This window comes from Peromyscus eremicus, chromosome 1 (assembly GCF_949786415.1).
Source record: "Peromyscus eremicus chromosome 1, PerEre_H2_v1, whole genome shotgun sequence".
In the NCBI taxonomy this organism is placed as follows: Eukaryota; Metazoa; Chordata; class Mammalia; order Rodentia; family Cricetidae; genus Peromyscus; species Peromyscus eremicus.
In genome coordinates this window covers 18740948-19894380 of record NC_081416.1, presented here as the reverse complement: position 1 = coordinate 19894380, position 1153433 = coordinate 18740948, and the positions used below count along the sequence as shown (strand labels likewise).

Genomic DNA, 1153433 nt, shown 5'->3' with positions numbered 1-1153433 from the left:
TTTTTTTTTTTTTCAGATTCATGTTCTTCCCTTTTAGCACTGAGAAAGTTAAAAAGTCAGAAAGAAAGGCAACACAGCAGAAAATTCATGAAAAATGGCCAGCCAGGATTTCTTTCTTTTTTTTAATGTGAAGAGCAGAAGAGAGCAAGGCCTGAAGAGTTGGCATGAGGAGAAAGGAACACTCACTGTTATATACGGCAAAAGCTGCGGTCCTAACAGAGGTGATGAATTCCCGCAGGCCAGAGCTGCTGGAGGACAGGGCTCTCAGGGGCAGCCAGCCTGGCAGACAGGCTAACTGCCAGAGAGTAGAAGCCAAGCTTTGAGCACATCTGGAAAGTTCAGTAGTTACAGATATTCACTTCTTAGCCCTAGTATGGAACGTCTTGTTCCTGGATTGTTATTAAGATTAGAGAAGAAAATGTTATCTAAGGACACAGTAAATGCCAGATGTTATTATTATCATCCTTTGGGCCTATAGTTGACTCACTCATTTGTACATTTAACACAGATTTTCTGGTTGTTATAGTCTAGGCATAATGCAAAACACAGCATGAAAATATGAAGTGGGTCAAGTCTCTTTCATTAAATAGTCATATCTGAGGAGAAAGAAAGGCACAGAGGTAGGGTATACAGCAGGCTGTGTGCATTGTCTTAGACTGAGTATACAGTGGGTCCTATGAATCACAAGAAAAGGAGAGAGACGCTGGACAGGGAAGAGGTGAAAACCAATAAAGGTGTGCTAATGAGTAGGCCACTGCTGTGGGCAGTGGGCTCAGTCCCGTTGAGGATCTCGCAGAGACACTGCAGAAGCTGTCTGCTGTTGTCCCATTAGAATGTGTAATCTGTGGCCTTTGTCCAGTAACTCCCACTTCTGGCCTGCCCTGGCCGCTGGACTAGCCTATTCTTGGGGCCGCACACAGTAGAATAGTCTTGTGCAGATAGAAGCAGTGATGTTAAGAGGACATGGCAGAACACAGAAGTGTCTGTTATGTTCACTTAGAGAAAGAAGCACAGAGTGTTATGGATGCTGGAAGGGAAGCTCCCAGCTTAAACTAGTTGTGTGTCTTCTTTGAAGAGCTGACAGTTGATCACTACCCCTTGACGGGGTACCTCCTTCTTGAGCTGTTCAGTGATGCATGAGCAGAGATTCCCTGATGCCTGGCCACACTGCAAGTTCTGGTTGGGTGTAATAAGCCATCTTCTGATTGTCCTACCACAGGGACAGAAGGTCGAGAGCGGGACAAGAACTCTGACGGCTAACAGATCCTCCCAGCGTGGTCCTCTCTGAGACCGAGAGGTGGAGAATAGAGGGAGTGAGCTTACATTTGCTTTTCATAAAGAGACCCAAGGACTTTACTGCTTTTTCTCACAACTCACTCCAGGTTGGGTCTGCTTGTGAACTCTTTATGCTTCCTCAGAGCCCTCCTTCCAGTCACCTCACAGCAGCCCTGCCCCCACCCCCCACGCCCGCTGCCCTACTCCTCCTTCACAGCACCACCTCCCAGCTAGAATAAGGATGTGGCAATCCGGCTGCCCAGAATTACTCCCCCTGCCTTCAGTTCGCCCTGAGCAGAGTTCAGATTGCACATTTCCCGACACTCAGAGAGACCCATTAATATTTAGCATGTTACATTTCCAAAGCACTTTGCTAACATGAATTGATCTTTTCGGCACCCCCTTGCGAGGCAGCTCAGTACTGCTAGCTCTACTGGGGACATAAGACTTCAGGAAGATAAGCTACTTAGGCTGGGGCCAGGGCTGATGAGTGATGGACCAAGATTAGCACCAAAGGTCGATGACACCAGTTGTCTGTGTCTCCAGACAGAACTCTACAGTGGCTACGACACACCCTCCCTCACCAGGCTGTCCTGGAACAAATCCAGCCCTCAGAAGGTTTAAATAGAATGGATTTGTCATCTTTAAGAATGAACTGCTTACAAAACCAGCTATCATTTATGGACCCAGGCACTTTACATAGATTGTGTCATTTAATTCTCTCGACCCTTGTCCATCTTCTGTAAGATCAGAAGTTTGTGTATTAGAGAACCGAGGCACAGAAAGATTAAGCAACCAGCGTAGTTTCCCAGCCAGTAATTAGCAGAGCTAGGTTTAAACCCAGGCTAGATAGCTTCTGAGGTCTTAACTATTTTGAGCCAGATTAGATGTAGGTAGATGAACAAGGTCAAGTGGACTTGCTCTTTGTGAAGTTCTGCCCGCTCCTGGACAATTCATCATATGCTTTGCACAATTATTTCTGCAGGTAAAAAAATAAGAGAGTGTGTTTGTGAAGACTGAGTGTGTAAACTAAAGTGGTTGGGTACTCAGTTTCCTCTGCTTTCCATTCCAAAGTCTCGCTCAAAGTGCAGAGAGGACTAGTTTATGCAATATTAAATAAATAAGCGGGGGCCTGTGTGCCATGCACTGTGATTAATGACAACACTCTGGTTGACAGAGCACAAGGGCTGGGAGAGCTCTTTGTAGGGACAAAGGAGGGAGGCAGGAGTGACCCGTTGGCTCAGAGAGGTTGCAGAAGTTTTGTGGAGGTGACCCGAGTTACGTGCTGATGTAGGTCAAGAAAAGAAAGGTCAGTACGTGCAAGGAGAGTGCAGTTGTGAAGTAGCAGGCAGGTTTGGAAGCCAGGAGGTTCTAGCCCCTTGCTTTCTTGCATTCAGGGGTCAATTTGTGGCCCCAAAGTCCTGGATGAGAGAGTGGGTCAAAAATTCTAGGATGCCATCGAAAATGTAATTGTTTGTGACAAGAATGGTCAAATTCTCACCTTGGTGTTTTGTTGATTAAAACAGATAATTTATCTAACAGATGTTTGACAAGTCTCTATTATACACAAGGTACCGACCCCAGGAGCCCTTGACGGGAACCACACCTTTCAGAGTGCCGAGGCCATTGAGCCGGCCTGGAGCTGAAAGCATTGTATCCTGGTAAGAAACTGAAGAAGAGTCACTCTGTCTCTCTTTCTCTCCTAGGGGGAAAATTATCAGTGTTGTAATTTAATTCTTTTACATTTTTAATGTTTTTAATTGAAATAGAATTATATCAATTCCCCTTTCTCTTTCCTCTCTCCAGCCCCTCCCAGTGACCCTCCCTCAGACCTCTCCCATGCCTCAAGTTAATAGCTTCTTTTTCTATTTGTTACGTACACATATGCACGTATGTATGCATATACACAAATATATATATATATATATATATATATATATATATATATATATATAAAAATACAACCCTCTGAGTCTGTTTCTGTTGTTTGTGTGCATATGATTTCAAGGCTGACCACTCTGCATCAGACAACCAACAAGGGAATTCATTCCTGGGAGAGGCTGATTCCCCTCTCAGCAGCCACTAGTTGCCTGTAGTTCTTTGTCTAGGGGTGGGGTCTCGGGAAAATTTCCCTTTCCGAGTTAACATGTCCGTTGACACTGCTGTTGTTTCAGCTTGCTCAAGCAGACATTTCTAGGAGAGACTGTTTTATGGCAAATTTCCTGGTATTCCAGCTCCTACACTCTTCCCACCTCCTCTTCTGCAACGCTCCCTGAGCCATAGATAGATGCAGGAGCTGTGATGCAGATATATCTGTTGGGGCTGGGATCCCCACGATCCATTGATCTCTGTTTTCTCTCTGGTTGAGTGGGCTTTAAGTCAAGTTAGACAGCTGTTGGCTACCACCACCATGTGAGTGCCAGTTCTTGTGTCTTTATGCACATCTTGCCATGCTGGGATGTGTGGTTCACAGGTGCTTTGACGGGGTAAGACTGCATAATGTCCAGTTGTGGTCTTCTGTGGTGGTCTCTGTTTGTTGCAAAGGGCAGCTTCTTTGATGAGGGAGGGTAGCTACACTTATTTCTAGATATAAGACTTAGAATGCAGTAAAGAATGATGATGGTCTAGTAAAGCGGCAGTAGTAGATTCTTTTCTAAGGTCTTTAACCTCACTAGCCCCTGGGAAGCTGGTTAGGTTTCCAGTACAAGGCATGGTTTCCTGCCTATGAAGTGGGCCTTAAGTCCAACCAGACAGCTGTTGGTTGCCACCAACACGGGAGTGTCTGTTTCTGCCTCTTTATGCATAGCTTGCCATGCTGGTAATTGTCATGGCTCACAGGTGCTGCAGCTGGGTGGGAATGTTCAATTCCTTCCCTCCCTGGGCAGCTTGCTTAGTATCTTCTGGAACCATGGAAGCTAGACCTCAGGGAGGAGGCTTTCTCAGACCCAGCTCAAGTCATCCAAGTTCTGTGTCCTAAGTGTGTGGATTCTTTAGCAACAGGGGCCCACGCTCAGTCTCTGAGAGTCAACCAAGGACTACATAATCTATATTGTTTGGGGAGTCGTGTGTGTGTGTGTGTGTGTGTGTGTGTGTGTGTGTGTGTACATGATAACATGCACCTGTGTGAAGATCAGAGGACAACTTGTGGGAATTGGCTCTTTGCTTCTATCTATCATGTGGGGCTTAGGAATCAAACTGAAGTTGTCATGCTTGGTAGCAAGCATCTCCCCCAACACTGAGCCATCTCATTGGCCCTGGTATTGTAATTTAAAGCCCTGTTTGTTCCCTATTAGAATCTGTCCCTTGTGAGCAAAACTTTATGTAATGTGTATCTCCCTTTTCCTTATTAGTTCTTTATAGTTTAATAATTTTCTGGCTATTGTGTAACTTGATATTCATGATTAGCCAGTGTGGCACGTGGTCTTGGTGGGTCTCCATCTTGCAGTTGAGTTTTAGTGACTCATCAAAGGTACTCTTCCAGGACCCTGGTCTCAAAATTGTTCCCTATTTGCCTTCCAGCTTCTGTTGGTGCTCGCACAGATATAGCTAAGTGCCAGATAGATGCCCCTGACTGTAGATGTAACCAACCGTCTTATTAAATAAGAAACACAGAACCAATGCAAAGAAGAAAGCCAAGAGATCAGAGCTAAGAGCCTTACCCTGCAGCTAGCCTCTTCAGCCAAGAGACCTCTCTGAAAGAGACCTACTTCCGTGTGTTTGTCTTTATATAGTCTTTCTGTTCTGCCTTCTCATTGGTGGTAAACCCAAACACATGACTGCCTCATCACTGCCTGTCTGTAGAGACTTCCAGGTCTTCTATGGTTGGGATTGAGATTAAAGGCGTGTGTCTCCAATGCTGGCTGTATCCTTGAACACACAGAGATCTACCTAGCTCTGCCTACCAAGTGCTGGGATTAAAGGCGTGCACCACCACCGCCATGCTCTTGCTATGGCTCTAATAGCTCTGACCCTCAGGCAACTTTATTTATTAACATACAATTAAAATCACATTTCAGTACAAATAAAATACCACCATACCTGACAGCACAGTGGAGTGAGAAGTACGGCTTGGTGCACATGGTGAATTAGGTCTTGATGGTATCAAATACAGGGCAGCGATGAGGCAAAATGTGCAGACTGGTTATCAGTTACAGTTCTCAGGGACCAAGCCCTTCTCAGATGATCCAGGTAGAGTGAATGTGGACACAAAGTCACTGAGCTCATCCCTCCATGTGGGATGTGTGGTATAGCATAGGTTAAACCACACACATCTCAAGAAGTGGCTATGGGGATATATGTGATGACAAGTGACAAATACGTCAGAAGCTGCTCCCATGATTTCTTTATGGTGGCTTCAGTTAGAGATGGAGAGTCCTCTGGGCTTCAGTTAAGTTTTAGGGTCTGGAGTCATCATCATTATCAAAGCGAATTGAATGAGAGCTATCTGCAGATGTCCTGCCCTCCTAGTGTCCTACAAACTCACCATTTGATGCCTTATACCATGTTGTTTTAGTAGCAGTACTTACAAATACTAGTCGGGAGGGAAAGGGTCAACATCCAAAGGCCCAGTGACATTTGGATCCTCTGTGCTTGTAAGCGGATATCCACAAGAGGAAAGATTTCTTATGTCAGGAGTCACCGGTCAGAGCCTACACTTCCAGGAGAAAGGCTTATTTAGTCTCTCTATCCTGATAACATTTTCTCTTCCATCTTCGGTGCCATATGGGTAATTATGGCATTGTATTCGGAGAATTCTGTGAAACATTCCCCAGCAGGATTAGAACTCGTCTCCTATATAACCTGTGTCTGCCCATCACCTCGCAGACACATCATCTCATCAGGACTGCTTTGAAGCTAGGCTGGAGCTAACCGTCTCCTAACGAAGTCCCCCAACATCTGCTAGCTATCTCAGGACTCCAAAGGGTCACACCATTGACATAGGGGACCTGGCACTAGGAATCATAGAGTAATGAGGTCGAGGTGCTAGTGTAGCAATTGAGAGCTCAGACTCTGGAGCCAAATGGCTTTAGTTCAAATCTCATGCTTATTAGCTCCATGGCCTCAGGCATATTGTGAAATCTCTCCATGCCTCAGTTTCCTCTAACGGGAAATGATAGCACATATATAATCAGACCTATATAATAAAATGCATGGGAACTGACTTGGGTCGGCGTGTAAAGGGCTTGGCACAGACCCAGCACACACTAAGCACTTGTTAAGTGCTAAATGCTATTATTTATTAAAGGAGGGATTTTCTGCATTCAGGATGATTCTTTTTCTTCCTTATGTCCTTGGAACCTCCACTCTGTGACCTTCTCCCTAATTTACATTTATGGAGCCAGCTGTTCCAACAGCCTCTCTTTCTTCTGGTTGGGGATGGGGAGGAAAAGCACCTTGCATATGAGCTCTTATTATTTTTTGGTATTGCTTACAGTGTCATCTTAAACCAATATGCCACAGCTCATTTTCATTCAGCGCTAAGGGCCCTTTAAACCAGCCATTCCACATTTACTCTGTTTTAAAAAAAGGAAGGTCTTCGGGTTTCATGTTCCTTTATTGTATTTTGTAAGGTACAGAACACATATTGGATACTATGTAAATGTGAAATACTCTAACAATAGTAACAGACAGATGAGAAACTCAAGGAAGTGGAGTCACCATTTCGAATTTAGCTTTTATCGATGGGCTGAGTGATTTGGAAGAGACAGTGTGGCTCCAAGGCTAAAGAGCCCACAGGGATTTCGATGGCAAAGGTCTGACTCTCAGTCACAGCAGCAGCTCCGCTGACCCAAGGCAAGCAGCTTCCTTCCCCTGGACCTCAAATCTCCCATGAATACTGGGCTTGATGCCACAACGCTGCCTCCCAGGGATGCTAAGTTGAGCCTGGCCATATGTGGCTGTGCAGATTGTGCACTGCCAAAGGGTACCAATTGAGGGTGCACATGGGGCATAGGATGCGGTCCACTCTCGGCTATCAGTCTGTACCCTGGTAGTGGGATGTGTCCATCCAGAGGAAGAGGGTGCTTTGCCCTTCTATTTTACACAACAATGTTCGTATGGGTGAGTGGAGACCCTGAATTGAGCATCTTGACAGGAACGGGACATAGAGTTCAGCAAACAGAACGTACAAATTCAACACAGCCACCGAATGCTTGCTCCGTGCCAGGCCCAATTCTAGGGCTGAAGATATGGAGATGGATAAGGCAATTAATACCTGTGGTTCAACCTATCCTTCCTTCTCCAGCCCTTCCTCCACTACATTCAGTCAACTAACAAGTCTTGTCAAACGCTCAAGTTTTCTCCGTCCCACTGCTGGCACTTGGCTTTGTTGTGATACAAGGACCCCCACCTCTACTCCTGTCCTTCAAACAAAAGCAAGGGTGTTTGTATTAAAATGTGAATCAGATATTATTACCCCATTTCAACCCTTCAGTGGCTATAATTTAATTTAGGGTTCTCACAATGGCTCACATTCTGTCCCCTGAAGCAAAACTAACCATCTTGTCCTTTAACTAGCCTAGCTCTTCAGTTAGTTTAACCCTTTGGGATGGAACACTGTTCGAAGTGACTCCACTTCCTTGAGTTTCTCATCTCTTTCTCATCCTTCAGCCCTAAGTGGACAGTCAGCTCTTCAAAGAAGCCTCCCTGGGCCCACCTTGTTAAAGTTACCAAGATATTCTATTATACAGCAGCCCAGCTTACTTTGAAAATAGAGAATTCCACACCTCCTGACCTATCTGATAGATGGTTGAATGCCAAACCAGTGAGGACCTTGCTTATTAATTCTTCCCCGAGTGCCTTGCTAAGTCTCTGATACACAGCACTAAATATCAATAACACTTGTTAGACCAAGTTGGTAAATGGAATTCATCCAGGAGAGAAGTATTGTGACTACATAATGTGGGGACAAGTACTATGACAAAGGCTGTGGTGTGCTAGGCGAGGTGGGGTGGGGTGGCAGATGGGGAACACTGGTTTTTATCATTAGTCGATTTTTGTGGTGCAAATACGTCCTTTTGCCAGTGGTTTTAGTAACTCACCACGGGGTAGAAGATACTGAACAAAGCCCTGGTGGATGAAGCAATACTTGATTTGTGTTTGGCAGAATCTGTGGTTTGCTGGCTCAGTCCCACTTCTGCCAAACTAACATAGCTCTGCTTCCCAGTAGCCCACATTCAACTGTCCCTGATTTCCTTACCCATCCTATCTCTGCTTACCTGGGCATTAAAACATGACTCCATCCAAGCCTCAAACAGTCTGACCTTCCCCGGATCTGACTTTCTACTTAGACTAAAGAACACTGATTCCCAACTATCTTAGTTAGGGTTTCTATTGTTGTGATGAAAAACCACGACCAAAAAGCAAGCTGGGGGGGTGGGTTATTTAGCTTACACTTCCACATCATAGTCCTTCATTGGAGGAAGAACAGGAACTTAAGCAGGGCTGGAACCTGGAGGCAGGAGGGAAGCTGCTTACTGGCTTGCTTAGCCTTCTTTCTTATAGAACCCAGCCACCAGCCCAGGCATGGCACCACCCACCATGGGTTGGGCCCTCCTCCATTGATCACTAACTGAGAAAATGCCTTACAGCTGGATCTCGTGGAGGTATTTCCTCAACTGAGGCTCCATCCTCTCTGATGACTCCGGCTTGTGTCAAGCTGACACAGAAAACTAGTCAGTACACCAACGTAGGCTGTGGTGGTCGTAGAGAAAGGAGGAAAGGACAGGTTACTTTTCTTCCACAATTCCTATCACAGCTGATGATTGTGTTTTGTTGCTGTTGCTGCTTTTGCTTTTTGACATGGGACTATTTCATTAGTCTCTGTCTCTTAGGGACTATAAACTCCATAGGGGTAGGGACTGCTCTGTTCATTATTTTCAGCCCCCGGAATTGGTACACTGTAAACGATAAAATATAATAATTTTGTTGAATGATCAGATCACTCGGGAGGAACTTTCAAGGAAGGCTCACACCTACATACCCTAGAATGAAATTTGGTATGTCTTTTCTCTTTGGACCCCCTAAGGGATGGGAATGAGGGAAGTGGATTGAGGACTCCTATATTGTAAAAGCTACCTACCCAAGGTGTTCATCTTCATCCCTTCTCTCAAACTCAATTAAACTGTGTCTTTACAGGATTTTAACACAAACATGACTTGATTAAATTTGTTATTTACATAAATCGGCCTTTGGCAGTAGGGAGGACCCCACAGTGGTACTGAGATCAGTAAGGAGGACAGTAATCAGCTAAGAAGCGAAGCAGGTGGGAATGAAATAACAGACAGTAGACATAAAAAAGAACAGACTCAAGTGCTGGAGTTAGAGAATCTACAGGGTTTGGTTACATTTGAACATGGATGGAAGAGGCAATGGAGACAGATGAGAATCCAGGGAAGAGTGAACGTCAGTGAACGGAGAGGAGAGACAGTATGTACTTTTCAAATATCTCTTTTCTTTCTCCTCCCTCCCTCCCTCCCTTCTCTCTCTCTCTCTCTCTCTCTCTCTCTCTCTCTCTCTCTCTCTCATTCTTTCTTTCCTTTTTATGGTGTTGAAGACTGAACCCAGAGCACCTCACTTGTTAGGCAACCACTGGGCTATACCCTTAGTCCACCAAAGCTTTCAAGCCATTTTTGACAAGCCTGCAAGACAGAGATGAGACAAGGCTATCTAGAAGTTGGGAGTACAATAAGCTAAGGCAAAAAGGGGCTGAGCTGGATTCCTCCTCCCCCCATTCTTAGAATTGCAGAGAACAATATTTAAAAGGAGAGTTCAGGAAAAAAAAAAAGGAGCATAGGAATAGACTGAGTCGAACGATTTGGAATGAGGAAGGCAATCCTGGATAGTGTCATAGAAAATAAATGATAATGTCCAACAGCATCAAATGAGTAATGCTCAAGTTAGCCTGAAAATACCTCTTGTGGGTTTGGCGACAAGGACACTGGCTGCAACAAGGACATTTTCCGCGGGGGTAGAAGCTGCAGTGTAGAACACAGCACATACAAGGAAGGAAGTGGAGACACTAAGCGTAGATTACGCTCGAAGAAACTCGCCTGTGGACGGGGAAGGAGACACGGTATGATTGAGTAGGACGTGAGCAGATTTGAGCGCTGAGGGTAGAGACGGAGGATGGACGGTATAGGAGATAAAGGGGCGTCAACACCCTCCCGACCTCTTCATTTGCCAGCTCCGCCCCTACGTGACGCGACCGGGCCTCACGAAGACTACAACTCCCAGGAGGCCCCGCGGCGCGGGCGGAGCCAAGGCCTGGCGCGCACCCCAGCGGCGAGCGGAAGAGCTGGAGCTTCATGGTGGCGGCGGAAGCGGAGAGCGACAGCGTCCTGGTAACCACGAACCTCTGTCTCCGATTCTTTCTCACCCTGAGCTGGGGCTGATTGCCCCCTCTTCTCCCCTCCCGGCCGGGACAAGGCCCACTGTTTGTTTGTTTGTTTTCTCATGTGACTTGCGGGGCAGGCCCCCGCCTGGGGCGGGGGTTATTGGGAAGCTCTCGCCCTTCGACCCCTAGGGCCCCCGGACGGGAGGGCCTTTCTTGGGTTCCTTCTGTCTTCTCAGTGGTCGCAGGCCCTGCCTGCATTGAGCCTCAGCCCTAATGCTTCTGGTAGGGATCTTCTCCCTCCCGTGTGTCAACAGGTAGCGGGGTCTGTGGGGACCCCCTTTGGGCTGCGGGGCTGTGGGTCACCGAGGTCGCTCCGGCATGACGTCTGGGTCGCGGGTTCCCAGGCAGTGCTGGATGGCGGCACGTCTGCTCCGCTGCCCGGAGCCCCGGGCTATGGGCTGGCAGTGAGCAGTTTATAAAGTAGAGGTGTACTTCCTGCTCTTCATGGGCGGTCCTCGGAAAGCTTCCAAATCCCTTTATCGAAAGTTTCCTCTAAACTTTTTTCGCCGAATCTGAGTTGTGAGAGAAGGAGCACAGGGTTTGAATCCTGAGAGGATGATGGCTCAGCCGCTTGCTGGACTTGTGATCTCTCTTTTTTTTAAATTTTATTTTATTTTTTGTTTTTCGAGGCAAGGTTTCTCTTTGTAGCTCTTGCTGTCCAGGAACTCACTCTGTAGACCAGGCTGGCCTTGAACTCACAGAGGTCCGCCTGCCTCTGCCTCCCGAGTGCTGGGATTAAAGGCGTGCGCTACCAACGCCCAGAGGGACTTGTGATCTTTTGTTGTCTTATTACCACCACCTCGGTTTCCCTGTCTGAAAAACAAGGGAGACAGCCTTTTTGGTACTTTGCCTTTCGATGTTATGCGTTTCAGCAGAAGTGATGTACGTATGAAACGTTTGGACTGTAAAGCGTGTTTAAAATAAAGCTTTAGTATTCTCCCTTGTGCGGTACAGGCCGGTTGCATTTTAAAATAGTGCTCATGTCTTTATGAAGACTGGAGTTAATAAATGGTCTCCTTAGAAACGGATGAAACATACAAATGTTATGCTAGGTTTCTACTAGAGAGGTGACATTAGGGCCCTGCCACCTGTGGAGACAATTTATCAGAATGTGGACTGTTCTCCACACCCAGCTACTAGCTGCCCCTATTGCTCTGGAACAACTCCTGTAAGTGCGATACATAACAAGCATCTCCTAAGACTTAGAGCTCCCCAAGCTCAGTGCTGAACTTCTTCCCAGTGTCTACTCCTCGTGGGTTTTCCCCTCCTTTCCAGGTCCTACTCATACAGTAATCGCTGTAGCTATTTGGTGTGTACTTGCTAGGAGTCTTTCCTCACAGGATTCAGAATATAAATAGCTAATATTGCAGTCTGTTTTCTGACTCTAAAGATTTGAGATTCTGAATGGTTGCTTTGTGTTGTGCCTGTGAGTCCCCTGTCCCCCTTGTAGAGAAGTTTGGGAGTTTGCAAACAAATTTTAAAAGGATTTGGGATATAGTAATTTTTAAATTTGTTTGAAATTGTTGATTGGAAAATTTTTAAATATGGTTTAGAAAAAACAAGGATAGAAGGAAAGTGTATTAGGTTAGGGTATAAAGTTGAACAAATTCAAATCCTTGTGTTGAGACTTATGTTGGGCAACCAAATTGACTTCTTTGAGCCCGTTTATTAATTTCTAAGATGGAATTAACAGCATTTACCTCATAAGATGTTTGTTAAGATTATGTAAGTTGTGACTTTAAAGAGATTAGTGATGGTAAGGGTATGTAAGTTAATTTTGTGGCTGATGAATGATGACAAGGTGATTGTTAATTTTAGGTATTTTACTGAGATGCCATTTGTTTGTTTGTAAAACAGGGATAGTTATCTATACTCTTCAGACTTTAAAAACTATGGGCTGGAGAGATGGCTCAGAGGTTAAGAACACTGGCTGTTCTCCCAGAGGTCCTGAGCTCAATTCCCAGCACCCATATGGTGGCTCACAACCATCTGTAATGAGATCTGGCTCCCTCTTCTGGCCTGCAGGGATACATGCAGACAGAACACTGTATACATAACAAATAAATCTTTGCCAGGCGGTGGTGGTGCACGCCTTTAATCCCAGCACTCGGGAGGCAGAGGCAGGCGGATCTCTGTGAGTTCGAGGCCAGCCTGGGCTACCAGGACAGGCTCCAAAGCTACACAAAGAAAAACCCTGTCTCAAAAAAACCAAAACAAACAAACAAACAAAAAACCAAAACAAAACTATGGTAGAACTGGCTGTGGTGTCAACACACCTATAATCTCATTCTTTGGGAGACCAAGACAGGAGAATCAAAAATTTGATGTCAGTCTGGCCATTTTAGTGAGATTCTTTCTCAGACACCACCACTACCAAAAAACTGTAAATAGAAGTTCTTAGCCAGGCGATGGTAGCACTTGCCTTTAATCCCAGCACTCAGGAGGCAGAGACTGGTGGATCTCTGAGTTCCAGGCCAGTCTGATCTACAAAGTGAGTTCCAGTACAGCCAGAGCTGTTACACAGAGAAACCTTATCTAGAAAAACCAAACCAACCAACAAAACAAACCAAAAAAAGTTCTCAAAATTACAATTTCTTTTTTAATAAACATTACAAGGGTTGAGGTATATAGGCTCTGGGTTCTCTCCCTAAGACTAGCAATAACAACAGCCACTACCAACAAAAGCCTTTAATCCCAGCACAAGAGTCAGAGGCAGACTGATCTCTTGAGTTTTTTGCTAGCCTAGTCTATGTAGTGAGTGAGTTCCAGTTCCAGACCAGGAAGGGTGATACAGTGAGAGCCTGTCTTAAAATATATATATATTGCTCTTTTTTACTATTAGGGTTTCCTACAGTGCTATTGTGAAATGGTTGTTAGTATGTGCTTTAGTTAAAATTTTTCTAGAGATTTCAATTTTTTTTGTACTTTGTTAGTTGAAATTGGACTGGTGCTTTATTTATGACCTGTACTAAGTGTATTTCACTGTGCAGTGTAGCTTGTAGTAGGACAATTATTGTGACTCAGATTATTGACAAGAATTGAATTTTATAGAGCAATTTTTGTGTCTGTTTACATGACCCTCCCCCCCACCCCTACCCCGGGCACATATGTATACGCGTACACTTTTTAAGCTAGGCTGTTGTAAGATTTTTAGCCTGAGTTGGACATGGTGGTGTATGCCTTTAATTCTAGTACTTGGGAGTCAGAGGCAGGAGGATCTTTGTGAATTCAGGGTTAGCCTGGTCTACATATCAGTTCCAGGTCAGCCAGAGCTACCTGTTGAGACTGAAACAAAAACAAAACAAAAATTTAGCCCAAAGGAGTCTAGGAAACTTGATGACCCTCATTTTTTAAAGGTGGAAACTTAATGACTACCTCTGCCGATGTCCTGTCTGTGTGTGTATCTGTAAGTAATAAGTTTAGAGAAACCAAGGAGGACAGCCTTACAGACATAAATGATTTGTTGATCAGGGCAAAATCTTAGACAGGGTTTCTCTGTGTAATAGCCCTAGCTATCTTAGAACTCACTATGTAGACCAGACTGGCCTTGAACTCACAGAGATTCACATGTCTGCCTCCTGAGTGCTGTGATCAAAGGCGAGGATCATCATGTCAGGGCAAAATCTTATGGGTTAAGAATTGAAATATTCTGGGCGGTGGAGGTGCATGCCTTTAATCCCAGCACTAGAGGCCGGCATGGTAGACAAAGCAAGTTCCAAGACAGCCATGGCTACACAGAGAAACCCTGGCTTTAAAAGACAAAACGAAGAATTGAAATACTAATTTTTATTTTCTTCAGGTGTCTCATTGACTGCCAGATATCCACACATTTGGATGCTAAGAAAATACTTCCTTTATTCCTTTTTTAAATACTTCATCTTCACCAAAAGGCTAAGAAGCAATTATTCTCTTTCATGTTGTGCCCTCTGCTTTTTAGATTCATTCTTTCTTATCTTTAGTTACGCTTCAACATGATTTTTTGCACAATAGTGTATATATGTATATTCACATATATGTGTGTGTATGTATATATATATATATTTAGCTATAGCAATGGAAATATATATTTAAATCTACTTTGTGCATATTGTGTTGTCTCCTTTGTTTCAAACACTTGCTTTTTGACTCCTTTTTACTTAAAAGGACGTTGGAAGGTAGATTTCATTCTTAACTATATATGTAGTAGATGCTCAGTTAGTGATGATTGCTGAATAGGAACATTTTATTGATTATCTTATGCTATATGGCACAATTAGGCAAGGCCAGACTCTATTGTGGAAATACCCTAAGCTTTGGAGTCACAGTTCTGAATCCAGTTTCTGCTGGGTATAGCCTTAGTTCCTACTTTTGAATTCACTTCACGTCATCTGTAAAGTAGAGATATTAGCCTGCATGGCTGAAAAGAGATATATTTGAACTAGGCATATACTAGTTGAGTTTAGTAGAAAATAGAGTTGCTCATATTAATATTTTTAGTTTTTATTATTTTATGACAGTTATAGATTTTGTTTATAATAATCATTCTCTTAATGTTTCACACGATCATTGTGTTTCTTTGTTACCCAAGGTTAAGGTGTTGACTGTGACCATGGAGCCTGAAACATTGTAAAGCTAATTGGCCCACATGGAGTTTGAATCTGTGACCTGTTCTCATTAACTTCATGCACTAAGTATTCACAGATATCTGACATATTTTTTAATTTGATATTCATGTAACTCATTAGATATAAGTAAATGAAATAGTGCCAAGAGTAAAAGTATGGATTTTTTAATTAAAAATGTATGAAGCTAGCCCTCATATAATATATAAAACTGGCAACCTATAGGATCAACCACTTACCTGAGCTATAATTGAAACATTCTTTTCATTGTTGAGTTATATTTATGGTAGGTTTCCTAGCCATGGAAATGCAGAGTAGACTATTGATGTGTTGAAAGAGGACGCAACTGTGCTACTCACCAGAAAAGGTGCTCATAGTGTGCAGGGAAAACATGAATGAGCCCAGCAGGATGGGTACAGCTTGGGTAACTCCTAAGAGCTTAGTGAATTACAGAGAAATTTAGTTGTCAAAGCATTAGATAGGAGAAAAGTTATAGGGTTGTTCAGTGGCAGCAAGCCTGCATTTGGAGAGTGTTTTCTTCTCTGAATAAACCATACACCATTTTTTCCTAGTCTATAGTCTGCTTTTTTTCACTATATCATGTTAGCTTTCTGTGTAGATGGTCATTTTTCAAATTCACTACACTTTATTAGTATTTGTTACCTCTCTCTTGTATCTCTCTCTTTTTATGCCAAACATGGCCAATTTAGGATTGGGGATAAAAACAGACATAAAGAAGCAGTGTTGGAGGGAAAAAGAGAAAAGAAGCAATATTGGAGTCAGCAAGTTCTGGTATATAGTATTGTGAGGTTTTCAGGCAAGTAGATTAAGTGTATATGATGATACAAATTTCTGGAATGATCAAGTGCTGACTGCTCATGACCTAACATTAAATTGAAAATGTGGGCAAAAGGTGTGTAATATTCATTAATAACAAATTTGCTTCTTAAGAAGTAATCTGAACATGTGTTAATATTAGCTTATGGTTGGGCTGTTTTGAATTTTTTGCCATGGAATTTCACAAGAGAGTTAAAGAAAGAAGGGAAGTACTTTGATTTAAATCCTGTCAGCTTTGTACCAGTAGTCTATTTCTGTTTTCATTACTGTAAAATAGGCATATTACTACTAATTCTACTTTTAACATGCAAGGAAAAAGTAAAAAAGGATGTTTTGAAATCAGTTAATAACTACAGGGAAGAGGTCCGTCAGAAGAGTCAGACACGTCAGGCAGCACACTAGCCACAGCCTCTCAGGAAGTGGGTGATCAGGCATGCAGAAAAGGGCAGCTCTAGAAGGTCATGCGAGAAATGAGAGGTGGTTAGTTAAGGGGCCGGAGATGAGTGAGTGAGTGAGTGAGTGAGTGAGTGAGAGAGAACAGTGTTGAGTGTGAGCTTACCGAGTCTGCTTGGGTCTTATACTTGAGATCTTGCATTGGCATTTCATCAGGAAAGGAAGGAAAAGCAGGAGGTAAAGTGACATGCTCCTGCAGTTATTACATCACCATTTTCCCTTAAATAGTAAATATACTTTGTACATTCAGTGTAGAACCACCAAATGTTTATAGTGTAGTCGTTTTAACTACTTACTTGCCCTTTTACAGTATAGTTTAAACATATTTTAGAAAATAGAATAACTTTTTTTTTTTTTTTTTTTTTTTTTTTTTGGTTTTTTGAGGCAGGGTTTCTCTGTGTAGCTTTGCGCCTTTCCTGGATCTCGTTCTGTAGACCAGGCTGGCCTCGAACTCACAAATATCCTCCTGCCTCTGCCTCCCAAGTGCTGGGATTAAAGGCATGCGCCGCCGCCACCTGGCGAATAACTTCTTTTTAGAAATAGTTTTATCTAAAAATACTAATGAATGTTTATTGTAGGAAACTTAGTACAGAAAACTTTAGAAGATAAAAACACAAAACCTTCATAATCTCAAGATTTAAACAACACATAAGGCCCTTATTGTTCATGTGTTTTTTTTCTCCTAATATGTCCATCTCTATGCAAAAGTTTTCTCACTTACGTTGTTTTCTTTAAAGAATAAAAAAGTTTGTATTATAAATCCAAAATTATAATATAAATTAACCATTGGTGGTAGTTATCTTTATATACCTATTTTAATACTTTTATAAACTATTTATATACCTACTTTTATTGCTAGATACAGAGCCTCTTATTATCAATCTCTGGCTTAGGCATCCAGCAAAATGTTTCAAGCACAGTATGTTTGAGATGAATTGTTAGACCCTCTGAATGAAGATCGCCTTGTTTAAACAGGCCTTCCCAGTTGTACATTGGTGCTTTGGACATCCTTAAAATTGGGAAAAGCTTGATTTGGGGGAGTGTATTTAATATGAAGCCACTGAACAAGTAAAGATACCGCCCTGCCCCCCAGTTGGCTTTTGTTGTGTGGCATGGTACTCCAAAACTTACTAATGAATACCAACCATTTTGTTCATGGTAAGCAAATACTCTGCTACTGAGCTACATATCTGGCCTGGTTTCTGTTTTTATTTATTTTTTTCCTCTTTCCCTCTCTCTCTTTATCTTTCCTTTCACAAGTGCATGAGTGTGTGCATGTGTTTATGTGTGCTCACATCCATGTGTGCACTTGGAAGTCCAGAGGTCATTGTGTCTTGCTTTATTACATTCCAACTTATTCCTTTGAGACAGGGCTTCTCACTGAACCTAAAATTTGTCATTTTTCATCTAGCTGGCTGGCCAACAAGCTGATACTGGAGTTACAGTGTAGGGCCACACCCAGGCTTTTTAACATGGCTGTTGGGGATCTAAACTCAGGTCATGCTTATGTAGCAAGTACTCTTATCTACTGAACCATCTCCACAGCCCAATACCCCCCATTCCTTTTTTTTTTTTTTTTGGTTTTTCGAGACAGAGTTTCTCTGTAGCTTTGTTCCTTTTCCTGGAATTCACTCTCTAGCCCAGGCTGGCCTTGAACTCACAGAGATCTGCCTGCCTCTGCCTCCCGAGTGCTGGGATTAAAGGCATGCACCACTACCACCCAGCGCCCAACCCCCTTTTTAAGGAGACAGAATCACAGTCACACAGGACCCCACAATTATACCAGATAGTCTGAAACCTACCAGGCTACCTCCAGAATCCAGCAAAAAATATTTGCTATTAAATTAGTTTCCATCCTGCTTCAGCCTTCGAAATTGCTAAGATTAGCATGAGCTACTTACTAAACTGGCCAGTATTTCTGTTTTCAACTCAAGTTGATCAGTTTCTGCACTTTGCCTTTAACACGCCCCCCCCATATTAAAACAACAGTCTTAATTTGTAAGTGATGAGATATGTGTTTACTGTAGATAATTTGGCCAATCAGGAAATAACAAAATCAACCCATAATCTAACTTTCCAGGTGCAGCCAGCTTTTAAATCCATGATTTTCTATTCATAGTCCCTAAATTTTGTTTTGTTTTGTTTTTTGAGGCAGGGGTCTCACTGTTTTACCCTGGATGTCCTAGAGCTGCCTCTGTAGACCAGGCTGGCCTCAAAGCTCACAGAGATCCACCTGTCTCTTGCCTCCCGAATACTGGAGTTAAAGGCATGTGCTACCACTGCTTGGCTCCATAGTTCCTAAATTTTAATCTTTCTGAAATGAAAAGTTTTGTTGTTTTTGGTGTGTTTTATGTTTGTGGTGCGTTCAGTTGGCAGCAGAATTTAGACTGGTCTGGTGTAGTTATTTGTCATTAATAGTTCTTAAAATTTTTGCTATTAAATTTTTTGTGGTGCTGGGTGTCAAACCCTGGGCCTTGTGCATTAAACCCTGGGCTTTGTGCATTTAGGCGAGCATTCTTAGCTATATCGTCAGCCCTTAATGTGTTTAATTATAAATTATCCAAACCCTAATTGAATGTGATCCTATAGATGACAGAATTTCTGTTGAGAGAATGTTTGAGAAAAGTAGTTTTGGTGGTTTTCTATGTAAGATAACCCTATGGATTGACTGGAGAGTGTTTCAAGAGTAGTGGTGGTAATGTAGACATAGAAAGGAGTTGTTGAGGAAGAGCAGTAAAGTAATGGAGCTAGAGGAACTGGAAGAGTCAGAATACAAATTTGTGAGAGTGACATATCAAATATATTGTGTCATTGATAATGGCATTGGGAAAGGATCTCAGATAGATCTGGGAGAAAGATAATGATTTCAGTTTCTAATTTGTTAAGTTCTAAGTATATAATTTATGTGGTAGTTTTAAATATGCATTAATCTTAATGAGTGCTTCCTCATACTCTGTTTTGGGGGCCACGAAGTTATCCTAGCAAATATAAATTCTTGGCGATGGTGTTATGGAACTGATTTTAGGGCAGTAGAGCCATACAAGAAAGCCAATCTTATCACCTGCTGCTTATATCCTTTGACTCTAAAGGAGTATTTATTCTGCCTGACCACCCATCTTGTTTACCTACTCCTTTATAAGTGATGTTTGGTAGTTTCTAAAAATTAATCTGCAGACTCATGAGGTTTACTACTGGAGGAGGTTTTTGAGTAATTACTGTGACTGCTGAAGAGATTTAAAGAGGTTCTAGGCTGGGTTAGCGCTTTGATCCAGGTGCTCTGAGTGCACATTAGTTGAGTGGATTCAGGAAGTATAGATTTGACTGATCTTTTTTTTTTGTGTGTGTGTGTGTGTCTTAGCATGTATCCTCTATGAGTTATTTGTTGGGTTGCAACTTCCTCTATTTTTAAATGAGCTGGTACTAAAGCTCCCTACTTGATGAGATTGTGTTAGGGATTAGCTCTTAGATTTAGAGCAATACCTGGCAAATATTAAGAGCTCAGTAAATATTAGCTATATATTACCACCTCCCAGATAACTGCTACTACTATCACTTTATCATTTTATTTTAAAAGTCAGTTATGTTCTTGTATAACTGTATCTTACACTAGTGGAATAAAAGTTGCTAGAGATAAATTTGGAGCTCAAAAGAGCAGACGTAGGTTTTTAAAGGAATGTTGTAGAGTTTCGTGAGAGAGGAACAGAAAAGAATGAAGATGCAATATTGGGGAAATATGGTAGAGAAGTGGGTGGGGCAGGAAAAGAAGCAGCAAAGAAACTGATGGAAGGTGTTGAGGGAAAGAAAACTTCTATATGATTGATTATCCTTATAGAAGTTATCTTAATTAGGATTGGATTTGGTTGCAGCCAAGTAAGAGAGACATGGTAGAAATTTCTTTCTCTCAATGTGAAGAATCCCAGAAAGCTTCATGCTGTGGTGTTGTGTTGGTCCACTGTGTGTAGATTCTGTTCTTCAGTGTCTGTCACTTTAGGAGTTCAAGATTAGTCCCAACACTGAGGTGGGAGGGTAGCCATAAAAATCAAAGTCACTCTAGTCATAGAACACTCCAGCTCTAGCTATTTCATCCACATTCCACCCAGCAGAAAGGAGAAAGGAGAGACTCAATCTCTCTCCCTGGTAGGGTACTTCTGGAGTTATATATACTGCTTTTGCTTATATGCTATTGATTAAATTGGGTCACATACCACAAGTTGATGCTGGAAAGGTTGGGAACTGTAGGCTTTGTTTTGAATCTTCAGTGTCCGTGAATGAAGACTTGGTGAGAATATCTAAAACTTGCTCTAACCAAGCTGCATCAACAGTCCAAGCTGAACAACTTTAGAATGAAATCCAGAATGATCTGCAGTGTTCTGGTTCCCAGTTTAGAGTAAGGGATACTCACCCAGTACATTGTTTTTAGAGTTTGATCTGCTTTTGAGCCTGGATATGTGTGTGTGTACCTGTATATTTTCAGCTAACATTGATGTTGACTACAGTTACTTTATTTGGCAGTTTGCAGAAAAATTGATAGTAAATAAGCCTCTTAGATCACTCTTTCGTTTTTAAGCCTGTAGTTTATATAGTCTTCCACCACTCTCTGATTTAGTTGGTTTTCAGCCAATGTTTTTAATCCATCTCTGTCTTTTTATATTACTTCTCTCTCTCACTGCTGTTAATCGTACTTCCCAAAATAGATAAATGAGCAAATTTAATTAAATGTGTTATTTGCACTGCCTCCTGATCATTAATGAATTTGTAAGTAAGGTCAGACCTACAACTCTCCTAGTGTTACAATTACTAAATCCTGTCTGTCTACTCTAATGGTAATTGCTTTAAGTTATTTTAAATTTTTAAGGCTTTCATATTTGGTATGTTTATGCTTGTCAATATTAGAAATATAAAAGCCTAACAAAAAAAAAGAGAACTATTTCCAAAGGCCTTTTTTGTTTCCTTCAACTGAAATTATTTTCTTTATACATTTTTGAATAATAAATAACTTATTTAAGATCAAAGTATATATTCCTGTTTGTTTTTTGTTTCTTTGAGTTAATTTTCCAAATTTTTCTTTATATTTAATCAATAGGAATACAGTTTGTAGAGGTAATTTAAAGACACACTAGGGGAGCTGAGAGCTGACTTAGTGGTTAAGAGCACTTGCTTCTCTTCCAGGGTACGTAAGTAGGTTCTTAGCTCCCACATCAGGTGGCAGCCTCCCATAGCTCCAGGTTTGCTCTTCTTAAACAGCCATATCCAGTGGTGTTCTCTTCTTAGTCTCCCAGTGTTGTTACGTTTTGACATTTGGCTAAATTAAATAGTGTTGCATTTACATTATTATGCCTGTGCAAATTTTATTCCTTGATAGTGCCTTAAATGGCCTCGCTGTGGTCTTCCACAAGGTTGTAGTATTCTTTCAGTTCCCATTACCCTTCTCCCTTCTTCTGTCCTCCCTCACCCTCCTCCCTTCTGTTCTGAAGCTCCTTTTCTACAGATTTCCATTATCCTATTTGAGTGATGGCTCTCTGGGTCTACTGTGCAGTTCTTTCCCTAGGATTATTTCTCTGTTTGTAATCTGTAGACTTCTCTTCTGGGTTTGGTTTCCAGTCTTGTCAGAACTTCTATCTTCCTCATTCTTCATTTACCCTCTTGCTTAGGTGGAACATGTCCTCTAGTGGTGTCTGAAATAAAAAGATAGCACTATAGCCAAGAGTGGGAGAATGGCAGTCTTCATTTAACGTACCTATTGTCACGTCGCTTTTGGTCTGGATTGGGTGCTTTTGACTTGTGGTGCACAATTATTCTGGAAGTCTGATGTTCTAGCATTCTTTTACTTCTTTCTCATGTTGGAGATCTTGTTTTCCATATTCATGCTTTCTTCTTTTGGCTTCTTATACTTGTCAAAAGGATGGGGCCATCACATATTATGTAGAATATCAGGACCAAAATCTTTTTGAACAAAACAAATTGCTAATAATGTATATACCTTTCTATGTTCTAGCTTCTAAAATTTTATTGCTAGTTTTTCTTTGCTATTGTCTTTCTTTGTGGATTTGGATCTTATGTCTGTTATTATCTTAGTAGAGTTTGGGGAGGAAGAAGCAGAATTACATGTTTGTATGTACATTCTGCCCACTTTTCTCACAAGACTGAATTTACTTGATTAGATTAGATATCCTGGACGTAGAGATAGGATAGTTCAGTCCTGTAAAATGAGGATCTGATTTGGATCCCCAGTACCTATATAAAAAGCCAGTATGGTGGCATGTACCTGTAATTCTATCACTGGAGAGGTGGCAACGGCTTGGTCCCTGTATGTAGCTTTCTGACTAGCTTGCCTAGCCATATTGGTGAGATCCAGGATCAGTGTGAGACCCTGTTTCAAAAGGAGAGTGATTGAGAATAACACCCAACATTGACCTCTGGCCTGTACATGCAGGCTTGTACCCATGTATATTCACCTGCACACACATGAACATGTACATACCACACACATATGCATACAGACACAAGACTAGGATATTCTCATGAGATATAATACTACACTGTTAAGATTTTAATAAGTGAAAGGTAAAGTATTAATAGCAAGATAGTGGTTAAATACAGTAACCAAATGGATTTGCAGAAAGAGCACTACTGTAGAAGAGGAAAAATGTTGTGTCTCCTTTGATTTTTGAGCTAGCTGCTTAATTGGAAAAGTCCGTAGAAGCATTTCATCTTTATTGTAAAACAAGTAGAAAATAATGATTAGGGTGAAGGGGGTGGATTACTTTGATTCCCCTATCCAGGGGGTGACCAAATCCATATAGTTTTCTTAAACATTTCTAAATTCCGTTCTGAAGGCATTATACAAATTTCAGTTCTCACTAGAGATGTGTTAGTTTCTCTCACGCTCCCCTTTAGAGAGTTTAGCTATCTTAGACTTTTTCTAACTGGGTAGATAGAGAATGGGATCTCAGTAAGCTTTTGGTTTTTTGGGTTTTTTTTTCTATTGGTGGGGATGATAGCAAAGTCTCACCCTGGCCTAGGCAGTCTGGAAGTGGTCAGTGAGCCACCATGCTCTGCTTCCGTGTGGTTTTAAACAATGCTTTCTTCCAGTTTGTCAGTTTCTTGTCATTATAGTGTTCTGAGTGTTCAGGCTTTTATGTAATCCAGTTTCTTAGTCTTTTGTTTCATTTGAATATTGTTTTGAAATTGAAAAACCTTTTCTTATATTGTGGAAAAGAATTCACCTATATTTTGATTTACATACACCTATATGTATGATTTTAGTTGTTAATTTGGATCCATGCTCCATTTGATATTTTGTTGTTACAAATGTGTGGACCTAATAATCTTTTTTAGCAGACTAGACTGAACATATTTTCTTTAAAAAAGACCCTTTTTACTCTCACAACTCACAATTTTTGAGATGATACCTTATCACAGTTGAAATTTTTATAATTTATTTCTGGATGTTTATTTATGGAGATGTCAGAGGACAACTTTGTGTAGTTGACTCTTTTGTACCTTTATGTGAACTCAGATCACCAGGCTTTTTAGGTCAGTACCTTTAGTCACTGAGACATCTCACTGGCTGTTTCTGGAGTTTTTATGCCTGCATCATTATCCCATTGCTTTTGTCATAAAATCTTTGCAGTGTATCGGGCTAGTTAAAAAATTGTGTGTGTTAAGCACATGTACATAAGGTTTGTGTATACATGTGTACACATGCATGCAGAAAGCAGGAGTCAGTTGTGTCTTCCTCATTTGCTCCCCAGCTGACCTTTGAGACACAGTTTTGTTGACCTCAGTGATTCGGTGAGGCTGGCTGCCAGTGAGCTGTAGGATCCTCCTCTTTCCACCCTTTCAGGCATGCAACTGCGCCCAGCTTCTTATGTAGGTGCTGAGGATCTGAACTCAATTCCTTGTGCTTGTGTGGTAAGCACTGTATTGACGGAGCCATTTCCCCAGCCCGTTCTGAAATAGAAAAAAACCTATTATATAATTTCGTATGTTAAACTTTGTTATTAGCTTGTCTATCTCCATTAAAAACATTGCTGAGGGGCTGGAGAGATGGTTCAGTGGTTATGAGCACTGGCTGCTCTTCCAGAGATCCTGAGTTCTAGTCCCAGCAACCACATGGTAGCTCACAACCATCTATAGTGGAATCTGATGTTCTCTTTTGGCATAAAGGCATACATGCAGATAGAGCACTCATAGACATAAATACATCTTTTTTAAAAATTGTTGATATTTTTATTTAATTTACATTAAGTTGATAATTTAATGATGATTGGGTGTTTTGAGAACAAGGAATGCCTTCCTATTTGTCCATGTCTACTTTTGTGTCTCTGAAGTAGCCTAGGTTGGCTTCAGACTTGAGGTAATCCTCCTGCCTTAGTCTTTCAAGTGCTGGAATTACAGTGGAGTTTGTCATGCTCAGCTTCAAGAATGTCTTCAAAGTGTTATCATTTTGGGTGTGTATATTCCTTTTAAAACTAGTTTTCTTGTGTGTGGTGCCAGGGATCAAACCCAGGGCCTTGCTCATGCTAGGCCAACACTCAACACTCTTTGTTGACCTCTTTTTTTTTTTTTAATTCAATAATACCTTACAGATATTTATATCAATTACAAAGATATCTACCTATCCTATCTATCTATCTATCTATCTATCTATCTATCTATCTATCTATCTATCTACCTACCTACCTACCTACCTACCTATCTATAGAGTTTCTCTGTGTAACTCTGGCTAGCCTGAAACTCTCTTTGTAGACCAGGCTGGTTTGAACTCACAGAGATCCTCTTGCTTCTGCCTCTGGAGTGCTAGAATTAAAGGCATGTACCACCACCACCTGGCTGTATATCATTCTTTTTAAAGTATGTATAGTATGAGTATACCATATCAGTGTACATTAGATTTGTTTATGATTTTCAACAATCTGAACAGTTCTAGAATAAGTATATGTAGAAATCCAGATGTTTCCTTATATCAGTCCTCTAAGGAGAATTGCCTTGTCAAAGTACCTTTGAAGTATGAGTTTATTAAGCATATTGTTTAGATGATGTCTCTTCTAATAGAAATATGTGTCTACTAGATAATGTTCTTGAGCCTTCTTCACTGACTTCACTGAAACAAGAATTATTTAAAAAAATTTTAAAGTTAAAAAAATTTGGAAATTCTTAAAAAAAAGAACATCTTTAATTTTCATTTCTTTGCTAACTCATGTGGGTTTTTCTTTATTAACTGTTGATGTTTCTTTTTTCAGGTATTCAGCACCTGCCAGTAATATAACATATTGAACTACAGTAATGCCTGGAAGTTGAACATCTTTTTGTATTTTTTTGTAATTTGTTCTATTTTATTTCTTATCTTTTTTTGATGGCAGTTAGAAGATATTTCTGTCCCATTACACCAGTTCTCAGAGGCCTAAAGTGAGATGTCATGAGATTTCTTTACTCATGTTTATTGGTGATTGTCTAAAAATGTGTGTGTGTGTGTGTGTGTGTGTGTGTGTGTGTGTGTATTTGTTTTCTCTATACAGTCCGTGGTAAATCACTGTAGTAAGCCTTTACTATTTACAAAATGAGATAAGGAAAGTTAAACGCTTAGATGGGTGTCACAGAAATATTGTGTAGTTTTGAAAGGATTTTTGTTGTTATTTTTAGGCAGGACTGTCAGAAGGGAAGTTTTGTATAATTTGCTTTTAGACACAGCTTGTCTGTATGTAGAGTTTTTCTTATTTAAAAAATAAAAGTGGCCTAATAAGCATATTTTATAGACCTATTGTTTATTCTAAATATGTTTGCTTATTTGTGGTGCTTGAATGTAATTTTGTAACTCTCAGGTGAAACATGTTTCTTGAAAGACTTGTGTCCTTTGCTTCTGCTTACAGTCTTTAGTAGACTTAGTGGTTATGGAGTGTGGACTTAGGTTTCAGGGTTGGATCCCTAGCCTTCCATAGCTTAGTCTTTTTTGATGTAACAACTGAGAATTAGTACTCTTATCAAGCTTTAGCTTTGCTATAATTCATATAGAGGACAGCAAAGATGCAGTGTTATTATAGGGTTTAATTAACTCACTCAAGAAGAATAGATGGCCATTTAAATCCTCAGTAAAGTGTAATGAATAATGTTATTAGAGAACTTGGAGATGAAAATAATTAGGTAACTAATTTTAATTTTTAATATTACTTTTTAGGTATTTATTTTCAATTAACTTTTTTTTTCTTTCAAAGAAGACAGTATATCAATATGAACTGCTATTTTGTGAGAGTTTTTCCTACTCATCCTAATGGTCTTGTCACTGTTCTGCAGCTTACCTTATGTATAGCCGGGAACAATTTGGGAAACTGGTATTCGGGGTAGAGGTTTTAGTGATGATCAGAGGGTTGGCCACAGCAGCTTTCAGATGATAGTTTACTTATGTTGCTGAAGCACATGGCAGGACTTGGGTGGAAACTATAACAAACATGATAGTGGTGATTTTTTTTCCTTTTGTTCTTCCATGTCTCTCTATGTAGCTCAAGCAGGCCTTGAACTGTCTTTGTAGCCCAGACTGGCCTTTTGATCCTCCAGCCTCAACCTCTTAACTGCTGTGATTACAGGTATGTTCTACAATACCTGGTTCAGAAGTTTCCTTTAAATGGTTTTGCACAGTGAGACATAGTCAGAAATAAATGCTGATGTCAGGACCCAAGTTTAAACAGAGTGGCTTCAATAGAGTACAAGAATGAGAGGCCATATACACAGAGAGAAAAGAGAAAATAAGACACACATACACACACACACTCACTCTGCCTTTGATAGAGGTTTTGCTTTTGTTAGCATCAGAAAGCTGCTTTTCAGGTATTTCTAGATGTGTGATTTAGTGAGTAGATGCATTCACATGACAGACAACTTAGATCTCAGAGCAAACCAAAGGGAGTTTGAATCTTGGTTATTTAAAATCTCCTTGTACCTGTCTTATTAGGAGTATTTTTTTTTTTTTTTTAAAGAAGAAGCTAATTTGCTACTGGCTATAAAGAGTGACATTGTGTCCGGGAAAATGCTGTACTAACACTCTGTGCTGTCCCACAAGAGTACTTCTTAAGTCCCCAAATGCAGTACTTACAATCTGTGACAGGCTGTGAATTGTTGAGCAGCCATTGGGGAAGGTGGACAGCAGAATAATAAATGGTTATATGTAAGCTAAAGGGGAGGGGAGAAATGAGAGCAGAGAGGAGCAACTCTTAGGTATTGTGGGCAGTTTAAATGCAAGCTGTTCTAGTAGTTAAACTCTGCTATAAGCAGGGAGACAAAAAATAGGATGTGGAGGGGGATTGACGGAGCAGAAACACCTATTCAAAAGTGTCATTGTTCTGTTCTGTCATGTCATCAAAACTGTAAGGTTCAGGGAGCTGAAGAGTTAAGAGCACTGGCTGCTCTTTTAGATGACCCAAGTTCGATTCCCAGAGTTGTTCACAACTCTGTAACTCCAGCCCGAGGGATCTAGCACCCTCTTCTGGCCTCAGGCACACACATGGTTCACAGATATACATATAGGCAAAAACACCCATACACATAAAATGATGAAAAAAAAAAACCTGTAAGGTTGGATAAGATGGAATTTAAATTGTTAAAGAGACCAGATAAATCACTGTATATCAGGATCAGGAAAAGAAACTAAGTATCAGTATAATCGAGATGAGAGCTTAGGAATTCCTCTCTAGGAATTGTTGTAGTGGTGGTAAGGCCCTTTAACATAACTAGATCCCAAATAGCTTGGCCTTTAACACAGGCCAGTGTATCTGGTTAATTGGTTCAATTAATTTGATTCATAAACTTACATACAACCACCACCTGGTATGGTTTCGGGAATACACAGCTCACCATAATAGTGTTAGATATCAAGGAATGAGTTTCTAGATTCTGAGGAGTACTTCATAGGGACAAGTTATGGTTTTCTTTTACTAACTTGTTCTAAATATAGAATTAGACTTGGGAGCCATTGCTTTGGAGTCTGGTCTTCCTGCTGATTCCGCTCTGATTTTAGGTTGTACGTTTTACTGCTTTGTCATTGGCAATGGGAGAAGTATGAGTAAGTCTTGAGGTTGCTTAGCCTGTCTTTTAAAAAGATAAAAGGGTAATGTGGTGATCAGGGAACTAGTAGGGACCCAGGGAACTAGTAGGCACTAATGGGATCACTGTTCAAATCATCTGTAGGGCCCAGACTGGATTCCCCACTGCTCTATGTGAATGCCTAATCCCTGGTGTTGAAGCCTTTCCTCTTTGTCAAGTTTTAGCCTGAGTCTTCCCAGCTTTCTCACAGCAATCCTTTGGTTTACTTAATCTCATGTTATGGCCTGAATGTTTATGTTTCTTCCCACCATGTTACTACACATGTGAAAATCTAAATCTCAACATGATGGTGTTTTAGAGGTCCAGTCTTTGGGAAGTATTGTTAGGAGGGTAAAGCCCTCAGATTGGATTAGTGCTCATAGAAGAGGACACAAAAGCATCAGCTCACCTTCTCAGTCTAATGAGGATACAGAGAGGATTAGCCTTAGAAGAGGGCCCTCCTAAGAGCTTGACCATAGTAGCTCCTTGATGCTGCCAGATCAGGCCAGTTGCGTAAGTCACCACCATGTCTGTGGGTCTTTCTGACTTACTGCCTCTTCACATGGTTTTTGCTGTTGTTGTTGTTGTTGGTTTTGTAAGTTTGTTTGTTTGGTTTCTTTCTGTTTGGAATGTCTCCCCTAAATTCTGTCTGAATGACATTTTGTTTGTTTGTTTGTTGTGGTTGTTGTTTTAAGACAAGGTTTTACTGTGTAGCCCTGGCTGTCCTGGAATTTGCTCTGCAGACCAGACTGGCCTTGAACTCACAGAGATCCACCTGCTTAAAGGCGTGTACCACCACTGCCTGGCTGAATAATACTTCCTAAAGGCTTACCTCTAGTACCACGTATTTCATGACATTTTATTTAGCTGTTCCAGGGCCTTAAAGATGCCTCTTTACTTTGGCTTTCTGTCATTTATTGCCTTTTCTTTATTGGCAATTATATGTACTCCATTCAGACAACTTATTTCCCGTGCTTCATCTTTCTAATTAGTTAAAGACATCTTATTGGGGGAGGCTCTGTTTCTTTTCATGTGTCTCAAATTATGTTGTTACTTGTAGTCTGCTTTATAATCTCCACTGCCCCAACATAGATCTCACTTAATAAATACTTGTTTGATGGTGAGAAAATGCCACTGCCTATTACTAGTTTTTATCTCTTTTAACATTTATCTTTGTTTTTGAATCATGAGAATAATAGATTAGAATGCGCTTTAAGTATTTGAGCAATGTTTGCTCAGTAGATTGTTTTCTTTGAAAGGCTCTGCAGCCCTCTGTGCAAGTTTTTTGATCCTTAAAACATTGCTGTGAAGATGTTTTTATATTCTAAGGTAATTGTTATTCTTGAAGCTCTTAATTAGTAAACTTTAAAACTGCATGGGAGAGAAGTTCTTATTTATTAACTTCATGTTTTCTTTGTCTGCTCAAAGAGAAACTTGATTTTTGGTTTTCTCCATCTCTAGGCACAGTTTTCTTTCATATATGTTGATGTAGCTGCAGGGAGAGGCAGATAAACGGTTGTAGTTATTTATAGTCTGTGGACTCCACCTCCTTCATTTACAGTTAACTCATTTTTTTGTTGGTGTTTATTAAACTATACTCTGCTATTCTTTTTACTCCATTACAGGTTTTAGAAAGTTTGTCTTCTAGTCTAACATAGGGGTTAAATGCAGGGTCTGGAACTCTGAATTAACATCTGGAAGCTCTGTGATCTTAAGTAATTGAAGTTTCAGATTTCTCATATGGAGCTGAGATAATGATAGATACCATTAGTTTTCTGGTTGGAGTCAAAAGAGATAATACAAAGAGACACTAAGCACAAATTAAGTATAGTGGCCTTAACTTTAAAAGTTCACTTAGTGGTTTATTGGCTTTAGGCAGTGTATCCTAAAGAGGGGGAAAGTTATAATGCATTCGAGGGCTGAGACACAGTCCCCAAAGCTTTATCCTTTTGAGTGCTTTTATTGTCAGCAATGGGATACCATTTTAACTCAGAACAGACCCAGGAAAGAGACTGTTAAGTAACTTTAGAAACACAGACCAACATCCAGATGTGTAGAGAAAAAAAACTTTTTGTTTAGTTTAGTTTTTTTCTTTTTGTCTCTTCTTGCTCCCTACTGCCAAGTGTATATGCAGAATAGGAAACAGAAAAGTCTGCTTTCCTGTTTATTATATTATTCTTGTTCAGTTACAGAAAACCTTTGATCTGAGTGCTTTTAGAAATGGTCAGTAATAGAGCTAACATTAAGTTTGGAAGAGTTAAGTTGGTGAGCCATGGGGTTGCCATGCCAGTGGAGTGTGAAAGAGACTAAGTTTCAGCCTGTTTCCCAGCCTATAAAGTGTGAAATCAGTTGGTGCTCATGCGTGGTGACTGTAGCTAGTAAAGTGTGAAATGTTTGGGACATTAATTATGCTATATTGCAAGGAGAACCTTTCATGCTATAGTTTAAGACTCAGGGTTCTGTTGGAATTATGTGTTAGGTATCTTTTGTCGTCCCGATACTCGGATTTTTCATGAAATGTTGAAGGTGTATTCTCTTCGTCTAACTGCATGCAGAGAAGCAAAGGCTATCCATGCCTAAAGAAAACACAAAATACTGTGATTATTATGTCCTCTGTAAGACTGCATCTGAAAATACCATCTGCAGCTCGTATTTGATACATGTTTCTCATTTTGAGATTTTTTATTATTTTTTTCAGACAGTCTTATTTTATAGCTCAAGCTGACCTTAAACTTGGGATTACCTTGTCTCAGCCTCAGGTTCTAAGATTATGGTTGTGCGCCACCATGTCTGGCTTTGTTTCTTCAGTTCTAAAGCTCAACAAGGAAGAACTTCTATATTCTGATTTGAAGCTTTCTCTAGTCTGAAAACTGTGCTATCAGTTTTACTGGTCATTATTCCCATGTGTATGTATGCTTCTGAATGCTTTCAAATACTTGGAGAGTTGGGGGGAAGAAGTACAGACATTACTTTATTGGGAAATGGAAGAGAGGAAGTTCCTAGCCTGACACCTGCTGAGGTTCTTCACCATATGGCTTTGAGGGTGAGGCAAGGTGAATGAGGAAGTTCAGACAATAGTCAGCTATTATTGTCAGCACTTTAAGTCTAGAAGGTTATTGGAAGTAGACATGCCATGAAGGCAAGTTCTTTCATTTTTATCCTGGTGGTTTTCTCATTTTACTGAGGCAGTTTTGAATTGTCTTTGGTTGCTTTGCATTTAGAGTTTAATCAACTTGTAAATGTTTATGGAATTAATACATTGGTGTGTCTTACTGAATATCATGTAGCCTAATGTAGTAAGTAGTTAAGTGTGGGAACTTTGATATCCTAACTAACAGTTAGAAGCTAGGTGAGTTTGAGTCATTTTTTTTATTATAGTTGAGAGTAAATGAGATTTTATTTATTTATTTTTTCTGGCCATGTTCCATTAAATCTTAATTTATTAAGAAACAGTCCACAGTCCAGATTTAGACTTGGGGCTATATTTTGTGGATCCTGGTTGTGATGATTAATCATCATTGCTGATTTTGGAGTCACCTAGAAGACTGCTGTGTCTGTGTCTGTGTATTGTGTTGTGTTGTGTTTTGTGTGTGTGTGTGTGTGTGTGTGTGTGTGTGTTGTGTGTTGTTGATTTCCAGAAAGGTTTCACTGAGGAGGGAAGGCTTGCTCCGAGTGTGTATAGCTCCTTCCTATGAAGCAGGGTGTGTGTGTGTGTGTGTGTGTGTGTGTGTGTGTATGTGTGTGTGTGTGTATGTTGTGTGTTGTTGATTTCCAGAAAGGTTTCACTGAGGAGGGAGGGCTTGCTCTGAATGTGTGTAGCTCCTTCCAATGAAGCAGGGTCCCAGACTCAATAAAAAGAAGAAAAGGAGGAAGCCAGCTGAGCCCCAGATTTCGTTTCTCTCTGCTTCTTGACTGCAATCTCAATGTGCCCAGCAGCCTCTTGCTCTTGTTGACATGGCTTCTCTGCTGGACTGTTACCCCTCAAACTGTGAGCCAGAAATGAACTCTTGCTTAAGTTGCTTTTGTCAGGAACTTGTTACAGCAACAAGAAAAGTAACTAATACTGTGGTGTAGATGAACCTGACTGTATACTTGCCTGTTTCCATAATGGTCCCCTGTCTGCCTCAGCATGGCATTCCTTCCAGGGAAGCTCTTCTTCAGGATAGGGACAGTTGAGTATACCCTCAGAAGCCCATGTGAATGAGCATTATATGGTCCAGATTTTCATTGGATAATATCAAAATGACATTTTTTTCTCCAAAAGTCTTCAAAACTCCTTTCTCAGAGCTTGCCTTTCCAGGCTCTTGAGTACCAAATTACCATCTCGGGCTTCTACTTCCCCAAAACACTGGCCTTTGGTCATATCTCACAACTCCCCAAATATTCTGTCATGGTTTTCTCCGTGGTCAGATCTTAGTACAGTAAGCAGTTAATTTCAGTGTTAGATGCTGGTAGCAGATGAGATTTTTACACACACACACACACACACACACACACACACACACACACATATTATTTAATGCAGTCTCTGTGGTACTTAATGTGACACACTTATTAGCTGGCAGTTCCTTTTTCTTTCCCGTCCTCTGTTACTTCTATCGATGCTACTCCACCACTGCTTCCCTTTTGTTTGGAGGGCCTAGACCTTAATGAAACAGAAGACATAATTAGATATGGTTCACAGCAGCAGATTAAAAAAGAAATAAGTCATCATTTTCTTAGGCATTGACTAAATACTTTCTAAACCAAATTGGAAAAATAAAAGATCAGGATCTTCATATTGGTTTAAGATAGCTGTACAAATGAGTTTAAAAAATTGATTATTTTAAAATATATTTGGTTAATGCATATAAAACAACCTTTCTATGAACTTATGGATTATATGGCTCAAAGAATTGCCATTGTTTACTAATTTAACACCAGATTTTTTTTTTTTGAGTGATGTGCCCTTTTTTGAAATTCTTAAAAGAATTTTTTTTTTCTCTCCTTGGGAGAACAGTTATGGAGTTCTTGTCTAGTGTATGAGGCTCATTTTTGTGGGAATCAGATAGGAAAGCTGTCCTGACCATTTACACTAATGGAGATGAGCATTAGCATGGATAATATATTTGGATTTGATGTGCATTATGTGATTATTTTTGCAGCACAATTAACTTCCTGATTAAACTTCACTGAGTGAGTATCTTGAGCATACACTTGGTGGAAAAGTGGGTGATAAAATTATTAGTTTACTTGGTAGGTGATACGGATTTTGGTCTGGCTTTCCACTCAAATAGTTGTGAGTCTGAGATAACTCTCCAACTAGTTTTCTCATCTTTAAAATGAAGAGGTTATACAACCTGAATTTTTAAAACCTTTTTATTGATTCTTTGTGAATTTCATATCAAGAACCCCAATCCCACTCATCTCCCCGTCTCTCCATATCTGCCCTCTGCCCATGCAACCTTCCCCACAAAAGAAAACAAAAAGTAAAACTAATAAAAAAATAAAGAATAAAAATGAAAAAAAGATTCACTGTGGAAGCTGTGGTGTGTCACCCAGTCTACCCTTTTGCAGGAACAGCTTTGCTTGCAAATATTCATTGTAATGGTCATTGGTTTGGTTCAAGGCCTCTGCTTCTGCTATACTGTCAGTACTGGATCCTTACTGGGGTTCCTCTCAGATATCCTGTTGTTGCTCCATGTCATGGAGATCCTGCAGCTTTGGTTCTGCAGGACCAGCCCCTTCACATTGTTCCAGCAGTTCTTAGATGAGGTGGATGTTGGGGTGGGCCAACTCAAAGCCCTGGATCTAGGCCTGGGTGGTAGTTGAGTTGCTCAACCCAACTGCTCTCCTGTGCCACCAAGGTCTCTCCTGCTTTGCCCAGGTGAGGAGCAGGGCCAGCTCTCCCACAGGCACACCATCAGAGCCAGTTCTCCTGCACTGCCCTGGCAAGGGGTAGAGCCAGCACTCCTGCAGTGGGGACCACCTCTCCCATGCCTACACCACCAGGGCTAGCTCTGGTGTTCTGCACTATCCAGGCTGTAGCCAGCGAGGGATGGGGCCATCTCTTCAGCTCTCAGGGCCAGTTCTTCTGCCTACCACAAGGGAGAGCATCTCTCCCTTGCCCACGCCACTGTATGGCCTGTGAGGGTAGGGCCAACTCCCCTGAGCTCCCACCCTCGGTTGGCTCACCTCTGCCCCCACCACCAGGGCCAGCTCTACTGTGCTGCCCAGGCGAGGTGTGGGGCCATTTCTCCCAAGTGCTGCAGCCATGAGAGGTGTGGCCAGCTCTTCATAGCCCTCAGGCATGAGCATGGCCTAAGTGGCAGCCCAGACCAGAGGTGTCTGCATGGCTTTTGGTACATGGACATTGACCCAGAGCCCTTATGTTGCAGGACCATGGACCCAGACATGACCCTCAGCAACAGCATGGGCTGGGACATCTCTATGGCCTAGATGGCTGGGCAGGCTACTCACATCGGGCAGTTCCTCATCTCCCCACCATGTACTTGCTAATTGCAGTGGCGCCCAAACTGTATGGCTGTGGATGGGAGACCTCTGTGGTATCTCTTACCTTTCAGCCCCAAACTACAAAGAGCTGGAAGCCGAATCTGAACTTCAGTTGGTCTCCACACAGCTTCTCTATAAGGTACCAGGCCTCTTTTTTGGCACTGAGTCAATCCTACTTATCGTTATTGTCTCTCTGAAGTTTTCTTCTCCAGCCAACTCCAAGCTCATGAGAGCAGGAAACTGTCTGCCATGTTCCCCAATGCCAAGAAGAGGGCTTGGCCCAGAGTCAGCACTGGTCACTGCCGTCACGTCTCTGTTCTGCCTCTCTCAGTAGAGCGACCACTCATTTTTCTATCTTTCTTTCCCACCTGTCCTTCACGTGTTTGTTCTTTGTAGTGGTGTCCTGTACTTCATTGTGAGCTGTGTGGAGAGGTAGGTTGGAAACTCTATAGATGCAGTAGTGACACATTCTGGCCACCAGAGGGGGAAGTCCAGTCAGTCGTCTCATGCTGTTTCTGACCAGAATTGTGTGTCATTCATGGAAATGAAAGGGGCACATTTCACCTATATCCTTGTCCATTTAGGGTGAGTTGTAGTGCCTCTTGCTCTCTGATTCCTGTTTCTTCTTTTCAATGTTCTCGGTAGAACTGGGACAAATAAAGAGAGTGGAGGTTGTCAGGGCTTTATCTAATTTTATTCTGTAAGATAGTTAATGACTCTCAGATGACCAGTGTGCATCTTAGATGGGAAGCACAAAAGTAATGAGTCACCAGGTTTGGGCCTTTGTGATCACTTCCCTTGTTCAAACACAGGCATACACAAACAGTACTCAGCCCATGACTTTCCCTCTTGTTGAAACTACAGGGATGAAAATGAACTGTCTTGTGAGAAGTATAGTGGATGGAGCATGGCATTTGTAACTAGGTCCCAGTTGTGTATTGCTATTTAATATTTATGTAGCCATGGGCACTAAAACCTTGGATCTGAGCTGAGCATGGTGGTTTATGCCTTTAATCCCAGCGCTCATGAGACAGGCAGAGACAGGTGGATCTCTGAGTTTGAGACTAGCCTGATCTATATAGTGAGTTCCAGGCCAGCCCGGGCTACATAACAAGACCCTGTCTCAAAAACAAAACAGAACAGAACAGAATCCTTGGATCTACAGTATCTTTATTTGAAATATTAGGATGCTTACTTTTAACCTATTTGATCCTTTTTTAGTAGTGAGAGATACTGTAGAAATTCTTTAATATTTATGTGAAAAGCAATACTGTTCTTAAATAGAACACTATAGCAAAGGTACATATTTTAAATATAGCACATTGTTTTGATAAAAACAGCTGTTGGTGATTATTAAGACATAAGTACTACAAACAGACAGTTGCCACTCCAGTGAGACATCTTCTTACCCCACAAAAAGATAAATAAATTATCTGAGCATAGGTTCAAAGTGGCAGCAGTTCAGTCACCAGTTGAAAGACTAGGAGCAGGTCATCTTGATTGGGGCACGGGGGCAGTTGATGATGAATCATTTAGAGGTTATTTGGGAATGACTAAACATAGAAAAAGATTTGTGAGTTCCAGGATTCCATATCACAAAGCTGATGTCACATTCTATTTTTTTCTAGCCATAAAAGTGAAATAATTTTGATATAGAATCCAGTTGTATGACTCTTACGTTGCTGGAGAGCCAAGGGTAAGATGGAAGGAACAAAGGCAGGCGTGGAATCCAAATAGTCAGACAATCATATGGTGGTGAGAAGGCAACAGAACAAATGGATACAGACATGTGCAAGCAAGGATTAGGATCGAACAGTTTGATATGCAAATAAGAGAATAGAGGCTGGTCAAGCAGGCTAGATCCATACAACGTTTTTGGATTCTGTATAAGACAGGATTTTAAATCTGGCCTTGCTTTAATGAGCATTCTTGGTGTTGGTGTACTTGGTAGATGCAAGACTCCACACGTTTGGGGTTATTGATGGCATCGCTGACAAACTCTAGGTGGTTTGATGGTTCTAATAGCTTCACACTCCACTGGATACACATACTCACAGATCTGCTCACCACTGCTGCAGAGTTCATTTCCCAGAAATGAACTGGCTAGTAAAAAATTTGGCAGGCAAGTCAGCTTTTCAAGTACTGCTAGGAATAGAGCCCAGCTGTTCCCTTTGGGCTTTGAGCTGTTGGAATTCATTGTGCTAGCAGCTAGAAAGAATCAAACTGTAGCATTTTTAGCCTAGTTCATGACAGCAAAGCAGAGGTGTTAAGATTTCTGTTTTAGAGGTTTATACTGCAAGTAACTTAACCTGATTGTGTGTCTTAATATTACTGGGCTTCTGACCGCTGAAATATGGCTTGGATCGATGGTGGTTTGGAGAAAGTAGAGAGAGGGCTATCCATCATTCAGAGGCTCCATAGAAGCTGGCTGATAATGCTGCTTTCACCAAGCAGCCATCTGTCCATCCATCCATCAGTAGGATGAAATGAGATTTAGCGGAACAGGCAGCCGTAACTCTGAGACACTTTCTAACCAACAATTGTAGCTCTGGCCTGAGTCTGACCACAAACCACAGCACTGGGGTTTGGTGGGATGTGGAAATAAGGGTAGTCTCCTTCCCGTCACTGCCAGCCTACAGTAGTCAGTATGAGGCCCTAGCCCAGCCTTCCTTCCCATACAAAATTTGGCTAAACTTGGGATTATGACACAGTCATTCTCTTTGGGCTCTAGACAGTTTTGCAAGTTAAACAAATGTCTTTCATGGAGAATATTTTTACTCAGCACTATAGGTACTTTTTCCATATTCATCATAATAATGAGTGATGAGATTAAATTAAATTTAAATAATTTAATTATTTAATTTCATACAAGTTCCTTTTTCTTACTAAATTAAAAATTTACCCAAATTCTTAAGTAGTGAAAATTGAATTTTCATTTTTATTTCTCCGTACATTAGTGGTTCTTATATGAAAGGGAGAAAATATGGACAGGGAAATGGGTAACCAATTATAAGCAAGAAACAGGATGATACCTAAATGGACAGTGAGGTTCTGATAAGTGAAATCAACCGTGTCTTCCTAGTTACTCTGTTTCCATGTACCACACCGCCTTCTGAGAGAGCCTCTTGGTGAGTATATGGCACTTGGTGTGCTTGTTGCCCATCCTGCTGTCTTCACTAGTCATACCATCTTCCTTGACCATATTGGTGCAGCGGTCACTTGAGGCCTCAGCTCCTGTTCTTTGTTCTGAAGCCTTGGTTCTCACTTCAGATTGAGGGAGGGGTTGAGGGGACCTAATGTACCGGAGATGCCTCGGAAATGAGAGCCTTGGATGAATTCCTGGGCTTATTGATCCACCGGCAGTTTATGCATCCTGACATTCATAATCTCAGTAGGCTGCTGATGCTCCTGATTAATGGGCCCAGGGGCTGTCCATCCGTCACTTCACATTAATTACTGAAGAGGTGTTTTTCCAGTGATTTACCTGACAGTGGGCTGTGATAAATACCCCTAAGCAGAGTGGGCAGTGATTAATCACAGGACCACACCCCTCCCCCCACTCCTTTCCCCCTAACCACAGGCCAGCATTGGGACCTGACCAAAGAGTGCCCCCTCCCTATAAGCTATCTATCTCCATAATTGCTTGTGGATGCATATTTATTGGGCATAAGACCTGGCAGATAGCATTTTAGAATTTGTGCCAAAGATGATGAAAAATAAATCTTATTGGTAGGAAGAACATGTTTTTACATGGGGAAGGTAAGTGTATGTGAGCTGCTCTTATGTTACCTTAAAATTTTGAGGGAGCATTGGCTGCCTACTATGTATGTATCTATGCATGCATACATGCAGATGCATACATACATACATACATACATAGGGAAGAGGGCAAAGTGGGCTGGCTGATTAGATGGCTTAGCAGGTAAGGATAGTTGTCACTCAAGTGTGGTGGCCAGAGTTCAGTCCCTAGAACCCATATAACGGAGGAGGGAGAGAAGTTGTTCTCTGACCTCTACGTGTACACTGTTGTATGCGTGCCTATACAATACATCGTGCATGTACACAGATGCAAACACATACATTTAAAAAAAAAGCCTAGCTTTTGCATTTCTGATGCTTGTGGTTTATTCAGAAACAATATATGAACAAATATACTGTAGGAGTTATTTTAGGTACAATACAATTTGACTGGAGTAGAACTCCAGGGTTCCATTTCTTACCTTATGCCTATAGAAAAGGAAATTAGTTAAGTACTGAAATACTTTAGTGTATTCCATGTGCCAGGCCCTATTTTCAGCTGTGGAAGATGAGTGTAATACAGCTGCAGATTTCACAGAGCACAGTCTAATGCTCCTCGTCTCATTTTCTAAAAATATAAAAGCAAACTTTTCCAGGAAGTTGTTAAAGTAATTTAAAGTTAACTTGTACATTCATTCTTTTTCTCCGAGTGTTTATTTAGTTCTGTGTTCACAGATTTACAAGGAACATGTTAGGGACAATATCTACCTTCAAGAAAGTTACATCTTGCTTGCTTGCTTGCTTTTTTAAAAATACGTATGTGTATGTTGTGTCAAGGGGTTTCAGATCCCCTACAGCTGGACTATAGACAGTTGTGATCTGTCTGATATGGGTGCTAGGTCCTCTGCAGAACAATACATGCTCTTTCTTAACTGCTGAGCCATCTCTCCAGCCCAGGATTCTTGGGTATAAGATAACATTCACAAATGCATAAATGTAACCCCTCCTCTGTTTTTTAAAAAAAGAGGCGGAGATGTCTGTTGTTTAGGGTAGCACCAAATTCCTGGGCTCAGGCAGTCATCTGTGCAGGCTACCTGGACCCTTACGTATACAACATCATGCTTGGCCATAAAAGCAACATTTAAATAAGAATATCCTATAAATAATAACATGAGTGCCATAAATGATGAGTGCATATGAATTCACAGAAGTGTGAATCAGTTGCCTTTATCGAGTTATAGGATAAAGTTTAATTTGTGAATACATCTTTTGGATGAATAGTGACTGGTGCTGTTTAATCTGATATAGTTCAAAGAAAGCATTTCAGAAGTTAGAAGGAGCAGGCCTATGATGTCATCCTGCTTAGAATGGAGGATTCGTATCTGAGAGTGGTAGCATCATAATTAAAATAGTAGATTGATACCAAGTCAGAGGAACTTTAGTGCTAGGTAAGCTTGATTTATGTCTTGTAGGCTATAGTGAATCACTGAGAGAGAGGAGAGAGAGAAGGAAGGGAGTTGAGAGGTTGGATGATGAACCTAGGGCTGTATACACACTAGACTAGCATTCTACTGAGCTATTTCTCCAGTCCTACTAGAGGGTTTTCTTAATGTGTGGTCTACATTCAGCTTTAGGTTTGCCCTTTTAACTTGTGTTTCATAGAGGGTATTTCTCCATCTGCTAGCTCTTCTCCTAAGTAGTTGTTTCCTTGAGGCTTTGTAGCCATGTGGAGTATTTCCTGAGATGTGGTTTAATCTCAGCTTTTTCATGAGCACCTCAGTTTTCCTCTGGGTCTCAGGCATGAGACTTTTCAGTGATTCTGCCCTTGGTCTTCAGGGGTAGAGGTTTGTTTTCTTTTACCTAGCTACAGAGGATCTGTGCCTGTGCCTGGAGGGCAGTAGCTCTTGCTCTCTCTCTCTTTTTTTTTTTTCCCCCAGACACTTAGGCCTTTCTTGAAGGGGGCATAGGGAGCCTTGGTACTTCTCCACAGGCCCTACTGTTCCCTCCTCCCAAATGCCTCTCTTTGCTTGTAGTCCTTCTCTTTGTATCTCCATTGAGGTCTATGGAGAAGATACTGTACGTAAGAGTTTCCTTTGTTTCCATGGCTACTAAGAGTTCTGTATTGAACTTACGGTAATCCATATTTGATCTGTGGCTGAGTTTTTGCTGGCTTCTCTAGTGTCCAGCGTGTATCTCTTGTCCCGATTGTCCTTTGAAGAGCCTTTCTTTAGACTTGAGGCATTTGTTTGTCTTTCATCTTTGGATTAATTGCTTTGTGATGTGTAGAATCACAAATTTTCTTGAAACTAGCAAAGGTCACGCTTCAGAATTCTGGAAGATTGATTGATACATTATACACCTTTCAGTTTTTTGTTTACAAATGAGAACATTCTTTCTAGCTTCTACCATCAGTGGCCCTCATGAGTCAGATAGCAGTGGCTGAGGTAGGAAGGTATATGCAGGGGTTGTAAAGCTGGACAGTCTCAAAGTGATGGGATTTAAAACAAATATTCATCTGTCCATTGTTAAAAGTTAGGTGGCCCAAGAGTTGGGGTTGCATAGCAGACAAGCAATTACAAACCTGGATATTAGAGCTGAGAGGGTGTCAGTTCTGACTCTTAAACTTGTGAGAGATGTGACCTCTTCTTTTGTAAAGTACTTCTGAAGGTGCACATTTGTGAAGGAGCTGTGTGATGGTTCACTGAGATGGTATGGATGAGCACTCAGCCCAGTGCTTCATTTGGTCACTTCCTCAGTGCATTACAAATTGAAATTATATTGTCATGTACATGCAGTTTCCTGGAGGCAGCAGTCTTGGGTTCTTGGCATGTATTTATTTACTTACTGTGTGTGCATGTGTGCGTTTGTCATTCCCTCTTTCCACCCCGCGGTTACCTGGGATGCACACCTGTAGCAAGCTCAGAAACCGTCATAGCCTTAATGCTATTTTATTTCATTGCAATGAGTCTATGCAATACTTCGATGCAAAAGTGGGTGGTGCTTTAAAAATACAGAGTAACACTTTATTATTAATAATGGTATGAAATTGTGTTTTTCAAGAATAAACCCTGATGGGTAAGAGCTTACTTAAATGTGCATCTGGTTTAATTTTGTCATCACTATTACTTTACACATGATTTTAGTTTCTGTAAATAATTAACACATGTCACATGTACATGCTTTACTAGGAAAATAATGAGTTGAGTCAAAGAAATAATATAGTGACAAAGAATTTGTCATTAAAGAATGTGTGTTCCTTTACTGACTACACACACACATACACACACACACACACACATGCCCATGTACATGGGTGAGCACATACACACACAGTCTCAATGAAACATTGAATTGCTACTGCTTTGTTAAGGGACGTTTGCTTTTGTACTCATTTATTGACCAGATTATTAGTGACACCCATGTGCTAAGAATGCTGCTTAAGTATGGAGAATATAAAAAACTTTCTGCCTCATGAGTTTATTACTTTTACTCTGTACTGCCCATGCTGCTTTCCTGCTTCTTCCATATCTGGCTGGCAGTTCCGCCATCTTTTTCTCAGTGTTCTCTCTGCCCCGAAAATCCTGCCTAGCTATTGGCCATTTAGCTTATTATTAAACCAGTCACAATGGCATATCTTCACACAGTGTTAAGGAATATTTCATAACAACTGAGAGACTGAAAATGCTTAAGAATAGCAAGAAATGACAGGTGCAAAGAAAATGACAAAAGTCATGTACCTGGAGGTGGTAATGTAGGTATCCTGTGTGTGGGTTATTCACAGTGAATAGGTGTTGGCTTATATGTGGCCCAGTTGGCAGTGTGAATGCAGCTGTTTGATGTCTCCTGCTTCTTGCTTGTGAATCTCATTTTTTATGCCTTTGAGGAAGGATTTTAAATGATTGTCTACCTGACTTATTTCTCCTCAGTCCAGTTAAAAGTCCAGTGCATTAAAGAGAAACACTGAAGTAACTTTTTCACATACTCTTAACAGATTATTGTCTTAATATTGTGTTAATTAAAATTGTGATACATATTTTGTAGAGTCAGGTTTGAAGAGAAGTAAAATAGGAACCTTCAAATGGAGATAGGAATTATTTTGTCTTTTCAAGTGGGAAAGTGCAAGTGCATTTACGGAGTATGCCTTAAGAAAACTAGCGGAATCAGTTGTGCTTCATTAACAGAGTTCATAGATTTAATCACGTCCTGGCTTTCTGCTCTGTGCTACAATTTTTTATGTTAGTATAGAACAGAAAAGTCTATTTCTTGTGCTTCCTTCTTGTTCAAATTTGCAGATATGGTGTTTATACCTGACACTGGAAGGAGAGGATTTCCAAGGTAGAGAAGACTACATATGGCTGGGCGGTGGCGGCACATGCCTTTAATCCCAGCACTTGGGAGGCAGAGCCAGGCAGATCTCTGTGAGTTCGAGGCCAGCCTGGGCTACAGAGCAAGATCCAGGACAGGCCCCAAAACTGCACGGAGAAACTCTGTCTCAAAAAACCAAAAAAAAAAAAAAAAAAAAAAAAAAAAAGACTACATATAGTTCTGATTTCTTTTTTACTTTGTTGAGTAAGATTTCTGATCAGGTGATACAGTATGATTTTTTTTTTAACTTACGCATTATTTTACCTTCTATTTTGCACTGCAACTAGACTTCCAAACCATTTGAAATAGAGGTATTTTCTGTACCTGTTGTGTAAGTTTCTGATATGAATATGCTCTTAAAATTTTTTCTAACTGACAGTGAGTTTAAGTCAACTTTAATGGATAAATTCAGTTTAAATTATAAGAATTTTTAAATAAAAAACTAAATAAAATAGGTTAAAAATAAATAGCAGTGTCTTATTAATGGTATTTTATAAATTCTTATAAACTTCTGCATAGTGAGAAAACAGCTGAGTGAAAACACCCTGCAGAATGGGAGAATATATTTGCATACTATGTGTCAGAGGTGTTAATATCCAGAAAATATAAGGAATCCCAGTAACTCAATCACAAATAGCCTGATTAAAATATGAGGAACAGGCCTGAATGTATATTTCTCCAAAGAAGATGCTTAAGTGGCCATAAAATATGTGCAAAAGATGTTCAACAGGAAATGCAAATCAAAGCTACAATGATATATTATCTCACATCTATTAGGATAGCTACTGTAAAAACAACCAAATCTGGAACAGAAGTGGGCTATGATATGGGAAAATTGGAACCCTTTCACATTGTTGGTAAGATTGTAAAATGGTGCAGTTGTGATGGAAAATAGCATGGAAATTCTTCAGAATACTAAAAAATAAAATTACCTTATAAGCTAGTACTCACTTTTTAGGTACCATTAGAAAAGATTGAAAACAGTATCTTGAAGCGGTATCTTTTCTTATGTCCATTGCAGCATAATTCACAAAATAAAGATGTGAATGCAACCTGACCGCTCATTGGTAGCTAAATGAACTAAGAAAATGTGGTGATACATAGTGGAATATAATTCAGCCTTCAAGAGGAGGGAGTTCCTCCTAATGACACACACTGCATGATTTTTCTTTTTTTTTTTTAAGATTTATTTATTATGTATACAGTATTCTGCCTGTATGCATGCTTGCATACTGGAAGAGGGCACCAGATCTCATTATAGGTAGTGGTGAACCATCATGTAGTTCCTGGGAATTGAACTCAGGAACCTCTGGAAGAGCAGCCAGTGCTCTTAACCTCTGAGCCATCTCTCCATTCCACTACATGATTATTCTTACATGAGGTATCTAAATCAAACAGATATAAAGAAACAAATGTAGACTAGTTGCCAAGGACTGTAGAAAGAGGCAAACAAGGACTAATTGTTCAGTGAATGTAAAATTGCGGTGATGCTAGTCTGTTATTCAACAATGTATAAATTAACAGAATTCTACAATATTCCACTGTAAAGTAATAATACTCTACAATATTCAATGATGTGTGTAAGTTAGCATTATCCTCCAGTATATTCAATAATATATGCAAGTTACAGTATTCTGTAATATTCAGTAATGTGTAAGCTGTTCTCCAGTGTTCAACAAGATGTGTAAGTTAACAGTGTCCTGCAACATTCAAAATGTGTAAGTAACATACTCTACAGGCAAATATGATGTGCATTTCATTACAATTTAAAGATTGGGACTGGTTAGATGGCTTAGCTGGTAAGGACACCTGTCACTAAGGCTGACCTAGTGAGTCCCCGGGACCCACATGTTTGAAGGACAGAACCAACTACTGCAAATTGTCCTCTGGCCTCTATGCTTGCACTGTGGCATCTGCACACCACATTTGCACACACAATAATTAAAAATTAAATGTAGAGTCTAGCTAGAGCTTTGGAAGATAAGACTTAATATTTTACCAAAATATTGTAGGTCTCACCTTTTTTGTTGTTAGCGTTATACTTTGTTATATTTTTCTTGTTTTTGAATTCTCTTTCTTGTTTTTGTTTTGTTTTGTTTGTTTGTTTTTGGTTTGTCAAAACGGGGCTTCTCTGTGTAGCCCTAGACCAGGATGGCCTTGAATTCAAAGATTTGCTTGCCTTTGCTGGGGTTAAAGGTGTGCGCCACCTCCACCTGGCCTCTCCTTTGAATTCTTGTGGATTTCTTTTTTAATTAATTTCTTAAGTTAGCATACAAAGTAATGGGTTTCACTATGACGTTTTCATACATGTGTTGTTAGAGGTTTTTCTAATTCATTCCCCTGTCCTCTGCTGGTTCCCTTCCACCTCTAAATATTCCTTCTGCTTTCATTACCCACTCTTCCTCTACTCCTCTAATATCTCTTCTTCCTCCTTAATGAAACACTTTCTAGTTTCATGGCCTCCCCACTACACAGGTAGACATATGTTCCACATATGAGAAAAACCATGTAGTATTTTGTCTTATGGTATCTGGCTTATTCATTTAACATAATGATTTCTAGTTCCATCTATTTTTCTGCAAATGTCATAATTTTTTTTTCTTTACAACTGAAGACAATTCCCTACTGTATAAGTACCACATTTTCTTTATTCACTCATCTTTTGCTAGACAGCTAGGCTGGTTCCATTTCCTAGCTATGTGAATAGTGTGACAATAAACATAGATGTGCAGGTCTCTGTGGTCTGCTGACTTTCCTGTGGGTGTATAGTGGTACCCCTGGGTCATGGTAGTTCCCTTTTTAGTTTTATAAGAAACCTCCATCGTGATTTCCTTAGTGGCTGCACAAGTCACATCTCCCAGCAGTGTATAAGCGTTCTTTTTTCCCCACATTCTCACCAGTATTTGTTGTTTGGTGGGTTTTGTTTTGTTTTGGTTTCAGTTACTCTAACTGAGGTGTATCTGTGGGCAGATTTAATTTGCATTTCTCTGATGGCTAAGGATGTGGAACACTTTCTCATGTATTTATTGACCATTGCATTTTTTTTAGAACTGTGTTCAGTTCATTATCCCATTTATGGATTGGATGTTTTGTTTTTGGTGTTTAATTTTTGCAGATATTTATATATTCTAGATATCTGCTGTGTAGTTGACAAAGATTTTTTTCCCTTCCATTCTACAGATTGTCTCTTCACTCTAATGGTTTACTTTGCTGTGCAGAAACTTCAATTTCTTGTAATCCCATTTGTTAATTCCTGCAATTATTCCCGGTGCTTTTAGAGTCCTTTTTAGAAAGTCTTTACCTTGTCTGTATCTTGAAGTATTTTCTCATAGTTAAGGTCTTAATTTAAGGTCTTGATCCATTTTATTTATTTATTTATTTATTTATTTATTTATTTATTTATTTATTTATGTGCTGGGAGATACCTAGTTTTATCAAGAGAACAATGCTAACAAATGTTGGTGAGGAAGTGGGAAAGAGGAACACCTAATACATTGCTGGTGGGACCATAAACTTGTGTAGCCACTGTGGAAATGGGAGTAAAAGTTTCTCAAAAAACTAAAAATAAAATTACCATGTGACCCATCTATGTGTTCCTGGGTGTATACCCAAAGGGCACTAGAAATTGAGTTTCCTAACACAATTTGTTGAATAGGCTTTTTTCCAGTATGTATTCTAGATGGCTGTAGTTGTATGCATTTATAAATGGGTCTTCTGTTGTATTGGTCCACATGTCTGTTTTTATATCTGTACAGTCTTGCTGTTTGTTACTATGGCTCTGTAATACAGTTTGAGGTCCAATATTGTCATATCTCCAGCACTGCTATTTTTTTTTAGACTTGCTTTGGCTGTTTGGAGTCTTTTATTCTTTCATATGAATTTTATAATTTTTTGTTAAGTTCTTTGAAGAATATTATTGAGATTCTGCTTGAAATTGCATTTGAATCTTGTGGATTACTTTTGGCAGTATAGTTATTTTCATAATGTTAATTTTGCCAGTCCATGAACATAGAGGTCTTTCCATCTTCTAATGTCTTCTTCAATTTCTTTTTACAGTCTCTTAAAGTTTTCATTGTGGAGATCTTTTACCCCTTAGGTTACATTTATTTCCAGGTTTTTTTTTTTTTTAAGCTATTGTTAGCAGAGTTTTTTCTTAGACTTCTTTCTCAGCAAGTTCATTATTGGTATGTAGAAAAACTGATTTTTGCATGTTGATTTTTGTATCCTGTTGCTTTGCTAAAAGTGTTTCTCGGTTTCTAAGAGATTAATGGTGGAGTCTTTAGGGCCCTACCGCCACTGTTTGTTTAAACATAGCATCATGGGGTCCCTGTGATGGCTCAGCAGGTAAAAGTGTTTGCTACCAAGATGATAACTTTAGTTCAGTTTTCAGATATGGAAGGAGAGAACCACGTTGTTATTCCTCTGGTTGTCCTTTGACCCCTGCCTGTGTGCCATGGCATGAGTGTGTACTTGTACATACATATGGTAAATAAGAAAGTATAAAAAAAAATAAAGGATCGTGTTATCTGCAAATAGGGTTAATGTGATTTCTTTCTTATTTGTATCATTTTATCTTCTCTTATTGAGCAGTATATTAAATAAAAGAGATTAGGCACACTTATCTTCTCCCATGCTTTAGAGGAAATGCTCTCAGTTTTTCCCCATTTAGTATAGTGTTGGCGGTAGGTTTATCATATATAGTCTTTATTTTGTTATTTCTAAATTTTTCTTAAAACTAACTTACCCTCTTTTACAGAAGTTGGATCCATCTGTTTTGTTGTTATTTTTTTTTAAGTGTTGTTAAACCCTCATTCCTTCTACTTGAAGCCTCATTCTTCGTATAGTAGCCTTTAGTGACGAAGTATAAAGTGTTTGAAGTCTGGTTTGATCATCAGATTGCTGAGCATTATATAAAAGCTGCAGGTTGACTGTTAATAGCTATCTGGTCACTCAGTACTCCAGAGATGTGAACTCACTCTGTAGAAATAGTGAATTTATAAATGGGGTTTTTAGCCAAGAATATTTTTTACAAGATTTTGACTATGTAAACTTTGTTAGGTACAAATACTGAGATTTTAATTGTCATTTGGTGGATAATTGAGCAATATAGAATATTATATTCTTTATAACATTTCTGTTTCTAACAAAAATAAGATGAAGCAGGTATTGTTAGAATTTTTAACCTTCCCCATTGCTAACGTTTTGTTTGAGGACCGAAAGCCTATTTATACCCTTTTCGAGGTTAGCCATCTCACCCCTGTTTACATTCTATGTATCCCTTCCCACTGGGCTTTCTTACCTCTGTGCACTTTCTAACCCTTTCCAGTGAGGCACTCCCTTTTCAGCACCACTGAAGCAGTTCCATTGTTACCAACAACCTTTATCTTGCCAAATTTGGTAGAAACATTTCAGGGCTTCCTGTTGACATTCCAACACATTTAGTATTTTAACACAAAAGTATTTTCTGTGCCTTCGGAGATACTAATGCTCCTTTTTGTGTTCTGTGCTCTCTCTCCTTTGATGGCAGTACCTCCTTGTCCTCAGCTCTAGGGATGAGTTCCCCCATGGCTTATCTATCCTCCACTGTATTTGCCACTGCTAGGTGCTCTTATCTTACTCTGTGGTTTGGATCTTGGTGGTGATTATTCACAAATGTTCACCATCAATTCTTCCATGTCCTTGGAGCTTTAGACTAATTTCTCATTATTTCTTTATCTGTACCAGAACATCTGGTTAGGCACTCAAATTTATGTCCACATCAGACTCATGATTATTTCTTTCTTCAACCCTCACATCTTAAAATATATGTAGCTAATATCACAAGGGATCATCCCAAAAATCTCAGTGACTCCTCTCTTCATGTCCCCCGCTCAGCTCACTCTGTTTTGCTGTCTCCTTTTCAAAGTCTGTCATTTTTCTAGTGGCTTCCTCCATGTTTATCTATGCATGCTGTAACAGTGTAGTAGCAGGTTTCCCTCCTTCCGTTACCCTTCTGTACTCAGTATTGGAGACAAATCTTTAGCAAAGGTCAGTCAGATAGTGTCCAGCTAAAGCCTTCCAGTAGTTTCTGAACACGTTGAAAGTAAAATCCAAAGCTCTGTCATAACTCTAACCCCTACTTCTTTTGGCCCTTGGCTATCTTACTAACTACTATTTCCTAGTATTCTGCTCTTAATTCTTGTATGTGCCTTAGGACTTTTGCACTCGTTCTTCCTCTTTCCTGGTCCCCCCCCACACACACACACAATTTGTGTACCACATTGACTCAATTCAGTATGGGTTAAGGCGTTGACCATTCAGAGTGCTCTTCCTGTTTTACCACATAGTTTCCCTTTCTAAAACAGCCATACACAGCCCACTAATCCATACCCATCCTTACTTTATTATGTAATGTTTCTCACTTACACATTGGTGGTTTATGTTTAAATGTTTATTATTTTCACCATTGAAATATTTGCTTCTTGAGGTTTGGGGCCTTGTATTCATTACAATGTTTCTAGTGCCTAAGATGATAAAATGAGACTTAGTATATAAGAAGTACTCAATAGATGTTTGTGGAATGAAAACATGAATGGGTCCCAAATATCAGCTGTGGCATAGAGGAGAGCACCACTCATTGGAAGGTTTCTCTTGCCATGATTTAACATCTACTAATTTAGTGCCAAGTAGATTGCATGACTAGCCCTATATTGAAGAGGCAGATATTGAAACAACCATAAAACAATATGTTCATTGCTTTAATAAAGGCACGTGTAAAAACATATATTGGCAGCTTTTGTATAGAACTTTGGTCTGTCAAGGAGAATCAGTGATGACCTTATAAAAGAGGTGACTATTTTTCAGCTAAGAGTTGAGGAATGAGGATAAATAAGCATCTCAGTGAGGAAAAATAATATATTTTAAACCACGGAGGTGGTAGAAGACAATTGGACTTGTTTCTAGTACATCTAATACTACCAAAATTATAGCAAATGAAGCCTGAAGTTAGGAGTACCTAGAGCAGCAGATGGGAAGTGTTGGGGGCTATGGGGCTAAATGACATAAGACTATATACTAGGAAGGATATTGTAAGTTTCTAGGTAGTGAAGAGCCAGTGAAGAGTCTTATGACCAAACCTGTGATAATGCCAAGGGCAGCAGGGACTTCTGCAGTTGTGTCTTGAACGGCTGAATAATACCATTAGTTAGACTATGAAACCGAGGATGGAAAAACAGTGATTACTTGCGGTGAGAATAGTGAAAACTTTAAGTGTGTAATAATCTCAGAGTCCAGAAACCCTTGGTCTGTTGCTGTATTTTGTATCTGACTTCTCATTTTGTAAGTACACTGACTTAATTTTCCAGATACCTTTAGCCAGTTCTTTACAGATGAGATACACATTGCTGACCTGAAGGGCCTTGGCATCCCTAGTTTTGCCAGTTGGTAAGTTGACTAAAAACAAGAAAGAATACTCTGGAAAATATTGTAAAGCCAGGGGCAGTGCTTTCTAAATGTGCAAAGAAACAATTCTAAATCCAGGGCCTTCTGTGGTTTCTAACATACGTTTTGTTAAAGCCTCTGGTTTAGGGGAATAATGTTAAAGTGGTAAGCAGTACTCCTGAATGTGTTGTTGATCAGTTTTATCTCAAGGGCGTGTTGTATAACTTGTCTTACTTTGGGCTTTATGAAATCTGAGTAGATTTTTGCATTTAAAATCATTTTGAATTTACACAATTAATTTGGTGTATTACTATGTTGCTGAAGTAGACACTACAAAGAGGAAAAACAAACTACCTTTGCTTATGATTAGCAATATGGAAACATCTTGAGACAGTGCTGTTCCATTAGAAGCATAACATGGGCAGGAATATGAAACATGTAAATGATTTTAAATCCACCAACCATTTTTAAAGTATAAAAATAAACATGAAATTAATGTTTTATGTAAGCTAGTATATTATCCAAAGCAGTTGTCATCTCTACATATAATCGGCATAAAAATAATGAGACACTTTAAGTTGTGTGTGCGCATGTGCACATGCATGTCCCAAGTCTTTGAAACCCCAGAGGGTTACCTCTCAATTCGGACTGAGCACACTTCAGCTGCTCAGATGCTGCATGTGCTCCTGTTGGTCAGTGCAGTCCTCGATTACTCTCCAACCAGTAGAGGTTGCTCGGCATTCCGCAACACTTGCCGCTATCTTTCCACCATCAAGTAATTTATGTGCGGCTTGTTTTTTTGTACTGTCAAGTGGTTAAAGCATTCCCTCTCTTCTCCATTCATCATTTTCTTACCTACAGTAGTTTTGTTCAGTAAAGAGCTGTTTATGAATGTTCATTGCCGTTGGTTTCTCTTATGCCACCTTATTGTACTATCCTGTTTTACTAAAATGGCCTTTGAATTTTGGTGATTTTGTTTTTAATTACAAAATACTGCAAGCTTGTTGTAACAAATTTAAATAATGTGATGCATGTAGTAAGTAGTCCTTTGACATCATTCTTTTCTCTCTCATTTCCTGTTCTTTCATATGTAACAGTGTAGATAATTCTCCTTAGAAATATACGTTTAGGAAAAATTATTGCTAACTGAAAGAAGTGTACCTGGAAAATATTTTTAAAAGATGGTCTATTAAAAGTGGATACTAAAGTTTCATTATATCAACATATATATTTTTAAAGACAGAGTCTCCTATAGCCCAGGCTGGCTAGCAACTCACAGTGTAACCAAGGGTGACCTCCTACTGATCCTGCACTGTACCTCTCAAGTGCTGGTATTACAGGCTGAGCTACCACACCTGGTTTCTGCAGTTCTGGGGATCCAAACCAGGAGCTCATTCATGCTAGACAAATATTCTACCAACTGTCCTACATTCCCAGCCCCTCATTACTATGAATTATCTATGAATTTAAAAAAAAGTTTCGTGAACAGTCTTTAGAAATGGAAACATTTCTTATTATACCTCATAGTTAGTAAATTTTAGCTGTGCTGGTTCTCAAAATTAAAGAATGGAATGTGTAGGTGTATCTCACTGGTAGAGCACATGCTAGCATGCACAGGACCCTCCAAACAAAAGGAAAATAAAGGATATGCGATATATTCTTGGCACAGTCAATATGTAATAGTCTGATGGCACCCTTTTTGTTGTCTTCTGTTCTAGCATTTCTCAGATAAAATAGATTTGTGCAGAACTCTTTAAATTTTTCTACTTTATAAACTCTTTTTGCCTGAGGAATTTTTATGTAGCTTTGGCCATATGCATGTATTAGTTACTTTTTGTTGCTGTGTTCAAAAACCATGACCAAAAGGGACTTATGGAAGAAAGAGTTTATTGTGGTTCCCTAGGGGAGCGTTCATAATGGTGGGGGAGACATGGCAGCAGGTGGCTGGCACAGGAAGCTGGGAGATCACATCTCAACTGGAAGCAGAGAGACTGGAAATAGGGGGAGGCTGGAACCATCAAAACCTGCCTCAGTGATCTACTTTCTGTAGCAAGGCTGCACTTCCTAAAGGTCCATAGCCTCTTCAAACAGCATCAGTCACCAGGGACCAAGTGCTCAAATGTGTGGGCCTATGTGGGCCGTTTTTATTTTCACATAAAGAATTAAGTCTGCAGGCCCAGAGAGATGGCTCATTAGGTAAAGGTGACTGCAACCAAGCTTGATGACTTGGTTGGTTCTCTCCTTCTACACTGGGACCCTAGTGTAGAAGGAGAGAACCAACTCCTGCAAGTTGTCCTCTGACCTCTACATAGGCACTGGAGCAAGCAAGTACTCTCCACCACACATGAATGAATAAATAAATAAATGTAATCTTAAAGATTTTTAAAAATAATCAAATCTTGGCTGAATATTTGATATTCCAGGAGATAGCGTATCTACATAATTTATCATTGTCAGTTGTCTTAGTTGGTGTTCTTTTGCTGTGAAGAGAAACCATGGTAAAGGCAACTCTTATGAAAGGAACCATTTAGTTGAGGCTTGCGTAGTCTCAGAGGTTTAGTCCATTATTGTGATGGGGAGCATGATGACATGCAGGCAGACATATGCTGGGCAAGTAGCTGAGAGTTCTACATCTGGATCCACAGGCAGCAGGAGAAGAGAGAGACACTGGGACTGGCTTGGGTTTTTGAAACCCCAAACTCTCCCCCCTCACACTCCCACTTCCTCCAACAAGGCCATACTTGCTAATCCTTTCAAATAGAGTCACTCCCTAGTGCCCAAGCATTCAAACCTATAAGCCTATAGGGGCCATTCTCCTTCAGACAACCACATCAATGCTGAGATTGTCAGTTCACATAAACACATAGTACTAAATAACAGAAGTATGTTTTGGGTTATTTTCAGAAATTGTTGGAAATTCCACTCTGAATACCAAGTCAAAATTTATGCAGTGATTTTTTAAAATAACATCAAGTTAACTCAAACAGTAATTTTTAGAATAAAACATTCTAACACAGTACAAAGATACAGTAATTTGATGCATGCTGAGGAATGAGAATAAGCAAGTTAGATCTTTGTTTTCTGTGCTTAAGCCATTGTTTCTATGAGAACAGAAAACTTTGTAGTACAGTCAAAATATTGTCATTCATAACATGCAGTAGTATGTGTGGCATACTGGTGTGTTTAGTGCAGAGTGTGCATGTTGTGTATTCAGAACAAAGGCTGCAGTAAAATATAGGATACAACACAGGTGATTCGTGCCCAAAACACTCTAAATTCATTTAATTTTGAACATTTGATCATTGTGCAGTCAGTGATAGAGCACTTATTTGTCCTGTTTGTGGCCCTAGACTCCATTCCAATACCACTAAACATCTGTTTGTTAAGAAGAGTCAGCAAGAGAGACTCAAATAGGGCTTTGTGTACTCAAAATTATTCCTGACAGCTACAGATGAGGTCTACCAAATTTTCAAGGAGCATTAAACCCATCTGTAAATAAATAAAAAAAATTTAACTGACTGTGTTATACAGTAACCTTGATTGCTATAGACTAAACTCACTTGAACATATATACAGAAAGGTAAACCAAGTGAATAGCCAGGGAGTGTTCTTATTTTCCCACTGTTTTTAAGTACCACATCTGTTAAAATGAGTCCCATATGATGTAGGACTTTCCATCTACCACCTGAATCTTGTATTCAAGACAGCTGCATTGGCATTTTATTATGTGACAATTGTAGTCTGGTAGTGTACCCTTTATGTAAATATACATGGGTTTCTTTCTTTTTTTAAAGAATGCTTAAGAGGATGCCAGAGTCAGAACTCGCTATGTATCTTTCTTGAGACATTTCTTTATTTTAAAACATTTCATAATTTTTAACAAAGTTAATGAAACTTAGTCTTCAGAAAATTGATTTGAAATAAACCTATTGTGGAAGTATTTTCAATTAAGAATATTTTCATCTCTTACTCTCGTATCTTTGTTTATTAATGTGAATTGATTGTACTTTGCCTCATTTTCAAAGGAATTTGACATGGCTAAAAAAAATGAAGGAAGGAAATAGACATCTGGTTTGTATTAATTGTTGCATCTTAGGTCTAGGATTTTTTCAGAAAGGAACAGAAAAAGGGCACATGTTGTATCTAGTGAAGGGACCATATAACTTTTGGAGACATGCCCTTTTTTTCTTTTACAAATGGAACATTAGATAAGATAATAATCCTTGATTTTGCAAAAGTTAGAAAATGTTTTTCAGGTGGAAATTTCCTGTATTGTTCAACCACAGCTGCTGAGATTTTAGTATTGAGTTTTTAGCTTAAGAAATCTTAGCATGTGTTGTGAGCTAAGATACATGGTTTGGTTTTGTTTTCAGAAAAGTGCTCTGGCCTGAGTGGTAAATGTGGAGTGACTTCTACTTGATGGAAAAATCATCATTTTGCAGCCAGCCCTCATAAAAACTGGGTCATATTAAAACCATCAGATTTAGCTAAATGCTCTCAAACAGTTGGGGGGCGGGGAAGCATTCAGCCTGGGGGAGGGAAGGAAGTAGGACAGAAAGAAGGGCCATGTGTTACTGTAAATGATAAAGCACATGTGGTGAAGTATTAACTGTAGGTGAATTAGGTAAAGAGTATATGAACATTTTGTATTGTTTTTAACTTTTAGAACTTACCTGTAGGCTTTCAGTTCAAACCTTACTAATAAAAAGTTGATATAGGTAGGCATGGTGGCACATTTGTGATCCCAACACTTGAGAGGTTGAGACAGGATTTCGATTTGAGACCAGTCTAGGCTATCTAGTGAGTTCAAGGCCAACCTGAAATAAACATTGAGATGCCCCCCATAAAAAATTGAGATAATATATATGGTGTAGTTATGGTACATTTATATGAACCAACAAAGTAATATAGAACATTAGAGAATTTGTTCTCAAAGCATAGTTAGCACACCCATTGGGTCATTTCTCTCAAATATTAGATAGTCTGAGCCTTTTTAAATCCTGAGTTTAGTCACTTCATGGTTGTCTATTGAGTATTTAAAGGGCTAACATCCTGTTGTTGGTTGAAGAGCTGTGTATATTCAGATGACAGATATAGGACAAACAGTGTGGACCTGTTGTGAAAACATTAAAGCTTGATTTGTTTGTGTTATTTATGTTCTTCTGAAGATAGGTCAGAGAGGTACTTAAACTTACTAACATTTTTTTCTCAAGAGAACTTTAAAACAGTAGAAGCAGTTGGAAAGGTGCTGTAGTCCCAATGTACATAAGTTACAGAGAAAATGATATGGTCATGTAGCTAGAGGTTTCCTGCCTGGCCCACGGTCAGGGCAAATCTCTCTCACCCGCCAGTCCCACAGCCACTCAGACCCAACCAAGTAAACACAGAGACTTATATTGGTTACAAACTGTATGGCCGTGGCAGGCTTCTTGTTAACTGTTCTTACAGCTTAAATTAATCCATTTCTATTAATCTATACCTTGCCACATGGCTCGTGGCTTACTGGCATCTTCACATGCGGCTTGTCATGGTGGCGGCTGGCAGTGTCTCCCTCACCCAGCTTCCTGTTCTCTCAATTCTCCTCTCTGTTAGTCCCGCCTATACTTCCTGCCTGGCCACTGGCCAATCAGTGATTTATTTATTGACCAATCAGCAACACATTTGACATACAGACCATCCCACAGCATGGTCAGAATTGCTTCAAAGATAAAATTTAGTAATTGGCTGCTCTCTATCAAAAAGGAATCTGGCTTCTTATCCCCTTTAGAAAATGTAATTTTGAACAGAATTGAATGTTACTAGTCTTTCTGGAGTAAATAAGCTGCAAAATGTAAAATAACTAATTCTTTTCTTCAATTAAGTTAGTAAGAGCTCTTTCAACATTAAAAAAAAGCTTTAAAAAAAAAAAGCTAAACTGTATGGGGAAGAGCTGAGCGGAAGTAAGAAATCATATGCGGTGAGTAAATACCTGGATGGGAGGTTTTGTGTGTTCAAGTGTGAGGGCCAGAGGTTGACCTCAGATGTCTTCCTCAGTGGCTCTCCACTTTATTTTTTAGACAAGTCTCACTTGCCCTAGAGCTTGTTGGCTATGCTACACTGGCTGGGATCCTTCTGTCTGCTTCTCTGGCCCTGAAGTTGCAGGCACAAGCCCACCAGGCATAGCTTTCCTCCCTCCCTTTTATGAGTGCTTGAGGTTGAACTCAAATCCTCATGTGTGTATGGCAAGTGGTACTTGACCATCTGAGCCACCTCCTTAGGTCCCATATCCGAGCACATAGGCTTACTATTAAATATGCTGAATTTTTAAAATGTAACAACTGCTTATGATCCATGCTCTGGAAGTTATAGTGTATCATGCATCTCTATAGTTCAAGACTAGTATATGTCCTTACAAATTTTCCCAAATTTGTGTTCAGTGATATCACATTAGTAGCTTGAAATTATCCACGGTAAGAATATTTACTGTACAGAGATTGACAGATGCCATAAATCAGGGTTTGATTACTTACTTATTGATTGTCTAGACTGACAACGATGAAAATACTAATGTAAATGTCATGTCTTTAGCTACTATATTGTGAATAGCTTAAAAAATGAAGATATACTCTTCCATTATTCCTTGAGCAAAGGAGTCACTATAGACATCATTGATATAAACAGCCAACACTCTGAAATACACCGTGAGCTTGTTGGTAATTTACCAACATACTGCTTGTTATGGCCCAATTGAATTTAGCACTTAGGTAGGAAATAGACAATATAAGTTTATGCTATTCTGATTTAAGAAATAGTATTATTATGATATATGATCATTAAGGAAAAGGGATTGTTTTAGAAACCGTTCACTATAGCATACAATTTTAAAGTATATAATTTAGGGATTCTAATAGTCTAGTTACAGATTAGAGATAGTAATTTGATTTAGTGTATGAAAGACGCTTAAAATTAGACCATCTCTGTTATAAATAGAAATGCTTTCTCTAGTGTATGCCAATCATTTAGATGTATAGTTTTTACTGGAAACAACACTCATTACCCAATAATAACATTGGAAAAATATAGAAATACAGGGTTTTGTTTTGTTTTTTCTTACATTGAGTTAAAGTTGTTGCTTCTTTTAATTTCTGCCAGTTGATTTTGGAGAAATGTAGACACATAGAACTATGGAAGAAAAATGTCCCTTATGTAGAGCGGCTGGTCTCTGGTGTAACGTTTGGTGTGATGCTCCATTTCAACCCATCTAGAGGGCAGGAAGCATCCCTCGGTTAGTTCTCCCAATCATGCATAGGATGGCCTTCCCCTCCATGCGAAGTGGTGCTTTTTAAAACTTCCTCATCACATTTTGGCTTTTCTTTAACCTTGTGTCTGAAATGGAAGACTTCAGATACTTCTTTGAGTAGATTTTACAGAAGTAAATCTGCTGTTAGATTTTTTTTTTTTTAAATTCCAAGCAGATCATTGTGTTTATTGTCTGTTGCCTTCATCTTGCTTTTCACTTTAGATTCTAGAAGTGTGCTACAAGCTGCAAAAATATACAAAGTAGGATTTCAGCTGATTACGACAAAGCTAATACCTGGAAGAAGCCAAGGGCCTTTCAGAGGTCAAGCTGAGGTTCAAGAAGCCTTGGTGATATTTGGCTTTTGATTATCAGCTATTTTCTGCTATGAGTTTCTTGTGTGCTATTGTAGCTTTTTTATCATTTATTGGGCACCATTTCCCCTCTACTAAAGGAATATTTAGATAATCTTGTGCGCTAACAGCTATGCACAGCCAGAACCCCACCAGTTCAAGCCTCCCTGTAATTATCGTTATTGGCAGCATCCGGCCAGGTCCATGCCCAGACGAGGAAAGTACCTTATCAGAGATACCTCTGTATTCTCTAAGAACAGACTTAAGCATCCAGACTACCTGTTTGAGAAGGCCTGCTGTATGTGCCAATTAAGCTTAATTTCCTCGTTTCCCAAATCTGACCTCTAGTTCCAGATCTCCCTTTAACTATCACCAGAGGCATCTAGCTGTACACAGGTTGACTAGCGACCAAGCACACTTTCCTCCACCCTGCAGAAAAAATGGCAGATAGCTTGGCCAGATAGGAGCCACAGGAAAAAAGGCAGTTTTATTTTCTCCCATTGACCTAGCAACTTACAGATTCTTAACATTTTCTACCAATCACGTTTGAGCACATAAGATCCCTCTTCTTAGATATTACCCGAATTTAGCCTTTAGTTAATTCATTTCCCCATTAATCACTTCCCTTTTGGGTTGCAAATGATAATTAACAATTACTGCCTCTCTATGTGATTCTTATCACCCCTCCGTTTGACCCTGGAAGCCTGGCTTTGCACTGCCAAGGGATTACTGCTTGTAAGTGTGTATATACTGGGATTCCCTGGCACGGGAGGATGGAGAAGAAGATTTGAAAGAATAAATGACTAGATTAAGAGCTCTGTGTGCTGAGATTTTCTTTCCCGAAAATAGTCCTCACTGTTCGTAGTTCTCTCTCCTGAGCCCCTGGGATGTATAATATTAAGGCTGGTCCCTCTAATATTATACAAGAGAAATGATGCTAAATTATAATTTCATTGTTTTTTGTCTTGATTAATCCCATCAGTTTTGTGTCAGTTGGACATTTCTTTTGTACTGTTTGTTTATTGTGTGTATCTGACTGCCATATAAAATGTTAAATTGAAAGGACTGTGGGGATGAAAGTCCATACTGTTCTGTACCCTCTCCTTGTAAATTCACTTCTATTCATTATCATTACTTCTGTTATTTAATCAGTAGAAGCGAGTTACAAGTTATTTCAGCTAATCCACATCTGCCCATTTTTGCCCAGAAGTTTGCCAACGTATATACCGATAAACGCTTTACTAATTGAAATGGACACACTGTTAATTACATCCCTTCAAGTAGGATGCATGTACCTTAGAAACTTAGGCCTTTTTGAAATTCGGCTCACTATTAAAGTCATAGGCCAGCAAAATGGCTCAGTGGGTAAAGGTAGTTGTTGCGAAGACTGACAGCCTGAGGTCAGTCCCCAGAATCCACATCATGGAAGGAAAGAATCAACTCTGACCTCCATGAGTACGCTGTGGTGTTCATGTGTGTATACACAGATATACACATACATTTAAAATATATATATATTCTTCCACAATCAGAATAATAGAAAATCTATGAACAGTGTTGGACCAGATAGTAAGAGTTCAGAGTAGCAAAGGGGCTTCAGCTAGATGCCTCACCAAGTAAGGGTGCTAGCTGCCACGCTTGACAACCAGATTCAAGTTCCAGGATTCGCATGATGCAAGGAGAGAACTGATTCCTGTCACGGTACCACATGACACAATGGTGCGTGTGCACAAGTACACACATGCATGCACACGTGTGTGTGCAGACACAGACAAAATTAACTAAATAAGTACTAATAAATAGTAGAAGATGAGAGGCTAAATGTATAAGGAGGTTTCACTGGGGAGGCTGAAGTATGAGAATCTTGAATTCAAGGTCAGCCTTGGCTCTATACCAAGTTCTAGGTCAGCCTAGGATACACAGTGAGACTTTGTGTCATCTTACAAAACAAAAGCAACCTAGAAATAAGACCATCACTGGAGATACTTGATCATGGCATTTTTTTAGGCTTAAAAACAAACAACAACAACAAAAAAAAACAAATCCTGCCATGCAAGAGTGTCATCAGTGATGCAAGAATATTGTGATCAGATGACTTTTTAGGAATCTAAGGCAGAGTGAACAGGAGTGACAGGTTTTCCATCTTTCTTCATATCGCTCTTCTAAAATAATATGTTGTGGAATATTAGAGGGTATATATGGGTTTGTTATGTAGCCCTTTTTTCTCTTTGTCCTAAGACTGTCATACTTCACAGGACTAGTTTGAAAATTAAAAGAATAATCCAATGTGCCTAGCATGTTTCCTTGTATTTAGTGGCACTAGATAAAGGTTTATTTAATCTTTCCTAAATTTCTGTTAAATCCTTTGACAAACCATGGTGGAGGTCGTCAGGGATTACTGGTGTGGATTGGCTCATCATAGTTTTCCCGTGCTCCCCTCTCCTTCTTCCTGCTTGGATCTGTCTTGTTACTGCTGGAAGCAGAGAAAACTCAGAGTGGATCACTAAAGTGACTATTTATAGGCTGGGTTTCCTTTATCTGAAATGCTTTGCAGCAGGAGTGTTTCAAATTTCAGGGGGTTGTGGGGTTTTTGTTCTTTTGTTTTTTTATTCCTAGAATGTTGGTATATTGACTTACTGGCTGAACATTTGCTAACCCAGGAACAATTCTGAAAGCTCCAAAACCCAATGTTGAGTGCTGACATGTCACTCTGAAAGTTTTGGATTTTGAAATTTTGGTTTTTTAGTTTAGGGATGGTTGACTTAAACTTAAAAAAAAAAATGTTTTTCTTCAACATTGTATTTTTGTTTTGTTGATACAAAGGAATATGTATATTTACAAAGTTTGGTGTGAAACACACACACACACACACACACACACACACACACGTAAGCACAAATGTGTAATGTTTAGACCATGGTAATTCAGTACCTTTCTCTTTTCCTCTACCTTTTTTTCTTTTTTTCAGCAATATCATGATTCACATGTATCATTTTCTAGGAAGAATTCCTCAATCAATTGCTTCATTGTATAACTGTCACACTTGGCTCTGTATGTGCATAAGTGTGTGTGTGTGTGTGTGTGTGTGTGTGTGTGTGTGTGTGTGTGTGTTTATGCTGGCAGTTGTGGCGTTTTGAGATCCTCCTTGAAAATATTCTTCATAGCAGAAGTCTAAGCTTTGGAACATCAAGATGGCTATTCTTTATGAGGACAGAGTAGCCATCACTGTTCACACAATCTGTTTTTAAATTCAAGCTAAGACAAATTACTTTTTTAAAAGGAGAAAACTTGAAAGGTAGGGCAAGTGGTTTTGAAGATCCAAAGAAAGGGTGTGTTTTTCTTCCTTTTTTTTTTATTATTAGGAAATTTTCTATTCATTTTACATACCAACCACAGGTCCCCCTCTCCTCTCTCTTCCCACCCCCCAGCCTTCTCTCCCAACCCACCCCCCAATCCCACTTCCCCCAAGGCAAGGTCTCCCATGGGGAGTCAGCAGAGCCTGATACACTCAGCTGAGGCAGGTCCAAACCCCTCCCACTGCACCAAGGTTGTGCAAGGTGTCCCACTATAGGCAGTGGGCTCCAAAAAGTCAGCTCATGCACCAGGGATGGATCCTGATCCCACTGTCAGGGGGCCCTTTAAGCAGATCCAGCTACACAACTGTTTTGCCTATGCAGAGGGCCTAGTCCAGTCCCATGGAGGCTCCACAGCTATTGGTCCACAGTTCATGAGTTCCTGCTGGTTTGGTTGTCTCTGTAGATTTCCCCATCATGATCTTGATGCCCCTTGCTCATAGAATCCTTCTTCACTTTCTTGGACTGGACACCTGGAGCTCGGCTTGGTGCTTAGCTGTGGATCTCTGTATCTGTTTCCATCAGTTACTGAATGAAGGCTCTCTTAGTCCAATAGGCACTGGTGGACTCTCAAAAGGGTGTGTTTTGATAAAGTCTGACCTCATGGGGCTTTGGGGATCTACTTTCCTTAGTTACATGCATAATTGCATTAAGTATTTTAAGACAGATTTTACTTTTTTTTTTAAACGTTGGTGATTGCTATGGAATAGATTAGTAGACCCTCTACCCATTCTTTAAATTTTTCTTGGTTCAATACATTATACTTAGTTTTTATTATTAAATCTTCCATTTTCTTTCAGATTGAAGTGGTACCATGCAGCAAGAAGCAGAGAGATGCAGAGTTCGAACCAAAAGGCCTGACATGGCACTTTATGTACCCAAAGCTCGAAGGGGTACAACACTTCTCAAGGCAGGTGACAAGGAAGAAAACTGTCGGCCTCCTGCCTTTGTGGTGAAAGAGCAAAAAGAAGGTTGTCTTCCCCAGAAGATCTCTGGAAATAACCCTGAGTCTCAAAGACTAAGTGGCCGTTCTCATAGAAAGGAGTATCACTGTAAGGAAGGAAAGAGATCTTCATCAAAGTTAAGGAAAGACGGGTGTCTTCAAAAAAAGAATAAAGATAAGGTTTGTGCTAAGAGAGGAAGTGAAGAATCCAAAGAAGCCTCATCTCAAGAAGCCCCCTGTGCTGGGATTCTATCTAATATACCTCTACAAAGACTTTTTGAGCCAAAGGAAATGGAGTGTTTGGAAGTTCCGACTGCAGGAGTGACGGGACACCAGGAGGTGCTTCTATCAAAGTCTTACTCAGAAGTCAGTGGTGCTCAGGTTCTAAACAGATCATTCCAGAACATGGGGCTTTGTGCTTTTAGTGGAGAAACTTTTGTAAATAGAAAGTTGGAAAGCAGAATTGAAACGGAGGCCAAAGTTATGGAGCTAGTCTCCCAATTTCCTCAAGTTGTTACCGCTCTGTTGAAACCAGAGGGTATGGTTATACCAGTAACACTAAGTTCTGATCCTGCAACTGCACCGCCCGGTGTGGAAACATCAGATGGAGTGTCGGAGCACAGTCCTGGGAGCAACTCTGCAGTTTCTGTTCCTGGAGGTCCAGGTGATGATGTTGAGACGACTTTTATAGACTTTGAAGTTGAGAGTGAGGATACAGTCAACACTACAGAGTCTGTCTTGGGTCAGAAAGGTGTAGATTCCATTCCTGAGACTATGGGTAACATTTCTCTTAAAATGGCTACAGTTAGCAAATTAGAGAGCACAAATGGCATTATTGATCCAACAGTGACTAGAGAATGTGAGAGCACCAGCTCTGCTGATGAGTTATGTGTAAAGTATGAACTGTCTGATACAGCTGTCCTTGCTCGTGAAATAGACACAGATAATGGATTGAAGAACGCATGTGACACGACCAGCAAGGCGTATATGGAGGACATTGCAGGTGCACTTGGTGATCATGTGACTGCAGGCAGCCCGTTTGTAGTTGCGGTTAGAGAATCTGATGAGGGTAGTAGCAGTACAAGTAATTTCTCAGATTATCTAGAAATGAGTGCAGACACAGCCCTTCTCGATGCGGCTGAAAGTGAGAACGACTCTGAAAATGTTAGCAGCCTAACTGCTTGCTCAGATGTTTATGCTGAGAGTATTGCATCTAGTTTTACAGAGTCAACAGGAAAGTTGATAGAGAGTGTGTCAGGTTGTGCTTCCTCTTTACCCATAAAGAAGATTGCTGATAGTAATTGTACCACTTGTTCGGACTCTGAACTGAGTGTGTCAAATGGGACAGAAGTCCTTTCGGAGAGTGCCTTGGGCAGTGATCTGAATAGTACTGAGGAGATAACAGAGGCATTGCACGAGCTAAGAACTGCTGAAGAGTTTAAAACAAAAGAGGAAGATGACTCAGAGAATGCAGTGTGTGGCCTATCATTTTCTGATAGAGATTCATCTGTGGAAACATCCGGAGAGCTAAAAACAACAGACACTTCCCACATTCAAGGAAGTATTGCTGTGGAGGAAAGCTGGGAATCTATGTTTAATGATGATGGTGACTGTGTAGATCCGCGTCTTCTCCAAGAGGTATGCTCAGTTGAAATCACTTGATATTTAGACAGTTTATAAACTTAGGAAATCTAGATTTGGAAGTATTTCTGATAGACATTGTATACATTCATTCACTTTCTCACATTCAGTTTAAGTTCTTGCAATAGCAATAGCTTGACAGGATTATACATTGAGAAAAGAATATCTGGTAGATATGGAAAAGTTAAAACATACATAATCCTGCTATATCTGTAATTGCTAAGTTCTAAGAGATGTTATACTGAATAGATTAAATATGAATTTAATGGATTCTGACTGCTCATTGAGGAAATACAGAGAGGAAACTTCAAAATGTTTTTCTGTGTTGACAACATGTATTTTTACATAAGCCATTTGGGGGAAGGAAATAATTTTATAACTTAATCATTCATTTTTACTTTTTAGTAAATTTTGGAATGTTGAAAACTGTAAAGGAAGTAGAGGAGAAAATGAAAGAATATGACTATTTTTTACAGAGTATTACAGAGTCAATACTGAGATCAATTGAATAAATGACTACTGATACATATAAGGACCTATAAGTGAATAATGATGTGCTGACGAGTTAGAATTCATAAATATAAAATGTGTGACTTGAATGCATTGTACAAATGCTTGAGCTCCAGTCATTTTCATATTTTAACATTTATTCTCTCTGCCATTTAAATTCTTTATTACAAATTAGAGCCACTGCTTTTAAATAGAGAACCGTTTTCTCTCTCTTATTATGGGTTCAAATGGCCTTGGTCTGGAAGGGAGGAGTGGTTTGTTTATGAGCTCCCCAGGTAGTTATCCTTTAGGAAAGACATCAGGATTTCAGTCCTGTTCTGTCATTGACAGTTGAAGCTGTCATTTACATTCATGTTCTTTCTAACAGACCATGTCTTTACCTGAAAGGTTTTGTTTGAGCCACCAAAGAGCCTTTTAAATGCTAAATGATGAGTTTCTTGTTTCTAAGAATTAAATCCGGTGTATAGAAAAATACCACACACTGTGAAAGAGAACCCAAGACTGAAAAGAACAGCACATTGGACAGAACTTACTCTCCACTGTCCAGCAGTCCTCCCTCATTCTTGGGTGTTTATACTGGGTTTCATTATTGCTATAATGAGTGCTTCCTGATACCAAATCAGGAGACATCTTCAACAAACATTCCTTAGAATGAAATACAGAAGGCAGAGTAGTTATGAGTGAACATCCATGAACCTTTTGAATTTACATCAGAATTGCATATATCCAGTGCATTTCTTCATTGCTTTTCTTTGTCAGATTCGCAGAGGCACTAAGTGGTTCCTAGAGTATGATATTTGGACCAGCAGGATAAGTATCATCTGGGAACTTCTAAGAATTGCATATTCTTTAGTCCAACAACTTATCTATTAACTTTTTCAAGTGATTCTGAAACATGTAACGTGCTGCAAGCCACAGGAAAATGTAATGGAACTCAGCTACTATCACAAAAGCTACTACTTGGAAGGTCAAGCCATGGCTTAAGAAGTCTTGGTGATATTTTAGCTTTTGTATATATATTAGCTGGTTCCTAAAATGATTTTCTTGTGTGCCTCCAAGAACTCCTAACAGTGTATTTATCTAAAATATCTATCAAGCATCCAAGGCCAAATGGATCTCCTGAACTAAGGTAACACCCTTGTGGAAACGACACCTGTTCCCTAGATCAGGTGGATAGCTTTATTTCTTGTGCAATCTGAGACCCTCCTTTTCTATTACTAACATTATAGACTCTTAACTTCTTACCTAACCACTTCTAGGAATGTAGACTGAGCACACAAATTCCCTTTTTCGGATATACTGACCGACATTAGCTCTCAGTTTACCTTCTCCTTTAACCACTCCCTTTTTGGGTTGTAAAAGAAAGCCCAGTGGTCACTGCCTGAGGAAAATTCTTACCTGCCTTTATGACCCTGTAGGAATTCAAGCCTGGTGACCTGGCTGGAGTGGGAGGATTGTTACTGCTTGGGTTTATAACTGGATACCCTAGAGAACTAGGGGAGGAAGAACTGAGGGGTATAAGGAGATTCAGAGGAGGAATTTGAGAGAGAACTTGAGGGCGAGATGGAGAAGAGAAAAGAGAACGGAAGAACTAGATGGGTAAGAACTGGATTGAAGGGCTAGAAGAGAGGACTAGAGGAACGAGATGAAAGATGAAGAAGAGCCAGATGGGGAAGAACAAGATGAGAGAGAAGGAGATGGGAGAGGAGCTAAGATGGGAAGGAACTAGATGGATGAGAACCTAGATGGGGCAGAGCTAAGATGAGAGAATTAAATTAGAACTCAGAGGGGACAGCAGATAAATGTAGAGAGAAATCAGGCAAGAAAGGAACTAGGCACGAGAGCAGAATAGAAGCTGTGTAGAGAGAGAACTGACACAAAATAATAACGTGTATGGACTAAGGAGTTTCATGTACGTAGATTCATTTCTTATCAAAGATTAAATTATCAGCTCGTTGTAGATTCTTCCCGGACCCTGGGAGGGGACTATTGAGGGGCTGGACCCCCCATAGTTACCCTTACAATATTTGCCTTAAATGTCTGTCAGAATGTGACTGGGGAACTGTTGTTAGTGGTAGTTATAAAATTACTATCAAACAGGAGTTTGAGGCCCCCCTCAGGTTAGGAAATACTAACAGAGGAGTTAGATGAATGGGGCGGCTTTGTAAGGTTCAGATCATTGGGAAAGGATCTTAGTCAGAGAAAGGAAACTTATAGGAGTCGACAAAAGGCTGACTTGAGACTGGGAGAGAAAGAATAACTTCTTGCAAAAAGCATCTGTAAGCATGGTGGTGCTTAATAACTATCTACTGAAGGGTGGAAATGACCAGTTAGAATTGATGTACTGTCTTTTTTTAGGTTGGCCTCTATTCACTTTCAAGACACGTATGTTGTGAGGACTCAGATTCTTAGGGATTTCAATTTCATTTGTGTTTTGGAAGAGGGGATTCATGCATGCAGCTTGGTCTTTCACATCTAGATACAAAAGAATTTAGGCAGCAGTCAAGTGTTTTGAGAAGCATGGTAACAGTGAGAGGATGCTGGATGACTGAAGGCCGGGGATGCCGAGAAAATGAAGTATGTAGTGCTTTAAGCCGAGGAGAGCTAGTGCCTGTATGTCTTTGGCAGTACTTAAGGAGGGGTGGGGCTAGGTTAAGAGATGAGGATGGGTGCAAATAGAAGGAATCTGATGGGCTGTGGATGCAGTAGACCCAACTCTACCACAAATCTAACAATATAATAGCCTTTTAGTGACTTTTGCTCTTAGTTTATTATTTATATTACTCAAACATACTTAATTAAATGCAGAACTAGAGTGCTTTATCTACCTTGAAAGTGTTCCAACAGAAGGCTTTGGCTTTTTTCCCAGTTGGCCTATTTATTTGTTGATAAGGGCTAGACATAGAAGCATATCTAATGCTTCTAATAGGCAGGAAGATATACTGTAAAGTAAGGTATGGCAAACATTGATAAGTTACATTTGAACCTCTAAAAGTGGTCAAAAGAAAATAGAACATAGTGAAGTCATAAGAGCTCCTAGAACGGCAACCCTTGATGCATTGTCAAAGATCACATTTCATCTTCTATTTTCATTTTAATTAATTTGTTTATTTATTTTTTTTTCAAGACTCTCTGTGTAGCCCTGACTGCCCTGGAACTTGATCTGTAGATCAGGCTGGCCTCGAATTCAGAGATCAGCCTGCCTTTGCCTCCTGAGTGCTGGGATTAAAGATATGCACTACCTTTAATGGCCTGGCAACTACATTTCATCTTCTAAAGCCAGGATATTGGATGCCCAGAAATTTAAACTGGTAACCAATAAAGGAGAGAATGTTGGCATGACCTATTTTATCTCTCTAGTGATTAGCTATTTCCCAGGGAAAACAACAACAACAAAACATCCATAGTCCCTGCTGCCTCCTATTACGGCCAGCAAACTTATTGGTAGAAGGGCAGGTGAGGTACCAACAGTACAGCACTAACGATGTTGATGGATGTTGGCATTGGTCACCTTCATTGGCCATATCTAGTCTTTGAGTTTTTGCATAGAAATAAATAGGTAGTCTTTCATTTTAGTCTTTTTGTTTACAGAAAGCCACCAACCTTGTATAACCCTGAGAATTGGGGACCAAAGTAAGGAATTGCACCCACTTCCACTCACTATATTAATCAACATTCTGGCATCCTCTGTCTCCCTATAGTCAGCTGCAAAAATGTTGTCTGTTTTTAAGTGGAGAAACCAAGTTAGAAAGAAAAAAAACTTAGAGTTCAGCCTCTTAGAGCCTATATGAAATACAGAGGGAGGAAAACCCTTTATAGTGCTGCTTTCAGACCACTCTTTTAACTGCTTGGTATTGTATTCTCATCACTTAGCAGTTGAACAGCAAATATTGAACACTTGGAGTTTTGACACTGTTTTAGTTAGGATTTCTATTGCTGTGAAGAGACACCATGACCACAGCAACTCTTATAAAGAAAAACATTCAATTGAGGTGGCTGCCACAGTTCAGAGGTTCAGTCCATTATCATCATGACAGGGAGCATGGCAACATGCAGGCATCCATGGTGCTGGCTACATCTTGATCAGAAGGCAGCAGGAAGTGTACTAAAACATTGAGAGGTATCTTAAGCATATATGAGACCTCATAGCACTCCACAGTGACACACTTCCTCCAACAAGACCACACCTACTCCACAAGGCCACACCTCCTAGTAATGCCACTCCCTTTGGTGGCCATTTTCTTTCAAACCACCAGACACTAAATTGCAAATAGCAAGATATTTTTACTACTATGTTAAAAGCATTGTACTGTATGCTGGCTATGTTCTAAAATTGCTCATATTTTATTTAGAGAGAAAATACATGATTATTTGATCATATAGCCACATAGCAATCTGAAGGGTAATTAATTTAAATCAATGACTAAAACAGCAACGCAAGATGTTATTTGATTGTCTGAATGACATACACTCTAGACAAACTAGATCTCCCAGGGCTGAACTGGTTAATAACAGTTCCATGTTGGTGAGGCCATGAAGTTAAGAAAAAGACTATAGATCTTTCTTCCATATTGTTCTGAGTGCCTAACTTCTTTCTCCTGTTTCTTTTAATGTATACATTATTTTTATACAATTTTAGATTTACAGGAAAAAAATGACGAAAGCATATACTTTCCATTTTTTTATTACTGTTTCTATTTTCACAATGTTTTTTTTTATTAGTTCCAGCTCATCTTAACAGGTTTTGTATTTTGTATTTTTATAAAACTTCCTGAACTGATAGGTTATTGACTACCTGAGTGGGAATTTGTAGCGACATCTTCCAGTTGTTGTGTGTTCTCTTGTGATCACATGGACCACGCAAAGGTGCACTTAATTGAATCATCTGCCTTGTTCAGTCTGTTAGTGCATGGTGACTAGAGACCCCTGGGTCACACAAAAAGAGTAGATCCCTTTGTGTTGCTGTTGTTGTTGTTTTAGACCTGATGATTCCTAAAATTAAAAAACTCCCTTCTGAGTGTTGTTAGATTTGTTGAGTGATGTACAAGCCATTAACACTTTAATGCTGAGCTGTTTAACAGCTGAAGAAAAGAAAACAGTTCTGAGTCCGTACTGTCAGCGTGAAGGAGGCTTTCCTTCTGCAGCACCAGATTCCTGGTGCTCCTAGTTCTGTTCTTGAGTGTGCTCTGTTCAGCAAACTCTGTATGATGTCTATGTGGCTGGGGCAGATGGAGATGCGATAGTGACCTGACTCACAATGTCTATTCCATTCAGTTCATTACATGTTCAAGGACACTGGCAGAGAGGAGAGGCGGGAGTTGGCAAAGAACCTACTTCTTTGCCCTTGTCAGAAATAAACAGACAACAACTTCTCCAGAATTAAAGATCCATTTATGTTGAAAAGTTGGTTAAAGACAAAGCATACTTTAGGGAAATTCAATCTTGCATACGCTTGGATCTTAATTAATGTTATAATTTGTATCAAAAACTACTGGTGAGTTACTCTGTTGCTAGGTGTAAGAAAGGAGTGACCAGCTGTAGTCCTGACTGCAGAAATGGTATTGGATAGTCTAACTCTATTCAAATCCAGACTTGGTTTTGTTGTGGTAACTCTGGGAAGATGGAGGTTTGCATGACGCCTAGAATTAAGACAGAGGGAACGTGAGTCCTTCTCAGTAATCTTATACAGAGCTTTGTATAGATTGGCCAAAGGCTGAAATGATTAAGGAAAAAGCAAAAAGATGCCAGGCATACTTGATACCAGATTAAACATCGAGACTAAGTAGCTAATCCTTCATGCTATTGTATTATACTGCTTGCTTGGATTAAGATTAGCTTTCTTCTTAAAGCAGTGGGTCTGAGTCTGCTGTCAAACGTCAGAAATACATGTCTCTTGCCTGTTGCTGAGAGGAATAGATGGGCAAGGATAATACCCTCTGAAGTAGAAGCAAGGTAACTTGTGTGGTGGTAGACCAGCTGTGCATATGATGCAAGACTCTGGGTAACTCAAAGTAACACAAGGAAAAATGGTTTTGGGTTCTAGAGAAATTCAGAAGCAAAATGACAAGGAATGTCAATTTTGCTAGCTTAATATTTTCTTAAGTTTCTTGGACAATTGTTGTCATTGAGTATCATAGCAGTACTTGAGGACTAATTTGAAAAGGTTGAAACTTGTTAGCATTCTTCCTTTGACTTTTTTTTTATTCCATTCAGCTGGTTATTCTTACCATTCTACTTTATCAGTGGTATCTCCATGTCTGTTCTTAGAAGCCTATGGGAAAGAGGAGAAACCCCCCAGTTTTCCTCCTAACTGTACATGCAACCTACTATGTGTTTCGACTGTTAGTATATCTGTATAACAGCTTTCCAAGAATGCCAAGGTCAGCCCACCGTGTTCACCTGTCTGTGCTGTCTGAATAGGAAGCAGGTCCTGACTCATGATAGTTGGCACGTTCACTTGGTTCCTTTTTTCTGTATTTTCATGTGCTAAATGAGTCATGTGCTAAATTCATAGGCGGGTACTAGAGCTTCCATTTGTTCTCTGGCGCCAGAGTCCATAAATGATCATCCACACATTTGGAGGCCTAATGGATGATTTGGGGGTTAGGATAGAATTAGAGAAAGAGAGGTCTAGCCGTGGTACAAAGTGCTGTGTAGTGAATACTGTGAAAGTGCAGGTGAAATTAGTACTGTTAGATGCACAGAGGACAATATGAGTGACCCATGGGGTGTTTAGGGAGCATTCACAGTATGGGCAGTATTTGAATAAGTCCATGGAGAATGCTACTTTGAGATGTGCAAAGGGCAGATACAAAGTTACATCCTAGTCAGTGCTCAGAATAGTAGGAGGAAGTGTGCACCATGTAGGCCTTCAAAGCATACTCTTTGTTTGGGATGTGTCATATCTGTTTGGTGACATGAGGCAAAGAAAAAGTAGTATATTCGATATACATATAGTATACATATAGCATATAGTATACTGCTGCTGTAATAAGTGGCTAGAAACTCAGTGGCTTACAACAACACAAATTAATATTCTTACAGTTCTAGGGATCAGAAGTCCCAAGACAGAGCACCTCTGGACTAGCTCTGGGTATTGGCAAGGCTGTGATCTCTTACAAAGCTGCAAGGGAGGTGATTTACTTTATTTTTAAAAACCCTTTTCAGTACCAGAGGCTGCCCTGCATTCCCTGGTTTATGGTCCCATTTCTGCTTGCAAAGCTAGCAGTGGCCAGTCAAGTCTACTCACTGATTCTTTTCTGTGAGGTCTTCAGCTTTTAGAGATGCTTGTTATTGCACTGGACCCACCAAGATAATCTTAATATTTTAAGGTCAGCTGATTTGCACATCTGGGTCTGCTACCTTAATTCACATGCTGTGTGGTGTTTTTACAGGTTTCAAGAATCAGGGTGTGAACATATTTAGGAGGCTGTTATTCTGCTTATCATGGGCAATGTTTTTTTTTTTAATTACTCTGTAGCCTATTAGAATATAGGTGTGCAATGAAAGCCGCTGTTATCTTTTCAACTTTGCCATTGATACTTCCTCCCTCCCACCTACAACAGATGTGCCCATAAATCCTTAATACAAAAGAGTGATGCTCTGACAGGACATTGCTTCTGCTTCCATTTACTGTAAGGCCGCTTTACTGTGTTATTGGATGGAAAGCTAGATTAGCAGCCAGGTGACTGGAATTATGATTCAGACTTTGTCAGTAATCTGATTTGTAACCATAGGGATATCCTTTTAGTCTCTCTGTGACATAATTCTCTGTCTGCACAAAGAATTCGGGATAATAATAGCAGCCCATCTGACAGAGATGTAGATAACTCTCCCAAAATAATGTAGCATATTTTAATTTTTCATCTGTAGAGAAAAAATCAAATCTTTTTATTTTCCTTTTGTATTTTAAACAATGAAGAATTAAAGAGCCTGTGAATTTTTTTTTTTTTACTTCTCACTATTCTTTTATTTTTAAAAAATCTTCTGTAAATAGATTTGGATGATTACATTATAATAAGTTAAGCTCTATTTTGTGGAGCTGGCCAGACTACTAGGGCAGTAAGAATCTTCAAGACCATACTTTGAAGAAGTTGACTAGTTGAATAGTTTGTGGAATCAAGTTGAATAATGAAGGAATATTCTGGTTTCACCTATGCTTTCTAAGCAGCAAAACAAAAGTCTTCAAATATTTGTGTCTGGTTACTCAGCAGGTAAAAGCGCCTGCCATGTAAGTGTGGCAACCTGCCCTGAGTTTGATCCACAAAATACATGTAAAGGTCAAAGGAAGAGTAGATTGCACAGAGTTCTCCTTTGACTTCTTCCACTTGTCTACTGTGGCACATACACCTGTACACACATCACATATACACATTATAATAATTTTTAAAATCATTTGCCCAGAGTCATATGCAAACTTCCCTTTGGTCTGCTGTAGATGCATTAAAATGGATTAAATTATAAACCTCTCATCTCCTTTTTTAAAATCAAACATTACTTAACCATAAAAAAGTGAGTCTTACAATATAAATATTTCATATTGACTTTAGTAAATATTGCCCCAAAACCTGTAACACTTAAGATTAGTTGTCTGCAATAGAAATATGAGCCATGTGTGTAACTTTGAATTTCATCTTTCCCTTCCCTCCTCCCTCCCTACTCCCCTCCCTCCTACCCTTCCTTCCTCCCTCCCTCCATCCCTGAGACATTCTCATTGTAAAGCCCTGGCTGTCCTGGAATCGCTATGAAGACCAGGCTGGCCGAAAACTCAAAGAGATCCACTACTTCTAGAGTTTGAGGATTAAAGGGCTGTGCCGCCACACCTGGCAATAAGTTTGAATTTTCTACTAGTCATATTAGAAAAAATAAGAACAAGCAGTTATAATTTATGTATTTCAACATAATATGTCCAGCATACCATTCCAACATGTGATTAGTGTAAGAAATCATAAATAAGATATATTTACGTTCTGTTTTTGTATTAAATCTTTGAAACTTGCTACGGACTTTGTACTTAAAGCTCATCTTATGTGAACTAGCTGTATTTCAGGTACTCCACAGCCTCATGTCATGTGTAGGTACTATATCAGACAGTCTAGGTCTCCTTCAAAGGTACCTTGCTGTGGGATGTTCTGTATGGCAAATGTGTTGCTCTGATTGGTCAATAAATAAATCACTGATTGGCCAGTGGCTAGGCAGGAAGTATAGGCGGGACAAGGAGGAGAATAAAGCTGGGAAGTGGAAGTCTGAGTCAGAGACACTGCCAGCCACCACGATGACAAACAGCATGTGAAGATGCCGGTAAGCCACGAGCCACGTGGCATGGTATAGATATATAGAAATGGATTAATTTAAGCTGTAAGAACAGTTAGCAAGAAGCCTGCCACGGCCATATAGTTTGTAACCAATATAAGTCTCTGTGTTTACTTGGTTGGGTCTGAGCGGCTGTGGGACTGGCGGGTGAGAGAGATTTGTCCTGACTGTGGGCCAGGCAGGAAAACTCTAGCTACAGTACCTAGTTCATCAGTATAAGTATCTGTCTTCTATTATTCTGTTTATAAATAAGACTCAAGGTTCAAAGACTGGGGTAAAAGCCTTGTAGCTCAGAGAGGCTGGGTTGCAATTAGCTAACTTTGTCTCCTTGCTGGTGTCTCCAAAAGACCCATGCTTCTGCTTCCCTAAACCAGAAAAGGCTGCGCCACTCCAAACCCCACCCTACTACTTCCTGTGTCTGTCTCTCCCAGATGCCCTCTGATGCTCTATGATTACTTTCTGTCAAGGAGTTGCTAATGCAGCTTCCTAACCCAAGGTTAATTTTATTTAACGCAAATGCAAACTCAGAGTTCACAGTGTGATCGGATGTCCGTAAAGCTCTGTGCTGGGTATCTAACCCTGATCCCTCTATGTTAGTGGTCCTACCTTCACAATCTTGCTTTGGTTCTTCCATCTTTATACTCTTTTATTTTCTGTGCATTTCCCTCTTTTATTTCCCACATATGTCTCTCCTTCTAGCTCGCCAGTTCCTTCCTATACTTTGCTGAGATTCTCAGGACAGAGAGCATTAACAATTTGTGTCCCCCCCCCCCCCCCCGCCTTTCTCTCATACACACACACACACACACACACACACACACACACACACACACACAAAAGAGTGTTATGAAATGTAAACAGCTCTAAATAATACCCAAAGCATGAGGGAAGTAGACATTGTTTTTACGGAAGATCTGTAATTCTTGGTGATAATGGAATCAGTGTTAATGGAAAAACTCATCATGGGTGTGCAGTTTATAGACTTTCTATCTGATGGTCATGAAGTGTTGAGTAAGAATTATGGGGTGTATTAGTTACTTGTCTTGACACTGTGCTGCAGTGACATGCTCTTGATAAAAGGAGTTTAAAGGAGGACTTACTTTTGCTCACAGTTCCAGGTTACAGTCGTTTTACCAGGGAAGTGAGCTGGTCACGTCGCATCTGCAGCCTGGAAGAAGAGAGCCATGAATGCTCCTGCTTAGCTCGCTTTCTCCTTTTTTATTCGGTTCAGAGCCCAGACCCATAGAATGGTTCTGCCCATGTTCTGGGTCCCAGACCCATGGAATGGTTCTGCCCATGTTCTGGGTCCCAGGCCCATAGAATGGTTCTGCCCATGTTCTGGGTGCTTCTTTCCACCTCACAATAATGTAGATAATTTCTCAGAGGTGTACCCAAAACCTTGTCGCTTAGTTATTCTAGATTCTGTCATGCTGACAATCAATATTAACCATTACATGGGGTTTTGCTATTATTAACACTAGGTTTTTAGTCTCAGAAGCTAGAGTGCTCAATAATTGAAGAGTAGGTATACAAATTCAGTTTTCCTTACTAGGTTAGAACAAAGAATTTTAGTCAGTTTTTCTTACCAAACTATCCAGATAATCAGTTCATAGGATTTCTGTTTTCAAAGATACTTTATAGTCTGTATTTTACTTCTCACAATGCCTTATTTAACCCTAATTGTAAATGTACAAATACACAGTGCTTTGTTTAGCTTTTGCAAAGTAAATAAAAATGTCAATGCCAGCAATCATAAAATGAAATGAAGAAAGCAATTACGTTACAATAGCACCACAAAGAAAGTATTAAGGACTAAGTTTAGCAAAAGAAGTTTCAAACTGTTACTCTAAAACTCCAAATGAGGCCTTTGAGACGGCTCTTTGAATAAAGGTGCCTCCAGCAGGCCTGTGTGGTGGAAGGAGGGAGCTGTAGTGGGGAGCTCTTCTGTCTATGACCCTGAAGCATCGCCCCTAGAGAGGCAGCAGGTTACTGTTCCACCTGCTTATGATCTTGAAGTACATGCCCCTGGCGTGTGGCCTCTCGGTGACCCTTAACACCTGAGGCACATAGGCATTGGCCATTCTATGCTCCATGGTGGACTTGGGTGTGAGACTGATCCAGGCTGCAGGAACAGCCTTCCAGAACCTGTATCAATTCTGTTCCGTACAGTGGGTTTTTCCCCTTAATAAATCCTTTGCCCTTTAAACAGACTGTGGATTTCTTGAATTAGGGAGCTAACTATTTCAAGGTTGTCATCTGATCCCTCCTCAGGAGCCTACACATGTACATGTACACACAAAATAAATAAGTATGTGATAAATTTCAAAATATATCCCATTTTCATCTGTTGGAAAGCAATGCAATTGGACAACATCTGATGCCTACTTTTTCAGAAATGAGCAAGCTGATCTTCAAATTCCTAATGAATACACTGGGCCCATTTTAACCGGAGTGATTTTGAAAAACAAAGTTGTAGTCCTCAAACTTGCTGATTTCAAAACTAAATATATAGTTCTGGTAATCACAGTGTACCTCTGGCATAGGCTTGATTTCTAAATGACTGCAGAATTCTGGAGTCTGTGGGGTGTTGCACTACTAATATCATCTCACCTGCTTGTGATGACTTCCTGCTACAGTCGGCATGCAGAGAGGAGAGCTGCCTCTGTGCTTGTGGATTGAGGACTGAGTGAAAAAAAAAAAAAAGGAAATAAAAAGGAAAGGACATGACTGCTCCTTGGTATATGGTGGAGAAGGTTTATTGAAGATATGTGGGAGAGCATAGCTAGAGGCAGGGACATCTGGGAGAGTATAGAATGAACCTGACCCTGAGCCATGTGGGGAAAGTGGGGAGGGGGAGAGAGTGGGACCAGGTACACAGCCAGGAGGTATAAGATTGCAGGTCACCAAAAGAGTTGGATTGTATAGGGAAGGGCAGCCCAGCCCTTTGACTGGAGAAGCTTAGAGTAGGGAGCAGGTGTGCTAGCCTAGAGGGCCCTGTAACAGGTAGGAACTGAGGGATGCAGGGAGAACCTGGTGGCTGTTGTCTGCTTTGATATGTTAAATAGGCACCTCAGCCTTTTGTCCCAGGTTTGAAACCTAACAGGGACAAACTTAGATTTCTTGTACACCCAGGAAAAACTGATATTTGGCTCAGTTGGTGGAGTTGCAGGAAGAGCCTTTTCTTTCTCTGTCGAAACACATTGGAGCTACCATAGTGCCTGGCCTGTAAAAGCGGGCTATGTTTTTGTTTTTCTCCTTTTAGTATTTGTGTACCAAGCAGTATGCCCAGCATCTACCACATCTCATTTACTTTACATGTCTGACTCTGAGGCGAAGGGATTGTTATTTTCCCCATGTTTTTAGATGTAAAACAGGATTTAGTGCAGAAATTAGAGGCACAAGAATAATGTCTAAATTACCTTCCTTTCCTCCCTCCCCAATAATTTGATTAAATCTATTTTGCTTCTCCAAAGAGAGGATATGTATCTTTGACATTATAAATGTCCTCCCCCCCCCCCTCCCTTCCTTTCTATGGTGGTAGTGAAGATGATGGTGAAGGAAATATACCATCAAAGAGGGAGTGCTTGAGGGCCCTGGCTGCACTTTGGATCACAGCTTCCTCCAAGACCTGGTGACACTGTGGTGCCATGGCTTTGCTGTCACCTCCCCTTTTCCTGTTGCTTCCAGTGTGGGGAGGTAATAGCTTTAAAGGGTTGAGTTTTCTTTTTAACAGCAATTTCATTACTATTAATTCTTTTAGAGCCTTAGGTAGCTCTTATACTAGGGACCTTGAGTGTAACTGCTTATGCTATTTGTATTTGTCTTAACATATTCCTATGTAAGCTTTCTCCTCACCTTTTTTTCAAAGATTTATTTATTTATTATGTATACAGTGTTCTGCCTGTATATATCCCTGCAAGCCAGAAGAGGGCACAAGATCTCGTTATAGATGGTTGTGAGCCATCATGTGGGAGCTCGGAATTGAACTCAGGACCTTTGGAAGAGCAGCCAATGCTCTTAACCTCTGAGCCATCTCTCCAGCCCTCCTCACTTTTTAATATACAACAAAAGGTGAACTAAAAGTTTTTCACCCTTAAAACTTTTGTTTTTGTTCACTTCCCAAAAAGAAATTATGAGATGGGCCTGAACAGTGAGCCCAGTTAAAACAAATGTTAATTCTTCTCTTCAGCTGTTATCTCTCAGTTTCCAGGATGTGCCATTTGTAACTCATTATATTCATCCATCCATCCATCCATCCTTCCTCTAGCCATTCCCTGCAGCAATGTACCCTGGGGCCTTGCATGTGCTAGACAGGTGCTGTGTCTCTGAGCTACATCCACACACTCCTGGTTAGTCTATATTCTCTCACATGATAACTGATAGAAACAAGTTAAGTTTTATGCCTTGCTTATCTGCTGAGATTTTCATACTTTTCCCACATTCCACGTGTATGATTATAAAGGTGGTGGTAAACATCTAGCCATTATTGTATTCACAAACACCACAAATACAGAAATAATGCTAAAAGTTAAGGAATAGGAACATGGAGACGGGAGCAGGATTGTTTATACATGGAAGGATATTTTTATAATGCCTTGATTTCCCGTTAGTAGGCACTTTACTATGTTTATTGCTCTCTAGTTATCAGGGAATATGAAGAACAGAAAAAGCATCCAGGAACCTAGATTTGATTATTACAGCCATGAACTTCCTGATATTGACCTCAGTGAATGTGAATTCCCACATGTCATTGAAATTTATGATTTTCCACAAGAATTCCGTACGGAAGACCTTTTGCGGATTTTCTGCAGTTACCAGTAAGTATTTGCAAGTGGTTCCATATGATAGACAAGGTGAGAGAAAGTCTTAATACTCAAGAAAAAAAATTGTCTTTTTTAAGTTTTTCAGTCATTTATTTTAGCATCCAGTTTGTGTATTGTTCAGATCCATTAGAAAACATGTATATCAGACTCGTCTTCAGTTCCTTGAAAGGGCCAGGTAGCCTTTGTAGACATTTACAATGACCAATGTTGATGACTCCTAATTCTGTCTTGTAGATACATTTAGTCCATTTATATTTGTTGTAATTGTTGATGTATTTGAACTTCTATCCAAGCATTTGCTTTTATATTTGCCTGGCCTCTCTCCTGAGTCTACTTCTCCTACCTTTCCCTCCCTTTTCTAGACCTATGGATTGACTTTTTTAACACTTCATTTTTTAATGTAATGTTTCTGTTCTTTGGTGGTTGCTCTAGAAATTATAAAAATGTGTGCTTAAACTGTTAGTGGCTAAAACTAATGTTTTTCCTTTGCCTCTTTCTAAATACTGCAAGGTCTTTTTAATTCCATCTCCTACCTTGCACCCAACTTATATGCTGTTGTAGCTGTTGGATTCATTTTCTTTCTGAATGAGCTATAGTCTTTATCATTTAACTTACTAATGGTTTTCCAGTATCAGACTCAGGTGTTGTTACTTTAATGGTTTTATATCAGTTTCATTCTTGTTACAATGATTTTTTACTGTACAAAGGATCAGTCCTGGGTCCTATGTATGCCAGATAATGCTCTACCACTGAACTATACCCCAGTCCTTCATTCTTGAAAAGGTTTATGTTGTGTGTATATTAGTAATTCTAGATTGGCAGTTATTTTTCTCTCAAAACATGGAGATATCCTAATGCATATGGCTTTCTCTTTGGGTGAGAGGTTAGCTGACTGTCTCCATGCCACCTGATTGTAATCTCTTCCTCTCTGGATGCTCTTAAAATTTTCTCTTTGACTTTGATATTGATCATTTTCACTGTGATGTGGATTTTGTAGAGGTTTTTTTTTTTTTTTTTTTTTTTCAGATATACCCAGATTGAAATTATGTGGGTTTATTAAATCAGTGGTTAATATTTTCATTGATTTTGGAAAGATCTTAGACATTGTCTCTTCAGTGTTGCCTCAGACCCAGTCTCTTTTCACCCTGTCCAAGACACAAATTGGGTGTGGAGTAGATTTTCTCATTTAATTTTCTTGTTACCTCTCTTTTGTATATTCCATCTCTTTTTGCCTCAGACATTCTGAATAACTTCTTCAGTTTGGGGGCTCTAGTTTATCTATTCCAAGCTGTGCTAAATGGTTAAATATTTATATTGTATTTTAAAAGTTTGTTTTATGATACCTTGAATTTTTCAAAAAAAATATTTTTAAAGTCTGCCTGGTCATTTTTTTACAGCTTTCCCCCTCCATAGATCTTCAGTTTTCAGGATTTCTTGCATTTCCCTAAGTACACTGAGCACGGCCTCCTGGAGCCCTTCTGTTACCTGTGACCCTTTGGCTGTCGCTTGTTCCTGGTTAACGTCTGTTCACGTCTGTGCTTGCGCATGGTGTCTTCCTTTTTGAGGATTTAGTTATATTTTTAATGGGAGTCAATGTTTTTGGGGGGTTGTATTTATGGGCATTAAGGCCAATGAAAAAAGAAGATTTCTCATAAAACCTGTGCCTTTTCGTGTGCCATGTGCCAAAAATGCTACCAGTTTGAGTCTTCAGATTAAATTGTAATCTGAGGTTTTTGTGACCACTCAGAAAAGTCAAATGGATAGTGCTTTTGTTAGTTGTTGTACGTCACAGATGCTTTATCTTGACAGTTAAGTGTCTGATTATTTAATGTGCTGTCCAGTCATGCCTCTCTTCTTAGTTGCTAGTGTGTTGATTGGACAGTTCTTCTCAGTCATCTCATACTGCCTTGTCTGTAATTTATAGAGTCAAATCTGTAAAGAAAGACAAGAAATTTTAACACATCTTCAGAGTTTTCTCAGTGAATAGTTCCACGGGGTGTTTTTTAGTGTTGTTTTTAAAATAACTTTTCTTTTGTCTTCCAAATCATTCAACTAACACACCCCACACTCCACCCCACCCCCACCCCCGCCCCAGACAGGGTTTCTCTGTGTAACAGTCCTAGCTGTCCTGGAACTCACTTTGTAGACCAGGCTGGCCTGAAACTCTCAGAAGTCCGCCTGCCTCTGCCTCTCAAGAGCTGGGATTAAAGGCGTGTGCCACCACCTTTAACTAACTTTTTTGCTCGTGTTTGTTTGTTTGTTTGTTTGTTTTAACAGGTTGCCATGTAAAACCAGCTGGCCTTGTACTCCTCCCTGATTCACCCTTTGGAGTGCTGGGATTTTAATCACAAGCTGCCATTGGTTCATTTAGGTTTATAGATACAATAGTTCTTCTTTGCACTCATATTTCATTCAGTTTTGTATTATTAAATATAGTGAGGAGTTCAAGTGTGTTACAAGTGCTCTTCAGAACATTTATGCTGACTCTTGGTGTGTAGGTAGGTGGTACATTTTGGAAGAAGGTAAAGGGATCAAAAGTATACACATTATTTCTAACTTACAATAAAAAATAGACTCAGGAACAGAAAGATAATCCAGAAAGTTATTAAGAAAAAGATGTTCAGGGTCTAGAAGAAAGTCAATATCAAGGAGTATACTTTAATATTTCAGTCCTGCTATTAAAAATGAATCAAGTCTATCTGATGCTACAAATTTAAACTTAAAATTCAGTTTATTTATATCCCAGATGCCAAGATTATAGACATGCTCTGTCAGATCCCAACTTTCCATTGAAATTGTAAGATTCTGTTTCAGAGCATAGCTCCTAATTCTTTCGTAAAGGATCAGAGAGTGAATATTTCAGGTAGCTCTGCTGTCTCACTAGGACAGCCATAGACAGGATGTAAACAATGAGTGTGGTTGAGAAAGTAAAACTTTATTTATAAAAATGGTTGGCTTTTGTTTTTGTTTTAAGATAGGATCTAGGTAGCCCAGGCTGGCCTCCAACTCTTGATCCTCTGCTTTCAGAAGTGCTAGGGTTTACCACCACATCTGGCCTGTCTTATTCTTGAGGAAGAGTTTTAAGTGCTAGCATAGATGAAATTAACTAGCAGTTGTATACTTGTTTTATCAGTTAAACTCCATTGGGGAAGACAATTGAAAGAGAGAGGAGTGAATGGGTTCTGGAAGACATTTGACCTATACTATAACCTTACTGTAAATGTGTAGTGTAGGTAAGTCGTTAATTCAGTTTTGTTAAGACCATTGTCAAATGCTTTTCAATTCCTAATAGATCCTTAAGAGCAGTCAATAAGACTTAAATCTCAAATTTGAGCTATCTTAGATTATCATTGATAAAGTTAGACTGTCATTAATAAAATAAGGATCATTTTGTCCATGTCCAAAATTTCCTCGGGATTATTGGACTTTGCTGCTATTTTTGTTTTTGAGACAGTTTCTTACTATGCAGCCTAGGCTAGCCTTGAACTCAAAATCTTCCCATCTTCACCTCCCCAGTACTGGGTTTTAGGATAGTTAATTCTTTTGCGTCATTTGCTTCCCTTTGCTTTGTCTCTTCTTAACCATATTAGAGCATTTTCTATAAATCTAAAGCCGTTCTCAAAAGGATTTGAAAGGACTGTGAAGTCTCCAGGGCCAAGACAAGGCTTTTAGCTGTCAAGGTCTTTCCCATCTTTTTAAAACTCGGCAGCAGAGACTCTTACTGTGGTCATTTTATAGCATGGTCCAGCTTTAGAAGCTCTCTAGCTAATCTTTCAAGTTTCCTTTATTACTTTTTCTGTGAGGGAAATTAAGAAAGGAAAGCTATTTTAGTATTTTTCTTTTATAATGATTTATAATTTTTTAAAGGTCATGATGCAGAAGTCTATAGTAATACTTGAGTCAAATACCAGAGTCAACTTTGCTTCATCAACATCTTCATCAGTATTAATCTCCCTAGTGATTATTGCTATTAATAATAAAATTAATGAGCACTGTTGGGTTTACAAGTTGCCTTCTGAGTGCTGATTATCTTCTTGGCGTCTCGTGGACAATCTCATTTCTATTTTCCTCTCCAATGGCTAGCTTTTATAGTGCCTCAAGGTGCTAGGCAAGCTGCCAGGAGAGAAAAAATACCCACAGTCTTACCCAGTTGTGAACCCTGGGAACTACAGCAATGATTCCTGCAGCCAGGTACGCCCATCGGTGCAGTAGTAGTGCATGTGTATGGGGGAGTGCTGGCCACCACTGGCTGTCCGGCTAGATTTAAGGCCTGCCCAACAGGAGGAATTCTGCCTCATACTGTAAATGACCAAGAAGCCAGGGCTGGAGGGGTCCTAAGCCCTAGGGGAGAATCTATTACTGTCATTTTGCTGAATTGATATGGTATCCAAAACCTAAATACTTAGGGGTTGGGGGTTGAGGGGTGGATTTAATCAAAATAAAATGTATTCATGTATTAGGGAATTTTAAGTGTGTGTGTGTGTGTGTGTGTGTGTGTGTGTGTGTGTATTGCAATCCTGATATTCTTTGTGTTCACTGTATAACTCTGTTCTAAACTAAAAAGGTATTTTTTCAAGTATAAATGTTCATTATTTGATTCTTTTTTTCTTGATTTTTTTCTGGCTAGCTATGGTTGTTCCTAACCTCCCCCACCCACACACACATACCTTATTTTCCTTCTACAAGAAAGAGTAGTAAGCATTTGTGAGTACAGTTGTATTTTTTATTATTTGGCTTATTTGTTTGTTTACTTATTTTTACAGTTTGAATCACATCTCTAGCAATGTAGTACCCACCCCCAACAGTTTATATTTACATCAAATCCAGGTGACCCTTCCTGACTTTCTGAATTCTTCTATACTTCCTCTGGCTTCCTTTTTCATCCTTTCCCATTTCTCCTCATAAGGACATCTCTTAAAAATAGTGCATTATGAGACTAAACAGGACCCCAAGAAAGACACAGGGATCGCCCAACGACAGAGAAATGGAATGAGATCTACATGAACAGCCTGGACAGGAGTGGGGGTAGTGAAGGGCGAGGGTCGAGGGAAAGAGAGCTTGGGTGAGTGGGAGATCCCAGCTGGATCAAAAACAGAGAGGGAGAACAAGGAATAGGAGACCATGGTAAATGAAGACCACATGAGAATAGGAAGAAACAAAGTGCTAGAGAGGCCCACAGAAATCCACAAAGATACCCCCACAACAGACTGCTGGCAATGGTCGAGAGACAATCCGAACTGACCTACTCTGGTGATGGGATGGCCAAACACCCTAATTGTCGTGCTAGAAACCTCATCCAACTACTGATGGATCTGGAGGCAGAGATCCATGACTAGGCCCCAGGTGGATCTCTGGGAGTCCAATTAGCGAGAATGAGGAGGGTTTATATGAGAGAGAATTGTTGAGACCAAGGTCGGATAAAGCACAGAGACAAATAGCCAAACAAACGGAAACACATGAAATATGAACCAATGACTGAGGGGTCACCAACTGGATCAGGCCCTCTGAGTGGGTGAGACAGTTGATTGGCCTGATCTGTTTGGGAGGCATCCAGGCAGTGGGACCGGGTCCTGTGCTCATTGCATGAGTTGGCTGTTTGAAACCTGGGGCCTATGCAGGGTCCCTTGGCTCAGCATGGGAGGAGGGGACTGGACCTACCTGGACTGAGTCCACCAGGTTGACCTCAGTCTGTGGGGAAGGCTTTGCCCTGGAGGAGATTGGAATGGGGGGCGGGCTGGGGGGAAGGTGAGGGGGGCGGGAGGGGGGAGAACAAGGGAATCTGTGGCTGATATGTAGAACTGAATTGTATTGCAAAATAAAAATTAAAAAAAAAAATAGTGCATTAAATACTTTACATCTCCAGCAGATTTGTGAAGATTAATTAGTTGGCATCTATAAAATGCTCCCAGGTAATTCTTTATGATGGTATTATTGCTTTTAAATTTTAGTGGCTTCTATGTGCCAAGCTGTTTTTATGTCACTATTCCTATTCCTCTATCTTATGAAATGCTTCGTAAGACTGTTTTAAAGACATTTCATAAAACAAGTTATAAGAAATGTAAAAATTGTTTTCTTTTGTTACAGAAAGAAAGGATTTGATATTAAATGGGTAGATGATACACATGCCCTAGGAGTATTCTCCAGTCCAATCACAGGTATCTGTCCAGTGACTATCAGGAATTCCAGGTCCCTCTTACTGTTGATTTTCTCCTTCTTGTTCTTATTTCCCTTCTATTCCAGCCAATTGGAACTTTGCTCAGCCAGTATCTGTGATAGAATAAATACTGTTTTTTGAGACAGGTGGCTTGGTACCCACATGTTCTCTCCTTCTTCTCTTTAATCCAGCATTTGGTATTTGCAAAGGTAGGCACTTCATCCCAGGCTATTTGCACACAAAAATGTCAGGCGTGGTAAAGACCACAGTGAGACTAAATTTTGCAGTATTTTTTTCCTCCAGACAAATGAATTTGAAGTAGTATATCCAGTGAGATTACTGTAGTAGCTACTCTCTGAATATTTGGTTAGTCTTTTGCACACATACATATCCTGCGCTCATGATGGAACTTAAGCAGAGGAATCCACAGTAATCAGAGGTGCTAGCTTGCTAGTTCCTGTCTGAACCATCTCTAGAGCATGGATTTTCGTGGGCCAGATAAAATATTTTTGGCTTTGTGGAGCAAAAAAATCTTCTGTCGTTACCTAACCCAGCATTGTAGCAGGAAAGGCAAAAAAGCTTCTGTCCTTACCTAACCTAACCTGGTTATTGTAGCAGGAGAGCAGCTACAGTGTGCAAATGGGCATGGCTCTGTTTCATAACGTTTTATTTACAAAAACAGAAAGTCCATTGGCTGGGTTTCGTCTAATCTCTGTTCTAAAGTGATCATCACCCAACTTACTGTTTACAGATGTTCTGTATTGTATAATCTTTTTTCCTTGCCATGAAAACCAACAAACATAACGTCTAAGAATAAATGCTTTATAAGAAATAACCCTAAATTTTCTTCTGCATCACTTTACTTCCTTATGTTTGTTCTTCCTTGCAGCTCGTGATGCTCTGGGTATTAAACACACCATGGTGAAGATTCGGCCCTTGTCACAGGCCACAAGAGCAGCCAAGGCCAAAGCTAGAGCTTGTGCTGGTGAGCCCACAACCTCTGCCTTTGTTTATTAATGGTGAAGTCACTGTTCATTCCAGCAGTTTCACACCACCCAGAGCTCAATAGACACTGTCTTTTTTATGTTAATACCTCTACTGATACGTTTTTAAGGACAAAAGGGAAAAAAAACATGTTGGAAATATGCCCTTTGAATGAGCAGCCTCTTGAAGTGTGGGAGAGCTTATGAGCAAGCAGTACAGTGACCGGATGGATTCTGATGACATTTCAGTTGTTTGATAGAGTTGCTGTGAGATGTTGTGCTAATGCAGATAATGCAGCCAGGGTTGTTTGTGCTTTGCCATACTAATTTCCTCGGATCATCATCTATCGGGGTTGTATTAATTACTGCTGATACCGCCCTTGTTAGTCTGTTTTGTATGTTAATTACTGTGTTAAATCACTTGGAGCTGTAGTGGTTTCTCTTTCTTACTGCCTCTTACTCCTTTTTTTTCCAGAGTTTCTCCAGCCAGCCAAGGAGCGACCTGAGACTTCAGCAGCCTTAGCCAGAAGGTTAGTCATCAGTGCCCTTGGGGTTCGAAGCAAACAGAGCAAAACGGAACGGGAGGCAGAGCTCAAGAAACTGCAAGAAGCCCGAGGTGAGTTGATGGTAGTGTTGTCCGGTCCACAGGGTTCACTAGGAGGCACATGCTGAAAAAGAGAACGGGAAAGAATGGAGTCCACTCCAGTTTGTCACTCCCTTTTCAGAAGCCTCTCGAGTGTAGTTGTTCTCAAGCCTTCGATTCAAGAGAAGCAGTCAGGATTTGTCTCCTGTTCACACACCAAGACATCTAATTAATTTACTGTTACTGGGAGATAGGCTCCATCGTCTCGGCTCATTCCTGGCTTTTCTACAGCTTGCTCCACACGGAGAGAACATTTTCCTCTGAGGACTTTGCTGCTTGCTATGCTTTTCCTGGGCCATGACAGTGCCGTGGTGTAATCAGATAGCTTAGGTCTTTGGTAGAAGGCAAATTAAGGAAGAGCCAGGAACTAATAGTGGTGAGAATGACCGTAAGAGGGATTTTTGTCTTCTTAAGACAGTCTGGAGTAGATCCACCTGTCTTCTGATTTCTTTCTAACACCGAAGAGTTCTCAGAAAATATTTCCACAATCCACAAGCAGAGTTTTTCTTTCTTAGAGTTTGGAGTCAAGCTTAAAATATATCTTCTCTTTATAGACTGTTGAGTTCTTTGTGAAGACCTGAACTCGGGCTTGATACAGAAGTATTTTTTTAATTAGCCTTCAAGCTTTAGACAGGCTCTTTACCGTTACTCAATATCTATAGAATCAGTGAAGACAATTCTGAAAATTTCACTTACCAAAAAGTGACTTTATTTTTTCCTTAAACCAATTGAAGTTTCAAACTCCTTGTTTATTGCCAGTCTAACAAGGCCATTAATACTTCTGTCCACTCTGCTTTGGTGATAGCAGGCAGTTTTCAGACTCTCAGCTGCACTGGCCAGATAACCAGTGAGGGAGAGCATCATGGCAGGTGTTAGAGTTTTAGAATTGAACCCTACTAATTTACCTTAATGATTATAATGAGGCAATTTTGTTTTTGTTTTTGTTTTTTCTAATACACTGTTCATTAAAAGGTTTCTTAGAAAGAGGAAAGGATTGCTTTTTTATAGATGGTAAATAGTAGAACTGGATTAAAGTAGAATGAGCGGTATCCTTAATTCTCTGTTAATTGGTTATCTCTGATGAAAATGACTCTTGGGTGGTAGCTACAGTTATCTCGGAGGGTGAATGAATAAAAGGGCTTGGGGATGTAGCCCAGTTGTAAAGCATTTGCTTAACATGCCCCAAGGCCCTGGGTTCAATCCCAGCACTGAACAAAAGCAAGCAAAAAATGATAAGTGGAGGGTAATGACAGTGGTATCTAGTGAAGCTAGACTCTTTTTGCATATGCCATGCCCTCCCTATAAATGTGATATCACCTGTGTCTCTACGAATACTGCAGCAGCTGCTTTGTTTGGATAATATCTGAGTGTCCCCTACTTCTCGGCAGGCACATCAGCATGCTGTTGCTCTTGAAGTGTTTGTTTTAAATGCTTTGCTATCCTGAGGACAGTTTAAAAATGTGCAGTTTAAAAATGAGACTGTTGGCCAAGTGAGCACCCTATTGCTTTTATTTGTTTTTGAAACAGAGTTTCACTCTGTAGTCCTGGCTGGCCTAGAACTTACTACGTAGCCTAGGCTGCTTTTGAACTTATGTCAGTCTTGCCTCTGATTCTGGGGTGCTGGGATTATAGATGTTAGCTGCCATGCCAACTTCTCTGTTGCTTTTTTAAAATGAAGAACATTTCATTATTATTTATTTAATTATCTGAAATGATATTCTCACTGTTGCTGAACTTAAACTTGTAACCATCCTGCCTCAGCTTCTCAGCTTCCCTGGTAACTGGAACTCAAGAAGGCTTTTGGTTGTAATTAGAGACCAAGGATAGGTTCTATCAATGTGTGGATTACAGAAGATCTTTCCCTCATTCTACATCCGGGCTCTTTTATTCTTTGTGTCTGAGAAAATGAAGACGGGAAACTTCTCTTTCTGGCATCTTTTGTATTGAGTATTCTCAAGGAGTTGTATGGAGTCCAGACATCTCACTTCAATGTGTTTTGTTCCTCTCCCTAAGACTTAGAGTCCAGTGCTATCTGCATTAAGCAAAGCACAAAACAGGGATGCTTTTAGATATTTTAAGCAGTTGTTTTGCCTTTTCATATTTTCGCTCTTCCATGGCTCTCTCTCTTCTCTTTCTTTCTCTCCGTGTGTGTTGGGATGGGATGCAGGGCCAGTGCAAACCAAACACTGTCACTGAGCTACACCCCAGTTTCTCCTCATTTTGTTTCTGAACATTTTTAGTATAAGAAATGGATAAGGTTTTGTTGATGAAAGAGACTGGAAGGAGGAGACTCATAGTAGTTATTTTGATGGTATTGTCTTGATACCTCTGATGCAAGATGCTGTCTCCAGTTTAGAACTGGCCCCACGAAGTTAAGTCAGTCCTAGGTTACCCAGCTAGGAAATGAGAGGAGGGATTTGAATGTGGACTTCTCTAATTAAAACTCAGACTTTTTTTCTACCCCTTTGAAGGGTTTTGGAGACAACTGCTATTTTCTCTCTCAAGAAAAAAATATTACCTTCGTAAATAAATGTTTTAAGTCCCCAGAGAATGTACTACAGTTGGCTTCTTTTTAGTTATAGATACCAAAGGCTAACTAGCAGCTTTGACAGAAAAATTTTCTTCGGTGTGACTTAAATCTGTGTGGTAGTTTAAGCCTGTTTCTCCTTCCTTTTTTCTTAGTAGGAATCCAGAACATCTAGATGTCGTTCTATACTAGCAGCCCTTTACAATAAAGACAAGGGCAAGTCGCTAAGGAAATAAAGAAATCTGGACTGTAATAGAGCTGTTGCCATTTAAGTAGCTGTGTGGCTTTGGGCAGGTCAGTTATCACTCTTTGTCTGCTTTCCAACTAAGTGGAAGTGATTCTTGCCCTGCCTAACATGGAGAATGTTTTGAGCATAACATAATGTGTAAAAATGTTGAGAAAGTGCTTTGCAAATTCAAGATACTATTCTGTTTTCTGTGTTACAATATGACATGAGGCAGTAGTGTGTGTGTGTGTGTGTGTGTGTGTGTGTGTGTGTGTGTGTGTGTGTTTTATGTATTGCCACTCTCCCATTACACATAACAGATGTTGCTGATCAGTCATGGCATTCTCCTTTGGCAAATACTGACATGCCCATTGCCAGTTGATGAGAATTAGCATGTACTGAAAACTATACACTATTCTGTCATAGATCCTTTCACTAGTATTGTATAATAATCTGACCCTTCTTTGTGCTACATGAAGAATTCTGTTGACTCCCATGTTGTTGAGGACAAAAAAGGGTGCATAATGTGTGCTCATTGACTCTGTATGAATGATGTTGGTTACTTTAGTTTTTCTTCATAAATGTTATGGTATTTTACGCTGAGCTTTCTCTACCACCACCCTCCAAAGAGTTGAACACACCTAATCTTTTGGGTTTTTCTGATAGTATTTTTCTGTCCTACTTGGATTCTACTAACCTTTTAGTGGGACAGCTTCTACCTCAGTCCTTTAAGGGAGATTCACAGACTAAAGCTAGTTCTGAAAGAGTTGAGAAGGAAGTGCCAGATCAAATCACACTGTACCAAGAGGAGAAAACCTTTAGTACATTGTTCTTGAACATGAGTAAAGTCTCTTTTGGTCCAGCAGAGTACACAACCGATCAGAGCTGTACTCAGGATGGGAAATGGAAGTGCAGATCATCCTTGAGTGCTCTGGACTTGACTTAATCAGGTGTTTTCAACCAGTGATTCATGCTGAATGATGAAACCACATGAGTGAAAGACTGAACACAGGAATATCTGTACAGTTTTTCCATGTTCGCTATTCCAGATATTTGATTACTGACTAAAATTAGAAATGTAGAGCATTGCTTCTCAAAATAAGCTGCTCTCTCATCTTCAAAGTCTGCTATAATTGTGTTTCATAATTTCATTTCATTTTATTCTTAGGAGTAGGTGATTAACTGACTGGTTCTAAAAGGCCAGCATTTGGTTCATAGGCTAAAGCAGAGGAAGTAAATCATTTGATCATGTAGTTTGATTAGTTAAATCACTGCGAACTTGGAATCATCTAGACAGTACTTGCTCTTTTGTAGTGAAACAGATTTACCCATGGTAACTAACTCTGGAAAACCTTCTTATGCATGCCATTAGTGTACAGTGCTGCATTACTGACCATAATAAAATTTTCAGGGTATTTTCATGTTTTGTTTTCTGTCCTGTTATCTGAAGTTTACTTCATTTTTAACCATATTATAAATATGTAAAATTTTTTGCAGATGTGTAATATTTACCTTTTTTTTTTTTTGGTTGCTTCTAAATCAGAGACAAAAATATCAACAGTAGGACTAACTGACCATATCAAGCTTTGCTAAAATAAATAGCATGTCGTTCCTTGTGTTTAATACACTGCAAATAATTTCTCCAGTTAAATGGGTCCTGATGAGGTCTCGATTATATTTTCCTAGTGTACTGATGCGTATATAAATACTTGATAAACTTTATCTGAAGCCTTGCTAAAATTAAGAGGTTACGTAGACTGCTTACTTCTCCTTGATCTACCAAGTCTGTCAGGGAATAAAGGAAGGCAATTAAATTTGTCCAGGCTTGTTCTTCACAAAGCTTGCTGATTATTACTCTGTAGGTGGCTACAAGTGGATTTTGTGATCATTTTTAAAGTGTCCAAGGAAATTTTGAAAGTCTTTAATTTGCAACCCTCCTCTTTCCTTCCCTTTTCTTGTCAAATAAAGCATGACCTTAGAGTGTTCCCTTTTCAGTCTTCAACACTTCTCCTCCCTCAGTGAGAAGCAGAATCTTCCCTGATTAAAATCAGCTTGTTCAATAGGCATTTCTGTCCATTTACTTTGCATAGTGGGGATAGAAGTCTTCAGGGCCAGTTTATGTAAATGTTTCAGGTTAATCATTCACTTCTAATGTTCTAGTCTCTCTCAGTTCCTTGCTCTCTCAGCTGCTGTGGGCTGTTTAGTCAGGTTTTTGTTTTGTTTTGTTTTGTTTTGTTTTTATAAAGGCAGTGTTAATGATGGCTTTTTTTTTCATGCAGCCAATCATCTAATTAATATCTTGTTTTGATAAAGGAACATGTTTCTTTCATTTAATTTTTTCACATCCTTTTCCTTTTTGGTATTTTCTGATGTCAGGATAGTAAGAAGTATGCTGCTTAATAAGGATCTGGGTTTCAGCCTCAGTTTTTCCTGATTATTTTCATTAGCCAAGTTACTCAGGCTCTCCGATTCTGTTCCCTATCAGAGCAGGGAATTACAAGTCCCATTTGACCATATTCCTCTGTTTCAGAGGCTTCGTGTTTGTACTATTTCTTTGTGCTTCGCAGTTTGTTTTCCTGCTCTTACTAGTGTTTCATGCTTTACCACAAGAATTTACACACACACATGGCACACGTACACGTACACACCAAGAGTTGGGGAGTTTTTTTTGTTAGCAAGCATTTAACACTAGACTTACTTCAAAACTGTGAACTTTGCGGACTTCACAAAGATGACACGGATTCTGTAATATGTTTTGTAATACTGAAAGGAAACACATTCTCACTGATGTGTCTTAAGCAAAGCGTGTGACGAGTCACATTAGTAAGCCAGGTAGCCTCGTATCTGGTTAGATTTGCCACCAGCAATGAATTTTGGCCCAAACTTTAAGATAAAAACAAAAAGTTTGTTTTCAGAGCTGTTTTGATTTTGGACTCATGAATTATATAGGTTGGTCATATTTTTCTATTGTTTATGGATAATATTTCTGATTTGTTTCCTATCTTAATGAAATTTGTGAGTTCTAGTAACTCATTTTCCTGGTTTCTTTGTTTTTCCTTGAAATTCACAATGAGTCTTTGACTAATTTCATCCAAGACTACTTTGCATTTAAATCTTACCTAACTTGTCTCTTTTTAAGACTCAAAACTATATACTACTTTCCTAAGAAATCCTGGCATCCTTTGGATAAGCCCATTATCCTTGGCAGTGCTCATGAAGAACTTCAGCCAACTCAAGCCTGCCTGCTCTGCAGCTGAGTCCTAACATCAGTCAGCCTTCAGCTCACAATTTGTTGATCCTCATTGTTTGCCTCATGTAACTTTGCTGCTATATTCAGATGATGCCACAAGATGGTGCCCAAATAGCAAGGAATTTCTCTATCTCACATTCCCATGTGTCAGTCAGTTTCCCAACCAACTTCTTTCCCTTGAAGTACAGTCAAGTATAATTCAGAGATTTTTGTAAGTGATTTTGCTGATTTGAAGATAGGTTGAAATAGCAGGTGTTAATTCTAAACTCACTTTGATTTCTGTAATCCACCTAGTTTATGACTTGAGGGATCTTTTATAGACGTTGTCAATCTGGAACAAGAACTCCTAAAAAGAAGCAGTTAAGACTTATGGTATGCATTTCCTAGTATTAAGGTGAATGACTGTCAGTCATGAGTTTAGAACCAGTATCATGTACATAAGAAACTATTTTTACATTATGATTCATAACAGTAGCAAAATTACGGTTATGAAGAGGTAGTGAAAATACTTTTATGATTGGGGATCACCACAGCATGAGAAACTGAATTAAAGGGTCACAGCATTAGGAAGGTTGAGAACCACTGCTCTAGAACATTTCTCATTCCTAAAGTGCTCTGCGAAATACTGGCACAAGTTTGCCTCTGAATTGTTTCTCATTAAACTTTCAGTAGGGAAATAGTGAAACCCACGGGATGGTGCTGCCATTTGAGCAGTTTGGAAGATTAAAACATATTGGTGGCTCAGTGATTAAGAGCACTGGCTATTCTTCCAAGGACCTGGCTCTGATTCCCAGTAGCAGCTCTTCCAGAGGACATGGGTTTAATTCCTAGCACCATATCATGGCTCAGAACTATTTGTAACTCTAGTTTCAGGGAACCTAACATTCTCTTGTGGCCTCCAAAGTCACTAGGTATGCAGGTGGTACACAGAAACAGAAGCAAACAAAACACTTATGTACACAAAAATAAATAAAACATTCTTAATCCCTATTGAAATGTTAAAAAAAAAAAAGTTCAGTACACAAGGAATTAGGGGCAATTGTTTGAAAGTTCAAATGCACCTGAAAAGTAGACTTAAGCACCTACTAGCAAGCCTAGCAGCTGAGTCCTACTAGGTTCTGACTTATCAGTATAGCTTAATTGATTTATTTTTCCAGATCTTTACTTACTATTCAGAAACCATCCAGTGGGGGTCTGGGGAAATGGCCCATTGTGTAAAGATGCTTATTGGCTCACTGTGTTAAGACACTTGTCACTAAGCCTAATGACCCGAGTTCAGTCTCCAGAGCCCACCTTGTAGGAGAGAGCTGACTCCCACAAGTTGTCCTCTTACCTCCACATGTCATTGTGGCGTGCACACAAATGAACACACATACTATAAAATGCTTGGGGGAGGCAGTTTACAGTGGACATCCTAGTTTGGCTTTCTGTTGCTGTGATACAGTCTGACCAAAACCAACTTGGGGAAGGAAGGGTTTATTTCATCCTGTAACTCCCAGGTCATAATTTATCACTGAGGGAAGTCTGGGCAAGAACTCAGGGCAAGGCACCTGGGCAGGAACTAAAGCAGAAGCCATGGAAGAATGCCGCTAACTGACTTGCTCCTCCTGGCTTGCTCAGGGGTGGCACCACCCACAGTGGTCTGAGCTCTCCTTTATCAATCCCTGATCAAGAAAATGCCCCACAGACTTGCCTACAGGGCAGTGTGCTGAGGCATTTTCTCAGTTAAGGGTCCCTCTTCCCAGACGACCTAAGCTTGTGTCAGAGTCACAGGAACTAAGCAGCACAGTTATCCTGGGGCCAAAGCTTAGTGGTCCAGTGTGTGTTTAACGTGTGGAGCCTTGAGCTTTGTCTTCAGTATGACAAAAAAGAAGAAGAAAAAAAGAAAATGGGGCAAGAGGCAGAGAGAGGAAAAACAAAAGAATAAAAATGTCTTAGAGTAGTATCAATTCTATAAAGCACTTGGAAAGTTAAAAAGGTAGTAACCTTTGGACCCAGGTGGGCTGATCAGGAAACCTACCTGTCTCATAAATAAAGTTTATCTTGTAATTTGATTAAAGGAGACTCACTGGCTGAGTCTGAAATATATAATCATATGATTAACATCGACTTTTATTTACAGAAAGAAAACGGTTGGAAGCCAAGCAACGGGAAGACATCTGGGAAGGCAGAGGCCAATCTGCAGTTTGAACATCACTTACAAAAGGGTGAATTCATGAATTAGGAAGTGTTTTCATATTCTTGAGACAAGAGGATCCTTCCAGAGCTGTGTACATGCACATGAGCATGTTAAAGAAAATGTGAACGAGACAAAAGACTGGAGGGTATAGCAAGAACAAGGAGTCCTATCCTCACCCCTGTGTTCAGAACTGCCCTCCTATGGTAGATGTTAAAAGGCACCGTCAAGTGAGAAGAAAAATGGAAGAAGTGGCTTCTGAGAGTCCTCTGGGTAGAAGAGGTCATGTTAGTGTGGGTCACACTTCCACGGAGTCTAAAGCGAGTGCAAAACAGACCAGAGGATTCAGAGCCTGCAGTGACAGAAGTTGGAGACCCATGGGGCGGGGTATTCCTTAGTACTTCACGAAGTTGAGACCAGCAGAGCGGGTGGTGGGAAGCCTTCATAGAGACAGAAGGGCCTGGTGTACTCGGCAGGTAGCGTCTACACTGCCGGCTCCAGAACTCTAAAGCCAGGGAAGTGCAGCACACATGGCTGTTTGGACCCCTGAGTTTGTACTAAACTTGGTGCCTGGTACTGCTCCAGCTGCACAGAAGCCAGGGGTCTTCCCCCTTCCTTCCTCGCAGTAAGCCAGTCCTAAGGTCCTAGGGAGTGCCAGCTCCAATTTAAGCAGTAATATGTTGTGAGAGGGAGAGATTAAAGGCTATTTTATAATATAATCACTTTGGTGTTTATAAGTTTTGTTCCCCCCCCCCCAACCCAACCACAACAAAAGCAGAAAAAAGAAAGAAGAGCCTGTAGATGAACTCTCTAGTCTTGATGTCTCCGATGCCATGCACGGTTTAAACAGGTGCTGCTTTATCAACCCCCAGAGTATACTCCCTGAGTGACTGCCCTGGTATTTCTGTGTGGCAGCCTTGACCTCCTGATGCAGTTTTCTTGCCTTTTCCGTAGCTGTCCACTCTGACACCCTGCAGGAAGCATCTGGTACCCAGCATGTTCTTAGGACAGTCTTAGTCTGCGCCAGAGGCACTTGGCAAACAGCACCAGACCATCCAGTAGAGTGATGAGCTGCCAGCATGAAATAAACACCTCCAGTGAGCAGGTCCCAAAAGGACGTGGACAGGTCAGAGCCACCAGCTCAGGCCTCTCTGTCTCACGCCTGCCTTCTTCGTGGTTTGGGGAAGTAGTTCTGTGCTGATGAAGTGGAAAGTGCTAGTCTTGATGGTGCTGAGGAGGCAGGAAGTGGTCTCACATTGTGCTTTCATCTAGGGCGGAAGCCTCCTCTTTCGATGCCCATGACGGTGGTGGATTATTAGCTTTGTCTCGAACATGGTCCTCAGGATGACACTGGCCTTGGGTCTGAGTCTTGATCTGTCTCTGTTGCTAGTCCAGTCTTGGAGCCCTGTCACAGTTCTTCAGCACTGTCTCTCGTTCCAGGTTTCCTTTTCCAGTGGCCCTATTCTGTGAGTGCCACCATTCCATATGTGGGGAACTATGCTGTTTTCTTGATCCTCTGTTTCCACTGGAGTCTTTGGCCTGTACATGTGTGGGTTTGTTCTGTGTCTTCATAGAACAGACTTCTCTAATATCGGTAGGTCTGTTTGAACAGTGGGTGCATTGAAAGAAGATGCCAAGGATTCTAGCATTGGCTTTTGTTATTATTATTATTATTATTATTATTATTATTATTATTAATTTTATGTGTGTCGGTGTTTTGCCTGAGTCTGTGAATGCCTGGTAACTGGAGGCCAGAAGAGTGTGTCAGATCTGGACCTGGAATTCCAGGTGGTCATGGACCACCATGTGGATGCCGGGCATTGTACCTGGGTCCTCTGGAAGAGCCAGGGTCTTGACTGCTGAGCCGTCACTCCAGCCCCAGCATTGCTTTATACTGAGAGGTGTACTTCTCAGGCACATACTTGCCATGTTTTGGAAGCCTACCCCGTGTTAGATAGCAGACCTATAGCCACACATGTGCTGGATGGGACAGCACTCGACCTCTGAGCTGTACTCCCAGGCTGTGTTTGGATTTTTGAAGACTAGGAGTGATCTTGAGAATCAAACAAAATGACTTCTCTTGTCACTTGTCTGTGGAAGTACTTCTTGTTAACTGTTTAGTGCCCTTTAAAGGCATTATTAATGATAATGTACAGCCCCATATTATTACTCAGTTTTTAAATAAGTCTCATCATTTCCAAAACAAATTTTTTTCTCATTAAGTGTTCTAGCAACATACCTTCCATCTGATGATCAGCTTAACTCTCAGGGTTATTCTTATTATCCGTCTTAGAGAATAAATTCTTTAACTCAGCATTTGAAAGTTAGGGTGCATTGCTCTTTTACTTCTAATTGAAAATGTGCTTTTTGCTGACATTATTCCAGTAGTTGGGGTTGCTGTGTATTGGCCAGTGGTAAGAAGTCCTGGCCCAATACAGACTGCCTTGAGCTCGTCCATGTAGGAGCAAATCCTTTGTTATGTCTAAGCTGAACTTGTATCAGTGGAATGAACAGTGTGTGGTTGCCACTGTCTCATGGACCAGACCTCTCTAAAATAAGAGCTGCTTAAATGATGTGGCTGCTATAAAAGAAATTTTAGCTGTTGGCTGTGACATCTCATGTTCTCTGCTGTACGTACATGTTTTGTGTATGGTGAACATGTAAATCTCAGGGTTATGTAAAATCTGTAGTAGAAAGTTACAGTTCCTACAGAGTCTAGTTTTCTCTTCATAGCATGAAGACCCTTGTAGCATTGGGAGGTTACTTTCTGAGGAGGGAGCTTCCTAGCACCTCAGGGACAGTTTCCCTGAGACCATTCAGTGCCAAGGTGAACGTCTTCTGAGGTTTCGGTTCTGTCTGGAACTTGGTGGTTGGTATTTTGTTAACATTCCTCATCTAGTTATAAGTCATACCAGCCACCAGTCTTCCCGTGTCGTTCTCTTTCAACTCAGAAGTTTAACAGCACAGCCCTTGTGTAGCTTTTTCCAGGAATTAGAACTGGCTGCACCTACCAGCTGTGTGATGTGGGCAGGGAGGCTGAGACCCGTGCTGCCGGTTACTGTCCGCCTGGCCTGCTTTTATGGCCTCTTGGAAACTAGATCTAACAAGAAGCTGAGGGTAAGCTCCCTGCCCAAATCTAGTCATCAGTCACCACTCCCACCCCAACCCCCTAGCTAACTGCACATTCTTTCGCAGACCATTAGCTTCATGCATGAGTATAATGTTGTCACTGTTTGCTGGATCCAACAGGAAATCAGTCCTTCCCTTGTTTACCTAAACTGCTACACCAAAGTAGGTTTCCTCTGCCAAATGAAGGAGATGAGGGAATGGAGGAAATAGAAAAAGGCACTTTGTACTCACAGAAGATACCCCCAAAACATGTCCCTTTTCACTAGCGGGGTAGCTTGTGTATTGCGGGGAGGTGAGTACTGTAAATCAGCTCTGTCTGCTACCATTCATTTGTTTTGTAGCCTCTATTATAAAAGTTTACAGTCTTTGGATTGTACTTTCTCACTCCTCCCCATCACCCCTCAACCTTTCTGACCCTAGTTTGAGTGTTGAACCTCGGGAGGGTAATTGTAAAGCAGGTTGGTATCTGACTGGAGAAACAGACTGGGGTGGGCTGTCCCAAGGATCTGTTCTGTGCATCCTCAGTCAGCTCTGGAGGGATAAGGGTGGAGTGAGTGCTGTGTGCTGAAGCTACAGAAGCACTGCCGGTCTGGTCTTTGTAGCAGTCCGTAGTGAGCAAACTTTATTGGTATTATAAAGACCTAGAAGGATCATTGGTGCTCATGTCATTGGAGAAAATGTCCAGACACACCCAAGAAGACCCTGGGGTCTTACATCACCTGAGCAGGAACGGAGCACAGCCACCTCACACACGAATAGTGGCCTTTCCCAGGCTCGGTCCTTGACGAAGTGTTCTTTCTCACTTCTGGTTTCCCCAGTCTTCTTTCCCTAACTCTCCCAGACCTGTCTTCTTGTTCCTGCAGAGTGACTTGATTGGCCAGCTTCTTCCCAATTGCAGAAGTTTGTTTAAGGTGAAGTGGCCTTGGTGAAATCTGAAGTTTAGGCTAACCCTGCGGTGTGGGTGATTCTAAAAGAGACTGGACTGCCTGCCAGATGTGGGACATACTGTTGTCTCTTTTGGCAGAGATCCTGACAGACTGAGTTTATGTGACCTCAGCTATCCTCTTGATCTCTTGCTACTCTGCAGGAAAGGTTCTGTCTTGCTACTTCTGTGAAACTTGCCTCCCACCCCAGTCCCAGTAATCAGGGATGCTGATCCATCCAGAAATGAGGGAGGCCTGAGGGTTCAGAGGTATTAGAAACACCTCTATGTGTGACAGAATGAAGGAGAGGCTTCAGAGGGTGAGACATGGGTTCTGAGTGGGGATAAGGTGAGGGACTGCAGTCACCAACTTCTCTGCCAGCTGTGACTTTGACATGGTTATTTTGCACAGAGCTTGTAACGGAGAACTGACTCCACTTCTTGTGTTCTTTGGTCCTTGGTCCTCTGCTCCTCCAAAACATTTACAAAACACCACTTAGAGGGGGCCTTGGCCACAGTTCATCCCAAGGAACTTAGAGCTCCTGAAACTGGGAACTGTGCATCAGATTTTAAGATGGATTGAGTCTCCTTAAGGAAGAGAAGGCTTAGCTGGCCAGAGCCGTGCTGTATAGGCCATAGGCACTTGGAAGAGATCCAGAACCATCCTGAGAGTGCTGCCATCCAGGTGGTGATTGGCCATCAAAAGGCTTCCTGAGCAGGTTCTTGGTGCTCCTTGTCACTGGCCCCTTGTCCTGTGAGTCAGGGCTCTGTGAAGGGCATGGCTCCAATAAGCTGAGGTATCTGGTGTGTAAGCAGAGCTGGGAGTGTGCAGCAAGGGCTTCAGATCAGGTTGTTCCTGAGTCGCTGTTCCTGCTCTAGGGAGAGCTCTGCATTGGGTCGGTAGGAATCTCCTGTGGGCCAAAGGGAAATAGCTTAAGTAGCCAAACCCCTACAGCCCCTTTCCATCAGGGCAGTCGTAGGCACAGACATTCAGTCTACTGAGTGGAAAGGGCTGTGCTAGTTCTTTGCTCCCTCTCCAGGTTCAGTCTGTGCCCTGGCCCTGTGCCCTGGGGACTGGCCACCCTACTTGCCTTGTCCCCTGCTTTCTACCTGGTAAGTCAACAGCCGCAAGGGGTTGGGAGTGCAAGGAGAGGCCAGTCATGTCCTCTGCTGTGGCTCTGCAGTGGCAGGGACTGTCTGTGACTGCAGCTCCAGCCAGTGTCACCCTCCTCCATGGCACTAGCTGTCGCCTGGCTTGCAGATGCCCTTCCCCCTGCAGGCTCACCTGGGACAGTAGTTTTCCATTCCTCTTATCTCTGGGCTCAGTGTCCCTTGTTTTCTGGGCCTCTCTGGTGCTTTTGTCATATAAGTTGAGGTGCATTGCAGTGAGCCCTCACACTTGTGTAAGGACTCTAGTGGGCTCTGCCTTCTGGCATTGCTTGTCTGTTCTTGTCACTGCCCTGGGTCCCTAGCAGTCTGCATATGGAGGCTCCATGTGCGCAGTCCCAATTCCTCTCACGTTCTTGTTCAGAGTCAGCAAAGTCTGCTCAGTTACCCAGATGGAAAGCTTAGATGCTCCCTCTCATTCTCCCCCATTTGTTGGCAGAGTTACTTTTAAAACAGACGAGGCTAGGGATGTAGCTCAGTGATGGGGTGCCTGCCTAGTGAACTCAGGACTGCAGAAGAAATTTAAAAACAAACTTTGTTCCTTGACTGGAATTTGTCAGTGGTTCCTAGAAGCCCATGGGATGGAGGCATCAGTGTCCCTGTTTCAGATGGAAACCAGGAATTGCTGGTTCAGTGTCGCTGAATCAGGACTCAAACCCCAGGGCCTTGGGATCCCCAGGATTGCCTTTCTGTCACAACACAGCCTCCAGTAACCCCTCCCTGAAGAACACCTCAGTGATCTGGAAGCTCGTAGTCTGTTTCTATAAAAGAAAACTACCCAGGCAAAGTGAAACATGCCTTTCTCCAGGAGGCTGAGGCAGAGGGTGCCCCAAGTTCAAGGCCAGCCTGAACTGTATACCAGACTCTGTTTCAAACAAAAAATGTTAATTAAAAAATCTGCAGCTGGAGGGATGGCCCAGCAGTTAAGTGTGTGCACTGCTCTCGAGCTCCTGACTTTGGCTCCCAGCATGCACTAGTGGCAGGGCTTCCGTGGCCTGTAACTCCAGTTCCAGGGGAGTCCAGGGCCTCGGGCTCCAGGGACACTTGACACTTGTGCGCTTACCTTCACACACACATCATTAAAAATAAATCTCTAGATTCCCTGTCTTGGGTTAGAGAGCGGTGGGGCTAGTTTAGAAGGCAGGCACATAGAATGCTCGTCTTCTGTAGCTCCCCCACTTCCAGAACCCCACTCCAATACCACTTCCTGATCTCTCATCCAGCTCCAGGCTTTTGCTTGCTCCCCATTTACTTTATACCCTTTTGGGGGACTCACCAGGTTAGGGGGATCTGTATGCCTGTCCACCCTCGGCTGCACTGAGTTCCTGTCTCCTGCTGTCAGACACATTGACAGGAAGGCCAGCTCGGCCCTGCACTTTACCCTTACACACCCTTCTCACCACCACCACCCCCCACCCGTAGCACTGTTCAGCTGTAAGATGGAGGGATTCTGTACAAAAGGCAGCTGCCCCCTTCCACTGCCTCTCAGACACTACACTTCTCTCTGCCCTGTTTATACCTGGAGGTGACAGGAGAGACCAAGGGGAACTTTTCCTGAGAAGGCAGTTCAGGAACACTACAGGAAAAAAGGGACAAATATGGACAGGAAAAGCATTTTAAAAGGCATACTCTACTACACCCAGCCAGGAAAAGAAAATCTTGATGTGGCTTGAGAGGACAGGAAAGATTTTGAGAGAATGGAAATTAATTCATAATGGAGTGTAGTTGCTGGGTGGTGAGGTTGATGGTGTGACCAGTGTCCTCCATCCATAGCCGTCTGTCCATACCTACAGGTCCCCCCCCCCCCCCGCGTGCACCTTTACAGTTTCCAGCCCCATCCTGTGTAAGGCTGTCGTCCCCACGGCTGAGTTACCTACCTGTGTGGCAGCTGTGCAGCCAGACCCGCTGCCCATCATACTTGCAGCGGCAGCGCAACATGTTGTTGGAGAAATCCGACTCTGCCACATCGTTTGTGGGGTTCACGACCACCTGCGGCGAAGGGCACAACCAAGTGGGCGGTGTGGTTTCCGAGTGAGTTGACATGTAGGGTTCTTTACACCTCACCTAGTACTTTACAAAGTAGTCTTTCTGTGCCCTGATTTGCTGATCCTTAGTCAGCCCAGGAAGTACACATCAGCGCGCCTTTTCACAGATGAAGACTAGGAACTGCCCAGTGTCCACTGACTAGGGACTCAAGCCCAGAGCTTTGGGATCCCTGTGAGGGCTCTTCCTCTACAACACAGCTCCTAAAAGGGATAGGGCTCCTGGATCCCATGGGAAATCACCTTCCTCTGACCCCAGAGCATCTGTAACTGCTGGAAATCGTCCTTACCTGGAAGATATAGTCCCCTGGCCGAACATCTGTGATATCCACCCACTGGCAATCGATGTCATGGCGATATGTGTCCCAGCAACCTACAGCCACCCCCTGTTCCCCAAAGTTGGCACATGCATAACGCCGCTGCACTCCTGTAAAGGAGAGTACACAGTTACCATGGCATCAAGAGGGCATTGTGACCGGGCACTGTGTGGTCCTTCATAGGCTTCAGCAGTTAGTCTTCAAACTGGCTTTAGCAGCTCTGTTCTGCCCAGCACATGAGTTTGGGGCCTATGGTTCAGTTAAATGACTTGCCCAAATAGAAGATTCATGCTGACTGAATTTGGCATGGGCAAACTACATCTGTGACAAGGACAGTGATATTTTGGATGCACTAGTAAAAATCCCTGTTGGTCTAAGAAGTGTGGTGGGGATTCTAGCCTTCTGGTGCTGATTCTGTCCCCCAGCCCTCAGAAGGTCTGGTTCACCTGGTTACATCACTAAGGGATCAGATTGGGGGTACAAGTAGGAACACATTCCCTGCCCTCCAAGAGCTGCTGGAAGTGTTAAGCCTCTTTAAGGTGGTACAGAGTGCTGGGGATTGAGAGGAAATGAGAGCTTTCCATTGAAGGTTTCAGAAGGCAGAAATTGAAGTTTCTGAATTGCCCTTGAGTGCTACTGCCAAGCTAGACTCTTCAGGAGTATGGGCTGTTGACCAGGAAAGAGAGGAGCTTGACCCCAAAGGTACTTGAGATCTGTTGAGAGTGCACTAGGAGGCTATGTGAATAGAAACTCACAAACCTGTGGGGCAGTTAGTGTCTTCTAGACAGAAGCTGGCCTTGTGTCCCTCAGCCACTTTGGAGCCATTGAGTGTGAGCAGGTCATAATGGGTGAAGACTTCGATGCTGTGGTAGTGCCTGAGGAAGAAGCAGAGCTGTCAGCCCCACAGCAACAGGAGTGGGTCACCTGGAGAGGTTAGCAGGGAAGGTTGAGGCCCCGTCATTACCCAAAGAGGGAAGTTGTAATAGCAGGGCAGTGCCCTTCTTCCCAAACTCAAGATTAGCCTGCTCACAGACTTCTTTGCTGGCATTCCCGTCAGGCAGCAAGGCACGGCTGTCTCCTTTACCTGGAGTCTTAATTCAGGTAAAAGAGGTACAAACTGCCCCTGGCAGCCTTCAGAAGGCTGGGACCTTGGCTGCAGGGTCCAAGGTGGGGAGCATTAGCCCAGAGGTGGCCTCATAGTGAAGAAGATGGGGAGAGAGTACTCCGTCACCCTGGGACCAAATTGCTACCATATTTTCCAATCCAGTGGCAATGACAGCCCTGTGCATGCTACAGGAAAAGGTGCTTATTAACTCAGGCAAGGCCAAGTCCCCAAATCTCTGCCCAGTCCCCTCAGCCTTCCTACACACAGCTATGTCTTGAAAGAAAATAGTACAAATCCCTTCCACTCTGCCTCTGTCACAGGCATTACCTCTCCTCTTTCTGGTGTGGAGCGTCCTTATAAGAAAGGATGCTTATTATCTCCTTCTGTACCAGACTGTTCCCTGCCATTCCTTTGAGGCTTTGCCTTGTTACTACAGGAACCTGCCAACCTTTCTGCAGAGCAAGGAGACCCTTATTTTGGGTCTCCAGGTTTCTGGGGTCCCCACTTTACTTGGCTTCTGAAGACCGGGGCCACCTGAGGTCTAATTTGGAAGACGTGTGTCATACCATGCTAGCAGAGACCACCTGCTGGCAATCACATCTCTTTGGAATATTGCTCTGGGCAACTGGTCCCATAAGCACCATCCATGTGGTTACATCCAAGGAAGATATGAGGGTGTGGGGGCAGGTAGATGCTCCAGGGATCCCCTTGTCTCCTAGGGTAAGGCTAGCCAGGCAGCTAGAAAGGCAGACTTACGGGGACTTTACCTGAGGCCAGGGAAAACCAAACTGTTTATCCCTGGCCTCTATTTTTGTCCCTCACTCTCTAGAGCCAAGTGTGGGCAGGAACTAACCTGTGGCACTGGTGCCAAATCCAGCTGTGGCGTCCAGCCTTGGGACGGAAGTCGGCCCGGCCAAGGTTGTAGATCTGTGAGGAGAAGCGCAGCAAGCGCCGATGTCCGTAGGGCCAGTCCATGTGGTCAGCAGACTTCGAGAGGCAGTTTTCCTCGTGGGCACAATACAGCATGCTGAGTGGACGATCCTCCAAGTAGGCCGTCTCTTGTACCAGCTGGGCATTCATCACAAGGTCTGGAGCAGCTGGGTGGCAGGGGGCAAGGTGGAAGGCACAGTGGGAGGGCAGCAGAGCCTGCTCTCCAGCTTGAGCACAGACTTGCCCCAGACTCCCAAAGGAGCGCAGGAACAAGGGCAACTGAGTCAGAAGGTGTGAGTTCTAATGCTAAGGAGAGCTGCCCAGCACTGTAACCTGGGAGCCGCTCCATTGTCATGGTTAAGTTGCTGCTTTGGAACCAGCATTCATTATTGCCTGAGTTTCTGACTATACCATTTACCAGCTCTGTGACTGCTTAATGCTTGTGTGGCTCATTTTCGTCATCTACAAGGTGGGAGTCATTGGTGATATTAATAGGTGCTGTCTGTAATGTGCTTAGAACATTGTCCTGCAGTAAACAGGAAATGAATGTAAGCTATTACATCTTTTTTAATCTTACAAAGTGATTTCAAGTAGCTTAGAGGGTAAAAGCCTTTCAAAGGCTTTACTGATACCTCACTGGGTTGTTTCAGCCAAGTCCCTGGGCCTCAGTCTCTCAGTGTCTCTTGGGCTGGAGTGAGAGGACCAGATTGGAAAATGAAGGAGTTGATCCTGGAGCCTGACCCTCAACTGTGCTGTTCAGGCTGCCGAGGTGTGCTCTGTGCTCCCTCTAGGTGGTCCACTCTAGCCTAACCACTTCCACAGGTGTCCCCATGCATCGTGTTTCTTAGGCATCAGGGTGTCTCCAGTGCCTCTCTGCATGCAAAAGTCCAGCCTGAGGTCAGCAAGATGGCTCAGCCAGTAAAAGTGCATGCCGTGCAGCCGGGCGACCTGAGTTCAATCCTTGTATTCCAAGTGGAAGGAGAGAACTGACTCCCGGAAGTTACATACATACACACACAACAATAATAATAACTAATTTTTAAAACTCCGGTGTACCTCGTCTCACTAGTCGGCTCAGCCTCTTCCCTCACTAAAGGGCTCTCTTCTGAGGCTCTACCACCGCTGTCCTTCAAGTGTCCCTACCGGTGTGGAGTGAGCCATTGCTGTTTCCATGTAAACTCCAGGGAGAGAAGTGGCCTTTCTCACGGGTTGGGGTTAGGGATGGGGCAGAGGCACCTGGGGTGGGGCTCTGCTGATGAGAGTGGATGGGAACACCGGCTTGTTTCTCCGGCCGGGCTTGGAGTGCTATGCTACGCGGTGCCTATTGAAAGTCCTGTGGCTTATGTTGGAGAAAGCCGGGAGACGGCCAGACAGACCTGAGCTCCTGAAGGAAAGGCAGCTTTCAGAGGGAGTGGGGGGAAAGCAAACAAAAAGATGTGAGAAAAGCCGCTAGTCCAGATGTGCTCAAGAGGACAGCTGCCCTGGAGGTAGTTAAAGGGACAGTCCAAGGTGGCCAAGCAGGGGGACTGAGAGCAGGTAACCAGCATGCTGTGAGGCCTGGGTGCAGAGGGCACCACTGGCATCCCATCTCTTTCAGGGGACGGTGAGAAGGGTGGGCCCAGGGCTCTCCCAAGGGTGCCACACAGAGGGCTCACTGACAGGTTAGGATGTCTTGGGAGCGTGGCTAGGAAGAAGGTCAAGTGGCTTCCGGGGTTGGTGCCAGCCTGCAGCCTTTGGACTGGATGTAATTATCTTGGCTCCGGCCTTGTTGGTCAATGTCAAACAGATGCTGCTACCCTGAGAATCTGGGTCTGTGGGGCAAACTCTTGCCACAGAATGGTCTTGTCCTCAAGCCTGCTGGGTAAACGCCACAGCTTGGAAGGGAACCCACAGCTCGGCCTTCGGCTCTGGTGTCCCTCACATTTGTGTGTCCTCTACAGTGTATTTCAAAGTACTTCCTACAAACAACAGTAAATTCACTTTATGTTGTAACTCGGCGCACACACAGTTCCTAGAAAAACCATTACCCTTACTAAATGGAATGGACTGCCACGTTTTCTGTTCGGTTTCACTCTTCTGAAAATGTTGTTCACAATCCCCAATTGAAAAGCCCTCTGTTAGCTTCTTGTGCTTTTATGTTTTCTCAATTTTCATTCTCACAGAAACTCCATGAGGGAGGTGGGCAGGGCAGGCTTTGCATCTGGATAAGACAGATGGCTCAGCTGCACAGCTGGAGAATGGTGGCGCTGCTGTGTCCACTCCCTGACCCTGTCACCCACTGGTCCCATTACTCACTGTTCATGCAGGCTACTCCAGCTGAGAAGCGCCCCGGGCCGTGGGAGCAGTGCACAGGTCCGTGTCTCTGACACTGCTGAAGGGCTAGCTCTGTGCCTGAGCAGCGAACTCCGCTCATCACCACCTCTTTAGCCTCTGGTGTCCCCTGCCAGTACCAGGTGTCCTAGGGAGACAGCCAGCCAGCATTGTCCCGTCAGAGCAGAGGTACTGCAATTCAAGTCATTCCGATGCCTCCATCACGCCATCCCCACCAGATAGTCCAGCATAGGCCTTAAAATCTTTACTCATGAGAACCCTAGCTCATGGGCAATCCATATATCACATTTGGACCCCTCTGATGTTAAAAGTTTATGTCATTGGGGCGGTTTCCTGCTGCCTGTGGCACTGTCCCGTCCATCTCCAAGAAGGTAGCTCTGCTGTTGGAGCAGGACAAGTCTGACCTGTCACTCCTACTTGCGTGTCCCCATTCCCAGCTGCTCCTCACACCCCAACCAGGGCAGAGCCCAGGCCTCTGAGTAAAGTCTGCCCTTGCCTCGCCCAGCAGGCCCGTTGGCTGCAGTGGTTCTGCCTCTTCCTCCTTTACCCTTGAACCCTGCGGCCCTCTCCCTGGAGAGCACACTGCAACCCCGGCCCCTTTCCTCAACTGGGTCAAACTTTGGCTGGCTGCAGGCCTTTCCACGGGCTGTTTATTCTTCTTCCCTCTCATCTGGCTAACTTCCATTCGTGATTCCCACAGATGAAGACAGATTGCAGGCCAACTGAGCAGCCTTCCCTCAGCTGTGCCCTTGTCTGTCACACCATCCCCAACGCCCAGTCTGTACCAGCCCATAGCCTCACTCAGTAACTGCTGAATGAAGGAGGCTGGAGCTCTGGCCGACATTTAGTCCTGCCAGCCCAGGAGGCTGAGGCTTCACAGAAGGAGCCAGACTGGGACCTACCTGGATCGCGAAGTTGGCATATCCCAGACCAAGTTGTCGGCAGGTCACCATGGCTTCCATGAGCCCCCAGTGGTCACTGCATACAGTCCCCCAGCGTGGGACCCCATTCACCTCCACCTGCACCTCCACCACTCCCTCTTCGGGGTTGCGCCCACCAGCCAAGCGCACCTATAATAGCAGAGGTGTGTAAAGGGAGAAGCCGGGAGAGCAGGCTGGGAAGCCTGCCAGAGAAGTGTGGTATGATCTACACCAGACACCACTACTACCTGTCTCCTGTGTTGAGAGCTTAGTTCATTAGCTAGTGTGTGATGTCCATGCATGCTAGAGAAATCTGACTGAAAGTGCCTATGGCAGGGGCTTCTGCCCTGGACCATGTCTTCCTCTTACCTAACATCTCCCACCATCAGTGATGACTCGCTTTGCCAAGGGCACCTGTATCTGCCACCTTGTTGACTGTCGACCCATTAGAGAGTTAACACCATTTCCCAAGACATCAGCCATTTGCCCGCAGTCCCCAGGGCCGCTCCCCAGCACTGCTCTCTGGTGGCCCTGGCTTGATTCTCCTTTCAACTTTGCTCAGGACCTGGGAGTGCGGGCCAATGTGTATACCGGTAAAGCCCCATGTCCCTCTGCCGTCTGTGGGACTGTATGTGGGGCCCGGTGACAGAAGAGAGTTCTTCAGGCCAGCCCCAAGGGCACTTGGACCACCGTGGCAGAAACAGTAGCTGTTCTTCTGAACCCCTCCCCCTGGCTCCAGGTTGTGCCCTGGGGGCTCCCCAGACCTGCCTGAGGGCATACTCAGACTTAGACCCACCTGATTTTGGAAGCCCATGTCAGGGATGTTGCACCTGACGGCAGCGTCGTTTGCATGTTGACAACCATTCTGTGACCCTTCCAGGGCAAGGCAGTCACTGAGGGTCCGCTCGTACCCCCTGCAGCGTACCTCACTCAGGTGGATGGGTCCTAAGCCTGCAGGGAAGAGTGCACTGTGTGAGGCTCCTCTGTAAACCACACCCGTGACTTGCTCTTCCTGGAGAGTGAACTTTCTGTTCCAGATTACCAAGAGAGCCCGTGCCACATCTGGACCTTCCTGCACACCCCATACCTCCTTGCTCACCTTGGCCCAGCTGGGCCCCGAAAAGGGCCTCCCGGGCAGAGCCAAAGCCAAGCTGACGACACACGACGCTGGCTGAGATGAGGTTCCACCTGTGGTCACAGACTGTGCCCCACTGGCGGTTCAGGAGCACTTCCACACGGCCCTCGCCCACCTGAGCCCCCGAGCGCAGGCGCACCTTCAGCTCCTGCTAAAGAGGACAGAGAGCTGGCTTCAGGAAGGGCAGCCAGAGGCAGAGCCACCAGGATGGAACTCGGGGTGCGACTCCTGCAAGCTTCACGGCCAGAGCCAAGGCCCAGATTCTGTCCCTGCCTTTGACCTCCCACAACTATCCTTTTCTCAGCCTCTGCTTCTTCAGTGACATGGTGGGGAGGGGGTCCCTACTTTTTTTTAGGGGGGGGCTCTTTTTGAGACAGGGTTTCTCTGTGTAGCTTTGGCTGTCCTCGAACTCACAGAGATCAGCCTGCCTCTGCCTCCCGAGTGCTGGGATTAATGATGTGTGCCACCACTGCCTGGCTCTCACCTACTTTTTTAACAAAAGGCCAGGCTCAGATTCAATACCTTCACCCTCAGTGGGCTACAGCTACAATTTAATTACTGTTTCCACAGTTGCCTTCTATCCATGCTAAGTGATGGGTGGGATGATAAATGATCTCCTTAAACAACAACAAAAACCCAAGGTTCTTTCATTCTGTGGGGCCAGCTCCTCCTACCAGTATGGTTCCTCTCTCCTCTACCCACTGGGCAGTGGAGAGAGGTCCCCTGAGAAGGACCCCCATCTTCAGGTTGGTCGAGAGTACTCTGGGACCCACCTCTGCACGGGACTCCTTGCGCCTGGGCTTCGGCTTCTGGGGGTGAAAGTGGGGCCCTGGCACACAGCTGACCACAGCGTGCATGCCACCTGGACAGGCTGGCCGAAGCTTGCCCCTTCCTGGAGCCACCTGTACCTGGCACTTGGCCAAGTGGGGCTCTGTCCCCAGACAGTCAACCCGATGAATCCAGAAGGAATTCTTTTTTGTCAGGCTGTTCAGCCTGGAAGACAAGGAAATATGGGTGGTGGGCTTGAATGGTGATGTGGGAGCTCAGGGGAGAAAGGGGGAGAAAGAGAAAAGGGAATCAGGGGAGGAGGGGGAAGCCCTCCATGCCATACCCAAGTCTGCCCTCTAAAATATCACTCCTCACCTAGACTTGGGGTCCTTCATCTTCAGATTCCAGACTTTTCTGTGTAGAGAAAACAGATAGGGTGGAGGGATGCAGGAATCGCCTGCCCCGATCCCTCAGTTCTGAGTCCATAGCCGACTTCATATCATAGCTCATAGACTTTTCCCCAGACCTTCTCTTCCCCCTCCCCCTCCCCCTTTTCTTTTCCTCTCTGTTTCTCCCTTTAAAGTCTCCACTGTGGTGGGGCTGCCACGGAATAAACAAGTCATTCTTGCCGCTCCCAGTCCAGATGAAGGGATCCTTTAGAGGGTCTCTGAGAGAAGGCACCTGGAAAACATCCCCTGGGAACAGTGGCAGCCGAGAGCCTTGGTGGGGGGTTGGGGCAGGGTAACCAGGCAGGCTGTAACCAGAGCTGCTGCTCTGCTGAAGGGTGGTAAGTCCACAGGGGCTGATTTGCAGTTACTGGGTGGTGGGGAGCCAGGGGGCCATGTCCCCATCATCCCCAAGGATGGGGTCATACGGCTGCTCACCATGCTTTTTATTCAGAGCAAGGCTGCTGTAAGCCAGAAGCAAGGGACTTGCAACTGCCTATAGATGAAGCCGGCAACCCAGTAGGGGTGGGGCAGACTAGATGACGCAGAGGCCCCCAGGGAGAGTCCTCTGACTTGAGGGTGTCACTGACACAGCTGTGGGGCTGGGGGGGGGGTTGTCTGTGGAGCTGACGCAATCTTCTCTGACAGTTTGGCCACATTTCTGACAGAGTATTTTTATGTCTCCTTTACACAAATTCCCCACCCCAGGCCTTGCTTGCATGCAACCCAATTATAGTCTGGCTTGGAACAGAGCAGGAGTTCCCTGGACAGCACAGAGTCCCTCCAAGGGGTGGTTGAGGGCCATGTGTACCCCAACCAGAGCTAGTTCCTGATGGAGCCAAGACCAGGATGCATTCTGTCTACACTTGCGGGCAACAATGTAAGGACCTTCAGTTAAATCCTGAACAAGGGACACAACGTTTCCCATCCAATTGCTTTCATTGTGTACCACAGTCAGGTCTTTCCATTGGGTTGGCAAGCATGAAGTCTACTTTCTGACCACTTCGAGATGATTCTCGGGCCCTTGAAGTCCCTTGCTTACCCTTAGGTTTCTTGAGAGATCCATAACTCAGCAAGTCCAGGAGATGTCCCCACTTGGTCTGTTTTCCTCCATTCCCAAAATGTGAGGACTGCACTACCACAGACCTCCACCTCATCAATGTGTCCCTCCAGAATCTCACTGAACCCTTCGAGGTTCGCACTACTCACACTCGAACACACAGGTCCAGCTCCTTCCTACCTGTAGTAGTGGCTGTTGACAGGTCCCTGGCTGGGAAAGCCCAGCATCCCACACACAACTCTGCTGTTGTTCATGGTCCAGCCCTGGTCACACACCTGCCTCCAGTGGCCCTCGTACCGCACCTCCACAGCCCCCTCCGTCACTGGGCTGTGCCTTTTGGCACTGGCGAGGATGGGTTTGAGTCGTACCTCTTCCAGCCGCCGGCCCTGCAAGGCATGGAGTCACCTCACCATAGGCCATGTCCCTAGGGTTTTGGGTCTCCTGTAAGCCACTGCAGATCTTCCTGAGAAAGCCAGGCTCAGAGCCATCTTCCTGCCCCTTGTTGTTAGGCCCAGAGAACAGGAGGCATTTACTGAAGACTACAGGGGAAGTGCGAGCCAAAATCTTGGTTTGTATAGATCCAAGTGGGGTCAGGAAAGGAGCCCTTGAGGATGGGGATATTCAGTGGGCGTGGAGGGGTCTTCTTTGTGCCACCCAGAAAAGAGTTGAAATGGGCAAGAACAGTTGTTTGAGACCAGCCCCTGTATCCTGTGGACCCACCACCCCTAGCTTCGAGTGACTTAAACCAGTGTGGAGCCCTCCATGGTGGCCCATTGCAGATCCAGTGTGCCAGGGCCACCTAGCTGTCCTCAGGCAGAGGCTGCCTGGCAGCAGAGGGTGGGAGCCGGCTCCCTGCCCTGCCCATTACTGTTGTTTGGCTTGAGCTGTTTTTAGCTTGGGGTTGTTTGTGCTGGGAAGAGGCAGCAATTGTGGCCAAGCCTTGTGGGTGAAGCAGTCCCCTTGCCCCACGTCCACCTCGTTCATGGGGAGCAGCTTCTGAGGTTCCCACCAGGCCTAGGGTCTGGTCCCTTGACTGGTTCTACATTAATCGGGGGTCAGGATTGCTCAGCCCGAGTGCTACTCATTCCTTCTCCTTCCTCCAGGGCTCACCCTGCCGGAGGCTTTCTGTCCTGTCCAGGCCTCAGCTCAGGACAGGACCTGAACAGCCTCCTCACCTGGGGCCCGAGGGCATTGGAGACCTTCTCAGAGTGGTAGCCACGCTGGCGCTGTGGGTGGCATACCACCCCAACATCTTCTGAGTGTCTGCAGTCACTGACACCCCAGCCGTTAGATCCACACTGGTCCAGGGTGTCCTCGGTGCCCAAACAACGCACATTGTCCAGCCAGATGGGGCCTGTGGGGGAGGGGAGATGAGCTCAAGGATGAGGAGAGAGACAGCCTTCTCCTGGGTGGGACCCTACCCTATCAAGCACAGAGGAGCAAGGGAGGAGAAGGGACTTGGTTCTCTGGGGAGTCTCGGGGGTGGGGGATCTTAGTATCCACACCCCTGCCCACTGCTTCCTCTTGGAGACAGGTCCACAGAAACTGTTTCTGGCTACGCAGGTAGATCTAGTGATCAGACCTACCTGTCCTTCTGTCTACCCTCTATCCACCAGTCACTTCCTAAGTACCCACTATGTGTAAATCACCATGCTCGGAGAAGTTAGATTGGTGATGGTGATGCTGGTGATCTCGTTCCAAGAGAGAATGGAAAGGTCAGAGCAGAGGTCACCTGCAGCTACACTCAGGAAGGGTCTTCAAGAGGCCATTTGAACTGGTCATGAAAGGTCGGATGGGCTTCTAGAAAGTTCTGTTGGAGCCTCAGGGAGCCTAGTTCTAAGAGAAAAAAAGCTGGCTCCCGTCTCTGCATCCTCTGGGGCAGTGTGTCACGGTCACTCACCCTCCCCTTGGCCATACTTGGCACTGTGTGCCCAGGTCAAGGCTGACTCAAAGCCCAGCTGTCGGCAGGCCACAGTAGCCTCCTGGAGCGCGAAGTCGTCATCACACACAGTACCCCACTGGCCCTGGTGCAGCACCTCCAGGCGGCCTTCCTCTGGCCTGTTCGCGGGACCCACCAGCCTGAGCTTCTTGGTGCCTGAGGACTGTAGCCTGCAGGGAGGGGCTTGGCCTAGCAGCAGCAGCAGGAACAGAGAGAAGGTGGCTGGCGGGGGCCACATCACGGTGACTTCAGGAGACCTGGGGAAGGAATGGACAGTGATCACCGCCTCCACCCCACCTCGTCTCCTCAACAGTGTGTAGGCAGGAAGAGCGGCCTGCTCACCAAATGCTGTCCCTGGAGCCTCCGGGAGTACCCTCAGGTCAGAAACACCTGCCTAGTGGTAACATGCTTGTCGGCCATCTGATGTTCCTGGCACCCCAAGTAAAGGGTAAAATGCTACTCCCCAACCCGCAAAAAGGTGCATGGAATTCTGGGGTGGGAAGGAATATTCAGAGGAGTCAGGGCCCTTCCACCACTGCTGCGTGGCCTGGCCAAGTCTCTTAAATTCCAGGCCCCAGTTCCATATTTCTAAGGTGAGGAGGTTGAGCCAAATATCATCTGCTGTCTCCTCTGGCCTGGGTGGCCTGTCCCTTCAGCCACAGCCCAGGCCCATGCCGCTGTATGGCCCGTGCGTCGGTTACACTCTTGGGAGAGACCTTGCTTTGGTCCGCTTGTTCAGCCAGGTATAGGGACATGAAGTGAAGCATTATATACTCCTCACCTTTACTACACACAGAAGGGGAGTTGGGGGAGGCTTTTAAAGAAGAGATGTGTAATCTGGGCAAGGTGGCTCCCACCTATAATCACAGCCCTTGGGAGATAGAGGCTGGAGGATCAAGTGTTCAAGGTCAGCCTCAGTTACATGATGAGTTCAAGACCAGCCTGGGCCACATTAGACCCTGTCTCAAAAACCAACTAACCAAATGAAGAAACAAACATAAAAAAGAGAAGGGACCACTGAACCTGGGTCTTGTTGGACATATAAGAGTTCTCCCAGGCTGGAAAGGAGGCAGTCCAGCTTAGAGAGGTCAGGGTGGGCAAAAGAAGGAAGAGGAAAAGCAGTTATGCAGGAACAAAGTACAGGTACCCATCCCCCATCCCTGCTTGAGATTTGAAAGGGAAGGGGAGAGGGAGGCAGGTCCCAGATGATCAAGGGTCCTGTGCGCCTAGCAGAGCATGTTCCCTTCATCTTGTTGGAAATGAGGAACCCTGGGAGGGTTCAGGCAGGGACACATACATTAGAGGGAGGGCCAAGCTGGGCCCCTTAGCGTTTTAGCAGCCTTAGTCCTGGGACTGGAGGGCAGGGCAGGGCACAGAGATGAACCATGTCTGAACAGTTGCTAGAGTCCTCTGAGGCCACGGCTGCTGCGTTTCCTCCACCCTGGCTCTGGGGGTCACTATAGGAGTGGGGGAGAAGATTGACACCCTGCCAATACTTGTGTCTTCTGAGTCACACACACACACACACACACACAGAGAGAGAGAGAGAGAGAGAGAGAGAGAGAGAGAGAGAGAGAGAGAGAGAGAAACACAGAGGATCTTGCTTATACAGCTAGAGCTAGCCTTGAGTTTGAGACCATCGTGCCCGTACAGCTGACCTCTTGGGGATTATCAGTTAGGACATGTGTTGAGACACAGAAGTGAAGACATTAAACACTACTACTTACTCTCACCACACACAGAGAAAGAGAACTGGGAAAGCTTCTAAAGGTGGGCAGGTCAACCAGGAATGGGAACGTGTAATCCCAGCACTTGGGAGCTGGAGACAGGGAGGTCAAGAATTGATGGACAGCCTTAGCTACCTAGCAATCCTGCTCATGGGGGAACTCATCAGCCGGTGTAGAGAAGGTCTCAGGCCCTGCTACTCCAGTCCCCAAGGTTGGTATCCAGCTTAGAGTCACTCCTTATTCCTCCAGGACCCAGCACTGCCCTGAACCCTATGGCCTTGATGAATGCAAGGCTGGATGGTAGGGAATAGAAATATACCAGATGGCCTTGAGAAATGAGACTCCGTGGCAGTGAGGACTTCCTGTTGTATCCCCAGTGCCCAGAATGGTGCCAGATGTGAAGGAGGCACTCCAAACCCTCTACGGTTGCCTGTGTGGGAGGCGCCATGGCATGGGGCTTGAGTTATGAGTCTTGAGACCGGGGAGTCAGACTGCCTGGGTTCAAATTACACCTCCCCACAAGTCTAGGTAAAGTGAGGCGACTTTGCACCTCAGTATCTCCCTTCTGTAAAATGGGGGTGACAGCGACATCTGCATGTACCAGATCAATAGGACTGTCCACTGGATGGACACAGCCAGTCCCTTAGAAGAGCAGCTTGCAGCAATGGACCATCAGTACCAACAGCTCAACAGAACTGCTGGTCTCCACCTGTCCAACTGGGTCCTAGACTCACCCCTGTCCCTTCCACCTACACTGTGAAGTCAGACCCCCTCCCCCACACCGAGGCTAGGCCCCTGCCATCTTCCACTGGCCCTACTGCACTCTTCCAGATGACAACAATGACCTGGTGTCACTCCAACTCAGGGCCCCGGGGGCTTCTGGCTGGTCGTCACCAGAATGCTCTCTGCTGCTTCCCCGTGTCCCTTTCTCTCCTCTGTGCTCCTCTGAGGAGGGGGGCACCAGGGTTGGAGCCACACCAAAGTCACCCCAGAGAATTCCCTCTCCACAGAGAAGGCACAGGGCTCACAGCCTGGAGTCACGGGGTCTGAGTTGAGAGATGAGTCTACATTGCTCCCGATAGGAGTCGAGAAACTCCTAACTACGTCAGCGATCGTGTCGAGTCCAGGTTTCTGTGCACATCTATAAAGTGAGAAGTGGTCCTAGGGTGTAACACGCTGTTGGGGTCTCCAATGGATGGCCTGGGCTGTTCTGCTTTGGGGCTTGTGGCTAAAGTCCACACAGCATGGAGGAGGTCTCCCCAGAAGGCACAAGACAGGGATCTTCTGCTGCAAGATCTTGGGCTCTAAGCCAGGGCAGTGCAACTTCCTTTCCAGCTACCAGGAGGCAGACCCTAAGAGGGGCTCCCTCACATACTTCCCACCCACTCCGGCATCCCCTAACTTTTACTCACGCCAAACTCTTCGCATCATTCACAAAACAGAGCCTTCACTCCAGGTGTTCAAGTGTTTGCTCCCATCGCTCATTCTACTCAGACTATTAAGACTCCTACACACACATCAACACCCAGTTCAAGTGCTACTTCCTCCAGTAAGGCCTCCAGGGGTCCTACCTTCCTATTTGTTTCTGCAGAACTGAATGCAGGAGGAGGGCTGGGCTGAGAATTAGCCCTTGGAGAAGGAAGCAGTCCCTTTTCTCAAGGGAAGAAGGGACTAGCTGGGGGTGGGTGGGAGGGGGGATAGAATAGGAATGCCCGTTAGAAACATGTCTGAATAGGCATCTCCATTTTACAGATGGAAAGGTCAGGCACAGAGAAATGAAACAGCTGGACTGGCCGGGATTCAAACAGGCCACCTGGCTACAGGCTCGGCTCTCAAAACCGCAAAGAGTGAAGGATGCTGGATGGGTGGGGGGTTGGGGGTGGCTGGGTAGGTGAATGGAAGGAACAACAGCTTGTTGCTGGTAATGACTCAGGCTGAAGTGTGAGGGCGCTGGTGTAGGTACCAGCCCTGCCTGCTGCCAAGGGGCAGATCCAGGACCCTGGCAGCTCCAGGCTGAGCACCTGTGCCAGTAGGAAGGGCTAGAAAAGGGTGATTGACCCAAAGATTACAAGAACGCGGGGAAGCTACGCTGGGTCCCCAGCTGTGGGTCGCTGCTAGTCCTTTGTAGCTCTCTGAGGCCTGCTCTAGGCCCTGCACCCTCATGACATCATTGCCGTGGGAAAAGCAGAGCCTGAAAATGGGCCGCCACCTGCATAGGGCTGGGGAAGGTGGAGTTTAAAGCCCTCTGCCTCCATTCCCTTTTCCACCTCATCTCCAGAAGTCGGCTCTGGCTGGGTAATTGGGGGAGCCCAGCGCTGCCCTAGTGCTTAATAACCCAAATCACAGGAGTGACATCTGGTCCTATTTTACCCTGTCCCTAGCATTCTTGCAGGGTGAGAAATGGTTTTGCACAGTGTGTTCAGAAACCTAACACACATACTTCCTTGGGCCGGGGCGCACCACCCATGCAGCCTTGGAACCAACTCCCCCAACTTGGACACTTGTCCAGTGGGGAAGCAGGTTGTGACCCACGAGGGCTAGGCCGACGTGTCCATGGGGTCCCCCATCCCTCATAGCCCCTCGGAACTCCCAGAGGCCTGCCCACCCGCGAGAGACAGAAGGACAGACAGCAAGAGGCAAGCCGGGGAAATCGCGTCAAGCTGGAGCTCACCGGCTGGATCCGGAGGTTGGGGCTGGGCCGGCGCCACCGCCGAGCAGCGCTAACGGGCCTCTCGGGGCGCCCTGGGGGCTTTTTATCCGCCAGCCTCCCGCCCCCAGTCGGGGCCTTCCCCGGGGAGGCCGCAGGCCCCGCCCCGGGCGCGCCTGTGTGCACGGGCGCCCCGCCCGGCCAGCCATCAGCCAGGCGCGCAGCTCGGGACAGGGCCAAGCCGGGAAGTCCCGGGCGCTGCGGGGAGCGCGGGGGCTGATGGAGTCCCGGGAGAGGCGCTTTAGGGCGATGATCGGGTCGGCGAGTCCCGATGCACGCGCGGTTTCCTCCTCTGTCTAACGGGAGATCAAGGCTGTGTCCCACTGACCTCGTGGCACAGGGTGTCCTGCAGTCTTAGGTCTGGATCCTGGATTCCAAGGGCTGCTTATGCTGGACAATGCAGGCGCCCTTTTGGGGTGAGAGCCCTGCTCAGTGTTAGGGTACTGCTGCTTCAGTAACAGGGGGTAGCTTCTCTGTGACTTGGTCCCCAAGGGTTACTGAATGCAGCCTGAGAGCAAAGCTGTACTCTGCTCATTGTGAAGTTCTGTCCCAGAAGACAGGACTTGCTTCCCAGAGTCATAAACCGCACCGGGGAGAACTTAAGACTTGGCCCTTGTCAGGCTTAAGGGGGTGGGGGATGGAGGAGCGATGACGGATAGTAAGGAGTGAGAGTCTGCGGAACATAAATGAAGGAAGGCCTGAGAAAGGGGGTCCCTAGCTCAAGTAGCTCCCAGGCTCCAGGCCTCAGACTTCCCAGTCTCGGTCAGTCAACTCCTTCAGGATCCCACTTGTGAAATGGACAGAAGTTTTCAGCTCCTGGTCCAGGCCCCGAGCAGCGAGTGGCTTGTCTCCCACCTCCTGTCTTGCCCAGGCGTCCCCCTGTAAGGGCTTCTTCATTCGGGACCCTCTGTTGATTTTCTCCTATGTGCTAGAAAGGGGGCCCAAGTGCTAGACACTGGCAGGGGCCTGTCCCAGTCTGGAGAGGGAGGGATGTGCAAATAAACGTGGCCTCAAGGCAAAAGGTCATGAGGGCCAGGATGGCACATGTCGGCCAGGTCACCCTCACCCTGTTGCCAGAGACCTGGGTCCACCCCTGGCTGCTCATGTCTAAGATGTCCCCCCAGTGGCCCTGCCCCACCCGACCTGGGCCCAAAACATTCCCTGGGATGAATCAACAGGAAAGAATGCTCCTAGCCTCGGGTCAGTGGCTGAGGCAGCAACCTGGCTCCTCCCCCAGGGACAATGAAGCGGCTGTGGACCAGGATACCAGGTATGCGCAGGCCTCCGCCCTCTGCCCAGCCACCTCTAATGCTGAGCCAGGAGCAACACGGAGGGCCCCGCCTGCTGCCAGTCACCCACCAGGCCTGGCTGCCCAGAGCTAAAAATACCTTGGAGCCCAATGAATGAATTGATGTTGTCCGGAAGTCTTTACCTTGTAAGACGGGGCAGAGGCGTAATGGGCAGTGGATGAGGGTCTTCCTTGAGAAGTGAGGGTTTAGGCTTAATTGTAGTGGGATTTTCCGAAGGAACCATACCCTAATTCTTTTTTCTTTTTTTCTTTCCGAGACAGGGCTTCTCTGTGTAGCCCTGGTTGTACTGGTACTCATTCTGTAGATCAGGCTGGCCTTAAACTCAGAGATCCACCTGCCTCTGCCTGGGATTAAAGGCATGTGCCACCACTGCCTGGCTTCATACCCTCATTCTTAAGTGCCATTTTGTGAGGGTCAAAAGGGAGAACTCAGTTCATCTCCGCTGGCTGTGATTAGATTGAAATGCTGAAATTTAAGTGGGCCTGAAGCTTCCTCCTTCCAGCCTGGCTGGACTCACAGGACCTCAGTCCAGTGTCTGACGCTCTACCATCCTCCTCACGGGCAAGTCTGTGTCTGCCTTGCCGCTCTTTGACCTTCTTGTTTATCCTAACCGGGAGTCTTTTACAAGGCCTGGCACACAGCAGGTACTCAGTCACTACTCACAGATGGAGTACATGGGTCTAGGGGTCACGGGTCCCCAGACTGGTCCCAGAAAGACACAGACAAGCCACCGTGGTCCTGTCCTCCCTTAGTGAGTCGTAGGAGGGGATGCATACAACCAAGCATCCAGGAGAGACCCCTGCCAAGACCACGGTAACGACAGGAAGGCGGGGGACAGTTGCCGAGTTCCATCTCATTCAATCCTCTCAAAAGCCTCCGTGCCTCATAGTCTCACAGTTTTAATAACAGGTACTAAGATGGGGCAGAGAGAGGTTATACCACACGGTCAAAGCCACACAGCTATCATCCACAGAGGGTAGCCAGCAGTGAATGGAAGTAGAAACACAGGGCTGGAGGGTGAGGGGAGAGAGTCACCCAAAAAGTGCCTTACGCCTTGGAGGATCGCATGAGTGGGGAAGGTGAAAAGTAGGGTATGATGGTTAGTACTGACTGTCAACTTGACAGGAGCAGGACCACGGAGGAGACTGACCTCTGGCGTGTCTATAGAGGGATTTCTACATTGGGTGAGTTGAGGTGACAGACCTACACTAGCTGTGGGTGGCGCTGTCCCCAGTGGCCCTGAACCCAAAGGAGAAAGTGAGCTAGGCATTGCCATAATCAGTCTGCTTCCAGATGGCAAATGCAGCCTGAGCATCTACTTCATGCCCCTGCTGCCTGCCGCTCCTGCCCTGCCATGACGGGGAGTATCCTCAAACTGTGAATAAAAAGAAACCATCCTTGAAGTGCCTTTGTCACAGCAAAGAGAAAGTAACCAACACGTGGGGTGGTCAGGGAAAAAAGCCTTCCTTGCACTAGAGGCTGCTGTGCGTCGCACATACCAGGGAACTTCAACTCCAGCTCTGACAGCTGTGTGGCTCCTGGAAGTCCTCTGACCCAGCCAAGGCACTTCCTCCAGCATCTGTCTATCTCTCCTTTGCATCCCAGATCCCTCCTTGGCATCCCTGCTCCACTGACATCAAGTGCCTCACCAGTGTGCTCTGGCGGCAGCCTGGAAGCTGGTTTCCTTTCCTCTGTGGTCCCTGGCTCCACTATACCTCACACAGGCTGACCGGTGTGAAGGGCTGACAGCCCTGCCTCTCTGCCTTCCTACCACCTCTGCTCAGAGCTCCTTGACGTAATTTTCCTGCTCTTCCTATCCCGGCTTAACTCAGATTCTAACTATGTCCCAGATTCTTCCATTTGAGCTCCTTGCGTGAATGCTCCCACAGTAAAAGGTGCTGGAAAACAAACACACAAAACCAAGCCACAGAGCTGAAGCAGACAGTCTGTGCCCTCAAGGATCTCATGGCTCAAGGGCATACAGAGCTGTGAGGAAGGTGGACTGTGATCATGGAAATCGGGACGAATGAGGGAGCACAAACCAGCAAAATGGGCTCTTCCCTCAGTGGGAGACGTTTAGCAGGCATGGCTGTGGGAGCTGGGGGACCTTTTGGAGGAGGTTGGGTTGGTACTGTGAAGAAAGTAGCAGGGAGGGTGATGGGCCAGGAGATGATTCCCAGGGAGAGAGACGGGGTAAGCTGGCAGCAAGATGAGGAAATCATAGGCAAGACAGGAGGGATTTGTGTGACACCTCTTCCTTTGGGAAAACTAATGAGAATTCTCTGTTACCAAGTGAAGTTTGGAGTTAGACAGCCTTACCCCAACATCCACAGGGAGCCAGGGTAAGAATCAGAGGGGCCTCATTCCATACATATGCCTAAGTGTTTACAAGTTATAAATCACTCTGACTGCTAAATAAAACATTGTCTGTCTTCCAACCCTGATGTGCACATGCATACCTTTAGGGAAACCTACCAGGCCTGAGTTCAGAACTTTCCAGTGCTTACAGCTCTGGGTGGAACATGTCATTACGGATCCTTTTCTAGCCTTGGGTCCCATGTATTCAGTCCATCTTCTGCCCTTTCTCCATTCCCCACGACAAGGGGCCTTGAGCTGTCACAGCTCCCTAAGCAGGGTAGATCTCTGCACACAGCTGTCTTGTACTGTGCCCAGTGCACAGCTCAGAGGGGCGGGTCATTCAGCTTTGGGGCTATAAAGGGGGAGGGTTCCCCCAGGAGGACAGTGAAGACATGTGATCTGGGCTGAAGTTGAAGATATTGAATAGGAAGGCTGAAGAGTGAAGGGTGAGAGAGAACACTAGAACTCAGGACACAGGACAGGGACAGAAACAGCCTGGCCTGAGAGCTGTGAGCTTCCAGCCCCGGAGCCAGGTGGGAACTGACCTCCTCAGCAGGGCTGTGTGTGTGTGTGTGTGTGTGTGTGTGTGTGTGTGTGTGTGTGTACGTGTGTGTGTGTGTGTGTGTGTGTGTGTGTGTGTGTGTGTGTGACAGCTTTCTGAGGAGGTGTGGGTTCAGATTTTAAGAACCTGGTACTTTTTAAGCACTGACTGGAGTGGATCCAATTCCTCATGTTCACACCTCGGGCTGGGGTTGGGGTGGAGCAACAGCTAGGAGTTTCTAAGCAGTGAAGTGCTAAAGGTGGGATTCAGATTTCCACCTGCATGTCTGCCTCTACTTCCGGGATTCCCACAGATGTTCAGACCTTCAGTTTTACTTGCTACCAACAACGTGATGCTCATCTCTTCCCCAGAGCCCCTTACCTGCCGCTGTAGCGTCACTTCACCTCACTCCCCCAGCTTCTCATGTCTGACTCCTCACATGGGGAAGGCTGAAGTCACCATCCCCCCCACTGCCATCCCTGTCATCCTCTCCCTCCCCTCCAGACCACTCTAGACCCATCTCCCTTCTCTCCCTCTTACCCACAGACCCTCTCTCTCCAAGACCTCTCCAGCTCCTTCAGAAACATCCCCCACTCCTGTGCCCTGATCCAGGGTCACCTGCAACCCTTCGATTCCCACCTCAGCAGCTAAAAGTAGGCACGGCACAATGCCCGGGCATGCTTCTGTTCAGGTAAATTAAAGCCATACATTCTGAGGGGAGATGAGACTGAATGAAGACAGTGCCAGAGCCGAGAAGCCCCTGAGGTCCTGTCAGGAGTTCACCATGACTTCAGTGCCCTTTTTACCCACCAGTAATTGAGGCCCTTTTTCCTCACATGGCACCAGACAAGTTAAATTAAAAGACATTTCTTATTCTATGTTTTCCTGGGTCGTTCATAGCAACAAGAATAGTAATTAGATTTCTGCTTCCTGTCTCTCTTGGCAGGTGAGATTGCCAGGCCTTAGTGGGCTAGCCTGGGAACTTCAATGACTGTGTGATGGCTCCCCTCATTTAGGGTTTTACCTCATCACACCCTCTCTGGGAAAATCATTGACTGAGAACAGAGGCACCTGAAACGCTACAGTACTCACTCTTAGCCCTGGGTCAACCTCTTGTGAATCACTCTGGAGTTGACTGGAGGGAAAGAAGAGTTTAGGAAGAAAGCTGTTGACTGAGGAACACCCCATCTAACTTTAGCACAGATATCTGCGGTTTCCTTTTCTCCTGAATTGGAGTTTGTCATTCCTAGACCTTTGAGAGCAAATTATACTATCTTTGTAAAGAACTGGAAAGAACTATTATCTTTCCAGCAATAATGCAAGATTGCTTTAATTTTTAATTTTAATTCTTATTCTTCTGTATTTTTGAGACAGGGGTTCTCTATGTAGCCCTGACTGTCCTGGGACTCACTACGTAGATCAGGCTTGCCTCAAATTCACAGAGATCCACCGGCCTCTGCCTCCCAAGTGCTAAGATTAAAGGCCTGTGCCACCATGGCCAGCAATTATTGGAGATTAGGACTGACAGATTCCTAAGAGTTTACTTCCATGTAATCAGCATATATCTTGCTCTCAGAAACCAGCAGAGGGCAGATAGGAGGTGTGCTGGTGGGAATTTTGCTGACTTTGTTTGCCAAGGGGTTGAGAAAGGACCTGCTAGAATAGATATCAAGGAAGAAGAGTCGTTCCAAGACACCCATCAGAGAGTCAGGGGGATGTGGGTCCATTAGCATCAAAGGGTAACCAAGACTAAGACAGACCTCAGGTCAGAGGATGAAGGGATAGGAGACAGAAGCCAGAGATTAATCCACTGGACATGTCATGTTCAGATAGGGCAGGGGGCACTCCTGGCACCATGTGTTGGTCCAACCATTCTCTGAGAGTGGTCCTGGACCAGCAACATCAGCATCACCTGAGAACATCCTAGAAATGACAATTACCAAGCCCCACCTTAGACCCACTAATTGAATCAGAAACTGTACATGGGACCCAGTACCTGGTACACAGCAAGCCTCCCCTCCCCTATGATTCCAGTACCTGTTGACACTGGAGAACTTCTCTACTCACAGTCTTAGAAAATGTTTGCTCTTACAGAATCTAGAGTCTTGTAGATGCCATTTTCCTTGGCATCTCCAACTTGCCTGGTGAACCTAGTCCTCTCCAGCCCTCTTGATTATGATAGGACTCTTTCATGTATGGTGAGTCTCTGGAAATTTCAGGCTTCTACATCCAGGATTATTCTCAAACGCATCTGAGAGTCTCAAATCTCTTCCTGATGGAGTAGGTGGGTCTACAGGTCTGCTTAAGAGTCCTTTCTGTTGTGAAGCATCATGTAGGAATATTCCTCATTACTGTCCCCAGGAGGTTCCCGTTTCCTGGGCCAAGAATAGGCGGTTGGGTCAACATATAGATTGTGGCAGAGTCTTCCTTTGGGATAGGAAATTTGGCCTTTCTTCAACATCGTAAGAATCAATGGCATTATAAATGTCAGACTCTATAAAATCTGAAATCTCTCAGAGATAGTTGGCCAACAGGTGTCCCTGAAGTCCACTATCTTGTAGCAGGCTTTCTCTGTACTGCCAGCTCCCAATAACAACATGAAGATATCTTATTAATTATGAAAGATTGACCTTAGCTTAGGCTTGTTTCTACCTAGCTCTTATAACTTTAATCTATTTCTATTAATCTACATGCTGTCCCATGGCTCATTACCTTATCTCTCCATACTGCCCATGCTTCTTCCCCCATATCTGTCTGGCCACTGGCTTTCTTCTTCCCAGAGTTCTCTCTCTGCCCTGAAGTCCGGCCTATACCCCCTGTCTAGCTATTGGCCATTCAGCTATTTACTACACCAATCATAGCAATACATTTTCACACAGGGTACAAATATCCCTCAACATTAGCTCTTGCAGAAAGACCAAAAGCTCATTCTTAATGTTTTCCTTCTCCTTAAGGTTGGTCCTGGCCTTATAACCTACAGTTGACACCGAATCTTAGTCCTTGACTCTCCCAGATACCCTGGTGACCCAAGAAGAGTTAATTACCTGTAGGGCTGTTAACATTTTCACAGAAGAAACCTGCCCAGAAAAGAACAGAAAAGCTTCATTTCCTAGCCACTTCCCGAAACCCACTTTTCTTAGGACAGCTTGACCTCTACGAGTTGACTGAAGCATCCAGAGGAAATGCAGATAACCTGTGCCTCCTTTTAGCCTTGAGTGCTAGTAAACAAGGTGGGGAAAGGAATTCCACCAACATAGCAGCAGCAATGTGCTTCTGAGGGGAAGTAATTTCCTCTCTTCATTACCAATTAATGAGCATAGCTCCTGCCCACCAGGGCTCTTTGAGTTACAGTCACTGTGGTGAGGTGGACTGATGGGAACTTGGTGCAACGCCTTATGCCTTTGGCAAGCATCAGTAAATCAAAGCTAATGGCTGAATGCGTCTCATTCAAGACAGGGTGTTGTCCTGTACTAATTCCTGGGCACAGATCCATCATCTTTGCAAAGAGAACACTTTTCTAGGCACTACAGGGACACAAGGAGGCAAAGACCCAGCTCCTGGCCTCAGTGTGAGCCGTCCAAGTCATGAATTGTACTCCTGTCATGGTACAAAAGTATGAATCCCATCGGCCTGTGAGGTCATTCATTTACTTGTCCATTCAACAGATACTTATTGAGCATTTGTTGTTTATGTAGTAATTTGGGGACTCTAACAAAAAAAAAAATCAAACCCAAGTTTCCAACACTCTGTATATACTAGTAGGGCCATGAATGGTAAGGGCCATACTTTCCAGATTCTTGTCTCTGTCATTCAAGTAGCACTTCCTGCCCTTGCCCACACCCCTAATCAGGTGATCACTCAGTTTCCATTGAGGAATTTTCTGAGCCATGTACCCGTCAACAGGCTCTGAGCTCTGATTCAGTGCAGTATCTTCCACATCGTCCACCTCAGCTTTGCTCCTTCATCTTCCCACAGATGTTCATTACCCAAGAAGCTTCTTGGAAAATCTTTTAGAGTCTCGGTGGCTACTTGCCACAACAAAATGGTAAGGCCCGGCCAGTCACTGCTCTAGGTACGAGGTGGTACTTTCTCCTTTAGAAGTGAGGACCATGCCTCTCCACTGAACTTCCATGTGTCACCTGCACCGACCTGTGCTTTTCACTAAGACACACTGCTGATTATCACAGCTTATGCTGCATTTTACATCACATAGCATGAGCCTTTCCAAGTGGTTCTCCTTCCAAACTGCCCGGCTTGTTGTAGTTCCTTTGTATTTCCATACCTACTTTAGAATCCATTTATTACTTGCTACCATAAAGGGGCCAATGGAATTTTAATTGATATTGCACTGATTTTGGAGATCAGCTCGAGGAGAGATGACATTTCAAGAAAATTGGGTTTTCTGACGCAGAGTTCTCCATTTATTTTGGTCTCCTCTGATTTCTTTAATCAGTGATTTGTAGTTTTCAGCATAAATAGCCAACAGGCCCTAACATTTCATTAGACTTATATTTAAATACTTACATATTTTGGTACTATTATAAGTAGCACATAAATGTTCTTTAATTCTGCCTAGTCATTGCTAGTATATAAAACAATCAATTTTTACACATTGACCTTATGTCCTATGAAACTGCTCAACTTCTAGTAACGTTGGATTTTTCTGCATAGCCTGTCATCTGTGAATAGTGTGTTTCTTTCTCTTTTTAAATATTGATTTATTTTTATTTATGTGCCTGGACATTCTGCCTGCATATATGTCTGTGCATCACGTGTATGTAGTGCTCGTGGAGGTCCAAAGAGGGCTTGGATTCCCTGGAACTGGAGTTACAGGTGGTTGTGAGCCACCGTGTGGGTGGCTGGGGACTGAACCCAGGTCTCTGCGGGAGCAGTAAGTGCTTTTCACCACTGAGCCACCTCTCCAGCCATCCCACTAGTTTTGGTGAGTTGTATTTTCACTGTCATTTAGTTCAGGTTTCAGACTTCCTTTGTGGGCCGTGAATTATTTAGAAATCTGTTGCTTTGTTTCTGAGTTTGGCTGGTCCTGTTATTTTTTTTCTTATTTAATCTCTGTTTGGTTTTGTTGTGGTCAGATAATATACCCTCTGATTTACAAATCTGTTGACGCTTGTTTTATGGTCAGGACATGGTAAATGGCAGCATATGTTCTAGGTACTCCCAGGAAGGATGTGTGTTCTGTGTGGGCAGGTAGAGTTTTCTGCGTCTTTTGGGTCCCGGTGTTTAGTGGTGTTTTGAATCTTCTGCACCCCTGACGTCTGGGCTGGCTGTCCTATTGCTTGTTACCATACGACGTGATGCTAATGTCTCCAACTGCACTTGTGGATTTACCTCTTTTCTTCTTTGAGGTCCATAAAGTTTGTCTTCACGTACTTTGTGCTCCTTTATGTATGCACACGAGGTTAGGATTGCTGTGTCTTTTGGGTAGACTCACCTTGTTAAAGCCCATCTCTGCCTGGTCATTGTCTTTGCTCTGAAGTAAAATATCTGATATGAATACAGATAAACCTGTCTCCTTCTCTCTTTTCTCCTTTCTCCCTCTCTCTATTTATTTAAGACAGTATCTCATTGTGTAGCCCATGATCTCTGAACACACAATCCTCCTGCCTCGGTCTTTGGAGTCCTGGGATTACAGGTGTGTACCTCTACACCTAGCCTCGTTTTCTCCTGATCAGTGTTTACATAATGTGCCCTTTTTATCCCTTCCTGTTAAACTGATTATATTGTTGTGTTTGAAGTGAGTTTCTTGTACTCAGATTATAGTTGGGTTGTGTTTCTAAATGTACTCTGCACCTTAATTGGCATTTACATTTATATTTAGTGAAACCACTGGTATATCAGTAACCCAGTCTGCCATTTTATTTTGCGCTCCCTCCCTCTCTCTCTCTCTCTCTCTCTCTCTCTCTCTCTCTCTCTCTCTCTCTCCCTCTGCCTCTCTGTCTCTGTTTCTCTATCTCTCCTGGCAATTGTCCTCTTTGTCTTTAAAGACTTTCTAGGTCGGGAGCTACAGAGATGTGTCAGCAGGTAAGCATTTACTGCTCCTGCAGAGGACTGAAGCTGGGTTCCCAGCAGCCCTGTTAGGTCATGACAGCCAGTGACTCTGAGGGGTCCAGTGTCTTTTTCTGGCCTCCGAGGGCATTTGTACACACATGGCTTATGTTCACATAGACACAGACTCATAGATAAATAAGAATAAAAGACTTTCTGAATAAGGAATTCGAGGCAAAGAGTTCCTTCCTTGAGGATGCAGTGTGTCTCTTTCTGACCTGTGTGTTCTAATTGTCACCTTTCAGAAGGTGATCTGTTCTTGCTGTTTTCACAGTTGCTTTGGTTTTCAGATGTTTGACTGTGGTATGTCTTGATACAGATTGGTTTGGTTTTATTCATCTTCTTGACTTTGTAGGTTTATGTATTTTGAAAAATCTGGGAAATTTTCTGCTATTTATTTCTTCAGGTACATTTTAAGTCCCATCTTCTTTTCTCTGCCTTCATGACTCCAGTTGGGTGGGTGATAAATACAAGACCTTGTTAAACCCACAGTTCCCAAAGGCTCCGGCCATTCTTTATGGATCTCTATGTCAGGATTATGTAATTCCTTGCTCTTTCTTGGGTCCTTCCCATAGTATTCTTGAGCATACTCACTGAGATTAAAATTTTGTTGACTGCATTCTTCTGTTCCAAAGTTTCCTTTTTATTCTTGCTTTGTTTTTCAGTTCTACCTCAGCTCTCCTTTAACTGCAATGGAAGAAAATACTTCCATTTTATCTTCCTGGAAGCTGGCCCATGCTTCCTCTTGGTTTGTTCCTGTGTAGGGTTGGTGTCTTTGCTTCCTTAAATGTCTGGTAGAATTTTCCAGGGAAATTTGTTTTTTTTTTTCCCCACTGAGCTGGAGGTTTTCTTTGTTGGAAGAGTTTTAACTGAATTTCTTTACTATATCTAGAGTTTTTTGGGTTATCCAGTTCTCCTTGAGTGGGTTGGCAGATTCCAGGAATGTCTCAAGTCTCCTGTCCTAGACTCTTCCAAGGTGACTGTTGTGGTTTGAATGAGAAATGTCTCCCACCGGCTCATGCATTTGAGCAGTTGGTTGCCAGTCCATGGTGCTGTTTTGGGAAGTTATGGAACCCTAGGCCATGGAGCCTGTTGGAGGAAGTGGGTCACTGGAGGCAGGCTGAGGGAGTCTATAGCCTCCCTCCTCGTCTGGTTCACACTCTGCTGGTTTTTTTTTTTTTTTTTTTTTTGGTTTTTCGAGACAGGGTTTCTCTGTGTAGCTTTGCACCTTTCCTGGGACTCACTTGGCAGTCCAGGCTGGCCTCGAACTCACAGAGATCCGCCTGGCTCTGCCTCCCGAGTGCTGGGATTAAAGGCGTGCGCCACCACCGCCCGGCCACTCTGCTGTTTTTGTGTGTGGATGAGAATGTGATCTTCCAGCTCCGTGCTCCTGCTGCCAGACCTACTCCACCTTGATGGACATCTAGACCTCTATAGCCATAAGCCAAAATAAATGCTTCCTTCTCTAAGTTGTTTTTGTTGTGGTTATTTTATCACAGAAACAGAAAAGTCACTAATACAATGACCTTAGTTAGGAAAATGGTTTTTAAAGATGTGATTGTGGCAAGAGATTCTCTTCTTTTTAGAAAGGGTTCTACATCTCATGATTGGGGGGGGGGGGGAGAGAGAGAGAGAGAGAGAGAGAGAGAGAGAGAGAGAGAGAGAGAGAGAAAGGTTTGAGACACACAGGCACAGAGAGAAGGCCATTAATCCAGACAGTGGATTAATGCTGCCACAAGCCAGGGAACTCCTATAGCCTTCAAAGGCTGGAAGAGCCAAGGAAGACATGATGACTCATGTTGACTGTCACCTTCAGGATCTGGAGCCACCTAAGAGACAAGCTTTCTGGCACCCAGGAGGGGTGATTTAGACTAGATTAGTCTCTGGAGATGCCTCCGAGGGACTATCGTGATGGTGCTGATTGCGGTGGCATCTTTTCCTTGGCTTTGGCCCTGAACTACAGAATCAAGAAAGGAGCGAGAACCAACTTCTGCTGCTTTAAACTGCCCACCTATTTTGTAGCGAATTCTCTCGGCAGCTCCAGGCAAATCATGCAACACTCACAGATGAGAAGTGGCTGAGAGACCGTCAAGGACCCCACTGCCACTTTGGAGATCACAGCAATGACCTGCCCTTCATGTACCTCCTGAATCTCACTCCCAGTGCATCTGAAACTCGTCCGTACCTAAGTCTTAATATCTACTCAGTGTTTGCTGTGACTTGCATAATGTCTCTGCTTAGCCCTCAAATGGGAGAAAGGGCTGGAGGTCAAAGGGCTTAGCTTTGCTGGAAGACACAAGTATCATCCCTCAGATCTTCCTAGTGGCAGCCTTTGGGGTGACATTGATGTGAGGCCTGTGTTATTTGGAAACAATAAACACCAACTTTATCTAATTTTAACAGCAAGGAGTCTATTGGAAATTGGTAGGAAAGGATGGACACTGTGGGGTCAGGCTAAGTTCAGGAGACCTGCCCTTCAGCTGAAACCACAGACTTCTGATTCAGGTAGCTACCCATGAAGTGACTTAGACCATGTAGCTCTAAGTTCCCAGCAGAGAATGTCCAGCTGGGCCAGAGGATGCCAGTGTTCAGAGGTACAGGTGGGGGGTGCAGAGGTGAGAAAGGGACCCCTTGACAGCCTGCCCGAGACACCATGAAGTGAGAGGGTAGTTTCTGGAGGAGAGTGAGATACAAGTACCAAAAAAGGAGAAAAGGACACTGGTCAGAATGTCAGCTGCCCAGCAAAGGATGGGCCCAGTCTGCTGTTCCTTCCCCAGCTCCCTTTCCCAGTCACAACTGCCTGCTTTGTGCCCAAGAAGAGCCAGGAGCAGGGAGGGCACTGGGTTTTCCTTTGTTTGTTTGTTTGGGTTTTTTTTTCTTTCTCTTTTTTTTTGAGACAGAGTTTCATTCTGAAGCTCAGGCTGGTCTGAAACCCACCATGTATCCCAGGCTGACCTTAAACTTGCATCAATTCCCCTGCCTCAGCCTCTGGAGTGCTGAGATTACAGGCTTGAACCATCAAGCCCAGTCCACCCCCACCTCCCTTTGACTTTAGAGGATGCCTCGAGTCAGCGATGAGCGATAATTAGACTGTGATCATTCTATTTAAGCGCTTCACTTAATCAATTGCCATCGTCCATGCTGCCTCCTAGTATTGATCACAGAGTTCCTGGTTCTGAAAATCTCCAGGCACTCTCCTGGGACACAGCCACCACTGCCACTGTGAGTCTCCTCAGCATACCAATGCTCTGCTGAAGCACACCTTTCTGTGGGTTGTTTGGGATCCTTGCTCATCGTAATTGTTTCTGAGATAGGACAGAGCGGTAGTTCCCGCCATCACTAACCCGAACCTAAGTGAGGAGCACTGCAGTTAATGGTGCATACAGTTGCTCCCAGGAGGGAAGGATGGGCTTGACTGCTCCAGACACCTCTCAGAGGACAAGGACACAGTCTAGAGATCAGCTATGAACATCTGTGAGGATGGAAATTGAGGAGAGGTGACCCCGTGCAGACACCAAGCTGCCCCATCTACCCACATTCATCGTGGTAGGCAGTGGCGGCTCAGGCCTGGCCAGTGACCTGTGGAGGCAAGAGGGGGCTTGAGCTGCCTCTGCCAGAGGCAGTGAAGGAAACCGAGGAGGGGCTGGAGGTCAGGCACAAGGAGACAAGCTGCCCTGATTTTCAGACTGGAAGCATATCATACAGTCTCATGGCCTGGTTCTGCCCTCACAGGATGAATCAGAATCTCAGGAGGCATCATTATTTCCTCAAGTTCCTGGTGATGGTTTATTTCAGTTGAGAAAATGAAGTACACATGCCTTACTGTCTGGTCTAGACCTCAGGTTCTTCCAGCCCTGCATCCCAAGTGCTGGCATTACAGGTATGGGCCACTGTGCCTGGCTCCCCAGGCAATCTTGTTGCACATTAACGTTGATAATCACTGAGATAAAACAGGTTCCTTAAGCCAATGGCCAGGGCTTTGGAAATCTATCTTGTCCTCTGAAATTGCCCACAAGTTTTTTACATTTATTTGTTGCATTCATGTATGTGTGGGCATGTGTATGCCACAGTGTGTGCATGGACACTTTACAGTTCATACTTTCCCTCTGCCAGGGTATTTTATAAAAGCAACAAAACTGAAATGAATGCATGGCCTTAAAAAAGTGTAGTTGCAGAGTGGGTGTGAGGAAGACCATTTCGTTTTGTTGTCATTGGGGAGATGGTGGCCTCTGGTGGTGGCTGCCCAGGAGAGGGTGAGGTGAGAACTCACTCCCTGTCAGGAGTTCTCAACTCCAATGTGCACTAGAATTACCAAGGGGCTGGTGACAGGGAAGCTCCTTGGGCTTTGGCATAGTAGCCAACACCACGTGATGCTGATGCTGATGCTGATGCTGATGCTGATGCTGATGCTGATGCTGATGCTGATGCTGATGCCTGGGTACCCTTGAAGCTCCGCCGTAACCCTTAACAAAATTGCCTCCCTCCCTTGGCTTGGCAGGAAGCCTGCTCGCTGTCAGTCTTACTGGTAATGGGGCAGGTGACTTCCCTCCATTTGTGTGAAGCAAGCAGTGTTGGAGGTGTCGGGAGCGCTGTGTGGAACAGCCCTTCCCCGGAATGTTCTCTCCTGTGCGGTAAACATTTTACAACCACTGTTCAGCGAGTTGGAGGTTGCTGCTCTTCTCAGGGCCTTCATGTGTCCCTGGGAAGTTTTATAAGAGACCAGATCTACCCATATCACCCACCCCTTATTCATTTTGAATTCTAAGCAAGCAGGGAAAACCAGAATTAATTAAATATTTAATTCATGTCCATTAAAGCTAGCATATTGGTTTTAGTTACAATTTATGGCCTTGTTGTATTTTTTATTGCTGCCCATATATTGCCTATAGGCCACTGACTCCTTTCATATAATAAAGTGTTCCGTATCTTCATGCCCATTTTATAGGATTTGGAGCATAACTTGAGTGTTCTCAGTGATTATAGAAACATCCAGTGTTTGCTTTTATGATGCTGGTTGTAACTGTGATAAATTTGCTTTTGGGTTGCTGCTAATAGAGCCATAACCACACTCACTATTCCGTGCCTGTGGGATGCAGGGCCTCCTTACTACAACCCTTTTTTACTGTGCCGTGTTTAGGACTCGTTTGAGGCAAATTTGAAGCTGTTGGTACACAGACTGTGAGGTTGTTGGTGACTGACTGGGGCTGTTGGTGACTGACTGAGGCTGTTGGTGACTGACTGAGGCTGTTGGTGACTGACTGAGGCTGTTGGTGACTGACTGAGGCTGTTGGTAACTGACTATGAGGTTGTTGGTGACTGACTATGAGGTTGTTGGTGACTGACTATGAGGTTGTTGGTGACTGACTATGAGGTTGTTGGTGACTGACTATGAGGTTGTTGGTGACTAACTATGAGGTTGTTGGTGACTGACTATGAGGTTGTTGGTGACTGACTGTGAGGTTGTTGGTACACTCACTGACTGTGAGGCTGTTGGTACACTCACTGCCTGTGAGGCTGTTGGTACACTTACTGCCTGTGAGGCTGTTGGTACACTCACGGCCTGTGAGGCTGTTCCCTGACCTCACAGTAGCAAAGTAATGCTCAGAAGCCAAGTTCTTGACTAAAGACATGACTTCAGCAATTCCTTGTGGGACAGAGTTGGTGTGAGTGATGCATAGAGCTGGGAGAGGACCATGCAGGCCTCCTTCTGCTCCTTGACTTGTCTAGAACCTTGGACAGACTAGAATGACTCTTGTATAAGGTTTCATGGTTTATGTTTATTATTATTATTATTAATTTACATGTACATGTGTGTATTTCTGTATATATGCATGTACCTGAGGTTAGGGCCATCTCCTGGAGCTGAAATTACAGCAGTTGTAAGTTACCTGATGGTGGGTCCTGGGAATTGAACTTGGGTCCTCTGCAAGAATGATACATATTCTTAACCACTGAGTCATCTCTCCAGCCCCTATTTCCTGGTCTTCTACCATCAGTGAAACTAATGTTGAAGTTGATTTTGGCTCAGTGGTAGAATGTGAGTAGAACTGACCTTCCCTACACTGGCCCTCGTTTTCAGTGAATTGATTTCATATAACTTTACATGTCTAGAATGGATGAGGTGGGCTGTTTCATGTAATATAAAACCTGGAAGAAGGTTTAGAGGCAGATGTCCTTTGAAGATAAGGGGAAAAAAGTGCAATCAAGCAATACAGAAAGAAAACCAACTTTTCCTGAAAACACAACAGATACCAGGCTGTCCTGTCCCATTGTCTCTCAGAAAAGCACCTCCCTGTGGGAATCCCATCCTTACCTACAGAGGAGAAAAACAAGGCTGGGTGGAGTTGAATAACTTGTCAATGTCATGGAGTGAGAAGGCAGCTCAGTTGTGAGGCCCCCCCTGTGAGTCCCCCACACACCCCTGCCCTTCCCCTGGGACATCTTTATAGGCTAGGGAGTGGAGGGTGAGTTTAAACCCAGGCGAATGAGGAGTCAGAGGCATTAGAATGGTCCCGAGGGAAAGCTTAGAGACATGCCCACACTTCCGGTCACTTTTGCCAGATAGACAGTAGAAGGATGTAGAGAGCAGCTTCCTGGGCTGGATCTAGTCCCTGGTCTGAGAACATTCCACAGGATCCCCAGAATGTCTTTATTTGAAGCAAAGTATTTTCAAACTTTGCACCGGTATGATGTTTCTCCACCTCAGTATTACTGGAAGATGTCATGTCCTCCAGATGGACTGGAAGTGACCGCACCTGAATTCTAAGCCTTTATTTAGAGCTTAATTCTGATGCTCAGAGTCTCACTATGCAACAATTGAAATACCACAAATTGTGGCCCCACTGAACCTGCAGGACTCATTCTGAGCAGAAACTTGAGGGCCAGGGAAGCAAAAAAGCCTGCCCACAGGCACATTACAGAGTCCTGACCGGGCATATGCCTATGACCCAGTCAAAGCTCCCCTAATCATGTCCACTGGAAGCTTTACCCTAAGGGATTTTAACATTGGGCACACCTGGTATTTTGGAGATGGCCCCACCTGGCTCACACCCACTTCGATCCATCCTTCAGCTCATCTTTTTTTTATTTGTTTGTTTTGGAGACAGGTCTACACAGAGAGCTGTGTAGTATTGGTTGTTCTGGAACTTACTCTGTAGACCAGGCTGGCCTCTGCCTCCCAAGTGCTGGGATTAAAGGTGTGCAACTACTGCCCAGCTTCTTCAACTCATCTGTAGACCTGGGTTTTACTTCAGTTCATCAAGTTCTGGCCTCTACCTTGGCAGGGAAGATAACTTGACTTTCATGTAAGAGTCAAAAAGGAAGGATGCCTGTTCTTGGTATGCAAAGTGGTAAAAGCAAGTCTGGGAAAACAATTTAGTTATTTCTTACAAAGTTACACATACACATAGCACATGGTCCAACTCATTCCTGGATGTTTCCCCAAAGGAATAAAAATAGATTTACATAAAAACATATACATGAATGTTTTTAGAAGCTGGATTCATAATCAACAAACAAACAAAAACCTGGAAAACATGCCAAATATTTTTCAGTAGATAAGTAAAACAGGAATGCCCATATGGTGGCTCTTGCTCAGCCACACAAGGATCAAATGCAATGGCCAGGTACCTTCAGAGGCACCCTGTAGCCAAAGGAGCTAGTCTCAGAGCTGAAGACCCTTATTCCAATTATAGAACGTTCTGGAAGAGGCAATGCTGTGGAATGGTCTGTATGTCAAGTGTGTTGCTGATTGGTCAGTAAATAAATCACTGATTGGCCATTGGCTAGGCAGGAAGTATAGGCGGGACAAGGAAAAGAATTCTGGGAAGTGGAAGGCTGAGAGAGAGACACTGCCAGCCGCCATCAGGACAAGGAAGATGTAAGGTACCAGTAAGCCATGAGCCATGTGGCAAAGTAAAGATTAATAGAAATGGGCTAAATATAAGAGTAAGAGCTAGACAATAACAGGCCTGAGCTAATGGCCAAGCAGTTTAAATAATGTAAGAGTCTGTGTGTTTATTTTATAAGTGGGCTCTGGAACTGGCGGGACTTGGTGGCGGGAGCTGGAGAGAAATTCTCCAGCAACAAATGGCGTCCAACGTGGTGGCAAGAGTTTCCACCTAAAAACTTAGAAAAAAGATTCTAAAACGGAACTAAAAACAGCTTCCTAATTGTCTCTCTCAAATGAGCGGCAGCTGCCGGTTTGAGCTACTGGCGGGTTCCTAGTGTGCACTCTCGACCTGCAGTATGGTAGGAATGAGGTCTCTGCAAGTAACACATTAAGCTATGTGGTGGATTTAGCCTTTGCTAGTACAAAACAAAAAAAAAGAAGTTTCTGGGCTACACGCTGCTTGGATAAAAGCATAGACCCACGATAGCTCCCAGAGCTGGCGGTAAACGTAGCCATGTTGGGAAGCTGAGATGGGCGGAGCCAGCAGCCACAGCTGCTGCAGTTTAAGGCAAGAGATTCACAATAAGACAGATTCAGATGTAATAGTTTACAATGTATGTAAAAGATAGTTAGGCTTGAAAGAGACAAAAAAAGTGATATATAGAGTTATAGAAACAAATACATAGTTTTAAAAAATAAAGTCTTTAAAGAGACAGTAAAGGTAGTATAAAAAATAAGCCACGTAAAGATGACTACCACACAGAGAATCTGGATTATGTTCTCTTTGATATTCGTAACTGCAGAAAAACATTTGATTGTAAAAGCTGTTGAGTTATGCCAAAATGTATATTTTAAAGGTACCTTGACTTCAAAATTTGGATATAAGGATATGTTGCTTTGGAAAAGAGTCTCTGCTCTTGTTTCCACAGAAAGCCAGAGACTATGGATTTGTTCCAGATTAAGATACATCAGGTTTGACCAGCCAAGACCCCCTGAAAGGTCTCCAGTGACACCATGGCCCAGATGATTCAACATCCAGAATGGTTTCAAGTCAACTGGCTCAGATATACAGCCTCACGGACTACTCCATGATCCTAAAATTTTCTTTCTGTCTCCAGAAGATACAGCGCCCCCCTCCAGCAGGAAGTAGTAAGAGAAGCTACGCCCAAATTCCCAAATATACCAAGCTGGCTTTAGAGATGGAATTGGCTCACTCCCCCTCTAAACCCAGACATATTGCTCAAAAAAAAAAAATGGTTAAGAGATTCTTATGTCCCAAATCAGAAGAGCCCTCTGATGTGGGACAGAGAAAAAACAATATTTTTATTTAAATCAGGTTGATTATAAATACAATCTCTTTCTAAAACAAAAAGGGGGATAGTTTAGATATGATAGGATGAAAGGGTAGATTAATGAACCTACTTTTAAAGAGTAACAACTTGTTTAAAATGTTTTACATCGCTATAGATTTTAGTTTATTGATACAAGTTTAAACTTAATTTTGTTATACTGTATATATATTTCTATTCTTGTTTGAGGTATTATGTTTATGTAACTCATTTAAAATTATAATGGATAATTAAAAAATAGATTAATAGTTAGTCATCTATGATAATATTTGTAGCCATGTTAGTTAAGTCTTCTAGGTATACATAGATATATTTCAGATAGATAGGTAGTCTTCAAACACTTCAAAGACCTACAGAATATGGCATTTAAAATGTTTTAAAAATTTAGACTTTTTGGACAGTGAGACATGTCTGCTCCTGACGGCACCGGTTTACTTCAGAGAGGAGGATGGGCATCGAAGACACTCCATATGGAGTTTATCTTCACCTTGACAAAAATAGCCATTTGGGCAAGAAACTGTTCTTGCCTGGACTGTCTGATCAACTGGACATGCAGGACCCATAGAAAGGTGACCTCTGAACTTTGCTTGACAAAATGGTCCTTCAGGTTCCTGCTTTGCAGAGAAATCTGCCAGACATTCTACAAGACACAGAGAAAAGTGAATAAGAGACTCTAGGCCTGTGGGCTGAAGACAGATGCCCCAACTTTACAAGAGAACTTTGAATGACTGTCCAGGCTGCCAGCTGTCTCTGTCTACCCTACAAGACTCCTAAAAGTTGCTTATATCCTTCTCCATTTCTCAGGTAGTAATATATCCTTCTGAGGTCTTTGATGTGGTTAAAGACTGGATACTTACAATTTTCCTTAGTTATAATAAAAGATAAGTTAGATATAAAACCTTAAACTTACAAATATAAGATAGATAGGATCTCTTCTTTAATACTGTAACTGTAATTCTTGCTTGATAATTGTTTTGTTATATGTAATTTTACTATGTTAAAGTTAAAACCTTCCTTTTTAAGAAAAGAAAAGGGGAAGTGCTGTGGAATGGTCTGTATGTCAAGTGTGTTGCTGATTGGTCAGTAAATAAATCACTGATTGGCCATTGGCTAGGCAGGAAGTATAGGCGGGACAAGGAAAAGAATTCTGGGAAGTGGAAGGCTGAGAGAGAGACACTGCCAGCCGCCATCAGGACAAGGAAGATGTAAGGTACCAGTAAGCCATGAGCCATGTGGCAAAGTAAAGATTAATAGAAATGGGCTAAATATAAGAGTAAGAGCTAGACAATAACAGGCCTGAGCTAATGGCCAAGCAGTTTAAATAATGTAAGAGTCTGTGTGTTTATTTTATAAGTGGGCTCTGGAACTGGCGGGACTTGGTGGCGGGAGCTGGAGAGAAATTCTCCAGCAACAGGCAAAGCCAAGGTGATGGAGAATGCATTATCAGTGGCCAGGGATTCTGGGTGTGACTTTAGGGGGTAGAAGGCAGTTTGGGAGTGATGGGGTAGCTAAAGTAACCTGAGTGTGGTGGGCTCTGTATGAAACTGCCTGACAATCAGTAAGCCCCACACACCCAAAGATACAATCACCCCACGGTAACCAACATAACAGCAGGGCTTGGCACTTTGCTTAGTGGTAGAGGGCTTGCCTGGTGTGTTCCAGGCGCTGGGTTTGATCTCCAGTATTCCCCAGTCAACAATAGCAACAGCTCAGGGCACTGTACACTTCAAATAAGATAAAGAGTATGAAAGAAAGGACCCATGGCTGCTAGCATGTATCCAGATCTAACAGTGCCAAGAGGAGGAGCGTGACACAGGCAAGGACTCCACTTTCTGCTCTGCCTTGACCCGGACTGCACTTCACTTGCCTTATAGGAATGTCAGGAGACAGCCCACCTCCTCCCCACCCAGTCGGGAAGGAGCACCAGTTCTGAGGCTTTTTCTGGAGTATTCTGAAGTTGGTCAGAAGGTACCAAGACCCTCTGCTCTCTGGATACTGGGGAGCAATTGGCTGGCTCTAGGGACAGAGGTGTGAATCACACTTGGCTGTTACTTGGACCTCTGCCTACTCCTGGGATTCCAGAGAAAGGAAACCCACCCTCTGCTTCCACCCCATTCATCTCTCAAGGAGCGGTCACTCCACCCTGTTACTAGGAAAGACTCTGGAAGCAAATTAGCTGCAGTCAGCTAAACTAACTGGGAGCTTGGGAAATGGCGAATGAAGACTCCAAGGACACTGGGAAGAGGGACCCAAGGGTAGCCAGTTCCTAGGGTGCTGAAGCTGATGCCGGCAGGGCCTCTGGCCCGTCTGAGGCTGCTGGCTATGTGATGATTTGTGTGATACAAGGTTGTGTCAGGAGGGGGAAAGACTCAGTGGTGGTTCTAACCATTGTGGTTACACAAGGGGGATTCTTGGAGTGGCCTCTTACGGCACAAGTGACAGGCTAGGTAGTGGACCGAGCTGGGCCATCCCAGGCGGCTCTGGGGCTACTGGTGTCAGCAGCCAGTACTTTTCCCGGATTACTCATCCAGCTTCAAAACAACCCCACCCACTTGCTTCGGAGGCTGCCCTGCATTTTTCACCTTTGGGCTATCATGCCAAGGAAGAAATATCAGCCCAGGAGGAAGGTTTTGGCCAAGTTCAAAGGGAAGGGCTTTGGGGAATGGAAAGTCCTTTGAAACCTGGCTTGGATGGCGACTGCCTGACCCAGATTTTCCCCCTTTCAAAAATATGCTTAGAGCTCAAAGGCCTGGGTGTCATGTAGACATGGGTGTGACGGAGTTGCAAAGAAAATAGAAACCAAAACACAGCTGCAGCTTCACTCAGAGAACTCTCAAACCTGTGCTTGGCCAGCCTCCAGAGGTTAGCCTGTTCAGGCACGTTCCTGGGGGGCTGCTGGGGACACTTGTAGGGGTTGAGCCTGGAGCACACCCGGTGTCCCTGGCTGTGTATTTGGGGCCAATTCCTGTGCCCATAGGAGGACCCTCTGCTTTGTTTCTCCTGCCTCAGTATCTTAGTTCCCTTAGATAAGGAACCTGAGACCCAGTAGGAGACCCAGCTGTCACCTGTCTGTGTTTCTGAAGCCTGAACTATGCAGGTAGGCGCCTCAGACTCCACCCTCTATAGTGAAGGTGGGCCAGGGCTACATTTTCTTTTACTTTTTGGTTTTTCAAGACAGAGTTTCTCTGTGTAGCTTTGGAGCCTGTCCTGGAACTTGCTCAGTAGACCAGGCTAGCCTTCAACTCACAGAGACCCGCTTACCTCTGCCTCCCAAGTGCTCGGATTAAAGGCGTGTGCTACCACCGCCTGGCAAGGGTTACATTTTCTATGTCTACAGTTAGCTGTCATCTCCATGGTGGACAGCGAACCTTCACCCATCCTCCTTCCATCAGGGAAGTGGGTTTGACCCAGCAAGGACAATCTCGGGTCTCATCCACGTCTGATGGTTACCCTTCTCCCTGTAGAAAGAGTCAGAGGCAGCCTTTTTGTAGGTTCTGGTCCAGCTGGGACTGTTCAACCCAGAATTACTTGGTTATCCACTGAGTCACCACTGCCATGACACACTTGAGTCTCAGCTAAACCCAGCTGCCAGGGGCCCTTGCAGTTCCATGGCCCTGAAGCCTCTGCTTGGCTGTCACATTGCAGACTAGGGCTTCCCTGATTCTCTCCTACCTACCATGGACCCCGTGGTTATGCTTGACAGCATCTCTCAGCCCAAGCCCGGAGTTCTAGTCTTTACTCTGTGGTGTGACTCTGCAGGCATGTGCTTTTGCTAGCTGGTTCCTGTTAGGTTCTGCCAGCGGGAGACAAGGTCCCTGGAGACCTCGCCCGACGATGGTTCTTTGTCTTGGCAGCTACAGCCAGTTCCTGTGTTTAGCTTTGACACTAGGTCCTAGACGCGACTTCCTGGCATCCTTCAGATATACCAAGTAGGTAGCAACCCTCATCCTATCTGCAGCCCCAGCTTCTAATAATGCCTTTCTGTGTGTTTCTGCCTGAGCTGGCAGCTGCTGTTTTCAGCCAATCCATTCTGGTCTCTCAATGTTTATTTGTGTGTGTGTGTGTGTGTGTGTGTGTGTGTGTGTGTGTATCTCTATCATCTATCTATCTATCTATCTATCTATCTATCTATCTATCTATCTATCTATCTATCTATCTTTTTGTCATCTAATAACTAGTTTAACCAATCCACTAGATTAAATTTTCTTTGCTAAAGTAACTGCAGCAGTTTCCGTTTTCCTGACCAGACACTGGCTGCCACACACCCCTCGGCTGCCAAGCAGACCGAACGGGGAGGCTGTAATTTACCATCTGTTTTTCATTCATCCAAAGGCTAGGTAGCTTTACCTAGTCACCACACTGTGCTGAGGCCATTCCAGCCCAAAGCAAGAAATCCTGATATCCTGGCCAGCCCTGTAACTCAACCAGGAGCAAAGTTATGGATTCCCTTTCATCTTTAGAAGTAGCAGGATGCCAAGATCACAGGAAGAGAAGGTACAGTTGTCTAGCCTCAGAGTTCCTTGAGCTTGAAGACACCCCTGTGGCCATGAGACATTCCTCTAAGTTCTCAATTCCAGGGATTCTCCAGGGTTACCCTTTTGTGCCCATCTCTCTGCCCATAGCCAGTTAGGAATGATCCCCGTGGTGTGGTGGAGTTCCCTGGGGCCCAGAGGGAATGAGGGAATTCCAACACACACACACACACACACACACACACATACACACACACACACACACACACACGGCAGCCAGGTTGATCCTTTCTCATCTTAGCAGCAACAGAAAGTCAGAACTGAAAGACTCCCCAAAGACCAACCGTCCCTATCCTGCCATTTTACAGATGGACCCAGAGAGCTTGCCAAAGCCTCACCGTCATTAGAAGCAAGCTGTGGCTAAAGCAGAATTTTCTGTCTCTAGAGAACTCCTTGCTCCTCTCAAGGGTCACACTGAAATTACTCTGGTCCCCAGGTCTCCACAGGCTGCTGAGTTCAATGTGTCTGGGGCCTCGTGTGAAGTTAGAAGAGCTCTCTGCTAAGCCCTGACTTAGCTCAGACTTCCTCAGAGTTCTCCCCTTGATCTCTGTCTTACTCTGTGAGAGAATTTATAGCCTTGGTTAATTGATGGGAAAAGACCCACCCTAAATGTGGGTAATGCCATCCCATAGGCTTGGGTCTTGGACAGACTACAAAGAAAATGAGCTGAGCACCAGCATTCACCTCTGATGTGGAGGCAACCTGACCAGCTGTCTCCACATTGACTTGCCTGCCTTTAACTAAGATCTTGTTCTCAAACCACAGGCTTGGAGGTACCATTCTATTGAAGGTTCCTGGGAATCTGGGCAACATCCCATCCATAGGAGTCCAGACACACTGTTCTATTGATCAGCCCCAGTTACTCCCTAAGGCGTTTTCTCGGCAAGCTTGACAGTACAGAAGAAAAATATCTTCTCTCTTTGAGCAGCAAAAGCAGCAGCCCTTCTTAGAAAGCTCATCTAGATTCTGTCCCTAACATAATAGAATCACAATTTCCGTTTGTGGCAGGAGACTTTTTACCCTGGTTTAATGCCTTTAAAGTCCAGCGAGACTAAAAGTCACCTGGGAAGGTTCTTAACATCATGCTTTGCCTTCCTCCCTACTGAGCTTCCCAAACAGTCCCCTGTGTGTGGTGGGGTGTCCGAGGAGTCTCGTGCTCAGACAAATTGAGATGCACCACCTAGACAGATACACAGCGGTGCATCAGGGTTATCATCATGCTTGTGTGGGGAGAGAGGATATAGATGGGGGTCCGAAGTGCATGGTGAATGATGAGATGCCATCAAACCCTTTGAAGCTGAACATCTGTCCCAGAAATGGGCTTCGTGGGGTCAGATTCTGGGCCCAGCTCTTTGATTCCTTCTTCTCGCTCGAGGGCGACTCCTGTGGGGTCTGGCTGCCTCTGGAACCCAGGCTGAGAAACTGGAGACCTTGCTACTCTGCTGTCCTCTCCTGCTGAGTGGCTCCAGGACCATACATCCCTTTAGGGGCTTCTGTGAAAATTTGTTGTTTGTGATATCTGCCCCACACAGAGTTATCTGATGGCATTTGCTGTCTCACTTCGGTTTTGACAAAAATCATTACTTTTATTCTGTGCCAGTCGCATAATAAGAAAAACACATTTGGGGGCTGGAGAGATGGCTCAGGAGGTAGGAGCCCTGGCTGCTCTTCCAAAGGACCTGGGTTCAGTTTCTAGCTCACAACTGTCTGTAGCTTGTGTTCCAAGGTATTCTACACCTTCATGCAGATATGCATCCAGGCAAAACACCAGTGCACAAGAAATACAAATAAATCATATACACATCACACACACACACACACACACACACACACACACACACACACACACACACAAATCACATTTGAAAAAAGGTGTAGCTAGGGGCTAAAGAAAATGGCTCATCCATGCAAGCATGAGGACCTGAGTTTGGATCCCCAGTACTGATGTTAAAACCCAAAATTCCAGCTCTGGGAAGGCAGAGGCAGGAGGATCTCTGGGGCTTGCTGGCCAGCCAGTCTAGTCAAATTTGTGGGCTCAGGGTTAGTGAATGAACCTGTCTTAAGAAATAAAGTGGAGAGCAATAGAGGAAGACATCAACTGTGGGAGGCTCAGCTTAAAGAAAGCACTGGAGAAACCAAGATTGTCAATCACCCGGACCTATTTTCTTCAATGGAAGGAAATGAATGATGCCTATTAACCTGGAATGCCAGAGTGAACGTGGTCAATCAACCTGGTGGTTCTTTGCTGTTCTAGTAGGAGCCAACATGCACTTGAATCCCCAACATCCTGCAGTGAACAGAACACATCCCTATGACAGAGGCCCCATGTACTTTGTATCCTCCACCAATAGAATCTATCCATATGTTTATCACAGATCCTTCTCTAGGCCCTAGCCCTGAGCTCTGTTTATCAGTCAATAGAAGTTATTCTTATTGTAAAGGTCACAAGTCACAAGTTCTACTATGTTTAAATGTGTAAGAAAAGTAAACCATGAGGTCAGTCCCTGGAGGTCTTGACCTAGTGCCCACAAAGATGGCACTGTCCTGAGTTTCATTCCTTACCTCCCCTACAGACCCCCCCCCAGTCATGAGGCTTTTGGGGGTCCCTGACAATCAACCTCTTTTCTACACACACACACACACACACACACACACACACACACACACACACACACAAATTTTTAAATGTGACTAAAGTACTTTTCCTTCTACCACTTCTAAATTTTATCATCTATCTCATCCTTCTATCTAACTATCCATCCATCCGTCTATCATGATAGCATCAGAAGATTTATGCATCAACCAACATTTGAAAATGGAGTACGCCAGGAGTCAAGCAACCCCATCAGATGTGTGTCCATCCTGTCTTTCTGGAAATAACTCTTCCTGCTCCAGCGCATATGCTCTTGTCCTCAGGCTAGCCCATTTGGATTGAGTTGATTCCAAACAGAGTCAATCACATTTTTCTCTTCCAACAGGTTGGTCAAGGTATGTTCTGAACCTACAGAGTGAGTACTTAAGAGCTGGGGCGGGGGATAATCTGCTGAGTGCTGTGAAGAGCAGAACCAAGGAGGAGACCCCACTGGGAGGTGGAGATGGTGGGGATCCTGTGGCCTTACAGACCCTGGTTACAGCCCTTCTGAGGCTCTGCCCTCATGCTCACATTTCTACCACATCCTTGTAGCACGCCACCATTTGTGTTTCTGGGTTTTGGTCACCTGAGCAAGCACCTTAAGGGAGGAATTATTTGGTTCATAGTTTTTAGCCCATCATGCTGGAAAAAATCTGGCATATCATAACAACAATTTCATTGTAGCCAGGAGAGGGAGGGAGGAAAGAGGAGGAAAAGAGAGAGGGGGAGGGGGAGGGAAAGAAAATATGCCAGTAGAGAGAATGCCAGTGGTAGGTTGCTAGATGCTAACTGGCTTTCTCCTTTCTCCTTTTTATTCAATGCTGGTCCCAGCCTATGGGATGGCACAGCTCACATTGAGTGTGGCTATCCCCCTTATGGAAGCATCCTCACAGATACACACCTAGCAGTTGGTTTTACTAATCCCCTAGGAGGAAAATCAAATTTAACTATCATACAAGCCTGCACTCATTTTCTGTGACTTGCAACCATTGAGTCCGAACTCATGATTGGGGGAAAAGGAGTCACCAGGTCAGGTGACAGGATCAGCCTAGATACGGCAGGGAGGCTAATGTGGATATTAACGCCAGGCATTTGTTTTGAGGCACCAGATGTATGCTAGACACGGATAAGTGTTTTATGTTCACCAACTTTAAAAATCTCTACATCCCTAAGAGGCAGATGTTATTATCTCATCTCAGAAAAAGGAGCGGAGGCTCAAAGAAAAGAGACAGCTCCCTCCACACAATAAACAGCAGAGCTGTGATTCAACCCAAATCGGTGTGGGTTGAGAAATCTATTGACTTTCCACGCTGCCACACTATTTCTTTTTCAGGCACTGTAAGAGTGAAGAGAACGCAGACCCTGTCGGGCTGTTGGTAGTGCATGTAGTTGGCACATGGACAGCCAAGCAGCTCAAGACCGGAGGGTCTGCTGGGTCAGAGTGGCCAGTGGAGGTTGTCCAGTACCCTGGAGAGCTCCCACCGAGCGCAAGTCCACTTGGTTCCATAGGCATGAGCCTACCTGTCAGCTCAGCCTCCATCAGGAGCATCAGGATGCTGTTCACTGGCATGGACAGAGACAGCTCATCCTGGGGGTACCCTAGGTCACCCTCCCCACTCCATCCTAACCCACTCTAAGCTTCATCTGCATTAGCTCTTGGGAGGGGATACTGGCTTAGGGTGCCTGTATCATTATAGCCAGAGAGTTGAAAATAACTTAATCTCTTTCTAGCCAGTCCACCTTTTTCATAGATGAAGAGACCGGCAACTGTGATCTGTTAATCATGCCAAACCTCCTTCGGCAATGGAAAACCAAACTGACTGCTTTGCATAATAAAAGGTTAAAATTATGAGCCGTTGAGGGAACAAATAGAGCTTGATCATCCAGGCTCGAAATGTGAGACTGCCATCTTTGCACTTGCGTTTCCCCTTTGCTCCGTCATCAAAGTCTGCCCTCTGCCACAGCTGTTTATTTTTAATTCATACGTCCCCGAAATAGATATTCATAATTTTCCTGCAGTGTCTCTGGCAGCACCTTCCACATCGACCAAGAGCAACAGTATTTCCTTGGCTGTGTGCATTTGGGGTTTTCTTTGACATATAGATGGATCTTTTGCTTGGTGTCTAAGCTGTTTCTTTGTGGGTAGTGTTGGCTGGTTCAGGCTTCCTTAATACGTTCTTCATGACTGCATTTTGATGACATTAATGAAATCATTCTGAATACCAGTGGGCAGATAATGAGTCTCGAGGCAGGGATGGGGCCAGGGCCCAGATGGAGGGAAGGGCAGGGTGATGAGGGGAACGGTGAGCGATGTTGAGTTTTCAGCTCCAAAGGAAAGGTGATGGTAGAACTTCAGACCCCCTAAGGCCCACTTCCCCCCTCCATCTGGAGAGACTTGGGAGGGAGCATCCTGGGGTATGGCAGTTCTGTCTCCAGCCTGGGTGGGAAGGTGACATGCTGCGTCTATGCTCTGGAACAGAGGTTAGCTGGGGTTTTTCTTTTTGAGTTTGGAGAGACCCTGGGGCAGGACGCTGATGGGTTTTGAATGCATTTGCCTGTGCTCTTCCTTGCAGCCCTTGTGGCCCCCACACTGGCCCCACCCCCTGTGCTCTCCCTCCCTAGCATCCTGCTTCTACACTGATGGGCCAGCTCACAGCCCTCCAACCCTCCCTTCCAATCAGAGGTTGGCCTGGGCTCCCATCCGTACTTCAGCTATTTTCTGGGCCTGAGAAGGGCAGGGGGGCGGGGGCTCCACCGATCTGCTCCCAGAGTTTATGGGTCACCAGAGGCCGTCACTTCCAGGCTGAACCAACAGTTGAGGGAACTGAAGGGGAAAATCAAAGTCCTTAACGGGACCTCATCTGAGGGGAGGCAGAACGCGACAGGGCGACCAGTCCAGTGTACCACATGTGGTTGTGCAGATGATGCACAACACAAGCTGGGAAGACAGGTCCTGTTTGCTGCTGCTATAACAGATTTATAGCAGGTGAATTAGGGCACTTTTCTGGCAATCAAGTGTCTTACACTAACAACATCAATACCTGACAATATTGTTTCAACCACTGGAGTGGACTGGGGGACATCTCAGCATCTCAATTAGAGCGAATCTCATTCTGTCCATCCTGCTGGGCCCCAGCAATGTGAGTCTAAACTTGTTTCCAAAACTAAGAGAGCTGTTGACAGGGTAGCTGGGTTCTCTGGAATCAGTCACGTGACTGCTTGGACCCAGTTGATCCTCTGCGGACCATGATGGTTGTAAAGCCTGGTGACCTTCTGTACTGGATGTCAGAGTGCAGGCATGAAAATGATGCTGTCTTTCTTTGGAAATTGGAATTTGAAGTTGTTTAAAAACTCTGATCCTATAATATACACAGAGTTGCACAGGCAGGGGCCAGATCCTCCCCCTGCAATCTGCCCCTGCAAACAGTAGTTCCGTTTCATCCCTCTAGACATTCCAGAGCTGCTGGACTAACAGTCTGCTCTTCAGAAGTGCCATTCAATAGCTGTGGCCCTGCCCTGCCCCTCTGGCTCTTCCCGTAAGAAAACACAGGCATCGCTGGAGGTAGAAGTGTGAGGCCAGGGTCAGCAAGGCAGCTGCAGAAGGCACTGGGTGAGCCAGCCTTGCAGCTATGACTCTGGGCAATGGATGACCCGACTGAGCAGCCAGCCAGAGTCCCTCAGGGAGGTCACTGGGAGGCCAGGAGCTGTGGCTGCCTTACGGGGACACAGACAGTGCCTCCTCTCAGCTAATCAGTAGGAAGGCTGGAAGAGGTGGTCACGGAAGGCCTTAGTGACTCAGCTGAGTCGGGGCCATTCACCTCCTAACATAGACTGTAGGCGCCTGGCGAGGGGGTGGCTCACAGGTGGATCTGTGTCCACCTCGGTCTTCTCCCGGGAACCTGAAGCTCTCAGACCACCCCAAGACAGCTTGGATGGGAGGACATACATTCCTTTCCCATCTGGGAATGGAGCATTGCCCCAGCCCAGCTCTGTGGCCCCAGCTCCAGACAGCTGCTCTCCCAGCTGGAGCACATAGAGATGCCAGAGCAGCAGAAGCACTCAGCAATTGATTCTGCAGCGGCTCCGAGGTCGTGTGTGTTTTCTCCATCCCCTGGAGGAACTGTTCCCCGGAGCCAAACAGCTCAGGGAGTTCGAGGCTGGTAAAAAATAGATTGCAGTCAAGGCAGCAGAAGAGGGAAGAGGAACAGAGAGCTCAACCTTCCCGACAACTCAGCCATGGGCTCTCCCTGGGGAAGGGGCCCCAATGGCCCTCTGAATGCAGGTTTTGGACTATGTCCTCACTCAGGCAAGGACATGGGACTTACAGCAGGATGAGGGTTCACAGCATACCTTAGCGGAGAACAGGAACTTGGTTGTCAAGAGAATCACACTTGGCCAAGTGTAACAGGAACTGGGTTTATTATTCCTAGGTGATCATGGTACCCCTTTGCTGAGAGCTAGCTACATACTAGGAACTGACCATTGTCACTTCACATAGTTCCCAGAGCATTCGCCAATGAATTATTCTGCGACAGTTAGTTCAGGCTGCTGTAACAAAACACTGTAGACTGGGTGGGGTAATAAACATAGAAATGATATTTCTCTCAGTTTTGGAGTATGAAGCTCAAGATGGGGATGCCCTGGATGGTCAGGTTCTGGTTGGGACACTCTTCAAGCTACAGACCTTGGACTTCTACTACACTCTCACATGTGGGAGGGAAGAAAGATGGGGGGGAGAGAGAGACAGAGAGCAAGAGAGAGGGAGGGAGGGAGAGAGAGAAAGAGGAGAGAGAGAGAGAGAGAGAGAGAGAGAGAGAGAGAGAGAGAGAGAGAGAGAGAGAATGAAGAATATAAATGCACACACACTGGAGTCCCTTTCATAATAGGCCAACAATTGCACTCCTAAGGCCTCCATCCTCAAGACCTTCACACTGACCCCCTGAAGACGCCACTCCTGAGGCCACCACACAAGGATTTCCATGTGAATTTTGGTGCATTGCATACCATCAGCTCCACTTCCCAGGCAGGAAGGAGCTGCAACAGGAGCTTGCCTGAAGCCACCCAGCTGATCTGCAGCCATGCCAACTCCGAGCTCAGGCCTCTCCAACCATTAAGCCACATGCCTAACCACTGGTGGTGTGTGCGGCAGACCTTTTGTGGAGCTTTGCATCTACATTGCCAGACTAAGGGCTTCCCAGCCAAGATATGGGGGTGTGGAGAACAGTGGTGGGTGTCAGCGCACTGGGGAGCTCTTCAGTATCTGAGGTGCACAATGCAAGAGGAAATGAGGGTATGGATCTGGCACATGCGTCAGGAATGTCAGGGGCTGGGAAGGTGGGGGAGCCCTGGACAAGTGGCCCTTGCCTGGGTGTCTGGCAGAAGAGCACAACAGGAAACTCAGTAGACAGGTACTTGGCCCAGAGAGGGAGGCCCCTGACACGTGAAGGATTTTTCAAAGCTCTCAGAAGCCTGCGTAAGTCGGAACCTGGGCCTGCCCATGATGCTCTCTGGGGGAGGGGATGGGGACCAGGCTTGCACAAGCTCTTCGAGTGACTCTCAGTTAGGTGAGCAACCACACCAGGAAACTTCACCAAGAGACTTGCAGAGTGCAGGACAGGTCCCATCTCAGAGAAAATGGAACAGGCAGGAAGGCAGTCCAGCCTGGAGCTTGGACACTAGGACCCAGAGAAGGGCCAGCTGCCATCAGGACAGATCCTGGGTTCCCAAGAGGAACTCCCAGGGAGTCGAGGGAGGTCTCCTGATCTTTATAGGACTTGCTGCACCCTTAGAATAAACCCAGCTCCCTTCATGTCTGTTAGGGTCCTGTCTGCCATGCCCTAGGCTACTTCTCTGGCCTTGCCCACACAGCCTCTTGGTTGTCTACATGGCTCTCCCTTCACGCTTCCACCTCCAAGCTCTGAGAGGCTGGCTATCTACACTGGCAGTCACTTTCCGCCCCAGTCCTAAGGGAAGACTCCAGGCTTGGATGCCTCTCTGAGACGATGCCTCCACCTCTGTCCCCAAACACTGCCCATTGCAGTTTTTCTTTCTTTCTCGCCACTGTCCCAGCATAACTTCCTTCCCGGGTGCTTCCAGTTACCATCAACTTTCTGAGGTTGGAAAGGACCCAATAATCAATCAGTCTTGCATAACTGTAAATCCCCACAGCCTATTGCTTTATCGTTTTATTAGTGAGTGTGAGTATGAGTATGTGTGTGTGGCGTGTGAGTGTGTTTATGAATGTGAATATGTGTGTGAGAGTGTGTGTGTGGTGTGTGTGAGTGATGTGTGTGTGTAAGAGTGTGAGTATGTATGTGTGGTATGTGCATGTGAGTGTGTACACTGTGTGTGCTATATGTATGAGTGTGTGTGTGTGTGTGTGTGTGTGTGTGTGTGTGTGTGTGTGATCAGCAAGGCTGCAGAAATCTCTCTGGTGACTTTTGAAATGCTTTCTTAACATTAATTTAGTCTCCTGGCATGGGGAAGCAGAGGGAATCATATCCCTTCCAGCTTTGCTGTCCAGGGATATGTGTGTTTTTGCTCACTCTTTACAAGGTACAATAAATATGGACAGCATTTGTTGACCAGTTCCCCTTCCCTCAAGGCTTTGCTTCAAATGCCGCCTCCCCAAGAAGACCTTCCCGACTACCTCCTGCCTCACTCAGCTGGCCAGATGTGGTTGATCCCTCTGTATGCGCTTGACTCCTAGATGCTGCCTCAGCCATTTCAGGCAGAGTTCCTGTGTTTGTGGAATTGCTGTGCATGTTTGGACTCATCTACATGCCTTTGCCAATGAGAGGAACTCCAGTCAAATCCACTGAACTAGTGAGGAGTGAAAAAGGTGGTCAGCTGATGAGAAGGTGGTGCTCCAGTCAATGAGAAGGTGGTGCTCCAGTCAATGAGAAGGTGGTGCTCCAGCTGATGAGGTGAACGACATTCAAGGGCTGGGCAAGGGTAACTATGATTTCTCTCTCTCTCTCTCTCTCTCTCTCTCTCTCTCTCTCTCTCTCTCTCTCTCTCTCTCTCTCTCTCTCTCCCTCCCTCCCCCCCCTCTCTCTCTCCCTCCCTCCCTCCCTCCCCCTCTCTCTTTCTCTCCTCCCTCCCTCCTCCTCCTCTCCTATCTTTCCCTTCCTGTCTCCCTCTTTTTCTCCTCTCCCCTTATCACCCCATGTTCAGGCTCTTCCCTGTGGAAGTACCGTTTTTTCTCCTTTGCTATGCATGTTGTATGAGCACTGCCAGACCCAGGCATCCTGCATCACTGATTACTGTCCATGGAATGAGCCCCATGCCCATGTCCTCAGACTGCATGGCAGCATCCAGCTCAGCACTGCTTGGGTCACTCCAGCTCTTGGACCAGCCCCTGTGAGTGGGAAGAGACTGGCTGACAATCCCTTGGTCACCACCCTTCTTCTGCAGCACATGCCACACATATGTAGGGGGAGGGAGGAAGAGGGTTACTAAAAGAAAGAGCCATGGGGGAAAGGTGCCAGGAAGTTGGAAATGATAGATGTTTACATGGATCATATAATTGCTTCTATTTCGAGTGTCCACACGTAAAACACACCACTAATTATGATTGCGTTGTAGAGTCAAAATGAGGAGTATGCATCGTAGGTATAGAGGAAGCAGGACGAGAAAGACGGGCCAGCAGGTAACAGCACTTGTTGCTCTTGCAGAGGACCAGATTGGTTTTCAACACCAAGGTCAGGCTGCTACAACTGCCTGTAACTCCAGCTCCAGGGGTTCTGACACCCTCTTCTGGCCTCCCTGGACATCTGCACACGTATGTGTGCATCCCCACATGTGCATGCATGTGAACACACATGCATGTGCACACACATGTATATAAAACAAATCTTAAAAAAGGAGGAAACCAAGTTCAGAGAAGTAAAGTAACTTGTCTAAGTCACTTAGTGAGTAAGTGCCTGGTCCGGAACTCAAATGATGTAGCTGTATTGTTCCTCAAGGTCCAACTCGGTCCCGTTATTCCTGGTAATAGAGACGATCTGTTATTAGATGTAAGCTGATAACGTCACATGTTCTCACTTTGGAATTTTATTAGTCAGGACAGACTTGGTTAGGAGACAGTGATAAACAGCCCCAAAATCTCAGTGGCTTAAAGTTCTTTCTTGATCTATGGACATGGCCATTACAGGTCAGCAAGAGGACTGTGTTCATCACAAGAGCTGCAAGAGATGAGCAGACAGAATAGCAGCTGTTTCGAGTGTCGCCTATCACTGTCTGTCCTAGTTAGGATTTCTATGGCTGTGACGAAACACATGACCAAAGAAACTTGGGGAGGAAAGGCTTTATTCATATTACACGTCTACATCCTAGTCCATCATTGAAGGAAGTCAGGACAGGAACTCAAGCAGGGCAGGATCCTGGAGGCAGGAGCCGATGCAGAGGCCATGGAGGGGTGCTGCTTACTGGCTTGCTCCCTCTAGCTTACTCAGCCCACTTTCTTATAGAACCCAGGACCACCTGCCCAGCGATGGCACCACCCATGATGGGCTGGGCCCTCCCCCATCAATCACTAATTAAGAAAATGCTTTACAGCTGGGTCTTAGAGAGGCATTTTCTCAATTGAGGTTCCATTCTTTCAGATGACTCTAGCTTGTGTCAAGTTGACACACAAGTGGTTGGTGCATTGTCAGAGTTGGGAAAGGAGCTACTGAGGGTGAGATTAAGCTTTCAGTCAAAACTTTCAGGCCAGAGTGGCTACTGAGCCTAGACTAAGTATGGGGCCTTCAAAGAATGAAATATGCCCTGGGGACTATGATGATTAAAACCAGGAAGCGCTAAAGAAATGCTAATGAATTTAAAAATAATTTTGTATATAAAGAGTTTTTAATACAATAATTTTATTTTATATCAGAGTGTTATTAAAAAGTATATTGTAAAGTTTATTTTAATCCTTTTTTATATCCATAATGTATGAAGAGGAATTGAGGCATTCTCCTCATTAAGTATATGATAAATGTTGTTTACTTTACTCTAAGTTAATTATGAAAAAAGGCGATTTGTTGACAAATCTAATTTGATATATTATGTTTTATTTGAGAACCAAAAGTATTTTAAAATGCAGATTGTAATTATAAGTTACAGCGTTAAAAAAAACTGTTTCCAAAACCTCAGATTAAAGCTGTTGAAAGTTTGGTGTTTTGAAAAATCACTTCATCTTTTAAAAATGTAAAGCATTTTCTTCTATTGAATATTGAGATTAAAAGAAATGCTTGTAACTGCTATTTGCCAGCATGTCTTAAAAACATTGGAGGGGGTGGATCATCTTTATTCTTAATAAACAACAACAAAAAGGCTAAATTGGCTCTAATTGCCACTGCATTTTCCCTTTTCAGCACTGTTTTATGGAGTGCTAGGAAAAATCTAGAGTTATTCTGTGTTTTATGTTCCTCATGAACCTGATATTACATTCTGCCTCAGTGTTCCTTATGTTTCTTGTCTTAAGCCAATGGTCCATAGTAGATGTAAATTAAACTGAGTATGACTAAGTCCAAAAAGAATTTAACCCTGAATGCTGGTGAAATCCATGGATGGTTCTCCTTCAGCTGAAAGATGAGCCAAGGGGCTGGAGACCAAGGAGTCATGCGGCCACATTGACCTGGTCTTCCACACAACTGCGGGCAAGTGTGTAGATGTACCACCTGCATACCTCCTGCTCCCTCCCTCCCACCCTTCGGTTTGAAGCAGTAACCATTTCACTACTGATTTAGAAAGAGCTGGAAATACATTGTCACGGCCTTGGAACCTGGGTCCCTTGCAGATCACAAGCACGCTGTGGGGGGAATGTTCCCAGTCGCCCATCAGAGCCTGGTGCACATCTGAGATATGATAATCTCTGTGGGCTGCAGCTTCCCATCTCCAGCCTATGGTATTTTATAAAAGCTTGGCTGTTTGCTGCTGGTGCATAATCTGTGATTTGCATAATATTAGAGGGGAAAAAAGCTAAATAATTTTTAAAAGGAGGGAAAAACAAGGGCCCCTTCTTGAGTATATTTGGCTTCCTGGTTTAGTCAACTGCATTGCCCAGGCTTAGGCGGTGTCTATACAACGCAGGGGGTGTGGGGAGGGTGGGGCTGATGGGCGAAAGGACCAGGCAGCTGGAAAGGAAGGCAGACATCCCTTAGGCAGGGATGTGAACTCCCAGGCCCTCCTTGCCACAAGGGGCAGACATAATGAAGATGGAGCAAGTCCAGAGAAGGGTGACCGAAGCCACGCGGGAGACATGACTTACGGGACAGAGTTTAATTGGTTTAGCCTAAAAAGCCCATTATGCTCTCTAGCGGATGTGGAAAGGCTGTAAATATCTGCAAGGTGACAACAAGGGAGAGAGGCTGAGATCCACCTGGCTGGCTCGGAGGGATGGAAGAATCTGCTGAGGAAGAATCTGTCCTGTAATGTGCACACAAGCTCTGTCATGGAAAATGGACCCACAGGGTAGCATCTAGTTGAAGTGAAGGACCTGGCTCAGACCCCTCTGCAGCTCACTAGCCATCCATCTTTGTCAAGGCTTAGCTAGAAATCTCCATGGGGTGGGGTGGGTGGCCTGGGGTCTCAACCAGCTCTACTAACCCCATCCCCTCCCCCCGTGAAGAGTGTGGCCATGTTCAAATTGGAGCCAGATAGAGAAGCATACAAAGGACAGGGTGGTGGGCTGTCCCCCACAACAGGGCCATGGGGCAGATGGGAATTTGGAGGAGATCCCAGTATTGTGAAGGCCCGCCCAGTCATGCCTCAGAAGAGCTGAGCTCACTCAGTCCTTAGCTGAAGCTGGAGACAGGGTGGAGGACCTCGTGTGCATGTGGAGTCAGGGCGGGCAGGACAGTGCTGAGATTCATCTCCGACGTGGAACAAGCAGGTCTTTGTGATGGAGCGGACGCAGAAGAGGAGCCCAAGCTTCCGGCCAGGGTGGCCTCTGGTATTCTTCAAGATGGGGATCTCGGAAGAGGAAAATTGGTCAAGGAGACCGCTGCTCCTTCTGTTTCTGGTGGTAGTTCCACTGGGGTGGGGCTGCGCAGCCCCGTTGTCTAGAGGGGAGGCTAACCCCAAGGCCCAGCACCAGGCTCTTGAGCTTCTGCCTTGCACTTGGAATGAAGACGGCTCAGCGAGGCCATTTCACGGATGGCACCGCTTCAGAGGCAAAGTGTCCTCTTTAAGTTGAGAAGGCGTTCTTGTCTTGCCGAGGCTGTCTCGTGGAGGAACCTCCTGATTCTCAGAGTGAGGGGCTGTCTTGGAACTGAGCAGAAATTCTTACCCAGAGGGCCAAGGGGCAGTCCCTGGGGAACCTGTTGCTCCTCTAAGGATGTATTCAGGAAGTGCATAGACGTCTTCTTTCAGTTGGTTCTCAGCCATCCTCCATCCCCAGCTCTCTGTTTGGAGGGAGATCCAGGGCCCACTGCAGCTGTGAAGACTCTGGAGAAAGGGCAGAAGACGAGGGGAGGGCAGAGGGTCTTATGGATGCAACTCATGAAACACTAGTGGTCCCCGGGTGATACCAGGTCATAAACAGGGCAGCCGATGACCAAGGTCAGCAAATGTGTCTCAGTTGTGCTTGGGGCTGTGACACAGGGGAGTCGGGAGGGGGAGCCCTCCACTCTGGGTCTGTACTCTAGTCCATGTGCACGAGTATGTGGTCTGTGTGTGTGTGCGCATACATGCATGTGCTTGTGTGTGCACACACCTTCCTTGGTCTCTGGACTTGCTTCAGCATGGGGCTGTGGCTCACTCTGATTTCTCAAGTCACAGGTGGGGCTGTGGGGGTTCCTAGTGGGGCTGCCTATGCCTGGAGCCCATTCTACCATTTGGATGGGGTAAGGGTTCCCAGTGACTTGGGGAAGTAACGGATGGGAAGAAAGATGGGCAGAGGGCTATGGTGCAGCAGCAGAAAGAGGCCCGGGAGGCCCCATTTCCTAGAAATGTGAGAGACACACATATTCGGAGGGCAGTTATCACCCATGCTTTGGGGCTACACTGCTGTCTCTCGTCTTCCTTTGTATGAGCATCACTGAACCCCGATTTTCCCACCAGTCAGTTCACTAATTCTCATGCAGCCAGGAAATGTACCAGCTGGGAGTCCCATAACAGGTCAATTCTCTAGGCATTGTCCTTCAGTGTGGGGTTAGTCTTCCTCCTCCTCCCCGCTTCCCGCCTCACTTCTGCATCTAGCACTGGCCCCTGGGGCTTGTCAAAAGCCAGCTCTTGGCCGGATGGCTGCCGCTGGCCCATCACCAGCACTCTCCTGCCCTCTTATGGCCGCCCTGGAACCAGCCTCTGATTAGAGCCTTTCCCAGGTCACAGGCCTGAAGAGCAGCAGCCTCCAGAGGTGTCCTGGGCCCTGGCTCTTGGGAGAGAGACAGAAGGCTTGATTCTACCCCGAGTCAGGGGCCCCTTCCCCAGGGACCACCCAGTGGACCACCCTTGGATTCTCCTTCCGTTAGGGAACAAGGACAGTCCCTCAAGGCAGTCCCCTGCTCAGAAACCCAGTCCTTGTCAGTCTTGAAGCAAAATTGCGGAGTGATGGGCTGGCTACACTCTAGTGCTTTTATGTCTTTCCTCCAAATTTTCCTCCTCAAACTGCATTTAACAACCCCCCCTCCCCCCGGCCGCCGCCACTCTATTTCAGCCTCTGGACTCCAGGCCCCACATCCTTGCTCCGTTTCTCTGAAATGCTGGTCCAGCGCCAGCACTCTTCGTGACCATGGACCCACCTCCCTCTCTGTGGGATGCCGGAAACATATCAGGTAGTTCTTAATGGGAAGTCACCTCAAGCCTTCCCAGCAGGTGCCATGGGGCTCCCAGAATTTTGTTCCTGGCTCTCTTGTTTGGGGGTTTTGTCTTACTCCGTGGCGGTGGCATCCTTGGGCTACGGCAGTAACCGCATGATCATTTATTAGATTTACTGGGGGGTCTCAGTCTGTGTACGGGCTAAGTGCCGTTTGTGCTGCAGCTCTGTGTTTGTTTCCCCCTCTCACGGCTTCACTGGCACCATTGGTACAAGACAGCTGGTGTGTCAGGAAGAGATTATTTGTACTTTAAAACGCAGGAGGTGTGCACAGCCGGATGCACCGCCTTGGAGAATGATTTGGGGTGTACAGACTTTCTTCTGTCCCCTTTCTTTTCTTTTAAGGAGTGTTCCTGGGCATCTTTATCTTCCTGCCCACAATCCTCATTTTCTGGAAGAGCACACGGGCTTTTTTCCTTGAATTAAAATTGGGCTCCCAAGGGGCAGGCTTAGGGCCCTGCCATCTCCAAGCCTGGCACAATTGCTGTATACAGTAGATCCTCACAGGTGGAGCCGAACGTGAAGGGTGCTGTGCAGGGGAACTGGAATGTGCCTAGATTGGAAGGGCAAGTTCAAGTTCATAATTACCTAGTACATGGGGTAATTTGGGCCTGTGACCAGCTCCCTGCTCTGGGAGGGCAGTTGCCCCTGGGCAGGAGTTTATTGTGAGGCACCAGGATAGAGAAGCAATTGTTGCCACCCTCCAGGGCTCAGGAGGGGCCTGACTCTGTCTCTCACCCTCTGCTGTCACCTTGCCAGAGGAACCCATCTCAGAGGAAATGCCCTTCGGAGTCTCCCAGAGGAGGTTTCACTGGGGACGTGCTCCGAGGGCCCTGGGTGTATGTGTGACACATGGATGCTTCTCAGAGAACCATGTGGTGCCTGGAGGAACCTTGTGCTTGGAATCTGGGCTCCACTTCCCACCCCAGCCTTACCGTTTCTGAGCTGTATGACTTTGGGGAAGTCACTCCTCATTTCTGACTCATTGTTTTCTGGGTGATATAATGAAGATGCCTAAAAGTCACTCCGCCAGCGTCAGGACCAGCGTCAGAGCGGAGGGTCAGCCAGTATTGACCGGGAAGCCTAAATGATCCCTCTTTCTCCATGACAATTTCCTGGCTCACCTTCATTTCAAAATAGTAGCTGACCTTGAAAACTGATCTCTTTTCTTTCTCTGCCTCTCTCATCGCTCATTCCCGATGTGGTCTCTGGGTCTTATCATCCTTCATTAGAAAGTGGAGGCCGTTACACAACTCACAGGGCTGTGTGAGGACCCGGATGATGTATAGTGCCTGCTGTCAGGTCCACACTCAGAACACGCTCAGTAGAGGCAACTTCGGTTCCAAGAAGCAGGATCGTACCCTGGTCGTAGGGCTGGACTAGAAATAAACTGAACCCCCGGGTAGGAGGCAACATCTAGTTACCCCTTGAGGGGCGCCGAGACTGAGGGAGCAGACTTAGAGAAAAACTGCAGCCCCTCCCAAGCCCCAGGCTGGGTGCAGTTGTAGGAGCAGCAACAGTAACTTCACCCAGACCACAGTGTTCCACCCTGCCCCGCTGCAGGCTGGCCAAGCTGCAGACTCTGTCAGAAAGGAGCCCCTCCCACGGGGAGTGCGTGTGACACATCAGATGCCTGGACACATCCCTGTGCTTCTGCCAAGAAATGCCACTAGCAGCTCTGTCTGGATGGCAGAGTGGTGTGTGGCCCACAAGGTTCTGCCACCTTCTGGGGCTCATTTACTCTCTCAGACATTCTCAAGACACTCATTTCATAGACAAGGAAACTGAGACCCAAAGACAAGAATCTGTCCAAATCCCACATCTACCAGGTGGCTGAGTGGGGCATCTGAGCTGACACAGGCCTTCACCTCACTCTTCCAGCATCTGGCCCTTCCTGTGGACCAGAGCCTCAGGCTGCAGCCTGAGTTGAGTGCAGAGAACAGAAGTGGACTTAGATGACGAGGATTATAAGTTATTTGCTGAAACCTCAGGGTGAGAGGCACGTCGTGGTTCTGACTCAGTGCAAACACCTTCCCTCAAGAAGAGGCCCCTGTCCACTGATTGGGCCGGCACAGCAGGAGATGCGCAACTCCAGTCACTCAGGCCAATGTTCTAGAATCTTCCTTGGCATTTACAATGACAGGCTGGTAAAGGTTTCTATTTTCTTTTCCACGGTCTCCAATCTTTCAGGTTCTATTTGTCTCTGTTACTTGCCCAGCATCTTGGAAGTGTAACAAGGAAAGAGATTGATACTGAGCAAGCCCCTACTGTGTGTCTAACACATGCTCTCCTCAAATCCTCCGTGTGAGTCTAGCAGATAACACAACGCAGGTTCCAGATAGGGACAGTCTGTGATGTGTCCAGGAAAGGAGAACTAAGGTCTTGGGCTGAGTGTGGCTGGTGGCTTTTCCCTGGCCTGTGAGTGTCAGTTTCACAGGGAACACTTCTCAGAAGCCAGCAACACGGCTCAGCAGGTGAGCTTACTCTACAAGCCTGTCTGCCTTCATTTGATCCCTGAAACCCATGTAAGAGTAGGAGAAAAACCAGACTCTACCAAGTTACGCTCTGACCTCCACACTTGTGCTAAGGTACCCCCACCCATCAATCATAAATGAAGCAAAAACAAACAAACAAACAAACAAGAAAATGAAGCCACACCTTGGGCTGGAATTTTAAGCCACATTTAATTGAGCCAAAGGTAGAAACTGTCCCAAGAAAATGAGGGACCCTTGAGGACCTTAAAATGTACTTCTAGGGTTTCAAGGACAAAGTTCTTTTAAACTGCTGACAAACATCCATGAAAGGAATTTAGCATTAAATAAAATTCAACAAGTTTTTTATTGCTACCTTCTTAGAGCCAGATATGGGGTGGGGGGTGGGGAAGTCTAGTAAGGCAGACCTGGAACTCTTGAGACGGGGATGGGGCACTTCTGGGGCCACCATCCTGGCACCCTCATGCTACTGTGGTAGAAGAAAGGTTCTCTGGTGAAGTTGTCAAGCATACCTGGGAGGCATTGCTTCCAGAACCTTCTTTTGGAGCTCACCCACAGTATCATTTCTAAAGGTTCTAAGTGGAAGGGTACAGGCTTAACTTTCTTCAGTCCAGACTTCTCCGAACCTCTTTGGCAATGGTCTCTGCCCCTAATACTCTTTGCCTCTGGGGAATATTTGTTGACATCCTAGGAATAGTCCATGGGGCCCCTTGGGCCTACAGGCAGCTCCGTGGTGGGCGGGTAGACTGGCAGGCAGAGGAACACACCATCTTGGTTCAGCCCACCATCAGGCTCTGCTGATGCCTCTCTTTGCTCTCTTGGACAGAAAATGTGTTTGCTATGGCTAGGACCTAGCTTGGCTGCTTTCTTGAAATGGGTGTCTTTCCAAATTGGGGGATTACTCAAACTCTCAGTCTTTGAGCTAGAGGGATCCCTCGGGTGAGCAAACAAGTGTTCGGGCATGTGAGTGCTGCGTGGCTTTCCTAACACATGCAGGAGCTGTTTCCAGCAGGAGGCTGATGCTGCCTGAATTCTAATTGGAAGAACACACTGGAAAACAACAGAAGAGGGCCCTTTGCCTCCAGCATGCAGGCTTGGTGCACAGGACACTGCTTTCCTCTGTATTGAGCTCGCCCTCCCAGAAGTCAGACTCCCAGCATTCATGTGCAGGGTGAAGAGGGGGTAGTGACTGTTTACAGGACCCAGCCTCCAAGCCTGGACCTCATGTCCATGGCCTCTTCTCAGAAGTGACACGTAGCCAGGGCTGTTTACCCAGCAGAGCCAGTGCAAGGGGGCCACTTAGCTTGCCAGGACTGTGGTAAAATGAAATGCCTGTGTGGGTGTGGTGACATTTTTTTTCTAGGTTGGGAAATAGCCTGGCAGTGTGACGAAGAGGATGTTCTTTTGTGTCCCGCAGTCCTGGCCCGGCCTCGGGCCTGTCACCAGGCTTTCTGAGCCACCAGCTCCTCTGTGAAGCATGGACCCCCTGAGCTTGGCTTTCATATTGTCAAGAGTCTGTGGGAATCTCTGCAAACTTTACCAAGTAGTTCTCTTCTGAGTCACATGCATTTAAATGTCCCAGCAACCGTATGAGCAGGGATACGAGGGCGCTCCTCATGTTACCTGTTTGGAAACAGCCCCAGAAAGGCTAAACTGGCTCCAGCATTCCTGGGTGGAGCTGGTACCTTCGCTTAGGTCTGTTTACAGAGTCCACGTCTTGGCCTCTTCATCTCTGCTACAGAAGTGTCCTTCCTCCTTTGTATTTGAAGGATACAAAGAGGGCCTGGAAGACGTGCAGGGCCCAGGGCCCTCAGGCTCCTTCTTAGGACCTTTCCTGCCAGGTGCTCTAGAGAAAGGTGTGAGGAAAGGAGAAGCTTCTCACTCTGGCCTGCAGGCAGCTGTCCTCTCTTGGGGTCATGGGGGACCGCGTTATGAGAGGTCCAGTGGCTTTGTTGCTGTGTCATGACTAGTGGTGAGGATGTCGATCAAGCTCACTTTGTTTTATTATCTCACTGTGTCCTCCCAACAGTTATGAGAAGGGAATAACCAAATGCCTCATTTCAAAGTCGAGGAAATTGAGGTACAGAGGAAAAAAAATGTATAAAGTTACATACTAGCAAGCATCACAGCTGAGGCCCAAACTCCGAGTGGCTGGCCCTGGGCATACCTGCTGTATATCATGCTGTATTTCAGCTCTGGAAGGGCCGAAGAGGGAAGATGTGGCCTTGTTCTCAGACCAGACCTGCAGAGGAAGAGATGGGCCCTCATCCTCAGATCGTAGGAAGCCACAGACTCTATCCACCTTGGGTCCCTTTCCTCTGCATCCAGACCCAAGGGCAAGGTGTAAGACCAAAAGCCCATCAAGAGGCAACTTAAGGGAGGAAGAGCTGATTTTGGCTCACAGTTTTAGGACACAAACCCACTGTGGTTGGGAGGTCAAGGCAGCTGGAGGTCACATTGTATCCACAGTCAGGAAGGAGAGAGCTGACAGGAAGTGGGACAAGACTACCGAAAGGTAAGGCTCGTCCCACTCCCTAATACTTTGTCTACCAAGGCTCCATCTTGTAAAGGATTCATTATCTTCCAAATCAGCACCACTAGCTGGAGTCCAAGCGTTCAAACACAGGAGACTATGGGAACATTTCATATACAAACCATTAGGGTCGGGGGTGGGGGTGGGGGAGGCTGATGGGGGACACTGAGTCACCTGCTGGGGCAGTGTTGTCAACTGGAAAGAATTTAGAATCACCTGAGAGATGGGCTCCTGAGCATCCCCAGGGGGATTATCTTGATTGCACTAATTGGTAGGAAGACCCATCTTAATCATGGGCAGGACTATTCCCTTGGCGGGGGTCCCGAACTGTATGAATGGAGAAAGCCAGCTGAGTGCTAGCGCATGAATGTTCATTATTTCCCATTCCTGACTACGGATGGGATGGGACTCGCTCCCTCAAGCCTCAAACCACGACTTCTCAGCTCTGAACTGGGAGCCACATTCTACCCCTCTCTCTTAGCATGGTTTCATCTGGGTATTTTGTTTGTTTTTAAATCATAACAACAGGAAAAGAAGCTAAGACAATTTCCTTGTACCTGTGATGACCACAGCCACAATAGTTTTTGCGGGAACTCTGATTTCTCTCTCCTCTCAGCCCCTTGACCTATCCCTGTCCAGAACTCATGTGTTTTCTTACACAGAATCTCTAGTCCTTCAGTGTACTCAGGGTTCCAGGACCAGAATACTACAAGGGAATTCAGGGCACAAACTCAGCCCGGTTGGAAAGCACCAGGCCATGGAGATGCTATACTGGGAAGAGTGGATGGAGTGACGGATGTCCACACAGGCTGAGCCCAGCAGTAGAGAAAAGGCACCTGTTTATCTATTGGCTCCTTTGAGACATTTTACCAAGCACCTGCCATGTCAGGCACTGTGATTGGCCCTGGGTTAAGGACAGATCTCAGTGAACTTGAGTTTGACCTTCATCTGAAGCCAGTCACTAAGCTTCCAGGCATCATCGTCCTTCCCTCCTGAGTGATGCTGGGGGGGGGGGGGCGGAGGTAGCACAGCTTCTGAGCTATAATGAGGCCTCCGTGTAGTAATAGACATCAGATACTTAGAATAGTGCACGCCTGTGTAAGAGCTGAACAAATGGTGGCTGTTAGAGCTATTATTATCTCTGTCCTTGGGAGTTGACTGTCTGGTGAGGCACAGACATTAAAGGAAGTAGATAATTTCCTGATGACTTGGGCCAGGAAGTGATGCTGAGTTGCTGGGAGCAATGAGGTCAGAAGTCCTTCCTCTCTTGTTCTCTTGCTTCAAACACTCCTGCTCTGGACCAGGAGTCCTGGGGCCCAGGCTAGGTGCCTGTGCCACTTTGGGGCGTTTTCACCTTTTTAAAAGGAGGGCAAGGCTGCTGGGGCGGAAGGAGCAGCCAAGGCTGCTTTACGATTCTGCAGTGCAGACAAGAGACAATGAGATGGGAACTCCAAATGGCCAAATGAATACATAAAAGCAAGACATTTAGTAGCACGATGACAAGCCACCCATGAAGTGATCGTCCCCTGGCAGGTGATGAGCGTTTTTGGAAGCAATGAAACAGAAAAGGACCCTCACTCCCCGGCCTAGTGCAATTCCTCTGGGGAACTCTCAGCCGTGGAGATCAGGTTCACTCCTCCGTGGCAGGACCTAATTCCCAAGTATCACCTGCTTTATTAACTCATGATCTTGGGCTCCAGTGGCTCCAGACATTCTCACCTTCAATTAAACCTGTGGTTTTCTTACTTTTTAAGTCTAGTTAGAGAAAATAAATGATTTGATTTTTAGCTTTATATTGTTAACTTTGTACCCAAAAGTTATCTCCAGGAGGTATTTTTGAAAGATTTAAAAAAAAAAAAACCTTAAATATAATCTTGAAGTAAATGATGGTGTATTTGGAAAACCGTCTTTCTGGGAAGAACAGTGTGTTGGACTTGTCAGAGATGGGGCTGAAGCTAGAGGTGACTCTGGGCTGCTGATTGGTGGGGACATTCTTGGGTAGTACTAACAGAGCTCTGTCGTGACCTGGACCTCCCAGCAATACTAAGCTGAGATGGTGGAGGAGAACCAGGGTGAGAAACAGGAGGCCCTACAGGCTGAGGGAGCTCCCTGCAGGTGTTGAGATCATTTGAGTGCTCTTGTCTTGGTGGGATAATGGGTTGAATGGTAGATTCCCAAAAGATCTGTCCACACCATAACCCCAGGAACCCACACATGTGACTTTATTTGGAGAAGGGGTCTTGAAGGTGTGATCATTTGAGTGAGCTCCAAATCCTTACAACAGAGAGGAGAGGAGTCCCTGAGAGAAGGGAGAGCTTGGAGTTTACCAGGGAGTGCATTGGGGTCCTGGGAACCTGAGGAGAGGGAGGCTGTCTCCTGTGGATGGAGGAGGGTCACTCTTCTGTGGCGTTTTGGACCTCCGGCCACCTGAGCTATGAGCGCATACGTTTCTGTGGTTTTGAGTCCCTGAGTTTGTGCTGGCTTGCTACGGTTCTCACACTTGCTTCCACACCCTAGGAACCAAATGCAGTGGGTGTGGAAGCAAGTGTGAGAACCCAGGGTGCAAAGCTGAACCAGGGAAGACAGCAGCCCCTGAGTAGAAGGGGTCTCTGGTGGCTCTGGGTATAGGGTGGGCTGCTGTGGGACAGACGGTTGAGAGTCCAGAGCTTTCCATCTCCATCTTCGTTCAGCCTGAGGAGATTCCCGAATGACTGGGCAAGGCCCGGCCTGGGTAGCCCTCCCATTCATTCATACTCCTTCATCCTTCCAGTTACGATCTCTGACTTGTCATGGTCACAAAGAAGAGACTCACCCAGGTGACTTGAGGATGTCTGCAAAAGCACGGCACAGGGACATCATCTCACCAGCAGCCAGGTCACACTGGGATCTGGTACTTTAACCCATGTTCCAGCAGATGCGGGGGGTTGGGGCAGTGTTGGTGGCTCTGGGGGAGCTTCCCAAGCCCACGAGGTGCTCTGACAACAGACAGCAGCGCTTGGAGTTGGAAGGGACTTTCTGAATCTCCGAGGACTGGGTTCCTGCTCTCAGGTGCTCTGTCTTCTCACTTCTGATCCACGCTCTCCCCTAAGCAGCAGCGCGTCCAGGCAGCCTTAGGCTGTAAGCACAAACCAAGGTGGAAAGAATGCTAAGGAGGTTCCCTAACAGCCAGGCACTGCCTGCAGTTTTCCTTTTCTCTTCTTTTCCTACGACATGTGTGTTTGTGGTTGTGGTGTTATATTGCACACATTAACGCAGTCATATTTTTTTGCTAGTAAAATTGCTCCTGGCTCATATAATGGGATTAAATATATCAGTATTTCATGGTGTTCCGCAAAAAGCCCCATAACTTCCAGGTGCTCAGCCACATGAACAAGTTTGAGAACCACTGATCTATAATGAAGGGTGAAATCACTGAACACAGAAGCAAGCAGGATGTTTGAAAAAAGAAAGAAAAAAAAAAACAACCATTTGTCATGAACCCATCGGAATTCCTGTAAGGTGTAACTGCGTGCGTGTGGGTGATCTGATAAATGCAGGTTATTCGAATTTTTCAGCAAGTGTTTGGGAGGCTGGGAAGATGGTTCAGCTGATAGAGTGCTGCTGTGCGAACATGCAACCTTGAGTGTGATGGCTATTCTTGGTTGTCAACTTGACTATATCTGAATGAACTACAACCCGAAATGGAGGGCACACCTGGGAGAGATTTTCTGCTTGTTTTGACATGGGTGAATCCATTTCTGGTCCAGACCTTTGAGGCAGGAAGACACAAGCTTTTGATCTGGATCCTGAGGTGGGAAGACTCACCTTTAATCTGGGCCACACCTTCTGCTAGAAGCCTATATAAGGACATGGAATAAGGAGCCTTAGGCTCTTCGCCTGCTTGCCATCACCTTGCTAGCAAGTCCATTCCTTCACTGGCGTTAGAGCCGACTTCTTCAGGACTCCAGCATATACAGAAGACCAGCTGAGACACCCAGCCTTGTGGGACTGAGCAACTACTAGATTCTTGGACTTTGCCTTCACAGCTAGACATTGTTGGATTAGCTGGGCTGCAGCCTGTAAGTCATTCCAAGAAATTTCCTACACACACACACACACACACACACACACACACACACACACACAGAGAGAGAGAGAGAGAGAGAGAGAGAGAGAGAGAGAGAGAGAGAGAGAGAAGTTCTGTGACTCTAGAGAACCCTGATCAGTACACTGAGTTTAGACATCCAGCACCCACATGAAAAAGTTGGAAGGTCAGAAGATGCCTGATGTACACCTCTGGTTTCCACATACATGCACACACACGTGCATTTGCACCTGCACATACATGTGCGCACACACGCATGCCCTACACACATATACACACAAAGGTATTTGGATATACATCACATCTGGTAGATTTGACCTGAGATGTCCTTGAGGACCTCCTTTGGCTCCAGAGGCCAGCTAAAATATCAGCCTCATCACATTGTGAACCAGCTGTAGCCTGATGAGTAAGCGTCATCCTTTGATTTCTTTCCAGTTGTCCACATAGATAGATGGCGTGTGTGAAAGCCACATCACAGCTCCTGTGGGCCGTCTGTGGTCAGTTGGCTCTGGAAGACTTCACTCAGGAAGCCATCATCAGTCCTGGGGCCAAGGCCATTGTTTTCCTGACTTGAGTTGCCTCCTCCTGGGGGATCACATGAAACCTAGGTCACCTTGAGGCCCAGAAACTGCTCTCAGCAGCTGTTTCTGCTCTGCAGAGGGCAAGAAGCCTGGATGCTGGCCCGCTGCCAGCTTGCCCCCCTCAGCCTCTCAGCACAAAAAGCTTGCACAGCTGCAGTGCAGCGTGCTTACCCACCACTGCAGCCCAGGAACAGGAGACCGGTCAGAGAGGCTTGCTGAAGACCACTGGGTGGTGTTGGGGAGCAAGAAGACAGAGAAGTTAAAAGCCGTTATACAATGGTGGTCAAAATAGAACTCTGTGCATGCCAGGATAATACTATCATATGATGAGGATTAAAAATGGTGAAGAAAAAGCAAGGGGGTGATGGATGCACATTAGAGCTGGACAGAATGGCTTGGAATGAGCCAGGAAGACATGTTAATTTGTAAAATGGAGTATGTTACCAGAAAGTGATACCGCCTAAGGGTGCAGGCATGGGCTCATTTTCTGTGCTGATTGAAGAATCAAAAGGCAGAAGTGTCACCAGAAATCATCGAGGCGTCCCAGCAGGGCCATCCTACGGTGCTGGGGAAGTCAGGGCCCCCTCTTATGGCTCTTAATTCCATTAACAAAAAGAACTTAAGAACAGACTCAAACGCAAGCTTGCGGGCAGCCAATTAGAGTTTAAAGGGAAAGCCCCTGGGCAGGCAAGCTGTCCATCTCACAGCTGCCCAGGGGAAGAGAAGGGAGGAGAGAATGCTGGGAGGTGCAGCCACATGGCAGCCACATGGTGGGGAGGGGAGATTTTAAAAAGGGAGCAAGGAAGCTCAGAGCATTTGGAAATTTAAAAGCATGCGCTCAGAAAGAAAGACAGAAGAGCTAGAAAGAGCTACGCCACCCTGAATCAGGACCCGGATGAAAGAACCTCCTAGTGTCTCTTGCCTATAGGCTTCTCCAGAGGGCGGGGCCTCTCTCCAGGGCGGGGCCTCTTCTCCAGCAGGTCCAGGCCCGCTCAGCCCTGGGCAGAAGATCTTGTGCTGAGGTTCTGCTCTTCACAAGGGAGTTACTGGGGCCAATGGTTTTGAAAGCATTGGAATGACTGGGCCTAACCCAGAAACACAAACAAGGCAATGCAGTTATAAATATTTGATCTTAAACAGTGTGACTGTTGACACTATTGGCTGCCTTGAAGAGTTCCAAGCACCTCATTTTGATGTCCTCCATTATGAGTCTAACAGAGAGAGAGGCACTCTGGGGACAGGGGTCACAGGCAGGCTCCAGGGGCTTCCAGGAGAGGGTGTGGGCAGCTCCAGGAGAGAGGTAGCTGGAGGCTGGTGCTCAGATGCCAGGGTCAAGGACAAAGAGACTGGGGGTGGGGTGGGGATGCATCCCAGGGACCAGTTGAGGTAGCTGCCTTCCTTTGGCTCCCAGAGAGGTGAGAAGCCGTCCCAGCAAGGAACAGTGATCCAGAGCCAGCTCTGTTCCCTGTTCTCTGGGAGGCCCAGGGTTTATACAGAGTCCTGTTAGCCTGTGAGACAGAGCAGGCTGCCTATCTTCCCACAGCCTATGTGGCAGGGGGCTAAACTGAGTCCAGGGTCCCCAGACATGGGAAGGCTGCCTGCGAACTCTGTTTTCCTCTCTCCTGGGAACATGTGGGATGCTGCCATAGAGGAAGATGTCGCCCCCACCCTCACCTGCCCCTGCCTCCACTGTGCCTACCAGGTTAAGAGCCAGCCAGTCCTCCATCTGCCCTATCTTGGGCTTCATCCCGACCTCCATACTGCTGGTACAGCGGCTCATCACAGCTTCACTATCCTCACTTCCACATGCTGGCTCCTCCCACTTCCTCCTGGCTGGCTCCTTCAGACCTGTGATACTTTAGCTGTTAGAATTTCTTTGTGGGGCTTATCTAACATCAGTAGTCCTATTACCTCACCTCTGTCCTCCCTGAGGCCTTGGCCCCAGGCAGGAGCTCACTAACTGGCCCCTTCTCCTCATGGCCACTAGCATCTGGGAATCAAGAATGGTCTCACTCATCTCTCTAATGCCCAGTGTTCCACACAGTGCTTGGGCACAGTGCTCATTGCTGAGTGGCCGCATTAAAGAGTGACCATCTCCAAAGGATTTCATATCTGATGTGTTCCTAGGGACACTTCTCAGAGGCTCAGAGAGGTTAGGTGACTTGTTTAGAGTCACACAGCAAATCAAGAAAATGATACCACTGGGACTCTGCCACAGCATGGGCCAATGGCACCCCTGAGGGACTATACATCCTAGAGCCTGGGTTGTCTGAGCTTGCTTGGGGCATTGGGCTGGTACAAGCTGAGGGCCATTGGTCCTGAGGCTCCTGTATCATCGGGGGACAGACAGACAGACAGACAGACAGAGATTGAGAACTTCCTGAAACAAGAGGCCTTTAGGATCCAGATGTTAGTGCTCGCCTGATCCTGCAGTGGGGCAGCTGGATTGTGACGTGTTCTCTTTGTAGTGCCTACAACTATGTCCAGCAGAAGAAAGGCACAGAGATGTGGGGTTACCTGCTCAAGGTCACACAGCTACCCAGTGACAGAGCTTAAGAGCCATATATTTCCTGAGGTCTTTGACACAGAGATCATGCCAGAACCTAAAACAGATCTACCCCCAGGACGGCTGCTGCCGATGATTTAAGGGGCCCGACAGTGCTTAATCTTGCTTCTAGGCTCCCTCATTTTAGAAAATGTAGAGATTTAAGAGCCCATAAAACTGAGCTATAACATGACCTGACAATGTCTTGCATGGGCTCTCTATCCTGGGCTGCCCTCTGCTCAGGGGCCCTGATTGTGTCTCAGGTCACTCCAGGACACTTCTGCAGTCAGTTAAAGCTGCTGATCTCCTTGCATCCTCGGGGACCCATTGGGCTATCATGTCCTTGCCAGGATCTCAGTGAGCTTCTGGAGTGACAATGTGGAGTTATCAGTGGGATTCCCACACTCTTGGGGACTCTGATGATGGTGGCGATGGGGGTGGCTGCAGCAGCCAAAGCAGGAACAGCACTGGGCATCCGGGCACAGCTTGGTGACAAAATCCAGTGAGCACTGACAGGTATCCGCACAGGGTCATGCTTTGGTGGCCACAGCCAGACACTGGGGCCCACAGAGGCAGCTCATAACTATCAGAAGCCCCCTCCTAATCTGTTCCAGCGCTCGCACCCTGAACATTATTTTCCAGTTAGGTCTCCAACACATTGCACAGGCCTATACGGTCCATCCGACATGCAGACTGCATGTACCCCAGGGGCGCTATGAATGCTGTCTATCACATGATTGTAAACTTACTTAAAACACAGTGCGTGGGTGTGTGTGTGCATGCGTGCATGTGTGCGCACGTGTGTGATGTGCTTCTGTGACTTGGTTGTGCAATTCTCTGGTATGAACTCTGTGGATCACAATGTCACGTTGCAATGCCAAAAGTCTGGAGCCTATTGCATGCGGCCCAAACAGCAGATATTAGATGGAAGGATGGACAGACAGAAGGAGGGACGGTAGCAAGGAAGGGAAAGAAGGAGGAAGGAGGAGAAGGGCAGGGCCTAGTGATCATAAAAATGACCCCAGTTCTTCTCCCTGGATTCACACCTTCCCGATGTGGCTTAAAGCTCCTTGGTCAGAAAAGTGGCATACCTGGTCCCTCCGTTAAATCTAGGTGGCATTTATAACTTGCTTTGACTGATGGAACTTAGTGGAAGCAAGTGTCGCCAGTTCCCAGAAGAGGCACGACACCTCTTGGGATGTTCTCTCTTGTGGAGCCGTGTTCAGCTGCCAAGTGACTAAGTCTGAGCTGACCCCGTTATGACAGACATGTGGGCCAGCCACACTTCCATCCTTCTCACAGCCGTCACATGCCACCCATATATATGAAAGGTCCGAGGCTGTTACAAGCCCTGGCAGGGTTGGTCACACTTGACTTAGGTCTGCTCAAGGAGGCACCAATCACACAGGGAACAAATGTCAGCTGCTCCTAGAGTACTAACTGAGGCTAGTTAGGTCATGGTAGCTGCTGGACACAAGGAAGAGACCACAGGAATCTGTGTGTTCCAGGCCAGCATGGCTGCATGCCTGAGTTGGAAGACTCTTCCTGCCCCGCTCTGTCCTACGCACCTTGCCACACCTTTCCTGGAGGCTTTCATCATATGTATAGACTGTAGCAGGAATCTTAGAGAGTCTTATTAATAAAATCAAACCTGAGGCCAGTTATTGGGGTGAACTCTGGAAGATCAGAGAACCAGAACAAGCCACAGCTACCTCACCTCACCGGATTTCAGCTGATCCTGTTTCCTCAGACTGGAGGCCTCTGAGTCCTCATCCAGAATGGGTCTCAGCTGAACTGCTGCTCAAAAGCCTGAACGCTTAACCAGCCAAATGCTTCTAGTTTCTGGTCCTCACGCCTTATATACCTTTCTGCCTTCTACTACCACTCCCTGGGATTAAAGGCTCTCTTTCTGGGATTAAAGGCGTGAGCCACCATGCTTGGCTGTATCCCTGAACACATGGATTTCTGCCTCTGGAATGCTAGGATTAAAGGCGTGTGCTACCACTGCCTAACCTCTATGTTTAATATTGTGGCTGTTCTGTCTCTGACCCCAGATAAGTTTATTAGAGTGCACAATATTTTGGGGAATACAATACCACCACAATAGACTCTGGTCAAGGACACACCTATGATACTGTGAAGGCCTTCCAATTAAGTCCAGCTGACACTTCTAGTGTCTCTCTGCGCACAAGATACCATGGCAGTCTTGTGGCAGTAGAGAAAAGTAGCAAGGCTCCTAGCTTCACTTATTTGGCAATAATAGCGACGTTAATGATAATGATGCCTGCACAGTGTATGACGATATGTTCAGAGTGTTCATGTGTTTTAGGATCTGAACTTCGGACACAGCAGCACAGACAGAGATACGGCTACCACCAAGTGTTTGCTGTGTCCACAGCCTGTGACAGAGGCCGTTGAAACACACATATCTGTTTTGGTGTTCTGGTTAAGATTCTCCCTTCACAAAAGGTTGTGGCGCTTGAGCCCACTCCCTTTATGCTAATTCCTGCTAGTGGACATCCAGCTTGGCATTGGTGTGAAAGAACATATGGGGGTCGCGTCTTGGGGTGCTTGGACACAGGCTGGTAGGAGCAATGCTAGGTCGAGGCCTTCCAGAGCTGGCCCCATGATCTGAGTCACAGGTTGACAGATTAGGGGCTGGCCTGGGAGAGTGAGGATGAAAAATGGCTGTAGAGCAATCCAGGTCAATGGAGAGGATTCAGAGCAATCCAGGTCAGTGGAGAGGATTCAGGATGTGCAGCCCAAAGTTCGAAGAGAGATGGAGGAGCATTTTCCCAGCTCTGAGAAGCCCAGTGGGTGAGCGAGCAGCTTTCCCTCTGCCAGTTGAGCAAAGTGAGGGACAGGCTGGCATTTCAGAAACGGGGTGGGGGCTGTCCTTCCCGCTTAAGGATCTGCTCTCTGGCTCTGAGCCTCACAGTCTGGCAGGTTCTTCGCCCAGCACCTCGGGCCAGGCCACAGTTTCCCTCACCTTCTGGGGCTTCTCAACCTCCTTCCCTTTGAGTTTCTGTGAAGAGGAACAGGCCCTGCCCATCTTTTGGAAGATGAAAGCATCACAGATGAAAGAATGCTGCAGCCAGGACTGGAGCCCGGTGGCCGCTGAGCCCAGAGAAAGCACTGGTTCCCAGGGCACGCCTTCTTACAGGGGCTTATACAGAGGTTCTCTCTGTACAGAGCTCCACCAGCCTGGGTTACAAAGACCTCGCCTGCAATTACACAGCTCTGTGGCATCTATAGAGATGTGGCATGTAATTTACAGTTCTGCTCTGAAGAGGATGTTTCCCCTTTTTTGTCACAACCAGTGGCTCATCCTTCGCAATTAAAGAGTGCAAGAGGCCCTGGGTTAGCCAGAGGCAGCTGCAGAGATGGGCAGGGAACTCCCAGGGAACATGCCTAAAGGGTGGTCAGAATAGCAAAGCCACGGGGTAGCATGATCTGCCGGGTGGCAGTGAGGGTAATAGTGATCTTTGTTGGCAGTTATTGAGTACGTACTGTGTGTCAAGGACTAAACTTTATGTGTATCACTCCGTTTAAACCTTCCAGCAACCCACTGTGGTAGATGCTCTTTTAGTAGAAAGGCAATTAAATCACAGAGTGTTAATGTAACTTAGCCAAGGTCACACAGACAGGAAGTGGCGGAGCTTACGTTTGAACCTAGAACACCTGCTCTCCGTCTAAGCGTTTACCTCTTGGCAGTCATATCCTCTGTCTGCAGAGGGCCATCTGTCTGTCTTTCAGTCACCCGCAGTTCCTTAGGGATGACGGCATCAAGGAACCTTTCAAGAGTGAGCAATCCCACCGTCTCAATATATTGATTCCTCCTACTGAACGAGGCAGGAGAGAAAGATGACTTCTGCCTGGCGGCATGAATTAACTCTGTGCCCTTGGGTTTTGTGTCACCACGCCGCCTCGGTGCCATTCAGGTGCAGGCGGGCCTGCTGCAGATCTGTTGCTTTGGAGCGATTCACGAGCGGCACATGGCAAGTGCTGGGACAGCAGCTTCCACACGGAACCTGGACAAATGGCAGCCCAGAGCAGAGGGCAAGGCAATTTACAAGGAATCTTAGCAACCAGGCAACGGGCAGCAAACCAGAAAACCGCCAAGGAAACCCAGCAGAGCGTGAGCTAAACGAATTGCAGGATTTGTGAACCAATTTACACCCATCAGAGGAGGGGCAGGCCGGAGAGTCACAGCCAGAGACGCAGAGGCTGCCACCTCCAGTGCACTTGGTGAAGGGCAGTGAGGACATAGACTCCACTGAGGGTCAGACAGGCAGGAGCCTCTGGCGCACTACTGAGTGGACTTCAGGCCTGGTTTAGGGGTACCTATCATTGCTACAGAGAATGGATGTCGGGTGCGGTGGGGAGGCTACAAATGTAGTGGTTCTTTTCCCTGATCCAGGAAATCAGTCAAAGAGAATTGGACCACAGTTGACCAGAACTGGAGACCACTCTTGGTGTCCATCCCCAGGATTAGGAAGTAGGCCCTATGATCATGTAGGATGTCTCACTGGGAGGGCAGAGAGGCTCATGGGGATACAGAAAGCAAGCAGATGAGCAAGGCAAGTCTGTGAAGGATGGCTTTGGCATGCATCTGTTCAGAAACACATTGTCCTCTGGGGACAGATCCACTTGTGCTCAGGACCTGTAGAGTAGTGAGGGCCCAGAGGAACAGGTCTCTGGGATATAAACATGTCTGCCTGGTTAAATAAGAACTCTGCAAGGACATCGACAGGTGAACATGCCACTTACAACCACACCACAACCAGAACACTGTCTCTGCTTCCATGCAGCCTGGGAGCTTGAGTCTCAGGGGATGAAGTCGCACCAACAGTGACACGGGCCAGATGCAGAATTAGTCGTAAGCAATATCACCTCATTAAACTGTGCACACATTTCCATAAGGAAACTGAGTTGCCACTCATGAGATAATTAACTGATAAAGAGAACAGTTTCTTCCGGATCATGGTTCTAGAGGCTTCAGTCCATAGTTGGCTACTCATTGCTTTTAGGCCTTTGGCAGGGTGCTGAGCGGTAATGTCAGGGTATGTGTGACAGAGTAAACTACCCACTGCTTAGCCAGGAAGCAAAAGAACAGGAAGGGCCTGGGGTCCCACAATTCCCTTTAAATACTCTCCCACCAATGACTTAAGGGTGCACATCTACCTGAAGGTTTCATCACTCACTAACAGCACCGTCTTGGGAACTAAGCCTTCAACACTTGGGTCTTTGGGAGGCGTTTGATAGTCCAATGGTAATGGACTAAGGGGCTGCCCCAGGAGTGTGACTCTTGCTGATATTCCTGCAAAGTGGGCATTAAGTCATAGCATGGGGGAAAAACAGATTTCTCCATTTTTAAATAAGAGCACTGGGGCCACAGTTCCCTAGGGCCTTACCCAGCTCTGCCCCTTTAGCTTGATGTTGTGGTTTGAACCCCTGGCTTCCAGCTGGTGGTGCAGTTGGGGAAGGTCGTGGGTTACTAGGGGTCAGCCTTGAGGTTTTATAGCCTGGCCCCACCTGTTCGCTCTGCTTTCCTGACTGCTGATACAGTGTGGCAGCTGCATCACATGCTTGTGCCATACCTTACCCCTCCCCCATGGCGCCATGATGGACTGCATCCCTTTGAACTGTGGGTCCAAACAAAGTCTTCTCTTAAACTGTTTCTTGTCAGGCATGTTGTCACAACAAGAAGAGTAACTAATACGCTCAGTGACTGGAAATGTAATGCTCAAAGACATGTGCCTCTGGGGAACACTTCATACTCAAATCACAACAAATGGGGTCTTGAGACAGACTTGGAATACAATACAAGTGGGGTGAAATTTCTGGGGATCTTTGTCTGAAAATCAAGGTCAGAGGATAAGACTGAGAATCAGGTCTTCCAGGAAGGCTGTTTCATAGTATATCAGTCAGCTTTTGCTATACAACAAACAGCCCTAGCATCTCAGTGGTAGGCAGTGTATTCTGCTTCATAAGGCTCCATGTTGAAGGAGCTGAAATGCTCATGGCTTTGGCAGAAGCACAGAGGGACAAGCAGAAGGTCACTAGGTCTTAGGCATACTACCACTTGTGTCCCTTCTAGCGACTAAAGCAAGCCCCAGAGCCAAGCTTACAGTCAAGAAACAGAGTCCACTCTGGCCACATTGAGGCCACAGCAAGGGTGTAACTGCAGAGAGGAGTGAGGAACTATGTGCAGTGATTTCTCATAGAGATGGGAGTGGGAGAGGAGGCAGAAACAGCCCGAGGGGACACACATCAAAGTGGGAGATGAATACCAGAGAAGGTCCAGATGGAGCCTTAATGTCCCTTGAAGTAGCAGGGCTGTCCATTTCCCATAGGTCCCAGTGCCCTGAGCAAAAGAATCACCATCCAACACCTCCCTATTTCACCCATCAACTGCCAACGGACCAGCCTGAAAGAAGGGTGACTGTCATCCTTACAGGGAAATAGCCACTGTCACATCAGAAAGCCAGTGTGTATGACAGACTCAGAAGACTCTCATGGATACAGGAAAATGTCTGGTGGATGCCACCACGTGATAGTCCATTCCTAAAGACCCCATCCTGCTCTGTCGACTCCACTGTCCTCATGTTTATCTTGCTATAGTTTCTTAGTCCAAGAGCTTGAAAATACCAGAAGGGAATCTGGGGCTGGCGAGGGGAATTACCAATTAGCAGGGCAGGCAGCATCTTACAGGGCTGGACTGGGGTGAAGACAGTTGTTTGTTTATTTATGATTTGGATTCCTAGGAACTTCCAAACAACTTTGAGATGATTTATAATTAAAAAGATAGACCCTGCGACAGCAAGATTAAAGATAAAATATCCAAAGTCACACGGATGAAGGGAGGAAATGATTAAACCAGAAACCTAACAGAAGATACTCACTGCAATTGCACATTAAATTGAGCTAAAGCGAAGGGGGAAATATGATGAGTTATTGGATAAAAGAAAGTATAGCCATTTGTCAGGGGAGCCAAACTTTTCCCTGACACTCCATGTGAGCACAGATTTATCATAAGAATTGCAGTAGATGGGACAGAGAGGCACATAATAGACACTCTCTTCAAAGACTTTTGCAGAAGATGCAGAAACATCCCTCAGACAGTCGTTTATTATATCGACCCAGGATAAAAGCTAAGGACTTAGGGATGAACCCGTCGAGATTTAATGCAGCCTTGGCTAATGGCTTATAGATTGCTTCAGGCATGGTGTTTGGAAGTCCAGGGATAGAGCCAACAGCAAGAGTCTTGGAAGCCAAGCTGAGAAGGAACTCCTTGGCTTGACATGGTGTGTGTGGTTCATGCCATCCTGCAGTCATGATGGGCTAGCAAGGCAGTGTCCTCAATGAGCAAAGGATAGGGAAGTTCGCTGTCTAAGAAGAGACGTGAAAATCAGGCTGCAGAGTCCAGGGTAGCCACATCTTCTCACTGACAGAAACAGAACGTCCAAGAGAAAAAAGAGGCGATTGAGAACTCCACCCACTCCTTCCCAGAAGTCATTTTTGGGGCTCTGTGAACTTGGAGGATTCTTTTTCTTTATTACGTTTTATAACTTACTACATTTTCCTCATGGAACCTGTAAAATCTCAGTCTAAAACAATTGGGGAGGGACTTTGAGGACAACTTAGCGGATAAAGTGCTCGCTTGAGCAAGTGTGAGGACCAGAGGTTACAGCCCCAGAACCGATGCAAAGGCTGGGTAGGTGTGATGGTCACCTATAGACCTAGCACCCAGGAGGCAGAGCTAGGGGACCTCCCCACAAGCAATTTGGTAAACGGTACTGGTTGAAAGTGGTGACCTCTGGGCTCAGCAAGAGGCCCTGCTTCAATAAATATAGTAGAGGGAATAGGCCCGATGTCAGCATTGAGCCTCCATATGAGTATGCATGTGCGTGCACACACACGCACACACACAGAGGACTCCATGCACATGCAAATGCAATACACACACATGCACTCATGCCACACATACACATGCAAAAAAAAAAGTTGAAAAAGTATTTCTTTTCTAAGTCCTGATTTTTGACGTCTTCAGGTTGGGAGGAAGAATTGCATTTACAACCTGTGTTCTCTTAAAACTTCCAGGCAGGTGGGAATGAGACTCTCAAAACTACAGTTCTTCATCCCCGTTTCTGCTTCTCTCACAATCTCCTAACTCCACTTTCTGATTTCAGAAACAAATCCCATGCCATTCATCCCACCGAGGGGTAAAGAAGATAATGAGTGGCATGGGTGGCAGGGTGATCCACTGGACCTAAGGGTGACATTGCATTGATGTATTCCTTCGGCAAGAAAATTGGCAATCTTTTGTCAAAAGTTGAAAAAGATATGTATCTTCTCCCTGTATTAGGTTTACACATGGGAACTTGTCCTAAGGAAAGAATCGTGGCTATGTGTGATTACTGAGCCATAAGGCACGTGTGGAACAACCTGAATATTGGCTCCTGGAGGTCTAGTTGAGTAGACATCCCAGAGAAAATGCTATACCCATCCTGAAGGACAGCTGGAAGGATCCTGAAGGTGTCGGTCATGCTTTACAGCCTCCGCTAAGAGAAAAGTGTGGATTGGAAAGTCCACACAGTGGACCACTTCAGTTTTGGAAAAAAGAAAAAGTGTATGTATCGCTCAGGGTGTAGGTAATTTCTGTTCTTCCTTGCTGTGGATATCACTCTGTATAAATAAAACACTGATTGGCCAGTAGCCAGGCAGGAAGTGTAAGCAGGACAAGCAGAGAAGAGAATTCTGGGAACTGGAAGGCTGAGTCAGGAGTCACTGCCATGAGTACCAACATGTAAGATACTGGTAAGCCACGAGCCACGTGGCAAGGTATAGATTTATAGAAATGGGTTAATTTAAGATGTAAGAACTAGATAGCTAGAAGCCTAAGCCATTAGGTCAAACAGTTTAAATAATATAAGAGTCTGTGTGTTTATTTTATAAGTGGGCTGCAGGACTGCCGGGGCTTGGCGGGAGCTGGAGAGAAATTCTCCAGCTACACTTCCTCTTACTTCTGCCTAGTTGCTCTGTTTCTGTGTATTTATTACAATTTCTATTTTTGGCAATAAGATAAAAGTAGAAGGAGCATTCCCCCGCCAAAATGCTAAGTGTTATTTCATAATCCTGTCTTTGAGGGTGGAGGAACACCCTTAGGATGAGGGAACTGGGACAAGATCTCATTATACAGCCTGGGCTGGTCTGAAACTTACTTTGTAGCTCAGGCTGACCTGGAGCTTGAAAATGCCCTGCCCCGCCTCCATAATGCTTGGATTGCAGGCATGTGTCAGTGTGCCCAGCTTTAAGGAGTTTATTTAGAATAAGCTGACACTGGTTTCAGGGTAGAAAGCTGCTTGGAATGAGATACCTCTAGGCCACCTGTCTCTTATTCTTTCTTCCCTGGCTTTCTTCTCTGAGTTTGAAGGGATTTTTGTGAGAGCCCAGAGCCTCAACAATCATCCTCCACCCCTTCTCCTGTGCCAACGGACAGAGGAGTGAAGAATTAGCTCTGGGTGATTACAGGGCTTGCTTCAAAACAGTGGCCTATGGTGACATAGCCCACTGGATTGAAAAATGATGACGGTGAGCATGAGAACAATTGGTAGCGCTGACATCAGGTTGCCTTCTAAAGATGACACATTCTTCTCTGGATAAACCAGTTTCCCAGAGACCAGACCCCAAAGCGTGCCCTGTGCCTCGTGTACACACTTCAAGAGATTTATTTGGCTTTTCGTTATTAAGTTCAGTCCTTCAAAAATCCATCTCAGTCCAATTTCTTACTGTATCGCTCATCTTTGCAGACAGGCTAAGACCGACGAATGCCTCTCCCCTCGGATTCCTTGGCTTGTAAGCCCCTAGAAGTAAAGGGACCTGTCTTCCAGGAGAAGAACAAATTTGAACATGTTGTTGGACATCGTGCCATGGTATTAAGGGATGCCTGCTTGAATAAAGACAGACGAAGGAAAAATGTCATTGGGGCAAAGGAAAGACCCATAGACCACAGGAATCCTGAGTTTGAAGAAGTCCAGATAAAACTGGAAAGGCTTCATTGTCTGTAGCCCAGAGCTGTGGGTGGGACTTGAGAGTTGCCAGGTGCTGTGTGGACAGTGAGGAAACAAGTCAGAATGGCACCAATCGTTGGGTGCTTGTGCTAGGTACCACCAAGCCTCACACACCCACAGGGAGCAGCTGGCATTATTCATCTCCAACACATGTAGATACCGGAGTTCAGAGGAGTCGAGTAGCATGTCCAGTACCACACACCTAGAAATCAGTGCCTGATTTTCACCGAGCGGCTTTCCTCCAGCACCAATGTTTATTGTTAACAAATTATGGAAACGAATGGGCATGGATCTGCCTTAGCAGTGACCAAACAGTACCAACTGTTTGCCAGAGGCACTTGATGGAAACATTTCAGTGCTTTCTGTTTCCGGCATGCCTCCGTTGTTGGCTTTTGAGATTGCAAGCAAGTGTCATTTCCTGGTGTTCTACCAAAGCAGTGCCAACTTCTCGTTGGCTCTTGTGAGAGATTTTTAAGTTTATTTGATTTTGCCTTGGCATTTTGCAGTGGTCAGCAGAGGGAGGTGGGATGCAGCACTTGGCTCACTGATAATGGGTAATGGAAGGGACTTTTCAGGAAGACTCCCTCCTTGTGTGAAGCCTGCAGGGCTCAGATCATCATTGCAGCTCATGGTGGTTTGATAACCCATTTTAATTATTTATTTTGAAATACTTTCACACTCACAGGAATGTTGTGAGAACTCCATTATCTCTTTACCCTCGTTCCCCGAAGGTCAGCATTTAGTCTCCTCACCCTCTCTCTGCATTTGAACATCTATCCATTCTCGTTATTCTTCTCTGGAGCTACTTGAGAGTGAGTTGCAGCCATGATGCCCTCATCCTTAAAGTCTTCAGTGTGCACTTCCCTATGTCAAGGACACCCCACCCCCACCCCACACATACACATACAATCACAAATCTTATGCCTTGGGCAATGACATTGATAGAATGATTGTTCAGTCCACAGACCTGATTCAAAGCTTGCTGATGGTTCCTCTTTTCCTTTATCCACAACCCCTGCAATGGTTTCTAAGTGCCAACCGCTGATTTCCCATCCCTTCTACATATATTTATTTAACAGGAGCTGGCTCTTCTGATTTACTCACCTACCCACTGCCTCCCTCCCTGTCAACTCACATAGTACACACGATAGGTCACAATCTGTTAACATCACTGTTTATCTTGGCACCCAGTTGTCCTGAATTTGGCTATGAGGCCCTTTAGGCTGCCTCATGTATCTTTTTAACAGGTCTTTGTCCCCTCTGACAGAAAGATCATTGAAGAGTTTTCTGGAATGAGGTGTTCCGCACTTTCTTTGTCTTTGCTCTGCTTGGGAATCAGCCGTTTCTAACAAAGCCCTGGTTCCTTTAGTGGAGGGAGGTACCTGGGAACCAGCCTCTGTGCCGCCATTCCTGGCTAAGCCCCTTCAGCTGATGGAGTTAGGAATCACAAGTGTGCGTGCAAGGATGTTCATGTATGCGATTTACTGTATATTTGTGTGTGTGCATGTGAGCAAGCACACATGCTTATCTATCTTCAGCCATCTATTTGATCACAAGTTCACGGCCACATTTCTGATTGTACTACGTCACTTCTGGGTTTTATCTACCCCGTTTGTAGTCGACAATCTTCATTTCCAATTTGACTGGATTTGGAATCACCTAGGAGACACAACTCTGGGCACATCTCTGAATGCATTTCTGGAGAGATGTAACTCAGGAGGGAAGGTGCACCCTGGATGTGGGCAACATTGGTTTATGGGTTGGGACCCTGGACTGAATAAAAAGGTGAAAAAAGAGAAAGCCGAGACTCAGCATTCAGTTAATTCTTGGTGTTTCCTTACTACAGACGCGGTGTGACCACCTGTTGTGGGAATCTAGTAGAGTCATCATATCTGGGGTAAACATTAGGATGAAATAGTTGTTTTTCACTGCATCCAGGGTAACATTAGAATGTAATAGTTGCTTATGGGAGGTTTTTAGACCTTGAAGAAGTCATTGTAGAGAACAGTGATTGTTTTCTATGCCTTATAGAGTTGTTTTTCTGAAGGGGTTTTCCATCGATTTCATGACTTTGGTCACAAGACTATCCTGGCACACCTGAAGCATCTTGCTTTATTGGGTACAGCAAACAGCGCACAGTAAGGACTAAAGTTGCGGGGTGCAATGATTTCCTTCAGAAAACACATAAATCGAAGGGCTTTGGTATGAGGAACTTGCTTTATCCAAAAAACAACCTTTATGTAACAATCAATAAATACCCTTCTGCACGGCTGTTTGGGGTTCAGTTCCTCCCTGTTGCCACAGAACCTGAATGACATCGTGGAGTGCCCTTCTTTCTTCGATCTTCCTGCACAACACAGGACACCAACAACCAGCTGCCTCGTAGTCCCACAACCATGCTTTTTCTGCCATAAGGGATTACATCTTCTGACTGACCAAAGCAAACCTTTTCTTTCTTACATTGCCAGGCATTTTGTTATAGCAACAAGGAAAGTACCTAACATACCTCTCTAACAGTGAAAACAGCCTGCCTCCAAATCAAATATTCTTTTATTTTCCATTACTCTTTATTTATTTATTTTGCATGTGAGTGTGTGTGGGGGGGCACATGTATGCCTTGGTATGTGGGGCAGAGGTGGTCAGAGGACAGCTTGTGGGAACTGGTTCTCTTCTTCCACCATGTGGGTGCCAGGGTTTGAACTCAGGCCATCACGCTTGGCAGCAAGCATCTTTACCCACTGAACCTTCCTCTTGTCAGTGTTCCCCTCATCTATGTTTTTAACTTATTTCATCTCCTTCCACAACTAATGGTCTAACAAAGTCAATTGACTCTGAAGATCTGGTCTTGCCACTCCGACCTCATCTCCCTACAACTTCCTGGGCTCCAGCCACATGCCACCTGTTTAGGCTTGCTGCCTTTAAGCCATCAGCCACTCTGGCCAAAGGAAGAGGATGGATACAAGGAGGAAGAGTCATTTGAGGACTTGATCATCTTCTTTGGGGGTTTGTCTTATTCTCTTCTGTAATAAAGACAATCTAGAGCCTCCTTTTTGAAAATTAGCCTCATTCATCCCTTTACCTTCACTCCCAAAGGCACTGGATGGGGACAGCTAAGGCATTGGTTGGCCAACAGCAGTTGTGACCAAGGGCTGAATGGAGAATGGTAATTCCCGTGGTGACAGTGGGCAATGGAATCACCTATAGACCCTGACTTCAGCATGCTGGTGGGGTGTCAGCAGGGGCTGAGCTGTGGAGAGGATGAGGACAAGACAGATTCACCATCTGAGGAGACTGAAGCTTGTATAACTTGGGGATCTTCTTGGAGAAAATGATACACTAAGTGCCTTAGGTCATTTTTGTTATTTCTATAAACAAATACTACAGACTGGAAAGTTTACAAAGAATAAAGGTCTACTTAACACACGTTTATGGAGGATAGGGCCTTGAAAAGCTGTATCTTGTAAAGGTCTTACTGATGGGGACTCTGCAAGGTCTCAGGTGATGCAAGGCATGTAAGTCAAAAGACTCATTCTGGAGATAACCCATTAACTCACTGGTCCATGAATGAGCCAAGTACCTCTTCAAGATCTCACCTACTGTCATCTCTTAATATTGACCAATGGGCATTGGATTTCGACATGAGCTCTTTGGACACTCATGCCGTAGCAATGAGTGTGCAAGCCCATAGCCCTCAGACGACCCTCGCTCTCTCTTTACTTAGGGATTTTTGAAATTAACCCAAATGGGTTTCCACTACTTGCACCAAGAGCTAGCATGGAATGTTAGAGCACTGAGAATGAACAAACTCTAGGCAGTGTCCTCTCCTTTCGATTCCGAAGACAGTCAGTTCAATATTCTGTCCCTGAAAAACGGCCCCACCACCAGACCACAGGATTGCTAGATAAAGTTCGGGATTCTGCAGCAGTAAATAAGGAATCAGAAGTTAGTCTTGGCATTGCTGTCCTGGTGTGTGTGTGTGTGTGTGTGTGTGTGTGTGTGTGTGTGTGTGTGTGTGTGTGTGTTGGTCTTGTCTCCACAGCAGCCCTCTAAATCAATACAGTGTCCTTCAACACCGCTGTGATGAGGTGTTGCGGGGGTGGGGGGTGGGGTGGGGGTGGGGTGGGGGTGTGTGCTTTTCATGCAGCCTAAGATCTGTGGAGTTCTGACCAGAACTCTGCATGTCCTCCCCCAGCAGGTACTTTAGGAAGTGTATTAACAACCTCTTCTGCAGGAGTCAGTGGGCTTCTGGCTCAAGATTTAGGAGTTGGTGAACTTACCAGCAGGGGACAGAGTAGTTGCTGGCTGCTCCTACTGGCCTGCATTTCTTTGTTCTTGTCAACAGGGCAGGCTAGCAGAGAGGTTCCCTCTACCCATGGCCTTCTTCCTCTACCATGACCCCCCACCCCTGACAATGCAAGACTTAGAAATGACTTGGGGGTCTTTTGTGAAGGATGTTCCAGACTTCTCATCAAATGATGACAAAGGGCTAGAGCAGGAGGGACCTTTGTTACTCAGCCTCTGCTGCACATGCTCTGAACAGGCTACTTGCCTTCCCTAAATGTTGAAGCTTCTTCTATAAAATGGTACGAAGAGAACACCTCTAAGGCTCTTTGTAAACAGCTACCTGCAATGACATTGATGGAGTGTGGCTATCCTTGTGAATGATGTGCCAGGCTCTGAGTGATGGAAGATTTGAACCATAATATAAATATCTGATATACAGGATATCTGATATGTGACCCCTGTGGGGGTCATAACCCACAGGTTGAGAACCTCTGTCTAAGGGATATATTTTTAGTTTCAGAGGGGACATTCACAGCAAGCTCTTTTCCTTCTGACTTGGGAAAAAAAGGGATTGGGGGAGACTTAGAGACTTGTAGGATGTCGGAAGCACAAGCTTTTGGTCCATTAAGAGGAAGGGAAGCATCCACACCTCCCCAAGAAGAACATGTGGGTCTGGTGAAGGGCTCTGACGTTCTGGCATTCTCTGGAGGGGCAGGAGTGGGCTCTGCCTGTGGGTTTAGGACTGCACTGACCATGTGGACAGCCTGTGACCTTGGCTGCCCCAGAGAGGTGGCCCCAGGCCTCACTGAGAGCAGTGAGGCTGCCTGGGTACAAGTGACCCAGTACCTTGTAACAGTGTGCCTCCTAGGAATCACTACTGTTTCCAGGGACTATGAAATTCGAATCGCTACTTTATAATTAAGCAACACCAGGCAGCTTATACTTTAAGACCTATATAAGCTTTGACTAATTTGGGGGAACGATTTGGTGACCCTGAAAAGAAAAGTCTTATGGGATATTGCTTGGAGGTGTCCAGTCACTAAAAGGATATTTGCCCAGAGACCCACCCAATTCAATGACATGGCCGTTTAGTGGCAGAGCCAGATCTAATGCCTCTCTGGATTTAAGAGCTTGGGCCGAGGAGTCATTTTGAGGGACCATGAGCAAGCTTCTCACCCTGTCTACACCCCTCCTCCCCAAGGTTTTATGAGGATTGAATGAGTTAGCGCACGTGCTGGTCTAGCCTGGCTGGCACAGTGTGAAGATGAACTGTAACTTCTGTCTGACGCTTGTGCTGTGGCTTAGGGACAATACTCCCCGCCCAATTCTTTTGAAGCACTGCTGGAGTGCTCAGGGTTCTTTTGACATAACTGGCCTGGCCGACAGTGTACTGCACACACTGATGAGTTCAACTGAATGAGTCTTTGCATAGGAACACATCTGTGAAGCATCGTCACAGTTACAATAATGAACAGACCCATCACCCACAAAAGATCCCTCATGCCTCCTGTAGGCCATCCCTCCCACCTCCTTCTCAGCGCCCTGCAAACACTCCTCAGATATTTGACATGACTCGTTAGGCTGCGGACCCCAGAACTTTTATAATGGGGTGATATGATATGCACTTGGTTTGGGTTTACCTTGACTCAGCATAACTACTTGAGATTTGACCATCTTCTCTGTTATTGGCACGGCTTTTAAAACATACCTTCCCCAGCCCATGGCAAGCAAACATCTCCCAGTGAACGACAAGGGATAGAGGAGTCTTCTCTGGGGTCTTGCTGGGCTTTCTAGTCTGGTGGTGCTGGGGGTTCCGAACACGTGCACTTTGAGTGTTCTGACACACCCATGTCCCACAGTGTTCAAGTGTATGTGACTCTAAAGTCACAGGGCTTGCCGGGGCACATGCACCTCTTCCTTATTACACGTGCCCAGGGCTGAGGTGTGGCCTGGTTGAAAACCACTGTTCTGAAGTCTTGACACTAATTTCTGAAGGCCATTTGAGCAGTGTCACCAAAGCAAAAGGTGGTGAGAGAGACATTTCATACAGGGGCAGGAGCTTAGCCCGAAACACCTTATGACACCCTCAAGCTCTCATGTGGCTAATATAGATGGACCATCTCTAAAGCCAAACTCCCAAGTAATCCAGTTCTGAACCTTTTTGAGATCCTCTATGACACCACAAGTGGAAAATTCCATGCCTGCTCTCATGTGCCAGGCTGACACCAACAACACGGACTCATTAAAAATACTACATAAAGTTACTTTCAGATTGTGTTCATAATGTGTATATGAAACACAAATCTCTTGTTTAGATGTGGGCTCCGATCCTCAAGTCATCTCATCATGTATAAGCAAAGATTCTAATATCTGTGGAAAAATCAGAAATCTGAAGAATTCTGGTTCCAAGCTTTTCAGATTAAGGATACTCACACTGAACCCACAAGCTTAATGGCCACATCCAAAAACCCACCTATTTCGTGGATTTATTTCAGCTTTCTAGACACACGTGACCAGAGGAACACTGTATGTTGTCCATCAGGAAATACACAAGGGTGTGGCGTCACCTGCCCACACACTCAGTTCCAGAAAACCACACTCAAGGGGAGGCGGAAATCAATATGGAAAATGAGACACTCGAGTCACCACAGAGGGCTATTTTTGCTTATTTCAAATTGCTCTGTTTCTGAAAGTAGCTATTTTCAGCCAGCCGCTTCCCTGGCTATGTATAGGATGGCTCTGCAATTTAAACACCAGTGGTAAGCGAACAGAAATCTGCAAATAGGCTTGCACCCCAGGGATAAATCTGGGGCAATTGAAAAGGTGGTGGGAGTTGGTTCTTTCCCCAAATACGGAACCACTTCGAATTCCACTCACAGATTGGAACCCATCAAGAAATAAATATCTGTGTAAGCTTGAGGGACACTTTCTAGTAAGTGCTCAGGGTTTAAAAATAGGGATTTCAGTGTGTCTGGGGGCCACGCCCAGGGCTGTCCTGCTCTGCCAGCCAGGGACGTGTTTAGAGAGCAGGTGAGGGGAAGCTGACTCTATTTTTAAAGGTTTCTGGTTTTCTAATCATTGCCAGGGACCCTGTGGACAAAAGAGGAGTCCACAACTCAGAAGGTGGCCTCACACGTTGGTCCAGTGAATCACTCGTCAATTATTTACTGGTCCTACTGCCCCAAAATACACCAAATCTGCCTAGTGGGGCTACATTCCCATTGCCACAACATTGCCTTAGCTGCCCTTTCTTTTCGCCTTGGCCAGGGCACTTCCTGTTTTCACTAATGTCTCCCACAGTTCATGTTCCCTCCTAAAGCCAGAGAGAGTCTTTCAAAGGTCCACATTGGACTAACCCACCACCCCGATTAACATGAATGAACTGTAAAAAGCTTGGAAGCCTGTAATGGCGGATGCCTTGGGGAAAGGAGTGAAGAAGGCCTACAGCTTTTACTGCTCCTGTTTCTGTGTGGTTTGGGTTTTATACACTAAGCTTGTGTTTCTTTCCATAATTTCCAAAGGTTCTCAAATGTTCAATGTGCTTCTTCCTATGCTCCAGGAACTCTTCCTCCTGCCCCAGAGTCCCACGAAGTAACAAATCCACTTGTCCTCACACCTTGAGAAGCAGTGGTCACCACAAACGGACGTTATTGGAGAATTGAACATTCAGCGGGATGGTTCTGGGAGGCACAGCTGCCTGAAGATTGGCTGGCAGGTTGTCACTCACTGACAGTGACAAAAGTCATTGCAAGCAGCTGGTGCCAGGTGCCCTTTGCTGGGAAATGTCACAGGGATTTAGGCTCTCACAGTGTTCCGTGACTCTGTGATATTCCAGCAGGAACGTAGTTTGAGGCCTGGCCCTCAAGGGGTGTGCTCCAGGAGGCCTCACCGATCTCTTTTTCTTTCTTTCTTTCTTTCTTTCTTTCTTTCTTTCTTTCTTTCTTTCTTTCTTTCTTTCTTTCTTTCTTTCCTGTCTTTAGTTTCTATCTGGCAAATGCAGGACTCAGTCTTATATGACTTTCCCAGTTTCACATATCCAAAAGGTGTGGACATAAGCAGGGTGTGTGTGTGTGTGTGTGTGTGTGTGTGTGTGTGTGTGTGTGAGAGAGAGAGAGAGAGAGAGAGAGAGAGAGAGAGAGAGAGAAGGTGGGTTTTGTGTAGAGTCCAATTCCTTATCACAAGTCAAGGGGACAGAGCAGAGCAGGCTTTCTTAAGCTTGGCCTTGGGGCTTTGACCCTAGAGGCGTGGTTTCACCCCAGCTTTAGGGCACCTTTTCTCCCGGTGGCTTGCTCTCTCTAACTCAATGCCTTAGGTGCAATGTCCCTTCTTGACACTCATTGTTTGACTTCTGGAAGAGAAGCCATACCCAAACAGCTGTCCAGAAGGATGACGTATCCTTCTAGCTGTTCTGAGTCTCCGTGAGAAATAAATAGAGAGATGTTGGTCCGATCGGACAGGGGCTTTATGAAGCCTACCTGGTTCCCTGCACTTGCCTAGACGTTTACAAATTGGTTGAATCGTTTTTTTATTTTTTTCCACTGCCTCAAGGCCATGCCATCTTTCTTTTTAATATACAGACCATGCCTCAAACAGAGTAAGTGCCAATAAATATTTGTTGAATTGATTTTCCTGTTCAGAGACATGGCAGAAAGACCCTCCTGCCTTATGAGCATAATTCTTTAGTTTGACTCTTGTTGAATTTCTTCCTTGTGGATATCGGTCTCATCAACCACTACAGGGAAAGCTCTGAGTCTGAGCAGATCTCTTTCTGGGTCAACAGTCACAAAATCAACCCAATGCTGAGTTGTGGGGTGTGGCAGGAAAGGGACCCCAAGGTTGAGCTATGATTTAGATCTAGACTGCCCCCCAGCTGATGGGCTTCTGACCTCATCATTGGATCAGGCCATTGATGGGTTTATAATTTGTTGGACAACAGGGATGTGATGGAATCTGGATAGGGGTCCCCTCAGAAGAAGTGGGTTGCTAGAGGCATGCTCTGATCTCTTTCTCTGTTTCCCCCTTTCCTTTCTCCCCTCTTCCTCTCTTATTCTTTCCCAGTGGTGTGCAGCTAAACTTCACTCACCTTCCCCTCTGTGGCGCTCTACTTCATGGTTCAGGAACAACAGACGCAAATGACCAACATCGAAACTCTGAAAACATGAGGCAAAGTCAGTCTTTCCTCCTTAAGTCAACTCCCTCAGGTGTTTGGTCACAGCAATGACAAGTGACTGACAGAGAAGGTCAAAAGGAAGCAAGTCCATTCTCACATGGATGGGGATAGCTGTGAGCCAGAGGCGGGAGTCAAGGTAATAGAAGAGTGTGTGAAGAAGAGTTTAAGGAATGGAGAACAAAGACAGATGATCTGCTTCAAGATCAGCAGAAGAACAACCCGAGTGGCCATGTCAGACACCCTGGGCTTGCATATTATTGTGGTAGACGCCACTGGGACCCCTCAACTCTGCCGAAGCCCATCCTCAGTGGAGAAGCCAGGGGGTTCACAGTCACCATGAGGAATAAACAAATAATTTGCAAACACTGTAAGCTGAGAAATGTAATGCAAAAGGAAGAGAAGTTAATAGGATTTAAAGACAATCGATACCCTTGAGTAATTGTTTCCAGGTACTCCTCAGTCTTCCTGGCTTTCTCCCTGGTTTGTTCACAGAAACCCAGGGCCTCTAAGTTTGACAGGTTCTCAGGATTCATTTGGCACATCTCTGTCACTATAGGCCAGGAAACAGGCTCAGAGGGTGTGATGGCTATTCTTGGTTGTCACGGTGACTATATCTGTAATTAACTAAAACCCAAGCAGCTGAGTACACTTGTGAGGGATTTTTTCTTAATTAAATCATCTGAAGTGGGAAGACCAATTTTTAATCCAGACCTTTTGAGGTGGGAATATCCATCTTTAATCTGGGCCATGCCTTCTGCTGGCAGTCTATATAAAGGACATGGAAGAAGGAAATTGGCTCTCTTTGTCTGCTTACCCTTTCTCTCAGTGGCAAGTCTATTCCTTCGCTGGCATTAGAATCTACTTCTTTGGGACTCTGGTGCATACTGAAGACCAGCTGAGACATCCAGCCTCATGGACTGAAGAACTACAAGATTCTTGGATCTTCCATTGGCAGACAACCATTGTTGGACTAGCTAGATCACAGCCTGTAAGCCATTCTAGTAAATCCCAAATCTATATCTATATCTGTATCTATATCTGTCAGTCTATCTATCTATCTATCTATCTATCTGTCTGTCTGTCTGTCTGTCTGTCTGTCTGTCTATCTGTCTATCTATCTATACACACACACACACACACACACACACACATTCTATCAGTTCTGTTCCTCTGGAGAATCTCTAGTCAGGGTTCTCTAAAGGAACAGAATACATTGAATGAATGAATGAATGAATGTATATGCAGTATGTATTAAAGGGGGATTTGTTATTAGAATGGCTTACAGGTTGTGGTATGGGTAGTCCAACAATGGTTGTTTTCCAGTAAAAAGTTAAGAATCTGGTAGTTGTTCCATTCACAAAACTGGATGTCTCAGCAGTCCCAATCTGGTGCTGGAGTCCCTGAGGATTCCTAGAAAGCTACTAGTCTCTGGTCTACATTGAAATTCTGAAAAAGTACGTCCTAATTCCAGTTAAGGAATGCCTCAGCATCAGGATAGATGAACTTGCCAGCAGGAGTGAGAGCAAATAGGCAAAAAACAAAAGCACCTTTTTATGAGGGCTGCCACCAGAAGGTATGGCCCAGATTCAGGGTGTGTTTAGATTGGAACACCTCAAATGATCCAATCAAGAAGATCCTTCACAGGCATGGCCAGGTGTTTAGGCTTTAACTGATTCCAGATGTGTCAAGTTGACAACCAAAATTAGCAGCTATCACATAGTGCTAGCTAAAAGTCACACATGACTAATTAAAGAACAAATCAAGTGCCACCCCCCAAATCAAAAGTTCTAAAATTGTTTACCTGAGCATGCATGTTTTGCTTTCTTTGTTTTTGCTGTTTTGTTTTACTTTCATTCCACGGGTCATTTGAATGACAGTCACATGGTTACTACAGTTAGTGGCATCTGTCATTAACAATTGATTACATGGCAGACACTCTCTCAGCCTTAGCAGTAATACTTCCTCAGCTCAGATGCCTTGAATCTCTGCTACTGTAACCCAGCTGCTCAAGAGACGGATGGCCTTCTGCAAGGCAAGGTGGGAACGTTGGGACACCTTAGCTCTCTTGTGCAGTACAGCTTGGTCCCTGTGCTGGCTGATATTGGCCATCAGCTTGACCAGAGGTAGAATCACCAAGGAGAAGAACCTCAGGGAATGTCTGCGAGGCTTTGTGGATTTAGTTAATTGAGATAGGAAGACCCACTCTAAATGTGGGTGGCACCATTCCATGGGCTGGGGTTCTGTATCAAATAAAGAGTAGAGGAGCTGAGCACCCACATTTGTCTCTTTCTGCTTCCTGACTGGCTACAATGTGACCAGCTGCCTCAAGCGCCTGTCACCATGACTTTCACACCCCACTTGAACTGGGGCTCTAAACCCTTCCTTCTGTAAGGTGCACTGTCAGGTATTCCAGAGACAGGGAAAGTAATGATACAGTCCCACTCTCCCGCGGGGAGTTTCTTTTTGTTCTGCATGTTTACCTATGTACTTCCTGCTTCCTGCTACTTTCCCCTTTTATCGATGAGTTTAACAGAGCCCTGAAACACCTCAAGGGCAACCCCTGAGCTTTTCTGGTTGGTCCTGGTCTAGGTAACTGGAGCATAGCTGGGAATATGAGGGATTGCTATAGATCCACATCCATGTACGGCACAAAGACATTACACAGCAGAGGATAAAGAACTGACTGGAGAATGAGCAAACCATGTTCTGTGTGCAGGTTTTTAAGATGGAATAATGAGAATCTCTAAGGAAGAGAGATGGGTGCGCTCTTTCCTACCTGTCCCTTCTCGAGTGAGAAGAGGAAGAGAGGGCCAAGGGGGCCAGCAAAGACAGAACACCTGGGGTGTTGCTCAGCCACAGAATTGCGGGCTCCCCTGCCACACACACCTCATTTAGCAGCCTTCCAAACATCACCATCTCCTCAACTGCTGGGAGCTTAATTCTGCTCATCCCCCAAATCCCCTGTGATCCACCAGTCCAGTGTGGTTGCTTCCCCACAGCTGTGCCCTGTGACCCTCATGCCGGGGCTCCCTGCCTGTGCCTGACCATGTCATCTCTGTGAAATCCTGGCTATTAACTGTGGGGCCACTTAACCTCCCAGATGTCTCCCCTGTACTTCCTGATGGGGAAACCAGCCCCACGATACAATAGTGTCTCCTGATGCTGGCCAGCCTACTTCTGCTTCCCAGGAGCAAGGTCTGATGTCCAAGGCTGATGATGACAGCAAGATGCAAAATGCGTTTTCCAAACCACCATAGGCACCACATAAATCCGTGGATGCATACATATGCTAAAAACTGCAGACAACACTGCTAACGACCTACCCACCGACCGAGCTAGAGCTGGCTGGGGAACAGGCAGAAGCTACCAGAAATCTCGTTAATGTTAATTTGTGCAGCCAGGCACCATGAACAGAATGCCAGTGTTAGAGGGTTGTGAATCCCATAAGCTCCCTGGCTGCATCACCATTAAAATAAGTCTCAGTTTCCTCATTTGCAAAATGGGCTTAATTATCTAAATATTTCCCATCCTATTTACCTAACAAGGTTGTCGTATGATCAGAGCACACAAAGCCCCGTGAAACCTGTTCTTAAAACTCTATATGTATACCAGACCGTTAGTTCCACAATTAGCAACTGTCTCACTCAGTGTAAGTGCTCTCGGACAATAACCCCATCTATGCACACAGGAACTCTCTCTGTAACTCGGAGCTGTGGTTTTTGTGCCAGGAGGCGACCTGGCACCAGCATTATGCCCATTAAGTAATTTATGAGGGTGTGATTGACAGTCTCATCGCTTGGAAGGAGGCAATATTGGGATAATTAATGGGGGCTTCATTCTGTCAAGCGTATTTAATTAAGACTTTTCTATTGGTGTGGAAATAAAATGTACTGTAGGAAGTGGCCAGTTTGCCTGAGAGATGGAAACATGGAAGGACACTAGGTAAGGGATCTCAGATCCTGAGTAGGGCAAGATTAGTTCTTTAGGTTTTCTAAGGGGTCGGCTTTATTTGTGTTACTCCAGAATGTAGAAACAGGGTCTACAGAGACGTGTCAATGAGAGGAGGTGGGTAGGCCAGGGCCTGGGAGATGGCTCAGGGGATAAGAGTACTTACATAGAAGGCCTGAGTTAAAATCTCTGGCACCCTTGTAAGAAGCTGGGTGTGGTTGCATGTGAGTCTGTAACCCCAGAACTCTTGGGGGTGGGACAGGAGGACTACTGGGATTTGCTGGGTTCCAGCCTACCTCCAGGTTCTGTCAGAAACTCCTCCTCCAGGGAATAAGACAGGGAGTGGGAGAGCAGAATATGGATGTCTTCTGTTGGCTTCTGCGAATCTGCATGGACACATGCACATTCAACGTGCACACAATGCACTCTGCACTTACTCCCCCACCACTCCCACGTAGAAGAGGTGGGACAGATTTGTGAGAGCTGAGGAGCTATGATGGCAGATGAGCTGCCGGTTGTTCCCTGTGGTCACATCATCTTAGCCTGTGGGGCTCTGTAGGCCAAGTTCAAAATAAAGAAAGAGAGGAAGAAAGGCAAGAGAGGGAACGGGAGAGATAGAGGAGGACTAGAGAAAGGGGAGGGAAGATTCGGGACCTTTGACATTATTCTTCTCTGAGGATTCCTCCCATTGTCAGACCAAGGCTTCCTGGGAACACGACACAAACCACCCCCATCCCAGAGTGGCCTGTGATCCTCATCTCCTCAGGCCACACATATGTCCTCACTGGACCTGTGGCCTGGTCAAATCCCCAGCTCTGCAAGCCTCCAGGCAGGATTCTCTTTAGCCCAAGGAAGGCAATGGCTTGCTTCACGCTGAGCTGGTTATTATGGATTCTTTGTGTATGGCCTTGACTTAGTTAGGATTTTCATTGCTGTGAAGAGACACCATGACCACAGCAACTCTTATAAAGGAAAACACTTAACTGGGGCTGGCGTACAGTTCAGAGGATTAGTCCATTACTGTCATGACGGGAAGCATGGAAGAGAGCTGAGAGTTCTATGTCTGGATCCACAGGCAGCAGGAAGAGACTGAGACACATTAGCCTGGCTTGAGCTTCTAAGACCTCAAAGTTTGTCCCCAGTGGCACACCTCCTCCAACAATGCCACACCTACTCCAGCAAAGCCACACTTCCCAATAGTGCCAGTCCCTATGAGTCTATGGGGCCATTTTCATTCAAACTACCACAGATCTCAACACACACCTGAGTAGGAACTGGAACCTATTTGCTTGTGACTCTTCGACTTCCAGAAGGTTCCCAGAACTCTGAGAAAGTAAATGTCTGCTCATACAAGCCCCAATCTATGGTACCTTGTTATGTATCCCAAACAGACTAAGCCACACTCTCAAAGGAAAATATTACAAAGGGAAGAATTTCTTCCAGATGCCATTCTGCTACTTACTGGCTCAGGGTTCTTGTACAGATTTTTGTTTGTAAACATGAGTGCCATTGGTAAAATGTGGATCTCAGCACCTATTACAGAGTTGGGGATCAAGAGAGAAGTTTAGAAAACGTTAGATGTAAAGACCCTCACCTCCAGTCAACATCTTGGTGTGATCATTTGAAAAATAAACCCCTCCCCCATCAAGACCACCTCCTCTGGATGTGCAATTTGAATTACTTTGGGAGCTGATAGTAGATCGGTCCTCTCCTACCACCTGCTTTTGGTCTCGAGTGCTCACATTCAGGACGTGTACCCTTCAGGGAATGTGAGGATGACAGCTAAGAGAATCACCAATCTGTTAAACATTAAAAAAGCACCAACCCTCCCGGGATGGGCAGACATAGGTAATAGTTCCATGTGCACATTCCAAGGACAGATGGGTCCCCCAAGGCTATAACTCACATCCGGAGCCACTGCTTGAGGGGCAGCCTTAAGAACCCCATAGAGGAGTCCGTGTGGTCAGTTTCCCAGATCACATCAGAGACAGGAGAGATTTACAGCTTATCTCAAGACATCCCAAGCAGCGATGTCAATTCCCGACAAGCACCGGGAGAAGATCCTCCGTGCCAAATATCAGGCCTCGCTTCTAACGATCAGCTGCCTGGCCGTGGGCCTCAGCGTTTCGCCGTGTGCTGTCTCCTCGTGAGTGCACATCTGGACTCACAACCAAGAGCGAGCACTATCCATTTTTCTTGTTGTTGACATATGGCTCTCCCGGGGCCCAGCAGGTTGGGCCAGCACAGACACTTCCAGCATCCTGACCTCAAATATCCCGCCTTCTCTGGAGTGAGAGACGGGAAAGTTTCCAAGTCTGTGAGCTGCTGTCAGACAGGAATCCAGGCATGTTTGCAGCACGCTGAGAGGGGACTCCAGTTCATCGCTGCCCTGCTGCAGCAGTGGAGGGGAGGTAGCAAATGTGATTAACATGTAACTATAAAACGCCACTGCCATCAAAAAAAGGAGTGAGAAATGTTCACGTAAGTAATAGCTGCACTCATGGCCACGCCAAGCCGCTTCACAAAGCCCCAGACTATTAAGCCGCAGCCATCTTGTTCCACCACCTCAGTGCATTTGCCAAGAGCCAGTCACTGACTAATGACAGAAGAGATCCTGGCTGCAACAGCTCACCAGGGTCTCCAACACCCTAGCATTTGACTTTCAAAAACAAAACAAAACAAAACCCCCCAAAACAAAAACAACCCAAAGATGTATCCTGCAGGGGATACATCTCAAAGGCCAGGGCTTATTCTCAAGGGCAGAGTGTAGTCAAGGTTGATGTGCTAGAATTAATTTCTTTTCTTTTAGATTTACTTTTTTGTTTTTAATTTTGTGTATGTGTGTGTCTGTGTGTGGACATGTACCAGTGAGCACAAGTGCCCACAGAAGATGCCAAAGGGGCTGGAACTCTTGGGACTGGAGATGAGTGGATGTGGGTGCTGGGAGCCCAGGTCCCCTGCAAATGCCCTGCAAATGCCCTGCAAATGCCCTGCACACGCCTAATCACTAAGCCGCCTCTCTCTCCAGCCCAGTTGGTTTCTAAGATAAAGGAATCGCACTGTGAGGGAAATGGAGGGGTGGGTAGGGAGGGAAAATGTACGGGAGTATATCCATCCAACTTGTGTTCTGAAGTGATTTCCTAACCAGGAGACAAGGAAATTGTTAAGACAAGACAAAGAGCCACACAACTAGAAAGCTGAGGTCAGGAAGTTTTCTCCTGTGCTAATGTGTTGGAGATTATTTCTCACTTTCTCTTCTATCAGGTTCAGTGTATCTGGATTCATGTTGAGGTCTTTGATCACTCAGACTTGAGTTTTGTGCAGGGTGTTAAGTATGGATCTATTTGCATTCTTCTACAGGCTGACATCCAGTGAGACCAGCACCATTTGTTGAAGATGCTTTCTTTTTTCCACTGTATAATTTTGACTTCTTTATCAAAAATCAGTTGTCCACAGGTGTGTGGATTTATGGTTTGATGCAGACCCACAGTCGAACATTAGGATTAGAAAGGGGTGTAGGAGCCAGTGGGGTCAAAGCCACCACAGGAAGGCTCACACAGTCAACTAACCTGGGCTCATAGGAGTTCACGGAGACTGAACCCACATCCAGGGAGCCTGCATGGGTCTCACCTAGGCATTCTGCATGTATGTCATGGTTATGTAGCTTGATCCTCTGTGGGACTCTGAACAGTGGGAACAGGGGCTGTCTCTGACTCCTTTAGTGGCTTTTGGGACCCTATTTATTTCTCATACTGGGTCCCCTTGCCCAGTCTTAATACATGGGGAGGTGCTTTGTCTTACTGCAACTTGATATGCCATGTTTTGTGGAGACCCATGGGAGATCTGCCCTTTCCTGAACAGAAACAGAAGAGGAGTGGATTGGGGAGTGGGAACAGAGTGGGGTTGGGGGAGGGACTGGGAGGAGAGGAGGGAGGGGAAACCCGTGACCAGGCTGTAAAACAAACAAACAAACAAACAAATAAATAAATTTATAAGAAAAGAAAAGAAAGTTGATCTCTTGTGGGCCTCACCTCGCCAGGGAACTCCCTCAGCAGGGAACAGACAGCAGTGCTGGGTGGCAATGAGCCTGGGGAGTTGACGATCAGAAAACAGAGTTTCGTTGTGGCTATGTGAGCTAAGGACCAATGGTTACAGCAGCCTGGATAGCGTAGAATGTGTCCAAAAGCTCACACTACCAATCTACACATCTGTCCATAGCGAGTTAAAACAAATCTCAGTTTTCACTGTTCTGAAGAATCTCCTGAGGTCAGTGCAGGGGGTGGGGTGGGGGTTGGGGTGGGGTAGAGTGGGGTGTGCTCAGCTCGTGGTCCTTTCTGAGCTTGGGCTGCTTAGAATTAGTAGGTGTGAGACACAGCATCCACTTTGATATCTCTGAGTCAAATTTCTCAGCAAGGGGAAAGTTGTTCAGCAGGGAGTCCTTGAGGCAAGGACCAATACAGGTGCATCATCAGCATCATGCCATGTTGGGAGGAGACGAGACTTACATCATCTATGTGAGCCAACGGTCCTTTCCTGCTGAAGGTTCCAGCTTCCCGGGGCTTTGCCTTCTGCACACATCCTCAGAGGTTCGCTCTCATTGTCTTGTTAGAAATAGCCTCCCACCTCGGTGCTGCTGAGCTCCTGCGCCCATTCTTCTGTGAGGGTTTCTGGCTTACTGTTCTTAGGTGGCCCTATTTTGCTATTTCAGAGATAACATTCTTGCTTTATCTTGTACTTACAAATGCATTCTCTTGTTCAGTGTCACTACTTGGGTCTTCTTGATTCATTTTGTTCTATTATCATCCGCAACCCACTTTCTTGACTAAAGGCTCAGTAACAAGAATCAGGCCTCCAGGTTTACTGGTGAAACCACACAGGCAGGAGAATGTTCTTCCTATCGGACACTGATGGACCTAGACTGAAGGGCCTCCTGGCCCACTCCATGGGGCAGCACAGTGCGCTCGGCTGCTTGACGCAGCTATCAGTGTGACCTGGGCCTGAGTCCTCTGACTCTTACTACTGTGGGATAAAGCCGAGAAACAAGCCCATCTCAAGCCTCCATCTTTTAGTGTGTGACACAGGCAGATAGGTGTAGACCCTGCTTAGTATGTGTCAGAGAAAATAAGCAAGCTCACACTCGGCACCGTACCAGAAACACTCCCAGGGACCAGTGAAGAAGAGCGTCTGCGTTCTTTGTAATAAGGGAACAGTTCTGTATCTTGACTGCAGTGGGAGCTGCACAGATTTACCCACGTGAAGAAGTGGCACACCCAGTGTCTGTTTCCTGGCTCCGGGTTGTACTACAGTTACAATCTGGAGCAGGATTCAAGGGGGCACTTCTGTCTTACCTTTCCAACTTCCTGTGAGTCTGTAATTATTTGAAGACTAAAGAAATAGACCAGCAAGGAAAAGGAGAGAGAGAGAGAGAGACAGAGACAAAGACAGGGAGGGAGAGAGAGACAGAGAAGGAGAGAGAGAGAGAGATGCTAAGCACAGGTCACTAGTGTTTGTAGATTTAATTTGCGACTCCCATCTGCTGTGTGACTCCAGAGCCCTGGTGCAGAACTGCTGCTGCATTACTGTGCCTTCATCTTCTGATCCATTCCAGCTCCAGCCTCACAGCCTCAGGGCCCATCCCAGCTGGGCCTGAGATCACCTTCAAGCAGTGCTCTATGGCAACTGCCATGGGTGACTTTTTGGTAAAGCCCAGCCAACAGAAAAGGCTGTCCAGCCCCAAACCGGGCTTATTCACTGTGTGAGCAAGACTCGTATGGGTCTGTAGGCCTGGTCCTGGAGGGAAGCTGAGGAGTTGAAGTATTGCTGCAGCCCCAGGATTGCGGGGAATGGGTCCAGTTTGTGAGTTCAAGTCTTCATGGAAGTTCTACCCTGAAACATACAATAGTTTCAGCCTCAAGATTCTCTCCCAGTGAGAATGAGAAAATGCAGAACACGTCAATGACAGAATTATCCTCCACAGTCCCATATCCTCAGGACTCCACCCCTCAGCTTGTGGCATTGTTTTTAAAAGCTGTGGAGCCTTTAGGAGTGGGACCTAGCTGGTTGAAGTAGGTCAGCAGGGGTGAGCGTCTAAAGGTTTTACCCACATCTGGTTTGGGTTGTTGCCTCTGCTTTCTTGTACACAAATATGTGAACAGATATGTCTCGTGCTCCCTCCCACAGCCATACACAGAGCAGCTCCAACCTCCACCCCTTCCCTACCGTGATGGACTGAAATCTCTTAGAAACCATTTTCCTGTCAGGGGTTTTGGTCACGGTGACATAAAAGTACCTGATACAGAGAATACAACATTTTGACAAATTCTGAAGTCAGCGCTGAGAGCCAGGGTGAAACTGTAGGTAGCGTAGGAAAGTAGGAGGACCGAGTAGGCTTGGGAAGGAGTGGGGCAGCGGCAGGCAGGGCGAGCTTGTCGAAGATCTCCGTGCCTTTGGAGGTTGGATAAGGCAGATAAGAAGCTTCCACAGGAGTCTGAGGGAAAATGTTAAAACCACTCACACAGGACAGGGAGACTGTCTGGGGTGTGGGTGTCTCTAAGATGCCTTCAGCTTCTGCTGAGGCTGCAAAGGTGTGATGAGACGAACCCCAGCCAGAGAGGCGAACCCCAGCCGGAGGCGAACCCCAGCCGGAGAGGCGAACCCCAGCCAGAGAGGCGAACCTTTGGGCGCCTTCCTAGGAGCGACAAACAGGAAGTCAAAATTCTGTTCCTTCACGTTGCTGAGCTTAGGGAGGAGTCTCCACTCCCATTCCCAGCCGCGGATGTACATGGAATGATTTGGGAGAACTGTTTCATAATTCCAGACATGTCTATGACGGCTTTCCTGGGGAGGAGGACCACATCTCTGGGATTTTGCTAACAGAATGAAAGGTGCAATACTTCTGCACTGCTCTGAGCTTCCCACCCGTGATGCCTCTCACCAGCAGGAAATCTGGGGTAGTCTCTGAATTTCAGTGTTCTCTGCTGGGTAGAAATGAGGTTTCTTCCCTGAGATAGCTGGGAAGGTGACTGGGAAGGTGAGCAGACTTTGATGGTGGTGGCTTCCTCTCAGATCTAGTCCTGTAACTGTGGCAGCAGAAGAGGCAGGGGACTTGTAGTCTGGGGTGTTTTCTCAGAGATAGGCAGGCAAAGCGGTGCAGTAGCTTTGCTTGGAACTTGAACTTGGAACCAAGTACCTGGAACTGGTGTGTAGGAGTTAGAGTCCAAGGAGCAAAGGACATGGTCGTAATCCACGCAGGAATGCTCTGGACGGAACAGACCCCGGAAGCAGTGATGGAGGAAGAGCGAGGGGGAGACCTGGGAAGTGCAAGTGGGGCTGTGAGGCCTTGGGATGGAAGACAGGCTGGACCTGGAGACGCAAAGTCTACAAGTGAGAAAGAAGGGAGGGGAAGCCAGTCCACGTCTGCTGGCAAGTCCACCTGCCACCAGCAACGACCTGCTGGTGCTCAGAGCTACAAGGAACAAGATAACGGAAGTCCAAACCAAGTGACCGAGGAGAAAATGGGACCTTTATAAGAGCAATTTCCAGATGTGTAAGTAAACATGGGCATGACTCAGACTGGATGGTCATGTGGGGCCTCTTCTACAATACTGATGTGGAGGGGAAATGGGGGAATTTAGGGAACATTATCCAGGGATCCAGGAGCCCAGGAGAGGAAGCAGCACTTTGAGGAGGGGTATGTTTTTTTTTGTTTTTTTGTTTTTTTTTAGAACCTTCTGCAGGTGATGGCCTCATTGGCCAGAGAGGATTAGAGCAGGGCATGTTCCCTACCTGCCAAGTCCAGCTCTCTGACCAGCCCTTATTGCATTTGCATCCTTATTGACCTCAGAGAAGAAGCCTAAACTGCATCAGTGGTCCTGATGAGAGCTGATGGAATGATAAGGACGTTAGCTGAGGATAACCCTGAGTGGCTTGAGGTAGCCATGGCCAGTGAGACACGGCAACTGTCCCCAGCCCTTGGCTTCTTACCCAGTCAGACTTGGCTTCTGACTCCAGGGTCACTACCTGCCAATCACATCCCTGTGGACAGGCTGCCTGAGTACTCCCTGAGACTCAGCACTCAAGGCTGTAGGTGGGAACGACATAAGCCCTCTCTGACTTGACAAGGAAGTCACTGGGGCAGTAGGTGAGGCGTTCAGCAGTAGACCCAGGACAGTCCTCGGGGGATTTTCCTTTCAGCCGGTGAAGGGTGACTGAGGTGCCTGGATAGACAACAGAACTGCTGTTTGCAGCTGCCCTGACTACCGCCAACATTGCCACCGGTCCTTTAGTATTCGTCTCTCATATTGTGAGCACAAGGTGCCTCTTAAAAAATAGGGGCTCCAAATGATGAACCTATGTGAGACACAAAGACTGCTACATGATAAAACTCCCTTTGGGAGAGCTACCAAAGGAATATCAGACACCCTGGAGAACAGTGAGGTAGGTGTGTGGGGACCTAGCAGACCTTTGTGCCTGAGAGTGGCCCTGTGTTTGGCTCTGTGGTTCCTGGCCCATGCTACTTTCTCTTTCCTGGGGCCTGGAAGCTTCTTCCTTCATTTCTACCTGACACATGATTTGCTCCCCATTCCTGGATCTTCTCTTTCTGGGCTCTTCTGTGTCCTGTTTTGCTATCCCAGAAGTCTTGGGTCTCTGTTGTCTCCTGGACGTTGGAATCTCCCGCCCCATGCCACCTACTGGATTGTACCAGTTCACACTGGGTGAATGAAGCTTCCCAGAGGAATATGTTTGAGGCCCTGGGACACAAAAGGTGAGGGGCAGAGGGATTGTGGTAGGGCATGTGGGACCACTCACATCTTCAGGGGCAGGGAATGCCACTCACCCAAGAAAATCCCCCACTCCTCCATATAGACACATTCTTAGGGCTGTCAGGGAGAAAATGAAATACCTCATGTGGAGTGAAAGGGCCTCCCTTCTGGAAACCTCTGTTTTTTAGTTGAAGTTAAGGACAGAGTCCCTGCGGCTGAGGCTATGTGATCCAGTGACCTGGCAGAGGTTTCCCCTCCAACCTGCCCCTCCAAGGCATGGACTCCATCTAACAAATGTAACCAATGACAGGCAGCAGGTTCAGTGTTTTGTTCCTCTGCTCCGGCATATTGCAAATATGGGTGTTTGAGCTGTGAGGTTCCATTAACTCTCCTCTGACCCTGGGCCTTCAAATTTTCCATTGAATTTATTTTATCCAACGTTTATTGGCCATGGCTGAGGCTCTGAGCTCAGCATAGAAAATAGTGACTTGGCCTCATGAAGGCTTGTGCCCACTAGGCACAAGTCTGCAAGGCTGTGGGACTGTCTGGGCTGCTGAGTGAGGGAAGAGGCCTTATCCCTGGGGCAGAGGTCCTGGATGTGGGTGTACTGCTGGCTGAGGAGATCCACAGGAAGGAGGTGAGGTTGATGCTTGCCTGAGAAAGGTCTTCAGGCAGAGGCAGGCCCGTGAGTGCAGGCAGAGGGAGGTGTGGCAGACAGTGAGTGAAAGCAGTTGGCCCGGACTACAAAGGGCATGGCCTGAACCTAAAGGCTAAGGGTCTAGAGGACATTCGATCACTTGGATTCTGTGCAAATATCAAACAGACATCAATTTTTAAAGGAGAGGTTCTGTGAATTTCACTGGGTCCTCAATGAGACCCAGAACCATTACTAACGATATGGACCGTGGGAGACTCAAAAGGACATCCCTTTACAGTATCAAATTTTCTACTTTGGAGAATTTTCAAGCACATGAAAAGCAAAATAAGAAACTAATACGATGGCTCAGCATCCACCTTAACAATGGCCGACGGTGGCCAGTCTGCTCACCACCCCTGGATCAACATGTTGATCTCAGATATCATAGTTTCAACTGCAAAAACTCTCTATATTTATGAATTTAAAAAATATGATAATGGCCTAAAAAAATCACATCCACAGCAGTCGTCTACAGTCTTTTAATGAAACTGTCTTGATACCAACAGTATCTGTCCAGTTAGAGTTCCCTTTCCCCAATTGCCTCTGCACTTGCTGAAAACAGTTCTGTTTCAGGTTCCTGTAAAGCTCAAGCACTGCTTTTAAAAAACAACCTTTAAACATTGAAAGCCCTTTAAACCATTCTCTTTCCCCTTCTCCTCCTTCTCTTTCCTTCTCCCCCTCCACCTCTCCTTCTCTACCTCTCTATCCTCCTCTTCCTCTCTCACCTCTCTCCCTTTCTCTTCCTCTCTAGCCCTCTCCCTTTCCTTCCCTCTCTACACACATCCCTCTGCCTGTCTCTGATCCTCCTAACTCTTCCTTTCCTCCGTGTGTGTGTGTGTGTGTGTGTGTGTGTGTGTGTGTGTAGAAAACTTGGCCATATGCCCAGCAGAGTTTCCCACAGTCTGGGTTTTAGGAGGTGAGCATCCCTGATGTCATTTAACCTTAGCCCTGTATTTCCTGTGAATTTTGGGGAGTTTGACCTACCCATGTCATCAGATTTGGAGTTGATTTGTTTGTTTGTTTAACTGCTTCATGACATTCGTAATGCTTTTTGTCTTTCTTTGTTGCCTGCTAATAATTTTTAAGCTTGGAAGGGATATGGGCACTTGAGAAGGGTCTGTGCAGCGTGGAACCTTATAGAGGCAGGAGGCCAGTGAGGAGGCTCCTGCTCTGTCTAGTCAGCCCTGAGGATCAGTGTGAACCAGGGGGTAGCAGTCACTGGCATCTGTAAAGCCCCCTGGAGATACAGGCATTCCTTTGGCTTTCTACAGCTTGTTTTTGTGACCTGGAAGAACTTGACTTGATGTAGCTAAATACAGCAAGACAAACAGGCACTTTCCTTAACCTATTTGCCTTTTCTGCTTCTACCCAAAGCCCTGGGAGCACTGAGTTTGAGTAGCTGTCCTTTCTTAGAAACATAACATCTCCAGGACTTTGGAGGTGGCATGGAAAAATCTACCAACAAAGAGAGCTCCCCTGCCCTGTGTGGCTTCACATTTATGTGCTAAAGGTGAAAAACACAGCAGCTTTTAGTAACGGTAAATGTCCAAACAGTGAAAAAGCTCCAGATTGCAAACATCCTCTCCAAAGGAAATGAATTTAAAGTTTGAAAGGGTTTAAAACGTCTTTGAGGACTAAAGACTGTCTCTTTACCCATCAGCCAGTCTCTGACATCTCTTGAAATTTCATAAGAGGGAGGGGGGAGGAAAGGGACAGAGAGGTATATTACAATTCTTTTCAGAATGAGCACACATAAAAGTATCCGGTAATGCAATTTTTGAATGTTTGAGTAGGCTTATTTTCTTATAGCATTGAGTCATAAAACTGACATTAATTTTAGAAAACATTTTGATTTTAGGGTATAATAAAATTGTATTTGATGCTGTGAAATATCCTAAAGTATGTTTTTAAAGGAAGTAATGCATTTTGGATAACTATTAAGGAGCTTAGCTATTGAGAATAAACTATAAAAGGCAAATGGAAGCATATTTTGAAATTTGGTATAATACCTTAGAGATGTGCTATAGCAACAAGGTTAACTGAACTGCACAGACCTCATTGGGCCCATCACTATCCACTCTAACTGAACCGCGCAGACCTCATTGGGCCCGTCACTATCCACTCTAACTGAACCGCACAGACCTCATTGGGCCCGTCACTATCCACTCTAACTGAACCGCGCAGACCTCATTGGGCCCGTCACAATCTGCTCTCTACACCCTGCAGCTGTATCTGTGCAAACCAATGCTGATGACTCTCTGAATGCTTGCGGGAAGGTAGTTTATGAACAGCCAGGCTGATGTGGCATGTTGAGTCGAGAGCAGGGTCTGGCCAGCCCTGTGTGGAGACCAGAGACTATAGGACGGTGGACAGGAAAGGGAGACTTCGATTTGAGGCTTATAAAAGGCTTTAGTTCAACTAGCACCTCCTGCCTGATGACTTTGGGTAGGCTGTGTAAGGACTTTTGATATATGCCAGTGCTTTCCAGGAGTCAGTGAGACTGGGATGCTGGACATCTCCTGGATGTCTGGGAAGGGCTCTCTAAGGTACCAGCACTCTGCTGTCCTCTGTTTTGTTTTTCTGAGAAACTTATCATTTAGAAAAGTCACAGATGCCAATTTCCGGGGGCTTAGAATTGGCTATTCATATCAGGGGAAAATGATCTGGAGATAATGTCCACAGAAATGTGTCTCTTTTTTGACAGTCTGGCTTGATTGGGAGAAGACAGGCTTCATCTGAACTTTGCCCAAAACTCTGAGGTAAACTAAGATGTCAAGAGGCTCGAAGAATTCATAGGAGTTGCAAAACATATTAGTGGAGCCTTGGAGATGGTGTTCATGCCCACATGGGAAGCTACTGACAAAATATGGAACTTCCTAGAAGATAGGGCATCATCATTACATTCTATCTGTATGCAAAAACACTTTTTAGAGACATGATCTCACTATTTCAACCCAACTACGTTCACCTTAAACTCCTGGTCCCCCTGCCTCAGCTTCACAAGTGCTAGAATTACAAGTGTTTGTTACTGTGTTTGTCTTTACCAAACCTTTAAGTAGGCAACTGTCATCCCCATTTCACAGATGAGACTGTAATAACAATAACATATGTAAGATGTGAGATAGCTGATGAGTGACAGCACAGGCTGACCACACACTGCTGGACTTGCTAGACTTATGTGGTGAACACTCCTTCAACTTGTAACTAGATGTGGACAGGCTAGGAAGACAAAGGTTCAATATAGATACAGCTGTAAGATACTGTGCCCAGTTTGTTATCTCTTATTGACCTAATAGTTTGTGAGTATGTATGCTTGTGTCTATGCAATATATATCACATTATTAAAAAGTGTCTTTGAAATCTAAAACAATGTAATAAAATGATCACCCAAGTACTTAGCAGCCAGTTTTCAAAACAGAGTGTTGCCAGGAACTTAGCTTCTCTTATGAAGTTCTTCTAGTGGACTTTCCATCTCTCTACTCAAAAGTAGTTCCAAGTTTTCTGTTAATCATTCCCTCATCTTTTGTCCTATCCTCTGTTTGAGAAATTTTCTGTTCTACTCCTAGTGATTAGCATTCTTGTCATGGAGAGGCCTCTAGACAAGACTGACAAAGCTTTCAAGTTTTCTGGATGAGAAATCTATACAAAAAGGAGTACTTTGTTGTAGAATATTATTTTACAAATATTAGGCAAAGAGGTGTTACATTTGTTTATGCTGCGGAATATTACTTTAGCTGTGTAAAGGTGTGTTACTTTTGTTGATGTTGAATATGTTTAATTATAAGAAAAGATGTTTTACCTTGCCTGCCTAAGGCACCTGATTGGCCTAATAAAGAGCTGAACTGCCAATAGCTAGGCAGAGAAAGGATAGGCAGGCCTGGTGGGCAGAGGAAATAAATAGGAGAAATCTAGGCTCGAGGGGAAGAACAAGAAGAACCAGAGAAGGAGGAGAGAATGAGGGGCACCCCTGGAGCCAAAAGCCAGGTGCCCAGCCACCCAGACATGAGAAGCAGGGAGAGTAAGATACACAGAAGGAAGAAAGGTAGTGAGTCCCAAGGCAAACCGTAAATAAAGAGAAACAGGTTCATTTGAGCTAAAAGAGCAAGCCAGAAAAGAGGTGAGCTAAGGCCAAGCACCCAAAACTAAGAATAAGTCTCTGTGTCATGGTTTGGGAGTTGGCTGGGAGTTGGGAGAAAAAGCCTAGTACAGTACTTCTTGGCTTTTCCTTCTCCTGAGCAATGCAAGTGACAAGGACTCAAGATGTTAGTTATGGACCTGTAAAGGTTAAAAGAACTTTAAATATCATTAGGCTAGAGACGGTGAGTAGATGAGCCATTCCTGTGCTCAGGCGAACATCACTAATCAATCATGGCATCATTAATCAATCATGACATCATTAATCAATCATGGCACTCTCTCACGCTGACCTGTCTTGTTGATTCTAGCCAACGGGTTTTGTTGTTAAAATTCTAGCTGTTCCTCTTGGACTAACTCATTACTCCTCTGGAAGATCATATAGCATTGTTGCTGTGGGATGGTTTGTATGTCAAGTGTATTGCTGATTGGTCAATAAATAAATCACTGATTGGCCAGTGGCCAGGCAGGAAGTATAGGCAGGACAAGGAGGAGACTAAAGCTGGGAAGTGGAAGGCTGAGTCAGAGAGACACTGCCAGCCGCCACACAAACAGAATGTGAAGATGCCAGTAAGCCACGAGCCATGTGGCAAGGTATAGATTAATGACAAGAAGCCTGCCACGGCCATACAGTTTGTAACCAATATAAGTCTCTGTGTTTACTTGGTCGGGTCTGAGCGGCTGTGGGACTGGCAGGTGAGAGAGATTTGTCCTGACTGTGGGCCAGGCAGGAAAACTCTAGCTACACATTGTTCAACTTTTATTTATTTTTTTCGTCTTGTTGTTATTGCTCTGAGCATAGTTCTTTGGTTCTAGTTAGCATGACTTCCAGGAGGTATCTTGTGAGCTACTTGAGGATAGGGGTCTTAGCCTATATCTATAGTCCTCACAGGGCCTACCTCAACCTTGAGCATATAGTAGTTAGTACTTCATCAGAACCAGCAGTTGACAGGTTTGCTAAGGTCATATTCAAAGCCAAGTCTAACTGGGTGTCACTGGTGACTTGGAAGTCGGTGATCAACCGCTCTAGCAAGAGGCAATGGGGCCAAATAAAGAGACGCCTCTAGTGCGCTAACGGTACTCATGGTTGGGTTTTGTTTTCTTTTGTTCAAGAGAGGGTCTCGTTCTATAGCACAGAATGTCCTGAACTTACTGTGTAGCCCAACTTGGCCTCAAACTTGTGGCAATCCTCCTGTCTCAGCCTCCATTCTGGGCTCATAACTCTTATTCTAAAACCATTTGCTGTGGTTTACTTGATTCTTTATCTCTAAGTATTCCAAATTTTCCCATTTGGTACTAAAGAAAACCACACCAAAAGTCCAAAACCAGCATGGGAGTGTGAGAGGACACCACCAATTGGAGGAAACAAGACATGAATTCTAGCTAAGTCTGTCATCAGTCTACCACAGGAGGGACTGATGTTAACATCTGTTGCACGTCAGGAGCTGTGCTAGATACTTTCCTTTTAGTCTTATTTAGCCTTTATACACAGCCTGAAACATCAGCTTCCCTATTTACAGATGAGAAAGCATCAATCGGAGATGTTTGAGTTTTCTGCCCAGCTGGTTTTATCAGGTAGGTATTCCAAACCTGTAAGATTGCAGAGCTGGGCAGAGCTGGACCCACTGAGAGTAATGTAGACCGATCAGTGAGACTTCACCATGAGACCAGACAGGAGTTCATTTGAAAGATCAATCAGGTGGCCCCTGCTCCTTGCCTAAGAGAGCAAGCACAATTTCTAGGGGGACCTTGATTATTAGCCACGATAATCTTGTGTATTCATGATTCTTTCTTCCTTACTATTGAGGATGAGGAAAGAGAGGAGGGGAGGGGGAAGCCATGTGTCTCATGGTCCCAATGGCCTGAAGATCACATCCTTTTTCTTTTCCCTTGCCAATCTCTGTTACCTGAGCACTCACAGGCCACTAGAACGTTCCATATTTAGATATAGTTTCTGACCATCCTGCAAGTGCTTGGTGAAAGACACAACTTTCACACTGAACTCAAAGAGTTTGTTGGTACCGTACAAACTGCGGTGCTCATGTGTATCTGCCTGGCAACACAATCACTTGATGTAGAAGGTATCTGAGCAGAATTCTGGCTCTGAGCAGGGGAGGAGGTCAGGCCACCCCTATCAGAACTCTGCCATTCTGGCATAAAAGGCTCCTGCCTCTAAGGCTGAGGGAAATGGCATGGATGGAACGAAGTCAAAGGCTAATTATCATCCAGAGAAACAAAAACGCTGTTTTCAAGTTCTGTCAAAAGGGACTCAGATGGGTGGAAGTCCAGGTTCTGTCGTCGATGCTCACAGCAGCAAACAGTCTACATTTCGAATGCCAGGGCTAAGTTCTGCTCTTCTAGCTTCCTGTTGGCATCCTGAGGCCTGCTCGTGGTCTGAGGACCAATATGTTCATCTGGGTAATTCAGAGTGACCTGTGCACAGCCCAGTAACCCAGTGTCCACACCCAGCTTGGAACAAGGGTCAGACACAGCACAGGGAAGGCTTGTTCTGCCGGAAACATGCTGGCTGCCTTGGGGGCAGGCTGATGAAGTGGGAGTTCCTGATTTCACCTCAACCTACCCTCAGCTTGGTCACAAACTCAGTGCCCTCTTTATCCCTGGATGAAAGGGGACAGTTGTCTTACTTGGAGTTAGGGTGCCAAAGTGTTTACTCTTCTTTGTAAGGAATGTTTATGGACCTTTCTTCTCTTTCTCACCAAGACCCAAGGCAACCCTCAAGAGTTCAAAAGGACCCTAGACCCTGCTCTCTACCCAGCTCCTTTTCACACGACAAGAAACTTTGAATTCTTTCCTTATTTGTTTCAGAAGTGCTTTTAGCTGACCTGCCATCCCATGATGGTCAGCTACCACTAACAATGTTCTGTGTGCATGTCACTCACCGCCAACTTGCTGTTGCATCGGGACCTTGGCCCTGCACATCGTACGTGCTGGTTACTTGGAGATCCGGAAGGTAAAGAGGAGAGGTAGGGTTCTAAGTGGTGAGTGGGCATGGTGGAAGAGCGATGAGGAGGTTTGCTTACTGGAGGAGATGTAGAAGACGAGCGAGGAGAGGAAAGTTTATGTGGAGAATAAAGAAACTGGATGTAGGGTGGGAAAACAACCAGGATACAGCCAGGGACCAGACCTAAAGGGACATACCTGAGGTGTGTCAGGTACCACACCAGGGCCTTTGTGTGATTTTTCACATAATCCTTACACGGATCAGAAAACATTTCTTACTGAATTTTTAGAAAGTTTACATGGCTTGTCCAATGTCACTCAATTATGGGGCAGTAGTGACAGATCTGGAGGGTCCAACCCTCCCTAAGGGCAAGCTGGGGTTAAGCATTGTTGGATGACAGTTTACTGGAGAAAAAGGTTAATGTATGTTAAGTCTTTATCGCAACTCCCTTCCCCCCTTCTAAAGGGCTGGAGCTATTAGGCATAAGCAGTTTAGCTGCTTGATCGACAGCTGTCAGACCCAGGACTGTCCATGATGGCAGCTGCCTGGGGGCAGAGCTCCAGGAAAAGATGGAAGCCAGATTGTCTGCATAGTTCCTAGGTCTGGAGGAATTGTGCATTCTATCGCTGCCTCTTCTGAGACTCTCCTCTGAGGAGGTGAGAACAACTTCACCATTTTCAAAGAGAGCGCCCGCTGTCACTATAACAGTCCCTCCTGCTTTCAACATCCCATGACTGACAGAGGAGGCCACAGTCTAGCCAGTGACTCCAGGCAGAGCCTGGGACCCACCACAAAGATCTTTGCCTCCTCTCCAACCATAGTTATGCTTTAGAAAGCGTTGCTTTAGGCCACTTCAGATACCAGATACCCTGCACAGTTCGGGGAGACTTCACTTTGACCACAACAGCTTCAGATGACCCTTGAATGACTCTGCCTACAGCTACTCCAGGTGACCCCTCCTGCCCCGAGTCCCCTTACCTTCTCATAGCCATCCTCAATCTGCTTGGGGAAGAACACTAGCCTACACCAATGGAAGAGAGAGCTCTAACTCTTCAAATGCTGTTGAAAGCAGTGGAGAGTGGGAGCTGAGCGCTGACATGACTCTTCTACTGGACGTTTTCAGGTTGTTGCCTTCTGGTCTCTTTAAACCGCATGCAGGCTGGAGCACAGCTCAGCAGGTTGAGTTTTTCTCATGCTATTGGAATTGTAACCATCACCATCACCATATGAGGATGAGCAGGATGCCCACATTTTCCAAACCTGAGGTTGGAGGGAAGCTCTCTCTTTTTGGAAATCGGTCTTCATCCAAAACTTACATAGTTAACCTGCAGATCCATTGGCAGCCTGTAATCTACCTCATGGATACATCTTGTGAAGGTCACTCATCACACAGAGGCCATCAGAGTCAAGCAAATTGAGTTGAAATCCGGCCCCATAACAGGCTATATTCACCATCTACTATAATGCAAATTGCTAAATGGTCTTATTAATAAAAAACCCAGAGCCAGATTTTGGGGTGAAAACTGAGAGATCAGAGAAGCAGAAAGAAGCCAGCCACGTTCTTACCACTAGGAAATGCTCAGCCAAAGAGAGCTACTTCCTGTATACTCACGCCTTATATGCCTTTCTGTGTCCTACCATCTCACTTCTTCTCTCTGCCCAGCTACATCACTTCCTCTTTCTGTCCAGCTCTATCACTTCCTGTCTATACAGACCTCCAGACCTCAATGGTTAATGAGCACTGGGTTTAAAGGCATGTGCTACCACTCCTGGCTCTGTTCCCAGTATGGCCTTGAACTCACAGAGATCTGGATGAATCTCTGCCTCCCGAATGCTAGGATTAAAGGTGTGTGCTACCACTGCCTGGCTTTTATGTTTGATATAGTGGCTGGCATTTTCCTCTGATCCTCAGATAAGCTTTATTGGGGTGCACAAATAAAATATCACCACAACCTACATTTGGGGCCTCAGCTCGTGCTCTGTAAATGTGGAAGTGTAACTGATCTACCTGGAAGGAAGGAATGGATTCTAACTACACATGCCCCCCTCTTTCTCTACCAGACTCTTGAAAGAATGGGCTCCAAGAAACTAGAATTCTCCAGGAATCTCTTGCTGGGAGAGAAAATGGCTGAAATTCTGGGGGAATCCAGAGGAGGAACTTGTCACCTAGGGAAAAATAGTTTCTCACATGACCTTGTAGGAGAGACTTAGAGCTGAGACAATGGTGGGCTGAGGACCACTCCTTGCTGAACTGCTTAGTTATGTATTATTTTTGCTTTCTATTTAAACTCTGCTCTCATGTCAGGGTCCCAAAAATTGGGGGCATCACTGGATCCTTTTGTCCTTTTGCCTATGGCCACACTGAATAAATCTCCATTTTCTGCTTTTCACTGTTAATTTGGCTTTTTCCAATTGGCATATGGGTGGCTGAATCTGGCTTGTTGGGGCATTGGCTGTGACTCCTGAGTCTGGTAACAGGAAGGTAGATAGTAATGAAGACTCTGCCTCTGTCTAGATGTTGTTTTATTACATGAGGTGAGAATTGTCACAAGCACATATACTGAGTTCTATAGCAGTCACTGTTGTGAATTTCACTGTCATCAAGGGAGCCCAGGCTCTTGGGTAGGAAAAGTGGACAGTCACCTTTAAACCTCGGTGACGAAAGTGGAGCTTTCAGAGGCTAAGGGTAGGTCATGGGGGTTGTGGTCATTGGAACCTTCCATTTGCTCTGCATTTAGAGCCCCAGGAAGAATTGAGGATCCTCTACATACTTTCACACACCCCAAGACTAAATGCCCAGAGGGTAGAGCTGTGGGTTTAGCCAGCAATTTAATAACTTCTACCTAGTCACATCTAAGCTCTGTCTTCTTTACTAAGACTCCAAATGTTCAGCCCTTCCTGGCAATTAAACTTCTAAAGGCTGAATGCTTGCAGAGCTGGGCTGTCTCCAGATTCCCTCCCTGCCTTTCCTCCTGCGGGTTGGCAGCATGCAGGGTGGAGCCTGGTAACGTGCCATGTCCCCCTCTGCCACCTGCATCTCATTGACTGGCTGACCTTCACTGCAGCTGTGCTTCAAGATGAGCACTTCAGTCATCGTTTCCTAATAACTCTATTCCCCACTAATTCCAGACCTAGTGAGTTCCTGTCCTCACTCACACACCGCACTCCAAGCCATCTGCACACACTACAAGGCACTTCCCCCTAACATCGCAATGTTCAGACCCACCAAGTTCTTTTGCATCTCACTATTCACACTATGCATGCCCTAAGAGAGCAACCCAGGAAGACCAGGCCTCCTGTCTCTTTACACGTTTAATACAGAGGCCAGGGACTGATTTGTAGCAATACAGATTTGGTCTTAACCATTCTTCTTACTAACTTCTCATGGTATTCCTCATCCACATCTTTTAGTGACTGTCCTAGACACTTGTCTTGAGGTCCCAGGCCCACTCATGTCTAAGAGTTGTCTTCAGATTGTGGACTTTATTTTCTGCCATATTCCATGACATCTGGAGCAGTGCACTGCAGACCCTCAGTAACCACATGTCAAAGAATGAGCAGTTGTGTGGACAAGAGCTATGATGCTGTGGGATGTCGTTCTGTATGCTGTGATTATGTGTTGCTCTGATTGGTTGATAAATAAAGCTGTTTGGCCTATGGCAGGTGGGAAATCCAGGGGAGAGACAGGAAGAAGAAAGGCAAAGGCAAAGGAGACGCCATCCCGCCATCCAGGAAGCAGCATGTTATAGCACACAGGTAAAGCCATGGAACACATGGTGACATAGATTAATAAAAATGGGCTGGGTTTAGTTTTAAGAGCTAGCTAGCAAGAAAATTAAGCCATAAGCCATGGCCATGCAATTCGTAATTGATATAAGCCTCTGTGTGTTTACTTGGGTCTGAGCAGCTGCAGGACGGGTGGGACACAGGAAAACTTCCACCTACATCATGATGCCACAGTATATAAAGCCCCTCCCTCATTGAGTCCAAGGATTATTGCAGCCTCATTTTGGAAATGGTTTTATTTCACCTGCCCCTTCACTTTGGAAGCAGGAATCTTATTTCCCCAAGTTATTTAGGGGAACTTTCAGTACGGATTCTAATTATGATGATATCCAGGGAAGCTTTTGCTACAGGACTTCTAAAGACAATAACAGACTTGTCTGAAACTGAACCTAATTTATGGGGTGAGAATTTTACACAGTTTACTGTAAACCTGACATAATTACAAATCATGAGCCACAATCATGCAGTAGGATTCTGGTGTTAATTTCCAATCCCTCCTCACCAAGGACTGGTGAAAATCCATAGCCTATGTGGTCATGGAGATGTCTTATCAGCATCTGCTTAGGCTTCATCACTTGTGTGACACCGGTTACTGCATCCCAGCTTGCAAGCTGCTCCTGACTTACACTGGTTGTCACAAGGATGTTCGTTTCCTTAATCTGAGAGTTTTCTCTGAGGAATTGCAAAGGCTTCTTCAATTTTGCTTAGAATTGAACATAACTCAGATTTTAAATTGAAAAGATGAAAATGGGGCAGTTTGGACAAAGGTGCACAGAATATCTGAATTAGAAGAGATGTGAAGCACCATTGAGGCCAGCAACACACAGTTCTCTGTCTTAGGTACCAGTACCAAGTGATGCTGGGGCTTTTGCCAGAAGGAATGCTGAGATCATTTGCTGATGTTGGCCACAAGCAAGGGGTGAGGCATTTGTGGCAAATGGCCACAGATTTCTCCTTGCAGAAGGCAGGGATGCCCAATGGGTCAGGGGTGGGAAGGACTCAAGGGTTGGGGTGGGAAGGACTCAAGGATCAATGGTGAGATGGTCTCAAGTTAAAAATAGCACTGGATTTTAGGGAAATGGAAAACAGGTAGCAGATGGTGTCAATGTCAACTGATATTCAAAAGCTCTTCCAAAATGACAAGGTTGGGAACAGATTAAAAAACAAGAATGCCTGGCCACAGGTAAGCAGCGTTAGGGCAAAGAAGGTCTGAGTCCAAACAATGGTGAAATGTCCAACTGTGAGTCCAGCAGATTTCCATTCTTACGAGCATCACCAGGCGTGACAGGGACAGGAAAGTGACACATGTCCCTTACCCACAACAAGTGTACTAAAATTATGGGGAATCTTGCTCTTCAGGCATTCAGAAAATCTCTCCCACTTCTGCAGAAAAAATGTTGCCGTTTCCTAAGGACAAATCAAATTGGTTCTGAGGACACAAAAAATATAAATTAAAGAAAACTTAGGCTCAGAGACAGTCCAGAGTCTGCAGCCTGGGCACCCCAGGAGACAAGTGACTATGGCCTACCACAGCTTCCTGGTGGAGCCCATCAGTTGCCATGCCTGGAGCAAGGACCATACACAGATTGCCATCTGCCCCAACAACCACGAGGTGTACATCTTTGAGGAGAGTGGTGCCTAGTGGAACAATGTCCATGAGCTTAAGGAGCACAATGGGCAGGTGACAGGCATCGCCTGGACCCCTAAGAGTAAACGTGTTGTGACCTGCGGCACAGACCGCAATGCCCATGTGTGGACACTGAAGGGCCGCACGTGGAAGCCCACAACGGCCGTCCTGTGGATCAACCTAGGCACCTGCTGTGTGCCCTGGGCCCCCAATGAGAACAAGTTCACCGTGGGCGGTGGCTATCACATCATCTCCATCTGTTATTTTGAGCAGGAGAATGATGGGCGGGTGTGTAAGCACATCAAGAAACCCATCCATTCCACTGTCCTCAGCCTCGACTGGCACCCCAACAATGTGCTCCTGGCTGCAGGCTCCTGTGATTTCAAGTGCCGGATCTTCTCTGCCAACATCAAGGAGGAGGAGGAGTGGCCAGCCCCTGCACCGTGGGGGTTTTACGATGCCCTTGTGGGAGCTGATGTTCGAGTCCAGCAGCAGTTACAGCTGGGTGCATGCGTCTGCTCCTTGGCAAGCTGGAGCTATGTGGCTTGGGTCAGCCCTGACAGCACCATGTGCCTGGTAGACAGTGACAAGAAGATGGCCGTCGCTACCCTGGCCTCTGAAACCTTGCCACTCCCGGCCATCACCTTCATCACAGAAAATAGTTTAGTGCCAGCGGGCCACGGCTGCTTCCCGGTGCTGTTTACCTATGACAGTGCTGGGAGGATGCTGAGCTTTGGTGGTCGGCTGAATGTGTCCAAGCAGAGCTCTCAGTGTGGCCTGACGCCTGTGAGAGCTTCCAGAACCTCGACAAGAAGGCCAGCTCTGAGGGCGGTGCAGCCGCGGGCATCTGCCTAGACTCACTGCACAAGAACAGCATCCCCCAAATCTCAGTGCTCAGCAGGGTCAAGGGCAAGGGCTCGAAGCTCTGCACTACAGACATGGATGGTGGCGTGAGCATCTGGGATGTGAAGAGCTTGGAGTTCTGAAGATCAGATGGGATGTCAAGAGTGCCGCCATTGTTCTAGCTGCTGGGAAAGGGGGCGGGGAAGGATAAGGAGGCTAAGGGTTGCTTTGCTGAATGATTCTAGGGTGCGAGTACCAGGCTGCTCCCCAAGGAGGGGAGGAGACAGGTGGGGAACTTTCCTACCTATTTAAGGAACATGTGCCTTTTAAAGAAATGCTTTCACTTACTGCTTTAAAAAAAAGCTGCCCCCCAAAAAGAAAATTTGTAATTTAAAAACAGGAGAGAACAACATGGTAACATAAATACATACTTATGTATATACTATGGATAGTTACAAAATAAATGATTGTTTATTAATCAAAAATAACCCAAATGGCATAAAAAAAATCACACAACTTGAAAATTGCCCAGACCTCTGGATTTTGATGTTAGAAGTAAAATACAAAATTTCTAATGTTACGATTTCAAATATAAAATTTCTAATTTATGGGCTGTTTAAATAAGTGAAAGCTCTGCCTGGTGACTGTTGTACTCCTGCTAAATGTCACAATTATTGTGACTGGAAGGTTCAGAACAACATGGGGGACACTTGTTATGAAGACAAGAAAAGTACGATAGTGTAAACACAGGATGTCCAAGGCTAGACCACACCAGTGTTTCACTGGGAAAAGCCTCATCTCTTCCTCCCCAGAGGAAGGACAGTGAATACTCTCCGCTGTATGTGGGTAAGGCCCTCTCTATGAGCATCTACTAAGCATCAAATTATTAATAACATTTGTGCTCAAGAGCTGTAACCAGGGACAAATTTTTGTTAGTTTTTATTCCATCATTTATTTTTGTTTATTGTGGCAATATTAGCAAAGAGACGCATAAACATAAAGCAATGACATTTGCAATTCTGCCTTGGATAGATAACATTTTGTGTTTTCTTTTCAGACACTTTATTATGCAGACAGACATGTCAGCACATTTTAAAAATAAAACTGGGAACATCCTCTATCCCTGGAGGATGTTTACAACCATGGCCTTGCATGGGCCAGCACCAACCTACTCCATCAGGACTGTCTTCCTTCTCTTCCGGCAGACCAGAATGTTCTATAATCCAACCGAGTGACTTCCTCTGCCGAATCTATAAGAAGGTGTTGGAGGGAGAAGGAAGGTGATTTGTAACCTGCCCAGTTCCCGCACAGGCCTACCCTTTGCTGCCACACGACAGCACGGTGCTTTTGTTCTAGACTGAGGGACGGGCAGAATGGCTCATTGAACCCCTGGCCTTGCCAAATGGTGTGTGGAAAGGCAAATGCCAAAAGGCTCTACCTGAGGCATTGGAGCTGGCACGTCCCCCATCCCCACGGCATCCCCGGGAGAAGGAGGGTTGGCAGCCAGGCTCCCAGGGGAAGGGAGTCCCAAGGCTGTCTGATCCTGCTGTGGCAGGAACAGAAGAGATGCTGAAGAAAGCAGACTGGCTTGCGCCCAGGGGCCCCTTTTGTCCCTGGGTAGCTGCAGAAAGTGGAGAGGGGGATGTCCTGATAGCTAGGGGCCTGAGCCACTCAGAGGCGGTCACTCTGGGGGCTGCCGAAACAGTGTCCCAAGCCTGGTGGCTTGAAGCAACACAAGTTCATTCTCTCTCACACCTCTCTCCTTGCTCTTCCTCTTCCGCCCTCCTCTCATCAGGGCAGCAATCAGACCTGGATCGGAGCCCACTCCATGACAGTCTAAACTTGGTCATACATGTAAAGTTCCATCTCCCAAGGAAATAATATTTTCACAAGTAGCAAAGGTTAAAATTTCAGCAGAGGTGGCACAATCAACCGTAACAGGACCAGTAAGGGGTAACTAAACATGACTGACTAAACATGCTGCCCATAGCTCTGGAACACCCAGACGATTTATTTTGGGTTGGGTTTGGTTTTTAGACAGGGTCTCACTCTCCATCCTACAGTAACCTGGTTTGGTGACTCCTTCTTCTGCCCCGACATTCAGGTGCTGGGATTCCAGGCACGCACTAACGTGCCCAGCTAGGGAGAAGAACCGTGGCGGCTTTGGGTAGCGGTGTTCGTGGTTGTGGTCAAGGGGCTACGGTACCTACAGCTTTGTAAAAGCAACTTCCCTGGGCCTCAGTTTTCTGCTTTATGAACTGAGTTAAAGCAGTGACTTTCAAAGTGTTGACCTTGACACTCTCGTTGGGTGAGAGTCGTTCTGATGACATTAGCTGACCCCAGCAAACAAATATTCCCATGGCTTCTGTAGTGGATCAGACACCCTGCTCCCCCCCCCCCCCTGCCCTCTCTCTCTCCCTTCTCCTCCTCTGTGGACTCTCCTGTACACAACTAAAGGTTACTTGCCAGTAATCCACAAAAATCTGATATTCACAAACTACACTTAGTGTTCCCCAAGTTTGTTATTCCATACTATGCTTTGCACAGGAGGGGTGATTGTGAACTTCTAGCTGATGCTTCAGCCGCTGTTTTGAGCTGCTGTGGTTTTGGTTGCTATTAGTCATACTTTTTATTTATAAAGTATTATTGGTTCTGTGTCCTCATTATCCATTTAGCTTGATGAGAGTTTCTGGTTTGTCATAGAGTATTTACTCTAAGAGAAAAACTGACCTATAAAAGTGTTCAATATTTAAGTATTACATGTAATTGAAGAGCAGTAGAATAGTTGACCTCTTGTGCACCCCCATTGCTAAAGGAGATGTGTACACAGTCCCCCTGTGGCTTGTTTAGAGGGGGCTGGCTCTAAACCAGCTCGTTCGTACAGACTGAAGGGCTTGTCAACATGTGGAGCCTTCAGAGCTAAAATTGGGAAGATCCTGGGCAAATTGCCACCCTTGGTAACCCTATTATATAGGGACGCTTCCTTGACACATCTGTGGAGATGAGTTATTTTAATATAAAACCAAATCTAGCATAATAAAAGTAGTAGGATTGTTTCTGAGATCAAGTCTGTAGCATAAAATGGGAGCAGGTTCTTTAACCCAGACAGGAAGTGAGAGAGCCGGGTTTAACAGGAAGTGTTCGACAGGTTTAAAGCAACACCTTCATTTAGCTCCTGTGCGATTCTCACATACTTCCCCAGAGGAGCAAGCCCTGGCCCACTGACAGACTCTATAGAGGAGTGTGTGTGTGTGTGTGTGTGTGTGTGTGTGTGTGTGTGTGTGTGTATGTTATGGTGTTCTTGACCCCATCCGTGTAGGTATAGTTGAAAGAGTCGGGCATGGCTGTGTGAGCCTATAACCCCAGCCTTGTGGGACGAGACAGGCACATCCCAGGAGCTTTGAGTTTAGTAAGTGACCTTGTCTCAAGGCCATGAGGTAGAGATTCATAGAGAAGGGAATCTCTATCTAGCTCTGGCCTCCACATGCATGTGCATGGACACACACTCCCTCACCACACACACACACACACACACACACACACACACACACACACACACACACCCTGCTCCTAAGCCCACCTTGGCCTAGCTCACTACTCTAAGTAGAGGGGAGTATAAGAACGGGCCTCACAGAACACCTGGGGTGGTCCTTACAGACAGCAGGACTACAGGGCAGGTGCCTCACCCTACCAAAGTATGTTTCAAGGGTGGTATCAGTAAGGACCGGCTTCCCTGACTCCACAGGGACCAAGGGATGGAGGGCAGCGCTGCAACTTACGTACAGGTGCAGCCCCTTGAACTGGGAGTCTTTTGATTCTGCATGAACTCATCCTCTGAGCAATGCCTGGGTATGGCCAACCCTGCCCTGTAGGTTAGGAACTCAGCTGGAATCCAGGCCCAGCTGCTGTGACCTCACTCACATCAAGCTCTGGCCTCTGGACCACTGCTGTGGTCCCAAGGAGCCCAGAATTGTACTCACCCAAGCGGAAAGGTCATTTGAAATTGAGAAAGAGACAGGAGCCTTAAATAGCCCAAACAAACAAGAGGCTGACAATTTAAAACAAAACCAATACAAGTTCAGTTTGGAATAGAAACTCCTGACAGACCCTGCTTGGAATCTATTGTCCCCAATTTCTCCCAAGTCCTGGGCCACACCAAGCCCACTGCTCAGGCTGCACTTGGGGCAGTGTGTGCTGGGCACCATGAAAAGCAGCTGAAGCACCCATGGATGGAGGCTTCCCCCACATCCTCCTCCTAACTCATGGCGCCTGTTCTAATGCAACAGTGTTTCTGCTCTCTCAGAATTATCCTTAACTGTGGATAGGTGACCTCCGGCCGCCTGAGTTCTGCTCAGCCAAGAGTGAGAACTCTTTCTGTCCCCTGGCAGGGGACAGACACAGCATTCCAGACATTGTTAGCATTGGGACTGCCATTTATTTAACTGCTAATCCCACTTATGTGAAATTAATTTACTCTGCTATTATAACTCACCCAGTTTCCCGCCCCACTGGACTTTTATAATTCACACCCGGCTGCTCCGTTATTGCTCCAGTTTCCTGTGCTAAAGGGCAGAGGCTGACGCCGAGTCTCAGGGTGACTCACAATGGAGGCTGCTCTGCACTGCCGCAGAGGGCTTTTCTCATTAGGGACTGAGGAGGGTTATTGTAAAAACAATGTTTTCTTTGCTCCTCAAACTCAGCTGCCCCGGGAAGCCCCCCCCTCATTCCAAGGAAATCTTTGTCTTCTCATTCAGCTTCTTCCCAACTCCAAATATGGGCTGCTCCAGCTTCGACAGTGCGCAGATGGGTCTCTGGCTTCTCTGGGAGAAACTGGTTCTGTCTGTCCTGGTCCTGGACGAAGTGCAGATGGCCACCAAGTACCAAAGTGGATTCTTACTCCAGGGGTCTGGGTTACTCTTACGGGAAACACTTGCAAGGTGCTGAGCACTGAGCTCTTGGCCAAGCAGTGAGTATGACAAGCTGATGGTCTATTCTAGCCTCCTGGTGACAAGTTCCCATTCCTAACCCACTTCTGACTCTAGATAACTCACTGAGGTCTCTGGCAAAGAGCTAGGGGTGGCAGAGGAGGGAATGCTGGATTCTGGCTCTGGGCCTTTGCCAACATTGTGAATGGGATCATTTAGACCAGCCAAGGGCAACCTGCCTCCCATCCTGTTGACTGATGAATGAACCCCCACTCATTCAATCTTGCTCAGGCTCTCAGGAGCTTGGACCTCCTGCCTGGCCATATCCCACCATCTCTCCTACAAACCCTCTTCTATGCCATGGTGTGCCGTGAGTACTTTGCCCGATCCCACCGTCCAGCTTTTACCACATGGTCCCAGCAAAGCTTGAATGCCCTCCTTGTCCTTTGCACTCACCAAATCTAGTCCACTCCTGTCCTCTACTGTAGGAAATGTTTTAGCCAGATGTGGTGGTGCCCACTTTATTTCTAGTACTCGGGAGGCAGAGGCAAGCAGCTCTCTGAGTTTGAGGCCAGCCAGAGCTACATAGAGAGACATTGTCTTGGGGGAAAAAGGAAAAAAGAAAAAAAGACAAAGAAAAAAAGAAAAGAAAAGAAATGTTTCCCGACCCTGTGAGCTCATGCAGTCAGGCCAGCTTATCTCCATCACACGAGTGCCCGTGCTGGTTTGTTTTACGATGGAACCATCTGGGCTCTTTGTTTTTCCCACTGGACTGTGACTGTGCTGAGACTCTGGGCCATTGCTTCACACTTGTGGAAACCTTGCACAATAAGTGGTCAACCCTATGGTGACCATGCAATCAATTGTCTCTAGTTGGGTCAGAGTGTATCTCTTTGCTTAGAACGTGACTTTCAGTACCAGAAAAACCTCAGTTCATCTTGGCTGGGTCAACGTCATTGTGCCGACGCTTAGCTGCATAAAGTTGTCTCACTGTAAAGTGAGGTTGGCTTACTGTGGACCTAAGTGAAGTAATGCTCATGCTGTGCCTGGTTGGCATGCCATCGGAGCTCAGGAAACAGCAGCTACCATTATATGTGATTCTGTGGGGGGCTGGTACCTCTGTTGCAGTGAGTCCCTCAACAGCAAATGAATGGAGATACTAGTTTTAGGGGTGGCATCCAGAGAGAATGCTGAGTGAGTTTTGGAAGTCCAACAAGGAGAGGCATCAGAGGCCAGTCCCCATCCCATTTCTCCTGGTCTCTCACAGCCTGCAGGCAAACTCACCACCAACTCTTTCTCCAGGAGCTGCAGAGCCTTGCTTGCCCAGAGCGGGTGTGGAATGCATGTGCGGGACCAGGAAAACCAGAGCTTGTCTCCTGACCTTGAACGTAGCCTGCAGCCCCCGAGGAAGGTAGTTCCAATTACAGCCACAGAGTCGGAGGAGCCCTTCCCAGGTACATTGATTTATTGGACCAGAAATACAGCACGGCAGTCACTCGGACCTCCGCCTTTGGCAAGCTGCCCAGCCTGCTTCCTTCTTTGCTGTCCTGTTGTATTGATCTGCGTGAGACGCTGTGGTTTATTGTAGAGGGGTGTGTGTGTGTGTGTGTGTGTGTGTGTGTGTGTGTGTGTGTGTGTGTGTGTTATTGAGGTCCCAGGGTAGAGGCTGTTCGGTTGGGGCCTCTCTCGTGGAGAGAAGCCCTATGCCTTCAACAGAGGGGATGCGTATCTTTTCCATTTCAAATGATGGCTTACATTTCATTCTTTTCCAGGTGGGCCCAGAATGTTCCCATATGCTTCTCACTTTGTCTAATCCATTTATGAGCATAGTAACTTATCATTTTGTAAAGAATGAAGAAAACTTTCCTTGTTGTGTGCCTGTGTGAGGCAAAACGTCTTCATTTCCATTATTTACAGAAGGAATCGAGAGTTGGCTGAACAAAAGACTGGCCAGAGGTCCGGTGATGGTGGATTCCCAGGTGCTCTGCCTTGATGCCCTCGGGGGTGGCCTACTCAAGGCTTCATCCTCCTGGAGGGCAGATGGCCAGCCACCAAGAGGGTCCTATCATAGAGTAATTGTGGAATCTATAAGCACAATTTCAGTTCCCACCATGAGACCTACTTTGCTCCCATCATGTTCATGGTTGTGGGTCTTCTCTCTTGCCGCAGTTACTTGTCTCTTATTTAGTAGTGTTAGACAACACACATTTGTTCTCACACAGTTTCAGATGTTTAAGGATCCAGGCTTGGATTAGCCAAGTTCTCTGTGTAGAGCCTCACAAGCCTGTACCCAAGGCACTGGCCGGGCTGCACTCCTATTGGGAAGATGCTAGGGATGTCCACGTTCCTGCTCACATAGCTGTTGGCGGCACCAGGTGCTCTGAGGTGCAGGACCGAGCCCTTCTGTCCCCTGGAGGCTGGCTGGAGCTACTTGTCACCTGGCATTTTGCAGTGTAGCCCCCTTCTTCCTCACAGAGAGCCAGAGATCCAGAGAGTTCTGAAAGATGTGTGTTGTCACCTTATGTAACCTAATTGCCTATGTCCAGGTACCCTTGTCATAGCCTGTTGCTTAGAAGCAATTCACAGGTTGCTTTACATTCAAGGGAGGGGATAACACAAGACAGGCTCTAAGCGGGGGTCATGGGTAGGGAACCCCAAGGGCCTGCCTATCACGGCTTTCTGTTCCCTTCTTCTTTTGCATCCTTCCTTCCGCATCTAGACTCAGACCTATGGTTTTGCTGGGAAATGAGAGCTTTGAAGCCAGGAAGCTAATAAGTGATGGCACTTATTGCTCAGGTGCCAAGCTGGTTTTCAACTTTTTTATGTGAGTATAATATGTACACAGAAGCTGCCACATCCTAAATGTGTAAGCACAACCAGTATTTAGGAAGGAGAACACATCTTCGTTACTGTAACACAGATCAAATTACAGAGATCACCTGCACCTGGAGGGTTTCCATCTGCCCCCAAGGCCCTAAAACCAATGAAGATGAAATCTAATAAGATAGCTTTCTTTGACCTGATTTTACTCGTTCCACAAATGGGATTCTGTAGCATGAATTACTTTATCTCTGGTTCCTGAAACTCACCACAGTACTGCTGTGTGTGGCTCTGGAGTGCTCATTCTACATTGTTCACGGCATTTCAGCACGTGAGTGTACGCTGTTTACCATTCATAGTTGGTGGATGTCCGTCTGGATAGTTCAGTTTCCAGGTTAGAGGTGCTGTAAACGGTGATGCAGGCCGAGTACCCTAATCTGAAAATCTAATATCCCAAATGCTTGGAAACCCAACAATTTGAAGGGCCGACGCTCACCAAGTTTCAGGTTTTCAATATCCCACCTGGGGGTGCTCACCCAGGACAGTCTGCCAATGTTCTTAAATCTAGAAAATTGAAATCTGAAAACACTTCGGTCCTGTGTACGTCTCACAAGAGGTACCCGCCTGTGTGTCTGGGATGGGCACATGAACACATTTCTGTTGGTTCTCTACCTAGAAATGAACTCGCTGGGTCAGAGGGCTCTATGGACGTATTCTGGAAAGCTATGAGAGCTATAACCCTCGAAGCTCCTTGGTGAGGAAGGTATCATTTCCCTTTTTATATACATTAACATTTGAGTCACCTACATTTCTCTGCCGGCCCTGAACAATCAAAGACAACCTTCTTTTAGTATTTAATCTTAAGCGTTGTTTTGGAAGATTGCTGCATCCCGAGCAAATGCCCTTTGCTCAATATCATCTAATTTGTCTTCCAGTTCTCTTGCTATTGGGAGGCCTCTCTAGCCAGCTGTAGAACTGTTGGCCTGGCCGCTTGTGTTACAGAGCTGACAAAATTCAAGTAAAATCAGGGAAGATCCACAATGTTAATTTTCTATCATGGTGTTTTTAAACTTTCCAGATCAAATGTGATCATGTGGTTTGGACCACAGTTCGTTAACTTCTGGTGAGGTTAAAATGATTTATTTTCAGGCTTGCTAACCCATGTCCTGTCTCCACACTCTCTCTTCTCTCTCTTTAAATTTCCCATCCCTCTCCAGCCTTGTTCAAATGCTTTTTTGTGCTCGCTGTCCCATCTTCCACCACTGGAGTTCCATCAGTGTCCCAGAACTCAGGCTGTCACAGCTGCCCCCCCCCCGCCCCCACCCCCTTCTGGCCCTCCTCCCACCAGGATAGCCAGATCTCTTCCGGAGCAATAAACATCACATGTCGCTGAACCTCTGCTCACTGTCACTGCCGCTGTGTGACATAATGACTTCACCAGGTGAGCTTCCTGTGCACTTGAGGTTCTTAAAGATCTGCGCCTGGGAGGAAGTTTCCCTCCTGCTTGGGGACTCCGGCAGCTGTAAATCAGGTAAGGGGAGGGCCCTGACTTGTTTATCCCGGTAAGAGTTTTATGTGCTGAAGTCAGCAAGGGACCTGTTCGCCTGATTCATGGCCAATCTGAGGAGCCATCACTCTGAGTGGGGCCAACCCACCCTTCTCAGTGGATTGGCATGAGCCGGGGCCTTGGAGGAGCTGAGGCACTCCATAGTATTGAAGCCTCATCTTCCCTCTCCATCCATCTGGACCAAAAATTGTATATTTCAGAGATGTGAGACATCCGGTGGGGAATCTCCAAACAGTGGGAAGTTCTTCCTCACGAAGTTAAAACAGCTCCCCCCGACCCCAGTTCCTTCTCTGTTTGCAGGAATGGCCAGCAGCTGTGTCTGTGAGCCTGGCTTTGGTAGGGAGGCTCTACACAGGAGAAAGAATGCCAAAGAGCAGCTGCCTGGCCTTGGGCTGGTGTCAATTAGCAATCAAGGTCAAGGCTGGACTGAATGTCCCATAATTATGGTTCATCCTCACATGGGAATATTCGACAGCTATTAAAAATGTTTTCAAAAGAACTCTTACCAGACTGAATAGTTTTTGATATAAAGTAAATTCAAAGGTAGACAGATGTAAATCACACAAAGAATATTATAATATATCCTGATTGTGTGAAAGACTAAATGTTGCAAAATGGTAGCCATGATTGTGCAGGAGTGGTTTGGTGTGAGGTGTGAGATCCCAGTAACCTTTTCTCTGACCTTCAGAGGGGGCAGCTTGGGATGGTGGCCTTTAACCCAACATGGAGAGGCTGCCGGCACATTTGTGTTATTAGTGGAACTTTCGTGTGTGTGTGTGTGTGTGTGTGTGTGTGTGTGTGTGTGTGTGTGTTTTCCTCTGACTGATAGTGTCAGCCCAACTCACTGCAGAATGACACCTGTTTGTGTTGAAATATTTCATGACAGACATGGCAGATTTAGCGTCTGGCAAGCAGAAGGTGGAGCGCTCTGGTATCAGGCATGTGGTTCCCACACAGCTTCCAACGACCCCACTTTGCAGTCACCCTTAACTGCTGTTTCCTGACTAGAGGTTCTGATGGCTTGAGAGGCAAAGCTTTGCTCAGGTCCGTCATGTGGGTGACGCTGTGGGTCACTGGGACTGTGAGTCTGTTCCCATAGTGACAGGAATATGACAGTAGCTGACTGGGCCTTGGCAGGCCAGCCCTCCAATCAGCTGTCAAGAAGGGGACAGTAGGGCCAAGCTCTTCCATTCATTAAGTGGACTGTGTCCAGCTGGTACGCCATGTTCCTCCTGCCTGTAGACACACAGGAAAAACAATACACACAGTCTGTACAAAACATTGTTTTTAATAAGACACTCCCAGAGGGTCCATAGAGGCCTGGGGCACAGATGAAACTGTGCTAAATGTAACTCGGGCCCCGATTCAGAAACAATGGCACCTTGGTAATGCAGTTGTCTCCAGTGGTGTCCTTCCGAGCAGGGCATCTTGCAGGCGGCTCAAAAATGCAGGGAAAGCTTGTCTCCCAGGGTCAGAGCTGGTCCAGCATCACATGCTCTTGAGGTCCCTAAAGACTGCGTGGGCTGCATTCCGTCCAGCCGCTCCCATGACGCCTCCTCCTGGAAGAACCAAAGCTCCTGTCAGAAGCCCACCAAAAAGGGACAGGGCGGGGCTCAGAGAGCAGCCAGAATCGGAACAACTACCACACTGTCTGGGCTCCCTACAGCTTCCAGGCAGGGCTGGGGAAGGCCAGGCTGTGGTCACATGGGCCTCCTGTTCCTCAGGCTGCCAGACTGCAGGGAGGCACTTTGCAGTCTAGCAGGTAAAGCTGAAATGTAAGAATCAGGAGGGGCACAGAGGACACAGCTGTTGATGAGAGGTTGTCACCAGGAAATGACAGATGCAGCGAAGTCAGGTAGGCTTGGAGTGGGTACAGCAAAGAATTTCTAACTAGAAAAACATTACTGATCCTTTCTGGTCTCAAATATGGGCGAGGAATTCAGGAATGTGAGTCTCCCACAACACCTGGAGGAGTTTTCTCCACCCTCCATCAGAACGTGTCCCTACACCTCGGTGGGAGGAGGTGTGTACCCAGAGCTGAGGGTTGTGGCAGCCTGGCAGAGATCCTGCTGTATGCTTACCCTGCACAGAGGATGGCTTCCCACATCCTCCTCTGTCTGCAAGCTTACGACCTCCTTCATCCCACAAGCCCTTGCAGCCCACATAGGAAGTAGGTCACTCACCAGGGTGGGTTCCACTTCCGCAGAGGTACAGGCCCTGGATAGGGCATCTGTAGCCAGAGTGTTGGGGCACTGGACGGGCGAAGTAGAGCTGGTCCAGGGACATGGCACCATGGAATATGTTCTGTGGGGGCAGGGCTACGGTTGTTAGCATAGGCGTGCTATGGGGCTTTGCCATCCTGGCTGGCTCTTCCTCTCTCTACTCTCTAACCCAGGTCCTTTTGCTTCTGGATATTTCCCTGGGTTCTTAACTAAGGGTGAGAGAGGAGAGGGACATGTCCCAGGCTGCAGGTGAGAGAGGAGAGGGACATGTCCCAGGCTGCAGGTGAAACTCCCATGGTGCTTTATTTGGGAAGAGAGGAGTAGGGGCCTCTATAGTCTGTCGGGAAGGCCGACTTGCTCTGTTGGCACAGGCTCTTGCTGGGGCATGGGTCTTTGGGCAACCACCATTTCTCTCTTGGGCCTTGAGTGTCCCCACTCCCACACCTGTCCCACAGACATCACTGTCAGCAGCAGATATGGCACAATGGGACCTCGTTCTGCTCAATAGCTTGGGCCAGACTGGCCCAGAAAGACAGTGGGTGTCCTAAACAAGAAGACCAGAATCTGCTAGATGTCACCATGGGCTGTTCTTGCTGCCCTCTCATCTGGTCCCCATGTGAATCACTTTTTCCCCCAAGCCTGTTCCTCTCAAGCTATCCTGCCTTCAATGACCACACTGCCATCCTATCCTTAGCCTCTGGTTCAACCTTCATGTCATGCCCACCTTCCAGATCAGACCGTCATCAACACTTCTCACCCATCCCTGTCTCGTACTGATTATGCACACATGTAGTGGGTAGCTGTTCTAGCTATGACCTTGAAGCATCATCGCTCCTAGTGAGGTGGCAGGTAACTGTTACACCTGCCTATGACCTTGAAGTACATGCCCCTGGGGCGTGGCTGCTCGGGATCCTGAAGACCTGGGATGCACGTACAAGGCCCTTGCTTTACTCCCTCGTGATGGTTCTGGATGCTGGGACAGACCAAGCATCTTAGAAGAAGATCAGCATGGGACATAGCTCGGCTTTCCCGGATCCTACAATAAATACCTGTGCTATAGTGAGTTACCCCCTAATAAATTCCCTTGCTCATTAAATAGACTCCACGGATTTCTCACGTCACACACAGTCTGTGAAGTCCCTCTCCCTCCCTGACTTTCTGCCTTCTGTCTGGATCAGTGCTGCCAAAACAAAAACATGACCAAAGCCATGAATGCAATTTTAGACTTACATTTAAAAAGAAAGAGGAAAATTGGTGACATTTATGTCAATAGTGTATTTTATTCCTCTAATAGATCCCAAATCTGATCATCTTGGTACATAGTCAATGTAATAGCACTAACACGATGGCATCACTTGTGTCCATGCTGGGTCTCCCCTATCACACACCATCCAGCTCACTCTGGCCTTTTCCGGCTCAGTAGCTGCTATGGCTGGTGGCTGAGGGGTTGAAGGTGTCTCCTCATGGAACTCTGGACTTCTCACAGGCTCCCTGCCTCCTCATGAGCTCCCTGGTTCCTCATGGGCTCCCTGCCTCCTCACGGGCTCCCTGCCTCCTCATGAGCTCCCTGCCTCCTCACAGGCTCCCTGCCTCCTCACAGGCTCCCGGACTCCTAGCCAGGTTCTAGCTTCTGGCCTCCCATCTCCTTTATCTGGTAAAGTAAACTCACTACAAGAGCCTGTTTCCTTAGGGAGGGAGCTCTCTTTAGAAGAGGCTGATGGGATGTTGGGGCAGAAGTGCTTCAGACCTGGTGATCTTCTCGAGTGGCATCTGTGTGTCTGTGTCCTCTCCTGTCCCCTCTCAGCCATGGGCTCTACCACTTCCTAATGAAGGCTGGGTAAAGCCCAAGGTGGCCAGCTAGGGAGGCAGGTAGGAAAGTGAGTGCCAGGAGGCCCCAGACCTCCACTCACCCCTCCAGGAAGCCCGAAGATTTTCTCTAGATCCGGTGGGGTGAGGATGTCTCTGGCCAGCACAGAACTCTTGAAGCGGGGGGCGTAGGCCTCGATGCAGTCAAACACTGGGGAACCCAGGGAAAGCATTGGGAAGAAGGGGGGACAGTAAGGTTGTATGACTCCTAAGTTTACTAAAATCTATTGAATTATGTGAGTCAGGGGTTTATTTTATCCTATGCAAATTATATACCAGTAAGTACAAAACAAACAAGATGAAAAATGGTCCCTAAGCAAATGCTTTATCAAAGAGGCATGTAGCCAGTCCAGCCTCACGCTCTCATTTCTTACCCCAACTTAAGCACGAGACTACTGTCACTTCCCGAAAATGTGACATATTTTGCTTCTCGTTGCTTTGCCCAAACTGTTTCTTTTGCTGGGGACATTCTTCGCACTTGGACCAACCCCATCCATTGTGGAAAGGGCCAGCTCAATGTTTCCTCCCCGGAGTGCTCTCCTCGTCTCCGGCTCATCAAGTACAGTGTACTCTGGTGATCTGCCCCCTCGCTAGTCTCCCCAACTGGACTCTGAGCAGCTGGAGGGTAAGAGTGGAGTCCTCTGCTTTACAAAAATGTTATGAATTATTGAGTGTGTGTGTGTGTGAGTGCGTGTGCACGCATGTGTGCACATGTGGTCCAGTGTGTGTGGAGGTCAGACGACAACTAACCTTTGGGAGTTGGTTTTCTCCGTCCACTGAATGTTAGATTACCAAACTCAGGTTATCAGACTTGTACGACATGTGCCTTCACCTGCTGAGCCATCTCTCTAGCCTGGGACCCTATCCTTTTGGCTTTCTTAACTTAGTGCCTGGTCACAGCCAACATTCACCACATTGGTATAAGGTGGCCTTGGACACATCTCTTCCCTTGGGACAGCACCTGCGGAGTTTAGCCTGGATGAGGCTGTGTGTGTGTGGGCGTGCCCCGTGGATCCCACGGCCAGCTATCACCCTGCAGAGCATCCTGTGATGCATTCTTTACCTTTGTCTGCATAGGTGTTTTTCTCCTGCTCATCCCAGATCTTGCCTCCAGCCAGAGTGTAGGGCGTGTATTGAGTGAAGAGGGAGACAACATGGCAGCCAGGCGGAGCCAGGGTGGGGTCCAGCGATGAAGGAATGCAGAGCTCAATCATAGGTCTGTGATGTGGTGGTGGGGTAGAGAGGGTCAGGACTGAGAAGAGCTCAAGGCCACTCCGAGGTGACATGAGTCGAAATTAAGGCCCTCAGAGACCACCAACCTCGGCTGATTATCGTGAGACCATGGTGGTTAGCATAGACCAGACCACCTTTGTGATGTTCCTCTAGACCCACAGGCCCAGATTCCAGGGCTCTGGTCCTTTCTCACCGGGCTCAGAGATGCGGTCCAGTCTTGTCTTCCTTCCCCATAGACCTGTGTTCTAATCTGGGCTCCCCAACTCAAATACTACCAGGGTCCAGAGAGTGAAAACCACGGAGGGGTCAGGCCCAAGTCAGCAGGTGCTCAGGTGTCCGGGGTCCAACCAACCTTGTCCCTCCCCTGCTGTCCCAGGAACCTTATCTAGAATAGGCCAAGGCAGAGCATCTAGACCTATTGAACCACCACAGAATGGTGCCCCACGTCCAACCTACCCTCTTTCCTACCTGAAGCACAAGTCCCTCAGCTCTCTAGATACATTTGGCCCTCCATGCCTGGGTGATCTGTGCATTCTCCAACTACAGACTGAAAATACCATAAAAAAGGAAAACTGTGCCTCACTGAACATGCTGACTCTCCCCCTGGCATCACCCCATAAACAGTATCGCATGGCAGCCCTCTACCCGGCACTCACACAGGTATTTTAAGTCACCTAGAGATGACTGCTGAGCTACAGGGGGATGTGAGAAGCTTAAATGCAGAAGGGACCTGAACGTCAGTTTTTGGTAACCATGGTTTCCGGGATGCTGGAGCCGTTCCCCAGAACCATTCGCAGACCGCATGAGCATCTTTCAAGGCCACGTGAAATGCCCTTTCTCAGGCTGCCAGCCCTCAGCTCTCACCTTAGATATCTGCCAGCCTATCCAGTCACTGTCCAAACCCACTGCCTAAATCCTCTCAACCCTCCCAGAAGCCCCTTCCATTCTCATACTTTTCCAGGTGTTCCTCTCTTACACACCACTTCCTGTCCAACGGCAAACCTCCCCCACCTTACCCTTAAAACACACCCAGTGTTTGGACACTGGCCATTCCTTCTGCTGTGTCCACCCAGGTCCCAGTCACTGTCCTGTTCCCCTCACACTCTGCATTCAATAACCAATTGCAACAGGACTCCTCTCTTTTTGTGTACTTTTTTTTTGGGGGGGGCGTCTTCCTAAAGGAACAGTCAGGCTTTCCTTGAGTGAGAGCCAGAGCAGCGGACAATGCCTGGCTACCGCTGCCGCTCTGCACGCTCCATTTTGGCCTTGTCTTTATGTTCCTAATCCAGCAGCACATCCCTGCCCTAGGACACCTGCTCTTTGCGCTGGGTGTTCTTCCTCAGCTACTCCACAACCTGTCTTGCTTCCTTCAATTCACTGCTCAAGTGTCCTTCTTTGAAAAAGCAGACCTCCCCTGGCCTGCCATCTTTTTCTCCTCAGTGCTTGTTATCAGTGCGTGCGTGGTGTTGGCTGTTTTCTAGCCAGCAGAGGCCAGCACAGAGGCAGAAGATCTTTTCTTCCTGCTCTGTGTCTGAGCTGACAAAGAGTTGGCACCACATGAGCAACCTAGCATCTCTCTTTCATCTTCTGCTGTGAGTTCTTTTATTCATTCATTCATTCATTCATTCATTCATTTATTACAGTACTCTGTAATAAATTTGTATACAGTACTCTGCCTGCGTGTGTCCCTGCAGGCCAGAAGAGGCACCAGATCTCATTACAGATGGTTGTGAGCCACCATGTGGTTGCTAGGAATTGAACTCAGGACCTCTGGAAGAGCAGTCAATACCCTTAACCACTGAGCTATCTCTCCAGCCCCCAAGCTGTGAGTTCTTATGCACCAGACTTATCATAAACTTGCGTCGGCTTCACATCCCAGGCCCCACAACCTGTGCCCGGTGGGAGCCTGGCACTGAGTAGGATCCCGGCACATGTCTGTTTAACAACATAGAGGATGAAGGGTGTACGCCCCACAGAGCCCGCCTGCCGTCTGCTCTAAAGGATGGAGACACAGCCAGGACGGGAGGTGGAGTGTGGGTGAAGGGGCTCCTCAGACATGACTAGGGGACAAGTGAGCATGTCTCCTCTTGCGTCACGGTACCTGAGAAGCCCCTTTTCTCTCTCAGAAAGTAGTTTCTCCTCTTCTCAGAGTACTGCTCTCCTTGGGACTGTCCTCCACTAACCTGGGACTCTCCCAGCATGCCCCACTCTTCACCTCCTCTGCTCTGATGTCCAGATTTCTTGTCTGAGATACATTTTTGTGTTCTTGGAACATGGAGATGTTGGGAATCTCCAGCTCGGGGGTGGGGTGGGGGGGCATTCTGAACCCCAAGCAGATGTTGGGCTGGGAACTCGACCCCACTTCTCCATTCCTGCCCCGCCCAAAGAATGATCACCAAGTGGTGGCTCCCCCACTGGAGCCACTCAAAGACTGAGCCTACAGGGTACGTAAGCTCCGGTTCCTAAAGCTTCCATGTGGTTTCTCCTGAGATCACCCGGGGATGCTTGGCTCATTAAATCTAGACTTTTAATTCAGTTTGATTAGGCTTATTGCATCGGTGGAGTTACCACTACTGGGGGATTTTTCAAAAATACTTATCAGAAGAGACTTAGGCAGACTGGCCCTGGGACACTGAATGAAGGCTTAGTGCCAGGTAGAAGAGGCCAGGCCCCTGCCTCGGAACACACAGGGGACACAAAGGCCAGGTCTCACCTACTTTTTGGAAGGCAGGCCACCCTGGGCATCTTCAAAGGCCTGGTGGAGGATCAGGGTGTCTTCACAGTTCAGGTGAATGGAACACTGATGATGTGGCTGCGGCTGATCCCTGGGAACATTAGGGGCCGCCCGGAAGTTTGGCAGCCTGTCCACAGCCACTGAGGAGACAAGAGGTCAGGTCGTGTCCCTAGCCTTGCAGGCCCCCCCGCCCCATAGTCACAACCTGCTTGTCTAGCTAATGGACCAGAAGTCTGAAAGTAGGACAAACTGGGGAGACAGAAGGAGAAGACAGTGTGGTTGGGTTTCCCTGATTTAGAGTTTCCCACACAGATGGTGTCAAAAGGCAGATGAACCAGGCGTCTCTTACCATTGATCTTGGTGACAGGAGATTGTGTGTCCAACTGAGAGATCCTCTTCACAAAGGCCCCGGGGAGCCACTCCTGGAAGGAGAGAGCTCTGTGAAAGGCCAGGGGTAGCCAAGGCCCAGAAAAGCTGCCCACACCAGTCTTTCAACCTCTATCTGAGGAGATCCTCTTCTTCCTTCAGAACTCAGGCCCAAACTACCCCTTCTGTGAGAACTTCCTGGAGTCCCCTCACTTTAGGCTAAGCACCTCTTCCTCTGCCCGTGGCCCACTGTCCTGGCTGGGAGTAGCTCTCATCACGTCCTGCTTGGGACAGGGGTGACATTTCGGTTTTTTTTTTTCTTCGAGACAGGGTTTCTCTGTGTAGCTTTGCGCCTTTCCTGGAACTCACTTGGTAGCCCAAGCTGGCCTCACACTCACAGAGATCCGCCTGGCTCTGCCTCCCAAGTGCTGGGATTAAAGGTGTGCACCACCACCGCCTGGCAAGGGATGACATTTCTATGCACCCTATTCCTTTCAGTCGTAGCTCTTGCTACTTCAGAATTGTCCTAACAATATGCACTGAGAGTTGTTGAATTTTGTGAGTGGAAATATTCAGAGACAGTAGTGCTTTGCCCCCAAGAGCAGGCTGCCTGCTCAGACACATTATCTTATCTTTCAGGGACAGGGAAGGTATGGCCAATTGCAATGTTCCGAAGTCCTGAGCCTTTCCTGGACGCACGCCCCTTTCCATGTCTCTCCACAGTATCCCCCACCTCTGCCCCACTCACACACGACCCTAGACTGGCTGGGAGACTTAGCCAATGTCAACAAATAAGATGGCTCCAGATCAAACAATCTGGAGCTTGCATGGCTGAGCTTGCCTGCTGTTACCCTCTGCCAGGCCGGAGAACGTGCTGGAGCTCCTGTGCCAGAGGCCACAGGGTCTGTCCTGAACCCCCCACAGCCAGCCAGGTCCCAGTCACAGAACTGAGTCCAGTCAAGACGGGCAGAGGAACAGCCACAGCAGGTGACAGACGAGCCTCAGCAGCAACTCGCTCAAGATCAACCAATTTCTCCCTGTCTATGAGCTAAGGTCATATCTCCCCAGAAGTTTTATGGCTGTGCTAAAAACAAAACAAAACACAAGACAACACAACAAAAAACCTCCCAGACCTCCATTCCCAGAGTTAATACTGCAATAGATCACTGGCAGAGGGTAGAATCAGAGACAGAGAGGGGGAAATCCAAATACAGGTAGTAGACAAGTCAGAATTAGAAAGCAGACCTGAGCTCTGGCACTCGCTTGGCCTATTGCAGGTGGTGTGGTTGAGGTCCTCTCACTCATGAGGCTTCTCTACTGTTTGCAAGCTGCCAACTTCCTCAGAGAAGGAGGCTTAGTCCTTGGATCTCCCACCCTGACGTCATCTGGGCTTCTCACCCCACGTTCCAAGCCCTGTGTGGCAGATATTTTACCTCTACTCTGACCCACCTCACCTGTGGCGTCAGCTCCAAGAAGGTGACCTGTGGTGATGCACAGGATAAGACGACTCTGCTCCTCACCTCCTGGCCATCCTGCAGTGTGACTCCTTGAACATGGCCTTCACTGTTCACCTGCACCTTAGCCACAGTCTGGGGTCCCATCAAGAGACCCCAAAGCCCCCAGAAGAAAGCCCAGGTTAAGAATAGTGGGTGTGTCTCGTAGGCACCTAAACTTCCTCACCCCCAATCCATGCCCTTAACCAGAGACTTCTCAGGAAGCCTTGATGCAACCTATCCACCATGGAGCATAATCCATGCATGGTTTCATGACTGGTGGACTGGAAGGGTTTGCTCAGCTGCCACCAGGCCCCAGAAATGTAGAGCCCAGATTCTGGGCTTCCCTTGTTCATCAGTAATTCCAAGGTCTCTCTAAATCTATTCTATCCTGCCAACAGTCAGGGTTGGGTAATGGGGTCCACACCTTTTCTGTGAAGATACTTGCTCCATGCGTAGTAGCTGAGCTCGCAATGGCATCAGAGAGGGCACCCATGCCACCTTGAACGTAGCCCCAGGCGCCCTGCATTCCCTCCAGGCTGCCCATCACATGATGCAGCAGCACATACCTGAGGGCAGAGCACAGAGCACCAGGGGCTGAGGCGGGATCCCATCTCAGTTTCAGATGCAAATGACACTTCCTGTCCTGGACCTTCACCTCCTTCCCACCCCAGCCCTTTCCCTGAGCCTTTGCCGGAGCTCAGTGCCCTGCCATCTCACGCCACACTCTCTCCCTGTGCATATGTATGACGCAGGACTCCAGCCTCCCTGTGCCACAATCACTCCAGGCCCCTGCCTGTCCCTGCCTGTCTACCTCCAGTAGTCATCTCTTTGTGGGTGCATGTCTGGCATGCACGTTAAACCCAGCACCTTATCATTCTCTGAGCTGTTCCTTTTCAGTGTCCCCACCCACATGAAGGGCACTTTCAGAGTTCCAACAGAGACCCTGGTGTCACCCTTGACTGTGTGTCAACTCCTCAGAGTGCTCAGACGCCTCTCCCTTCTCTCCCTTAGACACAGGCAGACCAGGGTCACCGGCGCTCCTCAGCACTTGCTTCCCTGGAGGCCACCCTCTGTGGAGCCTGGATCCCTGGTCTCAGGGCCAGATGCTCCCGTCAGCCTCCCTTTCAAAGCCTTTGCTGTACTGTACTGCCTGAGGGCAAGGCCAGCCTCATCAGGTGGTGTCCACGGCTCCTGCCTGGTGTTGGCCTGGTCCTACCATGCTCCCTCACACTGCACACCCCTACTAAGCCGAGTCCCTTTGGTTGCTGGAATGGAGCACTTGTCCATGCCACTCGGGCTTCTCTACCTGCTGTGACCCCAGCCCGGAACCTCTCCTTCCTCAGCTTTTTGCCAGCAACCCCCTTCTCTTCTTCCCATTGTTTCAGACCAAACATTCCCTGCTTCAGGTCTTTTTTCACAGCAGGGCAGTTTTCCCTGCTGACCCACTATCAGAACACACTCCACACTTCATGGTCTCTGCTTGCTCCAGGTCTCTCTCCTGTGAGGATTTCTGGTCCCTTGTCTACTGTGTCTCCAGCCCCCAGCACAGGCAGGTGCTCATCAGTAGCTGTTAAGTGAAGCAATGGATTTCTAAAAGGCATGTTTCACAAGCTGGCCAGTGGCTCAGCTTCCCTAAGACCCAAGCGAAAAGGAAGCGAGGCCCCAGATCCACACTGGCTGGTTAGTCAAGAGCTTGGCAGAGGGCAGCCAACACTGGCAATGCTTCTTCTCCACGGCCCTGGGGAATTCAGGGCTGGCTTGACCTCTGTCGAAAAGCCACTTCCTGGGGAGGGGCTTTCATCCTGGAGAGATAAGCCACACTGACAGCTCTAGCTGCATCTTAGGAGTTCAGACCACAACCACAGCCCTCACTGTGTCCGACCGCCCCTCTCTGATTGGGCTCTAGACACAGCTGCTCACAGAGACGGGCAGCTGCTCCTCCCCAGGAGGAAGCTGTGTGAGTATGCAGCCAGAGAGACATGGGCTTTGCAGGAGTCAGGTGGGAGAGAGGAGGAGGGAGAGAGGAGGAGGGAGAGAGGAGGAGGGAGAGAGGAGGAGGGAGAGAGGAGGAGAGAGAGAGGAGGAGCAGGAGGAGGAGGGAGAGAGGAGGAGGGAGAGAGGAGGAGCAGGAGGAGGACAGAAGATGCTGATAGCAGGAAGAGGCTTCTCCTGGAGACTCGTGGAGAAGAGCAGCTAAGAAGGAATTCTGGGGTTCAGACAGCATGTGCTGCAAGTCAGCTTTGGGCAGAACACTTCTTTGAACTCCAGTTTTCAGCTGTGACTCCGAGAGTCCATTCATCATGCATGATATGCCGAGCTTCACAACTGGTGCACTAGCTGAGCTCAGAAAATGGTGCTCTGTGAGCGTCTTCATTGGGAAATATGCTCTCCTCAAGCAGTCTCCCCACCCCCCACCCCTGTCACCTTGGGCCCTACTCACCCACTCCCCGGAGTGTGGGGACTTGTCATGGCTCCGATCACAGCATCTGTTGCTAGAGTAGCCTTCAGAGGCTCGGACTCAAACCAGTGGTCCAGCACCTGGAGAACAAAGCCACAGAAAGGCTCAAGGGCCTGGGTGGCAGGAGAGGTCCCTGGGCCATCATCTGGCCATACTCACCTTGGAAATGGGGGCTGTGAGGACCTGGTAGTACTGGGGGAGCTGGGCTCCCAGGGTGCGCCCTGAAAGAGAAGTAGAAACATCAAGTGAGACAGGCCTTGAGGAGACTCTGTTCCCATCCCCAGGGAAGAAGTAACAGGAAGAGGCAGAGACCTGGTGGAGACAGCGTGACTCTCAAGGGCAGTGTGTACTTTTCACCCCTTAACAAAGCTGTGGGCCCTCTTAACCATCTTCAGCTCTGAGCTGTTTCTCTGTAAGATCGGAGACATATTTCATATGCTACTGTAAGGATGAAGTAGGAAAGATCTGTAATTTCATGGGCACCTGTTACATTTTAGCTGCAGGACAGGGTTCTGGCCATTGTGGCCCCTCTGCATACTTTAGCAGTTGGCAAAAGTAGTTGCTTGATAAATATTTATCATAATAAATGGTTATTGCATGAAGCTCCTAGGACTGGTAATCTGAAAAGGAGTCTACTTTTGGTGTTGATGACAAAGTCCACTTGCTTCCTCCATTTCCAGACTCTCTGCTGTATAAATGCAGCAACAACGACATTATGTAGCCGCTGACCTAATGCAGTGACAACCACATAATGTATCTGCTGACCTAATGCAGTGACAATGGTCCAGTGTAGCCGCTGACCTAATGCAGTGACAACCACGTAATGTATCTGCTGACCTAATGCAGTGACAATGACCTAGTGCAGCCGCTGACCTAATGCAGTGACAACCACGTAATGTATCTGCTGACCTAATGCAGTGACAATGACCCAGTGTAGCCGCTGACCTAATGCAGTGACAATGACCCAGTGTAGCCGCTGACCTAATGCAGTGACAATGACCCAGTGTAGCCGCTGACCCAATGCAGTGACAATGACCCAGTGTAGCCACTGACCCAATGCAGTGACAATGGCCCAGTGTAGCCACTGACCCAATGCAGTGACAATGACCCAGTGTAGCCGCTGACCCAATGCAGTGACAATGACCTAGTGTAGCCGCTGACCCAATGCAGTGACAATGACCCAGTGTAGCCGCTGACCCAATGCAGTGACAATGACCCAGTGTAGCCGCTGACCCAATGCAGTGACAATAGCCCAGTGTAGCCGCTGACCTAATGCAGTGACAATGGCCCAGTGTAGCCGCTGACCTAATGCAGTGACAATGGTCCAGTGCAGCCGCTGACCCAATGCAGTGACAATGGCCCAGTGTAGCCAGTGACCTAATGCTGACCTAATGCAGTGACAATGGCCCAGTGTAGCCAGTGACCTAATGCTGACCTAATGCAGTGACAATAGCCCAGTGTAGCCACTGACCTAATGCAGTGACAATGACCCAGTGCAGCTGCTGACCCAATGCAGTGACAATGGCCCAGTGTAGCCACTGACCTAATGCAGTGACAATGACCCAGTGTAGCCGGCTGACCCAATGCAGTGACAATGGCCCAGTGTAGCTGCTGACCTAATGCAGTGACAATGATCCAGTGTAGCCACTGACCCAATGCAATGACAATGACCCAGTGTAGCCGCTGACCTAATGCAGTGACAATGACCCAGTGTAGCCACTGACCTAATGCAGTGACAAAGGTCCAGTATAGCCGCTGACCTACTCTGTACCATGACTCTGGGCTTATCCGTGTGGCTCACCAGCCAGTGGGACAGTTCTAAATGTGTCACAAATGGAGCCTTGTAGCTGGCCTGGGCAGCAGGGCTTGCCCCTGTGCATCTCTTTGATGTAAGAAGTACATGCCCAGTGTAGCATGCTGCCTCCACACACAGGGCGAGAGACACGGAGAGCAGAGTTGGCCCACTGGTTGCCCCAGCCACAGACATGTGCATGAGACCAGACCCGAGCAACTGAGCCCTGCTGGGATCAGCTGAACTACAAAGACAAACGGGAAAGAAATGCTGACTCGCAGATGCCAAAGGAGTTTTGTGGGGCTTCTTTTTCTTGCGACCATAGCTAACTGATTCAGTATTTTTCTAGGATGTGGGAATTTGTCTGTGTACTCAAAGGGTGGTAGAAAAGAACAGCATACTTCCTGATCAAGCTTCTATCGTAGACCCACGGCAGACCTCCCTAATTGATCACAGACCTTTTATTATTTTTGGTCTAAATTTAGTATTCTCTCTCATTTGGAGGCAACTCTTCAAATTCTCCTGGTTCTTACATCATGTTCTAGCCATGGCTGTGGCAATGAGCTCCATGCTGTGATCTGATCACACACTGGAATTCCTACAGCATCAAGTGAAGGCCTCTGTGAGAGGTACCTTTCCTTTCTTCTCTGGGCTTCTCTGGCACCATGCCAGTTCATCTACAGATGCATGGCCCAGAGGCTACTGTCTCATGAGGGAACCCCTGACCATTGGGGAAAAAGGCCCTTTCCTTCTCTTGGAAATGGTCAAGGACCTACACACCTCTTATAAAGGACTTTCCTCAGAGAGTCTCAGCAGCACCAGTGTCTTATCACCTGTCACCCATGGCCAGTGCCAACATGCACCCTAGTACTGGTGCTGCCTCTAAGTGGTTTGAATACGACGTTTCCCCCTAGGCTCATGCATTTGAACACTTGTTCCCAGTTGTTGGCACTGTTTGGGGAGGTTATGGAACCTTTAGGGGTGGAGCTTTGCTGGAAGAATTATGTCACTGGGGATGGGGCTTAGGAGTTTCTCTCCTAAGTTTCTCTCCTCCCTCCACTCAGTTTGCACTCTCTCTCTGTGGCTCCTGCATGTGAATGGAAAGTGATCCACCAGCTTCCTGATCCGGCCACCTGCTGCCATGCTGTCTTTACCATTATGGACTCGAACCCTCTGAAACCTTAAGCTAAAATAAACGCTTCCTTCCTTAAGTCACTTGGTCATGGTACATCATCACGGGAACAAGAAACAGCTAATACAGCTAGCTTCTTCCTTCAGTGCCCTCTTTGGGTGCCTTGGGGTCACCCTTCTAAGTATACACAACCTTTTGTATTGTGCCCCATTTTTAGGGTAGGCTGAAATTTTGGGGGGAGTGCCTAGCAGCTTCTGTGGTCCATGGTGTATTAGCTGACTACACCTGGTGTCCAGCCCCTCAGGTGGCCAAGCTCCACCCTACAGAAAAAAAGTCCAAGACTAGGCCACAAAATTCCCCCAATTCCTGAACTTGCCCCAAGGTCAGGCCCCAAAATCCCGCCAATCCCAGGTACTACAAGAAACCCTGTATAAAGCCTGCAACCCTCCACTCCCCCTCAATTATTTGCTGCTTCTCCTGAGCAGAGGCAGCCACCTTCTTGTGTCTTTCCCAATAAATATCTTGTGTGAGGTTTGCTGTGCAGTGTGACTTTGTGGTATTCCTCGGCTCCTGACTGCCAGGATCCCTTTCCCCTCAGAGCTGTAACACACACACACACACACACACACACACACACACACACACACACACACACACTGGTGGAGTCTTGGAGCTTCAAGCTTAGGTCCAGGCATCCAGAAAGTGGACTTGTTTCCATGAAAGTCACTTTCCACACCCGGATTTCCTGTACTTTACTTACCTGCCTTCAGCAGCGGCCTCAGGGTGGACAGTGCCTTGAGTCTCTGTAGCAGGGAGCCACGCTGGAAGGCTTCTACGTCCACTGGGGCAGCATCCAGCAGGGGGTCAATGGCTAGCACCAAGCGTTTCATGAACTCCTCGTACCTGGGAAAGGCCTGCAACAGAGCTTCAGGTTAGCTTTCCACAGTCCAGAACCCCACAGGATACTGCCCCATGCCCGGTCCTCTGTGCCACACTTCCATATTGTAACTGATTCTTACTTGAGAACCATTTTTGTCGTATATAACTTTACTATGTTAAAGTTAAAACGCTTCCACATATGGCTGTCATGGCCCATAGCACAGCCCTGACGGTCCCTCAGGCCACATCTAGCTGGGGCTCAGCCTGGCTCTGCTCAGTTCTTCCACTTCCAGGTGTATATGTCACATGTGAAGGACAGAGAAGCCTGTGCATTAGAACAGCCACCAGGGCCAAAGGTCAGTATGGCCAACACCAGCCACACAAAACTGTCCAGTGTCTGAGGGTATGGGTATAGGCCCTGTGACAAAACCATTTGGAAGCTCTATGTCCTTTGTGTGTGACTGATGGAAGGCAGATGTCTTCCCAGCATGCTGACCACTCTTTTTTCATCTCTCAGTCTGACACGCCGCCTTCTCCCACATAGCCACAGAAGCCTGTGTTCTCTCGCTTAGCAGCCTCCACAGCAGAGCTGTTCACAGCCGGGGTCCAGTCTCTGCCCTCCTCGCATGGGCTGGTAACAGGAACAGGGATAGAAGTTGCTACCACCAGAGATTCTTACTGATTCTTAGCCCAGGACTTCGGATTTGGGCTCAGCTAGACATACGGACAAACCCAGGAACTGTGGTATTACATGAAGTTCTGTGGTAAAGAATTTCTTCAAAATCATAATTAATAATAAAGTTTTCCCTAGACCAGGCTTGCAAAATGACAACTTCCAAGCACAAAACCATAGACTGAGGCCTTTGGGTTCCTTGGGAAATGTTCCAGGCCTCCCACTGTGTGGTCACACACAGGCAGGGACACAGGCACTGGGACCTGGCCATGCACTGATGTCCACAGGTGTGTCTGACAGCGGCAGGACTTGAGCAAGGGTAGAGATGGCCCTCAGCCCCCGGCACTGGATGTTCCTGAAGACCGGAGGGCAGTTCCGCTGTCAGCCAGGCGCTATGATCTCCAGCAGAAACGTCCCCCAAGCTCAGCTATGGGGGCTAAGTGACGCTGCTCAGGAGAAGACATGGGACTGTTTGGCAGGATGTAGGGCTTACAGGCAAGCTCTGAGGGATACAGGCTGGCTCTGCTTCTGCTGAGCTCTTCGCTCCCTGACAGCCAACAAGAAACAACCAGCACCTCACACTCCTGCCGCCCCAGCCGTGAGCTGCTCCCGTCACGACACCTTCCCACCATCACGAACAAACAACAAGCCAAATAAATCCTTCCTCCTTTAAGTTGCTTCTAGTCTGTATTCTGTCACAGTCTCACAGTCCCAGCAGCTAACATGGCCAGGCTTAGGATGCTCTGGGTAAAGGGGCGAGTGCTGCATGCCTGTGGCTATCCGGGCTTTGCCCAATGCCAGATTAGCACACCACAAAGCAAGTGCATCGATTGCACGAACCTAGGTTTTCTTCACAAGCATGCCTCCACTGAGACAGGATTTGGTGCCACACCTGCAGCTGGCACCCAGGCTGTTACAAGAACGGCCATTCCAGAACACTTCCTCGATTGCAGAACCCTCCATACCAGGCCCATTGCGTCACTCACTGACTCATCTGGATGAAGCCAGCAAACATGTTCCTGCACTAGATCTGCAGGAAGCAGCTTGCATTCTCCATCTGGTGTGTGTTCTGTGAGGCAGATCTGCACACCACCACAGACACTTTCTTGCTTTGGCCGTCATGGATTGATGTCAAACTGAAAGAATATTTTCTTGTCCTAAGTTCTTCTTGTGGGCTTTCCTGGGCTTTAGGATGGGTAACACGTGGGGTTCTGAGTAAAAGCAGAGGGATAATGCATTCCAGGGATTCCTTTATGACATCCAGCATGCAGAGACCACCTGCTCAGCAGCCTCAGATGAACACATGCAGGCTCCAGGAGTCCCAGTGTCGACTGGTTTGAACCACTGTCCACCACTCCTTCTCAGAGTGCCTAAGGTCAAAGGCCAGCATGGACCAAGTTGTCCAGGGAAAGCGGCCTGTTCAAGCCACACAGCCTTGACACCCATCTCCTCTCGAAAGCCTGCTCTGGGTTGCTGAAGGAGGATTTAAATCCCTGTCCACCTTCCCTACCTGAGCATCCTTCTGTGAGAACTGAGAGATTTGCTTCTGGTTTTCAGCCACGTCTGTGCCCAGCAGAAGGGACCTTGGCACCTTGCTCAGTGTGCCCTCTTCCAGCATGGGGGTGAAGGAGTAGGGATTTCGGAGGTGAAGCCTCAACCCATGCTTCTGCAGAACACACAAAAAACACAGACATTTTAGGGATCTGTGTTCCTGCTCGTTCTCCAGTTCCATTTGTGTGACCAGCTAGGTGTGTTTGTGATTGGTCCCAAGGTGTACAGACCCGGTTCCTATCTTTTTAATAGATGTTACAAGTGACCCTCTTGCCCAGACACTCACTGATAGACCAATGAAGCCATGACACACAACACTCCACCATGCACCCCATCCTGTAACATGTCAGACCACCCCACCCATACATACTATTCTTACTTCATCAGAAAGGGCACTCAGATTTACAGTTACCACTACACTACAGCTCTAGAGAGCTTATTACCCTCTGCATACACACAATAATGGAAGTTCAGAGGAGTTAATCTGTCCCATGTCATTTTAGAAGGCAGATCTGTATTTTAAAACCACATATCCATGACTCCCAGGCCCTGGAACCCTCACTTCAGAAGTAAATAAGTAAACTAAAAATAAACAATAAAGCAATGGTTGTGTGAAAATCCATATGTACAAGGTGGATAAATTAGTCACATAATTTTTAAAATGGACATGCCAGTCTAATTTACTACAAGGTCACTTGAAGTGGAAGTTCCCTTGATGCATTTAAATCAGGACTTGATTTACAGACGTTTCACCAGCACACAGAGCTTCCTAAGAGCACATCTACTTCTCCAAAGGAGCCAAAGCAAGACTGTGTGCTAATATCAGTTGGATGGACTGTGGCTGCTTTCTGGAGACTTCTTGTCCTGACCCATGGCCTGCTCCCTCACTTTATGTCTCTGCTCAGATACTGCCTAGCAACAAGCCCCACCCCGGCCCGGAACACACTGGCAGGCTCTCTGTCCCCTTTATATGTATTTTGTCCAGAATGCTTATCACCACATGGTTAATTACACATACATTTGTCTCCACCTCTCTGGGTGGAACACAATACTTCGAGGTGGGGGCACTGTCTGTTTTGCTACTGTCATTTCCTCCTATGGCACCTTCTCTAAGTGTTCCAGTGACTGAACGTTGCTGACAGGATAGTGCCACAGAGGATAAAAGCAAGAAAGCAAAAAGAAGCCCATCCTAGCATTCCAGGGGATGCGCAAACCGGAGACTTCCCAGAGGACACCTGGACACTTTACCTAGGCAACGGGATTCTGCAGAGCAGAATCCAAATGTGGGTAGGGACTGGGCTGGGGCAACTTAGGGCTTTATTATTATTATTTTTAAAGCATTAAAGTTGAGACTTCTTTATTGCAGGTTGGAGCAACTTGTACCTTGGGCCCTCTTTTTAAAATTTAATTTTGTGTATACAGGCATTTTGTGTGTATGTGTGTGTAACACCTTGTGTGTCAGATGCCTGTTGAGGTCAGAGGAAGGCATCAGGTGTTCTGAAACTGGAGTTACAGATGGTGGTGAGCGGTCACGTGGGTGCTGGAAATGAAAGCCAGGGCCTCTACAGGAGCAGGAAGTGCTCTTAACTTAAGGGCTCTCCAGCCCCTACCTTGGTTCCTCTTGACATGATGAACTGTTTAACTGTGGGGCTATCCTCAGCTCCTCCCTTCCCCTCACCACTGGCATCTCTTATATCTCTGAACCTTGTCAGCTCTGTCTGCAGAAGTTGTCCACGCCTCTCCAGCCCCATGTCCTCATCACAGACTGCCATCTTGTGGTCCGCTGAGCGGCTGCCTCTGGTATCTGTGGGCCCTCCATGCCACCTCGACCACGGCCAGGGGGCTGATCTTCTATAAACTTGTCAGTCCCACACTCTGCTTCCTGACTAAACACCTCTTCTGCCTTTTCACTGAAGCTACAGGAAAAGCAGTCCTAGCATGAGCTGCCCCGCCCCCTTCCCCGTATCCCCTGTAGTCGGACTGCTCCGGCCTGCAGGGGACTCTCTGCTCAAACTTGCCTTGACCTGCCTACTTCCACATCCCCTGGCCAGAGCGCTCTCTGTTCAGATGTCTAGTGACTTCTTGCCTTTTGAACATCAGCTCATGCATCATCCCTTCAAGGAGTTCCTTCCTGGTCACCAGGTGAGGGTGGGACTTCACTTCTTCCTAGCACACTGTCTTCCATTTTTCTTTCTGTCATCTACCTCTAGTTAAAGTTCGCTTACTGTACCTCCCCTCAGGCTTGTTCTGGGCCCGGTACAAAGCAGGCACTCTGGGGACATTGAACAAACCAGTCGATATGCAGCCCAGGGGAAGTTGAGTTATTTCAAGTGTAACTAATTGAACATGGATGATTTTTTTTTTTTCCTAAACTGATCCTATGGCTTCTACCTGTCATTCCTGATTGTTCAATTATGAGAAGGAAGAGGAAGATAATGCTAAGCCACCACCAGGATGTCCAGGAGTTTGTTCAGGGAATGCAGTTAGCCGGAAATAGCAAACCCAAAGCAGCCTTTCCTCTGTGAGTCTCAGCGTGCACCGCCATCCCAGGTGGAGAGGGACAGGGAAGGACCAGCTGTGTCTCACAGACTGGAGAATGTTGGAAAAGGCTGCTCTGGGGTCCCACAGCTAAAGCAGCTTCTGAGTGAGAACCTTGGCACTCCTCACGCCCCCCCCCCCCCGACTCATACCTAGGTCATCCCTACCATCGGCTAGCTCTGAAGGACTCACCGCAGGCAGATGTCCCCAGTAAAACATGAGTGGAAGGAATGTGGATGGGAGAGACCTAGAAGATCCTCCAGGGATGGGAGGGAAGGCTGAAGCTGCCTCTGGCCCCCAAATCCGCCACAATACAAATTCCCTTCGGCTATAGTATGAGATGGACTGAAGAGCCTGGACCTAACCCAGGCTTTGGTTAAATTCTATCCATTTCTGATACTATGTCTCCTCCACTCTCCTTTTCTCTCGGAGATAATAATTTCTTCCCTTGGGCTTCTGTTATCACCCAGTCCACAGACTCTTGTACCTGGTTCTATTAGAGCAAAGAGCTTTACAAACAGTGGCTGGCGTCTTCTTCATTTCCACTTGAGCAGGACTCGGACACTATGGGAGACGCCCAGGCTCTTTTCTCTAAGGTGGGAGACAGCCCAGCAAGCACCTCGGAGCTAAGTCAGCCCCAGGAACTGTGAGCAGAGAGTCCCCTGCAGGCTGTGGCTGCTCTGAGGAGCGGGTGGGGACAGAGGCAGGCATGCCAGGGGACAAAGGTTAGGGGACCAGGAGAGAACAGGGGGCGGGGAAAGTCTTCAAGGATCCCTTCCAAAAGGCCCAGGAGCCCGAAGAGGCCCCAGTCCTCTGAGACAAACGGCACAGTGGTGGTCAGTAACTCCCTCTATACCAGTCTGACCCAGGTGAGGGAGGGGAATCTCTTTTTAGGCAAGATCACCACACACGTTAAAGAGAAAGCCCCATGTTATAACTAAGGCCAAGCCGAAGGCAAGGACAGCAAAATGCAACAGAAGCGGGACAAACAACTGTCCCCTTAAGAGGACTGTCACACCCCCAAGTGGTACCCAAAGGTCTCAGACCTTCGGGCCTGTGGCCAGGATGGGGGAGCGCTGCTGGGGGAGGGGTTACAGATTAAACAAGGAGCACATCCCAGGTACTGCAAAGGAAAATCTCCAAGCTGCCTCTAACCTGTTTTCATGCTCTAGCCTTTCATGGCTATATTAAAAATAATCCCGCACTGGCCTCCCAGCAAGAGGAGGTCCTCAGCTGTCTGTCACTAATGGTGGGGTTAAAGGTGAGTCAAGGTGAGGGCTTTAACCTGGTCACAGAGCTGAAGGGTAACTGGCGACAGTAAATACGATTAGTCCCTCCTGGCCCAACGTCAACAAACGTAAAGGGTAAACTAATGGTCATACATGCTATTCCTCCCTGGTCACACAAGCCAAAGGCAAACTCAGGGTGATACGTAATTCCTCCCTGTTTTAGGTGCATTCCAAGTTCTGGGCCACCCAGAGCGACTCTTAACAGACTGTAAATCTAAGCCAGTGACACTAAGGTTAAATATTCCCCCTTGACTAGGCCTTAAAAGGTGGCGCATCCAGCTGGGCGGTGGTGGTGCACGCCTTTAATCCCAGCACTCGGGAGGCAGAGCCAGGTGGATCTCTGTGAGTTCGAGGCCAGCCTGGGCTACCAAGTGAGTTCCAGGAAAGGCGCAAAGCTACACAGAGAAACCCTGTCTCGAAAAAAACAAAATAAAAAAAAAAAAAGATGGCGCATCCAAGGCCCACGCCATCCTGAGAAGAGAGCAACTTTCCGCTCCTTCAACAAAAACCCAGGGATAAGGCTATGGGTACCCAACTCTCGCTTCCTCTGGTGTGCCTACACTGTGTCTCACTGGCATAACTTTGCTTTGCACATTATTAAAAATATCTAGCCAGCCTGGGCTACAGAGTGAGATCCAGGACAAGCTCCAAAGCTACACAGAGAAACCCTGTCTCGAAAAACCAAAAAAAAAAAAAAAAAATCTGTCTACCCCTCATCTTCCAGCTCTTTCCCCTGATACCTTGACATCCATGTTGAGGGCACTCCCCCCTAGCTCCAATAAACTGTCTCTGGCTTCCTTTCTGTGTCTGTTTTTAAGTTCTTTTATCTTTGAGACCAAGAACGTGCAAAGGGGACTCTGCTTGCGGCGACACGGTTTCCTGATCATGCTGTCAAGAACGGCGGTAGATATGCCAAAGTTTAACAACGGCATGTTAGGGAGCTCTGCAAACTCAGGCGCCCAAAGCTGCATGCAGGGGCTTTATGAAGACCAGGTAAGATTCCAGGAGGCAAAGGGAGCTGGAAGCCCCGTCCAAGGCACCAACCAGGTGCTGCCATGCAGATCGAAGGTCTGATTCAGCTAACAGACCTCATTTTACAAGAGGCCTGTTTCTCATTTGAGATTTCCAAGCTTTTAAAACAGAGGGCAGCTAAGACAAAACCAAGCTGTGGCATGTGGGTGGAGATGTGTGGGGTAGACAGAGCCTGGAAGACAGGAAAGACCTCAGGGAGGGAGCGGATCAGAGTATGGGATATGATGCTTCCCTCCCAGGCCAGGAAGACGGAATCACTCCAGCCCTTAACCACCAGGCCAAGAGGGGCAGCTGTACCTTCAGCTCCAGGTCTGTGTAAATCTGTGGCCTCAGGAGGCTGAGGAGATAGGATGCTCGGGAGAACTTGAATCCTGGAACCAAATCAGAAGAACCAGTCACCCCGAATCATCCCTGCCTCTTCTCCCCACCTCTCTGGGCTCACCTGGAATGATCTCCTCCGTGACAGCTGCACCCCCAATCACATGGCGTCTCTCGAAGACCACAGTGTTCACCCCCAGTCTCTGGAGGTATGCTGCCTGGGAGGACAGAGGACCCTTTCTTGATCCCTTGGACTTGACCAAGGAGCCTCACTGCAGGGCCTACACCATGTCCTTGGTAATAATGTCTAGATGTCCTCTCAGATCTGGTGCACCTACATCTGCCCCTCCACTTTCCAGCTGAAGATGACTGTCCTTCCTTTAGAGGAGGCCTAGTGCCTGGGGGACACATATTGCATCCTATCTACCCTGCCCTGGATGTCCCTCTCCTTCCTCTAGGCTGGAACAAGCCCCTCTCTTCCACTCAGGCATATATATATATATATATATATATATATATATATATATATATATATATATATATATCTCAAAGGCAGTATAGTAAGGCTGAGAACATCAAGCCAGAATCTTCAGTTCAACTTGTCATTCTCATTTCTGCTGATCATGTGCCCCAGTTCCCTCCCATGTAAAGACAGAGCTAATGACTACAGTTCCAACTTCCGTAGCTTCACGGGGCTGGGGAGAGTTACCTCAGCTGCTCTCTAACGAGTATTACAGTATGCTTCATTGCATGTGCCCTGACACCTGTGGCACGTGCAATAAAGGGATGCTGTGGCTGTATCTAAGCTTCATTTGGAAGAGATGACTGATGCAGGGTTTCTACAAACCTTTCTCTAGTATTCAGTGGGAAATGAATAAATACATATTGAGCTGAGCTAGTCTAGGACTGCAGCCTAGTCTAGTCTAGCCCTGCAGTCGTGTGTGTGTGTGTGTGTGTGTGTGTGTCTGTCTGTCTGTCTGTCTTTGCACCACTGATATCAACGTGGCGATACAGAGGGTGAAGTTCATGAGTTACATTTTGCGAAGTTCACTGGGTCACTACTAGGCGGGTGTACCCAGCCTGCCATGCTAGGAACAGTTGCTGTGGTGCTCCCTACTATGCAGGTGGGAAACTGAGGCTCAGTGAGGGTAACAGCTGGCCTTGGGCTCCCAGAGCTGCTGTGTAGGTGGCGGGAATCTAGTCTCCTGATAGATCCTATTGAGAAGAAACTGGCGTTGGGGAACTGGCCTGGCATGAAGGGAAGCCATGCTGTTCTCCTTCCCCAAATGGCATCAGGAAACCAGGCTGCTCTGAGATGGTGGATGTGAGACCGAGCTCTGAGCAAGCCCACTGTGGTGTGTGAGCACAGCGGGAGGTCTCTGTACTATCTAGGAAATACCAACACCCCCCCACCCTCCCCACCCCCACCCCTGGCTACAGATAAGCTTTGAGATTTCCAGGTTGTTTTTGCTGAGAGCATCTACTGGAGAGCAAGCTCCTTTTTTTTCAGATCCTTTTTCAGTTCTTTCCAGCACTCTCTTCCTTGGAGAGCACAGACTGTCTCCAACTTGGTGTGAGAGATCCTCCTGACCCCATCTGCAACTCTATTCCAGGGACATTTTATAAGCCTTTCACAGGCCATGGGGACCACATGCCTGTGGACCCGTGATGTCCCCTCTAACTGGCCCTGGGTCAGCACTACATGCATGGACAAACTGCCCTCTCCTCCCCGGTGGCCTTTGTCCTGCTTGCTTTTTTCAAATCCTCCCCTTCACTTCTGGGAGTCACCTGCTCAGGGGCCAGTGAAGTGGGACCAAAGCGGTACTCACAGCCACCAGCCCGTTGTGTCCTGCAATGAGACAAAAGAGAGAAGTGTTACTAAGTACAAGTTCTTCAAATGTTGAGTCCCCATTTCTATTCCCAGGCCACAAATATCCTCTCCCCTGTCCACATTTGGATGCAGGACCACGTCTCACAGGGGTCAGGAAGCCCACCCCTGGTTCTGTTGACCTTGGCTTGGAAGCTCTGTTCCTTGTTTCAAGGTCAAGGGAAGTCCACAGATACCTGGACTTCTGTCCCTAGAGGGAGCTGGTGACCATGTATGGAACCACCATGGTGTACAGGGCTGTGAAGGGAAGGTGGCCATTTGCTGGTATGTGTCGGCAGGGGCTATTGGGCCAGCTGAGTGCCATTCAGGGGGACAGTTGCTGTCACACATAGCTTATTTGACCCAAGTGTGGCTCATACCAGGCACAGCTGTGCCCCTAAAGGCTTTATCCACACAGGAATATCTTTGTCAGTCCCTAGTGCTCCAACAAGGAAATGTGAATAGTTTGAAATTAAAAAAGAACGGAGTGACTAACACATATACCTTCAAGGTGTGCACCGGTAACAAGGTGGGCTCCATTCTGCAGGTGGGGGTGTGTGCTGGAACCTGATTTCTCACAGGTTCCCAGTAATTTCCGTGCAAGCGGCATCAGAGCCACACTGAGTGCCCAGGCCCCAGGCTGCTCGACAGCTCAGCTGTTGGTGGAGAATCACTCACAGGCAGAGAAAAGCTCAGAGGATATCAGCCAGCTTTGGGGCCTCTGGTCACTTTTCTCCTTGGTGAGGGATGCCACTCTTAGCCTTTCAGATGTCAGTAGATGGTTATGATCCCTCAGCATCTACCGGGACCCAGTGTGGACTCAAATAAAACTCTCAATTCTTCACCTGACAAATGTCCACAAGAAGGGGAGTAGCAGTGACCCCCATGATGAATTTCTCCATGGCTGAGTTGTTTTTGTTTTAAATTTCCCACATGGAGACATCCAGAATTTTAGAGGTCACTGAGCCAACTTCTCGTCCATTAACGGAGCCTCTGAAACTGGGTTTTTCAAGCCCCTTTGCTCACGGTTCATGAGAATAAATGTAGCTTACATCATGACCTGGCATACGGCTGACTAACAAATGTTTTCACAGAACCAAAGCTCCCTGCCCTAGTGTTAACCCCTCCTGTGATCAGTCTACATGATAATCTATGTGGTTTTAAGAATTAGAAACATTTCATAAGAAAGTTTAAAATAATGCTTGTTGGACCTGCCATTGGTTTGAACCTGCAGCTGGAGAAGCCATTCTCTGAATATACACGTAAATTCAAGGCAGGCAACTCCCAGCTTCATCTGGCTTGGCCCTCAGAGAAGCATTTAACAACCAGTGGCTGCCTTCATATGCAAGGCAGAGAGTAACACGTTTGTAACATGTTTTCTTCATGTGAATGTGGAACCCCGTGGAGTTGAGGGAGGAGAATTAGTAGTCTCTGAGAAGCGCTCAGCCTGTCGCAAGGCCATAACAAGCACTGTAGTTATTTGGCTTTTCATTAGCTGTACTTATCAATCCTGGGAAACTAGTAAAGTCTTCCTGGCCAACTGGTCCCAGTTCAGCCATGAATGGACACACGGACTTCAAGTGAAAGGGGGCAAAGATCTAAACGTCAGAATCCTACCTCCACACCCTGGCTGACTCTCTTCTAGTGGCTTCTAGTGACCTGTCCCCGTCTGCTGTGGGATCTGCTAATCCCCAGGCCTCAAGGGATGCCCTCTCAACAGCTGATGCCCTTGACTGGAGCTTGCTGAGCTTGGGTCCTGCTGCCAGCCTTTTCCAGACTCACTCCCTGTGTGGGGTGCTGGGTCGGCGTGTTTTCAGTCGAAAAACATGGCATTTAAATCAAGAGCACTGTCTATTTGATTTTTAAAATCGTGTGAGACACATCTTTATTTTAGTGTTAATAATAAACACAAGTCTGTGTGTAATGAACACCCATCAGCGCACACTCGGAGAGGATGACTCTCAGCAGGCACCCAAAGAAGCCGTGTGATGCGCCCATGGAAATGGGAACCTATCATCTATACAGAGGCCATCTGCAAATAAATGCCTTCAGACCCCAAGAGTGTGAAACGGAAGGCCCTGGGGTGGAATGCAGCCTGGCCCTAGGCTGTGCCTCACCCCATTACCCAGCACACTTCAGTGCTCTGAGCCCCAGTCAGCAAAATGTTGCAGGGCCACCACAATGTCTGAGGGAAGGCAGGCGGTGGAGAAGGGCACCATCTGTGGATGCACAACAGGGTATCTGGGACACCCCCCTCCCCCCAAAAAAAAGAATCCTCTTTTCTTTATGAATTAACTCTCTTTCCTCTTTGGATAGGTGACCTCAGTGGTGAGATGGGTACCAGAACTCAGGGCTCAGAGTGGCAGGATTTCTTTTGCCTGCAGTCCAAGTTCTTTCTTCCTAACCCTTAAGTACCATATGCTTTCTGAGGGAGCTCACGGAGTCCGCGGGAGGGAACTCATTCCTTTCGCAGGAGGTCCAGGGGAAGCTCCTGAGTTTACTTAGTCCTCATTGACAGTCTAGAAAGATTTAAATCCAGAAGGCAAGAACCATTCTAGACCACATAGCAGGCCCAGGATGGAACCAGAACCAAGGGCTCCTGACTCCCAGACTAGGAGGACTCCATCACAAGCTCTGCTCACTGGCACTCCTGGCCAGGTAGTGCCCACAACCGAGGCGGCAGCGGGGCTCCCTGGAGGCCCCCCCAAAGGGCGCTGCCTTCTCTCTCTGAGCTCTGGCTCTGCCTTCTTTAGCTTTACCTGCTCCTATCACCACGGCATCGTACTCGGGCTTCAGGCGCCCCCCGGCTCCCGACTGAGCTCGTTTCCAAGCAGGGCGGGGAGAGGAGTGCAAAGCGCTGCAGAGACCTCGGCGGCTGGCAGCCATTTCTGCCCCCAGCAATTTTCTTTCAGTCAGCTTTTTCCAGCGGCCCAGGCAGGGGGAGGGGCTGAGTTACAGCCCAGTGTCCGCCTTGGCCTTGGGCCACATTTCCCAGGGCCTGGCCTTCGGCTGCTCTGAGTTTGCGCACCCTAGCCTTGGGAAGGGGGCGGGTAGCCTAAGGATCAGCAGTCTGTGCCTCCTCCAGTTCTCAAGGACCAGAGTGAGAACAATTAACTAGGTTGCCTGGTGCCCAGGGGTGGATAGAAGAGGGTGGGAGGGAGGGGTGGAGCCATAGCAGAGGCCCCGCCTTCCCTGTGCCTCCTTTCACAGGGCACAAGGCTGGGTGCGGGGCAGAGATCCTGCCCAGTGGGAGGGGCACAGTCCAGTCAGACTTCACTCCTGCTTGAAGGGTAGAGTCCGACCTTGCAAAGCGGCAGCTGCTCCGTGTGGCGGGGGCCTCCACAGCCACCTTTCAGCAGGACCAGGGCCAGGGCCTTTGGTCAACAGAAAAGGCCACCTACTTCCCTGAGAGCTGTGCGCTCTCTCCTGCACACTCCACCGAGGCTAGTCTTGCTGGGCAAAGGCAATTACACTGTCGTGATTCTTGAGGGTCACTCCTTTGAAATTCTGGACAGTTTTGGTTTGGGACCTTTCACGTTTTCCAAGGATTCTCAAGGATTCGAGCTCATACCTGCAAATCACCGCAACTAGTGTGCTTCCTTACTATCCCTGTGTCCCATCTCTAATGGGGGATCCTTTTGGACCTGTCCACTCCTCAGGAGTCAGTCCGCTGCAGGAGAAGGGCACCGGAAGTGGAGAGTGCTGCACTCTGAGCTGGGCAACCTAGTGTGGCAGTGAGAGGCCGGAAGTGAGACCTGATAAGAAGACAGACGGGGGAGGGGCCGTGGCTAGCTAATAAAGACTGTGAACTTACAAGATGGCTGGCTTCCACCTCACCCTTCTGTCCTGAGACAAATTCCTGGCAGCTTAAAACAAAAGCCTGGCTAGGCTTTTTCTCTGCCAGTAGGGCCCACCTGTCTGTGGACCATGACAAGTTCAAGGTCAGACTAAGCTTTGTTTACCCCAAAGATGTGGATCTCTCAGCCTCCCTGTCCTGTTTTTGCCAAAACTGACCAAGCCTAAATTGGCAGAGGAGGCCCCCCTCAAATACCTGTCAAACCCCTAGCCCTCTGGTTCCCTGAGTCTTCCCCCCCCCCCCCCCACTGCTTTGCAGAGTGTCTTTTCTCCGTGTGACTTGCTGGGGGCATGTTTCTTGGTCCAAGGGGAGCAAGGCTGTACCCCAACATTCTGGTGGTCCCTGGTCCTTGCATCTATCCTGAAGTCGGTACCTCTTGGTTAGAAGGGAGGGCTGTACCCCTAGGATGTTCTCTGGGTATACTGCTTTTCTGGGGAGCTTCAAATAGGAGCAGAGCCCTGTCTTCATGTTGGCCAAGTGAATCCGAATCTCTGGGCACAGATCTCAGAACCACTGGCCCAGGGCAGGGGAGAGCAGGCGTGGGCAGGCTGGGACTTAAGGAGGGATACCCAATGTCACCAGAAAGGCAAGAAATTCAGGCACATATGGCTTGGATAATGACAAGAACCAACATTTATTGAGCACCTACTGTTTTCTCCTGACCACCCTGAGAGGTAGGTATTACCAGTTCAAACATGAAGAAACAGGATTCTCCCAGAGTTGGAGGGGGAGGTAGCCAAGCTGGAACGCTGGCTAGCAGTAAGAAACAGCTACCCCATTCAGAATGGTAGGGAGAGGGCGATGTCACACAGCCTGAGCACTAAAGACTCCCTTCTGCTCTCCTGGGCACCCAGAGAGGCAGCTCTCCAGGGAAGCTGCTGCCATCTCTGACCTCACAGTGCTGGAGGCCAACAGAGGCATGGCATCCCCTTCCCTTCAGAGAAGGCTTGCTCATTAGCCCATGTGGAGGAGTCAGCGGTGGCCTGTGAGAGACCCAGGGCTGCCGGGGACGGGAGGAGGCCAGGCTGTGGGGAATGCCTGCGAGCAAGGTTGGCTGGAGATCAGGCAGAGGACAGCACACTGCCTAGGGCAGGGTCACGCGGGAGGCCTCCCCCAGGCGCCGGGCTAGCTGGCTGGCCTGCTGCACCAGCAGGTCAGTGGGGATGACGGACAGGTGCAAGGTCAGCAGCTCATAGCAGCGGACGGGTTCCGAGGGGCGGCTCTTGCTGTAGTAGCGCAGGAGTTTCCTGCAGGAGACAGGGTGGGAGTCAGGAAAGGCCAGGGGGGATTCCTGGCCACATGAGCCTCAAAATGCCCACCCCGCAGTTCTCAGAGAATGACCTAGGCTGTGACATCACCTGTGGCTCCTAAGCTCCAGCTCAACCTAGGGACACAGTAACTTTCTTGCGCTCTCTGTCCTTGAACAGTGGTGTTTCAGCTAACGTGTGTGTGTGTGTGTGTGTGTGTGTGTGTGTGTGTAGTAGTAGTAGTAGTAGTACTACTTTGGGGCCCCTACTGAGGTCTTCCCGTGCTGCAGCTAAGACTGCCAGCAGCAGGACAGTGGGGACTTGAGTGTGCTTCTGGGGGCTTCCTCTATCCATGCGGGATTCCCCCCAGGTTTGTGTTATCAAGGCAGCTGCTCACTCTTGGAAAGGCTATCCCCTGGGAATTGGAGGCCTCGCCACCAACCCCTGGGGCACACGGGGTTCTAGGGCGGGTCAGCGTCACCTGTAGTAGTCACCTCCCAGCACTCCAATGGGGACTGAGTCATCTGAGAGGACAGGCACCTCGATCATCTGCAGTTTGTAGCCCTGAGGGAGGAGGCAGGCAGTCTTAGGACAGGAGGGAGGGAGCAGAGGTGGGCTCGAGGGAGATGTGTGAGGTGGAGCCCTGGCAGGGCCCGGCTGTGTGCCTTATGGCTGTGTGCCTTATCTCTGTGTGCCCTGTGCTGTGTGTGCCCCATGCTGGGGGACAGCGTCTGTACCCCTTTTTACCTTGCTTTCTTGCCTGGGAGGTAGCCACAGCTTCCCAGGGGGACTGGGTTACTGAGGAGCTCAGAAAGGCTCAGGGAGAGGGACATGGGGGTTGGGGGTGGGATGGGGTTGTTCCAGGGTCTTGAGAAGCAAAGGATTCTCAAAAGACTCCAAGTCTCTGTTTTGAAAGAAGTGGGAATTCTTGGTGCAGGACAAGGTGGGGGAGAGATGGAAGATCTGTAAAGCATGTGTGTGGTGTCAGGCACAATTCTGGTGCCTTCAGAGTCTCCCAGCAGGGGCTCAGGTGGCACCACGAGGCCTGCCCCATAGGGAGACGGCTCAGCAGTGTTCAGGGACCCTTGTGTGGCCTGTCAGTCAGTGATCAAAACTTGGTCTCCCACAGCTCCGTGGTACCCCACTGCCTCATGGGACCACTCTAGTCACCAAATCCTTGTCCCCAGAAGCTCTAGCTCTTAGAGGGCACTTAGGAAGACTAGGAGCTTGAGGGTCAGGGCAGCAAACCTTGGGTTTCAGCTCCATCATTTGAATTTTGTGGACCTAGCCATAGTATTTATCTCCAAGACAGCAGTGTGTCCCCATCTGTAAAATGGGTCAACAAAACCTATCCCAACCATTCCCTCGGGTTGTGAGGGACCGATGAAGAAACTACATTGCACTATGGTAAGGTTGGGTTGTCACCCTCAGTGAGTGGAGAGAAGAGAGCAAGAGCCAGGAAGGGTACTGGAGCAGGACAAGAGACCCCGAGGGAGGGAGGTGTGATCCTTGGACAATTAGCAGTAAGTGAGAGGGAAGCATTAAGAAAGAGGAGAGGAAAGGGGGCGGGGAAGGCAGAGGCAGTGGACTTGAATGACCTTGTGGTACTGGGGTGGCGGTGAGGTCTTCAGTACTGCACAGGCTGCTGGGAGCAACAGGCAGGCTGTTCAACAGCCTCGAACCTGGGTCTTCCCAGAGAGTGGGGGTCACGGTGTAGCCTTCTTTGTACACACAGGGGCAGTACTGAAGTAGTAGAGCTGAAGATATAATCGGGGCAAAATGCCTTCTCGGAATAGGGAGTGTCTCCCGTGGTCCGCTCACATCTACCTGGACAGTCCTACACCCTGCGCTGTGCTTACCTGCTGCTCACCGGGGACAAGAAGAGACAGACAGACGGAAGAGTGCAGAAGAAAGCTATCCAAGGGTTTAGAGCAGCAGACAGCTCTCACGACCGTCCCGCCCAGAGACTGGGCACACCCACCATGTCATTCTCGAACCACAGGAAGTAGGAGCAGCGGAAGTCCCCTTCCTGGAACAGCAGCGTGGTGCAGCCCTTCTGCAGGTACCTGCGTGCCAGCCGCACCAGAGCCCAGACCTGGGGAGGAGGAGATTGCTTAGCACTACTCTCACGGCCATGGCCTCCCTACGGAAAAGCAAAGCACAGAGCTGAGGGGTTCCTGGGAGTCCAGGGCTTCTCAGAGGCAGGACGCTCTCTGGGCTCAGAGTAGCGGGAGCAAACCATACAGGATGGATGCCAGAAGGGCTCCCCCTCCAGCTACTGTGAGGATAAAATACATGTGGAAGTGCTTCCTGCGACTTTACTATACACACGACCCAGAACACAGACGTGAAGGTTGTGAATAAACCCACTTGCCCGGTCTGCAGGACTGCGAGGCAATGGGACTGGCTCCGTGCCAGAGGCCCCGGGAAGCACACCTACATGGCAGTGAACTCTGAGCTGGGGCATCACCTGCTTCAGGGGTCAGGCCGGAATGGAGGCTCACTATAGGATGGCTATAAACAGTGGCCCTGAGGGACTTCCCGCTTTAGGCCCCTTCCTGGGAATGCTCTGCCTAAAGCAGGTATTGATACCTCGGTTGCCTAAGAGCAGCCTGAGGGAAGGTCTTCTCTACTAGACTTGCCCACTTCCCATGCCAGGGCCGGGAAATGACCCACTCTGTCAAAAGCCTCAGTGGGAGGGATGTGGGATTTACTTCGTACTTGACCATAATGTACTATCTAATTAAATCTGCAACAGACACAGGAGCCAGCGCCAAGCTCCAGGAACACAACCTGACAACACAAATAGATAACTTTAATAACATCCCTCCCACCTGACTTTGTACTCGCATTTCTGGGGATCCTACTGAGGACATCCAGGGATGAGGACTTAGGCGTACGCACAGGTGTGTCCACAAATCATTTCTAATAGTGACAGTCTGGAGACAATCTAAAGGTTCCCTCAGCAGGGGATGGCTTTGTGAATCATGCTACGTCGGCATGATGGGCCATCATGGGGCTGCTAAAGATGAGACATGTAAAGAGTTAACGGCAGGATGCGATGCACCTGACACAATGTGGATGAGAATGTGTCACTCGGCCCTGTACATGCAGAGGGAGAAGCACTCGGATGGACTTTAAAGAAGGATTGAGGGATGATGGGCTAGTGTCCCGCTGCCCGAGCAGGATGCGGAGGGAGGGAAGAGGTGGTAGACGAGGGAGGTGGCGGTGCTGTGCCCAGCAGGCTCAGCCCCTGCTCTGCCCCGGCTACGAGAGTTCACCTGTGCTTAGTGACCTGTGCCCTTTACACTAATATTACGTCGAAAATTGTAGCATCTCCGCAACAGATGTTGGAATTAAAGAAGACCTGAAATGTCACTAAACCACGCCAAGGCCACACGGCGAGCAGGAACAGAGCTGGCCTTCCACCATCTAGCTTAGTTTACCTATCATGATATACTTTATGTAGACAAAATAAAAATATAGCATTTTAGAAATGGCAGAGGTGTCCCTTTCCTTCAAAAGGAAAACTACCAGTCTGTCACGAAGAAGAGTCAGTTAAATTAGAAGAACAGAGACAGGTGCTTCTTCAGCAGAAATCTGCCAGTTTTACACTTGGCTGGGCTGTGGGTGTAGCTCAGGGGCAGAGTGTTGGCTCAGCTCCATACCTAGCATGACAAAATTAAAGAAATCAAGTTCTGTTGTGGGATAGCTGTACACGGTGTGAAGGTGTATTGTTGTGACTGGTGTAATAAAAAGCTGAATGGCCAATAGCTAGACAGGAGGTACAGGTGGGACTTCTGGGGACAGAAGGGAAGAGGAGGAGAAATCGGGGCACCTGGGAGATGCCAGGAGACACAGAGAGGAAACAGGAGGTGCAAGAGGTGGAAGAGAGGTAAGGCCACGTGATAGAATGTAGATTAATATAAATGGGTTAATTTAAGTTGTAAGAGCTAGTTAGGAACAAAGCCTAAGCTTTCATAATTAATAAATCTCCATGTCATTATTTGGGAGTAGGTGGGACAGAGAAAGACTCGTCACAAAATTCTGATGCCCAAATTAGTTGACCCTGATGTTCTTTCCAGTTTGGCCAATTCAAAAGACCCTCGCTGAGCATCACTTATGCTGGACGCCGACCGGGTTCCAGCACTGTGGATGCCAGGCACACCGAAACACACCAGGAGCGGCTGCTGATGTGCACTGAGGATCTCTAGGTCTGGAAGATAAGCTGCTGGGCCTAAGGAGCTCATGGAAGATGTCATTAGGCACACAGGTCATGGTGGACAAGCACAGCAGTGCTAGGCTGGAAGCAATTAGAGCCTCAGAGACCAGAGTGGGTCAGGGGTCAGGCCTCAGTGTACCCTGACAGGCAGCAAGGAGCACCCGCACCAGAGGACCAGTTACCTTGGCTTTGACGAAGGCAGCCAGGGGCCCCTTGCCCAACTCGGAAGACATCTTCTTGCTGCTGCTGAGAGACGGGGCCACCATCTGCCCAGTGGTACGGTCCACATAGATGAAGTGGACCAGGCCTGGGAAGTCCTCCAGGTAGGTGAAGGCCTGAGTTAAGGGACTTAAAAGCCAGCAACAGTGGGGTGCCTCTGCCCTGGTCATGGGGTTCTAGACTTACACAGGTGAGGCTTAGGGGACCAGGCTGCTCCTCTATACAAGCTTCTGCCTCCACTAAGGCCCAGGGATCTGACTTTTCCCTCAACTCTCTCCCCCTCCCCGCATCCAGTCTTAAGATCCTTGGCACCCACACGTTTAATATAATCTGCACTCTATGGGAAGGACGATGGTGTGCTCACAGCTGGTCATCCCAGCAACAACACACACCTTGAGGCTGGTGTGTAAAGAGCCACTTAGCTGATGAATGAGCCTGACTGACTGCCCACCCCTCACCATGCTCTTCTTCTTCACCTGAGAAATTGGAAGCATCACATCTGAGAGGGGAACAGACTCCCATGGGATGGCAGTGGCTTCCTGTCATCTTCCTGCTTAAGACCAAAATCCCAGAGACTGAGCTCAGAAATGTAGGAGGTTTTAAACAGAAAAGCTGCTTCAACCCCCCCTGAAAACCAGTGTAGATAAAACTAGTTCCTATAACGCGCAGACGCGTGTCTTGGAAACAGGGACACACGCCTATGGTGGGCCTCCCCAGTGATTTTACCTGCCATAGCACGGTGACCATCCACGGAGGTCTCCGAGCACGTAGACCACCCTGGCCCTCACGGAATAGGATTGCCATTTTGCTGGATGGACAACACGGACAGAAAGGTCCTTGAAGACTTCTAAGACAACTCTGGAAGGGCAGGGATTCTGAAATTTCAGCTGTGGGCTATTGCTATCGATGGGCACATGGGACACCATGGCAGAAGAACCACATGTCTAGCTCCCCCTGGGGCCTTGCGCCCTGGGGACTCCAGGCTTTCTTGGGCTAGCTGAGCCCGGCAGAGGATATGACACCAGGGTGACGTTCCTCTGGCTCTTCACCAACAGGAAATCCTTCCAGTCCAGAAGCCGCTCCCTGGAGAGGGAGGGAAAGCGGAAGATGCGCTTCCGTGCAGAGGCCTGCCCACCCCCTGCTCATGTGTGCCACCCTCACTTACCTCATGAGTTTCTGGGCTTGCTCCTGCAGGTGCTGGGGCAGGTGAGGGCCTCCCCTGCCGGGGGCAGTGGCCAGGAAGCTGTGCCGGTAGATGGCACACAGCTGTCTCTTCAGCTTTCCACAGGCCTGGAGCAGCCTGGGCCGTGACACCGAGGGAAAGACACACAGGGCCTCTGGCCACAACCTCCCACTGCACTGGGAGGCAGCTGCCTAGCTTTCCCTAGGGGTGTTCTTTGCCACACAGCATCTTCTTGAACCACATCGTTTTGCTAATACGTGGGAATGTGACTGGCCTTAGGTGGTGCCTGCTCAGTGCTGCATCCGGGTACAGCCCAGGCCTCAGTGCTTGGCGTTAGGTTCTCATGTTCCTGGCCTTCATTCCCCTCCAACCTCCCACGGTCTGGTCCTGGCTCCCTGGGACTCCTTCTCTGTCATTTGCAAATCTTCTGTCCCCTAGGGCCTGGGGAGACCCTGCAGCAACTCCTCGTGAACAACTCCCCTTCACCCCAAGTGTGGCTACTCACTCCCAGGATGATCCTGCTTCACTTCTAGAAAAGGCCTTGGTCTTAAACTCCAGCCAGGAGCTCTGTAAAGAAGAGTGACAGATATGTTCCAGGCTGTGTTCTGCAGGGAGGTCAAGGGAGACTCTGTCTACACCCTGACCCTCCAGGAACACCTGCCCTCCTGCCGCCAAACCTGGCCTTCCTGGCAGTCACTTAGCAGGGCATGATGTAAAGAGCAAGTGAGGGTCACGTGGCCTTGATGGGCACAGACATGCACCCATCAGAGGGACTAGGCGAGTCCCTCAAGGGAACATAGCAAGCTAGGGGACCAAAGAGAAGCGGCTGCTGCAGGTGGCCTGGGGATGGGTTGGGGTAGCCTCAAGGGGATTCTGGCTGGCTCTCTCCAAAGTGAGAAGTCAGCATTACATTATAACAGCTGTGCCACCACGGTGCCCAGGGCATCCAGGATACCGTGCTGCCCACCAACAAGCCACCACGGTGCCCAGGGCATCCAGGATACCGTGCTGCCCACCAACAAGCCACCACGGTGCCCAGGGCATCCAGGATACCGTGCTGCCCACCAACAAGCCACCACAGTGCCCAGGGCATCCTGCCGACAAGCCAGGGCTCCGGTTACTTGCTCTCTCCCTGCTAACCCTTCTGCCCCTTTCAGACCAACACATATTCCAGCTCCTCAAACAGACTCGGGCAGAGCCAGCTACAGCAGAGGCCCCAAGCTGTCAGTGAGCCTTCTGTTCTAGAACTCTGCCACTTTGAGGAGGTCTTGGTGGGAGCCTGTGATGGCCTGGTCACTGATTTCCCTACATGCTCAGTGCTTGGTCTCAGTCTCCACCCAGCTCTACTCTCCTTGAGGCCAGCTGGGAGAGTGCCCCGTGATGGGCAGGTTCTAGCGCCACTGCTCATGGGCTGGCTACTCTTGGCTACATCATGGCTATCTAAGCAAGCCTTTGTCCTGTCTAAAGCACTGGAGTTACACTGTGAGTTCCGCTAAATTCCTATAAAGAGGTTCTGACAATGTGAAGTCCAGCTATTTGTTTTTTATCATTTAATAAGGATAACTAGGGCCATAGACTGAGGCGAACATGGACGGGAACCAGAGCTGTGTGCCCCTCATCTACAGGGGATGAACTGGGCCCACTGCCAGCTCCGCCTCTTCTCCAAAGCTGGGTGCATGCAGTATCCGGGTCCTACCTGAATCTCCTGTCCAACCCGATTCTTGATAAACTTGTCCATCTTCTGGCGTAAGTCTCCAACAAAGGGCTGGGACCGCAGGGCACTTCCAGGCTCCTGACCCTCCTTCAGCTTTTTCTCCAGGAGGGAGAAACCATCCAGCAGTTGGTACAGGACCAGGGCCAGTGGTGTGTTGGAACTCTGCCAGGAAGAGTGGATGCCAGGGTAGAATGGGGTACCCAGTGAGAGGCCAGGCAGGCCCCGAAAGCTCTAGGGTGGGACAGCGGCTCTGTACCTTGGTCAGCAGCACCATGTTGATGCCCGGCCACAGGGGCAGGCAGTACATGGTGTGAGGCACTAGGGGACAGTAGCTTTCTTTCACATTGGCATCCAGGAAGATTCTTCTGGGGCTGGACGGTTCTGGGGAGTGTGGCACCAGCCCCTGGAGGGTGTCCTCAGCCATCTGTGGAGGAAGACCTGTCAGTCTGGTGGAAGAAAGGCCCAGTTCTTCTACAACTTGGACCCCCCACTCACAGCTTCCGTCCTTTGCCCAACCTCTAAGTCACATGGAGCAAACATGTTTAGCTCCCAGAACACCCAGCCCTGAGGTCTCCATGCTGCAGAGGCTGCCCTAGAAGCTCCCATTCTCTCTGCTATCTGCCTCTTGGCTTCTGCTGGACTGTTCTGTCCAATCAGGACTGGATGCCATGATGGGCAGTGGGGGTGGGGGGTGCGGAAACTGGGTGAGTAGTCAAGGGCCATCTGAAGAGACACAGAGCCAGGTGGGAGAAAGTTCTGCCTTCAGGGAGAGGAAGGAACTTGTTAAATGCTTGACGTTTCAGTCACCCTCAGAACATTCCAACGGCCCTCCACACTGGGGAAACTGAGGCATAAAATGACTATATGAACAGGACTCCAGCCTGACGTGGGGGCAAAGGGACTCTGCATGCATAAGAAATCTTTTTTTTTTTTTTTTTTTTTTTTTTTTTTTTTTTTTTAAAGATTTATTTATTATGTATACAGCATGTATGACCAGAAGAGGGAGCCAGATCTCATTAGGTGGTTGTGAGCCACCATGTGGTTGCTGGGAATTGAACTCAGGACCTCTGGAAGAGCAGTCAGTGCTCTTAACCTCTGAGCCATCTCTCCAGCCCGCATAAGAAATCTTTTAGCGAGAAAACTTAGAGAATTAAAGAAATCATGAGAGACAGCACAAACATTTCTCTGTAAGGAGGTCAGTCTAGTTATCTACAACAACAAAAAGTGGGAGCCATATGCTGATCGTTCTGGGTCTTGCTGAACAAATAGAAACATGTGCATGGATGGACTCTCCAAACACCCTCACAAGCTGTAATGTTGAAGGGCTCTGTGTGGACAGGAGAAAGCTAATAAAAAGGAGAAGGAAGTAGAGTGGGCTCCAAGTGTGAAAAAGAAAAATGCACACAGTACGCATACGTGTTCCTGCAGTGTGTGTATGAGTGTGTGTGTGCATGAGTGCATGTGTGTGTGTGTGCATGAGTGCATGTGTGTGTGTGTGTGTGTGTGCATGAGTGCATGTGTGTGTGTGCATGAGTGCATGTGTGTGTGTGTGCATGAGTGCATGTGTGTGTGTGTGTGCATGAGTGCATGTGTGTGTGTGCATGAGTGCATGTGTGTGTGTGTGTGTGTGTGTGTGCATGAGTGCATGTGTGTGTGCATGAGTGCATGTGTGTGTGTGTGTGTGTGTGTGTGCAGGAGTGCATGTGTGTGTGCAAAATAAATGGTTAGAAGGCAGCACCTAAAACATTTTTCATCTTTGAGGGTGGGACCGAGTTATCGATACTCAGTCCCTTCCATGTTTGACTATTGTTATTTCTCATATCTAAATAGAAGAAAGATATCTAAACTTTAATTTTTTTAGTATTAACACTTCAGTTGGACTTTCACTTCCATGTGGGGGCGGTCACATACACCACTCTCCCCAGCCCTGATTCCATGCTGAGCTGCACTAGAGAGCTCCGAGGAGACAGAGGTGCAGCTGTGGCTGGTGGAGTTCCCCAGGAGGGAAACCCCAGCCCTCAGCAGCTCAGAGCAGCAGTGCCCAGGGGAACACAGGAGACTCACCAGAAGAACATCGGTGGGTGGGGTGCCACTATCCAGCCAGAGTATGCTACCTGTCACAAATGGGAACAGAACTGTGGAAATACTGCAAGAGTGTAAATGACCCCACAGCCCCATCTCCCACTCCCGCAGCTTACGGGGTCTGGATCACTGACGGTTCAAGCCATTTAGCCCCAAACACTGGGTATGGCAAGGCTGTTTCCTGTGGCTGAAGCCCCAGAAAGCCATTCCCTCAGAGCTCTCCAGTGCCAGCTGAACTCTGCATTTCCAGGGTTAAAGTAGCAGGGGACAGAAGCTTCCTGCTGGGAACTAAGCCTGTGGTAGGTATCTGGACACAGGGTGGGTGGTGGGGTGGTGGTGGTGGGTGGGCAGGTGGGGTGGCACATTCTTCAGACCCTCCCTCCCCCCCAGCCCCCTCCTCGTTTCTGCTATCTCTATTCCTTCAGGTTGCCCTACATAGACAGCCAGCAATTCCCCATTCAGTTATTCACACACCAAGCTTGCTGAGCGCCATTGTGTGCTGGGGATTGAGCCTAATTTCCTTCCTATGGGGCTCACCAGCCTATTGAAGCCACTATATGTTTGAAATATTACATGTTTGTAATATTATCCTTTCTTGCACTTCATTGCAAATAACCCTCATTTATAAGCAGCACCCCCCCCCCACCCCGGGTGGCTCTGCTTCAGAGCTATGCATAATGCTCTGGCATGAACGAACTCCCAGTTTACAAATGACTTGTACTGCAGTCATCCATTTGTAAATCAGGTGTTTGAAACCTAGGGACGCACTCGCTCCATTTGTATGCTGGGAGTTCCGTGCATGTCAGAACATGATGATCAGCACTGAGGCATACAAACCTAGCCACCCAGAATGGGGGGGGGGGTGCAGGGGAGGGTTGTGATGGACAGGGAAAGAATTCTAAGGTGGTATGTCATGAAGGCCAAGGTCACGCAAAGCCTGCAATCATACCTTGAGTCATGGGATATTTAGTAAAGCTGAAGGTGGCTAGGAACCCTCCCCCCAGAAAAAAAGCTCCAGCATATGAATTCTGTAATCTCTGGGTCTCCTAGGTGCCCTGAAGCCCAGTCCAGACCTAACTAAGGCTCCTAAGAACACCTAACTCAGTGTGCTCAACTTCAGCCATATGTGAAAATCTCTTAGGGTCCTTTGTAAGAAAACCCTGCACAGCTCGGCCTAATGAAGTCAGAATCTCGCACCAGCTCGGCTTAGGTGGTTTGTGAAGATGCCCAGGGCAGTCCAGCTGTAGGTGGGGATAGAATCACTGTTCCAGCCCAGTGCACACCACAGGTTCCCTTCCAGGCACACAGGGCTCACCTGTACCCAGGTCTGAGGACTGCCTCAGCTGTGCTGAAGCTGGATAGGGATGCTAAGTGCAGCTAGGGCTGAGAGCCATTGGTCTAGGGAAGGCAGACGGCAAACTCTTATAAGAAGAGTCTCCAATGTGTCTTTTCCACAAAGCCGGCCTTCTGTCAGCTGGGTGAGCCACAGGGTCCCGACTTTTATCCTAAGAACTTGGTTCTTTCCTGGTGATGGCGACAGCCTGGCTTTTGGCTTTTCTCCTCCTCTAAGCAAGGCTGTGTATTCAAATGCCCATTTGATTATTAATAGTGTTAATTTTACTACTTACTCACGGATCTTAGAAAAACAGGTTAAAAAACAAAACAAAACAAAAAACACTGGCCGGGTGGTGGTGGTGCACGCCTTAATCCCAGTACTTGGGAGGCAGAGGCACGCAGCTTTTTGTGAGTTTGAGGCCAGCCTACTCTACAGAATGAGTTCCAGGACAGGCTCCAAAGCTGCACGGAGAAACCCTGTATAGAAAAAACTAAAAACACTGAAACTGAACATTTACACTCTGAAACGTGCTTGAACCCAAGTGGACTACTGTTTAATTTTACTTACTAACTTCAATATTAATTATAATGATGACAGAGGAGGCAGAGAGAACTCACACATGCAGTTATAAGTGAAGTATATAGAGCTTTGGGGATCATCTGCATGATCTTAGCAGTGTTTGAATTCAAGCTGTGGTTGACAGGGAGGCCTTGCTGACAGAGCTGAGTAATAGCTGAGTTTGTGCTTAGCCCTTCCCAAGGGACGAGGAGACACTGACCCCCAAGACACATGCTCTAGGATGCACACTGGCTTCTGTCCCATGATGCCACCCATCCACACCATGGGCTTCACCTGAGCTCTGCTCGCCTGGGGAAGGAGCAGGCGTGAAGTACTCCTCAGGGAGGGAGATGCTGTCTGTGTCCTGGGAAAGAATACATCACATTAGATGAGGGTCAAAGGCCAGGTGGCTTCTTCCAACTGCTTCAGCTGGGCCTGCTCTTGGGGTGGGGAAAGTTGGAAAGGCCTGGCCTGGCCTGAGACAAGATGGGGCTGCCCTCTTTCCTCCCAGCACCCAGCACATACCGTCTCCTCAGAATTCCTGGTGGGGCCTGAGGTGCTCTGGCTAGCCTGCTGCATTGGGATGTTTTGGCTGCTCAGGGGTCTCCTCTGAGGGAAAGGCTGTGAGAAGTCCAGGGTAATACAGTCAGTGAGGTTGATCTGGCTGCTCCCACAGCCCTGACACCCAGTTCTCTACAGAAGCCCTCCTCTCTACCCTGCTCTATGAGCTAGCCTGGGGACATGGCCCTGTGGCTGTCCAGGGTGATCTGAGCCTGGAAATTCTGATGTGTTGGTATCTGAACCAGCACAACCTGGTACCATTGATGAATGATAATATGGCTAATATGATGCCAGGCACTGTATTCTTCATAAGTGACACCACCATGATCCCAGCATCCCCACTGCACAGGTAAGGGATTCTAGGCTCTAAGATGGTAAGCTCTTGTGTGCTCAGTTCACACAGCTAAGTGGAAAATCCAAGTATCAAACCAGGGCCAGCTCCTCAGATCTACACAACCCTCTAGACTACCCATTCCAGAATTCTTCCATCTTGGAGTCGGAGGACAAATGCCCCCTTGTTCTCCTTGTGCTGCCCCGAGACCTGAGGCCTGTCGTCATCATTCTCGTCCTCCTCTGTGGTGCCTTGGGTGGGCTGGAGGTCCTGAACCAGAAGGATAAGTGCCAGGAGATCTGCCGGGCGCAGGGTGCTTGCACCGTGGCTGCAGAGACAGGGCAGGGCAGCCTGTGAGCATGCAACCTCAATCTTGCTGGATATACAGGGTCTAAAGATTAGCCTACCAATTGTTAAAATCAAAGGTATATAAAAAACAAAAATTATCACTAGGGAGGCCCCAGGGACCAGCAATAGACTCCAAGCATTGGCTAGAACCAACCCCAAGAAGGGAGTGGGCTGAGGTTTGAGACCTGAGCCTGGGACAGATCCAGGCTGTCAAGGTCCTGCAGACAAGGATCAGGAAGGGTTTTGGCTAAGGTCAGGCCCTCAGGGTTACCTGGAGTAGAAAGCCAGCAGTTTGCAGTGCACAAGCAGGAAGGCGTGCTGGCCTCCTCACTGCCCCGCTCAGGGCTCGAGTTGACAGCCTGAACCACGTGTCGCTCGAGCGTCTCGATGCTCAGTTCACAGACCTGGGGGTGAATCAGCCGCTCCACTGCCTAGCCAGGGATTGGCAGCGAAGGAAAGCACATCAGTGTGTCAGCCTGTACTGGACGGTACATTCCCTTAGCCCATAGGACGCTTAACGCTAGATGCTGGGTATGGGAAGCTGGGGGACTAAGACAGCCAAGGTCAAGCCTGTCTGGGTCCAGGCTGTAGTGGAGGCAAACAATGCACAGGAAACATGGAAAATCAACTGTAGTGTGTGCCAAGCAGGAACACACGATACTGAACTAGAGAGGAGTAGCTGAGACCCACTGGAATAGAGTGTTCAACGAAATGTCCCTGAGGAGATGACCTTTAAACTAATATAGAAGGGACCAGAAAGCCTGCCAGACAGAGCAGAGAAGAAGCAAAAGGCACTGAATACAAAGGCATGAGATATACAGACAGTCTGGAGAAGTACTGTCCAAATGAAGTAGAAGGCAAATCCTATGAACAGTAAAACCATTTCTCAGGGCCGGCAAGACGGCTCAGTAGATAAATGTGCCCGCTGAGCCTGATAACCCACGTTTGGCCTCTGGGAGCCACACGGTGGGAGGAGAGAACTGATTCCTACTAGTTGCTCTGACCTTCACTGGCATGCGATGGTACCCTGCCCACACCCACACCATCCCATCCACACACACAAAATAAGCCAATGTAAAAAAGTGCAAAGATTTTCACAAAATATTATTGACACAATATAAATGATGATGTACAAAGGCATCAGATCCATTGTACTGCTATCAAAGCTTGGTTACATTACACACCCAGCAGAGCTGAGTCTGGACCAGTTGCATCTCACATGTGCAAAAGCTACAAGCACATTATGCAGCGCTAGACACAAGGGTTCCAGGGACTGACGGATGGCCCATGTCACCGCTGTATAGTGAGAGAAGCCTGTTAGGAAGGTGGGTCAAGATGGACAGAGCCTCCAGGGTCTGGGGGCTTGGGGAGGGGTTTGGATTTCATCTTAACTGCACCAGGCCTCTTTCTGCAGCAGCTTTTCCTGGCGCCCAAGAGAGAGCCGGCCACCCCATCCTTTGTACTGCCACAGATTTTGATGGACAAGGTAATATGGCACCAGGCCGTATTTAGACTATATATACACCTGGTTTCCTCCTAAGAGCAGGGGGGTATCTTTAGACATCACAGTCTGGCCCATCTTCTGGCACACAGTAGGTCCATTTCTTGGCAGAGTGAATGAGCAGGGCTCTGAAAATGAATGCTTTCAGATCCATTCCCAGCTTACAAACTCTCTTCAGCCATGTCTCACCTGCTCTTTGGCACGGCCCTGAATTGCTTCGCCAATCAGCTTTCACGTCTACACTGCCTGCTAGAGTTCTATTTTAAATCTGCCTGGCCATTTTTGGAATTTTTTATTATTTCTATTTGTGGTGTTACTTTTCATATCTTTAATTTTTAAAAAAGATTTATTTATTTATTATGTATACAGTGCTCTGTCTGCATGTGTCCCTGCAGGCCAGAAGAGGGCACCAGATCTCATTATAGATGGTTGTGAGCCACCACGTGGTTGCTGGGAATTGAACTCAGGACCTCTGGAAGAGCAGCCAGTGCTGTAAACCTCTGAGCCATCTCTCCAGCCCCACCTTTAAAAGGTTTATTTTTTTTATTTTTTTATTTTTTTGGTTTTTCAAGACAGGGTTTCTCTGTGTAGCTTTGCGCCTTTCCTGGAACTCACTTGGTAGTCCAGGCTGGCCTCGAACTCACAGAGATCCGCCTGGCTCTGCCTCCCGAGTGCTGGGATTAAAGGCGTGCGCCACCACCGCCCGGCTATTTTGTTTTTTAATCTAGTAATTTCAACTCCTTGGTATCCAAACCTGTTGGTAATTGATTGCCTGATGTTTTGACTCTCACTTATGGTGGCTCATTTTCTTGTGTATCTGACTATCTTAAACTATGAGCACATTTTACACACACACACACACACACACACACACGCATGCACACATGCACGCACACGCACATGCAGACATACACATACAGAGACACAGAGACAGAGACAGACAGAGGCAGAGGCTGAGACAGACAGACAGACACACCCTCTAATTTAGTGGTTTTCAAAGAATAAAGAGACTGCAGAGTATCACTGGGCACTTGTTAGAGCTGAAACTCCGCTGAACAAGACTCTGTGCGGATGAGGACTACCTTGCCCTTAATGAGCCCACCTGCTCACTCTAACGAATGCCATGAGTGAGACCCCCAGAGGGACTCTGTGCTTGCCCTCCAGGGAGTGGCGGAGACGACTGACCAAAGGCACCTGCCTCACTTGCTGTTTCTGTTCACCGCTTTCCACTCTAGTTTAAGGTCAATGTAGTTCCTCCCTGGGACGAATGAGGTCAAAGAGGCCATTTTCAGAGGGCTCTGTGATTTACAGTGAGCCCCAAATAGTGCCCTCAAACTCTCACCCAGAATCGAGTTGCTCACTATGGGAAGAGTACCTAGCCTACGGCATGGGCAGAGAGAACAACAGGACAACTGGGAGAATTTCGGGGTCCACCTGTCCTCCTGCCCACCATGGTCTCGCAGCTGGACACCCCCAGTGACCTAACACCCCTGAGGCCTGACACCCTTAAGGCCCCAGTCACCTCCACAGCAAAGCTCTGCTCCTGTTCCCTCAGGTGGCTGTAGGTCCCCAGCAGCCCCTGAAAGTGCTTCCACACCCGGGCACGCTGTTCCAGGTCAGGGGGACGAAGCCTGGGGAAGAACCAGGGAGAGCAGGGGTCAGTGGAAAGCTGGTCATCTCCAGACCCGATCCAAGGACCCTGTCCCAGGTCAGCATCAGATGCCTTAGTGGTCAGGCCAACAGTACACAGAGAGGCTGTGAGCTTGGGCAGGGAGCCAGGACTCAGGCAGCCAGAAGGAGGCAGGAAGGCACCTGCATTTCCTAGGCTTCTCATCTCCACAGGGCTCTGTAAACAGACGACCTGGCCTAAAATCAGGGTTAAACTCGGGGTATCAGTCAGCACTACCACTGTGGCTGTCAGGCACCCATGGCTATAACTATAGTCGGTGTCATTGACACCGTGGCCACGAGGGCTAAAATGATCCCTGAAAACAATGCCAGCAGACCTAGCAGTGCCTCAGCAATGAACATGTGCTCACATCCCTTCAAAACTCAGGACACAGCATCTCAAACCACGTGACTTTCCCATTCATGTTAGTGGGTCAGGCAATCCCGCTTCTTTCTCCTTGGGGTCCACGTCTCAACCCACCCTTCGCCACGGTCCTTTCTTGCTCATGTATGTTGTGAAGTATGGCGCCATTCTCAGCCATGGAGGCTCTTCGTATAGGCCCAGTATGTCACAAGGTTGGGGGTGGGGGGACTGCATATTTTTCTGTAGCGAGTTCAAACGGCTGCTCTGAGAAGTCAGAAGGGATACGCTAATACCCCTTGTAAGGACAAAGTACTGATGCTGGGAAGCCCCGGGCTGGGAGAGCTGGATGCTGCCACTAACCAGCTAGGTGGTGCTGGGGAGGTCTAAATTTTCTGCCCAGTTTCCCCATCTGCAAAATGAAATCAGAACAGATGCTCTCCAAGGCCCTTCTGAGCTCTGCTTCTATGGCCTGACTCAGCAGAAGAACTGATGAGGCCAATGACTCACTCCTTCCGGATGAGCTGGCCGTCCACAGTCACCAGCCCGAAGTGCACCTCGAACAGGTACTTGAGCACGCACAGCTTCCTCCGGAGGTCCCCCTCGCTCTCACTGTGATCTCCACTGATGGCGATGAACAGGCACTCTCCAAACTGTGGACAGTCACGTAGCATCAGTTGGTCCCCTGGGGACTCCCTTCGCCTTCCGGGTTTCAGAGGATAATTAAGGGGAGGGTGAGGCCCAGGGGACTCTACTAAGCTGCAGTTTCTGCCTTCTAAAGAGCTGTACAGTCCAAGGTAAGAAAGTGGCATCGGGGCTCCCAAGGACTGCACAGGCGTGGACTGTGGGTGTGCTGAGAGCTGCAGGGTCATACACTTACCAGATGCAGGACGTAGAGGTGGTTGTCATTTTCTGTTGAGAAGCTGGTGTACGTGTCTGAGAGCTTCTCCAGCATCGTCATGGAGGAGATGATGATCGGGGCCAGGAGGGTGCTGAGCTGGTCCTCCAGTGCAGGGAGCTGCAGGAGAGGGAGAACAGAGCACGGCCTACCCTGCAGGGGTGTCTGACATTTCGACACTGGTATGATGTCTACAAACAAAGTGGGACCCATTCATAGCTTGGACAAGCCTGAAAATGTGCCAGATACTGGGGACAAAGGAACAAACAAGACCCAGGCCTTACAGCAAGAGACCCACAGGGTTAGACCTGCCTGAGGGACCACGACAGCCCTGGTGGGGAAGGCAGGAGGAGAGACTGCTCCCGACCTTGTGTGGTGCCTAGGAGGCTGGGCTCACCCTAGTGACTGCGTGGCTCAGGGTCCAAACCCAGAAGGAAACATTCAAGTAGGTATGTCTGACCGCATTCACAGGCCATGTACACCCAAAGAGAAGCTATGAGCACAGCCCAACACAAACCCAGATTTGCTTAAAACATGAGGGTAGTTTGGGTGACTTTTTTTCTTCTGTAACTCAACTGAATGGTTTTCAAGCATGACCTTTGCAGATACTCCTGCAGATACGCTGTTAGGAGGCTGGACAAACTTGCAAGAACTTGAGCTGTATTTTCCCCCATCGAATGCTTGGAGCATTTAACTGAGAACTCAGTGACCCCAAGGAAGTCTCTTAGACATATCAAAGTCTATGCCATCTGCAGACACGGACTACTTCAGGGACTTTATCCCAAGAAAACAAATATGTGTGCACAAGAGCATTCACAACAGCAACGTGCAATTTCAAACAACTGGGAAAACAGAAATGTCCAATCCTAGAGAAACAGCTAAATAAGTAATACATCTAAACCACAGTTTCTTAAACTGGAGGTCACAATACGACACAGGTTTGACTAACCAAATAAACGGTTTGCAAAACATTTGGCAATGGTAATACAGTTCTGAATGTACAACCATCAAAAACTAATACAAAATAGAAAGTATAAAGGATCAAAGGAAGCACTGGTCCTAACATACCAGTGTGCTCTCTGCTTCTCACACCACTGTATCACAAAGCACCGATGAACACAGCCTTTAAACACCTCACTTCAGATTTGAGACTACTCTATGTTATGGATTTTAGACTTTTTACACCAGTCTTCTGTTTTTATAGAAACATAATGATTTACTCATGGAAGACAAAGACTTAATATTTCTTATTGCCATTCCTGTGCATATAATAAACTAGTGTATCTCAAACCATATTGTGTTAGAATATTTGATTTAAAAAAAAGATATTTCAGTGGTTGACTTTAATTTCATAAAAATAACTTGATAAATTTTGATTTGGGTGTAGGCACAATTACAAAAATTTGAGAAATGGCAGAATAATAGAAATACTTCTACTATTTTATACCAATGTTTAGGTGAAGTGCTGTTCTCAGGATCGACAATTATAAAGTCACAATATCAATCAGCTCAGAAATATTGAAGATGGTTCATGTGCTGCAATACCAAACAGTAGGGGAAAGTTATTAGTTTTTTTTTTAAAAGATTTATTTTATTTTAAACTTGTGTGTGTGTGTGTGTGTGTGTGTGTGTGTGTGTGTGTGTGTGCACGCATGTGCGTGAGCCAGTGCATGTGCAGGTGCCTGCAGAGGTTAAAGAGGGCACTAGACACCCCGGAGCTGGAATTACAAGTGGATGTGAGCCGCCACTGAGGGTGCTGGACCTGAACTCAGGTCTCTAAGGCAGCAGTAAATGCTCTGAACACCAGGCCACGTCTCCAGCCTCAGGTTTCAGTCTTTTGTAAAAGTAAACAAGTACACCATGCCATTAGTGTTCAATGTTGCTTTCCTCTTTCGTTAATGAATTTAAATGTATACAAATGAACTGTTCAAAAAAATTTTTTTTAAGGATGTGTTATCAGCAAGCGCCTGGTTCCACATTTTACACCTATACGCCAGGGACCATGGAAAACTTTCTGTGGTGAAAAAAAGTTGCAGTTAGAAAGTTTATGAGGTTCTTAACTAAGTGATGAAGAATCCATCTAGCTACTTAAAATATTATTGTTTCAACGACACAGGGAATTCCTCTGACACAGTGTATATGCTAAAAGGATGTGAATGCTCTATATTTTAAAATGCATAGAAATAGACAAAGTATTGAAAAGCACAAAGAAACCCAACACCATTCAAGCTATTACTTCTGGATAAAGAAATTATGAATGACCCCCCCTCCCCCGTTGTGTACTTGCTCTGTTCCCTAACAAGCACGTGTTTACATGGGCAGACTCTTCTTCCTCGTTCCCACTCCTCCTCCACCCTTCCCCAGCAGAAGAAGGGAACAGTGGATACCAGAGTCTGTGAAAACACCAGAGGAAGCCTGGCAAGGACTCCAATTCCACCCTCGGTGCTGGGGTGAAGAGAAGAGAGGAAATGGCTGGCCTTGCTGATTCCACAAGACTCAAAAGCTCCTCCCAGAAAGAGCGCTGAAGTACACAAAGAGCTGAGGAACCTCTCAGCTGCAAACAGAACCAAGCTACTCACTGGCTGGTGAGTAGCAGTGGCTCAGAGCGGGACCAGGCACTTTCCTTGTCAACCTTCCCATCGCTCAGGAAGCCGGGTCTGGGTGCCAGCTGGGGCTACCCACTCTGTCACTGGCAGTCCACAGCCTGTTCAGTTCTGACTGCTGGTAGAGATCGGCCTGCATTCACGGGGTTTACTCAACCTACAGTTCACTGTTCATGGTGCCTCCCTGGATCCCACGTTCCCGAGAGCAGGAACTACATTGCAATACTTGCTGCTGTACTTGTAGAGGCCAGCAATCTTCAGGCTCTCAGTATGTGGTAAACGACTGCACCCTAACACAGGTAGAAACAAATGCTTGCAATTTATTCAAATTCTATTGTTTTCTTCAACAGTCACAAATTATATTGAAAGTCATTAAAAAAAATCTAGACTGAGTGCAGTAACTCATCTACAGGTAGTAGCTCTTTCTCTTCTTTCTTTCTTTCCTTCCTTCCTTCCTTCCTTCCTTCCTTCCTTCCTTCCTTCCTTCCTTCCTTCCTTCCTTCCTTCCTTCCTTTCTTTCTTTCCTTGGTTTTTTCAAGACAGGGTTTCTCTGTGTAGTTTTAGTGCTTGTCCTGGATCTCGCTCTGTAGACTTGGCTGGTCTCGAACTCACAGAGTTCTGCCTGGCTCTGCCTCCTGAGTGCTGGGATTAAAGGTGTGCACCACTGCTGCCCTTCAGTAGTAGCTTTTTGTTTCTTTTTTTTTAATTTAAATTTATTTATTTATTATGTATACAATGTTCTGCTTGCGTATATCCCTTCAGGCTAGAAGAGGGCACCAGATCTCATTACAGATGGTTGTGAGCCACCATGTAGTTGCTGGGAATTGAACTCAGGACCTCTGGAAGAGCAGCCAGTGTTCTTAACCTCTGAGCCATCTCTCCAGCCCCAGTAGTAGCTTTTTCTATTGAGAATATTTTGTGGTGAAAGGAGACCAAAAATTTTCAATATATACAGAGTATAAAGAAATATTCTTATATATTACATGATAAATTATAAAGTGTGGAAACGGTTTTGAATGGCTTTTAACTCATTTTTATTTCTAGAAATAATTGAATCAAATAGTTGGATAAAGTTCAAGCACAAATGAATGTTCCCCACAGTGACAGCTATCTAGGATATACATATGTGTGTGTGTGTGTGTGTGTGTGTGTGTGTGTATGTATATGTGTGTATATGTTTATACATATGTATAAAAATATCTTTATATATTTAGAGAAATAGTTTAATAATGATACATTTATTAATCTATTTGGATATAATGGTACCATTAAGAATTATGCTTTGGGGTTCATTTAACAAAATGCAAAAGTGATTTCATATAATGAAGTGAAAAAAATCAAAAAATGAAACTGTAAATGTGGTATGACCCCCACTATATAAAAGATAAAGACCCAAAGCAGGAATGTCAAGGAGCTAATGGTGCCAGGTGACGGGATTATGAGTTATTTAAAACTACCCTGCACTCTCAGGTTCCCTATAATAATGCCCGCTATCCCGGAGAAACTCAGTATGGCACACACACAGACAGAACTTGAGGATGTGTTCCTTCATACTAGCTGTTTAGGAACTGAAAACGTGGGACTTTGTTCTCGTACCAGGTTTTAAATAGGAGGAAGAACTGAAATATTTCTTATAAATTCTTAAAGATTAGAGGCTAAAGATTAGATATGTTGACTTTTAAAAATGGAAGTGTCAAAGAGATGGGCCTGGTTTTTAATTTAGAAAGTCATCCGAATGTCCATGATCTCCCAAGTTTTGTTTCCTCTTAACCAAGGACAATGGCATCAGTGGCTGATGGTGAGGGTGATGTGGCCAGCGAAGGGGGTAAGTTCATCCAGGCCTTAGACTCACCCCTGGATCTGGGGAGCAGCTAGATTGTGCTGCCAGGAAATGCAAGAATGGCTTGATCATTGCAACACTAATAAAAAAATTTAATCCAAAATCAACCCTGAAAAAATGCAATATAAATGACTCTTATGAAATGTAGAATGGAAATTATATAAGAGAATATGGCAGCCATTTCTAAGTGATACTAAATAATTATATAAGAGAATATGGCAACCATTTCTGAGTGATACTAAATAAAATGGATGTCCATATACAGAAAAGCTTCCAGCCATACTTTACACTACATTCAAGTCTAAAAAGGGTCATTAGGTCTAATATAAAATCCAATGGAGGTTGTTGAGCTACCTAGTGAGATCTTGTCTGGGCAGAAATAGGGGCTGGAGGTGGTTTGGTAGATAAAGACGCTTACTGCCAAGCCTGACGACCTGACTTTGATCGCCAAGATGGTAGAAAGAAAGACCGACTTTCCCAAGTTGTCCTCTGACCACCACGTATGGGCTGTGGCATGTGCACACATTTGCATGCATGCACACAAATAAATAAAAGTTAAGCAACAATAAAAACAACAAAACTCCCAAACCAAAAGAAACCCCAAACTATACAAATTCCAGAAGAAGATATGGGGAAAATTCTTTGTGATCTTCAGTTAGGCAAAGATTTCTTAAGACATGTCACCAAAAGCATGATCCGTAATTTTGGAAGACTGTGCTGTCGGAACTAAAAACATGGCCCTTTGAAGGGGCTCTTTTTTTGCCCTAAGCCTTTAAAAGAAGCTTTTATTTATTTTGTAGTATGTGCAAAGAGGAAACACAACACAAGAACAAAGTCATCGAGTCACAAGCAGCTCAGCTTGACGTGTCCTTCTAGATCCTGCAAGTGTACGTGCATTTAGGGAACTGAGATTATACAGTATGTACCATGCTTTCCCCCACACTGTGAATATTCACCAACTAAAACCCAATGCTACATGAGTATTTTGATAACCAAGAATACACCATGCCATCTCAATCTGTCAGACAAAATTGTAATCCTGTCTTCCTTGGCAACAAAAATTTCATTGAAGACAAACATGGCAGCAGGTCTCTAGACAGAAGGACTGGCAAAGTTACAATTAAAATTCTGCACCTCTCAATGCTCAGCTGACGAGGAAACATAAAGCCACAGACCCCAGAGTACAGCCTTCCTGAGTTTATCATCAGATCTATATACTAAAATAGGAAGGTGTGTTCCTGATCAATAAATGAATTCCTATGGAGTAGCTGAAGGTCACCTATGACAGGGCTTCTCAGGATGTCAGCCTCAACACAGCACAGCGCTGCAGATCTCGCCCTGTGAGCCTCTCTCTGCCCCTCCACAGTCGGCCTAGCAACATGAATGAACTCACACTGTCCAGACATGGCTTAACAATTGTATGTTCGAGAGGAGTCTGTTCTGTCAACCTGTCAAACTATCCTTTTAACCATATGCTCTCCTTTAGGACACTGATAAAGTTCAGATGTTGTGGAATGAACTTTGTGCACAATAAACACAAGTCTCTTCGCAGAAATGCACATATGGATCCCTGGGTACAGTTGTTAACTGTCTTCTAGATGTGGTGGTCCTAGCAGAGAGCTCTTTCCTCATCCATCCTCTTCTCTGCACAACTCCAGTTCAGGATGATTCCAGTGAGAGCATCACAGAGTTCACCCCCAGGAGACAGCCCTTTTTGAAGGCACTCTTAGGAGCATGTGCAAACAAGCCATAGCCTGAGAGGAAATATCTGCAAAAGAGATCTAATACAAGACATGTTCAAACTACGTAAGAAATTCTGAAAATTCAGTATGAACAACTTGAGAAAACTGATCTGTTGTGGGATATTTGTATACTGTGTGAAGATATATTGTGTGATTGGTTTAATAAAGAGCTCAATGGTCAATAGCTAGGCAGGAGGTATAGGGCACAGAGAGGTATAGGGACTTCTGGGCACAGAGAGAGGAAGGAGGAGATAGTCAAGGCTCAGGGGAGGTGCCAGGAGACACAGAAGAAGCAGGATGGACAGTGTGTGACAGAACATAGATTAATAGAAATGGGCCAATTCAAGTTATGAGCTAGTTAAAAAACAAGCCTAAGCTAAGGCCGAGCTTTCATAATTAATAACGTCTCTGTGTCATTATTTGGGAGCTGGCATATAGCCCAAAGCAAACTCCAATTAGATCAAATATGGGAAACAATATGGCAAAATAGCACATGAAAAGCCTCCCAGAGTTATTAGTCACCAAAGGATGAAAAATGAAATATGGAATTCTAGCTGACATCTATTAAACTGTCTAAAATTAAAAAGAATGAATAGTAAGTATCAGCGAGGACCTGGAAAGCAGCTGGTGGGATGTAAAATGGTAGATACTTCTTCTGTGGAGAGCTAGGGGGTTTCTTAAGGACTACAGGGCCTGGAGAGATGGCTCAGCCATTGTGAGCATTTGCTGTTCTGGCAGAGGATCTGGGTTCTATTCCTAGTACCCACGTGACAATTCAGAATCATCTGTGACTCCAATTCTAGGTGATGTGATCCCCTCTTCTGGCCTCAGTGGGAAAAGCATGCACATGGTTGGTGCACAGATACACATGCAGGCAAAACACCCATACACATAAAACCAAAAACCAAATACATCCAGAGTCCAGACCCATGTAAAGATGTATGTTCACAGTCAATGTGTTTATGGTAATCAAAACCTGGAAACAAGCTCAATGTCCACCAAGAGGGGAAAGAAGGAAGGAATTGTGGCCTGTGACATGGCGGAACGCTGCTAAGATGGATGAAGACACAACAAAGAACCGTGCTGACTGAGAAGAGCCAGCCAAAACCAAACACAACACACTATGAAACCCACACACACTGTGTTCGACACTTCTGGGTAAGTCTACAAAACACAGACTCACCAGCACAGTGAGGTGCTCACTGGTTCTTAGGGAGCAAAGGAAGTAAAAGAAGGCTTGTAACTTTTGGGATGGCAGGCAGCAGGTCAGTGATTGTGACTGAATCACAGAATAGACACATTAAATCGTATACTGTAAACAGGAAGACAGTGGTTAGTCTAGTATACCTTAATAGAGCTGTTAAAAATGAATGCCTTATGCGAATGCCAAGCTTTTGAGGGTAAGGACCTGATATCAGGTTTCCCTGGTGTGTGGCTAAAATTTACCTCCTTTCCCTCCCATTGGCCTAGACAGCTCTGGTGAGGTACGACATTACTCGGATCATCAACAGGCTGCCTCTGTTGGCCAGGCACAGGCCCTGCCAAGGCCTCCTGCTGGCCAGGAGGATGCCCTCGGGTGGCTCGGGTGCCTCGGGTGCCTCGGGTGGCTCCTCTCCCAAGGAGCTGCCTTGAGACAGCCCGTGCTGCACTGACCTCCTCTTCCTCATTCTCCGACTGTCGGAACTTCAGTCTGAGGTTCTCCTCAAACTCCTCGTCTGTCCAGAAGAAGAGCACCTCCGCGCCCTCGGTGGCCACCAACACGCACTTCATCTTCCAGGAGAGGCAAGAGCAAAGGTCACACCTGTTAGTTCAGCCTGAGGAATGAGAAGACCCTCAGCCTGCTGGACATTCACTGAGCCCTCTGGGCGTGCCAGCCACCACCGGGAGCGCCACTCTGAGGTTGTTTCGTTACACCCTGACGAAGCAGCGACATGAGGGTCGGGCTGGAGAAGGCGGGTGGGAAGAGAAGGTGTACAGAGCCCACAGTGGTTCGGTCCGCTATTCTCATTGTTTTCCACAGCCCTAAAGTGGGTGCCGCCCACCTTTCCATCCCCACCCCCACCCCAGAAGAGGAACATCATTTACCTTGGCAAGGCATACAGCAGAGCTTCCAAGGAGCTGGATTCTGACCAGTTCAGGGAAGAGCACAGCATCCTTGGTCCTGCAAAAGCTTAAGGCAGAGAGGGCATGAGAGCACGCAGGAGCTCTGGTCTCTACCGCTGCCTGTTCCTGAGAGTGGACAAGCTGGGGAAGGGCTGAAAAGTCACAGGCTCCCCCATTTTAGGGACCATGAGCTTGGGGAGCCCTCTGTGTGGAGGGAGCGGGCAACACTCTAGTTCCTACCTCCTCTGCTGCAGGAGAGGTCTTGTTCTATATACTCGGTGCCACTCAAACACGTGGCGTGGTCATCAAAGCCACCCTGAGCAGCCCTGGGGAGCTTGCTGTGAATGAGTGACGGGTTACCACACAAAAGGTATCCTGGGAAGGTGCCACAAACTAACACACACAAAAAAAAGCATCAGGGTTTGCTTCCAGTTTGGGCTTTCCTAGGCCACATTTAACTCTGAGCCTCAAACTCGCCCTGAGAGACCAAGGAACAGATAGGGATCTGCACCTTCCTCCCAGGTATTCCCACCCGGTTACAGGGAGAGTCACCCAGACCCAGCCAGATGCACCCTCAGCACAGTAGGCTCAACTTAAGGACAAGAATGGTGCATGGGTGTTATTCTTATTTTCCAGCTTCAAATAACACGAGAAACAAACTCACTCCGGAATTCTCCCTCTTTTGATAAAAGGCAAGAAGAATGTAAAGTCAAAGAGGGTTCGATCCTGGGGGTTCAGCACCTTTTGCAGTGAAACTCTGAGCCTGGCTGAACCACCCTCGGGCTTGGCCTTGATGACAACTTCCTGGAAACACTGGCATGCTTCTTGGTGGGGATCAGGTTTTACTGCTTCGGTGATTATCTTCAAAGGTTGCTAACCTCATGTTTTAAACTTTTGTTCTCCTTATATCTCGCTCTAAAAAGAGGGAACTTGGAGGAGGGCCAACCTGAGAAAATCCCCTGTACCCACTTTTTCCACCCGGACCACAGCTCTCTCACTATCCCCAGCAAACTGTCCCTGTGGCCTCTGTCCTGTCTACCACAGCCCAGTGAGAAGTGGGGGCGAGGGGTGGGGACTAGAGCCTGCGATGCCCTGGCAGGAACAGCTAGCCTGGGGTGGAGTCTCGCCCCGCGCATTTAGCACCGCGTCACGGCGGGGCTCCGCCCACAGGCTGCTCACTTAGCATTCTTGCAATGTCACCCTCAAATCCTCACGTCCCCTCCCCTACTCCCCGAATTTCACGGTAACCCTGGGGAGTAAGGCCTGGCTCGTGGCGCCCGCTCCGAAAGAGCGTGAGACTGAGGCCGTTCCCGGGGACCCCCGGGCCTCTCCAAGCTGGGAGGGCTGGGCGGCGGAGGTGCCCACCGAGGGGAGACCCAGGGTGGCGCTAAGACACCCACGATGCCTACATACCAGATCCGCTGCTCTCAACCTTCGGTGTGTAGCCAGCCCGCGGCTCGCTTCCGGGTGGGACCATGTGACCCAGCCACATGACCCGGGCCTTCTCTGTGGGTTCGAGCCCCGCCTCCGTCTGGCATTGCTCTGACTTGACATTGCCCCTGACCCGCAGGGCACTGCTCTTGTTGGTCACGGGTCTGGCAAGCTGCGGGTGCTGGGGTGTGTGTGGTCCCACATTCCCCCTGGCATGAGGAGGGCTCCCACTGCCATTATAGGCACCTGCTGTGTGCCGGTGACATTTCAGAGACCCTTCTGCTTGACCTAGCTAAAGCGACTCCCCACACACTTACAGAAGGGGCAACCGAGGCCCCAGAGAGAACGAACTTGCTGAAGAGGAGCCAAATAGAAGCAGAACCCAGGTTTCCTTGCACCTCCGCCGGGATCTTCCCAGCCTCTAGTTTTCTTGCTGAATTTGATTGTGGGTGAAAGCTGCCCTTTTGTGGGTGTTTTCTCTTACCTGAGCAGGATTGCCCAACTGTCTCACGTGGGCGTGTGCTGTGGCTCCTTGATTTACAGGGGTTCCCAATCCGACTGAGGGTTTTTGTCTTGAACCTATGATTGCAACCTATTTAGATTTTGTTTGTATTTGGAGAGGTCAAAAGAGTGAAGGAGCCAACGTACTCTGCAGAAGGGTCTGGATGCCTACCCGAGTCCTCACTGGGTACCTTGGTGCTGTTGGGGAACTTTGCATCCAGCCCAGCTGGGAAAGAGATGCTGCTGAGATGCCGCAGAGGGAACATTAACACCCCACCAGGAAGGCAGAAGCCCAGAATGAGTGCCTCTGCCACTCCAGCGACCTAGGGTACAAGCCAACAGAGCATCGCTCCTGCCCCTTCGCCACCCACCCTGCCCAGCCTGGCTCCTCTACACAGTGCAGCCACATGGCGGGCACCCTTCTCCTAGAGGCCTGTCATCTGCGCCTGTGAACGCTATCCTGCTGAGTTTGGTGACACGTTTTTCCTTTGTTTCAAACAGTTTGTAAACTTGAATAACTATTACCCATTAAAAATGTATAACCATTCTAGTAGATGTTATACAACCTGGTGATAGTGGCTTTCGTTTCACCAATGACTACGAAATGGTGCTTACTGTGTTTTCTGTTTTTATCCATTTAAACTGTCTTTACTAAGGATTGTAATAAAATAATTCTTTGTTTTAGATGTGTTTTAAATATACACATATATTTAAAATTCCCATTATGTGGTCTGTCTTTTTACTTTTTTTATATGCAAGTGTGTATGTGTGCGTGTGGGTGCTCAGCGTCATCCTTAGGAATGCCATCCATCTCTTTGAGGCAGGGTCTCTCACTGTGTAGTGCTTACCAATCAAGCCAGACTGCCTGGCTAGCAAGCCCCAGAAATCCACTCTCCTGAATCCAGCACTGGGATTACAAACACAGGCCACCACATCTGGATTTTAATGTGGTTTGGGGGATTGAACTCAGGTTCCTATGCTTGCAAAGCAAGCATTTTACCAATTGAGATATTCCCCCTGGCCTCATCACTTTCTTACTGGTGTCATTTGAAGCATCAGGGTTTTCAGTTCTGATGTAATTCAGTCTAATCTATTTTTATGGACCAGGAGAATGTTTGATCATCATACATTCCAATTTGTGTGTGTAGATGTGTGTGGTGGATGTGTGTGTGTGTGTGTGTGTGTGTGTGTGTGTGTGGTGTGTAAGGGTTGCCCATGAGTGCATGTGCAGAGGCCCGAAGAGAGCGCGGTTTGTCTTGCTCTGTCCTTTGCACCTTATTCTCCTGAGATAAGATCTCTTCCTAAACATGGAATTTGCTGCTTTTTGGTCAGGCTGGCTGCCAGCAAACTCCAGAGCACTTCCTGTCTCTGCCCCGTGGCACCCCCCCCACACATGTGGCCACTCCTGGCTGGAGAACCCTCATGCTTGTGTGAGCACCTAACCCAAAGTCATCATTTTATGGATGAGGACTCTGAGGACCAGAGTCTGAATCAGTCGGGCAGAGCTGCCATGGTCTCTGGGTGTGGACCTGGCCTCTGGTTCTCCAGTGACCCATTTGCCCACCTTGAGGATTGTTGCACAGCTCCTTCTTCTGAACTGAAATGCTCTCTTCTGGTGGGAGGAGCAAGAGGCTCACACTCACAAACTTAAAAGCTTTAGGAAACTCAGTAGATGATAGGGTTCCCGCAGTGCCTCCCCAAAGTTATAAAAGCTAGGGTGAGGAGACTCAGGGGTCACTTCCTGCTAGGGAGGCTGCCTTCATGGCTTGTCATCTAGCCAGGTTGTACTTTCTGGAATGCACTTGCCCCTGAGTAGTCTATGCTCCCAAAGTCACCCTAGTCAATTCGTTGGCTCATTAAGCTGGACTTTGAGGGAATCATTTCTTTGATCTGTTGTTGATGCCTTGTCTTGGCTGAATCGACTTTGTTCACATCTTTCCAGAAAAAGTCACACAGCATTGCTTGGGTTTTAAAGTTATGTTTCAGATATGTCCAGTAGAGGGCACAGCATCCAGTACTGATGTTCACTACTGGGTAGGCATGCCACAATGCCGATTGTTCTCGATAATAACGAGCTGTGAACTAGGGCTGTCAGGACTCCAGGAGTGGGGGGTGGAGAAGAAAGCTCATCTAAGTCACTGTGGACAGTGTAACAGCTTCTGTAGATTTTGATATCACCATACAAGCAGTGACAGTCACCTGACAGCAAACCAGTGGTGGGAACTCACGCCATGACACATTCTCCAGTCTCCCGGCAACCCTTCAGCATTTTGTGAGGATGTCGGAAAGTGGTGTAGGCAAGGACTTTATTTCCTAGACCCTAGTCCTAGATGGGTCAGTGGAACTGAGTGGAAGGGATTTGACTGCTAGTTCCAGGTCCGTCCCCTGACTAGTCTCACTACACGCTTCCTCTCCTCGTTTGTCAACAACTCATCGTTACCCAGAGGAGCCTTGAAGGAAAGTGCCTAAGAGGGCAGTGGGTCCACATCAGTCTAGATGCCAGTGACTGGAAGAAACACAGCCACGCCCCCTTTCACATCACCACCAACTGAGCTTTAGGTGAGCTTTGAACAAGAACTAACCCTTGATCATGCTAGCCATCAAGATTATGGAGTTATATATTATTATAATTAATCACATCTTCCTTAACTGATACACCAATGCCATCTAATTTGAATTGTGAAATATAATTTCTCCTTCTAATGGCTGAGGCAAAGCTTGTTGGGGGCACGAGGACAACACCATGAAATCCAAGGCTCCAGTGTGTGCTAGTGTTCACGCAGTCAGGCTCAGGTTCCGGGTGTGGTGTGGAAAACTGATGCCTCCCTCTCCCCCACAAAACACCCTGACAACAGAAAGTTAAAGTAGTCGTATTTTATTTCTTACAAAACATTACCTCAAAATAAAAGCTACCTCATGGACTCAAACTCCCTGCCATCACCAGGTTTGCATAAACCACACTGTAATGTGTGTTCTGGATGGGAAAATTAACACCTGTTAGAATTAATCCCTGCACAGAGACAGCCTTCCCTGGGAGGTGCTCTTGTGCTCATTTTGGTAGCTTCCAGATGGATAAAATGAAGGTTTCTTTCTATTTCTTCCCAAAGTATAATTTATTATGTAACATTTACAGCTTGAAAAAGAACCCTAGGATGTTTTCCTGAATAATAATTAGAAGAGTAATGTTCCTGGCGTGGGTTGTCAGAGGGCACCTTTTCCACTGCTACCTCACAGGACCACGAGGGGCGGGGGATTAATGAGCCAGTCAAACGGAAACTTCTCAGCTCCTCCCAAATGCTCCCAGCTCTCAGGAGCTTTTCTGGTGTTTAGAACAAAGTGGTGATAATGTGGTTGGTTTATTCTTACGTTTCAGAGTGCGATTTGCAAGTGTTTGCATGTACTATCCTCCCTAGGCTGTTGCTACACCACTTACTGTTCAGTGTGGGCAGATGCAGACTTCCCAACCTGAGTGATGGAGGGAGGGAGACAGGGCCGTGGAAGTGCTGGCTGGCTCGGCTACTTACCTCCTAGGATGCGGAAATGCCAAGCATCCTCAGTTAAGGCTGGGTCAGTGTAGTGGGAATAGTCCTTAGACTGTCCTACAGAGAAACCCAGAGAAGCAGAGCAGGGAGGCCACTGTGGGCCACAGGAAGCCACTGTGGGCCACAGGGAAGCCACTGTGGGCTCTGGTGAGCCTGGACTGCAGAGACTAGTCACAGCCCTCCTCACTACAACAGAGCTGCCCCTTGACTGCTTCAAACCTGAGGTCATCTGCTGTCCAGGCAGGCAAGTGAGCTCTCTGTGGGAGGAGCACAGGGTCCTGAGAAAGCTAGAGGTGGGCAACACCAGTGGAGGCCAGGGTGGCTGTTGTCATGTTAATGGCAAGGTGTCATCTGAGCAGGCTTTGAAGTTCAGCAGACCTGGGTCTAAGCCTGCTCTGTTCTGTTTATCTGGATGGGTGTGCAGGTTCATCCTCTATCCTCCTGGTGACAACAGAGTCTAAACACTGAAGAAGAGGCATCCCAGAAGGAAGGGCAGTTTCTTCACTCTGCAAGTTCCGGTTGTTTGGACCTATACTAGGATAACTCGCCTTAGCATTGCTTCTGTTTGGAATACTATCTTTCCAACGGATAGAGCCTAAGGAAAGGGCACGAAGAATCCTAAAATGGAACTTTTCAGTCTGTCTCAGAACAGCAGATTTCCTGGGCAGGATCCCTCTGGGGGACAGAGTGGCTTTTCCCTCTTCACTGTCACAGAGACATATCACTATCACTTTGGCTTGATTTGTTTGGACCTCGAAACATTCAAGTCCTCCTGTGTTCCGGTGTTTTGACCTTCATAGGAATCTGCCTGCTTTGCCTTTACATCTCCAGAGGTCAAGCGCTTGGCTTTTGTTTTCAGAAAGGAAGCCACTCTCCATGGCTTGCAAGGCACAGCCTGTAGCCTGAATCTCTGTGTGCATACAGGACACCTGAGTGCAGGTGTTGGTCTGACCCAGAATATGCTGGATGCAGACGCTCAGTAGTTAACATCCCTAGTACCCCTGCATGAGAGTACAGGGATTCGAGTCCACCCTTCTTGGAGCTAAGTGTCCAAGAAAGGCAAGACTGCAGGAGGAATTCTGGTTTGGGGGGGCGGGGCTCAAGTCTTCAGCCTCACGGTTGCTTGAGTCTGATATTTTCAAGCCTTTCTCTAGCTAGAGATAATACTAATATCCCACAGTGGCAGCTTTTTGCAGGGCATTAGAAAAATGGGGTCTTTCTCTCCCAATAACAATGAGAATTTATTCTGAGGCTTTGTGATAAGAAATGAGAAAGAAAATCATTCCTAGAGGCAAGAGGAGCAGAAAACCATCTCAACAAAAGGCACAGACTTCTCATTATGCGTGATTACTCCTTCAATACACATTTCCCCAAGCCCATTCTTTGGTTTAAAAAGAAGGGCTCTTAAGTCTCTCATGATCTCTGCTGTGTCTTGCTTGATGAAGGAAAACTGACCCAAAGAAGCTGGTGGAGAATTGGGTTATTTTCTTCTCCGGCCGCCTCAGCCTGCTGCACTCTTGCTGTGGGTGGTGACGCTGTGTTTACCAGAGACTGTTTTTGGGGGGTGAATGTGAAAGGCAGGGTCCCTGTAAAGAGCAACATCACTGCTTTAGTAACTGTCCCCCCACCGCTCCCCAGGGCATCAAGACAGATGCCCTGAGTTAAAACTGCTGTGGAGTGTGATGTTCCAGTGAGTGGTGCAAGTACTCCTTCCATGAGGTAGCTGTGAAGACAGAACGGCAAGGCTCTGGAGACAAATTCCAGGGCTTCCCTCTCCCCCTTATTAGCTCGAAAACAAACAAAACTTCAACTTCTTGGGTGCAGCTTTTAATTCACAGAGAAAGACAAAAGCAGCGAAAATGACCTACATTCTGCAAGGCTTAGTGAAGAATCAGCACCTATTTACAGAAAATGTGTTTGCACTGGGCTCCGGACGTCTTGGCTATCCTGGGCAAGCAGAGTCTACCAGATGAGGGGCGAGTCTGTGACATGAAAAGCCACTGAGCTTGGTGACTAAGTAGGCCGGTTCTGTATTATTCCTCAAGCAAACTCATTCCCTTGGGTGATGCTGGGCAGTGTTAAGGACTCTCCCACGCCTCACAGGTGCACGGGGGTGACAAGAGTAGCTTTGTCATGGGGGTTCTAGATATGAAAGCAAACTAGCCCAGGGCCCGGCACTAGGAGGCTCTGGCTACCCTGCAGTTATCAGGGGCCCTGCAGTTGCCCCCAGACAGGTACTTAGAAAGGATTTTGATACGTGTTCGAGGGAAGCCCATCCGTTTGTTTTCTTTCCCTTTCCCACACCTCTCTTCTTTTCCTTCCTTTCTACCTCCAATATCAACACTTCTCTCTGTCTGGAGCTTCCACGGAAGGTGCCTGGGAAGGGAAGCTTCCTGGGAGCCTTGCTGGGTAAGCAGTCTCACGGGCCCCCATCTCCAGATCTTCCAAGCTGACCACTGACGGGTCCAGCCTGTCCTGAGTCTTCTGTTCTTGCTTGCCCCGATATAACTGCTGTGTGATGCCTCTCCCGTATTGAAAATAATCACGTCACAATCTGATCCCACTGTCTCCCTTGTACAGACTAAGATGGGCCCCCCACCCCTGAAATTCCCAGTTCTCCACGCTGAAAAGCGCTGGGGACCTTGTTTGTCTGACCTTCCTCTCGCCTCTCACTTTGCAAACTGGACCACATCCTTATTCTTCAGACATCTTAGGTGTGTCCCTGCTGCCTCCCTCACAACTGGCCTCAGCTTCTCCCTCAGGCCCGTCTGTTCACATCAAAACTGTGTCACTGACTTACGGCACCCAGGAGAGTGTCAAGAATCCCCTTCCTCTTAAGAGCAGCATCATCCTTGGCATTTATCCTGAGGTCAGTCATGTCCACAGAGTCTCTGCCACTGCAGCTTGTTTCCAAAGACTCCCAAACCCCATAGCTAATTTAAAGTCCTGGCCATAGACGTTAAGTCAGTCCTCCTGCCTGCCCAACTCAGAAGCCTTCCACCTATCATTTTCGGTTTTGCCATTAGACCAATTCCCCGTTCTTCTTCAATGGAGCCAAGTGAAAACTTTGTACCATGCTAAAGTACACCCACCTGGTATGTGACCAGATGGGATTTCTCCCTAGTAAATGCCACTAAGACTCAGCTATGTGGAAAGAAGCAGAAAGGTTTGACTATGTTTACGATGACTGTGATTCACACTGTCTTCTTCTAAGGATTTTGGTCAATCAAATAACTAAGGGCTTATTGTTTTGAGTCTTTGAAATCCTTTCAGTTTGAGGGCAAGGTCTAAATTGCTTTATTAGATTGGTCTGTGTGTGTGTGTGTGTGTGTGTGTGTGTGTGTGTGTGTGTGTGAGCATGCATGTATGTGTTGGATGTTGCCATGTGCTTTTTCTTTGTACTACAATTCTCTCCCTCCTGGCAACATGAAGAATGATGATTTCTTTTTGTGGAGACTAATACATTGCTCTCCACTCAATGAATATTGTTACCTGACTCCCACTCCAGGCCTGAGGGAATCTAGAGTCACAGAGGAATAGAACCTTACAGACTGTGGAGTATGACTGTAATTCTACTTGTGAAGCACCCGCTTCCCAGAGGAATAGCTAGTGATGGATGCCACTGTCAGAAACCCAGATGCACACACTCATACATCAGCCAGGAAATTATATAAACAGCTCACCCAGCAGGCCAGAGCTGACTCACCCATTTGCTCCCCATGGGAAGAGAGGTGTCAGGAAACCCAAGGAAGCAGCAGGAAGCAGACAAAGGAGGAGTTAGAGGAGGATTGGATTTGCAGCCCTCCCTTGCTCTTTCCTTCATCATCCTCTGCTGAGGGCAGCAGCAGCAGCAGGCTAGGGTTGGGGTTTGCAGTTACATTGCTGTGTGATCAGGACTACAGGCAGCTGTTTGCAAACACTGCTCTGAAAGCATGCTGCCAGCCTGTTTGTGAGGTGTGCATCAACAGACACACACCTTTATCTCTGCATAGGAATAAAGGGTGTCTACATTTTTCTTAGGGATGGGTGTCACCTACCTAGGCTAAGCTCACACTATGACTTTTCGTCTCTTTGGAGTGAAAGTCTATGTTGACTCCAGCAGAATGGGAGTAGAGGCTGGGGAATAAGGGCGCTACAAGAGTGGGAGAGGAGAAGGCAGTCCAGCAGGCCCACCAGGAGCTCACAAGCAGAGGGCTGTTTATCGGTAACGGCAGGCCAAAGCATTGACATTCTTGACCACATAAAAGCCCATGGTAACTGGAGGGATGACCAATGTCCGGCCAGCTCGCAGGGGACGGGGCTTCAGTTCTGGAAGGGTCCCGTCGTCCACCATCATTAAGGGCTGGCCATTGAGCTGCACTGACCTAGAGCAGGGGAAATAGAGGACCCATTATCACATACTTGCATCTTTCATTAATTTCTTCGACAGGTAAGAAAATTGGCGTGCAATTTGTTTAGAGTTATTCTGAAAGTGACAAAGACAAGCTAACAGTTCCAATGTTTCACGTGTAGGAGGGAGTTTCACATTTAATACTTAATAGATGTTTCCACTGTCGCAACACAACAAAGTAGGTGATCATGTAGGCATCTGTGACCATAACTCACCTCCCCTGCCTGTGTGTATTCTTTCTGTGTAACTGGACATTTACAGCTCATAGAAAGGAGACCACATCCATAGCAAACTTATTAAAGACAAATGGCGCGTCTAGGCTGAATGGGAGGAAAATAGCAACCATCACTGACTTAAGCTACAGAATCTCAACAGCTTCCCATCCATTCCTGACACTTGTGTCCTAGGTAGAAGTTCAGGTTTATGGGTCAGTAGAAAAATCCAAATCAGAATCTAGAAATAAGGTTGCAAGTCACTTTCAGACAATCAATCAGTTTTGCACAGTGATAACTGTCTTTGGTCCTTGTTCAACCTTCTTGGTGACAACACTGCATGATGCCATGTGAACTATAAGGAGACCAAAACACTATCAAGTGATATAGAGACCTCTGTTTGCTGTTTCTTCTGCATTACAAATAACCAACAAGTTTAGAGAGAGAAAATCAGACCCATGCCTGACAGAGCAGTGGATTCCCAGAGACAAATGTGCGGTAAATTGCTTCCAACGAAGAGCTGGGCAGAGAAGAGCTCCAGGCCTGGTCCCACATGGGTAGACTTGGGTTGAGGAGCTCCATCAGACCAGAGGGAACAGCCCACTCTCTTGCTGGAATGATTGAGGAGTGAATGAGCAAGCAGGAACTGTCTCTGGATGGTGTGGGAGTTGGCGATGGCCCCGGAGGTCAGTACTGACTTCATCAAATATATTAAGAAGCTTTTGATTCCAGATGTCAGGATGCCTTTACTTCCTCACTGTGAAGACAGTTTACTCTTATTGGAGCAGCAAGCCAGGTAAAGCAGGGGGAGGATCCAGATGTAAAAGAAGTCTATCTTTGTAGTCTATTTTCTTATTTCAGGTGGTGTATCCAACAACCAGCTGTTGCTGGAGAATTTCTCTCCAGCTCCCACCACCAAGTCCCGCCAGTCTCAGAGCCCACTTATAAAATAAACACACAGACTCTTACATTATTTAAACTGCTTGGCCATTAGCTCAGGCCTGTTATTGTCTAGCTCTTACTCTTATATTTAGCCCATTTCTATTAATCTTTACTTTGCCACATGGCTCATGGCTTACTGGTACCTTACATCTTCCTTGTCCTGATGGCGGCTCGCAGTGTCTCTCTCTCAGCCTTCCACTTCCCAGAATTCTTTTCCTTGTCCCGCCTATACTTCCTGCCTAGCCAATGGCCAATCAGTGATTTATTTACTGACCAATCAGCAACACACTTGACATACAGACCATCCCACAGCACTTCCCCTTTTCTTTTCTTAAAAAGGAAGGTTTTAACTTTAACATAGTAAAATCACATATAACAAAACAATTTTCAAGCAAGAATTACAGTTACAATATTAAAGAAGAGATCCTATCTATCTTATATTTGTAAGTTTAAGGTTTTATATCTAACTTATCTTTTATTATAACTAAGGAAAATTGTAAGTATCCAGTCTTTAACCACATCAAAGACCTCAGAAGGATATATTACTACCTGAGAAATGGAGAAGGATATAAGCAACTTCTAGGAGTCTTGTAGGGTAGACAGAGACAGCTGGCAGCCTGGACAGTCATTCAAAGTTCTCTTGTAAAGTTGGGGCATCTGTCTTCAGCCCACAGGCCTAGAGTCTCTTATTCACGTTTCTCTGTGTCCTGTAGAATGTCTGGCAGTTTTCTCTGCAAAGCAGGAACCTGAAGGACCATTTTGTCAAGCAAAGTTTAGTGGTCACCTTTGTATGGGTCCTGCATGTCCAGTTGATCAGACAGTCCAGGCAAGAACAGTTTCTTGCCCAAATGGCTATTTTTGTCAAGGTGAAGATAAACTCCATATGGAGTGTCTTCGATGCCCATCCTCCTCTCTGAAGTAAATCGGTGCTGTCAGGAGCAGACATGTCTCACTGTCCAGAAAGTCTAAATTTTTAAAACATTTTAAATGCCATATTCTGTAGGTCTTTGAAGTGTTTGAAGACTACCTATCTATCTGAAATATATCTATGTATACCTAGAAGACTTAACTAACATGGCTACAAATATTATCATAGATGACTAACTATTAATCTATTTTTTAATTATCCATTACAATTTTAAATGAGTTACATAAACATAATACCTCAAACAAGAATAGAAATATATATACAGTATAACAAAATTAAGTTTAAATTTGTATCAATAAACTAAAATCTGTAGCAATGTAAAACATTTTAAACAAGTTGTTACTCTTTAAAAGTAGGTTCATTAATCTACCCTTTCATCCTATCATATCTAAACTATCCCCTTTTTTTCTTTAGAAAGAGATTGTATTTATAATCAACCTGATTTAAATAAAAATATTGTTTTTTCTCTGTCCCACACCAGAGGGCTCTTCTGATTTGGGACACAAGAATCTCTTAACCATTTTTTTTTTCTTTGAGCAATATGTCTGGGTTTAGAGGGGGAGTGAGCCAATTCCATCTCTAAAGCCAGCTTGGTATATTTGGGAATTTGGGCGTAGCTTCTCTTACTACTTCCTGCTGGAGGGGGGCGCTGTATCTTCTGGAGACAGAAAGAAAATTTTAGGATCATGGAGTAGTCCGTGAGGCTGTATATCTGAGCCAGTTGACTTGAAACCATTCTGGATGTTGAATCATCTGGGCCATGGTGTCATTGGAGACCTTTCAGGGGGTCTTGGCTGGTCAAACCTGATGTATCTTAATCTGGAACAAATCCATAGTCTCTGGCTTTCTGTGGAAACAAGAGCAGAGACTCTTTTCCAAAGCAACATATCCTTATATCCAAATTTTGAAGTCAAGGTACCTTTAAAATATACATTTTGGCATAACTCAACAGCTTTTACAATCAAATGTTTTTCTGCAGTTACGAATATCAAAGAGAACATAATCCAGATTCTTTGTGTGGTAGCCATCTTTACGTGGCTTATTTTTTTATATTAGCGTGAGCCTATTGCTTTAAACTGTAGCCTTCTAAGCCTGAAACGGCACTGGCGCTGTGGCTGCTGGTTCCGCCCACTTCAGCTTCCCAACATGGCGGCGGTCCGCTTTCCGCCAGCTCTGGGAGCCATAACTCTCAGAAATAGTGGGTCTACACTTTTACCAAAGTAGCGTGTAGCCCAGAAACCTCTTTTTTTGTTTTGTACTAGCAAAGGCTAAATTCACCACACAGTTTAATGTGCTACTTGCAGAGGCCTCATTCCCGCCATACTGCAGGTCGAGCATGCACGCCAGGAACCCGCCAGTAGCTCAAACCGGCAGCTGCCGCTTATTTGAGAGAGACAATTAGGAAGCTGTTTTTAGGTCCGTTTTAGAATCTTTTTTCTAAGTTTTTAGGTGGAAACTCTTGCCACCACGTTGGACGCCATTTGTTGCTGGAGAATTTCTCTCCAGCTCCCACCACCAAGTCCCGCCAGTCTCAGAGCCCACTTATAAAATAAACACACAGACTCTTACATTATTTAAACTGCTTGGCCATTAGCTCAGGCCTGTTATTGTCTAGCTCTTACTCTTATATTTAGCCCATTTCTATTAATCTTTACTTTGCCACATGGCTCATGGCTTACTGGTACCTTACATCTTCCTTGTCCTGATGGCGGCTCGCAGTGTCTCTCTCTCAGCCTTCCACTTCCCAGAATTCTTTTCCTTGTCCCGCCTATACTTCCTGCCTAGCCAATGGCCAATCAGTGATTTATTTACTGACCAATCAGCAACACACTTGACATACAGACCATCCCACAGCAACCAGCTGTCCAATAACATAAATTAACTTTCTAAAGCATGTGCAAATGTACATCACCTCTCTGCTTGCAAACCTCAGTGCTCTCCCTTATATGTAGAATTAGGTGCAAGGAATTAGGTAACACATTTTAGATTCAGATGCTAGAGCACCGAGGCCTTTGGGTTCTGGGAAGCGCAGAACAAAGTCTGGTAAGCAAATGCTCAATCATCTGTACTAACGAGTAGAGTAGCTGTTCTGGATCAGTCGCTCTGGAGTTTCCTCATCGTGGGTTGTAGGGAGAACCGGGCAGCATGGACAGGACCCCGGACTGAAATGTCTACTTTTAGGAGCGGGGTCACTAACTCAGGAGCCGACTGACAAATCCTTCGCCTGCACTGCCCTGCAGCCTCTGCTCCTGTAAGAATGCCTCCCAGCTGTAGTGTGAAGGAGTTGAACTAACAAGCAGGAAGAGCCTTGGAGGCACACAGCCAGGCAAGCAGGAGGCGCTTGGCTGTTACTCTCCTCACGGCACTGTGGACTGTACCTCTGCTCCTGGCCATTCTTGGCTTCTCTGTGGAACCGACTTTCTCAAGCTCCCTTCTCCCCGTACCTCCATTGCTTTTCCTCTCTCCGGTTCTCTTCCATCTGGATGCTGTTTCTCGTTGATGGGAACCATGCCTCGTTTACCTGCCACTCAGCCACAGAGCCCTGTGCTTTGTTCCTGGACTCTTCTTAGCCGTGTGCTCTTTTTAGGGTACACTACCCACACCCATGACTTTGATTACTGTTCACAGGTCTTCACTTCCCCAGGCCCTTCTTCTGGACTTGTATGTCTACTTAGCAGCCTGCAGAAGCCTCAAAGTCACATGACCCAATTGAGGCTCTGTATCTGCTTTTAAAAGCTCCTGTGACAGCACTGCCACTTACTTAGTCACACGAGCTAGAAAGCTGGGGTCCCCTGAGACTTCTTCCCCACCCCCCACAGTCAGGGTCAAACCCATCTTGTCTTTAATGTTTGTTAGTCTGCTGAGTTTTGCCCTCATCCCTAACCTGCCTCCTAGCCCGTCTCTGTGCCACCTGCTCACAGATGATCTGTTGTCACCACTCTGCCTGGCACCTTCCATCTCTTCCCTATGATGCTGACTCCAGCTACTTCTCCAGTCTCAGTCCTGTGGTCTCCAGGCTTCAGTCCAGCTGTGGCCCACAGGGGCACGTGGGGGTGGGGTGAGCAGTTAATGTAAGGAGGTCATCAATACATGCATCTGCAAAGATGGGCTTAGAATTTAAAAAATGCCTTGTACATAGATGGAATAAATTTCTTCAAAGGGAAATATTAAACAGATATATACAGTGGGATTAAAATATTCAAGGGTTGGGATTAATAAGACACAGGTTCACTTAAAACTGTTGTAAAATTATTATTATTTTGTGAGGAAAGACATTTTTACCATTTTAAAAGATAATTAAATCTTTAAACTTTTTATTTATGTGACTATGTATCTATATCTATGCTATGTATGTGGGGGCTGATCACAGAGGCTACAAGGGTCAGTGGAACTGGACTTCCATCTGGCTGTGGGCTGCCGGATTTGGGTGCTAGGAACCAAACGTGGTCCTCTGGAAGAGCAGCAAACACCATTAACTGGCGAGTCATCTCTCCATCCCGAGAAAGAGACCTTATGACAAAGACCGGTGCGTGAAGGTAAGGCGTTTGTTTGCACTTCAAAGGGCCGCTCTACTTGAGGAAGCTGGGCACCTTCGCCCTGGCTTGTGCAAATGAAGTGGCCTGCAGTTTTGTTTATGGGTTCTTTGGAGAGATGATGCCTTCCCTTAGTAGGCAGCCACCAGTTCTGCACTCCCAGCCGAGCTGCAGGAGTCCTGGAGGTCCGCTTTGGTGTTAGTTGCTCTGGACAACCTTCTCTAAGCCTTGGGCTGGGCTTTCTTAGCATTTGCCCTCTTCTCTGGGGTGTAGGGAATTGATGCTTTGTCCTTCACTGGCTGTGAAAACACAGCACACAAAGCCATGAGGCAGGGAATAAACGTTTTTGGAATAAGTGAATGTTCTTTGAGACTCTTTGCATAATTCCTAGGCTTCCTCCATTAGTTTCTCAGCTCTAGAGGGGCTCCCTGGAGGTTTGTGGAGTGTCTCTACAGATTCTATTAACTAGCGATTACTCTGCCCCTCAGTGGAGATGTTAGATAAGATCTGAATTACCGCTGATTCTCAGTCATTCCCCAGACACCTTATTCCCACCTGACAGGAGGCCATTGATCATTGCTAGAGTTTTTCATCTAAAAGAAAAAAAATCTATATGGCCATCTCTTAGCTAGGTTGCCATGAGTTAATTCTGCGAGTAAGGCTGTGCGAGACCTTGAGTCCTCACATGTCCTTATCTTGAAATCCTTTCATTTAAAGAGGGACAATGTGCTTTATCACCACTTCTGTCCTCCTCTTTCTGCTTATGTTCATCATTTAATATTTGTCTCCCGGTGAAATCATGTCATGCTAACTATAACAGGGTCTTTCAGCTATACACACCTGTATAGTTTGCAATCACATCAGTGGCAGAAGAAAAGATCACAGACGGTGGACCACTTTTGTGTAAAAGGCAGGGTGCTCAGGTTTGCTTTGCCTGGACCGTTCAGTCCAGGCGTTCAGCAGCCTCCGGCTCCATGTGAGCAAACCAGAGTTTAGAAGGTTAAAACTTATCTGAGTCACCCAGCCAGGAAAAGGCAGGCCCAGCCCGATGTTTGCAGAGACTCCCTTAACTATAGTCTTCCCTGGCCTTCTGGACACACAGTTGCTAAAGGGTCCTGTGAAGTAGCAAAGCTTTGTTATGTCTGTAACTTCACCACTGAGACAAGCTCAGAGAGGTTCAGTGGCCTAGCAGGGTCACAGCACTAACAGGCAGGTAAGCTGGGTCCTGGCCTCTTGGCCACCTCTTTCTATTACATGCTGTGTGGCTCAGTTTCAGGAGGCACTCACCACAATCACATTTCTTTCTTTAAAAGCCTTTCTTATCATCGCGTTCATCATCTCCGAGGGCTTCCTTACTGGATCATGATTTTCCAAGCAAACGCTAAGTGACCCAGCCAAGGCTGAACTATTTCTCTCAATTTCCCTACTTCCCAGAATTGCTGAGGGTGTCTAAACTACCCAAATATTGGGACAACTGCATTTTATCGCCTTTTGTTTTTATAAAGATTGAGTTACTTTCCAATTTCTACACTTGTTTTCTCATTTTTGCGTGTTAATTGAAATGGGATTCGATGTGTCAATTTGGAGTCAGGCCCTCTGCCCTGGCAGCTCTCCATGGGAGCCTCTTGGCCCGGTCACTCCCCTCTGGTCTTTATGTCTTATTATGGTTCTTAGGAGTCATGGGTATTTAAATGGGGCCCAACTTTCCTCAGGTCCCAGAATAGAAAGTTTAATGAAGGCAGTTTGTGTTCTGTCTTTGTGTGTGTGTGTGTGTGTGTGTGTGTGTGTGTGTGTGTGTGTGTGTGTGTGTTCAGGCTTGAGAGCTGGTGTCTGATTTTGACCGAACTTTTGGGGGGCCTTCAAGGGGAAATAAAGAGATCCCAGCTCTGCCTCAGTCACTTAGGATGAGTTATTTGCCTTCTCTGAGTTTAGGTTTCTCCAGAGAATGAGTGACAGGCAGATCAGATGAACCCCAGGTCTCCTTTGTCTTGGCTATTTGTCAGCCAGGCCTCCCATACCTAACAGCTAGCCTAAGGCAAAGTTCAATGCCTGATTTAGAATGATCCTGAACAAACAGAAATCAGAGCATGATATTCCCCTGTCCAAATGTTCGATGGCTCTTAGAACAACATTTGAAGTTCCCATAAGCTGGCCTTTTATCAACACCTCTAGCTCCTTAGACACTGATTCTAACACCTACCCATTCTAGTTCCTCACCTTTTACGCCATACTGCAGTTTCTCTGGTAAATGTTTCTAGTCTCAGGGTTGTCTTTGTTGTTTCCTTTGCCTGGAACTTTCTCCACACTCTGCCCCCAGGGGCCGCTGTGTTTTCTTCTTTAAAGATTGATTTTTAAGTGTACATGGAGGAGGTAGTATTTGCACATTAATGCAAGTGCTCATGGGGCCCAGAAGAGGGCACTGAATTCCCTGGAGATGGGGTTACAGGAGGCTGGAAACTGTTCAATATGGCTGCTGGGAATCAAAACTTGGGTCCTCTGCAAGAACAGCACCTGCTTGTGGCCACTGAACCGTCTCTCCAGCCCCCAACTCCTTTTCTTGATTATCTTTCTTGTTATTCAGATCAGGTACAAGTGCTCCTCAAAAGTGCCCCATAATTCCTGGCACTTCTGGGGTCTCAACTTGGATGGCAATGTGGCTGCTTATCCTCTCCGCAGATAGGAGGGCCGGTGACTGTCTCACTCTTCATTATCTATCCACGCACACAACCAATGGTCCATAAAATAAATATTAAAGGTAACTTTACAGTCAGAAGCACTACAACCCAGACGGGAAAGACGATAGACTACAAGTCCAGAAATTGAATTCAGTCTAGATCGCAGACATTAAATGTGCAGGTCTGGATAGGTTTTTCGGCCACTTCCTGTAGGCTTCTAGATTGTAAATAATGTGACTGAGGGCAAGAAAGGAGTAGGGACAGGAGAACAAATAATGTGTGGGTTAATGTGCACGGGTGCTTCATACACAGGTGCTCTCTCCTGGCTAGACACTAATTCCTTGTGCTTACATTTGAGCCACTAGGGGTCACTCTTGTCCTATACAACAGAAGGGGAGAGCCCGCCTGCAAGGCTGCTCCCAGGAAGCCAAACTTGTTCTCTGGTCCCTGCTGTCCTCACTCCATCTTCCCAAGGCCGGGAGGTGTACCTTGTGCTTGGCGCGTCAAGGGAACAAATCGCAGTATCAATCAAACCTCAACCCAAACTGCACTGTGGCCCCCTTGGCACGGGTCCCGCCTGGAGCGGGGCCCAATATTAAGGAAAGGCGCAAGCAGGGCTGCAGCTCCCGCTGAGGTGCGGGCTTCCCAGCCAGTGTGCCTAGGGGGATCCCGCCGCAGGTGCGGAGTCGCTGGCCGCGGCGCCAGGCTCTCGGGCTTCGGGTCCCCCGCCGCCCCGGGCCGCACCTGTTAGAGCTGGGCTGGAAAACTGGTGTGTACAGCTGCTCCGCCCTTCTCCAGGTCAGGGCCAGGTTAGGGCCTGGAGGGGCCCGGCCAGGCTTTGGACCCTGAGGCTTGCTTCCCTCTCTGCTCCAGGAGAGGCAGAGAATAGGAAGTTCCTTTCATGCGTCCCTGAGCAATGTCGATCCCCTGAGAATTCCCTGAGCTTTTGACTAATCTGGGATCAGGGAGACCCTACCACAAAGCCCATTCTTCCTCTAGGCACCATCAGAAGTAGCTTCCTCCATAGGCTCTGTTTGCTACACTCCCTTTCTTCATCCTCAGTAATACTTACTTAGCTGTCTGCCTTTTCGCCTACCACAGCAGTTCAGGAACACTTGAGTTCCATTCAGCTTACTCTCGAGAGAGGAAAGATGGGAAGAAAGCTTATGGATCCCTTCACCCCTCTAGAAGCCCTACTGCTTGAAGCTGATGAAATCATTTACCCTTCATTCTACCCTCTGAAGGGTACACCGAGGGTCTCAAGACCTGTGATATGCCCCACCCCACCCCGCACTGCCCACTAGGACGGTTTCACGAGGCACAGGGTTCCTTGTAAGGGATATGGATGGGCTTTTTCTGCATACAGTAGGTTCGGGGGGGGGGGCATGATTTGATTGGTGTTCCACTCTTGGCAGACAAGATGAGTGCCTAGCTAAGAAACCTGGATTTATATTGATATTGCTAACTTTCAACAGATGAGGGACTCATCTGGGGGTAGTTTGAGAAGAAAATTTGATTCTGCAACCATCTCAAAGCTCCATGTCATAGGCATATCACACTCAAACCGCAGGGCACACTAGAAACCAGATACAAAAACTGCAGAGACATTACCCCACAGTTAACTATGTCTTATTCCCACTGTTAAAGAACAGAGCCACGATCACCAAGCGGTGGTTAAGGGGTATTACTCATATCTCCATAGCTCTTTGTGATGTATGAAGTCAATTATAACAGACTTAGGCCTTGCCCACTAAGCCAGAAATCACTGCAGCATGCAAATGTGTGGCCAAAGAAACCATAATAAACACATTATAAAGAAAAACACAAATAGAAGGAAAATCAAATTTAGCCTGGATTTCAACAGTTTCTGCGGTCTGGTCCCAGTGTATCTCTGTGGCCTTTGTCCTCACCCCACAGGCATCCTGTATGCTAGTACTATGTGGAGAGATTTGCTACCTCCAAGACAAAATGAGTCCTGAATGTGTGTACTTCCAAACCTCTGTAAGGTTATCTTGCAGCCTCAAACGGCCTCCCATACCACAAGCGTTTCCTAGAAGCATGGCTTATCCTGGCTAAGCACAGTGGCCCCCAAACTGTAGGCTTTTCCAGATCCCAGGCCAGATTTCCTCTCTCCTTCCCTCATGCTTCCAACCTCTTGTGTTATTTTCAGTGTTCCATTGTCTGAGAGTTAATGCATCCTTTTTGGAGAGGGAGGCATCTTTCCCCAGCCCTCTCTGTATGAAACAGGGAAAGGCAGTGTGGGGAAGAGCATTCTGGTTCAGCGGGGTACAGGTAGTACAGAGTTTTTCCAAATGTGAGGATGAGTTAGTCTATGAGCCACACTCAAAGTAGACCAGTTACTTTATGGCCACGGCTCCCGAGATACTTCTTGAAATCCATTAAAGCAAGCAGATAAATACCTCAGTTTTATTGGCTTCTGACAGTGCTCCCTATAATATCAGGTGCTCTGTGTGACCCTCCAAGGAAAAGAATAAAATGTTCCATGTGACCTAGCCTCTGTTGCAGAATCCACAGATGTCAATGTGTGCTGTGACTCTCAGCCTCTTTAGTAGCAAGAAGAATGGAAGGGTGGTCTTCCAAGTGCCTGCTGGTGCTCAGCAGCCGGCCCGCAGTGTTGTGCTGCAGGTTCCTTATGTGGAATAAGCCACCTTCTGACGTCTGGAAGCATGAGTTCAGGACTCGGGAATGAACTGGGGGAGAACTTGTCACATCCTTGAAGTTATAGATGTCTGTCACCAAAGCACAAGGAAGACAAAGGCAGTCTCTTCTTGGTCTACAAGAACTGCCTACACCCTTAGCTCCCTCCCCTGGACTTCAGTGCCAACTATTTGGAGCCATGTTGGCTGTGTGGTGAAGAATTCATCCCATGGGAAAGGACTAAATCCTTGCCTGAACAGAGGGTTCCCAAGTAAGTGAGGATGGGGACAGACCAGAGCCATGATGGACAGCTACACAGACAGCTTGCAGCTGTTGGAAGTGAGCTGGAAGAAAATACATTTTGGAGCTAAGAACAAGTGGAAAACTCTCAGGAAACACAGTGAGAACTGTGGACCTGCAAACATCTTGGTTTAAGATGTCAAGCCACTGTAAAATAGAAAGTCATTTCATAATCCTATAATCTGCACATTACTAATCTGGGATTTAAAACAAAACAAACAATAAAGCTTTGAAAACCAGCTCTCAGCCTTTTACTCAGGCATGGAAAATTCCCCAGGGGCTCGTGGCACGTTCACACTTTTGGTAAAATGGCTTGGGGCCTGGATGGGGAAATCAAAGAAGGAAATCATCTGGGGCCCTGTCCCAGGGTTTATGGAAGGCCAGTGGTGCCCAACTTTGGTCATAGATTTGAATTACCAAGGGAGCTTTAAGAATCACTTCAGCCTGAGCCCCAGCCCAGAGATTTTGGGTTAACTGCGCTGGGGTGCTGTGTAGACACTGGGGTTTGAAAGCGCATCCAGGGCCAAGTAGTGCCGGTGTCAGGAGGGGTAGGGATGTTTGCAGTCAGGGTGAGAGGGAGTTAAGTAACCCCTGACTGTCACATTCTGAACTTACTTCCGATGACAGAGCTGCTTCATTTAAGGTCTCCTGACCCAGGCCTGAACACTGGTGACATGGATTGCTCTTAGTACAAGGTGAAGTGAGCACTCAGGCAGAGGAAGGCTTAGTGGTGACCTCACACTCCGGGAAGAAGGCTCTGAACACATTGTCCCTTTGCATGGTCTTTAACATCCTGCGGTTCCTCCTAAGTCCTGGCTGTCGTTACAATCTCCTTCCTGACAAGCTTGGTTCAGGTAGAGGAAGAACATGGGGGTGAAGAATAGTCCACTCAGCACCTGTACTGCATTTTTAGATGTGTGTGTGATGATTTGCTTAGACCACGCCACATACACAGTTACAGTTACCTTCTCATTGTGAGCCACAGAGTACCTTAAGGGTCTGCGATCTGACTCTCAAATCCTCAGTATGATCTCCCCCGACCCCAGACAGTTTCTCTGTGTAGTTTTGTGCCCTTCCTGGATCTTGCTCTGTAGACCAGGCTGGCCTCAAACTCACAAAGATCCTCTTGGCTCTGCCTCCCGAGTGCTGGGATTAAAGGTGTGGGCCACCAATGAGTATGATCATTTGTAACAAATGCTTTTGTTCACATATTTGTATTTGTATTCCTTCTTTCTATGGTGTCCAGCTGGAGCACAGGCTTGGCTGTTAGTGTTTAAAGTGCCATCTTCCTGCTTACTCACAGCCAGCTCATAAATGTCCCCAGGTAGCTTTCTTGCTATGTGGGGCTTCCAGCCAGCTTGCCTTTCCTCCAGAGGGACTCTAAATGACCTTTCAAAAGGGCTGCATCTGCCCCAACAGGACCTTTTTCTCCAGGTAAAGAAGGTTTCCATTCTAAACTATGCTTTTTAAAAAAGAAGTTCTGATTTTCTCTGATTTTCTGATATTTAAAGACCTACCCTGAGGTCTGCTTGGGCCAGTAGGTTCTCCTACACCCTTTCTGTCTAAGTATCACACCTTGGAGTTCCCTCCTTGCTACTGTATATAAACAAATTCTAACTTACAAATGGACTAAAGAAATGAATATAAGTGCTCTGGTTGTATAGCTTGGTGGTACAGCATATGTTTACCATGCAGAAAGTCATGAGTTCAATCCTCAGTGCAGAGAATGAGAACAAGGAGAGCAAAGGTGTGTGTGTGTGTGTGTGTGTGTGTGTGTGTGTGTGTGTGTGAGAGAGAGAGAGAGAGAGAGAGAGAGAGAGAGAGAGAGAGAGAGAGAGAGAGAAAGAGAGATTAGGAGATAGCAGCATATATTCATCTGATCTCAGGAATATAAATGCACAAACATTTAAGCAATATAAGTAGAATGGAAGAAACCATAAAGAACAAGATGAAAAACAAATACTGCATGTCAAAATAATACCCTAAAAATGAAATACGTGGAAAATTAATAAACAAAATACTAGAAAATATAGTTCAATATATGTGATAGATGTCAGAGGGGAAAATTTACTTGTATTAGAGCAAAATTACATGCTTTTAATAAAAAATTAATACCCCAAATGGAAAAATAAGCAAGGGACCCAGAGAACTCATAAAAACAATGCACTAGCAGCAGATAGCAAGCGTCTTTGACCTTGCGTACGCAGAGAGCGTTGTTGAAGAACACCATCTTTCACTACGAAATTAACAGAGATATGAAGACACCAGTGGACTGCGCTGACGAGACACTTCCTCTTCTTTCTCAGACCTCTTCACCCAAGATGGATGAGTAACAAACTGAAAAGCTGATTCCGTGAGCTAAGGTCCTACAATTCAGTGACCACCAGGGGATCAGGGATCCAGTGTAAGCAAGCTGGAACTAAGGCTCACCAGGGCAGAGATAAGAGCAGAGATATGCCGAAACTTGCTACACAGAAGAGGGTATAGATTGGTTCTGCTCATCTTTCTTAAAGCAAGGGTAGACATGACAAGTGATATCCCTTTAGCCTCACATAAGGAGGGCCATTCCTGCAATTGGAGCCATCTAATCCTGGAGTGGACCAGCTCAGGAGCTCGGCTGCACCATTCAACAGAAGTGGAAATACTTTTAGGTAGGCACATCATAGGAGAAACTTCTTATTGAATCTTTTGACAATTTTCTTCTAGACAGCCATCTTTTAATAACTGCATAACTTTTATAAAGAAGGTTTCTTTTTTTTAAAGAAATTAATTTGAATGATCCTAGACAGTGAAGGTCACAAAAACCCATAGGAAGTCTATCCGGTTCAATCAGTCCAAGTACCAACTACTGTCAGTAGCACTGAAGGAAAACATTTAGAAGTCAGGAGAGTGCTGGCCCAGAAGCCACAATCCTTTTGCCATGTCTGTTGGTATCCAAACCCAAACCACAGCACTTCCCTATTTACTGATAATAAGGGGTTGTCAAAGAAGTGGCCAGTTCAGTTCAGACCTCCACAACAGGCATGCTCAGAACCCAGCCACGGAACAGTATCATACAGTCTGCTGCAACAGGGACATGGATCTGTTTCACAAGTCTTAGCACTAGGAGTGAACTTGAGTCTTCAGAACCATTTTGGTTGGTTCTCATTGAATGACACCTTTTTCCATCAGCATGCAGCTAGAGGCCAATGTTGCTCTTGGACATAGAATTTAATGGGGATGAAAGCAAAGCAAAAGTTATGTCTTAGAGAGCTGAAAACAAACAAACAAACAAACAAACAAACAAACAAACAACAACAACCCAAGCAGTTTGAGGATAAAGAAGAAAGGAAAATGTTCATTTCTTCAGAGGATGGGCAAAAAGCTGTGTGGTTCACAAGGGCCTTGCAATTCTCCAGTTACAGTCACATCAGCTGCTGGAGCAGTTGATGCAGATCTGAGGTTTAACCATCAATGTGGAACTATGACCCTCAAGGCAGAAATGGCACCCCACAGTGACACTGGCCCCACGCGGCTTCTTTTGGGAGACTTATTTCTAATAATAGAGGTGAGTTTTTTGAAGGCAAGGATCTCTCCTGACGGTCTCACCACTGAAAATCCCACATTACAGAGCTCCTGAAGGTCAGGTGTTTATACTGTACAAGAAAGTCAAGGGCATTCTGGTCTGAGGCATGCACACCAAACTGTAGTCAGTCAGTTACTTGGTGGTATGTTTGTCCTCTGTAATTATGATAGCTTACCACTGGACTTCTGGGGCAGCACAGTGCTGAAGACAGGCTGTGGGGAAGGAGTCACAGTGTGTTAGGTGCTTTCTTGCTTTGTCACTTACTAGCTGTACAACTCCTAGGTAAAGGAAGTGACACTCTAAGACTGTCTCTAATGTGGGAGGGAGGCAAGCATTATTCTACACCCTGCATGGTGCTGTTCCAAAGGTTATATGAGGTAATGACTACCACAGCTATGAGAGCAAGCCTCAGTATTAGCATTGAATTAAGTGTTCAGACAGACTGAAACTGTGGCCAGTAAACATTGTCTATGCGGCTTAGTAGAGACTCTGAATGAGGGCAGAGGACAAAGCCAGATTACCTCAAAATGTCGCCTGGCCCCAGAATTCTTAGCAGATGCTGATTCCCTCCTTCGGATCCATGTGTGAGAATGTCTACTCTGATGAGAGATGTCTCCTTCTTTTCTGATTTTTGTATTACACCCCTCTAAATGGGACTGAACTAGACACACAGAGAGACCCTGGAACCTGACCTAACATCTGCCTGATTCCCCTGGAAAAGCGAACCTCTCACTTTCAGATATTAGTTGGCCTCTCTGGCCCAGATGTTGCTTCTCTTTGTTGAATGATCTTGGAGATGTTTATGTCCAGGCAGACTGATTCCCTAGAGGTGAACATTTCTTCATCTATGGTCACGAGAGGCCATGGGAAGATGCTTTCTGTCGATGGTGGGACTGCCTTAGAGGTAGATAATCCTCTCCTCTGACATGTTCAGAACGGGACCACTGTCCTGGGTTGTGAATGGGACCATTTTCCATAAAGCTGAGATGAAGCCCACAGAAGACCCACAGCTGGGGATTTTCTGAGAGAAGCCAGCCAGCTATTGCCATCATTCACTCCCGGAGCTCAGCCTCTGTGTGTGGCCCTTCAGTGGTTTGAAGCAGTGACTTGGCAGTCACCATTGAAACCACAGGCTCGAGGAGTGGAGAGGACAGGGAACTAAGGAGAATGATAGCACTGTCAGTGTGGCTGGGCGGTGGTGGCGCACGCCTTTAATCCCAGCACTCAGGAGGCAGAGGCAGGCGGATCTCTGTGAGTTCGAAGCCAGCCTGGTCTACAGAGAGAGTTCCAGGACAGTCAGGGCTGTTACACAGAGAAACCTTGTCTTGAAAAACAACAACAACAACGAAACCAAAACACACACACACACACACACAAAAAAAAAAAAAAAAAAAAATTAGAGTGTGTGTGGGATGCCACCCTCCTCACCAACAGTTCTCTCCTGAGGATGCCCATCTTGTTCTCCACCAGGCCAGACCAGGTGACTCTGAAGTGAAAATTATCTCTTTTAAACTGAATCCCTTGTATCTCTGCCATTTTGAAGTATTTTGGGTCACGTTTGCTGAATTTTGCTTGGCAGCTGGATGACTACCTAATGAAGTCCTAAGCTTACTTTCTTCTCTGAAACAATTCTCCCCATTTCTGTCAACTACTCTGTGGTTAGTATGTCCTCCAGATGCAGAATACTCTTCCCTTGAACACACCAGTTTCTAAAAGGCCTACAATGTAGGGCAAAGAATACTATCCTTCGGTCTGCTTTGTAGGATGATACAATCATTCTACAATGATATCTATAATCTTTTATATAAAGAATGAAGACATGTATGGGTCTTGGAACAGATTCACCACTGAGACGGCAGACTGTGAACTTGGATGCTGAGAATGATATCTAACCAGCAGCTCCCTGAGTGCTTCCTACATAATGGCTGACACACCTTGATTTTCCGTTCACATAGTGACATCATACCAGAGACTTCAAATCTTCCCAGCTTTGATGGCAATTCTGAGAAAATGAGCATTATGCCCATGTTCTCAACAAAAACATTTTCTGGCATCCTCCTAATGTAGACCTAACTGCTGGTTTGAGCATGGCTTGCTTGTGTTATAGCCTCTTCTGGCTGCTCCAGATAGGAATATCCCTTGCCCCAAGAACTTTCCATTCTCTTCTGAGTTAACACAGCTTTCGGCTGTAGCAAGGAATTAGCAGATACAGAACAGAGCCTGGCCCCGGAGGCTTATAAAAGAAAGAAAAGAGACACTGAAGACTGAAATCACTTCCTAGCATTTCCTTTCATCCTTTCTGAGCAGTTTGCTTTGCTGACGCCACCCGTGCTTCCTTGGAGACCCCCAGCGGGACTCACTGAGGCCTCTTGCTCTTCGGCAGTGACTGAGCACTGGATGTGGTACCAAAAAATCCACTTAGCAGTTGTCTGACAGACCCCACCCAGCAACATACAGGCCAAGACGGCATAGCACAGGGTCAGCGCCACCAGGGGCTAAGATAACAGAGGTGATAATTTATTAGCACTTTGTAGGAGAGGAATGGACTAAAATGCTACTACTCTAAGGTTCAAAATGCAGCAGTGAGCTAGTGACAGGGTCAGATTTGGAATCTGTTTTTTCTTTTTTTTTTAAACTTCGGATTCTAAACTATCTAAACCACATATATAAAACAATACATAACTATCTTACAGATGTGTATCTGGATTTATATTTATAGACCTGAGTGCTTGTGCTTTACACTTGGAGAAGGCTTTATTTCACTCGTGTCCTCTAATTTGATTCTCTCTGTTTTCTGACAGATAAAGAAACTGAGGTTTAATCCCACAGATAACATCAGCATCTACATCAGATGCAAACCTTCTGGCCTGGTTTAATCTCAGCAGTTTACCAAGTCCTTCCTCAGGATCCCTGTGGGATGGAATTCACTTTGTCCTGTCCTTGCCTCATAGTTTTAACAAGACTGCAACACAGTACTTTATGAGTCTGCTGGCAAGGTGAAGTACAGGGTGGCAAAGTCTATCATAACCAGTTGCTTCAGGTAACCTAAGAACAGGTGTATGTGGGACAAGGCTGTGGAGGTAGGGGCACAGTGCTGGGACAAAGAGGGTATAGGACTATGTCCTTGGTTGCTAGGGAAACAGGCTCATTCAAAGATGCTGTCTTCTTCGCATCATCCCCTCTGGCCACATAGTTTGACTTTTATGCTGTTCTCAGTATGCCTCTTTATAAAACCATAATCCTTAAACACACAAGTAAGTGTGAAAAAGATCATTCTTAAAACAAACGGTGATTTCTCCTCTTCTACAATGGCCTAGAGTTTTGAGCTCAGGATATGGAAGACAATGGGTACTTATTCAGGATTGTGATGTGCTGGGGACCTGACATGGAATATCTCATTTGCTATGCTCCACTTGAGAGGAAACTGAGGCTCACAGAGGTTATATAACATAACTTGTCTCATATAGCATAAGGACTGACATCTTGGCCTACTGGATATAAAGCATTACACTACGTGTATAGCGTCTTCTTGACAGTGGCCAGGCTCAGCTCCCAAGCTCTTTGGTTTCAGGGACTCTACGCTGTCACAATCAATCACTGCTGATTTGCCAGAAATAGCTTTGCAGGTCATTACTGAACACTAGCAGGAGCCTTACCTGCACTCATGGTCCTGAGAAAATCAGAAGCAGGATGGGAAGTCAGCAAATACAGAGCAACACTGTGTTCTATGTTCAGAACTTGAGACTGAGACTAGCAGACTCAGGATTTACCTAGGTCAGACAATCGTTTTGTGGCAAATCTCAGACCAGCCCTGGGTGTCGTGCTGAGAATGAAGGATGAGAATTTAGCCTGCCAGTCATGAAACACATGGTTATAGATAGAATGATAAAACTCTCAAGAGTCCTGCTGATACAGGCAGGATTCGAAGAAAGAAAAGTAAAAGCTATATACACGCAGTGGACAAAAAGAACTAGTATGTGAAAACCCAGATCTGGGGTGGGCTAAAAGGACTCAGTAAACGACTTCCCAGACTGTTTTGTTCCCACTGCACATACAGTTGGAAGCCAAATGCAAGCCACCAAGGTTGCAGTGAAGCACTGAACGATTATAGCACACATATTTGTGGGCAGCTGTGGGAGTGCAAGCCACCTGCTCCAAGTTTACAGCTTTGTTAAACTTGGTAAACATTAAAAATGCAATGGGAACGCCCCTGATCTGCACAGCATCCCATGCCCGTTCTAAGGGGCCTTGCTCGGGGACCCGGGGTGATTTTGCCCTTGACCAGGCCCTTTTCAGTGTGGTTCAGCATTGCCCAGGTTGGTGTATTAGTGTTGCCAAACACTCTCCAGGACAGACTGAGGGAGGTGGTTTGAAGGGTCACAGGGATCTGGAAAACAATTTCCCTCTTATTGTCCAGACAGATAAAACATATCCAGCAATGCTGTGTCAAAGCTATATAGTTAAGGGCCAAAATGACTCCATCTCTGAACTTTGGGGCTTTCTCCTAGTGCTTCTTCTTCTTAAGTCCCACAGGTTTGCAGTTAATGATAAAGGAGGAGCCATAACATTCTAGAATGTTACAGCTGAAAGAGACAAAGATTTCAACTATAAGGCTTTTGATGGTCACACGACAAAGGCACTATTGGCATTTAGTGGGCAGGCAGGGGCCAAGGATGCTAAATAGCTTGTCATGTGATCATATGGCATCATGAAGAACTGACTTGCTCAAATACCAAGAGTACCCTTGTTGAGAAATATTTTGTCTCCTGTTTGACTTTGCAGTTGAATGTAAAGTAAACATGGAGATAGACAGGGACCAGAGCAGAGATTTCCCCCAAATGGATCTGAAATCCACCTATTCCAGACCACTTACCCTCCTCTATCTCCTTCAGCCCCAGTGAATGATTAGCAACCTGTTGCCTTCAGTGAAAAGGGTGACTCCAGCTCCCTTTTCACTCAGCTCCTGCTTACATGGTCCTAAGCCGTTTCTAGCTTGGCACTTACTTGGACTTTAGGCCTTCCTGCCCGTAGGGCTGCAGCAGATACTGGTGCACGAGCTTGTCCCTGAGAGTCCCAGCCAGTTTGATTTTCTTTCTTGATCGATGTAGGTTGATGATGAAAAGTGTAATAGAGCCGCGGACATAGTTGTGGCTGAGTTCAAGAGAGAGGGAGGGAGGGAGAGAGGAGAGGGGAAGATGAGCAAGGTGGTCAGTTAGCTGCTCCTAAAATAGGCTGTATGAAACAGGATCACCCCAGATTATTTTATGGATAGTTCCAATAGACCTTCAAGATGGGAATGCCCGGTTGTTGCTGTTTCCTGAAAAGAAGGTGCTCACCCTTCACCCCATTGTGTTTGTTTAAATTTACTGGAATTATTTTAAAAACACATATGTATATATACATTATGAAAGTAAAATATGATGACTCCCCAAAAAGAAAAAAAATCCAGAAAAACATAAAGAAACAAAGAATAAAAGAAAATGCCCATAGTTATGTAACTTGAAATCATACAACACTTTGGCAACATTCAGTATTTTTACTTCTTAGTTTGAGAACTATCTCCTAAGTACTTTGACACATGTGACTATACCACTCAGTTTTTATATAATTAGGATCACACTGTCTACATAGCCCTTTTCAGCTAGCACATATATTACACATGGTCTTGTGTTATTACAGTTTCTTTTACTTATATAGGAACGTTAAATTTCTAATCATAGAAATGCAACATAATTTACTCAGCCAGTCCACCACTTTTGTGGATTCCTGTTGTTTTCATTTTTTGCTATTATAAATTACGCCACCAAAGCCTTAATTTTATACAACCTTTTTATGTATAATGATTATTTCTGGTGGTAAAAGTCCTAGGAGTTGAATCACTAAGTCAAGGCAAGTGTGCATTGACAACTCCTCATCAGATTTTCTGTGGTGCCCTCCCTGTGAGAAAGAAGAGTTTATTCCCTTGTGCTCTTGTACTCCAAAGTAATTACATGTCTGTTTTGTCCAGTGTGATGTGATTGGACATGTTAAGACCTGTAGACGCCATGTTAAGACATGGAGACACCATAGGAACTGTTCATGTGATGACATGTTTTTGTCCCCTATGCTAGGAGAAGAATGACAGTATCTTCTTGTTTAGTTTTTATGTTTTGAACATAATCTCTTGCTATGTAGCCCAGGCTATCATTGAATTGTGATCATCTTGCTTCAGCCTCCCAAGTGCTGGGATTACACACCTACATCCACACCACCACCACCACCATTCCCTGTTTGAAAATGTTGGTCAAAAAGGCCATTGACCTGGATGATGAAATGAAGACCCAAAGCAGAGCTACAGCTGAGCCATGGTGGATAAGAACAAGAGGCCAGCCTGGTCTACAGAGTGAGATCCAGGACAGGCACCAAAGCTACACAGAGAAACCCTGTCTCGAAAAAAAAACATTTTTTTTCTTCCTGGAAGCCATTTAGATTTGGGTGTTCTTAAAAAAGATTGGTTTTGGTTCTGGGTCTCAAACTCAGATAACAACCATTGATAGCAAATGGCCTTACTCACCCAGGCATCTGGTCTTGGGTGCTGCTCTATTCTTTTCAAAACATGGCATAACACCACTTACTCTGATAAATGCACATATTTTGATAATACTGATGTTATTTAGACAGTTTGTAAAGATTTGCTTCTACAAGATCTATATTAAGAGCACCCATTTCATCATACCCTCAAGAATACTGGATATAACTCTTAAAATATCTTTGCCAACCTGCGAGAAGAAAATGGGAGTGTGATGTTGTATTTTTGTTCATATTGAAGCACAATATTCTTTCATTTGCCCAGTGGCCACTTCCATTTTTCTGTTGTAAGATGTCTAGAACTAGCTACCATTTTAGAATCCTTTTAGACAGAGCAGCATATGCAGAACCCAGGGAGAACACACATTGACATGCAAGGCGAGCCTGTCAGTGTGTACCAGCAAAGCTCTTATGGTTTTCCTTTCAGTAGGAAAAAAGACCTTGTTTCTAAGGGTCTCTTGGGGCCCCATCTGGAAGGGTTAATGAGAGGAAACAGAAAAAATGACTCAGCTCAGCCTTCAAAAGAGGAGCTCAGAGAAACTCTAAGATAATTTTGCCCAGAGGAAAACATTGCTTGCAGACATGAAACCCCTCAATCCCTGGGTCACTTGTCTTTGCTCCTAAAGAGGCCAATTGAGAGTTGAGCAGCCAAGGGCAGGTCAGTAGGATAATGTGGGGGCTTTAAAGCACAGATTTTGGGGTTCTATTCATTTAGACTCGAGGCCTGGGAATCTGTATTAAAAGCTTGCCAAGCTTTTTGGCTGATGAGCTGGGTTTGGGAACTTAGAACAAAACACTAAGGTTATCAGAAGGACTCCCAGAACAGTCAGTCCCCTGGCTGTGTATCAGATATTTTTTCCCCTTATATCTATAAGAAGGTACACTGTTGTGTTCAAGACTTTTCGGTCTGATAAGGTCTGCAATTATGTTCTGATAAATCATTAAATGGCTCCCCTATGCAATCCATCTTTCTCCATTCCATTCTAATCCCCTGCACCATGTAAATGAACTTCTGCAGTCAAATGATTCAGAAGAGAACGTCAATTGATTTGAGCAGACTTGTGTGAATAGAGCTCTGAAGAAGGATGCTGGCAGCTCGTGTGGCCAGTGACCACCACTGAAGAAGAATATCAGCTCGTTTCTACAGGTGGGATTTCAGCTTAGCTTAGCTGGGTACAAAACGGATGAAGACATCATTAACTACAGGTACTTTGGGCTTCAGAGTGTGAGCAAAATAGGCATGGGTAGGTAGTGATTTAGCCAGACCACAGTAAACCTTTTTGCAAGATACTATAAACAATAGTTTTAAAGGCCAGCCGTGGAGGAGGAGAAAAGCACGTGCTCACATTTATGAGTTTCTCCTTGGCAGGCTGGGGTAGAATGTGCCCTTGGAGACTACAGGACAAAGGGTGGGATGTGAGGAATTGGTGGCTTGGAGGGAGACCTGAAATCACAGCATTGCTGTAGGGAAAGCTGTCTTTCCAAGCTGCTTGGCAAGGGTTTGATTTCTATGTACATAGTTCTCCTGGGAGAGATAAACCAGCCCAGCCCAGGGACCCGATTGAACAGGTTCTCATAGAACTCATGAACCTTCCTTAGGTAGGAACTGGTAATGAAGACTGCCCTAACAATACATCACCCTATTTAGTCAATGGGCAAGGGCATGAAGCAGAGGTCTTCTGACTTCAAAGACACATTCTTGGGTAGGGACTCCCACATCAACCTAGAATACTATGGTGAGAAATCAGACTCCTGCATATTCTCTGTTCACAAGAAACCCATCCTGAAGGAGTATGAATTCTGTTAGAAAAAGGTGTCTGGAGACTTGATCAGCTTGCCATTTTCAAATGTCTGATGGCTTTTGGTTATCTAAGTGGATGACCCTTTCTGGAAAGAAGCTGTTTCGGTAGAATATCTATCCTGCTCTGTGTCTCACTTGTGGTGAGACATTTTCACCAGCAGCCAACCCATGTATCTGGAGTTCATCTTTTCTGGCTGTTCTTTTCCTGCCTGACATCTTCTCTTTGTTGCCATGGGAGGAGGAGGAAGTGAGTCAGAGGAGGGATGTTGGAATGGGAAGATCCTGGATATAAGAGGTGGAAGATGTCAGATGGGAGGTGTGTCTTGAGTTCCAGATAGAAAACAGTCATGTTCTAGAAACATCTCCAGTGAAGCAGGGCGTCTGGGAAAAGGAAGGGAGGATGATGCCCTTTAGTCATTGATCATTCCCAGCGAAAGTTAATGTGCTTGAAAATTCAGTCAGTCCACTGTCTCCAAATCTAATTCAAAGGTTTGGGGTTTGGTAAAAGTCAGGCCCTGTTTTGCCAAACATTTTTCCCCTTAATTTCAAAGCCCCTGTGTATTTTAAGGGAAATTTAATCCACATGTTTCTGATTCATTTACACTTAACTCATCAAAATATTGTTTTGTAAGAGTCATTTGATGTCCAAGAAGCCTCAGGAACCTTTTTTATGAGCCTTTAAAAAAAAAACTTCTTCTGAAAAACAGGAAGTCATGTTTTGCCAATAATAAACGAATCTGAACCCCAAAAGGCTCAATTTTGCTTCAACATCCACCAGGTTCCAGTTGGTTCAGAGTGTGGCTGAGGACCTCAGCTCTACCCCAGAAACACACATAGTCTCAGCAGAATGGCCATAGAACAGTGTGGCGGTCAACACTTGATGTGGGCAGGCCTGCCAGTGCTCTCTAACTGGTTAACTCCAGGAGAGGACAGAGGCAGTGGCCAGTGTCGGTGTGAGTCCCCAAGCTCCCCGAAATCAGTTTGAGGACATCAGGCCCTGCTAGGTCAGAAATAATCCACAATGTGTGAGAGCCATGGAGGTGTGTGAGTAGGTGACAGATGACTATGAGGAGATATAAAAGGGACATGAGGCTGAATGATCTCTAAGCGCCCTCTTCAAACGAAAAGCTCTCCAACACAAGCATACAGGTGACACCACAGAGCCTTTAGAACTAAGATTATGTAAGTGCAAGCACCAGTTAACTTATATTCCTCACCCAGCTCCTGTTTTGATCCAAGGTATTTATTTCAGACTCATCAAGGTTGAGTAGTACGAAGCCAAAATGTCCATTATGAGATGATTCTGTAATTTTGTCTTCTTTGGCCACAAATATTACTGAGTCAGCCAGTAGTTCTGCTCCTAACTGATGAGGATGCGAGACACAGACAGGACACATGGCTTCGCAGAGAGGGGAGAGGATGTTTCTCTTATCTTTGTGCCTTGCTATCTGGACACCTGACAGTTTTTTGCAAGGAGGAAACCTGCAACCCCAGCTGGCCCAGAGTGTCCATTCTTTGGGCTTGGAGGAATGAAAAAGACCTTAACTTGGTTCTTATCATCATTATTGTAACATGGTTTATGAAAGTCTTCTTTCCTTTAATGAAGAGCAGGAGAGGTTATTTTGGTAGAAGCCTGGTGGAATCCCTTCCTTTTAAGTGGTTCTGATTGACTTCTCATAGAAAGTTGGGGGCAGTTGAGGTGGAGAGGGGTTCAAATCCAGATTATTTTCACTAACTTGTTGGAGGTCTCATGATAGTGAAAGGTAGAATTCTGAACCACTTTATTATGCTCCCTCCTCTGGCTGATGTGATATACAGGGCGAGAACTATAACTATAAACCACCAGGAACACATGGTTCTCGGTTTCTGTCTTCTCCCATTCATTCATTTATTCACCAAATAATTACAAGACCTTCTTCATGTCCATCACTGTACTAGATACGAAGAATATAAATATGATCATTGGCCTCAAGCTCATGGTACCCTCAGGATATAAGTGAGACCTTCTCATGAGAATATCCAAGAATACCAGTGTGAGCCCTGGGATGGGCCTCCATGTCCTCAGTAAGGACATACAAATCCTTCTCAGCCCACATAGGTATTATTGTTTTATTCCTGGATACAGACTACTATTACAAAAGACTGGTGTGTTTTCCAATAGGGACAGAAGGTGCCAAGAGCAATTTTTCTCTCTTGAGGCTGGGGGTCCCCCTTTTGGGTGGTTGTCTCCGGGCCTGTCATAGACAAGGAAGACAATGTTGCCTTGTGTGAGGATCAGATAATTCCAGGCAAGGCCATAAAGCAGTCAGTCACCGTCAGGTATGGGACTGAGCTTCCTGCTGGGCAAAAGGGATGTTGAAAGCTTCTGGCCTGCACCCAAGACAGCCTCCTCTCCCCTACAATAGGCACTTGTATCTACAGGCAAGACAACTGGCCCCTGGCGCCCACCTCTGCTCAGAGTGAGTCTTTGAAAGCATTTTATCATGAGGAACTAAAAGGCTTGGCTTCTGTCTCGTCAAGGACAGAGAAGGAGCATATGGTGTAATCTGACCAGGGCAGCTCTCTGTGCTTCCCTCCCCTTGATCAGCCCTGAGAGGCCCCGGACGGAAGGTCTGACAGGCAGGAGGCAGGAGGCAGGAGGCAGGAGGCAGGAGGCAGGAGGCAGGAGGCAGGAGGCAGGAGGCAGGAGGCAGGCTCTCCTCCCAGGTTTGCTCTAGAGTAAGAGAAGGGATTCTCCTTTCCAGGGTAACCTCCTCTGCCTTAAACAGGAAGTGATGGAAGACATACTTGACCAGATAGTCTTTGCTTTTGATCCAGTTTAAAAATTTTCCCTTATGTTCCTCAGGTTTTAAATTTAAACAAAACAAAACAAAACAAAACCCTGCCAAACTTTGCTGATAATTAACTTACCTGTTTTAAAGAGAACTCGGATGATACCCAGTGCCCAAAAGAGAAGGCTCAGCTCATAGCACCACTGGGTTATTATGCTTGCAACGCCCCTTCCCTCAGAAGGAAGTCTCCATTTCACAGCCCTTTAACACTTAAAGTAGCTGAGATTTCTGAACTATGGGAAAGGTCCTGGAAGTTAGCATGTTTCCCATTGGGTACTCGTTTAGTTCCGGAGACCTAGTGGGAACTAGTCTAGGCAGGTGCTCTTATATGGTAGACACAGCCATGTATTTTCTTAAGCTCTGTGGTGGGTCAGAGGATCACACTCAGCCTCTTGTCTTGGCTCAGGCTTAGACACATACCAAATGTTTGTGGGCATTGTATCAACTGGCACAGATAGAGTGCCCAATAAAAATCTGTTGCATGAGTAAGAGAATGAACAAACAGATGCATTTCATAAACCCTTCCAGAGTAAATCCCGTATGAGAAGAAAGGCTTATTTGACAAAAAAGCTATCAAGCACCCGTTGCAACCTGCAGAGAGAATGGTGACCACAGAGGCAGTTTTCAATTGAGATCCATGAACACAGGTGAACTTTGAACGGCTCCAGGGGCATGGCATTCTAAGAGGGGCTACAGCCCATTGGGTGGCCGTCCTCTTCCCCTGTTGGTTTGGGAAGACTTACTTGTGGTGGTTTGTGCAGTGAGCATAGATCCTTAGTTTGTCTCGGATGACTCTTCCTGGTTGTGGCTTCCGCTGGAGCCCAGCTACATGTACTGCCAGGACTTTGGGGCCAATCAGACGCTTGTAAAGGAGAGAGAGCCAGTAGTCCTGTGGAGAATGGAGAGGTGGAGAGTCAGGGAGACAACTCATAGCTAGGTATGCTGAGTAAACAGGACAAAACACAGGGCAGAAACTACTTCCTGCCAGGAGGACAGTATGGTTACCCTCATGGGGAGCTGGCTACCCTGATAATGAAGACAGCACTTGCCAGCACAACCCTTTCACTCACTAAGTGGGCGTGGACTCAGAGCTGTGTATGAATAATGAATCAAGTTTCTCACAAATGAAGCAAGCAGTTGGGGTGGGGGACTCACATCTCCACCTCTACTTCCTCTGGCTGCACTCTCATGCTGGCTTGTGGTTTCTGTGAAACTACAGAATGAACGGGAAACGTGTAATCCTTAGGATTGTCATCAATATGAGAACATAAAATATCATTCTCCAAATATGGTCACTGAGGACGAAGAGGGAGGGAGATGAAGATTCTTTAGCAGGAGCCCAGGCTGAGGTCTCCATTCCAGAGCCAGAAAGACAAACAATAAAGTTTGCACACAACTCTAATTCCTGGTCATTTTCAATATTCTACAATCAAAAGAATGCTCGTAAACTGAAAAGAATGTATAACCAATTAATAAATACCCATTCTGTAGCCAACCCATGTGTCCGAGGGTACAGAAGTCTGCCTACCACCATCTTAATTTTGATTGTATTTGCTGTTTTACAACAATACAACCAAATACAAGTTGTATTTGTACTTGATACAATATAAAACTGACATTTGTGTTGTACAAACTCTTAACATGGACTGTTGCTTTATGAACTCAGTGTTTATAACTCACCCATGTAAAGCCCCACTATAAGTCCTGGAATTTGGGGTATACTCTCTAGTGTTAAAGACATCAAGTGTGTCTTCACTGTGTTCATCTTTCCAGACAGAAGTCTCGTGTGTGTGTGTGTGTGTGTGTGTGTGTGTGTGTGTGTATGTGTTTAAACTGTGTGATTATCTATAACATCAGTGGCCTAAAAATGTCTGGTGAATTTTACAAATCAGAACACACTTCTCAAAGAAACTTTGTCAACAGCATAGTCCCACATCTGCTCTGACATCAGGCTTTAAGCCCTGTCCCACTGTTTAACTGAATTATTTTATATTTTTGGTTGTGAGCCTAGCCTTTAACGGCTGAGCTATCCCTCCAGCCCTAACTGAATTATTTTAAATGGCCTTAGGATGGCTATTAAATAAAGTCTCCTAGTACTTAAAATGCAAATATTTGACAACTTTTAATTAGATGGGATAGAAGACGTCATTGCTTTAATTTGCTCTTACTTGATTGTAATTTTTATGTGTTTTATTCATGTCTATTATGTTCCAATAGGATTTCCATTGTTTCCTATCTGACTTAGAATATGTTTAAAAATAATAAAAGTTTAATAAACTTTACGTTGGCTACTAATAGCTTGGTATGATATACTCTCTCTTGTTGGAGATGTTTTATAGATATGAGATGGGCTCAGAAAGCTCAAAGGTACATGTGAGGTCACAAAACTGGCAGCCCACAAAAGAAAATAGGGGTATGTTTCCCTCCAACATACTTTACTCACTCTGAGACATGCGAAGTCACACTGTATAAGGAAGCTTACAAGCAAACATTCTGTGGACATAGAATCTGGAAGTGAGCCTTCCTGTTAGTGTGGAGAGTGACTACAATTTAACTTATGACTCTTACATTCTCGGAGCATTTAGAATAAAAGGAAGGCCAGAGCACAACACACCCGTTTCTCTGATTCCAACCCAATTTGTTCCTTTTTAAAGATTACTTCATTCCAATGTCTTATCACAAACACTTGGCTTTTTATTTAGAAAATCTGAAAAAGCTAAATAGGTTTGCTCTCAATTTTGCATTTAGGCATGGCTACGGTCTTTGTGTCATGGCAATTTCCAACTAAGGTTAGGCATATCTGTAGCAAAACAGTTAACATTTAGGAACAGTATTAAGTTTAATCTCAAAATTTATGTAAAGGCAAACATACTTCAGAAAGACCAGCCTAAGTACTCTTTATCATTATTAAATGATAAATTAAGTTTAAACTCACACCAAGACTTACTGATGTGAAGCAGTCTTTTGTGTTGTGGGGGAGCTAAAGGTCACACCATCTCTAAGACTTTGAAGACACTGGCTGAGGCTCGGAGGAGTTTATGATGGATGATAAAAGATGATGAAGCTCATTTTCTTATGGTGGCATCCACATAAAAATGTACATCTCAACCAGTTAGAAATGCACAGCTCAGCAGTTAAATACATTCATAATGTTATGTAATCAATGCCACTATCTGTCTCCACACTGCTTTCCCTGCCATAAAACCGAAACCTGGACCCATCAAACTTTACCTTTCCCCTCAGCCTCCTGTGATCACTATTGTGCTGTCTCTGCATCTCATATAAGTATTTTTCTTTGGATGACTGGCTTATTTTATTAGCATAATACTCACAAGGCTCATCCATGTTGTACATATTGGAATTTCTATTTGTTCTAAGGTTTAATAATGTTCCATCCTATGTATATATCATCTTTGATTTAATTTGTGGACTCACATGTGGTCTATCTTGAAAAATGTCCCAGGTATAATGAGAATAATGTGTCTGCTGCCGTTGGGTAGAATTCTATTTGACCTGGTTCATTTATTGTGGTTTTGGGCCTTCTCTTTGGAAGCCCTCTCCATCACTCAGTCTTCTGCTATAACTGCTGACTTGTCTGTTTCTCCTCATACTTCTATGGTATGTTGTCAAGTGTGTGGATGTTTATAATAGTTAAATCTTGATGTATTGAAATTTTTATTTCCTTTGTACCTTGTATGCTTTTTATAATGTAAGGTCAATTTTATCTGTTATTAGTTTTGCCACCTCTACTATGCTTGGTTATATCTTTTTACAGCCTTTCAATCTGTTCGTACCTTTATATCTAAAGTGATTCTCTTATAGACAGCATACAATTAGACTGCATGCTTATTTTATAAAATCCTTTTTGTCAACTTATTTTTTTTAACTGCAGAGTTTAATTTACTTATATACAAAGCAATTATTGATAGGAGTGGATATACTTCTGTCATTTTGCTGTTTGTTTTCTATCTTATAGCTTTTTGCCCCTAATTTCTTGCATTACTAGTTTCCTTTGTGTTTGGCTAGTTTTTTCTTTCATAGCAAAAGGAATTTAAATTCCTTTCTTACTGTCTTTTATAATACCACTGGGATTACATTTAATATCCTAATGAAACACTAATTTGTACTTATACTAGCTTAACTTTAACAACATATAAAAATTCTATTCTTTTACTTATCAGACCTCATCTCAGTAGCAAATGTCACAAAATTACATTTTTTTATATGCCATATGCCTAAGACATACCAATGAGTTTTTTTTAAACACACAAGTATCTTCAATTATGTAACAAAATTTAGGTTAACAATAAAAATTACAATAATGCATATTTTAATTAGTATTAAAATATATGTCTCTTAAATCATATAAAAACAAAAAGCAGAGTTACAAATTGTTGTTACAATAATTTTTATCTCTGCTTAGCATGAATTCATTCCTACAACTTCCATTTCTTGTCTGGTATGCTTTCAGTCCAAGTTGTATGACTCCTTTGAGCATGTCTTATGGGATAGACTTATTGACAAAAATGCCCTCAGCTTTTCATTTACCTGGAAATGTCATAATTTTCTTTCACTTTTGAAAGAAAGTTTTCATGAATATGGGGTTTTTCATTGAGGGGATTCATTTTTCTTTTCATGCTCTGAATACATTATCCTACTAACTTCTGGACCTCAAAGGTTCTGATGAGAAGTCTGCTGATAATCATGCTGAGCAATGTACTATATAACGACTTGTTTCCCTCTATTGCTTTCAATATTCTTATATAGCTTTCAAAAGTTTGATTAGCATATAAGTTCATTTTTTCGACTTAATATATGTTCTTGAAGTTTTGTATTCATGTCTTTCATCAAATTTAGGCAGTTTGTAGCCATTATTTTATTGAATATTTTCTTAGCTGTTGTCCCATTGTTGCAGGCCGCTCCCTCCCAGCTGAGATGACTGCTGGCTATTTAAAGGCCAGGACCTTTTAATTTACATCCTTCATCTTCTTTTTCCATTTTTGGGAGCTACATAGTAAAGACATAAACATTTAAAAGTAACAAGATACAACACATGACCAGGGAAAGGCTGAGTGTGGGGTGGTGGGGGAGGCAGGGGTGATGACAAAAACCACAAGTTTACATATACAATGGTCCTTGGCACAGACACAGCCTAAAACAACCTAAATAACAAACACTAGCAAAATGTAATGAGAAGGAGAAAATGTAATTTCTAGAAGTTGCCACATTGTTGGATTCAAATGCCAAGTTTGAAACAAAAATCACAAGGCGTAAAAGAAGCAGTGAAGTATGATGTATTTAAAAAACAAACTGTCCCTAAGGACAACCTGATGACAGTTCTACTAAAAGTTCTGTCTTAAAGCTCCTAGAAGATGATCTTGAGAAAGTCAAGAACCAGATAGGTGAACAAAATAGAAGTATCAATAAATAGCAAGACTAAAAGGAGAGCAGGAAGAAATTCTGGAGCTAAAAAGCACAATAAGTGAAATGATACATCAGGTGGGGAGGTTCAAAGGCAGATTTGAGTAAGCAAATGAAATCAGGCAGCCTAAAGATCTGATGTTGGAAATAACCAATGGAGAGGAACATAAAGAAAATCAGATTGAAGATTAATAGAAACCAAATACTACTCATTGTGAGAGTTCCAGAAGAAGAAGAAGAGAGAGAAAGGAGCTTGATTCTTTGTTCCTGTGTGTGGGAGGCCTGCTCCCACTTTTACCCCAGGGTACTCTTGAGGAGGGAGAAGTGAGAAATATTTAGATAGAAATATAGATGGGAAAGAGACAGGTAGAAACACAGGATAACTTGGGAGGGCCTGGATCCTTATCCACTGGCCTCTTCTGTCTCTTCTAAAGGGTTTTTTATAGGAATACCAAGGGGTGGAGCAAGAGACCTCCCCCCAGCACAGCCAAGTGCAGACCCTTCCAAACACCTGGTGACCACACACGTGGTCAAGCTCTTGTCTAATGCAGCTCTGCTGGGTAAAGCAAGTTCAGATCTCACTAGGAAACCTTTGTGGGCCTCCACACCTGTGATCAGGAGAAACCAGCCTATCAGGTCATAGTTCACTGATATTCTGATGACAGGACCTTTCTAGTTCATTTTAGCTCTTGTAAGCTGATTTGTAAGCAGCTCCAGTACTTGTGTACAGCTGCCTACTATAGGGCGGAGGGGGGAGAGATGTTAGTCACTACTGAACTGAGAGCTGAAATTTAACAAAATTAGCTGAGCTTTAGCACTCAAGACTTCTGCTTGAATCTGTAAGTGTTCAGAGTGCCAAGATCGTCACCTCAGTCAGATTCTGCTGGTATACTTGCTACTTAGGCAGGGAAACATATTCTTGTTACCCATGATGCCATATTCTCAGATTCCCTGGTAGCCCATTCTTTTGTAGTAGTAAGAAAATTTTCTGATGTGTTCAATCTGTGGTCCACAGGTCACATGCATCCCAGGGTAGCTATGAACATGGTCCGAATCAAAACTGTAGGTTTGTGTAACACACTATGAGACTGTTTTGGGTGAACTCTGTAGATGACAATGTTGTGTCGCAATGTCAAAAGGCTGGACATGCCTATGAGTTTAATTGTACAGGGTACTAACACTCTTGTCAAATTTGTAGTTTGTTCTTATAATTTTTATGACTGGTTTGAAATGGAGAATTTCAAGGACTATATAGAAAATATAACAATATTTTTCTTTATTGAAAATCATTTGATATATGGCACCAACTTGATTTTTAAGAATATAATAGTTATTATAGAATCATACAATGAGTAACTTACTCCTTAGTTCATCTCCATCATATAATAAGTTCATATACATGTCAGAGTTAATGTTAGCTTACAAAAGTGGTATCATGCTGTATGTACTTTTCTTTTTTCACTTAATTTTTTGTCTTAAGATTGTTAAGTGCACTAACAGTATATTCATCGTCAATGTTGCATGTTAGTTCATTGTGTGAACACTGATGATTTTGCTGATGGATATTAAGTTGTGTCTAGAATTTGCTACTATATGCAATGTGGTTCTACCTAACACACAGGTAAAAGGAACTTATGAGAGCATTACTCCAACTATGATGGGAGTATCAGTCTTCTATGTGTGAACGTCAAAGAACAAACTTAGAGATTTCTCTGACTTCTGATACATTAGTCTTGTCAGAGGTAGGCTCCAAAATTGTGGCACTCTAGCGATTCTGATAACCACTGAAGTCTGAGGAGTTCTAGAGTGCCTATCTGATAGTGAGGTCATTGTGCCTTACACAGGTCTATTGATACTCACTTCTACAATGCCATGCCTATTTTCTAAAGTGGCATCCATTGTTGCAACTAATATTCTTTTTAGCAATAGCTGTATACTTACTAGTGCCAGGTATTTTCAGATTCTCTTAAAAAACGTTTGCCAGTCTAGCGGGCACAAAATATGTAGCCCTTTCCAGGTGATATTTAAAAATGGCTCTCACTCATTTATAAAGATACTATATAAGTTCATTTGAAACTTTTAATTTTTTCTCTTAGAAGTAAGTTTTTTTTCCCGTCTCTCTCTTTTTTTTTTTTTTTAATTTTTATTTTGCAATACAATTCAGTTCTACACATCAGCCACGGATTTCCCCTGTTCTCCCCCCTCCGGCCTCCCTCACGTTCCCCCCAGCCCAGCCCCCATTCCTACCTCCTCCAGGGGAAAGCCTCCCCCGTGGATTGAGATCAACCTGGTAGACTCAGTCCAGGCAGGTCCAGTCCCCTCCTCCCAGGCCGAGCCAAGCAACCCTGCATAGGCCCCAGGTTACAAACAGCAAGTTTTTAATCAACCTAGAATTTGTCTGGGGTATGATACTGGGTAAGCATCTATTTCCATTTTTTAATAAGAAAAGTCAATTATGTCAGCATAATTTTTCATTAGGCTCTTCATTCTTTTTGCTTACTGTTGAGATAGGGTCGTCTTATGTAGCCCAATCTGGCCTCAGACTCACGATCTTCTTGCTCTAATCTCCCAAGTGCTGTGATTACAGACATATGACACCAAGTCTGGCTTTAGTCTATCTATTCATTAGTCATTTTTAATGCCCTTTGTGTCCCATATTAAAGTTCCATATATTCCTGGGCCTGTTTCTCTGGGCTCCCTATTCTGCTCCATTTTCTGTCCTGCACTCCTACTATATTGTTTTAATGACCACTGGTCTATATTCTAGCTTGGGACCTGGTAGAGAGAGTCTTCCTATCCTGTTCTTCAGGACTAGCTTTGTTCATAGTGGGACTTTGCTCAGACAGAGACTTTAGGATTAGATACCCAATACCTAAACAAAACCTGCTGAGACTTTGGAATTATAATGAATTTATAGCTCAAAAGAAGAGAATTTCTATTTTATGATATTAAAAATTTTTAATACATAAATATGACAAGGACTAATAAATAACTGGGCGGGGTCTCTATATATCTATATCTATATATACACATATTTCTCTCTGCTCTGAAGATGAAGAAGTTGTTCACAATTATATAAATTTTTTTGATTAGAGTATTTCTATCTTTTATAATAAAAAATATTCATTGGGAAAAACATGGAAACTTTTTAAGCTCAGAGCATGAAATCAGAAAATATTTTTCAGAATGTACTAGTAATGATTTGATAGTAAGCATAGCAATAAAGAGAATTCAGTGTTAAGCCTCAAACTTGCTCTGTTGGCAGATTCATTGATTTTCCATTTGGAGAGAAGGCACTTTAAAGTGCCTCTAGATTCCTTTCTCCTTGTCTATCCATTTGATGTTCTATTTGTGAAGGATCTCTTTACTTCCAAAAGAGCTCATCACTGCAAAAGCCTTCGTTTTCCTTCCCAGCCCAATTCAAGGGCATTTGTCCTGGGAAAGTGTGTGACCTAGGCAATAGCGATGGATTTCTCACACATTGAAGGCTACTATTTGCTTTTTACTTTTAAAAGTACCAGTTAATCACAAGCTCACAGTTTAAAGGTATGTATACATGTGTAATAAGATGGTATTACTGCATATGTACTCATGCAATGGGCTGAGAAACAGAGTGGTTCTCTTGGGTAGGATGGGAAGAAGCAGGGGAACAGGAGAGTGGAGTAACTCAGGCTGTTTTAGTTCTGGTTGGATGGTGGACTCCTAATTACTGTTTGTGTTGTTTTCTCCTAAAAGTAGCATGTAGGTATAATGTTTGTCTGTGGTAAATAATACATAAAACACAACAAATAAAATCTCATGACTGGTTTGTTATCATATAATATCACGGATGGACCTAGAGGCGGCCATCTCTGGATTGTTTTGCTGCCATGGGATGAGTTACAGTGATTATCTCTTAGTCTATCATCTCCTTTCTTGGGAGAATGGAGGATTGTGATTGGCGTGTCAGTTGAGGGTAGGCACTTTCATCATGAGCCATTTTCAGACTGTCCTTTGATTCTTGCTTTTCCTTTTTCCCCTATCTAGCCTGCATCTTAAAAATGAAACATCCACTCTCTCTCCCACCTCTCCCCTTCCTCTTCACCTCTCTGCCCATATCTTTCCCTTGTGAAAACCACTTTTTCACAGAATCAAATGTGTTTTCTCCCCCCTTGTTTCATCCCCACTCACCTCCTTTCTCTCTTTTAAAAAAATGAATATATTCTATTTCTACACCACAACAAATGCATACAAATGTAATGACTCTAGATAATTTTTAAGGGAATAACATGAAAAAGTAGAATATATCTATATCTCAAAGAGAATAAACAGCAATCCATATATTTATAACAACAGTAACTACAAAGACATTGGATGCAAGAACACTGCAGAAATTTTCAGACAGTAAGAGTCATTAATGGGAAAAGAAAATTCTATGACCTTTTATGTCAACAGTGAGCAATTTCCAAAGGAAGGAATGCATTACAGCTTCCAAGGGACAAAGAAAGACACAGACATTCTTTAAATGTATCAGGCATGAGAAGTTGAAGAGAAATAGTGTCCATTTATTAGTTGGAGAGGGAAAACTAATAGCAGGTGACACTAAAATGACAGGGGCTTTACATCTTTCCTTTTCATTCAGTATTTGTCAAAAAGTCAATTGTTGTCTGAAAGGCAGACAAGGAAGTGTATGGAATGAGTTGAACCAAAACAAATAGGAGAAGAGAAACTGACAGAAGATTGTAGAATTTACTAGATTAACTGCTGAGCTGCATGGTCCTGGAGGTCCAAAACTACCAAACCAATTCCTACCATCCAGTGCCTATAGGCGGTGCTGAAATTTAACTGTGGAATGCCCACTGTATTTAAGACTCTGGATCAGTACCTTGGGTTATGGTTGAAGCTTAGAATCTATTAAGAAAGTCCTTAATCCAATGAGTTGGGCAATTAATTAACGGCCATAGTTTTGATGGAAATGCAAGAAGAGAATAGAAGTCAACGAGATCCTGTAGCAAAGGGTCTGATACAGCCTGTAGCAGTAGTGAAATCACCCACAGAGTGGCAGTTAAGGTTTGAGGAAGTGAGGGGGCAAGAATAGAAGGTGTTTTGAGTGTGAGAGAGCATCTTTAAGGACAGGAAGGGATTCAGTGTGTTTAGAGCCTGAATGCAGACCAGTCCAGCCTCAACTGGCCTTGTACACAAAGGAAAGGGTGGACCAAAACAAGGATGGCAGAGCCAGTTAAAAAAAAATCCTAAGGGTTTTAGAAGTCACCTCAAAATAAATGGGAAGTTATTATGGAGTGAAGCTGAGACAGTGACATTATTTAGTGTATATTCATCAATTTGGCTTTCATAGTTGTGAAAAAACCACTAAGAGGTTAATTTATAAGAATGGTGATCATGGTTTGGTTGAGGAAGTCATATTAGAGAGAAGAGGGATATGAGAGCTATTTAGGACATTAATAATATTGATAGGACTGGATGATGGTTGGACACATAAAATAAGTATGGAGGAGGACTCACGGCTTTGAAATGTTCAGATCTTATACTCTGGAAGATGGGATAGAAACTGGTTGCTCGGCAACAATAGCAGTGTTTCCCTTCTATGCTTAATGCCATCTCTTTCTAACCCACCCATGACCCAACAAAGCTTGGGGATGCCAAATTTTACCAGGGACAAAGAGGTAAAGACATATCCATAAGAAACAAGGTCAACAAGAAAGTGGTAATGACTAAAGATATATGCCTCTATGGTTTAGTTTTGGTTTCTTTTTGACAGGTTTTTTTTTTAATGCAGATGAATCCACTGCATGTTTTTGCAGGGTTTATATTTATGCATTCACTATTTCTCAAGCTTAATAGCTATAAAAATTTAGAGCCAGACAAAGGGACCCTTACTTTAGAGGGCCAGGCTCTGCCCTCCTCTTCATGAGGCAAAAATCCACAGAGCCAAGGGCAACATGCTCCATCCTTAAGGGTCCTTAAAAGTTAGCACTTTCTAGACCATGTGATGAATAAACAGGACCCTAGGAATCTGCCCAGATCTCCTCTAACGTTTTGTCTGGATTCATATGAGCTGAAACTTGAGGTCTGGCTATAGACCTAGTGGCCTGGTGGATCACGGCTTTGAACTGTGTGTGCCAATAGACCAAAAAGGTGACAGGAGGACATTGCTTGTGGAGATATGAACAGGGATTGGGCTTGTGGACCAACCAGCTTGTTTAATTGTCTGCCCCTGAGACTACTGATATATCAGAGACAAAGGAGGAGGGAGTTGGAATGTGGAGCTAGGCTCTGACAAGCCCAGTGAAAGCTGTGGACACATTAATGGATTCTTTGCTGCTATGAGCACCTTCTAAGGGTGTATCAGTGGTGCACAAGCATGTTATCCACCAAGCCTAGCATTTTACGAGTGTATATCAGTGGTGCACAGCATTTTATCTATCCATCCTAGGAGTTGAAAAGAGAACAAGACACCTTCCCATCCTTGAGAGACTTAAAGGCAAAGACACATGTAGACATCTCTCCAAAAAATGAGGCTAACTAGAGAAAATACCAGGTGAGAAGGGAACATTTGTATCCTTTTGGAAATTCAGAAAAAGAAACATTGTTTTTATGACTGAGGAATTCAGGGATGCTTGCTTAGAGAAACAAAAGCAGAGAAATAATTTGCTTAAAGTTGAAATATATAAATATTACTCAAGTCTTGAAACTTATTTATTGCTTCTAAACTTGTCCTTATAGGCATTAATTAAATGAGATAATATATCTAGAAGTATCCATCATAGTACCCAATGTATGAAAATATTTCATAAACATTGCTTGTTCCTATCTTTATTCTAGAAAGATTACTTTTAGCTTCATGAAAATATTCTTGATGTACATTGTTATGTTTTATGTTGCCCTAAAAAATATCTGACACACTTGTGTGCATGTATGTGTTGGGAAGGTTAAGGATCGTTGGATAAAAGCTCCTTGAAGCACTTACCTTTATATTTCAAGGGATATTGAAATATAAGGAACAATGGTATTTAATAAATGACCTTTAATTGGATGAACAATCAAATTAAGATTTCCCTAAAGCTGATGGGAGGATTTCTAGGTTGAATGGGAATGAAGCAATGCCTTTCCAGGGTCAGGGGTTGGGGTGTTCTGAGAGCAGACGGACCTTGCCTCAGGTACCGCTGCTTGTTTAGTCTCACTACTTTTTGCTTCTGGTGAATACACATGGACTGACATGGCTAATAAAATTAGTTTTTTCTTTCTTTCTCTTCATGGAGACTCTTATGTGATCCAAAGTCACAAAAACTTAGCTAACTCTGAATGGACACAGATGCTACTCTTCATTTAGACATCTATCCTTGGAAAGCCAAGAAGAAATGGAATACTACCGTTGGTCCATCATTAGCTGTGGCCCGATGCTAGAGCTAATATGCTGGGGAAAGGACTCTATTATTATAATTTCTCCAGAGAGGGAGGTATAAGCCAGATCCAGAAAATTCCATATGATAGAAGTGTGCTTTGAATGTTCTCTCTTTTCTGGAGGAAAAGAAATTCTCTGCTACCCGGTGTTACCACTCAGAGCTACTGACTGGGCTAGAGGAGGAAGACTGGTTGCTTTAGTATAAACTCAACCCTTTCTCCCTTGCCTTTCATTTTCAAAGTTGTGGTTTTCATAAGACAGGTAATGCTGTCTGGTCTGAATCCAAAAAGCCAAAGGCAGAATTAACAATTTTATTGTAAAATTGCCCCAAACACATGTGTTTGGTGAATTAGTTATGGCAAAATGCCTCTGAACTATTCTTGTTTCAGGAACCTGGATAGGCAGATTAGACTAAGGTCTAAGATGCCAATTAAAAAATTTCCTTCTGTTTACAAGAACAAATTCTCAAACTCCTCAGTTGATATCTACATTTGATCCAATCTACATTTCATAAATTACTCCAAAGAAATGATAATAGGTACGTGCAAAGATTTATCTGTGAGATGGTCGCAGCTACCCTTGCTGATATGCGAATATCAATTCTGCTCCGCCTGGTTACAGCTAATCAGATCTCCCTGAGATGAGTGACAATATTAAGCCAGCTGGACATCTTCCTTCATGGAATCTGAAACTGAATGGTGTGATCACACTATTCTATGTCTGGAGAGGATTTACTCTATGCAGCAATACCATTCACTGGTACTGTCGTCTAGACTCCATGAGTACTTTAGCTTGTCTTCTTTACTTAATGTCTCCTCTCCTCAGTGATCCACTAGTTTACAGTACATTCTGTTCTTGAGTTCAGTTCCCAGAATCTACATAGTAGTTCACAAACACTTGTAACTCCAGGAGATCTGATGCCTCTGCTTCCCTCCACACAATTAAAAATAATATAAATATTAAAAAGATTTCCTATCCTTTCCTCATTATAATCAAGAAATCTTAATTGGCTGAAAAGTCAATAGGAGTAAAACCTGGAAATAACTCTTCAATAAGAGAACTAATAGATACATTATGACAGATTCAGCTATGGATACTTTGTAGTTCCTAAAATATTTTAGAAGAATATTAAAGGATTTCAAATCATGTTCATTAGAGTTTGTAGAAAGAGGGCAGAATGATCATATGAGGGGCACTGTCTCTGCGACCACACTTGCAGGCTACACATCTAAATGAGCATGGCAGTCCTCTCATATAATAGGACTGGAGAGAACTTTTTTAAAGAATATATCTGATAGGGATTAATATCCAGATATACAAAGAACTCAACAAACAAAGAGTCAAGGAAACAAATGACCCAATTCAAAAGTAGGCTAGGGGTCTGAACACAGCATTTTCAATAGAAGAAATAAAAATGGCTAAAAAAAACCTCAAACAAGCGTTCATCATCTCTGATAATTAGGAAAAATGCAAATTAAAACAAGTTGTGATTTTATTTCCCCTCAGTCAGGACGGCTAAGATCAACAAAAGAACTGATAAAAGATGCTATTGAGGATGTGAGAAAAGAGGAATCCTCATTCACTCTTGGTAGGCGTGCAAACTGGCAGAACCACTTGAGAATCAGTATGGAAAATCCTCAAAAAGCTGAAAATAAATCCACTATACCACTTCTTGGCATACGCCAAAGTCCCAACTTCCTACTTTGGGCACACTTCCTCAGCCTTGCTCACTGCCATTCTAGTCAAAATAGTAGGAAAAGGAAACAACCTACGTGTCCTATAATGGATGAATGCACAATGAAAATGTGGAATATGCACACTATGGGATACTATTCACTTATAAAGAAAATAAAATCACGAATTTCTCAGAAAAGATCATGTTGAGTGAGTTAACTCAGACCCAGAAAGACAAACACAACACTTTCTCTCTCATCTGTAGTTCCTAGCTCCATATCTTCAGGTGTGAGTATAAAACAGAGAGTAACTTCAGAAGCCAGGAAACTATAAAAGGACCATGGTGGCAGGGTAGGGACTTGAGAGGGGGATAGCAGGATATATGTGATATGAAGGGGGGAAGAGGGGAAATGGGAAAGTGGGGAGGTGGGGAGAGAAGCTTTAATTGGAGGAAGTCATAATAGAAGGAGAGAGGAGGGACAAATACCACAAGGTTGTTTGATAAAGCCTCAAAGGACTACATTATTTTATATTTACCTAAAATTATATTCAGTCTACACACACACACACACACACACACACACACACACACACACACACCTTAAACAGAGTTATGCTATTTGGGCTGACAATGTTCCCCACAAGAGCCATAGACTACCTGACAAAAACCCTAGTATCAGCCATGAGAAACCTCCATTTGAGTTGTTGGTCAGTGTAGTTCAAATGACTCCCCAAAACAATATAAGCTATTGCTGTTTCGCTTGGCTGCCACTCAGAAGTCAAAGGTAAGTCCCTATTGCTGAGGGCATCACATACGCAGGACACAGGACTCAGATGATTCAAGTTGGATAGACCCTGGAAGTCTCCTTCCTGTGGTCTAGCTTCCATAATACCAGAAGGTACTATGCAAGCTGCCCAGAGAAGGAAACAAGCAATAGTCTTATCCAGCTGTGAAAAGTATAAGCCATACCACCGACTAGTATAGCAAGACATTCCCAAAGGTGCGATAGCAATACTCATATCTTGGTGGTAACCAACAGCTGTCTAATTGGACTTGAGGCAAACCCAATAGGAGGGAAATCATGTTTGGCACTAGAAACTTAGCCGGCTACCTGGGGCTGGTGAGGTCATGATTCTTGGGAGAGAATCTACCACCACCACTTTCTTGACCAGCAAAATTCCCAACTTTATTCTAAATATTATCCTTATATCCACAGATAATGTAGCTCTCATCCCTCATCAGAGAAGCTTCTCTTTACAGCAAATGGAGAACATTACATGGAAACCACAACTGGACACAATGCAGAGATCCATGGACCAGGAGTCTAGCTCCAATAGATACATTGTCAATACAACTCCTGTACCTAAGGCTCAGGGAACATCATGGAAAAGGGGGCAAAAGGTTTATACGAGTCACAGGACCAGGAAGTCTGCTATGAGACTATCTTCTAGAAATGCTAGGGAAGCCTCCCTCAATGCCTAAACTGAGGTTAGGACTTCTTTTGTTTTCCACCAGGTAGAAGGCTGTAGTTCTTTCCATGGAGTGGGCCAATGAACGTTTCTTGAGTGCTCAAGATATACTCAATCTTTGCATAAATTCTTTCAGTGAATTCTGGAAACAATCACTATTATTTGATCTTTTTAATAGATGAAGACAACAAGGCCTGGATAAAGTAGTTTATCTAAGTGATAAAGTTGTAGTCCTCGCTGGAAATGCAGTGCTTAGACACACAGCAGGTCTTATAAATGTTGAATGAATGAATGAATGAAATTATGTAGGTAAAGTTCCTTATTACAGATCCCCAAATTATAAATAAAAATTATTTTCAGAATTAAAAGTGACAGCCTGATCAATGAAGTAAGCACACAGCCCAAGGGAAACATCTTACCTCACTAATTAGTGACTTCACTGTGAAACTTCGTTCACTTTCAAAGAGACTGTGGCTTCCAGCTGCAAATCAGCCTCATCCTTTTCCCTCCTCTGAAGGCTTCTGAGAGAATCAGTAAAATTGAAGGGTATACTTCACTGGCTGAATTAGGTACTTAGGAAAGCAAGAGGTGAAGGCATTCCTCTCGCCTGGACTGCCCAGGGGCACAGACTCGTCTTTGCTGCTCTTTATCCTGCTGCAGAGCCAGATCCTCAGGTGTGAAGGTCATTGTCTAAACCATCACTGTGTGGTGAGGGGTCCAAAATGCAGAGAGCCATTTGGGACAAATTTGAAGATTAATTATCCAGTGATGATCAAAGGAGCAGGCAGCCAAAAGTCTCAACTTTAAATGTAGAACTCAGCAGGAAGAAGGGCAAGTAATAAGGAATCTCTATTTTTGCTAGGACTGCCAAGTTTCAGAGTCTCCTTGATTTTCTGAGAGATTACTGGTTCTAAACATAGTTACAAAGAATGCAGGGAGCAAGCCCATTATGGTGGAACATGACTATAAGCAGCATATGAGACTGAGGCAGGAGGATCTCAAGTTTGAGGTCAAGCATCTTCAGCTACATAGTGAGAGATCCTATCCCAAAGCCCTGCCCAACCCAACCCAACTCAACCCAAGTGGCCCAGCATCTTACATCAGGAGTAATCCTTTCTATAGAATCACAGGGAGCTGTGCTAAGATATGCCTTTTTGGTCATTATCACTACTGACAACATGGGCCAGGTGATGCTTATCGTGCAAGGCTGTGCTGTGCATTGGCCCATATCAACTAGATACTGGCATACCTCTTCCCTAGTTGTAATACCCAAAATGTCCCCAGCAACTGCCAAATGTCTCCAATGGAGCAGAATCACACCCTCACCTCCTCACTTGGAAAGTCACCCACCTACAGAGTGGAGAATGGGAAACACTGTGTGTCCCCTTTCCAAACATCCTAGAATATTCCATGAATGTGTACTGTCAGAAGCCTGAGTGCAGACCTGCTTTAGCTTGGGTGGTGGAGGGGAGAAAACGTCTCCTAACATTTCATGAAGATGATATATAAAGATGTCTAATCTTTTGTTATTGCTTATTTAAGAACATTTCCTTTCATTTACCTAAACCAATCAAAGTTTGCGGGCGTGAGATGCTGAGATTACAGCCTTTACAATAAGGCTGCTTCCTGGAGCAGTCTGGATTTCTGGCTGTTGCGTTCATTCTCCACAGTGGCAGAAAATCTTGGGCTCTGGAGTCAGAACCCTGCATACAAATTTCATATCTCTTCCTTGTTTTCATTGTAAGCCACTCAGTTGCACTAAGCTTCATGGTCCAAACATTAAAAACTTTCCTCGCTTGACTGTGGTAGGCAGTTGATGAGGCCTGGGAAAATGCCTGACTCACTTCTGGCAGGAAGAGCCCTTTCCTGCTTACGTTTTCTTCGCTCAGTGTTTGATTACTGTGATGGAGGCATAAGGGGACACTTCCCTCCGGAGTCCAGTGCCTCGGTATTCATTTAGCTCTCCTCAGAGCACAAGGCAGGTAGGCAAGCAATGCTAAGACAGCCAGGGAGGCTATGGAATGTGACTCACACCTTTGCACCAGCCTCGATCATAAGCAACCAGGAAGGCAGTGGTGAAAGATGGGACGTGAGGGGCGCAGCTCTGTCAGGGAGTGTCCTCAGTGGCTGCTGAGGTTTTCTTTCTCTGAGAAGCTCTCCTCTAAACACGTTTGCAAGCGCCACTATGGGTGACAGTGACAGAAGTTAGACTTGCATTCCAGGTCAGCTCCAGCACTTTGTAGGGAAGACTGCCCCTTTTTAGGCAATTTCCCTTGGAGCCTCAGAATTCTCATCTGGAAATAAGGTAAGACACGAGCCTACCTCGTGAGGCTGCCTGAAGATTAACAGGACAGTACATGTAAAGGGAGCAGCCTAGTGCCTGGTGAGTGGGGTACACTTAAAATATTCAATGATGTACCCATTAATAGTGATTTTCTGTAAATGCCTGTGACCATGTATATCCTATTTTAATATATTATTGAAAGACTCAATGATGGAGCCAACAGAGTTTAAGGTAGATAAGAGAATGTCAACAGCTAAGCAGTAAAGGGAGAACATGAAGAAGATGACATGTCCGTGGGGGGAATACACAAGAAAATGATAGAGTAGGCAGAAAGACCAAGATTCAAAGGGAACAACGGTACTTATAGATGAAAAGTGGGAACCAACTGCATGTGTGCTCCAAGGCCTTAGGGTCAGGACAGGGCAGAGCCATGCCTTGTCTATAAATGGAAATGCATCAGCTGACTTCCTGGCTGGATGTTGTGGTCATCTTAGTTGTCATTGTCATCTTCACACTTGTCACGCATAGGACCAACAGTGACAACTAACACTCTCAGACTGTGGAGAGCTTGGATTTTAGTTGGTCCTGAGATTCAGTAATTCTTGCTTCCTTAATTGGGTCATCCTTCAGGTGGCAGGTGAAATACAGGCCCTTTTGGCTGAGTGGCTCTCCTCTTCCCCCGCAAGGCCTTTGTTTACATTCAATACCCACACTTTTCTGCACCCAAAGTACTTAGTTAAGGGAGAAAATTTAATGTTAAGGTGCTTAGAGAACGGGCTTCTAATCACTGTCTTCTGGGCAAGCTACAGAAGTTGATCCAGTAGGGAAAATTCTGGAAGAATGGTTAGAGAGGAGTCAGCTGATTCCTGTCCAGGGTGGTGTTGTGCAGGACCTCCCTGGTATAAGGAGCAGAACAGAGACTGGAAAGTCAGTGCAGACTTGCCCTGGCTCTAGCAGGCAGGGCTAACTGGCCCCAGAGGAAGTGCCTTCTTGACAGCCACGTGTTCTGACAAGCTCGGGGCTCCAGGACACACAGAGAAGATGGCCTCCTCCCAGATGGCTCCAGGAAAACCTAGGGACACTGTGTTGTTCACAAACTCGTTTGCAGCTGCCTCAGTTAAAGAATTAAACTATCACTGAGCAGCAGCAACATCTATAGGAGCCAAATTGGAAAACAAGCTACAGACCACATCTTTATTGTGCAGACACTCATTAACAAATACGTGAAAAAAAAATGCCATCCAGGGAAAGATGTTTTCCTGCTTTGGAGACTTAAAAAAGCATTTAATTCAATCTGGCATGCATGGCTGAACCTGAAATGGCTACAGTGTGTGATGGGTGGGAAAGCATGGCCCAAAGACTGACTTGAGTCTGTCCTGCAGAACAAGCGTGCCAGAGCTGGATGAGAGAGACCAAGCTGTCTTCCTTTTGGATATTTGAACATCAGAGAAAGGCTTTCTGTTTCTGAGGCACTTCTAAGTTTAGGATAGTTCCTGATGGGAAGAGGTGCTGGCTACAGGTAACTAGTTCCTCCATCTCACCCCCTCACTCCTCAGAGGACTTAGCGCACAATCTACAGACCCTAGTGCTAGCTACCTAGGGATTTCAACCTGGATTGGCAGGAAATGTCCAAAATTATATACCATTTGCTTTTTAAATGTAGACTATATCCCCAGGACCCATGTAAAGAAGTCAGGCTTGGTAGTGTGTACTTGTAACCCTAGTGCTGGGGGTGGAGGCAGGCAAATCCCAGGGGCTTGCTGGCTAGCCAGTCTAGCCAAAATGGCAATCTTCAGTTCAGTGAGAGGCTCTCTCAAAAAGTAAGGTGGAAAAGTGATTGAGGAAGACATCCCATTTTTAACCTATGGCCTCCACAGTGCCTGCACAGGTGAGAACACACACACACACACACACACACACACACACATGCACACACATATACACACACAGAGGCATGCACAGCTGTATATCCAATGACTTTTAGAATATTTTCATTTATATCAGGCTTTATGTGATTAAAATAATAGTTTTGCAATCTTTAGGGTATGCCAAAGCCAGAGCATGAATGTAGACATACAAATAATAAAAAGAGAATCAATGTAGGGATAGATAATGTCTTTGTTTCTTCTTAAGTCCTGTGATGGAGGCTGTTTCCTTTGCTATTTATGAAGAAGGGAGGATACGAGGTATGTGAGGTAGCTGCTGGGTGAGGGGAAACAGGTGTTGGGAATGAAGCCTGTCTCCAGTAGGGAATCCTGAGAGGAGACAGAGGCAGTGGAGATAAAAGGTAGAAGGCTTGGATTTTATCCCAGCATGTTTAGAGGCTTCTGTATAAGGACTACTCTTGTGGATACCCAGTAAAGAGGAGGCTCTGTCATTAAATAGCAAACTTACCCTGCCAAGTTAGATTGTTTCCAACAGAAAATGTACTAGAAACAAAATTCATTAAAGTGGTCACCTCTAGCCCAAGGTTTTTCTGGGCTGTGACTCAACTCTTCCTATACTGACCCAGGGCCAACAAGTGGCACTTGTGGATGGGCACAGCATGTGACCACTTGAAGACTTGTTAAACTTCCAGCCATCACCTTGTCTTTACTGTTCAGGAACAGATTGTGGGCTAGTGACGGGAGCATTGGGAGCAGCCCTTTGCCAAAATAAGCTCTTATCCTCGTAAATGCAAAGGAGGATCCAAGGTGTTATTCCAGTAACTACCTTAGACATTTTCTTGTACAACCACCCAAACATTAAAAATCCATTACTAAACACTAAGGAGAGTCATTATAGTTTTACAGGGTTTGCATAAAGAAATATCAGTTGATGGAGAAGTTGAAAGGAACATCAAACTTGTCATGGGAAGCTAATATGAAATAGAATGCAAATTCTTTAAACTGTGTAAAAATTTCAAAGTTCAAAGGAAAAGTCCAATTTTAGAAATCTTCAGGCTGGAAAATAGCTTATTGAATCTGGAATGAAGACATTGCTGGAGAGCACTGCCTGGCTTGATAATGCTCACATTTCTGAAAGCACAGTGACACAAGGCTGAACTGTATGAAGCCCCAGCCCTCCTAGTCAGCTGGGTGGGACACTTCATAGCAGCTTCGCTCCCCACACCATTCGGAAGCTTTAGAAGCCAGCAGTTGTTCTAAAAGTGTAAGTGGAAAGCCATGTTTAGAAATTCCCCATACGTTAGGGATTGAAGTCTCCATAGTGTAGGCTTACTACCTGCTTCCTCATTTCCTCCCAGAAGTTTCCTTGACAAGTATAATTAGAAACTGGCAGGGCCTGCTTACATCTTTTTTCGTTCCCCAGTCAAAGACTGAAATTCAAACCTCAGATGGTTTCGACAGAAGTTGGACTAGAAACCTAGTAGGTTAGACCTTGACAGGGCCAATGGCTTCTGCTTCTCTTGCTTTCTTTCTCCCAATTATCTTTAAAAACTAATGTTTTATTTTTTGATGATTTTATACAATCATTTTGATCATATTCATCCACTTCCCCCAACTCCTCCCGATCCTAACCAACTTCCCTACCCCACCCCCATTTCACACATCCCCCCTCCTCTCTCTCATAACATGGAGTCCAGTTTGTGTTGGTTAACCACTCCTGGGCTTGGGGCCTACCCTGGAATATAGTTGATATCAAGTATCACTGCATTGAAGACAACTGACGTTCTCTCTGTCAGCAGCAACCAAATGCCAACAGTAGGGTTGGGACTTCATGCCCACCTCCCTTCTCCATGCTGAGATTCAGTCTGGTTTGAGCTTGTGCAGGTCTTATATATGCTGTCACAGTCTCTGTGAGTTAACATGTTCATTTGCCATGTTTGATCCTTGACACTATCAAACCCTACGGCCCTTTAGTTGCAGGGATGCCTTCATGGCATGTTACCCACACAAGCGCACAGGGTCCTATGTTCAAAAGGAACCTGTGCTCAAAGGACTTAGCTTACACTGTGTTGCTGCCACTGTGAGATCTCAGTAACTTTATAATTGAACTGTTCTGTAAATGCCATACAATGGGACAATGGATGTGCCTCTAAGCGGAGGAGACATGCATGGTATGTCTGAAGTCCCTTGCTGCCCAAGTTCATGATCACAGAGCTACAACTCACAGGAGTTGAATGGAACTCAAGTGTAAGGTGTGCGAGAGGGGATGGAGGGGCTAACAGCCCCCAGAGGGAACACTTTCTGTTCATATCACAACTTTTTCAGAACAGAGAAAGCAATTCTAAGAGACACAATGACTAAAAGTCCTATCACACTTTTTCTTACTCATGTGATTTTTCAGTATCAGCTAACCACCTTTCCTGAAAAGAGAAAAAGAGAAGGCAAGGGCAACACATTGTTCGTGAACACTTTCTGCTTCAGTGCTTTTGGACTTGGTCCTGTGTTGGTTCAGGGTATGGGCACAAGGTAACATGAATTGCTAAACGGTCTTATTAATAAAAAACCCGGAGCTGGGCGGTGGTGGCGCATGCCTTTAATCCCAGCACTCGGGAGGCAGAGCCAGGCGGATCTCTGTGAGTTCGAGGCCAGCCTGGGCTACCAAGTGAGTTCCAGGAAAGGCGCAAAGCTACACAGAGAAACCCTGTCTCGAAAAAAAAAAAAACAAAAACAAAAACAAAAAACCCGGAGCTAGATATTGGGGTGAAAGCTGAAAGATCAGAGGAATAGAACAAGCCAGCCACAAGCTCTTACCACTAGGAAATCCTCAGTACAAGAGAGCTACTTCCTGTATACTCATGCCTATATACCTTTCTGTGCCCTGCCATCTTACCTCCTCTCTCTGGCCAGCTACATTACTTCCTCTTTCTGCCTAGCTCTATCACTTCCTGTCTGTCTGTACAGACCTCCACACCTCTATGGTTAACTAGTGCTGAGATTAAAGGCATGTGCCACCACACCTGGCTCTGTTCCCAGTGTGGTCTTGAACTCACAGAGATCCGGATGAATCTCTGCTTCCCGAATGCTAGGATTAAAGGTGTGTGCTATCACTGCCTGACCTCTATGTTTAATATAGTGGCTGGCTTTTCCCTTTGATCCCCAGGCAAGCTTTATTTGTTAGACACAAATAAAATATCACCACAGTACACATGCGTATAGGATGCAGCTTGGATAGTGTTGGTAATTCTGTAAAGCTCCTATATGAGCAGTTAAAACATATACATATCATAAAGATGAATGGTAAATTAATGCTAGCTAAGCTTCAATTTTTCTTAGAACAATATTAAATAGAAAATAAAAATATCATAACAAACCTAGAGAACTGAAAGAAAGAACAAAGCTTTCACACTTGGGTTACTGTTTTGAAGCAAAGGCTCTACATTTTCATAACCAATCAATCTTTGCTCTTTAAAACTCTATGCCACAGTGATATTCCCTTCTTGTTACATATTCCATAGGCATCATCTACTATCAGATGGAATAGACTCCAAAATCTAGAAGACAGACCTATGAGTTACCTACTGAAAAGGCAGGATTAGGAGAAATATGAAGTGGGTTATTGTTTTACAATGACAGGAAAGCTTTTACTATTATACTATTATTGTTGTTATTGTGAGAGAGGGTCTAGTTATGTATCCCAAGCTAATCTGGGAATTGGAGATCCTCCTACCTCAATCTCCTAAGTGTAGGGATTATAGGCTTACATCACCATGCCTCACTGGAAAGGCCTTTAATTAGAGAGAACATGGTAAGTGGTAGTTAGCAGAAATAGGAGGATTTTCTCTGGTAAAAATTGAGTTAGATAGGTGAGCATTGTCTCTCATAGTACAATAACATTTGTATTATTACACATATCAGAACAATTAAAATATTTAGTTTTTGATAACTTCAAACACCAATATATTTAGATCTTATTGACTCCCTGCTCCCCCTATCCAACTCCTCCAAGATCCTTATCACCGCTCCCTCCACTAAGCCTTGTTTCTTCCTCTCCTGCCTCCTCACTTCCTTCTTCAGAACCCATTGGGCCCAATTATGCTGCCTCTATGTGAATGGGGGTAGGGCACCATTCACTGAAGCACAGGCAACTGACCGTGGGACACACCACTAAAGAAAACTGACTCCCTTCCTCAGTGGCCATGAACTGACAGTAACTCCTCAGCTAGATGAGGGCCTCCCAAGCCCTTCCCTCTCCCCATGGCATGTTGACTCACTTGATCTTGTGCAGGTCTTGTGCTAGCAAATACAACTGCTGTGAGTTCGTGAGTGAGATGACCTTCACATACCCAGATGGCATTATTTTACAATGTCTCTTACAATTCTTTCTGCTCCTTCTCCAGTGTGTCAAGCCCTCATGGGAATGGGGTGTGAGAGAGGTATGTCCTATTTAGGGCTAAACGTTCCCAGTCAGGTATTCTCTGCACCTCTAACAGTTGTGAGTCTCTGTGTCATTAACTATCATGCACTGCGTAAAGAAGCTTCTCAGACGAGAGTGAGGGTTGCATAGGTTTGATGACTCATGAGATCCCGGGGGAAGCCTGGTGGGTAGTTGGGTGGCCTAGCTCAGAATACTTTGGATGAGAGTTTTATTCTGATTACAAAACCAATTCCTATATTAATTAAGGAGAAAGCAAAGCAATCCCACAGGCTGCTGTTATGACCTTGAGCTAAGTGTGTGGTCTCTGAATTCAGAGGAACAGGAAGTGACACAAGACAGGAGGATGGGCCAGGGACATGTGATTCTGAAGGTAGATACCAGTAGAAAGAGAGACTCCAGTATTCTACTTTCAGCAAAGATTTCAGAAATTTGGCGGCATGAGGATGGTAATGTGTGGCAGCTTTTAGCATCAACCAAGAATAGTGTTTCTGAGTGAAGCTTTGCTATGATGCTCAAGGGACGGTGCCAAGGCTATAAGTTCAGCTCCTATAAGCCATCTAAGAACAGACTGTCTAGGGTATATGTCTTATTAGTACACAAATCCTGGCTATTCCATAGCATAGGGATATGACAATTGCCAGAATTCTGTAGCCAAGAAACCCACAGTTCCCAAAGCTACACTTTCTGTTTCTAGTTTTCTATGATGTTTTTATGGTTATAGGTAGGACAGAGTAATTGAAGCTGTTTGGGCCTGTCAGGTGAATGAGTGGAAGACTGGGCCACACAGACAGAATCTTTTTCTTTTCTTCCCACTGTAAGTGGCTATTTGCATAATTATAAGGAAAACTGTAACTTTGGTGTGGCTGTGAAATGGAAATGTGTGGAAGTCATTTAGACAAATGTTATTTCTCTCATAGCATTATGGTAATCATACTATTAGATGTATCAGCACAACCTTGATGTAGGTTTTGTTTGGATCACAACACCAACTCCTACACTGAAGTCCTGTAATGTATAGTTTAGCACTAGTTCTAGAGAACATATTTCATTCCCAGTTGTTTGGTTCAGATTTCAGTGCCTGAGCTCATGCAGCATGGCCATCTGCTCACAACTTTAAAAATAAATAGAGAGAGCAGTGTTTCTAAGGACCTGAGGCTAAAAGACAGGCATGGTCATCATTAAGTTTACAGATGACACTAACGAGAAGAAGCATGGGATAAGAATTCCAAATGGGAATAAATGCAGGGTAGAGGCCTGGAAAGAACATCTTAATTATAAAATAAATGATGAGGAAGGACTGGCTTTGTGTGTTCATGACTAGATTAGGATCAGGACCCACTGGGGTTGGGGAGAATGAAGCTGGTATAAATTTCTGAGACACAATATTCTGGATCCAAGAGTGCTAATAAAAATTCAGATCTCTTGAAAAGATTTTAAAGCAGTCCATCCTTGCCTGTGGAGAGGTAGGAACACCCCAGCCTGGGGAACTCAACCCACACTGGCATTTGTATGATGTTCATGTGATTCTGGATAACACTGTCCTGGAGGTCACATAAAAGGGTAGAACGTAGAAAAGACCCTGTCATCCGCTCTCACCACTACTCCTCCCCACTCACTTCTCTCACGTCCATCATTTCAGTCTTCCTGCTTCGTCTTCCTTGCTGTCGTTCTCCCAGTAGAGCCAATGCTGCCATTATCCCAGCTAGGCTGCTGCCTTCATGCTTGACCATTTACACTCTGCTGTCCACAGGGGGGTTGGAGTCATCTCCTGACACTTGGATTTGATCACAAGTCCCAGGCAAATCCCTTCACTGGCTGCTCATTGTTCCTTACTGTTGCTTAGCGCTCCGTCTTATCTCTGCTCACTCTATTGACTCACGACATTTCACTTGGCTCTCTCTTCCGTGATTTCTCCAGATCTTCTTCCCTCTAAGACCCCTGCACACACTACTATCTTCCTTGGCTCCTCCCCAGGGTATCTTATTTTTATCCTTCAGGGGTCTGCACAGAGAATAATATTACTGATTTATCTAAAATAGCCACTTCCCCAGAATCTCCCATCCCATACATCTGCCCAATTCTTATAACATTACTTGTATGTATGTTTTTAGGACTGACCATTTGGTACTGGATATTCAATTGGTGTGCTCCTATTTCTTCTGTCCTCCATACTCTTTAGTTGCCTGTAAGAGTTTGTGTTTAGAGTTTAGGCCTGTGAGCTTTCCCCCTTCCACACTAGCATGTCTATCCGTGAACATAACTCCTCCATCCAAGGCTCAATGATCACTGCATAAGAGGAGGTGTAAAGACCCTGAGAGTCAGTAACACAGGAAATTTGCTGCGAGATTGTGTCTTCTAGAAATGGCATAAGCTACACCATGAAATCTTACCAACATGGCTGCCTAACCCTTAACTAAACAAGAGAGATACCAGTAGATATGCTAACAGCTACTTACTTTCTACTTGTCTTGGTCCCAGGTGGACTCTGAGTTCCTTGACTGCAGTAAGCCATGTCTGTTTCCTGCAGAGCAACATTTCAGAACACAGGACAGCGGGAGGTGGCTGACACTCGCTAAGTACTTGATAAGGAACTAGTGCTGCAAGGCCAGTGTAGTGCCCAGCATATTTAAAACCTGACCTCTGAATGCTATGTTCATTCCTAAGGAGGGTATCAGCCAGGGAGCTGACGAATACACAGCAAAGATATCTATTTTCTTAAGCTCCCACGTTGCTTCTCTGAGAATCTTAGAGGAGGGCCAGGTGGGAATTGTGAGTGATCATGTGACCTCTGAAGATCACAAAAGCAGTGGCTTTGAAAATACTTATTTTTTTCTTCTGTACTTTCCATCTCCATCCCCTGTGTTTTGGAGAATGGCTCTAAATTTCACATTATCTGCATTCACATTAGGGAGACGTTGGCATCTGTGTTAGATCACCCATGATGACGAAAGAGACAAAAATAAGTGGGTTCTCCTCCAGAAGGCCTCCCAGCAGGCTTCCTCAGCTCAGTCCCAGCCACTCACCACCCTCCTGGGCTTCCTTCCTCCAGCCAGTTTTCAGCTCATTTGACTGGCTTAGATTCAAACACAGTCAAGTTTTGAAAACTGAGCTATATAATTCAAGATGCTTATGTTCTCTGAGTCGATGTCATTTTTATCAAAAAAGCATTTGGTTCAGGTTTTAGAGGGCATTTCTGGAGGCAGAGCTGGAGTTTCAGAAAAACAGTGGAGGAGCAGGAAGATGCCTTGCACTTGGTCAACCCTCCTTCCTCAGGCCACATGCAGAGCCGTCAGTGAAGGCAAGTGTGCATAGATCAAACCTCAGGGGCCAGTGCAGAACAGACACCCAATTAGTCATACTAACCTTTGACTGTTAAGTGAAAGGAAAGGAAAGGAATACAGAGACATGGACACCCAAAATGAATCTCAGGATCAAACCAGTCTAAGTTTCCTATCTGATGTATAAGCCGGCAGCGTAGTCCTCCTGAGAGATGTGCAAACATTCATTAGAGCACAAGGAGCCAAATGACGGGGCAGCCATGGCCCCAAATGAGCTTTACAGTTACTGCAGATGAAAAGGGAAGGCCATATATTTTTAAGAGGAAAAGCCATATAAATGTGACAGCTCCACCCCACTCATAGCGAATCCCAGTCATCTCTGGCCAAACCACTCTATTTTTCTAACAGAGACTTTCACAGTGGGAAGGCATTGTGAAAAACCAGTGGTAATAACCACAAACCACTTGTGTTATACCCTGGGCTCATTCACAATGTTTTCATGTTCATTTCGAGCAAGGTAGATTGCAGTCAGTTTTCAAACACACACACACACACACACACACACACACACACACACCCCTTACTCAACACACATATAGCAACTGCCTTACACAAAATAAATTATAACAAAATTTCTGTGTCTCTCTCTAAAATTGTATTAAACTTTTCTGCTTTGAAACTTGAATTACTAGTTTTAATAATAGCATTATAGGTTATGTTTTGATTTTTTTGTGTTGAAATAGACTAACAGAAATTAAAATGGTGATATAGATAGTGATATCTACCAACACACAAAAAATGTACATATTCTGCTATGATTTGAATACACTTTGTTCTCCCAAGCTCATGTACTAAAGGCTTTGTCCTCAGTGTGGTGGTGGTTAGTAGGTGGGGGAGAGTGGTAGGTAATTAGGTTACAAGAGCTCTAGTTTTGTGTGGATTAGTGCTTTCTCTATGATTGGATTAGTGCTCAGAATCAGGCTATTACAAAAGGAGGTCACCCCATGTGCTTGGCAGCCTCTTTTTGCATGTGGCTCGTCTTTTTTCCACTTTCCCACCATACAGTGAGCAGCTAAGAAACTCTCACTAGATCACTGGTACCATTCTGTTTAGAGATGCCGGGTACCAGAACCATGAACTCAAACCTCATTACTTTAAAATTTATTTTTATTTTATGATTATGTGTGTTTTGCTGGCATGTGTATCTACACACCACACGCTTAGTGCCTACAGAAGCCAGAAGAAAGTATCAGATCCCCTGGAACCAGAGTTATAGAAAGTTGTGGGCCACCACATAAGTGCTGAGAATTGAACTCTGGTCCACGAGAAGAGCAGAGCAGAGCAGTCAGTGCTCTTTATCTGCTGAGCTGCCCTCGCAATGCAGCTGGTGTGGTGATATTGTGTTCCCCAAAATATTAGACAAAAAAGGAAAATGTGGTGGTATTGTGTTCCCCAAAATATTGTGTACCCTAATAAACCTATCTGGGGTCAGAGAACAGAACAGCCACTAGATACAGAGGCTAGAAAATGGTGGCACACATGCCTTTAATCCTATCACTTGGGAGGCAGAGATCCATCCAGATCTCTGTGAATTTAAAGCCACACTGGAAACACAGGCATGGTGACTCACACCTTTAATCCCAGGAAGCGATGGCAGAAAGCAGAAAGGTATATAAGGCGTGAGGACCAGGAACTAAGCTGGTTAAGCTTTCGAGAAGCAGTTCAGCTGAGAGCCATTTGGATGAGGACTCAGAAGCTTCCAGTCTGAGGAAACAGGATCAGCTGAGGAACTGGTGAGGTGAGGAAGCTGTGGCTTGTTCTGCTTCTCTGATCTTCCAGCGTTCATCCCAATACCCAGCTTCAGGTTTGACTTTATTAATAAGACCTTCTAACAATTCGTGCTACAAGCTGGAAAGTCCCTAACCTTTCTATGCATCCTTTACTGGACTTGCTTTTCTCCCCCTGGAGATGACGCTTGCTTTACACACTGCCTTTTCTCCTCGGATCTCTACAAATGCCCTCTCCTCCTAGCCAGCGGCTGACTGCCCTGCTTTCCAAGCAGTGCCCCTGCTATGGCGTGGGCTCTCCTTTTGTTGCCCACCACCTGTTCTAGGCATGGTTGCCGTGGACCTCCTTCTTCCTCTGCAGCTCGGAAGTGAGCTTTTGTTGTGCTGTGCCCGTCACCTCATGCATTTCCCCCTCACATCAGTAGTCTTCTCATTTTAACTGAGATTCAGTCATATGGACACATCGGATGTTTAGTGAAGATGTCTCTTTTGAGCTCTAGACTTGTGCATGCTTGATATTCCACACGGATGATTTAAAAGTATTTCATACTTGACATGTTCTAAGCGAACCCCTGATTCACTTTCCCTGTACAAACTTATTTTTCTCCCCAGTCTTCCTCTTGGCAACACATGGCTTCACTGCTCATTAGTTATTTAGGCCTTTCTTCAATCCCCACCTCGATTCCCATTTTGCATGTTAGTTTTTCCTTCCTAAATACATCTTGAAACTGACTGTGTCTACAGCTGTTGGCCTCTCCCAAACCATCCATAACCACCTTGACTGGACTACTGAAATGGTTTCCTGCCTGCTTTCACATCTCTTCTTGTTCTGTTCCCACCCACTGTACACAGAGTAGCTGAGTAATCTTTGATATATATGATAACATTACTCTTGTGATTAAAATGTTTCCAATGGCTCCCCATAGCATTTCAGATAAACCCCAAATTCCTTACAAGATCCTGTATGGTTGGTCTCTGCCAATATCTCCAAGGTCACTTCATGCTGCTTTCCCTCATCTGTCACCTTTCAGCCACATTGGCTTCTATTCAGATCCCTGGAAATACCAAGTGCTTTCCCATTTAGGGGTCTGCAAATGTTTTCCCACATGCCTGGAATACCTCTACAGCCTTCTGGCCCACTCTTCCAACCCTCCTTCTCTGGTTCTGCTGTCCAGCTAAAGATTTTCTGCTGCATTCTCACAAACATTCTTCCTCCAAGCACTTACCATGATGTATAGCACTATATTTCCTTCTCTTTCACTGTTTACTTCTGCTAATATATTGTAAGTTCCACAGGACAAGGGCCACTATTCACATTTGTATACATAGTTCTTTCCAGGATATGTCACATGTAAAATAGATAAATAAATATTTATGCATATTTGAACAAATGAATGGATTAATTAAAATATCTATTATAGCATTATAACATAAATGACAAGAACAAGTAAAATACATATTATTTTGATAATAAGGTTATATGCAAAAGGTTATATAAATCATGACATAGCCCTAGAATACTAAGTGGTGGATTTATGGATCTATAGTAAGCTGCCTAAGATATATTAAGTAAAAAAAGAAAACTGGAGAACATGACATTTAAAAAGGTTTATGTTGTATATAAATAGTTATGGAATGTTCTGTTATAGAGTGCTTAGATGATTGGAGTCATCCCTGATGCCTCTGGCATAGATTTCTTGGATCCTCACCAACCACCAGGGACTTGTCTGATTGGAAAAACCTGCAGCACAAATTGGTGCCCACTGGCTCCTTTTGGTTTCTGTCTTGTTACTGCATTTGTGTTTATAGACAACTATAATGGAGGAGTGTACATATGTGGGAAAGAGGGTAGAATGGGGTTGGTGCCCTTTCTTTCTCCGAGGTTCTAAGCCCAGCCAGAATGACTTCAGTATACTTGTGTGTTCCACACTCACATGGAAGTCTTTAAATCTCTAGTGGTTCTCAGACTCTAGTGTGCATAAGGATCACCTGGAGGGCTTGTTAAAACCCAGATTTCTGGGCTCCATCTCCATGGATTCTGATTCAGTAAAGCTGGGGGCCTGAGAGTTTGCATTTCTATTAAGCTCTAGCGAGGCTGGTGGTCTGTGGCTGACCTTGAGAATGATGCTCCAGTACAGCAAGCAACCTTTCCCCTCCTTTCTCTGCAGAGGAGGGATGCTGTGGCTAGCAAGGTTCATGGGGCCATAAAGAAGAGCATCCATCCCTTTGTTATCGTTCAGTCCAAAAGCCTTTGAGTTTGCTGCCCACAAGCTCGGCTTTAGAGCAGTAATGAGTAACTGTGTGGAATGTTGTTCCTCTGCTTCAGACAGCCCCAAGCCTGTAGTGTAGACATAGCATTCCATAGCTAACCTCTAGGAGACATGGGACAGGATGCATCCCTGCATTCCCATCTACTCACAGGAGCCATGCCCCCTCCCATGGTGGCCTCCTGGGTAGTAAAGCAAGGGACATATAGTGAAGTGAGCTACTGAAGGAGAGGGTCAGGGCCCAGGGGACAAGGGCCTTGATATTAGTCACTCATCCCAGCTCTGTGCTGAGCCTATCCCAACTTCCTGTTCTCTGAGTATTAGCTGAATATAATAGTGCCAGCTGTCACACTGTGGAGGTTAGGGACAATAAGTGTGGAAAACTCAGTTCCCCGTTCCCATCAGTTTATACTGAGTGGATAAGACAAATATCTAAGTGCCTACAATAGAATCCCTAAAGTAATTAAATGCTACATACAAATTCTTAGAAACGTAGACAGATTGAGAAACTTTGGGGCAACTTCAAACAGAGGCCATAGTTCACTGCCCCTGGAGAATGGAGAGAACAAGGACTCCGCTTTTGGGAAAGGAAAACATGGGATTCTTCCCTTAGTCCAGTGTCCCGTGTGCTAAAAGAGCTGGGGGAGAGGTAGTTTAGGGGTAGCATCTTCTAAACTTTCACTTAGTGCCAGCATCAAGAGCATCAAATTGATTCTTTCCTTCTTGCTAGGGGTATTGGCCCACCTCCTAAGCTTGTGGTTGCTGCTATGATTTATTTTACTCTGAGCTTGGCACTCAAATAACCTTAGTGCACATGGATGATTAACTCATGGTTAAAAACCCAAAAATTATATTTCTAGGGGAAATGTTTACTTTTCCTATTATAGTGTAATATATAATTACACTATATATTATATAGGTAATATCTTGCCTTCCTAAAAGTACCTACATGTCAGCATTACTAGCTAGGTGGGTTTTGTTTTCTTTTTAATAGTTCATGTCATATAGGAAATGGAGCAGTTCTTTGTCTGGGTATCTAAGACAAAATGCATAGAGAAAGTCTGGGGAAAATATCCACCGTACAATCTGATACCCAACTGTGTGACTGCTAACAAACTACTTAAATTCATGCCTCAGTTTTCATCATCCTTAAATGAGGATTGTGCTGGCTAGTTTTATGTCAGCTTGACACAGTTAGAATCATTTGGAAAGAGAGACTCAATTGAGAAAATGGCCCTATCAGATTGGCCTACAGGCAAGTCTATTTGGCATTTTCTTGATTACAGCTTGATATATCAGGGTTCAGGCCACTGTGTGTGGTGCCTGCCCTCTGACAGGTGGTGCCAGATTGTATAAGAAGCAGACGGAGCAAGCCACGAGGAACAAGCCAGTAAGCAGCACCCCTCCATGGCTTATGCTACACTTCCTGCCTCCAGCTTCCTACTTCAAGTTCCTGCCCTTTCTTCCCTCAGTGGTGGACTGTGGCCTGAGGGTTGAAAGATGAAATACACCCTTTCCTCTATGCATTGCTTTTGGTCATGGTGCTTTATCACAGCAACAGAAACTAACAAAGATCACACTACTACCTAAACTCACGGCTGTAAGAATTATATTAACACATGGAAGCCCTGATAGCTGCTGGCAGTTTTTTCTACTGACATTTAAACTAAGTAGTTATATTTTTAGGAATCTTAGCCCCAGAAGACCTTTATTTTTATTTTTCCATGTCTTTAAAAATTATTTTTTTTTCTGATTTCAGAAGGGTACTTTTACTTAATTATCTTTTAGTGTGTGTGTGTGCGTGTGTGTGTGTGTGTGTGTGTGTGTGTGTGTGTGTGTGTGTGTGTGTAGGTCAGAAAACAGCTTTTGGGAGTCAGTTCTCTCCTTCTACTGTGTGGGTCTGGGTCTTGAACTCTGGTGGTCAAGCTGAAGTGCCTTTACTTGCTGACTCATCTCTCCGGCCCAGGAGGATACTATTAAAAGACAGCTCCTAGGCAGTGTTTACCAGTTCAAGAAGGCAGAGTCTTTCTTTAGTTGACCATTGCTCTAGATATTTGGGGAAGAAAACTGTCTTGCATGTTGGGATTCTCTAGCATTTCTTCAATAAGCCCCCAATTATTTACCTGGTACAAGGCTTCAAAACTGAGGAGCAGGCACACTGAATCCAGGAGATGATTTACAAAGCAAACGGGCAGCACAGAGTTCTAAAGGCTCCCCAGCTCCACAGTGTGTAGTGAATGGTGAGCTCATGCAGGCTCTAGTCAGCTTAGGTCTGAATTTGCCTCTGCTTTGTGTTCTTGGGCGTGGGCATTCTGGTTGCTCTTTGCCACTTTAACTGATAAGAGGATCTACGAGTGTCTATCAAGGGGGTACTGAGAGGACTACATAATACATTTTGGGTACAACACTATTAGCATAATAATACTTAGAATCTTGGGGCCTCGTTCAATGTCTATAAAACAGGAGTAAGAAAGCCGATCTCAGAACACCCTCCCCATGCCTACTGGCTGACATCTCTCTCTCCTCTCCCCACTCCCCTTTCTGTCTGTTGTGACCTACATCACTTTGATCTCACTGGTTTGGAGGGATTTCTCTTACTCTTCCTTTTCACAGCATTCTTTAAATTAAAAATTTTATTTTTAGAATTTATACTTGAATACTGTATTTACATCATTTCCACCCATCCCTTTCCTGTTTCAACTCCACCAGTTTCTCTCACACTCAAATCCATGGTCTCTTCTGATTTAATTATTACAAAACCTACTGAGTTCATTTAGTGTTGCTCACATGTACATGTGTTTAGTCTGGGTCTCTTCCCATTCTGGCAGCTGCTCTGGGCTTACTTACATGTATCCTGATGCCTGCTGAGACAGAGCACTAGGCTTGTCTCTTTCTGGAATCTCAAAAATCTTAGGTATACGTATTTCATAGCTTCTAAGGAATCTTCCAAATTCTGGGGGTCTTAATTGGCATCCTTTCCTAACTATTGCCGGACATCGGCTGCTACAAAGCTGGACACATTCAGGGTCAGCTTGGGCAATGAAGGTTTCACCTGATGGCCTAGGACTGCAAACAGAGCAGCTGTGATGTCAAGTAGCCTTGATATGGTTTGAGTCTCAAACGGTAAAATGTAGCGTTTTATATAAGAGGTTTTTGGCGGTATTTATGGGAGTCACAATGGGACATTCTAAAGATATAATAATGCCTTAATACAAAATTTCCTGGCTTTCTTTTGAGTCACTGGAACACAGTGTTTATATTTCGTAATGTTAATCACATGCAATTCTTCTAAATCTGGGATCTAATGGATGCAAAAATTGGTCCAAATGTCAATTTTAAACATATGTTTCTTATATTGAGTAGACCTGTATGATTCCAAACACCAGTTAACTCTTTGATGAAATTAGGGTCTGTTTTTCCAGAGGTGGCTCTAATTGGTATTCAAGATGGGGAGGAATCTTTAGATCACTCCAGCAGTGGGTCAGTAGAAGAAGGCAGCTTTGTAAGCCAAGCATGAGGCCTGGGATAGCTCAGTGGATACTGTGCACCCAGGAGTGGAGGCAGTTAGGAAGCTGTCCTGCAGACTTGGGTAGAATCTGGAAATTTGAAAACTGTACAGAACAATAACAGCCGATGTGAGGACCCTTTCATGGGGACTTGAAATGCAGATGGAGACCATACTGATTTTGCTGGTCATTAATAGTCATTTTGAATTTCAAAATGACCATTTTCATTTTTTTCTAATGATGTGAAACAGTCTTGCTTGTCCTCAGAGAGCAATTAACCAGACTGTTGGTATCCAAGAACTGTGCTTGCTGTTTGTCTGAAGAAAAGGCGGCTGGAAGATGACTTAGCTTTTAGGACAAACAAATTTATAGCTCTCAAAGCAACAGAAATGAGGTTAGGCATCAGATTTTAAATGCAAGGGCACCACAACTGGAGGAGCTGGCAAGAGCCATGACACCATGGCACATGTAGGCAGCACTTGCTCTGGAGATGAGACAGATACTGCCTCTATCAGCCTACCCAGAAGCTGAGGGCAGCTTTCTTCTTAAAGCTCATTCCCACTTGCTGTTTGAAATGACATTACCATGACTCATGATCGTTTGGATATTTAAATTGGAATTGCCTTTTGAGCCAGTAAAAGTCATGGAAGAAATCCACTTCACAGTCCTAACCTAGATTTTCTTTGTTTCCTTTTGAGACGTGTCTTGCTGTGTAAGTAGCTCAGTCTTCAGCTCTCCAGGAGCTGAGCTTACAAGTGTGCAGCACCAATGCTCGGCCATAATCCAGGGCTTTCTGCTTTAGTTTTTAACCAAAGGAACATTTTCAGTTTAATTATCTGCCCTATTCATTAATCTTAGTTCTAGATAACTTTGGGGTTAAAAAAAAAATCCAGATCACCACTAAAGCTGTCCTCCTCCTCCTCCTTTTCCGTTCCTTCTTTTTGTCCAGTGCTGGGACTTCATACACACCAGGCAAGCATGTGACTACTGAGGTACACCTTCACCACCCCTCACACTTCTTTCTGCAGAGTCTTTTGAAGTGAATTTCATTTTAAAAATAAACTTCTTTTGTTCAGGTAGACAGGTTCCAGGGTAGCTGATAGAAATCTAGCATATCATCTCCTAAAGTCAACAATGTCGCTACCTAAACAGTGACAACACCAACAGACGTGCTAATGGTGAAGGGAAAGCTCTCAAGGGGCCCTCCCTAGACAAAGGATGGCAGGCAACTAATGCATGCTGGGAGAGGAAGACTGGCCTCTCCCAGGGATGAGCCCCTCACTGGTTATCCAGCACAAAGTGGTCAGCCCTGAAGCCATATAGACCCAAGCAATGGCAAACAGACTAAGCAGGGTGAATTTATAAATTTATGCGTGTGTGTGTGTGTGTGTGTGTGTGTGTGTGTGTGTGCACACGCGTGCATGCTACTAGTAATCAAAGAAAAGGAGGCCATCAATTTAAAAGGAAGTGAGGGGTCAGAGGATGAGTTGGAGGGAGGATAAGTAAGGAAAAAGTGATGTAATTGTACTTTAAGAAAAAACTATTATGTATCAAATTCACCTGTGTAACCCTAATGTCATATTAAACCAGATTTCTTATTTTTTAGATAGTAATGAATAAGTTCACTTTCAGGTATGAAAAAGTCTATTACTTCTATATCAAAACTCTAGTTTTTAAAATCCACTTTGATTCATTGTTGGCTAGTTTAGGCTCGTCATAAATCAGAAAATTGTAACGGGGAAGGAGTTCTATATTTTTGTTTGCTAGCTTTTACTTGTCTTCTCCACCAGTTTCTGAAGCAGAGGGGAAGAAGAAAAGTAAAACTGGTGTAAAAATGTCCTTTTGGTTGGTTTTGTAATACAGCTTTTTACATCCTCTGAAAATCATTTCTCTTGTGGCAAATTTTTGTGGGTTTTTCCAATGCTTTCCTTCTGGGAATCTCCTCTTCACACTCTCTCTCTCTGTATCCCTCCCTCTCCCTCCCCCTTACTCTCTCCTTCCTCTTTTCAGCCCCCCCCCCCCCCCCCGTGTGTGTGTGTGTGTGTGTGTGTGTGTGTGTGTGTGTGTGTGTGGTGTGATGTGTGTGTGTGTGTGGTGTGTGTGTGTGTGTGTGTGTGGTGTGTGTGTGTGTGGTGTGTGTGTGTGTGTGTGTGTGTGGTTTGTGTGTATGGTGTGTGTGTGTGAGTGTGCACACGCGCACACTCGTGCACTGTTGAAGAGGACCTTCTAGGTACGCACTCTACCACTGAACTATACCCAGTGTCCCGTACTGTTCTCTTACGCAGGCAATATTCTTCGTGGTTGACCACTTAAAGTCCCTCTGTGCTTCTATGCTTTTCACTTTCACAGCTTCTTCTGTTGGGGTGCTGTCCTTTCACAACAACAGAACTTCAGTTACCTTCTGTGGTAGCCACTGTAGCCCAAGAAAAATTGGAACACTTTTCCTGCCTTTGCTAGGCTGTAACTTGATAAAACATTGCTGTCTCCCCTCATGCACTCATTAGGAACAACTCCAGCCTGTGGCTCTGTACTGGGTAGTTTTATGTCAACTTGATACAAGCTAGAGTCATCTGAGAGAAGGGAGCCTCATGAGCAAGCCATGAGGAGCAGGCCAGTAGCAGCACTCCTTCATGGCCTCTGCATCAGCTCCTGTCTCCAGGTTCCAACCCTGTGTGAGTTCGTGTCTTGACTTCTTTCAATGGCATGCAGTGCTGTGGAAGTGTAAACCTTTTCCTCCTCAAGTTGCTTTTGATCATGGTGTGCCATCACAACAATGGTAGCCCTAACTAGGACAGTCTTCAGTGAGCCTTTCCAGGTGAGGAGCTAAGAGGCACTGTACTCTGTTCTGTGTCTGCCATATCCTCCTCCAAACTCTTCATACCCTTTGGAAGCCAAAGAATGTCATATGTGGCCTGGATGGAACACAACAGCTGTCCTCTGTCTTATGCCATGCTGATAAGACTATCTTCAAAGTGAGACACGATGTTTGTTGTGAGAATCCTAAATGGTCTTATAATAAAAACCTGGAGCCAGACATCAGGGTGAAAGATGAAAGATCAGAGAAACAGAGCAACCATAACCACTACCTCTTACCTTACCAACTCCTCAGCCTAAAAGAGCTGGGAAGGGGGGTTGGGGTGAACTCCTGTCTCCTCCCGCCTTATATTCCTTTCTCTGCCCAGCCATATCACTTCCTGTTTCAACCTTCCTAGTGCTGGGATTAAAGGTGTGTAATCCCAAGTGCTGGAATTAAAAGTGTGTGCCACCACTGCATGGCTCTGTTTCTTTTTTAGACTGGATTAATCTCATGTAGCCCAGTGTGGCCTTGAATTTATAGAGATCCAGATGGATCTCTGCCTCTGCCTCCTGAGTGCTAGGATTAAAGGTGTGTGACACCACTGCCTGACCTCTGTGGCTAACACTGTGGCTAACTCTGTCCTCTGATCTTCAGACAAGCTTTGTTTCTTAGATTACAACTATATCACCACATATGTTCTCTTCCAACCTCCACCTTGATAGAGACAGGCTCTGTTTGTGTCCAGAACTACTCCTTAAGGAGTCAATACTTAGACTTCATATTTTCCCCCCGAAGAGGCATTTGTACTTAATAATTACTCTTTCTGGATTTGGACTTCAGTGGAAATGGATGACAGAAGTCCTACTAGTTACAGAGGCAAATGCGCAGTGATAATCAGACCTAAGGCAGAACTGAGAAGACGGAGTTTATCATTGGAAAACTCACCTCAGCTAAAATAATTACGCTATTTTATTTTGGGTTGGAGAACCCAAAGAAAATCACTAAGGAACAGGTTGGATGGAAATAATTGAGGCAATGAGGGAGGGAGAAAGCACTTCTGATGTGAACAGAGAATACTGATGGCCTTACTTCCTGCTTAACCGTTAAGGCATATTAAGTGATATGCATCTGGGAAGGAGCGATGGGAGAAAGGACAGGATTGGACCTGATGGCGAAACATCAGAAAGTGAAGCACCGAAGTCCAGCATGAAGAAAAACAAAGGTGAGATCAAGGGGTTGGGGATTTAGCTCAGTGGTAGAGCGCTTGCCTAGCAAGCACAAGGCCCTGGGTTTGGTCCTCTGCTCCAAAAAAAAAAAAAAGAAAAGGTGAGATCAAGTGGGCAAGAGAAACATGGTGGGTTTCACAGAGTAAATTAGAGCTAAGGAATCCATTCGTCAACATGGAAGAGGATGCTCAAGACTCTGTGTCTGAAAATGTACTCAGTTTCTCAGGCATGAACGCATAAGACATTAGGGCTTTCTGACTCTGTGGAGACTGCAGTAAGTAAAGGATTGTAGAATAAACAGAACAGTCTATCCAGGGGAGAGACCAAACACCACGTCCAGGTGACTAGCATCAACTGAGTTTGGCTAGCAAATTTAGTGCAAGAAGGTCAGCAAGATATGGAGGTAAAATGTGGGAAAAGGCTAAATCTTGCAGATTCCTACAGGTTATTTTAAGGAATCTATCCAGAGGCAATGAATGAAAGAGTTTAAGTAGACACTACAAAGCACTGTGGTTTGGCAATTCAATTTGGTTGCAGTATAGAAAATAGGTGGGAGAGAGGTCAGGCAGAAGAGCATATGACTTGGACACGAGATAAAGGGATAAACTGAGATCAAACAACCTCTAGAAGTTATTTAGATGTGAACACTAGAGGGGGTTCAAACTAAATACAAGAGAATGGAAAGGAGTGGAGGGGGGAGGTAGAAATGTTGAGCTCACATTTCAATTAGACAGGAACACTCAGTCAGGTATGTCAATAGTAAGCAAGGCCAGAGAGAAATGAGAAAGACGTATATACTTGCAAGTGGCCACCGAATAAATGGCACCTAGAGATTTGTGGGTAGTTGGGTATAGGTAGAGTAGGAGGAGAAGCAGGCCTAGGAAAGAATGTAGGAGATGACGGACCTTTCCAGGCTGGGTAGAAGAGCCACAAAGCGAGAGGAAGAGTGGCAGGGAGTTAGGCACAAAACCAAGAAAAAAAGGCAACTCAAGTGAGGTGTTAGACTCATCTTCCTCTACTGGCTGTCTCAATCTTCCTGTGGGGCCTGGAATTACTATGGGAGTGAATTTAGGAATACTTTATGTTAGTTTACTGGGGCAGCTCGGAGCAAACAAGGCAGATGATTTATCCTGGTGAGCTGTGTAACGCTCCCCAGCACAGTTCACTGAGGAAGCTTGTTAGTGGCTCTCAACCCTTGGCTGTACACTGGAACCATCTGTGGAGTTTACAAAATACTGATAAATGGATCCTATCCCTCACAAAGTTCTGATTTAATTGGTTTAGAATGCTGCCTGGGAATTAGGTTTTTTTTTTTTTTTTTTTGTCTTCTCTTGTTAGAAGATCCCCAGATGATTCTAAATGTGTAGCCAAGCTTGAAAACAACTGACCTAGATGCTATTTAATTAAGGTAACTTGATTTTACATCAGTGTTTCCTGATAAAATACACACATTAATCTCTGAAGAAGTACTTTGTTTGCATAATGGTAACAGTTTGGGCAAGCTCTCGAGGGATGAAAGCAAATGGAGACATAAACAGCCATTTTGGGGCGCAGTGAGGTAGGGCCACAGGCAATGGGGTTATGGGTGTTGTTGAGCTTTCTGCAACATCTTGTCAGAATCGTGCCATCAACATAGGCTACTTCTCCATGGCAGCACCAAGCAGAGGACCAGACTACAGCTCTCCAGCGGCACTGTTAAAGAATCAGCCACAGCTGAACACTAAACTCCGAAGAATGACAAAGAGTGAAATCTGTTTTTGGCTCTCTTGTCAAACTGCTTTATCAACAAATCAACTCCACAATATTTAACAGTCTGGTACTGCAAGGCATGTACCCTTCCTTAAAAGGCATGTTAGGGAAGCTGTTTGTGTGATCCTATTTTTACATTTTCACTTATATTCTTAGAAGAGTGTGGGTGGCACTCTACTTCAACTTCTTTCCCACAGGCCTGTCTTTCCACCTCTGCATTCTCTGTCTTCCTGGTTCTCCATGCCTCATTTCCACTCGCTTTACTCTTTCCTCCTGTTCTTTATCTTTTCTTCATTCTCTTACACCTCTGCTTTTTTGGTTCCTGCAGTCAGTCCATCATTTTCTTTTTTAGCCTCCATACTGGTTTGACTCACAAGGCATGCCTTTTCTAGGTGTGTTTGGTGCACCATTCAACCTCCTCCCATCTAGAATAGATGTTATTATGGGAGGCAAGGGCCCTGGGTGGAGAAGTAGGAAGTCCAGGTTTCAGACTCAGCTTTGACAGTTTTATTCCTGAGGTAGTACATACTCTAGGATTTGGTTCCGTCAGTTGGTGTGGCTCAGTGGATTTCAACTCTGACTGCATAGGGTAAAATCACCTGGAAGGCCTTTTTAGAAATCCCAGCAGAAGGACCTCGCTGCAGACTAGTAAAACCAGATCTGCTTCTCTGCCTAGGGAACTGTATGGGAAGGAGACCATCCTTGGAGTCCCTGACACATCTCTTTGCTTACAGCAATCTGGCTTTACTTTGCAGAAACTTCAGCTAACTTAAAGTTTGAAATGAATGGCAGTGAGCAAGTAGCACTATGGATTGACAGAGGAACTGGAAGGACTGGGCTTAGTCACATTTAATTAAATAACATTAAAAAAACCCCCAACAACTTGTTCTAGGCAGTAAAGGGCTTATAGCATATACCACAATGTATGGCTCAGAATGTTCTTGCTGAAACAGTAAACAAAATTCTGGTTTCTTAATTCTGACTCTCGCAAACATCCCCTTTTTGTCACATCTAACAAAATGGGACGGGCACATGAGAGCCTGTGGCTCTGAAACACAGCGCTGTCTGAAGAAAACCTACCATGACTCGAGCTGTAGCTGACCAGCTGCTCTCTTCACGTAACTTCACTTTTTCCTGAACAAGCTATGAGGAGACAACTATGATGACTCAGATGAACGTTTGACAACCTTTCCTTCAACTCTAGACTCTCATTTTAAGGAAAACAACTGACACTATTTGTTGATAATAATAAAAATTTGAGTTTTCAAGTGAAAATCAGAGGTTTGAAGAATTTATCCATTAGACTGAAAATATCTCAGTAATTAATTTTAAGAAATTGACATCACATTCATGATTTGATTTTAAAAAAATTTTATAATGAGACTATTCAACTCAGACTATAGTGTAACTCAATGAGCTAATATTTTTCCAAATTGCCCAATGATTAATGCTAATCTCTATTTAAATGACAGTATACACTAATATTGGGATTTTTATTTAAATAGTGTATTAAAACTTCACTGATGGGGGTTTTGGATTCTATGTTGAAAACTCCCTAGTGTCAGACAAGAAGAATTGAATTATTTGGGAGGGCTACTCAATACTCCTCCGTTTTCCACTACATATGTGTAAGTATAGCTTGTCTTAATGTAGTTCAACCAAAACAATGCACTGTAACAAAATGAATGAAGCTATGGATGAGAATCAGGTATCATCTGTGGTGATATTTTATTTGTGCACCCCAATAAAGCTTATCTGGGGATCAGAGGAAGAAGCTAGCCACTATATTAAACATAGAGGTCAGACAGTGGTAGCACATGCCTTTAATCCTACCATTTGGGAGGCAGAGATTCATCCGGATCTCTGTGAGTTCAAGGTCACACTGGGAACAGAACTAGGCATGGTGGCACATGCCTTTAATCCCAGTGCTAGTTAACCATAGAGGTCTGGAGGTCTGTACAGACAGACAGGAAGTGATAGAGCTGGGCAGAAAGAGGAAATGATGAAGCTGGGCGGAGAGAGGAAGTAAGATGACAGGGCACAAAAAGGTATATAGGCATGAGTATACAGAAGTAGCTCTCTCTTTGGCTGAGGATTTCCTAGAGGTAAGACGTGGCTGTCTTGCTCTCTGATCTCTCCGTTTTCACCCCAATATCTGGCTCTGGGTTTTTTTATTAGTAAGACTATTAAGCAATTCATCTTACAATCATCAGATAAGCCAGACACTTAAGAGGTTTGTAAAAATGTCAAACAATACCTCTCTTTCCACTATTTTTTGTTTTGGGAAATACATCAATTTTTTATAAAATGTGTTTCTTATGTTACCATATTTATTGCTATTTTTGAATTAATCAATAATTAAATATTTTAAATATTTCTTGGCTTTAATTTCTGTAGGTATATTGTGACAATATAAGGTAGATTTTGGCATTTTTGGGTTCCTTAATAATTATTATAATTGCATTTCAGTAAGAGTTTGAATTGTTTAACTATTTATTTATGTGTGTGTGTGTGTGTGTGTGTGTGCGCACACACACAGTTGTTTTCTCTCATTCTTCCATGTGGTTTGGGTGACTGACCTCAGGTTTTTTGGACTGGAAGTAAGCATCCTTACCAGTTGGGCCATCTGGCCAGACTCCTGTAAGAGTTTGACCGGGTCCCTGAAACCAAAGGCTTGAGATTCACAGCTGTAATGTAGTAGAGGACAGGGAGTTTGTCTGTTTAACATCATACGTCATACTCAGCCTTAGTGCCTATCACAGTTTTGCAATGAAAGAACTCTGTAATAGAGAAAGGAAAAAAATGGCAATTCATTCCTTCTTTGATTCAGGAAACAGCCACGAGTCTATGTATTAGTACTTTGGTTGTGAACATAATAGATGAAAGTCCCTACCCTGTGGAGCTTTTACACTAGAATTTGCCATCCTAGACCCACTTCCAGTCAATTCATTATATAACCCGAGAAAATGATTGTACTCTTCTTAGGGCATGACTTCTATTTGTAAATAGGACATCTGGAAAGACTGATGTCTAAGGGGTCCCTACATTCTAGGATTCTATATACTTTCGGCTAGACTTTTGGAGATGACCCTAATGGTTCACCTGAAATGATACCTCTCATTTTCACCTCAGCAACTAACTGATTGTGTAGGAGGCAAACATATCCCTTCCCTTCCTCTCCTTCTCTTTCAGTGTTAGTGAATACATTTTTGCTTGAAAAAAAGTCTTAAGTGGCAGAGCACAAGCACCGAACTACTTTTTAGCAGTTGGGTTGGGTTTGGATTTATTCGTACATATGGTTTCCCCTAGTGTGGGTAAAAATATACATTTGTGTGAATTTTGAACAAGGTCATACAAGTTCTGTCATCTGTAAATGGTATGACATACATTGGCCCAGATGGTAAAGGGCTTATGGCCTTGCCCTTCACTGTAAAGATATAACAGGCCAAATGTAATTATGGTTGGCTTGACCATTCTCTAAAACCATTTACAAGTGTGTATTAAACATATTTTTGGGAAAATCAAGAACATATGAACAAAGCAAAATAATCATTAAAAAAATAAGGCTACATGAATAGAGAACAGAATCCAAAAGATCATGGAACAATAAGCAAAATACATAAAACATAAACTCCTTCAAAAGAACATAAATAATTTAAATAGATAATGCTTGCTCTCTGAAAATATAGTTTGTAAGGTAGCGGGAAAGTTAAACAGTAAGAAAATTAAGTAAACTACAGCAACTAAATCCATAGCACATTAAGGCTTATAATCCAGTTAGGAAACAGCAAGCTGGAATTGCATAGCCATCTCAAATGTATCCACCATGATATAATTGGATTCTAGATGTAAAAAGGAAATATTGGGATAATTTAATTTAAGGTTGTGTGAACTTAAGACTATAATACTATTATATAAACTGTATCAAATTAAAAAGAATCAACTAAAATATGAGGAAAAGAAATAGCTGTGTTTTGGTTTTGGTTAGGATTTAATTGTTATTTAGGACTCAGATGGCTCATTAAAAATTATTCATTAATTCTCTTCATATGACTAAAAAAATAGAACAAGTTAGTGTGAAGTAACTGTTAGAATACTAGTAGTTAGAAAATAGCTTATTGCTTTCCAATTATAATTAAGAAGGCTTTAACATTAAGATAGCCTTATAGTATGGCAGGGTTTAATTGTGAAAATTAAGCTGAGCTATAAATAACCAATATAATAAAAAATAAAATAAAAATAAATTAGTTAATTAAACAAAGACTGAACTATGCTTCTCTGATATATATTGTTTAAGTGAAATTCTGAACCACATAAAAGCATTACATTCATTGAAAATTGAATTTGTTTCTACAAATTATTTTAAAAAATCAATGTGACAGTATTTAAATTGATTGGTGTGTGTCTAACCATTCATTTAAATTCATAACCATTTAAACTACACAGTTTCCAAAAAGGAAAGTAAAATGTCTTTCTCTTCTCCAATCATTCATCTTGGAGACTTACCTACTTAAGGGTATCTAGGTATTACCCTGGGTCTTAGAAATATAGACATGAACAACTCACCCACAGTCTCTGCTTCCAAAGTTGATGACCTTGTGGGGCCAAAATGCACACAAATACTTAATATGATGACAGTTACATATTTAATAGGACAAACACTAATTCTTCAGAGAGAAAAGATGTATTACTGAGTTCTGATAGTCCTTATACAAGTTGTTTTTTTTTTGATAATGTAATGAATAGTACTAGACAGAAAAAGCATATTGCCAACAGTAAGTTGACAGGTTCCTTTTATCCTTGTCAGTTTCAGAAAAATCAGATGGAGGTGTGTACCTTTTCAACCTTCATGTGGTGGGAAGTGAGACAGTGCCTTTGGATACTGCCAGGCATACCATGGTAGGGATCCTGTTTGGGTTTGCTGAGTACTTGACACTTTAGGTCCATTTTTCCCTCCTTAATTATATATCTAAATACATCAACACATGTGTTAAAGCCATATTGAAATGCTCAAGAAAAATAACACATCTGTCCACACAGATACTCATTATTTCTTTCACTGTGACAGGTAACAATCCAGATTCAGAATTGTGAATAATCTCAACTGGAGCCTTGTTGAGTTTATCCCATGATTGAGTCATAAATTATCCCTGTCCTGTACAGCCTCCTTCTTTTGTGTATGTGTATCGGGTGCCCTCAAATACTATTTTTTCTATATAATTTCAGGCCATCTGCTATCTTAAGCTTCCATTCTAGCAACCTCTAAATATATATCACTATAATATACTGAGTAAGAGTAGAATGTCGGAAATCAAGGCACTTGGAATTAAATTCTATCTTCTTGCTGCCTACTAGCTTTGAGATCCTGGGGAAGTTGTTTAAAACCCAATGCCTCAGTTTTTCATCTGCTAAATGAGGAGAATATAGATTAAGTTAGATGCTTTTAATCTATTTAGTAAAATGCTTCCTGACTCTATGACAGTGAAAACTGTTATTATCACCACACTTCCAACACTGAGAATGAAGCATCGCACTTGTTAAGGATCCCCTTACTTTGTCTTACGCTCAATTCCTCTAGTTACTCTATCTTATCATATCTTGGCACGTTCATTAAGTCTATTCCCTTATTGCTACAAAATCCCATTTTAAAAAACCTGTTTCACATCAACATTGTTTCCCTCTAGGGCCTAAGACCTCAGCCATGGGTTTTTGACTGGATTTCAGCAGCAGGCATGAACTTCCTCCTGTGGAGCAGGCCTCAAATCCAGTCAGAGACTGGTTGTTTGTCCCCATAACAGCTGCGCCACTGTTACACCATGGGTGCATTATGCCTGGCAGAGCTTGCATAAGACTGGGCCTGTCTCTCGTCAACCTTGGCTCTATCCTTCCCTGATGAACAATTGGCTGCTAATGGATTCTGGAGGAGAACTGATCATCGTTTGCCATGTGTGCCACAGGTGAGCCCATCCAGGATTATGAATGTGGCCTGCTTAAATCCAGGTCACAAAACAAAACAAAAATATAAGGATGTGAGGAAGGGAGTTGCAGGTAAGAGAAGGAGCTCGCAGGGGTGGGAGGGAGAAAGGAGAGGGAAGGAGGTGGGAGTAACCAGAGTTGTACCAGCATTTCTTTCTGCACTTAAAACTCAATTTGTCCACATTTAAAAGGTTTTCTTCCAAAGAAAACATTTTGATTGTACTTTATGTATTCCTGTCAGGCAAACTCTTCACATACTGTTCTTCTGCTCCCTCCTCTAGTTATGCTGGCCTTTTTTTGATCTTTAAAAACATCACTTTCCAGTCTGTGGTACTTCTACCAGAATCATCCTTTCTCTCCCTAGCTCAGTCAATTTCTTCAGCTCAAATATCATTTTCAGAGTGAAGACCTAAATGATCCCAATCTTATTAATGCTTTCTTATCATAGAATTTACATTTTTTCAAAGTACATAAAACACTTTCTCCCTATGATTAATTTTTTTTAACATCTCTCTTGTCCTCTACCCCCCTAAAGGCAAGCTCGATGACTACAGTAAACTAGTCCATTTTGATTCCAGTTGTAGCTCCAGTACTTAGCTTATGGTGAGCCCTCAGGAATGAATCACTAAAGGACAAAACCACAAATGAATGAAAATGCATATAACACTACAGCATATTTGAAGAACCACAAATACAATGGGGACTCTGTATCCAAAAGTTTCACATTGTGACTTCAATGAACTACAAATTGAAAATATTTGAGAAAAAGTTATCTGCACTATAAATACTTTTCTCTTCACTATTCACTAAAATGCAGCACCACGACTGTTTACACAGTCTAGGTGTTATAAATATCTAGAGATTATTTAAAGTATACAGGAGGGTGTGTACATGTTATATGTAAACACTGTGCTATTGCACAGAAGTGATTTGAACCATTCATGGATTTTGGTATCTGTATAGAATCCTGGACCACATGGATACTGGGGTGACTATCATTTCATGACCAAAGCATAAAGGGAAATGATTGAGATGGTGGAAAAGGGGAGGAGCAAAAGGGAATACTGAAGAGGTGTGCAGGGATTATCACACTGCAGGTGAAGTTTGATCTTTATTTGCAAATGGAAGTGGTCATACTATGTTTGGACCAGGATATCTGCTTTAGGAAGAGCTCACTGTAGGACAGAAAAAGGAGACCAGACAGGGTCCAAGTTTCTCTATAGGAGAGAAGATGGGGACTTGTCAATAGTGACCATCTGCTGGTTTTGCCTACCTAACATCAACTCCCATTTCTTCTGGCACCAGCATCCCATCTCCTTTTGGAAAAGTTCCTCTTCCTCAGTGCTGTTCTATGGAGAGTGTCAACTAAGATATCCTGTCCTCCCACCAAAGGTCAAGAATATGATTTAAGTTAACTAATCAAACAGATTCTCTCTCTGGAATCTGAGATTTGAACCTAGTGACATAGGCTGGGCAAATTCATCCCAGCTGTGGCCTCTCATGAAACTTTTCATTAATGACTGTTCCTTGGGTCCTCATAGACATCAAATTTCTTATCATTTTGGGGTTGCTGGGATTTTAAAAATAGTTTGTGCTAGCCAAGTCTTTTTAGTTAATTCAATACTTTCTCATTTAACCTAGTTAGATAATATCTGTTGCATACAACCAACAAACCCCAACTGATAAAGGACTGTATTTCATACTATCTGAATATCTGAATAGAAACACAGTTTAAAGGGCTTGCTTAACATGTTTATTTTTCAATCAACCCAAGTGAGGTACCCCAGAACCAGAAAGATAAATATAGTATGTATTCACTTATATGTGGATATTAGCCATTAAATGAATGATAACAAACCTATAATCCATAGACAGAGAGAGGCCAAGTATAGAGGAAGGGACTGGGGAGGACACATGGATATCCCTGAGAGGGGGAAAATAGATTTTATGGGTGGACTGGGGGTGGGTGGAAACTGGGACAGGAGAATCAGGTGGGGAAGGGGAGAAGAAATAGGGTTGAGGGAGGGCATGCGGAGAGAGACAACTGGAATTGAGGGGCATTTGAGGGATGATATGGAAACCTAGTGTAGTGGAAACTTCCTAAAATATATGAAGGTGATCCTAATGAGGTCTTCTAATAAGGTGGAATACAGAGTCCCAACTGGCCATCTTTTGTCACCAAATAGTAGGACTGGGTTGCATTCAATTGAGTTGAGTTGTTGACCAAGGGGGCGTCCCATGGAACTCCTCAAACAACCCAGGCTTTTGCTAAGACAATGGGTTGTTCTCCACAAACTGATAGTGGGGCCCCATTCCCGAGGACCACACACACACACAACTCATTGAACATGGAGAAGTACAGCTTGTACCTACATGGAGCCTTCACCCTTACATTCTAGTGTCTTTAGTACAGGAAGACACTCTTCAGGCTACTAAGGGAGAAACACAAACACCAAATCCAGCCACAAAACCTTTGACCTATGATCTGTCCTCCCTGCATGATATGCTGGGGCAGTATTGGCAAAGAACTTGTGGGAGTAGCCAACCAATATCTGACTTGACTTAAGGCCTACTCCATGAGATGGAACCCATACCTGACACTGCTTAGATGACCAAGAACAAAGAGATTAGATAGCCCAGAGACATAAGGTAAAACCAAACACTATTGTTCTTAAAATAAAAAGTATCAATAAAATGACTCTTAGTGATATTCTGCTACACTCATAGATCAGTGCCTTATTCAGTTATTATTTCTTGCTTTATTCTGGGAACAGATGCAGAGACCCACAGCCAGACATTATGAGGAGAGAGAGAGAGTCCTTGAAAATACAGCTCTAAATGGGATGTCTCCATCAAATCCCTCCCCTCAGAGCTCAGGGAACCCCTTAGAAAAGGAGGCAGAAAGGGTATAAGATCCAGAGAGGATAGAGGACACTAGGGAACAAGATCTTTTGAATCAACTAAGCAAGGCTCATATGAACTCACAGAGACTGAAGCAGCAAGCATAGGGCCTATATACATCTGCAGAAAGTCCTTTGCATATATATTATAGCTTTTAGCTTAGTATTTCTATGGGACTCCTGAATGTATGAATGAGTAGATCTCTGATTCTTGTGCTCGCTCTTAAGGCTCTTTCTCTTCTGTTCCATTGCCTTGTCCAGCATTGATGTGATGATCTTTGCTCTATCTCATTATATTTTATTTTGTCAAAAAAGCTTGACTTCTGATTTTTGTAGCATACTACTTGATTAAAATTCTTCATAAGTGTCTTCTGAAGAATGACTATACAATATTTTAATAATATTGTTTACATGGAGTCTTCTGGTTTTGAACTTGGGAAAAATTCTGAGCAAGTACAGAAGTATGGTGGACGTCTAGTGAACCCCAAATAAAATTACCCTCCTTCACTGTAACTCATATCCATGCTCACTAGATCATTTCCAAGTAAATCATCCCAGATACTATTATCATTTCATCCATATGGATCTAACTTCTTCCTAAATAATAGTATCTGATATACTCAAGCATAGAAGGAAAAAAAAAGTACTTATTTTTGGATTCACACTAACTAAAGTCACTGACTTCAAACCACAGTTGGGTGGCCTTGAGATCTTTACCACTAAGAAAACTCTGGCAAATTTCAATCACTAGACATATTTTCCATACACTGATCTAAGACATAGATAGTGAAAGAAAAAGGAATACAAGGATCAGCATAGTGATAACTTGAATATAGTAAATGAGTAAGAGAGGCCTGATGGGAATGATGATGAAGGTATTGATGCCATGAAACCCAAGGAGAAGCACTGTTACGGGGGGCACTGAATTCAATTTTGAGGTAAGTTGAGTTTTATATAACAAAGGATATTTACAAGAAAATGGGTAGCTAGTAAGTTCTGTTTTGCCAATTGGGCAAATTACTTAGCTTTTATTTAAAAAAATAATAATACCTAGTTACAGACTTTTAAACAACACAATTTAAAACACTTAGAACAAGGTCTGGCATGTGTTAGGTACCATGTAAGTGTGAAGAAAACTAATGAAATAAAGCTGGATACGGGACTGCAGTTTTGGGTAGGTATCCTGGTGTAGCTGGAGTTTTCCTGCCTGGCCCACGGTCAGGGCAAATCTCTCTCACCTGCCAGTTCCACAGCCACTCAGACCCAACCAAGTAAACACAGAGACTTATATTGGTTACAAACTGTATGGCCATGGCAGGCTTCTTGCTAACTGTTCTTACAGCTTAAATTAATCCATTTTTATAAATCTATACCTTGCCACATGGCTTGTGACTTACCGGCATCTTCACAAGCTGTTTGTCATCGTGGCAGCTGGCAGTGTCTCTCTGACTCAGCCTTCCACCTCCCAGCTTTATTCTCCTCCTTGTCCCGCCTACACTTCCCGCCTAGCCAATGGCCAATCAGTGTTTTATTTATTGACTAATTAGCAACACATTTGCCATACAAAACATCCCACAGCATCCTGGCCTTGTGAATTATTATCCTAAAAAAAGTGTCTGAAACCATGAAGTGAATGATCAAAGGGCATATGTAGTATGTAAAAACCAGAAGCATCTCTACTTGATGGGCCTTTTCTCTTATTTCATCCTATCAAAGTTTCTCAATGACCACTTCATCAATTCTGCAATGACTCTTCTCTCCATTGTTATACATCCCAGGAAAAGAGATGGCTCTTATGATCTCTCTTTTACTTGCCTGCATCTTAGATTTGATGTGGTATATACACAATGAGTAATCTCTCTTTTTTGTACCTCCAAGACACCCTACATGCACACATCCTTATATATACTTTATTGTATAGTAGAGTTGCCCGTCAACTACTAAACTAAAACTCTCTGAAGGTCAAGACTCTGAGGGTATGTTTAATGGCTCTGCCTACCAAAGAACCCCAATAAACACTGCTTTGGTTAAATTAAACTTTAAAGCAGAATAGAAACTATTTATAGACTTTCTAATGTTTTTCTTTTTACTAAACTATGGACAAAAGGCACTGGGGGGACAGAGAAAGGCAGATCCCCGTGCTCACTGGTCAGGCAGCCTAGCCTAACTGACAAGCCTTGGGTCCTAGTGTGATATCGTGTCCAAAAAATAAGATGAGCAGATACTGAAGAGCAATAGCCGAGGTTGACCTCTGACCTCCACATGCATGTGCACACATGTATGTCTGCATACCTGCACATATTCTTGTGTCTCTTCTTTCTGGGGATATCTGCAGACCTTTCTTAGTTATCTTTCTTCCAGGTGTTCTGAAAAGTAAGTCACACCCTCCATGATTTGTCCATCTGTCTTCTAATGCCAAACTATTCCAATTCTTACTCCTGCAATTCCAATGATGGCTTCAACATGGAAACAACTAAAATGAGGTCTCCCAGACCTGAGCCCCAGAACTGTCCTCTACCTGCCTTCGGTGACCGCCATTTGAATGGCTTTTTGTCTCTTGGATTAAATATTGTTACCAGAAACTTTGTCAGTTGTGCCCCTTCCTCCCATTTTCTCTATCCTATCATTTCTAGATCATTCTGACTTAGAACTGTGGGTTACATTTGACTTCCTCTTCCCTGCACTGCCCAGTCACCAAATGCCAAGATCCGTAGTATTCTAACACTGCGATGTTTCCACCAGCACCGTGTTCCCTACAGCTACTCACTCATTTCCTACCATCACCTTCATTCTGCCTTACAGCTTTGAGTCATCTTAAGTTTAGACTCTCCCACATCGTTCTCTCTTTTCTAGCTTCTTACTCGTCTTCAGAGTTTTCATCTCCGAATCACAGAACTTTTTAGTTAGTTTTCTGACTCTAAACTGATGTTACATTTATCCTGAGATGATTTTTCACAGTATTTCCAACTCAACTTTTTGAGGTTGCCTTCTAGAAGTCAACGTTAACTGAAGTTCTTGATGGAGTAGGTAACTAATATTGCTTGAACACATTCAGAATTTCCTACTTACTCTTTTTTTATTGATACTCCCAACTCCAGCCCCAGTCACATGCTACCCATACTTTCTAAATTCATTCTCAAAAATCATTTCTCTCAAAGCTTTTCCTGATAACACTTAGATTATATTTCTCCTCAGTATAGATTTTCATTGTTTTCAGTGATTTGTAAAGTTATTTCTTCAATGACAGACTACCAACCTTCCTTTTCTCAGACTGAGTATTCCTTATGTTCGTCATTCTCTGCAGCATCTCACTCAGAACTCTGATGGGAGGGTGTTCTGATATTTCTCTATTCATTGCTCTTACATGTATGTAGTTGACCACTGGGGGTCCTGGGAGAGAATAAATACTTCAGTGGTTGCCACCTCAAAATTCTGTATGTAAACCTGGAAGGGTAATAGAACTTCCTTAACAAGTAGGAAGACTACACAGCGCAAACAGAACACTGTGATGCCGGGCGGTGGTGGTGCACACCTTTAATCCCAGCACTTGGGAGGCAGAGCCAGGTGGATCTCTGTGAGTTCGAGGCCAGCCTGGTCTACAGAACAAGCTCCAAGACAGGCACCGAAACTACACAGAGAAACCCTGTCTCAAAAAACCAAACAACAACAACAACAACAACAACAACAACAACAAAAACCCAGAACACTGTGAAAGAACTAGCACTTACTGAAGCTCCACAGCTAATAGTAATGATTAATATGTGTGAATGTTCTTCTAGGTTCTCAGTATAACTTCACGGGGAGATGTCTGGTCCTATCTCAAATATCCCCCCAAATACTGAATATACAAATCAGCTACCCAGGGAATTCAAATGACAGCTGCTCTGAATCAGGTATGACAGTAAGATTCTGAAAAGAAGTTTGTGCTCATGCATATCAAATTAACTAAGAAATGAGAACAGCAACGAGTAGGAAAATATCAGAAATTCTAAAAATGGTTTCTATTCTGCTTTGGAATTGAATTTAGTCAAAGCAGTTTTTATTGGGGTCCTCCAGCACATCATTAATGAAGTAAAGGCTCACTTCCTTAAGCCTACTCTCTTTATAGACCATGCTTTGATCTGTTGCAATGACCAAGTGAATACCCTTGGTCTGTGTCAGCTAAACTTTCTACTATCTTTCTCTCCATCACTTCTAGCCCTGCCATCCCATTGATCAAGACCTAATAATACCCCTCACCTCTTAGGTTCTCGGGTCACATGAAGCCCCTAGCCTCCCTACTCACCCAAGGCTACAGTCTGCTAAAGTGTCTCTACTGTCACAACAGGAAAGAGGGGACTTCTTTGATATTTCTGGTAACTTATTTGGTCTTTCTCTTTTCTCTCCATAGCACTTGGAACAACAGTTGGGGTTGTTATTCATCCCATCAGGACTTCTTTTCTCTAGTTCAGCAGCCAAGCTGTGTGTGTTCCTCTATCCATGCTTATTCTCACCACAGAAGCTAGCCCTGTCGTCTTATTCATGAGTACTTTCTGCTCCAAAAGACTCACAAAGGCTCTTAGTATACTTCTAATGTTAATACAATGTGGATATACATATATACTGATCACTATAGGCATATTGGCTCCTCAGTCCTGTCTTGTATTTATAATCTTGAAAAAAATGTGTTGCACCCACCAAGACTCATCCTAACCCCTAAGGCCTACCCCTTTGCTTCTTACCCATTGGCTCTTTTCTGTGGGCTTCTAGTCAAGTCAGACTCTTCACCATTATACAAACTCCCTATGCCAAGGCAGCTCTCAATCTTTATTACTGCTGTTTATTTAAACTGGAATTTTCTCCTTTGTCCACTGAAATGTACCCATTCATCTAAGACTAACTCAAGTAGCATTTTCTCCATGAATTTTCTCAATCAATACTGGAAATCCTTCTCTCTCATCTTACAGTACTTTTCTTGCATTGCTTCATTTGACTTAATTGTGTATTGAATAAAGATTTGTACTTAAATATCTAATTCTTCATAAAATTTTGTTCATTGTGGTCAGGGTCCTCATCATCTTCTTTCTGTCACCTCCAATAGTACTTTGGAATACTTAAGTGAATAATTACATGAAAGCAGAGAGGTTGTTTTTTTAAATAATAATATGAATTCCGTCAAGTTCAACAGTAGTCTAGAAAGGTAAGTTAAGGATCTGGAAACCTTTGTAATTTGAATTCTGTCAAATTACAATGGGAAATCTGTCCATTGCAGAAGAAGGCTCACAGGCCTGGGAATCAAGAAATTTATGTTTTGTTTCATCTCAGATCTGCCTTTGGAGGGTTACATTTTCTTTCTAGCTTAGTGTCTCAAGGCTTACATAGGTGTTTTGCTCTATAATCAGAATTTTTAAATTTTTAATTTTTACAATATCTGCACAATATTTGTGATTTATTTGCTTAATCATTTTCTTTAAGTCACCTAGACTTTAAATAAGATTATCTAGGTAATCTTGGTCTCATTGTAGTAGCTATGATTTTTTTTAACCCAAAATAAATATAACCACTGAAGTGACATAAATCTGTGTGCCATTAAAATATCTTCCTATGTTACTAATTGTATATGGAGCATGCTTTGGTGGGCTTTAGTCTAGACTTAGCTTGACTCCCTTTCACTCTTAAGACCCCTAAAATCTTCCCTAGGGAGAAGCCATAACCGTCTCTTGAGCCATTAGCCAAACACTTTAAATGAATGTGTTTGAGGGGAATGATTCAGCATGAGCCCCAGGGATCTGAATGTAACATAATAAGCCTTCCAGCACCTCTAATGACTGAGATTCCACCTTCTTTATACCTCCCCTCTGAGCATGCTGCTCTTTGAATGCTGCCTTTCCTGCGGTCTCCACTTCCCTGCACAGCCCAGTATATATTTGCCTGCCCAGATCTGCCCTCTTGAGAGCTGTTTATGTTTGCACACTCGGCTGGTCCCGCCGACTTGCCTAACTAAACTCCCCTTTGAGGACTATACATTTTGGCACAGTCTGGTTCTCTAAGGAATTCTTTCATCCATTAACACCTCTTGTCTTGCAGTTCTACCAAAGTCTTTGCTGCTCTTGCCTCAAGCAAGTTAGGTCTGTACTATTTGGGTATTTATTGCTCTTTTGTGTACTTTCTTTTATCTTCTATAGTTTCTACAATGGGCATATATAAAGTTTGTAATGAAGTTATAAATGTTAGTTTTTACAAATGTTAAGAAGACATCTTACCATAGATGACAGAATAAAGATAATTCACTTTCTTTTTCACATCCATTTGCTAACAACAAAAAGAATGAAAAACAGCATTAAAAAAGTTCCACTATCAACAAAATAAGGAAGTATTCAGAATACCAAGTTAGGTTTCTTTGAAGTAGAATGAAACTCGGAAGTGTTACTGCCTTGGAAGCACACTCTTGTTAGTGTGAAGAGAGCAGAGGGCACAGGTAGCCCGGAAAAAAGCTGTCCCTAGGAGACTTCTCCTTTTCACAGAAAGACAGAGTTGAAGAAGGAGCCCTTTGGCCATCCAGCTTTATTTTCTATCATGTGCACTTCCAGTCAAGCAAGAGTGACAGTGACCAAGAGGGCAACCAGCCACGAGGCGACGACACAGAGAGGCTAGCTCTAGGAGAAATTACTGACAGTGATCACTGGATGCAGGGCACATGACTCCCATAACACTCTTATTAAACAAAATATGGCCCCATTCACACATGAGTATTATGTAGAATAAGTGAGAAATAAAATCGTCTTTATTTTCCAACAATATTATTGCACTTGTAGAAAACTCGAGCATTTACATATGATTAGAATTCAGTGAATTTGGGCTGGTTTTATAGTTCAGTAGTGGAATGCTTGTCTAACATATGTGAGATCCTATGTTGACTCCTTAACATACATACAAAAAAAAATGAATTTAATGATGTCATTCAATATAAGAATGATATATACCAAATCAATTTTATTATCATGCACTAGGAACAACTACATAGAAAACAAAACCCTAATAATCAACAGATGTTCAATACCTATGACTATATCTAATGAAAGACAGAGAAGACCTTTACTCTGAAAATAATAAATATTATAGAGAGAAACTGAGAAGTCTAAACAAATAAAAGGATTTAGCATATTTATAGAGTGGCCAACAACACTGTAAAATATTTATTCTTTTTATCTTAAACTACAGCTTCAATGCAATCTGTGTTAAAGTTTTAGCAAATTATTTTACACAAATTAATAAGTCAATTCTAAAATCTATATGGAAATGCAAAAGGCCAAATGCATAACTAAATTTAAAGAAGGAAAACAAAGCTGGAAGGGATGTAGGTCTCTGGATATGAAGGCTTACGATAAAGCTGTAGCAATTAAGACACTGAGGTTTTGGTGTAAGAAGAGACAAATTGACAAATGAAACCCAAGAGTCCAGAAATTGACCCTCACATGTAAGACTTGGCACCAATTCAATACATTTTGGAGAGGATGATCTTACTGAATAGATAATGTGTTAACTGAATCCACATGGAAAAACGTCTATTGACTCCCACCTAATAAACAATTCCAGGTACATTTCAGATATAAATATGAGAGGTGAAATAACAAGATGCTTGGAGGAAACACAGAAGAACATCTTTGTAATAGTAGAACATGCAACTCATACTTAAACAAGACCAAGACGGCAGTTCAAAAAAGAAAACTGAAAATGAGGTAACACTAGAATTTAGAATGGGTTTTCACCAGAAGATACCACTGAAGGAGGAAAACGGCAAGTGACTGAAGGGAAGAAGATAGTCACAGCACAAGTATCTCTCAAAAACTTCATATTCAGAAGACAGTGACAAGCACAGAAAAAGGGATGGATCAGAAAGCTTGAACAGACACTTCATCAAAGTCACTGTCCTGGCCAATGAACATAAGGAAAGATGCTCAACTTCACAGTGATCAGGACAAGAACTGATACAACTACACATCCATAAGGATGGCTAAGATAAAAGAAATAATCAAGTGTGGAGTGGAGAAATTAGAGCTTTTATGAACTTCGTGTGAGAATGGTAATCTCTACAAATATTTAGAGGGTATCTACATTTGAACATAGACACAGTCTATGGCCCTGCTACTTCATTCCTAGGAATAAAGTCAATAGAAATGGCATGTTGGAGCTGAAGAGATGGCTCAGTGGTTAAGGGCATGTGCTGCTGTTCCAGAGGAATTAAGTTCAGGTCCAAGCACCCAGATAAGGTGGCTCACAACTGCCTGTAACTCTAGCTCCAGGAGGATCTGACATCTCTGGCTTTCATGGGCACCTGAACTCATGTGCACATCCCCATCACACACATTAAAAATATGGTGAGTCGCCGGGCAGCAGTGGTGTATGCCTTTAATCCCAGCACTTGGGAGGCAGAGCCAGGAAGATCTCTGTGAGTTTGAGGCCAGCCTGGTCTACAGAGTGAGATCCAGGACAGGTACCAAAACGACACAGAGAAACCCTGTCTTGAAAAAAAAAATACAATAAGTCTGAGAGGAGAGGAGAGAGGGGAAGTTGTGGATGGGATATAAAATTATTTAATTGATTAAAAAAAGAAAAATTCAATAAATCTTAAAAAGAAATGTGCACGTCTACCAATAGATATCTACTAGATGTTTGTAGTACCATGATGTGCATAAATTAAAATACTGAAAATGTAAATATTCTCAGCAATAAAATTGGGTAAGCTGTGGCACATCTGCACAGTAGGATACTAGGTAGTAGTGAGAATGAGCAACCCACAAGTCTGCCCGAAAATAAGGATGTTTCACATGAACATGATCATGAGTGAAAAAACAGAAACATACCCAAACCACACAAAGATATCTGTGAGGACGCAGGTATATTGTATGTCTACTTGTGATAGACAATTGCTAACTAAATGGCTACTTACTTGTGAGTGGGTACACAGCATCCAAAAGAGGCAATGTACTCAGATGAGGGAAAAAAAAAAAAAAAGAACTGAGGATCGAGAGCAGTAGGGTTAGGTTCTGATTTTAGGCTGCTCAAGGGTCAGTGGGAATCTTGAAATGGACAGAACATAGACCATCTACTAGGTGCATCTTGGGTATCGGACAAGTACTATGTGGTTTTGCCCCTTCACCAGCTGCTTGCTTGTCATGGTGGCATCTGGTCATACTTTAGGGAAGACTGTGGCTTCTCAACAAAGGGAAAGAGAAAGCAGAAGGTGGTTACCATCATTACGAGGATACAGAATCTGCTCTACTGATTGGGGGAGGGTTGGGGGAGGGTTGGGGGAGGGTTGGGGGTTGACGCTGCCGGTACTGGCAGACAGGGCTTGAAGGAGTCAGAGTAGAAAGCTGAGCAGGGCTACAAATGGACTATCACCCTAGCTTTGCACTCTGTTTTAAACTTGGCACTACAAATATAGTGAGGTCCCGAGTGAGGTATACATGGCCCTCTAGTATGGTACCAACTTAATTTCCTAACTTACACCCCCTAATCCCCCACATGAAGTACTCTCTGCCATGTGAAATAGAATTCAGCTTTTATCTGGAATCCCTTCTTCATTTAACTGCATGTCCAAACCCAAATAACAGCTGGTTCTTCAAAATGTAGCTCAGAAACCATCTCTTCCACAGGACTCCCTAGGTCTCTCTGCACCTTCCTCCCAGACAGAACTGATCTGGGACTTGCTAGGTTCTTACAATGTGTCGATAAGTCACTAAAGGATAAAACTGACCACTAGTTCACCTGTCCCTGAGGTGGAGTCATGCACATAAGGGTACTCAGTAACTGTTTAATCAATGGATAGTCGAATTAATAAGGGCATAGAAAAAGGAAAGAGAAAAAGGAGCTGAGGCTGTTGGGACAGCCAGAGAAAGTCTCAGTGCAGGAAAAGCCTGCAGGGCAAGACGGCTGCAGAGATACAGTCATAGTGGAGTGCGGCAGTGGGCAGAAGAGGAAAATGGACAGAAAAAGAGTGAGCTCTGTCCTAGAAAGTGGGACTTGAACTGAGGAAACAATAGGCAGAATTGCTTTGATTCCTAAGAATACAAATGCAAATGCCATAGGGACCAAACAGAGAACATTTTGTATTAAAACAGCTAGAGTGCTGCATACCCTCCCTGGAGGGTGCAGCCTGTACTCAGTCTCAGAGGATTCTTGGAGGTGAGTCCCATGAACCGATTTCCATTTTTTTTTTTTAAAGAAGCTACATGCACACACGTGCACACACATACACCCCAGCAAAGTTTGTGGGACAGCACAGGTGACAGGAGGATCACCTTTGCTAGGAGTCAGAGAAACAGTGCAGTGCATCAGCCCTGTCCTTAGCTTTCTTATCAAACCAAACCTTGTCTTGTTTTTCTTCTCAGCCTCTGCATTCCCAGGGCTTCCCATTCCCTGCTGCCCTGAGAAACATAAGGAAGGAGGGCAGGCTGCTCTCATAGTAGCTGGTAAACAGGGACTCAAACTTGCTGGTGCTATTGCTTTTCCCACTCACTTCATTTACACACACACAGACAGGCCTGGGACAGACATTCTGACTCTGCCATTAACTGAGCAAGTTTCCTAAATCTACGTGACTCCATTTTTTTCATCTGTAAACACTTTTAATAGTAGTACTAAATTTACAGGATTTCTTGAGGGTGAAATGTGTTCACATATTTATACAACCTGGCACGTTGGTAACTATTGTTATAATTTCTTTATGTAGTAATCTATATTCTTCTTCCAAATTTATAGTTGTCCAAGAATTTGTTAATGTCTAAACCCACAGTATTTCTTTCCTGCAATCTGAAGCAGGATTTTATGGCTTCATACTCATAATGGTTGCTCATCCACATCCACTAGCCCACAGGACAAAGCAATTTTTGTTTGGCAAATTGAGTAGTTAAGAATGTTGTTTCCATTAATTTTACTACCTACGTACCTCCCGGAGGCAGGGCAAGGCAGTTTAGTTAAACTAAACCAAACAAAGCGTTTTAGGCATTTAAAAATGAGGCTTATTTGCAGTTGTTCTAAATCATCTCAGCCAGATGGGCGTGTTTTAAATGTTTCTGAGGGAAAAAAATTCGTAAGTTTTCCCAGTAACCCATCTTAATGTTTCCAACCCTTATTGAAAGTTCTGAAGAGTCTGATACCTGGAGTGACTACAGTTTATTATCCTGGTATTTGCTCATAACCACTGGAATAAACTGGGGCAATTCTGGGCAAATTGTAACTTGGTTACCCTTCTGAATGGCCTTCCTGCTTTGAGTGATGCCCACATCTCTTTACTTAGCAAGGAATACTGGCTCAGGGGCATGCACAAGCACTTTACATGCTTACATGGTCATTTTTAGTTATTTTGTGGAGAGGAGGAAAAAGAAGCTGAAGTCCAACCCAACAAAACCTAAAGAATTTGTCCTTTGGACTCTGCACTGGATGGCCATGATGCTGATACTTACAGAGCACTTAACATGAACCAGACGCAGTGAATGCTTCATGTCTGATTTCATTTCATCTTTACCCAAAGCGATATTATTACCAGCACCATCATCATCATCATCATCATCATCATCATCATCATCATCATCTTGTTTTTGCTGACGATGGGAAAGAGGAATGGAGGAAGGGAGAGAATGGAAAAGAAGAGGGGGGAGGGAAGAGAAAGGGAAAGAATGGAGCATTTCCCCAAGGTTACATCCTAAATTGGAGTCCAGAGTCTGGGCTCTTAGCCACAGAACTCACTTCCAGACCTTCTGTAGCACCTGGCAGGACAAAGCCCTACCCTGAATGACTGCCTTTGTAATAGTGCATTCGAATAAGAACACTTCAGAAATTATGGAATGTACCGTATCTTCTTGAATTCTCACAGCTCTGCCAGGTGGTTAATGAAAATTTCACTTTTCATATGTAGTAAGTGGAGAAAATTGATGCTCAGAGAGAAAACACATTCTCTACAGGGAGAAAGTGGCATGGCTGGGACTATGGCCCAGGACTGAGCTCTGACTGTGATGCTCCTCTTAGAGAGTCTTTTTTTCTTTAACTGCAATGCACTGGATGTGTAACACTCACCACAAAGCCTACCACCCTTGAGCCCAGAGGGTATGGCATGGTGACTATATATGGGAGGCATTTAGAGATGGTCTCTCCAGGGGCTTTCAGACCACACTTCTCAGTCTCATGTCTTTTCCTGTTCTTTATGAAGCCACACTGAAGGCCTGGCTCCACAGGAACAGACTATGCATTTGGTTTAAAGTCAACAGCTTCTGTTAGAAGGTAGTCCATTTGCCCACTTTCTCCAAGCATTTCTGCGGCACTGCAGGACATGGAGTCTGTGCTGGAGTGTGTGTGCCACCAAGGACTGGAAGAGCTTGTTTCTGGAGACACTTGGCTCATTCCCAGAAGGGTGCTTTGATTTTGTCTGTTTGTCCATTTGTTTCCCAAGGTAGAATATAGAAGTTCTGAGTTAGAGGTTTTCCCACACAATGAGAGGTGACTTAATTCTTGTGGCTCCAGAGGAAAGAAAAAAAATGGACAAGTATAAAGAAGGTCAAATTCAGCTCAGTAGATCTTTCCGGTCATGACCATCATCCTTCTCTAGCCCTATCTGTCCCCCCAAAGCACTGAGTTCTATATGAATAGCCATATTCAAATAGGGAGAGATGGTTTGCTTCTCAGGGAGGAAATAGAGTAGTCTGTACTGAAAAACAAAAACAAACAAAAATAAAACAAAACAAAAAACTACTTAGACAGCAAGTGACACAAAAATTCCTAAGTCACATCCCAGGGACAATGATTGCTAAGAACCTTCATTCTTTAAGAAAGCAGCCTCTGACATAGGTAGCCCAAGCACGCTGCTGCAGAGGCATTCCTGTGTAGAGTGAGACAGGATGAAGTGTAAGGCGGGGTGAAGGGATGGGGAGAAGGGCTCGCACACGTCCCTTCTGAGCTGAACCATATGGTTGGGTGAACTTTACTCTTTAAGTCCTTCTAATATTAATCTTCTTTTTGGATGTTTATTCCTTAGTTTCCTGACAGAGAATGCTTGAGTGACATATGAGGTGAGAGATCTGGGGTGTAATAATACCATGTCGTGGAAACACTCATAAAGCCATGACCCTGTGGCATTTGAATTCTACATGGGTTTGCACAGGTATTAAATGTTCTGTGGTTGGCTTTTGGAAGTCTGCTCTATCCTGACACTAGGATTTCTAAGCTGGCCTGGAGGGAAGCAGGCCTGCAGCTTCCTGGTGTTTGGAGCAGATGGAGAAAGAGTCTGAAATATTCCTTGTCATCACCTCTGGCTGACAGACCACAGGCAAAGGAGGCAACAGGGAGAAGTCAGACTGGTTGATCTGAGAGAAAAGAGAAGCCAACAGTGATGCCTTGTGAGTGTTTCCTCCTTTGTGTTCATCTCCAAAGGATGGACGGATGGATGCAGAGTGTGTGTGTGTATGTGTGTGTGTGTGTGTGTGTGTGTGTGTGTGTGTGTGTGTGTGTGTAGCACTTGTCTTTGGCTGGAAACAGTCATAAATCAAGGGTTACACAACCACCACTAGCCACCTCCTGCAGGTCCTGTCAAAGAAACAGGCCTCTGAGAGCACAGCTGGACCGGCAGGATCCCCAGAACTGTGGCCCCACCCCATGGGATGAAAAACACATCTGGGATCAGGCTTTCCAGATGTGCACAGGGCTAACATAGAAAAGACATTGCTAGAACACTATATAGTTCTCAAAAACATTTGTGGAGGGCTCAATTTTTTCATTTTCATTTATTATTTTTTATATGTGGGGGTGGGGACATATGGGCCATGATATGGAGACATGGGTATGGAAGTCAAGAGGAAAACGTATGGGAGTTCTTCCACTATGTGTGTGGGTCCCAGGGATTGAACTTAGGTCATCAAGTTTAGCACCATATGCCTTTTGCATCAGAGCCATCTTGTTGACCCTTTGAAAATAATCACAGTAAGTTCTTGGGTTGTTGACTGTTCACTCTGCCCTAGTTCTTTGTCCTATGGTGTTAAGAGATAAATATTAGGGTTGAATTGCTTCTAAGAAGCCATGTTGAGATGCTATGGGAATGGCTTAGTCAGCAAAGTACTTGGTGCACAATCATAAGGACCTGAGTTCGATCCTTAGCACTATGTAAAGGCAAAGTGGCATATGGCTATAACATCAGTGCTGGGGAGGTAGAGACAGAGGGATCTCTAGGCCATGATGATCAGCCAATATGCCTGAATCAGTGGGCTCTGGGCTCTGGGCTCTATGCGAGACCACATCTCAAAAAATCAAGTGGCACGTAAGAAAGGAAGACATTTGATATATACTTCTAGCCTACACACACACACACACACACACACACACACACACACACACACACACAAATACCCCTTTCCATACCTACACACAAAGACATGCTATGGGGTTTCTTTTGGGGGTGCTAAAGTGCCCTCAAATTAGACAGTGGTGATGGCTGCATAATTCTGTGTATAAAACAAAACATACTGAATTGTATACCTTTAAAGAGTTAATAGGATGTGTGTTATAGATCGATAAAGCTGTTAAAAATGGGTCAGCCTATTCAGTTATCTTCCCATTATTTTATTATTTTCTAGTTTTAATTAAACTGTAAGTTATACTTTAATTATAAATTTAAATTATTAAAATAGAAATTTAGTTAAAATACAAAAGACCATGACATACCACGTAGCATTTCAAACTATAAAACCCACCCTTCTCTTTTCAAAGCCACACATAATTTCTTTTCCTCTCTTCTCCTTCCTGCTCTTCCTCCAAATACTACTATACCTGTCAACATTCAATTCAGTTTCCTAGGTTATCTCATGCAGTCTTTATTGGTCTTTTCTCTACTCTGTTAACAAACATGTGCTGCTTACTCCTGTCTGTGTGGACACGACTTGATGATACAGAAATGAGGGGGTGGAGGATAATAGCAATGCCCCCCTTACAGCTTCCTCCATTCAGAGCTCTCATTCAGCTCTTTCAGAACAGCTCAGGCTCCATCTCAGCTCAGGACCATATCCAGGTAATGTTCTTTTTTCCTGGATCTCCGCACTGCACACTCCCAAACAGTGACCACAAAGAAGTGTCCTCTGACACTATTTCTACTTACTTTACTGACAAAGTAAAGCACCCAATACGATTGCAACTGTGGAGTCTAACCAAGTGCTGACAGTTCTGTTATGTTCCACTAGCATCCCTGCCTTCCTCTCCCTCCATGCCTGCTGTACTCCAGGAGGCAGTCTTTATTCAAGGGTTCTTTCTTTGTGTCTGGAATCCACACCTGGGGTGCTCTTTCCTTGCTCCTTGCCTCTCCCCAAAGTCAGATCTGAACATTGTTTCTTTTCTTTTCTTTTTTTTTTTTTTTGAACATTGTTTCTTGAAGAAAGACACTCCTCAGGGGACTTCTTCCACTTATCCGGGCTTGCTGTGTTCTGCCTGTGGTCTGTTAGTTTGGTGCTGTCTGTCTGACACAGCTTTTGAACTGTGTTTACTTGTCTGGTGTTGTGGTCTGTGCTTGGTAGTTCTCAAATGAATGAATGCTGATTTGGCTTTCTCTTAAGAAACTCTCTTGCCTGCCCCAGAGTTCTTCCTCTGGACTAAGAGAAAAGATTTGTTTTTAACAATAAAGTAATAACTAATAAGGCTTAAATTGTTTACACACTAGGTAATGCTGTTAAAAAACCAAACAAAAACCCTTGGCCATCCAAATAGGAAAACCAGCATAAGTAATGGCTTGGTGGCTGGATACAGAGCTTTATCTTCTCAGTTCCCACCTACCGACCCCTTGTCTTCAGGAAAGGTGGGCCACTCCATCTGTTATCAGAAATGCAGTCATTCTGTAGAATGAAATCCAGGCCACGGACCTGAAGGGGTTGAGGAGTGGACAACTAGCCAGGAAAGGTCAACTGGACCCTTTATAAACCTTACAGTTTGAAATAATCATCATGTCCAACTTCAGAAAGATGGTTTCTATCCGATCCTGTTTTAATTATATAGTGCTTATGGCTATTTAAAATTCTTAGTACTGCACTGTGTAAAACTTCAGATGTATAAATTTGATGACATAGCTTGTTGTGATCTTACTCAGGGCAGCAAGACTATACAGATTATATATATATATATGTGTGTGTGTGTGTGTGTGTGTGTGTGTATGCAAAAGGGCATGAAGTTATGCTATTTCAATGGGAGATTTATTATTTAAACTTTGGAAAGTCAGGAAATTCCAGAGCTGGATTCCAGGATAGATATCTCTAGAAAAGAAAGTAGAAGGACCTAATATATGTCAGCTTTTGGTCCTTTCACTGCCTGGCACAATAATCCTTTGCATTAAGCATGGGAATCATATTGCAGACTCTAACCCTTGTAAAAAGCAGACCAATATTTAATGAAAGATTGCTGAACAGTTTCAACAGAGTAAGATAATTTTATATATTTTTAAAAAAGCACTCATCTTGATACAACTAGCCAATTAAACTAAATTATCCCTTTTAAAGAAGAGAAAAGGAAGACCAGGAAAAGGACTAAAGTCATATCTCCATGTTTCCACAGTAGAAGTTGGACTAATTAGCTTCTTGCTCTTTGAAGTTGTAGTGCTCAGGGGTTGCTGACGTATTTCCCGAGATTAAGAAATGGTGAGTAGTAGTGAGGCACCTAGAGATACCTCCAAGACAAAGCTGAAAAGAATCCTCACACAGAAGTAATTTCTCTGTGAGGCAGGGTCTCTAGGCCCAGCTTGTTTCACTTTGGGCACTGGCAGTTAAACCAGCCATACGGCTATGGCTCTGAGTCTCACCATAGCTCCCGCGCTGTATGTCTACTCTGGGATGCAACATCCTTGGAGTTCTACTTCAAAGCAAGAGGCTTCCCTTATTTGTTTCTTTTCTTATCTGGATTTAGCTTGTAATTTCAAAACAAGAGTGCTTCCCACACACGGTATCTTCTTTCAATTGAGGAGAGATGCTATGGATGATGATTTATTTCTTCCCTGGAGAGAGAGTCTGCATGTCCCAGAGGTCAGTTTTATTTCTGTGAACATTTGATCGCATCTTAATGTGCATCTTTCTGCATCAGCCCATTGTTCTAATCTGATCCACACATGCTCATGCGCACTGGGATGACTGGGCTTGAGCTCCTGCAGCTGAAGGCACTTTGTGAACTCTCATACCTGTCATTTTATCCTTCCAATGCATCCCTTCCGTCTCTCCCTGTCCCTGCTTTTTCAACAGTGAACTCACCTTCCATGACTAATGCAATCCGTAAGCAGCCTTCATGCTGATTCCACAGATTTTAATTTCCTAACATTTCCCTTTAGACTCTCTCTAACATCCTCTTTTTAAAAAAGAAAATCCCTTCTTGGAATTATCCACATGGCCCCCTGTGTGAACTCTGTCTACAGGGCTCGGATGCTTCAGGTGGACATATGGGTCAGGGATGGAGTTTCTGCTGATACATGCCAGGAACCCAAGTGTGCTAAGTCCCTGCTAGGAGTAGTGAATGAGGCAGGATGAGTCAACCAAGGCTCCTGATCTCAAGGTGCTCTAGAATACATAGTGTGATATTCAAAGCTGAAACAGGAGAAGACAGCATGGTGTTGGAAAGAGCACTAGCTTTGGGTTACTTAACCATATGTTCCTCAGTGGTAAAAGGAGAGGATATCTACTTCAGAGGAGCCCTTGTGAGGACCCACCAGTGCAATGCTGTGTACTAGGCAGTGTACATTTCATTATTTATTGCTATTATATTTTAAAATGTAACCATGGCATTTAATATGAGGATCTTAGAGTTATCCACATAAAATATGGAACTTACTTCTACTGTAGAAAAGCTTTCAGAGATACAATGAATACATACAAGAAGAAATTATTTCAGACTTATTCATAAGCCTGATTCTTTTTTTTTTTTTTTTTTTGGTTTTTCGAGACAGGGTTTCTCTGTTTCTCTGTGTAGCTTTGCGCCTTTCCTGAACTCACTTTGGAGACCAGGCTGGCCTCAAACTCCCAAGTGCTGGGATTAAAGGCGTGTGCCACCACCGCCCGGCTATAAGCCTGATTCTTGAGACCAGTATGTATAGAACAATTTTCTAGCTCTCACCATCACCAAAGGGCCTATTTTTTCCCCCATCCATTAGGGAACTGAAGAGGGTCTGTGTGGATAAACAATCTTAAAATTGTTGCTTATTGCTTCAGTGTGAAGAGAACACTGGACTCACTGCCTTCCATCTAGAGCGGTGGTTCTCAACCTTCCTAATGCTGTGACCCTTTAATACAGTCCTCATGCTGTGATGACCCCCAACCATAACATTATTTTCATTGCTACTTCATAAAGGCAATTTTGCTACTGTTATGAATTGTAGTGTAAATATCTGTGTTTTCCAATGGTCTTAGGCGACCCCTGTGAAAAGGTCATTTGACCTCAAGAGAAGTCATGACCCACAGGTTGAGAACAACTTATCTAGATTCTTTCATATATGATTCTTACTTTTAGGATAGGAAATTAAAACCAATCAGAACTTAGTTTCTGTATATCTCTCTTACTTTTTTGAAAAGGGTCATGGATCAAAAGATTGTGGTTCAAGTCTATGACAATTTTATCTACTGCTAAGGTGGCCAGGCTCATCTTAGAACATGGAGCCTGAATGAGAAGCTGAGGTGAAAAGCCACCAGCACTATTAGGCAGGCCTTGGAGATGGCCTGGAATTTAATTAGCTTTGATGAATATATCTAATGAGATTACTACTACATTTCTCTTTTTCTATAGCTTTATTGAGATATAATTCACACTCCTTACAATTCACTGACTAAGGTATAAAATTCAATGGCTTTTAGCAAATTCACACAATTGTGTATCCATCACTACAACAAATTTTTGAATATTTTTGTTAACCCCCAAAGGAAGCTCTGAACCCCTCAGTATCATTCCAACCCCACTCCCAATCTCTCAAGAATGGGAGAGCATTCATCTTCTATCTACAGACTTGCTTTATTTTGACATTTCATGTGAAAGGCCTCACACATTACATGGGCCTTTATGACTGGCTTCTTTCACTTAGCACTACTAGATTAAAATAGGATACATTTTAAATGTTTGACATAAGGGAAATTCTTAAATAAAACAGTAGAGCCATACTCTAGATTAATTCAGATCTTTAGAAGAGAGGAATAAATAGGAATAGAATATTAATAAATATTTCATTATTTAGAGTATATAATTTTTTCAGAATCATTATTAATCTATCACTTTTATAACTAAAATTTAAAAAGCAAATACTTAAAAGGGCAGGAATGGGAGATTGAGCTTTCCTTGAGAAGATCCAGAGGGACAGGAGCAGGAAGACCCAGAGGGACAGGAGCAGGAAGACCCAGAGGGACAGGGACAGGAAGATCCAGAGGGACAGGGACAGGAAAATCCAGAAGGGCAGGTACAGGAAGATCCAGAGGGACAGGAGCAGGAAGACCCAGAGGGACAGGGGAGGGAAGACCCAGAGGGGCAGGGACAGGAAGACCCAGAGGGACAGGAGCAGGAAGACCCAGAGGGACAGGGACAGGAAGATCCAGAGGGACAGGAGCAGGAAGATCCAGAGGGACAGGGGAGGGAAGACCCAGAGGGACAGGGACAGGAAGACCCAGAGGGACAGGGGAGGGAAGACCCAGAGGGACAGGGACAGGAAGATCCAGAGGGACAGGAGAGGGAAGACCCAGAGGGACAGAAGCAGGAAGACCCAGAGGGACAGGGACAGGAAGATCCAGAGGGACAGGGACAGGAAGACCCAGAGGGACAGGGGAGGGAAGACCCAGAGGGGCAGGGGAGAGAAGACCCAGAGGGACAGGGACAGGAAGATCCAGAGGGACAGGGGAGGGAAGACCCAGAGGGGCAGGGGAGAGAAGAGCCAGAGGGACAGGGACAGGAAGATCCAGAAGGACAGGAGCAGGAAGACCCAGAGGGACAGGGACAGGAAGATCCAGAGGGACAGGGACAGGAAGATCCAGAGGGACAGGGACAGGAAGATCCAGAAGGACAGGGACAGGAAGACCCAGAGGGACAGGGACAGGAAGATCCAGAGGGACAGGAGAGGGAAGACCCAGAGGGACAGGGACAGGAAGACCCAGAGGGACAGGGACAGGAAGACCCAGAGGGACAGGGGAGGGAAGACCCAGAGGGACAGGGGAGGGAAGACCCAGAGGGACAGGGACAGGAAGACCCAGAGGGACAGGGGAGGGAAGACCCAGAGGGACAGGGACAGGAAGATCCAGAGGGACAGGAGCAGGAAGACCCACGTGCCCAGGAATGCTGGAGAAACTGAAGCCTTTGACATCAGAACTTCCTCCAAACTATGCAATTTATAGGCAAAACAAATGGCTGAGATTCAGGCTTGCAGCAAGTCCCTATGAAGGAGAATCCCTTTGTGCTCTTTACAAATAAGGTTTATTTAACCAAAGGACAAACTCAGGTTGTCCTGAGTTTTCTGCTAATTGAAAGTGAAGTAGACCTGGAAACTGGAGACTGAGTAATGACAGACTGTCAAGACTGAGAGACTGGGAGGACAAGGACTTACTAGCCAGGATGATCACACAGAGATGGGGTTCCACTTTTAGAACCCGTGGAAATCAGCTCTATCTACTCCAGGTGTTTCCACAAAGATTAATGGAGTGGCTCTTAAAACCACAGGGAGATGGTACCTATTTTTTTAATCTTTATTTTTACAGTTTTTTAGACTAGCAGGAAAGAGGGAGGTTGGGAATACAGATTCTGCTGTCAATCTTTGTAGAAGGGGATCCCTAAGAAAACACTGAGCAAAAAGAAGTAGGTAAGTAGGGTCCTAGCATGCACATGAGAATTGTGGATCCTTTTAAATAGATTCGAATGTCACCTAAGACACAGGTACAGTCATCTTGGAAGGAATGCTTTTATCTATGTAAAGATGAACTACAGGTGCCCATTACTAGGGTAGCCACAGTGGCTCTCAGCTGGAAGCAAGCTGAACTGGTGTATCACAAAACAGGTAAGAAAGACAGAAATTCTGATTCTAACAGATATCCTACAGGTAAAGTCATTTGCAGGATAAATGATGTAATGATAAATGTGAAGGATAAATGTGTAATAGCAATGGCCATAATGATGTTGATGGTAAAAATAAACATTAAGTGTGTAGTATGTGCCTAGCACTGTGATAAACATTTCATACTCACTATTTACACCAATCCTCACAAAGCCCTATGATGTAGACACTTTTTTTTAGCCTCATTACACGGATAAAGCAATGGACGTTCAGAGAGACTAAGTGATGTGTTTAAGGTCTGCCAGCTGGTGTGAAGCTAGGCTTTGCGGCTCGTGCTCCCAGCCTAATGCTGCTACGGTGCTGTGGTACCACTTCCTGGTTTTCTTCCTCAGGACTCCTAAACTGACTGAAAAACTTAATTCCCCAAAGCTTGCAAATTAAGGACCAACAGCTTAATATTTTGTCATTCATTGCATATTTCAGCAAATTCATCTAAAAAAGACAGGGGTTATATTTGTAAATAATTATCTTCTAGAATTTTACCAAGTTAGTGTTTTCTTATGTTCACAACTATAAGTGAGGCTGACATTTAAAATTCACGTGTTTGTTATCACTACTGTGTTAAGTATTAAAACTGATTACTTGCTTTTTAAGTAGAATAAAGCTTCCTCCACTCTTTACTGAAAGAAACATGTGTAAAGATTAAAAAATGCAGAACAAAAACAAAAACAGAAATAAAATTTGAGTCAAAAAAATAAAGTAAATAATATATACCAAGCTATAAAGTGACCAATTTACACAGAATAGGTTAAAATTGTCAAAGGTATCAGGAATAATAAATTCTGGCATATTCCACAGGGAATAAATATAGACTGAGAAAGGAAGAAGAGTAAGTCTTTGAAGACCACTCGCCCACAGAATGAAGTCAACTGAAGACCACAGAGAAATAGGAAACTCAGTTGGTGTGTGTGCCTGTGTGTGTATTCATGAGAAACAGAAAATGTTGAATTCATCTGCTTTTTCAATTATGAACAGGAAACATAAAACTATATTCAATAAATGCACTACAAACTGTAATAAAAATGACTTCAGGTCCATGTTAGAGCAGAGAGGGAGGATGAGAGAAGGGAAGCTCAGTAGGGTCCCTAGCCCTTTTCTGCATCCATCACTGTCAGACCTCTGCCCTTCAGGGTGCCCTCCTCAGATCGATCCTATTTCTCTGGCTCCCTGTTGCTCCAGTGCCCTTTCCTTCCACCTTCTCCCCCAGCGCCACTCACTTTGTGAGGTCCTCCTCCTCCATCACTCAGGAAGAGGAAGCCTGTAACAACGCCTTTGCCTTTGCAGAAGCCCAACCTTTGCTCTCTGGAGTCTTTACCCTGAATTTTCAGCCGAACACCAGCCCTTCCTTCTTTAGGTCTTTCCATTGTTGCCAAGAAAACCTTCACACTGCTAAGTGCCAAAGGCTCTATCATGAGGGTGAGGGTGGTGCCTCACACAAGCATTTTACTATTTGATTAGCACCTATGAAATTGTCCTTCAGTTTCTGGTATGAAAGACGAGGATTTGATTGTTTTAAAGCCTCCAATTTCAATTCACTTTCATTTTCTCAATTTGATAAAATTTTATTCTCACTTCCTCTTCTGTTGATCTCAGCCATTTCAAACAACATATTGAAACCTATAATTCTTTTGTCAGCAATCATACACAGTTACCTACAATAACCCACCGAGAGCAGAAACCACCTACAGGTAGAGTTTTGATTTCCATCATTTCTGCTTGTCAGCATGATGTTCTTATCCCATGAAGCTCTTGTCCAGGAGGACACAACTTGAAAATATGTTTTTGGCTTAGTCCAGAAAGTTCAGCTTAAACTTACATTAGAGTGCTTAGGTGTTTGATGGCAGTAAATGACAGTGGCCTTCTAAGAATCACTGAAGCCTTCACCATGAAATCATTGCTCTACTGGGCCATCAATCTCCAGCTGTCATACGAAGCCATTTACCCAGTGTCAATCATGTCTCTACACTGAAAGGCTAACTTTAAATTATACCTCCTCCAAAAGCCTCAAACATTGTCTGACTTGCTTCTTGCCTTTCGGAGATGCCATTAAAATTTTGTGAAGAAGTTTTTCTCTTACCATAGCAAGCAATAAACTCAGTTTCACTTTATTAGAAGGCTAATTTGGTGGTATTTTGGAGGAAGAATCCAACAAATTGAGACCTCCCTCCTCTCTGTCACCACTTAGAACTATTAGAAAATGTAGTTCTGAGGCCTCCTTCTGAGACCTCCCTGATCTCTTCATTCTTTGAGCTCTCCAAATGCTGAGGGGTCCTTTTTAAGAACCCACCTCCCCTTCTTTCTGGTTTTTCAAGACAGGGTTTCTCTGTGTAGCCTTGGCTGTCCTAGAACTCCCTCTGTAGACCAGGCTGGCCTTGAACTCACAGAGATCTGTCTGCCTCTGCCTCCTGAGCTCTGGGATTAAAGGCATGCACCACCACACCTGGCAGATCTATGTGATTATCCATCCAAGCAGGAGGGACTTTTATCCTTTGTGGGAATGTCTTCTTATCAGCAATGCCCTGTGTCTGTCTGTCCATCCCTGGCATTTCTCATACATCTTTAAATAGAAATCTTGTAGGAAGAGAACAGCCCCCAGGATGAAAACACCCACAAAGTTTCTTCTTCACTGGTTCCTTTGAACAAATCGGGCTCTAAACCTTCTGAGAACTCTAGGACTCCGGCTGTTCTGAGACTGACTGTGGGAGAGATTGCCTCTCCAAGCCTGTCTCCTGAGAACTGAAAATTCATCAAGTTTTCCACGGGAGATGGTCCAGCCATCTGGATGGGAACCCAAGTCATGAGGTGCACAGTGACACCTACAAGGAGCTATTTCCATGCTCTCCTGGGTTTCTCAGACTAATCTAAAGCTTCCACCTTTCTGGCTCATTCCTGCTTCTTACATGTACTTATACAAAAATCCACATTCATGAACCTACTTTCTGCATGGCACAATTGCATCAAGGATAATAAGTTCAAAAATGTTCACTTGGGAAATACCTTAGAACGAAACAGGGAGTGAATATCAAATAATCTTCAGTTTTAATTGGTGTGAAGAAACTTCCAAGAGAAATTCAAATTCTAAAATTGTTTAAGAGATCACTTGGCCAAGGCACAGGAAAAAAATGTGAAACACGTAAAACTTTTTTTATAGCTATCCCTTACACTTCACAACATTCTCTTCTCTTCTCCATTCCCTCTACTCCTGCTTTTTCTTCAGGCCCACTTCTTGCCAGAAGCTCAGGATTTAATTACTACTTAAAGCTAAACCACTCTCACTAGAGGAACAAAACCTCTGACTTTTAATTTCTGGTCTAATTTTGAGCTTAGAACCATCAAAAAGATGCTTTAAAGTCTAGATAAGAATTATGAACTTTTTAGAGAAATCTAGAATAGACTAATCATATATAATGCCAGGCTTCCAGATCTACAGTTTGTATATTAATGTGACCTCAAATGCAAAAGGCAGAATGGGCATACACTAAGGATGATTCAATTGACTCAGATTTGCAACAGAAGTTTTTATTCAGTTTTATCAGTAAAGAGAATGCAAGGAGACACTCTCTAATACTGTTGTTAGACAACATCCAAGAGCAGATCCTGAAGCAATGACGCTAATTCTTTCTCACCTTTGTTTCATTTTAATTTTTGAGACAGAGTCACCCAATGTAATCTAAGTTAGCCCCAAGTACCAATCCTCTCGCCTCAGCCTCTCAAGTGCTAGGATTATAAGCATGTGATACACAGCCCAACTTTCTCTCTTGAATGGCCTGAAGGCAGAAACAGGAGATGAAAACAAGCAAAATTTAGGCTGTTGTGAGATCTTCAACATCTCACTAACTATTTAAAGCAAATCCCAGAACTAAGAGCAGCATGAGAAATGCCAGAGTAGTGCCCTCTATTACCATGGTAAGCGACCTACTCACCACTGCCTGGTTTTAGTGGTATTTTGGTGGGGTTTTTAGGGAGCTAGCAATCAACTCACTTGTAAGAAGTCATCAGTTCTGGCATCTTTCACTCTACCTTTCCTCTCATCTTCTGCATCCTCCCAGCTTTTGGAATCTTTGCTTTACTTTGACATTTATGATTTATTCTGTAATGATGAATATCTTCCATTCTTACTTGAAGGTTATGTTCTGCATGTTAAAAACGCTGAAGGGTATATCAACTTTTAGTTTGCTTACACTTTAATCATGACTTTATTTGGTTCTCACTCCTCCATTTCATAGTTTCTAAAAGGTCTTTCTATATGGTGTTCATGTAATTTGCATCAGTATGACTATAACAATGTGACTATAATACAACATTATACTCAGAAACAGCCTAAGTATAACAGATGTATAGCTACATACTATTAAATAATGAAAATATACTTATAGAACTCTCACATTCAATATACAAAACTATTACACTGTGATGAATTGAATAGGAAATGTCTCTCATGGGCTCAGGTATTTGAACACTTGTGTTCCAACTGGTGACGTTGTTTGGGGTGGCTTATAAGGTACAGCCTTGCTGGAATAAGCATGTCATTGGGGTGGGCTTTGAGATTCTATACCCTTGCCCTACTTCCAGTTAGCATGCTCTCCCTCTGCTTTGTGCTTGTGGTTGAAGATACAAGCTTTTAGCTTCCTGCTTTGGCCACCATACCTGTCTATTGCCATCCTTCACACTGGACTCACCTTTTTGGAACCATAAGCCAAAATAAACTCTTTTCTAAGTTGTCTCAGTCATAGTGTTTTATAAGAGCAACAGGAAAGCAAAGAGTATACCCACCATGAAGATCTCTTTTATGTTGTCTCTTAATAGTCACATTTACCTTGCAAATTTCACCACCTCCAATCTCTAGCAACTGTGAACCCATTCTTTATCTTATAATTTTGTCATTTAAAAACTGTTCTCTAAATGTAGTAATATGTCTGGCCTTTTGAGATTAATGCTTTCTATTCAGCATTTTTTTTTCTTTTGAGACCTGTGGTTTCAAGGGGCTGCCTTTAACATTTGGGTGCTGTAAAGGTGATAGCATTGAGATCTTTAAGAGTGAAGGCTCTTCTCTCATGAGTGGCATGAAGGGCCTTAAACAAGTCATCCTGTAGCAGTCAGCTCACTTGCCTTCTGTCTCCTATATGGGAAGGCACAGCATTCCTCCCCTCTGGAAGATGCAGCTCTAACCAGACAACTGAATCTGCTAGTGCCTCGATCATGGACTTCACAGCCATGAACATTATGAGAAACAAATTGCTGTTATCTACAAATTACCCTGCCTTTGAGATTATGTACAGCAGGATTGCTGTGGATATCACTCTGTATAAATAAAATGCTGATTGGCCAGTAGCCAGGCAGGAAGTATAGGCGGGACAAGCAGAGAAGAGAATTCTGGGAGGTGGAAGGCTGAGGCAGAGAGATGCTGTCAGCCGCCGTGATGAGAAGCAACATGTTAAGATACTAGTAAGCCACGAACCACGTGGCAACTTATAGATTAATAGAATTGGGTTAATTTAAGATGTAAGAACTAGATACCTAGAAGCCTGAGCCATTAGGCCAAACAGTTTAAATAATATAAGAGTCTGTGTGTTTATTTTATAAGTGGGCTGCAGGACTGCCAGGGTTTGGCGGGAGCTGGAGAAAAATTCCAGTTACATGGGATAACACAGATGAATAAAAGGACTTGTTCAAGTGTGTGCTAAAAGTTCCCCTACTACCCTTTTGCTGATAGTAGTCCATGATATGGAAGCATCAGCATTTAACCATTTAGCCACAGACACACATTTTGATCCTTAACATGTTTTGCTGTTAATAAGAAGCCTGCCATAAAAAAGAGTACACATGATTTGGTATGGATATAGGTTTTCTTTTTTTTTTTTTTTGTGGTTTTTCGAGACAGGGTTTCTCTGTGTAGCTTTGCGCCTTTCCTGGAACTCGCTTTGGAGACCAGGCTGGCCTTGAACTCACAGAGATCCGCCTGGCTCTGCCTCCCGAGTGCTGGGATTAAAGGCGTGCGCCACCACCGCCCGGCTTGGATATAGGTTTTATCTTTGGGAGTCCAGCACTAAGGAGTGGGATTGTATGATTATTTGGTAAATATGTGTTTAATTTTAATAAGTGCGCCACCACCGCCCGGCTTGGATATAGGTTTTATCTTTGGGAGTCCAGCACTAAGGAGTGGGATTGTATGATTATTTGGTAAATATGTGTTTAATTTTAATAAATGCTTTCTAGGGTGGCTGTATAGCCTCTCCATCCACAAGGAATCTGTGAGACACCGAGTTCCACTGGCTCCTCACTAGCAGTAGAAGGTGCTTTGACCAATCTCAAAGGGCAGGCGAATCTGTGGCAGGTTATTATCCATATGACCATAGAAAGGCCAGGCTTTCTTCTGAGCCACTGATCCCTTGATTCATTGGGGCATTCCTTTAGGCTAACCACTAAGAATAGTAGGATGATAGGAGACTGTGATTGTGTGCAAACCAGGTGGAGGATGGGTGACAGAGCCTGCTGAGCAGACTCAGGAAGCAGAGGTATGGGGGAGCACCCCTCTCCAATCATAGGCTGATAGTCTGACAGGTGGGGTACCTTAAATCATTCCTCTTGGATTCCAGCTGTAGCTCTCAGACACCTAGCACGATGAAAGCATTACAATCTCAGGAGGGGGCAGAACTGCTAGACTAGCTTTCATTTTTTCCTTTCAGATGTGAAGAGAGAAGACAAGAAAAGAGAGTTCTCCTTAAAGAGATCTGTTTGATATTTCCCATTATGCTGTGTTCCTTTTATATCACCCAACATGAACCAGAAGCACCAGAATTCATGAAGATTCATATTCCAAGCTATGTTAGTATATACAGTCATATAGACTTACAGGTTAGTAACATCAGGTCAATTTGGAGAACAAAACAATAATAAGTTTAGGGATGCATAGGCTGGGTCCTATGCATCTGGAAGTATTTTCTTCTTTGGTGGTTGGTGTTGGCTGGCAGCTAGCACAGCAACTGTTGAATCCTGATATATGGCCCCTCTGTTGGGCTCTTGGGACTTAATAACACATAGCATATCTTCCACTCAGATTGGAGTTGGTGGAGTTGGGGACACGCCCTCTAATCCTTAGAAAGAGGGTTAAGATGACAATAAAGGAGTGTATTGGGTGAATACTGTTGCTGTGTGGCTAAGCAGACTCCTTCCCCAAAACTGTTTTCTGGGGAAAAGCCTTGGGAGCTAAAAGATTTCGCTAATGTAGCTTTTGCTTTCTCTCTTTCTCCCTCTCTCTCCCTCTCCCTCTCTCCTCCTCCCTCCCTCTCCCTCTCTTCCTCCCTCCCCTCTCCTCTCTCTTCCTCTCTTTCTCCCTCCCTCATCTCTGTGTGTATACTAACAGGGCGATCAGGTTTTGCATTTAAGATACAGACTTTTAGAACTAACAACCCCCCTTCAACTTTAAAGATGTTAAAATAATTATTAAGTAATGCAAGAGATTTGGGACAAGAATTCAAATTTATGAAAATCCTATTTAAGTGAGATTGATGACTTATTCCCCACAGTTAAATTCATGGTTTGTAAGCTGATGAAAATGTAGGAATGTGGCACATAGGAGGTACCACTTGTAGGTAAAGCACTAAGTAAAATGGCAGTTTTAATGTTGCTTCACTTGGAAATTGATAAATGGTAGGAGAAAGAAATGAAGCAAGTCTCGGACTCTGACTGTACAGTGCTGTCCCTTTACTTCAAGGCTACCTCTCCACCACAGACCCACCTCCTGGAAAATTCTCCCAGCCTTAAGGTTCAGCTTGGATATCAGCTCCCAGGTAGAGTTTCTCTGTGCTTCAACACAGCTCATTGCTCCCTCCTCTGGGTTTCTAGAGCGCACTGGACATTCTTACAGCGCTAATCACACTGAATGCTAACAAGTTGTTTATATGTTGGCCTTTGTCATGGGACAAAGTTTCTGAGGGCAGAAATTAACAGTCATATTTGTAATATATAATTTGTGACAGTGTCTGGAATGCAAGAGAAACTGAATAAACAAAAAATGAAAGGAAACAGAAAGACAGATCAAGGATAGATAGATAGATGGGATAGTCTATTACCCACATAAAGTTTAGAGCTTGAATGTATGAATAAATCACCTGGAAAATCCCCACAATTCTCAGTGGTTCATGCTATAGGTCACTCAGCCATGTATTTCTGTTTCCCTCACGTACATTTATATATTTCTGTTGAAGATGTGTAATTCACAGCAACCTGTGACAAGCTACATTTTCTAATACACTAAAATCACTTATTTATTAATATCCCTTATTTTGTGCACTACTTTTCATATTAAATTTTTTAGCATTTAAAAGTAAAATTTGTGAGCTTGTTATGTTGATGTACTCTTGTAGTAGCGGCTACACTGGAGGTCAGGGTAGGGTCTTGAGCTTGGGGGTCCAAGGCTAGCCTGGCAGACACAGCAATAATCTATCTCCCAAAACAAAAAGTTTTGAGTGTCTCAAAAGCTCAAACTATGACTATAACAACTTAGCAACAGTTCTACTGTGGCGTGGTCTTTCTGTACAGATAGAGGCAGGCAGGAAATACAAGCAGAGATACAGGGAGGAGAAAGATGGGGTCAGAGGAGATGCTGAGAGCTACCCAGGGAAGCAAGAGGTAATGCAACACAGGTAAAGCCACAAGACACGTGGCGATACATTAATAGAAATGGGTTAATTTAAGATGTAAGAGCTAGCTAGCAAGAAGCCTGAGCCATAGACCAAATGGTTTGTAATTAATATTAAACCTCTGAGTGGTTATTTTGAAAGCTGCTGCGGGCCAGGTGGGACACAGAAAAAATTTCAGTCTACAATTGGTGCCCAGACCTTTGGCAAGAATTTCCACATAAAACGTGAGAGCTTAAAAAAAAAAGTTCTTAAACAGAGCCAAGAGCAGCTTCCTAGTTCATGTCACTCATTATGGGGTGTGGTACAGAGAAGTGTCTCTTGGCAGCAGCGGGCTTCAGCAGCGGGCTTCAGTGGCAACATGGTGGACTTCTGAGGTCTCTCAGGGGCTGCAATACAAAGAGGCTTCTCCTAGTCACTGTCTGTGGGCTTGGGAGCACAGCCACAGGCTTAAAAACACAGGCATTCTACTTAATACTGCCTCCCAGAATTGGGGAGGTAAGTGTACCTGTGCCATGTTGAAAAGCTGAGAGGGGCAGAGCCAGCAGCCAGGGCCACTGCTTTGGTCCTAGCCACACAGCTTAATAGTTTAAAAACTCTCCTGGTCAGAAAAGGATTAAAGATACACAATAAAACAGATTCAGATGGAAAAAACCTGTAAACGGGTTACCGTATGTTTAAAATATACATAGGCTTGAGGAAAAAAAAGGATAGAGAAAGTCCTTAAAGAAGAAATAGAGTAATAAAAAATGTAATAAGCCACATAAAGATGGAAAATATACAGAGAGTCTGGATTATGTATATTACTATGTTTTCTTTGAATTTTTTTGACTGTTAATGTGCTAACTACAGAGAGACATTTGATTGTGGGGGCTACTAAGTTAAACCAACATATATATTTTAAAGATAACTTCAAAATTTGGGTCTAAGGATATGTTGCTTTGGAAAAGAGGTTCTTCTTTTGTTTCCACAGAAGATGAGAATTTGTGGATCACTTCCAGGCTAATATGGTTTGATCAACTAAAACTCCCTGAAAGGTATCTGATGACAGCCATGGCCCAAATGATCCAACATCCAGAACAGCTTCAAGGCAACTGGCTGAGACAATGCAGCCTCAAAGACTACTACAAACAAGATTTAAACATAATTCTAAATTTTCTTAGGATCCCCGTAAGATTACCAGCTGTCTCTGTCATTTCTAGAATTATGGAAGCTGCTGGCAATACACTTCCTGTTTACTTAGGTAATATTATATCCTTCTGGGGTCTTTGATGGAGTTGAAGACTAGATACTTATAATTATAGTTTTCCTTAGTGATGATAAAAGGTAAATGTAGCTGGAGTTATCTCCAGTCCCACCTGGGCCTCCAGCTACTCAGACCCAAATAAACACACAGACGCTTATATTATTTAAACTGTTTGGCCTAATGGCTCAGGCTTCTTGCTATCTAGTTCTTATATCTTATATTAACCCATTTCTATTAATCTATAAGTTGCCACATGGCTCGTGGCTTACTGGTACTTTACATCTTACTTCTCATGGTGGCGGCGGCTGGCAGTGTCTCCTCACTCAGCCTTCCTGTTCCCAGAATTCTCCTCTATCTTTGTCCTGCCTATACTTCCTGCCTGGCTACTGGCCAATCAGAACTTTATTTATTAACCAGTCAGAGCAACACATTCACAGCATACAGATATCCACAGCAGGTAAATTAGATACAAAACTTTAGAGTCACAAAAATAGGATAGATGATAGGATAGTTTCTTTAATTTTGCCAAATACAAATAGACTAGATATTATAACTGTAATTCTTGCTTGATAACTGTTTTGTTATATATAATTTTACTATGTTAAAATGAAAACCTTTTTTGATTAGACAGGAAAGGGAAAGTGCTGTGGGATGGTCTTTCTGTACACTGTGAATATGTGCTGCTACCATTGGTTAATAAAGAAGCTGCTCTGGTCTATGGTAAGGCAGCTTAGAAGCAGGTAGGGAATCCAAGCAGAGATACAGGGAGGAGAAAGGCGGGGTCGGAGGAGATGCTGAGTGCTGCCCAGGAAAGCAAGAGGTAATGCAACACAGGTAAAGCCACAAGATACGTGGCGATACATAGATTAATAGAAATGGGTTACTTTAAGATGTAAGAACTAGCTAGCAAGAAGCCTGAGCCATAGACCAAACAGTTTGTAAGCCTCTGAATGATTATTTTATAAGCTGCTGCTGGCTGGGCGGAACACAGAAAAGGTTCTAGTTACACAGTTCTTTCCTCTTTATGAATAAAACGAGTTTTACTTGCATAAATCTAACTTATTACAATTTAGTGTTGGTATTAGAACCTCTGTGAGCTCCAAGACTTGATAAAAATTGACCTTACAGTTTCAGGTCTAAGATATAACTAGAGAACAGCAAAGTTACTTACAAATTATACATTTTTTTTTTTACTATTATGTGGTTAAATCACAGTAACTATAGCTGCTAGACTATAGACACAACCATTTATCACAGGTGTGGTTGAATCTGTGCAGACTCAGGCAGCATAACGCCAGCAGTGTCTCACATGTGAGATATGAGATCAGTTCCCATGAGAACAGGCGCTGAGGTGGGCACACGGTGTGCAGAGACTTCCAAAGGATAACCAAGTGACTGTGAATCAGTCTGCTTTCTGTTATCACCCTGTGCCAATGATGCTGAGCAGCAGTGATAAGTTCCTTCCTGAGACAGTCTTCCATGGTCTAACTTCTCATAGCCCTCATGGTACTGCTCAGTTTTATAACGTGAAAGTCTCAAATGAACACATTTTAACAATCCACCCCTTAGTAAACATTGCATTCTATATCAGTTAATTCCAGGAAATCCCAATTATTCATCTGCCCCCTACACACATGTTCCTGGTAGGAATATGTCTGTAACAGAGAGGACACTTTGTCATTGTGCAAGCCATCCTCCATCCAAGATGTCACTTCTGCACACTCTTACACTGTGACTGCAGGGTGATCTGAGAGACAAGGCAGAGCCATTATTTCAGGACTATTTAATTCTGTCATTTTTACATGACCACATGAAGATTTTGTGTTGAAAATCGAAACAATAAAACAATATAGGCCATGAGGTATTTGTTTGGCAAACACAAATTTTAATTCATCCTAAAACATTTTGCTGAATTTGAAAACTATGTATAGATAGAAAGATCTTTAAAATAGAAATGTATTCACAGCTGGGTGGTGGTAGCACACATCTTTAATTCCAACACTTGGGGAGGCAGAGGCAGGTGATCTCTGTGAGTTCGAGGCCAGCCTGGTTTATAGAGTGAGTCCCAGGACAGGCTCCAAAGCTACACAGAGAAACCCTGTCTCAACCCCTCCCCCGACCCACAAAAAAAGAAATGTATTTGCTCTTTTTAATCTGTCAATTGTTTTATTACAATAAAAAGAATCTGGAAGCTGGGCGGTGGTGGCGCACGCCTTTAATACCAGCACTCGGGAGGCAAAGCCAGGCCTGTAAGTTTGAGGCCAGCCTGGTCTACAGCGTGAGATCCAGGACAGGCTCCAAAGCTACACAGAGAAACTCTGTCTCGGGGGTGGGGGTGGGGGTGGGGGAAGAATCAGGAAAATAATGTTATTGCTGATTTTCATTGCACATATATTTTCCATATTGAGGAAGAAGATTCTAAAAACAGTTCCTCTCTAAGTATCAAATGCACCAAGCATGCCTGTGAACTGGCTGATTGCTAAGATAAGGTGAGACAGTACAGTGAGACAGGGTGGAGGGACGCCACTGTTTCAGACCCCAGAATGCTTTGTCTTTCAGGCAGTTAGAAATTCTTATTCAGCATCAAGGTCTTCACTGTATTTTGTGTGAAGAACCTCTTTAAAATATAGGTCTATTGAGATATATTTCACAATCATATAATTTACTCACTTAAAGTACACGATCCAATGGCCGTTAGTGTATTTATGGAGTTATGAACCATGACCACAAACAGGTTTAGAGCATAGTACCTCCTTATATGTAATGCCATAGTCATTAACAGGCGTTTCCAACCTCTTCCTCATTCTTCTTTCTGCTCTACCCAACCCTTCTTCCAAAATACTTACCTGCTGTATTTGTTGATTATGGGTACTTTATGTAACATGTTTTCAAGGTTCATCTATGTTGTAGCATATATCAATACTTTGTTCCTTTATCTGACAAATAAAATTCCATTGCATGGATACACCACATTTTAATCAATTGGTGGATGTTTGTTTTATTTTATTTTTTTACTTCTTTAGCAATCCTGAAAAATGGTACTGTGTAGGCACATGCTACTAATTATCTTGGTTATATATCTAGTAGTGGGCATGTCAGTACATATAATAGCTAATGAACTGACTTCCGAAGTGGCTCCATCAAGAGCCACTAGCAAGGCAAGAAAGTTTGGGGTTGTTCCTCCTAATCAAAATATTTGAGAGGAAGGAAAGGAAAGAAGACAAAGTGAATGAGCATCACTGAGCACTGGTATCAAGCATATATATATTAAGTACAAAAATTTGTCACTTTCCATTGTGACACCATGAGGACCAAAAAGCCATCACATTGAATTTTCAGTCATGTAAGAACAGAAACAAAGTGAGTGGTTGTGTGGTAAGAACCCAAATCATCCATGGCTACATTGCTACTGCCCACAGAAACCTGGCCAGACACTCTGCCATCCTCACATGTGTATCTTCACTGGTATTTCAGGAACTCTTCCACCAAGAAGACAGAAGCAGAACATGACTGAACTGTGAATTCCAGGAAATTATTGGAGTCACATCAACCTCCCAATAGCTGATACCTGAAGTCTCCTTTGAACCCTTCACTCAAAATCCTTGTCCGGCTGCCCACCAACACTAAACTATTATATCATGATCTTACTGAATCATAACCAAGCTTCCACAATAAATGACCTGCCCTAAACCAGAGTTTCAAAAATCTCATAAATATTGTCACCACTCTTTCCACTCCAAAATGCCCTAACACTCTATTAAGGTAGCATTTTCTTTATTAAAAAATAAGTTTGTTTTTGTCTTATGGAGATAGTCTGTGAAGCTAGCATTTGGTGGTGGTTTGTTGTGAAAGAACTGCCTAGTTGGTAAAAAGTTCCTGAATAATTACAGAAAAGTATTTTTAGAAAATGTGTGTGGGGGGTGTGGTTTGTGGGTGTGGGTGTGTGTAGCACTCACATAGGCAGTATGCTATGCCATGGTGGATGTGTGGAGGACAAATGTCAACCTCAGGTGTTGGTTTCTTGGGTCTTTTGTTCTCTGTGGTGTATACCATGCTGGCTGGATTGTGAGCTTCTGGGGAACCTCCTGTTTCCACCTCCTATCTCTTGTAGGAGAACTGGGATTCTAGGTGCGTTTACCTGGTTTTACATGGGTCTGGGGATCTGAACTCAGGTCCTCACTACTGCACACAAGTGCTTTCAGTCCTTTTAGAAAAGTATATTCAAAAGTCAAAAGAATGTTGTAAAATGGAAAAAGACAGAAAAATATAATGTGGTTGATATATCATGCACCCCAATAAACTTACCTGGGGGTCAGAGAACAGAACAGCCACTATATTAAACATAGAGGTCAGGCAGTGGTAGCACATGCCTTTAATCCTAGCATTGCAGAGGCAGAGATCCATATGGATCTCTGTGAGTTCAAGGCCACATTGGAAACAGCCAGGCATGGTGACACACACCTTTAATCCCAGCACTTGAGATCTCATGTCTTGCTTGGGAAAGACACATGCCTTTAGTCCCAGGAAGTGATGGCAGGAAACAGAAATGTATACAAGGCGTGAGGACCAGGAACTAGAGGCTTTTAAGCTTTTAGGCTTTTAGCAACAGTTCAGCTGAGATCCATTCGGGTGAGGACTCAGTATCGGCTGAAAAGTTGGTGAGGTGAGATTAGCTGTGGCTTATTCTGCTTCTCTGATCTTTCAGTATTCACCCCAATACCTGGCTCTCAGTTTGTTTTTATTAATAAGACCTTTTAGGATTCGTGCTACAATATAATTTAGATTTTCTCTAACAATGCATATTCTTGCTTTTCAGTGGTGATGACCTCATTATAAGAATATGCTTCTCACAAAGATCTCCAGAAGAGAAGAGGAAACACAAGAAGTCCCAGTTCCTGCTTCATGGGTGTGAAATGCCCAGAATGCTATACCATCACCAGTCCTTAGTCATGCACAAATCATAATTTAGTGTGGTCAATGCTCCACTGTGCTCTGCCAGTCCAGAAGAGGGAAAGCAAGGCTTATAGGAGGGTCCTTCTCCAGGAGGAAGCAGCACCCAAATACGTGAGTCAGGATAATCTCAAACCCTGGCCCCCATTCTCAAAGAGATGTCTACTCCCAGGAGTTTGGGTCACTGCTCTTAGGTGGTGGTAGGGTGACAGAGCCACAGCCAACACAGCTTAAAGTCACATCATTTGCTCTGGAGCCAGGAGCCAAAGTCTATATCATAAACACAGCTTTGTATTAAAAGTTCTAAAATAGTATCATTTTGAATTAATGATTTCCTGATATTTATTTAATGTTAACTATTTTCTACTAAAGAGGTATATTTTTAGTAAGTGAATATTATTGATAACTGATAATAAAACAAAGATAGCTGAAACTGCTATCATGCTAGAATAAAGCTATAATTTCTACCTTAGACTTTTTTTTTTCTGTGAGTGTGAGTGGTGTGTGTGTGGGGGGGAGCGTGTATGCATATGTACGTAAGTGCCCATTTGCACATGGAGGCTAGAGGAGGAGATCAAGTGTCCTATTTTATCACTGGCCACCATATTTCCTTGAGATATGGCCTTTGACTGAACCTGGAGCTGGGCTGGCCATCCACAGATCCCAGGGATCCTCCTGTCTCTGTCCCCACAGCATTGGGGTCACATGCTTGCAACCCTACATGCAGCTTCTTTTAGTGGGTTCTGGAGGTTTGAACTCAATTTCTTATGCTTTCTGCAGTAAGTGCTCTTTTCGTTGAGCCGTCTCTTCAGCCAGCCTGGTTTTTGATTTTTTCCCTTCATCCTTTGGGCTGGCTTGGTGATAGTACTTAGAAGTCTCTTTAGTCACAGCTTTTGGTATTTTTATTTACTCACTTTGTCTGAGGTGTGGCATCAAATCATAAGGCTATTATTCCCTCTCTACCTCCACTCCCCCTTCTTTTCTTTCTTTCTTCTCCCCCCCCCCCCCCCCGCCCCCGAGACAGGGTTTCTCTGTGTAGCTTTGCGCCTTTCCTGGAACTCGCTTTGGAGACCAGGCTGGCCTGGAACTCACAGAGATCCGCCTGGCTCTGCCTCCCGAGTGCTGGGATTAAAGGCGTGCACCACCACCGCCCGGCCCTTCTTTTCTTTTTGAGACAGGGTATCACTATATAAGTAGGCAAGGTTATCCTCCAAATCACTCTCCTCCTGTCTGCACCTCCGAGTGCTGGGACCCCAGGCATGCCCACTGCGCTCAGCCCTGACCTCTATTTTCTACAGAGTCCGTTTTTGGACCACACAGAGAGAAGCAGGGCTGCAGATGGTGGTTAGCTCCACGTTTCACAGGGCTTCTTCAGGCTCTGCTGTCTCTAGAATGTTTAATTGTCACCAAATAAGTTTTTATTGTTTCCTTAGAAACCATTTCACTTATTCAGCTGGAATGAATAGAACTGTTTTGTATACCCATTTCCATCTTATTTTCCTCATTGGTATTTTCCTTGAAGTAACTGGAGGTAGTGGGTTATAAAGATTTAAGGAGATGGGCATGCCTTACTGTATAGGAGTATATTCTTCACATGAAAACAATCTCATTCTTTCCCCATATTCCCCTTTCAGAAATGTGTAATAGGGCTTATTTGTTTAAAAGGCCTTTATCTCTTACCTACTTACAAAAAATGAAGATTTCCTAACACTTTATCAAAGTTTGGGCACCTTCTAACAATCATGGGAAGGACAGCAGACAGCAGAAGGGGCAGACAGTCCTGCGTACCACATCTCTATTAGGAACTGTTTACTAAAGGATGCATAGGGCGGTCACGCTCCTGCCTCAGGATCTAACGTATCTATCTTAGTTCTCCAAACTAGTCACTGCTTCCAAGCGTGTCGCCTTTGATGCATTTCTGGTTTACTAGTAGCTCTTCCCCCATCGCATGCTCTTGGCTCCCCTGAGCACCCCCAGCTACTGTCTACGCTCACTGCCTGTCTTTGAAACCTGATTATGCTGTGGAGGGCTGCGCTGCCTTAAACAACTCAGCTGAGGTCACACCATCATAAACCTACACTGGCATTTTTCTAATAATCATTTAAATGTTTACTTTTTAATTCAAATAAGTATATGTCAGAAACTTTATATCATATTATGTAAAAAATTAAATATAATTTTCCATAATTAGAAAGCAAGCATAAAGATGAACATTATGGATACATTGTCCAATTCTAGCTGGGGCTATGCTATTCTGCAATTTGGAGTGTGGGAGATTGGCAGGTTAAAGAAGGCCATGTGCCATCAAACTGAAACTTCCTTCTGATCTTATCAGAACAATGGGAAGGTGACAGCTGTCCTGTGGCTTCAACACTGTCTAATGTTCTGTTTGCAGACATAGCACAACTCGATCTCTCTTTCCCTACGAGGAGTGCACATGTTACACTTTGGGAAACACTGATGCAGACAATAATACTGAGCTTTGGAGCCAGAATATTCTGTGCTCAAATCTAAGGTTTGCCATTAATAAATGTGACCTCAAGACAGGTCATTTTGCTCTGTGGGCTCCCCTTTTTACTTCTTAAGTAAATGAGATCTATATCAGTGGTATATGTGGAAGATTTGAGATGATATGCTTATAAAATGGATAGTACATGATAAGAATTAATGACTACTTTGTATTATCTCTAAAATTACCGTAACCATTATCATTTTTGAGACATAGATCCAATATCATTCTCTTTGCAAAAATCACCACTTTCTCCCATGACATTTCACAATGCTATGAACATACTTTCACCATAATAATTTTGCTTATGTTTGTCTCAGTCATTATTTGAAGAAAACAGATTTTCCCAGCCCATAAAAGCAGACATTGATTGAAATCCTACTATGTTCAAAGTGTGTGAACCATACCACAGTTTGTAAAAAGTTTGTAAATGTAGTTTTGAAGAGATTGAGTCCTCAGGAGGATTATGGCCACATCATCAGAAGAGTTACTCACACATGCTGAAAACAGCATGGGTATATTTTCCACTTTGTAAATTAAGAGACACTTAAGTACAGAGAATTTTCCACTACGTCTCTGTCCCTAGCATGTCTGTGTCTCTCACAGCTGTTCCTTCCTACCCCTCTTAATAAAATTCAAATTGCCTAAACAATGGCTGCTAACTCTCAAGCACACTTCCTCCCTCTTCTGAGAACTGTCTTGGTCCTAAAATTCCCGAAATCAAATGAACTTCTGTTAACCTCTCTTGCCTAAGTTCAGAAAAACTTCTGTCCTTCCCAAGTCAGACTGCCCCTTCTGAACCCCCTCTTTGCATTTTTGAATGAAGACATATGCCAGTGTGCTCTGGTTGATTTTTCTTACTGTAGAAGGCAATAAAGTGTGATAAAATGCTATTTTGGAATCTTAAACTAAAAACATTAAAGGTACAAAAGTTTTGTTACAAAACATTTCACTGAAGTAAAAGAAAGAATACATGGAATGACCGGGGTAGTACTTATTTTCCACAGCCATGTGCAGCTTGAATTCTTGCTGTCCTTCAGCTCCTTATACCTAATTAGACACTGGAGCTGATGCTCAAGGTCAGATGGCACTTAAAACAAAAAGATCAGTCCTCAGCTTTGAGTTTCAAGTTAGCTTAAAAATCTTTCATAAAGCAAAAATCTTAAGAACCATTTTGTTTCATTTCCACCCCTAAACTCCTAAGGCTGTTCTTAATATAACACCACTTAGGAGTATGAAGACAGAAGCTCATGAGAAACTACACAGTAGAGAAGATAGCACATGGTGTAGGGAAGGCTCGAAGGAGGCTAGACCAGGGTGAGGACATTGCCTGGATCACAGAAGCTAGAGAGACCTAGTGTTCACGTCCCCAGATGGCAGACAATGATAAAAGAGTGGAGAGATCCCACTCCTCATAGGAAGCACTGCTATATTGGTTCTCAACATGTGGGTCATGACCCCTTTGAGGTTGAATGATCCTTTCACAGGATCACCTAAGACCATTGGAAAACACAGATATTTACATTATGACTCATAACAAGTAGCAAAATTACAGTTATGAAGTAGCAATGAAAATAATTTTATGGTTGGGAGTCACCACAACATGAGGAACTGTATTAAAGCGTCTATTAGGAAGGTTGAGAACTACTGCACTATTGGAGACTTCACAGACCAACCCAGGGCAGCTGTGCTGGCCAGGAATCAGTGGCATAGTGTGAGTGCAAAGTAAAGGCCCAAGTCAGCACTCCTAGCTTGCCATTGCCTTTGACCTCAAATTTCCATGTTCTGCAAGGTCATGGGGAACTGCCACAGGGACAGCGTTCTAGAATAATCTTGGTGACAGATCTAAACTATGAAGTGTCAAGAGTATGGGGAACAGAGTTAATGTCCAGTCTTAGTAGCAAGTACCAATATGAAGCAAAACCAAAAAAACTCTGGAAGGACTCACTATCTGGGCTCTTTCAATTAATAGAGAAGGGGATGTGTACTGAGTGAGGGTCAGTGAGTAATCAAAGGATAGTAGGCAGATGGGCCACCAGTGCTAGCATGTGGTATAAACACCTCTGCACCCAGATGCTGGTCCAGCACAGCTTGGGCAGTTGTGAGGGAACAAAGAAAGGGCAGACACCCAGACACACACAGACGAGCTGGGCTGGGCTGTGCGAGTTCTGACGGAGCAGAGCAACTACATGACTACCAGGAACCACAAGTCTGTTATGCACAGGACAGGGCCTGGAGTTAGCTGGCCTCAGCAGAGGGTCTCTGCAGGCAAGCAGTTTCAGGAATACCTGTGTGGAGGAAGCTGCAGCTGCTAGATTTTACCCACACTCTCAACATTCACACTGGGGCCAGAGGAAGGCTTTGCCATCCCTGAATCTGACCCGTAGGGGAAGGCCTTGCTCCATTCCCCTGGGTCTAAGGCATTGGGATCCTTGAAATGGATGTGCCTATGTCAACAATACAATTCACTCATGGCTTCCTCTGTTCCCCATACCTGGAGGGCATCTAGGAGAAGAAAATGAGGAACTTCATAGAGTATGAAGAATTTCCAGGAAGATAGGGTTGAGTTACATTTAAATGGAAAGTTGACTTAAAAAAAAAATGTTGGAGCCAGGTGGTGGTGGCACATGCCTTTAATCCCAGCAGAGGGCAGGCAGATCTCTGAGTTCAAGGCCAGCCTGGTCTATAAAGTGAGTTCCAGGACAGCCAGGACTATTACACAGAGAAACCCTGTCTCAAAAAACAAAAAATAAAAATGTTGGGCCAGGTGGTGGTGGTGCATACCTTTAATTCCAGCACTGGAGGCAGAGCCAGGCAGATCTCTGTGAGCTTTAGGCCAGCCTGGTCTACAGAGTGAGATCCAGAACAGGCATCAAAACTACACAGAGAAACCCTGTCTCAAAAAAAAAAAAAAAAAAAAAAAAAAAAAAAGGTTGTTTGTTAAGCTCAAGAAGCATTAGATGTGTAAAAGAGGTCAGTTTAAAAACAGTTTGTTGTTAGGTATCTGAGCTATAGACTATGCCTGTACCTCCATTAGCAGATAGTGTCTGTCACAGGGGAGATGAGGTGCTCCAGAGTCAGACTTCAGGCTTCAAATCCCGGGCTATCCTTTTAACCGTTAGCAGCAGGTGAACTCCCTATCTCTCCTTTTAGGTTCCCTATCCAGAGGGACAGTTTTGCTCTTACAATAATCACAGGTCCAGTAGGAGAAATCTAAGCACTCTTAGGCATGACAGCCCTCCAGGTGCTGGAAGAGCACATTTCCATCTCCTGGGCTTGCTCTTTAGCACACACCTTCAGCCCATCCTCAGAACTGTAGCTCCTTCACAGTCCAGCTTGTCTCCTGTCACAGTTCAAGGCCATCTACAGGTTACACAAGGCCATCTTTCCACATCACTGCTTCATAAGAATCCACTTTTATACCCAGCCTGGTCATTTCATTCCCCCTGAATCCTCATTTCTAACTCAGACCCTTCTTGGAAGTACTGGAGAACTGACTCAGCCTCCCAGGGAAGGCCCTCTGGCAACTGTGACTCAATTATCCAGATGTTCACAATTTTTCCAGTCTTCTCTCCAATTAGCCAGCAGATTTAAACAAAGAGATGTGTTTAACTAGGTCAGCTGTTGGGTTCAAGCTGGGTCACTACTTCTTTACAAACCAAGAAAAGAAAAATCAAAGTGTAAGGCAGGGGTTTCTGTATGTTTTAACACAACCTCCAAAGCCCATTTTCCTTCCTCTTAGCCCAAAAGATGTCTTAAATTCTCTCTGTTTCCTCTTAAGAATAAAAGCCTCATCATCTCACCAATGAGAATTTGGGAATGCCACCACAAGTTACGTAAATGGAAGCTCCCAGAAAATACCCCATCACTGCTGAAGCTCTACAAGGCTGGTGGTGTGATTAGAACTTCATGATATGGAGGAGAGTTGGAATACTGCAGATCTGGAGCCAAATTGTCTTGGACTATCTTCAGTCTTTTTAATAGGCTTTCATTGCCCACCCCTGTATCTGATGTAATATCCTTTTGACTATTAGGTAACATCTTTGGAATGTATTTCTATCAAATGAATCTACAAGTTTTCATCAATTCACAATCTAAGAATGGGACTTAATAGCTTCTGATACAGATTTCTCCACTGTGCTGTAATCGACTTCCTTGACATTCTCACTAACAGAGCTGGAAAAACAACTTCATTTATGACTTTCTTTGTTTCTTAACTACAGAAAGCTCATAAAACTGCTTCCATATTTAAAAGATGATATGAGGTAACCTAAACCCATGTTCCTGGGCTGTGCATTCATTTGACTCAGAATAAACTATCTTTTATGCCTTTTGAGGTGATAGCTGGGTTTTGTGTTGACAGTTTTGGCATCCCATGTGAGACCTGCAGATAACTCACTTGATCCGAGGAGTCACTGAGACAGCACCAAGTTACCAGCTCAAGCTCTGCTTGCCTGACCACTCATTTGTCTCCTTAGGTGGACGAATGTGAGTTTTTTGGGGGGCTTGGACTACCATTTTGATTCGGCCGATGGGGCACTGGTTTATTTTGAATGGGTTGTTGGGTGCCCTCTTGTCTGTGTGGGAGCAACTGCCCACAGCACTTGCCTTTAGAACAGCCGTTTGCTTTCACAGTGTATCTTTGCTGTCTGTGGCCTTTCTCCTACCACTCCTCTACTATCGAGCACTGGCTTTCGTCTGTGTTCTCTCCTGCTTGTCCCTTTTAGTTCATAGATTCTATGAGGGCCTGGCCATAAAGACACTCCAGATAAGTGGAACAGTGTGAAGGTGTGGGGGGACTCTCCAGGATGTTCAATAACTTCACAGGGAAGCCAAGACAACATAACCACCCTGTTTCTGTACAGTACACACAAGGGGTGATCAACTAATAGCTTGAGCCCCATCATGCTCCCATAATGTGAAAGATAAACCCAAGACACAATGAAAGGAACTGATTTCAGGTGAGACCTGAGGGAGTACTCCATATACAGAAGATAAATCTGGCGCCAAACATCGACCCTCACAGCTAACATAAATACAGAAAAAAAATTAAAGATCACTAAGAAATTACCCCAAAGAACTTTGAGGGTCACAGAAGTGATATCCTATTAAATCTACATTTATGGGATGACTAGCTAAATTGAATACTTTGGTCAAATACAATAATTCAGCATGGCTTGGTCTCACTCCCACAGATGACCTGTTACCTTAATACCACATGTTCTACCTTATTTGTGGACCCAGCTCCAAATCTTCAGATGTGACTATAACCTGCAGTAACCACAGAAACCAGGAAAGAGAAAAAGTACTATTGCTGAGGTGGGGGGAGGGGGATGGCAGAAGGACAAAGGTGCTGCAAGGGGGAAATGGAACAACTGGGTGGGACTTTACTGAGAGGTCCTGCAATACTGAGGGGCAGAGAGAGAGAGATAAAAAACATCAAAGATGATTGAAAAAGCTACATGGAAACCTATTATTTTATGTTTACTTAAAAATGCATATATGCCGGGCGGTGGTGGCGCACACCTTTAATCCCAGCACTCGGGAGGCAGAGCCAGGCGGATCTTTGTGAGTTCGAGGCCAGCCTGGGCTACCAAGTGAGTCCCAGGAAAGGCGCAAAGCTATACAGAGAAACCCTGTCTCGAAAAACAAACAAACAAAAATGCATATATACTATATAAAAAGTATATGTGTATACAACATATATAAATAATTTAAATGAAGTTACATCACTTCCAAGAGCCACTATCTAACAACCCCCTAGTGCCAGGCATGGGAAACTTCCCTTCAAGTCATTGGTCAGAAGAGTCTAAGAGACTCCTGAAAGAAAATAGCTATTTCCATTGCCCTTAGTTGCTTCCCAGAACCTGAATGCAAGACCTTGTTGCTAAAGACACCATACACTTCGGACACAGAACTTGGAGGAATTGAGCTGGAACTGACCTGGAAGCCTCCTTCCTGAGGACTAGCTCTCATAGCATCTCAAGGTGTTATATCAGCTGCCAAGGAAGAAAAGCAACCAATAGTTCTACCTATCTGTAAAGCCTATTAACTACAACAATGACTTGCATGGCAAGATATAATGAAAGATGTAATGGTGGCACTTACAGCTCAGTGATAACCAACAGCTACCTCATTGGACTTAAGGCTCACTCAATGAAGAGAATTCATGCCTGGCAACGTAAACATAGTTAACTACTGTGGCTGGTGAGGCCATGGGCCCTAGAGGAGAACCTATTACTGCCACTTTCCTAAACCAGCTTAATTCTCAACTGCATTCTAAATACTTAACTTTAATATAGACAGATAAGTGCAGCTCTCACCCCTCACCAAAGAAGCTTCTTTTTGCAGCAGGCAGAGATGATCACAGAACTCTACAACTGATCAAAATGAAGAGAACAACTGTCTATGGATGCCCAACCCCAACTGATATATCTACAACACAACCCCTATACCTAAGGCTCAGGGAAAATTATGGTAAAGGGATCTGAAAGAATGTAAGAATCAGAGGATCAGAGCAGTTGATAAGAGATGTCTCCAAAAACTGGCAGGGAGTTGCACCCACAAAATTTCAATAATACAGTAGTCTAAACAAGACCTGCACAATTGCAACATCAGTTGACATGCCAGTGTACACTGGGAAAAATTCACAATGTTCCACCTCTAGATGAAGGGCTACAGAAAACTAAAGGCTGCCAAGAAGGGGAGAATCAATGTTCTCAGGAATGAGCTCCTTGATAAGTTATTTAATCTCAAGTAATCATCTTTAAACACATATACATGTGAGCAACACTAAATGGATTCAGCAGGTTGTGTTAATATAGACCCCACTCTTTCTCATGTGTGTGTATAGCAATAATAATTAAAAAAGAAAAGATCATGAAATTGAGAGGGAGTAGGGGGACATAGGAGGAGTTAGAAAGGGAAAAGTGAGGGGTGGAAATGGTGTATTTATGTATAAAATTATCAAAAATATAATAAGCTAAATGTTAAAAAATAAAATTAATTAAAAACAAACAAAACTCCACTGTACTATATGGTCCAATTCCCAAGGTCAGAGCTTGCTTATAATAAGTATACTTTAGTTTCCCCTATTTGGATGAATATCTGATATCGTCAAAAAGTTATTTACAATTGATTAGAAAACACAAAAATAAGTATCAGAAAGTTTCTTGTGAATGTTCCATAATGGCTTTCTGGATTAAGAACAAACAAACAAACAAATAAACACACAAAAAGATTTAAGTTCATCCTTAGAGATTTTGTCCTGCCTGAACTTGAATTTCATTTTCTCTTGTCTTGACTCTCAGATTCCATCTTGCCTCTGGACTCCTTGCTTAAAGACTACTGTGTAGACTTTGGTCATTTTTTTTTCCTGAGTCATGTAGAAAAGCTAGTCAACTTTTTGCTAAACCTTTCTTACATCTAAAGGAATCCTGACAGGACAAACATTGCAGACCTTGTGTGTGTTCTGTGGGCAATAACCACCATTTCATAATTTCATATTTTGTAGTTTAAGGCCTTCACCTTTGTATCTTCAGGAATAACAATTAGCTTTCTATTATGTGTACCATGCCAATTAGAAATCACCCTGAATATCTTATAGTCTCTATAATTATACTGAGTTCTATGTCAAACAGAAATCTTCCTGTTTCTGATTATTTTGCCCCAGATGTACCTGGAGCATATTTTAAAGCCAAATCTCCTTCTTATTTCCTGTCCACATTTTTAACTATCCCAGATCCCCTGGATAATTTATCTACTGCACTAATATTTACAGTTAAAGAAGTATAGACATACTCCTTTTCTCTTTGGGCTCAGGAAATGTCTCCAATCATTTTTCAATCACTTGTGGTCCAGAGAGAGTCTAAATATGCCTTTTCTGGGGGAAATTTAATCCATATGTTTACGATTAATTTATATGTATCATTAAATTGGTGTTTCTAAGACATTTCATTTGGCAAGCTATTTGTCTCCTTTATCTTATAGGAGTTGGTAAGTGTTTGCACTCAGGTGCTTTTCAGTCCTAGCAAAATATCTGGAGAAGTTGTTCTGAACATTTGAGATGCATTCTGCCTATGCTGTCATTGACATACACATGTACAAATACTGTCAATTAAGAGGCAACAAGGGGGGATCAACAAATGTGTGGTCAATGTCCCTTTAGGCAACATCATAATTGTTCCTTGGAGTGGAGTATGGCTTCTTCTAATGACCGATTTACTAAAAAAAAATCAAACATTTGAATTTAGTCATAGATGATTTAATAATCTTCCACTTTGCATTATCATGTCCTAATAGTTCTGCCTTCAATTTGCTTATTTTCTAAAAGTAAACACTAATTTGTATAACTTGGGAGAACCAGGGAAATGAAATTTTACTAGGGACATTAGAAAAGATAGTAATGAGGCAAAACTTTAATTATTGAGGATGTTGGAGTAATTATGAATAAGTGGTTCCAATCAAAAATAGGCAATCTATGAGCATCTAGTTGAAAACAGAATTAATAAAACAGGACAAATACAGATTATTAAAATCTTTGACTACAAGGCCTATGAGTTCGGAAGTCTGCAATAGCAAGAGATATTTGACAAAGGTATCTTAAGAAAGCATACAGAACACCAAATAGATTATACCAGAAAAGAAAGTCCTTCCATACACAATAATCAAAATACTAAATATATAGAACAAAGAAAAATATTAAACACTTCAGGAGAGAAACACCAAGTAACAAATAAAGGCAGACTTGTTAGAATTAAACCTGACTTCTCGGTAGAAACTCTAAAGGCCAGAAGGGGCTGGATAATTTTTCTTCTATGATTTTGTTAAAAATATTTTCTGGGCCTTTGAACTGGAATTATTTTCCTTCTTCTATTTCTATTATTCTTAGATTTGTTCTTTTCATAGTGTCAAACATTTCCTGGATGTTTTGTGTCAGGAGTGTTATTAAATTAAACATTTTCTTTGACCAGTGTATCCATTTCTTCTATCATATCTTCAATGCCTGAGATTATCTCTCCAATCTCTTGTATTCTGTTGGTGAAGCTTCCAATCTGCCTGTATTTCCCCATTTCCTATCTGACTGTATTTCTTCCACTTCTAATCTTTCCTCCACAGTATATCATTCAGGGGCCTAATTGTGCCTTCCTTCTTCTTAAGACAGAGACACGCACAGACACAGAGACACACACACAGAGACACACACCCACAGAGACAGACGGAGAGACAGAGACAGACACAGACACAGAGACACACACAGAGAGACAGACAGAGACAGAGATGGAGAGACAGATGCACACACAGAGACAGACAGACAGACAGACAGACAGACACACACACACACACACACACACACACACACACACAGGGAAAAACCCTCCAATGTTATTTTCTTTTGCTGTGAAACAGTACATGTATCCTTTTCTTGTCCTGTACTTCCAATAGCTGTTTAAATAGAAAGATGAACTCAGTTTGCCATATCTCTAGGGAGAATCAAAAGCTAAATTCTAAGAAACCTTGGGGAGGAAAAACTCAAACTTTCATGGATTTATTGGATAAAGACACCCAAGTCACTTTCATAGCTAAATCTTTTGAGGTGATTGGTGTTGGGAGAGGGGGAGTGGCTCTTAAAATTAACTGATAAAATTTGGGCTAGGTTACCAGCAGGAAAAAAAAAAAAAAAAAAAAAAAAACAAACCTAAAGGCCCCCTTTGCAGCAATTCAGTGCTGTGTGTGGCTTTCCCTGCTGAGTGTATGTTGTGTTGATCTGTCACAGGCTTTGGTCATGGGGGTCGTGACACTGAGGCTCTTCTGATTAGGAAGAGTCACATACAGGACAGGATATGTTGCATAGGAAGTAGCATGTGGAAGTTACTTCTTAAACTGCCTCCATATCCATATCCTCCACCATCTTCCATTTTATTTATTCCAATGTCCAGAATAAGTGAAAACAGTATATTTTGTTCAGTCCTTGCCATGCTTAAAACGAAATCTGAGATGAAATAAGACATTGCTAACAGTTCAAAGTGAGTGATGGAAGTATTTAATGATTTATCAAGTTCTGAAAATTGATAAATCGTGGGGTATACTTAAATAATTTAAAGCAGAATTGTTTACTTGTTCTATTTCCAAGTCTTTACTCCCATTTCTTTCTAATATTTCCATTTCTGCCCTAATATTTTATGTATGTGCATGCATGTGTGTACATGTGTACATGAGTGCTTGTGCATGTGTATATGCATGTGCATACCTATGTATGTGTGTATGTGTGTGTGTGTGTGTGTGTGTGTTTGCTGAATGCTGACTCCAGGGTTGTTCTATTTCTATAAAGCATTTCCACTTCAAATGAATAGCTTCTAAAACATAAAAACGGAGTTAAGAAAAAGACATATTATTTTTGGTCCTAACAGTCAGTAATCAGGAGATTTTTTTGTTGGTTCCCAGAATCACTACCTATCTGCCTACAAATACAGTATCTTTGATGAAATAAGCTTAAGCTCATCTCATTGTGACACTCACCAAAAGAGCCTTCCAACCACCAAAGGGTCTTTCCCTTTTCCCTCCTTTTACATCTTTCATTATTTGTTCCTCTCTCTTTCTGGACTGATTCTTCTAAGTAAATTTTCATGGTTGGGAAAGCTGAGCAGCTTGGGCATGGCTCCTCTCACCCCAGAGCCAACTGTGTTCATCTTCATCTGCAGGTTGCTTCCAGGGTGGCACAGCACGCCCCTGAGCTCAGACACAGCAATGCTGAGATTGCTTCTTCTCTCTGATTTATTTAGGTTTACAAAATTTTCAGTAGCTGTGATCCCTCAGTATTCTAATCTGGGAACAATATAAATGGCTGATGGCAGAGTGAGATTTTCAATTGTTGCTACTCAGTGATTCACATAATGTGCTGTCATTAGCCCTTTGATGTGACATACCACGGTTTCCAGGGCTTATTGGGCCATTTATAAACACGGCAATGCAGACCTGCCAGGCCCTTAACCGTTTTCACAGGGTATTTGGCCACATCTTCTCTGGAGGGAAAGAAAATGTAATATTTAATTTGTCTTTAACTATTTTCAGTCACTTCCTCTTAAATTCAGGAATCACAGCTTTCCCTTCTGTTCCTTTAATTTTCTGGCAATTTAATTTTAAAAAATAAATTTCATATTTTAATCATCATTACTTGAATCTATTTCCATATATCTATACAATGTTTAAAGATTCTCATCACAGTTATGTTCATGTTATTGTTAATAACTATTGTGATTTGCAATTTTATATCTTACAAAGTAGCTTTGTAAACAACAAAAAGCACTTAATAACCATTGCTTATTTATGATGGGGTGAAAGATACAAATTCACTGGCTCATCCAACCCTTTGTAACCCTCTGAGATAGATGCTACTCTCATAGGGTCGGTAACTGATGGTCACTGAAGTCTCCTAGTAATTTCAAGTACATATAGGGGGTAATTGGAAAAGCTGGTCAGTCTGATCTCAAAGTCAGTATTTTCAAAAAGTAAATTCAAACACTTCCTGCTCTCCAACTTCTGCAGTTATCACCCACTTTCACAGAGGAAATAAAGGCTCACATGACTAGAAAACTACTGTGTTGCATTTTGAGCTCCATCTGATGCTGGGCCCAGAGCTGTTTCTACTTCCCAAAGGGATGAGCTGTCACAACTACTAGTGCATGTTACTGACAGAACGTGCATACTGCTCAAGTTGATAAATAGACAAAAGATGAGAATGGTCAGTAAAATAATCAGAGGAGCCTGTATGTTCAAGCATTAGGGCCAAGTGCTGCCTGCCCCGTCAGATGGTGCAGAGTGCAGGCTCTGATCTCAACAGCCAGGGGTTAGAACTCAGAGGAGAAAGAAGCGAGTCATGTTCATGGGCATGCAGCCCGGTGCTCTGGCCATTGATGGAGGCAGCCGGAGTCCCAGTGATTGATCCCACAGCCAAGGCTGCCCTTCTCTCAGCAGCAGCCTCTCACAAAGAAGGCTGTGCATGGAAAAGTCTTTGTTGGGGCCCCTAATGACAGGATTGGATTTCACATCACAGCTACCCCTAAATAGGTACGTTTTGCTTCTTTCATGTTCCTGATGGATCCCACGGGAAAGGAAAGAAAGAGAAGAAAGGTTACACTAAGAGACAGGTCGCAGGCTAGTTTGTCTGGGTTTGTACCTCCCCTGCCATACCACCTCCAGGTTTGTAGATTTGAATTCTTCAATTTTCACACACCCTGTGTGGCCATGGGATAGCAACGAGAAAAAATTTCTGAGATAATTACTCACACTTCATCTACCATGACTCTCTGGAAAATGAGTGTTTCTGTGTCTTCGTATATGTTACTGCCCATGTTCAGATAACCCCACCCAAACTTGCCTCCTTACATCTAACTTGCCACTTAGTGAGAATCCACCTAGCCATTGTCTCTCCCAGAAGGCCTTCCAAGACAGCCCTTGCACGCCTTCATCAGACTGCCTTTTTTTGTTCTTTCCTATTCCTTAAAATGCTTTTGCCATAGTCCCTATCAACGTTTCTACCGTCTGTCTGTATCTGTGTTGTCAGCTCCTGGAGGGCAGATGCTGTCTACAGAGCTCAGCCCAGCATCCAGCATGATGATGACTGTAATAAATCCATAAGAATGAATGGAACACACATAAAGCTAAGATTTCTATTTACTTGGCTATTTAAAGGACTTAATTCATTCATAGCCTTTTAAAATAAAGATATCCTTTTTCAGATTAAAAATTATTGATTGCAGCAACTTTACAAACAAAAGGTTTACAAAGAAGAAAATTTTTCTTGTGCCTGTAATTTTCTTGCCCTGAGATATAGTCCTATCTAATAATTTTCTTTACTTATATGTAAATGCAAAATCAAAATCTTATGCTTTAAATTATTTTTTCAAGTATACTGACAATGAATTTGGAAGTATAAGGGGGAGGCAGTTTTATCTTCAATTCAGCTCAATCAATGGGAAACCAGAACCCAAACACACATACATAATTGATGGTAGAGCTAGGAACCACAAATTTTGTCACAGTTATAGGCTCTGTTGCTCCTTGTGGTACCTCTTGTTTGGATGGTTCAAGTCTCAGTCAATCCAGCTACACTGGGATATATGGGTTTGTAATTTGATGTTCCTCCAGAAAAAGGGTACATTAAGTTGATCCTGTTTGCATATCTCAGCTATGCTATGTATAAGGGGTACCTTCTCTAAGGGGATGGTCCCCTTAGAGGAACGGGAAAAAAGACAGGATTATTTAACAACTTGTCCTACAATTTTGTGATAGATAGGCTAACCAAGTAAGCCAGACTGGCAATAATAAAAGGCAGAGCTTCTTTCCAAAAGCTAAATAAGAGCTGAACAGCAATGGCTTGGCTCAGAGTATGTTGCTATAGTAACTGCAACCATAGGTTTAATTTCACTATAGACTACTGAGTTGTGCTCTAATCCATGATTGATGATTGTATCCAGAACAATGTACATAGAGAGTGTTCAATGGATATGCACAGGGATGTTGAATATTTGTTATTACTCATCAAGAAGTGAAGCAAAAATGAGTGCCGACAGCTCACAGCTACACCTCTATGCCCAGAGTAGACATGTTAAGACAGCATGATCTAGCTCTCTGTAGTAGTCCTAATCAGGACTGACCTGTAATCTTATAAACACACAGTGGGTTATTGGCTCTGCAGATGGAGGACCATGTCTTTTCTATATATCCACACAATGGTAAGCTCAGAGCTCAGTGGTTTTTTGTTTGTTTGTTTGTTTGTTTGTTTTTTAAATTACATCTGTGTGAAGACTCTTTTTGCTGCCCTCTGTCCTAGCGTGGGAGTTAGGAGGACGCAGATTGCTAAATCCCCATTCCTTTTCCTGAATGCTTTGTAAATTACAATCTGGAAAAAAAAAAAAAAGCGACAAGCTGAATTCCAAAGCCCTCTCCTAGGAGAAGTGCCCAGGGTTGGTGGGGTCTGGATTCTGTCCACTAAATGTGCAGATCTCTTCTGCACAAACATCATCTACTCCCAAGGGAGTCCACGACTGATTGCCTAGCTGTGGAGACTCACATGTCCCCTCTTTCCCAGTGGTAGAACCATCGGGGAAGGTCGGGCGTGAATGACAATGCATGGCTGACTTTTCTAGCAGAAAAACCATGAGGAAACAAGGAATGTAGCTGAAAAGTTATTTCCTGAGCAGAACAGGGGGATGTAGAACCCATTCTCATTCTCTCCCTTCTCCTCCTCCCTTCTTCATCTGTCTCATCCTACTTCTTAGAATTCTTTTGTAAAAGAGAAGTCTTCAGGTCCAGTGGAAAACTGATTGGATGGCACAGAGCTGCCCCCATGCCTCCTGTCCTCATACGTGCTCTGTCTCCTCCGTTATCAGTGTCTTTCATCAGAGCGGTGCTTCTATCAGTGACACAGAAAGCCCACATTCTGCAGTAGGATTTAACTATGGTGTCCATCCATCCTGTGGTTTGGGATCAACATATAAAGTACCCACCATTTAGTATCATCCAGAACCATTTCCACCCTAAAAATCTTCTGTACCATTTTTCCCTCACCCTAGCTGCTAGAAACCACTTTTAAAGTGTCGTCTTGTCTCAATATTGTCTCTTACCTTTGACTGGTGCTTTAGGAACGGCCCTGCCAGAGCTGAGCTGGAATGCAGCAAAGCTAACTAGGAAGGGGAGGGGTGGTATGGGACAGGGCCTGAGGAGCCCCGAGGCACAGCGCTCACAGTTTCTGGATTTACTCAAGAGCACCAGCAGAAACAGAAAAGAATTTGCTAATAGGATTCTTTCCAGAAATATACTAAGCTGGGTTTGAAGGAATGGGAAGAAAAAATACTTATTTTTCTGGGAGACAAAGTAAAGTGCAGTTCACTAATCCTCTAATATCTTAACAAACTCTCCTGGAGATGTAACCACAATGTAAAATCCACAAGCTTTTATTGGCAATGTTAGTTATCAATTCCACCGCTCTCTGACACGGCAACCAATAAGATCCTCAGGTCTAGCTCCATCACCCATCTTAGAGACCAGCCAGCAGTGTCTCTCAGATCACGCCCTGGTCTGGCCTTGTAAATTCTTTCCAGGGGAGACTTAGGACACATTCTCCCAGCTGCCAAGTTTCCTACTTATAAGGTGCAGAATTTTTACCACAAGGAAGGATAAAAAGGAAAGCTGGCTACCTTTTTAAGTGCTTTTACGGATGATTTCTTTATTAGAGCTTGATGTTTCCAGAAACGCAGCTGCCCAGCTCACTTGGGGCTTTGGCTGCATCCTTGGAACTTGTTTTAGCATCTTAAAGGCTTATGCGAGCTCTGGGGCTACTAGGTATGAACTGAGGGCTACTATGCAATGCTTTTTTTGAATCGGCAGTTACTCTTATTTGTGGAGAATAAAGGTTTGTGTCTTTATTGTATACATGGCCATGGTCCTGGGCAGTCACACAGCAATGTGATCAGATACTCAGGTGGTCCAACCCTGGAAATGAGGCCTGTCTAGCCTTCTAACACCCATCTTTCTCTCCAGACTCAAGTAAAAGGCAGAATTTGCCTCAGGCCATGACAAGGGCACCTAAGTCAGCATCATGGGAAATAATGTGGCACAGTAAACAGAAAATAGGATTTAGAGCTAGAAAACCCAGGGAGACCCAGCTACTGTGACTTCTCTGACCTTAGACATTCACTTATTCCTAGAACTTCAGCTTTTTATTTTTTTTTCAGGAAAATTAATAAAGTCATATTTACCTCAGTAGGTTTTGTTTAGAGCAGTTGTGATAAACTACAATTATCTTATATGTTTATTTTCCATTTCTCACCACACTGCACAGGGACTTTGTCATTTTGGTTCACCACAGAGATCCACTGCCAGGAACTATCAATAAGCAAATAGGACATGATGAAGATGAATGAATGAAATTTGAATGAAGGAAGGAGAGAAGGAAAAAGGGAGGAGTGGAGTTTTGCTGATATACCAAATCGAAGAGCATCCTGCATCTGTGAATTGGTAAATATTATCTGCATTGCTGAAAACGGTACTTGAAGCATTATGTTAGACTGGTCGTGTCTTCCTGGTTAAAGCTCTCCAGTGATTTTTCTTAGTACTGTGATTAAAGTTCAATCGCCTGAGCAATCTGACTTCTGCCTACTTAATTTCTATCGAGTCTTTCCCTTCCTTCCATGTCTCAGGCACTCATGGTCCTGTGCTTCTGCAGACATGCCAAGTTAGTTCCTGTAGTGAAATGTTTGTGTTAGCCTCTGCTCTGCTTAGAAAGTTGTGGAAAATCTGCATACCTGCCTTTTGAATGCCAGTTGTCTCTTCATTTATATGTCCTATGCTCAGAAAAGCCCCTCCTGTACCTACATCTAGGAACCCTCATCACATTCTATTATTTATTCATTTATTCATTGTTGCGTCCTCCCCAACTCCTGCTACTCAAAAATGTTTAATTATATTTATGCCAAATAGAAGATGTGCTCTATGTTTGTTTAGTATTTATGCCATGAATGTAGTTTTCTAATTGTCTTGGCTTATTTACACAGATATATGAAAACAAAACAAATCTCTATGGTTCTAAGTAGAAAACTCTCTCCCCATCCTTCCTACCTCAGTCTCCCAGACATACTTTGAGTCGTATTCTTGTTCTGTGTATAAAAACAATTGTGCCAACTGGTTTCAATTTTGAGACTTGGGAGTGATACTCCTGTGGGCCATATTATTTCTTGCTCTAGGCTTGAAGGCCTCTTGACTTGGGGTTTGGAAGGTAGAAGCAATGGGGTAGAAATAGGTAAAGGGTTGCAAATGGCAGGAACTGTTCCAGGCTGGGTTTATTCCCAGGACCCTTAAGGCAACAGTAATTGAAGGCACAGGATCTGGGTCTAGGGATGCCATTATGTTCCCCTTTCCCTGTCTCATCCTCAGTGACCTTGTCAAATAAAGCAAATAGAACATGGCTAAGGGCAACCACAGGGATGGGGAGAGGAGTCTGACTTTCCATCAGGACCATGTAATGATATGATACCATATGAGACCCACGTAAAATAATCATCTGTGTGATATTTCTGAAAAGAAAAGAAAACAAAGCAAAAAACAGCTTTTCTGGGCTAAGATTTCTCTGATGATTATGCAGCAGGTCACTCAGAATTCTGCCTTGGGGAAAATCTCTTCATCATCACTTAGGGGTCAACATCTAACTCCAAGTGCACTTTAGCCTTAAGAGATGGGCTCCTATTTTATCTGATCTTAGCATACCCCCATCTGCTTTCAACATGCTGCATCTGACGTTAACTAATGTCTCCTATTAGCATTAAAAGAAAACAATCTGGAAAAATCCACTCTCAAGCAGAGTTCAAACAGGCCACAAGGAGATGTGGAATCTCAATTGCACAAAGTTTGCTAAAGTAATAGTAACGAACTGATATATTATACACATATAAATATATGTATGTGTGTGTGTATGTCTGTGTAGGTGTGTGTGGTAGCGGGGAGTGAAGCCAAAGCCCATGGAATGGTTCATGAAATCAAAGACAAGAATGCTCTGTCTGATTTATGAAAGAGATTGCCAATAGCAGAAGGAGAAACATTCTCCTAGTATGGAAAAAGGCATGATTAAAAGAACCAAATGATATGGAAATGAATTGGGAATCTTTATCCAGGGTACTTACTGGTAATGGGTTAAAATTCTGGTCCACCAGATGGTTATATCCATGGTCAAAAAATGAGTGTCGTATCACAACATCAATGCCCTGATTAGCCAGCATTCCTAAAGTGTTTAACCATCTAAAGAGCAAAAGAAAAGAAGCCACATCAGCACATTTAAAATGGCATTTTAGAAGAACATTAGCTACAACACACAAATAAACTCTACCTCCTCCCACCCCCCACAAGCACCACCAAATTTATTTGTTGCTTTAAAAGAGAAAATCATTTTAGGTGCTGAACATGAAGCTGTAAGAAATCTCAAAGATTCTCAGATCTAATCTCTTTATTTTACAGGAAAAGAAACTGAAGTCTGGGGGAATAAAATGAATTGTTCATGGTCATAAAGTTATCACAGCTTATGTCATATTTTACTTCTAGAATATTAACAAATGAATACTGTGACCACTTAAAAGCCTAATGCATCCTCCCTGGCCACAAACGTGCAACCACAGGATTTCACACTGCACCTTGTATCCTCAGCCTCCTCACTCTGTGACAGTGTACACACTTTTCACAGGATGCTAACCTACATAGGACTATGACCTCTGCAAAAACAGCCTTGTCATTTGGTTCCCTCATATATCACTGTCCCGTCAATGTAATACTGTTTTTCATCAACACCACAATAAACTATTCAGAGATTAAATCCTGTTATCTCCTTCTCATATGTGTTACAATAGGAAACCTGTATTGACCATGCACTTATCCCTGAGTATGCAAAGTGCCTAGTTTACACAACATGCTACTCTTTTAAAAAGCCTGCCTTCTAGGTTCTTACCAAACTCCCTGCTGACTCGGCCTTTGTTGCTGACACATTCAACTCATTCATCAATTTAGGCATTGACTGTTTCCTCTCTCGGTATTGCCACTGCTGAAATACCACTTCATCTTTGCTCTTACCTCTGACTTCATTCTCCATAGGCCTAAGTTGCACAAAACCACTTTTGAGCAGCCACTATAGCATGCTTTCTTGTACTGACCCTCGTCTTCACACGTTTTAACTTTGCCTTAGCATTTCCTACCTAACCTCCTCTAACTCATTTCTTTCCATTTGGTCAATTTCTTACCATATTAATCTCCAAAGCAAGTGTTCTTTTCTAAACTCTGGCATCCTAGTCAGCAGTATCACTTTCTACCTTCACAGAGCTCTTTTTATTTATGCCCTCCACCAGCATGGTGATGGTGAGCATTCCCCTCTCTCTACCATGCCCCATTAGTTATAGGTCCTCAATCATACAGCATTTGAACTTAGGCTCAGAACACCCAACACAGTTCCTGGCATGTTGTAGGTACACAGCACTGTTTAGGCTGACATTTATCTGGATAAAATTAGATTTTAGGAACTTTGGAAATCACCATTCAGCACATGGGAAAAATTACACATAGTTATGATTTCCCAAATCTGAAACCATATGGGGCTACAAATCCATGACTTCTAGAATTAAGTTTTTTCCTTGCTGGAATAAAGAGCATTTCTAATTCTTATATTATGAATAAATAACGTTCACATTTTCAAATCTTTTTTTACATTTACAATTTTATTTTATTCTCATAAAAATGAACACATTTACTGACAATTAGAGTTACAAAACCAAATCCCAAAGCAAAGCAAAGCACAAAACCAAGAGTCTGAAGTAAAGGGAAGTGTGTGTACAGCACAGCAGAAGCTTTGTCGTGTTCGTTTTGTCACACTGGGACACCGCGACCCAGAGAGCTGAAGGACTTTGGGAACATCCCATGGCAAAGCTACTTGCCTTTATTCTTTTCATTAGTTTGGCAAATCTGTGAAGCCAGAATAATAGGCTCAGCTCTTGCTCTGGTCCTGAGGCTCAGTAGCAGATGGATTCTCAAAGAAAGCCCTGGGCTGGGGCTGTAACACCATCAGACTCTGGGGGAACATCTCCTAAAGCAGAGCTCTTGCCATGTTCAAAAGTACAAATACATCATGGTCTATATTTAATATTTATCTAGGAAAGCAAATATGGAGTTTCACTTTCTAGAAGAAATAAAATCACTGGGCTGGTGGCACATGCCTTTAATCCCAGCACTCGGGAGGCAGAGGCAGGCAGATCTCTGTGAGTTTGAGGCCAGCCTGGTCTACAGAGTGAGTTCCAGGAAAGGCGCAAAGCTACACAGGGAAACCCTGTTTCTAAACACCAATAAATAAATAAATAAATAAATAAATAAATAAATAAATAAATAAATAAATAAAAGAAATAAAGTCTGAATAAATGCATAATCATATATGCATGAGCCCCTCCATCAGCGCCATCTGTACAGCAACACAGGACAGTCTCTTGGTGTTTTGTGTATGTACAATGAGCCCATTGCTTACTTGTTCAGTATCTATTCAGGGGTGTTTATTGAGCACCTACTATATATTATTGCATGCTGCTAGATGCTGGAGACACGGCATCCTATCAAGACGAATTTGCAGTATTGCAAAGAATTTCAAGACTGTCAGGGTTGCACTATCTTTGAGTCCTCATTAGCAGAGAATTCTGATTCATGCACGCATTTGCACATGCCCTAGGAACTACATAGTTAGGTGATATACTGAAAAGGTCCTGGGAAAAGGCCACCTTTTCACATGCTTTCTAGCTGCTTGAACCTTCTTAGAATGCTATATCATTTGTCTAGGAAGCAAATGACATCCCTTTAAGAACACAGCACATTGCTATGCGCTGCCTGTGGAGCTCAGATGGTATGGATGACAAGGAAGTAAAACGAAGACCAGGAGCAGAATGAACTAGATTCATCTGATCTCTGTCAACCAAGCACTGATAATTTGAACTACATCCCAAATATCAACAATTATGTTCATCTGCAAAGTCCATGGAGAGCTCTATGGCTGTCTGGCTGATGCTCATGCAAAGGGAGGTCTCTGTTTCAGCTGCCTCCATGAAGGTCTGTGGTACTTTTCATTTCACACCATTCTCCTTAAAGGGAAGAGTGTTCAGAAAAACATTCAGTAGAGTTGGGCTGCTTGCGGGACCTCAAAGCAAAATCATTTGGCAACAGCTGAGAAAAAGCCATTCTTGAGCTGATTCCAAGGGGTCCCCTTAGTACCGACTGCCAACCTGGCTTTTCCCCCTTGCAACAGGATTCATATCAAACTAGCAGGGAGTAAATTATGAAAGAAGGCTCTTAGCAGTACTGCATTAAATTCAGATTCACTCCATTTCATTCATTTCAACCATGTTTATTGGACATCTCTGTGAAACACAACATTAGATACTGAGGTTACAAACATGGATGCCCCAGAGTAACACCATGAATTACACTGAGCAGTTGTCTTCATGTACATTTGACATGATTCCATCTGAAAATGCCATCTGCTTGGCCAGCCTGATCTGTTCTTCACAAATGTGTAAGAAGCTGTCTCAATGGAAGGAAACTGCATCTGTCTAATTAGGGACAGCTGTGAGGAGCGAAACACAGCTGAGGAAAAACTACAGTTCATGCCTTGCTCAGCCAGAAAGCCAGAGCCAAAGGACCACAATGGACCAGGAAAACAATCATTTGGTTAGTCTCTGATTCAGAGGGGTCTGTCCTGGCTGCATGACACAGGCAAGCCAAGCAGAACTGTATGCGTCTGGCTCAAGTCATTCTCCAGGCAACTACAGCAGCCTTTTAAGTTCATTTTCTTATCCCTTCCAAGATCCTATGCATAACATTGACAAGGTCTAAATTTTAAAATGCTCGGCAGGTTATCTCTCTCTTTGAAATCTTCAGGGGCTTGGGACAGCCCCGAAGAAGGCCTCAGTTCCTTTACATGGTTTTTAGGACCCTCCAAGACCTGGTGTTAACCCTCGTCACAGTCTCAGCCCTCATTCCATCCCTGCTGAAACAAGGCTTTCCTCACGGTAGGCACTGGCCCTCTGCTATGCCCTCCAGGAATGTTTTCTTCAGCCTGAGGTAGCTGGCTGTCAGTTCCACCACTCACCTCTGAAAACCAGAGCACTCTTTCCACGACCCACACAATCGCCACCTTTCCCATGAAACCCTTCCTGATAACCCCATTCAGGGACATTCTTAATTCCTCTGCAAGCCCACCACTTTCTTTTATAGAAAGGCTGTGGGAGACAGAAAGAGAAGTGGTTCTTTTGTAGTGGTGAAAAGGCTGGACTCTGGAGCAGGCCATCTGAGTTTGAGTCTGACCTCTGCCACTAGCTAAATGAGCTCCCTCGGCTAACTTATTTCAACTCTGCCTTTCAGCTTTGTTGGTTGTAATGTGAGGACAACACTAGCTTCTCTTTCACATCAATCTCATTGGTTGTCAAAGTATCAAAGCATTTCAGACAGTACTTGGCACCTGGTAGATCCAGTATACTTCAAAGACCTACTACAGCATAATTATTCTTTGCAATGCAGTTATCACTCATACTAGTCCCCCTCGTCATGTTTCTGGAGGACAAAACCATGCTGCTCTTACCTAACTCCCAGAACTGTAGTAAAATGCAGAAGGGAGAATGTATGGTGCTGACTCTGTGATTTGAACAATGGTCTTACTCAAGATGTCATCTGTGCTCTGACACTTACGTTCGACAAAATGTTAGTAGCTGGAGAAGTGACTAGTTACTGTTTGTAAAGTGGTTAAATACATCCACAAACGAACAGACGTTCAACTTTCCATTGGAAATCAGCTCTGCCTTGCGGTGGGTAGTGAGTGTGTTATAGCTTCACTGTCTTTCCCTGAAAGTTCCTGGGAGTGAAAATGTGAATTACTTACAAGAATCCTGCAGCATAGGAATCTGACAGATTGTTTGTGCCTCCAGCTGAGGTGGTCACCACGCCTTCGAGCCAAATTTTCTTTCCTGGAGTGTATGTATTGACCACCTGTTTACAAAACCAAAACAGAAGAGGAAAGATGAGATTGTACAAGCTGTTCCCAAATGAGAAGCACTGTCACTCCCTAAAGGAAGTGTCTCTCATTCCCTGATCCCAAGTGGTCATGATTTGTGCTTTGTTTCATGAAGATGTGTATCTGTTACTTTCCTTTTACAGGAAGACCATGCAAAGAGCAAAAGAGGTGGTCAACTGTAGTAGTTAAAAGGCTGACTCTGGAGCAGACTGCCTGGAAGGCAGAGTGAGGTGCAACATGCATACAAAAGTATTAGTGTTCACACATGTTCATTTTTCTCCTTTAATAAACCCAAGTGATGGTGTGATAGAACAAATGCATATTCTAGAGTTTAAGATGACTTTAGGGATGCAACATCCTTCACTGGAAAAGATGAACCACGTCATGTTTTTATAGCAACAGGTACTGAGAAGCATTGCTTTTCGGGACCATATTTCCACACTTCTACAATAAAGTACACTGTCTATGTATAAGAAGTCATGATCCATGAGAGGGAGAGGAAAATGTTCTGGGGAAGTGTATAATGAGCATGCCATGTATATTGCAACCATATTTTGAAGATAACTGAAGTAAGTATAAAAAGAAAAGACCCTGACCCACGGGTCAGATCTGCACAGGAAACTACAGCTGCATGCCTTCCAAGCAGAGGCAAAGCCTTGTTAAAATGTGTCCCTCTGAAGTTTTGAAATTACCCAGTCTCTGTTCTACAAGTTGGAGGTTGGCCAAACTATTCAGATCAGGGTGCAGATACCCTGGAAAGCAATTAGGCAGTTTTTGTATCGGGTAATACTAGTAGCTTCTGAAAGTACAGTCTGAGTTGCAGGCTTGTCTATAGCTAGTTCATTGGAGGCAATAATAATAACTGGCAGGAATGGTGACCTCTAGGACTGAAACAAAGAATTGACAATAGGAGGCCGTGCTTTCAAACTGGCAACCAATGCTGGTAACCTGTACTCAACCTCACAGAGATTTTGGTCAAAGCTTATGCAAACCTCAAAACTGTTCAACTGTCCCCAAAGTAACACAATGGGAAGTATTTGTCTCGTGGTTTCTGTCTCCTGATGGTCAGGAGTAGCCTAATGAAGTTACTCCTCCTCTTACTTCATGGGCAGCGCTGAGAGCTGAGCACATATCCCCCAGATGTCTGTTGCCTCTGTCCAGAAAAATCCCAGAGAAGGAACGAGAAGCAGGTTCCTGCTGCACTACACTAGCACCAAGCTCTGGCTGCTGCTACAATGGTTAGGGTATGAAGAAAGGCTGGAGGATTCTGGGATACACAAGGGAGGTTGATAGACAAAATAGTGCATTTAGACACCCTCTAATTCCTCTCCTAGACATGTTCACTAGCCATTATTCTTCAGGTTTCTAGAAAAGAGTGTGAAGATTTCACAATGTCACCATCAGTGGCAGGTGTCCATAGTTAGAGGACTGAAATATGAAATGTATTCAATGCATAATATGAAATACTATGCAGCATTTGGAGCAAAATATTCAGCATAAGTTCAGAAACACAAATATGCTTTAGAGCTTCAGTGAGGTAAGTTAAAAAAAGAAAGTAACATAATAAGATAAGTGGTATGACACCATTTATATAACCATTTATTAATACACAATAAAGAACAAAGACACATTTTTTTAAGGACATGTCAAGCATATAACGAAGACACAAAGGGAGAAAACAGAAATAGGACCTTTTGTGAACTGATTACATAAGCTGAGGTAGAACATAATATAATTTAGCTCTTTGTACCTTAGGGCTCCCAGAAAGAATATGTGTAGATGTATTTATATGAACACATATACGAATATTTAATATGAGATACATATCCATACATGTGACCAAACCCACAGGTAGGCATCAGCAAGTGACCATATTTCTTCCTAGGAATAGCTTCCTACACCCATTCCATTCCCATTTAGGAGAGGATTTGCATTGTTTTATAACTCACTTAAAATTGATATTGGCAAAGTTACTGAGTTTTTCAGAAACAAAATTGCAAAATAAATAAATTGCAAAATAAATTAGATGAAAGTAAGGATTCTAGCCAAGAATGGAAGAATGAGAATTAATGGTGGAGGCCACATTGGCATATTGTCAAAGGTTATAGGTCATATGCTTAGCAAGCACAAAGCAAAGGTTCAGTTTCTATTGGTCCAGATAAGATGACACTCTCCTAAGCATCTTTGTACACGGAAAGAGAAGAGTCATCAGGGCCTACATCTTGTTTATTGCAAAGCAATTCTCTCATTCTTTTTAACACTGCTCAGAATGTCCATCCCAAAGGGAATTAGAAATCATAAAAATAAGAAAACAAGAGAAATACTTTAACTGATTAAAAAAAGAATCACATAGTGAAGTTGAAAACTATATTTATATATAGTTCCTTAAAACACACTGTATCTGTGCATGCAATAAATTTTTTGCTTCCTTTATAATTAATTAAAGCTGAAGAATGTATTTATGCTTTTTTTAACCTTTAGCTTCCAGGATGTTTATAATTTAACTTTGTTCCCAGAGACAGATATTTTAGCAAGGATACTAGAGAAAGAGAGTTTAGGTAAGTCAAACAAAATGATAAAACTAAAGCACAGATGAGCTCTGAAAACATTATGCTAAGTGAAAGAAACCCAACATAAAAGGTCATGTATTATATGAATTTATATAAATCCATGTATTTAAAACAGCCGGAATATGTTCTAGAAAGTCCATAGAGGTGCAAAGTTGATTAGTAGTTTCACAAAGTCAAAAAAGAGGAGGAAGTTTAAGGTGAGGGACAAGGGAGAGTGACTTACTAATGAGTATGAGGTTTCTTTGTGAATCTTGGATATGTATTAAAATTAAAATGGCAATGATTTAAAAAAATTTATGAATATACTAGAACCCACTGACTTTCATGTTTTAAAAGGGTAAATGTTATGGCATGGGTATTATTTTTCCATGTCTAAATATTTTATAAACATATATCTATATATAAATCATTAGCAAAAGGAGAGGTAGTATCTAAACATACAAAAAATCATAATGTAAGAAGAAGAATGTACCCTGAGACTTCTGATATGTATCCCAAGTTAGCTTTGACTTTTGGAAATTATTATTTTGGACTTCATTAATATTTGAAGGTATGGGCTTGGAATAGATCAACTCTAAGTGTCTTCTGAAAATAATATATTAAAATGTATTAGTATTTTATAATGCAGATGCGTGCCTCTTTGGCCTTTAACAGTCAGAGGTTAAGATTGCCTTTGATTATAACCTGTTGAACCCCATGAGTTATAATAATAACTGGTCTAGAAAGACACACTAACTAGTGTAATAGTGGCATGAACATCAGGGGAATAATCAACCACTATCTGATTGCATCATAAGATGAAACCCCATACCTGGCACCATCATCAGGCCAAGAACCTACAGTTAGACAAATTACAGGTCCCAGGGAAGAGGTTATTACTATTATGCTGATAAATGAACATAGTACTAAACTGATTCCACATATTATACTCATAGACTAATGCATCTCTCAACCCTTATCTGAGAAGCTTCTATTTGCAATAGATGGTGATTAAAACAGAGACCCACAAAAGATACAAGGAATAAGAGACTGTAGAATGTTCAGCCCTAAAAGGGACATCCACTATATCTCCCCTTCATCAAGGCTTGGGGATCTTTGTGGAAGAGTGTGGAGGAAAGAGTATAAGAGCCAGATGTGGTAGATGACTACAAGGAGTCAGTGTCTTTTAGACACAACAGGGCAGCTATACATATGAACTGACAGTGGTTGCAACAGTCTGTACAAAACCTATGCAAACCCAACTCAGAGAATCTCAGCAAGGAACTGGAAGTGAGGCACAACATTCTACCCCATCTGTGGAGCTATTGGCTTTTAGGAAAGGGAGAGACAGCTTTCTCTATGAGTGTCGCCCTTGGTAATGTTGACAGTGTTGCATGGAAGAACACACACCCAGAATATGTGAGCAGCCCAGACTGGTTTTGATGGGTTTAAAATAAAGGACACTAAGTTGGGTGAGCAGGAAAGGTGGGTGGATTTGCGAGAGTTGTGAGAAGGGTGAACATGATTAAAACACACTGTACAAAACTCTCAAAGAACTATTTTTTTAAAGCAAGTGTTTGATTATAGAAGTTACAATTAAACGGGTTGTGGGGTACAAATAAAGGTTAAAAACACCATTGAGAGTATCATCTCAGAAACAAAGATCTGGATTGGTAGGGAATAATTAAAATTATATAATAAACAACAGAAGTGGGTTAAATCACCTAGGGAGGATATTTTAAAAATAGGTAGAAAGAGTTAAAGATTTCCATTAAAAAACATTGAGGCATTATCAAATGTTTTAATTTATCACTTCAACAAACATTTATTAACCACCTGCTAAATGCTAAGCAGACTTCTAGGGGCAGGTGTACTGCCACTGCTTTATACTGTTGTCATGTGAGGAAAGTAACAATTAATAAACAAACAAAGAAGAGGAATAAGAGTCAAGAAGAAAACAAGACAATAAAATGCTAGGGAGGAGCTTGTCAGCAAGGATGCTTTAGACAGTCGTCAGTGAAGAGCCCTCTGCAAGGTGGTATCTGAACTGAGAGTTGGTGAAGAGAAAGCCAGGTTGTTGATGCTTCCAAAGGAACAGCACAGACAAAGGATGTAGGGTGAAAATAGGACCATTGCTTGTAACACAAAAGGAAGGCCATCTGGAGTACAGTACATACAAAGATGAAAGATTGAACCTATGAGGTCAGAGAAGAAAGGAGAGTGCTTTCATTCTGAGTGTGACGGAGGCTCCTGGAGGGATTTAAGCAGGAGAGGGGTCTGATCTAACTTATGTCAGGTCACTGTAGCTGCTATGAGGTCATACACATGTCTTAAAAGGATTGTGAAACCTGTAACATGATACACAAATTAAAGGTTCTGTTATTTCTATGACCACTTTGAGCTTCAATGTCCTTATATATAGATGGAATAATACCTGACAGGATTGTACTAAGGGTCCCAGCTGTTTAACAAAGAATAAATAACATGAGGCCAGTGACAGGATAATCCTGAGCTAGTGGAAAGGGATGTGGACCCAGTGGGTGAACACTGATTTATAGGAGCCCTTTAAGGTGATGCATGAATTCAGAGATCTAGTCCAGATATGCCTACAATTCCTATTGGCAGTGGAATTCTAAACCACTCATGATGCTTCCAGGAAGCCTTGAACTATGACCTGTTTGAGGGCAGGAAACCCAGTCATCTTTTCTTTTTAATATTTATTATTACTTTAAAATTGTGTGTGTGTGTGTGTGTGTGTGTGTGTGTGTGTGTGTGTGTGTCTGTCTGTCTGTCTGTCTGTCTATGTGCATGTGGATGCAGATACCTGTGGTTGCCTCTGGCCTTTGATCTTCCTGGAGTTAGTTACAGGCAGTAGTGAGCTCTTCAATGTGGCTTCTGGGAACTGAACTTGAGTCCTCTGGTCCATGAGTAGTACTTGGTCTTAATTGCTCAGTCATCTCTCTACCACACCCTTCAGTCTTACTAAGTGTTGACTTCCTATCAGAGTACCTGGCACAGAGCTTGGACTTCACTGAAAATAGGGCTCGAGTCACACCTAAGGGCTGATGCAATCCCAGCCCTCCCTTGTACCGGCTCACAGTAAACCCCACTCTTGAAGGAAACTGTCGGACTTAGGGAAGGGTGATTACACAGGTCAAAAAATCAGAAGCCACGTGCTGCTTGAAAATACACATCTAGAGACTAGGAAAAACAGAGACATACAGTGAAAACCTGTAAGAACACGAAAGACCTAAGCAAGAACACTGCTCATTTATTTTCTAAGCTTTGGTGAAGCAAGTCTTGATTTCTGAGAGGAAAAGAGAAATCCTGACTCTTGCAACATGTGACTTATATATGAAACTCAACAAACTCACAAGACTTAAAGGCAAACTATCATCCAACATGATATGAATGTCCAAGAACTTTATGAAGAATCGTTATGATGTTCTGACCTTGAAAATAAGATCGTCATGTCCAGCTATTGTGAGCAAGTTTGCAGTCAACACTTGGAGTTGAAAGTGGTATGCTGAACTTGGAGGGGTAATTTGTATGAGATGATTTTATTTCAAAGAGTTCAAAACCTACCTCTTGTAAATGAAGCTATGACTCCAGAAAATGTTTGAATTATAAAAACTATGTATACAGGATCCTACACAGTCCACTCATACAAAAGACAAAAGTTAATCTGAATTCTCTTCTGAATGTAGGAAGAATGAAAAGAAAATCATCTTTAATTTTTGCTCTCAGAGCTGAGGGTACAAAGCACATGCTCAGCTTGCATGAAGCCCTGGGTTCAGCCTCAGCTAGCTCTTCCTGCAGCATTATGATTGGTGAGGTAGTATTCAGTGGTTGTTATAGGCATGGACTCTGGAGACAGAGTCCTGCATTTCAATCATTATTGTATATTCATTGTGTGACCTTGAATATTTAAGACTACTTCTTTGCGTTCTAGTGTAGAATAGAATACCTACCTCGGTGTATTTATGCTTTAGCTAACTGACATTTGTAAAAGAACTTAAAAACAGTTCCTGATGTATAGTAAGCACTTAAACCCAAATATTTTCAGAATTTCTCTCCTTGTTCAAGTTACCTGAATTTGTGTTTGAAAAGTTTAATGTCCACACTGATTGCTCTTCCCTCTGATAAATAACTTGGGTTAATGGGTAATATCCCAGATATATGTTAAGCACTAGGAAAGGGAAGTTTAGGATTTAAAATTCACATGGATAATACACATAAGCATAATTAATATACATATATACATATATATGGAGTACAGTTAGCATATACTCACCCACTCTCAGCATAAGCATCCTGTTACCCACATGAACAAAATCTACACAGTGAAGTAAAACTTGGATATAAACTAAAGCAGTTATCTGACCAGGGAGAAATTCCTAAAAGTACTGATGTTGAAAGTTTAAGGAGTCAACACAATTGAGCAAATGTTTTCTATGCCTTTTCTGTTGAGGACATGGTGGGAAATTTGATGAACTAGGACTCTTCCAAGAACAGAGAAGGCCAGCATGGTGAAGTGTGGTGGTGGTACGGATGCTGAGGCTGGGCGCTAGTTGAGCCTGGGGAGAAAATTAGCTTGGGCTGAAGAGGAGAAAAACAAACAAACAAAAAGGGAAAAAATAAAACAGAAAAAGCAGATGAAACCAGCTGCAAAATTCCCTCAGAAAATGAAACTCTAAGAAACCAAGGGCTATAGTTCAAAACTGTGGTTTTCTGAGTAAATATGATTCTCCCTGTGCTGGAAAGAGAAAAGGCGAGGACTTTGGAAAGTGAAAGGGTTCCTGGTGAGAAATGATGTGCCAATGAAGGTTATTCTCAGGATACACTGGGGAGGAGACAGGGGTTGATGTTACCTGAGCAAGCTTAGAAGGAGGCTGGCTGCCTAGCTCCCTTCCAACTCTTTTGTTCCCAAAATCAGCCCTGGGGCCCATGTGGTCAAGAAGCTTGGAGGCACCCAAAGAAAAGTCCATTCAGTGGCCATCAGCTGCTCACTTTCCCATCTACTAGAAGTATAAGTTTTAATTCTTCTTTTATTCTGGAAATATTTTATATTTCTAGTTCCATTCTCCTACATTTCAGAAATGGAGACTGAGTTAAAATGTTTGGTGTCTTTATATGGATGAGGTATACTGAGGCAGGGGTAGAGTAGAAGAGGTGTATGGGTAAGGCTGGGGGGAGAGAGGAAGAGGAGCACACTTTGGGGAAAGAGTCTTGATTTTTTAAAAAATAAAATAAGAACATAACCATTTATGGGGCACATTTTCCAAACCTGATCTTCCTCTTCCTCTAGTTCCTTGCTATCCCACCTCTAAAGCTGTAATCTCCATCTTTGAAAAGCCTCCTGAGGACCTGGCTTCAGGCGCTGGCTGTGTGAGAGATGGTAGCATGGTTGCAGCAGACATGTTGTTTATGGTTATCCAAACCAACACCTTCCTTAATGAGAAAGGAAGCAATAAAACAGGAACAGTGGACAGGCCAGCTGGGCTAATCAGCCCTGGCAGGGGGCCCACCCTCCAAAAGAAGCTGGAGCCCATTAATTCCAGGATCTCATGTCCTTGGGAGTCAACCTTCCCCTGAACTTCAGAAGAGCAGTCAGTTGCTCTCTGCGGAACCAGAACAAGCCTCCTATACTGCTGGTCACAAAGGACTGCTTTAGGAAGTCTCTTCTTGGTTTTTAAAACACAATCTAATATTCTTTATATAGTGTGTGTGTGTGTGTGTGTGTGTGTGTGTGTGTGTGTGTGAGAGAGAGAGAGAGAGAGAGAGAGAGAGAGAGAGAGAGAGAGAGAGAGAGAGAGAGAGAGAGAGACCGTGTGCACGTGGAGGTCAGGGGACTATTTGAGGGAGTCAGTTCTCTCCTTTCCAGCATGTGGGTTCTAGGGGCTGGACTCAGGTGACAAGTTTTGGTGGCAAGCGCCTTCACCCACTGAGTCATCCAGCTGGTCGTCAGGAAGCTCCTTACACCTCACCACGTACCTTGTTAGCCCCTCAGCAGTCTTGACTCTCCATTGTACTTGTGAATGGTCAGGTGAACTCTCAGTACTGCTCCTGATTTGTCCACTCTGTGTGTAGTTGTTGACTTGATGCTACCAACTTCACTGGAAGAGGAGGGGATAAAGCTGACTCTTCTCCTTCCTCTCTGTTCCTTCCTGAGTCTGGGCGTTACAATTTCTTTCCCTGTCTTCCTGCCTTTCTCCTCTTTCTTTTCTAGACCAGCCTCCAGCCTGCTGCCCTTGGTTAACTGTGGAATTCCTCTCCAGTTTTAAGAACCTTCAGTGGTTTCTCCTTGCATTGCCAGCAGTGGGAACCAACCATTTTGTTGTTGTTCTCTGAGAGGTCTGTCTGACCAGCAGAGAGACGAACAGGAAGTAACTTGTATCTGATGTTCCTGCAATGAGCACTTACCACAGGTTAGGACTTGAACTGCTTTATTTCAGATAGTATTGACTACCACACACAACCAGCGTTTAGCTCCCCATTCTCCATTTCTTCCCTGTAAATCCCAGGCAGGATGGTCTGCCTGCTTTAGAAAAATGGCGTACACTTCGGCTGTTTGTTTCCTTCCTGCCCTCTCACCCACGCTTCCTGATAGTTTTTTCGAGGATTGTTCTAAATGTTATTTTCTCTATGAAATAGTCCTCAACTCCAGGAAGTTTCCTTCTTTTTTCTAAGTTCTAAAGTTTTTTTGAACCTGTCTCTGATTTTGATCTTATTGCACATAAATGTAACTTTGTATTTTTCCTTTTTTTTCATGCCCCATGGATTTCTTGATAATGACTTTATTTAATATTTAGTCAGCAAATGAGAATATTTTATTGATGAAAATACTAAGTTTCAAAGAAGACAACTAACAACCCCCAGCTAGCAAGGGCAGATATCACACACTCACAGTTCCATTTAGGGCTCTGTTACCTTCTGATTGAATTTTGTTGCTTGAGGAGAACCACAAGCCTTTGCTTGCCTAGGCTGCCTCCATATTTAAAATGTCCTTTTTAAGTTAGACAAGGTGAGCTTTTCTGAGCCGAATCATCCCATTATCTCATCACACTCCTCTTATCTCTTCTGTCTAGTGTCTATGTAATGTTTTTCATTCTCTTTCTGTTACAGAGTACCATATTTTCCCAGGTTTTTGGTATTAGATCAACTGTTGGTCTGTTTCAGTGACATTTTTGGGATTTAAAATATTACTCTCTGTTCTTGTTATCCCAAACTAAAGAAAAAATAACTGAATGAAATGAGACAACAAAATATTAAGATAAGAACACATGGACAGGATGGAGTCAGTATGGAGGCAATGCCATTTTGAGCATATGAAAGAAAACAAGGAAGAATATTCCAGATTCCTAAAGCACTGATGAATGATGGTGAAGACAGAACAGAAAGCAGTTACTGGCTGCTTCCTTTCCCGTCCTTTTGTCTGACTAACCAACATTTTAGGCTACCGGATGCTTTGCCCACTCAAATGCCCGACTCCACCAATGATGATGATTCAGTGATGATTTTATTCTCGTTTAGGACAAGCACTACATCCTCTTACTTCTATGCTGAACTGTCGTAAGCTCCTCAAGTTGCCCCCTCTACTGAAGACGCTTTGGCTCTAAATGGCTATTCCTCCAACTGCCCACAGGTGGCATATTCTTCCACACTGCCATCCCTGGCACTGTCCCTCTCTAGAGAACAACTGGAATGGAGCGCAATGCATCAAAGTCAAGTCTTCAGAAGCCTTGTTCTCTTCCACCACCATTTGTCTGATACCACAAAAGCTTGAAAATTCTCACCCAACCCTCACTTCCAGGGCAGTCACCTCATACCAACTAATTGTGGGGTCACATTAGTACCCTCTTACTAAGAACACTGCTATTCTTCTTTGAAAGCATTTCTAATGCTGGGTGGTTAGAAAGAAACTTTGCATAAGCTACAAAATGAACAGTTAATAGATGTCAAATACAGAGCTGGGCGGTGGTGGCGCACACCTTTAATCCCAGCACTCAGGAGGCAGAGGCAGGCGGATCTCTGTGAGTTCGAGGCCAGCCTGGTCTACAGAGTGAGATCCAGGACAGGCACCAAAGCTACACAGAGAAACCCTGTCTCGAGAAACCAGAAAGATGGATACATGCCACGATGAGTTCCCATATCACACTATCACAACCATCACTGTACTCGATTATCAACTGCTTCGGTAACTGCTCTCCCCCACTAGACTGTAAGGTCTGTGAGGACAAGCATCACGTTAGTTTTGTTTACCCTCATATTCTCAGAAGTCTGGAAAACACTACAAACGGCACAAACACTGATACATGAATGGAGAAGGGTGTAAAGGGAGGAGGTGGAATTAACTTTTCAAATATGGAGGAAGCCCGCTGCAGTTCATTTCATATTCAAACTGCAATCATATGGACAGTACTTGTGGAAATACTTTTCTCCTGACTGGGATTTCACCAACTCCTTCCTGTGCTTATTGAATTGCTGAAAATAATGTAAAAAGTGTTATTTCCTCCTCTGATTCCTCCAGGAGATGAAGACACAAATCATAGAGTCCAAATGAGTTGAGCCAAAGTGGTTCTTCTTGGTTCTTACGTCACTGTTTTGGAGTCAGCCCAGCTCTCCACACTATACCATCTGCGTTGTGTCCTAAATGTCTCTCCCTTTCCCATTTGACCTTCTCTGCACTGTGAGTCTCAGGTCTTCCCTTTGCCTCCCCTCCCAGTAAAGATGATTATTCTTGTTCTAATGGAAAGGAGTGTGTGCTCATCCAAAGGTGTGGGTTGTCCAGACATTTCACTGGTTTCCAAAAGTATCATATAGATTTCCTTCTAACCTGATAATTCACTGACTGCTGAGAAAACAGAATTCTTCTCTAAATGGCAGTCCAAATTTGGAAACCACAGCTGCTTTTAGCAATTGAGTCATTGCCTTTCAGGTGCCAAAAATATCACCTATTATATTCTCTAGGGTTCAAAGAAAGAGGAAGGAGAAAAAAGACAAAGAACAAATGGAGAATAAAGGTAGTATGGAGCATTTATAGTCACAAAAATTATTAAAACAAGTGCAATAACTAACAAAGTAACAGCAATAACAACTATTGCTCAATATGAATTAACAGACCAGCTGTGTGTGACCTTCCTAACTTCCTTAAAAAAGAGGGAATGTAGAATTCTTAGCATCTTCACTTTATAGGTAAAGAAATAAAGTTGTGGATATTCTGGCTCTCAGCCCCAACTAAGGTGAAAGCTGCCACCAGCTGAGTAAAAATGACTTCTGATTAATCTTATGTGACAATCTTGATGCACCTCAGCCATCAAATCTTCCAGCTAACAGTTTCAGCTACCATGGAGCAGAGAAACTATCCCTGCTACGCTCTGTGCAAATTCCCACTTATCTGTTCCATCACATAACAAATGTTTTTGCCATGAAGTTTTGGAGTGATTGCTTATACAGCCATAGAAAACCAGAATAGAGGCCATGACTTGAAAGGACCTCTGGGCAGGTTATGTTTCTAATGGCCAAAAGATGATGCCTGATCTTGCTGCTAAGTCTAGCCCTCCCTTCCAGGAGCCTTTTACTTATAGGTCATTCCTCCTGAGGGCTTCCACTATTCCTGAAGTGGGAGGCCACTTCAAGGGCATCAGGCTTGAATCTCAATTTTCCATAGGGTTTTAGTTCTTTCATGTATATTTCTGGGACCCTATATAAACCAGGAAGTAAGCTTTGCTCCTTTAGCGTTTGAACGTTCTGTGATGATTAAGGGCCACGCAGAGATAAAGGGTGAAGCAGAGAGAGAACACCTTCGTCCTTGTTCTAACTTATACTCACTTGCTACACTTAAATAATAACGTGAATACAGTTAGAACTGTCTCTCTTGGTCAATATTATTAGTAATAACAATCTTTTAATTGGGTTCAAAGATAGAAGAACCAAAAATAAAGGGACTTGACTATCTTGTACATTGTTGTAATACAAATACTTAGAAGGCTGTCTGAAGCATATTGCCTGAGAGAGTTAACTTACGAGTAAGGGAATAAAAGAAAAGTTCTTCTAGAGAGCAACTTGAATTAGCACAGTGAGTCTAGAAAACTGTAACATTCTGTAGGTTGATTTTTGTTTGATTTTGAGGCTAAGTCTCATCAGCCAAGATTGGCTTCCAACTCATGATCCTCTTGCCTCAGACTTCCAGGGGCTAGGTTATAGGCATGCACTACCATGATCAACAATAGGTTGATATTCTGTTGCACCAGGCAACATGTTCCAACCTAGTCAAATATTAAAACTTAAAACTGAATTCCTTGAGGCCACATTTTATTCTATTTTCTATCTCTAGCATCTGGCACTTTGCATGGTGCTCGCAATACTTTTCACTAACTGTTGTCAAACAGACTGGCAGAAATATTTCAGATCATTTAGTTCTTCTTGTCTAATAGAAGGCAGTGATAGAAAAAGGTTCTGGTCAATGTCCCTTGTCCCACGGTGATTACATTAGGATATAGAAATCCGGAGTCTTGAGAGTTCCCATGCTTTAACATTCCCCAAGAACAAGTGAACATGGAGGCTGTATGTTATTTGAGTAAGACATTAGCATGAGAATATAAAAAAGGTTCAGACTTCCACTTTAGTTCTCAATCGTGCTTTTCTATGATGGCTTCAAGTAGAATTTTCTTTCAGAGATAGTTTTAAACATGAACCATTCATTCACTGGTCTACTTATTCATCCATCCCATATTTACAGAGGGACTACTTATTGAGAAGTATTTTATCTGCTCAAAAGGATAGCTGAGTATCCACAGAGTGCAAATTTCTAGAAAAGAACATTACTGGACAGCAGAAGATGTATTTTGATGAGATCTAGTGGAACTTACAAGATCCTCATTATTTAGAATGAATGAATCTAGTTTATCTCAAAATGTGACCCTATAACCTGTAACACACACACAATCACTAGACAGATGACTACTATTCAAGGTAGAGCTCTCAGCTCTAGCCACACTAAACCAGAGTGTCAAGAACAAGACTGGGCATGTTTCTAATGGGCACCATTAGTTATCTGGATTGGTCCAATAACTAAAGGGTCTTGCTGGAAAGACTTACATGCAATTGCTTAATACGATTTAATTTTCTCTTCCTTTTTACAAAAGTCAACTCTTACATGGCTGATTCTAAGATACCTAAGAACGATGTAAATATGGATCAGAATCATTAGCTCTCAAAACCAGAACTTCAATGAATATGAGCAATGATAATCCCCTTAAACTAGCCCCAAATGAATCCCCAGGAAAACAAAACAAGCAAACTTGTCATTAAAGAAGCTCTTTAAATAAAAATAATAGTTTCACTTAATTTTAAATGGAGGGCAAAGTTGGAAGGATGAAGAAAATGTCTGCTTTCTTTTTTGTTGTTGCTGTTTGTTTTAACAAACCTTTGATTCCCATGTGGAGTTTTTATTCTTTGAATTTTACTTTTTGTTTTAATTAATTTTTAATAGCTGCACATATTTATAGGGTACTGTGTGCACTATTTCAGTTTTTATAATGAAGAGCTTCACCTCTTTGTTATTTCTTTACATTTAGAGCCTCTGAGCTCTCTTCCAGGTATTGATAAGCTGTATCACTGTGAACAGTCACCTTGTTATGCTGGAGACATGGATGTATTTGCACCACTTCACTGTGGTATGGTACCTCTTAGCTCACTTCTCTGTTCGCTGCTCTCTCTTCTCTCCTAGCTTCTGCTATTTTCTAGTTTGAGTGAATTGTCTTACCTTTTCCACAGGGAAAGGAATATGCAGTATTTGTCTTTCTGAGTCTGGCTCATTCTACTCAACACAATGACCTCCAGTTCCATCCATTTTTCTAAAAATGACAGGATTTCATTCTTCATTGCATAAGAAACCTTACACTATTTCTTTATCCATGTGTCCACTGATAGATACCTTGGTTGACTGTATCTCAGTTAGTCTCAACAGGAAGCGCTGCAGGAAGCATGAGAGTGCAAGCAGCTCTTTGATATGATGGTCGTGCTTTGGATGACTGGGTCATGTATAGTTCTAGTTCTGGTTTGTGAGACACTTCTGCACTGTTCTCCATGACTATACTACTTCCATCCCCACCAACAGTGTGTAAGAATTCCTTACCCTTGAAATCATTTGTTAGAACAGCTCTAGATCTAGCCGGGCGGTGGTGGCGCACGCCTTTAATCCCAGCACTCGGGAGGCAGAGCCAGGCGGATCTCTGTGAGTTCGAGGCCAGCCTGGGCTACCAAGTGAGTCCCAGGAAAGGCGCAAAGCTACACAGAGAAACCTTGTCTCAGAAAAAAAAAAAAAAAAAAAAAAAAAAAAGAACAGCTCTAGATCTTGATGTGACAAATATAAACCCTTCGAAATGTGAAAAACAATAACAATCCACAATCATCATTGAAAGAAGGGGATGTGGCCACGTCCATCTGGAATCTTTTCCTAGCCTGGTTCCCACAGCACTAAATTCCAGTTGAGACCCTGTGACCTTTTCCTTGTCTTTCTTCCAAAACACATCAGCTCACAGATAATTCTACTCACTTTCTGAATTTTCCTAATCTGGTCAGAGAGTGTATCTAACAGACGAGTTTTCAGGAAGTCCATCACCTTGACCACCCGGCCATCAATGTAGCAACTGGAATAAAAATAAAATAACAGTCAGATAAAATCTTGAAGAGGGGGTTGGAAATACACTTCTCTTATCAGAAGTCTCTGTTTGCTGAGGAAACCACCTAGGATTGTATCCATCACAGGATAGATTTTGATTCTTCATACTTTTCAAGCAAATAATATTCTTTGTATTTTCTCTGTTTCCAATTCCATTTGTCAGCTACTGTGACTTTTTTCAGCCTTGCTCAGGTAAAAACACATTTCTTGCTCTCTGGGAACTGACAGATATTACATAATCTAAACTGGGCAATTGGGGAAAAACTTACTTTTTCTCTTGGGAAAGGACTTAGCCTTCAATCTCATGGCTGTCTCTATCTTTACCTTAAAGCAACAAAGGCATGGGAGAGTTTCAAAGGAACACCCAAACATTTGCTAGGTTTCCACTTTTAAATAAGAAAATAAACAACAGAGTAAAATTCTGATGCAGTGCAGTCAAACGTCTCAAGTGTTTCCAGTTTCTAGCTTGCTTCCTTGGTAAAACTCATTATAGTGGAGCCCCCTCCCCATCATTTGGATGAATGAATGAGTGAATAATGAACAAACAAATGCAAAGAAATCCATACACCGGCCCCAAAGCTCTCTGCTGATCGAACAGGGCTGGTGCTTATTTGGTCTGCTTTCAGTCTGGTTTTCATTAGGGACTTAAGAGAATCATCAAGCTGCATTGACACTTGTGAACATTTGACCAAAACAGGCCCACCCCACCACCTCATGTGCTCCTCTTTTCTGAACCACTTATTCCGAAGACAAAGCAGACATGGGCTCCAGGTGAGGTGACCTTCATCACCTAGAACCCTGCCCTACTCCTATCTTGGCAAAATCTGAACTAAGAAAAATTTTAAATGCTTATGACTCCCATATGCCTAGCCTAATCCACTAAAGTCTTATTGGTTGATAACTAATGATAGATTTTCTTTCGTTTGAAATAAAAGATCTATCCATCAATATATACAGACTTATATGAAAGTTCTTAATGTTGTATGGAATGGTCAGGCTTAAAAAGCTTTTATTGTAAACAGGTGCTCTAGTGGAAGTAAGGGAAGGAGACAGGTCTTACTTAGCCTCCTGTCGGCCTCTCTCACTACCATAAGGTATTTCCAAAGAACTCAGTGTTTAAATGACTGATACGTTAAAAACAAAACAAAACCAAAGAAAAATGTGTTTTTGGAGACAGAGACATTTGAGTTCAGATTCCTGATTTGGCATTTGCTGCTTATATAATCTCAGAGGCTTTCCTGGTCTCTACAGACCTTAGTTCTTGCATATTTAAACTGTCTGTCTGTCTGCCTGCCTGCCTGCTTGCCTGCCTACCTACCTGCCTACCTGCCTATCTATCATCTGTCTAGTTTTCGTTTGCATGTTTGTTTTTGAGACAAGGGCTCACTTTGTAGTCTAGGCTTGCCTGGACTCACTATGTAGCTCAGGTTAGCTTTGAACTATAGTATTCCTCCTGTTTCAGCCTACTAAATTCTGAAATTCCAATGTGTGCCACCATGTTTGATAGTTCTTTTATTAATGAAAGAGGGGTGACATGTCTGCTCCTTGGGGCTAATTATAAAATCAAGGAGATAATAAACCTAAGATGCCTGACACACAGCAGGCACACAGAAGGTACACAAAAACTTTTTTGTTTTCTGACCTTTCTAACTTCATTTAAGACACAGGACACTAGCTGGTAAAATTATGTGTAAGTATAGAATCCTAAAAAGTAGAAATATTGTTAGAATATATGTACTTATATTTTTTGTGTGGTTACTTACATAATGGAATAAAACAATAATATGACATTTTACCTCATCTCTGGTTCAAATGCCAAACTCAAATTCAACAAACATTTATTATGTATAACATAGTTTCAGTCATGGCCACTGCCTTAACATTTTATAACCTCTCCTCTCTAGTATTCCGTTATTACCATCTCTAATTTTTTTAACAAGTTGAGCTTGATCATGCATTACATGAAAAATGGGCATGCTGGGATGGGATCATTAAAATTAAAGCAAAGCAAGCTGTGCACTGTTGTTCTAATGCACAGCTGAAGAAGTGAACACTTATATGGTGACAAGTCCTATGACAAACAGCATGCTGTAATTAGTCTCTCAATATTCAAGCAAACATATTGTAGTTTCTCCTTTTCTCTACATTCATTTCCCAGTAGCTATGCTAACAATCAGTGTTTATCATTTTTGCTGGCAACACATAGAGTTTAATAGTTATTGACACAAAGATGCCAGATGTAATTTTTCAGTATGTAGGATTCTCCACAAACATTTAGACTAACCCATCTGATCTATGGTCCCTTCATTCTTTTCCTCTTTTCTTTTATTCCTTTGTTCAAGTTACATAGAACTTAGAGTTAAAAACCCTGGTTCACTATGCTTTATCACTTATTACCCACATGATATTTGATCTCCACCCCTTTTTTCCAAGTTGGCATAAAAAGTAATGGATTTAGTTATAACATTTTCATACATATATATCTGGGTTTCTCTTTCTGTAAGATAGGTTAAAAAATTCAAGCCTGGAGCCTGCAAGATGGCTCAGTGGGCAATGGCGCTTGCCATAAAAGCCTGATGATCGGAGTTGGATTCATGAGGCCTACCTCTGACTTCCACAGGTGTGTGCTCTCCCTCTCGCTCCCCCCACTCTCCCACCATGTGTGTGTGTCTTTCTCTATCTCTCTCACACACACTCACATGAAATAAATAAAAATGTAAAAAAAATTAAAAATTCAAGCCTGTAATATTTTTATAGGGTTGCTATGGTGAACAAATAAGGAAAAACACTGGCCACAGAGCCTAGCACATCGAAGGTATCCAATAACCAAATATACTCTGCCAGGTTACTTAAAGGCTCAAGGTAGCAGAAACTTGACTGAAAGGCTGTGCACTGGTGCTGCAGGGGGAGCATCTTTCCAGAGGAGAACACTCTTATCCACTACAAGGTTTGAAGGAGAAAAATATGTATCACTAAAGACAAACTCTGGATTCCTTGCAGGTGGGAGCAGAGAGAAATATGCTCCGGATTACTGTTTGCTCAGTGAAATATGCTCCGGATTACTGTTTGCTTAGTGACTGACATTCTGTTTGTCTGGACCCTGAAATAGTGCAAGTCCTCCTTCATTCAGCACAGGAGAAGGAGCTCCAACAGAAACTTTAACTTAAGCCTTTCAGAGCCCATTATTGACCCCATTTTTAACCTAACAAGCTGGATCCAATTATTCCCAGTTGTTCCTTGGCTACTCCTGAAGACTGAATTTGGACTGGGGTAGAAAGAGCTCCAGGCAGAGAAACCAGGAGACAAAGTTACCTCAATGGTGTGGGCAAGAAGTGATGTGGCTCTAAACAAGGGAAGACACAGAAGACATGCAAGTGGCAGACTGTGACAAAAGCACTCACAATATTTCCTTCTGAGTGAAATCGAGGCATGCAGTGAAGAATGACCATGAGCTCAAGAGAGGATGCCTTGGAGAACATTATGCTGAGGACAATTAGGCATTAGAGTTAGGCCACAGCTTGTCAAGAGAGATGAAGGAAGCAGTTTGATAGATCAAACATACACAGAATATCAAAGATGAAATATATAGCAGCTAGTTAGAGAGAGCAGAAAATTGAGATGAGCAACGTTGACCTGGTCTCTTCTTCAGCTTAAAAGTCATGGGTAAAACTATGGCAATAGATGAGGTTACTAAGCAAATAAAGGAAGGTCACAGAGATGTCAGAGACCCTTTAAAGTACTTCTCAAATATGGCCCTGGGCTTGCCTGTACCTTTGACCCAATGAAGGAACCGAACCCCTTTACTGCCCTAAGCAAAACAGCATCTTTCTAACAACCTCAGTCTGAGTCTAGTTTATATTTGGATGTCAAAGGACTCCTCATATTAGCCTGAGAATTTCATTTGCAACTTAAATTCACCTTTGTCTTAAACTATTGAAACAGGAACTTTGGTCACTAAAATTTGGGATCATTCTGAAGAGAGGGGAAGGGGATCAATTAACATCATAGTATGAACTGGATAACCCTGAAGCCTCTTTTATTATATTCGATTTTCTAATTTTAGACAGGATCTCGTTCTAATCAAATCTAGTCTAGAATAATCCACTGTACATCACAAGCTGGCCTCAATTCACAGCCTATAGGAAGCCCTGCTTATCAGAGCACTTGGGTACCAATAATACCTCTCCATAGTGTCACAGTTACAGACCAATACAGCACACAGATGCGGGTATGAAGGAAGTGAAGCAGTCTGTGCTCACCAGAAGGCTGCTACTCATGATGATGAGGGTCATTTATTTATTACTTACTAAGCTACAGCCCCAGCTCCAATGATACGGATTTCTAACAATGACTGGGTAAAAGGAAGCCAGGCTAGATGATGCTAATTTTTCAGTGATTTGAGGACAACTCTCTTCCTTTCTGTCTTTTGCCCTCAGAAGATAATGATGATTCTTAGCTACTCACCAGTCTCCACAAGAGTTAATTAGTTTAGCAATGGCTGCAGAGGATTCTGAAGACAGATAAATCAAAAGAAAGAAACTGGCAGTGGGAGAGCAAAGAAATTTTTCAATTAGAGAAACTCTAGACATGTCCATATAAAATCCCAGCAGGGTGATTTTAGAATCCCCTATAGTAACACTTTTAAGCAAATCTTAGATCTCCTCCAAACCCTTATAAGCTCCAACTTCACTAAGGTCACACAAAGAAATGAGCCACTCAATTGATGGGTGCAGCCAGGAAGGCTGTGTTGAAATAACCTTTCCATAACTATTGTAACAGATGAAACATTTGTTCATGATCAGAATAGTCTTGCTTGACGGCAGCTACTGTCATTCTTGTCTATAGACTGGCAGGTCACACCAAGCATGGCAAGAATGGCTGAGTATTCAAAGCAAATGGATCCTCTTATCAATTTATTCACTAACTTTCTTATGCATTTAAATAAAATTTAAAATTTTATTTACTATATGATTTACTTCATCTTATTTTTTAAAAGCATTCTTTTTATTATAAAAGAAATAAATGCAAATTAAAAAGTAAGCACAAACAAAATAGAAGTATAAAATGAGGAGTCACTTATAAGACCAACACTTTGAATCATTGTTCACATTTTGATAAATATCCTTCCAGAGTTTTTCATAGTTAGTGTACATGAAATTTCATACAATGTACTAAGTAAAACCTATTCTAGATCCTATTGTACTAGCATATACATTTAAGCTTGCCCCATCTAAGACACCCAAGTCATCTCACAGAGATTTTTTTTGTCAAAACATCCTACTTCGATTTTCCCTCCATCTCGACCATGGGATACCCTGCCATCCAGCTGCAAGATTCAGTTTTAGGGTTGCACTACAATTAGCCACTTATGCCCATTAGCTTCTTCAAATGTTTAATGAAGAGAGTTTGTTGGCTCCGGGGCAGCTGGTTTTGTTTACCTGGCCCTTTACTTTAAGAGGAAAAACCTTTGCCCTTATTATCTGACCCCTTCTTTTATTTCACATAATTGCATTAGGGCTGGCTTCCCAATGCTCAGGAATTTCCGGACCTTTTTTTTGCTGCCTGCTGCTTTCAAGGAGGAGGGGTATTCTACTCAGAATTTTAACACCCAGCCTGCTGACTGGGCAAGTAATTCCATAAAACTGGAGCCTTTCCCTCCAAATGGGGAGAAGCTTAAAAAGTCATTAGAACAGCCCTTTTGACCTGTAAAACCTAGTCTGACACCTCGAAGTCAAACAGTGGAAAAAGCTGATTGGAGACTCTATAAAGCTCTTTAAGTGTGCTTCCCCCTCCTCCAAAGGGCCTCACTCTGGGCTCCTGCTGAGGCACCTCTCTTTGCACTTGCCATAGGGTTTGATTCTGAGGCGGCATCATTCTCCATCTTCTCTACAGTGTGTCAAACTTCCTATCTTGTGTTTAAAATTACTTGGGGCAGGAAAGCTTGAAAGAAGAGAACACTGCTACAAAGAAATATTCTAGACAATATAAATGCTTTTTGAGCTTTCTGAAACTTGTTTGAATAATCCCATGCATAAATTATTCAATAGACTAACATATTACAGTTAAGGAATTTGAGTTTGTACTATGAAAAGAAAACAGAGCAAATCGGTATACATAAAGGCTAGGGTTATGGACATCCCAGCACACAATGAACACTCAAAAATATACTCAACAAAATAATGAGTGACTGCGTGATTTAGTTCATGGTGAGCCAAAGGATCTGGATCTGAGGCTGCAGTGTCTCAGGGCTAAGCACCCTATTTCCAATCTGTCCCTCTCAGTTAACCCCTTGCAGGTTTTGGATCCTGAGCCTAGAGTGTAGTGGAGAGACACTATATCTTGGCAGAGGCTCAAACAGCTGGACCTTGATCCCAGCAGTCAGTGCTGCGGAGAGCAGGCAGGAAGCTGGAGAGGAATGGGTGGGAAAGTTCTACACTGTCCAGCCATGGGAGTGGCTCTGAAGAGGCCCCCTCAGGGGATTGCAGAGTTAAGCAGGCAATGGCACTGAGCTTGAGGGCAGGAACACATCCAGGTGTTTTATGTCTGAAAACTGATTGTGGGGCCATCCTTGCAATGAGATCAAATGTAACAAATATGAAATTAGGCTCAAAAGTAAATATTTATATAGAATGACAAAATAAATGACAACTAGCTCCCAGAAACTTAAAAGTCTCTCCTCTTCTGTCTCTATCCTCACCCCTTCCCCGTTTCCTCTAGTTCTCATTCTCCTGCTCTTTAGGCAGTTTTCCAGAAATATATACATAGAAATACTTCCTGGCAGTACTCTTTAGAAAATCTAGCAACACTCAATATTTCCTAGCAGTAGAGGAAACCAATTCAAGAAAAGGCTAGTAGTTAAAATCATTACCTTCCTGGTAAACCTAAAAGTGGGGTATCAGTAGGAGGAATGGCAGGGCCTAAGATGCCAGAACTTACCATCAGCATGTAGTATTTTTAAAAAGCCTCTTTACTCTTGAGAATTGCACATATGTATGCAATGAAGTATGATCATTATCTTGTGCTGGCCCCTGCATGCTGCAACACCAACCCACCTATCGAGGTTTGCTCACTGGTGCAATAGCGTACAACAGTTACACTGGTTTCCGGTTGGAGGTGACAGCATCTATCATGGAAACTTGGACACTAGAAGGTGAATAGAACTTTCATGTTCATGTATTAGAATAATTAATATTTTGAAAAATACAATAATGAAACTAGTCTATAGATGCAATGCAATTCCCATTAAAATGCCAATGACATTCTTCACACTAAAAAAATAAATAAAATTCATACAGGAACCCACAAGATCTTGATTAGATAAAATAATTCTAAGCAAAAAGAATAATGTTAGATATCAGAATATCTGACCTCAAATTATACTATAGAACCACAGTGACAGACAACATGGTATTGGTGCAAAACTAGACATGCAGACCAACGAAGCAGCATACAGAGGATCTAGAAGTAAACTCATTCAGTTACAGACACCTCAATTTTGACAAAGATGCCAAAACATACACTAGAAAAGAGACAGCCTCCTCAACAAACAGTGTTGGGGAAACCAGACATTGACTTGCTGAAGAGTGAAATTAGAGACCTATCTCTAACTCTGAGGAAAAAAAATCAATTTAAAATGGATCAAGAACTTTAATATAAGGTGTTGAAATTGCTAGAAAAGCATAAGGAAAACACTTTAAGATGTCAGCATATGCAAGAACTTCCAGAAAAGGAAGCAACTCTAAGAACTAACTAGTTAGATTACATAAAAGTAAAAAGATTCTTCATACCAAAGGAAATAATTACCAGAGTGAAGGAACAGCCTGTAGAATGGGAGAAAAGCTTTCCTTGCTGTTCCTCAAACAGGGGTTAGTATGCTGAATGCAAAGAACTATGTGAGGCCAAGCTAGGAAGAGTTGGTAGAGCACTTGCCATACAAGCCTGAGGGCCTCAATTTGGATCCTCAGCACCCCACAACAAAGTTGGGTGTAGTGGTCTGTAGCTAGAGTTTTCCTGCCTGGCCCACAGTCAGGACAAATCTCTCTCACCTGTCAGTCCCACAGCCTCAGACCCGACCAAGTAAACACAGAGACTTATATTGGTTACAAACTGTATGGCCATGGCAGGCTTCTTGCTAACTGTTCTTACAGCTTAAATTAATCCATTTCCATTAATCTATACCTTGCCACATGGCTCGTGGCTTACCGGCATCTTCACAAGCTGTTTCTCATGGTGGTGGCTGGCAGTGTCTCTCTGACTCAGCCTTCCACTTCCCAGCTTTATTCTCCTCCTTGTCCCGTCTACACTTCCTGCCTAGCCAATGGCCAATCAGTGTTTTATTTATTGACTAATTAGCAACACATTTGCCATACAGAACATCCCACAGCAGTGGTCCATGCCTGTAATGCCAATGTGGAGGCAGAAACAAGAAGGTCCTTGAAGTGTACTGGCCAACTAGTCTTGTTAATCTGTGAGCTCCAGGACAGGGAGAAATCTTGTCTCCAAAGAGAAGGTGGAGTGAGATAGAGGGAACACTGAAACAATTTCTGGCCTACACAGACACTTGCATACAACACATACAGAATAAATAAACAATAACTACAAAAATTAAACACTATCCTTCCCCTGAAAAAAACCTTCCAATCAATAAATGGACTTCTTGAATCAAGAAACACAAATGACCAATACATATTTTTAAAAGTGTTTAATATCTTCTTAGCCATTAAGAAATGCCAATGAAAACTACTTTAATATTCTATCTCACCCCAGGAGGAATGGCTAACCTCAAGAAGACAAAGGACAAAACATTCTAGGGAGGAGGTCAAGAAAGAAATCTTTATCTGTTGCTTAGACGTGTAATTGGGTGCAGTCACGATTGAAGTCATTTCGAAGGTTCTTCCAAAAATTAATACTAGAGCAACCACGTGACCCAGTTTTACCACTCCTAGGCACATAGTGGAAAGACCCTAAGTCCTGCCATAGAGATGCTTGTGTACTCATGTTTACTACTGTACTATTTATAATAGCCAAGAAAAAAGGGTCAGCCTAGATGAATGGATAGAGAAAACATGGTATATATACACAGCAGAATTTTATTCAGTTATAAAGAAAAATTAAATCATGATATTTACCAATAAACAAAATAAGCCAGACTCATAAAGACAAATACTGCATGTTTTCCCTCATACAGGGTTCTTAGATTTTAATTTGTATTTATGCATTTGTGCTTGTGTGTGTGTGTGTGTGAATGTCACGTAAGTAGAAAGACAGCCCTGAGAAGAGAAAAAGGAGATCTTCTTAGAGGCAAAGGAAGTAGAACACAAGTGATATGGAAGTTGGGGTTGCAGGATGGAAGGGAACTAATAGGAGGATTCAGACAGAAGGCAGGAACTCTCTTAGCTGGTCAGAGACCAACAGGAACCAAGTGTTACAAAAATGTCATAATGAAACCCATTACTTGTATGCCAACTAAAAAATGAAAACATACCATAAAACAAAATAAAAACCAAAGTTAAATGAAAATGAGCATATCTCTCCATATTTGTGTGGTCTTATATAAATTAAATCTATGTGATTTGCACAATTTTTCAAACATGCAAGCAATACTATATATGGTTTATAGATTCTCATGTACATAGTAAAAATATTAAATGTGTGCTAGAAGCATGCAATCTGAAATTATTCAGTTATATGTCTGGGAAAATAATGAAGCTAAACTGGGAAACAAATATACTTCTCTTTTATATTTAAATATTTTGTTTCACATAAAATATCACAAGCAAAACAAAAATAACAGTAATGTTTGTCAATTATGAGTGGTAGATATATGAGAATTTATATCTAATTCTGCTTCCATTTTTTATTTTATTTTATTAAGGCTACTATAAGAGGAAATCTCATATGGTTAAATCATCCTCTCTCCCCAGGAAGAGTCAACAATGAATCCTCTCTGAGAAAATGCACACACAAGAACTTTCAAAAATAAAGAAAATAAGTAAAAATTATCCTGGCCCAAACAAACAGAAACTATTCAGGAAAACAGGTTCGTGTATAAAGGTAGAGAGGCAAAGGGACAACAGAGGCTAGGACCTTCCTCTCTGGGAGCCTACATGGGACTGAACTTCACTGGGTTTATGAGGCTACCAGCAGGGAAAATGAGTCTTCCTTCAGTAAATATGTGGCTGTATTGTTCCTGAAACGAAACTTTTATCTGCTACTGATTTCTCAGTTCCCAGGGCAGGTCCCTGTGTAACTGTCGGAATGAAGACAGGCCATGCTCTGGTGAGGCAACCAAACTTCTACAATGGGTAGAAGAGTCATGGCTTGTGAGTAGGGGAGGGGATTGGCCCTGGAGGGGTTCTTGGCAGAGTTTTCACTGCCAATTTATTCTCTAAGTGTAATGACAGTATGGGTGTTAAGCTGACCCCTGAGATTTCTTTTTCTACTTGTGGTATTTCCATCTTAGAACCAGAAGGGAATATATGACTTCAGGGGCCTTCTCATCTATAGGCATGCAGACCCTGAGATAAAAGTGTTGGTTTGTCATAAAAGTCATCACTAAGCTTCCTCCGACACTTCTGAAAAAAAAAACCATCCAAGTTCTACCTCTAAATCTAGCCTTTCCCCACTAAAGAGCAGATGCTAATGGGCACTGTTGTCTATCCTGGTCACAGGAAAGCATTGGAAAGGGAGCCACTGAAACACAGAGGCAACTGTTGGTATTCGATGTGTCTCTGCACTTCAGCTTCCTCATGATGTCCCCTGTGTACTAAGGATGAGGTTCCAGAGCCTGAAGATACTGGTACTTTGTGCTTCCTTATAATGAATGGTAGTGTAACCAAAGACCCCATAACAATGCTACTATAGGGTTGTGACATCAGATGCTTCAAATAATTTTCACAAACAACCCTTATCTTCTATCCATATGGAATCCACTGTGCTTGATAAGCACCTTTTCGTGTGTAGTTTCACTGATTCTTAGAACCTCCCCAAATGAGGTTCTGTTCTTTAGACCATTTCCAGAAAAGCTGAAATGCAAGATAAGAGTAAGAAGGACTGGCACTAGAGGCTGAGACTCAAGACCTCCACCTTGAATTTAGAATGATTGATATTCCTTGGCTCCTCCTCCTCTCCCAGACACAGCTTTCCTGCCTGATTTGTGAGTCTGTCTGGCACAGAACACTATGTACTAGCACAAGAATCAATAGTGTAAGATGAAATGTAGGAGGAGTAGTGAAGGGAACAGGCAATGATTCTATCTTCAAAGGAAGCAAAAGGAAGGATGCGCCGGCAGCGTGATGAAATCTGGACTAATGAAGTCTCAGAGGATTCTGGCCTAGAAGAACAAAGCATAGTCCAGTGATTTCTAAATCCACATTTTATCAGAATCGCCTAGGACTACTTTCAGCTTACTTAATTTCAGTTTGCAAATAGCTAATAGATTCACATGGCTCAGAAATCAAAAGGAAAAAAGACTATGGTGAGAAGTTGCCCTTCTACCTCCATGTCCTTGTGACCTCATTTCCCCCTTTCTATGCAACAAATGTTACCAGTTTCAAGCACACATAGAAACAGAATATTCTCCACTGTTTTTGACTACTCTAAACATTGTCATGTGAGGACTAGTTCTCATTAGTACACAAACCTTCTTATCTTCTAAAATTACATTAGCGTTTTATTACATGAATATACTATGGCTTTTACTTAGCAAATTCTATATTACTGAAACCATTTAGTTATTTTAAATTTTGTTATTACAAACAAAGTTGAACCAAATAACACTGTGATGCACACCTAAGGGAAGTAGGTTTCAGTATGAGCTCTCACACTATGTAACCCTAAGTCAGTCAGTGCTTTGAGCTTTTAGAAATGTGAAGAAATTTAATGACCAGTAGGTGTAGCATTTTCCCAAAACATATACATGGAACACTTCCCCAAGACAGAGAACTATACTGAATTAATATGAATTAAATAAAAGTTTCACAAGTTTATTTAGTTTCTTAGGCTTTAACAATTGAACAAACTGTATAATGAATGTTCTTTATAATATACTGTGAAGAAACAAATCTAGTCTAGCCACAATGTCCTCTTGTTTCATAGCTAAGAACTCAGAGAGTGTTCGATGTTCAGCATCTGAAACACGATGGAAGAGTGTGATAGTTCATTTTGATTGCTGACTTGGCAGGATCTACAATCTCTAAGAGACAAGCTTCTGAACATGTCTGTGAGGGAATTTCAGGACTGTGTTAAATGTGGGTGGCACCATTCCATGGGCTGGGGTCCTGTGAGCAGCAGCAGCCACCATTCTTTGCTTCCTGGCTCACAGTCCTGTTACTATGCCTTCCTCTCAAATGGAGTTGTATTATTGAATTGCAAACCAAAATAAAGCCTCGTTCCTTAAGCTGATTTAAAAACTTTAGAAAATTTATTCTTACTATATGTGTGTATGATGTGTTTCTGCGCATGATTTGTGTCTATATAAATACTCATGTCATAGTATGGAGGTCAGAGAACAACTTGTGGGCATTGGTTCTCCTCTACTTTTCTATGGGTTCTGAGAATCAAACTCGTGTCGTCAGGCTTGTGTGGCAAGTACTTTATGCACTGAACCTTCCCTCCAGTTTTTTAAGTTGCTTTTCACAGGTGTTTTGTTACAGCAATGAGAAAAGAAATGAATATAAACAGTAGAGCTCAATAAATATTGTTTGCCTTGCTTTAGTTAGTACTAAATCTGCCTAGGGAGCTCAAACAGCCTGAAAGATGAATCTGGAAAGATTAAAAAAAAATAAGAAAAACTTGATGGGAATACGATATACTATGATACAGCAACTGGAGTTCTGAGATGAAGTTATTTAACATTTGTGGAGGAAGTGAGATAATATAAGTTATCAAAGATAAACAGTCCAAGGCAGTGTGAGGGTTATACATTCCAAGAACAGTGAAGTATGGTCTGAACATGCTGGAAACAAGTCTGACTAGGTCTCTAGATTTACCAGTCTTCTATCAGTTCTCCCATTCCGTCATTACAAATGTCTATTATGGTCCACGTATTGAAGGTTCTGGGGACTCAAGCATTGAATAGGACAATTTCTTTGTTCCTGTAAAGTTTACATTCTGGAAAGATTAAAAATAGTAAGTTGTTTTATATTGGGATAAATACAATAAAGAAAAATAAAAGGAGGACAAAAGGTATTACAAAGGGGCCAGGTATAAGACTCAGTTGGTAATGAGCTTATCCTGCAAAAATGAAGACCTGATTTTGATTCTCCAAACCCACATAAAAATGCCAGGAATGGTGTTCATGTTTGTGATCACCAGGGTAGTGGAAACAGCATGGTACCTGGGGGTTGCTGACCAGTCCATCTAGCCTATAATCGTGAGCTCCAGGCCAATGAAGAATTCATTCTCAAAGAAGGTAGAGGGCGTATGTAAGGAAGACACCCAAATTCCTATAGATTTAGGGAGGAAAAGTTTTTGACAAAGGGGAAAGTAAATGCAAAGATTTACGGGTGGGAATAAGTATCCCTGGAAGGTTTCTAGGAAAGGAAGGAGGCCAAAGTAGAGCTCGGTAAGGGTGGGAAGGTGGCAGCAGAAGAGTTCAGGAAATCAGTTAGTCTAGGACTCCATTAGCCATTTTAAAGGCATTAGTTGGGAAATAATGACGATTGAACTAGGGGATCACTGAAGTGGAAGCAGTGGACCAGAAGCAGCCAACTGCATTAGCTGGATGAAAACTTAAAATTATTTGAATTTTGATTGTAGTGCTGGAAAGTGTTCAAAGTCTTTGGATTCTGAACCTCTTTTAAAGATATTACTGGCAAGATTTGATGATGTCTTACCAGATGGTAGACTGGGAGCAAGTTCTGCACAAGGAGAAAATAAATGAAACTATAATTAATGAAATACAAAGCATGACTAATCACACAAACAGCAAGAACCAAAAACTGACTGCAGTCAACACATACCTTCAATAATAACTTTAAACATTAACAACAACAAAAAGCTAGCTGAATGGATTAAGAAACAAAAAGTATCTTTCTGTTGTTTATGAGAAACTTATCTTTAAAGATAGGCACCTTAAAGGATGGAAAAAATATTCCAAGCAAATTAGATCAGGCATTGCCATCCTAATGTCTGTCAAAATAGTCTTCACACTAAAACTAATCATAAGAGATGAAAAGATAGGTACTTTGTTTTAATCAAGGAATCAAGAAATTATCACAATACTAAACATATTCGCATCAAACTCTGGCAACTCAATGTCATCAAAGTATACTAATGGAATTAAAGACACAGACGAACACAAACCCATTAATAGTAGGTGAATTCAACACCCCCACTGTCTCCAATAGATAGGTCATCGAGGCAAAAGAGAAAGAGAAATCCTAGAACTGAATGACAATCTACATCAAATGGACCTAACAGATATCTACAGAATATCCCACCTAAACACCAAAGAACAAAAATATTCATTACACTCAGAAGAACATGGAAACTATTCTAAAACAGACCTAACGCTGGACACAAAACCAATCTTAATAAATACACAATCAAAATAATTCCATGTACCATATCTGATCATTATACAATAAAACTTGAAATCTACAGCAAAAATTCTAATATGTATATAAACTTATGGAGATTAATAGTTCATTACTGAATGACGAGTCAAAGAAGACACACACAAAAAAGAAACCAAAATATTCTTGAAACTAAACAAAAATGAAATCCTAACCCAACGAAACTCCTGGGACAGAAAGTAGTCCTATGAGAGAAATTTATAGGTCTAAGTACCTACATTAAAAAAATCAGATCACAAAACAATGACTTAATGATGCAACTCTAGAATTTGGAAAAACAAGAACCAAACTCAAAACCAGTAGATGACACGATATAATAAAAATAAAAGCAGAAATTAATAAATTAGAAAAAAAGAAAACAATAAAAAGAATCAATGAATCTATGTTGTGGAATAGTTAACTATGTAAAGATATGTTACATTTGTTTATGCTGCCTTTGTTAATGATGTAAAGATGTGTTACATTTGTGCTGCATTTTTTTAATTATGTAAAGATGTGTCGCATTTGTTTTACCTTACCTGCCTAAGACACCTGATTGGTCTAATAAAAAGCTGAATAGTCAATAGCTAGGCAGAAGAGGGATAGGCAGGGCTGGTGGGCAGAGAGAATAAATAGGAGAGAACAAGAGGAGAAGAAAGAGAGAAAAGAATGAGGGAGAAAAAGAAGGATAGAAGTCAGGTAGCCACCAGCCAGCCAGACACAAAAAGCAGAAAAGTAGGACATACAGAAAGAAAAAAGGTAAAAAGCCCTGAGGCAAAACATAGAGGAAGAGAAACAGGTTAATTCAAGTTATAAGAGCTAGCAAGAAACAAGCAGAAGATAAGGCTGAGCATTCATAACTAATATTAAGTCTCCATGTCATGATTTGGGAGCTGGTTGGTGGTCCAAAAGAAAGCCTGTTACATTTGGTGCTCCTACATGGAGTCTGAATTTCTACATAGGGCTTGAAAAAAAAAAAAGCCAGTTCACAAAGTAGAAACAGCAAGCTAAGTAAAAACACCTGCCACAATGCCGGCATCAACTTGCTAGAGCTGGGGTGGTTAAATGCAGTTCCCAGTCAAAAGCAGCTCCAGACTGGGGCCTCAGGCTTAGGGTTGGCTTTCACAGACCTGAGAAGGGGGCAGAGCCAACCACCAGAGTCACTAATGTAGGGCCTAGCCACCACCACTTAGCAGTTTAAAGTTTGTCTCACATCATCACATCTCACATCACATCAGAGAACACCGCAAGTGCTCAGCTGCAGGCACTTAGTAAAGCAGGTTCAGATGGAAAAAACTTCTAAACAGGTTATACAGTATGTTTAAAAATGTGTGTAGATTTAAGAAAAAAAAAAGAAAATGGGTATAGACAGTCATAGAAAAAATTGTTTAAAAATAGTAGTAAAGTCTTTAAAGAAAGAGTAAAGTAATATAAAAAGGACAAGCCATGCAAAGATGGGAAATACACAGGGAGTCTGGATCCCGTACGGTGTTGATTTTGAATTTTTTGAATGCTGATGAGCAAACAATAGCTGCTTAGAGACATGGGATTGTAAAAGGGATTGCTGAATTAACACAGCCTAGATACTTTAGGAATGCCTTAACTTTAAAATAAAAGTCAGAAAATATACTGTTTTGGGGAAGAGATTATGCTTTTGTTTCCACAGGAAATGAAAGGCTGTGGATTCAAGATTAATAGAGATCAGGTTTGATTGGGGAAGAACTCTTGAAAAACTTGACTACAGATACAAAGAAATAAACCTAGAAAAACTATAAGACAGGTGATGTATATTTTACCTGCTCAAACATAAAATATCACCTTTCGCTGGCTTATGTATAATGCACAGTCTATACTTGTGTTAATGCAAATAATGTATGTTTGCAGACAAATTTCTAAATGGTCTTAATAAATAAAAAACACAGAGACAAATACAGGGATGAAAGCCTTAGAAAAAAGATCAGAGGAATAGGACAAAACATGACCTAACCTCACCTCACCAACTCCGCAGCTTCCAAAGAGAGCTTCTTCCTGTATATTCACATTTATATGCCTTTTCTATTCTGTTCTCTCATTGGCTGTCTTATCCCAGCTACATCACTTCCTCTTCCTACACAGCTCTGTCACTTTCTGTCTGTCTGTACAGACCTCCAGACCTCTATAGTTGGTACTGGGATTAAAGGTGTGTGTCACCACACTTGGCTCTGTTCCCTAGTGTGGCCTTGAACACAGAGATCCTGCCTACTAAATGATAGGATTAAGGGCTTGTGCTACTGTTGCCCAACTTCTTTGTTTACTTAAAATGGCTTGCTGTTCCCTTTGATCTCCAGGCAAGCTTTATTTATTAAAGCACAAATAAAATATCACCACATTTGTTACCTTTGAAAGTTTGTGTGTTTTCAGAGCAAGGGGACCAGACCAATGCAAACAGGTGGCCCAGGTGATTCAGCCTCTCAGAGTGCCTCTTGCAGTTTCCTCAGAGTTCTGAATCCAGAACAGCGTCAATGCTGCTGGCTGAGTTGGTCCAGCCTCAGACTACTCCAGCTAGGACTTCAGATAAGCCTTGTACTTTCCCATTACACACAGACTGGACAATAAACGATATATCTAGATCTCCCAGGACTTGCCCATTATCTCAATTTTCTCAGGTTCCTTAAAGATGTCATTGCCCACAGAGAACAGGAAGCAGTCTAGAGAATATAACACCTACATTCCCAAGAGGAGGAGTGGGTAGTTCTTGGTTTTTTGGTGAGTTATGGATGTTTGTCATTGTTTAGGAGGGAATATAGAATAAAAAGACAACTATTAATCTCAAATATTTTAGTTTGGTATGGATTTTTGTATATTGATACAAACTTAAGGTTATTTTTATTATATCTCTATATATCTATATATGTCTCTACTCTTGTTTAAGGTATTTTTGTATATTGATACAAATCTAAGGTTATTTTTGTTATAACGTATATATATTTACTCTGGTTAATGGAATTTCTGTATATTGATGCAAATTTAAGGTTATTTTTGTTACAACATACTGTATATATGTTTCTACTCTTGTTTAAGGCATTGTACCTATGCATTCATTAAAAAATGTAAAGTTCTAGTCCTTGAAAACTATTATTATAAACCATTTATGATATTAAGAAATGCAGGTTAGTAGTTAATCATCTATAAAAATCAAACCTGTGTTATGTTAGGTATGTTTTCAAGATCATACAGAGATATATTTTAGGTAGATGGTATTCAAACACTTCAAAGACCTATAGAATATGGCATTTAAAATATTTTGTTGGGCTGGAGAGATGGCTCAGCCGTTAAAGGCTAGGCTCATCACCAAAAATATAAAATATTTTGTTAACATAGGGCTTTTCATTGACAGTGAGACATGTTTGCTCCTGGCAGCACCAATTTACTTCAGAAAGAATGATGGGCATTGAAGAACCTCCATATGGAGTTTTCTTTCAATGTGGCAAAGTGTTTATGTTAATTAAATAAAATTAATGTGGGCTCAGAGAGGTAGGGTTAGTGACTAATTGGCAGGCAGTATCATGAGGAGCTTATTGTGGGTTTTTTAGTTGGGGTGGTGTGGAAGGAAAGAGGCTTCTGGGGATGCCAGCCCAGCTAAGAGAGAAAATTAGCCAGTTGCTACTCTAACTCTTCACCCTAGCCTTTGAATCTCAAGTTTTATTAGAACGAGAGAGATTTAGTTAAAGCTTCCTTTAGCAGCAGTAACAAAGCCATTGTCTGGGGGAACAGAATTCCCTTCAGGCTATGGCCTTAGTAGCCAGGCACAAGTAATTTAAAGCCCAACTACTGTGATGAAGGAAAACCGCAAATCTAAGAGCTGGTTCTTGGAGAAGATAAAATTGACAGACTCTTGGCCTAACTAACCAAAAGAAAGAAGAGATGATCCAAATTAACAAAATCAGAAATCAACAGGAGAAACACTACAACAGACACCAAAGAAATTCAAAATATTATAAGGGAATACTTAAAAAACTATACTAGAATAATTTGGAAAACCTAAAAGAAATGGATGCATTTCTTGCTCCATTCAAACTACCAAAGTTAGGCCAAGAAGAGATCAACAACCTAAACAGATTTATAACAAAAGAGATCAATCTAATCAAAAGCTTTCTGACTAAAAAAAAGGCCCAGGCCCAGAGGGATTCACAGCTGAATTCTACCAGACTTTCAAAGAAGAACTACAACCAATACTTCTTAAATTAGTCATAACAGAAAGACACAACAAGGAAACCAAACTACTGACCAAGATACCTGATGAACACAAATGTAAAATTTCTCAATAAAATACTAGCCAACAGAATACAGGTACAAATCAAAGATCAAATTGGTTTCATCACAGAAATTCAGGGCTGGTTCAATATATGTAAGTCAGTAAATAGAATAAATCATATAAATGGACTTAAAGACAAAACTCACATGATCATTTTAATAGACACAGAAAAAGCTTTTGACATATCCCAATATGATTTCATGATAAAAGTTCTAGAGAGAGTAGGACTGGAGAAAACATAAATAAGATTACATATGAACATAATAAAGACTATATATCATAAAACCTACAGTAAGTTGTGATATTTGACCTTAAAAATATCTTCTCTGAGTGTTCTTCAGGAACTCACATGCATTTTATGTTGTGATCAGGAAAGTTATCTTATTAGCAACCTTTAATATCATTGTTCCATCCCTCCCCAGCGAAACATTAAGATTAAATCTATTTTCAATAGTTGGTGTTTGGTGTTAGGCTGAAGCCTATGAAGCTCCGTTTTCATGGGTGAAAGAAAGTTGATCATTAGATATATAGGTGATTTAACCCTTAACATGTACTACCCCCTTTGCTATTAGCGAAACACACAGAGTAAAGCTTTTTGGAAAGCCAAAGCTGAATAGAGACAGACACAAGTGATCAACTATTAATTATTGAGTAGAGTCTGTAAAATGTGTTGTGACAGAGAATTCAGTGGCTCTTTACAATCTGTTCAATAAACATTCAATACATAGGTTTTGCATTTTTTCTGTTAATTAAAATTCTTAGTTTAATTGGACTAAAAAAATGCTTACCCACAGATGTTTCCCGAAGTGCTGGGAAGGAAACTATGCCATCCAGTAGTAACATTCCATGAATCTCTGATCTTATACACTGTCTCTTTCCCATGCCTTGAACCCAAACTCAAGCAAAGAGCAGTCCCAGTAAAAATACATGATTGAAAGGAAGTTAGTTTGCAGGCAGCTGTATTTTTCTGTGCATCATTTCCAATTCTTTCAAAGGTGTTTACTTTTTGCACTAATCATGTATAAAACATTGACCAAAGCAATGAAGAAGGGCTAAGAGAGACTCTACTTTCTCCCAACACCCACAAGCCTTTCTTGTCTCTCTTATACACAAACAACTAAGTTATAATTTTATGGAGCCTTTATATGTTCTATTTAAAAGGCATTTTGAAAAAGAGTTCTTGGTGGTCTGGGGATTAGCAATGTGCAGTATGAGGGCAGGAGGAAGGATGCTCAATCTTGGTACTCAACACAGGGTTTCTATAAACCCCAAAGGGACTCACTGAGGTCCTGGCTACTGTTTAGAGGGATACAGATCTGGGAAATCGCTTATGATCTGAAGGTGTTTCTTGTGAATTCTTTTCTTTTCTTTTTCTTTTTTTTATTTTTTATTTTTTGAGACAGGGTTTCTTTGTGTAACTGCCCTCGCTGTCCTGGAACTCGCTTGTAGACTAGGCTGGCCTTGAACTCACAGAGATCCACCCGTCTCTGCCTCCTGAGTGCTGGGATTAAAGGCCTGTGCCACCACAGCCTGGCATTTCTTGTGACTTCTGAGGATGTAGCCTGTTCATTCCTTAGGCTGAATCAGTTGGTTTTCCTGACATTGCAAGTGCTGGTGGTGGTGATGTTCCTTGCCTGGAAGAGAGTCTCTGTACCCTCACACAACAAACCTCAGCTTGTTAGGAAATGAAACATCCCTCATGTTATAGGAAACCGTTACTCTGTCACTAAGTTCATGCCTAATTTTCCCAAAGGAGGGGTGCTTTCCAAACCCCGATGGCTCCTCATTACCCCCTTTCAAGCCTATTAGGCTAACCCCAGATTTACAGAATTACCCACAAAGAATGAGAAATGCAAATGTTAAAAGCACTTACAATGCTTGGCCACATTTTTCATGTGATTCACATTAAAGCATCTCATGTGAAAGTTGAACATGCATTGGAAAAACTATACTAATTACATACAGTGTAAGTGAATTTTAAAAATTACAGAAAATTTGAATTCCTTGACGTCTGAGAAGGAACTTTAACAAAAGTGTTTGTTGGTGGTGGTTCTTTTACTTACTGCTAACTTTGTTTCCTTTTATTTGTATGAGATGAAGTGGGAAGGGAGAAACAAAAGGGAAAAACAGGAAGTAGCTTCTATTTCCACACCCAAATGCCAGCAGGAAGCCACAATTATGCTCCCTTATAACGGCAATGTTCAGGAAACTGTCTGCCCAGAAACAGCCATGTAATTCTAGACAATAATGAAATTATTTTCTGCAATTCTCAAAACCATCCAATTCTAATGACGTTACACTTTGCTCTTTCTTTGCTGAACTCTTAGGAGCTTTTGCTCCTCAAGAAAAGAGTCACAACTTTTAGAGAAAAGGGTGGGCTCATGTGGACACAGACAGTGGTGCAAGCGGGTTAAGACTTACGGCTACAGCTGCCATCAGCGTGGGAGATGGGCTAAGGCTGCTTGACTAGTTCTCATCACAGAGAGGGAAAGGAGACACTTGGCCAAAGGAGAACAGATGTCTGTCAGGGTAAATGACTCACAGAATATACTCAGTCCTTTCTCTAAGGCCAGTAGCTGGGCTTCCTCTCAGTTTCTCATCGAGACATCAATCACTCATAAGCTTAAGAGAAAAAATTAAAATGCTTTTGATACTCCACAAGTGTGCTCAGTTTTACTTTGAAAGTCCAAATGGAGTACCTCTTGCATAATTCCAAGAAAAAATTAAATGCAACTACCAATATGTTTATATTCAGATTAAATTATAAAAGCACTCTTCACAAAATTTACCTGAGGTGAGAAAGTGGAATATTCTACTAAGTCTGAGTTTTTGAGGTAACTTTGAAATCTGTTTGGTTTTCCCTGGTAACAGCAGGTGTGGTTTGCTCTTGGAAATAAGAGTTTTGACAGTTATAATGATAGTTTGATAGGATCCTGAGTTCCAGTCACCTGTGAGGCAGCCATGTTCTGTAATCCTAAACTCCAAACTTCCAAATGAATATAATTAACATTGCACGTAATCTGAGAAATACAATCAGACATGCTTACTGCCCAGAAAGCCTGAAAGTCAAACATCTACGCTGAGGTAATACAGCTCTTAATGGGATCAAATGACACCAGAGACAAATGTATCAAGTTGCTGTGGCAACTGATCCAAAGTGCAGTCCAGCTGTTCCCAGTCTGTTTTCCCAACATCAGAGACTATTCACTCAAGGCAACCATAAAAATACCTCCTAGCTCATAAAAAAGACATTTTCTGTTTTGCACGCCAGCTAGCTCATCTCCTCAGGCTAAGGTTTGCCTATCCCCCTTGCTCTTGTCTTTTGCTCTTCAGAACAAGCCTGTGGGAGAATCCTGACAACAGTTATACTTAGGTTCCCAAATATAACAGAGAGTTAAGTTTCTTCAAAAGCCAAGGAAGCATGTGATTGCCTCACTCCCAGTCACACAAAAACTCAGCTATTACCTTCCAGGTTTACTCTTACAAACCAGGAGCTTAAACGGAGCCTTTCTGTCTGGGCAAATGCTTTCAAAGTGAAAACTTCAAGTGGAAGTGGAATGGTTACTTTTTCCCCCTAGAAAATATGTTATGACGTAGGCCTCTTCAAAATAACTAGTAAGGGAATGGTGTAATGGAATGAGCATGGGCTCTGCTCTGTGAAAAAAAAATTAGTTAAATCCTGGACCATCATCTCTCTGGGATCCCTCAGACAAGATACACACTCTTTTTGATGCTTACTTATCTAGCATATATCATGGAAACTGGTATCCATGAGCTTTGTTAGTGCAGTACTTCTGAGACTCATGTGTGTGCATAAAACATCTGAGTGTATTATTAAAACACACATTCTAACATATAAGGACTGGAGTGGGAACTGGGTTCTCCCCTCTCTAAAACTTGCAGATGATAATAATGCTGTAGGTCTGGATTTCCCTTTACATCAGGTAGTAGGGGCTTTCCAGGTTTACATTTATAAGAAGCCACAACAATACTGGTGCATGGAAAGCTTTCAATTAATGCTAGTTGTTATTTCATTTTCAACAATATATTATATAACGACAATTTGGGATGCATTTCCATTCCCAAGGATTTGTACCAGGAGTAGGGTATTTCTGTGACAAATCTGACCATGTTGTTCAGGGGTTGAATTGTAGAAGGAGTTTGGAACGTTGGTCTAGAAAAGCCATTGAGTACTCAGAGCTTACTGAGCTTTTGTGGAAACATGAAAAACAATGATAAGAGCAGTATATGATGGAGGCCTGGCTTATGAAGTTTCAGAGGGAAGTTTGAAAGTCCCTTAAAAACTCTATCAGAGTCAGTCATTCCTGTGGTGTTTGTATTAAGAATCTGTGGTGTCTGGTTAGTTGGGGATAAAGAATTGTCTGTGGTTATCAAGAGACTAAAACCACTGAGATGACACTTTTTCCTGTACTCGGGCATATGATGCTGGTTAGCTGAGACTGAGAAATTAGCTGTCATTAAGAACAGACCAGCGTCTGGCCACCGGGCAGGTTCCCTTCTAGCCCCACTGGGAAGGATCCCCTCCTCCAAGACCCCTGGCAGACCCTGCAGTCTCCACGCCCTGCCCCCACGCCCATCTGCCCGAGCCCCAAGCCTCTTCTTGAGACTTAGAGGCTGGCCCCCAGCTCCCATCTTGCCCCACACTTCCTTTCTGAAGCACAGGTGAGTGCCCTAGCTTGCCCCGGACAACATCCCTGGGCATCACCCACTCCGGGGAAGACCTGCCCAACTTGGCCCCAGGTTCTGGCCACTGGGCAGGTTCCCTTCTAGCCCCACCGGGAAGGATCCCCTTCTCCAAGACCCCTGGCAGACCCTGCAGTCTCCACGCCCTGCTCCCACGCCCATCCGCTGAGCCCCAAGCCTCTTCCTGAGACTTAGAGGCCGGCCCCCAGCTCCCATCTTGCCCCGGACTTCCCTTCTGGAGGAGAGAGAGAGAGAGAGAGAGAGAGAGAGAGAGAGAGAGAGAGAAGAGCTCCGGACTTCCAATTTGGACAAGAGAGCTCCCATCTGGACAAGAGAGAGAGACTTCCTGAATCTGTCAGCTCTGTCTGAACCAAGTGTGCGGATAAGGCCAAGAACGAACCACAAGGAGATGGGCAGACGTCAAGGCAGAAACACATACAACAAAATGAATAGCAATACAGCATCACCAGGCCCTAGCCCTCCTCCAACACCTAGACCTGAACATCAGAAATTGGAAGAAGCAGAAGAAAATAGCCTTATGAATGACATCATGAAGAAGCTAGAGGCTTGTGTAGAGGAAAAGACAAAAAAATGTGAAGAACGCTGTAAACAACTAGAGGAAAGGGCAAACAAATTAGAAGAAATCAATAAAGTCCTGGAAGAAAACAATAAAGTACTGAAAGAAAATCAAGAAAAATCAATGAAACAAATGAAGGAAACAGTCCAAGACCTGAAAAGGGAAATAGAAAAAATGAAGAAGACACAAACAGAGAGAATGCTGGAAATAGAAAATCTGAGAAAACGTTTGGGGACTTCAGATGCAAGTATAATCAACAGAATGCAAGAGATGGAAGAGAGGATCTCTAGCATTGAAGATACAGTAGAAGAAATAGATTCATCAGTCAAAGAAAACACTAAAGCCAATGAAGTCATGAACCAAAATGTCCAAGAAATTTGGGACACTATGAAAAGACCAAACCTACGAATAATAGGGGTAGAAGAAGGAGAAGAATACCAACTCAAGGGCACAGAAAATATATTCAACAAGATCATAGAAGAAAACTTTCCCAACTTAAAGAAGGAAATGCCTATGAAGATACAAGAAGCCTATAGAACACCAAACAGACTAGACCCCCCAAAAAAGTCCCCTCGCCACATAATAATTAAACAACTAAACGTACAGAATAAAGAAAGAATATTAAGAGCAGCAAAGGAAAAAGGCCAAGTGGCATATAAGGCAAACCTATCAGAATAACACCCGATTTCTCAATGGAGACTTTGAAAGCCAGAAGGACCTGGACAGATGTAATGCAGACACTAAGAGACCATGGATGTCAGCCTAGACTAATATACCCAGCAAAACTTTCAATCATCATAGATGGAGTGAACAAGACATTCCATGACAAAGCCAGATTTAAACAATATTTATCCACAAACCCAGCCCTACAGAAAGCACTAGAAGGAAAATTCCAACCTAAGGAAGTCAGATACACCCTCGAAAACACAGGTAATAGATAAAGCCACAGCAGTAAACCCCAATGAAGAGAAGTACACACACATCACCACCAAAAAATAACAGGAATGAACAATCACTGGACATTAATATCCCTCAATATCAATGGACTTAATTCACCTATAAAAAGACATAGTCTTACAGAATGGATATGAAAGCAGGACCCATCTTTCTGCTGCATACGAGAAACACATCTCAAATTCAAAGATAGACACTACCTAAATATAAAAGGCTGGGAAAAGACTTTCCAATCAAACCGTCTTAAGAAACAAGAGGGTGTAGCCATCCTGATATCCAGCAAAATAGACTTCAAACTAAAATCAATCAAAAGAGATCAAGAAGGGCATTACATACTCATCACAGGAAAGATCCACCAAGATGAAGTCTCAATTCTGAACATTTATGCCCCAAACACAAGGGCACCCACATATGTAAAAGAAACATTACTAAAGCTTAAATCACATATAAAACCCTACACATTAATAGTGGGAGACCTCAACACCCCACTTTCACCACTGGACAGATCTCCCAAATTGAAACTTAACAGAGAAATAAAGGGCTTAATTGATGTCATGACTCAAATGGACTTAATCAACATCTACAGAACATTCATTCCATCCTAACAAAAAAGAATATACCTTCTTCTCAGCACCCCATGGAACCTTCTCTAAAATCGACCACATACTTGGCCACAAAAAAAAATCTAAACAGATACAAAACAATTGGAATAACCTCCTGTGTTCTATCAGACCACCATGGTCTAAAGTTGGATTTCAACAACAACAAAAACTACAGAAAACCTACAATCTCATGGAAACTGAATAATACCCTACTGAATCACCAATGGGTTAAGGAAGAAATAAAGAAAAATTAAAGACTTCCTAGAGATCAACGAAAATGAAGACACCACATATCCAAACCTATGGGACACTATGAAAGCAGTACTAAGAGGGAAATTCATAACACTAAATGCCCACATAAATAAGCTGGAGAAATCTCACACTAGTGACTTAACAGCACACCTGAAAGTTCTAGAACAAGAAGAAGCAAAGTCTCCCAGGAAAAATAGATGCCAGGAAATTATCAAAGTGAGAGCTGAAATCAATAAAATAGAAACAAAGAGAACAATACAAAAAATTAATGAAACAAAGAGTTGGTTCTTTGAGAAAATCAACAAGATAGACAAGCCCTTATCCAAACTAACCAAAAGACACAGAGAGAGCATCCAAATCAACAAAATCAGAAATGAAAAGGGGGACATAACAACAGACATTGAGGAAATCCAGAGAATCATCAGGTCATACTTCAAAAACCTCTATTCCACAAAACTGGAAAACCTAAAAGAAATGGATAATTTTCTGGATAGGTACCACATACCTAAATTAAATCAAGACCAGATAAACTATTTAAATAGTCCAATAACCCCTAACGAAATAGAAACAGTCATTAAAAGTCTCCCAACCAAAAAAAGCCCAGGACCAGATGGTTTCAGTGCAGAATTCTACCAGATCTTCAAAGAAGAGTTAATACCAATACTCTCTAAATTGTTCCACACAATAGAAACAGAAGGAACATTACCAAACTCCTTCTATGAGGCTACAATTACCCTGATTCCTAAACCAAACAAGGATACAACAAAGAAAGAGAACTACAGACCGATCTCCCTCATGAACATTGATGCAAAAATACTCAATAAAATACTGGTAAACAGACTCCAAGAACACATCAAAACAATTATCCACCATGATCAAGTAGGATTCATTCCAGGGATGCAAGGATGGTTCAACATACGAAAGTCTGTCAATGTAATACACCATATAAACAAACTCAAAGAAAAAAACCACATGATCATCTCACTAGATACTGAAAAGGCATTTGACAAAATCCAATACCCCTTCATGATAAAGGTCTTGGAGCGATCAGGAATACAGGGAACATACCTAAACATAATAAAGGCAATTTACAGCAAGCCAACAGCCAACATCAAATTAAATGGAGAAAAACTCAAAGCAATTCCACTAAAATCAGGAACGAGGCAAGGCTGTCCGCTCTCCCCATACTTATTCAATATAGTACTTGAAGTTCTAGCCAGAGCAATAAGACAACATAAGGAGATTAAGGGGATACAAATTGGAAAGGAAGAAGTCAAGCTTTCCCTATTTGCAGATGACATGATAGCATATTTGAGCAACCCCAAAGATTCCACCAAGGAACTGATACAACTTATAAACACCTTCAGCAAATTAGCAGGATACAAGATCAACTCAAAAAAATCAGTAGCCCTCCAATACACAATGGACAAAAAAGCGGAGAAGGAAATCAGAGATACATCACCCTTTACTATAGCCACAAATGACATAAAATACCTTGGGGTAACACTAACAAAGCAAGTGAAGGACCTATATGACAAGAACTTTAAGTCCCTGAAAAAAGAAATTGAAGAAGATGTCAGAAAATGGAAAGATCTCCCATGGTCATAGAGCGGCAGGACTAACATAGTAAAAATGGCAATCTTACCAAAAGCAATCTACAGATTCAATGCAATCCCCATCAAAATACCAACACAATTCTTCACAGACCTGGAAAGAATAATACTCAACATCATATGGAAAAACAAAATACCCAGGATAGCCAAAAGAATCCTGTACAATAACACAACCTCTGGAGGCATCACGATCCCTGACTTCAAGCTGTACTATAGAGCTACAGTAATAAAAACAGCTTGGTACTGGCATAAAAACTGACATGTGGACCAATGGAATCGAATTGAAGACCCTGACATTAATCCCCCACACCTATGAACAAATAATTTTTGACAAAGAAGCCAAAAGTGCACAATGGAAAAAAGAAAGCATATTCAACAAATGGTGCTGGCAAAACTGGTTATCAACATGTAGAAGGCTGCAAATAGATCCATATCTATCACCGTGCACAAAACTTAAGTCCAAGTGGATCAAGGACCTCAACATAAATCCAGCTACTCTGAACCTGCTAGAAGAGAAAGTAGTAAGTAGTCTTGAACACATTGGCATAGGAGACCACTTCCTCAATAGAACACCAGTAGCACAGACACTGAGAGAAACAATCAATCAATGGGACCTCTTGAAACTGAGAAGCTTTTGTAGAGCAAAGGATACGGTCAACAAGGCAAAGCGACAGCCTACAGAATGGGAAAAGATCTTCACCAACCCCACATCTGACAGAGGACTGATATCCAGAATACATAAGGAACTCAAGAAATTAGATATCAAAATGCCCAACAGTCCAATTAAGAAATGGGCTATAGAACTAAACAGAGAATTCTCAACAGAGGAAACAAATGGCTGAAAGACATTTAAGGAATTGCTCAACATCCCTAATCATCAGGGAAATGCAAATCAAAACAACTCTGAGATACCACCTTACGCCTGTCAGAATGGCTAAGATCAAAAACACTGAAGACACCTTATGCTGGAGAGGATGTGGAGCTAGGGGAACTCTCCTCCACTGCTGGTGGGAATGCAAGCTTGTAAAACCACTTTGGAAATCAATATGGCGCTTTCTTAGAAAATTGGGAATCCATCTCCCCCAAGATCCAGCTATACCACTCTTGGGCATATACCCAAGGAATGCTCAACCACACCACAAGAGCACTTGTTCAGCTATGTTCATATCAGCATTGTTTGTAATAGCCAGAACATGGAAACAACCTAGATGCCCTTCAACTGAAGAATGGATAAACAAAATGTGGTACATATACACAATGGAATACTACTCAGCAGAGAAAAACAATGACATCATGAGGTTTGCAGACTAATGGATGGATCTAGAAAAAATCATTCTGAGTGAGGTAACCCAGACTCAGAAAGACAAACATGGTATGTACTCACTCATAGCAGGATACTAGATGTGGAACAAGGATGACTGGACTGCTACTCACATCACCAGGGAGGCTACCTGGAAAACAGGACCCCAAGAAAGACACAGGGATCGCCCAATGACAGAGAAATGGAATGAGATCTACATGAACAGCCTGGACATGAGTGGGGGTAGTGAAGGATGAGGGTCGAGGAGGGAAAAAGAGCTTGGGGGAGCGGGAGATCCCAGCTGGATCAACAACAGAGAGGGAGAACAAGGAATAGGAGACCATGGTAAATGAAGACCACATGAGAATAGGAAGAAGCAAAGTGCTAGAGAGGCCCACAGAAATCCACAAAGATACCCCCACAACAGACTGCTGGCAATGGTCGAGAGACAGCCCGAACTGACCTACTCTGGTGATGGGATGGCCAAACACCCTAACTGTTGTGCTAGAAACCTCATCCAACTACTGAGGGATCTGGATGCAGAGATCCATGACTAGGCCTTGGGTGGATCTCTGGGAGTCCAATTAGCGAGAATGAGGAGGGTTTATATGAGCGAGAATTGTTGAGACCAAGGTTGGATAAAGCACAGAGACAAATAGTCAAAGGAACAGAAACACATGAAATATGAACCAATGGCTGAAGAGTCACCAACTGGATCAGGCCCTCTGAATGGGTGAGACAGTTGATTGGCCTGATCTGTTTGGGAGGCATCCAGGCAGTGGGACCGGGTGCTCAATGTATGAGTTGGCTGTTTGAAACCTGGGGCCTAGGCAGGGTCGCTTGGCTCGGCCTGGGAGGAAGGGACTGGACCTACCTGGACTGAGTCCCCCAGGTTGATCTCAGTCTGTGGGGAAGGCTTTGCCCTGGAGGAGATGGGAATGGGGAGTGGGCTGGGGGGAAGGTGAGGGTGGCGGGAGGGGGGAGAACAATGGAATCCGTGGCTGATATGTAGAACTGAATTGTTTTGCAAAATAAAAATTACAAACAAACAAACAAACAAACAAAAAGAACAGACCAGCATTATTGAGGTGAAATCCGAGGGATACTTCCTCAGAATTTGCACATGCAGTTGTGGTCCAAAGAAGGCTAAGGCTGCACCTCATGCTGACAGCTGAGCTTGGTAATGTAAATCTTCCAGGTGGTACTGGTTTTGATGTTATGAGAGCTTCAGGATTGTAGGGTTCATTGAGAGCAATTGAGCCATGTACCATTAGAGATTAGAAGATGCCATTGGTGAAGGTGCAGCCTTAGTAGCAGTGGAAAACCCAGGACTGAAGGGTATAGTGATATTTTATTTGTGCTGAAATGTGATTTTATTTGTACGTTAATAAATAAAGTTGCCTGGGGATCAGAGCTAAGAGCAAGCTATTAAGCAGAAGTCTGGTAGTGGTAGCACATGCCCTTAATCTGATCACATGGCAGGCAAAGTTCAAGGACACAGCCAGCATGGTAACATGAGCCTTTAATCCCAGTACCAACTATAGAGACCTGGAGGTCTGTATAGACAGGCAGTGACGAGGAAGTCATGTGGTTGGGTTTAGAACCAATAAGAAGGCAGAACAGAAAGGCAATAAAAAGACAGGATACAGGAAGAAGGACTCTCTCTCAGGTGAAGTATGGCAGCGAGTAGTAAGATAAGGTGGTCTTAGCTCTTGGCTACTGCTCTTATCTCTGGGCTTTTAACTCTTTATTTGGCTCTGTTTCTTATTTAATAAGACCATTTAGAATTTCATCTACAGAAGGGGTCAGGAAGGTTTGGCACCCTGTTACACCTGAATGGAGGCTGGAATGGCATTGGTAAAGGTGCAGCCCATGATGACCTCAGCATACTGGAGATCCCAGGACCTTGGGAGGACTACCAGAGTCAGCAACAGCAGTGGAGTGGAGCTGGCTGGAACCTATGAGATGAGCTTTAAATGGCAGAGCCCAGATAAGAGCTACAGGATTTAACACTGTTGAAGTTTGGTTTTGCTTTCTTCAGATTGTAAGTGTGCCCTAGTTCTTCCCTCTTGGAGTAACAAAGTATTTAATTTTGTTTGTTTGTTTGTTTGTTTTTACTTACAGGGACCCACTGTTATGAGACTTTGGGTATTTCAAAGAGACTTTGAATTTTTTAAATATTTGAATTTTTTAAAGACTGTGGGACTTTTAAAGTTATACTGTGATATTAACACAACATCTTGGGGGATAAATGAGAAAGTAAAAGCTATGGCTTAATAGTGATATATTGGTATGTTGACAAGAGATCAATTGTGCTGGTTATTTTTTATTTTATTTTTTTGTCATCTTGATACAAGCATCTGGGAAGAGGGTATGTCAGTTGAGAAAAAGCCTCCATCAGACTGCTTGTACACAGTACATGAGGCATTTTCTTGATTAATAATTGATGTGGCAGAGCCTAGCCCCTGGAAGGTGGTGCCAGCCCTGAACAAGTGGTCCTGGGTGGTATAAGAAAGCAAACTGAGAAAGTCATGGGGAGCAAACCCATAAGCAGCATTCCTCTATGGACTCTGCTTCAGTTCCTGACTTCATGTTTCTGGTTTGCTTGAATTCTTTCCTTGGCTTTCCTCAATGATGGACTGTGATTGAGAAATATAAGTCAAATAAGTTCATTACTTCCCGAGCTGATTTTGTGTTTATCACAACAACAGAAAGTGAATTAAAACAGAAGCCTTTTATGTAAAATCCAGTAAGAACTTGAATAAAAGCAACTGAAGATAAGGGGTATTAGTCACATCCTCTATTCTTTATAAACATTTTTAATACACCATAGCTTGACCATTGTTTGTGGCTCTTGACAAGGTAAATGATTCAGAAATTCTACATTTGTAAAATTATACATATATACATACATATATTATCATCATCATTTAAGTTCTAGGCTTTATTTGTAGCTCATTAGACATTATTGTGCTAAGGCCCATTTTATTTATTTATTTATTTATTTATTTATTTATTTATTTATTTATTTATTTATTTACTTTTGTGAGGCTAGGGATTGACTCAGGCCTTGTACATTTAAAGAACACCACTATTGTGCCATACCCCCTGCTCAATAAATACTTTTTTTTTTCACTTAATTCTGTTTAAAATCTATTGTATATGGAAGAAAACAGCAACTTTTAAAAGTTATCCCTGCACAAATGTGCTATATGAATCTTTTTTTTGTTGTTTTTTTGAGACAGGGTTTCTCTGTGTAGCTTGCGCCTTTCCTGGATCTCGCTCTGTAGACCAGGCTGGCCTGGAACTCATAAAGATCCACCTGCCTCTGCCTCCCGAGTGCTGAGATTAAAGGCGTGTGCCACCACCGCCCAGCTAACTTGAATCATTTTTAGAGATCCTGCAACTTAATTAATATTTAGAAATGTGACTTCCATAATGACAGTAGTTTTAAACCAAGCTCATTAAACACTTGCAATTACAAGTACCATGTGTGATCATTGTTTTCCTCACCCTCTCAGCTGTCAGCATTACAATCCTGGAGTAAGTAAGAGCTACTAAGACACCTAGGACCCAGGTCTGCCTCACAGACTTTAGTTCAGGTGGTTCTTCTGCCAGGAACACAGTTCCCCAGAGTATTTTCTTAACTAATTTCCATACTTCTTTTTCCTATCTTGGCTCATATCTCAGCTTCTAAAAGACCTGTCTTTCAATACTGTAGTCTTCTTCCTCCTTCTCTTCTCCTTCCTCCCTCCCTTCCCCTTCTACTCTCTGCAAGCTCTTGGTTCTTCATCTGATATTCTCTCCTTTTAAAATCATCCGCAGCTGTCTTTCCAAGTAGAGCTCTGTCCTTCTCTGGTGCCCAGAAGAATGTTCTTTCTATTCCGGATCTTACTAAGTTGACTAATAACAACCCCTTTTCTATTTTCCATTACAGAAAAAAGAGAATAAACATTGCTTTGCACAAGTGATCACTAGAGGGATAATCTCCCTGCTAACCAGAAGACTTCTAAGCTTTCCACAGCAAAAAAATTTCTTTTTGCTTCATTGTCTATCCATAGCATTTAGCATAGTACCTGCACACCGTAGGTAATCAAGAAGAAAATATTTTTATGAATTAAAAATATAACAAGATTACTCTAAGGAATCACTCAGTAACCTCCTGAGGTTGAGAAGGCTACAAGAATAAGTTTTGACACATCCATAGAGTGCTATTAGAGTGGTCAGAAACAGAATGTGTAATAAATATATCCATATTCTATAGTGAGATGATTTCATAAGTACAGAGCTTCTAAGAGATCAGAGAGAGCATGGAACTCATGTTTGAAGAAGGTTCAACATAATGTGTGCACTGGGCCAACTGCTGCTCTGTATTACATTTAACCTTCACAGTGACTGCTAAGGCAGCATTAACCCAATTTATAGATGAGGAAAGTGAGCTTTGAAGGATTTACTTTTCTCCTCAATCTACTAGAGAGCAGAGGGATTATATCAGGTCTATTTTACTTCAAAGCCCTTCCTATTTCTACCAAACCATGATGCACAATCCTACAAGTCCTTTGCTTTCTAAAGAGTATTTATAGATGTTTTGACATCTCTGTGATTTGCTTTCTTATCTTTTTCAACTTTGTTTCTAAATAAGCTCTTTACTTTGTTAGCATTTTTGCTCTGAAATTGGTTATCTATATGATCTATTTCTTTAACTTTTCCTTTTATGCAGAGTCTTTGTTTAGCAAGTCATTCTAATGTCCCATTGCCTGCGGATTGCTCGTGAATTGATGTTATTCTCAGAGCCATTTTCCTCACACTTATTTATACTGTGGGTAAATGCATAGTTCATAGTTGTTCTGGCAATGAAGTTTTCAAATGTTCATTTATTATGATTTTGGATGTAACTAAAAACCCCAATTTAAAAATTGTTCTCTTAAAATTAATCTCCTTAGGCCTCCAGCTATAGTGTACCTGCCCTGTTTTGTTTCCTGCCACAGCAGGAGTCAAGAATGATGTATATCAAAACAGACTGAAGCCAAAGACAGGAAAGTACCATCTTTTATTTGAGAAAAACTTACTAAAAATTAAATGACTTCAAGCTATGGTCCTGACAACTAAGAGCAGAAATTTTCTAAAGGCCAATGTCCAGGATAATATTTCTGGATTTTTTTTCCCATAGAACAGAAGCCTCTGCATAATGTTTTGTGGCAAAAAACCATGGTGACAGATGTAGTCTTAGAAATCAGATCCAGACTGCTTTCTTATATCACAGTGGTCTTCAAGCTTTCAAGTACATCAGAATCACCTGGAGTCTCAAGGTTTCTTATTTGCTGGGTGTGATGGCTATTCTTGGTTGTCAACTTGTCTACATCTGGAATCAACTAAACCCCCAAATAGAGGGCACACCTGTGAGTGATTTCTGCTTAATTTGAAGTGGGAAGATCATTTCTAATCTGGATCTTAGAGGCAAGAAGACACATCTTTAATCTGGATCTAATCTGGGCCACACCTTCTACTGGAAGCCTATATAAGGACATGAAAGGAGGAAGCTTTTGTTCTTTATTTTATTTAAATTTTTAAAATTCATTTTACATACCAACCACAGATGCCCCCTCCCATCCCTCCTCTTGATCCCCCCAGCTACCCCCTACCCTTCATCCCTTCCTCCAAAAGGGTAAGGCCTCCCACTCTTTGCCTGCTTGCTCTCCCTTTGCTAGCAAGTCCATTCCTTCAATAGCTTTAGAGCCTATTTCTTAAGGATTCCAGTGTACACTGAAGACCAGCTGAAACATCCAGCCTCGTGGACTGAGCAACTATTGGATTCTTGGACTTTGTGTTCTTAGCCAACCATTGTTGGATTAGCTGGACCATGGCCTATAAGCCATTCTAATAAATCTTCTTTCTATACATATATAGAGATTCATTTTATAAGTTCTGTTACTCTAGAGAACCCTGACTAATACACTGGGTCTCAAACACGGCCTAAATATTTGCATTTCTAACAAGCTCTCAGGGGATGCTTATACTGTTGGTCTAGAGACCATACTAGGAGTGATTCTATGGAATTTCATCTCCCAGCAGTTGCTGAACCCAACTACTAGGCCTTGGGGAAATGGCATTCTCAATCTTTACCAACTCTCAATCATCTGATCAAGAATCATCTTAAGAATAATGCAGAGGGCAATGGATCATGAAGAGCCCAAAGAATACATCTACAGAACAACTCCTATTCCTAAGGATCAGGGAAAATACGGGTGATGGGGCAGAGAGATTGTAAGAACCAGAGGGATGGGAAATCTGCTGTGAGATCCTATCTCAATAATGAAAGGAAAGCTTCACCCATGAGACCTCAACACTATGGCTGCCTAAACAAGATCTAAACAATGACATTGACAATAGCTATGCTAATGTAGAAGAATCTCACCCCTCGACAAAGAACTACAGGCAACTAATGGCTACTGATGATAAGAATTAGCCTTTCCCAGGGATGAACCCCATCAAGTTGTTAACCAATACCATGTGGTGAGCACTGAAAAGATATACACACAAGCCACACTAAACAGATTCAGCAGGTTGTATTTATATATTCATGCATATCTATCTATCTGTCTATCTATCTATCTATCTATAATAATAAAAAAGGAATGGAAGTGATGTAATAATATTTTAATTAATTATTTTTTAAAAAATAATATTGCTGTCTGGACCACATAGTCAAAGAAGAAAAATAAAATGAAGGAACAGGAGGAAGAGGATATGGTAACTGTCTATGGTGGATCTTAGGCATTAGGATCTCCTGAATTTGGCTTAGTTTATAATTTTTTGAAATTAAAATTTTATCCTGTCATATTAAAAGTAATCCTAGAGGCAAGAAATGCAGACAGCAGGATTTTACTAAAATTCCTCCTCGAATCTCACAGCACAAACTGGAAAGAGAAAAAAAGGTAAGAGAAGAGAGCAAGAAAAAATACGACTTAAAATATTGGTATTTGTAAACATAAGAGTGGTAACTAACTTATCTGACCAGAGAAAGCTAAATGGTACTCCTACAGGTAGAAATTCCTCAAACTGTATTAATTTTTCCTATAGATATCCATAAAGTCTTAAGAGCTGAACACACTAGGTACCTTTAAGAATGAAGGAGTTGGGGACTGAAAATGGGAGGGCTGAGATCAAAGAAACCCTTAGAGTCTTTTTTTTTTTTTTGGTTTTTCGAGACAGGGTTTCTCTGTGTAGCTTTGTGCCTCTCCTGGAACTCACTTGGTAGCCCAGGCTGGCCTCGAACTCACAGAGATTCGCCTGGCTCTGCCTCCCGAGTGCTGGGATTAAAGGCATGTGCCACCGCCACCCGGCAACCCTTAGAGTCTTACCATTACTCTACACTAACAGTTCTCAGGGTGTGGTCCAGGGATTCTTAGGAAACCCCCAGATCTGTTCAGAAATATTTGAGATAAAAACTATGTTTCCTGCCGGGCGGTGGTGGCACACGCCTTTAATCCCAGCACTTGGGAGGCAGAGCCAGGTGGATCTCTGTGAGTTCGAGGCCAGCCTGGACTACCAAGTGAGTTCCAGGAAATGCCCTAAAGCTACACAGAGAAACCCTGTCTCGAAAACAAACAAACAAACAAACAAACAAAAAAAAACTATGTTTCCTAACAATACTGAAGCATTATTTGTGGTTTTCATTCCATTATGTAAGAAATATAGAGTAGCATGTTAGATGTAACAAAGTCATTGTCCTGACAACTAACAAAAGATCTGCTTGTATATTCTTGCCTTTCCAGACCATTCCTTTTGAGAGAATGTCTTTTAGTTATACGTTTAAATGTTCTGAAAGATAAATTCAGTTTGTTCTCAACGTTTCCTATTGTGTTCTTACAAGCTGTGGTGTGTTGTTGTTGGTTAGTCTTTGGTCTTTTGGGGGGCCATCCACCCAGCTCCCAAATCAATTCACACACGGAGGTTTACTCTTAATTATGAATGCCTGGCCTTAGCTTGGCTTGGTTTTTAGCCAGCTTTCCTTAACTTTAAATTATCCCTTCTACTTTTAGCCTTTGGGATTTTCCTGTTCTCTTACTTCTATAAATCTTACTCTTACTCCGTGGCTGGCTGGTTGTGTAGCTGGGTGGCTGGCCCTTGGCATTCTCCTCCTTTTCTGGTTGCTAGATTTTAGATCTCTCCTCTCAGTTTTCTCCTATATATTCTCTCTGCCTGCCAGCCCTGCCTATCCTTTCTCCTACCTTGTTATCAGCCAGTTCTTTATTAGACCATCAGATATTTTACACAGGCACAGTAACACAGCTTCACAGACTTAAACAAATGCAACTTAAACAAAAGTAACACACCTTAAAATAATATTCTACTACAGTGGTGGTTTGAAAGGAAATGGCCCCCAAAAGAAATGGCACTATTAGGAGGTGTGGTCTTGTTGGAGTAAGTGTGTCACTGTGGAGGCAGGCTTTGATGTATCATATATGCTCAAGTTACTTCCAGTGTGCAGTATCTAGTTCTGCTGCCTATGGATCAAGATGTAGAACTCTCTGCTCCTTCTCTAGCACCATGTCTGCCTCATGTCACCATATCCTACCATGATGACAATGGACTAAACCTCTGGAAATGGAAGCTACCCTAGTTAAATGTTTTTTCCCTTGTAAGAGTTGCCATTGTCATGGTGTCCCTTCACAGCAATAGAAACCCTAACTAAAACACAAGCTATATTTTATACTATACAGGATGCAACAGGTGTAACAGTAAATCATAAAATAAGTGATTATTCTGAAATTCTAATGTTTTCCTGTGCCTCAATAAAACAAAACTACTCTAGCATTTTGTTTTACAGAAAAGTTTTGGAATTATCTTGGAATTTAAACATTTAGAAAAGCATCTTAGGGATAAGTTATTCAAATGCATTGGCTAGAAAAGTCTAGAAGTTAGCTAAGTAGAGCATTACACATTTAGCTTTTCTGATTGCCTATGAGCTGAAAGGCCAGCAAAGAGTGCTGTGTATATCACTCTGTATAAATAAAATGCTGATTGGCCAGTAGCCAGGCAGGAAGTATAGGCGGGACAAGCAGAGAAGAGAATTCTGGGAACAGGAAGGCTGAGTCAGGAGACACAAGCCTGCCGTCCAGGGAGCAGCATGTAAAGGCAGCAGGTAAAGCCATGGAACACGTGGTGACATATAGATTAACAGAAATGGGCTGAGTATAAGAGTAAGAGCTAGACAATGGTAGGCCTGAGCTAATGGCCGAGCAGTTTAAATAATATAAGTGTCTGTATGTTTATTTTATAAATGGGCTACGGGACTGCCGGGGCTTGGTGGGACCCAGAGAGAAAAACTCAAGCTACAAAAGAGGTCACACTAGAGGTAGTCCACAAACAAGAAAAAGAAGTTTACGTCAGTAGAAGTGTACTTTTGCATCATGCATCCATCCAGAGATGAAACTTAAAATTTTCTATTTAATATCAGCATCAGCTAATCATTGATGAAGATCCTTTGTGTAAATTTTTGGAAATAAATACATATGATGATGAAATTCATAGTGTTAAAATATTTGACTCTTCGGGTTTGTACTGGAAAATAATTGGTATCTGGACTGTTGATCTGAGGTACCAGTGGGTAAAACTGTTGATAACTCATCATGAATCAAATTGTACTGGTGGTCACTGTTATATCTGGCCATTACGAAATATGCCAGTTTCACTTGAGAATGTTTCTGATAAACTAATAAAATTAAATTTAATCCCTTAAGCATACATTTAAAAAGCGTTTCATATAGCTAAATTGGAAGTACCATATCTCCCTTCATAGTGAAGCTTGATTGACACCTGAAGAACACTTTCTTTTATGGCTTAACTGCAAATGATTTGGCCAGTTTTATAATGGAGTGCTGTGGGATGTTCTATATGGCAAATGTGTTGCTAATTAGTCAATAAATAAAACACTGATTGGCCATTGGCTAGGCAGGAAGTGTAGGCGGGACAAGGAGGAGAATAAAGCTGGGAAGTGGAAGGCTGAGAGAGAGAGACACTGCCAGCCACCACGATGAGAAACAGCATGTGAAGATGCCGGTAAGCCACGAGCCATGTGGCAAGGTATAAATTAATGAAAATGGATTATTTTAGGCTGTAAGAACAGTTAGCAAGAAGCCTGCCATGGCCATACAGTTTGAAAGCAATATAAGTCTCTGTGTTTACTTGATCGGGTCTGAGAGGCTGTGGGACTGGCAGGTGAGAGAGATTTGCCCTGACTGTGGGCCAGGCAGGAAAACTCTAGCTACAATGGAGCAAAATTCTTATCTGAAGGAGCAACTTATAAAATTATGACTTTTTACACTAGGGCATTTTAAACATGTTTTATCAAAAATGAGCAAAATAAGCCTGCCTCATCAGAAAAAATAACATAACTTATTGATGATTACTGGAGCTAAGCAAAAAATTAAAACTGTAGATGATTCTGTTTGCCACTATGAACCTGTCACCCTCCCCACACTTTCAGACTTATGATGGGTCACTGGGGTAGTAGTGAATTTGAGGTTTGGATATTTTATAATGAAACATGCCAACATTTGGAAGATCTATATAACTCATAACCCAGTAAAGCAACATTTTTCAAATGATGAATTTAGTGTGTTACATTACCCATTACTCTGTTCAAAGTTCAAGACCTGTGTAATTTAGTGGAGCAGAGTATGAGAAGTTCATGTGCAAGGTTTTATGTCCCACATTGTAGATAATTTTGAAGAAGCTGTCACTTAATGTACTGTTTGAACAACTGAGAACACCTAAACTGTCTGGAAAATGACATTCTAATATTTCTTCCTCTTTCTACAACCTCTCTCTATGAAGCCAGATTTTCTTTGTACCCTTAAACCAAAACAATGCATGTTTCAATTAAATGAGATGTTAAGAGATATAATAAGGCCATTTTCTCAAGAATATTCCTGGTTTTAAAAAATAAATTTCTATAAAAATATATTTATGTTCAAATATAATAAGTTTATTTTTAAATAAATAATTTTAAATTTGTTATAGCTCTAGTATAGCAAATAGGTATACATCTGATTTTTATACAAAAAATTGTGGAAGATTCAATGGTTTTCAAGAATGAATGAATGGTGTCCTGAGATGAATGAGTTGATGAAGCAACTGCCTTATTTAGGAACGAAAGAAAGGAAGGAAGGAGGGAAGGAAGGAAGGAAGGAAGGAAGGAAGGAAGGAAGGAAGGAAGGAAAACAGAGTGGCAGGTGGTGGTGGCACACGCCTTTAATCGCAGCACTCAGGAGGTAGAGGCAGGCAGATCTCTGCAAGTTCAAGGCCAGCCTGGTCTACAGAGTGAGTTCCAGGACAGCCAAGGCTACAGAGAGAAACTCTGTCTCAAAAAATCAAAAAAAGAAAAAAATAGTGCAGAACGACAGAGGCTGAGTGGCAGTCTGGCTGTCAAGCACAGGGGAGGTGGAAAGCAGTCACACCTGAGATCAGAGGCTTCCAAACAAGGCAAACACCCCTTTCTATGTGAGAATGCTAGCAGATTTCAATTTGAAAGTTAGGTGAGTAAAGAATTTTCTGAAACAACAACTAAAAGACCAATAGGCATGAATGGTTAGTTTGATGTTCTGGCCAGACCTTTCTGTACAGACTTTCACTGGTTGAGAATCAATGCCCATCTCAAAAACAATCCAATCAGCTCTTATGAACAAAAACAGAAATTCAAAATAATCAGGCATTTGGGAGAGGGAGCTTGAGTTTTAAAGTTGGAAACTAAGACCAATGAATGAGGAAAGGGGAGGCAATAGAAGAAGCAACACTAATGAAGGGAGCATAGGAACAAGGGTGGGGGGAAGAAAGAAGCACCAAGTAGAGAAAACAGAAAGGAAGAAAAAAAGCCAGACACCAGGAGCCAGTACAGCAGACATAAGGAGTGATGGAGCAGCGAGTGACAAAAACGAGGCTGTGGAAGTAGTAGAAATACAGATTTCAACAGAATCTAAAACTGATATCCTTGAAGAGGAAACAGGAAACAATACATCCAGAAACAAGGGACGGAGTTACGATGAGGATGTTCTGAGTAATAGAAGAGCTTTCGGAATGAGCATTATAGGGGTATAAGTAACAACAGAAAATTTAGATGATGAAGGGGATCTATAAGAAAACAGAAGAATAAAATGGAGAAAACATGGAAAGATCAGAGTATAACTTGAGGACTTTATACCTGACGAAGACCAGGCCCCAGAGGACTATATCCAAATGGGAGGATCTTTCTCAAGGAAAAATGGGTCTAAGGAAGTCTTCTTAGACTGGGGGTGTGGATTTCAGACTAGAGTGCCTACTACATACCAACTGGACAGAATAAAAGGAGTGTCACATAGAGAACTCCTGGGGACATGGAGATGCAAAAATTATCAAGAGAAAAAGAGCCAGCTAAATGAAAGGATTGGAAAATTTTAATATAATGGATTTTTTAATAGTTACAAGGAAAGTTAGAGTGAAAGGAGCATGAGTGTGAATTCTAAGGGACAGCCATCTGCTCCTAAAACGTAAATCAACCCCAAGACAAGGCTCAATGTGTTTAGCTCTCATTTATCTTTCCCTAGTAAGTTCCTGGGAAAAATGCTATACTAGGTTGAGGGAACAAACATCAAAGAAGAACATGGATCTAATAAATAAAAAAAATCAAAAGAACCCTAAGGATGATGGTGAAGAGCAATCCCAGGGCAACAGCTGTTCAGGAAGCACCAAGATGGAACAGTAGAGATGGCTCCACGAGCAGATCTCTTAGGAGATGAAACTGATAGCTACCAAAAGGTCTGCATTTACAAAAATTTACCCTGTTGTAGAGCTTTAGGATGAACTTGTGGTAGATTAAAAGAAAGTTGAGCAAACTAAAAAAAAAAGTCTTTATCGACACAGAGGGCAACAAAAACTTATGATAAAAACCGATCTTGGGTCACCATATATCTGAGCTATGTATTAAATTTACATAGTCTGTGGCTAGAGAAAAGGTTCAGTGATCAAGACCATTTTCTATGAAAACAGGAGACCTGCGTTTGGATCACAGCACCCACATAACAATACAGGTTGGGCCTATCGTGTGACTATAACTCCAGTAATGTAGGATATAGTGACAGGAGGATCCATGCAGCATGCTGGTTGCTAGCCTATACCATAGAAGGTGTGAGTTCCAGGTTCAGAGAGAGAGAGAGAGAGAGAGAGAGAGAGAGAGAGAGAGAGAGAGAGAGAGAGAGAGAGATCCTACCTCAAAGGAATAAGGCAGGGTGTAACAGAGGAAATCTGACACCCTTCTCTAGACTCCATGCATGTACAACTGTACGATATGTAAGTACCCCCCCTCTCTTATACGAACTGAATTAATTAAAATTACATAAGCAACAATGTGAACAATTAATTTTGATCTAACCACTGAAAAATAAGATTTTGGAAAAGGGATAAAATTACAATGTTTGGTCATGTTAGGCCAGAGGCATATGAGAACTAAATTCTTGTCTCCATAATAACCATTCATAGAATCAGAGGAAGATTAAGAGTTGATTCAGACTGTTATTAAGAAACATGGAAATTAAGCATCTGGGCAGGCAAGCTATGCAAACTGCATCTGAAGTAGGAAAATTAGGGCATGAATGATGGAGCTGGGCATTGACAATTTCTTTAATATGAGCAAAACTGTATTACATACTTATAATAAAACATTAGCTATTACAGAAAAGTAAAAATGAATAAAAAAGAGCCCCCATACTCCACACATCCAAAGCCTAACACTATTAATCCATTGGTATCTTTTCTTTGGTATTCTTTTTATGTTCAACTTTATGCCACTGAAGTATGATCTATATAATTCTGTGTTTTACTTTCTTTAATGAAGACATTTTTTCATTCATATTTTCATGAATAGTATCATGGCATTGTATTATTTTATAATCAATATGATACTTTTATATCTAATAGTTTAGGTTTCCCTATTTGAGTAAGAATATTTTCTTTTCTTTCTTTCTTATTTATTTATTTATTTATTTATTTATTTATTTATTTATTTATTTAGAAACAGGTTTTCTCTATGTAGTCCTGGCTGTCCTGGAACTCACTCTATAGACCAGACTGGCCTTGAACTCATAGAGACCTGCCTGCCTCTACCTCTCAAGTACTGGGATTAAAGGCATGTGCTACTACCATCTGGCTCAAATGTAAGAACATTTTCAAACCTAAAGATAAGTGGAAAGAATTGTATAGTGGATATCACATATCTACCACATAGTTAACATTTTACTGTATTTATTTTCCATATGCCTACCAGTTTATCTATCCCTCTACTCAATCATTGGTCCATTTTACATTCTTAGGTTTTTCAAAATAAATTGTAGTTTGTAAATTTTATTCTAAACATGTCATCAGGTGTCCAATTAACCAGAGTTAATGTTTATAGTTCTTTTTTAAAGTATATTTTACACTTAATGAGATGCAGAAATCTTCATTATATCATTTGATGAACTTGGAAAAGCGCTTACTCCTGTGCAGATCGGCAATCATTAAGCCACACCCCTTTCCTCCTAATCTGTATCCCTAGTCTCCACATCCTCAGAGGCTGTCACTGTTCTGGTTTATAAAATCCATCCTAGTACTTTGCATAACTGAAATGCTATGAATATTCTTTGTTATTTTGCTTTAGGCTTGTGGTTTGGGGATCTACATGAAGCTTGTTTTATCTGTTACACTTCTGTTACTTGGTTTAGGTTGTTGGTTCCTTTTTAGCTTTTTCAGAGGATAAGAAAAATCACTGATTGACAGTTTCTTCTTTTTACTATAAGCAGGGAAGGCCTAGACTTCTGCAAAGGTCCCTCTCTTGCTGAATATTTTTTTGATATCACATATTTTCATAATAATCTATAATTATTATATTTTACTTTGTGGTTTTATTTTTGAGCTATAGATTATTTTTAATCATGTTAATTTCCAAAGTTAACATTTTGTAGATGTTGTATTACTAATATTTATGCCATCAAAAATATGCTCTGTGGGATTGCAAACTGGTGTACCCACTATGGAGATCAGTATGATGAATTCTCAAAAAGCTAAAAATAAGTCTACCATATGACACAGCTATACCACTCCTTGACATATGCCCAAAGGACTATATCCTAGTCCACAGATACTTGTCTGGCCATGTTCATTGTTGCTCTACTCAGAATAACTAAGAAATGGAAACAACTTAAATATCGTTCAACCAATGAATGGATAATGACAATGTGATATATATATATATATATATATATATATATATATATATATATATATACACATATGGAATATGTACACTATGATGTAATAATTCTTGGCATACATATACATATACATACATATAAATAAAATGGAATACTGTTCAGCTGTAAAGAAAAATGAAATAATGAACTTGGCAGGTAAATGGACTGAACTAGAAAGATCACATTGTGTGAAGTGGCTGAGACCCAGAAAGACAGATGTTGCATGTTCTCCCTCATTGGCAGCTCCTAACTCCAAATATTCAGATATGAATACAGATTCCTGATCCTGTAGTAATAGTAACTGCAGAAACCAGGAAAGTTTGTGGGTGCATTGCTCAAGAGGGGAGTAACAGGATACATGAGGTTTGATCATGAAACAGAAAAGGGGGGCTCTGTAGGGAGTGGGAGGGAGGTAAGTACAGAAGGAAGATGGAGGAGGGTAAAAGAGAATAGCAGGGCACAAGTGATCTTGTAAGGGAAGTGGAAAGGAGAGGCTTCTTAGGGTAAAGAGGTAAACACAGAAAGGGGGGAAAACAGCAACAACAATGTCTAAAAAGCCATAAGAAATCACAAGTTTAGTTTTCAGAGAAGCCTCCAAACTGACTTCCACAGTGACTCTCACCACAGTCACCTAGGCGTTCCTGGCCAGTGCTACTTGGTATTGCCTCAGTGACAGGCATTCTGACAAGGGTGAGAGGAAACCTCCCCAAACTTCGGATTTGTATGTCCCTGGTGGCTAGGGATGCAGGACTCTCTCATGTATCTATCGGTTATCTGCACTCGGTCTTTTGAGAAGCACGATTTCTCTTATTTACCCACTTACTGACACGAGTTATTTGGCTACTTTTCTGGATGTTTAAATTTTTTAGTTCTTTATACATTCTAGATATCAATCCCTAGTCAGATGTATAGGTAGCAAAGATAGCTTCCCATTCTGACCATTATTTCTTCATTTTGTTAACCGTTTCCTTTGCTGTGTAGAAGGTTTTAAATGTCATGCAAGTCCATTTGTCAGGTCTTGTAAATTGTTTCCTGGACAACTGGAGTGCTAGTCAGAAAATCCTTGCCTACGATTATGTTTTGAAGTGTTTTTGCCTTCCAGTTTCTGAGTTTCTCTCAAGCTCATGGATTGACAAAATAATATGAAAACTGCAATACTATCAAAAGTGGCCTACAAATTGAGTGCAGTCACATCAAAATTCCAATGAAATATCCTTGCGAGTAGAAAACAGTCCTATGCTTCGGATGGAAGCACTGAAGACCTCACATAGACAAAACAATCCTGATTAGAAACAGCCATGATTGGGGTACCACAACTGATTTCAAATAATATAGAGAGTGAGAGGAATGGAAAGAGCACGTCCTGCTGGTGAAGCAGGCCCTAGAACAGACACAGAGACTAGTTGAGGAGTATAGAGGCTCTAGAGGCAAGCTCACACATAGCTACAGCTATCTTACTTTTGGCAAATGTGTCAAAAACATACCATTGGTGAAAAGATATCCATATACATATAAAACAATCAAACTAGACACAGTGTCTCTTACCTTGTACAAAATCAACTCAAAATGGTTCAAAGACCTTAAAATGTGTCTCCTATAGGCAAAATATTTGGGTTTTCTACATCATTCAGTCTGAATATCCTTGCATTAATTATACAGTATAGCACAATTGTACCAAATATAATTATTGGTTTAGTTATGGTTAGACAGGGAGACAACAAAAGGAACAGCATGCACAAAACTGCTGAGGTCCACATATCTAGTAACCTTCAGGGACATGAAAGCCTCTAGCCTGTTGGGACAGCATAAATGAGGCCAAATGACACTAGATGAGATCAGGAGGTAGTGTATTAATTCCATAGCTGAGATAAGACACTAAGACCAAGACAGCTTAGGGGAGGGAAGGGTTTATTCTGGATCACAGTTCCAGAGGAAGAGTCCATTATGGTGGGGAAGACTGAGATCAGTCAGGGAAAGCATGGCAGTAGGCAGGAAGATGGATGATCTCATCTCATCTGCATACAGGAGGAGAAGGGGGGAGGGAGACTAGGAAAGAAGGAGAGGTAAAGGTAGAGACAGGGTTGGGGGGTTGGGAGGTAGATAGAACAGGAAGTGGGGAAAGCTATAATCCCTCAAAGCCTGTCCCCAGTGACACACTTCCTCCAACAAGGCTCCACCTCCTAAAGGTTCCATGACCTCCCATACAGGGCCTCTAACTGGGAACCAATGTTTAAAGACATGAACATATGGGGGACATTTCTCATTCAAACCACAACAGACAGTAAATCCAAAGGCCTGGGAAGAGAAGTTTGGCTTTTGGTTTTGGAGTAAAGAGATGACAAGTGGATATTCTATGCCTCACAAAAACAGGATGAAGGACAAGAACTCCTGAAAAAAAACAAAAACAAAAACAAAAACAAAAAACCCTGAAACTTCCTGTTTAGATAAACTAAGTACACACATAGGCTAAAACAGTTCCCATAATGATTTGAGTTACTGACTACCAACAACCCAAAAGTCCTTTCTGGATATTTTAATAAATATTGTATCCACTTCTTTTTCCTTCCACGCTTTCATTGTACCATAATGGACACACACAAAACAGGGGACAGACAAGTGGGAGTGGTTAACTAAGAAGGATAGTCATAGTCTGAGCTAGCAGGGTGTGGAGTGGGAGGCATCTCAACTGCATCACATCAAGAAATAACTGAGATCCTGTAGGGAGAGAAAAGGATTCCAACCCAACACCTTGGCACAGACACCAGAAGGGGACTCACAGAAAACTTAAATGTACATCGCAGAGAGCTACCCTTCCAAGGCAAGTGAACTTGCCATAACAGGATACCAGTGTGAGCTTCTTACTGGACTGTTGAGGTTTATCCCTTTTCCGGGAGCTGCATCATTTTCTTAATATTCTTTTTTCTCTGTTAACATGTTTTATATTATCAAATTTCTTGGCACTAATTAACACCACAGCTAGTAATATAATAAAGTATTCTATTTTCACATGACATTTTGAACAATTGAAACTGCTTCCTCTTTTAAATGGGGAATTTTACTTCCAAAGGGAAAGCCTACAGGGAAATGGCGCCTCGCTTAATCTCCATTACCCTTCATTCTTGACAGATTAATTTAAGAGCGTACATTAAGAGATGAAATTTCCAACTTGTGTCAGTATTTTTTGGGGGCAGTTATGATTTTGAAATAACAAAATAAAGTCATTGCACTATCAGACAACATGTATTATAATAACAGCTTTAGAGGTGATTTTAATTTTTTTCTTGAAAGATAAAGGGTAGTTTATTAAATGTCAGCTGTGAACTTGGTGACAACTAATTATCTTCCATTTCACAGCAGCCAATAATAAGTGAGATAAAAAATGATGAATACCTACTGTTGCCAGGTAACTGCATCTACTGTGCTCCCTGCCACCTTCATGAATCTGTAAGAAATAGAGAAAAAAAGATGGTGTGACTTAAAATAGACCATTTCTCCGAAGCTAAAATAAGGTCGATGAAGAAATACATTGGGCCAATCCATACTCGGAGATGTTTTCTCAGAGAACCCATAGCCCCAGCCATGGAAATCAAAATCCCAGTATAGCATCTCAACTATATTTGTCTTCCCAAGCCCAAGCCCGACAGTTCTCACATTGATTTCATATAATCAAAACTTATCTGTGCTATTTCCTATTCTCTAAAGACTCTGATCTCTGCTGGGAAACAATGATATTTCCCAAGGATGGCACCACGATAGACACTTTTGAAAAATTGTAGGCCTCTCTCCTCAGAAAAAGTATGGGAAAACCCAATTTATTTATACATCTGCAAGGCACTATCAAATATGCTCCAATGCAAAGCTGCCATATCTGTGTGAAACATGGTGGGGTAGAAACATGAGCATTACAAAGAGTAATTTATCTACTTCTGGAGCAGCTAAATAGAAAACCAAATATCCTCTATCAAGTATGCCCAGCTCAAAAGCAGAGAGGAGGCCTGGTTCTGGGAAGCAAAGTGCACAGCAGAACCTTGTGAGCAATTGCTCAGAGACCTTTGAGATCTCCTGGAGGTTCAGAAGAACCAAAGTCAGGAGGATTCATTTTTGAGTCACAGATGCCATGGGCCATATGCTTGAAGTAACTGTCCACCTCTACTCACTTGTTTGAGGACATGTATTACCGCGGCTACTACTTTTCTTTGAGAGAGTTATCACTCAGAAACTGGAAATTGAAGGAAACATCCTAGTTCTTTCAAATGTTCCTTTCAGCCTCAAGACTCCAAAGGGACGTTTCTCTTTGAAGGAAACATTTAATTCTGCTTTATAATCCAAGAACTCTTGAACCAGAAGAGGAGATGGGTGCCTTCCTATAAGGCCCTAGCTGTATCCTGCCTAGAAGAATCTCTGGAGACGGATGGGCAAAGGATATAATGAGCACCCCAGGTCTGTTTTCTGTGATGGTGGGAAAGGACTCGGTGTACCTGTGGAACAAACGGGACGAAGCTGGTAAATCAGGACTTTGGTTAGCCACAACGTGAGGTATATAAAAGAAGAAGGAAGAAAGTGAAAACTGAGAAGAGGACTAGAGAGAAGCTCAGACCAGGCGGCTGCTGCTGTTGCTTCTTCTTCTTCTTCTTCTTCTTCTTCTTCTTCTTCTTCTTCTTCTTCTTCTTCTTCTTCTTCTTCTTCTTCTTCTTCTTCTTCTTCTTCTCCTTCTCCTTCTCCTTCTCCTTCTCCTTCTCCTTCTTCTTCTTCTTTTCTGCATTTCTCTTACAGTAGTACCACACTGAAATCCAGGACCAAGAATGTGGAAAATATAACACAGTGTGTGATCCAGAATGGATCTAGTTTGATGGCTTGAGTCAAAATGTCAATGTGGGTTGGTAGATATTTAGCATTTTCTGAGTATCTGGTTAGTACCCACCACGTGTGTGTGTGTGTGTGTGTGTGTGTGTGTGTGTGTGTGTGTGTGTGTGTGTGTATGTATGTTTTGTATAATTTCTTACAGTTCTTAACATTGATTTGCTTGGTGGTGAGGGTGTTAGATGTTATTTATCACTTTATATACACCATATACAGCTTCTTCATTGGCTAGAAAAGTAGACTTTTCAGATAATCCACACAGCTGATCTAACTGGGTTGTGCCACTTTGTTGCATTTCACAGCAGGGAAATCTCCTTTGAGTCTGGCAGAGTATTTGCCTCCTCCCTGCTTCCCTGCCTGTGTTTAAGAGTCCCCTTTTGGAATTAAAGGCCAGAACTGTTTATGTACGTGGTCTTTCACAGCCTGGTCTGTGCTATCCTGAGTCAACAAGCACACAGTCAGCACCTGTAGATGCAGAGAAAGAGAAGGAACAGCTACAGGGTTGAAGGAAAGGAATGGGAACTCCAAATCCTCATTTACTGCATATGTATTCCAAGCAATGGAGACTTGATGATGCTTGAGGAGTTCCATGGCCTAGATATAAAGAGAGGGAGATGAAGCTCTTCATCCTTTCTTCAGGACATTGTAAAAGTCAGAAAACCTAGATAGAATTGAACCCAGGTCCTCTGGAACATGTCAGTGCTCTGAACTGCTAAGCCATCTCTCTTCCCCTTAGACAGTCTTATATGTAAGCATCATTTTCTTTTCTTTGTTTTTTTTGTTTTGTTTTGGTTCTAGTTTTTTTGAGACAGGATTTCTCTGTGTCACCCTGGCTATCCTGGAACTTGCTTTGTAGACCAGGCTGCCCTTGAGCTCATAGATATCTACCTGCCTCTGCCTCCAGAGTTCTGGGATTAAAGGTATGTGCCACCACTGCCCAACTTCATTCATTGTTAAAAAAGAAAAGAAACAAAGAATCAAACATACATTTGCACGGGATTTAATCCTCCAAAATAGTTTCTATCATCTCTGAAATAGAAATAGTTTATGAAAAACTGTCTTCAAAATCATATAAAAATAACCACAATGAAACTGACACATGTTCTTATAAGCCATTTTCAGCTTCTTATATTTGTAGGTCACATACTCTCCAAAAGAAAGCAATTATGGAGATGTTTCTGTTTAAGTACAGAAGGCCACATCTTACAAAGGTGTATGAGAGCCGGGCGGTGGTGGCGCACACCTTTAATCCCAGCACTCAGGAGGCAGAGGCAGGTGGATCTCTGTGAGTTCAAGGCCAGCCTGGGCTACAGTGTGAGTTCCAGGAAAGGCACAAAGCTACACAGAGAAACCCTGTCTCAAAAACAAACAAACAAAAAACAAACAAACAAAAACAAGGGTGTGTGAGTTGTTCAAATTTACACAGCCGGTATGGAATAAGACCAGATTCAGAATCCAAATCCAACCCAATTTCTGGCACCTTGTGATGCCTCTAAGCTATATTCACTAGAGCTGAGTAGCATAGAAGAACTCTAAAATACAAAAGAAAAAGTTCAAGTTTTATGTTGAAAGAATACAACCATATTTATTAGAAAAAAATCTGGCTTGAACACCATCTTGCCCTTTCTGATACCCACCCCACCCCCCGCCCACCGCCCGCAAATTAAGCTCTTCAGGATTTATTTGCAAGAAAATGTGCTGAATGTACACATCAGAAGGTGACCAAGTCAGTGCCCAGTCACAGCACAAGCACAGTGGAACCCAGAAGTCAGAAATGTACATAGTTAACTACCAAAGTTACTAACTACTTAGAGAGAGCAGTTAGCTCTACTATCTATGGTGTTAAAGGGATGTGGAGAGAGACCAGATTCATATCATGTACAACACTGAATAGTACATTTAGGGAGGGGATAGCTTGTGCTATGAGGAGCATCCTAGCTGACGGTGAGCATGAGCAAAGACAAGCTATGTTCTCAGGGTCTATTGTGGCTGGGTGCCAGGAAGCAGGTGAGGGAGCAGCAAGAGGTCAAGCTGTCAGGGCTCTAGAAAGTGGCCTAGGATAATAATTGGACCTTTGTCCTAACAGTGATATTCGTCCAAATCCCATTTATATCTGTGTGATCAGCTGCTAACAGGACTATGAAATTTGTCAAGTGTGTCCTTCATGAGTGTGTCCTTCATGTATGGTTGTTCATTTTATCCTATGTTTAGACTAAAAGAAACGTCAGGGTCCGATTTGGCTTTCAGGAGGATTATTCCAGCTGTAGTAAATGTGAAAGTTAGTGATGTGAAGACATTTGCAGGAGTCTATTGCAGAGGGATGAGAAGCTCTGAACTGTGAGAATGAAGCATGGGTTAGTATGGTAGAGCAAGAGAGGCTGTGGGAGTTTTAACTGTAGCACTATTGAGGTGCTTCTAACAGGATCTTCTAGTCCTATTGAATATGTACTGGTGGACCAGAAGGAAATTGTCACTGAGCATAGTAGCTCTGTAGGCACAACAGGATAAAAATCATTGATATCCTGCTTGTTCAATTAGTCAACTAAAAGATAACTAGTTTTCCATGCTGAAAACTGGAAACCAACTTTTCAGGATTATTTCATCTTAGAAACCTGCATTCATTTGCTAATCTGTTCTGCTGTTTATGTAGTAAGCTCTTTAATAAACTGTTCTTAAACTAACATAAGGAAGAAATGTTGGGGACATTTAAAATAATGTCAATGATTTCTCTATATAAACATAAAATATGAGATATGATAAGCACATAAATAGATTATTTAGGGAAATTACAGAGAAATATCTTAAAATCAAATACAGAAAAAAAAAAAAACCACCTATGATGATCCTGGAGAGGAAACAATTTGCTTCTTATACTAGCTTATGTGTTTAGTGAAATTTAATACAAAAGCCCCAGTAGATATTTTTGAAACTTTACAAAATCATTCCAATTTTTGCCTGAAAGAAGCCAAGAAATTTAGATAAACTGAAATAATAAAGAGGTGTTTCTTTGTTCTATCATGGATTAATTTTTAACCCAAACACTACAATGATTAAAAGATTCCTAGTTCAGGAATTAGTAAGGAAATCTTATGGAATGGGATAAAAAATTTAAAGTATAAAATGTATTAAATGAATAAGAATTTACTATATGAAAAGCATTTAGAATAGTACCACATGATTAGATTTATTTTTCTTGAAATAGAAATTAAAGTCAGATTCTTACCTAATATACTATTTTGTAGAAGATGTAAAAATGCTTAAATATAGTTTAACTTCATTATAGTCTTTACAGCGTTTTAATCCCCAAATATTTGCTATTTCCAACTATTTATTACCATTTGACTCTAGTAGTATATTGAGGCAACAGAAAGGTTATAGCTAACTTTGAGGAAACACTATTAGTGAACATGTGTTCATTTGAAAATTATTATAAACTACATTTTTATTTTATTCTTCTTAGCAAACTGATGAGACAAAGCATAAGAATGTATATCTACACTTATTCTGAGGATGAAAACTATAATGAAATTTATGAATAATATTGAATAAATTGTTTTTTCAATCATATGGGCCAAACAGTCTTGTTTTGAGAAGGATTATGAATACTTATCATAGGTTTGGATACTTTGTTTTCAGAAGTCTTTGAATAACATTGTTTAAAAATCCACCAGATAAAGAAATGTTAAGGACAGAAATAATACACAGGGAAATGGATTATATCATATTCAAACAGACACACTAGTCAATGAATTTGAGGTTTGCTCCCCATCTTCATGCTCTTTTCTTGAAAATTAGGGCTTTCAATATCTATTTTGCTCTTTATCATATCTACCCTCTGCTCTATGTCTATGTTGTCATAGACTGTGGAAGACATTGTAGCTGGAGTTTTCCTGCCTGGCCCACAGTCAGGGCAAATCTCTTTCACCTGCCAGTCCCACAGCCTCTCAGACCCGACCAAGTAAACACAGAGACTTATGTTGCTTTCAAACTGTATGGCCGTGGCAGGCTTCTTGCTAACTGTTCTTATAGCTTAAATTAATCCATTTCCTTTAATCTATACCTTGCCACATGGCTCGTGGCTTACCGGCATCTTCACAAGCTGTTTCTCATCGTGGCGGCTGGCAGTGTCTCTCTGACTCAGCCTTCCACTTCCCAGCTTTATTCTCCTCCTTGCCCCGCCTATACTTCCTGCCTAGCCAACGGCCAATCAGTGTTTTATTGATTAATTAGCAACACATTTGCCATACATCCCACAGCACTTCCCCCCCCCTTTTTTTTTTCAAAAAGAAAGGTTTTAACCTTAACAAAGTAAAATTACATATAATTTGGGAATTTGGGTGTAGCTTCTTGTAGCTGGAGAATTTCTCTCCAGCTCCCACCACCAAGTCCCGCCAGTCTCAGAGCCCACTTATAAAATAAACACACAGACTCTTACATTATTTAAACTGCTTGGCCATTAGCTCAGGCCTGTTATTGTCTAGCTCTTACTCTTATATTTAGCCCATTTCTATTAATCTTTACTTTGCCACATGGCTCATGGCTTACTGGTACCTTACATCTTCCTTGTCCTGATGGCGGCTGGCCGTGTCTCTCCCTCAGCCTTCCACTTCCCAGAATTCTTTTCCTTGTCCCGCCTATACTTCCTACCTAGCCAATGGCCAATCAGTGATTTATTTACTGACCAATCAGCAACACATTTGACATACAGACCATCCCACAGCACTTCCCCTTTTCTTTTCTTAAAAAGGAAGGTTTTAACTTTAACATAGTAAAATTACATATAACAAAACAATTATCAAGCAAGAATTACAGTTACAATATTAAAGAAGAGATCCTATCTATCTTATATTTGTAAGTTTAAGGTTTTATATCTAACTTATCTTTTATTATAACTAAGGAAAATTGTAAGTATCTAGTCTTTAACCACATCAAAGACCTCAGAAGGATATACTACTACCTGAGAAATGGAGAAGGATATAAGCAACTTTTAGGAGTCTTGTAGGGTAGACAGAGACAGCTGGCAGCCTGGACAGTCATTCAAAGTTCTCTTGTAAAGTTGGGGCATCTGTCTTTAGCCCAAAGGCCTAGAGTCTCTTATTCATTTTTCTCTGTGTCCTGTAGAATGTCTGGCAGTTTTCTCTGCAAAGCAGGAACCTGAAGGACCATTTTGTCAAGCAAAGTTCAGTGGTCATCTTTGTATGGGTCCTTCCTGCATGTCCAGTTGATCAGGCAGTCCAGGCAAGAACAGTTTCTTGCCCAAATGGCTATTTTTGTCAAGGTGAAGATAAACTCCGTATGGAGTGTCTTCGATGCCCATCCTCCTCTCTGAAGTAAATCGGTGCTGTCAGGAGCAGACATGTCTCGTTGTCCAGAAAGTCTAAATTTTTAAAACATTTTAAATGCCATATTCTGTAGGTCTTTGAAGTGTTTGAAGACTACCTATCTATCTGAAATATAACTATGTATACCTAGAAGACTTAACTAACATGGCTATAAATATGATTATCATAGATGACTAATTATTAATCTATTTTTTAATTATCCATTATAATTTTAAATGAGTTACATAAACATAATACCTCAAACAAGAATAGAAATATATATATACAGTATAACAAAATTAAGTTTAAATTTGTATCAATAAACTAAAATCTATAGCAATGTAAATCATTTTAAACAAGTTGTTATTCTTTAAAAGTAGGTTCATTAATCTATCCTTTCATCCTATCATATCTAAACTATCCCCTTTTTTTCTTTAGAAAGAGATTGTATTTATAATCAACCTGATTTAAATAAAAATATTGTTTTTTCTCTGTCCCACACCAGAGGGCTCTTCTGATTTGGGACACAAGAATCTCTTAACCATTTTTTTTTCTTTGAGCAATATGTCTGGGTTTAGAGGGGGAGTGAGCCAATTCCATCTCTAAAGCCAGCTTGGTATATTTGGGAATTTGGGCGTAGCTTCTCTTACTACTTCCTGCTGGAGGGGGGCGCTGTATCTTCTGGAGACAGAAAGAAAATTTTAGGATCATGGAGTAGTCCGTGAGGCTGTATATCTGAGCCAGTTGACTTGAAACCATTCTGGATGTTGAATCATCTGGGCCATGGTGTCATTGGAGACCTTTCAGGGGGTCTTGGCTGGTCAAACCTGATGTATCTTAATCTGGAACAAATCCATAGTCTCTGGCTTTCTGTGGAAACAAGAGCAGAGACTCTTTTCCAAAGCAACATATCCTTATATCCAAATTTTGAAGTCAAGGTACCTTTAAAATATACATTTTGGCATAACTCAACAGCTTTTACAATCAAATGTTTTTCTGCAGTTACGAATATCAAAGAGAACATAATCCAGATTCTCTGTGTGGTAGCCATCTTTACGTGGCTTATTTTTTTATATTAGCTTGAGCCTATTGCTTTAAATTGCAGCCTTCTAAGCCTGAAACGGCGCAGTGGCTGCTGGCTCCGCCCACTTCAGCTTCCCAACATGGCGGCGGGCCGCTTTCCGCCAGCTCTGGGAGCCATAACTCTCAGAAATAGTGGGTCTACACTTTTACCAAAGTAGCGTGTAGCCCAGAAATCTCTTTTTTTGTTTTGTACTAGCAAAGGCTAAATTCACCACACAGTTTAATGTGCTACTTGCAGAGGCCTCATTCCCACCATACTGCAGGTCGAGAGCGCACGCTAGGAACCTGCCAGTAGCTCAAACCGGCAGCTGCCGCTTATTTGAGAGAGACAATTAGGAAGCTGTTTTAGGTCCGTTTTAGAATCTTTTTTTCTAAGTTTTTAGGTGGAAACTCTTGCCCCACGTTGGGCGCCATTTGTAGCTGGAGAATTTCTCTCCAGCTCCCACCACCAAGTCCCGCCAGTCTCAGAGCCCACTTATAAAATAAACACACAGACTCTTACATTATTTAAACTGCTTGGCCATTAGCTCAGGCCTGTTATTGTCTAGCTCTTACTCTTATATTTAGCCCATTTCTATTAATCTTTACTTTGCCACATGGCTCATGGCTTACTGGTACCTTACATCTTCCTTGTCCTGATGGCGGCTGGCCGTGTCTCTCCCTCAGCCTTCCACTTCCCAGAATTCTTTTCCTTGTCCCGCCTATACTTCCTACCTAGCCAATGGCCAATCAGTGATTTATTTACTGACCAATCAGCAACACATTTGACATACAGACCATCCCACAGCAGCTTCTCTTACTACTTCCTGCTGGAAGGGGGCACTGTATCTTATGGGGAAACAAAGAAAATTTTAGAATTATGGAATAGTCCATGAGGCTGTATCGTCTGAGCCAGATGCCTTCAAACCATTCTGGATGTTGGATCATCTGGGCCATGGTGTCATCGGAGACCTTTCAGGGGGTCTTGGCTGGTCAAACCTGATGTATCTTAATCTTGAACAAATCCATAGCCTCTGGCTTTCTGTGGAAACAAAAGAGACTCTTTTCCAAAGCAACATATCCTTATATCCAAATTTTGAAGTCAAGGTATCTTTAAAATATACATTTTGGCATAACTCAACAGCTTTTGCAATCAAATGTTTTTCTGCAGTTAAAAATCCCAAAGACAACACAATCCAGATTCTCTGTGTAATAGTCATCTTCACATGGCTTATTTTTTATATTAATTTTACTGTCTCTTTAAAGACTTTATTTTTTAAAACTATGTATTTTTTTCTATAACTGTATATATCACCTTTTTTGTCTTTTTCAAGCCTACGTATCTTTTACACACATTGTAAACTATTATATCTGAATCTGTCTTATTGTGAATCTATTGCTTTAAACTGCAGCAGCTGTGGCTGCTGGCTCCGCCCACCTCAGCTTCCCAACATGGCTACGTTTACCGCCAGCTCTGGGAGCTATCGTGGGTCTATGCTTTTATCCAAGCAGCGTGTAGCCCAAAAACCTCTTTTTTTTGTTTTGTACCTGCAAAGTCTAAATCCACCATGCAGCTTAATGTGCCACTTGCAGAGGCCTGATTCCCGCCATACTGCAGGTTGAGCACGCACGCCAGGAACCCACCAACAGCTGAAACCAGCAGCTGCCGCTCATTTGAGAGAGACAATTAGGAACTGTTTTTAGCTCCATTTTAGAATCTTTTTTCTCAGGTTTTAGGTGGAAACTCTTGCCACCACGTTGGACGCCATTTGTAGCTGGAGTTTTCCTGCCTGGCCCACAGTCAGGGCAAATCTCTTTCACCTGCCAGTCCCACAGCCTCTCAGACCCGACCAAGTAAACACAGAGACTTATGTTGCTTTCAAACTGTATGGCCATGGCAGGCTTCTTGCTAACTGTTCTTATAGCTTAAATTAATCCATTTCCATTAATCTATACCTTGCCACATGGCTCGTGGCTTACCGGCATCTTCACAAGCTGTTTCTCATCGTGGCGGCTGGCAGTGTCTCTCTGACTCAGCCTTCCACTTCCCAGCTTTATTCTCCTCCTTGCCCCGCCTATACTTCCTGCCTAGCCAACGGCCAATCAGTGTTTTATTGATTAATTAGCAACACATTTGCCATACATCCCACAGCAAGACATTGTCTTTTAGACAATGAGTCCTAAAAGATCATTATCTTCTGGTTCATGGCAGATATTTTTGCTCCTTCCTTCTGCCTCTTTCTTGGAAACAGGTCCAAAGCACATAAAGGGACAATTTCCACAGAGCTGCACAGTGTTGAGCAGTAGTGAAGTTAGAGTGGGGATTAATGCACACAGAAGAGCACTGTGTAGGCTCTATCATTAGTGGAAAATTTCCAACATAAGTCAAAGGTGACCCAGGACATGAATACTGACAAGAAGGGAAATTTCAGTTTTTCCCAAGTTGTATGCTTCTGTACCTGGTCATGAGGCTGGAAGTCTGGACTACGTCCCTAGAGAAGAAGTGCTTGCTTTTATCTGACCTCCAGTCATGAAAGGGTAGCAGGGAAAAGAAACAGAGTCTTGGATGAGAGAAAATTGGCCATTGCCAAGTAGACATTCCTGTATTTGGGTGTCTTTCCCATGGAAGCCAATCTACCACTATAGAGAAAAATCCCCTTTCATTGTGAGAGCCTTTTCTTCCTCCAGGAGACTGAATCTAGGAGACTTTCTTTCCTTTTATCCACCTGTATGTACGTTGTATCTGAAATACTGTTGAGCCTTCCCTCCCAGGGCAGATCACAACTCTCACTTATAATAAAGCCCAGCTTTATTTATTATCTTTAGAGTTTGATTTCTATTTCTGAACTACAAAGTATACAATCTTAAAAACTGGTTTCTGGAATTTTTTTCCAGGAAATATAATACTTCACAGAGAAATGGGTATCTAAATGAGTGCACACTTCAGTAAAAATATATAAGCCTGATCTCCTTGTCTACAAAAAGAACCACTGATTATGTAAGTAGCGCAAATATGGTGTAACAACCATACCATTCACAGGCCCAGGAAAAACTTGAGAGAAAAATTACCCAGTCAGTAAATCAAGTTGACCTCTAGACACATGGCAGATTTCAGGTGTCTTCCCTTGTCATGTTTAACTGTTTCATATGCTTGTTATTATGGTTCTGGATAGAGCAAATAAACCATTGGTCTCTTTCTTCCTCCTGCGCCTCCCCTCCCCCTCTTCCTCCTATCACTACTGCAGCCCCTCTTCCCCATTTCTCCTCTATGAGTGTGTGGTTTTCTCTCTCCCTTCAGTTCTTATTTCTTCTGTCCCTTATTTTCTCTCCCTCTCCATTTCTACCTTATTTGTATACAATAATTCAGTGACAGTAGACTGAAAAATAGCATAGCTGAATGTTTGTTGAGGTCTCTATTTACAATCCTCTTTGACAGCTTATATACCTCCTTATATGGCAGTATATACAGACTTCCTACACAGGGTTTGAAATGAGTGAGAATCTCCAACCAATCTCTTTCTACAATAAAAATCACACTCATGATTAACTTAATTTTGATCTTGAATAAAGATGAGAAAACAAACTAACATTTGCTGATTGATGCACATTTGTAGAGCAGTTTATGTATTTTATTTATTACTTGAGTATTTCATTATGCATATAATGTTTTGATCAAATCCACCCCACTCCTTCCTCACCAAGTCCTCCCATACTCCACCCACCACTTTCACCCTCTAACTTCATGTATTCTTTTTAAATCCACCAAGTTCACATAGTACTGCCAGAATGTGCATGAGTTTGGGGTCATCCCCTGGAGCATAGGCAGCCTATCAGGGTGGCATCCCAAAGATTTTCTGGCCCACAGCACCCATCAGCTAGGAGTGGTTGGTGGCATTATCTCTTTCATTTGACAGATGAAGAAACTGCTCAGGACCACCCATGTAACTCATTACAGAGCAGGACTAAACCTGCTTCTACTCTAAAGCCCTTATTACAACCATGCAGGAACAAATTTGTAGTCTTTGTTGTGTGGCCACTTTTCCTGAGTCCATGGCAGATGACGGGAGTGATCACAATACATTACCACCTGTCTGGGAATTGGCTAAGAATCTCTAGATAGATCGCCAAGCATTTGTTACCTGTAACTAGCCCTCAAGAGAGAGCCAATTGCCTCTAGTGGGGGTGGGGGTTGAGCAGTGGGGGACTGTAAGACAATGTCTGAAACAAGACAGAAGCACACAGAAGAGAATAACACACACAGGAGAGCCAAATCGACTTGTTTGATTAGAAAAGCTGGGAGAATAGAGGTTTTGAGGGACCATGTTGAAATATATCTGGAAGGCTCTGCTTGTAACTGAAAGGGGCTGGCTAGAGGAATATTATGATAGGCATGGTTTGGCAAACTACAGTGCTGCTGAGGAGGCTGCACAGACTTGGATTCAAGCACAGAGGGCTTTAGCTGACTTGATATGATTTGTCCTGGCTGTAGAAACTGGTGGGAAAGAAGAAACATGCATCAGGATATGATTATGAATTTCACAGAGGAAGGAAAATTTCCAGGAGCTGAAGCTGTGGTAAGAAGCTGACTGAGTTAGAGCAAATACTGTGGGCCTCAAGCAAAGAGGGTTATTTTTTTTATATTCTTGACTGTTTATAACATCCTAAGTTGAAAGATGAAAATTCAGGAAAATGGCACCATAAACTAGAACTCCATTGGACCCAGGAGTAAAACAGATATCTGCTTTGAAACCTGGCACCATCATTAGCTATGTGACTTTGGGTAGGTTCACTTCCCTGGATCTTTTCATATGGAGAGAACAACACCTATATACCCCCCCAAAGATTCTGTGAGGACTAGTGGGAGACATAGATACTGTGGATATCGCTCTGTATGCTGTGAATGTGTTGCTCTGATTTGGTTGATAAATAAAATGCTGATTGGCCAGTAGCCAGGCAGGAAGTATAGTATAGGCGGGATAAGCAGAGAGGAGAATTCTGGGAAGTGAAAGGCTGAGTCAGGAGATGCTGCCAGCTGCTGCGACCATGAGAAGCAAGATATAAAGCTACTGGTAAGCCATGAACTACGTGGCAAGGTATAGATTTATAGAAATGGGTTAATTTAAGATGTAAGATCTAGCTAGCAAGAAGCCTGAGCCATTAGGCCATACAGTTTTAATTAACATAAGCTTCTGTGTGTTTACTTGGGTCCAAGTGGCTGCAGGACTGGCGGGTGAGAGAGATTTGTCCTGATCACAGGCCAGGTAGGATGCAGGAAAACTTCAGCTACACATAGATGAAGAAATAAGGATGTTGGGTAGTATAGTGCAGACACTAAATAAATATGAGTAGCCTTTTCCTGGCTTGTTATCTTAACATTTGTACATATCTATTTCTTGATCAATAAAATAGAAACAGAACCCACTCTGCCCATACATGGTAGTGATTCATGATTTTGCAGTACCAATATTCTTTGGAGCCTTTGTTTGAAAGAACAATATTTGGTTCCATCTCCACACACTCAGGTTTGGCAAGTCTGAGCTGGAACTTAAGAATCAAGCTGGAAAAGAGAGAAGTTCTGGAGTAGAAATGAAAACAGCATTGCAACAGATACCAACAATATCTAGAGAATCATTAGGGAATATGAAAAACTTATACTCCAATAAACTGGAAACTGGAATGAAGAACTCTAGAAATTAATCACCCTGAAGCCTCAAATCCATAAATCCTCAAGTCCATATATGGGCAAACAGACTGAACAGATAGTTCTCAAAAGAAGTACAAATGATCAACAAACAGAAGAAAATGCCAGTGTCTAAGCCATTGGGGAAACACAAATCAAAACTATACTGAGATTTCCATCTCAACCCAGTTGGACTAGCAGTCCTTCAGGAAATAAGCAAAAATGCCAATGCAGGAGAACCATGATGAGATCATGGCTGTCCTAAACTATGTAGTGAGTTTCAGGACAGTTTGAAATTTAGTGTTAGAAAGTGTCTCATAGAAAGGAAGGGGTGAGGGAAAGATGGGTAGCATTCATTGTGGCAAGAATGGAGGGATGAAGAAATAAAACTATCAGATGATACGTCACTCCTGGGTATATACATAAAGGTATCTAAGTGAACACACCTATGTTTATATCAGGAATATAAGGTGCTGGCACAACCACATGTGCTGTGACACTACTTACAGTAGCTAAGTCATGGAATCATCCTAGATACCCAAAATCAGATGAGTGGGTCGAGAAAATGTAGTGTATGTACACGATGAAATGAATTTTATTCAGTCCTAAAGAAGACTAAAATGTATGTCGTTTACAGGAAAATGGATGAAACTGGGGATCATCATCCAAAAGATAAACATTACGTGTTTCTTTTCAGAAAAAGATCAAACATAGAAGTGAGACTATTTGGCAAGAGGAAAGGGACACAGCATAAGTGAGGGTGGGGGACGAAAGAGGGGAACAGGGAATCAATATAATCAAAGTACATTATAAAGAAGCATGAAATATCATAATGAAATCTATTATTTTCTATGTTAACTATAAACTAATGAAAAACAGAATCATGCTGTATTTTCACTATCCTTGTGGGTGAACCTAATGTATGTAGCTTGTGGGTTCTGTGATTTGTGTGTAAAATTTCCTTCACAGGCTCCTGCTTGAACACTTAGCTCCTAGCTGGTGGTTCTAGTTTGGGAATGGCACCCAGGCTAGAGGATGTTTGGGGCAAGCTTAGAGTGCCACTTGTTCTTGTCCTGTCTTTGCTTCCTGATCTATGGAGCTGTGAACAAAAGGCCTGATACCACTGTCATCATACCTTTACTGCCACGACAGACTAGATCCTCAAACCCTGAGCCAAAATAAATTTTTCTTCCCTCAAGTTGCTCTCTGTCTAGCGAATTTGGTCACTGTGACAGAGAAAAGCAACGAAAGCAATGGACCAGACTTTTGACAAATTCTAATCTTAGCAGTTCTGGGTCAATGGAATATTCTTGGAGGAGAAAGTAGAATTGTAAGGAGAAGGTTCAGGAGGAAAAGAATGGAAAAGAAGGAAGTATGGAAGAATATTTCCCAAGATTACTGACTTTCAAAGTGCTAACTTGAGTGTCCATTCCAGGATTCTGGACTCCTTCTCTGATGCTCTTTCTAACTCCTACACCTTGCTAGATGATGCTAAAGACAGAATGCTGTGGGATGTTCTGTATGTCACATGTGTTGCTGATTAGTCAAGAAATAAAACACTGATTGGCCATTGGCTAGGCAGGAAGTGTAGGCGGGACAAGGAGGAGAATAAAGCTGGGAAGTGGAAGGCTGAGTCAGAGAGACACTGCCAGCCGCCACGATGAGAAACAGCATGTGAAGATGCCGGTAAGCCACGAGCCATGTGGCAAGGTATAGATTAATGGAAATGGATTAATTTAAGCTATAAGAACAGTTAGCAAGAAGCCTGCCACGGCCATACAGTTTGAAAGCAACATAAGTCTCTGTGTTTACTTGGTTGGGTCTGAGGCTGTGGGACTGGCAGGTGAGAGAGATTTATCCTGACTGTGGGCCAGGCAGGAAAACTCCAGCTACAACAGAAGAACACATCTTTCAGAATAGCAGTAACTCATAAGCCTGATCTTGGGTAAGCAACTAGGCTCCTTCTCTAGCTGGAAAGAAGTGCTCACTAAAAAAAAATAAAAAATAACAGAGAGAAGTTAGAGTTATGGGTCATTAACATAGTTGTCATCTAGGGAGCTGACAGTGGTAGGAGCAGTAGCCAGCGCCTCCCTGTTAATGAGCACTGAACAAGCTGGACTTCTCTCTAGAGGTAAAAAGAGGTAAATTCTTACAAAGTAAGAAAGGAATACATTATTCTCTTCTGTCCTGGAGTTTGGTGAAGTCACATAGTGCTTTCACATTTGAAATAAAACAGAATTATTAGGAATAACACTGTGATAATTACACCAAACTGTCCCCAGCTGCTCATCTTCTGCTCAAAGAAAGAATGTGGCAGAAGCAGCGTTTCTAGGCAGAGAGTAGAGCTGTGATCACCCTCATGATACTGATGTGGCATTACAGAGTTAGTCTTCAGATTTTCCTTCCTCATTCAATTATCTAACTGCCTAGGAACCTGCATTTGAGTCATAGTAAAATGCCTTGGACTAAAAATTGCCTTTTTCATCTTTAAAATGCATCTGTTCTCAATAATTGTGGTTGTCATTTCTTTGGGTGTCAACACATGCCAGGAGCGGTACTAAGCACTTTTCAATTCATCACTCAACTTATTTTTATGAAAGACCAAGACATCGGTCATAGTTCTACTTTACAAATGAAGGCACAGAGGCTTGGAAGAGAATAAATGGGTCCTTAGATTGATGGATCAGTAGAGAAGTAATTCTCACCTGCTTTCAAAATGTATTCTCTATTATTCCTCTGAATTGACCTGCACAAGAAAAATCCCAAGTGTTTATTTTACAAAATAAGAAATTAATTGGGAAAAGTTTTTGTTTTGTGCTAAACTATCTTCAAATTTTAGAATCTCAGAGCTGAAAGGAAGCTCAGAAATAATCACTACCACCTTTTGAGAAGACTGATATCCATAACAGATGTGACAACAAATAAATATCCAATATTACCGTTTTTTCCCCCTCTACTTGCACTCTTTTCTCTACTTGCATTGCTTATAACACATTTGAGTAATGGACACCTCTGGAGGGCAGGGAAGTTACTGTTCCTGTGGCTTCAAGTTAAAATCAGAAGAAAATTAAGTTTTATGCTACAGAAAATGGTTTGATGTATTTTTCTTTATGACAAGAACCTGAGACTAAATAGGTAATGGGCCTAAGGAAAAAGCCAATACTATTATTCTACTAAAGGAACATAGCAAGAAAATGACTCCTAATGATATACCACTATACCACGATTGGTGCCTTGCTCAATCCACATCAGAAAAGTGTCCTCCTGCAGTAGATGGGGAATGATATAGAGACCCAAAACTGGACAAAGTACATAAAGTGAGAGACTTTGGAGCACTCAGTACTAAATGGGATACCTTCATCAAAACCCCTACCCCCAAGACTCGGGGATCTATGTGGAAGAGGAGGCAGAAAGATCAGAAAAGCCAGTGGGGATGGATGACTCCAAGGAAACAGTGTCTTCCAGACACAACAGAAGTAATGGACATAAGAACTCACAGAGACAGCAGCAGCACCCACAAGGCCTGTACAGGTTCAGGCCAGATGGGAATCCCAGCACTGAGAGGGGGAGTGGACATGGGTCTCAACTCTAATGAAGAAGTTATTTGTAATTGAAACCTGTTGGCAAAGGAAAAATCAGTTTTCTCCAATGGGGTTTCACTGTTTTTATTAACTATACTCCAGGAAAGGCCTGGAGTAGATGGCCAACACAAAATGAACCATGGTATTTTTGTGGACAGTTTGTTTTGTTTTGGCAATTTTTTGTCTTTTTGTTTTTTTCCTTGTGTGTTTTGATTTATTTTGTGGGGGTTTTGTGAAGGACAGAGGAAAAAGGGGGAGGGGAGGGGAAGAGAGAGAAGGAGAGGGGAGGGAGTGAGAGAGAGAGGAGAGGGAGAGAGAGATAGAGATAGACAGAGAACATGAAGTCAGATGGAGACGGTATGGGAAAAGTTAGAGGGGGGGAAATATTATAAAATATATTGTATGAAAAAGATTTTTTCATTAAAGAAAGTTCCTAGGATTCAAAAAGTCATAATAGAAGCATATAAGAGTAACATAATGCAATTTCCATCATCACCCACATACAGCCATCCATTGGAACCAGATACTCAATAGAAGTGTTAGTAATCATACATAATCAAGGATAGAAATTCAAGATACAAAAAGTCAATTTTTCTATTTCTGGCTTGTAGTTGTAAGTTTTCCTCTGGTCCTGCCAGGCCCCGTAGTTCCACAGCTGCTTATAAAATAATCACTCAGAAGCATATATTAGTTATAACTGCTCAGCCATTAGCTCAGGCTTATTACTGACTAGCTCTTAGATTTAAATTAACCCATAATTCTTATCTATGTTTAGCCACATGGCTTGGTACCTTTTCTCAGTTCTGCCTTGTCATCTTGCTTCCTCTATGTCTGGCTGGTGACTCCTGACTCCGCCCTTCCTATTCCCAGCATTCTCTTAGTCTGCTTACCCCACCTATGCTTTCTTCCTGTCTACTAGCCAATTGGTGTTTTATTAAGCCAGTGTACAAGAGTATTATCTCACAGCACTGGTTTGTTGACTACTGAACACAGTACTTAGCAAAGACCATTGTTTGCTTCCTAGTTCTTTTCTACTTATATCCTCATTATTCTAATTTGAATGTTTTCCATAGTTCTCTGTGACCTTGGGAGCAGAAAGTTAAGACTGGCTGTATGTTTCTTATACAGGTTAACAATAGATTATTTTGCTGAAAACTGTATGATGTGATGGTAACTTTCATTCTTCATTCACAAACTTACTCAACAAATGTGAGAAATTAAGTAGTAGGCATTTTGCCAGTAATAAATACAACAGAGATTTTTCATACCCTTACAATTTATAACCTACAACCAATAAGTAAACAAACATTAAATATATACTTACAAATTGTGATAAATATTGTAAAATGAATGAATAGGTTGTATAAGAAAGTACTCTAAAGGATGAGAATAAATCAGCCATATGGCAGATGGAGAGAACACTGGAGGTATTGAAGCTGGGATGAAGAAAAAGGGAGAGTGGTAGATAATAAATACATGGGGTTAGGCAGTAGCCAGATCATTAACTGTGGGGTCTTGTGGATCAAAATAAAATAAGAAGCTCACCTGCTACTCAAAGAACAACAGAATGATTACTGACTGATATTAAATGAGTTATAATTTTTAAATAATATATATTTGGAAACTGAATAGTGGATAGATTGGAGGGAAAGAATAAATAGTAAGGCTCCTGAAGTAGACATATATTCTCTGAATTTTAACAAATTTAAATCTTTTTTTAAATTTTCACTGTGTTTGTCCTACTACAATCTATCATGCAAACAAGTATTCACATTAGATCTTGACTTTCTAGTATCTAGAAATGTGAGGGAAAACTTTTTCTTCTTTATAAATTCAGCAATTTAGGCTTCTTGTTAAAGCAGGTAAAAAATGAAAGCATTGTTTAATCCTTATTTGTAGTGATGCAATATTCTGTAATTATATCACAATCTAGGAGACTGGAACTTTTTGCTGGACCTCCTCACAGCCAGAGTTAATAATCCACCTTGAGGTCACTTAGGACTGCTAGCCTACTGTGTAATCAGACTGGTTATTTAACCTGTCTTTAAGGGAACAATGTGACAATCAACTTTACTTGCCTTAGATTTCCCACACAATTAACTTTTATAGCATAAGATAATGCATAGCTGCAATTTTAAGTTACTACTCTTCCATACCCCTGACCCAGAATAATACATGTGTATCATTTGCTGAAAGTATAAAATACAGAAGTTGAAAGCAATTTTCTAAAATTTACCATAAAGGTTAAAAGCAAGTATTTATGAAAATTGGTTGATAAATAAATAATGATATTTGTTATCTGTGTCAGTTGGGATCAGTTGGAGCCAGTGACTTAATCCCTTATAAAAATCCCTTGTTAAAGATTTCTGTAAAGTATTGAATTCTTTCCCCCATGTGATGTTTTCTATACTATTCAATAAACAGAGAAAAGCCTTTTGTTAGAGACAGACACACAGCGCACACACACACACACACACACACACACACACACACACACACACACACCAGACATACATAGGGATAGACACAGAGACACAGAGACAAGCAGATTCACAAGCCAGCCTTCAGGTAGGTACATATTCAGGTCATGCAAGACAGAGGACAGAAGACACATGGCCATGAAGCAGAGGATTCAAATCTGGATTCCTTGGCTAAATGACTCCAAGGGGCAAGAGTTTATATTTCTTTCTTTAATATGACACTGAAGCATTATTGGTGGCTTGAAGTTCAACACTAATGCATATAATCCATGTACTTATTAAGCTTAATTTCAGAAAGGATATATTTAATTTAAAAATGTTTTTATTTGTTCTAATTACATATTTTTATAAAAATATGTTTTTAATTTATAAATGCAATATCTTACTGTATATATCTTGTTATACACATATAAGGATATTAAGTTATAGATATTTTAAATGTTGATCTTGAATTATAATTTCTCTTAGATTAATCATTTATTTATTTTTGTTATTTTAGTTTTTCATCTATGCTATTGGTTTCTTATGTCTGTGGTCTTTGACTATCTATTTATATTTAAAATGGTATTGGAATATTTTCTAGATCACAGGTATAGATTTAAACATTAATAAACCGATATTTATGATAAATACTTCTTTGGTCTGGGATTTCTACTGTGTCTGCATAGCATTTTGATCAACATGAGACAAAACAATTACAGTGAACTTCAGAAGCAAGAAAAATATCTTGCCTGATAAAAGAAAAGTAACAAACTAAATATAAATTGTCATCACATAGATGGTGCATAGAAGTTTAGAGGAGAAAAACAGATGGAACTGATATGGCCCTAAAGAACAGTTCTTCTGCTAAAATGCAATGTCTAGAACTGTCCAGATCTTGATTGAGGACATGAAAACAATAAAGCAAACATTTTATTAAGTATTTCCCATTTTCTAAGAGACTTGTAACACCATAATGCCACAAATACAAGGATTCTATCGCTAATCCATTTCCTATCCTAACTAGGAGGCAGTCCTATCTATTCCTACTTTGAAAAGCTTAAAAGCTGGTGTGATTCTATGACATTAAAGCTAACTATTATTATTTATAAAATCACCATGTTTCACTCAAATGACACTACAATTTATAATGCTTCAAAATCACAATTCATGCACTCTATTTTTCACATCATATAAACAGTTACTTGTTATATAGACAGGTACTATTTTTTACACAAGCACTTATATAATACCTACCATATTCCTAGGTTCTAAAGGTATAAAGCAGCAAGATCTAGATTGTAGTTCACAGTCTATTATGGGAGGCAAATATGTAAACAAACACATTATAATCAATTTGGTAAATGCTAAAGCAGAAAAATAAAATGTCACACAAGGTCAGAGGAGACCACTGAAATCTGATCTGAACATGTCAGGGAAGATCTGGGGATAAAGAGGGAAAAAATGGCCTTATAAACAATTACACACACACAAAAAGACAATAAGTCAAACAGAGCATGGCATTTCCCAAAATCTATAATACTTTGGCATATTTGAAGGTAGACTGTATAATGGAGCACAGCAGTTTACTAGATTGGAAGTTAGGGAGGTAGAGACACTAAAGGCTAAGAGTCAGTGAATCTGAAAAACTTGACTTATAAGCAAAATTGAATTGACTAGATGTCACCCTTAAAAATGACTCAGAAATCTACATGGGGGTATCATTAGAGTCTGAGAACAGCTACAGATAGATTATTAAAAGGGAAAAATGATAGGATCTAGAAAAACAAATGAAGATGGGATATGAATGATGCTAAGAAGTGCTCAATAGCAAGCTGAGAGTGTGTCCAAGGAAGACCGAATCTAAACCAACATCATCAAAATTCAGATGTCCACATATGTGCATTTATGTCTGTCTTCAGTTTTAATCCATTGATCAACATGTTCTTCTTTATGCCAGTGTTGTTTTTATTACTGTAACCCTGTAATACAACTTGAAATCTGGGTGGTGATAGCTCAAACAATTATTTTATTATCAAGTATTGTTTTAGCTATTCTAGGTTCTTGTGTTTCCATATGAAGTTTAATATTATTTTATTAATTTTAATTAATAATTTTATTTTATAATGACACTATTTTATTAATAAGTTTATTGGTAATTTTATTAATAATAATTTTATTGATAATTTTATTAATAGTGATATTATTCAACCTCTATGAAGAACTATGTTAGAATTTTGCTTTGTATTGCTATAGACTGCTTTTGGTAATTTCACTGTATTAATCAATTTATGAGCATGAGAGATCTTTGCATCTTCTGGTATCTTCAGTTTCTTTCTTCAATGTCTTCAAGACTTTATTATACAAGTTTTTCACTTGCTTGGTTAGAGTTATGCTAAGATATTTTCTGAGGCTATTGTGAAAGGTACTGTCTCCATGAGTTCTTTCTCAGTGTGTTTGTCATTTGTATACAGGAAGGCTACTGATTTTTGTATGCTGATTTTTTATTCTGCTACTTTGCTGAACATTATCAGTTGTAGGAGTTTCCTAGTGGAGTCTGTAGTCTTTTATGTATACAATGATATCATCTGAAAATACTTGACTTCATCATTTCCTATCTGTATCCCCTTGATCTCCTATAGTTGTCCTTTTGCTCTAGCTAAGACTCCAAGCACTATATTAAATAGGTATAGAGAGAGTGGACATCATTGTCTTGTTCCTGGTTTTAGTGAAAATGCTTTGAGTTTCCCTACATTTAGGATGATGTTGCTGAAAGTTGCCTTATTAAATGAGCTATTTCCCTTTTATCCCTATTTTCTCCAGGACTTTTATCATGAAAGGGTGTTGGATTTTGTCAAAGACTTTTTCTGCATTTAATAAGATGATCAAGTGGCTTTTGTCTTTCAGTCTGTTTGTATAATGGGTTTTATTTATTTATTTATTTATTGATTGATTGATTGATTGATTGATTGATTGATTTATATTGAACCACCTCTGCATCTCTGGTCAACTTAGTCATGGTGGATAATCTTTCTGATGTGTACTTGAATTCAGTTTGCAAGTATTTTATTGAGAATTTTTCCATTTACATTCATAAGGGATATTGGTCTATAATTTCCTTTTTGTTGTTGGGGTTTTGTGTGGCTTTGGTATCAGGGTAATACTGGCTTTATAAAAAGATTTAGGAAATGTTTCTTCAGTTTCTGTTTGTGGAGTAAGTTGAGGAGTATTGGTGTTATTTCTTCTTTAAGGTCTGTAGAATTGTACCCTGAATCCATCTGGCCCTGAGCTTGTTTTAAAGGGAAGACGTTGATTACTGATTCTATTTCACTAGGGATTATGAGTCTGTTTGAATTATTTATTTCATTTTGATTTAACTTTTGCAGATCATAATATCAAGAAATTCATCCATTTCTTTTACATTTTCCATATTTTTAAAGTATGTCCTTATGGGTCTCTGAATTTCCTCAGTGTCTGTTGTCTCTTTTCATCTTGAATTTTATTAATTTTGGTCTTCTCTCTGTGTCTTTTGGTTACTTTGGCTAAAGGTTTGGCAATCTTGTTGATTTTCTCAAAGAATCATCTCAATTTTATTGATTCTTATACAGTTTATTTGTTTCCATCTCACTGATTTCAGTCCTGAGATGTATAATATTTCATTTCATCTACTCTTTGTGGCTATTAGTTATCTTGTAAAAAAAGATAAATAATAAAAATAGCCTGGAATTCAGGCAAAATGGTTATTGTATTATTAATCAAATTTGGGATAAGAGAAATAAAGACAGGGCTAGGGATATTGCCCAGTGGCTACAGTACTCTCTGTGCAAGCATGAGGACCTGAATTTGGATCTCCATCAGAGACATGAAATCTGGGACCTGTAGGACATACCTGAAACACCAGTGCTGGGTGTAAAGAGCAGAGATGGGCAGATTCTAGAGTTTAACTGGCCGGTCAATCTATCTAAAATGGCAACCACCATTTCGGCAACCACTGAAAGATCCTCTCTTAAAATAAAATAAAAAAAAAGCCCAAACAAACAAACAAACAAAATTAACCAAGGAGAGTAAAAAAGGAAGAGACAAGATGTTGACTTATGGCTTCCACATGCTCATTCACACTTGAGCCTCATACACATAGGAACACACATGTACACCTCCTACCCCCCCCTCTCTCTCTCTCTCACACACACACACACACACACACACACCAACATAAATAAATAGGAGAAATAAGACAACATAAGGAATTGGAGAATATTCAGCTATTCTTGAAGTTAACAAAATTCAAATATAAACAAGCATGCAACATGACCCTGCATTAATTTAAACAAAGTTAATTAATAATACTGTCAATGCTCATGGTGTGATATTTGGAAATGTTACAGTGATATACCACTGATTTCACCTAGTGAAATCATTCTGAAAAGAAATTTGGCAGCAAATATAAAGCCATAAAAATTAATATACATTTTTGACCCAGAAACCCAACTTTTTGGATACAGCCCAAGTATATGATTCAAAAAAAATTAAAAATCTATATGTATAAAGATATTTATAGTTGTACTACATTATAAGCAAAAACTGGAAACAGACCAAATGTCCAATAGATGGAGGATGCTTAGCTAGACTTGGGTACATTAATGCAGTGGAGTATTTTATTTCCACTAAGAATGACAATTATGAGAAGAAGGCAGAAATAAGGGCCCTATGAAGCGATGAATGGAAGCACAGTGCTCTCAATGATACCTCCACACTGGTCACATCTATGTAGCAGTGGGCCTGTACAACCAAGAGGGCTGGGGACGGCTGTGAGCGGACAATTTACAAGGCTGATATTTCTGTTCTGTTGGTTAAGATTCTGGGATACTTCTTTCTACTTTTATTTCACACATATATATTAAGAAAATTAATCCTCACTTGGCAAATAAAAGAAAAATTTTTATTAATATCTTTCCTTGCCCTAAATGACTTTTTCTGGTTTTTCATTTGTTTGTTCGTTTTTTGTTTTTGTCCTATTTTATGTTTAGATATGGAGGAAGTTATCACTACAAAACCCTAGCCACATGCTTTGTTAGTCAGACTTTCTGTTGCTGTGACCAATACCTGAGAGAAACCAATTAAGGGAGGAGGATTTATTTGGACTTAGGGTTTCAGGCCACAGTCTGCTGACTCCTTTGCTTATGGCCTGAGGTAAAGCAGAACACCATGGTGGCTGCGAAGCAGGGAAACAGGAAGGGCCAGAGAAAGCTCTATCTCCTCAGATCACCCCTCCATTGTCCCATGACCCAATTCCTCTAGCTAGACCTCATCTCCTAATGACTCCAGCACTTCCTAAGACAGTGTCACTACCTGGGAACCAAGCCTTCAACACATGAGCCTTTGAGGGGACATTTCATAGTCAAATAACAGCATATGCTCTTCTCTTTCAGCACTGTGGAGTTTCTCAGCCTATTCCTACATACTAATTGTACGCACTCATGTTTGTATCATGTGTACCAACTCAATATCTTAATTACACTTACTGTAATGGCAGCAGAGTTTCCTCATAAATATGACTGTTGAAACCTCTCAGTGCAGACAAATACCTGTTTCTTATCTTTTATTACCATGGGAGAATTGTCCTCTACAGAATGTCAATCATTCTGGTTTCCATTTCTTCCAACTTTAAAGGGCGTCTTAACTTGGCTCTATCCCCCTTTTCTTCTCTCTGGGTATACCTTAACCTACAAACCTGTTTGTTTGACTGTACTCTGCATTGAGGGAAGGAAGCAGTCATCTTCCTTGATGACACATCTTCCCACAGTTGTCTGTGGTTTTCTTCACAGTAATGTTATTCTAAGTCTTCTTATCCACATTATTGCCTGTAGTCTCGCATTCTCCTCTCAGCAAGTCACTGCAGTTCAGCTTCAGTTCTCATTCTCCTGAACTGTCTCAAGGTCAGGAAAACCTACATGCTGCCAAATCCAGAAGACGCTTTTCTGTCATCCGGTTAGTTGGTCCCCTCTCTCTTTATCTGAGGTCTTCCTTCATGTGCCTTATTCTTCTTACCAGTTTTCTTTCTTCTTCACTCAGTTTCTTCAGGCTGTCACCTAAGCCCTTTCTTTTCTTCTTGTATGCTAACTTACCTCCTCTATTCCCAGGGCTTTAAATCTCACTTTTGTGCTAAAAACTTCTCAAATGAATACATATGTCTAACAGAGAACCTCATCTCTTCATACCTACTAAATGATATGCTTGACATCTATATTTAGTTTGATAGCACAAAAACTGAAGTCACAGTTTTATTCTCAGAATTAGCTAGAAGGATTCCTGTCTTCCCATTTCAGCAAATGGCACCATCCACTTAGCTACTACTATCTACATCACATCACTGTAGATTTTCCCCATGCACTACCATATCTTATAGATTCTACTTCCAGCCACCACCACTCTGCTCCAGGCCCCCATTGCTTCCCCCCTGTATTGCTGAAGCAATCTTCTCATGGATTTTCCTGATTTCTCTTTAATCTATTTTCCATTTCTTATAACAAATAGTTTCCTTCCCCAGCTTAAAATATCCTCTGTCATCCTGAACGCAATTAGAAGGAACAGCAAGCCCTTCATTATGCCTGCAAGCCCTGATAGAACACACCTCTTCCTTCTCTGACATTCCCAGCCAACCTAGCCAGTTTTTATCCTCAGGGTCTCTGTACATGTTTTTCATTCTAGAACTATATAAGCAAATATAATCACTGATACTGTTGACTTCTCATGTTGTGTAGTCAACTAATCATTCTTTATATTACACCTTTTAAAGGAATGTTTCCATGACTTTCATAATTCAATCAAGCCATAGCACTTATAGTTATTAATATAACTATGTACTGCTGTTCATATTGTTCTGGTTTTACACTTCTGATTAATATCTATGTCTCTCCTAACTTAGTAAATACTGCATGAGGGCAAAGAATGTATCTGTTTTGTTTATTATTATCTCAGCTCCTAGCATATTACTTAGAACATAGTTGTTGCTCAAGAAATATATTGAGAATGAATAAATAATTGGCATCATTCCATACTATTAGAATGACACTAGTGGTCATATGGGGACACATTGATCAAGTCATTAAAGAAAAAGAATATTTTAAAATAATAACTGTATAGACTTAAAGGATAGAGTGATTAGATTTTTTATTATGAACCTGTGAAATATGAGTAAATATACTATAACTGACTTTTATACACAAAGTGTAGCAGGAAAAATGAAAGCAACCTCTTCATCTCTGTCCTACTCTATCACACACATGCAAAGAGAAATTTCAAAGTTCAGTGCAAGTATGCAGAAGGAAGCTTATGAGTATGGACTAAGGCCATGCAATTTTTCAACAAAAAGGAAGTAAATTGCTCTTGAGCAAGAAAAGTAGAGAAGGAAAGAAGAGGCAATTAAGAAAGGTAGTTTAAGCCCGGCGGTGGTGGCGCACGCCTTTGATCCCAGCACTCTGGGAGGCAGAGGCAGGTGGATCTCTGTGAGTTCAAGGCCAGCCGGGTCTACAGGGTGAGATCCAGGACAGGCACCAAAACTACACAGAGAAACCCTGTCTAGAAAAAACAAAACAAAACAAAACAAAAAGGTAGTTTAGGTAAAAATTCAGTGACTTATATAGAGGAAAAATGCTTAATATTAAACTTCACCTTGCTGGTGCTGTTATAATATAAATCCCCATGCTTTTCCCTAGACCTTCAGTAAAGTCTGCTATGTTCACAAGCTCAAATCAACACTAAGTAATCAGAAGTGAAAGGAGTCCTACAAACTGTCAAGACACACACAGCCATTCAGGAGACACTATTTTTTCTTTCTTTTCATCTCTGTTTATGCTTGCATGACTTTTATCTAAATGTTTGCTCTACACACTTCATTGGAAACTGTCTTACTCACTTGGAACTGTAGGGATAATTATCATGCTTGCATGACATTTCTCCAACTGCTTTGTCTACACACTTCATTGCAAGCTATCTTACTCACTTGAACTGTAAGGATAACTGTCCCTATTCTAGATTCTGACTACATGCCACATATACCATGTGACTCTACCAACCTCATTGTTTCTATTCTTGCTTCAGTTACATTTTCACCTTGGCACTCGATTCAACATTTATCTATATTAAGTCTCCCCCACTCCACTGTAGTTCCCACTAATCATAATTCTTCCTATTTGTAAATTCACGATCAGACATTTCTTCTAACCCTGTATAACGTTAGACCAAATCTGCATGGACATATCCATTATTCAGTTTGGGGCTAGCCCACTGCCAGAACTGAGTTGGAGAACATTTCACATCATGCTTTGCACCAACATACAAAAGATGTTTGTCAGGTCAGTCAAAATTAAGCAAGTGATAACAATTATACAGGATGACTGCTACTGAAGTATTAGTTTGGTTCTATTTTTATTTGTAAATATTTGTAATGTTTCCAACCTTTTAAAAATATGAGATGATTCAATGAAATCCTATACTAAATGATTTTTTTTTTTTTTGCAAATAATGCATTCTGTCCAAGTCACCCAGAGACTAAGATATGTCTTCCCCCATCCCCGACTCCAGGAGCCCTCAGGATGAGTGCTATTGTTTGTTGAAGAATCCCTGTTTAGGAGTAAACCACTATGAGAAAGCCTCTCTTCTTAAATACGAAAATAACCAGAATAAACACAAATACTTCATTCCATTATATTTAATGAGCACTGTTGTAAGGACAGCTAAATAATCTGACCTACCCATCTAGGAGAGCAATGACGTTCTTCCTGGGCCGTCCAATATTAGGGCCATACAAACTGGCTCTGGAGTAAATCCGGATGGGTTGCAGCAGCCTCTTCAGCTGGATGTAATCCTTTCCCAACTGGCTACCATTTACTGCCCGGCCATGCATGCTCCGATAGTTATTTGGCTCTAGATTAAAAACAGACATATAAATTAGAATGGAGAAGAGCGAGATTCTGCCAGCCCTTTCCTTTCTACAAAACAGTGCTTTTTTCTTACTATCATGAACAAAATAACAAAAGGAGGACATAAGTTATCTTAAGGAACACAGAAACTGTCATATTAGTAGTGCCAACTTGATGTTTCATTCCTTCCAAACTTATCTTCATAAAACACCACCGAATTCACAAAAGAGACCATATCTAATTTTAGTGATACTTTGTAATGAATGGTACAGTTGGTAGAATACTGTCTCCCCAAATTTGTGTATCAGAACTTCAGAACATGACCTTATTTGGAAATAGGGTCATTGAGGATGTAATGTTATTATGTAGTCACAGGATTAGGGTGGGCCCTACATCTAATAAGTGCTGTGCTTGTAACACAAAGGAAAAGGACCTTCAGATACACAGGCACAGGGAAAAATGCTGTGTGATGACAAACACAAAGCCTGGAGAGATGCTACTATGCTAAAGAATTCTAGCAGCTCCAGGAGGTAGAAGAAAGGAATGGAACAGATTCTCCTTCAGAGCTTCCAGAAGAAAGCAAGTGCACTGATGTTTTGATTTCAGACTTGTGGCTTCATAAACAGTAAGAGAAAACTTGCTGCTTTTGTTTTAAGCCATAGTAATTTGTTATTGCAAAGCCTAGGAAATTAACACAAATGGTAAGAAGGGTTGCCCTCATAAACAGGATTACTGAACACAAACTTAGAAAAAACATCCTTGCTGTTGATCAGTAACATAGTAGCTGAGTGAAATCATTTCGAGCAAAACCACTTACCCTGAGTTTAGCACTGGAAGGATATGAAAAGTCCTAAAAACCAGCAGCTCTTAAGAGTTTGAGGTATTCAGTCATTCTGCATCATTTCCTTAAATTATCAGGTATTCTCTAATGGGGCTGGGCTTTTACCCCGATTCAACACATACCACTTTATAATTCTGCGGCTAGTGGATTACTATAAGCGAGAATAGATTAAAGCCTAGCAAAGACTAGACAACAGATCCAATGACACTGAAAGGTTTTATAGCACCAATGACTGTTTCCTAAGACACTTGAGGGGACTGTATCACTTTAAAGTATTATCTTGTAAACAAGACCAAAAATATTTAATTGATCTGTATTTTAAGCATAAATATTTATAAATTCTATTTAAAAAAAACAACAAATATAGCATGACTAGAGCGACCAAGTGTAAAATCTAAGTATATTGAAAAATATAAAGATATATAAAAGGCTTCCTTAATTTGTGCCCAGCTTCTCCCAAAAGAAATAGTTTATTTTGATAAGAGGAAGGCTATTAATTTGATTAGAATTTTAAAATGATATATTCAAGCATGGTTTTTTCCTCATATTTGAAATGGAAAACTTTTCTAGTCCTAAAATAATTATGTAATTTTACTCTGCTTTAAATTCTCATCTGTCCTTTACTCAACTGAAGGCAGAGTATTTCTTACAGATATTTACAGAATATTTGATGAGTTATAAAGAAATGAGTTATTATTCCCTTGATGTATAATTTTCATTTTTGACCCCAAGATTTTATTCTAGCACCTTAGTGAATGTTCTTAAGATACAGTTAAGTATCAGCAAAGCATTCATACATGTTTACTTTTGATTCTCGGAATCCTAAACCTGTGATAATACTTCAGAACATACTGTCTGGCACAAGATTTTCTTTAATAAGTGGTTTATTTTAACTCAGTTTCTATGGACTGTTGTTGAATCTGAAAACACCAAAGGAGTGTTTTCTTGTTTGAAGACCGGGTTGTTCCAGTGGTTAGTACCTGTGCCCATAATTATCCCATTTCATGAATGCGTGTTGGCATGGGGGAAATTCCCTGCTCTTTGAGTGGAGCGAAAGGAACTGGTTAAGCTGTAGCAGCTTTCTTGTTTATTTTTAAAAGTGACGATAAAACTTGAACTGAAAAGGTAAAACTTGAACTAGAAAATTACTCTTGTATGCATAGAATGTTTATAGTAACTGTTTATGTGGGTTGTCAACACTTCTATTATTTATAGTTGAATTATGTTGTTTTGTTTATTAAATATCCATGTTTATTATTTTTATATTTTGGAAATTTTAAAAATAAAATAGTCTTAATAAAAAAAAAAAAAAAAAAAGAGTTTGAGGTAGCCAACTAGAGGTGCCCCAAAGCCATTGTCTCAGATAGTTTGAAGCTGGGATTCTGGTAGGGACAAGGCCTAGATAATCAGACTCACATGAAGTTTTAAGAGAAATTTGAGGAACTAAGACAGCCACAGTGAAAACTGATAATCTCTCTTACAAACCCTTTAATCCTGAAGGCTGTATATATTCAGGGGGAACTGTAGAGAGTGTTAGCATGAATATGACCCTTGGACTCTCACAGGAGAGACACAGGATGGCACTTTACTAACCAAGTATTTACTGTGTTCCCCATTCGTCAGCATATCTACTGGCCTGGCCTTACTGGCTCAAGCTAAGTATGCACATCTCTGATCAATTATTGGCTCATCATTAAGTTGTATCAATGTGAAGGCAACCCCTAGAAAAAGCTGACCTTAAAATATCTTTAAAGGATTAATTAAAAAACAAACAAACACAGCATTTAATATGTGCTGGTGCTTTGTTTGCATGTATGTGTGTTGCATGTATGTCTGTGTACCATGGGAACCAGAGCCTCAGAGGCCAGAAGAGGATGTAAGATCCTCTGGGACCGGAGTTAGAAAAGGTTATGAGCCACTCTATGGATGTCAGGAATTGAACCCAGGTCCTCTGGAAGAGCAGACAGTACTCTTAACCACTGAGTCATCTTTCCAGCTCCTAGAGGATTAAGTTTTTTAAATGGGCATATCAGTAACTACCTGATACAAGAGTGGTGGACTATAGCATTAGACCCGTAACTAAAAAACCAAACCAAAAGTGATAAACTCAACCTCTGGGATGGACAACTAAGGATTTTGCATTCCTCTAACACATTATCTAAAATGCATTACTTTCAAGAACAAAATTATGAGGTATGAAAAGAAAATAGGAAAGTGCTACCATATACATGAAAGGAAAAAGAGCAGTCAATAGAAACTGTCTCTCTGAAGCCTTTAACATTAGGTTATTTTGCAGATAAGAACTTCAAAATTATAAATATGTTCAAAGAACTAAAAGGAATAAAAGAATTAATAGAAAGTATGTTACTGACTTATATAGGGATATAAAGACAATATAAAAATAAAATGGGAACTCTTGAACTGAAACGACACAGCACATACAGGAAAACAAAATGAGATTAACACTGAATTTTTAAATCAGCAACAAAGGAGGCAAAAAATAGTGAGATGATACACTCAAAGTCCAATGAAACATTCCACTGAAGCAACATTTCTGTGTTCATCTGGATTTAAATTAGTGCTGCTCAAAAACAGATGGTGATAAGTTAACTCTTCACAAATTTTATGTGACCTTATGTATATCTGTATAATCATACAGTTACTGATAATAATAAAGGAATTAATTTTAGGGGCTGAAGAGATGACACCATTATTAAGAGCACTGCTGCTCTGCTCTTACAGAGGAGCTGAATTTGGTTCCCAACATCCACAGGGCAGCTATCTTCTATCTTTAATATCAGTTGCAGGGTATCTCGTGCCCTCTTCTGGCCTCCATGCACATACATGAAGGCAAAACACTCATATACATAAAATAAAAATAACAAGTACATCTTATTTTAAACAAACAAGATAACTTTAATTCTTTGGCACACAAAAATTTACCAGTTGTTAAAGATGAGAGCATACTGAAGAGATACATAGACATGCTTATTTTATATAAATAATTAAACCATGGAGATGGAGAGACATTAAGAGCCAGTTAAGGGTACCAGCTGCTCTTTAAGAGGATCAGAGTTTGATTCCCAACACCCACACAGTTGTTAACAACCATCTGCAACTCTAGCCTCAAGGGACCTGATGCCACTTTCTGGCCTCCTTGGGCATTGTGCTCACATACATACTGGTAAAGCACCCACCCACACAAATAAATATACAAAATCTTGTATAAATGTTTGATCCTGAAGAATATAAGTATCTTCAATGTTTTCAGAGTTGATTAATACTTTGTAATGAAAGCCTTTAAGGAGCTAGACTCAAAGGCTTTCTCCTAGAGTTGGAAGGAGATTCTACAACCAGCTAAGGATCTAATCTGAGGGATAAGGAATGAGTCTATGCATCGTGCTCTTTCAGTCCATGTCTCTTTATTGTTCTAAGTAAGCTTCTCTAAATCCACAGCTTCTTTTCAGCTCTCATTCTTAGCTCCTCTCTTACCTGACTATCCACACATTTCTAACAAGAGACTCCTTGCAATCTTGAGAAAAGTTTCAAAACTCTCAAGGTCATAGCACATGCCTAGAATAGACAATAAGGAGCAGAGCCATCACCATGGTAACCCAAGGTTCCAAGGTCTCAGGACCAGAGGGAGGGGGCGTAATGCCCAGTGCAACAAACTCTGAGGCATAGCTTCTTATCAGCAGACTTGAAAAGTGAAGAATTGACAGGCTTTTAGGGTGTTTTGTGTTAGTAACCTTGGTAGACACCTGCAACTCTGACCTTGCGCATAACTGTAAAGTTTTAAACTTATGATCTATTTACAAATGTCTTTCGTCTAGTTTGAACTTTCTCTGAGGTAAAAATGAGCTAAATGTGTGCAGCTTGTGTTAGACTGAGAAGAGATTATTATTTTCTGTGTTAGTCTGAGCTCAGATTGGAAGTATACTGTGTATTATGAATTTCCTCTTAAATACAAAGTTTTCTGCTCTTACAGAAAAACATGTATATAATAATTATGGAAAACAAAGACTTCTAATATTTTTGTGATATCACTCCTCAGTATTAAAATAGCAAATTAATATTATTTCCAGACTGGATTGTGTCACAAAGTTTGGTTTTAAAAACTGGTATTTGAGTTGCTGACTTGAGTTTCATTTTTAAAAATTAAGTTAATTTTGCTTGGGATTAAAACAGAATTTTCAATATTTTTCTGAAGTGGCCATAAGCATACTTCTGTCATTTTGTACTTTTATTTATATTATATGCCACGAAGTGTTCTAAATATTGATGATTACATAGTCAAAGTTATTGCGAGCTGCTGGTAGCAAAAGGCCATGGGAGTATTCAGCAAGTGACAGCTAGTGTTCAAAAGGTCAACCCACCAGAGTCAGGGATTCTGCTGACATCCCATGGGAGGCCTAACCTTCTTGTAAGAGGGACTAGGAGGTGGGTAGGGAGGGAGAGGCTAGAGGGTCCGGAGGAGGGAAAAGGGGGATCTTTGATTGGTATGTAAAATGAATAAAAAATTGTGGTACTGTATTCCCCCAAATATTGTGCACCCTAATAAACTTATCTAGGGTCAGAGACAGAGCAGCCACAATATTAAACATAAAGGATAGGCAGTGGTAGCACACGCCTTTAATCCTAGCATTCCAGAGGCAGAAATCCATGTGTTCAAGGATATAGACAGGCATGGTGACTCATCACACCTTTAATCCCAGAAAGCAAGCCTTTAATCCCAGGGAGTGGTGGTAGAAAGCAGAAAGGTATATAAGGCGTGAGGACCAGAAACTAGAAGAATTTGGCTAGTTAAGCTTTAAGGCTTTGGAGCAGCAGTTCAGCTGAGAGCCATTCAGATACGAGGACACAGAAGCTTCTGGTCTGAGGAAACAAGACCAGCTGAGAAGTTGGCCAGACTCTCTAAGATTCCTGCTACAAAAATTTTTCTTAATAAAAACTGAAAAAAAAAAAAAAGAAATGCGTGCAGCCTTTCTCTGTGCTCTTGACAGTGGATAGCTGTTCCATGTCCCTGCCTTGACTCCCCTGCAATGATGGGTTGTAATTTGGAACTGTATGCCTAAAACACTTCCCCTGGAAGTTTCTGTTGTTGAGCATTTTCCAATGACACTGGGATAATCTTGAATTAATTCTTAGTCATTACACATTTAAAAATTTTCTGTTAGCCAATTTTTTTCAACCCCCACATTCAGTTACACAACCCACAGAGGGTCATAGTGCACAGTTCAAGAAGCTGGGTAGAAGATTTGAGTACCATTACAGGTTAATAAACATTTCACCTAACAATAGCAGAATACACTTTGTTTTCTGGGGCACATAGAACAACTTTTTTTTTTTCAGAGCTGAGGACCGAACCCAGGGCCTTGCGCTTGCTAGGCAAGCGCTCTACCACTGAGCTAAATCCCCAACCCCCAGAACAACCTTCTAAACAGAGCCTATGCCAGGACATAAACAAATCTCAAACTTTAAACATAATTTAAATCATACAATGTGTATTTCCTGACTTACAGAATTGCACTTTAATTAACTAATTGAAATATGAAAATTAACAAATATTAAGAAACTATGAAAATGAATAGTACATAGGCCAATGGAGAGATAACAGGGAAAGAAAAAATATTTAGAACAGAATGAAATGAAAACATGAAAGAATATATAGGATACAGAATAAGCAATGCTTAGGGGAAAATTTGTAGCCTGAGGGTCCTATATTAGAAATAAAAGAGATCTTAAATCTATAACCTAAAATTCTTCCTTAAAAAATGAAAAAAGCTATGGGCTCCATCTCATGAGGTCCACAGCTAATGTAACCAAGAACCTGAGACTCAACAGTTCACAGGCCTAGGCGAAAACCTACTACATTATTCTGCTAAAGGAACAGAGTAGTAAAATGACTCCTAATGACATACTGCTGTATCCATAAATCAGAGCCTCACTTATCCAACATCAGAAAAGCTTCTCATTCTTACAGCAGATGGAATTTAACAGAGACCTACAATGGGACAATGTGGAGAGGCTGAGAATCTTTGGAGCACTTGGTCCTAAATGGGATGTTTTCATCACACATCTCCCCACAAGATTCAGGGATCTATGCAGAAGAGGAGGCAGAAGGACTGTAAGGACCAGAGGTAGCAATGGCTCAAAGGAAACAGGACTTCCAGACCAACAGGACTGATGCACGTATGAACTCAGAGAGCCGGTGGCAGCACACATAGAACCTGCACAGTTTCAAGCCAGACAAGATCTCAGGACTGAGAGGGGGACGTGGATGCGGGGTAGCATCTATAACAAAGAAACCTACTGGCAAAGGAAAGCAATCCGTTTATTCCAAAGGAGTGTTACTGAGTATATCAACCACACTCCAGGGCAAGCTCCATGCTCAGGAATAGTTGGCCAACACAAACAAACTCGATGTTTTGGTTGGGGTTTTGTGAGCCTTTCTCTTTGTTTTGGCTTTTTTGTTTTTTGTCTTTTTGTTTGTTGGTTTGTTTGATGTTCATTTTTTGTGGAGTTTTGGGGGAGAAATGAAGGAAGATGGAACATGAAGTTAAGTGATTAGAGAGGATCTGGGAGGAGTTGAAGGAGAGAAAAACAGACTCACAGTTTTTGTATAAAAATTTTTTTGATAAAAATTTGGAAAAAAGAAACAAAAAAGGGACTGGGGAGGTGCCTAAGTGAGTAAGAGCACTTGCTTGGCAAGCAAGAAGACCTGCGTTTAAAGCCCTTCCACCTATGTAATAAGCATGGCTGCAGATGCCTGTAGCCAGTACTGCAGTATGGCCTGAGAGATTGCTGGCCACCCAGCCTAGCAGAAAAAAAACTGCAAGCTTCTAGTTCAGTGAGCACTCTGTCTCAAGGCAATAAGATGGACAGAAATTGAGGATGACATCTAATATGCTCTTGTCTTTCTCTTTATACACAAAAAAAGAAGTCTCACCAACATGACTACCTAAACCTGAACAAGGACATGCCACAGTGGACAAGGGGGAGACTATGAGGCTCTAACCCTAAACAAAAGGAGTACAAGCATCTAAGGAATGCTGAGTGGAGAAGTAGTCTTCTCCAGGGAACAGCACACCAATTGGTTTTCCAATACCAAATGATCAGCCCTGAAAACATACATAAAGTGACATTCTACAGACTAAGCAGATTGTGTTTAGGAATATTTATGCATATAAATATACACATATGCATGTAACAACAATTAACGAAAAAGGAGGCCATGAATCAGAAAGACAGCAAGACAAGTTATATGGGAGAGTTCGGAGGAAGCAAAGGGAATGGGCAAATGATGTAATTATAATCTCTAAAACGAAAGAAGTAATAAAAATGAGAAAAAATCAACAAATGAAAAAGTTGACTGACATCCTTTTAGATAGACTGACTAAGGAAGAAAACAGAAAAGTCCTGGATTAACAAAATTAATAACAAAAGACCATAAAGGGCCTCAAATAGTTAAAGTGGTAAAGGACTACTAAGAATAACTTTATGGAAATGATTTAGACAGTGAACTGATGAAAAATATTCAAGAAGGACACATATTATTAAACTGACTTTGCTTAGTCTGGTAGCTCATGCATGTAACCCTAGCATTTTGAAGGCTGAGGCAAAAGAATTACAAGTTCAAGGTCAGCATGAGATACATAGCAGGTCTGAAGCTAGCCTAAGTTACAGAGAGACTCTGTTTCACAAAATAAACAAAGCCACCAGACTCAAAGAAAGTTGAAACTCTAAATAAACATATAAAAAAAGAAAAGACACATTGAACTTGTAATTAAAAAAACTTTTTTCTAGGAAGCCTAGACTCAGATAGATTAATTAAGCACTGAAAGAAATACCAATTCTTCACAAGTCTTCCAGAAAACGGACAAAGGGAGCGTGCTTTACAATTTATTTTATGAGGCCAATATTTTTGTTACCAACAGTAGACAGAGACATTAAGAGAAAACTACAGATGAATATTCTTCATAAACATATATACAAAAAATCTCTACAAAATATATACAAACCAATTTCAACAGCATATACAAAAAAATCAAACATTATGATCAAGTGGTACTAATGCAAGGAATGCAAGATTGATTTACTATCAACCCAAAGAATATAAACTATTGTTTTGATGGATTAAACAACAGAGTACAACATCAATATGTGCAAACACAAAAAGGCATTTGGCAAATGATAAATCCTCCCAACAAACTCTGACTAGAAGGAAAACTTCCTTATCCTAATAAAGATTATATAAGAAAAAACTATGGCTACCATACCTAATGGTGAAATACTGATTCACTTTCCTACGGTGGCTAATGATGTTAAATATGCTTTCATGTGGTTATTGGCCATCTGTGCATCTTCTTTTGAGATGTGGCCACGTTAATTCTGTTTAACAATATTCTGTCAACTGCTTGTGTTTAATACGAAGTGAAACCAACACAGAAAATTACACTTATCTTCCTAAAGTGTTCATTTCCATCATGGTTCAAAATCTATTTTTCTTAGTGTATCTCATTTTTGTATTTTAGAACAATTTTAATGTTGCAGAGTCGAGCATTCAGTATAGAGAGACCAGCATGGTTTGCGCTCCCCTACTATAGATGTTTATACACCACACATGGGCATGTACACACACAAACACATACTCATTTCCCATATTATAGATGTCTTGATTTGGTTTGGTATATTGGTACAGTTGATAAACCAATATTGATACATTCTTTTGGCACTAAAGTCTATAATCTGTATTATGGCATATTCTTTGTATTATATAGTACTGTGGACTTTGGAAGGTTCATAAGATTATTCATCTATAGTCACAGTAACATATTGAGTTAATTTATTATCTTAAACTTCCCGCCTGCTCCACATATTCATTCCCCTCTCTATTTCTTCTCAGAACTCCTGGAAATGTTTTCTCCATTTACTCTCTCTGTGTGGTTTTGCTTTTTCTAAGATGCCATGTAATCATAATCATGGCTTTAAATCTTTTTAATAAGATTCAGAATTTGGCCTTATGTCTTGTAAACTGTCACCTGCTGGTACATATTCAATATCATAAGCAAAAAAAGCTGTATTATGTTTTCAGTTGCTTGTGAACCTCAATTAGAGAAGTCATTAATATGTCATTAAAGTCATGTATCTGTAAATAGAGTCAGTAACAGTTCTACAAGCTACTTAAGTGTTTTAAAATATTTAAAAATATCTATTAATTTATCAATAATTTTGTGGATTAATATATATTTTAACCCATATTTTAGGTTGGTTTAACAGCTTTTATGATTTGTAATTTAATATCTTCAAATTAAAGAGGCCCTTCTGTTATAGAAGTAATGAGTAATGGCTTTAAGTTTATCCTATCTTTGGTTTTAGGTAATAAACTCTTGAAGACTACACATTCTTTATTCTGTATATTCACTACGAAAATACATGAATCCTTTACCAAACTCTCAAAAGTTCCAACATTGCTCAAAAGTTGAAATCCAAAGTTGTTTTATAGTTTATTACTGAGAGTCAAAATAAACACTTAACTGTGAGCCTCTATAAAATGAGAAGATGAAATGAAACATTTCCAGTATACAGTGGCACAGAGTAAACACTGCTAATTCCAAAGAGAAGAATGAGGGTATAGGGAGGGGGTGGAACCAAAGCAAAACTGCAATCCAGTAGGGCAACCTTTATATTCTGTGGATGCATGTCCAGAACCTGAGGCACATGGTGGTGTCATGTGAGCTTCAAAGGGCTTAGGCACCTGCAAACCTGCTGTCTTGTGAATTTCAGCCCACCCGACTCTCTCCTAAGCTGCTTCTCTTGCCTTTGGCTTTCCCTGGCAAATGTTCCACATTCCTGGAATCTCCACCTCCCTGTGGTCTCCAACCACCTTCAGCTTCACTCTCACAGCTTCATGCATTGCTCCTCTGGGGACCTCTGGAAAGGATCTATTCCTGCTATCCATTAGCCTGCCTTCCAGACTTGTATCTGAAATCTGGGTAGAAGCCTCCACGACCCTATAACTTACGTTTTGCTTGCCTAAAAAACAAGCAACAGATGGACAACACTGAGGTGTGCTACTAGCTCAAGTAGATACTTGGCCTTCCTGGACTGTGGCTTCAGACGTAGGGCACATGGGTTTAAAAATTGTGGTTCAATTTGTGTTTGGGTGTTGCAAAGCTATCACATACACAGATATACAGAGTAAAAATGTATAAATATTATTTATGCATTACAATTATTCCTGACTGAAAGCCAAGTAAATGTTTAGCAAAAAAAAAAAAAAAAATGAATAAAGCTGGGTAGCGAGTATGACAACAATAATCATCTTTAAAAGGCTAAGCTTCCTAAAGTCAAAGTTTTTATTTTGTCAAATAACTGAATAGACTCTAAGGAACTGAATGCTGTAGCTAAATTCAGAAGAGCACAAGTGACTGTATACGGGCCGGGTGTGGGTACAGATATATGACACTGATTTAATAATTAACTGGAGTAGACTTTACTAGTCTATGGAAATATGCATTTCTATAATGCATTTGCAACTCAAAATGTAGGATCATGGTCATTTAATTAAAAGTGGTACATTATTTTGTGGCAAATTTTATTGTTAAATACAGTTTTCTAAAGGTGAATACTACTTCCCTAGGGCAGAGTTGAATTGAAATTCTTTTATATTTCCCCAGTGTGCATCCCAGCTTTGGAATTCTCTATTATTCTTTACTCTCAGTTCACCATTATAATCAGCACCCAGTATTAAACTGCTGCAAGCTGCAGGAAAATGTAATGAAATCCAGCTACTATCAAAAAAACTACTACTTGGAAAGGTCAAGGGCTTTTCTGAAGGTCAAGCCATGGCTTAAGTCTTGATGATATTTTAGCTTTTGTATGTATATTAGCTGGTTTCTACAATGACTTTCTTGTATACTATGTGTGCTTTGAAGAACTCCTAACAGTGTATTTATCTAAAATACCTATCAAGCATCCAAGGCCAAATGATCTCCTCAACTAAGGTAATTCCCTTATAGAAACAATGCCTGTCTCCTAGGTCAGGTGGATAGCTTTATTTCTTGTGCAATTTAAGCTGAGAACTTCCTTTCTTATACAGCCTTACTAACACAGACTCCTAATATTTTTACCTGACCACTTCTAGGAATGTAGATTGAGCACATAAACTCCCTTTTTCTGATATATTAACCGATTTTAGCTCTCAGTTGACCTCCTCCCTTACCACTCTCATTTTGGGTTATAAAAGAAAGCCTGACAATCACTGACTGAGGATAACTCTTGTCTGCCTTTATGATACTGTAAGAATTCAAGCCTGGTGACCTTGCTTTAGCTAGAGCATTGCTATTGCATGGGTATATAACTGTAAACCTCAGATTTCAGAGGACAAGAAGGAGAAGAGAAAAGAGAATGGAGGAACTAGATGGGTAAGAACTGGAGAGGAGTGAACTGAGATGGGGAAGAACTAGAATGAAGGGCTAGAAGAGAGTACTAGAAGAATGAGAGGAAAGATGAGGAAGAGCCAGATGGGTAAGAATGAGATGACAAAGAGGCGGGGCAGAACTACGATGAGAGATTTAAGATAGAACATAGAGAGGACAGCAGATAAATGTAGAGATAAATCAGGCAAGAAAGGAGCTAGGCACGAGAACAGAATTGTAGCTGTGTAGACAGAATTTTATCCTAGAGGAATAAAGTAGACAGACAAAGAGCTCGGTGTAGTTAGATTATTTTCCCAAAAATAATTCTCGCCATTTGTAGCTTCTCTTCTGAGCCCCTGGGAAGGATATTATTAAGGCTGGTCCTTAATAATATTCGAGATTAATCAATTACAAAGTTTACAGTTTATGGAGATTGAACATTGCACACACTTCATAGCCACAAAATAAAAATCTGTGCCAAGAAAGTCTTGCTTCTTAGACCTTTGAATCCTACACATTCTTAATTGTTGCCTCTTGCTATCAGGTATGCCTTGATTTGTGCATGTACTCCTCATTATTCTTTGGTTTTGAAGGAGAAACTGAAAAGTAGATTTAGATAACTGAAACCAGCCACTCTAGAAGTTATATTATCGTACTATCCATCCAGCTGCATTTATATTTTGCTGAACGTTTACCTGGCTTTCAGCTGGGCTGAGCAAATGCCTCCTTTGGATTTCAGACACTGGGTTTGCTCTTGAGATGAGGGAATGGGCAGATAGAAGGATGTGGGGATAAGGATTGGCCAGAGTCCTTGTCATTCATTCTGTCCAAAAAGATATGGTTATAGAAAAGAAAATGGACAGAAAACTGGAGAAAAAAGTCTAGGCAAGAATGGTGAACATGCAGAGAATTTTGAGCAGGGAAAGGACACATATACAACACAAAAATTGTGAACAGAGTATATTGGTATCTTGTAAGATAAGATTCTGATACAAGTACCCAGTAACTACAAAAAACAAAAACAAAAAACAAAAAACAAAAACAAAAACAAACTAATCTTCTGGAAACCCTAAAGGATAAACTGAGATGGGCAGGTTAGGAGGATGGGAATGAAACTGTCAACAGTAAAACTATTTTAAAGGAACATATGAAATTTCAAAGAATAACAAAAGAGATCATAATTGATGTGCAGTAACACAATTTGTTCTCTACCAATTTTACTTGCAGCCTGAAAATTATCACACCTTGCTTGGAAGGGTGTGTTTGTAAGTGAGAATGTACTTGAGATGTCTGATAATTGAAAAGAGAAGAAGTAAAGAAAAGAAAAGGCCATGCTAAAATGTCCACGGTAGAGAGTCAAAGCTAACCCACCAAACACTCACAACAAGCCAACTTGTGCTTTCTTTCTGCTTGGTTGACATTTTAAAAACATGAATTTGGTAGTATGCTTCTCTAGTCCCATCTCCATCCCTGTTTTCACATCCACGATAGTGCCTTTTTACCTCCCTTCAAATGATCCTTTACTGTTGTTATGCCCTGAAGAAGCATTTAAAAGAACGATGGTGAGAATCGTGTTTTGTGGCCAAGTAATAACAATCTTTGAATGTGCTTCACTCCTTCTCTGAACTATGTAGGAGCGTTTGAAGGACAGAAGAGATGGGAGGGGCAATTCGTAATAGATAACTGTATAGAAAGAGGCATACTCTTCTCTCCTCACTAGATCTTACTAGCAAGCTGCTCCACTTACATCAGATGAAGATTTATTTTATGTGAACAAACTCTCACACTCCAAGATCTCAAAACCTATGAAAAAGTATTCCCATCAATCACCCATGGGTTTTGATTTTTTTTCAAGTTTTGATTTTTTTCTAGCTTATCTGTAACTAGTTTTTTTTTAATTTTAGTTATGCAGCACAATATATTTTAAAAAAACAAACAAATAAAACCAGACCAAAGGAAAACCATTTATCTTCTGATTTAGTAAAGTCTTTATTACTTTATGCCACAATTCTTTTTAAATTTCCTCTATTCCAGGAATGGAAGAGAGAACAGAAGAAGAGAGAAGAAGGTGAATGCTGGGTTCCATTGATGGATGCCATTAAAATATATGAAATTTCTTATTTTTCTTCTCCTTTGCCTTCTTGTTAAGAAAACTTTAAATTCCAGTATGCAATAAATATGAGCAAGTGCACCTGTGCAATGCATGTAGTGCTCCAAGAATTTGTCTGGCAAAGAACCAATGAGCTATTTTATAAGGATCATCTTTCAGGACCAATGTTCTCCATACTATGCACTGCACTATAAAGCTCAGGTTTTATCTGGTTTAACATCAACTGTTAGTCATTGATCAACATACTATTTTTTCTTTCTTTCTTTTTCTTTCCTGTGTGTGTGTGTGTGTGTGTGTGTGTGATTTCCATAATATTTAGAAGGAGGTATCCAGAGAGACCTATGTGGCATGAATTAATTAAATCTACTGTCCTTAACTATTTTGTTCTTATATCATATTGACAATTACGCTGGCTATTTTTTTTTTTTTTTTGACACAAGTTAGAGTCACTTGAAAGGAGAGAACTGAGAAAATACTTCCAAAAGATCATGCTGTAGATAGGCCTGTAGGGCATTTTATTAATTAGTCATTGATGGGGGAGGGCCAAGCCCATTGTGGGTGGGGCCACCCCTGGGCTGGTAATCCCAGGTTCCATAAGAAAGCAAGCTGAGTGAGCCATGAGGAGCAAGCTAGTAACCAGCATCCCTCATGGCCTCTCTATCAACTCCTGACTCCAGGTTCCTACCTGGTTTGAGTTCCTGCCTTGGCTTCCCTCTGTGGACTGTGACTTTGGATATGTAAGCCAAATAAACCCCTTCTTCTTCCTCAAGTTGCTTTTGGTCATGGTGTTTCATCACAGTAAGAGAAACTCTAAGACAACAGTCAACTCAGTGGCCAAGGATCTCAATCATTTTCTGGGCCAAGCCCCTAAAGAGAGCCTCTGACTAAGATTATATTTCAAGCCAACTTATTTTCCCCTTTATTTTATCAATTCATAGGAAATGACATCCTTACTTACCATTACCCAGTTCCCAAGAAATGTTGTACTTTTTGCTGGCACTGTACTTCAACAGGCTCAGGGCACTAGAACTGTTCCAGGAGTTATTGGGATTACGACGCAGTGCATTTAGAGCAAATATCAGGTGGAGTCCAGAGCAATCAGCAAAGTTATAAAGTTTGTCTAGAGACCTGGCTGGGAAGAAGCAGAGAAAGGCTTATAACTTTCAAATCTCAACAAAAGGAAAATATTAGCTTCTACAGAAAGCCTTCCCTCTAGTAAGGAACTGCACAGACAAGTTTCTAAAAGAGACTATTACCTTCTGACCCAGGATGCACTTTGAGGTAATTTTGGGGAAATAGCACTCAGAATTTCAGACAGAGCTTGCAAATTGGCAAGCAAGCCTAGCTCACAGTGCATTTGCTTGTTAACAAAAGGTGCAATTGCTGATGTTTAACAGAGGAGGATTTCCCAAACTAGCTGGTTTTCTAGATTTGGGGGGGCGATCAAAAGTTTTAGTACCCTTAAGTCTATATTCATGCTTGCCTGACAGTAATCATGTTAAAGTACAAAGCCACAAAAGATTAGCTGGTCAGTCTTAGAAAATAACTCAGCTGACCAAGAGTTCTGAAGTATTTCACTCTGGTCCACATTTCTAGTGTTTTTGAAATGGAAATTCTATAACAACTTTGCATATATGTTCATTATCAGCTTGAACCCAGAACTCGATACCAAATGTCTCATATCCACCCCATTCCTTCATTTTCACTGCAGCAGCTCATGTCTGGTTCTCATTTCCATTTTCATGGATTGGTGCAATGCCCATTTATTTCCTGATTCTTTCCACCCTGCCAACCATCTTCCCTTTATTAATGTAATCCATTTCTCTCACTCCTGAAAGTCTTAATCAGTTTTCAATACCAGGAAGTAAACTGCAAGATTGTATCTTCTAGATAAGACAGGGAAGCTAACCATTAAATCTCAACAACATGGATGCTTAAACAAGAACTGAATGATGACAATAGCCGTTGACATGCCAATGTGGATGGGTGAACGTTCATGGGGCCCTATGCCTCCTCGAAGAACTCCAGGCTCTGAGACAGGACTGCTGAGAGAAAGAGAATTTGCCTTCCTCAGGAATGAGGTCCTAAATGGCTATCTGATCTCATGTTGAGCTCTAAAAAACACACTCATAACAATACTAAATGGACCCCGTGGGTTTCATTTACATACTTACTACATATATATGTAACAAGTAGAATTTTGAAAAAGAAACCTTGAGTTTGAAAGAGAATATGGAAGTGACACTGGGGTGGGGTGGGGTGGCGGTGGTTTAGAGGGAACAGATGGAGGGGAGAAATGATGTGATTATATTTTAATCAAATTTAAAGAAGAAGCAGAAGTAGAAGAAAAAAGATTCATCCAAAAATTTTATTTTAATTTTAAGGAACAGGGGAAAAAATCTGTCCTTGCACTCAGCACAGCCACACCTCAATAGTGCTCATTCCCTGGAAATTGTGATAAGACTTCTAGGTCTTCTTAGGTAGATATAAGAAAGGCTGACAAGGAATTTTTGTTTGTTTGTTTGTTTGTTTGTTTTTTCGAGACAGGGTTTCTCTGTGTAGCTTTGCACCTTTCCTGGAACTCACTTGGTAGCCCAGGCTGGCCTCGAACTCACAGAGATCCGCCTAGCTCTGCGTCCCAAGTGCTGGGATTAAAGGCATGCGCCACCACTGCCTGGCAGACAAGGAAATTTTTAAAAAGGAAAAACTCAAATTTTTTTTCAGTATCTGTTGTAAGGAAGGTGAAACTATATAAAATAAAATAGGCTAAGAAACTAGCCAAATTAAACATATTTTAAAGGAAAACCATCATCATTTAAAAGACCATTGGCAATAATTATCAGATTTTACCTACAACTGAATAATTACACTATCATGCTTTGCTTTAGATAAAACAATTTTATCTAGAGGTTCCCTAACACTTGAAAATTATTATAGGTTTCCTCAAATAGTCTGAATATTAAAAGATCAGAAGAGGTCCATCGTGAAATCCTTTAATATATGTGCCACAAAACTTTATGCTGACAGAAAAATATTTGTTCATCCAAACTTCTTACACTTAGGATGACCACTTACAGCTTGTCATCTGTACAATGACAGATGCTTATATTTGTAAGTTTTAGTTTTATTCATAAAAAAGTTTCCATAAAATAAAATCCTAATAGAATGTATCAAAATTTAGTATAAATGGCTGATAGTCATTTTAGATAAATTGATCACTTTCACCTAGGCTTTTCTGGAACTTATGTCTACCTAATGATGTTTCATGTATATTTGGTAAATACACATCAAACACAAAAGCATCTCAATCTGTCACTTCATGAGTTGATGGTCCAGAGCAAGGAAAAAACAATTTACAAAACAATCTATAGATGCATTCAAAATAGAGAACTGTAAACTAATAATTTAGAGTTTGTAAATGAGGTAAAAGTTGAGAAGTAGAATGTTAAAAGCTTAAGAAAACATTATTGAGGATAATTTTAATTCTGGCCTCTTCCATATAATCCTTCATGTCTAGCACTGTATCTCATTGTATCCTTCAAATAAACTAATCACCTAACACATATTAGTTTATGCCTTTAAGTCATCTTGAAGAGTTCTTGTAACTCACATATTTCATAAAAATGTGTGTAATGAAATGAAAGTATAAAAATGAAAGAGGCCAAAGAGAGACAATAATTATTGCTAATTTAAGAAATGCACTCTACAATGAAAGAGATATCTTTATAGAGGGAGACATCATGGGGATAGAAAGGAACTGGGTGCTAGGGAAGTTTCCAGGAATCCACAAGGATGACCCCAGCTTAGACTACTAACAATAGTGGAGAGGGTGCCTGAACTGGTCTACCCAAGTAATCAGATTGGTGAATACCCTAACTGTCATCATAGAGCCTTCATCTAGTAACTAATGGAAGCAGATGCAGAGATCCACAGCCAAGCACCAAGCTGAGTTCCAGGAGTCCAGTCAAAGAGAGAGAAGAGAGATTCTATGAGCAAAGGGCATCAAGATCATGATGGGGAAATGTACAGAGACAACCAAACCAAACTAGTGGGAACTCATGAACTGTGGACCAACAGCTGTGGAGCCTCCACGGGACTAGACTAGGCCCTCTGCATAGGCGAGACTGTTATATAGCTTGATCTGTTTAAGGGGCCCTGTAGTGGGTAGCCATTCCAGCTTTGATCTGGAAGTTCCAACCCCCATTGAGACTTCGGCAACGGTCACGCCTACAAGGCGGGGCCAAGGGAGGCGCCTGGAGACCTGAGATCTGGATGGGTGGTGCTCTCACTCGGTTCCGGGACCTTGGACGGTGAAGATGGGCCAAGCAGAGCTCCAGAGAACACCGCTGGACTGCGATACACCTTCCTCAGACCCCGCGACCTACCTATCCCTTAACTTGTAAGTTAGGCCATTAAATAAATCTCCTTTTAACTACGTGGAGTGGCCTTAATAATTTCACCAATAGGGCCCCTGGCAGAGGGATCAGGATCCATTCCCAGTGCATGAGCTGACTTTTTGGAGCCCATTGCCTATGGTGGGACACATTGTACAGCCTTGGTGCAGGGGGAGGGGCTTGGACCTGCCTCAACTGAGTATGTCCCCCATGGGAGGCCTTGCCTTGGAGGAGATAGGAATGCGGGGTGAATTGGAGGGAGAAGACTGGAGGGTGGGAGGGGGACCTGTGGTTGGTATGTAAAACGAATAGAAAATTTCTTTTAAAAATTAAAAAAAAATGTGCTCTAAAGTGCATTAAAGAAATACATGTATTTGAGTGCAGAGAATTTAGTAGGCACTTAACAAATACAGCCCTCCTTGGAATATCCCCCATCCCTACTCTGAGATCCATCCAAACAAGTAGATACTTAAAATTGACTTTCCACTCTCCACCACAGTGTACAAGTGCCCTGATGTGCCCTGCAGTTCACGCTAAGGAGCATCATTTTACAGGTCAGCAAAAAGGCAGTGGAGTTACAGAAAGAGCTACATCAATAGCCTTGGGAAGAATCTTCCAAGCAATGCTGAGACTTCTGAAGAACTAGAGATGGAAGGATGGCTGAATTTTTTGAAAACATATCCATATACAATACATACAAGGTTCAAATGAAGAAAGAGTGGGGGAACTGGGAGGAGGGAGAAGGAGAGCAAAACAACAAAACAAAACAAACCCCAAGTAAATAAAAAAGAGAAGTCCAGTCTTTAAAAGCCACAAAGAAGAGGGTTGCAGAGCAATGTTATACAGTGCTACTAAGGAAAAGGTAGAGGTGGGGACAGCCACTGAGTTCATTAGACAGGGAGACTGGAGGATAGACTGAGGTCAAGGGGGACACTCAAAAAATATGTGGATGAAGAGCAAAGGATAAACAACGTATTTGTTCAAGTTCTGGAAAAATAAAAGAACTCAGAAAAATGAAACAGAAGAACCAGAAGTTGATTTTCTTAAATTCAATATGTAAACCCCCTTTTTGTCAAAACATCATTCCATTTCTTCAGTGAGGCTAGCCTTAGCTTTATACTGGGGATGGATAGATAAATATCAAAGGATGCAAACTGAGATGCAAATGATTGATGATTCTCTGAGGTTTCTTAGGATTCCATACTTAAGAAACAAACCAGACAAGGAACAATTCAATAAACAACCAAAACAAAATAGGGCATGCAACTCATTTAAAAAGGTTTGTTGAGCACCTACTACGTTATGTTCTAGGAAACCACCCTCCTCTCATTTTCTCTCTCTAGCTATGAGCAAAACAGGTTGAAGACCTTGCTTCCTTGGACTCGTGTTTAGTGTGGCTGGTGGGAGAAGTAACAGAGTGGGAGGAACTAGAAACAGCAGAAGCTGGCATGCCACTTTTAACAGGCATCACTGAGAAGGCAACATTGAAGTAGAGATGTGATAAAGGTAAGGGCATAAGTCAAGTGGGTAAATAGAGAAGGACTTCAATGCCAATGCCATAGAAAGGGCAAAGGACATGGCATGACAGGTACAAGACTGACAAATGGGGGGACAGAGCAGGGGCCAGTATGGCTGCCCCAGAATGAGGGAGAGAATAGTAGGAGAGGTTACAGTGGAGCAGGACTAGGTAACAAAGGGCCTTACTAGCTGTTGTAAGAACTTTGGCTTCCACCCTGAATGGCTCATGGAACACCAGACTTTTGAACACAGTCCAGCTTCCATCTTAAAAACACTGGCACTGGGCCCAGGGAAAGTCCCAGTCAGTAAAAGGCTTGCCATGCAAGCTTGAGGGCTTGAGTCTGGAACACTAGCACCCACTCAAAACACTGGCCAAGGCTATGTGCACCTGCAATCCCAACCCTAGGGAGGCAGAGGTGGGAAAAATCCTGGGGCCTATTGGCCAGCCAGTCTAGCTGAATTGGTGAGTTCTAGCTTCACTGAAATATCAGTCTCAAAATATAAGGTGGAGAGCAATTTAGGAAAATATATCATTTGGATCTCTAGCACCTGTGCACAGATACACACACACACACACACACACACACACACACACACACACACACACACAAAACCACATCACTGATGTGAGCTCAAAGAGACTGTAAGGGGTAGGAAGAATAGCATATGCTTATACTTGGCCCAGAGAGTTTCAAGATACTGGAGTTTGATGAAATTTGTGCTATCTTAGAACTTCCCATCATCCTTTGATAAACTACATTTTCTCATGTCCCATGTTATTACAGGCTTGTTGACTCTGTCTGGTATGTCCTTTCTCCTCATTTCTTCACTCTATAGCAGCAAGATCAATGGTTTCCTGTGTGGGAACTTCTGACTTGCCAAGTAGAGACATTGTATCTCTGTTCTGTCTTGGCTCTGTATCTGTTTTTATTACAACAATTAGCTAATGAGGCTTATTGTTCAGCTCTGTCTTTTTCTCTCAAGGCAGACTGGAGCATTTGTTCTGCCCTTTTAGCATCAAGTCAGTATCTGGTATATAATAAGCCTTCATAAATACCTGACTTAACAGGTACTATTTTTACCTTTCAATGTCGTTTACTATCTGTACTCTAGCTATCCAACCTCAGTTATCACGGTTCATTGTAGCAAATTTCCTTCAGGTCATGCTACTGCTAAACATTGTTCAATACATTCAAAAAATAGACTCATTGTTTTAAGTTTCAATTTAGAGTGAATAATACTGCTGAGCCCTAGGTAGTCATCTGATGGTAGAGGTTTTAAAAAGAGAAAAAGCAAGAAAACGAGAAAAATGAGAAAGAACACTCAGAGTGAGGCACACTCTGGATCTGCCTATTGAAATTCAGAGAAGCACACCAGTTAAATATGAAACCATTTGGCTTGGTGAGTACAACCAACAGGGGGCATTTAATTGCAGCTATTAAGAGAAGTTTGAAAATTGCCTAGGAGGAGAACATAGCCTTATGAAAGAGTGAAGATATCTCTAAACTGAGAGCTTACTATCTCCAGGTTAGTCAGGCAGTGAAACCCTAACTAGGATATAAAAAATAAGCATAAATGCCAACAATTTCACCAAGGCTGTCAGAGGAGAATGAGACTTTGGAAATGTCTGTGAATAAAAAAATTACAGCACTATCAGAAGGCTCAAGGCTAGAGAGTAATTGTTCCACTAATCATTTTAACTAGATTAAAGGGAAAACTGAGTGCCAGCAAGTCTTTTGGATTCTATTAGAACTAATCAAAATGATGACAGGAGGAAATCACAAGAGACCCTGACATTAGTGAAGAGGCTAATATCACTTTTAAGAAATATACTCCTAAAACAAGTTTCTAAAAATGTGAAAAGTAATTCTAGAGAATATTTTGGAATATCTATTAAAAATGTAAATGTACAGTCTCTAAGATCTACTCACCATCATTTGTCCAACATAAATGTTTATAAAAGTTCTGTAGGATAAGTGTACAATTAGTACCTTTGCAATATTTGTTTTAATTGTCAATAACTAAAAACAATCTAAACTCATTTAAAATGGGAACTGATTAAATAAATTATGAAAACATCTAGATTACAAAAAGATACTAAAAACAAAGAGAGAAGGCCAGGATCAATTTTGGAGTTGGATTGAAATCAGAGTATCAGTAGAATCCATGCACACACACACACACACACACACACACACACACACATATATATATATACATATATATACATAACACAAATATATGTGTGTCAGTACATATATGCATATATACATATAAACACATAATATATTCATAGATAAAAATACATATATGCATGTCCATACCTTTGTATACACACCTGTATATATATACATACATACACACATACATATATATGTACATATACTCATATATGAGCCAATGAATGTACTCACTAATTTAAATGGCTGCCAAGTCAGGGAATGTGCATAGATAGAAGGAAAGATACATACACAGATGGATACAAAGTATAGATGGTTAGATATATTATTTTAAAACTCTATTCCTAATATTCCAAACACACGTGTGTGTATATAATATATATAATAAACACACACATATATATGTCCATGCATCTTTCTACATACTATTTCTACTATATATACATATATAAATTCCCAATATGTTCACAATATTAAGAATAATTCTAGCAACAATGGATTTCTAGAATAAACAATCATACCTAGCACCAAGATCTTGGTATATAATTACCATTTTATAACAAAACATTTGGGACTTCTTGGAAAAATGGCTGCCAGGTCAAGGCTAGAGAATACATGTGTTGTTAGTTGTTTTTTTATTCTTCGCTCTTTTGGGGGGCCTGTTAACCAGCTCCCAAATAAATCACACACAGAAATTTTTTCTTTTTTATGAATGCCTGGCCTTAGCTTGGCTTGTTTCTTGCCAGCTTTTCTTAAATTAAGTGATCCCATCTACCTTTTCCCTCTGGACTTTTACCTTTCTCTATTTCTGTATAACTTTTCTTTCTTTCTTATCAATATCTAGCTGTGTGGCTGGGTGGCTGACCCCTTCCTCTCTTGTTCCTTGATCTCTTTTGCTTCTTCCTTGATCCTCCTACTAGATTTCTCCTTCTATTTATTCTCTCTGACTTCCAGCCCAGCCTATCCTTTCCCTGCCTCGCTATTGGCCGTTCAGCTCTTTATTAGACTGATCAGGTGTTTTAGGCAGTCACAGTAACACAGCTTCACAGAGTTAAACAAATGCAATATAAAAGAATGCAACACATCTTTGTATCATTAAACAAATGTTCCACAGCATAAACAAATGTAACACATCTTAAAATAATATTCTATAATATACATGTACCTAGGAGATTTTGTAGTGATAAAATTTGAAAAAAAAAAAAAGATTAACAATGATGGAGATATGTCAAAAGTTCATAGCAGCCAACTGGAAGAAATCTCTCCTTCCAAGACCAAAGCTGACAAAATTTAAACAAAATAAGTGGCGCTATATCTGCAGGCATGATTCTGTAATAACAGAGAGCTTGTGTGCTCTCAATTCCTGTTGCCACATATCCATGTAGTGTGTGGATGCATTCTACCGCCTGGTCTACTAGTTACAGAGGTTCTTCCCACCAACAAAGTTAACCATAGTAATACCTAAGGAAACATCCATCACTTGATAGGTACCACCCTTTTTGTGGTTAGAGTAGAAACAATGTGGACATCACACATCCACTGTTGTGTGCACAGGGGCCAGAGCCATTAGATCATCCCTAATCCTATGTACCCTTGGGTGCATCGGGCCACTGCTATAGATTCATGGATTATAGCCAAAGAAAGTACGGGCAGGGATACTGTGTTGGTCACAGATACATCTACAATGCAACTTCTACAACTAAAGTTCAGGAAATAATGTGGAAAAGGGGATAGAAATATTGTAAGGGCCAGAGGACTAGGAAGTCTGCTATGAGATTATGTCTCCTAGAAATGAAAGGTAAGCTACACCCATGATACTTCAACACTATGGTTGCCTAAATAGGATCTGAAGGATGACAACATCAATAGACATGCTATAATGGAGGGGACAGTTTCACAGGGCTCCACTCCTAAACAAAGAACTCTAGGCAACTAGATTACTGAGGAAGGAAGAATTAGTCTCTCCTAGGAAAGGGCTTCCTAACTGGTTATCCAATTCCAGGTGGTCAGCACTGATACCATATACACATAGCAACACTAATGGATTCAGCAGGTTGTATTTATATATTTATGCACATGTATAAAAGTATGTGCAACAATAATTATCAAAGAAAAATAGGCCACCGATTTGAGATGGAGTAGGGGGCACCTGGGACAGGTAGGAGGAAAGAAAATGAAGGATGTGATATAATTATATTTTAATTATAATTTTAAAACTTAAAAAATGTAATAATAAGAGCATGGTGGAATCTGATCTCTAGGTACAACTGTGTGACCCTATGTTTATGTGTGTACATGTATAGTAGCCCTGAAAATGTATCACCTACAGACAGAATGACTGCTCTTCTTCCCTTATTATTCACACTAATGTCACACATTCTATGAGCTGCTTACTCAATAACTGAGCATTGACACTAAAGATGCTAAGGCAATTTCATCCCGATAACTTGCAAGACTATTTCTACAGGTAATTTTGGCTTGAAGACCACATGGGTCTGGAAGTATCCTTCTTGGAACTATACTATAGTCTCCTCTACACAGACATTAAACTGGTCCTTAGTCTTTTTCACTGTCACCAATTCTCCACTGCCACCAATCATTTCTGACACATCAAATCCTATCTTGGTGTCTCCTGCTTAGAAAAACTAGACTATTGCAAATGAGAGTGAAAATGGTCCAAGAAAACAGGTAGTGAGATAGGAGTTTGGAACTGGCTAACAGCAGAGAAAAAGAAGGCAGTCTTGAATGGGGTACTGGGCATGCATTGATAATTCCTGACAAAAGTGACAGTTTATTAGCTAAAGATTTTGGTGGCACTGATTTGAAAAAACACCCATCTGTAGTTTTAATAATTCATGAATTTAAAACATATTGGAGGAAATGTCTACAAAGAGAACAGAGTTTTAGGTTATACAAAACTGAATTGAGAGCGCGAAGAAAAGCAATAAGCTGAATGCAGGAATTAAGTAACTGAGAACATGTGATAAAAGAATAAATATGGCTAAACACAAATATGGAGATCTTGATAGTTACAGGTCTTCAGAGGTATTTGAATGTTGAATCAAGACTGCTCTGTTACACTGCCAAGAGGCTTTTAGAACAACCCCAAACTCTAAAACATGAATTAGGGGCATCTGGTTGGATGTTTCAGGCATTTGAAATAAATGCCTTACTGAACACCAAATGTTTCCAAGGAAGATGACTCTTCCCTAGTAAGAGGTACTACCACATTGTGTTAGAAAATGATGAAGATGCTCCTCCCATAAAAGGCAATAGGTAGTTAGCAGTTGTCCCCACTAGTGTCCTGGACAACAGTTAAATAACTACAATAGAATTAGAACTCAAAAGAACCCAGTTAAACAAATAAAGATAGTATACAGCCAAAGAGTTGTGAGAATTACTAGGAGGAGCTAAGGATGTTCTCCTGGAACTGGATTTTAAAGGCACGTGATCAAGGAACTGGATTTTAGATTACTTTCCTGGACATGAGACTTAATGTCCTGGCAAAGATCGCTGGAGATGGGGCAAAATTATTGCTACTGTCATATTTAGAAGCCTGGGAAGGGTTATGACCATAGTGAGCAAAATAGAAATGTTCTAGTTGCACTGACAGATTATACAGGGAGATATGAGGGGCTTAGAGAAGTTGCCATGTTAAAATGGATATAAGGCCAGAAGACTGTCTGAATGTTATGTTCCAGAGGAAATCTAAAAAATATTGTAATAGTTACATGTGCATCACTGCAACCTAATGCTCGATATGAACAACTTAAACGGAGGACTTTTTATTTTTATTTTGGGTCGTGATTACAGAGATTTCAATCAATAATTCTTGACTCCATTAATGTAAGGCAGGATGTAATGGTAAAAGGAGCATGTGAAAGGAGACTGTTTGCCTCAGAAGGGGACAAAAAGCACAAGGGACCAGAGACCATCAAAGCCACACTCCTTGAGACTTACTCTCTAGGCAGGTTTCACCTTCTAAAGTTTCCACAACCTTCCTAAACAGCATCACAAACTGAAGACAAAGTATTTAATGCATAAGCTAGTGAGGGAATGGTCCATATTCAAACCGTATTTGACACTATTCCCCAACGTTGGTATGGGTATGCTGGTGAGAGGAACACCGAATCACTAAGCACTCTGATGGGGACTTTTATCTACTGTCAAAATTTGGACTTGTCAAAACCATGAAGATGATTTGGGAAGTGGGTAGGCAAAGCAATAGGACCCAGGTGCTGATGCTTACTTCCTAAAGGCTAAGGAGTTAGCAAGGTCAAAGGGATGCCAGCTGAGCTTCACTATCAGAGACTTGTGGAAATAGCAAAATATGACACCCCTAGAAGCAAATATATGGACAGAAATATGGGTGTTACTTAATGACTACACCCCCCCCACACACACACACACAAAGAAACAACACACAAACCAAAAATGAATCAGTGGGCTTAGGAGGACAGTCACCCTAACAAAATGCTTCAATCACTTGGAATTCCTGATGCAGAGCCGATTTTCATATAGAGAACCCTTTAACAGAAGAAATGGTCAGGTATTTAGGGGAAAAATGTAGGATTATATATTATAATTCTCCTTCCCCAGAGGGATCTATAGCCACCTATTAAACTGAGGAAAAGGGACTAGTCAGACCCTGGAGGGGATTTAAACAGGATCTGAATGGACAGTGGTACTGAGAGAACTGAAGTACAATCATGATCCTCACTGGGAAGTGGAACAAATATAGAAGTATGTAATAAACAGAATTCCAAAATTATGCTTGATTAAAATTAGAAGTCTACCATTTTTTGATTAATTTTATTCACTATAAGAATGGGTTTGAAAAAAAGTGCACCATGCTTTGAACACGCCACAAAAATTAATCATCCATATTAAATTCTAGAGAGAAAAACATGTCATTAGCAAAGTGTTGAATATGAGAATTATTTGCAAATTTAAATTCTGAACAGTATTCAGTTGTGTGTTGTTCCCCCCCCACCATGGGCATGATCACTGGACATTTTGGAACAGAGCCCAAGAGCTCTAAATGAGAGACAAAGTAATTCAACATTAGTGCTCTGATCATCTTTTACTAGTTCTCTTTGGCAAGACTAATGTTTGAGAGAAATGTTTTTATCTGCTCCACATGTCCAGCAGTGACTGTGATTGGGGGAAAGCATAGCTAGAGAGCCACAGCTTTGAAAAGGATCACTACCACCAAAGCCAATCACAGTATGTAGAGATTACCCTGCCAGTCCTGCTCTTGCCTCTTGGCACTTGTCTATGTTTGCTGCTATTGCACATGTGGAAGAAACCCCCCAAGGCAGCTATCTGCACTATCAGATCAGAACTCCAGTGATGACTCTTAGGTTCCCACTCATCCCAACCCCCACTCACAGGTAATTGCATTCTCCTTCCCTTTGCTCTTCATGGTGCTGGTGGGTGAAGCATTAGGCTGGCTGGGGAAAGCAGTAGGGCAGATGGTGCAACTTTAAGTGAAATCAGGTGTTGCCTTCCCTGAAGTGAGATCTGGAAAATGTCAGTTGTTAAGTAATAGATATTGGCATCCAAACACTCAGCCTTCTCCACTGGGCTCAGTCTTGTCTTTCTCTACAAGAAGAATTTGGGCTTTTCCCCTTGCTTTACATTGCCTCATCCTCTTTATCGCTTCAGAGTTCATTGAATAATAATTTCCATTTTGTAGATGTTCATCTGACATGATTCTAACCATGTTAGAAATTGGATGGTTGGGGATGAAGGAATTCACAAGTGCCATAACACTCTTTAGTGCTGATGATATCCTAAGCTTCTACCTGTAGAGAAAGTATAAAAGACTTTTTGAGGAATGGGGAGAACAATTGAATCCTGACTCTTTCCTCCATGTGATGAGAGCTATCAGCAGAAACACAGCATCAAAATTTTATACAGTCAAATTATTCCACAGAGTTGAGAGAACATTCTTCCTTTCACTGTCTTCTTCTAAGTCAGTCTGGAGCTGTTCCATTGCAGAATTGCAATCCAGGTTGTACAATCATGCATATGTACATGCACAGCTGATTTATGATTATCTTTAGTGTGTTTGGTCGATCTGCATAACACACATCCACACATTCTGGGACTGAACCAAATAACAATGTGGGTAGGTTGGACAGTCCCATCTTAATTGAGGTGTGCTTCTTATCCTTGGATACACTTCACACCCACCTGGCTAAAACATGGATCATTGCAAATGTAACTATGAGGTCAGTGCCACTGGTTTTGTAGTCTAGTTGGGGCAACACAATCTGTAATGAAACCCAGGAAATCTGGGTTTAATTGATGTCTAGAGAGCAAGTTAATGGAATGACTTCAGAACTTAAAATTCAGACAAAGTAGACAACTACAAGGAAAGAGCAGAGGATCTTAGCTATGAGTCATCGATAACCCACCCTTTTCAGTGAATGCTGCATCTGGACAGTCTCATCTGTCTCTAAGGCTTACCTTCTAACTCTAGGATAATGTTTATACTCACACTGATGGTTCAAGAGTCTAGGGCTTGTCTAAAGCCCAGATCTGCCATGTCAACCATGTCTTTCTCTAAATGTCTCATGTGGATTTCAAACTATACATGCAAAAAAAAATCTCAGAAGCCAACACAATAAGTTTATTTCTTTTCTAATTCCCTGAATTAGTCAATGTCAGTCATTTCTTAGTAATCTTGGAATTATTACATGTTCCTCCTTGTCTCTCATCTACCACAACAAGAGTCGGTCAGAAAGTCAATCTAAAATCTTTCCTAGACTGGATCTCAGGTCCTTACCACTGCTACTCAGATTCAATCCACTAAATTCTTCACCAAATGAATTGCCATGCATGCCCTCTTCTTATATCTTTCAACTGTTTATCCATACTGAAGCTTGTCCACATATCCCCTATGTAGAATCCTTACCAAACATTTAAAAGAATCTAACCATAAGGAAACAATCTTACAAATTCATATTTGGAGATTGTTGTGGAATATTATTTTAACTGGGCAAAGATGTGTTACATTTGTTTCTGCTGCAGAATATTATTTTTAACTGTGTAAAGGTGTATTACATTTGTTTCTGCTGCCTTAATTATGAAAAGATGTGTTACATTTGTTTCTGCTGCATTTGTTTAATTATGAAAAGATGTGTTGCTGTTTCACCTTGCCTGCCTAAGGTACTTGATTGGTCTAATAGAAAGCTGAATGGCCAATAGCTAGACAGAAGAGGGATAGGTGGGTCTGACAGGCAGAGAGAATAAATAGGAGGAGAAACCTAGGCTCTAGAGGGGAGAAGAGAAGAATGAAAGGAAGAGGAAAGAGGAGGGAACAAGGGAGAAAGAGGGGGACACACCAGGGCCAGAAATTAAGCAATGGCCAGCAACATATTGAGACAGCAGAAAAGTAAGATATATAGAAGGAAAGAAAAGTAAAAAGCCCCAAGGCAAAATGTAGATGAAGAGAAACAGGTTAAGTTATAAGAATTAGCAAGAAATGAGCCTAAGCTAGGCCAAGAGTCCATAACGAATAAGTCTCCATGTCATGATTTGGGAGCTGGTTGGTGGCCCCCAAAAGAAAGCCTGTTACAGGAGATATTCTACAAGAAAATTGATTTGCATTCTTAAAAGGAAAGCCACAAACATATAGTAAAAAAATGTGAATGTCACCAAAGACAAAATATAATTGGGGGATACTGGTAGATTTAAAGAAAGCTAAATGTAAGCAGGACCCTTTTGGAAAGTCTCGGACTGACACGGTCGAAGGTGGGACCTTTGACCTTCTTGTGCTAATTAGAAAAACATTAATACCACCTGTAGACTATGTGTCAATGAATCAACAAGTTATATATTAAGTGGCAGGTTTAAAAGATACTCAGAACAAATGGCTAACTGTGTTGCTCATTAGCACACTAAAGTGCATGCTGGCCTCCAGGCTCTCTCAGCATCACAAATGCCTAAAACAGAGTCTATGCTGGGATCCTGGCTCTTCTCACCCTGTCCCCACCCCAAACTTCTCCAGCTCATGGGCTTCCCTTCCCCCAGCTGCTCATTCCTATAGAACCCTACCGTTTCAGCATGTGCTCACTTGGCCTTCTCTTTTGTCTTCCTCTCTTGGTATCTTTGGTCCACACTCTCTTTGTCTTCCTCTCTTGCTCTCCCCCTCCACATGGCCAAGTCCACTCTGCTGGCCACGTTCCATAGACTACTTTCTCTCCCTGCTCTGGACTCTTCCAGATACCTCTGCTGTACTCTTCCTCATAGCTACAATAAAACCCTTCCCCTCAACCAGACCTTGGGATGATAATATTCTCACTTTATAGATTAAGTACAACAATGGTATTGTGGTTATTGAAAAGAATACTCTTATTGATAAGAGATGCATTCAGTATTTAGCAAAAAATAAATATCTAGGTAGAAAGAAAGGAAATATGGGAAAATGTAAACAATTGATGGAGTCTAGTCTTTCAGTTTTCCTGAAAGTTTCAATATTTCAAAATAAAAATTTGTGGAGGAAAGAGAAAGAAAATGAAGGAGAGAGGGAGATAGAATGGGAAGAAGTGAAAGATGAAGTGAGGGAAGGAGGGAGGAAGGGAAGGAGGGAGGGAGGGAGGGAGTACTACTAAACTGAGACATTTTTCAGTACATATCTATATGGACTAGTAAGGGAATTTCTTGAAGATTAAAAATATTAGTAAATCTAAAAGAAGTGGATGAATTTCTAGGTATTTATTACATATAAAAACTAATCAAGAAGAATTAAATAATCCAAAGAGCTGTATAATACAAGTGAAGTCATGATAGTCTCCCAACCAAAACCAAAACCAAACTCAAGAATTGGAAAGATGCACTGAGTTCCGATCGTACCTTTAAAGAAGAGGTTTCAGTGACCTGAACATCTCCTCCCTGAGGAGTAGCTCTCATGGTGCCAGAAGTGGCCATGCGAGTTTCCAAGGGACAGAGGCAACCAGCAGTCTTACCCTGCTATGATGCCTGTGAACCATTATCAATGACCAGCATGACACTATAATCCTAGTAGTGGCATGAATACTTTGTTGGCTGGGCGGTGTTGGTGCACACCTTTAATCCCAGCACTCAGGAGGCAGAGGCAGGCAGATCTCTGTGAGTTCGAGGCCATCCTGGGCTACAGAGTGAGATCCAGGATAGGCACCAAAACTACACAGAGAAACCCTGTCTCGAAAAACCAAAAAAAAAAAAAAAAACCAAAAAAAACAAACAAACAAACAAAAAAAGAATACCTTGTTGGTAACCAATAGCTCTATAATTGAACTTAAGACCCACTCAACAAGAGGGAACCCATGTCTGCTACTAGAAACTTCAGTGTTACTGAAGTCATAGACATTGGAGAAGAATCTACAACCACTACTCTATTAAACTATCATGATTCCTAACAACAATCTAATTATTTGTCCTTATACCCACAGGTAAGTGTGGTCTCAATTCCTCACCAAGGAAACTTCTCTTTGCAAAAGATGGAGACCACTACAGAAAACCATAACCAATCAAAATGCAGAGCTGTGGAGCCCCCCACACCTCCATGCCCCTCCCCCACCACTGTCCCGGTGGATACATCTACGGCATACTCCTGCACTTAAAGCTCAGGGAACATTGTGGAAGAGGAGGAGAGAAGAATGTAAGGCCCAGATCAGGGAGTTTGCTGTGAGACTGTGTCTCCTAGCAATGTCAGAAGCTACACTTATAATCTCATCAACACGACTGGCCAAACATGACCTGAATAAGAATGATATCAATAGACATGCCAAAATAGATGGGGGAAAGCCCACAAGATGTCAACCCTAAAAAAAGAACTACAGGAAACTAAGAAAAGCCGAGAGCAGGAAAAGTCTTCCTCAGGGAAGAACACACTAATTAGTTACTCAACTCCTAATAGCCCTGAAAACATATTACAACTAACATATAGGTTATATTTAGAAATGTATATGTATATACATATACACATATGCATGAGACAATAATTAATGAAAAAAGAGGTCATAAATTTGAAAGAGAGGAAGGATGAGTAAATGAGAGGGTATAGAAAAAGGACAGGAAAGGGGTAAATTATAATCTCAAAAATAAAGTAAAAATGTATTTAACTGTTTCATAAATGTATGTAATGGATTTTACTTATTTTCATCTCCAGTTATCCTCTCTGGTCCTCCTTTCTCTAGAACTGAAAGCCGTGTTCTCAGCAAGTCTTCCCACTCACTTTCATGTCGTTCAGTATGTGTGACCTATTGGGATTTATTACGGTTGCTTGTATAAATGTGGGTAAGAACATATGTACTGGGACCTGGAAAACTTATCAACAGCCACCTGATTCTTTACACAAATACTAAAAGCACACATATGATGCTGGGAAAACTGGATGTCTACATGTAGAAGAATGAAAATGGAGCCTATCTCTCGTGTTGCACAAAAAACCAACTTCAAATGGATCGAAGACCTTAACATAAGCTCTGAAACTCTAAAACTGCTAGAGGAAAAAGTAAGAGAAACACTTTAAGATGTGGGCCTAGGGGAGGACTTTCTAAGTAGAACTCCAATTAATCAGGAAATAAGGCTGACAATTGATACATGGGGTCTCATCAATTCTAAGAGCACACACAGCAAAGGGGACTATGGATCACTGAAGAGGCAGCCTACACAATGAGAGAAAATCTTTGCCAACTATGTATCTAACAGAGGCTTAATACCTAGAATTTACAAAAAACTCAAAACCAGATAATCAAGCAAACAATCCAATCAACATTTGGAACTAAACAGAGAGGAGAGAGGAGAGAGGAGAGAGGAGAGAGGAGAGAGGAGAGAGGAGAGAGGAGGAGAGAGGAGAGAGGAGAGAGGAGAGAGAAGAGAGAGAGAGAGAGAGAGAGAGAGAGAGAGAGAGAGAGAGAGAGAGAGAGAGAACAAATGGGCAATGAATATTTTTTAAAAGTGATCAACATCCTAAACCACCATGGAAATGTAAATCAAAACTCCTTGGAATTCCATCTCCCTATAGTCAGGATGACTATTTTCAAGAAAACAAATGACAACACACGCTGGCAAGTGTGAGGGGAAAGTGGAAACTTTATTTCCCATGTGTGAGGTGGGGGAGGGTAAACTAGCACAGCCACTATGGAGAACAGTGTGGATGACCCCCTCCCCAAGAAGGTTATGGGAGCAACCAACCTCTTTCTGATTGGATCTAAGGTCCGCTCCAGGAGATAGAACCCATACCTGGTATTGCTAGATGGGCCAAGAACCTCTGGTTAGATGGTCCCTAGGCCCTAAAGTAGAACACAATACTATTATTTAGCAGACTAAATGGACATAGGATTAAAATGACTCCCAATGATTTCTTTCTTATTTTATTTATTTATTTTGGTTTTTCGAGACAGGGTTCTCTGTGTAACAGCCCTGGCTGTCCTAGAACTCACTTTGTAGACCAGGCTGGTCTCGAACTCACTAAGATCCACCTGCCTCTGCCTCCCAAGTGCTGGGATTAAAGGTGTGCACCACCATTGTCTGGCATGATTTATTTCTACATTCATAGATAAGAACACTTCTTAGCTCTCATCAGAGAAGCTTTTTCTTGCAGATTGCTATTAACATAGAAATCTTCAACTAGTCAAAGTGCAGAGAGAGCTTAGCCCTCATGTGTGATCTAGGGCTCAGGGATTTGAGAAAGATAGGGTAGGAAAAATGTAAGAACCAGAGGTGGCAATATAACATTAAGGAAGTGGGTATTTTTCCAGAAACAACAGGGCAATTGCCCAATTGAACTTACAGTGATTGTGACAGCATACAGAAGATTTGCACAAATTTAAGCCAGAAAAGAAATTCCAGTGCACAGAATTGTGAAGAATGTATAAGAAGAAATTAAAATGATCTGAGGATCAAGATGCAGTAGTAATAACAGTGATTTTCAAGGGATGAAGTTATCAAAGTAACAAGGGGCTACAATATTAAATCTTGGGAAATGAGTAGGATAAAGATTTAAAATCTTTCGGTAGTGGGTCTGACGGCCTGCATTTAAAACAAAGCTTTAAGAAAAAGAGGCTTCACAGCAGAAGGACACAGAGGCAAGCAGACCACAGCCAAAGCAGGTGGGTGCTGGGGGTTGAGGTGTACCAACTTAGATGTGGTAGGACATGCCTTGCCACAAGGTGGCACTCACAGCTCCTCTTTCTCTGAATTTGTCAAACATTCAGCAAGGTTTTGCTGTACTAGAACAAAGAAACTCTTATGTTCCATTGCTTTTCTTTTAGGGCATGAAATATAATGATGCTGAAATTCACTGGGGGGCAGGGTGGGCATGAAGATCTGGAAGAAGGAGCAAATGTGATGCTTTTGCAGATTCTCAATATAAAACCTAAACAAAAAGGATTGGGCCATCAATTAATGGCCCAGGGATTTCAAAACAAGGTTTGGAGGGGAAGCTAGACTGCCTGCTATTGAGTATGTGCTGGGAAAGTCAAAGCAGTGAATGTAGGTCACTCACACATCTGCTAGAAAAGAAAGGGAAAGCAGGTGAGCTTTTTCCTATGAGCAGCCATTTCTAAATGAAGCTTTCTCTAATTTATACATGTTTCAAATATTTAAACAATTATTTGTTGAGTGATAACTATTTTACAGAAAAATTACCTGCATAAAACAAATGCAACTATGAGGCTGGAGAGATGGCTCAACAGCCAAGAGCACTGGCTGCTCTTGAAGAGGACCCCAGTATGGTTCCCAGCACCCACACGGTGGCTCATAACCATCCATAGTTCCAGAGGATCCAGCACCCTCTTCTGGCCTTCACAGGCACCAGGAATGCATGCAGTGCCCATATATACATTGAGAAAAAACACTTATACATATAAAATAAAAATAAATAAGGGCTGGAGAGATGGCTCAGCCATTAAAGGCTAGATTCACAATCAAAAGTAAACAAATCTTTAATTAACAAATACAACTGCATTCTAGAGATACTTCTACTTAACTAAAAATCATTTAGTTCCTTGGTATTCGATAACTTATTTATTTTCAAATAATGTCATATATGTTTCATGCACTATTATCTACTGATTATTTGCCCAAAGTGCAGCTAGACAGAAACGTCCACAGGACAAAGTTTTCTGATGTTTAATTTCATATTCCTTTTACTGAATTCTTTTTACTTGTTTTGTAGTTCAAGATTTCCACTTAGATAATAAGTTGAACTTTTTTTAGTTTTACATTTATTTATTTATTTATTTATTTATTTATTTATTTATTTGGTGGGGTGCATACCACAGTGCCCATGTTGAGGTCAGAGGACCACTTGTGGGAGTCAGTTTTCTCCTACAGTGTGGCTTGGGGGATCAGCATCAGGGCACCAGACTTGGCAGTAAGCACTTTTAGCTCATGAACCATCTCACTGGCTCTTTCTTCTTTTTTCTAGCATGCCAATGGTTCTTTGAGAGCAATCTGTTTTGAATATTTTCCATGCTATTTCAAATGCATAATAGTTAAAAGTTTAAAAAGATAAAATTCTGTGCCCCCCCTTTTTTTGCAGGGGTGGGGATGGGTAGGTTTTTCTGAAAGAATATAAACTCACTACGCAAGTCAAAATAGTTCTCCTTTTAACCAATAAATGTATTCTCTCTCCTCTCTCTCTCTCATCTCTTTCAATCACCAAGGTGAAAACAGTATTACCATCTGTAAGGGATCTTTTTTATCCCTTTTTTGATATAAACAAGAGGGAAATGAAGACAACTTTAGCTTTGTTTCTCCCATGGATCCTCCACCCCAATGTACACCAAAGAGAGTGAAGGGCTTCTATAGATTCTTCATCAGTAACTCCATATAAACCAAAGAGAATTTCAAACTTTTTTTTGTGGCTAGGCCTCCATAGGGAACAGCCTTCTTACTGAGTTGGAAAGAATAAAGGATATGTTTGAACTCACAAGTGCCTAAAAACATCATGTCTGCAAAGTGTGCTTGGCATTTTTATGCATTTAAGAGTCTAATGAAGCCCAGCTCCATACAAATTCCTACAAAAATTGAAGAATGGAAAAGGGTTACTGCCACCCAGGGGTCAGAGTGGTGGTTATTGCTCCAACCAAATGTACAAAGGAGACCTGTCATTTATAGATAGCTCCAAAGTCTTGCATTAGCAAGAACACCATGAAGACTGGCCCTTACCCAAAGAATTTACTCTGAGAGACATTTAATATGGAGTAAATACAGCCTCAAAGAGAACATTTTTGAAGGAGAGCTTTGAAAGGTCGGAAGAAGATGAAATGAGGAATGTTGTTACTTAGTGTCTTTATTAAACAAATGCTTGCCTTAGCTCTTCTCTAGCATGTCTCAAAATGTGGTAAAGTAATAATGACATGCCTACTTCACAGACAAAATATAAGTTGGAATGTGAAATTTTTCATTAGGAAGAGCCCTCAGGCTATGAGTTGTTTCAAAGTATGTGAATGCCCCATTTCCACCAGCCTGAGGACCCCTCCTGTCTCAGGGACATATCAACTGCTCCATGAATGGTCCAGGGTCATTTGGACTTCAGCTGTTCTTCTTTAACTATCACACAGTTAGGCTTGGAAACTTCCTCTCCAGCCCTTATGTTTCAGTCCTTTGCTCCAAGTAGGAAGGGACAGGTGGCTGTTTCCATTATGCAGACAGCACTTCAGATATTATGTCTCCTGGTATCTTGGCCACTTCCTATAACAACATCAACAGTGTGAAAGATAAACTTTTTTCTTTCTCTTTTTAAAGCTATATGTGATATTACGTTTTTCACATAATTTCTTTTCTGTTGCTACTCATTACTATTCGTTCTACATGCAAATGAATTCATCTATTTTTCATTTTGCAACTGTCACCAAGAACCTTCTTATGGGCCAAGTATTTTTCTAGACAGTTCATAGTTCACCCTTTTATGGGTCTACATTCCATGTAGGTAAGATTGAAAGACTGAGGAGTCAGAGAGGGACTGGGCAATAAATAAGCAAGATAAATTCAGATAACAACATTCCATGAAGACTAGAAAACAGGTTAGTGCAACTGAGAACTCCTTTTGTCTGATTAGTCAGATTGCTGTCCCGGGGTGAGGTGTTGAAGTGTCAAATTTGAGTTGGGTCCAATGATGACAAGAAGCAAGCCAAGCGAAGATCTGGGAAGAGAATGTTGTAAGCGAAAAATAGCAAGTACACTAGCTTTGAGGCAAGACAAGCTTGGAAAGTTTAAGAAACAAAAAGTAGGCCAGTGTTATTGAATCCTAATAAAAGGGAATGGGAAGTAGGACATGAGTTCTCAGAATCCCAGAGGCAGGCCAAGGTTGCAACACCATGAAGAAGGCACAGAGGGTAGATCTCAAGCCTTTTCAAAACTCCTAGTCATTTGAATGGACTTTTCTTCCTTTTCTCTCTTTTTTTTTTAGAGTTTCATATATCATATAATTATTAAAATTAAGAAATGTCACTAATGAAACTATAGAACAGGCATCAAAATTAGACAATAATTTATATTTTATATATCTTATAGAACTTTTCCAAAAAAAGTTTTTATACAGGTTCTCACTATATAGCACTGGCTGGCCAAGAACTCTATATGGGGACTAGATTGGCCTCAAACTCACAAAGATCTGCCTGCCTCTTCATCCAAGTGCTTAGATTAAAGGCATATGCCACAATACTCAGCTTTCCTAAATCTTAAGTCCTAAAGTGTCTTTTAAAGAAACTATACTAATCAAATCCAAGATCTCACACTGCACTTAATTTTTACAACTCAACTCTAATTTAGTCTCCTTTAATCTAAATTGTTTTTTTTTACCCCTTTTGTCTTTTATGACATTGATATCTAAGCCATCTATTTAATGTGTCCTTTATAATATATTTGTCTGGTGTTTTCTTAATATTATATCTGTTTATGCAAGTTTTAAAAATATAATTCTTTTAAATGCAGCAATTAAGAACTATTCACTGTCAGTTTATTTCCTGATGACTACCTTTGAGAGAGTGAGGTTTTGTGTACTTCACAGGAAGAAATCAATGCATGTAAATGCAGAAGATGGAAAGATTTTGTTAACCTGAAAAAATAGATGGATAATGTCAGTTAAAACACTTATGGAAGGGCTTTCCTTAATAGTTCAATAACTTGAATACAGCCTCAGGGAAAAAGCAAGTCAAACAAGTAGACAAATAAAGAAATGGACAGGAAAAAATATTAATATTAGTTACCCATGATACGGGCAAAAATATCAAAAGCTGTAAAAAAAACAAACAACTGACTTTAAACATAAATCCACAATGGGAAGTAAAATATACTACATATTTAGGTAAATAAGTTTCTTTTACTTGGGGAAAAATGAAAAAGAATCATCGAGCATTTATGAAACTGAAGTCACTTTAAATACTCAGTGCCAACTGTAAAGGGTCTCAAAAAATATTTCCTTCAGTTGTAGTATAGTTCCTTTTATCAGAAATAACAACTACAAGCAAATAAACAAAGTGTGGTTGGACATTTTATCAGAAGGAAAAATAGAGAAGGCAAAAATCAGAAACTATGAAGTCAGGGCTGGGGAATGGCTTAGTAGATGAAGTGCTTATTCTGCATTGTGAAAACAGTTCAGATCTCCAGCAGCCTAGAAAAAGAGGTATAGTAATCCCAGCCAGAGACAGGGGTCCCCAGGCACACTAGCCAGAACTGGACGGCTCCAAGCTCATCAAGAGACCCTGATTCAGTAAATAAAGCAGGGAGCGATCAAGGAAGACCACCCAACATCAACTTAGGGCCTCCCCCATGTATGTAACCTACATACTGTGTGCCCATACATACAAAACACACACACACACACACACACACACACACACACACACACACACACACACACACACCAACCACATATATGCAAAAAAGAAGTCTGTATAGAAGTATAAGGAAAAAAGGATAAGAATTAAGTGGGAAGTTTTATGACAGGATTATGAACAGCCCATTGAATCATAAGGGCCTCTGGGGCATGGACCATGTTGGTTGTCTTACCACTCTTTCCTCTTTAGTATCTCTCATAAAGTTTGGTATCCATGAATAAAAGCAAAGATCTTCCACCTAGCACTCTGTCTCTGTACTAATGCATCACAATCACATCTAATCTGTAGAACTGTGTAGGTGAAGATTCAAAACTTTTATCCAGTCCAGTTAATCAGTTCTAAAGAGAGGGGAATGAAGTTCAAAAATGTTAACTGACTCACTAATGACACTACTCATAAGCAAACAGTTTAGGCTGACAGCCTCAGGACACTGGTAGAGACATTGTAAAGATGTCACTAGCAAAATAACAATAACCAAGGACTTTGGGGTCAGAGCACTGGACTTATAGTCAAAACCTTGTGTTTGAGTCTCAGCTTCTTCCTTCTGTGAGAACATGGGTAATTCACTGCTGTTCTTTATAAAAGGGAAATAATAAACCCCATACCATAAAATGTTACATTTACAGTCCACAATATAAAAATGCTTTATACAAGACATTAACTATTGACACTATTTAGAATATATTATAAGGCCAGCAAGAAGGCTCAGAAGGTAAAACGCTTGTCCCACAAGCCTGAAGATCTAAACTAAATCCCCAGAATCCAGTTAAAACAAACAGATACAGTGGTATGGTATCTCACGGTGGGCTGGGAGGCAGAAACAGGAATTATCTGGAAGCTGCGGCCATCTAGCCTGGAATACACAGCATGGCAAGAACAGCAAGAGCTAGAGACGCTGTCTCAAAAATACGGTGGAAAGAGAAATAACCTCTGAAAGTTGTACTCTGACCTCTAAACACATGCTGTGGCAACATGGACACCCCCCCCCCCCACACACACACATAATAAAATTTCAAGACTAGAACTTATGTTGTTATATTCACTACCTGGAAAAGGATAATGGTGTTTTCAAGTAACTAGACTGTTGTAGATATTATGTAGCAGATATGTCTATAATATTTATGTTTCAGAAAAATATTTTGTGTATATTTAATTTTCCTTTAAAAACTATTAATATTTTAGACACAACTGTAGAAAATTATAAGCATGAAAGTAAATAGAATGTAATTGTTCACACAAGCAAATCAGCCTCAATATTTTAAAATTCTGCCATTTTTTGTGTGCAAGAGGTGAACTCAAATAATAAATTTACCATTTTAACAATTTTAAGTGCAAACATCAGTGGTCTTAAGTCACATTATTTTATCTTCTGTTCTCATACCCTCTATACTCCTACCACTCTCCAGTTATGATTCCAGTCTGATTCTTACACACCTTTTTAAGAAATTTATTTTTGTGTTTTGATTAAAACACAAAATTCATAGCTCATTTCCTTCCTTCCAATTCTTCCCTGCCTCCAGCTTCTCTATCCTCAACCTTCCAAATTGGAGGCCACACTTTTGCTCTAAGCCTCAATTTTCTACTTATAAAAATGAGTTTCATAGCATATCTCTGCTGTGAATACGCTATGTCACACAGTAGGACCTTGCTCTATTTCATTTTTTCTTGTCTTCCCCTTTTGGTATGGTGCCAAGAAGCTGCACTCATAGCAAAACTAAATTCCACTTCCCCATTGTAATGGCTCTCAAGTTTATTTGGAACATTTTCTTGTCAGTATTTCATTGTGCCTCATGTGAGTAGGACATCAACTAAGTTTCCAATATTGTAAATCTTTGTGAAAGAAAATGAAAAGCACCTTACATCACAGTGACACTGTTTGATTGTATAATAACATAAGCGTCAGTACTGCAGTCATTTTCTCAAATAACAAGTAAAACCATGTTTGGCTCTCCTTCAAGGGCAAATTTACTATGAAAGACAGAGGAAGTGCTGGATACCCTCTTCTGGTTCTTGTTTCCACAAGGGTCTCTTCTGTGACAGGTTCTACTCAGCCCCACTTAACTTTCTGTGCACTAATCAGGGAAATATTCTAAAACATACTCCTCTTCCTTGTTTTTTTTTTTTTTTTCAAATCTGTAATGGATGACTCATATAAATGGATTCAACCTACATCTCTAAATAAGGTACTCTAAAATCAATATTACTAGCTAAAAATTTTGACTCCACCCATTTCTTCAGTCTTGAACTGAGAATACTTAAGACTGGATTTATCAAGTCCTCAAACTCATATTTCCCTCTCAGAAGCCCCCAGTTTCTGTGGCTGGTACTGTATTTGTCCATCCATTTAAAACTACAGCTTCAGTTTTCCATCCTAAAATCTCTAATCTCCTTCATCAAGCAAGGTCTAAGAACAGCAATTCTTTCTTAGACATAGCATGTGTACTTGGTACTGCTCCCCACCCCCCGCCCGCCCTGCCCAGATTCAGTAACTAGGGCATTAGAATTCCAGGTAATGCAAAAGTTGACATAGTCAGTAAAATGTCCTTTTATAACATGTTACATTTAACTAAAATCTCTAAATTCTGGGATCTTTTAGGAATTGAGAGTAATGTATCAGAAGCCTTCCAACAAACACTTAAGAGAGTTTAAAAAGACATACATCTTTTTTGTGAGTAAGAAAAAAACAAATCAAAACAAAATTTTCTTTATTGGTAAAGTATGTTATTTTATAGCGAGGTCAGAATAATGCAAACATCTGATAATCTTCAGAAAAATCACACCAACAAAATATGAGCACAATCTGGGCTATCTCAAATTCAGCTCACATTCACCTAATTTTTACAGTCTCTATATAAAAACTTACATTCTCATAATTATATTGAGAGCATCCTTCAAAGGTGCCATAAAGTTTCAGTCTTAACAGTCTCCAATTAGTGTCATGGCCGCACAGCTCTGAAGTTTTAGTTTACTAGCATAACTTACAAGCTAGAGCTCATCTTGACTGAGAACACTTATCTTTAATGACTGGTTTCCATTAAAATCAAGTCCCCAGCTGTACAAAACATCCACATTCCAGATTTTAGCTTTCTGCTTAGTTTTTCTCATGTAATCTAGCATAGGCCTGAAATCTACCTTTCTAGTTTTTAGAAATGTATTTGCACTAGTTGTATTTGCTTAGAAAAATTAGTTACAGCCTTAGTGCCTATTCATTAGTAGGTAGAAGAGAGGATGACGGTATAGATGAAATAAAATTGTTATGAGTTGATAGTTATTTAAACTGAATGATTCAATGCACATATTCTTTATACTTTTTGTTTAAAGTGATTTCTTTATAATAAAGTTACTATTAATATAACTGGTAGAAACAACTAGTATTGATCAACCTGTTGTCATAGAAATAAGGCAATAATAAACCAGCAAGTAAGAAAAAAGATGATAAATAATAAGTTAAGTATGGCTCAAATTGGGAGATAAAAAAATTCCCTTTCTGTGTTTCTATGGATACATGCACGTACTCATACATTTGTGTATCCACAGATAAAAGTCTGGACAGAAACCCACCAAACTAGCATTTAATCCTGGCAACTAGGAAGAATTAAAGCAGTTGGTCATGGCTTATTCCATATACTAAAATAATCTTTTATAAAAATAAAAAAAATGGTATTAACTATAATTTTAGATTAACTTGAAAATTATATTCTTAAAAGCTTGATGCTAAGAAATACTAAAGATATATATCTATACTTCAAATCATGCTGCATATAGAAGTCAAAATCCATTTATCTGACCTATTCTCTCATGTCATTGACTGTAATTAAGTGCTTTTCCTAACAGCCTTATCTGGGGCCACCTTCTATTACTTCCCAACAGGTTTTATTTAGTTCATTGATCTTTCCTGTTCTAGACAGAACAGAAGGAGAAAAACCATAAAAGATTTCTTTCCTTTTAGTTTAGCCCAAATTCATAATTTTCTATAAAATCATGATCGAAGTTGATTTGTGTTTCTATAGCAACCAATATGTTCTAACTGTGTTTGGCCTAAAGACATTCCTATTACTCTCCCTTATAAAGACTTCTTGCTTCTGTACTGCTGATTCTTAGCATTTTCAAGTTCAAGTTTCCTTGCCTTTTACTATGTACCACTTGTATGCTGATTAAGTGTCTTTCTCTATTGTAGCACTTGGCCAGCTATGCTGAACTGTCACTCACAAACTTCTGTAAGACTGTAAGAAGGCTACACAAAGGGATGGATTTAGATTTTGTGGGTCTTGAAACTAACAAAACTTAGGGAACTTTTGCTAAGAATCTAAAATTACAAATACCAGCCGGGCAGTGGTGGCGCATGACTTCAATCCCAGCACTCAGGAGGCAGAGCCAGGCGGATTTCTGTGAGTTCGAGGCCAGCCTGGTCTACAGAGTGAGTTCCAGGAGAGGCACCAAAACTACACAGAGAAACCCTGTCTCAAAAAAAACAACAGAAAAGGGGGGGCGGCTGGAAAGATGGCTCAGCAGTTAAGAGCACTGGCTGCTCTTCCAAAGGTTCTGAGTTCAATTCCCAGCAACTACACGGTGGCTCACAACCATCTGTAATGAGATCTAGTGCCCTCTTCTGGCCTGCAGGCATACATGCAGATGGAACACTGTATACATAATAAATAAATAAATCTTAAAAAAAAAGAAAAGAAAAAGAAACAAACAAAAAAAATCCAAATACCAAATTATGTATAAACTCATACATTTATTTAGAATGAAAAGAAAATTTAGATTATTACAGATTTGGAGATTAAGATCATGTACTTTCCAAGGTGTCTTTAGACAATTTACCAGAAATGTTTGCAGAGAAATGCATTCTGATTACAACTTGGCTATTTCTTTCTCCTCTTAGTACTATAGTCATAACAAGAACTGTGTGGATGATAGATGCTAAGTCTAGGTTTGACTAACTGTACTATAAATCTGTCTGACTTCCTCATTCTGTACTTCCAGCATTGAACATATTGCCTTGTACATATTAATATCTCCAATGTAGCTGTGATACAGGAAGTAAGGAATGGACGGGTTATTAGTATTATTATTTTAATCAAAGCTGCTCTTTAAAAGGTAATTGCATAGTCCTTGCTGAGATAGTTAATCTTGACTGTCAACCTGACAGGATTGAAGGATGCTCAATAAAGCAGATCTCTGGTATGTCCATGATGGACTTTCCATAGATGATTAACTAACAGAGAAGACCTGCCCCTGAATGTGGGCAGCAGCATTAATAGGCTAGAGCCTAGATATAGTAAAAGGTGTGTGGGGGTGATGGTGACAAAGCCCTCTACTATAGGTTCACACTCTCTAGTGCCCATCAACCAATGTTGTTCACCCTGATGTTAAGCCTCACCTCAGGGCCACAGCCATGAAACTAGACAACCGTGGACTAAAGCTCCAGAAGCCACAGGAGAAAGAAAACGTTCCTTCTTTATGTTGTTCACATCACATGACAAAAGCTGCCTAATATGCTTGCCGTTGGCTAAATGCTCTTGATCTCTTCTACATTCTTATGTTTCAATTACACCAGGCTTCTCTTACTGCCTCAGGCTTGTCCATAGGTAGTTCCTTCTGTCTAGATCCTGCTTCTATTTGAATCTCATCCTTCAGTTCAATTTAAATGCACTTTGTCAAGGAATACTTCGGGTTAAGACATCCAGCCATCTCATGCATCTCATCTCAGCCCCACTTCTTTCACAGTTCTTATCACAGAGCTCTTCTCAGAGTATTTGAATGCTTGCTTTGCTTTTGGAATGAAAACTTCATGGAATTAGAAATATACAGAGTAGACAACAAATATTTTTAAAATAAAAGAAGAAACGAATGAGGATTAATACCCTAAAAGGTACTACTTGGCATGTATTGTAAGAAATGTGAAAATGTGGTATTAGGAACAAATATATCAACTAGTCAAAGAAACTAATAAAAATTCCATAATAATAGATGATGTTTATTGTTAATTAAATGCTAGGCTTTGCAGTAAAATTCCCAAATGCAGTTATTTTATTTGAACCTCAAAATAGCTTTATAAGCAAATAAATGCTAGAACAAATTTAAACAAACTTGTTGATGTCTACAACAAAACAAAATAAAGGAAATAAACAACCTGATTGACTGCGGTTGAAACAGCATCCACTTTACAGATTATTCTATTATATTATCAGATTGATATCTTTTTCCTTCATCCTCCTCCTATACTTCCTCCTCCTCCCCCCTTTTCCTCCCCCCTCCTCCTCCCCTCCTCCTCCTCTTCCTCCTCTCCTTCTCCTTCTTCTCCTTCTTCTTCATCTTCATTGAGACAGGGTCTCATGTAACCCAGGCTACTTTAGGATTCACTATGCACCCAAAGATGACCTTGAACTTCTAAGTCTCCTGTTTCTACTTCCTGAGTGCTGAGATAACAGGCATGTGCTATCACAAATGATTTATATGGTGCTGCAGTTCAAACTCAGGGTTTCTGGCTTGCTAGACAAGCACTCTACCAACTGAGCTGTATATCAAGCCTAGACTGACATCTTAACAATAAGTATATTATATAAAGTTTTCAGCGTACAAGATCTTATACATATTTCAAGAGACTTATATTTAATTATTTCATGGTGTGGGGTAAATTTTAAATGCTATCTCAAAATTTTTGATTTCCAATTACTTTCAGTTAGATTCAGAAATACATTTTTATATTGTTCTTGTACACCACAACAATCATAAACTCACCCATCCATTTCAGTGGTATTTTTGTTCTAGACAACACCATCTATGATAGAGAAATTTTCACTCATTTTCTTCCTAAATGGACGTTTTAGTATTCTACAGCCAGTGTGGATATCCTTACTTTATTATTATTGATTAAAACATCCAGTCTTCATCTTTAAGTATAATGGCGGTTTTGAAGATGATTATTGTGGGAGCCTACAGAGGTTTCCTAGTGAGATCTGACCTTGCTTTACCCAGTATGGCTGCATAAGGGGATGGATTGACCATGTGTGTGGCGTCCAGGTGATTGAAAGGGTCTGCACTTGGCTGTGCTAGGGGGAGGTCTTTTGCTCCACCCCTTGGCATTCCTTTAAAAAGCCCTTTAGAAGAGACAGAAGAGGCCTGTGGATAAGGATCCAGGCCCTCCTGAAGCTATCTTGTGTTTCTATCTGTCTCTCTCCCCTCTATATTTCTATCTAAATCTCTTACCCCTCCCTCCTCAAGAGTACCCTTGGGAAAAAAAGTGGGAACGGGTCCCACACACTTTATTAGACTGAGAAAATTCCTCTATACTTCTAGTTTTCTGAGACTTTTTATCATTAGTAGGTGATGGTTTTATCAACTGCTTCTTTTGCATGTATTGAGATATATTTTTCAGTCTAAAAAGCAATGATTTAATTCTGAGAATGTAACACTGAAGAGAAGAACCAGTCTTACATTCTCAGGACAAATGACATTTGATCATGATATCCATAATAAATGCAGTACTATTTATTTCAATGTCCATCAAAATTCCATTGTAATTCTTCACAAAAATTGAAAATAACATTAAATTTCATATGCAAATACAAAAGACCAAAGATAGCCTGAGTAAATCTGAACAGTAAAAGAACTGCTGGAGGTATCTTTTCAATATAAGACCTGTACCTCTGATAGAAGAGAAACTAAGGAACATGCTTAGACTTACAGACATAGGAAAGGAGTTTCTGAACAAGACCCCTGTATCACAGGCATTAAGACCAACAATTGACAAATGAGACCTCATGAAACTAAAAATATTCTGTACAACAAAGACACCATCATTCCAGTGAAGAGGCAGCTTATAGACTAGGAAAAAATCTTTACCAGTTTTACATCTGGTAGAGGGTTAGTATCTAAAATATGCACAGAATTCAAAAGATAAAACATCAAGAAAACAAGCAATCCAATTAAAATGGTCACATGGAACTAACAGAGTTCTCAAAAAGAGAAACACATCTAAAATAACTGAGAAATATTTTTAATGGTTAAAGAAATACCAATTAAAACTACTTTAATAATTCAACATATCCCTGACAAAATGGTTAAGATGAAAAAAAAACCCAATAAATACTAGCATGAATGTGTGGGGAGTGGAACACCTGTCACTGTTGATGATAATACAAACTGCTGCAGCCACTATGGAAATCAGTTTGGAGGTTCTTCAAAATGTTCAAAATAGAACTACCATATGATCAAGCTGTAACACTCTTGGACTTATTTCTACTACAAAGATATGTTGTTCATCTATGTTCATAACTGCTCTATTCACAATAGCCAATAAAAGGAAACAGCTTAGACATCAAAAGATGAATGAGTAATAAAAATGTGATACGTTTACACAATAGAATAAAATGCCACATGGAAACCTACTTTTAGATAATTCATAAAATATTTACATACATATATAAAAATAGTTTATTCTCTTGATTGTTTCCTTAGCTATAAAGAATTTTTTTTTTTAGTTTTATGAGGTCTCACTTGTCAATAATTGGCCTTATTTCCTGGGCAAATGGAGTTCTGTCCAAAAAGTCTTTTCCTATACCTATATCTTATAGGGTACTGTCTATGTTTACTTCTAGCAATTTCAATTTTGGGGTTTCAAATTGAGATCTTTGATACATTTGGATCTAATTTTTGTGCAGGATGATAGATATGGGTCTAATTTTATTCTTCTGCATGTGGAAACTGAGTTCCCCCGCACCATTTGTTGAAGATGCTGTCTCTTTTCCAGTGTACGTTTTTTGCCTCTTTGTCAAATACCAGATGGCTGTAATAACTCCAAGTGTTCATCAATAATGGAATTAATAAATTTGATATATTCAAATACCATGTAGCAATGATATCTACAGGTACATAGTACAGTGCATACAAACTTCACAGAAACAGTATTGGGAAAGAATCCCAATTAAAGAGTAATATTCTATATTACATATATATAAAGTTCAAAACCAGGCAAACCCAGTTTGTGGCTTTTCAAGATAGCGTGAAAGATTACTGTAACTACATAGAGGATTTTTTTTTTTTTTTTTTTTAGTTTTTTAGTTTTTTGAGACAGGGTTTCTCTGTGTAATTTTGGTACCTGCCCTGGATCTCACTCTGTAGACAGGTTGGCCTCAAACTCAGAGATCCTCCTGGCTCTGCCTCCCAAGTGCTGGGATTAAAGGCGTGCACCACCGCTGCCTGGCACATAGGGCATTTTGATAGCACTCATAATGACTGCTTTCCTGATCTTAGACGGCTGATCACATTGCACTCATTCTTTTGCATGTGTGTCCTAACTCATAAAGATGCCATTAAAATACAACTTCTCTTCATCTTTATTTCCTGTGACACATGAAGATTTTATGTGTGCCTGTATTTCTTATCTTCATCTCTGTGGTCACTCTCTGGCTACATAAGAAACTGTTATACATTTTTGCTTTAAAATGGAATAAAATGTCAGGTGATTTAGAAATTTTCTTAATTTATCTCCTGTGATTCCAAAACATGCAGAAAGGTTTAGTCACATTCTGCTTCTAATTCTAAAATAATTTAACTCCCATGAACTATTCACTTATATTTTCTGAGGTCAGGGTTAGATAATCTGAATTACTTAGAATATCCAAAAGACTCCTAAATCTGTTTTCTTTTCAAGAAAACCTCTCAGGTAAAATAACATATAACTAGTTTTGTTCTGAAAACCCTTTTGATAGCTTACTTCTAATATAACACTTATCAGGCCTCATTGAAGTTAAATCTGCTCATGTTTATTATATTCTTCAGAAGCCTGTGGGTCTTTATGGTAGAAAGTATTTCCACCCTTAATCCCTTCCATTCACTCAATATGCATTTCCTGTGCACCTACTAGATGCACTGTGGGGGTTGGAAGAGTTGGATATGGTGTCCGTGTCTTTGTAGCCTTATGTAAGTGGTAGACCCCACTCATCCAATCATATCCCAGCCTCTAATGTTAATTACAACAAAGAGATGCATGGCTCTTTAAAGGTCATGAATCTAAAAGGTTTGGTCTAATTTTCAAAGGTGTGAGAAAAGGCAAAGGTACTTGACCTAAGCTTGTTTGGAGGAAAAAGATGCTCCTATAAAGCATGAGAAGAGAAGGGAACACAAGGCGAGTACATCATAAGCTGGGGCTGGAATGGATTTGTGGATAAATATTTGAGAAACTGCTGGAAAACAAGGCAAGATGGCAACATATTTTTGTTTCCTTTACCTTGAGCTAGGCTATCTCCCTCATGCCCCTGAGCTATCTGATAAGATGAGACATACTGGGAAGTTTTTCTCTAACCTCTCAACCTAAAATCCAGTCATTAATGTTAAGGCCAGTTCTTCTTCCTTGCTAACAAAATCTATTTTATTTACCCCTCTCTGAACAGAATGCTGCTTGTAGGAGACAGGCCCCATCATCAGAGCAGAATACTAACTGGCTAAATCTAAATCTTTTATTGTTATTTCATTATTTTATTTCTGAATTAGTTCTGCTGCATGCATGTGCTGCGGATATCGCTATATGTAAATAAACTCTGATTGGCCAATAGCCAGACAGGAAGTATAGGCGGGACTAACAGAGAAGAGAATTGAGGGAACAGGAAGGGAAGGGAGAGATTGCCTGGAGCTGCCACCAGGACAAGGAAAATGTAAAGTACCGGTAAGCCATGAGCCACGTGGCAAAGTAAAGTTTAATAGAAATGGGCTAAATATAAGAGTAAGAGCTAGACAATGACAGGCCTGAGCTAATGGCCAAGCAGTTTAAATAATGTAAGAGTCTGTATGTTTATTTTATAAATGGGCTCTGGGACAGGCGGGACTTGGTGGTGGGAGCTGGAGAAAAATTCTCCAGCTACAAATGGCGCCCAACGGCTCGTGTTTCCACCTTAAACCTGAGAATATTTAATAACCAATTCTAAACAGAGCCAAAACCAGGTTCCTGCTTCATGTCTCATATGGGCGGCTAGACGCCGCAAAATGTGGGTTTGAACTACTGACGGGCCCCAACTTTACAAGAGAACTTTGGATGACTGTCCAGGCTCAGCTGTCTCTGTCTACCCTACAAGACTCCCAAAAGTTGCTTGCGTCCGTCTCCTATTTCTCAGGCAGTATTATATCCTTCTGAGTTCTTTGATGTGGTTAAAGACTAGATACTTACAATTTTCCTTAGTTATAATAAAAGATAAGTTAGATATAAAACCTTAAACTCACAAATATAAGATAGATAGGATCTCTTCTTTAATATTGTAACTGTAATTCTTGCTTGATAATTGTTTTGTTATATATAATTTTACTATGTTAAAGTTAAAACCTTTTTAAAAAAAAAGAAGAAAAGGGGAAGTGCTGTGGATATCGCTATATGTAAATAAACTCTGATTGGCCAATAGCCAGACAGGAAGTATAGGCGGGACTAACAGAGAAGAGAATTGAGGGAACAGGAAGGGAAGGGAGAGACTGCCTGGAGCTGCCACCAGGACAAGGAAAATGTAAAGTACCGGTAAGCCATGAGCCACGTGGCAAAGTAAAGTTTAATAGAAATGGGCTAAATATAAGAGTAAGAGCTAGACAATGACAGGCCTGAGCTAATGGCCAAGCAGTTTAAATAATGTAAGAGTCTGTATGTTTATTTTATAAATGGGCTCTGGGACAGGCGGGACTTGGTGGTGGGAGCTGGAGAAAAATTCTCCAGCTACATGCATGTGATAAAATTCTAGCCAATGAGACATGAGGAAAATCCATGTTACTCACTCATGCAAAAGAACAAGAGATAACAAGCATAACTTTATTTCTGTACATGTATGTGTGTATGAATATATGTTCATATATGTATGTGTGTGTACTCATATATATGTGTATACATATAACCTATTTGCTCTGTGTCTCAAGAGAACTCTAATAATACTTACTTGTTCCTCTTTGGGCATGAATAGTTATTATAGACTGAGACTGAAATTTCCCCCACAAGCTTGTGGTTTGAATGCTAAGCCTCTGCTAGTATAAAATTTTAGGAGGCTGTGGAAACTTTGGGATGAAGGGCCTAACTGGTAGAAGTAAGCCATTAGGTATGAGCCTTTGAAAGTTATACCCATTCTTGGTTCCTGCCTTATTTTCTTCTTCCTGATATGCCACTATATAAACAGCCTCAATCCTCATAAATAGAATTGTTCCATCATGTCTTCACCATCATCATGGATGAAAGCCTCCACATGGACGCCAAAATAAATCTTCCACTGTAACACGAATCTTAAATGGTCTTATTAATAAAAACAAACCTGAAGAAAGGTATTGGGATGAACACTGGAAGATCAGAGAAGCAGAACAAGCCACAGCTGCTACCTCACCTTGCCAATTCCTCAGCTGATCCTGTTTCCTCAAACTGGAAGCCTCTGAGTCCTCATCCAGAATGGATCTCAGCTGAACTGCTGCTAAAAGCCTAAAAGCTTAACCAGCCCTAGTTCCTCGTTTTCACGCCTTATATACCTTTCTGCTTTCTGTCATCACTTTCTGGGATTAAAGGTGTGAGTCACCATGCCTGACTGTTTTCAGTGTGGCTTTGAACTCACAGAGATCCCGGTGGATCTCTGCCTCCAAAAGGCTAGGATTAAAGGTGTGAGTGCCACCATTTTCTGGCCTCTATGTCTGTCTAATGGCTGTTCTGTTATCTGACTCCAGATAAGTTTATTAGTGTTCACAATATATTGGGGAACATAATATCACCACATTCGACCTTTATTTCCATTAGGTATTTTAGTCACTAATATAAATAGTGAATTATACATAAAGTTGGTACCAGAGAAGCAGTGTTACATTGTGCCCATCCCTTACTGTAAGTTCTTAGACTTTTGAATTGGTTTGTGGAGGAAATTGAGAAGAGTTTTGAGATGTGATCTAAAGAAGCCACAGAATGCTGCTAGTAGAGTTTAATGGGTCATTCTCATAGTAATTTGGAAAACCAGTGGCATAGTTACTGTTCTATTGCTGTGAGGAGACATCATGACCAAGGCAACTCTTACAGAGGAAAGCATTTAATTGAGGATTTGCTTAAAGTTTCAGAGGGTTATTTCATGATCATCATGGTGGGAGTCAGACAGGCATGGAGCTGGAGCAGTAGCTGAAAACTACATCATGATCCACAGCAGAGAGAGAGAGAGAGAGAGAGAGAGAGAGAGAGAGAGAGAGAGAGAGAGAGAGACAGACAGAGAGAGACAGAGAGGCAGACAGAGACACATACACACTGAGACAGAGAGAGACAGAAAGAGACAAGGCCTGGCTTAGGCTTTTGAGACCTCAAATCCCAACCCCAATTACACACCTCCTCCAAGGACACACCTCCTAATCTTCTTTAGCAGTTCACCAACTAGGGACTAAATATACAAATAAGGAAGACTTTGGGGGCCATTCCCAGTCACACTACCACAACTAGAATGTCAACAGACAATAAAAACTGTATTCATGGCATTTCACATGGGAACAGGGATTCTACTAAGAATTAGGCTAGAGGTCATTTATGTTGCATTCTTTGAAAGAATTTGTCTATATTTGGCCCATGCTCTGGTAATTTGAAAGAGACTTAATTTATAAGTAATGGATTAAATTAATTTTGCAGAGGAAAATCTGGGATAGATTGCATTCAAGATGTGGAATGGCCATTGTTGGTTGCTTTGGGGCAGGTTGAAAATAAGAATTTAAAACAAAAGAGAGAGAGCATAAAGGTATGAAAAACATGCAATTTTGCCAGAAAAAGGAACATGAGAACATTTAAAGCTGCAAGCAAAGAGGCCCGGATCTATAGAATATTGTTAGTAAAGAGAGGCCAAACACTTCCATATTGGAACAGTAGGAAAGGTGCCTTGAGGGTACTTCAAAAAGTGAGTAGATGCTACCCACCCAAGGCCTCATGGAGATTATCAACTCATTTGAAATACTGTCCTTTAAAATAAATGTGCCCCACAGATGCCCTGATATATTGCCCAAGTACAGAGAGGTTACTGGTTCAAGGAGGTTAAACTACTGCTGGAGATGTAGCAGACCTAGGTATCATCTCTGTGGTACTGGTGTTTCAAGTATGTAGAATGTAAGAATTAAGGGGTCTAGAGGCTTTCATCAAGATCTATGAAAAGCCTGTGAGGCCAGGCAGTGTGTAGTCATGTTGGATTACATGAAGGTCAGCCCTAAAAGGCTATATATGAAGCTAAAAGGGTGAAGCCTAAATTTTACAGGGGACTACACAATGTTGGAGATGCTAGGAATGTGAGATGTCTGCTGAGGAAGGTTAAAAGTACCAATGGGAGCCAGTCTAGTGAATTGCTACATGGCAAGGCATAGCCCATATGAGTTCCTATCATGCCACTATATGTTCCAGATGTGGGAACTGGGGCTCACATTCAATGTTTACCCTGCTAATGTTTTTTTTTTTCTTTAGTATAGTTTTCCTTGCCATCTTTCTGTTCTTCTTTTTTTGGAATGGAAATGTTTACTCTGTGCCATTCTATAATGGGAGATTGTAATTCCTTTTTTTTTTTTTTTTTTAGGGGCTCACAGCTAAGAAATTGTGTCTCCATTACTTTTCAACCACTGTGATAAAATACCATGACCAAGGTAACTTACAAATGAAAACATTTAATTTGAAGGCTTACAGTTTTAGAGGGTTGGAGTCCTTGATGGCTCAACAAAGGCATGGTGGCAGGAACAGTTGAGAGTTTACATACTGATTATCAACTTGGAAGGAGAGAGAAATACTAGAAATGGTAGAGTCTTTGAAACCTCAAAGCCCATCCCTAGTGAGATACCTCCTCCAACAAGGCCACACCTTCTAATTCTATCAGTTCTACCAACTGCGGACCAAGTACAAACTTAGGAGCCTATGGGGGCCATTCTCATTCAAATCCCAAAGATTGTGGAATATTCCTTTACACTGTGTAAATATATGTCGCTGTGATTGGTTTAATAAAGGAGCTGGGGCTGGAGAGATGGCTCAGAGGTTAAAAGCACTGACTGCTCTTCCAGAGGTCCTGAGTTCAATCCCAGCAACCACATGGTGGCTCACAACCATCTGTAATGAGATCTGGCACCCTCTTCTGGCCTGCAGGTATACATGCAGACAGAATACTGTATACATAATAAATAAATAAATCTTAAAACAAAACAAAACAAAACAAAAAATGGGTAGTGGTGGCACACGCCTTTAATCCCAGCACTCAGGAGGCAGAGCCAGGCAGATCTCTGTGAGTTCGAGGCCAGTCTGGTCTACAGCGCGAGATCCAGGACAGGTTCCAAAACTACACAGAGAAACTCTGTCTCGAAAAATCAAAAATAAATAAATAAATAAATAAATAAATAAATAAATAAATAAATAAAATAAAATAGAAAATAAAGAAGCTGACTGGCCAATAACTGGACAGGATAAGGTTAGGCAGAAGAACCAGACTAAGGACACTGGGAAGAAGGATGGAGTCAGAGAAGTTGCCAGCCAGACACAGAGAGGAAACAGAAGGTACAAGATGAAAGAGAGGTAACACCACGTAGACGAATGTAGATTAATAGAAATGGGTTAATTTAAGTTGTAAGAGCTAGTTAGTAATACGCCTGAGCTATTGGCTGAGCATTTGTAATTAATATTAAGTCTCCATGTCAGTATTTGGGAACTTCTGGGCAGGAAAGAAAAGTCTGCCTACAAAAGATTGCTTTAAGTCTTAGGAGAGACACTGGACTACTGAAGAATGTTAGAACTGCTAAATGGGACTCTTGAAGTCAAAGTATATGCATTATACATCACTAGAAGTCCACAGACCTTTAAGGACAAAGAGCAAAATGTTATGATTTATATCTAAAATGTCTTCCATACGCTCATATTTTGAACACTTGGTCCCAGCTGCTGCTGGTGATATTTTAGGAGGCCACGGAAACTTTAGGAGGTAGGACCTAGATAGAATATGTAGGTCACTGGAGTGAGCCTTTGAAAGTTACATATGACCCTGGCTCTTGCCTCATTCTGTTTCCTGGTCTACTACACTGGGAATAGCTTCTACCATACACTTCTGTCATTATAAACTAAGCTGCTACATCATGCCTTCCCTGACATGAGGAACTGAAACTGAGTAAAAACAAATCTTTCCTTTATTACATAATTCTCAAGTATTTTGTCCACAGCAACCAGAAATGAATATAGTGTCCACTTACATTGTATTACTGGATAGTCATGTCCTCAAAATACAAATAGAGAGACAACTTCAAGGATGCCAAAAGTTAGAAAGAATCAGGATCCCCTCCCCAGACCCCAGCTCCCACCAAAGTCACAGAGCTAAACAAGCAAGCGTTACAGCCTGGTCAGAACTAAACAACCACCTGATTGCCAGTACACATTGTTTGTGTATCATTTGACTTGTGTATTAACTCTGATACATTCTCAAAAAGGAACTTCACACATCTCTTAAACTCAATAACAACAACAACAAAAGAACTATTCAACTTAAAAATGGACAAAAGTCTTGAATAGACCTTTTAGCAAAGATACACAAATGTCCAGTATGCACATCAAAAGAATCTCAACATCATTATTCTTTAGGGCAGTGGGAAACACAATCACTATTAAATACTACTTTCTATCAATTATGATGAATCAAAGAGGAAGATGAGGAAGAAGACAAATAAAATAAGTGTATGACAAGAATATAGAGAAGGAATTTAATTCCTTGAGCACTTCTAAAAATGTCAAGTGGTGTGTCTGCTATGAAAAATGGTACGGTGCTTCTTCAAAAGAATTAAAACATAGAATTGCTATTCAGCTATTAAATTACTCATTTAGTCAAAAGAATAAGGTTGCAAAATAAACATATATCTATATATTTACATATTCAATAACTAAAAGATAGAAGCAAAATGGTTGCCAAGAACTATGGAAAGAAAAGAATGGAGAGCTGTTATTCAATGAGTTCAGTTTTGTAAGATGCTAAGAGCTCTGGAGATGGATGGTGATAATAGTTTACAGCACTGTAAATATATTTAATATCATTAAACTGTATAGTTAAAAATGATGGAAATGATAAAGTTTATGTTAATGATTTTTTAAAATATGATCTTTACTTGCAAATTTTTTACCTTCCACTTTTCTCTAATACCAGTGGTGAGCTCAACAATGTAATGCGGGGGAGAAGCAGTGGTGACAAAATGGGTCTAGTGGAGAACAGGCCAGCATCACTTCTTCTTCTGCCTGGCAAGGGACACCTATGCTCCAGGAAGCAAAGGCTGCTAAGGTTCCAGTCACTGGTGGAACACTGAACCTCAAGGCTTACACTATCCTAGAAGGAGGACAATGAATTTGTAAAAATGATTCTTGATACCTCATAAAATCTAATACTGTAGGAAAAATGCTCATGTGGATATTAGTAAGGGTTCTTAATAAAACTCCTATTATTATAATTTAATATTCTTTAACTAATAGACAAAAAGCCATATTGTATATAACAAAAGGACAATTATATAAAATATTCTTTTTGAGTTATATTTTTATTATTTAAAACAATTTTAAAATTTAAATATATTTTGATAATATTCTTCCTGTTCCCCAAGTCCTTCCAAATCCTTTACTCCCTTCCCACTCAACTTTAAGATCTTTCTCAAAAAAACCCACAAAAACCCAAAATAATGACAAAATCCCCAAAGCCAAGAAAACAAAATAAAACACCACTTAAAAAGAAATTTAAAAACCACCAAACTGTAAACAAATAAAGGCACACAAAAAGCTGTGGAGTCCATTATATGTTGGTCAACTGCTCCTGAACATGAGGCCTGCCTTAGATGGTCGATAACTTAACACTCCTTAGCCAAAAGTAAAGGCACACATTTTGGCCTCAGGGAAGATGATTCTCCAACTCAGAATCAATGGCAATGAAGCAGGGCTATGCATTTTCAATAGAGGACATAAATTCAATTTGATTCACAATAGTTCATGATGATTTTTCCCAAGTTATTTTTATAAAAGTCATGCTTAAAAAAATTCAACCCAGATTTAGGTTTAAGTTTCACAGACGTAGTAAGAAATTGCTACAGTAATGAGTTTTTACATCTTAATTTGGTCTGCTCCAGATGTTAACATCTAGATTACTTGTTTTCATTCTCTCCTCTTCTGTGTCTCCTTATAAAACAGTAATTTGTAAATGTGAAGATTTTGTTTTACACTAGGAGAGGGTAGAGCAAGAGAACAGTAACGGGTAGGGTGAGCAAGAGTCTTAGAGTACTGTCTTCCATGTTAATTTGACCCCACTGTCTTTAGTTTTTGCAGTACTGGTAGGTTGCACTTAGTGTTTCCTGCAGAGTAGGCAATTGCCCTAGCCCTGGCCAACTTGTCTCTTGAAGAGAAGCTAGAAAACATCTAGTTTTCACCTTAACAGAAATCCTAACCTTTCTATGCTCAAAGAAGGGTGCATTCCTGAATGACATGCATCTGGGCTTCTGGTGTGCTTCCCCCAGTGCAAGGCACAGTGCTGGAGGTCCTCACTGAGTGGGAAATAAAATCCCCATGGCAAAGGTGGTATGCTGTACCAAAATCAACACACTCCCTTCCACTCATTATTTTTGAACCAGGGAATGAGCCCCATCCTATAAACTAGCACAACTGAGTAACTGTTAGGAAAAACTTGGCTTATATATCCAAGCCAATAAAGTAACACACTGATAGAGTGTATTAATAAGAACCTGCATCTTAAGCCCAGCTGGTGAGCAGCTGGATGGCAGCTGAGAGATCTGCAATTGTTCTCCAACAGATAGAGGAGACCTCGCTCAAGGGCAGTGGTTCCCACATTTTAGTATGCATGGGAATCATCTAAAGTGATTGCTAAAAATGCTGGTCCCATGGCCATGGGCCTAACAATTCTAAGCCAGAAGATCTGGGATAGGACCCAGAAATCTGCTTTGTAGTGAGCAGCCTCAGGTGATTCTGAGGTGGTAGAGAACCACATTTTGAGAAGCACTCCTCCTCAGAGCTACTAATATCATCAGCATTCAAGACCTTTAGCAGCTGAAAAAGATAAATAAGCTTTCACCCAGTCTTTCCACTTGGTTTTTGACAGCCGAATCCAATCCACAGCTGGTAAATAAGTTAGATAATGACCACGAATAGGTTTGATCCCTTGGGACAGAATGCTTAAAATCATTTGGGGACCTCTGTTTCTCCCCCATCAATAAGAGGGTTGGAAGGCAGCCACAGACTGGGCTGGAAATCCAGCTGGCACAAAAACTGGAAGACAATCCTCAGTGAGGCCTGGGTTCAATATCTAACTACTAAACAGCTTGGCTGTCTGCCTTGTGGTGTGCAGTCAATCTCCAATTGATACAATGCTTTGATAACATGAGAAGCATGGGTTAAATCTAGAAACTGTAAGGAACTCAGATAAAAGTCCCAAGACCTAAAGTTTGGTCCCCAAATGGCATAGAGGTTGGATGACATTTGGGAATGAGTTTAATCCTCAAATGGTAAGAGTTTTGGATGTCAGGAATGAGGTCTGGGTTCAATCTCTCGTCATGAAAAAGCTTGGACGACCAGCGTGAAGTCTGGTTTCAATCGTCAGATGGTAAAGAGTTCAAATGACAACAATGGTTTCTAGGTTCAAGTGAAAGCTGACGAACAGCCTGAAATAAGCTGCAAGATCTGGGTTCAATCTTGAAATGTTAAGGGTTTCAATAATTTTCGCGAAGAATGAGTTCAGTTTTGAGGATTCCAAGAGGCTAAGTTAGGTAGCTAAGAATGTACAAAAGACAATTAGAGATAATTTGTAGTCATGATCCACATGAGAAAGGATTTAGATAATGCTACTCTTCTGATATCAGGAGTATTGTACTGGTGTCCAGATAGGATTGTTCTGGTGTTACATGGGTAGCTAATGTAGAAAGAAGCTTGAATTCCAGCCACAGAGTAAGAAAAGTTGTATTCCAGTACTAGGTCAGGAGCTAATCTGCACCAGAGTATTCTGTGACTTCTCCATATCCATAACTGTGGAGAAGGGTGCAGGCACCAGGACTGAGGATGTGATTTTTCAAATAATGGGGCTCTTCTGCCAGGACTTCTGCTGACAGGATGACTGTTTGATATGGCTGAGAGAGCAGATGTCTGAAAAGCATGGAAATCTATGATGTGTGTTCCTAAGTGGGATGACAGCTGGCATCACTGCATAAAATCTTGTTCTTACTTTTACAGCTTCACTAATAATCTTTTTTTGATTATTCTGATTTATCAACAAACACTGGTTTCTGGAAACCTTTTAAAGCATTCGGGAACATTCAAGAAGTAGACCACTCTCCAAGCACCTAGCAATCTATGGAGCTCTTAGAGACAAACATGGAGCTAGATTCCTTGAGGAGAAAGCAAAATCTAAATCATGACTATAAATGAGTGTTCTTCCTGAATATCCTTACTCTTGGACCTGGCAGAGGAAGGTTAATTTTTTTTAATGGTTTATACCACAAGTATGTATATCTACCATAGTATCCTGTGCCTCTTGAATCTGCACATCCTCTGAGGGATACCTTTAAGGGATAACCATATTTAATCCTTCTGGAACATATTAATATGTGTTTGGACATGGCCGTTGTGATGATATAGTTAACATTTATCCAGAACAGTTTAATAGGTAATATTAAGTCACTGTGGTAAGTATCACATATTTAAGCTGAAGTTAAAACACAGTCATGTCAGGTACTGTATGAACCACTTCATGAACTAGTCTATTTAATCTTTCACACCACTCTCTAAAGTTGTTCTTATCTCTACTGTCATTTTACAGATAAGGAAACTGAGTCATAGGTGTTAAAGCATCAGCACATTTATCCCACCACCTTTCCCAAAGATAACAGAACAACCGCATGCAGTTGTTGCAATCATGTGACTAAATTTACCAAATGGAGCCTGAAGCCTGTAGATAGAAGTTACAAAACCCCTTTGATCCTAGACTTTTAAAAGTTGGGAATAATGCTAACATTCTTTTTTAAAATAGCCCTAACAATAATAACCTTGGAGATCAGTATTAAAGATGATACAATAAGATGTAAGATATTGCCTAACACATCTCAGACTCTAACCAATAAACCTCTCTCTCTCTCTCTCTCTCTCTCTCTCTCTCTCTCTCTCTCTCTCTCTCTCTCTCTCTCTCTCTCTCTCATTTTGGAGACAGCAGAGTTTCACTGTGTAGCTCTGGCTGCCCTGAAACTCACTCAGTAGACCAGGCTGGCCTTAACTCATGAGATTCACTTGCCTTTGTCTCTGCCTCCTGAGTGCTGGGATTAAAAGCATGTGCCATCACTTCCTGGCTAGGAATAAATCTAAATATTACAAAGTATTTAGTAAGCCTAAAATACTACAGATTGGATATGTTATATTATTATCTTACCTACCACTAGGAAGGAAAAATGCCCAAATAAATAATGACTCCCCAAGTGATTATAAAACTAGTCAATAAATTTCACCTTTATTCAGGGATGCTAAATCATGATGAAATTGTAGGGCTTTACTTCACCACTCTCAGGACTTGGAGGGGAACTGCAAGAGGCCGCACAAGTTAAAAATGGGGCAATAAAAGCTTTAAAAAGGAAAATAAATGTAATTGACTGGAACTCATGAAAAATATTTAGTTCCCCTAATTCATACTGATACTTTAAAAAAACAAATTGGTCAGCTCTGAAAGATAATAGAAGCCAATTCAGTATCTTGAGGAAAAAGAATCAATCACATCTGTCATCTTCCCTCTAACTGTACCAATGACTGACCAGTAAATGAGGGGAGGATCTGTTTCTAAATGTATTATATCCAATACATTGGAAAATAAAATTCATGGAGGTCATTGTTTTGGACTGAATTCCTGCACAAGACCCACCCAGAGCAGATCAAATCAGAGTTGTCACTAATGGTAGGTACCTCAGAGTTAAACTGAACTGAAAAACAAGCCATGTTTAAACAAACAAACAAACAGGTTGCAAGCCATAGAGAAACCAAACTTGAACTGACCAGCAACACTCTTCCTGCTGTATAGCTTTCAAAGTGCTAGAAGGTACTATGCAAGCTGCTAGGGGTCAAAGGCATGAGCCGGTCCTACCCAGTGTTGGACCTTATATACTACAACACCAACCTGCCAGGCAAGCTGTTCCTACCAGTACAATAGTGACAGGACTGGCATGGGAGATACCAACAGCTTTCAGACTGAATTTCAGGTCTGCTCAACAGAGAGGTAACCCATGCCTGGTTTTTTAAAAAACGGAAAAAGCAAAACATGGTTGGGAGATTATTGGTCCTCATGAGGAATCCACTACTGCTTTCTAAACAGTCATATTGTCAAACTGCCTTCTAAATATTTATTTTTATACAGTTGTACAGTCCTCATACTTGGTCAAAAAGATTCTTTTACATTAGACAGTGGTTAATGCAGAAACTCAGCTAGTCAAAGTGCTGAGAATAAGCAACTGAGTGTTCAGCTACAGACAGGACATCTCTATCAATCCCCCTCCCTACATGTCTCATAGAATAGGGGGCAGAAAGAATGTAAGAGCCAGAGGATGAAGGGAGAGCTGTGAAATGCTGGCCTCTGGACATGAAATACCTGTTGAACACACGAACTCACAGCAGCTGTGGTTATCTGCACATCACCAACAAAAAGTCTAACCAGGTAAAATTCCAGCACAAATGGGAAAGGCTACTGAGGCCCCACACTTAGCTAAGGAGCTATAGTGGCAAAAGGGGCAGGAAACAACCACTTCTTTGGAGATATGGCCCATGCTGTCAAGGACGGCCTCAAACCCAGGCACATATAGGCAGCATTAATTGGACTCAAGTGGGTTTTTTAAAAAAGCACATCAAAAGAGACATGAAGTTGGATGAGAAGCAGGTGTATACAGTGGCAGTTGAAGGGATGGTAGGGATGGATATAACCAAGATACATTATTTACATGTATAAAATTTTTGAAGAATAAATATGTGCATTATTTAAAGCAAACAAGAAACAAAAGATTCATAACAACCAATTAAAAGAGTCCAGTCAACCCAAGCTGGCATGACAAAGAAGTTCCTTCTACTTTAAACCCATGAAGAGACAGTAATTTTAGAACAACTAGTCCTCTTTTTCCCATTGTTTCTACTGTCTTCATATTTCTCTACCCTAAAATCCAATCTTCTGCTCAGTCCAGAGGAGCAGTTTCTGCTTCTTAGTGAGATGTCCTAAAGCTCATTAATTACTAATAAAGGCAGTGTGTGGTGATGTATTGTGTTTCCCAATATACTGTGTCCCCCAATAAAATTTATCTGAGGATCAGAGGAAAAAGCCAGCCACTATAAGTAAACATAGAAGTCAGGCAATGGTAGCACATGCCTTTAATCCTATCACTTGGGAGGCACAGATCTGTCTGCCACACTGGGGAACAGAGCCAGGCATGGTGACACATGCCTTTAATCCCAGCATTAACCATGGTCCTGGAGGTCTACACAGACAGACAGGAAGAGACAGAGCTGGACAGGAACAGGAAATGATGTAGCTGGGCTGAGAGAGCAAATGAGAGAACAGAACTGAAAGGCATAGAGGCATGGTGTTGGGACAGTAGCTGAGAGTTTTACATTTGATCTGCAGGCATTAGGCAGAGAGAGAGCACTGGGTGTGGGCTTTTTAAACTTCAAAGCCCACCTCCATTGACACAAGGTCACATCTTCCTCCAACAAGGCCACACCTATTCCAAAGAGACCACACCTCCTAATCCTTCCCAAATAGTTCCACCACCTGGAGATCAAGCATTTAAATATATATGTCCATTGAGTCATTCTCATTCAAACCACCACAAAGTGAGATGGAAGATAAACAAGTCAAAACAACATTTTAATAACTGAATAAAACAGACTTGTCTAATATTAAACTCAGAAGAGGTAAATGGAGATAAAGTGAAACTGGAGGCAGTGGGGAGGTGGGAGGAGACATGCTACCAAAAGTTTTAATATGGTTTATGTGTCAGAGTTTCCAGGAGATCAGAACTAATGAGAGATAAACATTAAGAGACTCATACAAGATGTATGCAAGGATGGATGCCAGTTTTCAGGATTGCCATCACAGAACAGTGGTGACTATTCCAAGGGAGAGAGGAACTGGACCTAGTAGGAACACAAAGAAATAGGCACAGGCTAAAGTTTCTAAACAAAACCATGATTATTCTCTTAGGAAGCCTTAAATCTGTTTTGAAAGGTTGTCAACTGACAGAATTAGGCTCACCCATATTATGCCCAAATTATAAAATTTAACCATATCTACAAATTAAAGTAGATTTGGATTAGTATACAAATAAAGAGCTTGGAACTTTAGCTCTGTGAAACCAACATATTAAAAACACTTTCAAGTATGAAACAGCACAATCAGTATTTATAGTCTAAAACAGCAGCATGAAGAAACATACACATTAAATTTTAATCCATCATGATAAGACTATTTTCTGTTGGAGAGGTTTGAAGGCAGTAAACTGGTTAGAAGGGGTGTTTGAACAGCATTTGCGCTACAATGTACTAAGGCAGAAAAATGACCTGTTCTAAGGAATGGGGAGTGGGGGGGTACCAGAACAGAGAGTGCTAAAATTACCACCCATTGTCAACCCTGAGCACTACAACTGTCTTTTGTTTTCTATGTATATGAGTGAAAATATTAAATTTAGAAAAAAATTATTTATTTTTCTATTATTCAAAAAGAATTGATTATCTCCAGGGAGAGAAGAAACTGGATTTAAGAACACAAACATTTAACTATATTTATGGATTTTGTTTTCAAAATTTAAGCAAATTTACTAATATATAACATATTTAAGTAATAGATACAGGAATATTCATAATATTGTCCTCTATAATTATTCTTTATTCGAGAATAATAATTTAAATGATTACAGCTTATAAGATATTTCAAACTCCTATATAAAAACACTTGAATTTATGCCCCAAATAGATGAGACCAATTTCTCTATCTCCTCCCAATTGTAGTTTTTAGTTCTCACTTATGGCTCAGATCTTCTGTAATTTAATTTCAAGTTGGACAACTAGATTTAAATTACAGTATCATAGCTTGCTGGTTTTGTAACCACAAACAAATTACTTCAGTTTTGAGTTTAGCTTTATATTCTAATCTATAGCCAGTAGTCTGTCTCATGCTCTCTTATTGAAATGATCAATTATATTAAGATATAATATTATACATAAAGTCTGGCACACAAGTGCTGAATGCATGTTGAATTATTTCTATACTGTAACACAATTATCTTTTTCTGTTTTATTTTCTCTTTTAGAGATGAATCTAGGCATGATACGTTTTACTGTTTTTCCTAACACCTAGGACAGTGCTAGACATTTAGATTTTTGTTAAAGGAATATAGGAAAATGTCCATTTTCTCATCTTCTCATGCTACTGGCCTCCTGAGCTCTTAACTGACTTCCATCAGTAGAACCCTTCTGAGAATATACATATGTGGATATCATATAGGCTTCATAGGACCAAGAGATTAGAAATTTATCATGTACTCTATATTTTAAATTCATAAAACATCTAGGAAGTTAATATAAAACTGTAATAGATCAGTTCTAGAAAGAGTCCAGTGAAAAATATGTGATCCATGTTTTACTACAGTATGTCTTTACTAATATAGGTAATGATCCATATAAAGAACATTCACTTACTCATCTAGACATAATTAAAATATGGAAACTTTATAAATTAAAACTCAAACCCACAGCCATGCAACATTAAGGATGAAAGTTTAAATGCAAAAGTTAAGAGAGATAATTTTCTCATATTATTTATGACTGGCAACCCAATTCACACAACACTGCTACTACATTTGCTATTTATTACATGGCTCTAAACTCCTGCAAGATCCGAACCCTTCCCCCAGCCTTATCAGTACACTATTTTTGAAATATGGAACTCAGACAAGAAGTGAAATATAAAAGGGTGAATAACATTTTTAATAATGAACTTGATTTCTTCACTCATTTATACCCACCAGGTTCAAGACACCAAGTTAAAAAGGGTAGGTTCAAAGATGAAGTGATAAGGAGATGGTTTCCCAAATTCTTATAGTTTAAGAAGAAGGCAGGAGATATACATAATTATTTATAAGAAGTATAAAATTAAATGACCAGGTTTAATTCATTTCTTACAGAGTGGTAGGTGATCAAATGATCATAAATATTGCAGGAAGATGTCAATTTCTCCACCTGATCCCCACCACTGGCACCTCAGTGGCCCATCTGAGCATAATGAAAAAACACTACTGGGATTTTATGAGGTAGAAGATGGTAAATGAAAATTACTAAGAGGAGCACTTAAAATAATTCCTTCCTTCCTTCCTTTCTTTTTTTTTTTTTTTTGGTTTTTCAAGACAGGGTTTCTCTGTGTAACTTTGGAGCCTGTCCTGAAACTCACTCTGTAGACCAGGCTGGCCTAGAACTCACAGAGATCCACCTGGCTCTGCCTCCCAAGTGCTGGGATTAAAGGCATGCATCACCACCGCCCAGCTCTTAAGATAATTTTTAAGAAGAAGATATGGGATGAACATGTAATAATATTTGAAAGTGTTTTAATATGCATTCTTATTTAAATCTTATGACAATCTCTTACTTGGATTTTCTTTTTTGTAAATAAGGCATAGGGAATTTGAGTTAATTGTTCAAAATCTTATGGCTGTTGGTCTCATTTTATTCTATTTATGTCTGTTACTCATTCCAGGAAATGAATTATTCTTTCAATAAGAAAATTTTTAACTATCTAAATGAGGCAGGAATCTGTGAGATCTTTACAAGGAAAAGTAAATAATTTTTACTTTACAAATAAAAGGCTGAGAAGTATTTCAGCTTGGCTTGTAAACAAGGGAGAGTAGACAATACAGTTTTAAGTTTGGAGGAGTGGATGGCAAAAGGCCTTGAACAGAAGCTATTATCCATATAGAGAGTAAAAAGTTTTAAGGAGAATGAAGAATGGAAGCATTGCAGGAGATTAAATCTGGCAGCACAGTGGACAATGGATCAGAGAGGTGACAGGCTAATGACTGACAGTAACTGGGTGCCCTGTCAGTACTGTTAGGAAGGAGACTACCAATGGGAACACTGGTTGGCATGGCAAACAGAGATAGATTCCAGATGACTTGAAAATTGATTGGATTTGAAACGAGACAAAATGAAGTATTCAGAGATAATAGCAAAGTCTCAAGCATGATGGTATCATCAAATGAAACATGAAATGTAGCAGGACAAAATGTTTGGCAATAAAGCATCAAGTTTCAGTCATAATGACATATATGAAGATGGGTTAAAGGAATGAAGTTCTACTATGGAACAAAGGAAGTAAAAATAAGCCATGTTGGCCATGCTTTTCTTTTCTCTTTCCTTTCTTTTGTTTCTTGTTTTTTGTTTGTTTGTTTGTTTTTCAAGACAGAGTTTCTCTGTGTGGTTTTGGTGCCTGTTCTGGATCTCACTCTGTAGACCAGGCTGGCCTCGAACTCACAGAGATCTGCTTGGCTCTGCTTCCTGAGTGCTGGGATTAAAGGTGTGCACCACCACAGCCTGGCTGGCCATGCTCTTCTTAAAGGAAATTATTTTAATCTACTGCACATAGCATCAGATTATTCTTGGTTCATGACACTCTAAATTAGTGTTTAGTAAGCTAGTTATGATGCAAACTTGACACCCAATAAATAACTGTAATAATATAATATCATGAATTGATCTATATGCTCCTCCCTATCCTAGGCACTACTTCTCTATAGCATTTCTGATATAATTAGTCTTTTGTTTATGATCCATTTGGCTATTAAAAATAGGCTAATCATATAGGTATTATTTAGAAGGACTATTTCTTAGTTTTAACTGGATTTAGCTTTATGATAATATATCCTGACTTTTTATACTCATAAGTAATCTGGCCCTTACTATGGTTCTGAAGAATAATGATGAAATAATGACAAAAATTAAGCAGCTATGATACATAATTGGAATCATATCAGGCTTGCCTCAGAAATGAGCCTATAAGTGAAGTAGAAGCAGCAATAAATTCACCTAAATATATCATCAGCAAGGATGACTTTTCAATAACATTAATATATGAAGCTAACATGAAAGTTTCTATAGATATGGCAAAATACTTTATTTTCTTCCAGTAGAATATAAATTCCATGGCTAATGATAAAAATTAAGTATCTTTGCTCACAAGTCAGTTCATATAGATTATAACTGATTCTCATGAAAATAAATTTGCACACAGAAACAATGTGGCCTAAAGGAAATGATCCTACCTTTTATGTCTGTGTTTTCCAAGTTATGACAACAATGGTGACCCCTCCAAGTTTAACATGGGATGTCTCTGCCTCCACAAACATACTTTTACAAATCACAGTGTCCAGTTAGGTGGACTGGTTTTGGTAGAGTTTACCAAACACTATCCATCAACATTTTATAATCATGTCAATATGGCATGATACATGTTCCAATTCATTTTCGGGTGTATGGGAAATGGCTGATACCAGAAGGGAGATTCCAATGTAAAACACAATATACTCTCAACCATTACAAAATTGGAGTGAAACTGATATAACTAAATCAAGAGGTGCCGTGTATTTGGCTTTGTTATTTGGCAGTTATTTTTGAAAATAGAGAGATTTGGGAACTATATTTAATTTCAACAATTAAATTCAGTCATAGCATAAAGACAAGCAGAAAAAAGAAAAGGTCTTTGAATTCCCTAACCTACTTCCTGCTAACAGCTATTCTCATGCGAGTGCTCACTGCTGAAAGTAGACAAAACATCACTTACCATGACAAACTAGCATTCTACAACAAACTTACAAGTAATAAATCTTTCTTTCTCTATAAATAGCTATATTTGTGTGTTACTCTTTGCCCAGGTTGAGACAAGGGTACTGGAATGTTTGGGTTCCAAAGCTTTCCTGTGATGAGCTTATTGCCTAGTGAGAAAAAGCAAACAAAATCCTGAGTCTTTTGACTTAATTTTAGCTACATATATATCATCTATTTTTAGAAATGTTGCTATTACTTCAATTCTAATTCTGGCTGAAGATTGATTCTCTTTCACTGCTAGGATGGTTAGTTTCATTGGAAGTCAAGGATTCCTCAATGTTTTGAAGAGGAATTTCCAGTGGCTCGGAGCTCATTCACATAAGAGATTAACTGACCTACTTCTGCTTCATATATATATATATATATATATATATATATATATATATATATACACACACACATATGTGTGGGTATGTTTGTACTATTAGAATGATAAATATAAAAGGAGACTAGAGGACTAGAGGGATTCCTCCAAAGAAATCTGCCTTATCTTCATCTAATATGACCAGACTCTGCTGGTAGCTGACCTCTGTTGGTTCAAGTCCAGAAAGTTTGGAGGTCCTAGTGCCTGTACTTGCTACCAAAAATCCTACCAATAGGCACATCTCAAGGGTCAGGGTTTACCTTTGTAAATAAACATCATAAGATTTTAATGTTACAAAAAACAGCACAGGCAAGGATAATGTTTTCAGAAATAACAGCTAGATGAATAAGAAATGGTCAGTATCTGAACTACAAGAATGATTTGCTTTAAAGATAGGCATATATAATTATTTATTCATTTACTGTGTGAGTCCATGTTTGTTTGGGTACATACATTCCATGAGACATGTGTGAGATCAGAGGATGACTTCTAGGAGTGGGTTATCCCCTGCAAATGACACCAGCCAAGTAAAAGTTCCATAGAACTAGAAAAAAGAGAAGAATCTGAACTTTTATCAGTATTTTTCTTATACAAATGAAAGTTTCAGAGACAAAGACAGAGAAATATTGATGAAATCACATCAACACCAGGGATTAGTAGTGATAATAGACTCAACACACAAATCCATTTTCATGAAGGTTATCAATCAGCCATAAGACAGAAATTCACTTAGCCTCTCAGAAACACTTATTTTAAAAAATAGGGCATATACCGAAAGAATGCTCAATCATACCACAAGGACACAGGCTCAACTATGTTCATAGCAGCATTATTTGTAATAGCCAGAACCTGGAAACAACCTAGATGCCCTTCAACTGAAGAATGGATAAATAAAATGTGGTACATATACATAGTGGAGTACTACTCAGCAGAGAAAAACAATGACATCATGAGGTTTGCAGGCAAATGGATGGAATTAAAATAATCATCCTGAGTGAGGTAACCCAGACTCAGAAAGACAAAAATGGTATGTACTCACTCATAAGTGGATACTAGATGTAAAGCAAAAGATAACCACACTACAACTCACAATTCCAGGGAGGCTACCTAGCAAAGAGGACCCTAAGAAAGACACAGGGATTACCCAATGACAGAGAAATGGATGAGATCTACATGAGCAAACTGGGGGTGGGGGTGGGGGTGTAATGGAGGACAAGGGTCTGGGGAAAGAGAGCTTAGAGGAGCAGAAGGTCCCAGCTGGATCAGGAGCTGAGTGGGAGAATGGGGAGGGAGATACCATGATGAATGTAGACCCCAAGGGAATAGAAGAAGCAGAGTGCTAGAGAGGTCCCCAGAAATCTACAAAGATACCTCCACTGTAGACTACTGGCAATGGTCGAGAGAGTGCCTGAGCTGACCTACTCTGGTGATCGGATGGCCGAACACCCTGGCTGTCATGATAGAACTCTCATCCAGTGACTGGTGGAAGCAGATGCAGAGATCCACGGCCTAGCCCCAGGTGGAGATCCAGGAGTCTAACAGGCGAGAGAGAGGAGGGATTATATGAGCAAGAGATATTGAGACCATGATTGGAAAAAGCACAGCGACAAATAGCCAAACTAGTGGAAACAAATGAACTATGAACCAATAGCTGAGGAGCCCCCATGGAACTAGATTAGGCCCTCTGGATAAGTGAGACAGTTGATTAGCTTGAACTGTTTGGGAGGTCCCCAGGCAGTAGAGCCAGGACTTGTCCTTGGTGCATGGACAGGCTTTTTGGAGCCTGGGGCCTATGCTGGGACACTTTGCTCAGCCTTGGTATAGGGAGGAGGGTATTGGACCTGCCTCAGCTGAATCTCTACCAGGCTGTACTGACTCCCCAGGGGAGATCTTGCCTTGGAGGAGGTGGGAATGGGGGGTTGTTTGGGGGGGAGGGCTGGGGGTGGGAGGAGGGAGGACAGGGGAATCCGTGGCTGATATGTGAAATTAAGTTAATTATAAAATAAAAATATTAAATAAAAAATAAATAAAAGACACAAAAATATTTATTAAAAAAAGGAATATTTCAATTATGTGCAGGCAAGGCAGCTGCTAAATACCATTAAGACATTGTTTTCCAGGCTGAAGGCATTACCAAATGTTTCACAAGTGAAATGGAGGTATCTCCTATGGAGACTGGGTGGGGAACTGTGTTAAAGGATTGATAGAAACAAGGGAATAGGATAATTCTAGGCAACAATTCTGATCGATAAGCAGAGATGAGGAAGACCTGGAAGCAGAAACAACTCGCCAAAGTAAGAGTGGGGGGAGGGCAGGATAGCTCATTCCTTTTCTCCACTCTTCTACTCAAATCAAGACTGTAGTGCCCTAGTCTCTAGCCTAGTGTTATCAAAGAGGCACCACCCAGCAAGTGAAGGGAGCAGATGCAAAGACCCACGGCCAAATACTACAAAGAGCCAGGGGAATCCTGCAGACTGTAGAAGCCAGAGGGGTCAAGGACACCATAAGAACATCACTCACAGAATCAACTAAGCAGGGCCCATGGGGGATCACAGAGACTAAAGTGACAATCACAGACCTTGTATATGTCTGAGTTAGGTGCTCTGCATATCAGTTATGATTATGTAGCTGGGTGTTCTTGTGGAGCTCCTAATAGTGAAAGTTGTGGGGGGCAGATGTCTCTGACTCTTTTGCTTGCTCTTGGAGCTCCCTTCCTCCTACTGGGTTGCCTCATCCAGCATTATTGTAACTTGTTATGCCATGTTTGGTTGATATCTCTGGGAGGGCTGCTCTTTTTTTTTTTTTTTTTTTTTTGAAGAGAAATGGAGGAGGAGTGGATCATGGGGATAGGGGAGGTGGCGGGGGTAGGGGAGGTAGTGGAGAAAGGGGAAACCATAGTCAGGGATGTAATGTCTGAGAGAAGAATTAAAATGAAGAAAAAGAAAACTATAGTGCTAGAGGTTAGGTGAGTAATCTCTAGTCTTTTCTCATCACTTTCTCCATGATTCTGTTTGTTCCAGGTGGTTGGTAGCAATGAGAACATATTTAATAGCATCTATTTGCTGTTTACCTGGGGTCTGATCACACTAAATCTATAGAGCAAATCATACTGAAAAGATTGGCATGTAGGCATAGGGAAAATAATCAAATTTCTATGGGAAAATGACAATCTCTCATGTCTAGTAATACCTTTATGAGCAATGGCTGCATTTTAATGTTTTCCATGGTGAACATTTTGAGGAACAATTCTCAACTGGATGCCTAAATCTATGGTTTGCTTGTCTTGGTGTTGTGTAATTAAATCACATTATTTTCCAGTCACACCTGTTGTGCATTTCTGATATGGGTGGGAGTGGCTGGACAGTAAACTTATAGTCTATTTTATAGTATGTGCTGACCTGTGCACAGGAATGTCACATGCTCACTCTGGGTCTTTGTTTCCTCACCTGTGAGCTGAAAAAGTAGGTTGAGAACTAGGTCATTTGTAGGCCAAGGCAGCTGGAATCCCTGGACCAAAAGCTTCTACTGATTGTCATGGGACTTCTCAGTAAAAAAATGAAAGTTTTTCATTACCAATAGTTATATTTCCCAACCAATAGGAATTCTCTATTCTGGGCATTTCCCCTTGAACAGATGTAGAATTAGAGGCCTTGTGCCTTCATATGGTATGGGATTTCTGTTTCCTATCAAGCAAGATAACTTTAAGATTCTTATTAGTGTCACAGTTTGTTTGCCATCACATGGGTGTTTGTCATGAATAATACTTTGGGGGGATATAATAGTATTCTAAACTTACTGACATACAACTTCAAAAGAAAATAGCTGGGTCAAACGTCTATATAAGATTTTTCAATTTTTTAAAAAAGAAATAAGCCTATAGGTCCCTTCTATGCTGTATTCCACCTCTTCACATAACTACATCTCCCATACACTTCTCCAGGGTCTAGTCGTGTAAATTTCCCTGACTCTCCCCAACCCACCAGATCTATGCTGGGTCCTATATCTAGTGCCGAGGCCTAGTCTGCCTTCTCTTGCCTGTGCCACAACCAATCTCTAGGCTTTTGCCAGAACCCTTCCTACCTATCCAACCCACAGGCCCCTCCCACTCAACACTCTCCTTTCACCCAGTTAGATCTAACTCCACTCTCCAGGCTTGGACTAAGAGGTACATTCCCCTCTGTCCACCTGACTTCACTGATCCCAAGTTATTTCCAACCTCTAGACCCAACCCACCCACACATCTTTTCTGCTCCAACTCTGTATCAGACTTAGAACTAAAGAAGTACACATGCCCAGATCTCATCACAAAAATAGCAACAATATGAATGATGGAGTCAATGTCTTCTCTTCAGAATAGATTAGTTCTATAGAACTGTTTGCCATTGACAATTATCTAGATGAACCCAGGGACACAAAATTAAAAAACAACAATAATAAACTTTCTTAAAGAATTAAACAACAACAACAACAACACACACACACACACACACACACACACACACACACCTTAATGAAATTAAGGAAAAAGACCTAAGAAGACTAAACACCCAAATGATGCCCAAAAAAGCTACAAACATAAAGCTCATGGAAATGACAAGGACAATTCAGGGCTTAAAAATGGAATTCAACAAGGAGACAAAGATATTGAACAGGACTCAATCTGAAATGAAGGTGGAATTGAAAAAACACAATAACTCAACTGGAAAACTCAAAGGAAAGCATTACATGCAGAATGAATCAAGCAGAAGATAGAGTATTAGGACTTAAGTTAAAGTAAAAATCTAGACCAAATAAGCAAGGAATATACAAGAAAATAATAGAAACAAAATAAATAAATATCACAGAAAAGGAACACAGGGTACATTTGGGACACCAGGATAAAACCAAACCTTTGAATTAAAGGCATAGACAAAAGAGAAGAATCTCAAGTCAATGGCATTGACCAGATTGTCAACAAGATCATAGAAGAAAATTTTCCCAAACTAAAGGAAAGACACATCTATTCTGACACAAGAAACATAAAGAACACCAAAAAGACAAGACCAAAAAAGAAACTCTCCACATTATATCCTAGTTAACTATAAACAACAAAAAGGTGTACTGAAAGCTACAAGAGAAGAAAAAAAACAAGACACATATAAAGAAAAACACATCAGAATGATTTATCAGTAGAAACTTTGAAAACCAGAAGAGCCTGGAACAATGCACTCCAAGTCTTAAAAGACTATGACAGTCAGGCTAATATACCCAGAAAAACTATCTGCAATAGTTTAAGGAAAAAGAAAATCTTTCCTCAATATAAACATTAAAACCCCACAAAAGAAATTTAGACCCAACAAACCAAATCTAAAGAAAAGACAAGCAGCACTATTTAAGGCTGAAGAGAGGAATAAGCATAAAAGACTGTAGAAAGAAAGAAATAAAGTCATAATTATTAAAACACAAAGTGCCACCAAGAACACAAACAATACCAAAGACAGCATGATGACAGCAACTAACACAGCCATTTCATTAACTATGAATATCAATGGCCTCAATTCTCCAATCAAAGACACAGGCAGATTGACTGGATCAAGAAACAAAATCCACCTATCTGTTGTCTGTAAGAAATACATTTTAGCTTTAAAGATAAATACCTTAGAGTAAAAGTATGGACAAAATTATTCGAATCAAATGCAACCAGGAAGCAAGCAGGTACCCTTATCCTAGTATCTGACAAAATAGACTTCAAACTAAAATGAATAAGAGGAGATAAAAAGTGACACTTCATTCTGATCAAGGGAACAGTTTACCAAGAAGATATTATTGTCTTAAATATATATGCACCAAACTCTGGAGTGCCTGATTTCATTAAAAAACAAAACGATCTAATACTAGATTTAAAGACACTGACTAACATTGATCCATTAATAGTAGGTGACTTAAATATCCTATTTTCTCCAATCAACAGATTATCTGGACAAAAACAAAGAAACATCAGAATTAATTGGCAACATACATCAAATGGATTTAATAGATATCTACACAATAGTCCATTCAAATACCAAAGAAAACACATTATACTCAGTGGCATATGGAAGTTTTTCTAAAAATAGACTATATCCTGGAACACAAAACAAATCTTTACAAATTCAAAAAGACTGAAATAACTCCTTGTATACTATCTGACCACAAGGCAATAAAACTTAAAATTTACAGCAAACAAAGTTCTAATTTATATGCATGGAGATTAAACAAATCATCACTGAATGATGAATGGGTCAAAGAAGAAATCAAGAACGAAATAAAAAAAATTCCTGGAACTAAATGAAAATGAAAATACACTACAATGAAACCTCTCAGGTACATTATCACAGCCTAATGAGGGAAATTTATAGCTCTAAGTGCCTACATTAAAAAAAAATCAGAAAGAGCATAAATAAATGTCTTGAGGCAACTCAAGAATTTGGAAAAGGATGGATAAATCAAACTCAAAGCAAATAAATGGCAAGAAATAATAAAAATCAAAGCAGAAATGAGTGAAATAGAAACAGAATAATTCAAAGAATCAATCAACCTAAGAGCTGGTTCTTTGAGAAAATTAAACAAAATCAATTGACATTTGGCCCAACTAACCAAAAGAAAGAGATTACCAAAATTAACAGAATCAGAAACAAACAGGGAAATATTACAATGACACCAAAGAAATTTAGAATATTATAAGATAATATTTTTAAAATCTCATACTCTATTAAGCTGGAAAACCTAAAAGAAATGGATGAATTTCTAGATTTAGACAAACCACCAAAATTAAACCAATAAGGAAATAACCTAAAGAGTTCAACAACAAATGAAGAGACTGACCCAGTCATAAAAAGCACTCCTGCAAATCAATCAATCAATCAATCAATCAATCAATCCAAGGCCATATAGATTCACAGAGGAATTATACTAGACTTTCAAAAAATTTCTATGGCTAATTCTTCTTCAAGTGCCAAAAGAAAGAGAAAGCGAGAGCGAGAGCGAGAGCGAGAGCGAGAGCGAGAGCGAGAGCGAGAGCGAGAGAGAGAGAGAGAGAGAGAGAGAGAGAGAGAAAGTAAGAAAAGAAACACTACTAAACCCCTTCTATGAAGGCATCATCTTCTAACACAAACCAGGTAAAGACACAACAGAAATGAAGACTACAGGCAGGTACCCCTGATGAACATTGACTCAAAGATGCTCAACTAGATACTTTCAAACAGAGTACATCAAAAGATTATGTATGCATCAAGACTAAGTTGGCTTTATCCTTGAAATGCAGGGATATTTCAACATATGCAAATCAATAAATGTAATAAATTACATAAATGGACTTAATGACAAAAATCACATAATTATTTCAATAGAAAATAAAAAAGTCTCTGACAAAATCCAACATGCCTTCATGATAAAAGTCCCAGAGAATGTAGGGCTAGAGAGAACATATCCCAAAATAATAAAATGAGAAACCCACAAACTCACAGCCAACATCATCTTAAAAAAGGGAAAAGCTTGAATCAATGCACTGAAGTCAGGAACAAGACAGGGATGTCTACTATCCCTACTCTATTCAATATTGTGCTCAAAGTACTAGTTGAGACAATGAAAGAGAAGAGAAGGAAATTAAAGGGATACAAAAGGGAAAGAAGAAGTCAAGCTATCTCTATTTGCAGATGCCATGAAACATTAGAGATCCCAAAAATTCTATTAGAAAACTTCTAGAAACAAATTCAGCAATGTGGCAGGACACATAATCAACTTATACAAATCAATAACTTTTTAAATACACCACCAACAAATGGAGAAAGAGAAAACAGACACACTTTTATTCACAACTCCATACGGAGTTTCCTTTCTTTGTGGCAAAAGTTAGCCACTGTGCAAGAAACTGTCCTTGCCTTTACTGCTGACAGTATGTTGTCCAAATTGGACAAACAGGACACAAAAGAAAGTGACTGCCAAACTCTTTGCCAAGATAAGGCAGGCAGGCCTTCAAAATTCCCGCTTCACAAAAAAGTCTGTCAGATATTCTAGGCCTGTAGGCTGAAGATGTATGGTCCAACATTACAGAGGAACCTTGGGTGACTGTCCAGGTAGCCAACTGTATGTCATTTCTATAGTTTTGGAAGTTGTTTGCTCTGTACTTCCTGTTTATCCAAGTAATATTTCATTCTTCTTGGGTCTCTGATGGATACTGAAGACTAGATATAGTTTTATAGTTTTCCTTGTTACCAAATTCAGAAAGGAAACATACATAAGAGATGTCAAGTTTATAAGGTTGAGAGACATAAAAGCTTAAATTATTTATCTAAAAAATGTTTTAAGGTCTAAAAAATAGTTTTAAGATGGTAATACAAGTTATAATAGAAAATGGTTTTGGTATAAAACATTAAATTCATTAAGATAAGATATGTAATAGAGTATTTTCTATGAATATACCAAATACAAATAGAAGGACACTGTGAATGTAATTCTTACCTGGTAATTTTTCTTATTGTTGATAGTTTTACTGTGTTAGAGTTAAAACCATTATTTTTTATTTAGACAAAAGGGGGAATTTTTGTGGAATATTCCTTTACACTGTGTGAAGATGTGTCACTGTTATTGGTTTAATAAAAAGTTAAATGGCCAAGAGCTAAACAAGAGGTTTAGTTGGGACTTCTGGACAGAGAGAGCTCCAGGAAGAAGAAAGAAGGAGTTGCCAATGGATGTAGAGGGGAAAAAACATGCAGGAGGACAGGTAAAGCCACAAGTCACATGGCAACACATAGATAAATAGAAATGGGTTAATTTAAGTTATAGGAGCTAGTGGGACAAGCCTAAGCTAAGCCCAAGCTTTCATAATTAATCATAAGTCTCTGTGTCTTTTTTTTAATGAGCTGACAGCTCAAAGGAATACCTAATTACAGTAAGTCTCTATTACAAGACACCATGCACTTCAGACACAGAACTCAGAGGCCTATGAGCTGGAACTGACATGAATGCATCCTCCCTGAGGACTAACTTTCATAGTACTAGAAAGTACCATGCAAGCTTCTGAAGAAAGGAAGCAACCAACAGTGCTACCCAGCTATGATGCCTATGACCCACAACAATAATCAGCATGGCACAATAACTATAAGTGTATACAGTAGTGACATACATCCCTTGGCAATAACTAAGAGCTCTCTAATTGAACTTAAGACCCACTCAGCAAGAGGGAAATCATGCTTGGTATGGGAAGCCTAGCCAACTACCAAGTGTGGTGATATTTTATTTGTGCTTTAATAAATAAAGTGCCTGGAAATCAGAGGAAATAGCAAGCCATTTTAAGTAAACAAAGAAGTCAGGCAGCAGTAGCACACGCCCTTAATCCTATCACTTAGCAGGCAGGATCTCTGTGTGTTCAAGGCCACATTAGGGAACAGTGTCAAGCGTGGTAACATATGCCTTTAATCCCAGTACCAACCATAGAGTTCTGGAGGCCTGTACAGACAGGAAGTGACAGAGCTGGCCAGGAAGAGGAAGTGATGTATCTAGACAGAGAGTAAATCAGATGGCAGAACAGCAAGGCATATAAGCCTAGCTCGACAGGAAGTTGCTCTCTTTGGAAGCTGCAGAATTGATGAGGTGAGGTTAGCTCGTGGTTTGTCCTATTCCTCTGATCTTTCTCTCAGGTTTTAACCCAAATTTCTGGCTCTGTGTTTTTTATTTATTAAGACCATTTAAAAATTTGTCTACAACCAAGGGTTAGGGAAGTCATGGGTCTTGGGAGGAGAAACTAACAACCACCATTTTACTAGAGCAGCATAATTCATAACTATACTCTTAATATTTTCCCTTATAGCCAAAAGATAAAAGAAACTTTTCTTTACAACAGAAAACACAATGAACCAAAAGAGAGTTGTGGTGTCTAATTCCAACGGATACATCCACAAAACAACTCCCACATCCAAGGCTCTAGGAACATTGTGGAAGAGGGGAGTGGAAAGACTGTAAGAGCCAGATGATCAGGGAGTTTGCTGTGAGACTGTCTCTCCTAGTAATGGCAGAATCTATATCCATAAAAATCCCATCAACATGACTGGACAAACATAGCTGAACACAGACAATAACAGACTTTTCAAAGTTGACATGGGAAAGATCACAGCACCTCAACCCTACATAAAGAACTACAGTCAACTAAGGAATGCTGAGAGTGGGAAAAATAGTCTTTCCCAGGTAAGACACACCAACACCAAATGGTCTGCCCTGAAAACATACATACAATATAACAGACTCAAGTTATATTTAGGATTGCATATATATATATATATATATATATATATATATATATATATATATATATACACACACACACACACACACAAATATATGCATGTAACAACAATTAATGAAAAAAGGAGGCCATAATTTGAAAGACAGAAAGAGGGGTATATGGAAGGGTTTAGGGGGAGGAGAGGAAAGAGGAAATTATGTAGTTATGATCTCAAAAATAAAAAAAAATATTTTTAGGAAGCTATTAAAAAATGAAAGGAGTCAAAGTTTGAGTGTTCTGTGTATGTTACATGAATATGGATGTACACATATGTGGAGGGGACACAGGACCATGCATGTACATGTAGAGGTCAAAGGTTAGCGTTAGTTATCTTCTTCTATTGCTTGCCACCTTATTTCTTTCGAGACAGAGTCTCTCACTAAACCTGCAGCTTGATGCTTTAACTAGAAGGGCTGGCCAGCAAGCTTGCATAATAGGGATGGAATGCAGGTCTGTGGTGATATTTGTGCTCTAACAAATCAAGCTTGTCTGAAGATCAGAGGATGGAGTTAGCCATTAGTTAACCATAGAGGTCTGGAGGTCTATATAGACAGGAGACAGGAACTGATATGGCTGGGTGGAGACAAGAGCTCGACCCCTTTTTGGTCTGAGATTTTGTGCAGGTAAGAGGTGACTTTGATTGCTCCTTCACTTTTTTGATCTTTCAGCATTTACCCTGATATCTGACTCTGGGTTTTTATTATTAAGACCAATTAGAATTTGCACTACACAGGTCCTCTGAACAGTCCAGCAACAACTTTACCAACCAAGCTGTGTCCTAGCCCAAGGATTAAATTTCTGATAATCATATATGCCACTATTAGCTATATCCTGGATTCACTATATGAATCTATTTATATGAAAGTAATTTTAAAAACATAATTTTCTATGTACATCCAATGTATCATTACTTGGATGTGAAAAACAATTAAACCCCAGTTTTAAAGTTTATTCTTAGATTAGAAACAACAAATTTGAACACATGGTACAAAGCTATCTGTGCTTTCTGCTGCACACATCTCTTTCCTATTGTCAAAAAAGCCCAGGAACAAGGAAGCATCCTCTGGACCCTCTATAAGTGATTCACAATTTAAACAGCTTCATTAATGATGAAAAGAAACTCAGAGAACATGAAAAACCAAAAAGCTTGCCTAGGCGTGTAGCTCAGTGGAGTTCCCTAACATGTGCAAGGTCATAGAGTCTATACTTAGCTCTAAAGAAACAAACAAAAATGCCACTGAATCTCAAGCCCCAAATGAAGAATAGTGAAGTGAATGTTTATTTCAAGTGAGCTTCATTAGTCAGGCACCAAACTACTATAGCAAACACATGGTTTTTGATGACTTGAGTCCACACCAATGACTCCATGAGATAAAGTTCACAGCTATCATGTGCACATCAGAGATCATGGCCAGATGCTAGTGACCTTGTAACCTCATAGAAGTTTCAAATAAATTTAAACTATAGGGGAGACTACTGAGGGATAAAGTCAGTCTATGCTCCTTTTGCAAAGTCTGTCATGGTCTTCTCGAGTTTGCCATTCACCATCAAATTCAATAACATTTGACAAGACACATAAACTCAGAATTATTCAAAGGGTTTCCCAGAGCTATGTGACCTAACCTAATAATACATTGTGGTAGCTAAGCAACAGTGCTTCCACAACTACAGCAGTTGACCCTTCAGTCTATCCCAGGCTGACAGCTGCCAAACTATTACCAAATAAGGAAAATGGCAAACAATTCTAGTTCAGTAATCTTTGTTTGCTATTTCCTGTGTTTCTTGTTATAAATGTAGCTTGTTATACTATAATTGCATATTCTGGATCACCTTCAGTCAGGAATGAGACCTAGTTTCAGATCCTTCATGTTTCTTCCTCAAATTCTATTAATTCAAACTCTATTTTTATGTTAGTAACACACATCCATATGTATAAAAGATAATATTAGATGCACATTAAAGTACTTCATAACTTACAAAAGCTAAGCAAATGTAAGTTAACACCATTATATTAAAAAAAATCAAATAAGCAAATCTACAAGCTGATATTTGAAAGAACTGGCAGCCACCACTCTAGGTGCAGAAGGTAATCATTTCAAGGTTCAGGATAAACTATGCAAGAAACCAATTGGAACTAAAGAGGTCTGGAAAAATCAAATAGAAAGAGTGTGGCAGAAACTGGGAAAGTAGCTCAGATGTGTAGTAACAGCATAGTATGTTACAAGGCCCTCAGTTTGATCCTGAGAAACGCACACACACACACACACACACACACACACACACACACACACACACACACACAAATTCTACCAAGGTAAGAAAGTCCTAGACTCATCACTAGGAAGTTAAGGAGCCGGTAACAAAAGGTTTCAGAAGTAAACGTCAGAAGCCACAGTCTCTTTTAAACAGAGAGGAAGGTGAGAACCAAAGAAGTGAAAAGACTCATTCTGTTTTCTCATGATAGGATCAGAATTTTCCATAAATAGTGTCTATGGTAGTCTTAATCTCACCAAATTGCTTTCAATAAAAAAACTGAATGAACTTTTACAACTTAGTCTATAAAAATACTAAATTCAAATTAAAAATTGCATCATTGTGGAACAAAGCTCAACTTTTATAAAACTAATATGTCATAATTCAGATCATTTAGAGTCATCTATACAAATTCAGGTTGGCAATGCTTTTATGTTACATAAACCTACAAGAAAGTATGGAGAAACAAGTGTTATAAATAAATACTATAAATAAATACAGAGATAAACAATGTGATGCTTGAACACCTATGACTCAGTTTTCTCATTCTTGAAGCCACCATGGAAATCATCAGGGTAAAGAATTCTCAAAAGCAAATACAAATGAATATACTGTATGACCCAGCTATATCACTTCTTGGCATATGCCCAAAAGACTCAACATCCTACTCCACAGAAAGTTCTTCAGCCTTGTTTGTTGCCACCTTATTCACAATAGCTAGGAAATGAAAACTACCTAAATGTTCTTCACCTGACTAATGGAAAATGAAAATGGGGCACTGTGGCCAGAAGTTTCTCAGCCCAGCCGACCCTGTGGTCCCATAGCCACTTATAAAATAATCACTCAAAGGCTTAATATTAATTACAAACTGTATGGCCTATGGCTCAGGCTTCTTGTTAGCTAGCTCGTATAATTTAACTCAACCCATTACTATTAATTGCCACGTGTTCTGTGGCTTTACCTGCGCCCCATTACATATTGCTCCCTGGACAGCGGGTTGATGTCTCCTCCCACTTCCCTTTCTTCTCTCACTATCTCTCTTGGACTTCCCTGCCTGGATCCATCCTGTCCTGCCATAGGCCAATGCAGCTTTATTTATTAGCCAATGGGAGCAGCACATATTCACAGCATACATAAAGACATCCCACAGCACTTCCCCTTTTCTGTCTAATCAAAAAGGAAGGTTTTAACTTTAACGTAGTAAAATTACATGTAACAGTTATCAAACAAGAATTATAGTTACAATATCTAGTCTATTTATGTTTGACAAAATTAAAGGAAATATTTTATCATCTATCCTATTTTTTATGAGTCTAAAGTTTTATGTTTAGTTTATCTTTTATCATAACCAAAGAAAATTATAACTATCTAGTCTTCAATTACATCAAAGACCCTAGGAAGATATAATATTACCTGAGTAAACAGAAAGTGCATAGCAAGCAACTTCCATAATTCTAGAAATGACAGAGATATCTGGCTGCCTGGATAGTCATCCAAAGTTCCTCTGTAACATTGGGGCATCCATCTTCATCCTACAGGCCTAGAGTCTCTGGAAGACTTTTTAGTGAAGCAAGAAATTTGAAGGATTGTCTCTCCTATTGGCAAAGTTCATCAGCCGTTTCTCTCCATGTCCTGTAGAATGTCTGGCAGACTCCTCTGTGAAGCAGGACTAAAGGACCATCTCATCTGGAAGACTTTTTGGTGAAGCAGGAAATTTGAAGGATTGTCTTTCCTATTGGCAAAGTTCATCAGTTGCTTCTCCCCATGTACTGTAGAATGTCTGGCAGTCTCCTCTGTGAAGTAGGAACCTAAAGGACCATCTCGCCTTGCAAAGTTCAGTGGTCACCTTTCTATGGGTTCTGCATGTCCAGTTTATATAGCATCCTGTCAAGCAGTTGAGGCATGGGCACTTGTTTGCCCAGTGGCTAACTTTTGCCACAAAGAAAGAAAACTCCATAATGAGTTTCTTCGATACCCATAATCCTCTTTGAAGCAGTTGGTGCTGCCAGGAGTAGACATGTCTCATTGTCTAGAAAAGTCTACGTTCTTAAAACATTTTAAATGCCATATTCTGTAGCTCTGTGAGTTTTTTGAAGATTACCTACTTAACTGAAATATATCTATGTATATCTAGAAAACTTAACTAATATGACTATAAATTTGATTATCATAGATGACTAATCTGTATTTCTTAATTATATATTACAATTTTAATAAGCTGCATAAAATAATACCTTAAACAAGAGTAGACATATACATACAGTATAACAAAATTAACTTTAAATTTGTATCAATAAACCAAAATCCACAGTGATGTAAAATATGTAAGATTAATAGTTATTTTTTGGATTAACGTAGATTCAGTAATCTACCCTTTTGTCCTATCATTTCTATATCACATATTTCTATATCATATCCCCCTTTCTTCTTTAAGAAAGAGATTGACTATGACCAATAACAATTTGTAACCAACTTCCTAAACAAAGACAAACATCCATAATCCATTTTTTGGGGAATGTGGGCACAGTGTTCTAGGCTACTTCCTGCTGATTGGGAGCACTGTTAATCTGTCCTGATTGGAGTAGTCTGTGAGGCTTAAGCATCTCAGCCAGTTGCCTTGAAGTTGTTCTGGATGTTGGATCATCTAGAGACCTCTCAGGGGGTCTTCCTTGATGGAACCATATTAACCTGGAAGGAATCCACAGCTTCTCATCTTCTGTGGAAACAAAAGTAGAACCTCTTTTCCAAAGCAACATATCCTTAGACCCAAATTTTGAAGTCAAGATACCTTTAAAATATTTATATTGGTTTAACCTAGCAGCCTTTACAATCAAATGTCTCTCTCCATTTAAAAATCCCAAAGACAACATAATCCAGACTCTGTGTAATTTCCATCTTTACATGGCTTATTATATTTTTATATATTATTTTTAAAACTTTATTTTATTTGTATGACTATCTATATCCTTTCTCTTCTCTCTCTCAAGCTTACCTACCTTTTACACACAATGTAAATTGTTTAGAGTTATTTTTTTCAACTGAATCTGTCCTATTGTGTATCTGTAATCATTTTTTGACCAGGAGAGATTTTAAACTGTTAAATTGCATGGCAAGGAAGAAAATAGCAGCAGCCCTGGCTCCTGGCTCTGCCCTACTTGGCTTTTCAATATGGTGTAGCTACCACGAGTCATGTTTACCTCCTCAATTCTGGGAAGCAGTATTAAGTAATATGCATGTGTTTCTATGCTCATGGCTGTGCTCCCAAGCCTGCATGCAGCGGCTGGGAGAAGACTCTTTGTATCATGGCCTGGCTAGCTCAGTTAGTAGAGCATGAAACTCTTAATCTCAGGGTTGTGGGTTTGTGCTCCACACTGGGTGCCAAAATGTAGCCAGAAGTTTCTCTGGTCCTACCTGTCCCTGCAGTCCCAAAGCCACTTATAAAATAATCACTCAGAGATTTAATATTAATTACAAACTGTATGGCCTATGGCTCAGGCTTCTTGCTAGCTAGCTCGTATAACTTAACTCAACCCATTACTATTAATCTATGTATTGCCACATATTCCATGGCTTTCCTTGGACAGTGAGTAGGCATCTCTTCCCAATCTCCTTTCTTCTCTCACTATCTCTCTTGGATTTTCCCACCTGGCTCCATCCTGCTCTTCCATAGGCCAATGCAGCTTTATTTATTAGCCAATGGGAGCAACACATATTCACAGCATACAGAAAGACATCCCACAGCAGAGAACTGTCTTAGTTAGGGTTTATATTTCTATGAAGAGACACCATGATTCTTACAAGGAAAACTCTTTTAATTTGGGTGGCTCCCTTATAGTTTCAGAGGCTCAGTCCATTATCATCATGGTGGGGAGCATGGCTGTGTACAGGTAGACATGGTACTGACTACATCTTGATCAGAAGGCATCAGGAAATGGACTGTGACATTGGTTTCTATCTTGAGCATATATGAGACCTCAAAACCCACCTCCATAGTGACACACTTCCTCCAACAAGACCACACCTACTCCAACAAGGCCATACTTCCCAATAATGCCACTCCCTATGAGACTATGGGGGCCAGTTATATTCAAACTACCACATTCCACTCCCTGGCCCCCATAAGCTTGTAACAATATCATAATACAAAAAGCATTTAGTCCAACTTCAAAAATCCTCATCATCTATCAGTCTCGACAATGTCTTAAAGTCCAGAGTTTAAAATTTCTTCTGAGATTCATGCAATCTCTTAACTGTAATCCCCTATAAAATAAAAATAAAAAAACCAGATCACATACTTCCAACATATAATGGCACAGGTATACATTACTATTCTAAAATGTAGAGAAGGGAGCACAGTGATGAAATACTGGACCAAAGCAAGACCAAACACTAGCTGGACAAACTCAAAACTCTGCATCTCCATGACTGATGTCAAAATGTTCTTCAGATCTCCAACTTTGTTCAGCTTTGTTGATTGAAACATACTTCTTTGTCTGGGGTTGGTTACACTCCCTGTTAGCAGTTATCCTTGACAGGTATCCCATATCTCTGGCATTTCTAACATCTGGGATCTCCAAGACAATCCAGCTTCAGAGCTTAATTTCACAGCTTCATGCAATGGCCTCTCTAGACATCCATTCAGGGACACCACTAACAAATGCCTGGCCTCAGCAGCTTTCCTTTGTCTCAGGGGCAAATTCCATAGCCCCTTTCTTCTATCCTTAACTCTGCCAGGTTCTGCTACTTGCTGGGGGTGGAACATGACCCCTACATTCAATTACATATTCACCAGCTTTCTATCTTTGTTATCTTTACTGCCTAAGCTTGACTATCTTTGAACCTGCTCTGTAGACTAGGCTGGCCTTTCAAACTCAGAGATCCACAAGCTTCTGCCTCTGGAGTGCTGGGATTAAGGGAATGTACCACATTTCCTAGCTCTAAGCTTTTCTTTAATTCCTTTTCACAAGTTGGAAACTTAGCTGTGTGGGATCTTGCCCTGAGGTCACCACTCCTTTTATTCAAATTCTTAATCTATTTATCTCCTTCAACATAGGATGATTTAGCTCTATTCCACTTACTGGTGTCCCTTTTCTCAATCTGTATATTTTATATTTTATTTGGTCAGCTTACTCCTTTTCACTATAAATCTTCATCAGAGTTAACACTAATAACCACATGACAGTCTATACTAGGCTGCTTTGAGATGTCCTCTGCAATGGAATTAATGCAAAACTCTTCACTTTAGCCTCAGGCAGACTTTTCAGACAAAGGCAAAAGCAGCCACACTCTTCACCAAAATATCATAAGACCAGTCTCTAGGCCACATACTAACATCCTTCTCCTCTGAAACCTCTTGATCCCTACAGTTCATCCAATCACACTCAGCACCGCTGTCTTCCATGCTCCTACTAGTATGGCCCATTAAGCAGAGCTGAAAGTATTCCACTGCTTTCCTAACCCAAAGTACCAAAATCCAAATTCCTCCAAACAAAAATATGGTCAGGCCTATCACAGCAATACCCCACTTCTGGTACCAACTTCTTTTTTTTTTTTTTTTGGTTTTTCGAGACAGGGTTTCTCTGTGTAGCTTTGTGCCTCTCCTGGAACTCACTTGGTAGACCAAGCTGGCCTCGAACTCACAGAGATCCGCCTGGCTCTGCCTCCCGAGTGCTGGGATTAAAGGCGTGCGCCACCACCGCCCGGCCTGGTACCAACTTCTTAGTTAGGGTTCCTATTGCTGTGAAGAGACTCCATGACCATGGCAACTCTTAAAAGGGGTGGCTAGGTTACATTTTAGAAGCTCAGTCCATTATCTTCATGGTGGAAAGCATGGTGGCATTCAGGCAGACATGGAGCTGGCTATATCTTGATCAGAAGGCAACAGGAAGTAGACTAAGAAACAGGGTGGTATCTTGAGTATATATGTGATCTCAAAGCTCACCTCCACAGAAACACACTTCCTCCAACAAGACCACACCTACTCTACAAGGCCACACCTTCTAATAGTGCCACTCCCTTTGGGGGTCATTTTCTTTCAAACACCACAGGCACATATCAGAATAGATTTTAGCTATAAAGACAAATGAAATTTTCAGGTAAAGGGATGGAACTAGAAAAATTTTAGATGTGAGTATACAACCTGGAGTAGCCACAGAAACAGAGAAAGTAAAAAGAAACCATAGAAAGAGCATTAGAGAGGTGGGTAATAAGATGCAAATGCTATGAAAGGGGAAAAGGAATAAATTGGGCAGGACTTTAACTAGAGAGGGAAGAAGAAGAAAAGAGAAATAAACAACAATGTTCATTGTTTGAAAAACAATAGGGAATGTTTGAGAAAGCTATAGGGAAACATTATTTTAACTTAAAAATACATGCATATATATGTACATAATACAACTCTATGTGCATATATACATATATTCATTTAAGCTATATATAAAATGCATATACTATATATTATATGCAATATCTAAGAACTGGCTATATTAAAATATATGATGTGTAAGTATATACGTGTGTATAGACTAAAATACATGAATATATATGTACATATATACATAAATAAACTAAAATATAGTTTCCTTCCTCAGCCTCCCTAGTGCTGCAATTACAGGCATGAACTAACACTGCTAAAAGTGAAGATTTCTTGAAATGACTTCTGTTCTTGCTTTAATTTCCTCTAGGCTGCTTTCCTTTATGCTGCATGTTTCACGGTCACTTTGCATCATAATGACTATTTTATTAGTTGATGATGTTTTATGAGAAATAGCTTACTGTGCAATCATACAGCAGAGAATTGTCTTAAGGTTCAGTTGCAAGAAATTCAATTATGAATTTCTAAATGTGCTGCTCACACACCAAGACTGAAATGTGTTTTCTTTTCTTTTCATTTTTGAAATATATCATTAGTCATAGCAGGTCAGCATTTCTGCTTTTCAAGGTCAAATAATGACTTTACAACTTTCCTTTCAGGAAATAAAATGGCACTCCAAAGGCACAGGAGTGGAATGATCTGTACTGAAAATTAATTACATCATTTGGAATTTGGCAAACATATATAAATCTATAACATATAAGGCATATTCTACAGGGAGGTGGCAAAGAACATGTGCAGATAGTAGATGTGACTGCAGCTGTCTTCAAGGATGAGCATTCTAGTAGAAAATCATCTGGATTGTAATTTATAAGAAATGTTAAGAAGTACATGAAACCCAGGATCCAACCTATTGCAAAAGTCTATTTTAAAGTCAGTTAGTTGCAAAATTCATTTCCACATAGAATAACAGCACAAACCAGGGAACAGCATCATGGCTCATGGGTCCAATAAAACTCCTGTTTATTAAGTTTTGTTTGTTCTATGAAACAAAGTTAAAAATAGTTTGGGTACTGAAATCATTAAAAAATTAAATTTTATTTATCAAACAGAAATTGAACTTTTAGTGTCTGCTGATAAAGTTTTTACTTTTTATTTGTTCTTTGGTAACTTCATACATAAATACAACGTATTTTGCTCATATCCAATACCCTTCCAACTCTATCTGAACCCTCCATGCATCCCTTCCAAACTTCATGTTCTCCTCTTTCTTCTTCTAAAACTCAGGAGTCCAATTAGTGCTGCCCTACATGCATAGGCGTAGACTGTCATGTTATGGATAGTGGAAAACCATGTCTGCAGCTTCCTATTTCAAATTTAGAAAAGTTTTATCTCAGAGATGCTCACATCTGCAAATGGGAAACTATTAGCTGACCTATGGATAAGTACTACTTGAATGGCTGTCCTAAAAGAATAACTCTCATTTGAAGTGTATTTACCGACATTATAAGGATTCATTTTTGGTTTTGTTTTTCTAGACAGGGTTTCTTTGTATAGCCCTAGCTGTCTTGAAACTCACTCTATAGACCAGGCTGGCCTCAAACTTAGAGATCCGCCTTCCTCTGCTCTCCTGAGCGCTGGGATTAAAGGCGTGTGCTATACAGCTCAGCAATATAAGGATTCTTTTTTAAATAGAAAAATATCTAATATCCATGATCTCAAATGATGATAGCTAGATTTTTTTAATCCTTTGGTTTAGAAATTACATAATAATGAACTGCTATGAACTACAAAACTTGTAAGCAAATTTCATTTTTATTAATTATAATAGTAAAATAATACTTGAGAAGTTCATATTATAAAATATATACAAATATACTAATGTATATGCTGTACATACTATGTGAAACATAAATGTTTTCATAAGTAGAGTTAATGATTTATGAGCAAATGGATCCAAAGTTCTTTTCTGTTTCTAAGGATCCCAACAACCTTAGTTTACATGACAAACCACTGATGGGCAACACTAAGAGTCCCTCACTGAGTGGAGAACTCACCCTTTCTGCTAGACTGGCTTCCAGCAAGCCTCCCAAACTCCTCCTGTCTCTTCTTCACCCAGCTTGGAGATACAGATACATGGAACCATGCTTATTATTTACCTAGGAATGAGGGATTCAAACTCAGAGCTTCACGCTGGTGCAACACTTCACATACTGGGCCATTTCTTCAGCCCTACAACTCTAGATTTAAATAGTGTCTTAGTTACAGTTACTGTTGCTGTGATGAAACACCATGAACAAAAGCAACTTGGGGAGGAAGGGTTAATGCTTCCTCATCACTGTTATTCATTGAAGGAAGTCAGAACAGGAGCTCAAGCAGGGCAGAAACCTGGAGGCAGGAGAAGACTTAGAGGCCATGGAGGAGTGCTGCTTAGTGACTTGGTCTTCAATGGCTTACTGAACCTCCTCTCTTATAGAACCCAAGAGCACCAGCCCAGGGATGGCCCATCTACAATGGCCTGGGCCCTCCCCCATTAATTACTAATTAGGAAAACACCCTGCCCAATATTACCCTCAAGCCTTCCTGTTGCTCCCTCTGCTTTCTGGCTGCTTCCTCCACAAAGCTCTTCTATCATGTCACCACAGGCCAAAACAACACAGCCAAGCAACTGGGTATCATAACTCTAAAACTGTTAGTGGAAAACTGTTGTCTTTTGAATTGTTTCCCTCAGCTGCTTGCCACAAAACCGACAAATACAGACTCTATATCTCTAATTATGAAAAAAAAAGTCAGCTAAATTCCAGCAGAGGGCTAGTGAACAGAAGGTCGGACTAGTTCTGTTAAATATATCAAATTCAATAAAATCAAGTAAAAAGCAAGAAGGCTCTTTACTTATAGCCAGGAAGAGTCTAGGGAGATAGGATTCTTAGATGTAACACCACCTTCTGGACAAATGCTAGGAAATAAGGCAAACTAGGGAAATACAAATAAAAATCATCACTGATCAAAAAGACAGACAGACAGACAGACAAGAAAAGGAGAAAAGAAAAGGAAAGAAACAGAAAGAAAGGAAAAGAAAATGTCCTACAGGCTTACTTACAGCTTGATCTTCTGGAAGTGTTTTCTCCACTGAGACATCCTCCTCTCAGATGACCATAGCTTGTATCAAGGTAACATAAAACTAGCTGGCACAAATAGAAAATGTCTTTGGGATTTTAATTGATCAAAGTTAACAGTGACACACATTGTTTAATGGACTAAAGCAATATATCTTAACTTTTAAAAAATTACTAACTTTTCTGTAAGGGACCTTAGAGATATTGAGTTTTCTTAAATTCTTCCTCCTGTCCATGAAATTTTAATACCACACACATTTACATATCTGATTCATACTGTGTATCACAGCCCCTTGGAGGGTCACAAACTATTATATTTAATTTTTTCCTATATACAATACCTCAGAACCAAGTTTTAATCAGCTTGAGGACTATATTGCTTTTGCTGAGAATGTATGGATTAATAAATTTTTATTCATGATGATCCTATTTAATCTTTACACTGTGATGAATACTACTATCCACAGAACAGACTAAGGCATGGACACCAGAGTGAGTGTCCCTAGATAGTTGTTATTCAGAGATGCTGTGGACCTATAGAAGATGAGGCACCTGTGTGGGAGCCCATTTTCAGGTTCCTGGTGGCTTTAACCAGCAGGTCTACACAGAGGATGATTAGGACCACTGGTCTGAGTGCAGGTGTCTCAGACGGTCTGCACTTAGCTGTGCTGGGGGGTTGGGTGGGAGGTCTTTTGCTCCACCCCTTGGCATTTTTATAAATACCTTAGGGCAGAGACAGTCAGGGCACGTTGGAATAGGTTCCAGGCCCTCTCGAGGCTATCCTGTATTTTCTGTTTATCTCCACAATTTAAATCCTTCTATCTAATATTTCCTGCTGCTCTCACTCAAGAAAACTCTGGGGAACTGTGGGGTTGGTGGGTAAATGCCCTGCACACCTGAGAGGTCCTGAAGCCACTGCTATACGCCCTTGACAGGGACTGATGGATCCTAATCTCTTCTTATTCTTTCTTCTGCTTCTTAGTTCATGATGGGAAGTTTTTTCTAACATAAACTTCCCACTATTGCCATTATGAACCCTTACCAAAACTGGACTGCCCTGAGTTCACTAATTTTTTTCTCTTTCTAAATTGATTGACTCTGGCACCTCAGTGTGGTAATTTGAAACTGATTAATATGGTGGTTGAACATAATTATTTAATTTTCTAAATCCACCAAGACCACAAAAGGATTGACACTCAACAATCATGCCTCTAAGATATAGAACAAAAATCAGAATTAATAGAGAACATTTTCTCAACCAGAAGAATTAATATAATTTATATGGCCATAATTGCTCTGTCTGTCTATGTACGTATATATGTATGTATGTATGTATGTATGTATGTATGTATGTATGTATGTGTCTATCTATCTCTCCATCCATCCATCCATTCATCTAGAGGTGAAATTTCGCTACATAGTCCAGATTGGCCTTGAACTCATGAACCTCCTGCCTAAGCATCCTGAGTTCTAGGAGTATAGGTATGGACCACTATGCCTGGTTAAAATTACAGACTTTAAAAATAGAGGATATGTTAAATGATTCCTATGATACTTCTAAATAACAACACAGTTTAAGGAAAATGTGGGAAACTTCACTTCCAACCAACACAGAATATCAAATTCACTACATGGTTTCAAAACACTATACATTAGGTAACAAAGGACAGTGAACTTAGAAATATGGAAACCAAATTTAGGTGAGTACTATAATTCCTCAGGATTCTACTTTAAGAGAGTTTATAACTCATTACACAGAAGAAATGAGAGGGAGTCTGGTAAACTTCTTGGTTTGAAAGGATGGAGATGGGAATCTGGGGAGAACAAGGGCAGGGACCTATTTCAAGGTCCAAGAGTGAAGAGAGCTAAAGAGAAAATAAACCTGGATGCCTGCAGGACGTTCTTACATGTTCATTAGAGCACAACAGTACTGGCTTTAATACAGTGCTTGAAGTCATGCAGAAGAACTTCAAAAGAAACAAGAATTAAGAAATGTGGGATAACAGCAAAACTTTCAATCGTCATAGATGGAGTGAACAAGACATTCCATGACAAAGCCAGATTTAAACAATATTTATCCACAAACCCAGCCCTACAGAAAGCACTAGAAGGAAAATTCCAACCTAAGGAAGTCAGATACAACCTCGAAAACACAGGCAATAGATAAAGCCACAGCAGTAGACCCCAACGAAGAAAAGTACACACACATCACCACCAAAAAATAACAGGAATGAACAATCACTGGACATTAATATCCCTCAATATCAATGGACTTAATTCACCTATAAAAAGACATAGGCTTACAGAATGGATACGAAAGCAGGACCCATCTTTCTGCTGCATACAAGAAACACATCTCAAATTCAAAGATAGACACTACCTAAAAATAAAAGGCTGGGAAAAGACTTTCCAATCAAACGGTCTTAAGAAACAAGCGGGTGTAGCCATCCTGATATCCAGCAAAATAGACTTCAAACTAAAATCAATCAAAAGAGATCAAGAAGGGCATTACATACTCATCACAGGAAAGATCCACCAAGATGAAGTCTCAATTCTGAACATTTATGCCCCAAACACAAGGGCACCCACATATGTAAAAGAAACATTATTAAAGCTTAAATCACATATAAAACCCCACACATTAATAGTGGGAGACCTCAACACCCCACTTTCACCACTGGACAGATCCCCCAAATCGAAACTTAACAGAGAAATAAAGGACTTAATTGATGTCATGACTCAAATGGACTTAAACGACATCTACAGAACATTCCATCCTAACAAAAAAGAATATACCTTCTTCTCAGCACCCCATGGAACCTTCTCTAAAATTGACCACATACTTGGTCACAAAGCAAATCTAAACAGATACAAAACAATTAGAATAACCTCCTGTGTTCTATCAGACCACCATGGTCTAAAGTTGGATTTCAACAACAACAAAAACTACAGAAAACCTACAATCTCATGGAAACTGAACAATACCCACCTGAATCACCAATGGGTTAAGGAAGAAATAAAGAAAGAAATTAAAGACTTCCTAGAGATCAACGAAAATGAAGACACCACATATCCAAACCTATGGGACACTATGAAAGCAGTACTAAGAGGGAAATTCATAGCACTAAACGCCCACATAAATAAGCTGGAGAAATCTCACACTAGTGACTTAACAGCACACCTGAAAGTTCTAGAACAGGAAGAAGCAAAGTCTCCCAGGAAAAATAGATGCCAGGAAATTATCAAAGTGAGAGCTGAAATCAATAAAATAGAAACAAAGAGAACAATACAAAAAATTAATGAAACAAAGAGTTGGTTCTTTGAGAAAATCAACAACATAGACAAGCCCTTATCCAAACTAACCAAAAGACAGAGAGAGAGCATCCAAATCAACAAAATCAGAAATGAAAAGGGGGACATAACAACAGACATTGAGGAAATCCAGAGAATCATCAGGTCATACTTCAAAAACCTCTATTCCACAAAACTGGAAAACCTAAAAGAAATGGATAATTTTCTGGATAGGTACCACATACCTAAATTAAATCAAGACCAGATAAACTATTTAAATAGTCCAATAACCCCTAACGAAATAGAAACAGTCATTAAAAGTCTCCCAACCAAAAAAAGCCCAGGACCAGATGGTTTCAGTGCAGAATTCTACCAGATCTTCAAAGAAGAGTTAATACCAATACTCTCTAAATTGTTCCATACAATAGAAACAGAAGGAACATTACCAAACTCCTTCTATGAGGCTACAATTACCCTGATTCCCAAACCAAACAAGGATACAACAAAGAAAGAGAACTACAGACCGATCTCCCTCATGAACATTGATGCAAAAATACTCAATAAAATACTGGCAAACAGACTCCAAGACCACATCAAAACAATTATCCACCATGATCAAGTAGGATTCATTCCAGGGATGCAAGGATGGTTCAACATACGAAAGTCTGTCAATGTGATACACCATATAAACAAACTCAAAGAAAAAAACCACATGATCATCTCACTAGATGCTGAAAAGGCATTTGACAAAATCCAACACCCCTTCATGATAAAGGTCTTGGAGCGATCAGGAATACAGGGAACATACCTAAACATAATAAAGGCAATTTACAGCAAGCCAACAGCCAACATCAAATTAAATGGAGAGAAACTCAAAGCAATTCCACTAAAATCAGGAACGAGGCAAGGCTGTCCGCTCTCCCCATACTTATTCAATATAGTACTTGAAGTTCTAGCCAGAGCAATAAGACAACATAAGGAGATTAAGGGGATACAAATTGGAAAGGAAGAAGTCAAGCTTTCCCTATTTGCAGATGACATGATAGTATACTTGAGCAACCCCAAAGATTCCACCAAGGAACTGATACAACTTATAAACACCTTCAGCAACATAGCAGGATACAAGATCAACTCCAAAAAATCAGTAGCCCTCCTATATACAATGGACAAAAAAGCGGAGAAGGAAATCAGAGATACATCACCCTTTACTATAGCCACAAATGACATAAAATACCTTGGGGTAATACTAACCAAGCAAGTGAAGGACCTATATGACAAGAACTTTAAGTCCCTGAAAAAAGAAATTGAAGAAGATGTCAGAAAATGGAAAGATCTCCCATGCTCATGGATAGGCAGAACTAACATAGTAAAAATGGCAATCTTACCAAAAGCAATCTACAGATTCAATGCAATCCCCATCAAAATACCAACACAATTCTTCACAGACCTGGAAAGAATAATACTCAACTTCATATGGAAAAACAAAAAACCCAGGATAGCCAAAAGAATCCTGTACAATAAAACAACCTCTGGAGGCATCACGATCCCTGACTTCAAGCTGTACTATAGAGCTACAGTAATAAAAACAGCTTGGTACTGGCATAAAAACCGACATGTGGACCAATGGAATCGAATTGAAGACCCTGATATTAATCCGCACACCTATGAACAAATAATTTTTGACAAAGAAGCCAAAAGTGCACAATGGAAAAAAGAAAGCATCTTCAACAAATGGTGCTGGCAAAACTGGATATCAACATGTAGAAGGCTGCAAATAGATCCATATCTATCACCGTGCACAAAACTTAAGTCCAAGTGGATCAAGGACCTCAACATAAATCCAGCTACTCTGAACCTGCTAGAAGAGAAAGTAGGAAGTAGTCTTGAACACATTGGCATAGGAGACCACTTTCTAAATAGAACACCAGTAGCACAGACACTGAGAGAAACAATCAATCAGTGGGACCTCTTGAAACTGAGAAGCTTTTGTAGGGCAAAGGAAACGGTCAACAAAGCAAAGCGACAGCCTACAGAATGGGAAAAGATCTTCACCAATCCCACATCTGACAGAGGACTGATATCCAGAATATATAAGGAACTCAAGAAATTAGACATCAAAATGCCCAACAGTCCAATTAAGAAATGGGCTATAGAACTAAACAGAGAATTCTCAACAGAGGAAACTCAAATGGCTGAAAGACATTTAAGGAATTGCTCAACATCCCTAATCATCAGGGAAATGCAAATCAAAACAACTCTGAGATACCACCTTACGCCTGTCAGAATGGCTAAGATCAAAAACACTGAAGACACCTTATGCTGGAGAGGATGTGGAGCTAGGGGAACTCTCCTCCACTGCTGGTGGGAATGCAAGCTTGTACAACCACTTTGGAAATCAATATGGCGATTTCTTAGAAAATTGGGAATCCATCTCCCCCAAGATCCAGCTATACCACTCTTGGGCATATACCCAAGGAATGCTCAACCACACCACAAGAGCACTTGTTCAGCTATGTTCATATCAGCGTTGTTTGTAATAGCCAGAACATGGAAACAACCTAGATGCCCTTCAACTGAAGAATGGATAAACAAAATGTGGTACATATACACAATGGAATACTACTCAGCAGAGAAAAACAATGACATCATGAGGTTTGCAGACAAATGGATGGATCTAGAAAAAATCATCCTGAGTGAGGTATCCCAGACTCAGAAAGACAAACATGGTATGTACTCACTCATAACAGGATACTAGATGTGGAACAAGGATGACTGGACTGCTACTCACATCCCCAGGCAGGCTACCTGGAAAACAGGACCCCAAGAAAGACACAGGGATCGCCCAACGACAGAGAAATGGAATGAGATCTACATGAACAGCCTGGACAGGAGTGGGGGTAGTGAAGGGCGAGGGTCGAGGGAAAGAGAGCTTGGGTGAGTGGGAGATCCCAGCTGGATCAAAAACAGAGAGGGAGAACAAGGAATAGGAGACCATGGTAAATGAAGACCACATGAGAATAGGAAGAAACAAAGTGCTAGAGAGGCCCACAGAAATCCACAAAGATACCCCCACAACAGACTGCTGGCAATGGTCGAGCGACAATCCGAACTGACCTACTCTGGTGATGGGATGGCCAAACACCCTAATTGTCGTGCTAGAAACCTCATCCAACTACTGATGGACCTGGAGGCAGAGATCCATGACTAGGCCCCAGGTGGATCTCTGGGAGTCCAATTAGCGAGAATGAGGAGGGTTTATATGAGAGAGAATTGTTGAGACCAAGGTCGGATAAAGCACAGAGACAAATAGCCAAACAAACGGAAACACATGAAATATGAACCAATGGCTGAGGGGTCACCAACTGGATCAGGCCCTCTGAGTGGGTGAGACAGTTGATTGGCCTGATCTGTTTGGGAGGCATCCAGGCAGTGGGACCGGGTCCTGTGCTCATTGCATGAGTTGGCTGTTTGAAACCTGGGGCCTATGCAGGGTCCCTTGGCTCAGCATGGGAGGAGGGGACTGGACCTACCTGGACTGAGTCCACCAGGTTGATCTCAGTCTGTGGGGAAGGCTTTGCCCTGGAGGAGATTGGAATGGGGGGCGGGCTGGGGGGAAGGTGAGGGGGGCGGGAGGGGGGAGAACAAGGGAACCTGTGGCTGATATGTAGAACTGAATTGTATTGCAAAATAAAAATTAAAAAAAAAAAAAAAGAAATGTGGGATAAGCATAGACATATTCCCTATCTCGATTATGATGTATGCATATTTTTAAGTTATCAAATTAGATACTTCAGATACTTGAGTTTGTTTGTGTCAACTAATATATCTCAATAAATTTGTTTTTAAAAATATGAATAGCTTATTAGATAAAAGTCTACAGAGCAAATGAAGCAGATACATGATTAGTCCAAAGCATAGCCACATAGCTTAGTATTCCTTATTTTAGTAGGGCTTGTTCACTTGGGCAATACTGATAAATAAGCTAAGTAATAAGGGTTTGATTTTATGTGTTTTCTAATGAAAGCCATCAAAAACATTGAAACTAGTTTAATAATGTTTGTAAAGGAAATTTCCTTATCTTTAGAACAAGTAATTTGTCCTGAAATTAATTCATAAGAATAATTTTTGCTCTGTGAATTTATTGAGGGCCACTAAGTCTTTGGGATCATACTCATTTTTTTCCTCTAAAATGTTCCATATTTCCATATTTTATATTGTCATTGACAGGAAAGTTTTCAATTGCTTTTTAACTTCTAATTGGCTTTCATTTCTAGAAATGAGCCAAAAAGAGTCATTTCTAGGAGATATTCCCAAAAGCTGCAGGATCTGGCAGACCTCACCCTATTTTAATAGGAATTCTATATAAATTGAATTAATGTTTTACTGTAATTTTAATTTAAAATGCACAAAAGGAATATATTTAGAACATATTGTTCATTATATTTGGTATTTTCAAATACTGTTAAAAAGCAGGTCAAACTTTTATGAAAATACTTACATAAGGAGAGGTATCTTCTTATAGTTACAGAGTAGAAATACTCTCTTAGTAGCTAAAGTAACACTACAGACCATTCTTAATAAGAAACCAAAACACAACTGCAAAGTTACCTGGTTCCTGATAAGTCAGTGCCAACAAAGAGATGTAATTCCAAATATTCTCTTAAAAATGAGCTGTATGATTTAAATCAATAACGAATATATGTGAGGACTAACTTGAATATGATCAACATTTTTCCTGTTAGATTACTTAAGCCTTCAACAAATATAGTAAATATTATTAATCTCACTTTATGGATGAGCTTTCAGAACTTGCAGAACTACACAACTGGTAAATGGCAGAGCTGAGATCTACACAGAGGCAATGTTTATTAATGAATTTGATCTTTTCCCAGGCTAGCAATATGCAATGAGAATATTCTCCTAAGATGCTGGGCAGTGTCAGCAATTTCCAGTTCCAGTTAGCAATGTGGTCATAGGAGTTAGTAGGTGATGCTAGACACCCTGTACTAAACCAACAAGTCATGGGTAGAAGACATCAAGCAAGTAATTTCTCTGCTTTATTCTCAGCCTTAACATCCATGTGTGGCATGATGGAATTGTCCGTGTCTGACATACCATATCCAATAAAAGAAATATACTATTATTTTCCCCGAAATATTTAAAGAGAGAAAGAATGCTATGTTTTATCTCTCCGAAGTACACTAACACATCTCTTAGTTTCCCTCAGGCTGCCAACATCTACAGTCACCCAAATTACCTTGCACAAAATAATATGGCATTTGCATATAGCTTAGGCATACCTTCACATATACTTTAAATCACCTCTAGATAACTTACGATGTCTAATATAAAGTATATTTTATGAAAATATCTCTTGTACAGTATTTAAGAAAAAATTCAAGGAAATCTCTCTAAATATTCAGTGAGGATTTAATTTTTGTTAAATTCTTAGAAACCAACCTTTCTGCCAGATAGGATAAAGGATGATTTCTATGCATTATGACTTCATATAGTATCTGACTTTTTTTTTTTTTTTTTTTTTTTTTTTGGATTTTCGAGACAAGGTTTCTCTGTGAAACAGTCCTGGCTGTCCTAGAACTCGCTCTGTAGCCCAGGCTGGCCTCGAACTCACTGAGATCCTCCTGCCTTTGCCTCCCGAGTGCTGGGACTAAAGGCGTGTGCCACCACTGCCCGGCTGTATCTGACTTTTATAATTGTCAGGGTAGGAATGGCTCCCTTTATACCTTTCTACATCACAGACAGAAACTGTCCACATTATGGCCTCCAGTTTTTAATCTAGAGATAAAGTTCTTTAGAATTTAATGTCAAGAAGAAAGAATCAGAGTGAACACATTTATGAATTTTTGGTTTTTGAGCAGATGATCAACTAAGCTGGTTGTTGATGATAAAAACACCATTTCTTCAGCATGCTATCTTCAAATGTAAATGTGTTCACCATTAATCTGAGAGTGCTGCTCACTGTGGGAAATACAGTAGGGAAAATGACCCTGAAGTTCCTATAGAAACCTCATAATGGGCCAGCAAGATGGCTCAGCATTCAGTGGGGTAAAGTGATTGCAAGTATAAGACTTACATTCTGAGTACGACTCTCTGACTCATGGCAGAAGGTGACAATACAGTCCTGAAAGCTACCCTCTGATCTCCACAGGTGCACTGTGACACACAACCCCTGCCCCTAAAAAATAAAAATTTTTAAACTAAAACGAAAGAAACTTTGAACTTCTTTCTTCTCTCTTAAAAAATCATCATGGTTGTCCAATAATAAATAGTCAGTCCTGAAAACATACATACAAGTAACATTATACAGATTGAGGTTATATTTAGGAACACAGATGCATATATATGTATATATGCATATATATATATATACACAGTAACATTTAATGAAAAAAGAGACCATGATTTTGAAAGAAAGCAAAGAAGGGTGCATGGAAGGGTTGGGGTGAGGAAAGGAAAGGGAGAAAATACAACTGTAATCTTAAAATTTTAAAAAGTTTTTAAAAATCCAACCAGATCACCAATTTATTATTAGCCATTACAGTTTATGCTAATTTTGGACTGTTCAAATTTAAAAATGTTTTCTATAAAATGGAAAAGAAATTTCAGTTTATGTGCAAAATATTATAAATTGTGATGAAAACAATTCTAAGGCTGGAAAGCCAAATGAACTGTATATAGTTTAAAGTTTGCTTCTTAGTGTTCTCAGGGGAGGTCACTGGCCACTGGCTTAAATCCATCTTGTTCCTCCCACATTCTTAAACATCTTTGTGACTTGGGATTCAAATAACAGCAACAACAACAACAACAGGAAGGCCTGCAGGACAGTCTACATGCAAATGGGGCACTTATCCATGGTTGCCAGGCCACACCCTAGACAGAACTAATCATTTTATGAGATACAGATTGTTATCCTCAAAACAGTGACAAGCATGACAGTGATAACAACTTTCTCGGGATTTCCTTGTGAAATCAGAACTAAGTTATCAATGATCAAGGAGATTGCACATTCACTAGGATGCTTAATTATGCACACCACTTACTCACCTACTCCCAACTCAGTTCTTTCTCTACTTAAACTAAAATTCATGTTAATGTCCAGGGATTAACTTGGAGACTTGGGGTCCCTGGATTCCTTTATCTTTTCCTTTTCCCAATGTGGCTGTGCTGAATAAACCCCCTTTCACTGTTTTGTTTTTTTTTGTTTTTTTTTTTAACCATCACTCATCACTTTAATTGGCATTGCAATAGATGGCCCAGTCTAGCCTGTTGGGGCTGCTGGAGTGCCAAGTTTTGTCCTCAAATCTTTGCTAATAGTACTGTTTAAGTTGATTAACATAAAAATCAGGCATCAGTGTCAGCAAGCTAAGAAAAAGATTTTTACTAAAACTTCGGTAACCCATGTTACCTAGTAAGTACTGTTTAAGAAGTATTTTTTAATCATTTCTTTTATTTTTTGATACCATATCTAGCCAACTGCCCAGAACTAGTGAAGCCATGGATCTTGGAAGAAAACTTACAAATACCACTTTACTAAACCATAATAATCCTTAACTACATTCTAAATGTTTGTCCTTATACCCACAGATAAGTGAAGCCATCGCTTCTCATCAAGTAAACTTCTCTTTGCAACAGAAAATGTTATTTTAAACAATGTTTTTACACTTACAATCATGTCAGCCCTTTGCTTAGTCAGTAGTGAAACTTGTACTAAAAGCCACACTCAGGCAAACCAAGCATGATTAAATGCAGTAAAGACTGTCAGACAAATGCTACAGAATGTCATGTTACAATATAGCAGAATGCAGTTTCTCTTCAGTTCCTTCCTTTCTACTAAAGTTTGGAAATTTTTTAAATAACAATAAAGTCAAAATTTTTCAATAAAAGTAGTGTGTAGTGTGTGTGTGTGTGTGTGTGTGTGTGTATTTGTGTGTGTGTGTGTGTATGTGTGTGTAATGTATGTGTGGGTACACATGCATATGAAGGCCAGATTGTGGTGTTCACTTATTTTTTGAGACAGTGTCTCTCATTGAACCTAAAGCCTACCATTTTGGTTAGAATGGCTAGCCAGTAAGCCCCTAGGATCTGCCTGTCTCTGACCCCCTTCCCGGTGTTGGGGTTACACACCTGTGCTGCCATTGCCTCAGTCCCTGCTGTATCTTTTTAAAAGAACAATTATGTGAATTTGAGATGAATTAACTTACTTTTACATTTTAAAATAAGTTTAAACTTCTTAAGTTCTATATGTTTAGTATGTAGACTGACAGGCTGAGACAAGTTGAAAGCACTTACAGGTATCTCACTTACTACTACCCATTTACACGAGCGAAGTAAGTTAGTGGCTTCTATTATCTTTATACTTCACTGTCATAACCTATATCTAAGTTATCTGATCCATATGTCTGGAAAGTGATGGATTGAGGCATAGCTAACTCAGAATATAATATAAGGTTTCTAATTATTAACTAGCTCTAAAATTTTTAGTCATAATAAACAGTGGAAAAGTCTGCTTCACTCCCACCATAATAAAAATTTCTATTAACAGTGGATATGTACATTGGAAATAATTTACATTTTCACAGAATTACAGAATTTGTTGGATGAAAGGGTCCTTAAAGTTTCAACCTTCTCTAAAATGAATTTGGTTCTCCATATGATACTAGAATCTACTCTACAACCTCATGTCAAGTGATTACCTATGTATTTACTTGGAAATATCCCCATCTTTGAGTTTTGAGTATTAAAAGTTTTTTTTCAATAGTGCCAAAATGTATATCCCTTTGATCTGTCTCTCCACTACTTTTACACCAAGCATACTATATTTTTATGACACATTAAAAAAACCCTTATCTCTCTCTTCCATATGATAGCCCTTTAGAAGTAGGAGGATGGTCAACACATGGCTTTTCTCCAGGCAAGCAGTTGTGATTGCTTTAAATATGGCTTATAAGGCATATTTGAGAAGAGCTGAATCATTTGTGATAAAGCATCCAGTATCAGGTTCAATACCCTTAGGGTTCAAACCTTATAACAACCTGTTGATTGTATGATACTTAAGTACTTATCATCCTGTTAGCACCTATGTCTTTTATCCCTATGAGAATTAGTAATGTTATTGTTCTACAGTGCTGCTTTAATGATTCAGATAGATAATCTGTGTACAACACTGCACTGAACTGTGCAGACATTGACCTGAGCCCCTCATATTCTCCATGATTTCAAATTATACATTCACGTTCTTTGTCATCTATCCAGGGTGTACCACTGTGTGTGAGTCACATCTTCCTGTCTCTGTGATACTGAAATTAGCCCTATGAACTGCCTTACCAATGGAAAATCAGCAGATGTGCTGTTATCAGAGGCTTCAAAAATACTTGTACAGTTTGCTTGTTCTTGGTCATCTTCTGGAAAAATATGCTCCAGAAAGTCACTAGAACAAGAAGAATTCTAAGACACACACAGCTTATTTGAACCAAACTTCACCCAAATGGATCTCAGCTGAACTGCTGCTAAAAGCCTAAAAACTTAAAGAGGTTCTAGTTTCTGGTTTTCACACCTTATATATCTTTTTGCTTCCTGCCATCACTTCCTGGGACTAAAGGTATGTGTCACCATGCCTGGTGGTTTCCAGTGTGGCTTTGAGCTCACAGAAATTAAGATGGATCTCTGCCTCCTGAATGCTAGGATTAAAGGTGTTTGTGCCACCATTTTCTGGCCTCTATGTCTGTCTAGTGGCTGTTCTGTTCTCTGAATTCAGATAAGTTTATTAGGGTGTACAATATATTGGGGACACAGCATCACCACACCCATCTTGTTATATTTTAGGGATAGTCTATTTATGTAGCTTTGGATCCTGATTTTATCACTTAGTGCAGTACTTCCCCCTGCCCATCACACAAACATCCTCTACTTTCAAATCAAATCATTTAAAAAATGTTATGCTGCCAGCACAGGAGGGGCTAAATTAACTTGATGATATCCACCAAGGATAGCTGTAGAATTTTTATCCATAAAAATGGCTGATGGCTTCCAGAAAAAGTAGACATCTTGAAAACTCTAGCAATTCCATGAATTCATCATTCTCTGTGTTCATTCTAAGCAGAAGCTTCCAGCTTTTGCTGAGGCCATTGAGATGACAGAGCAGGGAGAGTAAAAGCTCAACTATACTTCTGGAGAAGAACAAGGGCTTTAAGAGTGGTCCTCAAGTAGAGGAGCAACACTATGGGGCACAGACTGCAGAAACAGGAGTGAAATAGAAATCCTCCAGCAGCATGACAGACATTCAGTTGATATAACAGTGGGCTGATTGCTTAGGACTGAGAAGGCAGTGGTAGCAATAGCTGAAAATCAGACTCAACAAAGATAAAGTATTTCTCATAATTTACCAGGTAGGTGTTGGTTGTCATATTGATTTTTGTTTATTGTTTTTAAAAAAGTGACATTAGACTATAGTAGGTGAAGAGACCAATGGTGTAAAAGTATATGCACTGTGTAACTGAATCCCTCTAAGTTAGAATCAACATTTGTTATTCAGATTCTATAACAGTTCTACAGAATTACTGCCATGTAAAAATATCAATTCGTTCATACATGTTTCATAATCAAAGGAAGCAAAGCATATGGAATGTATTCATACTAAACATTTATTCTGCCTGTGGTAAGAGCTGGGCAGCTAAGTTATCGATAGCTCCTGAGGTCCACATAGGCTAACTGGCATGTCAAGGCTATAAGCCTATAAGAGGAAAAGCCAGTATCTGATATGAAGAGCAAGGTTTGGGGCAAGAGTTTACATAAAGAAGAAACACTCACCATGATTTGGGAAAGGTCTTCCAAATCTGTGTATCAGTTGTGGTTATTTTTAAAGAGGGTATAATGAGTTTCAGAATTTTTATTTGTGACTATGAACCAAATCCATGCCCTACAACCTTATCCACACTACAGCAGCTGCAAGGAGTGACTGATATATATGGACATACATAATATATCCATATATATACTTTGTGGGTTGGGAATCTGGTATTTCTCAAAACTCTAAAATATTCTAACTGTCCTAAGAAAAAGGAAATGTTTCAATTTAAAATCCTTAATTAAAACCACATTCATAATTCTAAGTATTTAAAGAGAAAGTTAAAGAAGAAATTTACTTTTGCACATCACAGAGATCATAATAAACACAGAACCTTGCCAAAAGAGATGCCTCCAGCTGCACTGAAGAAACATCAGAGTAGACCAGAACTTGAGTTTCAGCAAGAAAAAGACTGAAGGCAAAGTCATGTATAGAAAGGCAAACAACCATAATGTAAAACTTATGTTCCTTCTTGGAGTCAAATTCTGCAGAAACACATCTTACACACACGTACATACGTGAACTCAGAGAACTGTAGTTTTCTTCAGTATTAACTCAACAACTGTCAACTATATGTCTGTTCTCTCTTGAGGTACACCAAGGCCATAGATGTTAGTGAATAAAACCCATGCCAACTTAGCAACAAGCTCCATCAACTTTGCCCTAGAAATGATTTACATGCATCTTTAAACTGTACAGCTCATTACTTAGGGGTTTCCAAGAGTTTTCCTGGCTGCCTGCTGCAGTAAGAGCATGCACATTTATTTTCCCTGAATATACACCATGTTAAGAAAAAATTCTCAAAATTCCTGTAATTCCTAGGCAATCCATTGCTTCAAATGTAGAACATCATACTATTAGAGAGAGAGAGATGAGCCCTCAAGAGTTACAAGCAGGAACAGACTACTGATCCCTGGTTTAGCTACCAGAAATGTTATAGTGCATGCACTATAGAAAACTCCCACCTATAATCCAGCACTAATGCTGCATGTGCTGTGAAAGGTCCATGCCCATAATCAGCATTCATGTAGCATGCATTGAAGGAGGCTCATGCCTATGACCAGCATTCATGGAGCATGCATTATAGGAAGCTAATGCACATTACTCAACTCATGGTGCATGTACTATGTGTAGAAGTTTATACCATAATTTGGAAAGATGCAGAAGTGCTCTAAATGTGATAAAAAGTGAGGAATATCTCTCACTTGTCCATGAAACACATTAAAAAGAGCATGAAACACTATAAGAACTTAGACATATAACAGTGATACAGGACTAATTCAATGTACAACCATGGCACTATTATCATCTTTATAGTGAATTCTCTTATAACTTGCTAGCTAAACTCTAGACCCATATGTCATGGCCTAGAAAATCCCACCTGTAAATTTCAAAAGCATTTCAAGTATAATACATATGAATTGAGACTAATTTTGAACTCCTTATAATATGTTTATTCCACAGAGTTGAGTCTTTGATAATAAACAGTTCCATGACTCTAGTCTATTTCAGTTCACTCATGACTTGGACACAAAGTGATTCTTTTAACAGTATAAAATTGATTCAATACCTTAAGAAATACAATAGTATTTTCAATTGACACTAGGGTAATGCATCATGTTCCTTTTATCTTTTCTTTCACATTTTAAAACTCTGTGTGGGGTGTAAGAGTGTGTGTGTGTGTGTGTGTGTGTGTGTGTGTGTGTGTGTGTGTGTATGTGTGTGTGTGTGTGTGTGTGTCTGTGTGTGTGTGTGTGTGTGTCTGTGTGTGTGTGTCTGTGTGTGTGTGTGTGTGTGTGTGTGTGTGAGCTTGCCAAACTTATGGAGGTCAGAAGATAACTTGGAAGGAGTTGGTTCTCTCTACCACATGGATCCAGGAACTCAACTTAGGTTGCAGGCTTGAAGGAATGCCCCTTTGCTCTGTGGAACATCTCTGTAGCCTGATGTTTTTAATCTAACCTAGCAACCTCTCATAGCTCTCACCCAAAACTTACATCATCCTCTATCTTTATGGCAGTTCGTCGACCACCAATCCCTTCTTTTCTCATTCTAATCAAAAGAAATTTTGTAGTTACTAGGACACATTATAATCTTTTGACATTCTGGCTCATTAAACCTCTTTTTTTTTTCTTAAAAAATTTCACAGTTTATTTTGATCATGGTTTCCCCTCTCCAAACTTTCCTGATCCTTCCAAGCTCCCCACCCACTCAACTCCTGAGATATGCTGAAGAGGAGGTAAAAAGATTGTTAATCTCTTTCTTTAAAGTGGAACATTATTTTCCTCCTTTGTCCTGATTATTTTATTCACTTACCAAAAATGAATAAAAATGTAATCATAGAAACTTGTGGAATAATCTTTGTGTACACTGTAATATGTGTCACCTGGATTGGTTTAATAAAAAGCTTTTCGGGGCAAAGAGGATGCTGGGAAGAAGAAGAGCAGAGTCGCCAGATAGACATAGAGGAAGCAGGAAAGCAACGTGGGCAGAATAAAGGTAATAAAGCCATGAGGCAGAAAGTAAATTAATAGAAATCAGTTAATTTAGGTTATAAGGGCTAGTTAGAAACAAGCCTAAGTTATCAGCCAAGCTTTCATAATTAGTAAGTCTCCATATGGTTATTTGGGAGCTGGCAGGTAGGATAGAAAAGTCAGTCTATACAAAGTATCTACTATTCTGTCTTGTTCAACTCTGCCATACTGACACCAAGGAGACTGCATGCATAAGATGAATGCTTAATAAAACACTTATTGAACAAATTAATAAACACTATGTCCTCAAGCAGACCTTATATGAGGAAAGGTGTATCTTTGTATTATACACAAACCCTTTAGCATGCTGTACCTGGGCTGCAATTACTTCCAAGAAATAGGTCAGAGGAGTTTGGTCCCTTTTGCTCAATGATCATAATCCTCTGATGTTATATAAAATCTAAAGCCTATCATATATATTTTGACTACTGCTTTAGTTGTTTAAGTGAGGACAATATTCCTGGTTTCTATTACTCTTTTTTTTCCCTGAAGTGAAAGTTCCAGATCAGTTTTTTTAATTAAATTTATTTATTTATTTATTTATTTTACATCCCAGCTAGCCAAAGTGTTAGGGACAACTCCTGGTCCCACTGTGAGGAGTCCCACTGTGAGGAGTCCCACAAATAAACCAAGCTACACAACTGTCACATATATAGAGAGCACCTAGGTCAGTCCCATGCAGGCTCCCTGGTTGGTTTAGAGTCTCTGACTCCTATGAGCCCAGGTTAGTTGTTTCTGTGGCTTTTCTTATGATGTCCTTGACTCCTCTGGCTCCTACAATACTTCTTCCCTCTATTCTGCAGGATTCCCTGAGCTTGGCCTAATGTTTGGATGTGGGTCTCTGCATCTGTTTCCATTGGTTACTGGATGAAGGTTCTCTGGTGACAATTGGGATAGCCACCAGCAGAATATCATTTGGCATCATTACCTTGGCTTTTTTTTTCTCCAGTTGTGTTTGGCTCTATCTCCTAGGTATCTGGGTCATTGGATGGCCACTCCCACAATCTCTGTGCCACCCTTATCCCAGCACATCCCATAGCAGGACAGAGAAGTCAAAGATTATTTGGCTGGGAAGGTGTCTATATTCCTCCACTAAAAGTCTTGCCTGGTCACAGGAGATGGCTAGTTCAGGCTACGTATCCACTATTGCTAATCCTAGTTGGAGGCATCCTTGTAGATTCCTGAAGTTCCCTTTGTACCAGTTTTCTACCTGACCCCGAAACTCCCCCCATTTCTAGTTGTCTCTTTCAGTAATCTCCCCCTCCATCTAACCCCTAATCTGATCCCTCATGTTCCCATCCTCACCCACCCCCAGTCCACCCACAAGATATCGTCTGTCACCCCTTCTATTCTCTTCTGGATATTTACATCAAGAAACACAACAAACAGCACAACTCCAGATGCCTAAATTCCAGCACAAAAACACAAACATGACAACCATGACAATATACCTTTGTCAGAAGCCAGCAATTTTATCATGATAGGCCCCAAGAAAAGCAGTTTAGCTGAACCACAAGATGAGAACTTCCAAACAGCAATTATGGATATGTTTAAAGATTTTAAAAGGTATGAGACAGTGCCTTAATGAAACCTGTGAAAACTCAAACAATTGAATGAAATCATGACAACTGTTCAAGGTATGGAAGTAGAATTTCACAAAGAAATAAAATTGCTAAAGAAAAGCCAAACTGAGGTAAAACTAAGAATGAAAAATTCAGGAAATGAAAAAAACAAGCAAAGCAAACAAACAAACAAACAAAAACCCTCAGAGGTAGGTCTCACCAATAGATTAAAAGACCTGGAAGACAAAATTTCAGGTCCTAAAGACAAGGTAGAAGAAATGAATATTTCAAAGAAAATGTTAATTTTTTTAATCTAGGTAAAAAACATCCAGGAAATCTAGGATACTATGAAAAGACCAAATGTAGAAATAAGTATAGAGAAAGGGGAAGAATCTCAGGTCAAAGGCACAGAAATTATTTTTAACAAAATCATAGGAGTAAATTTCCCTAATCTAAAGAAAGAGATACCCATCAAGGCAAAAGAGGCATGCAGAACACCAAAGAGACAAGAACAGAAAATTAAATCCTCATGATACATAATGATCAAAACGTGAAATGTACATAACAAAGAAAGGATATTAAAAGTTTCAAGGGAAAAAGAACAAGTTGCATATAAAGGAGGCCCATTTGAATATATCTACAAACTCTGAAAGACAGAAGGGCCTGGACAGATGTTCTCCAAGATCTGAAAGAACACAGGTGTCCACCCAGACGACTCTACCCAGTAAACTTATCAATCACAATCAATAGAGAAAGAAAACAATTCATGATAAAAACAAATTTAAACAATATTTGTCCACCAAACCAACTCTACAAAGGCATTAAAGGAAAACTTCAGTCTGAAGAGGTTAACTGCAAAGACACAAGGAATAAATAACTCCAGAACAGTCCATCAATACTACCATTAAAAATACCAGGAATTAATAAACACTGCTAAATAATAACTCTCAGTATTAATAGTCTCAATTCTCCAATAAGAAAATACTAACTAATAGATTGGATCACAAAAAAAAAAGATCTGTCTTTCTACTGCATCCTAATACATATCACCATTAAGAACAGACATCACATCTGGGGCTACGGTGTAGTCCGGCCTGGGCTGCTGCCAAGGGACGTGTCTGGGTCCGTGGCCCTAAAGCAGCCAGGGTTTGTGTGTTGATGTCCCTGGCTTCTGTTGCCATGAGGGCCATGTAGATTCCCAGGGTCTGGGCCACCACCTGGGGCCATGTTAGTGCCTGAGGGTTGTGCTGCTGTGGAGAGCATGACAGCCTGTGCGGCCTGTGCAGCCACCTGGGGCCATAGTGACAGTTGGACCCAAGCTGATACGGAGGACCATGTCTGGGCCCATGGTCCTACTGTAGCCGGGGTCTGTGTTGAAGTCTGTGGCCCAGGTTGCCACGAAGGGCCGTGTTGCTGCCTAGAGTCAGGTCAGCCACCTGAGTGGGATATGCTGCAGCTGGGGCCATGCAGATCTGAGTGCCCTGCACTGCTACCTGATGCCATGGTGACATCTGGGCCAGAATTACAGCTGAGGGTCATGTCTGTGTCAATGGTCTTGCAGCAGCCAAGGTCTGTATTGATGCCCAAGTTCCTGTTACCATCAAAGACCACATGGATGCCCAAGCTCTGGGCCATGTTAATGTCTGAAGACCATACTGTCATTGGGGCTGTGCTGACTTGAGTGACCTGTACTGCCACCTGGGACAATGGTGACATCCAGATCAGGCTGCTGCCAAGGATAATGTCTGAGTCCATGGTCCCACTGCAGCCAGGGTCTGTGTTGCCACCAAAGGTTATGTGGAAGCTCAGTGTCAGGCCACACCTATGGCCTTGTTGGTATACAAGGGCTGTGCTGCCACCGAAGCCGTCCTGATCTGAGTACCCTGTGCTTCCACCCAGAGCCGGGATGTCATCCAGGCCAAAGCTGATGCTTAGGGCTATGTCTGGGTCTGGGTCCATGGTCCTGCTGCACCTGGAGTCATTGTTGATGTCTGTGGCCTGTGTTACTTCTGGACACCATGGAAACCATGCAGTGATGGAATCAGAAGGCAATGCTGAGTTGGTCCTGCCCTTTGCTGGCCCTGGGATTGCTGGTCCTACCTCTCCCTGGATGCTAGGGCAAGAAAGCTGGCCCTGACCCTCATAGGAGAGGTGCTTTCTACCCCTCACCCTCACATTCAGGCAAGATGGTCCCACTCCTCACCAAGGCAGGGGTGGGGAAGCTAACTCTGATGGCATGGGTTTAGGGGAGCTGGCTCCAGCCCTCACCTAGACTATTTTGTTTTGCCTTATTCCAATTTTTTGTTTTATTTTGTTATTATTTTTAGATGCCTGTTTGCTTTCTAACAAGAGACAGAAAGGCTGTGGATCCCAGTGGATATGGGAGTGGGGAAGAACCTGTAGGAGTTGGGGGAAGGAAAAGCATAATCAGAATACATTATATGAAAAAAATATCTATTTTCAATAAAGGGAAAACAGAAAAAAATAAAGAAAAGACTGTAAGAGCAGAGGCAGTGGATAGCTGTAGAAAAACAGTATTGGCTAGAAATGACCGTGCCATTGCACACACGAACTCACAAAAGCTGAAACTGCATGCACAATGTTGAGCCAGGCAAAACCCCAACACGGACGGGCTCATGAAGTCCTCCCCCTATCTCTGAAGTTATGGGGAACTGATGGCTTTTAGAGATGGAAAGTCCATTTTCTTTGAGAATGGTCCTAAATCCATTTACACACAGGCAGCTCTGAGAGCACACAATGGGCCTAGTAAAAAAGTATACAAAATGTCAGGCGGGAAAAGCGGTGGGGAAATAGGGGTTAAAACTGGAGGGGAGGGAATGGAAGGGTTGATCAGAACTTATTATGTGCATATTTGACATCCTAAAACAATAAAAAATCAAAACAAAATAAACCATCAGAACACTGCAGAAGCAATATAACTGCCATGTGAACAGAGTTAGAAATGTATACTTTAAGGTATGTAAACTGTTTTCAAGTAATTCCAACTTTCAAATAAAATTAAAAATAGCTTACAATACATCTACACAATATTTTATGAAAATACATCTTAAATTTTATTTAATATAAAATTCATAGTGAGACAATGTATGTTTCCTTACAAACCTATGTTAGTAGGTACTACTGTAAAATGTCATATTTCAGTGCCAAATCTCTCATCATTAAGAAGCAAAAGGAAATTAAGTTGCTCAAATCTGCTGCAAGTCACAGAAATATGAAGTAGGAATTCAGCTGACACTAGCAAAGCTATACCTGGAAGAACCAAGGGGACTTCCAGAGGATAAAGCCAAAACTCAAGGAGTATTGAGATACTAGATTTTTAATGTATTAGCTATATCCTGCAGTGAATTTATTGTGTGCTATTGTAGCTTTCCCATTTTATTCTTTTCTCAAGAACTTCTAACAGTGTGGTTGGTCATTAATTTGGGCACAATTTCCACTATACATTTGGGGTATTTGGATAACATCCTCCAACTATGTTGACAATAGTCACACAGTCAAGACCCCTTTTTTCAAGCCTTTGTTCTCCCTTTTAGCATTAGACTCAGAAGTCTGCCTATCTGTAATTATCTTCATTAGCAGACATCTGGCCAGGGCAAGCCTCAAACAGAAGCATTTTATTTGAGATACTTTTCAAACATCCAAGGACAGACTACAGATAGATAATCATTCAGACTATTTGCTAGTTCCTGAGATAAGGTAAAAATTTACACTGAGACAATTGCCAAGGCCAGGAGGATGTTAGGTACAAAGCTTTGTTTCTTCTGCAAATTAAGCTTAATTCCTCCTTTTTCCACAGCCCAAATGTTATCCTTAGTTCTAAAGATTTCCCCTTTAGCATTAATTCAGAACAAAAGGGCTTTTACAAACCAGGTACATTATGCTGTGATACAGGTTGCCTAGCAACCCAGAACACTTTTCCTGCCAGCAGATAGGAAAGTGTTGCCTTAAGCTAACCTCAAACTAACAAATTCTTAAGTCCTTTTACTTTCACCTTATTATGTAAACCACATACAGAATGCAGTATTACAGATTCCCCCTTTTCACTTCTTGGGTTTTCCCTAATTGATTCTAGGTCCCTCTCACTCTCATTTGACCTTTTCCCTTTAAGAGTTGATCCATGAATTGTAAAGAAAGCCTGACAGCCATTGCCTGGTGTAAACTCATACCTGCTTTTATGACCCTGATAGAATTCAAGCCTTGTGACCTTGCTTTGGCCAGAGAATTGCTGATTATATGGGTATATAAACTGGAAACTTCAGAGACTCGGGGAACAGAGAGAGAGAGAGAGAGAGAGAGAGAGAGAGAGAGAGAACTAAGCTAGAGCAATGAAAGAGAAAAGAACTAAGATAGAACAATAAGAGAACAGCAGAAGGAGTTACAGAGAATCAGGAAAGAGAAGAGCTAAGTATAAGAGCAGAAAAGAAGCTGTGTAGAGAGAATGGACTTAGAAGAATAAAGGGAATGTACTAAAGAGCACAATGTACTTAGATTCTTTTGGTATCCCTAAGATTAGATCCTCAGCTGGTTGTAGATTCTGACCCAGATGCTGGGAAAGGGCTATAGGGGCTGGACCCAAATAGTCTTTTATATAAATCCACTTTATTTTATAATAAAATGATGATGTTATGGCTAGGAGGAATGTGTAAATAAGTTCTTATTTAATAATAATTCACAATAAAATAAACCATGCTTTTAGCATGATTTTTTAAAAATATATTCACATCCATAAAAAGCTCATGCCCAATATTATCACTAAACTAAGAGTATAACGAAAAACAATCTGAAAAACCCAGAAACAAAACCAAATCCCTAATGAAAGCTTATCTGCAAATGTGGAATAATGAGATTCAGACAGCAGTCATCTGCTGTTTTTGTCTGGAATGAACTAGAACTTAGAACTCCAGATTAATAGAAAAGCATGGAGAAAGGGGAAGAATGTTTTAACTTCTATTATAAATGGTCTCAGCTAAGATGCAAGCAACAATTTTCTAAATGCCATTTCAAGACATTGCTCTTAGTGACAGCCTGTAGTGAAGATATTCCATTGCTGCTGCTGCTGCTGCTTACAATAAAGTCCATATGCTTTGAATATTAATATATAATTGGCAAAGTTGCTATTTTATTATAACTAGAAAAATCTACCCTACGACTGAATAGAGGTGGACTCCAGGGTGGCTTGAAATGGGTTCAATATTTTCCACAAAAAGTAAAATATAAAAAATTATTTAGCCAAGCAAATTCTGCTAGTGTACCAGTTATATGGAGTCATTAAGTGTTCAACAGATACTTGTGGAGTGTTTGCTAAATACAAGGCTCTGTGTTAAATTCACTAGTTCCAGAAAACCTTTGGCATATTACCATGAAGCACTTAGTTTGGAAGACCCCCTCTTCAACGGGGTGGCCCTACCAGACTTTAACTCACTTGTAACTAATATTATAGCATAGTATTTTCCAAGTTGGCAGCATCTTCATGATTTTAGCTATATCTGCTGCTACTACGTACTTAAGATTTTTCTCCACATAGTTTAATTTTTTACTTCTAAAATCTTATGTTAACATAATTTCCCTACTATAATGAAAACACATCTTTAGTTTCTGAAAATAAATGTATTAAGTATTTCTTAGCTATTGATAGTATATATTTACATTTTGATCTTCACATGAACTCCAACACTACAATAAAAGACATACACATGGGACATCCAAGGGAGACAGAGATGGCAAGAAATCTAAAGAATGCAACATAGTCAAAAGGTAGCAAAGACAAACTTAGAAATCTTCATCTAGACCTATAATTAACCCAAACCCAGGTGTCTAGATGCCAGTTTAAGAACATAATCAATAGCCAGGGCAATATATCACCACCAGAACCCAGCTATCTGACTACAGCAAGCCCTGAATACTCCAATACAGCTGAAACTCCAGAAAACAACTTTAAAACCAACTTTATGAAGATAATAGAGGTCCTTAAAATGGAAATGAATAAATCCCTTAAAGAAAGCAAAAGAAAGAAAAACAAAACAAACAAAGAGTTGAATGAATAAAACTGTTCAAGACACAAAAATGGAAATAGAAGCAATAAAGAAAACACAAACAGAGGGAATTATAGAAATGAAAAACTTAAGACTAAAACAGAAACTACAGAGGTGAGCTTCACCAATAGAATACAAGAGATGGAAGAGAGAATCTAAATGTTGAAGATACTATAGAAGAAATGTATACACTGGCCAAAGAAAATGTTAAATCTAAAAAATTCCTGACAAAAAACATTCAGGAAATATTTGACACTATGAAAAGACCAAACCTAAGAATAATAGGAATAAAAGAAGGAAAAAATTCCAAGCTCAAAAGCCCATAAAATATTCATAACAAAATCACAGAAGAAAATTTTCCCAACCTAAAGAAGGACATGTCTATAAAAGTACAGGAAGCATACAGAACACCAAATAGATTGGATCATCAAAGAAAGTCACCTTACCACATAATACTCAAAACATTAAACATACAGAACAAAGAAAAATATTAAAATCTTCGAAGGAAAAGGCCAAGTAACACATAAAGGCAGACCTATAAGAATCATACCTGACTTCTCAACAGAGACTCTAAAAGCCAAAAGGGTTTGGACAGATATCTTATAGACTCTAAGAGAACACAGATACCAGCCCAGAATACTATACCCAGTAAAACTTACAATCACCATAGATGGAGAAAACAAGATATTCCATGATAAAGTCAAATTTAAACAATATCTACCCACAAATCTAGCTCTACAGAAGGTACTAGAAGGAAAACTCTAACCCAAGGAGGTTAACTCCACCCAAGAAAACACAGGAAATAAATAATCTCACACCATCAAAACCAAAAGAAGAGAAACACACACACACACACAACAACAACAACAACAACAACACAATAACAGGAATTAGCAATCATTGGAAAGATACACACTAACAGAATGGATGTGAAAACAGGATCCATCTTTTTGCTGTATACAAGAAACATATCTCTATCAGGGACTATGGGGGTACAATCCCTTGATAGTCCCCACCCAGGGCCCGGGAAGAATCTACAACTGGCTGATAATTAATGTTTGATGAAAAGAAATGAATCTATGTACACAAAACTCCTTAGTACATACACTTTATTATTCTGTGTCAGTTCTCTCTCTACAGGCTTCTATTCTGCTCTCATTTTTTGCTCCTTTCTTGCCTGATTTCTCTCTATATTTATCTGTTGTCCCCTCTAGGTTCTATCTAAATTCCTTCATCTTAGTTCTGCCCCTTCTAGGTTCTCATCCAATTCTTTCCCATATCAGCTCCTCTCCCATCTCCTTCTCTCTCATCTAGTTCTTCCTCATCTAGTTCTTCTACATCTGGCTCTTCCTCATCTTCCATCTCATTCCTCTAAGTATTCTCTTCAGTACTCTCTTCTAGTCCTTTAATCTAGTTCTTCCCCATCTCAGTTTGTTCCTCTCCAGTTCCTACCTATCTAGTTCTTCCAGTCTCTTTTCTCCATCTCCTTATTCTCTCAGTTCTCCCTAAGTCTCTCAGGAATCCAGTTATAAACCCAAGCAATAGCAATCCTCTGGCTGAACAAGGTCACCAGGCTTGAATTCTACAGGGTCATAAAGGCAGGTAAGAATTTTCCTCAGGCAGTGAGCACCAGGCTTTCTTTTACAATCCAAAATGGGAGTGGTAAATGAGGGGGTCAACTGAGTGCTAATGACCGGTAGTATATAAAAAAGGGGATCTATGTGTTCAGTCCACATTCTGAGAAGTAGTTAGGTAAGAAGTTAGGGGTATATAAAGTTAGTAAGGCTGTAAGAAAGGGGGTCCGATCTAAATTGTGTAAAGCTATTACTTAAGGCTCATCTGACCTAGGCAGAAATTACCTTAAATCAGGAGACTAGCATGTGGTGGTCTGGGCTATTATTTCTGTTAGTCCTTGAAAGTGGCTAAGGGAGATATTTGATTCCAGTGCTGAAAGGGGAGAAACAGATGGGTTGGGGGGAAGGAAGCCTTTCCTGAGGCTGTTCTCCAAATACCTTGAATGTATATGTCCAGAGAGAGATCAGTCCACACTGTTAGCACTTCTTAGGGAAAAGTCAATTGGGAAGACTATGAAGGCACACATGATTTTCATAACAGAATACAGTTGATATATAGCAAGCCAAATAATAGCAAATGCTCCTTGAAATTTGGCTTCCTCTGAAGGAATTCCTTGATTCCTTCAGGTAGTGCCTTTGCCATAACCAGCTGAGTTCCTATGATATATTCCTCCGGCACATAGCACATCTCAATATCAAAGATACACATTAACTCAGAGTGAAGGTTTGGAAAAAGATTTTCCAGGCAAATGGACCTAAAAAACAAGCTAGTATAGCCATTCTAATATTTAACAAAATAGAATTTGAACAAACACTATTCAAAAGAGACAGAGATCATCAAAGATCCACCAAGATGATCTTTTAATTCAAAACATCTATGCCCCAAACACAAGGGCACCCACATTTGTAAAGGAAAAACTACTAAAGAGTAAATCACACATTGATAGTGGGAAAGTTCAATACCCCACTCTCATCTGTGAACAGCTCAATCAGACAAACACTAAACAGAGAAATACTGGAGCTAGCAGATGTTATGAACCAAGTGAACCTAACATATCTAAAGAACATTTCACCCAAAACACAAAAGAATAGACCTTCTTCTTAAGACCTCTCAGAACAATCTCCAAAACTGACCACAGATGCTCAATAAGACAGATCCAGATGAAAGGAACCTCTAAACATGTTACAGTGTGTTTAAAAATGTACATAAGCTTAAGAAGGAAAGGAGAAAGCATATAGACAATCATAGGAAAAAATAATTTAAAAATAATAAAGTCCTATTAAAAGGGGAGTAAAGTAATATAAAAGAAAAAAGCCATATAAAGATGGAAAATACATGGGGAGTCTGGATCTTATATGTTATTGTCTTGTCTTTGAATTTTTTGATTGCTATTGAATAAATGATAGCTGCTAAGAGACATTGGATTATGAAGGCTGCTGGATTAAACCAACCTATATATTTTTAAAATGTCTTGGCTTCAAAATAGAAGTCAAAATATCTGTTGCTTTGGGGAAAAGGTAGTGCTTTTGTTCCTACAGAAAAATGAAAGGTTGTGGATTCATTCAATGTTAAAGATGCTCAGGTTTGATGGAGGAAGAACTCCTAAAAATCTTGGCTACAGACATAAAGAAATAAACCTAGAAGAACTACAAGAAATGTAACATATATTTTAACTATTCAAACATAAAACAAAGAATGATCTTTGGCTAGCTTGTGTACAACACACAGTGTATACTTGTATTAATGAAGATATGTTATCTTTAAAAGTTTATGTATTTTCGGAACAAGAGGACAAGACACCAATAAAAACAGATGGCCCAGGTGATCCAACATCTCAGAGCACCTCTGTTGCAATTTCCTTAGAAATCAAAAATTACAAGGCTACAAGGCTGCTGTCTGAGATTATCCAGTCTCACAGAATATGCCAGCCAAGACTTAACCGTTATCCTGATTTTCTCAAGGTTCCCCCAAAGATGCCAGTGCACCCAGACAACAGGAAGCAGTCTAGAGGAAACAAGGCCGACATTCCCAAAAGATGGGTTATGGATGTTTGTTATCATTTATGGAGAATTGGTTACAAGTTGTTATTGGTCATTGTCAGCAAAAAAGCTACACAAAGGAGTTAAATTCAAAGATCTATTTCTAAAGGAAAAAGGGGAGATATAATATGGAAATGATGAGATAAAAGGGCAGATTATTGAACTACTTTGATCAAACAAGAAACTATTAATCTCAAAATATTTTACATTGATATGGATTTTGGCTTATTGATAGAAATTTAAAGATATTTTTATTATAATGTATGTATGTTTCTACTCTTAATTAGAGTATTGTGCCTATGCAGATCATTTGAAAATATGTATAATTAAGCAGTATGGGTTAGTAGTTAGTCATCTATAATAATCAAACTTGTAGTTATACTAGGTATGTTTTCAAGGTTAAACAGATATATTTAGATAGATAGATGCTCAAACACTTCAAAGACCTACAGAATATGACATTTAAAATGTTTTAATAGCATAAGGCTTTTCTTGACAGTGAGACATGTCTGCTCCTGGCATGATCAATTTGCTTTAGAGAAGATGATGGGTACTGAAGAAACTCCATTATGGAGTTTGCTTTCTTTGTAGCAAAAGCTAGCCATTGGGCAAAAAAACTGCCCTTACCTTAATTGCTGATAGTACACTGTCCAAATTGGACCAGCAGGACACAAAAGAAAGCAACTGCCAAACTTTGCCAAGACAAGTTAGGATAGTCCTTCAAAATTCTCTGCTTCTCAGAAATGTCTGTCAGATATACTAGGCCTGTAGGCCAAAGATGGATACCCCAACATTACAGAGAAACTTTGGGTGACTGTCCAGGCAGCCAGATGTCCCTGTCATTAGGTAACCTTACACCCTCTGGGTTCTTTGATGGAGTTAAATACTAAATAGTTAAACTTACAGTTTTCCTTAGTTATAATAAAAAGTAAGTTAGGTATAAAATGTTAGACTCATAAGAAAGATAAAAGAGTATTTTCTTTAAATTTGCCAAATACAAATGGAATGGATAGTGTAATTGTAATTCTTACTTGATAACTTTTTTTTTTGGAATTGAGGACTCAACCCAGGGCCTTGTGCTTGTTAGGCAAGTGCTCTTCCACTGAGCTAAATCCCCAACCTCTTGATAACTATTTTTGTTGTATATAGTTTTACTATGTTAAGTTAAAACCTTCCTTTTTAATTAGACAAAAAGGGGGAAATGCTGTGGGATAATCTTTTGTACACTGTGAATATTTGTTGCTCTCATTTAATAAAAGGCTAAACAGCCAATAGCTAGGAAGGTAGATGTTAGATGGGAATTATGGACAAAAAGAGAGCATGAGGAAGAAAGAGGACAGGGTCACCAGACAGATACAGAGGAAGCAGGAGATGAACATGTCCTGCTATAAAAAGGTACTGCCACATAGTAAAGTATAGATAAGAAATATGGGTTACCTTAAGTTGTAAGAGCAAATTAGTAACAAGCCTAAGCTACTGGCTGATCATTTATAATTAATAATAAGTCTCTGTGTGGTTATTTGGGAGCTGACTGGCAGGACAGAAAAAGTCCATCTATAATACCTTCTTAACTTCTTCAGTTAGTGATGACAACAGACAGCATTTAACTAAAACTATGATTGAATAAAATATATGCTACATGAGTGGCTAATGAGATGATTCCAGGTGATAATGAAATGTGTAATTTCACTGAGGATTAAAAATATAGCTAGAAAATAAAAACATTGATTTTCTAGGTATTTTTAACTTTAGGTGAGATAAATATATCAATAAATATAATATTTTTACACTTTATTATAAAGATAAATATGAAGTCAATAACAGAACAAGTGATAAGTATATTTTAAAAACATGATGATGATATCAAATGACTAATATTTGAGAAGCAGCTTCAAGCTAATGCTGAGATTTTATATATATATATATATATATATATATATATATATATATATATATATATATATATTTCTGATTACCAGAAATGGGTTTAATAATCTTTCTACCCCAAGAAGGAAAAGAAGATATTCATTCTATTCTGTTTCAGAGACTAGAGAAGGAGTGGAGCTTGGTGTCCTTGCCTTTCAATCCTTCACTAGGAATTTGATGGCATTCTAATTCTTAATAAAGGGTGGGGAGTGTCTTCTACAGAAAACACTATAAACAGCATACTTATTTCCTACCTACTCTTTAGTCCTAGCCCATAGGAAGATACCTAACATAATAAGTAGTTAACAATGGGAGAAAGGAAAAACAATACAACCTATATTTTTTTCTCTCTCAAATAAAAGTAATAAATTAATTGAAAAAAGCATATCAGATTCTCACTGTATGACCCATAAACAATTTACCTTTTTCTTTACTATTTTACACCTCCAGTAAATTCATATCTAGTATTACTATTTGAAATGACCTGCCCTGCGAAACATAATGTCTAAATCCACCCTTCAAGGATCTGACTAAATATCATGGTATTGTATTCAACATATGTAATAAACATATGCTTAATTAAGAAATAAAAGTATTTAAATGAAAACAAAATACTTGGGTTTTTCATTTTTATTTTTGAGACAGGTTCTTTCTATGAAGCCCAGGCTGGCCACAAATTACCAATACTTATGCCTCCTAATTTTGGGGGTAACAGGCATGTACCAAGATACAAAAGACTGAAACAATAAAGTTATAAAATTATCTTAAATTTAAGTATTTGTTATTTTATGTCACTGAATTATAAGTAACATTGAATACTATTAAATTCCTTCTAATAGACCTAAGATTCTAACTTCAGGACATGATACCATTGTTGTGGGTATCCACAGTTATAAGAATGAATACAGACCCCCACCTCTTATCCTGTACAAACACTAACTGGAAATGAATGAAAGATCTTAATCTAAGAACTGAAACTTTGAAATCACTGCAGAAAAGCAGAGGAAATACTTCAAGACACACAGAGACAGAATTTCCTAATAAAGGTTAAAATGGGGCCATGTGCAAGGACAGAGCTTCTGCACAGCAAGGAAAAGAAGGGGGCTCTAAAAATGGGAAGAACCACCTGCTGCAAGTATTAATAGGATTGACTTCTAGAATATATAAAAAATTGCTGTGGGATGGTCTTTCTGTACTCTGTGAATATGTATTGCTACTATTGGTTAATAAAGAAGTTGCTTTGGCCTATGGCAACATGGGATATAGCAAGGCAGAAAATCCAAGAGAGATACTGGGAGAAGAAAAGCAGAGTTAGGGGAGATGCTACAAGCCGCCAGAGGAACAAGATGTAATGGAACACAGGTAAAGCCATGAGACACACGGCGATACACAGATTAATACGAATGGGTTGATTTAAGATGTAATAGCTAGCTAGCAATAAGCCTGAGCCATAGACTAAACAGGTTGTAATTAATATTAAGCCTCTGAGTGATTATTTTATAAAAAATAGCTGCTGCCTGAGTGGGACTGGGTGGGATTGAGAAGCTTTAGTCTACAAAGAATTCAAAATTTGAACATCAAAATAACTAAAGCATCTAATAAGTGTATAAGAAATCAACTGAATAGATAACTCAAGAACTGAAAATGGTTAATAAATAAATGAAAAATTCAATATCCATAGCCATCATGAAAAGGTATACCAATCTACACTGAAAATTTTACATACCCATATTCTGCCACTGGTTATAATGGCTGTCAACAAACAACCAACAAATGCTTACAAAAAAGTATGGGCAAAAAAAAACCTTGTATATATCAGGTGAGATCAGAAATCATCTCAGCCATTGTAGAAATCAGTGTTGATGTTCTTCAAAAATCTAAAAATACTTTGTCACATGTACTACAAGAATCCAAGTCAGTATAACACAGAAATACCTGTAGATATATGTTCACTGTGGCATTATTTCCAAAAGTCAAGATACAGAATCAGCTTATTTATACATCAACAGACAAATAATAAAAATGTGATATAGAAACACAATGGACCTTTAAATTAGCCACAAAGAAAAATTATTTCTTTTGCAGAAAATGGTATGTGAGACCATCATATTAAGTAAAATAAGCCAAACTCAAAAATACAAATATATTGAATGCTTTCTCTCATATGTGGGATTTAGAATATATGAATGAATGACGGAAAAGTAGAAGGACTATTTAAAGGTAGGCAGGGGACAAGCAAGAGGGTAACAGTGAACAAGAAAGGTAATGAGGGATAAATATGAGAAAGGCAGAATGACACACACACACACATATATATGTATATATATAAATGTCATAGTATAGCTACACAGAGAAACCCTGTCTCGAAAAACCAAAAAAAAAAAAAAAGTCATAGTATAATCCATTATTTTATGTGGTGTTTTTTAAAATTAATTTTAATGATCATTATTTTCAATTAGTTATGTACACATGAAGATAATAATGTTATAACAATCTTCCCCAATCTTCTAATTTCTGAAGAAAATGGCAAAAATTTAATGATTTGAGGCACTCTGAAATTAATAAAGATACAAAAGAATGCTTCGGTGCTGTCAAAATGTTTCAAATTTCAAGTAACTAAGATATCAAGAAGTGAGTTTTCTTGTATCTAGATCATCACCTCAGATTTTACAGAACAAAAACATCAAATACAAGGTAAATTTTGGGGTCAACACTTAAAAAGATCATAATATCAGTTTTAATGCCATGAGAATTCTAGGACTGGATCTTGAGAATTTTATCACCATATTCTCAAATTATTAACTTCTTATTTCCACAGGGAGAGAAAATTTATATTACCTACTAGCTTGATTGTTGTGTGAAAGAATAAAATTACAATGATAAAGAGATTTAAGACATGAAAAAGTCTAAATTTAATTATTAATAGCATCTCTTCCCCATGCAGATGTTTCTGGTTTTAAAAATGTGAACCATGTGGACAACATAGAATCAGCAAGTCTAGTAAGTGGGGAAGCAAGAGGGAGAGACAGAAACATGTGGAAAGCCATAAGGTCAGAGAAGAAAGAACATTCAAGGTTCAGGAGGAGGGTGTTCAAAAGCAAAGCAAAGTTAATCAGAGATAGTAAAAAAGATGTGCCTTACAGAGACACAGTTCACACATCATAAAGGGCAAAATATGAGGGACATAAGTGATACAATACTGAAGAAAAATAAGAGAAGTTCATGGGGAAGAGATTAAACCAATCTTGATTCACATGTACTCTTTTTGAAAAATAGGAAATAAATGTAAGTCTTGGCAAAAACAGTTTTAAATAATTAATTCAATTTAAAATTAAAGTATGAAAACACACAAAACAAACCTAACCAAATTAATAGGTATTGGCCTTTAAATGACACTTAGTTATGCATCTCTCACATCCAAGATCATGAGAATTCAAGCTGAAAATTTATGGTAATTAGTCCATAAAGAAGCAGGAAAAAGATTCTTTCTTATTATCTCTTTTTCTTGTAGAGATTATGCTATAACGCCACCATTTCTCCATTCCCCTTCCTCCCTCTGAACTCTGCCACCTACCCTTCTTTGCTATCTTTCAAATTTGTGGCCTCTTTTTTTATTATCCATATTTCTTCTTTTTAAGGTTTTTTTGAAAATTTCATGCATGTATATAATGTTTTCATCAAATAATAACCCCATTCCTTCCTCTTCAATTCTTCAGCTATTCCCCAACACATACCTTTTCTTCCCAATTTCATGTGATTTCCCCCTATTTATTTTTTTATTGAAAATAGATTTTTTTCACACACTATATTCTGACTGTGGCTTCCCCTCCCCCAATTCCTCTTAGAACCTTCTCACCTCCCCTCACACCCATATACATGCCCAATCTCATTAGAAAACTATTTAAAATAAAAATAATAAAATAAAATAAAAACCAGCATAGGACAAAACAAATATATGGAAGAAAAAGAGCAAAAGAAAACATACAAGCAATACATATGGATGTACACACACATGTTTGAACACACAGCAATCCCATAAAAACCCAAAACTGAACAACTTTTTAAACTCTCTTCATCCTCTTACTGCTATCTGTATGTGCATGGGCATATGGACATCTACTGGAGCATAGGTAGCTTTTCAGGGGCTATGTCCCTGAAGAAAATTTATTTTCTCTTCATCAGTAGCCATCCATTACCAGCAGCTTTACAACTAGTTTTGGGACTTTATGAACCCCTTAAACATCCATGCTGGGAATTTGGCTGGCTTGGTCTTGTATATGTTTTGTGCTTATGGTCACAGTCACTATGAATTCATATGTGCAATGACATATGTGCAACTGTTGCAGCTATCCACCACTCTGGCCCTTTTAATTCCACTACCCCATCTTAAGTGATGATCCTTGAACCTTGTAGGAAGGGGTTTTATAGAGATGTCTCATTTAGAGCTGACAACTCTGCAAACTCTATTGCATGCATGTTGGTCAGGTGTAGTTCACTACAAAAAAGAAGCTTTTCTGATGAGGTTTGAGAAATACCCTAATCTATGAGTACAAAAGATTATTGGTGGGGGTTGGTTTAATATTATGTCCATTTAGTAGAATAATAGTATCAGGTTCTCCCCTATGGCAAAGGTCCTAGCCAAATCATAGATTTTGAGCACAGATAAGAACATCAGATATGGGATCTGTTAGAGAACAGGTTCTAAATCCAATCAGAAAGTGGTTGGTTACTCCTGTAACATCTGTAACATCTGTGCCACTATTGTCCTAGTGAACACATCTTGAAAATCTAATCATTTATCATACCTTGTAGTGTTCACAATTGATTCTTGAATACTTGTATAAAAGTCACTGAAGTATATACAACCTTCTAGCACTGTGAAAGATAGCCAGTGGGGGTAAAATTTCTTAGGCCAGTCTCAGCTTGATTTTTCTGCAATCAATAGTCCCAGTGTGTGGTGTCTTCAGTAAGTTTTATAGGGCAATTAAGAACAATGACAATAGCTAGTAATACTCTGAGATAGTTGTCTATGAGAACCTACTGACCAACAACGGGAAAAGAGGTAACCCACACCTGGCACTTTCTTTTAGGATATCAAATCCTCTGCAAAATGGGAATAATAATATTTTCTGTTTGGAGATTATATAAATGAAGATACATTATACATAAAACTGTAATACAGTAAATACTCATTTACTCTTTTTCTCTTCAGATTGGCTAGCATAAAATATCAAACATTTATCTATTTATTTATTTTAAAAAGTGTTTCTCTGCAATCCATAAGGCCCTAGTAAGTCTCTTGTTAGCTATAAACAGAATTCCCCACCAAAAATAATTAACTGTGAGAATCCAAATAAACGAGATTCCTTTCTATGTGAAATTTCTCAAAGGATCTGTGAAGCTAGTAATTTAGTCTTCACATCATCAGAATCAGCAACCATTCCAGTTTTGCCGTTATCAGGTCAATCACATGCTGCTGTGCGATGTTCTCTATGCTGTGAATGTGTTTTGCTCTGATTGGTTAATAAATAAAGTGCTGATTGGCCAGTAGGCAGGCAGGAAGTATAGGCAGGACAAAGAGAGAGGAGAATTCTGGGAACAGGAAGGCTGAGTCAGGAGATGCTACCAGCCACCACAATGAGAAGCATGATGTAAGATACAGGTAAGCCATGAGGCATGTAGCAAGGTATAGATTTATAGAAATGGGTTAATTTAAGATATAAAACTAGATAGCAAAAAGCCTGCCACAGCCATATAGTTTATAAGTAATATAAGTTTCTGAGTAATTATTTTATAAGTGGGCTGCGGGACTGCGGGGGATTGGCAGGACCTGGAGAGTAAGTCTCCAGCTACAACATTCTCTTGTAAAACATTATTTTTTTTAGATTTTTGTTTTCTTCTTTCCTCATCCCTAACAAATAAGAACTTAAAATGAATTCAGTCTTAGAGATGAGGCTTATTTAGGTTTTTAAAGTTTTAAACTTGGGCTCATTTGACAAAATTTATGGTCAGAATCTATATACAAGAGTAAGAGACACAAGCAACTGCATAGTAGCAAAGTGCACTGTTAAAGGCTCAGGAATCAAGTAACACTGGTTTGATGATGAACAAATTAATTACCTCTTCTGAACCCTGTTTTATTAAGTGTTCAAGAGATATTCCAGGAGTTTTCTGCCAACTCAAAAATTCTATTATTAGCTACAGGACACTCCTTTCTTTTATTTTTAAACACAATAGATATGTTAGAGAAAGGAGTGAAAAGATGAAGGAAATGTCCTTTGTAAAGGTCATAACACTTTATATCCTCACTCATGACTAGAACAGATAAGCCAGGGTTCAACTCTAGAGATTAATATAACTCTACCAAAGAGCAAGTTGATAGACTTTATCCAAAACAAGACATTCATGCAGTGTTTTCAGAATCAGGTTCCAAAACCCATTTGTTTAAGTTGTTTAGCTTAGCTTTATCATCTACAGTAAGGATGATGATGTGGTTGTCTAAAACAGTTGTTGTTAAATTTAAATTAAATTCAGATGAAGGCCTGCACCACTCATACAAAACTCCATTTCTATTTAGTATCAAAACTGTATAACTATCCTTTTTAAAAAATGTTTTGACCTAACATTCCACTTCTTGGAAACTACTTCTTAAGTTTCAATTGTAAAGAAAAGACAAGAGCATTTAATTAAAAAGTCTTACTGACTGAAGAGGAAAAATGCCCTAAATCAAAATTCTCAACAACTAAAAAGTAGTAAAAATCCTGATAGAGAATTAAGAAGCCATAGCAAGAATTTTGCAAAAGAGGATAACATTATTATATAACTCTAAAGAAACATGACCCAAATTGTTTGTATACTATGAAATTCAACCACATGAAAATATGCATTCCAGGAAAGAACATGGAATAATTGAGATAAGTTTATAATCAGATAAATTTAGTTATTATAACTTTCCTTTTAAAGTTTTTTCAAGATTAGTGTTATTGTTATAGAAAATATTTTTTTAAATTAGCTGAGTATAAAAAAAAGTCCAGTTAAAGGGTAATACTAATAAGTGACACTTCTGGATACTTTGTGTTAGAAAAGGGTCTCCAAGATGAGTAGCTAGCTATAGCCTCAGATATAGTTGTGCTGTATGCTTAAGGTGACTAGAAAAGATGATTTTGATATGGCTATTTTAGTGATAGAATTCAAATTTCTTTGAGCATTCTACTGAATCACTGATTCTATACATCAACTTAAGAAAGATTAGGAACTTTTTTGGTGTAATATGACTGCTATAATTTACATGTGCATACATTGTGTATTATTTTCTTAATTATATTGTCAATCAACTTTCCTGGAGATACTTTAAAATGTATGAATATCGGAACAGCACCTTGTTCTTTTATAAATCTAAGATTTTCAGTCAAAACATCTATGATCGAAGTTCTAGTGTACATTAAAGTATTTCTATTCCCAATGCTCCATATCCTCAACAGCATGAGCCATCACTCGACCTACCTCAAGATCTAGTTATACCACTCCTGGGCATACACTCAAAGGATGCTCTACCATACCACAAGGACACTTGCTCAACTATGTTCATAGCAGCTTTATTCGTAATAGCCAGAAAGTGGAAACAACTTAGATGTCCATCAACCGAAGAATAGATAAAGAAAATGTGGTACAATTACACAATGAAGTATTACTAATCTGTTAAAAACAATGACATCATGAAATTTGCTGGCAAATGGATAGAACTAGGAAAGATCATTCTGAATGAAGTAACCCAGACCCAGCCAAACATGGTATGTACTCACTCATAGAAGGATATTAGTCATAAAGTAATGGATAACCATGCTACAATCCACGACCCAAAGAAGTTAAGTAACAAGGAAGGTTCAATAGGAAAGAGAGACACACATGACTCTTGCTGTGAAGAAGAGACAGAATAAATCTCACAGATGGACCAAGTAGGGAAACTAGATGGGGGCTGGGCATGGGAACAGGAGGCATCAGATGAGGAGAGAATGGAGGGAAGAGAGTACTGGGAAAAACAACTGGAATCAGGGGCAACTCTGGGATGAGCTAGAAACCTAGAGCAATGGAAACTCCCAGGAATCTATGATGGTGACCCTAGAAGCTAAGACTTCTAACAAGGAGAGATATATAGAGCCTGAACTGGCCATCTGTAACCAGGCAAGACTTCCAATGGAGGGATTGGGACCCCAACCCAGCCACATAACCTTTGACTTATAATTTGCCTTGCCTACAAGATATACTGGGATAAAGGTAGCACAGAAATTATGGGAGTAGCCAACCAATGACTGGCCCAGCTTGAGACCCATACCATGAGAGGGAGCCTACCCCTGACACTGCCTGAAGGGCTAGGACCCAGAGGCTGGACAGCCCAGAGACCTAGGGTAGAACCAAACATGACTGGCTAAAAAGAAAAAAAAAGTCAATGAAATGATTCCTAATGATATTCTGATATACTTATAGATCGTTGCCTAGCCCAATTGTCATCAAAGAGGCTTCACCCAGCAACTGATGGAAACATATGCAGAGACCCACAGCCAAGCATTAGGTGGACCTAGGGGAATCCTGTGTGAGAGGGTTAGGAAGGATTACGGAATCCAGAGGGGCCAAGGATACACAAGAAAACCCACAGAATCAACTAACTTGTACCTATAGGGGCTCATAGAGACTAAATCACCAACAAGAGAACTTGTACAGGACTGAACTAGGCCCTCTGTAATATATATTACAGTTGTGTAGCTTAGTCTTCTTGTGAGACTCCTAACAGTGGGAGTAGGGGCTGTCTCAGAGTCTGTTACTGGCTTTTGGGACCCTTTCCTCCTACTGGGTTGTCTTGTCTGTCTGTCCTTCCAGGTGGTGCCTAGTCTTACAGTAACTTGATGTGCTATGGCTGGCTGATATACATAGGAGGCCTGCCCTTTTCTGAAGAGAAAGGAGTATATGGGGAAAGGGAAGGTTCGGGAGAGGAACTGGGAGGAGAGGAGAGAAGGAGGGGAAAATGTGATTGGCTGGGAAATAATTAATTAGTTAAATATAAATAAATATCTCTGATTTGGTGTCTTCCCCCAAATATATTTAAAAAAAAGCATATCCAACAGTAGCAACAAGCATTGAATACCATTAACTAACAAGTCATCAAAGCTTCAGAACGATCCACAGCACAAAAGAGTTGACAACAAACTAAATGAATAACCCAACACCTATTGAATAGATTCAGCTGAAGATCAGAGATGTAGGATATTCATTTCTATCTGATTCATGAAACATAATATAATTACATTAGCATATTTAATTCTTAACAATTTAACAGTTACATTCTTAAATTGAGAGTGTGAGCAAATTATTTATACTCACAACACTTGGTTACATATCTATTAGAAAGAAAACTAGGGACTGAGGGCCTTAAAAAGATAAGCAAACATACATCAAAATTAAATTAATATAGGGGAAAAACTTAAGGAAATGCAATGTCATCAAAATCTAAGAAGGCCCTCAGAATTTGGGGCACTAGATCGCTGCTGTAGTATCCAAATCCTTGTTGTCAAAGTTTAAGAGAGCATTTAACCAAGTTCCCAGCCCTTCGACCACAAGTATCTGAAATGAGTTTGGACATAAATTTGAATAAAAAATATTTCAATGTATTCTGACAAGTCCATCTTTTACTTAATTTGACAAATACTTATTGGGTGTTTATCATCATAGTAGCTATAGAAAGCAATAAAAATAATCAATAAACATAAATCTTACACTCCAGATCTCATAAAATCTATGAACTTCAAACATTTCTAAAGAAATCTACAACTATTTAAAGACACTTTCAGGAACAAATAAAGCTGTTCCCATGCCCTTTCTTCTGAGTTCCAGTTCCTATTTCCTAAATCCACAAACTGATTCATCAACCAGTTAAGTGTCTGACAACTAAAATTAATTGCTTTATGAAAAGACTTTCATTTCCCTGAATGATTTTAATTATCCCTGTAGCCAAGAATTGCCACTAACTTCTGTGACAGAAGTACATTGTTTAAAAAAAGCCATTAAGATTGTTTCATCTGCAATGTTAAGTTTCTGTAAGTTGTCCTCTATATCATAACAGGCTAGAAGCCACTGTGTACTTACCAAGTGCCGTTTACTGGTTAAGAGTGTTATGTGCACCATTTAATTCTTGTACATAATGTCATCACTTTCAGTTTTAGAATTAAGTTAAAATGATTAAGTAATTGGTATACACCCAAAACGCTAGTCAAATAATCTCTTTCTCTTTAAGATAAAAGGTTATAATTCCGTATAAACATCTGTTTTCATATAGGCAAATAACAATAAGCAAGTCATCAGTTAAGAGAACAGATATTAAAAGAAAATGTCTGCACTGTGTCTAGACAAAGAACAAATTACATTCTACAAATACTACTTGACAAATACACAAATATTAAATTCTGAATATAATATCATATAAAGGGCATCACTGAGGTGGAAACAAATAGGCAAAGAAATTATTGAATACAGCATAAAAATGAAGCACTAAAGCTCAAAACCTTGGATATATTCATCATTGCCAAGAAATCTTGGCCTCTGGCATGAGTATACTGAATATAAGAACAGAGGATTAGGTCAAGAACTTCTCAGGACAGAAGAAAATCAAATAGACTATTCTGAATAAAACCAGGTTATCAAAGACTGTAGCACAGTAAAACATTAAACTATTAAACAATAAAACCTGCAAACAAAATTTCCATAAAAATTGTAGCAATGGAAGTTGCATCTCTTGATCTTCACAAGATGTGATGAAAATTTTTTCTGGAACACAAAGAGATAGAAATTGGCCTTCAAATGAATATACACCCTAAATGTACACTAGTGGCTAAAAAAAGTCATTAGTAACATAATTGTATTTGAGTGGTAATAGACTGCTGGTTTCAAAAGGTACCTAGTAAAACAATACCCAATCTTATCAAGAAAGCAACCTTTACAGACTGAAAGAATTTCTTCAAGTACCAAGAGAAGACAGGCATCACTAATCAGAAGTGGCAAGAACAAAACTGTATTATAAGTAGACCGAAATGATATTATCACATTTGAAAATAACATTTACAAAATATGACAAACCAGTTGTTTAAAAGAAGAAATACAATAGATCTTAGACAGGGAAAAAATGGGGGCAAATTTAAAAAGAAAAATAAAACTTGTAGCAGAGAACAATGAAACCATTCAAATATGAAACTCAACGAAAGATTAAGCAAATTTAACAAGCAGAAGTAGGGGTTGGTGAGACAGTGCAATCAATGAAGTGCTTTCTTTGCAAGTGTGAGGACCTGAATTCAATCCTCAAGTGTATATTTCTATAACACCAGGACTGAGGAAACAAGAGATGCACAGATTCCTGAGGCTCCTTGGTTAGCCAGCCTAATCTACTCAGAGAACTCCTGATCAGTGAGATGTCCTGACTGAAAAAAAATAAAAATAAAAATAGAACAGAACATACAAAAACAAAAAAACAAAACAAAAAAAAAACCCACAATCAACTCATACAAAATGTCTACCTTACCTAAAGAATGACATTTGATATTGACCTCTGGCCTCCACACATGTACACATATGCATATGTACCTACATACCTACATACCTACATACACACACACACACACACACACACACACACACACACACACACACACACGAAGAAAGCAAAAAATGATGGATGAAATGGAAGAAAAAGCTAAAGAAAGTATCTAGGATCATTCATATAAAATCAAAGCACTGTAAAATATAGGAGAAGAGGTACTACAATAGGCTGAAAAGTTCTGGAGTGAGTCTAAAGAAAATCTCAAAGGAAATGATGCATTAATGGTAAGAGACAATATTTAGACCATAAACTTGATGTACGAGTAACAGAAGATGATTGGTTAAAAGCAGTTAACATTGATCACATCTTTATGAGATGGAGGGTAACTGTGGGAACATGCTGAAGTATGGTAGACAGAGACTTGCAAAAACTCAGGTGAGAAGGGATGAGGGAGCTCCTCATCCAATATATGGCAATATGACTGGTATGTGGATAGGTAGTGGGAAAAGATATAGACCCAGTAGATACAACTTATACACAAGTTGCCTTTGACCATAAGTACTATTGGATCTGCAGAAGAGTTTGAGTCTAGAAGAATTCTCTCTGATTTCTGAGACAAACTACAGGGACTCACTTCTGTCTAAGGCATTGGAGCAGAAGTTGAATGTTGTTAGATCACAATTAAATACAGTTAAACGCTATTAATAATAAGCCTTTGACTTTCTAATTTACCATAATCAGAATCTTTCTTGATGTTCTGGCTGCTTTAAGCTGAGAGCTACTATTAAAGTAACTTGCCAGATTACATTTATGGCAGCTTGGCTACAGTGGACACCCCATAAATGATGTGAATGATGAGGAATTTACATTACAATTCCAGCTATCTGAACAACTTTTGCCATTACAAGCTTCTGTGAGCTCTAAATGACTGACCCTACAACCATTTTCATCAAGGCCAGAGGGACATTATTTCTCCTATTAACCCAGCAGAATTGTTGTGGAATATTCCTTTACACTGTGTAAAGATGTGTCACTGTGATGGTTTAACAAAGAGCTGAATGGCCAATAGCTAGGCAGAAGGAAGTTAGATGAGACTTCTGGGGACAGAGAGATCTCAGTGAAGAAGAAAGGTGGGGTCATCATCTGGATGCAGAGGAAGCAGGATATGCAGGAGTAGAGGTAAAAGCTATGAGGCATGTGACAACATGTAGATTAATAGTGGTGGGTTAATTTAAATTATAAGAGCTAGTTGGAAACAAGCCTAAGATAAGGCCAAACTTTCATTATTAATTTCGTCTCTGTTTCATGATTTGGGGGCTGATGGTCCCAAAAAGCCTGCTATACAGAATGCCTGTAATTAGTGAAAAACATCTCTTTCTGGGATTACAATCAGGATATTTGGTAGATACAAACTCATATATTGACTACATTGAGATGTGACATTAATAGAACCAATAAAAGCATTTTCTTGACTATTCTTTACTTGCTTACTTTTCATTTTCATGACTAATAGAGTGAACTAAGCTGGTAACATGAGAGAGGATACAAAAGTTGTAGCAACTATAAGGGTACAGTACCAGTAATGAAAGTAGTAGAAATATCCATGGCAGTCTGAAATGTCAGCTGAAGAGTTACAGAGAGTGGCAAATCCAGAAATGAGGAAGCAGAAGGGATAGAAGCAACAAGGGCTATGAAGTGTAAGTCTGAAAATCTCAACAGCCAGGAGAGCATAAAGCAATAGACTTCAATTACTCAAAGAAAACAGCTACCAACATATATTATTTCATTCACCAAAGAGTCTTTCAAATCAAAAAGAAACAGAAATTTCAAGAAAGGCATAAATTAAAAGATTTAATGATCAACCACTAAACTAACATGAAAGAAACTATATAATGAAAAAGACAAACAGAAGTAGAACTAATTATTCCACAAAATACAAACAGAAGGAACATTGCCAAATTCATTTGATGAGACCACAGTCACCCTGATACCCAAACCACACAAAGTTTCAACAAAGAAAGAAAAATTACAGACCAATTTCCTTCATGAACATAGATGTGAAAATACTCAACAAAATACTCAAAAACCTAATCTGATATCACATCAAAAAGATCATCCACTGTGATCAAGTAGGCTTTATCCCAGAGATACAGGAATGATTCAACATACAAAAATCTGTCAATGTAATCCATCATAAAAGCAAACTGAAAGAAAAAAAAACACTTATGATCATCTCTTTATAAGCCTAAAAGGTCTTTGACAAAATCCAACACCCCTTCATGATAAAAGTCCTGGAGAGATCAGGGATACAAGGGACATACCTAAACATAATAAAGGCAATTTACAGAAAGCCTATAACCAATATCAAATTAAATGGAGAGAAACTTGAAGCAATTCCAAAAATCAGGAGCAAGACAAGGCTGTCCACTCTCTCCATAACTATTCAATATAGTACTTGAAGTTTTAGTTAGAGCAAGAAGACAACTGACAGAAATCAATGGGGATACAAATTGGAAAGGAAGAAGTCAAAGTATCTTATCTGCAGATGATATGATAGTGTACATAAGTGACCCCAAAAATTATACTAGGGAACTCTTACAGCTGATAAACACCTTGTGCAAAGTAGCTGGATACAAGATTAAAAAAAAAAATCAGTAGCCCTCCCATATACAAATGACAGACTGAGAAAGAAATCAGGGAAACAACACCAATCACAATTGCCACAAACAATATAAAATATCTTGGGGGTGACCCTAGTAAAGCAAGTGAATGATTTGTATGACAAATTCTTCAAGTCTTTGAAGAAAGAAATTGAAGAAGGTATCAGAAGATGAAAAGATCTCCTATGTTCATGAATTGGTAGGATTAACATAGTAAAAATGGTCATCCTACCAAAAGCAATCTACAAATTCAATGCAATAACCATTAAAAATCCAACACAATATTTACAGACCTTGAAAAGGCAATTCTCAATTTCATATGGAAAAACAAAGAACTGAGGATAGCTAAAATAATCCTGAAATAAAAGAACTTCCAGAGGTATCACCATCCCTGATTTCAAGCTGTACTACAGAGCTATAGTAATAAAAACAGCATGGTATTGGAATAAAAACAAACAAGTTGATCAACAGAATCAAATCGAAGACCCAGACATGAATTCATTCACCTACAAACACCTGAGTTTTGATAAAGAAGCCAGAAATATGCACTGGAAAAAATGAAGCATCTTCAACAAATAGATGTCTAACTAGATGTCTGCATGTGGAAGAATGCAAATAGATCCATATTTATCACCCTTCACAAAACTCAAGTCCAAGTAGATCAAAGACCCCAATGTAAATTCAGACACACTGAACCTGATAGAAGAAAAAGTGGGGAATTGCCTTGAACACATTGGCTTAAAAGACAACATGCTAAACAGAACACCAATACCAGAGGCACTAAGATCAACAATTAATAAATGGGAACTCATGAAACTGAAAAAGAAAGGCAAAGGAAAGCATCATAAGACAAAGTGGCAGCCTATGGAATGGAAAAAGATTTTCACCAACTCCACACCAGAGAGAGAGCTAATATTCAAAATATATAAATAACTCAAGAAACTAGACATCAAAAAGCCAAATAATCTAATTAAAATATGGGGTAAAGATCTAAAAAGAAAATTCTCAGAGGAATCTCAAATGACTGAGAAGTACTTCAAAGAAATGTTCAACATCCTTAGTTACAAGGGAAATGCAAATCAAAACTACTTTGAGATTCTATCTTACACCTGTCTCAATTGCTAAAATCAATAACACAAGGGACAGCTTATGCTGGAGAGAATATGGAGCAAGTGGAACATTCCTCCATTGCTGGTGGTAGTGCAGACTTGTACAGCCATTTTGGAAATCAATATGACAGTTTCTCAGAAAATTGGGAGTTGATCTATCTCGACCCAGCTATACCACTCTTGGGCATGTACACAAAGGACACCCCACCCTACTACATGGATACTTATTCAATATGTCCATAGCAGCTTTATTCATAATAGCCAGAAACTGAGAACAACCTAGACATTCCTCAACAGAAGAATGGGTATGGAAAATGTACATTTACACAGTGGAGTATTTCTCAGCTGTTAGAAAATAAATGACATCATGAAATTAACAGGCAAATGGATGGAACTAGAAAAAATAATCCTAAGCGAGGCCACCAAGACCCTGAAAGACAAACATGGTATGTACTCACTTACAAAGGGACATTAACTGTTAAGTAAAGGACAATCAAGCTACAATCCACAAACCAGAGATGCTAAGTAACAAGGAGGACTCTAGGAGGGATGCATGGTTTTCACTGGGAAGGGGAAATAGAAGTTTGCAGGTGGACTGGGGGCAGGTAGGGATGGGAACAAGAGGGTTCAGGTTGGGGAGGGAGGGACTGGTGGAGAGAGCATGGGGAGAGAGGACTGAAATTGGGGGGGACATTAGAGAGCAAAATGGAAACCTAGTACAATGGAACCTATGAGGGTGACCCTAGTGAGGACTCCTAGTAATGAAGGATATGGAGCCTGAACTGACCATCTTCTGTAACTAGGCAAGGCTTCCAGTGGTGGGACTGGGACACTTCCTGGATGGCCAGGAACCAGAGACCTAGGATAGAACTAAACACTACGGGTAATACATATACATATACACACATATATATATGTATATATACATATATATGTATGTATGTATGTATGTATGTATATACACATACACACATATATATATGCTATACTAATAGATCAGTGCCTAGTCCCATTATCATCAGAGAGGCATTGTCCAGCAACTGATGGAATCAGATGCAGAGACCCACAATCAACCATCAGGTACAACTCAGGGAACTCCATGGAAAAGAGGGAGGAAGAACTGTAGAAGCCAAAGGGGTCAAGGAAACCAGGAGAATAAGGTCCACAAAACAACTAAGCAGGGCTCATAAGGACTCATAGAGACGGAAACGGCAGTTACAGAGCCTGCATGGGTCTGCCCTAGGTCCTCTGCATGTATGTTGTGGTTGTTTAGCTTGGGGGTTTTTGTGGGAAACCTAACTGTGTATTAATTTTTTAGTAATGTTTATTTCAAATGTAGTTTTTCTATATTACTCTGGAAGTGGCATTAGTAATACTAAAATAATATTTGTGTATTAGGAGATCACTGATTTATCAGGAGAGAAGTTTTTTTTCTTTTTATTTATTTATTCTTCTCTTATACAATACAACCTGACCACAGCCTTGGCTCCCTCTACTCCTTGCAGTCGATCCCCCACAACCTCTCCCTCCCCTTCCCCCATTCATTGCTCCTCCTTTTCCATTCAGAAAGGAGCAAGCTTTTCAGGGATATCAACCAAACATGGCATAAAAAGATCCAGTAAGACTCGGCACAAACCCTCAAGGCTGGATAAGGCAATCCAGTAGAAGAAAAAGGATCGTAAGAACAAGCAAAAGAGTCAGAGACACCCCACTCCCACTGTTAGGTTGCAAAAATCTCTGACAAAAACCCCAGCACGGAAGAAGGGAGGTGGGTACCAAGTCTCAACTCCGTCTGAAGAGCTACTGACATTTGATTGCTTCTGGGAGAGGGAGACTTATTTTTTTCTCAATGGTATATGGACCACACTCCAGAGCAGGCCCTACACTGGGAAATAATTAGCCAGTACAAACTAGAATGCATCGGAGTGGTGAGAGAGTCTGTGAATAGTGAGGTGGAGTAGGATCTGAAAGGAACTGGCTGAGGGAGATAAATATGGTTAAATACATTATATTAAATTCATTAAGAATTAATAAAAATATTAAAAATTCATACACTTACCATGTGATCAGTATTCTACTCCTAGATTTTTGCCTCTAAGGAATAAAAGCATATGTTCAAGTAAAGACCAAGGAATAAAAGCATATGTTCAAGTAAAGACCTGTGTATTAGTTGTATCTTGTTGCTCTGACAAAATGCAACTTAAGAGAGAAAGGGTTTCTTTCGGCTCAAATGTCAAGGGTGAAGTCCACTGTAGCTGGGAATTCCTGTCAGGAGCTTAGGGCAACTGACACCATTGAATCCAGAGTTAGAAAACAGAGAGTGATGAACGTTAGTGCTCAGTTCACTCTTTCCTTTTTATTTAATCTAAAAACCCAGACCATGGAATGGTGCTACCCATAGTTAAAAAGTGGATCTCCCACATTAACTAGCCTCATCTAGCCAAGACCCAAGGCCATGCCAGAGGCTGACTTAATCTTGATAGACCTCTACAGTTATTTCCTGGAACTTTTCTCTGAGGTGACTCAAAACAATCAATATTAACCATAAGAACCTCTATATGCATGTTCCCAGAAACTTTGCTTATGGTAGTCAAAAACTGCAAACAATCCAAATGGAATAAAATAATTGTGTCACAGTAATTCAATGGAATATAATTTAGGAATAAAATATGTAACATGTGAGAATATCAAAATAATCATGAGTGAAAGAAGCCAGAAACAGGGTATATAACATAATTATCCATTTACATATAATTCTAGAAAATTAAAACTAATATATAGTGACAGAACAGAAGATGAATGGGATTGAAAGAAGAGTCACAAAAGGATATTAGAAACATTTTAGGCATGCTAGATAAATATATTCACTATCTTGATGATTGTTGTGGAATATTACTTTAACTAGGCAAAGATGTGTTACATTTGTTTGCCTAAGGCACCTTATTGGTCTAATAAAAAGCTAAACAGCCAATAGCCAAGCAGGAGAGGGATAGGCAGAGCTGGTGGGCAGACAGAATAAACAGGAGGAAGAAGAGAGGAGAAGGAGAAGAACTAGGAGAAACAGGGGGACATGCCCGGGGCCAGAAGCTGCCAGTCAGCCAGCCATAAAAATAGCAGGAAAGTAAGATATACAGAAAGAAAGGTAAGAAGTCCCAAGGCAAAATGTAGATGAAAAGAAACAGATTAATATAAGGCTGAGCATTCATAACTAATAAGTCTCCATGTCATGATTTGGGAGCTGACTAGTGGCTCAAAAAAAAAATCAAGAAATAAAACCTGGTACAGGTGATGGTAGTGGTTTTATAGGTATACACTTAGGTTAAAATTCAACAAATTGAATATCTGAAATGAAGTTTACTACATGTCAATTACACTCATCAAAGCTGTTATAAAAGCATGTATAATAGACTACTACTACATACATGTCTATCAAAATGGATGAAATGTAAAAGACTGACAATGCTGAACACTGGTGAATATTTGGAATAACTAGAACTCTGTCATATATTGCTGATGAGGAAATAAAATAGTACAACCACTTTGAAAACTGTGGCAATGTCCTTCATTTAACATGAATTCTATTCTTATGCCTTTGTTGAAAGAAAGGGTCATATAAAATGTATCCACAAGTATTTATAGTAGTTTTATTCATAGTAGCTAAAATCTGGAAATCTCTATCAGTAGGTGTATGAAAAAGGTCATCACGGTATAGAGTATTACTCAGCACTAAAATGAATTGACTGCCGGATACAGGCAACAGCATGACTGACTCGGGATCACTGTACTGAGAACCAACCCAGGTACTGATTCTTTTCACATGGAACTTTGGGAAAAACTAATACAACTTATGGAAAAAGCATTAGTGCTTTCACTCCATTTCTACACTTGGGGATGGCATAGGGTGTTTTTGGTTGGAGGGGAGTACAAGAGCACCTTTGAAGCTTATAGAAATGCTTTTAGGTCTGGTTTATAGTGTGGCATTTAATTGTATAAACTGTCAAAGACATAAAATTGAAAAGAACAGAATTTCTTGTAACTCATAAAGTTTCTTCAAGTGATGACAGTTTGGGAGAGTTTCTGAGAAAGTTCAATCTTTGACTACATGCAAATACCTGATTATTTTTCTTCTGTCTGAAGCTTGCTGTTCCACAGTGCTTCCTTGCCCACTTCTTGACAGCTCTGTCATAAAAACTCCCCATGCTGAGTCTAAATCAACTTCCCTCTATTAGCCATTTTCTGATCCAAATTCTGCCTTCTGAGCTACCCTAACATAATCTTTCTTGACAGCCTAATATATAAAAAGATGTGTATCTTGGAGACAGTGCAGCAGAGAGAGTTGTAACATGGGCTGTGAGATATGACAGGCCTAGAATTGAATTCTGACTATATCATTCATGATTGTATCTTGAGCATTAAGTATTCATTAATATCTTGAGCAAGATACTTAATCATTTTTTGGCCTCAGTTTCCCCAGTGGTTAAATATTCACAGTAACAGCATTGACAGATTCAAGAGGATTGAACATATAATCAGTATAAGTCATGCCACACAGTTTCTGGCATAGAACACATGCTCAGATTAGTATCATCAGCTCATCTTAGCTTTCTTACACAGTTTAATCAATACCAGGTATTCAGTAGTCACTAACATTTTTAATTCCCAGAAGATTTTCCTGAAAATTCTCTAAGTTGTTAGTGGAACCACAACTCACACAGCCATTATTTTCCTATTTCTTTCATCATTACAGATCTTATAATCCGAATGCTGCCCTTTGGAAGACAAGTGATAAGGATGAAAGGATTAGAAAGAAGAAATTTTGTACGAAGTATTAGTGGAAATAGAACTTTAATATTATTTTGCAAACTAAAAAACATGAATAAACTTGAGCTTAGCTGAATAAAGAAGTGAGACTATCTCTTGACCATGGCTAGATTTTCCATTGTTTAATGAGGTAATCCAAAAGTAGACTTTATTGCTTAGTAAATAAAATCTTACTTTGCTTAAGTCTATGTACAATATGGGTGGCTTTATTGCTAGCTCTGGGTACTATGGTTTTTTTTTTTTTGTTTTTTTGGGTTTTTTTGGTTTTTTGAGACAGGGTTTCTCTGTGTAGCTTTGCGCCTTTCCTGGAACTCGCTTTGGAGACCAGGCTGGCCTTGAACTCACAGAGATCCGCCTGCCTCTGCCTCCCGAGTGCTGGGATTAAAGGCGTGTGCCACCACCACCCGGCTAGGTACTATGTATCATAGCAATCACATTACCTAAGTTTGAATGATGTGAATCAAAGTGAATGTTTTGTTCTCTGCTTAATTTTGAACAAGTTATTTTCTCTCTTTGAACATCACAGGCTTCCTCTGCAAAGGAGGAGGTTCTAAATGTCTAACTTAAAGTCCTAAAACCCAATTCAATACCCGTATGTATTTATTGAGGCAGTGAATGCATATTTGTTATTTGGACATTTCATGTATACAAAGTTTTTGTAAAAAAATTTACACTCTATATACAAATAATATTTGTGTGTGTTTTTGTATGTATTCATGTGTGTACAACCATAGCATGCAAATGGAGGTCAGAGGACAATTTGAGAGTCAGTTCTCTCTACCATGTGGATTTTGGGGATTAGATTCACATCCTCAGTTTTGGCAGCAAGTACCTTTACCTGCTGAGTCATCTCATAACCCACAAAAAATAGCCTTTAGTTAATAATATGTATGTTAAAATATTTAAGATTTCAGTATAATCATTTTTAAAAGTGGAAAATTATAAAAAAGACATGAATTAATAGATGAACATAAAGATGACAATTTAAATTCCCTCAAATGCTTCAAAATAGTTATGTTTTCTGGGCAGCCTATAGAATGGGAAAAGATCTTTACCAACCCCACATCTGACAGAGGACTGATTTCCAAAACATATAAAGAACTCAAGAAACTAGATATCAATAAACCAAGTAATCCAATTAAAAAATGGGGTGCAGATCTAAACAGAAAATTCTCAACAGAAGAATCTCAAATGGCTGAGAAACACTTATTATTCAACATCCTTAGCTATTAAGGAAATGCAAATCAACCTACTCAGATTCCCTCTTACACCTGTCAGAATGGCTAAGTAAAAAATACAAGCGACAGCTTACATTGAAGAGGATGTGGAGCAAGGGGAACACTCTCCATTGCTAGTGGAAGTGCAAACTTGTACAGCCACTTTGGAAGTCTGTGTGGCAGTTCCTCAGGAAACTGGGAATCAATTTACCACAAGATCCAGCTATACTTCTCCTGGGCATATATTGAAAAGATTCTCAATCATACCACAAGGACACTTGCTCACCTATGTTCACAGCAGCTTTATTTATAACAGCCAGAACCTGGAATCAACCTAGATGTCCCTCTACCTAGGAATGGATAAAGAAAATATGGCACATTTATACAATAGAGTATTATTCAGCTGTTAAAAAAGAGGATACCAGGAAATTTGAAGGCAAATGAATGGAACTAGAAAAAATCATCCTGAGTGAGGTAACCCAGACAAAGACAAACATGCCATGTACTAACTCATAAGTGGATATTAGCTGTAAATTATAAGATAACTATTCTACAATCCACAGAATCAGGGAGACTAGGTAACAAGGAGAGTTCATGGGGGGACATGCAGATCTCCCTGGGAAAGGGAAATGGAAAAGATTTCATGAGTGGACTGAGGGCAGGTGGGGATAAGAACATGATCCATCAGGCTGGGGATGCATGGAGGGTATGATGAGGGGGACTGCTGATGGGGTATTTGGGGGTCAGGCAGAAGCAGGGTGCAGGGTAAACCTCTCAGGAGTCTATAAGGAGGACCCCAGCTTAGACTCCTAGTAATAGTGGATAAGTAGCCTGAACTGGCCATCTCCTGTGACCAGATTGGTGCCTGGCCCAACTGTCATCAGAGAGGCATCATCCAGCAACTAACGCAGGCAGATACAGAGACCCACAGCCAAACATTAGGCAGCTTTAGGGAATCCTGTGAAGGAGGAGGAGAAAGGAGTGTAGGATCCAGAGGGGTCAAGGACACCACAGGAAGGCTCACACAATCAACTAACCTGGGTTCACAGGGGCTCACAGAGACTGAACCAACAACCAGGGAGCCTGCATGAATCTGACCTAGGCACTCTGCATATATGTTACAGTAGTGTAGCTTGGTCCTCTTATAGGACTCCTAACAGTGGGAATAGGGGCTGTCTCTGACTCTTTTACTAGCTTTTGGGACCCTACTTCTCATACTGGGTTGCCTTGCCCAGCCTTCATACATGGGTAGGTGCTTAGCCTTACTGCAACTTGACCTAGGTCCTCTGTATATATGTTACAGTTTCATAGCTTGGTCTACTTGTGGGATTCCTAACAGTAAGAGCAGGGACTGTCCCTAACTCTTTTGCTGGCTTTTAGGACCCTATTCCTCATACTGGTCACCTTGCCCAGCCTTAATACAATGGGAGGAGCTTAGTCCTACTGCAATTTGATATTCCATGCTGTGCTGATACCCATGGGAGGCCTGTCCCTTTCTGAACAGAAACAGATGAGAAGTGGATTGGGGGGATAAGAGGAAGGAAATAGGAGGAGAGAAGGGAGGAGAAACTGCAGTTGGGACATAAAATAAATAAATAATAAATTTAATTAAAAAAATACAAAGAGGGCAAAAAGAAAAAATACATGGAAGGAAATGAGTGTAGCTAGAGTTTTTCTCTCCAGAACCCCCGCCAAGCCCTGGCAGTCCCGTAGCCAATTTATAAAATAAACATACAAATGTTTATATTATTTAAACTGCTCGGCCAGTAGTTCAGTCCTACCATTGTCTAGCTCTTACTCTTATACTCAGCCCATTTTTGTTAATCTATATGTCGTCACATGTTCCATGGCTTTACCTGCTGTCTTTACATGATGTTCCCTGGACGGCAGACTGGTGTCTCCTCCTCTCTGTTTTTTTGTTCTCTTAATTTTCCTCTCCATTAGTCCCACCTATACTTTCTGTCTGGCTACTGGCCAATCAGTGTTTTATTTATCAATCAATCATCCACAACAAATGAGTTCCTTAGCTGTGTTCATATGTACTCTCTACAATTTTAGAGGCTTGACCAGAATATGGGTGTTTCTTAGTTAGGATTTCTATTGCTGTAAAGAGACATGATAACCATGGCAGCTCCTAATATGAAAAACATTAATTGGGGTTGGCTTACAATTTCAGAGGTTTAGTCTATTATCATCATGGTGGGAACATTGACAGCATATAGACAGACATGGTACTAGATAAGGAGCTGAGAGTTCTACATCTGGGTTGGCAGGCTGGCTTGAGCATTTGAAACCTCAAAGCCCACCCCCAGTGACACACTTCTTCCAACAAGGAAACATCTCCTTATAGTGCCATTCCCTATTGGCCTATAGGGGCCATTTTCATACAAAACAACCACAGAGGGAAAAATTGGCAACAAAAATAATTTTTACTATGAATGATATACTATAATGTCCTCAGGGGTCATGGAAAATCAAATAAAACAAACTGTAATGGATTTTATTACACTACATCTCCTTTCATTATAAAGACTTGGTTCCTTGACTAACAACCCATAGATGACATCTCTTTCCCAGAATTGTCCTTGGTTGAAAGGAACCTCTCTCAATATCATGCAGTTGGCATGCAATGATTGGCCAGTATGTGGGATTTGAAAATCTGGCTCCTCACTTCTACTTTGGAAACTATCCCACCTCCAAGCTTCTGGTAGAATTCCCTAAGATCTTATTATAAGTTCATTTAAAGTCTAAATATCCTTTGCCCAATTCTATCTCCCTTCTAGAAGTGTTGGCCTAGAACGCACTCTCCAACAAGTCTCTCAGTGTCAATTTCCATCTTCGAATGTGCTTTCCAGAAAATCAACACTTTCCACGTAGTTTCCTTGTGAAGAGAATGTGTTATTAGCAACACTGTAGGACTCAAGGTACCTAGAACACTAGCTGTTGGTCAGGTTCTTCCTTGGTAAGGGTGGTTAATTCAACATGCAACATCTAAATTAGGCATAAAAGACCTGGAGAAGCATCAAAAGAGTTGTAAGAAAATTTGAGGAGATGTGAAAGGATTTTGAATAATTTACTTTAGAGACAAATGATAGGGTTTAAAAAAAACGCAACATAGAAAAATATGATATTCAATTTAATATAAGGTTGTGAAATGTGGCTTTAATCTTCACTGTCAACTTCACTGGATTTAAAATAACCTAGAAGCCATGTCTGGCTAGGTAAGTGTTTCCAGAGAGGTTTAACATAGGAAGGAAGTCTCCATGGTTGACCAGCAATATCCTATGAGCTGAGTGCAACAGTGAATAAAAAGAGACACAGAGGAGAGGGAGTTGAGTACAGAATCTATCTCCCTCTGTTTCCTGTCTTAAATGCAATATGATCAGCTGTTCTGTCTCTCACTGCCACCAGCTTCCCATCATTGAAGGACTACACCCCTTGTGAAACTGTGTGCCCAAATAAACCCTTTCTTTCTTAAGTTGCTTTTGATCAAGGACTTTGTCACAGAAACAGGAAAAGTAACTAATAGAAAATGTATTTGAATTAAACAAAAAATCCCCCCCAAATGCTAGATTGTTAGAACAATTTGATGATTAAGTTTAACATTATTTTTAAGAGTAATGACTTAAGCTTATGTTAAGAGTCAAATTTGTCATCTTATTTAATCTTCACAATAATGCTGTGAAAAGGCACTATTTTTATGTTAATTTAACAGATTACAAAAAAATAAGGCTTAAAAAAACACAGCAACTTGTCTAGAGTTACACAACTCAAATGTGGTTAAGTAATATCTCAGGCCTAGGTCTTTCTGCCGGCCACTCAAATCTAAACCTCAATCTCTCAATCTCCTTCTCTCTCTCTCCTCTCTCTCTCTCTCTCTCTCCTCTCTCTCTCTCTCTCTCTCTCTCTCTCTCTCTCTCTCTCTCTCTCTCTCTCGTGTGTGTGTGTGTGTGTGTGTGTGTGTGTGTGTGTGTGTGTTTATATAATACAGTGCTAGAAGCTGAGAAGCTGAGAGGATCAGAGGATCTCCTTAATGCAGAGGAAGTGTAATATTTTAACAGAGAGATCATGGAATCCTTTGGGACCAGGATTGCTGTCAAAAAGAGATAGCAGTGTGCTTTTCTTGCCTGGAGACACTCAGAAAAGCAAATGATTGCCTAAGGCTCCATTTATCAATAAAATCTAGGGTTAAATATCTTGATGAATGTTTCTTTTTTCCAGAATGTTCTGTTTTTAAGAACTAAATGGTGTAACTTAAAAGAAGCTTCTTTGTGTAGACTATTTTAGAAAACATAAGTAACATCCTTATAAGCAGTCCTTATAAAAGACAAGGTCTCCATATATGTCTGGAGACCAGAGAAGATTATGAATAGGAATTCTGAAAATAGAATAATTTAGGCTTAGGAAATCGGATGGGAAGATTCCCAAGAGATAGTACCCTTGGATAAAAATGAGCATCAGAGGACTTTTAAAATCAGGATAGATGTGAGGTAATATGGCAGGTCATTCAAGCAAGACAGAATAACATGAGCAACATTAAGAATACGCTGGCATGTTTAAGGAAGTTTAGTCTTTGAAAAAGAAAGAAACATGTTCAACCATATGGGAAAACTTAACACCATCCTTTATGAAGCCCAGAGAAGACATAAGAACACACTTGCACTCGCTAGGGCCATACCTGTAGTATTTATATATGACTGTAGTGTGTGTGTGTATGTGTGTGTGTGTGTGTGTGTGTGTGTGTGTGTGTGTGTTCACCTGTGCTGGTGCATATGGGAAGAAATGCTGACATCTGGATGTCTTCCTCAATCACTTTCCCACATAGTTTTTTAAAAGAGGATCTCCAATTTGAACCTGGAATGAGCTACTTCCTCTCTACTGGCTGGCCAATGAACTCCTGGGATGACCCTGTCTCCACCCACTAGCACTGGAGTTGCAGGAATGTGCCACCATGCCATTGTACCAGGTTTATTTTTTATATGGGTTCTGGGAATCCAAATTCAGATCCTCATATTTATACAGCAAATACTTTATCCACTGCAACATTTTCCCAGCCTCTGCATTACCATTTTTATAATTATAATTATAAAATATATATAAAATATATAAAATATAATTAAATATTTCATTCACTAACAAGTTTGGATATCTACAACATATTACTGAGTTTGAAACTATTGTAGATATACAATTATATGTATATGTATGTAGAGATATTTGTGTTGTATGTATAAAAGACTGGAAAATTTAGCTGGGTGGTGGTGGCACATGCCCTTAATCCCAGCACTCGGAAGGCTGAGGCAGGCAGATCTCAGTGAGTTCGAGGCCAGTCTGGTCTACAAAGTGAGTTCCAGGACAGTCAGGGCTGTTACACAGAGAAACCCTGTCTCAAAAAAAAAAGAGTGGAAATTTTTACCTAGACACTTTCTGAAATATATGTATATGCATATATATATATGAATATACACACATATTATTAGTTTTGAGAATTATGTAATTTTAACCATATTCAGCTTCTTCCCACAATTCCTCCCAGATCCATCCCTTCGCTATCCACTCAACTTTATGTCTGCTTTTAAAACTACCCAGGGAATCCAATTTGTGCTGTACATATACTGTTGGATGTGTGGCCTTCCACTGGAGCATGGTCAATTGCTATGGATATTGCTCTGTATGCTGTGAGTGTGTTGCTCTGACTTGGTTGATAAATAAAACACTGATTGGCCAGTAGCCAGGCAGGAAGTATAGGCAGGACAAGCAGAGAGGAGAATGCTGGGAACAGGAAGGCTGAGGGAGGAGACACTGTCAGCCGCCGCCATGAGAAGCAAGATGTAAAGATACCGGTGAGCCACAAGCCACGTGGCAAGGCATAGATTTATAGAAATGGGTTAATTTAAGATGTAAGATCTAGCTAGCAAGAAGTCTGAGCCATTAGGCCATACAGTTTTAATTAATGTGAGCCTTTGTGTGTTTATTTGGGTCTGAGTGGCTGCTGGCCCAGGCAGGACTAAAGAAAGCTCCAGCAACAGTCAATCTACAAAGGGATGCACTCTTAAAGAAAGCGGGCTCTCCCTCTCCTAGCAGTTATCCATTGCCAATAGCAATTGACTAGGGGTAGGATTTCATATCAACATCCTCTCTTCATGCCGAAATTTGGTCTGACTTAAGCTTACACAGGTATTATATATGCTGTCCAATCACCTTGAGTTTATACATGGAGCTACCTGGCTGTGTTTGAAAAACACTGTATTCTTACAATTATTTACTGCCTCTGGTTCTTTCAATCTTTCTTTTACCTCTTCTACATTGATCCTTGAGCCTTGGAAGGAAGAGATATGACACAGATGTCCTATTTAGTACTGAGCATTCCATGGTCTCTTTTTATTCTCTGCTCCTTGGCTAGATGTGGAACTCTGCATTAACCACTTTCTACTGCAAACAGAAGCTTCTCTGATGAGGTTTCAGAGATGCACTAATCTGTAAGTATAATGAGAAATTGTTAAAGTTCATCTAATACTATGTCCACTTAGCACAATAATGGTAATAGGTCCCCCCCATGATAGGGCCTATAATCTCTCTAACCACAGGTTCTTAGATCAGACACTGGTGCCAGTTTTTTGTTTTTGTTTTTGTTTTTGTTTTTAATTTGATTTGGAACTACTATTTTGCTCACAGAGTTTATTGGGTCTTAGTTTTCTGGTGAATCTTTAGGGTCTTCTAAGATATCATTTGCAAACAGAAAGTCTTTGACTTCTTTCTTTCCTCTTTGTATCCCTTTTATTTCTTCTAATTGTCTTACTACACTAAGACCTCAAATAATATATTGAATAAAACCAGTGAGACTGGGCATCATTGTCTTTCCCCTGATTTTAAAGGAAACGTTCTCAGTATTTCCTCCATTTAATATAATTATGGCTAGCAGCTGATCATACATAAACTCTGTAGCTCAAAATACTAGTAATAAAGTAGCAAAACAGGTGAAAGACCTCTTCAACAAAAACATTAAGACACTGACAAGAGAAGACCCTCATCCCCATCCTCATGGACTGAAGTAATGGTGTAAAAAGAGCTATATTTCTGAAAGAAATCCACATATTCAAAGCAATCTCTACTCAAATTCCAATGATGTTATTTTTTTTTAATTTAGAGGAAAATTATCCTGAAGTTTGTATGGATACACAAAATACCTATATAGTCAAAATAATCAATATAGAAAAAGCAATGATGGAAATATCATAATGCCTTATCTCAAATTATACTACAGGAGGAGAGTAACAAATTTCATACGATACTGGCACAAAAAAATAGACATGTATACTAATAGTATTAATTAAGTACACAGAATAAACCAACACAGCTACAGCCACCTAGTTTCCAACAAAAGCAAAAAACATACACTGGATGTTTACCATTCTAGTTGGCAATATGAATCCAGAAGAATGGGGCCTAAAAATGAGGCAAACTAAAGTCTCATGCAACAAGCAACAGCCAGTTTTATTCAGAGCATCAGACAGTTTATACTATGAGGGTTACTTTAAGAGTCACCTGAGGAAAAGTATACAATCACAAGGACAAGCTGCACATGGCAGAAACATGTTTTTCCACAAAAGCATATGAATAACAATAGCTGAAATAAATTCACTCCTACCCAGTACACCTGGGAGGAGCATGAAAGACATTCCAAAAACAATTTTGTGTTTTGAAGAAACTAAAGTCCCAAGACTCTTGTTTTCTTGGAATGTTCTCACAAGCACTCAGAATTCTCTTTACACAGCTCCATTCCTGTACCATGTTCCAACACTGGGGGGAAAAGACAGCCTCAGCATAACAAATTAACAAATGGTACCAGGAAAATTGTATATCCACATGTTGACAAATAAAATCAGATCCATCTTCCATAAAAATAAATTTAAAATGGACCAAAGACCTTAAAGTAAGGCTGGAAACATTGAAATTACTAGGGGAAGAAAACCAGGCAAAACACATCTAGATATAGGCATATACAAGCACCCTCTGAAAAGAACTTCAATGGCACAAGAAACAATCCCAAAAATTGACAAATAGGATTACATGAAATTAAAAAGCTATACAGCAAAAGAAACAATCAGTAAGATAAAGAAATAAGCTTCATAATGAGGAAACATTTGCTGACTATACAAAAATGATTAATATATAGAATATATAAAGAACTTATAAAAATAACCACCCAAATCCCAAACCATACAATCAATAAGTAGGCTACTGAACTTAATAGACAGTTCCAAAAGAAGAAATACAAATGGTCAATAAATACTTGAGAAATGTTTCAACACTTTCAGCCATCAGAAAAATGCAAGTTAAAACTGTTTTGAGAGCCCACCTTATCAAAGTCAGAATGGCTATCATCAAGAAAAATGCTGACAATGATGTGAGGAAGAGGAACTTACCTACAGCTTGTGGGGATGTAAATTACTATGGCCACTAGGAAATCTATATGGAGATTACTCTAAAAACTAAAACTACCTTAAGACTCAGCTATACCACTCTTGGGTATGTGCCAGAAGGACTCTAAATCAATATGCCACAGAAGTACTTGCTTTTATCCTTGTTTATATGACACAATTCACAATAGTGAATAAATGGAACCAACGGTCTCCAGAAAAATGAATAAAGCAAATGTGGTATATACACAGTGGGACTGTAGTCAGCTGTAAAAAGAAAATTATGATACTTGCATGAAAATGGCTGGAACTAGAGAACATTATGTTAGGCAAATAGGCCAAACTCAGAAAAATAAAATACATTTTCTCTTATATATAAAATATAAAATTAAGTGTACATGTGTGCACATATATGTGCATGGTGTGTGTGTGTGTGTGTGTGTGTGTGTGTGTATGTATGTGTGTGAGTGTGTATGATGACAGTAGAAAGAAGACCAGGAATTAGGAGGAAGAGATCTTAAGGAAGGAGAAAAAGTAGAAAATAGATACTAATTGAATATATGTGACATAAAAGTAGAAGAGGAACCATTTATGGGGAGGAAGGGAGCATTAATGGGGATGGGGAGGGCAATGGGGGTGAGAGATGAATACAATCAAAGTATAAAGACATATATGCATAAAAATGCTATAATGAACCCATTACTTTATATGCTAACTTAAAATTTAATTTAAAGAAATAATATAGATGGATGAGGAAACGAAGAGCTCAAGAAGTTGAGCAACATGTGAAATAATAAAGAGCAACCTGTGTCACTTTCAGCAGTGTCAATATCACATTCTTTGAAGAAAAATTGTCATTATATACCAAGATCTTCAAAAGTACTCAAAACTAGACTATTGAATAACATAAAATGTTAGGCAATATAGTAGGTATGCAATGTTACATACAAAGCCATTACTATTTTGCTTAATTTTCTATATATTTGTATAAAAAGCTAACAGGAAATACATCAAAAATTTAAAAGGGGTTATTTCTTGCAAACAGAAATGTGAGCAGTGTGTTACAAACCAATGTTGAACACTCCTCAAGTCATTTCATTTTTTCCTGGATAAGTTTCCACATGCTCTCAGACAGCGGAGTTTGAATGAGAGTAGATTAATTCTAGACCTAGATCTGCATGACCTCAATACTTTTTCTCCTATTAATTGTGACATCAAAGTGACTTCAAAATAACAGACCCACAAGAGAACCAACATGTATCTCTGATGCTTAGGGGAGAGTCAAATATCTGAACTCATTTAATAAAAAAGAAATGAAACTACTGTGTCAAGGTATTAATGGGGATGGGGAGGGCAATGGTATTTAAGATCTGGAACTTCATTAAATGATAACTTTTGCACAAAACTTTTTTATTCTTTTCCTTTATTTTCCAAATCATTATTAAGGAACTTATATTTCTTCTGTGACTAGCAAAAAGCGTTAATTTTTTTAATCTAATACTTTAAACTTGGTAATTTTAGTTTGGAAAATTTCACCCAGCCAATATGCTGAAGTGCAGATGAAAAATATATACAGAAAGGTACTACCTCTTAAGTTAAAATTTGTAAACAAGTGTTATAGAATATTATTTTAAGGTGTGTAGCTTTTGTTTATGGTGCATTTGTTTAACTCTGTGAAGCTGTGATACTCTGCCTGTCTAAAACACCTGATGGTCTAATAAATAACTGAGTGGACAATAGCAAGACAGGAGAAAGAGTAGGTGGGGCTAGCAGGCAGAGAGAATATATAGAAGGAGAAATTTGGGAGAAAGAGATCTAGGAGCCAGAGAATGAGGAGGACTACAGGGGCCAGCCACCCAGCTACACAGCAAGCCACTGCGTAAGAGTAAGATTTATAGAAGTAAGAGAATGGGAAAAGCCCAGAGGCAAAAAAGTTAGATGAGATAAATTAAGTTGAGGAAAGCTGGCAAGAAATAAGCCAAGCTAAGGCCAGGCATTCGTAAGTAAGAATTTGTCTCCAAGTGTGATTTATTTGGGAGCTGGGTGGTGGGCCCCCCAAAAAAGAACAATAACAAACAAGTAGGAAAAAAATGTCAATCATACAGATACATTAATAAACCAGACCCATGTGACAGAATATTGGGTAGCCACTCAAAAAATTGTAATGAAGATGTTTAATGGCATAGGCAAAGGCCTATAATACTATGTTAAGTGATATATTAGGACACTGGTACAACAGTGGCATAAACATTACTGTGTAACCTACTACTTTCTGATTGAATTTAGGGCCCACTCTATGAGATAGAACCCATATCTAACACTGCTAAAGCAGCTAAGAACCCGAGACTAGATAAGTCATGGGCCTATGGAAACCCTACTCCTATTGTTCTGCAAAAGGAACATAGCAACAAAATTATGCCTGATGACATATTACTATACCCATAGATAAGTACTTCACTTAGTCCTCATCAGAGAAGCTTTTTTCTTGAAATATACAGTAACGAACACATCTGGACAATGTTCAGAGAGTGAAAGACTTTTTTATCACTCAGTCCTAAATGGGATATCTTCATCAACCCCCTCAACTCAAGGCAGAAAGAGGAGGAAGAAAGATTTTAAGAGCCAGAGGTGATGGATGACTTCAAGGAAACAGTGTTTTCCAGAAACAACAGGACTGATGCCTATATGAATTCACAGAGACTGTGGCAGCAGGCACAAGGCCTGCACAGGTTCAAGCCAGACAAAGTCACAGCATTGAGAAGGGTAAGTGGGAGGGTTGGGGATTTAGCTCAGTGGTAGAGTGCTTGCCTAGCAAGCACAAGGCCCTGGGTTCAGTCCTCAGCTCCTGGGGAAAAAAAAAAAAGAGAAGGGAAAGTGGGTACTAGCCAAACTCCTAACCAAAAAGCTGTCTGCAAGTGATACCTACTGGCAAAGGAAAACTCAGTTTTCTCCAATGGAGTCTCATCGGGTATATCAAACACACTTCAAAGCAGGCCCTGTGCCCAGGACTAATTTATTAACACAAAATGAACTCAACACTATTTTTGTAGACTTTTTGTCTCATTGCTTTTTGGGGGCATGATTTCTCTTATTGGTCTTCTGCTTGTTTATTTTGATTTCCATTTTGTGGGAGTTTCGTGTGTGTGTGTGTGTGTGTGTGTGTGTGTGTGTGTGTGTGTATGTGTGTGTGTGTGTGTGTGTGTGTGTGTGTGTGTGTTTGTTGTTTTGTTTTTAAAGAGAGAAAAAGAACAAGGTTGGGTGGGTGGGGGCTGGGATGGATCTGGGAAGAACAGGGGGAGGGGAAAATATGTCTAAAATATTGTATGAAAAAAAGCTTTTCAATAAAAGTAATTCGTTAAGGAAAAAGAACATTGCTCAAATATGGAAAAATCAGAAATATATGTGATCTCTATGTTATTACCACTTTATACTCTTTTTAAAGTTACCTAAAAGAAGACTATAGTGCTATTGTACAAAAAGGTATAGAAATATCTGAGAGTGCTGTGAGAATGGCACCAGCAGCAGCACTATTCATGGCAGAGCCATAGGGACAGACTGCTGTGAGGTTAGCTGCCCTGGCTTCCAAGGCAGGAGGTGGGCACTGAGCTAGAGTGGTTCCTTAGATAGTTCTCCCTGCTCAGCTCCCACCACCCTCAGCACAGCTGCAGCTCCAGGAGAATCTCAATCATCAGGAAAAAAAATTTTTAATTGAAAGTAATAAAGAGGCTAGCACTAAAAGTTAGAAAATTCAGCAGCAGGACAAAAAAAGGACTGTTCCGGGTGATGACAATATTCTTTCTATGCTCACATGGTTTCCTTTGTTAAAGGTTACATAATGTTTTATAGACCTTTCACCTTATATATTATATTTAGTAATGATCTCAGCCAGAGGACCAGGGAACCTGCTGTGAGACTGTGTCTCCTGGAAATGACAGGCCAGCTTCACCCATAGCTCCTCAGCTATAGGCCTGCTAAACAGGACCTGAGCAAGGACCACACCAACAGACGTGCAATGACAAAAGAGGGAATCTCTGCAACTAAGGAATGTTGACAGTAGAATTTTCCCAAGGAAAGAGCCCCTCAAGTGGCTATCCAATACCAAGTTCCCCAGCCCTGAAATCCCTTACACACAAGCAACACTAAACGGACTCAGCAGGTCGTATTTATATATGTATGCATATATATGTATATACACATAATAATAACAATTAAAGAAAAAGAGGCCACGGATTGAGAGGGAGAGGAAAACAGAAGAAGTTGAAGGGAGGAAAATTTAATCAATGATATTTTCATTTTTAAAGTTAAAAATAAAATTTATAAATTTTATCAACCATATCCTTCTAGCTGACAGAGAAGAAGGCAGGACAGGAAGTGACAATTCTCCGCTCAGGCCTGAAAACAGGCCCAGATAAAGGCTTGCACAGGGCTTCAGTTACGTGGGAAGATATCAACTGAGCAGCGGCACTGCTATAGATTACATCTGACTGAAGCCATCTGGCAGGGGAAGAACAGTGCTCCAGAGAATGCTCCCCTGTGGACCACAGCAAAGCTGCTGCTCTCCATATCCCCAGTCCTCTCAGAACAAAATTAGCCGGCTGTTATTTGGGGAGTTGGGGGGAGACACCTAATAATGAATTTAAGAATTAACCATTTCTGGAAAAAAAATGACAAAAAAAGACACGATTAAAATGTTTTTCTAATGAGGATCATTTCTTTAGGTTTACAGAACCCAGAACATTTAATAATCTACAGCTAAGAGAAGTCCATGTGTCAGGAAAACAGAGTACCTGAAATGTGTAACTGCTCTGGTGCCTGTGTACCTGGGATGTATGGCTCCAGAACTCCTTACCTAAGCTGTAAACCTCAGCATCCAGGCAGGGTGGTCTTTTTAATTGTCTGTTAGGTCTCAAACCTCCAACAAATGGCTAACTGAGGTGCCTATTTAACATATCAAAGCACACTAGGTTCTCACAGCATCCCTCAGTCCCTACCTGTTACAGGGTATGGCTAGCATATCCTGCCCCATACCCTAAACTACTCCAGCCCAGGGACTGGGCTGCCCTTCCCCTAACTGTTCTTCCCTATATAACCAGCCATTTGGCTACCTGGCCTTTTTCATCTTCCCTTTATACTCTTGGCTCTCCCCTCCTCCCTCTCCTCACATGGTCCAGCTCAGGGTCATGTTCACTCTGGACTCTCCCAGATGTCCCTGCCTCTGGCTATGCTCTCCCTCACAACAATAAACCTTCTCTTCCCCCATAACTAGGAGCAATCATGTCCTTCCTTTTTTATTTCTTTTTTTTTTTTTCATTCACTGTTGGCCTTAGTTTTCAAATAAACTTTCTTCCTTGAGTAAATAACTTGATTGACCTTGAATCATTGTTCTTTTCAAGTGGCAGATACTAAACTGTTACATTTCTACATCATATAACTAATTTAAGGCTCTGGATGACCTAGAACAGATGTCCTGAACTAAAGATAGCTAATAATATCCAGTTACTTTTCACCATACCAAATTCAACAAAACTACATTGTAGAATGAAAAAGCAACTAATGATATTAAGGCATGAATATTCAGAGTGTTCCTCTAAAACCTTGCTCAACTGAAAAGAACTGAGTTTTTGCCTGTTTAACCTCAGCTGGTCATCCCTGCATCTACAGAAGTTTCCATCTCTGTCTTTGTGTTCATAATATACAATATCAAAAATCAGAATAGCAAGGAAGAATTAAGCCCCAGGGAAAAAGCAAGGAGAACTTAGCTAAAAAGGATGAGAAGTAAAGAGGATAAAGTGTAAGGCAGGTGAGAAGTAAGTCTGTTGAGGCTAGAGTAGGAAGAGAAAGAGGACTTTAATAAAGATTGTTGTAGTCTCTGAGTCGTATTTGTCTAAGACATGATGTGATTCCAGTTTCTAGGACAGCACATTAGTGTCTATGGGAAGACTGTTAGTAGCTGGAGGAAAACGTACAATTATGTCTTGACTCCTGGTCTTAAAGGCTTGAAGGCCTGTAAAAAAGAATAGACATAAGCATTATCAAGGCTCTCTGTGTATGCAATAGAAGTGCAGAGATCAGAATTACTAATTCTGTCTAAAGAAGGTCTCATAAGGGAAGGAATATTAGAGCTGGGTCTAGGAAGATTAGCAAGAGTTCATATACCAAAAATGGCAGATGGAGTGTGTTCCAGGCAACCCAAATGCCAGAGACATTAAGAATTCAGGTAATGACAGGTGTGATGCACCTTCAGCCCAAGAACTAGGAGGCAAAGAAGTATGGTACATGTCAACGAGTAGTCAGAGATGAAGAAAGGGGTCAGCTGGAGTCAGAGTGAAAGAAGCAAGGAAGTCTAAACTACATTGTTCAGGCAACAGTGCACATAAACATTTGCATTTGTTAGAATTCACATAGTATTACCAAAAAAAATAAAAGACTGAAAAGAAGTAAAAATGGGAAGGAATGTAGGAAAATGACTGATAAATTAAAATAATTCAAATAATCTGTTTCCTCTAAGATAAAAATCATTTTTAGATCAGACATGGTGGTACACTCCTTTAATCATAGCACTTGAGAGGGACAGGCAGAGGCAGGAGGATTTCTACATAGTGAGCTCCAGGACAGCCAGGATTACATAGAGAGACCTTGTCTCAAAACATATACACACAAAGAAATTGTTTTACAGAACTGTTACTATGAGAATAAAATAAGATAGGCTTTTTGTTTCATTTTTTTACATGATAATAAGTGACTACTTTTAAATTGAGTATTGATCCATCAAATAATAATATGCAGCTGGCTCCTGAATTCTATCACCGCCTCATTTTTGACTAAGAAAAACTGAAAAGAGCCAAAGCAAGTATTCATTGTTCTCCCCACATGAACAACAACAAGGCTTCTGCTGTGTCAGAGAAGATAAAGACAACTATTTACCACCTTTCTGTAAGTTCCATAAAATCCCTGGTTGTCAAGAAAGCACAGAGAAAAAGTATTCAATCATTTTATGTCTTCAAAGAGTTTTTTTTCTGTTAAATCCAAGCAAGAAAGAAAAACAACAACATTAATACATACATTGTTTAATCTAAATGCTCATAAAATTTCTTAAAAATATGAAGTGAAGAGATAAAACCATTGTTGGACAAGTACTAAACCTGTACCCAAAAAAAAGCTAGACTTGCCACTCTGCAAAGACAAAGACTTTCTTCATAGCACGCAGAGACAGTTTAACATCTTTCTTAAGAGCTGAGCTGGAGCTTTGCTAAGACCTCATGGACCAGGAAGGCCCACAGTACCCACTTAGAGAACAGAGCTGCCTTTTTCTCCAGTCTGTTTAAGGGTAGTTTTCATGTATTTCTGGCCAAGAGTTGCAAAGTCCAAAAGGTATGTCTAAGGCTTCCTCCATGTCAAGTCGGTCTTCAGGATGGTGGTGTTCCTGGGGCTTCCTCCATTTCAGTGCTGGCGCTTTCATGGACCTCACTGCTACTGCCTCTTTGGCTGTGAACTCTTTCTCCCTCTACAGGGGGCACTGTTCAAGCTCAGCTTTAGCTTCCATGGCCGCCTGCAGCTTCCATTTCTTTTCCTTCAAAGTTACAGACACCACTTCTCAGCCAGCCTATAGCACTGCTGAATTCCCAGCAGCTGATGGTGCACTGGTGACGTGGGTGGATAACATATCTTGTCGTATCTAGCTACATATTAGGTAGTGAACATCCGTAACAAATGTATTAGGTGTACAGTGGCATAAGGGGCACTCAAGAGATAACATAGATAGGATTTGCACATTCATTGGATATAAGTTTTAAGGAAGATGTAGACAAATGGAAAGATATTTCTTTAATGGAATATCTTTTGAAATGAATTGTTGGACAGGAGTCACTGCAAATTATTCTTCATGTAGCAAAGTCAATTTTGTGTAAATTCCTATCTAAAATATTCAGTGAGTAAACAATGGAGATGAAGCAGGGTCTAACATTATTTGGAAAATATAAATGGCCTCAGAGGATACTGACATGTTCTTCTCTTTGAGATTCTTTCTGAAATCTCTATCAATCTAAAGAAATTTAATTTGCGACAAAAAAAAAATGGCTTAAAATCTACAAACGAGCAGTAAAGACTACTGAAAGTGGCAGGGATGTAGGTCACTTACTGAACACTACAGCTGGAAGGTGGCTAAATTAGAATTGGATCAAATGGAATCAATCTCATGGCGGGCATCCAACATGGATCTTTAAAAAAATTACAAACAGGGCCAGCAAAATAGCTCAGTGGGTAAAGCCTCTTGCTGCTGAAGCTGATGACTCAAGTTTGATCCCAAGGATCCGGAGGAAGGAAGGAAAGAGCCAAGTGTCACAAGTTGTCCTCTGACCTCCACATGGAGCACATGCTTCCTCTTTCCCCAACACTAATAATAACATTTTTTTCAAGATTTCTTAAAAGGCAGCATTTAATAAGTTAAAAACTAAGGGGAAATTTCTTTAACAAAATCGACACATCAACTGAATGACTAATATAACTTGAATTTAAAATTTAAATTTAGGGGAATAAATAAACACCTATGGTTTTGTTTTATTTTGTTTTGCTGCTTTCCCTTAAGATCACTGAGGGAAATGAAATTTTAGAAGGTGAAAATGGAGAATTTAAGTACTTTGAGAAGTGGTACAATTTCTTCAACAAAAGAGGCAAAACAAAACAAAAGAAAAACCACCATGGATTTCTTAAGCCCACACAATTTAGAATCAGTTGGGGCATTTATGTTGCTGGAAGGAACCATAAAATAAAAAGTAAGATTGTTCCAATGTGCTGCCCAAAGGCCAAATAGCAAACACTTCTTAATCCAGGACAGCCATCCTTAGTAACTTTCTACATCAGATGTACATCTGAGCCCTATCTTCTTACACATACAATGACTGTTTAATAGGAAAAGTTGCCCAGGTTCTATGACAAAATCACCCTAGCACAAGCTGAGAAAGCTGAACCACAGGAACATTAAGATACCTGCCCTCTGTGCTCGAGAACAAAGAGAAAAATTGAAGATGATCATCTGTCTGCTGCAAAACTATCCAGCTCTATCACATTCCAAATGCTGTTACCTAAGCTGCCAGAAAACCTGAGCAGGGAGGCATGTAGTGTGCTTCACCCCAAGGCCTGTACCTATATCAAGATAATTTTAAAAAAATTTACTATAAAATTACAAAGATAAAGCAACATCCCAAACTGTATGCACAATAACATCTCAACAAGTTTAGCAGGTAATGTGTTCTGAAGCACAAAACTAAAACAAAAGAGCAGCACAGAGGAAAAGATGCCAAAATCAGGAACTGCTTCTGTTTTGTTAGTAAGGTTATTTTGTCTTCTCCATACTTGAATGTATTTCAATGAACTTTACACAGTTTTTATATTGTTCTGTATACTTTTCTATATTTCCTACAATGAGTAACAATTAGTTTTACAGGAAGAAAATTTTAAGAGAGGAAACAATGAGAATGAAGTATTTAGTGTCAAGGGAACAACTCTAGAATAGTTTTTATGTCATCATCTACTCTGAACATCAGCATCATCAAAAGTATATGATTGTGTTGTAATGGCCTTGGCAGCCTAAAACTTTAAATGTCCCAGAATCAAGTCTTTTCTGTTTTGTTTTTCCTCCATGTAAATTTGGTAAAATATTCACATTAATTCTATATCACGGAAACACATAAATGAAAAGAGAAAATGACTACTATGTAGTTGAGGAAAGATGCTTTAGGAGTGACCAAAAGGAGAACTATGTCTGGAGTAGTGGAAATGCATCTAAAACTCCCAAGGCGATAAAACAGAGGCTCTCCCTGCTAGCAAGATAGACAGCATGAAGAGGGTGCAAAGGACAGAGAAACGGCACAAGGAGCGGACAGCAGGAAACATACAAACCTTCAATGTTTCTTTATTTTCACATAGGATTCACAACATTCCTCAGAAAATTCAATTTAGTTGCCCCGTTCTAGCTTGCTAACCAGAACCAATTTAATTTTAAATCTACATGCAGAGCCAAGGGGGACGAAATATTTTGCAATTACTTTTAGCTCCCTGTTGGAAGACGGAATAAGATTTAACCAGTTCTGCTCCAGCTACAGTAAGCATCCAGGTTTATCAGAACTCTAACTAGTATCCTTCCCCTAAGAATTGAAAAGTAGGACACTGTACCAAAATTATTTGCCTTGTTTAACTACTTAATAAAAATAAATTTTGAGAATGTAACAAATGTTTTTTTATTTATCTGCTAAGTGCATGAAATGGTGGTGCAAGGGAGCAATTTGTTACACAGACAATGTCTACCTTTTGCTATAAATCTGGCCATTGTCACATTCTATTTGACATCTAGTTAGGTGATTTTCAAAGAACTAATTTGTTACTGCGTTTAATGAAGAGCAGAAAACTGATATATGACTCTCTTTCTCAGATATCAGTCAATGCAAATGTTTTGTTTTGCTTTGTTCTTTCTTTGGTCTTATGTTAGATTGTGACAGAGAGGTAAACATGCTGATAAAATCAAGTGTTTTAAAAAAGGAAAAGTTATCACATTCATGTATGTTTTTGGGTTGTCACAAAACTTCCATTGGTGTCTGGTTCTGCTCAGTCTATACAGATTTATTCCAAATAACAAAGTTTGCTTCTTGATTTCCATCAACATAAATAGAGTGATTAAGTTTGGAGGGCATTACATTCTGGCCGATAGTCAGATCTCATCTAGTCTAATTAACCGTAACACTTAAGCCTGGCCTCTGTCTCTACACATTTCCACCTCACCCAGGGTTTTCTTCAGTCAGCCTTTTCCTCATTAGTGTTGCTCTGAGCATCTCTACAGCATCTGCCCTCACAGCCCTTTGTCCCACACAAGGCCTCCTGCTGGGAGGAAATGAGGCTGCTATAGTCTGACTGAAGTTTCCCTTGAGCTACATTGTGGTCTGTCTTTATTAAAAGCAAAATAAGTCTTATATAGGGAATTGCCAACTATTCCAGGTTATGCCAAGTTTTCAATGTCTTGATGTTTTGGTGGGAGAAGTAGGGAAGGAGGAAGTCATTTGTAAATGCCATACAAATAGATCTACCCATGATTATTTTATCACTGTCAATTTAAATATAGAGACTCTAACCAAAATTCACCATTAGTCTATTGAAAATCTGAAGATTTCAGAAAGAACCCTGAGCATTTTCGATAAAAACAATCCAAGTACAAAATAAGAACCAAACTACAACCATTCTAGCTCTATACACTGAGCAGTAAGTAAATACAATGCTGATTCCAGAATTTTACTTTATACATCATTTAATCCAGAAGTTGATTATCAGATTCCTAGATGGATTGGGGTGGGGGTGGTAGTATAATTTATGTCTGCAACCTGAGGTAAGTAGATGAGAATGATTCTGAAATCAATTATAGCATTCATAGGACTATCCCAATACTAACCATGCCCTCATACCCTAGCTCTGCCACTTAACATCTTTAAGTATCCAACTCTTCATCTTTAAAAAGGAAACATTTCCTCCCTGTGGTGGTTTGAATGATAATGGTCCCCACTGTTTTGTATGTTTGAATACTTGGTCCCTAGTTAGTAGAACTGTTTGGGAAAGATTCGAGGTGAGGCTTTGTTGGAGGAAGTGTGTTAATGGGAGTAGGGTTTGAGGTTTCAAAGGCCATGTCAGGTCCCTGTCTATCTCTGTCTCTCTCTCTCTCTGTATTTGTCTCTCTGTCTGCCTGTCTCTTTGTCTCTGTCTCTGTGTGTCTCTCTCTGCATCTCTGTGTCTGTCTGTCTGTCTCTCTCTCTCTCTCTCTCTGGGAAATGGGATGTAAAGCTCTCGTCTCCAGCTCCAGAGCTGTGCTGGTTTGTTTCCCATCATGACAACAATCATGGACTAAGCCCTCTAAAACTGTAAGCAAGGCCCCAATTATATGGTATCTTATATAAGAGCTGCCTTAGTCACGGTGTCTCTTCACGGCAGTAGAACAGTGACTATGACACTTCCCAATTGAACAAGTCACTTAGTTAAGTGTTATCATGGACCCTCAAAAGCTGATACCTGCTCTTACTATTGCTACTACTATTTTTATCATATTTTCTTTTTACTTCTTGTTGTAAACTGAATAATAAGTGAGTAAGTAAAGGAACAATAAACAAACACCTAGAAACACTTGTAAAGGAGACACTAGACATCTTGCAAGGAAGTTTCATTTCTTTGTTATCGTTTGTGATTTCAATGTCCACAGAAAATTAGAATGAAGAGCAGTCACATATCACTAGGAATATTTTTCTGTAGATTAAACCCAATCTGATTGTTTGGGTATAGACTAAATATAAATAAAAAGGACACCAAATCAAGGAAGTTCTTTTAAGATAGCTCAAGCATTTAGTTCTTGCCTATTGTACCATCACATGTGTGAAAATACATGAATATGAATGGTATTGACCAATTCAAAACAAATAACAGCACTCTTCCAAAGTTATAAAGCAGGTAAGATTAAGGTGTAAGATCATCAATGACAAAGCCATTTACTGCACTGTTGAAAGTGGTATCTCTTTGGCTTCTTAAGCATAGTTGCATTTTATTCATTTAACTCCCTTTGCACAAATATTTATGAATAAGATTCTGGTAGATATTTTTGGGAAACATAAAAATTTTAACTCAATTTTTGTTCAATTTGACCAGTATTTATTGAGCATTTTTCATGGATCAAGTACTGTGTTGGATGAAAAAGTTCTAAGGAAAAGCAAGACACAGACTAGATCTTTGAGGAAAGAGTACAAATAATTGTGGTGGAAACCATGAGGCTTGCAGCAGGAGCTGCAGAAAGAAATGTAACAGAATACAATAGACCAAGTGATGGATTAAGAACAGAAATTGAGAAAACACTCAGCGAGGACGCTGACCAAATCTGTAGTGTGCCAAGTGGACAAAAAGAATATAGTCACTTTCTTAATGATAGTATTTTGACTGGAATGAGATAAAATCTCTAGGTAATTTTGATTTTCATTTCTCTGATGGCTAATGATATTAAATGCTTAAAAATATTTATCAGCCATTTGCATTTCTTTTGAGAACTCTGTTTGCTTCCTTCTTGCTGGCTGGTTTTCATAGTGCTTTAAGGTACTATGCAAATTGCTGAGAAAAAAAAGTCATTAACAGACTTACCCAGCTGTGAACCCTACACGCTATGATATCAGCCTTCTAACCAAGAGATACCCACTGGTGCAATAGCACAATGACTGCTGTGGGAGAGACCAACCACTTCCTGATTGGATTTTAGGCCTGCGTCCACAGGACATATTTACAGAAATAACTGTAAAGCTCATGGTTGAGAGGTCATAGATCGAAAGGGGAAGGAGACCTACTGATGTTTTACTAAATGGACATGGTGTCAAACTGTCTTTAAGCATATATGTTTATACCCATAGATTAGTGCTGGTCTTAGCCTTGGTCAGAGAAGTTTGTTTGCAGTGGGCAACAGTTAATGCAGAGACTCATAACTAGTCAAAGTGAAGAGACTAAGTGATTGTTGAATGCTCAGCCCTAAATGGGACATCTATATTCTCTCCACCAAAACTCAAGAAACATCATAGAGAAGGAGCTGAGAGCATTGAAGAACAAGAGGATGGGAAGAATACAGTGAAACACTTTTAATGGCTGTTGTACCCATGAACTCAGACCAGCAATGGCTACCTGCAAGAGGCCTGCATGAAAATAGAACCATTGACATTCTGTCATGGGTGGGGGAAGGGATCATCAGGCTTTACTCTTTCTCCAAGGAGTTATAGGCAGTTGATGGTTGCTGGGGAAGGGGAGGTCATATTCCTCAGGGGTGTACTAGTAAGTTGCAGTTACTCAAGCAACTATTTCCCCATCTATGCTCATGCAGACAACCTTAATTAAATGAAGAGAGACACATAGGCACGGAAGTAGGAAGGGCCTTGTTGAGAAGATGAAAGTGTTTGGTGGGAGGGAAAAGGAGATAAGAGAGGATAATGAGTAATATGTTCAAAGTAAATAGTATACATAATCATGAAATTGTAAAAGAATATATTCTATGAATGAAATTTTCTCAGGCAGGCAGTGTGCAGAACTATAATTAGTTCCACAGCACTGGAAGAGAGGGCAAGGAGGGAGGGACTTGGAATAAAGGAGATAAAGTCAGCAAGACAGATAAAAACAAGAATATGAAATCTTCAGCTTTCAACTATCCTGAGACACTGATTTTGTCAAATATAAACATTTTTTTAAGATTATAATTTTGTTTTTTCCTCTTCTTTTTCCTTCCAAACTCACCCATGTGCCTACTTTTGCTCTCTTTCAAATTTATGACCTCTCTTTAATTATTGTTGCATGTGTGTTTTTGTGAATGTGTGTGTGTGTGTGTGTGTGTGTGTATTTCCCTAAATACATTCATACAACTTGCTCAATCTGTATAATGTTACTTGTGTGTATGTTTTCAGGGCTGAGCTTTTAGTATTGGATAAGCAATTAGTGGCCTTCCCTAGAAAGGACTATTTCTCCCACTCTCAGCATTCCTTAGCTGCCTGTAGTTCTCTGTTTAAATTGACGCCTGGTAAGTTTTTGCCCATCCATGTCTATTGGGGTCATCCTTATTCAGGTCATGTTTAGGCAATCACATTGATGAGATGTCATGGGTGTAGTTCCTGACATTCCTAGGAGACACAGTCTCAGAGCAAACTCCCTGGTCCTCTGGCTCTTACAGTCTCTCTGCCCTGTCTTCTGCAATGATCCCTAAGACTTAAGCGAAGGAGTTGTGTTGTAGATGGATCAGGTGGGCCTAGGCTCCACAAAACATACCAACTACCCCAGTCTGGTGAAGTCATGGACTTGTAGGAGAACTTACAACATTCACTTTACTAAGCCATCTTGGTGCTTTTTACGTAATTTGTACTGGTAAGTCACTGGAGGTCTCTGTAATAAATTTGTATTTGGTAACTGTGGTGATATATTGTGTGCCTTAATAAATTTTCCTGAAGATCAGAGGACAGAACAAGTCACTAGATTAAACACAGAGGTCAGGCAGTGGTGGCACACACCTTTAATCCTAGCACTCAGGAGGCAGAGACCCGTCTGGATCTCTGTGAGTTCAAAGCCACCCTGGACTACATGAGATTGACTCAGTCTAGGAGAGAAACAGAGACACACAGTGGTGGCACACACCTTTAATCCCAATACTTGTGAGTTTAGAAATTCAAGTTACAGATAACTGCACAGAAGGTAAACTAAACAGCGACAAGAGTACAGGCAGAGAGAACAGACAGAGAGCTACTAATATAATCCAAAAACATGCAGATGAGAGAGGTTAGTCAATGTAATAAAGACCGGCAACAAAAGGATTACATTTTAAATATATTCAAGAGACAAAATTAACAATCATATTATCATTGTTTAGGGGAAAGGAAAGTACAGTAAGAAAGCTCTTTCAGCTTTCATCTACGTAGAGATTTGCAGTCAATAAAATAGGGAAGCATTAAAATGGGAAATGGATCGGCAGTACTTGCTGACAATCAAGAAACTGAGTCTAGGTCCCAAGGAACAACGTAAGGCGAGGTGCATGTGCTGACACCCTGCATATAATCCCAGCATTCTTTCTGGAGGTGAAGATGGCATCTCCCAACAAGATGGCTAGCCAGAGCTGATGAGCTCTGGGTTCAGGGAGAGATCCTATTTCAAAACTACAAAGTAGAAAGCCATCAAGGAAAACACCTGATGTCAACCTAAGGCTTTTGACACACAAGCACACATGTGTGCATGTGAACCAGTCCATGCACAATCTGCACACATATACATATGTGAAAAATTACAAACAAAAACAGCAGTTTTACCATATTCCAAAGGGAAAGAGTCCACAGTTCAATATGGTGTCCAGGGGGAAAGAACGAGGAATTTTTATAGGAAATGCTCTTTGAAGGAGGGCAGCTAGTTTTAGGGAAAAATACACCACAGGAAAGGAAAGTTTGCTTTTTGCTTCACTTGACACTGCTGTAAATTTTAAGAAAGTACTCCAGTTTGGCCAGACCACAAATAATCGCAGATGCAGACATCCCCTGCTTGGAGTTCCCTTCAAGAGAACCTGTTGCTAGAAGCATGGCTGTCCGATGGGCCGTCTGTTGTTATACCTCTATATCCTCTACATTTCACTACCCCAACCTCTCCCTCTAAACCCAGCCTACTCCCAGGCAACAACTGAGCACAGGAGGGACAGGAGAAGTAGGCCAGCTCCCCAGTAGGGAACTTCTACTTAAAGACTCCCCAACAGCCTGCGCAAGACTTCCTCAGAGCTGCACTGTAGCCCAAGCCTCTTCCCAATTCTCTTCCCATTGCCTGTTCCTTTCTTAAGTGTCTCCACCACCAGCTGGAGGCTCTTGCTGACCACTTGTGTTTTTCCCCTTTACTCTGTACAAAAATTTCTCAAGACCAAACCTAATTCCCTTTTAGTATCTGTTACTCAAAATTCCCAAACTGATGCAGCAGTTTAAAGAAGTTTAGTAAGAGGAACAATTACAGAGAAAGGTAAATCTTCCTTCAGAGAGTCTCACACCTCAGCTACCCCAGGGACACAAATCTAGCTGACCTTGAGGATTTTTCTGGGCTTACACAACCCAGCCTAGTGTTTAACAGCCCACATAGTCAGACACTTTATTCCTAACTTACCCACCTCCCTTGGGTCATATGTTCCATTCTAACTTCCAGAACATCTTTTACTAACATTTCATATAATTGAATTAAATTAGATTAAACTTCTCATAAAACTGAATTGAACTAAAAATAGTGAAAACTCTATCCATAAGAATTTTATTTTGAACAGAATGAATTCTCAACTTAAATAATCACAGTCTCTTCTTTGAGCCCCAGAGGCACAAGCAGTTCGGGCAGACAACATAGTCTCCTCTTGAGTACAGCGGTCATCTCCCTCTCAGGAGAATTTGCCTTTCCTGCTGCTCACAGCTTCATCCAGCTGCCAGGAGAATATTTGGACAACACTGTCTGAAAGTCAACACATAGGAATTCTAGTCAAGGGAGGCAATCTGGCACAACAGCTCAGTGTGTAAGCTCCGTGCTCCTACACACTTGCATCTAAACAGTTCCGTTAGGTGCTCAACTTGAGTGACCAGAGGGTTTGTTTGTTTTTTTCGTGTTTTAACCTCAGTCCCCTTTTTGTAAATTGAGTATACTAATAGAACCTGTTTCATGCTTGTTGAGAGGGCTAAATGAGCCAGGGTTGGTTATACATTTAGCACAGTTCCTGGCATGTAATAAGGGCTCTGTAACTGGAAATTATTTATTTATGTCATCATTGTTAGTGGGAGCATCTGCTCGGAAAGTGGACAGAGTTACTATTCCACACTTGGAGAAGCCAATGGTCATATAAAATGATCTGGCTTCTTTTTTGACGAGAAAGCTGAGAAGCTATGTAAGTGGCCACACATTAAGGCTCAGCCTTCACTCACAGCAGCAAAGGGGAAGCTGGCCTCTCTCTGAAAAGGGACAGACAGCTGGAAAAGGCCAAAGGAAGGATTACCAGAAGATTACAGCGGTCAGGGGAAAGCTGAAATAACTATTTTAACAGACGATTTGTGCTCCAATTACCATCTAAATGTTCATGGTAAATAAGGACCCATAAAAATACATCTGTAAACCCCCAAATTCAGTGACTGGAGCTTTCCATGGTTCATTAGCACATACTTCTTTGCCCAATTGTGATGTCACTTATCAGCACAGACTCTCCTTTCAAAGTCCGTTCCCCAGAAGTTGGAACCAGCTCTTGTGAAGAAATCTTCCCAAGGGACTATCTTTCACACCATTCTGTCACCTCTTGCCATGTTCTTCTTTTAAGGTAAAGGTTGGTAACTAAAAATTAGTAGGTGACAACTCATGGGAAAGACTGGTGTGCTAGATGCAGCTGATCGGCTTTAAGAAAAGAGTGAAATATAGGGTATGTTCTATATCCTATCCTTGAGTTGGATACCACAAGTCTAGAATAAATGTACTCTACATATACTTTAGACTTGTGTTATCCAACAGCATTACAATGTGAGTCACAAATGCAAATCAATATTTGTACTTTTAAATGTCTAATAACCAAAAGATGAAAACAAGTAAAATCAATTTTAATAATATAAATTCCTTAATTACAAAATATCTAAAATATTTCAACATGTAATCACTATAAAATTATTGATGAGATTTTAAAATCCTTAAACTGTTCCAAAATCCCATGTATATTTTAGACTTGCCACACACCTCAATTTAGACCAACCAGTCAAATGTTTAATACATGCATGTTGCTATTAGTGGGTTCAAAGTCAGATGCTATACTTCAGGGCACTGGACTAAAAAGTAAGTCTCTTTTCGTTAGAATTGATTATCTTGGGTATTTTGTCACAGTAAAAGAAAGTTGGCAAGACAACTATTGACTGGTCTTCAACCTTGGACTATTAGACCTATGAGCTAAAAATAAAGCTTTCTTTAAATTTTTCCATCTGTAGTATTGGATTATATTCCACAGAAAAATGGATTAGAACAGTCTTTGCTCATATGTCATTGTCTCAATTTGGTGTTTCTGAGTACTCTAAAATCATACACACTCCCTGAAAATACAAAATTAAATTCCATTTCCCCAACTCCCCTTTTATTAAGCTATAGTAATGATTTTTTATCATATTTTTAATTGAAATTACTGCAGATTCCCATGCAGTTGAAATATCTTTTAATTGAAATAATATCTTTTAAATTATAGTACAATATCATAACTAGAAAACTGACAGTGACACAGTATGGTACACATGTATTTTCATCATCTCAAGGATGCTTCAGGTTCTGCTACTGCAGCCACACTCATTTACCTTCTATGCTCCCCACCTGAAATGTCACCTTTGGAAACCACTAAAATGTTCTCCATTTCTATAATTTTGTAACTTCAAGGCAGCAGGATGGCTTCACAAGCCCTCATCCCTAGCTGAGGAGCTATTGATGGGTGACTTCTGAGGGAGACAAAGAAAGTTTTCTTTATGCACGTGCCCCTGGTCGACTGACCATGCTATACTGGATGGCCACAATCCATGGGTATACAAGCAGCACAAACTGGAATCGATGGGGCAGGGGGAGGAAAAGAGGACATGAAGTTGTGTGTGGAGAGGGTCAATCTGGAAGGAGTTGAGGGGTCAATCTTGAGAAAGAAGCTGAATATGATCAAAATACATTGTATGCATATATGAAATGATGAAGAATTAATAAAAATATATTTTTTAAAGAATGTCATGTAAGGGCCAGCAAGATATCTGAGTAGTGTAAAGGTCCTTACTATCAAGCTTAATCATTTGAGTTCAAGCCCTAGGACTTGCAAAATAAGAGAACAGATTCCAAAAAATGTTCTCTGACCTCCACAGATACACTGTTTCATGTGCACAGGTAAGCACGCACACACACGTGCATGTGCACACACACACACACACACACTAAATAATAAATATTCCCTCACTAAAGTTTTAATGTCTGTGGGACTAGAGTGGCACTCTATTTATCCTAATATATAATTTGTATATGTAAAATTTTCACTTCTGTATTGCTAATTTATCAATTTATTGCTTTTTTCAAAGATTCATTTTTATTTCACTGATTTTCTGTTTTGTTTTCAATGTCATCTATTTGTGCTTTTGATTTTATCATTTGTTTTATTCTCTTTTGATAAATTGATTATTTCCCTTGAAATTTCCTATTTATCTCATGAATTGTTAAAGTGGTTTTTTATTGGTTTCCAGGGTTTTAATATTTAACCTATCTTTCTGTTACTAATAACTACTTTATTTCTATTGTGATTAAATAAGCATTCTGTGTGATTTCAATTTTAGACTTGTAAATTTTGTTTTATGGCTAAGGAATTTGTCTAACTTAGTAGCTATTCTATGTACCCCAGAAAATAGCATGTACTCCATTGATGTAAGGTGGTGTAGCCTGTAAGTGTTAATAAGAATCTTTGGTTGAGATATTGTTGAATTTTATACGCTGATGATTCTATTAGGTTTTTATTAATTATTGAAGGGAAGATACTGACTTCTTCAACTACAATTGTGAATTAATATATTTCACCTTCAGTTCTGTCAGTTTTTAACATATTTAAAGCCTTATTATTTGGTGCATATACATTTAGGATTACTATATTTTCTTGCTGAATTGAACCTTGCTGTATACAATGGCAATAATGTTGTATTGTCACTTGTATCACTATACATGATCTTTTAGTTTCTGTCAAATCTCTTTGCATTAAAATTTTATCTGTTATTATTATATATTCAACTGAGTTCCTTTGATTAATTGTTTCATGGTATAGTTTTGCTATTCTTGTAGTTTAAACTTGATTATATGTATCTGAAATGAGTTTCCTAGAGACAATATATTTACGGATCATATTTTGGCCCACTTTTCCATTTTCTATCTTTTGTTATATTTATTGATATATATTAGGACATATATATATATATATATATATATATATACATACATACATACATACATATGCCTTCCATTTTATTTTCCATTATTTGTCCTATTTCTTCTTCTTCTGTTTTATTATTACTCTTTTGTGTTAAACAATTTTTAGGATTCTATTTTTTTTAATTTTTTTTATTTTTATTTTGCAATACAATTCAGTTCTACATATCAGCCACGGATTCCCTTGTTCTCCCCCCTCTAGCCCCCCTCACTTTCCCCCCAGCCCACCCCCATTCCCACCTCCTCCAGGGCAAAGCCTCCCTCGCGGACTGAGATAAACCTGGTAGACTCAGTCCAGGTAGATCCAGTCCCCTCCTCCCAGGCCGAGCCAAGCGATCCTGCATAGGCCCCAGGTTTCAAACAGCCAACTCATGCAATGAGCACAGGACCTGGTCCCACTGCCTGGATGCCTCCCAAACAGATCAAGCCAATCAACTGTCTCACCCTAGGATTCTATTTTATCTATGGTGTTTTAAAGCACAGATATGATATCTCTCCACACAGGTTTTTAGTGTTTCTTCTAGGTATTACTTATATCATACATATGCAATTTATGTCAGTCATCATCTTACCAACCAATAAAAGAAATGTCTCTTCTCTTTATAAATTTTTACCATCCTCTACTGTAATTGTTTAAAATATTTTCTCTAACTACATTTAGAACCACATCAGACTTGTAATACATTTTGCTTCAACTGTCAAACATAGTTTTAAGACTTCAGAGAAGAAAAGCCTATTGTGTTTACTCATATTTTGTTCACATTATTCTCCATTCTTAATGTTTCAAGTTTCACTTTTTATATTTTGGTATAGTTAGAGAATTTCCTTAGCCATTGTTCTAGAATAAATCTACTAGTGATACATTGTTTTCATTTTCCTTAGTTGAGAATGTCATAATTACTTCTTTATTCCTAAACTGTATTTTCATGCATAGGATAGGATTCTGAGGTGACAGTTCTTTTCATTCAGTACTTGAAAAACATTATGCCTCTTCCTTCTGACCTTATGGTTTCTAATGAAATCTGCTGTTGTTTGAATTGTTCTTCTTTGTAGGTAAAGAAAGGATCACTTTCTTTGGTTGCTTTTAACTTTTTCTTTGTTTTTAATTTTCAGAAGTTTAATTATGTTATGTCTTGGTATGGATGCATTTAGACTAGTTCTGTTTAAAGTTCACTCAGCTTCTTTAATCAGTAGGTTCACATCCCTTATCAAGTCTTTACCTATTACAAACTTCAAGTGCTTTATCATCATTGTTTCTCTCCTATATTCTAGTGACAGGAATATTAGCTTAACTTTCTTGCTGTAATTACACTTTCCAGGGCTGCCTTCTCTTCCTTCTCTTTCTAGCCTTCTTCATACTTCTATTCATTCTACTTGCTCTCTTTTTAGATGACTTTTTATCATTATATCCTAGCTCAATGTTTCTTTCCTCTGTTTCCTAGTTTTTCTCTGAAATATGCACACTGAGCTTTTTCATGGTGCTCTTAAGCATATGCACTGAGCATATGCATATGTGTGTGTGCACATGGGCTGTTTCCATTTGGAACTTTCTATTTTTTCTTTGTTTAAAATCTACTCATAATTTCATAATGAAGTATTTCTTTCATGATTTGATTACTTTAAAATTTTTGGTTGAGTATATAGATTCATATCTATATTTCTAACTCTTTGGGAGGATCACTTGAACCCATGAGTTCTATACCAGCCTGGCCAACAAAGTAAGTCTCCATCTCAGAAAAAGCAAATTATTAGCTGGGGTATAACTCAATAGCATAGTGCTTACCTACCATGTGTGGGGGCCCAAGTTAAATCTCAATCCCTACAAAAGGTAAATAAAATTTTTTAAAAATGTGACAGATAATCCTAATATTTCTTTCATCTTGGTTTTATTCTCTATTAATTATCTTTTTATCCAGTTTGAAATATTTCTGGTTGATATAATTTTTTACTGAAACATGGATATTTTCATGTTATTATGAAACTGCATATTATTTAAACCTCTGGGGTTTTGTTGTTGTTGGTTGGTTTATTGGTCCATTTGTTTTTTGAGATAGTGTCTCTATTGTCCAGGGTGGTCTTGACCTCTTAGGCACAATCCATCTTCCAGCCTCAGTTTCCCACTTTGCTGAGATGCAAAGTATGTGCCATCATTGTGTAACTGTGTTTTGGGACATTGATCACTGGGGCTGGGGAGTTGCTGATTCATTGCCACCAGGTGCAGGTAAAAGTTCATGTTGCCCACTCAGCCTTCACTGATGACCAAGGGATATGGTGATACTTTATTTGTGCTGAAATGTGATTTTATTTGTATGTTAATAAAGTTGCCTGGGGATTAGAGCTAAGAGCAAGCCATTAAGCAGAAGTCTGGTAGTGGTAGCACACGTCCTTAATCTAATCATATGGCAGGCAGAATCTCTGTGTGTTCAAGAACACAGCCAAGCGGTGACCCAAATCTTTAATCTCAGTATGAACCATAGAGAACTGGAGGTCTGTATAAACAGGCAGGAAGTCATGTGGTTGGTTTTAGAACCAATGAGAAGGCAGAACAGGAAGGCAATAAAAAGACAGAGCACAGGAGGAAGGACTCTCTCTCAGGGGAAGGACAGCAGCAAGTGGTAAGATAAGGTGGTCTTAGATCTTGGCTACTGCTCGATCTCTGGGCTTTTAACTCTTTATTTGGCTCTGTGTTTCTTATTTAATAAGACCATTTAGAATTACATCTACAAAGGGAGGCTCTTTTCCTACAACCTCTGGATATTAGAAAAGGTGCTGTTTTCTTGTTATTACTGAGGGGTGTAAGTTACGGTGCAGTGAAAGGGATGAACTCACATCATTACCCCACAGTGGAAGAGTGTTAGGTCTCCCTACTTAGATATTATCCTGGTGGGGAACCACAGCAGAGCCTCATGAAAGTAAAAGTATAGGCTCCCCACTTTGGCCTTTGTTAGTATGAGAGGTAGGACACAACATTTCTGTGATGGTGGTTGGTAAAGAGTGATTTTTGTGAAAAGTTTTCTATCAAGCTAGATTAGGCCTTTATTATCCCTCTGGCAAAGAAAAAAAAACTGATTTAGTTTGAGCTATGTGGTCTGTTATTCATTGGTACTTTCAGATTGCAAGCTTCTTAATCTTCCAGTAAAAATAGAGAAAGCAAAAGAGAAAATCCAGGGAACTTATCTGGTACCATTCCTTGGGTTTTCTTATATTCATATTAGATACATAATAGCCAAGGTTTTTAGTTGTACTTATCAAAAATAAAAGGGAAAACTATGTGTACTCCATCTTCTTGGAAGTAGAAGACATTACCTTTCAAAATACTCTGTTCAGTTACAATGTTTATTGTTTTTATTCTGCTGCTAGAAAATGAGGCTCCAAATGACATGCTTTTAGGTCTGGTGGAATGGCTCAATGGAAAAGTGTTTACTGCACAAACATGAGAAGCTGAGTTCAGACCCTTGGCTCCCGTGTAAAATCCTGCATCAGAGTTATACACAGCTATAACCCTATTGTCGCCAGAGATGTATGGTAGAAACATTTTATGTCAACCTCTAACCACCATTTGTGCATACATACTTAAATACATATATTTAACACACACACACACACACACACACACACACACACACACACACACACCACAAAACCTCTGTGATCAGCAAGCACCACATGAAGCATGAGGCAACAGAAAAAAAAATGGCATGCTTCATATTAGCTTTCTAGAGAATTGTAAAAAAAATAAAATAGGTTTACTCAATTTGTCATCAACCTATGCCTAAATACCTTCTTATTATGTTCCTTATCTAACCTCAGTCTTCCCAGAATTGACAACAGTCATTGTGACAAGGAAAAAAAACAAAACAAACAACAACAACAAAATCAGCATGTCCTCAGTGCACTATAAAACACGGGACATGCTGTTTACACAAGACTAATGGTAGAAAGAAAGGCAGTAATTGGGACATACTAAGTGAAAAGTTATAATACATCTTGTCCCTCACTCATCCTTATTCTTTCCATTCCACTAAAACCTTGCCTGGCCCAAACTATAAACTTTTAAAAGAAAACAAGCAAGTAAAAAGAAAGAAAAAGAATATAAATATAAGCCTTTCTATATCCAGCTACCACCAAATTCCATTACTCTACCACAAGCCCATCCTTTTTCTAAGTCATCTCCTGCTTCTGATGCTCCCTAACAGACATCAGTTCAGCCACAGTCTCATTAACACCCACAGCACATCAAACATGACCTTGTCAATGCAAAGTTGCAAACAAAAATGTGTAGACATGCCTGTGTCAATGTGCCAAGCAAAGAAACAGAAACGAGACCCCTCAATGACAGTAGGTGCCATATATCTGTAAATTTTCATATTCCCATTTTGGCCTTTTTCACTTTCTTATCTCCTACTTGACCCACAGAGGAGCAACATCTTCCTTGATTAGAATTATGATAATACCTGTATCTTGGATAAAATGAAAAATAAACTCTAGATCTCAGATCCATTGCCAATAAAATAGAAAATTCTGGAGACAAATAATATGACATCCAAGAAAAGCTCTCACTGTATTGATACAGGATATTATATATTAAGGATAAAATATTATATATGTGTATATATATCTTATACTGAAAACAAACAAAACATGGGAGGAGGAAAAGTCCAGCTTTCAGGGATATTCATGTATTCATGTAGATACCTATGGCAGTTTCCAGAAGGTTTTTCAACATCCAAAGATTGAGCAACTATAGATAAAAGCCTCATAATGAAGAAAAAGTAAAACTATACATACATAGTTGCTTTTATTTACATAAAGTCTAGACCAGAAAGATAACTGCCAGTAGCAGAATCAGCCTGTTTTAAATGAAACCCACGAGATAATGTAACTTTTACATATTTAATAACTAAAAAAGTCTCATAAAGTAAAAATTGTTTTTTAAATTTTAATGTGTCTATAAATGAAGTTTTATTGCCACAGAGACATGCTTTCCTGTTTATTCATTGTGTGTGAGCAATTTCATACCATGAGAACTCAGTGGGGCAGTTGTGTCAGAAACTGTATGATCAATAAAGCCTAAAGTATTTGCTAACTGGCCATTGAAAGGTTTCAAACCTGCTCTAAATTAGCATTTAAAAGGTATTTTTAAATGGTTACCTATGAGAGGGGAAGGATGAGGATGAGAATGGTAAACTTGCATGAAATATCTTTTTATATTATTTTGAAGTTTGGAATACATAAATGTTACCCATTAAAACAGCTTTAAAATTTTTTCTAGTCAGGTATGGCTGTGCATGTCTTTAATCCCAGCACTTATAAGACAGATACAGGCAGATCTCTGAGTTCAAGGTTACCCTGGTCTATACAGCATGTTCTAGTCCAGCCAGGGTTACATAATAAAACCCTTTCTCAAAAACATAAAATAAAATAATAAATTTTAATTGCTTCTTCAAAGAGCAGTCTATAAGTAATCCATAACTCTTGTTATTCACACAATCCCACACTGTAGCAGGAAGTCTATGTAACACATAATGTGTGGCAAGTGGTCTATTCAAAGATGGGTGATAGAAGTTCATGATTTCCTTTTTCTTTTTCTCTTTCTTTCTTTCTTTCTTTCCTTCCTTCCTTCCTTCCTTCCTTCCTTCCTTCCTCCCTTCCTCCCTTCCTCCCTTCCTTCCTTCCTTTCTTTTAAAGCCTACAGCAGTATTCCCAGGCTGACGTCTATCCAAGTACTAACCAGGCCCATCCCTGCTTAGCTTCTAAGATTGGACATGTTCAGGGTGGCATGACCATAGAAGTCAATGATTTCTAACCCACTTGGGCAATATATAGAAAGACACATACAGTAAGAAACTTAAGCATTTAACTATGGCTACATAGGAACTGAAGCCTTCCAAAACAAAGTTGAGACTTGAGATAAGACTGCAGTCCCCAGCAGTATCTTGACTGAAATCTTGTAAAGAATATAAGTAAAACCCTCTCATTGAAATAACTCTTGAATTTCTTCTCCATGGAAGCTGAGATTATAAACATTTAAGCCTCTTAGTTTAGATTAGTCTACCATACAATAAAAGACAACTAACAAAGCCATCATATTTAGCCTTTTTTCTGTCCTAGAGACTGGGGTCTCATACACACTATGTGGTAAGTACCCCACAACTAAGTTACACCGTCAGCCCCACCTTTTGTTTTTAAGATAAAAAGAAAAGGGTAGAACATAGCTGAGAGCCAAAACACACAGGAAAGTTGAGGGTTGAAAAGGCAAATACCAAATAGATATATCAGTATATGTGCAGTTCAGTGTTGAAGGCAACAGAGAGCGGTATCATGAAGAGGGAGGGCAAGGAAAGATTTCCGCTGCAGCAGGGGTACAAGAAAACAGCATTTTAGGAGCCAGCTGTGTTTCTAAGAGAAACTGGACAAATCCCTTGGACTCTGAGACTTCTGTTTTCTAATCTAAAAAGGGAAGAATTATGTAAAATGACTGTTATAAGCTCTACCAATGGAGCATCCTTTTTACACAATGCTAGATGTAACAGCACTGCTTTGGTGAGTCGGTTTACTGTTTCAGTGAACTCAGGGACAGGGGTATGGTAAAGCATCTTTTCACTCTGGAAAGAAAATCAACTCATAATATGCCTTATCATTTATTCCTTAATTGTATACTGACTGCTTCCTCAGACCAAGGCATATTATCTAAGTCTTTAGGCAGGGAGAGATTTAAAAAGTCAGTGAAATGCAGTAGCATTCACCAGAAAATGCATAACACACTACTAATTCTGCCTAGTCGAACACAGTCACAATTTCCCCAAAGGCTTAAAGGGACCTCTTTCCTTTGTCAACATCAGAGGGGCTGGAGAGATGGCTCAGTGGTAAAGAGCACTTGCTATTCTTCTAGAGGACCCAAGTTTGGTTCCCTGCACTCATGTAAGACATGCCTATAACTGCAGCTCTATGAAGCTTCCAGGACACATGTATACGCATGAACATCCCCATCAGAAATAACTTCAAGTTTCTTCATCCTTGACATTTTCAAGCTTAGTGACTGTGGTGATCTGAATGAAAATGGCCCCCATAGAGCCATAGGAAGTGGCATTATTGGGGCTGTGGCATTGTTGGAGTAGGTGTGGTCTTTTTGGAGTAAGCCAGGTCCAGTGTCATTCTTTCTTCCTGCTGCCTGTGGATCCAGCAGTAGATCTCTCAGCTACCTCTCCAGCACCATGTCTGCCTGCATGCTACCATGCTTCCCACCATGATGATAATGGACTAAATGAACAGTAAGCTAGCCACAATCAAGTGTTTTCCTTTATAAGAATTGCAGCAGTAAAATCCTAATAAAGAGAGTCATTTTATATTTTACCTTTCCACAGTGCTGACTGAGTACTTTCCCGAACACTATTATTTTCATTGGGGATGGGGGAGCTGTATCTCTTCATTGGACTTTACACATATATTGATAAGCTTTGAGACTGCTTTAGATTGTTTGGTTGTCATAATGTAATGGGTACTCAATCAACTGTGAACTCACTCGTGCAAATTCATCATTTTATCTACAAGATGTATGACATGTAAACCTTTGTAAATTGCTTTACAGAAATTTAGTGCCTTTTGGTGGCATAGCTACCTCAGGGACTTAAATAGGAACTTCTGGTAACCATACTCCCAGCCATGTGAAAGTAAATAGTCTAAGAAAATTCAGCTAATCAGAGAGTGGCCAAGTTTGCAGATGAAAAGCAATAATTCTTAGCACACCTAAGTCCCTCTTGTCACTAATACTAAGTCTCAATCACACCTCTCTTTGAATCAAGAAATTTCTACTTTTATTATCTGCCTAAGTTGGTCTGAGACAAATTTCTGTCATTTGAAATCAAACATCCTGGATGGATGGTCCTATTTGGGTTACTAGTAAATGATGAAGAGTCTGTAAGGAGAAAGTTCTATGATCCATGGCAGAGAGATCAACATGAATTCTAGTTGGCTTATTTTATCTCATCTACTGCTCTACCATGAGAATCCACATGCATGCCATTGACATGGTTTACAGGAATGGGCAAAATGTTTATCATTGGTGAGGGTAAAACATTCACATTTTTACCACAGTGACATACAGTAGTGGTGAATTCCTAGGAGAGAAATCATCAGTACTGAGGCCCCTCATCTCCACCTGACTCCTCTGGAATATGTTTATTATTTATTTTGTTAGCTTTGCATCTTTGCTTTGGGTGATTTCACTGACTGCCATCCTACTTTGTACATATCTCATTAATTGAAATGATTTTGTAAAAATGCTGTTAAAATTACACAAAATATTTGATTCAGTTCTTCACATATGAGGGAAAAGTTAAGGAAAGCACCTCACCATGTAAAAGGAAAAGAAACAATCTCATAATCATGATGGTTCTAATACATGATCAATAACGACACCTCTGCATACATAGAACACTTTCTAGCAGCACTTGAATACTGTTAGTTGGAATTGCATATTACTTACTAATTAAACTAAATTTTGGTGCACAGTAGTTGTACATTATTTCTTTTATGTAGCAAAACATATTTAAATGTATTAATATGGAAACATAAATATAAAAATAGTTGTGGAAATTGTATATTTTCCTTATATGTCTCATTTGTTTAGAGCAGAGGTTCTCAACCTGGTCATGACCACTTTCACAGGGGTCACTTGAGACCATTAGAAAACACAGATATTTACATTATTATTCATAACAGTAGCCAAATTACAGTTATGAGGTAGCAACAAAAGTAATTTGATGATTGAGGGTCACATCAACATGAGGAACTATACTAAAGGACTACACCATTAGGAAAGTTGAGAACTACTGGTTTAGAGTGTAAAATAAAATTTCTCAAAATTTCTTTTAAAAATTGTTCTAACTAAATAAGAGTAAATGAATATTGTATTAAAAATATATTTTAGATCTTCATCATGAGTTTTTTTTTAGCTATTGAAAATCGTATCATTTCTGATTATATAGAACTTCATGGGTGGTTAAAAATAAATTTTATACTTCTATTTTGCAAAAAAAAAAAATGCTTGAAATAGCATGTTACCATTGTTCCTGTTTCTAAGGTGTAGAAAAATTTAAGGTTACAAAGTCAGAAATGGAGTGATGGCTCATCCAATAAAAGCTAGGTTCGCAATCAAAACATCAAGTTTAAAAAGGGCTTTGACATATATGACCCGTAGAAGGAAATACCAGCTTTTAAAAAGGTATAAGGCAGAGAAAACAGGAGACAACTTTCTGAACAGAATACCAATCAAGCAGGCACTAAGATCAACAATTAATAAATGGGACCTCCTGAAACTGAAAAGCTTCTGTAAGGCAAAGGACACTGTCAATGAGACAAAAAACAGCAGCCTACAGAATGGGAAAAGATCTTCACCAACTCCACATCTGACAGAAGGCTGATTCCCAAAATATATAAAGAACTCAAGAAACTATACATCAACAAACCAAATAATCCAATTGAAAAATGGGGTACAGATCTAAACAGAGAACTCTCAACAAAGGAATCTTAAGTGGCCAAGAAACAAAGAAATGTTCAACATCTTTAGCCACTGGGGAAATGCAATACCACTCTTGGGTTTATACCTCTCCATCCTACCACAAGGACACTTGCTCAATGATGTTCATAGAAGCTTTATTGATAATAGCCAGAAAGTGGAAACAACCTAGATGTCCCTCAATTAAAGAATAGGTTAAAAAAAAAAGCAGTACATTTACACAATGGAGTATTACTTAACTGTTAAAAAAACAAAAAAAAAAAAGATATTATTAAATTTGAAGGCAAATGGATGCAACTAGAAAAAAAGTCATCCTGAGTGAGGTAACCCAGACTGAGAAATACAAATATTATCACTTATAAGTGGATATTAGCTGTTAAGTAAATGGTAAGCTACAATCCACAGACCCAGAGAAGTTAGGTAAGGAGGAGAGCTCTGGGGGTGGGGGGTGATGCATGGATCTCTTTGGGAAGCAGAAAAAAATAGATTTTGCAGGTGGACTGGGGGCAGGTAAGGATGGGAGCAGAAATCTGAACTGGCCATCTCTTGTACCAGGCAAGCCTCCCAGTGGCTGGACTGGGCTGCATTCGATTGACTTGTTGGCCAAGCGGGTCCTATGGAGATCCCCCAAACAACCCGACTGATGATAGGACTGGGGTTTCCCTCTGCAAACTGACAGCAAGGCCCCATTGCCACGGACAACATACACACAGCTCATTGAATGTAGAAAGGTTGAGCTGGTGCCTGCATGGAGCCTTCACCCCAACATTCTTTGTCTCTTTGATGTGGGAAGGTACTCTGCAGGCTACCAAAAGAGAAACCTAGACACTAACCCAGCCACAAAACCTTTGACCTACAATCTGTCCTCTGTGCAAGGTACACTGGGGAAATGGTGGCATGCACAGAACTTGGAGGATTGGCCAGCCAATGTCTGATTTGACTTACGGTTCACTCCACAAGAAGGAACCCATACTGAACACATTTGGGTAACCAAGAACCAGAGACTAGATAGCTCAGGAGACCTATGGTAAAACCAAACATACTATTCATTAAAAAAAAGTATCAATAAAATTACTCCTAATCATATTCTACTATACTCATAGGTCAATGTCATCATCAGAGAAACTTCCTCCTGCAGCAGACAAGAACATATGCAGAAACCCACAACCAGACATTACTCAGAGAGAGAGAGAGAGAGTACTTGGAACATACAGCTCTAAATGGGATGTCTCCATCAAATCCCTCCTCTCAGAGCTCAGGGAACCCCATTGAAAAGGAGGCAGAAAGAGTGTGGGAGCCAGAGGGGGTAGAGGGCATCAGAAGAACAAGGCCCTTTGAATCAACTAAGCAAGACATATATAATCTCACAAAAACTGAAGCAGCAAGTACAGGACCTATATGGGTCTGCACCAGGTCTTCTGAGTATATATTATAGCTATTAGCTTAGTATTTGTATAGGATTCCTAATTGTGAGAACTAGTTGTTGGTCTCTGACTCTTGTGCCTCCTCTTAGGACTCTTTCCCTCCTGTTGGGTTGCTGTGTCCAATTTCAATATGATGGTTTTTGCTTCATCTTCTATCTTATTTTGTCATGTTTGGCTGCTATCTCTTAGAAGACTGTTCTTTTCTAATAAGAGATGGAAAGAGAGTGGGTTGGATGGGAGGGGAGATGGGGAGAAACGTGGCGGAGTAGAGGAAGGGGAAACTATAATCAAGATATATGAGAAAATAATCTACCCCTACACCCTCCAACACACACACAGGGTTTCTCTGTGTACCCCTGGCTGTCCTGGAACTTGCTCTGTAGACCAGGCTGGCCTTGAACTCAGAGATCTGCCTGTCTCTGCCTCCCAAGTGCTGGGATTAAAGGTGTGCACCACCACTGCCTAACTAGAATCTATTTTCAATTAAAAAAAGACTAAATGCTAGAATGAGCATCTTAGTCAGGCTCTAGTGGATTCACTTCATTTCTCTGATTTCCTGGTTGTCCTCTTCTAGACTGTATTTCTTCTCTTAGGGTAGAACCAAACATGACTGGCAAAAAATAAAAATAAAATCAATGAAATTATTCCTAATGATATTTTGCTGCACTCATAGATCGATGCCTTGTCCAGTTGTCATCAGAGAGGCTTCCTCTGGAAGTAAATGGGAGTAAATACAGAAACCCACAGCCAGATATTATACAGAGAGGAAGAGAGAGTCGAAATTAGAGGTCCCCTCAGAGCTCAGGGAATCCTGCAAAAGAGGAGACAGAAAGATTGTAGGAGTCAGAAGGGATGAAGGACACCAGAACATGACCCACTGAATCAACTAAGAAGGGCTCACAGAAATGAAGTGGCAAGCACAGGGCCTACATGGGCATGCACCAGGTCCTCTGCATATATATCATGGCTGTTACCTTGGTGGTTTTGTGGGACTCCTAACAGTGGGAGCACCTGTATCTCTGACTCTTTTGCCTACTCCTGGGACTCTTTTCCTCCTGTTGGTTTGCCATGTCCAGCCTAGATGTGAAGGCTTTTGCCTTGTCTTATTATATTTTTTTTCCTGGTTGTTGTTGTCTCTTGGCAGCCTGCCCTTTTCTGAAGGGAAACAGAGTGGGAGTGGATCTAGGGGACAGGGGAATTTTGGGAGCTGCTGGGGTGGGGTGGGGAGACTGTGGTCAGGATATATTGTAGGAGAGAAGAATCTACTTTTGATAAAAAAAATGAATAAAGGAGTTGAAGAAAGTAAAGGGAAGGGGGAAATATGTAATTATATTTCAATTTCAAAAAATAAAATGAACAGTATTCCACCCACATAAACAAAAAGATGAATAAAAGAATAAAATGATATACACCATTCTGACATAATTTTTTCTGTGTTATCAATATTTCTAACTCTTTCTGACCATATCCATAGTTGTAATTATTTCCCTTATACTGATTTTCCTAAAATACAGCAATAGAAACAATATAAGTAATGTAGCATTTTACTGTGATATTACATAATGGAAGAATACATCAGTACATTTTTATAGAACAATTAACATGCTTGATAAACAAGCATCTTCCTCTTACAGTTTAAATATCAAGGTATAAGCTGACAACATGGTAGTACCTCTTCCAAAAAAACAGTGCCATTACACTATTCAGCCAATTAAGAAAAGGTAAGAGGGACAGGGAGATTGCATAGTAATAAAGTACTTACCTGGCAAGAATAGGGACCTGAGTTTGAATCCCCAGAACCAACATAACAATCTAAGCATGGTTGTGTGTGCTCTTAATGCCAGAGCTGGGGAGGCAGAGATAGGAGCATCTCTAGGGATCATTGGTCAGCGAGTCTAACCTAATTGATAAGCCTAGACCTACAAGAGACCCTGTATGAAAGAATGACACCTTCCAGCTTACACACACACACACACATACACACACACACACACTCATTCACACATACATGAACAATGGCCAACATATACATTAAATAAATATACAGTAGTAAAAAAAAAACCACTCCCCTTGACTTTCTGGGGTGTTGGCATCACTGTTTATACATACACAACCTCTTTGCAGCTTTCTGTGTTACCTCAGGTCAGAGACTAGAAGGAAGTCAGGTCTATAAGCACAGGTGACAAGAAGTGGTGGCTGGCCCCTCCTCAACTAATTTAAGTAGAGAAGGGAAGCAATACAAGATTGAAGGTGGTGTAGGAAAGATCCGTCTACAGCATAAAAGAAACTCTTGCTCTTTTTTTCCTTTTTAAAATAAAAAAAAAATCACATTGAAATACTCCTTTTTGGATGAAAACCATATGACTACAGAAATATTCCTGGCCTGGATCTAATGAAGAATGGAAGGAAGCATATTTTATTCTAATTGGTACCACTATGATATTCAGATCATTCTTACAGAGTTGTTTCATTTTGCTATTATAAGAAAACATACCATCTTTGCAAGAAATTCAGACTCTGGACTATCTGTTCTCCCAAGGGTCTTTTTGGGAGAAGCACCAGAGAAATGACAAAAAAACAATTCATTGGGTATAATATCTGGCCACATTGTGTACAGGGAAGGAAGAGAGATGCAAAAAAAAAAAATGTCTTGTGTAACTGACTTCAAAGGGGTTAAAAAGACAGATGAAATGTTTGTTCAGGAAAAAGTGACAGTGGTTTTACTTGAATATGAGAATTTTGAAATGTTTAAAAAGATTTGATGTAGTCCTCTGAATTTCACAGAAATCTTGCAAGTTGTTTTTTTATAATATAAGCTCCCTAAGAGCAGGAAGGGAACATTATATTTCTCTTACTCTTTATTTTCAAATATAATGTTCTTTACAGATGATCAGTAAAAATAAAAAGCAAACATTTATGTTGGGTCTCAAACCCCAAGATGGTGGTCTGATCTCAGCTCAGGCTGGACTCTGACCTAGTAAATACTGAGCATTCCTTAGAAACCTTGTTGAGTTGGTTTTTCTTTGCCAGGAAAAGCCATGACTTTCTTACCAGCTCCTACACCCCCAACCATCCCCCCGAATCCCCCACCACACCAACCCCATTTACCCACCAAGCCTCCAGAAATGCGCATTTAGTTCTCTGTTAACTCAAACAAGGTTTCAACATATCAGAGCTCCATGGTGGTTACAGGGCTTTTTCAAATAACCTGCCCTCCTTTCCCTGCAGCATAACCCCTCAGAACTGGCAGGACTCTCTCATCATTTGTGTCCTCATCTCTGTTCCCACAGCCCTGGAAATTGCCAGTCTGGTCCTTGTCTGCCTTTTCTTTAGGCTCCTCTGTGTCCCCTAGAGGTAGCTATAGCAGACTCCCAGAGATGCCTCTGGTTGTTATCTACAATAAAAACCTTCCCCGATTAATGATGGAGCAGCCATTTTGTGGTTTCTTTACTGCACCCCTCACATACAATTTATTCACTACTTCATTAGAATCTCTGCTATAAATTTAATGTGGATTTTCAACTAAATCCCACAGATACTATCCTAAGCCCATCATATAACTCTAAAGAGAGAAAACGATATAGCCATATTCACATAGCTGTTCTTATACTGTAGAACCCAGATGGCTAACTCCAACAACACAACCCCTCTGAACCCCACACCAAAGAGAGCTGATTTGAAGTGCCATTCTTAGAAACAGAAAGGGAATGATTATATTTTACAGGATTTTGTTTTTTACTTGTTATGATCAGAAAATAATCTACGAGGAGAGGCGAATTCTCTTTCACAAGTGAATTACTAAATATGTCACCTCTTTTTCTGTCTACCTCTCTCATGTGTACAAAAGAGAGCAGTCAAGAAAATCAAGGACTATTAAGGAAGAATTCCCTCATCAAAAGTGTGTGTGGTGGGCGAGCGGGGATGACAGGACAAATGAGTCAGGGCTAGAAGGTGGAGAAACTGTGAGACCAGGTTGCAGCAAATCTTAAAGTAATGAATTTGAATAATTTCTTCACTTCTGGGTGAGATGGGAACTAAAAGCTGCCTCCATATGAGCCAGTGAAGGTAAAAAGCCAAAATAAGGAAAGAAAAGAAGGCTATTTCAAAGGGAGACAGAAAAGAAGAGCTACAGAAATGTAACCTGGTGATGAACTAGGTAGGATATCTGGAAAGTATAGAGGAAGAGATCGCGAAACAGGGAAGAGAAAGGAAGTCACTGAGCTCCCCAGCAGGGAGAGGGAAGTGGAAGACTCCTCCAGAAGGGAAACTAGGTGGCCAGGTTTGAAATCAAAGACAGGGCAGTCCCACCTCAGGGCAAATTCACTGCCCTCACAAGTCTCTAGATGAGTTGTGGGTTTGGGGAGATAGTGATTCCTCTGAGAAAGGGGTCAGCAGTGGTTAAGATTCCGGTTCCAGAACTGTCGTTTTGTATGAGGCATAGGGTGGGAGCTAGGCACCACCTGGAGATAGAATCTATGGTTTCAGATATCCTGGGGATCTGAGAACAGTGAACAACTAAGAGGCAAAGCCTGAGCTAGACACTGCCTAGGGAGGCAGTGGAGAGAGAGGGCAGGACAGAAGCTGACAGTGAGTGCATAGGGCTGCTGGGGGCAGGCCTCATCAACTGGGAGCAACTGGAGTTTGATAGCTCTGAGGCTGAGAAGCAATCAGCCTCTGAAGCCACTTATTTGCTATTGACTGGTATAAAGCCAGAGAACACTGAAGCTCCAGTGAGCTACCTGATGTGCACAGCTGCATTTCTCTAACAGGAGATCTTGGAAGGAGGAAGATAGGTCATTCACTGTACTGATACCAGGGCTATAATTAGCTTCCCATACTCCCAACACAACTGAAAGCCAACCCCAAGTAGAAGAGTAGACACCCAAGAAGGTATGTGCTGGGAAAGATTTGGAAGATGAGAAAGTACTTGCCCAGTCCACAGATTGCCAAGTTAAGTTTAGCCAGCAGAGGCCTTGGTATTCAAAGGAAGGAAATTAAGTGGAAACAGCTCTGGCAGACATCAGACGTGTCTAATACGGACATAACACCAGCATCAACCATAGTAAAGATAAAGGCCCACAAATTCAGTTGACATCTCTCCAATGCATGTACTTCAACACTTTGTTTTACCTTTGCTTTTTTCCCTTTCATTATATTTTAGTAATATTTTTACCATACTGATCACATTGAACTCCTCCCAACATTCTCCCAGATGTATCCCGACATAACCAGCTGTGTCCTCTTTCTTCTTTTCTTTTTTTTTTTTTTTTAATCATCAAGTCCAATTTCTTCTGCCTACAGACTCTTGGATGTAGGACGTTCACTGGAGGGTGGTCAACTCACTAGGAGCTGCACCCTTAAAGAAAACTAACTCTTCTTCCAGCAATTAGCAGTTGCTAGTAGCTCCTTAACTAGGAATGAGACTTTGTGCCCACCTCCTTCTCCAATTTTGTCTAGCGTGAGCTTGTCTTGTACATAATGACTCAACTGCTATGAATATATGTGCAACTGTACTGATGTAACTTCCTGACATTCCTTAAATATTTATTTACTATACTTCTACTTTTCTGTGAATGAAAAAAAAAATTCAGATTAGCAAGTCAGTCCCCATCCCCCATGTGTATGTGTGGTTGTGGTTGTGTATAGGTGCACTCACTTTATGTGTGGAAGCCAAAATCAACATTACATGTCTTCCTCTATCACTCACCATTTTTTCCTAAGTAAGTTTTTGAAACAGGGTCTCTCAGTGGCCCGAGAACTCACCACTTTGGCTAAATTGGCTGGCCAGTGACCCCTCAGAAACTGCTGGTTCTGTCTCCCACGCTGCACATTGGAATCACAGATACCTGCTATCACATCCAGCTTTTATTTGGGGGCTAGAGATCCAGTCTCAGGTCCTTTGTTTGCACAGCAGCAAATGTTTCTATCCACATCTTCCCAACTCTAAAAAGAGGTATTTTCTATAGCTTTTTAAATTTTTTGATAGAGAAAACCTGTTGACTCATGAAAAAATGATTACTTCCTCATCCCAACTTGATATAAAGAATAATATTGATGGTACCAAACTTAGACAAAAAGCTCCATTTTTCCTACTCAATTTAACATTTTCTGGGCATCCTTTAATGCCAACTCTGTGTAAATACTGAGAGCACTGAAAGAGGGAGACCTAGTCTTCAGTGGGAAGTGTTGTGCTCCCTTCTATGCATTTCTGGCAATGTCCTCTTTCAGTCTCCATATTTACTTCCAGTCTCATAGTCTTCTTTGCCCCATCGTCTCTCCAACAAAACCCTGAAATTTCTTATCTTGTTGTAGTTTATCTTTTTCCTGGTAGTCAGAAGTCTAATTCCTGACTTAATGAGCCTAGGATATCTACTTTAATCACTCCTGTTCTGATACTCCCTATACACATCAATAGCACTTGGATTTAAGGAATCCTTATTCTCCTCCTTAAAATACTAGAAATGGTTAAGAATTAGTCAACATCCTTGGTTTTTCATTACTTGCAAAGCATCCTAAATGAGTATTTTCTCATATCAGAAGCAGCTTGGCTTGTTTCTGAACTACCTTTAAGGAAACAGAAAGTGCTTTACAGTGTAGGATCAAAAGGGACGGCAAGACGAATACCATCAACACTGCACAGCCTGATCCTGGGAGTATAACTCTGCAAAGTACCAACCCTAGCTCATTGAACACAGCAAAAGTAAATTAAGGGAAGCATCTTTCAATCTTTTTGAGGCAACAGTTGCAATTACAATGTCAGTACAACAACATAAACACAGCAGCTTCCATCTTATGCCTTTCTATCATAGTATAGTTTAGGTTGTATTGTAATGAAACCAAAAATAACCCAATTATAAATGTTTAGGCATGACAATGATGACCCCCCGACACACACACACACCAAAAAACCAACCTTAGAAATAAAGGTGAAATTGAGCATTAAGTACTTAATAAATCAAAGCATCAATAATTATAAAACTATAAGGCTACTAAAATCTACATATCCACATGATTCTACCCAAATAAGGAAATGTAATGCGGTGGCCAGCCAAAGAAATAGACCACAATGAAAAATGTTTATAGGGAAATGAGTAGAGGGAATTTTAGCTTACATCTTTCATTCACCTAGCAATTTTTAAATATTTATTTATGTATTTATTTATGTATTTATGTATTTATTTATTTATTTATTTATTCTATGTATCTTTTACATGATGTATCTTGATCCCATTCATTCCCTCAGCTCTTCACATCCATCCTCTGGCCCTTCACACCCCCCAAATAAAACAAAATTTAAGAGAATAAAAAGAAAAACATAAAAATTGAATTAAAAAGGGGAAAAACTGCCTGGCGGTGGTGGCGCACGCCTTTAATCCCAGCACTCGGGAGGCAGAGGCAGGCAGATCTCTGTGAGTTCAAGGCCAGCCTGGTCTCCAAAGTGAGTTCCAGGAAAGGCGCAAAGCTACACAGAGAAACCCTGTCTTAAAAAACCAAAAAATAAAAAATAATTTAAAAAAAAGGGAAAAAAACTTAAAACTCTCATCATGGAAGCTGCAGTGTGACACAGTGAGTCACGCCTTTTGTCTATATATCTTTATCTGCAAATGTTCATTGCAAAGAGTCATTGGTCTGGTTCAAGGCCTCTGGTTTCTATTACCCTATTGATTCTGGGCCCTCGGTAAGCTCTTCCTCAATATTCTGTTGTTTCTCTGTGTTGTGGAGATCCTACAGCTTTGGGTCTGCAGGTCAGGTCCCTTCATGTGCTCCAGCAGATCATAGATGGGGTGGATGTTGGGCCAGCCAAGTCATAATCTTGGGTCTGGGTCTGGGCCTGGGTAGCGGGCTGCCAGATGTGAAATGGGGACAGCTTTCCCATGTTTACAACTTCGGGGCTGGCTCACACACACCTATAGTAACAGGGCTGGCTCTCCCACTCTTTTGACCACAGGGCCCGCTCTCTTGCCTGCCTTAGGCATTGATTGGCAGGGAGACAACTCTCCCCCACCCATGCTGCCACAAGACAGATGAGTAATGGGGACAGCCCTCCCATGCTCACATTTCAGGGCTGGCTCACCCACACCTGCGCTAACAGGGTTGGCTCTACTGTGCTGCCCTAGTGAGGTGCAAGGCCTGCTCTTCCAGGTGTTGCAGCTGGTGGAGGTTGGGGATGGGTCTTCCACACTTATGAACACAGGGCCAGCTTTCCCACCTCCCTCAGACACTGACTGGGTGAAGGGCTCATTCCCCCATGCCACAACAAGACAGATGATTGGGGTCATTTCTCCCATGCTCACAACTGTGGGGCTGGTTCACCCACATCTCACAGGGTTGGCTCTATTGTGCTGCCCTGGTGCAGTGCACACCTAGTAATTTTAAAAAAGTGTCTGTTAGACACTATTTTCTCTGAGGACACTACAGTGAACATGAAAAATGAGGTTCCTCCTTCCAGAGCTTATATTCTAGGTAGCAAGAACAAAAGAATCAAAGAAATGAGAATTTCTAGTCATTGAAAATGCCATATAGAAAGCAAAAAAAGACTAATTATCTCACAGAGCACTGTACAGGTAGGGGAGGGCAATCAAAACTGCTGTGGCAGGCTTGACTTACCATATAAAAGAATCCAAAGTAACAGTGATTTAAATGAAATGAATCTTTTCTCTCTCATTTGGTGGTAGATGGCCCAGAGATATTTTAGAGACTCTCAAATCCCCCAGGAGCTCTGCTCTACCATACCTAGTGAATGCCCTTTCCCAGATGACTGCTAGTCATCCAAGATGACTTCTAGTACTCAGTCCATACTAGGTTGTTATAGGGGTCAAGGAAGAGAAGAGGGAAAGAGTGCATTTCTTTTCTTTTCAGTGTTCACATCTCATGGGCCAGAACTCAGTTACAGGGCATATTCAACATATTCAACCCATATAGTTGTTTAGCCATGTGACAATCTAAAAAACAAAAAGGAGAAAGACATTGGGAAATAACCATCATTCTTGCTGCAAGAAGTTAGAAGGGGCCTCTCTGAAGCTTTAACATAAGACCTGAAGCTACAGTGAGAGACAGCGGCCCTGAAAAGCCCTGGAGGTAGAAACTTTCTGTGAAAAACAGATAAAACCCCCTAACTGGGAAAGACAAACATCTAGGTCATTGATGTAAACTGAAGGAAGAAGAGAATCGCACAGCATGAAGTCATGGAATTGGCTCCCTGTACTTCACAGTGGATCATGGTAAAAAGGATAAATTAGAGTATTTATAGTCTTTTTTTTTTCTTTTTTTTTTCCTTGAAAAAGTCCTCCACGCTGGGATAAGAATAGATAAAACACTTCAGCTTGAGATCATCAAGCATCATGTATTTTACCTTAGTTCCCTTGTTGCAAACAGTGTCCACACAGTAGCCTTCTGATTCTGGGCGAATCATCACTAAAGTAGCTCTGGTTCCTGAGTCACAAATGCTTCCCGCTGATTTCCTCAGCGGCTTTTCCCAATTGTTACATTAGAGTGCTTGGGCTTTAGGAAGATTATTTAAGCATGTCATGAAGAGAGATACAATTTGAGACAGTTAAATCTTAAATTCCCCCAAAGCAAACATATCAGTCAAATAAAATAAGATTTCATTGTTGGCTTCCAAAAAAAATATTCAGGAAAGCCTCTCAAACTTTGTTTTCAATAAAATAAGAGGCTCAACAGTTTTCATTTTACTTCCCCTAGATTCCATACAGAGGCTTATGTGAGTGCACACATCTGCAGAACTGAGACAGAGAACAGCTGGAAGAGATGTCTACTTCCAGCATTTATTCTTTATAAGCTTTGACAATCTGAGTCTCTGATCTTCCAGGAAAGTTCGGCTGTTTAAAGAAGAATCTAGATTCCCTAGAGATCAGCAGCATTGTTAATAAAATAATGCCCTATAAAGGCCATAGTGTCTCAAGGGCCTTCACTGTCTCTCTACATATCAAACTCTAATACACACAAACATGCATGCGTGTACATGGGCGTGAGCATCTACACACACACCTTTGGCCAAATACTTTGTTTATAACATATTTCTAATATATATGTAGAATGTAGCAGAGCACATTGTAAACACCAAGTTAAAGTAAAGAATTAAACAGATAGTAGGACATAAATAAATGAAAATATAAAGTTCACACAGAGACCTGTGAAACAAAAGAAAATCTAGTGGCAATAGGAATGTGGATTAAATAAATGAATTAAGTTAATAATGACAATATTGAGCATGCTAAGCTCTATTACCAGCATTTTATTTATTCTTATCTCATCTAATAGTAATAACCTTAAAAGGAAGGTACTATTACATTTGACTTGTATAAAGAAACTGTGCATAGGACAGACTGAATTTCTTGCCAGTGGCTAGAATTAGTAAACGATAGAGCTGGACTCAAATCAAATCTTCTTAGCTCTGAGCCTTGTAGTTTAACAACTTCTTACACTTAGGCGGTGCTAATATGCAATAGGGAGAAGAAAAGAGGAGCAAAGAAAACATAAGCGTAAGCTATACAAATATGCAAAGTTCATATTGCCCAAATTACATTTCTATCACAGTTTACCTGCATGTTAAATTAAGAAAAAAATTAAAGACACAGATTTTCAGAAAATACGGGTTCCATCACTTCCAGCTATTTGACCTTGACCAGTTGAATGAGAATATCATTTCTGCCATCTGAAATTGGAAATATTACATTTTCAGAGTAGATGTGAATAGAGGAACTATGCATAAAGTGAAAGTATGCCTGACATGTAGCAAATACGGAAAGCATAGCATTACCTTTGTTCCTAGAAGAGTGTAACTAGGATATTGATCATTTTTGCAAGCATTAGCATGAGATGCATATTTATACTTTCTAAGCGTGCCTTAGTTATTACTTTACATACTGCTATAAATTACAATTCTTAGGTTTATAGCAGAACTCTTCTAGGACAAACAAAATATATCTTACAAAACAAATAATTCCAAATTCCTCACAGAACTCAGAGGGATTCCCTCCAATCTCTTGTCAAAATTATCTCTGAGGAGGGGGAGGGGAGCTGATGGGAAAGGAGTCCCAGTGGCTGCTGATGCCCTGCCAAATCCAAACACCAGTATCTCTTCAGAGGTTCAGCCCATAAAGAAAGAACACTTTCTATCTCAACTGACAGCATTTATCTGGATTACATGGAATCAAAGCACTATTTGTGCCCAAGATATGTTGTGAAATGATACTGATGTGTTTGATGATCTATATTTGAAAGGTTGAATTTCTGAAATGATAAACTCCAGCAAGCGTCACTAGTAAAGTTTACTTTTCATATGTTTACTTTGTCTGCATATGAAAAGGCACCAATTATTCACATCTGCAGAACCTTTACCATCCAAAGCAGACATACAGTGGCATGGGGGTGTTGGCATTCATCTAGATAAAGACAACTGGAAAGGAGACAGGAAAGCTGATCCTTAGCTCATTCTTACTTTGGCCAAATGAGAACAAGAAAGTAAGACTACAAATAAGAGGCAAGCTCCATTCATCTCTCTTTCTCCTGCCATGGCAGAAGCCTATGTGCTTCTACATTTTTTAACAGGAATATTCTTGCTTCAGATTCTGCCAAACAAGAGCCCCAGATACCACTTCTTCCATGAGCTCAGGCTCTTTTCTGTTGTATTGTCGGCATCAAACCTAAAAATTAGACAACTGATTCACCAAAGTCCTTGCAAAAATAGAGAGACTGGTACCACAGAATATAGAAAGACACTGAATAACATTGATTCACACAGAGAGAAAGTAGTTTAACTTCCAGTTCTTTTTTCTGAATTCTGATTTATTAGGAAGCATGTCTTTGATACCACGCTAATACATCATTAGCACATCTCCAACACTCACTAAGCTTTCTTGTTATAAGGATTCAGTCTCAGAGCCAAAGAACAGGCAACACTACTAAGATAGAATTTAATAGCACCATTTTATTTATACTGTCTTTATTTTTAGTTACCATCTATTCATGGTGAGTGAACTGTTATTCCATTTATAGAAGTAAAATATGATTTACTTTCTGAATCCATTTAAACTACGAAGGTTAAAAATATAGATCAAATACAAATGCTCTGTAAGAAAGGGGGAATACGAAAGTGGGATAGTTAAATGTTAGAAATGGAGATAACTATATAATCTAAAACCAAACATTTTTAAATATATTACTCTTGTGGTAGTTTGAAAGAAAATGGCCCCCAAAAGGAGTGGCACTATTAGGAGGAGTAGACTTGTTGGAGAAAGTGTGTCACTGTGGGGGTGGACATTGAGGTCTCTTTTGCTTAAGATTCCCTCAGTATGACAGGTGACTTCCTGTTGCCTGAAAGATGTAAGACTCTCAGCTGTTCCAGCACCATGTCTACCTACATGCTCTCATGTTCCCTGTCATGATGATAATGGACTAAGTGAGCCACCCCAATTAAATGTTTCTTTGTAAGAGTTGCCATGGTCATGGTGTCTCTTCACAGCCATAAAAACCCTAACTAAGACACTCTATAACTCAAAGCCAGAACTATTCTTTGCTTCCTCTATAGTCCCATAGCTGCCTTTTTACCTCTATAGATCACGAATTAATGTTCTCTGAATTATAGCGGGCCAAGCATATTTCTCATTTCCTCCAAACCTTATGTAGGACCTGTAAGTTAGAGACTCATCATGTTTTAAAGATCTCTTTTTTGTTACACAGAATTCTTCTCTGTCAGTGTTTATGGAGCTAGGAACAAGAGTCATTTCAATAAACCTCTGCATTCTCTCCAAGCTCCAATCATATCTTACTATGCCTGCAGAATCTCTCTAATTAATGTCTTGTCATCATTATTTTAATAAGCCAATTTCCCATGCTGCCTCTCCCAAATCAGTGGCACTTCCTGGATTCTTTCTCTCTTAATGGAGGCAAATCATTTCACTAGATAACCCCAAACCAAAAGATGAATAGAAATTGGTGAGATAAAGAGAGGGGGGAAAAGTTTCAGGAAAAAGAAGCAGCTTGTACAAAAATCCTAAGGCCCAAAAGAACTTGGTAATTCAAGAACTGAAAAAAAAAAGGTTAGGTGTTATAAAGGAAAGCAGTTGGCTTTCCCCAAGCAAACCCACACTTCTTTTCAAAGGTACCAGTAATAATACTGAATGAGAACCACTAGTTCTATAATGCAACAACTTTAGGAATGTTGCCAGGATAACAAAAAGAGAAGCTAAACACTGGTGTTTTATTTTGACTATTGCTCTATTGTTTTTCTACTAAACACTGGCCAGATGCTCCACTCCCTCTTAGGCCATCCCTCTCAACTCAATTGATATTAAAATCCTTCTAGACTTGGTCTCAGATCATGCCATGTTTTTTCTAGTCCTGAGTTAACATTTTAAAGCTTTAGGGCTGGAGAGATGGCTCAGTAGTTAAGAAGAGCATTTACTGGTCTTCCAGAGGACCTGCATTCAGTTCCTCTGCACATGTTCAGTTGCACATATGCAAACATGCACACAGATATGCAGAAATTAACTAATTAATCTGTTAATTAAGGCTTCATGCAAGAAGATTTACTGTCTACTTTGCATTCTAAGATTGTCTTCCACATTTGAGCCAAGATGGAGAGGGTTGAGCAGATTAGAGAAAGCGGTAGACTCCAACTAATTTTCTTTTGAGCAGCAGCTTTCCATAGAGGCTTAAACTGAGGTAATATTGATACTGAGCATAAGCTCAGAGGCAACAGAAAATTCCAGAAGTAGCATACCACATGCCATGATATAAGCCCCACCTAAACTATACCCCAGATGTGGTTGTATGCTGGAGTTTAAGGTATTGTAGAGTGTTAATACCACAGAAACAAAGAAGTTGTTTTCTTCTTGGCCCTTCACCCAGGGGAAGACCCCCTCCCACAGGTTTACTTCTGTCTACCCTTCAGCTATTGAAATGTGAACTGTCCCCAAGCCACGTGAGACTGCATCTTCCCTGTGATTCATCTCAGTGCAAATATAAACTCTGAGAAAGTCTGAGGAAAGCTTGTGAGATATTTATATGTTTCATTTAAGTTTTCAAGTGGAAAAACAATAGATGGTTCCCTATTTAAAAATAAAAAATAAATCTGTTGACTCTTACATACAAATAATTCAAACCAGCTGACCTTTAAAATGTCAGACTTCACATGTGGTCAAGCCTTAAACACAGTCTAAGCTAAGCTTAGAAAAATATAACTTAAATAATGATCTGGCAAAGCAAATAAAGTGAAATACTTGGATGACGATTCAGCTGAGTAAAAACTAGTGACCTCCAACTGCCACTTGTTATGGACAGATGCCTCAAAAGATTTTAAGTTGGGAGAGTTTAGAAACAACCCAATTATGGTGGGTGTCTTTCCAAATTGACCAGGGGCTAGAAGAAAGGAATACTGACCCCATAAAGATTGAAATCTGAGGCCTTGGGAAATACTGGGGGAAAGTCTGACAGATGCATGGTTCATTCCTGGCTTAAATTATAAACTGTTCAGATTAATGACACTTAGACTTTTATAGGAATAAAAAATACAGACTTTTGCCCTCCCCCCACATAACCTATCACATAATTAAGTAAAAGAATATTACCTTCCAAGTGCAAAAACAATTAGTATAAGGAAACCTAACACATTTCTGATTTTCCCATGGTTGCCACTTTAATACTTTTTTAAAATTAACTTCTTTCTAAAAATTCTGGCTACTCAACTTTTGATGACACTCAAAGTACATGCTTAGCTTGTTTTTCAATGATTCATACTATATGGATCTCCACAACAGCATTCTTTGGGATTCTGACGGTTGCTTTTCCCTAAATTCCAAAAGTTATTATTACAGAAACATTAGCTAACTAGTCAACCACATAAATCAAAGGGTGCTCTATCTATATTACTAGAAAATTAAATGCATATATGTAATTTAAAACAGGAAAACTATGATAGCCCAAAGAAACTCATGTCTGATTTTCTTATTCATCATGCAATAAATACACCCAGTGGAGGGCACATATATACATACTTTATTCACCAAGGAACAGTTATCTAGGCTGCTGCAAAACTATGCAAATCTAAGTTTACACAGAAGTCTTACTAACCAATGGATTTTCTATAACAACCTTTCTTTTCTCCACCTACCCACTCTTTACATCAGAAAGGTAAGGTGCATAGTTGACTGCTAACCAGGTAAACAAATAGCTGCTTTTGTCTGGAGCCCAATACTAACTATTTATGCCCAAACTTCTAGTAAGTAAGAAAAAGTTTCACTACATAGCAAATAGAGTTTGTGCTTTAATCCTTATTTCTTGTTTTCTCTTCCTAGATACTAATAGTTCACATTGAGTCTTTGCTTCAGGGTAACTGGGAGGCCACATGGTATGCTTCCTATAAAGCACCCTTAAGGAGATAATGCACCATTGATATCAAGCCAGTCATATTCTCTATTAGCCACTAATCAGTGTCCCAAGAGTTTGCACCAATGTAACTTCAAAGGTCCCTTGAAACTCCAATTTTTTATAATTATGGAAGCTTTTCTGGCTCAAATGGAAGCAAAGACTGGGTTGGATAAGAAGCAAAATGAAACTCTGCAATAATCAGAGTCCTCCTCCAAGTGAGCTGATGCTAAAGAGCACAGTGACTCAGGTAGTATAATGGGCCCTAGTCTCAGCACTGTATGTCTTGAGTCTAGGACAGAGTTGATCACAAACAATAGCGAAAAGTAGGTTCTATTTATTGTATCAAGTGTCCTGTAAGTCTACATTATTACAAGATAGATGTAGAAAGGCACATGTCATCAAACAACATGTCATATTTGAGAAATGAAAGAAGTTCCCTAAAGCGTGGACGCAGGGTGCTTGAGAAAGATGCAGGAAAGAAAGGTATAGGCAGATGCCAAACTGTATTGGTTAAATTTTGAGGAAAGATATGTTTCCTTCTAAGACATAAATTGAACCAATAAAGTGTTTAGTCATAGAAGCAACCAGATGGGTATATCAGAAAGAAGCCTCTGTCTCACTGAGATGACCTTTGATACAGTGAGCAGACATCTCCAGCAGTTTAAAATGTAACAGAAACAACTGTGAGAAATATAGAACCCACCCCCAATTGTATTCATCCATTCTTTGTAATGATTCAATTACAAAAGTTTGTTTAACACTTAATACTATGTAACAGGTGAAAAAGTTACAAAGACTAGCAAAAAGAACAAGTTAACTATTTCAAACAACTTAAAATATGTAGAGAAATTGTATATTAAAAATGTTATTCTCAAGACTGCTTTTTTTATATGCAAACTGGAGGTCAAGATATTTTTGTGAGAACTAAGTGAAAATGTATCTGGGCCTTAAGTGGCCAATAAATAAGAACAATTATTCTCTTCTGGCTTCTGATACCCAGCATTCTCCAGTGGTCACACTGCACCTGCTCCATGGACTTACTGGCCACTGGATCACTGTTTCCTTAAATCTTAGTCATCTTTATTGGGACTAACTGTACTTGCCCTATTTTATTTTGAAATAAATAAATAAATAAATAAATAAATAAATAAATAAATAAATGTTATCCTCCATAGTGCCTTTTTGCTGCTGTTTTGCTTATGATCTCAAATGTAGGGATTAAATCAGTTACGTTCAATTCATAACATTAACATCTATCTTGGCAAATCCCTTCCTTCTTGCATTGATTTTTGGTTTTTCTTTATTTACAAACCTTGCATTCACATATCCCATCTTTTAAAAAGGCAATCATTTACATATTTGTTGTTTTACCTTTGTGTTTTTTTATGAATGTGCACTATTGTGTGAGCATAATATATTTGTTTGTTTGCTTTGGTGAATTTTATTTGGTTTGGTTCCATTTTAGGGTTTTTTTTTTTTTTTTTTTTTTGAGACAAGGCCTTTTTGTGTGGTTCAGGATGGCCCTGAACTCATGATCCTCTTTCATTAGCCTCCCAAATGTTGAGATTGCAGGTGTACACACACACATGTACATGTACTGTTTTGTTCACAGTACTGTTACAATGCTGTTATTCTCTCTTACAAAGCATGCATGGGTTTTTTGTTTAAACTTAATGAATAATAATGCCCATTGATTTGTGGCATTCTTTCACTATATAGGAGTACATACACCAAGATCTTTCTTCTAGATCTCTTATTCTTTGCCATTGGGTTATTTGTTTAACATTGTACTATTAGGTTACTTTTTACAAGAAATAAAAACAACCATGCGAATGTCCCTCCTTCCTCTCATCTCTTAATTTAAGCCACTCCCTAATTCTCCACCCTAAAATAGAAGAGTACAGACTACAAATAGAAGTCTACAAATACTATGCTAATTGTTTTCTTTATTTCAAGTTCCACCTCAGGTTAGCAATGCAGAACACATTTGAGTTCAAATAAATGTAGTCTTATCTGGATGCTGTTATTCTCTCTTACAAAGCATGCATGGGGTTTTTTTGTTTGTTTGTTTTGTTTTGTTTTGTGTGTGTGTGTGTGTGTGTGTGTGAGAGAGAGAGAGAGAGAGAGAGAGAGAGAGAGAGAGAGAGAGAGAGAGAGAGAGAGAGAGAGAGAGAGGCATTCTATGTGGGCATGTGCCTTTGTTAGAAATTAAAAAAAAATACTTTGATATAGATGATCAGGGTTTCTTTACATTAAGCAATTTCATATTGAATATTGAGATACGTAATATTACCACCATGATGAACTTCACATGTTCTTCTAGATTGTACTAAGCAACAGCAAAAACTCTGAATTTTTACTTTTATAGACAGCAATGATTTCTACTACACAATATATTTTCCCCATAATTTCTACAGCTCTAGGAGCAATGATAATAAAAACACTATTCAACTATAAATGTAAGGCTTACAGTACCTTATATTAATCAGATTCTACAGAAGTCCTTGCCAAAAAAGACCCAATACAGTAATTACACAAAATGACAGTGCTTGTTATTTTCTGTATTTAAGCTTATACCTATTATTTGAATTAAAAAAATCTTTTATCTAAATGAACTGTCAGCCACAAGAACAACAACAACAAAAACATCTTTTATAAGATAGCTATTGTTCAAGTAACAACTCCAAGCTGACCCACTGACCTCAGAATATTTGTCCAATCCACTATATCAGCATCCAAGAAGAATCAAAGACTTTCCTCCCACAGACACATTTGTCTCTGAAGGTGAATCCCATGTGTAGTGAAGGCACTGTGTCCAAAGTGAAACACCCATGCCCATGAAATTAAAATGCACTGGGCATGTATTCATCACCTCTGTATTAGGCAGTCTCCATGATCATCACATCTCAATTACAACAAAGGATACATTTTAATTTTGCTCTGCCAAATGTGAACAATGTCTAAGCAAAAAGAATATAACACTTTGTAATGGGAAAAAATAAGGGACCAAAGATTTTCATTGAAAATTTCCAGAACTACATTTGGGTAATTTTGATTTGGTTTTGATTTTTGGTTTTAGGATTTTTTCAAGGTTTCTCTGTATAACCCTGGCTATCCTGGAATTCATTCTGAAGACCAGGATGGTCTCAACCTCAGATCCACCTGCCTTTGCCTCTCAAGTGCTGGGACTAGAGGCGTGCATCACTATGCCTGGCTATTATTTGGATAGTTTTTATTAATTTTCTTTTCTGCTGGTTGCTCTTTTCTTCCAAAATGCCTACAATGAGTGAAATAGAAAAATAAAACTACTTCTAATTTAAACACTAAATATATTCATATCCTACTCTATACTCTTCCCACCACATACATACATTAACAAAAGAGGGGTGCAAAACAAAAAAAATTGAACAAAAAGAAAAATTTGTAATACCAAATAGTTTTGTTCTTAATTACCTTTAATATAAGATTTTATAATTAAGTAACTTCTTTGTGGGAAAAATAAATAATTGTAATTACATAAAAAGACTGAATTTTTAAAACTAACATGTTAGACACAGCAATTCAACTTTAGGAGTCAATGTACTTATCATAAAATATTGTGTTGATAGTGGCATAATATATTCAATATAAATCTTTTATTTCCTTTTTTCTTTTGACTGTTAATAAATACATATGTTTTCAATTCCAAATATTTCTTACAAGCCTCCCATGCTAAGTTTCTGTTAAAAACATTTACTATGCAGCTCTCATCAATACCTCTGGAAGGACAATGGAATACAATATATGAAATTCCTCAAGTGATAGTGGAAGTCAGCTCTCTCCAGCTAGCTTTCTACCTAGGGAGGTACTGACCACAGCGGGGTGGACTTTCCTATATCAGTTAACAATCAAGACAATATGGCTGATAGCTTAGTGTTTTGTGGACTCCTAACAGTGGGAGCAGGTGCTTCTCTAACTCTTTTGTCTGCACTTGGGACTCTTTTCCTCCTTTTGGGTTGCCTTGTCCAGCCTTGATAGGAGGGCTTTTGTCTTGTCTTACTGTATCTTGTTTTGTTGTTGTCTCTTGGAGGCCTGCTCTTTTCTGAAGGGAAATGGAGGGGGAGTGGATCTGGGGGAGAGGAGAGGGGAGGCTGGGAGGAATGGAGGGAGGAGAAACTGTAGTCAGGATGTACAGTATGAGAGAAGAATCTATTTTCAACTTTTAAAAAAAAGATAATACAGACATGCTCATAGCCCATTTAATGTAGGCAGTTCCTCTTAGATGATTCTAGGCTGTGTCAAATTGACAGTTAAAGCTAACAAGGACACTAGTTAACCTATATTAAGTGTTCACTATGTGCTAGGCCCTGTTCTAATTGATTTATATGTATTAGTTAACTTAATCCATTCAACAAAACCAGTGACCACTACTATAACTCCTACTTTATAGGCAAGTCCCACTTAAGGTAGCCACAAGCCTAAGTGTCACTGTCTCTCCAGGGGTTTCAGAGCCCGCATTCCATTATGTTCCAGTGTATGACAGGAGCAGCACATTAGCTGTTCTAATATAAAGTTATCTTGGCTAGACTGGAAAATATTTGAAATCTAATAGACTCTAAAAAGAAAATTGCTATGTGTAACTTACCTGTGTTTTGTACATACTGCCATCTTCCTATTTACTCTTGGCAGCAAAATCATCCCTCATACCTGAATAAAGGATGTGTGTAAATGGACTTAACAGTTGTTCCTACCCGTTCTATGCTAACAAATGGCACTCAGAAGATCCACATTAAATCCATAGAACCTGTGGATGTTAGCTTTATTTTTAAAAAGGTGGTGTGGTTCTTTAAGAGGTAATTGCATAAAGAATTTACAATGAGATCATCCAGAGTTCTAAGAATGAACCTCAGTGACAAAAGAATTTATAATAAACACAAAGGAGAAAAAAATAGAACAGGATGAAGCAATGTGCCCACAAAAGTAAAGATCAGAGTAATAATGTAGACAACTAGCTAAGGTACACCAGGTGTCACTGAAGCTGTGGAAGGGAAAAAAATCAATCTTCTCTAGAGCCTTGTAGTGAAGCCTAACCCTGTTGATACCTTGATTTCAGACTTCTGGACTCCAGAACTATGAAATAATACCTTTCTAAGGTTTTATAGAATCACGTTTGAGGTAATTTATTACAGCACACATTGAAAATTAATGCTGTCTGTCTATCTATAATAAACTAACTAGTAGCTCCTTGAAGAATAATTGTGTGTTATGTGCCTTTGTGCCCTTCCCTTTGTCAACCTAAAGTAATACCAAAGAATATGTAGATTAAATAGGAATAATATTAAGAAATGATAAAGCTGTTTTATATTGTGGAATCTGTATTGTGGCACATGCCTGTAATCCAAGTGCTACAAGGCTGTGGAGGAAGAATTACAAGTTCAAAGTCAGCCAGGGTTACATTTGTGTTCAAGAACAGCCTGAGGCCCATAATGAGATTGTTCCTCACAAAAACAAGAGCTGAAAGTATAGTGGTAGAGTACTTTACTAGTTGTCCTATGTTGCTATAACTACCATTACCAAAGCCAAATCAAAGAAGAAAAAGTTTAGTTGGGCTTGTGGTTCCAGAGAGAGAATCCATAATGGCAGGGGAAGCATGGCAGCAGGTGGCTGGAACAGGAAGCTGAGACAGCACATCTTGAACAACAAACACAAAGCAGAGAGAACTAACTGGATGCAAGATGAGGCTATAAACCCTCTAAGCTTTCTGCCAGGGACCATACCTCTTAAGGGGTCCATAAACTCCCCAACATTACAACCAAATGCTTTTTGCTTTTCTTTCAACTAAAACTTTTTAGTACAAAAGAAACTGATCATGTCCAGAAAGTATCACTGCTCACCATCTTTTATAATACAATCTGAATGTTCTCACGTGCCATTTTTACTTTTTAGACACTTACTTCATGACTTCGAGTTAAGCATAGCCAGAAATGTGTCTCCTTCTTGAAGTATGGCTTTAAACTGAGCATGTTCAGTAATGTGCCTGGCACCCAAATGCTTTCTTATATGAATACATATATGCGTCTTGACTAAAATATCCTTGTTGCCTTGTTCAAGGGGCTCAGTGCCTTTGGAGTAACTCCAATGTCCTTTTAGCTAAAGGAGGTAAAGTCACCTCTCCATTTTTCATACTCTAGTCATGTTTTCTTCTCTCTGTACTTACCAAGAGGAGAACCCAATGTGTTCAATTATGTAACTGAGAACCAAAATAGCAATAAGTATGATCCCTGCCCATGTGTAATGTCAAGTAACTTACTACATTATCATGTAATTAATACTGCAAGAGTAGCGAAACAGGATTTATTACCAATTCCTAAGAGGAACAAATAACTCAGACTTAATGGCAGTGGAATCTAGAAACAAGTCAAACAACTTTTTCTGTGATTTCGTTATAAAACAAGTAAATAAAAATAAATAAAGTCTACAATAGAGAGTTATCTTTTCATTTAAAAGAGTTTCATCATCACCATAATTTTCTATAAGATACTTTATATTTACTTGGCATTCTGAGATATGCAATTTGTGTAAACTAATTTATACAACCTAAAATTTTATTAAAGGAATTATATACTATTTATATGATGAATAAAATATAGAATGCACATATTCTATATATTTTATATGTGGTTATATTATATTTATATATTTATATTATATATAATATGCCATTATTTCATCAGTTTTACAAATGGAGAATTAGACTTTTGGGCACAAATATCAGGTCTAAAACCACATAACTAATAAGAGGCAGTTCTGAATCAAGTTGAGATTTGGCTTGGTTTGGTTTGGTTTTGTGATGTGTGTGTGTGCCATGTATGTGTTCATATAGCTAAGCATACACGTATGTATAAGTGTGTATGTGCACATATGTGTGTGTACATGTAAAGCAAACACTGGAGTTTTCTACTCTCTACCCACCTTATTTTTTGAGACAGGATCTCTCACTGATTCTGAAGTTCATCAATTTGAGTATGCTGGCCAGCCAATCAGCTATAAGGATCTACTTGTTTCCAAATTCCCACCACTAGTATTATAGACATACACTGCCTGTCCAGTTTTATACATGGGTGCCGGGGGTCTGAACTCAGATCCTCATATCATGATTGTGTGTCAGGTACTGAACCAATAGAGTTAGCTCCCCAGCTTCTTGCCTAAGGTGTTAACCAGAACTTCAGATTTGATATGCAAAATTTTAATTTGCAAAATTTCAAGATAGTATTTTTTAGATAAGCATTTGTTAAATAAGTATGTATCTTTGAGTGAGCATAGGAAAAATGATAATCTCAAAGGAATCACCCTTCATCAGCAGACCTTAAAAAGTGGGTGGAGCTTAGGATAGTACCGATATAAGTGGCAAAAGTACCTGGTATTCTGTGCTATTTGACACAGTTGCATTTTTACTAACCAGCACCTTGTTCTATTACTGAAAATAACTATTTTAGTAACTTCAGCTTCTGTTCAGTTAATCCAAAAGTCTCCTTTACAGGTCTATTCTGAGAAATATATAGTAATAAAACACATGGCAACTTTAAGATTCTTCCCAATTCACTGAAAGCATCATAAAAGGTCTAAAAATTGCAAGACATAAAAAGCTGTGGTTTGTAATAATCCTATTATTGTTGACCCTTCTTTCCTTAAATCTATCTTTGCAAATCTGGCTCCTTACTAAAGTTTATTTTTAATGCCAAGTTCAATACAAGTGTACTTTATTATAGTGTATTCTTGGTAATTTTATGATATTTTATGGCAGAATGGTTAAAAACATGAAGTCACCAGACATACAGGTTCACAACTGAGGCTAACCTAGGGGATGGTCTTCGATATTGTCAAAATGTAAACAACTGTTTTGTTCTTGACTTATGTAGTTTCACATCTTACACACTTCTTTGTTTAATTGGTGATTTTGCTGTTTAAAATGGATCATAAGCATAGAGTGTAATTATTGTCTAGTGTTCTTAAGTTCCAGGAGGCTGTGATGAGCCTTATGGAGAAGATACAGCTCTTAGATAAATTCCCTCTAGACATCAGTTAGAGTGCAGTTGGCAGAGAATGCAATGGTAAGGAATTAATAACATTCAGAAAAAAAGGAAGAATCTTTCTGAACTATATCTGAATGTACTGGAATAACTTCCATAGTACATGATGAAGCTATGAAATGTTTGAAAAAGTTAGTATATTTATGTGTTCAAGAGATAATCACCTGTTTTACAAAAGTGTATCAAACAGCATTGTGCTAACACCAAAAGCCAAAGAAATTTATACTCTTTATATATACCACTCAGGGTTGGGAAAATACTACGCTACTCTCAGCAACTATTTATCAAAAGGAAAGGTATATGATTTGTTATTTAATTAAATTTCACGCATTACTGTATATTAAATAATACGTGATTAAGTAAAACCACATATAAAGCAGGTTAAGTATTAATCCATCAATAAGAATGTGACTTGAAGTTCACAAAAATGTAGCTCTTTTTGTCTCCCAGGAGTAATGACTTGGTGTTCACAACTTTATAGACTGCACCTACTACACTATCACAGTTCATAAGAAAAGAAACCTAAAACAGCAAGAAGAGAAGTCCCCCTTACTGATGCATTCTTTCAAGCATTCTTCCTATTTTCCAAAGGAACATTTAACCACCAACAACAGAAATGCCAAAAGTTTTCAAGAACATAAGAAAGCCAACTAATACTAATCTAGAATAAAAAGGGATATTATAATTAGAACTTTTCAAATTCCAAGAAACCAGGAAGAACACTTACTGAAAGACTAAAGCTTGAAAAACATTTTGCTAGCTGAGTTTAAGGAAAGCCATTCAAAAAATTTTGAGACATGTTTCATTCTATCATAAAAGACCTTACGATATACATCATGTTAGTAACTTCAACGTCACAATGTCAACTGTTTCTCTCAACTCAAAAATACATTAAGCTATATTTCAAAAAAGGAAGCTTTACTCTTCTGCAATAATTTCACATTCACTTTATATTCAAAATATCTGGTTCATTACTCAGAAAATTCTACAATAAATTAGTTTCTAACTCATGTCTGATTATTTCCCATCTCAAAGCCTAAATCCCAATCATATTGCTCTACCCACTGCTTCTATAATTATGGTTGTTCTTACCCCCACTTTTTTCTCATACCATTTCCCTGATGCCCTAGTTTGCTTTCTACTGATGTGATAAAACACTGATCAAAACTACCTTGGGGAAGAAAGGGTTTATTTGGCTTACACTTAACACTCCTTCATGGAGGGAAGCTAAGGCAGGAACTCAAGGCAGGAACCTGGAGTCATGAACTGAAGCAGAGACTCACAAAGAGGTGTTGCTTATTGACTTTAGTTCCTGTCTTGCTCAGTTTCTTTCATTATATACCCCATAACCACCCATCCAGGGATAGCAGTGAACAGGGCACTCTCATATTTATCATTAGTCAAGGAAATGCCAACCACCCCCACCCCAGACTTGCCTAGAGGCCAATCTGATGGCTGTATTTTCTCAACTGAGGTTCCCTTTCCCCAGGTAAAAATAGCATATGTCAAGTTGTCAAAAAAAAAAAAAAAAAACTTAACAGGGAATAAATCTCTTAGCCTCTCCTTTCAAATGACTATCCATAGTCAAGTTATCTGAATTATTCAATCATCTAGTGACTATAACACAAAGGCTCCAAGAATATAACAACAAATTAATTCCCTTACATTCAAATGGGGAGTAATATAGAATTAATGGACAAACAGATAAATAAAAATTTGGAGAGAAATAATCATAGGACTAGAAAGTACTGAGGTCAGAATAAGGACTGGTATTTTACATACATGACCAAGAGAATCCTTTTTAGCATTTGGACAGAGAATGAATTAGAACCTAGCCACACAGGAATCTCAATGAAGAAACTCAAATCTGTCTTTTCAAAGCAGTACAATGAGATCAGTTAGAATAACATGAGAACAATTAGAGACAGGTCAGAATGGAGGGGGTCAGTGGAGGGTAAAGTAGGAGGCAAATGGCCAACCAGATAGCTTTGTAGTCCATATTTAAAACTGTGATTTTAATCTGGGAGACATGAGAATCTACTGGAAGGCTTTGAGCTAAAAAGTCACATTGTTTATATTAGCTTAAAAAAATCTGAGTTTATATGCCATTTGGAATATTATTTTATATTTAACTAAAATTGTACATAATGCATATAAGTAAAATATTGACTGTAAAAAGAGTCTGCTACATATCACCAGGAACTGCTACAGCTACTATCGTTATTACTACATTTATATGGGCCCATTTCTGATATATATCATCCTCTAGTTTTATATTTCAATGTCAAGATATCTTTAGTTCAACTTTGATCTTTGAAGACATCACTGTATATTTTCTCCAAATTAATTTTCAACACTAAATCTGAGTCCTCTTTCTTATTCATAAGAATGCTAATATTATACTTACCTATGAAGCTAAGACTACTTCTATTTATCAAAAGATACCAGTAAGAAAATAAGCAAGTCATAGACTAGAAATACTCACTACACATGTATATGACAATATACTGCTATCCAGAACAAACAGGAAATCCTTAAAAATTATCAAAGAGAAAAATTAATAATATTAGCACTCAACCACCAAAACAAAATGAAACAAAAGCAGACAAGGAACTTGACAGACACCTTACAACTAGGATCTGTGAAAAGATGATCACCACTAGTCACCAGGAAAGTGCAACCATAATGAATTTGAATGCAATGTGGAGTGCTGGATTGGATTTTAAAAAAAACAACAAAAGAACACTAATGAGAAAGCTCTAATAAAACCTATACATTAGTTAATAGCATTTTAATAATGTTTTGATCAGATATTAATATTAGGGGAAGCTATATGATGGGAACTTAACTGTAAAATTCAAAATTATTTTAAAATAAGAAGCATAAAAACATAATAAGATACCCTTACATACACACTAGGCTTGTAATACGGAAATAATTAATGTGGGAAGAGGTGTAGAACAATCAGCACTCTCAGATATTGGTAAGAATGTAAATGAAGACAGCTACTTTGGAAAACTAGTTCCACAGTTTCTTAAACATTAAAGAGAATACCCTCTGCTCTTTAACTTAGCAACTAAACTTTATTATTGTTTTACATGCCATTTAATTCAACTATGTAAGTACAATCATCAATGTACTGACATAGAATGCTTGAGAAAAAAATACAGCCAAACATTGGTAGGGGTACTGCTCAGCCTAGGGAAACATGCAAGAATAGCTGACTCGCAGAGCACATGGTACCTGCTGCAGGTGTCAGTCATTACAGCTCTCTCAGGCCAACAGAACATCATTTAACCCAAATCAGTTAAAAGTGATTGGAAACTCCTGTCTAAAAACCAAACACACAAAAACAATTAGGGAATGGCCACAGGAGATTTATTCATCACAGCAAAGACTCTAAGTGATTCATAATGTCCATCAACAAGACTGCGGAGTATTTTAAATACTGTAATTTGTTCATGTATTAGAATAGTTAGTGCTCAGCAGTAAAATGGGATGAATTCTTTATATTAACAACATATGAGCCTCAAGTCATTATTCTGAGTGAAAGAAGTCAGACACATATAGTAATACTACATGACTATATTTACATGAAGGTATAGAATAGTCAAATTTAATCAGCAGTGATAAAACTCAATCATTGGTTGTTTGGAGGTGGGCACTAACTGAGAAGGAAAAGAAGATGATGGCTGATGCTAAGGTAGTAGAATGGCTGGTGCCAAGTTACTGGATCTAATAGAGTTGGACTACTACAAGGTTAACTATTTGTGATTAACTTGATCCACACTTGAGATCTTCGTATTTCACTGTATATAAATTGCAGCTTCAAAATACAGTGTTTTAACAACGTAAGTGTGTGCTTATTCCTTCCTTTTGTTTTCTGCTCCTAAATAATGTCCATACTTCAAACAGACCCTTCCCATTCTAAACTCAGTGCAACAGTTTAAAAGCCTTTGATTAGAACCCTTGTTACAGATTTTTGAAAGTCCAACAGGATTATATCCACTTGTCCCCCTCGAAGTAGCTGCAAACCTGTATTTATAAACAACAGAATAAAAAAAACACAGCATTACCACCATTTGTAGTTTATACTTCAGGACATTTTTCACACACAATTTAAGAATATACAAATATCCCTCTTATCTTAGGGAACCCTAAGTGTTTTACAAACCTTCAAAACAGATTTTTAAACTATCTAATATTTTATAGAGGGAACATTTCATGCACACTAAAGTACAGCCACATCTGGCCTGCAACATGGCAGCTGTTTAACAGTCATGACACCTCACAAAAGTTTAGGACAGGAAGTGAAGAATTCTGCAGCCAACTGAGGCGAAGATGAGGAAGGCTGCAGAAGCAGAAGGCAGCAATGGCTGGGGCTGGAGCACAGCCAGCATGATGTGGTTAACACATCTGTCATAATGAAAAGCACAAGTGTCATTAGTGGTCAGAGCCTCATCTCACAGAAGGCGTGTTGCACAGCACAGTGACCTTTCCCTTCCAACAGGGGCAGTAGTTTATTTATAATACAACAGGAAACATGCTCCCACCAGCCCCAAAAGTGTTCCTTCTGAAGGCTCTATTGCAGGCACTACAATGCACACAAGCTTAACTACGCTGACATTTGGCGGCATCTTTATCATAAGGGTCAAGCCAGCATTTACTTGAGTATATTTCATTACAGCCAGATAGACCAGAGAAAGTTATGAAGTGAGTCAAAGGACTATAAATACACTGTCATTCAAACAGTTTCCTCTAGATAGTTTTTGAAAACTTTTGTTTTGCCAAATTAAAGTTTTGAATGATATTTTTCTGCCATTGTCTTAAAGCACCTACCTGATGAAGAAACTTCAGCTAGTTTGCATTGGGCCTAGAGGAAAGTACTAATCATAGAAGAAATGAGAAGAGCACAGATTCTTCACACTATTTCGGCCAATTCTATCTGCCTATGAAATCTTTTTCTAGAAAGGACATGAATGTGCCTGTAAATAATTATCACACTATGACTCCAGCTCCTTCGAAACACAGATCATCCTCCATTTTGCTAGTCTAAACTGTTCTGGATGCTAGACCTCACATCATTTTTTCCAAACAAAGCACTGAATGAGAGCTCAGCCTTCTGAAAGTAATTCCCCTAACAATCTTGGGATTATATAAGGATGTGTGCCTTATATTTCAATGCTTCTCTGTTGATAGTCATGTACTATTTAAGTCCAGGTAAAGATAACCCAGTAGTTACATTTCCGTACAATAGAAGATGCACACCTATTCCAAAGATGCAGTTTGCCCTTTATTGAGGCTGTTGTGGCAGTTTCTGAACACTAATGGACACTAAAGCAACACCAATCTTGTAAACTTATCATTACCACAGAAGTTTTTAGTTCCCTTCAATTCTGCCCAAAAACAAATCAAACCAGGGATAGAATTCTAACTAAGGCTGGAATTACAATTACCTATGATTGGATCAAAATACATATAAGGGAAGGGTGAGCACAACTGAGGATGGGAGAAATGTTGAGTAGTTACATTTAATGTCCATATCAGCAGGTGAAAAATATATCAGTCATTGGCTACATGCTAAACCTAAAGTACACTTCTACATGACATAGGACTTAAAGGGAAGAGATGGGGAGATTATGAAGAATCAGTCTATCACAGTAGACATTAAATATGTGAAAAAATGAGTTGCTCAAGCAACTTTGGCTTTGGAAGCTCAAATTCAACAAGTATTTGTGGAAATTACTAGGTGCCAGATACTATGCCTTGAAATTTAAACTATTTCCATTTATTTGGTTTGCCAAACATCCTTGTAAAGATAACTGTATATATACTCTTCACTTTTATAGTTAGGAAACAAGGGTTGGACAGGATTCCAAGTGATTCATGTGATGGCCAATAGAAGTCTTTTGAGTTCAAAGCTCTTATTTTTCTTTCTGTAGACCAGTGGTTCTCAACCTTCCTAATGCTGTGACCCTTTAATACAGTTAATTCCTCATGTTGTGGTGACCCCCAACCATAAAATTATTTCATTTCTATTTCATAATTGTAATTTTGCTACTATTATGAATCATAATGTAAATATCTGATACAAAGATTATCTGATATGTGACCCCTATTGGGGGTTGCAACCCTTAGATTGAGAACCAGTGCTGTAGATCATGCTACCTTTCATGTTGCCAGTCCATCCTGATGTAATTTTGTTGAAAGTTACATGTAAGCTAATACTTGAAAGATATACTCTAGAATGAAATGGAGAAAGATTTTTAGGTAATCGGGCTAGACTCTATTAATTTTCAAGCAGAAAAGCCCAAACAAAAGATCATTTCAGTAAGTAATAAATTATTACATAGAAAAAAAAGAAAAAGAATAGCACTACAATGATAGGCTTGGTTAAATCATAGATTCTACCATTAATCTTAGAAATTCTCTCTCAGATTCTCTCTCCTTCCCTCCCTTCTCCCCTTCTCTCTCTCCCTTCTCACTCCCTCCCTCTCTCCCTCCCACTTAGGCCAGGTTACCTCATAACTCTCCTGCAAATAGTGAACCCAGGTTAGTTTCACTTCCTTGTTCTCTTAACAGAGAGGGGCATTTACAATTCTTTGTATGACATTAACAAACTCATTTTAAGGAAGATATCTGGCAAGAGATATGATGGGGTGATTAGTGGAGTAAGAATGAACATATAGATTGATACAGCAATGCAACACAGATAACACAGAATGGGGAAGAAAGTATCTTTTAAAAGTCTCTGGCTTCCAGTGGCCATTACTCAATAAATATTTATAAAAAGACAGGGAAGGGAGAGAAAAGGCAGTGAAAGAAAAAAATCTTGAAAATTTGTTAATTTACTGGCTTTGAAAAACAAAACAAAAAAAACTGTATCAAATATTATTCCAATGTTAGATTCCAGACAGCCTTGGTAATAGTTCAACTAGTAATATAAAGAATTTAAGAAATAGGAATAAAATCAAAGAAAGAAAAACATAATAAGATTAAGGCACATTGTAATGGAGACAACTCAAGACACCCCATGAATATGTTTAGGAGTATTACCAGTCTGTAAATTTATATTTAACTATCATCTACAGAGTTGCAAACAAAGTAGAGAACAATCACCAAAGAAAATTATGTGAAGTGATGAGACACCAAGGCTAAGAATCAGATATACATGTAAAATAAGAAGCTCACTCAGAAGTGCAAAACAGTATCTAATGTTGCATCAATTTAGATCAAGGAGACCACAGCTGGAAAGGCAACTGAAGTTGACAATTAGGAAGTAACAGTGACCTTCAAGAGTTCAGGTTCATACAAGGAATGAAAGAAATGAATATTTCTAATAGCTAAAGGGAGAGTGAATCGAGCATATGTAACAGACTCCTCATTTAAAAGATTGCAGTAGAAGATGAAAGAACTAAAACTTGACATCATGTGCCTGAGAGAATGTTAACTTTCTCAGTCCATTATTGTAATTTGTATCTTTACAGTAAAATTCTCTTATACAGCACCATTATACTATGATCTAAATGAGGCTATACCTCAAATCCTGTCCCTTGTTTCTGTGCATTGTACAGGACACTGGTCTCCACACACCAGAGAACACATATGAGCAATAGCCTTGTTCACACCACTCCTATCTGTGTTATTACAGGACTGAACTGCAATTTGAACTAATAAAACTAATGTTGCTTCATTAGGATTTTAATACATTTATTACTTGAAATAAATCACCCCATTTTTCTAATCACTCTCTATTGACAATTTTACTAATTTGGTGAGATTATGATGTTGAAGTGTGAAAAACATGTTGAAATCAGCTTTATGTCTAAATCCAGATGTTGAAACATGTTAAACCACTATGAAGTATGGTGATTTATATTCTCCATGCAGGTCATAGCATATGGCTTGGAGAACACTTAGGAAAAGTGGGTTCATGTGCTCACATTTCACTGCTGGAACAATTGACTCTAATTTGACTAAATTTACCAATGAAGTAAGTTTGATGGACTTACACAAAACTCTAGTCAACATTTTTCACTTCATATTAAATTTTGTACCTAACTGCTTTCATTGCACAGACCTAGTGCTATCAACAAGTAATTTCTCAAGTGTACAGCCATTTAAACAGTTTAGGTGATGATTATATGGACATTTTAAATCTGAGTCAGTAAAAGAAATAAGACACAGTAAACCTGATGGTAGGGTTTTTCCTCTTTCAATTAGGAAAAAGCACTGTGAGGAGAGGTACTTTGAAACTAACTAATCAGTACCCAGACAAGGAAACTGTCAGTTATAGATGAAAGAAACAAAGCTACCCCAAATCATAAGTGTTTCAACTAGCCTTGCTGAGGGCAACATTGATGATTACATTTTAGGAACAATATCAAGATATAAATTGAAGAAAACATGACATAAATGTAAATTTGAAAATTCTGAAAGTTATATTCCTGCAAGTTACAGCTACAGTGCCTTGTGGGAATGGCTACAGAATAGCCTAGATTAAGAGTCATCAAACATTTTGTAAACAATCCCACAGTAAATATTTTATGTCTTTAGGTTATATGGTCCCTGTGGCAATAATTAAAGTCTGCTACTGTAATGCAGAAGCAGCCATAAAGAATATGCAATAGAACAAACATGGCTATGTTCCAATAAATGTTATTTACAAACAAGGATGGCAAAACCAATTATTCAACAATAAAACCACACACATGATGAGGTATATTAAATGGATATGGGAACCATAAGAGCTCTGCCTCATCAAAGTTGAGATGATCAGAACAAACAAGTACATAAAGTAATATTGATTATACTGAAATATATAAGTGTCATAGTCCATAATGATATTGATAGGTAATTATAAATGTGGAGATAAAGCTCTTGTGCATAATAATACAAATTTCTTATGTAACTAATTTATCCTCAAGGAAGTGGGTAATACCTCTTTGCTTCCTAAGTGATGTGTATATAGCACTTTCTTCTAAAAAGTACAGTGTAGGAATATGTCATAGATACGGTTTCTATTGCTGTGAAGTGACACCATGACCATGGCAACTCTTACAAAGGAAAATGTTTAATTGAAGCTAGCTTACAGTTCAGAGGTTGAGTCCATTATCATCATGGATGGTGGCATGCAGGCAGACATGGTGCTGGAGAATAAGCTAAGAGTTCTACATCTTGATCCCAGGCAACAGGAACTGAACTGTCTCAGTGGGCATGGCTTGAGCAAATGAGACCTCAAAGTCCGCCTCCACAATGACACATTTCCTCCAACAATGCCACACCTACTTCAACAAGGCCACACCTCATAATAGTGCCACTCTCTATAGGTCAAGCCTTCAATCACACAGTCTATGAGGGCCACACTTATTCAAACCACCACGGGAGAGGAGGAAGAAAAGCAAGGTTGTAAGTGAAGAAATTCAGCAGAGAGTACCATATCCAAGGTGATAGAGTTAAATATCAACAGTAATATATCAAAGTGACACCACAGAGTCTTCATATGATTTAATAGCAATGACCTTTACCCTCCAAATATTTATAACTCTAGTTTAAACATGAGATAAATGTTAAAGTAATACCAGTATAGAGAGATGTTCTATAAAATAACTGTCCAATACTCAAAACTGTCAAGATCCTAAAAACAAGAGATTGATAAACTAACAGTCAAGAGGCCTTTATTCTGATTTACTTCACATAACATCCAAAGGCTACGAACGATAAAATGTTCTTTTTTCTAAGTCTGAATAGAATTCTATGTGTCAATACATCATATTTTCTCTATCTATCCATCACAAATACTTAGTTAATACCATATCTTAGTTATTGTGAGTAGTCTCCAATAAGCACATGAGTGAAAATCTTTCTCTGATCCACTGATTCTATTTTCTTTAACTTATACTCAGCATTGGATCTGCTGGATCATATTGTTGTTCTTAGTTTTTGTTTGCTTGTTTACTTGGCTGTGTTTTGTTGTTTGGGGGGAAAGATAACATGTTATTTTCTATAATGGATATACTACACTGATTTACATGCTCACCAGTATACTGTGTTAAGAATTCCTTTCTCTGTATATCTTTTTAAAAATAACGCATTCTAACATGTATGGGATGATATTTAATCGTGGTTTTAATTTGTACTTCGCTGGTAATTGGTGATGGTAAGCACTTTTTTATATCTGTTATTAACTACAGTAACTATGTATAAATTACATCTCTTGACTTAACTCTCCTAGCTGAACTGAAGTTCTGTGTACTTTAACTTGCTGGTTCACAACACTATCAGCCCTAGTAACTGCTATTTCACTCAAAACTTCCACGAGTTCCTTATTCCATATATATATATATATATATATATATATATATATATATATATATGAGATCACGTGGCTGTTAGGCATCTTCTTTTAAAAAATGTTTATTTGCTTATTCTACTTTTTCTCATTTCAATCTTTATCTAGTCTATTTTAACACTGTGTGTGTGAGTGTGTGTATGTGTGTGTGTGTGTGTGTGTGTGTGCATGTGTGTAAAGGGTAAATTTTTACTCTTTCCTGTGTCCTGAATACCTCTGGCAAAAACTAATTCATAAATATATGATGAATCTAATATCTACATACTTTTACATTGTTTTACATGCCTGTTTTTATTCTAGCATCATGATGTTTTGATTACTATGGTTTTATAGTATTTTAAACCAAGTAGTGTTATGCTTGCAGCTTTCTTCTTTTAACTCATGATCATTTTGGCTATTTAGATCCTTTTGTAGTTCCATGTAAATTTGGGGATTTTTTTTTCTGTTTCTGTGAAAAATGTTAATGGAATTTTGATAGAAAGTGTATGAAATCTGTGCATAATTTGGGGTAATATGGATATTTAAAGAATATTAATTCTTCTAAACATAAGCATGTGGCATATTTCCACTATTTCTGTTTCAGTTCCTTTTGTCAACTTCATTGTTTACTTTTATTCCTAAATATTTCTTTAGAAACTATTATGAATGAGAATGTCTTCCTGATTTCTGTTTCAGATTTTGTTTCCTTGGTTTTTGACAAGTTCTCATGTTATAGCTCAGGCTGTCCTGATTGCTATGTAACCTAGACTGAAATCATTTTTATTATTGTTTTGGCATATCCCACAACAAATTTTTGTACTAGTTCAAATAGCTTTTCGATTATGTTGTTAGAGTTTTCTGTATATAAGATCATGTCATACACAAAAAGGGACATTTTAACTTTGCTGTGGAATAATACTTCTGTACACTGTAAAGATTTGTCATTCAAATTGGTTTAATAAAATGCTGATTGGCCAGTAGCCAGGGAGGCAACCAAACTCAGTATGATGGGAAGGAGAAGGGTTGGAGTTAGGAGATGTCAGCTAGCGGCCAAACAAGCAGGATGTGTTAAAAAATGAGGTAACAAGCCATGAGTCACGTGGCAAAGCATAAAAAGAAATATGGGTTAATTTAAGTGTAAGAGTTAGCTAGTGACAAGCCTGAGCTATCAGTCGAGCATTTTTAATTCATATTCAGCCTCTGAGTCAGTTATTTGGAACCAGGTGGTCAGGACAGGAAACCTCCATTTACATAACTTCTTCTTTAAAATCTGAACTATGCTTGTATTCTTTCCTCCCTGTCTAAGTTCTCTAGGTAAGGTCTCCACAACTCTTAGTTTCTTTTTTCATAATTTTAACAAAATAGCAGACAAGAATTAATTTAAGGAAGAAGTATCCATGTCAGTTTGAAGTCTTAGGGTAGAGGTCCCAGCCCTGCAGGAAAGGTGAAATGGCAGGCGCAGAAGACCAGCTGGTCACATGATCTCCACAGTCGGACAACAGAATGAACAGAAATAGGATTAAATTATAAATCTCAAGGCCTGCCCTGAGTGTCCTCCAGTACGTCTCTATCTCGTAAAGGTTCCACAATTTTCCAAACAAGCATCAGCAGCTGGGGGCCAAGTGTTCAGAAGCCTGAGCCTATGGTTGGCATTTTACATTTAAACCACAACATTGTACCTGGTCCCCACAGGCTGATTACTGTCTCATAACACAAAATACATTTGTCCCAACTTCAAACGTCCCTACAGTATTAATATACTAACAGTACAAAACCCTCAGTCCCCTCTGAGTTTCAAGGCAAACTCTTCACTGTGAGCCCTTGTAAAATCAAAATACAAAATACATACTTCTAACATATAGCATTCAGAGTAAATATTCCCATTCCAAAACAGAGGAATGAGTGCACAGCAAGGAAAGATCAAACCAAACCAAAACCAAAACCACAAAGGAAACTACCAAATCCTGCACTTCTACATCTGTCATTTGAAACTCATGATGGTATCATTTCTACTCTGAGGAGCATGTGTTGTCCTTCCCTTCCAGCTCTATTGCTTTTAAATTCACCTTACACAAGATCTCAGAACACAGGCATAATTCAGCCATATTCTTTGTCGAATATAAACTGAACGACCTCTATCCCTGTTCCTGACAGAGTCATTGCTCCCCTATGAAACATAAGTTAGGTTTCCATAGGCTACATTTCTTTCAGCTTTCTAGTTTCCAAATTCCCACCAGAATGGTGCTTTAGTCTGTTTATAGCATTTGAGGGTTTTTATAACATGGGACTCTTCCACATTCCTCCCACATTCCAGTTCCAAAGGCTTAACAATCACATAGATTTTTCATAACAATGGCCCCACTTCTCATTTATTTACTTTTTATTTGTTGCTTTCCTCAGTGCTATAACAACAATGACAAAATTGACCAGAACAATCTAAAGAAAGAAGTGTTTATTCTAGACTACAGTTTTAGTCCGGAGTGTGAACTGGAGATTGAATAGTCACACTGCACTCACAGTCAGAAAACAGAATAAAACAGGAATTGGTGCCCAGCTACAGATCTCAAGACCTTCTCCAAACTTCCTCCTAAAGGTTCCACAGCCTTCCAAGATAACACTACCAGTTAGGGATCAAATGTCCAAACACATAAGCTTATGAGGAATTTTCATATGCAAGCCACAACAACTCTATTGAATAGAAGTGACAAGTGTGGGTATGTTGCTTTAGAGTAACATATTTCATTTATTGTAATTATTAGCTCTGAGTTTGCCAAACATGATTTTTATTTCATTGAAGTACATTCTTTACACACTTGATTCTATTGAGAGTTTTATCATTAGAGGATGTTGAATTTTGCCAAGTACTTTTTCTATATCCTTTGGCTTTAACCAATCATATGGTGGTAAATGAAGATCTCTCCTCTTTTTGTATTATTTATGGCCATAAACTTCCCTCATAGAACAGCTTTTGTTTCATCCCATAGATTTTGATATTATATATATATGTTTTCATTGGAGTCAAGATTATCTTAATTTCTCATTTCTTTTTCCTCTATGCTATTGATTGCTCAGGAGCATGGTGTTTTATTTTCATGTATTTTTGAATTTTCTAAAATTCTTTTTACTATTGATTTCTGGTGTGACATCATTGGGTCCAGAAAAAAATACTTGATAGTATTTAAATCTTTGTGTTTAGCTTTTGGCTTGTTTTTTGGCTTAACAAGTTATTTATAATAGAGAATGTTCTATGTGCACTTGCAAATAAAAAATGTGTTTTCTGCTGCTGTTGGACAGAATATTCTGCAACCCGTTTAGCCACTCTACCTTTGTATTGTAAAATTTAAACTGCTTGCATTCAAAGTACTTTTGATAGGAAAGACGTTATTACACCTGTTTTGTTACACTTTTTTCTGGTTGTCATCAAGATCCGCTGTCCCTTGCTTTCTATCTTCCTTTGCATTTAAGTAAACAAAATTATCAGCTTAACCTAACTGAGGCATCATCTAATAGTCAACTTCTCCTTTCCCCAAGGAAAGGTTATTTCTCTCCATGTTTTATGGAGTGACACGGCTAGTGTAAAACTTGATTTCATCTCTTCTTATCTCTGTGTTATACCCAGATGCTACAGCCTCTGTCCTCGTTTCTTTGACTCTTGTAAAGATATTTCCATGCACAAATGCTTGTTCAGATTGATGTTTCTATAGAAGGATGAGTACTGGAAAGTCCTGTTCTGACCTTTACTGAAATCAGTCTGGATTTTAGTTCATTTGTAAAAAAGAAATAAAAGATGACAAGCTAAGATTTGCCTAGGGGACATGGTTTCTTCACTCCAGTACGGACTACCTTCCATATTCATTATAGGTCACAATGGCCTCCCACAGGCACAAAACAAAACACAGAAACGGAAGACAGAATGAGAAAAGAGTCTTGTTTACAGCTGAAAAGCAGAAGCTGTGCAAAGTGTCCTTCTTATCCCAGGCCAAGCAGCTTGGAAGTGACAGCTTGAAAACTGGGACTCAGGGTCTAACTTTCTGACTAATGTTCTTTATATTATACTACATCATTGTCTTCTTGCTTTTCACTCCATGTATAATTCCAAGTTTTCCAGAAGCATGAAAGCACTTAGGAAAGTCAACAAATTTAAGCCCTCCAGAGAAGGCAACCCTTAGAATGCCTTCTGTTCCATCCCAAATACAGCATTCCCTCAAGTTCCTACAACAGAGGGCTAGCACTCTGCAGCACTGAGCACACAGGCACTAACTCTTCACTGCCTTGCATTTCCTGGTCTTGTTTACATGTGTTTGTCTGCAAAAGTTTTAATGGAATAAGAGAAAATGAGTGCTTTAATTTTCCAATAAAATCTTGCCGTTGTGTGAGTCATTGTTTTCTTTTTTTTACACTAGCCAGGGTAAAACCCTCTGGTTTTAATAACTAATACTGCTGAGTTCAATAAAAAGCACTTAATTCAATTTAACCCAAACCTTGATCAATGCCAGCTTCTCTTGGAATTTTATCTTTGTTTTAATTTGAGTCTTCTATGTTCAGAAAAATGAGAAGTCAAGAAGAAAGGAACAGAAGTCAATTAGCTGTAGGCTTGTTTCTAGACAAAGAACATGAAAATACAAAATTGACAGGTAACCTCCAAAAGCAAAATGTTTCTGCCCCATCAGATAATCTTTTTCTGGCAGAATTAATGTTTTCATTGTTCTGAATCAAGAAACTAAAGAATTCACAGCCACATTTGGAAAAAGATTTTTAAATAAAATATTCCAAAACCAATTAGCATCAGATTTCTAAGCCAGAAGTATATTGACTTTAATGTGTCAATAATCAAAAGATATGCTACTGTAAAATTATATTCAGAAAGTTTCAGTCTGTTCCAGTACTCAGTCAGCCAAATCTGTGGTGAGAGTATGGGATGTGCAAAGGGAGTGAGCAGAAGGAAGCAGTCTTCAGGACAGTTTCGATAAGCTATTCCTAAATAACCCTTTTATTGTTGCAAGAAAGTTCAGTCCTATGTCTGAAAATACACACATTTTAAAGAATTGCCATACACTATTAACAGACACTTCTTTCTTAGCTAATACCTGAGAGTTCCTCCCACCCCATCAAGGGCAAACCAGACTCTGCAAGGGTGGTGAAGAATTAAAAGGAAAATCTCCATTTTGCTTCAATTATGTAGTGTTTCAGTGCAAAGGCTTTTAGAGCTGTTTGAAGGCTCATAAAAGAAAACTGAACAGCAGGCCCAGTTTTGAATCTCCCCCAGAACAGGGTAACTGGCAGCCACATGGCTCACCACTGTCCAGCAGGATTACTTCAACAGTAGACCAAAGAGGCAAGGAAGTCAGCTTCGTGTAGAACTCGAAATTTGTTTCTTTAGCACCTGACTTTCTACAACCACCTCATCTCCAGATTTGACTGAACTAAAACTTACAGGCTGCAGGACACTGATCCTGGAAGAAAATTAGAACACATCAAAGCCAAAAATTTATCTACGAAAAGATTCCACAAACTGGTAATATTTTAAAATAAATACTTTGGAGAAAGCACCAAAATAATTTTGTATATTTTCTCCAGTCATTTATTTTTGCAAGGCAAAGACTCTTAAAATGGCAGTTATCATCAATTATCACAATATTATAGAAATTTTAAAAACAAAAATGTTAGGGCATAAGCTTGAAACAAAAATTAAATAAATTTAGTTCATTTAATTTTGTTTTTATTTTCTCATTCCACCCTGTGCTGCTGAAAATTTCATCATAGATTGGTGTCTTAAACACCACTTAAAGACCACTTAAACAGTGGTCTCACTGTTTAAACGTTCATTTCACTTAACTCTTTTAGCTTACTGATGCAAACATTAACTTCCTAGAAGATGAAGAGATTGGGGGCTGTAGAGATAGCAGAGTTGGTAAAGTGCTTCCATTGTAAGCTTAAGAACCTGAGTTTGTTCCCCAGAACTCACATTTTAATTTAAAAATATAAGTCTGAGAATGTTAGCACATGCTTCTAATCCCATCACTAGGGAAATGAAGACAGGTGGAACTCTGAGACTCACTAGCTAGCCAGGCTACCAAACTTGGCAAATTACAGGCCAATCAAAGAACTGCCTCAAAAAACAAGGTAGGGCCAGGCATATAGTAGTCGATGAAGTTGGCATGCAAGCATGAAGACCTAAATCTGATCCCAGAACCCAGTAAGGATCTAGGCATGCTGGCACTTGTCTGTAACCCAGATGCTGGGGAGGGTGAAACAGGTGGATCTAATGAGATTGATGACCAGCCAGGCTAGCCTACTTGATAAGTTCAAGGTCGGCAAGGGAAGCTGCCTCAACAAAAGAGGTTCGCCTGGGAAAATATCTCTGTCAATAAAGTACTCATTCACAAGCATAAGGCTTTGCATTTAATCACCAGCACTCATGCAACAAAAGCCAAGCATAGTGGTACCTGTAAACACAGTACTGAGGAGGCAGGGACAAGTCAATCCTTGGGGCTCATTAGCTAGCCAGCCTGGCCTAATCAGTGAGTTCCAAAACCTAGAGAGACTCTGTATCAGAAAAGAAGGTAGGTGGGTCTAAGGAAAGACACCTGAGTTTGACGTCTGACCTATATACACATGAACACACATGTACACACATCTGCACATACATGTACATATACACAGACATACATAGATATACACAAAAATTCAAGGTTGACAGCGCCTGAGGAATGACACTCCAGGTTGACCACTGGCCTCTACACATATGCATACACATGCACATATGCACACACATGCACATATGCACATTTATGTGGGTCTGCACACACACAGATACATATATGCACACACCAAAAAAAAAACAAAAAAGAAATCAAAATGATCGATGGCAGAGCTATATCAAAACCCACTGAAGTCTAAGTATGTTGTTTTCTTGGTGCTGATTACATGATATAGAAAATTAATTAAAAAATTATCTCTTTAATAATTGTATAGTTAGAGGCTGGAGGTGTAGCTCAGTGATAGAGTGCTTGAGTAACATATACGAAGTCCTGGATTTGAGACTCAGTTCCACAAATACTACTAATAATGCACAGTGGAAAGGGAAGTGGGTAGAGTTTTGGAGAAGAGCTAATTTAAAAATAAATTTAATGTACAGGGAAATTTAAATCTTATAAGTTGTAAAAAAAAAAAAGGTAGAGCCACTAATAGGTGGAGACTTTGAGATATACATGAGGCTAAAAACGTGTGTAAACTTGGACAAAGCCAAAATCATCAGAAAGAATAAGAAAGGTTTGGGGGCATTTTAGTGAATGATAATATCAGTTTTAAAAGCTAACACCAATGCAGCTCAAATTGCAGTGTATCTAAGAATCTCTTGAAAGTTACCAGATCTCAGATTCTTGGGACCATCACCAAAGCATTGGATTTAACAGTCCCAGATAATGTTGATGCTACTACACTCTGGACAACGCTGAACAGCACCACAACATGCAACAACATTCAGGTAAAAATACAGCATAGTTGTGGTCACTGAAACTTTTTGATCAGAGAAACACTACATTATATTATTGTCCATTTATTTACTTGTTTTGAACTGAAAACAAAGTTACCCAAATTTCATTACTATAGACCCTTAGACTCCAGTCTGTGGAACTGAAACTATTAGTCAATAAAGTAGTTTAAAACTCAGGTCTTTAGGAATAAGATCCTTTACTTGAAGATGACATTGAATGACTTGTCTAGAGTAACAAACAAAAACATAAGGCAACTATTGTTTGATAAAGCCAAAAGACCAAGAAGGAAACCAAGTAAATTCACAGGCTAAATCTCTGAAAATATTTTAGCGAAAATCATTATGAAAGGCAAATACAGCATACTTAAGAAAATGAACATGAAAACAGCCTGCTTAGAATCTTCATCCTTCTTAGACACAGTAACAATGTTAAGAACATACCTTCCCAATCTTTAAAGTCACTTTGGCCTCTGCTTTTGAGGAACATTTTTAAGAAGCTACTTCATACCAGACATTGTATTTACATGTATCTTGAAACATACACACCTGACATAATGTGTAATGAAGCCTGTTTACCGTCAGACTAAGTAAGCAGAGGAGGACTTAATAGTAATAGAAAGAAAAGCAGAAGTCAAAAGCACCTTATTAAGAGCTCCCAATCTAGGAATAGCTCCTCATGACTTACTAGTCATGAAACCTCATCAGTAGTAATCTTTCCCCTGGGGTGTAAAGGTTTTTATGTTATAAAATTCTACTAAAAAGCACATACTACCTGGGGAGAGAAATAACTTAAAACTCTAGCAGTTTGATCACTTCCTTTCTTTGGACTTTAGTTTCCCCAATCGTAAAATAAATGTTTTTGACCAGATGATCGTTGTGATCCTCTGTAGCTATGAAAATCTAGAACTCACTAGGCCTACATGCCAGGGAATGGCAATAGCTTATGGCTTGGTTTTCAAGACTGCCTAGACACAGAGGTTAGAGTCATACACAGCCTAAAGTACTTACAGAGATCAAACTCTCTCCTAACCCTTAAGTTACAAGGAAAGATTTAAACATGCCTCCAAGTCCCATGGGCAAATAATTCCCTTAGAGCTCTTGGACAACCCTTGGCTAATAAAGATTAAACAAATAAATATAAAAAATGGTTCTATCCAGCATCCTAAGAGGCCAATTTGCAGTTAATGGTGGCGTTTAGGCCCTGAAAGGGTATTAACTTACAGAGTAGTAAAGTCTCCAAACACAGCCCACAGCTTTAAAAGATGTACAGGTGCCAAAATTAAGGGCCAAATTACCAATCTGTTTTAAATGATGGTCTGGGAATGCTCAATATGACAAGGGAAACGTATGACAAATAATATCTTCAATACAAAGAATGAGTTGCTTGAATTTATTAGAGGAAATGTGTTGCCTCTTGGGACTTCTTTTCTTGCCCACTCCCCAAAGTGGTGATTTTTCAAATAGACTTGAAGATATACCTAATGAAGAATGACCCTTTAAGCATAAAATAAGGTCATTTTTTAAAAACTAAAACAGTTTCCAGGTCAGCATTTTCTAAAACCCCTGGGAACTTAGAAATTTCAAGGAAATGCACATTCTATAATATCAAAACTAGGTGCTTCCATGATATTCTAAACCCTGCATTACTCCCATGTGCAAAAGCTTTAGACCAGAGCAAGGCCGGCTGCCTCTCTGCTCACTGACAAGTTTAAAGAATTGCATTGGCAACCCTGCTGGATGACAGCAGAATGACTTCCTGTCAAGTAACCCCCATTCTGCAAGGTGACAGGAAATGGGTTTAAACACTGGTAATATCACTAATCAATTTGAAGGAGCACATGTTCCCAGGCTGCAATTGTAAAATTTGGTTGCAATGTGTTTGCTGCTTGCTGGGCCATGTGATTCAACATAATGACAGATGAAAGGAAAGGTCAGATTTACTAAGTGTTGAAGAGGTGTCATCAAGAGCTGCATATTACTTCAAGATGTCCTCAGCATCAGAGGCATCTCAAATGTAAGACTGCATTTCTCTTGAAAAACCTTTCATTTTTCCAACAACCTTTTATGGGAACCCCTAAACTTATTTCAACACATAAAGAAATGAGCTTTTTTCTATTCCTAAGTGAGTCTTTTCCTATTCCTGACTGAGACCAAATAGTCTGGGTTAATGGTCTTGCCCTTACATGCACTTATATTGTTCTTTAAAATAAGTACATGTATGTACTTTAAAGCTTTGACAAACCCATTTTGTAAAGTTAAAATAATCAAATTTGTCTGAAAGTTCTTCCTAGTACCTCTATCTTGAGGTGGTGTGCCACTTTTTCAAGTGAAACAGAATTTAAAAAGAAGGATTTATTCAGTCTTACACTAAAGAAGGTGTGAGAGAATGTAACTTTCTTTTTATTATATAATAGGGCCCTGGGGACTCTCCCTAGAGTCCCCTCACCTTAAAGACTCATAACTTTAGTCATAACTTTCTCATGTTTATTTACTGAGCATTTATTGTATTCAAGAATTGCCCTAAGCAATTACAACAATAAGTAGATATGGCCCCTCATCTCTTGTAGACACTGAATTAAATAATCAAACAATTCATAAATTGTACAGTAAAATATTACATAATTTTTAATCGATGCATGTTCATTAGCTGAGAATTAGTAAATAAATACAGGAAAGTATGTCATAGAATACTGGTCACTAGATTCCTAGCCCAGTTCTCTCTTACTCTGTCCTCCAGTGCATGGATGCCAGCCTTTCCTGGATATTCTATTTCCAATGTGCTCTTTGGCAGGTTCTCAATAGCAGGGCTTTACAAGTTTTTAACATCCTATTACAACAATAATACGCTTACTTATGCTTACTCTTTGCTGAAGTATAGCTGAATGAAGAGCAAGGTGTTAGATCTGTGCATTCATATCTAGTGGAAAGGGATGTTGCCTTGAGGTACACATCATAGAAAAGGTCTCCTAAGCTTTGCTGTAAAAGATAGAAGCGCCCACTTTCATGATCACTTTTCAGAAAGAAGTACATCTGGGAACAGGTTAAAGAAAGGCATGATTTTCTAGAATCACTTAACATTTGTCTTAAGACTACTTTAAAATGATAAGCTTGCCTGGTAGTGGTGGCAGTGCATACCTTTAGTCCCAGCACTTGGGAGGCAGAGACAGGTGGATCTCTGTGAGTTTGAGGCTAGTCCAGTCTACAGAGTGAGTTCCAGGACAGCCAGGGCTGTACAAAGAAACCCTGTCTTGAAAAACCAAATAAATTAAATTAATGAATGAATAAACAAACAAACAAACAAAATGACAAGCTCAAAAGCTTTAAGGGTCAGGGAATACAACAGCCATGAGAATGACCTGGCAAAGGACAACACACTCAGCTATGACACAAGATGATTCATGACCTTCTTTATCATTGTTTCAAACTTCAGAGATACAGGACCAAGTAGTCCATTTCCTCATCCTCAAGGAGACAGGAATAAAGAACTCTTGGATACCTGATGCCTCCACTGAAAGCTTAACAGTTTCCTGCAAGCCATAAAACATTCTCCCATAAATACAACTCATCTCATAGCTTATATTTCTGTCTCCACAAGGAAAAAGCAAATGTCTTCAGTACTCAGTCTACAAACTATGTGCCTAATCAGTATTTGCTGAATATATAAGTGATGTGAGCAATGGCATCAGTCTGCATTTATGAACATCAACAGTAAGAATTAATAAAGCTCTCTAAAAGAATCCTGTATAATAAAGCAACCTCTGGAGGCATCATGATCCCTAATCTCAAGCTCTACTATAGAGCTATAGTAATAAAAACAGCTTGGTACTGGCATAAAAACTGACATGTGGACCAATGGAATCAAATTGAAGACCCTGACATTAATTCACATACCTATGAACATATGATTTTCGACAAAGAAGCTAAAACTGTACCATGGGAAAAAGAAAGCATCTTCAACAAATGGTGCTGGCATAACTGGATGTCAACATGCAGAAGATTGCAAATAGATCCTTATCTGTCGCCATGCACAAAACTCCAGTCTAAGTGGATCAAAGACCTCAACATAAATCCAGTTACCCTGAACTTGATAGAAGAGAAAGTAGGAAGTAGTCTGGAATGAATTGGCACAGAGACTACTTCCTAAATATAACACCAGTAGCACAGACACTGAGAGCGACAATGGGACCTCCTGAAACTGAGAAGCTTTTGTAGAGCAAAGTACATGGTCAATAAGACCAAACAACAGCCTACAGAATGGGAAAAGATCTTCACCAACCCCACATCCGACAGAGGGCTGATCTCCAAAATATACAAAGAACTCAAAAAGCTAGACATCAAAATACTGAACAATCCAATTAAAAAATGGGCTACAGAGCTTAACAGAGAATTCTCAGCAGAAGAATCTCAAATGGCTGAAAGGCATTTAAGAAATTGCTCAACATCCTTAGTCATCAGGGAAAGGCAAATCAAAACAACTCTGAGATACCATCTTACACCTGTCAGAATGGCTAAGATCAAAAACACTGAAGACAGCTTATGTTGGAGACGATGTGGAGCAAGGGGAACACTCCTCCACTGTTGGTGGGAATCCAAACTTGTACAGCCACTCTGGAAATCAGTATGGCGGTTTCTCAGAAAATTGGGAATAAATCTTCCTCAGGACCCAGTTATACCACTCTTGGGCATATACCCAAGGAATGTTCAATCTTACCACAAAGACATGCTCAACTATGTTCGTATCACCATTATTCGTAATAACCAGAACCTGGAAACAACCTAGATGCCCCTCAACTGAAGAATGGATAAAAAAAAAATATAGCACATATACACAATGGAGTACTACTCAGCAGTAAAAAAACAATGATATCATGAAATTTGCAGGCAAATGGATGGATCTAGAAAATATCATCTTGAGTAAGATAACCCAGACTCAGAAGGACAAACATAGTATGTACTCACTCATAAGTGGATACTAAATGGGAGGGAAGGGATGGCCAGATGGCAACCCACAATTCCAGAGAGGCTAGCTAACAGGAAAAGACCCTAGGAGAGACACATGGATGATCCTGTAAAGGAGAAGTGGATGAGATCTACATGAGTGGACTGGGGGGGTGGCAGAGAGCAAGGAGTTGGGGAAGAGAACACAGGGAAATGGGAGGGTCAAGCTGGAACAGGGACAGAGTGGGAGGGCAGGGAAGAAGATACCATGGTAGATGAGGACATCATGGGAATAGGAAGAGGCAGGGTGCTGGGGAGGCTCTCAGGAATCCACAAGGTTGACCCCACCTTGGTCTGCTGGCAGTGGTCCAGAGGGTGCCTGGACCGGTCTACTCTGGTGACCAGCCTAGCAAATAACCTAGCTGTCATCATAGAGCCTTTTTGCAGTGACAGATGGAGGCAGATACAGAGGTCCATGGCCAGGCACCAGACTGAGCTCCAGGAATCCAATTGATGAGAGAGAGGAGAGATATTGCAGGCGAAGGACATCGAGATCATGATGGGAGGACGTGCAGAGATGACTGGCCACACTAGTGGAAGCCTATGAACTGTGGACTGGTGGCTGTGGAGCCCGCATGGGACTGGACTAGGCCCTCTGGATATGGAAGATGGTTGTTTGACTCAAACTGTTTGGGGGGCACCAAGGCAGGGAGATAGGGATCTGTCCCTGATGCATGGGCAGGCTTCTGGAATCCAGTGCCTGTGGTGTGACACCTTGCACAGTCTTGGTTCAGTGGGAAGGGGCTTGGACCTGCCTAGGCTCAGTGTGCTGGGCTCTGCTGACTCCACATGGGAGACCTCGATTTGGGAGATGTGAAGTTTTGGTGTGGCTTGGGAAAGAAGTATGGGGGAGTGGGAGGAGGGAGGAGTGGGGGTTTGTGGAGTGAGCAGAAAATTTCTTAATAAAGAAAAATGAAAAAAATACAATTTTCTGAGTAAAATAATGAGATTTTTTTATGTAGGTAAAATGAAACCCACATTATATAGAATGGCAAAGGATAGATGTGTGCTTTGTAGCAGTCTAGAACTTGTGAGACCTCAAATAAAGGATGTCGCTTTACATAAAAAAGAATTCATTAAGCTCTCACTTTTATTACTGTGTTTAATCCTAATTATACTGTAAGATAGCTATACTGTTCTCATTTCATAGGTAAGAGAAAAGAAAGTCCAGAGACGTGAAATAACTCATTGAAGGTTAATCAACTAGTACAAGACACAGCACAGATTTAAAACAGGTCTGACTCACTTCAACTCCCCTGCTCCTACTTACCAGATTTATTGCTTCCTCAAGGTTCTAGATAAGATAAACAGAGCCCTACTCTGAACTAATTAAGACACTTAATTAAGAAAAATGTTAAATAAAAATACATAAGTATAGTATTGTATATAAAAATAAAAGACACGATGTAAGGTGTTCTGGGGTGTTTTTAACTAAATGGCTCAGTGATGTGGTATTTGTTGTTGTTTATTTTTTATTTTTATTTTTTTGAGACAGGGTTTCTCTGTGTATTTCCTGGCTGTCCTGGAACTAGCTCTGTAGCCCAGGCTAGCCTCAAACTCACAGAGAGCCACCTGCCTCTGTCTCATGAGTGGTGGGATTAAAGGCACGTGCCACCACTGCTCGACAGATACATCTAATGATGTGAATTTCTTTACAACCTATTTGCCACTTTCCTTTAAGTAATGACTTTGTCTAAACCTAAAGTAAGGTTTAGACCTTAATAGTGGCAGGGTGACTATAGCAGCTCTAGCTATCACCTCTTCACATACTGTTTCTATAGATTGAAAAGGAACTTTTTGTTATACTTCATTTTTTCTTAAGGACAGAAAACTTTCTCAGAAGCACCCCAGGAGTCTTCCAAGTTTACTTCTTTGGTCATTCCTAAACAAATTACTGGTAAATATGTTAAAATTAATTAGAACTGACTGAATAATCATGACCTACCTATGTATGGCTAAAAAAAACACATAACAAGACAGCAAATGTTTCCTTTTGATCATTTGTAATTCAACCACTTGTTTCCAAGAAGACAGTGATATGGCCTCTGTTGTGGATCAGTTTGTATTTAGAACAATTTTACATGAATGAATAATTTTCAATGTAGTAATTAATATGTTTGGTTGCTTAAAATGAATATAGTATGAAAGATAAAGAATGGTGATTTTGATGTGTTAAAACTTAGCTACTCAGAGTCAGATAGGAACCTGGTACAAGGGAATCTACAAGGAGCACCCCAGATAAGACACCCAGAAATTGTGGATATCTTACCTGAACTGACCATCTCTGTGACCAGGTAAGACTTCCAGTGGAGGGATTGTGACACCAACCCAGCCACATAACCTTAGACCTAGTCTGTCCTACCTATGGGATGTGCTGGGGTAAGGGTGGCCTAGAGATTGAGGAAGTGGCCAACCAATAACTGGTCTAGCCTAAGACCCACACAAAGAGAGTAAGCCCACCCCTGACAATGCCTGGAGCACCAGGACCCACAGGATGGATGACCCAGAGACCTCATATAACCAAACATGACTGTAGAAAAAAATGTCAATGTAATGATGCCTAACAATATTCTGCTATACTCATGGGTTGGTGCCAGGCAGGCCTCATCCAGCAACTGATGGAAACAGAAACAGAGACCCTCAGCTAGACATTAAGCTGAGCTCAAGGATTATAGGAACCAGAGTGGTCAAGAACATCACAAGAAAACCCACAGAATCAACTCACTTGGGCTCATAGGCACTCACGGAGTCTGAATCAACAACCAGGGAGCCTGCATGGGACTCACCTAGGCCCTCTGCATGTATGGGACAGTTGTGTAGCTTCTTGTGGGACTTCTAACAGTGGGAGCAGGGACTGTATCTAACTTTTGTGATGGCTGTTGGGACCCTATTCCTCATACTGGGTCACCTTGCCCAGCCTTAACATAAGGGGAGGTGCTAAGTCTTACTACAACTTGATAAGCCATGTTTTGTTGATATCCATGGGAGGCCTGCCCTTTTCTGAACAGGAATGGGGGAGGAATGTTTGGGGGAAGGGGCATGGGAGATGGGAGAGGAATTGGGGAGAGGAAGGAGAACTGTAGTCTGGATGTAAAATTAATTAATGAAAAAAACTTAGCAACCACCACAAGACCTAAAAAAAAGATTAATATCACTGATAAATGAGAAATATTGCTATTATGTACCCTCTGATATGATAGGATGATAAAGACATACCACTTCTGTGATATATCCCCCAAATCCATCACTCTAGTCTGAACACAAGAAAACACAAGACAATACCAAATTTGAGAGATGTTTCTCAAATTATTTGACTAGTAACCTTCAAAAGTGTCAAGGTTATGAAAGAAGGGAAGACTAAAGGAATTACCAGGTATTGGAATATACTAATGAGACATGACAAATAAATTCAATGAATTATCCTGTATATGATTCTGGACCACAAAAGGAGATATTGGTTAAAAAAAAAAAAAAAACTTGGGTAATCTAAATAAAACCTCTTTTCCTTTCTCATGAATCACTTTCTACATTTTTGGCCTCTGCTCACACTTACTCCCATCTAAATACACAGATTTAGCAACTAGAAATTGGGCTCTACCTAGAAGAGAGAACATGCAAGCTTTAAAAGAAGATCCTAGGAAGGACAATAGAACACCATGTGAAAATAAAAGAGATAGTATTGGGGGGTGGAAGGGTTCAGCCTAGATGGAGGAAGGTGTAAGAACAGGTAATGGAAGAATTACCTGCTGTAATCTCTTGCTGTAGCAGGAGACCATTACAGAGAGACGCATCTGGTCAAAAGGCAGAGAACAACTGACTTGGGATGCCCAGAGCCAGTTGATACATCTACAACACAACCCTACACTCAAGGCTCAGGGAGTATCTCAGAAGAAGAAATGGAAAGACTGTAAGAACCAAAGGACCGAGGTTGGGGATTTAGCTCAGTGGTAGAGTGCTTGCCTAGCAAGCGAAAGGTCCTGGGTTCTGTCCTCAGCTCCGGGACCGAAAAAAAAACAAAAACAAAAACAAAAAATACCAAAGGACCAGGATGGGATGTCTGTTGCAAGGTAGTACATTCTATTTATATGACAGGGAAGCCACACTAAGGCAATTTCAACAACCTGGTTTGTAGCTGGAGAGCTTTTCTCTCCGGGTCCCGCCAAGTCCCACAGCCCACTTATAAAATAAACACACAGATGCTTACATTATTTAAACTGCTTGGCCATTAGCTCAGGCCTATCATTATCTAGCTCTTACTCTTATATTTAGCCCATTTCTATTAATCTATACTTTGCCACGTGGTTTGTGGCTTACTGGTACCTTACATCTTGCTTGTCCTGGCAGCAGCTCCAGGCCGTCTATCTCTTCCCTTCCTGTTTCCTCAATTCTCTCTCTGTTAGTCCCGCCTATACTTCCTGTCTGGCTATTGGCCAATCAGTGTTTATTTATACAGAGCGATATCCACAGCAATGGTTACCTAAACAAGACCTAAAAGATGATATTAAAAACTGACATGCCAATCTGGGTTTGGGAACTCTCATTGAACTTCCTCCATAGAATTGACCACTAATTGACCACTGATGGTCACTAGGAGAGGAAGAATTTATCTTCTCTAGGCACAGGCCCCCTGATAAATTAGCCAATCCCAAGAGGTCATCTATGGTGATATTTTATTTGTATTAAAATGTTATTTATATATTAATAAATAAAGTTGCCTGGAGGTCAGAGCTATTAGCAAGCCACAGGAAAGCCGGGCGGTGATGGCGTACACTTGTAATCCCAGCACTTGGTAGGCAGAGCTAGGTAAGTCTCTGTGTGTTCAGGGATACAGCCAGCATTGGATATACACACCTTTAATCTCAATACCAACCATAGACCTGGAGGTCTGTACAGACAGGCAGTGACGAGGCGGTCATGTGGTTGGGTTTACAACCAATGAGAAGGCAGAACAGAAAGTCTATATAAAGACTTTAACACAGGAAGTAGCTCTCTTTTGGAGAGGTAGGACCACTGCAGGAGGAAGGGTAAGGTTTTTGCTCTTAGCTCTGACCTCTTGGCTTTCTTCTTTGCATTGGTTCTGTGTTTCTTATTTAATAAGATGGTTGGTTACATCTACAGTCATCCCTAAACACATCTGAATAATACTAAATGATCTTAGTAGTTTTTATTTATATTTAGACATATATATATATATATATATATATATATATTTGTGTGTGTGCGTGTGTATGTAAAATAATATAATTAAAAAATAGGAAGCCATGAAGTTTGAGAAGGAGCAGGAGGGACATGGGACAAAATGGAGGGAGAATGAAAGAATGATGTAAATACAGTAATCATAAATAAAATTCTAAAACATAATTTTAGGCTAAAAATTAAAAATATGGAGTTATTTCACTCTCATTGGCCATGTTGTCACTCTTTTGTCTGCTTTCTATATTTACTACTCATCTTGAATAAGAACTCAAACATGCCAAGCTGCTTTTACAAGTGAATGTTTGATGTTCTAAATTCACAGGACTATTAGAATAATCTACAAAGATAGTTTATGTAAATCATTTTGTAAAGTCTTACATAGACAAATATAATTGTGCATTCCTGTAATATTAGAAAATCTTGAGTTTAAGATCAACCTCATTGCATTATTAGTATAAGGTAGAGCTGTAGGCTTAATATTAATTTTATACTAGTTTATATTCTTATCAGAAATGTTTATTATTACACATCTTAATCGATATTTTGTCTTCTATATTCACATACATTCTCTTTTCTGTTACTCATTTTAATACATATTTAAATTAATACATATTACATAACATACATGATGCTATATATTATATGACATATTATAATGTAATATACATCATAATATAATATAAAATATATAATTATATTTATATATACATGCATATACTATAAAACAGGAAGAAAACAATTTTATGAGGTTAAATCTGCCACTAATTTCTTTCACTATTTCTAAGTTTATAACTTACATATTTATACCCAAATTTAGGATATTCTTCCACATTATATACTATTCTATAATTAGGAAAGGAGTTCTCTATACAGATATTTTTAAAAATTGATTTGTATGTGTGTTAATTTGCTTGAGGATATATGTATCACATGTAAACATGATCCCATGAAGGCCAGAATTGGGCACTGGATCCACTGGAATTGGAGTTATAGGCAGTTTTGGTCTATCATGTGGGTGCTGGGAAATGAACCGAGAGCTTCTTCAAGAGCAGTAAGTGCCCTTAAGTGCTGAGCCTTCTCTCCAACCCATCTATTTAGATTAATTTACCTGGAATTTTATGACTGATGTAAAACAGAACCTATTTCCCTTTGTTGATTTCAAATGTCAGAACTTTTAACCATATTGATTTTACTATACTTCTTTGTCTAGAGTATTTTCATCTATTCCAGTTGGGACTTTTTTAAGGATGTTCACGTGTGTATACAGGCATGCATGTATCTATGTGCAAGCTGTGGAGACCAGAGATTGATGCTAGGTGTCTCTCTCAATTGCTCTCCAGTTTATTTTTCTGAGATGGGGTCTTTCACTGAACCTGGAGCTAGTCAATTCAGCTATAATGGCTTAGCAGCTTGAGATCCAGGAATCTCTAGTCCTAAAATTATACCATCACTCTAGATTTTTTTAATGTATATTCTAAAGGATCAAACTCAGATCTTCATGCTTGCACAGCAAACACTTAACTGAGCCATTTCCCTAGCCTCAATTCTAGTGTTTTTTTAATTATGATAGGTTTTCAAAAAAATATCTTAGTCCAAAATTTATTCTTTAAATGAACTTTAAAATCAACTTCCTATATTCTATCTTCCATAAACTCCTTTGAAATTCAGACTATGATTGTATTACTAATGGTGGGACAACCAAATATTATGTTTCACCTGATATAATGAAAGATAAAGCACACAAAACTTGAGGGAAATGGATTTTGTTTTCCTATCCTGGAATGTGGTATGTATTTATTCATATACAGTTTAATGAATTTCATCAAGGATTCACTGTTTTCTTTATTTAGATATTGTGTCTGTTGGTTGAGTTTTAAGCAAAATTAAAGGGAATCATTCAAGTAAAACTATGTATGTAAACAAAAATATCCTCTTCAATACCAAGTGAAAGACAGCTACAATTCATAGACTTTAAGTGAAAATAACTATATTGCAAATAATTCTTACAAGCTAAGTTGTTGAGCTTAAAATGAAAAAGAGACCAAGCATTCCATGTAAAAACAATTTCAGTATGAAAAACAAGCAAAAGACTGAATAGAGAGAGCCTTGAAACAAAAGAGCTTGCTGCCCAACTTATAAAAACTTATAAAACTAAGCTAATAAAACCATCCTAGTTAATAAGAACATATAGAGGAGAATAGGAAGAGCCCAGTAAGGAATAAAAACAGAATTATGAACAGGTTGAAGTATAAAATATGTTCTCTAGGCCACTACAGATTCATTACTGATAAGGCATAAAGTTTAGATGCCTAAGAGTCTTGAACATAATTTCTTGTCAAATTGCTAACAACCACTGATACAAGCACAAGCAAACTTTTAGGAAATTATAATGTTTTTAAAAAATCAAAATCCTAAGCAGAGATATAAATGACTTCAGAGAAGTTACTAAAAACAATAAAAAATAACAAAAATATCTGCAGGAGGAAAATCAATCTAGAGTGGCTAAATATATTATAAAACACTTCTGACTTGCAACAACAAAATGAGATATTCAAATTAACAGGAAAAAAAGAAAACAACTCTGAGTGGACTTAGATGTCATTTAAATAAATACTTCAAAGCCACTATTTTGAATATGCGCAAGCAATTATAAAGAGTTTGTTTAAGAGGCTTAAGAACAATGTGAGGACAATTGGTCAACAAACAGGGAATGACAAATGAAAATGGAAAATATAAAAACTAATAAATAGAGATTCTAAATTTTAAAGTGTAATAACCAGAATGAAAAATTTATTAAATTAGTTTAGAACTATTGCAAGATTTTGTCTGAACCCCAGAGGCTCCCCCAAACCATATACATGCTTTCATAACTCTTGGCTGTCCATATGATGAGACCTACTGCTGAAGACACTACACACCTTGATTATAAGACTAAAAAAACAACAACAACAAAAAAAAAAAAACCCAAGAAGTAATGGAGCTTTCTCCACACTGGCTAGTTTTCATAATGCTGAAAGATACTACCTAGGATGGTGGTAAGGGGGTGAGGGGCATCAACAATCTTGCACAGCATTAAACTTATGAACTGCAATACAACCCGCCATAGAAGGTGTGTCCATATGTGCAACAGCGACGCAGCTGTTATGGAGGTAATCAACTACTTTCTGTATAGATTTGAGACCTACTCCACAGAAAAAAATAGATATCTAGTGTTGTGGAACAATCTTTGTACACTGTAAATATGTATTACGCTCACTGGTTAATAAAGAGCTGACTAGCCTATAGCTGGGCAGGAAGATGTTGGGCGGGAGAGCCAGATTAGGAGGACACTGAGAAGAAGAAGGGTAGAGTCTCAAACACATAATGAGATGTAGAGCAAACAGGATGAGAAGTATGTAAATGAGGTAAACTGAGCCTCAGAGCAGCACATAGATTAATAGAAATGGGTTAAAAAATGTAAGAGCTAGTTAGTAACAAACCTGAGTTATTGGCCAAGCATTTATAATTAATAATATGTCTCTGTGTGGTTATTTGGGAACTGGCTTGCAGGACAGAAAAGTCCACCAATGTAGCACGAATCTTAAAAGTTCTTATTAACAAAAACAAACGTGGGAGCCAGGTATTGGGGTGAATGCTGGAAGATCAGAGAAGCAGAACAAGCCACAGCCACCTCACCTTGCCAATTCCTCAGCTGATCCTGTTTCCTCAGACTGGAAACCTCTGAGTCCTCATCCAAATAGGCCTCAGCTGAACTGCTGCTAAAAGCCTAAAAGCTCTAGTTCCTCGTCCTCATGCCTTATATACCTTTCTGCTTTCTGCCATCACTTCCTGGGATTAAAGGCATGAGTCACCATGCCTAGCTATTTCCAGTGTGGCTTTGAACTCACAGAGATCCAGATGGATCTCTGCCTCTGGAATGTTAGGATTAAAGGTGTGTGCTACCACTGCCTAACCTCTATGTTTAATATTGTGGCTGTTCTGTTCTCTGACCCCAGATAAGTTTATTAGGGTGCACAATATTTTGGGGAACACAATATCACCACACACTTATAGCCTAATACTGTAAATCAGGTCAAAAACCCATGCCTGAGAAGAATGTAGTCCCTGGCAGAGGATTACACTATTGTTAAGCTAAACTGGCATATTGTCAAGCTGCCTTCTAAATATCTGTATTTATATCCACAGACAAAGATTATTCTCAGTCTTATGCCTTCTAAATATCTGTATTTATATCCATAGACAAACATTATTCTCAGTCTTAATCAGAAAAGCCTTTCATTGAAGTAAATGGAGAAGGACACAGAGACTCATGGCTGCCCAAGATATTCAGGATACACAGCAGTTAAGGGCTCAGCCTTAAAGAAGACATTTATATCTCCCCCTATGAGGTTCAAGGAACATCATGGAAGAGGGAACATAAAGAATGTAGGTGCTAGAAGACTGGGAGAAATACTGGAAAATACTCCTCAGGGTGTGGCACAGCCAGTACTGTGGTCTCATATTATCTCACAGCAGATGTGGCTGCTTTCATTGGGACTACAGAAGACAAGGCCAACAGTCAATCAGTGACTGTAGAGGGACTAATAGGACCCTACCTCTCCTACCTGAACTACTGACTACTAATAGATTCTGGGAAACGAAAAGTCATCATTTTCAGTTGTATACTCATCAGTGAGCCCACCAGCCTCCAAGAGATAATTCCAACTCCATGGTCACACAGAAGCTCAGTGATTCATAAAACAAAGCATAAAAGGCATAGACGTAGGAAAGAGATTTGTAGAGAAATCTGGCATAGGTGAGGAGGGATAAGAGAAGTTGTTAGATTAATCAGAACATATATGTAAATATAAAATTGTTAAAGAACATTTTAATTAATAAAAAGAATCTACCTCCTTGAAACAGAGAAGGTAAGTCCAAGACTCTTCTGGCTACATCTTCTGACCTACCATCACTGTATATGACAGCTATTCTGGAACCTTGGATTATAAGCAATTCCTTTAAATATCTTCACCCCTAGGCTTGTAAACTAAAAACAACTGCTAAATCCTACAATTATCATTTGAAGAAAAAGCTGTCCCACACCATTTTAGTAGTATTATCTCATCTCCCATTCTGATGAGACTCCCAAAATAGCAACCTCTTTTTTTTTTTTTATCTCTTTGCCAAAGCTTTTTTTCTGGTTTCACAGAAAATATTCCACTGCATTTTATCTCTGATGACCCAAAATAAAAATGTGAAATTATGTAACCCTTTATTGTTAGTTATCTAGCCAACATTTAATAGGAATATTTTTCAAATCCTTAAAACAATTAGTTTGAAAATGCTTAGCATTAGCTCATAAAGTTTAAATTTTCATGGAAATGATTCTCCTGAAAATGCCAACTTGCTATTTATTTCAAATTGTAATATTATACATTTTCATTTGATGACATTCATATTTCTGAGATGAAAAAAAATCAAATGTGTGCAGCAACATGTTAAGTGAAAAACAGAAGAGCTGATTCCAAACAGGTGAAGCCAATTAGCATAATGTAGACTATTTTAAAACAAATAAACAAATAAAACTTTCATTTTATGCACCAATTTTAAGGCTTTAAAAACTTCCAGATAATGGCAAGTCCCAGGAGTCTTTGAAAAATGTTTCTTCATTCTCTATACTTTCTACAACAGCTGCTCCTTTGTGGCTTCAGAGCATTGTGAAATTCTACCATAAAACCTGAAGGGAAAGAGGGGATAAAAGCAAGGACTATACTTCTCCAATGTCTTCACAGATTATTTGATAGGGTCAACTTCCCAATCAGTGTCAGAATATAATGAAGTATTTCACTCTTTCTCTCACAGTATATAAAATGAACTGTCTCTCAGCCTGATGATTGGCTCAGTTTTCTGTACTAGCTCATTGTTGGTCAATGCTTCTGGGATAATAAAAGAAGTATTGTTTCAATTTTATAGTTTCAAGATTTGTACTTTGACATTTCATAGAGATTACTATCAATGTCTGATTTGGAGGGTGGATGGACATCAAGGTGACGACTCCTAACCCAATCAGGGAAGCATAATTTAAAGTGAAAAAGACAGGAGATAGTGAGAGCAGTTAGTCTGCTGGGTGCTGGGAAGCCACTTCTAAGAAAGGGAGCCTTGCTTAGACACAAATGTATTAATGGTATTTTGAGTTATATCTCTCTAGACTCACTAAAATTTAATGTGATGTGAGCATGTCAACTATATCACTCACTGTTCTTCTGCTGTGTTTATAAAGTTTGCTATAGGTGTCTCTGGATTGGTCAGTTTTCACATTGTTGCTTATTTTTTAGCTACCAAAATTTTGTAGGCTAGACTTGAGGTACATTCCAAAATAAAGTAGCCATAAGCAAAGGAGATATCTACTAGAAATAACATATTAATCAGTCAAAGAAGGTAATGACCACTGCTCTGAACTATTTTTCAAATGGGTATTCTGGACAGTATTGTGTTAATATTGCCTATATTAATAGCAACACCTACTGAGACCAAAGTTTTTCAGGAGGCAGGATAATGTTTCTTTTTCATCATCTATAAATACTGTTCTGACTACAAAAATACAAGGCACAAAGAGTAGCAACCTACATTATTGAAATGATAATTAATGTAAAAGTTTATATATATAATAATTCAAAAAATGAATATCATGAAATAATCAGATATCAAATAAGTAATTAAGTATTTAAAAACTTAATAGTATCTCTTATTAAGGAATATGCCTCAGGAATAGACAACATACATGCACACAAATTTAATGGGTTTTTTCATTAGCATGCAGGATTAAATATATATGAAATTCCCATAATAATGCTATATTATATGGCCATATAAACATTTGTGGATTCTCAATTTGCTGACAATGAACAATGACAACTTACAAGTGTTTTATAACTATCCCATACACTGGCAGGTTACTTATAATTTTTTAGCTCTTTAATAAAGTGACAGGTCTGGTAATTAACTTTCCTTATTTTCCAAAAATCTATGCTTATAACACATGAATATGTCTCCCAAACCTTATATCAGATAGCTATTACTTTGAGAGTACCAGAGATTGAATATACCTGAAAATTGTAAATAACGAAATGAAAACAGATACAGTTGTAGAAGTAACAAATATGTTCTGACCAGATACCATCATTCTCACTTCAAAATACAAGTTGCACTGCGTGCAACTTGAATAAATAAATAAAACCACATGGTACTGGCCTAAAAATAGATATGCTGATCAACAGAATCAAATAGAGAACCCAGACATAAATTCACACAGCTATGGATACCTGATTCTTGATAAAGCCAAAAATAGAATATGGAAAAAAAGAAAGCACTTTCAACAAATGGTGCTGGTCTCACAAGATGTCCACATGTAGAAGAATGAAAATAGATTCATAATTACCATCTTGCACAAAACTCAAATCCAATTAGATCAAAGATCTCAACATAGGGAATAGCCTTGAATATATTGGCACAAGAGACAACTTCTAAAACAGGACACCAATGGCATAGGCACTAAGATACACAATTAATAAATGGGACCCCATGAAACTGAAAAGCTTCTGTAAGGCAAAGCTCACTGTCAATAGGACAAAACTGCAGACTACAGAATGGGAAAAGATTTTCACCAACCCCACATCTGACAGAGGGCTGATCTCCAAAATATATAAGAACTCAAGAAACTAGACATCAAAATAACAAACAATCTAATTAAAAAAAATGGGCTATAGAGCTAAACACAGAATTCTCATAGGAAGAACTTCAAATGGCCAAAAGACATTTAAGGAATTGCTCAGCATCCTTAATTATCAGGGAGATGCAAATCAAAACGACTCTGAGATACCATCTTACATCTGTCAGAATGGCTAAGATCAAAAGCACTGCAAACAGCTTATGTTGGAGACGATGTGGAGCAAGGGGAACATTCCTCCACTGTTGGTGGGAGTGCAAACTGGTACAGCCACTCTGGAAATCAGTATGGTGGTTTCTCAGAAAATTGGGAATCAATCTACCTCAAGACCCAGCTATACCACTCTTGGGCATATACCCAAGGAATACTCAATCATACCACAAGGACACAGGCTCAACTATGTTCACAGCAGCATTATTTGTAATAGTCAGAACCTGGAAACAACCTAGATGCCCTTCAACTGAAGAATGGGTTAAGAAAATGTGGTACATATACACAATGGAGTACTACTCAGCAGTAAAAAACAATGACATCATGAAATTTGCAGGCAAATGGATGGAACTAGAAAATATCATCCTGAGTGAGGTAACCTAGACTCAGAAGGACAAACATGGTATGTACTCACTCATAAATGGATACTAGATATAAAGCAAAGGGTAATCAGGCAACAACTCACAACTCCAGAGAAGCTAACTAACAGCATGGACTGCCCTGGGAAGGGGAAATAGAGGAGATCTCCATGAGTAAACTGGTGATGAGGGGTGGGCAATGGAGAGTAGGGGATGGGGAATTAGAACATAAGGGAATGGGATGGTTGAGCTGGAACAGGGAGGGAGGGGGAATGCAGTGAAAGAGATATCATGATAGAGAGAGACATTATGGAGATAGAGAGAAACCCAGTGCTAGGGAGGTTGCCAGGAATCCCCAAGGATGACCCCAGCCTGGGCTACTAGCAATAGTGGAGAAGGTGCCTGAACTGAACTGGCTTGCCCCAGAGATCAGACTGGTGAATACCTTAACTGTCATCACAGAGCTTTTCTCCAATGACCGATGGAAGTAGATGCTGAGATCCACAGCCAGTCACTAGACAGAGCTCCAGGAGTCCAGTCAAAGAGGGAGAAGAGGGATTCTATGAGCAAGTGCATCAGGAACATGATGGGGAAACATGCAGGGATGACCAAACCAAACTAGAGGGAACTCATGAAAGTTGGATCAATGGCTGTGGAGCCTACATGGGACTGGACTAGGCCCTTTGCATGGCGAGACAGTTGTGTACCTTGATCTGCTTGGGAGGCCCCCTGGCGGTAGGATCAGAATCCACCTCTGGTGCATGAGCAGGTTTTGTGGAGCCCACTACTTATGATGGGACACCTTATGCAGCCTTGAGGCAGGGGGAAGGGGCTAGATTTGCCTCTACTGAATGTGCCTCCCCATGGGAGGCCTTGCCTTCTTGTGGGTAGGAGGAAGGAGTGGGTTGGGAGGGGGAGACTGGGGGGGGTGAGAGGGGGGAGAGAGGGATCTTTGATTGGTGTGTCAAATGAATGAAAAAAATTTCTTAATAAAAAAACAAATAATAAGTTAATGAATATTGAAGAAAAAAAGAAACTGGACATCAAAGGACCAAATAATCCAAATTAAAAATGGAATATAGATCTAAACACAGAATTCTCAACAGAAGAATCTCAAAATGCAGAAAAACACGTAAATGTTCATTATCCTTAGCCATCAGGGAAATGCAAATCAAAATGACTCTGAGATTCTATCTTACACCTGTCAGAATGACTAAGATTAAAAAAAAAAATGACAGCTTATGCTGGAGAGGATGTGTTGCTGCTGGTGGGAGTGCAAAACTGTACAGCCACTATGGAAATCAATATGGCAGTTCCTCAGAAAATTGGGAATTGATCTACTTCAAGACCCAGCTATACCACTCTTAGGCATATACCCAAAGGTCGTTCTATCCCCAAGGACACTTGCTCAACCATATTCATAGTGGCTTTATTCATAATAGCCAGAAACTGGAAACAAGATGTTCCTCAACCAAAGAATGGATAAAGAAAATGTAGTACATTTACACACTGGAGTGTTATTCAGCTGTTAGGGAAAAAAATGATGCCATGAAATTTGCAGGCAAATGGATGGAACCAGAAAAAAAAATCGTTCTGAGCGAGGCAACCCAGACCCAGAAAAACAAACATGATATGTACTCACGTATAAGGGACATTAACTGTTAAGTAAAGAATAACCATGCTATAATGCACAGACCCAGAGATGCTAAGTAACAAGGAGAGCTCTAGGGGGGATGCATGGACCTTCCTGGGAAAAGAAAATAGAATAGTTTTGCAGGTGGACTGGGAGCAGTTGGGGATGGGGACAGGAGGGATCAAGTGAAGGAAGGAGGGGCAGAAGAGAAAGCACAGAGTGAGGACTAGATTTGGGAGGGAATTTGAGAGCAAAGTGGAAACCCAGTGCAGTGGAACCTATGAGAGTGACCCCAGCAAAGACTCCCAGTAATGGAGGATACAGAGCCTAAACTGGTCATCTTCTGTAACCAGGCAAGGCTTCCAGTGGTGGGACTGGGACACCAACACAGTCATAAAACCTTCAACCTACAACCTGTCCTGCCTGCAAAATGTGCTAAGGCAGTAGTGGCTCAGAGCTTGTGGGATTAGCCAACAATGACTGGTCTAACTGGAGGCTCATGCCATAAGAGGGGGCCCATGCTGGATACAGCCTGGATGGCCAGGAACCCAAAACCCAGAGACCTAGGGTAGAACTAAGCAGGATTGGCCAAAAAAAAGTTAATGAATTGTTTCCTAATGATATTCTGCTATACTCATAGATCAGTAAGTACCTAGTCCAACTATCATCAGAGAAGCTTCCTCCAATAGCTTATGGGAGCAGATGCAGAAACTCACAGCCAAATATTGAGTGGAGCTTGAGGAGCCCTGTAGAAGAGGGAAAGAAAGGATTGTAGGAGCCAGAGGGGTTAAGGACACCAGGAGAACACGGCCCACAGAATAAACTAATTGGGGCTCAAAGAGGCTCACAGAGACTGAAGCAGAAATCAGAGCTTGCATGGGTCTATGCTAGGTCCTCTGCATACATGTTGTGGCTGTTTAGCTTAAGGTTTTTGTAGGACTCCTAGCAGTAAGAGTGTGTGTGTGTGGGGGGGTGTAACTCTTTTTGCCTGCTCTTAGGATCCTTTTCCTTCTACTGGGTTGCCATGTCCAACCTTGGGGCTTTGTGCCTAGTCTTACTGCATCTTGCTGTGTTCAGCTGATATCCTTGGAAGGCTTGCTCCTTTCTGAAGGAAAAGGAGTAGCAGTGGATCTGGATGAGGAGAAGTTGTGGGGGATCAACTGGAAGGAGTATAGAGAGGGAAGGCTATGGCCAGGCTGCATTGTAAGAGAAGAATAAATAAAAAGAAAAGAAAACAATTTTCCCCTGATAGATCAATGATCTCCTAATTCACAAATATAATTTCAGTATTACTAATGCCACTTCCAGAGTAATACTGTAGAAAAACTATATTTGAAATAAACATCACTAAAAAATTAACTTCTGATGTACTAGGGGTACAGTAGGAAACTAAGTCTAGAGAAAGAAATCTAAGGAAAAGAATGGTCTTCCTTTTCCTCCTTCGTGCATATATACACACATATGTATATATGTGCATATATATACATATATAATCACAGGTACATATGTATTGGTACATACATGTACAAATATGTAGCAATTACAAAGATCTAAATTAGAAAAGTGTTAATGTGGTAAAATAAGATGTACAAAGGCTTCTCTACCTTCCACAAGAAGTTCAAGTAATACTTATCCACAGACAAAAATACTTTTGTGAAAATCATAAAATTTGAGGGAAAGGCTGATATTATAATAAAATAAGTTCATCATTAGAAGAGTAAAAACGGTCCTTTCCCTTTCCTCAAATCAGCTTGATGCCATATGTTGTTAAGATTCCCAGTTTACCTACACTCTGGGACACTTCTCAGGAAGTTCTGCCTGGTATCAGCTCACAAAGCACAGGAGCTAAGAGGTCTGGTAGAAACAGCAAAGAGGAGGAGGAGGCTCCAGCAATGAGCATGTAAATGTTAGTGGTGGGCTCCATGTTCCTGCTAGAAATGGCCAGGCAGAGCAGGGCCATAAGCTATTATGCTCATTCCCATAAGTGGTGTAAAGGTCCGCCTGCTTGAATCTCCAGATAGCTAGCCAACAAACAGGGCCTCTAACTGTAAGAGACATGCCTTTTATGGTGCAGCTTAGCAAATAATAAAAGCTACACATACAGTAAACAAACAGATTAATTAAATAATTTAAATGTGAGAAATGTAGTTCTGTCGCTCATGATTTAAATATCACTTTGTCCACAAAAGGAAACAGCCACTAAGCATACTTCAGTAAATAGTAAAGAATAGTTCTACCACATCCAGGAGTTTAAACATTTACCTTAACCTCAGATTTCACCAGGTGTTACCACATAGACCAGGAGATAAACCTCAAACAAACATTTCTAAGTATAACAGCTGGATCCATCCATCCTCCTAAGCAGAAATTCTGCCCATCCTTTTGGCCTAGCCCGCAACTGTGCCCACATGGAGAACTGAAGTAACAGTACCACCTGGCCAGGAAATATAGCCTGTGGTGAATCAATAGTGCCCAGGCAGCAGCTGCCTAGCAACAGTAGTCTCAGTGGAGAGAAAGGCCCACCCAGAAGCCTACCTGTGGCAAGGGGCATTGCCTGATGGTCTATCTAAAATCAGAAGCTATAATACATAGAAAAAAACCTGTCCCTGCTTGAATTAAGAATACCGACAAAAAAAATCATAAATGGTTATACAGTCAAATATACGAACATCTATATGGGACACTGGAATACAAAGAATCAGAATCATGACACTTAGAAGAAGGTGTGAGCTGCCTGACATGGGTGCTGGAAACCAAACTCAGGTCCTCTGTAAGCAAAGAATATGCTATTAACTGCTAAGCCATTTCTCCCTGAAAGAATTTAAAAGATATTCTAGAGATGATGAACACAGAAACTAAAATTTAAAATGTAATAGAAATTTTTCAAAAGAAGTTCTGTCAATCAGAAGAATCAGTATTTTCAAAAACAGAACATTTGCAATTATCCAGAAGACAAAAAAAGATGTATTACCTATTAAAATTCCATTGTCAAATCCCACAAGTTTAGAAAAGAACACAAGAATTTATAAGGCACCACAAAAGACCATGAATAACCAAAGCAATCTTAAGGAGTAAGAACACTCCGGGAGGTGTTACAATACCCAAACTCTAATATAGAGCTACAGTGATAAAGATAGCCTGGTACATGAATAAAAATAAAAAAGGTGGACAAATACAATAGAATAGAGGATCCAGAAATACAATGACAAAACTATGTCCACTTAAGTTTTGACAAAAGAGGCAAAAATATACATTTGAAAAAAAGCAGCCTATTCAACAAAGAGTGCTGGCCAAACTGGATTTCTACTTGCGAAGGAATGAAATTCGACTCATATATTTCACATTGTACAAAAAAATCAATTTACAATGGATCAAAGACACCTGAAAAATGCTTTTATAGGAGAAAACATAGCGGATACACTTCAAGATATTGGAGTAAGCAAGAACTTTGTGAAGAAAACTTCAATAGCATAGGAACTAAGTGCAAATGCCAATAGATGAGACTACCAAAAATAAAGCTTCTGCACAGCAAAGTAAAGAATCAGCAAAGCAAAATAGATAACCCACTGGATGGAAGAAAAATTTTACCAGCTTCATTTCAGACAGGGGGTTAATTACCTATAATTTATAAAGAATTGCAAAACTTAAATACCAAGGAAATAAAACTGTCTAATTAATAAATCAGCAAATGAACTGAATGGGGTTTTCAAAAATAAACACAATTGGCCAATAACTATTTTTAAAGGGTTTAATATCACTAACCATTAGGGAAATGAAAATTAAAACTACTGTAAGATACCATCTCACCCTAGTCAGAACAGTTATCATCAATAAATCTGACAACAAATGTTGCAGAGGATGAGCAGAGAAAGGAACCTATATTCATTGCTGGTGGGTGGTGAAAATTAATATAGCTATTGTAAAAATCAATTTGGAGATTCCTCAAAAATAACCATACCCAATACAGCAAATGTGGCCAAGAACCTGAGACTGGATAGGTAATAGGCCCAAAGGGAAAACCTACTTCTGTTATTCTGCTAAAGGAACATAGCAATTAAATGACTCCTTCTGACATATTGTTATACCAATGGATCAGTGCCTCACTCAACCCTTATCAGAGAAGCTTCTGTAGTTGGAGTTTTCTCCAGTCCCACCGAGACCCACAGCCACTCAGACCCAAATAAACATACAGACGCTTATATTATTTAAACTGTTTGGCCTAATGGCTCAGGCTTCTTGCTATGTAGTTCTTATATCTTAAATTAACCCATTTCTATTAATCTATAAGTTGCCACATGGCTCATGGATTACTGGTACTTTACATCTTGCTTCTCATCGCAGCAGTGGCTGACAGTGTCTCCTGACTCAGCTTTCCACTTCCCAGAATTCTCCTCTCTCCTTATCCCACCTATACTATACTTCCTGCCTGGCTACTGGCCAATCAGCATTTTATTTATCAATCAATCAGAGCAACACATTCACAGCATCCCCAGCAAGCTTCTTCTTGCAGTACACGCAAATTAAAACAGAGACATACAACTGGGCACTGTGCACACAGCAAGAGACCTTGGAACAGTCAAACCTAAATAGGATGTATTTTCAAATGCCTCTCTTCAAGGCTCAGGGATCTATACAGAAAAGGAGTCAGAAATAATTGTAAGAGCCTGAGGGGACAAATGACTCCAAGAAAATAGCATCTTCCTGCTGTGGGAAGTTCTGTATGGCAAATGTGTTGCTAATTAGTCGATAAATAAAACACTGATTGGCCATTGGCTAGGCAGGAAGTGTAGGCGGGACAAGGAGGAGAATAAAGCTGGGAAGTGGAAGGCTGAGTCAGAGAGACACTGCCAGCCACCACGATGAGGAACAGCTTGTGAAGATGCCGGTAAGCCAGGAGCCATGTGGCAAGGCATAGATTAACGGAAATGGATTAATTTAAGCTATAAGAACAGTTAGCAAGAAGCCTGCCACGGCCATACAGTTTGAAAGCAACATAAGTCTCTGTGTTTACTTGGTCGAGTCTGAGAGGCTGTGGGACTGGCAGGTGAAAGAGATTTGCCCTGACTGTGGGCCAGGCAGGAAAACTCCAGCTACAAATGGCGTCCAACGTGGTGGCAAGAGTTTCCACCTAAAAACTGAGAAAAAAGATTCTAAAACGGAGCTAAAAACAGTTCCTAATTGTCTCTCTCAAATGAGCGGCAGCTGCTGGTTTGAGCTACTGACAGGTTCCTAGAGTGCGTGCTCGACCTGCAGTATGGCAGGAATGAGGCTTCTGCAAGTGGCACATTAAGCTGCATGGTGGATTTAGCCTTTGCAGGTACAAAACAAAAAAAGAGGTTTTTGGGCTACACGCTGCTTGGATAAAAGCATAGACCCACGATAGCTCCCAGAGCTGGCGGTAAACGTAGCCATGTTGGGAAGCTGAGGTGGGCGGAGCCAGCAGCCACAGCTGCTGCAGTTTAAGGCAATAGATTCACAATAAGACAGATTCAGATGTAATAGTTTACAATGTGTGTAAAAGATACATAGGCTTGAAAGAGACAAAAAAGGTGATATATAGAGTTATAGAAACAAATACATAGTTTTAAAAAATAAAGTCATTAAAGAGACAGTAAAGGTAGTATAAAAAATAAGCCACGTAAAAATGGATATTACACAGAGAATCTGGATTGTGTTGTCTTTGGGATTTTTAACTGCAGAAAAACATTTGATTGTAAAAGCTGTTGAGTTATGCCAAAATGTATATTTTAAAGATACCTTGACTTCAAAATTTGGATATAAGGATATGTTGCTTTGGAAAAGATTCTCTTTTGTTTCCACAGAAAGCCAGAGGCTATGGATTTGTTCCAGATTAAGATACATCAGGTTTGACCAGCCAAGACCCCCTGAAGGTCTCCAATGACACCATGGCCCAGATGATCCAACATCCAGAATGGTTTGAAGGCATCTGGCTCAGACGATACAGCCTCATGGACTATTCCATAATTCTAAAATTTTCTTTGTTTCCCCATAAGATACAGCGCCCCCCTCCAGCAGGAAGTAGTAAGAGAAGCTACGCCCAAATTCCCAAATTATATGTAATTTTACTTTGTTAAGGTTAAAACCTTCCTTTTTGAAAAAAAAAAAGGGGGAAGTGCTGTGGGAAGTTCTGTATGGCAAATGTGTTGCTAATTAGTCGATAAATAAAACACTGATTGGCCATTGGCTAGGCAGGAAGTGTAGGCGGGACAAGGAGGAGAATAAAGCTGGGAAGTGGAAGGCTGAGTCAGAGAGACACTGCCAGCCACCACGATGAGGAACAGCTTGTGAAGATGCCGGTAAGCCACGAGCCATGTGGCAAGGCATAGATTAATGGAAATGGATTAATTTAAGCTATAAGAACAGTTAGCAAGAAGCCTGCCACGGCCATACAGTTTGAAAGCAACATAAGTCTCTGTGTTTACTTGGTCGGGTCTGAGAGGCTGTGGGACTGGCAGGTGAAAAAGATTTGCCCTGACTGTGGGCCAGGCAGGAAAACTCTAGCTACATCTTCCAGACACAACAAGACTGATACACATTTCAATTCACAGAGTCTGTGACAGTGCACATAATACCTGCACAAGTTCAGGCCAGACAAAATCCCAGCACAGAGAAGGGGAATTGAACACAAAGTCTCTACCCAAGAAGCTATTTGCGATTGATATATGACGGGAGAGGAAAATGTGTTTTCTCCAATGGAATGACACTGAGTATATAGCACCACACTCCAGAGCAGGCTTCATCTGCAGGAGAGGAGCTTGCTAATACAAAATGGACTCCATGGTTTTAGTGTGCTGTTTTGGTTTGGTTCGGTATTTTTTGCCTTTTTTTGTTTGTTTTGACTTTAGGGAGTATGGGGGGGTTGTTTTTTGCTTTTTTTTTTAGAGAATAAAATTGCAAGAAGTCAGAAAAGTGGGGAGGATCGGGAGAAGTGATGGGGGGGAGAATATGATCAAAATATATTGTAATAAATGTATTTAAGCCAATAAATACAATAAATACAAGAAATGTGTAATTTCTAAATGCCCTATAATGTATAGAAATACCATATGATCCAGCTATTTCACTCCTAGGCATATACCCAAAGAACTTCATACCCTACCGTAGAGATATTTGCACCCCCATGCCTATTGCTGCCTTATCCAGTATAGCAACAAATTGAAATCCATCTAGTTGTCCACCAACAGATGAATGGATAATGAAACACACACATACACACACACACACACACACACACACACACATATGAATACTATTCAGTTCTGAAGAAAATGCAATCACACAAGTTGCAGAAAATTGGATGGACTTAAAATGTATAATTTTAAGTAAAGTTACACAATCTCAGAAAGAAAAAAAAAAACACATGTTCTTGTAGCTGGAGAGTTTTCTCTCTGGGTCCCGCCAAGCCCCAGCAATCCGACAGCCCACTTATAAAATAAACACACAGACGCTTATATTATTTAAACTGTTTGGCCTAATGGCTCAGGCTTCTAGCTATCTAGTTCTTACATTTTAAATTAATCCATTTTTATAAATCTATACCTTGCCACATGGCTTGTGGCTTACCGGCATCTTCACATGCTGCTTGTCATAGCGGCGACTGGCAGTGTATCCCTCCGCCTTCCTGTTCTCTCAATTCTCCTCTCTGTTAGTCCTGCCTATACTTCCTGCCTGGCTACTGGCCAATCAGTGTTTAATATATTGACAAATCAACAACAACACATTTGACATACAGACCATCCCACAGCATGTTCTCCCTCATATGTAGAATCTAGTCAAATCTAGTCATATATATATACTATATATATATAGTATATTTATATAAATAAGCATATAATATATAGCATAAGTTGTGTACAAAAATGCAAAATTCTTCAACAAACCAAATTCAATAGCATATTTAAAATAATCATTCACCATAAACAAGTGACATTCATACCAAGTATTAAAAGATGGCTTTATACAAATTTATATCTGTGCTATATCACGTTAATTGAATAAAAGGCAAAGAAGCATATGATAGTCTCAGGAGAGACAACAAATTATTTGAACAATAAACTCAAAATCCTTTTGCAATAAAAGCAACAGATTACACACAAAAAGAATGTGCCTCAATATAATGCAACTCATGTATGCTGAGGAGTTGACATCTGACATTCTAACCAATGGTGAAAAGTTGAAAGCTTATCCTCTAAGATCAAGAACAAGAAAAGAAGGCCAACCACAATCAGTTGTATTCAATTCAGCACTGCATTTATAGACAAGAGTAAGGAGTGAAAGTCATTAAAACAGGAAAGCATGATGTGAAACTATCAACATTCACTACTGATATAATCTTGCATATACCGAACCCTAAAGACTCACTCATAACTGACATACTAAACAAATGTAGTAAAGTTAAAGACTATAAAAATCAGCACACAAAAAGTAGAAGCATTTTTGCTCACTAACAATAACTATGCAAAAATTAAAATTATCCTTCCAGGCAGTGTGGTAGAGACTCAGGAGGCTGAGGCAGGAGCATGACTAGTTTGACGAATAGTTTGGGATACACTACAACTTCAAAGATAGTCTGCACTATATAGAGAGTCCTGATTCAAAATAAGTAAGAGAAAAATAAAATAATCCCGTTTTTAACAGCTACCAAAATACCATAAAATGAAATGCACAAATTTATTCAAGGATCTGAGAATACCTTTAGAGTGAAAATTCTGAAACACTGATGAAAGAAGTTAAAGAAAATGATGGAAATAGACTTTATTTTTATGATTTGGGAGAGTACAGTTAAAATGTTCATAGCAAAGTTCTCTATAGACTCCACAAAATCCATATAAAAGCCTAATAACATTCTTCATAGAATTTAGAAAAGAAATCCTAAAATTTATATTGAACTACAGAAGATACTGAATGCCCAAAGTAATCTTAATCAAAAGGGAAAAAGCTGTAGGAATCACACTACTTGTTTTCAAAATATAATAATTGAAACTACATGCTACTGGAATAAAATAAGATGGCACATGGGCCAACAAAACAGAATGGAGAGCCCAGAAATACATCTACAGCCAACTAATATTCACTAAGGTCCCTAGACAACAATGCGGAAATGAAGCCCTTTTGATAAGATGTGGTAGGAAAACTGAGTATGCACTTGCATAATTAAGTTGCACCTTAGATTCATGCCACATATGGAAATAAACTCAAGATGAGTAAGAACTTAAATGTAATACCTAAAACTATAAAACTATTGAAAGAAAACACAGAGAAATGCTTTATGAGATGTGTCTGGATGGTACATATTTATATTATCTCAAAAGCAACAAAGGCAAAAATAAAAAAAAATATATATAGGAGGAGTGAAGCCAGCTAGCCTGATAAAACCACAACTGTTGTCACTGAGCCAACTTGGAGTCTGTCGCTGCACCTGGTGATTGGTGACTCACAACCATCAGAATGCTGGGGGCCAATGAGAAAGAGACAACAGAGCTAAGGGGGTCTCCAGCTGCCAATGGGGAATTGGGAGCAGGTATATAGGTCCACCCCATAGCCTCAATAAAGGCGTCCACTGCTTGTTTCTCACCTGACTCCTGGTGTCTGTGTTGTTCACTCAGCTCTTTCTCACCCCTTCCCCCAAGGGGCGTCCAGATAGGGCGATCCGCAACACAAATGGGCTTACAGCAAAATAGTTTCAGAAAAGAAAGAAACCACAAGAAGAGAAATAATGGGAGAAAATCCTTACAAACTCTACATCTGATAAGGGCTTAATATCTACATTTTAAGGGATTCAAACAACTCAACAGCCATAACTACCCAAGGTACAGCGTCATTAATCATCGGTGCAATACAAACCAAACCCATAACACTGTATCACCTCTGTGTAAGAATAGATATTATCAGAAGGGCATGGGATAACAAGCATCCACGAGATGAGGAAAGGAAACCTTTTTTTTTTTTCCCAAGACAGAGTTCCTCTGTGTAGTTTTTGATGCCTGTCCTGGATCTCGCTCTGTAGACCAGACTGGCCTGGTGCCACCTGGGTCTACCTCCCTAGTGCTGGGTGGGATTGAAGGCATGCGCCACTGTCGCCCGGCAAGGAAAGGGAACTCTTAACCAGCATTGTTGGTATATTGTTGACATGGCACTGTGGAATACAATGTGAGTACTTCTCAAAGTGATAAAAATAGAACATTTTACGTACCAGAAACCCATGCTGCCTACATATACAAAAAAGAAATCAGCATGTCAAAAACAAATGGAAAAACAAATTAATTACAGTGTAAGTAGCAAGAAAGGAATAATATAGATCAAAGTAGAAATCATAAGAAAGAAAAGCTAACAAAATTCAAAATGTTTCCTATATAAAATTAATAACATCTCACAGGAATAACTATAAAAATATATTTAAAAACACTGAAAATTAACAAGAATAAAATAGCATCCCTATGATATCTAAAGACACTAAAGAAAAATAAGGGCGTATAAAGAAAAAAAAGATGGCATATAAACATCTATAAGCCAGTAAAGTAGCAATTTAAGTAAGGTGAGAAAATTAATTTTTAAAACTACAACTTAATAAAATGAACTTAAGAACAACTAGAAAAAAGCTGAATAGTCCTATATGTATGCAAGAAGTTATATTGATAAGAAAAATTTCTAACAGCAAAAACACTAGACCCATATGGGCTCACTGGTAAACTCTATAAAACTCTAAAAAAAACTTAGTATCAATTAAAACATAAACTTAAAAAACTTCTTGAAATCATAAAAGAGAAAATGTTTTAAATCACTTAATAAGCCTACTTAACACTGACACCAAAATCAAACTTAGCAACAACAACAAATCTATAGACCAGTAGCCTAAGTTCTTAGCTACATAATTAAATGGGAAATAAACATTCTTTTCAACAAATGTCACTATAACAACTATATAAACATATACAAAATTAAGCATTATTTTCTCCTTTTAAAATCCAAGTAATAAACTTAATATAAATGCTAAAGCTATAAAATGCCTGAAAGAAAATAGGAGAAAAAATGTAGATTTAGGAGTAGAAAAAAGTTTTCTTAGATGGGACACAAAGAACATTAACTATAAAAGAAAAGTTTTGATAAATTAGACATTATCACAAACAAAACCTTGTGTTCTACAGAACTTAAAAGTACTTCAAGATCATCTAAGAAAGCATATACAAATTTGGGGGTGTTTTTTAATTAAAAATGACTTGGAGGTGATAGCTACATTTATCTGTGGGTATAGATAAGATTTAAAGTTAGGAATTATGCCAGACTAACAGAATGACAGTAACAGATTCTCTCCTAAGATCCACGACCTCACTAGCCTGGGGAAGCTGGCTAGATTCTGGTTCCAGGCATAGATATTGGTGCACATACATACATGCAGACAAAACACACATACACATAAAATAAATGAATAAATATAAAAGAAATTGGGAGAAAATTAATTAACATAATGCAATGGATGGGTATTGAGGATATAATGTCAACCTTAGAAATTCAGATTCAGGGGTCAGTAAGTTGTCTCAACAAGTAAAGGTGCTTGCCACAAATCCTGACACTCTGAATTCAACACAAGGGACCTCCATGGCAGAGGAAGAGAACCAACTGCTTCAGGTTGTCTTCTGACGCATCAAGCATACAGAGATAGACACACACACACACACACACACACACACACACACACACACACACACACATTAAGTAAGTATAATTTTTAAAGCCCAGATACAAAGGAGTATATATCAAAGTACAAAATCAAACAATAATTTATCATAACAGAAATAGAAACAATGGCTGGTTTCAAAGGAAATGACTAGAAAAGAATAAAAGAAACTTCTTGAGTGAAGGAAGCATGACAACTCTTGTTTGAGATGGTGTTTACACTACTAATACTTTCATCAAAACTAATCAAATAGTGCATTTAAGAATGTTTTCAAAGCTGAGCAGTGGTGGTACACACCTTTAAACCTAGCAGTGGGAGGTAGAGGCAGGAGGATTTCTATGAGTTCAAAGTCAGTCTGGTCTACAAACCAAGTTCAAGGAAAGTCAGAGTTGTTACACAGAGAAACTCTGTCTCGAAAAAAAAAAAAGTTTTCATTGTACTACATATGATTCTCTTAAAGTGCCAGTTCGTTTCATTACATATCAAAAGATATCGATTTCTTTCTTTAGTTTTGTTTTTGTTTTTGTTTTTTGTTTTTGGGGTTTTTGTTTTTGTTTTTTTGGTTTTGGTTTTTGATTTTTTAAGACAGGGTTTCTCTGTGTAGTTTTGGTGCCTGTCCTGGATCTTGCTCTGTAGACCAGGCTTGCCTCAAACTCACAGAGATCCACCTGGCTCTGCCTCCTGAGTACTGGTATTAAAGGCGTGCATCACTGCCGCCAAGCAAGATATCAATTTCTAAGTAAAATAAAACCTACTGTTTGGGATTGTTTTCTATTGCTGTAATAAAACACTGGCCAAAATCAACTTGAAAAAGAGAAGGTCACTTTAGGTCTATTTTAGTGTATGGTTTATATATATATATATATATATATATATATATATATATATATATATATCCCATAATGAAGGGAACTCAGGTCAGGAACTCATACAGGAACCCGGGTGCAGAAACTGAAGCAGAGTAAGCACTGCTGCTTACTCGACTGCACTCCTGGCTTGCTCACTGTGCTTTCTTAGATGCTCTGGGACAACTTGTCAGAGTACTACCACCCACAGTGGCCTGAGCCATTCCATATCATCTATCAAGAAAAAGTCCTGAAGACTTGCCTACAGGCGATCCAATGGAGGCATTTTCTCAGCTGAGGGTCCTCTTCCCTAATAACTTCAATAGAAGATAACATAGCCTAAATAGAAAGTTCCAAAATGCATTTAATTTCTACAGATTAGGACAATAATATTCACAACAGAAAGACAAGGACAGAAGGTAACCAATAGCATGGTTTTAATCTGCCAGTTGCTTCTTCCCATTGCATCCATACAGTGCTCAACTTCTAAAGAAAATCCATCTGAACATCAAACAACGCCTATAACCTTCCCAGCCTTGCCCCCATAAACTGGGAATAACTCCAGACAAATATTGTCATCAAGACAACATCCAGTACCAACCCAGAAGCAATCATTTGCCATTAGCCCCAACAAGGACATTCAAGTCATAAGACTGACCTTTCCCAACATTAACCCAGGATTCTTACCAAGCTGACATGGGGATGAACTTATTTTGTCCAGCTGGCTGCAAAACATATGCATAAATTCTTTCTTGCTCACCCTTGTGCTAGCCTTTCCCTCCCCTCTTCCTGTTTCTTTTCTTTTTCACACATACACAAACAGTCACGTCGTCATATGAGACAAGTGAACACTGAATCTTATGGGTAAAAAGCCAGATGTTTTCCAATTTTCCTTCACAAAACTATATTTTATATCATGTTCTTCTATGGATTTATAGCCAATGAAGAGATGTTACTACATTAGCTCATGGAGGGGGATGATAAAAACTGGAAAGGAAGAGTCAGACAAGGCAAAGAGAAGCTATCCAGAAGGCTGCAATTGGAGAAGCATGACAAATGGGCAGCACAGTTTTAGAGGGCTCAGGCAGAAAAGCAGATTGCCTGACTGTGAGAGATTCTCCACAGCTGGAGCATCGCACACACCATCTGGAATTTTTTAAATGTGCTTTCCCCAGGTGATATGATTCTGAGTGCCAATGGAGATGAGAAAAGGGGGAGATTGTATAGCTCAGAATAGCTTCAAATGCTCCCCAAATTATTCAATGAAATCTTGTTTGAAGTAGCTTCAGCTTCTCCAAATTGAGCCTCTAGTTCTGTGTCGTTTCCTTACAACTAGTTGAATGTTTGGATTTTAACTCCTGAAGGTTTTCTGTGTAGGGAACAAAACAATACTGTTAGTATAGTGGTCAGAAGAGGCATTTAAACTGTCAGATTTGGTCCAAATTTCCAGTACAGGCCAACAAAGCCTTGTTTTCAGTCTACTCCTTGACTGATCTTCTTAGCACTAACTACTTTTGCCAGTTGCCAAATGGAGAGTTTATACCAAGGTCCTCAATTTTCTTTCCCAGATGGCCCAAAGTCAAGATTTAAACACTAAAGGAAAATAAAATTTAAGAGATAAAGAACACAAGTCCTTATAATAATGAAGGGTTGGTTTTCTTTCTTTCATAAACATACATATTTGTGAATAATGATGTGGGCTTATAGAGGAACATGTGTACAAGAAAACAGTAAGTTTTCTTGAAGTAGAAGGATTGGGGGGGATTAAAGATAGCTGAAGGAATTCTAATTACCCCCCAACCCCGCACACACACACACACACACACACACACACACACTTGATTTCTGTTGGGTTTGATTAGTTTGGGTCTGTTTATTTTGTGTTCCATCCCCTCTTTATATAAAAGGCCAGACAGTAATTATCAGGCTTTTACGTCATACAGGCTCTGTTACAGTCACTCAACTCTGCCATTGTAGCACAAAAGCCACCACAGACATGTAAATGGGTAGATGCAGTGGCTTTCAATATAACTAATGATGTTGAAATTTGAATTTCATAGACTTTTGACATGTCATCAAATATTCTTCTTTTGTTCTTTTTTGGTCATTTAAAATGTTAAAACCATTGTTATCTTGCAGAGTACACAAAAACAGGTCAGTGTTGTTATTGATATTATACTCTTTTTGGGGGGCCCGCCACTCAGCTCCCAAATAAATTACACATGGAGGCTCATTCTTACTTATAAATGCTCGGCCTTAGCTTGGCTTGTTTCCTTAACTTTAAATTAGCCCTGTGTACCTTTTGCCTCTGGGCTTTTACTGTTCTCTTACTTCTGTAATTCTTACTCTTACTCCCTGGCTTGCTGTGTAGCTGGGTGGCTGGTCCTTAGAGTCCTCCTCCTCCTCTGGCTCCTAGATCTCCTCACTCCTCCATCTCTTTTTTTCTTCCTCCTCCCAGATTTCTCCTTCTATATATTCTCTCTGCCTGTCAGCCCTGCTCATCCTTTCTCCTGCCTTACTATTGACCAGTTCTTTATTAAACCACCAGGTGTTTTACACAAGCACAGTAACACAACTTCAAGGAGTTAAATAAATGCAACATAAACAAAAGTAACACACATTAAAGTAATATTCTACTACAGGTCAGATTTGGGCTATACTTTCCTAATCTCTATTTTATACCAATAAAGATCATTATCCTACTTTCATTTCCTGAATTACACAATGGTTCCAACAGAAGTCTTGCCTATGACCTTCCTTTATATATTTTTTTTTAATTAAAGTGTTCCATCACATTGTGAAGGAATGTAGTATACAGTCTCAAGATCAATACGGAGGTCAAATGACATATATACATAAAATAAATTCCTTTCCCACCTTTAAAATCTCAAGAATATTTTGTTTACATATTCTATTAGTATATCTTCTTTTATTTTTATCAGTTTCAAGAAAGGTTGGTCTATGGTAATACTGAACATTTTCAAGTATCTATGGCTTTACTTTGATGATGACAAAGTCTAATATAGACACCTTCAATTTCTCTCTCTTTTTTTAGATCAAAATATTAATATGCCAGCCCAAATAAAGTAGCATATTTATCTTAACAGACTCATTTCCTGGGAACAACAAATTCTTACATCATTAAAACAAATAGATACAGGTACAAAATTTACAGAATAGTTTAAATTGTATAATTAAAGTACAGATGAACACATTTCACAGTTTTCCCTTAAAGGACTATAAGGCCAGAAGCTACAACCATAGACATGGTCCTACTCTCACACCATGAGTTGTAGGTGCATTAAAAAAATGCATAAAAGAGTGGCACAATGATCTCAATATTTCACATAATTTTTCATTCCTAAAATTTTATGAAAATATGGAATCTCTCATAAATGTTAAAAATAAAAACTATGAAAAATACCAAGTCCCAAAAATATATGGAAAACATTTTTTTCTTCCTACCAAGAACAAAATTATAAAAACTATAAGGAAAAATCATAATATAATGAAACATTCTCCCCAATACTGATGGAAAAAATACTATGACTAAAGGAGTGATCATTGCAAAAAAAAAAAGAAGGCATTACAAAGATAGTTAAATATGGGAAATAGGTCACAAAGGACATAATAAAAGTATAATAAGGCCTAAAAGAATATCCTTGAGGCATATATTGGGGATATATTATTTAAAGTCAACTATGTATTTAAAAGTTTAAGTAGTGTTTAAAATTCTACCAAAAAAATTTAAAAGGAAACAATAAAGAATCAAATTAATCAACTGGTGGGCTCTTTCCTGGGGAAAATTATTTCTCCCACTCTCAGCATTCCTTAGCTGCCTGTAGTTCTTTGCATAGGGTTGGATCTCTTGGTTTTCCCACATCCATGTTGGCATGTCTATAAAAACACATATACAAATAACATTATACAGACTGAACAAGTTGTATTTATGTATTTAGGAGTATTTTGTGTGTGTGTGTGTGTGTGTGTGTGTGTGTGTGTGTGTGTGTACATACATGTAAGTAACAACAACCGATGGAAAAATGAGGCAGTAAATTTGAAAAAGAGCAAGAAGGGGCATATGGGAAGGTTTGGAGAGAGGAAAGAGAAGGGAAAGATTTATATTATAAACTCAAAATAAAATAAATAATTTTAAAGGAATCAAATTAACTTCCTGGTGACATATATAAATGAAAATTTATCAAAAAAAAACTCAGAAAGGCTGTGGAGCAGGATAGGATTTTCTAACAATATGGTCCCACATACAGGCTTATGCAAAGAAAAACATCCAAATGTTAAGAGGAAGCAGTAGTACACCAGTGACAGAGTGAGGATGCTGGATGCAGAACCCAAGCAGGAAGAAAATCTACCAGTCGTGGGAGAGAGATTCAAAAAGCCTAGATGGTACGATGTCAGACTGGATAGTTAGGCAATGTAACTCCATGACAGACCCACATCTCCTTTACATAGTCAATTTGTGACAGTAATCAATGAGGATTAGACTAAAAAAGTTCTTTTCACATGAACTTCCTATGCATCAATTTAATAGGTAAATCTTTGATTAAGAGAGATAAACTAATTCACACATGGTTACAAAATGAGTTGAAGACAGGTCTAGAACTCCAATCCTTGTTCATTGTCTCCCAAATTACCCAAGAAATTGCCACTGCAATACACTGCAAATTAAATACTATACATAAGGTGCTTTAAGTATATTTATTAATAAAATTAAACTTGTAAGATAGAAATTTCTATGTAGTGAAAGGTAGTAAGAAGAAGATGTTGGCTTTTCTCATGGTTATAAAGGGACAATGACTGTACATACATATAATAAGTTCACTTTGGTGGGAAAAGTGTGGAGGGGAAAATAGAATGAGAAGTCACTCCAAGGTTTCCCCACAATCCCTATGAAGAAGTTTTCTCCTTCAATTTGCCACAGAAAGATTTTCCTGCTTGTGGGTTCCAATTACAACCAATCATAGCATTGTACAGTAGTCTTTAATTTTACAATAACAGTACTATGTCATGTACATTGTCATAAATCTTCTTTGTTTTCTTTTTAATTGGTAATAACCTCCTCCTACTTTGCTTTCTAGGTTTCAAACTGGCTAGGAGACACATGGGAGTTTCTTCTAATATCCCTGCTCTTCTTAACCACCATATGTCCAAATTATTAGGATTTACATGCCTTCAGTAATACATGCTAAAAAAGAAATAACTCGTTATTTCCAGTTATAAACAGAATAATGAAATATAGTGACCTTCCAACCTTTCCTTACTTGCTCACATTTACTTGGTATCAAGTAGCTAAATCTCCTCATTAACTATTTTGAGGCTGTTTTAAAAGGTGACTTTTTTGTTATATCTTTCCCATCTCTGATTCTACAATATTAAGGCCTAAGAGACCAATATCAGTCCCGTGGCCTTCAACCAGAGACTTACATCTAGAACCAGGGGATCCATAGAGATTTCAGCCAGTAATCTGTCCATAAGCAAAGCTGGTGGTCAGAGCCAGAGCCATGATGTAAGCAAAGTTCAAACCCAAAAGCTAAGCCAAGAACTGTAATATAAAGTTGGCAGAGAGAAGCCAGAAAGGAAAATGGGTGTCAAATCTAAGCCAAGAGAGTTATAAACACCTCATCTCACCACAGCCACCTAGAGGGGTTGCAAGATTATCACCGCTACTTTCGATAGCCCCCTAAGACACTGCTGACCAATAAGCGGGCCCCAAGGACCACTGAGTCTGGAGAAGAGCATGGGCGGCACTAGAGCCTTCTTTATTCTGCAGCGTCTTCACTTTTCATCTGGTCTCTAGTTTCTCCTATTAGAGTATGGATTCAGTGTCTAGCAGTTCAAGCTTAAGTGTGTGCCCTTCTTTCCTCCCTGGGTGAGTAGCTGAATCTCTATGAGATTTAACCTCTATATTTAGAGGTTAAATGTTAGTAATATCATAGATTTCAGAATTATAGAAAAATTCTGTTTTAAAAACAGAGAGACTTTACAAAATAGAAAAGATGGATTTTTTTAAATAAAATATACTATAAGGATCTGGGGAGATTGCTTCATGGTTAAAGTACTTGCCATGTGAACAGAAAGCATAAGGACCTGAGTCCAGATCTCCAGAACCAACATAAATGTTAGGTGGGCATGACAGTTCACCTTAATTTCAGTGTACTGAAAGTAGAGAGAAGGTCCCCTAAGCAAGACAGCTAATTATGCTAGCTTTCCTAGTGATACCCTATCTCAGCACATAAGTTAGGGAACAATGGGCAAACTGAAGTTAGCCTGGGCATTCACAGGTCCTTTACACACAAGGTCATGTGCATTAACCTCCATCAATGGATACATACATGTGTAATGCATATTTCACAAAAATGTTAATATCCCTAATAAAATCTACACATTAATATGACAAATAGAACAAAAACTCACATTTTGAAAATAAGGCAAGAGAAATCATCAGTAATTCACAGAACAAATTAACAATGCCCAGTTGTCTTAAGAGATCAGGAAATTGCAAACTAATCATGGAGAAAGCATTTCTCAATTTGACAGAAATTTAATAAGATTAATGTTGGTGAGGGTATGAGGGGGCAAGACACATTCACAGTTTGAGAAATATAAACCGTTTTGATAAGCAATATACCTGTAACATTTAAAATAAGAATAGACATTCTACTTCTAGTAAAATTTCATGAAAAAATATATATAAAGATATAGATTAAAATAACTAAAATATGTACCAAAACTAGATATTTAGATTTATTTACATATTTGTTACACATGTTATTTTTAGACATTAATAAGAAAAGTATGGAAATCTATACAACTATTAAAGTATCTAGTCCACATAAGTAAAATCAGGGAACATAAGTAGAGGATAGAGGGGGAAGTTTATACTTTATATAGTCTGTATATCTCCCACCTATCCTGATAGAGAAACTGTCCACAACTAGTCCTTTCCAGTCCGAAACAAAGGAATGAATGCAGCCTTTCTTTATTTGCTTGCAGACATAGATCCAGCAGATAAATGTGCTCATTAAATACATGTATGTTGTTCTTATAGTACATTTCACAGTATTCTCCAATCCACATAAACTTTTCATAGTTTTTAAATAAAAAGATTTATCTCACCCCAATCAAAATGGATAAGGTAAAAAAAAAAGTGAAAACAGCTGGGCGGTGGTGGCGCACGCCTTTAATCCCAGCACTCGGGAGGCAGAGGCAGGCGGATCTCTGTGAGTTTGAGGCCAGCCTGGTCTCCAAAGCGAGTTCCAGGAAAGGTGCAAAGCTACACAGAGAAACCCTGTCTCAAAAAACAAAACAAAAAAAAACAAAAAAAAAAGTGAAAACAAATTCTGGTGTAGATGGGGAAAGAGAAACACTTTACCATTGCTGGTGGGAATGCAAGCTGGAACACCACTGTGGAAATCAATGTGTAGGTTCCTCATAAAGCTAGAAATTGGTCTATCACACACCCCAGCTAGAGCATTCCTAAGCATAGTACAAAGGAATCCATACCTACTATAGAGATACTTGTTCATCCATGTTAATCGCTGATCTAGTCACAATTTCAGGAATTGGAAATATCGTAGCTCTTCATCAAGTTATGAATGGATAATGAAAATGTGGTATATTTACATATCCATTAAAGAAAATGAAATAAAATCCACAAGTAAATGGATGGAGCTAGAAATAATCACTTTGAGTGAGATAACCCAGACTCAGAAATAAAAACATCACATATTTAATCTCATCTGTAGATGTTAGCTTTCTACCCTAAAATATATGTATCTCATATAAGATACCAAAACATATCACAAAATTACTAAGTGACCATGGAGAGGGGCTTTCAATAGAAGGGCCAGAAAACACTGGTATAAAGGATAAAGGGAGAATAATGGAACATGAAGGATTAAACTAGGGTGGGGATGAAGAGTAGAATAGAGGAAGGGAGTATGGGAAGGGATAAATAACACTAAAAGCATTTGTAAAAGATATAGAAACCCACTGCTGTAGAAACTTCCATATATGTGTTCATATATATTCATAAGGAGTTAAAATGAAGTTCCTCTATAACAAGGCAACAATTCCCCTCCTAGCAAATAAAAATCCAAGTACCAAAAATGGGTTACTTCTCTAGGATTTGTTGACCAGTGAGGTCCTATAGATACCTAAACATTAAAAGCCACTGTTGTTCTTGGTTACCCTCCAGAATTAATGGTAAAAATCTATTACTGAAGGTATCATGTACTACAGTCATAGAACATAGAAAAATCAGACTTAGAAACTTCATCTCTACTGGCTAGTTTTCATAGTTCTGGAAGGTGCTATGTATACTATCTGATGAGAAAAGTCATCAATCATATCCAGCTGTGAACCTTGAGAGATGTATATGCAAGACATGTGCACTGGTAAAACAGTGGCATGGACATCGTGAGAGTAAACGAGTACTTTCTGATTGGATGCAAATCCTGTTTCACATAAGGGTACCTGGCACCATTATGGGCAAGGACCTGTGGTTATACTGGTCATATGCCCTAGGGTAGAACCTACTACTATTATTCTTCTAAATGGAGACTATTGTACTGACTCCTTAATAACTTAGCATTATAATACTACATCAATATATCTCTAAACCCTCATCTGCAAAGCCTCTATTTACACTAAATGGTGATTAACACAGAGACCCACAACTAGCTAAAGTGTAAAAAATAAGAGACTACAGAACACCCAACCCTAAATGGAACATGTATACTTTGCCCCCTTCTCCCAAGGTTCAGTATCATTACAGAAGAAGAGTAGAAAGATTGTAAGAGTCAGAGACAGTGGATAACTACAAGAAAACAGTGCCTTCTGGACACAGCAGGGCTATTGCACATATAAACACACAGCAATTGAAACAGCATGCACAAAACTCATGCAAGTCTAAGTCAGACAAAACCTCATCAAGGAGATGGGAGTTGTGCGCAAAATCCCACCCCTAGCTATGGAGTTATTAATTATTAGTTGCTGGAAGATGGAGAAAGTTTTTCTTAAAATGCTCTGGTAAGCTGGGCTGTGGTGGCACACGCCTTTAATCCCAGCATTTGGGAGGCAGAGCCAATGGAGCTGGATCTCTATGAGTTTGAGGCCAGCCTGGTCTACAGAGCGAGATCCAGAACAGGCACCAAAACAACACAGAGAAACCCTGTCTCGAAAAAACAAACAAACAAAAATGCTCTGATAAGTCAATCACGCTACAGTGAAAACAATATATCTAAGAATGTTTGGGCTATGCGAATACAAAATTGAGCTAGATTGGTAAGGAAGCAGGACCAGATTTGGGAAGAGTTGGGGAAAGTGAATATGGCCAAAACACACACAAAAACTTCAAATAACTAATAAATTTTAAATGTGAAGAAACAAAAAACAGAACAACAACAACAACAAAATCATACAAAGCAGAAGTAAGACTGAGTGATGGAAGACAACAGGGGTTAAAAAGAGGGAAGTGAGGGAAATAGGAGGGAAGGGGTAAGTAAATAGTCACTGTACATAGTGCACCTCAACAATTGTTTTTATGAAATCTATTACTGTGTGAGTATATCACAAAAATAAAAAAAAATTACTATATACAACAAATGTACAAATTATAAAACAATTGTACAGAAGTTATATTGTGCAGTTACATTTATTAACAAAAATAACTTGAGATGATGTACAAAACTAATGTGCTATTTCTTAACATAATTGCTTATAACTATCTTAAAGTCAAGAAAATGAAAAAAATGTGTTAGCTTCTGTACACGTAAGAATATTATCATTCTGGATTTTAAACAGCTCTCTATTTTTTATTTATTTCCTCTGTGTGTGTGTGTGTGTGTGTGTGTGTGTGTGTGTGTGTGTGTGCGCGCTGTGATTTGCATGCGGAGAAAAGAGGACAACTTGGAGGAGTCAGCTCTTTCCCCCTACCATGTGGGCTGGAGAGACTGAATTCTGGGTGTCAGTCTTGTTGATAAGTACTTTTACTGAAGAGTCATCTCAGGGTCGAATATCTCTTCAGAAAGAACACGTGCTACAAAAACTTCAGCTAACCAACTTTAAGAAAGTTTTATTTCAGCTTAGAGTTGGGGAGATTTCAGTTCATGATTGATTGGCTCAGTTGTTTTCATCCTGTGGCAAGATAGCACATCATGATGAAAGGATGTGGCAGAGCAAAGTCTCTCATCTCATGACCCATACAAAAGAAAGAGAAGATCAGGGTCTCACTATCCCCTTCAAAGGCATACCCCAATGACTTCATGACCCTCTTCTGATTGGGACTTGCTTTGGAGAGATTTTAGCACCTTCCAATAACACCCCTTGCGGGCCACTGGAGGACGTTCTAGGTCCACACCATAGAAAATAGAATCAAGGGAAATTTTTATAAAAAATTTTCCTTTTATATTATTACTTTCATGCTTAAAGAATATTACAAACATTAACATTATTCCTAGAACATAGGCCTTGACATAATTTTAAATCTGAACATATTTCTCTGGCAAAAGATTACCAGGTCAATTTTGTGGGATTAGCATTCTGAATATATATTCTTTTCATTTTATCACTGATAATATTTAAATGCTACCATTTAATCAAGACAATAATTATAAGAAAATCATGTTTGTGGTGATATTTTATTTGTACTAAAATGTTATTTGTATATCAATAAATAAAGTTGCCCAGGGGTCAGAGCTATTAGCAAGCCATAGGAAAGCCGGGTGGTGGTGACGTACGCTTGTAATCCCAGCACTTGATAGGCAGAGCTAGGTAGATCTCTGTGTGTTCAGGGATACAGCCAGCATTGGAGACACACACCTTTAATCTCAATACCAACCATAGAAGACCTGGAGGTCTGTACAGACAGGCAGTGATGAGGCGGTCATGTGGTTGGGTTTACAACCAATGAGAAGGCAGAACAGAAAGTCTATATAAAGACTTTAACACAGGAAGTAGCTCTCTTTCGGAGAGGTAGGACCACTGCAGGAGGAAGGGTAAGGTTTTTGCTCTTAGCTCTGACCTCTTGGTTTTCTTCTTTGCATTGGTTCTGTGTTTCTTATTTAATAAGACGGTTGGTTACATCTACACATGTTGATCTAAATAAAGAAGCACTATTCAGAGTTGGGGAAAGTGAGTATGGAAATTGCCCTTAGGTCAGGGAAATCTGCCATCAGGAAGCCCATTTCCCCCATCTGTACCAATTTTCTTCTAGTGCTACTTCTAAAAAGGACCTATGCTCCCCTCTAACAAAACCTATTTGCATGAAAGGACATGAAAAATATACACTGATGAGTAAACATACACAAAATAATAAAGCTAAATTTTATAAATCAATTGCTTTTTGTTTTTTTTCTTTTTTGTTTGTTTATTTGTTTGTTTGTTTTTGGAGACAGGGTTTCTCTGTGTAGTCTTGTGCCTGTCCTAGATCTCACTCTGATTTGAACTCACAGAGATCCACCTGGCTCTGCCTCCCGATTGCTGGGATTAAAGTCATGCACCAGCACTACCCGGCTAAGTCAATTGTTTTTATTTAACATGAATACCAAATGTTGCATTATAGACACAATGCAAAGTAAATTGATGACTTTGTCCTTAGAGAACAGATAAATAAGCAGGCAGTACAGTAAACTATGGTGATTCCTTTAATAGATAGTATTGGTTAGTTTGAATTGTCAACTTGATAGAATTACCTGGAAAGAGGGTCTCAATAAGGGATAACCTTGATCAGGTCAACTTGTGGGCTTATATGTGTTGGATTATCCTGATTACCTTACTTTAGATAGGAAGACCCATCCACTGCAGGTAGCACCATTCACTATACTGGAGTCCTGAACTATGATAACAGTGAGAAAAGCTGTCTGAGAGCAAGCATGAATTTATTGCTCTCTACTGTTAACTATGTATGTGATGTGACTATCTGCTTCCAACTCCCGCTGACTTGACCTCCCTACAGTGATGGATTGTAACCCAGAATTGTGAGCCAATTCAACTCTTCCTCACTTAAGTTTCTCTGGTCAGGATATTATTCTGTTAAAGTGACAGGTGAGAAACTAGACCTACAGTTAAGGCAGGGTGTTAAAGAAGAGGAAAGTAAAGCAAGTACAAATGCTCACAGATCTTTAGAAGAAACACTCAAGCCAAGGCTTAATGAATGAGTGGTCATTAACCAGAGAAAGTCAGGGGGAAGGAGACATATGAAGAATGACATCCTGAGACCTCTAAAATCACATAATCTCTTCATCCAAGGTATTGATGAGCACCAAAGTTGAGAATGAAATGTAAGCTTCCTAATTTCCAGTTCTTTTCATCATCTGGAATACCATTTCTCTCACTTCACCTCCAGGCAGCTCCAAGGAATCCTATAGAATAATTGAACTAGTAAAATGAGAAGTCACAGAAAACCACAAACACAAGGCAGAAACGGAACAAGTACAAGCAGACGGCTGGGGGAATGGTTTTGGAAAATCTGTTGAGAAAAAATGTTTTGGACAAAACAGAATTTTTAGCAACAGTGTATATACCACTAACGATTGTAGCTTTGGCAGGGTAGTAAATATTCAACCCCAATGTCCTAACAGAATAAATATCTGGACAGTCTCTGCCAAACCAAGATTACAAACTACTACTATATCTCCTGAAGTAAAAATAATCAGCAATAAATTTATCTATTTTCAACTAAGCAATACTTAAAGGGGAATTTATAGCTTTGAACGCCTCTATTAGAAAGGGAAAAAGATTCCCAAATCACTAAGCCAAGTTTCCACCACAAGAACCTTGAAAATGAGGAACAAATTCAACCCAAATCACAGAAATAGAAAGGAAATAGTACAGATTAGAGTGGAATACAATTAAATAGAAATGTTTTTAAATGAAAGATAAAGTGAATAAAACCAAAACTGTTTAGCTGAAATAGTTTCAAAAAAAAAAAAAAGAAATTTAAGTATGTCAATCTTTTAACAAGGCCCCTAAGGAAAGAGGGATAGAGGGAAATGGGGAGGGAAAGAAAAGGGAAGGAAGGAGGAGAGAGAGAGGAGAGAGAGAGACAGAGAGAGAGACAGAGACAGAGAGACAGAGAGATAGAGAGAGACAGAGACACAGAGACAGAGAGAGGGAGGGAGGGAAGGAGGGAGAGAAAGTGAGTCAGAATTGGTAATTAGACATAGAGTCCAATTCCTAGAGAGAATCTGGGCTATAGGGTCATTTACTGATCTGCTCCATGCTGAGCAAGGGGGAAGGCAGACTATAATAACAGCTAGTATAAACCATTTTCTCTGACGTCACAGGTCTTAAGGCTACTAGATTATGCCAGCTTCTTGTCAGTACCATATGACAACCCATTCTTTCTGCAGCCCCAAAGAAACTGGGACTGGAAAGAGAGATAGCTCAGCAGCTGGGAACACTGACTGCTCTTCCACTGGACTCAGGTTCAATTCCCAGCACCCACATGGCAGCTCACAACTGTCTGTAGCTCCACTTCCAAGAGATCTTGCACCCTCATACACACAAACACACACACACACACACACACACACACACACACACACACGCAGGCAAAACACCAATGTACATAAAATAAAATAGAAGCTAGGGCACTGGATGCATAATCTGTTTCCTTTTCTCACCAGAGATAATGTGGAAGCTAGACGTTTTCTTCCATTCACTCCATGATGAGCTAAGGGACGGGTTATAGTGACTGCTGGCCAAAATAATTTGCGCTCACTATGTCCTTGACACTCTCCAACAGTCAGATCAGAAGTAGTCTTATTAAACAATCCCCAGATAGACTAGGACATTGGAGACAATACACATTATCCATTCCCGGGAAAAAACTATATCTTGGGAGAGGGACAGTTCCCTCCAGTTATTTAGTTCTGTGCCTTAGAAGAGATAATGCTGAAAGGATTTACTGGAATTCTTATCATTCCTAAGTAGCTGGTTATGTATTTCCCCGAGTTACAGGCATTTCTCAACAAATTTTTAAATATCTCACAAAAATGGAAGGTCTTCATTTTTTTCTATGGTTGAATAGATAAGTTTGTGGAGAAAGAGAATCTATAGCTTCCTACCTCCTTCATCCCAAATCACCTTTTTTTCTTCTCTTTCTTTCCTTTCCTTTTCCTTCCTTCCTCTCTTCCCACCACACACTCTCTGGTACTAGGAAGTGAACCGAGAATCATCTGCAGGGTAGGCAAGACTCTACTATTGAGCTATGTCCCGAATCATCCCCATTTTAAACATTCTATTTTTGAGACAGGATCTCACCAAGATGTCTAAGCTGGCTTTAAATTCACTCTGTTGTCTAAGCAGGTATCTTTTGTGATCTTGACTCAGCCTCCCAAGTAGTTGAGATTATAGGCTTTTGCCATTAGACTAAACCGATCAACAATAATTTCTCATTTTGAAAGTATTTTGTTTTATTTCTGAGTTATTAGTTTATCACCAATAATTTCTTACATTGAAAGTATTTTGTTTTATTTCTGAGTTATTAGTTTAATAGTTATTCATTATGACACACAACTTTAATAAATTTAGTTTGAACTACCTTGGATAATAACGACAACAACAACAAAGTAAAATGTTTCTTACTGTTTCTTATCTAGCAGACAATATAAAGAACACTAATATTGGATGTGGGAAATAATGGCTTTGGGGACAAATATGGTAAATTTCATCCTTAATGTCATATAATCCTATCATGTGGAAAAAGCCTTTGGCATTGATTCTCAAGACACTTATGCTGGCTAGTTTTATCTAGTTTTAGTCAACTCAACTCAAGCTAGAGTCATTTGGGAAAAAGAAAAACCAAATTGAGAAAATGCCCCCACCAGACTGGCCTGTAGGCAAGCCTGTGGTTCAATTTCTTGATTGATGATTGAAGTGTGAGGGCCCAGCCCATCGTAGATGGTGCTATCTATAGATAGGTGGACCTAGATGGTATAAGAAAGCAGTCTGAGCTGGTCATGGAAGCAGCACTCCTCAATGGCCTGTTTTTCAGCTCTTGCCTCCAGTTTCCTACCCTGTTTGAGTTCCTGTCCTGACTTCCAACAGTGATAGGACTGTGGTGTTGAACTGTAAATAAAAGCCTTTATTTAGTTTGAACTAAATAGAGCCTTTCCTCGACAAGTTGCTTTTGGCCAGGATGTTTCATCACAGTAATAGACATCCTAACTAAGAAAACACTAGAACTAGCTTTAGGTGTATAAGAAAATAATACTTAAAAGTTCATTTTGTTTTATTTTGTGTTGCCTGACACTGTTCAATCATCTTATAAATGGGAATGATCCCATGTTTCTGATATAGTTACATTTAACTAATCAAGGTTATATTTTATAAGTGATACTTGAGATATGGAGGCGTTACTCAAATAGTGTCCTTTGAAATAAGGAGACTGAGTCAGAAGCTATAATTCAAGTACCATATGGGTCAAAGATGATTTATACAATAGTTCTATCAGTTTCTACTAAAGCCTATGTTCTTGCCAATGACATCTTTTAGCATATACAAGACTTTTTTCACATTTATAGGCCAAAGTTTCTCCAACAGCCACATCTTGCCACAGTTTATATGGAACAAATTCTTGCATTTTATATAAAGCTAACTTTAGAATACCTAAGCAGTGTTGCTTGTATTTCAGAAGATTCAAGAAATGTAGTTTGGTTTGGTAAAGAAGCAAGCACAGAAGGAGATCAGGGTTCATAGAAGTGTTTATATGCAAAGGCAAATAGTTGACAAATAAGCAGAAAGAAATTAAATGTGTATAAACCAAAATCTCTGAAAATGAATGTGGGTCAGACACATGGAATAAACAATGATAAGCTCAATGTCTAGAGCTCTTAAATACTGCCATGAATCCACATTAAAAAAATAGGGAAGTAAGGACTAAGATCAATCCAATCTTTCTTTCCAGAGGGCCTATTCACTTTAATGGTTTTCTCCAAATCACTAAATATTTTCTCCTACTCAACACTAAGGAAAAGTATAGTGAAACAAGAAAAGGAAGTAGAAAATGAGGATGAAGAGAGGGAAAAATGAGCCAAGATGAGAAGATGTGGGAATAAAAAGGGAAAAAATAGAAAATTAGTAAGTATATGATATCCTGCACTGAAGTAGTTATAAGACATGATTCTAAGTTCTTTGACACTCTTTTCTATCAAAAATTAGGTTCCATGTCTCTCTATTTCAAATATAAATAGGCTTCTGGCCATTATACTTCAAGTACATTACAGCAAAACTGATGTCATATGATATCTAACACTAGGACATAAAAGGGAAATAAGTTATATCTGACATCCTGAATTTCTTGCTCTTGGGAGGTCTCTATAAAGAATCTACAATTTGGAACCCAACTACCACACTGGAAAAGCCCCAAGGCTCATTGAAAAACCAAGTGTAGGTATCCTATTCAACAGCCTACCTGAGTTCCAAACTTCAGTATTCCTATCCTGAACACCAAATAAGAATGGAAAAACTAAGACAGACTTCATAAATGTGCAACTTGTGCCATCATGCAGTAGTCCATGTTTGATTTGATTCTCTATTAAATCCACCTTTAAGTTCATAATCCTTTTATCTTGTAACCTGTATTTTTAAGTGAAGTCTAATGGGACATAAGAATGTACATGTCTTCCATGGTTTCTCACTGCCCCATTAGTATATAACAAATGATAGACTAACTGTGCAGTTTCTACAATATACTTACCTTATACACAAGGCATTGGTATTAAATGGTACAAAACAAATTTATATTTGTTTTGTAAGTGAGGTCTAACGGAGAAACAGAACCTAAATATGAGTAGATGAGTAATGTAATAGGGATATATATATATACCTTCTACCATTCCTTGCCACCTCTTCCACATACAACTTCATGATGCTCTGTAAGCACATAATCCCAAAGGCTGCATAATATGAGGAAGTTCAGTAAGACTCAAAGCAAGTCCAAGATGTTCACATCTGTGACCAAGTGAGTACTAATAGCTTTCTCTAGACAGAGCATCCACTCAGCTCAGATTTTTCTTTGAATACAGAAAGGACTAATATTCCAAGAAGCATGAGAAATCAAAGACCCTGACATAGTCCTTCTTCCTCTTTTTCCTTCCTTATATTAGCCTATGACTTATAATTAAAAATATTTATCGAAAGAATGAAAAAATAAAACAAGCCAGTTTCTTTTCTTTTCAGCCCTCCCTGCTTTTAAACTTTTATTTTTGAGACAGGATCTCAAGTTGTCCAAACCTATTTAGACCCAAGATAAAGACACACGGGCTGCTGATGAGGACCATGTCTAGGTCTGTGGTCCTACCACAGTTGGGCTCTGTGTTAATGCCCTGGCCCATGGTGCCACCAAAGACCACAAAGATGTCTGGGGTCTGGGCTGCAATCTGTGGCCATGTTGGTGTCTAAAGGCCATGCCACCACTGGGGCCAGGTTGATCTAGGTGGCCTGTGCTGCCACTGGGGCCATGGTGACATCCAGCCCGGAGGTACTGCTGAGGGCCATGTCTGGGTCTGTGGTCCTGCTGCAGATGGGATCTATGATGATATACATGGCCCATGTTGCCATAGAGGGTCATAGGAACCATACATTGAAATCTGAGGAAGGTGCTGACTTGACTCTACCCCTCACTGGCCAAGACCAACCAGCTCAGCTATCATCTACCCTATCTAAGAACTGCTGCAGTGCATTAAGGTACTGGTCCTGCAGTACAATACTGCAAGATCTACATAACTTGGGCAACCATAGGGTATCTGAGAGAAGTTTTGGTGAGGGTCCAGTGATGATGGTGCGTGTAGACGAACTGCTAAACGGTCTTATTAATAAATAAATAAATAAATAAATAAATAAATAAATAAATAAATAAATAAACCTAGAGCCAGATATTGGAGTAAAAAGCTGAGAGATCAGAAAAACAGAAAGAAGCCAGCCACGTTCTTACCGCTTGGAGATCCTCCGCCAAAGAGACCAACTTTCTGTATACCCACGCCCAATGCCTTTCTGTTCTGCCATCTCATTTACTCTTTTTGCCCAGCTACATCACTTCCTTTTCCTGCCCAGCTCTGTCACTTCCTGTCTGTCTGTACAGACCTCCAGACCTTTACGGTTAGTGCTGGGATTAAAGGTATGTACCACCATGCCTGGCTCTGTTCCCAGTGTGGCCTCGAACTCATAGAGATCCAGAGGAATTTCTGCTTTCCCAGTGATAGGATTAAAGGCATGTGCTACCATTGCCTGACTTCTATGTTTACTATAGTGGCTGGCTTTTTCCCCTGATCCTCAGATAAACTTTATTGGGGTATACAGATAAAATATCACCACAGCCTTGAACCAGACCGATGACTTACTGTAATAAACATATGTGGATGGGGATGATCAGACAAAAAAGTATACTGTGTAACACACTGCAGCACCCAGTGTCACTAGGATGAATGAATAGGTGTTGGAAAGACAGAGGAGCTAGGTGGTTTTTTGTTTGTTTGTTTTGTTTTTAATTGACTTGGGGTTTTTTTTAGGGGGATGCTACAGGGATGAAGGGAGGATATGGAGGGACTGGAAGGTGAGCATGATGTGAAATTCCCAAAAAAATCTATAAAGAATTATGCTATTAAAAAATGAATAATGAAAAGATGCAAATGCACCTCATGGCACTCAGCAAGCTTTTAACTAGAGATCTTTATTTTTTGCTCTACAATCAATATGGGTTTGAGACTAAAGATTCCTGGAGGAATAATTGTTTTAAGAATTATGTTTTAAGAAATATATACCACATGGGAAATCTTCTAACAAGGCTGAGACTTCCAGAATTTAAAGGAATATTCTATAAATATTGTAAAAGTCATGAGAATATGGCAAAAGGAAGAACCATCAATTATGGCAAGAATACCTTAGATCAAAAATCAGAATTCCCTTCTCAAAAATATGAAAACTGGCAAAGGCTGCCAGAAGAGAAATATATTCTCCTACTCTATAGATTTCCATAAAAGGAATATCTATATTTCTAAAATGCTTTAAGTACATTTCTGACCAGAGACAAGAGTAAATTATATATCTCATGGTCACTATTTTATAAAGTTTTTAATAAAAATTATCTATGAAAATAGGGTGTTGGCAAGTACCTAAAATAAATGATATAATATGTACAGGGGATCTTTTTAAACCTCAATCCCTTTTATTTTTTAATGAGATCTTATATTTAGAGGGTACTTCACAATTTGCAATGAGCTTTTGTATATTTCATCTCTTTATTTCTCTTTTATGTGACATGAAACCCCAAACTTCCTGCCCAAGCTTAAAGGATTAAAGAGAAAAGAGTAAAGAGCAGGAGTCTTGGTTTTGAATAAGACAAATTTTATATCACCCTTCAACTATTTTTATTTATTTTTCTATGGAAGAAATATTTGTTGAAAGAGATTCTGAATTCCCTTTTCTCCAATAATAATGCTCCAGGGGTAAATAATTAAATATATATCTCATGAAAGAAAGTAGAACAAAAGTTACAGAAGATACTGTGCGGTCCTAGGAGAGATGGGGAGTTAGAAGTATCTTCTGTGTAGCCAGGCAAAAGAATGGAAATGAAAAAAAAAGCAAACAAACAAAAAGCAACAAATCTATTCTGATAAAAGAAAGCCAAAGACAGAAGAGCTATGCCTAGATGAGATGTCTGCAAGAAGAATCCAGGAGCAGCCACCACATCCTGCACCCAGCCATACTATGCTGCTCATACTGGGATGGAGTCAGTGGTGGCTACCGAGGAGGTATTTTTCTTCCCTGTATCACAAGCACAGTGTGCTGGAGAGAAACTGACCAGGCTGCAGAAATGTCTTAAGTATACCACAAGCAGAGAAACAAGTATTACAGTCTGTGGGGATGAGAGCAGAAATCTAAACTGAGAATCTGAAACTGTGATTCCCAACAGATACTCTGGAGTTAATAGCCTGAGAAAGAATCATCCTCACCACTGCCTGCACAAGTGACAACAGGGGAACATGAGAAGTCCCCTGATGAACTTGACACAGTCTCACTGATGGGCACAACCAGGAAGAGACATCCCAGTAATAAAGCTAAACACATGTGGCTGGGCCTTCAATATCTTCACAGACTCAAGTCACAGAAAGTTACAACAGTCACAGAAAGCCCCAAGTAGAAACAACAATCCCTCAGACACTGGAGATGAAACTGTAGCTTACAGGCAGGGGATCTCAGATTGGAGAATTTCAGCAGAAAGTGGTGTAACATGAATCTTAAAAGGTCTTATTATTTAAAAAAAAAAGCCATATTGAATTGAAAGCTGAAAGATCAGAGAAACAGAGCAAGCCAGAAATATTCTTACCTCTACGAAATCCTCAGCCACAAGAGCGAGACTTCCTGTTTCCCCATCCCTTATACACCTTTCTGTGCCCTGCCACATTACTTCCTGGTATTAAAGGCATGTGTCCTTCCTAAGCAAAGACATGAGATCTCAAGTAATGGGATTAAAAGTGTGTGCCACCATGTCTGGTTCTGTTCCCAGTATGGCCTTGAACTCACAGAGATCCAGACGGATCTCTGCCTCCCCAGTGATAGGGTAAGTGTGTGTGCCACCACTGTCTGGTCTCTATGTCTAATCTGGTAGCTGGCTCTGTCCTCTGAAACCCAAGCAAGTTTGTTAGGATACACCACATTTTCCCTTTTTTGTCTAAAATAATAAAAGAAGGTTATAACTAATATAAGAAAAACTTCATATAGTAAGTACAGTAAGTATATACAATATATACAGTAAAGAATTACATTAACAATGTCCAGTACATTTGCATTTGACAAATTCAGAGAAAATACTCTATTATTTATCCTATTTTGGTGAGTCCAAAATGTACCTAATTCACTTTCTATCCTAACTTGTATTACCAATTGAAAACTATCTTTTGATGTCTTTCAAACTTTAACACTTTACACCTCTTTAGTGAGTTTCTGTTGTGAATTTGTTAACAAGGAAAACTTTAACTATAACTATCTAATCTTCAACTCAGAGACCCAAGAAGGAAAAAATATTAACTGAGTAATATTATAATATTTCCCCAGGGGAATTATTAGGGTCATTTATGTATACTATCACATCATCTGCAAAATAAAGATACTTTGACTTCTTCCTTTCCAATTTGTATCCCCTCGATCTCTTTAAGCTGTTTTATTGCTCTATCCAAGACTTCAAGTACTATATTGAATAGGTATGGAGAGAGTAGACAACCTAGTCTTGTTCCTGATTTTAGCAGAATTGCTTTGATATTGGCTATGGGCTTGCTGTTAACTGCCTTTATTACATTATATCCTTAGTCTCTCCAGGACTTTTACCATGAAAGGATGTTGGATTTTGTCAATGGCCTTGTCTGAATCTAATGAGATGATCATGTGATTTTTTTCTTTCAGTTTGTTTATATGGTGGATATATTTATCAATTAACATATGTTAAACCATCATTACAACTCTGGTATGAAACTTACTTTATCATGGTGGATGATCTTTTTGATGTTTTCTTGGATTTGGTTTGAAAATATTTTATTGAGAATTTTTTGCATCTATATTTATAAAGGAAATTGGTGTGTAATTCTTTCTTTGTTGGATCTTTATGTGCTTTGGGTATCACAATAACTGTGGCCTCATAAAATGAATTGGGCAATGTTCTTTCTGTTTCTATTTTACACCCTACCAAAAACTCAACTCCAAATGGATCAAAGACTTCAACATAAAACCAGATCCATTGAACCTGATAGAAGAGAATGAATGAGTCTCTGTTTCTTTGTGCCTTTGTGTCTCTTGGGCTCTTCTTCTTCTGTTTATGTCTTGTCCAATTCCAATGAGTTAGTTTTTGTCTTAATTTTATTACAGTTTATTATATTTTCCTCTATATTATTACTATCCCTTAGAAGCCTGTTTGTTTTCTAACGAGAGACAGAAAGGGAGTGGACCTGGAGAGGTGGGAAGGAAGTGAAAGGAGTAGAGGGAGAAAAAAACATAATCAAGATATATTATGTAAAAAAAATCTATTTTCAATGAAAGGGATAAAAAGAAACAAATACAAAAGAATTAAAGTAAGTCCTATTATCAGACCACATTGGGATAAAACTAAAAATAAACATGAAGAAAACTATATAAACATTTAGAGAGTGAACAAAACAGTTTTGAATGAACACTGAGTCACTGAAGGAATCAAGGAGGAGGGAGACATCATGGGGATAGAGAGAAACCTAGTGCTAGGGAAGTTCCCAGTAATCCACTAGGATGACTCCCGCTCAGACTACTAGCAATAGTGGAGAGGATGACAAAGCTGGCCTACCCCAGTAATCAGATTGGTGACTACCCTAACTGTCATCATAGAGCCTTCATCCGGTAACTGATGGAAGCAGATGCAGAGATCCACAGCCAAGCACCAGGCTGAGCTCCAGGAGTCCAGTTGAAGAGAGGGAAGAGGGATTCTATGAGCTAGGGGCATCAAGATCATGATGGGGAAATCTACAGAGACAACCCAACCAAGCTAGTGGGAACTCAAACTTCAGATCAACGGCTGTGGAGCCTGCATGGGACTAGACTAGGCCTTCTACATAATCAAGATAATTGTGTAGCTTGGTCTGTTTAAGGGGCCACTGGCAGTGGGATCAGGATCTATCCCTGGTACATGAGTGGGCTTTTTGGAGCCGAATACCTATGGTAGGACACCTTGCACAGCCTTGATGCATGGGGGAGGAACTTGGACCTGCCTCAACTTAATGTACTAGGCTCTGCTGACTCCCCATAGGAGGCCTTACCTTTTTGGAGGAGGGGATAGGGGTTTATTTGTGGGGACAGCTGGAGGGGAGTGGGAGGAAGGATGAGAGGGAGATCTGTGGTTGGTATGTAAAATGAATAAAAAATTTCTTAATAAAGAAGAAAAAAGTTCACTTATGACAAAGGTAGTTTTTTGTCTGGATATTTTACTTCCAGCATCTTAGTAATAGACTATATTGTGATTTACCTGATACATAATACAGTTACAGGATGCCTGCTCCAGGCTCCTTTACAACGTTATGACCAGATTAATGAGTTGTATGAAATGACATAGTGATTGTGCAATTTAAGAGTAAAATTCTTAAGAATAAATCACCCCTGCTGAATGCCTCTCAAGAAACCCTGTGCTATAACTTGAAGGTGGTTGTACTGTACAAATGTGAACTAAAAGAGCAATGAAAGAACCCAACCTAAAACACTTATTTGACCTCATAATTTCTATCTCCAAAATCATTTATGATCTCTGATTCTGAAAAAAAAAATGTGTTGTACCTTTTAAATGGTCAGTATGGTTTAAGGCACAGTTGCTATGTACGAGTAATACAAAGTGTATTTTGAATTCTTATGCATAACTAGCATTTGATAAAAGAATTGCAACAAAACTTAATGTTAATGAGGTTTTGATTTCTATTCCAATACTATATTCTCTGACAATGGATTATTTATGCTCTGGAAAATGGTAAACTTTTGTTTTATTTTGTGTTTTGGAAAATAGGAAAGGATAGATAGATTCATATATATATATATATTGATAATTATATGAAATAAAATAAATCAAATTATGTCCTGAGGCTTGGAAATACATTGATCCATTACTTTATATGCTCGTATTATTAATATCAAATTATTTCCTATACTCCTAATATAAATTAAAGCTGTTATCATAAAACATGTGATATATGCTAGATCAGTGGTGTTCTGAGAATTTGAACAACTGGTTGTTAACCTGCTGTATAGTTTATCCAACTGTTTATACTCAATAGTACCATCTGATTGACTTTATAATTAATAAAGAAGATTCAGAAGCCATAAAAAAAAGAAAAAAAAGAAGAAGAAATCAAGGAGGAAATTAAAAGATCCCTAGAATCAAATGAAAATGCTAGCACATGCTAGCATAACCTTCCAGAACCTCTAGGATACAGCCAAAAAGGTTTTAAGAAAAGAAGTGTATAGCTAAGCACTTACAAAGAAAGTTAAAGAGATCTCAAACAACCTAAGATACCTCAAAGTTACAAAAAAAAAAAGAAGCCAAACTTAACTGTATTAGACAGTAAGAAATACTGAAGACTAGAATAGAAAAGAAATTAATAAATGGAGGCCAATATAATCAATAAGTTGATTCTTTGAAAAGGTAAATAAGATTGACAAACTTTAACAACAGTAAACAGACTCAGAGGCTACATTTAAGTGTGTGGGGGGTGTATAAAACAAATTAGAGAAGAATTAACTTCTAAATTAATTAAAGAAGAAAAGGTCATGAATTTGAGAGAAGGGATGCATGGGAGAAGTTTCAGCAAGGAGGAGGGGGTTGAAGTGTTGAAGTGATACAAATATGTAACACATAAAATTATCAAAAAAAGTAATTAAAATAAAATATAACAAACTTGTCAAGAAAGAAATTAGGAAAAATAGTCCAATCACAATAGTTTCAAATAAAATAAAATATCTATGAATAAATCTAACTATGGAAATAAAAGATCCTACAACTAAAAATTTTCAGGCATTGATGAAAGACTTTCCAGGCTTCTGGATTTGCAGAATATTTAAAAATAAATATACTACTGAAAGCAGCCTACAGATTACACACATCTCCATGAAAATCCCAATGATAATCTTCATAGAAAAAAAAAAATGTCTGGGGGGCTGGAGAGAGACTAAGAGTGCTTTACTGCTCTTGCAAAAGACCCAGGTTCTGTTCCCAAGAACCACATGGTGGCTCATAACTGTACCCTCAATTCCAGGAGATCCAGTGCCCTCTTCTGGCCAACAAAGGCACCAACTATGCACATGGTACACATACATACATACATAAAGATAAATCATTTCTACACGTAAAATAAAAATAAATATTTTTGAGATTATAATATAATTACAAAACTCCTCCCTTCACTTTTCTCCCTCCAAAGCCTCCCATATATCCCTCTATACCCTCTTTCAAATCCATGGTCTCCTTTTTCACTGTTATTGCATGCATATGTGCATATACATACATAATCTTAAACAGCCTGCTCGGTCAATTTAGATGTATGTTTTCATACTTATATGTATGTTTTCAGGGCTGAGCACTGGCACTGAACAGTTAGTATGCTCTTCCCTGAGAAAGACCACCTCTCCCACTCCCAGCTTTCTTCAGTCTCCCAGTTTTTCGTGTAGGGTTGAAACCTTGTGGGCTTTTCCCCATGCATTTTGATATGTCCATTGGCATCACCTTTGTTGAGCTGATATTTGGGAAATCATGTTGGTAAGGCTTTATGGATGTAGCTTCTGGCACTCCCAGGGGACCCAATCTTACAGTGAACTCCTTGATCTTCTGGCTGTTACGATCTTCCCACCCCTCTTTCACAATGTTCCCTGAGCCTTAGGTGTAGGAGTATTTCGTAGAAGTATCCACTGTGGAGCCTAATCTCAATAAAGAAATATTTTTTAAAATATTTTTATCCTAAAATTCAAAGGAAACACAAAAGACCATGAAAAAACAAAGCCACAGCAACAAAGATAGCATGGTGCTAGCATAAAAACATACATGGAGAGTCATGGGATAGAATACCAAAGACAGAAATGAATCCAACAAAGCGGTAGTCACCCCATTTTTAACATACATCTCAAAAAATTCATTAGGATAAAACCTCTTCAACAAATGGCACAAAACTTGCAATCCACATACAGAAGAACGAGATTTCATCCATATGTCTCATTAACAATCTATTTTAAATGTATCAAAGATTATAATATAAAGATTGAAACTATTAGAGAAAAAAATACTTTCAAGACCTAGACATAGGCAAGAATTTTCTTCAAATGGCTCCAATAGACTGTAAATAACCCCAGGAATGGGCTAATGAGATTTCATGATATTTAAAAGTATCCACTGGGTAAAGGAACAACCACTTGAGTGAAGAGATGGCTTATAGAATGGGAGGGAAAGCTTTCTTAGCTACACATCAGACAAGGTGTTAATACGCAGAACTTATGAAAACTGTAAAAATTAAACACAAAAGTCTCCAAATCAACACATAAACTACTGAACTGAATAGACAGTTATTTAAAAAAGAAACGTAAGTGGCCAATAAACATTTGAAAGAGTATTCAAGATCCTTAGGCACTAGAAAAATGCAAACTAAAACTACTTTGGGATTCCACCTAATCCTAGTAAGAATGGCTAACATCTAAAAAACAAATGAGAGATGTTGGCAAGGGTATGGGGAAAGATGAGTCCTTATCAACTATTGGTGGGAATGTAAATTTGTACAGCCACTATGGAAACCAGTATGGAGGTTCCTCAAAAAAACTAAAATAGAACCAATATATGGTAGTTGTACAGCACTCCTGAGTACTTAAAGAATTCTTTAGTTCTATCACAGAGATACCTGTGCATCCATGTTTATTGCTGTACTATTCATAATAGCTAAGAAACAGAGCTAGCTTAGATGCCCAGCAACAGACAACAGATAAAGACAATATGGCACATATATACAATAGAATTCTATTCATCTATAAAGCAAAATAATATCACGAGATTTACAGAAAAATGAATGGGAATGGAAATTTTGTTAAGCAGGATATGCCAGACTCAGAAAGACAAATGCCACATGTTCTCTCATATGCAGATTCTAGATTTTAATCTCTCTCTCTCTTTCTCTCTCTCTCTCTCTCTCTCTCTCTCTCTCTCTCTCTCTCTCTCTCTCTCTCTCTTTCTGTGTGTGTGTGTGTGTGTGTGTGTGTGTGTGTGTGTGTGTGTGTGTGCATACACGTGTGGTGTGAGTATAAAGGGAAAGAAGAATTCTTAAGAGGGGAGGAAGGGAAAGAAAGGATAATGGAGTCCGTGTGACATAAAAGCAGCAGGAGGCGCTACTGCAGAGCAGAGCCAACAGTAAAGACATGGGGGATGAAGAAGGAAGTGATAAGAGGGAGGGATGCATTTTTAAATGTGTACAGACATGCCATAATGGCATTCTGTACCAACTTTACAACTTTTTTTTCTATTTCAAGTGTCCAGGTGGTTTTGGCTACATGTAAGTCTATAAACCACATGTATGCCTGGTGCCCACAGAGTCCCAAAGAGGGTGTCATAGCCCACTGAATTACAGATGGTTGTAGCTGCCATGCGCGGCTGGGAGCAATTCTAGGTCCTTTGGAAGCACACCCAGTGTTACTGACTGCTGTGCCATCTCTCCAGCCGCATGTGTACTAACTTTAAAAGCTAATAAAGTAATAAGGGCCTGGCGGTGGTGGTGCAGCCTTTAATCCCAGCACTCGGGAGCCAGACAGATCTCTGTGAGTTCAAGGCCAGCCTGGGCTACAGAGCGAGTTCCAGGACAGGCACCAAAACTACATAGAGAGAAACCCTATCTCAAAAAAAAAAAAAAATGTAATAAGGTATTTTAGAATAACTAATACATTTTATGAAAAACAAAAACTGCAGCACACAGAATGAAAATGCCTATGAGCCTAAGAACATTGTTCATTAAAGAGTTTGAACAAAAGACCCACAAAGCCTTGTGGGGCTATATGAAAGATTTTTGGTTTTTTTTGTTTGTTTTCAAGTAATCACTCAAGGTTTCCCACCAAAAGAAAAACCCTAATTACCCCCCTTTTAAACATGAAATGAAAAATACCACCAGCTATTGGGAAAAGGCTGCCATTTACAGCCAGGTCAGAAGTCCAAATTTATTTGGCTTGTGCCCTTTGCAGTGAAGACCATAAAACACAATTCTTCCCCAGCCTGAAATAAATGCTAAGCAGAGTAATGCTTCAGAATGTCAACAGAATGCCACAGAGAAACATTTGCTTTTCTTGGTAACCAGTGCATTTAAGGGCGCTGAAGTCCATACTTGGAATTCCAGAAAACTAAAGACAAAACAATGATTTCAGGATTTTCCTCACTAAGGAAAACGCTGGGGGAAACTAAAATGCAGAGAAGCCCTTTGTCTATGCTTTGTCCCTTTCACACACATACAACCTTCCCACCCCACCCCATCCCCACCCCCAGCCCCCACAGAGTGGCTCATCCTTTCCTAGGTAAGCCAAAGCTCCTGAAAGGAAAATCCGGATTTTCAGAGTCGGGGCCTTCCCTCACATTGAAAGGATTGCTTTCATTTAGATGCTTCCACAAACATGAGTGCTGAATCACACTGAGAACTACTTTTTACTATGAGGATCAGCTCTGCCTGTTTGAAACTGACTTGCACAAGGCCAATGGCTTAAATTTTAATTCTTTAAGAAAAAAATCTAAAAAGCAGAAACTAAAACCTAGTCAGATGAGCAGCAGGACCTGTTATGAAGCATGCTTTGGAGTGCTAGCAAACAGCAATTGCATCTTTAAAAACTTAGAGTAGAAACTGTAGACAAACCAATATATCAATTGCCTCAGTAGACACTGTGCTTAGCAGATAACGCACTTTCAAAAGCAACAAACTTCACAATGAGGAAGATGAGCTCTTCCTATTTTATAATTCTCCCTTTCTTGACTCAAAGGATACTTCTAACTAGCAGTTTCCTGCCAACCTCTTAGAGCATTCCCTTCAATTGTACCACTGTTCTTCTCTGTCACCCTTTACTTGGCCTGTCCATGTGCTTCAAGGCAGGAAAAGGAAGGGTGACAAGGCAGACACAGCAGTCTCCACATGCATCCTCAGTGAAGTCCACTGCTCTACCTCCACCCAGCAACAGCAAAGGAACCAAAAGGACACTCCTACTAGATGTGGCCATGCAAGCTCAGTCTTGATAAGGAAAGGAACCTGAGGTTTATTTATACCAACTCTTCATTTTAGAACCAAGAAAATGAAGTCTAAAGAAATCATTTGTCAAGCCAGGTGGAACGGCACAGCACTTTAATCCCAGCACTCAGGAGGCAAAGGCAGGCAGATCTCTGAGTTCGAGACTAGTCTGGTCTACAGAGCTAGTTCCAAGACAGCCAGGGCTATAGCGAAATCTTATCTCAAAATCATTTGTCCAAGAATATTTGTCTAAGCCTATATATTTGTGGTTAATACCAAGACTCAAGTTTCTAATTCAGCACCACAGACTGCCATGCTGGAGCTAAATGTATGGCTGTTCTAGAAACAAACGCCACCTCATGTTTTTTAAGTAGTGGAAAACTCCAAGAAGAACCTAGAAGCTCTTTCTGTTTTGTGTGTCATCCAAAGATTTTCTATCATTGATTTTTCACTTGAATCCCTTCCAATGGCCATCACAGGAGATGATCAATCTACATGTGCAGTATCAAAGCATTCCTGAAGAGAATCATATTTATTAGAAGTATTACATGAAAGAATAAAGCGAGGCATGCAGCTAAGGATGGGAATATAGCCCTGTGGTAGAGTGCTTACCTAGCATGTGGGAGTTCCAGGCTCAATTCCCAGAAACCCTCTCCCACACATGCATATACACACACCCTAGGCATCAGAAGTTTATCATCTATTTGTGATGTTAATATTAAAGAAATGACTGGAATTTTATCCTGATGAATTGAAGATAACCAAAAACACTCACAAATGTCAAGTGTTTTCAAAGCAAAATCCAAAATTTGGTACTCAAGGACTCAAAGTTGGTCCCAGCTGCATTCAATGCACCTTGTGTTCTAACACACTAGATACCTCATTGCTCCCTAGTATCCACGTCAAACACTTGCCTAGTTCTCTGTTCACAGATATCACTCTACCTGGATTATTATTCTCATTATCCTGCCCCCATACACCTCTGTTACCAGTCAAAGCCACATTCATTTTGAAAGTGTATCACAGATGGTCTGGGTTACTTGAGGCCTTTCTAAAAATAGAAGACAAATCTGAGATTTCTCTCAACTTCTTATCTTCCAGAAATATGTGTGTGAGGGGGAGACAGAAGGAAGGAGGGAGAGAGAAAGAGAGATGGAGGGAGGGAGGGAGAAAGGAAGGGAGGAAGAAAGAGAGACAGAAGGAAGGAGGGAGGGAGGGGGAAAAGAGAGAGAAAGAGGGAGGGAGAAAGAGAGATTACCATAGTCTATCCTCTGTGGATAGCATAGTAATATTCTATGATAGTATAGTACAGTACAGTATAGTATGTCTGTCCTTCAACAAATATTGAGCACTTGCCTATGTGGGACTGGATTTTCAACCCAGAGTGCCATCTCTAGAACTAGACTACCGCAGAAATAGAGCAAATGTTTCTTTAATAGAATAGAAGGTTTGGGGAAATGACATGAGTCAGCCTTACACATACTAAATATGAAGATATAGAAGAGTACTTCCATCAAAAATGTTTAAATGATGTCTCTATATATATTCAAGTCATATTTCTAGAAGGAAAAAATATCGTAATCTCATCTTTCATTCCTACATTTTGTGACATTCTTATTTACTATTTCTCTCTTCCTGAGGATTAGCAACATCTCTATCTAACCCCCAAGTCAGATCTTCTCATTTGTTTAATCAAAAAAAAACCAAAATCCTAATAGTTGGAAGAAGGGAGACTGAGCATCTCTGTAGCCTAGGCATTGAGGAGGTTTAGACAAGAGAATGTGAGTTTGGGAGAGTCTGCACAGCTAGCATATCAATTTCGGAAAAAAAAAGGAAAGAATTCCTAGCAATTCTTTAACTCCAGATACTTCCATCATGGAAAGCACATCTAATAAATGAAAAGTTATACTAGTTTAAAGAATTATGGTTTACTCTGTATTATCAAAAATTATAAAAATGAAAGTAATCTTAGAATATCAGAGCTTAGAATTTTATTTCTTTACATTTAAATGTGTACAATGAGCAAAGGCTGAAAAAAAGCACTGGAACCACCTCCTTCATGCTTGAAAAAGCATGTACATTCTTGAAAACACATTTGCAGATCATATTTGTAAATTTGAAGAGTAATGGTCAGGGCTTATAGTTTGTGTCCCTGGGCCATTTTAATTTATCAGGGTTGGAATTACTGCAGAAAAGCCTCCCTTTCCTAGTTAATAGTTTGTCCCTCTCAGCTGATCTGTGATGCTTTCTGGCGTCCCCACACAGGGAATTTTTTAGTTTAATATCTAAGGGCCAGAGCCAGACCTTGGATACGTGTGAGCAGAAAGTACTGACGTCAATGGAAATTCTGGGTGTGCATCTGAGGGCAGACTATGGTCTTCTGCATATTCCCAAAGTAACTGCCGAAATTCTTTGTTAAGTCTACTTTGATTTTGACTCTGTTCCTCTTCAATGAGTACACAACACCAGAAGTGATGCATGAAGGCTGTGATCAAATAAAGAGCTATACAGCTCAGTGGACAGTGTATGGGACTCTTGACCTAAGCAAATAATGAGGTTTTTTAAATGTCTCTTAAGTTCCTGAATCTGGTAATGCTCATGATGACCAGCCCAGGAAAGGAAGGAAAAAAAAAACCCTTTTCTTTCTGGTGCCATCTTCTAGTTAAAGAGAAAATCAAATTGATACTAGTAATGAAGTTAAGAATATTAGAATGATGTACTCAATAGCAAAACAAATTAACTATTAGTCTTTAGTAATTAATTTGCTGTATTTCATTGTTTGATATTTACTATTTTTTACTGAACTTTTACTACTCCTCTGATAATTCTAGGACATTTGCACAACTTGATATACATGGAGACAAACAGACAAAATGGCAATCTGAAACTACCCACAAACCTGAGACTTAATTAAATATGCTCCTTTTGGCCTTGATATCATCTATCGGACTTTGACCACCCACCATGCCTGCAAACACTGGTCACAAAGTCCACTCATGTGAGTGTGTGTGTTGTGTGCGTGTGCGTGTGCGTGTGCGTTTGTGTGTGTGTGTGTGTGTGTGTGTGTGTGTGGTGTGTGGTGTGTGTGTGTGTGTGTGGTGTGGTGTGTGTGTGTGTGTGTGTGTGTGTGTGTGTGTGTGTGGTGTGTGGTATGTGGTGTGTGTGTGTGTGTGTGTGTGTGTGTGTGTGTAGTGATAATAATTAAGGAAGAAGTCAAGAATTTGACTTCTGGAGGCCAGAAAAAAGAGATCCCTCGAAGCTGAAGTTACAAATGGTTGTAAGCCGATAATAATTAATGAAGAAGTCAAGAATTTGATAGGGAATGGGGGAATAGGAGAAGAGCCAGAGAGGGAGATTATGTGGTAAAAGTGATGTAAGTACAGCACTTATGTATGAAATTCTCAAAAAAATAATAATAAAATCCTATTCTTGAAAGATTTCCTCAGACCCCACAACATGTACCATGGCATACACACCTCTAGTAGATAAATTAATGAATGAATGTAACAACATTTTAAATATATTATCAAAAATTGATTAAACTTTGGCATCTACTATTAAAATAAATTTATAATTTCTTCTAAAAATTCTAAACATAGAGATTCAATCTTAAACTCTATTTCTGCCAGTTAATCATAAATGTAATTCAACAAATCTGTACTTAGTGCTGAATAGCAGGATCTGGATTTCAAACAGGATTAAGATATGACCCCTGCACTAAAATATTATTTTATGTGAATGCTCTTATGTCGCAATTCTTAACCAGATTATTAAAATCTAACTCAGAATGCTGTGATGCTTTCTGGTAATTTTAGAGACTTTATTCTAATTTGAAAGATTCTTAAGACCCTCTCTGCCCCATATAATGTCCAAATTCTTCTTCCTCCTCATTAACCCTCTGAAGAAAATCTCCTTTCTATACCACCATTGTTTATAAGCCTCTAGCTCTCTGATGTCCTTGAAACACAGAAGATATGTTCATGGTCCATGCTCACCCACACACATACATAGACAAAAATAAATAAATAAAATAAGATGAAGTTAAATAATTTCAGAATTCTTTTCTCCATAGTACTCCCATAACCATATAACAGAAAATGAGTGAACAAGTCCAAAAAGGACAGAGCATTTAAAAAGTGACAACATTTAGTTAAAGTGAAACTCATTTATTTGTTTGTTTGTTTTTATTGAAAGTGGATTCTTCTCTTATACAATACATCCTGACCACAGTTTCCCCTCCCTCCACTCCTCCTAGATACCCTCATGTCCCCTTTCCCCCATATCCACTCCCCTTCCATTTCCTCTTCAGAAAAGAGCAGGAGTCAGTCAAACAGGACAAGGTACAGTAAGACAAGGCAAAAACTCCTCATATCAAGGCCTGACACGGCAATCCAATAGGAGGAAAAGAGTCCCAGGAGTAGGCAAAAGAATCAGAACTATTCCTGCTCCCACTGTTAGGAGTCCCACTAAAACCCCACACTAACAGCCACAACATACACACAGAGAGAACCTGGTGCAGATCCATGCAGGCCCAAAGCTTGATGCTTCCTTCAGTCTCTGTTAGCCCATATGAGCCCTGCTTCATTGATTGGGTGGGTCATGTTCTTCTGATGCCCTCCACCACCTCTGACTCCTACTATCTTTTCTCCCCCTCTTCTGCAGGGTTCCCGGATCTCCAAAGTAGTAACTCCTGTCAATACTCTTTCACAAACATCTGGTACCTGAATTAAACCAAGGTGAAACCAATCATTTAAACAGACTTTTAACAGGCAAGGAGATTGAAGTATTATCAAAATGCCCCATAACCCAAGTCCAGATGGATTCACAGCAGAATTTTAGTAGAGTTTCAAAGCAGAAATGCAACCAATATTACTCAAATTAACTCATACAACAGAATGAACACTCCAAACTCCTATACAAAGTAGTATATTACTCTAATACCAAAACCAAATAAACACACACACACACACACACACACAAAGAAAACCACAGACCAAATCCCTAATGAACATAGTTGCAAAAATTCTTAGCAAAAAACATGCAATGTGAATATAGGCACACATGGAAAAATTATTCACCGTTATCAAGTTGGCTATATCCCTAAGATGCAGGGGTTGTTCAAAATACACAAATCAATAAATGTAATAAAACACAGAAATGTACTTAAAGACAAAAATCACATAATCATTTCAATAGATGCAAGAAAGTCTTTTTAACAAAATCCAACATCATTTCATAATAAAAGTTCCAAGGTTGGATAAAGCACAGGGACAAATAGCCCAACTGGATCAGGCACTCTGAGTGGGTGAGACAGTTGATTGGCCTGATCTATTTGGGAGGCATCCAGGTAGTGGGACCGGGTCCTGTGCTCATTGCATGAGTGGGCTGTTTGAAACCTGGGGCCCATGCAGGGTCGCTTGGCTCGGCCTGGGAGGAGGGGACTGGACCTACCTGGACTGAGTCCACCAGGTTGATCTCAGTCTGTGGGGAAGGCTTTGCCCTGGAGGAGATTGGAATGGGGGGCGGGCTGGGGGGAAGGTGAGGGTGGCGGGAGGAGGGAGAACAAGGGAATCTGTGGCTGATGTGTAGAACTGAATTGTATTGCAAAATAAAAATTAAAAAAAAAAAAAGTCCTAGCCGGGTGGTGGTGGCGCACACCTTTAATCTCAGCACTCGGGAGGCAGAACAGGTGGATCTTTGTGAGTTCGAGGCCAGCCTGGTCTACAGAGTGAGATCCAGGAAAAGCGCAAAGCTACACAGAGAAACTCTGTCTCGAAAAACCAAAAAAAAAAAAAAAAAAAAAAAAAAAAAAAAAAAAAAAAAAAAAAGTTCTAGAGAGTTTAGATTTGGATGGAATGTGCCTTGATATGATAAAGGCTCCATATGACAAACCCATAGCCAAATTATCCTAAATTGAGGAAAAGCTCCAAGCATTCCCATTAAAGTCAGGAATAAAGCAAAGCCTCTCATTCTCTCCACTTGCAGTCCATAAAGTGCTCAAAGTCTTAGTTGTAGCATTAAGACAAGATAAAGAAATGAAGGGGATACAAATAGGAAAGGAAGAAGTCAATGTATGTGTTTGCAGATGATATGATGCTATACTTAAGATGCTCTAAAGACCCCACCAGAAAACTACTAGAACTAATTAACACTTTCAGAAACAGGGTAGGAGACAAAATTAACAAAAAATAATTAGTCTTCCTGTACAACAATAACAAACAAACTGAAAAAAAATCAGAGAAATAATCCCATCCACAATGAAAACTTTAAAGAACTGAAGAAATTAAGGAAGACACTAGAAGATGGAAAGAATTTCCATGCTCTAAATTGAAAAAATCTATACTGTGAAAATGGGTGACTTTCCAAAAGCAATCTATAAACCCCATGCAATATCAATCAAAATCTCAGTGACATTCCTCATATAAATATTTTTTGAAATCTTAAAATTCATATAGAAATACAAAAGATCTTGGTTATCCAAAGCAATCCTGAGCAAAAATAATAATGCTGGACACATTACATATCCAATCTTAAGTTATAGTACAGAGAAACTGAAATAAAAGCTGCATGGTGCTGTCACAAAAATGGACATATAAACCAATGGAACAGAATAAAGATCCAGATTTAAGTTCATGCAACTACACTAACCTGATTTTTTACAAAGATACCAAATATACAAGCTGAAGGAAAGATAATTTTTTCAACAATGATATTGAGGAAAACTGGATGTCTATATGTAGAAGAATGGAACTCGATTCCTATGTCTCACCATGAACAAAGATGAAATCCAAAATGGATCAAAAGTGTGGAAAGCCAAGGAAGCCCTGAATGAATGTGAAGAGTAGATGAAGTCCTAAGTGAATATGTATTAATAAGATGGACATGGGCATGTCAAGGAACAAAGCTCTGGAGCCATGGGAAATTGGCAAAGGCTTCTTGGATCAGGCTTAGAAGAGCAAAGCTTCCTCCAGTGAAAATAGGAGTATTTACAAATAATTGACCAGTGTATACAAAGACTAGCAAGTGTCACTTCCACCTCCGGGATACTTACAGCCTGAGATTGCTCACCTATAGAGACCTCTCACTAAGACAAGCTAGCCCCTCCCCCATCCTATATGTAATAACAGGCTGAGGTTCTGGGTAGTAGGTGTAGTAAGTGCAGCTCCAACAGAGTCCACCTGAACCCAGCTTTCTGTTCTATATGGGTGTCGATGTGTCTGTCCTTTTTCCATTCCCTTGCTAGTCAGGCCAAGTCCCAGCCACGTTGGAAAAGGTGTGTGTGTGTGTGTGTGTGTGTGTGTGTGTGTGTGTGTATACACACGTATGTAACAATGAAAAAAGAGGTAATGAATTTGAAAGAGAACAAGGAATATATGGAAGGGTTTGGAAGGAGGAAGAGGAAGAGGAAAATTATATAATTATAATCTCAAAAAATAAAGAAAATGATTTTTTAAAATAGGAATTAAAAATAGAAAAAAAGAAAAATGACAGTAATCAATAAGCACCGTTCAATAATAATTTTAAAATTAATGGCTTCAGCTCTCCAATCAAAAGACATAGGTTAGTTGACTAGACTGATTAGATTAATAAAAAAAATCCACCTTCTTGATAATAATTTTTAAAATTAATGGCTACAGCTCCCCAGTCAAAAGACACAGGTTAGTTGATTAGATTAATTTTAAAAAAGCCATCTTCTTGATGTCTACAAGAATCTCACTTTACCTTCAAGGACAGGCACAACCTTAAAGTGAAAGGATAAGGAAAATAAAAAAATATTTTAAAAAAGTATTCTGAGCAAATAGGACCTGGGAAGAAGCCAGCATTGCTATCCTAATATCTGACAAAACAGGTGTCAGCAAAAATTAATGCAAACAGATAAGAGGGGCATTTCAACCTGAACCAGGGAATAATAAACCAAGAAGACTTACAGTCCTAAACATACATACAGCAAACTGTGGTGCACCTAATTGACACAGACTAAACCCAACTCAGTAATAAAGTGAGTTCAATACTCCACCTTCTCTAATGGTCAGGTCATCTAGACAAAAAATAAACAGAGAAACATTGGGATTAAATTACATCATACTTCAAATGGACTTAACAGATAGCTACAGAATATTCCACCAAAGAATATATATTCTACTCAGCAGCTTTTCTAAAACAGACCACATTTTGGAACACAAACAAATCTCAATGACTATAGAAAAAAATTAAATATCTGTGTATATCTGACCACAGAGCAATAAAGCTTAAAGTCAACTGCAAAAAAAAAATCTCAAAGAGATACATGAACTCATTAAGATTGTACAACATACTAATGAATGATAAACAAATAAAAAAAGAAATAAAAAAATTACTGGAATAAATGAAAATAAAAAAATTGAAGAATAAATTTGTTTAAATCCTCTGGGACACATTAAAAGAAGTCCTAAGAGGTAAATTCATAGATCTACTTACCTACCATTTAAAAAATAGAAAAAATACAACTCAAGAGTTTGGGGAAAAAAGAACCAACCAAGTTGAGTCAGGACCAAGTCTCCCCCTGTGTCGAGGCTGAGTAAGGTGTCCCTCCATAGAGAATGGGCTCCAAAAAGCCAGTTCATGCACTAGGGATAAATTCTGGTGCCACTGCCAGTGGCCCAACAAACTACCCAAGCCACACAACTGTCACCCATATTCAGAGGAGGGTAGGGAGAGGGAACTCTGGTTGGTACGTAAAATGGAAAAAAAAAACTTTTAAATAAAAAAAAATAAAAGTTAAAAAAAATCCAAATCCAGAAATTATAAAAATCACAGCAGAAATTAATGAATTATTTGTTGCTGTGTCTTTACTCAGTTTTGGTATCAAAATAATACTGTCTTTGTTGAATGAATCTTAACTTTCTATTTTGTAGGGCAATTTAAAAAGAATTGGTGTGAGGTCTTCCTTGGAAGTCTGATAGAACTCAGCAGTAAATCCATCTGGTCCTCTGCTTTCCTTTGAGGGAGACTTTTGATTAGTTTTCATTTCATTGCTTGTAATGAGTCTGTTTATGTCTTTTTTTTTTATCTTCTGGCTTTCATTTTGGTAGATGATATACATTTTGAAATTCTTCTATTTCTTCTAGGTTTCCAAGTTTTTTAGAGTGTAAGTTTTCAAAGTATTCTCTAATAATGCTCTGTATTTCATTGGAGTCTATTGTAATGAGACCTTTTGATCTGTAATTATGTTAATTTGTGTCTTCTCCCTTTTTCTTTTACTCAGATTGGCTAAGAGTTCGTTAATCTTATTAACTTCTTCAAAGAACCAAATATTTGGTTGATTTTTTTGTATTGCTCTTTTAGTCTCTATTTCATTAATTTCATCCTTAATGGTTTTTTTTTTAATTATTTCTTGTGGTCTACTGGGTTTGGGATTGGATGCTTCTTTTTTTAAGAACTTTGAGACTGAGATGTTTAAAAAAAAACTACAGAAAAATTTCTTTGATGAGCATAGATGATAAAATTCTCAACAAAATACTAACAAAATTCATAAACAAATTATAAAACCCATATATTGTGACCAAGTGGGGTCCATTCCAGAAAGGTAGAGTTGGCTCAACATACATAAATCAATAAATGTAATACATCATAAACAAATTTAAGAATAGAAACCACACAATCATCTCAATTATTACTGTAAAGGTATTTGACAAACTTCAATACACCTTAATGATAAAAGTCCTGGAGACATTAGGAATAGATGCAGCATACCACAAAATAATAAAGGATACATATTCAATAATTCTATAGTCAATATTAAATTAAATTGAGATAAACAAAGCATTTCTTCTAAAATCAAGAATAAGACAAGGATGCCTACTCTCTCCTCTCTTATTTAATATGTCTTCAAAGTCTTAATCACAGCAGTTAGACAAGAGAATGATATAGAAGTTACAAAAATTCAAAGGAAGAAGACAAACTTCCTATTTGCAAGGGGCATAAGCCTATACATAAAAGAGCCTATGAAATCTGAGACCTAAAAAAAAAAGTTTCAAGATACAAAATCAATATAAAAACACAGCAGCCTTCATATATACCAACAAGGTACTCTCAGAGAAAGAAATTAAGAAAAATATCACATTCATAATATCTCCAAAAATATTAAGCACCTAGGAATATAACTAGCTAAAGAAGAGACGAGAACTCTATAGTACAAACTTCAAGACAACAAAAAGGAGAAATGAAAATAGTAGATGATGGAAAGATCTTCCATGGCCCTGGATCTGCAGAATTAATGTTGTGAAAATGGCTGTACTGACAAAATAAAAGATTTAATGCAATACCTACTAAAATCCTGATGTCCTATGACACAGATCTGGAAAAAAATCTAAGAATTTATATGGAGCCACAAAAGATCATAAATAGCCAAAGCATTCAGAAGAAACAAACACACACACACACACACACACACACACACACACACACACACACACGCTAGACATAGTACAATACCCAATCTTAAATTATACTACAAAACTATAGTGATAAATACAGCCTGGTACCAGCATAAAAACAGACAAGTAGACCAAGAGAATAGAATAGAGGATCCAGATAAAAAAAAAATTAAAAAAAATAAATAAATAATAAAAAAAAACAAAGATATGCGCACCTAATTTTTTTTTAACCTAAGGAAGCCAAAAAAAAAAAATGGAAAAAAAGCCTATTTAATAAATAGTGCTGTCAAAACTGAAGATCTATCTGCAAAAGAATGAAATAAGATGGATATCGTCCACGTTATTCAAAAACTAATTTTGAAATGGATCAAAAACTTTAATATTTTAAATATAAAATTCTGAAATGCTGAAAACAGGGACTATTTGTCAAGACTTAAGAAAGGCAACAACTTTCTGAACAGAACTTCATTAGCATAGGAACTAACCCCCAACATCGATAGATGGAACTACATAAAACTGAAGTTTCTTCCTAGCAAAGGAAAGTATCAGCAAAGTACTCAGATAGCACACAGAAGGGAAAAGTTTTACCAGCTACAACAGAGGTAAAGGGTTAATACTCAGAATTTACAAACAACTGCAGAAATTACCAAGGAAATTAAATTGTCAGTCAACAAATAAACTAATAAATTGAATAACAAATTTCAAAAATAAAATAAAGAAACACAAATGTCAAATAATTATTTTTAAAGTGTTCAATATACATAGTTGTAAGTAAAATAAAATTTAAAACTACCTTGAGATACCACCTGATCCCAATCAGAATAGTTATCAAGAAATCTGAAAACAAATATTGGAGAGAACATAAAGAGAAACCCTTACTCACTGCTGATAGGGGTGCAAATTAGTACAGCTATTATAGAAATTAGTTTGGAGGTGCCTCAAAAAATGTAAATTAGAACTACCATATGACCCAGATATTCTACTCCTGGTCATATATCCAAAAAACTCCATATCCTACCACAGAGAAATTTGCAGATCCATATTTATTGCTGCTCTATTTATCATAGCTAGGAAATGGGACCAACTTAGATATTCAGCAACAGATGAATGGATAATGAAAATCTGGTGCATACATAAAATAAAATATTATTCAGTTCTAAAGAAAAATGAAATCAGAAAATGGATGGGCTTAGAATGTGTAATATTAAGACAGTCACCCAGTGTTAGAAAGGGGGAAAAAACATGTTCCCCTCATACACAGACCATTACCTGTAATGTATTACATTTATATACCTAAATAAATGTACATGTAAGCATAGCATAATATTTAGGAAGGATAACAACAAAGGGTAATGTTAGGTGACAAGTAAAGACAGAATGTGAATAAAGGACACGAGTCCTGAAAAAAGATACAAGCCAATTGTTTTTCTAATTTTAACTTTGTCATGGTTTATGTGTGTGTGTGTGTGTGTGTGTGTGTGAGAGAGAGAGAGAGAGAGAGAGAGAGAGAGAGAGAGAGAGAGAGAGAGAGAGAGAGAGAGAGAGAGGGAGAGAGAGGGAGGGAGATGGGAGGACAGAGGGATAAGTACATAAAACTGCATTGATAGGGAAAGTGTAAAACCCTAAGCAAAGATCTATAGCTTCAGAATGGCTATTCTTAACTCTGAAAGAGTTCATTGAGATGTATGGAGTTTGAAACTGAGTGGTATTGAGTGGCTATATTAATCTAGTTGTGTAATTGTTTCACTTATGGTTTCATTAAAATAAAGTGATTATTATATTTAAAATATTTTTAAAAGGAATGAAATATAAGCAAAATAAAAATACAAAGAATCAATGAATCTAAAAGCTGTTTCTTTGAAAAGATAAACAAGATCAACAGATACTTAGTCCAATCAACCAAGAGAAATAAAGGCCCAAATTAACAGGATCAGAGATGAACAGGGAAACATTACAACAGACACCAAAAAATTTGAGGAGAAAAAAAAAAGCAGAGACTAGGTGACCACAGGGTGTCCAACCCCAGTTGGTACATTACAATGCAACCTCTACACCTAAGGCTCAGGAAACATCATAAAAGAGTAGGTTAAAAAAAAAAATTATAAGAGGCAGTAGACCAGTATGCCTGCTGCCAAATAGTGTCTTCTAGACATGACAGAGATGCTTCACTCATGATATCTCAGCATCATATAGTTGACTAAACCAGACCTTCATTATGACACCACCTGTGGACATGACAACACAGACAGAGAAAATTTTACTAGACTCCATCCCTAAATGAAGAGCTACAGGAAATCAATGGCTGCTGAGAGAGGGAGAATCAGTCTTCTCCAGGGACAAGTCCCCTGCTAGGCTATCCAATGCCAAGTGGTTATCTCCAAATACATGTAAATACGAGCAAAATTAAATGGGCTCAGTAGTTGTATATGTGCATATAGATGTGTACGTATTTATGGATGCATTGTAACAATAATAATTACAGAAGAATGTTATGAACTTGAGAGGTAAGATGGAATGGAAGGAACATTGGAGGAGTTGAAAAAGGAAAGGGTGGAAATGATGTAAATACAGTACTCATGTATATAATTTTCAAAAAAGTAAATATTTTAAATTAAAAAAAAAGATACCCAGAAGATAAGTGGAGCTAAAAACAAAGCACTGCGTGAGGTAATACAGACCAAAAAAGACAATATTATATGTTTTCTCTTATATGTGAATGCTACCTTTTAAGCCTTCTATGTGTGCTACAATCCCTATAACCAGGGTTAGGTGCCTAATAGGGGACTAGGGGAGAAGAGAGAATCTCTCCAGGAAGGGGAAATAGAATATATGGTTATGGAGAGACTGTAGTGGAAGGATTAACTGGGAAGGATGATGGAAGAGAAGGACAAGGAAGGGAATGTAGAGACAGACAACTAACACTAAGGCCCACTTGAAGGGCCATATGCAAATCTGCTACTTAGAAGCTTTCTAAAATTATACACATATAAAAAAATTAAGTCATCAGATAATGAAGACAATGCCCCCAAAATCATTGTTACAATAATGTATTTTATAACATAAGCCACATGAAAAGAAAATGGCTATTTCCAAAAGAAGAAAGATTTGTATCTGCTACATAATACAATTTACTACTTCCTACTCCAACCATACTTCCACCCTCACTCTACAAATCTCTAAATATTATTCATACTCAAGTAAACAGAAATGCATGCTCATTATAAGGACACTTTTACAAATTAACTCAATTGTGGGAGGCATATCCCTTTGTGGGAGGCCTACCCCTTTCTAAACAAACAGAAGGAGTGGAAACTTCTAGGAAGAAGACAAAAAAATTCCTCTAATTATGACACCTTCGTTAATTATATTTTGGGTAATCATTAAAAAGTGTTCAAGATATCTGAAGTTTTATAAAATATTCCTTTAAAATTAATGTTACTTAATTTGTCTAGACAGATATTGATGGAGTAATAAAAACAATTCTAGTATGAACTTACATTTAACATTTACATGTTTTACAAACTTACATTCAACATTTACACTTTACACAGACCTACATTCAACGTATATACCCTTCACAAACCCACATTTAACATATACTTATTTATACTTTTTACAAACTCACGTTTAAAAGGAAACTGTATAGAACTGTTTTACAGCTTCATAGTCAAAAGGAAACTCAATAGAACTATTTTATAAACTTTATATTCAAAAGGAAATGCTATAGGACTATTTTATAAACTTTAACACTTATCTAGAAGAGCTTTCTTACAAGAACTACTTACCAAACTTATATTCAAGAGGAAACTCTATTAGCAAACATCTAGAAAGAATCTCTTAACAGAACTAACTTATATTCAAAAGCAAACTCTATAGGACTACTTTAGCAAACATCTAGAAAAGATTTCTAACTTATATTCAAAAGCAAACTATTAGCAAACAACTAGAAGAGGTTTCTTTGTTTTTTGTTTTATTTTGCAATACAGTTCAGTTTTACATATCAGCCACGGATTCCCTTGTTCTCCCCCCTCCTGGCTCCCTCACCTTCCCCTCAGCCCACCCCCTATTCCCACCTCCTCCAGGGCAAAGCCTCCCCGGGGACGGAGATCAACCTTGTAGACTCAGTCCAGGCAGGTCCAGTCCCCTCCTCCCAGGCCGAGCCAAGCGACCCTGCATAGGCCCCAGGTTTCAAACAGCCAACTCATGCAATAAGCACAGGACCCGGTCCCACTGCCTGGATGCCTCCCAAACAGATCAAGCTAATCAACTGTCTCACCCATTCAGAGGGCCTGATCCAGTTGGGGACCCCTCAGCCATTGGTTCATAGTTCATGTGTTTCCATTCATTTGGCTATTTGTCCTGTGCTTTATCCAACCTTGTTCTCAACAATTCTTGCTCATATAAACCCTCCTCTTTCTCGCTAATTGGACTCCCAGAGATCCACCTGGGGCCTGGCAATGGATCTCTGTATCCAGATCCCTCAGTCGTTGGATGGGGTTTCTAGCACGACAATTAGGGTGTTTGGCCATCCCATCACCAGAGTAGGTCAGTTCGGGCTGTCTCTCGAGCATTGCCAGCAGTCTGTTGTGGGGGTATCTTTGTGGATTTCTGTGGGCCTCTCTAGCACTTTGCTTCTTCCTATTCTCATGTGGTCTTCATTTACCATGGTCTCCTATTCCTTGTTCTCCCTCTCTGTTGTTGATCCAGCTGGGATCTCCCACTCCCCCAAGCTCTCTTTCCCTCGACCCTCACCCTTCATTACCCCCACTCATGTCCAGGCTGTTCATGTATATCTCTCATACCACAAGAGCACTTGTTCAGCTATGTTCATATCAGCATTGTTTGTAATAGCCAGAACATGGAAACAACCTAGATGCCCTTCAACTGAAGAATGGATAAACAAAATGTGGTACATATACACAATGGAAAACTACTCAGCAGAGAAAAACAATGACATCATGAGGTTTGCAGGCAAATGGATGGATCTAGAAAAAATCATCCTGAGTGAGGTAACCCAGACTCAGAAAGACAAACATGGTATTTACTCACTCATAGGAGGATACTAGATGTAGAACAAGGATGACTGGACTGCTACTCACATCACCAGGGAGGCTACCTGGAAAACAGGACCCAAAGAAAGACACGGGGATCGCCCAATGACGGAGAAATGGAAGAGATCTACATGAACAGCCTAGAAGAGGTTTCTTAACTGAACTATTAACAAACAGAAAGCACGCAAATCATTTCTAAAGTTCAGTGTTTATAGTCAGCTTTGATATCATTCTGAAAGTTTTCTTGAGAGTTTGAAGTCAGAGCCTAATTTATCAGTGACGCTTAAACTTAAGTAAGGGTAAAATTCCCTCTTCTTAAATTTTTTTAAAGCTGCTTTTTAAGATTACCATGAGTTCTTTTAATGATGCCTCTTGTATCTTAAGCACGACTCAATCATGTAAGTTTTTCACACCCCAAACAATTTCCCAGTATAAGGACTGGTTTCTCTTGTTTTCTAAAGGATTTCAAAGTGGCTTGTAGACAAATAGGTATTAGTATTTTAATTATCTCCTTAGAGGCAAGTTGTTCACCTGTTCTTAGTTCTCAGGAGGTAAGACTAAGCTTTCTAACACTGCTTTGAAAAGAAACTACATTCTGAGCTGGAAAAACTGAGTTTCTGGGCAGTATCACCATTTTGAGCTGAAAAACTACATTTTCAATACTGCCTTTCTCCTTGTCACGCTGTTACATTACACACTACATTTCCCAAGCTACTTTTCAAACTATATTTCCCAGGAAGCCTTTCAGGTCTGGGAGAAAAGTTCCATTCACATAGTCTGTTTTCATACTGAAAATCAAGATCAAATGAGCTTTTTCTCGCAATGGGAGGATTCTGTTCTCCCTGAGCTGGCATTGATAGGTGTCTTTACTTCACTGTCCCCAAAGTGGGCCAGATCTATCTGCATGCTCACTTATGGTGCTTTAGTGCCAGAAGCAAAAATCCCTCCGGGCTTGCTCCTGCACCTTACCATGTCAGTGAAAGAAAATACAAGTATTGAAAATAAAAGTCTTTTCCACATTTTGAGAGATTTTTTGAGAACTTAAGCCCTGCCTCCCTCATTGCAGGGATGATTTCAAAGCTTCCATTGCTTCCTCCAAGCCAGAAGACCCTCCCCTAGTCCCACACAGCCTCTGTTGTGGCTCCACCCTTTGAGGAGGAAGCTGTCCCTGCTTTAGCTTTCTGCCTGCAGGAGAGTCTAGCCTCAGGGGACTCTGGATGCTCTTTTTCTAAAACTAGCTTGAAGGAGAGACAGGACTAGCAGAGAGGATTTGTCATATTCCAAGAGGTTTTTTCTTTTTTCTTAGAGAAATTACAGGTGATTTTCCCATAATGATAGATGCTGTTTCCAGGCAAGTTAAATTTTTGCCTTTACAAAAAGAGAAAAAAATCTAAGAAAGAAAAGTCTGAAAAACTTTTAGACATTTAGAGAGAGATTACTAAGATTTTTCCTAAGATATTTGTTCTCCTTGGCTTCATGGCCAAATGGAAACTAATTTTGATTGTATGATGTTTTCATACAGTGGCAGCATTAGTGGAGTGAAAAGTTTTATTTCATCTGCATCCACCTCAGAGAAAATTCTTTCCTCTGCCACTTAGGACTCAGAATTTAAGCTGTTCACAGTCCAAAAGCTTCCACAGGAATCTTTCTGCCCATTTTTTCTCATCTTTGATAGATTTTTCTGATTCTTCCCCAGGATTTTGTGTTCACACCCCCATAGTTGAAAAATCAAGGACACAGTTCCTCTTGCTTATCATATTCTGAATTCCTAACCAAATATTTCTATATTCAACCTTACTCTAAATTTTTCTTTAATTTTTATACATAGAAATTAAGAGAAAAAAGAAAGAAACCTAGATAGAGAGAAATACATGCTGCAGCCTGACTTTCCAACTTCAGCATTCCACTGCCTACCCAATTAGACTCCCAAGAATAAAATACCATTGCCCTTATAATTCCTTGTCCTGGCATGCCTTATACCCTCAAAGCCCCCTTTCTCCTTTCACCAAGTCTCTGGGTCCCTTGTTCCTTGGTTCCATTTTGGGAGACCAGCTCCCACATTTTCCCCAAGGTACTCTTGAGGAGAAAGGGATAATAGATTTAGATAGAAATATAGAGGGGAGAGAGAGAGACAGAAATACAGGATAGCCTCGAAAAGGCCTGGATCCTTATCCACCAGACCTTACTGTCTCTTCTAAAGAGTTTTTTTATAGGAATGCCAAGGGGTGGGGTAAAGACTCCCCCCTAGCACAGCCAAGTGCAAACTCTTCCAATCACATAGTAACCATGCACATGGTCAAGCAATCCTCTAATGCAGCTCTGCTGGGTGAAGCAAGCTCATATCTCACTAGGAAAACTTTGTGGTCCTCCACAAGCAGATGACAGGTAGATGCCAGGGGCCAGAAAGACAGACACCGAGGAAGCTGGAAAGTAGGACATACAGGATAAAAGAAAGGGAAAAAAGCACAATCTAGGTGACTAGAAACAGGTTAAATTAAGTTATAATAACTATGGGACAAGCCTAAGGTAAGGCTGAGCATTCATAATTAATAACAAATCACTGTGTCTTTATTTGGGAGCTGGCTGATGACCCAAAGAAAAATTCCAAATACAAGTGGCACCCAATGTGGGGAACAAATTTCCATACAGGGCCTGAATAAGCTGTATGGAAAAAAACAGAAAAAAAAAAAAGAAAAAAAACAACAACAAGAAACCAGATACAGCTCCTTTAAGAAGTGTTGCTGTGCAGCAGAGCACTTGAGCAGCTCGCATGCTAAATAGAAACAGCAAGCTAAGTAAAAACTCCTGCCACAGTGCAGGCACCAACTTCGTAGAGCTGGGGAAGTTAAATGCAGCTCCCAAATAAATGCAGTTTCTCAGCCAGGCCTGTGGGCTTAAGGCTTGGCTCTTACAGACCCAAGGAGTGGGCAGAGCCAAACACCAAAGCCTCACAGTAGAGGGCCGAGCTGCTACTTAGCAGTTTAAGGTTTGGCTCATGCAGTCAGAGAACAACAACACTGGTGCACAGTAAAAACGGGTCCAGATTGAAAAAAATCTTTAAACAAGTTACAGTGTATGGAGATGCTTAAGAAAGAAAAGAAAATGAATATAGCCAGTCAAAGGAAAAAATAATTTAAATATAATTAAGTAAAGTCTTTAAAGAAAGAGTAAAGTAATATAAGAAAATAAGCCACATAAAGATGGTAAACACACAGGGAGTCTGGGATCCTGTATGGTGTTTTGTTGACTTCGAATTTTTTGAATACTGATGAGCGAATGGCAGCTGCTGAGAGACATGGGATTATAACAGGAACTACTGAATTGAACCAGCCTAGATACTTTAGGAATGTCTTAACTGTAAAATGGAATTCAGAAAATGTATTGTGTTGGGGGAAAGGTAATACTTTTGTTTTCACAGGAAATGAAAGGCTGTGGATTCTTTTAAAATTGAGACCAGATTTGATTGAGGGAAACCCCCTTAAATCTTGGCTACAGACATAAAGAAATAAACCTAAAAAAAAACAACAAAACAGGTGACATATATGCTGATCTCTTGACATGAGAACAGCCTGAGACTGGATGAGACATGATAAATCTTGTTGGTTATAGAATCCTCAGGACTTATTTTTACAAGCTGTCCTTTCATATGGCATGGATAGAGGTTTGGTTATATAGTCAAAACAGACTTATAAAGTTGACAGATGTCTTCTACCTGCTCAAACGTAAAACAAAAAAATCATCTTTTTCTGGATTGTGTACAACACACAGTCCATATCTGAGTTGATTGTATGTATGTTACCTTTGAAATTTTGTGTGTTTTCAGAGCAAAGGGACCAGACACTAATAAAAATGAGTGCCACCAGTGATCTAGGCTTTCAGAGTGCCTCTGTTGAAGTTCTGCATTCAGAACAACTTGAAGGCTGCTAGGTGAAATGGCCCAGGCTCACAGACTATTCTAGCCAGGACTTCAAGATAAGCCTTGCACTTTCCCATTACACAGAGACTGCACAACAAATGTTATAGCTAGTTTTCTTAGGATTTGACCATTATCTCAATTTTCTCAGGGTCCCCTAGGGATGCCATCATGCCCAGACAACAAGAAATAGTCCAGAGAATACAACACCCGTATTCCCAAGAAGTGGGGTGGATCATTTTGTGTCATTCGGTGGATTATATGTCTGTCATCATTTGGGGGAGGGGAATATAGGAATATAGACTATAAAGACAACTATTCTTTTCAAGTATTTTACATTGGTATGGAGTTTTGTATGTTGAGAGAAATTTAAGGTTATTTTTGTTATACCATATATATGTTTCTACTCTTGTTTAAGGTCTTGTACCTATGCAGCTCATTTGAAAATGTAATATAAAGTTTGAGCCCTTAAAAGCTATCATGACAAACTGTTTAGAATAATTTTTAAATGCAGGTTAGTAGTTAGTCATCTATAATAATCAAACTTGTAGTTATATTAGAGGTTAAACACAGATATATTTTAGATAGATAGGTGATCTTCAAATGCTTCAGAAACCTACAGAATATGGCATTTAAAATGTTTAATGACCTAAGGCTTTTTTTTCATGACAGTGAGACACGTCTGTTCCTGGCAGCACCACTCTACTTCATAAAAGGATGATGGGCATAGAAGAACCTCCATATGGAGTTTGTTTTCATTGTGACAAAGCTAGCTATTTGGGCAAAAAAACTGCCTTTGCCTCGACTGCTGTCAGTATCCTGCACATACTGGACAAGCAGGATACAAGGGGAAAAGAATGCTGAACGTTGCCATTATGGGACAGTCCTTCAAAATTCCTGCTTCACAGAAAAGTCTATCAGATATTCTAGGCCTGTAAGCCAAAGATGGGTACTCCAACGGTGCAGAGGAACCTTGGATAACTGTCCAGACAGCCAGCAGCTTCTGTCATTTCTATAGTTTTGGAAGTTGTTTGTTCTGTACTTCCTGTTTACTCAAGTAATATAATATCAGGTTTTCACCCTAGCCTCTGACTCCCGAGTCTTATTGATAAATAGAACAATAGAGATTTAGTTAAAAACTACATTTGGTGGCAGCAGCAGGAGGCAGATCCAGTGAGACATAAAAGTCCTACCTGTCCACTGCCTGAGAAGCGGGCGAGTAACTGCAGAGACACAATTACTGGATGAAAGAGCAGAGATTCAGGTGCAGCTGCTGTGTCACCAGAAAAACAACACTATCTTTCCTGTTATAATTAAATGGAATCTAATTATATATAACATGTATAAATTCAGTTATGGTCATTATTTACAGTTTTAGAAGTTAAAGCAAAAAATGACCTGCACTTTCAATGATACCAATTGTTTGAGCATTAAGCAGATAAGAACTTGGGGGAAAAGTGTGCCCCAAGTGTACCCAATGCTCAATTCCTTATGTTTATTTACTATACCTTACTGCATCTTCACTTTTAATTTAAATTTTATTTAGAATTTCATATATGTTTAGCATATTTACATCATTACATCCATCACTCTCCTCCCTCCACTTCCTGTCATGCTCTCTCACTCTCTTTCAAATGCATGACATTAATTTTGCTGCCTATATATGTAGGGGGCTCATTCCAGAGAATGATTCTCCCTCTTTTAGCAGTCACAAATTACCAAAACCCTTCATCTAGGGGTAGGACCTTGTGAGATTTCTACCATTACACACTGTCATGTCAACTAGCAGTGTCACTTTGCAGCTCTAGTTTAGGCAACCATATTTTTGAGATTTCATGTGTGCATCTTCCCAGTGATTTACAAAAGACACTATCTCACAGATGTCTTAGTCCTCTGTAACTTAATCTTTCTGCCTCCTCCCACAATATTTCCTGAACCATAGGAAATGAGGTTATACTGTAGATATACCAGTTGGAATTGGGCATCCCACAGTTGGTTCTTTTCATTTTGAACAGTTGAGGATTTTTTTTTAATAGTCTCCATCTGCTGCAAAAAAGAAGATTATCTGGTGGGAGGTGAGAGCTACACTTATTAGTGAGTATATTTAGAATAAAATAAGAAATTATACTGGGTTTAAAAAGTGGCATGACCTTGCCAGCTACTAGTAGTTGTCTAGGTTTACAGTACCAGGCATGAATTCTCTCCTATTGAACAGGCCTTAAGTCAACTAGATAGCTATTGGTTACAGTCAAGCTCTAACTACCACTATTTCACCCTTGGAGATACTCTGCCATGCTTGTCATTGTGTTTACAGCTAGGTAAGACTACTGATTGATTTTCTCCCTTGGCAGCTTGACTGTACATCTTCTGGTACTATGAGAGACAGACCTCAAAGAAGTTCCCAGGTCAGTTCCACTCAATTCCCCAAAGTCTTATTATCTTTTTATATAAGAACTAAAAAGTAGTGGAAGAAATAATAAATTACTACTCATGTGTTTTTAATCTCCAGGTAGTAGAACTAATGCATGACCACTACTTATAAGTGGTTTATTATAATTCCCTCACATTGCCAATACTACATTGTGTTTATAACCAAAATAGACACATTCTAAATATGGAAAACACAATATAATTTCTGTTTCCAGTTTCATTTGAGGATGAGCAAAAGAATTCTAATACCAACTAATGTTCATTTAATAGTACTATGCCTTCATAAAATTAAAAATGTTTGTCCAAAAGATTAGGGATAATACTTCCTACATGACACATTTTTCTGATTTTTGTTTTCCAGGGAACTTGGTGATTATTTGTACTTTTTTTTTTAACCAATCACTATACATATCCAAAAAAAACAAGGAACCTGAGATTCACGATAGTGGGAGATTTACCATGAAATTACTATAAGATAACAGCAGAACTAAAAATGTTTCTGAATGCTCAAGCTTTGCTGCACAGTTTTAACTGTGATTTTAAAAAGCAAAAAGAATTCACTACCAAAAAGCAACTGATTTATCCAAAGGTGAGTTTGCTTTGAAATGTGTTGAGAAAATACCATGAAAGCACAGTAAATCAAAATAGTAAAAATCTAGTATTTATTGAATATTCACTGTGTGCCAAGTAATATGCTAAATAGTATGTTGAACTAATAACGCTGTGTAAAGTGAAAGCGGTGTGATCATGTTAATATTTCTGCAGCAAGAAACCACTTAATTTATTTATTCCTTCATTTATAAAGCATTTTCACATTTATTATCTTATTGTTTAATTAAAAGAAGAGAACATTGTTCCTTCGATTTTAACAATCTACAAAAAGATGATTAATCCAAATAATCCCAAGATAAAAGCAAGGCAAATGGTGCTATTTACCTTTCAGTGGCAGGGTAACTGAGCCTTGTAACAACCAGTTATTCAGCTGGAAAGTTACAACTGAGAAAGGCCTGCCATGACTGAAGAAATGTCCTGCTCCACATCTGCCAACTTCATCACTGTCACAGCAGCAGGCACTGGCTTAGCTGCTCAAAGATGATGCAGATTAAAAATTCCCTCTGAGAGACAGAAAACTAGAGCCAGCTTCACTAATTAAAAGGAAAATTGAAGAAAAAGCTGGTTTTAGCCTACTTCCAGATGCAACTGCAGATGGGAAATAGCAAGGGGGAGGGAGACGCTACAGGACAAGAGGTTAAACACATAGTTATGGCACTGAAAATGCAGGCAGACCACGTGATCCAGGGACAGTATACCCCATACTGAAATATCAAAAAGCAGGACCCCAAATGTCACTGTAAAACCTGATTCTGAACTGAAGGTATTAGTGATGGGATGATAATAAGCCCCACATTGCTAATCTGGTCAAGGTGAGCAAAGGAGAAGGAGAAAAACATAAAATTGAACACAAAGATTAGAAAGCAACAAATTATAAAAGACCTGGAATATTTTTTAACAAAAATGAAAAAATATTGCTACTCCCTAATGTGTAGACATCTGACAATCAATTGAGCAACACATCAAAGTACCGTAAGGGAAAAGCAAACTAAAGAATAGAAAGAGTTAGAGAGATCTCTCAGAGGTTAAGCACACTGGCTGCTTTTCTAGAGGACTCATGCTCGATTTTAAGCACCCACACTGCAGCTAACAACCATCTGTAACTCCAGTTCCAGAGGATTTAATGCTCTCTTCTGGCCTCTGCAGATACTGTACACATGTGACACGAAGACATATATGCAGTCAAAACACCCACACACATAAAATAAAAGTCAATTAATTTCAACGAACATTTTTAAAGAAAGAGAAGATTCACCAAAGAAATAAAAATAACATTGAATGTAAAAAGATAGGAAAGTTCACTAGTCAATGAATTATAACTTAGAACAATAATGTCACGTAAATCATGGCCTACCATATAAGAATCAAAAACATTAGTTATTTCCCCTTTTAAGGGAGGTTTTGCAAGTGAACTGGGGATGGGTGGGAATTGGAACAGAATAGATGGTGGGTGATGGAGGGAAAGTATTAGAAGAGATGACTGGAATTGGGGGGGTGGCTTTTGGGGGACAATATGGAAACTAAGTGCAGTGAAAAGTCCGAGAAATCCATTAGTGAAGACCTCTAGTAATAGAGGATACAGAGCCTAAACCGGTCATCTTCTGTAACCAGGCCAGGCTTCCAAGGGTGGGACTGGACACCAATCCAGCCACAAAACCTTCAACCTACAATTTGTTCTGCCTGCAACATGTGCTTGGGAAATAGCAGCACAAAACTTGTGGGAGTGGCCAACCAATGACTGGTCCAACTTGAGACCCATGATATGAGAGGGAGTCCACACCTGACATTGCATGGATAGCCAGGATTCTGGATAGCCCAGGAACCTAGGATACAGCCAAACACAGCTAGAAAAAAATGTCAATGAAATGATTCCTAATGATATTCTGCTATCCTCATAGATTGCTGCCTAGCCCAACTGTCATCAGAGAGGCTTCACCCAGTAACTGATGGAAATAGATGCAGAGACCCATAAAGCTAAATATTAGGTGGACCTTGGGGAACCCCTCAGCAGAGGGGGAGGGAAGATTGTAGGAGCCGGGCTGGAGAGATGGCTCAGAAGTTAAAAGCATTGGCTGCTCTTCCAGAGGACCTGGGTTCAATTCCCAGCACACACATGGCAGCTCACAACTGTCTGTAATTCAAGTTCCAGTGGATCTGACTCCCTCACAAAGATATGCAGGTCAAACACCAATGCATATTAAAAAAAAAAAAAAGATTGTAGGAGCCTGAGGGGGTCAGGGACACCAGAACTAGGCACACAGAACCAACCTAGCAAGGCTCATAGGCCTCACAGAGACTGAACTGACAATAAGGGAGCCTGGATGGGTCTGAGCTAGGTTCTCTGCATATAAGTTATGATTGTTTAGGTTGGTGTTCTTATGAGAATCCCAACAGAGGGAGTGGAAGCTGTCTCTGACCCTTTTCCTCCTACTGGGTTTCGTCACTCAGCCTTGAGATGAGGGTTTGGGTCTAATCTTATTGTAACTTGTTATGTCATATTTGGTTGATATCCCTGGGAGGCCTGCTCTTTTCTGAAGGGAAACAGAAGTGTATTCTGAGAAGAAGGGGAAGGGGCTAGGAGGAGTGGAGGGATGGGAAACTGTGGTCAGGGTATAATGTATGAGCAAAGAATAAAAAAAATTTAATTGAAAAAAATTTAGACCTTTAAAAATATAAAAAAAGCAAATTTAAAAAATAAATTTAAAAAGAGCAATAATTTAAAATCCACATTAAAAAATCATTAGCAAGAGACAAGACAAATGAGCTTTCCTGTGCATTGCTAATATAAGTATACGCTGGCATCATCTTCATGGAAGTGCATTTCCTACATATTAAAATTTTAAATGTATAATACTTTGACATAAAAATAATGCATTTAACAGTTATAAAAAGATATATATACAATGATGTGTTCTATAACATCATTAAACTCATGAAAATTTAGACAAAACCATTTTATATATATATATATATATATATATATATATATATATATTGAGTAATGATGCTATGTCCACAGAGTATATTTCTAATATAGCCATAAAAATTTGAGACTATATTTAATAGAGAAAGATAACTACAAATTTTGATAAGAAAACAGTTACAAAATAATAGATACATACCATTTTAATTGATACACAATATTATGTGTGTGTTCGAGATAATTTTACAATAGTATTTTAGAGATTTTAAGAAACTGAAAGTAAAATTGGTAGAAATTTAGAGAATAAATAAAATGAACTATGTCTTTGATTTAAAAATTAAGACACACCTAAAAAACTACATACACAAGAAATTCTACTAAAAAAATAAGCTATTAAAAATAAGAAAATCTGAGGCTGGAGATATGGCCGAGTTTTTAATAGCACATACCAAGACCTGCCCAACTTGGCTCCAGGTTCTGGACATCGGGTAAGATCGCCTCCACCCCCATTGGGAAAATTCCCCTTCTCCAAGACCCCTGGCAGACCCTGCAATATCCACGCCTTGCCCCCACGCCCATCCGCCCATCCGCCCAAGACCCCAGCCACTTCCTGAGACTTAGACACTAGCCCTCAGCTCCCATCTTGCCCCAGAGCTCCCATCTGGACAAGAGAGAGAGGCTTCCTGAATCTGTCAGCTGTCTGGACCAAGAGCGCAGATAAGACCAAGAACGAATGAATCCACAAGTAGATGGGCAGACGTCAAGGCAGAAGTACATACAACAAAATGAAGAGCAATACAGGATCACCAGAACCTAGCCCTCCTCCAACAGCTAGACCTGAACATCACAAAATGGAAGAAGCAGAAGAAAGCAACCTTATGAATAACATCATGAAGAGGGTAGAGGCTTATATAGAAGAAATCACAAATGAAATTGAGGAAAAGACAAACAAAGCAGAAGAAAACAATAAATCCCTGAAAGAAAATCATGAAAAAGCAACAAAACAGATGAAGGAAACAGTCCAAGACCTGAAAAGGGAAATAGAAAAAATGAAGAAGACACAAACAGAGGGAATGCTGGAAATAGAAAATCTGAGAAAACGAACAGGAACTTCAGAAGCAAGTATAACCAACAGAATGCAAGAGATGGAAGAGAGGCTCTCTGGCGTTGAAGATACAGTAGAAGAAATAGGTTCATCAGTCAAAGAAAACACTAAAGCCAACAAAGTCATGACCCAAAATGTCCAAGAAATTTGGGACACCATGAAAAGACCAAACCTACAAATAATAGAGATAGAAGAAGGAGAAGAATACCAACTCAAAGGCACAGAAAATATATTCAACAAGATCATAGAAGAAAACATTCCCAACTTAAAGAAGGAAATGCCTATGAAGATACAAGAAGCCTATAGAACACCAAACAGCCTAGACCCCAAAAAAAGTCCCCTCGCCACATAATAATTAAACAACTAAACGTACAAAATAAAGAAAGAATATTAACAGCAGCAAAGGAAAAAGGCCAAGTGACTTATAAAGGCAAACCCATCAGAATAACACCTGATTTCTCAATGGAGACTTTGAAAGCCAGAAGGACCTGGACAGATGTAATGCAGACACTAAGAGACCATGGATGCCAGCCTAGACTAATATAACCAGTAAAACTTTCAATCATCATAGACAGAGTGAACAAGAAATTCCAAGACAAAGCCAGATTTAAACAATACTTATCCACAAACCCAGCCCAACAGAAAGCACTAGAAGGAAAATTCCAACCTAAGGAAGTCAGATACACCCTTGAAAACACAGGCAATAGATAATGCCACAGCAGTAAACCCCGAAGAAGAGAAGTACACACACACTATCACCAAAAAATAACAGGAATGAACAATCACTGGTCATTAATATCCCTTAATATCAATGGACTTAATTCACCTATAAAAAGACACAGGCTTTACAGGACCCATCTTTCTGCTGCATACAAGAAACACACCTCAAATTCAAAGATAGACACTACCTAAGAATAAAAGGCTAGGAAAAGACTTTCCAATCAAATGGTCTTAAGAAGCAAGCAGGTGTAGCCATCCTAATATCTAGCAAAATAGACTTCAAACTAAAATCAATCAAAAGAGATCAAGAAGGGCATTACATACTCATCACAGGAAATATCCACCAAGATGAAGTTTCAATTCTGAACATTTAGGCCCCAAACACAAGGGCACCCACATATGTAAAAGAAATATTACTAAAGCTTAAACCACATATAAAACCCCACACATTAATAGTGGGAGATTTCAATACCCCACTTTCACAACTGAACAGATCTCCCAAAATGAAACTTAACAGAGAAATAAAGGACTTAATTGATGTTATGACTCAAATGGACTTAATCGATATCTACAGAACATTCCATCCTAACAAAAAAGAATATACCTTCTTCTCAGCACCCTGGAACCTCTAAAATCGACCACATACTTGGGCACAAAGTAAATCTCAACAGATACAAAACAATTGGAATAACCTCCTGCGTTCTATCAGACCACCATGGTTTAAAGTTAGATTTCAACAACCACAAAAACTACAGAAAACCTACAATCTCATGGAAACTGAATAATGCTCAACTGAATCACCAATGGGTTAAGGAAGAAATAAAGAAAGAAATTAAAGACTTCCTAGAGATCAATGAAAATGAAGACACCACATACCCAAACTTATGGGACACTATGAAAGCAGTGCTAAGAGGGAAATTCATAGCACTAAATGCCCACATAAAGAAGTTGGAGAAATCTCACACTAGTGACTTAACAGCACACCTGAAAGCTCTAGAACAAGAAGAAGCAAAGTCTTGCAGGGAGAATAGACGCCAGGAAATTATCAAATTGAGAGCTGAAATCAATAAAATAGAAACAAAGAGAACAATACAAAAAATTAATGAAACAAAAAGTTGGTTCTTTAAGAAAATCAACAAGATAGACAAGTCCTTATCCAAACTAACAAAAGACAGAGAGAGAGCATCCAAATTAACAAAATCAGAAATGGAAAGGGGGACATAACAACAGACATTGAGGAAATTCAGAGAATCATCAGGTCATACTTCAAAAACCTCTATTCCACAAAACTGGAAAATCTAAAAGAAATGGATAATTTTCTGGATAGGTACCATATACCTAAGTTAAATCAAGACCAGATAAACTATTTAAATAGTCCAATAACCCCTAAGGAAATATCAGTCATTAAAAGTCTCCCATCCAAAAAAAGCCCAGGACCAGATGGTTTCAGTGCAGAATTCTACCATACCTTCAAAGAAGAGTCAATACCAATACTCTTCAAATTGTTCCATATAATAGAAACAGAAAGAACATTACCAAACTCCTTCTATGAGGCTACAATTACCCTGATTCCTAAACCAAACAAGGATACAACAAAGAAAGAGAACTACAGACCAATCTCCCTCATGAACATTGATGCAAAAATACTCAATAAAATACTGGCAAACAGACTCCAAGAACATATCAAAACAATTATCCACCATGATTAAATAGGCTTCGTCCCAGGGATGCAAGGGTGGTTCAACATATGAAAGTCCGTCAATGTAATACACTATATAAACAAACTCAAAGGAAAAAAAAACGCATGATCATCTCACTAGATGCAGAAAAGGCATTTGACAAAATCCAACACCCCTTCATGATAAAGGTCTTGGAGCGATCAGGGAACTTACCTAAACATAATAAAGGCAATTTACAGCAAGCCAACAGCCAACATCAAATTAAATGGAGAGAAACTCAAAGCGATTCCACTAAAATCAGGAATGAGGCAAAACTGTCTGCTCTCCCCATACTTATTCAATATAGTACTTGAAGTTCTAGCCAGAGCAATAAGACAACGTAAGGAGATTAAGGGAATACAAATTGGAAAGGAAGAAGTCAAGCTTTCCCTATTTGCAGATGACATGATAGTATACTTGAGTGACCCCCAAAGACTCAACCAAGGAACTGATACAGCTTATAAACACCTTCAGCAACATAGCAGGATACAAGATCAGTAGCCCTCCTAAATAAAATTGACAAACAGGCTGAGAAAGAAATCAGAGATATATCACCTTTTACAATAGCCACAAATGATACCTTGGGGTAACACTAACCAAGCAAGTGAAGGACCTATATGACAAGAACTTTAAGTCCCTGAAAAAAGAAATTGAAGAAGATGTCAGAAAATGGAAAGATCTCCCATGGTCATGGACAGGCAGGATTAACATAGTAAAAAATGGCAATCTTACCAAAAGTAATCTACAGATTCAATGCAATTCCCATCAAAATACCAACAAAATTCTTCACAGACCTGGAAAAAATAATACTCAACTTCATATGGAAAAACAAAAAACCCAGGATAGCCAAAAGAATCCTGTACAATAAAACAACCTCTGGAGGCATCATGATCCCTGACCTCAAGCTCTACTATAGAGCTACAGTAATAAAAACAGCTTGGTACTGGCATAAAAACTGACATATGGACCAATGGAATCGAATTGAAGACCCTGACATTAATCCCCCACACCTATGAACACATAATTTTTGACAAAGAAGCCAAAACTACACAATGGAAAAAAGAAAGCATCTTCAACAAATGGTGCTGGCATAACTGGATATCAACGTGTAGAAGGCTGCAAATAGATCCATATCTGTCACCATGCACAAAACTTAAGTCCAAGTGGATCAAAGACCTCAACATAATTCCAGCTACTCTGAACCTGATAGAAGAGAAAGTAGAAAGGAGTCTTGAATGCACTGGCATAGGATATCACTTCCTAAATATAACACCAGTAGCACAGACACTGAGAGAAACAATCAATCAATGGGACCTCTTGAAACTGAGAAGCTTTTGTAGAGCAAAGGATATGGTCAACAAGGCAAAACGACAGCCTACAGAATGGGAAAAGGTCTTCACCAACCCCACATCTGACAGAGGACTGATATCCAGAATAAATAAAGAACTCAAGAAATTAGACATCAAAATGCCCAACAGTCCAATTAAGAAATGGGCTATAGAACTAAACAGAGAATTCTCAACGGAGGAAACTCAAAAAGCTGAAAGACATTTAAGGTATTGCTCAACATCCCTAATCATCAGGGAAATGCAAATCAAAACGACTCTGAGATACCACTTTACACCTGTCAGAATGGCTAAGATCAAAAACACTGAAGACAGCTTATGTTGGAGAGGATGTGTAGCTAGGGGAACTCTCCTCCACTGCTGGTGGGAATGCAAGCTTGTAAAACCACTTTGGAAATCAATATGGCACTTTCGTAGAAAATTGCGACTCAATCTCCCCCAAGATCCAGCTATACCACTCTTGGGCATATACCCAAGGAATGCTCAATCATACCACAAGGACACTTGCTCAGCTATGTTCATATCAGCGTTGTTTGTAATAGGCAGAATCTGGAAACAACCTAGATGCCCTTCAACTGAAGAACGGATAAATAAAATGTGGTACATATACACAATGGAATACTACTCAGCAGAGAAAAACAATGACATCATGAGGTTTGCAGGCAAATGGATGGAACTAGAAAAAAATCATCCTGAGTGAGGTAACCCAGACTCAGAAAGACAAACATGGTATGTACTCACTCATAGAAGGATACTAGATGTAAAACAAAGATGACTAGACTGCTACTCACAACTCCAGGGAGGCTACCTAGAAAACAGGACCCCAAGAAAGACACAGGGATCGTCCAATGACAGAAAAGTGGATGAGATCTACATGAACAACCTGGATGAGAGTGGGGGTAATGAAGGGCAAGGGTCGAGGGAAAGAGAGCTTAGGGGAGCGGGAGATCCCAGCTGGATCAAGAACAGAGAGGGAGAACAAGGAATAAGAGACCATGATAAATGAAGACCACATGAGAATAGGAAGAAGCAAAGTGCTAGAGAGGTCCACAGAAATCCACAAAGATACCTCCATAATAGACTACTGGCAATGGTCGAGAGACAGCCCGAACTGACCTACTCTGGTGATAGGATGGCCAAACATCCTAATTGTCATGCTAGAAACCTCATCCAATGACTGAGGGAACCGGATGCAGAGATCCACAGCCAGGCCCCAGGTGGAGCTCCAGTTGTCCAACTGGCAAGAAAGAGGAGTGTTTGTATGAGCGAGAATTGTTGAGACCAAGGTTGGAAAAAGCACAGGGACAAATAGCCAAATGAATGGAAACACATGAACTATGAACCAATAGCTGAGGAGCCCCCAACTGGATCAGGCCCTCTGGATAAGTGAGACAGTTGATTAGCTTGATCTGTTTGGGAGGCATCCAGGCAGTGGGACCGGGACCTGTCCTCAGTGCATGTGCTGGCTGTTTGGAACCTGGGGCTTATACAGGGACACTTGGCTCAGCCTGGGAAGAGGGGACTGGACCTGCCTGGACTGAATCTACCAAGTTGAACTCAATCCTCAGGGGAATCTTTGCCCTGGAGGAGATGGGAATGGGGGGTGGGCTGGGGGGAAGGTGGGGGGGAGAACAAGGGAATCCGTGGCTGATATGTAAAATTAAATTAAATTCTAAAATAAAATAGAAAAAAAGAGAAAAGGAAAAAAAAGAAAAATCAAAAAAAAAAAAAGCACATACCAATCTTAAAGAGGGCCCAAGGTGAGTTCCCAGAACCGACATTAACTTTCTGGTAACTCCATCTCCATGGAATTCAAAACCCCTGGCCTGTGTGGGCACCTGTATTCACACAGGCATACCCACACACATTAACACACACACACACACACACACACACACACACACACACACACACACACGAAATCTAAAAACTGAAAGAAAATATACCCAGGTGCTGACCATGGCCTCCTGCAGTAGGCCCACCTACAGCTCCCAGCAGTTTTGTACCAGGAACAATCATTACAATGATTACACACATTACACACAACCATTACAGCCTCCTACAACAAGCAGGTTACTGTGCTTGTCTGCTTGTGCCCATCTACACCTGTCTGGAATTTCTTGAACTAGCAAGAAGAAAATGGGCACCCCAACCCTACATGTCTTCTCATGAACATTGTAATTAGCTCCACAGAAAGGATACATACAACTTAAAACAAAAAAGTAAAAAGAAATAAAGCACATACACACACACAAAATGAAAATTTGGTAAAGGAAATGAACATGAGCTGAATATTAGTCCTTTCTATTCTAGAAAATTTATTTTTTAAAAATAAGGAAATTCACCGTTGACATTAACAAAACTGAAACATTAAAGAATAAATCAATAATGAGGTCACAGGAAGAAAATGATAAAATATTGTCAAATGACATAGTTGAACAGGTGGAAAGATATACTATGTTCTTAAGTGGACGATAGATAACATTGAAAAATATTCTTCCCCTAATTAGACTATAAATTATAAGGGAAGAAATGCTAATTAAAACCATAAGAGAATACCATTATTCATCCGTAAGAATAGCTAAAATTTAGACTGACAGTACCAACTGCTGGTTAGGATGTGAAGAAACCAAAAGTTTCACACACAAAGTGGTTTAGCCACTTTGGAAAACAGACTGAGGGATACTTTGTAAAATTAAATAGGCATTTCCCACAAAATAAAACAATCTAACTCCTACATATGAGTAAATAAGTTATAGACTATACATATAATGAAATAATGCTCATCAAGTTAAAAAGGAATGAAATGTTGATCTATGCAACAAAGTACTGAACCTCAAAAATATTATTCTAACTGAAATAAATCATACACATGACTACTTCTTTACCCACTTACATACTACTTAGGGACAAGCATCAGTTCTGAGGCAACTAAGGATTTGGAATGAGGAAAGACTTACTGAGAGGACACAAGGAACAACGGTTTCCAAGTATTTTATTGAGAATTGTTACATCCATGTTCGTCACAGAGATTAGCCTATAATTTTTTTTGTTTGCTGTTTCCTTTTCCAGTTCAGCTTTGTAGAATAGGTTCATTGTTATTCCTTTCCTTTCTGCATAATGGGACAATTTGAAAAGGATGATGTTAATTCCTAAAGGTTGGGTGGGATTGAGTGAGGAATCCATCAGAGCCTGGGCTTCCTTTTACTTGGGAGATATTTTTTTTTAATTCTGCTTCAATCTCATTACTTGTTATAGATCTGTTTAAGTTGTTGAAATCCTCTTGGTTTAATTTTGGTAGGTCAAATGTGTACATAAATTTATCCATTTTTTTAGAATTCTGGTGTCTTTTTGCTTACTTTTTTGTTCAGATGACCTGTCTGTTCATGAGAGTGAGGTATTGAAGTCTCCTGATACTGTGGAAAGGTGAATCTGCACCTTTTGCTTTATGACATTAGGTGCACTGGTATTCAATGAACATATATTAAGAGTTACAACATTCTCATGACAGATTTTTCAAAAAGAAATTATCTTCTTTCACTTCTAAGCTTGAACTCTAATTCACCAGATATTAGTATTGCTACATCTGCTTGCTCTCTAATTTCATTAGCGTGGAATATCTTTTTTCCATTTTTCACCCTAAGGCTATGTTTGTCTTGGCCAATGAGGTGTATTTCCTGGGTCCTATTTTCTAATCCAGTTTGCTAGCCTTTACTTGGAGAATTGAGAACATTAAGACTCAGAGTTACTGTGGAAAGGGAGATACCTTAGCAGTTAAGAGCACTGGCTCTTCTGGAGGACCTGGGTTCAATTCCCAGCATCCACAGGGCAGCTAACAACCATCTGTAGCTCCAATCCCAGGGATATCTGGCATCCTCTTCCAGCCTCCATGGATACTGCACACATGTGTTTCACAGGCATACATGTAAGAAAAACATCCATAGACATAAAATAAAAGCAAGCAAAATCTCAAAAAAAAATCAGAGTGATTAAAGATGTACTCATTATTGTTTTTTCAATGTTTGATACTTCCTTAAATTTTCATTTGCCTATTTACTATTCTAGGGCAGTTCATCCTTTCTTGTGACTTCGTAGATGTGTTTTTCCTTTTCTTTTGTTTATAGGGTTCTGTATATAGGATTCCTGCCATCCCAGCTTAGTCATGAGTTCCTCTAGTTCATGCTTATCATGGAAAGTTTTTCATTCATGAATCAATTTGCTGGGTTGACAGCTACTATCTTCCAAAGCTTGATATTCAACATCCCATGTTCTCCTGGCTTTTAAAATTTCTGTTGAGAAATTTGCTGTTGTTTTCTGGTTTATATAGTCTTTCATGTTCATAATTTTTTACTACAGTATGACATGAGGAGGTTATTTTCTTGTATCATTTGTTTTGCATTATAAATGCCTCCTCTATCTGCATCAAAAATCTCTCTACCTGGGTTTGGGTTATTTTCTCCTATTATTTTATTGAATATGTTTCCTATGCCTTTAACTTGAGCTTCTGCTCCCTCTTTTATTTCCTTGGTTCATAGATTAGTCTTTTAATAATATTCCATTGATATCTATGTGTTCTTTCTTAATATTCTATCTTTATCATTGTCTGATTATTTCAATCTACTTTGTCTTCAAGTTCTGATAATCTGCCTTCCAATTGGTCTATTCTATTGGTGAGTCCTTCCACTGAGATGTTTTATAGTTTATTGCTGTTGTTTATCTGATTTGACTTTTTCTTTTATTTCTATTTTTTTATTTTTATTGAAAATGAATTCTTCTCTTATATAATACATCCTGATCAGTTTCTCCTCTCTCCAGTCCTCCCAGCCTCACTTTCCCCCTCCCCCAAATCCACTCCCTCTCCATTTCCTTCAGAGCAGGTTTCTATTGGTGAAATTATTAAGGCCACTCCACGTAGTTAAAAGGAGATTTATTTAATGGTGTAACTTACAAATGAAGGGATAGTTAGGTTGAAGGTTCTGGGAAAGACGCAGCAATAGTCCGGCGATGTTCTCTGGAGAACTCTCCTCCATCCACCTCTAGCATCCGGGCTCCCAGCAGCAAGAGAGCAGGGCACATCCGATCTCAGGTCTTCAGGGCCCTCCCTTGGCCCTGCCTTGTGGGTGTGATAGTTACCAAAGCCTCAATGGGGGTTGGAACTTCCAGACCAAAACTGGAATGGCTACCCACTACAGGTTTCCAAGAGACAACCAAACACGACAAAGCAAGACACAGTAAGACAATAAAAAAGTCCTCATACCAAAGCTGGACAAGGCAACCCAACAGGAGGAAAAGAGTCCCAAGAGCAGGCAAAAGAGTCAAAGATACACCAGCTCACACTGTTAGGAGTCCCACAAACATCAAACCATCACCCATAATATATATGCAGAGGACCTGGTGCAGACTCATGCAGGCCCTGTGCTTGCCGCTTCAGTCTCTGTGAGCCCATGTGAGCCTTGCTTAGTTGATTCAGTAGGCCATGTTCTCCTGGTGTCCTCCATCCACTCTGACTCTACAATCTTTCCAAATTTTCAATTTGATTTTTTTAGTACACCTATCTTTATTGAATCCTCTTTCTTATCCTGTTTCAGAAGAGGATATGTCCTTTTAAAATTCATTTAAGATTTGTTCATGTACTCTTTTGACATCATTAAACATGGTTATAGTCATTCTTTCCAATTCTTTGTCTGGAATTTCACACAATTAATGCTCATTGTATTCCATTACTACGAAATTGGTAATTTTCAGAGGAATTATGTTGCCTTGATATTTCATGTTTATTTGTGCAAATCTGGGATTAGGCCATTGCCTGGATTTTTAAAAATTACACACATTCATTTAGTAGTAGTATTTGCAGTATTCAAGTGTTAGTAGATTATAATAGGTTTGAGGTGTTATTATTACACTGGATTGGGAGTATAATTTAAAAGCGAAACCCCCAGCCACAAGCTCAGGGCACTAGGTTTGCACTCCAGCACTACCCCAAATGCAGATTACTATCTGTGTAAATAACTACACCCATGGATAGTCTTACTACAAAAATATAGTAATAGCTGATTTATCAACCACTTCTTCAACTCAAAACATCTGAGGAGACTAAAAGACCAAGGGTAGTATAGTGTACACTAAGATATTAGTTACTCAGAGTAAAATAAAAAGGAAATAAGTAGAATAAGACTAGCAACTAGCATTAGATTCCATTGGAAAATCAGAAGAAGGAAAAGTGAATAGAAGAGGAAACAATAAAGATGAAGGGAGGAGACAAGGAAGCTCCAGCTAAAGAGAATGAAAAGAGAAAGAGGAAAAGAAATGTAATCAGACTACCTAAAACAGTCTCAGCCCCCAGGAAGCTGAAGTATGAACACTCCCAAGCCCAGACTGACCTGAAAACTTGAAGGAAACATAAAAGACAGAACAACACTGGCCTACTACATTGACATGAACTACCAAAGGAGAGAAGCGTAAGAGTGAAGAAGAAAGGCCTAGGCAGGAGTATAACGTCAGTATGCAATTCCCCTCTGAGAACTAGAGCAGAGAAGGCCTGATTCTTTGCAGTCCTTCATGGGGAAAGGACACAAGTACCCTTACCTCCAAGTGATTCCTTGTAGTTGTGGGGCACAGGTACCAAGCCCATCGCTTTGTGGTAGCTAGAACTCAGAGCGTATTTCTCAGTTCCAGTTTCTCATGGAACACTATGAACTTCTGGCTTTCTCCATTATATATATTAAGAAATAGTATTCAGGCTGGATATGGAAATGCAGCCTAGTGATACTTGCTCTGGGTTTCCAGAGTGAGCTGTGAAGGAAGGGACCTTTGCTTCCAGAGCCACACTTCTGCCTTATCTAGGATACTTTCCAAATTAACTCTTTAATGTTTACTTACATTTCTATGAATGTTTATTCTGTTGGTTAACATTGTCCCACATAATTCACTGTCAGTTATGTTTCTTCTTTATACATTTATATATTTCTTCTTTATATTTCCTTGTCTTTTTCTTAATTGATTTCAGTGTTTTAAATAGCAATTTAAGTTAAATTTTAAGACACTTTATAAATGCAAAGACTTCCATTAATTGTAATTCATGACTACAAGTTCTCTGCAGGAAATATCATTTCTTAATTCCTTCTCCCTCCCACTACAATGCTTAACATCGTTTAGTAAAAGGAAACCTGACTTGATTTCTGTCCTCAAGAGGTACAGAAGCCATTGGTGACAATAGAAGCAGCATGGCAGAGCTTGTCACCTCATGCACTCAGTAAATTTTCCCTAAAAGATCTGTTTACTCCAAACAGTTTTTCTTGAATTACAAAAGCCTCCAGCCCAAGTGATAATACTAGGGTGAAAAGATCAATTTTTTTATGTTCCTATAGCATTTTTTATATTTGCTTATATTATTTAATATCCCACCAAGTCTACAGAATATTCTTTAATAAAAACTGCCTAGACAAACCCAAGGAGACAGATGAAAAAGGAAAAAAAAACTATAAACTTTATTAAAGAGTTCAAGGAATTTAACAAAGACACAAACACTTCACTGAACTCTAAGAGGACAATACACATGAGTGATATCCAAGAAAATATAAATACAAGTCTGAATGAATGAGGTGATGAATGAAGATAATTCAGGTTTGAAAACTGAATTCAATAAGAGTCCAAAATGGACTCTGGACTCTCTGCTTCTGTTTTCTGAAGGTTTCTTTCTTTGTTTCTTACTAAAACTAATTTTTCCTGCTATCACCCACATCTTAGAAAGGCTGCACTCAACTATTACTGATTTATTTCCCACTGATTCTAGCATTCCATACATGTGTCTCATCTACCATGTTCTCTTTTCAACATAGAATTGTCGTTATAAAAATATCCCAGCACTCGGGAGGCAGAGCCAGGCGGATCTCTGTGAGTTCTAGGCCAGCCTGGGCTACCAAGTGAGTTCCAGGAAAGGCACAAAGCTACACAGAGAAACCCTGTCTCGAAAAAACCAAAAAAATAAAATTAAAAAAAAATCTAAAACTGCACACATCACATATTTTAATTATTTTTAAGTATGAAAAAATAAAAATATAGTTATTCTTAGTAATCATGAGGGATTTCATGATTCTCTATGCATACCAAAATTCAAGAATAAAGCTGGGCAGTGGTGACACACACCTTTAATCCCAGCACTTGGGAGGCAGAGGCGAATCTCTGTGAGTTCAAGGCCAGCCTGGGCTACAGAATGAGTTCCAGGAAAGGCTCCAAAGCTACACAGAGAAACCCTGTCTCAAAAAAAAACAAAAAACAAAAAAAAAAATTCAAAAATAATTGAGTCACTTATACAAACTGGTATTTTATGCACGTATCATCTATGCATAAAAACTCTTCCACGCTTTAAATAATCTCTAATTACTTACTCCCATGAGTCACGTGTCCATCTATTAAAAGCTTAATAAATGGCAATATTGGGAAGTGGTAGAACCTTTACAACATGTGATCTAGTGGGAGACCCTTAACTGAGAGATCCTGTCTCTGAAAGATAGTTCTTATGAGAGGAATGCAATAAAAATAGCAAGATTGACCCTAGCTCTTCCTCTGTTTCATAATTCCATATATACATAACCATCCATAATTTGAATCAAGCAAGAGGTGGCCCTTCTAACACAACCTTCAAATGTAATTTAGACTTTGAACTTTCAGTACTGAAAATTAAATGAAAGTCTTTCCTTAATAAGTACTTTATGTCAAACTTTTTGACATTAATGAAAAGCTTACTAATACACATAGTATCCTGGCACAATATAAGTACTATGTAAACAGTTGTATGACATTGTGTTTTTTAGGGAATAATGAGAAGAAGAATGCTATACATGTTCAGTACAGAGATGGTGTGAAGAACCTGAGGTATAGGAAACTGGGTTTATCTGTTATCTTTTGGTACAGTGAGTTGCTAAGTTTTCTTCAATGTATATGCATTACTTTTACAACAAAAGAGAAAGGTTAATTTATTGGAGGAAGACTCTTCCTTAGATAAAGTAAGAAACATGAGAACTTTGAGTGAGTTGTTCCTTGTACTGAACCAGCAGTTCTCAACCTTAAATCGTGACCCCTCTGGGATCAAATGATCCTTTCACAGGGTTCACCTAAGACCATCAAAAAATACAGATATTTACGTTATGATTCATAACAGTAGCAAAATTACAGTTATGAGGTGGCAATGAAAGTAATTTATGGTTGGAGTCCCAACCTTAGGAACTATATTAAAGGGCTGCAGCATTAGGGAGGTTGAGAACTACTGTACTAAGCACAAAAGGACCAGGAAGATCATCTGCCTTGAGCCGGGCAGTGGTGGCGCATGCCTTTAATCCCAGCACTTGGGAGGCAGAGCCAGGCAGATCTCTGTAAGTTTGAGGCCAGCCTGGTCTACAGAGCGAGATACAGGACAGGCACCAAAACTACACAGAGAAACCCTGTCTCAGGGGAAAAAAATCATCTGCCTTAGAAAAATCAGTCATATGCTCACAATTTTCCATGTTTAACTAGTTAGCAGAGAAATTTTTGAATGACACAATTCCTTCCAGTTCTCTTGTCCTTACAACTCCTAATTATCACAAAAGGAGAGAAAATATATTATCAAGAAGCTATAGCATCATGATATAAGGGCCAATCATTCATGATCTGATATCATTGACCCAATAGTATTCAGTAATGCATTCGTAGTCATGGACTACAGATGAGCCAAGTAAACAGATCACCAGGGTCTGGCTGGTGACAGGCAACAACTGATATGGAAACATCATGAGGAAGGCTGACTATAGAATACTCATTAAGTTCACATGGTACAGTATTTGTGACAGCAGAAAACAGTAATATCCAGTGTGCACTTGGTAAACACTGCTTCAAATTAAATCAAGTTATTTTGATTATTCATTCCCCACCCATGCAGGAAATAAGCTGCTATAAATCCTCTTTATTGCACAAATAAGCTCTATTACTTGATTCTTTTTTGTTGTTTTTGTTGTGTTTTTTGAGACAGGGTTTCCCTGTGTAATAGCCCTGGCTGTCCCGGAACTCATTCTGTAGACCAAGCTGGCCTACCTCTGCCTCCCAAGAAATGGGATTAAAGGCATGTGCCACCACCACCCAGTTTACTTGATTTTTTTTTTTTTTTTTTTTTTTGGTTTTTTGAGACAGGGTTTCTCTGTGTAGCTTCGCGCCTTTCCTGGATCTCGCTCTGTAGACCAGGCTGGCCTCGAACTCACAGAGATCCGCCTGCCTCTGCCTCCCGAGTGCTGGGATTAAAGGCGTGCACCACCACCGCCCGCCTTACTTGATTCTTAATAAAGAAATCTTTGCTCTCTCAAACCTGAGAATTGCTGCCCTGGATAAAGATTCTAAAATTTTGTTTTGTTTTTTGAGACAGGGTTTCTCTGTGTAGCTTTGGAGCCTGTCCTGGAACTCACTCTGTAGCCCAGGCTGGCCTCGAACTCAGAGATCCGCCTGCCTCTGCCTCCTGAGTGCTGGGATTAAAGGCATGCTCCACCACCGCCCAGCCCTGAAAATATTTTTAAATGAACTCTAATTTCAGTAATTTATTCTAAAACTGAAACCACCATTAGGAATTAGGAGAGATTGAATAAATGTATACTTTATTTCAAAAGCACAAATTCACATCAAGTGTGTCAATGGTTATAATTGTTTACTACTTTAAGCACATATAAAGAGTAGGATAACATAGAGGTTTCACTTCTCAATTACTTCTTAAGTATATCATATGATGAAGGGTGTGATGGTTAATTTCAGATGCTAATTTGATTAGATTAATAAATACCCAGGAAAATAGTAAAGCACTAATTCTGGCTATGTCTATGACAATGTTTCCAAAGGAGACTACAACATAAGTCTGACCATGGTTAATGAGGAAGGTCTGCCCTAAACAATAGTAGGTGCCACCAGATTGGGGACCTACACCTTTCAAACATATTGTTATATATACCACTAACTTGTCACAAAGCAATTATTATACACTCAAAACTATATACATGAAAGTCTGTAAATAATATGGGAGGGTAGGAAAAACTTTGAAAAACTTAACTTTTCCTGAGATTTTAGTGGCCTAGTTTTCTAAGTACTTCATTACAAAAATTTCATATACTATGCCAGAGCTATTAGAAAAATAAGTAGACTATCAGCAAGTAGAAACCCTCAAGCGGGTGTTCTGAATATGTTGGTAAAGAAAGTCAATTCGTATGAGTGGTCTCTGCCCCTTCAACTTCATCCTCCTTACTAATATACATTCATCACGGAAAAGGGAAATATTTACAAAACTTAGTTTAGTTATGTTTAAATATTATGTTTAGCTGTCTGGAGACCATGTTCTCAAGATTTATACAAGAAATCAAGGATTAAACTTCATAACAATTAGAAAACCACACTGTGTAAAATCAAAGACTTAGTTAAAGGACATTAAAATAGTTTTACCATTGGTACTAAACTGAAATGACTCCATCTCTCCCCAACACCTGGAACCAAAACCTTTTGAACTTTCACGTAAACAAACCAGGGCACACCAAATGCTCTGTCTGCTGCAAGGTACCACCTCTGTACAAAGGCCTATGAGTGAAAAATGCAGAGAATGCCTGAGGACGCTTTGAAGCAGCTTGGAGAAGTAAGAGCAGGAAAGAGGCTCTCCTCTAGGGTACGTTTGTTTAGTGGAAAGTAAGCAAGTTGTCAGGATAAAAGTTGACAATGTTGATTCCAACAGTTTGAACTGTGAATAAACATCCAAAGGGATTATGTTACTGAGAATTAGAAAGATTCCATTGAACTCAATAGAACACTAGTGTTTTCAAAGATAATATGCCTTTGAGCCATACTCTGGATCCACAGTTTAGCGTTAGAATTACCCTAAAGTCTTCTATATGGCATAATAAAGAACATAGGGTATGACCCCACTAATATAATTCTAAAATTATTAAAATAAGAGGGAACAAAATATTTCATTTTAATCACTAAATTGGAAAAAGATAAATATGTATACATGTGCACATTTTGGGATAAGCTAAAGAAACCTGGAGAAAAAAATCTTTGTTCTTTTCAAACATCTAAACTTAAACTCAGTCTTACTAACCAATTTAGGGAAATACATGCATTGGCCATAAATCATTTTTAAGTTTTCCCTCCTTAATGACCTATCAAAGAGCAAAACACAGCCTATACTTATAGAATCCATAATCCTCTTCTCTGCTCACCAAAGCCACATTTAAACCTGGCTTTCATCTCATGCTGCTGGGTTTTCCACCAGGTACAAGATGAAAAGTTGGAAGAGTCTTGTGCTTTTTCAAAAGCAAAACAATTTGGTTGCCACTCAGCAATTCCTGGTGAAATGCCAGGAAGCCTGTAAAAAAAAGTTAAAATTTTCCTAACTTAGAGTTCACAAAAAAATAAATATGAGATGTTCATACTGTCAGATACTCCATCTTTTTTCATTCTTAACCATTCATAAACAAAAGAAAGCACACAGTTTTGACTTGTTACAAGTTCATTCAAATCAGTCATCAAGTCTACCTTAGATGCTCCCAAGAAAGTGAAGGCAACTGAGACTATTCTTAGTTCATCTTGCCCTAAAAGACTCTCACATTAGAGTCCATGTGAAAATCTTTACAAAGCCTAATAAAATATGCAACTTGCATGTTCTTTACTAGAAAGGTTCCTAGGCAGTCCTGCAAAATGTTATTTTTCTTTGAAGTTCTAACTCATATTTATTTCTAGAACCAAGGATGTGGGCAAGTACAGTTCAGCCTGAAATCTCTTTATGCTTAAAAAGAAAAATCAAATCCCCCAGATACTTTCAAACACTATCAGGAAAAGAATATTCTCAGTTCTGCCTGAAGATCATTATCTTTTTTACACTTCATTTTTATATTTACCAAGTTCATAGAAAGGACATAAGCAGAAAGAAGAAAATATCTACTTCTTAAAAAGATTCCAAATTTAGTAATCCTCTCAAACCTATTGGCACACATTTAGAAAGCTGTATTTTCATAAGACTTCATTATTTTTTCATTGGTTCTGTCATTTGAAAAAAAATAGAGAATCATTCATAACTTTGAACCAAAATTATCTGCAGAATTCAAGAAATATCTGTTACAGGAAGAAAAGAGTCATTACAATTAAAATGCATTTAGTTGGGTAAAGACAGGCAGATGTGAACTCATCTGGATGTCACACTAGTACCTTGCAAGCATTAACTTGCTCACTGACAGAGGTCATCAATATAGACTAATGCTCTAAGGTTCTGTTACCTGTTAATATGAGATTACTGTAAGTATTGGAGAACTGCTCCTTCAGAAGGACCAGCTGCATCTGAGCTGCCTTCTCTCTCTGGAGTTCCAGCATAATGTCAGGGTGCTGGGCGACCTTGCAGCCTTTCTGTTTATCCAAGGCAACATCACTCCGGACAATGTCTACAAAAGGAAAGATGAGAGGCAGTAAAAACAAAACAAGCATAGTCACACAAAAGGTTTTTACCCAACATCACAGAATTTATAAATTACCAGTTTTTTTTTTTTTTTTTATCAAACTGAAAAGATGGAGACGTACTAACCCTGAGGGTCCTTTAGCTCCATACTGAATCCTAAAAATTTCTCTCCTTATTTTCCAATTCTTTGGCAATTTCTGTTTCTTAGCTCTCTCTGGCCTAACTAAAGACTCCAATCAAACACATTCCCTCTTAGCTCACCTCCAGGATTTATTTACCTTTTGGGGTCTTTTCTAAACATTATCTGCCATTCTCCAGAAGGAATAATAAAACAACTTTGAATACTAGGAACTATAAAGTTAACTTCCTCTATATTTTGCCTTAGTATCAAGAATAAATATTCTAAATATTTGGCTTATTTTCAATTCACTTTCCAGACAGGCCATTCAGCCTAAGTTAGGGCTGTCATTCCACGAGTTACCTGATCAGGGACTCTCCTGCTATGTTTCATGTATTACTGGGAAAATAGTTTCAATCTGACCAGGAAATCATTTTGTCAATTCAGAAACAATTCAGTCACTGAGGCCTCTCTCCTGCTGTGTTTTCATTAATGGCAGGTTGCCTTTTGTACCTCAGTTTGACTGTGTACTAAGAGCAAATATAGCCTCCAGAATCCAGTCTTCCTCCAAAAGAAACATAGATATGGAATGCTTCCCAATCATTAGGAAACACACTCTATATACCATAATATATAAAAGTTACTTGTCCATTTTCGTCAATTAAAATATAATTTTCTGATTCTGATAGGAACAAATGATACTATCCAGAGCAATCTGAATAACAACTCTAGAAATTTTCAAATTTTTCATAGCTAATCAAAAGATTTTATGATTAAGAACTAAAAAGAGTCTCTGACACTATTGATGCTAATGGTTTCAATGGGGTAAAAATGCCCATAGTAAGTGTACCAATAGGAAAGAATTCCCTTAAGCAGTGCAAAAAACACATACCAGAAAATACAGGGCAGGACATGGCATGAAGGGTGGGGTGTTGTTCTGGACAAGCAGGCTTTTATTAGACCCCACCCCAAAGAATATCCCATCTATAAACAGAAACTCAACACAATGCATACTAGGATATGGACCACCAATATTAGCCAGATTTGAAAATCATCCATTCTACTTCTTAGATAAAACAAGAGCTGGTTGGAAATGATATATTATTTATGCCTAAATATATTTGTACCAATTCATAGAAATAGGCAATAAAATTAGCTAATTAGCACGAATAACTAATCTCAGATTTTATGAGACTTATATACAGAGAATAAATTAAGTCAAAGACACACTCTAGATTTTAAGATTACCTGATAGAAGAGGCATATTCATTAAAATTATTAATTTCTTTGAATTTTGAATAAATTTATTTTAAATAATTATTTAATTATTTCAGTTAAAATTATTTAAACTTTAGATTATTTCATTGAACCCTCACAACAATCTTATCAAAGATTGTGGCAGATTTGTTGACAATCTCACCCAAACCCTAAATACACCCACTTGTGCTGTGCTCTCTTCCTCTATTACAGAGAATGAAAGCTCTACATCATGTTTGTAGCTTCCCTTGAAGAAAAGGCCACACATATAACATGGTTCTGGAAAATAAGTTTGACTGGTTCTGAGAAGGGACATATTACACTGTCCTAATACCCCCACCATACTTGGTGATTTGAAAAAAAAATAATTAGAAGTAAATGAGAAGATATCAGCATTTCCTTGGAAAGGAAGAACTTCTGGCTTGTTTTGATATTTTTTTCTTTTCTTTCTATGTATTTGATTGTTTTAGATTTGCTTTGTTTCCTCTCACTATTTTTGCAAATCTTTTCTAGTTGTATCTATTAATTACTTAACTTCAGTATTTTCTTCTGTCCTTTCTCATTTTCATTCTTTTTCAATACTTCTGTTTAATTATATTTTCATTAATAATTTTTCTAGGGTCATTTGTATTGTAGATGTCATTTTAATAGCTTTGTTTGTGAGTTTGTTTTTGTTGGGGGGGTCATTTTTTGTTTTTGCTACTTCTAGAACTGATTTGCTTTTAAGTTATTCAAATTACTTTAGTTATTACTTTCCAAAATGGTGCTAAAGATCAAGGTTAACATATTGAACACAAAAAGTAGGTGCTATGATGTTGAGACAGACATATTCCAATAGATAGAAATTGCACTTATACTGTTTACAACTTAATCTGCTAAAATTTAGGTGGATATTTAAACATAAGGAAAGGAGAAACAAAAGCCTACAGTTGACATTCCTGCTCCAAAGAGGTACAAACTGTAAGGGAAAAGCTAGAGATTACTGAACCTTAACCTCTATATCAAAAAAACAAAGGGAAAAATTACCTAACCAGTGAAATTGCTCCAGATGCAAAATACAATGGCATAGGTCACTACAATTGTTTGTCAAACTACACAGTGATAACAAATCTAAAGGAATAACTACAAAAACCTCATATCATTTATACTTTTCTGTTTATAAAGTAGCTATGAGGCAGACCACACTCACCTGAATCCCACAACGTAGGTAACTCAAGTTCCAAAACTAAGCATACAATCAGAACCCACCAAATATGCCTCATAAGCCACAGGAACACTACAATACATAATCCAACTAGAATTAAGCTCAACACAAGAGTGTGGTAGCACATACCTATAATTTCAGCAGGTAAAGACAGGATGATTAAGCCAGCCTCATCTATATAGTAAATTCAACACAATCTTGAACTACATTGACCCTGGTCCGCATGTGCGCACACACACACACACACACACACACACACACACACACACACAAAGAATTAAGCTCAATACTACACCAGTACCAAAGAGAAACTCAAGATAAGGTCAAGCCAGAAGATGACCTACGATTGAAAGTTAAAGACATATTAATATCAACGGATGTACAATCCCCAACATAGAAACACAAGAAATATGAAAAAAAATAAGCAACATGATTCTACCAAAAGTCCATAACTTTATTAACTGCTTCAAAATATATTAATATCAATAAAATAATTTACAAAGAATTCCAAAAACTGCTTTTCAAGAAGGGTCAATGACCTTTGAGAAAACACAGGAAAATAGCTGAACATAAATAAGGAAGGCAATAGGATATAAAAATAAGAAATTCAATAGAGAAACGAAAATTGTGAAAGGATGGAGGGCCTTAAAAATGAAAGGCTCAACACAGCAGCTTTCAAAATCAGTTGAAGCCAGGCAAAGTGCTGCTCATTTACAATCTTAGCCCTCAAAAGGCTGAAGCAGGAGAATCTTGAGTTTATGAACAGCCTGGACTACAGAGTAAGATCATGTCTATCATAGTTAGATCTCTTTTGCTGTGATAAAACATTGACCAAAATCAACTGGTTGAGGAAAAAGTTTATTTGGCTTACACATCCTGATCACAGTCCATCCTTTAGGGAAGTCAGAGCAGGAACTAAAGTAGGACCAGAGGCAGGAACCATAGAGGAAAGATGTTTACTGACTTGCCATCCACGCTTGCTGCTTTCCTTCTAATACAACCCAAGACCACCAGCCCAATGTTGACACCATGCATAATGGACTGAGCCCTCCCACATCAACCATCAATCAAAATAAATGACACATAGACATGTCCACAGGCCATCCAATGAAGACAGTTCTTCAAATGAAGTTCCCTCTCCCCAGATTTGTAAAGCTGACAAAAAAAAAAAAACAATAGAAGTAACCCTTTGTCAACTTGATACACAAACATATACCATCATTAAAACATAATCTTTTTTCCTTGTTTTTTCCCCAAGTACACAAAGTATAACTTTAATAGTCCCATGGTCTCTAAAAATTTCAACACTTTAAAAATCCAAGTTCTCTTCTAAAACCTAATGTCTCTTTAAAAATCCAAACTCTCAGCTGTGGACTCTTGTAAAATCCAAAACAAATTAAATATTTTTTTACTGCAAGATTAACAAAAGATGTCTTTGTTGTTAGATAACTGCTGTGGGATGTTCTGTATGGCAAATGTGTTGCTAATTAATCAATAAATAAAACACTGATTGGCCATTGGCTAGGCAGGAAGTGTAGGCGGGGCAAGGAGGAGAATAAAGCTGGGAAGTGGAAGGCTGAGTCAGAGAGACACTGCCAGCCGCCACCATGAGAAACAGCATGTGAAGATGCCGGTAAGCCACGAGCCATGTGGCAAGGTATAGATTAATGGAAATGGATTAATTTAAACTGTAGGAACAGTTAGTAAGAAGCCTGCCACGGCCATACAGTTTGTAACTAATATAAGTCTCTGTGTTTACTTGGTTGGGTCTGAGTGGCTGTGGGACTGGCAGGTGAGAAAGATTTGCCCTGACCGTGGGCCTGGCAGGAAAACTCTAGCTACAAATGGCGTCCAACGTGGTGGCAAGAGTTTCCACCTAAAACCTGAGAAAAAAAGATTCTAAAATGGAGCTAAAAACAGTTCCTAATTGTCTCTCTCAAATGAGCGGCAGCTGCCGGTTTGAGCTACTTGTGGGTTCCTAGCGTGCGTGCTCTGCAGTTTGGCGGGAATGAGGCCTCTGCAAGTAGCACATTAAGCTGCATGGTGGATTTAGCCTTTGCTAGTACAAAACAAAAAAAGAGGTTTCTGGGCTACACGCTGCTTGGATAAAAGCATATACCCACGATAACTCCCAGAGGCGGTGGTAAAGTACCACGGCCATGTTGGGAAGCTGAGGTGGGTGGAGCCAGCAGCCACAGCTGCTGCAGTTTAAGGCAATAGATTCACAATAAGACAGATTCAGATGTAATAGTTTACAATGTGTGTAAAAATGTACGTAGGCTTGAAAGAGAGAGAAAAAGGAATATATACAGTTATATAAAGAAATAAATAGTTTTTAAAAATAAAGTCTTTAAAGAGACAGTAAAGGTAGTATAAAAAATAAGCCACGTAAAAATGGATATTACACAGAGAATCTGGATTGTGTTGTCTTTGGGATTTTTAACTGCAGAAAAACATTTGATTGTAAAAGCTGTTGAGTTATGCCAAAATGTATATTTTAAAGATACCTTGACTTCAAAATTTGGATATAAGGATATGTTGCTTTGGAAAAGATTCTCTTTTGTTTCCACAGAAAGCCAGAGGCTATGGATTTGTTCCAGATTAAGATACATCAGGTTTGACCAGCCAAGACCCCCTGAAAGTTCTCCGATGACACCATGGCCCAGATGATCCAACATCCAGAACGATTTGAAGGCAACTGACTCAAACGATACACCCTCACGGACTATTCCATAATTCTAAAATTTTGTTTGTATCCCCATAAGATACAGCGCCCCCCTCCAGCAGGAAGTAGTAAGAGAAGCTACGCCCAAATTCCCAAATTATATGTAATTTTACTTTGTTAAGGTTAAAACCTTTTTTGAAAAAAAAAAAGGGGGAAGTGCTGTGGGATGTTCTGTATGGCAAATGTGTTGCTAATTAATCAATAAATAAAACACTGATTGGCCATTGGCTAGGCAGGAAGTGTAGGCGGGGCAAGGAGGAGAATAAAGCTGGGAAGTGGAAGGCTGAGTCAGAGAGACACTGCCAGCCGCCACCATGAGAAACAGCATGTGAAGATGCCGGTAAGCCACGAGCCATGTGGCAAGGTATAGATTAATGGAAATGGATTAATTTAAACTGTAAGAACAGTTAGTAAGAAGCCTGCCACGGCCATACAGTTTGTAACTAATATAAATCTCTGTGTTTACTTGGTTGGGTCTGAGTGGCTGTGGGACTGGCAGGTGAGAAAGATTTGCCCTGACCGTGGGCCTGGCAGGAAAACTCTAACTACAGATAATATACATCCTTCTGGGTCTTTAAGGTAGTTGAAGACTAGATAGGTATACTTGCAGCTTTTTCTTGGTTATGGTAGAATGTAAATTAGGTATAAAACTTTGGATTCACTAAGATAGGATAGATAATGTATTATTTTCTTTGAATATGCTAACTACAAATGGAACGAATATTGTAAATTAATTCTTACTTGATAACTGTTCTTGTTGTATGTAGTTACACTATGTTAAAGTTAAAATCTTTACTTTTATTTAGACAAAAAGGAGGAAATGTTGGGGAATATTATTTTGAGGTATGTTACTTTTGTTTATGTTGCATTTGTTTAACTCTGTGAAGCAGTGTTATGGTGCCTATGTAAAACACCTGATGGTCTAATAAAGAACTGGCCAATAACAAGGCAGGAGAAAGGAAAGGCAGGCTGGCAGGCAGAGAGTATAGATAAAAGGAGAAATCTGGGAAGGGAGAAAGAGAAGAAAAGGAGCCAGAGAAGGGGAGGACATCAGGAGCCAGCCACCCAGCTACACAACCAGCCACGGAAAAAGAGTAAGATTTACAGAAGAGAACGGGAAAAATCCAGAGGCAAAAAGACAGATGGGTTCAGTTAAAGAAAGCTGATAGTTAAGGCCAGGCATTCATAAGGAAGGAAGGAAGGAAGGAAGGAAGGAAGGAAGGAAGGAAGGAAGGAAGGGAGGGAGGGAGGGAGGGAGGGAGGGAGGGAGGGAGGGAGGAAAGAAAGAAGGGAGGGAGGGAGGGAGGGAGAGAGAGAGAGAGAGAGAGAGAGAGAGAGAGAAGGAGAAAGAGAGAAAGAGAAAGAGAGAGAGAAAGAAAGAAAGAAAGAAAGAAAGAAAGAAAGAAAGAAAGAAAGAAAGAAAGAAAGAAAGAGGAAGGAAGAAAGAAAGGAAGGTTGTAGGAAGGTGGTAGGAAAACAGAAAGATAGAAAGGGAAAAAAGAAAGGAAAGAAAAAAATTAACAAAAGAGAACACAAAAACAAAGCAAAACAAAACCAAACCTCAACAGTATAAAAACTCAGTGTCCAATACCTGGCACTCCCTCATGATATTTTGGATTCCAAAAGGCTTGGGTAGCCTCACTTCTCTGGCAACTGCAGCTCACACAGTTTGGCTGATAGACTTTGGCTGTCTCCACTCCACACCTGCTTCTATACTTGGTAGTTATGCCATAGTTTTGACATCTCCATTATGCTGGGTATCTACTCCAACTGAGTTTGCACCTTTGCCAGTGGTATCTCCTGGACTCTCAGAGGACTAAGCCCCAACTGTTCTTGACTCTAATCCTACAGCTTTCATGTTGCCAGAACCAGTACCATGTGGAAAACATGTTATCAAGTTCAACTACCATCTTGAGATGCTACTTTGATCCACTCTGGGCCACAGCTTCTGTGTGCTGAGCCTGAGTAAAGACTTCCTAGATTTTGCCTCAATAATGCTTGTTTCTTCTTAATCACAGCTGACTTTTAGCTCTATCTAATCAGCATCAATTACCTAGTAAAGCAGCAGTTTTATTTCAGTGGTAATGATCTCTTGTTAATTACAGCTGATTTTTTTCAGTCCCAGTTGGCCAGGAACCACAGATTCCTAATTCAAATACTTCACTCAAATGGCCCTGATAAAGTCTTTGCTTCTCTCTGTAATTTCACAAGCTAGGCCTCCATCATCTGCATTTCTCTCAACACTCTTACAAGCTCCCACAAAATATCCCATTAAGCTCTAATCACCCAATGGCTATTCCAGCCCAAAGTTCAAAACACTTCCATAATCTCTCAAAAACATGGACAGCAACAGCCAGCTCTCTGGTACCAACTTTTGTTCTAATTTGCTTTCCCTTGTGATGCTACTCATCTGTAATCTCAAGAGTCAAGAAAGTGAAGCAGGATGATTTTGAGTTTAATGTCAGTCTGAGATACAGAGTAAGTCTCTGTCTCAAAAAAATTTGATTTTAACTCTCAACTTGATCACCTTGATTACACTGATGTCTCAACTTGGTAATAAGGAAAAAGACTAACAGTATTTTAAGAGAATATTGGTGCATTGCCACATTCAAATAGTAATATGGGAAAAAGAAATTATGATAAAAATAATCAAGACATTTAGGATGTAAGTATGAAATCAAACTTAACATTAGTAATCTAGATCAGGTGTGTGAACCCTGCAGCCCATAGAACACATCTGTAACAGGATAGCTATACATGCAACCCAACATGCTTGTAGATAACATCATGTCACAGAGTCAAAAATTGGACACCCCTGGTCTAAACAAAGGCATAAAAACATATTCCATGAAATTAAAACAGAAAATTTCCCAAATCTCAAGAAAAGTATAGTACAAGATACATTTAGATCCCCTCCTAGACAAGTAAAGAATCTCCTCTCCACATATTATATAATAGACAGGAGACAAAAGGACAAACAATGAACATTGAAAGCTGCATAGAGAGGATCCAAGCACATGTAAAGTCAAGCTCATCAGAATAACAGCAGGTATTTCATAAGAAATCCTAGAGGCCCTAAGACCATGGAACAATGTACTCTAAGCCTTGAATAAGATCACTGCCAACTTAAATTACTATATCTAACAAAATTATTCTTTTTCCCCATAAAACTTATAACTGTTTAAAAGAAAACAAAACTTCCTTAAATAATAGTCTCTTTCCCTCCCTCCAAGGGCCCTTTCTCTCCAAAACAGTATTTTTGTAATTGAATTTCCTTTAGTATTTCAGTAGTAAATAAAACTAAAGTTACTTATGTTACTTGGTTTCCTTTCCAAACCTTCAATCTGGTTGTGTCATTCACCATAAGACAATTAAATTCATTTGTCATATATGCAGTCCATCTTGGGTCATCCTATTTCCTCAATAACTGGCATATTCAGTTTTGATTAGGTATTCTAACAGATATGTAGAAGCATCCCACTGTAGTTTTAATTTCCATCTCCCTAACATTAATGATGTGAGAATTTTTAAATATATTTACTTTCTACCCATATATCTTCTTTAGCAGTCTGTTCGTATCTCCTGCTCTTATTTATTTTATTTTTTATTTTCTAATCTTTTAATTTTGAGTACTTTATATGTTCTAGGTACAAATCCCTTTACCAAATTTGGGGACTTTAAAAAATCTAATCCTATCCTATTCTGTTTATCTAATTGTTTATCCTTTTGCTAATATCATGTTTTTTTTTTATTACTGTACCTTTATACTATCTTTAAAAAAAGGTTCAGCTTTATTCTTTTTTTTTTTTTTTTAGCTTTTGTTGGTAACTGTTTTACATATTGGAGTTCCTTTGCAATATAAGAATATATGTTCTAGTTCACACATACAACACAAATACTTACAAAAAAGCTTTCTTTTTTGTAATGTGGATTTAAGTGAAATTTAAGTGATCTATAGATCACATTAAGGAGAAATAATGTCTTAATAATTTTATGCTTCTCTCCATTCGTTTGATTTCTCCCACCACTGTTTCATATGATTCAGGATAAATGTACTCTACATTTTGCTAAAGACAGTTAATCTTTTTATACTAAATAGTATATTCAGCAAATTACAATGTTCATTATAATTATAAATGAATACATAGAGTGTTGTATAATATCAGTTAAAGATGTATTACATCTGTTTATGCTGTGGAACATTTTGTTTTGTTTTGTTTTTGTTTTTGTTTTTGAGATAGGGTTTCTCTGTATTGTTTTGGTGCCTGTCCTAGATCTCGCTCTATAGACCAGGCTGGCCTCGAACTCACAGAGATCTGCCTGGCTCTGCCTCCTGAGTGCTGGGATTAAAAGCATGCACCACCACCGCCCAGGGCTGTAGAACATTTTTTAATGATGTAAAGATGTGTTGCATTCTTTTATGTTGCATTTGCTTAACTCTGTGAAGCTGTGTTGCTTTGCCTGTCTAAAACACCTGATTGGTCTAATAAAGAACTGAATGGTCAATAGCAAGGCAGGAGAAAAGATAGGTGGGGCTGGCAGGCAGAGAGAAGAAATAAAAGGAGAAATCTGGGGAAAGGGATGGGAGCAAGAAAGGGAGAGGACGCCGGGCGGTGGTGGCTCACGCCTTTAATCCCAGCACTCGGGAGGCAGAGACAGGCGAATCTCTGTGAGTTCGAGGCCAGCCTGGTCTCCAAAGTGATTTCCAGGAAAGGCGCAAAGCTACACAGAGAAACCCTGTCATGAAAAACCAAAAAAAAAAAAAAAAAAAAAAAAAAAAAAGAAAGGGAGAGGAGGGCATCAAGGGCCAGCCACCCAGCTACAGAGCAAGCCACGGAGTAAGAAGTACAGAAAGGTATTTAGAGAAATACAAAAGCCCAAAGGCAAGAGCTAGACAGATTAACTTAAGAAAAGCTGGCTAGAAACAAGTCAAGCTAAGGCTGGGCATTCATAAAAAATAATAAGACTCCATGTGATTTATTTGGGAGTGGGGTGGTGGGCCCCCAAAGAGTAAAAGAGTTAAAAAATAACCAACCACAATCAAGTTTACTTTGAATATTGACATTGTAATCTGCACTTAGAAAGTCCATTAGTTCTAGAGGTGTTTTTAAAAATTCCTTCGATGTTTTCATGTAAATTATCATGTTACCTGTGAGTATAGACATACTAACATCTACAGTTCCAATGTATATGCTTTTCAGTTATTTTTCTTCCCCTACTGCACTAGCTAGGACTTCAGTGATGTTGAATAAGAGATAAGGAAGAGAACATCCTTGCCTAGTACATTTTGTCTTATTTGGATTTTGTTTGTTTTGATTTTCATTTGTTTTTGTTTTTGAGACAGAGAGAGAATCAAACTGAGTAGATAGACGTTTGGGGAGGATCTGGGAGGAGCTGGAGGAAGAAATAAAATATGAGCAAAACATATTGCATGAAAATTTTTTCAAAAGAAAGAAACAGAAATAATTGTATTACAAATCCACAAGCCTAGCTCCAGACTTAGGGCCTGAGATCCTCTTTGCTTCTGAGTCCCCTTTGTCAGTAAGTCCCTTCTTTTTTCTATGCCCCTTTTGCATTCCTCTCTGACTATGGCCATCTCTGTACCCACAGGCCTAGATTCGTATCTGCGGCCTTCCATCCTGCTTTGTTTAAACGAGACACTGCTTCCCTCTCTCATCCTTACCTCCACCAATTACCATATCTGCACCACAGGCCAAGTTCCAGACCATCATCTCTGCATCACAGGCCTAGCTCCAGACCATCATCTCTGCACCACAGGCCAAGCTCCAGATCATCATCTCTGCACCACAGGCCAAACTCCAGCTATCATCTCTGCACCACAGGCCAAACTCCAGCTATCATCTCTGCACCACAGGCCAAGTTCCAGACCATCATCTCTGCATCACAGGCCTAGCTCCAGACCATCATCTCTGCATCACAGGCCTAGCTCCAGACCATCATCTCTGCACCACAAGCCAAGCTCCAGGCCCATGATTTGAAAACCAATTTTGCCTGATCCAGTTAAACAGTTCATCCACCAGTTTGACCTGGCCCAGATCAATTCACATATCTCCTGCACTGGCCCAGTCTAAGGAAGGCCAGATTATCACAGCAGACATACAACCAAAGAAGACCACATGCCCATGTCAAACTGCAAAAAAAAAAAAAAAAAAAAAACAAACAAAACATGAATGCCCAAAACAGAATGTTTTCCCCATCAAACCCACTAGTCCTATAGAAGTGTTCTCTAAAAAAAACTGACTAGATAAACCCCAAGACACAGAATTTAAAATAATAATCATACCATTTACCAAAGATTTTAAAGGAAACACCAATAAACACTTCACTGAACTTCAAGTAGACAGCAACAAATGTCTGAGTTATAGTCAAGAAAATACAAATACACAGCTGTGTGAAATGACAAAAATAATATAAGTTTGGAAAACTGAATTCAATAAAGAGATAGATACATTGAAGGGAACATAAACTAAACTGAAACAAAGATAGAATTGGAAAACTTAATATCCCAATTATAAAACTCAGGAGGAGTCTTTACAAGCAGAATGGATCAAGCACAAGGTAGAATACTGGAATTCAAAGTGGAAGATCTAGAAGAACTAAGAAAAGAATATGAAAAATCTTTAAAAGCACAGGAAGAACACACAGGAAATGTGAGGCATCATTAAAAAAAAAAAAAAAAAAAAAAAAAAAAAAAAAAAACAAACTCTGACATAAATGAGGGAGAAGAATCCCAGATCACTAGCAGAGACCAGAACTTTAACAAGATCATAAAAGAAAACTTCCCTGAACTAAGGGAAAACATGCCTACACAGATATAAGAAGCATACAGAACCCCAACTAGACAATAGCAGAAAAGCAACACCCTGTGTTATATCATAGTTAAAATATTAAATATACAGAACAGAGAAAAAACTGAAAGCTGCAAGAGGAAAAACACAGGTAATATATACAATAAAACCCATCAGAATAATGGCTCATTTCTCCATGAAAAGTCTGAAAGCCAGAAGAGTTTGGAACAATGCACTCCAAATTCTAAAATGCCAAGACTGCAACCTAGATTACAGTACCCAGCAAAACTGCTACAGTTGAAGAAAAAAATCTTCCCATGATACAAACAGCCTAAAGAGAGGAATAAGTACAGTTGAGAAAGTCTACAAAGAAAATAAATAAGTCTATAATTAAATGAAATGCAAAGCACAACTAAGAACACAAACCAGGCAAAAGAGAACAACAAAATTACTACAATCTGCACACACCATTCAGTAACTCTAAATAGCAATGGCCTCAGACTGAATGGATTAATAAAATCCATTTCTCTGTTGTATACAAGAAACTCATCTCTCTTTAGAGATAGGCACCACCTTAGAAGGATAGGATGGAAAAAATATTCCAAACAAATGAGACTAGAAAGCAAGCAGATATTGACATCCTAATCTGATAAAATATACTTAAAACCAAAAATTAATCAGAAGAGACAATGAGTATGGTGTTAACTAATCAACAAAACATTACAATACTAAACATATATGCACCAAACTCTGGTGCACTTAATTTATAAAAAGCACACTGATAGAATAAAAACCACAGATCAATACAAACCTCCAAAATAGCCAGGCAGTGGTGGCACATGCCATAAATCCCAGTATCTGAAAGGCAAAGGCAGGCAGATCTCTGAATTTAAGGCTAGCCTGGCCTACTCAGCGAGTTTCAGGACAACCAGGTTCTGCTACACAGAGAAATCCTGTCTTGAAAAAACAAAACATAAATGAAGGAAGGAAGAAAGAGAGGGAGGGAGGGAGCGAGGGAGAGAGCAAGGGAGGAAGGAAGGAAGGAAGGAAGGAAGGAAGGAAGGAAGGAAGGAAGGAAGGAAGGACAGAAACCTCTGAATTAAATGACATCTTACATCAAATAAACCTAGTATCTGCAGAATATTCCACACAAATACCAAAAAATACCCTGAAATAACCCATGTAGAATATCTGACTATTATGCAATAAAAACTCAAAATTGTGAGCAAACAAACCCCTAGTAACTATATAAACTCATGAAGATTAAACAATTCATTGCTGAATAATGACTGGACCAAAGAAGAAATCAAAATATTCTTGTAACTAAATGAAAATGAAAACATAGCACAACAAAACTTCTAGGACACATTCAATGTAGTTCTAAGTGAAAATTTTATAGCCTAATGTGACTACATTTTTAAAAAACCAACTCAGAAAGAACACAATAACTTAATGATGCAATTCAAAAATTTGGGAGATCAAAGAAAAAACAAACCCTGTAGGCAGCAAGAAATAATGAAAATGAACACATAAATTAATGAAATAGAAACAACAACAACAAAAGGTAAGGTATCAATATTTTCAAGAGCTGGCTATTTGAGAAGATAAATAAATAAGATCAATAGACACTTAGCCAAACTAAACAAAAGAAAGAGAGGTCTCAAGTTAACAGAATAAGAGATGAACATGGAAAATTTTATCATACACATAAGAAATACAGAATACTATAAAGGAATACTTTAAAAACCTGTACTCCATTAAGCCAGGAAATCTGGTTCATTTCTTGATTCATCCAAATTACCAACATCAAACCAAGAAGAGATCAACAACCTAAACAAACCCATAACTGAGATTAAGACAGTAATAAAAAGTCTTCCAACTAAAAAATATTCCAGTCTACCAGTCTTATGGGTGGCAGTGATTGCATGATTAATGATCATGAGTTCCTCTATGATGTCAAAATTGTCTGGAACAACCTTGCCCAGGCTGGGTAATCCACTGGTGCAGAAAGTATCAAAAAAAATCTTCAGGAAGCTGTCATACTTTTCACAGTTAATGGTCAGCACAAACATGGAAGTATCTACAGAAAAAGGGATGCTTTGGAGTCCACACTTCAAATATATTCTAGTTCTCTCCATGGTAGAAGGGATATCTATAGATATGGAGTGTATTAAATATCACCATCATTCCATTTGATATCAAACTCACTCCTGGAAGATGGAAATGGGCTTTCCATTGATCATTTGTTTCCTGTCCTTTGCCTTGATTATGCCACTGATCACACTGGAATGTGCAGAACATGTAATTTAAGTTTAAAAAGGGGGTTAACTTAAGGCAACAGTGCCTACTTATCCCAAGATAAAAGCAGCCCTGATGACCAAGTACCAAATGGGTTTAATTTATTTTCTCCAGTCTTTGTCATCTGTTTCAGTAATATGGCTGGCATGGCATGAGACGCCATAGTCAATTGAACATGGAGGAACAAAGAATATTTTAGCTATCTTAATATTAAATTTTAATCATAGCCATGATAATATTGGGAAGTGCGTGTTGTGATTTGAATGAGAAATGTCCCTCATAGGTCATGTATTTGAAAATGTGGTCCCCAGTTGGTGGTGCTGTTTGGAAAAGTTATGGAAAATTTAGGATAAGGAGTATTTCTGAAAGAAGTATTTCACTGGTGTCAGGCTTTCAGAGTTCATAGCCTTACCCTGTTTCTAGCATGTGCTGTCTGCTTCCTTTGTGCAGTTGAAATATAATCTTTCAGCTTCCTTCTCTTGCTACCATTACAGACTCTAGCCCCCTTGAACTGTAAGTCAAAATAAACTTCCTTCTTTAAGGTACTTGGGCTATGGTATTTTATCATAGCAAAGAAGTAACTAATAAGGAAGTTGGCACAGAAAAGTGAAGTTGTTGCTATAAGGAACATGCCCATGTAGGTTTCTTTTTTGGTGTGTGTGTGTGTGTGTGTGTGTGTGTGTGTGTGTGTGTGTGTGTTTGTAGGATGTGAAAGACTTTGGATGAGAAAAGTGGTTGAATGTTCTATGTAGAGTTGAACAGGTTGTCTTGGTAAGACCCTGGAACACAGTAGTGATAAAAATAATGCTGACAATAGAGGCATGACTCATAAGGTTTCAGAGAAGAATAAAGTCTCAGTTAGCAACTGGAGCCATTATAGAAGCTCCATAAAATATTTTTGCAAAGAATTTGATTGGCTTCTATCCATGCCCTAAGAACTTGCCTAAGGTTAAATTTAAAAATAATGAACTAATTTCTTTGTAGAAGCAATTTTAAAACAGTGTAATGGACTCTTCCTTCCTGGTTTCAGAGAGCTACTAAGGGCAAGCAATATATGGTATAGCTGGAATTCCTTTTAGAAGGTTGTTGGAGTGTAAAAGTGAAACCTGGGTTGCAATGGAGACACTAAAATATTGAAGATGCCAGAAACATGAGACATTTGCCAAGGAGATCTAGTTACAAGGAGTAGAACCACCTTAAAAAAAAAAACTCTGCAACTGGGTTTACCATACCCTGTATTGGTGAGTGTGTTTCTCTATTTTATATCTTAATAAATACCTGATACCTCTTAAGCAGACTCTTGTGGATTTTGCATACAGTAAGCTCTCCTCTGTTCACCTACAAGCAAGGTAAAATTTTCTGACCCTTCATAGTAGATGACCTTATGATGGATGCTAGGTAGTATTCCAAGTATAAAAGTGACCTCAGGCCAGGCAAATGGTGGTACACACCTTTAATCCCAGCACTCGGGAGGAAGAGGAAGGTGGATCTCTGTGAGTTCAAGGCCAGCCTGGGCTACAGAGTGAGTTCCAGGAAAGGCACAAAGCTACACAGAGAAACCCTGTCTTGAAAAACCAAAAAAAAAAAAAAAAAAAAGTAACCTCAAGACACTGTTGTATTTGCCCTGATTTTAAATGGAATTCTTATAATAATGCATCATTAATTATAATAAATGATAAGTTTCTAGGTGGATACCATTTCTTCAGGATAGGGAACATAGAAACTGATGACTTAATGCCTTAAAACATTTGATAGCTCCAAAAGTAGCTCTCCTTACAATCAAAAAAGATAAGTATTGAGGGCTGGAGAGATGGCTCAGAGGTTAAGAGCACTGACTGCTCTTCCAGAGGTCCTGAGTTCAATTCCCAGCAACCACATGGTGGCTCACAACCATCTATAATGGGATCTGGTGCCCTCTTCTGGCCTGTAGTCATACATGCTGTATACATAATAAATAAATAAATCTTTAAAAAAATGATAAGTATCGATAAGGAATCTAGTGAAATTTCATACACCACAGTTCTTCATCTGTCCTCCAAAACGTCTGAAATACTTAGCTCCACCAAAACCAGAAACATACTCAATCTCAACAGCTGAAAACCCCAATTTTTTCAAATGTTTTCTAGAGCAGGGATTGGTAAACTTTCTATAGTGATAGAGTAGGTATTTTAGATTTTGCATTTGATACTCTGCTTCAACTACAAAACTCTGCTACTATAATGCAAAAGTAGTCATAGGTAATATATAAATAAATAGGCATGGCTAATGCTCCAATGTATCTTTAATAAATCAGATGGTTACAAAATTTTATCTGAAAGCTAAACTTTACTTACTCCTGATCTAGAGGACCAGGTAAAGCAGAAACTACCCTCACATTTCACAGATATAGAAATGGGAGTTGGCACACCTTTAATCCCAACACTCAGAAGGCAGAGGCAGGTGGATTTCTGAGTTCAAGGCCAGCCTGGTCCACAGAGCAAGTCCTAGAACAACTAGGGCTATACAGAGAAACTGTGTCTCAAACAACAAAAAATAAACAAATAGATAAAAATAAAATAAAGCTAAAAAAAGAAAAGGATGTTTATGTAAAGAGATTTTTCAGAGATTTTAGTGATGTTTCTACTAAGCAAAGATTAGAAGCCAGGCCTCCTAACTGGTCATGCTCTTTGGATTACCTCACTCAACAGGATAAATGACCCTCTGAAAGAATCAGCCTCAGCAAGTATTTTTTCCACTTGTACTAAATGTATGCAAATATATATATATATTGATACTTGGGAGATGTCCATGAATATTTAAGCCTCTCCTTGAGCTCTCTCCTCTGTGGTCTTCATTATTTCTCTAGTTGTGCATCATTCCCAGATGAAGACATCAGTTCAATTTCAATAATGTTCATGAAAACATGCACAACTGGGTCTGATGCTGAACCATGGAACAGAGTCTTCATACCACTAATAAGCATGCATCATTCATCTGCTAGATGTTTCATGGCCTGTCCCACTGTATTGACCACAACCCTGGTTTGTCATCTATATACTAGTACTACTAGTCTTTGTATCCAAGCAACCTGATGTCTATTATCAAGAGAGAATCCTTGAAGATCTGGATCTAAACAAAGAATCATCATGCATCAGGACTATTTTTCTTCTTTCATCTGCAATTTCTGAGATTCCATTCACTAAGTTATTTTCCTTGCCTTGTGGATTTTTTTCACAAAAGTACTAAATAAAAGGACTGCAAGAAGTCATAAATGTCAGCATTGATATATAAAACTGGGAACAAACCATTAGTTCTTAGGGAAAAAAATTGGGCTGAGACAAGAGGCAATACATAATCAGGCTAGGCCAAAAAACAAGATATCTGCTGGTTCACTCACTCTAAACCAAACCCAGTGGAATCCATGCATTGTGTTTAAAAAAAAAGACTACATTAACAAATATTCTTTTAAATCTAAGATTCAGTTATACTTATTTTGAATTTAGAAAAAAAGAATGATTGTTGTAGTCTAGATAACTCTTAAAAGATGAACTCCACAAAGTATGAAAAATTAAATATTTAAAGAAAAGATAAAAGGTACATGGTGGTATTAATAGCTCTGTATGTTCTTTTTATATTCATCACCTCCAAACATTAAAGAATCAAAATGTCCACAAGTCATAGACTCATCCTGATTTTAAGGGCACCTTGGAAAGACACCCTTCTTGGAAATTTAGTATCAGCTTCACTAAAACAATAGTCATAATGCCAAACATGGCCAGTAGTTTGGCATATTCAGTAATTAAGCAGCAATAAACTTATATGGTAATTTCTGTTGGAATCTAATATACTAAAAATCCTCAGGAAGTTGGATGGGTTGGGTGAGCAGGGAATGGAAGAAAAAACGGAAAGACTTAGAGTAGAAAGATAAATTTGGTCAGAATACATGCTATGAGATTCTCAAAGAATTACTGAAATATTTTTTAAATCCTTTGGAAGTTAAGAGAATGATTAGTAAATAAAAACCCAAGAATTACCCTAAATATACATATTTGGATGAATAAATACACCTTTATCTTCATTCTGTTCATTCTCATCTTTTTACAAAATTGTCTTTCTCTCTATGACATGGGTAAATTGGCTATGAGTAGAATGTTCAAATTCTTGCCCTATCATTTTAGTATAAGTTCTCCAAAGAAAAATGAATAATCCAGGGCTGATGACGCTGAAGTAAAAAGTGTAGAGTTTGAAAAATATAAAAGATTTAGATGTCTAAACTTTTAGAAGACTTTTAAAGCATCATCAGATCTTTGTCTAACTTGGAAGCGGACCAAATTTCCTCATGTGGATGGTTTTGGAGCCTCCTAGTGGCAGCCTCAGGGGACCTACAGAGCTAGCTTAGAAAGGTTGAGGTTTTGAAGAGAAATAATTCACTATATATGCTGATTATTAATTTTATTAGCTCCTATAACAAATACACTATATTGAACGTGAGGAATAAAATATGAATAAATGTTGGTGAAACTGAAACAAATATCATGGAAACAAGAGAAGAGAATTTTGCTAAAACAATATATTAACTTACATAAATATAGGAAAGGGATAAAGAGAGATCATATATATAATGGGTGTGGCTTTTTTACTAAAAGGTAAGTAGAAGTCTAAATAAGAACCCAAGCATATATGTTTTTAGCCTTCCCTAATTCTGCTTCCTGTTTAGATGACTCCCTTGCCATCATACTTAGAATACTAAGACTTCTTACCACAGATGAGCAGGAAGAAAGATAGAAAAACAAGTTAGGAACAAATTCAAGATTTGAATTTCTATCTTTCATGACTTGAAGAGATGACAGAAGCTCTGAATCAAAGAAGTGGCCTACTGAAGTTCATTCACTCAAATAACTCTGAAAGTTGTATGAAGAATATTTTGGGACAGCTGGAGATCAAGGAAGTCTATTAATCTATCACAGTAATCCAAGGAAGAAGTAAAAAGGGACTGTCTGCTGTGATAAAGCACAGCAAAGTGAAGATTCCAGAAATAATAATAGCTATACATAGTGGCCAATAAAATATGGAAATTGAGCCGGGCGGTGGTGGCGCACGCCTTTAATCCCAGCACTCGGGAGGCAGAGGCAGGCGGATCTCTGTGAGTTCGAGGCCAGCCTGGACTACCAAGTAAGTTCCAGGAAAGGCGCAAAGCTACACAGAGAAACCCTGTCTCGAAAAACAAAACAAAAAGCAAAAACAAAAAAAAAATATGGAAATTATACCCAGAGTTCCTTAAGACATAGGTAAATGGTGAAACTTGTAACAAAGACAAAGAACCACAGAGGTTGAAAGTTGTTATAGTTTCAATCTCAGAAGACTTGAAAGGCTCATATGCTCATGGCTTGATTGTCAGATGATGAACTTTGTGGAAGTGACAGAATCCTAAGGGATCTGACCCAAACAATGGATTAATTCCTTGATGGATTGATAATATGATGGCACTGGCGAGAAACACTACAATGTAAGAGGTGAGGCCATGTTGGAGGAAGCAGGTCAATGGGAATGCTCTTAAAAGATGTATATTCTCCCTCATCATCATCATTCTTTGCTTGCTGCATGCCACGCTATGGAATTCTTCTCCAACATGTTCTATCTCCATGAGGTCTTTCTTGACTAGTCTCAGGACCCAGGGAATGGAACCAACCAACGATGGAATCAAATCTCTGAAACTAAACCAAAACAAATCCTTTCTCCCTTAAGTTGTTTCTCTCAGGTATGTAGCACAGTGATGAGACAAGTCTTACCAGCCCAGAAAATTGGTACCAGTGGAGAGATGTCTTTGTGACTGCCTGACAATGTGGTTCAAATATCTCTGGAACTGGTTTGTGGAAGTTTTGGAAAAGTTTAGAGATAAGTACTAGAGACAAGCCAAAATGCTGTAAAAGGAGATTGATCAATGATTGTGGTGGCAGCTGTGAAACTAATCTGTCCCTAGGAATGTGTAAAGAGGCTCCAGATGGGAATGAGAACATTACTGTAAATTAGACTGGAAGTCATGTTCACTGAGGCAAATAACTTACTTACATTTTGTCCATATCACAAAACTTTGAGAGATTGCCTTTAAAATTGAAAGTCTATTGTCACCCTGTGTTGTGGAGATCCTACAGCTTTGGAAATGTAGGACCAACCCCTTCCCATACTCCAGCAGATCATAGATGGTATGGATATTGGAGTGAGACAACTTACAACCCTAGTTCTGGGCCTGAGTAGCTGCCAAGGATTGTCAGACCACCAGCTCTCCCCCATCCTCACAACCAAGTTAAGGTCTCTGGAATTTCCCCAGCTAGTACACACCTTGCAGCAATGAGCAAGGGGCTGGACTAGTTCTCCTTGTCCTCATGCCCTCAGGGTTGACTTTCCCACACCTACACAAGCAGGGCCAACTCACTACTGTGTTGTCCAGGCCAGGTGCAGGGGCCACCCTCCCAAGTGCTACAGCTGCTGAGGGGCAAGAACAGTTCTCCCGCTTTTATGACCTCCAGGCCAGCTCTCTCAACCACCACAAGGGGAGCAATGGGGGGAGATTTCTCTCCCCCTCCAACACCATCTTATATTACAGGATCTCCAAGACACAGGACAACAACAGGATATCCAAGAGGAGTCCCATTGAGGGCCCAGTAACAATAATGTAGCAAAAACCAAAGGCCTCGAAACAAACCAGTGACTCTTTGAAATGGACACTTGCAAGTAAAATATGGATAAAAAGGTACACTGTGTGACTCACTGAGTCACACCACAGTTTCCATGACAAGATCTTGCTGTCTGTCTCTCTGTCTCTCTCTCTGTCTCTCTCTCTGTCTCTCTCTCTGTCTCTGTCTCTGTCTCTCTCTCTCTCTCCCTCTGTCTGTCTCAATATTTTATTTTATTTTGAAGGGGGGGTTGCAAGTGCAGAGGGCAGATCCAAAAAGATGGGAGACGAATGGGATCAAGATGCATGATGTGAAAGACACAAAAAGTGTATAAGAAGAAAGTTTAAAAAATTAAAATAAAATAAAATTGACAGTCTAAATAATAATACAGAAGAACTTTCCAAGAAGCCCAACATTCAATACTTGGTATAGCTTTTGCTGGATGCTTTTAACTGAGTTTATGGACAAAGCTGTGAGCAAAAAGCAAAGCAAAAATGTCCAAAAAATCTACTTGCCATTATCCCAGAAAAGAAATGCCTGTAAAAATGGAACCAAGAAAAGGACAGCTAATGTAATAACTTTGGTAATTAAGTCCTGCTCAACAAGACAAAAATCATGACTGGCACTAGAAATCTAGCCAACTACCCAGGGCTAGTGAAGCTATGGATCTTGGAGGCCAATCTACAGTCACCACTTCACTAAACCAGCATAGTCCCTAACTACACTCTAAATATTTGTCCTTATATACACAAATAAGTGTACATCTTACCCCTCATCAAGGAAATTTCTCTTTGCAACAGATGTAGACCACTACAGAACACTACAACCAGTCAAAATACAGAGGTGTGGAGCCCAGCACCAATGGATACCACTATAAAACAACTCCCACAACTAAGTCTCAGGGAACATTGCAGAAAGAGTCAGAGGATCAAGGAGTTTGCTGTGAGACTGTGTCTCCTAGCAATGTCAGAAGCTCCAACCATGAATTCTCACTAACATGACTGCCTAAATATAAGCTGAACAAGGACAGTAACAACAGACATGCCTGGATGGGGAAAAACCATGAGGCCTCGACCCTATACAAAGAACTACGGGCAACTAAAGAATGTTGAAAATAGGAGAAGTAGTCTTCCCCATGGAAGAACACACCAATTGGTTGTCCAACGCCAAATAGTGAACCCTGAAAATGTGCATACAAGTAACATTAGACAGACTGAATAGGTTATATTTAGGAATATGTATATGCATATACACATATATGCATGTTACAACAATTAATGAAAACAGAGATCATGAATGTGAAAGAAAACAAGGAGGAGTATATGGGAAGATATGAAAGGAAGAAAGGAAAGGGAAATGTTTTCAATTATATTATGATCTGAGAACTAAAAGAAAAATTTTTAAAGGCCAAGTATTTTATTTCAGTAAAGCAGAAAAGGGTTTTTAAGTGGCCAGACCTTTCTACACACACATATAATATACTTTGATCATTTTGAAATTTTCTAACATCTTTTCCTAGTCTATCTCCACACTTCCTTTCCCCCTTCCACATCTATAATAGTCCCTCTTTGATTTCACACCCTGTGTGTTTATTCTTTACATTTAATATATCAGAGAAAATATGTAGAACCTGTCTTTATGAGACTGGTTTATTTATATGATGATCTCCAGTTCCCATTCATTTCTCACAAATGACATTTCATTCTTCTTTACAGCCAAGTAAAACTCAGTTGCATGTGTACATAACATTTTCCTCATCCATTAATCCATTGATATACACATAGGTTGATTCCATTACTTGTTATTGTGAATAGTACAACAAAGAACATAGATGTGCAAGTATATCAATAGTAAACTGACTTTCATTCATTGTGGGAAATTATCTAGAAATGGAGGTAGTAGATCATATGGTAGTTCTATATTTACTTTTTTGAGGAACCTCTGTACTTATTTCCATAGTGGCTGGACTTATTTAAATTACTACAAGCATTGTATAAATGGTTCCTTTATGTCTGCATCTTTATCAAGTTTTTGATACACATTCTGATGGGGGTGTAATGGAATCTCAATGTAAGTTTGATTTGCATTTCTATGTGCATAAAACTAATATTTTTTTCATGTATTTATCAGCTATTAGGACTTCTTCATATGAAAAATGTCATTTTAGTTAATTTGCCTATTTCTTGAACACTCATTTCTTCTAGATTTCTTGCCCATGAGTTGTTCTTTTGTTGTTTCATGTTTTTTGTATTTTCTGTGTTGTGGGATATTTGTGCACTGTGTGAAGATATGTTGCTGTGATGGGTGTAATAAAAAGCTGAACAGCCAATAGCTAGGCAGGAGAGGATAGGTGGGATTTCCAGGGAGAGAAAGGAAGAGGAGAAGGAATGGGAGACACCGAAGAGGTCAGACATACAGAAGAGAGTAGAGGTAACTGAGCCACGTGGCAGAACATAGATTAATAAAAGCAGGTTAATTTAAGTTATAAGAGTTAGTGGAACAAGCCTAAGCTAATGCCCAAATTTTCATAATTAATAAGAAGTCTCCATGTCATGATTTATAGGCTGACGGTCCTGATGAAAAAGTACATATGGCATCCAACATGGAGGCTCAAAAAGCTAAGAAAGCTTGAAAATTAAGAAAAGTTGTAGACAAGGAGCTGGATATGACTTCCTAGTTCAACAGCCTCTCAGGCAGGCCTATGCTCACAGCGTACTGAGGTATGACTCCCAGCTGCTGCCCATGGGCTTGAGCAAGCAGCCAGTGCCATGTGCTAAACAAAACCATGCAGTGTATGTACTGGCACTTTAATGTTTGGCTCATGAGGCCAGAGAATACTGCAGACATGCAGAGAGCCAGGTCCAGACACAAAAAGCATCTAAAAAGGTACAAAGTACTTTAAAAGGTGCTTAGGTGCTGAAGAAAGAAAAAAAATGGGGATAGACAGTCCCATAAAAATAGTTTTAAAATAATAAAGTGAAGATTTAAAGACAGGGTAAATATTAAAAAAAAAGTCATGTAAGGATGGGAAATATAAAACAAGGAGTTTGGACATTATATAGAGCTTTATTAATTTTAAATTTTTTAAATGCTTATGAACAGAGAATGACAGCTGCTGAGAGACATTGGATTATGGAAGCGACTGATGAATTAAACCATCCTATATGCTGTAAGGATGTCTTGGCTTCAGAATGGAAGTGGGACAATGTGTTGCATTGGGGGAGAGGTTGTGCTTTTGTTTCCACAGTGGGGGGGAGAGCTATGGATTCTGTCAAAGTTAATCAAGATCAGACTTGACCAGGAGAAACCTGCTGAAGATGCTGGCTACAGATATGAAGGAAAAAGCCAAGAAAGACTACATGACAGGTGATCCCTAAACTATGGGAACAGCTCTGAAACTGGATGAGACAATAATAAATCCTGTTAGCTACAGAGACCTCATCATGTAATATTACATGCCATCCTTTCATATGGTATGAATAGAGATTTATATTATAGTTCAGTTATATAGTCCAAATAGACTTATAAAGTTGACTGAAGCTGCCGGGCAGGAGTGGCGCATGCCTTTAATCCCAGCACTCAGGAGGCAGAGGCAGGCAATCTATGTGAGTTCTAGACCAGCCTGGTCTACAAAGCGAGTTCCAGGAAAGGCACAAAGCTACACAGAGAAACCCTGTCTCAAAAAAACCAAAAAAAAAAGTTGATGGATGCCTTGTACCTGCTCAAACATAAAACAAAAAATTTATGAAATATTTAGAAGACTTGTTCAGAGCACACATTCCATACTTGTGTTAGTGCAGATATATATGTTACCTTTAAAAGTTTGTGTGTTTTCAAATAAAAAGGACCAGACACCAATAAAGACAAGCAGCCTAGGTGAATCAGCCTCTCAGAATAACTCTGTACTTCCCTCAAAATTCTGCATCCAGAACAACTTCAAAGCTGCTGGTTGAGATGGTCCAGCCTCACAGACTACTCCAGCCAAGACTTCAGATGAGCTCTACACTTTCCCACCACACAGAGAATAAACAAAAAATAATACAGCTAGCTCTTCCAGGACTTGACCATTATCCCAATTTTCTCAGGGTCCCCTAAAGATTCCAACATTCCCCAGACAACAGAAAGCAGTCTAAAGAATATGATACCCACATTCCCAAGAGATGAGGTAGTTTCTAGTCATTCAGTGGATGTTTGTCATTGTTTAGGGGGGGTTAATTGCAAGTTGTTACTGGTTATGGTCAGAAGAGGAAAAAAAAACTAAACAAAGGAGGTTGGAATCAAGGATCTCTTTCTGGGAAGAAAAAAGGGGGGATATAGGAAAGGGTAGATAATTGAATCTGCTTTTAAACTAAAAGGCAACTACTAGTCTTAAATATATTATATTGGCACAACTTTTTATAATGATACAAATTTAAGGTTATTTTTATATTGCTGTATATAAGTCTCTACTCTTGTTTAAGGTATTGTACCTATGCAGCTCACTTAACAATGTACTGTAAATTTCTAGTCCTTGAAATCTATTAGTACAAACTGTTTAGGATAATTAAGAATGTAGGGCTAGAAGGATGGCTCAGAGGTTAATAACACTGGCTGCTCTTCCAGAGACCTGGGTTCAATTTCCAGCAACCACATGGTGGCTCACAACTGTCTGTAACTCCAGTTACAGGAGATCTGGCATCTTCACATAAATATACATGTAGACAAAACACTAATTCACATAAAATGAAAATAAATAAATAATTTTTTAAAAAAGAAATGTAGGTTAGTAGTCACCTATAACAATCAAAGTTGTAGTCGTGTAGGTATGTTTTCAAAGTCAAACAGAGACATATTTTAAATAGATAGATGGTCTTCAAACACTTCAGAGATCTACAGAATATGGCATTTAAGATGTCTTAATAACATAAGGCTTTTCATGACAATGAGACATTCCTGCTCCTGGCAGTACTAATTTACATCAAAAAACGATGATGGGCACCAAAGAACCTCCATATGGAGTTTTCTTTCATTGTGGCAAAACTAGTCACTGGACAAGAAACTTTCCTTGCCTCAACTGCTGACAGCACACTGTCCAAATTGGACAAGAAGGACTAAAGAGAAGGTGACTGATGAACTTCAACAAGACAAAGGAGGACAGTCCTTCAAAATTCCAGCTTCACAAAAAAAAAGTCTGGCAGATATTCTAAACCTGTAGGCTAAAGATTGATGCCCCAACTTTGCAGAGGAATCTTGCAGTGACTGTCCAGGTAGCCAGCTATCTCTGTCATTTCTATAGTTTTGGAAGTTGTTTGCTCTCCACTTCCTGTTTACTTAGGTACTATTATATCCTCCTCGGATCTTTAATGGGGTTGAAGACTAGATAGTTATAGTTACAGTTTTCCTTGCTACCAAATTCAGAAAAGAAACTCACAAAAGAGGTATGAAGTGTATAAGGCTGAAAGACATAAAAGCTTAAGTTGTTTATCTAAGAAGATATTTCTAGGTCTAAAAAGATATTTTTAGGTTGGTAATACAATTTATGATAGAAACTGGTTTAGGTATAAGACTTTGGTCTCACCAAGATAGGATGGATAAAGGAGCAATTTCTCCAAATATGCCAAATACAAATGGACTGGATATTGTGAATTTAATTCTTACCTGATAATTGTTCTTATTGTATGTAGTTTTACTACGTTAGAGTTAAAACCTTTCCTTATTTAGACAAAAAGGGGAAATGTTGTGGGATATTTATATACTGTGTGAAGATGTGTTGCTGCGATTGATGTAATAAAAAGCTGAACAGCCAATAGCCAGGCAGGAGAGAATAGGTGGGATTTCTAGGGAGAAAAAGAAAAAAGAGAAGGAAGCTAGGCATGCAGAAGACTCCAGGGAGACACTTAAGAGGTCAGACATATAGTACAGAGTAGAGGTAACCAAGCCATGTGGCAGACTGTACATAATAAAAACAGATTAATTTAAGTTATAAGAGGTAGTGTATAAGACAAGTCTAAACTAATGGTCAAGCTTTCATAATTAATAAGAAGTCTGCATGTAATTATTTGTGAGCTGGAAGTCACAATCAAAAAGGAGAACTACATTTTTGTTTTGGTTTGGGTTTTTTGGCTTTTGTTTTTTATTTTTTTTTCATTGTAGGCAGAGATTTTAATATCTGTGTCTCTTAATAATTGATAGACTGGGGAGAAAGATCATCAGACTTTAGAAGACTTAAACAATGCTCTCCAACTGATGTTGACATCTATAAAGCTTCCTTTAAAAACAAAAGATAAAAAATGGTTTTTTTCTAAATAAACAGGTAACATGTCACTAAAAACCAAATCTAAGCCATAAAAAAGTCTCAATAAATGTAAAGGAACTAAAACAATGCTAAGGCAAAATGTTGCTTTTAGAAGATCACAAAATACATGTTCTCCAGATACAACTGAATTTAAAAATCAATAACAACAACTGGGAATCTCCAAAATGTTTGGAAACCAAAAAACAAACATTTAAATAAACATCAATTAAGAACTCAAGGGTAAGGGGCAGGAGACGGCTCGGCAGTCAGGAACTCTTGCAGAGAACTAGAGTTCATTTTCCAGCACCCATGTTGGGCAGTGCACAACCAACTAGTGCTTCATGTTTTAATTTCTTTTTATATACTAGGTATTACACAGTATCACATAATAGGTGGCAAATATTTTTGACACATTCTGTACATTATCACTTCACTCTGGTAATTATTATTTTGTTGTTTTCTTTTGTAGTTTTTGTTTTTGTGTATTTGTTTGTTTTAATTTGCAGAAGTTTTTAATTTCATGCAATCCCATTTCTCAATTCTTGCTATTGTTTCCTGAGCTGCCAGTCCTATTCAGGAAGTCATTGTCTGTGCACACATTGAACTATTTCCCTTATATTTTCTCTGGTAGTTTTAAAGTTTCGGATATTAAGTCTTTGGTTCTTTTAAATCCATTTTTACAAAAAAAATCATTTTTACACAGAGTGAGAAACAGGAGTCTAGTTTGTCTTCTACATATGTATGTCCAATTTTCCTAACTTTTTCCTTTCATTTTATCCAAACATACTCATCACTCAAGGAACATCTTGGTACCTATCCTTACCACAAGTCTTTTACTATTTGTTCAGACATTACTAGGTTCAACATATCTAAATTGTCATGTAAAATAGATAATCCAGTGCTGTGGGATGTTTTGTATGGCAAATGTGTTGCTAATTAGTCAATAAATAAAACACTGATTGGCCATTGGCTAGGCAGGAAGTGTAGGCGAGACAAGGAGGAGAATAAAGCTGAAAAGTGGAAGGCTGAGTCAGAAAGACACTGCCAGCCACCATGATGACAAACAGCATGTGAAGATGCCGGTAAGCCACGAGACATGTGGCAAGGTATAGATTTATAGAAATGGATTAATTTAAGCTGTAAGAACAGTTAGCAAGAAGCCTGCCATGGCCATACAGTTTGTAACCAATATAAGTCTCTGTGTTTACTTGGTCGGGTCTGAGCAGCTGTAGGACTGGCAGGGGAGAGAGATTTGTCCTGACTGTGGGCCAGGCAGGAAAACTCTAGCTACAATCCAGTTCCTCTAAATTCTCTTTGGTGACCTACTTTGGTTTTAAGGAAGTTTTGCTGTGTTTATATAATTATACTTTTTCTTAAGAACTAAGGCATCGGCCTAATTCTATAGCTTCTACAGCTTCTATATCTCCAGTAATAGAGCAAAATATATAGAGTACATATGATCAATATTGGCCATAGTACAAGAGGAAGCCTCTCTGTTATGTCAGGCCTATCATGCTGTAACCTATTCTGCAAGCTAAATAAACTATTATTACTTAAATTCAGCATTTCGAATCCAAAATTGATAAAAATTTCCAAGCCACATCACAGAAATTTTGTTTATGGTCAATAATTAGATCTATCATGTTTGTGCTTATAAAAATACTAATTTTTACAGAATGGATTGTATTTCCCAAACTTCATCTGGAGCCCTAATTCTCTATACCTTAGGAGAATAGGACACAACAGTATTTGGACAAAGGGCATTTAAGGATTAAGTTAAAATAAGGCCAGTAAGAGGGTTCTAATCTAATTCATTTCAATCCAGTTTACTGAAAAGACTAAGATACAAAAAGACATACCAATGCCATGCAAAGAGAAATGAAGGAAGTGCATGAACAAAGAAAACCCACAAGAGAACATAGTGAAAAGAACATAGTGAATATAAACTGAGAACCAAACACAGAGGCTTCAGATAATACCAAACCAACTGACTGTATTGTGAGTGGTTTTAGCTTCCAGAACAGAACCATTATTAATAAATTTCTATTGTGATAATTAAGTTTCTGATGTTTATCTACCCAGCCTACAATTTTATGTTAATAGCAGGTATAGCAAACTAATGCACTAGCTTCAAGGATCATCATAAAGGAGGTCTCAGTAGTCCATCTCTTATAGTGATTGTCCAAGTCTCATACATCTAATTCCATGCTTTTCTTTTATTAAAGGTCTGATCATTTGTTTGTTCTACTTAAAGACTTATTTTTTTTAACTGGACTCAAACTTAGAAGCAGAACCTCTCAGTGAGGACAATCTACATCTCTTTGACAATCTGTTTCTGGTGTTTTCTTTGGTTTCCTGAATTCTCTTAGCCAAAAAGTTGGCATATTCTGCAGCCTCCTCATTATTTTTCTTAGTGTGTTGTTACTTCAGAGCAATATATCAGCACTTGTGTTGTAGGACACATGGATTAACAAGACACTGAATCTTGGGTACTTCAGTCCTGGACTTCTGACTTAGTCAGTGTTCTATTGTGGTGAAGAGACACCATGACCATGGCAACTTATTTTTTCTTTTATTTTGCAATACAATTCAGTTCTACATATCAGCCACGGATTCCCTTGTTCTCTCCCTTCCCACCCACCTCACCTTCCCTCCAGCCCACCCCCCATTCCCACCTCCTCCAGGGCAAAGCCTCCCCCGCGAACTGAGATCAACCTGGTAGACTCAGTCCAGGCAGGTCCAGTCCCCTCCTCCCAGGCCGAGCCAAGCGACCCTGCATAGGCCCCAGGTTTCAAACAGCCAACTCATGCAATGAGCACAGGACCTGGTCCCACTGCCTGGATGCCTCCCAAACAGATCAAGCCAATCAATTCAGAGGGCCTGATCCAGTTGGGGACCCCTCAGCCATTGGTTCATAGTTCATGTGTTTCCATTCGTTTGGCTATTTGTCCCTGTGCTTTATACAACCTTGGTCTCAACAATTCTCGCTCATATAAACCCTCCTCTTTCTCGCTAATTGGACTCCCAGAGCTCCACCCGGGGCCTAGCCATGGATCTCTGCATCCAGATCCCTCAGTCGTTGGATATTTAAGGAAATGCTCAACATCCGTAATCATCAGGGAAATGCAAATCAAAACGACTCTGAGATACCAACTTACACCTGTCAGAATGGCTAAGATCAAAAACACTGAAGACACCTTACGCTGGAGAGGATATGTAGCTAGGGGAACTCTCCTCCAGTGCTGGTGGGAATGCAAGCTTGTACAACTACTTTGGAAATCAATATGGTGCTTTCTTAGAAAATTGGGAATCAATCTCCCCCAAGATCCAGCTATACCACTCTTGAGCATATACCCAAGGAATGCTCAATCATACCACAAGAGCACTTGTTCAGCTACGTTCATTTCAGCATTGTTTGTAATAGCCAGAACATGGAAACAACCTAGATGCCCTCCAACTGAAGAATGGATAAACAAAATGTGGTACATATACACCATGGCAACTTATAAAAGAAAGCATTTATTTGTGGTTTGCTTACAGTTTCAGAGGTTTAGTCTACTGTCATCAATGGTGGGAACTGTGGTGGCACACAGGCAGGCATGGTGCTGGAGAAGCAGCTGCAGGCTCTACATCTGGATCCAGAGAAAGAGAGCTACGAGACCTGCCTCAGGCATTCTGAAACCTTGAAGCCCACCTCCCAATGACAATGAGGTAGGGCTAGAGGTATGGAAATTTTGCAAGACTAGCCTCTCAGTGAAGGGCAGTATACTGATTTGCAAAGACAGTTTAGATTGGATGATCACGCCTTGGTGCTGTTGTATAGCAGCTTTGAATGCTTGGGATAAGGTTGAAGAATCATGAAAGAGGACTGAGTTATTTACTAAAATTATACAAGGCCCTAAAGAACTTTCACTGATTTTTAATGAAGATTTACCCCAGCTGTAAGTAAAATATTAGATCCAGAAGTTAGAAAAATATTCATTGATTCTTTGGTTTTTGAAAATGTTAATTCAGAATACAAAAGGATGACTAGGCCTTTAAAGGCAAGAACAGCACCCACAGATGAATGGATTAGAAAAAACAGTTGATATTAGATCTCAGTCTTATGATGATACTTGGATAGGAGAAGTGATTTCTAAAAACTTTAAGAAAAATCAAAAGGTTAGATGTTTTAATTGTAGTTAACCAGGTCATCTAAAAAAAAGGATTGTAAGCAAAGTGTTCTTAGAAACCCTATTTTTTCTAGAAATAATCCAAACAGAAGGTCCCAGACTTCTGGAATATGCAGAAGGTATGACAAATGCTGACACTGGACTAATTAATGCAGATCAACAAGGGGCAGACAAGGTAATCTTTTGCCATTGGAAAATGCCTTAGGGGATCCCTCACAGGCCCCAATGTCAAATTTGGTTCAATCATTCTTTGTCAGCATTGGGGGAAAACCCTACACAGAGCAATTAAAAGACTTAATGCTTGTTTAAAGTCATACTGTTCTAGATGACAGAACAGCATCATTAGATAAAACAAAATTTTCAGAAGAGAATATAAAACAAGTATTTTTGCAAACTTCTATAAATGATCAAAGACCAAAGCTAAAAATACAAATAACAGTATTGTGATTGAAGGTTTAGTAGACACTGGTGTGGATGTAACAATTTCACCCAAATCTTGGCATCCAGATTGGCCTCTTCAGGAGGTAAATATTCAGCATCTAGGAATTGGAACTTTATCTCAAGTAAAGTCGAGTATACAAGGATACTCAGGAAATTAAAGCTATATGTGGCTAACATAGTGATGAGTTTATGAGGACGAAATTTGTAACAGCAAAGTAAAACCCAGATTAACATTCCTCCAATCTGAAAACAAGCCATAAACTAACATATGCTTCTGAGAAAAATATTAAGAGGTATTATTAAGAACAGTCACTGACCATCCAGGTTGTACATAAGCAGGAAGTACCAACTGCCTTACCTTTAAAATGGTTAACTGACAAACCTGTCTGGGTGGAACAATGGCCTTTGACATCATACAAATTACAAGCATTAGAACAGCTGGTACAGGAGCAGCTAAATGCTCAATATAATGAAGAATCAACCAGTCTTTGGAATTCCCCTGTATTTGTCATTTAAAAGAAATCTGGAAAATGGACAATATTAACAGATTTAAGAGCCACAAATAAGGTGATTCAGCCAATGGACTATTTACACCCTGGAATACCTTGCCTTATCTATTACCTAAAAGATGGTCTATTATAATGATTGATTTAAAAGACTGCTTTTTTACTATACCTATACAAGAACAGGATAGAGAAAAATGTGCCTTCACAGGGTCTACTTCTAATAATTCCCAGCCTGTTAAAAGGTATCAGTGAAAAGTTCTCCCACAAGGGATGTTAAACAGCTCTACCTTGTGTCAATATTTGCACAACAGCCATCAGAAATAATTTGTAAAGTTTCCTCAATCCATATTTTACCATTATATGGATGATATCTTCCTAGCTGATTCAGATGCAGATACCTTAGGAAAAATGTTTAAAAAGTAAAAAGTAAAAAAAAAAAAAAAAGTCTTGTTGGGGGTTACAAATTGCTCCTGAAAAAATACAAAAAAAAGAAATTCAGGATACAAGATAGGTTTACAAAAAATTCAACTATAGAAAGTGCAAATCAGGAAAGCTCCATTATGAACTCTTAATGATTGTCAGAAATTTCTTGGACATATTAACTAGCTGTGCCCCATAATTGGATTAACTACTCAAGAGATAAGTAATTTATTTCAAACCTTGCAAGGTGATAAGGACTGAAATACTCTAAGAAAATTATCGGCTGAGACTGAGAGAGAATTAGCTTTGGTAGATAAAAAACTACAGGACGTACAGGTAGATTGGTTGGATTCAGAGCTTGATTATATCCTGATCATACTACCATCTACACATTGTCCAACAGGATTTCTTATGCAGAGAGAAGATAATATTTTAGAATGAATATTTCTGCCACACAAAGATTAAAAATCTAAAGATCTATATAGAAAAGATTTCTGAATTGATTCTGAAAGGAAAATTGGACTTCATCAATTAACAGGAATAGACCCAGCAGAAACTGTGATACCTCTTAATAATGCTGGAATTTCCTTGTTATGGGCAGAAAATGAACATTGGCAAAGAGCTTACAGTAATTTCTTGGGAGTGATTAGCAACAAATATCCCAAAAGTAAGAGACTTTAGTTTTAAAAAAAAAGAAATAATTGGATCCTTCCTCATATTGTACATGTAACACCAATTTCTGGAATCTGTACATTCTATGCTAATGGAAATAAATCCAGAAAAACAAGTTAAAGTCAAGGAATTTAAGTTGCTCAAAGCCTGTATGACTCTGTTCAAAAGTCAGAATTATATAAAAACCTGGAGCCATAGATTGGGGTAAATGCTGAAAGATCAGAGGAAACAAGCCACAGCCACTTCTCACCTCACCAACTCCTCAGCTGATCCTGTCTCCACGAATCCTCACACTGAATGTCCCTGAGTTCTCAACCAAAAGGACTCTAGTTCTTGTCCTTATGCCTTATATACCTTTTCTCCACCCAGCCATTTCACTTCCTTCCTAGTGCTGGGATTAATGGCATGTGTGCTTCCCAAATATTGGTAGCACAGGCATGAGATCTCAAGTGCTGGGATTAAAGGCATATGACTCCCAAGAACTAGGATTAAAAGTGTATGCCACCACTGCCTGGCTCTGTTTCCCTCCTAGACTAAGTCAATCTCATGTAGTCCAGGATGGCTTTGAACTCACAGAGATCCAGAGTGCTAGGATTAAAAGTATGTGCTACCATGGCCTGGCCTCTATGTTTAATCTAGTGGCTGTCTCTGTCTCTAATCCTCAGGCAAGCTTTATTTGATACATAATATATCACCACATTTACTGGCTATTCTCATGGTATTATTAGATTTTTCAGAACCTCTTAATATACTTACTGACTCTGAGTATGCATAAAGAGCTGTTTTACATATTGAAACTGCTGAAATTATTTCAGATGATTCAGAATTAACTTTGTTATTTATTGAATTACAAGAAATAATCAGAAATAAAAATCATCCTTTATATATAACTCATCTTAGACCCCATACAGTTCTACCAAGCCCTCTAGCACAACGTAATGATGAAATTAATCAGCTATTGATAAGAAATGTGCTAGAAGCCTCAGAATTCAATAAGAAACACCATGTTAATAGCAAAGATTTGAAGAAAGATTTTTCTATCACTTGGCAACAAGCCAAGGAAATTATAAGACAATGTCCTACTTGTTCTTTATATAACCAAACTCCACTAGCTACAGAAAGTAACCCAAAGGGTATTCAAAAAAATGAAATTTGGCAAATGGATATGTTTTATTTTGCAGAGTTTGGAAAAATCAAAATATGTACACCACACCATAAATACATATTCAGGATTTTAATGGATAACTGCTTTGAGATTTGAAAAGGCTAATTCTGTAATCACACATTTGTTAAAAATTATGGACATCATAGGGATACCTGTACAAATTAATACTAACAACGTTCCAGTGCTGTGGGATGTTCTGTATGGCAAATGTGTTGCTAATTAGTCAATAAATAAAACACTGATTGGCCATTGGCTAGGCAGGAAGTGTAGACGGGACAAGGAGGAGAATAAAGCTGGGAAGTGGAAGGCTGAGTCAGAGAGACACTGCCAGCCGCCATGATGACAAACAGCATGTGAAGATGCCGGTAAGCCACAAGCCATGTGGCAAGGTACAGATTAATAGAAATGGATTAATTTAAGCTGTAAGAACAGTTAGTAGGAAGCCTGCCATGGCCATACAGTTTGTAACCAATATAAGTCTCTGTGTTTACCTGGTTGGGTCTGAGGCTGTGAGACTGGCAGGTGAGAGAGATTTGCCCTGACCGTGGGCCAGGCAAGAAAACTCTAGCTACATTCCAGCATATTTCTCTAATAAAGTAAAATAGTTTTTTGCATATTACAATATAAAGCATATCACAGGTATACCACACAATCTATAAGGCAAGCAGTTATAGAAAGATCTAATCCCACTCTAAATGATATGCTTAATAAACAGAAAATGGTAATAAAGACCCTTAGAGATAGATTACACAATGCTTTATTAACTTCAAATTTTTTAATGCTAATAAGAAAGGAACAGCTATGGAGAGACGTTGGATATTAGTGGGAAAAAAAACGCTGAATTAAATACTTTAAGGATTTGTTGACCTCAAAATGGAAACTAGGATATGTGTTACATTGGGAAAGAAGTTTTGCTTTTGTTTCCACAGGAGAAGAAAAGCTATGGTTACCATCAAAATTGATAAAAATTAGATTTGAACAGGATAGACTTCTTGATTAGCAAGAGGTGATAGTTCATCAAACAGCATGGCCATTCAATCTAAAATAACTTATAAGACTAACAAATGCATTTCATTTGATCAGATATAACCTGCCAAAAAATAAAATCCCCAAAGTTAGGGTTGGGTCAGAAAGTTTTGTTTTTGTCTTTCAAGGAGAATAAAAGCATCCAACTAAAGAATCTGAAGATCACTGGACCAATGAGACATCTGAAGAAGAAAGATGAATCACCCAGAGAAAATGTCCCAAGTAAAAGACTAAATTGGCCTAATGGTATAGCACACTTCCAATAGGATAAAATCTTATAAATCTTCCCAAATGTTTGTTTCTGCTGTTCTCTACAGACACATAAATGTAAACGGTCTTTATGTATTCCCAATTCAATTAAAAATTAAAGCGAGCTTTGGAATTAGAACAAGGCTCTTTCCTTCTCTAAACCCAAGCATGCTTGTTGAAGAAAAACCCAAGATCTCTGTCTCATGTCAGAAGAGTCAATTGGCAGAGGACAGAATAAAAATTAAAATTAAGGGGATATTCTATTGACACTAATCTCATAATCCTTTGGTTTACTTTTACTCTTTAAAATTTTTCTTAAGGTATAAATATCTCAAAATTTATAAGATTAATATATATATATATATATAAAAACATTAATGATCATACAGAACATAAACTAATTCTAGGAGTCTTCATCTAGCTTCCTTTACATGACTTATGGTTTGATTCTGAAGCAGATAACTAGGAATAAAGTCTGTATACCCTGAATGTATTTAATTGATTGTGGTCTTTTAACTTCTCTGAGATCTACTGCATATGACATTTAAAATGTTTAAGTTTTCTGCAGTGATCTGTTATCATTCCTAACAGTGACCTTTGAAGTCTCCAAAAGGATGATGGGGCTTCACAATGACGATTTTACCTGGATTGTGGTAATGCCACTAAGAGGACAAACACCACCCAAAGACCAGCTTTAGACTGCAAACTGATCAGGAAATTTCAAGGTTGTAGCATGAATCTTAAAGGATCTCATTCATTTAAAAAAAAAAAAAAACTCAGGAGCCAGATACTGGGGTGAACGCTGAAAGATCAGAAAAACAGAACAAGCCACAGCTAACCTCACCTTGCCAATTACTCAGCTGATCTTCTTTTCTCAAACTGGAAGCCTCTGAATCCTCATCCAAATGGATCTCAGCTGAACTGCTGCTAAAAGCCAAAAGCTTAACAAAGGCTCTAATTCCTGGTCCTCGTGCCTTATATACTTTTCTGCTTCTTGCCATCACTTCCTGGGATTAAAGGTGTGTGTCTCTATGCCTGGCTGTTTCCAGTGTGGCTTTGAACTCACAGAGATCCAGATGGGTCTCTGCCTTTGGAATGCTAGGATTAAAGGTGTGTGTGTGCCACCATTTTCTGGCCTCTATATCTAGTAGCTGTTCTGTTCTCTGACCCCAGGTAAGTTTATTATGTTGCACAATATATTGGGGAACAAAATATCACCACACAAGGTGGCTAGTTGAGATGGTCCAACCACATGCATTACTCCAGCCAGGATTTCAGATAAGCCCTTCACTTTCCCATCACACCAAGACTGGATAACAGCTAGCTCTCCCAAGACATGGTCATTATCTCAATTTTCTCAGGGTCCCCTAAAAATGTTGTCACCCCCAGAGAGAAGGAAGTAATGTTAAGAATATTACCCCCACATTCCCAAGAGGTGAGGTGGGGGGTTGAAATGTTATTCTAATTAATCTTTATTTGTCAGAACACAATCAAAATATCACACAACATGGTTTCTGGTCATTTAGTGGGCTGTAGATGTTCATCACTGTATATAGGGGTTGGTTACAAGTTGTTACTGGTTGTGGGCAGGGAGGAAACTAAGCAAAGGATATTAGATTCAGGGATCTCGTTCTGAAAAGAAAAAAGGAGAATACAGGAATGAAAGGATAAAAGGATAGATTATTGGATTTATTTTTGTGTGTTTGTCTGTCTGTTTGTCTGTTTATTTGCTTATTTTTCTGAGACAGGGTTTCTCAGTGTAACAGTTCAAGCTGTTCCAAAACTCACTCTGCAGACCAAATTGGCCTCAAACTCGCAGAGATCTACCAGCTTTTACCTCCCATGTGCTGAGATTAAAGGCATGCACTACCACCACCCAACTATTGAATCTATTTTTAAACTAGAAAAGCAACTACTAGTCTCAAATATTTTAAATTGGAATAGATTTTTATATATTGATACAAATTTAAGGTTATTTTTGTTATATTGTATATATGTTTCTACTCTTAAGGTATTGTACCTATGCAGCTCATTTAACAATATAATGTAAAGTTCTAGCCCTTGAAACTATAGAATAATAAAGACAGGTTAGTAGTTAATCATTTATAAAAAACTTATAGTCATGTTAGGTATCTTTTCAAGGCCAAATAGAGATATATTTTAAATAGATAGATAGTCTTCACATGCTTCAGAGATTTGCAGAATATGGCATTTAAAATGTTTTAATAATATAAGACTTTTCATGACAGTGAGACACGTCTGCTCTTGGCAGCATCAATTTACTTCAAAAAAGGATGATGAGCATCAAAGAACCTTGATATGGAGTTTGCTTTCATTGTGGTAAAGTTAGCCACTGGGTAAAGAACTGTCCTTGCCTCTACTGGTGACAGTATGCTGTCCAAACTGGACAAGCAGGACACAAAAGGAAGAAACTGCCAAGACAAGGTAGGACAGTCCTTCAAAATTCCTGTTTCACAAAAAGCTCTGTCAGATATTCTAGGCCTGCAGGCCAAATATGGATGCCCCAACTTTGCAGAGGAATCTTGGGGTGATGCTCCAGGCAGCCAACTGTCTCTATCATTTCTATAGTTTGGAAATTGTTTGCTGAGAACTTCCTGTTTACTCAAGTATAGTATATCCTTCTCAGATCTCTGGTGGGGTTGAAGACTAGATAATTATAGTTAAAGTTTTCCTTAGTTATGATAGAAAGTAAATTAGGTACAAAACTTTGGACTCACCAAGAGAGAATAGATAATGGAGTATTTTCTCTGAATTTGTGAAATACAAATGGACTGGATGTTGTTATCTTACCTGATAATTGTTTTTACTGAATATAGTTTTATTATGTTAGAGTTAAAACTTTTCCTTTTTATTTAGACAAAAAGGGGTAAATGTTGTGGGAGCTTTGTTTGTGTAGTTGCTCTGAGACCTCCAATGGAGTTGGGCCTTGGTTCAGAGGGTGGGGTCCACATTCATCTGGCCAGAGTGGACTATAGAGTTTTCTGGCTGACTGAGAGGAGACAGACACACAAGAGGAATAAAGAGGGACCAAAGGAGATGTGGGGCCCTTTCAAGCAGTGAAGCATGGAGATAGAGGTCACTGATCATATTCTCGATTGCTCTGTGGATCTATCAGGTTTTACCCTAATATCTGACTCCCAACCATTTTTTATTAATAAAATAATAAAAGAAGATGCTTTAGTTAAGAGTATTTACTGATCTTACAGAGAACCCAGGTTCAGTTGCCAACATCTACATGGTGGCTCACAGCCACCTGTAACTCCAGTCTCAGGGGATCTCATGCCATCTTGTGGTCTCTGCTGGCTCCTGCATACATGGCATGCTCATAAAATCATGTAGGCATAAATATATAAGACATAAATAAAAAATAAATACATATTTTTGAAGGAACAAAATACATGAAAAATTGTTCAGAAGAAAATGCAGCACCATTACAGAGGAAGAAGAGAAAACAAAGCTATCTCTATGCATCCTACCTCATAGACAGCTTTCAGGCTACTGTACCAGATGGGAACCCAAAAACAATTCAGTAGTCTTGGTGAACTGAGAAGGCAGAGTTCACACGTAGGAAAAGCCAAGGCAACTATAACTTACAGTTCAGCAGGAGAAGAAGCTGTACAACAGCAGAAGCTCCAGAGATCTGCACAGGAGTCACCTAACCTCTCTGGTTGGTAATCTATGCACTGTATGTGAGAAAAGACCACCAGAAGGATTATATACCACAACCACCACAGTTGCTAATTGCTATATTACAGGAACAAGAAAAAGTCATGTTTATGATCATAATTCATGTTCTGGAAAAACAGACTGTTAGGATCCCATAGCATATAAGAATATTTAGAAGAAATTCAGAAAATGGAGCATCAAATAATATTAAGTTTAAAATATCTAAAATATAATTTTTAAATTCATCATACACAAAAATCAAGAAAATTAAATCTAAGAAGAGCAACAGTCATAGATGATATAATTAGTAAAGGCATGAAAAAAATCTATTAAATATATTTCATGTGCTTGGTAATATAAAAAAGTACAATAGTAAAGATAAATGTAAAAGAAATAAAAAGTAACAACAGTAAAGATAAATATAAAAGAAATAAAAAGTAACATAAATTAAAATATTCAAACTAGATAAGTTATAACAGATAATATAAAAGGAAAGCTTAATGATGTTAAGGACATAGGATCACAAAATATCCAAAATGAAATGGTGGAAGGAACCTTGAGTACCATTAACCTCTCAGAAAATATTAAATTATATAACATGCAAGTTATTTGTGACCCCCCACAAAATAAATGAGAGACTATAGGGGGAAATTTGGAAATATAAATTAGATTAAACTATAAACTCTAAGAAGAAGTAATAAGAACAACAAGGCACATCAAAATGAAGCTGCTGAAGGCTGGGGAGAGAGCTCGGTCAGTAACATACCTACTTCCCAAACTTGAAGACCTGAGTTTGAGCCCCAGAACCCAAGAAGAAGTTCTGGATATCATTGACTGGTGCAACTCTCAGCATTAGGCAGAGTAATCTCTTCTCAGTGAGCCTCTTCTCAGAGGTTCATAATCATTTAAAACATTGATAATGAAAGACTACTAAGTGCTCAACCCCAGATGGGACATCCATAACACCCACTCCAAAGCCAGGCAACATTGCAGAGGGATGACTAGAAGGACTTTAGGAACCAGAGGTAAGGGTGGGCACCATAAAATACTGTCTTCTGGATATGACATGACTGTGGCAATAATAAACCCACAGTAGCTGTAATCACCTGCAAAAGACCAGCACCTCTCAAAATATAAAGACCTAAATGGACTAATTGGGAAAAGATGGGGTAAGCAAGAATAGGAGAGGGTAAGAGAAGGTAACAGAGTGAGGAAAATGCTATCAACACATTGTATACAAGTAAGAAACTCAACACTTTTAAAATTGATTTTCAGAAAAGAAAGAGTACTTACAGAATGTGGTGGTTTGGATGAAATTCACACACACACACACACAATAGGCTCCTACAGTTGAATACTTGGTCACTGGGGAATAGAACTGTTGAGTAGGTGTTGGCTACTATTGGCCTTCTTGGAATAGTATGGCCTTGTTGAGGTATGTTACTGGGAGAAGGCTTTGAGATTTCAAAAGCCCAGGCCTGGTTCATTGTCTCTTTTTCTGCTGCCTACAGATCAGATGTAAAGCTCTCAGCTATTGCTCTAGCTCCATGAACTTCTAGCCATGATGATCATGGACTAACCAGTTGCAACTGTAAGCAATCCCCAATTAAATGCTTTCTTTTATACAAGTTGCCTTTGGCCCTGCTAATGCTCAGACCTAGGACCACGTCCCCATGAGTACAGGTGGAGGCCTTGGGCACTTCGAGGTTGAGTCCCCAAACAGCAGAATAAAGTGGTGCATGCTTTTAATCCCAGCACTTGAGAAGTGGAGGCAGGAATATTAGGAATTTGAGGTCATCCTCTGCTCAAAAACTCTGTTCAAAAACAAGTTTGAGGTTGAAGGGACTCAAGATGGTGTCATCTGCCACCACTGGAAAGATGGAGGAGCAGCTCCCAGGAGTGTGAGAGACTCTGAGGATCAAAGGGGAGACCAGTTGGCAGAGAAAGAGTCTGCAGTGCCTGCAGTATCTCTGAAACAACCTTTAAAAAGGCATGTCTTATAGGAAGATGCTTTTAAAAAGTGGTCTCACAAAATTGGAAGGAAAGATGCTGGAGCAGAGCTGCTCAAGGTGGACAATGGGGAAACTGGAAATACAGTAGCAAAGGGTATGAGAGTGATGACCCTGTAGCATGGGTCCTGCTGCTGTGGCCCATGCTGTTTGCCCTGATGGGAGGAAGAGGGAGCAGAGCCTTGGGGCTGCACACAGGCTGCAAGCACAACAGTCATACTCAGTGAGCTGTAGGGCAGGAAGACACCAAGGACAGGAAGGTATCCATCAGCCAAGAGCTTACACGGGGCCTGCCCCAGGACACTCTGCCCAGCCACCCATGATTGCCCTGACTCTGAGCAACAACAGGATGTTTGAGATGGAGAATGGTTCATTTTCTGGATTGGACCTCCTCAAAATACTTCCATGGTCCAGGCTGCTGCCAAAGACCACGTTGTTATCTGTGGTCCATGATACCACTCCAGGGCCTGTTGATGCCATGTTCCATGTGGAGGTCCATGGAGTGTGCAACCACTAGAGGCCATGTTGATGTCTATGGTCCATGCTGCTGTGTTGTAGAATATTTGTTTACACTGTGTAAAGGTGTGTCACTGTGATTGGTTTAATAAAGAGCTGAATGGCCAATAACTAGGCAGGAGAAAATAGGCAGGACTTCCAGGCAGAGGGAGGAACTTGGGACAAATTTAGGCACAAGAGAGAAGACACCAGCAAGACACTGAAGAAGTTAGACATATGGTTGAGAGGATAGGTAACTGAGCCATGTGGCCAAATGTAGATTAATTAAGTTATAAGAGCAAGTTAGGGGAAAAGCCTGAGCTAAAAACTTTCATAATTAGTAATAAATGTCTGTGTTATTATTTGTGAGCTGGCAGCCCATAGGAAAGTCTGATTACACTATTGCCCAAAGTCATGTTGACATCATGGACAGTGCTGATATTGAGGCCGTGTGGATGCCTAAAGTCTGTGTTCCTGCTGGAGGCCATATTGATGTCCATGGTTCATGATGCCACCAGAGGCTATGATGAGGTTCAAGATCTATGCTGCCACCAGGAATCATGCTGAGGTCATGTTAAATGCTGCCACTAAAGGCCGTGTGGATATCTGTGATCTGTGCTCCCACTGGAAACCATGTTGATGTGTATGGGCTGTGTTACCACCAAAGGCCATGATGATGTCTATGGTCTGTGCTGCCACCTGAAGCCATGTTGATATCCATGGGATGTGCTGACACCGGGAGCCATGCTGATGTGCGTGAGCTGTGCTGCCCTGAGGGCCATGTTGAGGTCCATGGTCAATATTGCCACCAGAGGCTGTGTAGATGTCAGTGATCTGGGCTGCTGCTGGCTGTTATTGGAAAGGAAGCTTTTTTTGCAGTGGTATTGATGACTACAGACTCACAGTTAAGACTGAGAGACATTGAATGCTTCTGTGAAAATCTCTCCCTCCCACCCCAGGTCACCACAAAATAAATAGATAGATAGATAGATAGATAGATAGATAGATAGATAGATAGATAAATAGATAGATAGATAGATAAACAAACAGCCTATACAGGAAGCCAGTGAAGACAGCCCTTTAAAATTGTGATAGACGATAAAGAAATTGAGTAAGAAATCTGGGAAACAACACCCTTCACAATAGCCACAAGTAATATAAAATATATTGGGATAACTCAAACCAAACAAGTGAAAGACCAGTATGACAAGAACTTCAAGTCTTCAAAGAAAGAAATTAGAGAAGATATGAGAAGATGGAAAGATCTCCCATGCTCATGGATCAGTAGGATTAACATAATAAAAATGGTCATCTTGCCAAAAGCAATCTACAGATTCAATGCAATCCCCAAAAAAATTACAACACAATTCTTTACAAACTCTGAAAGAACAATACTCAACTTCACAGTAAAAAAAAAAAAAAACCAGCAAAAACAATACTGTACAATATGTACAATAAAGGAACTTCCAGAGGTATCACCATCCCCAATTTCAAGCTCTAATAAAGAGCTACAGAAATAAAAACAGCATGCTATTGGCATAAAAACAGACCGGTGGATCAAGGAAATTGAATCAAAGAACCTGACATAAATCCATACACCTATGAACACTTGCTTTTTTTTTTTACAAAGAAGCAAAAAATATACAATGGAAAAAAACAACAAATGGTATCGGCATAACAGAATGTCAGCATGTATAAGAACACAAATAGATCCTTATCTATCACCCTGCACAAAACTCAAGTCCAATTGGATGAAAGACCTCAACATAAATCCAGACACACTGAAACAGATAGAAAAGAAAGTGGGGAATAGCCTTTAACACACTGACACAGGAGAAAACTTCCTGAATAAAACATCACTAGCACAGACACTAACATTGACAATTAATAAATGGGACCTCATGAAACTGAAAAGCTCCTGTAAGACAAAAAACACTGTCAATAAGACAAAATAGCAGCCTATAGAATGGGAAAAGGTCTTTACCAATCCCACATTTGACAGAGAGCTGATTTCCAAAAGTATATAAAGAACTCAAGAAACTAGACATCAACAAACCAAATAATCCAATTAAAATGAGGTATAGATTTAAAGAGAGAATCCTCAACAGAAAAATCTCAAATGGCCAAGGAACACTTAAAGAAATGTTCAACATCCTTAGCCATGAGGAAAATAAAAATCAAAACGACTTTGAGTTTCCCTCCCTCCCTTCCTCCCTTCCTCCTTCACCAGTGGAGGTGAAGAATGGCTAATATCAAAAACATTAAAGACAGCTTATGCTGGAGAAGAGCAAAGGGAAACTCCTCCACTGCTGGTGGGAGTGCAAACTTGTACAGTCACTATGGAAATCAATATGGTGGTTTCTCAGAAAACTGAAAATCAATCTACCTCAAGACTAGCTACACCAGTCTTGGGCATATGCCCAAAGGATGCTAAATCATACCACAAGAACACTTACTCAACTATTTTCATAGCAATGTTATTCATAATAGCCAGAAACTTTAACAACCTAGATGTCCCTCAACCAAAGAATGGATAAAGAAAATGTGGTACATTTACACAGTAGAGTATCACTCAGCTGTTAAAAATAATGACATCAGGAAATTTGAAGGCAAATGAATGGAACTAGAAAAAAATCATCCTGAGTAAGGCAACCCAGACCCAGAAAAACAAACATGGTATGTATGTACTCACTCATAAGTGGATAGTACCTATAAAGTAAAGGAAAACCATGCTATAATCCACAGCCCCAGAGAGTTTACATAACAAGGAGAACCCAAAGGGGGATACATGGATTTCCCTGGGAACAGGAAATAGAAGAGATCTCCTGGGTAGCATGGGGGCAGGTGGAGATGGGAACATGAGGGATCAGATTGAATGGAAACACATATACTACCAAAAACAACAACAAAATAACAGGAATTAACAATCACTGGTCATTAGTTTCTCTCAATATCAATGGACTCAGTTCCCCAATAAAAAGACACAGGCTAACAGAATGAATATGAAAACATGATCCATCCTCCTGCTGCATACAAGAAACACATCTCAATACCAAAGACAGAAATTACCTCAGAGTAAAGGGTTGGAAAAAAATTTCCAAGCAAATGGGCCTAAGAAGAAAGCTGATATAGCCATCCTAATACCTAGAAAATAGACTTCTAAGCAAAATTAATCAAATCAAATGGAGAAGGACATTTTATACTCATCAAAGGAAAAATCCACCAGGAGGAAATTGCAATTCTTTACATTTATGCCCCAAACACAAGGGCACTCACATCTGTAAAAGAAGTATTACTAAAGCTTAAATCACATATCAAACTTCACACATGAATTATGGGAGACTTCAATATTCCACTCTCACCAATGGACAGATCATCCAGACAAAAACTAAACAGAGAAATAATGGAGCTAACAGATGTTATGACTCAAATGAACCTAACAGATATCTACAGAACATTTTACCCAAACACAAAAGAATATTCCTTCCAACTCATGGAACATTCTGCAAAATTGACCATAGACTCATCACAAAGCAGTTTCAACAGATACAAGAAAACTGAAATAATCCCCTTAGCTTATGAGACCCATCAACTGCAGCTGGATTTCAACAGCAGAAAGCCTAAAAACCCATGGAAACTGAACAACTCCCTGCGGATCTTCACTGAATCTCCACTGGATCAAGGAAAATAGTAAAGAAAGAAATGAAAGACTTCTTAGAATTCAATGTAAATGAATGAACAACATACCCAAACTTATGGGACATAATGAAAGTGATGCTAAGTGGAAAGTTCATAGCACTAAGTGCCTTCATAAAGAAACTAGAGAGATCTCATACTAGCGACTTAACAGCACACCTGAAAGCTCTAGAACAAAAATAAGCAAACACAGACAAGAGGAGCCGAAGGCAGGAAATAATCAAACTCAGGGCTGAAATCAATAAAATAGAAACCATGAGAACAATACAAAGAATCAATGAAACAACAACTTGGTTCTTTGAGAAAATCAACAAGATAGACAAACCCTTACCCAAACTAACTAAAAGTCAAAGAGAGAATATTCAAATTAACAAAGTCAGAAATGAAAGGGGAATGTAACAACAAATGCCAAGGAAATCCAAAGAATCATTAGGCCATACTTCAAAAACCTGTACTCCACAAAATTGGAAAATCTAAAAGAAATGGACAATTTTCTTGATAGATACCATTTACCAAAGTTAAATCAAGATCAGATAAACAACTTAAATAAACCTATTACCCCTAAGGAAATAGAAGCAGTCATTAAAAGCCTCCCAACCAAAAAAAAAAAAAAAAAAAAAAAACAAAGCCCAGGGACAGATGGTTTTAGCACAGATTTCTTCCAAACTTTCAAAGAAGAATTAATGCCAGTTCTCTGATTCCACAACATAGAAACAAAAGGAACATTGTCAAATTCATTTTCTGAGGCCACAGTTACCCTGATACCGAAATCATAAAAAGACTCAACAAATAAAGAGAATTACAGACCAATTTCCCTCATGAACATTGATGCAAAAATAGTCAATAAAACACTTACAAAACAAATCCAAGAATATATTAAAAAGATCATCCACCATGACCAAGCAGGTGTCATCCCAGAGATGCAAGGATAATTCAGCATAGGAAAATCTGTCAATGTAATCCACCATATTAACAAACTGAAAGAAAGAAAAAAAATGATGATCTCATTAGATGCTGAAAAAGTCTTTGACAAAATTCAACACACCTTCCTAAAAGCAATTCCACTAAAATCAGGGACAAGGCCATCCATTTTTTATACTTAATCAATATAATACTTGAAGTTTTAACTAGAGCAATAAGACAACTAAAGGAAATCAAGGGGATACAAATTGGAAAGGAAGATGTCAAAGTATTGCTATTTGCAGATGATATGACAGTACACATAAGTGACTCCAAAGATTCTACCAGGGAACTCCTACATCTGATTGTTTGACTGGACCCTTCAGCTCACTACTGCTTGATCCAGAAAGCTCCATTTCTCTCTCTCTCCAAACCCCACTTTCTCAGAGAATCTTCAACAAAGAAAGGGAGCCAAAAAGCCCAGTTCCACATTCTTGGCAGCTACGGCAGCTCCTCCCCTGAAGTTGCCAGCAGCCCAAGTCCCCACCTAAAGTGGTCAGTTTTTGACCACACTTGGGCACAAACCCAGCTTGTGGTGGACTGTGGTGATATATTGTGTCCTCAATATACTGTGCACCCTAATAAAGTTTATCTGAGGGTCAGAGAAAAAAAACAGCCACTATATTAAACATAGAAGTCAGACAACGGTAGCACATGCCTTTTAACCTAGCATTCAGGAGGCAGAGATCCATTCGGATCTCTGTGAGTTAAAAGCCACACTGGAGACAGAGCCAGGCATGGTGTCATAGGCCTTTAAATCCAGCACTAACCATGGAGGTCTGGAGGTCTGTACAGACAACCAGGAAGTGATGTAGCTGTGCGGAGAGAGGAAGTGAGGTGCACATCAGAAAGGTATATAGGCATGGGTATACAGGAAGTAGGTCTCTTTGGCCTACTCTGCTTCTTTCTGCTTTTCTGATCTCTCAGTTTTTACCCCAATATTTGGCTCCAGGTTTTTATTTATAAAACCATTTAGCAATTCATCTAACAGTGAACACATCATAACCCCTTGTCTACAGGTTATATAAGCTCCCTGCTTTAGTTTGAGTGCATGACTTCTCCTGTCTTGATCCCTGGAGCTGGAGAACTACCCAGGAGTTGCTTTGCTCAAATAAATCTGTTCTTTTACTTTTTCATTTCAGCTTGATCTGGCTTACTGCATTGGTGGAGAAACCTATTACTGCATTACAGAAAACCTATTACAAAAAACACCTTCAGCAAAGTGGCTGGATACAAAATAAACTAAAAAAAAAAAGTCAGTAGTCCTCCTATATGCAAACGATAAATGAGCTGAGAAAGAAACTAGGGAAACAACACCCTTCACAATCGCCACAAATAATATAAAATACATTGGGGTAACTCTGACTAAGCAAGTGAATGGTATGTATAGCAAGAACGTCAAGTCTTTGAAGAAGATATCAGAAGACAGAAAGATCTCCCATGCTACCAATTCATATTGTTAGGAGTAATAAACATAGTAAAAATGGCCATCATACCAAAAGCAATCTACATATTCAATGTAGTTCCCATCAAAATTCCAACACAATTCTTTATAGAACTTGAAAGAACAATACTAAACTTCATATGAAAAAACAAAAAACCCAGGATAGCTAAAACAATCCTGTACAATAAAAGAACTCTGAGAGTATCACCATTCCTGATACCAATATGTACTACAGAGCTGTAGTACTAAAAACCACATGGGATTGACATAAAAACAAGCACGTTGATTAATGGAAAGAAATCAAAGACCCAGAGGTAACTCCACATACCTATGAACACATGATATTTTATATAAAAAAAAAGGCAGATGTATACAGTGGAAAAAAGAAAGCATCTTCAACAAATGGCTGGTCTAACTGGATATCAGCATGTAGAAGAATGCAAATAAATCCATATCAATCACCCTGTGGATCAAAGACCTCAACATGAAACCAGATACAATGAACCTGATACATAGCCTTGAATGCACTGGCACAGGAGACAACTTCCTGAACAAAATACCAATCAAGCAGGCACTAAGATCAACAATTAATAAATGAGACCTCGTGAAACTAAATAGCTTCTGGAAGAAAAAGGACACTGTCAATAAGACAAAATCGCAGCCTATAGAATGGGAAAAGATCTTCACCAACCAGGCATTTGACAGAGGGCTGATCTCCAAAATATATAAAGAACTAAAAAAACTCAAAATCAACAAACCAAATAATCCAATTTAAAAATAGGGTACAGATCTAAACAGAATTCTCAACTGAAGAATCTCAAATGGCTGAGAAACACTTAAAGAAATGTTCAACTTCCTTAGCCATCAGGGAAATGCAAATCAAAATAACTCTTAGATTCCATCTTATACCTGGTAAAATGGCTAAGATCGAAAACACAAATTATAGCTCCTGCTGGCAAGGATGTGGAGCAAGGGGAACACTCTGTCATGGATGTGGAGCAAGGGGAACACTCTGTCATTGCTGGTGCGAGTGTAAACTTGTATAGCCACTTTGAAAATCAATATGGTGGTTTCTCAGAAAATTGGGAATCAATCTACTCCAAGACCCAGCTATACCACTCCTGGGCATATACCCAAAGGATGTTCTACCATACCACAAGGACACTTGCTCAACTATATTCACAGCAGTGTTATTCATAATAGCCAGAAAATGAAAATAACCTAGATGTCCATCAACCAAAGAATGAATGAAGAAAATGTAATACATTTATACAATGGATTATTACTCACCTGTTAAAAACAATAACATCATGAAATTTGCCAGCAAAAGGATGGAACTAGAAAAGATCATCCTGAGTGAGGTAACTCAAACCCAGAAAGACAAACATGGTATGTACTCACTTAAAGGTGGATATTAGCCATAAAATAAAGGATAACCATGCACAATCTACAGATCCAAAAAAGCTAAGCAACAAGGAAGGCTCAAGGGAGCACATGAATCTCACTGTGAAGGGGAAATAGAACAGACATCACAGACAGATGGGGGGAGTGGTCTGAATGGGGGTGTAGGCATGGGTACAGGAGGGATCAGGTTGGGGGAGGATGGAGGGAGAGAGTACTGGAAAAGACAACTGAAATCAGAGGCATCTCTGGGATGACCTAGTGCAATGGAAATGTGAAGGTGACCCTAGCTAAGACTCCTAGCAAGGGGAGATACACAGAGCCTGAACTGGCCATCTCCTGTAACCAGGTAAGTGGAGGAACTGGGATCCCAACCCAGTCACATAACCTCTGACCTACAATTTGCCCTGCCTACAAGATGCTGGGACAAAGGTGGCAAATAAGTTATGAGAGTGGTCAACCAATGACTGGTCCAACTTGAGACCCAGACTATGAGAGGGAGCCCACCCCTGACACAGCCTGGAGGGCCAGAACCCAGAAGCTGGACAGGCCAGAGTCCTAAGATATAACCAAATATGACTGGCAAAAAAGAAAAAGAAAAGTCAATGAAATGATTCCTAATGATATTCTGCTATCCTCATATATTGCTGCCTAGCCCAACTGTCATCAGAAAGGCTTCACCCAGCAACTGGTGGAAACAGATGCAGAGACCCACAGCCAAACATTAGGCAGACATTGAGGAATCCTGTGGAAGAGGGAGATGAGGGAGATGAGATGAGCCAGAGGGGCCAAGAACACCACAGGAAAACGAAAACCCACAGAATCAACTAACTTGAACTTATAGGGGTTTGTGGAGACTGAAATACTAGAGAACTTGCATAGGACTGACCTGGTCCCTCTGCACATATGTTACAGTTGTGTAGCTTGGTCTTCTTGTGGTACTCCTAACAGAGGGGGTAGGAGCTGTCTCTGACTCAAGTTACCTGCTTTTGGGACCCCTTCCACCTCCTGGGTTGCCTTCTCTCCTCCCAGTAGGAGAGGAGGTACCTAGTCTTATTGCAACTTGATATGCCATGGCTGGCTGATACATATGGGAGGACTGCACTTTTCTGAAGAGAAAGGAGGAACGAATGCAGAGAGAAGAGGGAAGGTTGGGGGAAGGGACTGGGGGGAGAAAAGGAGGGGAAATGTTATTGGGGTGGGGAAATCAGTTAATTAATAATAAAAAGCATAATACAAATCTCACCAAATGACTGTATCAAACAAGACATAAGAAAAGAGTATAACAATGCTGGATGGTGGTGGTGCACGCCTTTAATCCCAGCACTCAGGAGGCAGAGCCAGGTGGATCTCTGTGAGTTTGAGGCCAGCCTGGCCTACAGATGAGCTCTAGGACAGGTTCCAAAACTACAAAAAAAAATCATCTCAAAAAAAAGAAAGAAAGAACAAGAGAAAGAAAGAAAGAAAGAAAGAAAGAAAGAAAGAAAGAAAGAAAGAAAGAAAGAAAGAAAGAAAGAAAGAAAGAAAGAAGAAAGAAAGAAAGAAAAGTATAACAAAGCTGTAGATAGAGTTTTCCTGCCTGGCCCACGGTCAGGGCAAATTTCTCTCACCCTCCAGTCCCACAGCCAGGCAGGAAAACTCTAGCTACACAAAGCTGATGAAAGTATACACGCAAGGAAATAAAAATCAGCAAGCTTATCACAACTTTGAATAACTGCACCATGATCAAGAGGCCAAATCTAATAATCCATAAGTTAGAAAGAGTTGAGATAGAACTGAAAGTTTATAAAACCTATTCAATGAAATTATAGTTGAAAAATGTGCCAAAACTGGGAAAGACATGGATATTCAAACACAAGAATCATTCAGAACCCCAAAGGAACATGACTAAGAAAAAGTCTTTCCATAGCATGTTATAAAGTGGTAATCCTACAGAACAAAGAATCAGCAATAAAAGCTGGAATGGGGGGCAGGGAGGCAAACTCCCTTACAAAACAAACACCTAATGAGGAACACTGAAACATCTCAACAGAAACCCTAAAAACTAGGGAACTATAAAACAATATATTTCAAGCCCTGAAAGGAGCTAACTGCCAAACAATAATATATACTGACTAAAGTTATTTTTAATAGACAGAGAAATAGATATTTCAAGAAAAGCACACACTGAAATATTCATGACCACAAATCTATCACTGAAAAAGATATTCATGCAGAGGAAAAAAAAGTCTGAAACAAGAGCAGTAGAATGAATAAATGTCATTATGAGAAGAATAAATGAACAAAGAAAATTAAGAAACAAACAAGATATCAAACTTACAAAATCAGCACACCCCCTACTGAGAATGTGAGAGAAAAAAATGAAAAAACAATATTCAAAAAGCCACCAACAAAATTACCAGAATCAGCAAACCGCTTTCAATGATAACTGTAAATAAAAACAGTCTTAAATCTTCAATTAGAATATGCAGACTATCTAACAGGTGCAACAGCTTTTTATCTAAAAGAAACACACCAAACTGAAAAAAAAAAAAAAAACACTATGACTCTCACGAATTGCTCAGAGAAAAGCAAAATGATCCAAGCATTTTGGGAAAATGGCCATTTCTTATACAAGTAAACACACCTATCAAAGAATCCAGGAGTTCTACCCCTAAGTACTTACCCAAAACAAAACACATATGAATGTTCATAGTGATATTCTTTGTAAGAGCCAAAACATGAAAAGAATGCAAAATTCCACCAAATGGAATAGGTAAGTTGTACTATGTACACTAAATGAAATAGTACCTAATAATACAAATGAGCAAACTTCCAATAAATGCAACAATGCTGAGGAATTTCCAAAGGATTACACTAAGTGAAGGGGAAAAGCCAAACTCTATTAGCAGATAGTAAATCTCTAGTTCTTAGAAAGAGTGAAGCAGAGAGCTAACTGTAAAGGGGAAAGAACAAACTTTTTGAAGAACAGAATTGTTTCTCAACCATTTACCATAATAGGAATAGAAACTAGCAAAAATCACCTAAGAATATGTTTAATAATTTTGGGATGTTTTACCTAATATTGCCAATAAAAAGAAGATGGAGATGCCAGGCGGTCGTAGTGCAGGCCTTTAATCCCAGCACTCGGGATGGAGAGGCAGACAAGTCTCTGAGTTAAAGGCCAGCCTGAACTATAGAGTGAGTTCCAGGTCAGTCAGAACCATACAGAGAAACCCTGTCTCAAAAAAAGAAGAAAGAAAGAGGAGGAGGAGGAGGAGGAGGAGGAGGAGGAGGAGGAGGAGGAGGAGGAGGAGGAGGAGGAGAGTAAAGGCAGGAATCTTTATTAAAGTTATTTGCATGGCTGTCACTTGTTCTATCCATACACATGGGTAATTTCTTACCTTAATTAATTGAAATAAGTTTAAATACACTTGAAACAGAAAAAGAATAGTACAGTCCATTGAAAAAGAGTGTGGTTACTATATCCTATTCGTTTAAATTTAAAACTTTAGACAAGATTGACAAAATCATTGCAATGAACACATTTGAGAGGAAAAGTAGGATGCAAGCGGAGTTTGAAGGCAGGGTAAAACGAGAATAGAAAAAAGATCCTTTGGACAATTGAAACAATCTGTTTAAATATTTCTACAATATTCCAATGGAAATGCACTTTCAGAGATGAAAAGTTATCCTTGGTTAAAGCTCCTACATTCTTCATGGATCCATATGGACTAGCTTGTATGCTCATGACCTCACAGTTCTGAAGAAAAGTGGAAATTCCGTACTCTGCTCTCTGCGAGAGTCCTACTTCCCCACATGACTTTTCTCGCCTTTTAATACCACAAGAGACATCTAATTAACTTTTCAGCCACACGCAGCTGGCACTAAAACAAACCAAGCAGTGAGGTGGCTGACCCAGAATTTCTGATGAATGTTCAAAGTAAACAGGCTTTCAGCCAATCTGGAATGGTGTATTTCTAAGAGGACAGAGAACCCTTAAAGTTAATTAACTCATCAGAACAAACTGTCCACTCAATGGAAGTTCTTCAGTAATGAATATCAGACCACAGATCTTTCTGCAGCTGGGCTTGTTCATCATTCAAGAGGGCTGCTTCTGCATGTCCTGTGGATACTTTGGTGATTATTTATTTTTGCTGGCTTCTGACTTCTTATATTCAAATAAAAAGGCCAAGAAAGCAAACATCAAGTTTAAATAGAAGATCCTACATTTCATCAAAAGGCAGAAATACTTTTTTTTCACATGCAGAATTTTGAAAGAGAAGAATGAGTTCCATTAGAAAGCATGAGTCAATTTAAGAGGTTTTGTTACTATGTGGAAATTTTAGTAAGTGTTCTCTACTGAAATTTTTGAAGATTACTATTGTGACCTAAAAAAGAGGAGAAGGAGAAGAGGGAGGAGGAGGAGGAGGAGGAGGAGGAGGAGGAGGAGGAGGAGGAGGAGGAGGAGGAGGAGAAAAGAAAAGCTGCAATAAGCTAACATGAATATTGAAGGTTGTAGCTTCACACTAAATTAGGAAGTAATAAAATAAAGTAAATGTCCTGAAAGAATTCAACTTGAGTTCATGAAACAGATAACATACGACCTATCAGGTAAGAGTTTTTCTGCTGTTTTGCTTGCTTGTTTATTTTCGTTAATGGAGAATATAATATTAATAGGCTCTGCACCTCCAAAAGGAATGGGACATCTCATGTGTGTCCATTTTGAGATAGCAGTAAATCTTTGAAAGGACCTAGAATGTCTTGTCAGAGAGAGCATAGGAGCCACTCTGGCGAGCTTCAGGAGGATTAAGCAGTGCTCTAATCTTGTGAGAATCAGCCTGAGTAGATGTTTCTATTACACTACAGGGATTACTCTGCTGCTTACCTTCCTGTTTGGTTCTTCCATGTTTATTCAAAAAGTCATATATCAAAGATCACTTTAAGGGGTAACTGAAAGGAACAGTGTTTATTAAGAACTTACTAAGTACCAGACACCATATACCATATATATATATATATATATATATATATATATATATATATATATATGTAAAACTTGATGCTATTCTATAATAGTATGATGTTGCAATACAGAGTAATAGCTAGAGTATCAGTTCTGGAGTCAGACTACCTAAGTTAGGTGTGGGGTTTTCTTAGCTCATCATGTATAAGTAGAATGAACTTGGTTGAGGTTATAGGACCAGTTTGTTGCTGGAGTTTTCCTGCCTGGCCCACAGTCAGGGCAAATCTCTTTCACCTGCCAGTCCCACAGCCTCTCAGACCCTACCAAGTAAACACAGAGACTTATGTTGCTTTCAAACTGTATGGCCGTGGCAGGCTTCTTGCTAACTGTTCTTATAGCTTAAATTAATCCATTTCCTTTAATCTATACCTTGCCACATGGCTCGTGGCTTACCGGCATCTTCACAAGCTGTTTCTCATCATGGCGGCTGGCAGTGTCTCTCTGACTCAGCCTTCCACTTCCCAGCTTTATTCTCCTTCTTGCCCCGCCTATACTTCCTGCCTAGCCAACGGCCAATCAGTGTTTTATTGATTAATTAGCAACACATTTGCCATACAGAACTTCCCACAGCACTTCCCCCTTTTTTTTTTCAAAAAGGAAGGTTTTAACCTTAACAAAATAAAATTACATATAATTTGGGAATTTGGGCGTAGCTTCTCTTACTACTTCCTGCTGGAAGGGGGCGCTGTATCTTATGGGGAAACAAAGAAAATTTTAGAATTATGGAATAGTCCATGAGGCTGTATCGTCTGAGCCAGATGCCTTCAAACCATTCTGGATGTTGGATCATCTGGGCCATGGTGTCATTGGAGACCTTCAGGGGGTCTTGGCTGGTCAAACCTGATGTATCTTAATCTGGAACAAATCCATAGCCTTTGGCTTTCTGTGAGAACAAAAGCAGAGTCTCCTTTCCAAAGTAACATATCCTTACATCCAAATTTTGAAGTCAAGGTATCTTTAAAATATACATTTTGGCATAACTCAACAGCTTTTACAATCAAATGTTTTTCTGCAGTTAAAAATCCCAAAGACAACACAATCCAGATTCTCTGTGTAATATCCATTTTTACGTGGCTTATTTTTTATACTACCTTTACTGTCTCTTTAAACACTTTATTTTTAAAAACTATTTATTTCTTTATATAACTGTATATATTCCTTTTTCTTTCTCTTTCAAGCCTACGTACATTTTTACACACATTGTAAACTATTACATCTGAATCTGTCTTATTGTGAATCTCTTGCCTTAAACTGCAGCAGCTGTGGCTGCTGGCTCCGCCCACCTCAGCTTCCCAACATGGCAACATTTTCCACCAGCTCTGGGAGCTATTGGGGGTCTATGCTTTTAGCCAAGCAGCGTGTAGTCCAGAAACTTCTTTTTTTGTTTTATACTAGCAATGTCTAAATCCACCATGCAGCTTAATGTGCCACTTGCAGAGGCCTCATTTCTGCCCTACTGCAGATCAAGCACATGCGCTAGGAACCCGCCAATAGCTCAAACCAGCAGCTGCCGCTCATTTGAGAGAGACAATTAGGAAGCTGTTTTTAGCTCCGTTTTAGAATCTTTTTTCAGGTTTTAGGTGGAAACTCTTGCCCCACGTTGGGCACCATTTGTTGCTGGAGTTTTCCTGCCTGGCCCACAGTCAGGGCAAATCTCTTTCACCTGCCAGTCCCACAGCCTCTCAGACCCTACCAAGTAAACACAGAGACTTATGTTGCTTTCAAACTGTATGGCCGTGGCAGGCTTCTTGCTAACTGTTCTTATAGCTTAAATTAATCCATTTCCATTAATCTATACCTTGCCACATGGCTCGTGGCTTACCGGCATCTTCACAAGCTGTTTCTCATCATGGCGGCTGGCAGTGTCTCTCTGACTCAGCCTTCCACTTCCCAGCTTTATTCTCCTTCTTGCCCCGCCTATACTTCCTGCCTAGCCAACGGCCAATCAGTGTTTTATTGATTAATTAGCAACACATTTGCCATACATCCCACAGCACCAGTTCATTCCTTAGTACCAATATCTGTCTATAAAATAAAGACAGAGAATCTATTTCATAGGGTTTCTGTGAAGTAGAAAGAGAAGCTACAAGCTTTAGAACAGCTGGTTCAAGAGCAGATAAATGTTCAACACATTGAAGAATCTACCAGCCCTTGGAATTCTCCTGTATTTGTTATTAAAAAAAAAAAGTCTGGTAATTGGAGAATGTTGACAGATCTAAGAGCTATTAATAAAGTAATTCAGCCAATGGGCTCCCTACAGACTGGGATGCCCTTGCCCTCTCTGCTACCTAAAGAATGGCCTATAATAGTTATTGACTTAAAAGACTGTTTCTTTACCATACACTTACAAGAAAATGATAGAGAAAAATTTGCCTTCACGGTACCTAATTATAACAATTCTCAGCCAGTCAAGAGATATCAATGGAAGGTCCTCCCACAGGGAATGTTAAACAGCCCTACTTTGTGCCAATACTTTGTGCAGAAACTATTGGAGATAATTCATGTAAAGTTTCCACAATCCATAATTTATCACTATATGGATGATATCCTATTAGCTGATCCAAAGTTAGATACATTAGAAAGCATGTTTTAAGAAGTAAAAAAAGTTTTGCCTCAGCCAGGCGGTGGTGGCGCACGCCTTTAATCCCAGCACTCGGGAGGCAGAGCCAGGTGGATCTCTGTGAGTTCAAGGCCAGCCTGGGCTACCAAGTGAGTTCCAGGAAAAGGCGCAAAGCTACACAGAGAAACCCTGTCTCGAAAAACCAAAAAAAAAAAAAAAAAAAGTTTTGCCTCGCTGGGGACTGCAAATTGCTCCTGAAAAAATACAAAGAGGAGATTCTATTAATTACTTAGGATATAAGATAGAGCTACAAAAAATTAGACCCCAAAAGGTACAACTAAGGAGAGATCAATTGAAGACTCTTAATGATTTTCAAAAGTTAGTAGGAAGCATTTCCAGCTTACTGGGTATCATGGGAATACCCAAAGATGGACTACAAAATTTGGCTAATACTCTAGAAGGGGACAAAGAATTAAATAGTCCAAGAGAATTATCAGCCAAAGCTGAGAAGGAATTGGCTCTAGTAGAAAAGACAATTCGAGAAGCACATGTGGATCGTGTGGATCCAGAACTTAAATGCATTCTTGTCATATTCCCCTCCAGACATTCCCCAACAGGTATTTTGATGCAGAGGGAAGATATTATATTGGAATGGATATTCCTACCACATAAACCAAATAAGAAATTAAAGACTTATATAGAAAAGATCTCTGATTTGATTCAAAAAGGTAAACTAAGACTTCGCCAGTTAACAGGAATGGACCCAGCAGAAATTGTAGTACCTTTATCTAATGAGGAAATTTCATCACTATGAAAAGATAATGAATACTGGCAGAGAGCCTGCAGTAACTTTTTGGGAGAGATTAACAACCACTATCCCAAAAGCAAGAGAATAGAATTCATAAAGAGGACTAAATGGGTCTTTCCTCACATTGTATGACAAAAGCCAATTTCTGGAGTCCTCACATTCTATACTGACTCAAATAAATCAGGGAAAGCAGGATATAAATCAGGAGACTTAAGTAAAGTGGTACAAAGTCCATACAGCTCTATACAAAAGGCAGAACTGTATGCCATTCTTATGGTACTGATGGACTTCACAGAACCCCTCAATATAGTCACTGACTCTCAATATGCAGAGAGAGTTGTTTTACATATTGAAACTGCTGAATTTATTCCTGATAATACAGAATTAACTTCATTATTCATACAATTGCAAGAAATCATCAGAAAAAGGGAACATCCTATATATATAGCACATATCAGATCCCATACAGGTCTGCCAGGACCTCTAGCACAAGGTAATGATGAGATTGATCAGTTACTAATAGGTAATGTGCTAGAAGCCTCAGAATTTCATAAGAAATACCATGTAAATAGCAAAGGTTTGAAGAAGGATTTCTCCATCACTTGGCAACAGGCTAAGGATATTGTGGAAAAAATGTCCTACTTGTTCCATCTATAACCAAATTCCATTACCTACAGGGAGCAATCCAAAAGGTATACAAAGAAATGAAATTTGGCAGATGGATGTGTTTCATTTTGCAGAATTTGGAAGATTAAAGTATGTACATCATGCCATTGACACCTATTCAGGATTTCAATGGGCAACTCCTATGAGTTCTGAAAAGGCTGATACTGTGATTACACACCTATTAGAAGTTATGGCCATCATGGGAATACCTGTACAAATTAAGACAGACAATGCCCCAGCATATGTCTCCAATAAAATGAGACAATTCTTTGCTTATTACAATATAAAGCATGTTACAGGTATACCACACAATCCCACAGGCCAAGCAGTCATAGAAAGATCCAATCGAACTTTAAAAGATATGCTAAATAAACAGCAACAGGTAACAATGACTCCTAGAAATAGATTGCATAGTGCTTTATTAACCTTGAATTTTCTCAATGCTGATGAGAAAGGAACAACAGCAGCGGAGAAACATTGGACGACAGACAAAACTCCTGAGCTAAACCAACCGGTTTATTTCAAGGATGTACTGACCTCAGAATGGAAACCTGGATATGTTCTACATTTGGGAAGGGGTTTTGCCTTTGTTTCTGCAGGAGAAGAAAAGCTATGGATACCAACAAAATTAATAAAAATTCGATTTGAACAGGAAAAAACCCTTGATGAGGAGAAGGAAAAGATCATCCACCAATGTGACATCTCTACAAGTTGTAAGAAAAATTTAACAATCAAAGGTTGGGGTAGGGTTCTGTTTTTGTCTTTCCAGGATAATGGAAATACCCATCTTCCAAAAATCATAAGGCCTTGGATATCTATATGTTTACAGCAGAAAGAAAGAATCTACTGGTACCAATCTACACATGGTAAAATCTCACTGTCTAACATCTATCTCTCTATCAATCTAGAAAAGTTGTGGTTCCAATTCAATTATAAGCCAAGCTGGCTTTGGAGATGGAATTGGCTCACTCCTTCTCTAAACCCAAGCATATTGCTAAAAGAAAAGTTTGAGAGATTCTTCAGTCCCATATCAGAAGGGCCCTCTGGTGTGGGACAGAAGGAAACCAATAAAAAGGGACCATTGTCTTCTAGATTCTAATTCTCTCCATGCTTACTCTTGATTTCTCAGAATCCTTTCTTACAGGCTATGTCCTCTTTAAATCCAAACCTTCCATTTTGATAACAAATAAGTTTTTCCAATAGCAATCTCGGAAGTCTCCAGAAGGAAGATGGGGCCCCAACAACAACAACTCTACCCAATCCAGAATGATGCCATGGTAATCATCATCATACTACACTTCTTGCCAGAATTTCAGACAATCTTACCCATTACTCTAAGACTTGCTGCAGAACCTACAGTTAGTCTAACTGAGATTTAACTATCTGAGCTTTCTCACAGTACCCAACAGAGATAACATCATCCCCTAAATAGCAGGAAGCAATTCTAAGAAAACGACACCCCTTCTCCCTTAGGTTTCATAATTCTCAGGGTTATGGATGATGGTTATAGGGTTGGGGGTGGAAGAAAATATAGACTCAGTATTCTAAAAAAAAAGAGAGAGAGAAAAAAGGGAAAAGAAGAAATGGGATGGATAGGTATAGGTATAAGATATTATGGTAGATTATTGTATACACTAGTAAACAAATTTAGTAAAATAGCAGCCTTAGATAATTTGTACTATAATTTGCACTGTTATGGATTCTTATATGTTGATACAAATGTAAACGATTTTTATATTCCTGTTTAAGATAATTTGTATATTGATACAAATACAGAACTATATTTGTTATAATGTACATATATTTCTACTCTTATTTGAAATATTTGTATATTGATACAAATGTAAATTTATATCTGTCATACTTTATGTATGTTCTACTTCTGTTTAGGATATTTGGTATATTGATATATATTTAAGATTATTGTCATATTGCACTATATACTCCTACCTCTGTTATAATTATCTTGTGTATTGTCACAATTTTGAAGTCATCGTTCTTTACCATACATTTGCTTATAGACTGTTTACCTTGTTTATGTGAAGCCTTAGTCCTTAGGTTATTTTGGTAGATAAGACTTACAGATTTATAGTCACCTATGCTTGTCATCTCTATAGTTACATTAGTTAGGTTATCCAGATTTACAGATACATAGGTCAGATGGACAGGTAATCTTCAAACACTTCATAGACCTAGAGAATATGGCATTGAAATAACTTACAATTCTGTTGACGTGAGACACAATTGCTCCTGGCTGCACCAATTTGATCCCGAGAGAATGTTGGGCTTCTAAGACATTTCCATTTGGAAGTTTGTCTTCTTGGCACACAATGGCCTACTGGGCAAAGAACTGCTCTTGCCTCCACGGCTGACAGTACAAATGCAATGCTGTCCTTTCTGGACAAGCGGGACACAAGGAAAGCGACCACTGTACTCTGCCAAGACAGGGTAAGATGGTCTTTCAGAATTCCTGCTTCTGAAAATGGTCTGTCAGATACTTTAGGCCTGTAGCCAATTTGAATGCACCAACAATGCTGAGAAACATTAGGTGACTGTCCAGGCTGCCAGCTGTCTTGGTCTACTCTTGCAAGATTCCCGAAAGTTGCTTGCATCCATCAACCATTTCTCAGGTACCATTATATTCCTTCTCAGGTCTTTGATGGGATTGAAGACCAGCAGTTATAGTTACAACTTAGTAGATGGAACATATTAAGTATTAGATTCAGGTTATTTAGGATAGGACACCTTTTGGAATGATCTTTGTAACATGCCATTTACCTATGCTCTATACTTCTCTGGATTTTAGTATGTTTTTCTTGCTTGATATTGTTTGCATTGGTTGTAGTTCCATCTTATCTAGGTCATTATCCCTCATTATTCCTGGACAATATTTGATAACCATTCCTTTATATATAGTCTTGTATTAGGTTAGAACCTTCTTATTTAGACAAAAAGGGGGAGATGTAGTGGGTAGCCATTCCAGCATTGATCTGGAAGTTCCAACCTCCATTGAGATTGGCAACTGTCATGCCTACAAGGCAGGGCCAAGAGAGGCGCCTGGAGACCTGAGATCTGGATGGGCCTGCGCTCTCACTCAGTTCCAGGACCCTGGACGGTGGAAGTGGGCCAAGCAGGGCTCCAGAGAACACCACTGGACTGCGATACACCTTCCCCAGACCCCGCGATCTACCTATCCCTTAATTTGTAAGTTATGCCATTAAATAAATCTCCTTTTAACTACGTGGAGTGGCCTTAATAATTTCACCAATATAAATGTGAGCCATGTATCATTTTATAAATTTATAAAAGTTGGGCAGTGGTGGCACACACCTTTAATCGCAGCACTTGGGAGGCAGAGCCTAGAGGATCTCTGTGAGTTCAAGAACAGCCTGCTTGACAGAGTGAGATCCAGAACAGGCACCAAAACTACACAGAGAAACCCTGTCTCATATAAATAAATAAATAAATAAATAAATAAATAAATAAATAAATAAATAAATAAATAAATAAATGTATAAGTTGTTTACCAGAGTTTTACAAATAAATAGAACTTCAGAAATGCTGTGGGATGTCTTTCTGTATGCAGTGAATATGTGTTGCTCTGATTGATTGATGAATAAAGCTGCATTGGACTATGGCAAGGCAGTTTAGAGGAAGGTGGGAAATCCAAGCAAATATACTGAGAGAAGAAAGGAGAGGAGAAACACCAACCACCTCCAAAGAAGAAGCAAGATGTCCACAGACCATTAATGCCACGGCCATGTGGCAAAACACAGATTAATAGAAATGGGTTAATTTAAGATGAAAGAGCTAGCTAGCAAGAAGCCTGTCATAGGCCATATAGTTTGTAATTAATACAAGCCTCTGAGTGATTATTTTATAAGCAGCTACACAGAAATAATAAATTATTTGGCCAAGGCAATGGAACCAGGAACAGAATATAATCTTCTGGCAATCTAATGCTGCCATCTACATCAACTGTCTCTAAACTATGTTATGTGTATACCTTAGGTGTAAGGAGAAAACAATGTAACATATTTTTATATACTTAATGTCCTTTGGTTTTTAAGTTTTACATATATTATATGAGGATTTTAGTTATTTCTAATACAACTATATTCTATAAATAAATATACAAAATTTTGGAGTATACTCAAAATTATTTTACTAACAAAAAGATACTGTCAGTACATTTAGACCTCTATTTCAGTTTCAAGAACTAGAAAAGAGCATGGTGCTATGACAGAGGACAACAGAGGGCAGATTTGATAGAGTATCTATGACATTCACTAACAGTGTCTTCCAAATCCAAAATTCAGATACTCTGATAAATAAAAGGAAAGAAGCCGGGCAGTGGTGGTGCACGCCTTTAATCCCAGCACTCGGGAGGCAGAGGCAGGCAGATCTCTGTGAGTTCGAGGCCAGCCTGGGCTACCAGGTGAGTTCCAGGAAAAGGCGCAAAGCTACACAGAGAAACCCTGTCTCGAAAAACCAAAAATAAATAAATAAATAAATAAATAAATAAATAAAATAAATAAAATAAAATAAATAAAAGGAAAAAAAAGAAAATGTTATGGGCCATCCTCAAAACTGAAATAACTTATTCTTCTCACAGTTCTTAAATTTTCAAAAACATAAAGTTTTTAAGCAACCAAAAGTGTGTGTGTGTGTGTGTGTGTGTGACAAATTTAACATGGTAGATGATATTATTTTATTGAAACAACACATCTTTTAGTTTACTTTCTCATTGCTGTGATAAAATACCTGAAAAAGGAACTTAAGAAGAAAGGGGTTGTTTGGGCTCCTAGTTCCAGAGGTATTCAATTAGCATAGCAGGGGAGACAAAGCTGCTGGCCGAGAGGGCCATAACAGGCTCCCCTAGCAGCCCTGACATGGACCAGGCCTTAGTCTCAGTTCACTAGAACAGGCTGGAGCTGGACAAGCAATTCTTAGGAAAACCACAGCTTAGGGGCAACCAATCAACAGGTGCCCCGTAGCCTCCTGCCAGCTCAGCAGGAGCCCCAAAGCCCCTTCTGCTGGTTCAGTGGATGGCCCCTAGACTTCTACTACCTAAAGATAGCTTTCCCTACCCTCTTGTCAACAAGCCCCTAGACACTAGACCCCACCACCACCAATAGGCCCCTAACCACTACAGCCTCCCACCAATCAGCTTCCAGACTAATCTTTCTTCCACCAATCAGCACCAGATTAATCTCTCATCCCTAGAATTCCCCTAACTCTGCTTAAAAGGAGCTTGTGACCCCCGCTTCAGGGTGAGTATTTGCCACCCCAACATGCTAGAAATAAATGCTCATGCATACATGACTATTGGCCTTTCTTAGGGGCTTCTCTTGGACCCTAACAATTGATACATTGGCAGGGAATCCCACTCAAGATCCCGACACATGAGCATTGAAAACCTGGCTGTCCGGTAATGTAAGAGTGAACGCTCTTTGTCTTGGTTTGTCACTGTTCTGACTGTCTGACTGTCACTGTTCTGTTCCATGTTCTGTGGTTTTGTTCCTTATTCTATATTTCTTCCTCCTGGAAGCTCAAGCTAAGTGAATCTGGAGGCCAAGGTGGCTGGCAGATGCGCTAGAGGCCACATGGGCCAGGAGGCGTCCTGGACTCACGTGGGAGGAAAACTGGATCCCTTCAGTTGAATTGGGGCAGAGGGTGCTCCTGGTTGAATAGGGACAGAAGGTCCCTCTGGTTGAACAGGAAGGCAGTTTGCTCTGGCTGAAAAGCAGAACTAAGCCATCAGCCTGTTTTCAGTCTCTCTTTTGAGGTCTGTACTGGTACACTGTGATTTCTGTAACACTCCTGTGTTTCTGTCTGTTTGTTACATTGTTATATTTGTTCCTTTAGAAGAAATGGCACAGGTGGCTTATACTTCCCTGAATATCTTGCTGGATTATTTCAAGGACTTCCAAGCCCAAACTGCAGACTTGAGAGTCATGGTCCAGAAGGGAAAACTCTGTCTTTTGTAGGAATGAAGGGCCTGCTTTTGATGTGGGATGGTGTGAGGAGGGGACTTTCGACCTCTCAAATGTCCATCGAGTCAAGAACATACTCTATGGGTCACCAGGGCACCCTGATCAGGTTCCCTATATCACCACCTGGCAGCACTTCATTGAGAAGCCCCCTGCATGGTTAAAATCTTTTCTTCCTCCCCCAGGGGCAGTCATGGCTGTGGCTGCTGAGAAAAGGGAGAAACTAAAGGAGGAGAAGGACAGGCCACAGCCTTCTGCACCCCTGTACTCTGTCCTTCCATCTCCAGAAGATTTGGAGGAGGAGCTCTTTTCTGCCCTACTACCTTACCCCCAGGCACCCCAAAATGAAGGAGCCAGGAGGGTTCCAGTAGAGGGATGGAGGAGTTCACACACACACACACATACACACACACACACACAAGCATGGTCTCAGAGGGAGGAGCCATAGCCCTTCCATTGTGCGCTGTGGGCCCACCTGATGGTGATGGCAGGCAGCAGCTAGTCCATTGGCCCTTTGCCTATAAGTGACCTTTATAATTGGAAGCTACAAAACCCTAAGTTTTCTGAGAAGCCTGCCAAACTCATTGATTTGTTAGATTCTGTCCTTTTCACACACCAGCCAATGTGAGATGATTGTTTCCAGCAACTCCAGGTCCTCTTTACTACTGAGAAGGAGATCATAGCCAAGGCCCAGAAATTGGTTCTGGGCCCAGATGGAAGACCAACCACCAATGCATACCTCATAAATATTGGTTTTCCTGTGATGTGACCCAACTGGGATTTCAACACAGAGGAAGGTAGGGAGAGGCTGAAAGTCTACCACCAGACTCTAATGGGGGATCTCCGGGTTGCTGCGAGGCAGCCCACAAATTTGTCCAAAGTTAGTCAAGTATGCCAGGAGCCTGAAAAACCACCAGGAGCATTCCTAGAGAGGCTAATAGAGGCTTATAGAACCTATACACCCTTGAATCCAGAAGCACCAGAGAATTGGTCTGCAGTCAGCCTGGCTTTTGTCAACAAGTCAGCACCAGATATCTGCCGTAAGTTGCACAGACTAGAAGATTTTGAAGGTGAGAGGTTGGCTGAACTCATTGCAGTTGCTGAGAAAGTATTCAATAGTAGGGAGATCCCGGAAGACAGACAGACTAAGGGGCTCATGAAGGCTTTAGAAAGACAGACACAGGGACTCACCAAAGTCCTCCTAGCTATGTCAGGCAGCCCAAAGGTTAGAAGATGGGCAATGGATTCTAGAAGCTTACCACATAGTGAGGAAGGCCTGAAGCAAGGACTGAGCTGTAGCATGAGTCTTAAAAGTTCTTATTAATAAAATCAAACATGAGGCCAGTTATTGGGGTCAATGCTGGTAGATCAGAGAAACAGAACAAGCCACAGCTATCTCACCTTGCCAATTCCTCAGCTGGTCCTGTTTACTCAGACTGGAAGCTTCTGTGTCCTCATCCCAATGGCTCTCAGCTGAACTACTACTAGAAGCCTGAATGCTTAACCAGCCAAATGCTTAACCAGGCAAATGCCTCTAGTTTCTGGTCCTCACGCCTCAGATATATTTCTGCTTTCTACCACCACTCCCTGGGATTAAAGGCTGGCTTTCTGGGATTAAAGGCATGTGTCACCATGCTTGGCTGTTTCCAATGTGGCCTTGAACTCACAGAGATCAAGAGGGATTTCTATCTCTGGAATGCTAGGATTAAAGGCGTGAGTGCCACCATTTTCTAGCCTCTGTATCTAGTGGCTGTCTGTTCTCTGACCCCAGATAAATTTATTAGGATACACAATATTTTGGGGAACACAATACCACCACACTGAGCAATAGGCCTAGATTGCAGAAAGATCAATGTGTCTACTGTATGAAGTTGGATCACTGGAAAAGTGAATGCCCTGTATGACAGGACTCAAAAGCGAAGGTACTGGAATTGGGAGAAATGAGTGATTGAAGGGGATGGGGCTCAGAGCCCCTCCCCGAACCTTGGATAAGCCTAAAGGGGGAAGGGAAACACACAGATTTTCTGGTGAATACAGGAGCACAACACTCCATTTTTAAAAAAAAACCTCTAGGCAAAATGTCACAAAAACAATCCTGGGTGTTAGGGGCCACAGGGATGAACAAGGTATTCATGGACTACTCGAAGATCAGTAGACATAGGAAAAAGCCAGGTAACCCACTTTTTCATAGTTATCCGTGAATGCACATACTCACTATTGGGAAGAGACTTATTAACTAGGGTGGGGGCCCACATCCATTTTAACCAGATCAGGATATCAGTGACTGATCCAAAGGGAGAGGCACTGCACGTGCTCACCATGTCACTTGCGGATGAATATAAATTGTTTGTGCCCCCCCCTCAGAGAAGAAAGACAATAAAACCTACTCCAAAACTGGCTCCAAGAAATTCCCCAGGCATGGGCAGAAACAGGGGGATCTGGGCTGGCAGCACACCGGCCCCCCATTCTAGTACAGCTGAAAGCTGGGGCAATGCCAACATATATTAGATAGTACCCAATGCCCAGAGAGGCCAAGCAGGGGATCACCCCCATATTAAGCACCTTAGAGACCTGGATATTTTGGTCCCTTGCCAGTCAGCCTGGAATACGACTCTACTGCCAGTTAAAAAACCCAATTCCAATGACTACAGACTAGTGCAAGACCTCCGTGAGGTTAATAAGAGGGTGGAGGACATTAATACAACAGTTCCCAACCCCTACACCCTTCTAAGTGTCTAGCCCACAGAACAGGTCATCTATACTGTGTTAGACCTCAAGGATGCCTTCTTCAGCCTGCCATTGGCCCCAACCAGTCAGCCTACATATGCTTTCAAATGGATGGATCTAGAGGACAGATTCAATAGACAGCTGACTTGGACACGACTGCCCCAGGGATTCAAAAACTCTCCTACCATCTTTGATAAGGCACTCCACAAGGACTTGGGCGAGTACCGACAAGCCCACCACAACATCAGCTTACTATAGTATGTGGATAGCAGCCAATACCTTGGAAGCCTACAAGGCCACCACTGACAGGCTACTTAAAACTTTGGGAGACCTAGGGTATTGTGTATCATCAAAGAAGGCTCAACTCTGCCAAACTGAGGTACCTTACCTGGGGTACATATGAAAGGGGGCAAAAGATGGCTGTCCAAAGCAAGAAACAAGACTATCCTGAGGATCTCCAGATCCAGAAACCACCAAGAGGTGAGGGAGTTACAGGGGTCTGCTGGGTTCTGTAGGCTCTGAATCCCTGCATTTGTTGAATTAGCCCATCCTCTGTTCAAGGCCATGAGGGGGGAAAAGACTCCCTTTGATTGGACCCCGCAAATGGAAAGGGCCTTCAATGAAATTAAGGCAGCTCTACTGAATGCACCTGCTTTGACACTACCAGATGTCACCAAACCTTTTCACCTATATGTGGATGAGAAGAAGGGAGTGGCCAAGGGGGCATTGATGCAAACCCTGGGTCCATGGAAAAGGCCAGTAGCCTACTTGTCCAAAAAGCTGGACCCAGTGGCTGCTGGATGGCCTCCTTGCCTCCACATAATTGCAGCAACAGCTTTTTTAGTCAAAGATTCAGATAAAATAACCTTGGGGCAGACTCTTAAAGTGACCACCCCCCATGCTACTGAGGGGGTCCTTAAACACCCTCCTGATAGATGGCTAGTTCTTGGCTGACTCATCACCAGGCTTTGCTCCTAAACCCACCCAGGATCCATTATACCCCCAGCAATGCCTTGAACTCTGCCACCCTGCTCCCAGATCCGGATCCAGACCAGCCTCTTCACGACTGTCTGGACATCCTGAGCTATCTCCACAGGACCAGACAAAACCTCAAGGACATCCCTCTGTCAAGGGCTAAGGTAACATGGTATACAAACGGTAGTAGTTTCATCAAGGATGGTGTCAGGTATTTGGAGGCAGCGGTTACAACTGAGGAAGAAATCATATGGACAGAGGCTCTACCTTTTGGGATGTCAGCCCAGAGAGCCGAGCTGATAGCTCTAACAAAGGCACTGCAGTTGGGAAAGGAAAAAGAATTAATGTCTATTATGGTGATATTTTAATTGTACTGATGTGATTTTATTTGTACATTAATAAATAAAGTTGCCTGGGGGTCAGAGCTAATAGCAAGCCATAACAGAAACTGGGTGGTGGTGGTGCACACCTTCAATCCCAGCTCTTCGGAGGCAGAGCTAGGCAGATCTCTGTGTGTTCAAGGATACAGCCAGCATGGAGACACACGCCTTTAATCTCAATACCAACCATAGAAGACTTGGAGGTCTGTACAGACAGGCAGTGACGAGGAGGTCATGTGGTTGGGTTCACAACCAATGAGAAGGCAGAATAGAAAGTCTATAAAAAAGACAAACAGACAGGAAGTAGGTCTCTTGCTGAGAAAGATAGCAGCAGTAGTGAAGGGTAAGGTTTTTAGCTCTTAGTTATCGCTCTGACCTCTTGAGCTTTCATCTTTGCATTGGCTCTGTGTTTCTTATTTAATAAAACAGTTACATCTACAATCTATACTGACAGCTGGTATGCATTTGCCACGATACATGTCCATGGTGCCATCTACAGTGAGAGGGAATTGTTGACTGCAGAAGGAAAGACTGTTAAAAATAAACAGGAAATTTTAGACCGCTTATAGGCCATATGGCTGCCCCAAGAGATAGCTGTCATGCACTGCCCTGGACACCAGAAAGGAGAGGACCCAATCTTGAGGGGAAACAGCTGGGCAGACAATGCAGCAAAGGAAGCTGCCCTCCAGATGGCCACCATCCTGCTGAGCACACCACCAAAGATGTTAACATCCACATTGCCAGAATTTCCAGCTTACACCAACCAAGAGCTCTGGAGAATTCACTCATGTACAAACGCTTATGAGGAGAAAGGATGGTTTAAGACCCCCAATGAATGGATCATCCTCCCATCAAACTTTTCCACTCAACTAGTCTGACAAATATATCAGAGTGCCCATCTGGGAGAAAGAAAAATACAGGATCTTTTGAGAAGAGCATACCTTAAGGTTTTTTATCTTAAGTCCAAAACAGTAGAAGCTATAGGCTGATGTCCCACTTGCCGGCTCATCAATGCAAAAAGTAGCATCACAATAACTGGACACAGGAGAGGGGAATGCAGCCTGGTGCCAACTGCAAGACTGACTTCACAGGGGTAAAACCAGGCCTGTATGGTATAAATATTTGCTAGTTTTTACAGATACATTTTCAGGATGGGCTGAGACTTTTCCAACTAAACACAAGACAGCTACCATGGTGGTCAAGAAGCTGCTGGAAAAAATTATCCCGAGGTATGGCCTCACTATGCTCTTGGGCTCAGATTACAGGCCTGCATTCATCTCACAAGTAACACAAAAATTAGTTAAGGCTATGGGGACCAACTGGAAACTCCATTGTGCTTATCGTCCCCAGAGTTCAGGCCAAAGAGAAAGGATAAACAGGACCCTGAAGAAGACCGTGACTAAATTAACCCTTGAAACTGGCAGCGACTGGGTGTCTCTCCTCCCCTTTGCTCTTTACCGGGTTCACAATTCTCCTTACACTTTAGGCCTGACTCCGTTTGAGATCGTGTATGTCAGGCCACCAACCATTCTGCCAAATCTCAGGGCAGAATTGCTGGCTGAATTTGATGACCAAGGATTTCTCTCCTCCCTACAAGTTCTGTCTCAGGTGCAGAAACAACTTTGGCCTCAGCTGCATGCAGTCTATGAGAAGGCACCACCTCCTGTACCCCACAAGTTCTGGCAAGGGGACCTGGTGATCATCAAAAAACACAGGAAAGAGACCTTGGAGCCTAGCTGGGAGGGACCTTACACTGTCATCCTGACAATGCCCAAAACTGTCAAAGTGGACAAGTGGACAGGGTCCCCACTTGGATTCATCATTCCCACAAAAAGCCTATAGACCCACACACTGACCCTGAGAACTACCCTCCAGAGGAAGCCAAACCTGGACTTTAGAGGGCCATTGCACGCCCATGAGAGCCTTTAAAACTGAGAATCCAGAAAGTCATCAATCCAGCTAAATGATGGGCTTGTCATACGCTTCCTCAGCATATGCATGGGCCTGCTGGGACTTTCCAGTCATATCACCATAAGGGACCACAACCCCCACCTACCCTTTAATCTAATGTGGAAAATTATCAATGCTGGCTCAGAAAAGATCCTGAACCAAACCTCCCATGCAGCTCCTTTGGGGACCTGGTTTCCTGACTTACACTTTGACTTGGGGATGCTTTATGATTTGACTGAGGAATGTGATGCTATGTTACCAGAAGTCATTTTTATGTTTGCCCTGGGTATGATAGAAATAAGGCCCAAATAGAGACCTGCAGGGGAGTCAATGACTATTTCTGTGCTTCATGGAGCTGTGTCTCCACTGGTCATATTTGATGGAAGGTCCCAAAGCATAGGGACCTTATCCAGGTAAAAAGGGCAAGTGAACCAAAATGCCTGGGTGCTTGGTGGACTAAATTTGCTGGAGAAGGGACATGTAACCCAATATTAATTCAATTTACTGATGCTGGTAAAAAGACGCCTGGTTGGACATCAGGAAAGACCTAGGGTTTAAGGCTACATGATCGGGTTGGAGGATCAATAGGGAAGGACCCAGGAGCATTATTTACCCTTCAGTTGGATGTTCAACACCTCCAGCCATGAAAGCCCCTGGGCACCAATAAGATAATGAGCACCCCAAAGCCTAAGAAAACAAAATCTAAAAAAATTAGGCCTAAGAAAACTAAAACATTGTCTTTGACAACCAAGGTTGCTCCCATGAGTCCACCCACCAATTCAGGCCTCTTTAACCTGCTAAGAGCTACCTATTTGGTTCTACATGCCTCAAAGCCAAGCCCCACCAAGACTTGTTGGCTCTATCTGGATACAAAACCACCCTATTATAAGGGGATTGCAATAAAGGGAAGTTATACCAGCTCCCCTGAAATACAGTCATGTAGATGGCAACATTCAGCCAGAAGAAGAATTACCCTACAGTCTATAACAGGATACAGCCTCTGTGTGGGCAAACCCTCACCTAATGATGTTGACCTCTGCAACAAAACTCAGAATCCACCAGGGATAGGATATCTAATCTCACCAGATGATGCCTGGTGGGCCTGCACCACAGGTTTAACCCCCTTCATACATGCCCAAGTTTTAAATGATACTCAGGGTTTCTGTGTCTTGGTGCAGCTGGTCCCCAGGACCAGCCTATTTCCCTGAGGAAGAGATTCTCCATCAGTTGAAACCAATAGGGTGTGATAAACAGGAAGTTTTCACAGCTGCCCTAATATCCTCCCTCATAGGCTTGGGCTTAGCAGGGGCCATAGGCACTGGGATCTCAGCCCTCATTCTCCAAGACTGACATTATAGGATTCTGAGTGCAGCAATAGATGCAGATATAGTCACCCTAGAGAAATCCATCACTTATCTGGAGGAATCACTCTCCTTTTTAGCTGAGGTAGTCCTCCAGGATAGAAGGGGACTAGACTTACTGTTCCTTCAACAAGGGAGTCTATGTCTGGCTCTGGGAAACAATGCTGTTTTTATGCTAACCATTCAGGAATTATAAAAGACTCCATGAATCTAATCAGAAAAAGGCTACATGGTAGAAAACTGGAAAAACAACAAAATGAAGAATGGTATGAATCTTTGTTCAATTGGTCACCCTGGTTAACTAATCTCCTATTGACCCTGGTTGGGCCATTGGTCCTCTTACTGTTGGCCTTGACCTGTAGACCTTACGTTATCAATTCCCTAGTCAGATTTATAAAGGAGTGGATATCTACGGTCCAATTGATGGTTCTGAGACAGCAATACCAGCCTAGAGATCCAGAGGATGCATCTCCAGGATTTGAGATGGCCCACTACTCAAGGGGGCAATGAGAGGACTGGGTGGCCAAACCAGGGCCATTACAGGCTACCCTAGCAGCCCTGACATGGACCAGGCCTTAGTTTCAGTTCACTAGAATGGGCTGGAGCTGAGCAAGCAATTCTCAGGAAAACCACAATTTAAGGGCAATCAATCAACAAGTGCCCCTAGCCTCCTTCCAGCTCAGTAGGAGCCCCAAAGCCCCTTCTGCTGGCTCAGCAGATGCCCCCCAGACTTCTGCTACCTAAAGATAGCTTTCCTTACCCTCTTGTCAACAAGCCCCTAGACACTAGATACCAACAACAACAACAACAACGGGTCCCTAACCACTACAGCCTCCCACCAATCAGCTCCCAGACTAATCTTTCCTCCACCAATCAGCACCAGATTAATCTCTCATCCCTGGAATTCCCCTAACTCTGCTTAAAAGAAGCTTGCAACCCCCCTTCAGGGTCGCTATTTGCCACTCCAATATGCTAGAAATAAATGCCCTTGCTAAATTGCATACATGACTGTTAGTCTTTCTTGGGGGCTTCTCTTGGACCCTAATATAGGCAAGGAAGGCATGGTGCAAGGAGCAGGAGGCTGGAGGCCATACCGCATTCACTTAGGAAGCAGAATGGGAACAGGAAATGACACCAGTCTATCAGGCCTCACTGCACACACCGAGTATCCCACTTTCTCCAGCTAGGCTCCACCTTTTAAAGGTTCCAAAATCTGCACAAGTAGAGCCACTAGCTAGGGCCCAAGTGTTCAAGAACATGGGCCTATGGGAGATAGTCCACATTCAAATCATATTTCACCCATTGTCCCTATAGGCTTATGTCTGTCTCTTGATGCAAAGTGCATTCAGTTCAACTTCAAAAGTCTTTAACAGTCCCAACACCTACAAAAGGCCAAGTTCAAAGTCTTCTTAGAGACAAGACAATCTTTTAACTAAGACCCCCCCTATAAAACCAAAAATACAAGTTATGTATTTCCAACATACAATGGCACAGATTATACATTCCCATTCCAAGAGGGAGGGATGAAGGCACAGCAAGAAAGTCTCCAAGATCAGACCAAAACAAGATTTAAAAGATTAAAAACACCTACATGTAGCTATGTGTCCAGGTGATAAGACTAAGAATGGAATCATCTCGGTTCCAGGGGGCTTAAGTAGCCATGCCCATTCAGCTCTGCTACCTGTAGCACAGTTACTTTATCATTTGGGCTGCCTCCAGTCCACAACTACAACTTTCTTCAGTAGATGTCCTCTGGTTTTAGCATCTTCAGCATCCTGGTGTATCCCAGTGACCATCTTCACAGCTTCACAGAATGGCTGTTAAGAGTCTCTTTGTCAGGACTCCAACCTTGCTATATATTACCTGGCTTCAGATGTTCTCCAGAATCATGGATAAAGACTACATGACCCCCTGAGTCTTACTCCTTCATGCTGACAAAACCAGTACCATGTGGATGATACTACCAGTTTCTACTGCTACCTCAGGATGGATCCTGGAACCTTTGGACCACAGTTACATCAGATTTGTGTGATTGTTCTATAGAAACACATCCCTAGGCAGTTGTTTTCCAGAACAGAAAATCTCTCCAGCATCCTGAGCTCTGAGCTCTCTTTCAAATGAACTTTCATTTTTGAAAGTTGGATCCTTTAATAGATGTGGTCTTGCCCTTGGGATACCTTTCTTATTATCCCACTACACAGTAAGTTCTTCAGTGGTTCCAAGTTCTTTAACAATTACAGAAGCATTGTAATCTGTATTTTCCTTGTTTATCCCTTTAAGCTTCTTCACACACCTTTCCTCACCAAACATCACATTTTTTATTTCTTTCTGTTCCGTTTGCTGTTTTCTCTCAATGTAGACCTGAATGAGAGCAGAAAGTAGTACCAATGATACCACCTCAATGTTGCCCTTCCTAGGAATTTCCTCTGCCACACAAATTTGTGCATTACTTTTAAATTCAGGCTCATTTAAGCTCTTAGGAAACAGGCAGAATGCAGCCAGATTCTTTATCAGGATACAACTGAATGGCCTCTAGCTGGGTTCCCTACAGATTCTTCATTTCCTCTGAAACCTCCTGAGACAGGCCTTCACACCCCACATTTTTCTTTACCTTCTAGTCTTCCAAACTCCCACCAGAATGGTCCATTAAACTCTGCTAGTAGCACTCAAGGGCTTTTCTTACACAAAATTTGAAACTCTTCCACAATCCCCCCATAAGCCAGTTCCAAATGCCTAAGAACTTCATGGCCAAAATTATCACAGCAATGATCAACTTTGTTGGTACCAAATCTCTAATTTACTTCCTCATTGCTGTGATCAAAATACTCTGGCAAAAGCAATTTAATGGGGAAACATGACTTAATAACTAGTTAAGATTTTTGATATATTATGTATATATCAACTTCCTGATATATGGTTATATTGATAATTTGATCAACCAATACCTATAAAGTACACAGAACAGTACCTAACATATAAGATGAATTCAATACATGTTAATTTTACCATATTTATACTACCATCATCATCAAATCATCTAGCATTTTTATTTATTTCAACTATTTCCAAACTTGTACTCCTAAAGCACTCTCTGATCTTTTTTTTTTACCTTAACATAGTTCAATCTATTCTTAATACAATCTATGTATTAAGGATGTGCCTTCTCTGAATATTTGCCTTGAATGTACAGAAAATGACTAGTTTGATAAAAGCTCATTATCTATCTTTATTTTGTTACCTGTGTTTGGGTAGCATAACCAAAAAGTAAACCATGGCCAAAACCAATGTCATGATTTTGCCATGAGATTTCTCCTAGTAATTATGTCACTTAAAGTCTTAGACGTCTTTCTATGTATTTCAGTATATTTGTGTGTATGGTTCAAGGTACACATCCAGCTTAATTCTTTTGCAGATAGATATTGTGATGATGAGCTCTAATTGTCAACTTGACACAACCTAGACTCCCCTGGGAAGAGTCTCAATTATATATCCTCTACATTGGGTTGGCAAATAGCCATGTCTATGTGGGATTGTCTTAATTAAACTAATTGGTATGAAAAGACCCAGTCCACTGTGAGTGGCACAATTCCCAAGGCCAGAGTCCCGAACTGTGTAAAAGAAGATAAATCAAACTGAGAACAAGCAAGTGAGCATGCAAACATGTATTCTCACTCTGCTCTTAACTGTAGATATAATGTGATTAGCTGCTCTGGGATTTTCGTGATATGACAGGTTGTAATATGGAATTGTAAGATGAATAACCCCCCACCCTCCACACACACTCCCCAAGTTGCTTTCTGTAAGGGTATTTTATTATAACAACAGAAGTACGACTAAAACCATATCCAGTGTTTCCAAAAGCATCTGTTAAAGAGATTATAGTTTCCTTTTTGTGCCTATTTGGCATCCTTGTCGAAGATCAATTAGCTATATACACATGAAGATTATTTATGGGCTCTTAATTCTGTTTTATTAGTATATATACCTATATGCCAGCACCATACCATTTTAATTACCATAACTTTCTAATATATTTTGAAATGAGAACATGGGATGTCTCCAGCTTTGTACTTTTCAACTAAGATTGTTCTAGCTATCTGGGTCATTTGTGATTACAAGTGAAATGGTTTTGCTAACTCTGTAAAAAGTAAAAATGACATTACAATTTTGATAAGCATTGCATTGACTCTGTAGATGTCTTTGAATAGAATGGCATTTGTCAATAGTATTTATGATCTATAAACAGAAAATCACTTTTAAAATATTTATGACTTCTTCAGTTTCTTTCATAAATGTTTCATAGGTTTTAATGTACAAGTACTTTAATTCCTTAGTTAAGTTTGTTCTTCAGTATCATTCTCTTGGATGCTATTTAAAATGAGACAATTAATTGACCTGAATAATATTTATTGGTCTGTACACTATTTTACTGTATAGAAATACAACTGATTTTTGTAAGCTGTATCTGCATCTAAAAATTTCGCTGAGTCAATTAGTTCTAAGATGATAAATTTTATGGGATTTATCACAATAATAAAACAAAACGGTGAGTCCTACTGTAGCCTGCACCAGGAGCCTCTCTTCCTACACTACCTCCATTCCCTGAGGACTCTGCCTCTTAGTGAGGACCCTTGTGTTTTAGCTCTTTACTGCTGTCCCTCCCAGTCTTTCCTCCTTAGCCCATCTCCATTCCTTTGTTACCCACTGACACACAGAAACACTTTCAACCATTGTGGTGGTTTGGATAAGAATGGCCGCCACAGGCTCACATGTCTGAATGCTTAGTCTCCAGTTAGTGGAACTGTTTGTGAAGAATTAGGAAATATGGCCTTGTTGGAGTAGGTGTCAATGGGGATGGGATTTGGGGTTACAAAAGCCCATGCCAGCCAGGCACAGTCTCTCTCTGCCTGCTGCCTCTGGATCAGGATATAGGCTCTTAGTTACTGCTACAGTTCCCTGCCGGCCTGCCTATCTCCATGTTCCCTGCCTGTCTTAGTTAAGAGTTTTTATTTCTGTGAAGAGACACCATGACCACAACAACTCAAAAACAAAAACAAAAAAATATTTAATTGGGGTGGCTCACTTACAATTTCAAAGATTCAGTCCATTATCATCATGACAGAGAGCATGGTGACATGCAGGCAGATGTGGTGGTTACATCTTGACCAGAAGCCAGCAAGAAGTCAGCTGTGACACTGGGCAGTATCCTGTGCTTAAGAAACCTCCAAGTCCACCCCCATAGTGACATACTTCCTCCAACAAGGCCATACTCATTCCAACAAAACCACATCTCCTAATAGTGCCACTCCCTATGAGATTATAGGGGCCAATTACATTCAAACTACCACACTGCCAGAATGGTCATAGACTAGCCTGTGGTGATATATTGTATATCCTAATAAACTTGCATGAGGTTCAGAGGACAAAACCAGCCACTAGATTAAACATAGAGGTCAGGCAGTGGTGACACACACCCTTAATCCTATCACTCAGGAGGCAATCTGGATCTCTATGAGTCCAAGGCCACATTGGAAACAGAGCCAAGCAGTAGTGGCACACACCTTTAATCCCAGTACTGGGAAGCATACATGCCTTTAATCCCAGGAAATGATATCTGGACAGGGAAAGGTATATAAGGCATGAGGAAACAGGAACTCACTCTCTTTAGACTGAGGATTTCATAGAGGTAAGAACTAGCGGCTGACTGTTCTGTTTCTCTGATCTTTCAGGTTTCACCCTAATATCTGGCTCTGGGTTTTTTCATTAAAAGACCATCTAGGATTTGAACAATATCTGGTGTCCAACTTGTGGACATGAATTCACGAAAACCTGCTTGCCTGTGGCCTTGCAGGCCACAGCTCAGGCCTGATCTGTACAGGGCTGGAGTCTCCACCCTATTTGGGCTGGAGTCCCTAACTCACTGGCTAAATTTCTGTTGCATCCTCTCTGCAGCAAATTCCCCAGGCTCAAGCTCCAAACACCCCAGAATTAGTTGCTTTTGCACGTTCCCCAGTGCAGAAAGCTGGCTTTTTGGCTTCTTTCCTCTCCTGGTAGGTTCTGGCTTTCCTTTGGGTCCACTCCTTGGGCTGCTGCCACACCGTTATCTGAATTGTCATTGTCAGCAGATTTGGTGAGCCAATTAAGATTTCTTAAAGGGAGGGATTAGTTAAAAGAAAGTTTTTCCCCCCACATTAAAAAATGGGAAACATTTCTATAATAGATAGTGTTTGTTCTCTGCTTGATAATACAATTGATGTCCTGAAAATGGAATGATTAAATGAGAGGATAATTAATGTTGATGGGATAGATGTAATGTCAATTATAAATATTATTTGATAATTTTTGTTTCATCATTTAAAAAGTTCGTTAATATGAGTGCCAAGATAAAAGTTTTAGAAAAACTTGTTAAAACAGATCATAGAGATATTCAGATACAGACAGAGGAATTTAAAGGTGAACCAATCTCAGCATTTCATTATAAGGTTACAGAGAAACAGCCTAAGGCTTTCAAATAGCCAACCTTACTCTATCTAGTAACCTTACAGGAACTGCCAAATACTCAAGGCTATGTAAGAGCTGACTGGACTCCTGTGCAAATGTTAAATTTGAGGAGATTCAGAGGAGCTACAGTGTCATATGGTATGCCTTCCCCATTTGTGAAACAGATGTTAAACTTGTGGTCAACTTGTAATAGAATTATCCCTCAAGACTGGAGAGAATTGGTGACAGCTGTTTTAGAAGCTGGTTCCCAATTACTATGGAGGACCTGGTAGAATGAGGCTAAGACCACTGAACAATGAAGTAGGGCTAGAGGTATGGAACTCTCCCAAGATCAACTTCTTGGAAGTGGAGATTATGCTAATGCAGAAAGGCAATCTCTATATGATGACTACACCCTAGCTTTATACCAAATGGCAGCCTTGAATGCTTGGAACAGAACTGAAAGAGTAGGAAAGAAAATCAAGTCATTTGCAAAAGTTATACATGGACCCAAAGAAACCTTAACGAACTTCTTACAAAGGCTGTCTTCAGCAGTAAATAGAATGATACTAAATTCAGAAGCTAGACAGATAATAATTGAATCTCTGGCTTTTGAAAATGCTAATGCACAATGCAAAAGGGTAATTAGGCCATTAAAGGCAAGATCAGCACCCTTGGAGGAATGGATTTGAGATACAATTAACATTGAATCTCATGACCATGATGACACTTGGATAGGAGAGGTGATTTCCAGAGGTTTGAAGAAAAATAGTAATTTCAGATATTTCAAATGTGGTAAACAAGGTCACCTAAAAAGGGACTGTAAACAAGGCATTCCTAGAAAAATGTTTTTTCAAGGAATAATCCTAACTGAATGCCCCTCCCTTCTGGATTATGCAGGTGTGGCAAAAGCAAACATTGGACTAAGGAATGTAGATCAACAAAGGACAGACAAGGTAATCCCTTGCCTTTGCCATTGGGAAACTCCCTGAGGGGCCTCTGGCAGGCCACTATGACAAATACAGTTCAGTCCTTTCCTGTCATCATGGAAGAAACTCCTTCTCAGAGAAATTAAAGAATCTAATGCCTATTGTAAAAAACCATACTGCTCTAGATAATAGAACAGCTATAGAAGACAGAACAAAAAATTTAGGAGAAACCATAAACCAAAATTGATAAAGATTAGATCTAGAACCTCCCAAAAGTTAGGGTTGTGGAAGGGTCTTGTTTTTGTCTTCCAGGAAAATAAAAACAACCATCTTGAAGAATTTAAAGACCTATGGACAAATAAGCATCCAAATAAGAAGAGAGAACTACCCAACTACCTGGAAAAAATTACCAAGGAAAGGAATAATCTGACCCAATGCAATCTTTGAAGTCTCCAAAATGATGATAGGACCCCACAATGACAATTCCATTAGGATAATGATAAGGTCACCAAGCTGACAAACACCACCAAAAGATCAGCTTTGGACTACAAACTGCTCAGGACAATTTCAAGATGGCTAGCTGAGATGATCCAGCCTCACAGACTATTCGAGCAAGGACTTGAGACAAGCCCTGCACTTTCCCATTATGTAGAGACTAGACAAACTGCTGTGGATATCACTCTGTATACATAAAATGCTGATTGGCCAGTGGCCAGGCAGGAAGTATAGGCAGGACAAGCAGAGAAGAGAATTCTGGGAACAGGAAGGCTGAGTCAGGAGATGCTGCCAGCCGCCACCATGAGTACCAACATATAAGATACTAGTAAGCCACAAGCCATGTGGCAAGGTATAGATTTATAGAAATGGGTTAATTTAAGATGTAAGAACTAGATAGCTAGAAGCCTGAGCCATTAGGCCAATATAAGAGTCTGTGTGTTTATTTTATAAGTGGGCTGCGGGACTACCAGGGCTTGGCAGGAACTGGAGAGAAACTCTCCAGCTACAACAAACTCTGCATAACTCTCCCAGGACTTGACAATTGATGCAAAAAATTCTTTTCAGGAATCCCTAAAGATGCCTTCACCCCCAGGCAACAGGAACAAATTTCAAGAACATGACACTCACATTCCCAAGAGGTTGAATGGGTGGGTTTTGGTCTGTTCAATAGGTTATGGATAACTGTCATTGTTTAGGATGATTGGTTACAAGTTGTTAATTGATAATGGTCAAAAAAGGCTAAACAAGGAAATTAGATTTAGGATTCTCACTTGAAGAAGAAAAAGAAAAAGAAAAAAAAGAGGATACAGATATGATAAAAGGTATATTATTGAATTTACTCTGAAAAGAAAAAAAGAGGATACAGATATAATAAGATAAAATGGAGATTATTGAATCTATTCTGAAAAAAAGATATAGAAATGATGGATAAAGGGTAGATTATTGAATCTACTCTGAAAAGAAAAAAGGGAAGATATGGATATGATAAGATAAGAAGGTAGATTATTGAATCTACTTTTAGAAAGCAACTAGTAGTTTTAAATATTTTACATTAGATTGGATTTTTGTATATTGTATACAAATTATGTATAATGATACAAATTTGAGATTGATTTTATTAGAAAATACTATGCATATATTTCTAATCTTGTTCAAGGTATTATACCTATACAGTTCATTTAACAAGGTAATGCAAATTGCTAGTCCTTGAAAGTTATTATTACCAACCAATTAGGATAGAAGAAATGCAAGTTAATAGTCATTACAATCAAACTTGTAGTCATATTAGGTATGTTTTCAAAGTCAAACAAATATATTTTAGATATACAGGTCATCTTCAAACACTTCAGAGATCTACACAATATGGCATTTAAGATGTTTTAATAACATAGATTTTTTTTATGACAATGAGACATGTCTGTTCATGGTAGCACCAATATACTTCAGAGAAGATAATGGACACTGAAGAAACTCCATAAGGTGTTTACTTGATTTGTGGCAAGTTAGTCACTGGGAAAGAAAATGCCCTTGCCTATACTATTGACAGTATGCTGTTCAAGATGGACAAGTAGGACACAAAAGAAAGGACTGTTGTACCTTGCCAAGACAAGGCAGGAAGGCCCTTCAGAAAATCCTGCTTCACAGATGAGTCTGTCAGATATGCTAGGCCTGTAGGCCAAAGATGGATGCCCCAATGTTGCAAAGGAACCTTGGGTGACTGTCCAGGCAACCAGCTATTTCTGTCATTTCTCACATTTTTTGGAAGTCACTTGCTTGCACTCCTGCTTACTTAGGTAATATTTCCTTCTTGGGTCTCTGAGGGAGTCAAAGATTAGATAGTTACAGTTATAGTTTTCCTTGTTAACAATTTCAGAAAAGAAACTCACTAAAGAGGTGTAAAGTGTATACATTTGAAAGACATCAAAAGATAGTTTTGGGTTGGTAATACAAGTTAGGATAGAAAGTGAATTAGGTACAACATTTTGGACTCACCAAAATAGGATAAATAATGGAGTATTTTCTCTGAATCTGTCAAATATTAATGGACCGGACATTGGTAATGTAATTCTTGACTGTATATATTGTATATACTTATTGTATATAGTTTTTCTTATATTAGTTATAACCTTCTTTTATTATTTTAGATGAAAAAGGGGGAAATGTTTTGATATATTGTGTACCCTAATAAACTTGCCTGAGTTTCGGAGGACAGAGCCAGTCACTAAATTAGACATAGAGGCCAGAGAGTAGTGACACACATCCTTAGTCCAATCACTTGGGAGGTAGAGATCCACTTGAATCTCTGTGAGTTCAAGGCCACACTGGAAACAGAGCCAGGCAGTGGTGGCACATGTCTTTAATCCCAGTAATGTGAATCACACACTCATTTAATCCCAAGAAGTAATATGGCTGGGTAGAGAAAGGTATATAAGGCATGAGGAAACAGGAACTAAAGCAGTTCAGCTGAGATTCTTTCAGGTGAGGACTCAGAGGCTTTCAGTCTCAGAAAAAAGGGTAGGCTGAGGAGTTGGCAAGGTGAAGCTGGCTGTGGATTGCTCTGCTTCTCTGATCTTTCAGCTTTCACCCCAATATCTGGTTCTGGGTTTTTTATTATAATACCAATTAGATTTCGTCCAACACTAGCCTTCTGAAATGGTAAGCAAGACACAATTAAATACTTCATCTTGTAAGTTTCCTTCATCATAGTGTTTTATCACAGCAATAGAACAGTAACTAAGACAACCAGGGGTTCCACATCTATCACTCTTGCCTATGATGCAGACTGTGCAACATCAACCCAAGAATGGAAACCTACCCAAAAAGGAAAAGACCTAACATCTACATCAAGGAACAACTTAATCATCATAAGTTAGATCCCAGCACAAAGACACATCCCAGCACAAAGACACAAACATGAACATCCAAGACAGTACGCCTTCTCCAGAATCTAGTAACTCTATTGCAATAGGCTCTGAAATATGCAATACAGGTGAAGCACAAGGCAAGGGCTTCAAAATAGCAACAGTGTGTGTGTGTGTGTGTGTGTGTGTGTGTGTAGGCACACACTTTCAAAGATCTTAAAGGTGATATAAATAAACTCTGTAACGAAAACACAGTTTAATGAAAACATTGAAAATAATGAAATACATTTTAAAACATGAAAAAAGAAATAAAATCACTAAAGAAAACCCAAAGTGAAATAAAACAGAAATGAAAAACATAGGATTTCAAACCAAAACCTCAAAAAGAACACTCAAGAACAGATTACAAAACATAGAAGAGAGAATTTCAGGTCTTGAAGACAAGGTAGAATGAACTGATAGCTCAGTAAAGAAAATGTTAATTTTTTAAAAATTCAGACACAAATCAATCAGGAAACCTGGGATACTATGAAGAGTCAAACTTACAAATAATAGGGATAGGGGAAGGAGAGGAAACCCAGATCAAAGTCCAAAAAAAAAAAGTTTATAAAATCATAGAAGAAAATTTCCAAAATCTAAAGAAGGAGGTACCTATCAAGATACGAAAGCATACAGAACACAAAATAGGTAGGACCAGAATAAAATTATCCGTGAAACATAATAATCAAAACAATAAGTATACAAAATAAAAATATTAAAGGTTGCAAGGGAAAAAGGTCAATTCAATTCATAAATAAAGGCAGGCCCATTAGAATAACACCTGACTTTTTTCTTTTCTTTTTGGTTTTTCAAGACAGAGTTTCTCTGTGTAGCTTTGGAGCTTATCCTGGAACTCACTCTGTAGCCCAGACTGGCCTCGAACTCACAGAGATCCACCTGCCTCTACCTCCTGAGTACTGGGATTAAGGCATTCACCAATACTGCCCAGCTGAATAACACCTGACTTTTCAATGAATACTGTGAAAGGTCTTGGACAGGTGTTCTACAGACTCTAAGACACTACAGACTACAATACCCAGCAAAACTATCAATCACAATTGACAGAGAAAGAAAATAAGTCTATGATAAAAACAAATTTAAGCAATTTCAACCTACCATCCCACCTCTAGAGAAGGCACTAAAACAGAAATACCAGTCTGAAGAGGCTAACAATACTCAAAAAAGACACAAGGAATAAATAATTCCAGACCAGTAAATCAAAAAAAGTGGAGAAACCCTTACCACAACAACAAAATAACAGGAATCAATAAGCACTTCTCATTGATAACTCTTAATATTAATGGTCTCAACTCACCAATAAAATGATGCACACTAATAGACTGGGTTATAAAACAGGATCCCTCCTCTCCTACATCCAAGAAATACACATAAGAATCAAGGATAAACATCACCTCAGGTCAAAAGGATAGAAAAAGTTATTCCAAAATAAATGGACCCAAGAAGCAAGTAGGTGTAGTTATTTTAAAATTTGAAAAAATAGACTTCAAAGCAAAACTAATCAGAAGAGATTAAGAAGAGGGTTACATTCTCATTAAAAGAAAACTACAGCAAGAAGATACTGTAATTATAAACATTTATACATCAAACACAAGGGCACCCAAGTTCATAAAGGAAGCACTGCTACAGCTAAAATCACACATTGACTCTCACACAGTGATAGTGGATAATTTCAAAACCCCACTCTCACCAATAAATAAATCATCCAGAAAAAAAACTAAACAGAGAAAAGCTGGATTTAAGTAATTTCATAAATCAAATGGACCTCGCATACATCTACAGAACATTTCACACATACACTAAGGAATATACTCTCTTCTCACTAGCTCATAGAAATTTCTCCACAATTGACCACATACTAGGACACAAAGCAAGTGTCAACAGAATAAGAAAATTGAAATAACACCCTATATCCTATCTAAAAGTAGGTATCGACAACAGAAGCAACAGGAGATGTACAAGCTCGTGGAAACTGAGCGACTAGTCAATTTGAATGAAAAGTGTGTCAAGTTAGAAATCAAGAAGGAAATATAAAAATTTTTGGATATATATATATTTGGATATATATATATATATATATATATATATATATATATATATAAAATGAAAATGAAAATACAACACACCCAAGCCTATGGGATGCATAAAGGCCATTCAAAAAGCAAGTTCAAAGCATTAAGTGCCTATAATCAAAAAAAAAAAAAAAAAACACAAGGAGGAAAAATATTCAAAAATAGTATATGGAAAGAAATAATCACTCCCAGGGGTGTAATCAATGAAATATAGATAAACTAAAAAAATTTACAAAGAATCAATGAAACAATAGTTGATTCTTTCAGAAAATCAACATGACTGACAACTCCTTAACAAAATTAAGTAAAAGATGTAGAGAAAAGATCCAAATTAATAAAATTAGAGACGAAGACGGGGAATTAAAACAGGCAGCACCAAGGAAAGATAGAGATCATAAAATCATACTTTTAAAAAATCTGTTTTATACCAAACCAGAAAACCTTTAAAAAAAAAAAAGGAATGAATTTCTTGATACACATGGCCTACCAAAGTTAACACAAGATGAGAAAAGCAATTTAAACAGACCATAATCTCCAGTCAGATAGAGCAGTAATTAAGTCTTCTAACCAAAAGAAAAAAAAAAGCCCAAGGCCTGATGGATTTAATGAAGAACTTCAAAGAATTAATGCCACTACTCCTCAAATTATTATTTAAAACATGTACTGAAGGAACAGTTCCTAGTTCTTTTTATGAAGCTGCTATTACCCTGACACAAAAACCAGACAAGAACTCAACAAAAAAAAGATTATAGAATAATATCCCTTATAAACACAGATGCAACAATTCTCATTAAAATACTTGAAAGCCACATTAAAAAGATTATCCACCATGATCAATTTGACTTCACCCCAGAGATGCAAGAATGGTTAAACATGCATAAATCAATAAACATAATCCACCACATAAACAGACTTAGAGACAAAACCCACATGATTGTTTCATCAGATATTACAAAAGACCTTTAACAAAAATCCAACATCCCTTCATGATAAAAGTTCTAAAGAGACTGGGGATACAAGGCTCATACCTCAACGTAATAAAGGCAATTTACAGCAAGACCACAACCAGCACTAACCTACATGGAGAGAAACTCAAAGCATTTCCACTAAAATCAGGAACAAGACAAGGATGTCCTCACTCTCCAACTTATTCAATAGAGTACTCAAAGTCTTAGGTACCAGAATAAGACAACCGAAGGGGATCAAGGAATCCAAATAGGAAAGGAAGAAATCAAAACATCTTTATTGATAGATGATACAATTTTATACATAAAAAACCCTAAAATCTCCATCAGAAAACTTCCACAGCTGTTAAACATTTTCAACAAAGTGGCAGTATACACAATTAACACACAAAAATCAGTAGCCTGACTATATACATAAAACAAAAATACCCAGAAAGAAATCAGGGAAACAGAAACTTTCACAGTTCACAGTACTTTAAAAAATCTTAGGATAATTCTAATCAAGCAAATAAAAGACTTGATTATAATAAATATAATATATAATAAATTATAATAAGTATAATAAAAAAACTTCAATAGATTGAAGAAAGAAATTTAAGAAAACTCCAGAAGATGGAAAGATCTCCCTTGCCCATGGATCAGTAGCTTAATATTGTGAAAATGGCCATCCTACCAAAATCAATCTACAGACTAAATATGATTTCCATCAAAATTCCAACACAATTCTTCACAGAAATTGCAAAATCAATATTCAACTTCCTGTAGAAACACCTACATAAACCTCAAAAAAAAAAACAGAATAGCTAAAACAATTCTGAATAATAAAAGAACTGCTAGAGGAATCACTACTCAGGATTTCAAGTTGTATTATAAAGTTACAGTAATAAAAACAGTATGGTATTGGCATAAAAACAGACATGTTTATAAATGGAATTTAATTGAAGGCCCAGACATAAGTCCACATATATATGGGTATATACCCAAAGGCCTCTCAGCCTACTACAAGGATACTTGCTCATCCATGTTCATTGTTGCTATATTCAGAATAGCCAGAAATTGAAAACAGCCTAGATTTCCATCAACTGATGAATGGATAATGAAAATATATTACATTTACATAACGGAATATTACTTGCCTGATAAAAATGAAGTTATGAAATTCACAGCTAAATAGATGGCACTAGAAAGAATCATCCTGACTTAGATAATCCCACCCAATATTGTATGTTTTCTCACATGTGTGGATATTAGCTTTTAAGCTTTCAAAATGTGTGCTACAATCTAAATAACCAGAGAGGTTAGGTACATTGCTAGGGACTTGGGGGAGCAAAGGATCTCCCAAGGAAGGGGAAATAAAATGTAGTGTTATGGAAGGATAAAGAGAAAAACTAAAATAGGAGGATTAATAGAGATAAGGATGGGAGAGAAAGATAAAGAAAGGAATATGGAAAGGGCCAAATAACACTAAAGGCCATTTGAAAAACTATATAGAAACCTACTACTGTAGAAGCTTCCTAAAACATATACATATATGAAAAAATCTAAATGGAGCCACAAAATAATAGGGAAAATAATGTCCCAACTAGACACCTTGTGCCACCAAGTAAAACTTCCAGTGCTAGAAATGGGTTACGTCTTATTGAGTCATTGGTAAGCCAAAGGGGTCCCACAAAATCATCAAACATCACAGGCTGTTGTCAAGGTTATTGGTGCTCTCCACAGCTTATGGTAAGTGCCTATTGCAGAAGACAATGTTCGCTTATGTCATCAAACACAAACAGGTCAAGCTGGTGCCCAACTAGAAGCTTCACCCCTACTGACTATCGTCTGTGGTACTGGAAGGTACTCTGCATGCTACCAGAGGAGAAAAGTAATCATCATCATCAGTCACCCAGATACAAACCCTATGACTCACAACAGTGACCTGCCTACAAGATATACTGGTGCAATAGTGGCACAAATATTATGGGAGTAACTAACTACCTTTTTTTTTTTTTTTTGGATGTCAGGACCCCTCTAGGAGATGGAACTCATAACTGACACTGATAGTGTCCAGGAACCCAAGACTAGGTAGGTCAGTGGCTTAGGGGAAACCTACTACTATTCTGCTAAAGGAACACAACAATAAAATGACTCCTAATGACATACTGCTATGCCCATAGATCAATGACTCACTCAACCCACATCAGAGATGCTTCTTCTTGCAGCAAATGAGAATGAACACAGAACCCACAACTGGGCAATGCACAAAGAGTATAAGACATCAGAGCACTCAGTCCTAAATGAGATGTCTTCTCACACCCTTCCCCTCAAGGCTCAGGGACCTATGAGGAAGAGGGGGTGGACAGACTGTAAGAGCCAGAAGTGATAGATGACTCTAAGGAAACAGTGTCTTCTAGACACAACGGGACTAATACACATATGAACACACATAGATTGTAACAACACACACAAGACCTGCACAGGTCAAGCCAGATGGGGCCCCATATTGAGAGGGGAAAGTAAACAATGGGCCTACCCCTAACCAAGAAGCTATCTGCAATTGATATCCACTGGCAAAGGGAAAATCACTTTTCTCCGGGGAGTTTCACTGGGAATATCAACCACCCTCCAGGACAGGAGCTGCAAGATGCCCTGGAAGAGAAGCCAACACAAAATGAACTCAATTGACTTTTTGTCTCTTTTTGCCTTATTTGGCATTTTTTGTCTTATTGGTCTCCTGTTTGTTTTCATTTTTCAAGTTTTGGGGGGCTATGTTCTTTTTTGTTTCTTTTTAAATGAGAGACTGAAAGAACATAAAGTTGGTGGGTAGGGCAAGAGAGAGGATCTTGGAGAAATTGGGAGCAGGGGAAAATTTTCAAAATGTATTGTGTAAAAAAATTAATTAAAAAAATTTAAAAAACATGTCAGAGTGACTAATTTACAATTAATCACTGACTTACTTAAATATATTTGGTATGTAACAAGGTGCTAGACACCCGGAAACATGGTATTAAACATTCTGTAAATAATTCCTTGTCTATAAACCAGATTTCTCTTTGAAAGAAACAACAGTATGCTATGGTTTATAAGTACTAAAACTTACGTTACCTATACACCTATACCTATTAGTGATGCACTTGGAAGTACTTTATCAAATATATTACAACTTTATGTCCAATGTTATAAGTTCTTGCCCTCCCTCTACTACTAATTAGCTACATAACCTTGAGCAAGTCATTTATTATCTCTGAGCATAAACTTCTTCATTTGTGCAATAATAAAAATGGCATCCACATCAGAAGACAGTTATGAAATTTAAAAGTGTTATACCATTATCACAATATTTAACACATATCAAATGCTTAATCAACTCATTAATAACAAAAATAATCAGATAATAATAATCCTGACAACTGGCTGGAACATTCACTTACTTAGTCCTTATTTACAGGCAAGAACATATAATTGCAGGAAAACCAGGATGGTTTATATGTACGGTATTAGAAATGAAAATTTTCTTATATAACAAGATTTAAGTGCACACATTAAAACATAAATATATCAAGTCTGTATAGAAGGAGTCTCAAATACAAAAGTATTTTCTCTGTCCACACACCAATACTGGGAAAATGGAGTTTTGTTTTTACTTCCTCTCATTAAAGACTCTTTAATTCAATTAATTCAGCACCTATCTTACAACAATTTAATATATTATTTGTTCATGTATAAGATACTTTTTCCCAAATACAAAGAGACATTTTAAAGACCAGACATACAACTGTCATACCTCATGGCTTCCAGCAACTCTCTTACAATCTAAGAATTGCCAGGGGGAAACATTTTTTAACACTGTCCTCAACTCTCAAATGTTCTGATTTCGACCTTTTGAGAAACTACTCATGAGAAAAGAGGACAAAAAGGAAGAGGAGTCCCAGGCAAGGAAAATGAAAAACTGGAAGAGTAGAGGAGGAAGAAACATTTCCAGGTAAGCCAAAAAGAACTAAAACATTGTTATGCATCAACTGAACGTTTTACAAATGATGCCTTACTTATGTCCATGGTACTCATCCCTCGATTTATAAGCAGTTTGATCTAAAAAATTTCAAGAAGGAATAGATAAATGTTTCCCCTTTCTGTTCATTTCCAGTCTATTTTCCTTTGCAACAAGTGCCTGCTATCCCCTGCCTTCTACTCCTGATTCACTAATGTAATCAATCCTTTCCCGCTCTTGAATCCCTTCTGAACAAAGGCATCCAAATCACTGTTCTAGTATATCCTATGTGTTAAGGTGCCACGACATAAATCTTCCTAAACTATCAAATACAATTTTCTTTTTTTTTTTTTTTACTTTTATTCTCTGTGGATTTCACATCATGCATTCTGATCCCACCCATCTCCCCATCCCCTCCCATCCACCCTCCTCCCCTGCAACATCTCTCCCAAATCAGAACCAAATTTAAAAGAAAAACCAAAACCAAACAAATAACAGCTACCACAACAAGAAATACAATTTTCTTAATCACAATTATTCCTTGACTATTTTATCCTTGCTTAAAAGAAAAAAAAAATCCAAATTTCTTCATTCAACTCTCAAGTTAATTCTATCTTCTACAGTGTAATTCCAAACACTAATTTAATTTCTCTTAAGGAATCCCAAGGGGCCAGGCGGCGGTGGTGCACACCTTTAATCCCAGCACTTGGGAAGCAGAGTCAGGAGGATCTCTGTGAGTTCGAGCCCAGCCTGGTCTACAGAGCGAGATCCAGGACAGGCACCAACACTACACAGACAGAAACCCTGTCTTGAAAAACCAAAAAGAAAAAAAAAGAGAAAGAAAGAGAAAGGAAAAGAAAAGAAATCCCATGGGGCACAACCAGTGCACCCATATACCCACACACTGCAGCCCCAGCTGCAGTCCAGCAGGCAGGACTCCTGCTGTCAGGCCTGACCACGCCCCCCACCTGACCCTGTAACCTATAAGCTCCAATCCACCCCCAAAACCTACCCATCCTCCATGACCACAACTGCTCCCTGAGACACAGACTCTGCCAGCTCCGATTGGACCCAGAGGTGAGTCTTTGTTCTCCTAGCTAATCACCCCAGCCTCTAGGCTTTAGGCCCAGGGGCACAAGCAGTGCATTCATACCCCCCACCCATTGCAGGCCCAGTTGTAGGCCAGCAGGCAGGAATCCTACAGGCAGGCCTAACCACTACCAACCCCCACTGGACCCTGTAACCTACAAGCCCCACACCACCCCCCAAATCCACCAATCCTCCAAGACCACAACTGCTCCCTGAGACACAGGCTCTGCCAGCTCCAATTGGACCAAGAGCTCTGATTGGACCAAAAGTTCCCATTGGACCAAAAGTGCTTATTGGACCAAGAATGGCTCCCTGAGACACAGACACTTTTTGACACGGTTTGCACCGATTGGAGGAAGAGATGGGTAGACGCCAGTGCAAGAATACATTCAACAACATAAAGAGCAATATGGCACCACCAGAACCTAGCAGTCCTACATCAGCAAGACCTGAACATCCCAACATAGAAGAAGCAGAAGAATATAACCTTAAATATGACTTTAAGAAGATGATAGAGGTCTTTAAAGAGGAAGTGAAAAATTCCCTTAAAGAAATCGAAGAAAAGACAAACAAAAAAATTATAAGAAATCAAAAAAAATCCCTTCAAGAAAAAGCAATCAAACAGGTGAAGGAAACAGTTCAAGACTTGAAAAGTGAAATAGAGGCAATAAAGAAAACACAAACCAAGGGAATGTTGGAAATGGAAAATCTGAGTAAATGAATGGGAACTACAGATGCAAGCATGACCAACAGAAGGCAAGAGATGGAAGAGAGAATCTCTGGCATTGAAGATACAATAGAGGAAATAGATTCATCAGTCAAAGAAAACATTAAAGCCAACAAAGTCATAAACACAAAACGTCCAGCAAATCTGGGACACCATGAAAAGGCCAAACCTAAGATTAATAGACATAAAAGAAGGAGAATAATACCAGCAAAAAGGCACAGAGAATATATTCAACAAAATCATAGAAGAAAACTTTCCCAACCTAAAGAAGGAAATGCCTATGAAGATACAAGAAACTTACAGAACACCAAATAGATTGGACTCAAAAAAGAAGTCCCCTTGCCACATAATAATCAAACCACTAAACATACAGAATAAAAAAAAATATTAAGAGCTGCAAAGGAAAAAGGTCAAGTAACATATAAAGGCAGACCCATCAGAATAACAACTGAATTTTCAATAGAGACTCTGAAAGCCAGAAGGTCCTGGACAGACATTATGCAGACACTAAGAGACTATGGATGCCAACTGAGACTATTATATCAAGCAAAACTCTCAATCATAATAGACAGAGTAAACAAAATACTCCATGATAAAAAAAAAAAACAGATTTAAACAATACCTATCCACAAATCCAGCCCTACAGAAAGCACTAAAAGGAAAAATCCAACCCAAGAAAGTTAGATGCACCCATGAACACACAGGCAATAGATAATCCCACACCAACAAATCCCAAAGTAGGAAAACACACAACACAACCACCGAAAAATAACAGGAATTAACAATCACTGGTCATTAATATCCCTTAATATCAATGGACTCAATTTGCCTATAAAAAGACACAGGCTACCAAAATGGGTATGAATCCACCCTTCTGCTGCATACAAGACTCACACCTCAACTTCAAAGACAGATACTAACTCAGAGTAAAGGGCTGGGAAAAAACTTTCCAGTCAAATGGACTTAAGAAGCAAGCTGATGTAGCTATCCTAATATCTAACAAAATAAACTTCAAACAAAAATTAATCAAAAGAGACCAAGGAGGACATTACATATTCATTCAAAGGAAAAAATCCATCAAGATGAAGTTTCAATTCTGAACATTTATGCCCCAAATACAAGAGTAACAACATATGTAAAAGAAACATTACTAAAGCTTAAATCACACATCAAACCCCACACACTAATAGTGGGAGACTTCAACTCCCCACTCTCACCAATGGACAGGTCTGCCAGACAGAAACTTAACAGAGAAATAAGGGAACTAATAAACATTATGATTCAAATGGACTTAATAGACATCTACAGAACATTCCACCCAAATACAAGAGAATATACCTTCTTCTCAGCAACCATGGAACCCTCTCTAAAACTGACCACATACTCGGTCACAAAGCAAATCTCAACAGATACAAAAAAAATTGGGCCGGGCGGTGGTGGCGCACGCCTTTAATCCCAGCACTCGAGAGGCAGAGCCAGGCGGATCTCTGTGAGTTCGAGGCCAGCCTGGTCTACAAAGTGAGTTCCAGGAAAGGTGCAAAACTACACAGAGAAACCCTGTCTTGAAAAAAAAAATTGGAATAAACTGCTGTATTTTATTGGACCACCATGCCTTAAAGTTAGAATTCAACAACACAAATTATAGAAAGCATATAAACTCATGGAAACTGAATAATGTTCAACTGAATCACCACTGGGTCAAGGAAGAAATAAAGAAATTAAAGACTTCCTGCAAGTCAATGAAAATGAATGTACAACATACCCAAACTTATGGGACACTATAAAAGCAGTACTAAGAGGAAAGTTCATAGCTCTAAATGCCTACATAAAGAAGTTGGAGAAATCTCACACTAGCGATTTAACAGCACACCTGAAAGCTCTAGGAGAAAAAGAAGCAAACTCACCCAGGAGAAGTAGGTGCCAGGAAATAATCAAATTGAGAGCTGAAATCAATAAAATAGAAACAAAGAGAACAGTACAAAGAATCAATGAAACAAAGAGTTGGTTCTTTGAGAAAAATCAACAAGATAGACAAACCCTTATCCACACTAATGAAAAGGTAGAGAGAGAATATGCAAATTAACAAAATCAGAAACAAAAAGGGAAATATAACAACAGACAACAAGGAAATTCAGAGAATCATCAGGTCATACTTCAAAAACCTGTACTCCACAAAATGGAAAATCTAAAAGAAATGGACAATTTTCTTGATAGATACCATATACCCAAATTAAATCAAGACCAGATAAACAATTTAAATAGACCTATAACTCCTATGGGAATAGAAGTCATTAAAAGTCTCCCAACCAATAAAAGCCCAGGGCCAGATGGTTTCCGTGTAGAATTCTACCAGAATTTCAAAGAATAGCTAATACCAACACTCCTCAAATTGTTCCACACATTAGAAACAGAAGGAATATTGCCAAACTCTTTCTATGAGGCTATAGTTACCCTGATACCCAAACCACACAAAGATGCAACAAAGAAAGATAATTATAGACCAATCTCCCTCATGAACATTGATGCAAAAATACTCAATAAAATACGGGCAAACCGAATCCAAGAACACAACAAAAAAATAACCCATCATGATCAAGTAGGCTTCATCCCAAAGATGCAGGGGTGGTTCAACATATAAAAATCTGTCAATATAATCCATCATATAAACAAACTGAAAGAAAAAAAACCACATGGTCATCTCATTAGATGCTGAAAAAGCCTTTGACAAAATCCAACACCATTTCATGATAAAGGTCTTGGAGAGATCAGGATACAAGGAACATACATAAACATAATAAAGGCAATTTACAGCAAGCTAACAGCCAACACCAAATTAAATGGTGAGAAACTCAAAGCAATTCCACTAAAATAAGGAACAAGACAAGGCTGTCCACTCTCCCTGTATCTATTCAATATAGTACTCAAAGTTCTAACTAGAACAATAAGGCAACAAAAGGAGATCAAGGGGATACAAATCGAAAAGGAAGAAGTCAAACTTTCACTATTTGCAGATGATATGATAGTCTACATAAATGACCCCAAAAATTCTACCATGGAACTTCTACAACTATGTGGCAAGACACAAGATTAACTCAAAAAAAAAAATCAGTAGTCCTCCTATACACAAATAATAAACGGGCCGAGAAAGAAATCAGAGAAATATCACCCTTTACAATAGCCACAAATAATATAAAAATACCTTGGGGTAACTCTAACCAAACAAGTGAAAGACCTGTATGACACGAACTTTAAGTCCTTAAAGAAAGAAATTGAAGAAGATATCAGAAAATGGAAAGATCTCCCATATTCACGGATAGGTAGAACCAACATAATAAAAATAGCAATCTTACATATCAGCCATGAATTCCCCTGTCCTTACTCCTCCCACCCCCCAGCGTTCCCCCACATCAACCCCCTATTCCCACCTCCTCCAAGGCAAGGTCCCCCCTGGGGAGTAAGCCCAGTCTGGTAGATTCAGTTGAGGCAGGTCCAGTCCCCTCCTCCCTGCACCAAGGCTGAGCAAAGTGTCTCAGCATAGGCCCTAGGTTCCAAAAAGCCAGTTCATGCACCAAGGACAGGTCCCGGTCCCACTGCCTGGGAGCCTCCTAAACAGTTCAAGCTCATCAACTGCTCCCTTATCCAGAGGGCCTGGTCCAGTTCCATGGGGGCTCCTCAGCTATTGGTTCATTTCATGTGTTTCCACTAGTTTGGCTATTTGTTCCTGTGCTTTTTCCAATCATGGTCTCGATATCTCTTGCTCATATAATCCCTCCCCCCTCCTCTCTCTCTCTCTCTCTCTCTCTCTCTCTCTCTCTCTCTCTCTCTCTCTCTCTCTCTCTCGCTGATTGGACTCCTGGATCTCCACCTGGGGTTTGGCCATGGATGAGAGGTCTATCGTGACAGTTAGGGTGTTCAGCCATCTGATCACCAGAGTAGGTCAGCTCAGGCACACTCTTGACCATTGCCAGTAGTCTACACTGGAGGTGTCTTTGTGGATTTCTGGGGACCTCTCTAGCACTCTGCTTCTTCCTATTCCCATGGGGTCTTCATTTATCATGATATCTCTTTCCTTGTTCTCGTACTCTGTTCCTAATTATAAAATAAAAATATTTATAAAAAAGAAAATGCAAATAAAAACTACTTGAATATTTCATGTTACACCAGTAAGGAGGGGCAAGATGAATAAAAGAAATGACAGCTCATGCTAGAGATGATGTGAGGTAAGGGGAGCATCTTACCCATTGCTGATGGGACTGCAAACTTGTACAACCACTATGAAAATCAGTGTGGTGGTTCCTCAGGAATCTGGGAATAGATCTACTTCAAGATTCAGCTATACCACTCTTGCACATATACCCAAAGGACTCTAAATCCTACTACAGAGACATTTGCTAATCTATGTTCATTGCTGCTCTATTCAAAATGCCAAAAACTGGGAACAACCTAGGTGTCTGTCAACAGATGAATGAATAAAGAGAATGTGATACATTTAAAAAAAATAGCAACCTTACCAAAAGCAATCTACAGATTCAATGCAATCCCCATCAAAATCCCAACACAATTCTTCACAAACCTCGAAAGAACAATACTCAACTTCATATGGAAAAACAGAAAACCTGGATATCTAAAACAACCCTTTACAATAAAGCAACTTCTGGAGGCATCACCATCCCTGACCTCAAGCTCTACTATAGAGCTATAGTAATAAAAACAGTTTGGAATTGGATAAAAAACCAACATGTGGACCAATGGAATTGAACTGAAGATCCTGACATTAATCCACACACCTATGAACACGTGATTTTTTACAAAGAAGCCAAAACTGTACAATGGAAAAAAGAAAGCATCTTCAACAAATGGTGCTGGCATAACTGGATGGCAAAATGTAGAAGATTGCAAGTAGATCTATATCTATCACTATGCACAAAACTCATATCCCAGTGGATCAAAGACCTCAGCATAAATCCAGCTACACTGAACCTGACAGAGGAGAAAGTAGGAAGTCACATAGAATTCATTGGCACAGGAGACCACTTCCTAAATATAACACCAGTAGCACAGACACTGAGAGCAACAATTAATAAATGGGACCTCCTGAAACTGAGAAGCTTCTGTAATGCAAAGGACACATTAAATAAGATGAAATGACAGCCTACAGAATGGGAAAAGATCTTTACCAACCCCACATCTGACAGAGGGCTAATCTCCAAAATAGATAAAGAACTCAAGAAACTAGACAGCAAAATATCAAACAATCCAATTTTAAAAATGGGCTACAGATCTAAACAGAGAATTCTCAACAGAAGAATCCCAAATGTCAGAAAGACATTTAAGAAATTGTTCAACATCCTTAGTCATCAGGGAAATGCAAATCAAAACAACTCTGAGATACCATCTTACACCTGTCAGAATGGCTAAGATCAAAAACACTGATGACAGCTTATGTTGGAGAGGATGTGGAACAAGGGGAACACTCCTCCACTTTTGGTGGGAGTGCAAACTTGTACAGCCACTTTGGAAATTAGTATGGCAGTTTCTCAGAAAATTGGGAATCAATCTACCTCAAGACCCAGTGATACCACTCTTGGGCATATACTCACAAGATGCTCAATCATACCACAAGGACACTTGCACAACTATGTTCATAGAAGCATTATTTGTAATAACCAGAACCTGGAAACAACCTAGATGCCCCTCAACTGAAGACTGGATAAAGAAAATGTGGTACATATACACAATGGAGTGTTACTCAGCTGAAAAAAAATTATGACATCATGAATTTTGCAGGCAAATGGATGGAACTAGACAATATCATCCTTAGTGAGGTAACCCAGACTCAGAAAGACAAACATAGTATGTACTCACTCATAAGTGGATACTACAGGCAAAGAAAGAATAATCAGACTCCAACCCACAGCTCCAGAGAAGCCAGGAAACAAAGAGGACCCTAAGAGGGATGAACAGACCACCTTGGGAAGGGGAAACAGGGGAGATCCCCATGAGTAAACTGGGGATGAAGGAGGACAATAGAGGGGAGGGGATGGGGGATGAGAACATGAGGGAACGGGATGGTTGAGCTGGGGGAGGGACGGAGTGGAAGATCAATAAAAGATAATTGATAGAGTGAGACATTATGGGGTAAGGGAGAAACCTAGAGCTAGGGAAATTGCCAGGAACCTACAAGGATGACCCCAGACTAGACAATAGTGAAGAAGGTGCCTGAACTGGCCTACCCTGGAAATCAGATTGGTGAATATCCTAACTGTCATCATAGAGCCTTCATCCAATAACTGATGGAAGCAGATGCAAAAATCCACAGCCAAGCACAAGGCCAAGCTCCAGGAGTCCAGTCGAAGAGAAAGAAAAGAGACTATATGAGCAAGGGAGCCATCATGACGAATATGATCTTGAGAGGAAATCTACAGAGACAACTGAACCAAGTTCAAAGGAACTCGCGAACTTTAGACTGACAGCCGTGGAACCTGCATGGGACCAAATTAGATCCTCTGCATATGGGAGACAGTTGTGTAGCTGGATCTTTTTGAGGGGCCCCTGGCAGCGTGATCAGGATCTATCCCTGGTGCATGAGCTGGCTTTTTCTGGATCCCATTACCTATGGTCAGACACCTTGCTCATTCTTGATGCAGCAGGAAGGGGCTTGGTCCTGCCTCAACTGAATGTACCAGGCCTAGCTGTCCCTCCACGGGAGAACTTAGCCTGTTGGAGAAGGGGATGAGGAGTTGGGGAGAGGCAAGGAGGAGCGGGAGGAGGGATGAGAGGGAGATCTGTGGTTGGTATGTAAAATGAATTAAAAAAAATTTTTTTAAAGAAATCCCTTTACAGAGGCTGGAGAGATGGCTCAGCGGTTAAGAACACTGATTGTTCTTCCAGAGGACCGGGGTTGAATTTCCAGAACCCACATGGCAGCTCACAACTGTCTGTAACTCCAGTTCCAGGGAATCTGGCATCCTCACACATACATGCAGGCAAAACAGCAATGCACATAAAATAAAAATAAATGAAGTTGAAAGAAAGGAAGGAAAGGAGGGAGGGAGGGAGAGAGAGAGAGAGAGAGAGAGAGAGAGAGAGAGAGAGAGAGAGAGAGAGAGAGAGAGATATCTTTATAAGGACACCATCATTCCAGCAAAACAGCAGCCTAGAGAATAAGGGAAAATATTTACCATTTATACATCTGATAGTATGTAATAGAGGAGTAATATCTAGACTATAATTTAAAAAAAACTGAACATCAAGAAAACAATCTTTGAGCTGCTCTAGCAACAGGCCAGACCCACAGACTCAGACTCTAGGCCAGTTGTTCTCAACTTTCCTAATGCTGTGACACTTTACTACAGTTCCTTATGTTGTGGTGACCCCCAAGCATAAAATTATTTTTGTTGCTACTTCATAACTGTACTTTTGCTACTGTTACGAATTGTAAAGTAAATATCTGATATGCAAGATATCTGATATATGACCCCTGTGAAAGGGTCATTTGACACACATACACACACACACACACACACACACACACACACACACACACACACAGAGGCTGTGACCCACAAGTTGAGAACCACTGCTCTAGGCCAAGCTGGTCCCAACAATCTCAGATTCCACACCACTCCTGACACCAGGCTAGACCTCTGTCTCCATGCTGACCTGTGCCCTGGAACAACTCAATACAGCTCAAACTCTGTGGTCCCAGGTTTCAGGCCCACTACAAGTTTCAGATAAGTCCCAGCCAGGTCAGCAACCCTGACCTCACTCACTGCCCTGCTTCCTATACATACTGCTTCAGACCTACTCAGTGCCAGGTTGATCCTTGAACTATACCTTCTAGGGTGGCTCTTGTGGTCCCATAGTCCATCCCAAGTTCATACTAGTTTTCATAAAAACAGAAAAACAAACCCTAAACTTCATATGGAACTAGGGAAACACCCTAAACATCCTAGGAAATCCTGAAGGGGAACAAAAAAGAATATGACTTTAAGCATCCACAAGCTAATTTGAACAAATCTATAGAAACGAAACAACAGAACATAGACATTAAAATAGACACATATAGCCGGGCGGTGGCGGCACACGCCTTTAATCCCAGCACTCGGGAGGCAGAGCCAGGCGGATCTCTGTGAGTTCGAGGCCACCCTGGGCTACCAAGTGAGTTCCAGGAAAGGCACAAAGCTACACAGAGAAACCCTGTCTCGAAAAACCAAAAAAAAAAGACACATATATCAATGGAGCCAGATAAAGAACCCAGAAATAAATTCACTCATTTATTCTCTCATTTTCAACAAAGATGCCAAAAACATGAGATGAGGAAAAGTTAGTCTCCTCAACATATGGCACTTAGAAAACTGGATATCCAGATACAGAAGAAGAAATTCAATCCTTAGCTTATACCATATATAAAAGTCAATTCAGGGCCAACAAGATGGTTCAGTGGTTTGAAGTGCTTGTTGACAAGCCTGATGACTTGAATTCAACCACTAGGACACACATAGTAGAAGGAAAGAACCAGCTCCTGCAGGCTGTCCTCTGACCTCCACATCCATGCTGTCGCATGCATACACATACACATACACACACACACACACACACACACACACACACACACACACACACCACATACACTCTAAATAAGTAAATGCAATTTTATAAGTCAATTCAAACTGGATTAATGACTAAACATAAGATTTAAAAATCAATGACTAAAACAGTGAAACTGCTACTTCATTGAACATAGAAGAAAGCTCCATGGTTTTGGTCTAGACAGTGATACAAGGCAACTCCAAAAGCAAGGGAAACAGAAGTTAGGCAAATGAGATTACATCCAACTGAAAAGAAAAGAACAAAGTGAAAAGGCAAGCTCTAGAATAGGAGAACCATCCATCTGATATAAGATTAATATTCAAATGAATTCAATACGAGAAACAATCCAATTTTAAAATGGTGAAAGGACTTAAACAGTCTTCTCTCAAAAGACAATGTATAGGCCAGGAGGTGGTGGTGCACGCCTTTAATCCCAGCACTCAGGAGGCAGAGGCAGGAGGATCTCTGTGAATTCAAGGCCAGTCTGGGCTACAGAGTGAGTTCCAGAAAAGGCGCAAAGCTACACAGAGAAACCCTGTCTCAAAAAACAAAAAACAAAAACAAACAAACAAAAAAAAAGACAATATATAAATGGCTGGTAAGTATATGTAAATAATGTTTATTGCCACTAGTCATCAGAGCAATGAAAATTAAAAACCACAGTGAAATCTCACCTGCTAGAATATCTATTATCAAGAAGATGAAGGCTGGGGGTATAGCTTACTGGGAGAATAATTGACTGACATGCTCAGAACCCTGGGTTCTATCCCCAGCACTGCAAGATGAATGGTAAGTAGTGGTAAGAATAGGAAAACAAGGAAGCCACTGTACAGTGTTGAGAATGTAAACTAGTACAATCATTGTGTAAAATAATGCAAATGTTCCTCAGAATATTAAAATGTAACTACCATAAGATTGGTAATCATTATACTAGGTATATATATATCCAAAGGAAATGAAGTCAGTATGTTGAAATACCTTCACTCTTATGTTCGCTGCATCATTTGCAAAAGTCAACACATAGAAGCAATATAGATGTCAACCAATGGATAAAGACAATGTGAGAGATATTTGTGTGTACAGTACCACTACAGAAAAAAGTAAATCATCATTTATTAGGTTCTTCAAAATCACTATGAAGTAGACGCTAAATGTTCTCACCACAAAAAAAAAAATATAAATATTGAGATTATGTATGTTAGTTATCTCAAATGGGCCATTCCAAAATGTATAGAAATTTTTAATATGTTATACATAAACACATACAACTTTTATTAATTAAAAGGTAAGCTCATAAAACACCTTGCAAAAGGTAGATGCTCCATAATTATTTTTTTCTTTTAAAGCATCACCATCTCTGGCTCCAATTAGCAGGCTACCATTTTAGGAGAAAGCCTAATAGTCCAGTAACAGACCAACGGTTAAAGACATTAAAGGCTGTCAGACAGGCTGGGAAGAGAGCTGGCACTACATGTAAAGGAGTCAGTATACTGATAGACTAATAGAACGTTGTATGATATTTTGTTTGTGTTCTAACAAATAAAGCTTGCCTGGAGTTTAGGGAGGTGGAGACAGGAATATAAGGCAGGTGGAGACTGCCCCTTTTTCAGTCTGAGGATTCATGACAAGATACGGAAGATTTTTTTTTTATCTTAAAGAAAAAGAAAATACTGCTAAGGAAAAATCCAAGAGGCAGAGGCAGAGAAGAGAAAATAGATAGCCTTGGTATCCTTGGGGTAAAATATTTTAAATCATTATACTTGATTAAGAGGAAAAAACTTCTGAGGAAGTCACTAATAATAAATTCCTTCACAATCTCTGATACAGAGTTACACAATGATTACTCAGGCCTTATCTGGTCACGAGCTCCACGCCAATGCACCTAAGATCACAAAGTCTATGACCAAAGAACAGCATTGTGGTAGAATATTATTTTAAGGTGTGTTACTTTTGTTTATGTTGCATTTGTTTAACCCTGTGAAGGTGTATTACTGTGACTGTCTAGAACACCTGACAGACTAATAAAGATCTGAATGGCCAATGACAAGGCAGGAGAAAGGACAGCAGGGCTGGCTGGCAGAGAGTACATACAGAAGGAGAAAACTGGGAGAAGGATCAAGAAAAAAGAGAGGGAGGAGCCAGAAAAGGAGGAGGATTCCAGGGGCCAGCCACCCAGCTACACAGCAAGCCATGGTGTAAGATTTATAGAAGTGTGGTGATATATTGTGTACCCTAATAAAATTTGCCTGAAGATCAGAGAGACAATGGAACAAGCCACTGCCATGTATCACCTCATCAACTCCACAAATCCTCTGACTGAACGCCTCTAAGTCCTCAGCCGCAAACTCTCCAGCCAAAAAGCACTCATAGTTCCTGTCTCCCCATGCCTTATATACCTTTCTCCACCCATTCCTGTCTCATGACTTATATACCTTTCTCTGCCCACCACATCACTTCCTTCTTAGTGCTGGGATTAAAGGCATGCATGCTTCCCAAGCAAAGGCATGAGATCTCAAGTGCTGGGATTAAAGGTGTGTGCCACCACTGCCTGGCTGTTTCTCTCCTAGACTGAATCAATCTCATGTAGTCCAGGGTGGCTTTGATCTCACAGAGATCTCTGCCTCCGGAGTGCTAGGATTAAAGATGTGTGCCACCACTGCCTGACATCTATGTTTAATCTAGTGGCTTGTTCTGGTGTCTGATCTTCAGACAAATTTTATTAGGGTACACAATATATCACCACACAGAAGTAAGAGAAAGGGAAAGTCCAGAGGCAAAATGTAGATGGGATAATTTAAGAATAGCTGGCTAGAAACTAAGCCAAGCTAAGGTCGGGTAGTCATAATTAAGAATAAGCTTCTGTGTGTGATTTATTCAGGAGCTGAGTGGTCGGCTCCTCAAAAAGAGTAAAACACAAACAACAACACAGCATCTTATTTCATTAAAGTTGGGGTGGAGGGCAGTTCCTTTGAGGTAAACACACTCAAAGCAGTTTGAAGTAGATACCTTACTCAATGTCACTGTCAAGAAAACAGGCACTCAAATGAGATGAGAAGGGTTATGTTTCCCTTGAGTACTGGTGCTCTGAGCTCAATTTCTTCAGGAAAAGGAATCCAAAAGAAGTATTAAGAATTAAGTACTAGAGTCAAATAGTCCACCAAAGTGCAGAGAAGCATAATGCCTTGGCTCTGCTCTTTTTTATCTATATAGGATTTAAGCAAAGATTTAGCCTCTCTGAGCCTCAGTTTCCTCTTCCACAAAACGAGTATAATAAAGAATTTACCTCTGTGGTATTATGAAATTTTAAAATCATGACAGGTATGGTGGTGCACACCTGTAATCCCAGCATTTTGGAAACTAAGGCAGGAGAACTATGAATTTGAGGCATGACTGGACTATATTGCAAGGACATAACCAAGAAATTGTAGGGGGAAAGGGCCACTGGATTAGAGGAAAACTGTGCAAACCATATATCTGATAAGGTACTTGCATACCTAGAATATATACTTTTAAAACCTTTAACTACTTCATAATTTAAAAAGAACAGCAAAGGCATTGAATAGAAATTTCTCACAAAAGACATACAAATGGTCAAAAGCACAAGAAAAGATGCTGAATATAATTATCCATTGGGTACTATAAGTCAAAACCACAGTAAGATACCATTTCATATGCACTAAGAATTGCTAGAATCAAAAAGACATATAAAAAAGTAACACAAAGATGTAATAATGAAACCCTCATAGCTTTTGGTTCAAATGTAAATAGTACAATCCTCGGGTATATTTGTCAGTTCTTCAAAAGTTTAAGCATAGAATTACTATATGTCCCAGAATATAATTCTACTCTTTGGTATATATCCAAGAGAAAGGCACACACATGTCTACTCAATAACTTACATATAAATGTTCATAAGAAGCATTATAAATGAGAGTCAAAAAGAAAACTGAAATGTCCATTAAGCTGATAAATGGATATCTATTGGTATCTATATGGTTGGTTACAATTTAATAATAGAGAGAAATCAAGCACTGACATATGGTAGAACCGGGATGAACACTGAAAACAATGTGCTAAGTTTTAAAAAGCCAATCACAAGCAAGATATGATGGTGCAGGCCTTCAATTTCAGCCATTAGGAGGCAGGGGCAGACAGATCTCTGAGTTTGAGGCCAGCCTGGTCCATATAGAAAGTTCCAGGATAGCCAGAGCTACATAGATCCTGTCTCAAATAAAATCAATCAGAAAGTATTATTACATAATATATGATTTCATTCATCTGAACTTCCAGAAAGACAAAAATATCAGTGGTTGTCTACCACTGGGGGACTATGGGAGTAATGAGGAAGTAGCTAAGGACTAAAAGGCTTTCGTTAGAGGTGAGGGAAATGTTCTAAAATTAGAAGAAATGGTTGCACAACTCTAGGAATACAGTAGGTTACTGAACTGCAAACTTTAAGTGGAATATCAGTTGTGTGCAAATTGAATTACATCTCGAAAAAGCTTTTTTAAAAAAAATTAAACAAACCAATGCTCATAAAGTTCATAGAATGGTATCAATCTTAGAAATGTTCAATAAATGTAGGCTGATGACATTATGCAGATTCCAGAAAATTGCAGTGTGTGTGTGTGTGTGTGTGTGTGTGTGTGTGTGTGTGTGTGTAATGATAATCACATGGATCTTTAATTTCAAAATTATGAAGCCATTCTGAAATGAAAATTTTTACAGTCTGACCAATGTGCCCCATGACCAGTTATAAACATTTTCAACAATAAGAAACAAGAGTAAATTTATCTGGTGACACCTTTTGAAGTCTTTCTCAACTATTTCAGAAACATTTTATTATTTCTTCCTCAGAAATGCCTGTGTTTGTATTTATTTTACCATTATTGAGTCTATGTCATTTTTCCCACTAAAACATGAGCTCTTATAGGTCAAGGACAATGTCTTCCTCATTGTTAGGGCCTAGAAGAGGAGTCTATTGAAGGGCTGGTACACAGTAGGTACCCAATTAAATGAAGATTTAACTCTGAAAATGTCTGAATTTTTAAAAATTTGTCATTTATCTGAACCTCTGCTGTGCCTCCTTTAAGAGAAGCAGTAAATGGGTTGGTAAGGTGGCTCGGTGGGTAAAGGCATTTGGTGTGCAAGCTTAAGGATCTGAATTTGATTCCCAGGAACCATGTGAATGTGAATGAGAAAACAGACTCCACAAAGTTTTCATCTGACCTCCACCTGCACACAGTGACATGCTTGTGTACACACACGATGCATACACTCAATAATAAAATTAATTAACTAGTAAAATTAATTAATAAAAGGAAAGGAGTTTTAATGACCAACCAATTAACAATTGCAATATCTCTACCAGATGAAATTGTCTCAATGACATTTCATTTAAAGAATTCACCTCCAAGAATCTCAAGAACAGAGTAATAACTTTAATCAGATGATATAGCCCTAGCAAAGCCAACAATAGCCCAAAGAAAACAGTACATTTAACCAGACTGCCATCATAGCTAAAGAAAACTGGATGGGAAAATCCACCCAGCTCCCAACTACTGCTGCCTTTCAGTGAACATTTTTTCTTTATGGCTATCATCAATATCAATGCTAGTATCCATAGAGCCAAGCTTTGCCACTCCAAGTATGGTCTGCAAGCTAGTAGCATAAAAATCACATGGAAACATGTCAGAAAGTGGTAACTCTTAACCAAATCCCCAAATGATGAATATGCACATCATAAGTTTAAGCATTCTAAAATATTTGGCTACACTTGGGTTCTAGATTTGGAATTCCATACAGCTAAGATATCTTAGACAAACCACTTCACCCAGAGATTCTTACACGTTAGACCTACAGGGGAAAATGGTTTGCTTTATATATTGTGATGCTGGAGCTCCTTCCCAAATACTGACTTAATTTGCCTAGGGCTCAAAGTTTTAAAAATTTCCCTGGCTAATTCTAATGGGGAGTCAGAAGTGGGAAGCCATGATGAACTTCTCCAATCCTAAATCAAATGAGATAATTAGTAAGCAGCCCAAAACTGATCACCTTTGAAGAGCTTGCCGTGCCCAGTAGCTGGGACATCTAAGTATTCAACAAACGGTGTTACAGTCATACTTAAAAACTGAGAAATAAATCCTTCTGCAGCAGAGGTAACATGAAGAGACTGAGAAATACTAGCCTGAGTTCCATAATACAGGTAGGTACCTGCCGCAATCAAAGAGGATACAATCAAAGAGGACATTATCCTCAGGACAAGGTTTCTTCTTGCTGCAAAATGTTGATTGTAGCTTTAAGGAAACACACAGTGTCAAATAAGGGGCAAAGGTGTCTCCAAGGTGTCAGAAAGGCCAACACTTTACTTGCAACTTACTGATGGAAACTGGGGGAAGAACTTCAGTTCTGTAACACAGGAAATCCCCTTAACGCACCTTCCTGATTTACACGGGTTTTTGATACACACCACATGTGTCTTCAACTCTCTTTTCTACCCCCGCCCCAAGTTTTCAATTGTTCAGCTCCACATTTAGGTGATGAAAACTTAAAACCTGTGGTTATAACTTCTATGAGAAATTTCATTTTTAAAGCTTTCTAAATTTCTACTTTACTGCCATGAGAAAACAGAAGAAACAAAAGACCTCAGTCATCCACTAACACAAAAAGCCCTAGTGAAGACATTTAATAAGTGTAAGTTTTCTGTTGAAAATCCTGACCTTTGGACTTGGGTGCCAGTCACTGGTTTTTATACAAATGTTCTAGGAAACAATAGCATTTATTTTTCCAATGGTTTTATGTTACGTATTCAGTTTCACCTACAGACTTGAACTTGGCTAAGTCTAGCCAGGAGTTCCTTTCAAATCTAAATCTCACTAGATTTGCTTAAAGTCTACTCTTCCAAGGGGGCTCCTAACAGCTGGGCAAGTAAATATACAATCTGCTTTTCCACTAATTATAAGAAAATAAACACTCCATTGAGAATAGCATAGCTATATCAGGGCAATGAGAGACACAAAGATTTATCTTAGTGGTGACTGCATGTGTTTTTCATGCAGTGTTCATGGCTTAAGACTGTGTCACCAGAAATTTCAAGCTCTAGTTTCAGTTTTGCTTACTCACCACAGACCTCCTACATAATAAATGAAACACACACCTCCTCCCTTGTGTTAGGTATATTGTAACAGGTAATTAATGTCTTCATTTGAAAAGCTTCTAAATGCTTTGTGGAAATCTCAGCAGTGACTTTGGCCTCTCACAGGACACTCTCAAAATCTCCTCTATCCTCTGGATATTCTCTGTACTCCTACCTTCATCCCAGGCTCAGGTCCTAAATCCAAATGGTACCTGGAATTTGACTCCTAAATCTCTAAGAGTGACATTCTACAATGTTTTTTGAGTTTGTCAATAAAAAATAGTTTAAAAACATGGAAGCATCTAGGGCTAAATTGAACTCCAGCACATATACAAGCAGACATGCCTCTCACAAATACCACAGTGCCATTCTAGCCTCCCAGAGAAGTGATCAACCCACTACCACAGAACACAAGTATCCATCCCTATTCACTGTGCTAGAAATGAGTAGGGAAACTTACAATCTGAAGTGAGACTGTCCTGGAATCAAGCATGCCATCCGATTACTAGCATGGTTACTTAAACAGCTCTGAGACAATGTGAAAAATGGAACCTCTCGATTCCTCTGAGTCTTCATTTCAAGTGGCTGTTTAAAAGGTTATCTATGGGATTTAACAAATGTCAATTCAAAAGAAAGATAGAAAAAAAGAATGGAACAAAGACAAGGCTTTTCTTAAAATCTCACCCTTTCCATTCACAAATTTCCACTATACCTAGAACTTAAAGGAAAAATAAACCAGAATCTAAAATTACCCAAGAATTTTTCAAGTTTTTCCAGTATTTTTTCAAAAAATCTTATCTACTTTTTGCTGCCATTCCTTACCTCAATAACACAGCTGATCCATTTCCATCACTCCTCCAATACATGAGCTTCCAAGATATTCCCATTGCAACGGAAACTACAAGACCTGTCCACACCAGCACTTTTATTCTACTGTCAGTGTTTCCTAAAAGATGACAATCATCTCTTTCAATTATTCTCGTGTTCCCCTGTAATTATCTTTTCATTGTGTTATCTAACAACCATCTTGTAACCTAACCCACAAGACCTTTGAATATGCATATGATACATAGTTCTTTTGATGCTCCACAAGATTTAAGATATGACTTCCAGATTCCAGATAAATGAATGGATGAGCAAATTCATAAGTAAAAGGCCAGATCCTTCTCTTCTCTAAACCAAATGTAGTGAGTAGAGGACCATATGCTAATCCTGGTTGTACTATCTACTCTATATGTATGCTGGCTTAGTTTTTGTCAACTTGACACGAACCTGGACGTATCTGAGAGGAAAGAACCTAAATTGAGAAACTATCTCCATCAGACTGTCCAGTGGGCATGTCCCTGGGGGATTTTCTTGATTAACAATTGGGTGTGTGAGGGCTCAGCCCACCGTGGGTGGTGTCAGCCATGGGCAGGTGGTCCTTGATTGTGTAAGAAAGCAGGCTGAGCAAGTTATGGACATCAAGTCAATAATCAGTGTTCCTCCATGGTCTCCGCTTCAGTTCCTGCCTCCAGGTTTCTTCCTTGAATTCCTGTCCTGACTTCCCTCAGTGATCTATTGTCAGGACATGTAAGACAAGCAAATCCTTTCTTCCCCAAGTTGCTTTTGGCCATGGTATTTTATCACAGCAATAGAAATCAAAGTAGGACAGAGGTCAATAACTTTCACTAACATTATTCAGGCTAAAACCCCTTCCCCTAGGTTCCTCTTCTGATAACTCAGCTCTCGATTAATTACCTTCTCTCAACTATAACAACAGTAAAAGCTTTTTCTATATCCTTTGACCTATGGTTAGCTCCTTTTTTGATCTTATAACTATTTTCCTGGTGTGTCTTATGAACCTTAAGAAGTCTGTATTTCACAGAATATTAAAATCAGACATTATACAGAGACTACAGAGTTAACCATCTGCATTTTAAATTTAAGGAAGGTTTCAGAAGAATTAGCAACAATCCCAATAGTATACAATTGGTATAAGAACCTAGACTACTGCTGAAATCTCTGTGAATCTCTCAGAAGGAGGTAGAGTTTACGTCTGCAAGTTCAATGGCCGACATCATTAAGTTCCTATTCCACAACTCATTAGGTAGGTAGCTTTGGATGATTCCCTGCACTGTGCCACCATTTTGTAGAATTAGATAAGACTTTCCTCAGAGGGTTGTGATAGGATAAATGTGCTAATGCATGTAAACTGCTTTAACTAGTGCCTGGCACATAATAAGTACGCAACAATATTGAGTAGTGCAATTATTATAACTATTGTTATATAGAGAAACAGTCATTCTTCAAGAAATCTAAAAATTTTACAAACCTGTATAATTTGTTTTCCTAGCTTTACAATCCCACTTTTCTTCGGTGCATTTTCTTTCCAGAACAAATTAAAAGAGTTGAGTTTAAAATCTAATTCCTTCAAACACACACACACACACACACACAAAAAAAAAAAAAAAAAACCACTTCCCACTTCCCACTATTAACAGGGAATATATTCTAATCCTACAGTGGCTATCTGAAAATGTGGAGAGTACTGAATTGTGTACATATAAATAAATATATGTATACATATACTATGTTTTCCTGTATATACATACTTATAATAATGCTTTATTTATAAATTAAATACAGTGCAATAATAACTAATATTAAAACAGAGAAATTTGGGGCTGGAAAGATCAATCAGTGATTAAGAGCACTTGTTGCTCTTATAGAAAACCCAAGTTCAGTTCCCAGAATCCCAGTTCACAGCCATCCACAACTGAAGTTCCAAGGGATCCCACACCCTCTTTAGAACTCAGAGGGCACCAGGCCTCTACATATATATGTAATACATATATGTAGACAAAACACTCACACACATAAAATAAAATAAATTGAAAATATAGCAATTGTAACAATATCATACATGCACCTCATTTTTCTAACTATGAAGGTTTTATCTTTCACTCTTCGTTATTTGCCACACAAAATAAAATAAAATAAATACATTTGTCTTTGTAAATAACAAAAATACTTTGACTTCATGCAGTATGATTATGTCTATTTGAATTTCTATGTGTTTATCAAGGCCAACATGTTTTAATGATAAACTTATAAAGACAAACAAATGATCTCCTTAAGTTAACCAAACATAAATTGGAGACACCTGCACTAATATAGATAGTATATACAGAAAATTTTTAAAAATTCAGAAAAACAGAGATTAGTGCACACTAGATTAGCACTAGGCTAATGAACAAGTGGATTTGGAGCTATGAAAGACAAGTGAAATTTGAAATTTTAAAAGGTAGGATTTGGATCCAAGGTGGCAGGTATGCCATCTACTACTTACTTAGGTAGAAGGACTAAGCAAACATTAGCCTGAATAAAGTCAAAAGATAATACTAAAGATTACTGCAAAATTAAGACCATAGCACTTTGAGAGCACTGCTCATGTTTTAGTCCTCTTATAGCCTCAAAATCTAGCACAATCTTGACATATCACTAATAATCAAAAGATATTCATTAAAATAAAAAAATACTATTTTTCACTTTTCCTATATAAAGAAAACTGAATGGATTTGAACTGATAGGAACATGAAAGTCAAGGACAAAAGAGTCAACAACTTTTCACAACTATTCATAGAACAAGTCTAGAGCGTGCATTCATTATGTCTAAATCACAATCCACAGACAAATGCATGAAATAAAATGTTTAATTCTCTCATTTTCCCACCTCCTCCTCTTCCTTCCCTCCCACACACAGTGAGTGCTTGAGTAGAACACGAAACAACTGAGACAGCTGACCAGTCACAGAAGGCAGGAAGAGGCACAGAAGCTGACTAACATCTAACCATTGTGAAGGACTCTCAGAGAAAGCTCCTGCCGTCAAGAACCTGACCAGAAGGTTGGTAGACTAAACAAGCCTAGACAATTTTGAAGGGAAAACAACTTAGTTTTTATAAAGTCCCCATCTCCCAGGACTTAGGATAACTGAAGGAAATTTTTTAATAAATTTGGCAGGAGAAATAATGATGTTTCGTATGGGTAACAGTGCTACAGTTTATGTGGTTTAAGAAATTTGATCGATTGCCTGTGACTAATCTGACAACCATACCTGGTTTAATTTATTTTCTCTGACTCTGTGAAAACAAAGATCTGAGGTTTGACATGGTGGCAAATGCTTATAATCTCAGCTACCCAAGAGGTTGGGATAGGAAGATCACAAATTCAAGATCAGCCTAGACAACTTAGAAAGACCATTTCAAAATTAAAGTTTTAAGGGTCTGGAGAGGTAGGTAGCTCGGCAGTTCAGAGCACATACTGCTCTTGTAAGGTTCAGTTCCCAGTACCTATGTCAGACAACTGTCCTTAACTCAAGCTCCAAGGTATCTGATGCCCTGGCTTCTCCAGGTACCCATACATACATGTACTAACTACACACAGACACATATACACTCACAAAGTTAAAATATTTTTAAATAATAAAATTTTAAAGGTCTGAGATTGTAGCTCAGTAATACTGTTCGCCCAGCTGGCATGGGGCCCAGGGTTCATCCCTAGTACTGCACCAAAAAAATAAATAAATAAATAACAACTACAGATCTGAAACTAAAAGCTTTTCAATGAGTAAGTGAATTAACATAACAAAACATTAGCCTGCTTTTGCTCTACAAAAGAAGAAAATATAACATAAAAGATATCAAGCATGGGTGGTGGTGGCGCACGCCTTTAATTCCACCACTCTGGAGGCAGAGGCAGGCGATCCCTGTGAGTTCAAGTCCAGCCTTGTCTACAGAGTGAGTTTCAAGACACCCAAGGATACACAGTGAAAAACCCTGTCTCAGAAAAAAAAAAATGCATCCTTCTTAGGGTCCTCCTTATTGCCTAGCTTCTCTGGAGCTGTGGGTTGTAGTCTGTTTTCCTTTGCTTTATATCTAGTATCCACTTATGAGTGAGTATATACCACGTTTGTCTTTCCGAATCTGCGGAGGGTAAAGTGATGGTTGGGGGGAAGGAGGTGAGTGGAAGGACAGATGGGAAGGTGATCTGTGGTTGATATGTAGAATGAGTGGGAAAATTTCTTAAATAAATAAAAACAACTATTAAGTATTTTCTAAGGCCTTCATTTTATAAGTCTGCCATTGTAAGTGAATAAATAATTCAATTTTAAATCATCTATCTTTCAAATATGCTTTATAACTCAAACTTTATCAAGTGTAGTTATTATAACACATTTTAGCTAAAGGACATGAATGGACAGAAAAGGATATATGAAACCAAATGTCATTGAAAGCCCGAGTTGAAGTACGCCCTTGAGCTGGGGATATATTAATAGCTCACTGGTAGAATTATTGCCTAGTATGTACGAAAACCTAGAGTTACATGCCCCCAGAACCATGAAAAAAATCTGGGGAGGTCAACAGGGTAGGGGCTAGGGAAGAAGTGTGGGAGATAGAAAGGGAAAGTGGGAGAAAATTACATATTCATGTCTACCAAAAATGCATTTGAACATCATAAAAACCAATTTAGATATAATTTCTAGCAACATACATTTGTTTGGAATCATTTATAACATGTACTTTTCTTTAAATACAAACTTTTCATAATTAACAAAAATGTAGAAATATGTTTCTGTACAAAAAATTCTGACACCGTTCTGGTACATGGAGCAAGAAAATTTCTAATGGACTTTTTCAGGATGATCAGTCAGTCACCTTACTATCCAGTCAGGCCCATTATTACCTCATGCTCTCTCAAGTTAAATTCTTTTTCTCCTGGTCTTTACAACTCTAAAATCTACCATCATTACAGACTCAACCAGACTTGCACCGAAGTCTGGCTACCTAAGTCTTGTTATACTTGAGCAAACTAATTTATTCTCCTTAGATGGTAATTCTATGTTGTTTTGGTGTTGCTCTTCACACAAGAAGAGAAGCTATGAACATATACTGAAACCAGCACTATCATCTGTTAATAAATATTACAAGGCAGTGTAAATAGCCTGTTTTGCTTTAAACTTTGGCTTATTTATTTCAACACTGAGTTATAGATTTCTCCCAAAGCAATTAACACTAACGTTCAAATGGTGATTTGGGACACTATCTTTTATTCATTTTCTATTCTTCTTTTCATCATTTAGCATAAATTAAACCCAAAGTAGGTAATTAATAATATTTGTTTTTTATTAACTGAGTTTCAAGAAATATTGTATGAAATAAAATGAGATAATGAACACCATGTAAGTTCAAGACAATATGCGTATTTTGAAAGCTGTTCTGTTCCTATGTCATGAGTCTGTTGATGAAATAGGAACAGAAAGAAGAGGAATTAGCTACTTCATCTTCATGAAAACTGGAAAATCTTCCTAGAAAAAAATAGAACAATAATAATATTTTTACTATGCCTTAGAGTTTAACAATGTATGCTCAAATTCATTGTTTAGAATAGCAGAAGCTCTCTGAAAAGACTTCAAGAAATGAAGATTAAAGGTACATGAAATTGTGAAAAAGCACTATTATATCAAGAACTATAAAATGAGACATAGGAACTACAGAAAGCAAATAAGGAAAAGCAAAATTAAAGACAAAAAAGCATGTATAGTAACAGTTACCTCTGTCCCAATGCAAAGGTTCAAATTTAATGGTAAAGTTAGACTTAAATGCATAGCCTGGACATAACCAAGACAACTTTAATGAACAGAGATAAAATGTCTGTATATGGAGCTGAAAAAGTAAAAAATTTACTAAAATAGCACTTAGAATGGACTTCACAGGCACATGCAATGGAGGCAAAAGAATAAAGAACCTTTACATTGCCGGGCAGTGGTAGCGCATGCCTTTAATCCCAGCACTCAGGAGGCACAGGCAGGCGGATCTCTGTGAGTTCAAGGCCAGCCTGGTCTCCAAAGTGAGTTCCAGGAAAGGCGCAAAGCTACACAGAGAAACCCTGTCTCGAAAAAACCAAAAAGAAAAAAAAAAAGAACCTTTACATCTACCTTGGCTCATTGCTTCATTGGTCATTCTATCTTCCTAGAGCTTTTCACAGGACTATTAGACTACTGGAAATATTTGCTAAATAATAAACTACCTGGGAATACTTACTGAAGATCTATCATGTGTCAATTTTATGTTATGTAGCTACAATACACTCCTATACTTTGCATTTCACTTGGAAAGGTGAACTGAACATATTTATGGGAAGTTACATGTCAAGACAAAGTAGAAAGAGCCAAAAGAGCATAAAGAATAAAAGCATGCCTTCCAGAATAAGAAAAGATCACTTGGAACTTCCTGCTCAAAAGAGATTGTACAAATAAAGTATTGCAGTATCCCTTTAAGAATCAAGTGCGGTGGGGTGAGATTTGAATAAAGTCAGGAGAAAGACATCCAAGCAGAAATATGCTAGCAAAAAAAAAAAAAGAAAGAAAGAAAAGAAAAAGAAAAACCATGGGTTTAAAACAAAAAGGTACTTTAGGGAGATCTAAATAATCAAAGAAGGCCATATTAAAAAGTACACAGAAATACAGGGTAGGAAAAGCAGAGACTGATGTGAAAGGTTTTAAACACCATGTTGAAGAATTTGAAAAGATTATATAAGCAATCCACAAATAACCAAGGCTTTTTAGCAAAAAAAAAAAATGTAAACATGATAAACATATAATTTTACACATTTAGTTTTTAATATGCATAATAAACGGTATACATCTTCATTACAGATATGGTTATAGCCATACAAAGAGGGTCATACAAATAAAGAACACTAAAGACATAATGAAGAGGGGTAGGCTAGAACAAAACAGACCTAAGAAAATATTCACCCATTTTGTTGTGGCAAACAAGTAAAACACATCACACAGAAGAGAGAGAGTTAGGCAAAGTGAGATTCAGAGGGTTTAAAAAAGAAATCACTGTTTTACTTCCTCCATCATTACTATGCTTAGGTGAAATTCAAATTGCCCCAGCACACAGTAAAATAAGTAACTGTACCAAATTGATATATAAACAATGGCTTCACAAAGTTCAAGAAAGTGTAATTGTTCTACTGTGCTCAAAGCATTTGAAAAATAGAAACCACATGACTTATTAATTACATTATTAATTCAAGAGAAAAATTCACAACAGAGTAGCATTATGAGTGAATTAACTAGAAAAATGTGGGTTTTGCCCAAGCAGGAGCTACATTTCATTTTAATGTTAGTATGTCATAAAACTAAAGGTTAATATCTTCTCTAATCATCACACACAAAAAGGCTTCTTTGGCATCTCACTTCCCTATCTTAAAGTGTCCCTATATTTAAATTCTCTCTCAAATGATCCCTTAAGCCAAACTCTTTATTTCACACTGACTTGAATCTTTCTTGATCTTAATCCTACTCACTTACCACTTTACAACATTAAATGTAAATGTTGTAAGAGGCATTAGCCTTCTTATCGTGCTTTGTCATCAATAAAATATTTACAAATTACCTTTTATAGTCCTCACAGAAAAAAATGCAGAGCAGGTATCATCATCATTATTCACATGTTATTGAGAAGCAAGAAGCTCAGGGCCACACAGGCCTAAGTGTTAGATCCAGGCCTACAGTGTGAGCTTTCTAATCCCAAGTTCCATATTTTCTTCACTATATCATTGGTTTTCATAAGTCATTCATGAGTACATTGTTATTCAATATCATGTTTAAGTGAATATTTGTTCAAGTAGTAGTCTTTTATTTATATTTTGCACAGATTTTTATTTTAGTTACAAATGTTGAGCATAGCCTGGAACAATAAGTTATTTCAATACCCTGCTTTCTTCAATAGACAGGTCATCTGTTCTTCTGACTGGTGTGGCCTGAACCTCAAGTGAATATATTTTAATAAAATGCCTTGATAGTCAAGCATGTAATGCAGAGCCATTTACTAAAAGAATCTAATTATTCTGAGATGTCTGTGATAATTACAATTATCACTGGGTGAAAAGTGACATGGAAATAGAATGTTAGTAAAACTGTTATTATACCAAAAATATTTTTGTCTGAAATTCTGCAATGTAACATTTAACAGCAAAGACACCATGGGTGATTTAAGGATACATGAGAATCAAAGGGCAAGAATAGGGCATTCCTACTCTCTTTAACTCTGGTAAGGCCTCAATTGCTGATATAGTTCATAGCATCCTATTACCAGGGAGACATAAATCAGAAGGAGTTCAGCTAGGAGCAATAAAACAGATTAGGGTCTGGAAGGGCTGACTTTAAAGAAAGTTTTAAAAGAATTAAATCCAGGTAGTCTGTGGGGTTGGTGCCCACACCAAAGACAAGCTATTTTGAAGGTATGTATCTTTAAAAATATACAAGTATCACTGTAAATATCTGAAGAATATTTAGAAAAAGAAAGTTCAGGAGAAATTTGCAGGCAAAAAAGAAAAACTAAAGGTAGGAGAACTCTCTCCCTCAGGCATGAAAACTCTATTCCTACAGGTTTTAATGCTGGGTTTGGTGGGTAGAAAAGCTCATCTGGGATAGCCCTATATTGACTCCGAAGTAGTAGAAGGACTGAAAGGGAATAGACTTTTTTAGTCTTCGGTTTGGGGTTGTTGTTTTGGTTTTTAGTTCTGCAAAGTTTTACAGACACAACTCTGGCAATTCCTTTTCTCCACATGATGCCCACATTCCCCTTTTATAAAGGTAAATAAATTGTATTCTTCACTTTAAGCAGAATTCACTATACTCAATGAAGGGTTGGCAGAATTTTAATGCAAAGTTTGAAGAAAAGAGTCAATTTCTAAAATTTATACACTGTTCTTTTTCTCCTCCCAGCAATTTCTGGAGGTCTTATAAGTTTTCCCACAAACTAAAGAGGAAGTAGTTTTAATGAATTTGAACAAAAACTATCTCATCAGGAAAATCATTAATACATCCCCTCTTCTGTCTGATGCCAGAGCTGACAGTGACCCTGACAGCAATGAGACCCGGGGTCACATCACCACCAGAGATGCTGTTCAGATTGTCTTTTACTTTCAGTGTTTCATGCTACATGCAATTCACATTTTATAGCAATGACTTTCACCTTTGAAAAGATAAAGTCTTAAATACCTTCGCTCTGGGCAAATATTTCAAAGAGTAAGTCTTAGTAATGCTTCAAACTCAACAAGCTGTAATCTTGCCCTCTGTCTATTCTGGTGGGTGCGCGCGCGCGCGCACACGCACGCACGCACGCGCACACACACACACACACACACACACACACACACACACATATACACAATTTCATCAGCTACCCTATCCTTGAAATAGATCCTAATACCTCTCAGTGAAGTCCCAAAATAACAGCTATCTCCTTGTTTGGGTGATTTATAAGAACAAGCTGTAACAAAATCCCAAGGACTCTGAAAACCTGTGCCCAGTTCCTTAAGATAATAATAATAATAATAATATGAGAAGGAACAGCAGGACAAAGAGCCCTCAAAAAAGAGACACTAATGTCTCTTCTACCAACTTTAACAGCATGGGTAGCTGAAGATGCTACAATTGCCACCTATCTCTGAAAGAAATTGTATCTCTGGTCACACTGAAAAGTTCATAGATATTAACACCAAACCTTTTATAGAACACTTTCAAATTACATTTTCACTCATTTTAATAAAAACAAAATTGTTCAAATCTAAAATGATTGGCTTCTTACACAGGACTAGAATTTGGAGCTTGCAAAGCCTTTGCAAGACTTCAGTCATCTGATTCTGGCTGTAAAGAAAGCTGACATCTGCAATGCCACTGTTAAACTGAGGGAAAACATATGACGGCAGATTAAGCAGTCCAAAGAAGGTTTCCTCACAGAGAAACAATCTAAGACATATTATTCCATTAAATTTTAGAGTGGGCTTCTAAAAAGGTTAAATCTCTATCTCCTGTTCCAGGAAAATAAGAAATAAGACAAACAAAAGGTACACGTGCCTAGAGTTTTAGGAATGAACTGTGTCTGGCTCTTCAATAATCTGGGAACCTGGCTATATTTTCTCAAAAACAAAACAAAATAAACCTTAGAACTAGGCAAACGAAGTGTGGCCTATAGGTTCCAGAACTTTGGAGTCTCCAAGGCACAGTACAAAATCAGACAGCCTGGGTATGGACAACCTGGGGAGCTCTCTCTGCATGGTCACCTCAGGAGTCTCACACTCTGTGAACCCTAGCATGCTGCTGTAGTTTTTCAGGGGAACTTTAAACAGGCTCTCTATTCCAAGTCTGCCCCCTACACACACACACACACACACACACACACACACACACACACACACACACACACACGGCCGAGTGCTTGCTCCCACCCCCAATTTCCTCCAACACTCAAAATCGGGACCAAATTTCTCACCATCCTCATAGTTTTTGAGATAGTAATCCGGGCCCGGGCCCCCGCGGCTTTTCGCCGGATTTCTCAGGTTCTGGAACTGCAGGAAATCCGTCCTTTTGCCCCCGAAGCGCAGAAAGGCGGGCGAGAGTCCCCGGGCCAGGGTCACCAGACGCTTGGAGCTGCAGGGGTAGAGAAAGAGAGAGAGGAAAGGATCCCGGGAGAAAGCTAGAGCGCACTGGTCAGGGAGCAAGGCCCCTTCTCACTCCCTGCAGGAGACACGGCGGGAGATTTATTATCTAAGCCCTCTCCAGTTTGCTGTCCGAAGAGGCAGGGGGCTGCTCTGCGGCGGCTCGGGTGAACCGGCTCTGCTGCCTGCCTTACCCTCAGCCTCCGGATTCCCTGGGGCTGTTCTTCCTGACCCCGCTGGCCGCAGCTGTGCCCTCCCACCTGGATGCCTTAAGAACTGATTTCTAAAGGGTTGGAGAAGTGTTTGTTCCGTGTGTTGGGGTAGGGACATTTGCGCGGCGAACTTGGGGCCCAGGCGCAACTGGCTGCCTTCTGCCACTACTAGTTAAGCGCTCCTGGCACAGACGCGCAAAGAGCGGACCGCCAGCCTACTGCTGCCAAACTTCCAAGCTGAAGTCCGCGTTGCCTCTCGGCCCCAGGGGCATAGTAACCTCTAAGATGGTGAAACTTGGCCTACTTTGTCTAAATCCAGGCACAGCACCTAAGGTTAAGAGGATTTTTTTTTAATGCCAAAACTGATTTTCCGTTCCTATTAATTACACTGTAACTTAGTAGCTTCCCAAATCTCCAGGAAGGCAGAGAGGTTCCCAGGCTAAATCCCAGCCTTTCAGAGGACGCCACCCACCTACACCCACCCCTGTCGCGGAAAAAAAAAAAAAAAAAAATCCCACAGTTAGAATCTGTGTCTTTTTGGCACTTGAAATAATTCAACCTGATCTCAAGAAAGATAGCATTCTCCCCATCCCTCCCGACACACACACAAACCACTCCTGGCCCCAACTCCTTGCCACTTGAAGCGGTTTGGTAGCGACGGATTAAAAAAAAAAAAAAAGTTTGGCGAATGTTGGAACTTGAGCGTCGGGGAAATTCTGATTACCGAAACAATAACATTTGCATCTATTCAAGTTCATGATTTCCATCAACGGGTTTTTAAAAGCCAAAGACTGCTACTCTGAGAAGGAAGGGGGAACCAGCCCTGCAGATGCTGTAAATGCTGAAGCAATCAGCTGTTGAGTTCCGGTCTATACATTGTTTTTAACGCTTTGCTGGTTCAGGTTCTGAGAATCCAAATCAAAATGGAGACGTTAAAGAGTACCATAAAGGAGGTGGATTCAAAAGGCACAGAACAAACGGAAACTCCACTTTCAGATACTTGTGGGGAAGATACATGTCTACCCTGAGAGTTCCGATGGCCCGAAGGTTTGGCTAGGCTTTCCCGGACCGAGTTCCAGTGCGGGCGCAGTTTAGGCGTAGCGTGGGCCGGCTGAGCACAGGAGGGACGTCCGTGCGAGTGTGGCCCCAGGGAAACGCAGCATTTCCAATCTTCCGGATAAAGCCTGCACAGCCAATGCAAATGCGCCCCGCCACGGCTTCTTCCCCGAAAAGCTGCCTTCCAGAATTTTTCTGCAGCAGGCAAATATTTAGCGCGAACAAGCTGACATTTTTTTAAGGAGGAGGAGGAAGAAACTCCAAGTCCGGGTAGCTGGAACAGTACAATGCAAGTGGGGTGTGCATTTAGGAAAACCCCTGTTGCACCCCACATTTGGATGAATTCAGAGAAGAGTTCTGCACAGAAAAGCTTTCAAGGACGAAACCCGGTAGTGCAGCGCTGTTCCTGCCCTCCCAACAACTGTACCCTCTGGAACCCCAAAACGGCCTCTGCATTGGCGGTGGCGACCTCTGGGTCTTTGGGCTACGCTACCCGGACCTGGTAGGAGCGCTCAGAGCAGCGCCCACAGCTACCTGCTACATCCGCAGACTGGAGGCAGAGCGCTAAGGGGCGGGCGCACCCGGAAAAGCAAAACTCCAATTTCTCGATGAGTGAAAAATGTTCACTGAAGATGTGTGTCGGACGCAGCCTCGGATCTGGAATGAGATGGAGAGCACTCTAGGCTCTTTGGAAGAGCCCAAACCGAGCCTCTAACTTGGAGGGAATTTTCAAAAACGTAACTCTTGGAGATTCGGTATTACAGAAGTTTTTCCTCCCTTTTTTCTTTTGTATTTTTCCTTTTTATCTCCAGCACCCCCCCTCCCTACAACTGTCCCTGAAGAGAAGGGATCGAGGTTGCTCAATTGCCAGAATAGTAACAACTGGGGAACAGGGTGAACCCAATTAGATTGCCAGAGAATCTCAATCTCCGAGTTTGCTAATCCACCACCGCCAGGGTCGGGTTCAAAACCCCCAACTCTTCCCCCTGAGAGTTTCTGGGACCTTTATGGATCGCGTATGATGTACACTACGACCCGAGCAACAATTTTTTTTTCCCACTGTAAAGAAAAACTAAACTATGCAGTTACCAAGGAAAACTCAAAGAGGAGGGCGGAGGGGGAAGGGCTACATCCATAAAAAGTGTCTTACAAAGTCCTCAAGTCTGGTAATGACAGCGGAGAATACAAAATAAAACATTTTAACTCCAATTCAATTCGCTCACCGCTCCAGACTCTCCTTAAATTCATTTTCTGTCTAGGAGTGAAAAACTGATGAAACCATCTTTCCGTGGCAAATTCCACTTTCATGCAATCCAACTGAACACTCAGACCCACGCACACTGCTTTCTCTCACATACACACAGCCACTCCTCTGGAGTCTTTGTTGTTCCAGATCTTCCCTTTTGTAACTTCCCTGAACCTCTTGTTTCTGTTTCAGAAGGGGAGGCTAATTGTGGATATATGTAAGCACAACATTTTTTCAGTCATAACTGATAAGTTTCTGAAATGCCTTCTGCATTGCAAACATGTGCATCTTAATAGAAAACATTGCTTTTCTCAATCACTAGTTACAGCCTCACAGCAAATATTCCAGGAGGGGGGAAAACCTCCTTTTTTTCTCTTTGAAAGACAGATCAGTTAGCTGCTGCTTCTGCTGCTGCTGTTGCTCCTGCTGTTGCTGCTGCTGCTGCTGCTTCTGCTGCTGCTTCTGCTGCTGCTGCTGCTGCTACTGCTGCTGCTATACTCCTCCTCTTCTCCTCCTCCTCCACCTTCTTCTTCTTCCTCTTTTCTTCCCCCTTTGGAGCAGGGGACAGGAAGAGAATGGGGGTGGGGGTACTTAAATTTTTAAATGATCCATCGAAGCCCCTGCCTTACCTTAAGAAATCGAGCCAGCCATCATGAATGATGGAGGGATCCAGCTGTAGAGAGAGGAAGTTCTCATTGACTGTCCTGACTGGGTTCTTGGTGCTCACATCAAGTAGAATCAGGGTCTTTTCCTTCAAACCTGTAGTTTTGTCTACAGGCAAGGGTCTCCTGTCTCCAGCTTGGAAGGAGAGAGAGAGATGGAGCAACAGAGCCAAGAGAGCCACCAGGGCTAGGCACGAGGGGGGGCAGGAGCTGCTGGAGGACATGGCTTCAGGGAAAGCACAGAGCACCCTCATTAAATCCCTCTGATTTAAACTTCTCTCCCTACTGGGTCTCGATGGTGACTAATTGTCCTTATCTAAAGTGTGTGTGTATCTGCCCCCCTCCCCTTCCTCCCCCCCTTATTCTCTTTCGCTCTCGCTCGCTCGCTCTTGCTTGCTTGCTCGCATTTTTTTTCAGTGTTTTGGTGCTGGTGGAGCGAACTCACGCCCCTAGCCAGCCTTCTCAGCAACTCGTGCCAAGAGCACTGTTCACCAGCACCGCCCCTTTAAGAGATTTGACTGCAGACATTTTTTAACTTTTTAAAGGTAAGGGGTGGGGGAGGAAGAAAAAAGGGGGAGGGGTGGTCATTGTGCCCTACTGATTTAACCCTCTATGGTCAGGAAGCGGCCAGTGGGATTGAAACAGTACTGTGGTACCATCTTGGGCAAGAGCAGACGTCTTGTTTTCACCTCCCCTCCCCAGGAGGCTCTGGGAAGGGCACTTCACTGCCTGAGCGTCAGTCTGTCCTGACTACTTCTGTCATATTGTCCACTCTGTGCCTTCCTTTGGGGGTTAAAGCAGTAAATGTTGTTAGTTGTAAAGGGTTTTGTGGTGATGACTATAATTTTTGCCAAGGCACAGAGAGCAAAGGAGAGTCCGTGCCTAGGAGTGCAGACCTCTGAGCCTCACAGGACAGCCATAGAGAAACATCATTTCTCCTGAAAAGGGAAATGGAGACCAAGCTGGGGGAGAGAAAACAGAATGCCCAGGTCAAAGAGCTTCCTAATCAGGAGAGTCCAAAAGAATCAGTATGCTCCATGGTCCTGCTACTTATATAGGAGAGAGAGCCTTGAGCTTTCCATACATTGTTGGCTTTGGCAAGGTCAAGCAATCCATTGGACTGCACTTGGACTTCAAGGTACTCTGTAGATTTGAGCCACTCCTTGGCCGATGTATTACACTGTAAAAGTAAAGATGCTCCTCCAATGTCTCCGTAACAACAACCCTCAGACTTAGCCCCCCTGCAGGTGAGCGTGTCTGATGAAGAAAGGGGCTATAAAGCCTTTCAGATCCAGCCCCTGGTCAAAAATTAGAGTGTGCCTGCTTATAACTCCTGGACACAGATCAGTCTAGGCTTCCAGATGCACTACAACCTCTGCTCTTTAAATCCCCACCCTCAATAGCTTGTAGATTATTCTGAGGCCCATCTTAGCACCAGAAAGAAGAAGAAAATCCAGACACACTCTGAGTCAGTCGCACCCCTGGCCCCCACTGTTCAGCTTCTTTCTGGGATATTACAAGCCCTCTACTTGGCAGAGGAAGGTAGTTACTTTATGAAAAATGGGTACATAGGAACATCTCAGGGCATTCTTGGGTAAAACAGACTAGATGACAGTTGAATGCAGAGCATAGGTCCAACCCTCACCCCAGCCCCACCCCCTTTCCCCTACCCCACCCAACCCAGCCTAAGGTAGATGCACGGTGGGCAGTATCAGAGCTCAGCAAACACTATAAAAATCTACTTTCCTTCCTTCAGCCAAAAGGGATTAACAAATCTGGATAGAACTGGACTAGATCACCTTCAGCTAACATTCCCCTGGGAATTCTCTGCCAATCTAAGCAAGCAGAAAATGTGGAGGTTATGCTGTATTGAACTGGGAAGTGCTATGAGAACCCTCTAAAGGTATGACTACATAGAATGAAGCTAACCTCAGATCGAATCATGGAGAGATGGTGTCTAAAACTAAGTTATAACATGAATTAAATACTGGCTCTAGCCTTAACACCTGCTTCCTTCAATTTTCTAATACCCCCTATGTCCTTAAAGATATACTCATGCTCCTGGGGTTAGGATGAGACAGCCATAAGTTCCAGTACAAAGCACTGTAATTTTGTAAGATTACTGACACCCCTCCTGGAAATAGTAATAGCCTGGTGATCAAAGACTTCTCTGTATCCCCAGACTCAGACACTTAGTGAACACCCAAGAAATATCTAGAACATACAGTAATAGTAAGTCAAACCCTGCTCAACACACTAAGATCATATGCTGCTCTCAAGAAGAATGTTATTTGTCACAGTAATTGTATCTTGAGTATCTGTCCCCTGATTTGTTTTCATAGTTATTAACACTTTTCCTGGCCATCTCCTTCAGGAAGTACTTCTTTTGAAAAGCTGTTAGTTCATTTATTATATTCAGAATTAAAATAAACTATATCTTCTTAACAGAAAGCTAAATTTTCCAAAGACCAAAACACCCTTTGGCTTACAAGTAAATGAACTTTGGAAGCTACATTAATTAAGACCATTAGAAAATCATTTCAATGAAATAAACCACTTAGCTATTAGATGTCTGTAATTAATATATCTTTCAAAGGTATTCATTCAACTAAGGTATATTGAATATATGGAGAATCTGCTAAATTGTGAGTTTCTGCAATTTTACTGATTACTGTTATGTAATACTTTGGTTGCCTGGTTACTTTAACTATTGATTTACATAAAACCTGTATGTAGTAGTAAAAACAAAACAAACTTACTTAATTGCTGATGAACACCATCTCTAGCCTACCCACTGAAATTCAATAGTTATATCCAGCCTCAGGACATAAAGGGAAAAAATCAATTTGGTAACATTTTAAAGAGTTCCAGATAGCCTTGGTTGACTCCATGATGATCTGATTTGGGGGCCTCTGATCCATCTTGGTACAAACTTCCAGAGCTACTCTTTGTATATAATCTCTCTTGCTACCATGGCCTCTCATTTGCCCCTAAACTACATCCTGTAGATAGTTCTTTACTAATCTATATATTATGCTGATGCTTCTAGCATATTTTCTCTGTGCTGAGTGACAACAACCTCCATGTCATTTCTATCTTAGAGTACAATTCCCTGCAGACTAATCATTGAGACTCTGTCCAAAACTATCAACTATTAGAAACTAATGCACTGATTTCCACCCTACTTTCAGTTCTTCTGCAGTGACAACGTACCCGGACAAAAAGCATCTTAGGGATTTTAAGGTTTGTTTTAGTTCATAACTCTCACTTACAGTCCATCATAACAGAGAAGGTAAGGCAGTAGAAGCTAAAAATACCCAGTCATATCACATCCACAGTCGAGAGCAGAGAGAAAAGGAATGAATGTAAGCTTACTGCTAAGATTGCTTTCTCTAGCCTTAGAGAACCTGGGACCCAAACCCAGGGAGTGGTGCCACCCACCTTTAGGCTGGGTCTTCCCACATCAATTAACATATTAAGACAATCTCCACAGACAAACCCATAGGACAAGCTGTTCTAGAAACCCTTCTCTCAGACATTCTTTCCAGTTGATGCTAGATGACTTCAAGTTGACAATTAAAACTAAAGATCACAATGTCTCCTTCAGAACACTGTATTTGATTCTCTACTGAATAGTCTGTATGGTTTTTCTTTTATTAGCTAGAAGATTAAGTTCCCAAAACTATAAAAAAAACTTGATGATTGACCATTTCATAATTTCTAGGCTTTGGGATTTTGGAATAATATTAGTCAATGAAAAGAACAGACATTTATCTGCCATTTTGTTTTTACTAGTAAAGGCCTTTCTAAAAAAAAATCTACCAACTGTTTACTAATATTACATTCCAAAAGAAAAGAATACCTAATCATCAGAAAAATTGAATATCAAAAAGCAGGTATTTGAACTGGACAAATTAAGCTTTGTGAAAATCATCATATTTTCACTCTTACCATTTCATCTCAGAGAAGTACAATATGCCAGTGAGTAACACAGTACTAGGACTGGGACTGAAACTAATAAATGTTTCTGTTTATGGTCAATTCTTTTTGGCCACACAGATATTACAGCAAGATTTACATGATTTTAATGATTACCACCTTGACTACATAATTTTTTCCTCACTTTTTTTGTGCTTTTTTTTTCTCAATTTCAGCCTGTCCACAAACTTTAGCTCATATACACCACCTCCTTTTCCTTCTACTAAATAAAGATTAGTTATCTCTATACCTATTCCATTTTTCTAAAGAATATTATGCCCAGTCTGACTAATAGCAAGGAAAAAAACCCTTCTTATCATAAGCAAGAAGGGAAAACATAAGGATACAGCAGTCTACTCACTATGGCACTATTCATGCTTGTGAACTTGTGAACAGTGATGACTGTTTACTGAGACTGTGGGGAGCATACACAGTACTCAATAGCTATACACATTATCTTGTTAACCTTGAATAGTTCAGAGAGGTAGAATAACTCCTTACCATAGGTGTGTGTGTGTGTGTGTGTGTGTGTGTGTGTGTGTGTGAATGAAGGTTCAAATGATAGTCAATTTCTCATGCACATAACTAATAAATGGCAACACACCCAGGAATACTTCCCATCAAAGCCTATTTTTGTGTGTGTGTTCTTTATCACCACACTCTACTTACAAGTGTATATGGGGAGGGACCCTTAAACTAGGAGTTGCAAGATCCACATTTAAACTCCTGAATTTGCTGGACCTGGCTTTGTGATACTGAGTAATTTTTTTAAATATTTTAACCCTCAGTCATCTAGAATGTAAAATTAACATAATATTAATGAATGCAACAGTAATTGAATAAATTAATATTGAGGAAAGTGCTTTGTAAATTCTAATATATAATTGTGCTACTTGTTTCCCATTTTTATTCATTGTTTTCTACACCTCACAAATATACTTTCCTAACTGATGGCAGAGTTAAGAATAGTATATATAGCCGGGCGGTGGTGGCGCACGCCTTTAATCCCAGCACTCGGGAGGCAGAGGCAGGCGGATCTCTGTGAGTTCGAGGCCAGCCTGGTCTCCAAAGCGAGTTCCAGGAAAGGTGCAAAGCTACACAGAGAAACCCTGTCTCGAAAAACCCAAAAAAAAAAAAAAAAAAAGAATAGTATATATAAATATAAACATATATGTTTATATAATACATGTAAATGTCTTCATAATAACCTTGAAATAAAAAACCAACTCTAATCTGATGTCAGTAAATGAGGCAATAAAGTGCCTACCACATATTTCAGGCTCTTATAACAGCTTACATCTAAAGAAGGAAAAGCGACATTAAGTGAGCTCTACGTGTCTTTCTGAGTCTCCACTAGAAGAGAAACAAAGGCAGGTAAAAGCAAATGCTAGTTAGAAAGTGTCATTTCATCCTCAAACACTGGCTGTCCTTCCAGACAAGTGGAAATATACCAGTTACCAGAATGAACACTAAGACTAGAGACTGGGACTAATGATTGATATTCCCTGTGCTTATGACCAAATTCCATCTATCTAGTATTGCTGCAAACTATACATGGGAAGACACTGTATATTTGGAAGATCAGGGATGAAAATACTTTCTACGATAAGCTGAAGAAGAAGGCATCTGAGACTATGGTTATTCTATCTCCTGATATATACCTGGATGGTATTTAGCCCATCACTGCCATCAAGCAGCACATTTGTACAGGGAAGAGCATATCCATAATAAATATAGTTTAATAAGTTCTGTCTGTGAACCCTTGGCATGTTAAGTGAGCATGACAGTTAATTTGAAGAACTTCTATATGTAGAAAACCAAGTAACAGATGAAAGTTATTCACATCTTAATCATACCCTTTAAAAAGTCTATATTTTACATTGTAGCCCATTCGGTTACAAAAAAAAAAAAAAGGTATCATATACTGGAAAAAGCATGGGTTTTGGAGTCTTTGATTAAAATATAGATCACAATTTATTCTATCTCTAACATGGTCCTTGTTGGACAAGTCATTCATCCTTACTCCAACTGACTCACCTGAACAGTAGGCATAAGTACCGCCGTTCCACATGTGTTGTAAGAATTAAACAAAGTAGTATCTTCAGTACTTGTTATTTTTCTTCTCCTGGTTGGATTTCATTGGGGAAATAAGTACAATTTGCATAGAGAGGTCAGAAGGAAACTATGCACTTGAACCCTAAGGTTTTGAAATATTACAGCAATAAATAAAAAGTATTGTATTTCATTTTATTTTTAGATGACAGGATTTAGTCTCATAATTCAGGTAAGAAAATAGAGAGTCAAAAGGTCAAGCTGTTCCTTGATGAAACTGAAACCAAAGTCTGCTCTTCTGACTGATAACTAGATTATAATTTTGACATGTTTGTTATTAAAAATACCTGAGGGCTTTAATATTTAGTGTCCCAGAGAAACAAATTTAGATTGCCTTTCAGGTGTTCTATAGTTTCATTAACTACACAAGTAGAGATAAGATTAGTTATACACACTACTTTACTAGTCAGACTACTCTTAAGTATCAATGCTGAAGACAATTTCCAAGAAAATGAAATATATAAACCTTATCTATTTGTCTCAATATATCTGATATACTAATCCTGACATTGAGAAATTGGACCTATAATAAAACATTTATCTAGAGCAAAATGTTGTTTGTTGACCCTCAAAACAGTGACTAGCTATAATTGCATTTGCTTTGGATCCCACTGTTAATGACACATTTTGTCCTTTCAAAATACCATAATGTGCTTACTTCATAATGAGAGTTAAACAAATGTTGGCTCAGTACTTGTTTCAGTCTACTCCTCAACAGCCAAAATTGGATGGATGATAAGACTGTACTTGCAGATACATACCTACTTGAATGTTTTATTTCTGCCTGAAATAGAATCTACTCCTAATTCTTTGGAGTAGCTGTGTCCCCAGATAAGCAGATCCAAGTCCTTCCTTAGTTCAATGTAGGTTAAATTCAGCCTTACCGGATTTAACTGCCACCAAAATCTTCCAGTTCTCCTCATCCTTTTGAACAACTAGAAACACTTAGTATTGATGACTCAGTGTGTGTAATTTCCACAAGATATTTAAATTTTAAATTCCTCTTTGATTTAGTTAAACCTAGCCAATGTAACAAAATAGTGTTTTATGTTTACTTAAAATAATATTTTCCATGTCAGGCGAAAATGATAAAAACCTAAGACTGTAGGGCAGTGATTCTCAGCCCCAGCTTCATATTGAAATCATCTTAGGAGGTTTCAAATCACTGATTTGGGACTGGAGAGATGGCTCAGAGTTTAAGAACTCTGGCTGCCCTTCCAGAGGTCCTTCCTGAGTTCAATTCCCAGCAACCATACGGCAGCTCACTATCATCTATAATGAGATCTGATGCCCTTTTCTGGCATGCAGACATACATGAAGTTAGTGCACTCATACATAAAATAAATAAAAATTTGAAAAAAAACTCAAATCATAATTTGGAGTAGAGCTTGAACAGAACCTGAATCTCTCACTCAATAATGCTATTTTTTTTCTGGTTCCAGAGAAGAAATTTAGATGACAAAGGATGTCACATAATTTGAACCTATTTGATTCGCAGTTTTCAGATATTGGACTCCAGATTCTGAGAAATATCTAACAATACATATTGGAACTTACGTTAATACTAAACATAAACAATGAAAGTTCAGATAGTAGAGAACCATCATCAAATGGGGGAAATTATGCAGGTGTTTTGTTGTTGTTGTTGTTGTTTTTCCTTTTTGAGATGGGATATCAATCTTTAGTGCAGAATGACCTAGAACACACTACATAGATACCAGGCTGGCCTTGAACTTGCAGAGATCATCCTCCCTCAGTCCCCCAAGTGCTAGGGTTATGGCTATGATCCTCCATATCTGACTCCCATTAGCTTTAATAGATTTTTCAACTGATCAGTTGTTTTTTCACTTGAGAAATGTTTTCAGTTTATACCATCTAAGTAGCAAAAGCTGAAATACTATACAACTCCAATTGTTCAACAGAGGGAGGCAGGAGACATTTGCAGGTTACTAGGAATGTAAACTGAACCATTCTAGAGAGCTATCCGTCAATATTTTGTAAAGGTTAAGTACATAGGGGCTGCAAAAGTGGTTCAGCATTAAGATCACTGGCTGTTCTTCCAGAGGTCCTGAGTTCAATTCCCAGCAACCACATGGTGGCTCACAACCATCTGTAATGGGATCTGATTCCCTCTTCTGGTGTTTGTGAAGACAGGTTACTCATATACATAAAATAAATTATTAACATTATATATATACATATATATGTGTGTATATATATATATGTGTGTGTATATGTATATATTCCCCAATATTCAGTAATCCCATACTGGGTATAAACTTCCAGGAAACTCAAAAAAGATTCATAAAGTAATTTGAATGAGGGTGCTAGTTTAGTATTGAGGAATGAGATTTTCATCAGTAGGGACATGGGTAGGTAAAATGAGGACAGCTGTTAGAAACAATGAACTTGTGTATATACAACAACATAGAATTTGAATGCTGTGATATGTGCAAAACACACACAAGAACATATTATAAAAATGTGAGTGAAAACTAAACACACATGTGAAAAAAACATTATTTTGAAAGATGATTTTAAAATATCATGAAACATACATCAAACACATTAGAATTGGGCCTGAAATGTAGCTGCTAACAGGAAAAACAAAAAAGCTTTGAGTTGACCAATGCTCATAAATTCTCATATGCCTTCAAAGCAATACCTAACAAATTTTCTGGAAAATGAAGGAAATGAAGAAATATTTGTTGAGTGACAACTATGGGCCAGGAACTTTGTTCTCTTCCCCTCCAAGATTAAAAAAGAATAAACATTCTTTCCTTAACCTCACAATTTGGCTGGGAAGACAAACATATATCCATTTGATAGATACTATGACAGAGTTTAGTGAAAAGTATCAAGGAATACTTAAAAGGTTATTAATTATTATTTATTTTTATATCTGAGGTCGATTACTTGATTACATAATATTTTATATCACAATAATGAATGAAATATTTCATACTTTTATGCCCAGCTAATTGAGGTGTGTAGGTTTATCTGACACAAAGTCATGCTATATAGCCTAGGATGACCTCAAACTCAGAATTAGCTTGTCTCAGCCTCTCAAGGGCTGAGATTACAGGCATGCACACCACCACCCTGGGTCTATGTAAGATTTCACCTACTTTCTGATTGCAACTAGTTAAGGGTGCAGGTTGTAGAAATGTTACGGTGCCATCTGCTGGTAGAAATATTTCAAATCGCCCACTACTACTTCACTCTGCTCCCCACAATCTATTTCACAAATTGTTTTCAAAAATATAAACAAAACCATTATATCTAGAGTAGGATAACTGGGCTTATAGAAATCACCTAGTTCAGGGGTCTGGTTTTATAAAGGAGAAATTATAAGAGTTCACATTTTATTATGAGACTGAGGATTGAACACAGGACCTTGGGAATGTAAAACCATCATTTTACTACTGAGTCCTACTTCTCATTTTCTCTTTACTTTTTATTTTGAGACAGAGTCTCACTAAGTTAACAACTTGTCCTTGAACTTAATTTGTAGCTCAGGCTTGAATTTATAATCCTCCTGCCCCAGCCTCATGAGTAGCTGGGATTTCAGTCCTAAGCCATCAGTTATGGTTTAAGATTTCATCTTCTTTAAAGTAGAGGATGATGGCTACACACACACACACACACACACACACACACACACACACACACACACACACACTTGCAAGGTTTATTTTCCAGATAAACATAAACCCTTTTAAAGGATTCTGAAAGAAATTTTAAAACTTTTCTATAGAGATCATTTCCAAGTAGAACTCCTTAGAAGACAGTTTATTTCAGTATAAAAAGCAGCTTTGAGATTAGACCTACGTTCACTTCACCTTTATCATGTATTACAAAGCCTTAAGGAAGATGTTTAAATTTCCTGTATCCCCTTTCTTTTTTTTTTAAGGATTTATTTATTTATTATGTATACGGAAGAGGGCGCCAGATCTCATTACAGATGGTTGTCAGCCACCATGTGGGTGCTGGGAATTGAACTCAGGACCTCTGGAAGAACAGTCGGTGCCCTTAACCTCTGAGCCATCTCTCCAGCCCCCTGTATCCCCTTTCATGCACAAAGGAAGAGCAGAGTTCTTATAATAATGTGGGGGTGTGTATATAAAAATAAAATACACGGCAATGTCAGAAAAGTTTAGTGACTAAACTACCCCTAATACTAATGTGATTTCTAACCTATCCTATGAAGCTGAAAATCAAATCCTGTATCATTTTCTTTGATGCTTGCATTTATACTATAAATACCTGAAAAATCTAAGATACCCCATAACACTGATTTCATGAAAAGTGCACGTAGGATGTAAAATGTGTTGTAATAGTATACTACATATCTGAGCAGTCCACAGATTCAGCAGTATCAGTATCACCTAGATGCTAAATAAAATCTAACTCCATTATTTCAGAAGACCTTCTAAAACTACTACCATTCAACTCCTTTTGGTTAAATGTATCTAAATTTTAACAATTAAGTACATAATCTTCAGTTTTTTAAAATCACAGTAAAACTCACTTTTGTACTCCATATAATATACAACATACAATCCAGGTGAATAAGGAAAAAAGGTATAAGCAATAACAATATGTAACAGGAATCTTAGAAAGTCTTATTAATAAAATCAAACCTGAGGCCAATTATTGGGGTGAATGCTGAAAGATCAGAGAAGCAGACCAAGCCACAGCTACCTCACCTCGCCAGTTCCTCAGCTGGTCCTGTTTCTTCAGACTGGAAGCTTCTGAGTCCTCATTCAGAATGAATCTCAGCTGAACTGTGCTACTCAAAAGCCTGAATGCTTAACCAGCCAAATGCTTCTAGTTCCTGGTTTTCACGCCTTATATACCTTTCTGCTTTCTGCCATCACTCCCTGGGATTAAAGGCTCACTTCTTGGGATTAAAGGCGTGAGTCACCATGCCTGGCTATTTCCAGTGTGGCCTTGAACTCACAGAGATCCATGCCTCCAGAAGGCTATGATTAAAGGTGTGAGTGCCACCATTTTCTAGCCTCTGTATCTAGTGGCTGTTCCAGTTCTCTGACCCCAGATAAGTTTATTAGGGTGCACAATATTTTGGGGAACACAATACCACCACATTTCCCCTTTTTTTGTCTAAAATTTAAAAAAGCTTATAACTAATACAAGAAAAACTATCCAATAAGTATATACAATACGGTCAAGAGTTAAATTAACAATATCTAGTCCATTAACATTTGAAAGATTCAGACGAATAACTCCATTAATATATAACAATGTCCAGTCCAGTAACATTTGATAAACTCAGACAAAAAAAATTCCTTACTTACCCTATTTAAAACAAGTAGTTCCTTTTTAAAAGTAGATTCAAAAACTGACCTTTTTATCTTATCATATTCAACAATATGTCATTAATAGAGTAATATTCCAAAGCCCAAACATAAATTGACTGGGCAAATACCACAAAGATTATGAAAGTACAGGGTTCCTGTTACTGAGATCAATAAGCCATTGCAAACTATGGAACAGATCAACCATAAACATAAAAATTAATGCCTACAGATATCTTTGTACATGTTTAATAAAATACTGAGCCATGGAGCAGCAATCTCAAACCCAGCAGCAGCACCTCTTTGATACAGACAGTATGACAGCCCAAGTGATGAACAAGAAGAGCAAGCTAGATGAAAACAACATTGGACATGATCCTTGAGAACCTTCGATTATATTAGTTGTTACTTTGTCATTAAAAATATGAAATTGGCCGGGCGGTGGTGGCGCACGCCTTTAATCCCAGCACTTGGGAGGCAGAGCCAGGTGGATCTTTGTGAGTTCGAGGCCAGCCTGGTCTACAGAGTGAGTTCCAGGAAAGGCACAAAGCTACACAAAGAAACCCTGTCTCAAAAATAACCAAAAAAAAATATGAAATTGAATAAAAGCAAAACTGTTAAAGAAATCATTAAAAAGGGTTATAAGGAAGTGGGTAAATCTTGTTGACTACAGAGTCCTCATGACTTATTATTACATACCATCCTTTCTCATATGGCATGGATAGAGATTTATATTACAGTTTGGCTATGCATTCCAAACAGATCTAAAAAGTTAACAGATGCCTTTTACCTACTCAAACATAGAACAAAAAAAAAATCATCTTTCATTGACTTGTGCACACTGCACATTCCATACTTGTGTTAATGCAGAAATGTTATGTTATCTTTGAAAGTTTGTTTTCAGAGCAAGGCAGACACCAATGAAAACGGGTGGCCCGGGTGATCCAGCCTCTCAGAGTGCCTCTATTGCAGTTTCCTCAGAGTTCTGCATCTAGAAGAGCTTCAAGGCTGCTTGCTGAGATGGTTGAGCCTCACAGATTATTCTAGCCAGGACTGCAGATAAGCCTTGTGCTTTCCCATTGCACAGAGATTGGACAACAAATGTTATGGCTAGCTCTCCCAGGACTTGACCATTATTCCAATTTTCCCAGGGTCCCTTAAAGATACCAGCACCCCCCAGACAACAAGAAGCAGTCTAGAGAACACAATACCCACATTCCCAAGAGTTGGGTGGGTGGGTTCTGGTCATTTGGTGGGTTATGGATGTTTGTCATCATTTACGAGGGTTGATTACAAATTGTTACTGTTTATGGTCAGGGAGAAAGCTAAACGAAGAAGATTAGATTCAGGGATCTCTTTCTGAAGGGAAAAAGAGGGGATATAGTATAGAAATTATGGGATAAAAGGGTAGATTATTGAGTCTACTTTTGAACAACCACTACTCTCAAATATTTTACATTGATATAAATTTTTGCATAATAACACAAATTTAAGGTTATTTTTGTTATATTATATGTTTCTATTTCTTGTTTAAGGTATTGTACCTATGCGTCTCATTTAAAAATATAATGTAAAGTTTTAGTGTTTGAAAGTTATTTAGGATAATAAAGAAATAAAGGTTAAATAGTCATCTATAACTATCAAAATTATAGTCATGTTAGGTATGTTTTCAAGGTCATAAAGAGATATATTTTAGATAAGTGATCTTCAAACACTTCAAAGACCTACAGAATATGGCATTTAAAATGTTATAATAACAAAGTTTTTCATGACAGTGAGATACATCTGCTCCCAATCTACTTAAAGATGATGGGTATTGAAGAACCTTCATATGGAATTTGCTTTCTTTGTGGCAAAAGCTAGCCACTGGGCAAAATAACTGCCCTTGCCTCAATTGCTGACAGTATACTGTCCAAACTGGACAAGCAGGACACAAAAGAATAAGACTGCCAAACTTTGCCAAGACAAAATAGGACAGTCCTTCAAAATTCCTGCTTCACAGAGAAATCTGTCAGATATTCTAGGCCTCTAAGCCAAAGATGGATGCGCAGGGTGTGAGAGGAACCTTAGGTGACTGTCCAGGCAACCAGCTGTCGCTGTCATTTCTATAGTTTTGGAAGTTGTTTGCTCTGCACTTCCTGTTTACTCAAGTAATATTTTATTCTTCTCAGATCTCTGATGGAGAATGAAGACTAGATAATTATAGTTTTACAATTTTCCTTGTTACCAAATTCAGAAAGAAAACTTACATAAAAGATGTAAAGTTTAGCCGGGCGGTGGTGGCGCACGCCTTTAATCCCAGCACTCGGGAGGCAGAGGCAGGCGGATCTCTGTGAGTTCGAGGCCAGCCTGGGCTACCAAGTGAGTTCCAGGAAAAGGCGCAAAGCTGCACAGAGAAACCCTGTCTCGAAAAACCAAAAAAAAAAAAAAAAAAAAAAAAGATGTAAAGTTTATAAGGTTCAGAGACATAAAAGCTTAAATTATTTATCTAAAAAATACTTTGAGATCTAAAAAGATAGTTTTAAGATGGTAATACAAGTTATAATGGAAAATGGTTCTGATATAAAACTTTAAATTCATCAAGCTAAGATAGATAATAGAGTATTTTCTCTAAAGTCACAAGACAGAAAGTAAATTAACAGAAATGGGTTAATTCAAGTTATAAGGGCTAGTAAGAAATAAGCCTAAGCTATCAGTCAAGCTTTCATAATTAATAATGTCTCCATGTCATATTTGGAGAGCTGGCAGTCCCAATGAAAAAGTCCAACTACATATGGCACCCAAAATGTTGTAGAATATTCCTTTACACTGTGTGAAGATATGTCATGTGATTGGTTTAATAAAAAGATAAACAGCCAATAGCTAGGCAAGAGGTTAGGCAGGACTTCTGGAGACAGAAAGGTCTCAAGAGAAGAAGAAAGGCGGAGTCGCCAGCCAGACACATAATAACCAGGATGGGCATAATAGAGATAAGGTAATGAGCATATAGAAGAACATAGATTTAAATATATATATATATATATATATATATATATATATATATATAGGTTAATTCAAGTTATAAGAGCTAGTTAGAAACAAGCCTAAGCTAAAACCAACTTTCATAATTAATAATAAATCTCAGTGTCATTTTTTTGTGAGCTGGCAGCCCAAAAAGAAAAGTCTGTCTATGTCTAGTGAAAAGATAGGGGACTATAGTAATAAGAATATACTTTACATATGTACAAAATTGTCAAAGAAAAGATTCAATAAACACTTTAGTCTTAAAAGAAATTGATTTTTCAAAAGAGAAAACAGATTAAAATAAAGTAAAAAATAAGATAAAAAGAACACAGAAAGGGACACATATCAAAAAATAGGCTTAAGAAAGATGTAACATAAGTATGATAGGAGCTCCTACAGAAGAAAACCAAAGTAGTGGGACAAAAATACATGTAAAAATAATTTAAATTCTTTTGGAAAAAATTAAACTATATATTAAAAGGATGTTGTATTACAGTGAATCACAGATAAATATATTCTAGTAAAATGTTCCATAAAAAAAGAAGTGCCAGAAGATATGGAAACAGCAGTTAAGATGTACATGTGCAAGATGTACTGCTCCTAGAAAAGCCCCAAGTCTTTCTTCAGATCCAATCACCCAAATCAGGCAAATCACCAGCACCTATAACTACAGTTCCAGTATGATATGACACCTCTCACCTCTGAAGTATACACACACACCACCACCACCACCACCACCACCACCAATACCAATTAAAACTAATAAAAATAAATCTCATTTTTTAAAGAAAAAATATTCTTTGGGCACAGGCAAAAAGATTTACTTACAAGGGTGAAAATCAAATTTATCATCAGTTTTCAACACCAATATTTTATTCTGGGCAATGATAAAACAACAAGCTGGAGATACCCAAGGGCTGAAAATGTAAACCAGAGATTTTATATGAAGCCAAAATGATGATTTCCAAGTATAAATGCCACACAAACGCCTGTTAGAGAATGTAATAACTCAAAGAATGCTCCCAGGAGGCCTTCCAGAGAAATCTGTTAAAAAAAATAATAAAAAAAAAATAAAAATAAAAATAAAACCTCCATATACCACAAATGACTGACAAGATTTCTATTTAAGAACTGACTGTAATCATTAGCTATACATGTACTTATAGAACTAAACTAAACAATGGTTGCAAGGAATCGAAGGCCTTCCAGAGAAATCTGTTAAAAAAAAAAAAAAAACTCCATGTAACACAAATGACTGACAAGATTTCTATTTAAGAACTGACTGTAATCATTAGCTACACATGTACTTATAGAACTAAACTAAACAGTGGTTACAAGGAATAGAAGGCCTTCCAGAGAAATCTGTTAAAAAAAAAAAAAAAACCTCCATGTAACACAAATGACTGACAAGATTTCTATTTAAGAACTGACTGTAATCATTAGCTATACATGTACTTATAGAACTAAACTAAACAATGGTTACAAGGAATAGAAGGCCTTCCAGAGAAATCTGTTTTAAAAAAAAAAAAAACTCCATGTAACACAAATGACTGACAAGATTTCTATTTAAGAACTGACTGTAATCATTAGCTATACATGTACTTATAGAACTAAACTAAACAATGGTTACAAGGAATAGAACACAGGAGGTAACAGCTGTATTCTCTAACAATGTAGATCCAGTATTACAAGTAAAAAACTAAGTCAAAGATGAACATATATATATATATATATATATATATATATATATATATATATATATATATAGTAAGTTTGCTGACTGATTTACTGAAGTTAAAAAAAAAGAACTTTAAATTAGAAGCTGGGAAAGAAGGAATGACAAAGAAGGTTATGCATCATTTCAATAATGCTTATTACTAGGAGGCAAAAAAAGGAAACTAAAGCACAAGTAGACTATTATATTACCTAGGGAAGTTAGACTCTTGAAATATAGCTTGCTCTATTGATTTGACTTTTTTGATGTAAATTTTACTTAAATACAAAAGAAAATATATTTTTCAAAGAAATTTTTTATTCATTTTACATACCAACCCAGAACAGAACATATATTTTTAAGACAGCTCTTAAAGTTGAAAATAAAACAAGGCAACCTAAATATGTGTCCAGGCAGAAATTAACCACACATGGAAAAATTACTTCAAGTGATTTTATATCAGAATATTACTGTACATCTCTAATGACCCCTATAATATGTTAGTGATAATTTTGATATTATTATTCTTAAACTGTTATATGTATAATATAGATTAATAAATCAAATAAATTTTTATGTGGCAGTCTATTTTGGTCTATAGTATGTAGCATTCAGGACTGCTGTGGGATGGTCTGTATGTCAAGTGTGTTGCTGATTGGTCAATAAATAAATCACTGATTGGCCAGTGGCCAGGCAGGAAGTATAGGCGGGACAAGGAGGAGAATAAAGCTAGGAAGTGGAAGGCTGAGTCAGAGACACTGCCAGCCGCCACAATGAGAAACAGCATGTGAAGATACCTGTAAGCCACGAGCCACGTGGCAAGGTATAGATTTATAGAAATGGATTAATTTAAGCTGTAAGCACAGTTAGCAAGAAGCCTGCCACAGCCATACAGTTTGTAAGCAATATAAGTCTCTGTGTTTACTTGGTCGGGTCTGAGCGGCTGTGGGACTGGCAGGTGAGAGAGATTTGTCCTGACTGTGGGCCAAGCAGGAAAATTCTAGCTACACAGGAGAACTGGAGTTCTTTGTATAGATGAAGGGAACTATAATTAGAACAATACTTAATATCGAAAATCAAACAAATCTATGAGGCTGAGTAAAAAATCTTGTAGCTCTGAATTTAAATGAAGAAAACCCAAAACTAAGTATGTATGAAAAAGCCCATGAATGTGAAAACACACTAGTTAGTAAGTACAAATACAACTTTAAAAAAAAAATAAGTTCAAATGAAACTACCCTGGTTGGGTGGACAATGTCACTTTAGAAGATGATTAAATGAAAAGTGCAGCATAAGGCATGGGATACTACCACATAAGTTACTGGTCAAGGAGGAGCCAGAGGTCTCTAAAACAACCCAAGCTATTGTCATCACCCCTGGTTACCCATAATAACTACAAGGTTAGTAAGATCCTATTACTGGGCTGGAGAGATGTCTCCCTGATTAAGAGCACTGGCTGCCCTTCCAGAGGACCTGGGTTTGATTCCCAGCATCCACATGGCAGCTCATTGTCTGTAACTCCAGTTCCAGGGGATCCAACATCTCCCTTCTGACCTCCACAGGCACCAAGCACATACATGGTGCACAAACATATAAGCAGGCAAAATATACCTAAAATAGTAAGAAAAAACCTAACATAAAATTTTAAAGACCCTATTTCTGAAAATACTACTCATTTTGGCAATAGGACATAAAAACAATTAATAATCTCAAATGGAGCAGGAAGCTTCCTACCTGCTGGCTAACTGTCACAGTGCCAGAAGGTGCAATTCAGGCTGCTGGGGGGCAGCACTAGACTCTGCATGCTGTAATACCAACCTGCCAGGCAAGATGCATCCATTGCTGCAATAGTCACATGACTGTTATAGGGCAACTCACAGTATTCTGATTGTATTCGAGGCCTACTCCAGAGAAGGGAATTTCATGCCAGGTATGACAAAAATTCTTAAAACTTAGCCCAATGTCAAGAAGTCCACAAAGAGCATTTACTTGTGAGTGAAATTGGGTATAACATAGTAACGGCCTGGAATCAAAGCTTAAATTATCTCACTACATGTTTTTGGTAGCAAATGGATGAAAATTCTTTTAACAAATAACTCTGGCCCTTACTGACAAAGCCCCCAACCCCTGTTTATATACCCCAATTTTTCCTTCATTTCTGATAATCTTTCCATTATGGAAGTTTCCTGTAAGCAAAACCTAAGTCATAAAAATTCTACAAAACTTAGGCTGTTGTGATTCATATTTGTTTCAAGTTCATAGTAAGAGATGTATTCTGAAATATTTACAAGTTACATACTGGGGCTGTTTTAGATAGTCTAGGAAAAGGCAATAGAGACAAATGACAAAAACATTCTCAAAGCACTGTTAATTACTGAATCTGAGTGAGAGATGCTCACTATACAATTCTATTTGGAGATCTTATGGAAACACTGTACAACAAAAAGGGGGTTTTTTAATGTTAAAAAAATCATGGCCTGTGAACTCTCTCTTCCTGACTCTGTTTTTAACCTAAATGTAACAACTAACAAAGGATAGAGTAAAGAAAATAGAATCTAGGAAAACAGGGTTCTAAAACTAGGCACTAAAATTTCAAAAAATTGAGCCCTTCATAACTTGCCTCCAACATATACCAACACAGAGAGAGAGAGAGAGAGAGAGAGAGAGAGAGAGAGAGAGAGAGAGAGAGAGAGAGAGAGAGAGAGAGATAGATTCAGAGAGAAAGAGATTGAGAGAGAGAGGTGCAGGTATGGGATTCATTACCAAGAAAAGCAAAGGACACATGTCTCTATTGAAGTTGCTTCATGTAGAAATTTAATCAAAGTCATATTACATGGACAGATGGACAAATGATGGATGGACAGAGGAAGAGACACATAAATGATCCACTAACAGAACCTACTAAAATAATAATGAACAATACAAAAGGAGTGGCTATTATGCACAGTGGAGACAAAAAGAAAACCAGGATGCTGGCCAGTAAAGTTATATAACTATTTCTGCTATCAGAGATATGATTTCTAAGATTTTTTTTTTGTTTTTTGAGACAGGGTTTCCCTGTGTAGTTTTGGTGCCTGTTCTGGATCTCACTCTGTAGACCAGGCTGGCCTTGAACTCACAGAGATCCGCCTGTCTCTGCCTCCTGAGTGCTAGGATTAAAGGCGTGCTCCACCACCACCTGGCTCTAAGATATAATCTTAACCAAACCGTCTTAGAAGATAAAGGTAAACAGATTCTCAGGTCATATAACATGCAACTTTTGTATAACTGAAAACTAGACAAATGCCAATTAAGAAGCCTGGAAAAACAAAAACAGAAATTGTTTCCCATTCTGAGATCATTTCTTTAGGGGCTAAATGCAGATAACAAAAGTCTCTAACAAGGTGTCATGGCAGCTATCTGAAAAGAAACTCTTGCCCCCCCCACCTCTATCACACACACACACACACACACACACACACACACACACATACACACATTTCCACAGAATAAACAAGTAAGCAAGTCTTCACATAGTATAAAAACAAACACACAATGCTCAACTGGGAAATATACTTCACCCATAACAGATTTAATTATCTCACAAGTATAACTTTTGACACTATGTCAAAATTCTGCAAGAGTGCTCTTTTCTAGCCCAATGTCTCATGAAAAAATAATAATTTGATATGGGAGCTAGAAAAGACCTAAGAAACAATTTAATTCAGTCCTTCATCTGAGACTCTTGTAAAGCCAGAGAGGGAAAAGTCATATAGTATGTGACTCAGCTAAATCTAGAATCTAGTCTCTCCAAAACTCAGTATTAGTTTCATCAAAAAAGTGTAATATAACATTGTTCATTGAAACAGCAATCGTAATAGCTCATTTACTAACTACACTATCTTCAATGCATCTTAAACATTCTCTTTACTAAACCATATTTACCCTACAGCCAAGAACTATTCCATGTATCACTAAATATCATTATTTTGTTAGCATAAATGGGAGTCAGGTGGTGGTGGCACATGCCTTTAATCCCAGCACTCAGGAGGCAGAGGCAGGTGGATCTCTACGTTCAAGGCCAGCCTAGTCTACAGAGATTCAGGACAGCCAGGACTACACAGAAAAACCCTGTCTCGAAAAACCAAAAAACAAAAATCACTACTATTTCATGATTGGGCACTTGTACAGCATTTTTGCTTAGGCAAAACCTTTTCTTCCAGCTCAAAGGTTTCACTACACACTGATCTCTATCATGTCTAGGTTTCAAATAGCATTTTACATTGGTGGTGGTGGTGGTGATGGTGGTGGTGGTGATGGTGATCCCTTCTTTTCTCTGATGCCCTCAAACATTCACAGCCTCATCCAATTTACATTTATAATGGTCTTTTAGGCATTCCAGAAGTTTGTTTTTTTTTTAATCAGTGTTATTTCTTTAAATCTTTGCTGAGAGTCTTGAAAATCCCATAGCTGGCAAAGGCTGCTATTAGTAACAACAGACAAGAAACAATGTTGAGTTCTGCTTTCTTCAGAGATTATTCAAACAGTGACAATGACACAAATACTTAGAAGCAAATTCATTTTTCAAGCCACAGGGGTTATTCAGTTCTTCAGAGCAGTCTAGTACACTGAATTAAACACCAGGTAGTGATCTGGATACCAGAAAGAACATTAAAATATAAAAATATTATTCTGTGGGGCTGGAGAGATAGCTCAGAGGTTAAGAGCACTGACTGCTCTTCCAGAGGTCCTGAGTTCAATTCCCAGCAACCACATGGTGGCTCACAACCATCTGTAATGAGATCTGTCACCCTCCTCTGTATACATAATAAATAAAAAAAAATCTTTTAAAAAATATTATTCTGTTATAATACTGGAAAATATTTGTAATTAAAAAATAAAGTAGAAATATCTGCTTACAACCATTTACATTTCTACCACCTAGTTAGAATACAAATATTAAATTATGCTCCTATATTATCCAGTTATAATCTTACTTTGTCAGTTCTGAAATAGGGCAGAGGAGAAAATGGATAATGACTGCCATCTTGTGGGCTTTTACCTAATTACAGGGAAAATATTTAAAACAAAATTATGGGAAATTGTTGGAAGTTGATTTACCCTTATTCACATGAGTCAAGATATCTCTCAGAGGTAGAAATAGTATAAAGACGATTTTTATTTATATATATATATGATATTATAAAGCCCAAATGTATACATGCACACACAACACTCAAGGGATACAGAGCAATTTGAATCATTTAAGAAATATGAACACACTATGACAAAAGAAAAAAATTTTGCTAAGATCCTAAAATAAACTAAATATTAACTTTAAATCAATAAAATTGTTTGCATTTCTCCAGTCTACTGATCTACATTTTGATAGCATTTTGATTTAGTATAATAATCAACTTTGTCAGTATTAAGGTTCTGTTTCTTTATTCCTATAGAGAATAAAATGCCTTACTTAATACTTTACATTTATTTTATGACCCAAAAATTAAATCAAGGAAGAAAGTAGTTAGCAGATACTGAATACACAATGTTCTGAACAAATACAGTAACTGTTAGCCCTATCACTTATCTGCAGGGAAAATACTCTAAAACCTGTCAATACTCTTTTCTTTACATGTGCACATACAAATTTGATATCTTACTAAGCACTTATAATACACTGTAGCAATAAATTTTGAAGTTTGTAATACAAAAGCAAAATTAGAGTTTCTCTTTTATTCCTTCATAATTTTATGTACAGAAAATTCATTCCTACCATACCAACATCATCATATAATTTTCTTTATTAAGTCAAGCCATTCACTTACAGAAAACATTTCAGGATTTGTCTGAATTGTGAGTATCAATACACTTGCACTCTCAGGTCATCCTTACATAAAAGAGGGTTACCTGACACTGCTACACCACAATCAATCTGGCCACTCAGCTGTTAAGTGACTAATAAGAAGCAGCACATGCAGCACAGACACACTGGACAGAGGGATGATTCACACCCTGTGTGAAGCACCATTAGAATTTACTGTGCTACTCAGAACAGTATGCAATTGAAAACATGAACTTACCACTAGAATTTTCTGCTTAATATTTTCAGACTTGGTTAACCACAAGCAAGTAAAACCACAGAAAGCAAGACCACAGATAAAGGGGGCACATTTGTGACATTTGTGACATGCAAGGTAAACAATACTCAATGAAAAACAAATTAGTTGCACAAACTACAATATCAAGAATCAAAGAAAGCAAAAATAAAACAATCACAAATTTCATTTTTGACCATTTAATTATAAAAGTGTAAAATAAGATATTAATACTCAATAATACAGCTAATTTTGGCCAAGAATATAATAACATGTATTTCTTTTTCTTTTCATTAATTTTTTTGAGACAAGGTTTCTCTGTGTAGCCCTGGCTGTCCTGGAACACTTCTATAGACCAGGCTGGCCTTGAACTCACAGAGATCCACCTGCTTCTACCTCCCAAGTGCTGGGATTAAAGGTGTTCACCGCCACTATCCTACCCTCATCTACTTCTAGTAGACAAATCAAATCATATAATCCTTATAGGAAACAAATTATCAATATATATCAAAGGCTCTCTCTACATGTTCACGTTTATTAATTTTTTTTACCGATTCCCATTAGAAAATTTCCTACAGAAATAGAGTGCTACATTAAGTACTCATGTACAAACATAACCACCAAGCATTATTTGTAAGTTGGAAAGAATCTAAACCCATAAACAAAAAGGTTAAATAACTCATATTATGTCCATACAGCATAACAACAGAGTTTATCCTCACAAAATCTTATCCTACCTTGACAGCCCACATAAAGAACAATAATAAACTAGAGACCTTCTGGGAAGAGAAACTACATCAAAGAAGATCAAGAAAAAAAAAAATGTTCAGAAGATTTCTTAGCTGGAAAATGAGCTATAAAAAAAGAGCCATCAAATAGTAAAAGTGATTCCAAATTTTATACAATATTTTAACAAATCAAATACACACATATTAGTTTGCTTTTTTTTTATTTTGTTTAATTTGTTTTTTTGGTTTTCCGAGACAAAGTTTCTTTGTGTAGCCTTAGCTATCTTGGAACTCAATCTGTAGAACAGACTGTCCTCAAACTCACAGAGCTCCATCTCCCGAGTGCTGGAATTAAAGGCATGCACCACCACCCGGCCACATATTAGTTCATTAATTACATATATTTACTACATCATATAATAATGTACATTTAAAATACACAAAAATATGTTAGAGGCTATAAATGTAGCTCAGTAACAAAATATTTGCCTAGAATTCAAAAGTCCCTAAACTTAATCCCCAGCACCAGCCACCCTACCTTCCTCCCCTCCCACGCTACCCCAAAAATATATACTGTAAGGAGGAAGACTGGGTGGTTAAATGCACTTACCATGCAAGCAAGCAGGAAGCATGAGAATCAGAGCTGAGATGCCCAGAAGTCATGCAAATGCCCAGTGGGTTTGGTAATCCACCTACAATTACAGTGCTCAGAAGGTAGAACCAGAGATGTCCCTAAAGGACGCTGGGTAATTAGACCAGCTATACTAGAAGAGTTTGAGATTCCGTTGAAAGTCCCTGTCTCAACAGGATGTCTAAACAAGATGGGAAGTAATAAAGGAAAACTCTGGACACCAAAGGCATGCACCACCACGGCCTGGTTCTTTTCTGTATTTTTTAATGTTCTATTAAAAACACCTATTATTTATAAAACCAAATACAAATAAAAACACTGCAACTATTTTTAGAAATTTAAAATACACTCAGCAGTATAAGAAATAAAATTTAATTCATAATGTCAAAGAAGGGTAATTAAGAACTTCTAAAATTCCAATTTTATTCTAAGTATTATTGCTCTAGCTTTATATATGTTCTGTTAAAAGCTTACGGCACAAATAATGCTGTTTAGCTGGGTATGGTGGCACATGCCTTTAATCTCAGCACTGGGGGCAGAGGCAGGTAGATCTCTGGGTTCAAGGCAATCCTGGTCTACAAAGCAAGTTCCAGGACAGTCAGGGCTACACAGAGAAACCCTGTCTCAATAATAATAATAATAATAATAATAATAATAATAATAATAATAATGCTGTTAATGCCAGTAATCACTTCATCTTCAGTAGACAGCCTGACATTATTAGATTCTTTGTCTATCACATGGTTTTTAAGTGTATCATAAACTTCTATGTGAGGTATAGAGGCCTACATCTATAATTCTAGCACTTGAAAAACGAGAGCAACAGGATCGCAAGTTTGAAGCCTGCCTGGGTTACACAGGAGTATCCTGTCTAAAAGGACTGTAAAGAATTCCCAGAAGTGGTGACACACACCTGTGACCAGCACTTAGAAAGCAAACACAGGAGCACACAAGGCCAGTTTGGACTATACAGCCAGACCTTGTCTTTACAAAACAAATCTCAGGCACTTTACTCAAAAGGAGAGGTATCTTACCAAAGACCATTTGGTAAGATTTCTTTGAAAGCTTAAAAATGCACGCTGTAAGGGCTGACAGGTTTGAATTTAAGTCCTGGTTCTTCCATATACTAGTTGATAAAATACAAATCACTTAAACTCTCTAATCTCCAGTTTTTTCACTAGCAAAATAGTCATGAGAACAATAATATCTATATTCATGGGACTGTTTGAAGAAAAATTGCAAATAAAATGCCCAATCAAATGACTGCAACATAGAAATCCACAAAAAAAATTGTTGTTTTTATTTTAATGTTTACTATTATTTAACTGATAAGATTTTGTTTGATCTATACTGTAAATACACATGTTACATAAAGTAAGACATACCTCTAAACATACTTTATAGAACTTGTCTTCAGTCCATAACCTCATGACCATAAGGCAACCAATACTTCTCAAACTTTAATAGTCTCACAAATAATCTTTGGATTTCATTAAGACGCAGAATCTGATTCTATATGTCCATCGTTGTACCTGAGATACTGTGATTCTTAAAAACTCCCAGACACCACTAATGCTGGTCCATTCACAATACTTATCACATCTACTTTCTTTTTCTTTTTTTTTTTTGTTTTTTTTTTTGTTTTGTTTTGTTTTGTTTTGTTTTGTTTTTTGTTTTTCAAGACAGGGTTTTTCTGTGTAGCTTTGCGCCTTTCCTGGAACTCGCTTTAGAGACCAGGCTGGCCTCGAACTCACAGAGATCCGCCTGCCTCTGCCTCCCGAGTGCTGGGATTAAAGGTGTGCGGCGGCGGCACCACCGCCGCCGCCTCCGCCGCCACCGCCACCCCCCCCCCCCACCCCACCCCCCCACCCCCCCCCCCGGCCACATCTACTTTCTAAACAAGAATGAGGAAACAAAAAAGAGAAAAGAAGAAGAAGAAGAGGAGGAGGAGGAGGAGGAGGAGGAGGAGGAGGAGGAGGAGGAGAAGAAGAAGAAGAAGAAGAAGAAGAAGAAGAAGAAAAGACAAATTGTGGCTAAGTGAATTATTTCTGATTGTGCCACCAACGATTCCTACTTCTACCTCATGATCACTCCTAGCTAAACAGGAAGCCAATAAATAAAATTGAGTTCTGTCTATTAGAAAGAAAAGAAGTCAATAAATATGAGTTTGAATTCCAGTTCCTAGGCTGGGAATATAGCAGTAGGAGAGCACTTGCCTAGTGTGTGTAAGGCCTTAGGCTTGAGAGCACCAACAGGAAAAATAAAAATAAATAAATCCCAACTTCACTACGGTAAACTATGTGACCATGAACAAATTACCTATACTTTCTAACCTCCTTTTATTCCATCAGTAAAAGTTAGTATTAAAATAACCACTTTGGATTAAGACTGAGTGGAGGACAAAGATCCACATGCCTGACCAGGGCTCTCTGCCCTGGGCCAAGAGGAGACAACACAGATCTACCAGGTGCCTTTTGGTGCAGAGTGGTCTATTATGGTGAGCAAATATAGGGTGGTGTATGGAAAAGAAAGACAGACATTGTGGTTCATGTCCTGTGGAGAGAGGGAGATCCAAAGAGGTGAAGGCAGTGAGGAGTGGGATGAGGTGGGTAACATGCTTGCCAACCGGGGCCAGGATGATATCCCCATCTGGGCTGCTGCCAAGGCCCATGTCTGGGTCTGTGGCCCTGCTGCAGCCAGGGTCTGTGTTAACGTTCCTGGCTCCTGCTACCACTGAAGGCCAAGAGGGTAGGACTGCACAGAGTCGGCCCCACCCCTCACTGGCTGAAACACTAGGGAGAACTGGCCCTGCCTCTCACCAGCTATAGCAAAAGTGAGAGCAGGCCTTGTACCTCGCCTGGGTAGCACAGTGGAGCTGACCCTGTTGATAGGGACGACCAGCCCCTCATCTGCCATATGGTGGCATGGGAGAGGGAGTGAAGACCTCCCATCCCCACCCATCATCACCTGTGGCAGGTGGGAGAACTGTACCTGAGGTCACAAGAGCAAGAGAGCTGGCCCTGCCTCTCACCAGCTGCCCCTGCAGCTGAACAACACAGTAGAGCTGGCCCTGGTGGTGTAGGTGTGAACTGGCCCTGAGATCAGGAGAAGTGTCCCACCCCTTGCTGCTTACCTCATATGGTAAGCTAGCCAGGGTGGTGCTGGAGAGCTCACCCTGATGTTGAGGGTGAGGGAGAGCTGATGGGCTGATTAATCCAGCAACCACTCAGGCCCAGAGCCAGGGCTATGAGTTGGCCCATAACAACATCCACCCCATCTGTGAGCTACTGGAGCACATGAAGGGGCCAATTCTGCAGACTCAAAGCTGCAGGATCTCCATGACACAGGACAACAATGGGACATCCAAGAGGAGCCCCAGTGAAGGCCCAGTATAGTGTAGCAGAAGCCAGAGGCCTTGAACCAGACCAATGACTCATTGCAATGAACATTTGCAAGTAAGATCTATGGACTAAAGGGTATACTGTGTGATTCACTATGTAACATTACAGCTTCCACAACCAAGAAGAAAAGCTTCTTCTCTTTTTCTTTTTTTCTTCTTTTCTTTTATATTTTATTTTGTTTTATCTTGTGGTTGTGAGGGGGAGGTTGCAAGGGCAAACAGCAGATACAAAGGGACAGGGAGATGAATGGGATCAAGATGTATGATGTGAAATCCACAAAGAATCAATAAAAAGTTAAATTAAAACAATTAACAAAAGACACTTTGTATATTGTTGTGATTAAATAAGTTGAAGTGGATAAAAGTAGTTTTTACACAACACAATAAATGTTCAATAAAAGAAAGATTTGGTTACTACCAAGAGGTTTTACCCAGAGAACATTCTGTAATGGAAAAAAAAAAAAAAAGAGTAACCATGAAATGTTTCAAAGAGGCTGTGTTCTAGGTATATATTCCCCTTTAAAAAAAATATCTGCCAGACTTCAAACTACCACAGCTAACTGAGTAAGTGGTAAATCTGCAATTTACAAAATTATGTTTCTTTCCTTGTAACTGAACTCATATGAATTCCCTAGATATATTTTAACATCAAAAAAAGTAAATATTTCCAAACATCAGACTTAAGCAATTAACTATCTTTTTTGATAGATAACAGAACCAAATAGGAAAGCATAAGAAAATGGCTCTTTTCCTGAAAACTACATTATTCTTTACTTATATTATGGAAAATAACAGCATATTAATAAACTATCTCAGAAAAATGCTACAAGAAAATTATATTCAGAAAGATTGGATGATTCTGGATTTTGAACTCAAGAACATTCTGATAGAGGTTGTATCAGCACAGAAGAAAGAGGTGAGAGAGTTTAGATACTCAGTAAAAAAAAAACTAAGCTTTTATTCTTTGCCTAAGGAACTATATTTAGTCAAGATTTCTAATTTGCAAATAAAATTCAGGATCTAATCTTATACTGTAAGTAAGTAAAAGTCTAGAATTTTATGTTGAGTATTCTGGTTCATCAGACTAGCCAAGAACCCCATTTTTAAGTGGTAGGTTTTGGCAAGTTCAAATTTAATGCATGGAGGTACCTCATAAATAAATGTGAATGCCCAATCCATGTACAACAGAAGCATTTAATAATATCCAGCTTTGCCCCATATGGGGCTAACCCAGGACTCTTTCATTATGGGAAATCAAACTATGACAAACAAAACCCATGGGAAACTTAAAATGTGTTCCTCCCCACTCAGAGACTGGCAAGTCACCAGGGGAGGCAGACTAAATAAATTCTATATTTGCATATTGCTGTCAGGGACTACACAGAGTAAATAAAACAGACGTGACTTTCTTTAAAAGTCCCATATTCTGTATATGAAAACTCACACAAGTACATATTTTAAAGCTGATGTCAGGTCCACAGGCCTCTCAACATATCCTGTATATACTGCTTCTAGCAACCCAAAACTAGGCAGTCGGGCTGTCTGCATACAAAGCCTCACAAGTCTGGGATATTAACTAGCATGACTTTGGAGAAGTCTCTTCACCTTTCTGGAGTATAAGTTCTTCAAAAGCCTTTCCAATTTTTATATAGTTTGAAAAAAAAAAAGCATGTTTACCACAGGAGAGGGTATAGGCCTTATTAGGCCAGAGCTGGGGGGTGAGGAGGATATATTAAAGGCACTGTACATGAACCAGAACATCAAAGGATGTGGTGTGGGTAGCAATGGGAGAACGGGATAAAAAGAAAAGTTTATCCAGGACATAAAGGGCTTTAAAGTCTTCTGCATCTTTTTTAAAACATGCCTATATTTTTATTTTATGTGCATTGGTGTTTTGCCTGCATGTATGTCTGTGTGAGGGTGTCAGGTTCCCTGGAACTGGAGTGACAGACAGTTGTGAGTTGCCATGTGGGTGTTGAGAATTGAACCTGATCCTCTGGAAGAGCAGCCAGTGCTCTTAACCTCTGAGCCATCTCACCTGCCCCAAAACATGCCTACATTTATGTAATACCTACAATATACTAAAGCTTCAAATGACCTCAATATAGAAAGGAAACAAAATGGACATTTGAGACTCACATGAATTTCCAAAGCTCAATTACCTAGTGATTACTTTTTCTCCCACATCTTTCATCAGAGCAGCTGAATGATGATAACACACCTTCCAAAGTTCCAGGAACCTCTTAAAATTGGGCCACTAGCTGGAGACCAAGCACTCATACACAAGCCCAGGGAGGACATTTCATAGTCAAACATAAAACAATCAATAGATTTTCATTTTCAACAAGGGTGCCAAAACCATGCAATGGCAGTAGAAGTTTGTTCAACAAGCAGTGTTTAAAAAACTGTGTCCGTTTCTTTGTTCTCCCCTCCATCTTGTCACAGAGGCAGCTGACCTGAGCTCCTGGGAGCTCATGGACTCTGGACCAACAGCTAAGGAGCCTGCAAGGGACCAACTTAGGCCCTCTGCATGTGGGTGACAGTTGTGTAGTCTGCTCTGTTTGTGGGGCTCCTAGCAGTGTGATCAGGACCTGTCCCTGGCACTTGAGCTGGCTTTTGGAAACCTATTCCCCATGCTGGGTTGCCTTGCCCAGCCTTGATGCAGTGGGAGAAGCCTGATCCTGCCTCAAATTGATGAGCCATGCTTTGTTGAGGCCCATGGGAGGCCTGCCCCTTTCTGAACAAGACCGAGGAGTGGCCAGGCGGTGGTGGCGCACGCCTTTAATCCCAGCACTCGGGAGGCAGAGCCAGGCGGATCTCTATGAGTTCGAGGCCAGCCTGAGCTACCAAGTGAGTTCCAGGAAAGGCGCAAAGCTACACAGAGAAACCCTGTCTCGAAAAACTAAAAAAAAAAAGACAGCCGGGCGGTGGTGGCGCACGCCTTTAATCCCAGCACTCGGGAGGCAGAGCCAGGTGGATCTCTGTGAGTTCGAGGCCAGCCTGGGCTACCAAGTGAGTTCCAGGAAAAGGCGCAAAGCTGCACAGAGAAACCCTGTCTCGAAAAAAAAAAAAAAAAAAAAAAAAGACAGAGGAGTGGATGGAGAGGGGGATAAATGGGATGTGGGGGGAGGGAACACGAGGAGAGGAGGGAGCGGAAACTGTGTCCATACGTAAAGTAAACGAAAAAAATTAATTAATAAAAAAAACTGTACCAGTGCATGAAAGAAAGAATGGAACTAGTATCTAAAATAAAGCTCAGTGGTTCAAGTTGTCAAACATATATGAGGTCCTAAACTCAGGCCAACACCATCAAACTTTACTTTATGCCACAGATTTTTTTTCAAATAGTTAAAACTCATCAAAAACATAAGTATAGGAGTTCAAAGAAGAAAACTCTTAGAAAAAAAAATGGGGAGCTCTTAGAACCTTAGACTTGACAATGCTTTTTTGATTATGACCCTAAATACACAAGCAAAAGAAAAAGAAAGATGAGTTAAATGTATTTATTTAAAATTAAAAACATTTGCATGCTACCAAGAAAGTGAAATGACAACCTGAAGAGTGGCAGAACATCTTTGAAAATCTCATAGCTAATAAGAGTTCACTGTCTGGAACAGTCAAGGAACTCTTACAACTCTACCCAATGTTTAAGTGGATGATAGATTGTTGTTGGTTATTTTTATACACTCTTGGCTCTTTGGCTCTTTTAGAGGCCTGTCATCCAGCTCCCAAATAAATACACATGGAGACTTATTACTTATGAGTGCCCAGCCTTAGCTTAGCTTATTTCTAGCCAGCTTTTCTTAAATTATCCCATCTACCTTTTGCCAATGGGCTTTTATCTTTATCCTATATACCTTTCTTTACTTCTTACTCTGTGGCTTGCTGTGTAGCTGGGTGACTGGCCCCTAAAGTCCTCTTTCTTCTCTCCCTCCTAGATCTTCCTTCTCCCAGATTTCTCCTCCTATTTATTCTCTCTGCCTGCCAGCCCTGCCTATCCTTTTTCCTGCCTTGCTATTGGCCATTCAGCTCTTTATTAGACCGATTAGGTGTTTTAAACAGGCAAAGTGACACAGCTTCACAGAGTTAAAACAAATGTAACATAAAGAATGCAACACATCTTTGCGTCATTAAACAAATATTCCACAGCATAAACAAATGTAACACATCTTAAAATTTTCTAGAACAATAGACTTTTGACATTTCTTCAAAATAAATATGTAAAGCCAAATAAGCATGTGAAAAGATGTTCAAATTATTAATTAGAAAATACAAATAGCAAGGCTACAATGACACACCACTTCACACCCATTTGTATGTATATAATATCAACAATGGAACTGAAATCAAATACTGGCAGGAATAGAGAGAAGTTATAAACTTCATACATTGTTGATGGGAATGAGAAATGCTGTTATGGGAAACAGTTTGTAAGTTCCTCAAAAAGTTAAATATAGAACATATGATCAACAATTCCACTTTTTTATACTCAAAATAATTGAAAACAGAGATTCAAACAGACTGCTACACAAATGTTCACAATATCCAAAAGGTGAAAACAATTGTGAGAAGATGATAGATAAGTTAAATACATTCAATGAAATATTCTCAGCCATAATAAACATCCTGACATTAGGGAGATAGTGGTAAAGCAGTGATCAACATGCACAAGGCTCCAACAAACTAGCTATGTGAAGAAAAACCATTCATTCCTCCAAACTTTGGTGAACTTTATGGTTAATCAGGTCCATTGTCAACTTGATGGGATTTATAATCGCTATGTAAACATACTTCTGGATATACATCTGTGAAAAAATTTCTAGACTAAGTTAATTGAGGTAGGAAGCACTCTAAACGTGGGCAGCACCATTCTAAGGGCTGGGGCCCCAAGATGAATGAAAACAGAGAAGTTCTGCTGAGTACCAAGTATTCATTCACTGTTCTCTACATCCTAATTGCATATGCAATGGAACAAGCTGCCTCAAGCTCCCCATCACGACTTCCCCACCATAATGGACTGTACTCTCTAAGTGCAAGCCAAAACTAACCCTTCCTTCCTTCCTTCCTTCCTTCCTTCCTTCCTTTCTTTTTTCGTTCCTTTCTTCCTTCTACTGCATTTTCTAGGTATTTTGTCACAACAATAAGACAAATAACTAATATAATATTAATGCTAAATATTAATGTTAAAGGAGCTTATCCTAAACAATGTCAAAGGTCTTATCTAACTCAAACATTCTGTAGTCCTGAGTGACAGAATTATTGTTGAAATGTGAGACATATGACTTGATGTCCTAAAGTTTTCTTTAGCTCCTAGCGCAACAGACCTGAAGATTTCTAGTGCCTAATTAGGAAAATTGAATCCTCAGGGTGCTGTAGAAATGGTTCAACAGTTACCAACACATACTGCTCTTGCAGAGGATCCAAGTTTAGTTCCCAGCACCCACAGCAGACAGCTGCTTATAATTCCAGATCAGGTGACATGATGCCCCTTTCTGTCTTCCAATGGCACCAGCAATCAAGTGCACATACCCCAACACAGACCCACAAAAGTACAAATAATTTAAAAATAAAACAAGGCTGGGTGTGTTGGTGAACTTTTAATCCTAGCAGAAGTAGGTGTATCTCTCTGAGTTCAAGACCACCTTGGTCTAAATAGCAAGTTCCATACAGCCGATACTACACAATAGAGAGACTCTATCTCAAAACCCAAAGTAAAATAAAATTAAACAAATTTTATAAAGAATATTAATCCCAAGAATACTATTAGTAATCGTTCAAAATGATGTTTCAGACTGATATACGTGAAGAAGGCCAAAAGTAACTAGAGCTAGGTGAACCCTAAAGAAGCCCCCTTGCTTATGAGTATTCTGTTCCCAGAAAGAATACTGTGGTGGTATTGTGTTCCCCAAAATATTGTGTACCCTAATAAACTTATCTGGGGTCAGAAAACAGAAAAGCCACTAGATACTTAGGATAGGCAGTGGTAGCACACGCCTTTAATCCTAGCATTCCAGAGGCAGAAATCCATCTGTTCAAGGATACAGCAAAGCATAGTGACTCATGCCTTTAATCCCAGAAAGTGAGCCTTTAATCCCAAGGAGTGATGGCAAAAACAGAAAGATATATAAGGAGTGGAGACCAGAAACTAGCAGCATTTGGCTGGTTAAGCTTTTAGCTGGTTAAGCTTCAGGCTCTCGAGCAGCAGTTCAGCTGAGAGCCATTGGGATGAGGACACAGAAGCTTCCAGTCTGAGGAAACAAGACCAGCTGAGAAGTTGGCCAGGTGAGGTTAGCTGTGGCTTGTTCTACTTCTCTGATCATTCAGTGTTCACCCCAATACCTGGTTCTGTGTTTGTTTTTATTAATAAAGACCATTTAAGATTCATGCTACAGAATACTGTGAAGAAACTAATTTTAAATAGGATTAAAGGGTAAAAGAGTTCACAAGGTTAATGTTAGAATAATATGAACATGGGATCCCAGAGGATGGCTCAAAACCCATGATTTCCCAACTTGAATTCACAGCAGCCTGATATCCATTTCTGCCTTCTTTCACTAATGGTTAGAGAAGCATTGGATGCTGTTGCCAGAAAGAGCCACAGAAATCATCTGGAGTCCTGTTTCCTTGTTCCCTTCAAAGCCTCAAGAGATGTGTTCCCAAAAACCACCTAGATTTTCAAATGTCTGTGGGTCTGTGGACTGTGCTTCCATGGCTTGCATCCTTATTCATGTCTTCACTATGTGTAGTATTTGGTTATAAAAGATAAGAGCCTGTAGGGGGTTCCAATCTGTCAAGTATATCACATTATAGTAAGGCTCACTGAAAAAAGACCTATGCAGGTATCTGAGCAGAGAGAGGAAATCTAGATTTTTTTCCACTCAGCCATTGGCAAATTCCATCCTTCTTCAGTGGAATTTAATTGAAATTACAAGGACGAACAAAAATGTAGAAGTCAAAAATGTTTTTGAGGAAATAAAAGGTTGCCAGAGTCTACATATCATTGTCAGTTTGAAGAAATTGAAGAAATAAAAGAGTTTAGAGGGGAAGGGAGTAGAAAGAAGACGGGAAAGGGAAGAGAGAAAGAAAGGAAAGAGGCAAACAGCCAGCCGAATCACACTGGAACTATCTTAACCAGCTGGAACTGGCTAACAACAAAGGAAGAGGACAGTTTGCAAGTTGGCTGAAAATTTCCATAAGAAAGCATTTTTCTTTTATTCATTCATCTTTTAATATGGCTTTTGTTTGGTTTTTTTTTGGTTTTTCGTTTTTTTTGAAATAGGGTTTCTCTGTGTAATAGCCCTAGCTGTCCTGGAACTCACTCTGTAGCCCAAGCTGGCCTCGAACTCACAAAGATCTGTCTACCTCTGCCTCCCAAGTGCTGGAACAAAAAGGGCACCACTACACCTGGATGTAATAAATATGTTTTGACTGCCTACTGTGTGTGTTTATCACTCTACTACAAAATACTCAAAACATGAAAATTCAGTCCCAAGTGATTAAAAGCTTGGAATCTAGTTAGAGGGAAACATATGATTAAACAAGCATTCAGGGAATGCTACTACATGCTTGACTCTGTGCTAGACAGTACATATACAGAAACAAATGAGACAGCCCCTGCTTTCATGAAATCAACATTTTAGACCAAAGTTAACCAAAATAAATGAGTGTCACAAATAAAAGCCATATAGTAATTTTAAATTCTCTACTAGTCACTCTTTTCAGTTTTTCATTCAGTATGTTTTGATCATACTTCCCCTCCTCCAAGTCCTCCCAGATCTCCCCACCTCCCATGACTTCATGTCCTCTACCTATTTTTCTAACAATATATATATATAGATAATAGATAGATATCAAAAGAAGACAAAAATACCAAAAAAAAATCAAACCATAACCAAACACACACAAAAAAAAAAACATGAAGTCCATTTTGTGTTTATCAACTACTCCTGAACATGAGGTCTGCCCTAGAGTTTCATTGATATACTCAGAAAACTGATTTTCCCTCTCCCAGCAGATATTGATTGCAAATCGCATCTTAGTTGGGGGTAGAACTTTGTACCCACGTCCCCTTCCTCATAGCAGCTGTTAAAAATAATAATTAATTTTAGTAATATGCTTTATTAAACATAATATGGCCAAAGCATTATTTCAACATGTAACTAACCCAAACTTAAAAATAATTTATTTTTACATTATTTTTTATTTGTTTTTTTAACCTGGCTGTTATCCTGACTGTCCTGGAGCTCACTCTGTAGATCAGGCTGGCCTTGAACTCACAGCAATTTACCTGCCTCTGCTTCCCAAGTGCTGGAATTAAAGGTGTGCACCACCACAGCCCGGCCCACTCTTTTTTCTTATAAGTCTGAAATCCAATGTAGCTGCATATCCCAATTCACTCAAGCCACATTTAAATGTTCAAAATTGACTATCTTGTTGGTCAGAACAAATTTAAAGCTTGTTCTGACCAACTTGATAAACTTACTAAGAACAAAGAGAAAAAAGTATGTACAAGGTAAGACCAACAGATGAATGTATAAGTGACATTAAGTCTACCAGCCAAAATGCTTTTATAAATTGGTAGGAAAATGCTTGTTCTGGTCCAACACAAATACTAATTTATACATAAATCTAAAACAGGGTTAGGTTTCCTCCTCAATCTCTATCCCCTGGCAAAACTACTTGGGGCAAGAATATACCTTCCTTTGGAATAACTATCTCCGGGAAATACAACAGTATTATCTGATAAGAGGACTAGGTTTTAAAAAGCATATTCAATACAACTTCACATTAAGCAAGGCATCATGCTGTGTGCCTATAATCCCAGCACTTGGGAAGTGTAGGCTGGGAAATCAGAAGATCTAAATCATTCTCAGGTATATGAGGCCATTGTGAACTACATGCCACCATCCAGAGCTACAACAGGCCAGCCTAAGCTACAGGAGACCTGTCTTAGCCTAGCTCCCCCTACAAACAAACAAACAAAAAAGAATATACACATATACAGCTTTCAAGATTTCCATTGGGGCAGTAAAGAAGTTAGCAGATTCCAGCATAGTCTACTGTCCTAGTTTGACTCTCAATTTGATGAAGAAAAATTGTGTGTGTGTGTGTGTGTTGTGTTGTGTTGCGTTGCGTTGTGTTGAACCCAGACTTTCAAGCATGTTAAGCACATGCTTTGTCATTATGATACACCCCCAAATCAAAATTTCTTGATTTTTAAATATGTATATACATATGTATATCACATATATCATCGATATTTATTGCACTTCAACAGCACACACAAAAAGAGCATAACTGCTCTAACACACTGTGACTAGGAAAGTAAACTGTAAATTAGTAACACATTTAAAAAACAGAAAGGTGCTTCAAAAGCTTTTTAAAAAACATGTAATTCTTTTCCTAGAAATCTATTTAGGTAATGTATTATTTTATTTTCCTGTTGCTTATGATAAAATACCCTGACAAAAGAAACTTAAGGAGGTTCAAGGAACATCAGGGAAACAGGAAGCAGTAAGGTTTTAGGAGCCAGAGGACCAGGAAGTCTGCTGTGAGGTTACATTTCCTAGAAATGACAAGGAAGCTAACCCCACACACAATACCACAACAATATGGTTGCCTAAACAAGACCGAACAGTGACAACACTTATAGACACACTAAATCAGAAGGGAGAACTATCAAGGGGCCCACACCTAGGCCACTAATGACTGCTGAGACAAGAAGAGTTAGTCTTTCCCAGGGATGAGTCCCCTAAGCAGTTATATAATATCAAGTGGTCAGTCCTGAAAACATATACATACAGTCAACACTGATGGATTCATCATGTTGTATCTATATATTTAGGCATATGTATGTGTGTACGCATGTATAACAATAATAAAAGAAAAAGTTCCAGCTCAGGGACCTCTGAAGTACACTGTGTCTTTAGTAATAGATGCCTTTGAGGAACAACCAAGGATAATAGCAATACCTTGTAATGGGAGTTTTGCTTGGACAACTCTGACCAACATCTCAAAAAAGGGCTTCTCATGCTTGGTGTTAGGGTTTTTGTTGGATGAGCTTTGTCTCTTAGGAGCCCAGATAGAAAATTTTCATTTAAACTATAAATTTAAACACCAGTTTACATATATTGTAGGTGTTTTAGGTAGATACTTAATATTATGATTCCTTATGACTTTTTCAGACATCCTTATTGTTATTTTCCCCTTCTGCTTCCCTAGTTAGAGCTCTCACCCCAATTTTCCCTCCTCTCCTATCAGATCACTTATACACAGCTATTTCCCTTTCTATTGCTCTTGTATCCCCAAACTTGGTAATAGCCCCTTTTGCTTTCCTGGTTTCTACATTTACTCCAGGATATGTGCTCACATCTGAAGATTTGGAGCTAGGAGCCTCAGATGAGAAAGAACAGAAGAACATTTGTCTTTCTGAGTCTGGGTTACCTCATTCACTATAATCTTTTCTAGTTCCATTCATTTACCTGCAAATTTCATGATTTCACTTTCTTTACAGCTGAATAGTATTCCATGGTGCACATGTACCACATTATCATTATCTATTCATCATTTAAAGAACATTTAGGTTATTTCCATTTTGTAGCTATCTTGAATAGTGTGTATGGTACCAGAAGGTGTCATGCAAACTCACAACAGTCCTACCCAGTGTGAAATCTATGAACTACAGTGACAACCAGAATGGCACTGTAACCCTAATAGTACAGTAGTGGCATGCATACCTTGGTGATAACCAACAGCCTTCTAATTGGATTTAAAGCCCTATCAATAAGAGTGAAATCATTCCTGGAACTAGAAACCTCACCAACTACCCACAGCTAATGAAACCGTGGATATTGGAGGAAGCCCACAACCAATATACTAAACCAGCATAATCCCTAACTGCATTCTAAATGCTTTCCCTTATATGCACAGATAAGTAAGGGTAGTTCTCATGCCTCGTCAAGGAAATTTTTCTTTGCAATAGACAGAGGCCACTAGAGAAAACCACAACCAATCAAAATGGAGAATTGTGGAGCCCAATCCCAACTGATACATATACAATACAACCACCCACACCTAAGGCTCAGGGATCATTAGTAGAAATATTGTTAGGCTCCAGAGGATCAGAGAGTTTGCTGTGAGATTATGTCCCCTATGAATGTCAGAAACTATATCAATACAGTCTCACCAACATGACTGCCTAAACATGAGCTGAACAAGGACAACAATAGCCATGATAACAGGGAAAGCTCAGGAGGCCTCAATCCTATACAAACAACTACAGCAACTAAAGAATGATAAGAGTTGGAGCTAGAGAGAACTGAGTGGTTGAAAACACTGGCTTTTCTTCCAGAGGACCTCCATGGCTGCTCACAACTGTCTATGACTCCAATTCCAAGGGATCTGACACCTTCATACAGACATACATGCTGGTAAAACACCAATGCACATAACAAAAATAAGTAATTTTTAAAAAAAAAAAAAAAAAAGGAGTGCTGAGATCAGAAAAAATAGTATTCCCTAGGGAAGAACACACTAATTGGTTACCCAATGCCAAATGGTCATCCCTAAAAACATACATAGAAGTAACATTATACAGACTGAGCAGATTGTATTTATGTATTTAGGAATAGATAGATAGATAGATAGATAGATAGATAGATAGATAGATAGATAGATAGACAGACAGATAGATGTAACAACAATTAATGAAAAAAGAGGCTATGAATGAAAGCAAACAAGGAGAGGTATATGGGAGGGTTCTGATGGAGGAAAGGGAAGAAGGCAATGATGTAATTATAATTTCAAAAGAGAAAAGAAATCATTTTTAAAGAAAGAAAAAGAGGACATGAATTTGAAAAGCAGTAAGGAAAGAACATGGGAGGGGTTAGAGGAAAGAAAGGAAAGGGAGAAATTATATAATTCTATTTTAATTAAAAATTTTAAATTCTTAAGAAAAAAAACAATTTAAGAAAGAAAAAGTTTACTTATTTGGACTCACAGTCCAAGGTCATAGTCCACTATAGTAGAAAAATCAAGGAAACAGGAATTGGAAGCAGCTGGTCACATCACATAGGCAAGTCATGAAAAAGATAGCAATAAACGCATAGTGTGCTACATGAATTGTTAGAAAGTCTTATTAATAAAAAACACGGGAGCCAGATATCGGGGTGAACGCTGAAAGATCAGAGAGACAGAACACAACACAGCTAACCTCACCTTGCCAACTCCTCAGCCAATCTTGTTTCCTCAGACTGGAAGCCTCTGTGTCCTCGTCCAAATGGCTCTCAGCTGAACTGCTGCTAAAAGTCTAAAAACTTAACAGGCTCTAGTTCCTGGTCCTCATGCCTTATATAACTTTTTGCTTCCTGCCATTAATTCCTGGGATTAAAGGCATGTGTCACCATGCCTGGCTGTTTCCAGTGTGGCTTTGAACTCACAGAGATCCAGATGGATCTCTGCCTCCAGAATGCTAGGATTAAAGGTGTGTGTGCCACTATTTTCTGGCCTCTATGTCTATCTAGTGGCTGTTCTGTCCTCTGACCCCAGATAAGTTTATTAGGATGCACAATATATTGGGGGACACAATATATCCCTACATTTCCCCTTTTTTGTCTAAAATAATAAAAGAAGGTTACAGTCAAGAATTACATTAACAATGTCTAGTCCATTATCATTTGACAAATTCAGATAAAAATTTTCATTACTTATCCTATTTAAAACAAGTAGTTCCTTTTTAAAAATAGATTCAATAATCTCCCTTTTTATCTTATCATAGCGCTGCTCAGCTCCCTTTCTCCTTACAATCCAGGATCTTGGGCCTGCAGACTGGTGCCACCTATGGTAGACAGGCCTCCCATTTCAACTTATAAAATCAAGTCAATTCCCACAGGCATGCCCAGAGGTCCATCTTCCAGATGATTCTACATTCTGTCAAGTTGACACTCAACACTAATAGTCATTGGTAAGTAATCAAAGTACTACAAAATCAATAAGAACACAAACATTTGTTATACCACTATTATTAAATAATGAAATTATTTAAATATTTTCAGTAGAAGATTAACAGCTTTTACTCAAATAGCAGTTACTTTCTATTAGGCAATATTCATTTGTCAACTCTTTCAATCCTGTCATCACATAGGAACTATTTTCTCAATTTAAAAATGGAGAAATTGGCACTAAGGAGATACCTCAGTTTGTAAACTGCTTGCTACTGAAGCATGAGAGCCTGAGTCCAGATCCCCAGCACAAAGTAAAAAGTCCTGGCACTGCAACCTGTACCTGGAACTCATGCAGGTTGAAGAGGGGATAGAGCTAATCAGCTCCTTGAAGCTCATTGGTCAGCTGTAACTCCAGTTCCAGGGGATCTGACTGCCTTCTGGACTCTGTGGGTACTGCATGCACATGGTGAATTTACATATAGGCAAAACACTCTCACAAATGAATGAATGAATGAATGAATTTTAAAATATACTCTGTAAAAAAAAAAAATGTAGAGGAGCTGGAGAGATGCTCAACTGGCTCAAAGTTCAGAGCATGCACTGCTCTTCCAGAGGACCAGAGTTCAGTTCCCAGCATCCATGTCAGGGGGCTCAGAGCCACCCATAACTCCAACTTCAGGGGATCTGACTTTGTCTTCTGGTGTAAGTGAGCACTTGCACTCACATGTACAACCCCTCCCTGCGTGCACGCACACACACACACACACACACACAAATGATAAATCTTTTTTAAAAAGCAAAATAAAATAAAAATAAAGTGAAGAACAATCCAGGAAGATACTAGATGTCAACCTCTTGGCTTCTACACACACATGTGCACAAGCCCTCACAGGAACATGTACATACACCATATATACACACACAAAAAAAAATTGGTTACTTAAAATGGAAATTTTGAAGAACTTAAAATTAAGTTGTTTAAATTGTTAAAATAAACAATAGAAGAACCAGGATAAGAACACAGATAATCTAGAATCTGTGTTCTTAACTGCCACATTATATGGCTTCTCAGGAGACCAGAATAATGGCACTGTTTATCTATACAATAAATTATTAAATATATACTAAATTATGTTTATGGATACTACACTAAAACTAGAAATATTTATTATAAAAGCCTGAAAGGAACTTCATCACCTCAAGGAAGATCTGTCCTCATCTATAAATGGGAATATAAATTAATCCTCTGGCTAACCTGAAGATAAATAAGATGGGTGAAGTAAAAAATAACTTGGAAAGCAACTTGATATAATTTCCAAATTTTGAACATTGATCAAAATAGCATTTATGCTATCATCTTAAACATCACTGCCTCCAGAAAGTGTCCCCCAACTCTCCAAATCTAGACTCTTTAACCTTGGCTTAGTCTTTGCAGGCCCCTAAACATGACACATCTCTCATACTGCAGTAGTCTATTTCATTACTTTCTGTTGGAAGCAGAGCTGCAAAAGTTTGCCTACAGTGTCTTCCAAAAGACTTTTTCTAAAAGCATAAACCTCCAAGCACTTGCCTTCCTGTGCAGAATTAAGTGATCTGAAATAGACAAACAGCACTTACAACTAAAACTGGATAAATGCCAAGCAATATTTAAAGTCACCAGAAAACTGCAAACGCATTAAGGAATATAAAGAAAAAAATCCAGAGAACAGAGGTATTTTTAAGAGTACTTGCCAATTCTGAACACAAGCTAGTTGGTGAGACCCGTAATTGGAATTAGAGAAATGAACAAAACTTTTTAGAGTTATCTGGCAGGAATGACAGACTGGAAATACGGCAAATCTCAAATGCAAATTTTCCCCCGAGAAGTATTTTCTGAAGTCTGAAATCAAAACTTTACCAAAAAAAAAAAAAAAAAAAAAAAAGTTTCTAGAATCTACTATTGACACTTAGGATACAAGCTGGGAACAAGAGCCTTGAGTAAGATCAATAAGAGAGAAGCTCCTGGAGATAATACTAACATCTACAACATTTTTCTTCGTGACATTTGCCATACTTTGTTTACCAGGAGGAAAACAAAGAAACCAGTAGAGTTTTGCCAGCTGTATGATCAGAAAGTTGAGTGACCCCAACCCACAGCCATTTCCTCCTCAAGACATCTATGGAAAGATGAGCACAGAACAGAGTGCCTGGAGTTCCACATACTCTGGTGTTTTAGGCTGGAGAACCTTATGATCCAAGGAATTCAAAGCCACACAGCAAGACCCCATCTCAATATACTCTTAAGCAGTGATAGAGTATTAAATATGGTATTTACGTCCAACCTAGCTCACAGCTCACCAGAATTCTAACGTTAAGAATTCCTGATTTAGCCGGGCGGTGGTGGCACACGCCTTTAATCCCAGCACTCGGGAGGCAGAGGCAGGCGGATCTCTGTGAGTTCGAGGCCAGCCTGGTCTACAAAGCGAGTTCCAGAAAAGGCGCAAAGCTACACAGAGGGAAACCCTGTCTCGGAAAAAAAAAAAAAAGAATTCCTGATTTAGGACCAACAAAATAGTAAAGGCGTCTTGCCAACAAACCCTGGCGACCTGAGTTCCACACACACGACCCACATGGTGGAAGGGAAGAACTGAACCCTTCCAGTTGTTCTCTGACCTCCAGAGCATAGTATGACACCTATACGGAGAGGGACACGCACACACAAGTACATAAAACAATTTTAAAAGGAATTCCTGGAGTGAAGGAGATGAAAAGCAGCTAGAGGAAGGAGACTTTGAGGAGACAGAAAGGACGGACAGATGGAAGGAATGGAATGGTGAAGGTGAGCAAACACGGAATTAATCTATCTGGGCTCAGGCTCAGGAATGGGCTGTAGCTTTTGTTTTGTTTTGTTTTGTTTTGTTTTGTTTTGTTTTTTCTGGTTTTTTGAGACAGGGTTTCTCTGTGTAGTTTCGGTGCCTGTCCTGGAACTCACTTGGTAGCCCAGGCTGGCCTCGAACTCGCAGAGATCCGCCTGGCTCTGCCTCCCGAGTGCTGGGATTAAAGGCGTGCGCCACCATCGATTGGCCAGGGCTGTGGCTATTTCTATGGTGACTTTATAGCCCCAGGGTGTGACCAGGTTGTTAGGTTGGGTCCTACTCTTTCATCTGTCCTCAGTCCCGTAAGACCCGTGGCTGCAGCACCGAGGGTCCTCCAGGAGGACAGTACTCACCTTCCTCCTGGCCACCCGCCGCTCCCCGTCCCGCCGAGGGCGGGCTCCTCGGTCACTGAAGCCCCTGGGACTCCTCTCCCGAGTGGCCCGGGCGCGTGCCAGGGGCCAGGCGAGGAAAACGCCTCGCACGTCGGTCTTCCGCGCCCGGGGATGGAGTTTTTTCTCCTCAGCGGCCCCCGCATGGCGGCGGGCACAGAAGCACGCTGCCCCACAGAGCCCGGGCAGGGCCACTCTCCTCAGGGCCTTGGGTCAGGTGATCCCCTTCCCGCACCAGCTGTCCAGCCCACCAGCTCCAGTCGGGGCCGAGGCCGGGCACGTGGTTCCAGCCCAGTGGACGGAAGACGACGACGACCCGGGAGGGAACTCCCGACGTGCCCTGCGGCTCCGGAAGCCGGACGTCCGGGCCGGAGGGGGGGGTCCCCCAGGTGCTGGCTGAGCCCGCAGCCTTCCGGCCCTCTCCAGGATGGTTCTCTACCCTCTGACCTCACTGGCCTCACCACAGAGGGGACCGCTGGGAGCAAAGCAGCCCCACATTCAACCTGGCCCAGATCCCCGCCTCCTCTCTCTCCTTAGGATGAAGTCTGGTGATCAGTCAGGGCTTTGCACAGCCCCCGCCGAGTCAAAGAAGAAGAAGAAGAGACGAGATTCCCTTCCCAGCCCCCAAATTCAGTTCCCGGAGACTCCCTGGAGTAGAAAACCCCAGTCAGAAATTTTCAGTCTCTTTGTTCAGACAACACGCATATTCTCGGTGCCTAGTGCTGACGATATGATGGACCCCTGAAGGGGCAGAATCCAAAGCCTTGTCAGGAAAGTCGAGAAATAAACTGGCATTTGTAATTCAGACCTGCCCCAATGATAATGAGGTTATATCTGTGTTAACCCATATAAACTGAAAATTCTGTAGACTGAAATGTATTTAATAACCTTAATCTGTGGAATATCAGTTTAGCAACGTAGTGCAGCCATAGTGGATGTGAATGAACGGCATGGAGAGAATCATGCTGTCACCACTAGCAAGAAATATAACTCAGTAACACGTGAGGTCCATCTTGCTGAGTACACGTCAGAGCTTTTGGTGGCCTCTCAGGTGCACATGTGTCCTCAATATCCTCCACAGAAAAGTTTCAGGAGGTTCAGGATGTGGTTTAAATGAGGCGTCAGGCATTTGAATACTTGGTCCCCAGTTGGTTGGCACTTTTGGGGTAGGTTTGAGAGGTGTGACCTTGCTGGATGAAGTATGTCACTAGGGGCAGGCTTTGACGTTTCAAAGCCATGCACCATTCCCAATTTTCTGTCTTTGATTTATGCTTGTCATTCAAGATGTAAGCCTTCAGCTTCCTGCCCCTGCTGACATGCCTTTACTCCATAATCATGGACTCTAACCCTCTGGAACCATTAAATGTTTCCCTTTAAGTCGCCTTGGGCATGGTGTTTTATCACAGCAATAGAAAAGTAGCTAATGCTCACAGTGAGACAATGACTTATTGGTTAAGCAGAAATACACGTGGCAGTTGAAGAGTCGAGCTGAAGTGTAGGGGGTGGGAGAGAAAAGCATGGAAACGCCTCAGTGGTAGCTAGATATGTGTTTTGGGGGCTTTGAAGCTACCTAATCTGCCACTACTTGTGGATATTATAAAGTATATGCTGGTAGATTCTTTTTTCATATCAACAAAATTCTGTTCTTGATGAAGAAACATTTAAGTTCATTGTTCAGTTCATTTACAGATGCAGACAGGATCACTAGAAGAGATAAAACTGCTCAGAGGGATCCTTACATTATAAAGAGGTTTACAACATAGTTCATGTGGACTTAAGACATAGTTCGTTATCCATTTTCAGTCTCGTTTATGATGTTTCTCAGAAAAAGAAGTGCCGTACTTTTGCAGGTGGTCTGCCTAGTTATGTTAAAATTTCTGTGTGTCTACCAACAAAAAATGAAAATCAGAACTTTTGTACATCCCCTAGCCAACTGTCCTGCCTCAATGCCACATATTGCTAGTCCATAAAAATTAAAATTCAAAGTGTACTAGCCAAACATGATGACTGTACTCCTCTAATCCCAGCATTTGGCAAACTGAGGCAGAAGGAGAGTTCAAGGTCAACATGGGCAACAAAGCAAGACCCTTCTCAGAAGAAGAAGAGGAGGACGAGGAGGAGGAGGAGGAGGAGGAGGAGGAAGAGGAGGAGGAGAAGGAGAGGAGAGGAGAGAAGAAAGGAAAAAGAAAGGAAGGAAGGAAGAAAGAAAGAAAGAAAGAAAGAAAGAAAGAAAGAAAGAAAGAAAGAAAGAGTAAATCAGCCTAATAAATATGTGTATCACTTTTTACCACCATAAAGTCAAAACACCATAAATTGAACTGTCATAAGTTGGAAATATCTATATAATAAATGGTAGATGCCAGGAGATGGAGGATCTGTTGTAACATAAAGCACAGGATTTCAACTTCAGCATGAGAGAAATCACTGAAAGTATCTTGAGGAAGCTACCAAGATGAGATCCAAAAGATAATATGGAAGTGCTTTTTATTTTTATTTTTTGAAATATTGCTTTTTTTAAACATGATTTTCATGGATAAGGACAAGAAACAAATTGCCATGTTTAGAGAGAAATGAAAGTTAGCTTACCTATCAGACGTTCAAAACAAATGGAGTATGTTTTTAAAAGTCAAGTAGAATAAAGATCCTAGAAAAACATCTATTGTTAATATCCAAATTTAGGGAGGTGATTTTTAAGCAAGAGGGTGACCAATGGGAAAAAATACAATCAGAGGCAGCAATATGTAGCAAAACAAGAAAACATGTAACTCATAGAAGAAACTGGAAAAAGTGGTCAAGATGGCTGAATCCTGAGGCAATGGAGGCAAAGTAGTCAAGATTATTGGTACCAAGTGATGGTGGTGCACACCTTTAATCCCAGCATTTAGGAGGCAGATGCAGTCAGATCTCTATGCGTTCAAGGCCAGCCTGGTCTACAGAACTAGTTCCAGGACAGCCACGGCTACAAAGAGAAACCCTGTCTGTTGCTCTGGGGCTGGAAAGATGGCTCAGTGGGTAAGAGAAGTGGTTGCTCTTGCAGAGGATCAGGGCTCAGTTCCCAGCACATACCTGGTGGCTCACAAATCTGAAGCACTCTTCTGACTTCCATGGGCACTGCATCATGTGGTACATACATACATGCATGCAGGCAAAACACTCACACACATAAAAAAAAAAGTGCTTTTTTAAAAAGTAATATTGGCTCTGGATGTAGCTTATTCTTGGATCAAGTCTCAGCTCTGCCACTTCCTACCAAACAAATAAAGCAAAAGGCTAGAAGAAGCAACTTGTGAAGGACTTTGATTGGCCCTGGTTAGCAGTTTACATTTCAGCCTACAAATAACAGAAAACCAATGGAAGGTCCAAAACAGGACATTGGGTTTATGTTTCATAAATATTACTCTGGAAATTGTCAAAAGTAATAATTATAATAATGGAGAACAGAAACAGGAAAAGGACTAGATACAGGGAAATTAAATTTGAAGAAGCCAAGGCCACTATTAGTGAATGAACAAAATTGCTTATAAATATGTTTTCATTCCTGCTAATCCAAAGGAAATTTATTACTGAAAATATTCACCTACACAAATAACAGTAGTTTGTACAAATAATTTTAATATATCATCAAGCCTTTCCTGCTGAAATCCCTTCAGTTTTGACAGGCTATTTACAAACTTGTTCTTCACAGCAGCAGATAACATGAAAACTGAGGTGTTATCCTGGCTGGCTCCTTCATCAAAATATGCCTCTCTGGTTTTATAACAGGGTTGTCCTTGACTCCTGTACCCTTACTTCCACAGATAATAGACACAGGGTCACTGGAATGTTCAATAAAGAAAGGCCTTGGAAAGACCAAGGGTGTGGCTCAGTGGCAGCTCACCTATGTAGTAGCATGCTCAAGATTTGGGTTCAGTTCCTAGAATTTTTTTTGAATGTCTCAATTTTGGAAACACTGTAGTCTGTTTTTGCTAGTTAGATAACTATTTCTCAATACTCACTCCAACATAATTATACGGTCATATTTTGACCTCCGATAAATAAGGTCGTATACGGTGCCTGCTACCAACCCCTTTACACCAGCCCAATTTTCCACTTCCTAATAAACCAGGAAACACAACCCTTGTTTTTTGTACCTCCCCCACAGTTGTATCACAAAAACACAACTCTTATTCCTTCAGATGTTCCACATCCTGTTTTGGTTCCCGTGGCTCTTCCCTGAACTATGCTCTCCCTAAATTTTCTCACTTTTCCTAATAGGAGTGACTGATGAATTCTCAAATATGGAAGAGAATTCTTTGCCTGAATTCTTCTCTGGGGAAAAGATAGCATATAACTATACAAGTAATTGACCTTCTGACTCTGGGCTATTCATACTGTCTAGACTCAATCCCAGCTCTACCTCATATTTTCTATATCTTATGGCTAGTTATGATAGAGCTAACGACAGTGCTAGTGCATAGGATTTCTGTAATAAATGAGTTGATTTATGAGAAACAGTGAATAAAGTCAGGAATATTGCAACAATATAATATCAACTATTGCCACATGCTAAGCCCTGGAATCAGGAATTAGTGTGACAGGAAAAGTCTTTTCTCTCCTGTATTTTGTACTCTACTAGAGAAAAGGAAATAAAGAAAAAAAATGAAAGTTACACATCATGATGGTACTTACATAGGATTATAGAACAGGAGTGGAGACTGGAAATAAGGTGTTCATTGCAAGAAGAAAGATGGGAAGGAACCCACAATGCAAGAATCTGGTCTAAGAGGAGGAGCTTGGAGGGTTCTAGAAACAGTAAGAAAGCGGGTATGGATGAAGATTGGAGTGCTTGGGGTGAAGTGGTAGAAACTAAAGTTGAGATTTAGGTAAAGGCCACATTCAGCAGAACTTTCTGAGCCCCTGATAGATGGATGAATTTACTTAAATACCAAAGGAAACTATTGAAGTTTTTAAACAGATAAATAATATTAATGTGATCAAACCCATATTTTAAGAAACTTTCTAGATGTCTGTTCAATGCATAACCAAAGAGGAATATGCTCTTGCTAGCAGAATTTTAGCCTGGGGACTTTCAGGTCACAAAAAGTCATCTCCAAAGTCCCTCCTTGCTTCAACAACCAGTGAATCTACGCTAAATTTAAAATGAAGAGACTTCAGTTTCTCAGCCACACATGCTAAGTACAGAGCTGTATTCTTTTATCCTGCTGCACCACTGGAATTCAAAGGGTGAGTCATGTCTAATAAATGCTTTTAATGGTTCTTGTTTCTTGCCTCCAAATTCCCAAATGCTAATCAACAATTTTCTCCTAATGAAGTGCCCAAAACTAAAAGCAGCATCCCAGGTACTACCTGTCACCACGGTCAGACAGAAAGAGCCATTATTTCCCTGCTTTATGACAAGAGGCCAGCCTCACATTTTTCTCACAGTATTACACAGCAACTGTGTATCTGATTTGCTGCTCAGCATCACCCTTGGGCCTCTACAGCCATTACTAGTTTGCAGGTGTTACCCTCGCTGTAAAAGTTTTCCTTTGCAGTTACTTTTCCCCAAGCACCTGTACTTGACATTTTTCCAAATTCAGTGTCATTCTCTTTGCCATATTGCTAATGTTTATACTTCTCTGGCTTGTCCTGGGTTCTGCAGCACGTCTTCTTTTAAAGTCATCTGAGAATTTCATTAACATATTTGTGAACAGGATGTAGCTAGAAAAGAATCGTTGAGGGACCTTTCTTTTGTTTATTAGTCAGGAACTGTTTGTAGAAATGTTGAAGAAAGAAGAGAGAATGAGAAGAATGGAGAGAAAGAGCAAAGAGAGAGGGAAGAAAGAAAAGATAGAGTGAACACTAAAATTATAGGGACATCATAGTACAACCATGTAAAACTATATACGTCATTGAACAAAAGTATAGAAGGTAGTTGTAACATAGTATAAAATACTGTGTGTAGTGGATAAATCTTGAACAACCAAGTTTAATCACTGTAGCTGAACTTCCTCGGCTACAAATGGAAATGGTAATGATATCTATCTCCAAAGATTTTTCTGAAAATTAAATAAGTTACTTCATACCTAATACATAGTAAGCCTCTGTCAAAGTTGCCTGGAATTACCATACCATATTCCTAACTTTAATTTTTTATTTGCATTTATATATTCCCTCCTCCCCTGCTTTGTCTCTCTCTCTCTCTCTCTCTCTCTCTCTCTCTCTCTCTCTCTCTCTCTCTCTCTCTCGTGTGTGTGTGTGTGTGTGTGTGTGTGTGTGTGTGTGTGTGTGTGTGTACTCAGGAAACAGCTTGCATGTGAGTTCAGAGGACAACTGTCAGGAATCAAGTCTCTCCTTCCGCCATGCTGATTGCAGAGCTTGAACTCAGGTCTTCAGACTTGAGAGAAGACAGCCTTGCTGCTGAGTCATCCTGCCAGTCCTGTCTTCCTAACGTTTTGCATTGTAGGCTCTGCATCAGGGAAATACAGATCAAAAGCACACTGAGATTCCATCTCAGCCTTGTCAGAACGGCTGCCATCAAGAAAGCAGGTGAGAAATGGTGGTGAGGATACTTAGGGGATACTTAGGGGTGTAATTGGTTGTTTTACTCTTTTACTCTTCACTCTTTGTTCTTTGCTCTTTTGGGGGACCCACAATCCAGCTCCCAAGTAATCACACGTGGAGTTTTAGTCTTACTTAAGAATGCTTGTTAGCCTTGCTTATTTCTAGCCATCTTTTCTTAATCTAAATTATCCCGTCTACCTTTTGCCTCTGGACTTTTACCTTTCTCTATTTCTGTATATCTTTTTTTTCCTTCAATAAGAAGGAAATAACCATGTCTTGTTGGGTGGCTGGGTGGCTGGTTTGTTCTTTTCTCACTCCTTCCTTTTCTTGTTCCTTGATCTTCTCTCGCTTTCCAGATTTCTCCTATTTATTCTCTCTGCCTGCCAGCCCCGCCTATCTTCCTCCTGCCTTGCTATTCTACTCTTTAGTAGACCAATCAGGTGTTTTAGACAGGCAAAGTAACACAGCTTCACAGAGTTAAACACATACAACATAAAAGAATTAAACCCATCTTTGCATCACTAAACAAATGTTCCACAGCATAAACAAATGCAACCAACACATCTTTAATATTCTACAACAAGAGGTTATGTGTCTCTGGTGGAAATCTGGATATATAGTCAAAGGAATCTAAGTCAGCATATCACAGAAGTGCCGGAAAATCCCTGTTTTTTGTGTCACTGTTCACAATGGCCAAGATATAGAATCAGCCTAGATGTCCACTAGTTCATGAATAGGCAAATAAAATGTGGTATATGTACACAATGGAATATTTTTGACCCATAAAGAAGAAAATAATTTTGCAATATAATGCGTGTGGCTGGAGATCATCATGTAAAATAAAGTAAGCTAGACACAGAAAGATAAATATCTTTTCCTATTTGAAGAATCTAGATGTAAATATACGTGCATGTATGACATGAAAAAGGAGGGAACTATTTGGGGTCAGGAAGAGGGGAAGGGAAGGGATGGCCAGAGAGGTTAATGGAAAGGTTAAGTCTGAACACTACACAATAGTATACATGTATGAGAATATAAAAGTAAAATTCAGCATCTGTATGCTAATCTTTTAAAACGTAGATGGAGAGATGGCACCATGGTTAAGAGCACATCCGTCTCTTGCAGAGGACCTGAGTTTGATATCCAGCACCCATCTCAGGTGTCCCATGACCACCTAGAAGTCTAGTCCCAGGAAATCCAATATCCTTCTGCCTCTACAGGCACCTGCACTCAGGTACACAGGTGGATCCCCACACAGAAACACCCATGCATAAACACAATTTAAAATAAATTTAAAGATTAAAAAAAAATAAATAAACTGTAGGCTATGGGGGTGCTGACAAGATGGCTCAGAAGATAGAGGTTGTTGCCACCGAGTTTGATCTGAGGAACCCTCACACTGCAAGTTGTACCCAATGTCCACACGAGCACCATAGCATATATACATCTGTTGGGCCTCATAAGGCCCGGGTGTGAGGCCCAGTGTAACTTCCCAAGCCTACCTCAAGTTTGGTGGCCCTGTCCTGGGACATGACTTCTGCATGAGTGACTCAGCACTACCTGACCTAGAATCGGCCTCTGCCTAGTAACTGCTGAGATGGCATCATCTCATTGGCCCGCTATCCTCACCATCCCCCCCAACCTATATAAATTCACTCCTGATACAATAAAGCGAGTTCCTGCTTCGACAAGACTCCTGGCCCAGTGTGTTTCTCTCTGGTAGACAGGAGGGGGGCGCCGCTCGACACTCATCATCCCGCTCAGCCCCAGCCGACTGGCCTGGTCCTGCCTCCACCCTACCTGTGGGTCAGACCGACATACATCCACCCACATATGAACACACAAAAATAAATATACGTGAAAATTTTCAGTTGTAGGCTCAATGCAGACTCATTAGCGTTGTAATTCACAGAATCACCCAATCAAATATTTTTTCAATTGTTATGAAGGTTATAAGCATAATGCGCTTGGTACAGAGCAATACATGTTAACAGATTGTCATTAGAAATGTCATTAATATCATTTCACAGTTGTAAAAGTACTATAAAAAGAAATAAGAGATACAAGACAATATTTTTCTTGTTCTCCAAATGTATAAACTTCTACTTTCTCTACATCTCATTTTGAAACATCATTTTCTAGACTCTTCTCTCTAGACGGACTGGAAATTACGCAGTTTCGCGTACTTTGAGATTGCCTTAATTCAGTAAGTAAGCAGTTTCCATTCGTGCCTGTCCTCCTAGCAGAATCTAAGCTCCAGTGTAGCAAGGATGGTGTTAATATCGAGCCCAGAACCTGACACTTTGTCAATTAACACGTTTTCGCATAGATGCACAAGTAATGGTATAAGGCAAAGCATTTCGGTAAGTATATTCTGAAACAGCACATTTATGACATTGGAGGGAAATATTACTTCCTCCCTCTCTCTAAAAAGTGGGGGAACCATCATCTTATAAATTAGGAAGAGAGTGAACATTTGGTTTCTGGAAGCTATTTTTGCCAGCTCTTCCTTTGGACAATCACGCTAGCTGAACCTGTCCCCAGGAATCCTTGCAGTTACAGCAGAGCTCTGGAAACCCGGTACTTTTCCAGGACCTCATGTTCAGCAGAAGGAAAAGTACTCAGTCTCTCTAGATTATCTTTGCCTGGGGTTCATTAGCTCTTACACTCTGACTCATGAAGGGGTGGAGATCTGAAAACTCATTTCACAGATGAGGTTCTGGGCTCAGAAAACTAATTGATTTTCTTAGCCTACCACTTGTTTATAGATCTGATGCAATTGAAAACATGAAGATTCTTATTCCCTCACCCTTATTCTCATTATAAACTAACTTTTATGGGGAGAGGGGGGCTAAGATGTAGCTAGGTAGAAAACTCACACTTTATATGCCCGAGGCGTTGGTGGGGTACTTGAGAACAGGGGAAGGAGTGGGTAAGAGAAGTATTATTATTTTTGGAAAAATTTTCTGTTACATCGGAGGAAAAGATCTTGATATGTCAAGCAGCAGAAGCAGAGTCAAATTTGGTATATAACTAGGAAATATAGAAAGTGCAGGGAGCTCAAGTATGTGTTTTTTCATATTTATCTATGTAGTAATTTTTAAAAGACTATGCCGAAAGATTACACATTTATCTCTGGTTGTTTCATAGCTTATTTTATTCATGCTCTACTGTGTTAAATTTTTATTATCGTGAGTGCATGATCCTTTTTAATCAGAAATTTAGGCTTTAAATCTCTTATCTAGTATTTTGGGAAGAGTTTTTTTTTCTACTGCTCCATTCTGCAAGGTGGAAGGAGCATCAGTATAGAGTTCCAGAAACGTCTTACTGGTCATTTACTCTACCCTGTAAAATGGATGTAATTATTTCTACTGCACAGGGCTCTCATGTACATCTACAGCTTGATAAAAGGTGTTAGGTGATACCCTCGTGATGATCAAGTTCTTGGCCTAATAGAGGTGCAAGAACCCTTATGATAAGCTAGTGTCTTTGTATTAGAAGTTTCTATTGAGAAGGAAAGAAATTTGCCGGGAGAGACATGAGAAATTTTAGTGAGGATGTGTAACTTTGGGACCACATAGAAAGCTTGGGAAAATAGTGCCCCCCAAAAAAAAACAAGACAGAAATAAAAGAGTTTTTGAATTTGAAGAACTGGGAAAATATTTTGTCTTCTATTTCTTTTTAGACTATTTTGTTTTTAAAATTTCATATATGTGGGCTGTATTTACATCATCCCCCGACTCTTTCCAACAACCCCTCCTATGGCCATCCCCACACCCAGCCTGCTTCCTCTCAAATCCATGACCTCTTTTTGTTTAGTTATTATTGTTACATATGTAAACAAATAAACAGATAAATACAACTTGCTGCGTTTGTTTAATGTTGCTCATATGTATATGTGTTAAGAGCTAATGGGTAGGGATTGGCTAACCTATCAGGGGGCTCATATACAATGGCATGTCAGTTGACGTTGTCACGTTACAGGTCATATATAGAACACACTAACCCGCACAAGCATCCTGGCCTTTGGCTCTTACAGTCTTTCCTTCTCCTCTTCTGTGATCCTCCCTGAACCTTAGTCAGGTGTAGGGGTTGTATTGTAGATGGTCACCCCATGCATTTTGACCTTTTTTTTTTTTTACTACTTTTTAAACAACAAAAATGTACTAATACTCATAATAACAAAATCTGTTCTCATGTGTTGAGGGCTTAGGCTATACCAAGTACATTATCCCTTGTAGTCCTCATCATAATTGAAAACCATGAGACTCCAATTGGGTTATTTTAAACAGTCCCATGATTAATGGGTCATGGACCCCAGTTAGAAGAGAGAAGTGAGGAGCTGGAGAGGTGGCTCAGCAGTTAAGAGCATTTATTGCTCTTGAAGAGGACCAGAGTTCAGTTCCCAGCACCCATGTGGAGCAGCTCACAACTGTCTATTAACTCCAGTTCCAGAAGATCTGACACTCTCTTCCCGCCTCCACCTACCCCACATGCATATACACAGACAAATACACAAATAGAATCATGCAGAATCTAAAAACACACATGTAATCAAAAGAAAATGTCATACTCCTGGGAGTGGAGTAGAATAGTGCTTATCAGTAGCTTCTAGGCTGACCTAGAAAGGGAGATACTGTTCAATGGCTACAAAGTGACAGCTAGACAGGAGGAATAAGCCTGGTGTTCCACTGTACAGCAAATTGCTTACAGCTAACATACTGAACACCTGGAAATAGCTAAGAGAGGATTTTTAATGTTTTCATTTCTGCAAAGATATTTGAGGGGACAGGTGTCAATGACCTTAATGTGATCATTCCATATCCATACCTGTGCCAGTTATACCCTATAAATAATTATAATTTGTCAATTGGAAATAAAACCAGAGCTGTAGTAGATTAGCTGTTTAGCACTCAAGAGGCCCTGAGTTTAATCCTCAGCATCAAAATAAATAATATAAAAATGAAACTTAAAAAAATGTAACTTCCAGAGGTGGAAAGATAACTCAGTTAAAAAAGTACTTGCCATGCAACATGAGGGCTCAAATAAGATCCTCAGAAACACCCCCCCCCCTCAAAAAAAGGAACCTGTTGGTATTTGCTTGGTATCCCAGTGCCAAGGAAGTGGAGACAGGAGAATTTCAGGGGCGTGCTGGCCAGCCAACCCTGCAGAATTAGGCAAGCCAATGAGAAACCTTGCCTCAAAAACAAACAAAAGGTGGATAGCGCATGCACACCCATACATATACACATGAGTACCCACACATATATGCACATACACACACACACACACACACAGTGACTTCAGAATAAACAATTATTTAATTAAATGTTGCACAGACCTATGGTATAGTCACTTAAGGAATGAAAACTGCTAACAAATGTCTACGGCTCTTTATTAGAATTGCCAAAAGGGAAAATAATGCAATTATTCTTTAACCAGATGAACAAATTGTGACTTAGCCACATAATGAATTCTACTCATCTACAAATGGATTGGCTATTGATAAATGCAACTTGGATGAATTTTAAGCATTCAGAGTAAGGAGTGGCAGCTCCCCAACGCTGCGTTCTTGCTATTCATATGACATTCTGGAAAAGGAAACTACAGAGGAAAAGGAAGATGGTGGAACCACCCACTCCCAGCACAGGTGGGGATGGGAGATGGGATCCGGGGCCTACTACATACTAGGCAAGCTAGTCACACCCCCAGTTCAAAGATGGAACTGTTTATTGTGATTGGCACATGAACGTGCAGCCATCCAAGTGTCCACAGCATTGCAGAGGGCACGCGTACAATCCTGGAATCCAGAGTTCAAGGTCTTTTTCGGCACTTCAGTGAGTTTGGCCTGTGCTACGCGAGACCCAGTCTCAAAATGCAATGAAACATACAACAATATAATAAAAAAAGTGACATTTGCTACATACATTTAAGAAATGAGGCATAAAAATAAAGCAATACTAGCAGATGGTGGATACAAATAACATGAGCGATTCGGTGGAAAAACTTCCCAGATCTTGTTGGAAAAAGAGGAAGCTGTGTATCTTTACTATGGTGGTGGTGGTGGTGGTTATGTAAGTTTAGATATGACAAAATGATATGAGTTTTACACCAATGTCCGTTTCCTGCTTTTGATGTAAACCGTGGAATAAACTGAGTGAAAAGTAGAGGTACTTCTGTGTATTATTTTTTGTAACTTCTTTTCATCTATACATCAAGAGACTAATCCTGTTAACTACATTTCTTGTGCATCATTCCCATTTGAAACCTGATACTGGAATACACGAGCATGTACATAAAATTTATTCATGAACATTTTTTTTTTTTTTTTTTTTTTTTTCGAGACAGGGTTTCTTTGTGTAGCTTTGCGCCTTTCCTGGGACTCACTTGGTAGTCCAGGCTGGCCTCGAACTCACAGAGATCCACCTGGCTCTGCCTCCCGAGTGCTGGGATTAAAGGCGTGCGCCACCACTGCCCGGCCATGAACATTTTTTAACAAAAGAGTGGTATATTACATCATTGTTTTGAACCATATATATACATTGGATCTTGCGCAATCTTTTCCTGGACGCATAGTACTCTATTCCATGATGGTCCCATAATGCATTTCAATTCATTGATGAACATTGGTATCTTAACAAGGAGTTGAACTTAAATTTAATTTGGAAATTTTTACAATATGAATGGCTAGGTAGAATTGAGACCAAATTTTTTCACAGATTCAGGACCAGAATGTCTTTTAATTAGAAGGAAGAAGACAAGTGACGAAGTAGAAACGCTGGGAAATTTCCTGGGTCGAATGGGAGGGAGAGGGCCTGCAGTTCAGAATTACTGCCGGGTAGGAAGGGCAGGGAGCAGAATGGAGGGAGGTTGAAGGGGAGGAAAGGCTGATGTAGGAGGAGGCCAGCCTCCAAACCAAGCCTTCCCAGGGCTATCGCACTGATAGACTTAAGTGCGTCCACAGGCTAGGCACTGTGACAGTTCGTGCCCACCTCCAGCCTCCCGCAGGGCACCCCTCCCAGGAGGGTTCCGACCACCCCCTCCCCCCACACACACCCCCGCCTCCAGCCCACGCGCGCAAGGGGAGCACACGTGGTGACCTGCCTGGGGCCGGATTCCCGGCTCCAGCTCCTCCTCCCTCCAGCTCGCACTCGGCTTGCTGCAGTATCACGTGCAGCCGCGCCGGGTGCAGGATGGCGGCGGCGGCCGCGGCGGCAGCAGCGCTGGGTGTCAGGCTCCGGGACTGCTGCAGCCGGGGCGCCGTGCTCCTGCTCTTCTTCTCTCTGTCACCTCGGCCCCCGGCCGCTGCTGCCTGGCTTCTGGGTCTGCGGCCCGAAGACACTGCTGGAGGCCGTGTGTCCCTGGAGGGGGGCACCCTGCGTGCGGCCGAAGGCACCAGCTTCCTCCTGCGGGTCTACTTCCAGCCTGGGCCGGCGGTCTCCGCCGCGCCTGTGCCAGCACCTTCCCTGGCCCCGGGGGAGAACGGCACGGGCGACTGGGCCCCACGACTCGTGTTCATCGAGGAGCCCCCCGGTGCGAGCGGCGTGGCGCCCAGCGCGGTCCCCACGCGTCCCCCGGGACCGCAGCGCTGCCGCGAGCAGAGCGACTGGGCGTCGGACGTGGAGGTCCTGGGGCCCTTGCGCCCCGGGGGCGTGGCGGGCTCGGCCCTGGTCCAGGTGCGGGTGCGGGAGCTGCGTAAGGGCGAGGCGGAGCGCGGCGGCGCGGGCGGCGGCGGGAAGCTCTTTTCGCTGTGCGCCTGGGACGGGCGCGCTTGGCACCACCACGGCGCGGCCGGCGGCTTCCTGCTGCGCGTCCGCCCGCGGCTCTACGGCCCGGGTGGGGACCTGCTGCCGCCCGCGTGGCTGCGAGCGCTCGGGGCGCTCCTGCTGCTGGCCCTGTCCGCCCTGTTCAGCGGCCTGCGCCTGAGCCTGCTCTCGCTGGACCCGGTGGAGTTACGGGTGCTGCGGAACAGTGGCTCGGCCGCCGAGCAGGAGCAGGCGCGCCGTGTGCAGGCCGTGCGCGGCAGGGGGACCCATCTGCTCTGCACCCTGCTCCTGGGCCAAGCCGGTGCCAATGCCGCGCTGGCCGGCTGGCTGTACGCCTCGCTGCCGCCGGGCGTCGGGGGTCCGGGGGAGGACTACGGCGAGGCGGGGGTTCACTTCCCGTGGCTGCCCGCGCTCGTGTGCACCGGCGCGGTGTTCCTGGGAGCCGAGATCTGTCCCTACTCGGTGTGTTCGCGGCACGGGTTGGCCATCGCCTCGCACAGTGTGTGTCTGACCCGGCTGCTCATGGCTGCCGCCTTCCCGGTGTGCTACCCGCTGGGCCGCCTCCTGGACTGGGCGCTGCGCCAGGAGATCAGCACCTTCTACACGAGGGAGAAACTGCTGGAGACGCTGCGGGCCGCGGACCCTTACAGCGACCTGGTGAAGGAAGAGCTCAACATCATCCAGGGTGCCCTGGAGTTGCGCACCAAGGTGGTAGAGGAGGTGCTGACCCCCCTTGGGGACTGCTTCATGCTGCGCTCCGATGCTGTGCTTGACTTCGCCACTGTATCCGAGATCCTCCGCAGTGGCTACACTCGCATCCCAGTGTATGAGGGCGACCAGAGGCACAACATTGTGGACATTCTGTTCGTCAAAGACTTGGCCTTTGTGGACCCGGACGACTGTACCCCGCTGCTCACAGTCACCCGCTTCTACAACCGGCCCCTGCATTGCGTCTTCAATGATACCCGGCTGGACACGGTGCTGGAGGAGTTTAAGAAGGGTGAGCAGTGCTCTTTATCCCTCCCCAGCTCCTATCCCCCTTCAAAGATACTTGAATATCTCCCTTTCATAACCACGGGAGGCTTCAGGTACCCAAAGCAATACCTCTGATCTACAGAGCCAGAAACTCCAAGAAGGCCTGCTGTTGGCTCTCTAGATATCTCATGCTTCTCTCTACCTTCCTTGCAGCTGCCTGAGCCAGGCCTCTTCCAGTCCGCTTGGCTCACCAGCTAAACCATATTCCTCATTCATTCTCTCCCACCTGTAATTCTTTCTGCGGTCTACCAAGCGTCAGGTATTGTGAGAATGAGCCCAGGAGAGCCTTGCGAGTTTAATTGCATACCTCCCTACCCACTACAGGGTTCCCTCTACAGAATCCCATAGCCTTTGCCTCAAACTCCTAGCGCTGGAAGCTCACCATTTCCAAAGAGAACGAACTCCATTGCTGGACAGCTCCAGCTGCTGACAGTGTCTTCCACACAGGGAGCAGAAACACGGGTCTTCAGAGCCTCCCAGTTCTGCCCTTTGAGTGAGGTAGAATAAGCACCAGGTTCCTTCAACATTCTTCTCCATATTTAACTTACCAGCAGCCATTTATCTGACACACAAAATGGCCAGGTTAGGGATTCAGAGCTAGCTAAAACAGAGGAGTCTTTGTACTTCCAGAAGCTCCTACTCCTCATGGTACGGTAGGTGGGGACTTAAGGAAATATTTCTTCAGAGTGAAGGCCCCAGGAAACTTTCGCACAAATGAATGGGTTTCTTTCAACACCATCACCAGCTCCCCATCCCTCCTAACCTCAAGCATGGCGCCATAGCCAGCTATATGACCATTGACTTCATGCACGGGGTTTGTCTTTGGATACTGCCTTCTGGGCCTGAGTACAAATTCACTCAAGAAAAATCAGCCTGGACACTTTAGAGTTGGCCATCTTGGCCTTGTGTTTGCCCTGCCCCTTGTTTGCCAGATCTGGCCCAGAAATGCCCCTGGTTTTTGTTTTTAATCAAATCTACGTCCAGGGGTCACCATTGAGAATATTCAAAACACAGTCTCGTGTTTCCCTGTCTCCCCCACAGTTGGCTGAGCCCGGGCCTCTTCCACTCTGCTTAGCTCACTGGTTGCCTATTGTGATTCATTGTCTCCCAGTTGTGATCCCCCCCCCAGGCTTACCAAGGCTTAAGTTTCTGCTGAAAGCAATTCCAGTTAGTTTGAAAAAATGTCTCATTGTCATGTAGTGCCAGAAGACATGTAAGAAAATATTTTATTAATTCTCTGGTCATTTTATATAATGTATTATAATCATATTCACCATCATTCTTCCTCTTTACTCCTCCTGGATCCATCCCACCTACCTACTCTCCCAACATCTTGTCCTCTTTTTCCTCATATCCACAAGAGTATGGTCAACCTACCAGGGGCAACACCCTGAAAGAATACTGATTCTTCCTGTCCCCCAAGCCATCAACTGTCTATAGCTCCTCAGTTAAAAGTGGAGACTTTTATGAACTCCCCAATCTAAGCGTAGGTGTTGACTGGCTTGTTCTTACACAGGTCTTGTGCAGGCAACCACAGCTGCTGTGACTTCATGATTGCTGTGGTCCTGTCATGCCCAGAAGACACTGTTTCACTCTGGCCCTCCCTGACTCCCAGGTTTTACAATGTGTCTGCCCACCCCCCTTCTGTGATGGTCCATGGTCTTGAGGGCAGGTGATATAGATGTCCCATTTATGGCTGAGCACCCCACTAACACTTATCCTCTATGCCTTGACCAGCTGTAAGTTTCTGTATTAACCACCATCTATTTTACAAGGAAGCTTCTCTCGTAAGGTCTGAGAGCTACGCTAATCTATGGGGAGAGATACAAAGTTAGAAGGCAGTTTGGTACTAAGTCCACTTAGCAGAAGAATTAGTGGTAGGTTTCCTCTCCCTAACCACAGCCTGTGAGCTCTCCAACCATGGGTTCCAGATTTATAGTACCAGGCGTGTTTCCTCCTGTGAAGCAGGCCTTAAATCCAATCAGAAAGCAGTTTGTTGCCCCCATAATATTCATGCCACTATTTCAGCCATGGGTATATCTTGCCACAAGAAGTCATTGTTTTGGTTCACAGTGTTCACAGTTGAGTAAGACTGTTGACTTTTTTTTCCCCCCAGCAATCTACATAGCACCTTCCAATACTCTGGAAATAAGCTGTAAGGAAGCCTCCTAGTCTGTACCATCTTCATTCCTCCATGACTTGTGACTAAAGTATATGGTGTCTTCAGCAATAGGGTCCTACCATCAAATTCTAATGAGCAAACAGAGGGATGGCAATAACCTATAGTGTTCAGGGGAGGTCTCCAAGAGAGCTCTGAACAAAGACTTGAGGGACAGTATCTCACTAGATGTACTGGAATTTTTAGTTCAGAAAATGTTTTTAATGAGACTCTGTGATTTCTTTCATTCATCTACTTAGTATCTATTGAAACACAGTTTGGGGTAACAGTGGAGGCCTTCAGGAAGTTAACAGTTTATGGAGTATATAAGGTTAATAAGAGCAGTCTTTAGGAGCAAACTTTGTGTTCCAGGAAAAGTTGTTCAAATAGTTGATATTGATTTAAAATGAATCCACATGCAGAATTTCCAAGTCTGGTCTGAAACAAGCTTGCTCTGTTCTACTAATAGTCTATTATTAGGAAGATCATCAAAGAGAAGTAGGCCATGACAACAAGCATTAGGCCAACAAAGGTATTTCTGTGTCTTGTCAGAACTCTGCCACTTCCTTGGAATGCCATCCTTGAACCCAAAGCACGAGTCTCACATGGAAGCGTATTGGCAATGCAGAATTTCGTGCCTTACTATAAATTTCCTGGATGAAAATCTGCATTTCTAACAAGTCCTTGGGTGACTTGAGTTTATATTAAAGTTGGAAAGGAATTAAACACCCTCGGAGAACCCTTATTAACAATGCTTGGTAGACCTACTTTGGGTGGGAGACAAGGAATCATTAACAAGAGGTTATATCAGGCTCTAAGCCATGGAACAGTGGCCAACTTGTATGACTTATGCTTGCACCACATGTCAGGAGAAGCAAGCCAAGTTAAACTGCTTTTCTTTATATTTAAAAATAACTTTTAAGCTAGTCTTTAATAGCTCTTCCATTTCCCTTACTTCTTCGAATCTCAAGTAACTTAACCATTTAAACAAATCCCTTAGGAGGTGAAAGAGGAAAATGATTATATTAATAGGAGCAACAGTTGCCATTAATTGAGTGACAATTCTGCCAGGCACCACGCCAAGCCCTTTTTATATTCAGAACAGCCCTCCTGGGTAGGTATTATTAACTCCATTTTGTAGATGAAACTTCTAAAGCTTAGATCGATAGCACAACTTACTCAACTTCCCATAGACGATAACTGAACTGTGATTGAACTAGGTCTGTAGATGCCCAGTGCCCATCTGTCTGCCACCCTGACTCTGGCTACTCTAATCTTGTCTCTCCAACCTGACATTTCTGCTGCCTAGAGTGGTGGTAAAAACTGGCCTTTTTCCCTTACTTGCTGCCCATGGCTTTAGTCTCTTTGGGTTAGGAATGTAGCTTTAATAATTGTAATAACCACTAGCATATATATTCCACTTTAAGGTTCTACCTCCCTTATCTGATTCTAGAGTTGCAAGGACTGACCCTAAGACCCAAATGGTTATTCTTAGATCACCACTGAGCCTGTGTAACCCAAATTCAAATGTAGATCACATGACCCAAAGCTCTTAGTCTCTGCAGGAGAGTACCCCTGTACTTATCAGTTTAAAGTCTTTAGGGGTAGGGAAAAAGAAAATAGTCTTTCCAGTTGGCATGCCAGCTTCACAAAGGGAACGGTATTTATTCCCACAGGACTGAGTTCCTTGATGGCAGAGAATGAATCTTATTACTTTTCTCAGAACAAGCACAAAGACTGCCATGCAATTATAAGTAAGCATTCACTGAGTAAGTAATCATAGGTAAATTTCATATTTCTATGTTTGAGTGAAGGTGAGCCCTAAATACAAAAGATATGGAGTTGTTTACTGACCACTGCAAATGTCTCTTGTCTTCCTTCCAGTAGAGACAGCGCGGTCCCTCCAGTGTGCTAAGACAGAAACCTCTCCATTATTATCCATCCTTATCATATTCATCTTCATCTTGGCGTGTTCCTTGGGAGCTGCCATACTCAAATACTATAGACTGGGGTGGCCTAAACAACAGAAATCCCTCTTCCCGCTGTACTAGATGGTGGACGTCCCAGCTCACGGTTCTGGTTAACACAGTTCCTGGTGCAGGCTCTCTTCCTGGCTTGCCTCTGTCCGCCTCTTTCTGGTCCCCACATGGCCTGTCCTTAGTGCATGTGAAGAGAGAGCAAGAGAGCTCTGGTCTCTCCTTAGGAAAATCCAGATTCTCAGTATTGCATACAGACTCTTGAACCTACATGATTTAATCTCACTATTTCTTCCACGTAGATTATTCATTGGTTTTATTCAACAAGTAATTACTTTGTGCCGAGAATGTAGACACAGTGGAGAACACTACCAGTGTGACTCCTTGTCTGTTTGGAGGCTGCAGGTCTAATAGAAGGGGTGGACATTTAACAAACGAGTCTGAGATTCAGAGCAGAAGCCTGGTGCTGGTACTGGCTTGGTACTGCTCTTGACCAAATTACTTTTCTATATCTGTTTCATTAGCTATGCAATGGTGATGATAATAGTATTCATTTATAAGGTTGTTGAGCATATTAAGACTATTGCATTATGATGCTCATTTAGCACCTATCACAAGTGCTAAGTGGTAGCTGTGGTTAGCTATTACTTATTTGTGAAAATGTCTCCTAAGAAGTTACACTTCCTCACATCATTGTTTCCCTACAGCCTGTCCTCTCTAGTGTCACTAAAATAATCTCTATGTTTTCATCCTCTGCTTAAAACCCTTCAATGCCTCCACCATCCAAAGGGCACAGTCTAAGCAGAGATGGAGCCGTGGGTACCCTGGTGACCTGCTGTCTAACTACCTATACAGCCCCCAGCACACCCCACTCTCGGCCGCAGCTTTAAGTGCCCACGGCCTTGAATTCCATAGCAGCACAATGCTGTGTCTTATCTGTCCCTTTCTCATCCTGTATTAGAATATGATGGGCTGCATATGCATGTCCTGACTAATCCAGTACCAACTCCCTCTTTAATACTCAGGGTAGGGGCCACCCTTTCTGGAATCATCTCTTGTAAACCTCAGTTATATCCAAACTCATTGTTCTATATGACTACACATATGTGCATGTGTGTTTGTGTGTGTGCGTGCGTGTAAAGGTGAACGGACAAATTTGGGTATCATTCTTCGAGAACACTGTCCACCTTATTTTGAGGACAGTATCTCTCATTGGCCTGGAACTTGCCCATTAAGCTAGGCTAGCTAACCCGTGAGCCCTGGGGATTCATCTGCCTCTGCCTCCCAGCCCTGGGATTACAAGTATGGGTTACCATACTTAGTTGTTTTATGTGGGCCTAGCTATTTAAGTAGGTTCTTAGGGTAGAAATGAGGTCATCATGCTTATAAGGCAAGCATTTTACCAACTGAGCTACCTCCCGGGCTCATCATATGTACTGTTAAATAAACAATATGAACTCAGAATCTTCCTGTGTCAACATTCTGCATTCTGGGATTACAGGCATTCACCACCATGTCTGGCTTAGTACATTATAAATGATTTTGAAAGGCGGAATGTATGACTGAGGAGCTAAGCTATAATATATAATGTAATAGATGAGTTCTGCAGAGCTCTAGTAAATGAATCTTTAATTGTCTTTAACCTAATAGCTTTGGCCTATAGAGCAGGACATATTAAACTTTAAATAGTAGAGGAAAAATACTGCCTATATTGTTTTTCTGTCTCTTTAGGAACAACTGTTACAATTATCTTTAATATTCAAGATAAGGTGATGCACACCTATAGTCACTTGGAAGTAGAAGCAGAAGGATCTCAAGTTCTAGGCCAATCTAGACTACACAGACCAGGTATATGAATTACAAAATCTATTCCCAGAAGCCTCATGCCAAGAAACCAAAAATAATATTCCATTTCTCTTTGCAAGCTAGAAAGCAGGCTAACTCATCTTTCACCATGACTTCCAGTGACATTACAATTTATGAGTCATAGCTCAATATATGAATATATATATAAGACAAACCTATACAAAAGTCATGGAGATAAAATGCTGTAATAGAAATGTAAAGATGCAATGGGAACATGGAAGACAAAGCAACTGATTAAATAATATATTTTACTTTCATAAAAATTGTACTGAAGTTTATAGAAAAAAATAGACATAAAACAATAAAAAACAGAGATGTGAAAACACCTAAAAAGAATCCCATTATCATGAAATAACTTTATAAAGATTTATTTTCTGTGTGTGTGTGTTTCCCTGCTTGTCTGGGTATGCACCGTGTGTGTAAGTGAGGTCAGAAGAGGGTGTCAGACACCCTGGAACTGGAAGTACAGGCAGTTATTAGCAACCCAATATGGGCACTGGGTCTTCCTTCAAGGAATCTTTGCCTAAAGTATTTCCAGCCATCAAGGAAATGACCCTGCCCCACTTGTAGATTGTAATCTTGTCACTGATGAATAATTGAAAAGTCAATGTTTTACCTCATACCCCAAATTCTGATATGAGATAATTCAGTAGGAAAAAATATCATTCCATTGGTTAATTCCATAGAAGCCTGTCAAAACATTAATGCTTCAATTGGTTACACTGAGTTACAATATTGAAGTGCACTGGTAAAATTAAATGTAAGATGTTATTAAATGTGTAGGCATTGCTAAATAATTAGTGAGACTCAGGATGAGCTGTGAATCTGAATCACCAGAACAAACAGTAGACAAATCAGAGTCTGTCATGCACAGGGAGAAAATAAAGAGAAACAAGAACGAGGAAAATAACTATATAAGATGACAAGATTGTAGGTTTATTTTTCTGTCTTAATATTTTTCAGTGTGGTCATTGTAATGTTTTTCTGCAATATTCTCCCTGCCTATGCTCTCCCCCAACCCAGTCTGGCAAAGAAAATAGATAACATAATCAGAGCCCAAAGGAGCATTAAAAAAACCTGAGTGGAATTCTAATTCCTAGTGCTTTCTTTTTTTAGATTTAGCCTGCCTTTCCAGGCCACGCCAGCTTTCGTTGTCAGGCTCTCTTTTTATCTAATCTAAATCCCACAGGCTGCAGTTAAATTCGATTTCTTCTTTTTATCATCTCTCTTGGGTTCTCTCTTATTTGAAAGATACTGTGTATTATTGTAGCTCACCTCAGTTCCATGTTTTAGACCCCCAGATGTATTTGGCCTTGCTTCTAGCATCTTTCAAGCCTTTGGTTTCTAAGAGGAGGCTCTGCATGCTCTTCTGGTATCCTCCTAAACTGATTTGCCTCTAGGCATACTCTGCGGAACCAGGAATCTTCAGTCTTCTCATTTTCTGGTCCGTGTTCCTTATCAAACTGAGATTCTTTCCCATTCTTTCCTGCCTGCCCTCCATGTATTGGTGGGGCTTTGTTCTGTATGGAGATATAGTAACCAGGTGAACATTATTGTGGGCTCTTGGGGCTTGCAGTTAGAGAGAACACTAGCTGACAAACTATTACAAAATGGGATGTTATCTGAACAAAAGGTATGTGGCGGGCAACCTCAGCTGGTTTGTGGGTAAGCGCAGACGCCTTACTCCCTAAATAGTTAAACTGAACCCTAGAGAATGGAAAGAAATTTCTCCAAGCAAGAGGTCCCCAGAAGATGGAAGCAAATGTGCAAAGGCTTTGAAGGGGGAAGGGAATAGCAATGTCCAAGGTTCCCTCTGGGTTGTGTGCCACTCATTAGGGAAACCAGCCTCTCTCTGCCTGCCTGTGACTGTCAACACTAGGCAGCTCAGTTCAGTACCATTCCCCACAGCACTGGGGCCATGGCAGACAGACATGGATGTAAATGTGGAAACACAAAGCGAGGAAGGGTCTTGGTACAAAGGGTGGTGAGAGGCAGCCTGGGGCACAGGCAAGGACATCTGTGTGTGAAAGGAGAAAGGAGCAATACGTCCTAGGGTGATCTGAGAAAATTTCTCTGAGGAAGTACAATTTTAACTTGGCCTTGAAAGAACTGTGATCAGCGATTATGAAAGAAAAAGGCATTCCAGCTGAAGCAGGAGTCTGAGCTAGGAAAAGAAAGGCAGAACAGAGTTAACAATACATCTTAATGCTGCTAAAGCAATTCTCATAAGCCTGAATCTCTTCTACCAAAATTGGAAACTAGGAAAAATGAAGTATTTTTCAAACATAATTTTATTCCTCAAGAATGCCAAAACAGCATGTTTTATCATTTTGCTGGTGGTAGTTCTAAAATCACTTGTACTCACTCTTGCCTTAACTGAGGATCCTAAATATAACTCCATCTTTTTCTTGATGACGCAGGATCATGGTCGTGAGAATATAGTTACTTTATGCTGCATTATAACCAGCTCTCTGTCTACTCCTCATAGTTTTCTCTGTCCTGTAGATGTCAGCTGTTAGTTCTCTTTGAGTCCACCTCAGGCAAATCCTGCCCCATCATGCTTCTGGCAGGACCACTCTTGTTCTGTCCATCATCTCCCAGCTTCTGTTCAGCTGAAAACCCAAGTAAACGTGTGTTATCAAGCCACCTGCCTCCGATGCAGCAAGCTTTAGTAAATACTGGTTAAACAAGTGATAGATTAGACGTTGACTGTGAGCCTCAGAGTCAGGTTGATGGAGAGGCCTGAGATAGTTCCTTCCAGAGCCAGATTCCAAGCTATGCAGCGTCAGACCTCCAGATAATGAGCCCTTACTCCGCTATTTCTGTAGTGTTGCTTAGCAAGCCAAATTGCCAACTGGCTTTGATTCTAGTGACTAACAACTGTTTTTTCATGCCCTGGTGATGTTGGTTACCATGGTACTCTGGATGACACGGTTGGCTTTTTTATAACTGCCTTTTAGTAGCTCAAGAGATTTGTGTGTATGTGTGATAAAGGTGCTGATTATTCTTATTTCTCTAGAACAAGATGGCAACTTCACAGTGTGGCTGCAGTTCCTTGTTATTTTTAACCAGAAAAAAAAAGAGTTTTATTTCTTCAAGTCAGTGTGGCTGTTGTAGGATTAGTGGGGAATATTGTTGTGTTCTCTTTCAGATTTGTTAGAAGGTGAATGACTATTTAGAAATGATAAGAACCACATAGCCTGTGACACAGTAGCTCTTCCTTATCTCGTTCCTGTGGGGTGCTCCATTATTAAGATAAAAACATTAGGAGTTCAGAGCTCTTAGTTACACAGAGGCTGTAATTGTTGGCGCAATTAAATTTCTGAGGTCAGTAAGAAGTTTCAGCATTTCAAGGTGCTTGCTACCAAACCTAATGACCTGAGTTCCATCCCGAGGCTCCACACGGTGGAGGGTGAAAACCAACTTCTGCACGTTGTTCTTTGATTTCTACACCAGCGTGTGCACCATGGCACATGCACACCTATGCCCCCCCCCCATCAAGCAATCAATGAAAAACATTCTTAAATATATTCTCATCAAAAAGAGGCACCCTATAAAATCAAACTGATCTTGCCGGGCGATGGTGGCGCTCGCCTTTAATCCCAGCACTTGGGAGGCAGAGCCAGGTGGATTTCTGTGAGTTCGAGGCCAGCCTGGTCCACAGAGTGAATTCCAGGAAAGGTGCAAAGCTACACAGAGAAACCCTGTCTTGGAAAACAAAAAAACAAAACAAAAAAAAAATCAAACTCATCTTGTAGCCTGAGATTATTTACACAGTATAAAATTTTGGAAAAAGACTTTTGGTCCCAACTTTTAATTATTTTGGGTTTTTTTTGAGACTGGGTTTCATTGTGTTTGACATTGACCTTGAACTCCAAATCTCCCTGCTTCAGCCTCCTAAGTGCTGGATTTACAGGCATGCACCACCACGCCTCCCCAACCTTTAAGACAGCAAAAACTGTAGCCTTGAAAGAAAAAATAATAAAAATAGCAACAATAATCCCTCATAGCTGCAAAGCTTTTACATTTGTAAAAATCTTTTCAAAACAGAAACTCATTTTTGCTCACTATGACGATGATGTCAGCACTTGTTTGAAATCCCCAGTATGTATATGAGGCACAGGGTCCCAGACAATCAAGTGTCTAGGGTGAGGGTCAGGCCTAGAGTTAGTTTGGGCCAGTTTTTCTCATACTCAGATGTGTTGAAAAACCACGGAGGGGTCTTAGTGAAACGCAGATTCTACCTCTGAGGACTAGGGTGGAGCCTGAGCTTCTGGAACTTGAAACAAGTCTCTAAATACTGCCAGCCTTCTGAGCCAAGGACCACACATTGAGAGGCAAGTGTCAGGAACAGTAGTCCTCAAACTTCTGGGTGTGTAAGAACCTTCTTCAGAGTTCATTCTTTTAGATTGCGGGCCCTCCCCTCCCCCACCCCACCCCATCCCCGAGATCCTGATTCTGTGCGTCAGAAGTGGGCGTCCCAGAACAAGTACAGGTAACGGTCAGGCACTTGCTCTAAGGAACGTTGACGGTGGTAGCAAGTCACAGAGTGCTGTCTGCCAAACGCTTTGGGGACGCTTGAAAGAGCTTCACGGAAGCCTCTGCGTTTTACAAGGTGAAGGTCATGAGTGCAGCAGAAACCATAAAGTGATTTCTGCTTTCCCATTTCTGCTCTCTATTACCAAGCAATATGCCCTCCTCCTGGCTTCTGTTTTCACCTTACCAAAGTGCTGTGGCTATTTTTGAAACAATGAGGAATCGAATCAATTATTGGCTGTTACTCTCACGGCAGAGGAAGTATGCTGACAGGGTTCACAAAAGCTCTCTGAGGGCCAAGCCTAAACCATCTGTAGCAGCACCATACTGCACATATTGGGGGCTCTATCTCAGACCCCAGATTAGGCACAAACCCCACCCAAACATCAGTTTTCACAGAGAGATCCTTTATTAAGCAAGGAAGAAAAGTTAAAGTGGCTGCTTTCTGACTCAGGCAGAAAAATAGCAGCCAATGACCTTGTAGAGGTAAATTTGTTTGTTTGCTTGTTTTGTTTTTGTTTTTCGAGACAGGGTTTCTCTGTGTAGCTTTGGTACCTTTCCTGGAACTCACTCTGTAGCCCAGGCTGGCCTCGAACTCACAGAGATCCGCCTGCCTCTGCCTCCCAAGTGCTGGGATTAAAGGCGTGCGCCGCTGCTGCTGCTGCTGCTGCTGCTGCTGCTGCTGCTGCTGCTGCTGCTGCCGCCGCCGCCGCCGCCGCCGCCGCCGCCGCCGCCGCCGCCGCCACCACCACCGCCTGGCTTTTTTTTTCCTTTTTAATGTGCATTGCTGTGCATTAGTGTTTGGCCTGCATGTACATCTGTATGAGGATGTCAGATCCTCTGGAACTGGAGTTGCAGACAGTTGTGAGCTGCCATGTGTGGGTGCTGGGAATTGAACCCAGGTCTTCTGAAAGAGCAGCCAGTGCTCTTGAGCTACCAGGGCTCTTAACAGCTGAGCCACCTCTCCAGCCCTGTAGGTGTAATTTTTAAGAAGAGAAAAGGAGGAGGTCTGTGTTAGAATAGGATAGGATGTGGTGGTATATTTTGATTCAGCATATTAATTAGGTGAACCAAAGGGGGCTTTTGATTGCTGGACCTTGATAGCTGGACCTTGGTACTCAGCCTCAGGAGGAGGAAGTGGCCAAATAAGCGAATAGACCTTGGTGGCTAGCTTTAGGAATGTAATCTGTTTTTAACAAGGCAAGGAGAATTGGGGCCTGCCAAAGCCACATGCTCCAATGGGCTAGTGTCCCTTCAGTTCAAGCCCTTGACATATGTCAACTTTTTCCAATACAAACATGTAATGTAAAGTTTCCTTAATTACCCAACTTTCAGTCTCTTTAAAGCAGGCTTTCCAGCCTCAGCAGTATTGAATTCTGGGGCAGGATCAGTCTTTGCTGGCATTGAGGAAGCTGTCTTGTGCATCATAGGATACTTAGTCTCATCCTTGGTTTCTGCTCACTAAATTATAACCTCAGGTTGTAACAGTCAACTTGTCTCCAGGTTTTGCCAGTTGTGATCTGGGGGATAGGGAGTATGCAGAATTGCCCCCAGTTGATAACCAGTCTTTAAATGTACTGTCTTAATATGTAGTTGACCGTCGAAGGGATCTGCCTTGTACTTTGGATATTGTACCACAATGCCAGGTGATTGTAGATATGTATACAAAGAATTACCAATACCCAGTATTCGGAGCACAGCTTGAGTTTCTAGGGCAACAAAAAAAAAAAACAAACTAGTTGACTTACAGTGGTGGGGAATTTAATTAACCTCAGGCATATCAAGAGCCTAAGAAGGTGATACCTCAAGCCTGCCTCAGGTGACTGGTATGAAAGCCACAGAAGATGTCTTCCTAAGCCCAGCATTAACATCACTCACTACTTTCTGCTTTGTGTCAACAAAACTATTGCAACTGCCCCATGTCATGTAAGAGAATACATCATGTAGCTTATGACTACAGCCATTCTTTGTTTCAGAAAGTTCTTCTCTTTCCTGTGCGACTCAGCATCTTAAAGCAGATGTATTGAAAGGGATGACGGTTTGCTAGACATCTCAGTATCTACCTCCCTTCTTCATAGGTGTCAGACAAATAACTATAGTGGCACAAATCTTCCCCCCAAATTGGTGTTTTGGCCTGTATTAAAATAACCTATAGGCCGGGTGGTGGTGGCACACGCCTTTAATCCCAGCACTTGGGAGGCAGAGGCAGGCGGATCTTTGTTGAGTTCAAGGCCAGCCTGGTCTACAGCGTGAGATCCAGAAAAGGCGCAAAGCTACACAGAGAAACCCTGTCTCGAAAAACAAAAAACAAAAAAATAAAATAAAATAACCTATAAAGTGTATTGAACCACAGATCACTGCAGCGAAGCCCAGGGATTCTAATTCAGGGGGTCTGGAGCAGTACCTGATAACTAGTGTGTCCAGCTCGTTCAGTGACACTGATGCTGTTGGTCCAGAAACCAAACTGAACATGGTTTCTCTAAACAAAATAATAGTTTACGACTTTGGGCAAGCAGCGATCCCCCGGGGAACATTTGGAGCATTGATGTCATGGTCTTTGTGTGTAGGCAGCATTAGAGCTAGGGTATCTGGGTGTGGGGTCCTAGGTGTAGAATATGTTTAAAGCTTTTGGAGTAATTCTAATACAGAGCCAATCATGAAAGCCACTGAGTTAGGTGAAAGGGTTCAAAGCATTGGGAGCGAAGGGGGTCTTACCTGCGGTACTATTTAATAGAGAGAATACATCACCGTAAATCCCACCTAATACTAGAGAAGTGTGATTTAAGCTCCTTCAGCTTCATTAAGGTTCACTACTCGGGCTTCAACAGCACCACCCTGGTGCTGTGTTCCAAGTCAGGGTCAAACTGTAGGTGCATATTCTTAACTTTGTGTCTCGTTAGGATGTGGGTGCATTGGATCTGGAGATTGTAAACGAGAGAGGAAGAAGGATTCAGGGAAACAGACCTCTAGGTGGATAAAGGAAGCCAGAGCTTCTAGAAATCAAGGAAAGAGAAGTGCTGGTGAGCCACGCCATCAGGATAGGGATAGGCTTCTGTGGTATCTAGACACCAGGTTCAAACCAGACCCCAGAGAGTGTGTGGTTACCAATTTAGAAGTAGGTTACCAGTGAACCTGGAGTAAAATGTACATTTTACAATTCAGAAACAGATTGAGACTCTGTTTTAAGAAAGTTAAGGCAGTCTGTTGGAGAAGCAGGCAGATATCCGTGAGTTCGAGGCCAGTCTGGTCTACAGAGTAAGTGCCAAGCCGACAAGGCCTACATAATGAGATCCTGTCTCACAATGGATGGATGGATGGATGGATGGATGGATGGATGGATGGATGGATGGATAGAGATAGATAGATAGATAGATAGATAGATAGATAGATAGATAGATAGATATAGTGATAGAGATAATAGAGGAGGAGAGAACATTGGCAGGGCTGGGGAGACAGCTCAGGTGGTAAAGTTCTTGCCACTCAAGCATGAGGACCTGAATTTGGATCTCCATCACCCACATGAAAAGCTGTGTGTGTTTGTGGCAGAGAGAAGAGGATTCCTGAGGGTGGCCAGCTAGTCCTACTAAATTGGTGAATTCCAGGTTCAATGAAAGACCTTGTCGCAAAAAAATAAAGTGGACAAGAATAGAGGAAGACCTCTGGCCTCCACGTGCATGAACACATACACACACACACTCACACGTGGGGGAGAACATGAATTAGCATAAAACCCACTGTTTCTTTCCCTTTCAACTCAGCCTAGAGGTTTTCCATCCATGTCACAGTTGTATGCTCAAGGGACATGGAAACATGCCTCCAATGTAGTGACTAGCCTTGGTGCTTTCTGTCTGAAGGATTACTCTTGCCTCTGATATATAGTAATAAGATACAGTATGCCCATGGACTTAACTGACTTAAAGATTGCTACGTTGGCTATTTTTAGAAATGGAAGGGGTAATTGTGCCAGGCCCCATTGCTTTGAACATGCCAAGGGTGTGCAGAGCAGATCTATCAGCTAGTGTGCTCCTCCACAGCTGCAGCTCGGCATGGCTTTGCTTTTCTGCACATGTTGTCTTGTTAGAAGTCATGATTCTAAAAGAACACTGCCTGCCCTAGGAATATGGCCACCACGTGAGAGGGGGACTATATAATGAAAGTTGAAAGGGGAGCTAACTTGTTAAAGAATGTACATAGGACACATGTGTCTTAGTGGGCTCGAAAGCAAGCTGGGGCCTATAAAGTCATTTCTCACTCGCTTCTTAGGAAATTCATGAAGTTCTCAAGAGCATCTCACCCGTTATAAGGCTCTTCTTCTAGAAAGCCTCTTGACAAACTGGAAAGTTCTATATAATTGTAATCATCATTAACCTAAATTGTCTGACAGATATCCCACTGTCCTACAAAGTCAGGAACAAACTGAAGGATGGGTTTGTAGTCGTGTGAAGACAGTTGATAGTTTTGCTAGTCTGTAGAGGGGTTCAGCAGAAGAAGTCATAGTCTGAATTCATGGGATCTCCTGGGGAAGCAGGAGAGGGAAGTAGGCAAATGTAAGCCACTCTTCCAAACACAGCATGGACCCACTGGAGGAAAAATAATGAGGTTGAAGACCCAACATTTGCTGAGAAAAAAAAATGGACACACTAGGCTATTAGAGCCCTTACTCCAGCTTGCCCCAGCCTGTGAGTTTTGAGCACTCTTTAGTTATCTCTGAGAGCCAGTGAGACCTCTGCTAACAGAAATGACCCTCCTAAGAGACAGCTTTACCACTATTTGTTTTCAGACTCTTCCCCTGCCATCTGTGACCAAGGCCATGTCCCTGTTCATCAGAAGAGAAGAAATGATACCCCCTCCTGCCTCTAGTCTCCGATGGCCTTATTTATGTCCACTTTTGGTCCCCACATCCATGACACTGAATGACAAAATGCTGTCACCAGCACTCAGTAGCACACTTCCCCAGTGCGAACCACGATTACCCTTTCATTTCCATTCATCCCTTATGAAGCCGCTTCTGCCTCACACCTTCATGTGGTTGGAGCTTTAAGCCTTACTGACTTCCTGTTCTTTCAACCATGAGTTATTGGAGCTTTTTATTCAGTTGGCTTTCTTCAAAAGATATTGTCATAGAGATATAATTCACATATCATAAAATTCACTCCTTTAAATGTATAATTCACGTTTTTAGTGTACCCACAGAATTATCGCTTCCATCTAACTCCAGAACAATTCCTCATCCCAGAAAAAAATCCTGAACTCAGTAGCAAATTCAGTTTTCCTCTTTCCACCATTTTTTGCAGTCACTATTCTATTTTCTTCCTCTGTAGATGTGCCTATTTTGGGAAATTTCTTATGACTGGAATCATATTGAAAGTAGCCATTTGTGCCTGGCGTCTTAGGCTTACCATGTTTTCAAGGCTCATTTATTTATAGCATTACTTTATTCTTTTTTGTGGCCAAACAATATTCCATTGTACAGATTTACCACATTTTATTTGTTTAGAAATGTGGGTTGTTAATACTTTGGGGCTATCATTAATAATATTGGGCATACATTTTCATTTGTGTAGGAGTGGAATTGCTGGACCATGTGGTAATTTATGTTTAATATTTTGAAGAACCTCCAGAGCACATAGCACTGATAGAGGGTCCCTGATTTCCTTATCCTCTCCAACACTTGTGATTTGTTTCTCTTATAGCCATCCTAGTAGGCACGTAATGATATTTCATTCCCATTTGATTTGAATTTCCCTAATGATTATAATGTGTGTTCAGCATTTTTTTCACATGCTTATTAATTGATCATATATCTTCCTTGGAGAAGCACCTATTCAAACCATTTGTAATTTTAACTGAGTTGTCTTTTCATAAGATGTAATATTTCTTAATATATCCCAGAGACAGGTCATTGTAAAATGATGTATATCCAATGCCTGGCACCTAGAGTGTATGTGACAAATAGTGGTTTCTGTAGTAGTAGTAGTAGTAGTAGTAGTAGTAGTAATAATAACCATTGTCCTAACTGTAAGTGAGAAATATTCATAGGGCATTATGGCAAGAAGGAAAAGGGTGGGTAACTTTTCCATATCTACAGACTGACTTCACATGAGACCACCTACAACACTCCCTCCTGGGGCCTTGGAAAAAGGGGGAATGCAGGGATAGGGCTCTGAAAGGCCAACTTTTGTAAGAGAGGTGTGTTTACACATGGACGCAGCTGGTTGTCTCCCTGTTGTAGTAGCTCAAAACAGAGTTTTATGATTGTCATCCCCTGTCTCCTACCCCAGTCTGTCCCTAAGGAAGTCTGCTTCCTTCATTTGTGTGTCGATTTCTATGGCTGTGGAGGGAATTTTTTACCATTTTATTAATGTATATTAATTGTTCAAAATGATGGGCTTCATTGTAACTTTTTATAAATACACATTACATACACAATCATATCCACAACTCTGAAGGGTATCTCAGAGGATGGTTATAAAATGTTTCTAAATGGTTTACATAGGTATCGTGAATAGCATATAAGCAAACCTTAAAATTTCTTCATGATCCTCTGATTGACCTCATAAGGTATAGAACCTTTTTTAAAAAAATGTCTTCGTTGGGGTGGGTATGCAGATCTTCCTGTGTATGAATACTATGGCGTGTGCGCAGAGGTCAGAAGACAACTTAGGGTGCCCATAATGTAGAAGTTGTTTATAAAACAGTAAGCTCTGTTTATTTAATTCTAGCCTATGAACCAACCCCATCAGCTGCGGAAGGTGTGGCTGTGTTGTATGCATTCTCAGCTCCACAGCACAAAAGACACCCAATTATAGAAAACAGTTTTAAGAAACCGGTTTTCTTGGATTTCCCATGATGCTAGCCATTTGTTTTGTCATCTGCCAGCACATGTTAGTAGAAAAGTGAGAACAGGTGCCATAAGTTTAAGAAAAATGTGTTGGAAGGGGTTTTTTTTATTAATCTTTAAATTGCACACATTCTAACAATTAGCATAATCTAATTTAAGCTACAAAACACCCCGTCCAGTTGGGGAGGATACAGTAGTTTCACAGGATGACATTTTGGAGCACTGAGGCAGGGTTGAAATCTTAAGCCTATAGTATAACATCAGAAATGAAAGGTCTTACCTGCTTTGTGTTTTTCTTTGGTCTCCAGCCTAGTTCAGTTCCTCAGATATTTATTTAGAGGTGAAGGAACCTGTTTAAAGATGTGACCCTTTGTCCTGAAAGAGTTCACCCTCTGAGAAAGTTACACTGATATAGAACACACAAGTCACCAGTTACAAGAAGCAGGAAGCTGCAATCGGTTCAAAGGCTTCAGAACCCAAGGCAGTGGGAGATGGGTTCTGATTCAGAATGGGGTCAGTCTGGGATGGCTTCTCCTGAAGCTGTAGCCTGAAGGGCCGACAGAGATGGGGTAGGGGAAGGCCACATGGTGAGTTCTTAGGAAGGGTACCAGGCAGAAACTTAGGAAGTGGGGCTTGTCTGGAATGCCTAGAGGATATACTGCTGACTGCATGTAACAAAGCAGATCGAGTATTGGGAAGAGCCTCAACGTACAGTCTTGATTTTACCAAACGAATTGAGTTCGGACTCAATTCAGTCAGCGCTGTTGGTTCCTGTATGTCACCTGTGTTCGTCACTCTTCCTGTTCCTGTGACTGGATAGCTGATAGGAGCGGCTTAAAGAAAGAAGGGTTCCCTTGGGCTCACAGTTCCAGGGTACACATGTGTCCACCATGAAGGGGAATCATGGCCACAGGAGCTTAATGCATTTGGCCACATTGGAGCCTCAGTTGGGAGCAGAAAGTGCTAAATGCTGGTGCTCAGCTCCCTTTCGCTATTTTAGTTAGTCAGTAACTAGAGTGGATCTTCCCATCTCTAAGAAACTATCTAGATAATCTCTCACAGACATACCCAAAGGCTTGTGTTCCAGGCGATTCTAGATCCTGTCAGATTGACAATCGATATTAACCATTGCACGGGGAGTTCTTGAACATAACTGTGGCATAGCTAGAAGTATAGAAGCAGGTTAAAGGTAAAAATACCACCTATGAATTCAATTCCATTTAAAATCCCAAGGAGTGTCTGTGTGATGGTTAATAGTGGTGATGGTTAATCCCAATTGCCAACTGATGAATTTTGGAATTACCTGGGAGATGGGCCTTAGGGTTACCTGTGAAGGTTTATCTTGATTGGGTTGATGGGAGTGGGCACACTCACCTATGGGTGGCACCATTCCCCAGGCTGGGATCCTGACCTGTATGAGGGGAAAGTGAGCTGGATGCAGCAGGCATCTTTCTTTTCTTCCTGACCGAGGATGCAGTGGTCCTCAAGGTCCCAATGCTGTTCCGTCCCCATCTTGATGGGGTGGAACCTCAAACTGTGAGGGGAAACAAACCCTTTTTCCCTTAAGTTGTTTTTTTGTCTGGTGTTTTATCACAGCAACAGGAAAATTAAATAATAACTAATTACACTTCTGGAAAACTAGCTGCCTCTTTTTATTCTTGAGTGATACTTTTAAGAATAAACAAGCAAGAGCTGCTTTGGGGTCTTTTTTAAGGCCAGTTCATCTGAGTCACTACCTCAGATTTTCTCCTTATAAATGTCCTGTAGCTAACAAAAAAAAAAGGACCACTCGGGTCTGCATTTTAGAAACAGGAAATGTGTCTGTATTGTAAAAGGAGACAGACTGACATGAAGGAGGGCTGTTAGAAAATACTTCAGCCAAAGCCGGGCGGTGGTGGCGCACGCCTTTAATCCCAGCACTCGGGAGGCAGAGCCAGGTGGATCTCTGTGAGTTCGAGGCCAGCCTGGGCTACCAAGTGAGTTCCAGGAAAGGCGCAAAGCTACACAGAGAAACCCTGTCTCGAAAAAAAAAAAAAAAAATACTTCAGCCAGGCCTAGCGGCAAAGGCCCATAATCCCAGCTTCTCAGAGGCAGGAACATCACAAGTTCAAGACCAGCCTGGGTAACTTGGTAAGACCTTGTCTTAAAACAAACTTTTTTTTAAAAATATGGAGTTTGAACCTCCAAAAGGTAGCTGACCGCCATGTTCATTGCAGCATCGTTTAAGTAGCCAAGATGTGGAAACGATAGAGGATAAGTAAGTAAATAAAGACTGTCTCTCTCCCTCTCCCCCTCTCCCTCTCTCTCTGTCTCTCTCTCTCTCTCTCTGTCTCTCTGTCTCTCTCTCTCTCTCTCTCTCTGTCTCTCTCTCTCTCTCTCTCTCTCTCTCTCTCTCACACACACACACACACACACACACACACCCCGCAAAAAAGTTTACATTCAAAATAGGCCTCTGACTTGTCTATGAAGATGATGTCCAGAGAAAATATTATGCAGTATTCTTACACACATCTCTTTAACATGACCTAAACTTCTAAGATTAAGTCAACCACTGCAAAACTTAGAAAGTAGCTACAGCACAGCATTGTTGTCATCCTAACAAACAAGCCAGGAAAGTTGCAAAATGATAGTCGCTATGTTTTCAGTTCACAGTTTTCAGTTTGAGAACTGAAGACACAGGAGAGGGAAATAGAAATTATGGGGAGGGAGAAGCATGGCAGAGAAATAGTTGGAGTAGGGAGATTACATACGAACTGGGTGTGTACAAATGGATTTTCCTGTTACCACGCCCTCAGTACTCAATAACGCCATGTTTTCATTGTATCAGGTATTCTAAATAATAAAAAAGAATATATGTCTAACCTCAAAATAATGGGGTTTGGGGATAGAACTCAGCAATAGAGTGCTCGCCTAGCACATATAAACCCCTAGGTCCAATTCTATCAGGAGAAGAGGAAAGGGAGGGCCTCAGGTCAGGACTGCAGTCCAGCTCTGCCTCTTTTAGGCTGTGCAACTTGAGGCCTATCACTAACCCAACTTGTAGCTCAGTTCTTTGTAAAATGAGTATGATGCTGCTATTCACCTTGGGGCTCTTTTGAGGATTAAATGATTTGACATGTGCCAAGTGTTCCATATCATGTCTGGCATGTAGTAAGAGCTCAATAAATGTTAGCAGCTGTTAAGTTGTTAGGCAATATAAAAACGAAACACCTGCAATGTTACACTGTTCATCTCTGTGACAGGCTCCTGGTATAAACAAAGAAGGATTTATTTAGTTCATGGTTTCATCCTGTCCCTGTAGGGAGGCATGGTGGCTGAAAGAAAGAGCAGCTCACATCATGGAGGCCAGGAAGCAGAGAGAGAATGGTGTGGATGCAGGCTTCCTCCTTTTTCTCTGCTATCCCATTGGGGCTGAGGCATGTTGGTGGTGCCACAGGCATTCAGAGTGGATCTTCCTCCTTCTGTTAATCCTTTCTGGAAATGCCTTCATAGATATACACAGAAGTATGCTTCAATAACCTCCTAGATCTCTCTCAATCCAACCAAGTTGATAATCCAAATGATTCATCTGCCTGTGCTGCACTACAGTTTACAAAACTTTTTTTTTTTTTTGAGACAGGGTCTCTCTGTGTAGCTTTGTGCCTTCCCTGGAACTCACTCTGTAGCCCAGGCTGGCCTCAAACTCACAGAGATCCGCCTGCCTCTGCCTCCCGAGTGTTGGGATTAAAGACGTGCACCACCACTGCCTAGCTACAAAACCTTTTTGCATGTTCACCAGCTGTATGGCCACTTCATGGGCACTGGTTATTCCAGTTACATTATTGCTAACAAGACACCCTCAAAACAGGTAGAAAACAACCCCCATTTATTATGCTAATGACTTCTATGAACCAGGCCCTAAAAAGGGTATAAGAGGAATGACTTCTCTCTGCTTTACAGTGCCCAGGCCACTGCTAATGGAGACCAGAAAGGCCGTTTTAACTGTGAATGTAGCGCCCACTTTCAAGGTGACTTCTCACACCATGGTGGCCTCAGGACAGTAAGCAGACTTCTCACAGGGTTTCTACAGCAGAAGATGTTGCCTTTTATCACCCAGCCTCGGGACACCTCCAAGTGTTATTGCTTCAAGTAGTCACAAGCCTGTGGTTGATATACTGTGCACCCCAATAAACTTATCTGGGGATCAGAGAACAGAACAGCCATAATATTAAACATAGAGGTTAGGCAGTGGTAGCACACACCTTTAATCCTAGCATTCCGGAGGCAGAGATCCGTCTGGATCTCTGAGTTCAAAGCCACACTAGAAACAGCCAGGCATGGTGACTCACGCCTTTAATTCCAGGAAGTGATGGCAGGAAGCAGAAAGGTATATAAGGCATGAGGACCAGGAACTAGAAGCCTGGTTAAGCTTTTAGGCTTTTGAGCAGCAGTTCAGCTGAGATCCATTTGGGTAAGGACTCAGAGGCTTCCAGTCTGAGGAAACAAAATCAGCTGAGGAACTGGCAAAGTGAGGATGTGGCTTGTTCTGTCTCTCTGATCTTCCAGTATTCACTCCAATACCTGGCCCTGGGTTTGTTTTTATTAATAAGACCTAACAATTTGTGCTACATCTGGCGCCCAATGTGGTAAATTCCGTCCTGATATTGGTCAGACAGCAACTTTGTATTGTTTTTCTCACCAACAGAAATCTCTGAAAATGATCCTGATGCTTAATTATGGTTTCATTTGTTCTCCAGGAAAATCTCACCTGGCCATTGTCCAGAGAGTGAACAATGAAGGCGAAGGAGACCCTTTCTATGAGGTGATGGGCATTGTCACACTGGAGGACATCATAGAAGAGATCATCAAGTCAGAGATCCTAGATGAAACTGACCTCTACAGTAAGTGTGTGCCCTTGGCTATTTTCCGGGCTTGGCTAACTTTCCTGGGAGACTCCCAGCAGTGCATCAGTTGGATAGGCAATGTGAAAGGGTGTCAAGGCAAGTCTTGCACTGGTGTGTGCCATCTACCTCTACCCAGTGCTAGCATGGCAAGATATCCTGGTTCAGAGCATCCTGAGTCACTGAGAACATGCTGGCAAAATGTTATCAGAAGGGAACTTTTGTGAACACAGTCAGACTGGGAAAAGATGGCCTATCCTTCAAATGGAAAAAGAAGACTTAGGGGGATACAGTGTGCCCAAGAGAAGGCCCAGGGTTTCCTGTACTGGTTCTTTGTGTGCCTAGAGGCAGAGCCCAGCTCCCCTTGGAACTCCACTCAGACCCAACCACCAGTGAGCAATGAAGACTGTCATGGCATTGCCCTTTGTAAAGGCAAAAACTTAAATGCTCCTTGTCGGATACTGTTCTTGGCCCTCGTGCCTTTTAACAGCTCCTCAAGTTTCCCATTCTCCTTCCTGACCCTGGATCAGGTTCCTGTGTGGCTCCTATTCCTGTTTCTGTCTCTGGGCTCTTCTTCTCCCTGCCCCCCTCAGGAACAATATGGACTTCTCTTTGCAGAGAGTGACAATTTTATGCCCATGGACCTTATCAAAGCTTTGCTTGCCAGCAATACAAGGGCCTGCTTTGTCTATGGAATTGGAATGTTATCTAAATCCATGGGAGTCTCTGGCCAGGAAATGTTTTCTCCTCAGAGTTTCATCTCCTAAGGTAGCAGTCCCCTACCCTTCCTAGGGATAACTCATTTGAGATGAGCAGCCTCAGTTTGCCAGAGCAGTCTTCCAGAAACTGGTTCCTCACAGCGAAAAGCTTCCATACCATATGGCAGTGAAACCTTTGTGCCAAGAAAAGATCAAATACAAAACATGGGCCAGCCCTTAACAAAAATAAGCTGAGTGTCACAGCACGCCCCCTTCAGGGACCTGGTAATGCTGTAGTGAGCATTTTCAAACAAGGCGGAGCTCAGAAAGGATCTCTCCATTCCAGGCTCCCTCCTTTCTCTCTGCTCACCATTCTCGCTCTAGAATTCCCAGGTATCTGAAAGTAAAATGATGAAGACCTTTACCATAAAGTATCAGTAGCTAGTGGCGGGCCAAACGAATACTCTCTTCCTGGGGTATGGATTTAAAGAACCCTAATGCCTCAAACACCCACTGTTAAAATCAAAGTAATAAAGGCAGAGATCGTAGGAATATCTCTACTGGGAAAGATTAATGACATGCTAACAGACACATAAGCAAATACGTCATAAATCAGATGGCTGCTCGCTAGTGAGAGCACAGAAAATGGGTCCTAAATCTCTACTCAATGTTCATTTTCTGGATGAGGCCCTTTCTGGAGGAAAGGTCCAGGGGTTCCCATCCCTGTAAAGTAGCATGATTCCCTAAGAGCCACAAAAAGACAGAGAAGTCCAGAGCACTGTTTCCTCTTATGTGACTGTGACTTCTTACACAGTCCAGACACCTGGGTTGGGATCTCCCCACCTTCTCAAACAGAGCAGAAGTAGTATTGAAGCAGGAGCCAGGTGCCTGCAAAGGCTGAGAGTCCAAGGCAGAGAGCTGTGTAGACGGGAGACCACCCAAAGGCCAGAGAGAAGCCAGCTCCAAAAGAAGAAAGCAAGAGCAGGAGACAAGGGAGCTGCATTCTGGGGACCTGGTTTCCTGCTGTGAGGACACAGTCCGTTGGCTCCTAGTGGACCTGGTCCACTTGTACTACAAGCCCCCTGCAGCCCTGTTGTGTTCCAGGCCAAGTTTGAGAGCAGAGACACACCACTTTCCCGCTCTGTGCAGATGTGGGGTGCGGGGGGGGTGGGGGGGTGGGGGGGGTGGGAGGTGTTAGCACTTTCAACACTGAGGGTTTTTTCCAACACTCATGGAAAGCAAAAGAGAAGTAGTCAAAGTTAACACTTCCTCTACCTATAAAAATTCTATGTATATGTGTATACATATGCATGTATATATGTACATAAATGTGTGTCTCTACATGTATATGCACATGTAGGCTTTTCCTTCTGAAAAGCAAGTTAAAAATAAAAAATATCTATGTATATGTTACCCATATGCATGCATCTATGTACATAAACATGTGTCTCTATATGTGTATACATATGTTGGCTTTTCCTTCTAAAAAGCCGGTTAAAAATAAATGGGAGAAAGTAAGTTTCTCAGTGACTAGGCACATGCCCAGTGTACAGGCTCTGAGGTTCTAGGCGCTGCCTGAGTCCTCATCTGAAGAACCTGCTTTTAGAAAGTGTATATGCATTCTTACTCCTTTCCCTTTCGTTTCCCATGATTGTTTCTCCAAAGAGTCTGGGGAGAAGCAGGAGAATTATGAGTCGTAACAGAGTAACATACCTTAGGTACCATTCACAGCATGGCTTAAGCCCACAGGAAAGGGACTGTGTGAGCCCAGCTCTGCGGAATGGAAGAGGACGGGGGAGAAGCCCCAAACCCCTTAATGTTGAGAACACCAGCAATTCATGTTTGCATGACTTTGTATAAACGCGGCCTTGTTGCCGATTGAGGTCTTGCAATAACTGCATCGGTAGAAAAGCTACTCAGTATCATAGCTCTCTTGTATGGATTAATACAATCCAAAACGTTGCTGCATGGAGAGTCTGCACAGCTATCAGGTCAGGGAACCAGCCCTAGAACTCTGGGCTTAGCTACCTAAGCACAAACAAGAGCGAACCATCTGCTGCCCGCCGTCTCCCACTGGGAGAGAGTTGGTCGTGCCTCCCACAGTTGGCACTGCGGAATGTGTGGGGTCCCAAAGGATCTGTGTAAACCTCCAAAGACAAACAATGATTCTGAGTGTCCTCTTTCTCCTGTGACCCTATAGCTGACAACCGGAAAAAGCAGAGGGTCCCGCACCGGGAGAGGAGGCGCCATGACTTCTCTCTGTTCAAGCTTTCAGACTCGGAGATCAGAGTGAAGATCTCGCCACAGCTGCTTCTCGCCACGCACCGCTTCATGGCCACAGGTAGGACCTGCCCCCGCCCCCAGGTCCTACCCTAGCACTTCTAGTGGAATCTAGAGGAGCACCAGGCACCACATATTTTAGTATCCTCCATCCCCATTCCTATGCGCCCCTGGCACTGAGAGCCACTGCTTGAGGAGGAAGGCTGCCTCCTGTGATGTGGCATGGCAAGCTCCAGGCTCCGTGGCTGTGTTGGTGAGAGGAAGTGAGTGTTCTCCTTTGCACCAGAAAAGAGCTAAGGAAGCCACTGTGGTACCTCCATTTCCTCTGCTTACTTCCTAGCTGGAGCCTGAGGCTAACCGCCATCCTGCTGAGATCTGGGTACCTCAGAACGTTTGTCCCAGAGGGAAAAGTATTATCCTACCAAGAAACAAACCCCCTCCAGGAGTCATTTAGGCCTGTGAACTATGAGTTCATAAAATAGAAAACTCCTGGTACCTTTGGAAAGGAAAAGCAGGTGAAGGATCGAGCTACTTTTTGTGAGGAGGACAGCATCGCCTTTGAACTCTCTGAGTTCGTTCAGCCTGAATTAATATGCTGACCTAGAATCATCAATCCATCACTAAGTTCCATTTTTAGCTAATATAATATATATTTATTGAGGATGTAGTAAGTGCTAGCTAGCACTGTTCCAGGTGCTGAAAAGTGGACCACTATAAAGTAGAGCCTCCTTACAGTAGCGTTCTCAACGTATAATCTTGTTCTGAATAGAAATTTCTTTTAATCACAGACCAATTTCCCAAAGCAAAGCAGCTTTGCCTGCTTAGTATTATACTGCAAGTATCAATATATAATATCTATTAATAGTTAAGTATGATAGATGATATTTTACATTATTGACAACTTATTTAAGTAATTACCTGTCTCCATTAACTTGGGATTTCATTTCATCCAGCAGGTGAATGTTATCCAAATAAGCCAGACTCAATTCTCTGTGTGTTGCTCTACTGTAAAATTAAAGACCTTGTTGTGTCCATGATTTAGTTGTCCAGGTCCAACTCTAAATAAAAACAAGGGGGAAATTCAGAGCAAAACTGACATTTCCCAAATGGTGACCTGGTTTTCCTGAGATGCCAGTGAAGCCACTGGCACATCCCCAAAAGGCATAGTTAGGGAAGGCTCCAGAATGCACACACGGGACTAAAACCCCTCAATCCAAGGGATCTGCAGCACCCCCGACCTACTTAGGGGGCTTGTTCTAGAGGAAACCCCATCACTGCGCTTGCCTCCTCCCAGCTTTTGCTGCTGGGATGGGGGAGGTAGACAAGTGCTGATGTCTGCCATCATCACCATCACCCCCTGCTGCCTTCTAGAAGTGGAGCCCTTCAAGTCTCTATACCTTTCGGAGAAGATCCTGCTCCGGCTACTGAAACACCCCAATGTGATCCAGGAGCTGAAGTTTGATGAGAGAAACAAGAAAGCCCCCGAACATTACCTCTACCAGCGCAGCCGCCCTGTGGACTATTTTGTGCTGCTTTTACAGGTGAGTGGCAAGGTCAGGGAACTTCCAACAGCAAGAGGATGGCATCTGCCGGGTGAAGGGGAATGGCCGTGGGTGTCCATCAGTGTAAGATGCCTAAAGAACAAGGCCAGTGGGGTAGGCATCCTGCATTGCACACAGGAAAGCCACGGGCATCTAAGAGTGGTATCCTGGGAGCTGTAGTTTCTCTGATGGTCTTTCACCTGAGCACTCAAGCATGTTTGTGGGACAGTGAGAAGTGTGTATGTTCAGTAAAGGCATTCTGCTTTGAATGGGAAGGGCCCTGTGGAATCCTGATACTTCTGGGTATCTACTTGGGTATCCCCCACGGCCACCTGGGATGTAGATGATTCTTGCTAAAACCTCTCTTCTGTTGAGCTGAATCTCAGCACCTCTGGCATACATGCTGGTCCTTGCTCTGCCTCCTGGAGCACGTGGAACACATTCATTCACTGTGCCACACTTCATTCCTTGTGGTTCCCTGAAACATCTCTCTCTAAAGAGGACCAGGAAAGGAGACAGTGACTGAGTGAAAGAAATCATCACCTCCCCAGGACTTTCATAAAGATACTTACCTGCCCTGGATATCTGAACAGGCCTGTCTTAAGTAGGTATCAAAGCTGGGCATGGTTTCACATGTCTGTAATCCCAGCACTCAAGAAGCAGAGGCAGGAGGATAGCTGTGAGTTTTAGGACAATCTGATCTACATACTGGGTTTGGGGTATACAGAGCCACTTGGCAAGATTCCATCTCAAAATTAATTAAGTAATTAAATAGAAGTAACTGTCCGGCATGGTTCCCCGGAGCACAGCTGTGCCCTGTCCCTGCCTCTACCGTGAGCTCTGTCACTGGCTCTGTGTCTCTTCCCAGCAGAGTGATGGGTTTAAGATCTCAGTAAAGATCACACTAAGTTAGAAATAGCCTCTGTTTGTTACAGTCCACTTCAGCCTGTCCTTCTAGACACTGTGATTTGTCTCATATAGATCATCTCAAATAACTTCAATAAAATGATTGTTCTTCCCCTGCCCCCTAAAAATGGGGTCACTTTCTTCACTGTTAGAAATTGAGATGGATCCTGTTACATTGTTTATATAATGCAAGGACACATTCAGTCTTTCATCTTATGCTTAACAAAAGGTTTTCAAACAGAGCTGAAGGGGATAAAACGTGGTAGAAAGAAGGTAGGCTCAGGAGTTAGAAAGATTTGCCTTTAAAATTTCATTGTTTCCATTTGCTAACAAACCTTGGCTAAGCCAAGTTGACCTCTCTGAGCCTGAATCAATGCATCTGTCAACTGGACATAAAAACGTTACATACTCAGTGGAGCTCAGGGCTGACAGTGAGCATCCACAAGATACACATAACAGTATCGGATGTATAGATGGAGCTATACACTCTCGTATTGATTATCACTGTCACCGACGATAAGTTCAACAAGATCAGATTCTATCTCATCCAGACTTGGAAATGGTCTCATCTGAGAGTAAGTCACTGAAGCTCTTCACAGGGCTCTGGTTTAGCTGGTGCTTTAGACCTGTGTGTCTGGAAAGCTTGGTTATTCATGAGTCGGTGCTACTCCAGGATTGATGAAGCAGTGAATTCACTGCAAAGGACTTCTCAAGTGGGAGGTTCTGTTTCTGTACTGTAAATCAGGGCAGAATTAACACAGCCCTGTGATAATATGATCTGCTTGTCATACACAGAGAAGCACATTGTGTTTGAGTGGATACAAGACCCGCAAGTGCTCGCCACAGCCTCAGTACACTCCTTACACTCCTTCTTTCTCCAGGGTAAAGTGGAAGTGGAGGTTGGTAAGGAAGGCCTTCGCTTTGAGAACGGAGCCTTCACCTACTTACACTCCTTCTTTCTCCAGGGTAAAGTGGAAGTGGAGGTTGGTAAGGAAGGCCTTCGCTTTGAGAATGGAGCCTTCACCTACTACGGTGTTCCAGCCATCATGACCACAGCTTGCTCAGGTATTCCAGTTCCCGAGCCGGAGTTTACCAGGGAAAGCAATGAGATCAGCAAGAAAAACCTAGGCCTAATTCATGACTCTCCTTTTGATTCCTGTTAAAGACCCTCCAAGTAAGCTGTTTAACTTCCTTGGCTCTGGTTGCCTTCAGGCCAAAGGGACATAAATATAACTCTCCATTCAGATTTTGTTTAGCTTTAAAAATAAGAAGAAGCCGGGTGGTGGTGGTGCACACCTTTAATCCCAGCACTCGGGAGGCAGAGGCAGGCGGATCTCTGTGAGTTCGAGGCCAGCCTGGGCTACAGAGTGAGATCCAGGAAAGGCGCAAAGCTACACAGAGAAACCCTGTCTCGAAAAAACAAAAACAAAAACAAAAAAATAATAAGAGGAAGAAAATTGAGTTGGGAGGGGGAAAAAGCAATCACATAGCAAGTGTTTGTGATGGAGAATGTATTCTTCAGTATGAAAAGATAAGTCGTTGCGCTTTTTACCCCTCTTCCTTACCCTCCTGTTTGATTGCCTGATTTCTGCAGGGTTAATTGGTGCTGGGGTGGAGTGGAAGTGGAGATTTCCATAAGAAGTTATGTTTTCTGAATTACTTCTGAAACCCACTGCATCCTTCTGTCCTTAGATAATGACGTGCGGAAGGTTGGAAGTCTGGCTGGATCCTCTGTCTTTCGTATGTATCTCTCAAATCCCTTCCTCACCTTCCCCATCATGGCTCTGCCTCAGCCCACTTTGGGAACCTGAACCAAGCTATTTGAACATGGGCTAACACAAAATGCTGGCCGCCTCTGTATAATGCTCTGCCAAGAACATTGCCTCCCACCAGGTACCCACAGAGCACGGAGGCTTAAGTTTTGTGTGTCTGAAATGCGTGTTTGTAGCTTCTCTGTTCACACACAAGTGACGAATGTAAGTAGAGGAGGGTAGGTGTGTGGTGTGGCTGGGGGCACCATGAGTTGCCACCCGCTGGGGAGTGCAGGCAGTTGATCTGTGTGCTCTGGTATGGGTTCGGCCTTCCTTTCACTGCAGTGATAATTCACCCCTGCCCTTTACCTGGAGTGCTATGATTTTGTCTGTGGTGTTTGTCCTCAGGGAAAAGTGACTGTGACATTCAGTGTTGTAAATCAAGGCTGGCGCAATCTGCTACTTAGCTGCTGCTCTTTCCTTGCTCACACCCTCTCTGTCGGTGAGGAGGTGGCTGCCAGCTGGCCGTGCATGCTGCCTGGGGTGGGGGCTGGCACAGGGCTGATGGCTGACTTGATCTGCCCTTCCGTGCTGTACCTTCTTGTTGTGCAGAGTTTGTTTGTGTGTAGAAGGCATGGCTTCCGTTGTGACGTAAATGTGATCCAGACAGAATTTTCTCTAGGTTTCCTTTAGATTCATTAGTTCAATTTTGCACTGCGGTGGCCACTTTCATAGCAAATGGGATATTTCCGGTCATCATAGAAAATATTTGACATAGTGTCTTATACTGGAATTTATCAGAGGACTTTGGAGCTTGCTGTCCCAAGAACAGAGCAAGGTAGATGTCACTTCAGAATGAGAAAACGGGGCTGGCCATATAGAACAGTGGTCAAGTAGCTGTCTAGCATGGGCAATGCCCTGAGTTCAAATTTCAGCACCACAAAAATAGATAAATGAATAGGGTATTAATTAAATTTTTAATAAGAAAAGATAAAGAAATAACATGTTCCATATCATCCAGCCAGTTGATGACTTACCTAGATAGGGCCACTCCTGTGTCATGACTAGTTCTCACAGCACAATGAAGAGATTTTTAGGTCCGTGTTTGAGAATGCAATGGCTATATGGAAATGATAGAGTAATTTACCATGTCATTTTACTTCCTAGCCCACCAGATGGCTGAAATGAACTCTTAAGTATCTGTTCTACCCACAGGGATATGTAGAACTTGAGTAAGGAGATCTGTTAAGGAAAGAAAAAGAAAAGAAAGGAAGGAAGTAATATGGTATGGTATTTATGTCAGCCAATGACTGTCAAGCAAGGTTGATAAAAGAGGCACCAGTACTCTGTATAGAGAGTTGAACAGGTGAGAGACAGTTTCTAGGACCAGGGAACCCTTCATTCTCACAAGGAGGTGCCCAGGCATCACCCTACAGACTGCTCCTAGCACTCTAAGATGCTGCATAGAGATGCTGACTCTGTTCTAGCTCTTAAAAGGGACTGTGAGAAAAGAAAAAAAGAGCTTCAGAAGTCTTCCCACGTGTCCCTCCACTTCATATGACTTTGTTTAAAGAGGGCCAACAAGATGGCTCAGCAGGGAGGGACACTTGCTGCTGAGTCTGATGGCTGAGTTTGGTCCCTGGAGTCCTCATTGGAAAAGGAGATCACTGACTTTCACCCACATGCTGTAACACACACACACACCCACTCACCCACTACACATACACACAAATCAATAAATATAAAAACAGTTTCAAGTAAGAAGATGTTATCTGGCTTCCTCTGATTCTAGTTCTCTCAAAAAGCCTTCAATTTTTTTATTTTTATTTTTTTAATTTTTTGGGGTTTTTTTTTGAGACAAGATTTGTCTGTGTAGCTTTGCTCCTTTCCTAGAACTCGCTCTGTAGACCAGGCTGGCCTCGAACTCACAGAGATCCGCCTGGCTCTGCCTCCCGAGTGCTGGGATTAAAGGTGTGCGCCACCACCGCCCGGCAAGCCTTCAATTTTATCAGTGAAAAAAGAGTAAGCTGATAATAGTTGTCTTTTTTCTTCATATTTTATTCATTTTTTTAAGTTAACGCATAAAGTAATGGGTTATCATGGCCTCTTCATATCCATGAGTCATTATACTTTGTATTCAATTTAAAGGAAACATTAAATTCTCTTTCCTTTCCCATGCTTCTGAACCTTTGTGCATGTTCAGGAAAGATAAATATCATTGGCCAGTAGTGGGAAAGAGATGTTGTCCATCCTCCATCAAATTCTTCCTCCTGAGTGAAGTGTGGAGCAAGTGCTAAGTTCCCCTGGGCCCCAAGGTTGTTCCCTAAGTGGTGCTGAAGTCAAGGTTCAGAGGCACCCAGCTCCACCTTTTTTTTTCTTTTGGTTTTTCGAGACAGAGTTCCTCTGTGTAGCTCTGCGCATATCCTGGAACTCACTCTGTAGCCCAGGTTGGCCTCGAACTCACAGAGATCTGCCTGCCTCTGCCTCCCGGGTGCTGGTATTAAAGGCATGCGCCACCACACGGCTCCAGCTCCCCTTTACTAGCCAAGAACGTAGTTGGCAGTGGAGCTTGAGTCTAAACCAGAGAGCAGGAAACTCTTGTAGGACTTTGATCTAGCAGACTGCAGCGTAGTCAGTCATTGAAGTTGAGGATGCATTTGTGGGGACACCTGTGACCTGTGCCTCAGGGTTGAACTTGATGTTACAAAGAATTCTCTCAGATGTTCCTGAATATGGCACGGGGAGCACAATCCACACTCTATCCACCACCACCCCTTTTTGAGACAGGGTCTCATGATGTAGCCTGACTAGCCTAGAACTTGCTATGTAGACCAAAATGCACAAAGATCGGTGTATCTTTGTCTCCTGAATGCGGGAGTTAAAGGCATGCCACTGTGCCCAGGTCACACTCTATTCTTTATCTTGATTTTGATTTGCCAGGAATCCAGGAGTCCATGATGAGGGAGCCTGGGTTTCTAGCGGAGCCTCACGTGAGCTCAGGTAGAACAGGAGCGTACAGCGGTTTGCAGTAGGGAGAACAAGCCTGAGATCTGCTTAGTAGAGTCGACATTTAATTTAGGAAGAACTGGAGACTGGGGACTCTTACGCCAGTGTGTCTCAGAACAGAGGCCGGTTCAAACACTCACTAACATCCTATAGCAGATAGGTTCAAAACAAAACAAAAACAAACAAAAAAATCCTCCTTTTCGCCTGCATGGATAAGTAATTTCAGATCAAATCTGTGATACGGAAGAGAAAGCTACAGAAGCTGCCTGTTTCACTGGTTCAGCCTACAGATCAGTTTCACTTGGGTCCTGGGAGGGGATACTGAGAACGGTCAGCTAAGACAGACAGACATCCTATGTAGAGCAGTGCATCAGAATTAACATGAGGAAAGAACTGGAGTCCTGCACAATCTGAGTGATGGCTGCCACCATCTCTGACTCTAGAGAAAGAGAAAGGGGGAGAGAAAAGAGAAGAAAAGAAAGGTGTCTTGGGACACTTGTGATTTCTAGAAAGTAACTGTGACTTGATTCATAAAATTGACTCACAGTTGAACTAGAAACCTGCCCTGCCTTTGCCCGAAGCCTCTAGCCATGCACAGCTCCTCACCAGCACTGTGCCATAGTAGAGCATTACCTGGTAGCCCAGGCAGGATCCAGCCTCCTAGCAGATGCCCTCACAGGAGCATGCACCTGGCTTCCTGGCCTCTGAATGTCTACCCAAAGGCTCTCCTGTATGAGCAGGCTAGCTGAGACAACTGGGAGAGAGCAGAGGGCATGGGACAGTGCTGGGCTCTAGCAGATTTGCTAACTTGAGGTGGGCACCCTCCAAGGGCACTGACTGGCATCTGTGATTCCCACTGAGATTATTGCCTATCCTTTCAGGAGACCTTCGGTGAAGTTCATTTTATTTTGTCTCTCTGGAGAGTGACTTCATAAACACGCAATTCCTGCGCTTTCTGAAACAAGGTTTAGTTTTTGCCAAGAAATGTGATATTGTGAAGAACCAGGAACAGATTGTCTCACCCATTTTGCTCTTTGTCTCTCTTCTTTTGTGTTTATCTTCTCCTTTGCTACTCACATATCCTTGGCCCCCGACTCTTTAGTGCCCGTCTCTGTGTCTCGTACCTTCGCCTTCAGCAGAGGGGACTCTCTGGCGGGCTCCCCAGGTAAACATGCATGAGTATCTCGGGTCTCTGTAGATCCAGCTGGGTTAGCAGGAGGCCTCTGATCTCCCTCACTGTCCTGCATGAGAACTGGTCTCCACCCACAGGCACTCCAATGACTGAGGCATAGTGCACCGCACAAGTAACACTCGTTTGCATAGTGAGCTGGTTCAGCAGCATCAGTTAGGAATTTTCCTGCCAGGATATATCGTGTATACGCACGCAATAATGGTTGAGGTGAGGAGTCGTGTGAGTTCTTCCACATAATTTGACTCTGCAGAATGGAGGGATGAAAAGCACAGAAGGAGAAAAGTAGGAGGAAATAATGAAACCCTGCCCTACATTCCTGCCACCTCTTTTTCACCGATGTAGTTAGCTCCCAACCCATCACCCTTGTCCTAGCAATCTGCTGAATGGTTGTTGCATTTCCTGTGGTTCTGCTCATACAAACGCCACTGTTTGTAAACATGCCCACGTAGCTTTTTGTTAAATTTAACTCCTCATGTTAATGAAATACATTTGATTGTTTTCTTCTTAATCAAGTAAAGCCTACTAGAGTGCTCAGTAGCCCAATAACTGAGTTGAATACAGTAAATCTGAATAATTAAATAGCTGTTTTTATGTTGTTTCTATCTTTAGAGGTTGATAGTACCATGAGTGAGGACCAAAGCAGGAATTTATTAGTTAAAATTTCCTGCTGCTAAAAAGTCCAGTTCCCTGTGGTTTCTTCATCTATGTCTCCCCACCCACACCCACCATATCCTCCGTGATCCTAAACCCAGTTATGTCTGGTCAGTTGACCTTCTACATTGGAAAGACCATGCCCTGAGACCTCAGACCCCATATTCATAACTTCAAACATAGTTATTTTAACTTCTCTCCCAAATCACATTTTCCCATCCAAAACCATCTGGTTCCCATGTTTATCTGTTCAAGACAAGTTAACCACCTTCTCAAATTTCACCAAAGTTTTCTCTCTCCGTGGATGGTAATTTTCCACTAAGAAATAAAGCTCTTCTTCCTTTGTGAGGGTTCATGCCTTCCCAATGGCTACAGGCTAGAACAGTCGCTGTGAGATGCCAATCTGGTATCCACACCAGCTACGTGGTCTAACCCCACATGCCAGCAAAATTAGAAATGACCACATCATGGACCTTCAAATCTTGGAGAATGCCAAGAGTGCATTGTGAATGTGCTGCAGAAAGGGGGTGGTATGTGCATATTTTTACAAGATTTTAAACCAGAAGAATCAAAGCAGACATATATTTTTCTTTTTAATTAACCCTCAACTAGCCAGACAACCCAGCTAGTTGTAATTTTCCAACATAAAGGAAAACATAGTGGTAGTTCATAGATATTTATTATGAAAAACTTCATGTAACCCAGTGTCAGAGAATAAACAGACTCACTGTGTGGCTCTTCTCCCACCAGAGGCAGAGAATTCTACTCTGGCTGATGTGTGCCCCAGAGAGTTCTTTCAACCTTCTCCCCATTCTCCATGACTATGGATAATCAGTCCATCAGGAAACCATCAGTAAATGAGTTGAGAATAAGGCCCTCCTTTTCCAGGCTTGGTTCAGCTCTGCAGGGTGGACCAGTCACAGATGCAGCAAGAGAAAGCAAGTAGCCAGCACCTTCTGCCTCTGCTCTTTCCTCCATTCTTGTTGCTGGTCTCTGTCTTTAGACAACCACTAGCCTCCATGATAACTGGGTGACATTCTCAGGACCCTACACTACAACATTACCTCTGTCACCCTGTTTCTGTCCCATTTTAGCAAAGAAGTCTGGTAGTTTTGTGGCAAGCCTAGGGGGTTTTTGGCAAGAAGTCTTGAGTTCCTTCTACTCCCAGTCTTGATTTCTGCTCCAAAAATATAAACATATATATATATATATATATATATATATATATATATATATATATATAAAGTAAACCTTCACCTGTATTGCATAGGAAAAAAGATTAACCCTAGAAATTAACACATTTAAAAAGGAAATCAGAGTACTGGAAAGAGAGGCCAAAAGTTAAGAGCACTTACTGCTCTTGTAGAGGACCAGACTGAGTTCCCAGTACCCACATGGCAGCTCAAAACCCTCTGTAACCCTAGGTACGGGGGATCCAGTGCCCTCTTTTGGCCTCCATGGGTACCAGGCATTCTATATTGTGCACATATATACATGCAGGCAAAACACTTGTACACATAAAAGTAAAATTTAAAAGTTAAGAAATTTCTAAGAAGAAATCATTTTCTCTTGCTCCTCACAGCCACTTTGGGAGATGGGTAGGAATTATTATAGGGAAACAGAGTCACAGAAATTACACCATGTGGTCAGTCTTGTATGTGTAGTGTAGGTAGAGGGATGCCGATCCAGGTCCCTAGGTCTGCTTTCTCTTGCCTGGGACAGTTACTGCGTCTCTCCATGTAGGCATTTGGCACCCCCTAGAGGGCTTCAGTGAGTTTGCATTGCCATGCTAATGAATATGGTGCTTATGCTGGACTGAGTCCAAGAGTCCTTGTACCAAATATTTCAAAAATATTGAGCATGTGATTGCAAATCATTATCCGTAGGGCCTTTCTTTGAGTTTGGAGTAAAGAGAGCTTAGTGGTCCATGGATCATCTCCAGAGTACAGTGCAATTAGCTAGCTTTGCAGGTGCTTTTGTTTAAAAATGAAACTTCTCATTGGCCCCCCTGCAGTTATCATTCCCTCCCACCAAATTCATCCCTTCATTCTTCTTCTGGTGCAGATAATATTGACTTTCCCATGGCAATCCTCCCAAATCCACAAGAACACAGAGAAAGGAGAGACATCACAACTGAGGCTTCGATTGTCTATCCATAATGTGCTTTGAGATCAAAGATGATGGCGTTTTCTCCCAGAATATACAAAGAGTCCCTAAAAATAATCTTTCAGCTTTGTACAATGTGGCAAGTGGAAATATTCCTTGGGGTTGGCTCTTGTGTAGTAAACATTTGGGAACCATTAAAACTCCTTGAAACGTGAGCAAGTTCATCTGGGATCGTAACTGGGGCTGACTTGCAGAGTTCACATGGGGCTTGATGGAGGGCTGGCTCTTGGCATTTGGTTGTCTGATGTTAAACTACCAAAGAATGATGAATTTTAATAATCTTAGTTTGTACTCCTATAAGCCTATGTAATTAAACCTCACCCCCATCCAATTTGGGGAACACAGATGGCCTGTGGTAGTAACCATGGCCAAAGGAAGCCGTTCCCCCTCAACCCTCTGATGATCCAAAAGATGTAGACGGGGGGGGCACAGAACCCTTCTGCTCCCCAAATCTTCACGCTCCCAAGGGGGGTCAAACATCCTACTTGTGAATTTTGAGTTTTGATCCCTGAATAGGGTTGTGAAGGCTCCCTAGATAAAGGTGGGTACCAGTGAAGCAACAGCCCAGAACTGTTGCAGTCTTCAAAGCTCCTGTATAGTAAGTAGTACAGGATGCAGGGGATTCGGGCCAGAATCAGTTACTGTGTAAAATCTTCTTCCGTGCCTTCCTCCACCTCCCCCAGCTTTACCACATTATCTTCTCCACCCAACCTCAGTCACTCTGAACTGCTAGCCAAGACAGACAGCTCTTGCAGGATGACCACACTGCAGGACGGAGGTCTGCAAGAGCAGTTAGTGATGCTGAGTAGAAAATGGTGCTCCCTTCCACCCAGTCACCCCAGAGCCAGCTCCATGGTATGGTATAATACCAAAAGCAGGCCAAAGGCACGCTGGCCGCTTGGCCCACCTCCTGCTGGTGTCCCTGTGGTCAGCAGTATTGCGTACTGCTGTTTGATCTGCTGCTTTCAGACCTCCTTGCACTGCACTTAGGATTTTCCACGTCCCTTCATTCCCCCAAGCTGTGCCTCCGTGCTCTTAGGAAATGCCAAGGGGAATTAGACAACTTGAACTAGTTTGCCATGCTGCTGAGACACTCGTCTGTTACTGATTTCTTCTCTTTTTTTATTAAAAGCATTTCCATTTCCATTTCCCTTGCTCTGAAGCCTCAGAGTGTGTGTGCACAATTACCAAAATGCCGAGTCATCAGCATCCTACCTATTGAGGAATGTCAGGCTCTGGGACACTAAAACATCCATCTTGCACAACATTCAGATGCGCTAGGACTTTCTTTGTCACGAAATGAGGGTTATTTTTTTCCCTTAAAAATTCCTTTTACAAAACAGTTGTATCTTTTGGTGTTGAAAATCTTTGGGATTTTATAAATAAACATCCGGTGGTGTATTTACTTTAAAAAATTAAAAAAATGTTCCTCCTCACAACACAACGGCAAAGTATCTAACTGTGTTTGACATGTGAATCCCTGAGTGAAAGCAGGGTGACCTCCTTATCCTAGATGCTCATGTATGGTGAGAGTTTTATGGGGAACTAGGATGTAGTGGTTGTCTCTACTCCCAACAAGGAATGGAAGTGATTCAGGCAAACATTTCTGCAGATGGGAGAAGTTCAGTAGGTAAGAAAGGTTCTCTTTCCCTGTTATCCTTTCCAAATATCTATAGAAACATGACCGAAGATAAGAATTTGGGGCAGGAGCTGTGGGCTGTGAAGCCCCTGTCTGGTCAGGAAAAATGGAAGATAGAGGTGCTGTCTCAGGGCAACTGAAGCCACAGGTAGAGCTCACGTCTTCTTCCCAAGTTGTGCCCAAACTGAGTGGAAGCCAAGACCCATTGAGTCAGAGTTCAGCTTTCCAGACCCTGATCATATGCCAAAGAAGCTGCCCTCCTGCAAGACTACCTGGTACTCCCACAACTACCAGGCTGCCACCTGCCACCCTGCATAGCTGCAGATAGATTTAGCCAAGCCAGAACTCATCACTTTGTTTTCAAGGGACCAAGAGCACAGTCTCATCTTTCACAGTTGCTGGTACATCACTGTATCCTCTGCCACTGTCTTGTCAGTCCTTAGTCGCTCTGGAGGATCTGGTCCTCCAACACTTGTAAATAAGCAGCTTCCATGGGCCCTGACTCCAAGACTGCCTGTCTTGTGTGTGCATCCTAAGCTGCTGGCCAAGGCCTGAGGCTTCTTGAATTTAACTCCATCCAGCTGCACTTGTGGTATCCTGCTACCAACCCTAGCTTCTTAGAGGAAGGGGTTCCCCAGAGGACTATAGTTTACAGAGGAAAGGCTCGGGGACCCCAAGATCATTCTGGAGCTCTAAAACCTCTCTTTAAACAGAATGTAGATTCTAAATTAAAGTCCTTTCAAGGGCTGTTAGGTACAGATTTTTCCACTCTACATTTCCACTGAGTACCTGCCCCGGGTCAGGTTCTATGGGTGTATATTGATGATGACCAGGAAAGGCAAGGTCTCTACTCTCACTGAATTTAGAGTTAGGCAGGGCTAACGAGTGTATAATTTTCGTGAAAAGTGCTTTTTGAAGGACTGGAGGGAGGCAGTAACGGTGAACATGGGGAGATGAAGTTGACTTCTCAGGGCTCCCAGATGAAGTCTTCAGAGAAGTGAGCCTCTCCAGTGACAGCTAGGGATTGAGAAGGAAGAAACCTTGGCAGGCAGGTCTGGGAACCAAGGGACTGGCAAAGAGACCAAGGGAGAAACACTTAGGTGATTGAGGATGCCAAGGAGGCCAGAGGCCAAAAGAGGAGAAGGGCCCACGAGGAAATCAGTCAGGAAATTGGGCATCAGCAAGCAGTCTGGGTTTATTCAGATAGAATCAGAAATGAATTTATGGAAATGGATCTCAGTGGTCTCATTTTATCCATACTTTAAATTTTTTGTGATTTCAGTCACCGATGGCAGTCAAGATCCATAAATATTAAACTGAAAATTTAGGAAATAGGGAATTCATAATGTATAAGCAACTTTTATTATAGTGTATATTGTTATAATTCTGTTTTATTAGTGAATACACAATGATGGGTGATCTCTTGTTTGTAATTTAAACTTTATCATATGTATGTGTGTGTAGGGAAACACAGCATATAAGTTGGGTTTGTACTATTAGAGTTTTAGGCATCTACTGGGAGTCCTGGAATGCACCCCACAAAGGGAAAGCTGCTGTTTAAGGGTAGAAGTGAGGAGGCCAGATTGTGACCCAAGCCATGGAGATGGTAACTGTCCTTGATCAGAGACAGAGACAGAGAACAGAGGGCCTTTGGGTTAGAGGGCAATGGCAGGTCTCGGTGTGTTCCTTGGAGAGTAGGGGAGTCAAGGTGGACTCCCAGGTTTCTGAGGGTAAATAGCTGCATACAAGTAAACAGCATCTGCAGAGACAACTAAGATAAAAGTGGGATCCTCAGTTCTATAATCATACGAAAGCAGTGATTCTTGTGGTTCTAGAGAGAAGGTGATTTGACCTGTTTATTTTAATGTCTGTTCCGTGGTTTGCCAAGCTGTAACGGCTTGGCAAATAGACAAATCATCCAACTCTGTGACTCATTCCAGTAGGTGCTAATCAGACATCCTAACTGACAGCAACAGCATCTCAGGGGGCAGAATTAAATCACTGTTTCACCCTGAAAAAAACTTTGAAGATTTTGAATCTTCACTTGAGCTCTCTGAAGTAGATCTGAGTTCTGAGAAGCCAATGGCCTCCTTAGCCTCTGGGGAAGATGTGCAGAGTGGCATCAGTTGGGAAACAGAGGGATGAGAAGGGCTTTGTATTCTCTCATTAGGCTTATCCCATGGTTGAGACAATGCCTAGGGTCACCTTCAGCTTCCTCATACCTATTGGTCCTAGGGAAGATAGCTCACTTCCCATTTAAAATCAAATGGCAGGTCTTTACTGAATTTAAAGAAGCTATGGAGTATGTCTTTGGCAGAAAGTCTGTGGATTATTCCAGGCTCCATTTGTGCTGGACCGGAGCCTTTCCATGACTCCCATTTTCAAGGACCACTGTGGCTCTCCTCAGTGCTGTGTCCCCAGATGAGGCAAGACATTCATAGAACCAAAGGGAGTTAGTTCCTGCTACACATCTTCAACATGCAGAGTCCTAGAGTTCTACAACCAAACATCCCTGAAAGATACTAGTCCAGAAGCCCGAAGACCAGGGCCTGGCTCAATCCATACAGCCCTGTTTCTGCCACAAAAATCAAGGAGTTGAACCTTTCCTTACAAGTTGATATAAACAGTTATGAAAGACAAAGATAAAACATTTTAACTGCATATTAGCATGCTATACAACTTGTAAGTATTTACCCTTATGGCTTATGGGCCTCTCTTTACACTTGTGATCCAGGGCCTGCCACTGTTGAGGCAGACCTGAGTTTAGCCACACTAAATTATGGCCATGGTGAAGTGACAGGTGATTCTGAAGACGTATTTTGGTCTCTCTAAAAGGATTTGTTGTTGCATTGTGTACAGTGCCTTGCCCCATTAGAGGGGTTCTCTGCTCTGTACCATGTACATAGCACTATTCTTGTATGTTTGGGGGTCCTCTTGTACATAACTTGAAGACAGGAGCCAGGACAGCCCACCTCTGCCCACCATCTAGGGAAAACAAGCACTCTGGCTTCCTCCCTGGGTCAGGTGGTGCCTCACAGGAGGCAACCCCAACAAGCCACTCCTTTCTTGGTGGAGTGTGGGCCCCTGACCCTGCAATGCCACCACTGCCTGGTAGTGCCATGGGACCTCGGTAAACAGCACCTTTTTCTCTCTTCCTCCTTCCTCTTGTCCTTCCTCTTCTTTTCCCACCTGCCATTCCTTGCCTCTTCTCTCCATCCCCTCCCTCTTCCTCACCATCTGCAGTAAACCGGTCCCCTTCTCGATGCAGCGGCTTGAATCGCTCTGAGTCTCCAAACCGAGAGCGCAGTGACTTTGGTGGGAGCAACACGCAGCTGTACAGCAGCAGCAACAACCTCTACACACCCGACTACTCGGTGCACATCCTCAGTGATGTGCAGTTTGTGAAGGTAACGCCTCCAGGAGGGCAGCTGGCTGCGGGAGTGGGACAGGCCCTTCTCCTCATTCCATCCCCCTGTCCCAGGACCATGCTGGGTGGCAGCCCCTCCCTGACTGTACAAAGCCCTGCTTTTAGTAAGCTTGATCATGACTGCTTATTATTATTATTGTTGTTAATCATTTGTCCCAGTCAAGACTCCCGATCCTTTATTTCATGTGGAGACACTAAGGCACAAATTAAAGGGAGATGTGCTTGCCTGAGATACATTTCTAGACAGAACTGTCTCTTTTGGACCCCTGCCATTGGCACTGGAGTGATTCTGTCCATTTCTTTCAAGGTCAGTCAGCAAGGGAATAATAAGCCAAGCATGTAGAAAAACCATGATCATCTTCTACGACAATATACTGACTTATATGATAGCATTTCTAAGCCGTAAATGAAAATGGGTCACTGAAGAACCCACTCTGAAGTGCAGCATGGACAGAGGCACTGAGGAGAAAGGCTGATGTCTCTTCAGATCTTTCCGTAGGGTTGCAGCGCCTAGGAGTCCTTTCAGTCTTCTACCTTTCTCTTACTCTGCTGGATTTTCTTTCCTGGCATCCAGCAAACCATTATAAACTCGGCCCTGAGACCTTAGCTAGAGCCCACTTATCCCAGTGCAATGAAGCATCCAGCGAGTACACTTGGTAACTGCCTACTGTTGAAATCACACGGTGACAGGAGGTCATTTCCTTCTGCCCACAACACTGATTACTTCTAGGGTGTGCTGGCTGGTTTTGTGTGCCAGGACTCTGCAGATACTTCAGTGATAGTCAGCCAATAAAAGTAGCCGTGAAAAGAAGAAACCACTGAACATGACCAGCAAAAGGGGCAGAACGTGCCAGAGGGGGGCGTATGGCGGTTCGAATAGGAAGGGCCCCCATAGACGCATGTGTCTGAATGCTTGGCTCACAGGGAGTGGCACTATTAAGAGGTGTGGCCTTGTTGGAGGAAGTGTGTCACTGTGGGGACAGCTTTGAGGTCTCAGATGCTAGGCCTATGTGGCATTCCCTTCTGCTGCCTGGGGATCAACATGTAGAACTCAGCTCCGTCCCCAGCACCATGTCTGCCTTTCCTTTATAAGAGCTGCCGTGGTCATGGTGCCTCTTCACGGCAATAGAAACCCTTGACTAAGACAGGGCCGGGTAAGGACTGCTGGGTGGACAGCACTCTGCGAGGATCTTCTCTGAGTCCTTTACCGGAATCACCTGCTCCATCTCACTACCACTCTCTGAGGTGTGTGCTACCGCCATTCCCGTTGTACAGATGACTTTGAGGCTTGAACGCAAGATCATCTGGCTGAAAACATGGTGGAATCACGCTTCAGAGTTGACACTTCTGTCAGCTTCTGGAGTCCAGGCCCTGGAATCATTGGACTGAAGGGAGAGTTGTGGAAAGTTAGCCCAGGGAGAAGCCACCACAGCCTAGCTGAGAACTACTCAGGGCTGTGACTAGACATCTAACAGGCCTGGGAGCAGAGAGGATTACTTCACTCCCTGTGGCTTCCAGCCTGGAAAACCTCTCAGTGCTCCTGCGGACCTTCCTCCGAGGTGGAGGTAGGAGGAGGGTGGTAAGAGGGGCCAGTGTGCTAGCTCCACCGGTTTGCAGTGTTGGGCTCAAAATTTCAGGACACAGTTTATCAGCCATCTCGCGTTGTCTGCTCTGCCTTAGCACTGAGGAGATACTGTGCCAGCTGCCTCTAGAGCTTCCAGCAGCAGGGTGAGGGAGGCAGGTTAGCACGTCATAAACCAGGTAAGTTCAAGTGCTGATGACGGAGCCATGGCATGAAGAGAGACTGGGCAGAGAGACGAGTGAGTCGGCTACTCCTGAAGTGGCCATCAGAGAGGGCTGAGGAGAGGGCACTTGCTGAGGCCTGACGAGGGAGGGAGGGAGCATGCTCAGAATGGAAACCACAGTGCTGGGGGTGTCGCGGATCTGAACACTGGCCTGTGAAGAGCAGAGGCAGTTGCTGGTGTGAGATGGGAAGGGGGCGTCGGAAGCAGAGCCCCTGGGCCCTCTGGGGCAGCATTATGGAATTTGGGTTCTAGTTTTAGCACATTGCTCCATCAATTGGGAAGGGAAAAAAACTGTTAAGTAGGATTAATAGTTTTCTGAAGCCACGGGTTTAAAGGGCATTTAATTGGTCACCATTCTCAATTTTTAAACATTTGGATGGGGGAAAGAGGGGAGGAGGCCTTTTTTTTTCCCCCTTGGATCTTCCTGTTCAATTCAGGAAGTCAATTCCGGCTACTGTCACAAATTACCATAGTATGTATGGCTTAATCTGCTATAGGCTGGCAGGTCAAGGTCAGTGTGTGTTGAGGGCCCACTTTCTCACAGCCTTTGAGTCCTCAGATGTTAGAGAGCAGAGAAAGGAGACAAGACCTCACAGAAGAGAAGGCACAGCGCCCACCACCCTTAAGACCTGACCCCCTCCCAAAGCCCTCCTGAATGCCTTCTCCTGGGGGATTAGGTTTTAGCATGTAGTGTATAGATTCTGGGGGTCAGATGGCACTATTTATGGCTGAAGTTCAGAAAAATCAGTAATGCGAGAAATCCAGAGTCTATTTAATGAGCAAGGGAATTTATTAGGGTACAGGTAACTCACTATAGCACAGGCATTTATTGTAGGGTCCGGGAAAGCCGAGCTATGTCCCATGCTGATCTTCCTCTAAGATCTGCCTGGTCAGTCCCAGCATCCAAACCCACGAGGAAGTAAAGAGAGTGCTGCGTACATACATCCCAGGTCTTAAGGGTGTTCTCCCCAGCCCCAGCAGCCATGACCCAGGGGCATGTACTTCAAGGTCATAAGCAGATGTAAGAGTTACCTGCTACCTCACTAGGGGCTGTACTTCAAGGTCATAGCTGGAACAGCTACGCACTACAAATTAGTGTCCAGTCTGGTTTGCTGCTGTGGAGTGGAAAGTGAGATTCTTTATCCATCAGGTTTAAATAAGCAGCTGTGGGAGCTGAGGGTTTGGAGGAGGTCCTTATCTTGACTAGATTGGATAGGACAATAGGGCCTGGATTTGGAAGTCCCTCAGAGGAATGTATTGAGAAGAAGACCTTGGCTAGAGGAAATTTGTAAAGGTTTTCCTAAAACTCGTCCCCACTCCTAGACCTAAGAAAAGGGAAATTTCCCCAAATAACAAGGAAAACTTTCCAGCCTGAGACAGCGAGAACCCCGAATCTAAGGCCACTTCTCAGGAGATCTGAGAATCGTACGTTTCTTTTTGTCACATGAGAGGATCGGGTTCTGGTCCAAGCTGCCGGGAAACACCAAACAGAGTCCTTTTTTTCCACCTAAATGTTTTAAAGTTGAGAAGGGTGTCTAATTATAGGGTTAGTCAAACTCTTTACACCTGTGGCTTCAGAAAACTTTTCTACTGAGGGGCACTTTTCAAATTCAAGACAAATGCATTAGGGGTTGGTTTTCTCCTTTGCTGTGTAATATAAGATCGTTCTTAAAATGTAAGCGAAAAATCCCCTCCTCCCGATTCAAAAGATGCTCAGGAACTTGCTGAGGCAACTTCCCCCACCTCTCTCCCAGCTCTGACCTTCTCTTTAGCCAGGAGAATCTCTATGCTTTCTTATTTTATTGTGTTGTTCTGAGGATTGAACCTGGGGCCTCAGATACCCCAGGCAAGTGATCTGAGCCATACAGTCCCTGTGGACCTAAAGGACCACTGCATGGAGAAGTGTTTTCATGGGCCCAAACTCCAGTGGCTGGCTGCAAAAGGTCCTCAGTGACCTTCCTTGTCCAATAAACTTAAGTTCCAAAATTATTAAGTTAAAGAGAAATACAATTTCAAGACAAGTTTAAAATGAGATAGAAAGGTACATCTTATGGTTCTTCTGGGAAAGGTTTTAAAGTCATAATTCATAGATGTTAATATATTTAAAGCCACCAATCCTTGTGAATTTTTTGTTTTGTTTTCAGGGTTTTGTTTGGTTGGTGTTTTTTGTTTGTTTGTTTGGTTGGTTGTTTGGTTGTTTGGTTTGGTTTGGTTGTTTTGTTGTTGTTGTTGTTGTTGGTGGTGGTGGTGGTGGTGGTGGTGGTGGTGGTGGTGTGTGTGTGTGTCCTGTAGGCATCATTGTTAAGCTAAGAATCTTGGGCAGGTACCTTAGAAGTGTGGGTTGTATGACTTTGACCAAGATCCCCATCACCATCTAGTGGTAAAATCCCTAAATTGCAGGATCGTATTTTGAAGGCTAATAAACCATCCCCAAATCACAAGTTCATGAAATGGCAAGAGATACTCACAGCCTAAAGGTTCATTTCTGGGTGCCTTGGCTGCCAAATCAAGATGCCCAAAAGAGAAGCTTACCTTTTGTTAGTTTCGAGGTAATAATTTAGGAGATGCTTAAATTATTAACTGGCCCAAGTTAGAAAAGACATTCTAAACCCAGTTACTGTTAGGACATGGTTGCATTGCAGCAAGAACGAGAGGGGAAATGGTGTCTGTTGGAAATCAGTTTGTTTAGCTTCCTCAGACAATCACTGTGCATTCCCTGAGCGTTAGCAATGCAGATGACCACTGTGCAGTGTGTTAAATATCTGACTATAAGATACAAATATGAGGGCTGGAGAGATGGCTCAGGAGTTAAGAGCACAGGCTGCATGTCCAGAGGACCCAGGTTCAATTCCAAGCACCTATATGATATCTCACAACCATCTATAACTCCACTTCCAGGGGATCTGGAACCCTGTTCTGGCCTCCATAGGCACCAGACATACATACAGGCAAAACACCCAGACACATAAAAACTTTAAAACTAAAAAAAAAAGAAAGAAAGAAAGATATAAACATGTAAAATGTAAAATGTTTTATATAAAAGCAACCTTGCAAATAGTTAAGAGGGAAAAAATAAGTTAAATAACAATGACCAGTGCAGGCACTAAACTATGTGGCATTTTTAAAGCACTATATTATCTGGAGATTGTCTGAACCTTTCAAAATTAGGAAGGAACCTGAGCGGAATTAAGGCAGTGTCGTGTGCAGCGCCGCCCACAAATGGCTATGCAAGGCCAGTAGATGTAGCACAGTGAAGAGACCTCGAAAAGGGTCTGGCTGCCCCAGTTCTGGGCTGGTAGCAGTGAGAACTGTTGACCAGCAAGGCCATGGTGAGAAAATGTTTTCACCTGTTTCTCTCTTGTTTGTTTTTTGGAGACAGGGCGGTACAATGTAGCTCTCATTGGTCTGTTTCTCATTTCTTTACTAGACAGTATTTCTGTTTAACAGTAACATGCTAAATTGAAGAGTTGTCAGGGCTGGGAGTGTAAGGCAGCAGTGCCCCATTTGTCTGGCATGTACTAAGCCCTGGGTTCCTCCCCTACCACTGATAACAAAACTTGCTCCAAGGGAGATATTTGGATATTTGAACCTGCATCCATTTTTCAAACCAGAGTGTATGTCAACGGTTTCTCTTTTCTAATTTTGTTTAGATGTAGTCATTTTATTTTCTGTGTATGCGTGTTTTGTTCACATACATGGCTGTGTATGCCTGGGCATCAGACCAGGTCCTCTGCAAAAACAAGTGCTCCGAATTGCTAAGCCTTCTCTATAGCCCCTTATGTCAAGAGGTTTGGGGTTTTTAAGTGATGCATTAGCACAGTGATACTTTAAGGTTTAATTTTTTTTTTCTTAGAGCAGTGTGAAAGCAAAGCTGTAAGAACAGAGAGGTAATCGATCAACGGCACCTTCCCTTTCTCACAGCTACCTACGGACACGCAGACCCTCCCCCCAACTCTACCCTTTATCCAGTATCCAGGGCCAACCACTGGCCCCGACACACACACACCACTGTGCCTCTCCTAACGCCCAGTCCTGGCTGTAGCTGTCTGAATCTTCTTTATAGCAGGCATCTTAGCTGGACTTTCTATTGCTGTGATGAAACACCACGACCAAAGAACCTTGGGAAGGGAAAGGGTTTATTCGGCTTACACTTCCACATCACTGTTCATCATCAAAGCAAGTCAGGACAGGACAAACTCAAGCAGGGCAGGAACCTGGAGGCAGGAACTGATGCAGAGGCCATGGAGGAGGGCTGCTTACTGGCCTGTTCCTCTTGGCTTGCTCAACCTGCTTTCTTATAGAACCCAGGACCACCAGCCCAGGGGTGGCCCTGACCCACAACTGGCTGGACCCTCTCCCATCAACCACTAAGAAGATGCCCTAGAGGCTTGCCTACAGCACAACCTTATGCAGGCCTTTTCTCAGCTGAGGCTCCCTCCTCTCCAGGGACTCTAGCTTGTCTTAAGTTGACGTAACACTAGGCAGGACGACAGGGTCAACAAGTGGGGGTATAGCATGGTGAATGCTTCCAATGGCAGGGACCTCAGCATCTCACAGGGGTCCCTCCCTTAGAGTTGTTATCAAGTAGTCATTAACTCCTGTATCGTTCTCCCCCCCCCCCCTCCCCAGCAGTGTCTGAAGCGGAGCTCAGTACAGGTGCAGCAGGGGCGGAAACTTCCCAAGTATGCAAACGGAGTAAAGGAAGATAGAGCATTTTACAGCAGTTCCATTCCCCTGGTTTAGATATGGTTTGAGTGTGTCCCCAAGGGTTAACGAAGTCCCCAGTGTAACAGTATTAGGAGGCGGGTCTTCCAAAGGTGGAGCCTAGAGGAAAGTGAGTGGGTTTGGGGGTGCACCATTGAAGGGGATTAGTGTCGTTTTCCTAGGACTGGATTGGTCTTCAGGAAATCAGTCAAACAAGGTTCGCCTGTGTGTCTAGCCCCTTGCTGCAGTCAGCTGTTTCTCTTCATGCTTCTCTGGCTTGTGATACAGCCAGGGAGGCGCTCACCAAGCACCAACTCCACGCGGGTTATACTTTCCAACCACGGGGCTCTCGAGCCAGACAAACCTCTTTTCTATGTAAAGTGCAAGGCTTAGCTAGTTTGCTGTGGCAACACAGAAGAGGTCCAGGCAGGTTCTTCCAAGTGCACTGCGAAGTCTAAAGCCAGTAATAAGAATGAGCAGTGGGAACTGGTGGTCAGCAAGGAAAGGATCCTCCCTTGTCCTTCCCCTGCTGGGCTTAATGCAGCCCTTCCTGACATCAGGCCTCAGACCAGGCATTGCAAAGCACCCCAATGGAGCTGCTTATGGACAAGTGTCTACAGAGCTCTTCTGAGCCTCCGTCCACTTCCTTCCAGATCACACGACAGCAGTACCAGAATGCACTCACGGCCTGCCACATGGACAGCTCGCCCCAGTCCCCAGACATGGAAGCCTTCACTGATGGGGACTCCACCAAGGCCCCCACGACCCGGGGCACACCCCAGACTCCAAAGGATGACCCAGTCCTCACACTCCTGAGCAACAGGACCAGCTTGCCGTGTGAGTCAGTCTGGAAGATAGGTTGGGCTGCTGTGTGGTACGAACGGCCCTCCCTTCCTTCTCCACTTCTGCCCAGCAGCCATCTTGTGCCTCACAGAGCCACAGGGCTCCTCCAAGGCACAGAGGTAATGTACTCACTGTCCTCCCTAGGCAGCCGCTCAGATGGTCTGAGAAGCCCCGGCGAGGTCGTATACCTGAGGATGGAGGAGATGGCCTTCCCCCAGGAAGAAATGACCAGCTTTGAGGAGCACAAGACACACCAGCTCTCGCTGTCCCCTGCAGCTGTTCCCACAACAGCAGGTCAGAGCTGGGTCCAGAGGAGCAAGGAGATCACCACTCTGGGACGCAAGCATGATTCAGAACAAGCTGGCTTGGGGGAACCCTGGGACCCCAGCTCCTGTATCACAGAGAGAGAGGGGAGAGAGGGATGGGGTGAGGAGGGTGCTGTCAGCATTTACCAAGCTCCTACCATGTATCGGGCCCATCTAATTCATCTTTCCAGGAAAACCTGACCAATGGTGGGAGCTGTCTTCTGCCTGGATTCAGGCTCTAGACTCTCAATTCAGAATTTTTTTTTTTTTAACACAAGGTCTCATGTAACCCAGGCTGGCCTCAGACCTACTTTGTAGCAGAGGATGGCCTTGAACTTCTGAGCCTCCTGCCTCTGCCTCCCAAGTGTTGAGATTACAAGCATGTGCCACCACACTGGATTTTTAGGAACTATGAAATTTTAAGCAAATTACTCAATCTAAGGTTCAGTTTCCTTATCCTAATAGGTAAATTTCCGGAGTAAGTTAATAAATGTAAATAATGGTAGTTATATCATAAAGCAGTTTCAAGTCTAAGTGAGAGAATGGATATATAGAGCACACCGGTGCCTAGTATCACACTCTATAAATATTACAACTACCCTATAGATAAGTTCAGCATGCTGCACTCTGACATCAAGGGCAGCTTTGTGGCCGCTGCCCTACAGAGCGAGTTCCAGGACAGCCAGGGCTACAGAGAAACCTTGTCTGGAAAAACCAAAAAAGAAGAAGGAGAAGAGGGAGGAAGGAAGGGAGGGAGGGAGGGAGGGAGGAAGGAAGGAAGGAAGGATGGAAGGAAGGAAGGAAGGAAGGAAGGAAGGAAGGAAGGAAGGAAGGAAGAAAGAAAGAAAGAAAGAAAGAAAGAAAGAAAGAAAGAAAGAAAGAAAGAAAGAAAGAAAGAAAGAAAGAAAACTGACATCAGCCACCATCCTCACTGTGGGGCTCTTCACTTCCTCTGGGCCACAGAGCAGGCCAAAATCTCTGGAACTTTCCCTGTGTTCTCAGATCCCTTCATATGAGACCCGGTTCACCTCTGCCTTGACGGTGGAGCTGCTCAAAGCTCCCTGTGTCCCAGCAGCAATGAGATCCAGCTTTCCTCACGAAGGTAGACAGCCTCAAGCTTTGGGCACTCCACACACCTACCCACCAGGCCATCAGTCCCAGGGCTTCAGAGCTGCCTCACTCTGCACCAAGTATCCAAAGCAAAGATCTCCAGAGGCTCCTGAATTTGTAAGATCAGTGAGACAACGTGTACCAAACCCAGAGAGATGGCACAAACAGTCACCAGTCCAGGATTTGAACTAAAAAAAAAAAAAAAAAAAAAAAAAAAATGAGATCTTTTTCTCCCCCACACACCAAATTTAGGAGCTCTGCTAAAGCATGTAGTTAGGAGATAGAGCAAAGGAGAGGGAATGGAGATGGATGGACATTGGAGAACATCTAGCCCACCTCTGAGTGGACTTGAGAACACACAAGGTTGAGCATCATCAACACCCAGTGACCATGTTAGAAGTGGACTCCATGTCAGGGCTTTGGGTGCAGGTCAGTTTCCAATACAGCACCCTGCCTCCCAGCTGGGGCCCTTTCTGGGCTCTGAGATTCTAGGAAGAGGGGCATGTGCCCAGTTGTTGCTGAACCTTTGTTTTTATAGGTAAAAGAAAGTGACATCTAGTGGCCTCAGGTGTCCTTTTTGTCTGGCACAGACACTAGGCAGAGCACACAGTATGTTCTCCCTCTCTCTTGCCAGATGGCATTTGAGGAGAGAGAATTATTTCTGAATCATAGACTGCTGGATTACAGCGCCTATTGTCTCTCTGATTCTTCCATGGCAGTAAAAATGTCATTTGCTAACTAATAGACAACACCCTTCAGGATACACCCAAGTTGTCTTATGACTTACACACACACATACACACACACACACACACACACACACACACACACACGCACACGCACACGCACACGCACACGCACACTCATACACTGTTCAGTATTGCTACTCACTGAGACACTGAGAGGTCCTACCCTTCCACCCTGTCACTCACAGAGAGGCAGCACTCAGAATCTCCCTGCCTGGTCCTGACACTTAAGTTGGAGACCTGAGTTTACTCTCCTTTCAGCTTCCGAGGCTGAATGCTGTAACATCCACCTGGAGCCAGAGGCCAGCCCCTGCAGCAGCGACTCTGAGGAAACCATGGGCAAGAAGCTGCTGAGAACCTTGAGTGAGTATCTTCTCTCTCTGACCAAAGCTCCTCACCAAGTATCAGGAACAGCGTGTTAGGATCCTTCTCCCAGGGGAAGACTTGCAAGCCCTATGAGACACACCTCTGGAAAGACACAACAAGGCCTAAGCTAGTGCCATGCCTGGGATGCTGTTCGAATCTGTCCCATTCCATTGGTGATCTGGTGGTAAGAGTCTGCAGACATGCCCTGAGGTCAAATTCTGACCTCCTTCCTCCTCCTGTTCTTTATGGGTAGAGATCTTTGGATCACTAGGCCCATTGTTTTATGTGACCACAATGGCAGGGTTAAATAATCGCAACAGAGACCTTAGAACCCACAAAACCCATAATACTCACTATATAGTCCTCTGAAGAAAACCTCTGTGTCCAGGAGACGCCACAGGAAGTGACACAGGGGCCAGGGAGATGGGTCAGTGGTAAAGGTGCTTGCTGCAAGCCTGAGGACCTGAGTTTGATTCCCACACCCCACATGGCGAGAGGAGAGAACTGACTCACAACTAGTCGCCTGACCTCCACATGTATACCACGGCACCACAAAACCTCACACACATGTGCAAATGCGCGCGCACGCGCGCACACACACACACACACACACTCAATGTTCTTTAAAAGAGAGAAGAGAGAGCAGTATCCTCCTTAGACAGCAGTCAGTGGCAGAGAGAGCGGGATGAAAATGTTCCTTCCTGAAAATCGCGGCGCTGCAAAAGTGTCTCGTCCGTCTTTGAGGACATTTATGCAGCCACCATCACTGGCCCAGAGTGGGCAGATGTTCTGAAACGGAGCCCTTGGGAATGGCTCCCAGCTCTACCCGCCAACTCCAGCCCATGGGACATCAAAGACTGGGAGACTAGTACTTTTTTGGGGAGTCTGGAAGTCACTTGAGCTGGGGCTGTCCAGGGAAGGGAGAGAAAGCATTTCAGGGCCTACCTTAGTCCCTTCCATGAACTCTCTGTCTTAGACTAATGCCTGGGATTGGGGTTTTTTTTCAAAGAGGTTCCTATTTGGGGAAACTACTTCAGGGTACAGATGTGTTGACATCAGCACCGTGGTGTAATGCAGGTTCTGTTGCATGCATTCCAAAGTGGGGGTTTGTCTCCTCTTCCACCTCTGTGTGGAGGAGCCCTCAGCCTGCTGAGGCTGTCCTCCCTAGCTCCGGATTGATGCTGACAACCTGTTTTTCAGGTGGTCGGAAAAGGAAGAGGTCAGCAGATGGAGAGAGAGCCTCCGAGGAAAACTCCAATTTAACACCTCTGATCACATGATGAGGGGAAGACCTCATTGGCTGGGTGTGAGATTGCAAGGCTTTGGGGGAAGAGTCACCCTCCCATCACTTGCTTCCCCCAAGGCCTCCCACCGGTGACAGAACACTCTGCCCTCCACCTTACACCCTTCTCAGTCAGTTTGGCGAGTTTCCCAGTTGTCCCCAGTGTGACACAGAAGGAGATGCCTGTAATGGAAGATGCTAGACGTGGTCTCGTCCATAGCATAGTCCAGGACTGGCAGGGAGGTGACTCCAAGCTGACAAAGCCACTCTGAGGCTCCCAGTGATATTCTTTGTTCTTTGGTGTCCTTGAGCCACAGGACACCCATGTCCTGGAACCCACCATGCTTTCTTCCAGAACAAAATAACCCTTTCTACCATAGTTCATGCTTAGCAGTAACTCGGGAGGTGATGCAGACAGAGAGGTGTATTAGAGTCTAGAGGAGCAGGTACGAAGATCAGTTCCAGGGATGGACAAGGATTCTTCCACCAGAATTTCAGAGTGTGGGACTCACTGTCAGTGCCTGGATTCTCTCTGAAGCCTGGGGAAGGGCAAGAGAGGAAGCCTTGGGTCACTGTATCTCCCCAGGACGTGTGAGTTTGGGCTTCCAGTAATTAATCTCTCAATAAGCCTGCTTCACAAGGGGAGGATCAGGGAGCACAGAGACCAAGTTGTGAGCCAGACGTGGAACTTCAGGTTTTAAGTGAAAATCAAAGCAGGAAAAAAAAAAGATGTACATGAAAAAGATTGTTAAGTTACAGTGAGTTTAGCCATGATAAACCAAAGAGTGCCCAGTTCAGCCAGGAAGGATCCGTGCTGTCACGGGACTTCAGTGTGCTTGACACAGGAATGTTGAATGCTCGCTTTTCTTTTTCACATATCCCCACTGTCAGCCGCTTACTATATCCCTTGCTGGTCAGCTAAGTATTCCAAAAATTTACTAGATCCAGGGGGTTTTAGTCCTGGATGTTAAGGCAGATGCAATTCCAATCACAACCACAAGATGGCAGAGTGAGCATGCATATCTACTCCTAAGACTAATGTAGGTATTGGGGAACGCAGCCAGCCTAAGGGAAAACATAAGTCAAGTTTGAGTTATTTGAGTTTCTGATTTATTTCCCAGCCCTTGCACACCTCCAGTCAGTACCCAGAGATGCAGTTCTGCCTGCTGCATCTCCAAGCCATTCCCAAGCCACCTTTTCCCCTCCCCCACTCAGTCACAGGCAGATGGACAGCTGACAATTCCTCTACGTTATCTGTGTCTCAAAGGAAAATGATTGCCCACAGGAACTTTACTTAACTCAGGGGTTGTTAACCTGGGGCTGTTACTCCAGGGGAGTCCGTAGTTTGACTTCAGAGGGCCTATGAAGCCCTTAAAACTGTCGGAACTTAGCGTTTTTGTGTGTTTTCCAGAGACTTGAAGCTTTCTTAATATTCTCAAAGTTCCCAGACCCACAAAGGCTTTTAATAGTTTTAAATAGTGGAACTTTCAGCCCGGTGTTTCTGCAATGCAGAGTGAATATTGGACACTTTGAGAATGGTGTTTAATTGTAAGTGGTCAAGCGTTCTTGTGAATGGGGGAAGGCTGGCACCCACCAAGACAGGGTCCTCAGAAATCCTTGGCACACCACACAGTATGGTACAACCTACATCCCATGTAACTTTTGCCCATTGTCTACCAAACCACAGTTGGTATTGCCAAGAGGGCCCCGGCCGACGGGAGGGAAGACTGGAGCCAGGGTGCCTCGTCTGTGTGTGTGTCCCTGACTTCACAAGCCCCTTGCTTAGCCTGGCTGGCCTGAGGCTCAGCCATGCATGTGTTCTAGCTAATTCCATAGCCACCACTCCCTGTCTGCTCCTGCCTGGTCAGGATAGATAGTGCCAGCACTCAGTGCTGGGGGTCTCGGACCTAGGCCAGTAAGTGATGAGTTTTGAACGAGAATTCGCAAGGGAGCCTGCTGGACAAACAACGCTCCCTCTCATTATCCCTTAGGCCACCAGCCCAGGCCACTGCTGTTGCATTATCCCCTCCCCCCGCAGAACCTCTAAGGAGCCTGTCACCACTCCTTATCTCCCAGACCCCCACATTTTCTTCAGGTTAAAATAAATTTTAAAAAAAGATTTTAAAATAAAGCATTTATGAAGGCTCAATAAATTGTAAATAATTTTTGAATAAAATGAAAATGTGTTTCCTGGACTGTGGACACTTCAATTGCCCGTGGAATTTCGGAGTTCTAAAGTGGTGTCACGTGAGATGTGTGTTGGACAATGCACGGGTGTAAACATCGCACCTGTGGCCCTGCTGCCTGGAGGAGCACTCGAGGCAGCTGTGGGGCTGAGGTAAGGTTACGGGAAGTTCGGGTACTTCACTTTGGAGGCCGGATGGGTCCGATTTTATAAGAATGAAGGGCAGCAGTGGGAAGTGAAACAGGAACCTGGGTGTGTAAATGGAGACAAGGGAGTATTAAGGATGAGAAGGGACGCCGCCAGCTGAGTCATGTGACCATGAGAAAAGTGCAGGATCCTGGGGGCCAGACCCAGACACGCCCGAGACTCCGCTGCTCACACTAGCAGGCTCCGGCAGACTCTCCGGAAAGAAGGCATGCATCCAGTGGTTCCTGAGCAGAGGTGAGAGGGAAGACCAGGGGAGTGGGCCAGAGGACACGGTGCGCTGGAAGCCAGCTCTGGATGGTGGAACAGCCAGGCCACTGGCAAGGTGTGTGACACCACCATTAGTGGGCCATGCAAGAACAGTTTAAGATTCTCCTCGGAGACTCAACAGACGCTGTTCAATCCCTAATACAGTAACAATTGTTTTGCTCTGGGCTTTACTACCAAGTGTTGTAATAAGGACCCATTAGATCATTTCTCAAAACTGCCCCGCAAAGGTGCTGATGTTGCCTGAGAAGTTGGATAACTTGCTTACGGTTGCCCTGCCATGAACTGGCAAGTCTGAGTGTCCTGTTTGTGAGTAGACAGACTCTGACACTAATCCCACCTCTGAAGTCCACCATGCACCATGTCTGAGAGGTCCTACAGCTTTCCCCAAACATCCAGAGCCCTAGACACAGTATAGGACACACTAACCAAAGGCTATATACACACACACCACCAAATTCTCACTTGACTTTTTTTTAATTCTAAAAGCATCTTTAGCACACTGGAACAGCCACTGAAGCTGTCCCTTATTTTTAATGGTTTTAGCACTTCCCCTAGAGAAAAATTACTTTTCCCTAACAAGAAAAATTAACTACATCCTAGTAAAAGTTTCCTGAGTAGAACTAATTTTGGATCAAGTGGTCAAGATTATATTGTTAAAGACTTATTTATGTGCATGCCTTAGTCTATGTAGGTACCACTGGAAGCCAGAAGAGGTGGTCAGATGCCCTTGAACTGAATCACAGGCAGTTGTGAGGCACCATGCGTGGGTGCTGGGAACCAAATCCCAGTCCTCTGTAAGAGCCACAAGCAATCTTAACCCACTCAGCCATTTCTCCTGCCAAATCAAGACTTCTTGCTCTCAACAAGCAAGTCTGACCCCAGTGAAGGTACTGTCGCCTGATGGCTTAAGCCACGCCTAGGGAGAATGACAGAAAACTCATTCTGGGGTGACCACCTCCCCTTACTCATGACAGCATCTTACATCTGGAAGAACAATATTAATAAAAGGTGCAAACGGAAACAAAGAAATGGCAAGCTAACTTCTAACCTGTGCTTCACCCACCCACACCAGCCCAGGCGCACCTACAGGGTGCCAGCCAATCTGGGCAGTGATGAAGGAGGGAGGCAGAGAGGTTTGCACTGGAAAGCCGGCCAGGAATTACCACTGCTGCTTTCAAGAGGTAGGAGGCCACCATTTCAGTACCAATAGATCGACTGCCTGAAAGGAACGGGGAAGACAAGCGGAGCAGATTCTGGCTCAAGGTAAAAGAGCTTTTTTAACTCAAAGCACTAACAGACTAGAGTGCCTTGCTAAGCTTGGAAAGACTTCCTCACCACACCCAGATGAGAGCAGGGTGAGTCAGGGACAACATGAAGCCAGCTGTTCACTAGGGAAGCGGGGCTGGACCTGGTGACTTCCAGGAGCCAATCATCTTGAAAACTATAGGATTTTATACCTCACGGGAGTCCCAGGAAATACTGAAAAGCCACTTTGAAATATTTTGAAGCTTCCAAGTGTAACTCCGTTTCTTAAAGTAAGACAACCTTACCAATTTTCCACAACCACCATTTGCAGAGTCCCTGGACTCTGGAAATTGTGACGTGTTTAAGCGTCTGTATTTTTTTCCAATACGCCAGGAGGTGCTCCAGCTCTTACGGGAAGGGCTGGTATTCTAGAATTACTCTAAATGACATCATCCCAGTTTCTTAAGAACATGGTGTCCTCTGAATGATAAACCCATAAAAGCAACATGGATTCACAGCCATGAGCCCACTAGAGCTTTTTATTTCAAAAACACATTTTGGTTTGGTTTGGTTTTCTTTTTTTTCTTTTTTTTCTTTTTTTTTTTTTGGTTTTTTTTGAGACAGGGTTTCTCTGTGTAGCTTTGCGCCTTTTCCTGGATCTCGCTCTGTAGACCAGGCTGGCCTCGAACTCACAAAGATCCACCTGCCTCTGCCTCCCGAGTGCTGGGATTAAAGGCGTGCGCCACCACCGCCCAGCTGGTTTTCTTTTAGCCACTAGGGAATCCCCCTAAAGCCTTCATTCTAAATTGTGGGTCACAACTCATTAATGGAACACAAACTCAATTCCATGTGTCTTGATCAGCATTTTTATTTTTTAAATGAAACAGACCACAACAGAATAAACTAAGAAAATATCACAATGTGCTACACATCACAAGAGCAAGTACCATTTAGTGGGACTTTTATTTCAGTTAAATATGTATATCCATTTGTGTGTCATGATGTAAATATCTGTCACAGTTACCTTAAATAAACTCATGTTTCAGACAAGGGACACAACCATGCAGAAAGATCAGGGAGACAAGAGACTTGGGTGGAGATGATGAGTTTTAATGCCCCAGCTGACACCCACAGTCACACCCGGCTCCTCGGACAACTTGATCTTTGGGACTGGACTTTGTACAGTACATGTACATGTACAAGCAACATGCAGAAGCCCATGGCTCCATGGGCAGCACTCCTGCAGGATGCTAGAGGAAGGCCAGCGAACTCCACCTCATAGCAAAGTACTTTTTATTCTTAAGTAACCTGGATTTGCTCTGGCTTCCAAAAGGCTCTAATCCCCAGGCCCCGGCTCATTTCAGGAAGTCTTCTTCATGTGGGGCCAGCTAAACAGTGGCTGCCTCCCCACAGTCATTCTAATCCAGGACATGTACAACTAGGTTTGCGCAGGCAGGGAAGATGGGACAAAGAACCGCTTTGGAGGTGTGGACTACGTGGTGTTTCTTCACTGGATTTTGGTAACAGCTTCATGGATGGAGGAAGCAACGTAACTTAGGTTTTTGGTGGTTAAGCCGCACATGTTGATCCGACCGCTGGGCAGTAGATAAATGTGCTTCTCATTGACCAGATATTCAACCTGCTTGGCTGTGAAGAAGACAGGAGAGCAGCACGGTGACTTGAGCAGTGGACATTCAGAGACCACAGGACAGTTACAATCTACCCTCTTTGACATAGACAAGCTAAACAAAAGGAGTTACTCTGTTCTTTTGTCCAATCAACAAATAGAAAACTACTTATTAGATCCTGGAAAGACTTCTCAGTACTTAACATTCAGTTTTCAGGATGTTCACAATCTGACTACAGAAGGGTAGCTTTGAATCTGGGACTACCTCCCAACTGGGCCTTGCACATTGGACAGCCCTCTCATTAAGAATAACCATCAGACATAAGGACAGTACATTGACAGGGAAAACTGGTTACACAACACCAGCTTTGTGTATTCTCCAGTCTGGCTGCTTAGACATGAGCACCTAACGACCTCCAGTCAGAATTTCATGTCACAATACATTTGACAGGAGCCCATCAGGATGTACTGATAAATGACATGTGAATGAACCAATAGGCCGAGAAACTACCCAGACCCTGTGACCTAGGACCATCAGATCCCCATTTACTCCTCAGCCTCCCTGGATGCAATCATCTTTTTGTACACTAAAGATATGTCTTTGCCAAGGCACCTTCTGATTGGTTTAATAAAGAGCTGAATGGCCAATAGTAGGCAGGAAGAGGTTAGGCAGGACTTTAAGGCAGAGAGAGAGAAAGAAGAGATGAATCTAAGTGGGAGAGATACCAGAGGAGACGGAGAGGAAGCAGGACATTCAGGAGGAGAAAAAGCCATGAGCCATGAGCCATGTGGCAACATGTAGATTAATAGAAATGGGTTAATTGAAGTTATAAGAGCTAGTTAAAAGCAAGCCTAAGCTATAGCCAAGCTTTCATAATTAATAAGTCTCCATGTCATTTTTTGTGAGCTGGCACCTCAAAGAAAATCCATCCACACATGGCGCCCAGGCACCACATACAAAAGTGGAAGTGGAAGGGCAAGTCACTCTTCCTCAATCCTACAGTCACTATGGTGATTTGGTTTACTGCGAAACCGTGACAGAATCCTAGCAGATTTCTGCTTAATTAGCACATTAAAGACATGTAATAGAATAACAAAATCACACCAGTCATGGGGCAAACCCTGCATGCTAGGCCGTGTTCTAAGCACTTCAGTATTCTTGGTGACAACCTTATCATCCCCATTTCACAGATGGAGCATAGGAAAGTTCAGCACCCTCCTCTGCCTCCCGAGTGCTGGAATTAAAGGCTGTGTACCACCACACCTGGCTCTGCATGCTTTCTTAAGAAAATGAGGGGAAGAAAAACACAGGACTGTTGTTTAAAAATGATGAGTGATGTCAAATGCTAAGAACAGTCAGGTTCAGTGTATTCCTACCAATTTTCAAGTTACAATAAAACCATTTCCTACGCTGAATAGTAGTAGAATAAGGCTATCTTAGGGTGGGGCTATCCCTTCTTGTGGATACCCCTTTTAGGAGATGACACCCGATGCTCATTTCTGTATCACTACTTTTACGACTGCACAAAAATGACTTCTCAACCAACGAATTCTCTATCCTCTAATCGTGAGGACACCTACACCTAACTGAGCCACTCACTACTTTCTGAGGCAGCCTCATTTCAATACAAAGTAGTTCAAGAGGGTCTGTAGTAGCATCTTGGTCACGTCTTTCTATTGATCTCCTTTGGTTTTTTTTTTCCCTCAGCCCATTTCAAACTAGCCCTCTGACAGCCTGACTAACCCTTGGCTAGAGCCTCTAGTTCCCCACCTACAACAGAACCCGACACACACCATCCCTCACGAGAACCCCCAGGAGGACAGGTGAGTGGCCACTCTGCACCAGGTGTCCAGCAGGTGCTCAGGAATTACTTGTTAAATAACTAGCTCCTCTGTCATAAGGGAGCTCTGCTGACAGCTGGCCAAAATCATGCCCGCGAGATTCCCAATCAGCTTTTAATCCCAACTACCTATCCAACTTTTAAATTTATGAAAACTTTCCAACATCTTTTTGAAGGTACTACCTGGAGACCTGTTAAGAATTTTGGTCCCAAGCCAGACAGTGGTGACACACACCTTTAATCCCAGCACTTGGGATGCAGTGACAGGTGGATCTCTGTGAGTTCGAGGCTAGCCTAGTCTACAAAGTGAGTTCCAGGACAGCCAGGGCTACACAGAGAAACCCTGTCTTGAAAAAACAACAACAACAACAACAAAAATAATTTTGGTACTTAAGCAATCACGTAGTATTTATGATTAAGGTAAATGATTAAAGTAAAGCCAAAGGCACTTGACAATTTATGAGAAACTGATTATAAATTAAAGATCCAAGTTATAAATCCTGAAATTTCCCAGCTAGCTCTGAGCCACTTTCTAACCCATAAAAATGAAAATACCACAGTCATGGGTGGGGACGGCAGAGCACAGCAGTGTTCCTGAGATTCGAGTAGCTCAGGAGATAACGACTGAGAAACCCTAACTTGTTCTGATCCACAGTGGCATCTGACCAATTGGCAGCGGCTGACTAAGAACCATTCCATCCACGTGCATACATGTGCTCAAGGGGTTGGGGGCCACTTACGGTTCAACCCAGTAAAGCTGAACATTCCGATCTGCTCAGTGATGTGAGACCAGGTCCCAGGAGTCTTGAGGGCTTCTAACCGTGCCCTGAGTTCAGACCTCATGGTCAGAATCCGGTCAGCCATTGTCTTCACATTACCTGTCCTGAGGCATGAACACTGGTATCAACACCCATTCACATAGATGAAGACAGTTCACAGAAATACATGGGTTTAAAAACTGTAATTTAGTCGGGCGGTGGTGGCACACACCTTTAATCCCAGCACTAGGGAGGCAGAGGCAGGAGGATCTCGGTGAGTTTGAGGCCGGCCTGGTCTACAGTTCCAGGCCAGCTAGAGCTACATAGAGAGACCCTGTACCTAAAACAAAACAAAACAAAACAAAAAAAAAGCAAACCATTCTGCAATTTACACCAAAGGCTTACCATGCGAACACGACCTGTCTACTATGGTTCCTGTGCTGTGTTCGTGGACAGATGGATTAACAGCAGAGATACAGACACAAGGAAGAGCCAGCAAGCACTGTGCTTATGGATAGAGCCCAGAGCTGCTCTACGGTACCCTGGCTGTAATACACTAACATCCCTTTCAGGCTTCACTGGGGTGCTGATACCAACAGGATCAGGTACTCCATTAGACCTAATTGATCTAACAGCATTACGTGAAAGCCATGGTCTTCTCAAATAAGATAAGATACAGGTCTTCACCCTCATCTGTGGTTTCACTTCCTGTCATCTCAATTATTTTCAGGTAACCCCAGTCAGAAAACTGTAAGTGGAAAATTCTAGAAGTAAAGATTTCCTAAGACTGAAGTATAACGTTATCATGGCTCCATTTGTTAGTTATTATTATGAGCCTTTTCCACTAGGCCTAGTCTGTCTACAAGCTAAATTCCATCCTCCTGTGTATGCACAGGAAGAAAGGGGCGAGCCCCAAAACGGTCACACTGCCTTGAAGTCGGACAGTCTATCCTTTCGGGAATCCCTGTCCTCCAGCTTACGAAAGGAAGACTGGACAGTGAAGGAATGAAGAACCGAGATCCATCACATTGCAGGACTACTCCACATCTCAGAGGCTGTGCTACCACACACGTGACATGGGTACCAGTCCCACTTTATGGAAATGCCTGAATTTCAGAGAGGTTAAAATAATAGCGTTCTGCCTCTCCCACGATAAAAGGACAAGACCTAGGCAAATGCAACTGAAGAATTCAGTTCTGCATTCCCACCCTCACACATCAGGATTCAAGCCCCTTACCACTCCTTAAAGAGCTCAGGGTCAGAAAGGGTGGAAGCCACTATCCTTGCTCCCTGGGCAGGAGGATTGGACCAAGTGATTCGCACGATCTTCTCCATCTGGGAAAGGACCCGCAGGATGCTCTCAGATTCTTTTCCGACCACGGTCAGATTCCCCACTCTCTCGTCTAAGGAGAAGAGAAGAGCCAGGCTTAGCAGCTGACATGGCACTGAAGGGCAGGGAGGCAGGGCTGCAACTCTGGAAAGCACTCACTGTAGAGCCCGAAGTTCTTGGAGAAGGACTGGGCACAGAAGAGCTCGAAGCCTTCAGACACAAAGTAGCGAACAGCCCACGCGTCTTTCTCTAGGTCTCCAGACGCAAAGCCCTGGTAGGCTGAGTCAAAGAAGGGGAACAGAAAACGGCGCTGCCGGGAAGGAAAGCAAGTCAGGGCAGGACGTCCTCTGGAAGCAGCCTCAGACGCGGGCCCTTCCTTCCCCATTCGGCGCCTGGGAGGAAGTTCTACCCTGAACCTTCCTTGTATGTCTTGTCTGGCTGCATTCACTTATCCACCTGCCACTTTGCATCTAATTCTGTTTCACTGAACAGCAAGCAGGAAACAACCAGTTCAGTCCACCTTCCTTCTCAGCAGCATGCTGCACTCCGGCATCAAGGGCAGCTTTGCCAGCAGGGCTGATTTCTGGAGGTACTGCCCTGTGTCCGTATATCCCTCTGCAGGAATTCCTAGTACGATACGTTAACTGGCAACCCCGGGGCCTCCTCGTCTCAGAGCTCCCCTACCAGCTAGTCAAGATGAAGCAGGCTCTCTATTCTGATTGACCTCATCTCTTCAGAGTGCCCCCCATGATGAACCTGTGCCTTCCACACTGAATGAACAAACCTCTGCCCTCTCCTGAACTGTCCAAACCAGAAGCCTGAGTGTACCTTTGCACAAATCCTGCAGCTCATTCCCCACATCTTAGCACCTAATTCCTGCCAGTCCAGTCTCCTGAGGAGCTGCTTAGATCTCCCTTCCCTACCACCACCTACTTCATCTGGTTGCTAATAACGCCCTCTCGGACACTGGCAACATCTAACTCCTCTCCCAGCTATCTCATCTAGCTCCCCTCTGACATATTCCGCACCGTGATAACAGGGTGATCTTAGGGACCAGTCCTATTTACTCTCTAGATACATCACTTACCCTCCCTCGATCCCCCCAGAACTCCAGGCGATAATGAAAATGCCCTTCACTTCCTTAAATGGACATGCTGTCTGCCTGGGTGGGTCTGTGGCCTTGACCCCCCCTCTATCCGCCAGCTTTCTATCAGTTCCCTCCTGACAATGTCTTCTCATCTCTTCCTGTCCGAGACTCAGCATAGAGACCACTTCTTCCAGAAAGGCTTTAGCCTATCACTAGCAATAAAATCTGGGCTGTGCACCCCACAGACTTCACCCACACAGCATCTCACACTATCAAAGTTGCTCCAACACTATACTGCTCTTCCCAAACAGGCTATGTGCTCTTCAGAGCAGGGGTTATATCTGCTATGTTCACTACCAGACCCCAATGGAGCCCAATACCTAACAGCTGCCTAGTAAGTATCCCACAAGCATGCTGATGGAAATATACACTTTAAGCTAGAAACTCTCGAAAGCAATTCTAAAGAGATAAAGTATAAAGTTTTGCTACATAAATTGATATCTACAAACATATATCAGACCAAGAAATCTAAAAGAAACCTAAACATTCCTCAACTGATTTACTCAATCCCCAAGATGGCATATCCATGAAAGGATCATATGACTATGAAAAGTGATGCTGTAAAACATTAAATGGTGTGTATATAAAGAAATAAGGGCGGGCAGTGGTGGCGCACGCCTTTAATCCCAGCACTCGGGAGGCAGAGCCAGGCGGATCTCTGTGAGTTCGAGGCCAGCCTGGACTACCAAGTGAGTCCCAGGAAAGGCGCAAAGCTACACAGAGAAACCCTGTCTCAAAAAACCAAAAAAAAGAAAAGAAATAAAAGGGGGAAATGCAGCAAAATAATATTAACAAAATGATTCCACCTCTGTAAAACATATATACATTTTAAAAACCACACAAACCCTAACATTCCACCCACTTAAACACTACTAGTGCCTGTTGGGGTAATATGATTTACAGTTAATATCTTTTCTCTTCTTTGGACTTCTCTCCACTTTTCAGATCCTTCAATAAGCAGGCTGTGCTTTTAAATAATTAGGTAATAATAACTACGTAAAATGAAGCCCTGCATCCTATTTAACAGAGATGCTCCGGAGAGGCAGTTACCTTCATGACAGCAGCAATCTGCTTCCACTGCTCTGGAGTCGGGTCGGTCCCGGTTGGGTTGTGTGCACAGGCATGGAGGACAAAGATGGAGAACTCAGGAGCGTTCTGGAAATAAGAAAGCGACATCAGCTCTGACAGAGCAGGGAGCTCAGGAGGTGGTCGGCAGGGCACGGTCACAATAAAAGGGCAAACAGTAACCACAGTCTTAGCCCTTCACCTCTGTCTCTTACGACATCATTCTCTGCATGCTATTTCAGAATGCACTATCTGATTTGGAGAAAAGGTCTCAGAATCTCACTTATCAACTGATCCAAAAGCTTCCCCTACTGCTCCTGACACTGTTCTTCTATACCACCTACCTCCAAATCGTCCAGGAAACCCTGGAGGTCAAGCCCTCTCTTCTCCGCATCCCAGTAGCGATAGGACCGAATGTCCTTAAAACCAGCAGCAGAAAACACAGCATTGTGGTTCTCTGAAAAGCAGAGGGACAAACGTTAAGAGCTTTTACAAACACCAGGTGGTGGCGTAATCGGAAGGCACACAGGTGAGCCTCAGGCCCTCAGGCTCAGCGCCCACTGGGTGCTGTAGAGGCTAGCCAGATTTTGAGTTGAGTACCAGGAACGAGTAAAACCAGTTACAAGAACTCCAGCCTTGCCGGCCTCCAGTGCCGCCTCCTGCACCACCTTTACGGTGGACGCCCTCAGCACAGACTGAAATGCAGGAATCTTGGGGAAAGGTGCTCCTGGCTGAAATTTGAGCAGCAGTTTTCTCAAGATGCTGCTATAATCCAGTGCCCAAAGGCTCCGAAAGCTGCCTTCCAGGGATGGATTACACCTTCCAAGCCGTCACTGAGTGTCCTGAGGCCAGCCCTCCCAGATGCTCTGCTCTCTTCCCACAGCTGCCAGGCTCACCCCAGGTTGGCGACGACACATAGATGGGTGTGATCTTGTTGTCTATACCGTTGTACCATCTCCCCAAGAAATCAGCTCCGATTCGAAGTGCACCTGTTCCTCCCAAAGACTGCACACCTCCAACCTGAGAGAGATTTGGGGTCACAGATTGACAATGGTGAGATCAGCTAATAGTCACAAGAATAAGACAATAATGAGTACTTACTTCTTTGCAAACCCCCTAATGTATGAGTTCATCAAAACTTCCAACAAGTACCCAAGGTCCTATTACCTGCTTGTGTTCACAAGTGAGGACACAGAGGTGGAAAGGTGAGAGATTCAGCCCCTGCGCTGTCACCAGCCAGTGAGCAGAGTGGCCAGTTTGAGCTCATAGTCCTGACTCCAGGAGGAACTTCCGTTCTGAACATAGGAAGAAGAACCTAGGCCCGACAGTGTGCACCTTGGAACGGAGCCCCTCCTTTCGGCTCCCATCCCAAGATCACTCCTTTTAGTGGTAGTCCTGGAAACGTACGTCCAGCTGACTCCACTGAGCTCCAGAATGCAGTTTATTAATCCTTGGTAATGTGTCCTCCCTAACAAAGACAACAGGCAGATAGATTCTTCATTCCCTTCCTCAGTTTCCTCTCAGCTTAAAGAGTCCTAACACAGGCAATACTAAAAACCCCATTTTTACCATTTACAAAAATACCTTCATAGAGGGTCTTATTTGTGCCTCACATACCCCAAAAATAAATTCTATGTCCCCAGTTGACAAATGAGGAAACAGACTGAGAGAAATATATGGTTAGGGTCATGGGTGGGCACAAATGAGGTCTTCCGGCTGTGGATCTGGTCACTCTGTCTTCTGTATGTCACTCCATCTACCTCTTTGATTTGACCCTTCAAATTCTAGTGAGGCTTCAGCATAACTCTTTCAGTAGAGAAACGACATAAATTAGATGTTGTCTAATATGTCTACAAGGTAAGGATCACAAAAGGATCCCGTGGAAAATCTATAAATAAAAGGAGGCGGCTGGGGATGTAGTTTAGTGGTAAGGCATTTGCCTAGCAGGTGAAGAGCTCTGGGTTCAATCCCCAGCATCATGTAATTAAAGAGAGAGAGATAGCCCGGCGGTGGTGGCGCACACCTTTAATCCCAGCACTCTGGAGGCAGAGGCAGGTTGATCTCTGAGTTCAAGGCCAGCCTGGTGTACAGAGCAAGTTCCAGGACAGCCAGGGCTCCACAGAGAAACCCTGTCTCCTACCTATGTTGACACTGCTCTACAGGAGATGAAAATGGACATTTTGTCGGAGTCCTAAAGTCTGAAAATGGAAAAGTAATAAGAAGCAGCAAGAGTCCTAGAAATTGGGCTCCTTCAAAACAGGTGAGGAACCTGGTAACGGTAACCCTGGAAAGGAACGCTGCAGAAGGAAGATACCGTTACTGTTTGCCTTCCAGCTCATTCTTCATGTCTTGTCTCCACTCCTCCTCCTCCTCCTCTCCTGACCACTCCAGTAAAGAGTGAATCCAGCCTCCCTCCCTCCCCCATGGCTAGCACGCCTCCCTCTCCTCTCTTTCTACAGCTCTGTCAACTTTAACACAGTAAGCTGAAACAAAGGCTGGCTGTCCGTGTGGCCACCTGTACGGTCACTGCTGGATACGAGCAGTGTCTAGCAAAGTGTCTGGCCCTTCTGACAAACAAGTGAATGACTAACTCAAACACCTGAGACTCTCAGAAGTCCCGTGATCTAAATGTGCAATGTGTGCAAAGTAAATAAGCAAGCCATGATCCCTGGCCAGGATCACACACTCAGAAAAAAGCCATATAAAATTAGACATTATAGGGTGCTGGAGACCCAGCCCAGCAGCTGCTGCTCTTGCAGAGGACCTGGTTTCGGTTCCCTGCACCTACGCTTCAGTTCCAGAGGATCTGGAACATCCCTCTGACCTCCATGGGCACCAGGCACCCATTCAGCTCACATATACATGCAGGCAAAACACTCACGCATATAAAATAAAATAAAAATACTTTTTAATCAGACATTATAGTTAGAACACAGACAGCAAACAGTCACAGCATAATTCAGAGACCATAAAGAACTGGCCACACCTGAGAAAGTGAGCGATTCAGCACAGAGGTGACCCTTGGTCAGGTCTTGAAGGTCTCAGAGGTGGGGACTAGAGAGTTGGTGAAACGAGAAGGGCTTTCTACACAGAGGGAAAGGCCAGGCCGGGGTTCTGGGGCCTGACGGGCCTGTGGGGCTGAGGAACAGCAACACTCTTAGAATGGCAGGATGCACTTGGTCCATACTCTGCAGGCAGCTGTGGAGGAGCACGGTGTGTGGGGGAGCATGGTGTGGGGGAGCACGGTGTGTGGGGAGCACGGTGTGGAGGGAGGAAGCAGCTGACACAATTGGCTCTTTTCATAAGGAAGATCTAACTGTAGTGTGAAAAATGTACTGAAATGAAAAGGAGACTAGAGGCCAGAAGGTCAAGGGGGCTATTATAAGCCTCTACACAAGCTGATGGCGGGCTGAACTAAGGTATGGAGAGAACTTCCAGGAGAGAGAGAAGCTCAACTCTCAGGAGCAGCTGGTAATGCAGCTTCTGGGAAGTACCCCAGAACAGGAACTTTACATATTCGATGCCATAAAGACTGACAATGGAGATGAACTAGACCAAGGCTATGTTCCCAGGTCAAGGCCATGAACCCCAGCCCAGGTTCTTACGGTAGTCCTAAGAGGTCAAAACCCAGATCCACAGACAGAGGAGGAACACTGCCAGCAAAGTAACTGTGTGAGAATGCAGTCTGCTTGGAGGAAACAGCTCCCCAACGTGGCCTCTCATTTGCCAACAACAGCCCCAACTAAGTAATCTACGGCGTATGCAGACCCAGGCACCTACTCCCAGTCCCTCACTTTCAAAGTTCACTAAGACTGTCTACAACTGGTCAGTCTGCAGAGTGTAAATGTCAGTGGAGTGTTCAGTCACAAATAGGAACATCTATAACACACCACACACACACACCCATAAGTCCATACCAGTCAACATTCTAGCATGGAGTGGGAAGGGGTTCACGAGCCCCCACCCCTAAGTGAGGACCTATTGAGAGCTGATGGCTTCTGGAGGAAGAAAAGGTCAGTTTTTCTCAAGGCTGTGGCCACTGGTAGGTAGCATGGCTGGCCCCAGGCTTCAGGGGATGGCCTTACATCCATGAGTACATGGGCAGCAAAACTGGACTCAATTATCTTTTAAAAGACAAAGGCACAATGTTAGAGTTGGGGGAATGGATCTGAAAGACATGGGGATGAGTAAGATCAAAATACAACGCACGAAATTCTCAAAGAATTACTAAAACTATTATACATATTTTTAAAGAGTGTCCATTTTCTGTCTGGGGAAACACTGGACTTTGAGGGCAGCTTTTCCATGCCACCTCTACCCCCTAACACTCATATCCCACACCTTCAGCTCCCTGAGGCAAGTCAAAGCCTTCCACAGAAACCTAGTCCAAACGGTTAAGTACTTGTCTAATCAGCGGGCTGGGTTCCAAGACCTTGACCAGAGCCTCCCCGCTCAAGACACGTGTAGGAAGGCATGTGCCAACCTTAACTTCACCTTGCCGCAGCAGTTCAGCTTATCAGGGCATCTGGAGAGGAGAAACCTGCTCTAAACAACAGGTGAGGTACACCTCAAATGAGTCCACAAACACGGTCCTTTCGGTGTGTGAACCGTGACCTGCAATACAACGTGGCTGGGAGGTTACAAGGGCAGCGGGCTCAGTTGCATCACACCTACCCGGACTATCGCTCTTCCCTTTCCCGCCCATCACCTACCCGGACTATCGCTCTTCCCTTTCCCGCCCATCCAGCCGGGTTTACCTTCTCAAACAACACTTTCATTAGGTAACCCCTGCATGAACTTTAGTCTTTAGGCAAGTCTCTATACACCTAGACTTGCTTCTGTCCACCTCTGCCCCTGGGCCACTCCCCACACTCCTGTCCCAAGAGCAGTATTACTGATTTCTTATTTCTCTACTTTGTGGTTTTCAAACCCGGATGTACTTTGGAGTTGATGGGTGCACTTTTTAAAAAAATTATCCCACTGGGGTTGAAGGGAGAAAAGAGGGCTGTGCCCCTCCAAGATTCTGATTAAAATGGCTTGGCATGGTGTTCCCAGGGTCCAGTTTACAAACTGGAAGGTAACACTAATTAACATACGGCAAGGGCTGAGCGTCAGAGTCCTGGCTGGCTGTACACATCCTTCAAACTCAGCTCGGGTCCCATCTGCAGCCTCCAGGGTCTCCCTCTTCCTCCTCAAATCTCTACACCACCACCTCCTACCATATACCTAACCCTACCTCACAATGTCCACTTCTAACACACTATTCTTCCACGCGTCTGTAGTTGTAACACAGGCAGTTAAATGGGAGCTTCTGAGGAAAAGGCTAGAAGAATTACCAAACATAAGAAAGGTCAGAGAATTCTGGTTCTTGAATGCTGAGGGATCACAGATAGATTTAACCAGATTTAAGAATCTGGTTAAAATGAAGGAAACTTTTCCCCAGAAATAAACAAAATTCTGCATATAATTTCAGAGAAAGACCCTATACAAGAATTCCTAGTGGGATTATGAGCTGCAAATTATTTTCTTTCTAAAATGAAGATACAGAAACCAAGTAGGTAAATGACTTGCCTAAGGCCAAAAGCAGTGGCAGAGACGAGTCTATGTATCCCCAGATTCTTCGGATTCCATTAGCCTCCTTTTGCTCGGCATCTCCAGTAACTACTTTAAATCCAGCAGCTAACGATGATGTACTGGACAAAACTGAACAAGTGAAGCTGAGCTCTGGATATGGCCATGTTATCTGCTCACACTAAGTAAAAATGTACTTGCTGGGCTGGAGAGATGGCGCAGTCCTTAAGAGCACTGGCTGCTCTTCCAGAGGACCTGGGTTCTAGTCACAACACCCACATGGCAGCTCACAACCATCTGCAACTCCAGTCCCAGGGGAATGCCCTCTTCTGGCCTCCTTGGACACCAGGCACTCACATGAAACACAGACATACATGCATGCAAAATACCCACACATACAAAATAAGTAAATAAATAAAATTTAAAAGAGGTCAGCTTGCCTTCAAAGAAATAAATAACACAAATATATGTTCTGACAATTCTCAAGACATAAAATTCAATACCTTCAAGTTGAATTTTCAATCTTTTTTTTTTTTTTTAATTATTTATGGTTCCTAAACAAAAACTATCCACACTGCAAACTCACTCGATTCTCCTTGAGAGCTGGGCTGTTGTCCCCAAGAAGGAGGCGAGAAGCGCAGCTCCGGAACTCTGCCAGGCCCAGGATGGGCAGGTACTCGTGGTTGAGGTTACTGTCGTTAGCAATCTTCTGTTCTACCTTCCTCACGACTGGCAAAACCCAGGGCTGAGAATCATCCGTGCGGTATGCTGAGTACGGGAAAAGAGATATACATGAATCTCAGGCATCATCCAAGCCGGGAGTTTGGAACTGTGAATAGAGAAAATTCCACTGCTTTCTGCGAACAGAGAAAATTCCACCACCTTCTAGCCAAAGTAGAATAGAGACAGAAACAACAAGGAGCGTTCACTTGCTGGGCCAAGTCCTGCGTTAGTGCTGGCCACACGGGACAGCCCTGCTTTTCCCCTTTGCAGATCACACAGCTTTTAATGTGATCTCCAGAATTAGAATACTGAGATAAAATTGGGACATCACAGACATTGGCCAAGTGAGAGAGGGAGATGTCTATGAACCACAGCCATCTCTGAATGCTGCTGATACCAAGAGTGCAATCACGCTCTATAACCATGCCTCCAAGAGAGTTCCAGAAAAGTCTAGGTCAGGTGTGTCCAAACTGCAGCCTACAGCCTACATGTGTCCCAGGATAGCTATGGACATGGCCCAACAGGTTTGTAGACAATGACAATGTCATATTGCAATGTCAAAAGGTTGGACACATCTGGCTTGAAACTACTTCACAAAATCTCTGCACCTCCAAACACAAACACAGAGAGAGAAGGAGAAAATCAAAGAACATTTGCCTCGCTGTTGTCCCAAAGATGCAGAAGCATGTCACACAGGAAGCCAATGTCCTGTGCCTGGTGTCCAGCAAGCGGTTACACAATGACCAAGGACCCACTTAAAAACATCTTTGTCCTCTCTGTGTATTTTGAAATCCGCTGATGTTTACCGTTTTCACTGTTCATACACACCAGCTGCCTCACGTTGCCTTGCACTGATCCCATTTTATCTACTTCACGGCATATAATCAGGCTACATAGTACATTTCTAAGCATTTCCTCAACATTTTAGTGTGTTTAGCACATCTTTAGGCCACTTTGATCTTTCCTACTTCCCATTTCCCCCTACACTACTCTAAAGTTATGCTGGATTGCAGCTTCAGCAAGCAGCTGCTTTGGCCTTGACCCTCATCAATAATCTCTTTGAGCTGATTGCCGACAGGGTCATTACCTCTCCAATGCGTAAGTCAGTCAACAATCCTATGCCTGAGGTGAGACCAAATTCTAATACTGATTCTGACTACATTTTATTTTGTTCATTTCTGTCCAACATCAGTCCCTGTCTTTATAAAATAGAAACTCCTATTTTAGGGTGTCTTACTTTACTGAATAATGCACATTAACTGTAAAAAGTTTAGGTTAACCAAAAAGTAAACAATGAAGAACACAATCTCAGCATTCCAATATAGGGGCACGAATACACATCCTTCTCATCTTTAGTGCCAGTATATATATTCTTTTATAAAATATGGATCACCCTCGTCATCACAGGGTTTTTTAACATGCGGCTTTTTTATGAACATGTTTTATGAGTATCTTTTATCATCAGTAACTATTCTGATAGGTAAAAATCAGGTTCCTCCTGATGAAGTAAACTTTTTATATTTGCTGAAGGGAGTTAGTTCGGTTATCGGAACGCTATGAGTCATACTCTGAGACTGATTCACCAACCAGAGGCTGCAGCAGAGGAAGTGACTGTCCCAGTCTGGAACCCAGTTACATTTCTATTACGCACTGATATATTCCTCAGATTTATAGATGTCACATATTTGGAAAATATAGTTAGCTGACCAAATAGAAAATAGACACACAACTTAAAATGGGCTCATAATTTGTAAAGTATTTTGTTTGTTGTATACATTTTGGCTTAGTAGTTTTACATTTAGAAGTACTTTCTATGAATATACTCATGTTAGTGATACAGGAATATTCAACACAATGTTTCTAATAGCAGATAATTGAAATCATGGTTAATAATTAATAGTTCATACATAGAAAAGAGTATTATCTCACCCCATGGTGATATTGTAAATGGGTCAAACATAAGACAAATTTCCAGTTGCATTCAGAGTAAGAGAAATGCAAATGAAAACCTCCTTGAGACACAAAGTGCACATTCATACTGGGAATTTACTTGGTGAGGCTGTGGGGAAACGGACGCTCTTCACACTGCTGGTTCATATGTAAATAGATGACCCTGTGGAGAGCTGTGGAGAGCAACTTGGAAGTATCTGTCCAAATACACATACATCAGCACTTCCACTCCAAGCCTGCACCTTACAGATGTGCTGTCCACATGTGAGATGATGTATGTACCAGGCGGTTCGCTGAAGTATTGTTTTCATATCCTATGACTGTAAACAAATTGGATGTCCAATGTGAGACTGGCAAAATAAAATCTGTTTATTCTTCAGTTAGGCAGCCGTGGAAAAGAACAAAGATGCTTTCTGTACACAAATATGAAGAGATCATGGAGTAGGAAGGGCAAGGGACAGAACAGTGTGGAGTAACTGTGTATTACCAAATGCAAAAAGCTTTATTTGCTGTATGTCATGGGGAAATTCTGGAGTTGTACACAGAGGGGGGGATTTGGGAAACTAGGCAGATAAAAAGAATGGAGTGGAGACATGAAGATCCATCACCTATCAGAACAGTTACTGATAATAGTTGTTCATTGTTTACTTTTTGGCTAAAGTAAAAAGAAAGACATACCAAAATACAAGCTTCTAAGGAAGAGCTATTCTTGGCCCAGATCACCTAGTCAGATCCCAAGGCTATCACTGTCAAAGTACTCCTGAAAGTCTCTGGGGGACTTGATTTTAGAGGAGATGTCACTACTGTGAATGTCTTCAATACTGCCAAATCTTCATCTTTTGAAAAGCAATTTCATGTTGGGAAATGTGGAACTTACGTCAGTCCTGGCGAGAAGAGTTGATCAAACTGGATGGCATGTTATAGAGAGACAATTCTAGAGAGATGGTCTCTTGTGGGAGAGAGCCCTACCACTCAAGACCACTTCAAAAGAGGGCTCCAGAAGTCACAGAATGGATGCATGTCTAGACCACGCAGAAAGGATACCATCTAGACTCACCAAATGTGAGCACTTTTAGAAAAGTCAGGCCTATCAACTTCAGATCTGTGACTGGGTATTACACACAAGATACAACACAGCTATGCTGGATGTTAATATTTACAAGAATGTCATTCCTAAGTTATTGTAAAACATGCAGAAGAAAGAAATAGCCATTGTACTGCTGTTCTTACCATTGCTATATACTCTAAAACCCTAAAAAAAAAAAACCAACAACAACAACAACCTGCAGTGCCTGAGAGGAGGGTGGAGAGAGACACTGCCAACTACTGTGAGAAGAGGCGAACTGCCCAATTCAGCAGCTCCCTTCTCACCTTCTCGTCGCCCAATTTCTCCCAGGTTCAGTTCTAGACCCACCCTGGGTGTTGCTATCTTAGTGAAGCAAGATTGTAGACTACTCCCGAACGACTGGAGCACGGAAGGCAAGCATCCCACACAGCCACCGTTCCTCTCGGCTGGGGAGTTCTTACTCCTGTTCTGTTTGGTTCCTGTTGCCCCTCCCATCTCTCATCATCATTCAACAAGCTCTGCTGTCTATACCAGGCCCTGGCTGGGCAAAGCTACCCCGAGGTATCCTGTCTTCTAGGAAACACGGCAGCACACTGGGCCTGAACTCTCCACGATGGGTCAGGGAAGCTCTTACCGAGGATGACGTGGGAATGAAGAAAGGTTTAAAAGGTGGACAAGGGAAGAGGGACATTCCAGTCCAGGGCACAGCTGTGCAGGGAGGAACAGGACGGCAGAAGACGTTTGAGGCTCTGCATTTTTCTGCCTTGTGGGGAGCAGGCTATGTGGAAGACCGGCAGGGAGTTCACGGTCAAGGATCTTTCTGTTTTAATGGAACATTCAAAAGCAGTGACATCAGCAGCTCTACATTTTAACAGAATCATCTGTGTGACACCATGGGAAACGGACTCCAGAGGACTAAGAGAAGCAGCTAAGTCAGAAGGCTCCCAAAAGGAACCAGAAGAGAAATAATGAAGAGCTGAAATAAGGCAGTGGCGATGGGGGATGAAGACCAGGGAAGATACACAGATGGACTTCGGAGGACGCATAAAACTAGAACCCAATGACCAAACACGTACAGGTGGACCAGGGAAAGGGTTGCTGCAGATCCCAATACTCATCTAGTCTAGATAATGAGTGGGTGCGTGGGGGGGTGGGGGGTGGGGGGAGCTGACGAAGACCCAGAACATACGGTGAATAAGAAGAAGGGTACTAGGTGAGGAGATCCAGGATGGAAAGCTCTCATAATTATAGACACTAGTGGAAAGTGAAGCCACCGTAATAACAAGGATTTACTAAATACTCTGCACATTTCTTTATTCTCATTTAATTATTTTAACAAACCACAAAATAGATGGGTATTAGGAATCAGGAAACTGAGGCCAGAAATTATTTGCCAAAGATAAGAAGAGTTAGGCTGGTACTACTGAGTTCAACGAAAGCTTTCTTCCTTTCTGACTTTTTTTTTTTTTTTTTAGTTTTTCAGACAGGGTTTCTCTGTGTAGCTTTGCACCTTTCCTAGAACTCACTTGGTAGCCCAGGCTGGCCTCGAACTCACAGAGATCCGCCTGGCTCTGCCTCCCAAGTGCTGGGATTAAAGGCGTGCACCACCACCGCCCGGCTTCTTTTTGACTTTAATAGGCAATACCTAAGGAAATCCTGAAGCACTCAGCACAGAGCACTTTATCAGGAGCCTTCTTATCAGCATGCCGCTGAGCTCTGCTCTGTGAACCATGGTCTTTCTTCCTGAGTAAGCTTCTGGGGCAGTCACACAAGCTGTAAGCAGGCCCAGCAGTCTTGCTTTGCAGAAAGGAAGCCCAGAGAGTTAACTGATCCAACTATCGCCCTCACCTCCTCCTACGGGTTCCACCTCCCTCACCTGTCCACACCCAAGAGCCCGTGCACAAATGCCCCTGAGACCCTTCTCCACCTTGTGCTCTGAGAAACACCCGATACAGCTCATGTGACCAACAAATAACATCTAAGGAGAGAAAATGCCACACGGAAAATAACTACTAAACTAACTAGACCAAAGGAAGGATACGTTCACATTAAAAAAAAAAAAAAAAAAAAAAAGGACTGAGGCTGGAGAGATGGTTCAGTCTACCAAGTGCCTACCACACACACATGAAACCTGACCAGATCCCAGGCACCAGATAAACAGCTGGGCATGGCCGTGTCACCTAAAGCTCAGGTATGTAGTTATTGTATTTATTGTATACATAGTCTTTCTTATATTGGTTATCTTTTTTTATTTTAGACAAAAAGGGGAACTGTGATATTTTGTTTGTGATCTAACAAATAAAGCTTGCCTGAAGATCAGAGTGCAGAACTAGCCACTAGATAACCATAGATGCCAGGCAGTGGTGGCTCACACCTTTAATCCCAGCACTTGGGAGGAGGAAGCAGGAAGATCAGGAGTTCAAGGCCACCCTGGGCTACATGAGATTGATCCAGTCTAAAAGAAACAGAGCCAGGCAGTGATGGCACACACCTTTGATCCCAGCCCTTGGGATCGCACGCCTTTAATCCCAGCACTAGGGATGAGGAGACAGGAAGTGATAGAGCTGGGCAGAGAGAGGAATATAAGGCAGGAGGCAGGAGCTCAGGTCCCTTTTGGCTGGCTGCTCTGCTTCTCTGATCTTTCAGCACTTACCCCGATATCTGGCTCTGGGTTTTTATTAATAAGACCAATTAGAATTCGTGCTACAGAGGAGACAGGCAAATCCCTGAGATCACTAGCCAGCTAGTCATGCCGTCAGTGAGCATGGGTTCAGTGAGAAACACTGTCCCAAAAGGTAGAAAGCAGCAGTGCAAGACACTTGTGTTAACAGCTGGCCTCCACATGAATATATACACTCACAATACACACACAAACACACACACACACACACACACACACAGAAGAAAGAAAGAAAGAAAGAAAGAAAGAAAGAAAGAAAGAAAGAAAGAAAGAAAGAAAGAAAGGCTTTGCGTCAGGCTGGACTTGTGTCTCTCTGTCCTTAAAGGTACTCCAGACAGCGGTCTTGAGAAACACTAAGACCATCAGCTCCATAAGCATCACATTTCACAGTGAAAAAAATACACGACACACTGCTCTGTTGAATGACAAGAAAACTATTGGAATCAGTCCAGCAAGAAGAAAAATCTCTGGGGAAACTATCTGCAAGTGGGAACCAGCTAACGAGATACAGTAGCAGCTTGTTCTAAAACTGTTCAGCATCACTAGAACCGAGATGGGAGCTTCTACTACCTTTGACCTTGGGAGGAAGCATCAATCTCAAGGTCAGCAATTAATCAATCTCACAAAGAGTGCACTGGAGTATGTGTGTAAGTAAAACAGGGCATACAAATGCAGAACGAGACTGTTTTGATTAGACTCCTATCTGCCATCTGTCACCCACACAGAACAGGTCACAGTAATGACCATATAGGTTTATATACCGCACCTTTCATTTATATATCACATTTCACACGTAACTGTTCTTTCACTCCATGGTTAATTGATGGGGTCAATATAATTATCCCACACTGTAGAATTACCCTATTAATAGAATCACAGAGCGTGCTAGGGAATCTTGGAGTAGACTTTTGATAGATTCTAATGGTCATTCAGTCCTGATACCTCATTCTACCTCAGCTTCAAAAGCATCAAGTAACCCCCATTAGAGCACCCAGCTGCCAAGCACCCAGGGTTCCTGCCTCTTCTCCCTGCAGGTTACTGGTTACCCCCAGGCCAACTGAAAGTATCCCAAGCAGAGACGAGGCCAGAGACCCCAGGGCCTGAGACCTGGCTAGCATCCCAGCTCCTCCATCTAGGGGTCAAACTATACTTTCTCCCGGGCTGATTTCAGCCTCCTTCCTTGCAAACAGGAGAGCCAGAAAACAACTCCCAGAACTGCTGTGGGCAGAAGTACACTTACGCACACAACTCGCTTGCTCATGTTCTTAGGTTCCCGGAAAAAGTGACAAAAGGCATGCATGTCACTGCTGAGATGGCTATCTGAGCTATGATTGATTCGGGCTGTCTGGACTGGATGCTCCAGCAGGGAGGTTGTGGTGTGCGTGAGCATTTTATTTCTGAACCAGTGTCAGCAACTAGTTCACTTTTCAGTTCTTAGGCTGATAATTTTTATTCAACTTCTTTTAAGAGACCCACTCAGAGAAAAGCCAAAACAACAGAAATAGCTGCAGTTATGTAACTCCTGCTTATCCACCAGACCTCATTCAAAGCCTGTGACTGCATTTAGTGTGGGCAAAAAACCCAGTAAGATGGGCCATGGCAATCGACCTCATCAGTTCTTCCATATAAATTAGGCTGTAAATAAACACTTGGAGGTTCTGGACTGGATTTCAACAGAGCTTATATAGTGAGCATTCTGATTTTTATTCAAGACAAGTAGTATTTCTCCTGTTCTGCTGGCTGCTAAAAACATCCTATTTCCCTCCCTTGGAGGGACAACTAACACTGACTTTTTAATGCTTTTATTTTGAGAAGTTTCAAACACATATAAAAGTTGAAAAAATATGTATGTCATTTATGCCCACTCACCATCAATAAAACAGGACTTCAGGATTTTCTCTCGCCCCTTTCTTATTCCTAGATAAAGTGTGTGTGTGTGTGTGTGTGTGTGTGTGTGTGTGTGTGTGTGTATGTTAAAAGGGTTATGTACACACATTTCCTACAAGAATCTTGATTCTGAATGCCCTTCACATCACCCTTGGCTACAGAACAATTCCGTTTCTTCTTTCAAACCTTCTAGAGACTTGGATCCGTCACCATCTACTCACTCTCCTCTCTTGGCTGGCCTCTGTATATGGGCAAATGCAAACCAAACTCCGTGAGCTTCCCACATCAAAGTGACAGTTATAACCAAGCCGCTGGAGGCTCGAGTTAAAAGGAGTGTCAGACACTTTCCAACGTCCTTAGAAGGCTAAACTGGTTCAAGGAAAACAATCAGGAAATAACCAGATGTGTGGGCCCTGAGCTGGGCTGCATCTGCTCCATCCTGAGAATAAACCAAACCCAGATCTCCTCCCACGTGGTTTGACAGGCTTCCTAACTGGTACCTGCTGCTCACTCAGCCCAGACCACAGCTCCATTAGGCTAACAGCTCTTTCATTTCCCACTCGCCAGCTGACCACGACCCCAGAGCTGTTAGAATTCTCCCTCCTTTAGAACGTGGACTATAAAGAACGCAGGATGGAGAAACAGAAAAACTACGTTTGTGTCCCAGATTCTACACCTGTTCTGCGTGACCTTGAACACACTGCCTCTTTCCAAGGACTCCGTATCACCATCTGCAAAATGGGTAAGTCGGTGGATGCCCTCGTGATCCCAGCCTTCTCTCCCGGGTCCCCTCTCGGGGAGGCACCAAAGTAAGCCTCGGCTCCTCCCACGGTCCCCCCATGCTGTTCGCATTCCAGGGCACTGCATCCTTACCTCCCACGCCGAGGTTAACCTTGCGGGGATCTGGATCCTCCCGGAAGTCCGCAGTGAGCTTAAAGACCAGTACTGGAGGGGCCTGGGGGACCTGGGCAAAGACTGACGGAGGCGCCATCGCGACGGAATCTGCCGAGACCTCGAGCGGGAGCCCAGAGCCGCTCAGTGCAGTGCGGGGCGCGGTGACCGGAGGAGACTCTCACCTTCACCGGCGGGCGGGGACAGCCCGCGGCTTCCAATGGCCGAGCCGCGTCCGGAACTTGGCAACGCGCTTAACCAATCACAACCTTCCGACGAAGATGGGTTAGGCGGGACAAGTCTCTATTAGCCAATTCAAGAAGAGGATCTTATCGGAGGCTCGTATGATGCAACCAGTGCGATTTACACCGGAGGAGGTGTGGGCGGGGACAAGGGTGATTGGCATAGCTTGTTCCAATCGCTGAGGCTTTTATTCCTTGGGGTGATGAGGATGTTGCGGGTGGCTGGAGTCCCGAAGGACAGACTCCTTGCCCTTCTGGCGCATGGAGACCTGGGGCAGTGGCCCGCCCGTGGGAGTTGCAGAGGACAGGTGTTCCTGTACCTGCTGAGCAGGTGGTTGTACCCGCCAGGCCCCCGCAGTGCTCACGTTCCTGAGCTGGCCAGGCAGGGCTGACAGCCAAGCCCCCGGCATTTGTGCGCAGAACTCCAGTGGTCCGCCTGGACACGCTGTACCCGAGCGTGGGTGACCTTGACCATCTCCACTCAGTGTTTCCCCAGAAAGAAACCTGGGAGTGCCTTCTGCCTTGAGCGCTGGCCGAGGAGACCCTGCAGAAAGTAAGGGATGAGCGCATGCTAGTTTGAGAATTTTACTCCCCGTTTACTTACAGAAAGGGGGGGCCTAGTCCTCAAGGACCTTGAAGGATCTGGCGAGGCCTCCCTCTGTAGCGTTCCTCCCACGTGTACTGTCATCGATTGGCCGATACCCAAGCTACTGCTTCTTTTTGTCAGGCGGCTCCTTCCCCGAGACTATTTCTGCCCAGATCCTTTCTCCACCTGTTAACCTTGAAGATTCCTGTCTGTCAGCCCTCCATAAAACCTTTCCTCAACCCTCAGGCAGGTTAGAAATCTCTCTTTTCTATGCGTCGGACGTTTCGTTGTCGACATTACAATTTTAGAAAACGTCCTGATGAGTAGGAACCTCGCTCTGGAGCCAGGAAAGTTAGGTTTGGAGCTGGCTGCCTCTTACTAACTTGGGCAGGCCTGTTCCTGCTCTGTAAAGTGGAGATAACAGTGTTTTCCTCGGGGTTGTTGTGGGGATTATGTGAGTTAATACACATAAAGTGTTTAGTTGCATACAGTAAGTGCTCTCTAAATACTAGCTTTGTTACTGCACACCATCCACACCCCCTTGTAAATGATATGCCGCTTTGCCTGGGCTCTGGCAAACCTCCCTCCGTTCTTACACTAAATATTCAACAGATGTTGGAAGGAGCCAGTTCCTTGGTATTTCATGAGAAAACAGTATCATGGCTTTCTTAGGAGAACATGATAAATCTTCACAAGTTTTCCATCCAAACATAAGCCTGGGAACGTTGAGCAGTACCTGCTGACCTTTTCTGTCTTTTTCTTTTTAAAAACACGGCCTCGTTTTTTGAGGTGACTGCCCACAGTGTTTCGCTGTTTCTAACGGTCACAAGCTAACACTGAAGGTCCAACAGCCTTCGTGTACTCTTAGTGCTTCCAAAAATCACAGCCTGAGGGCAACTGTGAAGAGGGGTGTTTCTGCAACCTAGCCTTCCTGGAATTTGATTTAGAAGTATGGTCTTCACGGCATTAGCCAACAATGTCATGGTCACTCCCTGCGTCATTCCCAGAGTGAAAAGCAACCCTAGGTTACCTAAACACTGTCAGTGTGGCTAAGCTCAAGTAAATATTTCTCTGTGTGTGTGTGTGTGTGTGTGTGTGTGTGTGTGTGCATTCGTTCTGTTATGTACAAAGCCACACGTGTGTGGGTGGATATGCACATGTGTGCACAGGTGCGGGGCCCGAGGTGAAGGTCAGGAGTCTTGCTCAGTTTCTCTCCACCTTATTATTTCAGCCAGGGTCTCCCACTGAACCCAGAACTCACAAACTCTACTAGATTGTACGGTCAATGAGCTCAGAGACTTGCCTGTCTCCGTTCCCCAGCACGGGAGTTACAAGCATGCTATCACACTTGGCTTGTTCATGGGTGCTGGGGGTCCAAACCCAGGTCCTCCTGCACAGCAAGCACTTTGACCAACTGAGTCATCTCCCCAAATAAATATTTATCGACGGTCTAATCGGCTCCATAGTCACACCTGTGGTGATAGTGTGCTGGGGAGTTTCATGTCCACTTGATACAAGCTAAAGTCATCTGAGAGGAGGGAGCCTCAGTTAAGAACATGCCTCCATAAGAGCAGGCTGTAAGCAAGCCTGCAGGGTATTTTCTTAATTAGTAACTGATGATGGAGGGCCCAGCCCATTGTGCGTGGGACCATCCCTGGGCTGATGGTCCTGGGTTCTATAAGAAAGCGGGCTGAGCAAGCCATGAGGAGCGAGCCAGTAAGCAGCTCATCTCCATGGCCTCTACATCAGCTCCTGCCTCCAGGTTCCTGCCCTGCTTGAGTTCCTGCCCTGACTTCCTTTAATGATGAACAGTGCTGTGGAAGTGTAAGCCAAATAAACCCTCTCCTCCCCAAGTTACTTTTGGTCATGACGTTTCATCATAGGAATAGAACCCTAACTATATAGGGACAAAGAAAGTGTTGTGTGCGGTTTCTCTTCCTGTCCCATTTTACACCTGAATTTTAGGGGATTAGAAAGGTGAGGAAGGAAGCCTATGTTATGTAGGATTCAAATGTTCATCTTTCTTTCTCAGTAATGTGAGTCTTGGGGATTGTGTTCAGAGCTCTTCTGTCTTGAGCCTTGTTAAGCTACCCCCTAAATAAAATACCAAACTTGAAATAAACAAAATGCCTTCCAGGTCATTGCTAATTTTAACACTTTGACTTAGAGTTGTCTCAACACTGCCTCCTGGCTGAAGAAATAATTCAAGCAAGAGGCTGATGAGCAGAACCAGGCAATCAGGTAAGGCAACCAGCAGAGTAGCCAGGGAAAGGGAGGCTGAGGTCCGAAGAGGGAGGCTGGGAGTCTCAGTGCCTCCAACAAGCTTCTAAAGCTGTCCAAGGGAGTCAGTCCTTCTGGCTCCCACCCTGACCTCTCTCTCTCTCTCTCTCTCTCTCTCTCTCTCTCTCTTAACTGTAAAAGAGGAATTGGGAAGCTACGTGACAACAGCTGTATCCGGAATGAATTCCTTTAGAATATGTTCTTTTAGAAATCGGAAGCCTCCGGGACCAGCAATACTGTCCCAGAACACAAGACTCAGGGCATCGGTGGCAACTGACCAGACACCTCTAAGCTAATCCACACTTGCTTGTTTTACTCAGTCTTAACCTGTGGCAGCACCCAGGATGTTTGAACTTAGCAACAACTCAGGGGAGAGAAGTTTATCACCCTTGGCACTCAAGCACAAAATGCTTTGGGGTGGTTATATTTGGGTGTATGGATGCTGTCATGACGGGGAGGATGTCATGTACAAGTTGAGTTTTCTGCTGAACACATATTTCTTTAAAAACCAAAGTTGTTAGGAAGATACATTCAAGAGTCACTGTGTGGCCAAATGGTGGGTTCAATAAGCAGGAACCCGCTAAGGGGTGTGTCCTGGGATGGTAACCAGGGCTCTCTTGCTAAAGAGAGCAGTTTTAAGCTTCTCCCGGATTAACTAGCTGGTGTGCCTGGGTGAGCCTTGGTGAAAGCTTAACTCTGTGCTTATCTCCAGATTGTCTTTCTTCTTCATGTACAGCTCCTCCGCCAGCATAGCCCAACCGCTCTCCCAAACCGTACTATCTCATGGTTCCTACCAAACCAGGATGTGCCTCGCTGTGTCTTATCTCACAGAAGGACATGCCCAGTGAGGCCTGGAGCAGGCGGGATCTATACTTAGTTCCTGAACTGGATACTCACGTGTGCAGGTTTTATTTAAGGCTCCCAAGACCTTTGTGTTCCAAAGGTACCAACGGGCTTGTGCTGTGAGTGCTATCATTTACTGTTGACTGTAATTAACTCCCACAGCGCCATTTAGAAATGGTTATGCTGTATAATTTTTGTACTTAAGTATCATAGTACAATGGTTAAAAAAGCCTGACCTCTGGAAGTGGATTTCCTCTGTGTGTCTCAGTTTCCTCTCCTGCAATATGAAGCTAATAATAGTTCTGCCGGGGGAGGGGGGTGCTGGGAAGATTAACTTGATTAATGCAACTAAATGGTTTCATTCGAGAACTCTTTGAACTGTAATTCACAAGCACGCAGCAAATGTTAACGGGGCTTGCCGAGTGTTTATAAGATTCGTCGTCGTCGTCGTCTCTAATATCAGACTCTTTGCTCTGAGAGGTATTTGGGCTTTTCATTGAATGAGGAGCTGCACGGATGAATTATACCTAAGCGTGGACTCAGAATCAGATTCCTCTTACTAGTTGAGATGCTGAGTTACTTAATTTTGTCTGAGTTTTTCTATTCCTATCTGTTACATTGTAGCAGATAGAAATATAGTACACAGCATAGCAGTAAAGTTATTATTATTGTCATAGAGATTACACTTCAGTCCCTAGGCAGCCGGAAAGTAATGGTTGAGCTTTCTTTGAAGTCTCCTTGATCTGGCCTCTTGGAGGTATATACTCAGATATTTTTTAAATGGAAAAGAGGCCCAGTGTGGTTGATGCATGCCTATAATTCCAGCACTTACAAGGCTGAGGTAGAATTTGAGGTGAGCCTTATCTACTTAATGAGTCTAAGAAGTTTTTGTAATTGCTTGCAAAATTTAAAGGAAACAAGATAATATATTCAAAATGAATTAAAATATAAATATATTAATAATAGTCTTTTATATCTTTCTCTGCAAGAGAAAAAATGCTTTAGAAACCATCCCATAATCTCTCAACATGTGGGGAAACCTTCATTTCCACTTAAGACAGTGGTGATCAACTTACTTAATGCTGCAACCCATTAATACTTTTTAAATATCTTTAATATGATTGGGGGCTACCCCAACAACATAAAATTATTTTGTTGCTACTTCATAACTGTAATTTTCCTACTGTTATGAATTGTAATGTAAATATCTGATATGCAAGGATCTCTGATGTACAATCTCAAAGGGGTCACAACCCACATGTTGAGAACCACTGACTTAAAACACCACCAACAACAAAAAAAGTCCCAAAGTATATTGCCTTAGCAAAACAAACAAACAAACAAAAAAAGAAAATCACTTCAAAATGACAGAAGAATGGGAAGGCCATAGGCCTTAAAAATCAGAATGTTCTCCTCACATTGTCCTGTTTCTACTTAGATGTGTTATAAATGTGGTGACTTAACGCAATGCCTACTCCTTTGAAGATTTATTTTTGTTTATTGTGTTTTTGTGAATGTATGCTATGTGTGTGCATACACTTAAAGAGGCCAGAAGAGGGCATCAGACACCTTGGAGCCAGAGGTACAGGCAGGCCTGGAATGGAGTCCTTGGAGCTGGGGTTACAGGCAGGCCTGGAATGGAGTCCTTGGAGCTGGGGTTACAGGCAGGCCTGGAATGGAGTCCTTGGAGCAGGTTACAGGCAGGCCTGGAATGGAGTCCTCTGGAAGGAAGATCAGGAAGTGTCCTGACAGCTGAGCTCTCTCCAGCCCCAGTGCCTTACTTTTATGTCCGAGTTGTGGTGTCCTTTTCCCCTCTAGTTGGACGTGACCTCAAATCCTGTGCTTTGGTGCAAGGTGGATGCAAATGAAAAGACAGACAAAGAACACATCAATGTCTTTGCCGGGAACACGGTGTCTCTTAACTCCTAAAGAAATATTTTAAGACACTGCTGGGATAGATAGATGGCTTTACTCTCGCTGAAAGCCAGCAGAGACACAATTCTAACATTTCAGCATCCGGCAGTAGAGGGCAGCACTACCCTTTTTTTGAAAAATGTTGAGCATCAAGGGAAGTGGGGAGGGGGTCCCAGCAGTTGCGATTTTTGTTTTGATTTTACTTTATCCATGCATGTCTTTTCAATTTTATTTTCCTTATTGCTTATGTGATTTTTTTATAGAAAGGATTCAGTATCTTCTATTGCTTAGTACAGGAAGACTGAGGAACTGGTGAAAAACAGAGAAGGTTTCAGGTGTCCTGCCGGATTTCTTTCTGTCTGGCGACGGTAAACAGTGGCTTGACCTTAGGTAACCAGATAGCGGTATTATATGAACAAAGTAAATGCTTCTGAACTTTCTAGATAGAAGTCCTTCTGAAGCAGGGTGGTTTTTTGTTTTTGTTTTTGTTTTAATGTGTGTGAATCATATGGTCATACCCCTGATGATGGCTTCTAAATTCTTACTGATTTCATTCTGCTGTGTCAGCATTCATTTCTAGCACACTTGGAATGGATCAGGGCAATCACTGATGTAACACAGGTATTGTGACTTTCAGGAAAGATACTCCGCACAGTGGGGAAGGAACTTCTTTGCCGAAGCTGCGGTTGACTGAAAGCTGTGCAGAAACAGCCACCAAATTGGTCTTGTATGCTAGAGTCTCATTCTATTACACTATGATTTGAATTTCCCTAACCAATAACAGGAAAAAAATCTGTGACTTTTGTACCAAATGTAACTAAATCTCATTGTCAAGAACACATGGAGGAGGGAATAATCCTAATTTTAGCAAATACATAACCAAAGTATTCTTAGCATATTTGGGTTCTGTCCTGACCCTGAAAAGATTTTGGCAGCAAGTCTTCAATTCCAGCTTAAACAAACCTCCCGAGGAGTTAGCGGCAGCAGACATCAAGTCTGGTCCCGGCTCTGCCTCGTGAACTGGGTGAATTATACCCTCTGAGTCTCTGTTTCCTCCACTCTTAAGTAGAGATACCTCTGGATTTATTAGAAGGTCCAACTTAGAAAATGCATATGAAACCAGGCGGTGATGGCGCACGCCTTTAATCCCAGCACTCGGGAGGCAGAGGCAGGCGGATCTCTGTGAGTTCCAGGACAGCCTGGGCTACACAACACAGTGAAACCCTGTCTCAAAAAAAGAAAGAAGTGAGGAGGGAGAGAAAGAGAGAGAAAATGCATATGAAAATGCTTTGACTTACCTTCTTGTAGGAGGGAATAGGGAGTGGGTTGAGGGGGAGGCTGGAGGGGCAGGAGGAGGGAAGAGAGAGATCTGTGATTGGTATGGAAAACGAATAAAAAATTTTCTTAATAAAAAAAATGCTTTGAAAGAGCAGGAGAGATGGCTCAATGGTTAAGAGAGCTGGCTGTTCTTCCAGAGGACCCTGCTTCAGTTCCCAGGACCCACACGGCAGGGCACAACCGTCTGCAATCTAGTTCTAGGGGCTCCAGTGCCACCTTCTGGCCTCTGTGGGTAGTAGGCACACAGACATTCATGCAGACAAAACACCCAAACACATCAAAATAAATTAATAATTTTAATTGGTCTAAAAGCCGTTTAAGTACCTAACAAGTATTTCTTTTCTTTTCTTTTTTTCTTTTTCTTTTTTTTTTTTTTTCTTTTTGGTTTTTCGAGACAGGGTTTCTTTGTGTAGCTTTGGAGCCTGTCCTGGAACTTGCTCTGTAGCCCAGACTGGCCTCGAACTCACAGAGATCCACCTGCCTCTGCCTCCTAAGTGTTGGGATTAAAGGCGTGCGCCACCACCGCCCGGCCCTAACAAGTATTTCTATCATTGTAGCACAAAGAGATTAATAACTGTTCCAAAGTCCTAAGACTGTCTGTCTTTACTCTTACCTGGTGTCTGTACATTGCCTGGGGTTGTTAGTTAATTGTCATGTATATTTAACTATCTCCTTTACTCAATTACTAGGTTCCTAAGACTCAAAGCCATCAGACCTAACTTTACATTTCCCATGACAGAAAGGTATTTGATGCATAATTAGAACATAAATATTTGTTGATTGATTAAAGACAAGCTGCAATACAAAATTAGCTCTTTTACTGTGGTTAAAAAAAAACCCACGTAGCACACTATTTACTATCTTGACCATTTGAAGTACACTATACAGTAGTGTTAGTCATGTTCACATTGTTGTGTGCCAGATCTCTAGGCCTTTCCATCCAGAATGAGCTCTTCATAACCCTCCCACATTGCTAGTTCCTAGTCTCAAGAACCTTCTTCAATGATTGAGTACAACACAAAAAGAATACAGGAGTTCCGCTGTGAGGTGGGAGTGTGTGGATGTGGTCACCCAAGGACTTCCATCCTGCTTTACATTCCTTTGGTTCGGCTTCCCTTGTGGACAGTCTGTGTTTGTCTCCTGAGCTGTCCATCAGCCACAGGCTAGAGGCCTGGGTAGAGGTGCCAAAGAAGGTACCAATAAAAAGCGCTTTCTTGGACTGTTTCTCTCTTGTTCGTAACTGAACGCTTACGAGAATGATTAGAGTAAAAATATAAAATTTACTCTCATAATTGTTTGATTTTTCAGGATAACTGAATATTGATGCTTACTGAAAAAATATTTTTCTTTTTTTTTTAATGTGTATGAGTGTTTTGCCTGTATGTGTGTATGTATATTCACCATTTGTGTGCAGTGCCCTCGGAAACCAGAACAGGATGATGGATCCCATGGAGCTGAAGTTACAGACAGTTGTAGATCATGATGTGGGTGCTGGGAACCAAGCCCAGGTCCTCAGCAAGAGGAATAAGTATTCCTAACTACTGAGCAATCTCTCCAGAGCCTCACCCAACCCCAAGAAAAACAGAAATTGATCACAAATAAAAACAGCCAACAAACATCCCCAAATCACCCTCATTATTAAACTGGAGTCATTCCAGTTTGTCAATGTTTACCCACCAGGCTGACAAAAATGTAAAACATTGGTTAGCGTTGGGGAGAAACAGCATTGGCATCACTGTGGAGTCAGCCTCTTCAGAGACTCTAATACAAATTAGTCAAGTTCAAGTGTGCACGCCGTTTCTACTGTAAGAGTTTACCCCAGGGAAACGTATACAAGTCTGCAAAGACAGGGAGGTACACAGATGCTCTGCAGTCTCTACTTTAACAAACATAATAAGTAATAGTACCATTTTTATAAACTCTCAAATCATACTTTTGTTGAAAACCAACAGGTTTGAAAAGGATTTCATAAGGATACAAATTAATGTAGAGTCTAACAATGAAAATTGGGTAGAAAAGAGGAAAAAGTGGAATTGTACTGTCAAATATATACTTTCAAACTCAGAAAATACTTTTCCATAAAGTTCATGAGGCTGGCTTGGAAATGCAGAAGCATTAAAAAGCACTTGCTAGCCAGTCATGGTGGAACAAGCCTTTAATCCCAGCATTCAGGAGGCAAAGGCATCTCTGTGAGTTTGAGGTCAGCCTGGTCTACATAGTGAGTTCCAGGACAGCCAGAGCTACATAGTGAGACTCTGTTTCAAAACCAAACAAACAAGCAAAGCCCTTACTCTTAAAGTGATGATTTTTAAAAATATAAATCCTAGGCCAGAGAGACGGCTCAGCAAGTAAAGACCTCTGCCACCAAGCCTGACCACCTAAGGTCAAGCCCCAAGATCCACATGGGGAGAAGGAGAACACTGACTCCTATAAGCTGTCTTCTGACTGCCACATTCGTGCTGTGGCATGGGATGCACGTGCATGCACGAGTCTGCACACACGTGCACACACACTCAAATTAATAAATAAAAATAAATATATATCCTAAGATACTCCTTCCCAGGATTTAGATAGCTCCTAAAATAAATAGTAGCTGTAAAAATGAGTATTACTGTACTACCAGAGTTTTTACAAGAGTTGATGCCAATTCTCCTAAGTGACGAGTGCCTACCAAACACCAGTGTTTAGCAGGTAGCAGGAGTTCAGTATTTTCCTGGATCCATTGGTCCTTCCAGCTGCCTCACCCATTGTAGGGCTTTATTTATTTAACAACAGTTATATAGTGCTTACTGTCTTCCAGGTACTGGCTAAGTGCTTTACAAACACTAACTCATTCTAATTGTATAACAACTGAAGTAGGTGGTCTTATCCCATCTAACAGATGAGGTAATTAAGGCAAAAAGCAGTCAAGCAATCCATCCAAGTTGGCACAGTTAGTCAAAATACTAGGGATATGAACACAGGCAGTCTGGTTCCAGGGTTCCCATTCCACTTTGCCAGGCTGCTTCCCACGTGACAGCATTTATCCGAGGCATGCGTTACTGGATTGTAAAATCATACTGTGATAGCATTTATACAAAGCATGCGTTACTGGATTGTAAAATCATACTGTGCTTTTGTCAGAGGATCTTGGAATGGTTTGTTGTCATACCTGGACATCATTCCTATAACCCCACTTTGAGAGAGAAAAGAGTTTTAAAAACGTGTTGCGGTGTGTGACGGGGCCATTGTTTGTGGATTCAGGCGAGGATGGCTGCTGCTGTTTTGTTGCTTTTTTGAAACAGGATCTCACTGTGTAGCCCAGGCTGACCTCAAGCTCAGGTTCCTCCTGCCTCAGTCTCTCAAACGCTAAGATTGCAAGCAAATGCTACCACACCCAGATAGTATTTTATAAAGAGAGGGAGGTCCTGTTCCCATACATGATCACTGTATTTTCTTTCTGACGTCATATTAATTTCAGTAACAACAGTTACAGGTTCTGGACAGAAAATTTAAAAAAAAAAACTCCTCTAGAAATGGAAGAAGCATGAGAAGAATTATGTAAATGCCAGAATTATTTAGAAGGAATAAGGTGTGTGTGTGTGTGTGTGTGTGTGTGTGTGTGTGTGTGTGTGTGAATTTCCATGTAACTAAGACACAGGGGTCTCCAGTCATCCTCTAGTCCTAAATTTGGTAGACTTTTGAGAGTTTGCATTTTTTTCAAGTTTCATTTAATTTTTGTTTTACTCTTAGTTTAATTTCATCCCATAACCTAATATCAGTGTTTCTTTATCTTCCGACTTACTCATCCTGTCCACAGGTATTTATTGAACATCTACAATGTGCCAGTGTTACATTTGATGCTAAAATAACATAATCAGCAAAAAGACAAAATATCTATCCTCAGATATTCTAGAATGTAACAGAGGAAGACAGATAATGACGACATGGCAGAAATAAAGGCGCTGAGATGCATCTGTGATGCATGCTGCATTTCTTCATGGAGGGGTAGAGGACAGCTCGTGAAAGGGGAAGTCATCCAGTTAAAGCAGATTCTTCTTCCCTAAGCATGCTCCCTCCTGCAGAGGTAGCATTAGTTCTGATCCAGACCAAGGAGAACTCTTACCACCTGCATATATTAATCTTAAAGATAAAAACATTAAAAGTGTTAATATTTCTTAACTAAATATTAATTTAATATGATGATAGTCAAAGTATTGTCTTTGACTTATTTTGTTTTATTGTTTTTAGCTCTTCTTCCTAAAGACAAAAACACAAAGGTATCACTTCACATATTAATCTGTATTAGCAAAATACAAATATTTTTGTTCTGTTAAGGAATTGAAGAAAGTTCAAAATATAAGCATGATATACATCTTTCTAAGTCATAGAGAGAAACAGACAGATGTGGTTGTGACATGTGATCCTAGCTCTCGGGAGACGGAGGCAAGAGAATCAGGAATTAGAAAGCTACAAAATGAGTTCAAGACAATCCCAGGCTATGGGAAACCCTCTCTCAAAAATGATAGATAGATGGATGGATGGATAGATAGATAGATAGATAGATAGATAGATAGATAGATAGATAGATGGATGGATCAGAAGAGGAGGAGGAGAAGAGGAGGAAGAGGAAGGGAAAAGGGAGAGACTGAGACTGAGACTGAGGAGGAGGCTGGGGAAACCACTTAATAACAGTGTTTGCTGCTTAAGCCTTGGAATCCGAATTCAAATCCCCAATGCCCACGGAAAAAGCTGGACACAGTGTGCGTTTGTAATCTAAGTGCTGGTGTGATGGAGACAGGTGGATCCCTGAAGACTGATGAGCAGTAAGCCTAGCTGAACTGGTGAGCTCTAGGTCCACGAAGAAACCCTGTCAAAAAACAAGATGGAGAGCCAATGAGGAAGACACCAAACATGAGTCTTTCAGCCTCCACACATGGGCATACTCACATCAACACATACGTACACACAAGAAGAAAAGAGGAGGGAACATATCTATTTGTGGTAGTTTCTTTCATTCTACATAGGATCCTTAAAGAAGCTCAAGGAGAAGTAAGGCCTGGCATTGCCCAGAGAAGTGAGATGCGCAAGGGAGCCAAGAGGAGCTGCAGGCTCTTCTCTGGAAGATCTTACATCTCAAAGAGTAGATGATGGCAGAGACAAGTTCACAGTCGGGATCTCTGGTTTCCAGAGGCGATGTCAGATGTTAATATGGGAGGCCAAAGGACATTTTGCTGTGCAAACTTCTACATATCTTACAAGAACATCTCCACATACTACTAGTGTAACTATTCAGAACACATTCCAAGGTTGTTGGTTCTCACACCATCCATAGTCCTGGATAAAAAAAACTACTTAATTACTATTTTAGTATTGTTATATTCAATACAGAATTATGTAGTGACTGGTAGAGTGGGCTGGTAAAAAAATAAAACAGCAAGCCCTGGAAGTGCATCATGAGGGAAGCTACTTAGGAATCCGCGCCTCTCTGCCCCAGGCCACCTCCACTGCTCTCAGAGAAATCACCCCAACAGCAGTGAATAAAGTTAGACCGAGGCAGGACAACAGGGAGAGAGGCTTCCAGCCCCCAGAGGGGCCCAGTGGACAGCTCATTAGAACCTGTCCGTCACCCTCGCCAGCTCCCCTTTCAAGTTACGGAGCCTGACAGAGCTGGACAGGAAAACTAAGGCAGTGACATACCCCGAGGGAGGAAGAGTCCTGCTCATCTTTCTTTGATAGTTGACAGTAGAGGCCACCTACAAAACACTTCTCTCACCTGAAACAAGCACACCAGGACAGTCCTGTCACCCTCTAAGGAGCCAATAGGAAGATACCAGACCGAGACTCATCTACCACAATTGAGATTTCTTGAGAAATAAACTCATTTTTAAGCAGACAGTCCCTGCAAACGGAGTGCTCATTTTCTTCAGGACAGCGCGGAGCTGCCAAACAATGCAGGAAGCGAGGCTGTGACTCCACAGCCCTTTTCTCCAGCAGCCTCTCGGGCTGGTCTTTGAGGGCTGATGGCGGTTTAAGCGCCGAGAAATCAGCCAGATGTTCCATGATGGGGAGTCTGGGCCTTCGGTTTTCTCACCTCACACAGAAGAGGAGTGTAAAGAATCAAAAACCACCTGGCCACGCCCCCACGGAGGCGGGACTGGCCAGCGACGCCAGGTCTTCTCAAGATGTCCCTTGTTCTCTGATTTTAACATGCCTCAGAAATAATGAAAAAAAAAAAAAAAATCCACTTCTAAACCAGTGCAGAGCCTAGGGCCAAGGAATCTGCATTCCAGGATCAGCTAATTCTGTTTATTTGTTTTTGTTTTTGAAACACGGTCTTATTGTAGCCCAGGCTGACATAAGGCCCCCAAGTTCACACAGGTGGTAAGTGGCAACCAGAGTTTAGAATTCAAACTGTCTCTAATCTTGAACTCAGTATCGCAAATATAATTTTTCCTTAGTATCTAAAATTAAAGTAGATATAAATTATCTGTTTTGTTTTGTTTTTTTTCAGGAATTCATTACACAACAAAAAGTCTGTTGTGTAATTATCAAGAGCCTCCCTGGGTCCTGTTGAGGAAGCAAACTCTTGTCTTCTGGTTGCCTGGCCTCATCCTGTGCGGCAGCCATGGCTTCTGCAGGGCTGCGCCTTACGCTTTACCTCAGAGTGTCCCCTAGGGGATGTAGCCCATTAACAGATACTTAGGATTTTTCCTCAGAAGTCCTCCCATATGGCACCAGGGCATCTACACACATCCAGAAGTCACTCTGGATAGCCACAATTCTCCAAGGAGCAAACTAAATGTTAGTGGTGATCTTGTTTCCTATGCCAACACATATGTCTCTTTCAAAAGGCAGATTAATGAGTGCCACTTCTTCTATTGTTTTATTAAAATGAGCTATTCTTATTCTTAAACATGTGTGTGGATAGAGAGATAATGATAGATGTGAGATATAAAACATTCCAGGAGTGTTTACAATTTTAAAGGCTTTTAACTTCCCTTTCTATCTGCCTCCCTACCCCACTCATTACTATACCTTCACTAATCTCATTAGACCTTGTTCTTTAATTCACTTGAGAGTAGGGTGCAAGGGTTGGAAGCCAAGGCTTTGCACATCCCATGAAGGCACTCACCACTGGACTACACTTCAGCCTGAGACTTGCTTCTTAAGCCGTGTGATGGCCGGTCTTCTCATGTCAAGGAGGATGGCTTCCTCAAGCTATCCTTCCTGCCAACCAGCCTGGGGGGTAGAAAAGCCGTTTTAACCATCCTGTTGAGTCTATGTGAATTGTTCCTGGGAGTCTTTGGACTCCTTTTGTTCTGCAGGTGAGGAGCCCAAAAGAATGTTGTTTTGCTAAGTTTTAGACTATGAATTGTCCTTCCCTCCCTCTCTGAGCTTGCTGGGTGTTTCCCTCCCTGCCTCTCCCTCTAATCTTGCTGCTACTCAGAGCAAGGGATGTTTGTTGTTTTAATGCTCTCCTTACAGAGTCTAGGACTCTGGAGGATGTAGGTTCAACAAACAAACTATTGTCCTAATGTTACATTCTTATTCTAGAGGATTCAGGAGACACTGGAGAAGGTCTTCTGTTATCTAGGAATCGGCTTTAAAACTCTAAGTCATGTTTGAGTTGTGCTTCTCAATCCCCTTTAAAGAACATTCTACCTAGAGACTGGCTGGCCATATTTAAACTGAAGCCATATCCTATAGCCACAAAGGGCTGATGCTCTAAAAGTCTGTTAAGGAGGCAAAATTAGCATTAGGGAAGCAATTAGAGACAGGTTGGCTGCCCCGTTGGGAACGATAAGCCCCTGGGCAATAGAGAGGGGAGCTACCAACTCACAGTAGCTTGGCCTCCAGGGCAGAAGTGAAGTTTGAGCTAGGGTTGATCAGACCTGATAAACTTAGGCAGAAGGAGGCTTTCCAAGTCCCTGGTAAGCAGGAAATGATTAATATCTTCTTATTATCTGAAATTTTAAGTTTCTGTTTAGGGCTTGTCTAAGGTAAACTTGATAAATGCAAAGACCCTGTTGTGTTTGTTCACTAATGAATGCCCAATTCCTGGAACAAGGCCTCATACATAGTTGATACCCAGTGGATGGATGGGTAGATGGAAGGGTATGTGGGTAGTTGGGTGGGTGGATGGAGAGTAAATAAATGAGCAAACGAATAACCATGTTCAAGTGAGTAACAGATCGGCTTGTGTCCCTCTCTGTTGGTGGGGTATCTCCACTTGAAGCACAGCCAAGTGAAATAAGAAGATCAAAACCTTCAGAGACGTGGAACCAGTCAAGAAGGACAAAAGAGCTGCCCACTGCAAAGCTGGTCTATACATTACAATAGGGAGCTTAGGCTGAAATCAGCCGACACACAAACAAGACAAAATTAGTCTGCACGGCCTTCTCAACTGTGTGCCTGGTCCTCAGGCAATAGTGAAAGAGGAAAGGAAGGAAGGAAGGGAGGAAGGAAGGAAGGAAGGAAGGAAGGAAGGAAGGAAGGAAGAAAAGAGGGCGGGTGGGAGGGAGGAGGGAGGGGTAATTAGATTTGCTCTGTCCCACTCTAATTTCCCTTATTAACAGCATTACCATGACAGTGTCACTTTTATTGACCCCCTGCTGTAATTGCATTCACTGGTTAAGCTCATAGTCATTGCTGTCATTAACAGCCAGCCCCAATTTTTTCCTTCTCCATAAATTCATAGGTTTTTCCATCCTCTACCTGTGTAATTGATTACTGAAGCAAAATGCAGTGTTTTATGTTAATTCCCAGTGTGTCTTCTTATTGATTTGAGACCATCTTTCAGTTTACACAGTTCCCTTGAAACCTTGACCCTATCATCAGTCACAGGAATGACTCCTTGTCGACTGGTGTGGTCCATCCGGACGGATGATCCGCAAATGCCCCCAAGGATTTGAATGCTAAAGAAAACTAGCAAGTTCTAATGGAGGCGTGGTCACCACTGACACAGCATCACATGTGGAAAAGAGAATGTTTGGAACTAGGCTTGGGCACATGGGGCAAAATCTGAAGGTCCAGTTGGGAATGCAAGAACTGCCAAATTCTAGGTTGAAGGAAGCCAAAGTGGGAACTTGCTATATTAGTAACCTGTGAAGATTGATCAAGGAAACCACATTTCAGAAGTAAAAGGGCCGGGGGGGGGGGTGGCCAAGTTTGAAGCAAGTAAGAAGGGGAAGGAGCATATTGTTCTGTTTAGTGGCAAAAATGGGGGCAGAAAAGATGACCTGGCAACTTCTATAGAACACAGGGCTCCCCTAAGGGGCATATATTAAGTTCTCTAGAATTACAGATAGGCATCCCCTAAACATTCCAGCAGGTGCTCCTCCATCAGGTGCCCTTGCTCCTTCCCTTGGATCCTGCACGCTTCCTACCTTTCCTTCTGCTCTGCCTGTTGCAAAAATCAATTACAATGTGCTTACATCTCCCGTGATTGATACATTTTCCATCTGCTCCAAATGTGCACAGGCTTGGACCGGACGGCACCATCCTGCCCCTCCCGCCTCTCCCCTCTCCTGTGAACTGTCTTTCTGCACAGCATAGGCACACAGATGTTTTCACCCCGCTGCTCCAGCGCAAGGGTAATTTCCCCAGTGCCTCTGTGTGTGTGAGCTCCAGGCACTGTCTCTCTGGGGAGAGAGAGAGTAAATGTTTTCATTCCAAACCCTCAGGGTCAGGTCTTGTTTGTCTAAACTGTGTTTGTTGTCGTAATTATCAGATTAGCTGATCTCTGGCAGCAAGTTGGGGGGCAGAGGAGGAAGGATATTAACCCTGAGTAGGATGGCGGCTCTGCTTTGTCTTAGGAATACCTCTGAGAGGAGCTGTCGTCTCCTCCAACCTGAAAGATTTGCCTGGAATTCTTTCTGCCAACTGGGCCGGGTCTTCTCATTGGCTGTTCTGAGTAAATTCATGCTTCTGCTGGGATCCAACAGGTATTCAGCCCGAGGTGGGGGGTGAAAGGTCATCTCTCTGGCGATCTGCTGAGGGAGGAAAGAAAGACACTCTAAGATGTGCTTAAGTGATTTCATGAAGGTGTGGGTGTCTCTCAGACCCAATAAGGAACCAGGAGCTTGAGCCTGGGGACTTCAGTTTGTTCCCCAACCCTGTTGGCCATTCCTCCCCCTGGCATGCACAGAGTACATAGCAAGACCACTGGTTCCATTTAGTGTTTGGGGATTTTCTATTTCTGAGAAGGTTAAGATAGTACATTTTCACTACTATCATTTTAACAAAGTCAAGAGTCTCCCCCTTGTATAGACATTCATGAATCTTGTTCTTCAAGCCCAGATGACTGGTTATCTCAGTTTCAAGATGTCCCCACCTCTCTTTCCTCCTACCTACCACACCTCTGAACGTCTGTCTAGTCTCCAAAGTTAAAAATAGATAGATTCTATCCCCCACTCCCGATTACAAAAGTACCATGCCTTTGCATCCTGATTACCCGATTTACAAATGAGTAAGTCTGGTCTCCTCAGGTGTATTATAGGCAGTCAGGAAGGATGAGGGCCACATGCTGGTACTCGGCAGGGGATCCCAAATGCACAAATAGGTTTGCATTGTAAGCACTTCTGGTGCTTTCTCACTTCTGTTCCTCGCTGATTTTGTTGTTATTGTTAGCAGTGGTTGTAGTGTTGACAGTGATAGTAGTGTTTTATTGGGGGGAGGTGCTTGGACAATGTCTTATTATGTAGCCCAGGCTGGCCTCCTCCAACTCTCTCTTTTTTAAATTAATTTATTTATTTTATGTGCATTGGTGTTTTGCCTGCATGTATATCTGTGTGAGGGTGTCAGATCCTCTGGAACCAGAGTTACAGACAGTTGTAAGCTGCCATATGGGTGCTGGGAATTGAACCCAGGTCCTCTGAAAGAGCACCCAGAGCTCTTAACCACTGAGCCATCTCTCCAGCCCCTTGTGTTTGGCTCTTACTATGCACACACACACACACACACACACACACACACACACACACACACACCATGTGAAAACTACCATTTACTAATTTACTGGCCATCTACAGCACTGTGAGAACTGACTCCACAAACAATCTCTCACTAGAAGCCCACCATGGCTTGCGAGGTAAGTACTGTCTCGTGTACAGAAGCTGACTCAGAGTGACACGCCATAACCAAGCTCCCACAACTGTTAGTGGTAGAATGAAAACCAAGCTCTGCTGTGTGTGTATATGATTTTAAAACCCATACAGTCCTATCTTTCTAGCTACTAACATGAAGAAACATCTGGACAGCTAGAGAAAACATGCTGTTGCCCAAAACTAAATTGAACCCAATCCATCTCTGTGTATTTTTCCCCACACAAATACAACTATAATAATTTCTTCATAAAATTTGAAAGTGCTCAAACGCAATAAACACATTCCAAATAATATTTTATACAACAAAATAGTTTTTGCTCTGTTGTTAGTGTTAGTTTTAAATAAATGTGACTCATTTGTCCTTGTCTATACTGTTTAAAAATCTGTCGCCACTGGAAGCAAATATGATTTTTCAAATGTTCTATGTAGTTCCCACTGATTCACAAAAGCCTTGTTGAAAAGCTACCCCGACTGAGACTAGCCATGAGCTCTGAGGTCTCACTTCTCCATTTGTGCTGCCAGGATAGAGGCTCTTGAGAAGAAATGTTCGGAACCAGAACTGGGCAGGGAGTTTCCATGTGCTCCCCCTGAACTGTCTAGGGAGCAGAATCCGAGAGGGTGGGTGTCCATGGAGGGCAACAGCCACGGGGCTGATCTGCTCTGTACTTGGAAATGTCCCTTCATCCTCCAGCTAGACAGAGAGTTGTCTACAGCTCGGACCTCCCTGGGTCTCCTGTCCCTGGGACTTATCCCCCTGCCTCCCACAAGGCACAGTGGAGCCAACCCAACAGTTCTCATACACGTCTTCTGTCAGTCATTCTGACAAATGTTGATGGCAGGGAGTTTAAATGCTCATCTTACTGTCGCCCCGGAAACACTGCCTTCCTTCAAAGAAACACTCACTTGGGAAGGCTTTTTTTAAAAAAGCATGAGAGTTTATAGAGCACATGTTTGTGGTCCTCGCTACAGCAAAATGAATTTGGGGTTGCTAAAATACCTTCGTTGATACTGGCCATGAGTGGTGAGCTTGTTCCTGCTGTGATATCTGAGGTGCCCACATGTTTTCTGGAGCAGAGTCCAGGGGGCATGACTAACAGGTGTGAGCCCCTCCTTTTGACTTATCTGGAAAGTTAGGGATTGAATTAGATGAAACAAGATCCTTCTTTTATGATGTGCTATCATATTCTGTGCCCTTACAGACATGCACATAGGACAACTTGTTTAGAAATAAGACAATTTTTTTTTCTTGGTTTAATATGTACAAAGTACTCAGAATAATGTCTGGCACCTAGGGGGTATAAGCTACTACTATTTTCAAGAGATTCATATACGGCAAACATTTTTACACACATCCTTCTGGAAATTTTATAAAACAAACAATCCAGGACTGTGGAGATGGCTCAGTGGGTAGGAATGCTTGCTACATAAGAATGAGAAACTGAGTTTGGATCACCAGCACTCACATAAAAAGCAGGTGTAGCCCCTGCTCTGGAGAGGAGGCAGTAGAGACAGGTGGAGCTCTGGGGCTTCCTGGTTATCCTACCCCCCAAAATATGAAAAACAGGAAAAACAAAAACTTAGCAAACTACAGGTTCAGATCCTGTCCCAAGGGAATAAGGCAGAGTGACAGAGGGGGGCTTCTAGCATCCTCTTCTAACCTCTGTACATGTGCATGGGGGCACACACCTGCTCAGATGCACACACAGGTACACACACACACACACACAAAATGCACATGTGCACACTCTTTTTTAAAAAAAAAAAGAATCTAGTATTTGGATAACTTAAACGTGTTTCTCTTAAGACCAATAGAAAAGAGATGAGCTGTGGATCCTACAACCTTGAATAACTACTAACCAGTGAAGGAGAGTTTCCTAAACAAGTCACTGCCATGACCAAATGCAGGAACACTCCATTTGAAAATCGACTTTACTATTTGTCGATGGAATGGACTTGACTGTCTTTCTGAGCAGCTAATTTCCCCTCTCTGGATTTGGGGATTCAGGCATCAGATGGCTAGATGGGCTATGCGACATGAAAGAATTTTGCTTCATAAGTCTCTGATTCTAAAGGAAATAGTACTACCCACCATGACAAAGTGTCCTCAATGCCTGTGAGCAATAGAGAGTAGAGAGTAGGCTGTGGCCAGAGCATGCAGACCTGTAAGAACATCATATCCACCTGCCATGTCAGTGGGGTCATTTCAACCTGGACATTGCCCTGTAAACAGTGAAGCTATGTCTTCTGGACCTCCAGTGGAAAGGTGATTCATGGAGTGTATTATGAGGCAAATGTCTTGATCCCTTCTCTCTTTGACTCTGAGGCTCAGAACTGAAAATATTAAGAGGATAGCAGATTCACACAAATAAAGGAAGGATGAGAATCCAAAAGAACCTTGAGTTTCTGCCTTTGAACAGAAGAGCAAAAATGCAGAAAACAGAGAAACAATGAAAATGAGGAAGCGAAGGGGATTTTTAAGAAGAAAATATATACTGAGTATAAGAAAGATGTAGAAAGACTTAACACTAAACTAGAGGAATGGGTTGCAAAAAAGAAAGATGGTAGCATGCATCAAACACTAAGAAATATACAAAATACTAATTAGGGAGGAAATTGTTATTATAATTAACCAGTTATGTGATGAAAAGATCCACAAGAGATAATAGCTAACTTTTAGTGCAGACACATACCTTCAGCCAGAGACCTTGGTTATCTGGGCAAGAGATTCTCATCTCTTCACTAGGAACCTTGGCCATCCAAATTAAAGAACAGCTGATTAGATGTGGTGGCACATACCTATAATCCCAGCATTTGGGTGGTGAGAGGCAGGGTAGAGACAAGAGGATCAGGGTCATCCTAAGCTACATGGATTTAAAGGCTAGCCTGGAGAACACAGCATCTAGCTAACCAGAAGCAAAGCTGCTGTTGAACCGCAGTGGGATTTTACCCCTGCCTCTCTTCTTTCCTCCTTCATTTCCCTCCATGCCTTTGCTGACGTTACTGTTCTTGTTCTTACTGTCTGTGTGGGGTGGGTGGTGAGCCTTTAAGGCCCCTTCCAACCTTCTGAGTCTACAGTTCTTCACTTCTTATATAATTCTCTTCCTTGCTTCCTCTGCTGTCCCTTACTTACTAATATCTAAAGTTTAGGTAACAGTAACACAAGGTTGGCTCATGTGACGAGTTAATGGCTTAGCTGTCTCTTGGCCAGTGGAAAAAGTTGGTTCCAGGTCGACAAAGAGGTTGTTTGGCATCAGATATCAGTCACCTCTGCAAGCAGAGGTTGTATTTCCAAATAGCTGAGCATTGCCTTATTAACAACAATGAATGGTGACAGGTCATGTAATTTAATGAGCCCTTAAAGTTAAAGCAGTAGAAGCCGGCCTTGAGCTCAAAGAGCAAATGGGGCAGTTCTAGATCCCCTCCGGCCTGGGCACAGCACCACCTCGGTGTTGTTTACCACATGAAGCATGTGAAGTCATCCTCAGAACATTCCAGTGAGATGGGTGCTGTCACTGCCACCCTTATTTACTGATGAGGTACTGAAAGTCACTTTACCCAAATCACTCAGCTTGTGACAACCTGAGATTCAATTATATAGAAAGCACTTTACTAATTGCCTTCATGGGTCCCCTCTGTATCCACCAGTATCCATTTAATGACTCAAGGTCGACTCTAAGAGGCATAAGGTCCCCAGATCCATCTCACCCTACTCCAGCACTAATTCCGAGGATTCATTGCAGGAGCTGCTCCCATGTGCCCTTCCTCACCATGTCATCTGAGAGCTAACCTGCTTTAACCTGTCTGTTGTCTTGCCTGTCATGACCTGCAGATGCCCACATGGAGGGATTCTTGCCCTGGGTTCCTCCCCTTCTTCCCACATCTCCCACTCACTTACCTACAGCCTTGACTGCATCAGGCCTCCCCAGCAATGGTGGTGCCAACCCCCTACAACTAACAGCATGTACTCCTGATCCTCGTGATTTCTACCGGTGCTTCTTGTCCCCTCTTAATCCAAGTGAATGGCCCAGGCAAGGCGCATAACCTTCCAGACAACCCCTGGAATCTCTCCAACACCTATAGGTGGAGTATCTTCTCCCAAATTCCCTTCTGCCCACAGCAACAATCCAGTGTGAGCCTTCACTGGGTCTCCCCCAGGACTCCAGAAGTGCTTAGCTTCGAGACATTGTGAAGTGTTTCTGGGTAACACATATTTGAAGATAAAAGTGGATTTTAAAATGTTTTAACATACTATTATAATTATTAAAAAATCATATTACATCATCATTTTTACTTTAACAATACCTTTTACTCCAGTTTGAGGACTAAAATTACCTGAAAAGAATGAACTAATATTAAAAATTACAATTATGAGTTTTTAAAAAACAAATTTTCCATTCTTTTCGTTGCCCTCATTGCCTTCTCCTCTCCCTCTTGGTGTACAAAGTGGTAGACTCTGCATTACTAGGGGGAGATACTCTATGAATACTCGGTAAATATTAGCCAAGAGACTAACTGAATTACTCTAATAGCCTCTGGTATTGTCCTTTTGCTGTCTTGCAATACAAATCATTTCCTTTCCTCTTACTAACATCGGCATTCATGCATTCAGCCCAAACAGCTGTTTACTTACAGCTGTAAGGGCTTCACAAACGCACAGTCCACTAAGTGCAAGACGACAGGAAAACACTTGCTCAGGAAAGGGCTACAGCAATCCAGAGGACCTTGACAGACAGGTTCAAAGCCCTCCTCGTGGGTAAAATGGAGGCCCGGCACGATGCTCTCTGGGAGCACTAATGACAGTGAACACCTCAGGGCAGTGGTTCTCAACCTTCCCCACGCTGTGACCCTTTAACACAGTTCCTCATGTGTGGTGACCCCCAACCATAAAGTTATTTCGTTGCTACTTCATAACTAGTTTTGCTACTGTTATGAATTACAATGTAAATATATGATATACAACCCCAAGGGGGTTGTGGCCCATAGGTTGAGAACCACACTGCCTTAGGGCCTCATGGACCACTGTGTCCTCTGACCTCTGACCTCAGCCTCCCCTGCCCACCCTGAGACCTTGCAGCCAGTGGTGGGGGTTCTGGAACTTGAACACATTCTCAACTCAAAGGATGCTGTGTGGGGCAGCCTTGAGGGTTAGACTCCAGTCACGTTCCTCTCTCACTAACAGTTCACCACGTGTTTCCCTCTGCCCCTCCATCGGGGGAAGGGACACTAGGCTCCAGGTGTGGAAAGCAGCTGTTGCTGCTGTACTCCTGCAGAAATGTGAACTTTATCCCCGAGGTCAATGAGGTGCCCAGGCCCTCAGACCTGCTAGGAGCCAGGGAAGGAGGCCGGAGTAAGAATTGTGCATCCTTCTGCTCATGCATCAGTTTGAGGATACAGGCAGGAGTTCAGTCAATAGTGATGAAGATGCCCTACCTCTGCAGAGCATCTGCTCAGAGTTTTTGCTTTGTCTCGTTTTCTGGTAGTTTAGTTTGGCTTTATCTTACTTTTGTAGTAAACATTTCTTTATTTTTGGAAAATGCAATCCTTATTTCTGCTGAACAAGGGATAGAGATTGGGCCTAAAAGGAAGATCAGCATGTCCTCCAGGTTAGGTGTGGTGATGTCAGCTGGAGTACGGAGAAGCAATGCAGAGGAGCTAGCATGGTGCAGAGGGGGAAGAGAAGACAGAGATGAGGCAGGATACGATGACTCATCCCTTATCACAGAAGCCCTACACACACACACACACACACACACACACACACACACACACACACACACACACCACAGCTCTTAGCAGGCCTTGCTTGGCTCCCACCAAGAGTAGTTCAGACCCCAAGAGGTCAGAGATGATCACCTCATGTCTTAGGATAGCCTGGGTGCAGGCAGGGCAGTGTCGGGAGAGCTTTGAGCCAAGGGTGCCAGCTCCTCAGAGATCAGCACATTTACTTAACTTCTCTGAGTACCCATGTGTGACAGTGATACTGTGTAGTTCTCAAGGGAAACTGTGGTTACAAATGAGGTCCTGTTCATAAAGGGACTGGACATCTGGGGAAGAGTGTGAGACTAAGATCGCAGTCCCAATAAGTGTCAGAATTTGGATAACTGAATCCTATCCAAAGCTAATTGGACTGCTCGACCTTCCAAGGAAAATATTACAATGATGCGGGGGCGGGGGAGCACTAAAATTAGTCTGTTTGGGGAGAAAAAAATAGAGTTGCAAAAGGAATTTCCCTCAGCTGAGCAGGTACAAATGGAAAGGAGAGTTTTAGAAAAGCACACAGTAAGTCCAGGACAGAGTACAGAGCGCTCCATACAATGTCTGAACTTAACCTTCAAAAGCATAAGAAACTTTGGTGCCCGGGGTGCAAAAAGCCATCTTGTCTGCTGACTGTCAAAAGAAAGAAAAGTAACAGGAAGCCAGCTTGTGGTGGTGCACACCTTTAATCCCAGCACTCGGGAGGCAGAGGCAGGTGGATCTCAGTGAGTTCAAGGCCAGCCTGGTCTACAGAGTGAGTTCCAAGACAGCCAGGGCTACACAGAGAAACCCTGTCTCACGAATAAATAAATAAATAAATAAATAAATAAATAAATAAACATTAAAAATAATGAAAGAAAGAAAGAAAAGGAACAGGAAAGAGCTTCTAAGAATATGATGGCAGAAGAGAGGTTAAAAAGAAACCACACACATTTTGGTGGTGTGCAACAGAGAAGCCATGGTGCTGTGGGATGTTCTGTATGTCAAATGTGTTGCTCTGATTGGTTAATAAATAAAACACTGATTGGCCAGTAGCCAGGCAGGAAGTATAGGTGGGACAAGCAGAGAAGAGAATTCTGGGAAGTGGAAGGCTGAGGAGAGAGACACTGCCAGCCGCTGCCATGACAAGCAACATGTGAAGATGCCGGTAAGCCACGAGCTACGTGGCAAGGTATAGATCTATAAAAAATGGGTTAATTTAAGATGTAAGAACTTGATAACAAGAAGCCTGCCATGGCCATACAGTTTGTAAGCAATATAAGTCTCTGTGTGTTTACTCGGTTGGGTCTGAGCAGCTGTGGGACTGGCGGGTGACAGAGATTTGTCCTGACTGTGGGCCAGGCAGGACCAGAAAAACTCTAGCTACACCATGGAGCTATGTAGAAGAGATGACTGACGGCTTCTCACAGGCCAGGAAGGCCAGTCTCTCTGCCTTTCCAGGATTTCTGTTGAGTTGCAACGTGAAGAGCAGGGTCAGAGGTCAGAGATGTGTCACAGACACGTATCTGCCTCACAAAGCTCTCTCAGAAGCCTTAGCCATTAACTTTAATCTACCACTAGCTCCCTCTGGGACAGGTGGTCAGCAGAGCCACAGGAGTAGTGGGGTGATTTTTTTTTTTTTTTTTTTGGAAAGCCCAGTGGTGAGCTCTGGTGGTGGAAGCGGACCATGCTCCTCGGTGTTGCCAGTTTCTATGGTTTTGAGCTACCATTACAGCTTCCAATTTGGAAGAAGCAGCCGGGAGGCCTGGGGTGGCTCCTGCCCATCACTCCTCACGTAAAGGGATGTCGATGTACTGTAGCCCTAGGACAGGAGCAGCACGACTCACCGCACTGTCCCAACAGGTCTGCTTGGTCATGTCGGGACCTTTCTGGAAAGCAGGTGTGTGGAGTCCAGGGTGCTGGGGACCTTGAGCCCTGTGGCCAGGCCTTATCAGGCCACCCTCGGGAGATGCAGCCACTAGGCCAAGAGAGGGGCCAGGCATGGCCTCCCCTTTTGTGCCTTCAGCCCAGGAAATATTATTTGTTTGGCTTTGCAGAAAAAAAGAATTAAAAAAAGAAAAAGAAAAAGAAAAAAGCTAGGGGGTTTCAGGGACCACTAGACATCCCTTTCTGGCCCCGTGTCTGGAAACACTCGTCAAGCTTGACTTTACATCCTGCAGTTAGGTACTAAGAGGTGCTGCGGCACACAGTGGGTCACATGGGCACCGCTGATGCCTGCTTCTCCCCCCACTAATCCTAAGGCCTCAGCCTAGGAAGAGCCACCAGGAACAGAGCACATGGCTATGAGAAACAGAGAGGCAGTCCAGGAAAGCCTCTTCCAGGATGCCCTCCCTGATGCTGAGCTGGGCACACGGTACTTGCCCAGGAAGCCAGTAAACAGCTCTACTCACACCTTTCCCCCTCTAAGGGAGCTGGGTCCCCACCACAGGCCTCCAGTTCCTGGGATGCCAGCCAACACTTGCTAAATGCCTATTTGTGACTTTACCTCAAGTTTTAAAAACAAAAAAAAGAAAAAGAAAAAGAAACCACACATGACTCCTAGCTCTTGTGTGGTCAAATACACATAACATAAAAATTACCATCTTGCCCACTTTTAAGTACACAATGCAACAGCATTAAACCCACACATATTGTTAAGCAACAATCGCCATTACCCACCTCTAGGACTCTTCTATTGTGAAACCAATACCGGATCTATTAACCATCACTCCCCGCTCACTTGGCCTTCCAGCCCTCCCAACCACCTGGCTGCTTCTTTCTCTATAAAGGTGACTACTCCAGGAATGTCACCCAAGTGAAACCACACAGTATTTGCCTTTTGGTGACAACCTTTTGCTCAGAATGAGAACTCCCAACTTTAAAACTAGATCTATTCCAAAATCACTTGCAAAATGGCTTTGGCACACGTCACAGTAGATGTTTAAAGTGTCCAGTTTCAATATAGAAGAAGGAAGGGGCGGCTTCTCCCAGATCTGAGGGAGGGCATCAGTGCAGACGAGAGGTGGTCCCATTAGCCACGAATGCAGCGCTGGAACTATGCACTTCTGCCCTGTCTTAAATTCCTCTGTGTTGCCACAACATGAGTTCAGAGAAGAGTTGACCTTCAGGTTGACAGCATTTCCATTTATGCTTTCTGTAGCGCCTGCCCCATCATTACCCCTTCCCAGAAGGCTCACGGTAGCTTTAATACACGGGCAGACATGCAGTTAGACAACTCATATTTACTGAGAACTTGCTATATTCCAGACATAGCCAACAGTTAGAGTGAACAGTTTTAAGGAGAAAATTGTAGTGAACAACAAAGCTACCTCCCGTAACCTCTATTCTTTCCTTTCCCAGATTATGAAGCAGTTATATAATTGGGATGGTTGGTCCTTGAGCTCTCGAGATTTAAGTAAATTGGTGCAGCCCATCATCCTAGCCTCTGTGGCTGGTTTGGTAATGAGCTCATGACATAATCCCAACAAGTGAGATGTGTCCATTTGTTGAACCGGGAAGCGAGACATCTGGAACATTCCAAACATTAAGCAGTCTTACTGATGTTTTCCCGAACCAACGTAATTTCTAGCTGATTTCTAAATACCTGTCCTTATTCCCACAGATAAATGTAGCACCTACCCCTCACCGATGCAGCTTCTTTTGACAGCAGAAAGAGGCTGCCACAGTAATCCACAACAGTCAAAACAGAGAAGAAGTGACTTTGCAGACCCAGTCCCAACTGGTCCAGGGACAACACAACCCTGACACCTAAACCTCCACAAACACTGAGGAAGAGGAGGTGGAGAGGTTTTTAAACACAGAAAATCCGAGCTCCTGCTGTAAGATACTGTCTCCTAAACATGACAGGCGTACTGCCCCCGTGCATCACAACAAAGCTGTTTTCTAAACAAGACCTCATAATGACCACACCGGTCAATATGCCAAAGCGCACAGGGCAGTTTCACAAGGCCCAACCCTAGATGAAGAGCTACAGACAGCTGAGGGGGAGGGGAGGATTGATTCTCCCCAAGGAGGAGTCCCTGGTGGGTTATCCAATTATCCAATCCCAAGTGGTCAGCCCTAATCACTTGTACATACGAGCAACACTAAATAGATACAATAACGTGTGTGTGTGTGTGTGTGTGTGTGTGTGTGTGTGTGTGTAACAGTAATAATATAAAAAAGGTCTTTAATTCCAGAGAGTTGTGGGGCAGGTGGAAGGGGTTGGAGGTGAGGGGAAGAGGCAGAAAGAATATAAATACAGTGTACTCATGTATGAAATTAATAAAAAAAAACATTAATTAAAAAAATAACAGAATGGTCAGTCTTCAATTGAAACCCATGCTAAGAATGCCAGAGTCTCTGCCGGCATGGCACAGGCTGCTCCTGACTCTGCTTGGGAGTGCCTACTCCTGAGGCCACAGGCTGCTCCTGACTCTGTTCGGGAGTGCCTATTCCCGAGGCCCACCCTAGCTGGCCTGCAGCTACCCAGGCCAGTGAGTCCCTTTGTCGCTTAAGCCCCATTGAGTTGGTTCTTCTGCTACTTTTGTGCTGACTGTTTGCAATGCACTAAATAGTGCCTCCCCACTCCCACCCGAAGTCTTATCTGAAGCCCTGCTACTCCCCAGTGTAATGGTATCTGCAGACCAAACCTTTGGGAAATACTTAGGTTCAGGTGACGTCATGACGGTGGGAGTCTCATGAGAGGATTAGTATCCTTATAGGAAGATAGAGTAGAAACCCCCTCTTTCTTATAAGGACACAGCAAGAAAGCAACAGTCTATATTCCAGGAAGAAAACTCTTGCCACAACCTGATCATGCTGGCCCCTTGAGTGATCTCAACTTCTAGCCTCTAAAGCTACAAAATTAAACCGTTTCCATTATTGAGCCACCCGGTCTATGGCATTTTGTTACAGCAGCCGGAGCTAACTCATACACCTTACATGGGTATCTTGGGATACATGCATGAGCAGAGTAGTTCAGCTTCAGGTCCATCTTTACCCAACGAGGGTGATTAAGTCCAGGGTGTGACTCAATCTCTCCCCATCTCTCTCTCCATCACGCTGGAAGAGCTGGCTCCTCCTGTAACTGTAGTCCTGACTACAGCCTTGTGCTTCTGAAAGCTGCCTTTGGGTGCTGGGACACTGGTGACACCGCCACCCGAATAAAGGACAATAATGAAAGAACAAGGAGGAAGAAGAGAGGCAGGAAAGGAGAAGAAGGGGATCCTGGTAGAGAAATGGCACCTCCTACCCAAATGGCACAGAACATCAAGCACATTAGAGAGTGTGGCCAGAAGGGGCGATGCCACTGGTACCAGTGTCTTTGAAATCTTGCAAGGTCTTGTAAAAGTCATGTAAATTATACATTCTACTTCATAATGTATCATTATTTTTGTAAATAAAAATGCTCCCTTAAAATCATCAAGAAGGGTCATTTTATCCTAAATATTTGAAATAATTTCCTGGCTTCACACATCTGCCTGATGTTTATAACCCAACACAAGAAGCACACATATATCAGAAAGGGCCCTGGGCTGGGAGTCCCCAAGCTGCTTTCATCATCCTGTTCTATTGCTTCCCAGACACACAAACTTCTGTTTCTTTCTTTTCTGGGAAAGATCTCACTGTGTAACACAGGCTGGCCTTGATCTGCCTATCATCCTCCTGCCTCAGCATCCTGAGTGCCAGGATGCCAGGCTCATGCCACCTCCTGCTGGCTTGTCTTCTTTGTTTAACTTCTCTTCAGTCTTGAGTACAGGGTAATGCCTCCACTGCCTTTTCCACTCAGCTGTTAAGCTCCAAGAAACCTATATGAGACCAAGATCCCCCCAACCCTGTGGCCATGTGGGGGTGACATCCATATTATCCCAAGGTAACTTTGGATATGTCCCCAGCCCAGACTTGTTCTTGCTCTGTATTTTGCTAACCACTCTGGTCTCTTCTGTCCAATCCTTGTACTTGTGCTTGAGAAAGGGTCACAGGAGGCAAAGGAGGAGGAGGAAGAGGAGGAGGAGGAGGAGGAGGAGGAGGAGGAGGAGGAGATTTGTATGGGCCATCAACCATCATGTCATTGAGGATGGGAGAGAAGTCATATTTTTAAAAACTTACTTTTTATTTTTAAAAATTACATGTATGTACATGTGTCTGTGTATGTGCATGTATGTACAGGCGCTTGTGGAGGCCAGAAGTGTCAGAGTCCCTTGAAGCTGGAGTTACAGGGGGTTGTGAGCCACTGACGTGGCTTCTGGGGATCCAACTTGGGTCTGTGCACTTAACCACTGAGCCATCTCTCCAGCCTCGAGAGGTTAGATTTGTATTTCTACATCTTAGTTCTCTGAATGTCTGTATCTGTCTATATCTGTCATTAAGAGACCAAGTTTCTCTGCTCAGGGGACTCTGAGCCTGTCCTTCATACTTACTTCATGAACACATCACCTACAAAATAGGGCCAAGCAGGAAAGGGAAGTTGATTTTGTTTTTAGCAACTGATTCATTGGTTGCTTGAAATGCTGTATTAAGAGGTAAACACTGCTCAATGGAAAAGAATGTGGTAATGGATTAGAGATGTCTGCCACAGGCACACAGAAAAGAATGTGGTAATGGATTAGAGATGTCTGCCACAGGCACACGGTGAGAACAGAAGCGTCGTGTGTGCTGCCTCTGGCTGTGCCGTTTAGAGACTCAAGATTAGTTGATTCTAGAAGTTCCAACAGTTATCAAAAGCTGGAAGGGTTTCAGAAAAATCTCAAATGTTGAAGTTCCTTTCCTCAGAGACTTGGACCCCTGAGGCAATTACAAAGTCACTTAATAATGGTTTGTGTCTTATTTTTGATAGCACGAAGGCCCAACTCCCTATCTGGGATTGAGTTGACTGGGTTAACTGAATGTCAAGTCCTTTTCCTTCTGAATAGAATAGTATCAGCTCCATTCACCGACCCTGGGTGTATCAGACCAGTCACTGTGATTTACACTTGCTGACATCACAGAAATCTCTGGAATGTGATTGGTCAGCTGGACAGTCCAGTGTGAGTCCCATTGAATTGAGAACTGTAGACAGGAACAAAGAGTAATGACCCAAGATAAGTGACTGACTGCAGAAACACACCCAAAACAGATCCCGGCTAGAGGTGGCTGGCAAACACTGGTCCGGTGAAACTCGGTGTCGACCTTAACACAACTACTTGAATCCCACCCACACTTTAAAAAATTCTAGAGGCTTTTAGATCCGAGTGTGTGTGCCCTGATTTCACTTCAAAATGCCTCTTTCAGTTTTAGTGTGAGTTGCCTTGCAAGTTTTTTTTTTTTAAATAACAGAAAGCTTTATTAAATAATTGTCTCTTTGTTGTGGAATTCTAAAGCCTTCCTGAAGCATTGCAGTGTGCAGTGCATTTAGGCTTTTAGGAATTGATTCTGCCACTTTGGAGTCCCTGTGTGCTACAAAGCAGGCCCTGGGGTGGATCGTGGTGCCTGTTCTTAGGCACAAGCCTTCCTGGCTGAGCAGAGGATGTGTTTCACTCTGACTGTGTCCTATTGTGCCTCCACAAAAAGCTACAGACAACAATAAAAGATCTAGTGATGAAATATTTTTAGAATTTCCCACTTGATGACTGGCTGGAATCTCTCTCAGGCCTGTTGTCTAATGCTCTGCTTTGGGCCTCCCTTGCAATGAAATGTTATTACACATCAAATGGTAGCTACTGAAGAATTCTGTCCTGCCTTCCATTCTAACTCTTTCTGTGAGAGATTGTCCCCTCCCCCTTAAGTCATCAGAGGGGTTTTTCAAGTGTGTCCCTCCAAGCACTAGACCCATGAGATGCTCAGTGGGTGGGGAGGGGCTGGCTATATACTTATTTAATACGCTCAGGAAACAGACATTGTCCCTCTTGGAACTCTGGCATGCACATTAGCCTGCCACAGGTAGAGAGGAATTCTGCTACCCAGAAACTGTTCTGAATTGGTCCATCCCAGTGTCTCCAGGACATCCTTGACTTCACAGTCTTTTCCATCAGATTAAATGTCACTGAGATTCTATTTGGGGAAACTGCCTAGTATCTCTGGCTTGACTCACCTTGGGCTTCTGTGTACTGACTTCAGCCAGCCAGCCCAATACTAAAGGGTCTTGGCCCCTTCCTGATGCCTGAGCCTTCCTGATGCTCACATCCCAGTATCCTTGTTGAGCTGAGCCCTTCCCTGGCCACGTATTGCCCACATCTCCTGTTCAATGTTTGTGGTTCCATGTTCTTCTGCACTAGCCCCCCACAACAACAACAATTGTCAAAGATTTCTTGTTTTAGACTAATATGCAGAGTGGCAAAGGTGTAGCAGAGGAATATCTTGACTACCTGCTGGTGGTTGTGTAAATGGCTTTAATCATTCTAGAGGACAATTTGGCATTTGGCAGCCAAAGCCTTAGAAATCTGTCTTAGAAATTTGTCCCAAGGAAACAATCAAGAGAGAAGCAAAGATTTAGCTGTACAGGTTGTCTGTGTTTGTGTGCATGTTTGTTTCTAAACTAGAATTGTATTTATAATAGAAAAAACTTGAGAACAAGAAGAGACTGGCGGAGCCCACAGTGGCTTATGCACAAGACAGGAAATTAAGCAGTCCTTTAAGAGAAGAGTTTTAGCAGAGAACTTACTGGCATAAAATCAATGTCAAATTAACTCCTGTAAACAAAATATACATATGTACAGTGTGGGTCCCTTTCCATCAAGTCAATATATATTAAGTATGTCATGATAACTTCAATGAGAAACCCGGAGCGAACATTCAGCTATACTTGAAGCAGCTCCCACTGGGCAGTTCACGTCAACTGTTTATCTGTGCTCTCTGTTTTTTATATACAATGCTTTTTGTATACTGCAAGGAAACCATTAGAAAAATTATCAAAAATGGTTGGTGATCTTTTACAAGCTTTGTTAGCATTCAAAGTCCCAGCTCTTCTAAATAGGGTCCTGTTAACCCCAACTGGGACTTCTCTGTCTCTTGGGGGATAAGTATTCCGTGAGGAGGGGGGCCAAAGAAAATGTCAACTTCCTTCTATCTGCAGGACCCTGGATACAAGAGCTGGCTTCTGGAGTATGATACTGCAACTTACTGAAAGGGAAAAAAATCAACACACCCCATCATCTATTTATTTAATATTAAAAATAATATTTCACTGAGTTTGGCCGGCGTCAGCTTGAGCGGTTACTCATACAGGAATTCAAACAAAAGCAGCCTTGGCCCCAGGCCAGTGGGCTGGTGCTGGGTGGTCCAAATCTGTCCTTAGCTCCAAGTAAGTAGCTCCTAGGCTGTTTGCAGACCTGCTTTGGGTTGGGAAGATGATGTATTCATTTATTTATTAGAAATGTTTTAACAGGAAATGCTAATCGTTTGCATTTAGCGAGAACTGCCCCAAGACAGCTGGAGGAACCCAGCAAACAGTGCTGGACAGAAAGAAGTTGCTGTTCTTGGCCCTGGAGTCAAGTCAGTGTCTGTTGTAAGAATGTTCTAGAAATCAGCACACCAACTTAGCGCAAAAGTTCCTGGTTGTCTTGCTTCTGAACAAAAGGAAAGAACGGGTCTATTCTCTAATGACCCTGCCTCCCCTCCCAGTTTCCATGTGTTTCTCAGGGACCGAAGGGTGGTTTGTGAGTATTAGATGCTGGCTCTGTTAAGGGTGACTGAGTCTGGTTCACACCTCCAGGTAGGATAATGGCAACTGAAGTGTGAGCAACACATGTGTAACTCAGAGCAACTTTTACTGTGACTGTGGGCCGGAGTTGTTTGTGGGTTCAGAGCTTTTGATGAGGTTAAGACTGAAAGGCACCAAGGTGTGGTGGTGCACACTTTTAATCCCAGCACTCGGGAGGCAGAGGCGGGTGGATCTCTGTGAGTTCAAGGCTACAAAGAGAGTTCCAAGGCAGCCAGGGGCTGTTACACAGAGAAACCCTGTCTCAAAGAAGGAAAAAAAGTGAAAGGCAAGTATCTCCAGGGATTTCAGGCATGTCACCCAGGAGTGGGGTGGGTGTGCTCCAGTGCTGGGTCATATTTGGGGTGATTTTGTTGCACCAGAGAGAAGATAAAGGAGAGAGAATAAATTGGACAAAGATGTATGTGTACAGGAGGGGGCGTGTGAGCAGATTTGTGTTTTTAAGAATCCTCTTCCAACTACTTTGGAAGAATGTAAGATTTTCCTTATGGGGGAAGGGCGTGGGGCACGGGGTCCAATGTCTGACCCGGTCTGGCACGACAAAATTGCTGTTCCTGTGTTTCCAGATAACAATGGAGGTGAAGCAGGCCCCTGGAACCCAGTCAAGATTCCCAGAGATAAACCCTGGGGCAGCAAGCACACTGTCAATGAAAAGTGGCTGACCTTTCGCCTCTTGAGTCACAGAATTCCCACAAATGCCGTGTCCCCACCAACTCTGGCAGGACTTGCCACCACAGTCCAGACTTCGAAGCCACTTTGTAAACAAAGAAGAAGGAGTGCTGTACTGTAAGTCAGAGCACTGTCACCTTGAGTACCTCAAGATACAGAGTGCGCCCTCTTCTAGAGGCCACCCTTCTTCCCAGGCTCAAAAAGTTATGAGAGAATCCTTAAACAGTTTGCCTCTGCAGATGCGGTCTACAGCCATCTAGGTGCCTTTAAATGGATTCGAATACAGCGCTCCACAACCTGAACCAAGAGCCTTTGGAAGGGTTGTGCTGCCTTGCACATGAAGCAGTGAATCTCAAGGCCAGGGGATCAGCGGAGTGCTGTGAAAAAAAGAGAACAAGATGCTATGGTTTCTGTGTGGTTTGCCCATCCCGAAACTCACGTTGGCGTTTAATCTCGTTGTGGGGCACTTGGAGGAGGGGTGCACTCAATCAGACGAAGTCTTTGGGAGGTGCCTGAGGTAAGATAAGGTCATCAGGGTGGAGCCCCGTGATTTAATACTGTGGCTGTATAAGAACAGGAAGAGACCAGAATACACACACGCACATGCTCTCTGTCCCTCGCCGTGTGATACTCTGCGTCACCAGGACTCCATCAGCAAGGCTATCACCAGAGGCAGCCACGTGACCTTAGACTAGAGCCATGAGCCAAAAGGAACTTCTCTTCAATATTATATAGCCTCCACAGCCTGTCGATGTTGTGTTACAAGCAACAGAAAACAAAAAACCCATGGGTTTGTACTGATGACAACAGAAAAGAGTTAAATAAAAGTTGGGAATTCACTGAATGTCTCCCTTAGGGTACAAAATTGACTAATCTCTTTGAGTCTTGGATCCTTCAACAAAATGAGAATGCTTGGGAGTTTTCTGGTCTTTGAATCCATAAACTTGAATTTTCCCCCCTGACAATTGTCTTATTATACCATCACACAGCTCGAAAACAAACACACCATTCAACACCATGTTTACCTCTAGAACAAGGGTTCTCAGCCTTTACTGCCCATGTAGTACTTGGAGAGTCCTAAGCAATGGTAGTGCACAAAGCCACCCCCAGAGGTGATGGAGTGGGCCTCACTGAGGCCCAGACACCAGGGTTTCTCTTTCTGGTCTTTGGAAGCATGTCCTTTTTTTTTTAGTTTGAACTAGCCCATTCTCTCCCTGGCCATTTTCCACTTCAGAATCCCTACATATCTCATTATTTGGAACTATTCCCTTGCTTCAAAGCCTAACTCAGCTTCCACCTTCTCAAGGCCTTCCCCGATGATGCCCCATGCATTCGGCAGCCCTTCCTCCCTCGCACACAAACCTCTCCAAAGCAGCAGCAAAAATGACTACGGTGACCCCGCTAGCCAGGCTGTCCACCAGGCTCACTGTGGAGGGTGTCGCACACACCATGGTGTCTCATCCCTGTGAGAACAAGAACATGCAGCAACTCCCCTGAGGTTACACAGCTGTAACTGCCAAATCCAGGCTCTAGAGAGAACGCTTACACTCTAATAACTCAGCTCATGTCTGAAACACCCCCGCCATTCCTCTACGCCTACCAGAAGTTTCTATCCCTTCGCTGTATTTTATGCTCCCTCCCACTAGCACTTTCAACCGCTAGCACTCGCTGCCGTCAGATTTCCATAGTCACGAGCGTGATCAGGATTTTGCCTTAGAGAGATCCACTTTACGTTGAAGTCTTCAGGGACACTTCATCTAAGAGCAGGGAGCACATGTTTATAAATCTTACCTTTGAGTTTCGTCTTCCTCATAATGTCATTGACGTGTCAGCCCTACAGCAAACCACAGAATGGGCCGTACTTGAGTGAGGCCAAGATTTAATGCCGCTGCTCCAGCTCAAGTGGCTGTGCCTAGAACTACAGTTGTGTTTAGCAGTCATCGGGAAGTACACACACGGTGATTTAGTGCAGCTTTGGTTCAGACTCAGCGTGGCTGTGTCCTGCCATTTTAACATGAGCGACGACATTGCTACCGAAGCAAGGGACAGGTCACTTGGTCAAGAGCAATTTTCCAGTGAGCAAGCCCATTGGTTTACTCGATGAATCCACAGATGATTCTTATTCCACAAAACATGCAAATAACTTTCAGGACAGAAGTGTGCCTCAATGTTTAATTGCAGGCTTTTACCTCCGGCCAGTATGAAACAGCCTGTGGGGGCTGGCTTCCCCTCCCGCCTAAAGCAATTGAAAAGTTAACAAAATACGTTAAACAACAATTTGAAAAACACCGGCTACCAGAAGGACCATGATCTCCAAGAAGGACGGCATGCAGGACAATTCCCCCTTTACCGCCTTGAGAGAGTTCCCAAGCCACAGTGTCACAAAAGAGACCCAGGCAGAGCTGGGCAAGTTCTCGGAGTTGAGGACCAGAGCTGAGGGTGTGGGAAGACCAAGGCCGCTAATGTTCTTAGGACAGAAAGGAAGAAGGAAAGCCTTAACAGACAGTGGACATTCTACACGTTTGCAGAGGGATTCCACTTGACTACGGAGCCACACACTGATCAGCCATAAATGGAAGGAAACTGACGATCTAGAACCTCAGGACTGCTTAGAAGTGAGCATGCTCACTTCCGCAGCATATATTCTAAAACTGGAACGGTACAGAGATTAGCATGGCCCCTGCACAAGGATGACATGCACATTCTTAAGAGGGAGGAAGTGAGTGACACTCACACAGGATAGGAGTGTGTCTGTTCCCACCAGCCAAACCTGGAAATCTCAAGGTTCATGAAGGTAGCACAGCAGGGTATGTACCCAGAAATAAGGACTAATAGCTTCTAAGCTAAACATGATAGCAGTCCTGCCTAACAAATGGTAGAGTTTTGTTGTTGTTGGTGGTGGTGGTGGTGGTGGTGGTAGTGGTGGTGGTGGTGGTGGTGGTGGTGGTGGTGGTGGTGGTGTGGTGGTGTGGTGGTGTGGTGGTGTGGTGGTGGAGATGGTGGAGATGGTGGTTTTCATGTATTTAGGGTTTTTTTTGCTTGTTTGTTTTTTTGAGGCAGCCCTAAGTGTCCTGTGACTCTCTCTGTAGACCAGGCTGGCCTCAAACTCACAGAGATCCACCTGCCTCTACCTCCCGAGTACTGGGATCAAAGGTTTGCACCACCACCACCCAGGTGTAGCTAACAAATCTTAAAAATGATGTTTTCAAATGATTTAACCAAGTCATTTGGAACAAAAATCCAGAGTATTTTACAATACAGAAACCTAGCATCAAGTACTACTCAAGTGCTTGGAACTAAGTAATACAGAAGCAGCAGCAAAACCCATACCTGGGGGACCGTGTGATCCCCTGAAATGAACATGGGGCAGATGCAGGCATGGGGTTTGTAAAGAGAGGCTTAAAACACCTGTTCTATCTGTTACACAGTTCAGGTTGGAAGCAGACACAGAATATCCATATTTGAAAAGAGCAGCTGTTCTATTTGTAGTTACGTGGTTGAAAGACTATGTTTGAGCTGGGTATGGTGGTGCACACCTGTAATCCCAGCACTCAGGAGGCAGAGGAATGCCATAGGTGTGAGGCCAACCTGGTCTACACAGCAGGTTCTAGGCTAGCCAGGGCTCCATAGCCAGACCTGCCCTCCTCTCCCACCAAAAAAAAAAAAAAAAAAAAAAAAAAAAAAAAAAAAAAAAAAAAAAAAAGGAGCTCATTTTCATTTGAAACTGGACTTTCTAGATGAATTCTCAATGTTTCTTTTCCAAAAAATATTCTGGCAAAATTTTTGGTTCTTTTTTAATTCTAATGTTATGTGAATAGATTTCTTATTTATTATCACTTTACTTTGATATATTTTTCACTTTGTTATAGGGTTGTACTTTTTTGGTTTTTTTGTTTTTGTTTTTTGATTTTGTTTTTTTACTGTAGTGGGATGCATACCATAGGACATAACCACTTCTAAATATGTCATTCAATAGTTCGACAGTATCCCAATCGGGCTACTCTCCTTGGAACTTTTCACCCTACAAAACTGAAACTCCACAGTCACGAAGCAGCTCTCGGTCTCGGGTGTTCCTCAGTCTCCCAGGGCCACTTCTGTCTCTATAAATTGACCGCCTAGATATTCCACACTCACACAGCACAGGCTATCCTCAAGGTCCATCCATGTTGCAGCATATGCCGTAACTTACTGCCTCTCATAGCCTAGTGATGTTCCAGTGTGCCTGTGTGTTGCCACACTCGGTCCATGCACCGCTCAGTGGACGTGAGCTGCTTCCACCTTTCAGCTCTTTTGACAAGTGCTGCTGTGAGCACCAGGGAGCAAACCTCACCTTCGACCCTCCTCTTTTTTCTGAGACCAGGTCTCACTGTACAGCAGTGAGCAAACCTCTCCTTCAGACACTCCTCTTTTTTCTGAGACCAGGTCTCACTGTACAGCAGTGAGCAAATCTCTCCTTCAGATCCTCCTCTTTTTTTTTTTTTTTGAGACCAGGTCTCACTGTGCAGCTTTGACTTAGAACTCACAAAGCAGGCTGGCCTCAAACTCAAAGAGGACCTCCTCCCCCCCTCTCCCCCTCCCTGTCTCTGCTGGGATTATAAGTATGTGCCACTGTCTGTATACTGCTGAGATCCTCTTTTTGGTTTAGTTTTGTTGTTGTTGTTTAATTCTAATGTTTTGTTTTTAATTGTGTGTGTGTGTGTGTGTGTGCCTGTGCATGTGTGCAGTGGGGAAGGTGTACACATATGAATGTAGGTGCCCTTGGAGGCCAGAAGAGGTCGTCTAATGCCCTGAAACTTGAATTACAGACAGTTGTGAACTGCCTGACGTGGGTGCTGGACAACGAACTTGGATCTCTGCAAAAGCAGCGCAGGCTCTTGACCAATGAACCATCTTTCTGGTTCCTATCTTAGTTCTCCTAGATACATATTCTGAAGAGAGCTTTCTACATCACATGGTCATTCTATTTTAAATTTTCTGAGGAGTCACTACATTGCCTCCCATGCTGGCTACCCCACTACATGCCCAACAGAACAGAAATGTTAGCGTTTCTCCACATTCCCACCAAGGCTCACTATTATTTGTTTGTCCTTAACAGTATTCACTGTAGTGGGGATGCATATACAGTGATATTTCTTTTTCAATCTGGTTGCTGAGAGTATTTATTCAAAAACAGGGAGAGATTGAGGAAACCCTGCAGAGTGTCTGTTGAAATTTTTGCACTTGCATCCAGGCCTGGCACACTTTGCTAAAAATACAGCCTGAGCTTAGAAGATGCATCCACTGAAAATCGAAGTATTAATGAAGATATTCTTGCTTTCCTCTCTGATAGCAGTTGATGTACATACCCAAACAAGGTGACAGTCCTTGTGACCCAAGAACTAGCTGCTGTTAACTGCTGTATCTATATGTGTAACCACTGTTTCTTCTTGAGGTCCCAAGACTTCGTTAACATCGACTCATAAATATTGCCAAGTCTCCAGCAAAAGTAAAACCATCCAGTGTTCAACAGCAGTAGTTGAGGTAGCATGAATCAGAATGATTCCAACTGTGGACCTGAGTTCAAAGAAACGGCAACAAAATCTAACCCCTGCTAAATGGTCAGACTACTACTAAGTAGGCAAGGCAGGATATTCATTCAGCTTCTAACAGAAAACTCAAACTGGGTATGCAGTTGAAGCTGGCCATGAACTTAGATCTGCGTGCCTCCAACTCCCAAGTGCTGGAATTACAGATGTTCACCCTCATGCCCCGCTTGGCCACACAGCTGGAAACGATCCAAATGAACAAAGAGTGGAGCAGTGTCATTAACATATTAGTGGAAAACTGTCAACCAAGAGTTACATACCTTGTGAAAACACCTTTCTAAAGCAAAAGCCAAGAGCGCATCTGCTGCGATTAAAGAACGTCAAAAAAAGAATCTTTCAGAGGAAAAACGACCACAAATTAAAATACCAGTCTGCAGAGCAGAATAAAGAAAGCCGGAAATGTTAACTATGTGGGAAAATGCATGTTTGTTTTGTTTTTCACATCTCCCTAAAAGCTAATTGACTAAACAGATATAATAATGTGATATGGTGTTTATAACATGCACAAGTAAAATACCCAAAGCAGCACACTGGCCTTCACCTGACACTACAATCCTCCAAGGGCTATAAGAGACTTATAAATGCCCACTCCCATATCTCCTATCCAGCCTCTGTGCTGTTGTGATATGACATACTTGTACCTGTATGTACAATATAAAACCTCATATTACATTGCTCTTATTTTGTCTAGCTTGCATAGAGATTTCAAAACAAAACAAAACAAAACAGGCATTTACTCACATTAAATAAGTGCCAAGAGAATCAGGGTATGGGCAAGGTAACCAGAACTAACATTTACAGAACATGTGCATGGTAGCAGAATCCACATTCTTGTCCTATGGATACAGGATAGTCACCCTGTTCCACCCATACAATCAGTCTAAATCAGTTTAAAGGAATTCATGTCATACGAAGTATGTTCTGTGACCACAATGGAATTAAAATGGAAAGAAACAAATGAAACTATCTCTGGAAAATCCCTAAGCATTTGTAAATTAAATGATAACTTCTAAATAACCTATGAATCAAATAAGAACCAGAGGGGAAATTAGAAAGTGTTCTTAACTGGAAGAAAATGAAAACACACATTAACATTTATGGGGTAGTGCTGAAGCAATACTCAGGGTAAGCCGAGAGCACAAAGTATCCATCAGAAAAGGAGAGGGTAGGCCAGGTGACTTGGCAGGGAAAGGCATTGGCCTTCTGGGATCCCTGAGACCCACACAAAGCTTTCCAGAAGAGAACTGACTCCACACACTTGTCCTCTGACACCCCCCTCCAGGAGTGTCCTCTCCTCCATACACACATCATGCACACACAGTAATAATAAATTAATTTAGTTTTTAAAAACTAAAGAAAAGACTCAAGGCAATGATGGACGTTATCAGTGATCTCAGCCTCCACTTTAGAAAACTAGGGGAAAAAAAGAGAAAACATTTTAAGTAAGTTGAAATCATGAGATAATAATACAGTGGGAATAGATTTTTAAAAGTAAGAAAAATATTCAAGTCAAGAAAACTAAGAGCTTCGTTCTGGGAAGAGATTGGTAAAATTAATAAATCCTATCCAGGTTGCTCAGAAAAAAGAAAAGATAAAAATTAGCAACTTGGGTAATGAAACAGGTGATGTTCCTACAGACCCCAGCATACATCGAAAAACTAAGAAAGACCTATGAAAGTTTACACCAATAAATTTAATAACATGTAAAATAGACAAATTCCTTGAATAACATAAACTACCAAAACTCACTCAAGAAAAAATAGATAATAACTTGAATGGCCTTTCATAAACCAAAGAAATTTCATTTATATGTTGTTAAGAAAACAACAAATACAGCCCAGGATGTGGGGGTAAGAGTCCTCATTCACTGGATGTAAAGAAGCAGCCACTGTGGCATTCGGCCTGGAGGGTCCTCAAACAGTTCAAACCAGAACTCCCATGTGACCCTCTCATAGCGCCTCTTGGTACACATTCCAAAGAATCAAAGCCAGATTACTACAGAAATGCTTATATTTATTGTAGCACCATTCACATCACCAAATTACAGAACTAACCTAGATGCCCATAAGCAGATGGATGGGTAAAGAAAATGTGGTAAATATATACGATGGAGTTTTATTCAGCCACAAAGAATGTCATTTGTAAGGAAATGAATGGAACCAGAGATAACCAATTTAAGTGAAAAAAATAGCAAATGTTTTTTTTTTTCTCATCTGTGGAAGCTACGTGATAAAAAGAAAGAAAGAAAGAAAGAAAGAAAGAAAGAAAGAAAGAAAGAAAGAAAGAAAGAAAGAAAAGACACGACTCTAAAAGGAGAAATACTGTGGGTGTCGAAGGAGGGAAGAAGGGTAAAAACTAATATAATCTGTGTGTGTGTGTGTGTGTGTGTGTGTGTGTGTGTAAATGCCATGATAAAATCCCTACCTCTGCACAACTGGTATGCGCTGGTTTTTAAAAACAGAAGTCAAATTTGTAGCTAGCTTTTCCACAAGAAAAATTCCAGGCTCATACGGCCTCACTGGTGAATTTTTATCCAACATTTAAGGAGTAAAAAATACCAAGTCTATACTAATGCTTCCAGAAAGAAGAAAAAGTAGGACTACTTCCTAATCCATCCTTGGAGGCTGGCATTACCGTGATAGCAAAGCCAGATGAAGACATTGCAAGCGAACCGTGGAACCCAGAGGCACAGCTCGGCTGTGGCCCCCATGCCCAGCATTTGTCAGGTTCTGTATCCCTAGCATGGAAAGGGGTTGAGAACACAACAATGAAAACATGTAGACAATACCCCTTAGCATTGTACATAAAACAAACCACATTTTATCAAAAACAAAACTTACAGAGAACTGAGGTGGTACACAGCTATCCTAGCACTCTGAAGGCTGAATCAGGGGGATTCTCAGAAGTTTCAGTCCAGCCTAGGCTACATAGTAAGTTCCAGGATGACCCGGGATACAGAATGAGACCCTGTCTCAAAAAACAAAACAAAACAAACAACAAAAAAAAAACCCAACTATATTAAAAAAGTAAGACCTCATTATGAGTAAGAGTCAATGTCAAGGTGGGTCTACAATAGTTTATGTTAGTAAAAGAGAAAACTTTATTTCAGAGAAAGCGTTTGACAAAATTAAATACTAATTTCCTGTGTGTGTATTATGTTACGTGTGTTTGTGTTTCTCTCTGTCTCTCTGTCTCTGTCTCTCTCTCTCTCTCTCTCTCTCTCTCTCTCTCTCTCTCTCTCTCTCTCTCTGTGTGTGTAAGTCAAAAGACAACTTGGGTGTCTTCCTCTGTTGCTTCCCACTTATTTTTTAAGATAAGGTCTCTCTGAACCTGGAACTGATCCATTCGACCAGATTTGCTGGCCAGTGAACTCCGGAGATCCACCTGCCTCTGTTCTGGTTCCAGTGCTGTGTTTACAGACCTACCTCTGGGCGTGGCTCTCCACACTGATTCTGGGGACCATCAGAACTCGGGTGCTGGCGCTTACTCAGCGAGCATTACCAACTGAGCGATGCTGAGAACTCTCTAGCTCACCCTATACTAATGATGAAAGCAGGTCCTGTCTGTGGGGTCAGAAGGGTGGAAATATGCCCGCTCACCACTCCCACCTAACCCTGCACAGAGGACCCGCAACCTGCTTGAATAACAGGCGAGAAATGCCTAACTCTGAAAGGAAGCCAGAAGAAGTCTTTATTCATAGCGACAACATTTAGGTAGGAAATCCTAGAGAATCCTGCCTAGAAACTCCTGGACCTAATGATGAGTTCAGTAGGATTGTGCGACCGCAAGATCACCATGTCTGCTGTAGTGACGCATTCCTGTAATCTTAGAACTCGGGGAGTTCTAGAAGGGTCAGGAGTTCAAGGTCATCCAGAGCCACATAGTGAAACTGTCTTTTAAAAAGGAAACTTTTTTTATTTAAAAAATTTTTTTATTAATTTTACATACCAACCACAGATCCCTATTTTTATGATGATGATGTCCTTTGGGAGACAGAATTTAAATAAACAGAATCATTTATAAGTTCACCAGAAGAAATATTTGGGTATAAATCAGATGAAACCTGTGGAATATCTGTACACTGAAAGCTAGAAAGCGATGCTGTGAGAAATTAAAAGGGCAAAATGAATAGGTTCTGTTCAGTCCTGACCAGGACCGCTGCGCAGATACACCTGGGTCTCCGCTGCAACTCCTGGAAAGGCCTCCAGGTGGAGCCCTAGCACTCAATTCCTTCGCCGCAGTCAGACGCGCCCATCCAACACTTCCCTCCCTCCCCACTCAGTTTCCTCCCGACATGCTTCAGGACTAGAAGTAAAATCACCTCTAATCAGAGGAAGAGGATCGCAGTCAGCATATTCAATGTACAAATCGGATCCAATGGGCTGTCTGACGTTCCCTTCGCTCAAGCAGCAAGTGGCTCCTTCTTACTTTTCCGGCGGCTCGTTCAGAAGTTCCCTGAGCTCCCGCATTAAAAACTGTCCCAATTCCACCCACCACAGGTTAGACAGCTCCTACCCTTCAACGAAGGCAAGCCCTGCTCCAAGAATTGTCTCCCAGACTATTCTGCATCTGGACACACAGAGCACGAATAACGTCTTGGGGTGGAGGGGTGGCTAGGATCTGGCGAGCTTTCTCCCACAATGTCCCATTCTGGCTTCCGCTCAGGAGCAAATTGCTGTTCCCTTCATGGAATAACCACGGACTTTAGACCACAGCGTTCATGGTACTTGCTCCTCCTAACGTTTCTCTTTACCACCTATGGTTCCTCCATTTTTCCCAGTTTTGCTTAATATTTAGTCTGGAAAACAATAACATAGCAGAAAGATTGGGGAGAAATAGGCATCCCTGATCCTGAGAGTAAAAACCACACTTCACGCATCTTGGTATGCCATATCTACATAGGCAGATTGCCTCGTACAGGACATAAATACAACAGATAAATGCATGATGCATTCCAGCCTATTTGGAGAAGGAGGACTGTAGGTGTGCAGTGTGCGAGGCCAGTTTAAAGAGATACCACACTCATGCTTATTCCCACCTGCTACACATAGGCTGAGGGGGTGATTCAACGGCTGTGTGTGACACCCATAGAACACACACTGATTTCTGGTATTATGACAGCTGGCTGGCCGTTTTCACAGAGCCAGTCAGACAGGACGACTTATCCTACTACTGGCTTCAACCACACTTCTAACGACCTCTCCTTCTGCACGTTCATCCATTCGCTTGGTGACAGCTCATGGCAGAGTGGTTGTGGCAGATTGCAGGCAGCAACTTTTGTCACTTCTGTTTTTCTGTGGAGTCTGACATGGAATCTGGCTGACCCTTGGGGACTTGGTTTAGCCAAGAGCATGTGACAGAGTGATATTCTGACACTTTAAAGACTAGGTTATAAGAAACTGCAACTTTGGCTGGTGACTTTTGGATCCGTTTGCTCTGGAGTAAACTAACTGCCAAGTTAAGGCATCTGAGCATGCTGAGGCTGCCCTGCTGTCTGGAAGCTCTGGCTACCCACTTAGAGAGGTCGTTTAGGAAAAGATTCCTGGCCAGAGCAGCTTCATACAAGAGAAGGAACCATCAGGTGGGTATAGCCTCTGTGGCCATTTGATAGGACCCTGAAGCATCTGAGGGACCCCATGTGAAAAGACCTCAAGGATGCCCATTATTGCAAAAACCATAAGAGATTATATTTAAAATAAAGTATTGTGTCAAGCAGTGGGGAGGCAAAGGCAGGTTGATCTCTGAGTTTGAGGCCAGCCTGGTCTACAGATCAAGTTCCAAGACAGCCAGGACTACTCAGAGAAACCCTGCTTAGGGGGGAAAAAAGTATTGTATTTTTAATGTTACACTGAAAAAAAAACTTTTGTTAGATAAGATATAGGAAGCCGGGTGGTGATGGCACATGCCTTTAATCCCAGCACTTGAGAGGCAGAGCCAGGTAGATCTCTGTGAGTTCGAGGCCAGCCTGGTCTACAGAGTGAGATCCAGGAGAGGCGCAAAGCTACACAGAGAAACCCTGTCTCGAAAAAAGCAAAAAAAAAAAAAAAAAAAAAAAAAAAGATATAGGAATCCTGTGCATGTTTTCACTGGTTGTTGTGAACTCTAATTGTGTTGTGTATGCATGTGTTTTATGTGGCATACGCATGTGTGTATGTGTGAGTAAATTCTGAATGTTTAAGTTATTTAAATTCCTAGCCTACCCGATATGGAGAAGATCCATTTTGAAAGAATTGAGCTTAGCTGAAGACCTTCCCGGAGTCCTGTCCCGAATGCTGACAATACCGGGGCTGGTGGCAGCCAACAGGTGTGTAACTAGAGCCCCACGAAAGTTTGCTGGCTTGAAAGCTCTGACCCACCTCCGGCCCCCAATGTCAGTGAGTCAGCTTCAGTCCTAACGCTTCACTCATCACATCTGGGTCTTCTACCAGGGAAACACCCAGTCTTCCTTTTGTCTGGTAAGAAAGAAAACTGCCTTAGTCCTTTTCTTCAAAGACTGACATAATGATGTGAACAGACACGAAATGTCACTCAGCCAAAAGAGAGAGATTTTCTCTACTGGTGCTTTTTAAAATAACCTTTTTTTTAAGGTTGAAAAAAAAAAACTCCTCATATAACAAACAAGTGAAATCATGTCCTCTTCTGCTGTGCTTTGGAATGAGGCCTCCTGTTGGGCCCTTTGGGGAAAGCATGGCCCTTGTAGGTAGCCTCTGTGGACACAGACCACAGTCTCTGGAGAAGCAGCCCTTCACCCTCTTGTGTTTCAGACTCTCACCCATAAGTGCTCATCGTTCCTGGCTAGGGTTAGTCACTTTAAGGCGGGAGTAGGTGCTGTGCAGGAAGAAAGATGGAAGACCTGGCCGGGTTGATCCAACCGTCCGTAGGTAGTGACTGAGCATGTGCGTTTACCATTTGCCCAGCGCTCGCCCAGGCTGAAGTCAGCACATTGTGGCGGGGAGACGTTGGACTTCTGAACTGATGACCCAGTTTTA

At 41.3% G+C, this 1153433-nt stretch overlaps 7 protein-coding genes, 4 long non-coding RNA genes, 1 other non-coding gene and 2 pseudogenes across 15 annotated transcripts; 8 read left to right on the top strand and 6 right to left on the bottom strand.

Moving 5' to 3' along the window:
- Window positions 1–10100: 10100 nt before the first annotated feature.
- Window positions 10101–95538, top strand: R3hcc1l (R3H domain and coiled-coil containing 1 like). Of its 3 annotated transcripts, XM_059257853.1 has the most exons (7): window positions 10101–10616; window positions 62432–64212; window positions 78679–78854; window positions 84945–85015; window positions 85904–85999; window positions 86473–86613; window positions 94766–95538. In XM_059257853.1, the coding sequence occupies exons 2-7, from the start codon at window positions 62446–62448 to the stop codon at window positions 94831–94833; spliced, it is 2319 nt and encodes a 772-aa protein (XP_059113836.1). In that variant the 5' UTR covers window positions 10101–10616; window positions 62432–62445; the 3' UTR covers window positions 94834–95538. The 3 variants fall into 3 exon arrangements, with proteins under 3 accessions (XP_059113836.1, XP_059113850.1, XP_059113844.1); XM_059257867.1 differs by lacking the exons at window positions 10101–10616; window positions 62432–64212 and adding an exon at window positions 66196–66324; XM_059257861.1 differs by lacking the exons at window positions 10101–10616; window positions 62432–64212 and adding an exon at window positions 77820–78108.
- Window positions 95539–98543: 3005 nt separating this feature from the next.
- Loxl4 (lysyl oxidase like 4) lies at window positions 98544–113281 on the bottom strand. Its single transcript, XM_059257875.1, has 14 exons — window positions 112992–113281; window positions 112267–112445; window positions 111272–111477; window positions 109961–109999; window positions 109591–109810; window positions 108782–108965; window positions 108479–108633; window positions 107665–107832; window positions 106727–106889; window positions 104355–104598; window positions 103156–103271; window positions 102370–102506; window positions 101915–102026; window positions 98544–99781 (listed from the first exon to the last, which is right to left on the bottom strand). Exons 1-14 carry the CDS (start codon window positions 113266–113268, stop codon window positions 99711–99713), a joined length of 2271 nt encoding a protein of 756 aa, XP_059113858.1. The 5' UTR covers window positions 113269–113281; the 3' UTR covers window positions 98544–99710.
- On the top strand, window positions 101874–105476 carry LOC131906988 (uncharacterized). Its single transcript, XR_009378266.1, has 3 exons — window positions 101874–103497; window positions 104331–104587; window positions 105254–105476. It is a non-coding gene; the product is annotated as an uncharacterized LOC131906988 (long non-coding RNA).
- A 62990-nt stretch (window positions 113282–176271) lies between the features above and the next one.
- LOC131895949 (uncharacterized) lies at window positions 176272–185659 on the bottom strand. The gene is made up of 2 exons (XR_009375332.1): window positions 185246–185659; window positions 176272–176627 (listed from the first exon to the last, which is right to left on the bottom strand). It is a non-coding gene; the product is annotated as an uncharacterized LOC131895949 (long non-coding RNA).
- Window positions 185660–214515: 28856 nt separating this feature from the next.
- On the top strand, window positions 214516–215609 carry LOC131902780 (actin-related protein 2/3 complex subunit 1B-like; annotated as a pseudogene).
- A 10439-nt stretch (window positions 215610–226048) lies between these two features.
- Pyroxd2 (pyridine nucleotide-disulphide oxidoreductase domain 2) lies at window positions 226049–253234 on the bottom strand. The gene is made up of 16 exons (XM_059246491.1): window positions 252984–253234; window positions 250187–250206; window positions 248482–248575; window positions 248337–248410; window positions 243140–243295; window positions 240838–240991; window positions 237313–237374; window positions 237136–237233; window positions 235120–235261; window positions 234654–234788; window positions 233183–233255; window positions 232817–232973; window positions 229930–230084; window positions 228911–229017; window positions 226962–227082; window positions 226049–226337 (listed from the first exon to the last, which is right to left on the bottom strand). The coding sequence occupies exons 1-16, from the start codon at window positions 253108–253110 to the stop codon at window positions 226267–226269; spliced, it is 1746 nt and encodes a 581-aa protein (XP_059102474.1). The 5' UTR covers window positions 253111–253234; the 3' UTR covers window positions 226049–226266.
- A 1461-nt stretch (window positions 253235–254695) lies between these two features.
- Window positions 254696–282075, bottom strand: Hps1 (HPS1 biogenesis of lysosomal organelles complex 3 subunit 1). The gene is given in 21 exon segments (XM_059257842.1): window positions 254696–255327; window positions 255809–255891; window positions 257309–257422; window positions 259732–259876; window positions 260786–260851; window positions 260934–261068; window positions 261457–261518; window positions 262648–262827; window positions 262922–263089; window positions 264730–264779; window positions 266936–267005; window positions 267167–267262; window positions 267744–267861; window positions 268153–268201; window positions 268204–268312; window positions 270905–271013; window positions 271922–272064; window positions 272292–272429; window positions 280148–280264; window positions 280580–280664; window positions 282011–282075. Coding segments are annotated over 19 exon segments (2115 nt in total). The 5' UTR covers window positions 280580–280664; window positions 282011–282075; the 3' UTR covers window positions 254696–255164.
- Window positions 282076–287882: 5807 nt separating this feature from the next.
- Hpse2 (heparanase 2 (inactive)) lies at window positions 287883–969815 on the bottom strand. The gene is made up of 12 exons (XM_059257820.1): window positions 968830–969815; window positions 965521–965678; window positions 846531–846692; window positions 534080–534253; window positions 518583–518754; window positions 490261–490308; window positions 442627–442720; window positions 427387–427493; window positions 422618–422732; window positions 317217–317362; window positions 310279–310425; window positions 287883–290435 (listed from the first exon to the last, which is right to left on the bottom strand). The coding sequence occupies exons 1-12, from the start codon at window positions 969114–969116 to the stop codon at window positions 290270–290272; spliced, it is 1776 nt and encodes a 591-aa protein (XP_059113803.1). The 5' UTR covers window positions 969117–969815; the 3' UTR covers window positions 287883–290269.
- On the top strand, window positions 402386–402551 carry LOC131895119 (small ribosomal subunit protein eS27-like; annotated as a pseudogene).
- Window positions 815717–852854, top strand: LOC131906945 (uncharacterized). Of its 2 annotated transcripts, none has more exons than XR_009378246.1 (5): window positions 815717–815825; window positions 824754–824807; window positions 825194–825421; window positions 842070–842130; window positions 852817–852854. It is a non-coding gene; the product is annotated as an uncharacterized LOC131906945 (long non-coding RNA). The 2 variants fall into 2 exon arrangements; XR_009378244.1 differs by having other exon boundaries at window positions 815717–815942.
- Window positions 969816–1025696: 55881 nt separating the features above from the next.
- On the top strand, window positions 1025697–1082168 carry Cnnm1 (cyclin and CBS domain divalent metal cation transport mediator 1). Its single transcript, XM_059257807.1, has 11 exons — window positions 1025697–1027317; window positions 1049469–1049612; window positions 1052511–1052651; window positions 1053962–1054131; window positions 1056003–1056102; window positions 1056730–1056777; window positions 1068686–1068849; window positions 1076032–1076215; window positions 1076366–1076515; window positions 1078644–1078745; window positions 1079949–1082168. Exons 1-11 carry the CDS (start codon window positions 1025745–1025747, stop codon window positions 1080026–1080028), a joined length of 2856 nt encoding a protein of 951 aa, XP_059113790.1. The 5' UTR covers window positions 1025697–1025744; the 3' UTR covers window positions 1080029–1082168.
- A 2609-nt stretch (window positions 1082169–1084777) lies between these two features.
- Window positions 1084778–1106706, bottom strand: Got1 (glutamic-oxaloacetic transaminase 1). Its single transcript, XM_059257790.1, has 9 exons — window positions 1106453–1106706; window positions 1097860–1098041; window positions 1092599–1092722; window positions 1092047–1092159; window positions 1091688–1091792; window positions 1089650–1089800; window positions 1089398–1089563; window positions 1088143–1088285; window positions 1084778–1085581 (listed from the first exon to the last, which is right to left on the bottom strand). The coding sequence occupies exons 1-9, from the start codon at window positions 1106568–1106570 to the stop codon at window positions 1085442–1085444; spliced, it is 1242 nt and encodes a 413-aa protein (XP_059113773.1). The 5' UTR covers window positions 1106571–1106706; the 3' UTR covers window positions 1084778–1085441.
- On the top strand, window positions 1105777–1107543 carry LOC131906927 (uncharacterized). Its single transcript, XR_009378240.1, has 2 exons — window positions 1105777–1106321; window positions 1106437–1107543. It is a non-coding gene; the product is annotated as an uncharacterized LOC131906927 (long non-coding RNA).
- Window positions 1107544–1143480: 35937 nt separating this feature from the next.
- Window positions 1143481–1143584, top strand: LOC131902863 (U6 spliceosomal RNA). Its single transcript, XR_009377145.1, has one exon. It is a non-coding gene; the product is annotated as a U6 spliceosomal RNA (small nuclear RNA).
- Window positions 1143585–1153433: the final 9849 nt, after the last annotated feature.

Coding starts and splice junctions, on each gene's coding strand:
- Got1 (XM_059257790.1), bottom strand. CDS start 1,106,570: ATGGCGCCTCCGTCAGTCTTTGCCCAGGTCCCCCAGGCCCCTCCAGTA. Junction 1,092,160..1,092,598: donor TGTGTCGTCGCCAACCTGGG/GTGAGCCTGGCA, acceptor TCTGCTTTTCAG/AGAACCACAATGCTGTGTTT. Junction 1,089,564..1,089,649: donor CAAGAACTTCGGGCTCTACA/GTGAGTGCTTTC, acceptor TCTTCTCCTTAG/ACGAGAGAGTGGGGAATCTG.
- Cnnm1 (XM_059257807.1), top strand. CDS start 1,025,745: ATGGCGGCGGCGGCCGCGGCGGCAGCAGCGCTGGGTGTCAGGCTCCGG. Junction 1,054,132..1,056,002: donor ATTTTGTGCTGCTTTTACAG/GTGAGTGGCAAG, acceptor TTCTTTCTCCAG/GGTAAAGTGGAAGTGGAGGT. Junction 1,068,850..1,076,031: donor GTGATGTGCAGTTTGTGAAG/GTAACGCCTCCA, acceptor ACTTCCTTCCAG/ATCACACGACAGCAGTACCA.
- Loxl4 (XM_059257875.1), bottom strand. CDS start 113,268: ATGTGGCCCCCGCCAGCCACCTTCTCTCTGTTCCTGCTGCTGCTGCTA. Junction 112,446..112,991: donor CAAGTATGGCCAAGGGGAGG/GTGAGTGACCGT, acceptor CCTCCCCCACAG/GCCCCATCTGGCTGGACAAT. Junction 109,811..109,960: donor ATGAAGGACCCCAAGTCTAG/GTGAGGAGTGAT, acceptor CTTGTCTTCCAG/GCTGAACAGCCTGACAAAAA.
- R3hcc1l (XM_059257853.1), top strand. CDS start 62,446: ATGCAGCAAGAAGCAGAGAGATGCAGAGTTCGAACCAAAAGGCCTGAC. Junction 64,213..78,678: donor ATCCGCGTCTTCTCCAAGAG/GTATGCTCAGTT, acceptor ATTGCTCTCTAG/TTATCAGGGAATATGAAGAA. Junction 85,016..85,903: donor ATTCTCCAGTCCAATCACAG/GTATCTGTCCAG, acceptor TCTTCCTTGCAG/CTCGTGATGCTCTGGGTATT.
- Hpse2 (XM_059257820.1), bottom strand. CDS start 969,116: ATGAGGGTGCTCTGTGCTTTCCCTGAAGCCATGTCCTCCAGCAGCTCC. Junction 846,693..965,520: donor TCTCAAAAACTATGAGGATG/GTGAGAAATTTG, acceptor TTCCTTTTGTAG/ACATTGTCCGGAGTGATGTT. Junction 442,721..490,260: donor GATGCAGTTACCTGGCAACA/GTAGGTATTCAT, acceptor TTTTTATTCCAG/TTGCTACATTGATGGCCGGG.
- Pyroxd2 (XM_059246491.1), bottom strand. CDS start 253,110: ATGGCTGCCAGCCGCCGAGGTCTCTGCAGCGCTTTGCACTCCTCTCCC. Junction 233,256..234,653: donor TCTTGGAGCTGACGCCACAG/GTGAGGTGGGTC, acceptor CTCTCCTTCCAG/GAGTGGCTCCCCGGGGCCTT. Junction 229,018..229,929: donor AAACACCTATGCAGACAAAG/GTAAAGAATGCA, acceptor TGGGTTCCCCAG/TGTTTGACTGCATCGAGGCC.